This window comes from Oryctolagus cuniculus, chromosome 1 (assembly GCF_051225735.1).
Source record: "Oryctolagus cuniculus isolate XC-2025 breed Fujian yellow rabbit chromosome 1, ASM5122573v1, whole genome shotgun sequence".
NCBI lineage: Eukaryota > Metazoa > Chordata > Mammalia > Lagomorpha > Leporidae > Oryctolagus > Oryctolagus cuniculus.
This window is the reverse complement of record NC_142867.1, coordinates 40783031-41936463: the sequence shown is the minus strand read 5'-3', so window position 1 is coordinate 41936463 and position 1153433 is coordinate 40783031. Positions and strand designations below refer to the sequence as shown.

The following is a 1153433-nucleotide window of genomic DNA, read 5'->3' as shown; positions in this document are numbered from 1 at the left end:
TCTTCCCTTCTTTGTGACTAGATCATAATCAATAATTATCTAGTAGACATAGCCAAAAAATCAATCATCTGATACTATAACAGCTTTGTAACATTTCTTAATATTCATTATTTGTCTATTTCTCCAAAAGGAAGACCTAATAAGAATGCCTTACTACAAGGAATATAATCATGATCATTATGTTATTTAGGTGTATAACACTTCTGCAAATAATTATGATGCTATAGTTTAAATAAATAGAAAGTCAGTCAAAAGAACATAAAACAAAAAGAAACCAATATGTTATTTTCTCACTTTATATTTTAATATTTCAAAAGAATTGGTCTGATATTTTAAAAATCAAAATACTATTTTAAGATATTTTTAAAGCCTGAGATTAAATCACTGATATTCTGATTTTTCTCCTTTATGATTGCTCTTTTAAAGTAACTTAGTTATTCATTCCAAGTCTCTGTGTTTTGTAAAGCCTACAAACAAGAGTTAGAAATAGTTTTTGCCTTTGATTCTCCCCAAACAAGGCTCTCAAAGGTAAGTGGCTGTTACAGGTAAAGTTGCCTAGCAACCAACCACTGAGTACCACCATGAAATAGTTTCGGTGCATCAGTGCCAAGAGCAACTAGTATGCAATCAACTATGAAAACAGAAAATGAAGACAAAAATGAAAATGTTAATGAAGCATCCCATGGAATAATGCAAGGCAAAATTACTTCTTCCATGTTTTCTTGTAGAAACATTTAAACACAAAGAAGTTGAAAAATAAAACTTTAATATTTAAAGCAATTATTAAATAATATTGATATAAAAGGCAGGATCAGTGATCTCTTTTCTAGTGTGTCTTATCAGTTAAGATGGCAAATAAAATGTATTTTTGTTCACTTCCTTTAAATTGAAGCTTTCTTATATTACAAGCACTGTCAGTACATTATTTCTGCATATGATTTTGATTGATACAGTATTTACATTTCACAGGAGGAACTATTAATTAAACATGAATTAAGCAGCCACTCTAGCCCTTTGCTTCTTCAGTATTTTTTTTTTAATGTTCCATGGGAGCTACTATTCAGGACACTAGGCAGATTAAATGAAAGTAAGTACAGAGCAGTCATTCATAGCTGATGTTTGAGTAGACTTTCATCTATAAAATAAAAAGATTGGAAGAGATATTCTCTAGGTTCTTCTAGCCATCATCCACTGCCCTAGCCCTCTGTAACTCATGTTGAACTATCTATTACTTCTCTGAGAAAAGATTAAAATTCTAAGAATACATATAACTTTTCCATCCGTGTAAATTTAAAATTGTAAATTGAATCATTGTAAGTTACAAACTGGCTGCATTAGTCATAGTGGTCCAGAGATAGATTCAGCGAGAGAAATAGATGATAGATGATAAACAGATGCTAGATTAGATAGATGAGTGATAGCAGACAGATGGTAGAGATAGAGAGATAGAGATAGATAATAGATAGATAGATAGATAGATAGATAGATAGATGATACATAAAGAGAGAACTTCTTATAATAAATGGCCCAGCAATTATGGAAGCTGAGAGGTGCTGTTGTAAGGCATCACTAGGAAAGTCAGTATCAGCTCAGTCCAAGTCTAAAAATCCAAGAACCAGAGAAGCCAGGGGTAAGACTTCAATCTGAGATTGAAGGACTGAGAATTTGTGGGCTGCTGGTGTGAGTCTTGAAGAACAAAGGCAGGAGAACATGGAGTTATATTATACAAAGCAAAAAGATTAAATGTGTACATTTTCCAGAAGACACACACACACACACACACAGAGTTGGTGAGGGGATCAGTGTATCAGCAGACCACATCAGGGTCCATTGAAATGTTTTGGTGGCACCTAAAAGTCAATCCATGAGTCAATGTGGATCCAATGTTTAGAAAACTACAATCAGCAACATATTTTTATACATATTTGGTTGTTTAATACAAAAGAAAAAATCTTTGTTGTGTTTAATGCAATAATTAGTGGATAATTTCAAGTTAATGAATACAAAGAATCTTAAAATGTAGTACAAAGATGTATTCTTAGTGGCACTTACTTAGACAGAACATACACTTTTTTGTGCTAACATCATCTCATATTACATTTGAGGAAATGAAGCAGTGAGAATTTTTTAATTTTACCCAAGATCAAATAGCAAGTAAGATAAAACCCCAGATTATGAATTCAGATAATCTAATTCCAGAGTTGATAACTCGTACAATTATGTTGCTTTATTATGTAACCCCTAAAATTAACTGAGTTTATAGCCCCCAGGATAAGGATCATATTCCTAAACTCCCCTGCTATCTTTCTTGTACCCCGCAGACTGAGTCCTGGAAAATATCATTTATGTGAACATCTTCATTTTATCTCCCTCTGCTTTGCTGCCTAAAAATGTGGAAGCCACAATTTTGGGTTCTGAGAATGAAGAGTGATAGAGTAAAGCCACCATAAGCTCTGGGTAAAAAAACTTGCAGATTTTTATAAAGCAGACAAGTATATTTCTATAATAGGATGCTTCAGAAAGTTCACAAGAAAATTGAATTAAAAGAAAAGTTTAATTGTGTTACAAAAGTTTTTGAAATTAAGGCCTAATTTGTCCTTAATGTACATTTTCCATGAACTTCTTGAGGATATCTTATATACATGGATTTCAAACTGTTTAAACTTAATTTTGAACTCCATTTTCCATTAATATTTGAATTATCCTTCTACTAGATAAGCCTTGCTGATATGGGTCTTTTCCCTCAATCTAAACTAATATTGTCAAAGAGGACCATTATCAGAGTTGAAATTATCAGGGTTATATGGCTATGGGGGTGTATATCTGGAATTAAAGTGCAGCTGTTTCTAATTTTGAAGAGCAACAGGAACCATCTTCCTATTTTTCAAACTCCAAACAAATTGAGTAGATAACTGAAGAATAAAGGAAAATATGTTTCTACTGGATTGAGCAATTTTATACAGACTAACATTTACTTTTCCCAGCATTGTCTAATTCATGTGCCACTTGTTTGTTTTACTGTACATTACCTGATATTTTTTGAAAGAACATATACTTTGCATGTATTTCTTCTGTATTTGTATCTCATTCAGTCCTCCAATTTAAAGCCAACATGTATTTTTATTGGCGTAGATATTTAACATGGTTTTATGAAAGCAAGACATTTCAAACATTCAGACCTTACTAATAGTCAATTTGCTCTTAAATATGTTTTATTCATTATTCAGATTTTCAAATAATTTAATACTATAGAAATGGGATTTTTAATTAATAAAAATTAAAATTTTTTCACATAAAAATAGGAATTCAAGATCTTTTCAGCAAGCCATATAAAATTTCCTCCATTCATTTGTACTGTCAAAACAGTTATAAAACATTGCAAATTGTGCATTCATTCATATTCTTAAAGGTAACCTGAAATAATTCACCTAGAAAACAACTGGGGCCAGACTCCTTAATATATTTAAATCTAGGCCACAGCTTCCTTCTACTGGAACAAACTTTTGGCATAGATCACTAGGCTTCCATTATAATATGATTTTTAAAAATTAAACAAAAACCTTTGTAGATATTTTTTATTTTGATACCATTTAATAAACTGAATAAGAGATTTAAGTTGCAGTCAAATTGATTTGAATTTAATCCAAGCTTATCAGTTCTGTGGACTTACAAAGTGTTAAGGTACGAGAAGCCTTATTTTCTCCTCATCTGTAAAACAGTGATAATAACACAGTTCACTGCATGGAATTGCACAATGTGGATTAAATGAGAAAAATGCATGTTTTTTTGCCAACTGCCTGGAACTTGATGAACTGCTGGAATGTGCAGATCACCAAATAATTCAAATCAAAAATAGGAAACATAGAGATCTCAAAACACAGAAGATGAAAAAAAGAGTGAATTAAAGGGCAAATCCTATGATGATTATGCAGGAAGGAACTTCCAAGGTCATCAGCTCTGCATCCAACATCACCAGTGACTCACTCAGGTGCAGCCAGGCCAGGAGACTCTGGGAGAGAAGTTTTCATGCGATTGAAACTGGTACAATAACTGATGTTTGTGAATGTATGTTTGTTATTTACAGTTCTGAGAGAGAGAATTTTGGCTCCTGGTTGATTTACAGAAAGCTAAGGGAATGGGAGATAATAGTGATAGTCACATTGAGTTCTTGGGTAAAAATCAAAGAGAAAAGAGAGCAGGGTAAGTTTTTCAGAAGCTGAGCACCAAAAGAGAGATGTCCAGAGATCCTTACATTAAACTTGCCTGAGGGAAGCCAAAAAAAAATGAACTGAAATCATTGCCAATTACTAGAATAGGTAGTAAGTTAAAATTTATTATGATTTGTAAAAGAGAGACTGTGTGTGTGTGTGTGTGTGTGTTGAGAGTGGTTGTTTTAACCTCCAGAGGAACCAGGACCTCATAGGGAGGGATGATAAAGAAACCTGCCTTGTTACATAAATAATTCAAACACAGTATGATAGCTGTTGAAATTACATGTGTAAATCACAATCACAACAAAACACTAAGGAAATTTAAACCAATTGCTTGAGACAGGTAAACTTTTTTGGTATGGGCACTTTGAGGCTGGACCTTGGTGTAGGAAAATACGAAGAGCATGCCAAACAGATAAACATACATCTATGAGAGACAGCAAGTGAGAAAATACAAATATTTCGTGAAAGATAAGGAAGTAGGCAACTGAGGATGAGGAAAATGTGGTACATTGATTCTTGATTGTGTAAGACTTTATTCCAGAGTAATGAAATGTAATGAAAAAGTAATGAAAAAGTCATTCTCTATACAGTTGTTTTAGAAAAATACTAACTTCGCTGACAATGTTTAAATTCTATTGGGACACAAAGCATCATGGTATATACACCAAAAAAAAAAATTAGAAGAAAACAAGCTAACCAACAAGACTATCCATGTTAGTGCTTCAGAACAACCTACCAATTGTAGCTGGAATGCTGCTGTAGAACTCCCAAACTTGAGTGTGCTCCCCAGACAGGCAGAAAGCCAACCACTGACATCAGGGTAATGAAAGAAAGTAAAAGGTAGAGCAAGAAACCTTCTGGTTATTACTTAATTCCCAGGCTTCCCAAGGAGTTGAGGATGACAATTTTTTAACAACTGAAATTGGGACTAAAATTGCATGTTAAGCTCATGTCCAAGTTCCTGGTTGGTCAGTGTGCTTGTGATCATCTTAGATTGGCTGGTGATGCCCTGCTTTTTAGGGAATTTTTGTGATGGCCAGGTGGGATTCAACTGGTCTGGATATGAGGATGAATGGTGTCATGTACATGTGAGTGGTAGTTGCCTTCTACTCCAGATATGAAATTTCCTTGCTTGGAAATGGAATTCCCCTAAATAACCCCCTCAGGACAATGCTGATGAACAAAATCTTATCTATTGGAGAAGCAAATAGCTTCTTGAGTCCAGTGATTAGAAAATTATGTAGTGCCAGCTAAATCACTCCTTCAGTTTAGTGAATCCATTTTGATAAAGGATAGGCAAGAATAACTAGAGCTAAGAGAGACAGACAAGAGCCTGGATCTTACCTTTACATTACAGGGGTTTAGTTTCATAAGTTTCAAGGGCTGACAAAGCAAAACTGAGTAGCTTAGAAGAACAGAAATCTATTTTCTCAGAACAGTGAAGGCTAAGTGACTGAAATCAAGTGTTCACAGGGCACTGCCTATGAGACTTTGAAGAGGAATCCTTTCCTGCTTCTTCCTGGCTTCTGCTGGCCTTTGCATCCTTCACATCTTCTGGAATTATTCTGCTCTCTGTCTAGTTCATCACACTACATTCTTCCCTGTTTTTTGTATCTGTGTCTCTTCTCTGCTAATAATGGCTCTAGACACATTGTGTTGAGAATGCACATTAAGCCAGTGTGACTTTATCTTAACCTGACTGCATTTGTATACATACCCTATTTCCCAACAGGATCACAGTCTAAGGTTCAAGGGGTACACATCTTGAGAAGGAATACTATTCAATACCATCATAGGCCACCCTGTTTCCATCAAGTCCCAATTTCAGCATACCCAAGAAGTTTTGCCCAATTGCAGCATTAACTCCATTCTAAAAAAAAAAAAAAAAAAAAAAAAAAAAAAAAAAAAAAACCCATATCTAAATATCATCAACTCACAACATCCAAAATTTTATTGTTTGAATAAACTAAAAGATATGTTTATCAAATTTCATTTGTTGAGAGAACTGTAATACTTCTATTTTGGCTAGTGGTTATAGTCAAGAACAACTTCGGCTAAGAGATAGGTAAGAGGTGGAGTCTTACCTTTATGATATAGGGGTTCAGTTTCATTAGTTTCAAGGGCTAACAGAGGGACACAGAGAGAGAGAGATCTTCTATCTGCTGGTTCATTTCCCACATGGCCCCAGTGGCCAGGGCTGGGCCAATCCAAAGCACAAACCTGTAACTCCATCTGGGTCTCCCACATGAGTGACAGGGGCTGGATCTTAAGTGGAACAGCTGGGACTCAGGACTCCAACCAGCACTCATATGGGTAGGCAGGCATTGCAGGTGACAGCATGACCCACAACTCAGGCCCCCCAAAAGCACAGGTTATTTTGAAAGAAGTATTCAATAATCTTTTTATATAAAGATTCCATTTCATTTTTAAAGATACAAATGTAAAACTGCAAAATAAACAAAGGGTAAAAGGTATGGGTTCATCAAGATAATGGACTAAATTCTAATTTAGAAAATGCCTAGATACCAGAGTGGGCAATTTTCAGTTTCTTATGACTACCAAGTATGAAACAATTTCTAGCAAACAGTTTATCATGCCATCCTTGACCACAAAGGATTAAAGCAAAGCTTTAAGTAAGTGTAAAAATTCAATATCAAATTGTGTTTCAAAAATACTTATTTTCTTAGGAAGTAATATCTGCAGCAGTCTGTGAGAAAATGAGACAATATTTTAAAATTTTTTTACCCTTTTATAGAAGAATTATTTCAAAATAAGGAATATGATATTTTCCTTTTGAAAATTCTCAAGTCTCTAAAATTATCCGTCATTTCTTGTAAGATTTATAAAGTGGAAAGGATAAAAATCCAAGTCTCACAAGAAATCAATGATCATTTCAGGACTCGTCAAAAGAGGGATGTAAGGCCTTACCATTCCCAATGTTCCATAATTATAGTATCACCGTATTTACTGTGAGTATGATAAACTCAGGGGGAAAAGAAATAAAGATTTGGGATAATAAGTTTTCAGAAGATCATATACAAAAATGGTTTAGTATTGTCGAACTGAAAAACTAAAGCAAGATACTCTTGTTTTCTACCACTCCATAGAACTCATTCATTCAAGGAGTTATTTTCTACTTTGATTTATTTTTACCTTTTACAAGATTTCTATAGCAGCATTTATCTTGTTGCTGGATACCAATTTCCATTATTTTTCTCTTCAGTTTGATTGAAAGCTTAACAGATAGAATATTGTTTTTGCCAATTTCTTTATTTTATCAATTTTCCCTTGAATTCAGTCAACCTCTAAGAACCAGTACTTTCAGGTGCAAAACATCTGGAAAATTCCTTAATATATGAGTTGTGGTTCAAGTATTAATAAATGTAATGAAAATGGAATTAAAAAATACCCACAGCACCGATTCTCAAATTTTAATGTGCACCAAACACTTGAACATATTGGATGTCAGTTTACAGACTCCTAAACCCCCATCTATACCCCCTGCTTTCTTGGACACCTGGCACCACCAGGGTGAGTTAGGTTCTTCTCTTAAATTGATGAAAAGGTAGGATTAGAGGTGCAAGAACGAAATTAGAGGGAATTCTTGGTAAAGATGAACAGGAATGAGTCAGAGGAAACAAGGAAGGCATCCAAATCAGATGTAAGTGTGACTCCAGTGAGGGAGAAGGGAAAGATGGAATATTTAATATGAGATATCTTAAAGTGCAGCTCAGTTCTAATAATGCTTTGGTTATACTGATACAGCAGGCCCAAATTCCTTGTTAAAAGAGTCCTGCATCTTACAGAAATACACTTCTTTTAGGATCCCTACTCTACTCAATCACTAGCTAGGAGCAGCCTTTATGCAAATGTAAGGACAGTGCTAAAAGGGCAGCAGATGGACCATCCTTTAATCTTGCTCTCTGCAGCAGCAGATCTGAGCAGTACATTTCCACGACTAACACAACTTATCAAAACACAGATTTCTGAACTACACTCTGAAAATTTTGTGATTTAGCAGTTCTGAAGGTGAATGTTAGTATTTGCATTTCTTGCAAATTGCACATATTATTGATCCAGAGACCACATTATGAGAAATTATTCTCTATAAAATAATGCATTTCTTTGTTCACTTTTCTGATATATCACAGTAGAAACTAAAATATATGTGCTAAAATGAACTCTTTTTTTTTCATAAATACCAATGTACAGGTTTTGTGGTTTCTCCTATTCAACTTTTTTTTTTTTTTTCCAACAGATAGAGTTAGACAGTGAGAGAGAGAGAAAGGCCTTCCTTCTGTTGGCTCACCCCACAAATGGCTGCCATGGCCGGAGCTACACTGATCCGAAGCCAGGAGCCAAGTGCTTCCTCCTGGTCTCCCACGCGGGTGCAGGGACCCAAGCACTTGGGCCATCCTCCACTGCCCTCCCAGGCCACAGCAGAGAGCTGGACTGGAAGAGGAGCAACCAGGACTAGAACCCAGTGCCCATATTGGATGCCGGCACCACAGGCAGAGGATTAGCCAAGTGAGCTACGGTGCCGGCCCCAAAATGAACTCTTTTGATACAGAAAGTTTCTTTGGAGCTTTAAGATACTGATGAGATCCATGAGTATGAGTATTGGTTTAGAAAATGCCTAAATGCTTCCAAATGGTTAAACTGCTTTAAAATCATTTTGCTGGTAGGAGAAAAATCACTGGGACTTTTCATTCTTTTGTCTTACTACTTCAGCAAAGACAACTCACTTTTCTTTGATACATTTTAATAGTTAGTACCTATGTATTGAAACAATACATTGAAAATTCATGGGGCTGGTGCTTTGGCATAGCCAGTAAAGCCACTGCCTGCATGGCTGGCATCCCATATGCCTGCTGCTCCACTTCTGATCCAGCTTTCTGCTGTGGCCTGAAAGTGGTTGAAGATGGCGCAGGTCCTTGGGACCCTGCACCTGGGTGGGACACCCAGAAGAATCTCCTGGATCCTGGCTTTGAATCGGAGTAGCTCCAGCTGTTGTGATTAGTTGGGGAGTAAACCAGTAGATGGAAGACCTCTCTCTCTCTCTCTCTCTCTGCCTCTTCTCTCTCTGTGTTACTCTAACTTTCAAATAAATAAATAAATCTTTAGAAAAAGAAAATTCAAGTGAAAAGGAAACTATGGGAAACAGTGACTTGATCAGCCCTTGTCCTGGCTGTTGAAGTACAATGTAATACTTTATCCTTTTTAGTATTTTTTTTGTTCTAGTACTATTGGTTAACCTACTTATGATGCTACTTTGCTGCTCTTCATATTGTAACATAGCCTATCTTTTTTGTTTGTTTGTTTGTTTTGTGTGTGTGTTACATTTTTTTCTTTTTTTTATTTAGTAAATATAAATTTCCAGAGTACAGTTTATCAATTACACTGGCTTCCCACCCCATAATTTCCCTCCCACTTGCACCCCTCCCATCTCCTGCTCCCTCTCCCACTCCATTCACATCAAGATTCATTTTAAATTATCTTTATATACAGAAGATTGATTCAGTATATATTAAGCAAAGATTTCATCAGTTTGCACCCACACAAAAACACAAAGTGTAAAATACTGTTTCAGTACTACTTATAGCATTACTTCACATTGGACAACACATTAAGGACAGATCCCACATGAGAAGTAAGTGCACAGTGACTCCTGTTGTTGACTTAACAATTTGACACTCTTGTTTATGGCGTCAGTAATCTCCCTAGGCTCTAGTCATGAGTTGCCAAGGCTATGGAAGCCTCTTGAGGTCTCTGACATTGATCTTATTTAGACAAGGTCATAGTCAAAGTGGAAGTTCTCTCCTCCCTTCAGAGAAAGGTACCTCCTTCTTTGATGGCCCTGTTCTTTCTATTGGGATCTCAGACGCAGAGACCTTTTATTTAGGTTCTTTTTTTTTTTTTTTTTTGCCAGAGTGTCTTGGCTTTCCATGCATAAATACTCTCATGGGCTCTTCAGCCATATCTGCATGCCTTAAGGGCTGATTCTGAGGCCAGAGTGCTATTTAGGACATCTGCCATTCTATGAGTCTGCTGTGCATCCCGCTTCCCATATGTTTTCCCTGATCAGCGACAACTAACTGAGCACCAAAGGGGAAACCTGTTGAAGTGAAATGGACACTATGAGAAACAGTGACTTGATCAGCCCTTGTCCTGACTGTTGATGTACAATGTAATACTTTATCCTTTTTAGTATTTTTTTTTGTTCTAGTACTATTGGTTGAACTCTGTAATTAACACACAATTATTCTTAGGTGTTTAAATTTTAACTGAAAAGTGATCTCTGTTAAACATAACAGTGGGAATGAGGGAGGAGATATACAATTTGGGACATGCTCAATTGGATTTGCCCCAAATGGTGGAGTTAGAAACGTGCCAGGGGATTCCAATACAATCCCATCACAGTGGCATGTACCAAGCTATCTCACTAGTCCAAGTGATCAATTTCAGTTCACAGTTGATCACACTGATAGGTCTAAGAGTCAAAGGGATCACACAAACAAGACTAGTGTCTATTAATACTAACTGATAGAATAAAAAAGGGAGAGAATGATCCAACATGGGAAGCGGGATACACAGCAGACTCATAGAATGGCAGATGTCCTAAACAGCACTCTGGCCTCAGAATCAGCCGTTAAGTCATGCGGATATGGCTGAAGAGCCCATGAGAGTATTTATGCATGGAAAGTCAAGACACTCTGGCAAAAAATAAAAAGAAGACCTAAGTGAAAGATCTCTGCCAGTGAGATCCCAGTGGAAAGAATGGGGCCATCAAAGAAGGAGGTACCTTTCTCTGAAGGGAGGAGAGAACTTCCACTTTGACTATGACCTTGTCTAAATAAGATCAATGTCAGAGACCTCAAGAGGCTTCCATAGCCTTGGCAACTCATGACTAGAGCCTAGGGAGATTACTGACGCCATAAACAAGTGTCAAATTGTTAAGTCAACAATAGGAGTCACTGTGCACTTACTTCTCATGTAGGATCTGTCCTTAATGTGTTGTCCAATGTGAAGTAATGCTATAAGTAGTACTGAAACAGTATTTTATACTTTGTGTTTCTGTGTGGGTGCAAACTGATGAAATCTTTACTTAATATTACTGAATCAATCTTCTGTATATAAAGATAATTAAAAATGAATCTTGATGTGAATGGAATGGGAGCAGGATTTGGGAGGGGTGCAAGTGGGAGGGAAATTATGGGGGGGGAGCCATTGTAATCGATAAACTGTACTTTGGAAATTTATATTTACTAAATAAAAAAATAAAAAGAAAATTCATATTGCATATTGGAATAAAAATCATGGGGTGAGCGTACTGATTAGGAAAGCTCATTTATTCAATTAATAAAATCTACTAACAATGCAGACACAAAGCCCAATACATTGTGTCCAGAGCAGTTTAAAAAAATGAATCAAAGATTCCTCTGCACTAGGAATATTGAAATTCCTCCTGAGTATCTTTATTTATTTATTTATTTATTTTTTTTTTGACAGGCCGAGTTAGTGAGAGAGAGAGACAGAGAGAAAGGTCTTCCTTTTTCTGTTGGTTCACCCCCCAAATGGCCGCTACAGCCAGCGCATTGTGGCAGGCGCGTTGCGCTGATCCAAAGCCTGGAGCCAGGTGCTTCCTCCTGGTCTCCCATGCGGGTGCAGGGCCCAAGCACCTGAGCCATCCTCCACTGCACTCATGGGCCACAGCAAGAGCTGGACTGGAAGAGGAGCAACTGGGACAGAATCTGGCGCCCCAACTGGGACTAGAACCGGGGGTGCCAGTGCCACAGCCGGAGGATTAGCTTAGTGAGCCGCGGTGCTTACCCACCTGCATACTTTTTATGTAAAAGTTAAGTTTGGGTGAGAATTATGAAGATTAATTTGGATAATCAGATATTTTAAATAGGACTTGACAATTGGAAAAGTGATTTTTCTCAGAAGCACAGTGGCAGAAAAAATGAGACCTAGTACCTTGGACAAGAATGAGAAGCAAATGGGGCAGAAAAACAATTAAACCTATGACCTGTGAGTCAACGTAGGTACTCAGTGCTCCTTAGCAGGAAAATCAGTTGCCTCCTGTAAGAACAAAGAAAATAGTAGACCAAGATCATAGTTCATCCCCAAAAGAAGTAGTCGCCCAATTACCAGGTCCAGCAGAGACGAACACTAAAATCTCTGATCTGAGAAACAGAATTAGGAAGAAGAAAGCAATGTGGAAGTACATTCTTTCAACCTCATTAATAAGCAAATTAGGCAGCAAACAATTAATATGGCTAATAGCAGAGACAAAAAGTCACCTAAAGTCACCCAACAGTAACTAGGCTGTTAAAATACTTCACTGACAGGAGTGCTCTCATCCGGGATTCCCTGCCCTGAACACCCTACCTTTCTCGCCCTCCCTGAGTTCCTAACTCTGGGAGGCCCCTGGGCCCTGCGGCTGGAGGTGCCGCAGGCTGGGAGTAAAAAAAAAAAAAAAAATACTTCACTAACATTCACTAACAGCAGCTACATAAGCAAAAACTGAGAACATCATGCAATTAACGATAAGGCTCCTAAACACAGATTTTGTTAACAAGAACAAAACAAGGAAAGTACAAATTATAATTAAAGAAGAGATAAAGTAGCAACTAGATATTCCTTTCATCACACAATTTACGAAAGCTTACACTTTTTTTTTTTTTTACTTGCTTGTTTTTAATGAATGATTTCACAAATGTCTTCAAAACAAGTTGGGTATCTACTGTAATTAAGGACATATAAATATGGACAGGAAAGGGTACATGGTTTTCACCATGGAATGTTGACACACCATTCTCAGTTTTGTTTTTCTTTTGAATGTCATGGTGAAGGAGCATCTGCATCATGGTTTTTCTTTTTTATAAGTTTATATCCAAGCTTGTTCATTTTTAACAAATTATATTCTTAAACATAGTGACAAAATCAAGATAAATCCAACTAAAATCTTTCCATAAAGTTTCTAAAGCTTGGGATAAAAATGTGCATGCAAAATTGAATCTTAATGAAGTTAGCTCGATCTAGGTATGATGATGTACAATATATTTACACGTATGTCAACTTTGCTCAAATCTAATGAAATGTTCTAATGTTGTTTCCAATGTCTTTTTTTTAGTTGTTTTCCCCTAGAAATTGGTATGAAGATTAGTTATAACTTATGAAGAATGAGTTTCCCATCACTTTCTGATGACGCCCTGTGGAGTAAACACAATTCTGACTCTACAATTAATATGATGCTTTGCTAACCCTCATTGTTTCCTCCAACCATATCATTCTGATTGATCTGTGAGAATTTTTATAATGCTGTATGTACTTTCTCTCAAAGAATTTTGGTTAATAGAGGTTGTTCTAGGCTTGGTTATGCCTGCCACCCTTGCCTTCAAGTTCATTTCTGCTCAGAATTCAGGATTTGACTTTATTTGAATTTAGAGTCTGTGAAATTGTAATTAGTTCCAATGGGATTGTGCTAGATTAAAGGATGGGCCCTAAATACAATTGCCTGTGTCACTTTAAGAATGTCATTGGGAAGAAGACCATGCAACTAAGGAGGAAGAGATGGAAGGGATGCAACTATAAGCCACAGAACATCACGTATTGGCCGGCGCTGCGGCTCACTAGGCTAATCCTCTGCCTGCAGCACCCGCACCCCGGGTTCTAGTCCAGGTCGGGGCGCTGGATTCTGTCGCGGTTGCTCCTCTTTCAGTCCAGCTCTCTGCTGTGGCCCAGGAGTGCAGTGGAGGATGGCCCACACCCGCATGGGAGACCAGGAGGAAGCACCTAGCTCCTGGCTTCGGATCGGCACAGTGCACCAGCCTTGGCAGCCACTTGGGGGTGAACCAACGGAAGGAAGACCTTTCTCTCTGTCTGTCTCTCTCTCTCTCTCTCTCACTGTCTAACTCTGCCTGTAAAAAAAAAAAAAAAAAAAAAAAAAGTCACCTATTGCTGGAACATCTGAACATCCGAAGCTAATGAAAGGCAGGCATGAGTGCTTCCACGGGGCCTGCAGATGGATATTGGTCCAATTGACTGACACCTTGATTCAGACATATAATATCCATTAATTTGGCAATTTTTTTATTTTCTTTAAGCAGCTTTCTTTGTAGTATTTTGTTACTAGGAAACAAATACAGATTTGAATAACAATACAGGGATATTGCTGTAACTAATACCTTAAAATGTTTAACTGGCTTCAGAATCAGGTATCAGCCAAGGCTGAAACAATTTTAAAAACTACAATAAAACATTTATTTCTTTAAAGAGATTGCTAATAGAAATGTGGACATTGAAGACAATGAGGCCTCACCTCAGAACAAAGTGAAGAGACTAATATGAAAACATTCTATTGTCGTGGAAAATGCACACCATCATGAATAGAGTTTGGTAGATATATAATTTTTAAAGGTGATTTTAGTGAAGTTCTAGAAAATGTTGAGATGTGTGCCATTGGAAATTGTAAAACAATCGGTGCTTGTTAAAATGTTGCAGAAATTTTGGCTATTTTAGACTCAACTGTTACTGAGTATTGTATTAACTATTTTCCACTTAGTTTTGGGTATAAAATAAGCTTGTAAACAGTAGATTTGGGTATTTAGTTGGGTGGATTTTTCAAGGAAAGGGTCAAAAGTATTTCCTGGTTTCTCCTTACCACTCACAGTAAAATGTTAACAACATGAAACTTAAGAAATAAACTAGAATTTAAAAATTAAGAAAATAGCCTATTTATGTCTCCAATATGTTAAAATATACTCTAGAGGGTATACCTGGAATGTTTCTAGAGAGCATGATCCTGTGAACATCCTGATTTCAGACTTACTCATCAGATATGAGATGCTAATTTCCGTTCTTTTAAGCAACAGAGTTGGATGGTAACTTGTTACAAAATCTCTAGAAAAATTAATACACAGATTCTCAAGAAATACATAAATTGAATGGTGAAAAGTCAAACAAATTATAAAACAGAATTTTCTGTATAGAAAATTCAAGCATTCTGAGGGAAAAAAAAGACTAATTAAAGGAACATATTCATATTTACTATTGAAAACAAAAGCACTACCAATCTTGCTAAAGAACAGCACTAATTCTCAGGTGAAACAGCTACTTCCTACATCTCTGCCAAAGCACTCATGGTGAGGATTGATGATCCAGAATAAATTGCTTGTTGACGCTTAGGACTGAGTTTAGAAAGCATCTACTATACAGCCCCCCACCTCCTCCTAAATTGGAACCAAAAGTCTAAAGTTGATATCCTATCCAAAATGCAACTAGGAGTAAAGAACATGACAAAAATGAACTGAAATCCATGAATTCAATGAAAGACTTGCACTTGTATAGTCTATTACACTTGAAAGAACATTGGTTTTGGGGGAAATCAAACTGCGTGTAATTTCAGCACACGTTGCTTAAGAAATTATAATGAACATAAACCATTTAATGTAAATAAATCTAACTATCACTTTCTGGCATGTGACAATATTTAAGATTATATCCGTCTTCTTTAACGTTGAAAATCTAAAACTTCTTTAGAAAAATTTTTCCTTTGAAGCCTTTGCTGTTACCAAAGAATTCACTGAAGCAATATAATGTAGTCAAAGAAAGAATAACCAGAAATTGGGCACCAATTGCCATTATGTCAGTGCCATCTCTCATCCATAAAAGAAAATGAGCAAAATACAAGATTCTGTATAATGAAATGTCAGGCTGAATGGAGTTGAATATAACTTTCGAAGAAATTAATATCAATAATGTTTGGCTAACGTGATTTCTACTTCCTTTAAATGCTACTTCATTTCAAAGGTATATTACATAGAGTCAGCTATATTTTGCATAGTAAAATTCTGTTTGACAGAAACCTTTGTAGACATAATGGGAAGCAGTGTTTTAATGAGAACATCTTGTCAAACATTTATACAAACACATTATCAAGGAAAGGAGAAGGCTTTGGAATGCAAACATACTTTAATCATTTCATATATGTATATGGTTTGCAAAATTCATAATTGGACAAATTCATAACAAGTCCATTTAAAACTAGCTGCTTAATTATGTGAGATACACTCCTTCTCCGATTGTTCCCTTTATTTGCCCACACACATATAATTCACATCAATAGTATTATGAATCTTTCATGCAATTAATTACAATAAGTAAGCTATATTTGAATCATATGAAGGGAAATCATTTTTAGAATTAGGACACCATGAAATTTGAAATTTAGGGACCAGCATTGTGGCACAGAAAGTTAAACAACTGTATACAATGCAAACATCCCACAAGGGCACAGGTTTGAGTGCCAGATGCTCCATTTCCAATCTAGTTCCCTGCTCATGTGCCTGGGAAAGCAGTAGAAGTTGGCCCAAATACTTGGGCCACTGCATTCATGTGGGAGACCTGGATGAAGCTCCTGGCTCCTACTTGGGCCTGGTTCAGTCCCAGCCATTGCAGCCACATGGGAGAGGTGAACCAGCATTGGAAGCTCACTCTCTCTCTCTTTCTGTTAACTCTGCTTTTCAAATAAATAAAATAAATATTTCTAAAAAATAAATTAGAAGTTTTTAATGTATTTATTCATTTGAAAGGCAGAGTTACAGAGAGACATAGGGAGAGAGAGATAGGGATTTTCCATCCCCTGGTTCACTCCCCAAATAGCCGAAGCTGGACCTATCCAAAGCCAGGAGCCCGGATCTTCTTCCGGGTCTCCAATGTAGGTTCAGGGGCCCGAGGACATGGGCCATCTTCTACTGTTTCCCCAGGCCATAGCAGAAAGCTGGATAGGAAGTGGAGCAGCCAGAACTCAAACCAGCACCCATATGGGATGCTGGCACTACAGGTGGTGCTTCACCCACTGTTCCACAGCACTGGCCCCTAGAAGTTTACTTTGAATTAGAAAATTAATGAATTACTTTCCAGTTTTAATCATGGGTCAAAATTATCTGGGTCAATATATCCCCTTCATGGGTCCAAATGATTCCTTTCATTTTTGTCTCTTCTTGGACATACTGAGTTTCCTTCTCCACTCCCCCAAGTTTCTTCTAGTCACTTTAAAACTTACTTTATTCAAAGCTCAACAAGTTTTGAATAATCCTATACTTCTGCAAGCATAGAAAAACAAACATTTTTTCTTGGATCTGATTTCTGTTCAATCTCTCTCCAATTCATAGATGGAAAAGGTCAGTTATAGCGATTCACTACATTTCCTAACTTCATGATAATTTCATTCTTGTTCATGACTTTGATTATCATCTATACACTAATCACTCATAAATCTTCCTTCAGAATTTACCTCAGAGTTCCAAATCTACCAATCATCTAAATGATATTTGCAGTGTAGTGCCCAAAGACATCATACAGGAAATGTATTTCAACAGAACTTCTAACTTGAAAACTTAGGTCTCCCTTACTGTCTCTGGTATCATTAACTGTCATATAAAAAATTTAAAAACTTAATCAATTATGACTCATATTTAATGTTTCACTAGAACTTAGATTTGTAAGCTAAATATCTGATTGTTAAACCACTACATCACCCCTATAAAATGCTATTTCTCACCTAAGTTGTAATATTCTATTAATCAGTCTTTCTTTTAATTTTAACCTAAGAATGAATGTGTGTTGATTAGAGTTCAACCAATAGTATTAACTAGAACAAAAAAAAAATACTAAAAGGAATAAAGTATTAAATTGTACATCAACAGTCAGAACAAGGGCTGATCAAGTCACTGTTTCTCATAGTGTCCCTTTCACTTCAACAGTTTCCTTTTTTGTGGTTAGTTAATTGTATACATGTATATATATTTTAAAGATTTTATTTATTTATTTGAGAGGCAGAACCACATAAAGAGAGAAGGAGAGAGAGAAAAAGGTCTTATCTGCTGGTTCACTCCCCAAATGGTCCCAAGGGTCCCACGTGGGAGACCCGGAAGAAGCTCCTGGCTCCTGGCTTCAGATTGACACAGCTCTGGCCCTGGCAGCCATCTGGGGAGTGAAACATCTGATGGAAGACCTCTCTCTCTCTGTCTCTACCTCTCTCTGCAACCCTGTCTTTCAAATAAATAAAAATAAATCTTTAAAAAAAGATAAAACATTAATTTTAAAAAAGAAGTAAGTGATTGCAGTATTCTAAATTTTTTTTTTTTTTTTTTTTACAGGCAGAGTGGACAGGGAGAGAGAGAGAGACAGAGAGAAAGGTCTTCCTTTGCCGTTGGTTCACCCTCCAATGGCCGCCGCGGGCGGCACGCTGCGGCTGGCGTACCATGCTGATCCGATGGCAGGAGCCAGGTACTTATCCTGGTCTCCCATGGGGTGCAGGGCCCAAGGACTTGGGCCATCCTCCACTGCACTCCCGGGCCACAGCAGAGAGCTGGCCTGGAAGAGGGGCAACCAGGACAGAATCCGGCGCCCCCACCAGGACTAGAACCCGGTGTGCCGGCGCCGCAAGGCAGAGGATTAGCTTATTGAGCCGTGGCGCCGGCCTCTAAATTTTATATTAACTAAAAATAAATTAAATTTTGATATTTCTTAATAAGAAAACAAAATGAGAAGTATGCAAAATAGTGGTCGTTTACTACATTAACTGAAGCAAAATTTCTTTTGCAGTACTTAGATCAACAGAAGTGTTATTATTTGGGGCTATTCATAGAGTAATTGTTTTCTAGAATTTTTTTTCCTCAACCTCTGTTTGAAATTAATATCATTTAGGAATTATGTCAATAATTTTATTCTAACCATTTCATATATGTTATATTGTAATCTCTTTATACTTCTTGATTCACAAATGCATTACTATTTCCATTCTAATGAAGTTGATACTGAGTTTCCTAAAAATTTAGTAGCATAGTCAACTTTCTAGAGCGTGCCAGTGGAGATGACAGAATGTTTGAATAATTTAAAAAAAAAAATAAACAAACAGCATATCTTTAATTCGAAGCCAATGATTCACAAATAATTTAAATTTTATTTCTAATCCCTTCTGTAATTTTTTGTAAGCAGTTCAAGACACTGTTCTAATTGTTTAGTGCTAACACATAATAAAGAAAGCTCAATGACATGAAAAAATGTATTTCTCATGACTCTATGAAGTGACTGGATCGACTGGATGGTTGACTGTTCCGCATGGCATTGCATATGGCTAATAATTTAGATGCACTGAGCTGCTCACTAAGCTCCTCTGAAAGATCCAAGAAGGCTTCACTTGTACAGCTGTTCCACAAGGCCTGTCCACATGGGGAGCTTTTCAGCATCACAGCATGTTGGTCTCAGGTTAATGGAAGATCTTAAGAGGCAGATAATTTCACAATGGATAACGTGAAAGTTGTCAGTCCCACTTAGGTCACTTTTATACCCTTTGTTTATGGAACAGGTCACTGGCAGTCCATTTTCAGTAAAGGGGAAATAACTTTTCCACTTGATGAGATGAATGATTACATATGAAGAGGTAAAGAAGTATTTTTGGACCATCCACATTTTAGTATGGATATTCACCTGCATTTTGCTCTGCCTTGTCTTGCATATTTGTATTCCTACTTGTCTATGAGGTGCTAGAAATAATGGAATGTAAGAAGAAAGTAACTTTTAGTCTATGGAGACTATTTGATCCAAATATTACTATTTCAGTGTGAAATTTGAACTGGGTCTGATAATACTGATCTTCCCTTAGGTTTAAATGAGAAGGGGCTGGGGGGAGGAGTGGGCAACTTGAACCATGGACCAAGAGCAAAAAGAGGAATGTAGTTTTAGAGAATTGGCTTATTAAGTCAATATTGCTACAAATAAAAAAACAAAAAACAAAAGCAAAAAAAAAATGAGGTGCTTAATAAGTACATTCAGGGTACGAACAGAAATGAAAGAAAGGGACAAAGTATAGAGCACTCTGAATAATAGATTGAGAATCTGAACTTGATACTTTTCCCCAGATTCGGTCTTGGAATTACTCTTTAAATTCAGTAAAGACAACAAAACTGAGAGAATATTTGGAAATTATTTTGTCTCACTCAGAGAAGCCCAAATCTTGTCAAGTGTTTGAATTATTTTTGAACAGTTTCCTGGTTTGTAAATATGACAAATGTTTTGGACAAGCATATTCTGGATAGTTTCAAGCAAATTATTACACTGCAAAGCATTTTTAAGAGGTATCATACTCAGAGAAAAGATTTAAATGACTACAAAAACTACAGGGTGAAATGGAATTCTGAAAAAAAAATGCAACTATCAATTAAAATATATTTTTAAACCTCTATAAGTATTGCTCATACTATTCATGACTATAAATAATTGAGATTCTAATTTCTACCACATGAACTGAGAATATTTCAATGTTCCTATCCTCCATAAGCATACACAGCCAATCCATGCCTGCTATGACAGCAGTACACATATCCCCAGTCCGGGTGAGAAATAGATGAAATGACTCGACCCAATTTTTAATTTATTTCTGATTGAGATTTCTGGCCAGTGAGCAGGAAACAACAGAGAAGGGAGAAGGTAACTTGAAGATTTTCAAACATAATATGAGCTATCTATTCTTCAACAAATATTTATTTCACCCGTACTATGTACTAGGCACTCCTCTGATTATATATATTAGCTCATATAATTTTCATAGCACAGTTTTGCACTAGGTGTTATTATTACCCTTGCTTTTACAAATGAGGCCCAAGAGGTTAAATTCTTGCAGAAAACCACACATGTAGTTCACAGCAGAGCTAGAATGATAAGTTGTTTTCTATTGCTGCTTGCATTCTTCAAGGTTTCTTCTCTGATTATTTTCTTTTTTAAAGATTTATTTTAATTATTTTAAAGGTAGAGTTACAGAGAGAGAAGGAGAGAGGGAGAGAGGGAGTGAGGGAGAAAGAGAGAGAGAGAGAAAGAGATCTTGCATCTGCTGGTTCACTTCCCAAATGGCAGCAATGGCCAGGCTGGGCCAAATCAAATCCAGGCATGTCACCATTTAAAATTCAGCAAGTTTCTTAGTGGTCGGGATATAGAATCAAATTGAAAACCAAATTCCTTCTTTTTCTGAACTAACATTCTTGTAGGAATAGACAAGCACTAAATATGACTATACAGAAATAAAAACATTACACAACAAGATTAGCATCACAAATGCAATAATAAAGCAGATTTATTTGATCAAAGATGACTGATTTTTTTTCATTATTGTCTGGCAACTTGTCACCTAAATAATGAGCTAGCCATTTGAAAAACCAGGGCAAGAGGGTTGCAGGAAGTGTCAGCAACAGATCGGAAGACTCAAAGATGAATATGAGCTTGGTTTGTTCAGGGAATAGAAAGGGAAGGGCACAGGCACAGGTAGGGAGATAAGATACCACGGTTAAGGCCTGAAGGGCTACAGTAAGGGAGGACATATTTTACTATTAAAAAAACTTCAGAGAAGTTATAAAAATAGAAAAGAAAATTACCAGAGGAAAGAGTCTTCAAATACTATTTTACTGGCTTGGTTTTGAGACTGACAGACTGAGGTCATCAGAATTAAAGGGGCTGCAGTCAACTCTGTGCTAGTCTATTTCCAATGAAAGTTGGTTAGAATGTGAACTACTTCTCCATTTAACAGAAGCAAATCTATATTAATGCACTGGAAATTATGGCTGACTATGCATTTGTTCAGCATTTGTCCCTTTATTGTGGGGATGCTATGTATAAAGTTGCTTCTCCAAGAGAGAAGACATTATATCACTTATGATTAAGAAAATATAGTTTCTCCCTTTAACCCAGCAATCTATTTCTATAATAAATTTAGTACTAGATAATAGATGCTCATATTATAAATCATGATAAATATAAAGCAGCTACTTAGAATTTAGAATTTAAATGAATCAAATGACAACCAACAATATTTCATACCAAATGATCTATCGATTTATACTGAGTACTATTTTCTAACTTGGAAGAAAATTAAATCACTTAATATAAGTAAAGTAAATACAGAAACATTAATGTATGTATATTTTCACCATCAACAACTGTTGTATATATTTAAAAGTCACTAATTTGAGCCCATTTCTGCAAATACTACATTGTTAATTTTGATTGGACACTTTATCCCTTATCTAAGTTTTTGATAATATAACAAAATTAAAATGGATTATAGTAAAATGCAGTGGTAAAAGTCACAGGAAATTATACACCAGATTTGGGGAGAATAATACATTGGTTTATTAAATATTGGTCACTTTAAATAATTTTACAGTTAACATTTGAATATAATTAACATATAGATTCATACGTATTATAATAAATTGATTTGGTAATTTTGGAATTAAATTATATGCACTCATGTGTCTCTTACTAAAGAAAATTTGTTCTGACAAGTGTGTTTTAGGTGTTTTTTGTTGTTGTACAAACCTCATGGAGTGCACTCACACAAGCTTAAATGATATAGGATAGTCACTCAAAGTTGCCTCTTGATGCTACAATGTGTAATCAAGAGATTACACATGAAGAGATATTTTAAGCATGAGTTGCATGAGGTGTTTCGAGGATAACACAGCATACATTTCAATAATGTACTTAACATGCTTCACTTCTACAGGAATAGCAGCCTTTTAAATTTGTTTACACCAACATCACCATAAATACATAAGAAATGTGCTGTGCAATGAATTTAAATGCCTATGATGTTATCAGACAACAGGAGTTTTTCTGCTTCCTTATCATTTTATGGGATGGCCTTGATAAATTTGAGCTGTTTTGACTAAAATGTTATCATGTAAGCATGTTTGTATATGTCTGTAAATAGATATGTGGAAAATCTATTTATAGATATATATTGTTGGATATGTATATTTTAATATATCTCAATCTAAATATGGAACATATATATACATGGGTAGATAGATAAACATTCTTCAACTTAGCATGATAAGTTTACAATTGCTTGCCTTTAAAATGGTGATAAGACACACATTCACCAGAAACCATGCTTCTTTGTTTGCATTTGATCTTTTCCTGGACTAGTGATATGTAGAGCGATATTCTTTGACTGGACAGTAGCAGTAAGCTATAGCTCCCAGGCAGCCATGGATCAGACTAGTAATGAACTAACACAATACACTGTACTGTATTGTTAAACTATAATGTTTGGTAGATTAGTAGTATTAAAAACATTTTACAGGCCGGCGCTGCGGCTCACTAGGCTAATCCTCCGCCTTGCGGTGCTGGCACACCGGGTTCTAGTCCCGGTCGGGGCACCGGATTCTGTCCCGGTTGCCCCTCTTCCAGGCCAGCTCTCTGCTGTGGCCAGGGAGTGCAGTGGAGGATGGCCCAAGTGCTTGGGCCCTGCACCCCATGGGAGACCAGGAGAAGCACCTGGCCCCTGCCTCCGGATCAGCGCGGTACGCCGTCCACAGCGCACCAGCCGTGGCGGCCATTGGAGGGTGAACCAACGGCAAAGGAAGACCTTTCTCTCTGTCTCTCTCTCTCACTGTCCACTCTGCCTGTTTAAAAAAAAAAAAAACATTTTACACTCAAGACATCATCAATGTACAAGGGGTTTATCAGGATATAACCCTCTTGTAAGTAAGGAAGCATCGATATCTATTTATAGATAACCCTCTTGCAAGTAAGGAAGCATCTATATCTATTTATAGATACAGATATAGCCACACAGAATTCCTTAAACAGTTTTATGAATGACCTTCAGGAAAACATAAAAGGTAATTATATTATTAAAATAGTTCTCACATACACACAAATATCAATATTTCCAGTCACTAGCCAGGAGACAGAAACAAATGAGGAGATTGTGAATGAATATTAGTTTGGCCCCAATGGGTAAGAAGTATTTTCAATGTCAGTTTTGAACAGCCTGCTATCTATTTCTTAAATATGGTTCATTTCCTTTATAACTTGAGAAGTTTCAGGTTAGATCATATTGTAGCAGCATGAATTCTCATGCCCCCATTAATACTGGACAAGTTACATGTCTTTGCCAAGGCAACACTTCTGGTGTCTGCTATGGCAAGACAAAATGGCAAGGCCCCTGGAGGCCTGTGCCTTTTCCAAGAACCCAGAGCAGAGAGGAAACAAGAGAGGAATTTCTTACCTTTCTTGATACAACACACTGCAACCCTACTCAGATAGAATCATCCTCTGCATAGGAAATAATTATGAAAATAACATGTAACTAAGGCTTAATGTAGCTTATCCATGTAGCAGAAATTTAAAGCAATGAATTGCCCATGTGTAATAATAAATTAACTCATTAAAATAAAATTACTTAAGATCATGTATACTTCATGCTGCCAAGGAAAAACTCCTGTGACAGATGAGGAACCAACAGATAAAGTCACCTGTCCTTTCTATGTCAGAAGCTTAATCAACATACATTTTTTTTGCTTTATAAAATTGCACCATTTAATTCTTTAAGGTACTTAGCCTATGCACAAGTTGTGGAAGGTTTGATGTTGTAATATCAAAATAGCTAGGACATTTAGTCCTCTTCACAAAGAAAAGAGGCCCTTTCAATTTTGCTGCAGTTGCAAAGGAAAGGGAAAGACAGAATTCTGCATGTCCATTTGTATCCCCTAACTCTCAAACTCACCATCAAGAAAGTAATTTCTGACAGAAAGAGAAAGTATTTAAAAGATGGGAGAAAACATGAGTGTTAAGTTAATTCATGCCTATGGTCACACTAGGAAAAAAAAAAAAAAAGGAAGAAGGAAGAATTATTTTTCCTTACTAAATCAATAAAAAGAACAGTGTTCAAAAAAATAAAAATTATTTAAAAATTAGACTATAACTTCACAACATTGACATTTCATCAGTAGGATGTTAGGTTCATGAGAGCCAAGTTATCATCTGTCTTAGTGATAACTATATCCCCTAAACATAAGACATTGCCTAAATCATAGAGTATGCCCCTTATTTCTTTGACTTCTGTGTTCAAAATACATATGACTTTTCAATTTTCACTAATATTTCAGTTGAATGTAGAAATTATCAGGTGGGAAGTTAGAACAGATTTTGGGGTAATATATTTTGAGTTGATGTTCAGTTGAGAGTAAACTTTTGCCTCTATACATGGAAAAAAAATGAAAGGCAGAATAAAAATTTAAGAGTAAAACATTGGAATAATAGTGTAAAGTTTTCTAAAAGTTCCATCAGGGTCAGCACATGATGAAGGAATAAGTTTCTAGATCTATTCACAATCATAGACAAATGGATCTCAAAGTTTGGAAAACATTATGCTGAGTGAAATAAGCCAATCCCAAAGGGACAAATACCACTTATTCTCCTTGATAGGTGACAACTAACTGAGCACCAAAAAGGAAACCTGATAAGTGAAATGAACACTATGAGAAACAGTGACTTGATCAGCCCTCACCCTGACTGTTGATGAGCAACTTGATATGTTATCCTTCTTAGTATTTTTTTTTCTTTGTTCTACTTAATACTTTTGGTTGAATACTGTAATCATTACACAATTCTTCTTAAGTGCTGAAACATAACTGAAAAGTGATCACTGTTAAATATAAGAGTGGGAATAAGAGAGGGAAGAGATGTGCAATTCGGGACATGCTCAAGCTGACTTACCTCAAACGGTAGAGTTAGAAACATACCAGGGGATTCCAATTCAATCCCATCAAGGTGGCATATACTAATGCCACCTCACTAGTCCCAGTGATCAATTTCTGTTCACAATTGATCATAATGATAGGACTAAGAACCAAAGGGATCACATAAACAAGAATAGTGTCTGCAAATACTAGCTGTTAGAATAAAAAAGGGAGAGAATGATCCAACATGGTAAGTGAGATACACAGCAGACCCATAGAATGGAAGATGCCCTAAACAGCACTCTGGCCTCAGAATCAGCCCTTAAGGCATGCGGATCAGGCTGAAAATCCCATGAGAGTATTTTAGGCATGGAAAGCCAAGACACTCTGGAGAAAAAAAAAAAAAAAAAAAAAAAAAAAAAAAAAAAAAAAAAAACAACTAAATGAAAGATCTCCCGCAAGTGAGATCCCAGTGGAAAGAACGGGTCATCAAAGAGGGAGGTACCTTTCTCTGAAGGGAGGAAAGAACTTCCACTTTGACCATGGCCTTGTCTAAAAATGATCAGAGTCAGTGAACTCGGGGGGCTTCCATAGCCTTGGCAGCTCATGACAAGAGCCTAGGGTGATTGCTGATGCCATAAACAAGAGTGTCAAATTGTTAAGTCAACAATAGGAGTCACTGTGCACTTACTCCTCATGTAGGATCTTTGTCCTTAGTGTGCTGTACATTGAGATTTAATGCTATAACTAGTACTCAAACAGTATTTTTCACTTTATGTTTCTGTGTGGGAGCAAACTGTTGAAATCTTTACTTAATGTATGCTCAACTGATCTTCTGTATATAAAGAGAAACGAAAATGAATCTTGATATGAATGGAAGTGGAGAGGGAGTGGGAAAGGAGAGGGTTGCGGGTGGGAGGGACGTTATGGGGGGGAAGCCATTGTAATCCATATTCTGTACTTTGGAAATTTATATTCATTAAATAAAAGTTTAAAAAAAAATAGAAGAATCAAAGTGAACAGACTTCCCCATAACATTATCACTTATTAGATAGCAAATGCATTTTATGTTTTTAGAGATGATAACTTGAATTTAGAATTTGATAGCCATGTGCTATTTACAGCTGGTACTTATCTCACCATGTCTAGACATTATTCTAAGAACCCTGAATATACCCACTGACTTAATGCTGTGAGTTAGATAAATTAATAACCTCATGTGTTGAATGAGGACTTTGAAGCACTAGGGGATAAGTAATTGTGTCAAAGTCTCCTAATGGTAATACTAGAATCCAAACATTGAGACTCTGGCTTCTAGAGTCTGACTGCTAATCACATTTCTATTCTGCTCCAGGATATGCATTTCAAATGCAACTGCAAAATGCATGGGTTGATTATGCAAGTACTCAAAATATTTCCCAGTATTTATCTTTTTCAGGGGTAAAAACAAACTTGTAGCTAGGAAACTAATAATTTCAATCCAATAAGTAGGTAAGGATATTATTAGGTTTAAAAATTAAAATTCTTAACACAGAAAAGTGTTCAGGGAATAATCACATTCATGGCTGTGGAACTTGCCCAGAAATCAGTGGTCTAAATCAGAAAGTGGTTAGTTTTGTTGTTTACAGAGAAGTTAAGAGAATTAATTATTTTATAACACAGGGAGTTGATACTATAAAAGAAGAAACTTCAGGAAAAAACAAAATAAACTTTTTAAACAAAATAAGTTTTTTTGAATTAAAATGTTAAATCTTTATTGTTTACTTATAATTGACAAATAATAGTTTATAATATTTATGGAGTACAATGTAATGTTATGATTTGTGTATACAGAAAGACTAAATCTACTTAAACATATTTAATATGAGGTTAAAGAGATTCTGTTACATTTTAACCTAACTACCTAAAATTTCAATTAGGACTTAGTCATGGAAAACAGTATATTGAATTAATCATGTAACATACTAAAGGCACCTATTCAAGGTCAGGAATCAAGCTTCTCCTATAGGCCAATATTTTATAGGAGTTGTTTATGCAGTTAGCTTTCAGAAGATGTGGAATATAAACATGCATTAGTAAACTATGCTTTAATAGAATTCTACTTAAATTATTCCAACCCTGTGTATATATATGTGTACATATATATATATATATGTATATATATTCCTGCATGTATACACACATATATGTACGTATATATATATCAGTCTCCTATGCAGAGAGTAAAGGTATAATTTGCATTTGAGTTTGTGTTCTGGTTTGCACACACATACTCATCACTAACTTGTAGTATTTTCTTAAGCTTCTGCCTTATATGTTTTTCCCTGAAGATGCCTTAGATTTGTAGATCCTACTGTTTTTCTAGTTTACAACGTTGAGAATCTGATAAGCATGCTAAATACTCTCCCTTCTCCACCTCCAAGTGTTACACAGATGTAAAACTGCACATACTTTTTAAAGGGTTCATAGACCCCTCTAAAGAAACCAGATACACAATATTATGGCCACCTTTCAGTGACATTGAAACAATTTAATTCTTTCTATAGGAACACAGACTGTTATACAATTGTAAATTATTCACAAATTTCACTCCCCGCCCCAATCATGTTACCTGGTTTGACAGGTGCGGACTGAGAAGGTGGAATCTGCACTGTAACTCTTTGGCTTGTCATTGACACTGGAGTTGCAACTTTATTTGGGACAGACACTGTTTGTGGGGTTGCTGTGTTTATAATTAACAGACCATGTTAGTTAGATGACTTACTATACAGATTTATACTCTGAACTCTTTGGCTTGCCAGGTACTACCTTCAAAGCACAAGAAGCCAATGAAAAATGAAAAAAAAATCATTAGAATTAAGAGCAAAGTAATTTTTAAAAAGTGTACAAGTTGTTTAGGTGCTACAAAATTCAGTAATAGTGTGGTGGTAAAGAATGTAGGCTGTGAGGCCTACCTGCTTGAGTTTGAATTCAAGCTCTAATACCCCATTAGCTCAGTGTTCTTGGGAAAAAGATTTAATCTTTTTGTATCTCAGTTTTCTCATCTGTAAAATGGAGATAATAGTACCCATTTCATAAGTCTTGTGAGCATTAACACTCCATGTAAAGCTCTTCACACAGCATCTACAGTAGGAGTGGTAGGCCTGCTATTGACAGCACCAACATTTAATCGTGGAACTAGTCGGCCTTGGTTAGGTCCCTTTTTAATTAAGGACTTCAGCCTGTAGTTTGGAGCTGTTAAGCAGTATCTATAAGGTGGAAGTCTGGGTCCTGCATATGGTTTAATTAGTGGCAAAGGGGTTTGATTTTTCTGTCTTGCAATATCCAGCAAGAAATCTCTTGGAGGAGGAGAGGTAAAAGACTGGTCAGCACGACACTGGATTGCCAGTCTCACATCATCTGCATCAACATTAGGTTTCTTAGCATGGCTTGAATAAATTTTTGCATCATCCAGAATTGTAGTCACATATCGGAAAGCAAATTCCAACATTTGATTTATGACCCTTGGTTCATACTCCGTGATTCCCATATCCTTCAGGATCTGTGCCATCACCAAAGAATCTGTCGGAGCGTTCTTGGGAGGTGCCATCTTGCCCGACTCCATGTTATCCTGACCTAAACAAAATAAGTTTTAAAACCTAACCATATAAAAATATCTGAATTCAAATATTAAGCAAGGTAAAATGTACTGTGATTCTTAATCATTGATGGAGTTTAAGGAGCGATAATTCTTCACAGTAGAAATCTCCTCCTTGGAATTGTCCAGAATAATAGTACAATATTTCTTTCTAAAGGTCCAACAAAAGTACTTAGTTCTGCAATAAACTATAATTTCATAATTACAATAGTGTAAATGCTGTATAGTTCTTATTTTGATCTGTGGATTTAACTAATTCACAAATCAAAAAAGAATTAATTATGGTTGTCACAAAATATATCTATTAAAGCTTAAGAAAGCTGGGGCCAGTGCTGTGGCACAGCAGGTTAAAGTCCTGGCCTGAAGCGCCAGCATCCTATATGGGCACCGGTTCTAGTCCTGGCTGCTCCTCTTCCAATCCAGCTCTCTGCTATGGCCTGGAAAAGCAGTAGAAAATGGCCCAAGTCCTTGGGCCCCTGCACCCACGGGGCAGACCCGGAAGATGCTCCTGGTTCCTGGCTTCGGATCTGCACAGCTCCGGCCATTGCGGCTATCTGGGGAGTGAACCAGCAGATGGAAGACCTCTCTCTCTCTTTGTAACTCTGTCTTTCAAATAAATAAAATAGATCTTTGGGAAAAAAAAAGCTTAAGAAAGCAAGAGTAACATTATAACTGAAAGAACTTGTGACATAAAAGAATAAAAGAAGTAGAAATTTTAGGGACACTAACATCCTCACTTATACAGAATTAAGAGGTATAATAGCTATTGTTGTCGAAAAACAATTGTGCATGTTTCCCTTAAAGATGTAAATATTACCAATAATAAAAAAGTCTTTAAATTTTAACAGTAAGGTGCACTGACTTAATCCTTAATTTTTCCTATGCCTACGGTAATCATTTACTATAGCAAGTTCATCACCATCTTTTGTCAGAGTGCAACTCTAGACAGTAATGGATTTTGACATATTAGGGAACAAGAGAGAAATTTTAATATTAGCTGTAGAGTTAGTCAAAACCAAAAAATTAAAAATTAGAAATTTTTATTATTAGAAATTAAAAATTAGAAAAGATATTTTAGAATGTATTATTTTATGTTTTTCTCTCTTGTTCAAAGTTTGTTAATGCCTGTGTGTCTGTGTTTGTGTGTTTTTTACTAAATCATTGACTTACCAACGCTTTCAGTTAAAACTGTCAGCGAAACAATTCCTTTCATTTTGTTGATGGGGAAAGAATGCAGAATTGAGTAGGTTGAGTGAACCATAATATCATTCCCATATGCCTGTGAGAAAAGTTGGCTATAATACATTGACAATTGTTGCATCTGAGAAACATACCGAAACATTTACTATATTGTAAAATCAAACATTATCAAAGTTAAAGAAGTGAAAAATTGAACGGTGATTACTTGGGGCTATCAGGCATGGGACTTTTTTCTGTTGAGGGCCATTTGGATATTTATAACATCATTTGTGAGCTATACAATATTATCAAGTTAAAAATTTGTTAGTAGTGGCTGGCGTCGTGGCATAGTGGGTAAAGTCACCGCCTACAGTGCCACCATCCCATAGGGTACCTGTTGAAGTCCCAGCTCACCACTTCTGATCCAGCTCCCTGATAATGCACCTGAGAAAGCAGTGGAAGATGGTCCATGTCCTTGGGCCCCTGCACCTGCATGGGAGACTTGGAGGAAACTCCTGGCTTCTGGCTTCAGATGGGTCTATTTGGGGAGTGAAACAGCAGATGGAAGACCTCTCTCTCTCTCTCTCACTCTGCCTCTCTGTAATTCTTCCTTTCAAATAAATAAATAAGTGTTTTTGTTAAAAAAAAAAAAAATTAGCCTGCTATAAATTTGAATTTCAAATCCCACTTGTGGTTACCTTGGCACGGTCAGTTCAAATTATTTTCTGGGCTTTATGATGCCCGTCGGCCAGTTGATTCCCACTCCTGGCTAAGGGTTGGGGGAAATGGGGAAATGTTGATCAATGAAAGTAGGTTTAGTCTCATTAGAGGAGCTAATTCTGGGGATCTAATAAACATGCGTGGTGACATACTTTAATTTGCTTGTGGAAATCATTATTCAGTACGTATGTATATCAAATCTTCCCATGGTACACTTCAAATATATTCAATTTATTCATCAATAAAATATCTAAGAACAAGAGCCAGCCTTATGTCTGAGGGTTAAGTAGCCAGCATTCCATATGGAAGTGCCTAGTAGAGTCCCAGCTGCTCTGTTTCCAACTCTTCTTCCTGGTATGCACTTGGGAGAGTAGTGAAGATGGCGAAAGTGCTCGGGTCCTCGCATCCCATTTAGGAACCCTGGATTTAGTTCTTGCCTACTGGTTTTAGCCTGGCCCATCCTTGGCTATTGCAGGCAATTTGACAGGGAACCAGATGATGGATGATCTCTCTCTCTTGCTCTCACTGCCTCTGTCAATCTGTCGTTTGATTAAATATACTAAAAATATTTAAAAATAAAAAAGCTTTAATAAAGGAATTAGGAATAAAATCCTACACACAAACAGCCTTTCTTACCACAGGCATTTTGTGGCATATCATCCAATTCAACAATTCAACAACACACACACATGGAGTACTTTAATTTTTCACAGGATGTAGAAAGATGCCATTCATTTTAAAAATCCATGCCTTTTTACTCATAAATAGATCATATTAATTAGCTCTAATAATTTGATAATATTTATTATTTAGATTTTTGCTTCCTTCACATTTATGTAATTCATAAAAAACAATAATTTAATTTTGAAAGTTTTGCTACTTAAGATGATCTTTTTTCTTGCTTTTTAAATTTTTGAACTGGATTTTCAATAGAGTCAAAGGCTTAATACTCCACTAAATACAGAGTTCAGCAAACAAACCACAAAAATCTATAGTTCAACAGGAATGCAAGCAAGGGCCATCAACAACAATAAATGAGAATATGTCAACTTCACCCATATACAGAAAACTTACATTCTGCATATTTAGCCCAAGCGATTTTCACTAGATAGGATTGTACTTCAAACTATGTGTGGAAAAATGAAATTGAAAAATAGGCTTACATGTCTTCTTAGCTTAGCTTATTTCACTTGACATGAGATATATTAATACAACATATATTTCTCAATAAAGAAAAAAACAAAAAGACAGAAATTTGGATTTTTTCACCATAAAGAAATGTTTGAAAGTAGATATATTTTTCCTGACTAGACATTACACATTGTATATATAAAGCAAAACATTACTTAGTACCCCATTTAAATGTATAATTTTTACATTTTCATTAGATGCTTTTAAAAAATGAAAGAAAAATCTCAAAAAGCGATGTTTATTCTGGTGCAAAATATCATTTAAATCTTAGTGTAGTTTTTCATAATATTCATTTTCTATGAAATTTTGAAATGCCCTCATATATCAGCTTTATTTTTACCTGTAAGTAATCATTTTATTACCATTATTGCTTCTGTGTAGTTAAGCAATGGAAAGGCAGCATATGTTTTCTGCCTATCTACAGCCTGTGGTTGGCATCCATCCCACTTAGGATACTCAAGTTGAATAATTGATGATATGTGTCCTATTTGATTTTGAAGAAATTACATGTTACAAGTAGCCCATTTGCTTTTGCTTCAACTAAGCAAAAGGAGAAAAAAATGTGTTCGATTTTATTTGAGTTATTTGGAATACAAATTTTGCATTTCTATTTATCACTGCTTTTAAAATAAGAGTGTAGCCAGGCTATTTAAGCATTGCTATTAATGGAGAACAGGCTTTCAATTTTAAATATCCCAAAGGGGACTGTATTAAAGTTTTATTGTTATTTTGGAATTCAGAAATCACATATTCAACAAGCAGCATCTTTAGATTTCACAGGTGTTCAGTGCACATGCTGATAAATAAATGCAATTCTTGGATACCCAGCAATTGACATTCACTTTGCTGAGCTAAAATTAACGAAAAAGACAAATAAATCCTGTTGGTCATTGGCTAGCATTGTCACGAATTGGTCATGTCAATGATGCATGGCTTCATCTAAGTATAGAAACTACCATAAGTAATTTTGAATAGCTGAAATTACAGACAGCACTTAAAGGAGTCCAGCATAATCAAAACACAGTAACATCATACCTTAGTGAAAAACTGAAAATTAAATTATTCCTTTAAAGAAGCTGAAAACTGTTAAGTCATCAAGGCTATTTGTAGCTGTGATTTGCACTGAATAACCCCATGATTAATTCCATCACTGCCTCTTTCTCCTGCTCCCTTATCAAAAAATAATATCTTCTTCGAACAGATATATGAGAAATCCCTAACAAAGCAAGCAAGGACATGGGGGAAGAGGCAGAAACCAAGGCAGATATAGTGTGGTTGCTCTGCTGCGCATTTCCTTTTGTGTATAAAGCCTATGTATCTAATCACACTAAAAAGTTTTAAAAGTTCTGTCCTGACTTCTTATAGTAACTTATAAATAAATAACAGCTAATAGGATAAATGAAAATTGCATTATTTACAGAAGACAAGGGAACGATTTCCTTTTCTTCCTTTTCTTAGGAATTTCCTTGGAAGCAAACTTAATCTGAGCTCATAATTTAACATTTAGAATGGAGATAAATCTCTGAGGATTGACTCATTACCGATTTTTACAATGTGGAGACATCTCCAAGTTCCAAGCTGTCCTCTCTAAACATGCAAATACACACCTCCAGAATTAACTCAGATATCTCTCATGGCGTATACAGGAAACTATCAGATGGTGCAGCCATACATGACTCAAGAAAATAAGAGAAATTGTGCTTTCCTGTGCTTTGCTGTATACTATATGCTCAATTTTCTTTTAAAATCATAATCACTTTCAACTATACATAAAGTATTCAAAATTTAAGTAGTTGATGCCCACCTACATGTGTCCTCATCCCTATGTACAAGGACTTATGCATGTGAGATTCAGCATTATCTGATAAAACAAAAGACTCCAAGCAATGAAATATTCATGAATCGAAAATTAAAGATAAATTATAAAACAATAAAAATGCAATCACAGTGTCTTTTATATTTCGCAGTATCAAAAGTAGAGATGGAAAGTTAATTTGATTATGAAGCTCAAAAGCCACTTTGTATGTGTGTAGCTCAATTCATTAATTATTTTAAAAACAAGTCATGCATAATTTCATTGTTATTAAATTATTTTGTATTATTTATTCCAATATTTCAAATATAACATCTATTGCACCCATACTGGTGCTGTAATTTTTTATTCATTTTTTAAGTTTTATTTATTTGAAAGACAGTTACAGACAGAGAGGGATAAACAGAGAGAGAAAGAAAGAAAGATCCTCCATCCACTTGTTCACTCCCCAAATGGCCACAACAGCTGAGGCTGAGCCAGGCAAATTCAGGAACCTAGAACTCCATCTGGGTCTCCCGCTCAGGTTCAGACGCCCAAGTACTTTTGTCATCTTCAGCTTATTTCCCTGCATTGGCAAGGAGCTGGATGGGAAATGAAGCCTTGGAAGGAGTGCTCAGTGAGATGCTGGCATCCCCAGCAGCAGCTGTACCTGCTACACCACAGTGCCAGCCCATGAAGCTGTTATTTGAAGCAAACTGTTTCATTCGTTTATTTCTAAGTAGGGCTTAATTAATTTCAAAATAAAAATTTCATTAATGCCTAGGACTGATTCTTTAAATATTGTTTGGTTCTCTGCACAAAAGCAGACAAAAAAAAATTTCAAAAATCTTTAAGATTCGTTTTAAGAAAAGTAAAATCAGAAGACAATTAATGACGAAATGCCCCAGCATTTTATATTTATTTTTGTCGGAAGAGTAAAAAGTTGCATTTCTTGCATTTCTTCTATTTGTCCTTAATGTGTTGTACTATGCGAATTAACGGTAAAACTAGTATTCAAACAGGATTTTATACTTTGTGTATCTGTGTGGGTGCAAACTGTTGAAATCTTTAGTTAGTATATACTAAGTTGATCCTCTGTATATGAAGATAGTTAAAAATGAATCTTAATGAGGGGTGGGATGGGAGAGGGAGTGAGAGATGGAATGGTTGCAGGTGGGAGGGTGGTTATGGGGGGGGGGGAACTGCTAAAATCCAAAAGTTGTACTTTTGAAATTTATATCTATTAAATAAAAGTTTAAATAAAAGAGTAAAGAGAAATGATGCATTAAATAAGCAGTGTCTACAAATTTTGAAGGATTCTGTACATATGAAGTGAAAACAAACTGGCCAGATGAAATCTTTGAGAAAAGAGCTGAAGAAAACATAATTATGTATGTAAAAACATGCATTTAAAATGTACATTTTCAAGGTGGAAAAAGATGGAATTAAAAGAGTGAGGATAATATTTAGGAGAAGTCAGAATCTCTACCTTACCACAAAACACTAAGGTATCAACAAAAGATGGTGCATGACCCTAATGTTTGCCACATCTCTTTTTAAAAACATATTACAGTTTGTCACCTTGAATCATGCACCCAATTATTGAAAATCTCAGAAAAGCCATAAACATCAGCAAGAAAAAATGATCCAGAGAAATGTGGCCTGCTCATTACAAGGGCTGAGCTGGACTATACTAACAATGAACTATAAATATTGATTTAGTACACATTCATCATTGAGTAACATGCCTGTGGACTTCCAATTAGTGGTTTAGAGGTTAAGACAGTGATGAGTATAAATGTTTTCTAGTGAAATTCTAAGTATATGCATCAACGTTTTCCTTAGTGATGCAGTCCTGCAGATTATCAATATAAAAGTGTATATGAGGGGGCTGGCGCCATGGCACACTAGGTTAATCCTCCGTTTGTGGCACCAGCATCCCATATGGGTGCCAGTTCTAGTCCCAGTTGCTCCTCTTCCAGTCCAGCTCTCTGCCGTGGCCTGGGAAAGCAATGGAAGATGGCCCAAGTGCTTGGGCCCTGCACCCGCATGAGAGACTCAGAGGAAGCTCCTGACTCTTGGCTTCAGATTGGCACAGTTCTGACCATTGCAGCCATTTGGAGAGTGAACCAACGAAAGAGAGACTTTTCTCACTGTCTGTCTCTCTCACTGTCTGTAACTTTACCTGTCAAATGAATAAATAAAAAATTAAAAAAAAAAAGTGGTACTCAAAATTTGTCTGCAAGTGCACTCTCAGAAACAGGCTAGACTACATGCATAACAACACAGAAATTTAATATATAAAAAAGAAGACACACATCATGTGTTCCTACCAGAACAACACATAATAATTATTGTTAATTATTGTTCTAAAAAGTGGCATAGGTTAGGCATTTGCTAGAAAATAAAAGGATGTACTTGCCATAGCACTGGGATGAGAAATGGATTTTTCTAATACATTGAAGCATTTCAGAGTAATATGGGAGGTAAATAGAAGTATCAGTATTTTCTAGTTATATAATAATAACTATCACATATGCAATTCATTTATACCACAAAGTTCTCTTTTTAATTTACACAGTATGCATTCACACACAGATGCACAGACACAAAGATATCTCTTTCTTCCTATTGTACAGTAGAGATGGAAGGATTGGGATTTTTAGAGGAAAAGCACCTTTAAAACATAATTTGGCATTGATTGCAGTTTAAGAGGAATACTACAGCTGAGGAGACCATGATTTTAAATTATATCTGTCGCTGTGGCCCGGGCGTGGAGTGGAGGATGGTCCAAGTGCTTGGGCCCTTCACCCGCATGGGAGACCAGGAGAAGCACCTGGCTCCTGGCCTCGGATCAGCGTGGTGTGCCAGCCGCAGTGGCCACTGGGGGGGGGTGAACCAACGGAAAAGGAAGACCTTTCTCTCTGTCTCTCTCACTGTCCACTCTGCCTGTTAAATTTTTTTTTTTTACATTTTTAAAAATTTTAAAAATTAAATTATATCTGTCAAATAATGTGGATTATATACATTATCGGAATGTTACTATAAACAAAAACTGTGCTGACATGCACATATATACACATACTTATACACATATTTTTCAAAACTTTTTCACCAAAATAAGCTTCTAACTCCTTTCTTCATGTTCTATTTGTAGTGAACACACACACACACACATACACACTAATAATTAGTGTCCATTCTGGAAGGAAATGAACGCTGTAAGAAGATAATGTATCAAGACTTACTAATGGAAGTGTTCAGAACTTATAAAACCTTTCATACATCAAAAAATTTTTATTTTTATTATTTCTCTAGTTTTATAATTAACATATTCCCCACATTGCTATGCAATTATGTATGCCATATATTATACATGTACATATACTATCCAAGTTATAACCTGGATGTTCAGTAAGTGCCCATCTTTCAATCTACTTCCAAGTCTTTGCTAATCTTTTTTTAAGATTTATTTATTGATTTTAAAGTCAGAGTTACACAGAGAGAGGAGAGGCAGAGAGAAAGGTCTTCCATCCGATGGTTCACTCCCCAGATGACCGCAACAGACAGAGCCTTGCTGATCAGAAGCCAGGAGCCAGGAGTTTCTTCCAGGTCTCCCACGTGGGTGCAGTGGCCCAACTACTTGGGCCATCTTCTACTGCTTTCCCAGGCTATAGCAGAGAACTGGATGGGAAGTGGAGCAGCTGGGACCAGAACTAGCGCCCATATGGGATGCCGGCCTTTCAGGCCAGGGCATTAACTCGTTGCGCCACAGTGCCAGCCCCGTCTTTGCTAATCTTGAATCAAACATTATTTAAATCTGAAAACATAGTCATTTGAGATATAAATAAATTTAATAAGCAACTGTGTTTAGTATTTTCAAGTTGAAACTATGATGCAACTTATTAGCCAAACATTTGTGACTGAAAACTTCCAAGGCAAGTTGGTAAGTTTTCTTCTAGAATCTTGAAAAATTTGACATAATAGCTAGTGTAGAATTCTGAATTTCTGCTCATTTCACAGTAATATAAATATTTCCCATGATTTTGACTAATATCTGATAGTGGATATTGGTATTAAATTCAATGCTTACTCATGAAATTTCAATTATCTGTTGGGCAGAAAATATCAAGTAACCCAGGAGACTCATAATTAGGCCTTGTTAAAGCCCTTTTTGTTGGGAAAAATTCATGTGTGTTTCCTCCACTGACCTATCATTTGAGTGCTAGGAAAAGTGATTAGTAGTGACAGAATTCAGAGAGAGACTTTGATGCATTTTATGGAACATGGTTAAGGAAGCTCCAGACCTTTATATGATGTGGCAGCCTTCACAAGACACAGACAACAATATGAGGGTAGGTGTTTAGCTAGTGGGTAAGATGCTGGATAAGATGCTACATCCCATACTGCATTACACATACCTCAGTTTTGGCTCTTACTCTAGCAGTTATTAACTACTTGGTACCTATGGAATGAGACACTGTAGAAAATATGTACTATAATTTTGTATTCAGTCTTTATGCAATCTTTTAGATTTTTGGGTAAACCCTGAATTTTACATGTAGGGGAAAACCTTAGCTCAAAAATACTAAATGTGTTTTATGCAAATTACTAAGTAATGGAACTTACAATTCAAATTTATGTTTCCAAAATTCATGGATTCCAAAAGGGTTTGTGTCACATTTGTAAATCATCTCTTGTAACCATTTGCTATCCAACTTTTGCCCTATTAAAATATTCATCATACTGCAGCCAATAATTTGCATACTCAACAGAAATCAGAGGCTGTGAATTAAACATATTTAACTCCCCCATATATTGCACTGTATATTGTATGAATTAAGCCCACAGAAATGCTATGCTTTATCTTATCAAAAGGCCAAGGTGTGATATGCAAAAATGCTTTTTTATTATTTTTTGACTTTTAAAAAATTTTAGTTTCCTCATAAAAAGAACATGCTGTATTTGTCTTTCCGTGTCCAGCAAATTTCACTCACCATGCCCTCCTGTTGCGACCCTTTTGATGTAAATAATAGAATTTCTTTTTGTTAAGCTTCATGTAATTCATGAGTATGCATTTATTTATTTGAAAGGCAGAGAGAAAGAGAGAGAGGAACAGAGAGAAGAACATCTATCTTCCATCTGCTGGCTCACTCCCCAAAGGTACCAAAAGCCAGGATAGGCCAAGCCAAAGCCAGAAGACGAATTGAATCTGGGTCTTCGATATGGGTTGCAGGGATCCAACTACTTGGGCCATAACCTGCTGTGAATTAATCCTATTTTACTCCTCCCAGGGTGCCCATTAGCAGGAAGCTGGATTAGAAGTGACACTGTGATTGAAACCCAGACACTCTAGTGTAGAATGTAGGTAACCCACGCTGTGTTTATTTTGTGAAATACCTGCTCCTCAGATGATTCATAACTATGTCAGTCCAATGATCTCTCTCTCTCTCTTTAATTTTCTTCAGAGAGACATTCTGTGTAATGTGCTTATTTATTTTTAAATGTTTCTTGTTAATGTCATGATTGCTACATGGGCTATATTTTCTCCATTGCCCAGAGCATCACCATTAATCCAAACTCATTTATGTTCCTCTATTTATGTTTCCTTTTTCCTCTAAAACTTTCTGCTGAGCATAATTTGAGAAAGTGAACTTCGTTTTGAAAGTGCAAGCCACCCCCCCATAAAATCTCCAAGATAGGTAAAAATTTAATTGCTTTAATCTTCAAAAGTGCCTTTAAAAAATCATTCAATCAGTAATCGGTGAGCCAGTGTGTGGTGTAGTGTGTAAAGCCACTGCCTGTGACACTGGCATTCCATATGGACACTGATTCAAGTCCTGACTGATACACTTCTGATCCAGCTCCCTGTTAATACGCCTGGGAAGGCAGTGCAAGATGGCCCAAGTGCTTGGGCCCCTGCCTTCCATGTGGGAAACCTGGAATACACTCCTGACTTTGGGCTGGCTCAACTCCAGTTATTGTAGCCATTTGGGGAGAGAACCAGCAGATGAAAGTGCGCTCTCTCTCTCTCTCTCTCTCCCTCTTTTTCTCTCCCTATCTCTGCAAACTCTGCCTTTCAAATAAATAAATAAATCTTTTTAAAATATCACTAATTGGGTCTGGCACTGTGGTATAGCAGGTAAAGCCGCCGCCTGCAGCGCCAGCATCCAATATGGGCGCAGGTTCGAGTTCTGGCTGCTCTACTTCAAATCCAGCTCTCTGCCATGGACTAGGAAAGCAGTAGAAGATGACCCAAGTTTTTGGGCCCCTGCACCAACATGGGAGATCCTGAGGTATCTCCTGGCTCCTGGCTTTGGATTGGTGCTGCTCCAGCTGTTGTGGCCAATTGGGGAGTGAACCAGCGGATGGAAGACCTCTCTCTCTCCCTTTGTCTCTCCTCTCTGTGTGTAACTCTGACTTTCAAATAAATAAATAAATCCTGAACAAAAATAAATAAATAAATAAAATAAAATATCACTAATTGATTTCAGTGAGTGAGGAAACCACCCTCTACCCAAAGTTTGCCATCTGACTGTGCTTTCCTTTTCTCCCTTTTAGTTACATTTTTTGTTTATTAATAACAGGGAGCAGATTTCATGATTTTCATAGATATGATTACAAGAATACAACAATGTTTTCTTCCCTCCTTCCTCCTTCCTTTCTTTTCTTTTAATTTTTTTGCAATAACATACTTTGAATTTACTTTATAATCACAGGCTCCATGTTCCTCTAAACAATGAGCCCCACAAGTAAAAGGTATGTTCCACAGGGGTATAGACAATTGTTACAGTCTTCCATTCTCTTTTATAGCGGATAATATTCTCTGCACATCTGTGTGTACCAGTTTCTTGCAAATATAGTGTTTTGTTAAATTTTATTTTTAATCTTCATGAAACAAATTTTTAACAATGATATATTACTATAGTTTTAACAAGCTGTACCTCTTTTAAAATTTACTGTGTATGAGTGAAATAGACATTTTAAAATTTGATTATTGTTTATAGTCCTTGCCCATATTCTTGCTGGACTATGGTCTTTTTTACTTTAATTTATTGAAATCTTTATTTAGGATAGCAATAAATCTTTGACTATAGTGTAAATTTAAAATTTGTTATCTCAAAATTAAAAACGTACTTTAAAAATGTTAAACGCTTTCTTTTAAGGAATTCTAAAAAACAGACAACTGTTGCAAAAAATTCTTATTTTTAGTTCCAATAAAAGGAAAAGAACTATATTAACATTGCTGCACTCACAATCAATTCTAACCCCTTCAGTTTTCTCCACTGAATTGCAGAAGAGAACTACATTTTCGAGAAGCTACATTTTCCAGAGTCTCCAACAGAGTTCATTACAGTGCATCAGTGACAGTATCACAAGAATGCTTTACCTGCCAAGCCACAGCGCCGGCCCCAGGACATAAGATTTTGGATGAACTTCTGGGTATTGCTGATGAATCTGATCTGCTACAACGGTTTAGGTCACTGTGAACTGCCTCGGTTCTTGACCTAAAGTAGAAGTGACTTCATTTTTTTAATTATTTTTATTTTTTAAAAGATTTTATTTATTTATTTGAATGGTAGAGTTACAGACAGTGAGAGGAAGAGACAAAGAGAAAGGTTTTCCTTCCATTGGTTCACTCCCCAAATGGCCACAATGGCTGGAGCTGTGCCATTCCGAAGCCAGGAGCCAGGTGCTTTTTCCTGGTCTCCCATGTGGGTCCAGGGGCCCAAGCACTTAGACCATCCTCCACTGCTTTCCACAGTGAGAGCTGAACTGGAAGAGGAGCAGCTGGGACTAGAACCAGCGCCCATGTGGGATGCTGTGCCACAGGCAGAGGATTAACTTACTGCGCCCTAGTGATGAGAAACCTTGACAACTTCTCCAGTCATTTCAATTGTTCTGTAGCAAGTTCACGTCCTGTGTCAATTTGTTGATTGTCTAAACAATCTAGAGAGGCTTCTGTTTTCCTGACTGAACTCTCTTTGATATAGGAGACAAAAAGTCTCTAAAACACAATGATTTACTGTTATTTGCTCCTGTACAGGAAGAAACATCAAATCTACAGATAGAAAACACCTAACAGTGTTCTGTGGGCAATACCAGCTGAGATATATTTCTCATACATTCTGAAATGGCTGAAATCCTCTCCTTGCCAGGCAAAGCTATAAAAATTAACATCATTCTCCATGACTGCATGCTGGTACCACAAATGCCTAATGATGCATTCTAAAGTCTCCATCAATTCCGCCATATCTCAGTTCAAATCTATTTTGCTTTGAACTTATGTTTCCTCTTTTATACTGGAAAAAAATAGCCATTATCATTTTTCTTCAGAATGATTATTTTTAATAAATTTTCAACATTTGTATAACTAATATAAAAATGTATTTAAGCATAAGATATAATTATACAAGTCCTGATGAAACAGTTTCAAACTTCCGAATAAAGGGCATTTGTAATAAGATTCCTAAAGTGAAGAAATGACACCATTTTCCATGAATCTTTGAACAACTCATTTTCAAGTAAAACAATGTTATGTATTTACTCTGTTTAAGTAATTTTTTCTGGTTATTTATTAAATAAGATTAGACCTTTAATTGGCCTGATAATTTCCAGATGTCAAGATTTAGTGAAAGCACTCATTACCTTCTAGCATTATTATTTGTTACCATTGTAATTATTTTCAAGAAAATTGTGTTATTATTCTGTTACTAATAGGAGTTACTGTGACTCATTTTGAAGCTTAAAAAGTCTTTTATAAAATTATATGCTTTATAAATAAAAATGTACTGTATGCCATATTAAATTTGGATTTAATATTGTAAAATTTTGCACTCTTTACTCCTCACTTTCTAGGTGAAAAACATGTCTGAATCTAGAAAAAAATGTGGACATATAATTACTTCTATATACTTCAGAGGCATAAGTCCCCTAGCTTCTAAGATTGCTGATAAAAGTTGTTCTCTGGAACCAAATAAGCTCTAACAGTTAATGGAACTAATTTACAATTGAACAGAGGAAGGAAATGAATTGTTTCGTGGATATAGGAAGCTTGAAATATTGGTGTCATGAAGGTGAACATCTAAAATTACTCTATTTTATATTAGAATATAGCAATTTTAAAAATATTCCCTTAAAGAAAAAAATATTCTATTCCTAGCATAGGGTAAATGGGTGTGGAGAAAGTATTCTGTGGGAAATACCAAGTGAGGTATATTTCTCATGCATTCTGAAATGGGCATAATGTGCTAGAATAGCCTTTATATACCCAATAACTTCCATAGCTAGGATTCATTTGGTTGTATTCACCCAAAGTAAAAATATCAACCTGAACGTAAGAAAGCCAGTGAATATATCTGGTCAGAGACTTTATTTGTTGGGCACATCTGTCTAAGTTCTTGAAGTAGCATTGATAATGTTGTTATAAAAATCAAAAACAGTATTAAATTGCCAAAAGATGTGTACTTAGACAAGAGTCACATTTTTGAGATGGCCATACATGAAGAAGTTATAAGTTGAAGCAAAATATCTTCCTTTCCCTTCATTTTTCATTCACAAAGATTGACTTTTCCAGTTTTCAGAAAAGGAATGCTGATGATTTTAAAAAATATGCATTGTGAAATTATGTAGGAGAATTACAACAAAATACTATTTGAAATGCAATATTCTTTAATGAAATATAAGAACTCTAAATTTCTACTTTAAAGGTAAAACAAAAATAAAGGATTTTTGAGAACAGGCTAAGAATGTGGTAATTTGATCTGCTTAGTATTTGCTAATAGGAAACCTACCTCTCTAACTTTCTTTCTTTTTTCTTTTTCTTTCTTTTTTTTTTTTTTTTTTTTTTTTTTTTGACAGGCAGAGTGGACAGTGAGAGAGAGAGACAGAGAGAAAGGTCTTCCTTTTTAATTGGTTCACCCTGCAATGGCCACTACAGCCAGCGCATTGAGGCCGGCGCACCATGCTGATCCAAAGCCAAAAGCCAGGTGCTTCTCCTGGTCTCCCAGGCGGGTGCAGGGCCCAAGCACTTGGACCATCCTCCACTGCACTCCCAGGGCCACAGCAGAGAGCTGGACTGGAAGAGGAGCGACCAGGAAACCGGACAGAATCCGGAGCCCTGACCGGGACTAGAACCCCATGTGCTGGAGCCACAGGGCTGGAGCCACAGGTGGAGGATTAGCCTATTGAGCCGTGGTGCCGGCCCCCAGTAACTTTCTGAAGGGAAACTTGTGAGTCCACAATAAGACAGACTTAGATGAAGTTCATTCGATCTTTTCCCACGAAATTACAATTTAGGGGCCGCTGCTGTGGCTTAATGAGTAAAGCTGCCGCCTGCAGTGCTGGCATCACAAATGGGCTTCAAGTTGGTTCAAATCCCAGATGCTCCACTTCCAATCCAGCTCCTTTGTATGACCTGTGAAAGCAGTAGAAGACAGCCCAAGTGCTTGGGCCCTCGCACCTGTGTGGGAGACCAGGAAGAAGCTCTGGCTCCTGAGTTCGGATCAGCCCAGCTTTGGCTATTGCAACTAGTTAGGGATGAACCAGCAGATGGAAGATCTTCCTCTTTCTCTGCTTCTGCCTCTGCCTCTCTGTATTCTGCCTTTCAAATGAATAAATAAAAAAATTAAATTTAAAAAATTACAATTATATCAAGAAAGTAATATGCACAAACTAGAATCTTAAAAATCTTTTAAAAAATTAAATTTAAACAATTATAACTTATATCAAGAAAGTAATATGCACAAACTAGAATCTTAAAAATATTTTTGAAAAAAAATCAAAATTCTCCTTTGTAAATTCTGAGCATATTTTAAAATATTTATAATTTTTACTCTTAAGTTTTTCTGGTTTTTGTTTTTGTTTTTGTTTTATGCATTTGAGCATGTGCAGATTATATAAACCACTTGTGGCTCTTATAAAACTAAAAATACATATGTACTTAAGGGCCTCCCATGAAAACTTATTTCCATGAGTTTTTATGTTTTTTAGTGTGTCTGTTAGTGGTTCAACTACAGGTATTTTCCCTCTCTAAAAATTTATCTTCAAAGAGAGTTTCCAGAGCTAATTAAGTATCTTGTATAAATGTGTTTCATAAATAGTGAATCCCTAACTATAAGAATTCAATCAAGTGATAGTAAATACATTCTAAAGAACTGTAATGATGAATGGGTTGGCAGATTGAATTACTGAGATGAATCCCAGTCCAGGCAGCACATCACAGGTATCTGGTGAGCATTAAAAAAATAAAGTATTAGTGTTTCAACTCAGATCTAATGAACCAAGTATATAGGAAGCTCATTGTTGGCATTGTTATAATACACTTCTTAAAGGATTTTAATCTTTCTGTTTTAAGAAATATTTGAGGACCATAACACTCCAAGTTTTTAAGATTCTGATGCATGCAACAAACATATTTTCCTAAGTAAACAAACAATAGAGAATAAGCCTAATTTCAGGGATATAATTTTATTACAGTATTCTGAATTATTTAGATTAACACAATATCTAGTCTCGTCTTTGCAACCTGGTTCTTTATTACCAATGAAGTGATTTGTATTCTAGCCCTTTGGGAAAATAGTCTTCTATAGTTTCTCTTTTATAATGATACTTTCATTCCTACCTTCAGGAAGTCTATTGTGCATTTTCGAGGGTTGAAGCACCATTCTTTTGAAATTCAGTGAGACTTTAGAGTCACTGCTCTTTAAATTATTTTCTTTTTCCTAGATTCTCCCTTGTGCCTCTCTATTTTGACACTAAGCTTATCAAAGTTGTGGTTACTCAAGTGACCCATCTCATCCCAAAATTCTATTTTCAATGGTAAATTAGGGAAGGAGGTAAATAGGCATAGGCCTGATTTTTACCTCTTTGAGAATTTTGAGTATGACACACAGCTTAGAAGACCTAATTATTGAAGAGCAAACCACAACTCAAAGAAGGTAGCATATCTGAGGCTGTATTAAATACTATGTCTATCTTACTTTAATGAATATCTGATCATAATTTACAGATTTCTTACAGTGAAGGACATTTATGAAAAACAAATCAGAATCATGTCAAGCTCACACAGATAAATGATGATAAGAACATTTCCAATGACTTGCATCTACTTCTAAGAGAAGAAACCAACCTGAGATATGAATAATATAACATAGACGATTCCCCTTGTAGATACAGTAAATAACCTCTTATTCAAGCATGTTTGCTCCCAATATATTTAGCCTAAAATTGGTTTGGAAAGGTACTTGCTTCATTTACTATGGGGCTATATTTATATTCACATAACTGTTTCATGGTTCTCAATGTTATTCAATGAACTCACAACTTACAAAACAGAAAGATCAAACATCAAAATACTTATTTCAAAACAAATTAAGTCAATAATATTGGAGAAAGTTTCTCTGCTTCACTAATTTTTTTGCATGTTGACCAGAAAAATTCCTCATTAACAGCAAATAGACTTCAAATCACATACCAGTTTCCAATAAGTAGTAGTAGATACTTGAAGTAACTTATTAAGATTGTGAAGCCAATCCAGAGTCAGCAGGAACTGAGTCAAGTGAGTTTATTTCTGCCCTGTGCCAATGAATGGGTCAGTGATACTTGAAAGTTAGGTATATCTTATAAATTTATATATACATATATATATATATATATATATATATTCTTGTGTTATTCCTTTGTTTAAAAACAATCACTTTGCTTCTTGTTACCCTGCTAATATAAGCTTTTGTTGATCAAGAGTCATATTTTATTCATATCATAATCTTCTTACAGTGTCTGGCTAACAGTATTTACTAATATTTGCTGAATGGTTATTTTTCACTACCTGGTGGTCAGGAATATATGAAAGTGGGGATCCAAGTGATAGTCAAATCTCTGTTCTTTGGCAAATTAAGATGAAGTCTTATTCTGTGTACGTTCTAAAATATCCTTCCAAATCACTCTAATTTACAGCTAAATCTAACGTTCTGTGAAAAATAAATCAAAATGGGCTACCCCATGGAAATAGTTGGGAACATACTAAATGGCTCTATTTCTTGTAAGTTTGAAGACTTAACCCTTGGTATTATTCATGGAGATTCAAGTAGTTACCAATTATCCACACAGAGCACCTACTACTCATATATTTCAATCACCTCTCAGTCACATTCTTCTTTTTAAGCATTTATTCATCAGACATTTGCTGAATGCCTCTGTTGAGAAAATGAGGCTTACCAGGTTCCTGTAGACAACCAGCTTATCCAAAACTGGCATAGCTCTGTTATATAACTGTTGGGTTACTAGCCAATATTTTCTGTAGGCTCATATAAGGAGCTGGGGTTGGGGGGGGGTACAGTTATATGTAGACCTCTTTTGTAACCTACCTGTTGCTACTGATGTAGCAATTATTTCCTGTATACTCACTTGCCACTGCAAGAATTAAGAGATATAAATCAACTAAAGACTTTGAAGTTGTTTTTTGATCTGTTTAAAGCTGGCATCTGTTTACTCTTCTTGGGACCAAGCTCCTGACTTATACTTAGTGTTGTCTGCAGGATCTGACTCAGGCTACAGTGCAGCCAGAGGGAGAGATTCAGGGGTGACAAGTCATAAGTGTCTGGTACCACTAGTCAAGCCCAAGTCAAACTGGGTGCTTCCCAGGAGTGGGCTGAGGTTGATGGCTTGCCTATTAGTGTGGAGAAGACATTGCATGCCCTTGAAGAAACTAGATAAGAAGGATCCCTGAGCAGTGGCTGGGGCCACAGGTAGACCCTTTTGTCTGCAAAGAGCAGAAAATAATTCTGGACCACAGGCCGAGACCCAGGAATGGGGCCTGCAACATGTCTCAGAAGAGCCAAGAGAGGTTCAAAGAACAAAAGGAGATAGCATCTGTGCCCTGAAAGGAGGGGCTGCCACTCTTCAAACTGCAGGAATTGACCCATTGGTTATAGTAGATGCATCTTTCAGTGACAAGGACAACCTTGAGTGTCCCATTCTGTTCAAGGCCAGTCCAGTGGTCACTCAAAAGACAAACACCCACCAACCAAGGGCTCCTCCAGGGCAGCCATGGGCCTCCCCCCACCAAGTGGTAGAGCATTTGGTGTTCTCTACACATACTCAGGAAGAGAGTGGAGGTGGGGGCTAAGTTTAGACAACAACTCTCTGAATCTTTCACAGCTTGATAGCTTAGGCTTTGGGATATAGGGTTCAACGGAATTTTGCTCTTGGGGCCAGAAATGTACAAAATGACATCACTGCCTATGCACCCAGGCCTGCAGCAGTGGCTCCTGATTGTCCACCATATGGTAGTAAATCACTGTTGTGTTGGTTTGTGGCTGGTGCCTGCCTGGTATGGCCTAATGCTGGAGATTTACCTTGGGTAGTTATTATATGGCAGGTATATACTGAGTTACACATATTATAGGAGCTGGGAATGTGCAATGCTATATATATGGTTGGAAGTCATGGGACAGATGAGGAAGATTTTACCACAGGAATGCAGGATCTTGTGTTGCAGAGGGCTCCCTCTGCTTTGTCTGACTCCTTGGTAACAAAACTAGCCTATCAGTGTGATTACCCATACTATTGCTGATTTGGGTTAATGCAATAAGTGGGAACCAGAGACCTCATGTTTAACTTGCTATCCACGGTCCCTTCTACTGTTCAGAGAGAGCTGGCACTGGTTCATACAAGGGTTGAATGTACATCACAATACTCCAACTCTGAGAAGGTTTCTGGGTCCTGGGAAGCCATATAGGCTATGGAGGCCACTCAATCCAGGTAAAAGCAGTAACTTGCCTTTAAGAATAGGATATCTACCACTTGGGGATAATATAGTGTGTATGTGTTCCCCATTCCTGAGTACTGGGCATTGATGTCCTGTAGGGCCTACTGCTAAAAACTACAGTGGGGGAATTCCACCTGTGAGTGTGCATGGTTAAACCTGTATTGCTAGGAGTTGCTGCATACCTACCATTACAGCTACCCATGCCTAGCTGGTTGAAAAATAACAAGCTGTACAATTTCTTGGGGGAGGGAGGAGTCACAAAGAAATTAATGAAACCATCCAGGAACTGAAGAAGATGAACGTTGTTAGGCCTGCATGTAGCCATTCTAAGTCACCAGCATGTCCTGTAAACAAACAAAAACCAGATGGACACAGGGCAGATGACAGCAGATTAATGGGAGCTATAAAGTTGTTCCTCTGTTGCATGTAGCAGTTCCATTGGTGAGTGATATCAAGGATCATCTCACTTGTGAACTTTGAATTTATCATTATATTTTAGATCTAGCTAATGCTTTCTTTTCTAGTGCTATATCTTATTAGAGTCAAGACTATTTTGCCTTCTCTTGGTATGGGTCACAGTGGACCTTCACCATTCTTCCACAAGACTATTTCCATAGCTCTACCTTATTTCACAGTTGGTAACAACAGACTTGGCACAGTGGTCTATTCCTACAGGCATGCATGTATTTCATTATATAGATCTTATTGTTAACCTATGACTCTCTTGCAGATTTCAAGGCAGTTTTTCAGTTTTTTCACTTTGCTGAACAACTTAAAGTCATCTGAGTAATGAATGAGTCCAGAAAGCAGGGATCTGGACTCTCAAATTCTTGGGAGTTGTCTGGTTGGGTAAGACAACTGAAGCAATGATAGTTAAGATTCAGGCCTTTCCCATGCCAGGTACTGAAAGCCAGTTACAGGAGTTTGTAGGACTATTGGGATATTAGAGACAGTTTATACTGCATTTGGCACACATTCTTGTACCTTGTACCATTTGATAAAAAAGAGTGTCTGTGTGCTCACTTCGGCAGCACATATACTAAAATTGAAAAAAAGAGTGTCTGGTGGGAATGAAATGAATAAGAGCAAGTGGCCTTTACAGCAGTTAATCAACATGTGCAAGCCACCACGGTGCTCAATGGGCTTGATGCAAGCCCATTGAGTGTTAATGCACTACAGAATGGTTTGATTGAGGCCTTTGGCAACAGAATGAAAGACCAAGACAGCCTATTCGTTTTTTTTTTTTTTTTTTTCGACAGGCAGAGTGGACAGTGAGAGAGAGAGACAGAGAGAAAGGTCTTCCTTTTGCCGTTGGTTCACCCTCCAGTGGCCGCCGCGGCCGGCGCGCTGCAGCCAGCGCACTGCGCTGATCCGATGGCAGGAGCCAGGAGCCAGGTGCTTCTCCTGGTCTCCCATGGGGTGCAGGGCCCAAGCACTTGGGCCATCCTCCACTGCACTCCCTGGCCACAGCAGAGGGCTGGCCTGGAAGAGGGGCAACCGGGACAGAATCCGGCGCCCCGACCGGGACTAGAACCCGGTGTGCCGGCGCCGCTAGGCGGAGGATTAGCCTAGTGAGCCGCGGCGCCGGCCGCCTATTCGGTTTTGATCTCAATTATGGAAAGGAGCAGACTTGATACTCCTTAATTGAGAAACAGTTTGCTGTAGTTTACGCAGCCTTGGTGACTACTGAAAGGAGAACTTTGACTGTCTCTGTCAACTGTATGCACCTCATATCCTATTGTTGACTGGATATGATACTGGGCAGTGAAATCATGAAGTGGGACAGCACAAGTGCCCACAGAAACAAAGTGGGGAGCCGACCTGCCACAATGGGGAGTTTTATTTTTTTAAAAAAAGTTATTTATTTATTTGAAAGTCAGAGTTACACAGAGAGAGAAGGAGAGGTAGAGAGAGAGAGAGAGAGAGAGGTCTTCTATTCACTGGTTCACTCCCCAATTGGTTGCAATGGCCAGAGCTGTGCCGATCTGAAACCAGGAGCCAGGAGCTTCTTCTGGGTCTCCCACATGGCTGCAGGGGCCCGAGGACTTGGGCCATCTTCTATTGCTTTCCCAGGCCATAGCAAAGAGCTGGATTGGAATTGGAGCATCTGGGTTTCTAACCGGTGCCCATATGGGATGTAGGCACTGCAGGTGGTGGCTTTACCCCCTGTGCCACAGCATCGGCCCCCAACAATGAGGAGTTTTAAATGCAAGTCTATTGCAGGCTTATTTATAAGGGATTTGGGGCCTATGACTTACATAACTAAGTACTCCATGAAGCCCCATGTGCTATGGGACAAGTATCTAGTACATTCTAGAATGGAATTACACCAATTCCTATGGAGACCTGGTACATGGATGGTTCCAGCAGAGGAAATCCCATTCAATGGACTGATGGTCTTTCAGCTTTCCACCAGGAAGGTTTAGAATGAGTCAGTTAACCATCAAAGCAATCGATGGGTTGAGTTATGAGCAGTGTGAATTGTTGCTGTCACCTATTGCTATTTTGCATGGAGAGCTGGGCCTTGAGTGAGGTCTGTCTGCATATTAACATGGCGTAAAGAGAATCTGATGGTCATGCACTGGCCATTATGGGTCCAAACCATGTGGCAAAATTCACGGGAGATAAGACACCAGAAGAAAATCACAGAATGCTATGGACAATTCACAAGACCTGACAAACTGGGAAATAGTATAATAGACACCCTTGTTAAGGTATTTTGTTTGGAAAAGGCCCCAGAAAATGATGTTGCTCAGTAGTTACAATGGTAGCTGCTATAGTGTTACAAGTAGGATGTGGGCCACAGTGAAGGCTTGCAACCTACCTGCAGCCTATCAGGAAGTTATAGGCACCTGCAAAAACTGTACTGTCTGTTCCTAGGAGCACCACTGTTGAGTGCCAGTAGCTACCAGGACTGTGATGAGGATGAAAGTGCTCCTCAAAAGTTGGAAAATAAACATCATTGGACCTTTGCTTCACTCTGACAGGTGCAGCTATGCTATGACTTGCGTAGACATTGCACCAGGACTGCAGTTTGCGATTCCGTTTAGGTGGCCTGATTAGATAGCAGTCCTGCATGCCTTAGAAACACCATGTGCCATGTATGCATGACCACAAGTTATTGAGAATGATCATGGACATTTTTACAGGCTCCACAGTGAAGAATTGGGCCAAGCACCTGTTTATTGACTGGAAACCACATACACCATACCATCCCCAAGGAGTTGGGATGATTGAAAGGTGTATTGGCCTATTGAAGCAAGGCCACAGAACTCACTCTGAACTCAGGCTCCCTGTGTGGGTGGACCAAAAGACTGTGGACTGTGTTACAAATGCTGAATGAATAGTCCTGGGCAGGAGCACTAGCTCTTGTGGAGGCTTTGCTGCATTACTCAGCACTGTCCATTCAACTGCAAGTTCAAACTATTGATCTTACATTGAAACCAGGTTTTGGAAGACAAACCAATGTGTTATACCTAGTGTAAAACCCTTGAGTGAGGGGAGAATGCCACCTGGCAGTGGCCAAGGAAAATACAGAAAGCCAACAGCGCCTGGTACACTTTGATGTCACTATGGGGAGCAGCACTTTAATATGATCCTGAGGTGACATCATGGGTCATGGCCACTTGGTTTCCTGTGGTTAAGCTGAAGTACCTATGCAAGGAAGGGGTCAGTACCTTATAAAAAAGGTGCATTTGTTTGATGGCCAATGCTAGCTTCTCCAGTATCCCCACAGATAGGAGAGTACCCAATAAAGTTATGCCCCACCAAGGTAGTACAGGAATCCATGGTGACCTCTTTGGCAACTGTAGTGTTATCTCAAGGTAAATCTCTCACTTGCATCTTACCCAGTGGTAAGAGGGGGATTACCATTGCTTGTGCCACTAACTTCTTTGTCTTATCACACTTAGCCTGGGGGCTATGAATACACTGGTTGACTGGACACACACCTTTGAAACAGTAACCAATTGATCAGTTTCTTGGGTGTGCACCAACTTACCTATCAACTCTGCAACTGGGCTGCCTTGGAAGGTAACTTCAGTTACTGACTAAGACTTGACTTTGTTGGAAAACTGGAGATTTTATGAACAATTATGGAACACACTTGGACTAAAATGAAAATTTTAGCCCAGGAGAATACAATAAAATTCAGCCAATGTTGAATATTCTTTGTGGAATGGTTTAGGCAAAGTTTCTTCAGAAGCAATAGATCTACCCCCACATGTGTCAAAATATATAGAACAAGCAAGAAATGGTTACCAGATTGGATGGACTCCTGCATCTTTGTATATGACCATAGGACACATGGCATGACTGAATGTTGTGTATATATACCAGATAGCAATCAAATCACTTTCCACTGTAATTTGAGAAACATCATACATCAAGCAGCTGACCAGTGGTCTCCCCTGAGGTTGGTGGGTATTCCTAGTGAATGGATGGCACACAACCCTGCTTATTTTATTTGTCATTTCATGCTCACCTATAATTTGTTGCTGCAGCTTATATTGCTGTTGTGACCTTTGATTGCAATGTTCCACATTCTTCGTGTGCCCCTAGCATGGGGATCCTTCTGGAAGAAAAATGATGCATAAATTGTGAAGTGAGGAACCTGAAGGGTGGAGTGTTGGGAAAATGAGACTTAATCAGGTTCCCACACTTCTCTAAGGCAATAGGCAAACCTGCAAAAATCTCCAAAATTGTTTCTTGGCTTATGTGAATCCTAACCTAGCCTTCATGGAGCCAAGGCCTTGATTTACACTTATAACAGACAGAAAATTCTGGAAGATGTAAATAAGCCTATCATGTCTGTGCACTTAAGGAAATGACAGTTTATCTGGGAGAATACAACATCTACAGAGACAAACACATACTTCAGAAAGGTAGAACATTAGTCATAAAAAAGTGGTTTGGTGCATTAACCTTGGCGTCATCCCTGATATTACTTTCTACAAGTGATCACATTACGTGCAAGATATCTCTCAGTACTTCTATTTCTCTTTGAAGAAGAGAATTAAATTATTATTAACATTAATTTGAGAGGGAGTATGGGATGAAAGGGGGGGGCAGGGGGAGAGAGAGAGAGACAGAACTTCCATCATTTGATATACTTTCCCCACACACGAATACCTGAAGTATCTCCTAGTTGGGGCTGAAGCCAGGGGCAGGAAATTCAATCCAGGTCTCCCACATGGGTGACAGGAACACAATTACTTCAGCCATCACAGTTGCTTCCCAGTGTCTGCATTAGCTGGAAGCTGGAGTCAGGAGCCAGAGCCAGGTATTAAACTCAAAGCACTTGAATATGCCCCAAATCATATCAAATGCCTGCCGCTTTTCTTTCTTTGTAAAATAACATCAATCTTGTCCAATCTCACATTACATCCAGTAACTGTTAAGAACCTCCTTTTTAGTCTCTGGTCTTTCCAGGTTACAGTCCCAGTGAGAGTGATGTCGCTACAAAATCCAAAATGCTATCTTGTTAGGAACCTTTAGTAAAAGTTTCTCTCAGGAAAAGACTTCTGTCATCAAGTCCCAGGCTCCTGGACAGTCCTCATCTTTGCACTTCTTCACTTAATTTCCTGATCATCAAGCTGTGTAGTAAAGATACCATAAGTTCTTCAGGAACATGGATGCTGTTAATTGTTTCTTCATATTCATTAAAGAATTTGATACAATATATAACGTGATATTAGTTCAGGTAGGAGTTGCTAAAAGTTAAGAATTATGAAGCAAAATAGTCCAGGAAGAACTTTAAAATGAGGCCTTGAGAGTGTAGATGAGGAAAAGTTCAATTTAGCCTGACTGCATCCCAGGTATGACATCATTCATCTTTCTGACCACTTTACAAGAAGAGGAAATTTTGTGAAGAATGACAATGTCTTTCAAAGATGCTAAATAGTTTTTTCAGAATCACAATGTCATTAAAGGACAGAGTCAGATTTCAAATATAAACCTCTGTGATTGGCTCTCCCATGTCATAGAATCTAAAGGATTTTTACTGTAAAGGAAATGGGGTGTTTTGTGAGACTTTTTAGCCATGGAACATTATGGTGGACATATTATAAATATTGGCAACAGGGTATTTGAGTTAAAGAGAGAATGGATTGAAAGCAATAGACATAGTAAAAAGGCTGATAAAATGACCAAAAAGGCTGTAAGCTAAAATAAAATGAGAAAATAATTAAAAGAGAAAATTTCTACCATGTGTTATATTTCAGCATAGCTATAAATTTGAATGATGCCTTTCTCCAATAAAAATCAAATACAGATAAATAATTGAAATAATTATGGAAGGGAGAGAAAGTTCAGAGGAAAACTTCAAAGTATTTGAAAAATAAATTATGCTGCCCATAAGTAGGTTAGGGAGAGGGCTGCAAAAAGCAGTCAATTCCTGACCATGCTGTGATAACACAAGTAGGTAGCTGTGGTGAAAGGAAATGATTTGGTGTTCCTAACTTCAACCCCCAGCAAACTAATGGAAATGCAAGAACATAAAGAAAAAAGTAGGATTCCTTTGTCAAAAGGCTTGAAAAACAGCATTGAAGTATGTTTCTAGCATGCAGATTTTAGAGGCTCAAAAAAGGAGTCATGTAAATTGCTCCCAATCCCTAATCTGATTTTTGGATCCATCGGGATAATTGTTTATAAGCCATCCACCTGGAGATCTGTCTGGAAATCAAACACTTTTTAAATTATAAAATGTTCATTATTAATAGCCTCATGGTATAATACAGGTGGTTTTATAAGAACAAAGTGCACAAACTAATAGAGAGAGGATTCCATCTCTCCATTTTATTAATATTTCTCTAAAAATGATAGTTGAAAAGGGGGCACAGGGCTCAATGAAGAATTGAAAGGACAGAAAGATTCTTTATGTAAGTTCTCTTGGGAGACTGGACTATAAATTATAAATTTATAACAAATTATAAATTTGTTACTTTGTGAGATACAAGAATTTTAAGTTTGAAGTTGTGAATTAATTTTACACTACTGGTGCAGCAGAGGCATAGCAGTTAAGACACCTTCAGATGCCTAAATTCTAAATCAGACTGCCTAGGCTCAAGTCCTATCTCCACTCTGGTTCTAGCCTCCTGTTAATGCATACCCTGTGAGGCCGCAAGTGATGGCTTAAGTAATTGGTCCCAGCCAACTAAGTGGAGGACCTGGATTGAGTTCTGAACTACTAAATTATATCTGAGTTAGCTCTGGTTGCTGCAGGCATTTGCAGAATGAACCAGCTAAGGTAAGGCCTTTCTTTCTTTGTCTCTCTTTCCATTTAAAATTAATAAAATAATTAATAAAATTATATTTATTGAAAATAATTTTATCAGACAGTACTTTTCTAGAAGTAAATAAATAGGAAAGCAAAAATATCCTTTGTTTTTAAAGATTTATTTACTTATTTGAAATGCAGAGTTACAGAGTGGCTGAGACAGAGGAAAAGAGATTGAAGTCTTTCACTCACTGGTTAACTCCCTAAATGACCCCAATGGCTGGAACTGGGGTCAGTTAGAGGCCAATAGTCAGGAACTTCTTCTGAGTCTCCCACATAGGTACAGGGTCCAAGCCCTTGGGCCATCTTCCACTGTTTTCCCAGGTGCATTAGGAAGGAGCTGAATTGGAAATAGAGCGGCCAGGACTCAAAGTGGTACCCACATGCCATACTGGCGCTGTTGACAGTGGCTTAACCCACTACACTAGAGGCCTAACCCCATGTGATATATTTCAATGAATGCCCCGAAAAGAATAAATACTCTTTTCCTGAATTTGAAGCAGGATCTGCATTTTGTTTATTGTTATACATCTAATATTCAAAATTATTTATTTACTGACTAATCCATCTATGAAATGAAGATTAAATTTCTTTGGGTGTTTCATAAAATAGATTTATAAATGCACTAAGTAGTATTTATGATACCAAGTATAAGCCAGGCTTTATACTAAATGAGTCTGTTATGACCTATTTTTCTTTGAGAACTTAAGCGTTTAATGAGAAAAATGAGAATACACACAAACAGAATATACAGCAAGGAGTTCCCTGTTAGTGTAAGATGCACTGATATGATAGTTCTAAAAAGAACCAAGTCAGCCTAGGAGAGAAAAGCTTTGAAAAATTCTTCTGGAGAAGGAAATTCTGTGCTAAGGTTTATAGTCTGTGGGAAGCTGACATGCTCTTATTGAATATGCGGACTCTGAAACATCCAGGAGTCTCTAGAGGGCAGTTTAATGAGTTTCTGTTATAGGTGAATCTACATTGTGAGAAACTCTCTTAAAGGAAAAAAATATGTATCAATGATTGCAAAGTTTTTTAAAAAGTAAGTATATATTTAGAATTAGCAAAATATTCATTTTTAAGATCTGTAAAACAGCAAATTATTATAAGATCCTCTAAAGTCACTTAACTGAGGCATTTAATATGTTGAATGACTCAGTTCCATTAATACTGCTTTGTTTACATTTTTAGCTATATACTGTTAGACTCCTCATTGAAAACAGAGAGCAGTTTTTTTTTTTTTTTTTGAGGGTAGTTAATTGTAATAGACTGAAGTATTTTATAGCTGCATAACCCATGGGTCACTGCTGTAGCCTATAATGAGAGTTTGAAGACTCAGCCAGGACCCAGGAAAAGCAAAAGGGCTTATAATGAGCTCTGGAGCTAAGAATATGGGGCACTACTTCCCATGAAGAAGTTATTATTTTGTTTTTCAAGGATTGACAGCTTATATGGAGAATCAAGAAGATTGATGTGTACCTGTACAAATTTGTTAAGGCAAGGAGTCATACATTTAAAAAGAAAGTTTAGGATAATCAATGATATAGGGAGGACCAATAGATCATCACATATTGAGAGGTAGGGTGGAAACTTCATAGAGAAGATGAGGGTTTAATAGCATTCTAAATTACAAATAGAATTTATGTAAATGTAAAGAGTGGAAAAGCATTTCAAGTTTAAAAATATGTGAGCAAAAATGTGAAAGTTGAAAGCTAGATAAACAAGTATTATTATTACAAGCAACCACAAAATTATTGGCTACTGGGTATAGCCAGTAGTTATGAGGAAATTGTCTGCTGGACTACAGTAATACATGAAACAGAATTTGATCAAATCTGCTAAACTTTTATTGTCAAGACAAGTAGAAACACAGAGAGAATGATTTCTTCTCCCTGGTGATATATTCCACAGGCACTATAATTTACAGAATCAGAAAAAATAAGTACAAAGTTGAACTTCCATCTAATAAATCTATCTGGACTGTTTGCAGTGAAAATGATCACTTTTTTTTTTAGTAGTGGACGAGATTTGTAGCCTTTATCCCCTAGGATACTCTGTAAAATAGAGACAATTTAGCACATCCCTATAGGACTTGCAATGATAATGAAATAGAAAATAATAATTGGTTTTGCTTCTTGGATACTAGCTAGATTACAAAAGTAAAAACCTGGAATTGCATTAGCTCTGTTATCTGTGTTTTTAAGCTGTTCACAAATAGTGAGCTGAACAATATAAATTTGCACATTGAGGGCAACAGTGTTGAAACTGAAATACTAGTAACTATTCAAAGATGAAATGAGTCAATTTTATCAAATGTAATTTTCTGATAGAGAACAGCGAAAACTGAAAATAAGAACAGCCTTTTGGATAGAAATAGCTGAGTAAAGTGTCAACATAAACTTTGTTCTAACAACATTCAAATTCTATCATGTCATGAATAATTTCACCAGCAAGTCTTTTCTTTCCCCACTCATTTTAAGTTTATGAATGCTTAACTAGGGAATATGATCTATCTCAAAAGAAAATAACCCATGCATGCTATTCATGCTAGATGTCTAACGTCTTCTCCTATGGGATAAACATTTAAATATGGAATTTATCCTCAGCCCAAACTAATATAAATGAATCAACTAAAGTTTCTATCTTCTCTACTCCTATAATTCTAACTGCATACTTTCAGAGAAAGGAGTACTGGTAAATAAAGGATTGCATTTCTATAAATCAATCATTTGAAATGTTTACTTTTTAATGACAGACATAAATGTAATCCTCAGATATCACATTCCCTTTGTTTATTGTGGCTTTATGTTAAGTGCATATCTGGATAAATGCTTCTGGCATAATAAACCTTTCAACAATAATTACAACTAAATATTAGTTGTATTACTGTATTAGTATATTACTACATGATATACCTTCTAGCGTTTTCAATGAATGTAATCATATTTCTATTGTTTGGATATAATGTGTGTTCCTTGAAGATTTCATGTGTTGGAGGCTTCGTCCTCTGTGGGGTGATGTTGGAAGGTGGTAGAACCATCCAGAGGTGGATCCTAATGAGTTGTTCAGGGAACTGTCCTCAGAATTATTGATTTCAAGGAAGAACTTTCTTCTTGTGACAAGGGATTGTTGTAAAAGCATGCATAACATCTGACACACTCTGGCTTCCTGTCTCATCAAGTGCTCTTTTTTGAAGATGTTTCCATCATGATGATGCCATCTGCCAGGCAGCCCTAACAGAAGCAAAATCAAATGGACTACCCTATCTGGGACTTGCAGCCTACAAAACTGTGAACCAATAATATCGATTTATAAAGCAGCCAGCTTCAGCTATTTTCCCATAGCAACAGGAAATCGAATCACATACATATGTATCATAGAGTAATTTATGTTTCATGGTATTAAACAGAAGTAAAAAAAATCACTACCTCAAACGCAAATCTTTGTTACTAAAGTCTGTGTTCTTAAAGACCAAGTCATTCCTTACATACTATTCCAATAGTATCTATACACTTGTATCTATAGAGTAGTATGTATATATAAATATACACAATAACATATATAATTATACATCTATGATAGTCTATGTATATATGTAGATATATAAATACCAAGTTCAATTTGTTGTGCTTTCACCAGTACCTTTTCATATATATGGAAATTTTATACAAATATTCATACTACTGAATATACATACACTATATAATACACACTATGTATATACACACACTATTCTCTGTATATATGCAGTTATCATGTATGCATATATGTTTATATGAAAGAATATTTGTGGAAAATACAACAAATTGAATTTATTTATTTTTATTTTAAAGGTAGAATGACAGAGAAGCAGAGAGAGAGAGAGAGAAAGAGAGAGAGAAGTCTTCCATTTGTTGGTTCACTCCCCAGATGGTTGCAATGGCTGGAGCTGTGCTGATCCAAAGCCAGGAGTTAAGAACTTCCCCCCAGGTCTCCCAAGTGGGTGCAGGGGCCCAAAGACTTGGGCCATCTTCTACTGCTTTCCAGGCCACAGCAGAGAGCTGGATCAGAAGTGGAGCAGCCAGGACTGAAACCTGCACCCATATGGGATGCTGGTACTGCAGGCAGTAGCTTTACCTGCTACATCACAGCACCAGCCCCACAAATTTAATTTTTAAGTATATCTAATATTTATTCTATAGATCGTGATCTTCATAGGAAAATATTTTTTAAAGTTAATATAAACCACTGACTACCTCTTTAACACCAAAGAAACATGTATTTGCCCAATCACTGAACACTGTGAAAGAATATGATGTGTACTTAATAACTAGTTTAATTTATAGTTTATATAAATTTAGATATATGATATATAGGCATACATAAGAACTCTACATGGGTTACTTTTAACGGTGGGTTTACTTCCTACCTACAACCTTTCAAGATGAAATGAAAAAGGTAGATATAATCTAAAATGACCAAAAACAAGTAAGGAGATTGAATTGGTGTTTAAAATTCACATTGAAGTCCAGAACATAATCGTTTTACTACTGAATTCTACAAACCATTTGAAGAGTAACTATGTTTTCCAAACTATTCTTTTTTTAAGATTTATTTATTTATTTGAAAAGCAGAGTTACAGAGAGAGAGAGAACGAGAGAGAGAGAGATCTTCCATCTGCTGGCTCACTTTCCAGATGGCCATAATGGCTGGAGTTGCTCCAATCCAAGGCCAGGAGCCAGGAGCCTCCTCCAGGTCTCCCATGTGGGTGCAGGGATCCAAGGACTTGGGCCATCTTCTACTGCTTTCCCAAGCCATAGCAGAGAGCTGGATCAGAAGTGGAACAGCCAGGACTCAAACCTGAGCCCACATGGGATGCCCGCACTGCAGGCTGTGGCTTTACCTGCTATGCCACAACACCAGCCCCTCTAACTATTCTAAAACATTGCAATGATGGGACTCTAAAAAATTGGTTTTATGAGGCCAGCATGTCTTTGATACCAAAAACAAAGACATGACACCAAAAGAATACTGCTAATCAATATCCTTCACAAACACAGACACAGAAATCTCAACAAAGTATTAGCAAACCAACAAATTAATCCATCAACATACATCCAAGTGATTTTTCACAAACGTCCTAAGAACAAAGATCCTTCTCAATATATGGTACTGGCAAAACTACAGGCTATATATATATATATATATATATGTATGCATATATGTATTAGAGTATGCAATGTCAGCGAAGTTGATTAAAAAGGCATTACAGGGCCGGCGCCACGGCTCAATAGGCTAATCCTCCACCTTGCGGCGCCGGCACACCAGGTTCTAGTCCCGGTCGGGGCGCCAGATTCTGTCCCGGTTGCCCCTCTTCCAGGCCAGCTCTCTACTGTGACCCGGGAGTGTAGTGGAGGATGGCTCAGGTGCTTGGGCCCTGCACCCGCATGGGAGACCAGGAGAAGCACTTGGCTCCTGGCTTCGGATCAGCGCAATGCGCCGGCCGCAGTGCGCTGGCCGCGGCGGCCATTGAAGGGTGAACCAACGGCAAAGGAAGACCTTTCTCTCTCTCTCTCTCTCTCACTGTCCACTCTGCCTGTCAAAAATAAAATTAAAAAAAGCCATTACAGTATATACATATATAGGCATGTGTGTGTGTGTGTGTGTGTAGAAAGAGAGAGATGTCTCTCTCACTGTCTCTGGATCTCTCTTATGCTCTCCTTCTCCCCCTTTTCTCCCTCTTTTCCTTCTTCGCCCCTTTCCTCCAGTCTGTCGGTTTTTCCCAATATACCCATTCCCTAAAAAAAAAGAAAGAAAGTTCGAAAGGAAGGAAAGAAGGAAGGAAGGAAGGAAGGAGAGAGATGAAAGATCTAAATGTAACATCTAAAACTATGAATTTGCTAAATGAAAAATAGGGGAAACACTACAAGATGGTGATGTAGGCAATGATTTTTTTTATAAGATCTCGAAAGTACAGGCAGTAAATTAAAATCAGACAAATAGGATTATATCAAACTCACAGCATTCTACATAGCAAAGGAAGCAATTAATAGAGAAAAAGACATCTGACAGAATGGAAGAAAGTATTTGCAAGCTCCCTATCTGACATATGATTAATATCCAGGATGTAACAGGAACACAAAACTCAACAACTACAACAAAACAATCAATCTAGTTTAGAAATAGCAAACAACCTGAATAGACATTTCTTAAAAGAAGAAATACAAATGGTCAATAAACATACAGAAAAAAAATTTTTTGACAGGCAGAGTTAGAGAGAGAGAGACTGAGAGAAAGGTCTTCCTTCTGTTGGTTCACCCCCCAAACGGCCGCTATGGCCGGCGCGCTGCACTGATCTGAAGCGAGGAGCCAAGTGCTTCCTCCTGGTCTCCCATGCAGGTGCTGGGCCCAAGCACTTGGGCCATCCTCCACTGCCTTCCCGGGCCACGCAGAGAGCTGGACTGTAAGAGGAGCAACCAGGACAGAATCCGGCTCCCTGACGGGGACTAGAACCTGGGGTGGCAGCGCCGCAGGCAGAGGATTAGCCTAGTGAGCCGCGGCACCAGCCGAAAATTTTTAATATCACTAACCACCAGGGAATTACAAATAAAAACAACATTTAGATATCACCTCAGCTCTGCTGGAATGGCTATTATTAAAAATAAAACAGAAAGTAACAAATGCTGATGAGGATGTGGAGAAAAGTAAACTCTTAAACAATGTATAACTATTATGGAAAATAGTTTAGAGATTTTTACAAATATAATTGCCATATGATCCACAATCCCAGTACTGGTTTCATATCAAAAGACATGAAATCATTGTATCAGAGATTAGATACCTGCTCCACCATGTCTATTGCAGGACTTGTTCACAATAGCCAAGGTACGGAATCAATGAAGGTGTCCATCATCAGATAAAGAAAATGTGGTATACATATACAATAAAATATTTTTCAGTCATAAGAAACAGTGGCGTTCTATCATTTGCAGCAACATTGATGGAAATGTAGGATATAATGCTTACAGAAAAAAAGCCAAATACACAAAGAAAAATACTGAATTCTCTCTCTCATATGTGGAAGTGAAAAAAAAAATCTGTCTGAACAAAGAAAAGTGATTACTGGAGAATGGGAGGGGTAGGAAGCAATAGAAGGAGTGTGGGTACAGAGTCAGAGTTAGAACTAAGGAATGCATTCCTGGCATTATACAGCATAGTGGAGGGGCTAAAGTTCACAATAACCTAGTAGCATTTTATGAAAAAATAAAAGAAGTTCCAAGCCTCCAATCATAAGGTAAAGAAGGGAAGTGTTGATTAACCTGATTTGATCAGTACAATTTATATACATGTATTGAAATGTCACCATGTAACCCACACATATGTTCAATTATTGTTGATGAAATAATTGAAAAGAAAATAGTTAATATAAAAATTAATAATCTAAGTTCCAATATGAAGAAGTTAGAAAGAGAACAAAATAAAACCAAAGCAGACATTCAATAAAGATAAAGGAAGAGACAAATGAAATTGAAACTGAAAAGCAACAGAGAAAATTAACAAGAAAAAAAAAATTTGGTCTTTGAAAGAAATTAACAGTATTAACAAACCTCAAGCAAGTTTGAGAAACATAAAAGCACAGAAGACATAAAACACTGAAAGAAGTAATGAAACAAGGGTTATAAAAACAGGACACATTTGGGGAGTGAACCAACAGAAGGAAGACCTTTCTCTCTCTCTCTCTCTCTCTCTCTCTCTCACTGTCTATAACTCTACCTGTCAAATAAATAAATAAATAAATAAACAGATGATGCAGTCATTAGAAAGATGATAACGGAACACTACAAACACCTTTACCCTCATAAGTGGAAAGATTGAGAAATTGAGCCTTATGTATATAAAATCTTGCATGGAAGACTTTAAAAATGATGAAAAGGAAAATTAAATAACTGACTTTTTCATAAATCATATATCTGATAAAATTTGTGCTTTGAAATGTATAAAATATCACAAGCAAATCAGCTTTGAAATTGGACAAAATATATGCTTAGTTATTTTAACCACATGCATGTAGAGAAAATATATTCAATATTATTAGCAATATCAAAACCACAATGAGATATGACTACAAACCAGAATGTGGATAGGCTGGATCACTCACATAGTACCTGTGGGAGTGAAAAAAAAAATCTGAAGAGGATAGAGTTTCATGATTAGCAATATTAACTTATAAAAGGACATAGATGTGGACAAGGAGATTAATGATTGTTAGGGTCTGCTAGGAAGGCTAGACGATTGCTTTAGCTATCATGAATAACCAGTGAAGGTGCTATGCTGATGGATTAGTTAAATTGTAGATCACGTGCCAGTGCTAAAGCCCCAGTCTACAGCACTGCCATCCCATATTGGTGCCCGTTCGAGTCCCACTGCTCCACTTCTAATCCAGTTCTCTGCTGTGGCCTGGGAAAGCAGTACAAGATGGCCCAAGGCCTCAGGCCCCTGCACCTGCATGGGAGACCTGGAAGAAGTCCCTGGCTTCTAGCTTCAAATCAGAGCATCTCTGACTGTTGCAGTCATCTGGAGAGTGAAGAGATAGCTTTTATTCATAAAAGAATAATAACTTAATGATGAATATTGCAAGTGATTTTCTTTTATACTTGCTTTACCTATCTCCAGCCTCTTCTATCACTTTGGAAATGCTGCTGCTATGTCACAGAGGTTGTTTTTAGGGATAGGCTGAGGAAGAAAATATAAGTTGGTAATGCAGCCTGATGTTTGGGGTCACAAGAAGCAATTCCTTTTTTTTTTTTTTTTTTTTTTTTACATTTCCTGACTAGAACTCAACTCATCTTTCTGGAAACAGCCACAATGACAACCAAACACTGTTCTGATGTTTGTGCAAATAATTGTGGTGTAAGTAGAACAGCCATGACTAATTTCAACCACAAAATTACACCAGTGAACATGGGCTTGGGAAGAAACATACAGTAGCACATCATCATATGTTATTCTCACCGTACAGATATAATAGAGTTTCACAAAGCACAGATAACAGAAATATAGAGGAAAATAATTAAGAAAGGATGACTCTCGATTATTTATTATTTTGGCTTTTAAAATACTTTATTTAATTGTAGGTTTGTGTAACTGAATATTTAATAACGATGCTTTCAAAAATTGGCTCATAAAATGCCTGAATATTGAATGCTTTGCTCTTAAGAGCAAATGTAAGCCACTTCCAGCATGTACCACTATGTAATCTGATCCCATTTCTACAGAGTTCTAATTCCCAAACACTTTCACTAAAGCAACTCTAAAAGCATGAAAGAAGGGTAAATTGTGGTTATAAGATTTGTGAATGAAGGCTAAAGAAGTTTGCTGCCAAGGAGATGTTATATAATAAATTCATTTGAAATCAATTCTCCATTCCTCTTTCCCTTCCCACTCCCTTCTCCCTCTACCTCCCTCTTTCTAAAATTAGTACTAACTTTGCAAAGCCCCTTCACAGTATTCAAGTTGATGTTTCATTTAATAACAATTCGTTGACATTTTAAAAATAATATTTCATCTGGAAGACAATACAATATTTCACCTGGAAGTATATTTTCTGGATCTATTTTTAATCAAAGTTGGAAGCCCACATTTAGTTTACATAAAGAACCATCAAACCATCTGAGAACTGTATCCTATTCATTTATAAAATTGCATTGGCTGAACTATTCCCTCATAAGAAAATACGATAAGAATATCATTGATTATTATATTTTAAAGGTTAGATTCTAGAAAACTCATTTTGTTCAGCTTTATTAATAAAACTAAGATTTTCAGATTTTAATATTCAGGAATATTTACCACTCTTATATAACTGCATCAAGCAAAACAAACCAAACAAACCAAAAACTTCCACAGAATGCTCTTCCTCAAGCATTGCCAACAGAATGTGATCCATAGACAATATTCAAAAAGGTGTAACTGACTAGAGACAAGAATTTAAAGTTAGGTCTTTATAATCATCTGGCCATTCTATTCCTAACGTATCATGGACGTTTTAGAGACAATGTTATGAAGATAGTACAATAGTGTAAGATTAATTAATGACATAAACAGTTCTAAATATTTTTTGTCTATAGATCTAATCTGCTTTCATCTGCCTGTATTATGCCTGTATATATTTTTGTTCCTTCTCATCTAATAATAACAATTGCAAAATATTTGATCCTCATGCTACAAAATATTGCAGTATCAAAGAACATTGTGTATCAGTTAAGAAATTTGAAAATAGTCTAAAAATCCATAAGGCATTATTTTCTATTCTCAGGTCATTAAGCTTGTTTTCTTCCCTACCACTTCATAAAACAGACATGAGTGACTGTCAGCAATTTGTAAATCCTCTTCCTATGTCATACCTGATCACCCTGGTGAAACTCAAGTGCCTCTTCCCAGTGCCAAATTCCTCACTGCAGGTATTGAGTTTCCTTTATTCTCTAGGTAGTCATTCATTTGTTTACTCTCAAAATCCCTTCATTCTTTTTTTTTTTTTTTCAACTTGAGAAGTGTAAGTGATATCAGTGTGCACTAAACTAGGTTTTGGAATAGTTTTCTTACAACTATCTAATGAGAAATTCCTCACTCTGATTCCAGATTCTGCATGTAGAGGACCCAGGTCTGCCCAATAAAACTAGCAGTTGAAGAGAGAGATTTGGATATAAGGGAGACAGAATTTAACAATCTCATGATAGTACAATTTCTACATTCCTTTATATCTCTCACATTTGTCTTCATCTCTTCATTGATTTGTTCTTATTTATGAAGAAAAGTAATATTGAATAAGATGTACAGAATTCAAGTACATCATTCTATGAGTTTTGAAAAATGCAAACATACAAGAAATCACGATGCCAATTAAGATATAGAACATTTTCATTATTTGCACCATCTCCTTCATTATACTTTGCTGCATATGTCTCACTCAGTAAGTCAGAAAACCTTCATGTGATTTATATTATTATTGATCCTTGCTTTGAAACGTCATGTAAAAACACACTTTTGAGTCCATCATGTTTTACTCAGAAATTTTTTTGTATTCAAGAGAATATTTTGAGATAAAACCATTTTGTTAAATGCTGCAATAGCTCATTCTGTAGCTTGCTATGTAATGTCCCTTCATGTGAATGTGCCTCAATTCGTGTATACAATCATTTTCAATTAGCAATAATCGCGCCTCAGATAAACCTCATTGGCTACGATACTGCCACTGCGCAAAGCTTATACAATCATTTGATGGTAAAATTGTAGCTTGCTGTCAGTATTATATTGTTACAAGCAAAATTGTTATAAGTATTTTTATACTTTTTGTGAAATGTTTTGATTTCTTTTAGAAAATTATGAATTATTGGGCTATGTTAAACTCCAGAACAAAGGTTTCTAAAATGCTTGAACTATTTTTATGCTTCAATAAAAAATGTTGTTAGTCCTTTCATTTCTTATACATCCTTTCCAAATTTTGATATGATCATGATTTTTCATTGTGGTTTTAGTTTATACTTTCTTTAATACTAATGATCATATTATTCATTTACATATGTATATATTTATAAAATACCTATTCAAATCTGTTTGTCATCTTTATTTTTTGATTGGTCTGTTTATTTTTTCTAAGCACTTAGTTGTAAAATGTCCTTATATATTATTGATATAAATAATTTAAATATAAATAATGCAAGCATTTTTGGTCATTTAGTGATTTCACTTTCTTAGCAATTACATTTGAAGATAAAGGTTTTTTTTTTTTTAAGATTTGTATATTTATTTAAAAGTCAGAGTTACACAGAGAGAGGAGAGGCAAAGAGAGAGATCTTCCATTTGCTGGTTCACTCCCTAATTGGCCACAATGGCCAGAGCTGCTCCAAACGGAAGCCAGGAGCCAGGAGCTTCTTCCTGGTCTCCAATGAGGGTGCAGGGGCCCAAGGACTTGGGCCATCTTCCATTGCTTTCCCAGGCCATAGCAGAGAGCTCAATCGAAGTGGAGTAGCCGGGACATGAACCAGTGCCCTTATGGGATGCCAACACTTCAGGCAGCAGCCTTACCCGCTAAGCCACAGTGCCAGCCTTTTGAACATAAAGTTTTAATGAAGTTTTTGTTTAATTTTATTTGGTTATCATTTTTTATTTTCCTACCCCAAATTTATGAAATACCTTGTTTTCTTCTAGAAATTTTGAAATTTACATTTATTTTATGCTTATGAAATATTTATTCTGTATGAGCCATGTATGAGCCACGGTTCATTTTGTACACTTAGATATCTACTAATTCCTGCATCATTTATTATAAAGTATTTTCTTTCCACTTTCATTGACTTAGGAAATGTGCAGTAAGGTATTAAGCATAACTGAAGAAAGAATTGGCCTTTCCTAAAAACTGGAGGATGGTATTTAAGCCCTTGGTATGTCCTGTCTGATAGTAGCATCTTTGTTTACCCAGAAACCTTGGGCCATGCCAGATAGTCTATGCTAACAGTGTGATCTGTGGTGGACATCTTGGGCCATATGATATCATCAAGACCTTTGGAGATATTTAGAAAATAAAGTCAATCATACATGTGGTTAGTGAAGGATATATGACTGACCCCCAAGAAATACATAGAAACCAAGGCTTGGATGGGCCTCCTTGTATGGCAATACTTCATTCTGTGAGGAGTGAGCACTGTCTGCACAGCCCCACATTAAGAGGACAACTACCTGCAACTCTCAGACTCCATGAAATGTGCTTTGGCCCATTGCTGATCTGAATCAGTGTCGTTTAAATGAAATAAAACACTGCCCTGAGTAGAACAGCTTCATGGAGTTTTAAAGTCCAACTAACAAATTATTAAATCCAAAGTCTATCTTAGGGTTCTTGGGAACTGCAAGACACCTTTGCTAAAATTAAATTATTATATAGGTAGTCAGCTTGGTTCTATATTTTTTCATTGATATATCATCTATTTTTATGTCACTGCCTTAATTATCATAACTTTACATTTTACATTGATAGAATAATTATAAGCTTTCAATATTTGCTTAAAAATTCTTTGGTTCTTTTAGGCATTTTGCATTTCCATATAAAGTTTAAAATCAATCTTTAATTTTCTACCCAATCCTGCAGCTATTCTGAATGGGGCCATGATAAATGTAAGATTGACTAAGAAAGACTTTGAAAAAATTGACATGTTAAAATATAGAAACTTCTGGGGTCTGTCCTGTGGTGCAGTGGGTTAAAGCCCTGGCCTACAGTGCCAGCATCCCATATGGGTGCCAGTTCGAGTCCTAGCTGCTCCTCTTCTGATCCAGCTCTCTGCTATGGCCTGGGAAAGCAGTGGAAGATGCTCCTAGTCTTCGGGCCCCTGCACCCTCATGGGAGACCTGGAAGAAGCTCCTGGCTCCTGGCTTCTGAACAGCTCAGCTCCAGCCATTGCGGCCATCTGGGGAATGACCCAGCAGATGGAAGACCTCTCTCTCTCCTGGCTCTACCTCCCTCTGTAACTCTGCCTTTCAAATAAATAAGTCTTTAAAAAAATACAGAAACTTCTAATTCATGAACATGGCTACCTCCCCATTTATTTAATTTTTTTCAACTTTTCTCAACACGATTTTCAGTTCTTGAATCTTTCAACATATTTTATTTCTATAGCATCTGCTTCACAGGAAAGGCCACCACATGTTCTCTAAAGGTGTAGCAGCGCTATGCTTCTCCTTTCAGAACAATAGCAAACACCTGAGTCATTGACCAAACAACATGGGAGGAGGATCTTTAATTTTTTTAAATTTTTTTTGACAGGCAGAGTTAGACAGTGAGAGAGAGAGACACACACAGAGAGAAAGGTCTTCCTTCTATTGGTTCACTCGCCAAATGGCCGCTACAGCTGGAGCCTGTGGCCAACGCGCTATGCCGATCTGTAGCCAGGAGCCAGGTGCTTCCTCCTGGTCTCCTATGTGGGTGCAGGGCCCAAGCACTTGGGCCATCCTCCACTGCACTCCCAGGCCATAGCAGAGAGCTGGCCTGGAAGAGGAGCAACCAGGACAGAATCCAGCGCCCCAACCGGGACTAGAACCTGGGGTGCTGGTGCCACAGGCGGAGGATTAGCCAAGTGAGCCACGGCACTGGCCTGGGAAGAGGATCTTTTGTACAAGTAGAAGTGATTTCTCAGAATAAGTGGTTATGCCCGTCTTCCAATAGCCATTAAACACTTAATAATGGAAGTCGGAGGAATAGATGGAAAGAGAGAGAAGGAAGAAAGGAAAGACAAAGAAACAATGTGTTTTCTCTTCAAGATGAGTATAATCTTTTTTGATAACAGGAGTTATGTTTTTTATTATTCTCTGTCTTATGCAATGCTACAACACACACACATACACATACACACATACTAAAACCTCTGCACATCTTGAATATAATCAGAACTTAAATCACTAATACTTTTACGGATTCCTTTTATTTATAAATATCAACATTGTTTTAATGCATTTAAAATTTGTAAGCTATACATAGGGCTACATTCAGAACTTTGACTCATGGAACAATATAATGTGAATTGTAGCAATTACTATAGCTTTAAATAATCTATGTATAAAACATATAAAAATAGCTCCAAACATACTATAGAATTTTAAAAATAGTGACTTTTCTAATTGTGCTAAGATGAAAAAATGATTTGACTGCCAAAAACATAAAAATCCTTGCCAATATTATCAAGATTTAGAGAAAAGTTTGTCAAGGGTTCATATATGTTTTCAGTTGATTTTTATAAATGAAAATGATCTATACTCAAAATATCTTTTACTGATTTTTGAATTTTATAACACATTTTCCTTTATAGTGCAGCAAAAATTACTATTTACCTTTCTCACTTTCAGAATTTTTCTTTTTAGTGGATTAAGGCAAATCCTATTAGTTATAAATTCCTGACATTCTCAGATCCTGTTTATAGGTATGACACTTCATTAATTTTAGCCTGATAGAAAAATCTCAAACTCTACACAGTAAATGCCAAATCAATATATCATTTATGTTCATTGCTGAGCTTGAACATATGTGAAAAGAAATGAATAAGTCTGTTTATGAAAATTTTAGTAAACAGAATACAGCATTATGAAGAGGTATGTAATTTGGTTGTATATGTGTTTTCATTTTTGCACATTTCTGCTAATGATAAATATGTTAATATTATGTATGAATATCTATATTTCACAGAGTAATATCTACTTAGAGTATTCACTGTTGAAGAGGAACTAAACAACCAAGTAGAAAATGAGACTTGACCAATTCAAGTCAATCACTTTCTCTCATTAGGCACTCAATGTTAGTATAATTGATACATTGATGGGGTAACACCTGAAGCACATATGGGAGCTATGCATATACCAAATTGCATGTATCCCTACTTGAGAAGGTGGATCTAGCTATGTTGCTGAGGAAAACTCTGTTGCCTGCAATAGAACCAGATCTGAGGACTGATACAGTGCCATCCCTCAAGAGAGTCAATAGACCTATTGTTGGAAAACTGACTTGATTTTGACCCCTTCCACATAAGAAGCTACAATTCATTCCAACATAGTCACACAATCCAAGCATGTATGCTTTTTTTTTTTTCCATGAGATTTCAAACAGGACAACATACTGAAAGCTAAAGAGGGCATTTGACTCACCAGCATGAGATGCCATATAGTGTCAAATCAAATGAAAGGATCTACTTTTTGCAAAGGATATGCAAGAGGATGCATATGCTCATCAGGTCCACTGTCATATCATGATTCCCACAATCTAGAGTCAGTCAACATTACAGATTTGGGAAACTTCCTTTTAAAGTCAAGGCTGAAGTAGCAATTTGTAGTCAAAGCTTAACTATACTCAAGAATTCAGCTAAAAAAATCAAGTCAGTACTTTCTATGTAGTTCTGTGTATAGGAGCACAGGGTATAAGAAAGAGTGGTCTTACTTTAAACCTAATGTCTCAGGGAATTTGTTCTTTCTGTTCTTGACATTCAGGATTCATCAGGTTTTGAGGGCTAGCTCTCTAAAGGAAATGACTTCTTGGTTAAATTAAAGAGATTCATTTAATTACCAGCTACATTTGTAGCATCAACACTGCCAGATTTTTGTTCCAACATTAAAATAGGCAACAAAAGGAGTCAATCTTTTGTCTGTCATGAGTAACAGGGCCACTGATGCACATCACAAGCAAGGAAGAATATATCTTGACATCCCATTGGATGACTGTTGGTATCCCCTTGCTCAAGAAAAGAAAATGTGACTTCTAAAAGTTGAGGTGAGAAGGAGTTTGAGTTATTCATGTAAGAATATGAGACAGGTCAACACATAAACCACAAAACCAATGGAGATACCAGATGAGTGTAAATTTTGACTGTGCCCCAAATACCCGACACATAGTCAAAGGCTTGCTGATTGTCCCTGTAATCTTTATCTTTTATATTTCTCCTAAGAAATGAGGCCATTGGCCACTGCTGGGGCTCAATAGGCTAATCCTCCGCCTGCGGCGCTGGCATCCCGGGTTCTAGTCCCAGTCGGGGTGCCGGATTCTGTCCCGGTTGCTCCTCTTCCAGGCCAGCTCTCTGCTGTGGCCAGGGAGTGCAGTGGAGGATGGCCCAAGTGCTTGGGCCCTGCACCCCATGGGAGACCAGGAGGAGGCACCTTGCTCCTGGCTTCGGATCAGCGCAGTGCTCTGGCTGCAGCGCGCCGGCGGCAGTGGCCATTGGAGGGTGAACCAACGGAAAAGGAAGACCTTACAAAAAAAAAAATGAGGCCATTGTCAATCTCAAAGGAGCAGTTCGTATAATTCGAATGAAGAGGTAAATTTCAATGGTTCAAAATGTTGGCTGGGGAAGGTATTCACATATGCTGTCCACCTACCTGTTTAGGAACGGACTTGTGGTTCTGGCTGCTAAACATATAGCTGAGCAGCATTCATTTCTCAGTAGAGTTTAAGAATTGCCTCTTGAAAAGAGCTACTTTGACCAAGAAAATACCCCTTCCTTTATGAACACAGTGACTGATTAATATGAAAATATAATGCTCTGGCTGTATTGTCTCAATGCAGGATAACTCTAAAAGGCCATTGCACATCCAAAGTTCCATGCAGAATTAATTGAATCCTCTAAAAATAGTGTGTTGAAGTACAATATCTCTTCTGCCTACTTTTGCTCCACTTCTAATCTACAATTGCTGATCCCAAGGGTACTCCCTAATACTTGTACTGTACACTAATCTCCAGCTCAGAATTTGTTTCTCAGAAAACTCAACCTGAAGCAAGATCTCATAGCTCTTAAGACACTAATTTAAGTAATGGAAGTTGAATGCTTTTCATTCAATTAGTGTTATGGGCATTAAAATACAATATATCATAAATTAAAATAAAAATGTCCTTTTTAACCACATGTAGGCTATTTTATTATAATGCAAAAACTTAATAAAATCAATACTAAGACTGTAATTCAAATAATCTATGAAAGATACTTTGCTGTAACTATGTAGGGTATAAATCCATGATTCTATTTATTCACTTATTAAAACTATTTAGTTGTATGAACATTTTTGTGAAAAACTTTATTTTGTTTCTATAATAAAACATACCAAATAGTTCATAATATTTACAGTTAGGATAATCATTTATTGGAAAACCTTGTGAAGGTGAATAAGGAAAGGTAAAAAATTGAGAAACAACTTCAGAAATTATAACAAGACTGAATAGAGGTTGCTTTACAACTTCACAATAAAACCAATTAAAATTAAAAATAACTGCTCTGTTCTAGTAAAAGAAAAATCAGCACAAATATTTACACGTAGTGATCTTCCAGATTGATGCCTAAAATAAAAGTTACATTGAAAAGGAACAGTTTTTTTTTTTATTCAAACTGCTTTGAAATCAAGGAATATGAAGCAATATTTTATCTCTTCACAATACATACTAGCATATTAAATCATTCAAAGAAAAAAGCAATGAAATTTTCCTAATGTTGGATGAGGCTTTATTGATATTAATTTTATTTGTCTTAAAATATATTCATATTAAGACAATTATTTTTGTCATCCATTTATACTTTTATAAGCCATGAGCTATGCTTTAGAGAAATACCTTTCCAAAGATGCTGTCCACTATTCCTCCCACTTCCATTCCTGACTTCAATAGACTACCTGATATGTAAAGGTTGGCTACAGAAGGAAACGAGAAGAAACATGATCTCAGCCCAAGTTTCACTCATGTAGGGAAAAAAAAGATGAATAAGCAAGTGAAAAACTTATAGTATGGTTTAAGTACTATTAAGAAAATCAACAGTGTTAATTGAATTGCAATATAAATAATAACAACAAATACATTGTAATATAAATACCAAAGCAAGAAAAATAATGACAATTATACTATATCATGATCCCAAACTTTTACATTTATATAATGAACATGAAGGGACTTAAAATTCATTCTTAGAAATAAAATGTACTTTCAGAGTTGTGATTGATTTTATTTATTTTATTTAAACTATTATTATTTAGGCATAAAACTTTATTTGTGAATCCTTCACCACTTATGAACATGGAACAATAGTATACCATATTTTAAAATTGACTAGAAAGAAAAATCACAGAAAAATTTAAAACATCCATGAATAATATTTAGTTGTGAAAATTTGGAACTTATTCTTTGCTTCCAGAAGTTCATTCCATGATGCTTCTATTTGGCTTCAAATGTGACTTGGAGAAAAATGTGAATTTTTTTTTTTTTATTTTTATTTTTTTTATTTTTTTTTGACAGGCAGAGTGGACAGTGAGAGAGAGAGACAGAGAGAAAGGTCTTCCTTTTGCCGTTGGTTCACCCTCCAATGGCCGCCGCGGCCGGCGCGCTGCGGCCGGCGCACCGCGCTGGTCCGATGGCAGGAGCCAGGAGCCAGGTGCTTTTCCTGGTCTCCCATGGGGTGCAGGGCCCAAGCACCTGGGCCATCCTCCACTGCACTCCCTGGCCACAGCAGAGGGCTGGCCTGGAAGAGGGGCAACCGGGACAGAATCCGGCGCCCCGACCGGGACTAGAACCCGGTGTGCCGGCGCCGCTAGGCGGAGGATTAGCCTAGTGAGCCGCGGCGCCGGCCGAAAAATGTGAATTTTAATACTGCGAAAATTTTCCTTCTATCACATTAATTTTGGGCATACCTATGATTTAATGCTGAGAAGTACCACCTTCTTTTAGAGACAGGCATGCTTTTTCCTTCTCAGTCATGAGAACTCTGTAATGTGTCATAGGTTCTTTCACTACCTATGTTGCTAGAAAACTCAGTCAAGTTTAAAGTTCATGTATAGCTTCTTCATAACATGCATTGTCCACGAAGTTTTTGAAGATTCCCCTCTACCCCATCCTGGCTGTAAGTAAAATGCTAGCTTTCCCAAATTTTGCTTCTATTCAGTGGAAATTGACCTCTTTTGATTTAAGACAAAATTAATAAAATGATTTTTATTTTTCTGATTTCATTCCTATGCAGTCACACAACGAAGCAGTTTATATTCTGTTAGAATCTTCCTGTTTTCAAAATGTGCTTCTTTATCACCCATTGCTCCCACCTAGAATATCCAGCTCCTGACCTTTATGCTTTGTTTCTCTACAACCCTATTTTCTCTGTCTTACTCTGTTTTCATTGGGTACCATCATGAATCAAACTTCGCTAGATGTTGCTCTCAACATTTTATTCTCCTGATCAATTACTTTTACTAATTCCCTGACTCCTGATGATGTGATTCTTAATTTTATTACTTGTTAACAATTCTGAATTTATACTATTGACCAATGTTATTTCAGCTAACTCTCCTCTATCCTCTTGCCTTGTGAAGAAGAATCTTCTTGCCTTGGGGGATTTTTTTTTATTCATAACTTCAAGATTTGACTGGAGCTTCAGAGACGTTTTTATAACAAACTGATAACACTACAAAATAGGAGAGGAACCATAAAAAGAGTCTTCTTTAGCTGTAATTACCATTTCCTGTAAAGTAGCAAGCAAATGCTGGCTTTATTCTCATTCAGACTTTGTTCAGTTATGGAACGATAACTGTCATTTTCTTTGGCCTCCATTTACCTGAACTCGAGTAAAAATTCTATGCCTTTTCTGGATTCTGACAGAATTTGCAGTTTGTTCTATGCAAATTAACACATAGCAATAACACATCATTTCATTTCAACTAAGCACTTCCAGTTGTTTATTACTTTTGGTTGACCCAATGATAACCCATCTGGATGCAGTGAAACAGAGATCAAGGATTCTTTGTCAGGCTTCAGCCAGTAAACTGACTCAGTATAATTGTGAAGTCTGTTCCAACTCTTGCTTTGGAGGACAGTTCTCTTACTGAGCCTGTTATGATTTCCCTCTCTTTAGAAGTAGTTCTTCTCTGTTTGATTATTGGACCCCTGAATAGACACGTAAGTGCTCATTTTAGGTTTCTTATAATCACTCTCAAAAATAAGCAAATAAAGCCAAAACCAAACAAATATAGTACAGTTGCAAAATACCTCACTCCAGCATGCTTGGCCCATTCTTCTAGAAGACTGTACTTAGGAATTTAAAGAACACCTGCTGACACATATATCCATTCTCTTAATACAAAATTTTGATCACATACTCTGAGTCAAATCCTTGATTCTCACCAGTGAGAAAAAGCTCCTGACCTCAAGTAACTTGGACAATCCCTGAAGAGCAGTTAAGGTGAGAAAAGTAAGCAGCAAAATGGCTGAGCTCTCCAACTACTATGGCTAAAGTTTGAGATTTCATCTCTAGAACAGCCGCACTTCTCAAACACAGGACGGAATATGACTCCTCACAGTTATCCATGAGATTATGGGGTCTCTAGGGCCACACGTACTCTGGGGTGCTAGACAGTCCCACACTCTCTCTTTTACATCCGAAAATACTTTTTAAAAAAACTTATTTATTTATTCAAGAGTCAGAGTTACACAGAGAGATAAAAGGCAGAAAGAAATAGAGAGAGGTCTTCCATCTATTAGTTCATTCCCCAGATGGCTGCAACAGCCAGAGCTGGGCCCATCCAAAGCCAGGAGCCAGGAGCATCTTCTGGTTCTCTCACACAGGTGCAGGGGCCCAAGGACTTGGGCCATCTTCTACTGCTTTCCCAGGCCATAGCAGAGAGCTGGATCAGAAGTGGAGCAGCTGGATCTCGAACCAGCACCCATATGGGATGCTGGAGCTTCATGCCAGGGCATTAACCAACTATGCCAGAGCACTGTCCCCAGATCCAAGAATACTTGTAAAAGTTCTCAAAAAACGGAATAAAGATAACTTTTGATTTTTAAATTATAAACTTTTAAATTAATTTTATAATTTAAAATTTTAAATTATATATTTTAATAAATTTAATAGACAATTCCATTTTGGTATAAAAGTTTGAAATTCATACCTAGAATTTTTTCATAAAATGCATTTTCCACAAAATTTATAAGACTCTGTATGGAGATGAGGAAACTGACAGAGAAGCTATGGTTTGTATCCAAGTTTATATTGTTACAGCTAAAATTTTGTAGCTCCAACTTATGTTGTTGAACTCTAAATTTTCCATCTCTCCAATATAGGTCCTTGCCAAAATTTTTTTTTGTTAAACTGTTAATTTTGAGTTACAAATTTAGCTATTTCTTTCTTACGTTTCTTTCTTAAGACAAATATGTGTGTGTGTGTGTGTGTGTGTTTACAATGCCCATGTTTATACTAACCATGTGGATTTATATAATCACCATGGTTATTTCTAGTTAGATTTAATGTAAGGGTCATTTTTAGGACATAGAAAATATGCTTAGGTAGCCATGGAAAGTTTCAAAAAAGCCTACTCTGTATTAATTCCGAGAGCTAAATCTTCAATGACAGATGTTGCTATCTCTCTGCAATTTCCTTCTCCATTAACCAGCACATTTTCATGTGTAAGCAGATGCTCACTGGTAAGAATAGCTGCTTGTGTGTACAATTGCTAATTCTGAATGCGTCAATGAATGCACTGACTTTAACTTGTAAAAGTTGTTAAATGTGTGTGGTTTGCTCAACTGTATTTTTCAAAAGTCCTCATCTTCCTACTGGGAACTGAATAGATGGGATTGCTCTGAATAACCTCTTAATTGGCCTGCAGGTGTGGCCTATATGATTTAGTGGGGTTGGAATGTTTGGAGATTTTAGGGCACATTCATATCATCTGGCACAGATTCCAGTCTTCTGTGTACAGTAGGAAAGACAAAATCACAGTCAGAAACCTGTTTTTTCTATCTGACATGCTGTTAAACATTTCTTGGGAAAGAGAAAGTTATTGTAAATGGTTAGATGCAGAAAATAGAAAGCAAAACTCTGCGTTCACTAGATCTCTTACTCAATCTAACTAGTTTGTAGAAATAAACTAATCTTTTAACTGTTTACATGTATATGAAACTATATGAATGAAGCTTAAGTGGTTTTTTTTTTTTTTTTTTTTTTTTTTTTTGGACAGGTAAAGTTATAGACACAGAGAGAGAGACACAGAGCAAAGAGAAAGGTCTTCCTTCTGTTGGTTCACGCCACAAATGGCCACCACAGACGGCGCTGCGCCAATCCATAGCCAGGAGCCAGCTGCTTCTTCCTGGTCTCCCATACGGGTGAAGGGCCCAAGCACTTGGGCCATCCTCCTCTGCACTCCCTGGCCACAGCAGAGAGCTGCACTGGAAGAGGAGCAACCAGGACTAGAACGCGGTGCCCATATAGGATGCCGGAGCCGTAGGCAGAGGATTAACCAAGTGAGCCATGGGACAACCTGCTTAAGTTTTAATACTAACATCAATCTTAAATTCAATATATTTTGAAAATTTTCTGCTGGTGCAGCGGCTCAGAAGGCTAATCCTCTGCCTGCAGTGCTGGCACCCCGGGTTCTAGTCCTGGTCAGGGCGCCAGATTCTGTCCCAGCTGCTCCTCTTCCAGTCCAGCTCTCTGCTGTGGCCCAGGAGGGCAGTGGAGGATGGCCCAAGTGCTTGGGCCCTGCAACTTCATGGGGGACCAGGAGAAGCACCTGGCTCCTGGCTTCGGATCAGCGCGGTGTGCCGGCCACAGTGGCCATTGGGGGGTGAACCAACGGAAAAAAGGAAGACCTTTTTCTCTGTCTCTCTCTGTCACTGTCCACTCTGCATGTCAAAAAAAAAAAAAGAAAATTTTCCATTTAATATTGAAGAAAATATGAATATATTACAAAAAACAGAATGCTCTCAAGAATAATTTAGTCTAAATCTTTCAGTTTTAGAGAACACTTGTGTCTACTGCCCAGTTAACATGTACCTTGCAAGCATATAAAATATTTTATGTGAAAGCTCATTTTCTGAAAGTTATAAGGCAGTTGGAAGAAAATTATTCAAACAATAAAAATTATAAATTTGTGTATAATAGAATTCAGATAAGGTTTTACTCAGTTTCTGCATTAACTTGTAATTCTGGATCCATTTTGATTATGAGGCTGGATTTGTTGAAAATGTGCTTTTATGCCAGGATATTCTTCACCTTTCAAAGTGGAAATTTTAATTTTATGAGTGAGCTAATTAATGTGAGGTTTTTTTTTTAAGATTTATTTATTTACTTGAAAGTGTTACACAGAGAGAAAAGGAGAGGCAGAAAGAGAGAGAGAGAGAGAGAGAGAGAGAGAGAGAGAGAGAGAGAGAGGTCTACCATTTGCTGCTTCATTCCTGAGATGGCCACAAGGGCTGGAGCTGGGTCGATCCAAAGCCAGGAGCCAGGAGCTTCTTCCAGGCCTCTCAAGTGAGTGTAGGGGCCCAAGGACTTGGACCATATTCTACTGCTTCCCCAGGCTACAGTAGAGAGCTGGATCAGAAGTGGAGCAGACAGAACTTGAATAGGCGTCCATATGGAATGCTGGACCGCAGGCAGCAGCTTTACCTGTTACACCACTGCACCAGCACAATTAATTAATGTTGTAACAATAATAAGTGCAAACCCATTACCTGTCAATGGCTAGTTGCTATAGACACTCAGTCTATACTGAACTTTGGTTACTTTGTATCTTAACACAAAAAGTATCCTTTCCAGTTGGTCATTGTAAATTCCTGAAACAAGTGAAGGTAGAATAATTTGAGCAAGAAATTAACCTAGCTACTATAATTACAGCAAAGGGGAAAGAATTTGCTTTGCTTTTCAGAAATGTTAACTTTAACAGCACAAATTCAATTATTGGAATATTGGCTCTAAGAATATGTTCCATTTGTAAAATTTTAAATCCATCATAGTAAAATTTATTTTCATTTGTATCTTTATTTTTGTTTCTTCCAACCAATGGGACATAGAGACTGAAGAATAATCACTGCAACCTTGTCTTTTTGGTAATAAAAATCTTTTACAGATAAAATGAATGTAAAGAGAGTCAGCAGAAACAAGAATTTGAAAATATTTTCATTTTTATCTTCTTTGTGGCTATTCCTGCAGTTGAAATGTAAAAATGTAAAAAAAAAAAAGTTGAAAAGCTTTCCTCATACATAAAATGAAAGAAAAAATTGGGAAATATTTGTGATATTATTTCCATATTTAAGCTATGGGTACTAATATATTATATTAAAAAGGTAAAATCTTTTTTGAGATTTGCATTCATTATAATTAAATTTAAATTATCACTTGAATGTCACTTGAATTATCACTTGAATGTTCTTTTATGTCTATAATTTTAAAATACAATAGTTAATAATAATACATATTTCAAAATGCCAATAGCACAAATCTAATTTATCTCACTGTAAAAGTGGTAAGTATATAATGCAATGGGTATACTAATTAGTTTGGTCAAATCATTCTACTTTGTGTACATATGGCTTAAAATCCTTGGTAGCCCACAAATTTATACAGTTTCTTTTGAGAAATGCAGATTTTAGGGACTACTCTGTGCAGTAGAAAATACAAGAGTAAATTTGAATCTAAAGATTTCATTAAATTTTGACAAGGCAGCTTTATTGATAATATTGACAGTTGGCAACATGTGTTTTGTATGTTGCATATATTCTACACAGGAAAAGCTTGCAAAAGCATTGAATGATTACTTTTAATTGTATTAAAATCATATGAAGCAGGCACTGACTACACTTGTGCTCATCATAATAAGGAGATGGTTACAAAATTATTATAGTAGTACTGTGTTTACTACAGTTAATTTGTATGGTTATGATTAATACAACATCTTATATTTGTTTACATTTATCTTGACAGTAATTGGTGCCATGTAGTCTTTATGTGTTTGTGTAAGATTTGAGAATTTACCTTTTATAATATATGTGTCACACATGCAACCTACCTAAATTGAAGCAGGAAGACATCGAAAACCTAAACAGACCCATAACGGACACAGAAATTGAAAAAGTAATAAAGGCCCTCCCAACAAGGAAAAGTCCAGGACCAGATGGATTCACTGCTGAATTCTACCAGACATTTAAAGAAGAACTAACTCCAATTCTTCTCAAACTATTCAGAACAATCGTAAAAGAGGGAATCCTCCCAAATTCTTTCTATGAAGCCAGTATCACCTTAATTCCTAAGCTGGAAAAAGATGCAGCATTGAAAGAGAATTACAGACCAATATCCTTGATGAACATAGATGCAAAAATCCTCAATAAAATTCTGGCCAATAGAATGCGACAACACATCAGAAAGATCATCCACCCAGACCAAGTGGGATTTATCCCTGGTAGGCAGGGATGGTTCAATGTTCACCAAACAATCAACGTGATACACCACATTAACAGACTACAGAAGAAAAACCATATGATTATCTCAATAGATGCCGAGAAAGCATTTGATAAAAAGCAACACCCTTTCATGATGAAAACTCTAAGCAAACTGGGTATGGAAGGAACATTCCTCAATATAGTCAAAGCAATTTATGGAAAACCCACAAACGGCATCCTATTGAATGGGGAAAAGTTGGAAGCATTTCCACTAAGATCTGGTACCAGACAGGGATGCCCACTCTCACCACTGCTATTCAATATAGTTCTGGAAGTTTTAGCCAGAGCTATTAGGCAAGAAAAAGAAATTAAAGGGATACAAATTGGGAAGGAAGAACTCAAACTATCCCTCTTTGCAGATGATATGATTCTTTATTTAGGGGATCAAAAGAACTCTACTAAGAGACTATCAGAACTCATAGAAGAGTTTGGCAAAGTAGCAGGATATAAAATCAATGGACAAAAATCAACAGCCTTTGTATACACAGGCAATGCCACAGCTGAGGAAGAACTAAGATCAATCCCATTCACAATAGCTACAAAAGCAATCATATACCTTGGAATAAACTTAACCAAGGACGTTAAAGATCTCTATGATGTAAATTACAAAACCTTAAAGAAAGAAATAGAAGAGGATACCAAGAAATGGAAAAATCTTCCATGCTCATGGATTGGAAGAATCAATATCATCAAAATGTCCATTCTCCCAAAAGCAATTTACAGATTCAATGCAATACCAATCAAGATACCGAAGACCTTCTTCTCAGATCTGGAAAAAAATGATGCTGAAATTCATATGGAGGCACAGGAGACCTCAAATAGCTAAAGCAATCTTGTACAACAAAAACAAAGCCGGTGGCATCACAATAGCAGATTTCAGGACATACTACAGGGCAGTTGTTATCAAAACAGCATGGTACTGTTACAGAAACAGATGGATAGACCAATGGAACAGAATAGAAACACCAGAAATCAATGCAAACATCTACAGCAAACTTATAATTTGATCAAGTATCCAAAACCAATCTCTGGAGTAAGGACAGTCTATTCAATAAATGGTGCTGGGAAAATTGGATTTCCATGTGCAGAATCATGAAGCAAGACCCCTACCTTTCACCTTACACAAAAATTCACTCAACATGGATTAAAGACTTAAATCTACAACCTGACACTATCAAATTATTAGAGAGCATTGGAGAAACCCTGCAAGATATAGGTACTGTCAAAGACTTCTTGGAAAAGAACCTAGAGGTGCAGGCGGCAAAAGCCAAAATTAACATTTGGTATTGCATCCAATTGCGAAGTTTCTGTACTGCAAAATATACAGTCAGGAAAGTGAAGAGACAACCGACAGAATGGGAAAAAATATTTGCAAACTATACAACAGATAAAGGGTTGATAACCAGAATCTACAAAGAAATCAAGAAACTCCACAAAAACAAAACCAACAACCCACTTAAGAGATGGGCCAAGGACCTCAATAGACATTTTTCAAAAGAGGAAATCCAAATGGCCAACAGACACATGAAAAAATGTTCAAGGTCATTAGCAATCAGGGAAATGCAAATCAAAACCACAATGAGTTTTCACCTCACCCCAGTCAGAATGGCTCATATTCAGAAATCTACCAACTATAGATACTGGAGAGGATGTGAGGAAAAAGGGACACTAACCCACTGTTGGTGGGAATGCAAATTGGTTAAGCCACTATGGAAGTCAGTCTGGAGATTCCTCAGAAACCTGAATATAACCCTACCATACAACCCAGCCATCCCACTCCTTGGAATTTACCCAAAAGAAATTAAATTGGCAAGCAAAAAAGCTGTCTGCACCTTAATGTTTATTGCAGCTCAATTCACAATAGCTAAGACCTGGAACCAACTCAAATGCCCATCAACAGTAGACTGAATAAAGAAATGATGGACATGTACCCCGTAGAATACTATACAGCAGTCAAAAAGTGAAACCCGGTCAATTGCAACAAGATTGAGGAATCTGGAACACATCATGCTGAGTGAATTAAGCCAGTCCCAAAGGGACAAATATCCTATGTTCTCCCTGATCAGCAACAACTAACTGAGCACCAAAAGGGAAATTTGTTGAAGTGAAATGGACACTATGAGAAACAGTGACTTGATCAGCTCTTGTCCTAACTGTTGATGTACGATTTTTTACTTTATTCCTTTTAGTATTTTTTTTGTTCTAGTACTATTGGTTGAACTCTGTGATTAACAAACAATTATTTTTAGGTGTTTAAATTTTAACTGAAAAGTGATCCCTGTTAAATATAACAGTGGGAATAAGAGAGGGAGGAGATGTACAACTTAGTACACAATCGGACTTGCCCCAAATGGTAGAGTTAGAAAAAGACACTCTGGAAAAAAAAAAGAAGACCTAAAAGAAAGGTCTCTGCGAGTGAGATCCCAGTGGAAAGAATGGGGCCATCAAAGAAGGAGGTACCTTTCTCTGAAGGGAGGAGAGAACTTCCACTTTGGCTATGACCCTGTCAGAATAAGATCGATGTAGGTGAACCCAAAAGGCTTCCACAGCTTTGGCAACTCATGACTAGAGCCTAGGGAGATTACTTGACCCATAAACAAGAGTGTCAAATTGTTAAGTCAACAACAGGAGTCACTGTGTACTTACTTCTCATGTGGGATCTGTCCTTAATGTGTTGTCCAATGTGAAGTAATGCTATAACTAGTACTCAAACAGTAATTTTACACTTTGTGTTTCTGTGTGGGTGCAAACTGATGAAATCTTTACTTAATATATACTGAATTGATCTTCTGTGTATAAAGAGAATTGAAAATGAATCTTGATGTGAATGGAATGGGTGAGGGAGCGGGAGATGGGAGGGGTGCGTGTGGGAGGGAAGTTATGGCGGGGGGAGCCAATGTAATCCATAAACTATATTTTGGAAATTTATATTTCCTAAATAATAAAAAAGAGTACATGTAGTTGTAAATATTTTGTGAATATCTAACTCAAGTGTAAGCCAATTAAAACAGAGCACTTAATAAATTTTCCCTTGTAGACAACAATATGTATACACACATCCACACGTGTAGCACATAACATACATTACAGGAGAGAACAACAAAACAGTTTCAGTAATTGCTTTTTCAAATTTAATTTACCATCCATCTATTAGAATTATTTTTTGCTCTTAGCAACTCCCACCTAAGATATGAAAAGGCTTGTTGAGGTCTGGGCCCTTGGCCATGTGTTCTGTCTGTGTACTGTGGCACTTGGCAGACCTATGAAAGTTTATTTTCTGAATAAATTTGGTCTGGCTGTGAATTCATTTCTTGTCTCCTGTCTGTTCCATGCTCCCTTTTTCTTACATTTTGTACCCCGTGTGAGGAGGCATCAATCTGCACCCCCTTTCCTTGCACTTTATGGATATTTATACCTAATATTTGGTATGATTTCTAACATATAAAAATTTATAATGCAAAGAATAAGTTGGGTAGTATTTTGTTTAAAGATTGATTTATTTATTTGAAAAGTAGAGTTACAGAGAGGCAGAGGCAGAGAGAGGTCTGCCATCTGCTGGTTCACTCCCCCAGATGGCCACAACTGCTGGGTTTCCCACATGGGTGCAGGGGTCCAAGGACTTGGGCCATCTTCTACTGCTTTTCCATGCCATAGCAAAGAGCTGGATCTGCAGTGCAGCAGATGGGACTCAAACCAGCACCCATATGGAATGCTGGCTTTGCAGGTGGTGCTTTACCTGCTACGCCACAGCGCCAACCCCTCAGGTTAGTATTAACACAGTACCATTGACTGCCTTGAACTAAGAATTGTAAATCATAATATTTGCTTCTCATAATCTGAAGAGATGGATACCATATCATTTACATTTTATAGATATAAAAACTGCCATAGCAGGTAAAGTTGCCACCTGCAATGCCTGCATCCCATCTGGGCACTTGTTGGTGTCCCAGCTGCTCTATTTTTGATCCAGCTTATTGCTAATGTGCCTGGGAAAGAAACAGAAGATGGCTCAAGTCGTTGGTCCCCGCCATCCATGTGAGAGACCCAGAGGAAGCTCTTGGCTTCAGACAGGCCCTATCTGCTGTGGCTATTTGGAGAATGAATCAGCAAATGGAAGATCTCTCTCTCTCTTTCTCTCTCTCTAACTCTGCCCTTCAACTAAATACATAAATATTCATTCAAAGAAGGAAATGAAAATTAAAACATAAAACAGATTTGTTTGACTACCATCAGAGGATTGACAAGTAAATTAGTTTTGGATAAGGAACAAACACTTAATCAGTGTTCAATGATTGCTTTTTGATTAATTAATTAATTAATTTTAAAGACTGAGACAAAGGAGACAGATAGACAGAGAAAGAATGATTTCCTATCTACTAGTTCATTCCCCAAATGCCAGTTGCAGTCAATACTAGACCATGCAGAAGCAGGGAACCAGGAACTGAAGAACCACTAGGCAAAATACCTGCTTTCTCTTTTATTATTATCAATTTTACAAAGACTTGTTACTTTCAATACAATTTTCCTTATTAACAATTTGTATCACTTGCCTGTGTACATAATTTTCAAAATTTTGAGTTTATTTTAACACAGGACATAATTTTTTGGAGCTAAAAAGTAAGATTATTTGGATACAAATCATGTTGAAATCCATACATTTTACATTTTCTTTTTTTTCTTTTTTTCTTTTTTTTATTTTTTGACAGTCAGAGTGGACAGTGAGAGAGAGAGAAAGAGAGAAGCATCTTCCTTTTGCCGTTGGTTCACCCTCCAGTGGCCGCCGTGGCTGGCGTGCGACGCCCAGCACACTGTGCTGATCCGAAGGCAGGAGCCAGGTGCTTCTCCTGGTCTCCCATGGGGTGCAGGGCCCAAGCATTTGGGCCATCCTCCACTGCCTTTCTGGGCCACAGCAGAGAGCTGGCCTGGAAGAGGAGCAACCGGGACAGAATCCGGCGCCCCGACCGGGACTAGAACCCGGTGTGCCGGCGCCACAAGGCGGAAGATTAGCCTAGTGAGCCGCAGCGCTGGCCTCATACATTTTCATAATCTTCATTTCCATGAACTTTTTGAAGAATCTTACATAGATAAATACACATCTAAATATAGACAGACAGATGGATAAAGACTTCTCATTCAAACTTGATTTTAAACAGTTAAATGAACACTATGAGAAACGGTGACTTGATCAGCCCTCACCCTGACTGTTGATGAGCAACTTAATATGGTATCCCTTTTAGTATTTTTGTTTGTTTGTTCTACTTAATACTTTTGGTTGAATACTGTAATCAATACACAATTCTTCTTAAGTGCTGAAACTTAACTGAAAAGTGATCACTGTTAAATATAAGAATGGGAATAAGAGAGGGAAGAGATGTGCAATTTGGGACATGCTCAAGCTGACTTACCTCAAACGGTAGAGTTAGAAACATACCAGGGTATTCCAATTCAATCCCATCGAGGTGGCATGTACCAATGCCATCTCACTAGTTCCAGTGATCAATTTCTGTTCACAATTGATCATAATGATAGGACTAAGAACCAAAGGGATCACATAAACAAGAATAGTGTCTGCAAATACTAGCTGATAGAATAAAAAAGGGAGAGAATGATCCAACATGGGAAGTGAGATACACAGCAGACCCATAGAATGGTAGATGTCCTAAACAGCACTCTGGCCTCAGAATAAGCCTTTAAGGCATGCGGATCCAGCTGAAAAGCCCATGAGAATATTTCAGGCATGGAAAGCCAAGACACTCTGGGGAAAAAAAAAACTAAATGAAAGATCTCTGTGAGATCCCAGTGGAAAGAATGGGTCATCAAAGAAGGAGATACCTTTCTCTGAAGGGAGGAGAGAACTTCCACTTTGACCATGGCCTTGTCTAAATATGATCAGAGTTGGTGAACTCAGGGGGCTTCTATAGCCTTGGCAGCTCATGACAAGAGCCTAGGGTGATTGCTGATGCCATAAACAAGAGTGTCAATTTATTAATCAACAACAGGAGTCACTGTGCACTTACTCCTCATGTAGGATCTTTGTCCTTAGTGTGCTGTACATTGTGATTTAATGCTATAACTAGTACTCAAACAGTATTTTTCACTTTCTGTTTCTGTATGGGAGCAAACTGTTGAAATCTTTACTTAATGTATACTAAACTGATCTTCTGTATATAAAGAGAATCAAAAATGAATCTTGATGTGAATGGAAGGGGAGAGGGAGTGGGAGATGAGAGGGTTGCGGGTGGGAGGGACGTTATGGGGGGGAAGCCATTGTAATCCATAAACTGTACTTTGGAAATTTATATTCATTAAATAAAAGTTAAAAAAATATTTCTTATGATGTATTTCACCAAAATGTATAAAGAATTTTTTAAAGTTCCAAGTCTTCACATAAAGCACTTTCTGTACATTTTAGCACTGAATATTTTGTTTGTAATGCTTGAATGTGGTGATTTATTTTTATTTTAACATTTATTTAGTAAGTATAAATTTCCAAAGTCCAGTTTATGTATTACAATGGCTTCCCCTCCCATAACTTCCCTCCCATTTGCACCCCTCCCATTTCCCACTCCCTCTCCCCTTCCATTCACATCAAGATTCATTTTAAATTATCTTTATATACAGAAGATCAATTCAGTATATATTAAGTAAAGATTTCATCAGTTTGCACCCACACAGAAACACAAAGTGTAAAATACTGTTTGAGTACTAGTTATAGCATTACTTCACATTGGACAACACATTAAGGACAGATCCCACATGAGAAGCAAGTACACAGTGACTCCTGTTGTTGACTTAACAATTTGACACTCTTGTTTATGGCGTCAGTAATCTCCCTAGGCTCTAGTCATGAGTTGCTAAGGCTATGGAAGCCTTTTGGGTTCACCTACTTCGATCTTATTCTGACAGGGTCATAGCCAAAGTGGAAGTTCTCTCCTCCCTTCAGAGAAAGGTACCTCCTTCTTTGATGGCCCCATTCTTTCCACTGGGATCTCACTCGCAGAGACCTTTCTTTTAGGTCTTCTTTTTTTTTTTTTCCAGAGTGTCTTTGATTTCAATGCCTAAAATACTCTGATGGGCTCTTCAGCCAGCCGAATGCCTTAAGGGCTGATTCTGAGGCCAGAGTGCTATTTAGGACATCTGCCATTCTATGAGTCTGCTGTGTATCCCGCTTCCCATGATGGATCGTTCTCTCCCTTTTTGATTCTATCAGTTAGTATTAGCAGACACTAGTCTTGTTTGTGTGCTCCCTTTAACTCTTAGACCTATCAGTGTGATCAATTGTGAACTGAAATTGATCACTTGGAATAGTGAGATGGCATTGGTACATGCAACCTTGATGGGATTGTAAACAATCCTGAACTAAAGTAAAATTAAAATAATATTTCTTGTTATATAACAAACAAGAGTGCTAAACAGTCTTTCAATATTTTTTACAAGCAAAAATATTAGGCACAATGAGACATTTTTCCCAGTTCTGTGAGTCATCAGGGAAAAATAATTACATTAATTCAGATAACAAGTCTAAAGAAATTTGACTAATGTCTACTGTTCAAAACTTTCATCTTTTTATTTCACCAGGATTAATTCATATATTTCTCATTTATCAAATGACAAATAAACTTTTGGTTCCTCCAGTTAGATTTGAAACAAGTCATACTAAAGTAAATAACTGTTAATCTTGTGACCTTGCAAAAAAATATATCTGTGTGTAAGAATTTGTCTCAGGACAGAATTAGTAATATTAAATTATAGTGACAAAAGTTTCAAAAACAAATATTCTGTAATTAAACATACACTTTGTCCTTGAGAACTAACAGCAAAATTGTTGACTCTCAATCACAAAAATGTGTAATAGGGTGAGTTTTTAAAATTCATATACACTAGGAAATAAAAAGGGAGAATAAATATAATCTAATGTAACTCATTTACATGAGTAGAAATTCAAGCTTTGAGAATAAAAATATCCAAAACTCTTGTTATTTTTTGAATCTCTACCAGGACACCTCACCCACTTGGGAACATCATAGATCTTCTTTCATTTTCTCCCCTATCCTACTCAAAGTCTCCCCTAGTTCATATGGGTTTTTCAGAAAATTGGAAAGAATTGTATGCTTTGGGCAAATAATAAAATCCCCATTAGAACTAATCGTTGGGTGGTTCAGGGGAGAAGAGACAGTATTTTGTAATAAAAATAGTCTGTCCTTTCTGTAGAAGCCTGAGCATAGCATCAGTGAGCATAAATGGATCAGAATTTCAGACCTCATTTGTACCTCAACCTTATGTTCTTACAAGAAGCATAGCTATCTGAAACCACACTGTCCTTTGTGTTAACTATACTACGTGTACAGTTTCTTAAAATTTGCTTTTGGAAGAGTTTACTGTAATTGACCTTTTGATCTATTTGTGTAAAATACAAAAGGAGATATTACCCCTTGAGCAATTCTTGGACCTCACACTATCTTCTAATTAGTTTTTTTTAGTAACTGTGGTAGTTTACATTTGATATCCTTTTTTAATTTCCCAAAGTGACATTGATTTTCATGTTGTTACCCTCGAATCATGAACATAACTTTTGTGTTCATTCTTTTCTTTTATAAAAATACCCACTTGTACTCAGGAAAACTACTAAACCATATTTAAATAACTAACCTAGAAAATATCACTTTCATTTAAGATTTGTGTGTTACTTTAAATCATCCTGAGATTTTTGTTTGTTTTCACTATGACACTACCAAAAAAAATAAAACTTTTTGTCATTATTCCTGATACATAAATCTATTCCATTTCCCAAGGTTCTTGACAGTTGGATATGGCTATGTGTTGAGTTTCTTCCAATAGAATACCAAAAAATTGATTGGGTCACTTTTATTATTGGCTGGCCAAAACTCCTATTCCCTGATTTAACACAGACAAGGAATGAAGAAGCACAGGTTACTTAAAGATGGTGACACAACAAATTGGAGGAGAATGGCCAATAGAAGAATTATCTCCCTGTTGTTCAAACAAAAAATACACATCCACTATATGTGAACCATGATATATTTGTTTATATGTTTGTTTTGGACAGGCAGTTAGACAGTGAGAGAGAGAGAGACACAGAGAGAAAAGTCTTCCTTCTGTTGGTTCACCCCTCAAGTGGCCACTACAGCCGGCACGTTGCAGGCGGCGAGCTGCGCTGATCCGAAGCCAGGAACCAGGTGCTTCCTCCTGGTCTCCCATGCAGGTGCAGGGCCCAAGGACCTGGGCCATCATCCACTGCACTCCCCGGCCACAGCAGAGAGCTGAATTGGAAGAGGAGCAACCAGGACAGAATCCGGTGCCCCAACCAGTACTAGAACCCGGGGTGCTGGCGCTGCAGGCGGAGGATTAGCATAGTGAGCCGCTGCGCCGGCCGATATATATATATTTTTTAAGAAGCTGGCACTATGTTGACTAAAATAAATGAGTTACTTTATATTCAAAAATTAATACAACATTTTGCCTCAAAAGAAAGCATAAATTGCTCAAGCTAATTGCTTGTAAATATTTCATTTTGATTTTGTGTGTATACATGCATGTATAACCATATATGTGTGTGTATATATATACACCTATATATATTACCTTTATGGTATAAATGATATATACATGTATACTCTGTATCATCTATTTTTTATATCTTATATGTATATTCTGTATAGATATGAAACTAGCAAACCATTCCAGGTAAAAGATAACAGAGAGGAAGAAGAAAAGAGAGATGGAGAGAATTTAAGTATTCAAACATTGAGAATTGTTGATTTTATTAGAAATAGAAGAGAACTAGGCAGACTGAGCTGTGTAATTATCAAGGTGAGAAAGATTAAACCAATAGATACTTTAAATATTTTATAAACTCTCAAAAATAAGTTTTCCTAATGTACTGGATTGCAATTCAAGTTAACACTTCTTTGTCAGAAACAAATCTTTTGTGTCAAATGCATCTTTGTCACTTTAGATGTGCTTGTATTTCAAAGTGCTATACATGTGTCTTTTGTTTAATGACTTTCAAAGGAAATTGGAATTTACTAAAAATCCTATATGCATTTCCATATTAGTGACAGTGATATGTTATTAGGAAGAAAGTACTCAATAGCAACCCTATTACTCTGTGAATAATTAGAAAACACTTTAAGTACAAAAGACTATTCACAACTATATAGAAGTCCAACAAAGAAATTAAAATAATCTTAAATAATAATTTAATGTTGAATCATTTTGAAGCATTACCAATTATTGTGCATTTATATCATTTTCCCACTGATATGGAAAGTTAAATATGACTTTTAGGTGGGAATTTACCATGTCTATCAAATGAATTATGAATGATAGTCTAACTTAGGATGTTTGATAATAGGTATGGCATTTCCAAAGCTACAAGTATCTTTATAAATTATCTCATGAACATCCACTTTAATAGAAATGCTAGAAATTTTAAAGTGAGATATTAATGTCTTCTGTTGTGTTAAATCAGGTGTCTTAATTTTTCATTTTGAACGGTGAGTGAAGATTTAAGATAATAATTTATTCTCAAATTCAAAACTAAGGTAATTTTTAGAAGAGTACATGAACTGTAACATATTTAAAGATGACTTACTTTATTTTGTGAAATGATAGTCCTTTAAATGTCATTCTGGCAAAAATATTGCTTAAGAGAAAAAAAATCAGGCTTATGTACTTGACTAATGTTCTTTGACATTCCATCCCATTGTACCTTTGGACAATTTTGTACATAGAATAATACCCACACTCCAAGTAAATGAATTGGATTCCAAAGATGATATTAATGTGAATTTCCACTTGTTGAGGTTAATATACTTGAAGAAGAATAGAAACTAAATATAAAGGAGGGATTACATTTTGTAATTACAAGCAAATCCAGTATGAAATTCTGTATCATTAACTATCAAAGCAAAATTAGCCAATGAACCCTTAAGTCACACAACAGTAGAAATGTAGACAAGCTTATGATTTTTATCTTACAACGTATCAGAATTCTTCAAAAAGTTCACACAAAATGTATATGAAAAACTATGCATAAATTTCAATATTTTTGTATAACATCAAGTTAACTTTTAATTCCATTTCCCCACAAACTTATTTAAATCCATTTGTATAATTCAGCTACAATGTGTTCTGTATTCTCTAAATTACATTATTAGTTACAATTTGGTGTACTTTGAGCCAAGCACTTCATTATATGATTTTCTTTCATCTTTTCAATCACCCCTTGAGGGATGTATGATTATCTATCTTGTAAAACTCATTTGTTTTTAAAACAAACATCAATAATGCTTGCTATGTACCAGATACTATTGAAACATTTCATAAATATGCATTCACTTACTCCTTATTATGGTGTCCATGTAGATATCATTGTCACCCACAACTTGCAACTGTAATTTAAAGCAAAGAGAAATTAAGTGATTTTCCCAAGCTTTCACAGCAGTTAAATGGTAGAGCAGGAGCAGGAATTCAATTCATGAATTTTGGCTTTGCATCAGAGATTAGGATGGTTAAGATATAGACTAAGGGCAGTTAATGTTTGATAAGAAGGGGATATGAATCTGAGCCCTATATATAATTTCAGAAGAGAAGTCACCTGTCCTCCCTCCCAAATTTTTTAATGCCCTTTTCTGGCCATTTGTTGTATGCTTCTCTGTGTGGAAGGAAGTCCATGGAGCAAACTGTGTACATCAGCCAGTAGCTTTCTTACCTCTTACTGGATGGCTGCTTGAGACTACAGTGATCTGTACACAAAGCCCATGACTGTTTAAAGGTGCTTCTCTAGCCCCAAATTCCCGAAATTGTCAACACGTACAGAGTATGTAATTTTAGAATCAAGGAATTATCAATGATGGCTTTTCAGGGCATGAAAATTGAACTTGGGGTTATAGGCAGAGAGATCTACAGATGCTATCTTGGAACTGGATAGAGCATGAAACAATGAAGAAATAAATAAACTATAGATTAGGGATTTATAGCCAAGTCTCCATATGCCACTATGTCTGTGGGAAGAACTACATGGTTTCCAGGTGTCCTACATTAAAACTTGGACGTCCAGGTCATTATGAAAGTATCAAGTTAGAATGAAAGGAAGTGTTTTATTAATTTTATGCTCTTGCCCTATACCATGGAAATATTGAGAGTTGGTCATTCCAAGAAAACACATTTCTACTCTTTATGTTACGCTGTTTCTCTAAATCTGGTAGAAAGTGTGTGGATGAAAAGTGCAGAGTACACAGATTGATGCGTTAAAGGAAAAAGAGGTGCTTTCCCATCTCCCCTCAACTATATATAATTTATATTTTATTGAACAAATGTTATGCATATTAGTTATATGATGAGGGTTCCAAAGCTAACAATGGAGATGCAAGGTCATGATATAAAGAATAATGAAACAATCCTTAAATCATTTCCTTGGTAGCGCATCTGAAAACCTTACACATAAACATAACAAAAAACTTCAACATTCTCAGGCTTCAATTAGCAACCATGATTCTTTTAAACTCTTTGCTAAGTGTAAGGAAATGCATTTATTCCAAAATTCTTTGTGTTTTTTTACATGCGGTTTTTAAAATTTTTGCTTCTGAAACATTTCATATATATTTTGACTTCAATATATTTTATAAATGGAAACAAAAGTTTTTTTCTAATTATGCCATTAGATTAGCAATTCTTATAATTTGTCTGACAAATGAATAAATAGTGTTGCATTAGATCCCAAAATTCTTTCAACCCCAAAATAAACAAATGGTTAAAGAAATAAATATTAGCTTAGCTTAGATATTAGAAGGAACATAATTAGAAGATAAAATGAACATATCAAGATTAGCAGAAAGGAGAAAAAGTCAATGATAGTCTGGCGCTGTGGCTCACTTGGCTAATCATCTGCCTGCGGCATCAGTACTCTGAGTTCTAGTCCCAGTTAGGGCGCTGGGTACTAGTCCCAGTTGCTCCTCTTTCAGTCCAGCTCTCTGCTGTGGCCTGGAAGTGGAAGTTGGCCCAAGTGCTTGGGCCCCTGCACCCACATGGGAAACAAGGAAGAAGCACCTGGCTCCTGGCTTCGAATTGGCACAGTGCCAGCGGTAGCAGCCATTAGGGGAGTAAACCAACGGAAGGAAGAACTTTCTCTCTGTCTCTCTCTCACTGTCTATAACTTTACCTGTCAAATAAAAAAAAAAAGACAATTCATAATCATAATTCCTTATCCCTTAATAGATTTCCAGAAATAATTGTTTTTATTTAAAAGTTAAAATGCCTCCATTTTGAAAATTGAGCTCTGAAAATTCCAGTCAGGCATGAATATAAATAATGTGCTACAGCACAGAGCCAACCAGAAGAGAAACACTGTGTGTTAGGAAAGGAAAAAGCTAACAGGGAAAAAGCTAACAGAAAAAAATTCAGAAACATTTTTGCATACTAAAAAAAGATTTCTTATGTGTTTATTTCTAATAAACTCTCTCTTTTTTAAAGCTTTATTTATTTATTTGAAAGGCAGAGTTACAGAGCGGCAGAGGCAGAGAGAGTCAGAGAGGTCTTCCATCCACTGGTTCACTCCCCAGTTGGCCACAATGGCTAAAGCTGCACCCATTCGAAGCCAGGAACCAGGAGCTGGGAGCTTCTTCCAGGTCTCCCATGTGGGTGCAGCGGCCCAAGGTCTTGGGCCATCTTCTACTGCTTTCCCAGGCCATAACAGAGAACTGGATCAGAAGTAGAGCAGCAGAACTGGCGCCCATATGGAATGCTGGCAGTGGCTTTACTGGATATTCCACACCACTGGCCTCTCTGCTGATCACTTCATATCAGATCATTATTCAGTGAACAGAAAATAATAGTACTTGCATAATTCTCTCTCTGAAGAACATCACAATTATATAAGTAGAAATGAGACTGGAATGTTTAATTTGATTTCAATTATTTTTTTCAACTCAAAGTCTGCCTTTACACCAGGTTGCTGTTACAGGATTCAGTTCAACTGTCAAGTTAGACTCTATTGCACTAACATGGAAGGACACCCGCCTTCCTAAATCTCAGTCTTCACAACTCACCCTTCTGTGGCAGGTCAGAAGATATTTGATTTATGGCATAGCTTATTAAAAAATTCCATTTTTTAACAATAACAATGGATCTTATGGCCATTGGAGTTGAAAATAAGAGTCAGATAATCAACAAATATAGCTATACAACAACAAACATCTACAAGGGAAAGGCAAAAACAATCCATCATTTGCTGTCTTGTCCATGTGGTCCCTGGAATGAAGCTATTTGGATAAATGCAAGGTTTGAGGCATTTTTCAATGTGTATCATATAAATGCTGGTGAAAAACAAGAGAATCACATATGTGGTTCACTAAAGAGTTGCATTGTATTACTCAAAAAAGCATATAGACAAACAAGTGACTGTAGAATTTTATCAGATTCATGAAAACATTCTTATTTGTAATGTACTACGCTGTAAGCTGTGATTACACAATGCCAGAAATGTTTTACAAATGAAACTTTCCAGTAAATGCTGATTTTTTTGGCTATAACAATCAGACTGAGCTGTGCTCATCCCCACAATCCACTGCATCAATTTAGAACTTGGTAATTTCATCACAACCACCTCAAACTGATGTGGCAAAGTGTTACTTGAAGCCCTGCTTTGCAGGTTGTATTCACTGTTCAAAAAAAGCTTTTTTTCCACACATAAGAAATTGTACTTTTTTAGTAGTATAAACACACACTGACAGTGACACTGAGAAGGACTATTGATATCCTTGAGGATAAAAGAAGAGTTAATAGTGTCATGACTTTTTTTCACCTTTTTCTGTCAAAAAGTCACCTAAAGTTTTCTACTTTTATTTTTTTAGCTTCCAACAAAGCTTTTGGCCTTTGTTGGGGTTTACTAAATCTAAAACTGAAGAGTGAAATTAAATAGGAATGAAATTCAGACATGCTTGAAGAAGCAATTTATGAGGAACAGAAAAGGGAAAAAATTGGAAATAAATGTGCAAAGTAGTATTTTTCAAGAATTTTTAAATATTTTCTCTTCTCAGACTAACCTCTCTTTGGTATCTGGCTAATTGATGTTGGGTAGCAAATTTATGAGTATTAATTCATTACTCATATCTACATTATTCATGAATGATACAAGTGTAAATATTCTTAGTGTGTATATTCGAATGGAAATTCTATGTTAGTACAGATGAGTTTATGAATCTGTGGTACTGTTAAACCAGGGGTAAAACAATGAGAAGGACATAGCAGATTTTCTTCCAGGAGCTGAACATTTATACCTTTTAAATTTATTTTTTTTTATTTATTTGCAAGGCAGAGAGAAAGAGGAAGAGACAGAAATGTTTCATCTTCTGGTTCACTGCTCACATGCTCTCAATAGCCAGGGCTACACTAAGGCAAATTCAGGAGCCCAGAACTGAATTCAGGCTTCCCACATTTGTGAGAGTTCCCAGTACATGAAACATCACCGGCTACCTTCAGGGTGTGCATTAAAAGGAAGCAAACAGTACTTTATATTTTGTGTGTCTGTGTGGGTGCAAACTGTTGAAATCTTTGCTTAGTACAGAGTTTATCTTCTATGTATAAAGATAATTAAAAATGAATCTTAATGAAGAATAGGATGGGAGAGGGAGCAGAAGTATGATGGCCTGGGGGTGAGAGGGTGGGTATGGGGGGAAGAACCACTATTGTAGGGTCTTAATCCACCCAAACGAGGATGGACTGGGTCTGAGGAAAGGTAAGTGTGCTGCTCACCCATTCCCCAGCCTCCTCGATCCTGGAGACAATCAGACACAGTGGGGAGTCAAGTCAAGCAGGAACTCATTTATTGCATGCATAGTGAAGTCTTTTAAGGCACAAAACTGCAGGATTATTGGGGCAGGGCATGAGGACCAGCCAATTACATAAATCATTTTAAAGGGTATTTTTACAGGACCAGCTATATGCCTGTACACTTGTCATCAGTTGTCATCACCTCTCCTGATGCTGCATGGCCAATTAGCTTTGGTGGTAAACAACTTTGTTCCTCCCACCTTACTTCCTTTGTGTGCCATATATGGGTTGCCTCATGTGCCTAATATCCCTGCAAGCTCTCCCTTTTTTTGTTTTAGCCGACTGCCCACCTCATTCTGAGGTTCGAGCATATGGACACCTCCATCAGGAAGTATGTCCCGGCTACTGGGGGGGGGGGGGGCGTCTTTTGATCAATTTTGTCATAATGTAATCGGAGGGTCATGAGTTGGATCTGTTCAGTTTTGGCTCCGATAAGTTGGACCAGCTTATTTAGAATGCAAGGTCCAAAAGTACAAATTAGTGTGATAGTGTGATTATTATTAAAGGCCCTAAAAGTGTGGAGATAAGTGTCGTCAGCCACGGGGACCAGTTGAACCATTGTTCATACCATCCACTATATAACTGTTTTCTCTGCTCCTCTATTCCCCTATGCACTTCTTCAAGGTTTTGGTTGACAACTCCTGAATGATCGGCATAAAAGCAACACTCTTTTCCGAGGGCTTGACACAACCCCCGCTACTGGAGAAAAAGAAGATCCAGCCCCCTACGGTTTTGCAGAGCAACCTGGGCTAGAGAACTGATGGAAGCTTGTATGTGCCTAAGGTTTCATTAATGATTTGACATCCATTCCAGATTTTTTCCTGAGACCCTTCTGACTAATCCAATGACCTGTCCCCGTAGTCTCACACCCCCATTGAGAGCAGTAATACACGTCAGTCCCCCCGCCCCCCCCCATTGAGATACATCTTACGCTGTGCAATTGCTGCCTGGGCAGATATAAAAGGGGGTGGCCAACAGCGTAGCCTGCCAGTCAACATGAGAACAGCCCATAACAACTGTCGTGTGCCCCTGGTTACAATCATTAGAGCCCCTGCACTCAGGTAGTCCCTCCCGTCCAGGTACCCAGTCTCCCACATCCCACGATTCTCGGGCCAAGTTGCATAGATCGAAGTAGAGGTCAGGCCACCAGGTCAAAGGAGCGGTTTCATTTGTCGTGCTGTTGACTATTCCTCCATTGCCAGGGCTGATTACTGACCACGTCACTTTCTGGGGTTGATGCGGGTTCCTCGGAGGCTCGGCCAGGGCCAGATGAATCAGGAAGATCAGCAGCCAGAGTATTGCCATCTATAATAGTTAATGAACACAGAAGTTTCTCAAGGGCTGGCAGCCCTTGGGACGGATTAGCTGTTAGTGGTTTTGTACGTTTGCTCCTTTTTTTGAAAACAAGCTGAGACTACCACAGCCTCTTCCTCTCTCGATTGGTCACCTGGTTCTTAGACATTCTCCTGTACAAGGGAAGTGGGTAGGAACTTAAGGTTTCTGGCAGGAAGCCATATTGGGTTTGTATCCCCTATGTGGAAGCCACATCCAAACCCTCTACCCAGGGTAATCAGGGGGTCTGGTCCCCTCCACTGATGAGTTAGAGGGTCCCTCCATTTTACCTGGATGGGGGGGCCTAGGGCTTATTTGACCCCATTATTTTTGTAATCCTGAGTCAGTTGTTCCTTTAGAAAAATGTAAAATATTAGTAGTGAATAACTCCATTTGCAGCTGGATATGGGGGCTGGTCCCCCCTTTTTGTTTTAAAAATTGTTCCTTTAGGCACTGGTGATTTTGTTCTACAACTGCCTGACCCTGAGTGTTGTAGGGTATTCCAGTAATGTGTTTAATGTGCCAGGTGTTAAAAAAGTCCAACATTGATTTACTAATAAAACAAGGTCCATTATCAGTTTTGACCTGTGCAGGTAGGCCTAAAGTGGCAAAGCACTGGAGGAAATGTGATTGTGCGTGTTTTGCACTTTCTCCTGCATGTGATGTGGCCCAACAGGCTCCTGAATAAGTATCAATGGAGACAAAAACACATTTAAGCTTACCAAAGGTGGAGTAATGGGTGACATCAGTTTGCCAGAGAGTACTGGGCTTGAGGTCTCTAGGATTTACTCCTTGTGTTTATAATGGGGGTACCTTTAAAAAGGGTTGACATGATTTACATGTATGTATGATTTTTTTAAGATCTTGAATGGGGACCTGAGGAAATCGGTGTTGTAAACCGCACCAGTTAAGGTGGGTTAGGTCATGTGATTGGGCGGCCTCTTGTAATGTTAATACCTGCAATCAGCCCAACCGTTCCTGTAGGACAGGAGCCCGGGAAGTTTGGAATGTCCTCTCAAGTGCTGAATATAGATGGGGGCTTCCCTTCCCTCTAGTAAACCCTTGAAGCTAAGCATAAGAGGGGAGATAGGATTATTGTCCAATTTAACATGTGCTTGGGGGACCTGGGGGAGCAGGTTAACCAGTACAAGCTACCAGAGTATAAACTAAAGGGTTCTTGAATATCTTGAAGGGCCATGGTCACCGCAAGCACCTCCTTGTACTGTGCTGACCCTTGACAGGGTTGGAACCTCTGGTGACTTGGGGTTTCCTGTTGACCCTTGAAGGCTGCATATTCAGAGCCCATTCAACTCTCATCGGTGAATATGTGAGGGGTGTTGAGGATAAGTTTAGAAGGGAACAGGGAAGGCATTTTTAAAGGAAGTTGCCATACCATAACGGTCCATTTGGATGGCTCATAATGGCAATCTGTGTGTCCCAAGAACCCCGCCAGGGAAAGGGCAAGGCGGGCATCAGATGTCCGGAAGGGGAAGACAATGCAAAGGAGGTCTTAATTATAGCATCAGTGAGCTGGTCAGCCTGGGAATACACCCGGGGTATACCTTCCAAGGAGCTATGGACACATTCCATTGGTTCTTCCTCCTGAGTTAGCACTGCAGAAATTAGGGCAGTCCCTGCAAATAGCCACAGGGAGAAGAGCTTACTAGCAGAATATCTTTTTAGTGAACTTTTGTTTAGGGCCTCTTGAAACTGTACAAATATTGTTCGGTGGTCATCTGTAAGAGCAATGATATCTTGTGGCATCTTATCTTTTAGCAGTATAAACAAGGGTACAAGGTTGTCCTTGGGGATGGGCACCCAGGGTAGTAGCCAGTTAATTTCCCCTAAGAGGCTTAGGTCATAGAGGTTGGAATATCCAGCAGAGGTTTAAGGGGACTAACTTGGGTTAAAGTCAAATGAGACCCAAGCACTTTAAAAGAGGGCACACTCAAAATCTTGCTAGGAACCACATTGAATCCTCCCTCAGTGAGTGTTTTAAGGACCTGGGTTAAGAGGCCCTCCAAGAGGGCAGAGTCCTTGTGTCCAAGGATGAGGTCATCCATATAAGCATAAGCGAGGGAAACATCCGAACTTAACAAGGGCTCCAACAGCGTGGCCAGGTATTGTTGGCCATTCCTTGTGGTAATACCGTCCATGCATACCATTTTTTTTGTGTATTTGAAAGACACAGATTCTTCCAGTCCAGTTCTCTGCTGTGGCCCAGGAAGACAGTGGAGGATGGCCCAAGTGCTTGCGCCCTGCACCTGCATGGGAGACCAGGAAGAAGCACCTGGCTCCTGGCTTCAGATCAGTGCAGCACCGGCCTTAGTGGCCATTTCAGGGGTGAACCAATGGAAGGAAGATCTTTCTCTCTGTCTCTCTCTCTCACTGTCTATAACTCTACCTGTCAAATAGAAACAACAATGTCAATTTGTTAAGTCAACAACAGGAGCCACTGTGTACTTACTCCTCATGTAGGATCTCTGTCCTTAATGTGCTGTACATTGTGATTTAATGCTATAGTGGTACTAAAAAGTATTTTTCACTTTGTGGTTCTATGTGGGTGCAAACTGTTGAAATATTTACTTAATATATACTAAACTGATCTTCTGTATATAAAGAGAATTGAAAATGAATCTTGATGTGAATGGAAGGGGAGAGGGAGCGGGAAAGGGGAGGGTTGTGGGTGGGAGGGAAGTTATGGGGGGGAAAGCCATTGTAATCCATAAGCTGTACTTTGGAAATTTATAATCATTAAATATATGGGATTTACATATAATTTTCAAAGTAGAGAAATAAAAAGCTTTGAACTCAGGTTAAGATTTGCTAAATTTCACAGTAAAGAGAGAAATGAAATGAGTGAATATTTTTTTAATTTTTTATAGAGTAAATATAAATTTTCAAAGTACAGTTAATGGATTACAATGGCTCCCCCCCCCATAATTTCCCTCCCACTCACACCCCTTCCATCTCCTGCTCCCTCTCCAATTGCATTCACATCAAGATTAATTTTCAATTATCTTTATATATACAGAAGATAAATTCAGTATATATTAAATAAAGATTTCATCAGTTTGCACCCACACAGAAACACAAAGTGTAAAATACTGTTTCAGTACTAGTTATAGCATTACTTCACATTGGACAACACATTAAGGACAGATCCTACATGAGAAGTAAGTACACGGTGACTCCTGTTGTTCACTTAACAATTTGACACTCTTGTTTATGGCGTCAGTAATCTCCCTAGGCTCTAGTCATGAGTTGCCAAGGCTATGGAAGCCTTTTGAGTTCGCCGACTTCGATCTTATTCCAACAGGGTCATAGTCAAAGTGAAAGTTCTCTCCTCCCTCCAGAGAAAGGTACCTCCTTCTTTGATGGCCCATTCTTTCCACTGGGATCTCACTGGCAGAGATCTTCCATTTAGGTCTTCTTTTTTTTTTTTTTTTTCCCCAGGGTGTCTTGGCTTTCCATGGCTAAAATACTCTCATGGGCTCTTCAGCCAGATCTGAATGCCTTAAGGGCTGATTCTGAGGCCAGAGTGCTATTTAGGACATCTGTCATTCTATGATTCTACTGTGCATCCTGCTTCCCATGATGGATTGTTCTCTCCCTTTTTGATTCTATCAGCTAGTGTTAGCAGACACTGGACTTGTTTGTGTGATCCCTTTGACTCTTAGACCTATCAGTGTGATCAATTGTGAACTGAAATTGATCACTTTGACTAGTGAGATGGCATTAGTACATGCCACCTTGATGGGATTGTATTGGGATCCCCTGGTATGATTCTTTTTTTTTTAACTTTTATTTAATGAATATAAATTTCCAAAGTACAGCTTATGGATTACAATGGCTTCCCCCCCATATTGTCTCTCCCACCCGCATCCCTCCCCTTTCCCACTCCCTCTCCCCTTCCATTCACATGAGGATTCATTTTCGATTCTCTTTATATACAGAAGATCAGTTTAGCATACATTAAGTAAAGATTTCAACAGTTTGCTCCCACACAAACATAAAGTGAAAAATAATAGATGATTTTTTAAATGATGATGAAATCAGATCAGACCTATTGTCATGTTTAATCCCAGTGAGAGTCAAGTTGGGAATTGATAATTTCTTCTTTTTTTTTTTTTACAGAAGATTAGTTTAGTATACATTAAGTAAAGATTTCAACAGTTTGCACCCCCATAGAAACACAAAGCGAAATATACTGTTTGAGTACTCATTATAGCATTAAGTCTCAATGTACAGGATGTACAGCACATTAAGGACAGAGATCCTACATGAGGAGTAAGTGCACAGTGACTCCTGTTGTTGACTTTACAAATTGACACTCCTGTTTATGGCATCAGTAATCTCCCTATGCACCAGTCATGAGTTTCCAAGGCTATGGAAGCCTTTTGAGTTCACCGACTCTTATCTTGTTTAGACAAGGTCATAGTCAAAGTGGAGGTTCTCTCCTCCCTTCAGAGAAAGGTACCTCCTTCTTTGAAGACCTGTTCTTTCCACTGGGATCTCACTCACAGAGATCTTTCATTTAGATTTTTTTTTTTTTTTTGACAGAGTGTATTGGCTTTCCATGCCTGAAAATACTCTCATGGGCTTTTCAGCCAGATCGGAATGCCTTTAGGGCTGATTCTGAAGCCAGAGTGCTGTTTAGGACATCCACCATTCTATGAGTCTGCTGAGTATCTCGCTTCCCATGTTGGATCACTCTCCCCTTTATTTATTCTATCAGTTAGTATTAGCAGGTACTAGACTTGAAATTGATCACTTTGACTAGTGAGATGGCATTGGTACATGCCACCTTGATGGGATTGTATTGGGATCCCCTGGCATGATTCTAACTCCACCATTTGGGGCAAGTCTGATTGAGCATGTCCCAAATTTTACATCTCCTTCCTCTCTTATTCCCACTGTTATATTTAACAGGGATCATTTTTCAGTTAAAATTTAAACACCTAAGAATAATTGTGTGTTAATCACAGAATTCAACCAATAGTACTAGAAAAAAACAAAGAGAAAATATTAAAATTGATAAAGTATTACATTGTACATCAACAGTCAGGACAAGAGCTGATCAAGTCACTGTTTCTCATAGTGTCCATTTCACTTCAAAAGGTTTCTCCTTTGGTGCTCAGTTAGTTGTCACCGATCAGGGAGAACATATGATATTTGTGCCTTTGGGACTGGCTTAATTCACTCAGCATAATGTTTTCCAGATTCCTCCATCTTGTTGCAAATGACCGGATTTCATTGTTTTTGACTGCTGTATAGTATTCTATAGAGTACATGTCCCATCATTTCTTTATCCAGTCTACTGTTGATGGGCATTTGGGTTGGTTCCAGGTCTTAGCTATTGTGAATTGGAAATGAGTGAAATTCAAAGAGATATTTGTAACAGCTTATTCATATTACTGACATTGAGTTAGACTCTCAGAATACAAATCTAAACAAGATGGTTTTCTTTGCTCTTGATGTATACATTATTGTATATATTTTAAGATATTCTTTAAATTGATATACCCACTCAGAAAAAAAGTGACAAAATACTCAGCCTAAAGTATAAGCATACACATTGTTATTTGAGCTTGTAATACATTTGTTTGCATATACATTCAAAATTTACCCAATACAATGGGGCCAAAATTGTTGAATAGAGGATTAAGCCTCCACTTGTGACACAAGCATCTAGTACGGGCTCCAATTCGAGTCTCAGTGTCTCTCTTACAATCCAGCTTCCTGCTAATGTGCCTGGGAAGACAGTAGAAGATGATTCAAGTACTTAGGCCTCTGCTAACCACATGGGAGACCTGGATGAAATTCTGCCTTCTGGCTTTGGCCTACCCCAGTCTTGCTGCTGTGGGCATTTGGAAATGAACCAGAAAATAGACCTCTCCATCTCTCTCTGTAACTATGTTTGCAATTAAATAAAATAAATCTTTAAAAAATGAAAATAAAAATGTACCAAAAAAACTACAAAGAAAGAAAGATAATCATGCATTTAAGTAGGAAACAAGATCAATGCATACCATAAGGAAATGGTATACTGACTTGTGGAATGTTAATAGAGGAATATCTAACATATTCATTCATAATTTTAAAATCCCACATACATGCAGAAAGTAGTTTTTATTTAAGAAGTAGAACTTGGGGTAAGCATTTAGCCAAGCAATTAAAATACCAGTTAAGATGCCCACATTCCATATCAGAGTATCTGGATTCAATACACATCTCCTGTGAAGTGGTAGTGATGATCTGAGTAATTAGGTTTCTACCATCAATGCAGGAGACCCAGAATGACTTTGAGTTACTAGCTCCAGATTCCAGGCCCCTGGCCAATGTGACATTTGCAGAGTGGACCAGCAAATGTGGGTTAGTGTGCTCTCTTGCTCTCTCTCTTTCTCAGTCATTACTCCACAGTACAAAAACCCAGTGCCTGAGAACACATCAATTTATATTATCTGCATGAATAATAATGGTACCTTCTCCACAACACACATTTTCTCTTCGGTGTGTTTAGTTAATGTTTCATCCACTGGTCAGCTAAAACAAAATGTTATAAAAACTAGTGAAGTCACACATGAATTTTATTGAAAATGAGAAGCAAATGAGAGACAAATGAAAGGCAAAGTAACCACTTGGGACTGGCCACAGATTGGGACCAACGCTCCTTACCAGAATGCGGCCCCCAACAGTGGGTTACACAGCTTTATATAGTATTCCGTCCACTAGGACTCACAATTTTGAACCGGGCTCCTGGTATGCAGTGAACAATAAAAAGAAAACCAGAATATGGTTGTAAGATAACAGTTACCAATAATAAACCCAATAACAGATCCAAGATGTGGTTGCAAGGTAACAGTGAAGGACACATTTTGGTTAACCTAGTTCCTGAGCATTTGGGCCCACATAGTTTCACAAGATACACCCTTAGCTGTTAGCAAGCAAAACTAATATGTACAGAAGCAAGAGGTCTGCAATTAGCTTTTAGCCACACTAAGTCCATTTTGATTCTGATTCTACAGTTAAGACCCATGCACTTTGTTCCACTCTCATAGATTCTTACACATGCCACTCTCTTGAATCTCTTTGTCACTAATCCTGTAACTTTTCTCCATTCAGGTTTTCAGCCAATCACCCAACCATCAATCCCTTTCATCCTAATTCTGGTTCAAGCTCTCCACATGTAAGCATCTTTTCAAGTAAACTGCTAACAGATTCCAGGGACTAGCAAAACCCTGTTTACAACCAGTGATGATACTTTTTTGCCATGAGTTACTGAGTGATTAACATCCAGAATACTATTCTTAGTTCTGAATGTATAGGAATCACCTGAATTCTTGACAGAATGCAGATTCTAATCCCATCCCAAGAAGTTTCTATTTTATTGTGTATTGTGTGGATCACAGAAAATCTGCATTTCAAACATATACTACAATTCAGATGCTGGTGGGTACTCAATTAAACTCAATGCACATGAAGTACAAGGATTATGTGTTTTGAATTTGAAAAGATTTGAATTTCAAGACTGAGTTACTTAGTAAATTCAAAAACACTTTGGGGACTAGCATTTGATGCAGTGGTTAGAAGGCTGCTTGGAATGCCTGCATTCCGTATTAGGGTACCTGGATTGAGTTCTAACTTCTCTACTTAACAATTATACCTTCCTACCAATTCATATCCAAAGGGAACCGTGGTGATGGCTCAAGTACTTGGGCTATTGCCATCTACATGGGAGATCCTGACTGAGTCCCAGGCTCCTAGCTTTGGCTTGAGCCAGTCCTGGCTGTTGTGAACATTTGGCTATTTGGGGATTGAGTCAGCACATGTAAGAGTCTCTGTCTCTCTATCTTTAAAATAAGAAGAAAATTCATTAATTAACTAACCAATAAAAATTATTTGAGATAACTGGCGCCGCGGCTCACTAGGCTAATCCTCCGCCTTCCGGCACCGGCACACCGGGTTCTAGTCCCGGCTGGGGCGCCGGATTCTGTCCCGGTTGCCCCTCTTCCAGGCCAGCTCTCTGCTGTGGCCAGGGAGTGCAGTGGAGGATGGCCCAAGTGCTTGGGCCCTGCACCCCATGGGAGACCAGGATAAGTACCTGGCTCCTGCCATCGGATCAGCGTGGTGCACCAGCTGCAGTGCACTGGCTGCGGCAGCCGTTGGAGGGTGAACCAAGGGCAAAGGAAGACCTTTCTCTATGTCTCTCTCTGTCACTGTCCACTCTGCCTGTCAAAAAAATTAAATATATATATATATATATAAATTATTTGAGCATATTGAGTTCTTTCTATGTTTAGCTGTCTATATAAGCACTGAGGGATATAGCAGTGAACAAAACAGAAAAAAAATCATCTCTACCTTCATGTAAAGTGCATGTGAATTTATATAATCAGAACAAGAATAAATAAGTAAAATATGTGAAATGTCACATAGATGAGTCTTCTGGAGGAAAATAAAGCAGAAATAAGCAAGAGAGGGTACCAGGGTCAAGATCAAAGTTGTAGTCCTCACTAAGTTATCATTACAGGAAAAATCTGAAGAATGTGAGGAGAAACAAAGCCATGGAAATATCTCAGACAAATGAATTCCAGGGATAGAAAGCTGCTATTTTGAAGTTTGACACGTTCAAGAAATGAAATATTTAAGAGGCAGTCAAGTTATAAAGGGTCACTCTGACTGTTCTGTGAAGAGCAAAATGTAGGGGATCTCAGCAGGGAGAATAATACCCACTGTCCACCTATTCCCTCAATAGAAAAAAGGGCATTTTGAAGGTGTGATCAAGTGAAGCTTCTTGAAATTAAGATATTATCTTGAATTGTGCAAGTTAGCCCTCCATAATTACAATTTCTATTAGTGAAAAATCAAGGCAGAAATGTTAAAGTCAGAGTGATATCTGGACATAAAATGCAACTGAAGATGAAAGAAGGAGCCTGGCCAGAAATGCAAATGGACTTCAGGAATTGGAAAAACGTAAGGGAAATAATCTCTTTCCTAGGACTGCAACAAGGGACTATGTTCCATGGTTTCATCCCAGTGCCATCCATTTTGATTTCTGATCTCCATAAATGTAAGATAACTAATTTGGTTTGTTTAAGTAAACAAATGTGTGCTCATTTTTGTTATAGCAACCATGGGAAGCTAAAATAAGTACTGAGACTGTAAGTACAAATATGGAGATGAATTGGGAGGTCTTTAATTCAAGAAATGAAGGAAGGGGCTAGTATTGTGGTATTGTGGCATAGTGTGTAAAGCCTGTGTGTGCAATCCTGCCATGCTGTATGGGCACCAGTATGAGTCCCAGCTACTCCACTTCCAGTTCATCTCCCTGCTAATGCACCCAGGAAAAGTGATAGTGGATGGTCCAGGTTCTTGGGTCCCTGCTACCCATGTGGGAGACCTGAAAGAAGCTCCTGGCTCCTGGTTGTTGTGACTATATGGGAAGTGAACCAGTGGATAGAAGATCTCACTCTCTTTCCCTCTCTGTCTCTCCTCTGTCTGTAATACTGACTTTCAAATAAATAAATAAATCTTCAGAACACACTTAAAATAAAAGAATTAAAGATGGCCTGGACTAAGGTGATAATGGACAATCTATGAAAATTATTAATTATAAGAATTTTCCAGTACTTCAAAGGAAGAATCATGCACTTATTTACAAATGGATGGGTGTTAGAAATAAGAGACAGATAAAGATCATAAATGACACCAAGGATGAGATACTTGCTTATCAAGATGAAGAAAATGCAGAATAGGTAGAAGTGTCTAATGAAACCCAAGACAGTTTGTTAAATACTCAATTGGGTATTTATATCTAAAAATAAGAATGAAATGTGGGCTCAATAGATAAACTGGTAATTACTTTAAATGGAATTTAATGTCAGGACAGTAAGGAAAACATCCAAACGGTTTGAATGACCATTAAAAAAAAGGTCTAAAACCATTGGTTATTCCAAATTTTGGAGTTTTCAAAACTAACAACTAGCAAAGTAAACTAAGAAGTGACAAATGAGATAAAAAATGAAACTGGTGATTATAATGAGAAGCCTGGTGAAATGCAGAGCTCAGGAATAAGAATGAACAAATACAACAAATGTTGATGAAAAGTAAATGTAAGCACTAAGAATTATTTGTTTTATTATGTATTAATTAATTACCAAGTAATCATTAAAATAATTAAAACTAACTAAATTAAACTATTGATTAGATTATTATTATCAGTTTTAGTATTATAGTTTATTAAGATCTTCATAACAAGGAGAAAATATGAGTGTAGTGGGTTTGAGTGGCTTCCTTAAGTCTTTTCTGTCTTCTACTTCTTCTAATTTCTTTTAAAAATCTTTATATAAAGTAAACAAATTTCAACAATTTCATCTTGATTTAGGAGCTTGTGATACTTTCTACCCTCCTCCCCCTCCTGCTCGTGCTCCCACACATATCCTTCTCTTTCCTCTCTTATTCCCTCTCTGAATTTTTACAATGATTTACTTTTAGCTTACTTTATACTTGTAAGATTAATCCTACACTAATTAAAGAGTTCAACAAATACTAAGAAAAAAAATTTTCCCTGCACAATTTATTGAAAAAACTCTCCTCTCTCCATGGATGGATTTTAGTTTCTTTGTCAAAAACTTGTTAGTTATACATGTGTTGATTGATTTATGGAGTTTTTATGTGGTTCCATTGGTCAATTTTTTTTTACTGGTACCAGGATGTATTTATTTTTACTGCTCTGTAGTGTGTCTTGAAACTTGGTATTGTGATTACTCCAGCTTTGTTTTGTTGTTAAAGATTGCTTTAGCATCCTAGGGACCTACTTTTTTTTTTTTTTTTTTTTTTTTTTTTTTTTTTTTTTAACAGGCAGAGTGGATAGTGAGAGAGAGAGAGACAAAGGTCTTCCTTTTGCCGTTGTTTCACCCTCCAATGGCCGCCACGGCTGGCACACTGTGGCCAGCGCACCGTGCTGATCCGAAGGCAGGAGCCAGGTGCTTCTCCTAGTCTCCCATGGTGTACAGGGCCCAAGCACTTGGGCCATCTTCCACTACCTTCCCGGGCCACAGCAGAGAGCTAGACTGGAAGAGGGGCAACTGGGACAGAATCTGGCGCCCCAACCGGGACTAGAACCCGGTGTGCCGGTGCCACTAGGTGGAGGATTAGCCTATTGAGCCGCGGCACCATCCAGGACCTACTTCTAAGGGTACAGGTTAACAACTTGCAATTGGACCCCAAATTCCCTTAAGCTGGCTGGTAGAAACAGGAGCTTAAGTATTATAGAGATCAAAACCATAGGATTAAGTAGTAAAGTGACCATATAGACAGAATCAAGTGGTAAAATGATCATATACATAGGAATAAGTGTTTCCATAATAGAATTAAAAAGGAGTGAAGGCTCCAACATGGAAGCTGTTCATACAGCAGACTCATAGAATGACAATTGCTTTAAACAGCATTCCAACCTCACAATTAGCCCTTAAGGCATTCTGGTCTGCTGAAGCCTAGGGGAGCATTTCAGGCATGGAAAGCCTAGACACTCTGGCAAAAAAAGTTCTACATAAAGGACGTTTGTGGGTGAGACCCCAGTGGAAAGAAGTGGCCATCAATGAAGGATATACTTTTCTCTGAAGGGAGGAGGGAACTTCCACTATGCTTATGGTCATGTCAAGCTAATGGATCCAAAAGGCTTCCATAGCCAAGGCAGCTCTTGTCAAGAGACTTGGGTGATCACTGATGTCATACATAAGAGTGTTATTTGTTAAACAAACAATAAGAGTCACTGTACACTAATTTCCCATGCAGGACATCATTCCCAAAAGAGTTGCATCATGAGACTTAATAGTAAAACTTGTTCTGAAGAAACACTTCCTTTTAATGTATTAAATGGAGGATATTTTTATGTCTCATAAGTTATAGTTATGTTTAAGACCTCAAAAAAGATGTATCATTCTTGGGTTATTCTTTAAAGATAATTAAATTTAGAAGAGGAAAGAAGGGGGAGGAAGAAAGGGAAAAGAGGTAGGGAGGAAACAAAGAGAAATCATCTTCAAGAAGTAATAACTTAGAACAGCCCTTGTCTAAACTCTTGAGGAACAATTCTCTTAATTTTTTTTTTAATTTTATTTTTTCTTTCTTTCTTTTCCTTTCTTTGTTTTTCTTTTTATTTCTCATATTAAATAGGAGTAAGAGGAAGAAGAGGGATGGGAGAGCATGTGGGCAGGTAGGTATGATGGGAAGAATTACCATGATCCTAATGTTGTATTTATGAGATACAAACAAATAAAAAAAGATCTCTGTGAGTGAGATCCCAGTGGAAAGAACAGGTCTTCAAAGAAGGAGGTACCTTTCTCTGAAGGGAGGAGAGAACCTCCACTTTGACTATGACCTTGTCTAAACAAGATAAGAGTTGGAGAACTCAGAGGGCTTCCATAGCCTTGGAAACTCATGACTGGAGCATAGGGAGATTACTGATGCCATAGACAAGAGTGTCAATTGGTAAAGTCAACAACAGGAGTCACTGTGCACTTACTCCTCATGTAGGATTTCTGTCCTTAATGTGCTGTGCATTGAGATTTAATGCTATAACAAGTACTCAAACAGTATATTTCACTTTGTGTTTCTATGGGGGTGCAAACTGTTGAAATCTTTACTTAATGCATACTAAACTGATCCTCTGTAAAAAAAAAAAAAAAAAAAAAGAAATTATCAATTCCCAACTTGACTCTCACTGGGATTAAACATGACAATAGGTCTGATCTGATTTCATCATCATTTAAAAAAAATCATCTATTATTTTTCACTTTATGTTTCTGTGTGGGAGCAAACTGTTGAAATCCTTACTTAATGTATGCTAAGCTGATCTTCTGTATATTAAGATAATCGAAAATGAATCTTGATGTGAATGGAAGGGGAGAGGGAGTGGGAAAGGGGAGGGTTGTGGGTGGGAGGGACGGTATGTGGGGGAAGCCATTGTAATCCATAAGTCGTACTTTGGAAATTTATATTCATTAAATAAAAGTTAAAAAAAAAAAGATTGCTTTAGCAAAGAATGCATTGTGCTTTAGTGGGTTAAGCCTCAGCCTGCAGCAATGGCATCCCATATGAGCACTGGTTCAAGTCCTCACTGATTCACTTGCAATCCAGTTCTCTGCTAAAGTGCCTGGAAAAGCAGCAGAAGATGCCTCAAGTGCTTGGGTCCCTATACCCACATGGGAGAATTGAATAAATCTCCTTCCTCCTGGCTTCGGCTTGGCCCAGCCTGTCCATGGCAGCCATTTGTTTAGTGAACCAGCAGATGGAAAACCTCTCTCTCTGTGTGTCTCTCCCTCTTTTTCTGTAATTCTGCTTTTCTAAAAAATAAAATTAATCTGTAAAAAAGAAGATTGTTTTAGCTGTTTGGTGCCTCTGGCATTTCCATATTGAAGTAGGCAGGCATACAGGCTAAAATTGATTAGGTTTGTGAGCTGGAAGACCATGCCTTCACCACGCCCCTATGTGACCTCATCCCCCTACCTGGCCACACCTGGGTGCCCACCAGCCAATCAGGTTAATTAACCACTCCCCTTTGGAAGTGGGTTAAAAGCCAGGACAAGGTGTGGCCTGGCCCGTTCGCTTCTTCCCTGGCCTCTTGTCAGGAGGGGGCTTGCTGTAGCCCTGTGCCTCCAGGGCGCATGGCCTTCAGGCCATGTGCTCTAGGCTTCCTGGCCCAGATACAGGCCTAGATGCTCTTCCATGTGGCTGGTTCCTGGTGCTCAGTATGAACCCCTATTCACCTCTCTCTCTTAAATAAAGCTCTCACTCTCTTGTGCATCTTTCTCACTAAATAAAAGCTTAAAACATACCATGCTACCTCACTTATCTGTGCCAATATTTAGAATTCTTCTCTAAATATTAGGTAAGAACCCTCTTGGGCTTATTAATATTGGGGATTTAGTAATAAGCCCGTGGTGAAATCGTATGACACCCCAAATTCTGGTAGCACATGTGGCACCCCAGATAGCACTTCTGGGAAACTTTAAAGGGTCACATTTTAGTGTAAATTTTAGGGGGTCTTGTCCGATTTCATAATCAATTTTAACATTGTTTTTATTATATCTCAGAAAATGGCTTTGGTATTTTGATTGTGATCTTATTGAGTTTCCAAATGGCCTTCACTGGAAAAGGAGCAACCGGGACTAGAACCCAGGGTGCCGGCACCACAGACGGATTAGCCTAGTGAGCCGCGGCACTGGCATGTTTGTTAATTTTTATACTACTAATTTATTGAATTCTTTTATGAGTTCCAATAGTTTCTTAGTGGAGTCTTTTCGTCAATTTGCAGAGAGGCTATTGAGAACCAAATAAAAGCAAACTATGCTTCTGCTTTCCATGTAAAAGAAATATCAGGCCGGTGCTGCAGCTCACTAGGCTAATCCTCCTCCTGCAACACCAGCACCCTGGGTTCTAGTCCAGGTCGGGGCACCGGATTCTGTTCCAGTTGCTCCTCTTCCAGTCTAGCTCTCTGCTGTGGCCCGGGAGTGGAGTGGAGGATGGCCCAGGTCCTTGGGCCTGCACCTGCATGGAAGCCCAGAAGGAAGCACCTGGCTCCTGGCTTCAGATCGGTGCAGCACACCAGCCACAGCATGCCAGGCATGGTGGCCACTTAGGGAGTGAACCAATGGAAAAGGGAAGACCTTTCTCTCTGTCTCTCTCTCTCTCTCTCTCACTATCTAAGTCTGCCTGTCAAAAAAAAAAAAAAAAGAAAAAGAAAAAGAAAAAGAAAGAAATATCTTGTTCTCAAGACTTTTATCACAAGATTACAAAATGATTGCTAACTTCTATTACCACAGATTATTAGTTACTGATTTGGGAGTGGGGGGACCTTACCAGCTGAGTTTAGTCCTTTTAAAAGGACTAAATATATCTCAATCAAAAATTAAGCATAAAATAACTTTTGAAAAAATAATTTTCTTGTCAGCAATAAAACTTAGAAAGTTATAGTTTCGACTCCTTTTTCAGACTTCAGTAAACCACATTTCTCTTCTAGTTGTTAGAGCAGATTGTATAACAAGCAATTGTGCTCTATGGCTTCACTAAAGGAATGGAAAACAATGTTGTGGATGATAGTGAGTATAAAAGTCAGAATCTGTGTCCATGATACAGATCTGAGTCTTTTACATTGACACACACACCCCTCCCACATGGGGTTAATATGTGATTCTTTTCAATACAAATATACCTTACATAATGGCCAATTGGGGTAAATAAATCTCTCCCTTAAAACACTTAACATTTCTTTATGGTGAAAACATCCAAACTTTTATATTCCACTTTGTGTATTTTTATAAAGAAATATACACTACATTGTTACTAACAAAGTATCTTTTTATTTTCCACAACATAGAAAGAATTGGATCTCATTATGTTAACTGAAATAAACCAAGCACTGAAAGACAAATATCAGATGATCTCATTTATATGTGATGGCTTAAAAAAAGATACTTTCATGGACTTTAATAGTACAATGATGGTTACCGGAGACTGGGGAGGGAAGGGGAAAAAATGCTTAATGTATATTTGATTATAATTAAATAGGAAAACCTTCTGGAGTTATATTGTACAATGGGATGACTATAGATAACATTATGTCTATCTTTGTAAGTGCTATCTTTTATTCTCTGCTTTCCACAGCTCAAATGCTAATGATTACTATTGAAACGAAAAAGCAGTTTACTTTCTTTTTTTAACTTTTATTTAATAAATATAAATTTCCAAAGTACAGCTTTTTGATTACAGTGGATTTTTCCCCCAATAACTTCCCTCCAACCCGCAACCCTCCCATCTCCTGCTCCCTCTCCCATTCCATTCACATCAAGATTCATTTTCAATTACCTTTAAATACAGAAGATCAATTTAGTATATATTAAGTAAAGATTTCAACAGTTTGCACCCACACAGAAACAAAAAGTGTAAAGTACTGTTTGAGTACTAGTTATAGCATTACTTCACATTGTACAACATATTAAGGACAGAGATCCTTCTTGGGGAGTAAGTGCACAGTGACTCCTGTTGTTGATTTAACAATTGACACTCTTGTTTATGGCATCAATAATCTCCCTAAGCTCTTGTCATGAGTAAACAGTTTACTTTCACTCTAATTCCAGAGCACTTATTTTCATAATTTCAGTAGGAAATATTAGTTTTAACAGTAAATATTAATGGTTTCATACAAAAAGAAAAGAAAAGAAAAGACAAGACAGGACAAGACAAGACAAGACAAGACAAGAAAAAAGAAGAGATTCTGAAAAAAAAAAATTCTGGGTTTATCAGTCACCAGGTGGTGGAAGCATCAGTAGGATTTCTTTCCTCCTCTTCCTCCTACTCCTGGTCCTTCTGAATAATGTGTTTACTTAAAAGAGTTAGAGAGAGAGAGAGAGAGAGAGAGAAGCAGATTTTCCATCCAATGGTTCACCTCCAAAATGGCTGCAACAGCTGGGGCTAGGTCAGGGGCAGGCTAAAGCACGGAGCCAGGAGTTTCATCCACGTATCCCACATGGGTGCTTGGGCCATTTTTTACTGCTTTTCCCAGCCCTTTAGTAGGGAGCTGGGTAAGAAGTGTAGCAGACAGTATTCAAACTGGCACCCATAGGGAATACTGGCTTGCACATGGCAGTTTAACCTCTGTGCCACAATGCTGGTTCCTCTTTCCTTTCTTACAATAACAGCTTTTCTTAAAGTTGTTACCAGGCAGATAGTGTCTGAGGCTACAGATTGGACCAGTGTCTCCTAATGCATGTTTGATATATAAATGGGCTTGAAGTTGTATATAAATATCTGAAAAATAATACAGTATTGGCATTTTACAGCTTTACAGTTACAAACTTGCTCCTCCCTTATTCCCTCTCTTATTTTTTTACTGAGATCTATTTTGAATTGCCTTTATGTACATATGATTAACTCTATGTTAAGTAAAGTGTTCAACATATAGTATGAAGAAGAGAAAACAAAAAAAAATAAAAATAAAAAACTGTTCCTCAACAGTCAAAACAAGGGCTGTTCAAATCATTGTTTCTCAAAGTGTCAATTTCACTTCTACAGCTTTCGTTTTAGGTGCACTACTAGTTCTTACAGATCAGGGAGAACATATAGTATTTGTCCCTTTGGGACTGGCCTATTTCACTAAGTATGAAGTTTCCAGATTGATCCATTTTGTTGCAAATGAACGGATTTCATTTTTTTTTTTTTTTTACTGCTGTGTAGTATCCCATGCCCCATGATTTCTTTATCCAGTCTTCGATTGATGGGAATTTAAGTTGATTCCATGATTTACCTATTGTGAATTGAGCTCCAATAAACATGGAGATGTAGATAGCTCTTTTGTTTTCTGATTTCATTTCCCTTGGGTAAATTCTCAGGAGTGGTATGGCTGGGTCATATGGCAGGTTTATATTCAAATTTTTGAAGTAACTCCAAACTGTCTTCCATAGTGACTTTACCAGTTTACATTCCCACCAACAATGAATCAGGGTACCCTTTCCCCACATCCTCTCCAGCATTTGTTGTTTGTTAATTTCTGTATGAGAACCATTATAACTGGGGTGAAGTGAAACCTCATTGTGGTTTGGATTTACATTCCCTGACAGCTAGTAATCCTGAACAATTTTTCATGTGTCTGTTGGCCATTTGGATTTCCTCTTCTAAAAAATGTCTATTTAAGTCCTTGATCCATCTCTTAACTGGGTTGTTTGTTTTGTTGTTGTGGAGTTTCTTGATCTCTTTGTAGATTCTGGTTATTAATCCTTTATCAACTGTGTAGTTTGTTAATAATTTCTCCCATTCTGTTGGTTGCCTTTTCATTTTCCTGACTGTTTGTTTTGCTGTATAGAAAGTTCTCAATTTGAAGTAATCCCATTTGTTAATTTTGGCTTTGATTGCCTGTGCCTCAAGGTTCTTTTCCAGGAATTCTTTGCCTGTGCCAATGTCTTACAGGGTTTCACCAATGTTCTCAATGAATTTGATGCTTTTGTGTCGTAGATTTAGATCTTTAATCCATGCTGCATAGATTTTTGTTTAAGACATAAGGCAAAGGTCTTGCTTTATACTTCTGCATGTGGAAATCCAGTTTTCTCAGCAACATTTGTTGAAGAGACTGTCCTTGCTCCAGGGATTGGTTTTAGCTCCTTGGTCAAATATAAGTTGGTTATAGATGTTTGGATTGATTTCTGGTGATTCTATTCTGTTCCATTGGGCTAGCCATCTATTTTTGTTCCCGTACCATTTAAATTACCATGGCTGGAGGAGATACCACTGGAATCCAGTTGGCAGACTCTAGGGCATCTACTACTATCCTCTAATGTGCATAGCAGTCTCCAAAACCATGATTTTTTTGCCCACAGTGCCAACAGTGTGGAGGGCGGGAAACCATGGATATTATTTGTGGCCATTTGATTCAGCATCTTATTTCCTGTTACTGCTGACTCTAAGCATGCTGCTACAGAAAGTGATCCTGTTAGGGTTTTTGTTTAACCTTGTCATCTGATGCTGTCTTTTGCAAAGCTGTATATTCCATTACTAAGTTAGCTTCTTTTCCAATTTGTGTTTTGTTTAATTTTATATCAAGTGAGCTTAAAACTGTACTCAGTACTATGAAGCTGCAGTCTTAATAAAACAATACTTAATCCATGTTTCCTATTAACAGAAAGCTCCTCTGCTGCATTCAATTAAAGGATTCTGTATTTGCAAGCATGAGCATGTTTCAATGTGCTTATGTGAGTGTGTGTGTGCACATGTGTGTGCTAGGTGTCTTCTTCCTATGAATTTGAATCTGCCTCTGAATTTTTTGGTCTTGCTGTCTGCCATGGGGTGCTGATTCACATCAAGACCATTCAAATCCTCTAGGACTTTGGTCAGTGGCATTCTCCAAATGAAGTCTCGAAGTAGGGAAAGGAGGGAGGTTATGGTATATCTTCCCTAACTCCTCTTAACAAGAGGACATCAAAGAGCTAGTGGAAACATAGTGCTGAAAGATAAAAACCAAAAGAATGCCCCTGTATTTCTCAACATAAGCTCTTTCAAGTTCTTGACAATTTGTAAATGATGATATCAGCCACTTATTTCATTTCTAAAACCAGAAGGTCCTGGGCATTTAACCATATCAGGACAGCCTTTTATAAATTATTAACTGAAGAAAAATGAGTGTTAAAGATTAAAAGTCAAAAGAATTCAAAAGGAGCCAAATCAGGACTGAAAGACAGATGTCAACTTATTTTTTATTGAACTTCTTGCCAAATTGCTCTCTTTTTATAAGAGGAATGAGCAAGAGCATTGTTGTGGTAGAGAATGAATATCTTATGAAAACTTTCCCAAGTACTTTTCTGTAAATCTTTGAAAGTCTTTATCAAAACACTTGTATAATAAGAAAATGCCACCATTCTTTGATCATCCAGAAAACTGACATGCAAAATACCATGAGTGAGGCTGGTGCTGTAGTGCAGAGTGGTAAGCACAGCCTGCAGTGCCAGCATCTCATATGGGCACTGGTTCAAGTCCTAGCTGCTCGTCTTCTGATCCCATTCCCTTTTACTGTACCTAGGAAGCAGAGCAGGATGTCCAAAGTGTTTGAGCCCCTGCACCCACATGAAGATATGGCTTCCTCTTGGCCCAGCCCTGGTTGTTGTGGCCATTTGGGATGTGAATCAGTGGATGGAAGATCTCTTCTCCCTCTTTGTCTTTCCTCTCTTTCTCTCTGTAACTCTGCCTTTTAAATGAATAAATAAATATTTAAAAAAAGAAAACATTGAGTATTCCAAAAAAAATCCTTTTGACTGGTCTGTTTCAAAAGCAATTATTTTACTTATTTGAAAGGTAGAGAGATAGAAAATAGAAAGATAGGGGCTGGCGTTGTAGTACTGCATATTAAGCTGCAGCCTTCAACTCTGGCATCTCATATGACCTCCACTTCCAGTCTAGCTCCTGGCTAATGGGCCTGCTGTTAGCCAGGAGCAGAAGATGACTTGAGAGCTAGGGCCTCTGACACCTACATGGGACACCCAGATGAAGTTCCAGGCTCTTGATTTTGGTCTGGCCCAGCCCCAGCCATTGCAGCCATTTAGGGAGTGAACAAGTAGACACACATGATCTCTGTCTCTGTCTCTCTGTGTACCTCTTCTTGACAGTCTGCCTTTCAAGTAAATAAAATAAATTTTTTAAAAAGAGAAAAATAGAGAAGCAAAGTGAGAGTTCCCAACCATCAGGTTGCTTGTCCAGATGGCTATAAGGGCCAGGTCTAGGCCTGGTGAAAACCAAAAGCCTGAAATTCTTGTCTGCTAAACTCTGAAGAGGAATTTTGGCATCCGTTGAGTAGAAAGTTGGCTCCACTTCAATTTATCCCTTAAAATTGTGTAAGCAGAACCAATTGAGAAGTCTATCATATAGGCCACATATTTCCTGTTAATCATCTGTCCTCTTCAATTAGGTCATGAAAAATAATGATTTTTTCTTGCATATTAATATGCATGATCTAGCACCACACACTTCATCTTCAGCATCATCTTCTCCCTCCTTTAAGTGAGTTCTCCATTTATAAATCACTGATTGTCTCCATAAGCTTTTCAGAGAGCATCAATGATTTCACCATTCAATCACAAAAGTTCCACCATAAATTCTGCTTGTTCTTGCTTCGTTTTTAGCAGAACTCATGTTTAGGTACTGTTTTCAACTGTTTAGGTACTGTTTTCAAGTAGGTACCATTTTCAAACAGATGCCTAATTCTTTTTAGTGTCTCAAACTAGATTCTGTAAAGACATGTTACACCTAATTAGTATGAGTTATTTTGGTGCAAAAGAATTTTAAAAACACTGCATAGTTTTTGTCACAATATTCATTTTCCATGAATTGAAAATAACTCTTAATCTGTGTCCTTTGTCTATCAGCTTTTTTTTATAGATTCCAAATTTTATTTGCAAAAGTTATTAATACATTTGTACTAAAATACTATCATAGTATAACACATGCATAATTTTTTTAAACTTCTATTTAATGAATATAAATTTCCAAAGTACAGCTTATGGATTACAATGGCTTCCTCCCCATACCGTCCCTCCCACCCGCAACCCTCCCGTTTCCCACTCCCTCTCCCCTTCCATTCACATTAAGATTCATTTTTGATTCTCTTAATATACAGAAGATCAGTTTAGTATACATTAAGTAAAGATTTTAACAGTTTGCTCCCACACAGAAACATAAAGTGAAAAATAATAGATGATTTTTTAAATGATGATGAAATCAGATCAGACCTATTGTCATGTTTAATCCCAGTGAGAGTCTAGTTGGGAATTGATAATTTCTTTTTTTTTTTTTTTCAGAAGATCAGTTTAGTATACATTAAGTAAAGATTTCAACAGTTTGCACCCCCATAGAAACACAAAGTGAAATATACTGTTTGAGTACTCGTTATAGCATTAAATCTCAATGTACAGCACACTAAGCACAAAGATCCTACATGAGGAGTCAGTGCACAGTGACTCCTGTTGTTGACTTTACAAATTGACACTCTTGTTTATGGCATCAGTGATCACCCTAGGCTCTTGTCATGAGCTGCCAAGGCTATGGAAGCCCCCTGAGTTCACTGACTCTGATAATTTTTAGACAAGGCCATGGTCAAAGTGGAAGTTCTCTCCTCCCTTCAGAGAAAGGTACCTCCTTCTTTGAAGTCTATCAGCTTTTTTCCCCCCATCAGGTGTCCTGTAACCCTTTTCTTTCTTCTAATTTTAGATCTATCTGTGGTAATATCTCTACTGTTAAAGGGCCAGAGTCAGTGATCTATACTTTAGTGCTTTTACCACCTTCTAAACTTTTGGGACGAGCCCATTTGGTAAAATAAAACCTTCTTGAATTTTATTAATTTGAGTGTGTCATCTCCATCCTGATAGATACCTAATTCAGATTTGTGGTGATTTGATGCATAGATTTCCCTTTGCCATCCACACTTAACTATCCTAACACAATACATGAGATGTAGTCCCACAGAGGAAAAATAAAAGTATAAACAAGACTTGAAACCCTAAAGAACATGAAAAATGATGGTACATGGCATTAGTTATATCACCTGTGAAACACAATTTTCAATTATCTATTATCATACTAGGAGGTGACAATTTTTCTCAAGATAGGAAGCAAAATAAACTGCAAATTATGAATTTCCCCATGTGGTAACACCTAGTATTGTCATGTTAGACTGTGTCCTTGCCCTATCATTTATTTCCCATATGTCTCTTCCAAGCTCTTATCACACTGGACCTAGACACCAGCAATAGGCTTTTTTTATATATATATTTATTTGACAGATAGAGTTAGTGAGAGAGAGACAGAGACAGAGACAGAGACAGAGAGAAAGGTCTTCCTTCCGTTGGCTCACCCCACAAATGGCCACCACGGCTGGATCTATGCCAATCCGAAGCCAGAAGCTAGGTGCTTCCTCCCGGGCTCCCACGTGGGTGCAGGGGCCCAAGCACTTGGGCCAACCTCCACTGCCCTCCCGGGCCACAGCAGAGAGCTGGACTGGAAGAGGAGCAACCAGGACTAGAAACCAGTGCCCATAAGGGATGCCAGCGCCACAAGTGGAGGATTAGCCAAGTGAGCCACAGTGCCAGCCCCCCAGCAATAGACTTCTAATTCATGATCCAATCACACAGTATGGTATGCAAAAAATAATTGCTATTCTAAATCAACAAACTAATCAGTTATCTTTTTTTTTTTTTTTTTACAGTATCTACTGAATACTGCCTAATGTTCTTAATCTAATTCAAGGTCTTTTGCAATCTAATCTCAAATGTCTTTTGTATCTTTATTTGACACATTTTCCTTTAGGAATCAGCTCTATTCAAAGTTTAATTGACAGATTCACTTCATAGTCATTTGAAAAAACTTCTAATAAACATTCAGTCTTTAATAGCCATAGTAATCTGTTAATGATTCTTACAAGTAATGTTGCTTTGTCGGAAATAAAAACAGGATGGGTAATCCAAGCACATTTGTGCTTTATCATAGTATGATTTTTAGTGGAAGTATTTTACACATACCTCATGTTTTATTGCACATATTATATGAGGAAGAGTGTTCAAATATTTATGGGAAATGTGTACTATAAAAAGCTATACATGAATTTCAAATTTTTGCCAAAATTAACTCATCTTTAAAAAAAATCATTATTTCTTTTAATTTACTTGAAACTAGAGCAGCAGAGAGACAGAGAGTGAGAAGAGAAGGAGAGAGGGAGAGATGAAAAGAGGGAGAAAGAAAGAGAGAGAGAGAAGGAAGACAGAAAGAAATTTGATATTCCGCTGTACTTCTAAGTGCTTAGGACAGCCAGGATTGAAGCAGACTAAAGCCAGGAGCCTGGAACTCTATCCAGGTCTCTTACATTGGTGAGAGTCCTGAGCACTTAATCCATCATCTGTTGCTTCCAAGTGGACATCAGAAGGAAGGTGAATCAGAAGCAGGAACAAGGTTCAAACCCAGAACACTGATATGAGATGCAGGCAGTCCAAGAAGTGGCTTAACTCACTGTGACACAAAACCTGCTCCTAAATTTATCTTTTAACTCCATTTTATGTGACTTTCTTGGAGTTTCCACATATAAAAATGTGGAGATTTAATAAAAATCCATTTTATTCCTATTTATTATCAAAGTCCATGGTATTGACCGTTAGAATCTAGTGCCACTATATTGCTTCAGGCTGAAGCTCCAAGAATTTAAATATCATTGCTTTTGCATCATCAATGTAAATAGTAGCACAAAGAAAAAGAATACTAGGAATTTGGGGGGGGGGGGCAGCACTGTGGAGTAGCAGTGTCAGTATCCCATGTAGACACCGGTTCAAGTCCCAGCTGCTCCACTTCCAATCCAACTCTCTGCTATGGCCTGGGAAAGTAGTAGAAGATGGCCCAAGTCCTTTGGTCCCTGCACTCATGTGGGAGACCTGGAAGAAGCTCCTGGTTTCTGTCTTCGGATTGGCACAGCTCCAGCCATTGTTCAATTGGGGATTGAACCAGAGGATGCAAAATCTCTTTCTCTGCCTCTCCTCTCTCTGTGTAACTCTTGACTTTCAAACAAATAAATAAATCTTAAAAAAAAAAAAAAAAAAAAGAATTTTGAGGCCGGCGCCGCGGCTCACTAGGCTAATCCTCCACCTTGCGGCACTGGCACACTGGGTTCTAGTCCCGGTCGGGGCGCCGGATTCTGTCCCGGTTGCCCCTCTTCCAGGCCAGCTCTCTGCTGTGGCCAGGGAGTGCAGTGGAGGATGGCCCAAGTGCTTGGGCCCTGCACCCCATGGGAGACCAGCAGAAGCACCTGGCTCCTGCCATCGGATCAGCGTGGTGCACCAGCCGCCGCGCACTGGCCGCGGCGGCCATTGGAGGGTGAACCAAGGGCAAAGGAAGTCCTTTCTCTCTGTCTCTCTCTCTCACTGTCCACTCTGCCTGTCAAAAAATTAAAAAAAAAAAAAAAAGAATTTTGATATTATTAAGGAGTAAGTTTTTACCTACATGCCCCTTAAAAATACTCAGGAACTCTACTGTCAACGCTGAATAGTTGTTAGATTCTTCACTTTGCTTCCCACTCTCTCAGTAATCCTAAGTGCTTGATAAAGAGGTCACCGAAGAAAAGAAAGGTGGAATCACTTAGGTTCTGGTCTTCTTTCTTGCTTTCTCTGGACTCTACTTGAATCTCTCTGTTGCATGTGAGCATGGATAAGTAGGACATCATAACAGTGCTGTCCAGAGCTCTCCTTTAGGCCTTCCATCAGTGTCTCCATAGAGTTTTTACCTGGCATTTGTAAGTCCCCACCATATTGAATACAGCTATTAATTTTCATATTTTTCTGCTAAGGAAGTTTGTTTTGTTCATTCTTTCACAATAATACCCAGGATTGGCTCATAATAGGTGTTGAAAACACATTTTCAAAATGAGAGAGTTCAGAAGCAGTGTAGTTTGCAGCTGTAGTCATGTTCTCTTTGAAATTACTATATATTGAAATAATAATGAGAGAAATATTTTATTGAAGACTTACTGTGTTTAATGCAAAGCCCTAAGTGCTTTGTTGGTATCTTATTTAATCCTTACACAAATTCTTTGTATTCATAAGTTATTATCCCCAACTGCTCTTCATCTGCATTTTATAGAAACAGAAATTGCCAGCTAAAAGTTTCAGTGATTATTTTCCCTGAAGTCACCCAATTAGCAAATATTGGAGTTAGTATTCAGCAATATGATACTCAGTGGAATGTCAGAGACTTTGCATATAAGAAGAAAACCATACTGCTGGGGACTCTGCTGCTGACTTTATTTGTCTGTTGTTTGTCTGATGACAGCATCATCTGTGCATATTGATCTGAGAACATCTGTCAGGATCAGGTGACTTTGTTCCATTATGTGGGCAGCTGCTAAATATTAGGCAAATGCAAACTGATTTCAAGGATTTTTTAATAGGGCTGACTTACTTTCTTGTGATTTTTACTGAAATACATGTTTGTATAAAAACACTTTTCTCCTGCTCCTGTTAGCCTTTTTCTGAAAAGCTTGTCTAAACTTGGATCATGTAACCTAACTTGTGATGTTTAGCTCTGGGATTTACAGCCTAACAGTAAATGACTAAGTCTGAGAAAGAGGAAAAAAGGCAACATTAAGAGGAGAATCTCTGTTGATTAACGGGGGATAAGATCGACTGAGTTTCTCATGTTTAGAAACTATGATGTTCTTATACTGCAAATGCAATTGTCTTTTGTTATTAGACTTCCTCAGACCAAACTCAGATTAGACACACAGATAACACAAGAATGAATTTGTTGCTACTTGTAATGAGAAATAATGCTTCTTCATAATGGGAATATCTGAGGCCCTGATGCGAGATATACCTTTCCAGTGGGAAGATACCTAAGAAGGCAAATTTTCCACCAGAAACAGAAGTTACAACTTGTGATATAGTTGGAATAATATTTACTTTGAATACTATTTATCTTGAAGTCAAGCAGATTCGGTGATCTACTACACCTTCGCAGAATTTCTCTATAGACTGCTGAGGGTTTTTGCTGTCACGCCTTAGTTTACTTTCCTAAGCAATGTACTCTCATTACTACAATATTTGATTTTGTGACAAAAGTTTGTTATGTTCTGCTTTCAGGGTCACCTCACTCTTCTCAGCTCAGGCAATGCCATAGTGATACTGCATGTTGTTGAGAGAATTTCTCACAATAACTTTCAAAGAAACAATGCCTTTTTGACCATAACCCACAGCAAAGTATATATTGTACCAAATGATCTCTCCGAAAACAGACTTTCACAATGGAACTTTTCTCTTATAAGTGTAATGTACCCTGGCATGCTCTTATATTTTTCTGTGGACTCATCATGTTTATATCTTATTATGATTCACTAATGGGTCATAACCCTCAGTTTGAAATGTATACTCTATTCTAGGGTATGGCTCTCAAATTGTAGGGAAATTAAAAATAAATAAGTAATATTCTTGTACTAGTTCTCAAATTGTGCCATGGGTCAGAATCATATGGGATGCTTGTTAAAACAAAAATGACAGCTGGCGCCGCGGCTCAATAGGCTAATCCTCCACCTGCGGCGCCGGCACACCGGGTTCTAGTCCTGGTCGGGGTGCTGGATTCTGTCCCAGTTGCTCCTCCTCCTGTCCAGCTCTCTGTTGTGGCCTGAGAGGGCAGTGGAGGATGGCCCAAATCCTTGGGCCCTGCACCCACATGGGAGACCAGGAGAAGCGCCTGGCCCCTGGCTTCGGATCAGCGTGGTGCACCAGCCGCAGCACACTGGCTGCAGCGGCCATTGGGAGAGTGAACTAATGGAAAAGGAAGACCTTTCTCTCTGTTTCTCTCTCTCTCACTCTCCACTCCGCCTGTCAAAAAACAAAAACAAACAAACAAACAAAAAAAACTGGACTCTACCATCAGTTTTGATTCAGTAGATCTGGTGAACCATTTAAGAATTATTATTTTAAATAATCTCTTTAAATAATCTCTCAGATGATGCTAATGCTGCTGTTCTGGAGACACACTTTGGGAATCACTGGTCTAAAGGGAAAATTCCTAAGATTTCTTCCTCCTGTTTGTATTATTAGATCCTTCCTCAGAGTTCTAAGGATGCCCCCTTGTGGCAATCCAAAGTAAGAGTTTAGCAGGCATTGTTTCCAAAATTCCACTGAGTGATAGAGGCAGTAGATACATACTCAACTTTAGAGTTTTATTTGTTTTTTCTTAATTAAAAGGCAGAGCAACAGAGACAGAGAGATATTCCATGTACTGATTAATTCCCCAAAAACCCACAACAGCCAGTGCTGGACTAGGTCAAAGTCAGGAACCCAGAATTCAATCAAAGTTTCTGATGTTGGTGGAAGAACTTGAACCCAAGAACTTGAACCATCACCTGTTGCCTCACAGAGCTTTCATTAGCAGGAAACTGCATGACAATTGGAGTGAGGACTCAAACCTAGACACTCTGTTGCAGGTGCTGGACCAAACATCTTCCTCCACGCTCAAAGGTAAGATGTCCCATCTAACTTCCTTAGGAAGGAAAACAATGATGGTTATCTAGCAGTGAAGTATGGTACATAAAATACCAGAGCCCAGAGATTTATGAACCTGGGTTCAAAGCTTTTACTGTTATGAATAATGCTACAATTACTTGTCTTCTCCAATTCAAGGCTCTGTCATCTATAAATATAGCAATATAGTAACAGTGCTTTTTACGTCTCATAACACTGTGTATCGACATATGAAAAGTGTAACATCCAGACTTATAATTTTGAATATACAATAGCAGTCTTTTTTCTAACATTCTGAAGTACATCACTTGAATCCACTTGTATTCACATACCTATATTGATAGTCCTTCCATCTAATGTGTGTCTTTCCCTAGGCGTCCCAGAAATAAACTCATTCATGCCGAAGAACTAGTCTAGATTCAGAATTCAAATATGCTTGTTGACTCTGAAAGATTCTAAAACTTTCCTCACTACCTGAAATTAGTTATCCTAGAATAAGTCACAGTGCTACATAACCCTGGTTGGTGGCACAGGTAAAGGCTGATTGATACAGCTGATCATCCCAATGTTCTAAGTTATCCTAATTTTTCTACTGCAGATGTCTCAGAAGTATGTGGTCAGAATTAAGCCCTGTGTCTTGGGACCTACCCTTGCCACAAATGCAGACACCTGCCCCAACCTACAGTGTCATATTCTTTTTAGATGCACTCAGACAACAATTTTCAGGTTTTCCAATCTCATGAAACAAAACCAATCATTACACAAATTATACATCAGAAAGCAATCAAAAGATGCAAAAATAAAACACTTTTTACAGGAATCACAGGATATTTCTTCCATTAGTAATGCTTTGCCCACTTTTTCCATTATCCAATAGTAAAGAAAGGAAATTAAAATAATCCCTGTGTTCAAAGAGATCACAGTATAATTGGGGAGATAAACACATATTGGATTTCTTTTATCTAAAGATTTCTTTCCCTACATGTATATTTCTAAAATGTAAATGACATTTGTAATATGGTAATTTTCTTTCTATCAATGTAGAACCTGTTAATAGATCAATGCTTCATTTACAAACTGTAGCATTTCAGAACCAAAACAAAGAAAGTTTGAAACTTCACTTCTAGATACTTCACTGCTAGATAACCATCATTGTTTTCCTTCCTAAGGAAGTTAGATGGGACACAGTTATGTGGGCTTCTGAAAGTTTCTAGCTGTATTTTTTTTAGGTCATACATTTAATGGGGAGACTATTTTGAATAATACACATTTGAGAAATTAAAATCAGATACATTCACTCCACATAAATGTACACACAAACACACATCCGAACTCCTACACATTCATACACAAACACACAGCAAATGGACTCTGAACCATCAGCATTGCTATTGACACCACCAGTATGATGGGGCAGAAAATATTTCAATGTGATAATTATCTGTTCCTCATTCCTAGGAAGCAATCTACTTCAAGGCAACCTTAATAAACAAAGGATAGTCCTTGAAATATTTTGAGATGTTAATTTTTTTAAAAATCTAAGGAGGGGCCAGCACCATGGCATAGTGGTTAAAGCCATTGCCTGCAGTGCTGACATCCATATGGGCTCTGGTTTGAGTCCCCACTGCTCCACTTTTGATCCATACTATGACCTAAGAAAGCAGTAGAAGACAGCCCAAGTGCTTGGGGCCTTACACCCGCGTGGGAGATCCAGAAGAATCTCCTGGCTCCTGGCTTCATACCAGCACAGCTCTGTTCATACCAGCACAGCTCTGGCCTTTGTGATCATTTGAGGAGTGAACCAGCAGATGGAAGACCTCTCTCTCTGGCTCTACCTCTCTCTGTAACTCTATCTTTCAAATAAATAAAATAAATATATATAAAAAAATCTAAGCAAAATATTCTCAAATTCTTACCTACAAAATGAAACATATGCAAATCCATTTATTCTTTAATTACAATGTTTATTTTTTGTTGCAAATAAGTACTTGTCTCAGATATGTGGAGTTTCAAAACCAAACTTTGAAATTCCTCATTGAAGATTAAGAATGAAAGGAAAAAAAGTCTGTGTATTTAGTTTGACTGGAAAGGCAAAAAAAATTAAAAATAAAAAGCAAAAAAGCCTCAGCATTACAAAGAAGTCTGTATTTGATTAGGAGATGGTAGCATAAAAAGAATGATTCTGCCTAAAAACTGCTGTCATTCATAAAAGTCTGGCTTTTGAATCTGCTTTCAATTAGGCAGTTCTGAACTGTTCAGATTGTAGTCTTCTGTTGTGGTTTCATATATTCTATTCCAAATGCACAGTTTAGAAATGCACAATGATCCTATGAAATAAATGCTTTGAATTTATCTGCACATTTTACCAAGGCTGTAATTATCTACCATAAAAAAAACTAAAATTTGTCAGTAGGAGCATTTTCCTTCACAATGTACCTTTTATTTCTATCTCACAGTGACATCATTCATACATGTGTGATATTAAAATTACTTATGAATGATGCTCAATTTTCTATCAGGTTACCTCATTCCATATACATAAGCAGATAAAAAATACATTAGACCTATTTACTTAATTGTAACAGTAGTAGCGTCAGACATTAGGTGTGGCATTAAAGAGGGTTGGGTAGGATGGTGGTGCTATCACTTAGCTTGTGGATTTGGGGAAATAACTTATACCATCTAAATTATAGTTTCTTCATATGTATAAGGAATATCATTATATCTGTTTCATGGATTACTGCAAGTATTTAATACATAGTCTATGCAAAAGTTTGTGTCTGACACCTATTATATGCTTAACAAATTAGAAGCAGGCATTTAATGCACATGGGACACTATATCCCATAGCTGAGTATCTGGTTTAAGTCCTGGCTTTGTTTCCAATTTTGCTTCCAGCTAATGCACAACTTGAGAGACACAAAATGATGGCTCAAATATTCAGGTCCCTGCCATTCACATGGGAGATGAAATTCCTGGTTCTTGACTTTGGCTTGACCTAGCCCCGGTTGTTACAAGCATTTGGAGAGTGACACAGTAGATAGATAGGTTCTGTCTCTGTCTCTTGGTCTCTTTATTTGCCTTCCAAATAAAATGATAATAAATAAACATTTTAAAACAATTTTCAACATACTGTGTCTTAGTAGCTTTATTACATATATAAAAGACACTTATGAATTATATAATTTACTTTTTAAATTGTGTTCATGAACATTTATATACATTAAAATTTCAATTGCCCAAAGAAAATACACTAGAGAATGATTATTATCACTCTACAAAGGAATTCACCAGAGTTTACTTATAAACTACATTTCTCTATATCACTGAAAATTCACTTTATAAAATTTGATTTGTCTGGAACTTTGTCAGAGTACCTCTATATTACTTTACAAATGCCAAAATTAATGTGTGCTGTAGATCTACACATTAAATGTTATCTTTCAGTCTACATATTTCTATGTTTCTGGAGAACTATTCTTCTTCCTCAAAGGAAATTAAAAGTAAATATGTGAGATGAGTGAATTCCAGGCAGACAGCATTGAGTCATACAAACTGTGTACGTAAGTACACATAGTGTCGCGACTGTGGCTACAGGCCTTGGAGAGGGAAAGGAAGAGGAAAAACATGAGTGAAGAGAGCTCCTTATATTCTACAAATATGCAACATGTCAAAGCATTTATGGGTTTTGGCTGGTTGAACCTTCTAATGATTTCGCAAAATTTTTTAAGATTTATTTATTTATTTGAAAGTCAGAGTTACACAGAGAAAGAGAGAGACTTTTCCATCTGCTGGTTTGCCCCTTGATGGCCACAATGGCCAGGTTAGACAAGGGTGAGGGTGAGGCTCAGAAGATCCTTTCAGGTCTCCCACATGGGTGACAGGGGCCCAAACATTTGGGCCATCTTGTGCTGCTTTTGCCAGGCCATTAGCAGGGAGCTGGCTTTGAGGTGGAACAATCAGGACTCAAATTGTTGTCCATAGTGTTGCAGACATTGCAGATTGCAGGCAACGACTTAACAAACTATTCCATGTCACCGGCCCCAACAATTGCTTATTAAGAGATCTTTGTGATATTCAGAGAAAAAAAAATTTATTTTTAAAAATCCTACAAATTTTGTCCAAAATAGGAATTGATATGAATGAAAAATGGTGAAATGCAGGGCTCATCTTTGAACTTGTGTGTGAAGTTTGATGGAACAATAGCACATGCACATGGATAGATTTAATATGCATGTAGGAGTGACTTCTGCCCCTATTTCCTTACTGTTGTCCTTTCCATATATAATTGTTGATATTCTATAAATCTATAATTCTGGGAGAAACATGAGTTCAATGATACCTGAAGTCAATGTAAGGTAAATGAGTATGTCAAGCATGCATGTAAGGGGTAGGGAACTTCAAGCCCAGAAAGAAAGCAGTGACATTGTAAGAAATAAGGTTGGCCAAATAGCCCTTTCATATCCTTTTTACCTATTTTCCGTATTCCAACCAGTGGTGGAAATGGAAGCATAAGAAAGAAAAGCAAATGAACACAAAACATGTAGTTCTTCATTCTTTGAGTGCTTCTTTACTCATAATTAAGCTGAAATAAACTGGACATATATCAAGAGGTGAATTGAAAGCAGCCAAGGTGAGTTTGTTCTGGTATGAAAAAAATTTAAGCTCATGTGGGAGGAATCAGGTATGAGTTGTGTAATTTCAGTGATTCTGTATATGAGTTAAGTGATATTTAAAGCTAATGTTTAAAATTTTTAATATTAAAGCATTTTACCCTTTAAGCTGAGTGGTAAAAATAGCATTTTAAGTGTTAAAGTGATCATATAAATATTATTAAATGTTAAAGTGATCGTATAGATAGGATTAAGTGTTTGGCAATAATAATTGAAAGAATTAAAAAGGAGTTAATGCTCCAACATGAGAATCAGTCTATAGAGCAGACTCATATAATGATAATCACTTTAAGTAGTACTCTGAACTCAGAATCAGCCCTTAATCAGAATCAGACCAGAATCAGGTCTGACTGAAAAGCCCATGAGACCCTTTCAGGCATAGAAAACCAAGATACTGTGGCAAAAAATGTCCTACATGAAGGATCTCTGTTAGTGAAACCCTAGTAGAAATAAGTGATCATCAAAGAAGGAAGTACTTTTCTATGAATAGAGGAGAGAACTTCCACTTTGCTAATGGCCTTGTCTAAATACTGACAGAGTTCATGGATCCAAAAGGCTGTTGTAGCCTAGGCAGCTCATGTCAAGAGTCTCTGGTGATCACTGATGTCATCCATAAGAATGTTAATTGTTAAATTGACAACAGGAGTCACTGTACATTAACTACCCATGCGAGACCTCTGACTGCAAAGAGTTGTATTATGAGACTTAACAGTAAAACTTGTTTTCAAAGATTTACTTTGTTTTAGTGTATTAACTAGAGGATATTCTTATGTTTCATAAGTTTTAGTCATGCCTAAATGTCGAACTCCATTGATTTCTTAGGTGCTTCCTTAATTAATGATAAAACTTGTTTTCAAGGACATACTTTTTTTACTGTATTAAATAAAGGATATTTTTATGTCTCATAAATTATAGTTATGTCTAAGTGTTCGCAAAAGATGTGTTATTCTTTGGTGCTTCTTTAAAGTTAATTAACTTTCTCAAAAAAAGTGAAATTAGCTTTGAGATGCAATGACTTTGAACAGCCCTTGTTTTGACTCTTGAGGAACAATTTTTTGGTGTGCATCTGCAAATTGTTGAATTCTTTACTTGATACAGAGTTAGTCTTCTGTGTACAAAGCTAATTGAAAATAGATCTGAGTAGACAATAGGACTGGAAATGGGAGAGGGAGGAGAGGGAGGGGTTGGATGGTGGGTATGGTGGGAAGAATCACTATATTCCTAAAATTGTACTTATGAAATGTATGAAGTTTGTATTCCTGAAATCAAAGGTTTCTTTGGAAAAAACATTTAAAATTAAGTTTAAAGCATTTAAAACAAATGTTGCATAATATAAAAGTTAATGGTAAAAGTAAATCTAATAATTTAAAATTTTTGTTTTTTTTTTCTTGAAATGCTACTAAAAAGCAATTTAAAACCAAAAAATGGTGTCAGAAAAAATGGAGCCAGAGGGGATTGTCAAAAAGGAAAATGTTGATATTTTAGTATAATTAGCCACACATTTTCCTGCTTTATGAACTCAGAACCCTGCAGTTTCCATTTTACATTGGATGTAGACAATCCAGTGTGCAGTAAGTGTAAAATGTGAAGGGAAGAGAAGAGGAAAGGGTAGCATTTCTCAATTAGCAAAGATAGAAAAGAAATTCTTTTCCATAATTGGAAACATTTGTGAGAAGTCATCTTTTATTACTCACTGGATCAGGAAGTATCTGCTTTTTTATTTTTAAAGATTTATTTATTTGAAAGGCAGAGTTACAGAGAGTCCGAGACTGAGGCCGAGGCTGAGAGAGAGAGAGAGAGAGAGAGAGAGAGAGAGACTTCCATCCATTGGTTCACTCCCCAAATGGACACAACAGACTGAGCTGGGCAGATCCAAAGCCAGGAGCCAGGAACTTCTTCCAGGTTTCTCACATGGGTGCAGGGACCTAAGGACTTGTGCCATCTTGTATTGCTTTCCCAGGACATTGCAGAAAGCATGATTGGAAGTGAAGCAGCTGAGACTTGAACCAGTGTCAATATGGGATACTGGCACTGCAGATGGTGGCTTTACCCACTATGCCACTGAGCTGGCCCCAATCTCTGCTGTTCTTACACATGAACTCTCAAGTAGAGTTCTTCCATTTGTCACATAACCTCCTCTGCCTCTCATTGAAAACTACTGAGCTTCATAGATTTTCATATTTTGTTGCAGAGGTATTCCTCCATGAATGTCCCTGCTGTTTCAATCTGAAGTCTGGAGAGACACGGATTACCCTACAATTATAAACTATTCAGGACAGTCAACCCATTACTGCAAGGTACATCTGAAGCTCTGGCTGGCTTTTTGCTGTGAGGTACCTGAGAAATCATCTGGAGGAAACATGTAAATTCAGTTTCCATTTAGTTCATCCAGTATCAAACAGAGATGAACCAAATCAGGACATTGACTCATTTGTTTTATACTATATATGAAATTTATTCATAATCATATGCAATATTCTTAAATGTGTATCTTTCAGCATAGAAGACAGTTTTGGAAATAACATGATGGCCGGCACTATGGCTCAATAGGCTAATCCTCTGCCTGCGGCGCTGGCACACCGGGTTCTAGTCGTGGTCGGGGCACCGGATTCTGCCCTGGTTGCCCCTCTTCCAGGCCAGCTCTCTGCTGTGGCAAGGGAGTGCAGTGGAGGATGGCCCAAGTTCCTGGGCCCTGCATCCGCATGGGAGACCAGGAGAAGCACCTGGCTCCTGGCTTCAGATCAGCGCGGTGCGCTGGCCGCGGCAGCCATTGGAGGGTGAACCAACAGCAAAGGAAGACTGTTCTCTCTGTCTCTCTCTCTCTCACTCTCCACTCTGCCTGTCAAAATAAATAAATAAATAAAAAGGAAATAACATGAGCTTTGGAATATTCTGTGTTCTAACAAAGATTCTATCATTTGTTAGATTAATTAATTACCTTGTGAATATGTTTTCTTCTTATTACTGAGCCAGTTGTAGCATGTTCAAGTATTCATACTATGATTCTCACAAAACACAAAAGATAACTGAAGCAAATGATCAATGGTGAAAAATGAAGGAACAAATTAAAAAAAGATAATTTGCTGATGTGTGGATATTTCTTTTCTTTTGGAAATTTAGAATCAGAATCATTTGTAATCTCTAGAAAATCACCTTATGAAATAAAGTTCTTTATCAAACTATTATAATTAGATATTCACTGCCCTAACCCCTTTCAGTAACAGGCTAACTTACATATCTGTGGGTTCTCCAAGCATAAGCATCCACCCAAGTATAAATAAGATGCTAGAGATGTAAATCTCTAATAGGTTGCAAAAGCAGATACTATGACCATTCCTAGGGCAGCACAATTATCTAATGTCAATGGATGGAGTAAGTGCTGATTTCTATGCCCAATAGTGACGGCAGTGGTGTCTGTGCCACAGGAGCACTGTGCCATCATTTGAAGCACCATTCTTCTAAGGCATATCTCCATGCCTTGCTTCTATATCCTTTGTAGATTCTGTGAGCTGCCTGATAACCTTTGAATAAATGTTCTGCTTATATTAGCTGGAGTTGTTTTCTGTTGCTTGAAACAATAATGGTAATTGATGCAGAAGTTTATGCATGTGTTCAGAAATTTCAGGTCTTGAAAAACGATGGAGAGAGTAATAATAATGCATTTCCAAGAGAAGATTTCTATACTCTGCTTTGGAAAGGCCAACCAAACTTGGTTGATGACATCATCCTGGAGGGAAAATGATGGATGTTTATTTCATATTGTGTTAGAACAATGACAACTGAATCTGTGCAAGATCACTTTTAAAGGAATAGGCTAGATTAAAGAAAATAATGTTCTTTTTTGTGTCTTTGTGGACTACATAACTAAAATCCTTACACCTGGCATTGATATTCCTGAAAAATGATAAAAAATCCAGAGTCAAGTTCACAGAAAGCTGTGAGAAAAAGGCTTTTTAAGTCAACTCTATAAAGCTTGATGTCAGTTGGCTTGAGCTTCAATATCAAAATGGATTGGGATTTATAAACACAACAATTTCTTGTTCACAATTCTAGAGGCTGCTAAATTCAAGATCAAGACTCCAACCGATTCAGTGTTTAGTAAGGGTCTGTTCGTCATGGATGACACATGCTGTATGCTCTCACCTGTTAGGAGGGGCAAACATATTCTCACAACACCTACAATAAGACTAGTCATTCTTTCATGAACCAGTCTGTCCTTTTGGCCTAATCATGTCTGAAAAGATCTGCCTCTTCATACTCCAACAAAGGGGTTATGTTTCACTCTGAATTATGGGGAGACACAAACTTTCAGACCACAGCACGCAGCAGATAGAGTTGTCTTACTTATATTCTTGTCATACATTTGGTGAAAAGTCTGATTTGGCTGCAGATCTTTTAAGCACACACACGTACATACACAGTATATCACAGATTTGGAGTCTTCAGAGGTCTATAAGCCCTTTTCCCCAACACAAGAATTGAAAGGATATGAGAGTTTAGGAAGAAGAGAGCTTGCATCTCTTTAAAGCTGTACTTTTAAGGCAGACTAACTCCAAAATCTGCCGGCTGTGGAAAAAAGCCTAGCCTTTTCATGGAATTTATTTAACTTTTTCTCTTGACCCTTGCTCTGGCATCTGCTCCCTATCAGGACGTTCTGTGAAATTTTTTGATCTGCTTCTTATTCTTAGCCAAGAGTGTATCTTCTGGACTAACATAAGCCATTGTTTTCCTTTTGCTTAAAACTCTGATTTCTGTGACTTAAAATGACACTTACCCTGTAGATATTTTTTTCTCTTGGATTTCATATTTTCTGTTCTCAGCCCAACCTACTTCTTTGGATCAATCCACCTGCCAATGTTCTCTGTGTCCTCAAGGTACAAGGAGGAAATCACATCCCATGCTATCAGTGAAAAGCATTGAGCTGCAAGCTACATAGTCTCCAACTAAAACATGTCTGAAAAAGTGTATACTATATTTTAATGAGGAAAATTATATGCAAGAAGTTTCAGACATGTGTAGTCACTTAACAACATCATAAATGACATAGATACACAACATTTATCCATGGGCTCCCAATATCTCTCCTATGGTCTCAATGATCTCATATGACAGATTCACAAATAGGAAGGAAGAGGGTAGAGATTAAACAGGCTTCTCTAGTATTTATTTATTTGAAAATTAGAATGACAGGAGGTCTTCCGGGAGATACAGAGAGAGACAGAGATCTTCCTTCTACTGATTCACTTCCCAAATGACTACCATGCAGGGGCTGGCCGTGCTGAAGCCAAGAGCCATAAATTCCATCTGGGTCTCCCATGTGAATAACAGTACCAAGTACTCGGTCCATCTTCCACTGCTTTCCCCTGTACATTAGCTGAAAGCTGGATTGGAAGCATAGAAGCACTCTGATGTGGGTTCCAGCACCCTGATGAAATGACTTAGTTGCAAACAGCAGCTTAACCCATTGTGCCATAATGCTGGCCCGAAACGGGTTTCTCTTTATATGGCTCTTCATTTTCACCAGGAAAGAAAATCTTCCTCAGAATCTCCTAAGGACTCCCTTCATCTCACTATGTGTCCCACGCTCTACAGAAAAAGCAATAGTAAATGCCCAAAGGATGATCCTTAGAACCGAAAAAATACCTGCAATCTTTTTGCAAAAAAAAAAAAAAAAATTCATTATCTTTGAATTGGTAGCATGACATTTTGCAAGACAGAAAGGAGAAATTATTCTTCTACAAAAATGTTCCAGCTTTAAAATTAGAAGTTTAGGAACATGATTCAAATTTCAGTAAACAGGCTTTATTCATTGTGACTAACAGCATAAATGTGGCATTCAGTCCTGAAGGCAGAACCCTGTATTATCTATGGTGAATGTCTTTGTTCTTTTTTCCTCTCATCATATTCTGGGCATAGTATAAGTAGGAATGACCACAGCAGCAGTGGAGATGAGACGGCCACACAGGCCATGAATCACATCAGTGCAGTTTTCTGCAGGATCTTGGATCACGGCAGGTGAAAGGGTGAGCACTAGATATGGAGACAGCTAAGCCAAAGGCGGATGTCACCGGTGCTTTGTGTGGGCCATTATCCTCTGAAGAGCCTGCAGAGACATGGCCTGTGGTGATTAATGTCAAAGGAGAGGACAGAGGAATTCAGCTGAACACTATTTTGACTGTACCACAGAAAATGGTGCTGACTTGTGGGATATTTCCTGAAAGAGAAGCCTTGAGCATATGCATCTGAGACAGAATTTATCACATCACACAAAGTCCTCAGTCAATATCATGCCTACAACATAGCTGGTAAGTAATTACTTATGCAAATGAATTAGTTTAGACAGAGCAGTTCTCACACAGTAGATGCATCATGATTTTGAACACTTTTGTCAGATTATCTGCTCCAGAAAACAATCTTGAACTTGAGTCACCAACTTTACTTTAATAAGTTTTTTTTTGAAAAATATCAATGTAAAATGACTTTGAAATGTAAGTAGCCATCAATTTGGGGAGAGTATAACTGTAGCAATACTAATAAAACACAAGAAAATATCTCACTGAAATTTTATTCTCCTGATTGGGTAAAATAGCCAATAACAATATTGACCATTTCTTTTCAAGCTTGGGCTAGGGACCTTTCCACCTTCACCTTATCTTTAGTGGTTATAAATACCCTGTCTAAAAAATAACCAAACAGAGGTTTATTTTAGTTAGGACTGTAAAGCTAATGAGAGATGGAATTAGTCTTCCAATCCTGGCTGTTTATTTCTAATTGAACGTTTTATTTTTGTAATGTTTATTTATTTATTTAAAAGTTTCAAGTTACACAGATAGAGAAGGAGAGGCAGAGAGAGAAGAAGAGAGAGAGAGAGAGAGGTCTTCCATCTGCTGGTTCACCCCACAATTGGCCTCAATGGCCAGAACTGCACTAATGCAAAGTCAGGAGCAGGAGCTCCTCTGGGTCTCTCACATGGGTGCAGGGGTCCAAGGAATTGAGGCCATTTTATATCGCTTTCCCAGGCCTTAGCAGAGAGCTAGATCGGAAGTGGAGCAGCTGGGACTCGAGTCGGCACCCATATGGGGTGCCAGCACTGCAGACTGAAGCTTTACCTGCTACTCCACATCTAATTGAATGTTTTAAAGAAACATTGTGGGTCTGCCACTGTAATGTCACCAGTTAAGCAGCCACCTGCAGTGCCAGCATCCCATATGAGTGCCAGTTCAAGTCCTAGATGCTCCACTGCTAATGGCCCTGGGAAAGGAAGATGGCCCAAGTCCTTGGGCCCCTGCACCCACATGGGAGACAGGGTAACAGCTCCTGGCTTCGGACCAGGCCAACCACGCTCTGGCCGTTGAGGCCATTTGGGGAGTGAAACAGTGGATGGAAGATTTCTCTCTCTCTCTCTCTCTCTCTCTCCCCTCTCTCTAACTCTGCTTTTCACATAAAATAAATAAATCTTTTAAAAAATAGAAAGAAACAGCATATCCTGCAACATCCATTACATTTGGGACAACAGGAGATTTTTTTGGTCTCAAGACAAGGAAGAGGACTACAAAGACAGAATTCCTGCTCCTGTCCCAGATGAAGGGCAGAAAAAAGACTGGACATAAGGCTATCAAATATTGCTTTTGTAGTGGTGTATTAGCATACTGCAGAGAGAAAACAGAACCAAAGAGCTGATTCTCTCTCTCTCTCTGCCCATCTCTCTCCATCTCTATTCATCTCTATCTCTGTCTATCCATCTACTAAGAAAGAGAGTTATTTTTAGGATTTGACTCACATGATGTGGAGTATGGCAAATTTAACATCTAGGTGGTGATAAGACAGGGACCTCTAAAAAACTGATGGTGCAACTCAAGTGTAGGGGCATGCTGAAGGCAGAATTTTTTCTTCTTCAAGAATATTTTATTTCCTGAAGACCTAGAACTGAGCGAATGTAACCAATTGCAATAGTTTATGGAGTGTAATATACTTTTCTCAAAATCCATTAATATGAAAGTTAATCTTATCTAAAAAATACTTTCAGAGCAAAATCTAGATTGCACAAAAATTGGTTACTACTGCCAACCAAGTCGATCCACACAATTAACCATCACAACTTGGAAATGGCAGTTAAGAAATGTAGCATAGAACAATGAAAAAAAATGTAAACCAAGATAAATTAAATTATCACCGATTTTTGCCCAATAAGTCTTCAAATATTGAATACCCTTCATGTCAAAACTTAGAATTATGTGGAATAATATATTTCCTTCAATCAAGTTAGTGCATGCAAATATTTTATGGGGTATTTATTTAGTCATTTACTTTACATGCTTTGTGCAAAAGACATAGGGTCTGGACTTGAGGGTCTTACACTCTGATAAGACTAACAGGGAAACAGACTGCTTGTATAAAGTTATTAAGACTTTTTTGTTTTGCCTGTTGCCTTTTTTTTAACTTTTATTTAATGAATATAAATTTCCAAAGTACAGAATATGGAATGGCTTCCCCCCTATAATGTCCCTCCCACCGCAACCCTCCCCTTATCCACTCCCTCTCCCCTTCCATTCACATCAAGATTCATTTTCAATTCTCTTTATATACAGAAGATCAGTTTACCATACATTAAGTAAAGATTTCAACAGTTTGCTCCCACACAGAAACATAAAGTGAAAAATACTGTTTGAGTACTAGTTATAGCATTAAATCTCAATGTACAGCACACTAAGCACAAAGATCCTACATGAGGAGTAAGTGCACAGTGACTCCTGTTGTTGACTTAACAATTTGACACTCTTGTTTATGGCATCAGTAATCACCCTAGGCTCTTGTCATGAGCTGTCAAGGCTATGGAAGCCCCCTGAGTTCACCGACTCTGATCATATTTAGACAAGGCCATGGTCAAAGTGGAAGTTCTCTCCTCCCTTCAGAGAAAGGTACCTCCTTCTTTGATGACCGTTCTTTCCACTGGGATCTCACTAGCGGAAATCTTTCATTTAGGTTTTTTTTTTTTTTTTTTTTTTTTTTTTTTTTTTTTACCCCCAGAGTGTCTTGGCTTTCCATGCCTGAAATACTCTCATGGGCTTTTCAGCCGGATCCGCATGCCTTAAGGGCTGATTCTGAGGCCAGAGTGCTGTTTAGGACATCTGCCATTCTATGGGTCTGCTGTGTATCTCACTTCCCATGTTGGACCATTCTCTCCCTTTTTGATTCTATCAGCTAGTATTTGCAGATACTATTCTTGTTTCTGTGATCCCTTTGGTTCTTAGTCCTATCATTATGATCAATTGTGAACAGAAATTGATCACTGGGACTAGTGAGATGGCATTGGTACATGCCACCTTGATGGGATTGAATTGGAATCCCCTGGTATGTTTCTAACTCTACCGTTTGAGGTAAGTCAGCTTGAGCATATCCCGAATTGCACATCTCTTCCCTTTCTTATTCCCACTCTTATATTTAACTGTGATCACTTTTCAGTTAAGTTTCAGCACTTAAGAAGAATTTTGTATTGATTACAGTATTCAACCAAAAGTATTAAGTAGAACAAACAAACAAAAAATACTAAGAGGGATAACATATTAAGTTGCTCATCCACAGTCAGGGTGAGGGCTGATCAAATCACCTTTTCTCATAGTGTTCATTTCATTTTAACAGGTTTCCTTTTTGGTGCTCAGTTAGTTGTCACCTATCAAGGAGAACAAGTGGTATTTGTCCCTTTGGGATTGGCTTATTACACTCAGCATAATGTTTTCCAAATTCCTAACAGGGATCACTTTTCAGTTAAAATTTAAACACCTAAGAATAATTGTGTGTTAATAACAGAGTTCAACCAATGGTACTAGAACAAAAAAAATACTAAAATGGATAAAGTATTACATTGTACATCAACCGTCAGGACAAGAGCTGATCAAGTCACTGTTTCTCACAGTGTCCATTTCACTTCAACAAGTTTCCCCATTGGTGCTCAGTTAGTTGTCGCCGATCAGGGAGAACATATGATATTTGTCCCTTTGGGACTGGCTTAATTCACTCAGCATGATGTTTTCCAAATTCCTCCATCTTGTTGCAAATGACCTGATTTCGTTGTTTTTGACTGCTGTATAGCATTCTGTAGAGTACATGTCCCATAATTTCTTTATCCAGTTTACTGTTGATTTGCATTTGGGTTGGTTCCAGGTCTTAGCTATTGTGAATTGAAAATGAGTTAAATTCAAACAGATATTTGTAACAGCTTATTCATATTACTGACATTGAGTTAGACTCTCAGAATACAAATCTAAACAAGATGAGTTCTATTAGCCTAAGCTTCTCTTTTTAAAGATATGCAAACACTTTTTGAAATAAAGGCTTAGCTTTTAATCTCCCATTTCTAATGCTAGTGTTATTTTCAATAATCATTAATAAAATCATAGATTAGTGCTTAAAATGTGAAAGTAAGTTCTTTGGGGGTAAGTTCTTTGTTAGAAGAGAATAAAATGAAGCATATGATTTCTTATAGAAGGTACACTTTTGTGCTTTCTCATAATATTTTGGCCATTTCTTGAATAATAATTTCCAATATTTAGTAATTAAGTATCTTTTTAATCTTATGAGAATATCAGTAATATTGATAAAGAAAAAATTAACTTAAATGAATTATTTTGTTTCCTGTGATTGAAAATTACCATATCTACAGCATTTATCACTAAAAAAATCTTTTTAATTATTTAAATGTGTATAGATATCTAGATACTAGTTTCATAATGTTTTAACTTTAATTTTTATTTGAAAACAACAAGACAAAGAGATTTTGCACACATTTGATTCACTCCCCAAATCCCCACAACAGCCAGTGCTGGGTCTGCCTGAAGCCAGTAGCTTAGAACTCAATTCAGGTCTTGATCTAGGTGGTATGGACCCAAGTACTTGGGTCATCACGTGCTGCTTCCCACAGTGTGTATTAACAGAAATCTGTATTGGAAGCAGAAGAACTGGGACTCAAATTAAGTATTTCAATATATGATGTGAGTATCCCAAGTGGCATCTTAACCATTTCAACAGAAGTCCACCTCCACAATTTCTGTTTTTGCATGTGGCTTTTAACATTGAATTATAAAATATTTTAATATGAAAAATAATGTTTAACATACATAGAAAAAATTCATGCATGTAACTTACCTGTGTAACTTTAAATGTGAAGTTACACATAGTTGGTATGCTTTATAATAAAATAGGCACTTGTGATTCACCTTCTAACCTAAGAAAAACATTCTGCATACTCATTGATCATTTCTCATTTTCCTGATTCTCCCATTCAAGAAGTAACTATTATCCCTGATTTGCTTTTTCACATTCCTTTCCTTTTATAAAAGAGACTTAATATACAGATAATGTCAAGGAATTCAAAATATCATTGCTTTTTCTAGTTTTTAAGTATTGAAAGCAATGATTCTATATCACACACAGTTCTCTAAATCTTGCATATTTTACTGAACATCATCTAGCAATGTGTTTTTTCAGATTCCTCTTCTTGGATATGTTATATGATACTAAAATGTAACTTGGAAACAGCAATATTCACAGTATATTTGCAGCTTAAAAAAAGGACATTTTTGAATAGCATTTTTTCTGTGTAAGCCAAACAAAAGTATATTAAAATACAAGTATTCTCTTTTGATTATCATCTAATTCTGTATAGAATATATTATAGAGCTCGAAATTCCTACCTTTAAATGTTAATTTAGAGTACATGATGCCACTTATTCTGTTATTAGGTCCAACTGTATTGCCATGGTTTACCTTCCAGGTATTTGGAAGAATAATCCAATCATGATCTCTAAGGTAAACTAACAATACCAGGGTATTTGAAATTATTTTTAGGAAGAAGAAGAAGAAAAGAGAGAGAGAAAGATCCCATCTGTTGAGTCACCACCAAATGCCTCCAACAGTCAAAGCTGAGATCAAAGAACTCAATGTAAATCTCCAGTGTAAGTAGCTAGAAGTCAGTCACTGGAGCCCTCACCTCTGCCTCCCAAGGGTGGCATTAGCAAAAAGTTGGAGTCAGAAGCATAGCCAGGTGTTGAACCCAGCTTCTGATATAGGTCTCAGGCATTTCAAGTGGCTTCTCAACTGTTAGGCCAAAGTCTGACTTGGAAATTTGAAGTTAACCTAAAAGCATGAACATCTGTGGGAAGCAGTGGGTTGGGGAGGGAGGCTTCAGGCAGAGGATTTTAAGTGGGCTTTTTAAATTCAAAAATGCTTTACTTAGTTTCCTATAACTTGGGCCAATAACTTTATTGCTTTCTGGAGGATAATTTCATCATATGCCTACTATACATGCATATAAGGTGAAGACAAGAAAGGAAATAATTTCTAAATAAATTGATCCAATTGGCTGCTTCATGAAAAAAGATAATTCAATACCTGCTGTACATTAATAATCATTTAAAATCCTGTCTGTTTCCAGGATGCTATACAAGCTGTGTTTCCCATTCATGCTCCACCTACCCCACAATAACATACTGGATATTCTGATCGCCTTTTGGGTGTCAGGCACTGTTACTAGAGCAGAGCATCCATGTTAATGAAGTCAGAACCATCGACTACTTTTGCTGGAAAGTAACATATACTGCTTTGGGTTTCATTGTGACTATAAGGTCTTACCCTTGTTTTATCTCCACAGTTAGGTTGTAATATTGAAACAGAAAGAGTAAAAAGAAAAACCTGCTAATTTGCACACTTACAAGAGATTTTTGATATGGATATAGTTCATAAGCAAAATGTGCACATATTGGGGGCAGTGAAGGGTGACATTCTACGATGGAAATCCTTTGTTGGTAAAATTTAGCTACTCTCATGTTCTGAGTAGTTCAGCTTAGAACTCCAAAAATGAATATTAAAAATTTATTAAAAAAGGGAAGCATTACAGTTAACCAGACTGAGGGACTCTCTTTTGTTTTTCCTAATGATATTAAACCTATTCATACATTATGTTTAATTATAGTATCATTATTAGGTGCACTGTACAGGACAGCCCTAGGCTGTTTAAAGATACTGCACTTTGCTTTACTTTGGAGTTTCCTTACCTTTCTTATTTCCCTGTTATTGCGCAGTCAAGTAATTTCAAACATGTGCTAACTCTACTTACTCTTTTGTATATAAAAAATGTGGCAAGACAACAAATGGAATGGGTTACTGGTAAAAAGGAGATACCCTGTGTTGAACATTTGCTACTAAGAGGCTAGTAAATGGTCGCAGGCAATAATGACTGAGGCTTCAAGACCATGGTTAATTCTGTAACATAAATCATGTGTGACAGAGCCCATCCAATGCAAGGCTTAGCAGGATGAATTCATCACACCTATAGCCAATCTGGTCACCTAAGGTTGTGAGAATCTGATAAATAGGTTGATTCCATCATGAGAGCAGCAGCTTTTATAAGATTCCAGATATACAGAAAAATTATTTAAAAAATAAATCACAGTTCTGAGAAAGCATTCCAAATGAATTTCTACTCTGAATTACTTCTCCAAGCACTAAATATCCTTTTAAAGATATATCATTTAGAATACTATCTACTAATATTACTACCATCATCAACCACTATTATATACATCAAACCACTTGCTATTTTTAAGGTCCTAATAGGTGTCAGCTATCACAATATTCAGGTTCCATATGCTAAATTGCCTGATTTATGGAATCAGTTTGCAAAATAAGTGTTATTACTCCAAACATATAGGGAAAGAAACACAATGAGCATATTTACTTCCTTACAGTTGATTTCATATCATTCAGGTTTTATCTAAAAGAGTACCTGCCTTGGTTTAACCATACACATTCCTTCCGTATATACATTTGCACTGAATCATTGCACTACTTGCCCCATTTTCTAGATATCACTTGCCCCTACCACATGCATCAATATCTATCACATTTTCACTTATATTCATGATATTGCCATTTTATGGAACTATTTTTTAAATCATTTGTTGTCTAGTTTTCTCATAAGAATGTAAATACTTTGAAAGTAGAATGTATTTGTTTTGTTTGCTATTGAATGCCTAGAGAATAAATCTGTTTGACACTTTGTTGGCATTTAGGAAGTGTTTGGTGAGTGAATAAACAGATGGACATCTCAAACGACAATTTAGTAAATGGCAGAAACAAGACAAGAGCAAATCAAAATTTCAACATCCAAAATTAATATTTTATTTTTACTGTATTTCTTAGCCTCTTATGTCAGGATCATCATTTTGTGGTCATCATGGCATCAAACTCACCACTATTGAAGAGGTTGGTCAAATTGGAAGAAACTCAACCTTCCAGGGACAATAGAATTACTACTAGATTTCAGATCAAAGGTAGAGCTGCATCATGTTACCATGTAAGTGGATTAGATTCATGGCAGGGAATGCATGCCTTCTTTGAGAGCCACTAGTTTGTAACTCAAATTCCAGATACTGCTAAACTAAGAGAGAAGATACCAATCTTGTCATTGGCATCCTCAACTGCAATAATTTTGAATATTCCAGGGTTGGAGGTGGGATGTATAAACTTAAGTAAAATTTTTAAAAGCACTTTGGTGTGGTGATTCTTTAATTGAATACAAGCTTAATATTAATCAAATTGACAAATTAGTTATGACAATGGCTAACATAATTGAGGGTTGTATTGAAAGAAACAGTTTCTGAATGTTTAGAATATATAAAATATACTACAGTTTGCACAAAACATCTGGGCAACTGATTCATTGAGTCACTCGCTTCTTTCTTTTCTTTTTCTAAACAGTACCAACCACTCCTTAAGTTTATTTAACTGTATTAGAGGGAGAGAGAGACAGAGAGAGAGAGAGAGAGAGAGAGAGAGAGTCTTCCATCTGCTGGTTCACTCCCCAAATGAGAAAGATAGGTCTTCCATTGGCTGGTTCACTCCCCAGATGCTTGCAATAGCCTAGGCTTGGTTAAGGCAAAGCCCAGAGATGAGAACTCAATCCAGCTCTCCTACCTGGGTGGCAGAAACCAGGTATCTGAACCATCACCTGCTGCCTTCCAGAGTACACATGAGCAGGAAGCTGAAATCAGAAGCAGAGCCAGGACCCACACAGGTCCTCCAATATAAGGTGTAAGTATCCCAGACAGCATTTTAAAAATTGTGCCATACGCTCTTCTCTTATTTATTTTCACAAATATTTATTGAAATAGTATTAGGTATTCTTTTTAATACCAGGAACTTAAGACACAAGTCAAATAAATGCTATTTAATAATATGCATGTAAAAATCTATGATTTTTATTTTTATAAAAATTTTTAATTTTAATTTTCAATTAGTTTTTAGTAGATTCAATGCACTTTGTAGGTACAATTCTAAGAACATAATGGTATTCACACTTCCTCTCTTTCTCCCACCTTCCCCCCACCTCTCTTGTTCCCACTTCCTTCTTCCCCTATCTTTTTTTTATGTTGTGAGATAACATTTTAAATTTACATTACAGTAAAAATGCTAAATATTTCAAGCAATAATAAATTCGCCAAGAAAGAAAACAAAAAAGACCATAGTCTTTCATCTGTGGGAATATAAACAACAGTTATAAAAAATAATTGAATGGAGAAAAGAACATTTCACCCATATAGACTAAATTGTAAAGTCATCACAGATCATTAAAACAATAGTAGTATAACATTGTTAACTATTGATTTGAAAAATATGAAACAAAATTTTACAAAACTATGATTGCAGTAATACTGATACACACAGACATTTTTTTCTTTCTTTCTGTTTCTTTTTTATTATTTTTTAAATTTTAGCTCCCACATACGAGGAAGGGCATGTAGTATTTCTCTTTCTGGGTCCAGCTGACTTCACTCAACATGATATCCTCCATTGCATCTGTTTTGCTCCAAATGGTAAAATTTCATTCTTTTTATTCCATAGGCTACTAATATCGCATAGTGTATAAATAACACATTTTGTTTATCCATTCATTTGATGATGGATACCTTGGGTGACTACAAATTTTAGCTACTGCGAGCATTGCTGCCATATGCATGGTAATGTAGGTTTCTCTTGGATGTGTTGTATTCAAGTCTTTTGGGTACATACCCAGTAGTAGGAATGCTGATCATATGGCAAGTCTATTTCTAATTTTATAGAAATATCCACACTGTTTTCCACAGTGGCTGCACTAATTTACATTCCTACCAACAATGTATAAGCATTCCCCTTTGTCCACATTCTCACCAGCATTTGTTACTCTTTGTGTTTGGATTTTAGCCAGTCTGACAGGGGTGAGGTGATATCTCTTTGTGGTTTTGATTTGCATTTCCCTGATGGCTAGTGACACTGAGCATGTTTTCATGAATTTGTTGACCATTTGCATTTATTCTTATGAGAACTCTCTATTGAAGTAATTTGCCCATTTCTCAACTGGATTGGTTGTTTTTTTGTTGAGATTTTTTAAGTCACTGATATATTTGGGATATTAATCATTTATCAGGCAGTTTGCAAATATTTTTTCCCATTCTTTTGGCTGTGTCTTCATTCTATTGATTATTTCCTTCACCGTACAAAAGCTTTTGAGTTCAATATAGTTCTATCTGTTTACTTTTGTTGTTGTTGCCTCTGATTTGGGAGTCTTGTCCGAGAAGTCATTCCCTACACCAATACTTTTTTTTTTTTTTTGACAGACAGAGTGGACAGTGAAAGAGAGAGAGAGAGAGAGAAAGGTCTTCCTTTTCTGTTGGTTCACCCCCCAGTAGCTGCTGTGGCCAGTGCACTGTGCTGATCCGAAGCCAGGAGCCAGGTGCTTCTCCTGGTCTCTCATGCGGGTGCAGGGCCCAAGCACTTGGGCCATCCTCCATTGCACTCCCCGGCCACAGCAGAGAGCTGGACTGGAAGAGGAGCAACTGGGACAGAATCTGGTTTCCGACCTGGACTAGAACCTAGAGTGCCGGCACCGCAGGCAGAGGATTAGCCTATTCAGCCGCGGCACCAGCCGATAATCTCAAGTCTTAAAGTTAGGTATTAGAGCCATCTTGAGTTAATTTTTTTTTAAATCATGAGGGACATCTAATTTTGTTCTTCTACATATAGATGTAGAGTTTTGACAGCATCATTTGCTGAAGAGATCATTGTTACTCCATCGTATGAAATGAGCACTTTTGTCAAAAATCAGTAAGCTGTATTATGTGGATTAATTTCTGGGTTCTCTATTCTATTCCACTGATCTATATATTTGTTTTTACACCAGTACCGAGATGTTTTAATCACTATAGCTTTGTAGTATGCTTCAAAGTCAGGTATTGTGATGCCTCCAACTTGTTGTTTCTTATTCAGGATCACTTTGGCTATTCTGGGTCTTTTGTGATTCCCTATGAATTTTAGGATTGATATTTCTTATTCTTTAAAGAATATCATTGGGGTTTTGATATGGATTCCATTGAATTTGTACATTGCTTTAGGTAATATAGAAATTTTAATGATATTGATTCTTTCAATCCATGAGCAAGGAATATCTTTCCATTTGTTCATATCTTTGATGATTTCTTTCATCAATGTTTGATAATTCGCTTTGTAGAGATCTTTCACTTCTTTGATTAAAAGTATTCTTAAATATTTGATTTTTAATGGCTATTGTGAATGAAATTTCTTTCTTGATTTCTCTTTCTGTAAGTTCAACAATGTTATACAAAGGCTGTTGCTTTTTGTATGTTTATTTTGTAACCTGTGAATTTACTTCATGGTTTTACAATCAATTTTACAACTGTAAAATCAATTTTAAAACTTTGTAATGGGATATTGAGGTTTTTCCTGTACAAAATCTTGTCATCTGCAAACATGGGCAATTTGACTTTCTCTTTTCCAATTTTGAAGCTCTTAATTTCTTTCTCCTCCCTAGTTGTTCTCACTAAAACTTCCAGTACTATATTGAATAACAGTGGTAAAAGTGGACATATAGGTCATTAGGCGGTGGCTAGAGGACACGGTCAAGATGGCAGCGGTCTCTGGCCTGGTGCCGAGACCCCTTCAGCAGTATTCGTGTTGCTGAAGAGGCCCTTTCACCGGATTGTGTCGACGGCACTGCAGGTGACAGTTTATGATGCTATCAATCAAGGTATGGATGAGGAACTGGAAGAGATGAGAAGGTATTTCTGCTCAGGGAAGAAGTTGCCCAATATGATGGGGCATACAAGGTTGGTCAAGGCCTGTGGAAGAAATATGGAAACAAGAGGATCATAGACACTCCCGTCTCCCAGAAGGCTTTGCTGGAATTGCTGTGGGTGAAGCTAGGGCTAAGTGTGGTTCATTTGTGAATTTATGACCTTCAATTTCTCTATACAAGCCATTGAACAGGTTATAAACTCAGCAGCCAAGACCTACTACATGTCAGTGGGCCTGCAGTCTGTGCCCATAGTCTTCAGGGGACCCGATGGTGCCTCAGCAGGTGTAGCTGCCCAGCACTCACAGTGCTTTGCTGCATGGTATTGGCACTGCCAGGGCTTAAACATGGTCAGCCCCTGGAATTCAGAGGATGCAAAAGGACTTTCTGGATAACAATTTAGTGGTGGTGCTAGAAAATGAATTGATGCATGGAGTTCCTTTGCACTTCCTGCCAAAGCTCAGTCAAAAGATTTTCTGATTCCTATCAGAAAAGCCAAATAGAAATACAAGGGATACATATAACTGTGGTTGCTATTCAAGATCTGTGGGCCACTGTTTAGAAGCGCAACAGTGCTTTCTAAAGAGGGAGTTGAATATGCGGTCATCAATCTCAGTACTATCAGACCAGTGGATATTGAAACCACAGAAGCCTGTGTCATGAGGTCAAATCATCTGGTAACTGTGGAAGGAGGCTGGCCACAGTCTGGAGTAAGAGCTGAAATTTGTGCCAGGATCATGGAAGGTCCTGCATTCAACTTCCTGGATGCATCTGCTGTTCATGGCACTGGTGCTGACGTCCCTATGTCTTATGCAAATATTCTAGAAGACAACTCTATTCCTCAGGTCAAAGACATCACATTTGCAATCAAAAAAACATTAAATATCTAATTTTGACCTGAACATCTAGCCATTGAAATTCATTTAAAATCTTTAAAATCTTTCAATCTTTTTAAATTTGCTGAGACATAATTTGTGGCCTAATATATGGTCTATCCTAGAAAATGTTACATGTGTTTATGAGAAGAATGTGTATTCTGTAGCTTTTTGGTGAAATGTCCTTTAAATGTGAGGAACATTTGCCTGATAATATATAGTAAATCAGAAGTATCTTTATTGGTTTTTTGTCCAAATGATCTATTTATGAGAGTGGAATGTTGAGGTTATCACTATTATTGTATTGAAGTCTATCTCTCCCTTTAGACTTGATAGCATTTCTGTATGTATCTGAGTGGGTTTGTGTTGGGTACATATATATTTATGATCATTATGTAATATTGCTGAATTGAACCTTTTATCAAATTATAATGTCCTTTATCTCATTTTATAGTTTTTGATGTAAAATCTGTCATATCTGATACCAAAATAGCTAATCCTGCTTGTTTTTGGTTTCCATTTACTTTGTTATCCTTTTTCAACACTTTCAGTGTGTGTTTCTGTTTGTGAAGTGAGTTTCTTGTAGGCAATGTTTAATGGGGTCATGTCTTTTCTATCCATTCAGCCCATCTAAGTCTTTTCGCTAATGAGTTTAATCCATTTATACTCAAAGTTAATACTGATAGATAAGAAATAAATAAAACTTGTCATTTTGTTGATTGTATAATGATTCTACCTGCTCAGCTAATGAATTTGGAGTTTTCATGTGTTTTCATATTTACTTATAATGCAGGATGCCTTTCAGAATTTCTTGTAAGGCTTGTCTGGAGAAGGTGAATTCTCTCAATTCTGTTTATCTGGAAAATATAATGTTCTTGGTTGTAAGGTTTTTTTTTGTTGTTGTTGCTGTTGCTTTTTAAAATCTTGAATATATATATATATTCAATATATATATATATATATATTCACTCTGGTCTGTGAGGTTTCCACTGAGAAATCTGATATTAATCTAACTTGTTTTCTTTATATGTAACTTGATGTTTTTCTCTGCTATCTTTAAGATTCTTCCTTTGTCTTTTAACTTTTGACAATTTGAAGACAATTTGCCTTGCATAATACTTTTTTGAGTCAGCTTGGAATTCTTTGAGCTTTTTGTAAATGGATGTCCATGTTTCTCTCAAGACCTGGGGAATTTTAAACTACTATTTCATTTAGCAGTTTTTTCAATGCCTTTTTTCCTTTTCTTCTCCTTCAGGAATACCTATAATATGAATATTTGATCATTTTGTGGTATCCCATGTTTCACATAGATGTTCTTCATTCTATTTAATTCTTTTATCTTTATTTTTGTCTGACTGAGTTATTTCAAAATTCTTGTCCTCAAAATAAAAATTCTTTCCTCAGCTTGGTCTATTCCCATATTAAAACTCTATAGTAATTTTTATTTCACTGATTGAAGATTTTATCTCCAAAATTTCTATTTGGTTCTTCTTAATGAGTTCTATCTGCTTAGTGATATTTCCATTTATGTCACTCATTGATTTTTTCATTTCTTTAATCTGTCTATCTGTATTCTTTTGCATGTCAATGAGTTTCCTTGAAATCATTATTTTGAATTATGTGTCTGTCATTTCATTGATTTACTTCATTTCAGAGATCTAAATCTGGAGAATTACTGTGTTCTATTGGAACCATCATGCTACCTTGTTTCTTCTGGTTTCCTGTGTCCCTACATTGATGTCTGCCCATCTGGTATACTTGTCCCTTCTTTCGTGAGTACATTTTATTGGAAAATAGTTTATGGTTCAGCTGGAATGCAGGGTATTACTTGGCTTATTGCTTGGCTTTGGTTCTATGTGACCCTAGGAGTGTAGTCTCTGAGTGATTTCTTTTGTCTTAACTAATGTTAGTTATGTCTATAAGTGACACAGTGGTCTAATGTACTGCAGTTTGCTTTGGGATAAATAAGGGTTTCCTTGGTGTGTACTTTTGGTCCACAGAGTTCAGTGTCCGTCTTCCTGGCAAATATGATAGCCAGCACCTTGTTCTTGGTGTTGAGGAAAACAAGAGTGGTTGCCTCCTTGTCCTACTGGCAAGCCTGAATGATGCCAATGATGGTGGCATCAATCGCTGTGTCTCTAGCACTGTGTGAGATGGATGGATCCTTCCTTGGGTCCTGTTAGGAGAGTCCAACTGGTGCTTTGGCTTATGATACCAATGGCCTTAGTCCTAGGGTTAGGGTATATGAACTAAATCTGTTCCAGAGCTACAGGATGACTACAAAGTATACAAGAGATTTTACTCTGCAAGGTGTGTGTCCAGAGGGGTGGAACACAGGTAGAGTCATCCTTATGTCTGCCAGGTAGATTTCAGTGGCACCAATAAATTCAAAATGAACTGTTACAGTCCTGCTTTTGAAGACTATAGTGGGATCATTACCCAGATCTCCCAGGGTGGGAGCAAGTTTTTATGGGCTGCTTCTGGTGTTAGCCCCCAGAAGCTAAAGTGAATTTCCCTGGTCACATTAGAGCGTGATGTCAAAAAACTCCACAGTGGAGGATTCAGGGGATCAGTATTTTGCTGCACATGTTGCCCTGACTATCAGTGGAATTCCCTCTCAGCTAAAACTACAAGCACTGGGGCATTCAGCAATTTTTTCCTGCCTTGACATGGTAAGAGGGTGGCTCACTACCAGCAACTGGCTGTATCATGGCTGGCTGTAGCAATGTCTGTCTCCTTCCCTCTTGTTCCAAAGACTCTTCATTTTTTTTTTTCACTTCTTTGCTGAAAATTTCTATCAGTTATTCCCCTGAAAATGTAGTCCTTCCTTTGTTCTTTCCCTATTCCAGAGCAGCTAAAGTTAGTGTGGCTATTCTCTATTCAGCCATCTTGGATAATATTTGGTTTTTGGTAATTCTTTTTTTTTTTTTTTTTTTTTGGCAGGCAGAGTTAGACAGTGAGAGAGAGAGAGAGATACAGAGAGAAAGGTCTTCCTTCCGTTGGTTCACCCCCAAGTGGCCGCCAAGGCCGGCGCACTGTGCTGATCCGAAGCCAGGAGCCAGGTGCTTCCTGCTGGTCTCCCATGCGGGTGCAGGGCCCAAGCACGTGGGCCATCCTCCACTGCCTTCCCGGGCCACAGCAGAGAGCTGGACTGGAAGAGGAGCAACCGGGACAGAATCCGGTGCCCCAACCGGGACTAGAACCGGGGGTGCTTGTGCCGCAGATGGAGGATTAGCATAGTAAGCTGTGGCGCCGGCCGGTTTTGGGTAATTCTTAACAGAAGATATCTCTGTAACTGACACACTAATTGTGTGCAATCAGTAATCTCATGAGACTACACAAAATACTTAGCAAAATTTCTCCCATTTTGATTTATTAGTTTACCTCTTTATCATTCAGCCACAAATTGTGACTAAAATGTAACTTCCCTCATCTGTTTTCCAGACTTGAAATTTTCCACATAATTATTTGGTCATCTTGGATAAGAACTATTCAATACAATGTACTGAAGAGTCTGAAGAAAGATTAATCTGGCCTCAGTGATCTCCCAGGTCTTTCTTATTAACCTATCTCTTCAGCTTTGTAAATTTTCCCCAAAGGTCCTAATGAAAACGTCACCACCAATTTGAGCTTGATCTCAATGCCTTTTTTATTTCTACCACTTCCCATGATCCACATGATGAAGTATCTATCATCAAAATTTATCTCAAATCTTATTCTTTATTTTGCCTATGAGATCTAAGTATTTCTCTTTTTTTAAGATTTATTTATTTGTTTGAAAGAGTTACACACACAGAGAAGGAGAGGCAGAGAGAGAGAGAGAGAAGTCTTCCATCCACTGATTCACTCCCCAAATGGCCGCAATAGCCAGAGCTGAGCCAATCGGAAGCCAGGAGCCTGGATCTTCTTCCAGGTCTCCCATGGGTGCAGGAGCCCAAGGACCTGGGCTGTCTTATGCTGATTTCCCAGGCCATATCAGAGAGCTGGACCAGAAGTGGAGCAGCCTGGACTTGAAGCAGGACTTTGATTGGAGCCCGTATGGGATGCCAGCACTGCAGTCAATGGCATTACCCACTATGCAACAGTGCGCACCCCATCACATTTCTTTTTAAAGATTTATTCATTTATTTTAAACTCAGAGATATATGGGGAGAAAAAGGCATACAGAGAGAGATATTGCATCCACTACTTCACTCTCCAAATGGCCACAACAGCTAGGACTGGATCAGGCAGGAACCAGGAGCTTCATCTAATCTTCCATGTCGGTGATAGGTACCCAAACACTTGGACCATCTTCTGCTGTTTTTCCCGTGCAATTAGTAGGGAGCTGGATTGGAAGTGGTGTGGCTGGGTCATGAACCAGCACTCATATGGGATGCTGACTTCACAGGCAACAGCTTTGCACACTGCACCACAAGGCCATCCCTGAAAGTTACCACATTTAGTGTTATAATGTTTTCCTTTCTTATGCCTCCTTTGTGATATGTAAATGTGTTTTTGTTCATTGTGACTATGTAATATTTAACCGAGCTACTTATATGTATCAGAAAATAATTATCATATGGGTAGAGATGCCTTAATTCTTTCAACTAAGAACTCTTTTCAAAAAATTAAATGTGTAATTATTTTAATTGAAATTTTGTTGTAGTTATCACACACACATATAAAAAATGGACACTTTTCTACATATAGTATCCTTTTCTTAATTTTTATTATAGCTACAATAGAAATTTTTATTTGGGAAGTGTTTTTATGCTTACTATCGAATAAAATGCCAGTGCTTACTGAATGCTCGTTCTCAGGTACAAGGTGGGTTTTTTTTTTTTAAATATCTCTGTGATAAATATATAAATAAAATTCTACTTCTAGGAAGATAATATGAATTAGATCTCAGATAGAATCATGCTATTCATATATGTTATAGAATCTTATGGGCTGAATTTATGTTTAAAATCTGAAGAAGAATATAAAATTGTGAATTAAAGCATTCTAGGTAAAAAGAAAATCTGTCAGAATTTTGACTGCAGTACAATTATAAATTTATATATTTCTGTTTCTATTCATATGGATGATCAAAGAGATGAAACTCAGTGGGTCAACCATACTGTACAAATTTTTAAAACAGATGCTGTTCTGATATTGAAGCTATAGGCAATAGCTATCTCCCTGCACCTTTAAGTCAGTGAAATCTGCTTTTCCTCATATAAAAATATGATGCTGTCATTTTCCTGATTAAAATTGTTAAATGCCTCCTCCTCAGCATAAAAATATGAATGAAAACACCCTAGATGATAGAGGATGCCTTTCAAATACGGGTTCATATCAGACATCAAAAACCACATCTGGGCACTCCTTAGCTCACACATTATGCTTTGCCCATATTCTGCTGTTCTGTGCCAATGTTTTTTTGTTATTACAGATTCTTATTGAACTTACAGTGAATAGTTTTATTGCCATAAAATTAGGAACATTAAAAAATGAGGATTGAGGGTTGGTGCAGCAGTTTAGGCCATCACTTGCAATGCCAGGTTACCAAATCAGAATATGGCTACTTTGCTTCCAATCTAGTACCCTGCTAACATGCCTGAGAAAGTAGTGGACCATAGCTCAAGTACTTGGGACCCTGCCATACATGAAGGAGGCCAAAATGATGTTTCCTGGTACTTGGCTTTAGCCTGGTCCAGCCCTAGGTGTTCTGGCCATTTAGGGAATCAACCAACACATGGAAGAGTTCTCTCTTTCTCTCCTATTGCTTATTCTCTCTTTCTCCAAATAAATAAATAGGTAGATAAATAAATAAATAAATCCTTTAAAATGCAATATTAACAGGTAAGTTTCATATTTGAGGGATAAGTAAGGAGAAAGGTAGATTGTTTTAGTTCTGCTCACAAAACAGTAATTTACTAAGTTGTTGCAAGCTATCAGTAGCTTATAAGAAGCCAATATATAAAACAAAACATAAAAAGGGATCAGTAATATTTTATACTAATAAATTTTTAAAAAATATAATCCTCTTAAATTTAGTTTCATGTAACTCTTCTGATATTGGTTAACAATTTCATAAGACTCTTGGCTTCTTCATCATGTTATAGTTTTGGGAAATCTTTAGCAAATCCAAATGTATCATCCCAAAGTCATTAGAAGAAGTCTGCATTTCAGATATCTGTCAGAGTCATTCACCTTTTTGTGAATATAACACTGAAGAATTTTAGCTGTTTCATAAGAAGCATCAGAACAAAGCATTCTTCCTGTGGGTAAGATTTTTTAAAAAATCATGGTTCAAGATCTAATAGATTCAGTATAGCCAATGACTGAAAAAGAAATTTGATTATTTCTTTGACATTTAACAATTTAATATAGCCAAAATTCTGACTGTTACTATGTACCAAGATAATTCAAATTTCTCAGAATCCCAGACAATTTTGGAACACATACTAATTTTACTTTTACAAATCTAGATGGACAAATAGCCAGTTAGGTCAGTTCCAGTCAAAATGAGGGAAGGGAAATTCTTTTTAAGAAAGTACAAAATGCTTCCTTCTCTTCAAAAGCTACCTTTAGCAAGATAAAAGTGCCAAATTCCACTCCTGGGTTTTCCAATTTTATCACAAGAATAGCCAGGAAGTAGTGATTATACCCTTATGAGTGTTGTTTTATTATGAGAATAGATAAACTGAAAGTAGGGGTTATCAATCACATCTTTCTGGTGGCTTTTTGTTTCATCATGAACAAGTTAGATAGGATAGAGAGGATTACAAATATGGCTTTTTGATGAGTTTTGTCTCTATACTCTGATTGACTGTTAGCTGCTGTTCTATATTTTTCCTCCAAATTGTGCTTGAAAGACTCAGCCATCACAGTTTCTTAGGTCTGCCTCTCTTACATCCCCCTACTTGCTGCTGCTGCAGGTTTTTGACTTAATCAAACTTTGTTTTGCTCACAGCATTGTGCATGTGAAAGAAGAACCAAGGTCACCTTTTGTTTTTGCTGTCTTACCTGTAACAGTTCAAGTTCAACTCCAGCCAGCATCAGATTGCCTCATCAGACAGGTGAGCATGTAGACTGCTCTTTCTTCTGTTGTCCAGAGAGCCTCACTCACTCTAGGAACTCTCTTACTTTCCCAAGAACACCAGGTCTCTGTCATCCTGTTAACAGTGGTTAGCACAGCTGCCAGTCTTAAGACTCAAGGATTAGGCTTGCTGATTAGGTCAGAGAAATCTGGAGCTGAGACTATGTTGTAACCTCTGTCTCATGTGGATCAGCCTCTGGACCCTGATGTGCTCTGAAAATCTCTTTGCTGGATCCCAATCTGGAATAAGCACATGTCGGTGCTGGGGTGTGAAGTGCACTTTTTGCAGGGAACGGCAGTATTCAGCCCATTGCACCAATGTCTCCATACTCTACCTCAAATTCCAGTGCTCTTTATCTGCCTCTCTGGAGTTTTCTGAACATTCTACCCTTCATACACTTCTTGACTTAGCTCTGGGAATGTTGGTCCTACCTGACTCAGATTTCTTATTCTAGGATTGGCCCGTTGTGAGGGACTGGGAGAAGGTCTTGGAGTAGTTTTGAACTTCTGACCAGGGAAACAGTTTGCTGTTTTTCAAAGGCTCCTTGACAAGGAACCAGACTCCAACAGCCCACTAGGGTGTAGGGATGAAAAACACGTTCTATTCTTCTTTCCTCTAGGATCAATTTGTTGGTGATACTGGGAGCAGTTTGTAGTGTGGCCATGAGCTCCATGATCCATCTTCAAGGAATCCTTTCTTTACCCCAGACCCTGACAAGATCTCTGTCTTTTTCTGTTCATCACACTCCTCTAAATGTTCTCCTTACCTCCCATATCTCCTCAACTCCTATAAACTCAAATTCCTGGTCCCATTCATTAGCTGATATTTCCTAGATATCTTGGTCAGACATTTCTGATGGATCTTTGACACATGATCAAAGGGGCCCAGGACTCTCATATAGATCCTGGTGATGCATTCGATCAGTACCCAGGAGTACCAGATGGTTCTCATAGTGGAAGGAAAGGCTATAAATTTTCCTCTGGACACAGTACCAACTTTCTCTGTCCTTTGCTCTAGCTTTAACCCCCTATGTTCTCATAGAGCTACATATTTCACCCAACCTTTGAGTGTACCTGGAATGACTTAATATTTACTCACTCTTTTTTTGATCATACCAGAAAGCTTAGCATGTTTAGTAGGTAGAGATATCCAGGTGCAAATGAAGACCACAGTTCTTATAGCTCCAGGGTAGACTTTATGACTCCCTCTATCAGAGATAGATAGTAATCCTAAAGTTTGAAGTGTTCAGAGAAATGGATGTGAAGTAAACCACCTATAGTATGCACTCATTTGAGATGCATCATTAGACATCGAGTCTGGCTATTTCTGCTAAGCCTGTCCACGTTCATCATAAAGGCCCATCCTATTTTATCCATAAGAGATAATATTCACTAAAGCCTAAGACTCTGAAAGGATTAAGAGCTACAGTAGACAATCTAAAGGTGCAGGAACTTTTCAAGCCATGCAGTAGTCCCTGCAACACTACAGTTCTAAGGGTTCAAAAGCCAAATGGAGAATAGAGATTAGTACAGGATTTTTGCTCCATTAATGAGGCAGGGATGCCCATACGTTCTGTAGTTCCTAATCCCAATGCCTTGTTATCTTTTACGGCTACTCTTCAGTTTCACATCTACATTTTTTTTTGGTGGGGAGACAAAACCTCTCTTTCAGCCAAAGTCTCTTGGCCATATTCATGCAGAAGTATTTTAGAAGTTGCCTAGGTCAACTTATTCTCTCACGCTCTCTACCTAGGCTCTCCTGATTTGGCTTGCTTGCTCTGCCCAGGGGCTGTTCACTACCCCTTATTCTTTACCTCAATGTCAGGAAGTGTGTGTGTGTGTGTGTGTGTGTGTTGAGGGAATGGGGAAGAGAATGTTGCATCTATTCAGCTTCCGTGTTCCAGCATCTGGTCTCAGTTAGCTCTCCTTGCTAAAAGATATCATGTGTCTCATTTTCCTTACCTCCTTAGTCACCATTTTGAAAAGAAACTAGGAAGAACTTATTTTAACAAGGTTCATTTTAAAATGATTTTTTTTAAAACCACTGACCAGAATCCCTGCAGAGCTTAGTTTTCCAATCTCTCTTTTAAGTTTTTTCTTTCCTGTATTGGCTGTTCTGACCTAAAGAGTTCACATTTTATCATTTGCTAAACTGTAGAAGTTTCTCTGTCCAACTATTTAAGATTTTTTTTCTGTTCTCGGAGAAGTTTCTCTGTCCAACTATTTAAGATTTTTTTTCTGTTCTCGGTTCATTAATATATGCCTTGTTAAACTATAGGCTCTCCAATCACTACTGCTAAAAATGTAGAAAGATCTGTGAAACTCTGCTATACTTCCTAAGCTGCCATGAACTGTTGAGTTCTTATAATCATGACTAGTTTAAAATTTGTCATCCACAATGCAATTCTCAAAAATATGTCTGTTAACAAAGTGGTGCTGGTATTATTCTTAAATGTCTTATTTTCTAGGCTAAATATAAGACTCCCAAGGCTTACAATACCTTAGTAAAGTAACTTAATTTCTGTAATGTTCAAAAAAGCTGCTTTAACTTTTTCAAAATTCTTTTAACTTCTCTAAAGTAATTATAGGTTAAAATTTTGAATATTAATTTAAACTGTCCTAAGTAATGGATTCATGTTGATATCACATGCTAATCCTTTTCAATCAAGGTTTTTTCTGTGTTTTGTAATGGACCTAAGTAACAAAATTGTATGTATCTCTGGGAAGTTTCATGTGTTTTCTATTGCCTTTATTGAATTTACTTGCTTTAAAAATTTGATTCTTAAAGAAGTTAGCTTAATCTGATTAGATCTGGTCCACAGCTTTGGTTAAGATGCTATGGGTCAACTTACTTCTACCTAATGGTTTAAACCTCTGACAATTCTTTCTTTTACATCTAAGGCTCTGAAACTGAGTCTTTGACCTTGAAGTATCCAGCTGGCTCCATAGAACTCTTACAAGATGATGCTCTCAATTGGGAAAGATAGTAATTCTCTTATGCTTTTTCTTATATTTGTGTAATCTAGAATTAAACAACAAGAAACCATCAAGCTCCAGGTGGTCCCCATTGTTCTATTGGGGACCCTTAGATTGGTTTTCAGAAGAATACACTGCTGCTGTTCCTCAATGGCACCCCTTTTCAGCATGAAGTAGCCAGAACAGTCATTGCTCCCATGCCCATAGCCCTAGTAGCGATTAGAGGTCAGTCTTCTAGGAGAGGGAATGTGAGTAGGTACATAGACTAATAGGCAGTTAGGTCTGTCCCAGTCAGAATGAGGAAAGGGGAAGGCTCTTTAAGAGGGCACTATGATGTTGTAGCTAATAGAAGTCTGAGATGAGGGTTAGATTGACTAAGTAGGACACACAAGAAAAAAGAGAGAACGTAAAACAATGTATTTTGAGTAACAGCTTTCAATCAGGCTAATTTTTGATCACAGAGCTAAAACAGAAATGGGAGTCTTGTTTCTTCAATTGGGAGTAGCCTGTGGCTGTTAGTGAAACTGGTGCGGTCTTATCTGAAACACCGTCTTAAGCCCTGGGCAACATCTTGGGCTCTGGCCCATTCACCATCTTGTACAATAAGTTTCAGTTTCCAGACTGGCTCACTAACAGTCAGGTGATCAAAATGGTCCAACCACAAGCGTTAACTCCACCCATACCCTAATGGGATCCTCTATTCCCACTTCCTTACCCCTGCAAAACTATAATAAGACCTGTTTTTCTGCACAAGCTCTCTCTTCTCTCTCTCGACCCCTCTCTCCAGCCCATCAGTGCCTCCCTGATACCAAACTTCCTTTAACTCAGGTGTTTAGTGTGTTCTGTGGTGACCTTTTGTTGGTGCTGTGACTTGGATCCAAGCTCTCCCATCCACCTTGCTCTCCCCTTGGAGATCCAAGCTTATTCAGGATCCTGGATCCCTGCCAAACATGAAACTCACCCTCAGACCTCCTTCTTCACCACCAACTGCTCTATGATTTACATCCACACATTGGCCCTCTAAAACCTTGACTTAAGAAAGAGAATGGGGAATTCTCTCACAGTGACTTCTACCACAGGTTGTGATTCCACTCTGCTTTGTCTCAAAGGTCTGGTACCCGGCACTACAACCTCTATGGGCTTTACACCTCAGTAACAGTAGTAACAGTGGGCATGGGTGATGACCCCACCCTCTGCTTCCCTTCCAAGGGCTGTACACCTTGGGTTCTGGTGGATATATAGATGACCCCCACCCTCTGCTCGCTTAGTTTCCATATTGATCTTGGGGACACCTGCTATCTTCTAGTCAGACCCCATATGTAGCTATGGAAGCTTCCTCATCTTGCATTCCATCTGACTCTCCTCTCAGTTTTCTCCTAAATAATCTTGTTCCTCTCAACTTGGTTCCAGCTCTAAAATGCCGTTGCCTCAGCTTTCTTTGTAATCAGGCGTACCCATGTATGACATCAGCAAACAATCTAAATGGTCGATTAATAGCATATTTGACCATGATATTATCCAGGATCTCTACCACTTCTATGAGCCTTTGGGAAAATGGAGAGAAATTTCCTACGCTCAAGCCTTCTCCTATTTCTGGTCTAAGCCTTCTCTTCGTACCTCCTGTTCCCTAGCTCAATTTCTCTCAGCCACCCTGGCTCCTACTGAAGACCCAGAGACAGAGCCAAAGTTCCTTTGTTTTACGTTCGATCCTGCAGATGAGCCTCCACTCTGCCGCCCCACCCACAGGCACCAGTTCAGCTACTTCCTGATAAGGCCCTGGTGCCATCACCTCCCACTCAACAACGTCAAAGCCCACTGTCCACTCTGGCTCTTACTGTTTCATCAGCATTTCCTCCTCTCGCCCAGGAATTCCAGCAGGTGGCATCTGTTTCTATCTCCCCCTGCCTTATAAGCTCAAGTCTTGCTTGCCCTTATCTCAAAACCTGTCTTTGTTCATTTCTACTCCCTGCCCCCCCCCCCAGTCTAATCTCAAACCCATTCCTTATTCTAACTTTCACCCAACCTATTTGGCTGAGCCAGCATTCTTTCCTAGCCTTGCCATCACCACTGCAAGCCCTCAACTCCCCTCTCCTATGCCCAGTCCCTGAGTAACTTGCTCCCCAACTGTAGCCAGGGACCCCACCTGTGGGGAGCAACTCAGACTAAACTAAGTTACTGGAATTAAGACTTATTCTATGCATCTGCTTTCCCACAATATGGCACTGAGAAGGGAGTAACAGCTTCTACATAGCTGCCTCCAGTTCAACCAATAAACTGTAGGACCTGCTCCTGATTGGAGGAGAGCAGCATACTCGGCGTGTGGGTAGCAGAGTTGGGATTGGTGGAAGAGGACTATAAAGGAGAAGAGAGACAACATGCACCAGGAACATCTAACGGGAACATCTATCTGAAGGAACACCTGTGCAGCCCCCGAGAGAGCCGGCCGGCGGTGTGCCGCTCCCCCGCGGAAGTGGGGAAAGTGGCCAGGGGGAACCACCCTTCCACGGAGGTGGAAGGGTCGGTAGCCAACCCGGGAAGAACCAGCAGCAAACCCGGGGAGGGCTGAGCAGACAAAAGAACAGCGCAGGGTCCTGTGTTCCTCCACGAAGACGGGGAGCGACATAATGGTGCCGTGACTCGGATAGGAAGCCTAGGCAGGGTTTAGTGTCGTTCCTCCACGAAGAGGGGGAGCGACACCCACCCTTCTGTTACCTGCACAGGAAGTGACGTGGGGCAGGGCATAGTCAGGATCCACATTCCTTTCTCACTTGCTGATCTCTCACAAATCGAACAAAAACTGGTTTCCTTTATCTAGCCCAACATTGTATTGAGAGTTTCAATATTTAACTTAGTCTTATGATTTGACTTTTCACAATGTCTTATGATCCTCTCCAATACCCTCCTCCCAGAGCAGTGAAGATGAGTTTGGGAACAGGCCCATCTCCATGCCAATGAGACCCATCAGACTGACCCTGTCCACCCCATAGGAGCAGATGAAGTCCCCGAACAGGACCCCAATTGCAATTACAACTCTCCCAATGCCATAAAGTTTAAAAATTGTTTCATTATCTGTTTACTAGCAAGTATCACCTTGGAGGCTCATCTGCAGGATCAAACGTAAAACAAAGGCTGTAAATTATGATAAACTGGGAGAATTCCTTCAAGATAAAATGGAAAATCCTTGTGCCTTTTACAGCACCTCATGCAGGCTTTCCCCTAATATGCCAACTTAGTCCCAGAGTCTCCTGATGGTCATAGCCTCCTCATGAACCATTTCTTTACCCAGAGTTTCCTTAATATCAAGTCAAAGTTAAAGCAGTTTGAGAGGGGCCCATTAATTCCACAGGCAGAAATTTTAGAGGTGGCCTTTAAAATATATAATGGGAGGGATGAGAAAGCCCCCCCAAAAAAATTCCAAATGCTGGCCAAGGCTTTTCAGCAACCCACTGCCTCCAGGAACCCCACTAATCCCGGAGTCCCACTGACCATAGGAGTCCTCAGATTCTGTGCATTAAATGTGGCCAAACGAGCCATTGGGCCAAACTATGCCCCAATCCTCAAGACCTGTCAGGTCCTTGTCTTAGATGACACCAAAAAGGCCATGGGCAGTGGACTGTCCTTTTTTCTGTTGAGTCAGTAGGCCATCCACCCCACCTATACCCTGGGTTGACATTCTGGGGCTGGCTACTGAGGACTGAAGGAGCCCACACTCCTGCTACCCAACTATGGTCATCATTCCATGGGAGACCAGGGTAACTGGGATGGTAGCAAATAGGCCAATTTCTTTCTTATTCACACAAGGCAACCTTCTCAGTCCTTACCCAGTATTGGAGGCCTACCACTGCTGCCTCAACCTCTATAGTCAAGGTGGATGGAAAACCTTAAAGGCCCCTACAGACTCTCAACCTGCTATGCATAATTAAACAATGCTCTTTTACCACTCTTTTCTCATTATACCTCAGTGTCCTACCTCACTCTTGGGAAGAGATATACTCTATCAGTTTGGTGCTCAGATAGTTTTCACCCTCTGGCCATTGGCCCCATCCTCCAGCCTGCTTTTGCCTCCCTTTGACTACGTCTCCCTCAAGACAACCTGGTCCCAACCACCCTGCCTACCTCAAAGCCCCTGTCCACTTTCAACCCATGGGTATGGGATACCAGTTACCCTACAGTAGTGGCCCATCATCCTCCTGTCCAGGTGAAATTACAAGACTCATCCCCATTTCCTTTGAAGCCATAATACCCCCTACTTCTTTCTAGCCTTCAAGGTCTAAAGATTATAATTTCCAAACTTCTCCACTAGGGCCTGCTACACAAGACTAATCCCCCCTATAACACACTATTATTGGCAGTTAAAAAGCCTAAAGAGCCCTTCCATCTTGTACAAGACCTTCGCCTTATTAATGCAGCAGTAGTATTCATACACCCAGTAGTCTACAATCCATACAATCCTTTCCTCTGTCTCAACATTCATATCTCACTTCTCCATCCTGGAGCTAAAGGACACATTTTGCAAACAGTCTGCCAAAGTGTCCAGAGAGCCTCTCTTCTCTTCCTCCCTGTGGAGTCCTCTCACCACTTGGTTAATGCCACTCTTAGGACCATCGGTTTCTATTCTCATCCTGGCTTTTATACTACCTTGTCTGTTTATGTGTTTACAGGAGGTGATAATGGAACAAACCAAAACCTTCACCAATCAGGCAGTCAACCAAATGCTACTACTACTACAGGGACATACTCAGCTCCCCACCAGGAGATCATGTGATTTGAGATGTTGTCCCACCAACAGAGAGTGACTCATCACCCCTTGTAAGCAAGAAGTAGCTCTAAAAGATAGATCATCACCTCTCCACCCATCCTGGGCTTGCTTTTGGGGCCAATGTAATCCCATACAATGCTTGCTTTATAAAAAACAAAAGTGGGGAATGTTGCTGAAACCAGGGATATCTTATCTGAGGCACAATATTAAGTCCCAGGTGCTATCTAGGCTCTGGCCCAGTCACCATCTTGTGCAATAAGTTTCAGTTTCCAGCCTGACTCACTAGAAGTCAGGTAACCAAAATGGTCCAATCACAAGAACTCCATCCTCACCTTAATGGGATTTTCTGTTCCCACATCCCTACCCCTACTAAGCTATAATAAGACCTGTTTTTTCCACACAAAGCTCTCCCTTTCTTTTCTCTCTCAACCCCTCTCTCCAGCCTGTCAGTCCTCCCCCACCCCCAACAATAAACTTTTCCTTTAACTCTGGTGTTTGGTGTGTTTTGTGGTGTCCTTTAACAGCCCACTCTTCCCAGCAGTTGGAGACCTGTCTCATTTGCCTAGCCTATGTGGCTGTGTGGGACAACCCCTCTCTTATTCAGAAAAGAATTCCAAAGAGAAATATTCAATAAATGAGAAATATAGGTCAGAAGGAACTCCCAGACACATATTATTTTTGTCTTAATTTTTTTATTCTGAGTAAATTATTCCATGGAATAATTAGATGCAAAACTAATCAAAACAAATTCAAGGGTTGGCACTGTTACATAGTAGGTTAAGCGTCCATCTGTGGCACCAGCATCCCATGTGGGTGCCAGTTGTCCCAGCTGCTTCTCTTCTAATCCTGCTCTCTGCTTACAGCCTGGGGAAGCAGTGGAAAACGGCCAAAGTATTTGCGCCCTTGTGCCTGCAAGGAAAACATAGAAGAAGCCCCTGGCTCCTGGCTTTGAATATGCCCAAGTCCAGCTACTGTGGCCATTTGGGGAGTGAACCAACAGATAGAGACTTTTCTGTCTCTCTCTCTCCTTGTCTGTAACTCTCTCTCTAATAAAAATAAAATCTTTAACAAAAGTTATTTTTATGCTCTAAATATAATCCAAAGTTTTAAATCAAAACATTAATGAGTCAAATGTCAAAACAAATTGTTTAAATGAGTTTAAACTAGTTTTTCTCTCCTGAGTCAAAGGTAATGGAGTCCTGATGGTTAAGGATCACATTTGGTTTACACATGGCTATTTAAGCACCTTTGGGTGCCTCAGGGCACAGAGCCATGAATCTGCCACAAGATAGACCATACTGGGATGGGGCTTTTCCAGAACTAATCTGGCTATAAGAGTTGAGATGATGAATGACCCTTATGGATGAGACTTTGTCTTAAGACCACTCCTCTGACAGCTTGGCTGTGTCAAAGAAATATTATGTCTCAAGTGCCCTAGTTTTTAGACTGGTCACTCAGAATAAGCCTACACTTACACTGCTCAGGCAGTAGAGATCAAGAGAAAATGTTCTCACTTGGTAATAAAGCCAGTTTTGCAAGAACAAAAAACAACACTCAAGAGGACCCTTATCTGATTTCTGTTGCAGGGTCTCACAGCTGAGTTTTTTCTAAACAAATGCTGGCCTTGTAAAAACCAGATCAAAATTCGCCGTGGGTTAGGCCAAACAACAGACTATAAACACTTATAGCTGTCTTTATGAAGGAAGCTCATGTTTTACACATGGAACCCTGCTTTATGACAAATGACAAAGAAAGACAAAGGACAAAAGAAAGAGACAATTTCTGGGAGGAGAGAGAGAGAAGACAATAAATACTCAAACCAAAATATACAATATTTGCTGCAGCTAAGGACTAGTCCATATAAATTGAATGTTCTTCTCCCATTAATCTAAATTTGTAACTGAAAAGAGATAGGCAGAGATTCCACAGACAGACCAGGAGCCTCACTAGTAAGAAAATGTTTATATTTTATCAACCATGGTTGGGCAGATTCTGGGTTCACTTGACAGAAGTTTCTGGAAAAGGCTAAGTGCTTGAGTATATGTGAAGTACAGTATCAAATATGTAAGGGCAAAGGGAAATTTCCTTTGCTTTCCTAAAATTTACTAGAATAAATTGAAAAAGATTAGATAAGAGAGAGAGGCATATAAATGTATTAACACTGAAAAGGGAAAAACCCTCACACAGAGGAAAATCACAACAGAGTGACAATCCCCACCCAGTCAGTTGTATTCTGATTCTGTCCAGTGTAACCAGAGCCTAAAATATGAGGGGTCAGGAGGGATGCCTAATTTAGATAAGAGACTCTTGGTAAAAAGTAATGAAAGAAGGGGATTAACACACTGAGTTACCAGATACAATAAAATAGTAAATGGAATACAATAGTGTAGTTCCAAACATTAAAAGCAGCCATGCATGGAAAGCCAAGACACTTTGGCAAAAGATCTCTGCGAGTGAGATCCCAGTGGAAAGAACAGGTCTTCAAAGAAGGAGGTACCTTTCTCTGAAGGGAGGACAGAACCTCTACTTTGACTATGACCTTGTCTAAACAAGATAAGAGTCGGAGAACTCAGAGGGCTTCCATAGCCTTGGAAACTCATGACTGGAGCATAGGGAGATTACTGATGCCATAAACAGGAGTGTCAATTGGTAAAGTCAACAACAGGAGTCACTGTGCACTTACTCCTCATGTAGGATCTCTATCCTTAATGTGCTGTGCATTGAGATTTAATGCTATAACGAGTACTCAAACAATATATTTCACTTTGTGTTTCTATGGGGGTGCAAACTGTTGAAATCTTTACTTAATGCATACTAAACTGATCCTCTGTAAAAAAAAAAAAAAAAGAAAGAAAGAAAGAAATTATCAACTCCCAACTTGACTCTCACTGGGATTAAACATGACAATAGGTCTGATCTGATTTCATCATCATTTTAAAAAAATCATCTATTATTTTTCACTTTATGTTTCTGTGTGGGAGCAAACTGTTGAAATCCTTACTTAATGTATACTAAGCTGATCTTCTGTATATTAAGATAATCGAAAATGAATCCTCATGTGAATGGAAGGGGAGAGGGAGTGGGAAAGGGGAGGGTTGTGGGTGGGAGGGACGTTATGGGGGGGAAGCCATTGTAATCCATAAGCTGTACTTTGGAAATTTATATTCATTAAATAAAAGTTAAAAAAAAAAGCAGCCATGAAAAACAGAAAGAGGAGTAAAGTATACCTTACACAGCCTGTTTTCTTGGAATTCACTACGGATCTTCTAGGTTTCCTCAAACCTTGCCTCCTCAGATTATTTTTCATAACCTGTATTTATTCAGACTGCATTGTCTCATGGGCATCACTCTTTAAATTTGAAAACTGTTTACTTCATTCTTGAAAGTTTATTCCCTTTTAATTTTAAAACTCCAAATTTCTCTCCTCTCATCTAACATACTGATATTTTAGGATCCCAAGTTTATTGTGATCCCAAGTTTATTATGATCCCAAGTTTAAGCTCCATTTAAAACCCAAGTCACTTCCTCTTTTCATTCACCTTTCACCTGCTTGTGTTACAACTTCTGTTGTCTACCTCACTTACTCATTTGTCCTTCCTAGCAGAAATTATTCATGATTTTCTTCCAAATATGACCAAATGTGCATTTTCACCAGCCTCAATCAATCATTTTGTCATTAACTCAAACAACTGTCCTCAGCTGTGAATGTTAATGTTCAGGCTGACAATCAACTTGAGACAAAAGTGATTTCAGCTGTGACTGAAGGGAGTCTGGCAGGAAATGATGTCCTGTATCTCTCCATTCCTTAAGCACAGAAGAAGGGGCACTAGGGAATTTCACCACCATCTACAACAATCTCATTGGAGAAAAATTCCTGCTTAGCATATGTCATACTGTAAAATCAGAAGAAAACAGTCAATAAGAAGATACCATGCTAGCTAAAGTCAATAAGACAACATCAAACATGCAATCTTTATAAATTAAATACCGTATCATGACAAATTAGAAAATTTGGGGGGAGTAGATGTTTGGCACAGCAGTTAAGCTGCCACTTGGGACACCTGCATCCCATATTGGAGTGCATGTATCCGAGTTCCAGCTCTACTCTCCATTCTAGGTTCCTACTAATAAATACCCTAGGGGAAGCAGGTGATAACGCAAATAGTTTATTCCTGCCAGCCTTGTGGGAGACCCAAGTGGAGTTGCCTGCTCATGACTTTGATAGGAGATATGACTTCTCTCTCTCTCTCTCTCTCTCTCTCCCCCCCCCAACATTGTTTGTATTTAACACAAATAAGAAAACTAATAAATTTAAAAAAAAAATAAAAATTACTTTTGATTATAAGACAAGTCACTTTTTCAACTTTTGTGTTAGCAACACAAAAATTACTTTGTGGTCTTAATTTATATGTAAAATAATATGCAATAGAAAATGACTTAAGCAATGGAGAGAATCTGCTCACATGATTTGCATAGTCAGATAGATGGTGATGGTCAGCATCAGTATGCTTCAGAATCTACAACTAGTGATGTCCAATGATCTAGTTTCATTCTTTCTTTCTCACTGCTCTGCCTTCTTTATCATCAGCTTGCTCTCTTGTTTTCATTGACAGCTACATCAGCTCTAGAAACAATATAGGTTAAAAGAGATTGCAAGGATTTCTTTCTCAAAATCAAATGAAAAGTCATTGTTTCAACCCTAATTGAACAAACTAGATGACTGTTTCTGAGTCAGTCATCACAAATGTCGTTTAATATGGGTTCAGACTATAAACCTATCCCTAAAACATAAACAACAGAAAGGGAGATAGAATTTGTCGATTAGGAAGCCCTTTAAAAGTCAATCCCTGGAGCAAATAGATGTGAAATCAGTCCTACCAATTTTCTACAAAATGATGGAGGATAAATCAGTTGACAAGACGTTGCATACCACTTCCAAAACTGCATAAGTAAGTGATAGGCAAAACATTTTGGATGAATAAATTTATTCATTAAATTAAAGGACAGTTTAGGCTAATCAGTGAGTACTATCGTGAGCAGATTTTTTTCCTCTATTCAACCTATATTTTCTAATTTTTCCTTTTCAGTCTTCTTTAAGATGCACAGAGACAATTACATGCAGAGAGAAACAGAGAGAGTGATCCCATCTATGTCATGCCTAATTACCCACAAGAGCTGGTACTGGGCTGGGGCCAGAGCCAAAAGTCAAAAATTCAATCCAAGTTACCCATGAGTATGACAAAAACCCAATAACTTGAGAATACCTGCTGTTTTCCAGAGTCTGCATTGCTGAGAAGCTAAAATCAGGAACCAGATCCGGTAATTAAACTGAGTCACACCAGATGTGGGACATAGGCATTTTTTTCCAAGATTTTATTTATTTATTTGAGAAGTAGAGTTGCAGACAGTTTGAGGGAAAGACAGAGAGAAAGCTGATCCATCTGTTGGCTCACTCCCAAAAGGGCCACAATGGTCACAGCTGGGCTGATCTGAAGCCAGAAGCCAGGAACTTCTTCCAAGTCTCCCAAGTGCAGGGCCCAAGCACTTGTGCCATCCTCCACTGCTTTCCCAGGCCATAGCAGAGAGCTGGATTGGAAGAGGAGCAGCCAGGACTAGAATTGGCACCCATATGGGATGCTGGCACCACAGGTAGAGGATCAACCTTCTGCCCCAACATTGGCATTTTAATCAGGATTTTAATGGCTAAGCCAAATATCTTCCCACTCATTTAAAAATGTATTTATTTATTTACTTACTTATTTGAAAGGCATTGTGATAGAAAGAGGATGGATAAGGTGGGAGAGAGAAAGAGAGAGAGAGGAATTAGGTCTGCTAGTTCACTTCACAAATGGCTACAATAGCCAGTCTGGATCCTGATGAAGCCAGGAGGCAGGAACCAGAATTCCATCTAGATTTCCTACATTAGTGTCAAGTGCTTGGTCCATCTCCTGCTGCCTGCTCAGGTGCTTTAGCAGGAAACTTTATTGGAAACAATAACTGGGAGTTGAATCAGCACTCCAAAATAAGATGCCAGCATCATAAGTGGTGGCTTAACCCCCAGTGTCAAAATGCAAGCTCCTTGCATGCTCATTTGTGGACATAAGATTGGAATGGTGATTGCAGAGGCCTAGGTTAGTCATGACATCACCCTGTGAAGATGCCCTGCTGCTTGTTCCTACATAATATGACCTTTAGACAAACATCCACGATGACTGACATCTGCTATAGTTGAAGAGTAAGATGTATGTCTTAGGCCCATTATAAAAGGAGTAATTAATGACCTCACTGTTTTCCTCTTCCAGTATACAGATCATAGCCAGTGTGAGAACATATTGTTCCTCTCTTTTAATCAATAATCGAGTCTGTGACTAGCCACCAAACATTTCTTAATTTTCAATGATATTGATAACCACACAAAAAAACTTGTAGTGTTCGGACCTGATTCAATGCATGTACCTACCTTGTAAGAAAAGTATAAAACTTGTAACCAAACTTAGACCTGCAGAACAGCCAACTATGGTTACTCACTGGTTGCTTCTGGATTTAAATTATCAGTTTGACTTTTTGAATGAACTTTAACTTTGATTACCCAACCAGACTCATTTTTCAGTTGACAAGCAACCAGACTTAGCGGACACATCTGAGACTAACTCTCAAGGCATGCAGTGGTCCTCTAGGGACCTCCAACACTTAAATAATGAACTGGCTCATCTGGGGAAGTGAAGATGCTCCAAGCCCCCACACTTGTGTTGGACAAGTGGCAAGTGAAACTGAAATACAAAAGATGAACAGAAATTCACAGCAGCATGCTTGATCTACCACCCTCAGACCGTCTCACTGAAAGGGAATAAAAAGCAAGGCATCCAAAAGCAAGATTACTGGGACTGCTGACATTGTACACCCTGCCAGAACCCCAGCTAGATTCAAGTACAGTATCTACGGAGATCAAACTTAAAAACTTTCTTTGTGAGAAAATTTTACAGATAATTCTAGATTAAAGAGGCTAAATGGAGTACCACTAATATACTTGCTCTTTTGTGTATGCAACCTTAAAATATGACAACAGGATGACTGGTAGTTGGCCTAGTACTTAGGATGCTGGTTATGATGCTCATTTCCCAAATAGGAATCCCACCCCAGGTCTAACTTCTGACTCCACTTCCCAATATTGTAGACCTTGGGAGACAGGAGTGTAATTCAAGTAATTGGGTTCCTGCCACCAACATGAGAGCTCTTGGCTCCTGGCTTCATTCCCCCTACCAGCCATTGTAAATGGGAGTTCTGTCTGTCCCTGAGATAAGTAAATAAATAAATAAATCATTCTTCTGAAAATTAATATTTTTTATTTTTAAAAAAGCCAGCAAGAAAATTAAATAACTAGAAAAGGACAGATATTTTTGATTGGTATTTAGAAGCATCAAAAAGGGAAACAGTAGGACTGTTTCCTTACATGACACTAATAAGATTTTAAAGTTATCACAGAAATGAAGAAAGCTGTCAACACAGACTCAACCTCCATAGCAGCCATAGCAACTGATGCAGCACAGCAACCAGAATAGCTGACCCTCCACCTTCATCTGCCCTGCCCTTCATGTCTTCTAGTCTCTAAACTGCCAATGGCCAGTCTGTTTCCCTGCTTCCATCTTCTTCTTCCATTTCTCCTAAATCTTAAGACTTGGTAAACTTCCAGAGTCTAAAAATAATAACAACAATAATAATAACTCCTGTCAGAGAGAAGCATCTTGGAGGGAAAAGTGGGCCAATCACAAATAATTTCAAGCTGGACTAAAAGTTTCAGTAAGACTTTCCAGATCCTATACAAGACACTATGGGATTTACAAAAATTTTAGCTAACCCTTAGTCTTATGAGACAGGTTATTGAATCTTATACCAGTTGATTCAATGTTGATTTCCAGAAGCAAAATAAGTGAATGTGTGGAACAAGCTGATTAAAAGGGAAAAAAATTTCTCGGTATGATAGGAAATATTGCCAGCAGTCAGATAAATACCTGTAGGAATTGGCTACTTAAGTCAAATGGCAAAATTTAGTTTGGTCAGCTTTGCACACTAAAGCCCTTGGTACTCTTGCTAATCAGATAAGATGTGCAATTTTATCTCTTTTAACTATTTAATGTCTTAATTATTTAAGATCCAAAAAAACTTTGACTTAGGTAAAGTAAATAAAATAGAGAATGAGATTGAATTTATGCATATACTCTTTAAGCAATAATTACTTTTTATTATATGTTTTCCTCCAAAGAGTTTCTCAAATCTTTTGGGTAACTAAATATATGTAGTTTTACTAAGTTATATTCAATGAATGTTACTCATTAAAGATCCAGGTCATTTCTAAATAAGAAAGATAATAACATTTATTTATTACATATTGATTACAATATAGTTACATTTGGCTTTTTAAATTTGTAAAAAAGACAAAATATATTAGATTGTATTAATAAATATGTGTTGTTTTAAATTAATAATCATTCTATGAGGGATTGCACTGTAGCACAATGAATTAAGCAACTGCTTGAGATACCAAGTGCCTGAGATTGAGTCTTTTCTCCTGTTAATGTGCCTGGGAGGTAGCAGATAATGTCCCAAGTACTTGGATTCCCGCCACCACTTTGAGAGACCCAGAAGGAGTTCCTGGCTCTTTGCTTTGGCCTGGCTCAGCCCCTGCTATTGTAGGAACTTGGGGAACAAATCAGAGGATGGCATATCTCTCTCTCTCTCCCCCATTCTCTCAGTATCTTTCTTTTTATCTGTCATTATGTCTTTAAAATTTATAAATGAATATATAAAAAACACAAAATAAAAATTGCTTTGTGAGAAAATGTGTTTTTAAAATTATTAAATGTGTATTCATAAGATGTTAGCATATGTTAAAAATTTCAACTGTGCTTTACTTCTTAGGTTTCCTCTAGAAATTAAGATTACTAAGAGTTTTTATTTGTCTAAATTCGAGATTATTTAATTTTATTTCAAAATGTACATTTAAAAAGGAAGTAAGGCAAGATAAAAATAAATCAATATAAGAGAAAAATATAAAGTTATGAGTATACTAATATTGGGACTGGCATTGTGGAAGTGGTTAAGATATTGTCTGTAACACAAGCATCCTGTGTGAGTACCAGTTCAAGTCCCAGATGCTACATATCTGAAAAAGCTCCTTGATAATAGGCTTGGAAAAGCAATGAAGGTTGCCGAAATACTTGGGCCCCTGCCATCCATGTGAGAGATTTAGATGGAGTTCCAGGATCCTGGCTTTGGCTCTCCCAGCCCCATTGTAGCCCTTTGGGGAGTGAACCAGCAGATGGAAGATCTCTCTTTCCTTCTCTCCCCGTCTCTCTCTGTAACTCTGCCTTTCAAAAAAATAAATCTTTAAAAATGATATATTCTTTGGTGGTGAAATTAAATAAAATGCAATTTATATATATAAATTAGAGACCTAAAATTTTTCAAAGGTTTGATAAAAAATAAATCTCATGGAATAAATATATATAATTAAGCAGGTTAAAATTAAAGGTTTTTCTTTAATAAAATTAAGCTTTAATACTAGAAGTATATTGCTACAAAGCTAGAATTTTGTTCTGTTCTCTTAAAATAGCAGTGCTTTCTTAAAATGCTGCATTCCTAATTTTTCTTTTCCTTTACAAACATCAATTTTTACTATCAGATTAAACACATAAAAATATTTTCAGCTAACTATGGTCTTTTTACTTTTTACTTGCTGAACTCTCTAGTGTAATGTAATGTAAATGAAAAACGTGCTATCTCAAAAACTAGCAAGAAAGAGAGAGAAAGAGAGAGAAAGAGAGAGAAAGAGAGAGAAAGAGAGAGAAAGAGGGAAAGGAAAGGAAAGGAAAGGAAAGGAAAGGAAAGGAAAGGAAAGGAAAGGAAAGGAAAGGAAAGGAAAGGAAAGGAAGGAAGAAGGAAGGAAGGAAGGAAAAGAAAGAAAGAGAGAGAAAGAAAGAGAGAGAAAGAAAGAAAGAAAGAAAGAAAGAAAGAAAGAAAGAAAGAAAGAAAGAAAGAAAGAAAGAAAGAAAGAAAGAAAGAGAAGAGGGAGAAGGAGGAAAGAGGGAGAGAGTGAGGGAGAGAGTGAGGGAAGAAGGGAAATACTATATATTCTTTAGAACTGTGTCTATGAACTACATTAAATCTCTTCCCTTTATATTAAGTAAATACAGAAAGGAAAGAAAAAAATGTAGATGTAAAATAGCAGTGCTTCATCTACTTGTTTTTAAGATTAATTTAGATTACATATAATGTGCTTGGCATACTTTTAAGGCAATGAAATAATTATAATTATTACTATGAAAAAATAAAAAATAAAAGTGTTCTTTCAAATTACTATAAAGTTTCTAATGCTTACTCTAGAGTTCTATATTTAAAGTAGACTGCATGGGCCCATTAGTAATGTTGGTTCATACTGAGTAAAAATTCTAATAAGACCTCAAATTCTATTGTGTATACTTTATTCATTGAGTTCCTAAGTAATCCATATATATGTATTACATATAACACATATATACATATGACACATATATACATATAATACATATATATATATATTATTCACCTTGATGTAACCAGGATGGTTTTAGTTTTATGAAAATAATTGTAATTCATATTTTTCTGAAGCCCTTTGATTGCTAAGAAAAACCATTCTCTGTTTAAAAATTCCAAGGTTTTGTTTTTCTTTAGTTATGCAATTTTTTCAAGATGTTGAATAGCTCATTAAATGATTTGTTGATGGCATTTTTTAACATTTTATTTCAGAATAGACTTAAATTTACAAAACAAAATTTGTAAGGTAGCAATACAAAGAGTTCCCACACATACTCTCCAGCTTATTTGCATCTCACATTAGTATCTTTGTCACAATTAATGAACTATACTCAGCTTCCATAACTTTCTGCATTTACCTTTAAAGACTTTTTAAAAATGTCACTTTACTTAAATAGATAACTAAGTATTATTTCACAGTGGGTTGTGGTCTTGCTTTAATTAAATGCTTTAAAACTATTGACAAATTTCTACACACTAAAATCTAAATTCCATTTTGTTTAAATAGTAAAATTGACTTTGAGATTTTCCAGATGGGTACCAGGAAATTCTCAAAGGAACTATCTCTGGACTGGTAGTGATTTCAAAATAATCAGCCTATTCTGAAATGTTAAATTATATGGGAAACAATATCAAATCTTTTTGTGTTATATTTCTAAAAATAGGCCAAATAAGTATTGTAAAACTTAATGGGAATTCTAATAATCTGACATGTGTTGGTACAAGTTAATGGTTATTATTCTGTTTATGTTAAATGCTAGAAAAGAACCTAATTTCCTTGCCACTTGCTAAGTATAGCAAATGTATCAGAACTTTAATCACGGTTATTCTAAGTCATATTGCTGCAATTAAAATGTTTTTTTGCTTCTTTTAAAAGGTATTTAAAAATAACTATAATTCTAACCTGTCCATGTTAAATACAGGTTTTAAATACTGGTAAATTTGAGACCATGTTATTGGGCTAAATAAGAAATCCAGAACTTACATTCAAGTTATAAGATTGCTCACCCAATAGCAAACACAGCAAAAGTTAATCATATATGCTTTCCCTATTGCCTAAGTCTCCCTATCTTAATAAAGGGAATTCTTCCCTATTTTCAATAGACCATTTAAAATATTAACAAAATTACTCTTTAGTAAAATCATATTTTAGGATGACAAGGAAAAGATGTTCCTTTTCAAAACATTTATTCTGATAAATTTATGTACTCAAAAGGACATCTTAATTAAAAAAAAAAAGGCTTAATTAAAAAAGGCTACACCTGCCCTTTATTGCCTTCCATTAGCATGAGATATCTTTTCTATTCTTTCCCTTTCAGTCTGCTTGTATCTTTCTTGGTGAAATGTGTTTCTTGTAGGTAGAAAATAGATTGGTCTTTTTAATTTGTTCAGCCAGTCTGTATCTTTTAACTGGAGATTTGAGATCATTTAAATTCTAGGTGACTATTGATAAATAACAACTTATCCAGACCATTTTTCCATAAGTATTCCTATTATTTATTTTGGATTTCTTTTGTGTTTTTACTGGGAGATATTCTGCCTTCACATTCTTTCATAATGATCCCTCTGTTTCTCTGTGTAGCATTCTCAAGCAACTTTTGTAAAGCTGGATGCGTATTGACCAATTCTTTCAATTTATATTTGTTAAGCAAGTTCTTTTTTTTTTTTTCACCTTCATTCATAAATGATAGCTTGTAGTGTACATTATTACGGTTTGACAATTTTTTTCTCTAAAGACTTGTACTGTGTCTCCCCATTAGGCTCTTCAAGCCCATAGGGGTTTCTGATGAAAAGTCAGCTGTGAGTCTATTTGGAGATCCTCTGAAAGTAAAATGATATTTCTCTTAATTTTTTTTTGACAGGCAGAGTGGACAGTGAGAGAAAGAGAGAGAAAGGTCTTCCTTTGTCGTTGGATCACCCTCCAATGGCCAGCACGGCCGGCGCACCGCGCTGATCTGATGGCAGGAGCCAGGTGCTTCTCCTGGTCTCCCATAGGGTGCAGGGCCCAAGTACTTGGGCCATCCCCACTGCACTCCCTGGCCACAGCAAAGAGCTGGCCTGGAAGAGGGGCAACCGGGACATAATCCGGCGCCCCGACCGGGACTAGAACCTGGTGTGCCGGCGCCGCAAGGCGGAGGATTAGCCTAGTGAGCCCCGGCGCCGGCTCTCTTATGCAATTTCAGAACCTTTTTTTTTTTACTGTGGAAAGTGTGACTATAATGTGTAGTGGTGAAGACTTTTTCTAGACATACCTATTGGGAGTTCTATGTACTTCCTATGCATGGACGTTTGTTTCTTTCTCCAAATTAGGGAAGTTTTCTGTAATTATTTCACTAATTGGCCGGCGCTGCAGCTCACTAGGCTAATCCTCCGCCTTGCGGCGCCGGCACACCGGGTTCTAGTCCCAGTCGGGGCGCCGGATTCTGTCCTGGTTGATCCTCTTCCAGGCCAGCTCTCTGCTGTGGCCAGGGAGTGCAGTGGAGGATGGCCCAAGTGCTTGGCCCTGCACCCCATGGGAGACCAGGAGAAGCACCTGGCTCCTGCCATCGGATCAGCGCGGTGCGCCAGCCACAGCGCGCTGGCCGCGGCGGTCATTGGAGGGTGAACCAATGGCAAAAGGAAGACCTTTCTCTCTGTCTCTCTCTCACTGTCCACTCTGCCTGTCAAAAAATAAAAAAAAAATTAAAAATTAAAAAAAAAAGTATTTCACTAATTAAGCCTTCTAGTCCATTCACCCCACAGCTTCCGGAACTCCTAAGACCTGTATGTTGGGTCATTTGATAGTATCCCATAAATCTCTAGCACTGTTTTTAAGCTTTCTCTTTTCTTCTTCTTTTTTTTTTTTTTTTTTTTTTTTTTGGTCTGAATGTAAGATTTTCAAAGATTTGTCTTCTGGTTCATATATTCTTTCTTCTGCCTCATAAAGTCTGATTTTTCGTTTGCTCCATTGAATTCTTCTCATCTAATATTTCATTTTGGTTTTTCTTTAAAATATCTAGTTCAGTTGAAAAAAGTTCATTCATGTTATTTATAGTTTTCTTTAGTTCATGGATTTGCTTCTGATTGCTTTTGAGTAATCCTATGATTAATCTTTTGAATTCCATTTCCATTACAAATTTTGAAAGCACATCTTCTAACAGTGGACAGAACAGATAATCTATTGTAAAATCACAAACATATGAAGCACATCTCAAAATTTTCTTAAAACACAATCACTCCTATTCAAATAATATTACTTTTTAATAACAAAACTTTCAAATCACAATACTTGAATGTCAATGCAACAAAATGCAACAAAATACCTAAATTAATTTGGAAACAAAATTTTTTCCCTAAGCCATTTCTTATTTCAACAAAAATTCAATAACATAAATTATGACAAATTCGTACTTTTATTTTTGTTAGAAAGAAATTATTCTAGACTGATACACATAAACTTAAATGTTAATTGGTTTAAGAAAATATTATAGAAACATTTAAAATGGGAGGGATTATTTCTGTGTTCCATGAAGATTCTTTTTTCTTTTAAATAACTTTTGCTTAATTTCTTTATTCCAAATGTCAAGTAAACTTTAGAATATGACAAAATAATTCTTGTGAAAAAATTGTATTTCACAAGATATTCAAACCAATTTCATATTTTTATATAGAGATGCTACATAAATGTCTCTCAGACAGCAAATTGTTCTAAAATTACAGGCATGACAAGTTTCTGCTCACACCAAAACAGGCCTGGAAATAGGCACCCCCCCCCCCCAGGAATGTGGCAGCAGGAGCAGTAGGGGGCTAATGGACATTAATTTTACCTGGGATATTTTTGGGAAGTTTTTAATTTGCAGGAACATCAAATGGGCCTATCTCTGAAGATTTACAATGCAGCTCTGAAGCCTATCTTAGGCCAACAGACTGAATTCCTTTACCCAAATCCTTAGGTTAATGTGTAGCCTTGCCTATGTGCCTATTGCCTTATAGAATTGTTCGTACCCTGTAAATAAAATTGGGAGCACAAGGCTCTCTAGCAGTGTGTTCTTAGAATGGATGCTCCTGTGTCCTGTCTCCTCATTTGAAAAACCCCACAATGTTCATTATTTTAATCACTTTAATAACCCTAGATCAATCTAATCTTTAACAAGGAATATTTTACTTTTAACTTTTAAAAAGCATACAATTTTTATTGACCATTGGTTTATGGCTTGGGATACCTGAATTCTATACTAGAATACCTTGATTCAAATCTTGACTCCTCTCCATACTCCAGCTTCCTGCTAGTCCAGGCCCTGGGACACAGAAGGTGATAGCTTAAGAAAATAGGACACTACCACCTACATGGGTGAACAGGATTGATTTCCTGGATCCTGGCTTTGATCTGACCCAGCTCTGATAGTTATGCAGGGAAATTAGGCATACGAGGCAATTCAAAGATGGTGCCCAAAGGAAGTAAGTTGGGTGGTACCAAAAGTTGTTTACCACCAAAGCTGGTTGGCCACACAGCATCAAGGGAGGTGACGACAACTGATGATGAGTGTACAGACATATGGTTGGTCCTGTAAAACATCGCCCCGTAAAATGACCTTTTAAATAATTGGTTGGTCCTTATGCCCTACTCCAATAATCCTGTGATCTTGTACTTTAAAAGGCTTTGCTATGTGCACAATAAACGAGTTCTTGCTTGACTTGACTCCCCGCTGCTTCTGACTGTCTCCAGGATCAGGAGGCTGGGAAATGGGCAAACGGCACACTCACCTTTCTTCAGACCCAGTCTATCCTCATTTGGGTGGACTAAGACCCTGCATCTTATAATCACTTGGAGAATAAACTACACTTGATCTTAGCCAAAAGGCCGAGAAGCAATGGGGAATAAACTTATAATAGGAGATTCTCTCTCCCTCTCTATCTCTCTCTCTGTATATCTCTCTGTATCTCTCTCTGTCTCTCTGCTTTTCAAATAAAAATAAGTGAATAAAAATTTAAGAATTAATTATGCATTATGACTCATCTGCTATTTCAGAATTCTGGGAGATTAGACTATGGCTTGCCGAAATATGAAGGAATGTTTAATGGAAGACAATTAAGAAAGCTCCTTGCCTTCCCTCTATTTACCTAAAAGCAGAATACAGATGAACAAGGATTATAATTGTCCAGAATCCCTCTTTAACAATGACAACAAAGGTTACTTAATGAAGACAATCTTAGATCCTACTGGCCTGGACATGGTACTAGAGGAAATCACATTAACAAATATTACCAAATAGTTGTTCCTATAGACTTGCAAAAGTTCTTTATCTTGTCATTTCTTTTTAAATTTACTTTCCTGTTTTTGAAGATGTTATATAAAGTGGAATTTAAAGTCACCTCTTTGAGAATTACTCATTCACTGAATGTCAACCACAAATACACTTTCATCTTTGAAAAACTCAGTGGAAAGAGTGTCTAAGCCCTGAGGCTGAGTAGGAAAAAATGCTTTCTGTAAGAAATATTAAATATTGTCTTCTCTAATTAGTTGTCACATTATAATTTATATTTTGTGGAAATTCTGTAAAAATTACTGTGGTGGATTTAAAATATGTCCACAAATTATTGGATACTTCTTCAGCAACTACAGTTAATAAACTAGAATATGGACTAGAGTTGGTGACTCATTAGTAAAAACTAGAATATGTCAGAAATACAATGTGTGTCTTTTGAGACCAGGTAGTAAAATGAATGACAGATTTTTTTGGCACTCATTGTGGGGGAATTCCATGTCACGCTATGAAAAGTCCTCAAATGTTCCTATAGAAAGGCTGATATGGAGATAAAGAAAACATCCTTCCACTAACACGTAAGAATTTGAGAGCTTCTATACTGACAGTAATGTGAGTGAGCCAACTTGTCATTGGATCCTTCAGGTGACTAAATCTTTGGCCAATTGCTTGACCATAACCTTATGAGACACACTTAACTAAATCTGTCCAGCCAAAACTCTTCTAAATTCCTGATGCACATTAAAGACCTAATATTTATGATAATGAATTGTAATAAATATTTGCTGTTTATAGCTGCTAGGATTAAAGAATTTTGTTGCAAAGCAAAGATGGAAAATTCATGTATGCACAAAAATTTAATGGAAAGTTTGAGGCCTGGCTTATTGTAAACTTTGGATACTGGCAAAAACCAGTCCAAAGCTGTATGGGAAAATAAACACTCAGTTGAGAACTTTCATTTACAACATTTTATAGGGAAAGTCATGATGAGCATGAACTAATTAATCCAAATTTAAAAAGCAAAATCCTGAGAGAAGACAAAACGATCAAACTTCAGTAATAAGAGTAGCAGAGCAGAAGAAAACTGAAGTAACAGTAGTTTGCAAAAATGATGTGGAAATATATGGTATGGAAATTTGTATCCAAAATTTAGACCATGTATTTTTCTCAGGCTCATAAAAATATTTTAACAATGAATCAAGTACCAAATAAAATGAAAATTTCAAAGGCTTCAAAGATCTTTTTCTAGAAAGATATTTAAAGAAGTTTGTGGAAAATAGAATTAAAAGACAAGTTTATTTTGGTGCAAAAAGATTTCATAATCCGGGCCGGCGCCGCGGCTCACTAGGCTAATCCTCCACCTAGCGGCGCCAGCACACCGGGTTCTAGTCCCGGTTGCCCCTCTTCCAGGCCAGCTCTCTGCTGTGGCCAGGGAGTACAGTGGAGGATGGCCCAGGTGCTTGGGCCCTGCACCCCATGGGAGACCAGGAAAAGCACCTGGCTCCTGGCTCCTGCCATCGGATCAGTGCGGTGCACCGGCCACAGCGCGCCAGCCGCGGCGGCCATTGGAGGGTGAACCAATGGCAAAGGAAGACCTTTCTCTCTGTCTCTCTCTCTCACTGTCCACTCTGCCTGTCAAAAAAAAAAAAAAAAAGATTTCATAATCCATGCATAGTTGTTTTATTTTTTTTTTAATTTTTTTTTACAGTTTCCAGCACCTGGGACAGCTCTAAGCTGCATAGTTGTTTTATAATGCACGCTTTTATGAACTTTTTGAAGATTCCTACCATAGGTCACAGTTTTGACCAATATTCAACCATATGAGAATTCAATAGTAATATTATACCTAGAAAACCTCACAAATTTTTTTTTTGAATTTACAAACAGACTTCTAAAGACTGCAATTAATTAAAATACAAACTTTTAATACTTTGGAAAAGACCTAAATGGTGATTTTACTTAAACATAAATATTAACATATTTAAAACTAAGAATAGCTAAAATCTGACAAATAAAATTTTAAGGTTACAATGATAATTAAAGAATAACTACAAAAGAAATGAAATTATGTGTATCTTTAAAAGCTTAGTGAAATCCAAAAAAATCTAGTAATTTTTGGATATTGACAGTCATTTCAAAATATTTCACTAGTTCTTGAATTATTTAATTTCTAAATTGAAAAAAATGATGTTGTTAGAATATTATCAGAAATAAAAAAGTGTTAAAATGAGAATTGAGGCAATGCACTATCAACTAAAATATAGATGGAACAGAAATAAAAGTTCAGAAATAGATCTATATACCTGGTTTTTGACACAGCAGTATATAATGAATCTCTAATAATTGATCTTAAGTCAATTCAATCTCACACAAATAATCACACAAAATTTGAATTTCACTACCTACCTATGAAATGCACAAATTTACCCCTTGTCAATCCCCAAGTTCTGTGAGGAAATTTTGCTTAGCAGTTAAAATGGTGCTTGGGTTGCATAATATCCCACATCAGAGTAACACTGGATTTGAGTTCCTTTTTAGCTCCTCATTCCAATTGCCTGCTAATGCAAGCCATGGGCTACTGAAATCCACATGGAAGACCTAGATTGAGTTCCTATCTCTTGACTTCAGTCTGGCTCAGTTCCCACCATTGTAGGCTTCTGGGGGAGTGAACCTAGGAATGGGAGTTTCTCTCTCTCTCTGTGTGTGTGTGTGTGTGTGTGTGTGTGTGTGTGTGTCTGCCTTTGACATAAATAGCTAAATCTGTATTTCTTTTTTTTTTTTTTTTTTTTTAGGGTTTTTTTTTTTTTAACTTTTATTTAATGAATATACGTTAAATCTGTATTTCGAAAGATGTCCATGTCATAATCAATGGAATTGGTAACACTTTTGCCTTTCATAACAAATGTAAATTAAGCTTGCAGATAAAATTAATGTTGCTTGAGATGGAGAGAGATTATGTATATTACCTGAGAGGGCCCAACAAAGTCACAAAGATCCTTAAAAAGTTAAAGTAAGAGAGTTTCCCCACAAAAATCTCCATAGTAATGGAGCCCTTCCAACACCATGTTTTTAGTTCAGTAGTTCTATGTTAGATTTCTGATCTCCAGAACTAGAAAACGATATATTTGTGTGGCTTTAAGGCACCAACTTTGTGCTACTTTGTTATAGCACAAAAAACTAAAAGAGTATAAACAAAAAAAAAAAAAGCAATATTAGGGGATTTGTACATCAAAACCTAAATGTCAAATGTTGAGTTTAAAACAACTAAATAGAAAATAGAAGAATATCATCCAAAATTGGGTGTAGACCAAAGTTTCCTAAGCAGGTTTAGGAAAGCACTAACAGAGGGAGAAACACAGTAAATTAGACCATACAAACATTAAGTTTATCTTTAAAAATAATTTTATTTTTATTTATTTGAAAGTCAGAGTTACAAAGAAAGGGAGAAACACAGAGAGAGAGAGAGGGAGAGGGAGAGAGAAATTTTCCATCCATTGGCTCATTCCCCAAATGGCCAAAACAGCAGTTCTGGGTCAGACCAAAGCCAGGAGCTTCTTCCTGGACTCCCACATGAGCTCAGGGGCCCAAACAGTTGGACCATATTCCATTGTTTTCCCAGGCCATTAGCAGGAAGCTGCATTTGAAATGGAACAGCCAGGCCTTGAAACAGGGCTCCTATGAAATGCCAGTGTTGCAGCCAGTGGCTTTACCAACTATGCCACTATGGTTTACAAATAAAAGGCCAGCCATAGAGTGGATGAAGATATATTGCAGCATCACTAGACTTGACATAGGATGTGTAATGATCTTTTACATCAATCAAAAATGTGCAGGTAACTCATTGAAAAATGTTTAAAATCTTGAAGAACTACTTTACAAATTATAACATACAAATTTCCAGTAAAACTCAGTAATTAGAGAGGCACAAATTAAAACCACAATTCAAGATCAATATTTGCTTATCCGAGTGACTTGGATAAATATGTAATTTTTGTAAAAGTATAAAGTGACCTCTAGTCAAGACACAAATAATGGATGTTAAACTGGTGCGCTTGAGAAAATTATTTGTGAATATCAACTAAAGTTGCGCATATACAAACTTTATCTTTCAATGATTCCAATCTTAGGTATGCATTCAATATAAATCTGTTTTCCATAAACACTTGCACAAATATTAATGATTATATTTGATGACATAGTAAAACTAGAAATAAACAACATTCAGCGCTGGAATGAATAAATGTAGCATTAAAAATTCTGAACCATTTATCAATGATGCTTGGCATAACTACAATAATACCTGACAACATTGATTTGATAAATAAACTGAGCAAGATTCCTAAAACAAAAGAATGCCTCTAATAATTTCCTGCTGACATGAATGAAGTTTAAAAACAAACATTACTGACTGACATAGCTTTAGAATATGATAGTAGTAGTATTTTATGTGTCAAAAAAGAAGGGAGAAGAAAGCAACTGAAATAAAAATACAAAAAATTCTTCCACGGTTGTTTTTAATAATCCATTTCTGATCTAGATGATAATTACAGGAAGATGTTTACAATCATTTTGTAACTCAACAAAGAAATTGGTAAATTGAATACACAAAATACTTAAATCAATTCAGTTCTATAGTAAAAGTTTCCAGCAAATAATAGGGAACCACCTTAACTTTTTAAGACTATCTAGCTATTCTGTTAAAATTGTCAGAAATAATTATGCAAATTCCAATGTCAAAACTTCCAATTTGAGATAATTAACAAAAAGTGAGCCCCAAATAATGAATTTAGGGCAACATGCAAAATTAAATATGTAACTAGGGCAGTAATATGAGAAAAGAATAGAAGTATTTAAAGATTGGAAAGCAAATAAAACTATCAGTATTGGGAAATTTACGAAGACAACCTAAATAAAAAGAAAACAAAACTGTCAGTATTTGGAAAATTATAGTGACAGCTTACACGGAAAAAAGGAAATCAAGTCAATAAAAAAATCTAGAATCAGTTAATTCTGGAAGTTCTTAATGAAAATCAGCAGAAACATCAGTTGTATATTTTATATAAGCAAAAACAAAAAAACTTATTAAAAAGTAAAAAATGTGTTATTTATAATAGAAATACAAAATATTAGGAATTGTTGCAAGATAGTGGAATAGGAAAGGAACTTACTGCTCTAGTCTAGAGGAAGATAGTTTAAAAAAATGGAAATAATGCAGTCTCAGGGAAGAGTTAGGGAGAAAATGACAGAGGAAACTCTATACAAATTAGAAGGATGCAGTGGACCTACCTGAAGAGTGTGGAAGTGCATAAATAAGGACCCTAGCTGCAGAGAGCCTCAATACCGGCTCTGATGCTGAGGTAATACCAGACTGCAGCAGCCCAAGCCACTGGTGACTAAGCTGCGGGAAGAGCCTGACATGCATCTAGCTTGGAGCCCTGTGAAGGACAGTGTACCTGACAAAGTACTGGAGAAAAAAAGGGGGCATTTTCTCCTAGACCACCTTGCACGAGTGTCCTGTAAGAAGCCAAGAAAGAGCGGGCACCATTCTGGAAATATATAACAGCTGCGTCAGCTTGCATCTGCCCACCAAACAATCACACCTGAATCGGGCTGGGAGAATTGAAAGCGGACTGGGTGCTGGTGACAGTGGAAGACTTGTGTGCCAGGACTGTAAAAGCACTGGTTGTGTGAGAGGGCACAGGATGTGGCTGGGACTATGGGCAGTCGCAGTGGGCGACATTCGGCGACAATGTGGACTGCACAGATCCTTTTTGTGGTTCTTGCAGCAGCACAATTGAATATTGTACCAACTGGGGCTAATGCCCAGGCATTAGTCTCCCTTGAGTAGAGGAGGTGAGCATGAGACTACAACAACAGAAAAGTATATTTACCATGCCCAACCTAGGTGTCACCTTGGAAACTCCCTTCACCCTGGAGCATTAACAGAGCTCCCTGACCACACTGATCACATGCCTCTGGGTATTCACTGAAAAAGTGGACACTCTACTAAGCCACAAAGTCCAAAGAAAAAAGACATCACAGGAAAAAGCAAAACAAAATAGAAAAGAAACCAACAAGTATCTCCACAAATGCCAAATAATAAATGCAACAATTCAAGAAACAAAAATAAGGAAGACATTTTGTCCTCAAAGGAACACAACAACACTTCAATACTAGAATGTGCAGATAGAGAGATTGAAAAAATACCAGAAATGGAATTAAAACAATTGATTGTAAGGTTACTTAGAGATAATCAGAAGCAAATCCATGAAATGATGAACTCCATACATGATATGAAAGAAATTTTCTCTCATTAAATTGATTTCTTAAAAGAAATCAAAATAAAACCTTGGAAATGAAGAATTGAATAGAACAAATAAAAAATGCCTTGGAAAGCCTGAACAACAGACTCAGTGAAGCAGAAGGAAGAATATCTGAATTTTCCAATCAGACCGAAAAAAGAATAAAAAACTAAAATTTAAAACAGTGTTGGGGATCTATGGGATACTATCAAATGACCCAGCATATGGGTCTTAGAAGTTCATGCAGGCGTAGAAAGAGAGAATGGATTAGAAGGTCTTTTCAGTGAAAGAATTACAGAAAATTTCCTTAATTTGGAGAATGAAAAGGGATGTCCAAGTACAGAAAGCACATAGAACTCCTAATAGACATGACCAGAAAAGATCTTCACCATGACATATTGTACTGCAACTCTCCACAGTAAAACATAAAGAAAAGATTTTAAAATGTACAAGAGAGAAAAACTAGATCACTTGTAGAGGATCTCCAATTAGACTTATAGCTGTCTTCTCATCAGAAACCCTACAGGTTAGAAGAGAATGGAGACATAGTTCAAGTCTTAAGAGAAAAAGACTGCCAATACAGAATACTGGACCCCGCAAAGCTCTAATTTATGAATGAGGTGAAATAAAGACTTTCCATTACAAATAGAAATTGACTTAAGTGACTGTGACACAATGTTTGCTTCAAATTCAGTGATTTTAATATGTCCATAACACTCAAAGTCTTTACATTCAATTTAATTTCAGGTATAATTACATAGGTTTTCCTTTTTAAATTGATAGTTGGCAAAAAGAAACAGCCATTGCATGAAAGCATAATGACCTATAAATACTTAAGATAGTTTGGATAAAAATAAGGAGAGTGTCTTACGTTTCAAAACAGTAAGAATTACTCTGAAGATATATGAATTTAAAACATGGGAGTTCCTAAATTTACTCTGTCATATATATGGGTATAGTATATGATATAAGTGGTGTTATAGATTGTAGGAAAATATACACGTCAAAGGGAAATAAATATTTAATGTTACTTAATAAATATCTTGAGAAAATTGATCATACATATTATAAAAATTATGTTGCCTTACATTTGCCATCCAGAAAGAAATATTTCAAGTGGATAAATAACTAACATGAATAAAACTGTTAACATAGGTAACATGGATATAAACTTAATTAGATGAAAAAAAATTTGAGAAAATAAACCAAACTGAGGAACACATATAATAAAATTTCATTTGTAAAGCACTTAAAATATAAAATAATAATATGTAACACATCAAATACATATTAATCCTCTGCCTGTGGCACCAGCATCCCATATGGGCACTGTGTTCTAGTCCCAATTGCTCCTCTTCTGGTCCAGCTCTCTGCTGTTGCCCAGGAGGGCAGTGGAGGATGGCCCAAGTGCTTGGGCCACTCTGCCTGCATGGGAGACCAGGAAGAAGCACCTGGTTCCTAGCTTCAGATCAGCGCAGCGCCAGCCACAGCGGTCATTTGGGAGGTGAACCAACGGAAGGAAGACCTTTCTCTCTGTCTCTCTCTCTCACTGCCTTTAACTCTACCTGTCAAATAAATAAATAGAAAAAAAATTTAAAAAATTAAAAAATTAAGAAACTACCTAGGAAATTCTAATGTAAATAAAATGATAAAATGTCCTTAGTAATAAACTATTTTGACTTGATTCCTATTACTTTTAGCAGCAATATCACAAATAGTGCAGTATCACAACAAATATAATATTCTATATAGTGACCCAGGTGGCCTTAATGTTTTCATCAGTTTGCATAAGCTTTTAAAGACTTCTTTTTTTAATTAAAAATTTATTTATTTATTTATTTATTTGAAAGTCAGAATTACAGTGAGAAAGGAAGAGACAGAGAGAGGTCTTCTGTCCACTGGTTCACTCCACAAATGGCTGTAATGACCAGGTGTGAATGAGGCAAAAACCAGGAGCCTCAGGTCTCCCATACATGTAGCAGGGGCCAAAACACTTGGACCATCTTCCACTGCATTCCCAGGTGCGTTAGCAGGGAGCTGGATCAGAAGTGGTGCACTTGGTACTCAAAGAAGTGCTCATATGAGATGTCGGCATCGCAGATGGCTTTACCAACTATGCCATGATGCTTCTACCAGACCTCTTTTTTAAGACCAAATACTTTAGAAATATTTGAATTCTGAATTAATTCTCTTCTTCTTTGAGATGTAAATTTTCTCTCTGCCTCTATCTAACTTTACAACCAAGGAATGTTTTTCTCAAGGACCTGAGAGTCATCTCTTTAAATACAATCCACAAATATAGTGTCTCAGTCTTTGAACTCTGTGTGGGAGTACAAGAGTTTAACTTAGTTAAGATACAGCAAACATAGGCCACCATATCACTATCATAACCAATTTCCCACCACTTACATCCTACTTTTCCTCTGGATGCTTAAAAATTCCCTTGTTTTTATTTAAATAGAGTTGAGTTCAATCTCTCTTCCTATTTTGCAACAGTCATCAATTGAGTCTTCTTGAGTACTGTATTTGCCAAGCCCAGTTTTACTTTGTCAATGGAGAAACAAGATTTTTTTTAAATGATTTGATATGTAATATTTAGAAATGTCACCCTGCTTTGCCTTTCATTTATATTTATTATTTTGCTATGGAAAGAATCTAAGATCTGCTATTAAATATATGCACATATTTATATATATAATATATACATTTTTATATCGAGACCTGATTTAATTTTTTTTAAATATTAAAGCAATGTAATGGGGATAGGGACTGCTTTTTATTGAGAGACAGCTTTAAAATACAACTCTAAAAAGAAATTCCCTGAAATATATTTATTTGTTGCTTCAAATATCAGTATGCTTTATTAAATAAATAAAGAATATAACATTTTAGTGATATAATTCTCTGCCCTCAAGAAACTTGGAGCACAAAGAAGTCAGAAAAAAAGTGTTAAGACAAGAACATAAATAGCAATAATAAAAGTGGATCTATGCTGAAGGTTAGATAAAAATAGGTTATGGGTATATAAACAAGGAAGGATCCTATCTTGCTGGAATTAGAAGGAAGTAAGAAAAGTTTCCTTTAAAAAGACATTTGAAGTGCTATAAATTATAAAGTGCTAGTGGAAAGGACAGGACGAGCTCCAGGGATATGAAACTGCATAACATAGATACAGAGGGAATTAAATGGCCTGCAGGGTCAGTAAACAGGATGCAGCATAACTTGGCAGTATTGTAGTCAGCTGCTTGACATGGGGCAATTCTCTGTCTATCTCTAAGCCTCAGTTTCTGCTTTTCTAAAGTAAAGGGTTTGGATTCTGTCATTATGAAGATACTTTTCTGTTAAACAGAAATCACATAATTTTATGATTCATTTGTAATTTAATTAGGTGAGAAACTGTGGGTTAGTGTTAATACTTGCTTTTACCCATTTCAACAATTAAATCCTGCACAAGCATGTATTCATCAAATAAGAAAGGGAGAGCCAGTTCGAAGGAAACTTAGAAACAATTTCTTTTGATAGTCTAATAGCAAAGTGGCACCACAATTAGCTTCATGGCTCTGTTTGGTGGGCTTGAATACCCTAAGATACTTTCTCTTATTCAGGTCTAGCCAATTCTTCTGTGCTAAAAGCCGCTGAAGTGGTATCCCTTGGTACTGGAGTTGGAGCCAAATGATTCCTTTCAGTGTGTCCTTTGCAAAAGTAAAGCTTTGTGCTAATGGAAATGGAGCTGAAGAAAGGATTATTCTAATTCTCACTTATTAAAATAATAATAATGTCATTTTCAGTGTAGGAGGTCCTAGGAGAAAATGATGAGGACACCTTTTGTGTGGTCCCTTCTTGTTTGTATCCACTAGTATAATTTTATTTGTTGACTAATAATGGGTGCAATTAACCAATTTGAGTATTTAAGTACTTGTCCCCCAAATTGAGCCTGCAAATAACCCTTGAAATTTGGCATCTGAAAATGAAAACAAGCAAACAATTGCTATCACAAAAGTAACATTTAGGTGCATACTTTTTGAAGCTTATCCTTTAAAATCAACCTGAGTGAATTTTTTCTCATACTGGTACAGCATATTTTATTTTTCTTTTAAAAAAAATCCTTGCACTAAATATGCATTCATTAATGATTTCTGGCGTCCTTACATAATTAACATACTGTTTAACTACATGTTAGGTCCATTGAAATTCTATAAGAAGTCAGTATTTGCTTTTTGTATCTTACTGAATTTATGTTGCTTAGGAAATAAATTTCAGCATCAAAAACATAAACAAACTATGACATGTCACATGAAATATGAATTTGTATCTATTAACTTTCCACAAACATAGTGTCATGATTTAGAATGTCTTGAAAAGAGAATATTGTGAAATACAGACTAATCATATCTGATGTACTCTTATGATTCTTTTCCCTGGTCTTAGCGTACAAAAGTAATTTTCATGATGGAACTGTCAGAATGGGGGAGAATTTTCCCAGCTGATGTTTGATTATTAATGCAGTGAAGAGCCCTGCTTTCTTATGCCTGGGGAAAAGCTCAGTAATGACAATTCAGCTGTGGCGTACAGAGAAGAATGCCTGTGGGGGTGGCCAAAGGATGCAGTCTAACTAAATGGCACCTTCACAAATCCTTTGAAGTCTGACTTGTAACTAAAAATGGATCAAAATATTTAAAATCATATATAACTTATTTTTCTCTCACATCACACTCTTCCTTAAAGATACTAGATATCTAACCTTTTTAAGATTGTTGTTCAATTTTCTTATTTTTCTACTTGCTAAACTTTGGATAATCACAACTTTCTTGTGTTTATGTTGTGTAAAATGTTTTGTAAGTTCTGTAACATTTGTCAGGGGAATGTTCAGTTACTGTCACATATTATAGAGCAGGCCCACTTGGAAAAGGAGTAAGGTATTACAGAATAGTGTTAGTCATTACTACTGTAATATCAAGATATTTCATTTCCTCACTTAATGACAAAATTAACAACTCAAGTTTAATAATAGAAAGGAATGGATATATATAATACATATTGTAGGAGCTTGTATTCTCTTCTTGAAATGGGTAAGATCAGTAATCCAAGCTAGCTAAATAAAATGATTCATATTGTAGTATAAAGAATATACTTACTTATGATGTGTTGTGTTCTTTGATATGTTATAAATGTTTTAATAATACCTGGTTACTATAGTTATGTCATTTATCACTCAAAGTTCAATGCATTAATAGAAATGAGCACTATGTGAAACACAGCTCCAAAAAAAAAAAAAAAAATACACTAGGAGGTTCATAGTTCCACTGATAGATATTCAATGCCAGGGTCATCTCTTCCTCCTGTTCTTCTGTCTACTCCTCTTCTTCTTTCCTCTCTCCTCCTCTTTATTCTCTTCTCTTGTGAAATGTTCAGAGACTGTGAGTTTGTTTACTAAGACAATTATAATTTTTTCATATATTAGCAAGATATTTCTCTAATTTATGAATCATTCATATATTTGCAAATGAAATAAATTGAATCCAAGTAATTCCAAATCTTGACTTTTCGCATCATTAAAAATTCCTTGAATTTGAACCATATGCAGAATTCCGAAGTAGAAAATAGATAAAGATCATAAATGAGGATTATGAATCTTGACTTGAACATTAAAGAAAGAAACCATAACATTTTAAAAGTAAATTCTGCAAAATATTCAGGAAAAACATCATTGCTATTACATACACAAAGAAAAGGATAAAAAGAGAAGATTCTAAGAATATTTTAGAAAAAAGATACAATCATTAGATAAAAATTGGATGAAAAAAGGCTATGAAAAAGAGCCATTTAAATAAAATATTTTGAGGATAACTGCAAAGATGTTCACAGAGACGGCTGAACAAAAAATCCTATCTTGCTATCTAATATTCTCCCCTCAAGCAACCCATCATCTTGTGCTGGTAGAATAGAAGAGTATCTTCTGTAACTTCTTCAAACTGGCATTGAGGTGTAGAGCTGATCATGGCTATTCATGTCTTGCTGTCTGTCCTCTGATGATTGGGGGTAGCCTTGGAAATCATTATCCAGAACAGTTCAGGGGCTGATCACATCATCCAAGAAGACAGGTTGGAAGTGTTACAGGTAAAATAGCAGTGGAGAAAAGATTATTTTGGTTCTTTGTCTCATATGGAAGAATAATTTCCAAGTGGACAAGACATATAGAAAAGCATGATGTATTTAAAAGCAAAATTTATTTATCTCAGACCTCCTGGCTCAATGGCCAGGATTGGGGCTCCAAGAGAGGAAAAACCCAAAGGGGCTGGTGGTAATGGGGTATTTAAGCATAATTTGGGGGAAGAAAAAATATGACAATCAGCTTGACATTCAGTTACAAGGCAAGGACAAAACTCATTAAAAGACCTGATCTATAATCTTATTTGCCAAAGAATGGTTTAGTTAATCTGTTTTTACAGAAGGATGAAATTGCCACTCCTTTGCTATTCTCATGATCAAATTAGAAGCTCCCACAGTGTGAGGCAGGCACTTTTGATCTTGCTAAAGATAACTTTTGGGGGAAGCAAGTGTTTTGCATTCTCAATTTTACTTGAACCAACCTAACTGCCTATTATGCAATCTGACTCCTCACAGGAGCCCCACCTCAGAATCATTTGGAAATGGATGGCCTGTATTCTGTTCAAAACAAGATAATTGAGTACATTAAGTACAAATGGTTTAAAGGATTACAGGGGCAAAGTCAGACAGCAATCAGGATTTCCACAACCCAATTTTGGGCCACAAATTCCAACTCTGTTTTGTCTTGCTCTGGAGCTGTCTGTCCTCATGGTGAATATGCTTTTGCACACGTACAGTTTCACCACAAAACTATTCTTTCTGGAGCATGTCAGAGCCATTTCCATGGGCAGCACTTGGCATGTCTAACTGCCTGCCTATTTTGAAGGCCTGGGTTTATTAATTCTAGCATGAAGTCATGGTCATGGCAAATTTTTACTGGATGAATGTTATGCTTCTTTCTCTTTCCCAAAAGAGGAGACCCTCTTCTGGCTTGCTCTTGAGATCCTGATATATGTGGTTCACTATTTCCCTGTAGCTAGGTATCTATAACTTTTTAGTCCAAGAAATACCAGAGCTGTCTTAAGACTATAGGAGTAGGAATTTTCTGAATGCTTGAACCCTCTCTGGGGACAGTCTTTGTACTCCAGAAGTGAGGATGAGCCTTAAATAGTTTGCTTCTTTATAGAACAGTTTTGTTTTTTCCTTGCTCAGCTGGTAGCCACATTCTGTTATGAAGTTAAGGATTTTAGTAAAATACCCAAAACTAGAGACTGAAGAGGAAGAAAAGGCTAGCAAATCATCTACATTTTATATTATCTTTCTTCCTTCCTCAAGAAATGGGTCCTTTAGTTCCATCATGTACACAAGTGTAAATGGGTGAGGGCTGTCTATAAATCCTTGTGGAATAACTGTTTGGATTAGCTATTACATGTTTTGTTTGCTAACCCCTTTAATGGCAAATAGGAACTGAGAGTAGGGGTTCACAAGCTTAGAAATAATCATGCAGGCTTTTACAGAAGCCAGGTATGGGTGAGGGCCAGACTTTTGTATCTATCTCTTCACATGGGGTGTTGGAAGAGACATTAGAGAGGGGGTTGTGAGCCTCCTTACAGGAGTCACCCCATTGACCCCCATTACCTTTCTGGATTGGGAGAACAGCTGGCCTGAATAGAATGTTTAGAAAGACTAGGTGGCTCTTCTATCTATCTAAAAATTCACGGTCTATTTTGTTAATCTACAATGACACTAAACCCAATATCTTCCATATTGATCAACTTGGGAGCCAGGTGGAGTGAAGGGCTTCATCAGCTTAGATCCAACATCATCTGAGGTTCTGATATGAGAATTCTTTGGACCATCAAAGCAGTTCCATCTCCAGTGACTCAGCTTTGGGCAGAGTAGGCAGAACTTTTTCAGAAGTCAGCATCAGTTGTAACAGCAACTTAACTAATGCCTTGGCTTTCCATGTTGGTAACAGGTGCTACTTGCAGGTGGACAGGCTTAATTGGAAATGAATAGTTACAGCTAGAGGAAGATACAGAGAGAGAGAGAGACAGAGCTTTCATCTGCTGGTCCTTTGGTTCACTCCTCAAATAGATGCAACAGTTTGAAGCTTGGAGCTTGTAACATCACCCATGTCTCCCACGTGTGTGCCTCTATGGATGCCAAAGTTGCAGATGGCTGCATACCTTCTGTTGGGTACTTTTGATGGCAAATAACTGCATAAAGTAGATATACTGCCACCTATTTTTACATCACTCCTTCTGCCTAGTTCATTCCCCTTCCCCCTGGTATCTGTTAAAGTAGACTCTGAAGGCAGAATTTAGGACTTTGGCCAAAGGGGTCTCAGTCCCAACATTAACTTTGGAAGTTTTTTTTCATATCAGGGTAGTCTTAGCTAGAAATCTATAGTTAGAGGCATTTTTGGTCTCTCCTGTGACTTAAGATAGTACTTGTTTCCAAGTGGTGGAGTTGGAAGCATACCAGGGGATTCCAATTCAATCCCATCGAGGTGGCATGTACCAATGCCATCTCACTGTTCTAGGTGATCAATTTCAGTTCACAGTTGGTCATGGTGGAGGGACTGGGAGTCAAAGGGAGCACATAGACAAGTCTAGTACCTGCTAACACTAACCGATGGAGTAAATAAAGGGGAGAGTGATCCAACATGGGAAGTGAGATACTCAGCAGACTCATAGAATGGCAGATGTCCTAAATAGCACTCTGGCCTCAGAATCAGCCCTAAAGGCATTCGGAGCTGGCTGAAAAGCTCATGAGAGTATTTCAGGCATGGAAAGCCAAGACACTCTGGCAAAAGATCTCTGTGAGTGAGATCCCAGTGGAAAGAACAGGTCTTCAAAGAAGGAGGTACCTTTCTCTGAAGGGAGGAGAGAACCTCCACTTTGACTATGACCTTGTCTAAACAAGATAAGAGTTGGAGAACTCAGAGGGCTTCCATAGCCTTGGAAACTCATGACTGGAGCATAGGGAGATTACTGATGCCATAGACAGGAGTGTCAATTGGTAAAGTCAACAACAGGAGTCACTGTGCACTTACTCCTCATGTAGGATCTCTATCCTTAATGTGCTGTACATTGAGATTTAATGCTATAACGAGTACTCAAACAATATATTTCACTTTGTGTTTCTATGGGGGTGCAAACTGTTGAAATCCTTACTTAATGCATACTAAACTGATCCTCTGTAAAAAAAAAAAAAAAAAAAAGAAAAGAAATTATCAATTCCCAACTTGACTCCCACTGGGATTAAACATGACAATAGGTCTGCTCTGATTTCATCATCATTTAAAAAAAATCATCTATTATTTTTCACTTTATGTTTCTGTGTGGGAGCAAACTGTTGAAATCCATACTTAATGTATACTAAGCTGATCTTCTGTATATTAAGATAATCAAAAATGAATCTTGATGTGAATGGAAGGGGAGAGGGAGTGGGAAAGGGGAGGGTTGTGGGTGGGAAGGACGGTATGGGGGGGAAGCCATTGTAATCCATAAGTCGTACTTTGGAAATTTATATTCATTAAATAAAAGTTTAAAAAAAAGATAGTACTTGTTAGGAAAAATATGTTCTTTTAATTTACAAATCTTTGAACACATCAGTAAAATTTCCTATCACCCCTTAATCTGATTTGAAAAGGTGATTTCTATTTCCTGGACCCATAGCAAAATAGATCTTATTGTAAAATCATATTACAATATAAGATTTCATGTTCTGGCCATGATTCTTGGTTTTCTAATTTATAGCATGGCCAGACATTGTTACAGAAAAAGATTAGTCACTTCTTTAAAGTCTGAGAGTCAAATTCTGGCTATTTTTGAGAATACATCATATGGGTGAAACATTTGGCAAAGAAACAGTGGTTCCCCAACTAGAAGAAGATATGAGAAGTGTGGCATCCTGATTATTCAAAGGGAAGAATAATCATTTACTGTTCCAATGGGAAAGAACACACCCATTTACATTCTTTACTGGGTTTCTGAACTTTCACCATTGAGCTTTTGAATTATCAGTCATATGTTTCTACTCTTCCTAACAGTGTAAACCCATGAATTTTGACTTAAATCATAGCTTTATGCCTAACCACAATATCTGGACTCATATAGTATTGGTATTCATCAACGTGTCTCCAGCTGTCTCTAAGTCTCAGTCTGGAACCTGCATTTGTTTCTTGCTGGATCCCCATTTTAAAAGAATCCAGCCTGCTGACTGATACTGCTGGATTGAGCATGGCAATAGCATCGATTTACTTATTTTTTTCTTCCTTTCTGCTTAGCTGGCAGCTGAATGGCTGCAAAAACATGCTTAGAGCGACTTTCACATGATGGCTGAATAAATTCCTGTCCCTGATGTGGGTGATCTGCCTTGTATGGGTGCATTGTTTGAGCATTATGTGGACAGGTCTTATTTCCTCCTTACCCCCATGGTTTTAACCCTTAGTACCAGGATGTAGTAGGTACCTGGAAGGAGTGGAGGGAAAGTTGCAATCAGGCATGGGAATGAAGTAAGAGCACATCAACCTCTATTTCAGCTCTAAGTTTGCCCTGGTCAGATGCTGAGGATGAGGGAGAGAGCTTATATTCCCACTACCCTCACCATTAAAGACAAGTTATGTCTGGTGTAAAGTTGTGGGGGATGGGTTCACTCTGGAACAACATTCCATTAAAAGTGATTTACCCTGTTATATAAAATGCTAGACCTTTATATAAGCACAAAATATGTCCAGCATCATTTTATAACAACACAATCCACTTAATAAAATCTTAGTTAACTGAAATACTGTAATGTTTCCAGGTTGAGAGTTTCATTTCAGTTTTCCAGGGATTCAAATGGAAGTCTCAAATTCAAAAGAATCTATTCAGAATTTTAGATTTAAAGAATTATCCACATTTCAAACCATTTGGCTGAATTAAGACTTTCAATCATTGCTAAAGTAAGTATCCATTTAACCTGAATGTTTGAACCAAAGCTGTGGGCCAGATTCAATCAGTTAAGGTAATCACTCCAACAATTAAAAATAGGCAGATAATGTTAACTCCTTTAAGATTCAGTTCTCCCAATCCTCAAGTTTCAATAAAGACAACAAGAAGCATGAGAAAATTTCTCCTAAGATGCATAAAATTTTTATTACCTAGGTCAGTTTAAAAAAATAGAAAATCTTTGATTAAAGGGAGTTGCATACAACATCAACACAGGATATCATTATTTAAGACTCTTAAATACATCAAGAAACAAAGAGATACAAAATGAGATAATCCCATAATCTGGAATTCTAAGTTACAGGAGCAAACTTTAAAATAATTTACTTCTAATCTCATTCAACCTAATTTCACACAGCCTTCAGCTTTCACAAACCTTCTATAATATAACTATTTCTCCAATTCTTTTCTATCAAAAAATTGTCTTTCTTAAATTTTGTCACCAAGAATACATTTTTGTGTTTATAATTTCTTTCATAACTTTCTCTCCAGTCTACTATTTCCTTCATTTTACATTCTGAAGCAACCCAACACCTCTAAATTAAGAGAAAAACATATTTTAAAAGAACATACAGAATTTAATCCATAGTTAGTGCAAGGTGTCCAGCATGTAACAAATCTTCCCAGGCAGATGAATCAATTAATTCACAGGCTTTTATTGGGGTTCCGCTCCCGGGCGAGGTTCCCCAGTCCCAACAGAGCAACAGAGTGGGAGCCGAGGAAGTCACGTGTCAAAGATTGGGAGGGCTCCTTTTATAGATTCAGGGCATGGGGATTAAAGGTTGAGGCGGGTCTGATCCTCATTGGTTGACCTTTAGGCACCTGCAGGGACCTTGACAAGGACTTTTCTTCCTCAGAAGTGTGGGGAGGGACTCTCCATTCCCGGAAGCGTAGGCCTTCCCTCTTTGCAGATCCCAAATCTACCAGTTACTTCAGAGCAGTTTTGGAAATTTGGAGGAATTTTTAGACAATTACCCTTTACCAACATTTTGTTAACCATAGACATCTTAGGAAGATCACTATCCTAAAAGACAAAACACTTAGGTTTTGTTTCATTAAAACACATAGTTCCATGAACCCAATTGCAAATATTTGTGGAGAATCACAACTGTGGATGACAAAGTCAGGAGAATGCACGACTGTGGATGACAAAGTCAGGAGAATGAACAGAAATGGAGGATTTCTCAGGTCAAGATTGCTCAGTATTTAGCACTGCTCTTGTCCTCTCTTGGCTGGCTCATCAAATGTTTTATTAGAGAAAGTGATCACAAACTACCAAACAATAATATTAAATATATCAATATGTGTTTATATTTTTAAATATGCATAAATGTAAGTGCATCGCACATACACACAACTGAAGTATGTTTTATTGTAAGATAAATGATATTTTGAAAAAATACTTTGCTGGGCTCCCTGTGAAGAAAAAAGAATTCTCCCAATATTACTTTTGGGTACTATCTCCATGGAGGGTGATTTGTCAATACACATGCAAAGTTGAAATGCATGGCCTTTGAATCATAATTTTTAATAAATATTCATAAATATATTAATTGTATGCAATAGCACTTTTTAAAATCTTTTTGGCACAGTGGAATTAAAAGATTCTTTATGCAAAACATTTTTAAATCCATAGATAATTTTTCATAACATTTTCTAAGAATTTTTAAGACCTTTCATATGAATAAGCATGTTAATTGGATTATTATTTGTGATAAAGACTGAGAAAATTCAAAGCTCTTCAGAGAAAGAATAGTTAATTAAATTATAATATATCAATTTGTTGGAATTTTGCATAAATGAAGAAATGAATACAACAAAATCCTGATGTAAATTTCCAATATGTTACTATGCATCACTTAACAATGAGAACATGCTCTAAGAAATACATTAGTAGGTAATTTTTCTTGCTGTATGAGCATTGTAGGGTGAACTTATGCAGACTAAAACATCTAATACATTACTAGACAATATTGGATCACCATCGTAAATGCAAGATTCGTTACTGAGGAAATAGTGTCACATACTTCATAACTAGATATTGTTAATTGAAATATAAAATCAATTAGAGAGTACAATATGCAATTATTTGTGGAAAAACCTTACACAACTGCCAGTGTTATGGCACGGCATGTTAAGCTGTTATTTTAGTGCCAGCCTGAGTCCTGGCTGCTCTGCTTCCAATCCAGCTTCCCACTATTATATCTTGAAAGACAACAAGGTGTCTCAAGTACTTGAACCTCTACCACCCATATGTGAGACCCAGATGGAGTTCCTAGATCCTGGCTTCAGCCTAGTCCAGACATGCCTATTGAAGCCATTTGGACAGTGAACCAGCTGATGAAAGATCTCTCTCTTTGTCTCTCTCTGTCACTCTATCCTTCAAATCAATAAATACATAAATCTTTATAAAAAAAGAAACATTCACAATTTCCAATTTTTGAAAATATATAGACTATCTCTGAAAATGAAATTAACACAGCTTCTTGAAAAGAGATCTGTGTAATTAGAGAATGAGATGAAACAAAAAGAATGTCCTCATTTTCTGTATTTCAAACACTTTCATATGTGGGGCCTTGTAGGCTCTGGAAAATACACCTCTCCAACAGTTGATCAGATCCTAGAGTTAGTAGGCGGCTTGTCTGGAAACACTTCTCTAACTTGGGAACCAACTCTTCCAGAGGCCATATCCCAATCAAATTTTCTGGGCTTTTATACTCTGGGTCACTATACACTTAGATTAATTATCCCAAGGTCAGATATGAGATAACCTGAAAGAACCCCTGATTCACAAATCACTTGGGAATTATTCAAACAAGCCAAATCTAAGCTTACTCTCCCTGATTTCTTCTACAGGCACAGCAATAAGTGCTCTAGCATCTCCTGACCTGTCCTTATATTTCTTTGTGTGGCCTGTAGGCATGGTGTGTCTTCTTGACAATTGTGATTAACTGTCTCTTTAATGTCAGTTATCTCTTCATTTGTTAGTCTTACCATAATTAAATAATATGAGTTGTAAAACAATGTAATGAAAACATGTTTATTGCATACCTTTTACAATTTCATTGTTATTTTACCATGTGTAGCTATAACCTATTTAAAATAATACTTAAAGGGTCAGCATTGTGGGTTGATCCAGCATCCCCTATGTGCACAGTTTGACTCCCATCTGCTCCACTTCTGATCCAGATTCCTGCTAACACATTTGAGAAAGCAACGGAATATGGCCCAACTACCTGGGCCACTGGCATTCACATTGGACCGCCTGATGGAGTTCCAGGCTCCTAGCTCAGTCCTGGCCATTGTGGCCATTTTGGGGATGAAACTATAATTGGAAGATCTCGCTCTGTTTCCCCCTCTCTGTCAATCTGTTTTTAGTAAATAAATACATTTTTAGAAATAAATGAAATGAAATAAAATAAAATAAATACTTTATAAGAGAAGAAACTAAATGTTGTAACACAATCTTAGCAATTTCTGACACATATTCATAGATTCCAAAAATCATAAAATGCATATGTTATAATTTGGGTAAAATAAAAACTATAAAATGTTCTGCCAAAATCCAGAATAAGATGTTGAACTATGTACTATTAAATATTATTGAAGAAACAAGTGTATCTCTTTCAAAGCAACACAAACATAAAAGGACTTTACTTGGGAAACAACTAACTTTAAGTGCAGGAAATAAAAGATCTAAATAAGTAAAAAGATATATTGTGTTTACATGTATGATCAATTGATGTGGCAGATAATAGTTTTCCTCAAATCCATCAATAATCCAAAGCAATTACAATGAAAAGTATTACAAAGTTGCTTCTAGAATTAATAAGGAAGCACTTTTTAAAGAATTTATTTTAGAAAACATTTTATGTATTTTACTTACTTGAAAGGCAGATGGAAGGGGGGGGATGGAAAGAAGAGGAGAGGATCAGGGAGAGCAAGAGAGAGAGGGAGGGAGAGACATCTCCTAATACTGATTCACTCCCAGAATGCCTATGACAACAGAGGCTGAACCTGACAATAGCTAGGAGCCTGAAAATCAACCTAGGTCTCCCAAGTAAATTGCAGGAAATCAACAACTTGAAACATCACCTGCTATCTCCCAAGGAACACATTTGAATGAATTTGTAATCTGGAGTGGAAATGGAAACAGAACCCAAGCACTAGGATACACAGTCAGCCATTCCAAGTTTCATTTTAAACTGCTACTCCAAATGCCAATGGCCTAGTTAAGTTTGTGGGTCAAGAATAACTAAGCATCCAATATTTAAAAAGATTAAAAGAACTCAACATTCAACAATAAGAATTTTTATAAAGTAGTTAAATGATGAATTAAAAGATGACAATGGAGTGCAAACCAAGAAAAAAGACTTTTGTGTATAAGGAAACATGGGTGCGAAAATGTTTGCCTTACAAATCAATTGGAAAGATCGCGGTGCTGCGGCTCAATAGGCTAATCCTCTACCAGCGGCGCCGGCACATTGGGTTCTCATCCCAGTTGGGGCGCCGGATTCTGTCCCGGTTGCCCCTCTTCCAGGCCAGCTCTCTGCTGTGGCCCAAGAGGGCAGTGTAGGATGGCCCAAGTGCTTGGGCCCTGCACCCTCATGGGAGACCAGGAGCAGCACCTGGCTCCTGGCTTCAGATCAGTGTGGTGCGCTGGTCGCAGCGCGCCAGGCACAGCAGCCATTGGAGGGTGAACCAATGGTAAAGGAAGACCTTTCTCTCTGTTTCTCACTGTCCACTCTGCCTGTCAAAAAAAAAAAAAAAAAAAAAAAGAAAGAAAAAACAAAAAACAAAAAACAAAAAAACAAAAAACAAACAAAAAAACAACAAAACACAACTAATCAATTGGAAAGATTATGTGTTAGAAAAAAATTCTATGAAATTACATACAATTGGGAACATGAAGGAAAAGCATATCTCTGACTCACTTCTTTCGGTTTCTTTCTTTCTTTCTTTCTTTCTTTCTTTCTTTCTTTCTTTCTTTCTTTCTTTCTTTCTTTCTTTTTCTTGACAGGCAGAGTGGACAGTGAGAGAGAGAGAGAGACAGAGAGAAAGGTCTTCCTTTTCCGTTGGTTCACCCCCCAGTGGCTGCTGCAGCCGACGTGCTGCAGCCAGTGCACCGTGCTGATCTGACGCCAGGAGCCAGGTACCTCTCCTGGTCTCCCATGTGGGTGCAGGGCCCAAGCACTTGGCCATCCTCCACTGCCTTCCCGGGCCACAGCAGAGAGCTGGACTGCAAGAGGAGCAACCAGGACAGAATCTGGTGCCCTGACCAGGACTAGAACCCGGTGTGTCGGCGCTGCAGGCGGAGGATTAACCTATTGAGCTGTGTCGCAGGCCTGACTCACTTCTTTCAACAATAAATTCTAAGATTTACATGATCCAAATACATAAACTAACTTTTAAACCTTTGGAAGAAATTTGCATAAATTGCTCAATAATGTTGAGGAGGCTTGAACCGCAAAGAAAAAAAAAAAATAACAGATCCCTGTCGACCAAGCTCATAGGATTTTTGGAACTCAAAGTTTTCATCAGAGTTTTTAGGACTGAAAATAGCACAACCACTGCACTCAATAACCTTCATTTAATGCAAAGGAAGGAAGAAAACAGAGCAAAATTTCCTGTTTTTTACAGAAGAGTAACTGAGGCACAGAAAGTATATTAAACCTTTTTACTATTTATTTTTACCCCGTATTGTCTTGTCATAAACCTCAAATATACATGATCAAATTTATATATAAAAGGAATGAAATCAGTATATATCTGAGGACACACATAATGGAAGTGAGTTACTTAAATGATTCAATATTAAAAAATTTTAGAAATGTACCTCATATTAAAATGTACAAATAATATTAACCCTGAAATATTTTGTTATTGTATAGTACCACAATTATTAGTCATGCCACAGTTATTTCATGTCATTTTTAAATGTGCACTCATTTTCTTTCTTCCTTCCTTCCTTCCTTCCTTCCTTCCTTCCTTCCTTCCTTCCTTCCTTCCTTCCTTCCTTCCTTCCTTTCTTTCTTTCTTTCTTTCTTTCTTTCTTTCTTTCTTTCTTTCTTTCTTTTTTTTCCAAGCAGAGTGGACAGTGAGAGAGAGAGAGATAGACAGAGAGAAAGGTCTTCCTTTTTTCCGTTGGTTCACCCCACAATGGCTGCTGCAGCCAGTGCACTGTGGTGATCCGAAGCCAGGAGCCAGGTACTTACCCTGGTCTCCCATGGGGTGTAGGGCCCAAGCACTTGGGCATCCTCCACTGCACTCCCGGGCCACAACAGAGAGCTGGACTGGAAGAGGAGCAACCCAGACTAGTACCCAGTGCCCCGACCGGGACTAGAACCCAGGGTGCTGGCGCCGCAAGGGGGAGGATTAGCCTATTGAGCCACGGCGCCGGCCTGCTTTCTTTCTTTAAGATTTATTTGAATTATTTGAAAGGCAGAGTTACAGAGAGACAGGGAGAGACAGAGAGAGATCTTTCATCCGCTAGTTTACTCCCCAAATGTCTGCCATGCCCAAGGTTTGACAGACCTAAGCCAGAAGACAAGAACTTCATCTGCATCTCCCATGTGGGTATATGGGTTCAAACACTTGGACCATCCTCTTCTGCTTTCCCAGATCCTTTAGCAGGTGCTCAATTGGAAATGGAGAAGTCAGGGCTCAAACTGATGCTTATGTGGAATGTGGCCACTTAACAATTGAGGCCACATCACTGACCCCTGTGCACTTGTTTTAAATTTCATATTTTACTTCTGAAATCAGCATTTTGCATAAGTGGTCTTAAATATGAGCATAACGACTTCATTGAACTTCAAACAGGAATTTCAAATTTATGTTAGATGCTAAGATGCTTCATAAAACATTGCTAAGAGATACATCTTTACATGGATTATCTTCAGACCTCAATCAGCTCTAACAGTTTATTACAATATACATGCGACTTGGACTGGGCTAGATTCCCTGAAGTTATACCCTGTCATCTGTGTTTCAATGTTTCAGCTTTTGAATAAGAAATGCAGAGGTAACACAAATAACCCCCATTGAAGACAAGCTGATTGAAGCACTTAAATTTGTTTCTAAGATCACAACAGCCCACCATATTGATATTTTTCCTGTAAATAAAACAGTGTTCAATATGGGAGGGAGTGGTTCAATTGGAAATATCATTCAAATATCAATCAACCAGCTGCTTAAGTATTATTAAAAGTATTTTATACAAAATAGCCCAATCAGAATCATTTTTCTCTTACCCAATACCTTTGTTATAGTAAATTAGAGTATTTGTGTTTAAAGAATCTCACACAATTAGACTGAGTGCCTTACAGAAGTAGGTCTTTTCTTAGTTTTCCAGATCTCACACAACTGCCATTAGTCCTGATGCATAACAGAATAAAAGAATGTAATAAAATCCCTGGTTACTAAGAAAAGTATGAGTAAAATGGATATAGATTTTCTTTTGTTTCCTTTTTTCTTTAAAATATTCTGAATGTTTAGCCAATGATACTCTTGTTACATATATTTTTAAATCTAAAATATTAAAAATTTAGCAATATTTATGTAAACATCCTTGATATTCCAGTGCCTGAGTTAGGAGATTATTTATGTTATATAATTTTTATGAAAATCTTATTATGTAAATCATATTCTTTTTCATTTTCATGTAAAGAAAAGTAAATAGTAAATAGTCCTAATTCACATACCTAATAAAAACTACAGATTGGGTTTCATACTTTATTTTTTATTTCTTTTAAACTTTTTATTGCAAAAGTAATGAATGTGATCATTGCTTCTTTTTTTTTTTTTTTTTTTTTTTTTTTTTTTGACAGGCAGAGTGGACAGTGAGAGAGAGAGACAGAGAGAAAGGTCTTCCTTTTTTCCATTGGTTCACCCCACAATGACTGCCGCGCCCGGCATGCTGCGGCTGGTGCACCGCGCTGATCCGAAGCCAGGAGCCAGGTACTTATCCTGATCTCCCATGGGGTGCAGGGCCCAAGCACTTGGGCCATCCTCCACTGCACTCCCTGGCCACAACAGAGAGCTGGCCTGGAAGAGGGGCAACCGGGACAGAATCCGGCGCCCCAACCGGGACTGGAACCTGGTGTGCCGGCACCACAAGGCGGAGGATTAGCCTAGTGAGCCACGGCGCCGGCCAGATCATTGCTTCTTAACAATGAGAAAGACATTTAATTCATGAGTTTAAGATTTTTTAGAAAAAAAAATTATTCGGAAGAGTTACAAGAAAGGGAGAGACAAAGAGATACAGAGAGAGAGAGAGAGAGAGGGAGAGAGATATCTTTCACTCCTCAGTTGGCTGCAATGTCCAGGGCTGGGTCAAATTCTTCATCTGAGTCTCCCACATGTTGGCAGTCTCCCAAGTAATTGAGCCATTTTCCACTTCTTTTTCCCGGCCATAAGTAGGCAGCTGGGTCAGAAAGTGGAGCAATAGGGACAGAAACCAGTGCCCATTTGTGATGGGGGCACTGCAGGCAGTCACTTTACCTGTCTCCAATACCAGCACCAGGGATTCATGCTTTTTGAATAGTTTAATGATAACCATCTTACTGAGCAGAATGGTAGTCAGGCAGTTATGCCTCCTTTTTTCTACTGCTGATATTTTTAAACTCTTAATTTTAAAATGGCACAATGATTGGCTTACTAAGTCATGAGCTATTATATGCTTGGTCGTAAGTGTCATGCAACATTGTTTCTTGGACTCTGAAAGCATGTTTTTCTTATCTTGGCTTCAAGTATCTGACACATCATCATAGGACAAAGGAAAAAAAAAAAGTCCCACATTCTTTAGCAAATTAAGCTCCCTAATTATTACTGGAACTGCCTGTTCTCATCAAGTTTATTCTCAAAGTCATTGGTAATTAGTGTTGCTGTGAAATTTAAGTTAGAATTCTAATTATGAAAAAGGGATATGAGTGTATTTTTAAGTATTACATATTCAATGTGTCCTTTTTTGTTTGCTTGTTTTGGCTTTAGGAAAACATACTTGAAAAAGAAAGTAAATAAGTTGTTTGTTATATAATATCGCTATTTATATACATGCTTTGTAACTTTAATATCATTATCTGAGGTTGATTCTGTAGCAGAAAAACAATGTTTTCTTCAACACTCCTTGGTTATTGATTGGAATTTACCCCAGAAAATTTCAGATTAACAAGAGAAAACAAGCAGAGCTGAATTAGCAAGTATATTTTAACTTTTCAATGAATGAATAGGTTTAAGATTCATACTGTTTGAGGATGTGTCCCAAATCTTTGTTATGCAAGTCTGAGGCTATGAATCACTGTCTGTGCATAGTGATTAAAACTTGCTCCATGTAGTCCTTAAGATTGACAGATGGTTTTAGGCCACTGAGTGCATTCTCGCCCTGTCCTTCAGCTTCTTTTTCCATTTCATTGCCTGAAGATTTTTCCTTACTTTCTTTAAAACACAACTGTATATTTAGAGGTCCATGTTTTCTTCATATAATGCTGGTGTGTTGGCTTATGAAACTCAAGTGGTCAGTATCAGTTCCTTTCAAATTCTCATCACTCTTGAAGTCCTTCAACATCTCATTTACCTTCCAGAAAACTCTCAAAATCCAAATGTTTCCTGACAGTCTCCTCAACTACATTTCATCACAGTGTGTGATCTTGAACATTTGATCTTAAGAATCTCACAGACCTTGTAAATATTAATTCCTGTGAGTATTATTTGATCTTCTTTCTGACAAAAACTATAGTTCTCTCCTCTGTTCCAAGTACTATTTAATTTACCATCTCTAGAGCATCCCTTGTTGCAACAGGTAAGCAGAAAAGTAAGCTGTCTACTCCATATTTCAATGACCTAGTTTAATGATATATTCCTCTAGTCAGTCATTGCTGCTCACTGATCAATACCCACTCCAATGCCATGTGTATCCCTGTTCTACTTGTTGGCCATTTGCATTAATCTACGTAGAATGTATTTAACGTCTTTTCTATTATACGATGATTTATCTTTCAGGATTTTGTTCAGGCAGTCATAAATTCACATTCAGTTTTGATATATAGTGTCGAAGAAACCTGTGCATCATGTACATATTTTCTCACAAAGATAACTTCTAAAAACCTACAATATAATATACAGAGATCATACTGTTGGCATTAATATAATGAAGATGCCAAACATTTCCATCATGAGAAAGATCCCTCATGTTGCCTTTTGATAGTCACAATCATTTTATTTCTTTCCTATCTAACTTCTGCCAACCACTATGACTTTAGTCGTTTGATGAGTGCTATGTAAATGGAATCATGCAAACATTTGGTATTTTCTTTTTCTGTCAGCATAATTATTTGGAGGTTTGTCAAAATTGAGTGCACACTTTCTTTCTATAAGGAAGTAGTAAGTATGGTGTAAGTGTATCACAGTTTAACCAGTCACCTGTTGAAGAATATCTCAGTTGTTTTTATTGAAAATAAAGTTTCTATTAACCTTTATATTCTTGTTTTCACTTGTACACAAGTCTCATTTATCTGGAATAAATGCATATTATCCTTTTTGAATATATTTATTTATTTGAAAGGCAGAATTACAGAGAGAGAGAGGGAGAGAGAGAAATAGAGAAATCTTCCCTCCGCTGGTTCACTCCCCAAATGGCCATAACAGTAAGGGTTGAGTCAGACTAAAGCCAGGATCCAGGAGCTTCTTTTGGGTCTCCCACATGGGTGCAGAGGCCCAAGCACTTGGGTTATCCTCCATAGCTTTCTCAGGAGAATTAGCAGGAAGCTAGATCAGAAGCGGATCAACCGGGACCTGAATTGGTGCCCATTTGGGATGCCAATGCTATAGGCGGCAACTTTACCTGCTTTGTCACAGCACCAGCCCCTATTCACGAGACTCTGGAAACATGCAGAACTTAAGTGCTTAGTTTTTAAGTAGATTGCAATAAGACTAACAAGACTAACCAGAGTGGTTATTACCATTTTGTATTCCCACCCACAATGTATGTGTTAACCAGGTTTTCCACATCCTGCTATGGTTAGACTTTTTGATTTATTTTAAATTTCAAAACTTCTAGTAGATATGTAGTCATATCATATACTTCTTTATTTCTGTAATAGTTGATAATATAAACACTTTTTTTTTTTTTTTTTTTTTTTTTTTTTTTTTTTTTTTTTTTTTTTTTTAAACTTTTATTTAATGCATATAAATTTCCAAAGTACGACTTATGGATTACAATGGCTTTCCCCCCATACCGTCCCTCCCACCCACAACCCTCCCCTTTCCCACTCCCTCTCCCCTTCCATTCACATCAAGATTCATTTTTGATTATCTTAATATACAGAAGATCAGCTTAGTATACATTAAGTATGGATTTCAACAGTTTGCTCCCACACAGAAACATAACGTGAAAAATAATAGATGATTTTTTTTAAATGATGATGAAATCAGAGCAGACCTATTGTCATGTTTAATCCCAGTGAGAGTCAAGTTGGGAATTGATAATTTCTTTCTTTCTTTCTTTTTTTTTTTTTTTTACACAGAGGATCAGTTTAGTATGCATTAAGTAAGGATTTCAACAGTTTGCACCCCCATAGAAACACAAAGTGAAATATATTGTTTGAGTACTCGTTATAGCATTAAATCTCAATGTACAGCACATTAAGGACAGAGATCCTACATGAGGAGTAAGTGCACAGTGACTCCTGTTGTTGACTTTACCAATTGACACTCCTGTCTATGGCATCAGTAATCTCCCTATGCTCCAGTCATGAGTTTCCAAGGCTCTGGAAGCCCTCTGAGTTCTCCAACTCTTATCTTGTTTAGACAAGGTCATAGTCAAAGTGGAGGTTCTCTCCTCCCTTCAGAGAAAGGTACCTCCTTCTTTGATGGCCTGTTCTTTCCACTGGGATCTCACTCGCAGAGATCTTTTGCCAGAGTGTCTTGGCTTTCCATGCCTGAAATACTCTCATGAGCTTTTCAGCCAGCTCCGAATGCCTTTAGGGCTGATTCTGAGGCCAGAGTGCTATTTAGGACATCTGCCATTCTATGAGTCTGCTGAGTATCTCACTTCCCATGTTGGATCACTCTCCCCTTTATTTACTCCATCAGTTAGCGTTAGCAGGTACTAGACTTGTCTATGTGCTCCCTTTGACTCCCAGTCCCTTCACCATGACCAACTGTGAACTGAAACTGATCACCTGGAACAGTGAGATGGCATTGGTACATGCCACCTCGATGGGATTGAATTGGAATCCCCTGGTATGCTTCCAACTCCACCACTTGGGGCAAGTCAGCCTGAGCATGTCCCAAATTATACATCTCTTCCCTCTCCCATTCCCACCACCATGTTCAACAGGGATCACATTTCAGTTAATTTTCAACACTTAAGAATAACTGTGCATCAATTACAGATCTAAACCAGTCATATTAAGTAGAACAGATAAAAAAACTACTAAGAGGGATAATGTATTTAGTTGTTCATTAACGGTCAGGGCTAAGCTGATCAAGCCACCATTTCCCATAGTGTCCACCTCACTCCAACAGGTTTCCCTCTTGGTGTTCAGTCAGTCGTCACCGATCAGGGAGAACATATGGTATTTGTCCCTTTGGGACTGGCTTATTTCACTCAGCATGATGTGTTCCAGATTCCTCCATTTTGTTGCAAATGACTGGATTTCGTTGTTTCTTACTGCGGTATAGTATTCTAAAGAGTACATATCCCATAATTTCTTTATCCAGTCTATCGTTGATGGGCATTTAGGTTGGTTCCAGGTCTTAGCTATTGTGAATTGAGCTGCAATAAACATTAGGGTGCAGACCTCTTTTTTGTTTGCCAATTTAAATTCCTTTGGGTAAATTCCAAGGAGTGGGATGGCTGGGTCGAACGGTAGGGTTATCTTCAGGTTTCTGAGGAATCTCCAGACTGACTTCCATAGTGGCTTGACCAGTTTGCATTCCCACCAACAGTGGGTTAGTGTCCCTTTTTCCCCACATCCTCGCCAGCATCTGTTGTTGGTTGATTTCTGCATGTGAGCCATTCTAACCGGGGTGAGGTGAAACCTCATTGTGGTTTTGATTTGCATTTCCCTGATTGCCAATGACCTTGAACATTTTTTCATGTGCCTGTTGGCCATTTGGATTTCCTCTTTTGAAAAATGTCTATTGAGGTCCTTGGCCCATCTCTTAAGTGGGTTGTTGGTTTTGTTTTTGTGGAGTTTCTTGATCTCTTTGTAGATTCTGGTTATTAACCCTTTGTCTGTTGCACAGTTTGCAAATATTTTTTCCCATTCTGTCGGTTGTCTTTTCACTCTCCTGACTGTTTCTTTTGCAGTACAGAAACCAATATCCCTGATGAACATAGATGCAAAAATCCTCAATAAAATTCTCGCCAATAGAATGCAACAACACATCAGAAAGATCATCCACCCAGACCAAGTGGGATTTATCCCTGGTATGCAGGGATGGTTTAATGTGCGCAAGACAATCAATGTGATACACCACATTAACAGACTGCAGAAGAAAAACCATATGATTATCTCAATAGATGCCGAGAAAGCATTTGATAAAATACAACACCCGTTCATGATGAAAACTCTAAGCAAACTGGGTTTGGAAGGAACATTCCTCAATACAATCAAAGCAATCTATGAAAAACCCACAGCCAACATCCTATTGAATGGGGAAAAGTTGGAAGCATTTCCACTGAGATCTGGAACCAGACAGGGATGCCCACTCTCACCACTGCTATTCAATATAGTTCTGGAGGTTCTAGCCAGAGCTATTAGGCAAGAAAAAGAAATTAAAGGGATACAAATTGGGAAGGAAGAACTCAAACTATCCCTCTTTGCAGATGACATGATTCTGTATTTAGGGGACCCAAAGAACTCTACTAAGAGACTATTGGAACTCATAGAAGAGTTTGGCAAAGTAGCAGGGTATAAAATCAATGCACAAAAATCAACAGCCTTTGTATACACAGACAATGCCATGGCTGAGGAAGAACTTCTAAGATCAATCCCATTCACAATAGCTACAAAAACAATCAAATACCTTGGAATAAACTTAACCAAAGACGTTAAAGATCTCTACAATGAAAATTACAAAACCTTAAAGAAAGAAATAGAAGAGGATACCAAGAAATGGAAAAATCTTCCATGCTCATGGATTGGAAGAATCAATATCATCAAAATGTCCATTCTCCCGAAAGCAATTTACAGATTCAATGCAATACCAATCAAGATACCGAAGACCTTCTTCTCAGATCTGGAAAAAATGGTGCTGAAATTTATATGGAGGCACAAGAGACCTCGAATAGCTAAAGCAATTTTGTACAACAAAAACAAAGCCGGAGGCATCACAATACCAGATTTCAGGACATACTACAGGGCAGTTGTAATTAAAACAACATGGTACTGGTACAGAAACAGATGGATAGACCAATGGAACAGAATTGAAACACCAGAAATCAACCCAAACATCTACAGCCAACTTATATTTGATCAAGGATCTAAAACTAATTCCTGGAGCGAGGACAGTCTATTCAATAAATGGTGCTGGGAAAATTGGATTTCCACGTGCAGAATCATGAAGCAAGACCCCTACCTTACACCTTACACAAAAATCCACTCCACATGGATTAAAGACCTAAATCTACGACCTGACACCATCAAGTTACTAGAGAACATTGGAGAAACCCTTCAAGATATTGGCACAGGCAAAGAATTTCTGGAAAAGACCCGGGAGGCACAGGCAGTCAAAGCCAAAATCAACTATTGGGATTGCATCAAATTGATAATATAAACACTTTTGAGGTGCTTATTTTCTACCTGTATTTCCTTGTGTGCATTATGTATTTTTCTGTCCTCTATCCACTTTCCAATTGGATTTTTTTATTATTGCGTTTTGAGGATTCTTTAAATATTCTAAATATGAATCCATTCTGATATAATTGGTTTGCAAATTTATTTTCTTGTAGTCTGTATGTTATCTTTTCATCTTCTTAACAGAGAGTTTCACAGAGCTATGTTTTTGAAAATTATTTTTAAATTCATTTGAAATCAGAGAGATGGGAAGAGAGAGAGAGCAAGTGAGAGAAGAAGAGGGAGGAAGGGAGATAGATAGATCTCATCTGCTGGTTAATTCATGAAATGAATTACTTGGAAGCAGTGGAAGGAGATTAATGACAAATATCAATTGCCTTCTTACAAATGCAATAATACTGTAGATACTTTAGAGCTATTAAATATTTACATAGTAAGGTTTCTGATTCATAGCTTTAAATAGCTGCACCAAATATGCTTTGGAGGACCTTTTGACATTCGGAGTTTATCAATATTTTCTCTGTTCAGCGGACAGATGTTAATGGTATCTACTGGAAGTTTGAAGAAGACATGTTCATTCTTGCAAGTACAATGGCACAGTAACTGATGGAGAATGGCTTTTTTTGTCACAACTTTTGGGGAAGTTATACACACCAAGTTCCTGGAAGTCCTGGTTAGTAAGGTCAGAATCTTTGCTAAGGTGAACCTAACATGTTTCCTACCATAAGAAATCTAACTGATCACAGGCACTTTCAAGGTCGTTTTACAAAATTGTCTCAGCCTCTACAATTAAATCAAATGGGAAAAAGAATAAAATAAATCTTAAGCTCAGAGGATATCTGGAACTTAGTGTCATGGGATCCCTAATGTATTTGTTACTTTGGTTTAGTTTCCTCCTGAAAGTTACTTATGTTATAGGATATAATGGACCCAAAAGAATAATTAGAAAGGGGCAAGAAAATGTCCTTATTTACAAATAAAGGTAAAGGGCACTCATGATTTTAATTCTAATCACTTAACATCACACAGACCTTCTTTTGTGTAATCTAATTAAGTTCAAGAGGTAATGGAGCCGGCATCGCGGCTCACTGGGCTAATCCTCCGCCTGTGGCACCAGCACCCCAGGTTCTAGTCCCGGTTGGGGCGCCGGTTCTGTCCCAGTTGACCCTCTTCCATTCCAGCTCTCTGTTGTGGCCCGGGAGTGCAGTGGAAGATGGCCCAGGTCCTTGGGCCCTGCACCCGCATGAGAGACCAGGGGGAAGCACCTGACTCCTGGCTTTGGATCGGTGCAGTGTGCCAGCCACAGTGCGCAGAGCGTAGCAGACACTTTGGGGGGTGAACCAACGGAAAAAGGAAGACCTTTCTCTCTCTCTCTCTCTCTCTCTCTCTCTCTCACAGTCTAACTCTGCCTGAAAAAAAAAAAAAAAAGAGGTAATGGATGCATTGGCATAATTGATCAAATAAAAATAATTTATAGAGCAGCAACTATATGCCCACATAGTAAAATGAATTCTCTATATTAATTATTTGCCTTAAATCCCACTAAAAAAGTGGAAAATGATATATCAGTCAGTTTACATAGGAGCAATCTATTGGTTTATAGAAGTTAAGGCACTTGTTTACAATCACATAAGCAGGAAGCATCAAAACAAGGATCTGAACTCAGATATAGCCACAAAATCTGTTTTTTTTTTTTAAATAAAATGATACATTGCTTCTCCCTAAGTGTCACAAAATTCTCTCTTCCTTGTTCACCTCTTAAAAAACTTCACTCCCAACAATGATAGTTTAAAAAACTGTAAAGTGATATTTCTAATGTTCTTATGTATATTTCTAATTCTCAGTATTCTGAAATTCTCTGATTTCTTTTATGAACAAAAATGCAGTGGACACAATAGGAAATGTGTCTTGCTTATTTTACGCATTGATTGAGGATAAGGAACTGAATGCCCTTTTCAAATTTAAGGCATTATGCAACTTAAATAACTGAATTTAAATATCCTTTCTTCATTCAATCAATATTTTGCATTTTTACATGTTGGCCTTTAAAAGATGTATTCTCTACAATGTTTGTATTGTGCATGTAACACAAGATATATTAATAAAGTTAATTTATTTGATTGGAATCTTGACAGCATAATTTTGGCCAACTTATTCCAGGGAATGAATTTTAATAATGTCAGTAAGAATTCACTTAATTGAATTTAACATATATTAAATTTGTAAGTAACATATGTGTAGTCCAGAAAAGAGAAAGATCCTGACCCTGTCTTTCAGAGGAAAACAATAAATATACAGGACATTGGAATGCCAATCTATTATAGCAGTGTTACAAAAGAGAAACTACTGGGGCTGGCGTTATGGAATAGCAGATAAAGTCATCACCTGTAGTACTGGCATCCCATATGGGCACCAGTTCAAGTTCTGGCTGCTCCACTTCCCATCCAGTTCTCTGCTGTGGCCTGGGAAAGCTATAGAAAATGGCCCAAGTCCTTGGGGCCCTGCACCCATGTGGGAGATCCGGAAGAAGCTGCTGGCTTTGGATCATTGCAGCTCCGACCATTGCAAGTTGTTGTGGATTCGTTCTGAGAGGAAGAGTGCAGTGGGAGCAAGAGGTGCAGAGTCACCACACAGACACCAGGAGTCAGGTGAGAGTGGGCAGGAGGCGAGCAGCCTGTAGACTCGTTTATTTCAGTTGGTACAGCAGCTTATATAGCCAAGGCAGCCAATCCAGTCAACAGGCAGTTTATGCCCTAACCAATCACTGCCTGTTGCCAGGCAGGCTCCTTTGCCAGGTGGGTTCCAAAACCATTCCTAAGTAACCGATGGCCAGTGGCCATCTTGGCATGGCCTTCTCATTCCACCACAGTTGCAGCCAACTGGGGAGCTATCCAGCGGATGGAAGACATCTCTCTCTGCCTTTTCTTCTCTCTGTGTGTAATTCTGGTTTTCAAACAAATAAATAAATCTTAAAAAAATAAGAAATTATCAGATTTCAAATGAGAGTAAGTTCACATCTTATGGGACATTAAAGAAGGAAGAAGAAGGAAGGCTTAATAGAGGAGCTATTCTGAGATAGATTGTGAAAGATGGTTGCCATGATCTATGTGAGTTGCCAAAACAAAATATACACTAAATGGCTTAAACTATAGACATTTACTTTCTCACAGTTGTGTAGGCTAGAAGTCCAAGATCAGGGTGTCAGTAAGGCTCGGTCCTACTGAAAACACTCTTCAGGGTTTCAGATGCTGACTTCTTGTATTCCCACAAGACCTTTCCTCTGTGCTTGCATATGGAGAGAGAGAGAGAGAGAGAGAGAGAGAGAGAGAGAGAGAATCTCCTTTATTTCTTTTTCTAATGATGGCATCGATTCCATCACAATTGTCCCACTCTCAAGATCTCATCTGAATCTGATTACCTCCCAAAGCCATTTGCCATCTGCCTCCAATAAGCATGTAATATACAGTCTATAAAGTGGTTGGGAATTCAGCAATACTGAGAGGGTGCCTATCAACACAGAGAAAACATTAGGCAGCTACATAAATATGAGCCAAGATAAAGATATATGAGAGGCGATGGAATGAGGCATTGGGTATTGTAGGACTACAGAAGATGACTAAGGTGACTAGTGTAAAGCAAGACCATGCAGAATGTCAGATGATAGCTTTTGTGTATAATTTTATGGGAAGTCATGGGGATAGTTCCTACTTTATTTGTTTTGTTTGGGGATGTGGGGAATCAACATTAAAAGTGTAACAAAAAGGAGGTAATGAAACATTCCTTAGGCTCATGAATCATGCTCCTTGACATTGACTGGGACAGGGGGATGGTCAGGATATAAGGAAGGGTCAGTGGCAATTGTGTAGGCAGCAGGAAGTGAGTGTATAAATATTGTTGTAACAGAAATGGAAAAGGAAGGATCTGTTCTGTTACTAGTGTATACCTCCTTCATACTTGGCAAATGATATTATGGAAGGGACAGAGAAATTGCAGGTATCCCTAAGAATGCCAAGAAGGGCATGAAAAGAAAAGAAAATGAGACTAGTTGGTTGTTATTGCTGTTGTTCTTACATTTAGTTATTTAGTTGTGGATTTATTATACTAATGCACATGGTAGTAAGAAAACTTAGAATTTAACAAATCTAATGGAACTCCAGAATTGTTATACTGTTAGGCTTCATCTGATCAAAATCTGTGCACAAACTCAAGATATCATGGGGTCTTGAATGTATCGGGGAGTGTTGATATTCATTTTAGGAGTTAGCACGAAGACGATATACGCTATCTATTATGCAGCTTTTGTAGTGCAGCTTTTGTAGTGCAGCTTTTGTAGCAGTTCCTATGGCAAACTGTGCTCCTCATCCCAGACTTGCATCTTGAATTCCATATTTTTTTCTATTATATTTACATTCCCATCATTGGGGGAAGAAGAAAAATGGGACGCTTCATAACCAGAAGCAGTTTCATGCATCTTTTGTTTCTTTATTTCACTGGCCAGAACTTAGTTACAACGCTGAAGTGCACAAGAAAAGAAATATAACCGTTTAGCAGGAAAGAAAGGCAACCAGTTAAAAACTGTGATTTGTTTACCAAGAATAAAAGAAAACTGACAGGTAGTTGGGGGCAAATAGTAGTCTCTGGGCCCAATTTTATAATAGTTTGGTCACTGGATTAAGTGCTCATCATTGGTCCAAAACTCTGTGACTTTTATAGGAGGCAAAGCAGGTGAAGACCTGCCCACCCTGCCCCCTCAATGGAAGTTTTCCTTGCACGAGGATAGCAAATAATGCAGGCATCAGGACTGACCTGCCAAGAATGGAGAAGCAGAATAAAAATCAGGTTACGGGTATGGTGAAGTGTGTGATGACGGAATTAGTGAGATCAATATTGTCCACATTAAGTTTTTTACTGATGGTGGAGTACAACTGTCTGTAACTCCATTCCTGAAGGCCAAATGGAAGTATTGCAAACTAGGCTATAATAAATAGTGTAATAGTAACTTGGAGTCTTTGCAATCATAGTCTATTTCCCAAAGGGTACAGATGCCCTAATGTAGTGTGTATGAGAACAGACTGCTCTCACTTTTATTCTAGCCATAGGCTTTCCCTGCACTTTCACCTCTGAAATCATGCTTAATGAGAGTCTTACATTTACTTGCAAATGGAAAATGGTATTTAGTAAGGAGTTTGGACTTGTTGCTTTCCAATACATACTTCTGCTTCATGAATAATTTGACAGGGGTCAAGATCATGGTGCATTTGTGCCTTCAAATTAGCTAACAGGGTGAGAGTGGAAAATTGAGAAGCCATTTGTTTCCTTCTTATCAAGGAGCTCCTGTCAGGTAGGCCAATAGTCAAGGCAGCCGAGAGTGGGGAAGTACCAACTTCTGCATTAAGATTTTCTTGGGCTACATCAAAATTTGGAAACATATTTAACAAGTAAATTACACTGGAGGCCACACCCAGGAAAACACAGCAGCACCTGGAAGAAAATTCAGATTCTCCTGGCAGAATTACATTTGAGATTTGTAGCTTTTAACTTATCTTTTTATGTCGATTGAATACTGGTTTCATGTCACATACAGGTATGCATACAAACTCATCATTCCTTCAAAGTCCCACTGTTTCTGAACACAAACTGTCCAGTGAAGTTGGAATGCTAGAATGATCACGAAAATTTTTCACTCCTCTGTGTCCATGTGTAGGCTTATGTAAATCAAATAAAGACCTCACCTCAGCCTTGAAGGTCTATATTCAAATTGTCAACTAATCTAAATGTAACCTCTTATAGTCCCTCCTGTTTTTTTGTTTTTTATTTTTTGACAGGCAGAGTGGACAGTGAGAGACAGAGAGAAAGGTCTTCCTTTGCCATTGGTTCACCCTCCAACGGCTGGCGCACCACACTGATCCAAAGGCAGGAGCCAGGTGCTTATCCTGGTCTCCCATGGGGTGCAGGGCCCAAACACTTGGGCCATCCTCCATTGCACTTCCGGGCCACAGCAGAGAGCTGGCCTGGAAGAGGGGCAACCGGGACAGAATCCGGCGCCCCGACCAGGACTAGAACCCGGTGTGCCAGCGCCGCAAGGCGGAGGATTAGCCTAGTGAGCTGCGGCGCCGGGCATACCTCTTATGTTCAAAACTCTATTTCTCTATCTTGATATTTTTGCCATGTAATTGTACTTAGTTTTTTGGTACTCTCATCATTCTTACTAATAACTTTGGGTGACTTACATTCTTGTTAATCATTCCACAGAATGCATTTACCATCACATGTTGGAAATCGTGTCTAATATACATGTTTTTTGAATGTGAGAGTTTTCATGTCCTGAGGACAATTGCTCCACTTCTATCATTCATTTGAAAAATGCTCTTTACGTACCTACTGTCTGTCAGCAACAATGCTGGGTGGCATAAGATTTTCCAATATTAGGGGACTTATGCAGCAAATAGAACATACATTTTAAAAATGTTTTCTTATCTATTTTATTTATTTGTAAAGCAGAGACATAGACAGAAAAAGAGAAGGACCATGAGCAATCTTCCTTTTGCTGGTTCACTCCCCAGGTGTCCCCAGTTGCCAGGACAAATCCCAAGTGTGGGAACTCAATTTAGATCTCATCCATAGGTGGCAGAGACCCATGATTTTGAGCCATCACCTGCTGCTTCTCACAGTGTGCATTAATAGGAAACTGTAATGGAGAATGGTGCCAAGACTTGAATCCAGGCACTCCAACAGGGGGTGCAGGCATCCTGAGTGATGGCCTAACTGGCTTATAAAATGCAAACTGCAAGTAGAACAGGTTAAATGGAAAAAATTCATTAAAAATTCCAAGTCTAGAATTGTCATCAGTATTTATGTGTTGAAGTTTGTCAGTATGTTGGGGCTAGTCTTGTGGTACAGTGTTTTAAACTATATGCTATTCTGGTATCTGAGCAACAGCTGAAGTCCTGGCTGCTCTGTTTCCAATTTAGCTCCTTACTAATCCACCAAGGAAAGCAGTGGAAGATGACCCAAGTGCTTGGACCCTTGTCACCCACATGGAAGGTATAGATGGTGTTCCAGGCTTCTGACTTTAGCCAGTTGCAGCTATTCGTGGAGAGAATCAGCAGATGGAAGATATTTCTACCTGTGTCCCCTCTCTGTCACTGCACCTTTCAAGTAAATAAAATCTTTAAAAAGTCATCAATATGTTTTTTTTTTTTTTTTGACAGGCAGAGTGGAAAGTGAGAGAGAGAGACAGAGAGAAAGGTCTTCCTTTTCCGTTGGTTCACCCCACAATGGCCGCCACAGCTGGTGCGCTGCAGCTGGCGTGCCGCGCCAATCCAAAGCCAGGAGCCAGGTACTTATCCTGGTCTCCCATGTGGGTACAGGGCCCAAGCACTTGGGCCATCCTCCACTGCCCTCTCGGGCCACAGCAAAGAGCTGGACTGAAAGAGGTGCAACCGGGACAAACCTGACCGGGACTAGAACCCTGGGTGCAGGCGCCGCAGGCGGAAGATTAGCCTATTGAGCCATGGCGCTGGCCCATCAATATGTTTTTAACCATGGAAATTGCTGTGCAGAGTGCCTTATAGAATTTAACAGAATTGTAAATAATGGCTTCCTACTATAAGGATTAAAAGGATTATAAAAAATGAAAATGAGCTCCTGCAGAATAACCTGTATTTTAGAGTAAGAAGCAGCAAAAATTACAATGGAAAAAAGGAATTTGGATTAATCTTTGAAAGTATAAAATTTAGAGAGAGAAGTGGACAGAGGGTAGTTAGCAAAGGGAAGAATGTGAATAAATAAATGTTTGTAAGGTAAAACGAGGTCTGCTTACAAAAAAAAAAAATGATGAATCTATTTTAGTTAACAGAGCTCCTACAAGTATACTGAACAAGAATAAAAAAATCATCAGAAAAGTGTCAAATATTGGCTTCTAGACATTTAACAAAGCCACAGGTTTTGCTGAAGGTTATTAAGTATAGGAATATATGATTTGAACAGATTAACCAAGCATGTTTAAAATTTCTGTTAATCAGGTGGGAAGAAAGAAATCAATATGGGCAAAGCAGGACAATAGCTTAAGTCTAAATGTTTGACAATTCAAGCCTATACCAATTAACTTCTTTCCAATTCAGAATCTGTAAGTAAAAATCACTCTTTAATAATTAAATATTATTTATTGTTTTATTTAAAAGGAAGAAAGACACATGTATAAGCAGAGTGACAAATACCTCCTTTCTATCTGTATACTCTCAAAATGCCTTCAATAGCCCGGGTTAGACCAGGCTGAAGCCAAGAGAAGGAAATTTAACCCAGGTCTCCCACAGGGTGGCAGAGACTCAACCACTTGAGCCATCATATGCTGTCTCCCAGGATATGGATTAGGAGGAAACTGGAATAGGGGGAGGAGCAGAATGTTTTATTTAAAAGGAAAAAAGACACATGTATAAGCAGAGAGACAAATATCTCCTTTCTATCTGTATACTCTCAAAATGCCTTCAATAGCCCAGGCTAGACCAGGCTGAAGCCTTTTGAGAAATTTAAACACAAGCACTCTGACATCAGCTGTAGTTGTCCCAAGTCAAGTCTTAACTGCTGTAGCAAATGCCCATAGGTAGAATATCTTTCTAGGGTGCTTGATCATTTCTTTAACCTAAAATTTTTTAAAAGATTTTTATTTATTTATTTGAGAGGTAGAGTTACATACAGTGAGAGGGAGAGACAGAGAGGTCTTCCTTCTATTGGCTCACTCCCCAGGTGGTTGCAACAGCTGAAGCTGTGCCAATCCGAAGCAGGAGCTTCTTCCCAGTCTCCCATGCGAGTGCAGCGGCCCAAAGACTTGGGCCACTTCTACTGCTTTCCCAGGCCACAGCAGAGCTGGATCGAAAGAGGAGCAGCTGGGACTAGAACCGGCACCCATATGGGATTTTTACCACGAACAAAACAACAGCATCTTTTCTGCCTCATGCCTATGTCTGTCCCTTCAGTATATACCAGTTGCTGAGGCTTCAAACCAGCAATCAGCTTTATACAACTACAACCTGGAAGTTTAGGTAAGCAGACATTTTTAGGGTGAAATTTTGGTCAATTTAGATAATAATTTATAAGATAAATTATTTACCATTATTTCCGTGGATAGACTCTTTTGAAATGTACTAGACATATCATTTGCTTATAAACACGAATTTATTCCTGAAATCCAAACCTTCAAGTCAAGTCAAATGAATTGAAAATTTACTTCAGATATTTTGTGAAAATTATGATGCTATGTTCCATCCCAACAAACTAGCAAAAAATTGTTTTATAGAGTAGTATATAAATTAATAGTACAAATTTATATGAATAATATCAAAATCAACATATACATCTAACCATAAGATTCAGTGTAGTAGAGTATAAATATTTCTTGCTCAAGGAACAAAAGAAAAGTATTTTGTTTTTTTGTGAAAATAGTTAAGTGAGGGGGTTAGTGGATGGAATGTCTGTTATTATTTTTTATGAAAACTTTTCTCCATCTGCTTTCAAATGTCCAGGCTACATTTAAAGCATGGAAAAGTACAGTAAAAGCTATATTTAGTTGCACTTACAGTAGTAGAATATTTATTTAACAATCTAAAGTATCATTTAAGACATTTCTTCATCCTTGCACTTTTTATATGGGTGCAAAGCAACCAATTTTGAGTTAGCCTATGAATAGCAACTGTTGGTTCTGGTAGATGAATAAATACGTTATTATTGACACTATGCCAAATTATAACTTTTGTACATAACTGTTTAGTATGTTTTGGTGGGTGGGTCTTTCTGCTGTTCATCATTCAAAAAACAGCTATTCTCTAGCTCTCTAATGTGTTTTTAAATCCATCAATGCTTTCCTGTCAGTCCTATCTCATGGGAGTTGGACTTTTGTGATTTCACCAGAACAAGACACTCCTAATTAACTATTATCACTGCTTCATTCCTCCCTCCACTGATATATAAAAAATAAAATGTTGTTGACTGTAGTCATTATGCTATTTACTTAGATCCTTAGGATTATTCCTCTTGTAACAAAAGTTTTGTATCTTTTAACCAGCTTCTTCCTAGATACCCCATCATCCAGACCCTGGTTACGACCATTCTACTATGTACTTAAAGAATCTCAAGTTATTCGGATTTCACATATAAGTGAGATTATAGGGTGTTTCTCTTCTGTGTTTTGGTGTTTTGCTTATTTCTCTTAACATGATGTTCTCTATGTTCATTCATGTAAATTTCAGGATTTTCTTTTTTTTCTTTTTCTTTTATTTTATTTATTTACTTGACAGGTAGAGTTACAGAGAGAGGGGAGAAACAGAGAGAAAGGTCTTCCATTTGCTGATTCACTCCCCAACTGGCCACAATGGCAGGAGCTGGTCCATTCCGAAGCCAGAGCCAGGAGCTTCCTCCCGGTCTCCCACAGAGGTGCAAGCACACAATCACCTGGGCCATAATCCATTGCTTTCTCAAGCCATAGCAGAGAGCTAGATCCAAAGAGGAGTAGACGGGACTCAAACCAGCACTCATATGGGATACAGGCACTGGAGGCTTAGCCTATTATGCCACAGCACTGGCCCTAAGAATTTTCTTTTTTTATGTATAAGTGAATATATATTTCATTCCAATTGCTGATTAGTAACATTTCTTTAACATCTATTCATAAACACTTTGGCTGTTTCCATATCTTGGCTGTTGCTAATAATGCTACAATTAAAATGAAAGAATGCATAAATCTACAATAAACATTTCATTTGCTTTGGACATATTTCTAGAAGTTGGATTACTAAATTGTAGGATACTTTCATTTTTTTTTTTTGAAAATACTCCATGATGTTATGTTTATTAGCTACATCAATTTTCATTCCAAGTGACAGTGTGCAAGAGTTCCCTTTCTGGAGGGTCAGCATTGTGTTGTAATGGGTAAAGCTGTCTCCTGCAGTGCTGGCATCTCATATAGGTGCCAGTTCGAGACCTGGAAGCTCCACCTCCGATCCAACTGTCCGCTATGACCTGGGAAAGTGGTAGAAGATGGTTCAAGTGCACCCACTTATGAGACCCATAAAAAGCTCCTGGCTACTGGCTTCAGATCAGCCCTGCTTTGGTCATTATGACCATTTGGGGAGTGAACCAGTGATTGGTAGTTCTCTCTCTGCCTCTGCCTCTGCCTCTGCCTTTGCAACTCTGCCTTTGAAATAAATCAATAAATCTTTAAAATAATTAATTCCCTTTCTGCAAACCTTCACTAACACTCCTGTCTTACTTCTTGTCTTTTTAATAATAGACATTCAAATAGATGTGAAGTGATATATTATTGTGCTGCTGATACTGAAATTTGTTATCTTTTCCTGTACCTATGGACATTTTAATGTTTACTTTGAAATAATATTTTACATCATTTCTCAGTTTCAAATTAGGTTATTATTATTTATTATTGAGTTGCATGATTTTATTATTTTGAACATATTATTGGCAAATATTTTCTCTAATTCCATAGTTATCTTTTCAGTTTATTATTTCTGTTGTGCACAGAAGTTTTTTTTAGTTTGATGTATTTCCACCTGTTGCTTTTTACTTTTCTTCTTTGTGTTTTTGGTGTCATATCCAAAAAATCTTTGCCAACACCAATTTCAAGGATGATTTCCTTTAGCAGTTTTGTAGCAACAGGGTTTTATATTCAAATGTAATTCGTCTAAGAACAATTTTTACATCTTACATAAGATGAGGATTCAACTTCATTCTTTTGCATGTGGATATTCAATTTCCAAAATGTTGAAGAGATTGCTTTTTCTGAATTGTGCATCCTTGAGAATCTTCTCAAGTATTAGTTGATTATATTCAAGGATTGTTTCTGGTGTCTCTCTTTTGTTTCATTGGTCTGTCATTAATCCAATAACATAGATTTTGATTACTAGAGCCTTGCAATATGGTTTGAAATCAGAAAGTTTAGTGCCTCTATCATCATTCTTCTTTCTCAAGATTTTTTTACTATACATAATCATTTACTGTTCAATATATATATTCAAAGGTTGTTTTTCTATTTCTGTAAATAATGTCAATGGAATTTTCACAGGGATTACACTAATTAGATTGTTTTCAATAGCATGGACTTTTAAACAGTATTAATTATTCCAAACCATGAACATGGGATACCTTTCCACTTAATTTGTGTCCTCTTCTTTTGCCTTAAACAGTGTCTGACAGTTTGAAATGTCCAGATATTTTACCTCTTCAGTTACATTTTTTCCTACATAGTTCATTATGTTTGATGTTCTTGTACATTGATTATTTCTTAGTTTTTCTGGATAGTTTGTTGTTAATGTATAGAAATACAAATGGGGCCAGTGCTTTGGCGTGGTGGGTAAAGCCGCCGCCTGCAGTGCTGGCATCTCATATAGGTGGCAGGCTGCTCCACTTCTAATCCAGCTCTTTGTAATGGCCTGGGAAAGCAGTAGAAAATGGCCCAAGTCTTTGAGCCTGTGTACCCACATGAGAGACTTGGAGGAAACTCCTGGCTCCTGGCTTCCGATTGGCACAGCTCTGGCTGTTGCGGCCATCTGGGGAGTGAACCAGCAGATGAAAGATCTCTCTCTCCTTCTCTCTCTATGTAAACTCTGACTTTTAAATAAATAAAACTTTTTTTAATTTATTTATTTGACAGGTAGAGTTATAAACAGTGAGAGAGACAGAGAGGAAGGTCTTGCTTCCATTGGTTTACTCCCCAAAATGCCTCTGTGGCCAGCGCTTCACTGATCCAAAGCCAGGAGCCAGGTGCTTCCTTCTGGTCTCCCATGAAGGTGCAGGGGCCCAAGCACTTGGGCCATCCTCCACTGCCTTCCAGGCCACAGCAGAGAGCTGGATGGGAAGAGCAGCAACCGGGATTAGAACCCGGTACCAATATGGGATGCCGGTGTCGCAAGGTAGAGGGTTAACCAAGTGAGCCACAGCACCGGCCCATAAATAAATCTTAAAATAAAAAAAAATATAAAAATAAAAAAGATATTTATTAAAAAAGCAAAGAAATGCAATTGAATTTTTCATGTTGATATTTTATACTGCAACATTCCTGATTTTGTTTTTCTATTACAGCAGAGATTTTTAGTGAGGTTCTTAGGGTTTTGTATATAGAAGACTATGTCATCTTGAAGTAGTCAGATTAACTTTTCCTTCCCAATTTAAAAACTACTTTGTTTTTTTAAAATTTTATTGTATTTATTTATTTATTTATCTATTATTTATTTATTTTGCCTATTAGCTCTAGCTTGGATTTCTAACATTAGGTTGAGGAGAAGTAATGGAGTGAGACCCCAGTATTCTTCAACTAAAAGAAAAGTTTCCAGCTTTTCACCTTAGAGTTTAATATCAGCTGTGTGTTTGTCAAATATAATCTTTACTATATTGATGGCTATTCCTTTCATACCTAAGTTATTTAGAGCTTTTATCATGAAAGATTTTGAATGTTTCAAAGATTTATTTTATTTAATTGAAAGGCAGAGTTCCAGACAGAGAGGGGGAAAGACTAGGAGAGGCTTCCATCTGCTGGTTCACACCCCAAATTGTCATAATCGTTGGGCTGTGCCAGACTGAAGCCTAGAGCCAGGAGCTTCATCCAAGCCTCTCACATGTGTGCAGAGGCCCAAGCATTTGGACCATCCACCACTACTATCCCAAGGACATTAGCAGGAAGCTGGTTTGGAATTGCAGCAATGGAGGCTAGAACCAGAGCCCATTTGGGATGCTGGCACTTCAGGCAGAAGCTTAACCTTCTATACCACAATGCCGGCAAGATTTTAAATTTTATCAAATGCTTTTCTGCAAGTGTTGACATAATGAATGACATTTAGTCTTCATCCTAATATTGTGTCATATCACATTTATTGATTTGCATATATTGAAGCATCCTTATAACCTTAGGATAATTTCTATTTGTAATATTGTAGGATCCTTTTTAATACACTGTTCATTTTTGTTTATGAGTGTTTTTGAGGATTTTTGCAACTATATTCATCAAAGTTTTAGACTATAATATTTTTATCTTGTTATGTCCTTATCATGATTTTATGAGGATAACCTTGAGTTCATAAAATGAATTTGGAATCATTTTCTCCTGGTGAAACTTGGAAAAATTGGAGGAGCATTGATATTTTTTAGTTTTAAAATCCTTGGTTGAATTCACCAATGAAGACCTCTGATTCTGGTCTTTTTGTTGAAAGAGTTTTAGTTACTGATTTAATCTCTATATTTATTATGTATTTGTTTAGATTTTATATTTCTCCATAATTAAGCATTTGTAAATTACATGTTACTAGGAATTTAAAAATTTCATATAGCTTTTCCAATTTGTTGACCTTTAATTTTTTCATAAATATATCTTATAATCTGTTGTACTTCTGTGATATTAATTGTACTGATACTTCTTTCACCCATAATTTTATTTTCCTGCATCATTTATCAGTTCTTATGGTTAGTCTGACTAAAGGTTCATTTGTTTTATCTTTTCTAAAGACAAACTTATAGTTTCACAAATTTATTTTTAGTTTCTTAATTTATTTCTGCTCAATTTGCATGAGTTTCTTCCTTTTGCTAACTTTGGGATTATTTTTTTATTTTTCTCTTCCTTGAGGTATGAAGTTAGGTGTTTATATGTGATATTTCATTTTTCTTGTTTAGGCCTTTTATTTCTATAACATTAATCTTTTAGAACCACTTTTGCTGTATTCCAGAATTTCTCGTTTGCTTTGCTTCCACTTTATCTGTCTGTAGATAATTTTTTGTTTAGTTTCTTTTACCCATTGATTTTCAAACATATTCTGTTTAATTTACAAACATTTGTGAATTTGACAAATTCTTCTTTTTCTCGATTTATGTTATACCATTAAAGTCAGAATAGATATGATTTGAGATGATTTTAATCTAAATTAGCTGTTTTGTTTTGTGATTCAATAGCTATTCTCTCCTGAAGAATGTTCTGTGAACACTTGAGAAGAATGTGTATTCTATTGCTCTTTGTGTGGAAAGTTATGTATGTGTCTAGTAGGCCCTTCTGATCTACACTGTTCTAAAAGCACACTGTTTCCTTATTGATTTCTCTCTGGAATATCATTGTTAAATATATTAAAATTGTTCTTGTTCATTTTTAATCTTTCCTGTAATTCCACCTTTGTCCCACTTGATAAGACCCAAATGTAAGTGTTCCAGACTGTCCACTCATTCTCACTCAGTAATGACTAATCTATAGAAAAATCTTGTTTCTCTGCTTTGAAATTCAGAATAATCTGCATGAAGAATATATTTGGGTGGGGCCCACCACCTTACAGTCAACTATGAAGTAGAGGATTTAAAAGGTGGAAAGCACAGTATTCTGAAATATAAACTTGGCCTCTGTTGAAGCTGTGGCCACATATAAGAAAAAGGTATGGAGAAGGGCCGGCGCCGTGGCTCACTTGGTTAATCCTCCACCTAGGCCGCTGGCATCCCATATGGGCACCGGGTTCTAGTCCTGGTTGCTCCTCTTCCAGTCCAGCTCTCTGCTGTGGCCTGGGAGGGCAGTGGAGGATGGCCCAAGTACGTGGGCCCTACACCTGCATGGGAGACCAGTAGGAAGCACCTGGCTCCTGGCTTTGGATCAGCGTAGCTCCGGCCGTAGCGGCCATTTGGAGGGTGAACCAATGGAAGGAAGATCTTTCTTTCTGTCTCTCTCTCTGTCTATAACTCTACTTGTCAAAAAAAAAAAAAAAAAAAAGGTATGGAGAAAAGAAAAAATGATAAGTTTACATCTATTCATTCAACATCTTTTGTAGAGTATTTGTCAAACTTTTGAGAATCAATAATTTAATAGGTGGTCATTATCCATGGTACTAGTGATAGCTAAAAATGTTCTGGGCTAGCAATTGAAAGGCCATGCTTTTGAGTTAAATTCTTCCATTGAATATCACTATGGCCTTAATTAAATCAACTACCCACTCAGGGACCCACTTTTCTGATCCAAAAATAAGAATCTTGAGGCAGATAAAACTGGTCTTTTCTTCATCTGAAATTCGGTGATACTATCTCCTTTGTGTGCCATTCTATTACTCATTTGCAAAATAAGTTTTGCAGGGGTGGCTTGCTTACTTCAGTGATGGTAAAAATATGTTTTTCAAATATAGAGGTCTATATAAATGCAAAATAGGTGCAGACAGGTTTAGATAATATTTAATGCTTTGTTGTTAGCTTTTGTAAGACCACTACAACATTTGAGCATCTGTTCTATTTCCTGCTCTATATTTATATACTTAAAAAGTAAGAACCTGTATTATAAACATGTATTTTCTAAAACATGTCTAAGGCATTTGTATTTATTTTTCCGGAAAAAAATTGGAAAAGTGGAAACTAAAACCTGCTGTAAAGCTTTTTTTTAATTTCCTGGAAATTTTCTTTTCTTTTTCTGCTGTTTTACTGTAGTCTTCTTGTGACATGTCCTTTTTACTCTGTTGCAGAAGATTTCCTCACTATTCATCCTGAAAGGTTTGTGTCTGTTTCCTCTGTATCTGCACTCTCGGTGTCAATTGGTTAGTGCTATCAAAGACCCTGAGTTCTGCAGGAAATGGTAAAAAAAAGTTGAAAATTTATGTGAAAGTTGAAATGAATAAGTTGAAGTGTACTTTGCAGTGCTTTCGGATTTTGCTCTAAGAATATCTGTTTTTAACTGCAACCTCTACAGCTAAATCACAGTACCTTTAAACAGTTTCATATAATTTCTAAATCTCAAAGATTGTATAGAAAAATACACTTAAAATTCCTACTTCATTTGTTTTTCATGATGTTGATAAAATAATCAGCAACTAACAGATCCGTTTGCTATATTGTGTGAGATTAATGCACATAAATTTTCTCCCCAGTAACTTCATTCTAAAGCCCCTTCCCAAAATTATACTTTTTCTGTCAACTTATAAAGAAAAAAGATAAATATGTACTTTTTCTCTCTATCTACACACACACACACATACACACACATATATATATATATAAATTCTTCTACTAAGTGTCCAGGAATATGAAAATGTCATAATTAATAATACAGGTCCAAAATCTTGGATTCTGTGACAGTTTATAGAGCAAAATCCAGTCAAAACACATATTTATTAAAAGAAAGGATGGTCCATATTTATATTATGGTTATTGTCAGGATTATTATAGGAAATATCTAGAAATTAATGCTATGTTGACCTATTTATACACAACAAAAGTCATCACCAACAAGAAAGGACATTGACAGTTCCTGTACTATCAGTAGTTCATACTCATGGGCATTATAATTATACAAGAAAGGACACTTGCAGTTCCTAACTATCAGTGGTTCAAATCCAAGTTTTCACAAAGGTGAAGGGAAAAGTTATTTTCCTTTTCTTCCATTAGTTTTTGCTAAAACTCTATTGATAAATACACTTATTTTATTATTGAATTTTAGAATGTTCAAGAAACTTGAAATTCTCAAGCTATTATTACTTTCATCAACATTGTTGATCTATCAAATATTAATTGAACACTTTCATCTGATGAAACGACCTACTCAGAGAAAGGTTGTCTGTTTCTCTTTGTCCTTTTAAAATTTGCATAATTGTGATGAACCTGGTGAGGCATACATGCAATCTGCATTCCTTGCATGTCTACAAGTCTGCTTGGGACCAGACAAATTGTCATGTTTAATACATAGAAATAAGGCAAACTTTTCCCATAAATAGCTCACAGATAGAGAAGGGGGTAAAACAAATAAACCAGCTATTAATATACAACAGTATAAAACAATACAATATATACAAAATAATAGGCATAATAATGGATGTAGCCATCAATAATGAAATAGTTGGTCAGATGCATGGTCTTAATCTTAAGATACAAGTAAGATTTCATTCGATATAAAGTGGTCAGTGAATGAGTACTCATAAAAACTTGAATAAATAAAGACAGAAAGGTAGGAATAATCATAGTGTGTTTGATGATTCATAAATAGTTCTGTATACCTGAAAATTGTTTATCTTGGGAAGACATGGGTTCTGTGTTTGCCTAACAAAATTCCAAGTTCATATTTCATATTCTGAGGACATGTAGACAGTGATGTGACTGAGCTTGCATGGAGTGTAGAAGAGTAAGCAAATATATTGAGTGGCTTCCTAAAGAGCAGAGAGTTCAGTATGGTTGACAACAATTAATTATATCTTTCAAAATATCCGGAAGAAGGATTTTTAATGTTCCTAGCACAAAGATGTTATAAATATTTGAAGTAATGGGTACAAATTACCCTGATATGTTCATTATATATTATGTGCATATATTGAAATATCATTGTACTCCATAAATATGTATGCTTTATGCATCAATTAAAATGTTAAAAGATTAACAAATAGATACCATTTAGTTTCTCAGAAAACTAACTTTTCTAAGGGCAAGATTCAACTCTGTGATATATGATAGTATCTCTTTCAAAGGAAGTAAATAGATTTCACATAGGAAATATATTAGAGAATTGTGGTGATGCCAGAAGCAAATGAGAGCTACTTCTCAAATTCCTCAACAAATTAAGTTTCTAGAGAAAGCAATACCAGTGAGCTATTATCTTAAGCCTTAGTATTTCACTTTGAAATACACTAACAAAAGCAAAGAAATTAAGATGTTATGAGTCTATTTATATTCATTTTCTCTATGAGTGAGGTATATGACAGTGCTAGCTCATTTCTCCCAGTATAAGGGAGAAAACACTGCATTACTAAATATATATATGTATATATATTAGATGCTTTTGATGATTGAAAGATTTAAAAAAAGTGTTTCTCATGCAGTGATATATTCACATTTATTCAGATACTGTTCTACATCTTTGATGACATTATTTCAATAAATCATTTACATCTGGCCTTACTTAAGTGGTCTGTTGAACAGTGCTTTGTTATTACTTGGAATTAAAGTTTCCTAAACTCAGAGATTGTGAGTACATGCTGAATTACTATAATAAAACAGCCACTAAGTACAGACTTTAAGATAGGGGTTAGTGTGCAGGAGATTGTTTAAAATTGTATTCAGCGGTCCAGCATTGCAGTACTTTGGGTTAAGCCACCACTTTAGATGCTGCATCCTAAATGACAGCAGAGGTTTGATCCTGGCTACTATGATTCCAAATTCTTATTAATTCACCTGAGAAAGTAGCAAATCACTCAACTATTCGAGTCCTTGCCACCTATGTGAGAGAACTGAATGAAGTTCCTGGCTCCCAGCTTCAATCTTGCCTAGAACTGGATGTTGTTCATTCATTTCAGGAATGAATTATTGGATGGAAGATTTCTCTTTCCCTTTCTCTCTCATTTTTTCTGTCATTCTACCTTTCAAATAAACAATTATAAATTAATAAAGATTGTGCTCAGAATTAACATTTGTGGAGAGAAAAAGTAGTAATCAGGACTTAGCAGATGGAAAAATAGGATGGTGGGGCCGGTGCCGTGGCTCACTTGGTTAATCCTCCTCCTGCAGCGCTGGCATCCCATATGGGCGCCAGGTTCTTGTTTTGGTTGCTCCTCTTCCAGTCCAGCTCTCTGCTGTGGCCTGGGAGGGCAGTGGAGGATGGCCCAAGTGTTTGGGCCCTGCACCCGCATGGGAGACCAGGAGGAAGCACCTGTCTCCTACAATACTGACAGGAAAAATGCTTTATTCTTGTCTGGTAGTTAATAGCTGTTTGGCCACTTTTTTTTAAAATGAAGGAAACCATTTTATGTAACAGTACCTTTTTAAAAGCAAAATTATTTAATTTCATTTTATTTGAAAGGTAGAGAAAGATAGAGAGACAGATAGAGTTCTTCCATCGACTAGTATATTCTCCAAATGCCTTCAGTACCCAGAGTTGGGTCAGGCTGAAGACAAGATCTGGAACTCAATCCATAATTCCCACATGTCTTGGAAACACCTAACCCTTGAATCATTATCTGCTGCCTTCCTGGATTCATATTGCAGAAATTTGTACTGAATGTGGAGGTGCCTAGACCTGAACCAGGAACTTGGATCTGGGATGCGGGCATCACACGTGGTATGTAAACTGAACCAAAAGTTCTTTCTAGTTGAGTCACTTTTATCAATTGATTTCCCAGTAATCCTAGAATGTAGTATAATTTTTCTTACCTTTCAAGTAAAAGCACTGAGATTTACAACATGATTATTAATTTAATTGTGTGTTTGCTATTGAAGAATATTTTATAATTCTATGTTCCTTAACCCCTAAAAATAAAACAATAAAAGTCTGAAGGTAATTTAAAAAAAACTCATAGAAAATGTGTACTATGAAAAAATATAATGGGATTTCAAACATTTATTTGCACCAGAATAAACATTTTTTAATTCCAATGTATTTTAACTTTTTTTTAAACATTACTGACTTATGTGGTTTTTTTTATTCTTTTTTTTAATGAATATAAATTTCCAAAGTACAGCTTATGGATTACAATGGCTTCCCCCCCATAACGTCCCTCCAACCCACAACCCTCCCCTTTCCCACTCCTTCTTCCCTTCCATTCACATCAAGATTCATTTTCAATTCTCTTTATATACAGAAGATCAGTTTAGCATACATTAAGTAAAGATTTCAACAGTTTGCTCCCACACAGAAACATAAAGTGAAAAATACTGTTTGAGTACTAGTTATAGCATTAAATCACAATGTACAGCACACTAAGGACAAAGATCCTACATGAGGAGCAAGTGCACAGTGACTCCTGCTGTTGACTCAACAAATTGACACTCTTGTTTATGGCATCAGTAATCACCCTAGGCTCTTGTCATGAGTTGCCAAGGCTATGGAAGCCCCCTGAGTTCACCGACTCTGATCATATTTAGACAAGGCCATGGTCAAAGTGGAAGTTCTCTCCTCCCTTCAGAGAAAGGTACCTCCTTCTTTGATGACCTGTTCTTTCCCCTGGGATCTCACTCGCGGAGATCTTTCATTTAGTTTTGTTTTGTTTTGTTCCCCTCCCCCCCCAGAGTGTCTTGGCTTTCCATGCCTGAAATACTCTCATGGGCATTTTAGCTGGATCCGCATGCCTTCAGGGCTGATTCTGAGGCCAGAGTGCTGTTTAGGACATCTGCCATTCTATGGGTCTGCTGTGTATCTCACTTCCCATGTTGGATCATTCTCTCCCTTTTTGATTCTATCAGCTAGTATTTGCAGACACTAGTCTTGTTTATGTGATCCCTTTGACTCTTAGTCCTATCATTACGATCAATTGTGAACAGAAATTGATCACTGGGACTAGTGAGATGGCATTGGTACATGCCACCTTGATGGGATTGAATTGGAATCCCCTGGTATGTTTCTAACTCTACTGTTTGAGGTAAGTCAGCTTGAGCATGTCCCGAATTGCACATCTCTTCCCTCTCTTATTCCCACTCTTATATTTAACAGCGATCACTTTTCAGTTAAGTTTCAGCACTTAAGAAGAATTGTGTATTGATTAGTATTCAACCAAAAGTATTAAGTAGAACAAACAAACAAAAAAATACTAAGAGGGATAACATATTTTAACTTTTTAAACTCCCTTTGTATTAGGAATTAATTGAATCATGACAGATGAAGAAACTGACATTCAAATAACTTAAGTCGTTAAATACAATTAAATGCAGGTTGTACAATGCTATTTATCTAGCCCCCATCTTGTGTGATCTGAGGTCCCAAATAGTGGCAAAAAGAGGTAAGTTTGGCAGAGTCTTTCTCTCTCTCTCTTTCTCTCCCTCCCCAGCCTCCCTCTCCCTCTTCCTCCCTCTCTCTCTTTCTGTCCTTTATCATTGTCCATTATCACCACTTTCAGGAGCTTAAATTGAGCTCCATGGAAACACTTTGAGACAATGTGTTTTACGGAAGTATATTGTGAAAAATTTCAGGAAAGACAAATGAAAGGATGTCATATTGTACAGGGAAAGAAGGTGACCTGCAACCAACCTGCAAATGAAGCTTCAGTAAGTCCTCTGGGGATCTTCCTTATGGACAGATGACCTTCAGAGTTTTCCCAAATTGAGCCAGGGAATTGAGACTTTGTATCTACACAAGAACTTTATTGAGCAATAGATAATCCTTGGAATGGAGAATAACTTTGGTCAAGGTGATTCTTTGCAATAAAGAACCATTGTCTCAGAAGGAAATAATAGTGAGCCATCTGCTCACTATTCAGGTAGAGGGAGGGTATACAGACCATGAGATGGGTTCTGTGTAGAGCAACCCAGAATTCTTTGCAATGATTAACATTCATTAGAAATGCATATCATATCAGGTATTGCTCTGAGACTTTGTAAAAAATTTGCATCCTATCATTTTATTTTTACATGTGTCATCTCATTCATTTACATAAGTTTAACAGGTGAATAATATTATTACCTAATTTATAGTTGACAAAGAATATTTGCCACATTGTACACAGAGGTACTATTATGTCCTTCCTACCTATACTCAAATTCCTATTTCTGAGCTGAGTTTGATATGTGTCTTTCTTATTATTTATTGATTGTATTACTTATTAATATAGAGAATAGATTCCATGTGTTCCATAGGTACAGTTCAAGAAAACAACTGCACTTCCTTCTCCACCTCCCTAATCTTCCTCCCTCTTTTCTCTTTCTTTTGCCAGTTTTTGCATACATAATTTTAATACATCCTATATCCACAGTCTTAATTCACCACTAACCATAACATCCAATATGTAAAAACATTCAACAGTTCCACAGGAGAACAAAAAAGAGTTTCAATGAAATTCAGTAAAACAACAAATATATAGAATATTATATATTGCCTGCCACATGCATTTAATAGTGTAATCTACTTCAATATACTTTGTATTTCTCTTCTTCAGAGAGATTCGTTGACTTTAAATGTACTTCCTCAAGTCATTACATTTTCTGTCTGAAAAGTATAAAATGAAGACCTCCAAACAATTTAAATTTAAAAAAACATTACTCTCCTTTTTTTTAATTTTTTTTATTTTATTTATTTATTTATTTATTTATTTATTTTGACAGGCAGAGTGGACAGTGAGAGAGAGAGGCAGACAGAAAGGTCTTCCTTTGCCGTTGGTTCACCCTCCAATGGCCGCCGCGGCCGGCGCACCGCACTGATCCGATGGCAGGAGCCAGGAGCCAGGTGCTTTTCCTGGTCTCCCATGGGGTGCAGGGCCCAAGCACCTGGGCCATCCTCCACTGTACTCCCTGGCCACAGCAGAGAGCTGGCCTGGAAGAGGGGCAACCGGGACAGAATCCGGCGCCCTGACCAGGACTAGAACCCGGTGTGCCGGTGCCTCAAGGCGGAGGATTAGCCTAGTGAGCCGCGGCACCTGCCCACAAAGAGTATTTATAAACAGAAAACAGCCTTCTTTCCTTATCTATCATCCTCATACAGTACTGAAATTATCTGTTTGCCTAACCACTGAACCTAAACTTGACTTTTTAGTCACGCTCTATTCCTCATCAAAAAATTTCATTGTCACTTTGATAGAAGAAATTTTTCTGCCATAATCAAAATATTCTTAAATTCACTACTAAACGCGATGCAATATTTCCTAGATAGAAATAGAGAATGAGGAGAGATCTCTAGACTATTAGGCACTTTATTTTAAGTTTTTATACAGTGCCCATTCATCACTAAGATTAGCAAAGGAGGGAAGAGCAGCAGCCCGGAGAGCCGCTGCCCCGCTGGAGCTGCTGCTGCCGCCGCCGCGACCGCACGCAGCCAGGTCCGAGAAGCCCAAGGAGGGCGTGAAGACCGAGAAGGACCACATCAACCTGAAGGTGGCCGGGCAGGACGGCTCCATGGTGCAGTTCAAGAACAAGAGGCACACGCCCCCCTGAGCAAGCTGATGAAGGCCTACTGCGAGCGGCAGGGCTTGTCAATGAGGCAGATTAGATGCAGGTTCGATGGGCAACCAATTAACGAAGCGGACACACCTGCGCAGCTGGAGATGGACGACTAGGACACCATCAACGTGTTCCAGCAGCAGACGGGCGGCGTGACCAGCCGCTTGCCGGGGCGTGGCCTGTTTTCCATCCTTCCGTTTGCTGTTGAATAGTGAACCGGAGACTGTGCAGTCACAAAGGAGTCTGCAGAAACTCAAGGACATGCAGCGAAGTGACTCCCTCTCTGGCTCAAACTCTCTCTGCAGGGACGAATCCACAACTGAAATGGGGACAGTCAGAATTGTTAGCTTTGTTTAGGTAAAATGAGCTTTGGGGGTTTTTCATTTTTATTTGTCCCCTCCTCTGCTCCCCAAACCTGTGGCCTGAGCGTGGGTTCTCGGGGATGGGCCTTGGCTCCCCTGTGCCAGGCTCGCCTTGATCCTGTCCGTAACTCGCGGTTGTCGGGGTGGAAGACAGGACCTCACTCACCACTTGTAGGCACGGGTTGTTGAAATGCTCGATATTGGACATTTAAGCCTTGTCAAGTTTGGTAATGTGGAAGGGAAAATCTGGAATGCGTCTTAAAAAGTAAAAACGTAAAAACAAACAAGTCCTTTAGTAAAATGGCCCAAGTGCTCTCTGCCCTGTTGAGTGTGGCCCCTTGGGTCCAAGGCCCAGCAGCCCCAGCTGAGCTCAGCACCTAGTGATTTGTACATGGGCAGAGCCTGGCACACCAAAAATTGGCTTTTTCCCTTTTATTAACATAGAAGAATGTCATTACCACCTTTCTCCTTTGTTAATAGTATTGTGGTCTCAGATTTCTTCTAGTATTTGCTCTGATGAACAATTACAGTCTCTATATGAAAAAGTAAGTTTAAGTATTGCTGACTTTCGGTTTGTTATTGTGTAGAGAGCCACTTCCGAGGGTGGTGACCTCTGTAACCCATGGGAAGAGGACCTCTATGGATTTGTGCTATGCTGCTTTCCAAACGCGTACTGACTTTATGCATTAGTAGGAGGTTTCAGTTCTGTGAATGTATTCTGGGACGTGTATCAATTAAAATGTTCATAGTTCTGCCTGTTGTCCTCCTGGAAGGACCACTGCTGCCGGTGGCCTTCTCTGCCTTTTTTATAGTCAGCCGAAGGAGTCCGCATCTCTGGCTTGCTTGAAATCTTGCTGAAGATGTTCTCATGTCCTGTTTCACTGTTCAGGTTCAGTGGGGTGTTTGTTGCCTCTGTTGTGTTTACTCACCAATTTGTACATAACTGTTGTCCTTTCCTACTGTACACAGTAAATATAGTTTGGTATCCTGTCAAAAAAAAAAAAAAGATTAGCAAAGGAAGCAAAATAGCAAGAGGTTCTAATTTCTACTTAGTGAGATACTATGGCTGATTGATTTCTGTATGTTTCCTATTGCCAAACAAAATTCATAGCAAAATTGGTTTTCAGATAAAAGTGATTGGAGAATGAAAACACCTATTAGAACAGGAAACTGGTATCCTTTGCTCTGTGTCAAGCATCCTTGGTAGCTTATTAGCACACAGAATGACCTTGGATATCATTGGCCTCCCTGTACTTTCCTTTTTATCCACTATAGTGTGCTATTTATTTTTTTGTTTCTCACATACTCTGAACATTTCAGAGAGCTGTAAAGACCCAGTTTTATTATCCAATTACATTTCCATGCAATTGTAACCAAAAACTTGTGCGATCACTTTCTTTCAAATTGGTACCTTCTCTATTAGAATCCAATTGATTTTGCAGTGAATAACGAAGATCTCAGCATTAGTCCATGTAGCTGTTTGCTGGGCAGTCTTGTTAGGGGTGAAAAAGGGAGAAAGAGTACCTCGGCTCTTTGTCTCACATGAAGAAAAAATTCTCACATAGAAAAGAGAGAAAAGCAAGATTTATTTAAGCCAAAAGTCTCTTGTTGCAATCAGGGTGGGGTATGGCTAGGGCTGGGGTCTCCAAGTGGGGCAGACCCTCTGAACTGTCAAAGTCTGAGTCTTTTAAGCACACTTTTTTGGGGGCAAAATCAGTACAGTAGCTAACAATTAGTTAGAAGGTGGGGACAAAACCCATCAAAAGTCCAGGTTTGTCACCATACCTATCCTTTCTAGCTTGCTCATTACAAGACAATACAAATATCAGAAGGGTGGGATTGGTGACTTCTGTTTTCACAGTAAACTGGGAACTCAGAAGCATGGAATCACCACTCCCTTGCTATTCTCATGATATGGCAGAAGCTCTTTGGAGGAAGCATGCATTTTGCACCTTTAGAGGGACTCCCCTTTCCTCATTTTCAATCTGGACCAACCTATCTTTTAATCTGTCTGACTCCTCAGGGTCTGTTTCCCATAGCTACCATGAAAATAGAGTACCATGGATATGAACCTAAGATGAATTACCAAGTGGAAATGAGAGGATTGAACTAAATACAGATTAAATGTTATGTGGATTTTACAGTTACTATCACATTCAAGAACTGAGGTACTGAAATACAATGAAGGAAAATGTGTCAGATATTTCCAATGAGGCAATGCTTAGCAGCAATAGAAATCTCAGTTTTCTAACTACCAAGGAGAGAGAGAAAGAGAGAGAGACAAGGAAACATAAATGGAAATTTAGGGAATCAGTATGGGAAATACATTTCAGGGGCTGTTGAAAGTAAGCAAAAGATATGACACAACAGTCTCTCACAGCAAAGGGAAAACAAAATGGAATTGGCAATGATCATAACTTTTGAATGTTACAGCAGTCATAAAATCAAGTAAAATTTGAAGTTCAAAGATGGTCTGGAAAGGCTAACAGACTGAGGTGATACTTGAGATGGGCTGGTGTATTATCAATTCATATTCATGGTTTCTGTACAGGCACAATAGCCAGTCTGTAAGCCACTATTGTGAATATGCTGCTTAGCCAGTCTTGAGGCGTCACCTATTCCTGAAACTAGGACACAGTGTCAGCCCCATTCACACCACAAGTAACAGAAGACAAAAATGTTTCCTCAAAGGAAAATTTACTGTTTATTTGTAGGAGCAAGATAATAAAAGCAGAGCAATCAGGCAAAAGAGCAAATGTCCACTAAGAGTGAACATGGATCTAAGAGTTACATATGAATTATTTATTTACATACACATTTCAGTAATATACTGTATATAATATTTATATCCCATTATAATGAAGTTAATATATACATTCAGTTGTTTTCCACTCAGAACATGTAATGTATCAGGGGCGGGCTTTGGGTCTAGCACTTAAGTCACTGCTAAGATGCTCACATCACATATGGAATTCCTGGGTTCAATATTCACCATCAACTCCTGACTCCAACTTTTTGCTAACGTGCACTCTGGGAAATAGCAGTGATGGCTCAAGTAATTGGGTTTCTGTCATCCACATGGAAACTTGGATTAGGTTCCTGGTTGCAGCTTCAGTCTCAGCCCACCCCCAAACCTGTACAGGCATTTGGGGAATGAACTAGCAAATGAGAGCTCTCTCTGTCTCTTTGCCTCTCAAACAACTAAATAAATATTTTTTTAAAAAACATAAAACAATATAATGTAAAAGTAAAATGTATCAGATCAACAAATATTTGCTGATCATGATCTGCAAGCAAACTCATCTTCAGTTGAGATTTAACATGAAGTTTCAGCTTCGATTTCAGCAGCATGTAGGAGGCATGTTTGTCAGTCTGAATTCATTAGATGTCAAACTTTGTCAGTGTGACCCAAAACTCTTACATTTCTTATTCTGGATTTTTGCAATAAATGTTATAATCAATGTCAATGTGCTCAGCTTTGAGTTAAGAAACAGGAAATACTGGAAGAATGAGAAATGAAAAACGGGAATATTCCTAGCAACAGCAAAATAAAATAGCTTTTACCACTGACTTCTACATTCCAGTACCAAGGCTGTGTGTGTGTGTGTGTGTGTGTGTGTGTTTTAATTATGACCTTTTTGACCAAAGAGTGCATTTAATAAAACTTAGAAGTAAGGAGATGGATGAAAATATCATATATACATTTTTTGCTGCAAAACTTTAAACTTTGGGGCCAGCATCTTGGTATGGCGGGTTAAGCCATACTGCTCGTTACATACATTTTATAACATGATGGTTTGAGTCCTGGCTGCTCCGTTTCCAATTCAGCTTTGTTTAATGTGCCTAGGAATGCAGCATATGGCCGAAGTAATTGGGTCCCCACCACCCATATACTACACCCAGATAGAGTTCCTGGCTCCTGGCTTCAGCCTGGTCCAGATCTGGCTATTTGGCTGTTGCAGCCAAGCCAGTTGGGGAGAGAACCAGCAGATGGAAGATTCTCTCTCGCTTTCTTGCTCTCTCACTCTCTCTTTCTGTCTCTTCCTCTGTCACTCTTCCTTTCAAATAATAAATAAATGAATAAACATTTTTTTAATTTAAATGCTGACAATTTTAAGTAAGTTTTAAAATGTCCTCATTGCATATGTTGGTGGTTTATTACAGGTGTTACAGCTCTAACATTTGTCATTCCATATTGTTGAGTAACATTAATCCAATTAAAAAGTCAAAGATGAGTAGAGGTCTTAAAATATTTACTTAGTTTAATAATGCTGTTTTTACAATCAATGGTTCAGACTAAATAAAAGGAACAAAGTTGATTTTACAGAAAGAATGACACAGAAAATTATTTTAAGTAAAAATAGAAAATAACCATATTGAAAACCTACCAAATATGCAAAAACTTGAGCTCAAACCTTCTATTTGCGGGGCCAGTGCTGTGGCTCACCTGGTTAATCCTCCTCCTGCAGCGCCGGCATCCCATATGGGCGCCAGGTTCTAGTCCCAGTTGCTCCTCTTCCAGTCCAGCTCTCTGCTGTGGCCTGGGAAGGCAGTGGAGGATGGCCCAAGTGCTTGGGCCCCTGCACCCGCATGGAAGACCAGGAGGAAGTACCTGGTTTCTGTCTTCAGATTAGCGTAGTTCCGCCTGTGGTGAACATTTGGGGAGTGAACCAATGGAAGGAAGACCTTTCTCTCTGTTTCTCCTTCTCACTGTCTAACTCTATCTGTCAAATAAAAAAACAAACAAACAAAAAAACCTCTATTTGCTTTGGATAATTCTTCACTTAAGCCTGGTTATAGATGCTTCATTTTTTTTTATCTTAAATGGATGAATTTAACTCAAATAAAGGTCCTGATTTTTGTTAACTGTATGACTGTGGGCAATGACAGGAATTCTTGTTCCAAAGAATTATGAGGAATAATAAATCCCTGTGCTTAAAAAATACTATATAAGGGCTGGTGCTGTGGCATCATAGGTTAGGCTTCTGCTTGAAGCTGTGGCATCCCATATGGACTCTGGTTCGAGACCTGGCTGCTACACTTCTGATCCAACTCCCTGCTAATGCACCTGGGAAAGCAGTGGAAGATGGCCCAAGTACTTGGTCCCTTGCTTTCAGAAGAAGCTCCTGGCTCCTGGTTTCAGATGGGCCCAGATCCAGCCATTGTGAGCACTGGGGGAGTGAATCAACAGATAGAAGGCCTCTCTCTCTATCTTGTAACTCTGCCTCTCAAATCAATAAATAAATCTTAAAAATAAAGAGGCCTATGGCTTCTCAAAAACACTATGTAATTATTAAAATATTATGTGTACTTTATCACATGCTGCAAAAAAGTCACTTATCCTTGAGAAATAAGTAACAAATAGGTTTCAAAGTGTTTTACAATCCTAAAATGCTAAAAATCAAGAGTTTAAAATATAACGTATAAGAAAATTATCTATCAAAAGTGAATTACAAAGTAAAAGACACATCTGATTGTATCACATCTCTTAATTATCCATTACAGCATGAAAAATTACTGTAGGTCATAGCAGTATAAAACAGCATTTTTTATTATCTCAATCTCTTTAAGTCAGGAATCTAGGAGCAGCTTAGCTGGGTAATTCTGGCTGGTGGTGGCTCATGATGGCTTATGAATTTGTATTTCCAATTTCTAGCCAGGATGCAAACATCTCATGAATTGACTGAGATAAATAAAGGATTCACTTCCAAGCTCACTCAAGTGATGATTGGCAGGTTTCAGTTGCTCATAAAATGGTCTTATCCATGGGATAATATGGCAGTTGACTTTCCCCAAAGTAAATGATGAGAAAAAAACAGAGCATAATGGAAATCTCAGTTTCCCTTCTAACCTAATGACAGATGTGACATATCATTTATTTCCCCATATTCCATTGGTTGCACATGTACACATCAGTACTATGTGGGAAAGAGCTACACATGGTACAATACAGAAAACAAGGATCACCTTGGAAGCTACCAAACATTTATTTAAAATCTTCCTATGGCTATCGCTCATGTCCAGACTAAAATTCTACTAATTTACTATGATATTAAAAGCCTTTTATGATATTGACTCTTTCAACATCTACAGGCTTATTTTTAACACTCTATTATCCCCCCAAAAACTCTCCTTTTTAACTTTTATAGAGCCTTCCTTCTGTTGCAATTTCCATGGTAGGAATTGTGGTGTCCTGGGTTAAGCTACTGCTTGTGATGTTAACATCTTGTATTACAGTGCCTAAGATCAAGTCTCACCTCTGCTTCCAATCTATCACCCTGCTAAGGTACCCGGGAGGCATCAGATAATGGCCCAAGTATTCGGGTTCTGCTCCTGGCTGTGACTGGGCCCATTCCTGGCCCTTGTAGGTATTTGGGAAGAGAATCAGCAAATGAAAAGTATTTTTCTCTCTGATTGTCACTCATTCGATCACTCTACTTTTCAAATAAATAAATAAATAAAATACAAATAATTTGAATATTCTTAATTATAATGATGAAGTTATAATACTGTTTCGTTTTTATATTAGATTATTTATTAAGCAATTTCTCTTCCAACATCTACATGCTTATTTTTCACACTCTATCATCCCCAAAAATACTCTCCTTTTTAACTTTTATACAGCCTTCCTTCTGTTGCAATTTTCAGAAGCTTTTTATATTAATGATTGATGGCGTTGTATTAGTTGGGAGCAAAGGGATTGATATACTTGTTTTTGGGATTGCTTAGCAAATCGTATAATGTCTACCTAGCATCTGTGTTGGTCCTGAGTTTCAGTTATTCTAACTGGTTGCAAAATGGGAATATGCCTATGTGATGACTGCTCCATAATAGTTTCGACAGCTGTGACTCGGTGAGCATCTATAGGCACAGATACCTATCATGTCTTGTGATAGTTAATTTATGGAGTTACTTGACTGGGTTAAAGAACACTTGAGAAACTGGAGAAGCATTATTTTGTATGACTCCCTGTATGTTTTTCCAAATATCTCATGTGAGTCTGAGTGGACTAGTTGGGAAGACTTGTCTTTGATTAGAGCAGGCACATTCAATTGGCTAGGAGACTGGAGAGAGGAAATGCTGAAGGCTGTCTGATCTCTTGCTCTGAGAGCTGGGACACACTCGACTCCCATCTTGGGCATCAACTGCTGAGCTTTAGACACCAGGACTTCACTACTGACCCCTTTCTGTCCCTCAGGAAGGCTTTCAGCCATGAATTGAGAGTTACATTCTTACTTCTTGCTTGCTTCTGCCAGGATAGAAGCAATTCAGCATCACCAGTGGGCAAATGGCCTGTCAGGAACTTCTCAGCTGCCATAATATTGAGAGACAAATTCTCTTAAAAGTCCCCTTTTATGTATCTCTCTGCACATTCTAGCAATTCTGTATCCCTAGAAAATTCTGACTGATGTATGTCTTCTTGTCATTCTTTGCTAACGACAAAATGGGTCCTATGGGCCTCTGGTGAGGAAAGGAATCAGAATCCTTCAAGTGACTTCCCTTGATGTGCCCAAAAATATTTTCCCATTTCTACTACTTTGTATTATTTGCTGTAATAAATACTACTCATTAATATGTAATCCACTGCTAAATTCTATGAATCCTTGACAAGTCACTGAAGTTAAAGTTAGCCTCTCAGAGCCAGCTGCCTATGGGTGGTAGTCTAGGCAGTTTCCACCCCAGAGCCTATGAGGTGTTGGGAGGCTGGGGGCACCTCACAATCTTATGTGGGTGCCCAGTCCCCTGTCAGTCCTCCCAGCCAGACTCAGGCATCTCCTCTTTGTCCGTGGCTTGGCATGCAGACACAATGTGGTGCAGCTGTTATGGATGTACAAAATGGCACCCAGTCTCTCTCACCCAGTTGCCGGGCACTGCTGTTGTGGGGGCACAGGGAGAGAGAAATGCATCCCTTTTTCCCTCTACATTGGCAGGGACCCTGTCCCCTACAGGGCTGCAGACTGGACTCACTCTCAGCTCTCCCCTCAGCTGTATCATTTTTGTTGGGCTACGGCAGTCTGATCTCACCTCACTCTCCAAAGCTGGTGCTGAGGCTCTCGGCTGCTGGGATCCTGTGTTGTGTCCACGATTGTGCTACATGTCCACACCCTCCACTTAGAGCCACAGCATCCCTCTTCATTCTTTGGAGATTCCACTGCAGTTTTCTCCTTACTTCTTCACTTAGATTGTACTCGCTCCACTTTTTTCTATATTTTTTAAAGATTATTTTATTTTATTTCAAAAGCAGAGTTACAGAGAGAGAGAGAATATACAGAGAGAGACAAAGATCTTCCATCTGCTGGTTCACTCTCCAAAAGGCCACAATGACTGGGAATGAACCAGATGGAAGCTAGGTGCCAGGAGTTTCTTCCAGGTCTCCCAGCTGGGTGCAGAGCCCCGAGTACTTGGGCCATCTGCTGCTTTCCCAGGTGCATTCGCCAGGAGCTGGATGGGAAATGGAGCAGCTGGAACTAGTACTGGAGCCCATTTGGGATCCTGATGTCACAGGTGGCAGCTTTACCCACCACACCACAACAGCTTGTGCCCAGAACTCTATTTTGCCCTTAAATCAACCTTGACAATCCATTTGCTTTGCAAACTCCTTTTTGTGTGATACCATCTCTAAAAATTTCTGTTAATCAGGAACTGAATAGTAATTTTGCTTCCCCTACACTAGTATTTACAAAATTATTTTGTACTTTTACATTTTCATTTATTGAAGCCCCTCTTGATATCTTACTATCATCAATTATTGACTGATAGAATTAACTAAGATGTTTTTAGTAAGTGCTTTATGTAAGTAAGTGAGTATGAAAGATAGGGGTCGGCATTGTACCTAGTAGCTAATTCTCCACCTATGGCATTCCCATTCCATATGGGCCTTGGCTAGAGTCCTGGCTACTCCACTTCTGGTCTAGGTCTCTCCTAATGGCCTGGGAAAGCAGCAGAGGATGGGCTAAATGCTTAGATCCCTGCACCCAAGTGGGAGACCAGGAAGAAGCTCCTGGTTCCTGGCTTTGGATTGGCCTGTGGGGAGCAACTGGGAGCAACTCGGACTAGACTAAGTTACTGGAATTAAGACTTATTCTATGCATCTGCTCTCCCACAATATGGCGCTGGGAGAGGAGGAAACAGCTTCTACAAAGCTGCCTCCAGTTCAACCAATAAACTGTAGGACCTGCTCCTGATTGGAGGAGAGCAGCGTACTCGGTGTGTGGGTAGCAGAGTTGGGATTGGTGGAAGAGGACTATAAAGGAGGAGAGAGACGGCATGCACCAGGAACATCTAAGGGGAACATCTATCTGAAGGAACACCTGTGCAGCCCCCGAGAGAGCCGGCCAGCAGTGTGCCGCTCCCCCGCGGAAGTGGGGAAAGTGGCAGGGGGAACCGCCCTTCCACGGAGGTGGAAGGGACGGTAGCCAACCCGGGAAGAACCAGCAGCAAACCCGGGAAGGGCCGAGCAGACGAAAGAACAGCGCAGGGTCCTGTGTCGTTCCTCCAGGAAGACGGGGAGCGACATTGGCCGAGCTCCAGCAGTTGTAGCTATTTGGAGAGTGAACCAGTGAATGGAATATTTCTCAATCTGTCTCCCTTTCTCTCAGTACCTCTGCCTTTTGAATAAAATAAATATTTTTTTAAAAGTATGAAAGGGTAAATGTGTGGAAATACTGATAGGAGAATGAGGCTATTTTATAGCTAATACTTTATTAGAAATAAAGGTAACTACTATATATAATCCTTTTTTATAGACAAAATTTATTAAAAATAAAATACATAGATGTTAGGTGTAAAATTTCATGGCATGTGTAAATAAGGCAGCAAAAGTAAGCTAAATTTAAAAAAAAAGAATGAGTTTAGAAAATTTAATACCTTTGTATATAATCAGGGTCTTAATTAAGATATAAAACATTTATATTGACCAAGAAATTCCCACTATAGTCAATTCTGTAAACAAATATTCTCCAGCAACAAGTGCTGTTTAGGTTTTTATTACCATAGAATTGTTTTGCCTACTATAGAACCTCATGTAAAATGAATTAATTAGTATATTCCTTATTATGTCTGACTTCTCTAACACAAGATTTTGAAATTCAAATATTTTGTAAGAGTTATTCATCATATATATATATATATAAATGGACTTCAAATTTTGTATTCATTCTCTTGTTGCTAAGCATTTAGATTGTTTGCAGTTTTGGGAGATGTGATTATATCTGCCATAAATATCTTCATACAAGTCTTTCTGTGAGCTCATGGCATCGTATCTTTTTGGAAAATGGCTAAGATTGAAATTACTGAGGCATATTCTATATATCTTTTTAAGAAGCAGCCAGTCAGTGTTCCAAAGTGTTTGTGTCATTTTACAATAGAAATAGAATTTATAGAAGTTGTACTACGTTCTTTGTAACACTTCATATTACTAGACTTCAGTTCTTGCTATTCTATTGGGTTTCTCATTTTGAGTAGTAGTTTTTCATTGGTGATTTGTTTTGCATTTATTTGAGGACTGATAACATTAAGAACCTGTATATGTGCTTAAATTGATATTCCAGTGTTTTCTCTCGTTAAGTGCCTTTTCAAGTCTTTTGATAAGCTTTTTACTGTGTTGTTTGCCTTTGGACTGTTGATTTGAAGTCTCTGTTACATATTCTTGGACAGTTTATTATAAAATTATGTTGCAAATATGTTTTCCAATATCTGCTTTACATTTTTATGTTTAGTTTTTCTTTAAAATAAGTATTTTATGTTTTTGAAGCACAATTTATTAATATCTTGCTTTTTTTTTTCTTTTTTATTTGAAAGACAGAGTTACAAAGAGAAGTACAGAGAGAGAGAGTCTTCCATCTGCTGGTTCACTCCCCAGATGACCGCAACAGCTGGAGCTGCACCGATAGGAAGCCAGGAGCCAGGAGCTTCTTCCAGGTCTCCCACATGGGTGCAGGGACCCAAGGACGTGGGCCATCTTCCACTGCTATCCCAGGCCATTGCAGAGAGCTGGATTGGAAGAGGAGCAGCAGGGACCAGTACCGGCACCCATATGGGATGCTGGTGCCTCAGGCCAGAGCGTTAACCTGCTGTGCCACAGCACCAGCCCCAATATCTTGCTCTTATGCTTTGCATCAATCTATGTCCTCTGTGGGAATATTTTCCTAATTTAAGTTACAAAATGTTTTCCTTCTTTCAGTGTACTGATGTGAAGATACTCTTGCTTAATGCTCAGTTTTATGAAAAAAAATTCTCAGTCTTTCACTATTAAATTCATGAGCTTTTTATTTTTGAAGTGTTATCAGGTTGAAAATTTCTCCTATATTCCATTTCACATGATATATTTTTATGAAAAGGTGTTGAATTTATGAAGTGTTTTTCTGTATTGATTGTAATAATCAGGCAATTTCCCCTGATACTCTGCCAAAATCCTGAAAATATTAATTTTGGAATGAAAAACAAACCAAGTTAGCAGAGACAGAGAGATCAGCTGATTCACTACTGCAATGATCCCAACAGCCAGAAATCAGAAGCCACAATCTTGGTCCAGGTCTCCCATGTAGATGGTAGAGACCTAACTACTTAATTGATCAATTAATACCTCTCAGGTTGCACATTACTAGGAAGTTGGACTAGAAAGTGAAACTACGACTTGAACTCAATCACTTTTGAGGTGCCGGCATCCCAAGTGATGTGAGTCAACTGCATTGCCAAACACCCACTTCTTCTTGGGTGATTTTCAGAAAGTTAAATTTTTTTTTTCCTGAATTTATCTTTTTCATCCAAGTGTTTTGGGGCTTCCACATTCTAGATGGGGATTACAACATCTCAGTAGTACAAACATTCTGGTATCTACTCTTCTCAGCCTGACTGTATGGCAGATTAGCTAGAAATAGACTTTCCAGAGTCTTGTCAGCTTGTGCAGCACTGCTTTTGGCCAAAGACTCACAGTGTCACAGTGAACCACCATGCAGGCTTCTGGGGCTTTTTTTTTTTTTTTTTTTTTTTTTTTTTTTTTTTTTTTTTCTTTCTCTGGTACCCTTTCTCCCAAATTCTAAGCACTTCAGTAAATAAAAACTGTAACTTCTTTCTCTGTCTTCTCAATTCCATAGGAATACATTTTCCCTTGGACTCTGCTTTCTTGCACTCTAGTAGTTACCATGATTCTTTTTAGATAGCTGGTGCGAGCATGAACGTTCTTTCTATGACCCTGCTATGCCTATTACCTAATGCTTGAAAACATTCACTTGTAATTTTATTTTCAAATTTCCCATTTGACTATAGAGTGAGCACAAATACAGTCCTAATTATTTCTTCATGCCTAGAAGCAGAAAACTCATCATTAATTATCATTTGAGTTAAATATAATGGTAGATGAGAGGCATCTTTGAAAATTATACATACAATGTCAGTTAAATGAGCAAAGAGACGTGCATTAAAATTTTGGTTTAATAATAATTTCTAATAAGAGATAATCAAAGATGAAGAGGGAATAAAGTAGGAATTAAATTTTACGCTAAGAAATTAACTTAGGGGTCCAGAGCTGCAACATAGTGTGTAAAGCTACCACCTGCAGAGCCAGCATCTCATATGGGCACCAGTTTGAGTCCAGGCTGCTCCACTTCTGATCCAGCTCTCTGCTATAGACTGGAAAAACAGTGGAATATGGCCCAAGTGCTTGGGTTCCTGCACCCAAGTGGGAGAACTGGAAGAATCTCCTGGCTCCTGGCTCCTGGCTTCAGATGGGCTCAGCTCTGGCTGTTGCAGCCATCTGGGGAACGAACCAGTGGATGGGCGATTTCTCTCTCTGCCTCTTTCTCTGCCTCTCCTTAACTTTGTCTTTCAAATAAATAAATCTTAAAAATAAAATATATTATTAATTTTAAAAGTTAAGTGAAATTTAACTGACCCAGAGAATGTATCTATTGGATATCAGGTTCTTTTGTAAATATATTAAAAATATAAAAACCAATAACAAATAACTGCTTTAAAATTAGTATATTAAGGTATTTCTATTGTTATTACAAAAAATCTTCATAATTCAAAAAGATTCATTGAGAGTTCAGTACCCTAGTGGATTCCCAATATGATCATTTGCTAAAAGCGGATTTCCAATCTGTCTGCTGCATTTGGATAAAAGGAAGCAGAGCAATTCATATGAAATGTCAAGAATCAGGACAATCTAAAATGACATTACTTATGTTTGCCTGTTACTTTCTTCAAATAAATATACCCATTCTTAGGATAACTCAAACGTGACCATGTTTTCAGAGAGAACACACAGTAATGTTTCCAGGGCAATATGTCTCAAATGAAAGAGTTTCTTTTAGTCCATTTTCTTTCCTGAAGAATATCCATTCCACGTTTTCTGTGTTGACTTCTCATGATTCATATGAACCAGTGAGATGTTCAAACATATGAGTCAGTGGAATTATATATCACAAAATTCGGTGGATCAAAGCTATTCATTGAAGATGGTTCAGTTTAATAAAATTAGAGGGGTAGTCTTTTTGGCTTTTTTTTCCCCCGTTTCTTTCTTTTTGCTTGCTTTTTGTATGAAGCACAGAAAACTGAATGAGGCTTGTATCTATCTTCACTCTTTCAGGAAACTATTGGTCTTCTTCTTTTTTTAATGAATAAATGGCCTTATTAGATAAAATTTCCCTGAAAGTAGTTTTAATTACTAAGAAAAATACAGTTAGTATCTAAATAGGAAACAAACTTTCATTGGATTATGTAAATCATCTTTTTCTTCCTTTTATTATTTCATTCTTTTGTCCATACATGTCTGTATAAAATTAGAAATTATCTTAGAATATATTTTAATAAAATATAATTTTATACAATATGCTTATTCTCTGTAGTACTGACAAAAGTAAGAAATATTCCCATCTTTTTCTTAAAATAATTATAGTTTGTTAAAGAGCAGAAAAACATAATTATAATATTACAAATGCAGCATCAAGGAATCCACCACATGTCATGAGACTCAAAAAAAGGCGCATATAACGAAGCATGTGGTATGGTGTCAGATGGACTAAGGAAAGTACTCTGGAAGGAGATGATGGCTTTTACAAGCTGTAAATGATTAATGTAACATACAGGGAATGAGATAGCACTTTTAGAAAAAAAGAATATTGGGGTAGATCTTTAGTCTAGAGATTAAAATGGTTGTTAAATGGCATGCATCCTACATCGGAATATCTAGGTTCAATATTTCACTGTGGCTTCTGATTCTAATGCAGACCTTGAGAGGTAGCTATGATAGCTCAGACTGGGTTGTAGTCATTCACATGTGAGACTCAGATTGAGTTCCTGGCTCCCAACTTCAACACCAGTCCAGCCCCTGTCGTTGCAGGCAATCAAGGGATAGAACCTGTAAATTGGAGCTTCATCTCTCTCTTTCTCTCTTCTCTCTCAAATAAAAATAAATTAATTTTTTCATGAGGAAAGAATATTATGAAAAGCTGTGAAGACATATAAGAGAAAGTGTCCATTGTTTTGCTTAAACTTCAAAATAATAGTTAAAAAAGATATTTAATATTGATGTATCCTATACTTTATCTTAGAGTAATTTTCTAAGAATTTTGTGGCCATAGAGATATTTGTGATTTAGATGAATCTTAATTGAGGAATGGAGTTGAGGAACATCTACCTGGAATTAGGTAGCAAATCTCAGAGTTTAGAGATGACCAACCTTAAATAGAGCACTGGTGACAAGGATACTACAAAGGCAGAGTAATTGGTGAAAATTAATACTCAGAAAGTAAAATTTGTAGAACTAAATGATTGACAGACCTGAGAGAAGTGAAAATAAAATTATTGGACTATTCAGGTTAATTACTTGAGTGTCTGAGTTGATGGTGATGATATAAGGAATTACAGGGAAAGAAGACATGCAGAAGAATAGGTTGAAAAGTGTTCAATGTGATTCAGTTGGACTTTTAGGCATCCATGGGAATGTCTACAGAGATAGGGACTCAGTAAAAGTGTTAGCTGGAGATAAAATATAAGATTCACAACCACACTGGAGATAGCAAAAACTATAAAAATAGGAACAAAATACATGGAAAAGTGATAGAAAAAACTATAAAAATAGGAACAAAATACATGGAAATTTAAAAAAAGGAAGTTTTAAATTTTAAAAGAAAGCAACTTTAAAAAAATTGAACTAAGTATGAAACTAAGAGATATTCGAACTTAGAATATGAGGATAGACAAGGAAGTCCAGATTACTCCTAGAGCAAGGAAACAGCAGTAAAACTAAACTGGGAGAAGAATAATATTTTCTTTTTAAAACAATTTATTTATTTATTTGAAATGCAGAGTTACGGAGAGGCAGAGGCAGAGACAAAGAGAGAGGTCTTCCAACCGCTGGTTCACTCTCCAGATAGCCACAATGGCCAGAGCAGCACCAATCTGAAGCCAGGAGCCAGGAGCTTCTTCTAGATCTCTCATGAGGGTGCACAGGCCCAAGGACTAGGGTCGTCTCTCATGGCTTTCCCAGGCTAGAGCTTAGAGCTGGATTGGAAGTGGTACTGCCAGGACTCAAGCTGGTGCCCAAATGGGATGCCTATATTACACTGCAGGGGAAGTCTTTACCTGCTACGCCACAGTGCTGACCCCAAAAGAATAATATCTTCAATAAATTATGCTAGAATGATATGACTTATACATACAAAGTCATGTAGCTGGACTGTACCTCACAAATGTACACAAATTGTCTCTACATGGCTAAAGATCTATGTTTAAAAGCTAAAACAATAAATCTTACAATAAAATATAACCATAAATTTTCATTTTGGGTAAGACAAAGAGTTCCTGGGTACAACATCAAATATATATATATATATATATATGCCTTTTCATATATATATATATATTTGACTTCATCAAAAATAGAAAATTTTGTGCTGCAGATAACACCACTAGGAAAACGAAAAACAATCAATGGATTGAGAAAACTTTCAAATCTTTTATCTAACAAGGATCTGTCTCCAAAATATATAGAGAAACTCTTACAACTCAAATATTGAGTTCAAATAGATCAATTAAATAGACAAAGAACTTGAACAAATATACAGTATCTCCAAAAATGCATTTGAATGGTCAATAAGCTGATGAAAATGTGTTCAATATGATTATTTGCCAAGTAAATGCAAATCTAAACCACAATAAAATATCACTTCTCACCAGCCAGGATATCTGTATTAATAAGAAGTGAATTTGAAAACTGAAAATTATAAATGTTGTAAAGGATATATAGAGAGTGACACCTTTGTATACAAGTATACTGCAAAAAGTTCAAGTAAAAATGGAATTAAATGAAATGCTGATTTTGGCACAATTTTTTTTTAAATCCATGCATACAAAGGGTCATCAAAAAGTTGATGGAAAACTCATTAAAAAAAGTTCAGTTGAGAAGGAGGGAGGGGGGAGGGAGAGAGGGGGAGACAGAGAAAGAGAGCGAGAGAGAGAGAGAGAGAGAGAGTACCTTCCATACACTCATTTATTCTTCAAATGCATGAAATGGCTGGACACCAACTAGGGAGCTGGAAACTCAATCCCTTCAAGTAGGTCATAGGGATCTGACTTCCTGAGCCTGCTGCTTCTGGAAGTCTATGTGATTTTTTTTTAAAGTATTTGTTTTCTTTATTTGAAAGGTAGAGAGGAGAGAGAGAGAGAGAGAGAGAGAGAGAGAGATCTTCCATACACTGATTCATTCTTCAAATGAGTGCAATGGCCAGGGTTGGTCTACTCTGAATCCAAGAGGGGCCGACACCGTGGCTCACTTGGCTAATCCTCCACCTGAGGTGCCAGCATCCCATATGGGTGCTGCGTTCTTCCAGTCCTGGTTGCTCCTCTTCCAGTCCAGCTCTCTGCTGTGGCCCAGGAAGGCAGTGGAGGATGGCCCAAGTGCTTGGGTGCCTGCACCCGCAAGAGAGACCAGGAAGAAGAACCTGGCTCCTGGCTTCAGATCGGTGCAGCGCCGGCTGTAGTGGCCATTTGGGGAGTGAAACAATGGAAGGAAGACCTTTCTCTCTGTCTCTCTCTCTCACTGTCTATCTGTCAAATAAATAAAAAATAGGCTGAATCCAAGAGCCAGGCACTTAATTCAGGTCTTCCACATGGGTGCAGGAACCCAAGGACTTGGGCCATCCTTTGCTCCTTCCCCAGGTGCATTAGAAAGGAGCTGGATTGTAAGTGAAGCACCTGGGATTTGAATTGGTCCCCATATGGGATGCCAGCATTGCAGGCAATGACCTAACCCAATATGCCAAAATACCAGCCCTGACAAGGTCTCTATTAGAATATGGAATTGGGAGTGAAGTTGGGTATCATACTCAAATACTGGATGGGATGTGAACATACTAACTGCTAGGAAAAAATTTGCCCTGAAAATGAATATTATTAAAAAAAACTATGCCTGGGTTTCAAAAAATGCACCAAAATGAACTTATTTCATTCCATTTTAATCTATTTATTTGAGAGACAATGAGACAGAGATAGATATAAAGTGCACTTCTCATCTGCTGATTTGCTCCACAAATATCTGCAGCAGCTGGGCTGGGCCAAGGCTAACTTCATCCAGCTCTCCCACATGGGTGATAGAAGCCTAATTATCTGAGCCATCATATTCTTCCCTACAATCTACATTAGCAGAAAGCCAAAAACAGGCCTGGGGTTGGGAATTACACCTGGGTTCTTGAATGTAGTATGTGTTTATCTTAGCCACAATGCTAAATATTTCTCCTAAATTCCAGTTTTTGATAGTTTTTTGAGGTTAATTTGTATACTAATGTGAATATAAATGGTACAAATATTTATGAGAATACCTTGACAATTTCCCAAAATATGAAAGATAAAATTATACAACCCAGCAATCCCACTTCTAGGTATATATTTAAAAGAATTAGAAATAAATGTTCCCACAGAAACTTTTAACAATGTTCTTAATAGTATTAATCATAATAGTTGAAATGTGGAAACAATCCTCATTCAATCAGCTGATGAATGAATAAACAAAATGTAGAATATGCATACAATGAAACATTGTTCTGCAATAGTAAGGAATGAAGTACTGAGATATGCCAAAACATGGGATAACCCTGAAATATGATTTTGAAAAAAAAATCAGTCACGTAAGACTAGATCTTAATGTGTAATATGATTCAGTTTATATGAAATGTCAAGAAGTAGGTGAACCTAAAGACAGAAATTAGAGTGGTGTTTGCAAGGGTGGCAGGAAGGGCTAGAGTAAGTGGTAAATGACTGCTAGCAGGTACAGTGTTTCCTTGGGGAGTGATGAAAATGTTCTGTAGTTCTTCTATAACACTGATGATTTTGTAACCTTGAGAATGAATGCTACACTTTGAGATAGTGAAGCTTTTGTTACCTGAATTACATCTCAATTAAGGCTTTTTTCAACTGTCCTATGAAAGGATTTTAGCATTATTTTTCTATCTTCTTCCTTTTAAATAAGCGAAATGAATAAATACTTTACTAAATTACTTCTGTGTGTTCCAATCCCAGTAATTTATGGAAACTCAGTGTAACTGCATAGCTTTTCTGATGTTCGTCAAACCTGGGTATAGTTTCTGCAAGCAACTTTTGCTGAGTTCAGTATTGGAATCCAGCACAGCTAAGTGAATTTGTTGTCTCACTGCTGTGTCTTTAAAATTCACACATCAGCTTTCAGAAGCCATAAAGTCAATTCTGGATTTGTGTTTTCTTGTGACAGTATGGACAGAATGTCATGGGTGATGGAGGTTCATGGTCCTGTAATTCCCAAAGAAGAAGACTTCTGCTGAGACACACATCTGTATTTGAATTCAGAATAATAATTCCAGCCTCTAAGTCTGCGGGAGTTTCCAAAATCTCATTTAGGCTCACCTTCCAAGATATGCTTCCCTGATGATCTCAAAACCTTCAAAGTCAGATCTCTCTCTCCCTCCCTGCCCCCAATCTGGCTTTCAAAAAATGCACAAAAGCCAACAAACATTGTGATCTTTCATAGGTCTCCAAAACATTGACACGGCAGAACTCTGAGACAGTCTAAACCAAGCTCACGTTGATGCTTGATTTTCTTGATTGACAAGGTAGTTTGGTTCTTATTTTGTGTTGCATGTCTAGTAAAATGTAACAAAATGTAGGTTGGACAAGTCTTTATTTACATGGGTTTGAACATGCTTTTGTCTCAGGAAAGCATAGGATTTGAGGTGACGCAGACTGAATTAAAGGCCAGCTCCTCTATAAAGTTCCTGAGTGACCTTGACTAAGTCACTTGACACTCTGAGGCTATCACATCTTTTGCAATAGAGTATAATGGAAATGACTACCACACTTTGTTCCAAGGGAAAAAAAAATAAAATAATCACTGTAAACTTAAATAAAAATGTGTTTTAGAGATATGTGTTGTTTTGTAGTATAAGCATTTGTTTAATTCCTAAGTAGCCACATGCCCTTCTTGAGTTTGCAACTCAAATAATCAACCACCCCTCAAAAGTTAGCAGGCAGTCTATTATTAGAAAACTCTTGGCAAGAGCAAACTAGAGTACATACTTTTCCTTGGAGTCAGGGTTCTGTTTTAGCAAAGTGTGTTTCCATTTTTCTTAGTAAATAAAATGCAATTCACAAATGAGCTGATTTGTTTATTCCTAGCCATGTCTGTTACAGATATTACTATTGCTATACACAATTTGCAAAAGTTATGACCTTTATGCATCCTGGGGTTTTAAAGCAATTCTGTTCTGTGTTGATGTTTTAAACTTCAATGCCATTAAAAATAAAAACCAAAACAAATAAAAGGACTAGATGGTTAACTCCTTAAATTTGCATTCTATTTAAATGTCAGTCTTTATAACAAATGAAATTTCCCAACAAACGTCTTCTAAAATGAGATTAGAGGAGATACTTCATTTAAATTTTATTATAAATGAATTGCCACAAAAATGGAAAGTGAACTGAACCCTGAAGATAGGAATATTACTGGACACCAGCTGACTTTTGTATTTTGGGTCTTGCATGTGCATCAGCCTTGACTGTGTCAACATCAGGGCTAGGTGTGATCAAGAAAACAGCAGGATCGTTTCTAGGTTTTTGAAAACTTACTTGTTGTTAAAAAAAAAAAAAAAATCTTGCTCCAGATCTTGATAACAATGTTTCCTCATGTCTGTAATAGAAATAGTATTAATTTCTATTTTGCTAGGATGATTCCTATGAGGACCGAATTAAATAACATTTAAATTGCTTTAAGCTTGTTACTTTACCAGGACATTCGGTTAAAATATTAAAAAATGACCATGTTTAGACCCTAGAATTGAATGTCTTGGTAGTTCTGTTTTCCATGCGTGTGCAAAATGGCATTTTTATTAGAGTTGTGTCATTTCATTTTCTAGATAATGCTTATTATGGAACATGAGGAAAATGCACAAAGCACAATGGTACAGGCAACCCTGTGTCTTCTAGTACTGCCCTTCCCAGCTCATTACTACTAATATGTTGCGAGTGCTTCAGTTGTGCCTCCTTGATGAATTCTCACCTGAGGAAAAGGACCCCTTCAGGTGCGTGAACCTGGCCCACCAGCTCCAAATCCCCTGCCAGCTGTTGGGGACTGAAATGAGAGGAAGACCAGATATTGCCAAAGCCCAGAAGGCGCAGACGTCTTAGGGTCGCGAAGCCTCTTCGTAAAGCGGCATTTACTGGTTAAGAAGCTTGCGATGCTGGCATTGTGAGCTCAGGGTAGGTTTCTGGGCACTGCTTCCTCGCGCTCTCCTTCAGTCCGCATCGGGCAAACCGTTACGCATCCCTAATTAGGACAGCGTTTTCACACTCTCCACGGCGACGTCGTGCTGGATCAGGTGAAGGACACCTGCCTACGACTCTACGAGGCTGAGTCTTTCCCAGCGATTCGATCTCACCTCCCGCCGAGTATGCCGGTTCAATTATTGGCAGATTAGATTTCTCCTCGCCCCCGCCCTGCCCCCTCGCGGTCCTTCCGAGCAGCGGGAATAAATGATCAGCTCCCGGCCGGTGCTCACCCGAGTGACCAGAGCGCAGCCCAGGGCCCGGAGCGCGCGGGGCAAGCGCTGGCCACCCCTCCCTCTCCCCGCGCAGCCTCCAGCGCCAGGGACAGCTCGCCCTCCTCCGCTCCGAGAGCCGGCGCTCAGCAATCCCGGGCAAGGGCTCGCCTCGCCGGTGACATCACTCACGAAGATACTCCCCTCTCTCAGCGCCTGCCTTAGCGAGGCATCCGTTAGTCTTTCTGCCTCCGTCCACCGCTGGAGAGGGCTCCGCCGTCTTGGGAGAGAGCCGGGCAACGAGGAGCTACGGGACCCCGAGGAGGCGAAAGAGCGAAGGCAGCGAGGGAAGGAGGCCCCCGACAGGCGACAGCATGAAATTCAGCGCAGCGCACTTCTTGCTGCCTATCCTGCCGGCGCTGGTCCTCAGCACCAGGTGAGTCCGAGAGGGTGAGTGACCTGAGCAAGGGGGTGCGGCAGATGCAAGGTTGGTTCCACTGCGGGTCACTGGTGGGGATCAAAGGCTCTACAGCTGTGTGCATCTCCTGCCCAAGTAAGAAAATCACTCTGTGATTCGGACTCAGAAATTCTTCGGGAGAGCAGAACCCTTTTCTGGTTATCCCAGGCCCTTGGAGAAAGTCTCAGGATTGCTCCCAATGAGGGAACCCGGAGCTCTCCCTTCAGAAGGACAGACATTTTCCCCTTCTGCCTTGGTAGAAGTGAACAGAAATCACTGCAATAGTACAAAATCAAGAAAGGAAAGTAGACGAAGGAACTGTCACCAGATGGTGTCTTTCCTATGGACATGTCTAAATAGCCACAGTGCTCCCCCTTCTCTTCTAAGTATACTTGATTTTAAGGTATGGGGAACCAGAGAAAACAAAATAATCCCAGAAGATGCCAATAAGTGTGCAAAAGTTCCCTGACTCCTGAAAAGCCCTGATTAACATCTTGGGTAGGCTTCCTGATGGGTGTTTCCGTTTGTGATTTGAAGACTACGCCTAAATAAGGAGCAGAGAGGCGGTCTAAAGTTAGAAAAGTGATGCAGAGACCCGGGTGATAAACAACTGAGTACTGTACTCTACCACTGGCTGCAGATGGGACTTTAAGCCCCGGCACAGAGGAGCTATTTTTAGTGGAAATTTAAAAAGCAGTGATTGAGAACAGTTTTGTGAGTCCCCGCTTGTTGATCAAGTCCCAAAGTTGGTGATGGGTATGCTTTCTTCCTCCACCAGCGCAACACAAAGGTGGACTGTTTGACTGCCCAGCGCTGAGTCTTGCTTCTGCATGCCCTTAGCATCATATTGGCAGCAACCTCGTTCACTTGGCTACTCTAAAATAAAATAACCCACACAGGATGACGATTCTTTCAAAGCTACATGAGTGGAAACATTATCTGATGGTGCATCTGGTAGAAAATAAAGGGAATGGTATAGGGTTTTATCTCATTTTGAAATGAAGAGTGAAGAAAACTCACGCTTTCTTAAAAATCAAAACTGGAAAATTCTTGAAAGAATTCCTAATCCTCACAACTTCTTTTGTGCTTGAATAATCAAAGTTTCCTTTAGTGTGGAGACTATTTTATTTGGACCCACTAATCAATGAATTTCGTATTTCCTTGCGCAAAGCCCAGGTGACTTTCCTAGACTAAACAGAAATATAAGTTTTATCCTTTATTTCCTCTGAGATTTTCCTGTCACATCAGTTCATAAAATGCAGATTGTTTTAAAGAAGATCACTTTGTTTCCCAGTGTTATAACTTGCTTCAACTACAGAGCTCACTTTAATATTTGTAATTATCTCTAGACAGCTGGATCAAATTATGCATCACAGTTATTTTTGAATTCTTGCCACACACAGTTATGTTTGGTTTAGTAATTATTGGAGAGTTTCTATTTCTAAGGAAAGGAGATTTTCAAAGTTTGGACTCAGCTAGATGATGGACAGCATATGCACGAGATAACAAATACTTAAACGATGTAAAGAGTGCACAGTGATTTTAAAGACAGTGAAAATCTTTAGAATTTGAAATGCACATTTGCTTTTTAACGATGCTATATATTGACTGAAAAATCCAAAGTTTTTCTTTTGCTTATATAATATGAGGGCAAATAGCCAACATCTTTTCCCTTTTATGAAAGTGGTAATTTCTGTAAGGACACAAGCATCTAATCATAGTCAACACATTCATTACAATAAAAATCAGAACAGTCATGGTCGATGCATTGAGACATGAAACTTCTTCAGTGTTGGTTGTATGACCAGTTTTTAAGTTTTGTGGAAAACTCATGCTGTGCTTGAAGAAGGTGAAACCCTCACAATTAGGAGTACATTTCCTTCATATGATTACTCTGTGGTCATTTGTTTGACTAGATTATCACATTACCTTGTGATAGTCAACAAATTTGAAAATGTACATGCTACTATTAATATGCCATTTTAAAAGAAAAGAATATGTTTTAAAGGACTCTAAAGAAGGTCATTCTCTTCACAGTATTTAACAGTTCTTATAGGTGTGTGGTTAATGTGTAGGTTGGAACTTGAACTTTGTAACAACAGTTGCATTAGTAGGGGTGTTCTTACTGTCCTGCTGGGAAAAAAAATGTGTAGCTTAGCCATGGCCACCTGTGACAGTGGGTTTTCTAGCCAAAGACTTCTGTTAACTTAGTTTCTTATTCAGTGGTCTTGTATACAAAGCAAATGACATTTCACATGGTAAGACTACATTGAAAATATTGGCAGAGTGGCAATTGCTATTTTTCTATCATAGCTTCTGAGTGATATTACTTGCCTGTCATTGTCAGGTTCTTTCTAAAGTGTGCGGAATGAGATGTGTTACACAAAAACTATATTTGGTTCATTTTCTTTCTCTGAATTTAGCTTAATACATCTGTGTTTTCTTTCCAAAAGGTCTAAACTTCAATTCTGTTTTAAAGTAAAGGACTTTGTTTTCTGAAACAAATTCTATTGTTGGAGAAAGACAGTCTCTATATAATAGTTTTCTAGCCACAGGGATGACAACCTTGAAACAATTCTTCCATTTACATAAGAATCTTTAATAACTTTCTGTTTCCGTTTGCCTCTCTCTCCTCACTTTTTCTGTAACAACTTTATATGTTGAAGCACACACTGCCATAATTAACTCAGGATGAACATCAATAAACCTCATCCAGAGGCGCTTTGTCTTGAAAGAAAACTGTTTACCTTCAATAGTAGCCAAAGATTTTTCTTTGTTTTAGCTGTAAATCCCAATTTAAAAACTTTTTACAGTTAAAAATACTATTTTAATTTCCTTGCTTCTTGTCTCTCCTGTTTAGAACGTGCATATAAATTCAGGTAAACTAAGGTTAATGAAATGAATAATGGAGCTATAATACAGAAACTCATTTAACCTGTGCACAAATAAATGTGGTCAAGGAAAGAAAACATATGTGTTGTTTTAATAGCTTCAGAGTAGAGTGGCTGTACTTTTTAAACAGCCTCATTCTGTAGAAGCATTAAATTGCTACTCCAAGGCAGCCAGTAATTCACTTCAGAAAGAAGTACTATAGGTACTAAAAGGGATGATAAGGTAAAAACTCTTTAAAAGTTCTTAGTATAGAAATGGACCCGTGGATTGTTGGGAAGGCTTGTACTTTAATCTGCTGAACCTCTGTTCCTTTATGCTGTAGGCACACTCAGCCACGAACCACATGCTGTTGTTCCTTTATGGCTGGGGCAATGAGAATATGGTATATGGTAATCAGTTGGTATTTAGTAATCAGCCATGCAACACTTACTGGCTGTGTGATGTTCCTTAGACACATTGCTTATCTTTGTGCTGTGGCTACACTCTTGATGCCTTTGGATTGTTAAATTTTAAATGACTTGATGGTAAGGGAGACATGGCAGGGGAGTAGTGAAGGTCTACCAATTTCTGGTGGTTTTCCATCAAGCAAGAACTTTGAGCAGATGGTCTGTTATAGTCCTCCCAATAGGAGTCACCTTAGAGGTCTCTCCTGGGCTGTCTGATCAGCAGTCACACCACATGCTTACTCTGGAATCTATTTTTAAATTATACTATATATTTAGGATGCCCAAGGCTATTATTTGTTCTATGCTTTAATCTAATCTCAGGATCAACTTAATGTGCAGGATAAGGAAAAGGACAAGAGTCACAATAAACACAAACAAAACATTTTAGGCTAATAAATTTGATGTAGGAAGGATAAAATGTTTTAACTTTCTCGAAACAATCTGAGGGAATTTAGATTTGTTCCCCTAGTCATGCACGCAATGTGTTTGCCACACATGCCCCTCTATAAAACTCTACCTGCATTTCCTTATTAATGATAATAATTATATCATTCTTTATAACTAGGTTACAGAAATGGTTTTCCTAAAGAAATATTCATATTAGCAATCAAATATTTTGTGTTCTTGAGCTAAAAAAATTCTTGACCTGAATTGCTTATTTCTAGTTGCAGTGTCCAAAATGATTTATTTGGGATTTATTTTATGGTTTTTTTCTCCTGTAACTAATAATAGGGAAACTTCATACATTTATGTTGGAATTTACCAGTGTCCTAACCAAACCCATGTAATTTAAAAAAAAAGAAATTGATTTTCTAATAAGGAGCAAACATCACCAAAACCACTGAGAAGAGTGTGGTTCTAATGGAATGATGCTTGCTCATGTATGTTATGAGGAGTGGTGTATGCCTGTATTTGAGTGACTTCTAGGGGATTTGTTAAGATGCCTTTAACAAATGGAGCTAATCACCTGATTAAATGATGCTGCCTAAAATTATGTTTTCCTCCCACCTTGGTGGGAAAAAAAAAAACACTTTAAACTTGCCTTCCTTCCTGTAGAGATGTCTTTGATGTTTTCGTTCTCATATATTAAGATAGTGCCCACCATCAGTTATCAGGGCAATAAAATCATAGATTAGTTATAAATATCCCTATAATCTAGTCATATAGAAAAATGACCATATAAGTGACAAATTGGGTAAATAACAACAATAAATGCTTTACAAAGTTCAGAGTATGACTGGGGGAGTCAGTGAGTAACACCACCAATGAAGGAGTATCACAAGCAACTTCTTTCCTAGGGCAATGAGAATGATGGTGTTTGGCACAGTTTCAATATCATGTAACACTTATTGGCTATGTGACCTTAGATACGTTGCTTATCTATTCCATCCAGTTTCCTTTTGTACAAAACAAATCTACTTACACAACCTACCTTAGGAATTTGTTCTAAGAACAGAAGAAGACAATCCATGAGGAATCTAGCATATTTTCTGGAATACAGTAAGTGTTCTACCTGTAGAACTATTATGTATTATACATTATATATCATACTTGAATGTTATTTTATTTTCATGAACTCTTATGTCTGTGCTTGATTTGGACATAGCAGAAAAAAAGAAAACTTGAATACAAATCATTTGGAAAACATCAAATTAATAAGAAGCATAATAACAAAAGAGAGAGAAAATTGATAAAAAAAAAAAAAAGATCAGAAACAGGAGGTGTCCTGATGGTCATTTGGTAACTAGGCTGGTTCTTCTCAAATGTTTTTATAGTCAGGTGCCTGGATGATGCCATTCACTTGGGTCAACACAAAAATTTCTACTTTTAATTCAATTATGAGAGTGTGATTTAGCACCCCAGAGCTTATATTTAGCTACTTGTGTACCTATTTAAAATGTTATTGCACTTCTACTGTATAAATAATAATATCAAATGAAAGCCATGAGCATAGGTGCCAATTAATTGAAAGAATGGTTTCCCAATACATAGTCAAGTGGCTGAAAAGTTTCTATAATGGCAGGCTTTGGCCCTCAGGATAAAATGCCTGAGTCATATATCAGAGTGGCTTAGTTTAATTCTTAACTTTGAACAAGTGAACCAATGAATAAGAATATTTTCCAATCACCCCCCCCCCAAAAAAAAATAAAAGAAAGTTTCTGTTGTTTTATTTTCTACTTGTTCACTGATTTCATTATCTGCTGACAATATCCGTAAGGTCCAAATACTTAGAAAAATTAAAAGAAGAAAAGGTAACAATATGAATATTTTTGTTTTCCTGTGATAGATACCAATTTTAAAAATCACTGATACAGAAGAATCCCACCTTTTTTATATGATTAAGAGTCATCATATAAAAAGAAAATCATGCTAACACAGTTTGCAGACAAATTTAGAGATCATCTAGGCTTGACTACTTATCGTATATATTATCTTACTCTTCAGTTAAGATGCAGACCATGGCATGAAATTTTTCCCCCATGATCATTATGTGTATACATGTGTGTTAAACATTGTATCTGTCAATATGTATAGAACAGGGTGTGATATACTGCTAAGTGGAAATAAATTATATAGTCCTTGTTAAGTCTGCTTCAGAGAAAGAGCACCTGTTTGCTTTGACTTTTAATAACTGTTTCCTGAGTACAGAAGGCAAAGAAACATTTAATGTAAACCATTCCATTCAGACACAAGCTGAAGGTCAATCCAGAAATCAGTGTGCTCTGAGAATGCTCTCATAAACGCTAGGAGACACCATTATACCATGGGTGGTGATTGCATTGCAATTATGTCTGACTTGTTTGGTTTTGCTTTTAAGAGTTTTAATCTCTTCAAGTGTACTTTAAAGAGTCTACACTTGGGGACCATGCTGAGAATACAAGGTTGTGCTATAGTCCATAGCTGTACATTTTAGAAATGAGAAAACCAAGGTTTAGTGTGTTTGGGACTTGTCTAAGATACAGAAGGAAACTAAAACCAGAGTCCAAAACTTTCTGCAGTGATGTTTATGTTCTTATATGACTGATATCTATGATATATCCCTTCTGTAATCAAGCAATGTGTGAAAATGTGGTACCTATGTTCTATATGAAACTTCTCTACTAATTCTAGAATATAAGCTAATTTAAGAAAAAAATTCTCTGATCATATTTAATCATGAGAGAACTACAGGCTATAGACAAAGGGAATTATAGTATAAAGGAGCTGAACCCATTTGTCATTCTGTATTCAGTTGATTTTGAAGAGTGAGCTGACCTAAAAAAATATTCTAGGTCATTTTCCAAACCAAAACTGAGTCATTAGTGAAATCTCACCATTGCACACACTTTACTTCTCACCTATTATGGTTACTGTTAACTTTTCAATTGTATTTTAAAATGTGATTTTTTTCCTTTAAGATCTTTTCATTGAAATCATTACTATAAATATAGTTCCCAGACTTTTCTCTTATTGTCCATACCTGTGACATCCATGCTAAAATTGTGTGCCCATTGTTCAATGGATAGCATACTTACTATCTTGCAAAAATGAATTTCTAATATGTTCACATCTAGTTTTCAAATATTACGACATTGTTTTTTTTTAGTCTACAATTTCTGTACACTTTCATAATAGGTGATGTGCAGCTTATAGTCATATAACATCTTTACCATCAGTGTCTATATCACAGACTGTATAGTTGGCAGCTTGAGGCACATATTTCTCATTTATAAAATGGAAAGTAATAATAACCTAACATTCAGGTTTATAAAGATTGAATAAACTAGGTTTAATGTGTATCACATGGCATGGAGCATAGCTGTATTTTGTAGTATATCAAAAAATGCTAAGATGTGTAGCTATTACTACATATTATCTATTACATAGATATTACAGTTTAATGTATTGCTTTTATATAGGCCAACTCAAGCAATCAACATATGACTTAATAGTTTTATTAAAAATAAACATTAGCTCCTTAATTTCAAAGTTATAGGAAAATTATGACATTGTGATCTATTTCCTCTTCAGATGATACTGGGTGCAGGATGGACAGTGAACAAGGTAATTGACTGTCCCTCCTGAAGATTTGAAACATTTACCCATTTCTGTGACAAAAAGCACACAAATGAGTACCTGAGGAGATAATGTTTTATTCTACATTCAAATGTTTGCTGATGAGTAAGTGAGAGATATAGACATTTTCTTCTTGTCTTCAACTTCTCCTTTTGTTTTTTATCCTTTTGTACTCAATAGACAATGGCTTGAAAAGTGTGCAATGACTTACTGTTTTCCAAACTAGTCTTTGCATGTGAGCAGTGGTATCTGTAAGGGCTGATGGGTCAGCCCTCATCTCTGGTCTCCTATGTGGGGTATGGCTGCTCTGCTCATCATGCAAAGGATTATGGGCATTTCTAATTTCCTCCTCTTCAGGAGTTCAAAACACACTCTTAGCATCTACAAGCACTAGCTAATTCATGAGGTGGGAGTTTAGGGAAAGGGTGGAGGTTGTAAGAGAAGTTTGCATAGGTTTACATCCCAAAATGAGAAATCAAACAGCAATTTTGGATGGTATTACTTGCTATGTGAATGTAAAAATATAATTTAACATCTCATGCGCACATTCTTATGATCACTAAAACATGTTAACAGTGCCTCTGTCATGCAAATGTCAAGAAGACCAAAAATGACTGTATATAAAGAGTGATGTCAAGAACACAGAAACAAAGCTCAATATATTATCATTCTTGTATTATCTGATTGAATGGCTTAGAGAAATTTTACCATACCTGAATGTACTTTCATTCCCAAAACAGTAATTATTAATAAAAGTTTATCTTGGACTACTGTAGGCAAGTCAGAATCATTGGAGAATGATTTCTTACCCTCCCTTTCTGTAGGTTAAAGCAAGCAAACAAACAAACATAAGCCCAGAATAGAAACTACCTTTTTCAGGCAAGCTCACAAAGGTGATTTGGTATCAATGTGAAAAGCAATTTTGTTATCATAAGGACTCTTAGTTAAGAACACTAATATAATACCTGTGACATTCTCAAAAAAAAACAAAAACAAAAACAAAAACACTTGGCATCACCTGGCATGCCTTCTATTTGATGTCTAAAATCTCCAAATTGTGTTGCAAGTATGATCAAACATCAAATATAGTTATTAGAGTTGTATTCCTATAATATCACAGTAACACCTTTACAGAAGATTCATTAAACAAATTTACCTAAAAAAGTTTTAACTAGAGTAATATATATTAAACTAGAACAGCATAAACATTAACAAGACTTTCTACAGTTTGAGGGTCCTGGACTCTTATAAGTGATCGTAGAATAAGATAAAGTTGTTTATGACCTTCAGAGAATGGTCTGGAAGAGGGGCTGGGATGGCACAGAAAGATGAGAAACCTGGTGCAAGGGAGGTCTTTGAAAGTTATGTGCATGGGAAGCGATGGCAAGAGTGAGGAAAAACACCCCCTGGATCAATAACCTTCCGTTGTTTTGTTCCTATTTTGTATTTTTTTTAAAAAAATTTTTTCTTTGCTATTGCTTACATTCACTTGTTACCAGTATTTGAAGTAAACTAAGCCCTTACAATTGGACAGGAAATTGGGGAATGCCTCTGAATTAAAAAAAAGAAGCAAGAAAATGCATGAAGAATTAAAGTGACATGTTGGCAAGATACAGAAATGGTTGAAGAAACTCTGTATTGTTGACAGTATGTGGCTTTTCCTTTCAGATGCCACAGAGCGAGATGTGAGCTCATGCTACAAATAGGAAGTTCATGGATAAAATGGAAGAAAATTGTTCTGTTTTTGAGTTTATCATCTAGAAAGATATTGAAGTATATTGAATCCTTTGTGTGTGTGTGATCTATTTTTCTTTCAGTTGGTTGTTTTATACAATTGTAACTTACAGGTTCAGACAGCATTTTGAGCACTAATCATGTCCCTGGAAGTGTGCTAGCTACTTGCTTCCTGACACTTGACCCTTATCTCCTTATAACACATTACATTACTGCATGTTTTATCTCTAGGGGAACCTGAATTTTGGACACATTAAATAATTAGCCTATATTTGCCCCAGCTGGGAAGCAGTCAAATCCTAGACCATTGTTCTGAGAATGACTTTATAAATGAAACTACTGTCCTGGAATCTAGTTCCTTTTTACATCTACACTGAAGAAAAATAATAATCTATGCTACACACAAGAATGCTGGAACTAAGCCATGTTGTCAATAACTGCATGTTTTCATGAGATGAGACATGCTGCATGAAAAATATTCTTAAAATAAATCAGCCTAAGAAATGCATTAGTGTGAAGACCAGCCCAATTGAAGCCATTGTTATAGATACAAAAGTGTGCCAGCTAATTTTATCATTTCAATATATGTATAAGTAGTGTGTATGTTCTGAGAGTATGCCTTCTCCAAGTGTACTCCTCAGTGTACATAAATAAGACTATTCTTGGGGTACTTCTCAAAAAGACACATTCCAGCTCCTTTCCCACACTGGTTAGCCTCTCTGAGGGAAAAAAAACAGTGAATTTTCATCTTAATATGAAATTTGATGCTTCTTATGTACATGAAAGCTATGAACCACTGCTCCAGTATTTGAGAACTATGGAGTCCAGAATACTTTGATCTCTGGCACTTACTCAACATGAAATTTGCAGCTGAAATCAAGAGGATGGGAAGATGATGAGGTTTTGGTGAAAATCACACTGAATTTCACATGTATATAAATATATTTAATAAGTGAGTATCTTGTCATGCACCAAACTTCATTTATCCATGAAGTAGCATAAAAATAATTCTCTTCTTCATGATTCTCTCTGCCAAGAACTGAGAAAATGCTCAAACCCACTCAGTGTAAATCTATTTTACATGGGTTTATCATGTTAATACCTGTGAGTGAGGTGAAATCTCTTAGGTACACAGAATAGAATGCAAAACTCTTTTTGGCTAGCTTTCATCACTCCAAATTATATACTAAACAAACAATGAAAACTAAAACCTATCTATGAAGCCGGAAGATTGCTTATTGCTTTCTACTTGGCGGCAAGAAATCAGTGTTATCACACCTCAGATAAACATTATTTAGTCTCATAAAAAATGAACATATCTATCATCCCTCTCTGCTCATAGGAGGCAGTTGATTTTTCATAATTAGGGCATATTTTTTTTTTTCTTTTTGGTGAACTGTGCAACTGTGATAGCCACGGTGGCTTGAGGTTTTTCTCTTTGCTACACCAATCAGTTTTCTTGACGTAAAATGTTACACACAAATAAAAAAGATAATATATTAAATAATAGCTGTCAGTTATGTAGTATTTATCTTTAGCTAGGTTAATACTTAAAATGAATTTAAAAAGTGGTTACTGATGCTGTCTCACTTTATAAACATGAAAATTAGTGCACACAGGGGCTAGATTACTTGTCCAAACTCTTAAATTGTCAAGTAGCAGAATCTTAATTCAAACCCCAATCTTTTCTGAGCCCACCCTCTTTCTCACTGTACAATAGCACCTCCTAGTGTGTAAAGAAAAGCATACCCTCACTCAAATAAAAAATTTATACTCAGTGAAGAAAGCAAAAAGCAACTTCCTTGTAGGTATCCTTGGAGCTCAAAACTAAAGATGACAGATCTCTTAGTTAATAGTCTAACAAATGTTTATTTCTATCATGAAAGAAAAATGAATATGAAATGATCTTTTTGTGTAGATATGTTTTCTACAAACACTAGTGAACTATGATGTACTATTTTCTAGCTCCAGATAGCTTTCAAATATACACTGTGGTATTTAGGAGCAAGTGTGAAGGCTGACCTACATTCTAATTGCTCTTCCTTTTCTATCTGTGAAGTTCTAGATAGTGGTCTCAACAGTTCAAGCTCAAAAACTTAGTTTTTTAAAAGTAACTTGCAATAGTAGATAAACATTATTGTTTCTTTTCTGTGTATAAGAACTGTACTAAATATATCACTAGGGCAACTTTAATGTATTCAGTGTCTCATGGAGGTACTTTATAAATTCAGACATTAGGGATTAGAAATTAATATTTTTAAAGCTCACAAACAACTAAATGGTAGAGATGGAATTCGAACCCACAGTTTAATAAGCAGAAGACCCAAGGTTAGAATCCTAAGGTAATAAAAGCACTAAAATTTTTATTTGTCTAGGCATTTGAGAAATGACTCAAAAACAAAGGAGCAATTGATAACCATGTGCGTTCTGGGACTGGGGAAAGGGAATTGTGTCAGGTCCAGTAATGTGGTCCCTGAGTGAGGGTTGGTACATGGTAACTTTACTCCTTCTCTTTGCATATGGACCCTCAAGGCATTCTATGTCATCAAAACACCTTTTGTTTCACAGAATGACTCATCATTTGGACTCATTCTGTCTTCAGAGCTTGACCATTTAATTCTAATGAAATAATGTTGCTGATAATAGCTGCCAGGTTTTCTGAAGGAAGCATACCTATTGATGATTTAATAGAACTGCACTTCCAATGGTAATTAGATATGGTAAATCAGAAGGCTTGATGTCATGTCAACATTGGCATCATGGCATTTATGTGTGTTTATGCATGCGTATGTGTATAAATGCATACAATATACACCATGCAAGTGTACCTAATTTATGGAGTATATTGTATATGCAATTTTAATAAGCATATCAAACATACATTGATATTTTGCAGTTTACTGAGAACTTCCCCTTGAAAATAGATCTTGTTTGATAACATACTACCATTAACCAAGTTCTAAGAGCATTACAATGTTTCCTTTGTGTCTACCTTTCTTCCAAACTGAAGTTAGACATGAAAATGTAATAATGGGCCTATCTCCCCTACATACACTTTTACTCAAGTTACATCACATTAAAAATAATTCCGAAAGACAGCCTTGAAGGAAAGTGGGTATCATATGAGGGAGATGTAATATTTTTATTTCAATGTTTTTTTCTAAATTTTAATGTTCATATCTCTTCATAGCACCTTCTATAGAAGTAGTAACAATCTATAGATGAAGAGATAATTAGTAATGATAACTATGTAGCCCAAAGCCGTGCTCTGGGTTCCATTTTGCAAACTCAGTTTGCATGGGACCTAGATGTTGGAAGACTTGCCTACTGGCTGGCTTCTGAACCTTAAAGGAAGAAAAAGAGAAGAGTGAGATGGGTATGAGGAATCAGAATGTATATTATAATGTTCCTGGTTTTCTTTTAGAGATGATGTCTAAGCAGCATTTGATATGCTTGCTTTTTTTCATATGTGGCTTTAGCCCTGTGGTTGTTTGTCAGTGTCATAAGTCAATGTGAACCTTACTGTATTAATTGGCAATGATTTAGTTTTTTACATGTTAGACAATTCCAAATTATAGTGCTTTAAAATGCATAAAATGCATTTTATGCATAAAAATGCATAAAAACTTTTAAAGTACATAAAATTTTTTCGGTCTTACATATATTTAACAGATTAGGAAATCAAGAGCTAGTTGGGCCGGCGCCGCGGCTCACTAGGCTAATCCTCCGCCTAGCGGCGCCGGCACACCGGGTTCTAGTCCCGGTCGGGGCGCCGGGTTCTGTCCCGGTTGCCCCTCTTCCAGGCCAGCCCTCTGCTGTGGCCAGGGAGTGCAGTGGAGGATGGCCCAGGTGCTTGGGCCCTGCACCCCATGGGAGACCAGGAAAAGCACCTGGCTCCTGGCTCCTGCCATCGGATCAGCGCGGTGCGCCGGCCGCAGCGCGCCGGCCGCGGCGGCCATTGGAGGGTGAACCAACGGCAAAGGAAGACCTTTCTCTCTGTCTCTCTCTCTCACTATCCACTCTGCCTGTTAAAAAAAAAAAAAAAAAAAAAAAAAAAAAAAGAGCTAGTTGGTTCCTTATGGTCATCAAGTAGGCAAACATTAATATGTTAATTTTTATGGACCTAAAGTAGTTTACATTCATCAGACTTTACACTTACATATATACGTGCATGCACACACACACAGACTGTCACTGACCTATGGTGCTTTGATTTATGATTTTTTGAGCTTACAGTGGTATAACTACAATGTACATTCAGTAGAAACTGTACTTTAACATACATTAACTGTACTTTCAAGGTGAATGCTCATAGAATCATTCCATTTTTCACTTTTGGGATGGTATTCAACAAATTACATGATATATTCAACAGCTGTTAGAAAATGGACTTAGTGTTAGATGATATTGTCCACTGGAGGCTAACATAAATGTTCTGAGTGTTTTTAGGGTAAGCCATGCTAAGCTGTATTGACTAGATTATGTATATTAAATGCATTTTCATATCACAATATTCTCAACATATAAGTTTATGAGGATATAACCCCACTGCAAGTAAAAGAACATCTGTTTATATGTACACAAACATAAAATATGTGTGTATATACATAGATATGTATATATACACAAGTAGATAGTATGCTTTGCGACTGTGTTGATGGAAAGATGGATATATTATTATTGATTAAAGATAGAAATATATATATTTATATATATATATATCCTAAAAGTTCACTTAAAATCTGAATGTAAAAGAATTTTTAAGATGTTCATGGGCCTGTAAAAACATTGTGTGCTAGGGAGTTATCGTGCCTATTATGCCTAGTAGATAAGTTAGTTCTGTGAGTAGAGACACAGGCTCTGTCCAGCTCTGCAGTTAAAACCCTTACTTTCATTGTCTAACATGGTTGTTGGAGTTGAAATCATTCTCTTGAACTGCACCACATGCTGCCTTCCTTTTCAAATGTTTCTCATTTTCTGGACCTAGCAGAGTAACTATATCCATCTACATAGGAATTTAGGACTTCTATCCCTTTTACTTGGGCATTGCGATGTTCAGGTAATATTCAGTATTTTTATCAAACAAAACACAGATGGAACAGATATTAGAAACCTTATCATACTACCTTCTATCTATTTCTTCTATTCTTTGCTAAGTAAATGGCTCCCATTACTACAAAAGATGTTTTCGTTTTTAGACAAGTGGAGTAGAAACTGAGTGTCTCTCACTAGAAATTTAAAAAATAAATTAAATAAATAGATAATGGCAAAATTTAAAAGTTAAATCACTTTTAGTTTACAGGGTATTGTGTAATGGACCAGGGATGAAAATAGGGACTTAATTGCACTTAAAAAAATGAAAATGAGGACTTATTTGCACTTTATAAACTCATAATTAATTATTCTTTTATGTGACTCCTAGATTTTTATTATTGATAAAAAATCAGTATATGTTCAAACCTTGAACTTAGTGCATGTTGTTTTGAAGGTAACCACATTAGAGGGAAAGTTCACATGTAGTTTATGATTTATACTGTGATTCATGCATAATAAGGACTGAAATTTGGTCTTAAACCTTAACCAAAATATTAAATCATATTTTCGGATTTGGTTTTTATATTTCCTTCTATGCTACATGCTTTCACTTTCAAACTCTGGTTTTCTTTATTATTTTTGTTTTAAGAAATGGTGATGATGTTTTTGCCACTTGATATAATAATATGATATCTTTTCAATGGATGGAGGCAAACTAATTCACAAACTCCTCTTAAAGATAGAAGAATTAAAATTATATTTGCTGATATACCAAATAGTCAAAAATGAAGTCACTTTTGCCTGCTTTGGTATGCTCTAAAGACTTGGTCATATCTCAGTTGCAAACCTTTATTCATGGATGGACATCTACAGATTAATAAAATGGTTAGTCTACGTATCTTATTAATCATTGATGGTTTTATTTTGTACTGTTTTATTTTTATAATCAATGTAGCAAATAAGAGAAATAAAAGGAAGAGACTTGTCCTGGGCTAAGAACTATGTCTTAAAGAATTTTCAGATATTAGGAAATACAAGTTTATCTACAATCAATTTAAGGTTACATTGTCTTTATGACTATTTTCTAAAGTAATTGAAAAAAATAAAGATTATTATTTTGAATATGATTAGGATTTATAAAATACAAGACCTCCATGGTTGTGACTGTGGCTCCTTCCTATCTATAATCCCTGTGTCTACAGTTATGTGTTTGGCCCAGACTTTGCATACTGGACTGATGCTAAAGCCTAGAGTGTGGCATGGAAGATCAGTCAGTGAATGGCATTTGTACCGGACAAAGGCTAAATTGTAGTATAAATATGTGAACTGCTGTCTCAGGAAATCATCAGTTTTTGTCTCTCCATGACCTTTCAAAGGCTGAATATAGACAATGTTTATTTCCCGACACCCCCGTCAACTTGATGAAAAGGTGATAGGCTGGGAAAATAAGAGTTGTTCAACAGAATGCTAAATGGAGGGTCGAATGAGAAAGGAAGTCCTTCAGTGTTTGGAAGTGTACAAGTGTCGTGCTTTCTGCAAGTACAAGTATAGTCAGAGTTTGCTGGCTGTGTTTCCCAGTAAGATCATCTAGAGGGGGAAAAAGAAAATCTTTGGAAAACATATTACTATGAAGAGTGGTAAACGCAGTTTCCATAAACTGTCACCTGTGACTGGTTTCTCCCTTGCATTGAGCAAGGGCCTAAAAAAGTGGAGTTCAGGATTACACCTACCCACCTCCAACAAAGAAACACACAGATAGAGGAAGGGGGCGGGGGGAGAATATGAATGAATTTCTTCATTTCTCCTCTTTGATGAAACTGAGACCATAGAAGCATAAAGATTTTATTTTTTGTAAGTGTGTTGCCTTATAGCTGGTCAACACTAAACAAATAAACAGCATGCACATCTCAGGGAGCTGAGGAGAGTAACCCTAAGGAAATGCATCCCAGAATGAGGAAAGGATACTGTGGTACTAAAGGAAAATATGGGAGCCTGTACTGTGGTGTAGTAGGTTAAGCCTCCTCCTGCAGCACCGGGAATCCATGTGGGCACCCATTGGAGTTGCAGCTCCTCTGCTTCTGATCCAGCTCCCTGATAATGGCCTGGGAGAGTAGTGGGAGATGGTCCAAGTGCTTGGGCCCCTGCAACCACATGGGAGACCTGGAAGGATCTCCTGGCTTCAGATTGGCCCATCTTTGACCATTGCGGCAATTTGGGGAATGAGACAGTTGATGGAAGACATCTCTTTCTCTCCCTCTCTCTTTCTGTAACTCTGCCTCTCAAATCAATCTTTAAAGGAAAATATGTGTGTCCATGCATCCCTCCAACCCAGCAATCAATGATAAGATTACAAATACACTTGTGAGGAATGGCTGAGTGCCACTTTTGTATAGAGCCAACTGAATGTAAGCTGTTTATGTAAAGAAAAATCCTTAATATTATTTTTTGTTAGATTTTTAGTCGCTGTTTTGGTATATCTTTAATGTAAGGAGAGGAGGTTATGACAGCACAGTAATAACATGGAATCCTATTGAGCAGGGATTTTTTTTTTTTAGGATTTACCTATTTATTTAAAATAATTACAAATAGGAAGAGAGAATTCTTCCATCCATTCGTCCACTACTTAATTGGGCACAATGGCCAGGGCTGAACAAGGTCAAAACCAGGAGCCAGAAGCTTCATCCAGGCTTCATCCACAGGGGTGGCATGGGCCCAGGCTCTTGGGCCATCCCCTGCTGATCTCCCAGGCCATTAGCAGGGAGCTGGATAGGAAGTGGAGCAGCTAGGACTTGAACATGTGCCCATATGGGACGCTGGTGTTGTAGGCCGAAGCTTTACCCACTATGCCACAGCACCATCTCCTGCCAGGGAACTTTTAAATAAAACTCTTTCTATTGATATTGCAGAAAGCAATATGGTTGGAGTAAGTCACTTAGCTCTACTGGGGTAGGGGCTATTTCATGGAAAGCAGATGGGACGGTCTTCAAGCCTTTTAGGGTGTCTGAGATTTTCTGTTATTTTAGGTCAGGGGTCCCAAAAAGGATAGCGAATGAAATACTATTAGTAAGACTAAAATATGTGGTGAACAATCACTGTTATTAAAATTTCCCTTCTGGTTCAAGTTCTGAGTTGAGTGTTTGCAAATTAACAATGCTGGAGATCCATTACTAACTGTTTTCCATATTCTGGGCAGGAATTAGATAGAATATAAAACCTTATATTAATAAATTCTTAGAAATTAGCTCAAGACTTCACCTACAAGAGTTACACATTCACCCAGAATTCCTTCTCTCCCCTACCCTCCCCTACCCTCCTCTCCCCTCCCTCCCCTTCCCTTCCCTTCCCTTCCCTTCCTCTCCTTTTCTCCCCTCCCCTCCCCTTCTCTTCCCTTCCTCCGTTCCCTCCCATCTCTTTCTCTTCCTTCCTTCCTTCCTTCCTTCCTTCCTTCCTTCCTTCCTTCCTTCCTTCCTTCCTTCCTTCCTTCTTCTTTTTCTTTACCTCCCTTCCTCCCTCCCTCCCTCCCTCCCTCTCTCCCTTCCTTCCTTTTTCTTTTAAGCAGTTTATGGAATCCCACATATTTCTGGCCTTCTGAAGGAGGCCCTTGGAGGCTGTGCTTCTAATAAAGCTGACCTGAGACAGAAAATGAGTAGGTTTGAGTCCCTTTGTTCCATGATACTAGTTATGTGACCTTGGATGGGCTGTTGAAAATTTCTTATGGTATTTCGTTTTTTCTTATGTTTCTTATAGTAGACTGGAAAAATAATTCATTTCAAAGTACCAAGATAAAGATTAGCATAGACGGGGCCGGCGCTGTGGCGCAGTGGGTTAACACCCTAGCCTGAAGCACCCGAATCCCATATGGACGCTGGGTTCTAGTTCCTGTTGCTCCTCTTCCTGTCCAGCTCTCTGCTGTGTCTCTAGAGGGCAGTGGATGATGGCCCAAGTCCTTGGGCCCCTGCACCCATGTGGGAGACCTGGAAGAAGCTTCTAGTTCCTGGCTTCAGATCAGCACAGCTCCGGCCGTTGTGGCCATCTGGGGACTGAGCCAGTGGATGGAAGACCTTGCTCTCTCTCTCTGCCTCTCCTCTCTCTGTAAACTCTGACTTTCTGCTCCGCTTCCTATCCAGCTCCCTGCTAATGGCCTGGGAGATCAGCAGGGGATGGCCCAAGAGCCTGGGCCCATTGCCACCCCTGTGGATGAAGCCTGGATGAAGCTTCTGGCTCCTGGTTTTGACCTTGTTCAGCCCTGGCCATTGTGCCCAATTAAGTAGTGTACGAGTGGATGGAAGAATTCTCTCTTCCTATTTGTAATTATTTTAAATAAATAGGTAAATCCTAAAAAAAATTCCCTGCTCAATAGGATTCCATGTTATTACTGTGCTGCCATTACCTCTTCTGCTTATGTTAAAGGATATACCAAAAAATAAAAAGATTAGCATAGAGAGATTTTTTTTGTAAAGATTTATTTTATTTATTTGAAAGACAGAGTTACAGCGAGAGGTATAGCCAGAGAGAGAGATAGAGAGAGGTCTTCCATCTGCTGGTTCACTTCCCAATTGACTGCACTGGCTGGAGCTACATTGATCTGAAGCCAGGAGCCAGAAGCTTCTTCCCAGTCTCCCATGCTGGTGCAGAGGCCCAAGAACTTGGGTCATCTTCTATTGCTTTCCCAGGCCATAGCAGAGAGCTGGATTGGAAGTAGAGCAGTTGAGACTCGAACTGGTACCCATATGGGGCGCTGACACTGTAGGCTGGGGCTTTAACCTACTGTGCCACAGCGCCAGCCCCAGCATAGAGAGATTTTTAAAAACTGCTGCATTTTCATGGGGCCGGCACCATGGCTCACTTGGTTAATCCTCCGCCTGCGCTGCTGACATCACATTTGCACCAGGTTCTAGTCCCAGTTGTTCCTCTTCCAGTCCAGCTCTCTGCTGTGGCCCAGGAGGGCAGTAGAGGATGGCCCAAGTGCTTGGGCCCCTGCACCCGCATGGGAGACCAGGAAGAAGCACCTGGCTCTTGGCTTCGGACTGGCACAGCAACAGCCTTAGCGGCCATTTGGGGAGTGAAGCAACGGAAGGAAGACCTTTTTCTCTGTCTCTCTCTCTCTCTCACTGTCTATAACTCTACCTGTCAAATAAATAAATAAATAAATAAACTGCTGCATTTTCTTAGTAGTACTAATTTTCTTTATCAGTCAGTTATGGTAATGAATGCAAAACTCAAAACCATTTTTATGGAATATTATTATGTCCTATGTGAATATAAAATTCTGTAAGTAGTAGTCAAGGTAGAATAAGTTCTGTCATATAATCTATACCCCCAAAACAGTCTCTGTGGCTTTCTTTTTTTCCACATTTGATCATTCGTTTCATATATATATATATATATATACATTTTTTCTTTAATTATTCCCAAAACAAAATACATAATTTTTTCCCTTATCATATATTTTTGTGTTGTAGTTTGAAACATATACATAGAATCCTACTTGAGAAAAACAATTACCTATCCAAGGAATAGCTAACAATGCTACATAGGAATATTATCTTTTATGTCATAACTTCATCTTATTTAATTTTTTCCTTATTTCCATGTTCCCATATATACTAAACAATGAATCCCAAAGCATTAACTACTTCCTTGAAGGCATCAGTGACCTCACTTCATGGCTTTAACATATTTGAGTAAATACCCTTAATTTACTTTCTTAACCAGTCATTTAAGAAGGCTGAATTTAACAGGTGGTTTAAGGAAGACAAGTTAGAATTTAATATTGACTTATTGAAAATTAACTTATATTGCTACCCAAGGTTATATTCATGTTGGTCTGAAGAAAGAAAAATCCTTTATGTATCTAATGCTTATGTTTTATCAAAAGCTGATTTAGTTCATTTTCGGTTGCTAATAGCACAGTATCACAAACGGGGTAAATTACAAATAGAAGAGTTTTATGTTGCCTCTCAATTCTGGCCTAAGGTGGTGGGGCTGCATCTGGTCTTCTTTTTCTTTCTGGTAGAATCATGAGGCACTGAAGTGTATCACACAGTGAAAGACAGGGAGCACACATGTGCATGCGTGTGATCTGGTCCTGCTCTGCCTTCTTGCAAAGCCAAGAGTTTTCAATTATGGGGACTCCATCCTGATGATTTTATGTGATCCTAATTACCTCCTAAGGGCCTCATCTCTAAACAGCATGATGGCAATTCCCATTGTGAAGTATTAAGAGGGTGGAGATTTAATCCGAATGGTGCTATATGTGGAGTCTTTGGGAGTTGTCATTTGCCCTAGCAGTTAAAAATGCCACTGGAATGCTTGGGTTCAAGTTCTGGCTCTACTCCTGATTCCTTTTAATACTGTTTTAATACCTCACAATGTGGATTCAACTCCAACATGAGTTTCCAGAGATTCTTGTTAATGATACAGTTCCTAGCTTTTTTCCATTAACAAATAATTCCCTGGTATAAATAACAATTTCCTTCATCATTTGCTTTTTAAAATGAGATAGCTCCAGGGGCTGCAGTAGGGGCCAGTGGGTTAAGCTGCCACTTATAGCTTATCAGAGTGCTGGGTGGAGTCCTGGATGCTTCCAATCCAGCTGGGAAGTCAGCATATGATCGCCCAGGTACTTGGGTCTCTGCCACCCATGTGGAAAACTAGGCTGGAATTCTGGCTCCTGGCTTCAGCCTGGATAAGCCCAGGCCACTGTGGCCATTTGGGAAGTAAACAAATGGATAGGAGTTCTCTCTGTCTCTCTGTCTCTGTCTCTGTCTCTCTCCTCTGTCTCTGTCTCTGTCTCTGTCTCTCTCTCACTCTGCCTACCAAATAAATAAATAGTGGGGAATAGTTAAAATAAAATTAGGTATTCCAAGAAGTGATTTTGAAATGTAGGATGCTTAGTTACTATATTCTGCCTAAGAGGGTCCTATTTATTAGTCAGACAAAATGAAAATTTAGGTGAAATATTTCTTTAAAATAATAAAAATTACTTCATCTTAATCTATTTGAAAAACAGAGAGACAGAGAAAGACAGGCAACTGTTTCATTGCCACATGCCATTTTACAGCCAGGCCTTTGTTAGACTGAAGCCAGGAGACAGCAACTCAATTCAGGTTTTGCACATGATTAGCAGGATTCCAAGTAAGTGAGCCATTACCTTCTACCTTCTACAGTGTAAAGTAGCAAGAAGTTAGAATTGGAAGCTGAGACTTGAATTCAGGCATTCCAAAATGGAAAATACGGCTCCCCAGTGGTGTCCTAACAATGGCCCAAAATCTGTCCCAAATCTTTTAATTTATCACACTTTATTGATAAAACAATTATTTAAGAAGACTTAATTATTATTTGAAAGACAGAGTTACAGAGAGAGGGAGAAACACAGAGAAAGATCTTCCATCCTCTGATTCACTCCCCAAATGACTGTAACAGCCGTCTGTGGATGATCCAGGGGGAAGCCAGGAGCCTGAAACTCCATCTCCATGTGGATGGCAGGGATACAAGCATCTTCTGCTGTTTTCCCAGGTGCATTAGCAGAGAGCTAGATTAGAAGTGGAACAGCCAGGACTTGAACCAGCACTCATATGGGATGCGGATGTGCCACAACATCAGCCCTCAAATAATTTTTAATGAACACAAATCAATAATAGTTAGATAATACTTATGTATTAGATACTATTGAATACATTAATTAACTAACTTATGTAAGGCTTGTATAAGTTAAGATATTTGCTTCAGTTATTCCGTTAGTTGATGGGAGAACAGAATTTCTAAGGGTTGTCTATCATTTCAGCTTTAACTGTTAATGACCTTTGATTATGTTGAAGACAGATTCTATGCCTATTTTTCTTTTATGACGCTCCATTTCTACAATTTGGGCTAAGAAAACATAAGCAAGTATCTTAAGATGTATTACTCTTTCTAAAATTATTTTATGTGAGATCTTTTTCTCCTTCTTGAGCCAAATAAATAAATAAATAAATACAAATAAAAACCTACTAAGAATTTTTAGAGGGCATGTTTGTTGAGTGCCCTTAATAATTTTTAGGAATGTTAAGTTGAAGAACCAAACACCAGAAGATTATAGTAGGTTTTATTTTTTTTTTTAAGATTTATATATTTGCTTCCGTAGCCTTGAAAACTCATGACTAGAGCCTACGGAGCTTTCTGACGCCATAAACAAGAGTGTCAAATTGTTAAGTCCACAACAGGAGTCACTGTGTACTTACTCCTTATGTGGGATCTCTGTCCTTAATGTGTTGTCCAATGTGAATTAATGCTATAACTACTACTCAAACAGTACTTTACACTTTATGTTCTGTGTGGGTACAAACTGATGAAATCTTTACTTAATATATACTAAATCGATCTTCTGTATATAAAGATAATTGAAAATGAATCGTGATGTGAACAGAATGGGAGAGGGAGCGGGAGATGGGAGGGGTGTGGGTGGGAGGGAAGTTATGGAGGGGGAGCCATTGTAATCCATAAACCATACTTTGAAAATTATATTTACTAAATAAAAGTTTGAAACAAACAAACAAACAAAAAAAGATTTATATATTTGAAAGTCAGAATTACACAGAGAGAGGAGAGGCAGAGAGAGAGAGGTCTTCCATCCGCTGGTTCACTCCCCAATTGGCCTCAATGGCTGGAGCTATGCCAATCCAATGCCAGGAGCCAGGAGCTTCCTCTGGATCTCCCACATGGGTGCAGGGGGCCAATGACCTGGACCATCTTCTGCTTTCCCAGGCCATAGCAGAGAGCTGGATCAGAAATGGAGCAGCCTGGGATCTAACCGGCGCCCATGTGGGATGTCTGCACTATAGGCGGCAGGTTAACCTGCTGTGCCACAGCGCCAGCCCTGATAAGAAGTTTTTTTTTTTTTTTTGACAGGCAGAGTGGACAGTGAGAGAGAGAGAGAGAGACAGAGAGAAAGGTCTTCCTTTGCTGTTGGTTCACCCTCCAGTGGCCGCTGCGGCTGGCGCACTGCAGCCAGCACACTGCGCTGATCCGATGGCAGGAACCAGGTACTTATCCTGGTCTCCCATGGGGTGCAGGGCCTAAGCACCTGGGCCATCCTCCACTGCACTCCCTGGCCACAGCAGAGAGCTGGCCTGGAAGAGGGGCAACCAGGACAGAATCTGGCGCCCCAACCGGGACTAGAACCCGGTGTGCCGGCGCCGCAAGGCAGAGGATTAGCCTAGTGAGCCGCAGCGCCGGCCCCCTGATAATTAGTTTTAATGCACACATAATTGCGCTTTTTTTCTTGGTCTTTCCATTCTATTTTCTAGTTCAAATCTAGTCAATAAAAAAGATCAATGAACTAGTTTGTTCTCACAGTCACACCATTCTCTTTTCTGAGGTCTTGCTTTATATTTAACTGAAATTGTTTTTCTGTCCATTAGGATTGTACTAAAAGACCATTATCATGACTTCTCAAACACTCTAATACTTTATTCTTTTTTTTTTTTTTTTTTTTTTTTTTGGACAGGCGGAGTGGACAGTGAGAGAGAGAGACAGAGAGAAAGGTCTTCCTTTTGCCGTTGTTTCACCCTCCAATGGCTGCCATGGCTGGAGCGCTGTGGCTGGTGCAATGAGCTGATCGGAAGGCAGGAGCCAGGTGCTTCTCCTGGTCTCCCATGGGGTGCAGGGCCCAAGCACTTGGACCACCCTCCACTGCACTCCCGGGCCATAGCAGAGAGCTGGCCTGGAAGAGAGGCAACCAGGACAGAATCCGGCTCCCCAACCGGGACTAGTACCCTGTGTGCCAGCCCCGCTAGGTGGAGGATTAGCCTAGTGAGCTGCGGCACCGGCCATCTAATACTTTATTCTGAATGAGCTTTAGGATTTGAAGAGTGCTACACTTCATTAGGAAAATACAATCTGCCATTTGGTGGCATCCACAAAACTGACTGTAGTCTTTAGAAGAAAAGACAAAGTTTTTAATAAAGGTTTAATTTTAAACTTTAATTTCTTCATATATCCATAATACTTTTGCTTTAATCTGTGAAAAAATTTAAAAAAGAATTTGAGATTGGATTGAAAACACATTACATGAACAGACCTATTACTCCTCCTTACAAAACCATCTCTATGAAGAGTCCTTGGCAAAGAGGCTTTGATTTCATCCAAGGTGCAATTACACACGTTCACTGGAATTTGCTCTCAGCTCATGTCTTGGTTTACTTGGAGTTATATATTTTTTAAAATTTATTTTATTTATTTGAAAGACAGGTTACAGAGAGAGGTAGAGATAGAGAGAGAGCTCTTCATTCTGCTGGTTCACTCCCCAGATGGCCGCAATGGCTGGAGCTGCACTGATCCGAAGCCAGGAGCCAGGAGCTTCTTCCGGATCTCCCACGTGGGAGTGTGGGCCCAAGGACTTGGGCCACCTTCTACTGTGTTCCCAGGTCATAGCAGTGAGCTGGATTGGAAGAGGAGCACCTGGGACTAGAACTGGTGCCCATGTGGGATGCTGGTGCTTCAGACCAGGGCTTTAACCCGCTGAGCCACAGCGCTGGCCCCAGGAATGAATTACCTTTATCTTTCGTTTGTTATGTGAGAAACTGTATTTTAGGTTAGTAAAGTATTGTTATTTGAATGAAGTTAAGTTTTAGTAACAATACATGTTTTCTCGGGCCAGCGCCGCAGCTCACTAGGCTAATCCTCCGCCTAGCGGCGCCGGCACACTGGGTTCTAGTCCGGGTCGGGGCACCGGATTCTGTCCCGGTCGGGGCACTGTATTCTGTCCTGGTTGCCCCTCTTCCAGGCCACCTCTCTGCTGTAGCCAGGGAGTGCAGTGGAGGATGGCCCAAGTCCTTGGGCCCTGCACCCCATAGGAGACCAGGAGAAGCACCTGGCTCCTGCCATCGGATCAGCGCAGCACGGCGGCCATTGGAGGGTGAACCAAAGGCAAAGGAAGACCTTTCTCTCTGTCTCTCTCTCTCTCTCTCACTGTCCACTCTGCCTGTCAAAATATATATATATATATGTTTTCTAAAAAAGAAAAAAATAGTACTAATAAGACAACATTGCATTTAAAAAATATTTTGGAAGTGGATGTTTGACACAATGGTTAATTTGCCATTTGAGATATCTGAATTCTACATTGGAGTGCCTGGTTTGAGTCCTGGCTACCCTACGGGCTCCTTTTTTTCTGGTAACCTCTCCTGTTCTAGCTTCCTGCTTATATGCACGCTGAATTCTGTGGTCCTTGCTTCATCCTGGCTTAACTCAGGCTGGTGTAGTCATTTGGGGAGTGTGCTAGCAAATGAAGAATCTCTGTGTGGGTGTCTCTTTGCCTTCCAAATAAAATGAAGATAAATAAAATTGTTAGAAATTAACAAAAAATTTGGTTCATCTTTTAATTTGTAAGTACACAGAGTTTTTAGTTCATATAATCTTGAAAAATGAATATATTGGCAGCATAGTACTGCCAAATGTCCTCATTTCTTTCTGTTAACACAGTGGAACAGCAATAGTAATTATTAGTGCCAGACCCTGTTTGAAATGTTTTATTTTTGTTATCTGATTTCTTTAGTTTCATTAGTTCCTTAGCTTATTATCTGATTTCAGAAGCTACATAGTTATGTAACTTTAAAGTAGCATAACAGTGTATAAAATACCTAATATCTAAGATCTTTAATTTTCTAGAATTTGAATGGAAACATTTTTGAGATCCGCCAGTGTGCTCTTGGGAGAGAAAAACAGCTGCTGGGATGCAGAGGAATTATTACTGACAGAATTAAATGAATCACTCTTAAAAAAAAAAAAAAGTTGCTATCTACTCCAAAACTCACTAGTGTATGACCAAAAGGAAATATTTGGAAATGGAACTGTTATCAACAGGCAGACATGGCAGAATAGAAGAATGATTGAAATGAATATTTGTGTGTGCTTACATTTGAAAATCATTTTGAATTTCTTCCTTCCATAGAAATCAGGTGTGTTCCTTGTTTCTCTGTATAAGAGAAGCATATATATATATATATATATATAATAAAAATTTATGAAAATGTTATGCTTGCATAAAAGATTCTTTGGGTGTAAAGTCAAATTTCAATCTTCTCCAAATCATAGTTAATAGACATTTTATCAATGGGGGAATATGGTCCTGGCTGTCATCTACATTTTCCTATTAATGAATTAACATCCTTTTTTGCTAGGGGGAAGGAGGAGAAGGGTACAATAGAGCACAGGGCAGAATAAATTATTTTTTATAAGAAGTGATACCTGGTTTAGGAATCTGAAGCCAGATAAAGGAGATAACAGTTATGTATCAGAAAATTATTGTTTCTCAATATCAATGTAAACCAAGTTTAATAACAATCAGTTCCAAGAGAGAACTCCCACTGCGTGGAGAATAGCAATGATCATCATACGTCAACTATCAGAAGTGAGATTTCATATACTTAAGCCTGCAGCATTCTAGACTACTGCTTAGATTCACCATGCGCTAGTAATTTACTTGTCTGAGTCTAGTGAGATAGGACACACAGAGACACTCAGCAAGTTACGAAAAGTAGGTTATAATCCATACACAGAAGGCAACTGACAAATATTGTCTTGTAACCATTGTAAATTACAACCCCTCCAAGGCTCAAGAAAGCTTCTTGTGCAGATGGAGTCTTGACTGCACATGCCTCAATTTGAGGAACTCTGAAATTTTACCTGTCCTGGTTTATATATTACAGGGGACATGAGACACATTAGTGAAAAGCTTTGAAAGACATTGTGTCTCCAGGGAGAAGGAAGAGCAAACCCAGTATGATCATTGAGAAGGAGTAATAAAAATGCAGTTGTGCCAGATATTAATGTTTTACAGTGGGCTTGTCTTCTTGCAGGGAAGTAATCATGGGTTGCCAAGTTATCATCAGGTCATAATAATAGTAGAATTACCCTTTATTGTATAAAAAAATCCTTCATTGTTCTTAGTACTGTGGTAAACATTTCACATGTATTATTTCATGCTCTTAACATCATGGCACAGGTTCTTTTCACGTTTCCTCTGTTGTCAAGAAACTGAAACTCAGGATAGTTAAATCCTACCAGTGTCACAGATAGGATTTAGAGACATATTTATCCGGCAGCAGGCAGATTAAGAGTCTGGGTTCTTTATCACAATCGAATGAGCTTCAGTTGACTGAAAATGGGATATCCAAAGGAATGAATCATTTAAGATACAGTGTCACTTAATCATCAATCCATTTACATGGAGAATATTTAAGTAGAGGTGGTTATTCACATTGCATTTCTCCTTTTGCCCAGAGAAAGATATTCATTTTTCCCTAGCCTTTGTACTGAATAACTGATACACTTTCTTAATTATAGTCCTATGTATACCTACCTTTTTCATATTATTTCAGGTTAATTTGAAGTATGAATATATATATCCCATGATCTTACTTACACATTAAATTATAACAGCCCAAGGTAACTACTTTCCTTCATTACAAGTGCACTTCACCAGGCTACCTCTTAGGAGACTGAATTTACCTCATCTTCGGGGTAGAATATTATCGTCTCCTCTGTAATTGGTTCTGGGTGACTGTCATTATCAAAACCATAAAATCATAAGTTAGAATCAAACCTTGAATTAGAATGATTTCTCCAGGTAGCCTTAGAGGTCTTATTTAGAATGAATATCTAGAATGAATACACATAGGCTATTAATTGTACATAGAATTTTATCTGCTCTAATTTGAAATATATAAATTTTACTTTCAGAAGTATGCAATTATTCTTTCAGAATATAACACTTTCAACACACACAGCCAAGAGCCTCTCTCAAAGTATATTTTTTATTACTCTGTACTCCACCAAAATAATGCTACTGAACTTACCCAGTCTTGTCTAGAATAGTTAAGGCTGCAGCCCCAAATAATGGCCTCTTGCTTTGAAATCTGACATTTTGTGTTCCAACAAAATTTATTAATAAATCAACAACATACTCTATACTTGAGGATCAATTAGGAATAATAGTTTAATATTCTGTAGTTGTCAAAATTCTCCAGAAAAACAATAATGGCATACATGCATGCATGTGTATGTGTATAGATTTGTTATTGCAGTTGCTCACATGAGTAGACAGACAATGAAGTTCCGTGATTTTCTAGCTATAAACTTGAGAACCAGGATAGCCAGTGGTATAATTCAGCATAAGTCTCAAGTCCTGAAAATCTTGGGGGCAATTGTGTGTCAGACACTTTTCTGAAAGCATGGGAAATAGGAGCTGACATCAAAGGGCAAGGCAAACAGTAAGGCTCAGCTCAATTAGAAAAAAAGAATTTTCTCTTCCTGCACCTTCTTGTTATATTCAAATCTTCAGGAGTTTTGACGATGCCCACTCACAATGGAGAGAACCACATGTTTTACTCAGTTTATCACATCAAAGGCTAATGTTGAGGCCTGTGCTGTGGCATAGTGGGTTAAGCCTCTGGCTGCGATGCCACCATTCAGTATGGGTGCGATTCCAGTGCTGGCTGCTCTGGATCAGAGGCTGATCCAACTCTCTGATATGGCCTGGGAAAGCAGTAGAGGATAGCCCAAGTGCTTGGGTCCCTGCACCAGCATGGCAGACCTGGAAGGAGGCTCCTGGCTCCTAGCTTTGGTTGGCTAATCTCTGCTGTTGGTTTCATTCAGGGAGTGGACCAGTAGATGGAAGACCTTTCTCTCTATTTCTCCCTGTCTATGTCTTTAACGCTGCCTCTCAGATAAACAAATAAAATCTTTAAAAAAAGGTTAATGTTACAGCAGAGTGATGTGTACTATGTATTTTTTAAAGAGCTATAAGAAAGGATTTTGAATGTTTTCACAGTAAAGAAGTGACATATGTCCAAGGAGATGGGTATGTTTACACTGATGTGGATTATATACACTGTATATATGTTATCCAATAAATTCAGTTGTATATATTAGTTAAAAATAAAACCAAGTGCTAATCTCTTCAAAATACACCTTCACAGACACCCAGATATATCTTTGCATCTCAGCCCAGTCAAGTTGATACATGAAATTAAGCATAATGTATGCTAACACTTACTGGGTAACATTACATTTTACTAGCAGTTCTCTGAAGAGTAAAGCCTCTGTCAATGTGGAAGTAGAGTTAATGTAAGAAACAGCCACAACACGCACACACAATCCCCTTCCAGATCATGACTACCTTGCTCATACAACAGCAAGACTCTTTGGTGTTTTTATATATTAATTTATTTTACTTTTTAAAAAATATATAAAAGGAACAAATTCATATTATATATATAGTTTTAAGAGCATAATGATATTTTCTACCCTCTCTTTCTCAATCCCTTCCTCCTCCTCCTTCTTTTCTTATGTTTCTTTTAATTTTATAACATGCTTTCAATTTTCTTTATAATCACAAGGTTAACTCAACAAAAAGAATTTAACAAAATAAGTAGAAAAAACACTATTCCTCAAATATAGACAAGGGCAATAAACAATAATCAAATCTCAATATGTCAATTTTGCTCATAAATGTTACTTTTTTCTACTTTGCATATTAGTTACTACAAAGCAGGGAAAACATACCATATTTGTCTTTTGGGGACTGACCTATTTTACTAAGCGTAATGGTTTCCAACTGCATCCATTTTGTTGTGAAGGACACAATCTCATTCTTTGTTATGGCTGAAAAATATTCCATCATGTATATTTGCAAAATTTCTTTATCCAGTCATTGGTTGGTGGACATCTGGGTTGATTCCATATCTTAACAGTTGTGAATTGATTGTCTGTAAACATGGGGGTACAGATAATTCTTTCATATGCTCATTTCATTTCCTTTTCGCAAATTTCCAGGAATGTGATGTCATATGGTAGATCTATTTTCAGATTTCTGAGGTCCATCCACACTGCCTTCCATAATGTTTGTACTAGTTTACATTCCTTCCAACAGTGGATTAGGGTACCTTTTCCCCCAAATCCTCACTAACTTTTGTTATTTTTTGATTTTTGTCTGATAGCCATTATAACTGGGATAAAGGGAAACCTCATTGTGGCTTTTATTTACATTTCCCTGATGACTAGTGATCCTGAGCATCTTCTTATATAGCTATTGGCCACCTATATTCCATCCTTTGAAAAAAATGCAGTTCATGCTCTTAGCCCATTTTTTAACTGGATTCCTTATTTTGTTGTTATTGAGCTTCTTGAACTCCTTATGTATTCTGGATATTAATCCTTTATCAAATGTATAATTTGCAAATATTTTATTCCATTTTGTTGGTTGTCTCTTCACTTGGTTGAGTGCTTCCTTTGCTGTACAGGAGTTTCTTATGTAATCCCATTCATCGATTTTTATCTTTATTGCCTATGCTTCTGGGGTCTTACCTAAGAAATCTTTGCCTTTGTCAATGTCTTGTTGTGTTTCCCCTGTTTTCCTCTGGCGATTTGATAGTTTTGTGCTTTAGATTTAAATCTCCAATCTACATTGTGAGTTGATGTTTGTATAGGATGTGAGGTAGGATTTTTTTTTTAATACTTTTGTAGGCAGCAATTCAATTTTCTCAACACTAGTTGTTGAAGAGACACTTTATTATTTATTTGAAAGTCAGAGTTATGGAGAGGCAGACGCAGAGTGCAGAAGGAGAGAGAACTAGAGAGAGAGAGAGAAAAAGAGAGAGAGAGAAAGAGAGAGAGAGGTGAGAAAGGTGTCTTCCATCTGCTGGTTCACTTCCTAGATGATCACAACGGCCAGAACCAAGAGCTTCTTCCAGGTCTCCCACAATGGTGCAGGGACCCAAAGAATTAGGTCATCTTCTACTGCTTTCCCAGGCCAAGGCAGAGAATTGAATCAGAAGTGGAGCTACTGAGACTTGAACCAGCTCCTATATGGGATGCCGGCACTGCAGGTGGCAGATTTACCCATTATTGCTGCAGTGCAGGCCAAAGAAGAGACTGTTTTTACTCCATGGAGTGATTTTAGCTTGTTTGCCAAAGATGTAGATTAATTTCTGAGGTCTCTGGTCTGTCCCATTGGTCGACATGTCTATTCTTGTGCCAGTTCCAAGCTGTTTTGATTATAAGTGACCAGTAGTATGTCCTGAAATCTGGTATTGTGATGGCTCTAGGTTTTTTTTTTTCTGCCTTTTTAAAAAAAAAAAAAAAAAAGATTTATTTATTTATTTTAAAGGCAGAGTTACAGAGAGGCAGAGGCAGAGAGAGAGGGGTCTTCTATCTGCTGGTTCACTCCCCAAATGGCCACAATAGCTAGAGCTAGGCCAATCCAAAGCCAGGATCCAGGAGCTTCTTCTGAGTCTCCCAAGCAGGAGCAGGGGCCCAAGCATTTAGACCATCTTACACTGTTTTCCCAGGCCATAGCAGAGAGCTGACCAGAAGTAGAGCAGCCGGGACTTGAACTGGTACACATAGTGGATCCCTGCACTGCAGGCAGTGGCTTTACCTGCTATGCCATAGCACCAGCCCATTGCCTCTAGTTTTAAGATAAAGATTTCTTTTTTAAAAAGTTTTATTTAAGGTTTACAAATTTCATGCATTTTGCATATATAGATTCAGGAACATAGTGGTTCTTCCCATCTTATCCTCCCTACCACCAACACTTGCACCCTCCTTCTGCTTTTCTCTCTTATTCCCATTCTTATTTTTTTCAAAGATCTATAAGGATTTCTAAAACATTTACCTTGAAGTAATCCTTATGTACCTAGAAAGGACAAAAGCTAGATAAAAATAAACTTAGAAACCCTTGAATTTACAGTATGAAACAAGCTTCTTTCTTGCTGTTGTAGATGCTAAAATTTGCTAAAATTTGCTAATATTTGCAATAATTTCAGGGGCAACATTTTATAAATTGCTTGAAGCCCTATCCCTTGGCCCAATTTTCTCCAAAAACTTTGTGTGATATGCTAGTATTCCAGCACCAAAATATCTTTGGCACACAGACATTAATCAATAAGACCTTTTTTTGGGGGGGGAGAGAGGTTTAAGGCATGAGATATAATTCACTTGCTAATGGTTTAGGTTCAGAGATGGAGTTTTTTTATTATTATTCTAGGTGTAAAATTTGTGCCATATGACCATATGATACAGAAGGAGAGATTTCTCTTTTCTAGCCTTTGAAGTGAATAATGCATAGTAAAAAGTAGAATATCTCATATGTATGCACATTTAGAGTGTTCTATATATGTAACAAAAGGTGAGCTTATGTTCTACTGGGGTAAAGAGAACAGGCTAGGCCGGCACCGGCACCTTGGCTCACTAGGCTAATCCTCTGCCTGAAGCGCAGGCACCCAGGTTCTAGTCCCGGCTGGGGCACCGGATTCTGTCCCGGTTGCTCCTCTTCCAGTCCAGCTCTCTGCTGTGGCCTGGGAGTGCAGTGGAGGATGGCCCAAGTCCTTGGGCCCTGCACCGCATGGGAGACCAGGAGGAAGCACCAGGCTCCTGGCTTCGGATCGGCACAGCACGCTGGCCGCAACATGCCGGCCATCGCGGTCACTTGTGGGGGTGAACCAACGGAAAAAGAAGACCTTTGTCTCTGTCTCTCTCTCTCTCTCACTGTCTAACTCTGCCTGTCAAAAAAAAAAAAAAAAATAGAGAGAACAAGCTAATGAAGAAAGTTCTAGTCAAGATTAATCTTTTGAGGTGCAAATCTAAACTTTTGTTTCTAAAATTGTGTTGTATTAGACATTTGCATCACAAATGATGAAATTTCAATTCCTGAAACTGATTTCCAAATTGGGGATTATAGTAAACGCTATTTCAATGGTTTTCCCATGTTAAAGTCCTGTCAAGAGTTTTATCAATCTATACCACGTTTAGCCTTATAAGCTTAAATATCTCTGTAATGAACATTAACATTTTGTGTAACTATTTTAGAAAACAGACTTCTCTATAGCTATATAATTTTATATGATGATGCCAAAAGAATAAGAAATTAGTTAGATGAAGAATTTCTAAGGTGTTTCATGGAAATGAAAAAAAAAAAAAAGCATGTCATTTCAAGGTCAAGGAAGGAAAACTTGTTTGCTTGTGAATTTTGGAGACTCACGTGCACCTATTTTAGGCATCAGTTTCCCATTGCCCACCACAATTTCACAGAATAATGAGACAACTTTCATCGAAGTCACCGCATTTAGTTTAATTAAGAGAAACTATATTTGGAATTAGAAGTTTAATAACTCTGGTTCCAGTGAAGCAGATCACAATGAGTGAGCAGCTGCTTTGCAATTCAAACCAGATGGTGCCTTTCTTTTCCTATTCAGATTCTCTTTTTTGAAATGGCATGTCCATTGAATTCCAGAAGAAGTTTGACTTCAAGATTTCTATGTCAGGAAATATGTTGATGGAGAATTATGTTACAAGGTTTTTGTAGCTTTCATATGTACATTTCCTTCAATCACTAATTTGTAACTATCACCAAATGAAGTACCATTCTAATTTTTTATTTTTCACAAAAATGGAAGATATTAGACACTGCAAAGACACCTACTTTGTGTATGAGTTGATAACTGAACAGAGAGTTTTCTAATAAGTGAACATAGCTGATTTTCATAGAGTAACATATTATCTGTGAATAGAAGACTATATAGAGCAGGGACAGAAGCTGTGGTGTAGCAGATAAAGCTGCCACCTGTTGGTGGCTCAATGGCTCAATAGGCTAATCCTCCACCTATGTCTCCGGCACCAGGGTTTTAGTCCCAGTCAGGGCGTCGGATTCTGTCCCGGTTGCACCTCTTCCTGTCCTGCTCTCTGCTGTGGCCCAGGAATGCAGTGAAGGATGTCTTTGGACCCTGCACCCCCATGGGAGACCAGGAGAAGCACCTGGCACCTGGCTTCGGATCAGTGTGGTGCACCGGCCGCAGCGGCCATTAGAGGGTGAACTAATGGAACAGGAAGACTTTTATCTCTGTCTCTCTCTCACTGTCCACTCTGCCTGTCCAAAAAAAATAAAAAAATAAAAAAAAATAAAAGCTGCCACCTGCAGTGCCGGAATCCCCCATGGGCCCTGCTCTAATTCTGAACCAGCTCTCTGCTATGGCCTGGGAGAGCAATGGATGGACCAAGTGCTTGGGCCCCTGCACCTACCTGGGAGACCTAGAAGAAGTTCCAGGTTCCAAGCTTAAGATCAGCCCAGCTCCAGCCATTGCAGTCATTTGGGGAATGAACCAGCAGATGGAAGATCACTCTCTCTCTGCCTCTGCCTATGCCTCTATGTCACTGTGCCTTAAAAATTAAAAAAAAAAAAAAAAAAAAGTGTGTGGAGAGCTAACGTGTTGCTCCTGATACTGTCACAGAAGGATATATCTTTTTTAATGTCTACACTTTTAAACTCATAACATAACTACAATTTCTTGTGTCAGAAGACAGGAAATTTGACATAAACATTTACATTATTTTGTGAAATGAATTTGGTAAATCACTTGTTCATCAAGTCTGTGTCTTGCTGAGGTTTGTTTTTTTTTTTTTTTAGTTGTATTTTCCTGAAAGAAACAAATGTCTATAGTTCATAATATTGTACAATGAGTAGACATGAATATAATTGTGGAGCCTACATGAATCTGTAATCAAGTCCTGGATGTGTGAGCCAAGTGGAGATTCCTCAGTTGGTCTGAAAGTTTTTGAGGGATTAAGTGTCAGAGTTTTCAGCATCCCACATAGTTTGCTCTCCCAAGTGCTGGATACGTATCTAATTTGATACACGTCAGGGGATCTGCATTTGAGGAGACCCTTAAATCTTATCTAACCCTGAAATGTTCTATTTTGGATTTTACATAATCAATTGGAGAAGGATGTGAGATTAAATGCACAATCATCTTTTTTTACAATAAGAAGCTTGTGGGGCTTCTTTGTTGGATTGTTGCTCTTGATAATACATAATATTCCACTGACTATGAAAGTTTAAAACAAGATTTGTATGGTAAAGGTATTCTTGTATTCATGATTTGGAGAAGATGATAAAACCCTTTACAACATCTAATTACTGTGCTCTGAATTTCTACACTCAAAAAAGACTACACACAAATGCGCACACACACACACACACACCACCACCACCACCACCACACTTTTCTCTCCTTGCTCCCTGTAGTCACATAAAATTTTTATTATTAAGGTCTTCCCTCTAATTTTTCTCCACAAAGCAATATCTGATATTTCAACAGCCATTTAATCTTGTGGCCTGTAATACACTGTATTTCACAAATTATTCCACTGTAAATCTGCCTTTATCTACTTCCTATCACCATCTGAATGCACAGTAAGAATCCTTCTAGAACACAATTTTATTTTAAACTACCTTAGAATTGCTTTCCACTTTAAGAAATGTAAATGTTTTCCATATCTTTATACACTATCCTTATTATATCCCTATAGGTTATCCCTTATTGAATTATCTGTTCAAATTTGGGGCTCAATGAAGTCTTTTTTTATTTAAAATTAAGTTTAATTTTAAAAAGAAAACTTTCAATAGTGTTGCAGGCAATGGAAAATACAGAAAAGCGGGAAGGAAAATACTCTGTTTTAATTGTGTCTTGAACTTTTATACACACTATAATAGATTTTGTTCAAATAAAGTGTGTTTTAGTGCTGTTTGATGAGTAAATTAATACATATTAATTCATTTGCAATATCAACCTTTAAAAACAATTAATTTGAAATATCTTACTTTACATATAAATATCTATTATATTACAAACATTGAAAAAGACTCACATTTTGTCAAGTAGCATATTGAGATTGATTACTTAGCTTCAAATCAAGATTCTGTTAACCAGTACTCAAAGTAAATGAGCCATAGGAGATAAGAATATTACTTTAATTTGAGTCCTATCTAATCTGTCTGGGTAGGTAAAGATTCAATGGACTTACCTTTTACTACACACCTGCATCATTACTTTGTAATATACTAACTTTGACCTCAATATACCATCTTTAGTCTTAAGCCTCAGATGTACTGGGCCATAAAACATTAGATAAAAATGAAATGTTACTTATACTTTAGAAATTAAATCAAAATAAAGATTTCTTAATATATTCTTTCTGTGTTAAGTCTCCTCAAGAAACTTGAAGTCAGGTGAGTCACATGCATAAAAAAATGCTGAATTGATATCCGTATTCATTTATCTCATGAATGAATCAGAATTTAATTTGCCTTAACCAAAAATGTTGGGCAGATGCCTATATGGGATAAAGGCCTAGTTTTCAAATTAATTTCCTTAGATACTGGAAGTATTTCAGAAATTGACCCGGCCAGTTCCATCATTTTCTGTAAAATTATAAAGATGTTAAATGCTACATTTCATTGCAAAAATAAGGTATTATATATTTTTAATAAAATAGTTTTTAGCTTCCTGCACATTGCAATTCAAGTCTCAACTGCTTTTCTTTTCCATGGGTCAGCCAAGGTGATAAAATGTGACTAATGTAAAAATGTGTGGCTCAATGTGTCCTCATGAGAATTTAAGCTTTGATGAAACAGACTGGCTATAAAGACTTTCCTCTATAAACAAGAGCTCTTCAAAAAGATTCCATTTTATTGACTTCTGAGGCATCTAGTTTAAGAAGTTACTTTTTTCTTTCTAATTCAGAGTCCAAATCCTTTAGATAGAGTTAAGGCAATGAGAGCCAACCCTTTTCCTGAAATCCACTGAAAGCTGCAGAACTGCTCTTCTTACTAAGCAAGAACAACTCTGTTTATTACTTAGCCCATTAACTCTTCAGAGCCCTTGGTACAGCATTTGTGGTTGACAGATGCAATAAATAATACAGCTTAAATAAAGTGAAATTACTTACTTAACTGAGGTATTGAACAATTATTTAAAAAAAATCAAGGGAATGTATAGAGTGTGCTAAGCCTGAATGGTGTAAAAGGTGTACGAAAGTTCTGGTCAGGAATGCATGTTACTTACTCTCATGATATATTAATTTTATGCTCAAATGCCTACCCCTGCAATCAAAAAAGCTACATTTGATCATTTTTGATATTTATATATTATATCCCATAAATCATTAAATTGCAATGTTTTGACTGTGAATAATCTTCAGTTTATAAGGCTTATTGAATAAGCTGAGGGTCATAGAACAGTTACAATGAAAGTGTCCTTGAAGAGAGGTCAGCCTTTTCTCTCTTTGTCTTTGCTAGACTTTCCTCTGTTAGTATTCAAGATTTATATATGGGGCCTGCACTGAATAATAAATTATGCTGAAGAGTAAATGTCACAAGTCTTGCCAATTCAAACTCCACCTGATTTGACATGATCGTCTGATGATGTCATTTTAAGAGTTATGTAAATGTTGAATTTGAAGGAATTATTAAGTACATGAATCTCTGTGCTCTCCAGCCACACTCTTTTTCTCTTTTCAATAATTCAGCAGCCTCTTTTGCTTCTGTTTTATTTCTGTTAATGATTTAAGGTGTCTCCAATAGATTTATACACGTACACTCGTTTACATAGGGGATGGGTACATATGTTTTGAGAAATGATATGCAGATAGGCAATTAGTTAACAAAACAATGATCATTAAGTTAAAATTCTGAGTTAAATTGGTAAGCAAATGAGGTAACAGAAAATATGAGTACAAATATGGAAAAAATTTAAAATACAAGATTAATTAGTAGGCTTGCCAGAATTTGGGCAAAAATTGGCTCTAGAATATTTGTTAGCGGTATATACATAACACACACAAATATACACACTTAGAAGTACATTAAATTATACAATTCACAGTTACCACATAATTTAAAAATACCATTTGTGTGGGAAAGAGTAATTTTGCTTATAATTGAGATCACGAATACTTATTTTCATAACTTCCCACATATAGTGGTATAAAATATGGTAAAGGCAATGTTCCACAATATCCATAACATTGGATAGAATGAGGAATTGTAATAAACTTTTTTATGATATCTAAAATTAAAACATATGTTTGAGGCAGGATTCAAACACTAAGTTCTAGGCAAAGTATTTTTAGAACTGGCATCAAAAACAGTCTGTAAACCTGATAACTTTGGACTCACCAAAGTATAAAATGTGGGGCCAGTGCTGTGGTGTAATGGGTAAAGCCACCGCCTGCAGAGCTGGCATCCCAAATGGGTGCTGTTCTTGTCCAGGCTGCTCCATTTCTGATTCAGCGCTCTGCTATGGCCTGGGAAAGCAGTAGAAAATGGTTCAAGTCCTTAGGCCTCCACACCCGCCGTGGGAGACCCAGAGGGAGCTCCTGGCTCCTGGATTCAGATCAGCAAAGCTCTGGCCATTGCAGCCATCTGAGGAGTGAACCAACAGATGGAAGACCTCTCACTCTCTCTGCCTCTGCTTCTCCTTCTCTCTGTGTGTAACTCTGATTTTAAAATAAATAATTGTATCTTTAAAAAAGTATGAAATTATCGATTTGAAAAAGATCCTGTGAGGAATAACAACATAAGCCACAGAGTGCTAGAAAAATAGTTTCAAATCACACATCCAAGAAAGGACTAGTGTCTGTGTTGTATAAAGAACACTAAAAACTCAATAGTAATAATAAAGAAGAAACTTTGGAAATGATATGTTTATGACATTGATAGTGCTGATAATTTCATGTTTGTTTACTTATCATGTTGTATATATTACATATCTACAGATTATTTACACATCAGTCATGTCTTAAGAAAGTACTTCTTACTCACTAGGCTAATCCTCCACCTGTGGCACCAGCACCCCGGGTTCTAGTGTTGGTTGGGGCGCCGGATTCTGTCCAGGTTGCTCCTTTTCCAGTCCAGCTCTCTGCTGTGGCCCAGGAGTGCAGTGGAGGATGACCCAAGTGCTTGGGCCCTGCACCAGCATGGGAGACCAGGAGAAGGCACCTGGCTCCTGGCTTTGAATCGGAGCAGTGTGCCGGTCACAGCGCACTGGCCATTGCGGCCATTTAGGGGGTAAACCAATGGAAAGGAAGACCTTTTTCTCTCTCTCTCTCTCACTGTGAAAAAATAAAAATAAAAAAAAGAAAGTGCTTTTTAAATTAAAAAAAAAAAGAAATGCATAAAATCTGTGATAAACTTATAAGGGTGATATATAGATGGTAAATATTAGGAGAAATATCCTCAACATCATTATTTATCAATGTAATGCAAGCCAAAACCACAATAAGACATATCTATAAACTAGGATGCACTAAAAAAAAAAAGTGTGACAACATCAAATGCTGGCAAGGATGGGGGGGGGGGACACTGGATAATTTGTGTGCTACTAGTGTGAATATGAAATCACTTCTGCAGCCTTTCAGAACACACACACACACACACGAACTAGGATCTCTCATATAATCCAGCAACTATAAAATTGCATTCCTAGGCATGTTGCAGAGAAATGAAAATGTAGGTCTCTGCATAAGCATATGCAGATTTGCTCATTGCAACTTTATTGGTCATTGCCCCCAAAACTGAAACAATACTGGATACCTAATGTTAAACACTAGTAGTACAACTGTGATGAAGAATACCACAGAAATACAAACTATATTAGGAACACACACATACACACACACATACATTTGGATTAATCTCCAGTGAGTTGTACTGATTGAATAAAAGCCAGTTCCTAAAGTTTACTCTGTTATATCATTCATAAAACATTCTTGGAATGACAATACTATAAAAATACATGAGATTTTAATGCTTTACTGGTGTCAGAGACAAAGCAGGAGTGGCTAGTTCAGTGTGTGGTGAAGAATTTGCAACTACTGGAAGGATTTTTGGATTTTTGTGATAATGGAAATGTTCAATATTGTGACGACATGGATGTTAATTTCCTGGTTCTTATAGTTTACTAGAGTTTTGCAAGATGTCACCATTGTATGTGTTATAGAAAGCTGGATTGGAAAAATTCCCTTAGTTAAAACAGGCACTAGAGGCTGGGTGGAGGATCGTCAGAAGCAGTTTATTAACATCAAAGGGCCAAGTGGAATCACTTTCCAAGACTACGGGCCTGATGCAGATTTCTTACAATATTTATAGGCTCATCAGCATCATGCATGTAACAGTTACGGTGTCAGTGGGCTTATTGCAGCCTGTGGGACTCAGGACCACCCATGAGGAACTTGAGGCGACTCGTATGGGGAACATGAATGAGGGTTGCAGAAAACTGAGATTAGGAACCTACCCAGACATGTCAGTACCTCTGGGGAACAGAGATTTGGATGACTTTCCAAACATGCCAATACCTAAGGGGAATTGGTAAAGAGTTAACAGTAAACAGAGGTAAGACATCTGTCCTCCTCAGGGTTCTTATCTCTTTTAATATTTACAACGAAATCCATTTTCTTTGTAATCACAAGCTTAATCATCCACTAAATAAGGGATTCAATAAGCAGTAAGTAGAATACCCTTCTTCACTCAGAGTACAGACTGGTAGCCATGATTACAGTGATAGATATCTGGAGTGTTCATGCATTTATATAAATTTTTGTTCATCATTGTGTGGTAGATATGTACTGTGTCTCACATACTCTTCAGTCAGTCAAAAATTAGCATTGAAAGTGAAAGGAAAAAGAAAATGAAGGAATTGCCTTTTTAATATTCCATTCATTTTTATTTCATTGGCATTGATTGGATACCAAGGGTTAAGCTCGAGCCATTCTATCACATTTTGCAGTCATTTTTACCTTTAAATCAGGGGAAGCAATGGTTTAAGAATTGTAATGGTTTTCAAAACTTTAAGAAAAGATAATATTGGATAAAGGGAATTCTTCATACTATTGAATTCATATAATTTCTTATCCCAGATTTAATTTAGAAAGATAATATTTTTCGGGCCGGCGCCGCGGCTCACTAGGCTAATCCTCTGCCTAGCGGCGCCGGCACACCGGGTTCTAGTCCCGGTTGGGGCGCCGGATTCTGTCCCGGTTGCCCATCTTCCAGGCCAGCTCTCTGCTGTGGCCAGGGAGTGCTGTGGAGGATGGCCCAGGTGCTTGGGCCCTGCACCCCATGGGAGACCAGGAAAAGCACCTGGCTCCTGGCTCCTGCCATCGGATCAGCGCGGTGCGCCGGCCGCAGCGCGGCGGCCGTGGCGGCCGTGGCGGCCATTGGAGGGTGAACCAACGGCAAAGGAAGACCTGTTTCTCTGTCTGTCTCTCTCACTGTCCACTCTACCTGTCAAAAAAAAAAAAAAAAAAAAAAAAAAAGGTAATATTTTTCAAGCACCTTTATAAGCATTAAAATCCCATAACATCCTAAGCGTTCTGCTTTAATTTCCATAGATCACCTACCTTGTCACTGAGAACAGAACAAGGGATAAAGGAAGTAGAAAATATCTAGGGATGAGACTTGTCATCTTTGGCCAATGCCTTAAGAAGTACTGCCTAGGGGCCGGCGCCGCGGCTCAACAGGCTAATCCTCTGCCTAGTGGCACCGGCACACTGGGTTCTAGTCCCGGTTGGGGCGCCGGATTCTGTCCCAGTTGCCCTTCTTCCAGGCCTGAGAACCTGGCTCCTGCCTTCAGATCAGCGTGGTGCGCAGGCAGCGGCGGCCATTGGAGGGTGAACCAACGGCAAAGGAAGACCTTTCTCTCTGTTTCTCTCTCTCACTGTCCACTCTTCTGTAAAAAAAAAAAAAAAAAAAAAAAAAAAAAGTACTGCCTGGGCTCTTTCATATTCTTCATATTCCAAATAAGTCATCTCAGATTTTAAATGTTACAAATATTAATGTTGTATGTATTATAGTAAAAATATAATTTGCATCTTTCAACATATAGAATTTGAAAAAGCAAGACTTTTAACAGAGACAACCTGACTTAATTAAATATGAAAATAACACAACAAACCACATTTATCAATTAAAAAGCTATTCTGCAAATTCAGGCAAAGACTATTCAGAAGAGACAGGCCAGAATTTTCACTTACATTTCATTTTAACAGCAGAACCTTTTGTGGATCTTAATATCATTCATCACTATAAAATTACGCGCATTAGTAGTCTCTTCAAAAGTGAGTGTACTAGGTGTCCATTGAGGATGTGCCAAGTCATCTTCACATAGTTATAAGTTTCTCCAAATATGGTGAACGTTACACACTCATACTTAGCCAGGTATAACTTTTCAAAAAATGAGGATTCTGATTACAAATTATCCAAAATCTAGCTCAGAATAGTGAAGAGTAGGATTACCTCTATCTGTAATAGAACAGTAATAACATGTGTGAGTGATTTATTTATGAGATTTTGTGATAAGAATTTTACACATCTAACCCTTATAAAAATTAAAATATAAGTACAATTTAGCAAATAAAGAACCTGAAAATGAGAGAAGTCAGACAAGAATCAACTTCAGATTCTAATATTTTAGTTTCTGGGGTACTATTAGAAGTCATTTGAGGACTGAAATGTTAGTCTTCCAAGTCCCTACTACTTGGAGCCGGCGCCGTGGCTCAATAGGCTAATCCTCCACCTTGCGGCGCTGGCACACCGGGTTCTAGTCCCGGTTGGGGCGCCGGATTCTGTCCCGGTTGCCCCTCTTCCAGGCCAGCTCTCTGCTATGGCCAGGGAGTGCAGTGGAGGATGGCCCAGGTGCTTGGGCCCTGCACCCCATGGGAGACCAGGAAAAGCACCTGGATCCTGGCTCCTGCCATCGGATCAGCGCGGTGCGCCGGCTGCAGCGGCGGCCATTGGAGGGTGATCCAACGGCAAAGGAAGACCTTTCTCTCTCTGTCTCTCTCTCTCACTGTCCACTCTGCCTGTCAAAAAAAAAAAAAAAAAAAAAAAAAAAAACAACAACAACCAAGTCCCTACTACTTCCTTTTCCTGTCCCTAAGTTATGACTGATGGTTAAGGGGAATGTATGAAAACTGAAATGACAGAACAGTCGGATTTGATCAAGTGTTTCTCACATTTACCACATGACAGACTAGGAATGGAAATAGTAAGGAAAGTAGACAAGGATTTTTTTTCCTGTATTGGATTCAAGTTCCAATCAATAATCAGGATCCCAATATTCCAAATACAGCAGGTGTCTCAAGCAGTAACAAAATTTTTGTTTTTCTTTATGTTTCTTTGTTTCATGGTCTGTTCCAAATACTCACCTTCCATATATGCATTTTTCTTGTTATTTCTTTCATTCATGCTGATGGTTAAAATGCTCCATCAGGGAAGGTATTAGGCACTTCAGAAATGATGCTGCATTTCTTTTCCCAATGTTGCCTGGGCATTTTTGAAGATATATAGGATAGATGATAGATAGACAGATGGACAGACAGACAGATAGATATATAAGTAGATAGATGGCAGATAACAAATACAAGTAAATTATCTTTCTCAGATAATCCTAGAGGGCATGGAGTGGGCTCACTTGATGTTTCTAATTTCAAAATACATTTGGTACTATGCTTTTGAGGAGACATGACTTTACCCCTGAGCTGACTTCCAGACAAAGACATCAGCTTATGCAAAATACTGGATTTCATTTCTTGAAATTAACTTAAATTTAAGTGGCTGTTCCATAAGGAATAGGAATTTAAGTTCTTACTGTAACAAGGAAACAATAATAACAGTGTATATTAGTCTATTCTTTTCCACCTGATTTTCATGCAATTAGAAGCAAATTTTGTTTTGTAAATTCTCTAACTTTTTGCACACACACATTTTTCCTAGACAATTAATGTGCATGTAACAGGAGCCTCTAGCACTTCCTACTTCTGACATATATTAGTTTCAGTACCTGTAACATAAAACTTTGATTTAAAATGAAGGAGGTGGTTGGAATTCAGGCATTTAAGGGAGGTGCTTAGAAACTGCTCGAGTCAGCTTTATTGAATCTTCAGCACGATTTTTGTGATACATTTTTGGTAACTTTTTCTCCCTCTATATATCATTTTATAAGAACAATAAATCAAAACATCAAGTTTTTAAATACTAAAGATCAGTTCAACATTTTTCAATTAAAATTATTTTTTATTGCTACTTCCCTCTCTCCCTCTACCCTTCCTTTATCCCTTCTTCTTCCTCTCTCTCTCTTTCTCTCTCTGTCCCTCCCCTTAATCCCATCTCTTGCAGAGCTAAATGCTATTTTAAGGTAAATATCAGTCATCTTTCTTGAGTTGATTGGTTTCTCCTTCTGTTTCCTAAAGCAGCTTCTCTGCTGTAAAGTGCTCTGCCTTATGCAAGGCTCCAGAGTTAATGGATCAATTAGCACCAATTAATCGCTTGTGTGACTCATGACACTGAGGGAGAGGAAGCTTATAAATGCATGTTATAAAGTATTTATAACTAAAACCTAATTCACTTAGATTTTATCCAGATATGATTCATTGAATCAAAAGTTATGGTTTGGGTAGAGTTATTGATTAAATAAGGTGTTTAACTTTGGATTTAGGATGTTATTTTATTCCCTGTCCCATTTTTTGATGAAATATAATGCTATAATACGTGCTAAAAATTTCAATTGAAACTTTTCACTGTTTATTTTGGTCATGCTGATCTATGCTGACAAAATTCCATTTTTCCTTTCAACTAACTATGTTTCACATAACTTTGTTAAAGCATCTCAGGCTTAAAGAGCATTCAGTCAGATTATTTTAATATGTGCTGCTGCTTGACAGTAAGTACTATGTATTAAAAACTCTTCTTAATAAACCTGAGTTTTATTTCTGCTTATGGACATGTGAAAATTAAGTGCTACTTTCTCTCATTCTGTACTTTTATCTCTTTGGGTCATATTGAGCCATAAGTCTCAGGTCCACAAGGGAAATATGAAAGAATTCTGTTGTTTCTCAACACAATGCAGCAATATTCTGATAATATTTGAAGAGCTCCTATTATCTGTCTTGATGGTGGGATTTTATGCTGCTTCATTGGTATTGGGGCATGAGCCAAGTTCATTTGAACAAAGGAATTATAATCCCAAAGGTTTTTGCTCATAGTAAACTCTGATTTAGCTGCACTGTGATTATGATGCATTTTGCAAATCTTTGCTGAAATAAAGGCAATGAGTCCTTGGTAACCCACCAAATAAGTCTAATCACATTGAATATTCTCACAGCCACATGTCCTGTCTTTCAAAGGAACATTGAAAGGAACTGCCATAATTGCCATTCAAAAAGGCTCCAAACAATATGTTCTGAAAATATTGTTTATCCTTTCTCTAACTCTTGGAGAAGAAGCACACATATATTGATATACTTCAATTAAAAGGAGCAGACAATAGTGAGAATTTTTCTCAATGTCTCTGTAAGAATATATTGTAGTGACATTCTAAATGAAGGTCAAGAAAACACTGAATTTGATTAATTATACATTAGTTCAGAAATACTTTTACTTTTTTAAATATTGAAGTTTTTCCAAGATTCAAGGGTAAAGGAATATAATCACTATCTCTCTGACAAGTAGCTGAACATCTGAATAAATTTTTGAATGTTTCAGACTACATAAGGGAGTTTCACACAGTTCATGGAAGATTTTCATTTTTTAATTACATATTGTTCATAAAATTTTAAAGCCCACTCATAATAGGTTAATCCTGACTACAGGGTGAGGCTTCCTTTACTAGTGTTAAATAAGGAATGTGTCTGTGTTTCCATCCTTCTGTTGTGTCTGTCTCTCTCTTTGCTGTTTGCTGGCATCTTCTGGAACTCTCTTTTCTGTTCTGTCAGTGCTTTTGTTCTTCAGTTCTCCCCTCCCTCTTGGTCTCTCACACACACAGACCTCATTTAATGCAACCTTGAGAAAATCAGACCTTACACTGAGCATGTTCTTCTTTTCTTATAAATTAGGTCACTCAACAGTCTGCTTTTGGGTCATTGCCTCATTTTCTTTGCAAATGTTTCACTCTCCTTTAAAGCTTTAAAATTTTCCCAGAGAAGAGTCTTAAACATCTTTCAAATCCAAATTCAGAATACAAATGGAGCTGAATAGAGGGCAATTTGTAATTGGTAGTGCTAGAGGATTTGAGTTGGAGACCATAGAGAACAGCATCCTGAGAAGCAGGAAATTGCAAATTCCAGGGCTGGACTTCCGTCACAGTTAGATGTTTTTATAGAGGTCTTTCTAAGTGACTGCTATGGAAAATATGGCTCAATCTTCTTTTTAAGTTCAGGCATTTTGCTTTTGCTAATGAAATATAAAAGTTTCTTTTCATAAAATCAAATGGCTAATTGAAAGTGCAAGAGGAAGTAAATAATTCTTTATAGACAAAATCAGATTTCTCAGCATGTTTCAAGGGACAGACGTTAATAAGCATTAAATGAAAAAAATTCCCCTGTGGGTAGTACTGACTTTAAGAATGTTAACAAGTATCTTTACTGCAGGAATTTTTATAGTCTTTGATATACTAATACACAGAAACCTCTAAGGCATGGATAAATTTACAGAAATTATCAAATTAACTAGCATAGAATTCTTCAAGGAGGTTCTGTGAAACATACTTTAGAAAATGCTGTCATAAATGTGGATAGTACAAATACCTATAAAAAGTGATGCTGGAGGCAGCTAGTAAACGGTCTGAGGACATGCTTGCTGCTCTTTCATCCTCATCAAAAGCCTTTTCTAGAGAGTGACCATAACAAAGCAGTTTGGAGATTCTGAGAACTAAAAGGTATTGAAAATATCATTCCCCCATTGAAATGCCAAACCACCAACAAGCAAATTTATAAGGTTTTTCTGATCTTGCTTCCCTATCTGCTTAAAAACATTTGTTGATTCCTCTTTGTCTTCAATATGAAAGTCTTGAAATACAGCATTACTTTTTGATATGACATTGTATTCTCTCTAGTGTGTTTAGAATTATATGCATAGTGTGTGATCAACTAATGAAATAATGGATTCAATCCAAATTCGTGTTTGAAACATCCTAAATATAATTTTTAGATTTGAAACAAAATCTTTAGTTTTACCACTTATTTTGAAAGGTCTGTTCTTACCCTCCAGTTCAAGTCAGGTGCTACTGTCATTTTCATTAACCATAGCATACTCATCCTTCACCTTGTGGGGTTCATTCCACATTGTAGTTGTGTACTCATTTGTTGATATAATTTTATGTTTTTTCCCTTTTATTAAATGCCAAATGATATAAAACCAGTGTCTTCATACACAGAGCTGCTTTATTAACAGGTACATTTTAGGCAGCCAATAATTAGGATTAATGAATACATGCATGCATACATGCTTTGATTTCATTTAGGTACTCAGTTCATGGGATCAAATTGCTAAGATCAACCATGCAGCTAAAATCCATTATGTAGTTTTCCAAGGGGGAAGGGGCATGAGTACCTAATACATAATTGCTAATCATACTCCTCCTAAAAGTGATTTGTTATAGGCCTGAAAGGTGTGCTGCACAGGAAAAAAAAAATCTGTAACTAGAAAATGTGGTTTCCAAGAATGATCAGGGTATAGTATAAACACATATAATTCATTTTCATTATTTGGAAAGAGATTACTTCTGCCAATAAGTTGCACTTTTCAAATAAATATTATAAGACCCTTCACTAGAGTCAGGAATCAATACCAAAAAGCCCTTTAACTACCTACTGTAAACTACAGGTAAATAAAAATATTATTTTGCTTAAGATCATGTATGATTCTCTAGAAATTCTCCACAAGTTATGGCATTTTAACCTACATAATGTGGTAAATGTCTATAATACAAAATTAGGTGACAATCATTACATACAGATATACTATGGAAAGTTACATAAATAAAATCTCTAAAACATTAACAACTTTGGAAACTTTATTTTCTTTTTAAAAATTAAATTATTTACATATACCTAGTAGGTTATAGATTAATAAGTATCTTCATTTTACCTTCATAATATTAATGATACTTAAATCACTCTTGTAGAAATAAAAACAAATTTCAGAGTTTTTATTTCTTGAAAAGGAAACACTTAGCTTAGACTTTTTTCTTGTGAAAGTTTTGGTTGGAATGTCCTACAGAACTTTAGTGCTAGTTTTTACTCTTCCATTTTCTGGCTGCAAATTTTAATACTAGCACTTTTTTCATTCATCCAAATAAAAGTGCTCTGATTCTATTACTAAGGAATCGAAAAATTTTACAAGCAATACACGTGATTTTGAATTCACTCTTAATTTTTACATTATTCTCAGCAATTTGGGGATTCGGAGCAAGTTAAATGCATTGCTTCAATATTAGCATCCTTGACTTAATAATTTTTCTTCTTGACACTTGTAGCAGTTGCTGCCTATACAATTTGAATTTTTATTAAACTGTCACTAAAGTGACATCAGTCTTCTCATCATATTTTCCGTATTTACTTGTAAATATGCATTTTCCATATTTATACAAATGTAATTGCATAATTTTTCACATATATATGAAACATAAATCATATAGTATCTTCTATAATAATAATAATAAATACTCTTGAATCTCACTTTCCTGAATAACTACTGCCCCCATTATACAATACTTTACAAAACATTTTCAGAAAGAATAATACGTATCTTTGATAATTTAGCCTTTATCTCTCCTTTCCTTTTCTAGCAACTCCAATGTGGCTTCTGTTGCTGTCACTCTATAGAGTATGTTCTTTTCAAGGTTTTAAGTCATTTACATTTTGCTAATTATTTTCTATTTTGATCTTTATATTGCCATGTCTCTCAACACCAGTTAACCTATCTGAGCAATTCTTCATTTTGTGTATCTTCTCTTTTACTTTATTTTGTTTTAAAATAGGGAATGAGGGTAGGCACTAACAACTTCATACTCTCCTGCTTGGGGGGTAGACTTTCATAACCACAATTTCCTGATTTTACTTGCAAATTGTTGTCTTCACCTTCTTTTTTTTTTTTTTTAAACTTTTATTTAATGCATATAAATTTCCAAAGTACGACTTATGGATTACAATGGCTTCCCCCCCCATACCGTCCCTCCCACCCACAACCCTCCCCTTTCCCACTCCCTCTCCCCTTCCATTCACATCAAGATTCATTTTCGATTATCTTAATATACAGAAGATCAGCTTAGTATACATCAAGTATGGATTTCAACAGTTTGCTCCCACACAGAAACATAAAGTGAAAAATAATAGATGATTTTTTTTAAATGATGATGAAATCAGAGCAGACCTATTGTCATGTTTAATCCCAGTGAGAGTCAAGTTGGGAATTGATAGTTTCTTTTTTTTTTTTTTTTTTTTTTTTTTTACAGAGGATCAGTTTAGTATGCATTAAGTAAGGATTTCAACAGTTTGCACCCCCATAGAAACACAAAGTGAAATATATTGTTTGAGTACTCGTTATAGCATTAAATCTCAATGTACAGCACATTAAGGATAGAGATCCTACATGAAGAGTAAGTGCACAGTGACTCCTGTTGTTGACTTTACCAATTGACACTCCTGTCTATGGCATCAGTAATCTCCCTATGCTCCAGTCATGAGTTTCCAAGGCTATGGAAGCCCTCTGAGTTCTCCGACTCTTATCTTGTTTAGACAAGGTCATAGTCAAAGTGGAGGTTCTCTCTTCCCTTCAGAGAAAGGTACCTCCTTCTTTGATGACCTGTTCTTTCCACTGGGATCTCACTCGCAGAGATCTTTTGCCAGAGTGTCTTGGCTTTCCATGCCTGAAATACTCTCATGAGCTTTTCAGCCAGCTCCGAATGCCTTTAGGGCTGATTCTGAGGCCAGAGTGCTATTTAGGACATCTGCCATTCTATGAGTCTGCTGAGTATCTCACTTCCCATGTTGGATCACTCTCCCCTTTATTTACTCCATCGGTTAGCGTTAGCAGGTACTAGACTTGTCTATGTGCTCCCTTTGTCTTCACCTTCTTAAAAAAATTTTATTTATCTTTCCTCCTCGTTAGCTTTCTTTCCCAATTTCTTGACATTCTTCACAATTTATTATCCCATCCAAATGCATGGTTTTCTATAACATCTATATTCTGGTTATTCACACCTATAATATTCCTTGATCTTTCCTCTTACCCACAGATTGTTTCTTATTCTTGCCCATTAACATCTCAACTTAGATCCCCACTAGAAAACTCCAAATTAACATTGCTAAAGTTGACATTTCATTAATGTCACTGACAGTATACATATGCTTAAGCAAAAAAAAAAAAAAAAAAAAAAAAAAAAAAACAAACAAGACCTTAGGAGTCATCTTGTTTCCTCTCTTTACCATATCCTTGCCTTCATGTTTAATCTACATTAAATCTTTTTAACTCCATTTCCAAAAATAACTTAAACATGTACAGTTCTCTTAATTCTCACTGTCAATATCCTAATCAAAACCACGCTGCTTAAACCATAAACTCTATTTATAAAACTGATTGTGGATACTTCAAAAAATCAGAACAGAAGGAATACAAATAGGATAAACCTATTAACCAGAATTCTCTGGAAGTATAGGCAGACAGAAAAGGTAAGCAGGGAAATGCAGGATAGTAGATTTATTTAGGGGGTTGACTCATGGAATTATGGAGTGATGAGAAGTCCAAAGAATCTATACCCACAGCAGAAGACCTAGGGTGCTGGTAGTGTGATTCAGTCCAACTTTTAAGGCTTCATAACCACAGAGACCAATGGTGCAAAGCCACAGGTCTGAAAACCTGGAGGAGGACTTGAATTAGACCTGGTGTACCAAACCTGGGGATCTTGGAATTCTGTTATATAAAGAGAAGAGTATATCACAACCCCAGAAAAGAGATAAAGTTTCCTTCAGCTTTATGGACCTTTATCTATTTGGATGGTGCCCAGTTACAGTGAGGGCAGATCCTCTGCACTCAGTCCACTGTCTCCCTCACTAATCTCTGCAAATATGTACAAATGCACCCAGAAATAGTCCTGAACTAGTTCTGCTTGTCACCTTCAATCAAATCAAGTTGTTACATGGAAAGATTGATGGGTGGATATTCACTATTTCTTGGTCATATAAGTTGTAAGAAATCTTCAAAATCATCTTTGTTTTCTGTCTGAAAGTGATTTTCCATTTGCCTTGAATAGTTATCTTCCATTTTCAGGTCTACATTTCATGATTTTCTCAACAAGTATGAAGATTTTTAAAAGTTTATGGAAAATACAGATTACAAAACCAAACTATATATGAATTTTATTTTTTTGGTTGAATCCATAAATGTCTGCAACTCCATCTAGGTCTCCCACATGGGTAGCAAGAGGGCAGGCACTTGAGTCATCACCTACTACCTCTCAGATTGCGTTACCAGAATGCTGGATCAAAGCAGAGCAGCCAGATCTGTAACTGGAATGTCAATACAAGATGAAGATATGTAAACAGTGGATTAACTTGCTGTGTCACAATTCCTGCCTGTGACTTTCAAATTTTTTTCATCAAAATAAGCTATCTTTTAATTCCATTTTCATGAACTTTTGAAGATCCCTTGTATAGATTTCTGAAATACCAATAACCTTATATTACTCCTTTGTTTTAATTCTCTGGTTATGCTGAAATTGGACTCATTGAGGGCTTTGCGTATTTTTTTTTTCTGCCTGGAACACCTTGACCCAGTTCTTGAGAACACTGCCTTCTCATTGTCTAAGACTCTTCTGCACATCACATTGCAGTGCCCAGAGTAAATTTTCCTGAGTTTTTTCTTTCCTGAGTTTTTATCTAGGGTTGCCTCTTTCTTCTTCCTTATTTTCTTTTATTTTTTTAAAAAAGATTGTATTTTACTCATTTGAAAGAAAGAGAGAGAGAGAGAGAAAGATCTCCCATCCACTGGTTCATTCTCCAGATGGACACAATGGCTGGGCTGTACTAGGCCGAAGCCAGGAGCCAGAAACGTATAGGTCTCCCATGTAAGTGCAGGGGCCAGAGAGCACTTGAAGGATCTTCCTTCTTCTCCTCTTCCTCCTCCTCCTCTTCCCCCCTTCCTTTCTCCCTCCTCCTCCTCTCCCCCTCCTCATGCCCCTCCCCCGTCCTTCTTCTCCTCCTCCCTCTCTTTCCCTCTTCCTCCTTCTCTTTTTCTTCTTCTTTTTTGTGGTTTCCTTTTTCCCAGTTTTAATGCCTTTTAATTTCATTTAAGATACACAAGCTTCGTGTATTTCATATATACATATTTAAACATAAGGATACTTCCCACTCTGCCCTCCCTCCTGCAATGCTCCCATACTTCTACCTCCTTCCTCTCTTATTTCCACTGTTAATATTTTTTTGACAGGCAGAGTGGACAGTGAGAGAGAGAGACAGAGAGAAAGGTCTTCCTTTGCCATTGGTTCACCCTCCAATGGCCGCCGCTGCCGGCGCGCTGTGGCCGGCGCACCGCGCTGATCCGAAGGCAGGAGCCAGGTACTTCTCCTGGTCTCCCATGCGGGTGCAGGGCCCAAGCACTTGGGCCATCCTCCACTGCACTCCCTGGCCACAGCAGAGAGCTGGCCTGGAAGAGGGGCAACTGGAACAGAATCTGGTGCCCCGACCGGGACTAGAACCTGGTGTGCCGGTGCCGCAAATCAGAGGATTAGCCTAGTGAGCCGCGGCACCGGCCCTCCACTCTTAATTTTTACAAAGATCTATTTTCAATTGACTTTATACTCATAAAGTTAACCCTACCCTAAGAAAATAATTCAACAAATAGTATGAGAAATAAAAGCACTGTTCCTCAATAGCTGGGATGAAAGCTGGAAACAATCACCAAATCTCAAATTGTTCATTTCACTTCTATGCATTACATTTTTGGTACTCTATTAGCTGGGTCTGATCAGGTAAAATGTATGATATCTATCTTTTTGATACTGGCATATTTCACCAAGTATAATGGTTTCCAGTTGCGTCTATTTTGTTGCAAAAGAAAGGATTGTTTTTACAGCTGAGTAGTATTCGAAAGTATGTATGTGTGTGTATAATTTTGTTATCTAGTCATGAATTGATGGACTTTTGGGTTGATTTCATATCTTAGGTCTTGTGAATTGAGCTGCTATAAGCATGGGAGTACAGATAACTCTTTCATATACTGATTTTCTGCTTTCCAAGGTGCATTAGCAGGGAGTTGGATTGGAAGTGGAGTAGCCAGGACTGGAACCGGCGTCCATATGGGATGCCAGCTTTGCAGGCAGTGGCTTAACCCATTGTGCCAAAACATTATCCCAACTTCCTTTATTTTCTAATGTAATGTCTTTTGCTATTGCCTCTGTGGCATTTTTTGAATTATTTTTTTAAAGAATTAATTATTTATTTGAAAGAGTTACAGAGAGGCACACACACACACACACACACAGAGAGAGAGAGAGAGAGAGAGATCTTCCATCTGTTAATTCACTCCTCAAAGGGCCACAATGGCAGGAGCTGCACAGATCCGAAGCCAGGATCTGCACCCTGTTCCCTCACATGGGTGCAGGGTCCCAAGGGCCTGGACCATCCTCCACTGGTTTCCCAGGCTACAACAGAGAGCTTGATTGGAAGTGGAGCATCTGGGACTTGAACCGGCACCCACATGGGATGCAGGCACAGCAGGCTGTGGCATCATGCTCCATGCCACAGCACCGGCCCCTCTGTGGCATTTTTTTAACTGATATTAGATTGTTGATTTATTTGTTTACATAATTGTCTTTCTATTTTTTTCTTTTTTTTAACTTTTATTTCATGAATATAAATTTCCAAAGTACAGCTTATGGATTACAATGGCTTCCCCCCCCCCATAACGTCCCTCCCACCCGCAACCCTCCCCTTTCCCTCTCCCTCTCCCCTTCCATTCACATCAAGATTCATTTTAATTTCTCTTTATATACAGAAGATCAGTTGAGCATACATTAAGTAAAGATTTCAACAGTTTGCTCCCACACAGAAGCATAAAGTGAAAAATACTGTTTGAGTACTAGTTATAGCATTAGATCTCAATGTACAGCACACTAAGGACAGAGATCCTACATGAGGAGTAAGTGCACAGTGACTCCTGTTGTTGACTTAACAATTTGACACTCTTGTTTATGGCCTCAGTAATCACCCTAGGCTCTTGTCATGGGCTGCCAAGGCTATGGAAGCCCTCTGATTTCACCGACTCTGATCATATTTAGACAAGGCCATGGTCAAAGTGGAAGTTCTCTCCTCCCTTCAGAGAAAGGTACCTCCTTCTTTGATGACCCATTCTTTCCACTGGGATCTCACTCGTGGAGATCTTTCATTTAGGTGGTTTTTTTTTTTTTTTTTTTTTTTTTTTTTTTTTTTTTTTTTTTCCCCAGAGTGTCTTGGCTTTCCATGCCTGAAATACTCTCATGGGCATTTCAGCCAGATCTGCATGCCTTAAGGGCTGATTCTGAGGCCAGAGTGCTGTTTAGGACATCTGCCATTCTATGGGTCTGCTGTGTATCTCACTTCCCATGTTGGATCGTTCTCTCCCTTTTTTATTCTATCAGTTAGTATTAGCAGACACTAGTCTTGTTTGTGTGATCCCTTTGACTCTTAGTCCTATCATTATGATCAATTGTGAGCAGAAATTGATCACTGGGACTAGTGAGATGGCATTGGTACATGCCACCTTGATGGGATTGAATTGGAATCCCCTGGTATGTTTCTAACTCTACCATTTGGGGCAAGTCCGATTGAGCATGTCCTAAATTGTACATCTCTTCCCTCTCTTATTCCCACTCTTATATTTAACAAGGATCACTTTTCAGTTAAGTTTCAACACTTAAGAATAACTGTGTATTAATTACAGAATTCAACCAATAGTATTAAGTAGAACAAACAGAAAAAAATACTAAAAGGGATAACGTATTAAGTTGTTCATCAACAGTCAGGGCAAGGGCTGATCAAGTCACCGTTTCTCATAGTGTCCATTTCACTTTATCAGGTTTCCTTTTTGGTGCTCGGTTAGTTGTCACCGATCAGGGAGAACATAAGATATTTGTCCCTTTGGGCCTGGCTTATTTCACTCAGCATGATGTTTTCCAGATTCCTCCATTTTGTTGCAAATGACCGGATTTCTTTTTTTTTTTTTTTTACTGCTGTATAGTATTCTATAGAGTACAATATCTACTTGTATTGTTATCAGGTTAAGTTATGTAGTGAGAGCTCTGTCAAGAAATAACATCAGGGGCCAGGTTTGTGGTGCAGTGGTTAAAAGCACAGTTTGTCATTCAGCATCTCATGTGGGTGCCAGTTCATGACCCAGCTGCCCCACTTCTGACTCAGTTCCAAGCTATTGTGCCTGAGAAAGCAGCAGAGGCTGGCTCAAATGCTTGGGCCTCTGTTACCCTTGTGGGATACCTGGATGAAGCTCCTGACTTCTGGCTTTGGCATGGCCCCAAGAGGGGCTGTTATGGATATCTGGCGTGTGAATCAGATAACAGCAGCTCTCTCTCTCTCTGTCTCTCCTTCTCACTCTGTAACACTGACTTTCAAATAAATAAATAAATCTTAAATAATCATATGCAAATTTGATAAGCATAAATCATGATGTATTTGTTCAATAGGCTGAAATTCTTGCTTAATGAAATTAGATTATCTGAGTATTGAATATTCTATACTTTATAAACAACCTGAAAAATATTAACATCACTATCCTATCCTGAAAAGAAAAGGGAATATAATAAGTACTTTCAATCTTAAATTCAAGAGTCTATAGTCCATACTGTTTGTGTGTGTATATATTCAAAATATACATGAATTTTTTTTTGCCTATACAATTCCATATATTTTCAGGTGACCCTCCCAGGTTGTTATTTGTCTTTTAAAAATTTCCCTCAATTTGGTGTGTGGATATATATATATATATTCTCTCAACTTCTCATGTATTGATTAATCATTCCCAACCTGTGTGATGGGTTCCATCTTTATTTCAAAGCAATTGTCTTCAATTCATTCATCTCTCCGTGTATTGCTTTGGAATTGATATTTCATATTCATTTATTTATGTCGCAAAAAATAGTTGCTTGCTGACTTATCCTTAGTGTCACTAAAAATTTAGGCTCCATGGTCCTAAAACATTTCATTTGCCTTTTTTAGGATTGTTTTCTTCTGTGGTTTCTCTAATGTACTTAAAAAATATACTTGGAGCTTGGAACATTTGGGCTCTTTTGTGAACATAAAATTTGTACCTGCTAACTTCTGTTATGTATCCCATTTAGCTATTTCCTTCATTAGCATTCCAGGGTCCTTTTCAGGAGCCTATTATTACTTTTAAAAAGAGTAATCATTTGCTTTTGTATGTTTTCTGGAGCTGACACTTCCCAGTTATTTGTGGCAATTTATTTTCAATTATTGGTCTCATTCTTGTGCATTTATGAAATTCAGGAGAACGATATATATTTTTGCTGAATATTAGCACTGTATGAAATAGTAGATACACCACAGGCTGGGCATCCATCCTCTTCACCGCTTCAATTTCCACCTTGACTCCTCCACTGCACTATGTTGTGAAAACTACAAGGAAAGTAATCACCCCTTTTAAAAATATTCATTTGGTCAAATAAAATACAGTGAATAAGCCTTCTAGAAATCTAAACAAATTAGCTCTGTGGGAAGGAGTAATCTATGTTTTTCTCCTTATATTTTTTATTTGTTTGTTGGGTACAAGTCTCCACATCTTTCCGATGACTTTCTTAAAAGAAACAAAGTGAATGCAACTGGAGACCATTATATTTAGTGAAACAAGCCAGTCTCCAACAGACAAACATATTATATGTTTTCCCTGATTTGTGGTAATTTCTGTACAGAATACAGAAAAATCAGTGTGTATTAGTGAAATTGACATTTGGAAACTTGATTCTGGTTTATAGCCCTCCTCTATATGCTTAAGGGTCTGTGGTAATTCTACTTATTACTTGTAAATTCTTTATTCAGTGGAGAGTTAACCTTGTTATTATAATGTCAATTAAAAGCATATCATTGCAAAAATTAAAAGAAAAATTAGAAAAAAAGGGAGAGGTTGGGGGTGAGGGAGGGAGGAAGGCTAGGGTAAGAAGTATCACTTTTTATAAAAGCCTCCCTATGTTGGTCTTTTAAAGTGCTTCATCAAGCTGACTTTTAGAATGTTTCTCTGTATATTCCCCAATTTTCTTGAACATTTTTGAATTATTATACATGTTAAAGCATGTACACATAAAGTACATGTATAGAGTATATACATACATGGATAGACATACACAAGTATACACTGGAGGTGGCAAATATATGAGCATATAAATGCATATATATATTATATATATTTATATATGTATATATAGAGAGCTCTTCCTCCCTGCATGTAGCTAGATAATAGTTCACACTTAATATATGAATGAAAGGATTCCAAAAATCTTAAGGAATTTAAAGATAAGCAACTTTATGCGAACTTTTTTGCAGAACTTCTCATATATATGACAATATAAAATAAGGATTATTTTTAAAAGAATGGGAAAGTAGCCTTGACAAAAGAGATAATTGAATTCTAAATGTTTCTGAATTTTCTCACATCTCAAAAGGAAAGGGAAGCCAGCCATGAATCTCTTCATATAAGTATCACCAGGAGGGCCATATCAATATTCGAAGAGGGCGAAGAAAGTATAGCAATTAATAATAAAAACAATTCTTGTATCAGACCTGTCTCATTGGTTTTCAACAATGTGATGTACAATGTCAACAAGAAAATATCTATAATGGAGATTGGACTTGTATGATCCTTGGCAATGCAAATTATTTAAATTCCATACAACTGAATTTATAAAAATTCCTTAGAGATCTCATTCCACAAATATATTTGAGGATGAAATTTATCACTCTAATTTGCTTGCACTAATCTCCCTAAAACAAGCTAGTATGTTCATTTACACATGCACACTAAGTGCAATGACCCTCTTGAATTACATAAAGCATAGAGTAAAAACATACTGAGTAATTAAACACAGGTGTACTTGCTAAATTTCCCATTGGTGATTTCTAAAAGAACCTTTGTCTACCTATATTTAGTTCCTGCACTCTAAGTTCATTATTTGTAATGATTTCTTATGCAGTTTTTGAAATATTTAATGAGCTGGACCAAAGCCTTCTGTCCTAACATGCATATGTTGTATTTAAGTAAAATATGCTTTTATTGAAATCAAGGCTTCTTTTATTTTTCAGTAGTACAACATGTGAAGGCTATTAATAAAGAGGTCATTTTTTTAGTAGTGTTCCATCACTTCTGAAACAAAGATGTTAAATTTTATCAAGATGTATTTTAGTAATGAGTTTTACTCTAGCTTGTAAAATTAAGGAGTTACAGGGTATTTCAATTGTATAGAAATGATTTGAGCATACATTAGGTATCATGACACTTAATTCAAGGATTTAAATTTTAAAAAATAAAAAGAAGTGTGCACTTACTCCTCATGTAGGATCCCTGTCCTTAATGTGCTGTACATTGTGATTTATTGCTAAAACTAGTACTCAAGCAGTATTTTTCACTTTGTGTTTCTATGTGGGTGCAAACTGTTGAAATCTTTACTTAATGTATGGTAAACTGATCTTCTGTATATAAAGAGAATCGAAAATGAATCTTGATGTGAATGGAAGGGGAGAGGGAGTGGGAAAGGGGAGGGTTGTGGGTGGGAGGGACGTAATGGGGGGGAAGCCATTGTAATCCATAAGCTGTACTTTGGAAATTTATATTCATTAAATAAAAGTTAAAAAAAAGAAAAAAAAGAAAAAGAAAAAAGGAAATATCAATTAGTGTTGCTGTAAATATAATCTTGTAAAAATGTTTTATTCTTTTGTCAAACCAATGGTTAAGGATGTCATCACTGTAATTTTAATGATCTGTGACTACTTTAAAATTTACTGTATGTGGGTAAAATGGTATGTTTTCCATTCAGTTATTGATATCCATAGTCTACATTCCCACTAACCTAGGATCTTTTTTCTTTATAAATGTCCTATTTGGTGAAGGATGAAGCCTTTTCATTGTAATATAAATGTAAAATATGTTATTTCAAAAACACAAAAAAGAAGGAACAGGGTAGGAGGGCCAGAAGTGAATGGAAAGAAGGAAGGAGGAAGGAATATAATTGTTTCCTTAGAATTATATCTACAAATCACCTGTTAAAAGTTACTTACAAATTAAAAAAAATCAGTATTTTCTATAACAAAAATAATCCCCTAAAGGAACTTTATCCTTAAATAAATTAAGATCTACTATTGTATGTACATATACTCTAACTTAATACCTTGTCTTTAATTTTTTTTTTTTTAACAGGCAGATTGGACAGTGAGAGAGAGAGACAGAGAGAAAGGTCTTCCTTTGCCATTGGTTCACCCTCCAATGGCCGCCGCGGTCGGCGCGCTGTGGCCGGCGCACCGCGCTGATCCAAAGGCAGGAGCCAGGTGCTTCTCCTGGTCTCCCATGGGGTGCAGGGCCCAAGCACTTGGGCCATCCTCCAAAGCACTCCCGGGCCATAGCAGAGAGCTGGCCTGGAAGAGGAGCAACCGGGACAGAATCCGGCACCCGGGCCAGGACTAGTACCCAGGGTGCCGGCGCTGCTAGGCGGAGGATTAGCCTATTGAGCCGCAGCGCCGGCCTATTTAAAATTTTTTAAAATATCTAACTCATTTAGCTGGCAAATATATTGTTCTGAGCCATTTTTGAATGTATTCATAATCAAGTTATTTTATGCTTAATATATTAAAGAAAAGGAACTGGTACATTTCTTCCTATGATCTCAAATAATCATAGATGGTATACCCCAAAACATCAATAGGCAATTCGTGTATAAGTATATGAAAATTAAAGTTAGGACAGGCATTTGATCTACCAGTTATGATGTCCCCTATCATAGTTGTCCAGGTTTGAGCCCAACTCTGCTCCCAATTGCAGCCTTCTGCTAATGCAGACCTTGGAAGGAGGCAAGCAATGGCTCAAGTAGTTGGGTTCCTGTCACCCATTTGGGAAACCTGGATTGAGTTCTCTGCTCCTGATCATGGGGGACATTTGTGAAATAAATAAGTGGATGGGAGCTCTATCTGTATTTCTCTCCCTTCCATCATATAAAAGAATATTTTTAAACCTATAATCAAACATAAACATAACTCCACTTAAACTGCATTCCACAAATGAAAACAATAAGGACATAATAGTCAACAATTATCATAGTATAATTAAAAGAATAATAATAGACAACAGAATATTCACTTTGCATTTTAGACTATTTCACACCATATTAAAAATGAACACAAATGAATTATAGACCTAAATATGAGTGCTAAAACTATAAAATTCAGAAAAAAACATAAAAATAAGTCTTCATGCCCTTAGGGCAGGCAACGATTTCTTAGATAAAACACAAAAAGCATGAAATGATAATAACTAGAAATGAAATTCTCTTCGTGATAATGAAAATATCATCTATGTGAACATACTAAAAATTATTTTATTTTACATTTTGTAGAATGAATTTTATGAAATGGCATGTTATTATGTAAGCCTAAACATACTAGTATTCTGAGCATCCAATAAAAGTATTCTTTAGTAATGCTTACTTTGATTCTAAATATACGGCAGAAGAGTAGGGGCTTAGAGACAATTGATTTGAAGAGTAAAAGTTTTCAGCCTTCAGCAATGCCTTTCTAATGGAATGATGTCATGGATAATGGATGTAGTCATGCCAGGATTTAAAAGGAATCATGGGGCCAGCATAGTGGCACAGCTTGTTAATGTGCCACCTATGATACCACCATTCCATGTAAGAGCAGATTCATGTCCTGGCTGCTCCACTTCTGATGCAAGCCCTGTTAATGTGTCTGTCAAAGCATCAAAAAATGGTCCAAGTGCTGGGTCCTGTGCATCAATGTGGGAGATCTGAATGAAACTCCTGGCTTTGCTCAGCCCAGCCTCAGCCATTGAAGCCATTTGGGGAGTGAACCAGTGGGTGGAAGATTCTCTCTCTCTCTGTAACTTCGCTTTTCAAATAAATGAAATCTTAAAAAAAAAGAAAAAGAAGGAATCATATCCAAAACTAACACAAACCAAAGAGCACAGAAACAAAACAGACAAAATATAATTTAAATAATTGCTTAGCTATTCTTAAGATGCCAGCATGAAACTTTAAGTAGTGAGATGACTGCATCCACCTACAGCCTTCTAGCCCAAAGGATTAGAGATCAGATCTCTGCTGGGTGCTGAAAGAAGGAGTATTAGACAAGGTACATCTTAGTCATGGCTTGGCAGTATATCTCTGACAGTTAACCTGATGTTCGTTGTTGTTCTTTTAAATTATACCTAATTTGGATCCACTGGGAAAAATTCTTGGATCATGAAGGAATCACTTTCTCATATTTTTCCATTTTTATTTATTTTTGATATGATCTATATGCCTAAAAAGTGGGTTTTTTTCTTCTCAATTTGAGATTCCCATTTGCTAATTTGATCACAAACAGATTAGATAGAACAGGGATGAAGGAGAGATAAGATGATTAAGAGAAAAATCCTGCTATGTCATTTGATTTTGGATGAATGATCCTTGATGATCAAGCAACAAAAATGATAATGACCTGTATTTTAAGTCAGATCGAACATAAAACTAAACACAGTGTGAAATTCTAAAATTAACATTAAGCAGATTCACCCTGCTCACCTAACTTTTTACTTATATTTATTTGAGAAAATAAATATCTGTATGTTTAAATCACAATAACAGGAGATTTTGTTATTTGTAATTAAATACAAATTAAATACAAATGAGAAATACAGTTGATTTCTATTTCAGGAAATTAATGATGCACCAAAGAGATCAATTTTCATAGTTTACTCATACAAATATGCCAAATGAACATGCTTGATAATTTGTCCTTTTCACCAATGTCTATTGAAAAAACAGGGACTCCCTTAGAAAGCCAACGATAGCAGGAACTGAAAACAAAAGTGTAATGAAGGAAAAGAGGGATGAGAGAAAAAATTGAACATGGCATTCAACAAAGAAAGCAGTGTGACTATCATCACTTCCCAGTATACATCACATGTCCTTTCCTTGCTAGAAAAGAAAGACTCTTAGTTGAATCTCCTGATCATGAGGGAATCCAGAGACTCATTTGATTTTTGAAATCAAGTGGTTATTTCTGCAGCCAATACTTCAGACCAGACCAATTTTAAACACAAGAAAAGGAGGAAGCATGCTGGCATGTATTTAATTGTGGATTTTATATATCCACGAAAGCGATAGCTAAGCCACTACTGAATGTTAAATCATTTTGGAGATTTCTCTGTGTGAAAAATGCTAGTTCTAGCTATTATATAGAGTGTGTGGCTTATGATGCAGTGGGGGATAGACCTTTACTGTTTATAGTCAGTGAAAACAGAGTAATACAGGCAAACACTGAAAGAAAGCCATTATTTGAGTTCTACCCAAGATTTTTGAAAAGTTTTTGACATTGTGCTAGTTTACTAGTATAATAATAAATGATAATCACTTTCACTCATAAAAATTGTTGACCCTTTTTTCTTTTGTCACTTTTAACAATTTAACTGACAGCACTAGTTTTGTGATAAAGAGCAATGGAAAAGACTGCACTTATTTTTCATTGACACTTCAAGAGATAAATCTTTACCAAGGGCTTCCAAAGAATTTTGGAGTTTCTGTCAATCTTTTTTTTTTCCCTTTTAAATAAAGAGCAATAATAATAATAATAAATAAACACCCTCTCCAAACTCACAATCAAGAATCTAGAAGAATTTGGAATGGAATTCAAGTTGAAGTAATGGAATGTAAAGCACCAAGATTCATTACTAACCTGTGACAATGAATGAAAAAGGGAATATTAATTACTTATCTATCCCAGAAACCCTAGAAGATCAGACATTACATTAAATACTTTAAAAATTCGTGATTGGATGACTGTTGGAAAAATTGTGTCCAAATTGTTGGGGGAAGACATTTGGTTTATGTATTTATTTTCAGATGTTCATACCTTTAATTACAAGAAAGAATTCAAGTTAGTTTAAATATGTATTTAACAAAGCCAATACTTTAAGAACAAGAAAACATTTTTGAATTATTTGAAATATAAGCAAAACGTTTATTGAACATATAAGTTGCTTTACCCTTCATAACCCTTTTACCCTTCATAACCCTCACACCAAGTCATAGATTCCTTGCTAAAGTATTGTGGCATTCCTAAAAGCATAAATGCACCTTTGTTTTATTCTCAAATTATTTGATTGTGTTCTTGTGACCACGTTTGTGGTAAAAGATGTCTAAGAATATGTGTACTATTCCAAAGTTATATGGTGTTATTCAAAGAAAATAGAAACCTTTTCAACATTTCTGACCATGAAGCAATAGGGACAGATTGAGATAATGAACCGTAATAATATGGATATTGTGGCATATAGGTAAAGTTGCCACCTACAATGCTAGCATCCCAGCTCTCTGCTAATGGCCTGGAAAAGCAGCAGATGGCCCAAGTGTTTGGGCCCTTACCACTACCTTAGGAGACCCAGATAAAGCCTCTGGCTTCAACCTGTATAGCACTGGCTGTTGCAGCCATCTTGGGGAGTGAAGCAGTAGATGGAATCTCTCTCTCTGACTTTGTGTGTGTGTGTGTGTGTGTGTGATTGTGCGCGCATCTTACACCGCTGTAATTCTTACAAAATAAGTATATAAATTTTAAAAAATCCTGGGTAGCCATATTCAAGTATTATTGAAGTGTGTAACTTTGAATAAGACACATTATATAACTCTAAATACACACAAATTTAGTTAAACCCACCAAAATGTTCGTGTTGTTATTTATGGTAGTTTGGGATACCTTAGTTGGAAGATTTAATAACAAAATTACTACAGTTTAGAATGGAGGAATAAGACAGAACGATCTCATTCTGGAAAAAAAATCTGCTCACCAAAAACAAAGCAAAACAAAAATTACTTTCTTATAAAATGTCTAAATTCTTGGAAGTATGTCCTGAATGATTATTCTTAAAAATATTCATATAATTCTATAAAGTTTATACTTGGTTTAAGGTTTGAGAAGATGTATGAATCTATTCACTGTCATTAGAGTAACAAATCAATCTCATTACAGTGACTCCCATATGCTAGCTCTAACTGCTATGAATGACTGTGTGCTTCAAACATTTTAAAATAGAAATTGCCTACATTTATACATTAAAAACATAAAGCTATGACATGGTTTGAAGACTACTTTTGAAGTTCATTTTGTCTTTATTATTTTCCATTTTTTATATTTTTACTAATATAAAGTGTACAGAATTCATGTATTTCAGACAATTCTTTGAAGATAACTATACACTTCTCCCTTCCTCTTTCCCTCCCTCAGTCCCCCTCCTTCCTTCCTTTTTTTTTTTTTTTTGCAAAAGCATAATTTCTGTTCATTCTACATTCACAGGTTAAATACAGCACTAACCATAATATTTAACAAATGAAAGAAACAGAAATACCACAGTTCCACAAAAGTACAAACAAATACTAAAAAAAAAAAAAAAATCAAATCTCAAGATATCCCTTTTGTTCCTATATATTCTTCTGTTATCTCGTTTAACTATAAAATATCATAGAAAACATGATATTTTTCTCTTTGGAACTGACATTTCTTTAAGTATAATGACTTCAAGTTGCATTCTTGTTGTTGTAAAAGATAGGATTTCTTTCTTTTTAATAGCAGAGTAGTATTTATCCAGTCATCAAGTGATGGACATCTGAGTTGATCCCATATCTTACAAATTGTGAATTGAGCTACAAAAAACATGGGTGTATAAAAATTCTTCCCTATGCTGATTTCATTCTGTTTGTGTGAATTCCCAGGAGTAGGATGACTGGGACATATGGTAGATTTATTTTCAGTTTTCTGAAGAATCTCTGTACTATTTTCCTTATTGGCTATAACGAGTACATTATCACCAATAGTATATTAGGGTGCCTTGTTCCCCATATCTTTGTCAGCATTTATTATTATTATTATTATTGGTTTTTGGATGATAGCCATTGTAACCTGGATGAGGTAAAACCTTATTGTGGTTTTTATTTGCATTTCTCTTATCACTAATGATATTGAGCAGTTGGTATTTCTGTTTTTTAGATTTAAGGCATCTGAATGTGTAACAGGCAGTCAGGGCCACTTCAAGGTGCAGGGTATTTCAAAAATCTGTGAGAAAATGGAGCTAAAATGTAAGTTTATTTGATACAAGAAAAAATTGAAATTCATGATTAATTTCCTGACAGTATGCATATTGATAAACTTTTAAAAAACTCAATCCATTATCAAAAATTTCTATTATTAAACTGAACCTTTTTAATTGATTAAAACAGGTCTTCCCAACCTCTAACCCTGATAGATGCCCTCTCTAAGTATCTCTGGAGCATAAATGAAAATAATATATTCTCCATATAATAGTAAAGATATAGACATGCAATATGTGATTATAGATATACTCATAGAAAATTTATGGAGGGTATAATAATAACATATAATACATAATATACTACAACTAGTATATATACTATATAAAACATATAATACATAACAATTAGAATATATTTTATAATATTTTTTAAAGATTTTATTTATTTATTTGAGAGGAAAAGTTGCAGACAGTGAAAGGGAGAGACAGAGAGAAGGGTCTTCCTTCTGTTGCTTTAACCCCAAATGGCCGCTGCAGCTGGCGCTGCGCCAATTTGAAGCCAGGAGCCAGGTGCTTCTTCATGGCCTCCCATGCAGGTGCAGGGTCCAGGCCCTTGGTCCATCCTCCACTGCCCTCCCGGGTCTCAGCACAGAGCTGGACTGGAAGAGGAGCAACCAGGACTAGAACCTGGCGCACACATGGGATGTTGGTGCCTGAGGCTGAGGATTAACCAAGTGAGCCATGGCACCGGCCCCATAATATATGTTAAATATAACATGTGTATATTATATATTGTTAACATGTTATATTATAAAATATATTGTATATAATATAATTTATATTATATTTAAATATATGTAATTGTCCTTGTATCTTGAGGCACAAAAGTAATCTCACAAATTTTATTGCTTTAAAACTATATAGAGAGTATTTTTATACATTTAAATTAAAAATAAACAAATTAGAAAAGAGAATGACTTTAGCTATTGGAAATTTTACTACAATTTTAAAAATAAATTTATTTGAAGACTTTCAAATAAACATTGTTATTACTTTGAATTAGATGAAGGTACCATAGAAACTTAAGCATTTTTGGAGATCGTGGAACATAGTAATTTGTGATTGTTTGTTTAGCTAGTACAATTTTAAAAGCCAGCCAGCATCACATTTAGAATTTATTTGAATTTACCTTATCATTCTCTTTTACTTTCAAGTTAGATTCATTAACTTCTTTTTTTTCTTTTCTTTTTCTTTTTCTTTTTTTGACAAGCAGAGTGGACAGTGAGAGAGACAGAGAGAAAGGTCTTCCTTTGCCGTTGGTTCACCCTCCAATGGCCGCTGCAGCTGGCGCATTGCGCTGATCTGAAGCCAGGAGCAGGTGCTTCTCCTGGTCTCCCATGGGGTGCAGGGCCCAAGCACTTGGGCCATCCTCCACTGCACTCCTGGGCCATAGCAGAGAGCTGGCCTGGAAGAGGGGCAACTGGGACAGAATCCGGTGCCCTGACCAGGACTAGAACCTGGTGTGCTGGCACTGCAGGCGGAGGATTAGCCTATTGAGCCACGGCGCCGGCTCATTAACTTCTGATTTCAAACTATCCGAACTATAGTAATCAGTAACTGTATGGTAGTAACATACAAATACAGAGACCATTAAACTCATAGCACTCCTCTAATTGTTCTAATGGTATGCTATATATTTTGCATTGCAAAGAAGTAAATTCAAATATAAAACTGTTGAAAGCTGAACTCAGTGATCTAGTTACACAGTTTTCCTTGTTTCCTTGTCTTGCCTTATTTTAAGGTTTCTAATTGAGAGAGGCAGACTGAGATTTCAGATATTTTAATTATTCATCTGAAATGCATAGTAGTTTAATAGTTTCTACCAACATTGGGCTTTTTTTAAACTTTGATTAGAGAATTATGAATCTATAAGTATATCTAAGCTTTTGGTCAATGATGTTCATGTAATAGAACTTGAAAAAAATAATGGAAAATGCAGTTAGATCATAAAAGTAAAAACATATATTTTATTAATCAAACTAAGTGCCATCAAGTTGAATACACATTTGTATGTGATGATACCAATATACACTATCGATTCAGAGAAAAATATTTTTTAACTCTTTTTTAAGATTAGAAAAGTCTTGTGGAGCCAAACCAAGACTGTGGTGTGGACACCTAATTATTTCTCACTGAAACTCTTGCTAATTGCCCTTGTTTGATAAGAGGCATGAGCAGGAACATTGTTGTGATGGAGGAAGTCTTTGTGGTGAAGTTTTCCTGGATGTTATTCAGTTGAACCATTTGATTTTTTATTTATTAGAGGGTCAGAAAGATGGATAAAGTTAAAAAGAGAGAGAGAAGGAGAGAGAGAGAGAGAGAGAGAGAGAGATTATGGCTCCACCATAATTTTTCATTCAAAATTTTTATAAGTTGAATCATTAGAGATGTGTATATTGGTGGCTGTATTTTTCTGCTGTTAATTATTGGTCCTCTCCAGTTAGGGCATTAGCAAGGTTAAATGTTTTCTTATAAATCGATATGGATGATGTGGCACTGTGGATTTCAACATTTTCTCACTCATTCTGTAAACAGGATGCCCATTTCCGAACTGGTCATTTCTTTGGTGAATTGTTTCAATAAACTTTTTATAAGGCATCAGTGATTTCAGCATCCCTTCATCTAAGCTTCATCATATATTTGGGGTCTTTCTACCTTCAATTATGACAGAATTCATATTGCTGTGATAGGGACTCTTGAAAATGGTGTCTTACCCTTGCTAATAGCTCAAACTAGATTCTGTTCATCCATGTTATCACTGCTTAACAACTTTACTTTGGTGTAAAAAATTGAAATTCATTCGTTGTTTTATCATGATACACATTTTCCATGAACTTTAAAAGACTCTGTTGCTGGTGCCACGGCTCACTTGGCTAATCCTCTGCCTATGGCATCGGCACCCTGAGTTCTAGTCCCGGTTGGGGCGCCGATGATTCTGTCCCGGTTGCTCCTCTTCCAGTCCAGCTCGCTTCTGTGGCCCGGGAAGGCAGTGGAGGATGACCCAAGTGCTTGGGCCCTGCACCCGCATGGGAGACCAGGAAAAGCACCTGCTTCCTGGCTTTGGATCGGCGCAGCACGCTGGCTGTAGCGGCCATTTGGGAGGTGAACCAATGAAAAGGAAGACCTTTCTGTCTCTCTCTCTCTCACTGTCTAACTCTGCCTGTCAAAAAAAAAAGACTTCTTGTATATTTAAAAGAGAGAAAATATCTATACTTTTATTCCAATATTGTATAGGAGTACAGTAAGTTAGTTCACAAGAAGATATATATTTTAAAATACATATTTAGAACTATAAAATATAGCTAAATAACTTTTAGGTAAAATATAAATTTTATAAATACGAGGTTTTAAAACTAAGTAAAATATATAGTCCATCTATACTAGGGAATATTTGTCAATTTAAAGAATGGAGTACTAATACTGTTTGCATCATGCATGGACTTTGAAACTAATAAGTTAAATAAAAGAGATTAGTCATAGACAACCATATTTACATTGTATGATCTATGTGTGAAAATGTTTAGAAAATCCAGGTCTTTACAGATATAAAATAGATCATTGATTCTTAGGGTTCTGTGATTTCAGTACAAGAAAGTGAATGTTAAATGACTGCTGATGGATGTGGAGTTTCTTTTTTTGGTGTGTTGAAAATGGTTTACTGTCAGTGTGGTGATGGTTGTACAAATATGTTTGTATGCTAAAAAAAACTGTATATTTTAAATTAGTGAATATTATGGTATATGAAATGCATTTCATGCATATTTTTAAAAATATTTACAATAACAAGAACACTGTAGGCATAAAAACTATGAAGTTTGATATAATCATAGTATATATTTGAAAATATTTCTTTCATAACTGTAAATTTAGGTACAATCAATGCAAGAGATTGGATTATAACCAACATTATAAAATCAAAGAAGCAAGGCCAGAATAAGTAAGATGATCAATAAAAGTAGGAAATAAAGAAAGAAAGAAAACAACTAAAATTGAAGATATTTTTTAAAAATATTAAACTTTTGAAAACATGTAATACTAGAATTAGCTCAAAAAGAAATAGATGTCTTAAATAAATATATATCTAGAAATTAAAAATGGCAATAAGATATATCACCTGTCCACACTCATTTTTTAAATATACTCACACAGGGGCCAGCGGCGCGGCTCACTAGGCTAATCCTCCGCCTTGCAGCGCTGGCACACAGGGTTCTAGTCCCGGTAAGGGCACCGGATTCTGTCCCGGTTGCCCCTCTTCCAGGCCAGCTCTCTCCTATGGCCAGGGAGTGCAGTGGAGGATGGCCCAAATCCTTGGGCCCTGCACCCCATGGGAGACCAGGAGAAGCACCTGGGTCCTGCCATCAGATCACCGGCCACGGTGACCATTGGAGGGTGAACCAACGGCAAAGGAAGACCTTTCTCTCTGTCTCTCTCTCTCACTGTCCACTCTGCTTATCAAAATAAATAAATAAATAAAAATAAAAAAAAAATAAAATACACACAGGGACCAGCTTTGTGGAGCAGTGGGTAAAGCCACTGCCTGCAATAGCGGCATCTCATACAAGTTCCATTTAGAATCCCAGATGCTCCACTTCCAATCTAGTTCCCTACTAATGGACCTGGGAAAGTAGCTGAGGATGGCACCAAATGCTTGGGCCCCTAAATGCGCATGAAAGACCAAGAAGAAGCTTCTGGCTTCAGTTTTTCCATCCATGGCCATTAAGGCTATATGGGGAATGAACACTGGGTGAGAGATCCCTCTATGTATCACCCTGTGTCTCTGGTGAGAGTGCTTTAATACAGGGAGTGAGTGCATAATCTAGCAGTTAATTTTCATCCATTCCACATTTGGCTACCTGGGTTTGATTTCAAGCTCTAACTCCTAATTCAAGTTTTACACTAATTCAGACCATGAGGGGCAGCACTCATGGCTCAAGTAACTGGACTGCTACCAGCAATCTATCAGACTTAGATTGAATTTCAGATAAAAATAAAGCATATCTTGAAACAAAATACACACATGGAACAATACAATACAAACAAAACTCAAACCTCGGGTCCAGGTGCACTTACTCAGGAATTTTTCAACACTTTTCAAAGGTAGAGGAATTTTTTAATTTGAGTGTGAAATTTAAAATAAAAAAAAAAAATTGTGAGACAGAAATGGATGAGTATAATGATACCAGCATTAAAAATATTCCTTTTAGCTAATTGAAAGTGTAGCTATTTACAATGTTTAATATCAATAAGGAATTTTTCTCTAGAATAGACTGCCTTTATTGAGTACAAATTGAGCAAATTAGGAAAGTCACAGCCATAGGGTCTATCAATAAGGCTAAGTCATTGTGAAGTTTCTTATCTGATAAAAAGCTGATACTTGGGGCTGGAACTGTGGTGTAGGGAATAAAACCAATGCTTGAGAAACCGGCTTTCCATATTGGTGCTTATGTGAGTCCTAGCTGCTCCACTTCCTGTCCACGTCTCTACTAATGGCCTGAGAAAAGCAGCAGATGACGATCCAAATGCTTGGGTCCCTGCTACCCATCTGGGAGACTTGGATGAAAATCGTGGTTCATGGATCCTGGCTTTGGCTGATCTAGCCCTGGCTGCTGTGTGGCCATGCGGGGAGTGAACCACCAGATGGAAGACCTCTTGTTCTCTCTTTAACTCTGACTCTCAAATAAATACATACTTAAAAAAAAGCTGATATTTAATGAATCCCCACTATGTTTCTTATTGGAACTTGATTTTCACTTGGACTGCATTTGTCATAAACCAAAGACACAGGAAGAGAAAAATGTCAGTCTTAAACCCCGGTATAGTATATTCACACCCATATCATCTTTGGCAAGTTTTTCCTCCCTTAAGTTTTCGTAGTTAAAAATTTATTTCCCTGTATACCATACTTGGGCAAGCCATTCTCCTCAATGAGAACCTCTCTTTTTGTGAGAGAATTAAACAGACATGCACAAGAACTTCCTTTTAGTTCTTTTGAAGGCTTCAAGACCTTACAAGGTCTACAGTTCTGTGAAAGGATTTCTTTGTGTAGACTGCAAAAGGAAATTGTTTTTCTTCCAGGCATATTTGCTCTATAGTGTGCCAAAGTGAGAATTTGATGTTTGGTTCTTCGGAAGTGTGATGCTAAAGTTCTCATGGCTAGGTTTTAGCTCTTATATCTAAGCTAAGGTGCAAAGAGAGAAGATATGAAAAGCTTAATCTGAGAATTGCAGCAGAAGAGAGCTGAAATCATGTAGGTAGACATAGTGCCACTCCTAATGAGCTGGGATTTTTCCCTCTCATTCTTCTAAGAATAAACATATGGTTTGGTTTTAAACATATCTTGAGAAGCATCATGCCAAATTAAAGAGAACACTTTCTCTTAAGTTCAGAATAAAGCAAGTAATTTTAATCAAATATCCATTTCCTTAAAGTAATAAAATATTGGTTTCTAAATATATTTATACATGATAATAGTTAAAGTGCTTTTCAGAAATGTTACATTGTAAAACTTCAATTACATTTTCATAATGTAATTATGATAAGAAAATTATTTCCTCTTAAGTGTTTTTGCTCACTTTCAACGTATCCTTTTATAAAATCCTTTAAAAATGAAACTTAATCTCCTGATATTTTTCTAATTACTGAGAAGTTGTCAGAATTTCTGTTAAAAGCATCTCATTAATGCAGAATTGTTACATACACCAGATAGGAAGTCTGTAATTTTGTGCCATAAGGCATGAAACTTGCTCCCAACTATTTGAAGTTCTTTTAATTAAAGGCTATCAGCTTATGAATTAGAAAGTGTGCAACAGGCTATCATGAAGAGGCCAATTGTAAAGATATCCATGCATTACTTTTTTCAAGTCCTAATTTAGGGATGTAAATAATAGCAGCACAATTAGAAAACAGGAAAGTTGGAGCTTTGCAGGTAACAGGCTAGAATAAACATCTCTAGCGTCTTGACCATAAATTTACTAAGATATTGACATGATTTGATATCATAAAAATTGCTGTTATATTATGAGGTATGAAGTGCCTTCCTGCTGTGTTAAGAAAAAAATGAATAAAGCTGGAAAAACTATCCATGTGAATATGTGAATATGATTGCTTGTTTTAACATGATAAATTAAGAACCATCTTTTTTAAGGTGATTTTAAACATACTTATCCTAGAATACAGAAGATTCAAGAAACACTTATAAGAAAACCTGGAGCATTAGAACATTGTATTTACAAAAGAGTTGTTCTCATCTGCAAAGTGGGCCAGCAAGGCTATATAGATCATAGTTTTCGAATAAAAGTGATATAAAAATGTATTGGGTTATTATTGCTTGGAGTAATTACTATATTTATACAGATAATTCAGTTTTGCACAAAGAAATAATCCCCACATGACAAAATCCTTGATTTCAACCAATCATCTTACAACCATTGTATGAAGGGACCTCCAAAAGTTCAAAGAAAATGCAAATTATGAAAAATTATGAATTAATTTAAAAATTTTTGCATTAAAATAAGCTTATATATACAGTCATTTTTCCATATACTCTTGTTGAATTCTTTATCTAGTAGAGGGTTAAGCTTATGATTATAAAGTGAATTGAAAGTATACCATTGTAACAATTAAAAGAATAGCTGGAGGAGGGAGGGTGGGAGTGATGGAGGTATACAAGTAGGATGGGAAATATCATTATATGTTTAAAACTATACATAAGAATTACATGAAATGGATTCTCTTTGTATAAATGTAAAAGCAAATTAATAAATAAAATAAATAAACTTACCTTTAATTTCCTTTTCCACTAGCTTTCTGAATTACTCTCAATTCAAATATTGATGAAGTAATTACCAATTTACAGAACTGAACTTAAGCTCTCTCTGCTACCTGTACTAACCATCATGGACTAGTTGAGTTATTGATCTAACTGTACAGAGGATCAAAGTGAGAGACTCATTCAACGCTACATCAAACCAATACACTCAGATCAAACACATCCAGATAACAGGTTGAGCTCATTGTTAAGAGAAAGAAACGCCATCCAGTAGTGGTAATCATGACCCCTTTTGAGCATGCTTTTGTGGTTGATTCACGTATAGTTTAGTGTAGTGGTCTTCAATTTCTGTGTGAGTGGCTGAGGATGATTTTTCAATGGAAAATATTTAAATTGCAATTTCAGTGGCATCAGCTCAGCTATCACCAAGAATTGGAAATTGATGAGAAAAACCATGTACATATTTGCACGCTTCCCAACTCACACAGGCTTCAAAATCTTGAATATAATTCTTCATTTTGTGCCTTTTTGTTATTGCATTTTGAAAGTTTTCTGAAGAACTATATCACTCTTTTTCTTAATTTTCCGTTGTTACTGATAGCATTCACCTTTTTTACCCTTACCCTTTAGTATTGGATACTAAAATAATTACCCAGTATCTTCCCTCAAGATTTTAGTATTGTGGAAAAAGCCAGGTTTACAGATATTTATACATCATAGAAAAGTTTGACATGTCATATCTGAAAAATAATGCTAAGCAAGTTCAGTAAAAGAACTTAGTGAATGCAAAGAAAGACTTCATGAGAGATGCAGCATATGAAGGAAGCATCAAGAAATTTGTGGAATTAGGCAACATAGTGAACAACATTCCACAAAAAGTAGATTTATAAATTTGTAATATGTAATAATCTTGGCAAATGTTATTTCCTTGACCAGAATACCAGTCTTTAATTGTATGGAAAACTAATGGCATAATGGCAATTTTCAGATTCCAAAAGTAATAATTTTCAGATTCTAAAGCTAATTGAGGGCATGCTCATCTCTGTCCTAACCATAAGTTACAAAGTCTTTTAGGATTTGGGCCCAAAGGAAATTTTTGTCACTTTCTTCCTTTCTTGCTTGCTCAACAAAAACATACCCAGAAACACGTGCACACAAACACACACACACAGAAACTTCCGCCCAAATTGTACAAATTTCAGTTCCCTAAATCTTCCAATTTCTTTCTAATCTTTGTGCCTTTCCATGTGTTATCCTCAGTCCCTGGAATTTTCCATATTTTTATCTAGCCTCTTTAGGCTACTTCTTACTATTTACTTTCCTACCATTTCATGTCTTTTTATGCAGCCTAATTTATGCACTGGAAGACTGACATGCTATCCCCTGTCTTCTATCAGTTTACATATTGCTATTTCCCTTGACTACAAGTGATTGATGCAAGGGGAGTCATATCTCCTCCAGAACTCAGCACTACAGTTGCCAGTAATAAATAAACAATAACATGCATTATTGCATCACGGAATGGATGAATGAATATGTAGTAGAGATGTCAGCATCTTGCCAAATTATGAGTTAATAGAATGTAAATAAGCCCCAGGGCAACAAGCCTCTTATCGTGAGGACAGTCTGATCATTGTTCTGAGCAAAAGGACCTATGTATTTGAAGTGCTGTCTTGGATATGACTCTTTATAACTTGGCTGGATAAAAATCTTGCTTGGATTTTATAACACAAACGAGTAAGAGACATAAATGAGTGAAAAATATCAGTCAGCAAGTATTATAAATGGAAGTAAAACAATATTTTGTGTTAAGTACAGAATAGGTGTCCTAAAATTCTGAATCTTGACTAAAATATATCAAAAATAAAATCTGAGAAAGGTACCTCCTTCTTTGATGACCCATTCTTTCCACTGGGATCTCACTCGTGGAGATCTTTCATTTAGGTTTTTTTTTCCTTTCTCTGAAGGGAGGAGAGAACTTCCACTTTGACCATGGCCTTGTCTAAAAATGATCAGAGTCGGTGAACTCAGGGGGCTTCCATAGCCTTGGAAGTCATGACAAGAGCCTAGGGTGATTACTGATGCCATAAACAAGAGTGTCAATTTGTAAAGTCAACAACAGGAGTCACTGTGCACTTACTCCTCATGTAGGATCTTTGTCCTTAGTGTGCTGTACATTGAGATCTAATGCTATAACTAGTACTCAAACAGTATTTTTCACTTTATGTTTCTGTGTGGGAGCAAACTGTTGAAATCTTTACTTAATGTATGGTAAACTGATCTTCTGTATATAAAGAGAATCGAAAATGAATCTTGATATGAATGGAAGGGGAGAGGGAGTGGATAAGGGGAGGGTTGCAGGTTGGAGGGACGTTATGGGGGGGGGGAAGCCATTGTAATCAATATTCTGTACTTTGGAAATTTATATTCATTAAATAAAAGTTAAAAAAATAAAAAATAAAAAAAATAAAATCTGAGAGAAAATGATTGTAACTTTTTATTTCATTAGGGGATATAACAAATTGGGTAATAAATGATTTGTAATCTTGATAAATTAATTTCTAAATCAGTATGTTACTTTTATCAAGGTACCTTCTATTGAGTGTTCACATAGTATTTATATATTTGTGTAAAAAATGCACTTACTACATTTATTGATTGTACTAGGTTATACATGCTTATCAGTATCCTGAAACATAAGTAACAATTTTTTTTAAAAATTTATTTATTTATTTTGAAAGTCCAAGTTACACAGAAAGAGGAGAGGCAGAGTGAGAGAGAGAGAGAGGTCTTCCATCCAATGGTTCACTCCTCAGTTAACCATAACAGCTGGAGCTGTGTTGATCCGAAGCCTGGAGCCAGGAGCTTCTTCTGGGTCTCCCACACGGGTGCAGGGGCCCAAGGACTTGGGCCATCTACTACTGCTTTCTGGGCCACAAAAGAGAGCTGGATTGGAGGTAGAGCAGCTGGGCCTTGAACCGGCACCCATATGGGATGCCAGCGCTCTAGGCCATGGCATTAACCCACTGTGCCACAGCGCTGGCCCCCATGTAACAATTTTTGACATGTTAGCAAATGAGAGCATTAATTTCTCTCTGGGTAATAAATTTTGGAAGTAGGGTGGCTGTAGTATTAGAATTCAGAGTCCAGAATGCTAACCATTACACAATGGAACCTATAGTGTTAGAATTCAAACAATATAATCACAGCATTGTAAATAACTAGCCTAAACATGCATTATCAGGGAATGTCTGCAGACAGTAGCATATCATAATTTATTTCAGAATGCATATAGGTCTAAAATGCATTATGATACTTTAAAATTATCTTCTTTTAAAATTTTTTTCAACAGAAATAATAAAATCTTCTTAAGTATGTTTGTAAGCAATTTGTGAAAGATTATAAAATCCTGGAATCCTATTAAGGTAAAAAAGAGGAAAAATATAAAGAAACTCAAACCCAAATCCAAGTAGTAAAAGTGGCATTCATTTATAATGGTAGATGAATGTGATTATTGTAAATATAGTTACGGGATGGGAGTTTCTATGTCCTTCCATAGCTTATGGTCCATTATATAGTTAAGAGATTTTGATCAAGGGCTGTAATGATGTTCATTAAGAGTATCTCTTTTATGCTTATTCATACAGAGAAACAAAGTCACAGGCAGACACTATATTCATAAGTAAATAAAAGTTAAAGTCAGAAAGTATGAGGAGTCTTCAAGGAGTTCACATAAAATGTGTATTATTAAAAATCTATGCATCACATCCAAAAGTTTTTACTCCCCCCAAAAAAATGTATCCATCAATTCCATTTTCCATGAACTTTTCAATGTCCTGTCATATACTCATACTTTTCCATGCTGAATTATATAAAAATGAAAATGTTTTCAATCAACTGTCATTCTTTAAGAAGCAGAACTGAATTACATGAAATTGGTTCAATAAGTGAGTAGATGCACAGGCATTTAGCCTAGGGTTTAGATCTCAGTTAAGCCACTCGCTTCCCCTGTCGGTTTGCTGAGATCAAAACTCCAGTTGCAGATCACAATCTTGGCTTCCCACCAATGAAGAGAGGGAGCCCACCATAGCTCAGGTTGTTGAGTTCCTGCCACAAACACAGGAATTCTGGATTGACATTCCAGCCCTTTGACTCTGGCCCAGCCTTGGTTATCACAGGCACTTGGAAAGTGAGCCAATGGATGAGAATGCTTGCACTCTCCCTCATTTCCTCTCAAATTAATAAATAAGTAAAAATTAATTTGAAAATAGTTCTAGAGAAACTATATAATTGTCCTAAAACTCTTCCGAAAAATAAAGCTAAAAATTTCTCTTTACTGCAGAGCAAAGAAAAATCAGAGCTAAATTAAAATCAGTTAGAGAATAATTTAGTAAGAGCAGCATCATGCCTGAAAACTTTTAAGAAGAAATTAACATTAAGAGTCTATTGTGTCCGAGTCACTGTATAAAATGGTGGATTAACAATGAAGTGTGACACAGGACAGTGTCCTCAAGACAAACATCTCATTAGGAAGGCAGGCACATTAGACTCATTAGGGAGGTACAGATGCCCACATTACACTGTTGGAAATGATACAGCTGAGGCTATGCAGAAGGTTGCATAGGATCACGTAAGAGAAGCCCCTAACCTGGTGTTAGAAGATTTGCTTAGTAATGATTAGTAGTCCAGAAACAGCTTCTGCAGAGTGCATCCTGATGGATGAAAAGTTGTGTAGAGATCTGGAAAAATGAGGCAGTAAGATAGTAAAAAAAAAAAAAAAAAGAAAGAAAGAAAAGAAAGGTGATTGTATTTCTATTTAAATGTATTTCACATGCAGGAAACAAATGACATTTGATGTAGAGGATTAAGCCCAAAGTAAAATAATTATCTGCATGATATATCACTGTTCCTTCAGAAAGAAAATGAAACACTTAAGGAATATAGAAAATGTTAAGTTTAGATTTCCATTATTAACAGGTCACCAAGAATTAAATATAATATCAGAGACAAGCCAACACAACAGACTCAACTGTAGGTACACCTAAGAATTGCATAAGTATCTTTAAAAAAGTGAAGGTACTATCCCCTCCCCAAAAGATTCTTCTAAAAAATAGTTTGGTTAAGGTTCTGCAATTGTATTATTTAAATTTCCCCACGGGGTTCTGAAGAACAACAGAGCTGAAAATGACTAATTTAAAGGGACAATGTAATAGCCTGGTCAGAATAAGACAGTGCCTTGAACTAAGATAGTTAAGCTAGAGAAAAGAAAAGTTGAAGAGTAATTCGAATACTTTGCTTGATATTGCATAATAATTTATTAAAGAAAAACACGTGTATAGACAATGATTAACTGTCAATATAAAATTTTCAATTTCGGGAGTATTTGACAAAGTGAATGTTAAAAAGCACTTAAATAATACATGAAAGCAGTGATCTTAAATAAACCAAGAATAGTATTTATTCTCTAATGAATTGTAGAAAATTAACTTTAGAGTGCAGAAGCAAAGATATGTATCTAGATAGAACAGTTGAAAGAAGAGGAAGCTGTGGTAAATGCATATCATTAATTTTCATTGCTTTCATTATTTATATAAAGTATTTTAATTTATTAGATACGATTAGAGTAAAACTCTGCTTTTATTTTTCACAGTTACTTAATTTTCACTGATTTTACATAAATTTGCTTTGAAACTATTAGCAACTTTACTATGGTGAATATCTTAGTTCATGGGTTATGAAAAAATTCAACTACTGCGTAGAGTATCAGAAGTTATGACTTTTTATAAAGGTGATAGAATCAGGGAAGGTTTTTGAAAGCACCCATTTAAATAAGAGCATTGTATATACCTAGTAAATTATATATGCAATGATTATAGATGTATTTCTAATATGAAACTGGTGTTAACAATTCAAAATTAACCATATCTTCAAATGACCTCATAAAATACCTGAATGTCCACACGATTTTACTGGATGTAGAATCAAAATAGAATACGAAATTAAGGGCTGCACACAAGGTTAATCCTCCTTTTGCAGAGCTGGCATCCCATATGGGCACTGGTTCTAGCCCCAGTTGCTCATCTTCCAGTCCAGCTCTCTGCTGTGGCCTGGGAAAGCAGTGGAGGATGGCTCAAGTGCTTGGGCCCCTGCACCCGCGTGGGAGACCAGGAAGAAGCACCTAGCTCCTGGCTTCGGATCAGCTCAGCACCTGCCGTTGCAGCAACTTGGGGAGTGAACCAACGGAAAGAAGATATTTCTCTCTGTTTCTCTCTCTATCTCTCACTGTCTGTAACTCTGCCTTTCAAATAAATAAATAAAATCCTTTAAAAAATTAAGGCTCTACCTTTAAGTACTGCTTTTTTTTAAGATTTATTTATTTATTTGAAAGTCAGAATTGCAGAGAGAGAGGAGAAGGAGAGAGAGAGAAAGAGAGAGGTCTTCCATTTGATGGTTCACTCCCCAGTTGGCCGCAATGGCCAGAGCTGCGTCAATCTGAAGCCAGGAGCCAGGAGCTTCTTCCATGTTTCCCAAGTGGGTGCAGGGGCCAAGGACCTGGGCCATCCTCCACTGCTTTCAAAGGCCATAGCAGAGAGCTGGATCGGAAGTGAAGCAGCCAGGACTCAAACTGGTGCCCATGTGGGATGCCAGTGCTTCAGGCCAGGGCATTAACCCACTGCGCTACAGCACCAGCCCTCAGTAGCCCTTTTATACACAGACATTGCTTTAATGCAATGATAAACTAAATACATATCATGTGGCATGCATTTAAATAAGTAATTTATTTATTTTTTCTTATTTTTCTTTCCTTCTCCCAAATATTGATGAATGAAATATTGCTGTTTATCTTACCATAAATATGAGAAATTGAAATTAGGTATTTTGATTCATGTTCATACTGGTGGTAATAGTTTCTCTATTACTGCACTTGGGGGTGGAATTTAGCCTACTGATCAAGACACCACTTGGAATGTCAATATCCCATATCATACCTGAGGTTGAGTCCTGACTCTGATTCCCATTATAATTTCCTGCTATTGCAAACCCTGGGAGGCAGCAGTGATAGCTGAAGTGATTGGGTCCCTGCCAGCCATGTGGTAGGCCAGATTAAAATTCTGGTTCTGGCTCCTGGTATAACCCCTGTTGTTGCAGACACTGTAAGAGTGAACTGAGAATCCAAAATCTCTCTGAATCTCTCTTCCCTTTCCCTCTTTATGTTTCTTTGCATATCAAGTAATTAAAAATCAATAATACAAAAAAGCTGTCTGCACCTTAATGTTTATTGCTGCTCAATTCACAATAGCTAAGACCTGGAATCAACCTAAATGCCCATCAACAGTAGACTGGATAAAGAAATTATGGGATAGGTACTCTATAGAATACTATACAGCAGTCAAAAACAACGAAATCCAGTCATTTGCAACAAGATGGAGGAATCTGGAAAACATTATGCTGAGTGAAATAAGCCAGTCCTAAAGGGACAAATACCATATGTTCTCCCTGATCGGTGATAACTAACCGAGCACCAAAAAGGAAACCTGTTAAAGTGAAATGGACACTATGGGAAACAGTGACCTGATCAGCCCTTGCTCTGACTGTTGATGAACAACTTAATACGATATCCCTCTTAGTATTTTTTTTGTCTGTTCTAATTAATACTATTGGTTGAATTCTGAAATTAATACACAATTCTTCTTAAGTGCTGAAACTTAACTGAAAAGTGATCCCTGTTAAATATGAATGGGAATAAGAGAGGGAAGATATGTACAATTTGGGACATGCTCAAGCTGACTTGCCCCAAACGGTAGTTAGAAACCTACCAGGGGATTCCAATTCAATCCCAGCAAGGTGCCAGGTACCAATACATGGACCACTAGTCCAAGTGATCAATTTCTGTTCACAATTGATCATAATGATAGGACTAAGAGTCAAAGGGATCACGTAAACAAGACTAGTGTCTGAAAATACTAACCGATAGAACGAAAAAGCGAGAGAATGATCCAACATGGGAAGCGGGATACACAGCAGACTCATAGAATGGCAGATGTCCTAAACAGCACTCTGGCCTCAGAATCAGCCCTTAAGGCATTTGGATCTGGCTGAAAAGACCATGAGAGTATTTCAGGCATGGAAAGCCAAGACACACTGGCAAAAAAAAAAAAAAAAAAAAAAAAAAAAAAAACCAACAACAACAACAAAAAAAACAAAACCTAAATGAAAGATCTCTGTAAGTGAGATCTCAGTGGAAAGAACAGGTCATCAAAGAAGGAGGTACCTTTCTCTGAAGGGAGGAGAGAACTTCCACTCTGACTATGACCTTGTCTAAATATGATAAGAGTCGGTGAACTTGAAAGGGTTCCATAGCTATGACAACTCATGACAAGAGCCTAGGGTGATTACTGATGCCATAAACAAGAGTGTCAATTTATTAAGTCAACAAGAGAAGTCACTGTGCACTTACTCCTCATGTAGGATCTCTGTCCTTAATGTACTGTACATTGTGATTTAATGCTATAACTAGTATTTTACAAACAGTATTTTACACTTTGTTTCTGTGTGGGTGCAAACTGTTGAAATTTTTACTTAATATATACTTAATATATAATTTATATATACTTTACTTAATATATACTAAACTGATCTTCTGTATATAAAATGAATCTTGATGTGAATGGAATGGGAGAGGGAGCGGGAAAGGGGAGGGTTGTGGGTGGGAGGGAAGTTATGGTGGGGGGGAAGGCATTGTATTCATAAGCTGTACTTTGGAAATTTATATTCATAAAATAAAAATTTTTAAAAAGATCAATAATAAAAAATTTTAGAAAAATATATTACACTCGGTTGCAAGTAAAAAATTTTGAAAATGGCGGCTTTAGGGGCTGGCACCATGGCTCGCTTGGTTAATCTTCCGCCTGAGGTGCCAGCATCCCATATGGATGCCGGTTCTAGTCCTGGTTCTTCCTCTTCCAGTCCAGCTCTCTGCTGTGGTCCGGGAAGGCAGTGGAGGACGGCCCAAGTGCTTGGACCCTGCACCCGCCTGGGAGACTGGGAGGAAGCGCCTGGCTCCTGGGTTCAGATTGGCGAAGCTCCAGCCATAGTAGCCATTTGGAGGATGAGCCAATGGAAGGAAGATCTTTCTTTCTGTCTCTCTCTCTCTGTCTAGAACACTACTTGTCAAAAAAAAGAAAAAATGGTGGCTTTAACAAGAGAGATTTTGTTTTACTCACATGATGAGAAATCTGGAGGAAGTCATTCCAATCCTATTGGCTCCATGTTGCCATCAGGACTGTAGGCATTTTTTCTCAGAATTCAGCCATATTATTTGCACATATTTACATAGTACAATGTGATATTTAAATATATCTATCTTCAATATGATATTAATAATATATTGCACAATATAATGATCAGACATTCAAATTCACCAAAAACATGTAGTGTTTGTATGTGTGTGTGTGTGTTTGTGTTTGAAACATTTAAGATCTTTTATTTTCTTTTCAACTTTTATTTTACACATATAAATTTCCAAAGTACAACTTTTGGATTATAGCGCCTTTTCCCTCCATAAACTACCTGCCACCTGCAACAATCCCATCTCCCACTCCTTCTCCCACCCCTTTCTTCACCTAGATTCATTTTCAATTGTCTGTATATACAGAAGATCAACTTAGTATATAATAAGATTTCAACAGTTTGCACCTAGACAGATACACAAAGTATAAAATGCTGTTTTAGTAGTAGTTTTACCATTAATTTGCATAATGCAACACATTAAGGAAAGAGATCCTACATGGGGAGTAGGTGCACAGTGATTCCTGTTATTGATTTAACAACCAACACTCTTATTTATGACGTCAGTAATCACCTAAGGCTCTTGTCATGAGCTGCCAAGGCTATGGAAGCCTCTTGAGTTCACAAACTCCAATCTTATTTAGACAAGGCCATACATAGTCAAAGTGGAAGTTCTCTCCTCCCTTCAGAGAAAGGTACCTCCTTCTTTGATGGCCCATTCTTTCTGCTGGGATCTCACTCACAGAGATCTTTCATTTAGGTCATTTTTTTGCCACAGTCTCGGCTTTCCATGCCCGACAAACTCTTATGGGCTTTTTAGCTGGATCCGAATGCCTTAAGTGCTGATTCTGAGGCAAGAGTGCTGTTTAGGACATCTGCCATTCTTTGAGTCTGTTGTGTATCCCACTTCCCATGTTAGATCATTCTCTCCTTTTTAATTCTATTAGTTATTATTAGCAGACACTAGTCTTGTTTATGTGATCCCTTTGATACTTAATCCTATCATTCTGCCCAATTATGAACTGAAACTAATCATTTTGACTAGTAAGATGACATTGCTACATACCACCTTGTTGGGATTGAATTGGAATCCCCTGGCACGTCTCTAGCTCTACCATTAGCGATGAGTCCTATTGAGCATGTGCCGAACTGTACATCTCCTCTCTCTCTTATTCACACTCTATATATTTAACAGGGATCACTTTTCAGTTAAATTTCAATGCCTAAGAATAATTGTGTGTTAATTAAATAGTTCAGCCACGGTATTAAGTAGAACAAAAAATACTAAAAGGAATAAAAAAATAAGTTGTTCCTCAACAGTCACAACAAGGGCTGATCAAGTCATTGTTTCTCATAGTGTCGATTTCACTTCAACTGCTTTCATTTTAGGTGCTCAGTTAGTTGTCACAGATCAGGGAGAACATATGATATTTTTCCCTTTAGGACTGGCTTATTTCACTCAGCATGATGTTTTCCAGATTCCTCCATTTTGTTACAAATGACGGGATTTCGTTTTTTACTGCTGTATAGTATTCTATAAAGAACATATTTCATAATTTCTTTTTCCAGTCTTTTGTTGATGGGCATTTAAGTTGATTCCATGTCTTAGCTACTGTGAATTGAGCTGCAGTAAACATTGAGGTGCAGACAGCTCTTTTATTTGCCAATTGAATTTTCTTTGGGTAAATTCCAAGGAGTGGGATGGCTGGGTTGTATGGTAGGGTTATATTCAGGTTTCTGAGCAATCTCCAAACTGGCTTTCGTAGTGGCTTAACCAGTTTGCATTCCCACCAACAGTGGATAAGTGTCCATTTTTCCCCACATCCTCACCAGCATCTGTTATTAGTTGATTTCTGTATGTAAGCCATTCTAACCTGGGTGAGGTGAAACCTCATTGTGGTTTTGATTTGCATTTCCCTGATGGCTAGTGATCTTGAACATTTTTTCATGTATCTGTTGGCCATTTGGATTTCCTCTTTTGAAAAATGTCTATTGAGGTCCTTGGCCCATCTCTTAAGTGGGTTGTTTGTTTTGTTGTTGTAGAGTTTCTTGATATTTGTAGTTTCTGGTTATTAATCCTTTATTGGTTCCATAGTTTGCAAATATTTTTTCCCATTCTGTCGGTTGCCTCTTCACTTTCCTGACTGTTTCTTTTGCAGTACAGATACTTCTTTATTTGATATAATCCCAGTTGTTAATTTTGGCTTTGGCTGCCTGTGACTGTGGGGTCTTCTCCAAGAAATCTTTACCTGTGTCTATATCTTACCATATTTCTCCAATGTTGTCTAAGAATTTGATGGTGTCAGGTTAGGTTTAGATCTATATCCATGTTGAGTGGATTTTTGTGTAAGGTGTAAGGTAGGGGTCTTGCTTCATGCTTCTGCATGTGGAAATCCAGTTTTCCCAGCACTATTTGTTGAATAGACTGTCCTTGCTCCAGGATTTTGTTTTAGTTCCTTGATCAAATATAAGTTGGCTGTAGATGTTTGGATTGATTTCTGGTGTTTCTATTCTGTTCCATTCGTCTATCCATCTGTTTCTGTACCAGTACCATGCTGTTTTGATTATAATTGCCCTGTAATATGTCTTTAAAAATCTGGTATTGTGATGCATCCAGCTTTGTTTTTGTTGTACAAAATTGCTTTAGCTATTCAAGTTCTCCTGTGCCTCCATGTGAATTTTAGCATCATTTTTTTCCAGATCTGAAAAGAATGTCTTTGATATTTTGATTGGTATCGCATTGAATCTATAATTTTTTGGAGGAAATGGACATTTTGATTATTTGATTCTTCCAATCCATGAGCATGGAAGATTTTTCCATTTTTTGGTATCCTCTTCTATATCTTTCTTTAAGGTTTTGTAATTCTCATCATAGAGATCTTTGACATACTTGGTTAAGTTTATTCCAAGGTATTTGATTGTTTTGGTAGCTATTGTGAATGGGATTGATCTTAGAAGTTCTTTCTCAGCTGTAGCATTGCCTGTGTATATAAAGGATTTTGATTTTTGTGCATTGATTTTATATCCTGTTACTTTCTCAAACTTTTCTATATGTTCCAATAGTCTCTTAGTAGAGTTCTTTGAATCCCCTAAATAAAGAATCATATCCTCTGCAAAGAGGGATAGTTTGAGTTCTTCCTTCCCAATTTGTATCCCTTTGATTTCTTTTTCTTGCCTAACGGCGCTGGCTAAAACTTCCATATTATGTTGAAAAGCAATAGTGAGAGTGGGCTTCCCTGCCTGGTACCAGATCTCAGAGGAAATGCTTCCAACTTTTCCCCATTCCATAGGATGTTGGCCATGGGTTTTTCATAAATTGCTTTGATTGTATTGAGGAATGTTCCTTCTATACCCAATTTGCTTAGAGTTTTCATCATGAAAGTGTGTTATATTTTATCGAATGCTTTCTCTGCATCTATTGAGATAATCACGATTTTTCTTTTGCAGTCTGTGAATGTGGTGTATCACATTGATTGATTTGCGAATGTTGAACCATCTCCCTGCATACCAGGGATAAATCCCACTTGATCAGGATGGATGGTCTTTCTCATGTATTTCTGCTTTCTATTGGCCAGAATTTTATTGAGGATTTATGTGTCTAGGTTCATCAGGGAAATTGGTCTGTAATTCTTTTTCTCTGCTGCATCTTTTTCAGGTTTAGTAATCAAGGTGATGCTGGTTTCATAGAAGGAATTTGGGAGGATTCCCTCTCTTTTAATTGTTCTGAATAGTTTGAGAAGATTTGGATTTAGTTCTTCTTTAAATATCTGATAGAATTCAGCAATGAATCCATATGGTCCTGGTGTTTTCTTTGTTGGAAGGGCCTTTATTACTGATTCAATTTCTGAATTGGTTATGGGTCTGTTTATTTATTTATTTATTTTTTGACAGGCAGAGTGGACAGTGAGAGAGAGAGACAGAGAGACAGGTCTTCCTTTGCCGTTGGTTCACCCTCCAATGGCTGCTGCGGCCAGCGCACTGCAGCCGGCGCACTGTGCTGATCCGATGGCAGGAGCCAGGTACTTATCCTGGTCTCCCATGGGGTGCAGGGCCCAAGTACTTGGGCCATCCTCCACTGCACTCCCGGGCCACAGCAAAGAGCTGGCTTGGAAGAGGGGCAACCGGGACAGAATCCGGTGCCCCGACCGGGACTAGAACTCGGTGTGCCAGTGCTGCAAGGCAGAGGATTAGCCCAGTGAGCCACGGCACTGGCCGGGTCTGTTTATTTTTTCTGTGTCTTAATGGTTTCATATAGGTAGGTTGTATGTGTCCAGGAATCTATTCATTGCTTATAGATTTCCCTGTTTGCTGGCATACAAGTCTTTGTAGTAATTTCTGATGACTCAGTTTATTTCAGTGGTATCTGTTATTACATTTCCTTTTTCATCTCTGATTTTATTGATTTGGGTTTTTTCTCTCCTTTTTTTTAGTTAGTTGGGCCAATGGTATGTCAGGTTTTTTTAATTTTTTCAAAAAACCAGCTCTTCGTTTGGGTTTTCTTTTATAATGTTTTTTGGATTCAATTCTGTGGATTTCTTCTCTAATTTTAATAATTTCTCTTCTACTACTAGATTTGGATCGGTTTGCTGCAGTTTTTCTAGATCCTGGAGATGCATTAATAGCTTATTTGTTTGGTTCCACAATTTCTTGATGTAAGCACCTATTGCTATAAACTTTCCTCTTAACACTGCTTTTGCTGTATCCCGTAAGTTTTGGTATGTTGTTTTGTTATCCTCATTTACTTCCAGAAAGTTTTTGATTTCTCTTTTGATTTCTTCTAAGACTCACTATTCATTCAGGAGCACGTTGTTCAGTCTCTATGTGTTTGTATATGCTCTAGGGATTCGTGAGTTGCTAATTTCCAGCATCATTCCATTGTGGTCTGAGAAAATGAATGGTATGGTTTCGATAATTTTGAATTTGCTGAGACTTGCTTTATGTCCTAGTATGTGGCCAATCCTACAGTAAGTTGCATGCACTGCTGAGAAGAATGTGTATTCTTCAAGTGTAGGATAAAAAGTTCTGTTAGATCCATTTGGTCTATAGTGTCAATTAAATCTGCTATTTCCTGTCGATCTTCTCTCTGGTTGATCTATTCATTGCTGAAAGTAGAGTATCAAAGTCCCCAATACTATTGTATTGGAGTCTAAGTCTCCCATTAATTTCCTTAACATATCTTTTAAATAACCCAGTGCTCTGTAATTAGGTGCATATACATTTATATTAGTTACATCTGCATGTTGAATTGATCCCCTAATCATTATATAGTGCCCCTCTTTGTGTTTCTTAACAGTTCTTGTGTTAAAGCTAATTTTTGTCTGATATTAAGATGGCTACACCAGCTCTTTTTTTGGTTTCTGTTTGCATGGAATACGTTTTTTCAACCTTTCACTTTCAGTCTGCATGCATCTTTGTTGGAAAGATGTGCTCCTTGTAAGCAGCAAATAGATGGGTTTTGTTTTTTAATCCATTCAGCCAGTCTGTGTCTTTTAACTGGAGAGTTGAGGCCATTTACATTCAATGTGACTATTGGTAAGTAGTGAATTTGCCCTGCGATTTTTTCAAAAGATATTTCTAATATATGCTTTGAACTTCCTGTGATATTTCCTGGGAGATTTTCTTTATTTACCTTCTTTTGTATTGATGGCCATTTTCCTGTGTTTCTGTGTGTAACATATCTTTAAGCATTTTTTACAGGGATGGATGAGTAGTGACAAATTCTTCAATTTCTGTTTGCTATGAAACATCTTTATTTCCCCTTCATTCACAAATGAGAGCTTTGCAGGATATAATATTCTGGGTTAGCAGTTTTTTTTTTTTTTTTTTCTCAGTACCTGGGCTATATCTCGTCATTCCCTCCTAGCCTATAGGGTTTCTTTTTTTTATTTAGTAAATAAAAATTTCCAAAATACAGTTTATGGATTACAATGGCTTCCCCCCATAATTTCCCTCCCACTCACACCCCTCCCATCTCCCGCTCCCTCTCCCATTCCATTCACATCAAGATTCATTTTCAATTCTCTTTATATACAGAAGATCAATTTAGTATATATTAAGTAAAGATTTCATCAGTTTGCACCCACACAGAAAAAATACTGTTTCAGTACTAGTTATAGCATTACTTCACATTGGTCAACACACTAAGGACAATCCCACATGAGAAGTAAGTGCACAGTGACTCCTGTTGTTGACTTAACAATTTGACACTCTTGTTTACGGCGTCAGTAATCTCCCTAGGCTCTAGTCATGAGTTGCCAAGGCTATGGAAGCCTTTTGGGTTCACCTACATCGATCTTATTCTGACAGGGTCATAGTCAAAGTGGAAGTTCTCTCCTCCCTTCAGAGAAAGGTACCTCCTTCTTTGATGGTCCTATTTTTTCCACTCAATCTCACTCGCAGAAATCTTTCATTTAGGTCTTCTTTTTGTTTGTTTGTTTGTTTTTTGCCAGTGTGTCTTGGCTTTCCATGCCTGAAATACTCTCAGAGGCTCTTCAGCCAGATCCAAATGCTTTAAGGGGTGATTCTGAGGCCAGAGTGCTATTAAGGACATCTGCCATTCTATGAGTCTGCTGTGTATCCTGCTTCCCATGTTGGATCGTTCTCTCCCTTTTTGATTCTATCCCTTAGTATTAGCAGACACTAGTCTTGTTTGTGTGATCCCTTTGACTCTGAGACCCATCAGTGTGATCAATTGTGAACAGAAATTGATCACTTGGACTAGTGAGATGGCATTGGTACCTGGCACCTGGCTGGGATTGTATTAGAATCCCCTGGCACGATTCTAACTCCACCATTTGGGGCAAGTCCGATTGAGCATGTCCCAAATTGTACATCTCATCCCTTTCTAATTCCAACTGTTATATTTAACAGGGATCACTTTTCAGTTAAAATTGAAACACCTAAGAATAATTGTGTGTTAATTACAGAGTTCAACCAATAATACTATAACAAAATAAAGAAAAATACTAAAAGGGATAAAGTATTAAGTTGTTCATCAACAGTCAGGGCAAGGGCTGATCAAGTCACTGTTTCTCATAGTGTCCATTTCACTTCAACAAGTTTCCCCTTTGGTGCTCAGTTAGTTGTCGCAGATCAGGGAGAACGTATGATACTTGTCCCTTTGGGACTGGCTTAATTCACTCAGCATAATGTTTTCCAAATTCCTCCATCTTTTTGCAAATGACTGGATTTCATTTTTTTGACTGCTGTACAGTATTCTATAGAGTACGTGTCCCATAATTTCTTTATCCACTCTACTGTTGATGGGCATTTGGGTTGGTTCCAGGTCTTAGCTATTGTGAATTGAGCTGCAATAAACATTTATGTGCAGACAGCTTTTGGAGAAACCCTGCAAGTTATAGGTACCAGCAAAGACTTCCTAGAAAAGACCCTGGAGGTGCAGTTAGTGAAAGCCAAAATTAACTATTGGGATTGCATCAAATTGAGAAGTTTCTGTACTGCAAAAGAAACAGTCAGGAAAGTGAAGAGGCAACCGACAGAATGGGAAAAAATATTTGCAAACTATGCAACAGATAAAGGGTTAATAACCAGAATCTACAAAGAGATCAAGAAACTCCACAACATCAAAGCAAACAACCCATTTAAGAGATGGGCCAAGGACCTCAATAGACATTTTTCAAAAGAGGAAATCCAAAGGGCCAACAGACACATGAAAAAATGTTCAAGATCACTAGCCATCAGGGAAATGCAAATCAAAACCACAATGAGGTTTCACCTCACCCAGGTTAGAATGGCTCACATTCAGAAATCTACCAACAATACATGGTGGAGAGGATGTGAGGAAAAAGGGACACTAACCCACTGTTGGTGGTAATCAAACTGGTTAAGCCACTATGGAAGTCAGTCTGGAGATTCCTCAGAAACCTGAATGTAACCCTACCATAAAACCCAGCCATCCCACTCCTTAGAATTTACCCAAAGGAAATTAAATTGGCAAACAAAAAGCCTATAGTGTTTCTGATGAGATGTCTGCTGTGAGTCTAATTGGAGATCCTCTGAGAGTAATCTGATGTTTCTCTCTTGCACATTTTAGAATATTTTCTTTATGTTTCACGGTGGTGAGTTTGGTTTCAATGTGTCATGGCAAGAATCTCTTCTGGTCATGTTTACTTGGGGTTCTATGTGCTTCCTATACTTGGATGTCTCTTTTCTTCTCCAAACCCAGGACGTTTTCAGGTAGTATCTCACTAATAAGGCCTTCTAATCCTTTCTCTCTCTCCATGCCTTCAGGAATTCCTGGAACCCGAATATTGTTTTTTTTTTTTAATAGTATCGTGTAGATTCCCAACAATATTTTTAGATTTCTAATTTCCTCTTCTTTTCTTTCATTTGACTGTATACTTTCCTGTGCTCTCTCTTCTAAGTCCAATATTCTCTCTTCTGCCTCACTGATTCTGTTTTGAATTATCTCAACTGTGTTTGTTATTTGTTCTATTGAATTCTTCATTTCGTTTGGATTTCTCTTCAATATCTCAGTTTCATGTTCTATTAAATTCCTCATTTCATTTTGATTTATCCTAAAGATTTCATTTGCACATGAGAGATTTTCTGCCATGACCTGCATGGATTTCAGCAGTTCATGCATTTGTTTTTGATTACTTATAAGTATTATTATCATAAATTTTTTGAGTTCCATATCTTGCATTTCTTCTATCTCATTTTATTCATAATCTTGTATTAGAGTGTCATGTTCTTTTGGTTTTTCATAATGTCTTCTTTTTTCTTGTTTCCTTGATTTTTGGGTTTGTTGTTTGGCATTGTGGAGATATTCTTTGGTTTCTTCTTTTTTTTCACTGTGGTGGCTTTTCTCATTTTACTATGACTCTAGATTAAGTGGACTGTCTGCTTTTGGTGAATCTTTAGAGGCTTGAGGAGTATGTGGTCAGAGAGCTCTGTTCAGTTCTTCAGGGTTAAGGGTGTGCCTAAGGTGACACACGCAGGTTTGGCATGGTAAATCTATCAATCTCTCTCTGTCTCTCTCTCTTTTTAATCAGAAGAGAAGTAATTCCACTCAGCTGAGCTCTTCTCCTCGATGGAGATCAGTGCCTGCATGCAAGCCCCAGTGGGTATATATTCATCTGCTCTGTCCCAAGGCCCACACAAAGGATCTATGCAGTCCTCTGTGGAAGCTCAGATTCCCCTACAATGTCTCTCACTGGGTATCCAGGACTGCCAGAGCTTGTGGCGCCTCCTACCAAGACTACTCACCTCTCAGCCACATTGTGAATTCTCCCACACACCATTAGTTTTTTCTTTCTTTTTTTTTTTTTTTCATAGTCCCAGTTCATAAGCTCCACACATTCACTAGGTCTTAGTCTCCTGTTATTACTCCCCACCAGAGTCAGATTTTTCTGCTTGGCTGAGGGTGGGCATAGCCCTGAGCTAGTGCAGCTGTTACGTATGTCCAAAATGGTGCCTCCTTTATTGTCCCACATGCCTTTGTAAGGTGAGTGGAGAGAGAGAATCGTGTCTGTACCTGTCCCTCTTATTTTTTTTTTCTCTTCTCTAGTTAGGCTGGTGTACTTTTCCCCACGGGGCTTCAAGCCTCGTTCCCTCTATGCTCTTCCTGCTACTTTTCCACCAGTTTCTCGGGCCATTGTGGTTTCGCCTCACCTCTCTTTCCAGCACTGGTGCAGAGACTCTTGGCAGCTGGGGTCCTGAGCCGTGGTGCCCATGCCCTCCACATAGATCCACTGTGTCCCTTTAATTCCAGAAGAGTTTCCTCTGCTGTTTTTTCCTGAGACTATACTATCTCTACTTTTATTAAGTTACCTTTTCTGGACTATCAGTGAGCGCCCTTCCTATTCCACCATCTTAAAACCTCCCTAAGATCTTTTTTATAGTTATTTTGAGTCACACAGTTAATTGCTGGTCTGCTGTAGTTACCCAACTGTCCTATAAAATTTGAGAAGTCATTCTTCCTTTCCCCTTGTCTCCCTGAGCACTTTAATCATCCTCTGTCTCCCTGCTCTTCCCATACTTTAAAATCTCACTTCCTTATTAAATTGTGGTGAAAATGAAATTATTTTGTGATGATGATCATAAAGTTCATTATTTTCAGAGCTTTGCAAATCAAACAGTTCAGGTGACATAGTAGGTAGGTAGACTAGGGATTCAGAGGCAATATTGAAGTGAGTTGGTAGTTTACACAAAATATAAAGATACTAATATTATAATGAAAATCAATTAGCTGCAATTGACAGTATAGAAAATAAACATAATATTTTTACACTTTTATTAAATTGTAGCAAGTATTTGGACAAGATTAGCAAATCTAAAAAATCCTTTATGTTCAAAACTTGTCAAATCATGTATTTTGTGTATCTGTTTATATCACAAATACTGACTGAACATGTGGTTTATAAAAGCTATAATTTTTTAACCTGATGAAGACTATTTTTGGCTAATTGGGGGAAATTAATTGCAAGTATTTAATGTAAGAACTGTGTCTGTTCATCATACCTAATGTTCATAACATTCATCTTATTGGCCAGTATGAAAGAGGGATACATTATGTAGATAAATTAATAAACAAAATTTATCACTTTGAGTTTGTTAAAATACTTAAAGTTTTAGGAATTTTCTTGTTCTTAAATGAAGTACAGAATAGCTTTTTTGATATTTCTGTGTATTAAGATTTAAGATTTCCCACAGCGCTAATGTTCAAGATGTAATATAATCAACAGATGTTTATGCACACATCTGAAAATCCTTTTTCCTTTCCCACATTTGGAAGACAAGTTATCTTACTAAGAATTTTAGATTTTATTACATTCTGGTGCTACTTAAGGACAACAATGTTTAAATCCTTTCTAATTGTTTACAAGTTATAGATCAGGCAAATAGAATTAAAACAATTGTGTGTCTCTTGCCTATAATACTGAAAGGATTTGTTTTCCTTCACTATTGCTGTCATATCATATAAGTAGGCTGGGTTTATCTGTGACAAATGCACTCTGCTTAACACAATGGGACAGTCTCCTAATTTGAGCACCAAGGATAGTGTCAGCCTAAATCTCCTTCTGATTTAATTATCAAAAAATCCATGCTAGTCACTTTAAAATAAACTTTTCTAGTCTCACATTGAAAACAGAGAATCCTTTCACAAAGAAAAAAAATTGAAATGGTCTTAGTGAAATAAAAGTAATTTGCATTTTTGCAAATGTGTTAAACAGCTAATGAATTATTCAACACTTGGTATTGCTTCTTGCAGACTTAATGAGCTTCTCTATTTTGACTTCCATACAAAATTATAAATTTTATTCCATGTTTATGAATTGAAAAGTGTTCATTAGCAAAATGCATTCATCAGTGTACTATAGGCGGTTAATAAAAACTTCTAAAAATTAGTAGGAAATATTCTAGTATTATAAGTAAAACTTCTTCCACTGATGAAAATAGTTTTATAAATATTATTCATTTTACGCCCTATATGTTATAAGGAAAACATGAATGAAAATCTCTTTATTATTATAATGATTTTTCCTAGATGACATGTGTTGCACAATCACATAGAAATCAATTATGCCTTTTTCTTAGACTCTGGAGGGTGTTTTAGCTGCTCACCAAAGGAACACATAAACACTTCAATACTGGAATGTGGAGATGAAGCTCTTCAATCTCTCAGATACAGAAGTCAAATAATTGATCATAGGATTACTTAGATGTAATAAATACAAATCCATGAATTAAAAAATCCATCCATGACATGAATGAAATTGTTCCTTATGAAATAGAGATTATAAAGAGAAATCAAAATGAAATATTAGAAATGAAGAATTTAATAGAAACCCAGTGGAAAGCCTTAAGACCAGACGTAGTGAGGCAGAAGAAAGAATATTCACTTTAGAAGACATATCACTGGAAATTTTACAGACTGAAAAAAAAAAAGTAGAAGAAATTAGAAAACTAAAAAACAGTGTTCAAGATTTATAAAATACTATTACATGACCCAACATATGGTTCATAGGAGTTCCTGAAGGTATGGAAAGAGAAAATGGAATAGAAAGACTTTTTTTTATTAAAATAATTACAGAAAACTTCCCCAATTTGGAGAAAGAAGGAGATGTTCAAGTAGAGGAAGCTCATAAAACTCCTAACAGCAGAACCAGAAAAGATTGTCACCACAACATATTGTAGTCAAACTTTTTCCAGTAAATCAAAAAGAAAAGATTCTAAGATGTGCATCAGAGAAATTCCAGATTAATTTCAGAGGATCTCCAATTAGACTCACAGCTGACTTCTCATCAGAAACCCTATAGGAAATAAGGGAACTGTGAGATATAGTCCAAGTCTTAAAAGAAAAAAAAACTGTCAACACCAAATGCTTTACCCTACAAAACTCTTTTATGAATGAATATGAAATAAAGACCTTCTTCAATAAACAAAAATTGAAAGAATTTCTCAGCATTTGTCCAACATTACAGAAGATGCTTGAGGATGTTCTACACACACACACACACACACAAACCAGAAACATGGTCATCACTATGAAATAAAGTGAAGGCAGAAAAATCCCAGTAAAAATACAAAGGAAATCCAAAGTAAAAAAATAGGAATATTTATGGAAAAATAGCAGGGCAAGTTGAGATTTGGCAATAGTTACCCTGAATGTAAATAGCCTCAACTCTCCAGTTAAAAGATACAGACTAGCTGAATGGATTAAAAAGCAAGACCCATCTATTTGCTGCCTACAAGAAAATTGTCTCACCAACAAAGATACACAGAGATTAAAAGTGAAAGTATGGAAAATATATTCCATGTTAATGGAAATTAAAAAATAGCAGGTGTTGCCACTCTAATATCAGTCAAAATAGACTTTACATAAAAATTGTTAAAAGAGACAAAGAAGAGCATTATGTACTGATTAAGGGTTCATTTCATCAGGAAGATGTGACTATAATAAATATATATATACATATATATATATATACCCAATTACAGGGCACGTGGCTATTTATAAAAAATGTTAAGGGATCTAAAGGGAGACATAGATTCCCGTACAACAGTAATGGGGTATTTCAATACCACATATTCAGCAATGGACAGATCAACCTGACAGAAAATCAGCAAGTAAACAGCAGAGTTAATTTACGCTATAGACCAAATGGACCTAATGGCTATCTATAGAATTTTTCATCCTAGAGTTGCAGAACACACATTATTCTCACCAGTCATGGAGCTTTCTCTAGGATTGACCACATGCTAGTCCATAAAGTAAGTCTCAGCAAAATCAGAAAAAATCAAAATCATACCATGCATCTTCTCTGACCAAAATGGAATGAAGCTGGAATTTAACAACTGAATACCCTCTAGAACATATGCAAACACCTGGAGACTGAACAATATGCTCCTGAATGAAATGTGGGTCATGGGAGAAATCATATTAGAAAACAAAAAAATTCGGAAAACAAATGAAAATGGTAGTATCACATATAAAACATTATGGAATACAGCAAAAGCAATGTTAAGAGGCATGTTTAGAGCAATTGGTGCCTACATCAAAAGATTGGAAAGGCACCAAATAAATGAGCTATCAATGCATCTCAAGGACCTAGAAAAACAACAGCAAGCCAAATCCAAAATTAGAGGAGAAAAGAAATAATTAAATTTGAGAAGAAATTTTAAAAAAAGAACATAAAAAATTATGAAGTATCAGAGAAATGAAGAGCTGTTTTTTGGAAAAAATAAACAAAATTGACACACCATTCACCCAACAAACCACAAAAGAGGGAGAAGACCCAGATCAATAAAAGTAGAGGTGAAAATGGAAAGTTAACAGCAGATACCACAGAAATAAAAAGAATAATCAGGAATTACTACAAAGAGCTGTAGGCCAACAAATTAGGATACAGGAGAGATGGATACATTCCTGGACACATACTGCTTACCTGAATTGAACTGTGAAGACATAAAAAACCTAAACATACCAATAACCAAGACAGAAATTGAATCAGTAATAAAGGCCCTCCCAAAAAAGGAAAGCCCAGGACTGGAGGGCTTCACTGCTGAATTCTACCAGACATTTAAAGAAGAACTAACTTCAATTCTTCTCAAGCTATTCAAAACAATTGAAAGGGAGGGAATCTTCCCACACTCCTTCTATGAAGCCAATATCACCTTAATTTCTAAATTTGAAAATAATATAACAGAGAAAGAGAACTGCAGATCAATTTCCCTAATACACACTGACACAAACATTTTCAAAAAATACTATCCAATCTAACCCAACAACACATGAGAAATATCATTCACCTGGACCAGGTAGTATGTAGTGATGTTTCAACATTCCCAAATCAATCAATGTAATACATTACATTAACAAACTAAAGAACAAAACCATATGATTATCTCAATAATGCAGGGAAGGAATTTAATCAAATACAACATCTTTTCATGATGAAATCCTTAAGCAAATTAGTTTTAGAATAAACAATCATCAACACAAACAAGGCAATTTATGACAAACCCATGGCCAGAGTCCTATTGAATGGGGAAAAGTACAAAGCCTCCCCACTGAGATCCAGAAATAGAGAAGGATGCCCTCTCTCAACATTGCTATTTTATATGGAATGGAAGATTTAAACAGAGCCATTAGGCAAGAAAAAGAAGTAAAAGGGATACAAATTTGGAAAGAAGAAGTCAAACTATCCCTATTTTCAAATGATATGATTCTGTATATATTGGGGATCCAAAAGTCTCCACTAAGAGACTATTGGGACTCATTAAAGAATTTAGTAAAGCAGCAGGACATACAATTATAATACAAAAAATAGCCTTTTTAATATAATTTTTACAGATTTCTTTCTTTATTTGAAAGTCAGTGTTACACAGAGAGAGGAGAAGCAGAGAGAGAAAGAGGTCTTCCATCGTATGGTTCACTCCGCAATTGGCCGCAATGGCTGGAGCTGAGCTGATCCAAAGCCAGGAGCCAGGAGTTTCCTCCAGGTCTCCCATGCGGTAGCAGAGGCCCAAGGACTTGGGCCATCTTCTACTGCTTTCCCAAGCCACAGCAGAGAGCTGGATTGGAAGTGGAGCAGCTAGGACATGAACTGGTGCCCAGATAGGATGCTGATGCTTCAGGCCAGGTTATTAACCCACTGCACTACAGTGCCAGCCCCCAATAGCCTTTTTATACACATACATTACCACAGCTGAAAAAGAACTTCTAAAATCAATCCATTCACAATAGCTACAAAAATTTAAATACCTTGAAACAAAAATAACCTGGACATCAAAAATCTCTATGATGAGAGTTACAAAATATTAAAGAAGCAAATAGAAGAAGAAACAAAAAATGAGAAAAGAAAGCTCTCATACTCATGGAATGGAATAATCAATATCATCGAAATGTCCATACTGTCAAAAGCAATTTACAGATTCAGTGTAATTCCAATCAAAATATCAAGGACACTCTTCTCACATATAGAAAAAAGGATGCTGAAATTCGTATGAAAATACAGGAGACCCCAAATAAATAAAGCAATCTTATACAACAAATACAAAGGCAGAGGCATCGCAATACCAGATTTCGAGACATACTACAGGGAAGTTATAATCAATAAAGCCTAGCACTGGCACAAATACAGGTGGATAGACCAATGGAACAGAGTAGAAAATCCAGATATCAACCCATGCATCCACAATCAATTTATCTTTGTTAAAAGGGGAAACCTCAACCCCTGGAGCAAGGACATTCTCCTCAAACAAATGGTGCTGGGAAAACTGGATCTCTGCATGCAGAAGTCTGAAACAAGACTCCTACATTACACCTTAAACAAAAATCCACTCAAAATGAATCAGGGACCTATATCTATGATCCAATACCATCAAATTATTAGAAAATGTTGGGAAAACCCTGCAAGACATTCACATAAGCAAAGGATTCTAGAAAAGACCCCAGAGACACAGGAATTGAAACCAAAATTGACAAATTGGATTATATCAAATTGAGAAGCTTCTGCACTGAAAAAGAAACACTCATCAAAATGAAGAAGCAAACAGAATGGGAGAAATTATTTGCAAACTATGCAACCAACAAAGGTTAATATCCAGAATATATAAAAAGCTAAAGAAACTCAACAAAAAACAACCCAGTTAAAAAATTGACAAAGAACTTTAACAGGCATTTTTCAAGAGAAGAAATCCAAATGGCCAACAGACACATGAAGAAATGCTCAGGATCACCAGCTGTCAGGGAAATGCAAATCAAAACCACAATGAGGTTTCACATCACCCCAATTAGAATGGCTTTCATCAGAAATCAACAAACAACAAATGCTGGTGAGGATGTGGGCTAAAAAGTACCCTAATCTACAATTGGTCAGAATGTAACCTGGTACAGCCTCTGTGGAAGATAGTAATGAGATACCTCAGAAATCTGAATATAGACCTACAATATGACCCAGCCATCCCACTCCTGGGAATTTACCCAAGGGAAATGAAATCAGCATATGAAAGGGTTATCTGTATCCCTATGTTTATTGCAGCTCAATTCATAATAGGTAAGATATTCCATCACCTGAAGATTGGATAAATAAATAATGGGATATAACACCATGAAATGCTAAACAGTGGTAAAAAATGAAATCCTGTCATTTGCAACAAAATGGATGCACCTGGAAAACATTATACTTAGTGAAATAAGCCAGTTTCAAAAGTACAGATACTGTTGTAACTAATTGAACACCTAAAATGTAATTTATAGACGTGAAATTGACACTTTGAGATGTGATGATTTTAAACAGCCCTTGTCTTGAATATTGAGGAGCAGCCTTCTTTTTTCATACTATTTGTTGAACTTTTTACTGAGTATAGAGTTAACCTTATACATATATAATTAGTTAAAAATAGCTCTTAGCAATAAATAAGAATGGCATAGCAAAGGGAGGAGCAAGAAATGTGGGAGTGAGAGTGGGAGGGCGTGTAGGGTGGAAAGAATCACTATGTTTCTAAAGTTGTATTTATGAAATGCATGAAGCTTAAATATCTTAAATAAAATGTTTCTGGGAAAAAACAAAACACAGTGTTTCTAGTGTACACATTTAAACCACTATATTGCATTGAAATTGCAACAGATTCATTAATAATCTGACCTTTATTGAATATTTATAAGATATCTTAATTTATTTATATGTTTTAGACCTTTTTCTCATTTAATTCTTACATCAAAAAATCTCAGGGGCTGGGTACTATTTTCCTATATATTTAAAAAGAAACTGAGTCTCAGAGAGTCCAATTGCTTTCCCTGCTGGTCATCAGAGGAAGCAGGTATCTAACTCCTTTCACTGTGACTCTAGATCCTGTTCTGGTCAACATCTCACCTGCTCTAAACTGTGCTGGACATGCATCCTTCTGAGCGCAGTCAGCATTCTATTTTGAGTGATTTCATTTTGGGAGATATAATCTTTGTATTCTTGTACCACATGCTGTTAGTGAAATAATCCTAAAAGAACTAAGAAATTCTGTACTAGTTGTCTAGTCCCTTATAGCTTATTTTTATATAATAAAATTTGTTCTTTCAGGATATTTTCCAAATGTATCCTAGATAGGCAATTTATACATAACAAAATTTGTTTTCTCAGGATATTTTCCAAATGTATTATAGATAAGCAATTCTCAAATTTTTTTAAACTAAGATTATTTTGTTCACAGTTATCCTGAGTTGTTTTTCTGCCAAGTTAAAAATTTGAAAGATTGATGGACATGTAAACTTATTCAATCCACAGGACCTCGTAAAATGCACATTTCACAATCTACGTTAAAATTTAGATTTAGAATTTGTTAATGATTTATGCTAACAGAAATTTCTTCCCCTTCCATCAATATGATGGCTTATGTAAAATAAGAAATTTTAAATTAATACTTAGAGATATATCTCAAACCTTTGAATATAAAAGTTTCATGAATATTGATTTTCCTCTGCTCTCACCTGAAACTTTCTAAATAATGTCTGGTGACAGTTAAAGGCTGTGGTTTTCTATAAAATCTGTAACTATCACTGATCACATTGGTCTAATGTAGCATTTTTGTTTAATTAGAAATCGGTGAGGCTGGCGCTGTGGCGTAACTGATAAAGCTGTAGCTTGCAGTGCCGCATCACATATGGGCACCAGTTCAAGTCCTAGCTGCTCCACTTCCAATCCAGATTTCTGCTATGGCCTGGGAAAGGCAGTAGAGGATGGCCCATGTCCTTTTACCCCTGCACCCACATGGGAGACTGGGAGGAAGCTCCTGGCTTCTGGCTTTGGGTCAGAGCAGCTCCAGCTGTTGCGGCCAATTGGGGAGTGAACCAGCAGGTGGAAGATGTCTCTCTGTGCATCTCCCTCTCTCTCTGTGTAAATCTTTCTAGTAAATAAATAAATCCTCAAAAAAATTGGTGTTACTTTTTTTTTTATAGATTTATTTACATGACAGGCAGAATTATAGAAAGGTAGAGACAGAGGGAGAAAGAGAACATCTGTTTGTGCATCCCTACAAATGGCTAAAATGGCTGGGGCTGGTCCAGGTCGTAACCAGGAACCTGGGGCTTAACTTACTGGCCCCTAGTATTATTTTTAATAACACTTTTTTCTTTTGCCTTATTTGAAATGCAATCTTATAAAATAATAATTTAAGCTAATTATCTATTTAATTATGGAAATATATATAAATGTATAATATACATAAATATATAAATAATTAATAAATAAATATATAATATATTAAATATAATACAATAAATATATTTATCTATTTTATTTATATATTATATTTATCTATTTATTTATATTTATTTATATTATATATATTTATATTATATGTGTTTATATTTATATTATTTATATTTATATGTATATTATATTTATATATATTATATTTATACATATTTATACATAATAAATATATAATATATAAATATAATAAATCTATAATATAAACAAGTAAATAAATATAAATAAATAAAAAATATATAAATATATATACAAAATTAGGCCAGATATATCAAACAGATTTATATCTCAGACAAGGCTCTAAAAGAAGAAGTATCTGAGACCAACTGTATTTAATCATTTTTCAAATCAGATATTGATATTTATGGATATTTTGCAACCAACTCTTGTTTACCCTCCAGCCTTCTTTCTTGACCTTCCATGGAATTTTCCTAATGATTTATACAGAGTTTTAAAAATTTCTTTTAGAGTTTAAAACAAACCAGCAAACAATGTGATTTCCCAGACAGTTACTAGAACCTAGATTATAGTTGGTCCTCTTATTCTACACTGGCCCAACAGTCTCTGCTCTTTTCACACAGGAGCCAGGACTCTGAATAAGATGTTTGATTTAAGAGGGGCAGTGTAGCAAGTTGTTAATTGCAGGGACAATGGTAGGTGGTTGAGTCATGCCAGCGCCTGTTGCCATGTGATTTCTTATTTCAACTTGCTATATTCCAGATAAGCAAAAAGCAGGCCACTGGAAGCCTGTGGCCAAGAAATCTAAACCCTAACTCTAGACTTTATTTCCCTTTAAAATAAAGTAAGCTTTCTTCATCTTTCTCATCTTCAGGTTTGTTTTTTTTTTTTTTTTTAAGAAAAATAAAACAGAGTGTAACTTTATGTAAAGTGACCAAAGAAGGTCAATAAGTGTTCTATTTTGAAGTTATGTTTATCATAGTATTATTTTGTTATTTCAACAATTTAAATTCATATATGTCTAAGGTATTCAATAATATTATACTATTATAGTGTATTTAATTGTATTCAGATCCAATATCCTAAGAATTAGAGGGAAAAAGAAAAGACACTGTCTGATATTTGGCATTTGTACTCAGGAGAAGGGCCTCTGTGCTCCTTTTTTGAGCAACATCGATTTTCAGCCTGTCATGTGTTTAAGCTGAAGTCTAATGCAGGCCATAGAAGTGGGCTCAGGGTAGCAGGATTTGCAGTTAAGTGAGTTGCATCACCACTTAGGACAACCACATCTCATATTAGATTGCCTGGAATCACGTCCTGTCTCTGCTTCTGATCCAGCTCCCTGCTAGTGCACCTGAAAGGCCGTGCGTTATGGCCTGAGTACTTGGGTTCCTACCACAGGTGGAGATACAGATGAAGTTCCTGGCTCCTGGTTTTGGCTGGTCCTATCCACAGCTGTTGCTAGCATTTGGGGAGTGAACCAATGAAGAGAAGACCTGTCTCTGTCTCTCTTGCTCCCTCTCTTCTTCTTCCTACTCCTCTTTATGTTTCAAATTTTAAAAATTAATTAAAACTTTAAAAAAAAGATATAAACTCAGGGCCTTCTTGTAAAAGAAACCTGGGTTTGTGTGTCTGAAGCATGGCTTAGGCTTAGAAGGGAGGCAAAGTTAAGAATGGAAATATATTCTTGACCTGGTAGACTTTGGATTCTATGGTCTGCAGTAAGGTCCCATAAGGTAGGATCCAGAAAAGGGATCCTCCTCTATTTGGATCTAAGGATGATTTCCAGGTATCATCCAAAGTGCTACAGCATAAGAAACAAACAAAACCCATAGGCTACAAAGAGCTTAAATTTTAATAGAGCATTTAGGTGATAAATACTGTAAAGTAATTGTAAAACACAATATGTTAGACCATGTAAGTTCAAAGGTGAAGAATAAAGCAGGTTGCAATTATAGTTAAAGTGGCCATTATCAAAGAATCTGCTCCTTTTAAATTATTTTTAATTCTGCATTTTTAACTTTTACTTAATAAATATAAATTTCCAAAGTGCAACTTTTGGATTATAGCGGCTCCCCCCCCGTAATTTTTTTCTTTTATAAATTCAAATATATATACATGGAACACTAAAGATTTAAGATAAGTAGTAAGCAAAATAAATTCTTACTTTCATTGCAGAAGCTCTTGTTTGGATATTAACTAATGAGCTTATCTGGAATGACCAGCTGAATCATGCCATCTTCTTTGCACCCATTGCCCTCATCTGTAAACTTCATTTCTCTGCCTTCTTATCTTCATTCCCACCTTAAACCCACCTCAGCCAATTCCAGCTCCAATCTCACTCGCTAAGTAACCTAAATTATGTCATGACATTCCATCACCTTCTAGTAACTGAAAAATTTGAAAACTGTTCTTTATATTTAACCACAAATTCTTTTGATGAAATTGACAACCAATTACTTTTTCCACCAAAGAAGACAGCAGCTGAATATTTTCCATTCTGTAATTATACATCTGATCTTTTGCTTCCCTAAGTGGTAAAATAAAGGGAAAAATGACCTTAAGTCCAGAGAAGATACAGTAATGTTTAGTTAATGAGTTTTTAAAACTTTAAAAATTTTTATTAATATAAAGAGAACATTTCACATATTCTATAGATACAATTCTAAGAAGATAACCATACTTCATGCCACCTTGCTCAATGCCCCTTCCTGCCTTTCTTTCATTTTTTTCCTTCTCGTGATAACATAATCTCAATTTTGCTTTATACGCACAGGTTTATTGCAACAATAACTATAATATTCAACAAATAAAAAGTAGGAAGACCATTGTTCCACAGGAATCTAGAAAAGGGCTATAAATAATCATTAATGTTAAACAACATTGATTTCCTAAGAAAACTGACTATATTCAAACTATCTTAATACTAGTTGTTAAACTGTTCTCAAATGTGTGTGTGTGTGTGTGTGTGTGTGTGAACTCCTTGATGATCTGAGCTGAAGTGATAATAGTATGTTTTGCACTTGCCTTACTCCCTGCAATTTCACAAAGGTGAAACTGGTTGAAAAACAACACCTATGAAGAAAGCTTGGAGGGCATAAAACCATAGTTGAGAAGACCAAGAAAAGACATAATCCCTTGATCCTGTGATCAGTCATGTCACAATCACATTTAGAATTCTAAATAGAAAAATAATTGCTATTAACAGAAAAATAAGATAAGCACTTGTATGCAAGTCAGCTCTGTAATCTGATTTCATCATCCTTACTATGCTTATTCATATTTATCTTTAAGGACCTAATTTTAGAAGGTTGTATCCAGCACATCATAGGTCTTGGTTTTAAAGGTTAATGATTTTTGCCTTTTTAGATCAACATCTACATAAATGGAACTCATAGATGCCCCCTCTGTGTGGACTGCAGTTTGGATTACAAATATGTATAAGCATGGGAAAATTTAGTGAAAAGTAGATAAAGCATGTAGCCTATTTCCCTTTCTCACATTCTATTCAATGCCTATTGAATTGTCTTGTGTACCATTAAACAAAGAAAGTAGACCTCAGTATTCCTGTATGTAATGGAAAAATTCTGCTCCATACATCCAGTAAAACTATACTTGACTGTACTTGTCTAGCTGCCATCAGCCAGATTTCAGAATTGAGGCTTGCTTGTGAATCAATAGCCAGTGTCAGGTCCAAATTGAATTTTATTGCTGTTAGTTTCTTGAGTCATCATTTTATGTCTCACTGCATTGCCTAAATCAACAGAAAGGATTTTTCCAGCTTAGTTTTTTTTCTTTAATCACATCTCTGTACTTCAAAAGCTATCTTGTTTATCACATTTAAAAATAAGTAATATACATATATATGTATCTTTATATAGTGAAAATATTTTAAAAATTCTGTTCTTTTGCATTCCCTGGACTATGATGAAAAAGTATTGAAGAGGTATTAGGGATTCTTTTAGGCTGAAGAATATAGCAGTGAAATAAAGGTAACAAGGACAAAACTATGACTGAGCTTCTTTCAAATAGATGTATGGTTATGTTTCTGTACAAGGTTTTATATTAATCTCACAAGGCATTAAACCACTACATTATCTCAGAATAAGGTTTCAGAGACTGAGTATTAGATAGTTAATGAAGACAAAAATCAGAAAATTTGTAATTACCACTCAGGGAAGAGAAATGCAGAGAATTTTTAAATGCATGTGTGTTTTTTTTGACTCACACCATTTGCCATAAATGCTAGTCTTTTTAATTCTTTTTTGATTATGCCTGCTAATCAAACAATATGAACTCTTATCATTCCTGCTTTTCTTTCTCAAATAATCTTTGTGGCCATACAAAAGAGGGACTAAGCCCAGAGAATTAATGTCAGAATGAAATAATGCTTTCAATGGTAGTTTTCTGCACTTCTTTGTAGAAATAGGAAAGGCCAATTGTCGGAAGCTTACATGTTTTATCTTAGTCCATACCTGCAGTGAATCTAAACTTTTATATCATATCATAGTCTTTCATTTCTGCTAGCTGCCTTGAAGCCATTCTGCTTCTGTTTTGATTTTTCAGGATGTTTTCTTTACAATATTCACATAGATATTTGCATTTCCCTCAGATATCTGAGAAGCTTGAATTCCTAAATAAAGTCTAAGAAAATATATCTTTTCAGTCATCACAAGGAATTTTTAAAGTTGCATTCTGAGACCATTCCCTTCAATGAGCTTATTATCTAACTTTTAGTGACCTGAATTTCCAAGAAGCACTAATAATTTAAGTCATAAATTTTCACGGATGAAACTTATCTGTTTTTCTGCTGAATATATAAGTGACCTCCTTTATGTTACTTGTGATTCAGTATTCCATTTTGAATTAGACAAAAAACTTTAAAGATTAATTATTTATTTGAAAGGCAGAGTTGGGGTGGGGGAGACATAGAGAGGTTGAGAGAGAGGGGGAGAGAGAGAGAGAGAGAGACAGGATCTTCTATCTTTTGGTTTACTCCCCAAATGGCCACAGCAACCAGGTCTGGGTCAAGCAAAAGTCAGGAGCCAGGACCTCCATCTGTGTCCCCCATGTGAGTGGCAGGGACCCAAGCAATTGGCCTTTCTTCCACTGCCTTCCCAGGTGCATTAGCAAGGAGCTGCACTGGAAGAAGCTGGGACTCGAACCAACACTCTAATATGAGATGCTGGTGTTGGAAGTGGCAGATTAATGTACTGTGCCACAAAGCTGTCCCCTAGAACAAAACATTAAGTGGAACAAGGAAGATGCTGATAGTATAAATATAAGAATGCAGGATCAGGCATTGTGGCACAGCCTTTAAATTGGTTCTTGGTACACCTGTTTCCCATTTGAAGTGCTTGAGACAGAATCCTGGTTGCTTTCAACTCGTTTGCTGCTGATGCGCACCTTGAGAGATAGCAGAGTACTTGTGTCCCTGCCACCCATGTGGAAGACAAAGATGTATTTTCTTGCTCTGGCATAGCGTAACCTCAGCTATTGTGGGCATTTGAGATGTGAACCAGTGTATGGAAGATTCTTTTTTATCTCTCTCTTTATCTCTGTAGCTCTGCCTTTCAAGTAAAAAATACTTAAGATTTAGCATTAATAACTAATCCTCAGTAATAAACCCAATCTTGCACTGTCTGTCCATATAGGAGGACTAAAATATGAAATCTTTTGAGAGGTAATTCAAAACAGATGAATACCTAGATAAGTGCAAATTCTGATGTGTAGAGAAAAGTAGAATGTTTAGTGTGGTGGGATAAAGGGTATCTTTTGATTTTTAACTGTTTAGCCTTTTCTTTAATTTTTCATTATTTTAATAAACTTGTTTAAGATATGTTTGTTCCCTTTACTTTGAAGAATGAGCCTTTTGCCAGATGATTCAGCACTTGTCCCTTGATAGTCTGAGCTGTCCTTGACTCATGGATCATGCAGTTTACATTTATCAGCAGGTGAAGCACTCAGGAAGTGAGTGTCAGAGCCTCCTGATGGTGACTGATTTAGAATCTTTGCAATAGCAGAGATTTCCGGAAACTGAAACTAACCATAATGTTTGGTCAAGTGGTCACTTCCGGTCAAGTGGTCACTTCCGGTTTCATTTACATGGTCCCTTGGGCATGTCAAGAGTGCTGTATTTTTCTAATTGAAAAAAGGTAGTAGTGAGGAAATGTGTATAGTAAAAGGAAAAAATATAACTTCATACAGAAGAATGTGGTTTCCTCGTTCAACATTTTTGACAAGACTTAAACATCAAGGAAAATCCTAGTCTATTACCATCTCCAAAGCTTGTAGCTGGGTTCTTTCAAAAACAGATGGAAAAATGAAAGTTTTTGAGAAAATATTATATTCTAAAATAAGGATAATAAAAGTAACACAAATATTAAAATACCTTCTTTGTGTTGAGGATTTATAGGGCTCCAGTCCTATTAACATAGTTTTCACAATTCTTTAAGGGAGCTACTATTATATGTAAAAAGCAAGGCATTGAGAGGTCAAGTACTTTTCTGAAGTCAATGTTAAAAAAGGTGCAGATCTCATCCTCATATCTATGTTCTCTTTGCTTCCTTATGTGTATATGGACCGTGTTTCATAGCCACATTGGACCTCAGCTGAGGTTGAAGTTGAAAACATCTATGTTTCTCTTCCTGTTGGTGGAGAGTACAGTATTTCTGGGTTAATTTAGCCATCAATTTTTAATTTGGCCATTTGCCAAACTCATTCTGCTCTTCACAGAGACCATAGGGTCATAGCCATTGGACATGATAACTGATTTCCATCTCTCAGTGTTCTCCAGCACTAGTTATCATTCCCAGATGTCTTATTCATCATCACAGACACTTTAACTCTGTTCCTGAAGATCTGAGTCTCCAGGCCTTCTTTTTCCTAAAGCAACTCAACACAAAATATCGTCTCTATGTTGCCTCTCACCTTGTCCCTGCTAGGAGATGATGTGTGTGAACATACTTTTAAACATTTAACACCCTGAACTTTCTTCTCACTAAAATGAAGAGAATTAAACTGCATATTCTTTAAAGTTCCTGCAACTTGCTTATTTATTAACTTGCTATCAAGTTCAAGGTATTCCTGTTATCAAACTCCAAATATATTAGTTTATTGCCAAGGCAGGTTCTATGACTCATGGTAGCAGTTGAAGGGAGAACAGAGTGCACTTAGAAGAACTCAAATGACCCTTTGTATTAACTTATCCAAAAACTGTTGTTTAGATTACAATAAAAAGGCTCCCAATTTTATTCGAACAGTACATAATTGTGTGTTAGCTTTATGCATCAAGTTAGAACAAAAAATCAGAATTCAAATGAAGTTTAGACTAAAGTCCATTCTCATTGTAATTTCACATTACCAAAATTAATTGTGATTATCTGCAGTAAGGAATGTTGAGAAACAGAAATTATAAGTTAGAAGACTTGATTTCCCACATTAGATAAATAGAAGGTAACTTAGTCCACTGACATACAGAGCTATCAGTATGAAATCCCTGAGGTCAGAAAGCATCAGTGGTAGAATATGAGAGGTCTTGACTTTAGACTTGAATTCACCTGTGTCTGAGCATGATACTACCTTTCATTTTTTGTGTTTCAGTTCTTGTGTTTTCTTCACGTGAAAATATAATGTTGACTATTTTGAAGATATTTGCTAAAAAAGTTCAAATAATTATTGTCCAGGGTATATGAAGGTGTGTCAAGAAATTCATGGAGAAATCAATTTAATAGTTGAGTTTATTTTGCTTAACTTTTTTTTGCAATTCATGGAGTGTTTTTTTAAATATGTAATGATCATTTTCTCTCAAAATTTTGAAGACCCTATATTGCCCTTTAATTAAAAACAAATGTCTGTAGTTCTCATTATAATCTATTTTGGGCAATGGTGACTATCCTGTAATACATCTATTACATTTGTGCAGATTAGCCAAGAGCCACTGGGACCAGTGAAGTGTGCCGTTAGGGTGCTGACAGGACATAGAAAAACCCACTAGGATACATTCTGTGCATGGATACCTTTTAGGTGATGACACATTTTATTGTGAATTTTATTGCTTTTACTCTAAGTAAACCTTAATTACTCTAATTGGGATGCTGTGCCAGTATCTTAGGATTTCTCTCTGCCCGACAAGAGACTTTCCTACTGTGCTATAGTTCTTATGGTGTTTGTTCAATCAGATACACTCTTTTCCTGAATCTTGGTAATAAGCATTTGAGGCATGTCACATATTTGATTTTAGATTTTATTTTTTTCAACAATCTTCCAGCAACAAGACTGTCATTATTAAAATATTTGAAAGTGTAATCGCTTATTTAGGAGTCAAGATAAAAAAAGAATAAAAGTTTTTGTCATTCTGATTAGGGAAATCTGCATGTTTGGTTTTGTTTTTGTCTGTGGTTTTTTTTGTTTGTTTGTTTTGTTTTGTTTTTAATAGTTACCTATTTTACTCAACACACTGCTGTTGACATTATAAATGACCTGAAATGTATCTGGAAGGCTTCCTTACCTTACTTTCTGCTCCTGAAAACTCTTCTGAATGCTAAACCCTAATGCAGGAGACACATTTTCAGACAACCTATGTAATCATACCAAAGCAATGGGAGTGTGCTGGGAAAGAAAATTTATCTAGGTGGCACTCTCTTGATTGAAAGGGAGCACAATAGAAATAACCTTTCAAATATGTTGGCACTGAAGATGCTACCTAGTGTGCAGACAGGATAGTCAAACACTCCTTTTAAAAGTCAGATCGATGTAATGACAGGGATAGACAAAGAGAGCTAAAATTATAGAGAAAAGAAGCTTGTCTTTCATATGAACGCTTTGTACCTTTAAGAATAGAATCTATTATATCCGTCTATCACTAATGCACAGAAGTCAAATAATACACTCTGGGGTCTTGCTGCCTCAAATGGATTTTACTTTCTTCCCATGGGACATGAACAATTTTGAATATGAAACTTTCTTTAGAAGTCAGTTTTTGGGGGCCGACACTGACATTGTGGCTTAGCAGGTAAAGCAGCCACCTGGAGTGTTGGCATCCCATATGGGCGCCAGTTCTTATCCCAGCTGCTCCACTTCCAATCTAGCTCTCTGCTGTGGCTGGAGAAAGCAGTAGGAGACAGCCCAAGTGTTTGGACCCCTGCGCCTGTGTGGGAGTCTTAGAAGAAGCTTCTGGCTCCTGGCTTCGGATGGGCTCAGCTCTAGCCATTGAGGCGAATTGGGAAGTGAACCAGCAGATGAAAGACCTCTCTCTCTCTCTGCATCTCCTTCTCTCTTTGTGTAACTCTGACTTTCAAATAAATAAATAAATCTTTAAAAAAAAGAAGTTAGTTTTCTTAGTTTCAAAATTTAATGGAAATCGTGGGAGATAAATAGGAAATCCTTTTGGGAAGCTTAATTTGTTTATTGATTTAAAGGATGATTCAAAATTATAAGTCCCAGCGAGACAGTGGTGGTGCTCTACCAACAGGACTCTCAGCTTCCTGCCAGCTCCATCCATGCCCCATAGCTCTGTTTAATGAATGTTTCTAAAACTTGCCTGCCTCTCATTGATTTATAAATAAAGTCTTCCATTGTATTATGCTCAAATTAATTTACTATATCTTATTCTTAACATGTTCATGTTTACTTTATTATTTCTATGTTTTTATTTCACTGTACACTATATCTGACATTCTTTGCTTTCATTTCTTTCTTTTCCGTTTCTACAGATCCTGTTCTTTATGTGAGCGCCACTTCCCTCAAAAGCGTAGTTACTTTAGGCCCTTAAATGGAAAATCAACTTTTCTCCATTCAGAGCTCCTATAATATTGTATTTCAATCTTTCATTTGGCATTTTGTATGTGCCTTATGATATAAATGTAATTTTTAATTACAAATTTTGGGCATCAAATGCCATCATTCCTGTTCTTTCTTTCTTTGAAAGATTTACTTATTTGAAAGACAGAGTTACAAAGAGAGGTAGAGACAGAGAGAGGTCTTCCATGCGTTGCTTAACTCTGTAGATGGTCAAAACAGCTGGAGCTGCAGCGATCTGAAGCCAGGAGCCAGGAGCTTCTACCGGGTCTCCCATACAGGTGCAGGGGCCCAAGGACTTAGGCCATCTTCTACTGCTTTCCCAGACTACAGCAGAGAGCTGGATCAGAAGAGGAGTAGCCAGGACTAGAACTGGCACCCATATGGGATGCCGGCACTTCAGGCCAGAGCGTTAACCTGCTGTGCCACAGCAGCAGCCCCCATTCCTATTCTCTTTAGCTGAGTAACAAATAGCACCAATAAATTTTTTTTTTTCGATTCTTTAATGATTAAATTACGATTTCTGAAGATTGACTGGGTTCACCTAGGGAATTCTTAGTCTCTCATGAACTGCAGTTTGATGTAAGTTGAAGGCTGCTCAACATAGCTCTAACCCCTCACAACATCCAGTTGGCAGGGATTTAGTTAAGCCTGATGTCCTCAATGTTATAATGGGTTTATTTTTGGGGTGATCAATTTGTTCCGATTTATCCAGGATACTCACAAATTTAGTGCTGAAACTTCTTTATATTGAAACTCCAAAATTTGGGCAAAATGAGATGATTATCCACTGAAGTTTAGATTTCCCACAGCTTAAAGACTGGATTCTTTGGTACAATATGCAAAATGATGTCCCAAGAGTTTCTTGCAGAGGCTTCAAGACTTTTTATCACCAAGCTGCAGACATGACATATCTTCTGTTATTTTCATTCTATTAATCAAGCAATGGAAGCCTTAGTTCAAGAGGATGGGAATTAAGTCCCTCCTTGAGGAAGTAGTAAGGTCACATTGCAGGAAAGAAATTAGAATGGAAGGCTCTGTTGCAGTCATCTTTTGAAGACACACTCTACAAAATCACACATTTCAAAATCTTTTGGAAGATAGGATATAATTCCTATGTACACTGCTTCTCTATATATCTGCCAGAATACCTTATATTAGTAGACTTATGGTAATGCTGTTAAAAATTAAGGCAACAAAGACTATATTTATCCAAATTAATTATTGATTTTTACTTGCATAAAATGTTACATCTGATTTGATTCAACTGGAATTATACACTAATCTTTATTGTGGAAAGTGACAAATTGGAATCAGGATGAGGAGAAAGCAAAAGAAAATTTGTCCTGGAGAAAGTCTATGCTTCTTATGCCAAGATCAATAATCTATTAATGACTTCAGATTTTAGGCAGTGTTTTCCTGGAGTCATGGGTGAAGTTTGGAAAGATAGTGACTAATAGCACTGTTGAGAGAATGAGACATTATTTTATGAATGTAAAACTATGAATATAATTAACAACATAACTAGCAAGAAACTATCATTTATGCTACAGCACTTTAATTCACACTTTTGGTATCAATAGGAAAAACATACTCTCAAGTTATGCAGTTATCCATACTTCAATATTTAGTAAGACACCAATCCAGTGATGATCAACTTTACTCTCCCTTCCTTGTCTTTTATTACATTCTATCTATTTTCCATAGAATGGACTATAATAAATCCAAGGATAGTTTAACAAAATTATACTTAGTTGTTTATTGTTAACACCTATGTCATAGGTTAATTTCTCCTGTGCATCTCAACATGGACCTTGGTAAACTAAGTCAGAAATTTGACATTGACTGTAAAGATTTTGGACACTCTTAGAGATCCTTGGAGGATATGTTTTGGGGATGTGGAATGCAATGCCTCTCAAATTGTAGCACAGAGACAGTATTAATCTTCATCAATATATAGGATCAAGCCCATTAGGTTCTTTAAAAAGTGGAAGTCACAGTTTGTAGGCAACTCTGAAGTCTTTTATTACATGGGCTGATGCACAAAAGTTCAGCTCTGTTGAATATCGACAAAGAGTGCACTTTACAGATCTGAACGCCCTCTAATTGCTTCAAAATGTCAGGGGCTGCAAGCAGGAGCCAAAAAGCACAGGCAGTGGAGAACTAATTGGTGTTGGGACACAAAGCATTTCTAGGTCACTGGTTTATATTAGGTCTTGGTCAGTAGTAGTTCAGATTCATCCTCTTCAGTAGCAAAGTACTTTGTGAGAAATTAGGCCTAGATACAGTTCAATTTCTGCTCAATGTTGTGCAAACTTCAAAACCAAAGTAAAACTGTCAACTTTGTTGGCATTAGAGGTTATTCCTTCCAGATATTTGACTTTAATATTAGTATATTACATTTTAGAATTAAGTCCCTGCTTCATAAAAGTGGGCGAGGAAGGCAAGAGCGTGGCTATTTAAACAGATCAGACCAAGGTGAGAACATGCCAGGAGTACTGTAAAACAGATTATTGCTTTGTCTATTTCAGTGAATGAGCCTCACAATGAAAATCAGTTCATATTTATTGCCTTTGTTTTCAAGAAGCTCATAGTCAGCACAAGAAGAGGCCTCCTGCCAATGCCTCAAACCTGGGTGATTTGGGGCTCCTGAGACAAGGAATTAACTTAATAATTTTTATTGTTAAGATCTTTGAGAATTTTTATAGCAAAATATTTACCTCAGTTTATCTAAAACATTTTTCTCCATGTGCAAACTGGTGAATTATTCATATATCCTCATCTACACAACACAATGGCTCAGTTTTCTATGGTTTGTGGTGAATTTTAAAACTATACTAGTAGAGCCATATGGGCTGCCTGAACATATCTCCATTTTTGTCCATTGCAGCCCAATAGCACACAGGAAATGAGAATATAAACCCAAGGCATTGTCTTTCTATTTCTTGAAGCATCAACCCATATCAACCTCGTTTCTTTACTGCATTTTACTTTTTCTGTCAACAACTTATTACTTTTAGGACTATTTTTAGTGTTCCTACAAATAATTAGATGTAAGCTAGAATAAATGGAAAAATTCTAGTAAAACTATGTTGGTATTTTAAGGGAAGGAAAGGCTAATGTTGTAGAGACTAGTAAAATTCAGTTACATTTAAGTTTAACTGAGAGATTCATAGAATCTTTGTACTAGTATTAGGATTTTGGGGTATTTCCAGTTAGGGAACAATAGTATCTTAGTCAGAAATCACAAACAAATAATGGCTATATTTAAGCAGTTATAGTGTATATTATTGGGACCAAGGAGTTCATTCACAAGTTAATAGGAAATTGGCAAATATATCCCACTGTTCTACTACAGAGTCCTTAAAATGGCTCCAGAAATTTTCACTGGAAATCCATAGGGACAATGACTAAAAGCAGTAGTCTCCAGTTGTTTCTCTGTTAATTAAAAGTAGAATTTTTGGAAGGGTGTCTATTTCTCAGAGATTCTAAAAAAGACTAAGAATCTTGGCTCAGGAATCATCCAGAGGCAGGTATTCTCCAAGAAGTAAAATATAAGGAACACAGCCGGCGCCGCAGCTCACTAGGCTAATCCTCCGCCTGGCACACCGGGTTCTAGTCCCGGTCGGGGCGCTGGATTCTGTCCCGGTTGCTCCTCTTCCAGTCCAGCTCTCTGCTGTGTCCCGGGAAGGCAGTGGAGGATGGCCCAAGTGCTTGGGCCCTGCACCCGCATGAGAGACCAGGAGGACGCACCTGGCTCCTGGATTCAGATCGGCACAGCACGCCAGCCATAGCGGCCATTTGGTGGGTGAACCCACAGAAGGAAGACCTTTCTCTCTGTCTCTCTCTCTTACTGTCTAACTCTGCCTGTCAAAGGAAAAAAAGAATATATATATATATATATATATATGGAACAAAGTTAGAGAAATAATGTTATCAAAATATTGTTGGTAGAATATACCCTAATAGTTAGGTTTACAAAGAAATGGAACTCCAATAGTTTTTAGTCTGTGATTTTCAGCTAAAATTTCAAAATATAGGGTAGCTATGCTTAACCAATGCGACATGATACTGCCTCATAACCAAGGGAGAAGAGATCACTGTTGATAGTCTCTTCCAATGTTGACAGTCTCTTGATGATGAATAGTGATCATTGTCAAGAAAAATATATCTACATTACCTGTTTTAAGGATAGGAATAAACTGAAGTTCTAAATATTAAATATATACAGTGCTTTGATACATATAATATAAAGATATTTTGTATTTATATGTTTATATTATTATATTTACATTGTTTATATTATTTTAATTATCTTCATATTATTATTTTCTGCAGTAGTTCATATATAAATACTTCATAGGTTTATTTAACTTGAAGTGTTACTCACTTCTTCAGAGATTTTCTTGCATAGTAATGCACATGATTGCTACAGTAAATCTTCCTACAAAATACTTCCATATGGGATAAAATATAATGTAATTTTCTTTATTCCAAATCTGTTGTGAACAGGCAGCCTATATAATCAAAAATTCAGTGCTTCCTGGAGAATGTTGAGTGCTATGGTTTTAAACGTTTTCAAATGCAAGTAACTTTACATGTGGAAGTATGACCAGATTAAATGACAGAATGGGGCACAAAGTATTTCCAAAAGATAATGCATTTTTGATAACAAAATTTGCAAAGCATCACACTCTGGATACGTGTTAGGACTACCTTCTATTTCATCACTTGAAATCCAATGGTGAGTAATGTAAATAAAACCATATTGTTGGCCGGTGCCGCGGCTCTATAGGCTAATCCTCCACCTGCGGCACCGGCACACCGGGTTCTAGTCCCGGTCAGGGTGCCGGATTCTGTCCCGGTTGTCCCTCTTCCTGTCCAGCTCTTTGCTGTGGCCCAGGAGTGCAGTGGAGGATGGCCCAAGTGCTTGGGCCCTGTACCCCATGGGAGACTAGAAGCATCTGGCTCCTGGCTTCAGATCAGCGCGGTGCGCTGGCCGCAGTGTGCTGGCCACGGGGGCTATTGGGGGGTGAACCCAAGGAAAAAGTAAGACCTTTCTCTCTGTCTCTCTCTCTCACTGTCCACTCTGCCTGTCAAAAAAAATATTGTTTTACATATCCATTTGGTAAAGCTCCTGCTTTCTTCCCACATCTGTACAGCATCACATCAGAAATAAGTCTAGACCATAAGAAGTTATATTCACTAATTCTTTACTCACATAGCAAACATTTATGAAGCACTCAGTTTGCATTCTTATAGAATCGTTGCATCAGATCCTGAAGATTGGAAAGGAAAATGAGAGTTTCTCCCACAAGTGGTCTTATGACAGACAAGAGCATAAATAAGAGACATTAGTAAATAAAATCCATGGAAGCATTTTTGCACAATGTTCTGTATACTAAAGAAAAAAAAACCTAATTTTTTCTAGAACTTTCATCTGCTAAAATTACCTAAATCTGAGGATTTTCTGTAATTAAGGATAAAAAAGGTACAATAGATGCTATCTTATTGAAGCTGTTATATGATTTACATGTTCAAACACAATTAGATGGATGAGAAATGTAAATGCATTGACTGGTTGGATGGAACTGAACATGGGGAGGGACTAATATGCAAATATCTGTATCTCACTCTGTGCAGTGAAAACAGAAATGATGCTTTCTAATTGCCCTGGTAAATAAGCTATTCATATCCAGAGAAAAAAGATACTATTAAGAAAGATTACTTCAAGGCATATGATCATCCCACTTTCAAAAAGCCACTTTTCAATCGTCAGTCATCAATTTGGTTCTCTGTCTATCTGAAGAAAATCCTTATGGCCCATGGAAAGGCTGCAGCTGTTGACAGCACAATCAGGTATCTGCATCCGGAGAAGCAATTCCAAAGACAGGCCTGTTGCCAACGCTGCAAGCCTGCTGACACTAGAGAGTCAGGGACAAATGAGAGATTGTTGTGGTAATTACAATGAAATATCTGTCTGTCAAACAGCCATTTTGTTTTGTTTTGTTTTGTTTTAATTCTCTTAACCACTCAGTACACCTTTGGAGTTTGTTTCTAAGTTACTACTCTAGATAGATAACAAATGTCAAAATGTCTTTGATGTGGTACTGAGTTATACACTATGAACTTAGTGTCAACCACTGAACCTTTTTGGATCTAGAAAATATTTTTTCCATCAGCAAATTGATGAAGATATGAAGACAATCATTCCTGTGGTCTTGAGGTAATTGAGTATAGGGAAAGATACTGAAACAGAGAAACTAAAGGGAAATTGCTTTTCTATCAGTGATATAGGAAGATGACCTAAAAATGCTGTAGAATCTCAGGTATGGGGCATATCATCACCCCTGCTTTCAGTTTATGAATTCAGTTCCAACAAATCATAACTGCTGAGAGATCACCCAATTTCTCTTGATAACCTTGACATGGACTTATACAGCCTTTCATCTTTGTGTCATTTTAATTGTTAGAAAATTCTTCCTTATTTCACCTATATTTGGCACCTCTTGAGCTTACACTTCAGAGTTGTATCCATTGTCTAATCCTTGCTCTGCTTAAACATTTCCCATTATCCCTGTTAAAAAAAAAATGGTACCATCTTCCTCAGCCCATCCTGCTTACTAGAAGTGGTAACCAAATGGCCCAATCATAAGTGTCAGCTCCACCCCCACCCTAATGGAATTTGCTGCTCCCACTTCCTTACTCTGCAAAGCTGTGGAAGTCCTGTTCTCCTAGTGTAGCTTGCTAGTCTCTCATGCCTGGGCCGGTAGCCTGAAGAGTTTCCCCCATTCAACAGTCAACTTTTTCCCTCACTCTGGTGTGTTTTGTCTTGGCCTTGCCTTTCAATCCCAATGTAACTAGTAAGAACAACTACCCGTTACCTATTCAAGCTAACAGATCCCTGTCTGTAACTCTACGTCTCAAATAAATAATTTATTTTAAGTAAGTGATTGTCCTGATTTACGTAATAATACCCAGTGTATTCATATTCGCACTTAAAAAAGGAGTTTTCTCCCAGCTGACAATAGAAAGGAAGCCAGAGAAATTTGAAGCATGAGTCAAGCCAATGATTATTGGAAGATGGAGAGGTGCATGTACCATAGAAACAAACAACCCAGCCCTACAAACTCAAGAAACTTAATTCAGTCATTAACTGAAATGAAGAAGAGAAAGAGATTATTTGTCAGCTATTCCCATTATTAACACATCATCTTGTGAAACCCTAGAAACTCCAGGTTTGCGGTGACCAATTTCTGATCAATAACACTATAGATAATTAATGGCAGCTATTTTAAGCCTGAATTGGTACTATAGTGCTTAGTAATGATAGAAACTTAATGTACAGGATAATTCAGAATGTTCATAGAAATGCATATTATGAAAAACTGTGTGCTGACTTCAAAATATTTTGCACAATAAACTCATTTTAACTCCATGTTTTCCATAAGCTTTCTTCAAAAATATTTTATTTATTTATTTATTTGAAAATCAGAGTGACACAAGATTGGGAGAAAACAGAGAGATAAAGAGACCTTCAGTTTACTAGTTCACCCAAAATGACCACAAGAATAATGCCTGTCCAGGTTGAAGCCGGGAGCATAGAACCCCACCCAGGTGTTTCAAGTGAGTGACACTGGCTCATGTATGTGGGCATCTTCAGCTGTTATCCCAGGCACATTAGCTGAGAGATGGATGGGAATAAAGCCGCCAGGGCTACAACTATTGTTCCAATAGGGAATCCTGGTGTTGCAAGAGGCACCGCACCATAATGTTGACTCCTTTTCACAAATTTTTTTAAGTATTGTTGTGATTAACTATGTGAAGTTGAAATAAAAATAAAAATCATGGCTTCTTATATTGGTTTATTTTTACTTTATCACCTTTCTTGATATTTTAAAACCATTTTATGTGGATTTCAATATATTTCTAACAAAGTTGAATGAAAGTCACATTTTATTTTAACAGTCTATGTGAGCTGCTTTGAATTTTCATTGCTCATTAAATTTTAGTTAACCACGTCTGAATTTTTAACTGCATTTCAAAGTATATGATACACAAAAATTAAATGAATTCCCTTAGTAGAAATAAAGACCTAACACATTAGAATTTCTTTAAGTCTCTACAACTAAACCAGATATATTAATTTGCAATCATGGTTGAAATAAGACAGTCTCATATGTGTCTCACAAATAGTCATAGAACAAAAGAACAAAAATAAAGGAAATATTTCCATGTAATATTATTAAAAATTGGTATAAATGTGAATGTATTTAAATATTAAATAGAAATATCAAATAGAAAATTTCCTATTAGAAAATTCAAATTCAGAATTTAGAAAGAAATTTCACCTCTCAGCCAGCGCTCAATCCAGGTCTCCCATGTGGGTGACAGGAATCAAATTACTTGAGCCATCAATTCTGCCTCTTAGGTTCTATATAAATAGGAAGTTGGAAAAGTCAGGAGCTAGAGCCCAGAATCAAATCCAGATTCTTTGATGATGAACAAGCTAAATGCTCACCAAAAGTTAACTAAATTTTGAAGAAAGAATTGAAGTTAGCCAGGTGGGTAAAGATGTTTCCAGCTGAAAAAAATCTTCAAATATAAAATATGGAGTTCTATAAGACCATTTTGAGTTTAGACTACACCCACCCAAAAAACTGGATAATACTTATTTTCTCTTATTTTACTAGGTGTATTTTCCCAGTCCTTTCTGTATAAACCTTGTGATGTGCAGAGAATAAAAATTAGAGAGTAGTTTGTGATCACACAAATAGTTAAACTTAGTTGAGAAAAAAAATATTTATTTTAGATATTCTATTATTTCAGAAAATTGCATTCAATTCAATCTATAGTTAATTATAAATACAAGCAGAAATTTAAAATATAAGCTTTATTATTGAATATGATGAACCACAAAAGTGCCTCGGATACATGGACACACCCAGACTCTGATGTCCTCTGATGTCAAACTTACCAGGATGGCTTGCCTTAGAATAACTTGTTCTTCATTCATTCGTGAGAAAAACGAAGTGAGATCAGGAAAATATCGAAGTCACTCTCCATTATTTCACAAAGGAATAAAATAGTTATTTTAGGATAGAACAATCAGTGTAGGACAATCTAAAGATATTTATTTTAAAATCCAAATCATGGACAGAATATCTAGTTCCATAATGATTTTATATTACTGATTGTCCAATTTCTACGGTAATATTTGCTTATATCTACTTTTGTGTCCATTCTTGTTTTTAAGAGATTTATTTATTTATTTGTTTATATGAAAGGTAGGATTACAGAGAGGCAGAGGCAGAGGCAGAGAGAAAGAGTGGTCTCCCATTAGCTGGTTCACTCCCCAAATGGCCAGAGCTGGGCCTATCTAAATCCAGGAACCTAGAGCTTCTTCCAGGTTTCCCTCATGGGTGCAAGGGTCCAAGGACTTGGGCCAACTTCTGCAGCTTTACAAGGCCATAGCAGAGAGCTGGATTGGAAGTGAAGTGGTTGGGACTTGAACCAGCACCCATATGTTATGTCTGCCCAGTGCCAGCCCCCTTGTGTCCATTCTATATGGTTATGTCACCTTTGCTTTCTACATAGGTCTACAAAAGTGTATCAGTTTCTACTGGTGTGAAAGGTAGGTTTTTTTTGTTTTTTTTTTTTTTTTTTTTTTTTTTTTTTTTAAAGAAAATGCAAAGACATGAGGTTTCCAACATGAATTCCCAAGAGAAAATGGAGAGGCTGTCAACTCTCCAGAGATTGTTTCCCAACATGCCATTGCATCTGACATCCTCTATGTGACTTCAGAAGTTATTTCTGAGTGACCCCCAAAAATCCCAGCTTGACTTATTTTTTGAAGAGAAGACAATTTTCTAGGAGCAGGTATAATACATTAGCTTACATGTCAGAGAAATCTTTCTAAGCCTTTATGTTCTTTTGGAATGCTTGAATATCATCCAAGTTAGAGCCAGAAATGTGACACAAAAGCTACGATTTTATGAATTCAGGAGAAACCTATGTGCCTGGAAATATAGGACATGGTTTTCCTCATGATGACATTCTTCTATAGAAGTATTTTGTCATGTGTGTGGAGAGAGAATGAAAAAAAAATCAGATATCTAGTTGTAAACATTTAATCCTGTATTTGTATGGAAATATTCATAAGCTTCGCTTTCTATGTAATGTGAGTACAGTGGTCTAATAAATGAGCATGTGAAGATGTGGGTAAATATCGTTTTAGAGATCTAAGTGATCCAAGTGATGAATTATGTTGAAATCCAGATTACATGTTTTCTGAAAAACCTTTCAGTGAGGAAACAAGAGGAAAAACACAAGAGAATAAGCCTTATAATCAAATGGAGATTTCTTTTCATATTCTGTTTTTGTCATGTCATTTAAGTTTATGATATTAGCCATATTACTAAGTTACATATTCATTGTAGGGCTGAATTTCACCACTTTTAAGATTCAAAGACATTACCTGCACATTTAATTTGTGGGGAAAAATTCAAGTTTTTGTATGTAAAGCAATAAGTGAATGTTAGCTTCACTTTCCTAGCAGCTTGAAATGGGAGAAAAGTTAATCTTTGTTTCCTGACCTTCTTCAACACACGAAGTATATCATAGTACTTAGAGTTTCTACCATGTTCTAACTCTTTCTATTAAAACGTAAGATACTTGAAGGTAAATTTATTTGATCCATATTTATTCTTCACTGCCTACTACATATACTTCCTATGCACACATTGTGTCTAATGGATAAATTAATTTATTCAGTAGATAATTATTAAATATATCATATAGTAAAATATGATGTTAGGTGATATAAAATGGTTTGACTTATCCCAAGTATATGAATAAATAAAAAACAATGATAACATTACACACAGGAAGGCAATATGTAAATATTTTGCACACCAAAGGAAATATAAATTTTTGTTATAGTGTGATATGTGTTATAATTGATATGACAAAAATTATAAAAGTTTAGTAGTGATAGTCATCATCATCAGACCTAGCATTTATTGATCACTCAATATATGGTATTCATATTGCTAATTGCTCACTTGCTCTCTCTCTCTCTTTCTATATATATATATATATATACACACACACATATACATAAATATAAAACCTTTTAATCCTTTCAATAAGCTAAGATATACTCCTGAAACTATAACATTTTGCAACCAATAAGATGAATGCAGAGATTTAAATATTATTTATACATACAATTGCATGTATTTATATATGATCACTGTAAATAACATTTTGCCATGATAACTTTCCAATAATTGTGATAAAACTTGAGTTTTTATTATAATCTTGTTTACATTGTAAAAATTAACTTCAAAATTTCATGGAAAATCTATTACTTAAAAAAACTGTGTGTGTATTTAAAATTGCTTGGCATCTAAACAAACTTATCTTTTAATTCCATTTTTCCACAAACTTTTTCAAGTGCCCTTATTCTATTTTTTCCTTTCTGAAGTAAAACTTGAATGGGTATCTCAATTTCATTCACACACTCCACACATATTAGAGGGATGAACTTCAGTTTGTATTGATGTGGTGATTTAATATTTGACTAGGAAAAAACTTGAAAACATACACACATCATGCTTGTATGTTCATACTTGCATGAGGGCATGTGCTTGTTCACACATTACTTCTTTCTTTTTTCCTAATTTTATTTGAGAGGCAGGAGATAGAGAGAACTCTGGTCTGCTGGTTCACTCCCCAAATGCATGCCATGGCCAGAAGTGAGATAGATTGAAGCTGGGAGCCAAGAATTCAATTTAGGTCTCTAAGGAGAGTAGCAGGGACCCAATTACTAGTAGGAAATATCACCTGTTGCCTTTCAGAGTGCATATTAGCAGGAAGCTGGAGCCAAGTGTTACCAGAACTTGAAACCTGTTCCTCTGATGTGAATGTAGGCATCCCAACCACAACTATAGTTTATCTACTAGAAAAAAACACATACTACTTCTTTCTTTTTCATTTGATTATAAAGCACCATAAGATAATTTTAAAGCTATAAAATCAAATAATCACATAAGGCAGTAAAACAAGGAATATATGTAGTTTAAAAACCTGTATTTTTTCTCTGTTTTTTCACTCTTCGGAAAACCTTCCAAAATGCCTCCTCTACACATTTTATGCATTTTGTTACCCAACAAAATATCATTTCAGTAGTGACTTCAAGGTCATTCCTCACCTCCCAGGAAGTTAATTGCCTCCTTCTCGATGTGTGTTCTATTTAGTCCTATTGCGCATGTTGCTATCCCCTTTATTTATGAGGGTTGGTGTTGTGGCAGAGCAGGTTGGAGCTTTGCCTGTGATGCTGGCGTCTGTGTAGGCCACAATTCAAGTTCTAGTTGCTCTGCTTTCCATCCAGCTTTCTACTAATGGTCTGTGAAAGAAACTGAAGATGGCCCAAGTGCTCAGGCCCCTGCTACCCACATGGGAGACTCAGATGAAGCTCCTTGCTTCTGACTTCTGCCTGGCACTGCCTTTGCCATTGTGGCCATCTGGGGAGTGAACCAATGAATGGAAGACCTCTCTCTCTCTCTCTCTTTCTCTCTTTCTTTCTCTCTCCTTCCCTCTCTTTCTCTAACTTTGCCTTTCAAATAAATCTTTAGAAACCCTATATTTATGTGCTTGCTTCCCTTATACACACAACTTTTTTGTTGTCCAGAACCACAGCACTTGTCGTTTGATGGACTTAATGCATCATAATAAATGCTTATTGAATTAATAATGGAATAATTTATATCTTGAAACTTTGTTTTGCTAAAAATAACTAGATAAAAACAATTGTCTAAGCAAAAGTCAAGGAATTATAATTGATTCTTCTTTTTCCCTATCATTTAATCTATTACATTTTTAATACATTTTCTTTATTCTAGAAAACATATCTTTAATCAACTTCTTTCCATTTTTACTATATTTCCTACCAAACCCAAGCTGCCATTATCTCTTTCTTGGACTTTGGCAATATACTTTAACTAGTCTTCTTACTTGTATTCTTTATTGAAAAATTTTCTTTATACATTCCATATAATTAAAACATAAAATTTTATTTCACTCCACAGAAAGTTTTAAAAAAGCCTTTAATTATCAAAATTAATAAAATTTAAGTTTCTCAGTCTGGAAAATAGAGCCTTGATTAGTTAGTGCAGACCTATCTATCATGTCATGTTCTGATAATCTCTTCTTGATTTACTTCATCATATCTTCAATGATCTTTCTATTCCTCAAATGCATAAAAGCATTCATGACAATTTTTGTCCTTCATGTTTCTTTCCTAGAAAAATACTTCCTTCATAGCTTTATATGACTTAGCCCTTTGTGTTAAGAGAAACTACTTGTTGACTTAAGTCAGACCCTCTTGTCCATTCTACCCATTACTATCACAGCATTACCCTGTATTACTTTTCAGGCTTTGTGGTAATCATTATTTATGCATGGGGCACAGTATGGAGAAGACACAGCTTCTGTCACCAGACTCCCATATCTAAGTGCCAGTTTGAGTCTTGGCTACTCTACTTCCCATCCCGTATCCAGCTAATAGGTCTGAGAAAGCAGTGGAAGATGGCCCAACATAGTTGGGTCCTTACCATCTATATGGGAAACCCAGATGGTATCCCTGGTACCTGACTTTGACCTGGCCCAGATCCAAATGTTGCAGCTATCTGGGGAGTGAATCAGCAGACAGGAGATACCTCTCTCTTTCTGCCCCCCTCTTCCTCTCTCTCTCTCTATTGCTCTGCCTTGCAAATAAATCTTTAATGAATAAATAAAATAAATAATTTTACTGACCTGATTATGTCTTTCAAATTTCTGTACTACATTAAATAAGATTTCCTGGCATCACAAAATGTATCTGTCCTTGTGCATGGTTCTACCAGAAGCATACCAACCAGTGACTAGAACATATGAGGACATTTAGGAATAGTGTGTCAAATGAAAACTTCAAGCCCTCTCTCAGTTTCAAAAATTAAAATTTACAACCTGATATTTTAAAATATCTTGAAATTTCATGTTTTTAATAAATTAATTTCATTTCTGTTTTCTAAATATAATGTATCATTATTCAATGTTTAATTTTTATATAATTGTACCACTACATCTAGAAGAGATACAGAAGTCCACATGCCTTCAGCACTTTGTTCAGTGATAACAACTCACTTAACTATGGTACAATACCACAATCCAGGGTGTTGAGACCAACAAGATACACAGTGATATCTTGTTGCCCTTTATTGTCATGCTCACTTACCTGACCTACATACTACAATTCTCAATCCCTGGCAACTTCTAGTGTTTTCTCCATTTCTAAATTGTCATTTAAAGACGGTTGTATAAATGCATTGATAAACCATGCATACATGTGAGTTTGGCTTTACTTTTTTCTCTCAGCATAATTCACTGGAGATTCACTGAATTGTTTCTTGAATCATAGTTTATTCTTTTTTATTGCTGAGAATTTGGATGTACAACAGTTTGTTTAGCCATTCATGTGTTGAATGATATCTGTGTTTTTTTTCTTCCATTTTGGGAGTTACTACCAATACAGATGCCATGAACATTTGTTAACAGGCTTTTATGTGAACGTAAGTTTCATTTGTTTAGGATAGATGCCCAGAGTGCAATTGCTGGATGGCATGCTAGGAGCGTATTCTGTTTTCAACAAAACTGTCAGATTATTTTCTAGGGTAATGGTAGTATATTACCTCCCCACCAACTGTGTGTTAGTGATCCAACCTCTTCACATCTTTGCAAGTTTTGTGTGTGTATGTGTGTATACATACATATATATATGTATATTTATAGATAGTATCCATTATATTGGATTATCTCATCATACTGTAACTTGCATTTTCTTAATGGCTAATGATGATAAACACTTTGTTAAGTGCTTTTCTGTAATTTTCATATAATCATCGATGAAATATCTTTTCAGGTCTGTTTAATTTGTTTTATTCTTTTACTGTGGAGTTCTGTGAGCTTTTTAATATATTCAAGATACTAATCATTTGTGATATTCATGATTTGCAAATATTTTACCTCAGTCTATAATTTGTCTTTTCATATTGTTAACAGATTCTTAAATATAGAATTTTGTCATTTATAAAATTCTTCCTACTCATTTTTTGCTTTTTAAAATCATAGATCTGGCATTATATAATTTTTTCGTAAAGATTTTATTTATTAGATAGGTAGAGTTAAAGACAGTGAGAGAGAGAGAGAGAGGGAGAAAGGTTTTCTATCCACTGGTTCACTCCCCAAATGGCTGCAATGTTCAGAGCTCTGTGGAACTGAAGCCAGAAGCCAGGAGCTTCCTCTGGGTCTCCCATGTGGGTGCAGGGGCCCAAGGACTTAGGCCATCATCCACTGCTTTCCCAGGCTATAGCAATGAGCTGGATCGGTAGTGGAGCAGCTGGGACTAGAACCATTGCACATATGGGATGCCAGCACCGCAGGTGGTGGACTAACCTGTGCCACAGCGGCAGCCCTTGTCATATAAATTTTATCATTTATAAAATACTTCCTGTCTATTTTATGCTTTTGCAAATCATAGTTTTGGTGTTAATTTTTTTGCTTAGTACTATATTCAAATTTTTGTACTTTTTAAATTTACTTAATTTTCCTTAAGTTTTATTTGCTTTTGACTTAAATGTGTGACTCACTGTGAGTTATGTTTTGAATAAAGTTTGGGATAAAGTAGTTTTTTTTTTTTTTTTTTTTTTTTTTTTTTTTTTTTTACTTTTGTTGTTATTTTTGTTATTTTGGCCAGGGATGTTCAATTACCTTAGCCCTACTTGTTAAAAAGACAGCCCTTACACTCTTTAAAAAATATTTAGAGTGTACAAGTTTCATGTATTTCATACAGATTCAGGAACATAGTGATCCTTCCCACCCTACCCTCCCTCTTGCTCATTCTCCAGCACCTTTTCCTCCTCCATGCTAATGGCCTGGAAAAGCAGTGGGAGATGGCCCAAGTGCTTGGGCCCCAGCACCCACAAGGGAGACTCAGAAGAAGCTCCTAGCTTCAGATCAGTCCAGCTCCAGCCATTGCTTTTAGACCCTTGAAACCTGTTTGTTCCTTTGGAAAATGCCCTTGGACATACTTAGTTGAGTCCATTTTGGAGAAACTTATTAAACTAATTTATTAATTTATTTAATTTGAAAGTCAGAATTAGGGGGGAGAGAGAAAGAGAGAGAGAGAAAGAGAGAGAGAGAGAGAAAGTGGGTGTTTCCATCCTCTCGCTCACTCCCCAGATGGCTGCAACAACCAGGGGTGAATCAGGCTGAAGCCAGGAGTTTCTTTCAGCTCTCCCATGTAGATGCGAAGGGTCCAAGCACTGGGCCATCCTCCATTGCTTTTCTCAGGCCATGAACAGGGAGCTAGATCAGAAGTGAAGCACCTGGGACTCAAACCGATATGGGATGATGTTTTCTCAAGCGGCAGCTTTACCTGCTAGGCACAATGCTTGCCAGGAAGAATTGTTTAAGCTTGTATGACAATTAGAAAATTTCAGTATTTTATAATTTTGAACATAAAAAATTCATCCTTTGTTAGATTCACACCAAAATATTTGTGTTTTTCTAATTTTAAATGTTATGTTTTTACATTTCAGTATCAATGTACTTATTGTTACAACTTAGAAGGAGAAATTTTTTTATATACTTATCTTGCATCCTTCAACTTTGCTGAATTCACTTACTTTTTTGTGGACATAATTTGCTTCTTTTGATTTCTTTGCCTTTTATATGAAAAAAGATCATTGCATCATCATATACCAACAACTTTTCCTTTTCTGAACTATATGCCTTTTATTTATTTTCCTTATTTTAGTACACTGTTTAGTAGATTTAATATTTTGTAAAATTAGAAGGATGAGATTAGACATCCTCACATTGCTTCTAAACTTATGGAGAAATTATTCACTTTCACCATCAATTATGATGATAATTAAATGTTTTTTTTTGTAGATACTAATACTTGAGGAGCCTTTCTTTTTAAAAAAAATATGGTTTATTTTATATATTTGAAAGGCATAGTTACAGAGAGAGAGAAAGAGAGGGAGCGACACAGAGAGAGAGGTCTTCTATCTGCTAGTTCATTCCCTAAATGGCTACAATGGCCAGGGCTGGACCAGGTCAAAACCAGGAGCTAGGAGCTTCTCCAGGGTCTCCCATGTGGCTTCAGGGGCCCAAAGACTTGGGCCATCCTCCTCTGCATTCCCAGATGCATTAGCAGAAAGCTGGATCAAAAGTAAAGTAGTTGGGAGTTGAACTAGTACCCATATGTGATGCTAGCATTACATGGGGCAGCTTAACCCACCCACTAGACCACAATGCCAGCTCCGAGGAGACTTCTATTTTATTTTCAGAGAGTATTTTTAACCCTTAAAGGAAATTTAGTTTTATCAAATGATGTCTATATAAATTAAAATTATGTAATTTTTCTTACTTATGGCCAATAAATATTTTGTATTATATTGATCACTTTTTCAACTTTTAACAGCTTTGATGTCAGGAATAAACATATGTGGTTGTGGTGTCTAGTTATTTTTATATACTACAGAATTCTGCCTGCTAATATATTATTGGAAAACTTTGGTATATTTTTATAAGAAATATTGACTTATAGCTGATACCCCTGCACCCTTCTCCCACCTCCAGTCTTTTGTTTGATATTTTTCTTGTTTTGATATCAGAATAATCTAGTTGCATAATGTGAATTGGGAAGGCTCCTATTATGTATTCTGGAATATAGAATATAGAATGTAGAATATAATGATTCTTTTTTAAACATTTGGTAAATAGAATGTTCTACAGATTTGGGAGTTTGTGTTGTTAGTGTGCCTCCCTTGACACTACTTGGGAGGAGGTAGATAGATATGCAGGCTTTATATCTCTGCATTGCACTGAAGTCTTGAATCACCAATAGATCACACATGACAGTCAAAGGGCCAATTTGGGAGAAGTGTTTCACTGCTGCCGGTTGGGGTATACATCCAGGATTCCCAGAGGATCTTCACTGACGTGAGAGGTCGTTATAGTCTATGGGCATAAACCTCCCAAGTCTCTAGTGATCTTGACATGACCATGCTTTAACACTGGGGTACCGTCTGACAGACTGATAAGGATGGAGGTTAGACTACCTCTAGATATTTGCAGGCATGAGCCATGGTGAGGACACACATAAGTGTGTGTGTGTGTGTGTGTGTGTGTGTGTATGCATATGTGCGTATGTGTGTTTCTGTTCTGCTTGCCTGGAGTAGAAATGTTATCTGTTTTCAAGGTTGCTAAGCCTTCCTCTTTCACTACCTTTAGTTAGAGACAGCATTCTGTTGTTAAAACTTTTATTTTGTTTGTATTTTAGGAGGTTCTGAATTGTGTTGTTTTCAACTTTGAGTCTGAGACACATGAGAATAAAAGAAAATCCTGGGAATTAATGAGCATTTATTTCCCTGAGTGTTGGGTTCATTAGTTGCCCTGCTTTCTTCTCTCCAACTTTTAGAGTCTTATGTTTGTTCTATATTAGGGGTCTTGAAAAAATATTGAAAATGCATAATATGAAAATATATATGAATTTCAAAAATTTTGTGCCAAAATAGACTTATCTTTTAATTTATCTTCCATGAACTTTTTAAAGTCTCTTCATATATAATCACCAGGACTTTTTATTTTTCTTTGTGGTAGAAATGGTAAAAATAATATTTTATTGTAATACACATATAAAGTAAAAAATACTAAAAAGTGTTAGAAAAAGAAACACACCTAAATTTATACTGCTTGCTATTGAGTACTCTTAGGTGATCTGTAAAAGCTTTTATTCCATGAAATGGAAATTTTCCCATAAAACTTACCATCATGCTTTGGCCAAAAGTTATCATTACACTCTTGGAAATTTCTTATCTTTGCATTTCATAAGTTATGTTTGCATATATGTATGCATGTTGTATAATTGTAATTACTGAGCATTGTGGATTAGAGTTCTTTTGCATGCTCACGCAACATCTGCAGTTCTAGATTCACTGCTCCTTGGGGATGGAGATTAAATTTTCTTTAGAATATCTGGCCTACTGCCTTATGCATGCACTTGCACATTTTTCTGAATAAATTAGCTGTTTGTGCTTGTTGACATTTCATCCAATTGAGGAAAATTCTGGAGCATTTTAGGCCAAATCACATGAGAAATTTATAACAAAAATTGTAGTTTTAATTATATCCACAAGTCAATTCAACTGGATTGCATAGTGTGCTTTGTTGCTGGCTCTGTGCTCTGGTCTGAAATATTTTCCTAATTTCTCACTAACTGATATGTATTTGTATTTATCTAGCTTCACAGTGCTCTGCCTGGAAGCCTCACACCTCTTGTAGAGTTGACTGGCATTCCTGTGCGTACTCATAGCACCTGTTTTTTATACCTCTTCATTATGTATTCCCTACATTATGTTGACTGAATCACTTGCAGGTCTCTCCCTTTAAATGCTGTCTTCCACAGGTCAGGAACTGTGCTCTGCAGAGTTTTAACTTCCTGTCACAAATGAAGACTTAAGTAATCTTAGTATATTGAGTTTTGGTTTATAAGACCTTCTTGCTAGATTCTTAAAATGTTATATTGGTTAATTTCTGTTTTGGCAAGTACACTGAATTGAAATTCAGAAAAAAAAAACACTCACCTATTCAATATTTCTTGAAGTTCAACTAGTCTTACTTTAAAGCCCTATCCTTCCAGCAATATAATGTTGTGTTTGTAGAGATAGGTAAGTCTGTTCTTCCCATTAAGCCACTGTGTATTCATGGCTCACTGAGCCTGTCCTATTAATTTCTGACTTTATTATTTCCACTGCATAGCTTATCTTAGGTGAACTCTAGTCACAGACCTCCCTTAGTGAACCTGCAATCAAATTTAAATGTTACTGAAGTGTTCAATTCTCAGTTATTTGTTAAAAAGTCTGAGATTCTTACTTTCAAAACTCTTGTTATTCTCTTTTCACCTTTTTTGGATGTTTTCTATGTTTATGTCATATTTTCCCTTAAAGCTTTTGCCCTGTGAAGCATTTTAGATTTCTGTTATTCTCACAGAAGGGTTACAGAAAGCTGTGTTTATCTACTTTTTCTTTCTCTTAATAGAACATTGTCTTCACAACTCTTCTTAAATGGCCTTTATCTTCCTTAAATTTACAAGAGAAAAATAAATGTAAATTCATTCTTGTATTCTTTGCAATCTCTTTTTGGCAATTTCTCATATACTTTTATTATAAATAGCTTGTCAACACCATAAAAAAAAAACTCACAAACTTTAGGAAGTTAGATTTGCAGGTTGAGAAACAGCAAGGTCTTAATTAGTGAGCATTGAATTCTCAGTTTAAATTCTGTCAATTGCTTAGTAATAGTATAACCTTGAATAATTCATTTAGGCTTAATGAGCTTCGATTTACCTATTTGGTGATAAAGACTAAGAATAGGGAATGGACTTTAGCTGTTAAGATGCTGTCATTCAACGTTGAATATCTGGATCCAATTTCCAGCTCCAGACTTCAGGTTCCTGCCAGTCTAGTTCCTAGATGGAAGCAGATGATGATTCAAGTAACTGAGTCCCTGCCATCCACAAGGGAGATCTGGATGAAGTTACCAGCTCTCAGCTTTGATCTTGGCCCATTCACAGCTATTACAGGCTTTTGAGGAGGGAATCAGATGATGGGAGCTCTCTCTCCTTTTCTATAGCCTTCTCTTTGTACTTCAGATAAAGAAATAAACAGGAATAACAATACTATTCACTTCCTATGTTTGGCATCAAGAATAAATTACAAAATATGCATTAGTGTAGTCTCACCAACTTTGTCAACTTTGTGAGGTATCAATAATTATTATCACTTCCATTCTCACTTTCACTTTGCAGAAGTGACTGTCACTGTCCCCATGAGTGCTTATGAAAACTTTCCTTTTTATTTACTGAGTCTAGCTGAAACTATCTTAGAATCAGCTTCAATTTAGAAGAAAAGAGAAGAAAAATTGCTGTGCAAAGAGTTCTAGTGATGTAATTAAGTTGGATTTAATCAATTTCTGTTCTGTGTTCAGTGGTGTTGAGGTAAAAATTGACAATGCCAAATTTTCACACTACACATGCACTGAGGGGGGGAGAGGAGATTTAGTGAACCCCCTAAAAAGTTTTTAAAAATGCCTATATTATTAAAAAAAACTGCACTAATCTAGATAGTAAATAATAATATAAACTCAAGGGAACAGATGGTTCCAAAACTTTAAAATGTCTATAGAAATCTAATTAAGCATATAGTGGCTTAAAATAATGAAACTTTAAAATCAAAACTTGGAGGCTGGCGCTGTGGCTCAGAGGGTTAATGTCCTGGCCTGAAGTGCTGGCATCCCATATGGGCACCAGTTCTAGTCCTGGCTGCTCCTCTTCACATCCAGCTTGCTGCTATGGCCTGGGATAGCAGTAGAAGATGGCCCAAGTCCTTGGGCCCCTGTACCCGTGTGGGAGACCTGGAAGAAGCTCCTGGCTCCTGGCTTTGGATCGGCGTAGCTCTGGCCATTGCGGCCATCTGGGGAGTGAACCAGTGGATGGAAGACCTTTCTCTCTTTCTCTACCTCTCTCTGTATCTTTGTCTTTCAAATAAACAAAATAAAGCTTTTAAAAAAATAAATAAATAAAATCAAAACTTGAGGGAAAATCTGTCTATAATTTTAATCACTAACAGGAAAACTCCTTTCAAGGAGAATTTTCCTTTTGCTGTTTATTTTGGTATCACAGATTTATACAGAAATACGGAATGGAACGTGAGAGCCTTTAATGGAAAGGAGCACACAGTTATACTTTATATCCTGCATTAGACATTCCATCCCCATCATTTAGAACACTACCACTTATTAAGTGCTCAAAAACTAGCTGTTGAAAATTGTCCTCTTACATTCTTCAATGCCCCACTGCTTCTACATAAGGCTTATGAAGAGACAAATGTGTCTAATTACTGCTGACACCTTATTAGTCTTTGTTGCTTATATATTGTGCTCATATTAATAATTTAATTTAATCTAATGAATATCTTATAAATATTAAGTTTAACAATGTTAACAAGATGAAGTTAGTCCTAATTTACAGAAACTAAAACTGTAAGATCTAGAGATAATATAGATTTTATGTCCTTAGGTGAAATCAGAGCAATATTTATCCCAGTGCCAGAATCTCAGATTTTATAACATAATCATTCATTAATGGAGCATCTATTTTTGAAACAAGAGTCAGTAATACTCAATGGAGTAACGGTGTTGTTTGGTACTGTGGATAAAAATAATAATTTTCCTATCCTCAAAAGCTCATTTTGAGGCCTGGCGCTGTGGCATAGTTGCCTAAGCCTCTGTCCGTGGTGCTGGAATCCCACATGGGGCCATTTGTAGTCCTAGCTGCTCCTTTTCTGATCCAACTCTCTGCTATGGCTTGGGAAAACTATAGAAGATTGCCCAAGTGCTTGCGTCCCTGAACTTGTGTGGGGACCTAGAAGAATTTCTTAGCTCCTGGCTTTGGATTGGCCCATTTCCAGCTGTTGTGGCCATTTGGGGTGTGGACCAGTGGATGGGAGATCTTTTTTTTCTCTCTCTCTCTCTCTAAGAGAAGTATTGTCTCTAAAAATACCTTTCAAATAAATAAACAAAATTGTTTTTAAAAAAGCTCATTTTATTAATTAATTTATTTATTTATTTCCATGCTTTTTGAAAGGCAGGGAGGTACAGAAAGAGAGACACACAGTCACAGAGAGATTTTCCCTCTACTGGTTCACTTCCTATGCCTGCAATGGTTAGAACTAGCTCAGGTAAAAGCCTAGGAGCTTGGAATTCAATCTGGTCTTCAATGTGGATAATAAGGACTCAGGTATTTGAGCCATCATTGCTCTCCCTCCCCAGAGTGTGCATTCAGAGGAAGCTGGAATTGGAAGCATTCCTGGGATATTAACCAAGATACTTCAGTTGGATGTGGACATCCCAAGTGGCATATTAACTGTTGCACCAAACATTTACTCTTAAGAGCTTGTATTTTTAAAAGCAGAAACAAAGAATAAACCTAATTATTACAATATAATGGCATGAAATTAAGATTGTATTACACTGAATTTGAAGGAAATCTCACAAAACATATATAATGTTAAATATTAGGGATTGAGCTTTTCAGGAGTGGTTTAACTGAAGAATAAGGAGAGAAGTGAGTGTATGGTAATAGTAATAATAGTGAAAGTTTAATAAGTGTGTTGTTCATGTAGTTCAAAGTCATAATGATGACAGAATAGAGTATAAAAATGTTTTTTGAAATGTGGGCTTTGATATCAGCATTGTGGCACAGTGGGTTAACCTACTGCTTCTGTGACATTGTCATCCCATATGGGTATAAATTGGTATCCTGACTGTAACACTTATGATCCATCTCCCTGCTAATGTGCCTGGGAAGTCAACTCAAAATTGATTGAAGGCTTACCTATAAGACCTGATACTCTAAAAATTACTATAGAAAAATGGAGAAGGAGATGCATTTCCTGGCATTGGTCTTGGCAATAGATGACTGGGATTGTTTCAAACTTAAAAGTTTTTGCGCAATAAAGAGGCAAGCAGAGCAAAAAGGCAACCTACAGAAAGAAATGATATTTGTCAACCATATATCCTATAAGTAGCCAATATTCAAAATACATATAAGAATTTATACAACTTGAAAGCACAAAGTCCAATTAAAAATTGGGCAAAGAATCTGCAGGAGTGGGGAATACCCACCCTATGGGCTATATAAGGCCTACAAAACCATTTGATCTGGCGCTGCCAAGGAAATGACAAGTTGGACTCGAAATTCAATAAATTTGTAGCTGGCTAATTTTAATTTGATAATTTTGTATAGTCTGTGAATGTTGTAAATATCCAAATTACCCTTCCCAGGAAAAATGTTCCCCACCACTGATAGATATTTCTCAAAAGAGAGACACAAATAGCCAATAGGTATATGAAAAATGCTGAATGTTAAAAACAATTGGAGGCCGGCGCCGCGGCTCACTAGGCTAATCCTCCACCTAGCGGCGCCGGCACACTGGGTTCTAGTCCCGGTAGGGGCTCCGCATTCTGTCCCGGTTGCCCCTCTTCCAGGCCAGCCCTCTGCTGTGGCCAGGGAGTGCAGTGGAGGATGGCCCAGGTGCTTGGGCCCTGCACCCCATGGGAGACCAGGAAAAGCACCTGGCTCCTGGCTCCTGCCATCGGATCAGCGTGGTGCGCCGGCCGCAGCGCGCCAACCGTGGCGGCCATTGGAGGGTGAACCAACGGCAAAGGAAGACCTTTCTTTCTGTCTCTCTCTCTCACTGTCCACTCTGCCTGTCAAAAAAAAAAAAAAAAAAAAAAAAAAAAACAATTGGAGATCCAGCGCCACCGCTCACTAGGCTAATCCTTCACCTGCAGTGCTGGTACTCCGGGTTCTAGTCCCAGTTGGGGCACTGGGTACTAGTCCTGGTTGCTCCTCTTCCAGTCCAGCTCTCTGCTGTGGCCCGGGAAGGCAGTGGAGGGATGGCCCAAGTGCTTGGGCCCTAAACCCGCATGGGAGACCAGGAGGAAGCACCTGGCTCCTGGCTTTGGATTGGCACAGCGCACCACTGTAGCAGTCATTTTGGGGGTAAACCAACGGAAGGAAGACCTTTTTCTCTGTCTCTCTCCCTCATTGTCTAACTCTGCCTGTCAAAAAAAAAAATGGAGAAATCTAGTATAAAACCACAATTGAGATATCATTTTACACCCATTAGGATGGCTATTATCAAAAAGATAAAAGATAAGAAATGCTGATGATTAAACAGAGAAAAGGTAACATATATTGATGGAAATGTAAATGGACATAGCCATATAGGCCATAGTATGATGATTTTTTTTAAAGAGTTACATAAAAAGAGGAAGAAACACACACACACACACATAGAAAGAGAGAGAGAGGGAGAGACAGAGACAGAGAGACAGAGAGACAAAGACAGAGAGAGAGAGAGAAATTCTGTCTGCTGGTTCACTCCTCAAATGGCTGCAGCAGTGAGGGTGGGGCCAGGCCGAAGTCCAGAGCTGGAAACTTCATCCGGATCTCTGAAATGGGTGCAGTGGCTCAAGCACTTGTGCCACACTCTGCTGCTTTACCAGGTGCATTAACAGGAAGCTGGAATGCAAGTGGAATAGCTGGATCTTGAACTTGTACCCATAAGGGTATATTGCTGCCATGAACTATATTGTTTGTGATGCATTAAGCTTATGATTAGAAAGTAAATTGAAATTATGTTATTACAAAAATTAAACCAAAAAAAGGGATTGAGGAGGAAGGAGGAAAGGAGGGAATGAGGAAGGAAAGCATGGCTAACTTCTTAGAGTTGTATCTATGGACTACATGAAATCTGTTTTCTTTGTATTAGTAACAATTCTAAAATAAATAAAAATATTTAATAAGAAAGATGTTATGATAAGTGAAATAAATCAGAAATAGGCAAATATTGTATCATCTCACTTATACATTAAACATAAAATGGTCAAACTCAAAGAGTGTATAGAATGGTGGTTTCAAGAAATGGTGTGAAGAAGTGGAAATGTGAGGATGCTGGTCAAAGAGTACAAAATTTCAGCTATGCAAGATGGATAAGTTCTGGACAGCTGATGTAAAGAGTGAGGACTAATATTGAAATACCACATTGTAGACTTGAATTTGCTAAAACTGTAGATCTTGAGTGTTCTCATTGAAAAAATAAAAACAAACTATAGAAGAAGGGGAGGTAGACAGAGAGAAAAGGCAACAAGAGAAAAACAGGTAGGAAGGAAGAGAAGAAAGAAAGAGGAGAGAGAGAAAGAGAAATAAAGAAAGGAAGGCAGGAAGAGAGGAAGGGTGGATAGAAGGAAAGAAAACAATAAAAAATAGTAGCTGTGAGGTGAAGAACAAGATAATTTATCTTGATTGTGGAGGTGATTTCACAATGTACTCATGCACCAAAACATTAAGTTGAACTCTTTAAATAAAGGGAATTCCTATTTGCCAATTATATTTACAACAGAAGTAGAAAATGTAATGAAAAATAGTTCATGAGTGGAGCATTTGTAGGAAATTAAAGAGTTCAAATTCGTCCTCTGGATGCTGAAATGAAAGCAAAAATCTTTGAAGAAAATATTAAGAAATATGAGACTCAGAAATAACTTGTATTATCCATATAGACTCTTTTTTATGATATATTTATTTACTTATTTGAAAGGCAGAGTTGCACAGAGGCAGATAGAGAGAGAGAGAGAGAGAGAGAGAGAATCATCCACCTGCATTTTCACTCCTCAAATGGCCACAATAGCTGGAGCCACACAAATCCAAAGCCAGGGGCCAGAAGCTTCTTCCAGGTCTCTCACGTGGGTGCAGGGACCCAAGGACAGACCATTTTCCAATGCTTTCCCAGGCCATAGCAGAGAGCTGGATCAGAAGTGGAGCAGCTGGGACTCGAACCGTCGCCCACAGCACTGGCCCACATATAGACTCTTAGTTTTCTAATTCCGGTCTCAAAAACCTGTTCGTGAAGATATATAGAGAGAAGATTAGCTAGATAGCATGATTTTTGAAGAAAATATTTGACGTGTGGATGGAGATGTAGTAAACTGTGAGCAATGAACCTATCTTGGAGAATGTCAGTGTTTCCAGTCTACAGATCATAGGGCATATGGGGAGTAGAAGCATGAGTACTAAGGAGCTACTCATGGACTTTAATTACTATCACATTCTAGCTTTTTAAATTTGAATAATTAATTTACTTAAGTTTTTCTAGGTCTTAGCTTCTTCTGCTATAAAGTGCCAACCTCAGACTATAAAATGCTGAACAAAGTAGATGATGGTAATCCCTCAACAAATGCCAACCCTTTCCGTTATCCTCTTCTACTATGAGAAACAGGAATGAGAGTCGTGCTGAGGGAGACTCAGATTTCAGCTAAGACAAAGAGTATCAGGAAAGAGTATACATTCTTTCAACTCTGCCACTTTACACTTGAAAAGAAATTTGAATATGCCACTGCAACACCCACAGCAATCAGAAAGCTTTAAGGGCTGGCATCATGGTTTAGCAGGTAAAGCCACCACCTGCAACACCAGCATCCCATTTGGTGCCAGTTCCCAGGCTTTTCTACTTCCAATCCAGCTCCCAGCTAATGGATTGGGAAACTCTGTGTAAGATGGCTCAAGTGCTTGAGCCCCTGCCACCCACATGGGAGACCAGGATAAAGGCTCCTGCTTCAACAAGGTCCAGCCCAGGCCACTGCTGCTATCTGAAGAATGAACCACTGGATGGTAAATTCTCTTTCTTTCCATTTCTCCCTTTCTCTCTGTAACTCTTTCAAGTAAATAAATAAATCTTATTAAAAGATAAGACTTTAAAACATCAGCTTATAAACAAGAGAAAATGAACTACTTATCAACTGAGAGAATTTAAAATACATTCATAAAAGTAATTTCACACTGAATTTCAATTGCATTTTCCTCTTTAGATATTCTATTATTAGTTTCTCTTGCCTTGTCTCTTGATAGTTTCATCAATGACAAGGTAATTTTCAGCCAGTTATAAAAATTAGATAGGCGACCAGCAATCAGTGAAGCACATAAATTTTGTAAATAATACAGATAATTTGATAATCTCCAACTGTTATGAACTTCAGATACTTATTTGTAAAGAAAAAGCTATCATGAATAAATTCTACAAGCCAACATAATGATGGATAATAGTCAATCCAAAAGCAGGGTTAAAATTAATAGTATGAAGATGAAGATGGTGATTTTTTTCTGATTGTGATCATTATTTTTTCAAGATTTAATCTACTTTGAAAGAGTTACAGATTGATTTTCTGTCTGCTAGTTAACTCTCAAATGGATGCAATAATGGGCAGGATGAGGCAGGAGGCAGGAGCTTCATCCAGGTATCCCAAATGAATGCCACATGCCCACATAGTTGGGCCATCTTCCTCTGCTTTTCCTAGGTGCATTATCAGGGAGCTGGGTGAGAAGTAGAACAGCTGGGACACAAACTGTTGTCCATATGGGATATAGTCATTACAGTGGCAGCTTTTCCCACTAATCCCCAACTCTGGCCCCTGAACTCTGATCATTATTAAAAAAAAAAAAAAATAAATGTATTTATTTACTTGAAAGTCAGAGTTAGAGAGAAGAGAAATTTTCCATCAACTGGTTTATTCTCAAAATGGCCACAACAGAGTTGGGCCTTTTCCAGGTCAGAATTCAGGAGCTTCTTCCAGGTCTCACACGTGGGTGCAGCGGCAAAAATACTTGGGCCATCTTGTACTGCTTTCCCAGGCGCATTAGCAGGGAGCCGAATCAGAAGCGGAGCAACTGGGACTTGAACCGGTGCCCACATGGGATTGCTGGCAACTGCAGATGGTAGCTTAAGCTGCTGTGTCACAGCACTGGTCCCAACTCTGAGCATCATTAAACTAATCAATAGACATTGTGAAGTTAAAGATCTGCTTCAGTTTGTCATGGCTAAAAAAAAAAAAAAAAAAAAAAAAAATCAAACCTTGATTCTATGCTTAAGATAGTGTGTGAATAATACCAAGAAAATACCATGTTACTATGTGTGTCATACACTATAATATGTTCTGGGCTTCTTTGGACTTCTTGCCTATTTCAATAACAAATATTTTATTGGTATCCGATGACACTCATTTGTTGATATACTATATCTTTCTGTTTTTTTTTTTTTAACTTTTATTTAATGAATATAAATTTCCAAAGTACAGCTTATGGATTACAATGGCTTCCCCCCATAACGTCCCTCCCACCCGCAACCCTCCCCTTTCCTACTCCCTCTCTCCTTCCATTCACATCAAGATTCATTTTCGTTTCTCTTTATATACAGAAGATCAGTTTAGCATACATTAAGTAAAGATTTCAAAGTTTTCTCCCACACAGAAACATAAAGTGAAAAATACTGTTTGAGTACTAGTTATAGCATTAAATCACAATGTACAGCACACTAAGGACAGAGATCCTACATGAGGAGTAAGTGCACAGTGACTCCTGTTATATATCTTTCTGTTTTTAAACAGAGCTAAAGAGTTGTAACAGAGGTTCCATAGTTCTCAAAATCTAAAATATTTACATTTTTGAACCTTTATAGGAAAAGGTTTTTTATTAATTTAATTTTTAGGAATATAAATTTCATATGTACAACTTCAGTAATATAGTTATTTTTCCACCATACCTGCTGAAGAGTTTTATAAGTATTTCTCTATATAGTAAAAAAGATTTTTAAGTCACAGGTACTGTAGTTTTTATTACTCTATTTTTGTTATCAAAACTTGTACTTTATTTTTACTAATATTTATGTATTAATTTTTTTTAAACATAAAGAGAACAGATTTAATATATTTTATAGGTACAGTTATAAGATGATAACCGTATTTCCTCCCTCCTCCTCTCCTTATTTCCACATCCTTCATTTCTTTCTTTTCTTTTTCTTTAATTTTTGCAAATTTTTCCCTCTATCATCACAGGCTTAATTCACCACTAACCATAATATTCAACAAGTAAATAGTACAAAGACCACAGGCCCACAGAAGTATAAACAAGGGCTTAAAACACCAAATCATAGGATGTCCATTTCATTCCTGCACATTTTGTTGTATGCTATCTTAACTGCCATATACCAGAGAAAGCGTATGCTATTTGTCTTTTTGGGACTGGCCTATTTTACTAAGCATAATGGTTATGCTTATGTTTTTTGTTGCTATTTACACAAGGAATTTTTATATTTTAAAAAATATGAATCATTTTGTGGTTCTAATCCTAATAAAGCAATCAACCTTTTTATTCTTTGGATTCTTTTCCTTTGTCAATTTGCCAACAGTTTGACAATTTTCCAGTGAGGACCTTTGGAAATCAATATTTCCTGTGTATTCGAGAGACTATATGAGCAGAACACAATCCAGTAGGATTAGGCAGTTAAACCAGTTAAAGAGAAGACATACTATGGAGCCCTGTGGGCCAAACTACAGTTATGTGCAAATCTAATCGGTATTACTGACTCACCATTGTAGGCTGCCTGGGTAAGATGGGACCATCCACAAGAATGGATGAACTGTGGAAGAGGAGACAGTATAGAACATTCATGAATTAAACACTTGCCCTACTGCTTTCCTGAAAATGGTTTATGTTCTAAAAGACAAAGATCTATGTTTTTAATCTTTGTTTAGCTTGTGAATATACATGTCACTAATATTATTTGTTAGTCTTAGGTTTCAAAATGAAAGTAACTGCAGATAGTAATGTAGAAAACATAGTTGAACTGCAACAATATTAGAATTTTAAATTATAATCTGAATTACCATACCTTATAAAATATATATCAGTATACTATATACTCAAAAGATCCAGGTTATATGATATTTAAAAATATATTTCTATTAGATCAGCACCAAAAATATCTTTATTTTCTGTACAATCCATGTCAAATTCTTAATTACAATTAAATAGAAACTATTGCTGAGAAAAATCACAAAAATCTACAGAAATTATTAAAGACATATCCAAACAAGTCTCAAATATGTTTTAACATCAAGATCAGGCATTGGATGAACATTAAAGTGAATATCAATGATTTTTCCATCAGCAAGACTTTTGATGTCAACTTGGTGTTATGGGAATATTTTACATCTCACACAAAGGAGTACTTAGATACTTAATAAAATTACTAGAACCATTAAGACTGAGGTGAAGAATTTGTACAGTCTTCCAGAGTTTCAAACCAGTAGTGACATACTTGTCCTCCTGGAGATATCAAATTCAGTTTCTTCCAAGCTGTTTTTTTGGGACTGGTTCAACACGTTAGTTCCTCAGGAGGAGTCTTTGCATGCTCTGTTCCCAGTAGCAAGGTACAAGGGGTCAAGATGTCTTTTGTTTGTGCTTTGATATCTGCATCATGCTGAAGCAGGAAAGAAGCCACTCTGGTCTTACTCCACGTTCAAGCCCTGAAGAGGGGTATCCAGCCATCCACAGTCACTGCAGGCACATCTGTCCCTTGAGTAATTAGCTCACAGACAATATCCAAGTGTCCGCTGTAGGCTGCTTGATGAAGTGAGGTATGCTGCTCTTCACCCCTGGTGTTCACAAGAGTGATATTTATACCGTGGAGGTATTCTTTGCACGACAGTATGCCAATTGCTTTCAGCAGACCAGAGATGCTATTTGCTTGGATCTTTTTTCTACCTTTTTTTTTTTTTTTAAGTTGATAGCATTCTTCATTTTTTTCATCTTGCTCTTCATCATCATCAGAACTTCCCATCCAAAGTCTGTGAGTTCCAGTGGGTATAAAGTGCCCAGGTGTTTCTGATAATTCAAATGGGTTAAGATGTTCAGAAACTCTTCAGGTCCAGCTTTTCCATCATCATTTATTTTTATCTTTTTCCATCCCTACTACTACTCTAAATAAAAGGCATTGCAAAGCAAAGGTATAAATAATCTTCCTAGAGATGAATTATATCTGCCTTTTTTTATTCACCAAGATCTAAGGCAGCAGAAAATCGCCACAGCGAAAATTGCTTTGATTTGACCCTGGCACAGGGGCGAAGTCTCTCAGCTACTTTCCCTGCCCCCTTAGGGCTCTTATTACTCTATTAAAGTAAGAATTTTTTCACATGTCAGCTCAGCCAATTCGAAATTCACTGTTGGATGATTAATAAAATAAAATACCGTATATTCTTTTTCCTAAACTTATCAGCAAATTTTATTTTAATTCAACATCAAAATTTCATTTTGAAATGAAACAAAACCATCATTTTTGAGTTTAGATGTAGTTTTCCATCATCATGATTTTTTTTTGAAAATAAAATTTCTCAAAGCATGTTTGCTCTGAGAGCTGGCAATTCGGTTAGTGGGGGATCATAAAAGCAATTCTTAGAATTTTTTGAAGTTCTAACTTAGACAAGCCTGAATTCAGTAAACTTTGATAATCCTTTGGTCTTGATGATATTCTACTAAAATAAAAGGGAAAATTAGTAAGCAATTTTCATTGAGTCTAAAGACAAAAATAAATCACCCAGCTTAAAACATATGTGTGTGCAAAAATACAATAGAGAGTTGTCCCAATAATATAGGAAAGTTTGTGAGATGTTACCTACCAAGGGAAAAAATTTTAAAGCATTAGTACTTCAATTTTTTTTCTTTTATTTGACAGATAGAGTTAGTGAGAGAGAGAGACAGAGAGAAAGGTCTTCCTTCTGTTGGTTCACCCCTCAAATGGCTGCTACAGACAGAGCTACGCCAATGCGAATGCAGGAGCCAGGTGCTTCCTCTTGGTCTCCCATGTGGGTGCAGGGGCCCAAGCACCTGGGCCATCCTCCACTTCCTTCTCTGGCCACAGCAGAGAGCTGGACTGGAAAAGGAGCAACCGGGACTAGAACCGAGTACCTATATGGGATGCAGCCACCGCAGAAAGAGGATTAACTGAATGAGCCATGGTGCCGGACCCTAATAACTTCAAATTTGCCATAGGAAAAGGCATAATAAATTGATCTTAGGCCTATAGGATTTGATCATGATCAGGTGACTAAATATTGGAAAAATATGTCCACGAAAGGAGACAATTTCACAGCTGAAAGATGTTTTCTGGCAGCTGAAATTGACAGGGCTCATGGAGACATGTACGGGCTGAGGGAGGAGGGGGAAAAGTTCTTTCTTTAGTACAGTCTTTCTCTGGGGGGTACAGACAATGATAGAGCCAAAGTAGATATCTAAATCCTTTTTTAAAAAAATACAGAGTTGACTGCTATAAATGACTTCTTTGCTTTGATTTCACACTGGCCAAAACATGCCGATGACAATTTGCTTTCCCATATGGAAGCAGAGCATTAAATTTAGATATTTTCTCATAGTAGGTAGTTATCTAGTGTTATAATTGCAGACATCTATTTTGGAGAACTTTGAAAATTCAATTTTGTCTGCAAAATGCAACCTCCTTGCAATATTCACAATTCTAATATTTAAGCCTGCTGGTCTGTAAGCCAGAACCTGGACAGTGCCACCTGAAATCTTTTGGACACAGAAGGAGTTCCTTGTCAAAATTCTGAACATTCTCTACAGCTCAATACTCTCAGTGTATGCATATTTCACCACAACTTGCTAATTATTATTACATATTTTAAATACATTAATCATATTCAAAGCAACTCAAACAAATCAGACCATGAAATATTTACTCTCTGGGGCATTTTCAGTCTCTGGCATCATATTTAGGTGGTGACAGTTAATCTGTGTTGAAGGTTATAAAATAAATTATATGCTGAAAGAAAGAGCAGTTGAATGGTGCACTCTTTGTGTGTTTATGTTTTTAAACAAAGATAATTCTTGCACACGCACACACACACACACACACACGTCAACATGCCCTGTCTATGCCCATAACATATGTCCCATGGATTTCTAAGAAACTGGAAAATTGTTGTTGTTGGTTCCTTTATTCATAGAGCCCCACAGCAGATTAACAGGTATTGAGCACTGAAGTGTTTATTTCTTTCCCAAAGTTGGGTGTAACTGAATCTGAATTAATTGCAACAGTATTTCCTAAGTAATAACCCCATATTTGTTGGTCCCATATGTAGATGAATAAAGATAAGAGAATTGCATAAATGAGTACATATGTACATATATGTACAGATAGATATACATGTAGAAGAATTAAAATCATGATTATTAATATATAATATACATAACCAAGATGATATGACAAATTCTATAGGAAATGCAAAGCTTCCTATCACAAATTTACCATTCCAGCTGAGAATACAAATTAGTATAGGAAGGAAGGCATAATTACAGGGTATCAATCACTAAACCGGACCCAAATAACAGTTGCTTATTTCAAGTGTTGGAAAAGATCTATCAGAAAAGGTGATAGGGATATGCTTTCGTTTGTTACTATGGAGGTTGTATATTTGTAAATATTTAGCAATTTATGTTAATTTTGAGATTGCCTAATTTTTTTTGATATTTGAGATATATCAGTACCTATTAGCTCACTAAACTCCTTTAAGATAGACATTTCACTATTGCATTGTCTGAGAGTAGGTATCAGGAGTCTATAAACTGAAATCAAAATAGATAATTACCCATATATTCTGGCATTGAGTGGAATATAGGCAAGATTAGATATTAAGTAGCATTATAAAAGTGTTTACTATTTTCTGATCCAGTAACTAGTTTTCAACACAAGTTAAAATAAATCCGGGGTGGTGCACACATGGTTAATTCTCCGTCTGTGGCGCCTGCACCCATATGGGCGCCGGGCCTAGTCCCAGTTGCTCATCTTCCAGTCCAGCTCTCTGCTGTGTCCTGGGAAAGCAGTGGAGGATGGACCAAGTGATTGGGCCCCTGCAACTACGTGGGAGACCAGGAAGAAGCACCTGGCTCCTGGCTTCGGATGGGCACAGCTCGAGCCCTTGCAGCCACTTGGCTAGTGAACCAACAGACAGAAGACCTTTCTCTTTGTCTCTTTCATGTCTGTAACTCTACCTGTCAAATAAACAAATAAAATCTTTAAAACAAATCCGGGGACCAGTGTTGTGACTCAGAGGGTTAAGCTGCTGCTTGCAATGCTGGCATCCTATATAAGACTGTCCCTTTGAGTCCCAATTATTTGCTTCTGATCCAGCTTCCTGCTCATGCACCTAGAAAGACAGTGGAAGATGACCTAGACACTTGAGTCCCTGCTGGACCCTGGGAGACCTGGATGGAGGTCTTAGCTATCAGCTTCAGCTTGACCCTGCCCTGGCAGATCCATTTAGGGGTGAGCCAGTGAATGGAAGATATTTTCTCTCTCTCAGCTTTTTCCACCTCTCTGTGTTTGTGTGTGTGCATGCACATCATTTCTTCTCTCTGTCACACTGCCTTTAAAATTAAAAAAAAAAAAAAAAAACAACTAGCAAATCTGGACCAGTTGTCTTCTAGAAAAACTTTTTAGATATATCGTGGAACTTGCATATAGGTTAAAAGATAATATTTAATTTGTCTTCTCCATGTGATTGAAATTGGTGCACAGCAAGAAGTAGATTATATTACCAGTGTAGGCATTATCATCGAACTTTTTAATGTTGTCTTCAGGAATCTTACATAGGAAACACAGAATTTTCATTGTGTAAATTCCTGATGTCCACCAGTCAATATTTAAAAAGCTCTATTTTTAACTTAATATTTTTAATATTTTTATGTGACTAATTTCACTTTACTTATTAATTCATTTAAAAAGAACAGATTTCAGGTATTTCATATATACAATTTAAAGAAAAGAATGATATTCTGCAACCCCCTTCCTGCCTCCTTCCTTTATAATTTTATTTAATTTTTGCAATAACATACTTTCAATTTTATAATCACAAGCTTAATCCTCCACTGAATAAAAAATTCAACAATAAGTTGAAAGACCACTGTTCCTCAGGAATATAGACAAAGGCTATAAATAATAATTAAATCTCAGGATGTCAATTCCACACATATATACTACTATTTTTATATCCTATATTAATTATCAAAAATCAGAGAAAATATATGTTTGTCTTTTTGGATTGGTTTATTTCACTAAGTGTAATGGTTTCCAGTTACATCCAGTTTGTTGTAAAAGATAGAATTTCAGTTTGTTTTATGACTGAGTAGTGTTTCATAATGTATACATACCACATTTTCTTTACTAGTCATCAGTTGATGGACATCTGGGTTGATTCCATATCTTAGTTATTCTGAAGTATGCTTCTATAAATATGGGACTCCAGATAACTGTTTTGTATGACGATTTCATTTCCTGTGGGCAAATTCTGAGGAGTGGGATGACTGGGTCACATGGTAGATCTATTTGGAGATTTCAGAGGAATCTTCATACTGCCTTCCATAATGGTGTGCTCATTTACAATAGTGTATTAAGGTACCTTTTTATTCATGATCTGGCCAGCATTTGTTTTGATTTTTAGATGATAGCCATTCTAACTGAGATGAAGTGAAACCTCATTGTGGTTTTATTTGCATTTCATGTAGGTGGTGATACTGAGCATCTTTTCAGGTGTCTGTTGCCCATTTGTATTTCTTCCTTTGAAAAATGCCCATTCATGTTCTTTTCCCATTTTAACTGCATTGTTTATTTTGTTGTTGTTGAGTTTCTTGAACTCCTTACATATTATGGGTATTAATACTTTATCAGATGTATAGTTTGCAAATATTTTCTCCCATTCTGTTGGTTGCCTCTTCACTTTGTTGATTGTTTTCTTTGCTGTGCATAAATTTCTTAGTTTGATGTAATTCCCTATGTCTATTTTTGCTTTTATTGTCTGTGTATCTTGGGTCTTATCTAATATGTCTTTTTCTTGACCGATATATTCTGTGTTTTCCTCTGGTAATTTGATGAATTCAGTTCTTAGCTTTAGATCATGGATCCATTGTGAGTTGATTTCCATATAGTGTGCAAGGTAGGAGTCTTGTTTCATATTTCTACATGTGGAGATAAAATTTCCCCAACACCATTTGCTGAAGAGACTATCTCTTCTCCAGTGAGAGACTTTAACTCATTTGTCAAAGATTAGTTGGTAGTAGATATGCAGATTAATTTCTATACTTTCTAAAATGTTCCATTGGTCCACTTGTGTATTTTCTGACAGGACCATGATATTTTTATTATAACTGCCTTGTAATATGTCTTCAAATCTAGTATTATGATGCCTCCAGCTTTGTTTTTATTGTTTAAGATTGCTTTAGCTACTTGGGGTCTCTTGTATTTACATATAAATTTTAGGGTCATTTTTTCTAGATCTGAGAAGAATGTTCTTGGTATTTTCTTTAGAACTGCCTTGAATCTGTAAATTGCTTTGGGTAGTATGGACACTTTGATGATATTAACTCTTCCAATCTATGAACATGGAAGATTTTCCCATTTTTTGGTGTCTTTCTTTCCTTAATGATCTGTAATTTCCATTGAATTTTATAGTGTTGATTTTAAATTATACAACTTTGCCAAACTCTCTTATGAGTTCCAGTAATCTCTCTCTCTCTTTTTTAAATATCTATTTATTTATTTGAAAGTCAGAGTTACACAGAGAGAGAAAGAGAGGTAGAGGGAGAGAGAGATCTTCCATCTGCTGGTTCACTCCCCAATTGGCCTCAATGGCCAGAGCTGTGCTGATCCAAAGCCAGGAGCCAGGAGGAGCTTCCTCCAGGCCCTCCCATGCAGGTGCAGGGCTCAAGGACTTGGGCCATCCTCTAACACTTTCCCAGGCCACAACAGAGAGCTGGATCAGAAGTGAAGCAGCTGGGACTTGAACCAGTGCCCAAATGGGATGCTGGCACTGCAGGCAGAGGCTTTATCCACTTTGCCACAGCTCCGGCCCCCAGTAGTCTCTTAGTGGAGTATTTTGGTTTCCCAATTTTTAAGATAATATCATCTGCAAACTGGGATAATTTGATTTCCTCCTTTCCCATTGGTTTCATTTCTTTTTCTTGCCTAATGGCTGTGGCTAAAACTTCCAGATCTATATTCAATAGTAATGGTGAAGTGTACATTCTTGTTAGTTCTAGATGTTAATATATTATAATATACTTTATAATCAAAGGCTTAATGACCCTACTAAATACAGAGTTCAGGAAATAAAAAGTAAAAAGAAAATACATAGTCCAATAGGAAGAAAGGCAAGGGATGCAAACAATAATCAAAGGAAAAGATGTTCAGCTTCACTCATATTAAGCGAATTTTGGAATATTCACAAGATAACCAAAACTGTAGTACTATTTAATTCTTACCAATTTGTTTGATAAATATTTCAAACACAGTTTGAAAAACACAGTGTTTGTAGCAGAATTGATACATACAATCATCTTTCCTTCCTCTCCTCTCCTCTCCTCTCCTCTCCTCTCCTCTCCTCTCCTCTCCTCTCCTCTCCCCTCCCCTCCCCTCCCCTCCCCTCCTCTCCTCTCCTCTCCTCTCCTCTCCTCTCCTCTCCTCTTCTCTTCTCTTCTTCTCTCTCTCTCTCTCTCTCTCTCTCTCTCTCTCTCTCTCTCTCCCTTTCTCCCTCCCTTCCTCCCTCCCTCCCTCTCTCCCTCCCTCTCTCCCTCCCTTCTTCCCCCATCTTTCTCATCAGGGCACTCCTAAAGCATGACCAACAAGCAACATCCAAACATAAAAATTTGGCATACTCCAAGATCTCACAAAACATACCCAGTACATGTACAGAAGGCACACTATTACAGTGGGCTAAGCTGAAATTCTCCAACATATAAGGAAATGTAAAATGCCATACTTAATAAAAACTAAGCAGATGAGATAGCCTGAAATACTCAGATATGAGTAGAACTCAAAAAAACCTGTGAAAATAGAATTAAAATATGATTTTTTCTTGGTGTAAACATTCGTGGTATTCATGTACATTTTCCATGAACTCTGAAAATTTCTGATGTGTAGATTTCATGCTTCACAGGGATTTCAGGACTCACACAGTTGCTTCAGGGTACACTATTTTAAATTCCTTCAACGAAGGAGTATATTAAAAATGACATGGACTACATAAACGCATGTTAAAGGTATAAAATATTGGTGAGCTCTTGTTTGATAACGAAAGATGTGGTATTGAAAAACTAGGGGACCCAGTAAGGAGACCTGAACAACAGTAGTAAATGATTATGTCGTTTTGATGTGAATTACCTTTTTCAGTCCTGCTGATTGATCTCTTTCAGCTTAGCCTCATATAAAATTACCTTTACCTACCTATGGCATCTTTACAAACTTACTTATCTTTATCTTTTCTCATATTCAAGGGCATTCACGAGTAGAGGACACATAAAAACATCCCATCAAGAGCAGTAAAGCAGAGGTGTCACAATGCTTTCCAGTATATAAACCAAAACAAGGACACACAGGTCATCTTAAAGCAAACCCAATGTATTAATGTTTCATACAAGCTTGGCCACTCAGAAATTTGGATGTAACTCTCAATAAGCTCAAGTTGCTATGTCAATTGCATATTTAGCCAGTTAATAATCAGAATCTAAATGTTATGCCATGATTAAGAGATAAAAACAGTGAAAAAAACTTCAAGTTTTTCTCAGTTGCTTTTTTTTTTTTAATTTTTTTTTTTTTTTTTTTTTTTTTTTGATAAGCAGAATGGACAGTGAGAGAGAGAGAGAGACAGAGAGAAAGGTCTTCCTTTTGCCGTTGATTCACCCTCCAATGGCCGCCGCGGCTGGCGCGCTGCGGCCGGCGCACCGCGCTGATCCGATGGCAGGAGCCAGGAGCCAGGTGCTTTTCCTGGTCTCCCATGGGGTGCAGGGCCCAAGCACCTGGGCCATCCTCCACTGCACTCCCTGGCCACAGCAGAGGGCTGGCCTGGAAGAGGGGCAACCGGGACAGAATCCGGAGCCCCAACCGGGACTAGAACCCGGTGTGCCGGCGCCGCTAGGCGGAGGATTAGCCTAGTGAGCCGCGGCGCCGGCCTTCTCAGTTGCTTTTAAGGATATCCTATAACTATAAAAGTGTTCTTAAGTGCATAAACCAAAAATTCCAGGCAAGAAACACAATTCAGAACAAAAGATATTTCAAAAAACACCATTTTGTCCAGTTTTATATACAGGAATTTATATTGTCAAGTTTTATCTGTTTTATATATTTAAATATCATATTTTGCATCTCAAAATGAATTAACAAAGGTCTCAAATTACTGATATTCATAAAATTAGATTGTAGCAAATTAGAGTATTTTTTGCTCAAAAATTAATAATTAACTTTGGTTAAGAGCATATTGTGTTCACTAATTAAAAGCTTTCACTTTGGAACATTTCACTTTTGAAATTTTTCAAATTTTGAAGGAGACTGTACTTTTTATTTTACTGAGAAAATATTTGTGATTCTATTAAAAAAGTAAAGTGAAGAGCTTGGACTCTAGAGACTAAATGCCTAGGTTTCACGTATAAATACTTAAAACTTAGTAGGTACATGATCTTTTGAAAATTAATTAATACTCTGTGTTTCAGATATTTTATATATAAATAAGTTTTGTGAAAATTATCTAATTTTACGAAGGGCTTAAAATAAAATCAAAGCAAATAAAGACAAGAACTGGATAAAATAAAGCATGGTAATATCAACAAGATAATTTTCAAAATGAGGCACGGATTCCCTGGAAGCCCTATTTCAAAAACTTGAGAGTCATTGAACACTACCAACAGAAACAAAAACAAACATTATAGAGGGCTCAAACTGCTAGTCCTTGGTCTAGATTTGTTTTGCTTTCTGTCACAGAACTGGTCCACATTATTTATTTATATTTTGACTTCATTTATTTATTTTTATTTATTTGACAGGAAGAACAACTGGGAGAGAGATGAAAAAGAGATAGACATTTTCCTTTTGCTGGTTCATTCCCCAAAGGCCTGCGACTGTCAGGCTGTTCCATGCTGAAGCAAGGAGACTGATACTCCATGTGGATCTCCCATGTGGGTGGCAGGGACCCAAGTACTAGAATAATCTACTGCCTCCAGGTTGTGTGTTAGTAGGAAGCTGAATCAGAAGCAGAGGCACCGCTTGATCTCAGGCACTCTAAGGGATGTGGGTGTCCCAAGCAGCAACGTAACCTGCTGTGTGACAATATTCATGCCCACATTATGTTTTTTAATTAATGTAGTGGCTAACAGTTACATATCAGATAACAGGCCACATTAGCCAAGTATCAGAAAAATCTTAAGGTCAAGTATTTGCCATCTAGAGTCCCAAATTCATACTCCCTGTTAGTTCACCTGTAATGTAACCAAGTATCCTCTTCAGATTTTCCTTATGTTTTAATGACTCCTTAATGTTGTTTTTTCTGGGTTCACGACTTCATGAAAATATTGAATGAAGAATGAACTGATAGATTCATGCATTTTTTTCAGCTCATCCTTTTCATGCATTTACATACTGGCCTGGTCCCTGTAGACATCTGAGTCTATAGGTCAGAGTTGGAAGCAGTCAGAGTTTACAATGTAAAAGTTAGCATTGGCTTTTGTTCCCATTTTAAAGAAATATTTATTTTTTTTAAGCGTCAGTGTTGCAGAGAGGGAGACACAGAGAGATACAGTGATCTTCCATCTGCTGGTTCACTCCTCAGATGACTGCAACCACGGGGTCTGGGCAAGGCTGAAGTCAGGAGCAAGGAGCTCCTTCTGGGTCTCCCACATGGGTAGCAGGGACAAAAGTTTTTCCCAGGCCATTAGCAGGCAGCTGGATAGGAAGTGGAGCACCAGGATATGAATTGGCTCCCATGTGGAATGCAAGCTTTGCAGACAGAGGCTTTACCCACTATGTCACAATTTTATTCCCATTTTTAAAAGGTCAAATATAACAATTGGTTTATTTCTTTTTATTTTGAACAGTCAAATGCTTCATAGTGAGCCTCTAGTAATGAGGAATGGTATTCACTGTAGATTAGATGAGCACATTTTAAACTCATCTTTCAAGTCTCCCACTTGACCTCTGTTAGTCACCATAGTAACACTAAACCTAGCATAAAGATATCCTTGCTACCTCAAAAATCATCATTATGAAGGGAATGAAATAATTTTTCTAATTATACTGTTTATTTATGTGACTTTAAAATAATGATGAAATGGTTTATTTTTTGTATAGAAGTTCTGTCCCCACAAAAGCAAACAAATTCAACTTGACATAACATAAATTTTGTTCTTCTCTTTTAAAGCTTTATTTGTTTACTTGAAAAACAGAGTGATAGAGAAAGAGAGAAGGAGAGATGGAGAAAAGCAGAGATCTTCCATCTCTTGGCTCACTTCTCACATGCGTGAAACAGCCATTGTAGGCCATGATAAAAAGCCAGGAGTTAAGAAATTCATCCAGTCTCCCATGTGGCTTGCAGGAACCTACTTACCTGGGCCATCATTAACTGCCTCCAGGCACTTTAGTAGGAATCTGGATCAGAAGTACAAATTGGCTGGGACTCAAATCAGGCCCTCTGACATGGGATGCAGGTATTCTAAAGAGGAGCTTAACCTGCTGCAGCACAATGTCCACCCCACAGCTTTTGCTTTAAGAGTTGATTTTTTAAAACACAGTATCTAATGTTTCAGTCATTAGATTAGAAAAGATCACATGCCTGTGTGTATTTACAGACTGTAACAAATAAAGAAATTTAAATCAATATTAAATATATTTTGTTACCAAACTACAGTCAAGCATGTCATTTTAATATATTTTCATACAAAGTATTTTCCATTAAGCAATCACTTTAAATTAAACTAATGATAATTTCATTAAAGATGTCAGAAGATAGATATTTTCATTCGTTGTCTTCTATAAAGCAATTGAAAACAAACTACAATAATAAAGAAATTAGAAAACATTTTTAGTGAGAGTGGGAGAGAAAGAAGCTGTTAGACACTGAAATTAAGAACAAGTCAACACATGGTGTTGGGCAGGACATTTGAGCCACATAGAAAGGAAAGTCAATAACAAATTGAGGCAAATGATGCTGACCAACCATGAACATTCACATTGTAACACAAGCGGAAGAAGGTTAGATTTGGTGTGCTGCTCTTAATTGACATTTAACACACAACTTATTGCTAATTATTGAAGAAAGCATATTCAAATGGCATGTTTTACACAATATCTTTGTTGGAGTTTGTCCTTAATACTTTCAGTCTTAGGAAATGGTTCCCCATGACTGTACAATTAATTATGAAATAATTCCAATTAATAGAGTGCTCTTTACACAGTCATCCTATAATTGTCCTCCATTTATACAATTAGTGCCAGGTAAAGCTAAATTCCAGGGCCACATAGAGTAAAGCGTGCTTCCTTTCTTTCTTTGTCTTTTTTTTTTTTTTAAAGATATTTTACTTATTTAAATGACAGACAGAAAGAGACGGGGGAAAGCAGGAGAGAGAGAGAGAGAGAGAGAGAGAGAGAGAGATTGAGATTTTCCATCTACTATACAAATGGCCATAACGGCCAGAGCTGGCCAAGGACAAAACCAGGAGCCCTTAACTCCACCTGGATCCCCTACATAGGTGACAGAGACTCAAGCATTTGAACCTTCTTCCACTGCTTTCCCAAGCTCATTAGCAGGGAACAAGATCAGAATTGTAGCAGCTGGGACTCTAATGGCTGCAGATATGGAATGCTGGTGTTGTAGGCAGTGGCATAACATGCTGCACCATATTGCTGGCTGCATAAATTATATTTTCTCTTCCATATGAAACTACCTCTAAATATATAATTTGGACATTTATTCTCCATGTCTAGCAATCAATTCTGTAGTTTCAAAATTTCTCACCCCAGGACTCAACATTGTGATTCTATTCTCTGATGCTTTTCTTTGAAAGTGCAAGAATTAATTCACAGCACTCTTTGATGTCCAAACCTTCCAGTTAACTTTGAAATTGCCCTTTTTGGATGGAAAGGGTCCTTGACTCTCTGTGTTTCTGTAATGTCAACTGTTGGCAGCTGCTTGTGTCTGTATACCACCACTTTAGAACTTTCAGACAAAAGCTGTATGAATAGTGGGTGGGGAAGTCCTTCACATTCTGCTTTTCCTGGGAACATCAGGACACCTCAGTCAAGTGTTGGTCACACTTGTGCAGCGCAAGGCAAATCCTCATCTGTTCTCTTCTTCCCGTTCAGGCTGCATCAAAGGGAATGCTGCACATGTTCTCCCCTTGTTTAATCTTCCCTTTTAGCAAATATACTTAAACCATGTGGCAGTAGATAAAGTAGAAGGGTAGATGATATCAAGTTTGTTTGCAGTGTGTCATTTGTTTAGATTTTCACACTACATGTAGATCACAAAGCCAGTGAAATAGCACTCAAGTGGAATTAGCATGCAGCAAGAAGGCTGATCCCAGTAGTCAAGTCATCCCAATCACCAAGTACTAGAACACAGGAAACTCAATCTGAAAGGAAGGCAGGGGGACTTCTTGACTATTTCAGCTTATGAGTTCCTTGATGTTTTTTATTAGTTTGTTTGGATCTTCAGGTTTTTTTGGTTGTTTTTTTTTTTTTTTCAGTGACGTCTTACTAGAGTCAAGTACTAAGAAAATCACCAGCAAACTATTTCAAATAGAACAACAATAATAAAAGTAAGGGTAAAAATAAAACAAGCATTTATATAATCTGGCTGTAGTTTCAGAGATTCTGACTTTCATGTAAATCACTTCATAAATGCTCATTCATGCAATTTTTGTCCTCTCCATATCCATGTCTTTTTGTCTAACTCAGGTTTGAATTTTTTTCTAAATTCTAATCCCATTAATGGGTAGACGTAGTGCATACTTCTGGCATTGGGTCCACTAGTGATTTGTATTTCCAATTTGCCATCATACTGTTTGGGTACTGAAAATTTGAGAAAAGGGCCCTGCATTGTAGTATAGCAGGTACAACCACTGCCTGCAATGCCAGCACTGCATTTATGCACCGTTTCATGTCCCAGCTGCTCCACATCCAATACAACTCTCTGCTAATGGTTTAAGAAAAGCGGCAGAAGATAGCCCAAGTGTTTGGGCCACTTCCAGTCATGTAGGAGAATTGGATGTAGCTCCTGTCTTTGGGCTGGCATAGTGCTGGCTGTTGTGGCCATCTGGGTAGTGAATCAACAAATGGGAACTCTACCTGTCTCTCCTTCTCCGTCAGTAATTCTGATTTTTAAAGTATATAATTAAATCTTTTTAAAAAATTTTTGAGGATGAAATTAAATTTTTCAAAGAGTGAAACCATGAGAGCATAGGAGAGTCAAGTATTCAATAACCCTAACCTCCCTATTATCGGAAAGGGAGGAGATGGGAAGAAAGTTGGTGTAGAGAGGGAGGGAATACTGGGAGAAAGAAGACAGATTAGATGGGAGAGAGAGGGAGAAAGATACTTCTTTGGAATATATTGTAATCCAATTAACTCATTTTTCTAAAGTCTCCTTTCCTACTAAATTAGTTCTTTACATATTTATATGGTGTTGAATATGCAATCCTAGAGCCATTCATGCTCCTGTAAAATTTAGATGGTCCTGGATTTCTTAAGTACACAGGGCACTGGGTTTATGCCATGGCATAAGCTGCCATCCTTGTGTTGAAATGTGTCTGTGATTTCAGGTCTCAAAGCAAACAGAGGAATATTGTGGCCTGTTTATTTAAGTACAAGAGTATCTGATAGGATGCTCAGTTAACAGTCTTCCAGTATTTGTGACCCTTGAAATATCTTTCACAAAAATTTAAAAATATATGTATGATTTTACTGTATTTAATTCAAATTGGGTGGGTGCTAGTGCTGTGGTACAGTGGGTTAAACCAATGCCTACTGCACCATCATCCCATATTGGGTTCCAGTTCAGATCCTGGCTGCTCCACTTCTGTTCCAGCTCCCTGCCAATTCATCTGGGAAAGAAGCAGAGGATGGCCCAAATTCTTAGTACCTGCACCCATGTGGAGACCCAGATGAAACTCCTGGCTCCTGGCTTCAGCCTGGCCCTGTCCTGGTTGACATGGCCAATGGGGGAGTGAAATAGTGGATGGAAGATTTTCTCTCTCTCTCTCTATTTCTTGCCCTCCTTCTGTTCCTCCCTCTGCTCCTGTAACTTTGCCTTTCAAATAACAAACAATTCCTTAAAAATAAATTGGGAGAATATTTGGCATGTTCTTATGATGTCACATCCTTAGAGAGTATTAAGTAATGATTATGTTGACAACTATAAAAAGTAAACAAGACCACTTATATTAGACAGATATGTGTATACTAAGTGTGTCTGTATGTGTGTGTTTCCTTAAAGTTATTCTCCTTTTCCCTTTTTCCCATAAAAAATAAATTGCACAAAAATCTCATTAGCTTAGTCCATTAAACTTCGTATAACCAAAATAGCTCTTTCATTTTAGGAAGTGATTGGAAACAGGACTCCTGAGGAAACGAATCTCAATTCTGACCTATGAATTGTGTGGTTTAGGTTGGTTACATTTCTGCTTCTCAGGTTTTTCATCTGTAAAATGTAAATATTGATAGCACTTGCTTCATAGAATTGCTGCAATCATTATATAGACCAGCTTCAAGGGCTTTCTGTTAAAAGAGAAATACCAGGAGGATAAACATAAAGAGGTAGATACCACTTGAGAAGTTGTCTTTCATTTCATCTCGTATGCACTCAATGAATGTTATATTCTGTGTTAATAGTCATTGAGCTCAGGGTACCAAGACTGGCATGAGCACAGTGTATATCTAAAAATAGAGAAGTAAAACTGCATATTTGATTTTCAAAAACACAAAAGTTGTGACAATTAATTACATTTTTGTTTTAACATATATTTTTAATATAATTCTCTTACATTAGAAGTTTATTTATTTGAGAGATCAACAGAGAGAGAGAGAGAGCAGGAAAGAGAGAGAGACAGAGAGAGCTCCCATTTGTTGATTTACTCTCCAATTGCTCAAAATAGCCCATGCTGCACAAGACTGTAGCCAATAGCAGGCAACTCAATCCAGGTCTTCCATCTGAGTGGAAAGAAACCAATTACTTGAGCCATCACTGTTACCTCTCAGTGTGCATTAGCAAGAATCTGGAGACAGGAATTCAAATCCAGGTACTTGAATATGAGGTACAGTCACCTTAACCACTAATTAAATCTATCATATATAGAAATGTTTTAATCATAGGATTTGATATTCTTAACTAAACAAGAAATCATGAGGCATCTTATTACTAAACGTTCATTGAGCTGGTCAATGATAATGTCAGAACTTGGAGATTTGCTCCTTAATGTGTTACCAGGCCATGATTTGGGCAACTACTCTCCTACTCCTTGGTCTCATAGCTGCAAAATGACCAAGTCTGCTGGAACTAATGCCATGTTGAAGGTGCCCATGACTTCTGTTCTTTAATTGGGAATTGATATTATTTGCCATAACACTGCCACAGACTTTTGCTGATGCTCCTTTGGCCCAATCTGTATCCAATAGTTCTGCCAATTTGCAGTTGATGGTAAACCAAATATTTATCTAGAACCCATGCATCCATAATATTATCAATGGGGTGTTAGAAACTTAGTATTTATTCTTTTAATATTGTATTGGAAATGAGAATGAAGCACTGTTGATTTTCTTTGCCTCAGGCCTTAGAAGTTTAATTAAGCTTTAGTGGAAAGAGATTTTTTTCAGTCATTTTTTAATGAATTTTTGTTTGTGTATTTTTTGAGAAATGAATGCCACTTGAGAAATCTGCTTTATTTTATTTAACTCTTCCGCTATGCTCATTGTAATTTTCTGTTTGTAGAATATGATGGAACTTCAAAAAGTTCAAAGAAAATGGAATTAAAATATTAATTTATTTTATACAAAATGAAATTAATGGATAGCTTTTAATACTACATATTTTCTATGAATATTTGAAGACTCTTTAATGCCACACTTACCCTCATCCCATGGTATTACTGTTGTTACTTTGGCCTGAAGTTCCTCTTTGTCTTCCTACATTATTTTAAATAGCTGTACTTAACAAAAAACATCTTACTGTAATTATGTAACTTCCATAGTTGTAGTTATTTTGCATTGGTATAGCTGTGGCTCACTAGGATAATCCTCCGCCTGCGGCGCTGGCACCCCGGATTCTAGTCCCGGTCAGGGTGCCGGATTCTGGCCCAGTTACTCCTCTTCCAGTCCAGCTCTCTGCTGTGGCCCGGGAGTGCAGTGGAGGATGGCCCAGGTCCTTGGGCCCTGCACCTGCATGGGAGACCTGAAGGAAGCACCCGGCTCCTGGCTTCAGATCGGCGCAGCGCACTGGCCACAATGCACTGGCCATAGCAGCCACTTGGGTGGTGAACCAATGGAAAAAGGAAGATGTTTCTCTCTGTCTGTCTCTCTCTCTCTTTCTCTCACTGTCTAACTCTGTGAAAAAAATACATTTTAAGTAAAGAAAATAATAAGAACTCTGAGTGTGATTATTAATTAAATTTTAAAACAGACAGAAAAACAAAGTAAGTTCCTCCTGAATTAAAATGAATAGAAAGTAATAATACTGCAGAATGAATTCCTAACCAATACATGACAGTCCGCGGGGATTTCTGAAAATTATTTTCTCTCATGAATTAGAATACTTTCAACTTGATGATATAAGGTGAAATGTCATAATTACTAAACATTTTACTAACAAAATTACTCAACCAGGGAAACAAAATTCAACACCATTTTGGTTATATGACTTATGATATTACCCAACTTTCTCAAATTAAATTGTTGAATTTTATCTCCATATTGATACCTCTTATCTTGACTAGCTCTCATTATTTCTGAGAGTTGTTTTTGTTGCTGTATTTGTAATTTTATTAACTGATACAATTATTTTGTTTATTTATTGTTATTTATTTATATTTAGCTAAAATATAAAACAATTATATTTATTTTAATATCTTTTCCTTTATGCATCCTATGTTCAAGAACTATACAGTTCCTTCTATCTCCAACTCATTTTCATGAGGCAATATATCCAGAGGAATCTAATGATGTTAAGAGAGCATCCATCTTGATGTCCACCATCACGCACTGAAGTCGTTTTTTGAGTCGAATCTCTCTACCTGCTCTGCCAGCTCCTCTTTTCCTATGAGAATCCATTCTTCGCTATGCTAGCCTCCTTAGGCACAATTTTTGTAGCTTCACTTATTTGCTCTGGGATAGTTTTATTTCTTTAACTTATCTGTGATCTCTCTCTGAGTTTAAGACTCATGTTCACACCCTATAGAACATTGTGCTGTTTAAATGCACATCATCTTTACTTCAATATTCCAAAGGTGGTCTTACTTTATAAATCCAGTACATTCACAGTTTCAAATACAAATGATTTACAAACACATGAAAAAATGCTCAGGATCATTATCCAACAGGAAAATGCAAATACAAACCACAGTGAAATTTCATATCACCCCAGTAATAATGGCTGCCATCCAAAAATTTAAAACAAAACAAAATAAAACAAGTGTTTGTGAGGATCTCAGAAAAGAATACCATAATGCACTTTTCTCTCTCTCTCTCTCCCTCTCTCTCTCTCTCTCCCTCACACATGCACATACACACTTACCCTCTCATTGTTAGGGGATTATTTGAAAATTCTGGTGTGTCTAACTAGTGGTCTTCTTTCCTACTATCCATCCAATAATTTATGTGAAACTATTTTACTTCCTATAAAACTAATTTAGGGGCTATTTAAATCAAATTTTGATTCATAAGTCAATTTATGGTCAACTGGGGTGTGAGATTACTTCCAGAAGCAAAAATGCAAGTAGAAAGAACTTCAAAGCTCTGTGAGTGAATGTATCATGGTGAAGCAAACAGATACAAGAATGGAAGGTTACAGTGGAGAAAGAGTCAGAATGCAATAATGACCCTTGCGATGGTGCAGATACTAGAGATAGAAATGAGGATTATGTGAATAAATGTGAATGTCTGTTATTAATTCATTAGGTGAACAAAATATCCCCTAACTTGTTAATTTTTTTATGGGTCCCTCCAAGTATTTTTTGTCAAACCATGGAGGAAGCAATTTCTATTCATTTTGGCTCAACTCCACCTCGCTTTGATCATCTTTTTGGATATCCTTCTTAAATTGTCAGCAAATAAGAAAAGGTTTACTGTTTAGTGATATGCATATGTGTGTGTAAATTTCTAATTTTAAATGGTAGCAGTGAATATATGCTGTAGAATTCTGGATATTTATTTTAAGTGTAAAAGTTGTTTCATTTCAAAAATATCTAGTTTTCAAAAGTTGGAAGTGAAAAAGATGGGCCACGGTAAACTCTTTTCTGCTTTTTGTTTTGTTTTTGGTCTGAGTTATTCAAAAGGTTAGCATCACACTTAGTAGGCAACACTGACAGAAAAACAGCCAAGTGTGGAGGAGACAGAACATTTATGGGCTTAACTTGGCTCATATATTATGTGTCCATTGGATATTCAAATGGGAACACCAGTAATTTCTTCCCTATGTAAGTCTGAATTTAAAAAAGGAGTTGGGCCGGAGCTGCACCTCAATAGGCTAATCCTCTGCCTGCGGCACCGGCACACCGGATTATAGCCCCGGTCAGGGTGCCGGATTCTGTCCCGGTTGCTCCTCTTCCAGGCCAGCTCTCTGCTGTGGCCCAGGAGTGCAGTGGAGGATAGCCCAAGTCCTTCGGCCCTGCACTCACATGGGAGACCAGGAGAAGCACCTGGCTCCTGCCTTCGGATCAGCGTGCCAGCAGCATAGGCCAGTGGGGGTGAACCAACGGAAAAAAGAAGACCTTTCTCTCTGTCTCTCTCTCTCTCACTGTCCACTCTGCCTGTCAAAAAAAAAAATAAAAAAAATAAAAACAAAGAAGTTGGTTCTACATATACTAATTTTGGAGGATAACATAAGTATGGCATTTATAGCCAAGAGACTAATTGGTTACCTACAGAATAACAGGAATAACACAGGAAAGTCCTTTAACTTTTTAATACCTGGGAGAATCCTAGTTATAAAAGAAGGAAGCTCAGTAGAAGTTGAAGAGTATATATATTGAAAAAGGAGAAGTAACAAAAGTGATTGGTTTCCAGAAATCAAGGGAACAAAGCTTCTGGAAGAGAATGAAAAAACTGACCTAAATGAAAGATCCCTGTGAGTGAGATCCCCATGGAAATAACAGGCCATCAAAGAAGGAGGTACCTTTCTCTGAAGGGAGGAGAGAACTTTCACTTTGATTATGGTTTTGTCTAAATAAGGTTGAAGTTTGTGAACTCAAGAGGCTTCCATAGCCTTGGCAGCTCATGACAAGAGCCTCTGTGATTACTGACGTCATAAATAAGAGTGACAATTGTTAAACAACTACGGGAGTCACTGAGCACTTACTCCCCATGTAGGATTCTGTCCTTAATGTGTTGTACTATGCGAATTAACGGTAAAACTAGTACTCAAACAGTACTTTATACTTTGTGTATCTGTGTGGTGCAAACTGTTAAAATCCTTACTTAGTATATACTAAGTTGATTTTCTATATATAAAGATAATTGAAAATGAATCTTGATAAAGAAGGGGATGGGAGAGCCAGTGGGAGATGGGATGGTTGCAGGTGGAAGGGAGGTTATGGGGGGAAAAGCTGCTATAATCCAAAAGTTGTACTATCGAAATTTATATTTATTAAATAAAATTAAAAATTGTGTAGAATGCTACCCCTGAGTCATAGAAAGGTGTAAGTCATGTAAGCCAATTTCTTCTTTTATCTTTTTTTTTTAAAGATTTTATTTATTTATTTAAGAGGTGGAGTTACAGACAGTGAGAGGGAGAGACAGAGAGAAAGGTCCCCCTTCCCTTGGTTCACTCCCCAGGTGGCTGCAATGGCTGGAGCTATGCTGATCTGAAGCCAGGAGCCAGGTGCTTCTTCCTGGTCTCCATGCGGGTGTAGGGGCCCAAGCACTTGAGCCATCTTCTACTGCTTTCCCAGGCCACAGCAGAGAGCGGGATTGGAAGAGGGGCAGCCGAGACTAGAACCGGTGCCCATATGGGATGCCACCGCTGCAGGCAGAGGATTAACCTACTGCACCACAGCGCTGGCCCCAATCAACTTCTAATCATTTGTTTGCATGATCAGGAAGTGATAAATTGAACAAAGTTCTTTTCAAAAGATCAATTTTAATGAAAGCTCAAGTAATGTGAGTCTAGGAGACAGAAGATAAAAGGTGCTGGAATGCAGGCAACTCAAGATACTCTGTTACAAAATGCCTCAGGGGCATTGGGCAACATAACCAGACGATGTTGTGAGATGAAGAGAGCTTTTCAAATGGCATTTATTTTATTTAAGCAAGTTTATATTTCATGAAAAAATCATGATAAAGTGGAGAGAAGAAATAATTACTTGATATCTACAAGAATAGGATACAGTATCAGATACTAATGTATTAAACTACTTCATTTTTAAATCTAGCTATTTTATAAGAGTATGGTTAAAGTCTCTTAAATAAGTGTAGCAGTCCTCTAGGTGTAATCTTACCCCATCTACGGACTACTCAATATAATTGACTAAAACGTAGAGAAGAAGCTATATATCTATGGAGACTTTGGACCAAGGTAGCAAACCAAAGAGTCTACATAGAGTAACTGGAAGGAAGATAATCTACACAGACACGGATTGCTAAGTATGTATGAGAATTCAATTAATTAACTTTAATGTCTACTAACATTAAGTGATATATGCCTTATATTTAAACTAACTTCATATTTTACACTGTTTTAAAATGTTCTATGAACATCCTTATTAATAATATTAATAATATTGTCCTCATTTAATTCCTCCTAAAAGTGATAATTTAACTTTTTAAATAAATTTTTATCTTAATTCTTTGAATGTTATATGAATTGAAAATTTAGTAGAAAGTTCTTTGCAAGGAATGAAGATATACCTTAGTTTTTAACATTTTTTTCTTTATTTTGCATGGATATTTAGCCTGAGTTAACTCCACTGAATCTAGTCAGAAAAAAAAAATTTATCTACCTCCTATAATATTTCATTTTATGGAAAGATGAAGCTTACATGTTGCAGAGACGTATAAAAATGAGGTTTATTATTTTTTTGAATATCAATTGTTTTATTGTGAAGTGCCATTAAACATGAAAAGAAGTGATATTTTCAATTTACCCCCTTTGTTTCTAATTCACACTGATGTAATTAGGACCTTGAACTAATTTGTGCCAACAGGGAGTTTTTTCAGAGATTAAGGCAAATATTAGTCTTTTGTTAATTATATGCAGTTTTTAAAATTATAATTATTCATTTCATTATGTGAAGCACCTTAACAGTCTGAAAAGGACCTTTGGAAACAGCTATTCGGGTGTTTTCTGACATAGTGATATTGATGGTAGCTTTTAGTTTGTTTTACAGGGACCTTTTTAATAACTAGAAGTGGAGGAATATTTTGAATCACAATGTGGAAATGAACTACTAGTGAGGGATTATGTGGTGATGGTGAACATTTAGGGGCTAGAACCATAATATTTTTAGATTGTAGTTGTTTAAGAAAGTGCTATCAAAGGTGATAACATGAAAATTATTAAAACAAAAGGTTAAATATTGTACCATTGTGATCATAAAGAAACTTTTACAGAGGAAGTGGTACATTTCAGAGTAAAAGTGCCTCTTTAACAAGTCTTGAGAGTAACCGAATGTGTGTGCTGAAATGCTAGAGATAAGTGTCTGGAATTTAGTGACTGGCTGTCCTGTCCATGGGAGTTTGACCTAAGAGAGACGTTCCTTTAGAACATTTTAAATACCTAAATTGTGTTTCTCACCAATCACTGGGACTAGGTTAGAAAACGCTCTGTAACTGACTCCTAAAAGCTGAGTGTTGTGCTAAGAAAGGTTTTAGTGTATCTCAAATTCCCTCTTACCAGGCTTCCCCAACCCCTATGTAAAGATTATTTCTAGTTTACAAATAAAGACACTGACACTGGCATCTTAAGTGATTCACCCACCATTACCATCTCGATCATAATTTAAACACAGCCCTGTTGAGCTCTGAAGACCTTATTCATTGCTGCAAAGAATGAAGTCTCCTATTCAAGAATTTGTAATCATTGAAACGCTCTGCAGATTAAACTCAAAATGAAGAAGTTTAATCTATTCATGTTAGATTTACAGTATTATTTGGGAAGAGTCCTGATTTTCCAGTTTGTAAATAATGTAGAAACAAGTATTCACATTATGCTAATTTTCTATTTCCATGTAAGGAATTGTCAAAAATCTCTAAGTATAAGCAGGAAATAGGCCTGTGCTACTAAGCAGAGTAAATTGATGAATGAATTGGCTGGTAAATCAACTTAGAGAGGGAGAACAGAGCCTGGTTACGTAAGTCCATGTGGAATATTATGTTGGTTTTCTGTTGCTTTGTAGCAAACCATTTGGGGAGTGAACCAGCAGATAGAAGATCTCTTTCTCTGTTTCTTCTTCTCTCTCTCTAGCTCTGACTTACAAAAATTAATAAATAACTTTTTAAAAATGCATTCACTGTAGATCTCAGTTACTCAAAAACATTCAAATAAGGAGGATGCCCTTTCAGTTAATCTATGATTTATGACATTATTGGATACAATAAAAGATAAGATTTACATTTTTGAAATTTTATTTATGATATTAAAAACAGGACATCTGGTTATGAAACTTATGAAACTGTGCTTGTTAAATAAAAAACCAAATTGCAAAATAATTCAACTGCTTGAAATATGGAGGTATAGTTTTATGAGAATTTTAATACCTATGCATTAAAGAAATACAATTTCTGCATGGGTAACATTCACATATTGCTTAGTAATTTCACTTCATCAAAATACTTTAAGCATGCTATTGGGAGAGGATAAAATGAAATTTAAAGATAACATTGATTTTAGATACCTAGTTGTATTTCTAGGTGTGTTTTACAAATGAAACTACTTAGCGTTCTTTTCACCTTTTATGACATTTCATGCTCTTTCATTATAAAAATGCAATGCAATATGTATTTTACCTTACTTCTTCAGAAATGCTTTCCCCAATTTCCAGGCAACAAATGACTGTTAAATCACACAAGAAATGCAGCTTGAGTTATTCTGTTTCATTGCATGTGCCCAATAATTGAAATAAAAATCTTATATTAGTATATGAAGTTGAATGAATCTTAGTGAGTATCGTGCCAACTTAGAAACACACTTAACACCTGTTGCTTTTGTGGAACAATTATTATCCTTGTAAGACTCTGTTGGTCTGCTCAATGGGCTATAGACAGATGTGTGGATCATATGTCATCCTTGCACAGCTGGGGCTGCAGAGTCAACACGTACCTTTCTCCATTCATGTCTTTTTGTCAGCACAGCTGTATTTTTCAGTACATTGACTTTGAGTATTGCTAGCACCACTGAGCTGTTTTCCTTTGTGTTGAAAGTCTGTCTTATTCTAGAATTGGATATGTCTCTATTTCTTAGTTAATGAGATCTAGGTTCATAATTACTAAAATTCAGTATATAGTCATTTCTTTTTCAAATAAAGCTTTCACACAAAAGCGTGATTATAGTTAACTGTATTGTATCATGTAATTCAAAATAGCCAAGAGAGATGATTTTGAATGTTCTCATCACAAAAAAAGATAGATGTTTAAAATGATGGATAGCAAACTATTCTGGGATGATCAATACTGAATATATGTGTAGCAAAACCTCAAACTATACCCTAGAAAGATATATAATCATTATTTGACCCTAATAATAAATAAACCAAACAGAATACCCCTTTTTGACTCTCCACAGTAATTTTACCACTCTCCTCACAATCACCAGTGTCAATTTATAGAAAGCTGAGTGTCCATAAACAGTGAAACAGGGAATTTCAAATTCTAAAGTAAGCAGAAAGTCAACAATTACCAATCGTTTCTGAAAAAGGCAATCAAAAATTTAGCAATAGATAAGAAGCACCAAAATCAAATAACAAAACTATATAAAAGGCATTCAAAAAGTTCATGGAAAATGCATATTATCAAAAAATATGCAAGGATTTTAATTTTTTACCTCCAAATAAACTTATCTTTTAATACTACTTTCCATAACTTTTTTTAAAAAGATGTATTTATTTGATAGAGTTACACAGAAAGAGGAGAGGCAAGAGAGAGAGAGAGAGAAGACCTCCATCTGCTGGCTCACTCCCTAGCTGGCCACAGTGGCCGGAGCTGTGCTGATTCAAAGCCAGGAGCTTTTTCTGAGTCTCCCACATGGGTGCAGGGGCCCAAGGTCTTGGGCCATCTTTTATTGCTTTCCCGTAGCAGAGAGCTCAATCAGAAGTGGAGCAGGCTGGACTTGAACCAACATTCATAAGTGATGCCAGCACTGCAGGGCACGGCTTTAACAGGTACGCCACAACGCCAGCCCCTTTCTGTGACTTTTGAAGTCCCTTCAGAAATACCTAAATAGCTGGACCTGCGCCATGGCTCACTTGGTTAATCCTCCGGCTGCGGCACCAGCATCCCATATGGGCACTGGATTCTAGTCCTGCTGCTCCTCTTCCAGTTCAGCTCTCTGCTGTGGCCTGGGAGGGCAGTGGAGGCTGGCCCAAGTGCTTGGGCCCCTGCACCCGCATGGGAGACCAGGAGGAGGCACCTGGCCTCCTGGATTGGCCCAGTGGCGGCCATAGCAGCCATTTGAGGAGTGAACCAATGGATGGAAGACCTTTCTCTGTCTCTCTCTCTCTCTCTCACTGTCTACAACTCTACCTGTCAAATAAATAATAACAAAAAAATTTTTAAAAATACCTAAAGAGTTAATAAGAAAATGTGAGACTTTGAAATAAGCACACTTTTAGGGAAGTGAGGAGGCATTATATCTCCAAAATAAAATAATTTGTGATGAAAAATCACTAATTGTAGATCATAGAATTTCCTTCTATAATTATTTTATGATTACCTAAATATCTACATTTAAATATGTAGATTAAAAATTAGATACTATTTCAAACTTTCTTAGTAAAGAAGATACTCAACTAGAATAAAATTTATAAAATAGCACTATTTTTAAATCTGCGGAATTAACAGTAAGTTATATAATGTAATCCTTTCTCCTGACCTGGAAAAGAGATTTCTCTGAGAGAAATTCAGATCTTAATCCTGGGAAGGGCAGTACCTACAGAAAAGGTCATTATTAAGTGAAAGTTGTGTTCTCAAAGTTTGAATGTCAAAGAATTTTTCAGTGTTATTTCTGAAAATGTGATGGAGGATTGTCTTAGCCGAAGTGTCAAATGAGAAAGTAAATCAATAAACCTACATAAAACAAAAGCAAGACAATCACATTGAAAAATGGAAGGAAGGAGCAATGCATGGTGGAGAGACATATAAACTGACATAATTGTTATTTGTAGTCTTATTCCATTACTTTGTACATGTCCCTTAATCATTGCAGCCCCCTTCATTAGCTTACATATGAAATATTTTCTGAGAATAAAATGAGATAATATATAGAAACACTTTTTTTTGACAGGCAGAGTGGACAGTGAGAGAGAGAGACAGAGAGAAAGGTCTTCCTTTGCCGTTGGTTCACCCTCCAATGGCCGCTGTGGCCTGCACACTGCGGCCGGCGCACCACGCTGATCCGATGGCAGGAATCCTGGTCTCCCATGGGGTGCAGGGCCCAAGGACCTGGGCCATCCTCCACTGCACTCCCTGGCCACAGCAGAGAGCTGGTCTGGAAGAGGGGCAACCGGGACAGAATCCAGCGCCCCGACCGGGACTAGAACCCGGTGTGCCAGCGCCGCAAGGCGGAGGATTAGCCTAGTGAGCTGTGGCGCCGGCCCTAGAAACACTTTTAATAACAGTAAAGTATTATTTACATGTTAAATGGCATTATTAACTTTGTCCATGAAGATCCTTTAACTGTTCATCTGCATATTCAAATACACTGTATTTCAGATCTCCAAATACATGTATTATTTAATATATAAACTTAAGCATGCAGTTTGAAAGCACATTGTTTTAAACGTGTTAAACTATGCACTTTGTAGAATAGGTGGCTCTCTAAAAAAGACACAGAGTTTGGACATTGAACAAGCTGATATTGATTCCCACAATTTCTGACTTGCAGTTTAGATTTCTAGGAACTTTGAGCTCCCAGCAACTCAGTGATCTGTGCAACATGGCAAATGATGAATAGACTTAGTCAAAATTATAAAGTATACAATACAAGCAGACTGAATTTTATGGACTCTTGGATTAGCAACACCCTTTACATTTGCATTGACTGAGAAGAATTGACTTCCCATAATCCAAGTACCCTAAAAACCAAGGTTTCTGACTTTCAAAGCAGTAAATTTTCCAACACACCAAGAATGAAGACAGATAATATTCTCTAAGTTTATTAATTAACATTTATGGAAATAAGAACAGTTAAGCAGGAAAATTGCAATTACTAATGTCAGTGTCAGATTGGGCAAACACTGTTGAATATAGTAAGGTACAAAACAAAAAATTCATGCTGCCCTCAGGGTTTCTTTTGCAAATTGTATTACATTTTAAAAGGAAATCTTATGTGATTTTCTTGCCTTTTTAGTTGTTTCATTTGTTTTGTCTGGAATATTTTTTTGAAGTAACAGAAACTCAACTCCAACACTAAGGCATAAAAAGAGAATGAGAATCAACTGATTTTAAAGAAGAATCTGGGTAATCTCCTGGTCTCAGGCATAGCTAGATGTAGGCACTCCAAGAATGTCTCAGGATTTAGTGTGTATTTCTTCATGTCATATTATTTCCCCTTGTAGTTTTATTCTCATGTTCTCTCTTTCTCCATGTGGAGACAAATAGGATGCTAGATCATTTGAAATGTTATATGCAGAAATTACCAAACAATTTAGAAAGAGAAATTTGCATCCACTATGTCTTAAAAATCTTTGGGATATTCACTGAGCAGAAAGGGCCCATGTACCAATCACTGTCGTCGAAGCTATGGAGTCCTCCAAGTGATCAACTCTCCATGTGACACAGAATCCCTCAAAAGTTAACTCTCCTAAAAAAGGCACTATGTTTTTCCTAGAAGGAGAATAGTTGCTGTTGGGAAAGCAACACATACTTATTATATGCCTATTTGATGATAGGGTACAGAATAAAATAGGGTACCCATTAAATAGCACATTCCATACTCTTTATTATTACTACATAGCTTGACTGTGAAACTCAACTCTCTTCATGAGAAATGAAATGTACAAAAGGCTTATGAATAGAAGGAGAAAAACAAATTAAAGTACATCATGCAACTTGAATGGACACTAGATTTTCCTGGATTTTTATATGTATTATGTCTTGTTTTCTAATCAAAATTTTAAAATGCGGGGCCAGAACTGTGGCACAGCAGGTTAAACTGTTGTCTGCAGTGCCAACATCCTGTATGAGCGATGGGTTGAGTTTTGACTGTTCCACTTCTAAGCCAGAGCCCTGCTGGTGGCCTGGGAAGGCAGTGGAGGAAGGCCCATGTGCTTGTGCCTCTGTACTCACTTGGGAGAGCAGAGGGAGCTCCTGGTAACTGGCTTCAGTCTGGCTCAGCTCAGTTCAGCCCTGGCCATTGCGGCCATTTGAGGAGTGAACCAGCAGATGAACGAGATCCCTCTCTCCCACCCTCTGGCCTTTGTCTCTGACTCTCTGTGGCTCTGTCTTTCAAATAGATAAATATTTTCTTAAAATTTTTCAAAAAAATATAACCAAACTTGCAGGTGAATCTCTACAATTTTCATTAAACTGTTATTTTCTTTAGTCTGGGTTTAAGCACCTTGTAAAATAGAATCTCATTAACTTGCTACCAGCAGGCATAAAAATGCAACTAGAAAGGGAGATCAGAAGATCTAAGTTCAAGGTCCAGCTCTGACACTTTTGAGATCTTGGAAAAACGTTCGTTTTGACTTTAGCTTTCTTACTAGTAAAATGAAGAAGTTAGCAAAAGGAATGTGTGCACCTGGGTTTATCCAGAAGCAAAATTAGTTTATTCCCCACCATGAATCAATTATTTCCTTCTTTCAAATTAATTATTTATTGTTCTTGAACTTAGTTCCTTGGAAGTGCAGTCCTATTCCTTGGAATAAATAAACAAATAAATAAGTAAATAATTTCTGGACTTGCTAAATGTTTGTCTTATTGGTACTAATGATTTGTTTTTAAATGAGCTGTGCATTTTCATAGGACTAATCTTTGGGGATTATAATTAATGCTACAATTGTTTTAAACACAGAACCCTGTCAATGAAACATTTTTTCTATTCTGTCTCCATCTCTATGCATTGGGCTTTGAGAATGGCCACTTTCAGGTCTTTAAGTGTGTGTTGGTTTGTGTTTTATTTTAGGCAGATGCCTTGTTATAACTCCTAGTAATCGTATGTCCTTGATTTTGTTATAATATTAATGTTTGATATTTGCAAAAGTGTGTTTTGTTAGTTTTTTGCAAAAAAGATACCTGGTCTCTTTCTAGAAGTTAAAAATGTTGATTTTTTGGTTTAGGTAAAAATCTTGAAAATTTTTTCCTGAAGTAAGAAGAAAATTCAGAATCTCTATTGATTAGATCTTTAATGATCTTTGGTCACAAACATTTCACATTAAACAGGAGTACAAGCAAGGGCTAAAGACAACAATCAAATCTCAAGACGCCCATTTCATTATTATACATTTTTGTATTCTATATTAACTACTACATATCAGAGAAAATATATGATATTTGTTATGTGGGGACTGCCTCATTTCACTAAATGTAATGGTTTTCAGTTGGACTCTTATTGCAAAGAATAGGATTTCCTCTTTTTTTATGGCTGAGTAGCATTCTGTTATGTATATATACCACATTGATTTTATCCAGTAGCTGTTTAATTTTTATACTAATTTTCTGCATCTTTTCTTATATAAGGATTATTATGGTCTCAAAAATGTTGATAGACTCTGCAAGTTAGCTCCATGGTATTGCCATTCTCATTTTATAGCTGAATGTATAAAATCAATCATGTCAGAATACAAACTTAAGACCAGTAGATCCTAGGATGTGATATTTGAGTTTATTTATCATACCAAGTGCTCATACTTGTAGCTAAGTGTAGACCACTACCAATTTGATGCCATGGGGCTCTTTATACTTGGCTAATTTAGAAAACACATATATACACATTTCTTTTGGACCACGTTTCTCGTAATTACAACAATGAATTTGCTAACCTGTTTCATTTTCTAGAGTTTTTAAATAAAATTATAGAAAATCTTGTTAACATTTTTTCAAGAAATATTTCTGATAGTTTTGGATTTTCTTCTTTTATTTCATTAAAAGTGTTAAGTTTTCTTATAAAGTTAATAGTTAGCTTTATGCTTCTTTCAAAAGTAATAAGCAATTGCTACTAGAAAGCTTCATGGAATACCTAATTTTTACCTTTATGATAAGATTGAGGGGCTTGGCACTGTAGCATAGTGGGTAAAGCCGCCACCTGCAGTTCTGGCATCCCATATGGGTGCCGGTTCCAGTTTCAGCTGCTCCACTTCCAATCCAGCTCTCTGCTCTGGCCTGGGAGAGCAGTGGAAGATGGCCCAAGTCCTTGGGCCACTTTACCCACGTGGGAGACCCAAAGGAGGCTCCTCCTCTGATCAGCACAGCTCCAGCCATTTTGGCCATTTGGAGAGTGAACCAGTGGATGGAACACTTTCTCTCTCTCTCTCTCTCTCTCTCTCTCTCTCCTCTCTTTCTCTCTCTCTGTATTTTCCCACTCTCTCTCTCTCTTTCTCCCTTCTCTCTCTCTTTCTGCCTCTGCCTCTCTGTTATTCTGCCTTTCAAATAAATATATAAATCTTTAAAAATAGATTGAATAAGCTAGTTGGGTATAGCAATCTGTACCTAACCAATACCAATCTGAGTTAGCATAGTTTCATAATGCACTTCCATTTTCTATTAAAACTAGTTATTGCTCAATATTATTCTTTCTCAAAGAAATCCTGAGTATTTTGTCTATTTATATCCTAGCAGAAGAGTAAGTTTTTCATATTTCAAAATTCCTACCTACACGGCAAAAGTATTTATTCAATCAGTATTATGAATTTAGAGTTTGATATAAGGAATGTATTTAATAGTTAAGCTTCCCACTCCATAAAACAGGATACATCTTTGTATCTATAAAATCTTCTTTTATATCTCTGTAGCTTATGTTTCCCTCCGATAGATGTTTTCTCTTATTTTAAACTTTTTTTCTAATTGCTTTAATTTTATTCATAAATTATCTATAATATTTTTCTTCTTGGATTCAAAATATTCCCCTTCTGTGACTTTGTTAAATGTCATTTTTACCATTTTATTGATAGGTTAGATTTCTTTTAATTTACATTCTTTTAAATAACATTGCTGTGACATCTGTGCACATGAAAATTTGATTTTTTGAATAGTTAATTTTCAGATAGATATCCCAACATATCAGGTGTTGACATTCTAAGGGTTTTCCTGCAATCATCACAAATACACAAAAATGAATTTTCAAAACAAATTTCAGATATTCAGTTTGCCTGTACCAAGAGTCTGATGTCCTCCATGACTCCCTTTTTTGATATTAAAAGTGGAATACAAACACTCTACAGGGAGAGCAAGTGTATGTAATAGATCCAAAAAGAGTCATGTTCTTTGAGTATTGTACTAGCCCAATTGAAATAGGTTTTCTTGCTTTAACAAAAAGATAAGGCCTCACTAATGATTTAAAAGCATAAAGCTAGCCCAGTAGTCATTAGGCAAAATGAGTAAGGAGCAAACATTTTAATTTAGCTTTTGAAGCAATAGGCAAACATATTTATTTTTTCCTTTATTTTTAAAATGTTATCAGCAGGAAATAAAATCAGTCTCAAATTGGCATACGTAGAGCTTATTAATAGACTGACAACAAACATTGTGAGTGAATGGACTTTTCAGCAAAATACATTCTGAAATAGCTGAATTTGTAATTGAGAGATACCTCTCAATAGTCTGTGATTTATTAAATGCTGTGCTATGTAACTCGATACAAATATTGAACCAACTTATGCACTGTGGGGAAGGAATTGTATTATTATATATTCTGAATTGTTCAGCAAGCCCAACTTTTTCTTGCTTACTGAAGCAAATCTTCTGCTGAAGCCTTTAGTCCCTTTGGAAGTAGCTGTAAATTTTCCACTACGGTAAAATTTGTCTCCATGGGAACAATACAGTACTAATGTCTAAAGAGGGTTAAACTTGTAATATTTGCGTATCCAATTTATTAACTACTATTTTGGGACAATCACTATAAATTCTCTAATTTTTGTTTTATGACAAGATAATTTATATTTGTCATAAAACTTCTGCATATTTCTGCATTTGCTATTGTGCTTCATTAAATTATGTTTCATGTAATAATTTAATAGCACAAAGATGTTTGAGATAAGGCTCCTTGTGATGATGTGAGTTGCCTAAGATTACATTGCCTAAAATTAAAAAGAACTGATTAAGCCTCAATCTTTGTTCTCTCCAAAATTCCTGATTTACCACCTCATTTATTATGAGAGTATGCAAATACAGTGACAAAAAATGATTAACAAATTTTAAGTTAAATGTTCAATGTAAGTAATTAATCTAAATTTTGAAATTTGCCAAATATCCCCTTTCTTTAACCCCCTGAGGACTATAGTCTATTTTAAAAAATATTTTTGTATCTTTCCCCTTGAAACAAAGGTCATGATGTTAGTAATTGGCAGTTAAAAAATTATTTGCCTCCTGTGTTCACTAGATTATGCTATTTTTGACTCAACAATGCCCAGTATGGCTTCGGAAGCTGTCCCTTGTCTCACCTCTACACTAGCTTTGCACTCTACACCATGTTTGAGAGGGACCATAAGTGACTTGAGCAGGGGTTGGAGCTGGGGGTAGGCATAAGTTTTCTGCTTTGATTTACAAATCCTTTCTTTTTTCATTCCAAAATTAGCAAACTCTCTCTTGAGATTTTTCTCTCAGTGTTTCCAAACTTGGCAGTGTGGAGGTTTTCAGTTGGATAGGATAGTGCTTTGCTGTGGGGACTGTCCAATGTACTGTAGGATGTTTAACAGATGGGACATTCACACCCCAGTTGTATCAACTAAAATGTCTTTAGACAATGCCAAATATATCCCAGGAGGCAAAACTGCCCACAGTTGAGAAGCAATGTGTTGGCCCCTTTTTTTCAAAGCAAAAATTCTGGGAATCCAGGATTATTGTACTACTCTTTTTTCCTTACTATATATTCAATTCTTAACAACCCCAAGTTTGCCCTATAATTACTTTGCTACAAAACTTCTCATTAGCATTGCTATCAATCTTGGAATAGATAATCCCCTTGGTTGCTTCTCTCTCTTAGATTTCTGAAATATCTGAGAACTCTAATCACTCTCCACTTAATAAAACTACTTTATGTAAAGCCAGAATTTGAAAAAAAATGTTTTAAAGAATAAAATTTCCATTCATCATTACCCTACTCTGTATGGTTCTCTGGATTAAATATTCATTCTACATATTTTAAAGCCTCATAATAATGATAGAATAGAAATAATTAAACTCCTTTGGTACTTTCAGCAACAGTCTTCTTGAAGCTTAGTTGATTTTATCTCAATTTCAAATATTTGTATTTAGTTCAGAGTATTTGCATCATCTTTTATTTCCTTTTTCCATTTGCCTATAAAAGAGAGCAGGTAAGCTTCTTTTCTGGCTAGTCACAAACATCTCCTTCACCTCTTGGACATTTCTCTGATTACAGGATGACACAAACTTTCCTCATTGCTTGTTCTGTGATGTTTCCACTAATAAATTTCTCATCCCTCTTCACATTTTTATTTTCACTAGGAATCACCCAGAAGATAATAAGAACTTAAAATCAAAACAAAGAACAATGTGGTGAAGTAACAAAATGCAAAATAAATGCAAAGTTGTAGATTGCCATGAAACCTTTAATATGTTTACTAATTGAATATTTACAAAGTGACTTCTACTTATACCTTATTTTATCTAGTGCATACTTAACTATGGTGACGTGCTCATGTACAACCACTTTATGAAACATTACTCCATAATGTTTGCAAACAACGAAACACTACAGAAAAGAAAAATTAGAACAATGGAGTTGGATTCACTATCTCTATCTCTGTTTCTCATTCCTCCCATTCCTCACCTTGCTCTTCCCTTCACCATTTAACAATTCCATTTGTAGGAGTCAATGGGCTTTCCTTTGTTCAGTGACCTCACTATCAGAATTGTGTAAGAGGGATCCAGTGTTGTGCCACTGCAGATTAAGCCATCATCTGCTAACTCCAGCATCTCATTTATCAGAGTGCTGGTTCAAGTCTTAGATACTCCACTTCCTAACCAACCTTCTGCTAATGCTCTTGGGAAAGCAGCAGAAGGTGGCTCAAATACTTGGGCCCCTGCCACCAACATAGGAAACCAGGATGGAGTTACTGGCTCCTGGGTTTGGCCTAATCGAGGTATGGGTATTGTGGTCATTTGTAGAATGAACCAGCAAATAGAAGATCTCTCTTTATCTCTCACTCCCTTTCTTTCTCCCCCTCCCCCTTCCTGTCTCCCTCTCTATCACTCTTCCTTTCCAACACATAAGTAAAACTTGGGTGAAAAAAGGGATTGGCTGAAGGTATTTTCAGAAGTTCTAGATAGTCTTTCCTCTACCTCCTATAGCTAGGAAAATACATAATGATGCAATTTTGTCTTAAAAATCTAAACTCAATTTTTACCTAGAAGTGTTGTTTATGTATGACATACATCAAATCCTGACTAGACTTTTTAGTTTATTTCTAAGAATCTAGCCAACCTTTTGAAAACTGCCTCCTTCAAGTCAGAAATTGGAATACAGTTCCATCTTCACAGCTGACATGACCTTGGTGTTTGTCTTTTGTCCTGTGATCACTTTGAGAAAATTAGGTTGTAGTTCAAGGATGAGATAAATCAATAAGCCCTTTAAAGTGAGATTGGGTTATCTGAACACTAATGTTATGCCATGGACTGATTTGTAGGTGAAAAATAGACTCCATTTTCGCTAACACAATAACACAAGGAAAGATGTTTTGGCATTTCTGAACTTTGTATTGTGAAACTTTCAAAAATCTTATTTAAAAATATTATTAAGTACAAGAAAATCCCTTAATTTTCCTGAGAAATTTTATTGACCATAGATGATGTGGGATTATTATTATAAATCATAAAGCAATTTCCTCAAGGTAAAATATGTTGTACATTTGTTATATTTCAGACTTTTCATAATGTGGTCAGTATGTCAGGAATATATTACTGCATACCACAAAATTTATTTTCTGTAAAGATTTTAAAAATGAAACTATGTGCATTATAAAATAAATATTGTTTATTTATCCAACCTTCAGTACATGAGCTCAACATTTCAGTAAAAAGAAATGATGCTTAGTCTGGTTATTTTTTTGCTATACAATGACCATTAGTGGAAACAGTTAAGGAAAATAACCTTTTTAACTCAAATATTTTAACTTAAAACATTGAAGAGACATCTGATTTCAAGAAATATCTGATTGGATATTTTAAAGTTATTTTGTGAATATTTCTGTCCTACAATGCACTTTTTTTCTGCTTCTGAAAGAACACAGAATCAAAAAAATGCTAATGGTATGTTTTGCTCTTCTTTATCTAATAAGGCATAATTGAAAGATAAGATTAGAGATCAGTGAAATCATATTGGGCCAGAAAAGATCTTTTTGAGAAAGAGAGAGTTTTACTGGCTTGGATTTTTGGTATGAAGCCCTAATGACTACAATGGCATAGCTACTGCCAGTTGCATAAACAATGTACAGATGGTATAGTGAAGATATTCTCCTTCAATGTGTATTTTTATGACTTTCTTCTACAAATCCCAAAGCATCTGTAAATAGTATAATCCAAATGTCTTACAATAAAAGTCGCTTATACTCTCATTAAAGTATAGCAATCCAGAAATTGGAATGTAACAAATGATGACTATTTGCTCATAAACTCAGTTAATGAAATCAGAAAAAAATATATAACTGGCTAATATGATCAAGATAAGAAACACTTTATTTGATGCACAAGTAGCATTAAACTTTTCTCAGTGATGTCTTGTATTCTAATGTTCTTTATTAAAAGAACATTACAAATATTGGAATTGAAAAATTTAATGGTAAGCACTAACAACAGACTAGTTAGGTGTCATGTTTTAGTGTTTCTGCCTCCAAATGTATATCAAGTATATTAATTTTAAACTATTCCATATTTGACCATTTTATTATGGCTTCCATTCTTAACTACCTCACTCTACTAGAAGAGTGTCCCTATTTCTTTCACTGTGACCTTCCTCCAAACAATTCTCCTACAACACAACAGATCTTTGAAATTGTAATCATTCTCTGCATTCACAATTTTTGCACTTAGAATAATACAATAATGATGAAAAATAATAGATTGTCAGTTATTTTCCATGTCTCATAAAGCGCTGTAATTCCTTGGCCTTATCTGATCCTCCAACTCTTTTGTGCAACCTTGTCACCTTTCTAGGCTTAATAGACTGGTAAATGCCCATGGATACCCAAGATTGTGCTGACCTCAGAACTTCCACAAATGTTCTTCCCTCTCTCTGAAATACCAGAGACCCTAGTCTTCCCAAAGCAGCATTCTAACATTATTTAAGATTATTTCTGCAACATCTTTCCTGATAATGCTGGGTAGATTTGTTTAGATTCTCTTTCAATTGTTCCTTGTATTTTTAAAACTATTTACCACAATTTTAAAAATATGAGCATAGACGTATACATGATACATATACTTGAGAGAGAGGTTTATTCGGTGGGTATATACATTGTTGTTATTTTTAACCAGTTTATTTAACCATTGCTAACTCTACAAAGGAGGGAACAGAAATGTTACATTCACTAACATACAGCCAGAGCCTAGGATAATGCATGTCATTGAGTATTATTATTCATTAATGAGTGAATGACACGGCATGTGAAACAATTAGTATTTAACTTCAAAAATTGAGATTTTTTTGTATCAAGTTGGGAATTTCAGTCAAAAATCATTTCTATTCTCCAAGATGAGACTGAAAACCACAGTAATGTCTACCTCCTCTACATAAATTTGATCCAGTTTCGCGTTTTTAATGTACTCCCAGTTTTCTTATTGTAATTATGCTAAAGTGAAATATTTTATTCAAAACTCTAAGCCTTATGTATTATGCCCTCAACTCCATCTAAGCTGCTCTATAGGAAGCTGCAAATCTCAAACACATTTGCTTTCAAGTACTTAGGTAGATTCTTATTTTAATATATGCTTATTAAATTGGAAACATCAGAAGAGAACAAGGTTGGCTCAAAGGCATGACTTTTAGTCCCTCTAGAAAGCACAACACATCTCCCAATATTAATTTAACCATGACAAATGAGAGGTGAATTTATTTGTAAGAGAGTTCATATCATCATTGAAAAGCATTTATTCTTCCTTGAAAGGTTATTTTCTGCAAAATAAGATATAGTGCTGTATCTAGGCACCCAAACCTGCTCAGCAAGAGAACAATCCTTGGCATTTAGACTAAGTGTTATGTCCACTAGCTAGGAAATGAATTGTGAAAGCTATTATTTATTTTTTAACTTCTGATCACCGTAAAATTTTCAGTAACCTTATATAGAGACAGCCACTGATAAACAGGTTCTTTTCAATGGGTTGCAAAATATAATAAGAATAGAAAGAACTAAGTCATTACCTTTGTTGAAGGAATTTTATTTCAATGAAAGATGCTGCACTTCATCAGTGTTAGGCAGGGCAATATCTATCTCAACTCTTACCTCCATTGCTTTGTTCACCATACATGTGGTTGCTTTAAGTAATGTTAACAGTAACAGTAATAATAATAATAATGCAGATAATTTACATTTCATAAAATACCATAGCATGGAGAGATGAAGAAACACATTTCAGTATATTTCCTTTAATTACTTTATTTGATTCATTAATTTCAGAAATTTTAACAAGTTCCTACTCCATGACAAGCACTAATCTCAGTAAAATTTTTTTTTAAGATTAAAACCAGAGCACTATCTTCCTTTATGGAGTTATTCTTTAGTTTTTATTGTTTCCATTTTAAAGTCTTGAGAATAATAATCTAAAAATGTTTGATTTTTCTTTTTCTTTCTTTTTTTTTTTTTGACAGGCAGAGTGGACAGTGAGAGAGAGAGAGATACAGAGAGAAAGGTCTTCCTTTGCCGTTGGTTCACCCTCCAATGGGCGCCGCGGCTGGCGCGCTGCGGCCGGTGCACCGCGTTGATCCGATGGCAGGAGCCAGGTGCTTATCCTGGTCTCCCATGGGGTGCAGGGCCCAAGTACTTGTGCCATCCTCCACTGCACTCCCTGGCCACAGCAGAGAGCTGGCCTGGAAGAGGGGCAACCGGGACAGAATCCGGCGCCCCGACCGGGACTAGAACCTGGTGTGCCGGGGCCGCTAGGCGGAGGATTAGCCTAGTGAGCCGCGGCGCCGGCCTAGAATAGTAATCTAAAAATGTTTTATTTTTCAAAATATGGTTTGTAATTTAAAGATAAAATAACATTCAGTTTTTCAGGCTTTATCATTCTCATTCTCTTTCAAGAGAAACAGCTGTTGGATTTTGTGGTCTATCTTCAAGAGAATTACAGAATATGTGGGAAGAGCATGAGGCAGAGGTCGCTTTCCAGTATGTTCCTGTGGTGATCTGTGATTATACACCATCCCCCTTACCTTACAGAAATTAAAATACTTGGTTTAATTGTATCAGCCACTAGAATGTAAACTCTTATCTATAGGCATTGTGTCTACCTTATTTACTATTTCATAGCATACACTCACTGGATATCTACTGAGTTAATGGATTAATGGATAGATGAGCATTTCCCATGTTTATACACACTCTGGAAGGTATTGTCTAGATTTGCCCTCTAATTTTGAAAATTGATTTGAGTAAAAAACAGACATCATGCAAGTCAAGGATTTGCACTTGTGAAAATTACTTCTCCTGAAAATAAGTAGAAAAGAGCATTGAAATATAATTTCCCCTGCTTTCAGTAAAATGTCAGATTATTAATGGATTTTTAGGAAATGAAGATCCTTAAGTAAATAAGCCTTCCAAATCAGTAAAGTTGATCTCCTCTACCTACTTATGTGTGACAGGCATAACGTGATTAATTCAACTCCACAATGATCCTTTAAGTACTCAAAATTGTTAATTTAGCTTCTACCCAACAGGCTTAGAAATCTGACCAGAAAAATGTAGTGAAATGTAACAGCCTGGGCTTCAGCACTGTGTGGTCCGCCTTCCAAGCTTACTTCCAATAGATGCACTCAGTTCTGTAGGTATTGGTTATGAAACCAAAAGACGACACCTTAAAAGCCTAGAAAAAGCTTTCATCTATCATTTCCTGAACAGTTAAGAGCTGGAGTGATATGAAATGAGAGCACATACTTGGCTTTTCCATAATTGCTGTCATTCATAGTCATAATTTACTTTCCTTAATTTGTGTAAAAAATTATGCTCTTCCTTTTGACATAGAATGTATTATTCATACAGTGTTCACTGTATTTACAGTTAAAATTGGTGAATATGGAATATTTTAGAACTCTGTCCTATGTTTATTAACTGAAGACTGAGTTATTCTAAGTTGGAATTCTTAATATGTTCTGTAGATAAGGAAAATCAATGGAAATAATTTGTGGTGGCATAAGAACTCTTCTTTCTGGCTGATGAAAAATTATTAATGTATCAACATGCTTTTGAATATTTTGAATTTTAACTAAAGTGCCTATTAGCTTGGGGTGATCTTTTATTTTTATTTCAAAAATGCAATTTGCTCCTGGAAACATACCATAAAACCTTAGTAAAGTAGCTTTGTGATACTTTGTGAACTAATTTAAACAGTGTACAGTACAAAATTATCTGAAATAGACTATCAAATTTGGGAACAGCAAAATGATGGTTGAAACATTTCATATTAATATATACATAACAAAACTTACATTAATTCAGAGATATTTAAAAAAGCTAATTCTTTTTATGGTAAATTTCATCGCTCATCTCTATCTGATGATGAAAAGAGATCCATGAACCAAAACACATTTAAGATTACCATAACACCAGCCAGCCCACCTAACTTACCCAGAAGATATCTTATTTATTCATTTTATTTATGTGAGAGGCAGAGAGTGTCAGACAGACAAACAGACAGGTAAAGTTATTTGTTGATTCATCTCCAGGTGCCCACAATGGTCAGGACTAGACAGAGGCAGAAGCTGCAAGCTGAGAACTCAATTCAGGTCTCTCACATGGTGGCAGGAACCTAACTTCTTGAGTTACCACTTCTGTCTCCCAGAATCAGCATCCAAAACTGGGATTCCAATCTAGTCATTCTGATGTGGGACATGGATTTCAAAATGACAGTTTCATCACGAGGGTAATTGCCAAACTGTAAGGATAGTATAAATGGAAATACAAACAAACATTTAAAAAAGAAGCTTTGAAAAAATTGAAACCTGGGGCATGACGCTGTGGTACAGTAGCTTAATCCTCTGCCTGCATCCCATATGGACACTGGTTCGAGTCCGGCTGCTCCTGTTCTGACCTAGTTCTCCTGCTATGGCCTGGGAAAGCAGTGGAAGATGGCCCAAGTGCTTGGGTCCCTGCACCTGCATGGGAGACCCAGAAGAATATCCTGGGCCTGGCTTCAGATCGGCCTAGCTCCAGCTGTTGCAGCCATTTGGGAAGTGAACCAGCAGGTGGAAGACCTCTCTCTCTGTCTGTAACTCTACCTCTCAAAAAAATAATAAATTTAAAAAAATTTGAAACCTGAAGTTAAATACCTCTTCTCTCACTTTTTAACACTGATAAACTTCTCAGTCTTTTTTCTTGCTAAATTTGTCAAGTGCCTTGGAATATCTCTATGAATGAATGAGAATATCAAAAACATGATTGGTTAGAGTAATAAAAAAATCATGATCTCTACAGAATTTTCATAAAATTAAGCTCCCTTATTTTTGCATGGACATTGCTGTTCCACTTGTTCAACGTTTCAGAAGCTATTTCAGGCGACTCCAGGGCCAGGTAAATCTAGATTCAAATCTCTGCAATACTATTAGCCTTGTGACCTTGGACAAGCCAATTGTGTTTAGATTCAGAGCCTGAATTCTTTTGTCTGTAAAATGAAGATAATATTATTCTTCACATGGATTTTGTTACTATTATACAATAACAAGTTTGTAAAGTCTCTGGCCCAATATTATGATTGTGTTGAAAGACAAATCCATTTTCATGTTCCTTCACACATTCAATAATTTGAAACTACAATTAGGAAATCCACCACAGTAAGCTGTGGACAGAAAATAGAGAACTTGAATTTTTCAATGTACCTCCCCCACTCTGTTCTTATTTTATATGTCTAAGTACATCTGTCTGAAATATATCTGTATCTGCCTGACCACTGAATCTGTTCTATGCAGTTCATCTAAATAGCCCCGCTTTACAACAGAATGCCTACTACCTTTTCACAGTTTTCTTTTCTATATGCTTGCTTCCATCCCTGTTGGTATTAGGAATTATCCAGTGCTTATGACCACAATGACTTCCAAAATTCAGCCACTTTTAGATGAATGTTTCATAATTCTTGTCGACTTTCCTAAGGCTCAACCTCCTTACACTGTAACTTAGGCGCTTTGATATTGTATACCTGACACTACTCATGCTATTTCCTTTGCCTACCCAGAGATATATATTATCTTAACACGGACATTGAGGTTTGAAGCTTTCCAGCACAATTCTAGCAAATAAAAGTATTGTCAATAGGACCAGCATGGTTGTGCCAAATAAATTGCACTACTATGAATGCTTCATGTGTCTGAGATAAATTTAGGAAAGGAAAAAAATGCACTACAGAGATTTTCATGCAACTAAATTTGGTCTACTTAAAGGAAAAATCTTTATACAAAGACAATGGCAGTTCTTACCATATTTTGCTCTCATTTTGTAATTTTAAGGTCTCTTTACTGTGCTGGCATTGTAGCACAGTGAGTTAAACTTCTGCTTATGACTCTGACATCCTATATCAGAGTGTCACTTGAGGCACAGCTGCTTCTGCTTACAATCCAGCTTCCTGCTGATACACCTGGGAAAGCCCACAGAAGATAACCCAAGTACTTGGTACTCTTCAACCCACAGGGGAGACCAGGATGTAATTCCTGGCTCATGGTTTTAACTTGGCCTAGTCGGCCCTGGTGGTTTTGTCTGTTTAGAGGGTGAACCAGAGGATGGAAAATCTTTCACTCCCTGTCTCCCTATCACCCTTTTTCTTTCTCCCTCTGCCTCTGTGGCTCCACCTCCCAAATATACATACACACACACACATACACACACATGTATATATGTATATGTGTGTATATATATACACACACACACACACATGCACACATAAATCTGTAAAAAAGATTAGGCTGGCGCAGTGGCTCACTTAGCTAATCCTCCACTTGCGGTGCCAGCATCCTATATGCACACTGGGTTCTAGTCCCGGCTGCTCCGCTTCCAGTCCAGCTCTTTGCTCTGGCTGGGGAAGAATGGCCCAAGTGCTTGGTGCCTGCACCTGCATGGGTGACCTGGAGGAAGCACGTGGTTCCTGGCTTCGAATCTGCATAACTGCTGTAGCGGTCATTTGGGTGGTGAACCAATAGAAGGAAGACTTTTCTCTCTGTCTCTCTGTCTCTCTCACTGTCTAACTCTACCTGTCAAAAAAAAAAAAAAAAAACCACGATGTCCTCATTCCATTAAATGATGCTGTTAGAAAACAACTATAGTTGATTTTTAAATATCCATGTTCGACCAAAAAAAAAAAATGAAAACTAAAGCATATGAAAACTTTATTGAAAACTTTATTGGTTAACTAGTATGTTTGACAGAATTTTATCAGCCTTTGAATTTTAAAAATAGAGCAATTATTGTTAAAGATCCAAAACAACTCAAAGATGCTAAAATTACATAGAATATACTACGTGCTGAATCCTTCCCTAAATGCTTTGCCATTGTAATTCTTCACATTAAATCTGTGAAATAAATAATTTTATTTGGTCATTTCACAACGAGAGCTGTATAAGTTGCCTAAATCACAACACTGCTACTAGGCAGAGACGGACTTCAATCTAATACAGTTTACTGTGACTATGGTATTTCTAACTATTGGTTTAACTGCTGCAAAAAGCAGGACAGTTTCCCTCTTTTTGTGATCCATTTCTTTCCTTAATGTTTTTCAGTTTTCATTGTAGAGATCTTTCATTTCCTTGGATAAATTTATCCAAGGTATTTTAAAAATATTGTAGCTATTGTGTGTGGTACTGATTTTACAGGTTCCTTCTCAGTCATGGTTTGTCTGCATATACAAATGCTATTGATTTTTGGGCTATTGAAATGGGCTAAGGATATGAACAGGCATTTTTCAAATAATGAAATATGAATGACCAATAGACATTTAAAAAGAAGTTCCAGATCACTAACCATCAGGGAAATAAAAATAAGTTGTGATCATAAAATAAATTGAAAATATGTAATTTTAAAACTTAAAAGAAAAATAATGAAGGAAGAGGGAGTGTGGGACCAAGGGACACAGTGAGAGTAGGATGGGAAATATAATTGTGTTCTTAAAACAGTATATATGCAATACATTATTTGTTCCCTTTATATAAAAAAAACACAATGAGGTTTCATCTCACGCCAGTTAGAATGACTATCATCCAAAAATAAAAATAAATATAAGTATTGATGAGAATGTAGAGAAAATGGTAACCCAATACTCTGTTGGTAGAACTATAAACTAGTGCAACTGCTATGGAAAACAGTTTAGAGATTCCTCAGGGATATGAAAATAGATCTACAGTATGACTCAGCTATCCCACTCCTCAGAATATACCCAAAGGAATGAAATCTACATATGAGTTGTTATTACCCCTATTTATATAGCACCTCAATTAACAATAATTAAGATATGGAATCAATTCAAATGTCCATCAACTAATGTCTGGATAAAAATAAGTGGTATATATACACAGTGGAAAAATACAAAGCCATGAAAAATAATGAAATCCTGTCTTTGGCAATAAAATGGATGCAACTAGAGATCATTATGTATAGTGAAATAAACCAGTCCCAAAAATAAGAATATCATATGTTTTCTCTGATTTGTGGTAACTAATATACAGAGTGCAAAAATGTAATGTATATGGCTTAAAATGGCATTTTGATATTTAAATATTATTTATAGTCCTTGTCAACACTCATGAAGAATAATCTACTTACTACTTGTTTAATTTTTTTAGTGGAGGATTAAGTTTGTGATTATAAAGTAAGTTGAAAATATGTGATTGCAAAAATTTAGAGAAAAATAAAAAAGGAAGAATGAGGAATAGGGTCAAGAAGTATCACATATCACAGTTCTTAAAACTGAACATAAGATACAGATGAAATTTGTTACCTTTACATTAATAAATTTAATTTTTTAAAAGGCAGAGCTTATTTGTACATTTTTACCCCTCTGGGGATTATTATTATGACAGCTTACTGTTTCACTCCACTATAATTCCTAGCATCAAAGGTTCTCTCTCCCCATGTTCAGGCATAATTATTCATCCCTGCGTAAGTTGCAAATCTTTTCTGAAGCCCAGTAGTATCTAAATGGCTTTTTCCCCAGAGCTATTCTGAGGGTTAAATGTATTTGAATCAATTAGGTCAGTGTTTAAGACAAGAAATCACTAAATAACTGGTAGGCACTAACATCTGTGTTCAAACAGAAGGCTTGGTAAAGACGCTTTCCTATCCCAGCTCACATTCTCATCTTGCTCCGTAGAGGCAGACATGGCCTAGGCCCTGGTCCCACTAAAACTGAAATCTTTTTTCCTTTGCCAATCCATGTCATTTTCCTCTGTGACTACTCTCTTGCTAGGTGTATACCCAGCCTTTTACTAAAAATCAAGTTTATAATGATAATAACAAGAGGAACCACAGCAAAATCAAGTCTTCACTGATTGCAAAGTGTCACACAGTGTTTTACAGACATAACCTTGTTTAATCCTTCTACAACCCAAGTGCTACTCCAATCAGTAAGACAACTGCAAATCAAGTGAGCATTTGCCCATTGCTGTGCAGCCAGTGGGCTATATAGTCAGGATTCACTCCAAGGAAGTCTGTTTTGGAAGCACTGACAATATTGCGACAAGGTTGAGAGTGACTTCCCATTGTTCTCTTCCTATCCCGAAGATCTGAGGACTGGACTTAAACTGGACATTTCAGATTTTTCCCTTCACATTACATCTGACTTGATAGTCGAATCCCTATCATTTACTTGCCTCACTAAGGAGTAGTGACCAGCGTCAAAGCTGTAACTGAGGTCGTCTTTCATCCATTCCATTAACTTATTGATAAATCTCCTGAAATCCCGTTCTCAGTTCAGAAACTGGGGCTTAACACTTGTCCTTGTCCTGTTCCATTCTAACTCAATGCCAATGTAGACCACTGCATAACTGCTTTGTCTATTTATTAAGAAAACTGTGGTCACCTAAGAGAGCCCGGTGTCAGTTATGCTCCTGGGCTTTCACCTCTCTTATGTTGTTCTACCTCCTGGGTAGCACACTCTGTCTACAGGCAGTATATAACCTGATGTGGATTCCTCTATCTCACTCCCAGATTAATTCCATCTCCCAGTTGGAAGATCTAGTTTTAAGATCCCAGTCCTTTCTTCCCTGTCTTGTCTCAACAAGTATTTTTCTAACTTCACTTTTCACGGTGTTACAACTCTCTATATTTGTGTATTTCTTTCGGCTCTGAAATTGGGTTATGCTCATGATCCAAAATCATTCTTTCTTCTCTCATTCAATCCATTTTCATAAAGCTTTCCATTTTTACGTGATTTTTTTCCTTCTGTATGATTCTCCGTGTACCACTTAAAAAATTCTTCTTTCTCAACCACTTTAATAATTTTCTTCCTAGAACTTAGAAACTGAAAAATAAGTGCAGTATGGGTTCTTAGAGAATTTCTGCAAAAGGTCAAGAAAAAGGGAAAACCTTTCTTTCTTGAGTCTTAGCAGGATGCTAAGACACTGCCTCATGGGAGAAATAAGAACAAAATCAGTACATTTACTTCTGAGATCAGGGACTTTGCTCACTACAATAACTATGCTATTAACAAAAGTTAATGACCATATTAATTATTAATTCAAATTAATTAAATTGCCTGGTGACTCCGACTTTTTCTTTCAAACACAACACTTCTGAAAGACTCTATTCCAGGTCATCAAAGTACAGATTTTACATAACTGTATTCATTTTGTTGTTTAAACTATTTTGTTTCCAGATTTGGGGTTTTATTTCAATCCCACTTTAAATAAGGCTTTCAAAGGATAGTTCCCCATCAAGCTATGGAAATTTTAACGTTGGCTGATTTCACTGCTAATTCCTTGTAAGGTGCTGGGAAAGGAGCTTTCAATGCGTCACAGTTAAAATAATTTCACTTCAGCTGTGTACGATTATAATTTCTTTCCACTTTGATATCCTCCCATGTTACCTTCTTTTGTGTTTTATATTATTACTGGAGTAGATTTGTTGTGATCCATCTAAAAGAAGAAGTTGCGTTAAAGTTATGTTGTGGGATAGATGTAACTTGTTCCTATTCAATTATGTATAGAGCAACCATAAACTATATCAACTTTTTGATATGGAGGTACAAATCCAGTGGTCTGATCAGTAACCAGTGATCTGATTAGCAGCTGCAATGTCTGCTTAGGATAGATACCAGTTTTAAAATATTGAGAACTAGAAAATTGTATATGAAAACTTTTTCAATTAAAAGCACAAAACCTAAGCAGTGAATTTAGTACTCATCAATGGCTACAAAACAGAAATTCTCTTTGAATTACACTCATGGTTGTAAACATATCATACATTTTTTGCATTTTTGAATGAGAATCTCATGAATATAATTCACCAGAACTTCTGTATTTTTAAATTAAAATGTGTAATACTACAATAAGCAACATGCACAATCATGAATTTGCCCATGTTTTAAGCAATCCAATAATTCAGATCATGCTGTACAGTATATGATAAGCCTTCTCCTGAAGAAATACAATACTCTCAATCAAAGCGGTAGGGATGTCACCATCTACATGAGAAATGATTTAAGGAAATCAGTGTGCTTTTAAATCCGCTCCCCCAACACACTCCACGATAGGGCCTACATTGTGTCATAGCAGGTAAAGGCCTTGCTTGCTAAGCCAGCATCCCATATGAGCAATGATTCTTGTCCCAGCTGTCCCACTTCTGATCCTGCTAATGACCTGGGAAATGCAGTGGAAATACCCCCAAATGTTTTTGGCCATTGCCACCTACATGGGAGACCCAGATGAGGCTCCTGGCATTGGCCTGGCCCAGTGCTGGCCATTGTAGCCATCTAGGGAGTCATTCAGTGAATGGAAAATCTCTCTGTGTGTGCGTGTATGTCTCTCTGTAACTCAGTGAATGGAAGATCTCTATCTCTCTGTAGTTTTGATTTTAAATAAATAAAACATTTTTGCATGATTAAGCCAATGGTAATACAACAGAAAAAGTTATACCATAATTTTTTTTAAAAGATTTATTTGTTTATTTGAAAGGCAGAGTTACAGAGAGGCAGAGGCAGAGAAAGAGAGAGAGGGGGCTTCCATCCCTGTTTACTCCCCAATAGCCGGAGCAGAGACAATCTTAAGCCAGGAGCTAGGAGCTTCTTCCAGGTCTCCATGGGCGTGCAGCACCCAAGGACTTGGGCTATCTTCTACTGCTTTCCCAGGCCGTAGCAGGGAGTTGGCGCCATAAGGGATGCTGGGCACTGCTGGCATTGGCTTTACCCGCTATGCCGCAGGACTGGCTCTATACCAGAACCTTTTTTTTTTTTATTTTTGACAGGCAGAGTGGACAGTGAGAGAGAGAGACAGAGAGAAAGGTCTTCCTTTGCCGTTGGTTCACCCTCCAATGGCCGCCCTTTATTAATAAAATGTGTACTTTTCCAAATTTAGAAAAGTTTTGGCCCTTTATCATTTTTTTAAAAAGCTATGAATTAATTTTTTTCAAATAGTTTTTGTTTCTTTTCATTTCCTATGTTTCTTTCCTTCCTTCCTTTATTTCTCTCTCTCCCTTTTTTTTCTCTCTTTCTCCCTCTCTCCCTCCCTCCCTTCCTCTCTCTCTTTCATTTTCTCTCTCTCTCTAAGATCCACATAAGATTTGCTCTAAAACATGGATATGAGGTATGAGGATAAGGTAGATTTCTCTTTCTGATGTATGGGACCTAGAATTCTAGAATTTTGGATATTTCAGGATTGATATACAGATAAGAACTTTATTATGAGAAGAATATTATAAACTTAATAAGGATAAAAGACAAAGATTACTTTTATTTTAGATAGAACTGGAGTGGGAAAATATAAGAAGTTGTTATTTGGAAACTTATACACTTTTAGGAAATTATTGCTTGGTGTTTTTTCCAGCCTGGAAAAGTGCTTGACTTTAACTGCATGGGTGGGAACCAAATAGAGCCAAATGGAGCTCTTTTAATCAAACCTGCTTTGCTACCTGTGGTAATGATATATAGGCCCAGTGTTGACAAAAATAAAGAATCCACAGCTTCATTTAATACATTTTTGATAGAATGTAAGTACTGTTATGGCATTATTTATGAAACTATTTTATACAAATAAGGAAAATGAAATATAACGTGCTTACTATAGTTTATAGATAAATCATTTCATGTAGATTATTTCTGAGTAAATTATGATAATCCTTACATGGCTCAGGAGGCTTTGGGTTTTTTTGTTTTGTCTAGTTGTTAAAATTTTCTACCACATTTCTGTGCATTGACTTTTACTGGGTTTGGTGGAATTCCAATGGAATCTAGTGTTTTCTGATTATCAAGGTTTTTTTGTTATGAAACAGTAATTGTTCTATGGGCATTCACAAGTCCCCAAAGTGATCTGAGACCCTTATGGTTTTCCAGCAAAGGCACAAAGTGCTGAGGATGAACCCATGGATTCTGACATCCTAGCTCTGCCTGGAGAGAAATGCTGCCACAGGTAGCTTATACAAGTAAGAACAAGGAAAGTAGGAAAGACCAGCTCAAGAGCATGAGATTCTTTCTAGCACAAAATTAACTTTCAAAATCTTTCAGCACCGTGGCTCACTAGGCTAATCCTCCGCCTCTGGCACAGGCACTAGTACCTGTTGTGCCGTGTTCAGTTCTGGTTGCTCCTCTTCCAGTCCAGCTCTCTGCTGTGGCCCGGGGGTGGGGGAGAGCTGGAGGAAGGCCCAAGTGCTTGGGCCCTGCACCCGCATGGGAGACCAGGAGGAGGCCCTGGCTCCTGGCTTTGGATGGGCGCAGCGCACTGGCTGTAGTGGCCATTTGAGGGGTGAACCAATGGAAGGAAGACCTTTCTTTCTCTCTCTCTCTCTCTCTCTCTCTCACTGTCTAACTCCGCCTGTCAAAAAAAAATCTAAATTTCAAAGCAAGAAATGTAACATATTGTGGCTTTTATATTCGTGAAGCATTATGTACACTACAAAAGAAATTAGAAACAATAAGGTATCTGACCTCTTATCAGATTTAAAGTCATTATTTCACAAGTATCCCAATTTCTTCATTGGAAGAGTACCTAGCTGAAAACTCAGCAATTTTTATCAAGCACATATCCTGCCTTTGTCTAGATAGTTAAAACTAAACAAAGCAAAAAAAGTTCATACTTAAACACATTAACTCAAAGTGCACCCAGATTTGGGTATTATCATTAATTCTTCAGTTCGGGGACTGTTACTTTCTAATCCATAAAATAAAAATATATAAGGCTGAAAATATTTGATTTTTCTCCTAAAAAATAGCTACATACGGTAATCTGTTTTATTTTTCACAACTGCTATTCTATTGTATCTCTGACATCACCTTACTCTTACGTGACAGTTACTTTTTATGTTTCGCCATTTATTTTATAAGTAGAGCCAAAATTATATATTCTTCATTGAAAATGAGTAAAAATCCATTTTGGATGTTATGTCAGGGTCCATTAAAATAAATGATTAAGCATCAATAGTCTTTGCTTTCTCCTATTCATATTTGAATATTGTTTGATTTTTTAAAAGATTTATTTATCTATTTGAAAGACAGAGTTACAGAGAGGCAGAGGCAGAGAAAGAGACAGTGAGGTCTTCTATCTGCTGGTTCATGCCTCAGATGGCCACAATGGCTGGAGCTATGCCAATCCAAAGCCAGGAGCCCGGAGGTTTTTTTGGGTCTCCTACGTAAGTGCAGGGACCGAAACACTTAGGCCACCTTCTACTGTTTTCCTAGGCCATAGCAGAGGACTGAAGAGGAGCAGCCAGAATCAAACCAGTGCCCTTATGGGATGCGAGCACTACAGGCAGCAGCTTTACCTGCTACACCACATCGTCGGTCCCTGTTTGATTTCTGTATTTTGATTTTGCTCTGTAATTTCTTTCATTCTTTATATTCTTATGCCCTTTATTCTTGATCAATAACACATCTTTTTGTGTTTTTTTTTTTTTTTTTGAAAAGCAGTATAATCTTTTCTACAGCATTGGATGATTAATGGTGCTATTATGCTTCTAGAATGGCAGTGTTTTCTGTGAATTTTAACATAAGAGATCATAAAAACAGTTGATATTTTCCCCAAGACTATTGAGGAATAAATCATCAACAAAAAAAATACTAGAATAGAAACTATTAAAACGTTAAGTTAAAGAACACCAACACATGGAATAAAGGCTTGAGTTACTCTTCCACATATATTTTCATCTTAAATTGAATAGATGATTATTACTCTGTATGGAAGGAAATTAAATTATATGATGATTAAAAATATACAAACAGAACATCTGATTTTCATATAATGATTACTGAATAATGGGATGTTTTTGTGATAAAAATTCAGGTCTTTCTTCATGAAAGGCCATTTCTATTTCATTTATGAGTCTTTTGAATAAAAATTCTAGTTTTTGGGCTGTATATAAGCTACTTAGACTTTACAGGGTGCAGAATTTGTCAGAGAAAAGCATATATAAATCACAAAATCACTTTTCCTATGTATTGACAAATTTGTTCTGTGTTTAATATAAAAATATTTTTAAAAGTGAATATTGTCAATAAAAATAAATCATTTGTGTTGAGAAGATGTACCAATGGTTAATAAATGTAAAAAAAATCATGACTACAATTTCTAATTGGAAAAAATGCAGTATACACCTATCAAAGTAGGACAAGTAAAATATTAACAATAACAAACATACTTATGATGAAGTCACTTTTGTACACTCTGTTGATAGATATGTAAAATAAAATCCAAAATTTGGCAGAGCAATTTGTCAAAAATTAAAATGTACACTGCTTTGATCAGTACTCATGTATTACACACATGCTTTGAAATATCACACTGTAACCCATAAGTATGAAAAGTTATTGTTAACAAAAAATAAAAAATATACAGTGGCATATCATTTGACACAGATACTCATTTTTGTATTCCTTTCAAAACTGCAATTATTTGATTTCACTTACAGTACAAGGCAAAGTTTTTACCATTTCCTAAGAGCCTTAAACTCTTAGAACTCTGTCCTTTTCTCTTCCTACTTGCCCATTGCTTAACACTGTAGCCTTGGGTTCCTTTGATATTCGTCTAAACCATCATGTGAAGATTCAGTGTAAGACTTTGTTCTATTTTCTCTGTATAGAAAGTTCTTCCACCAGGTATCTGTTCAGCTAACTGCCTATACGCCTTCAAATCTTGCTTACATCTTACTATCACTGAGCGAAAGCTTACCTTGATCACCTTATTCTACGCAGTATGTTGTCTCTTATCCTCTCCCTATCTACAATATCAGTCTGCTTCACCTTAAAACATAACTGTTGAATACATAAAAGCATTATGTAAAAATGATTTTCTGTGTTTCAACATTGCTTGCAATAAGGAAAATTTAGGGACATTCCAAATGGATGTTGAAGATCTCAAATTTGGGAAATACAAATTAAGGACATGTTGTAGAAGACCTTGCACACCAGGCTAAAGACATGGTACTTTACTGTGGAATGGAGGATGTGGTAATATTTGAATATGAAAGTATATTGTCAAAAGTGAGTTTAAGACAAATCAGATTGCTCTGTTGGGCAGAACAAATGATAAAAAGTAATTATTTTACTTCTTCCAACTAGTTGCTTTTATAATCTATCAACAGGTCTTCTGACAGGTAAAAGGGACCCTGAGGTCATTGGGTCACAGAAATTATATACTTTAAAACTATCAAAAAAGGACTTCTGTTCATTTGTTTATTTTTCTCCCTTATCCCTTACCATAAACACTATCATGATAATATTGGGATTTACTGCAGTTACCTATATGAGCAAACTCTTTGTTTTCAAAAACTGTATCTTTTATTCCTGTTAAATTTAATTTCAGTTATTTTTATTCCATAATGAGATTAACTAAGACTATTATGCATCTGCTTTGTGTCATTTGACTCCAGATATGGCTTTGAATGATGTGCTAAAAAATAAACATGTAGTAGGGAAAATACAAAGTATGATATTAAATGAAAAAAATCAGTTTGATAGGTTTTTAAAGTAAATGAAGTCCAAAAGACATGAAAAGAATAAAAATGTAGGTTGTAAGAATTTCCAGAAACAATATTAACAGAATCTTGCTAAGGAAAATTTAAGTTACCAACTTATAAGTTATATCTTTGATGAGAAACAGTATCTGTTCTTGTTTAACAATGGGAAAGAACTACATTCATAAATGAATGGAATAATTTCCAGGTACATAATCAAAAGTGCAAAGACCTTGAGTCAAAGAAAGAGCTATTACTTTGATTTTTTGAATGTTTATATGTCTAGAGTTTTGTGATCAAGAAGAGGGAAACATAATATGTAAGATTAAGCAAAGGCCAAGTATTAAAGATGTTTTAAAGGTCATGAGAAGGACTTTGAATTTTCTTTTTCTAATGCAATTATGAAAACATTTGAGAATATTAATCAGAGGGCAAAATGACTTAATTTATATTTTGCAAAAATGAAGGTGGAATGATTATTGTCAGCAGAAGTGTTTAGGAGATCTTGGCCAAGCCTTAGTTGAATCAGAAAATAAACAATAACTTGAGATTGGAAGTCAATTTTATAATACATTTTTATAAAATTAGTTTATATTTACAAATTTTATAATTCATTTTTATAAAATCATTTTATAATTATAATTATAATTTTATAATTATAATTCAAATCTATAGCAATTAATGATAGATGAATATTAAATCAAGAGAAGGGAAATATCAAATATGACTCATTTTTTTGCTGAAAATCAAGAGATTTATTTACTGATTGGGAAAACAATGGAAAAACATAAAAGCTTTATTTGTATGCAATCAGTACTTGGGATAAGTTTAGTTTTAAAAGCAGTAGAGGCATTAGCTTTGACAAGAGTAATGAAATATCTTCATTAAAAATGGAGAGAATATATATATATATATATGTATGAATGGAGAGTGTAGATTTGACTTCAGAAATATGAGAAATTTTCTCCATGGCTTTAATTTCTTTAATGAATTCTTCAATCTGATGTTAGTATAGTAAGAGTTAGATTTTTGAGAAAAAGGAAGAAGTAAATTGAATTATTACTCATTCCAGGAGGTAGTATTTACAAAGAAAATGTGGCCAGGTGGCCAAGGAATGTGGATTTCCTATATGAATTTTGTCATTTCAGATTTAAATGTCAATTGAGAAGATCCAAACTGTTTAGGTCAATATCACCAATTATCTGTTGATGTTTTGGCAGAGAATGACTTGTGTTCAATCAGATGGTATTGCTTATTAAGTGGTTTAAACTTAATGAATTTTAAGTATGAATATTAAACTGTATGCATGCATATACATGCATAGTTTTTTTTCATTTTACAATAGGAATTTTTTGACTTTTTTTTAACTTTTATTTAATGAATATAAATTTCCAAAGTACAGAATATGGATTACAATGGCTTCCCCCCCATAGCGTCCCTCCAACCCGCAACCCTCCCCTTATCCACTCCCTCTCTCCTTCCATTCACATCAAGATTCATTTTCAATTCTCTTTATATACAGAAGATCAGTTTAGCATACATTAAGTAAAGATTTCAACAGTTTGCTCCCACACAGAAACATAAAGTGAAAAATACTGTTTGAGTACTAGAAATAGCATTAAATCTCAATGTACAGCACACTAAGGACAAAGATCCTACATGAGGAGTAAGTGCACAGTGACTCCTGTTGTTGACTTAACAAATTGACACTCTTGTTTATGGCATCAGTAATCACCCTAGGCTCTTGTCATGAGCTGCCAAGGCTATGGAAGCCCCCTGAGATCACTGACTCTGATCATATTTAGACAAGGTTGTAGTCAAAGTGGAAGTTCTTTCCTCCCTTCAGAGAAAGGTACCTCCTTCTTTGATGATCCATTCTTTCCACTGGGATCTCAATCGCGGATATCTTTCATTTAGGTTTTTTTTTTTTTTTTTTTTTTTTTTTTTTGCCAGAGTGTCTTGGCTTTCCATGCCTGAAATACTCTCATGGGCATTTCAGCTGGATCCGAATGCCTTAAGGGCTGATTCTGAGGCCAGAGTGCTGTTTAGGACATTTGCATTCTATGGGTCTGCTGTGTATCACACTTCCCATGTTGGATCATTCTCTCCCTTTTTGATTCTATCAGCTAGTATTTGCAGCCACTATTCTTGTTTATTTGATCCCTTTGGTTCTTAGTCCTATCATTACGATCAATTGTGAACAGAAATTGATCACTGGGACTAGTGAGATGGCATTGGTACCTGCCACCTCGATGGGATTGAATTCGAATCCCCTGGTATGTTTCTAACTCTACCGTTTGAGGTAAGTCAGCTTGAGCATGCCCCGAATTGCACATCTCTTCCCTCTCTTATTCCCACTCTTTTATTTAACAGCGATCACTTTTCAGTTAAGTTTCAGCACTTAAGAAGAATTGTGTATTGATTACAGTATTCAACTTAAAGTATTAAGTAGAACAAACAAAAAAAAATACTAAGAGGGATAACATATTAAGCTGCTCATCAACAGTCAGGATGAGGGCTGATCAAGTCACTGTTTCTCATAGTGTTCATTTCACTTTAACAGGTTTCCTTTTTGGTGCTCAGTTAGTTGTCACCTATCAAGGAGAACAATGGTATTTGTCCCTTTGGGATTGGCTTATTTCACTCAACATAATGTTTTCCAAATTCCTAACAGGGATCACTTTTCAGTTAAAATTTAAACACCTAAGAATAATTGTGTGTTAATTACAGAGTTCAACCAATGGTACTAGAACAAAAAAAAAAATACTAAAATGGATAAAGTATTACATTGTACATCAACCGTTAGGACAAGAGCTGATCAAGTCACTGTTTCTCATAGTGTCCATTTCACTTCAACAAGTTTACCCTTTGGTTCTCAGTTAGTTGTTGCCGATCAGGGAGAGCATATGATATTTAAAGCTATTGAATATATAGATCTCAAAATTGTGACCAAATAAACTTTTAATTCAATTTTCTCAAAACTTTTTGAAGCACCCTGTACACCTAGCCTATCAAACAGCAGAGTTTGGAGTCAGAGTGCACTGTAGAGCTTCAGTTGTTTACGCTCCTGATCCTGTACTCAAGGAGCTGAGGTTCATTGCTGCCCAGCATAGCAGGAAACTACTCCACTGCACTATCAGTAGTCCAGGAAAATAGCAAAATTCAAAACTCAAAGTATGATTTCTATTTAATGTGTATTACTTTTGTATTATTGTAATGTGGAAAATTTTTGTAAAGAACGTACCTATAAAACACACACACACATACACACACACACCCTTTGGCAAGCAATTACAATAATAAAACTAAAGCATGAAATCTATGCTAAGACAAAGAGGCAAGCAAAGACAAACCCAAAAGATACTGAAAACAATGATGATGGTCAAGAATGTTACATCACAAATTAAGGTCAAAGACTCGCAATGGTTATGCTAAAATATATGATTTTTAGGTATTCATGCTGATAATGCTTCCTTTATATTTTAAATCAATTCTTTGAGCCATTATCTGACTGCTTATCATCTTTATCAGATTCTTGGGAAGACACTTACCATTATTCTCTTTGTCAGTTCATAGACTTGCAGTGAAACCCATGGGCCAGGAACTATCCAGGCAAAGCCATTAGTCGTTATTAAGTATATCTAAAAATGCCATGTTTATATTATAGGTGGCCTGATGGGCTCTTTTTTCTGGAATGCTAATCTCAGACATCAGGCAGTATAATTTAGAAGTCAGAGAGAAAGTCACACGAATTTTTTTTTAGGAAAGTAAAAGCATAAATAGCCTGACTTTAATAGGTTTCATGTGGAACAGTGATCAAGAAGGCTACTAAAATAGACATCGTAAGGGGATTCTGGGGCTTTATCATGCTAGAGTGAAGAAAGTTTTAGCAAATATTCCAATTTTTCTAACTATACAGCTAATTCCATTGTGAATAGCCACATAGGTTTAAAGCATGCATTCATAATTTAAATTCTAGAAGAAAGAATTTGATTTTTCTGAATTAATTGATCTTTGAAAATCAGTATAGTATTTAATCAGAATAGAATGTAACATGATTTTGTTAAATGCCTGTCAAGTCAGCAACACACACACACTCACATACACATACACAAACTCACCTGAAAGCCAACTCAAGAGTATGTGGGCATTAAAATACAGGTAAATTTGGCCGGCGCCGCAGCTCACTAGGCTAATCCTCCGCCTAGTGGTGCCGGCACACCGGGTTCTAGTCCTGGTCGGGGCACCGGATTCTGTCCCGGTTGCCCCTCTTCCAGGCCAGCTCTCTGCTGTGGCCAGGGAGTGCAGTGGAGGATTGCACAAATGCTTGGGCCTTGCACCCCATGGGAGACCAGGATAAGTACCTGGCTCCTGCCATCGGATCAACGCAGCGCGCCGGCCGTGGCGGCCATTGGAGGGTGAACCAATGGCAAAAGGAAGACCTTTCTCTCTGTCTCTCTCACTGTCCACTCTGCCTGTCAAAAAAAAAAAAAAAAAAAAAAAAAAAAAAAACAGGGAAATCTCATTTTAGAAACTTTAGAAACAAGAAAAATATATGAACAAAGCATGATATGATAATTTTAGGGCAAATACAAAGTTGTGCTTTTATGTAGGATCTTCAAAAAATTCATGTAAAAAAGGGACTAAAATGAAAATGGAATTAAAATATACGTGTGGGAGTGGTATAGTAATTAAAATTACATTTGAGACTCACATATTGGAATGCCCAAATTTGAGTCCTGGCTCTGCTTCCAATTTCATCATCCTGCTTATATACATGCTGAGAGAGAGTAGGTGACACAGTTCAAGTGGTTAGGTCACTGCCACCCACTTTGGAGTTCTGGATTGAGTCCCAGGCTCCTGGTCTCAGTCTGTTCCAGCTGTGATTTACTTCTGAAGGCATTTGAGGAGTGAACCAGTGAATTTAGTTAGAAAATCTTTCGGAAAATCTTACAGTTCCAAACCAAGCAAAGCAAAGAGTTTGAAAACTTGTCTTTCTATAGGTACATTTGTTCTATTTTAGATTTAGATTGAGAGCACATTGTTTGTGCCCCTTTAAAGGAGAAGTGGAAGAAAGAAACAAAAGAAAATAGAAAGAATGTAGACTGAAAGACATCACAAAGTCACCTTTTGTTTTCTTTAATTTTCTTTTCCATGTTGATCATTGTTTGGTGAATGATAAATTGATCTAGCTGTGAAGACTAGCAAGTTTTAAAATTTTTGAAATCTCAGAGCTGAGTATCGTCTTCTAGGAAGATCTGAGACTAAGAATTTATGGATCTGGTGTCAGTATCTACTGACATATATTTATTGATGGGCATTAATGATAATAACACTACTAATAAAATACAGCATTGAAGAGCATCTGAAGTAGCAACTCAGTAACACAAGATAACCTGTGAATTGATCAGAATTCAGAACAGAAGGCTGAACAACTGCAATGACAATATTGCAACTGATCTCACCAGCTGGTATGTTGCCCAGTGCCACTATTGTTCATTTTGATTGATAAGCATTTACTATAGTGTCTGGGCCATTAAATTCTGACATTTTACACTTTTAAGTTTAAGTATTTGTTTAACTGTCTACACATTCATTCATAATCTGTGATAAATATGAACATATTTCAAATGAAAATTAACTATGCAAATGGAGGGAATATGACAAATTGGCTACTTAACATCCAGTAATATGAAATATATGCTCATGATGCAGAAGTTTTAAAATGTGTCCTGAAGCTGCTAATTGCCCTTGTAAAAAATGCTGGTTGACAATTTAAAGCAGAGTTTGGAATCTCCATGGTGAGACTACCAGCTAGGACAATGGGAGAGTTTTCATTGTTACCTACTACTTCATTCCTGGATCAAGGAATGAATGGCCGTATTTTAAGACACAGAAAATTAACCAAAAGTTGATATCTCTATACTGTAATCTACTTCTATGCAGAAAATAGCAAGAAAGATGGTAATTTTCAATCTTGTCCAATATTTTGGCCAGGCTGGATGGGGATAACAGTGCTAATGTAACATTTATTGAATGCTGAGAGCTTGTTTTTAATTATTGTAAAAGAAATGTCAGTTATGTGGAGTTTTCGAGACTTCTCTTGTCTTTCACATGTCTTTTTAAAAAATGTTTTAGAGTCTTTATCATCTTCCCCTGGAAGAGGAAAGTCCTGTGTTGCTTTCCCTTTAGAACATTTAGATCTTCAAAAATTGCCCATCCTTGTCAGGAGTGTTTGCTAAGACCCCTTCCGCCCACCCTCTCCCTGTTTTCTTGGTGCTTTCTTGTGAGTGCAGTGATCCTGGGATTGAGGGGAGCCTCGTTTTCTTCCTATGCTTCCCAGTGTACAACAAACACAAGATGGCTCCTGGAAACTTTATATGATGACAAGGATGGGTGGCCAGGCATAGTTGAGAAACCCACACAACTCTTAGAACTTCATGAGCTGAATGCATTTTGAAAGCCTCTGTTTCAATCTGGTGCTATGTATTTCCCATTATAACAAGCTTATTTTTCTTGATCTCTGTAATGTATATCCCTCCCTTCCACACCAAATTCCTTCAGTATACTTCTCTCTTCACATTTTGAATTTCTTTGAAAAAAACACATTTGTTTGTTTAACAGTGTACTCTGGGGTCCATCTTTACACATTCATATAGCTGATCAAATATTTTGGTAAAAAAATAAAATAAAGGAGAAAGGCCAGTAGAGGGAGGAAGGGATTGTGGAAGAGAAGGGGAGATAGAGAGAGAAGAGGAAAATGCAGCTCCTATACTTTCCTCTCCCTAATCTCTTATCTTTGACAGAAATATTTACAACAGTCCTTCAAGAAAGGCAATGATATAAGATCACAAATTTTTAGGCATGAAAATGAGGTTCACATATATTAATTTTTTTCAGCCTATGTCAAAGAATAAGCCAGTATTACAATTTGTATTCAAAGTAGGCATGTGTGTGTAGGTAGTCATGTGTTTAAATAAATATTTTTAGGCCACATTTTCTACCTGTTATACTTGCAGGATTCTATTTATTAATCATCCCAGATGAAAAACCAGAAGACTTTAATGGGCTGGCGCCACAGCTCAATAGGCTAATCCTCCTCCTGAGGCGCGGCACCCTGGGTTCTAGTCCCTGTCAGGGCGCCGGATTCTGTCCCGGTTGCTCCTCTTCCAGTCCAGCTCTCTGCTGTGGCCCGGGAGTTCAGTGGAGGATGGCCTAAGTGCCTGGGCCCTGCACCTGCATGGGAGACCAGGTGAAGCACCTGGTTCCTGGCTTCGGATCAGTGCAGTGCGCCGGCCACAGTGCGCTGGCCACAGCAGCCATTGTGGGGTGAACCAACGGAAAAGGAAGACCTTTCTCTCTGTCTCTCTCTCTCACTGTCCACTCTGCCTGTCAAAAAAAACAAAAAAGAAGAAGAAGAAGAAGAAGAAGAAGAAGAAGAAGAAGAAGAAGAGTTTAATTGTCATCAAATGTTGTCAGATAAGCAAGTAAAATGAGTTTTGAGGGTGTCTTGGGATTTTTTACAGAAAAGAACCACTAAGATGTACACAAATGTACCTCCTGCCCTCACTTCCACATATATAGCAGAACTGGGGTTACATGATCATGGACACTGAGAACTCCCACAATCTGTAATAGGGGGAATGGAAAATCAGGAAATCCAGCAGTGATTCAGCCATGCACAAATACAGAGGAACAAGGAGTTTGAAGTCCAAGGGTAGAAGAACATCTAAATCAAGTAGACAGAGCAATTTCACCCTCTTCCTGCATTTTTATTCTATTAGGGCCTCCCAAATATTGTAGGCTACCTACCAGTACCGGTGAGGTCCGATCTCTACTCAAGTTTACACATTCAAACACTAATCTATCTGGAAACAATCTCATAGACAAACTCAGTAACAACGTTTTACTGGCTACCTGGGCATTCCTTAGCCCAGTCAACTTGGTGGACAGAATTACCTACCACAAAAGGTCAACAGGACTTACATGTTTTTCTAAGTTGATTCATTTATTTAACTTACTGCATTTTCTACAGTCTGTACTGCCCACATTTCTAACAAATGCCTCTTACAACCATTGCCAAGGTAGCACTGAGAAGCAGGCAGTTTCGTTCTGGTTTAGTTTAACTCTAGTTGCTGAGGATTATCCAATGGTACTTTAAAACTTATGTATCATGAAAAATTATATGTGGATTTAAAAAAACTTGTCCCCAAATAAATTTATCTTTTACTTTCATTTTCCAAAAGCCTTTTGAAATCCCTAGCAGTAGATACTGTTTTTGGCGTGCAAACATAGACTCATTCTTATAGACTCGCTGCTTATAGGACTGTGAGGATTACAGATTTCAGAGTTCTTTTGACCATAAGATTCTCAGTCAGAATATATAAATATGGTTCAAGAATTGTGTTTCTAATTAGTTCCCTGTCAGTGGTAATATTGCTAGAACTTAAAACAAATGATTTATGACACTATTTTGGATGGAGTTCTTTGCAATAATTATGATTTCAGATGAAGTCACCTAAAAGCCTGAAAGATATGTGAAAATAGAATTACCTAAAAACATTATACAATAGGAAGTCTGCATGTTGGAGCTTTTAGAGATGGCCTAGTAAGCCCAAACAAGTACTTGTCATTAAGCACTAAAACTGATTTTGTTCTTCAAATTATCCATCTCCATCAAACTAGCTTCCTATCTATCTCAAGCATTGGTACATCATATTAGCAAAGTAATTGCTATATCTCTTGAAGTAGAAAAAGGCACAGGAAGCAGAGGATTTTCAGAAAGGCAAATATTCCCAATTTTATGCCTACTGGTGATAAAGAAGTGAAAAATTCCCAAAGTCACGAGAAATTTCAACTGGTATCTCATTGTCTTCATTTGTTACATGACATGGCTGTACCTTGTGTCTGTGGAAACTGAAAAATGTGTATGCTGCATTTGCAACTGGTAATATGAACAGGCTATGATGATAAGAGCACAGAAGATGGAAATAGCTAGAGTCTGGGAAATTAATGATATCCAGCACATTCCAGAATAAAACCAGGAAATTATGTGATTGCATTGTATCTAAACATCATTTTTTGAGAAGAGTGCATAAAAAGACATGGCATTATAAAATAATACAGCATATTAAGTAAATGCAATGTATTTTGATTGAAATATAGCCTGTTCTTGACTTTCAGTCATTTAACTTTTTTTTTAATCTTACAATGGTGCAAAAGAAACACACATTCAATAGAAATTGTACTTTGAAATTTTGGATTTGTTTTGTTTTCCTGGGCTAGTGATTCACAGTAGGATACTTGCTTTTCTTTTTCTTTAAAAAAAAAAAAAAACTTACTTATTTATTTGAAAGGCAGAGAGAGAGAGAGAGAGTAAGTGTTCCATCCACTGGTTCGCTTCCCAAATGGCTGCAATGGCCGGAGCTGTGCTGATCGGAAGCCTGGAGCCAGGAGTTTCTTCTGTTTCCCATGCAGGTGCAGAGTCCAAGGGCTTGGGCCATCTTCTACTGCTTTCCCAGGCCATAGCAGAGAGCTGGATCTGAAGTAGAGCAGCCGGGACTCAAAATGGTGCCCATATGGGATGCCAGGACTGCAGGCGATGGCTTTACCCACTATGCCACAGTGCTGGCCCCAGGATACTTTCTTGTGATTTTCAAAAGCAGCAATAAGCAGCCCTTCCAGTGAGCCATGTGAATAACTGGTATATTACAGCTTAATGTGTTGCTAATTCATGATGTTTGATAGGGTACGTGAACCAAACACATATTTTGACTTGCTATATTTTCAAAGTGGGATGGGTTTATCTAAATATAATCCCATAATAATTCAATGATCATCTGTATAGAATGCGTGGAAGGAAATTGTCAGGTTGAAGCTGAAGAGAAGACAAGCATTTTTTTGCTGTTTTATCTACATTCTAGTGATCAAATTTGTATTTAGTAAAGTTAATACATTATCTTAAGTTATGATCTAAGAATTTAATTTCAAAATTTTCAGGAATCATTATGACAATGCCTTGAAGTGTCAGTTTCCTTTGGTAATAAACAATACAACTCACAACTTCATGAGAAAGTGGTGTGTGCAGTCTTCCACTTCATCTCTATTCTTTATTTAAGTATTTTGTGGATCTCAAAACTTGCAATAGAGGAAAGGAGAAATCGTGGGGAGAATTAAGTTAAGTGATGCTTTGTCATCATCAGCAGTGATTTTATTGAGAGGAGTTCATGGCTTAAAAAGGTGCTGTGCTGTCCTCCACTGTCAGCTGCTGGTTTATCAAATCCTTTTAAGAGGAGAGGTTTAGGTAAAGATGAGCCAGGATTCAAATATCTTGTCATTTTTTTGTTTATTTTGTAAAGTTGTACAAATGCAGTCCTCTGATGAGATCATTTCTTTTGTCCCCAAGTTAACTACAATTATATTAGCTGAGAGGAGACACACTTAACATTTCAATAGGCCCCTGTCATTATCTTTAGGAGTCAAAGTAAAAAACATTGGGTTTAATTGCTGAACTACTGTGAAATTGTGAAAGGAAATAATTCAGATAAGTGAGGGTTGTTGCTACTGTTATTCATAAGTGAACTTGGTGTTGTCCTTCTGTGGAATCAGAGATATCAAGTGTGTCTCACAGAGTTTTTCTTATTTTTGAGTCTCTCTGACTAGATACAACTTGCAGAAAGGCAGGATCTGAAACCACTCAGCAGAAAATGTTTGCCAAATCATTAGAACTCCTATCAGTCAACAACCAGAAGATTGATTTCATGCATCAAACAGAACACAAACCCATGGATTCCTCTGGGCTTGGTCAAACGTATCTTTGTATAGACACATGAAATCAATAAAGCCACTAACACATTCATCACGTATTGGCAGGGCTATTTTTCTCTGTGATTAATGGTCTTACATCCCATGCCAATGCTGTTGTAAGTCCTTCTGATAATTTCTGCTAATTTTTCAAAGTAACCTATTCATCCTCTCTCTGACATAGATTTCTTTAATGACAAGAGAGTTTCCTTATTTAATTATTCCTTAAAAATATTAGATATCACAATCCTCCCTCCCACCTTATCTGATCTTGACATATATATTCAACATAAATTTATCATATTTTATCACAATTTTGTACATGTAATTATCATACTTTAACTAAAAACTCCATGATGTCAGGAACTATATTTTAATCATTTTTGATATTCAGCCTAGTTTAAACAAAGACAGAATGAAAAAGGAAGTTTCTATCAGCCAGAATGAAGAAGAAATACATTTGTTTGGAAAAAGGTATGTCAACAAGTTCATAGAAAATGAAACAAATGGTATAAACATGGGCAGTACTGGTAACTATTTTATATGATGATTTCACCTACTTTGGGTAAATTCCCAGGAGTGGAATGACTGGGCCAAATGATGGGTCTATTTTCAGATTTCTGAGGAATCTCCATACTTTCTTCCACAATGGTTGTGTTAGTTTACATACCTGCCAACAGGGTATTAGGATACCTTTTCCCACACGTCCTCTCCAGCATTTGTTATTTTTACTTCAGATGACAGCCACTCTAACCATGGTGAGAAGAAACTTTATTGTGTTTCTTATTTGAATTACTCTGATGTCTGGTGATCCTGAGCATCTTTTCACGTGTCTGTTGGCTATTTGTATTTCATCTTTCAAAAAATGCCTGTTCATATGAACTCAACCCAAATGTACATCAACCAAACACTGGATAAAAAATATGGTATATGTACACCATAGAATATTAATTAGCAGAAAAAAAGAGAAATCCTATTGTTTGCATCAAAATGGATGTGACTGGAAACAATTAGACTTCGTGAAATAAGCTAGTCTCAAAAAGACAAATACCATCTGTTCTCCCTGATCTATGGTAACTAATAGAGTACTTAAAATGTAATCTTATAGAAGTGATATTCACACTTTGAAATGTGGTGATTTTGAACAGCCCTGATCTTGACTGTGTGGTAGAGTTTTCCCCCCATACTATCTCGTGAAATACTTATTGTACAGTTAATCTTAATAGTATAAAGTTAATTGAAAATAGATCTTTGTAGAGGCCAGCTTTGTGGTTCAGCGGGTTAACACCCTAGCCTGAAGCACTGGCATCCCATATGGGCACTGGTTTGAGACCCAGCTGCTTCACTTTCAATCTAGCTCTCTGCTATGGCCTGGGAAAGCAGTAGAAGATAGCCCAAGTCCTTGGGTCCCTACACCCATGTGGGAGACCCGGAAGAGGCTCCTGGTTCCTGGCTTCAGATTGGCACAGTTCTCAGCTGTTGTGGCCAGTTGGGGAGTGAACCAGCAGATGGAAGATCTCTCTCACTCTCTCTGCCTCTCCTTCTCTCTCTGTGTAACTGACTTTCAAGTAAAATAAGTAAATCTTAAAAAAAAAATAGATCTTTGTAAAAAATAAGATTGGAACTAGGAGAAGGAGGAGGAAGAAGGTTGAGAAGTGGGTGGGGGGAATGTAGGTGGGAAGAATCACTATGTTCCTAAATTCGCATATATGAAATGCATGAAGTTTGTATACCTTAAATTAAAGGTGTCTAGATAAAAAAAATAAAAAAGAAAATGCCTGTTCATATCTTTTTTTTTAAAAAAAAAGATTTATTTATTTATTTGAAAGGCAGAGTTAGAAAGAGGCAGAGGCAGAGAGAGAGAGAGAGATCTTCCATCTACTGGTTCACTCCCCAGATGGCCGAAACAGCCACAGCTGAGCCAATCCGAAGCCAGGAGCCAGGAGCTTCCTCTGGTTCTCCGATGCAGATGCAAGGGCTCAAGAACTATCTTCTATTGCTTTCCCAGGCTATAGCAGAGAGCTGGATCTGAACTGGAGCAGCCGAGTCTCAAACCGGTTCCCATATGGGATGCCTGCACTTGAGGTGGCAGATTTACCTGCCATGCCACAGCATTGACCCTTCCTGTTCACATCTTTATCCCATTTCTTAACTGGATTTTTGTTTCACTGTTATTGAGTTTTTTTGGCTACTTATATATTCTGGATATAAATCCTTTATCAAATGTATAATTTCCAAGTATGAAATCAAGCCAGATTTCCAATGACTGATGACTGACTTAAAAAATTTTGATAAAATAAACCACTACTCAGTCATAAAAAATGATGATGAAATCTTGCCTTTCACAACAATATGGATGAAACTAGAGACCATTATGATTAGTAAAATAAGCCAGTTCCAAAAAGACAAATATCATGTCTTTTCCCTGTGGTGGTGGCAAATATACAGTGTAAAAATAATAAAAGTGAAATTGGCATTTTTAGATTTTTTTTATTATTTACAATCCTTGTCTTTATTCTTGAGAAACAATGTGTTGTTTTTTTGTTTTTGTTTTTGTTTTTTTTTTTTTTTTTTACTTGCTACTAGTTGAATTCTCTGTTTAATGTAAGATTTAGTTTGTGGTTAAAGAGCAAACTGAAAGCACGTCATTGTAAAAATTAAGAGAAAAATAGGAAGCAGGATGAATGGTGGGAGCAAGAAAGGGAGGGTAGAGTGGGAAGTATCATTATGCCCATAAAAGAATATATGAAATCAAATTTGTTTCCTTTAAATAAATAAAGACATTTGAAAATAAGATTTAAAAAAAAGGTAATGGGGCCAGCACTTACGAAGCTGGTAAAGCCAATGCCTGCAACCCAGCATCCCAAATGGGTACCAGTTCATTTCTTGGCTGCTCTACTTATAATCCAGCTTCTTGTTAATGACCTGGAAAAACCATCAGAAAATGACTCAAGTGTTTGGGGCCCTGTACACACATAGGAGACTTGGAAGAGGTCCCTGGCTCCTGGCTTTGACCTGGCGCAGTGCTGGTTGTTGTGTCTATCAGGGGAGGGAACCAGCAGATGGAAAATTCTGTCTCTCTGTCTCTCCCTCTCTCCATAATTCTGATTTTTAGATCAATAAATAAAATCTTTTAAAAAAAGACATAAAGCATATTTTTCATGAACTTTCTGAATGCCCCTCATGAAGTAGCACCACATCTTTGAAGTGAAAGTTAGAATTCCACCTATATTTAACTGTTTGGTGGCATTTAATTTTCTTCCTGAAGAGTTAGGAGTTTTTAACTTCTTTTACCTTGGACAGTAACTGGCTTACCTTAAATTCAAGTGAGCTGCATTAAGGGAAACATTTCCTTTCCATCACCACTTACATAGTCAGGGACAAAACAGCACAGGTGCCTGAAGCACAGAGAATCTACAAGTTTGTGATGAGCAGGGTGAGTGTGTCCAAGGATACACTGGTGTTCACCATGATATGTGCTTTTTTTAACTTATCATTGACAAAATATTTGTAACCACTTTTTGTTCCTCCTAGGCTTAAGTCATCTCAGACTCCAATAATTGTTTTATATATGAACATGATTTTGGAAAAAGCGCAAAGTAGCTAGGGATCCTAATGGTTCTCCCTCTAGAGCAGGAATTCTTTACAAAGAAAGAACAAATGTGTGTCATCCCACAGAGTGTCTGCTTCCTATGGCGCATTCGTGTACCTTGTGAAATAAAATATTATAAATGTTTAAGTATGTGGAGATTTTCCTGAGGAAAATGTTTATAACTCATCAAAGCTATCAAAGGAGCTGATAACCCATGTATGTTACCACCCAGTATTTGTGAGTCGTCAGAGTGAGAGAATCATTCAAATTCTAAAATCAAGGTATAAGGCAAAACTCAGAAGATACTACCTTTTACATTTGTTTTTCATTTTTTTATTTTGGTAAATCTTCCTTAGAATGTCTGTGCTAATTATTCCAATATTCAAATTATTCCAAGATAGTCTTCTCCCCCTGTTATTCATTTTTGGATTTAAGGATTGCTGTTTCTTTGATAGTGACAGAGAAGTAGGGAGAAAAAGAATACCATTATATTTTTAGAATTGCATCTGTAAACAATATTGAATTTGCCAAAAACTAAAAAAACTATGAATATAAAAATAAATATTACTTTTAACTTATACATACATATATACAAGTTTATATGAAGGGCAGCATGATCTTTTTACTTTTCTTAATTTGTCATCTCTTAAATTCCCTCTCTCTAAAACTATACTCTACACACTTTTTGTCTATTTGCTTTCAAATTTATCTACTTACTAACATCATCATATGTGGTTCCTTCATACAAAAAAATTTGTACCTTCATAAGACATGATTCCTTATGGCTAATCTTACATAAACACAGCATACTCTTGATGCTTTATCTCTTAGCTGGAAAGTACATGATGGAAGTATTTCCAAGTCATCTAGTATATTCTCATTCATATGTAAAATGATTATATCTTATGCTGACAATAAAAAGAGAATAGGATAGTAATTAAAGAGTAAAAATAGGTAGTATTCAGAAAATATTATAATAAGGGAAAGAGTCTTATCTATGGAACTGAAATTAATTTCCAGTGTAGCATGTACTAGCAGGGATTTTTAGCCAAGAAGTAGATTGGGGATAACTGGAGGCTAAATTACCTGGAGGAAACAAGGATAGGGGAGATTCTGGCTAAACTGGATCCTTGATGAAGCTAGGCCAGTTCAATCAGATATCTCTTGGGGCTGATGAAGGAAAAGAGATTTGATTAAATATCGATGGTGGGCCTTCTTGGAAAATTGACTTAACAAAATTCTTTATAACAGAGCAACACAGGCCCAATAGAAATGGATGCCTAAGTCAAAGCCTAGTTGAGAGGAAAGTGCGGAGGAGTCTGACTAAGGTTTGATCAAGGAGAGTCTTTTTCAGTGTTTTTAACATAATTGATTCAAGCCTTTTATTTTATTTTCAAGTATTCTTAAGTGCTAGGACATTCATGTCTATAGATTCCCAGGTATAGCATTGTTGCAAAAAAGTTTATATATGTTTTATATTAAGGCAATCTTGTTAAAAGACCTGCAGTAACACAATCTTTGACTGTAGGAACATGGGAAAATTTCCTTTCCCTGTAGACACTGTGTGTAGCCATCTTTACACAAAGACATAGAACTAATTCTGCCATGCATCTATAGTGTCGTTGGGAGATTTTCTTAGTCTGCATTGGCCGATCTAGAAAGAAAAATACTATGTTAATATATGGTGCTCATATGAATGTTGAGCCTGATAAAAAGCAATGTTGGATCTGGAAAAAAATGGTTTTGTAATAGGTCAGCCTCAGAACTGGATGGAGGGATTTCTAAGGACCCCCAAAAACTGACCACTCACTTAGTGAGCAGCAATCCACTTATTGGCACTACAGTGGTAGAAGAAAATAGATATCATTGCAAAGCACAGAGTGAGAACCTGGTCAGCCATTGCTTAATTCCCAGATTCTCAATGGGTTAGCAGTAGAAGTCCACAGAGATTGAAGTTGGGATGTTAGAGGTTCATGTATAGCTCATTTAAGTCCCTAGTTGGTCTATGGTGTTCATGTAGCAACTCATTTGATTACAGTGTTCTTCAGAGAATTTTGATCATGGCAAGGTGGTCATTCTGGGTGCTGTGTGCAGATGGTAGTTACTTTTTCTAGTTCCTGGAAAAGAAACTCAAAATGAGACCAAATATCAACATTTCATCTATGTTAAAGATAAATGAACTCATAAATCTTATAGAACCAACTACACTACTCTCTCAATTCAAGGGGATTTTAATCAAAGAGAGGGATGCTGGGAGAACATGGAAGGCTAAGACCTGATAATATCTAGCAACAGTATCAAAGGCAGCAGGACTCTGTTTTACTTTCAGTAATAATGATGCCATGTTACAAAATAATCCATAGCCTTTATGCCAAGAGTCACAGTAGTTTTATAGTTATCTTTATTTTCTTTATGGCAAGTATTGGAAATATTTCCCAGTTAACAACTCTCTGTAGTTACCAATTTAATATTTATCCAAGCTGAGTAAAATTCGTTCTTATTCAATAAATAAATATTTATATTTTGGAATACTTTTGGTAACCAGGAGTTGAATATGCTAAACTGGGTTGCTTGGAAATATGACTCTGCATATAGTCGAAAATATACCTTTGTGGGCAAAGTTCATAGAGAAGTCCATACACTATAGAAAGCACTCACAACTCCTAAAAATGGCATTAAAGAGTTTTGATAATTTGGATCTTACAATTGCTCCAAAGTTTGCCCAGTAGTCCAGAGGGTACCCTGGGCAGGTCAGACTATACTACTTGTTGATTTATAATTAATATCCACTCAGTGATTTTCCATATATGTTGTCATTATCTGTATTATTTCCTATGCTTTAAATCCTTTTCCATTACTCTATTAAACAATCTTGTGCAGCATTCAAAGTTCAACATAAATTCTGTCTTTCATGAAATTTTCCATGATTGTTTAATTCAGGAGATATCCTCCTAATGTTCTTCTCTTATCACATTTTGGTCTGTAATCCTCATCTCCACATTCATTCTATTTTCCTGCATATCTCAAATTATATGATTAATTAATTTTAAAAGTGCCCTAAATGTAGAAGGATCCAACAAAATATTTAATGTTTATTTATGATAAATAAACTGCACAATACAGTATTATTTTACTCAAAAATATCCAGGGTTGAAGACTATCTTCATAATTTAACATCCGTGTGGTCTTAGAGAGATTATTTAAGTTATTTACTAGCTGTGAAATGCCTGTAATACAACTTACATTTCAGGATGATTATGAGAATTAAATATTATATGTAAAATGTTTATAAAATTCCCAATGTATACCTTGCATAATGAATACTAAAGATTAGTGGTTACAATTAAACAAAATTCAACTATAGTTGTGGCAGTCATAATTAATGTGTTTAGATACAAGCAGAAATGCTGAACATAGATATTAGAAAATTGAATCCAGAAGAACCATGTTAATGTAATCATTAATTATACAAGTGAGATGGATTAATGCGATTCAACACATTAACAATAGAAAAATATGTGTGATTATCTGAACAAATTTGATATGATACTGCTATATTATAAATCAATCTAAAAGCCTAATGATTTTCAATAAAAATAGTTTATTTTTCAAATTCAGGTTGAGAGGTTACAGGGAGTGTTTCTGCTTTGAAGTGCAGGTCAAATTCATGTCTGTCTTGTTTGTTTTGTTTTCGGAGAAGCCTGAAGTTGATGCAGTGTTTATTTCATGGGATATTTTCACATTGCCATTAGTAGTAAAACTAAGGGTGAAAGAAAATAACAAAATAATGGCTAAAGTATCTGATATATCATGTACACTGGCATTCCAGTGGAGTGTCATATGGTCAGTGAAAAGTATGGGGATTTCTGTTCTGCTGTTTTTAGAAACTTTTGTTTTTGGCAAATACAGGGTAGAATGGAAGATTTATGAGTTAAAAGAACAATAGCATATAGAGCAACAATTTTTGATGACATTTGCATTTGATTCCTGACTGAAACAAAATGATTAAGACACTAGAGAGAGAATATTTTACTTCTGATAATTTATAAAAAATAAAGAGGAAAATGGCTAGGTACAAAATGTCTACAAAAATATCATATTTGTAGTGACATATTGGAAGCTCTTTTATCAACAATGTGAAGAAATAAATTAAAGAGAAACTATCATACTTATAGACAATACATTTGAATATGCAAGAAATGCATAATATTATAATCAATAGTTTGTTTAATACAAAAAATCTATTTTTAGAATTCAGTAATGTACTATTGGAAATGAAAGTTTAAAAGTTGATAATATTTTAAATAACATTAAGCATTTTGTTAATAATTAGAAAGAAATCAAAGGGACATGCAACCCCTACAGTGGAAAGTATAAATGATTTTTGAAAGAAAATATCAAAACCTCTATAAATAAATTACAAAAAAGTTTATAAAGTGGAAAATTCAATATTTGCAAAATGTCATAGTCATCCAATACACAAACACATCATTTTTTCTTGCTGAAACTGAAAAATAATTTTAAAACACATATGGAAATTCAAGGGGCCAGGAATAAGCCAGAGAATTTTGAAGAAATGACAAAATTCAAGGTTTTGTTTGGTATCTATATGTTACATTTTTATAAAGCTACAATATGTAACAGAATGACTTTAAGCAAATGATAGAGAAATAGACCAATTTGAGAGTCAAGATACTATGGTAAACATTTTTATTCAGAAAATTGATAAAAATAACATCATAAAATACTAGAATTGAATTATATATTCAGAAAGTGGTTTTCAGGTAATAATATATGACTATAAAAAGAAATGTGTCTTAATCCCTAACACTTGAAATACAAAAACAGTTTCATATGGTCTGGAAACCCAGCAGTGAAAATATAAATAAATTAATAACCTTCATACTAAATATGAAAGGTTCTATAACATGTCATGTTTTCTGATTCCTTTGTAACCATAGCCTCTACTCTACCACCAATGGCTATACTCCAACCTCTCCCCCACTTAATGTTATATGATTGTTCAAAATTTCTCTACAGACAAACCCTGCTACCTGCAAAAGTTAAGTGGCCTTTCTTCCAGTCTTGTCTGGGATCAGCTTTAAACCATGTCCATCAAACTGTCCTTGCAAGGGTCCAGAGACCCCCCCCCCCCCATTTCCTCTCCTCTATAAAATCCTCTCATTACCTGGTTAATGTTACTCTTAGGATCATTGGTTACTATTCTCACCCTGTCTTTTATACTACAGTGTCTAAGTGTTTACAACAGGTTATAATGGAACAAACTAAGAACTTCAGCAACCAGATGGTCAACCAAATGCTGCTACAGGGATATACTCAGCTCCCCACCCAAGAGACAGTGGCTTGAGACATAGCCCCATGCCAGCAAAGAGAACCTCATCGTCACCCCATATAAGTAGGAAGTAGCTCTAAAGACAGATTATCTTCCCTCTACCCCTCCTGGACTTTTGGGACTAATGTAATTCCATACCACTCCTGCTTTATAAAAAACAAAAGGGGGGAATGTTAGGAAACTGGCTCAGTTTATTTATGGCGCGATCTACACCCTGATTTACATCCCAAGCTCTAGCCCTCACCACCATTGCTGGAAGCCAGGTGGCCACATGGCCCAACTGCTGTTGTCAAGCTCCACTCCCATCCTAATGGGATTCGCTGCTCCTGCTTCCTTGCCTGCCCTCCAGCAAAGTTTTAAAAGGGCCTGTTCCTGAACACGTGGCTCTCTTGGCTCTTCCCTCCTGCTCTCTTGGCTCCTCTCATCTGCTCTCCTCTCCTCTCTTCTCTCTTCTCTATCTTCTCTCCTCTCTAGCTCCTCTCATCTATCTCTCTCTCTCTTATATTCTCTTTCTCTTTCTTATCCTTCTTGGTCCCTCCCCTCCAGTCTGCTGGGTTTTCCCCAATAAACCCTTTCCCTTAAAAAAAAATTAGCAAATTACTTGTCCATAATATATGGCATAAATTTATAAAATTAATAATATATAACACAAATTAAAAATAAAGGAAATCATATTTGATAATGACATAGGTGTAATTCACACTTATGTCAAATATGGGCAAATGATTATAAAGAAGTCAGAATCTTGGTCATATATTGAGAGGACAGTGAAAATAATAAATTGATGAGATCAATAAAATTTATAAGGTTTTAGTTTTGGTTTTCTTTAATTTCTAATAAATTTAGATTGCAATAATTCATCAAGTGTGTCCTTGAAATTGTGGTATTTTCCTGATTAAATTTTAAATATCAATAAAGTTTATGTTAAAGAAACACACAGCCTGAGAAAATGGATTAGCTGAAAATTATACTAAATATCAAATTTGTAACAAATGATAATTAATGTTTTATCTTAAATTCAGGACATCAATAGGCTTAGTGTTCCTTTCTCTTTCTTCATTGTTGAAGGTCATCATCAATTATTAAAGGAAAAAATGAAAGACCTACTAGAAAAAAATATAGCTGGCTATTTAAACAAATTATTGTTGCCCATGTAAGAAGCCAAAAATGTCAACTTAAATACCATGGTAATTAATAAGGATGATAAGAAGGTATCTAATATCAAGATAAACTTACAGCTTCAATAGTTTTTTTTTTTAAAGATTTATGTATTTGTGTGAAAGGAAGAGTTACAGAGAGAGACACAAGAGTGAGTGAGAGAGAGAAAGAGATTGAATCTTTCATCTGTTGGTTCACTCCCCAAAAGGCCACAATGACTGGAGTTGGTACAGGATAAAGCCAGAAGCCAGGAGCTTCTTCCACATCTCCCACATGGATAACATTTGGGCCATCTTCTGATGCTTTTCCAGGCATGTTAGTTGGGAGCTGGATTGAAAGTTGACAGCTGAGACTCCAACCAGCCCCAACGTGGGATGTTGGCATCACAGGTGGCAGCTTAATGTACTACCTCACAATATTGGCCCCAGAGTCAATAGTTTTAAAGGAAAATCACTATCTGTTTAGACAATGGAAGTAAAAATCCATCCACAATAGCAACAATAAGCCTAGAAAAAATGCAAAAGAACTCAGTAAAGTAACTGTAAAATATTTCTCAATCACATAAAAGTAATAGGGTAATATATGAGAAAACCCATTTCTGGATGGGAAGCAGCCTGATTGTTACATTTTTTCCCTAAGTAGGACTGTAATGGAAATGCAATTTCAGTGTAATTCCCAACAGGATTTTTTTTTGTGAAATTGATACAAGTATTCTAAGATTAATAGAGAAGGAACATAAGAGAGAATGTGTCAATAAAACTACTAGCAAAAAAAAAGAAGAGGGAAAATCCAGAAGTTATCATGATGTAATATATATATATACATGTATATATATATGTATATATATGTATATATAATATATGTATATATGTAATATATATATTACAATATATAAGAATATATGAACATGGACAGAGCTCCAGGACATAAGTTCAAGTTTCAGAACATGAAGGTTGGGAGATAGTACATTTTATGTTTTGGAAAAAATAGTTATTGGAAGATGAAATTGCACTCGGTTGTAAATTCTAGTATATGTGATTGCATGTCACTCAATACTTTTATTACGGTTACTTCAGCAGCATAATCAAATTTCTCCTTTTATAAGTACTGAAAATGATTGAACTTACTATATGGCTATCAAGTAACACTTCCAGCTATATTTTCTCTTTTTTGTTCTCATCGTGTTTGCCAAACAATAGAGTGCTATAAACTGGTTCTCATTTTCTCATGAAGTTATTTCAATATCAAACACATTAATGGAATTAAAAGGTAGCGGTAGTTGTGTGTTAACAAAAAAAAATAGAAAAATAAATATCTAATCTTAAATGAATAGAAACCAATGAATGGGAAATAAATTCAATATTGAAAGCTTGTATGTGTAATAGAGAAAAAGGAAGTAATGCATAGAGATGACTATGAAATACAAAGTGAAATCTGTTTTAATCATAGCCAAATCAGTATATTCTTACAGAGCAGTGGTTAAAGCAATGAGCTCTGGTGGTTGACTGATACACCAGTTCCTTAATAAGTTTGTCCTGGGACAGTATTTACTATCCTTCTGATTTAATTTGTTCAACTATTAGATACTTAGGGTTAACACTTATGATTTTTCCAATGGAGTATTGTAGACTAAACAAGTTGATATTTTCAACACCATCTTCACGTACTATGTTTTCCATACTTGTGATCCACCATTACAGTTTGTTAAGATCATTTAACATAATTTTGAAGATTCATTTACTGTTCTGGAGAAACAGCTGAGGCATGAAGTAAAGTTATGAAATTGGAAGAAAATGAAAATGTGCCATGCGATTCATTATTTGACATTGTCAGTGAGATTGAATTGAAACCTGGGGGTATTAATAATTATCTCATTACAGTCTGATTACTCTGTGCCAGTAAAAATCTCAAGGCCAGAATGAAATATTGTGATTCTTAGCAGTGGGCCATTCCAATTTTCTTTTAACAAGAAGAATATGAAGAATGCTTGAGGCCTACATCAGGCAATGAGAAAAAGCCAAGAATTTCAACAGAAGCCTCTTCTAGATGGGATACATTTACTAATCATTACCAAGGCTGCTGGTAGAACCTCAGTTTCTTTATAACTCCAGAATGTAAATTCATCAAAGTTCTCAGTGATAAAATTTTGTATTTTTTAATTAATTACCTCCTAAGGGTTTAACGATTTATTATTCCATTTAACACATAAAAACATGAGGTCAAGGCTACATTTTATAGATTAAAAAAACTCAAGCTTGGAGAGATTGAGTCTCCTACAACTGCAAAATGGGACTTGTCAAGCAATTTTTCATTAAAAACATTGTTGCTCCTTTCACTTTTTCCATGAAGGGCTGTTGACTGCAGCTACCTAAACCAGAAGCACGTCATTATTAGCTAGGTCACTCCCACTCTTTCCCCACATAGACATATCCAAAGTGATTTTTTTTTAGCGAAGATATTCTATTGATTCCATTTGGGATTTTTTCTAAAATTAAGCCAGGCTTCCTTATCTCCATTGCTTCTGACTTAATTAGGTCATCATGATCCTTTGCCTGGATTATTGCATTAGAAACTACCTGAACAACTTCCCTCTCTCCAGGTTTTCCCCTATGCAAATCACTCTAGGGCTTTCCTCCATGGAAATCTTTCCAAAACATACTGCTCTCTGTTTAAAATCTTCCACTCTTTTACCATATTGTTCTCAGAATAGTGCCCGAATTCCTAGACATCACTTCAGAGGCTTACATGGTTTTGAGCATACTGCCAATCCTCATTTTAGCAGCAAATCTCCCACCTTCCAATTAGGAACCCAAACTTTGTGATATTATTCATATTTTTAAGTTAACAAGCTAAGCTTCCCATTTTCATATGGTTAATTTATATTTATCTTTCAAAGTACATCTTGCATATTTTGGATTGCTTTGTCAAGAAGAAATTGCCTGGGTTTTCAGCTCTTCCATGTGCTCCAGTGAAGAATGTTTACTTACCCGTATACATTACAGACACAATTTGTGTGGAAATTATGTTTCTTCACCTTGTATTTCTCCTGTTCTCTTACCAAATGCATATCTACAAACATGGGCACACATACACATGGCTTGCTTATTCTTACCTTGAATAGAAACTTAGACTAGTAACCTAACATCCCTGCTATTCCTGTTTCAAGCTAGAGGAAATTACTGTATTTATTGACTGCTTTGCATATGGATTTTTCTTTTTCTAATATCTCTTTAATAAAAAATAGGGTTTCTGAGATAGACTTGAAAGACAGTGCCAATGCAATATGTCTTATCTATAAACCAAGGAAGAAGCAGCCCCCCTGTTTTCCATTTTGTGTCTGCCACGAGGATTGTTTGCTTAATTTCACAGCCTGGATATGTCGCTGAGATATAGTGCTCTAAATCATATCTATCACTAAAAATTGTCAAGGACCATGGAGGTAAAGACATAGACTTGTTATGTAAAATACCAACAGCAACAAAATATCTAGCACTTAAATTTTAAGCTAATCTGGATTTTACTAAAAATGTGAGTTATTGGTGATGTCTGATTTCTTTTCTTTTTAAACTTTTATTTAACGTATACAAATTTCATGTATTTTATATATACTGATTTAGGAACATAGTGATATTTCCTATCTTACCTTCCCTCCTGCAGACACTCCCATGCTTCTTCCTCCTTCCTCTTCTTTTCCCACTGTTAATTTCTACAAAGATATATTTTCAGTTTACTTTATACTCATAAGATTAACTCTATACTAAGTAAAGAATCCAACAAATTATATGCAAAAAACAAAAACAAAAACAAAAACTAAGCATTGTTCCTCAACAGTAGAGGCAAGGGCTGTAAACAATCATTGATTCTCAAAATGTCCATGGCACTCCTATACATTATATTTCAGGTACTCTATTAGTTACCACAGATCAGGGAGAAGATATGGTATTTGTTTATTAGGGACTAGCTTAATTCACTAAGTATAAGGGTTTCCATTTGCATCCATTTTATGTAAAAGTTAGGATTTCATTTTTTTAAAGCTGAGTAATAATCTATAGTGTATATATACCATAATTCATTTTCTTTTAAATATTTATTAATTTATTTTTTAAGGCAGAGTTAAGAGAGGCAGAGGCAGAGAGAGAGATCTTCCATCTACAGGTTCACTCCCCAGAAGGCCACAACAGCAAAAGCTGTGCCAATCCAAAGCTTCTTCCATGTCTCCCACACTGGTGCAGGGGCCCAAGGAATTGGGCCATCTTCTAATGTTTTCCCATGCCATAGCAGAGAGCTGGATCAGATGTGGAGCAGTTGGGGCTCAAATTGGTGCCCATATGGGATGCTGGCATTGCAGGCTGCAGATTGACCCACTACGCAATTGCACTGGTACCACCATAATTTTTTTAAAGATTTATTTATCTGAAAGTCAGAGTTACATAGAGAGAGAAGGAGAGACAGAGAGAAAGAGATATCTTCCATCCGTTGGTTAACTCCCCAACTGGCCGCAACTGCCAGAGCTGTGCCAGTCCAAAGCCAGAAGCAAGGAACTTCTTCCGGGTCTACCAGAGTGGTGCAGGGGCTCAAGTACTTGGGCCATCTCTACTGCTTTCTGAGGCCATACCAGAGAGCTGGATCGGAGGTGGAGCAGCTGGGACTAGAACCGGCACCCATATGGGATGCCAGCACAGCAGGCGATGGCTTTACCTGCTACACCACAACGTTGGCCTCTCCATCAAAATTTCTTTATCCTGTCATCAGATAATGGACATCTGGATTGATTCCATATGGCAACTATTGGGAATTGAGCTGCAATGGGCATGGGGGTACAGATAACTCTTTCATATGCTCATTTCATTTTATTTGGGTAAATTCCCAGGAATGGGATGTCTGGGTCATACGGTACATCTATTTTCAGCTTTATGAGTTATCTCTATATTGTCTTCAACAGTGGCTGTGCCAGTTACATTTCCCCCAACAGTGGACCGGGGTACTTTTTCTCCAAATCCTCACCAGTATTTATTGTTTATTGATTTGTGTATGAGAGTCATTCTAATGGGAGTGAAGTGAAATCTCATTGTGGTTTTTATTTGCATTTCCCTGATGGTTAGTGGTCTTGAGCATTTTTTCACGTGTCTGTTGGCCATTTGTATTTCCTCTTTTGAAAAATGCCTTTTCAAGTCCTTTGCCTATTTCTTAACTGGATTGTTTGTTTTGTTGTTGTTGAGTTTCTTGAGCATTTATAGATTTTGGCTATAAATTCTTTATCAGTTGCATAGTTTGCAAATATTTTCTCTCATTCTATTTGTTACCTCGTCACTTTACTGAGTGTTTTTTTGGCAGTGTGAAAGCTTCTCAATATGATGTAATCTCATTTGTCAAATTTGACTTTGATTGCCAGTGTTTCTGGAGTCTTTTCCAAGAACTCTGCCTATGTCAATGTCTTGCTGTATTTTCCAATGTCCTCTAGTATTTTGATAGTATAAGGTCATAGATTTAGGCCCTTGATCCATTTTGAGTGTATTGATATATATGGTCTAAGAAAGGGGTCTTATTTCATACTTCTGCATGCAGAGTTCCAATTTGCCCAGCACCATTTTTTGAAGAGACAGTCCTTGCTCCAGGGATTGGTTTAAGTGCCACTGTTAAAGATTAGTTGGTTATAGATGTGTGAGTTGATTTCTGACATTTCTATTCTGTTCCATTGGTTTATCCATCTGTTTTTGTATTGGTACCTGGCTGTTTTGATTATAACTCCCTGTACTAAGTTTTGAAATCTGATATTGTGATACCTCTGACTTTTTTTTGTTTTTGTACAGATTGCTTTAGCTATTCAGGGTCTATTGTGTTTCCATATGAATTTCAGCATTATTTTTTTCTATATCTGAGAAGAATGCCTTTGGTATATTGATTGGTGTTACATTGAAACTGTAAATTGCTTTCAGTAGTGTGGATATTTTGATGACATTGATTCTTTCAATCTGTGAAAGAATATTTTTGCATCTTCTAATTTTCTTTAGTTTTTTGTAATCATAATTGTAGAGATCTTTGACATCCTTGGTTAAATTTATTGCAAGGTATTTTTTGTAGCTATTGTGTGTGGGATTGATCTTACAAGTTCTTTCTCAGCCAACACATTGTCTGTATATAAAAAAGCTGTTGATTTTTCTGTGTTGATTTTATATCCCTGCCACTTTACCAAACTCTTCTATGAGTTCCAATAGTCTTTTAGTGGAATCTTTTGGATATCCTAAATATAGAATCATGTCATTTCTAAATAGTGACAGTTGGACTTCCTCCACCCCAATTTGTATCCCTTTGATACATTTTCTTGCCTATTGGCTCTGGCTGAAATTTCCAGGACTATATTAAACAGCAATGGTGAGAGTGGACATCCTTGTCTGGTTCTGGATCTTAGTGGGAATGCTTCCTTGATCCATTTTGATTGGATTGTTGTGCATGGTTTAAGGTAGAGGTCTTGTTTCATACTTCTTCATGCAGAGATCCAGTTTTCCCAACACCATTTGTCAAAGAAACTAACCTTGCTCTAGGGATTGATTTTAGCCCCTTAGTCAAACTTTGGTTAGTTATAGATGCACTGGTTGATTTCTGGAGTTTCTTTTGTATTCCATTGGTCTATATGTCTGTTTTCGTGCCAATATCATGCTGTTTTGATTATAACTGTCCTGTAGTATGTCTTGAAATCTGGTATTATGATGTTTCCAACTTTGTTTCTGTTATATAAGATTGCTTCCACCCTTCAGGGTTTATTATGTTTCCAAATGCATTTTTACATTTTTTTCTATAACTGAAAAAATGCCATTGGTATTTTGATTGGGGTTGCAATGAATCTGTAAATTGCTTTCAGTAATATGACATTTTGATGATATTATTTCTTCTAATCCATGAACATGGAAGATTTTTCTACTTTTTTGTATTTATTTATTTATTTATTTATTTAATGTTTTATAATTTTAATCATAGAGATCTTTGCTGTCCTTGCTAAAATTTATTGCAAGATATTTTTTGTAGTCATTGTGAAAGGGGTTGATCTTAAAATTCCTTCACAGCCATGGCATTGTATTTGTATACAAAGGCTATTGATTTTTCTATATTGATTTTTATATCCTGCAACTTTATGAAACTCTGTTCTGAGTTCAAATAATCTCTTACTCGAGTCTTTTGGCTCCACTGTATATAGAATCATGACATCTGCAAACAGAGATAATTTGACTTTCTCCTTTCCAGTTTGTGTCCCTTCAGCTTTTTTTTTTTTTTTCTTGCCCGGTCACTCTGGCTAACACTTCTAGAACTATATTGAATAGCAGTGGCGAGAGTGGGCATTCTTGTCTCATTCTGGAACTTAGTGGGAATGCTTTCAGCTTCTCCCAATTCCATAAGATCCTGGATATGGGTTTTCATAAATTGCCTTGTTTATCTTGAGGAATGTTCCTGCTATACCCAATTTGCCTAAGTTTTTTTTTTTTTTTTTTATCATGAAAGAATGTTGAATTTTATCAAATACTTTCTCTGCATCTATTGGAATAGTCATATTTTTTATTCTTCAGTTTGTTCCTGTGATGTATTACCTTTATTGATTTGCAAATGTTGAGCCCTCCCTGCATACCAGAGGTAAATCCCACTTGGTCTGGGTGAATGATACATTTGATGAGTTGTTGTAATGATTAGATAGTATTTTGTTGAGAATTTTTGCATTTGTGTTCATCAGGAATATCGGTTAATAGTTCTCTTTCTTTGTTCTATCTTTTTCTGGTTTAGAAATTCAGGTGTTTTGGCCTCATAACTGAGTTTAGGTGGATTCTGTCCTTTCAATTATTTTTAATAGCTTGAGAAGAATTGGAATTAGTATTTCTTTAAATGTCTGGTGGAATTCAGCATTGAAGCCATCTTTTCCTGGACTTTTCTTTGTTGGGAGGGTGTTTATCACTGAATCAAACTCTATCTTTTCTATGTCTTCATGACTCAATTTTCGTAGATTGTGTGTGTCCAGGAATCAATCTATCTCTTCTAGATTTTCCAATTTGATAGCATACAGCTTTTTATAGTTCTTTTTATTTCTTGGTATCTATTGTTAAATTTCCTTTTTCATCTCTGATTTTATTGTTTCGGAACTTCCTTTTTTTTGTTAATTGGGCCAATGGTGTATAAATTTTGTTTATTTTTTCAAAAAACAGTCCTTTATTTCACTGACCTTTTGTACTTTTATCATATCAATACTGTTTATTTCTTCTCTAATTTTAATTATTTCTTTCCTCCTTCTAATTAGGTGTTTGTATTTTGTTGTTTTTGTAGGTCCTTAAGCTGCCTTGATAGTTCATTTATTTGGTACCTCTCTAACTTCTTGGTGTAGGCACCATTTGCTATAAAGTTCTCTCTTACTGCTTTATCTATATTCCATATGCTTTGATATGTTGTTTTCTTCATTTTTAATATTGCATTTTGATTCAAAATCTCAATTTCCTGGAAAAGGTCTTCATTCATGTCATTTATGGATTTCTTTAATTTGTGAATTTGCTTCTAATTGCTTCTGAGTAATTCCATGATTAATCTTTTGAGTTCTATTTCAGGTATTTCATCAAGCCCTTCATCTTCACATTTTAATATTGAAGTGTTCTTTTATTCCTTTGGGGTGTCAGGTTGTCCTATTTATTCTTTTTTGCTGAATTTCTGCATTTATTTTTTAGGCATTTGTGGAAATAATTGTTGGTTTTCTCCTTTGATGGCTTTTTTTTTTTTTTTTTAACGATACCTCCGTGGCTTAGTGGAGGGTCTGCTCTTTCAGTGAATACCCACAGGTATGTGCTGGGTGTGACCAGGTATCTCTGGTCAATGCTCCAGGTTAGATAGGGTATCCAAGGTGAAACCAAGCTGGGCATGGTAGATCTCCTCTTGTTAGCAGAATGGAGGGTATGATAACTTCTGATGGTATAATCACAATCTCACCTTCTCTTCCAAGGTGATCAGTGCCTGGTATTAGCCCACAGTGTATCCCATGAACTGTACAAATGATCTGTGTAATCCTTAATGTGAGCTTGGACAATGCTGCAATGACTTATCTCAGGTAATCAGTGAACTCTGAGCATGTGGATCAACACACAGTAATTGCCCAGAGACCCAGCTACACCCTCTACCCTGGTACGTAGTCACAGAATTTCCACAGTCTCAGCACACAAGACCCCCACAGTCATGAGGTGCAGACAATCTGCTTCACCCTCCTAGCCTGTCTGATCCATGGAGAGGCAGAGATGTTCCCCGGGGCCAGTTGCCTGTATGTCTGAGCCCTGGAGCTTGTGCTAAGTTGAGTGGCTGGGGCTACCTCACAGTCCTATGTGGGTACCCAGCCCTCTGTTAATAATCCCAGCCCAGCTCAAAGTCAGTGAGAAATGTGAAGTTTTCCTCTGGTGAAATTGGATCACAGGCATGCATAAGAACCACCAACCACAATCTCTACTCATTTCACAATATTGCCTTCTGCCTGCCAGTTACCAGGCAAGCACAAGAGCCTCTCTGCAGCTGGTAGTGATGTCAGAATGGTTCCTTCCCCAGGCCAGTTACCGGGTGAGCATACCTGAGTCGCTGCCGCATTCACTGCCGTCAATATGGCATCTTGTCCTTGCTGCTTGCTTGTTGCTATTTTCATGCATAAGAGCAGCCACAGATGCTACTTATGTCCAAAATGGCATCTGCCTTCTTGAGCCAGTTGCCAAGCATCATTGTTTGGGGGGGAATGGGGAGAGAGATATGCACTCCCCCCCTTTTTTTGCTGGATTAGTAAGTATCCTGCCCCCTTAAGGCTCCAGGTAGGATTCAAAGACAATGTAGTCCATGAGGCTCTCCCTCCAGGTATATCAGCAGTGGCAAGGGCTGCTGCATTCTGATCTCACCTTACTCTCCAAAGCTTGCACTTTCTCCAGCTCTCAGCTATTGGAGATTGTGTTAGTCTGTGCTCTTTACTGTGCATCTGCACCTTTCTCACTGTTCTGCAGCATTCCTCCATATATATATATATATATATATATGGAGGAATATATATATTCCTTCCTTATAATATCCACCACAGTTTTCTCTCCAACTTTTCCCCTAGAATGTACTTCCTCCACCTTTCTTTCTCTCTGTTCCCTCCCTCCTTCCTTCCTTCCTTCCTTCCTTCCTTCCTTCCTTCCTTCCTTCCTTCCTTCCTTCCTTCCTACCTTCCTTCCTTTCTTCATTTTCTCCTAGCCTAAAGCAATGCATCCTTTCCACATCTTGGAATGAATTTTGCCATCTTGGAATAAATCTCTCCTTTAAAAAAAAAGATTTATTTTTTTATCTGAAAGAATTACAGAGAAAGAAAGAGAGAATATATCATCTACTGGTTCACTCCCCCAGATTAACACGACCAGCAACAAGCCAGCCCAAAGCAGAAGACAGGAATTTCTTCCAGGTCTACCATGTGGATAGGAAGGGCCCAAACACTTGGGACATCCTCTACTGCTTTTCCCAGACCATTAGCAGGGAGCTGGATCAGAAGTGGCACACCCAGGACATCAACTGGCGTCCATATGGGATTATAGCATTACAGTCAGTGCCTTTACCTACTGAGCCACAATACTGACCCTAATATTTTGTCTTTAATAGAAGCACTGGGGGACTCTCATGCCTTCTCTTTCTGTGTTAGACAGGACTATGAAGAGCTAGAAAAGCAACTGAAAGAAGTTTTTAGGGAACGAAGCACCATCCTCCGTCAGCTGACAAAGACATCAAGAGAACTGAATGGAATTAAAGTCAATCTTCAGGTGAGAGGAAAACTAATATTCTCAGCAGAAAAGAATGAGTCTTATTTGTCTCAGTGGGTTAATATGCATTATCAAAAGTTTTAAATACATTTCTCGGCTTGACCATGGTATTTATTATTTTATTATTATATAAGCTTTGAAAATATATGCCACATGAAATGCAATCTAGGAGTCTGTGGTTTTCAAATATAGGAAATTACAAATTATGAGATTGGTAAAGTGATCAACTCCAAATAGCTTCTAAGATTAATTTGATCTTTGTGTTTTTCATATAATAAGATCAGATGAAGTAATTATGTCTAAGAGTTAAATGAATATAAGAATGATGTCTAGAAGAGTATTTTAAGTTACTTCAGATGAATCTGAAGAAACTTTAATAAACCTTGTTACTGACATAGGTAAATGCTTTAGAAAGGGAGTATTTGTAAACTGTATTAGCATGGTGAAATCTCAATCAAAACAGAAAAATTCCTGTAATATCTGATGATATATTTTTCTTAAACATTTCATTTACTGAGTGACTACTATATGTAAGAAAGCCTTGCATATATGACATTATTATGTCATATATACCCTACATATCTGTAGGGTAGTTAATAATATTATGATTTTCCATGTTATATAACATGATAAATCATACTTAGAGATGATATGTTGTATACAAATATCAGAAAAGAAACCAGGGTTTTAATGCAAGTAATTTGGCTCTGGAGTCTGTATATTAATTATTGGACTATGAAGAACATGGTATCACCAGTATCCACATTCTGCTTAGTTTACTATTCCCATGAGGATGGTGCTGCTGATGGTGATGATGATGCTGATTATGCTGATGATAATGATGCTGATGCCAATATCTAATAAAGCTTAACAAGGACAATGACTTGGGTTAGGCACTTTTTCTTACTTTTCTTTTAATTTTTACCATGAATACATTACTATATATATGAATATTTAATTAGCTCATTTTATAGGTAAATAGATGGTTACAGAAAGCTTAAGAAATTTAAAGCACACATATAGTCAGGTAGCCAAGGTGACTTTTGAAGCCAATGCTGAAGTTTTCATTCAAGATGTTGCATCACATCTGGAAAATATGAATCTAAGAGGGAAGAAAATAATGTCTACAACTCAAGAGGACTCAGCCATAGGTAGCAAGATAATAATGGTGTTGGGTAATTATAGTGCTATTAGGGAAGTGTACACAGAGCATTAGGGAAATGCAGACTAGCATGGAAAAGGATGTTAATTGATTACTGTTGGAAGTCAATGTCTGTACAGAACCTTATTATTTAATTTTGCAGAATTTATTGATAAATGGAAATTTACCACATGAGTAAGACTGGAGAAAATAATCCAGTTGTACTTTCTCAAAGGCACAGAATACTTGGCACATATAATAAAATGCCCAAAAGTGGTTTGTACTTACAGTGTTACTGAAACACTGTAGCAGTAGCTTAATCCAAGATGTCTAAACACAGTCTAGAAAATTGCTTAATAAAATTTTGTAATTTCTGGGACCAGTGCTGTGGCTTAGTAGGCTAAGTTTCCGAATGTCTCTACTGCTCTTCTTCCGATTCAGCTCCCTCTGATAGCTTAGTAAAGCACTGGAGGATGGCCCACATGCTTGGGTCCCTACACCTGCATGGGAGACCTGGAAGAAGGTCCTGGCTCCTGGCTTCGCATCAATTCAGCTCTGGCCAATGCAGCCATTTTGTAAACCAGCAGATGGAAGACCTTTCTCTTGATCTCTCCCTCTCTCTTTAACTCTACCTCACAAATAAATAAATAAATCTTTTAAAAATTGTAATTTGATAAAATTCATATTTAAAAATTTTTTATTCATTTTATTTATTTGGAAGGTAAAGAGATATAGAGACAAAAAAATCCTCCATTCATTTTCACTCCTCAAATTCCACAACATTTGCCCTGGGCCAGGTGGAACCTAGGAACTAGACTATTCACCTGGATCTGCTGCATGAGTGGCAAGACCCAAGTACCTGAGCCATCCATTACCTACTGCCTCTCAGGATGCTTTAGCAGGAAGCTAGCATCAACAGCAGGGCTAAGACTCAAACCAAGCCATACCAAGTTGATATATGGTTATCCATGTAATATCTTAATCATTGTGTCAAATGTCAGCCTTCATAAAGTTGATTTTTGAAAAACAAAACAGTTAAACACATTAAAACCATTAAACACTGTTGCAATTTTTTAAATGCTTTTTATTTATTTTTGAGTCAGCCATTTGTAAAATATTTTGTTTTTTATCGTGTTAAATCTTTCCCCAAAAATTAAGATATTATATGCATTAAAAATGAGGAAACAAGATTCAAACAGGTCAAAAGAATTTCCTAAAGCCTCACATGTAATCGATGGTGATTTCACCACTCAAACTTAAAAATAAATTTTTAATATGTATATTTTTAAAATATATTTTAATGAGACCCAGCTACTCTGCTTTTAATCAAGCTTCCTGTCAATTCACTGGAGAAAGTAGAAGAAAATGGCCTTTATTACTTGAGTCCCTGTCACCCACTTGGGATACTTGAATGAAGCTCCTGGCTCCTGGCTTTGACCTGGCCCAACCATGTCTTTTGTGGGCATATTGGGAGTGAACCAGTGGATGGAGAATCAATCTTTCTCTCTTTGTCTCTCCTTTTCTATCTGTCTTTCAATCTCTTAATAATACATTTTATTTTATTTATGCATTTTGAGATAGGAGAGAGAGAGATTGGGCTAGGACAAAAGTGGGGAGCTGGATACTCAATTTAGGTCCTCAAGAATGAGTGCCTGGGACCAAATTACTTGTGCAACCACTGCAGCCTCCAAGGATCTGTGTTGGTGAGAAGCAGGTGTCAGGAGCTATAGCCAAAAATTGAACCTAGAAACTCCAGTGTGGGATGTAGATATTTCAACCACCAGGCCAAATGCCTCCTATGGTTTCAACTTTTAACATCAAACATGACAGGTTATTCTTTTAAATAAGTTATTGAGTACAAATATGCAAGATGTTAAGGATGGCTGAATGGCACAGATTTTCCTATGAGAAAAGTTCAGGGACTTTTATGTTTAATTTTCTAGTATAAGCAATAATGGCTGAGTTGGCATATGTTTGTTTCTTTATACACTATAGAGACAAATTGCAATTTTAAGTATCTCACAATTTTAAATAGCTCATTTTGTGTGTATTTGTGTGTGTCCTAAGGCATTACTCATGGTGAAAAATAACACCACACAGGTGCATGACTTTTGACCATTTTGTTCTTGGATTGTACTATTTTCTGTTGTATGCAAGAAGACTTTTCTACCCCCATGTATTTGTAGAAATGGACAGAGCTGCTTTAACATGCCTGCAGAGAATGTGGTAAAACTTCAAAGGACAAGGAAAAGATATACTTTGTATCACTTATACAGAGAAATAGATATTTGGAGAGTAATTTCTTCCCCTTTGAACATCTAAATTTTGAGATTCTTCTCAATCCCTTTCACCCACTTTGTAGCACATGCACAAATTGATGTCATAAATTCTTTTGCTTGTTCTTAGGGCCAGAGGACCATCCTGGCCTTTTTTTTGCATTCTTATCTGTGTGTAGTCAGAACTCTGTAATATAGGCCAAAAACAAAGTGAGCCTCAATTTTTCACATGAATAAAACTTCCTTTTCCTGCTTTTCTTACCAGTCTTTAAAAAATGATGAGCAATCTGCCAAAACTGATGTTCAGAAGCTTCTGGAATTAGGCCTGAAGCAAAGGTAAGATTCAATTTTTCTTTTTGTCTTCTCAGTTTTTGTTGTTAGAGTATCAAATTCTATTCAGAAACTCCACTAGAATCGGTTTATTCCAAGTGTACGGGCTTATTATGTTCTTACACTTGAATGTACATATGAATCACTTGTAAAATCTTGAGCAATTGCAAACTATTGCACAGTAACTGGGGTGAGGCTCTGCATTTATACCAAGTTCCTTGCTGTTGGTGATGTTGCTGTTCCCTGAAGAACACAATTTAAGGGTCAAGGATGTGTATCATTTCTTGTTAGTAAGGTGAATCCTGATACTTCTGTCCCTCAACAGACCAGACACTTCTGATGTCAGTGGACCATGTTTAATAAGATCAAAACTTGATTATTGTGATAAATGGTAAGGAATGGAGTAATCTTGTAAGTAACACAAATACAATATCATTAGCCCTGGTTGGTTTATTTACAGGAGTCTATAATATGAGATTAATTTCTGTGGATTGCAAAAAGCTATATGATTATGAAATTGCTTCTCAAAGCAAAACAAAGGACAAAAAGGTTATCTTAAAGTAGAAACTGATAGTGTTATACATTTACAATAGACTCATCTACACACTTCACATATATTTTGCTTCATTCATATAACTTCTTTGTAAAGTAGATGACATTATTCCAATTTGATAGGAAATTGTTGCTCAGAGTATTTAACTGGATTACTAGAAGACATGCTAATTGGGCTTAGATTTAAAATCTTTTATCCAGTAGTCATATTCTTCTACACTGGCTCACAACAAGAAACACCAAAAAAGATATTAAAATGTTTATATTCAAATTGGAGTGCTGGGTTTGAGTCCCAACTTCTCTTTTGATTCTATCTTCCTGCTGATGCATCCAGCAGATGGTGGCTCAAGTGCATGAATCTGTCATTCTTGTGGGATACCAGTGCTGAGATCACGGCTCCTGGGCTCAACATGGCCCAGCTTCTATTTGCTGGTTCACTTCTCAAAAGCCTTCAGTGATCAACGTTGGACAGGGGCTGAATTCAGGGGCCAGGAATGAAATCCAGGTCTCCCATGCAGGCGGGAAGAACCTAGTCACTTGAGCCATCTCTTTGCTTCCCAAGATCTGCATTTGCAGCAATGTGCAATCAGTAGCTGAAAAATGAACCCAGGTATTTCAATGGTAGACACAGTCTTAATCAGTAGGCTGAATGCTAACACTTGAAGTTGCCTCTTGGCCAGAAGCCTATCACTGGCATACATTTATTTTGTATTGTTTTATATTTACTTATTTATTTAAGAGGCAGAGAGAAAGCTGAGAATCAGAAAATGAACGTTCAATCCAAGTCTTCCATAGGGGTGAGAGTGACTCAACTACTTGAGCCATCATCTGCTGCTTTGTAGAGTTTGCAATAGTATGAATACAGAATTGGGAGTGGAGATAAGACACATCTTGACACTCTAACATGGGATATGAGTGCCCTATCCAGGGTCTTAACTGCTAGGCCAAACATCTACCCCCATACACATTTGGGTTGAAATGATGACAACAGTGAAACGATGAAATAAAGTATGTTGGCTTATATACAGTGACATGTTTATTATCATCAAAACATGAATTTATTTTCAAAAGCAAACTTTACAAAGAGCTTGAATAAAATATCTATTTGAACATTTCCAAAAGTATGTTATTTAAACTACTTTATTGGTTTGAAATAAACACCTCTTAAAATAAATATATACGGGGTCAGTGCCGTGGCGCACTAGGTTAATCCTTCACCTATGATGCTGGCATCCCATATGGGCGCCAGTTCTAGTATCTGCTGCTCCTCTTCTGATCCAGCTATTGGCTATGGCCTGATGCGGGCTTGACATACAAAGCCCACGCACTGTCGGAATGCCACGCACTGTGAGTGGCAGGATCCCCACTACTGGCAGCATCATATGCTTTGTCCTTGGGTGCAGGTAATCAAGAATATGAATGAGAAGCAAAAGCTGGACATGATTAGAGATGTGAACATTCCAAGCAGAGGCTTAATTGCGCAGCACTGCAGCACTTGGCCCATGGAAGAAGTCACTCAATAAAAAACGAAATAAAACTGATGTTTTCTTATTGTAGTTTAAAAGTTTTGTCCAAATCAAAAAAAAAAAAAAAACATATCCACAACATGTATTATATGTGCTAAGTCAGAATGCAAAACTCAATTTTTTATTTAATAAATATAAATTTCGAAAGTACAACTTTTGGATTATAGTGGTTTTTCCCTCCTTAACCACCCTCCCATGCACAATACGTTTTTACAACAATTTCTCAAAAGAATATATTTGGTGTATTCATTTTTGTTGTTTACTTAAAGGAGAAATATTAAAAAATCATACTTACATGAGTGTGAAGCAGACTGAGTATTTAATTTCCAAATATAGAGACATGAATAAACAGCAAAAGAAAATATATCATCTTTGATTATGAAAAATATGAATTGATCATAAATTTGGAAGTCTTATCTGAGTCTGAAAGAAAGTGATGTGTAGTAGATATCCTGTGGCTACTCCTGGGTCTCAATTCCTCTCTTGATTTTGAGAACCCTTGTTCTCAGATCCTTGCCATCTGATCTTGACCTAGATTAGAAGTCCCTGGGTGAACCAACGGCAAAAGGAAGAAGACCTTTCTCTCTCTCTCTCTCTCTCTCTCACTGTCCACTCTGCCTGTCAAAAAAAAAAAAAAAAAAAAAAAGTCCCTGGAAACCATTTGTCTTTCATCAGCACTACAGTCATGAATTCAGTTAATTAGCTTAGAGATGGCCACCAAAGCAATACTCAATCAGTTGGAGTTTTTCCCTTGAAATTGTAACGAAGATACAACTAATCAGTGTTAGTATAGCTGCCACTAGAAGGCAAGTAAACAGGATATAGAGTTGGCACATAAAGCCATATGTAAAGTTAAGCAGAGAGAGTTTATGCAAAGAGAAAAAAAGAGGGATGTGTGTGAGAAAGAAGAGAGAGAGGAAGAGAAGAGAAGAGATTTAAGAGAGATTGAAAGTTGGGTTGAATTGTGACTGTTAATTTTTATGAAGTAGTTAGACTGTTAGATAATATAGATAATATAGGAAATTTCAGTTGGTGGATAGATTTTAAATTATAACATGTAGAGGGTAAGTTGTTGCAGTCATGAATAGTTCACTTGGGAACCCTGATATGTCTGCAAGGTTATCTTTAGAAAAATAAGAATAAATAATTTTATTTTCTATGGTGCTGTTGAGTCAATATTCCTGGAAGGCAATTTTTGATTCAGTGTAGTCAATGATGTTATAATAATATTTTCTGAAAACTAAAATACTGCCAGGAGTAGCAGCAAGTTCTCCATCTGTGATGTTATTAAAATAAAACCAATAATCTCTTATAAGATATGTCTTCTTGTAGAGTGATTTTGATGACTGTGCTTCATGTTTTTAATTCGGAATGGACGATTGTCAAATCGTTGCCATTTAAGATTTCTTGTAACTGAAAATTCTGTGATAAAATATATCAACATCCAAGAAATCTAACAGGAGTGTCACTGGAGGAGTAAGTTCTTTAGAATTAAATCTTGAGTTTAGGACCAATTAGGATGGTAGAGCATTTTGTGCGAGCGAGCAAATAGTTTAGGCTCACCCCAGATCATGGTAGAAGTGGTGCAGAAACAAGTCGGGAAACATCTCCCACATTAGGATCACCTTGCAAGTCTGTGAAGCAAAATTTTTAGATGAACTATACATGACAACAATGAACGTGCAAAGGAAGAATCTAGGAAGACAAAAATGGAAATATTATTCAGAAAAGAAAAATTGTAGTTTGCCATTTTTCCGGATAGCTTTCCTTGGCATAAAAATGTGAAGAATTTTCTATCTTCTCCAGATTTTTTTTAACAGACTTTAGTTTCTTTTTTGTATTGAACCCTACATTTCCTCTAGATGTCAGCATGAGAATTTTCAAAAACACACAAATACACACACACACTCCTAAACACAAGAGCATAGTTCAAAACTTTTGTGGGAAATAGAATAAAAAAGATGTTTATTTTGGTGCAAGAATTATTAAAATTCATTCATAGTTTATCTGTCTACCTAATTATCTATGGACAAATAAGAATTGTATGTATTTATTGGGTACCATGCTATATTTTGATTGTAATGCCTAGTCACAGTAAGTATATAAATCTCTTCAATCATTTAAGATTTTTCATTGTGAAATATTTAAAATCTTTATTTCTAGAATTTTTAGAGACATATACAATACTATGTTTATCTTTAATAATCTCACTGTACGATAGAATAGCAGAATTTCTTACTTCCATCTAACCATAATTTAGTACTACTTTTCTTTTTTAAGATTGAATTATTTATTTGAGAGAGTTACAGGCAGAGAGCGGGAGAAACAGAGAGACAGAGAACTTCCATCTGCTGGTTCACTGCCCAAAGGTTGCAACAGCTGGAGCTGGGCCATTCTGAAGCCAGGATCCAGGAACTTCTTCCATGTCTCCCATGCAGGTGCAGCGGCCCAGGCACTTGGCCATCTTGCACTGCCTTTCTCAGGCCATAAGTAGAGAGTCGGACAGAAGTGGAGAAGTTGGGACATGAATTGGTGCCCATATGGGATGCTCCACAGGCGGAGGCTTAACTTACTACACCACAGCTCAGGCCCAATTAGTACCAGTTTAAACTTTCACCTTCTCACCCTCATCCCTAAATTCCTAGTCTTTGGTAACAACCATTATACTCTCAACTTTCATGAGATCAAGCTCCTTAGATTCCACATTTGAGTAAATTCACATAGTATTTGTATTTCTGTGCCTGCATTATTTCCCTTTACACAATGCTCCCTAGTTTTCATCAGTGTCGCAAATGCCAAGATTTTATCAATTTTTATGATTGAAAAGATTTCTGTTGCATTTATGTAATGTATTTTTGTTATCCATTCATCAAATGATAGAAACTTAGGTTCTTTCTCTCTCTTGACAGTTGTGAGTAGATATGCAATAAAACTGTTCTTAACGGTATAATTTCATTTCCCCTAAAAATACCTACTGGATCATATGGTAGCTATATTTCTAGATTTTGAGGAGTCTTCATATTAGTTTTCTCAGTGGCTGTACCAATTTACATTTCCACTCAAATTTTCCTTTTTGCCAACTTTGGCCAGCATTTTTTTTCTCCCTCCCTCCCTCCCTTCCTTCCTTCTTTTTTTTCTTTTCTTAAAAGACTTATTTATTTGAAAGGCAGAGCTACAGAGAGGCAGAGGGAGAGAGAGAGAGAGAGAGGTCTTTCATCCACTGGTTCACTCCCCAAATAGCCATAATGGTCACAGCTGAGCCAATCTGAAGCCAGGAGCCAAGAGCTTCTTCAATGTCTCCCATGTGGGTGTAGGGGTCCTTGGGCCATTTTCTACTGCTTTCCCAGGTCACAGCAAAGAGTTGGATTGGAAGCAGAGAAGCTGGGTCTTGAACCAGCAGCATATGGGATGCAGACATTGCAGACAGCAGCTTTACCCACTATACCACAGTGTTGTTTGGCCAGAATTTATTAACTATTATTTTTGTGATAATAGTCAATCAAATAGGACTGTAGTGATACCTCATGGATTTGATTTATATTTCTTTTACAATTAGTGATGTTGAGCATGTTTTCATGTACCTGCTAGTCATTTGTATGAGAAATGAAGAATGTCAGTTTGGACCTACTGCTCATTTATTTTTGTATTAAATTATTTTATTAACAATAATTACAAGTTTATGAGGTACAATGTAACATTTCTTTTTTCTTTGTGCTTATAAAATAATTTTTAAAATTTATTTTAAGGTTTAACAATGTTTAAGATTTTGCCATATTCACTTAATATGCAGTTATTATACAGATACATACATACTATTTTTTTCTTGAAAATGTACATATTAATATCACACAATTTGAGATTCATGACAATGTTCATAAAATGGGGAAAGAAGAGTATATTGTCAAGTAGATAGTATAATTCTGTGAAGACAGTGTTCGTAACTATAATAATATGACATCAACAAAATTTTTATTCTCTCTCTATATAAAGACACACCTTCACCCCCATGTTTATAGCAGCCCAATTCACATTAGCGAAGATAAATAATCAACCTAGATATCCATAAATGATGACTGGATAAAGAAAATATGGTATATCTACACAATGGAATCTTGCCCAGCCACAAAATAACAATGAAATATTAACATTCCAACAAAACGGATGGAGAGCAGGATGTTTTTAATTTAATTTTTCAATATTAAGTTGTTGTAGTTTGTTATATATTCTAATTATTAACTCCTGGTCAGATGTATAGATTGCAAATATTTTCTCCTATTCCGTAGACTTTTTCTTCACATTGTTGATAATTTCCTTTATTGTGTAAAAGGTCTGTAGTTTAATGAAATCCTATTTGTGTATTTTTGCTTTTGTTTGCTATACTTTTGAGAGCTTATCCAAAATATCCTTTCCCACTTCGATATCCAGAAGCATTTCCAATGTTTTTCTTCCCATTGTTTCAAAGTATCCTGATTTTATAATGAGGTTTTTAATCTATTTTCAGTAACTATGATACGTGGTGAGAGATAGAGGTCTACTTTCTTACTTCTTCATGTGGATATGCAATTTCCCCAGCACCATTTATTGAAAAGGCTATCCATTTTTCAATGCATGTTATTAGCATGTTTGTCAAAGATCAATTGGCTGTAGATGTATGGGTTTAGTTCCAGGGTCTCTGTTATGTTCCGTTGATCTGTGTGTTTACTCTTATGCTAATAAGATATTTTAATTGCTATTTCTTTTGGTTATATTTTAAACCCAGGTAGTATAATGCCCCTTGCCTTGTTCTTTATGTTCAAGATTGCTTTGGATGGTCTTAATATTCATTTTCCATGAACTCTCTGCAAACTTCTCCTGTGTGTGTGTGAGGCTGGGCTTGTGTGTACTTATTTTATAAAGTATATTTTTATAATTTCTTCTTGTTAACTTTTATGTCTATCATTTAAAAATAAAAATGAGCATTTTAAAATTGAAAACATGAAAATCACAATAATTATAGCTTTTTTCAGCTGGAAATATATTATATATATAATACATAAATTATCTTTTTTCTCTCTGTCCATTAGAATGGATAGTATAATGACTGTAGTGTCCGAGAGTGTCTAGAGCACAATTACACCACCTCTGTTGACAATGGCTTCCTATCTGTCCTAAGAAGGCATACTTTAATGTGTGACATTTAAGAGTCTTCCACATTACAGGACTAAAAATTATGTAAAGACTGATATCACACTATGTTATTCCATGGGTCTCTTTGAAGAAAACAAATTTGAAGCAAAAATCCACATTAAGAGTCAACAATGTGGCACAATAGCTAAACTGCCCTGTATAATGCTGGCATTTCATATCACAGTGCCTATTAGATTCTGGGGTGCTCTTGTTCTAATCCAGTTTCCTGATAAGAAGCCTGGGAACAAAGCAGAAATGGCCCAAATGCTTGGGACCTTGGCACCCACATCAGAGTCTAGGATAGTGTTCCTCACTTCTGGGTTTGGCCTGGCACAGCCTTTCCTTGTGTTGTGGCCATTTGGGGAATGGAATACCTCTCTCTCACTTTCTCTCTCTCTCTCTCTCTCTCTCTCTCTCTCTCTCTCATTCTTTCTGTTACTCTGGCTTTCAAATAAATAACAAAATTAAATAAATCTCTGAAATTCATGCAGTAATAATGATAACAGCACACACACACATACACACAGTTTCTGTTATCTTCAGCGAATCATGACAAAAAATTCTGCCGCAGGTTAAACCATGTTATTGCATCATCAGGCAAGCATAAATCATCACAGCACCAAAGTGACGTTAATTATTTTGTAATTTATTCTGATAATATTTTTACCTGTTGAACAAGGTTCAAAGTGATTCCAACAAATATGGATTGTCTCCCATTCTTGAAATGTGTACTTAGAATAATGTTTTCTAGTGTAGGATATCAGATGAGATTGGGTACATTCAGGGTGGTATGGATATCCAGGAAAATTATCCAGTCTCCTTGGATGGAATAGCAGCTGTGGTTTGTTGGATGTAATGGGCAAAGAATGCTCATGAGGGCCTAGAATGGTGCTGGTGTATGTAACAAAGATCTAGCATTTTGTTACAAACTTCTTTGCATCCATCACGCTCTGTACTTTCCATTCATGATATCACCTACAAGTGCCCATATACCCAAAAGGTAACTGTCACTACGCCCATTTTGTAGATGAATACACTGAGCTTTAGAGGGTTTATCATTTGTCCATGTTTCCAGGGCTAGTCTTTTGGTATCAAATTTGGAATTTTGTACTAGTTTGAGTGTCTTGTTGCTGCTGTTTGAGAGTGTTTTTCTATAAATAATTAATGCACGCACACACACAGACACACACATACCATGCACATGCCCCAGCCATTGTCTAATATTAGATTCACTTGAAATGATAGATTATTTGGTAAAATTTAGCCACAGAAAGACAATATGACTTGACATGAATGTTTACAAACCAAAATCTCATTTAAGACTGCAAATGTTTGGAAATATTTTAATTTTTAAAAAAAGAGACAGAGTTTATATGTATCAGCAAGCATGAGACAAAATGTGAATATATGCCTAGGCATACATTTCCCTGTTACACCCATTAAGCATGTCAACATCAAATTTGAAATAAGTCTTTTTCCCTTTTGTTTTTACAGAAACACTCAGGCTTTATGAAGGGATGTCTAAAGCACAATACTTTAGAATTAATCAATTAGGAACAGCAGAAGGGAACTGTAATTTTATCCTATCAGCAAGTGTAGGGTGACTTTTTCTAAACAGCATGCTCACACCCTGGCATGCTCTCAGTGAAATTAGCTTTTCAACTCAATTTATTATATTGATTTGATTTAGCACATTATGCAGGTCACAGATGATTCACACAGTGGGATTCTTATAAAACATAATAGCAGGTCAATCTCCTTTAAATACAGCTTCCTTTTAGCTATTTTTATGGGAGAGAAAGCCCTTTATTACCAGAATCCCTGGATACATTGTATGCTTAGTTGTGGCTTTATGCAATTCAAGTTGTCTGTTTGCTAAATGTAAGTAGATAGCAAAACCTCCTCTCATAATAGACATAGGAAATGACAAAATCATATTATATTCTGTTTTGCTCTCTGTTTTCTCCTAAACTAGAGAAGAAATGAAGTCTCTTCAGGAGGCCCTGCAAAATCAACTTAAAGAGACATCCGAGAAAGCAGAAAAACATCAGGCCACTGTAAGTATGTTTCTTATTTGTGCCCTTGCTTTAGTGGTTGAAAATTGTCACTTTCCTTTTCAAAAGTGACTATGGAACAAACCAACCTTTAAAAAGCAAAAGAGAAAAATACAATAAAAAGAAGCTTAAGTCAATGTGATTAGAATAATACCTTCGCATCGTTCATTCAAAGAAACAATTAATACTAGATTTGATTCTTAGGAGTCGTCTAATTCCCAACTTTCCTTTGTGATTGACAAGCCAAGGAGAGAGAAGGGCAAGGATCTTGAGTACAGCCCCAGATTCATGGTTCTTGGACTAGGGAATGAAACTGACCCTAGAGTAATCTGAGAAACTGTATAGAATCACAAGCCACATTGCATAGTCACCGAATAGGAATCTCTCAGAAGCAGGACCTGTTTCCTCAGCCCCTTAGGTGTTATTAATACACCCCAAAGTTTACAACATACTGCTCTGCAGACCTTTATCTCTCTAAATAATGTTCCCTTGGACCACACACTTCAGCTCTTATGCTTCCTTTTCAATAAGGAAAGGAGGGATGGTGCTCCTGAGGGCAGTGCTGAAAACTATTTCTACCTTATTTCTAAGACTCCCCTTGATCATCATTGGGCATAAGCCATATGTATTTATTTCTAGGGACTAATCTGTTTTGAATATATATTCACAGAAAACTCAAGGCTTAATAAGGCCAACAGATCAAGAAATGACTACCATTGCAAAGGTAGCTCATTTCTCATAGTTCCCAGAGAGGTGACGTGGCCATGCCCCTGGCCAGATCAGGAAACACTGGGGCTTGTCACTAGGCTGAGGGATAGGTGGACACTGTGGGCCTCAGTCTTTATTGTGTTTTCTGAGTCAAGGAGAGGGTGAAGCAGGGCAAAGAAACAGGATGGCCAGTTTGAATGATTTCAATGGGGACTGGGAAATATGGGCTCCCCTAATGATGAGTGCCCAGCCCTGATGTGATTCACACAAATTCAGAGTTGCATGGAACGTGAGAGCCAGGTCAAAGGGGTAGTTAAGCATGTTACTCCTGAATTGGTTGATCTGTATTTTAAAAGCATGGTCCCATGATTGGGACTGCTCCTTAGGGATTCGGGCAGAAATGAGGGAGGCAGGAGGGCAAGGCATATAACTCAATCATATTTTGGTTTATCCCCAAATAAATTAGTCCAGCACTTGCATGGAAGTCAAACCTTGATTTGTATACCCCTGTGGATAAAGTATCCAATTCACATATCTACAAACATGGGTAATGCTGGATCTGCACCAGGGTCAGTTACCTGGGTCTCTCAACTCTTTAAATAAAAACTGTCAATAAGAGGCTGGCGCTGTGGCATAGCAGGTAAAGCCACTGCCTGCAGTGCCAGCATCCTGTATGGGTGCTGGTTTGAGTCCTGATAGCTCCACTTCTGATCCAGCTCCCTGCCTGGGAAAGTACCAGAAGATGGCCCAAGTCCTTAGGGCCCTGCACCCAGTTGGGAATCCTAGAAGAAGTTCCAGACTCTTGGCTTCAGATTGTCCCAGCCCCAGCTGTTGTGGCCATTTGGGCAGTAAACCAGTGGATTGAAGACCTTTCTGTCTCTCCCTCTCCCTGTTTGTAACTCTAACTCTGAAATAAATAAATATTTTTTTTAAAAAAGTCATTTTGTTTATTTCTCTCTGTATCTACCTCCCTGTAACTCTGTCTTTGCCTTTCAAAGAAATAAATAAATGTTTTAAAAATATTGTCAATATACTTTTGATTGCAAGACTCCTTTTTTTAAAGATTTATTTTATTTATTTGAAAGATAGAGTTACAGAGAGGGGTAGAGATGGAGAGAGAGGTCTTCCATCCTCTGGTTCACTCCACAAATGGCTGCAATGGCCAGAGCTACGCCAGTTCCAAATCCAGGAGCCAAGAGCTTCTTCCAGGTCTCCCACATGGGTGCAGGGGCCCAAGGACTTGGGCAATTCTCTACTGCTTTCTCAGGATATAGCAGAGAGCTAGATCGGAAGTGGAGCAGCCAGGACTCAAACTGGTGCCCATACGGGATGCCCACGCTTCAGGCCAAGGCTTTAACCCACTGGGCAACAGCGCCGGCCCCTTGCCAGACTCCTTTTAACAACCTTAATTAGATTATGGAATTTTGTTTTGTTTCATTTTCTGAAATTCAGCTCAGTTTATCATCTGGGACATGATTCCTGGAGAAAATTTTTCTAATAATGATTGTTGACTTTCTTAGGTTCAGGGTTTTTCCTGCTAAGGATTCACCATTACCTGTTCTGCCCGTCTGTAAAGGCATGCATATTGGCTCTTCACTGCTATGTCACCACAACACACAGTGTTCCTTTGCAATGAGACCAGGGGTGTAGCTTTCTGGACTCCAAATTTTACTTATAATGATAGACAAATTTTGAATACTGGCAGGTTGATCATTTTGACATCTAAATTACAAATCAGCTTCGTTACAAATCCACTTCAGCTTTGACTGATCACATTTAATCTCATCACATTTTTATCTATCTATCTATCTATCTGATATATCTACAGCCTGATGACAAATGATGGCATTTAGAGAAAAATAGAAATAATCACAATATCATTTTCTCAGATCCTCACAATAAAGCTACATTTATTTATTGTTTCTTTGCTGTATTGAGTACTAGTTTCTCCATTTCTATTCCAGCCTCCAGTTAAAGCACCCAGAAAAGTAGCAGACAATAATCTAAGCAGCCCATGTCTGAGACCCAGTTGGAATTCCTGGACCCTGCCTTTGAACTGTTGCAGCCCTGACTATTGTGGCCATTTAGAGAGTGTACTAGCAGATGGAAGATCTTTCATTACTTTCTATCACCTGTCTTTTATGTTTTTGTGTGTTTACCTCTCTCTCTGTGTGATGACAGAAACTTTAACAAATGTAGAAATGATATAAATGCATACACACTTATATACATATGTGTATATATGTAGGTACATAAATACTCTAATGTATTGAAAATATAAATTATAACCATTTAAAATTTTCATGTTCATCCAGAAGAATTTAGGGGAAGACCATTTTCTTATCACAGAAGTCATCAAATACAAACTTTCATACTTTCATAAAAATTCAAACAGAAAGCTCTTCAGTTTTTCTTTGTATCTAAAGATTGTAAGTTAACTAAGTTCTAAATAAATTTACTTATTTATTTATTTGAAGGGCAGAGTTACAGAGAGAGAGAGAAAGAGAGAGAGAGAGACAGAGAGAGAGAGAGAGATCTTCCACTCACTTGTTCACTCCCCATATGGAAAAAAAGGCTGGGGCCAGCCATGCTGAAACCAGGAGTCTGGAGCATTATCCAGGTCTCCCACATGGATTCGGAGGTCCAAGCACTTGAGCCATCATTTGCTGCTTTCCAAGATGCATTAGCAGGGAGCTGGATTGTAAGTGGAGCAGACAGGACGTGATCTTGCGCCCATATGTGATACTCTCATTTCCAGTAATGGCTTAACACACTGTGTCACAAAGCTAGTCCCGTAATTGTGTGTGTGTGTGTGTGTGTGTGTATAAACAACATATACGATATATTATATATTATACATATTATATAATATAGTATATTAAATATATATTATGTATTATATCATATATAATTTATATAAACAATAAATAAATAAATGTATACACACAAATATATATATATTTGCTTTTAGATTTATTTATTTTACTTGAAAGTCAGAGTTGCACAATGAGAAAAGGAGAGGCAGAGAGAGAGAGAGAAAGAAAGGTCTTCCATCTGCTGCTTCACTCCCCAAATGACTGCAATGGCCAGAGCTGCGCTGATCTGAAGCCAGGAGCTTCTTCTGGGTCTCCCACATGGGTTCAGGGGCCCAAGGACTCAAACCATCTTCCACTGCTTTCCCAGGCCATAGCAGAGAGTTGGATTGGAAGTAGAGCATCCGGGACTAGAATCAGCACCCACATGGGATGCTGGTACTGCAGGTGGCGGCTTCACTTGCTATGCCACATCACCAGCCCCATTTGCTATATATTTTTAAGATTTTTTAAATTGTAAATCACTCACTAGTTACTTTTCCTACTGGCGCGACTATGGTTGTAATCATAGGTTGGATAAGAAAGGAAGATTATGATAATTGTAATTTCTGTCTCTAAACTAGGAAGACAATTTTGGATTTGATTCTAAAATATTGTACTATATTAGGTGTAGGTGCAGATAATCTCATGCTCTGCTCTTTATTATATATCTCAGTAGTAAGTCATTTCCCATAAAAATGAAAGATTGTATGCTTTATGCAAATGATGTGACAAATAAAGAACCTGGTAAATGCAAAGTAAAATGCTGTGAAGCATAAAGATGATTTTCTTATTAAATTACAAGATTGCAAAAGGAGATTCAATCCTGAAAATTAAATTTATTACCTTTTCAAGTCACATCTTTTTTCATCTAATTCTGTAAGCATACTCTTTATGAAAGCCTGAAAATTTCTTTTTATTATTGAGCAAATACTAGAATAACAAATTTTTCAAACCTTTGATTCTTATGGAAAACCAGACACAGCAAGGAAGAATAAACTCTCAAATGTACGTAGGACAATTAAAGTTATTAATGGTGCTTGGTTGCATTTCATTACTCTTGTTAACTTTTATGGCTTAACTTCTCCTAAGTGTGACATAATTAGGCGAAAGCAAGACATACCTTCAAGCTTTTACTCCCATTAAAAATAAAGAATTACTTTGGCCCCTCCATTCATTATTCAAAGTAAATACGTCTACAAGTATTTGCAAAGTCAATATCAATAGTAGTTTCTGTCCCTGAGAATTATTTCATAACTGTCTGCTAGAAATGGTTACTTCTCCAGCAATATTAAAACCTGCTGGGATTCTGAACCATTGTTTTCAAAATTCCAATATTTTTAAACAATTCTGGATACATTTTAGATCCTCAATATTTACAAAGTGCATTTTCAAGATTTTTCTATCCCTATTTAACATTGAAGTAATATAGTTTTTGCATTCCACTATATTTTCATTATACGCTTAATTAATGGTAATTTTAAATTATAATTAAAATATTGAACAGTATCAATATGTGAGGATTTAGAAAAATAATATTATCAGTACAAGAAGAGGTTATTAACATAAGTGAAATACGTTCAAGTAATTCAGGACTTAAAGAAAAATGTGTAGAGGCTTGTGCTGTGGCATAGCAGATTAAGCCACTGCTTGTAGTGCCAGCATTTTATATGTGAGCTGATTCGAGTTCCCACTGCTCCCCTTCTGATATCATGTGCTGCTAATGGGCCTGGGAAAGCAGCAGAAGATGGCCCAAGTGCTTGGGGCTCTGCACCCTTGTGGGAGAGCCGGATGAAGCTTTTGGCTCCTGACTTCAGCTTGGCCCAGTCTATGCTGTTGCAGCCATTTGTGGAGTGAACCAACGATGGAAGACCTCTCTTTCTGTCTTTCCATCTCTCTCTTTGGAACTTGAACTTTCAAATTAAAAAAAAAAATAAAAATCTTTAATATATCAAAATTGTCTTGTTAATAAAGTTCTTAGATAGAAAAGGGTATAAAGGGCTGGCACCATGGCTCACTAGGTTAATCCTCTGCCTGTGGTGCCAGCATCCCATATGGGCACCAGGTTCTAGTCTTGGTTGCTCCTCTTCCAGTGCAGCTCTTTGCTGTGGCCCGGGAGGGCAGTAGAGGATGGCCCAAGTGCTTGGGCCCTGCACCCGCATGGGAGACCAGGAAGACGCACCTGGCTCCTGGCTTCAGATCAGCGCAGCCCCGGCCGTGGTGGCCATTTGGGGAGTGAATCAACAGAAGGAAGACCTTTCTCTCTCTCTCTCTCTCTCTCTCTCTCTCTCTCTCTCTCATTGTCTAACTCTACCTGTCAAATAAATTTAAAAAAAAGAAAGAAAAGAAAAGGGTGTAAAGTCTTTATTTGGAAGTACACTATTGTTTTGCATATATATATATATATATATATATATACATATATATATATATTCTGCATGGCCTCAAGTCACTCAGTAATTCCTTTGCTTTATCAAACTGAACTATCTACCTAATTGGTCAATAATTATGACCAATTTTTTGGATGCCTGTCAGTATCTTTATAGTACAAACCCCATGAGAGTATTATAGGCTTCGAGTTTCTCCTATTTTTTATGTAAGCCAGAGAGGAGTGGATATTAAGAGTCATCATAAAACTTTTAATGGAACTTTATAGAAAGCCAAGTCCAAGACTTAACATGGATAAGACCATTTGGTGCTGCTAGAAATATTGCAGCTTATGAAGATAACAGATACAGGAGTACATGGATTTTTATTCATATATTCCTGCCCTTCAACTAGCTCTTCACATACCTACTTCATCTATCTCTACAAAAATCATTCCTCTGCTTATTCATTAGCCTCAGCTTTGACTCACAGAATCCTTTATCTGTCTCAGTTGCAAACTCACTAATAATTTCTACGTATCCTAGTTCAAATCTACTAGAAAAATCTAATAGATACAGACCATGTTTCAGAATGAGAATTTTGAGTTATATTTCTTCTTTGCTCTGGAATGGCCATATCCAATGGCTCGGAAGAGGTGGTAATGAGAGAAACGGTGAAAGGGTTGATTGTAGATGGCAAAGCTACATCGCAGCCATGGGAAAGAAAAATGAACATGGATCTTATTTAAACTACTGTATTAGGAGTATATAAGTTACACTAATTTAGTTTACCTTGATTAATTCAGTAATTTGTATCTTCAACTGTGATTACTACCATAACAATATACCAAATACAACAAACTAACTGTTGTAGCATATGAACATGGATTAACCTCAGAAACTTAAACTTGAGTTTCAAATAATCTCTATAAACTTTATGACAAAGAATAGTATGTATTTGCTTTTTAATGAAAATGGACAATAAGTAAAATGTACAAAATATATATAAGACTAATATACTTCAGGATTGTGTTTATCTCTGGGGAGAGGAAAGGTGGGGCTTTAATAGCATGGATAGGGGCTACTGCATGGTGCAGTGAATGAAGTCATAGTCTGCAGTGCTGGCATTCCATATGGGTTCTGATTCGAGTCCTGGCTGCTCCACTTTTGATCCAGCTCCCTGCTAATGCACCTGGGACACGAGAAGAGGATGAGCCAAGGCCCTAGGCCCCTGCACCAACTTCAGAAACCAGAAGAATCTCCAGCCTCTTGGATCTGGCTTGCCCTAGCCCAATCATTGCAATCACTTGGAGAGTTTACCAGCAGAATCTCTCTCTGTCTGTCTCTCTTTGTCTATCCTCTCTCTTTAAATCTGTATCTAAAATAAATAAAAATATTTTTAAAAAAATCACATTAACACAATAAAATACATAATGAAGAAAGAGTATGCATAATATTATCTTTATGAAAAGGTCTGAAAACAGTTGAAGAGTGTGTCTAATCTTAGAGATGTTCCTTTAGATATTTCACATATTACCTTTTTGTGTGCAAAATTTAAGAAGGGCACATTATCTTTTTTATTTGCTAGCTTTTTTTCTTTTCAACTTTTATTTAATAAATTTCCAAAGTACAACTTTTGAATTATAGAAGATTTTCCCCTCAAACCTCCCTCCCACCTGCAACCATCCCATCTCCTACTCCCTCTCCCATCCCATTCTTCATCATGATTCCTTTTCAATTATCTTTATATACAGAAGATCAACTTAGTATATACTAAGTAAAGATTTCAACAGACTGCACCCACACAGACAAGGTATAGAGTACTGTTTGAGTAGTAGTATTACCATTAATTCACATAGTACAACACATTAAGGACAGAGGTCCTACATGGGAAGCAGTTGCACAGTGACTCCTGTTGTTGATTTAGCAGTTGACAATCTTATTTATTATGTCAGTAATCACCATAGGCTCTTGTCATGAGCTACCAAAGCTATGGAAGCCTCTTGAGTTCACCAACTCCGATCTTATTTAGACAAGGTCATAGTCAAAGTGGAAGTTCTCTCCTCCCTTCAGAGGAAGGTACTGCTTTCTTTGAAGGCCTGTTGTTTCTGCTGGGATCTCACTCAAAGATCTTTCATTTAGGTCATTTTTTTGCGACAATATCTTGGCTTTCCATGCCTGCAAAACTCTCTTGGGCTTTTTAGCTGGATCCGAATGCCTTGAGGGTTGATTCTGAGGCCAGAGTGCTGTTTAGGGCTTTTGCCATTCTATGAGTCTGTTGTGTATCCTGCTGCCCATGTAGGATCATTCTCTCCTTTTTAATTCTATCAATTATTTGCAGACACTGAACTTATTATGTCATCCCTTTGACACTTAATCCTATCTTTTTGATCAATTATGAACTTAAACTGATCACTTTAACTAGTGAGATGGCATTGGTACATGCCATCTTGATGGGATTGAATTGAAATCCCCTGGCACATTTCTAGCTCTATCACTAGGGGTAAGTCCAGGTGAGCATGAAGGACACATTATCTTAAAACTATATCTATGGTGACGATTAATCTTCCTAACCTGATTTCCAATCCTATGACTCAGACTATCTCTAGAGAAAAATGCACATTCTATCTTTCTTTCCATCATTCCAGGACTCTTCTACTACTATATTGTCCAATATGTAAAGCTTCAAAGCCTTAGAAATACAAATAGTCAAACTGAAATTTGTTTTAAGTGTAAAATACACAGAAATTATCAAAACAGATTAAAAGCAGATTATAAAACAAGTCCTGTTTCCATAATCCATTCAATGCCCAAATTATAATTTTAATATATTTAGTACACTATTTTCAGAAAATTGCTTTATTAAAAATGTGATTACCAGAAAATTGAAAATTGGAGAAATTAAATATTTCATTCATTATTATATAGCTAATTATTATTGCAATGAATTCTCAGTGTTCGTAAAGATAAAAATTCTTTAATATCTTAACCACTATATTATACTACATCTTATTCAAAGTACTCATGGCAGATAAAGCTGTTATGCTTAAGCAAATAAATGAGGAGTAACTTCCTAAACTTAAAGGTAATAATATCGGCGTATTCTTGAGGGAACATTATGGTTTCTTTGGTATAATGCTCATTATGATCTTTGCAGGAAGTAGCTCTGTATGTAGGTACACTCTATACTGTACTGGTCAAAATTACCCAGGGGAATGATGTAGGAATAAAGATTCCTCGACACAATCCTAGAATCATTTTTTTCAAAGGGCTACATTTTTAGAATGAGGTTTATCCAGGTACAAGAATCGTAATAATAACCTGCATGGTTTCCCAATTTAAAATTGAATTTTTGTCACATTAGAAAGCGATATTTTTATATAATTGACAAATATTTGTGTGAGTTGCATACTGAATATTTGGTTAATAGAATTTTTAATCTTTTATTCTTTTTCATACTTCAAAAGAAAGAATAATTATTTTGTTATACCTTAAAATATTGTAAAAAGATTATGAAAGTCATGAATATGAATTTAGAATGTATATACATGATATTCTATCCATTTTCAGATTAACTTTTTAAAGACTGAAGTGGAAAGAAAGAGCAAAATGATCCGAGACCTCCAGAATGAGGTAAGATTTATATTTCAACCCATTTATATAAATCAATGCATATGTAAAATTCACATATCAATCTGCCACAAGTTTGGAGCTGTGGTTACCTGCAGACATGATCTTCATTTACAGAGTGATGTAGAGAAACAGTGAGGCTGAGAATTTAAGAATGCATTATTCTTATTTACAAATATTTTGTAATGTGGTTAGTCCAAATCTCTCCAGACCAATGTCGTCTCTAAATATATTTTGCTTGGGGTAATATTAAAATCATTTCTTCTGTAGATACATGTATCTGTCTACCAAGCAGCAGCACAGTTGGCAAAAATTAGATACAGTAGTTCATGAATTTGGTAGTTCTAAAATAAGTGACTCACAAGCTCCACCAAGGGAAGGAAAGGGGAAAGTTTCTGTCTGAGTAACAGAGAACTAAAGCAAAGAAAATATTGGATTGCTTATAGCTATACAGTTACTTCATTTGGTCTATGCAGTAGGAAAGTCCCTAGCTATAAAATTGTGTTTGTTGATTTCCTCTGATTGGTTAAACTTAAGCTCATTTTTCTTTAATATGGTCATCTGCAACAAATGGATCAAGTTAAGCTTCATTCACATTTGAAAATCAAGCAAGGATAAAGTCACTTGTGAGGCTCATCTGGGTTTTTATCCTCAGAAGTTCTTGGTGCCTGGTATTCACTTTAATTTACTTCAGCATTCTTTGTGCATTCAAGTGTTAATTTCTCATTTTGTGTTAGGATATATTCTGGCAGCAATGAACACAAAAAGTTTCAACAGAAAATAAAATCAAAGAAACAAAAATTCAACTTCATTTCTCTGACTTCTCATATTTGTAACTGTATCATTTTGTGAAACGATCAATCTCTTATATCACAAATTTCTGAATTTATTTTTAATTTCTACTTTAAAATCCTCCTGCTACATTACCATTTTCAGTTTCTTCAATTTTGTATGCTTTCCCCCTAAGGTAAAGTCATTTTGTCTGTATTCTTGTGAAAAACAAGACTGGTGGAATGAATAGATTAATGCAAGTCTTGGAAACCTTAGACAAATCAAGCATTGGCACAAACATCTTTGATAAGCTGAAATTTCTTAATGAGAGGCATGAATTTTATAATGTTTGAGACTTTTTAAAGGAATGCATTGACAATAAAATGTTGGCTATTTTTGATGGACATTAATATGAAAGCATAGCATATATTGAATTAATGAGTAGATATCCAAAGAAGAGGAAGATAAAGGGAGGGAGGAGAGAACAAGTAGGCAGGGAGAAAGGGAGGGAGAGATGAGGAAATGGAGGGTATATAGAAGGAAGGAAAGACAAGAAAGTGTTTCTCCCCATTCTCTTCTATAGTAACTTGTTATTTATATTATGATCGATTCATTTCCTGGGACTCATTCAAGATATCTAAGAATGAAATAGGGATTCGCACTAAAACAATTAAGGTCAGGAGCTTTGAAAGTGAACCTCCTTCTGCCAGTGATGGAAATCAGAAATTCATCAAAGCTACTCTTTCTCAGAGGCAGCCTTTACCTTTCACTATTTCATGATTTGATTCTGCTCTGGCCATTACTTCAGTTCTCTTACTCTATATTTTCAATAAGGACCACACAGTTTAATCTAACTTTAATTAATAATCTGCCTCTTTCAGACCCTATTACCAACTAGCTTAATATTCTTTATATTGTTTTATTGCTATTACTCTGAATGCCTGAGAGAAAAAAAAATCTTGCCACAAGTTAAGTCACTGTCCTATCTTTGCCTTTCGAGTCAATGACAAGAATCCAGAGACATGAGTAATAAAACTTTGATTTTTACTGCCAATGTAACACTGTTCTTGGTGCCGGTAAAATTTATTTTCTGATAATAAAGGGATTTATTAAGTCATACACAGACCTCACAAGATTTTTAAGAGATCAGACAATACATCTTGTCAGCTGCACTATAACATAACTTCTCAGACTTACCACTGGCTTGCTTTTCCTAAGGAAGAGCTATCTTTGATAGGATCAGGAAACTGCATACCTGCATCTTGCCCCCATACTGCAGACACCAGAATCACACAGCCGTGTGTTTTGTGTTTTTTGGATAGCATTTAGCTTGTTTTCAATATCTATATATTCAGAAGTCAGTCTGAGTAGCAGATCCTAAGTAATGTCTGACCAGAGCTGCAATTCACTTGATCTAGAAGGGATTTGATTAATTTGTATTGCATGGATTTAATTTTTAAAAGGATCTCATGTCATATAAAGGGTGCTCCAAAAATGATAACCTGTGTATTAAGTCAATTTTTAAAATAAAATATTACAGTCTATGGTAACCAGCTTTAGTATACTGTAAATTATCAATAGATGATATTGAAAGTTGAGAAGTATGCTCTGAGTATCAGTGATAGAGCATTCAATTTGGTACGTGTGTTACAATATATTATGTGTGTATGTGTATATGTATATATATGTATATAAATTTCTGTATCCTTATCTTGTGATTTTTATGTTGCTTAAATAAGATTTAGTTAGATAAGAACTTTCCTAGAATGTCACCCTTCACAGTTTTCACAAATACAACATATTGCCAGGTCTTTGTGTGTACTGAGAATTAATTACTAGCACATTTATGTCAATTCTTACATGAGTGAATTAAATGCAATAAAGAAACATATATGCTAACTGCAAACTTGAAGACTAAAGCTGATCTACTAATTTGCTATTCTTTCTAATAGGAATGCATACAAACCCTACAAAAGAGCTTGAAATGATCAGATAAAAGAAAGAAGATACATGTGCATGTATAAATTTTTGAAAGAAGAAGTTTTAGATTGTCAGAAGCAGTTCATGAGTGAGATAAAAATAATAAAGGTCAATAATCATTGATCTAGAGAAAACTCCAGTAAATTTTCAGAAGGAAACCCATTTTGGTTTGACTCTTATGGCTGTAAATCTCTCCAAAATAAATTATTTTATCTCCTTGCCTCAATAAACATACCAAAGTGAAGATGATGGAATATTTCATAATATGACGGAGTCCTGCAGGGTCGTCATTTTGAAAAGGGATTCTCATGCCTGCCTGCAGATGAACAGGTCTAACAGTCAGTCAAATACACACTGAGCACAGGGGATGCTAAAGGTGTTTTCAAATACAACTTTTTCACTTTATTTCTGATGATTTACCTTTCTTTCTTGACCATTTCAGTGAAATTTTAGTCAACTGGTTATTCTGATTAATTTTTTACCCAGTATTTAAAGTGTACTATAACCCAACTGCATTAGGTGCTAGAGCTACTAAAAACAGTAACAAAAACTGGGTGGTTTAAGCAGAAATTTGCTGACTCACATTCCTAGACACTACAAGTCTGAAATCAAAGTGCAAGCAAGGCCATGTGTTTCTGAATGTTCTACAAAATCCTTCTTCCCTGCCTCTCTCTAACTTCAGCAACCCATGGCATGCTTTGAATCGCAGTTGCTTCCCTCTTATCATTACCTTTACTTTCAGATGACCGTTTCTGTGTTAGTTTTCTTTTTCTTTTCTCTTTTTAATAAAAACTCTAGGTATTAGATGTAAGACCCATCCCTAACATACACTACTTTGTTGTAACACATGTGCAAAATCTCTATTTTCATATGAGTTCACATTCTGGGGGGCCAAGTGGGCATGGATTTGGCAGTGATGATCTTCAGACAACTCCACCATCTGAGGGATTTTGTATACAAAATGTAAGCAACTTGATTTTTTTAAACAAGCAAGGAAGGAACATTTTATCAAATGTTAGCTTATCAATGGAATATTATTTATTTATTCATATATCTACACATTCATTACTCAAATGAACTCTGCTTCATCCTAGAGGGATATATATATTATCAAATTTCAATTACACAAACCAATCCCCTACCAAGAGTAATGTAAAGAATAGGACTTAATATTATATAATAGATGGCACCCTTGCCACATATGATCAAATAAGAGTCAATACAATTACACAGAATAAATACAATGTAAAGAAGTTTGACCCATTCATTTTCAATATAATGTTGTAAAGGGGAAGTTGAGAACAACCTTGTTAAGCAAACATAAATAAGTTGATATCTCAAACATTCCCTCGTAGGTGAACAGATTTTTAGTTGTTTATTGATGTTAGAAGAGCAGTTAATGTTGTTGGTATGCTGTAGCTGAATTCAATGTCAGGCCACTATACTTGAAAGCATTATGATTATGTCTTCAAATAAATGCTGAAAATATTTGTTATGTCACTGGGTAACCAATCAGGTTGATATAGTCAAAGTATAATATATAGGAGAAGAAATCTAAAAAGTTACCCTAACAAGATAATTTGCATCAATGAACTTTCTACTTTGTAACACAATAGAAGTTTTACTCAGCATTCCAGAGGTAACCCAGGACTACTATTTAATGAGAATTTACAGTTAGCCTTAGATTCCGTGTTACTACTGTTTGTATCACTTAATTCTGCCATTTAATTTCCTGAAAATGTTGTCTATGTATCTACATGACATGGAATCTTAGAAATCACTCAATGGGAACTGTATTTTTGGCAACCCCAACTACATCTGCATCACTTTTCAATTGTGATGAATCACAATTCATCACTGTTCAATTTTCTGGTAGAGAGATTTCTACTGCTTTCTGCCATGCCTCAAGAAAAGGGAAATACATGACTTCTTAACCTCATGTCATTTGTGACCATTACTTTTTATGTTTTATTAAGTATTATTACATTAGTACACGAGAAAGCCAAGCCTGCAGCTTCCTCTGGGTATATCACGTCAGTTCAAGGGTCCTAAGACGTGGGCTATCTTCCATTGCTTTCCCAGGTGGAAGTGTAGCAGCCAGGTATCGAATTGATGCCCATATGGGATGCCTGCATTGCAGGTAGAGGCTGAACCTGCTACACCACAATGCCAGCCCTATAATTCACTTCATTCTAAACAGTTGAGATGCTTCCCTCTTCTTCCTGTTGTTTTGCTACATTCAGATTTGCCCTAAAAACAGAACTAGAGAAGCTCTAGTCATAAAACACAATGTAAATGTTCATCTGCATCTCCCATTACTTTAAAAATCATGGAAGATTAATAACAAGCTCCTCAAGGGTTCATTATTCTGTTGTGTTTGCTTTGGGCCCTCACATTCCCTCTGTTATTCCATGAGTGTGCATCATGGATGTAACATGATTAATGAAACCTGTGGGCCTATGCAGCCTTTGTGTCCCAATTTGACATAGGTTTAATCCTCTCAATGACAGTTTAAATACTATTTCCCCAAGAACATGGACTAGATATAGTAGAGCTAAGTAGCTACACATTGATGGATGTGTAAGATAAGAAAATTCATGGAGGAACTTATTTAAACCAGTTTGAGAGGTTGAAAAGAATGTTGCTTTATTTGATGAACAAAGAAGAAACAAATTCCCACACTGCATTAAAACTTATTATAAAAACTATGAAAACATTTAATATACACATATTATGCAAGTTAATATATAATGTAAATCTGATTTATATAAAATAGGTAGTGGTTTTAAAGGCAAAATGATACATTTAAATGTAATATACTGTGATACAAAAATATAAGACCATAACTTAAAAAATTTCTAATCATATTCTAAAATCAAACATAATAGATAAATCTGACCTCTCATCTTTTATTTATAGCAGTTACTCATTCTTAAAATTATAATATATAATTCATCAATTTACTTTTCATTGTTTTTATTTCTCTACTACTTTTTCTATGGTAAAGAGGGTAGAACCTGTGGTGGGCATTAAGATACTGATCAAGGCACCTGAGTCCCACCTTAGAATGCTTGTGGAAAGTGGAAACGTTGACAAAAGTAATTGATTTCCTGCCAGCCAAGTGGGAGACTTGCATCTAGGGTTCCCAGGTCTCAGATTATAACTTAGTTAGCCTTGGCCATTGTAGCTATCTGAAGGGGAAACCAACCAGTGGGAACTTTCTCTACATCTGTATTTTCAAAATAAATAAATATATAATACATTGGTATAGGAAAGAATTTTTGGATAAGACCCCAGAATCACAGGCAATTAAAACACAAGTAGATAGATGGGATTACATAAAGCTAAGAAGCTTCTGCAAAGCAAAATAAACACTCAGCAAAGTTAAGAGGCTGCCTTAGGTAAAGGAGAAAATATTTGCAAACTACACAACTGATTAGAGATTAATATCCAAGATATACAAGGACCTGAAGAAACTCAATGATAACAAAACTAACAATCCAGCTAAGAAATGTGCAAAGGACAGGAACAGGCATTTTTCAAAGGATTACATACAAATGACCAACAGACATATGTAAAGGTTATCAGAATCACAAATCGCCAAGGAAATGCAAATAAAAACCACAATGAAATTTATTTCATCCTAATTAGAATGGCTATCATCACAAAAATTTAAAAAATAATAAATACTATCAAAGATGTGAATTTACTTATCAACACAAAAGGTTAACTTAAAAAAATATTTTCTGGCTTATTTCTAGTGATTGTGCAAATTCACAAACTGACAGAAATATTTTAAATAATTATTTACTATAAATAATAAGTTGTTTCCTCCACACAGACATGTAGTAAAATACTAGTTCATAGAAAGAAAACAATAGATGTAATTTATAGCAAGAGAATTGACAAGGTTTTTTTTTAAAGTCTATCATCTTTCTCTCACTCTCTCACCCTCCTGCTCCCTCTCTCCCTCGCTCTTGCTCTCACTCTTTCTGTATCTGTATTTCTATCTCTGTCTCTATCTTTTGTCTATCTCAGTTTCAACTCACATATTTGACATAAAATGGTATTGCAAATGTTATCATTTAAGCAGAAATACCAATGCCTAATTTTACAGGTGATATGAATGTCAAATGAAATAAGGTGGTGAAAAAAAACAATCATTGGGCTCCTTCTTATTCCTTTCTAACAAAAGTAAAATGGCAATATATGGCTGTTCATAAACTATTACTTTATTCACTGTATATCCTTTAACTAGCTTTTACATGATTAATACAAGTATAGGAGACTTCAAACTGGCCCAAAGATATAAAATAAAATAATAATTTCAGGAATTTTCTGTTGTCTTATAGTAAAGATACTGGTTTATGTGATTAAAGTTAATAGTTTCAGCATATGGACTTTTCTTTTTGACAATCTTCTAAGATTACAGAGTACCTCAAAAAGCTTCTGGAAAATGGAATTAAAATGTAAGTTCATTTTGGTGCAAAAAGTTTGAAATCCATGCAAAGTTTTTATAATGGGAAATTTTTATGCAATTTTTGAAGAATGCTTATATGTATGGCTTTCATTTTTTTGTACAAGAATAAACTTTTAATTCCATTTTATACAAGCTTTTCAAAGTACTCATACTGGGAACGAATATTTTGTTTTGAGTGACTTTATTTGTTGTAATTTCTTATAGTTGAAACTATCAAATATAGGCATGATAAATATCCAGGTTTGTGTTAACAATAATTACAGAATGTGCTGTATGATGGCAGGTTCATGCTATTAATTCTGCAGCAATTCTGAAATCTGGAGGATATTTCATTTGTCTTTATAATGGAATTCATAGATGATGATAAAATACCCATCTGTTTGACTTCAACCAATGTTTGTCACACTGCTACTGGGTCCCAGGCATTATGCTAAGCAGAGAGGAAATAAGACTTTCTTTATAAAGCTTGTTTTAGATCTATCTTATGTGGAAAAGATTTCTCAAAGCACATACTAAACTGACATATTATTATGATGTTTTCCAGGGGCAAAGCATTTTGTTAATTTACTTTGTACATTAGATATTGAGTAAAAACTTTGCCAGCATTGGGAATGTAACAACAATGACAATAATCATTACAGAGTTGATGACATGGATGACAGATGAGAATGATGACAGAACCAAGAACTATTATTTTAATAGTATTTATTCTGTGATTGAAATGATCAGGGCCAGGCTGCGTGTTATTAAGAAAGGAGATCCACATGCATGATCTCATTCATTTTAAGCGACTTTTTTTTCTGTTTATTTCTTTGCTTATTTGTTTGTTTTTAATGGAATGACATCTGGTGCACATAATTGAATCAAGAATTAACTGCTTTTGTGGTTTCTGGAAATTCTTCATATGGACATTGGTGCTGTACATTTAAAATTTTATAATTATTTTTAATAAACACTAGTAAAGACTTCAACCCACATGTAAGTTAGACATTGGCAAAAATCCCTTTTATGGCTCTCATCCACGGATTTTCCATGAAGGAATGGAGGGATAAAGATTTAAAAGGCATATGATCAACATTGCAATTAGGATTTGAAACCATACTGTCCTATAGAAGAGTGAATATTTTGTCCTCTTCACTAAACCTCATAATAGGGATTCAAGTTCCTGAGTAAAATCTTTAGCATTTTTGCATAACCCTTAATTGAAATTTAAAAAAAAATCTACCTCTTAAATGTGATTTCATCCATTTACTGAAATACCACATTGTGTTTCCATTTTTCTTTTTCTTCTACACCTGTGGATAGTCCATTCACATTGTTATAGTTGATAGTGTGATACATAATGATATAAAAACAAGTTTCTTTTAACTACACAAAAACTTATAGATATTTTGAACTCTGTACTGTTTTACTATTGCTGAAATAGATTGAATCTATCCTACCTGATGACCCTTCAAAGTTGTGGATCGTTTTCTGGTTTACATTGCAGAAATCAACACTAGATGGAGCCATTTTCTCCATCAATCATGTGTGTTCCAAAAAAAAATTTTTTTTAATACCCACAACTAAGGGAAACTTATATTTTCATTACCATTGCCCATTTTTTCTCTCTTTTTTTTTTTAAAAAAAGCTTCTTTCTTAACACATCATGGTGCATATTAGCAGTCTGAAACTTATATTAATATATTTATAATGAGCTGGTATTCCATGCTTTTAAACAAAAAGAATGTTCTACCCTAAGTTCCTATCTTTTTTTTTATTTTATTTTATTTTTTTTTATTTTATTTTATTTTTTTTTTTTGACAGGCAGAGTGGACAGTGAGAGAGAGAGACAGAGAGAGAAAGGTTTTCCTTTGCCGTTGGTTCACCCTCCAATGGCCGCCGCTGCAGCCGGCGCACCGCGCTGATCCGATGGCAGGAGCCAGGAGCCAGGTGCTTTTCCTGGTCTCCCATGGGGTGCAGGGCCCAAGCACCTGGGCCATCCTCCACTGCACTCCCTGGCCACAGCAGAGAGCTGGCCTGGAAGAGGGGCAACCGGGACAGAATCCGGCGCCCCAACCGGGACTAGAACCCGGTGTGCCGGCGCCGCAAGGTGGAGGATTAGCCTATTGAGCCACGGCACCGGCCTCTAAGTTCCTATCTTACAAATGATTTACACTTATCATTTCAAGCATATTTATAATCTCTCTCTTACCCATTGTATTTCAAAAAATAGGTATCTTCGTCCTTGATTCTGAAGCTTTGACATGAATCATGTAGGGTTCTTGTAAAAAACGAATATTCTGATTTAGGGTGGAACCCGAGATTCTGACAAGTTCCCAAGTGATGTCAATACATTTTACATTAAAAAAAAGTCACTTTGTACTGCAAAGCTGTAAAGATTTGTCAAATGGTACTCAGTGGGCATGTTGTGGCTGACTCCTCACAGTCATCTGGAGAGCTTCTTTCATATGTAGATTCCTAAAGGAGTTTAGAGAATCAGAATCAGGTCATGTAATTTGAAGTGTAGTCATCCACATTTCTTAAATCGGTAAAAATGATTCTATTTGTTGTACAGCTTAAGAGTTCATAGAAATAACTGGCAATTGAACTCAGTAAATCCAAATGGCTGGGAAGGAAGTCTTCAACAGTAGCCTTTGTAGCAGCTAAGGAGAGGCGAAACCACAATCTACCTTGTGTCTCCTATACTCTTCATAGCCAAGAAATAGCAAAGCAGCTAATCAAATAGCCTTCCCAAACACAACTATGAGCAAGAGAGAATTCCTTAAATACAAAATTAGGCTGAGGGTAGAGTGCGTGCTATTGAGACTGAATGATGAATAGCCAAATCAACCAATGGACCTAGTATTACGACAGGGACATAAAGAACTTTAAAATCATAGAAAGTAGGGCATTTGAAATATTAAAATGCAAGATGCATATTTGATACTCAGTACTCTTAAGCGTCTATGCTCCTAGTCCCCTGCTGTACCATTGTCTTGTTCCAATAGTTCCTCACTTCATTCACCTCATCTCCTTCAACTTCTTTATTCTTCACCCCTTCCTCTACCTTCCCTGTCACAACCATCACTACAATTGAAAAATGCAGTGCTCATTACATAGTACTCAGTAAGTAAATGTTGACTATTTTATTGCTAGCTTTGTATACTTTTATCATAAAAATACTTCACTAACAAGGGAATAAAATGTCTGCCTGTACCACAGTCGTTTCTAGGGCTAGCAAATTACAGTTCCTAGTGGAAGGCATTCTATACATAATTTCACTTCATGTTTGCACAATCTGGTAAATCAAGCAGAACCCATTATGAAAGGGAAGAAAAATGAAAGCAAGAGATAAGAAAATGAAATTTGAGACTCTCCGCATTGCTTAATTTCAAACTGAACAGGAATTAGGCATTGAATTTTCTTTCTTTTTTTTTTTTTCAGCTGCTTTTCTAACTATATATGCTGTTCCAACACCCACTTGACTCTATGCATTGAAATAGTGTGTGACACTAGCCACCTAAGGAACTGCCTCTTTTAATCTTGCTAAATATCACACGCAGGTGTCCCTTGTTAAAGCTAAGTATTCTTGCCACAGCTGGCAGAAAATACATCTCTCTTTGTATTCTTCATAAAGCATTTTTCCTTGTGGTAAATGCTACACCTCTTATTTGCCCACATATTTCTTCTCTTCTATTTAAGATTATAATTCTTTTGACAAGAAGGGAGAACTGTTACTCTGGGCTTTTAATAAAAGTACACTTCCATTTTATTTTTAAGCATTGGCATAGCAGTCTTGCACTTTTCCCACAATTCAAGCTCTCTGATAGCTGTACTTGCCAGTTATCTTTAAAAATTAACTCTTTTTTTGCTCACAGATAAAAGGATTAAAAATTCAACTATCCATTGACAATAGTTTACCAGGAAAGGATCTAACATTTTCCAAATTTGAGAAACAAGGTTTTGAATCCAAAAGACTGTTCTTGTATGCGTTATGACTTAGTTTACCATCTTTTTTTTAATATTTATTTATTTATTTATTTGAAAATCAGAGCTACACACAGAGAGAAGGTGAGGCAGAAAGGGAGATGTTTTCCATATGCTGGTTCACTCCCCAGTTGGCTGCAATGGCTGGAGCTGCACCAATCTGAAGCCAGGATCCTTTAGCCTCCTCTGGGTCTCCCAGATGGGTGCAGGGGTCCAAGGACTTGAGCCATGTTCTACTGCTTTCCCAGGCCATAGCAGAGTGCTGGATCGGAAGTGGAACAGCCGGAACTCGAACTGGCATCCATATGAGATGCCGGCACTGCAGGCAGTGGCTTTACCCACTGCAGCACAGTGATAGCCCCATAATTTACCATCTTAAAACAGGGAGAAATTGATTTTTGCTATACAGTGATAATTAAATTTTCCCATGATATGATAATTATTTTTGTAAACTACATACCTCTAACTAGTGCTTATAGTTAATCTTGGAAATTCGTATATTTCATGCATCTTCCATGTATGCTAACCCCAAATATCATGTACTGTATTCTTCAAGTGTATGTTTCATCTACCTGTTTTTCATTCTGTGCCTCCTCTTGGTCTCCAGTCAACTTTAAATTATATTAGTGAGGCTGGCATTGTAGTGTAGTGGACAAAGCTGCCTCCTGCAACACCAGCATCCCATTTGACCATCAGTTAATTTTCCAGCTGTTCCACTTCAATCCAGCTCCCTGCTAATGGTCTGGGAAAAGCAGCAGATGGCCCAAGTTTTTAGGCTTCTGCCACCCATGTGGGAGATCCAGCAGAAGCTCCTGGCTTTGTTCTGTCCCATCCTTGTCCACTGCAGCCATCTGGGGAGTGAATAATGGAATGTGAGGTCCTACTCCTTCTCTTCCTCTGTCTCTCCCTTTCTCTTTGTAACTCTATCAAATAAAATTAAGAAGTCTAAATATACAAATAAGGTGATGTGTGGCACACAACCACGTATCCATGATGTTCTTCTCAATCTTACCTTTGGTAATATAATGTGGATTTTATATGGGAATTCATCTGTATTTGGCTAAGGACTATATATATATTTAGGATGGGCCACATGACTATGTTCTGGCCAATAAATGTAAGAAAAATCATAAGTACATGACTATAATCAGAAATGAATGCAGTTGCTATACATAGTTCTTCCTTTTCTCTAGTAACTGATGTTGATGTCTATTCACTAATAAATGTGAATACACCTATGCTTATAAGCTCTTTTTATATTCACAACTGTTCTTTTTCTTATAAGATCTGCTCCATGTTTAATTGAGAGGCTTCTTTAATGGAGTCCATGTCTGGTCTCCATATCTGAATGTGGAGGCTTCAAAGTTTGTGGTAGGCATTGATTCACCCTACAGGGCTACACACTGCTTGGTAGTGCAAGATTACTGCCCCATCTATGTTTTCTGGCAGTATGCTATGATTCTCATATCTCAAAGGTTATTACATCACAATGTATTTGTTTTTTGGAAGGAAAAAATGCATATATTTGTTCTCTGTTCTCAGTATCTAGTACAGTACATTATGATATGTAATAAAATCTTAATAAGTAGCCAAGTAAGTACTTAACCTGACTTCTCCATGTCTGTGTGTGGTCTTACATGTGTGGGTGCTTACATGTGTATATGTATGTCTGAGTACATATATGATATTTATACTTCTATATAATTTTATTTTTGAAAAAAGTTAAAATTTATTTATTTAGAAACACATACACACAATGAGCAAGAAAGAGAGGGAGAGAGACAGATCTTCCAATTAATGGTTTACTCCTCAAATTCTGACAACAGACCGGGCTGTACCAAGACAAATCCAGGAGCCTGTAATCCAACCCAGATCTCATACACGCAGGGATTTAGATACTTGAACTATCATCTATTGCTTCCCAGGGTCACAACAGCAATAAGGTAGATCAGACAGAGCTGGGTACAAGTATGCCTAAATGCGAGGCCAAACTCTCACTCCATTTTTCTTTTTCTCTGAAATATCAATATTCTAGAAGATGGGAGATAAAATCTATTTGGTAGAAAGGAAAGTATTGCTTGATATTTCATGTAAAACATTGCTAGTTATACAACTCCTGTTTCTTCTTTGTGTTGCATCATTAACTATATGGAGCTTGAGACTATTGCAAAACTACTTTCATGTTGATGATGTGAGTGAAAAGAAGAAAACACATATTTCACATCAACAGGTATAAAGCTGCTTAAAATAATATCAAAAGTAAAATTTTTAAGATAGTTAAGCCCATTAAAGAGTATCAAATATGTTTATTTGTTTTTCATTTTCTACTTGACTGATAAAATTAGAATTCATATCATTTTTATCATCACTAATGTTGAAAATATCTACCAAACTGTCTTACTAATAATATATTTAAGGGTACACTATCATCAGTGTATTTATTAATGATGTTGATTTAATTAGATTTCCTATGAATATCTTTTTCTTCCACCTTAAGAAGTTGCTTATTAATTCTGTCACAAAAAAAGTAAATCATTTATCTGCTTCTTTTGAAAGCAAACTGTATTCACTTTCTATCATTAAGGAAATCATCATCCCCAATTTGTTTTTTTCTTTAACGAAAAATCAGTCTTTTGCTCTAAATTGATGTGGTCAGTATTCTATTTCAATGAGTCTGACATGAAAACAAAACAATTGTGAATTGGTGATTACATGGAAAGAGTGTTTTTGTTCTCCATGTTGCTAACTGCAGAAAGGTCAGATCATTACAAAGGGTCAATTTTGTGTGACTTTTATCTTTTTTTAATTTTTTAAATTTATATACAGTGAGCATATTTAATGCATTCCATATATATATTCATTCTTATTTTTATTTTAATTTTTACAATGACATACATTGAATTTATTGTATAACCACAAGCTTACCCCTCCACCAAATAAAGAATTGAACGTGTAATAAGTAGAAAAAATCACTGTTCCTCAAGACTATAGACAAGAGCTGTAAACAATAGTCAAATCTCAAAATGTCAATTTTGCTCACCAAAGTTACATTTTTTTGTTAGTATCATTTTTGGGGCATGTAAGGTTAAGCAATAAATATATATTCATAATTAAATGCACTCATTCATAAATATACATATATAAGTATGAAGATAGTGGATAGAATTCACTCTGGATAAGCATTCTGTCTGGATAATCACTCTGGTCAAACTTGATCCAAATCAGAATTCTACAGCTTTGTGACAATGTAGAGGCTAGTCTACATTCCTGTGTCTCACATGTATCATCCAACACGCAATTCTATACCATTCAGGTCAATTCCTTCTTGAATTTCTTTCTGTGTTAACAGATTGACTTTATCATCTATTCTCATCCCAGTCAGTATACATCTCTCAGTGTTGCTTTCACTGTACTGTTACCTAGTGGCTGCTAATGAAGCTGTCTTACCTGTTAAACTCTGAGGAACTACCATTTCAGGGCAGGAATATAGAGGAAAGAAAGGAAAGAAGTAACTAACAATTAAGCCTTGAATAAATGGTTAGGTGGGTTTGATTAATGGTGTGATAAAAAGATATGCCTGCTTTGATTTTAAGTGTCAATGCGTGAATTATTAAATAATGTAAAGACCTTGCATGGAAGTGGTTATGCGAGTAATTTAAACAGACTGTGACTTGTAAAACCACTGTCATTTGCTTGGGAGTGTTAATGACATTCCAGTACATTTCATTAGGGAGCTCAATGGGCTTGAAAAGATAACCTTTGTGATCAATTCCAATGCTAACATACTAATTTTATATGATTACAATAAGATCCAAGGAAAAACTTAGTTAAAATAAATCATTAAACCAAAAAATAGATTTATCACCAGGGTTCTACTTAAAAGATACATAAACTTTAGAGTCCAAACAGATTTCAGACAGCATGGGGTCCCACCTCTGTTCTCACAGATGAAGCGTTCCAGGCTTAGAGGCCAGGGTGCATCTGTTTGACTTCTTTGTTTCTGTAAATATTTGATTTCAAATGGGCACTGATTGTAGCTCCAAGAAGCTGCCGGAATGACTTCCTGCGAGCAGCCTCCAAATGCAACTATTTGAGTTTGGGTTTATAACTTTCTGTTCTGACCCTTCAGGTGGTATCCAGCATGGTGGCACTGAGTGCAGCCATGTATTAACTCATCTGTGCTGATGGGAACATTTGACCCCTACTGGCATTTGATAAATTATTACATTTTTTATCTTGGCTTTCACAAATCCCTCAGGGTTGTGAAGAGATTACAAATTTTGTTCTTCAGGGAAACCAAAAACCAAAAAGCATAGTATACATTGTATAATTTATATTTCAAGAACACAAAGGTATACACACATTATTCACTTGTATAACCTCTTTAAGATTAGCTTTGTTTCCAATTCCAATTGCGTTTATATTGAATAGCAGGTCAAAAATCAGTTATGCATAAAAGGAAATTATGTTCCATTATTTTACTATAGGAAAAAATAGACCACACTGGCACATCTAATTAAGTAGCCTTTTTTATTGCTATTAATTTGAGATGTATAAAATAAACTTGTGAATTAGTAAAACAATGAGGTCCTGTATACCCCTCATTTTATTTTCCTTTATTTACATCTCATATCAGTGTAATAATCACAACTAATAAACCACACCAAAAAGACCTAGGAAATACAATATTAATGGTTGTTTATTTATAACACTTTCATTCTTTGTAGGAAAATGTATAAATATCTAACTTTGAGAAGAGAAAGAATATTTAAGTCTTCTGTTAAATATTTCCATCAGCAAAAAAAGACAAAATCCCATTGTTCATTTTGTTTCTTTCTCCAGCTCTGCTTTAAAAATTATAAAGACTGCCCCATTCTGCAATAAATTAGTCAATTTAATTTTCTCCCAGGTATCTTTGTGGTAAACCAAATTTTCAATAGTAAGTCCTGTATCAGTAAATTAACAATGCTAGCTTGGTATTTCTTAGCAAATATTGTACGCTTGAAAAATAATGATTGTCACTAAAACACAGCAGGATTAACAATTTTTCTCATTCAATTCAGACCGTTATCAATGCAATTTGTGAATGAGCATTTGGTTTAATTGAATATTCCTGTTAATTCATGCTCCTTGATCCTTTACAGTAATTTTAGAAGACTTCATCATTTCTGCAGCTATATGGAGGATCTTTCTGAAGCTTCAGCCAATTAATTTCTTCTGAAGTTAAGCCTTTGAATATTTCAAATCTTCTAGAGTCAGAAGTACAAAATTCAAGTGTCAGATATGTTTTTCAATGAGTCAATAAATTAACATTAAAAAAAAGATTGAGCTTAATGTATAGTTTAGCAGGAATATAGGAGAATGTAGGCAAGGGTTATAAGCAATAATCAAATGAAACTTTGTTCAACTTCACTAATACAAAGCAAATTATAAAACAATCATGGATCATTAAATTACAGTTGTATATCATTTTAACCATTTGTTTTACAAAGGTATAAAGAATTTCTACAAAATTATATTTTCAACAATACTGATACACACAGGCATTTCTGTTTTTATTTTTCTTTTGTTTGAAATTTTATCTTCCACATACAAAGGAGAACATATGGAATTTATCTTTCTCTGTCCAATTTGTTTCACAGAAAGTCTGTTTTCCACAGTGGTTGAACTTTCTTAGATACCTACCAGCAATATCTAAGAGTTCCCCTTTCTACACATCCTTACCAGCTTTTGTTACTTTCTGTCTTTTGGATAATAGCCATTCTGACAGGGATGAGGTGATACCTCACTGTGGTTTTGATTTGCATTTCCTGAATGTAGCGACATTGAGCATTTTTAAAATGTATTTGCTGGCCATTTGTATTTCGCCTTTTGAAAATTTTTGAGGTTCTTTGACCATTTATTAACTGGATCATTCATTTTTATTTGTTGTTGAGTTTTTTTGAGTTGATATATTCTAGATACGAATGCCTTGTTGAATAAGTATCTTGCTAATTTTTCCCCATTCTGTTGGATACCTTTTCAATCTATAGATTGTATCCTTCAATGTGCAGAAGCTACTGAGTTTGATATGATCCCATTTGCCTAATTTTACCTTTGTTGCTTGTGTCTTGGGGTCTTATCCAAGAAGTTCCATTCTTAAAGGCTGCAAACTGATGATGTATCACCTTCCAAAGACTGTATTTTCTAATGTTGTCACGTTATGAGTTAGGATTACCACATATGAACTACCATTTTACTCTGCTTTCCCACTTTAGGCTAGAGGAGTTATCCCTGCTCTTAACTAAAATCAGTCTCTTCTCTTGTGTCTTGTAGTTACACTCCACTAAGACTCAATGTTCTACTAATTATCCTATGTTTCATGGATAGGATCAATTTCCCTATTTCTATTTTAAAGATTTATTTATTTATTTGAAAGGCAGAGTTACAGAGAGGCAAAGACAGAGAGAGATCGAGAGAGAAGTCTTTCATCCACTGGTTCATTTCCCAAATGGCTGCAACTGCCAGAATTGGGCCGATCTGAAACCAGGATCCAGGAGCTTGTTCTGCAGGGTCCACGTGGCTACAGGGACCAAGGACTTGAGCCATCTTCTACTGCTTTCCCAGGCTGTAGCAGAAAGCTGGATCAGAAGTGGAGCAGCTGGGACTCAAACCAGCCTTATGGCCTGCTGGCATGTTAGGCAGCAACTTTACCCACTATGCTGCAGTGCTGGCCCCTCCCTGTCTATTTAGTAAATGCCCTGCTACTTTATCACCTGTCTTTGAAGAAGTATCAGCACTCAGCTCTACATCACCTTATGTTTACTCACTTTTTTTGTTCCCTTTTGTTGCAAAATACTTTGAAAGACTGCTTATGTTCTCCATAAATTATTTCCTTCAATGTTAATAATAGCTATTTATTGCTATATCCAAATGCTAGTTTGTTGTCCTCGGGTTAATGAAATTATCAATAAAAATTTATCACTTTTCATTTTTTAAAACTTATTTCACTTGGCTTTCTCAATTCCATGTTCATGAAGTCTTTTCCTATCTCACTGAAACTTCTTCCTCATTCTCCCTTCATAGCTGTTTCTTATGCTTCTGCCACTTCATTACTGGAGTATATAAGGTCTCAGTGTCCAAATCTTTTGTCCTTTCAACCCACATGAATTTTTAAGTGGCTTTTTCTATATTTACTTATGTATGACACTGGCCTACGTATACTTATCATATGCACCTTTCCTGCTGAGATCAACTCTCTGACTTTCAGATACTTATGTCCAAATGTCTATTTATTATATCCTTGTATGTTCAAATGACATCTCAAACTTCTGAGGCCCAACATCAGTAACTTGGACTATCCTACTCATATGTGAAATTCACTGAGATTTAAACCATTCTACTGATGTATGAAAGTTTCTGAGACAAAACAAGGTTTATTCATCTTTGTTGCCTCTCTTTTTCTCACATGTTACAAAAGGAAATATTTGTTAATGTTAGAAAAGAAGTCATGAAATAATAGATACAAACTATCTTATTAATTCTGTAGTGACAATATTGGTGGATAAACAAACCTTATTCAAAGTCAGTTAAATCTGGTCCATGTGTTCTCCTATGATATATTAAGAAACTTCCAAATTATGAATTTAAATTTCACTTAAAAATTATACCTTTAAATATGATATGATGACATTTTGGGAGTGTCTTCAGTATAACATACAGAAAACTTGCTAGGAAATCTAATAAAAATGTGATAATATTGAGTGGTTTTGGGGTTGTCTTAAGTTGCGTGGCTACTATTTAAAGTATACGATAATTTTAAAAGTGTTTTGTTCTGAATATCATTGCTGGAAATTAAAGCAACTCTGATGTTTTATTTTCATGATCCCTTTATGATAAAATCAATAATGCCTTTCATCCATTTGTTTCCACAAAGTGCTCACACCCTTGGCTTGATGTTATATGGCGACCAAGGAAATAAACTGATAAATAACCATATCTTTCTGGAGCCAAAATGTGTTAGAATTAATGTAACCACTGGCTATTTTTATGCCAGCCACCAAAAAGCATTAGATTATCCCCTTAGTTATTTTAAGTAAAGAATTTCCTAGTTATTTTCTTTTGTAGGAAAAAAGGAAATTATTTATGAATCAATGGTTAAGTCTTTCCAAACTGAAGAACTGTTATTTAGAGACACTTGCAATTATCAGAAATATTAGAACAGAAGCTTAGAGACTTCCTTTCTGTGATCCAAATTTCAAACAGTGAAAACAATAAAGAAAAGTGAGAAGAATCTTTGCTATTATAAATGTCAAGGATTTACTCTTAATGCTCAGGTTGCTTTCTTAGTAAGTGTCTCTGTTAAATCCAAATAGAAAGCAGCTTTCACCTTTAAGAACTATGAAATATAACCCTTCATTTTAAAACTGCCCAATCATTTTTGCAATGTATAGAAAAGTATCTTTAGTTTTTGTGACCTATCTTTCTTACACTTCTATTTTAAGTGCTAGGCAATAATGTAAGGCTAATAATACAAAAACAACCACTTTTACTAAGATTTTTTTGGGTACTTGTTCTATGTAGGGTTCTGTATTAGGTGTTTTGCATATATCATCTATCATCTTTGTAATAACCCATTAAGGCAATGTTATAATCTCTAACTTACAGAAAAAAATAAAATGAAGTGAATTCTGCCTGAACAATTTAATTCAAATAAGAAAAAAGCACAAGCTGGATTTGAAGCAAGGTTTATATGGTTTTCAATTCTGATAGATCATTAAAAATAGGCTTTTGTGGCCGGTGCCGTGGCTCACTAGGCTAATCCTCTGCATTGCAGCACCGGCACACCGGGTTCTAGTCCTGGTCGGGGCGCCGGATTCTGTCCCGGTTGCCCCTCTTCCAGGCCAGCTCTCTGCTGTGGCCAAGGAGTGTAGTGGAGGATGGCGCAAGTGCTTGGGCCCTGCACCCCATGGGAGACCAGGATAAGTACCTGGCTCCTGCCATCAGATCAGCGCGGTGTGCCAGCCGCAGCGCACCAGCCACGGCAGCCATTGGAGGGTGAAGCAAAGGCAAAGGAAGACCTTTCTCTCTGTCTCTCTCTCTCTCACTGTCCACTCTGCCTGTCAAAAAAAAAAAAAAAAATAGGCTTTTGTTGCCATTTTTCTTATGCTATTATGGCCCTCATCCCTTTCACAAAGGGGCACTGCTGCCTTGTTTACTTAATCCACACCCTGCTTTTACCTGCATATCCTCACTGGCAACCATTGGATGGGTATTTTGTCTAGCCAGAGATGTACCCCAATTGAGATAGAAAGCTTCCTTTGGAGCAGATTACATTACATTTTTGTTTTATTTTACCTCTTTTCTTGACAAAATAATTTGACTTCTAATATGATTTGTTTTCCTTTTTATTTTTAGAAGAGATATTTATTTATTTGAAAGCCAAAATGACAGAGAAAGAAGAGAGTTCACTCCCAAAATAACCACAATAGACAATTCTGTGCCAGTGCTGATTCCAGGAGCCAGGAACTCTATTTTGGCTTCCCACAGAAATCTCAGGGGACCAAGTCCTTAATCCATCATTCTCTGTTTCCTCAGACACGTTGACAGGGAGCTGGAACTGAAACAGAGAATCAAGATGCAAACCAGCACCCTGGTATGGGATATAGGCATTGCAGTCAGCAGTTGAACCTGCTGTACCACAACACTTGCCCCTGTTATCTTTATTGGATATAAATGATGGATACTTGCTAGACTCATATTTGAACTTTAGCTTAGTAATTTATTATGTATGTGTTAATTTTTTTCAGAGTACTTAACTTTGTAATTCAGTAAAGGATTCTGTGCCCCATTTCATCTAAATCCCATGTTGATTCAGGAGAGAGAATCTCCCTCCCACTTTCCCCAGACAACTGAGGATATGTTAATTGCAGATATTTTAGCCTTTCCTACCCCCAAATTTTGTCTTCGTTTTTTTTACATTTTATTAATAAAAACAGAACTGATTTCACGTATTTCATAGATGCAGTTCTAAAATGATAAGTACAATTCCCTCTCTGCCCTTTTTCCTCCCTCAGACTTCTTTCTTTTCTCTTTTTCTTTAGTTTTTACAAAAATATAATTTCAATCCCCTCTACAATTATAGGCTTAGTCCATCATAATCATAATATTCAACAAGTAAAAAGTAGGAATACCACAGTTCCACAGGACTACAAACATGAATAACAACAGTTATAATCGTATCACAGGATGTTTAATTCCAATCTTTCACAACAAAATGCATGCAAATGGAAATCATTATGCTTAGTGAAAGAATCCAATCCCCAGAAGACAAATATATGTTTTTTTTCAGATATGTGTCAGTTAATATGGAATAATATAGAATGCAATAATTCTTATCTTTGCTTTTTTATAAAACTTCTTAATATCTCACAAATGAATTAAGCAACATGATATTTGTCTTTGTGTGTATGGCTTATTTTACATAACATATTGTCTTGTAGGATCATATGTATTATCAAAAATGACAGAATTGTGTACTCTTTTCTTTTTTTAATTAATTAATTCTAATTTTAAGGTGAATAAATTTCATATATATGTATATTTAGGAACACGGTGACACTTCCCAACCTATCTCCCTCCTACCTAAGCTCTAACCCTTCCTCCTCCTTCTTCTCTTATTACTCTCATAATTTTGACAATGATCTCCTTTCAGTTTATTTTGTACTTATAAGATCGACCCTACACTAAATAAAGAGTGCAATAAATAGTAAGAACATTAGATAAAAAGGCTGTATACAATCATTGAATCTTAAAGTGTCAATTTCCCTCATTTATATTACATGTTTTAGTACTTTATTAGTTACCCCAGATCAGGAAAATATTTGTTTTCTTTTTGGTACTGGCTTATTTTACCAAGCACAATGGTCTCCAGTTTTATCTATTTTGTTGCAAAAGACAGTATTTCATTCATTTTTATACTGAGTACTAGTCCATATTCTATATTTCACAATTTCTTTATCTAGTTGTCAGCTGATGGACATCTTGGTTGACTCCATATCTTAGCTATTGTGGACTGAGCTGCAATAAACATGGGGGGAACAGATTACTCTTTCATATGCTGGTTTCATTTCATGGGCGTGAATTCCCAGGAGTGGGATTGCTGGGTTATATGGCAGATTTATTTTAAAATTTCTGAGGAATCTCCATACTATCTTCCACAATGACTGTGCTGGTTTACTTTCTAGTCACCAGCCTTTATTGGTTGTTGATTTTGCATGAGAGCCATTCTAACAAAGATGAGGTGAAACCTCATTTTGGTTATGACTTGCAGTTCTGAGCCTTTTTTCATGTGTCCGTTGGCCATTTGAATTTCCTTTTTTTGAAAAATGTCTCTTCAAGTCCTTTGCCTATTTCTTAACTGGATTCCTTGTTTTATCGTTAATGAGTTTCTTGAGCTGTTTACAGATTCTGGATATTAATACTTTATCAGTTGTATAGTTGTAAATATTTTCTCCCATTCTATCGGTTGCCTCTTCTCTTTCTTGAGTGTTTCCTTTGCAATGCAGAAGCTTCTTAGCTTGAAGTATAACCAATTGTCTATTTTGGTTTGATTGCTTGTACTTCAGAAATCTTGGCCTATGCCAATGTCTTGTAGAGGTTCCCCATTTTGTTCTCCATTAGTAACTTTGTTATCAATTTAGATTTTGGATCAATTTTGAATTTGTTTTTGTATAAGGTGTAAAGTAGGGGTCTTGTTTCATACTTCTGCACATGGAGTTCCCATTTTCTCAAGACTACTAGTTGAAGAGACTGTCTTTTCTCCAGGGATTGATTTTACATCAGATCCATGAATTGATTTCTGGAGTTTCTATGCTGATCCGTTGGTCTACATGTCTATTTTCATGCCAGGTGGTTTTGATTATAACTGTGCTATAGTATGTCTTGAGGTTTGGTATTGCAATGCCTCCAGCTTTGTTTTTGTTGCTTAAATTTGCTTTAGTTATTCAAAGTCTTTTGTGTTTCCATATGAATTTTAACAGTTTTTTATAGACCTGGGAAGAATGTCACTGGTATTTTGATTGGGATTGCATTGAATCTGTAAGTTGCTTTCCATAGTATGGACATTTTGATGGCATTAAATCTTCCAATCCACTTATGGAAGATTTTTCCTTTTTGTGTATGTCTTCTTCTATTTCTTTCTTTAATTTTTTTAAATTTTCATCATAGATATTTTCACCTCCTTGGATAAATTTGTTCTGAGGTATTTAAAATTTTTGAGCTATTATGAATGGGATTAAAGTTTGCCTTTAAAATATGGATACAGTGGCTAGAACCAGATGCTAGCATCCCACTTGGGAGTCAGTTCTAGTCCTGGCTCCTCTAGTTTTGATCCAGCTCCTTATTCATCTCTCTGTTAAATACCTGACACCCTTGTGGGATACCCACAAGAATATTCTGGCTCCTGACTTCAGCCTGGACCAGACTGGCCAATGTGGTCATTTCGGGATTGAACCAACAGATGGAACATCTCTTTTTCTATTTCTCCCTTTCTCTTTGTATCTCCAACTTTTCAATAAATAAATAAATCTCTTAAACAATAAAATATGGGTCCAATCACAGTTTTAGATTGCCATCACTTTGCTTTTATTTGATTTAGAGTTTTCCTTTGTGATTATTTCTGTATAATTCTTTGTAATCCTATGGCGCTGAATCTGTGATCTCTGGGTTATTTCTGTGTGTGCATACTCTGTGAATGTCACTACCTGCAAATATCCATGAATGTGCTTTGCTCACAGATGGGCTGCTATGAAAAAAAATTAAAGATCTTTCTGATTCTCATCTGTAAATGAATAAGGAAAATCATCACCAAGTCTTGCCAAAAATATTGCACCACAGAAAACTACATAGCAAGGAACACTTTACCTAAGGCTACTAAAAATAGAGACAGAGGACAGGACAAGTCTGAATTTAATTCTGCCGAGGGGAAATGAGAGTGGGTTGTTAATCACTGGGGTGAGCATGGAAGAGTACCAGAAGAACTTAAGGAGGAAATTAATCCAAGTGATGTGTCCAACATATTGAAGTACCCCTGAGTTTGCATTTTTTTTTCTGTGAATAGGTCAACTGTGATCATTCATTACTGTCATAGAAATTAGTTCCTCATCTAAGCACAGTGGTTGCTGGTTGGGAGTGCTATCTTTCATGATTACCTTTCAAAAGGATAACTCCTAAGTCCTTGAGGAAGATACCCTTGGGAGATAGAATTGGTGCTTGAGAAATTTTTAAAAAGATTTACATCTCAATAAATGTGGTGAAAGAAATGTACACTTACAAGGTCACTAAAATATATGTTCTAAGGAAAGAGGGCTCTGGGCTTGGGGTCACACTGTCTAAACTCTAGTTCTGAGGGGAATGGCTATTAGTCTCATTGTCTGTAAGATCCTAGTTTAATTGTTTACCCCATATGGGGCTCAGTTTCTCCTGTGAAACAACACTTGGACAACAGCAGCTGCTCTTAAATGCTTGTTTTATGCCTTGAAAGGTATTTGTTTAAAAAGCAATTATAAGGGAGTTATGTTTACTTTTGTTTGTTAACTATAATCTATTTTCCTCATGTTTCTCATCTCATAAGCTTATGAATACAAAATAAAATGAAAGTATGTCATAAAAATTAAAAATAATAAGAAAGAAGGGAAGAGGGGGGTGGAAGGATGAGCACAAGGGAGGGTAGGGTGGGAGCTATCACTGTGCTCCTAAATCTGTATACATGAAATATATGCAATTTTTCTCCTTATATAAATAAAAATATTTTGAAAACAATGTGAGCAATAAGAAATAAAATGTAAATGTAATTAATAGCTGCCAAACTGGTAAATCATTTATACAGAATTTCTTAAACTTGTTTTGGAGCTAAGAAATATATAAATATGCTAAAATTTATCACAATATATTAAAATGAATGAGCTAAACAGAAAACAAATTTTAATACAAAGAAGAGATAGACATCCAATTTAAAAATGTACATGTATTCCTATTGATTTGGACTTGAAGTCAGTTTTTTTTAAAGGTTTATTTTATTAATTTGAAAGGCAGAATTACTGTGAGAAAGAGAGAGAAAGAGTAAAAGAGAGAGAGAGAGAGAGAGTGATCTTCCATCCACTGGTTCACTCCCCAAATGGCTGCAAAGGCTGGGACTGGGCCAGTCCAAAGCCAGGAGCCTGGAGCTTTGGGGTCTCCCTTGTGGGTTCTGGGGCCCAAGCAATTGTGCAATTTTCTACCACCTTCCCAGGAACATCAGAAGGGAGATAGAATGGAAATGGATCAGCCATAACTCAAACTGGTGCCCGCATGGGATGCAGGCACTGTGGGCCATAGCTTAACCCATTACAGCATTATGCTCACCTTGAGGTTAGTATTTTTGAGGTCCTCTTATTAAAATATATATAAATTTTCTGACCTACATCAGTATCCCTGTTAATTACAGCAATCATTTAACATTAATAAGTGCTCAAAATTAATATAAAATAAGTAATCACTTTTTTAATGATTTTTTTTTAAAAAAAAGCTATTTGAAAGGTGGAGTTACAGAGAGAGGGGAGAGACACAAGTACACAGACAGAGGGAGAGAGCGTCCATCCACTGGTTCACTACCCAAATGTTAGCAACTACAGGTTCTGTGCCGGGCTGACGCCAGAAATCCAGAGCTTCTTCTTGGTCTCCCATGTAAATACAAGGTTCCAAGTACTTAGGCCATCTCCTATGCTTTTCATGGTGCCTTAGTAGGAGTTGGATTGGAAATGCATCAGCCAGGTCTCTAACTGGCACTCTAATGGGATAGCAGTGTCCGGGGTTGGCTTAAATTCCTGTGCCACAATGTGGCCTTAAGATAAACCATTTTAGTATATGAAATTTTCCAACTGATCTTAAGTAAAAGTTTAATTAACTAAAGATCCTGGCCCTGTTATCCTTGTCAGCTTCCTTTAGGTGACAGAGTTTCAGCAGGAAGTGCATTAAACCCTGACTCAACAGAAAACAAAAATCAAAGTGTTGATTGCATATTATAATACTCCACATGATCTACTGTGTTAACTACACACTCCATACACTTTACAAATCTTTTTAAATCTATCTATTAAAAAATATGAATTAACAGGGATACTGATGTAGGTCAGAAAATTTATATATATTTTAATAAGAGGACCTCAAAAATACTAATGAATATGAAAATGATTTATGGATAAAAAATAATTTTGTGTGATATTATTTGGACAAATAGAGATTTTTGTTTTGTTGTTTTGTGTAAATTTTGCCTTTCTCATTTTTATAATATAAATACTGTTTAATAGCATATCCTTGTCCTAAATATTATTAAAACTCACTCAACCAGTAGAATTCAAATTTAGTTTCTCAGCTTCCTGGTCATCCTCCAAAATGTTTTTGTTTTACTGAGACAGTTCATGGCTATTTCTCTTTGTTTCCAGACTACAATATAACAACCACATAATTGTTGACTACAATATAACAACCACATAATTTGGTGAGAGGGCCACCAAAATACACACCAAACACCAGAGTAAGGGAAAAGTTTATTGTTGGCCAACAAGGCTGCTTCTCCACACACAAGAGAAATAGCAGCCTGTACTAGGAGAATGGGTCTTATATAGCTTAGCAGAGATAAGGAAGTAAGAGAAGTAAATTCCAATAGGTGGAGTAAAGGCAACACAGATGGTTGGGTCATTTGATAACCTGATTTCTGGTAAATCAAGCTAGACTTAGGAATCTGAAACTTATCTCAGAGATACTGAAACTTATTGTACAAATGGTGCCTGGGCCAGAGCTTAACATGGTACCCAAGGCTTAAGATGGCGCCTCAGATAAGAATGCAGATTTTACTAACAGCTGAAACACATGATTAACAATAAAAATGTTATTATGAATAAACCTGTATTTATTTTGTATTATGTGTCAGCATTCTTGTTACAGACATGTGATTTTAGATCTTCAGAAGTATTGTTTTTCCCGCTTTTCATTTGTTTGTTTGATTTGGATTTCCATTGACTTCTCTTGGGAATGATAGGCAGGTCTGTAGTAAAATAATGTTTATATGTTCAGAAAATTCAAAAATATTCACTAACTGTATCTGTTAGCTGTAGCATTAAAAGAGCAACATGACTAATAACAAAAGAATAATAGCAGTAACAACTGTAGTGACAATATCCTACAGAACCTTTTTGTGAGTTGTATATGTATATTTATCCTACTATCCAAATGAAGTTGAATGTACTAGACTTATTTCACTGATTAAGAAACAAAGGCTCTGACAATTTACAAGAATTAGTACAAATTATATAACTAAACCAGATCTTCTGACTCTGATTTCTGAGCTCTTTGCAGGGTACTGGACTGTTGGTTTGTCAATCTTTCAGTGCCCAACTCCTCTTTCTGAATTTGGTTTTGTAACAATAATCATTTTGTGAGTCTGTGTGTGTGTGCGTGTGTAACGACAAAGCATAGAGAAAAAAGAGAAAAGGTGATACCCTAATGAGGGAGCAACTATTCAGATGGTTCTAATGGACACAGGGCTGGCTTGGATTCAGGCAACTGATAGGCTCTGATTGGGTTCAAATCAGACTCAACTTCAAATTTCAGACTCAATAACAGCTTCTTAAAGTGAAGTATTGCTTCACACTTGACATAATTTAAACAGTAGACGGCTTGTTTTGAAATACATATTTAGCAAAACGTAGTTGAATGGATTATGCAGATGCATAGATAAATAAAATAAATCATCCTCAGGAAGAGTGCAAACTATCTACATATTCATGTCTTATCCTTTCAGTAAATCATACTTGTGTGAAGAAAATAGGGGTAAAGCTGGAGGCAACAGAGCACAGCACACAGGGCTTCAAGCTTTAAAGCCAAAACATCAGACCGGAGTTATGGTGAAGTGGGTAAGACTGCCACCAGCTACACCAGCATCCCATATGAGCACTGATTCAAGTCTCCACATCGGATCCAGCTCCCTGCTAATGAAAGCAGCAGAAGACGGCCCAAGTACTTGTGCCCCAACATCCACATGAGAGACCTGGGAAGAAACTCTTGGTTCCTGGCTTTGGAAGCCCCAGCTCTGGCCGCTTTGGCCATTTTGGGAGTGAAATGCAGATGCAAGTTCCCTCTCTCTCTCTTTCTCTCTCTCTGAAAACTCTGCCTGTCAAAGAAACAAATCTTTAAAATAAATAAATACAGTGAGAATTTTTATGTTCAGATTTCACTAGTTTTGTGACCTTTGGCAAGTATTTCAAATTCTGCTAGCCCTATCCCCTAGGGAATAACATTGAAAAGGCAGAGGTAAGGAAACTGCATGGCAGTTATGAAAATTACATGAACTGTCAAGGCACAAAGGAAGAACTAAATTTCTATCAGTCCTTATGATCATTTTATAATATGAAATAATGAAGGACTTTGGATTTTAATCTTGTTTTTTTTTTTTTTTTTTTTTTTTTTTTTTTAATTTATTTACTTGACAGGCAGAGTGGACAGTGAGAGAGAGAGACAGAGAGAGAAAGGTCTTCCTTTGCCGTTGGTTCACCCTCCAATGGCTGCCACGGCCAGCGCGCTGCAACTGGCGCACTGCGCTGATCCGATGGCAGGAGCCAGGTACTTATCCTGGTCTCCCATGGGGTGCAGGGCCCAAGCACCTGGGCCATCCTCCACTGCACTCCCTGGCCACAGCAGAGAGCTGGCCTGGAAGAGGGGCAACTGGGACAGAATCCGGTGCCCCGACCGGAACTAGAATCCAGTGTGCTGGTGCTGCAAGGCGGAGGATTAGCCTAGTGAGCTGCGGCACCGGCCTTAATCTTGTTTTGAAATGACATTTCTTGTGGTTTATGTCCTAATTCTCATTTTTGTATGCTTTCTGGTTGCCCCAGAAATCCAGTGTCGCTGCTTTGTAAATACACAACGTCTACAACTTTACAAACAGATAATACATGTGTTGCTTATCTTGATTGTGTTTGTCCACTAACATTTATAAATCTCCTTGAGTAATATTTTGCTAGGACTTAGCAAGTTTGTTATTACTTGAAGGCATTAATTTTGCTTTTTTTTTTTTTTTAGTAGCAAGTCTTTTTTTGATTTATTTATTTGAGAAGCAGAGTTACAGACAGAGACACAGAGAGAGGTCTTCCTTCTGATGGATCACTCCCCAAATGGTCACAATGGCTGGAAGCCAGGAGCCAGGAGCTTCCTTCGGGCCTCCCTTGCAGGCACAAGTACTTAATCACTGTCCCCCGCACCCCTAGAGACACCAGCAGGGAGCTGGACCAGGAGTTGAGCAGTCAGGACCTGAATTGGTGCCTGCACCAGATGCCAGTGCCACAGGTGGAAACTTAACCCCCTATGCTACAGTGCTGGACCTATATTTTGTTTCTAGAAATTAGTTACTTACCACAATGCTGTGAGTGTTAAACTAAATATTGTGTGGCAAGTGTTTAATACCTGGTGAAGGTATAGCTAAATTTTCCAAATACATGGGAACTATAGTTCTGAGTCAACTTTTAGATTAAAACTATGCACATTTTAAACATAAATGGTTTATTCACTGATTCTTGCTCTTTTATTCTTTCTTCTGTTCACATATTCTTGTTTCTTCTTCTTTATTCTGTTCGCACATTCTTGTTCACTTAAATCTTTATTAAGAAAAATTTCCTTCTGCTTATCAAGGAATTGTGTTATACCACAATTAGAGTCTGATTTGACTCAGAATTTGTAGTGAAATTTAATTATTCAAGGGAGGTAGTAATTCTGAAAGCCACAGTCCAAGATGTTGATAAAAGTAATGACACCCTTCCCTTAAACACTTAATGTTTGGCAAACACTGCTTAAAGTTGCTCTTATGTAAATTAGCTCATTTGACCTGGAAACAAATTTTCAGAGGAAGTAATTTTTCCTCATATTTTACATGTGAATAAGCTGGATGTCAAGTACTTTGAAAAATTTTATACAGGGTCAGGAAGCAAATGAGCAGCAAAGCCAGAATTTAAAACCCAGAGAATCTTCCTCCTGCCAATAAATCTGCTAGTCTACAATAATGATACACCCCATCTATACCTAGACGATCATTTAGGGGAAAAATGCTAAGGAATTTCCTATTGCTAGGGTTCATGCTAAAAATATCTATGAAAAACTGACACTTTATTGATAAAGTATTTTGAAATCTACCAGCAATACATGAATGAGAGTTATGGGGGAAAATTAAAAAAAAAACTACACATTTTCTCCAACTTATTTTGTTCATATTTTAAAGCATTCATTATTTGTTTGAAAAAGCAATGAAAATCTGTCTGATGTAACACTAAAAAAATACTGAGTAGAAGTGTATTTGAGAATAGGACTAATTTTCCAAATATTCCATAAAATTCATAAAAACACAAGGAGTTTTGTTTCAAAATTTTTGTTATAAAGGAGAATTTTGTTTACTCAATTATTTAAGTAACTGTATTGCAGGCCAGCCGCACCAGTACAATGGAACCTAAGGGAGGGAGAGGGACCGAAAAGAGGGACAAGCGATCACAGAGAATGGAGCCAACATAACAGGGCTGATCAAGGCTCATTTATTCTAAAGTCTCAGTGGTATTTAAACATATCCAGCTGCAGACCAAAGAAGCACAAAAGATAACAACCTATGTAAGCAACTTATCGGGGCCTCCAGTAGTACAGATAATTTTAACAGAGCATTCTTGATTATCATCCTCCTTTAGGATGTCATCCTCCTTCAGGATGGGAGTATGTGACTCTTATCCCAGGAATTCCTCAAGGCTTAGATTAGCCTTGACTTGTCCAAAGGCTGCCTACAATTGTATATAAGTAGCTTCTGTCTCTGATGCCGGGGACCTCTTGTACTTTATGACATTTTAACTTGTTGGAATAATAATAATTTTTTTCCCCACAATTGACAGTCCTTTAAGTACCTGTTTGCCTTGTGAGTAATACCAAATCAGAACGCACAGGGGCCATTGAGTGTAGAGACCAAAGATGTTGTGTGCCCACCTGCCTGCAGGCTGAGCTGAGAGTGAGGGGACCCTGGGGCCATCTGCTTGATTTGATGACCATGTCCTTTCTTCCTGCATTCCATTAGGAGAGAGAGAAAGAGGCAGTCCCTAAGGCTTAGGGGAGAGCTGAATTGAGGGACAGAATTCATTGTATATATGGCTTCTGGAATGGCTTCAAGGTGCTTTATCCACAGAAACAAAGAGAAGCATGGTGGGCAGTAGTGGCCACAGTGGTGCCAACCTGTACAGGAAATTCACAGAAGAGCTTGTTTACCTTAGCTGGGGGAGTTTCCCCCATGCGTTTAACATTGTTCCTAAGAGAAAAGAAGATTGTTCAGTTAACAGCTCATTTTTTGCAGCCTTTATGACAGCAGTGCAAGCCTCACTCTGAATACAGAGAGCTGTTTCACCACTGAAAGTTTGTGCCGCACTGTCAGCTCCACTTCTACTCTCCCTCCATCACCACACTAAGGATGCTAACAGAGCCCGCTCCACGTTCCAGGAACCACTGTAAACACTTTTATATACATGAGCTTACTGGATTGCCACACTATTCCTGTAAGTTAGAAACCATTTACCTTTATACAGAGAGGAGTCAGGGGGCCACATAAGGGGAATAAACATTTAAAAAGTTCCACAGCAGTTAAATTCAAGCCAGCACATCTGAAATCACAGTGTTTGCCTGGAAACATTGTAGCTCTTCATTCTATAGTTTGGCAAGTGTGTCTTCTAGCATTAGACCTGCCAGACAACAGCTTTATAACCATGGCAAATTTACCTGGAATACTTTTTGTATTTATCATCCATAAAATATTCTAAATAATAATAGCTATCCCCTAGACATGCTGTGAATTTTAAATAAAATATGAAAAATGATTTTTACATTTGACAGTGAGAATTATTCTTAGATGTAAAAGTAATACATTGTTTTTTGTCAGAAAGCATTAGAGTTAATCCTTCCTTGCATTTAGGCCTTGAACATATCTTACTGATTTATTGCTAGAGTAAATGGAAAATGTAATAGAAGTATTTAGTTAATTTAGCTAATGAACTATACCATCATAGACATCACTGGAAAAAAAAAAAAGTAAGGCAGGGATCCAGATTTGACCACTATAATTCCATTCCATTGTAGTCTCACTGCCTTCCCTTTCGTTTGTCTTACTGCTCATAAATTACTCTCTAAACACACTTGCACTTTGCTGTTCAGGGTTGAATTCTAGAAAGGAAAGAACACATTAACTCTGACTCTTACCTACTGTCCAGGCACATACTTGAAGCCATGAAGGTAATATCATTGAAAACTTGTCCCCTGCTATAGAACTCTTGGTGAGACTTTGACAAGAAATTCTCACACGAGATCAGTGTAGCCCCTTCTCCTGCCTTATCATCCTTGACTGTGTCAGATTGTGCTGTACTGTGATGCTGTTTAGCACTAACTCCCAACTTGACAGGGTCAACAGAACCATTTGGGTATGTGTCATTGTTACCCTCCAGAATTGCTGAACAGATGAAATGCAGGAGCCACTGAATTCTCTAGCTGAGCAAATTTAGGGACGTGAACATAAGCGTGATCTCCCATGTAATAGTCTGATACCTGTCATTCACCTCAATGGAGATTCGGGAAAGGGAGACCAAGACGATAAAACTGGTTCTCTAGCAATTTATATAGAAAGGTTGCAGAAATCATGTAAAGTTACCAAACACTAAAAAGGACTTAAAATATACTAATCATTTCCTTTCATTTTCTTTGAATTCCTCTGCAAACCTTGTAAGTTGCTTTTTTTGTGTCATTGGAAGCTATGCTATGCATTTTTCATATTAAAGATTTACATGACACAGAGTCCTTCAAAGATGAAGACCTTAAGAAACATAGAAACCTTTTCATTTTTATGGACAGTTGTATAAATGTATGAATGATGGGCAAAAGGGTATGACTTAATAGCAATCAGCTGGGAGTTAACTTTACAATTCTGTGTTGTTTGGATTCTTTCTGGCATCTCCGCGTCTTCAAGGACAAAAATAGAGAGAGAATGTCCCTGGGGAAAGTCTTATGTTAGAGGAAGTCTATGTTTAGAGGAAGGTTAAAGAGAATTCTTGTATAGCTTTTTATTAAAAAAGAGGAATTATTTTATTTATTTGAAAGGTAGGGTTACAGAGAGAGAGAGTGAGAGATCTTCTACCTGCTGGTTCATTCCCCAAATGGCTGTAATGGCCAAGGCTGGGCCAGGTAAAGCCAAGAACCAGGAGCTTCTTCTACATCTCCCATATGTGTGTTGGGGTCCAACCACTTGGGCCATCTCCCACTGCTTTCCCAGGAACACTAGCAGAGAGCTGGATCAGAAGTGGAGCAGCCTGGACTCTAACTGGTGCCATGTGGGCTGCCAGCACTGCAGGTGGCTCCTTTACCCACTACGCCACAATGCTGGCCCCATAACCTTTTTCAGAGAAGAAAATTAGAGAGCTCTTCTAGCTTCTATTGTTTCCTCAAACATCAAGGTGATATATTTTGTGGTAGCAAGTCCTGAACCCCATTATCATCCTCACCCCCTTACTTCATTCTCTTCTCTGTTAACTTGAATTAAAAATTAGTTCAGCAAACTTTTATTAGATAACCTATATAAGCCATGCACAGTGATAAAAGGTACTAGAGACATTCAGCATGAAAATGTCAGAAACAATTTCTGGGTGTAGTTTGACCTTTTAAAACTAGAGCCAAAAGTTGAGATTTCCTAGCCTACCCTTTTCTTAATTGTTAGTCTTAATTTGGATTTCCCTGTGGAGTAGGCCCTGAGACCAAATTTCAAAACTCAGTAATTTATTTGGGGAAAGGAATAAAATTGGCAGAGTAATGGACAATTAAGATGAAGACAGGAAGGCAGGCAACTAATGCTTATAGGGTTTAATCTTTCTAGAGAAACTTTTGAATGGAGCTATGACATTCTCTGAACTTTTGGCTGCGGCTGACTCTAGGGATTTTAATCCTATGATATTTCTGTGATGTGTAATAAATAGGAAAAATATTATTTGGCAGAAAGTCTCAAGGTATGGTCAATGATAGTGGGATGTTTGATGGATTTGCATAGAAAGCCAATGGTGGGAAGACATGGAGAGGCAAAAAATATTATCTGCAAAACTGTGTTACCTGGATGGCAACTTATAAAAAGTATTTAACAGCCAAAATCTTTGGAAGAAAGTTAGTTTAAACTTCAGGAATTTTCATATTCTATCACCAGTGAATATGTAGATTCAGTGTGTGAATATATAATAATGTCATGGAGCTGACTCACGTCACTTGGTAGTATTAATTTTTAAATATTCAGGGATCATGTGTTTCATGTGTTGTGCTGTTGGTACCTTGAAATTGGACATCGTGGGAATATTTACATCACAGACTATGCAAAGACTACAGATAAGCATCCCCATCCCTAGAGCTTGTTTGTCTGCATGTCACCAAAATTGTAGATTTTTAAATATTATTTTGACAATCAGCCTTTGAGTTATTGAGCCACTGCATAGAATCAGTGTAGTATGATGAACTGTTCAGATCTAATTATTCTTTTTACAAGTAGTGACCTTTAAGTCCATGTTGGTAGCAATTTATTCATAAAAACAAACTTACCATGGTGGAGAAAAGGAGTTGGGCAGGTAAACTCAGAATTCATATATGGAAAGAGGTAAAGAAATGGTAATTTGTAATGTGTAATTTCCAGTTATAATCCTGTTGATGATGTCCTCATGTTATTCCTATAAATTTACTTGATAGGTCTTATTCCTGGGGATTTGTCCTTTGAACAAGACTTTGAAATATAGAAAAATGTACTTTAATAAATAAATAAATATAAATAATTTTTCAATATTAAAAAAGTCTTAGTCTTATCTTTAGAAGGACCATTGCTTCTATGAGCTGCTTCTATGGTCCACTTGGGAACCACATATGAGTTTGTTAAGAATGGTGACATCACCAATAACATCAAAAACAACAAAATAAAATAGCAAGAGTATACCCTTAATAATTTCTTAAACATATAAGAGTATAAACTACTTACTCATATCCCTAATAGAACAGATGAATAAGGGAGAGAGAAGAGGTCTGGAGACTTCACACACCTAGGCACTTTCTGGTTAGAGTGTACAGTGTGATGTCTCTGCCATTGACATTGATGTCATGAAGAAACTCAGTGTCAAAATTTTTCCCTGAAAATGAATTGAGTTTGTGAGAGAAATAAAAGTCTCATCATCAAATGAAATTTGTCACTACATAATTGTTTGTGGATAGGATATTATATGAGGCATAAGTTGTCAAATTAGTGGATGAATGTGAGAATTTATACTAACAGCAAGAGAAATTTAAAATTAACATTTTAGTCTTTCTTAAAGCACTTTAATGTAAATGGACATTTCTAATTTTTAATTAATATGTTGATTTTTAATTCAAATGATTGATTTTCCAGATAAAGTCAATATAGGTGCTCTTGTCATGCCCTTAAGTTCAACAACTCAGATAGTATTTTGATGGACACACAGTAGAAATTCTAATAACCTTTAGTGCATGTCTCTGTGAATGTCCCTAACATGTTATTTTCTATTTATTTAAGTGTTTGACTAGATTTTTAATGTACTCAGTTCTGAAAGTCGTCAAATTTCAATGTTCATATAGCCTTTCCTGCAGGTATTATCTGCTAAAGTGAGGCAAGGAAAATTTAATTCTTTCGCTGTCAAGTTGTAGAATGGAAGAAAAGTTATATTCTCCAATATACATAAGCTTTGGAGTACAAAGTTAAAATCTTAATACCTTGATTTATTTAAAGTTCTTAAATAGCATTACTCCACAGTGAAAATTGAAGGAATAAATTCATCTAGTCCATGCATAAATGTAAAGATTATTTGTATTTATTAGGTATGTTGGCCTTTTCATTTTGTGTCTCTGAAAATGAAAATGAAGATCTTTAACCACTAATTTACTGAAAAATCACAGGTAGCCAATGCCTGATATCAAAAATAAAATTAAGTAAAATTTTTTCAGAATAAAGTACATATGTATGTGTTTCAGTATCAGACAATCCATCACATAAAATGATTATCACAGAAATATAGCCCACTTATCAAATAACATTAATGCATAAAACATATTCTTGCTAAATTAAAACTGCATGTCATGTTTTGCACCTAAGGAGTCCTTCCATTTAAGTAATTACTAACTATAAGAAGAACATGCTAGAAAAATTCATATAAAATAAATATTTTGACTTGGGATATTATTTCCTACTTAAAAAAAAGATTCTCACCGCTCGCCCAACACACTATTCTTAATGTGTTCCCAAAAAGCATCTGTTGAAAGCATAATTTCAAAAGGTACAGTGATGGGAAGGATGGCCTAATGGGGAGCATTTAGGTCATGAGGACACCACCCTCATGAATAGCCGAATGGTGGCTTTTAAGGGCTTGAGACTGTCAGGTCAGTGTCTTACTCTTGTATTTTCCCTCTCCAGCCTTTCCTTCACCTGATGGAGCATGGAAATCCATTCCAGACACCAGCACCATGCTCTTGAAGTTACCAGACTCTAGAATCATGCACCAAATACATTTCTGTTCATTATAAAATAACCATTTTTTGTTATTCTGTTCAAGCATCACACGATGAGTTGTGACTATTTGGGGTAAAGCAGCAGATGGAAGACCTCTTTCTCTCTCTCTCTCTCTCTCTCTCTGCCTCTGCCTCTCTGTAACTCTGCCTTTCAAATAAATAAGTAAATCTTAAAATAAAAAAGAATATATGTCATAATTTATCTAGTAAAACAGAAGGATTGATATGAAAGTGATCATTCTTCATGAACTGAATCTGTTTTGAATTATTTATAACAAAATAAAAAAAATAAGTGAACAAGCAAGTAGACAAATAAATGATAAAATGTAAATTAGTTTTGATAATTTTATTAATCTCAAATTATTCAAGTCAGTTGTGGGAAGGGATAATCAGGTAGACATGCTAAGAAAATAAATCCATAAGTAGCTAGTATGTCACAAAGTGATCAATGAATTAGTTTCCTTTTTTAATAGCCCATATTTCCACATTCCATTGCAAATAATTCCATTTCAGTGTCTCACCTAAACCTGTCAACTCAAATCTCAAGGGCACATTTCTTTCTTCATAATATTAGGGGAAATCTCATTTTGCTTTCATTTGCTCATACTTAATTGGGAGAAATAGATTGCATAGGAATAGCAAAGGCAATTCTTAATAAAATGAGAAAGAGGTGAATAATGGAGAAGAAATGTATACGAGAATTAGCCTTCTTAAAATTAGGGATATTGTGGCTGGCACCGTGGCTCAATAGGCTAATCCTCCACCTTGCGGCGCCGGCACACCAGGTTCTGGTCCGGTTGGGGCACCGGATTTTGTCCCGGTTGTCTGCTTCCAGTCCAGCTCTCTGCTGTGGGCCAGGAGTGCAGTGGAGGATGGCCCAAGTCCTTGGGCCCTGCACCCGCATGGGAGACCAGGAGAAGCACCTGGCTCCTGCCATCGGATCAGCGCGGTGCGCAGGCCGCAGCGTGCCGGCCGTGGCGGCCATTGGAAGGTGAACCAACGGCAAAAGGAAGACCTTTCTCTCTGTCTCTCTCTCTCTCACTGTCCACTCTGCCAGTCCAAGAAAGGAAAACAAAAATTAGGGATTTTGTAATCCTAATTTTAAAAAGTTTTCAAAATATTTTCCTTAGGTTTCCTGTGAAAAGTGTTAAAATGCATTTTTGCTTGTGCAAATGTGCGTGCATGCACCTATATGTGTGAGCCTTCATGTCTCAATGTGAAGTATTTGAATCTGATTAAGGCATCACAATATGAGTAGATTATAATGATGTAATGATATTATTAGAACTTAATTTACTATTTTAAAATATTCAATACACTATATGGAGATTTTCTTTTTATAATTTTACAATAGGAAATTACAGGAGAGAATTAATACACACAGGTAAATTTTACTCATATATTTATCCAGATTGCTGTGTATTTTCCTAAAATGCACTTAGCACATGAATTGAGCCATAGAATATCATCAATTTTTTGTAACTGAAGGACAGTTTAAAAAGTTAGCAATTACATGCAGTTCAACCTGATGGTAGATAATGACACAAGTGTTTTCAAGGATCTATTTCTTATAATAGCTACTTCCTTGATACAGTTCCACAGGATTTAATGAATATTTGTACCTCATTTAATTCAATATATATTATTCAATTTTTATCATGTTTCACACTTTGGAAATAATGGAAACAATAATGAAGCAGCCAATATATTTGCTCTTTTAAATCTTACATATTTTTGGGTGAGATAATAATTAAGATACAGAGGTCACATATATGTATAGTATTTTACAAAATAAAAGGTGCTGTGGACAACAAAATAGCAGGGATAAAAGTTGTTTTGTGTGCATGTGAAAGAGCGTAGTGCAATTAAAGAAGATAGTCTAAGGAAGTGAAGGAAAAAGAAATTGTGAAGAATGTGTGTATCAAACTGCTGTGGTACATGCCCGCGGTTATGGATCTGTATTCAACTTGGGGATGTTGGTCAGTAGCTGGGGTGTCCGCTCTTCAAGGTCCCATTAAATCTTCTCTTTCAACTTCTCTGTGTCCTGAACAAGGAGTTCCACGACAAATAATACTAGATTTTTATGACAGTTTCACTGACTGTCAATGTTAGAGATAGAAAAAATATATATATAAATCAGGTCTCAGTTTGTCCACAGGTGGTTCAATCTAATTTTTGTTGGCTTCAGTTTGGTATTGAGACCCATCCTTTGTCTTCACTCACCTTGTTTCCTTTCCATATTTTCTTACTGACTGCCAGCTTTGCTGACCTATTTTGATTTTAAAATTCATGCCAGACTCAGAAGTCATACACTTTCAAAGATTACTCACTAGCTCTGAAAGTTGCCATCACTAAAATTCATTCCATATTCCATATTACTTGCTTTGGTTTTGCTATTTGAATAATTATTATACTGAACAATTCTTAACAACAATAATCTGCTGATCAGCTTTTAATATCTAATATGCTTCTCAAAAAGCAAGTCTACAACTGATATCTTTTCTAGTACAGACTTGTGACCCTCATGGTCTTAGCCAATACAGTTAATAGTAGCTTTATCTTTTCTGCTGTTCAGCCAAAATGCATAGAGTCATCTTTGGTGATTGTCATATGCACAACTATATTGTGTCTTTCTGGAAATTCTGATAACTCTATCTTTTAGATATACTAAATATGCAGCCCTTTTTCTTCTTCTTCAAGGACTTATCCACTGTCCCACATTATATCTTGTCTGTATTAAATGTGATCACCTATAGAGAGAAAGGGTAAATAAGAAGGAGGCCGTGATGAAGGGCTACCTGAATCCTCAGTGATCAGGCAACGGAGCAAAGCAAACAGAATTAAGAGCAAGGAGGATGTGAATAAATTCAGGTGATTATGGAGATCTGCAAGTGACACAAAACAAACAAAATATGACATAAGCAAGAGAAAGTGATGTCTTAATATCTCACACCAGAAGTAAAGAATTATCTCATTCACAACATTGCGTTTTGTATCATTGGAATTTCTTACCAAAACCTAATAAAGAATGCATTAATAGATCATATCTTTTCAGCAATTAATGTAATTAAATTACAAAATAAAATTTTCATGTTATATTAGTATAGCTTGCAGACAGATGTGATAAAACAGAAACTTTTACACAGTGAACACTTCTGCCCATATTTCCATGGATATTTCTAAGAAATATCACCTTGAGATTTTTATTTATTGAAAATACCAGTCAGTGGACAAGTTTTCAATATATAAAGAAAAAAAAAGCATATGTATTGACAAAAATCACCTTTTGGCTGGCATTGTGGCACAGTGTGTGTCAAGTATGAAGAACAAGCATCCAATGTGGGCACCTGTTTGAGTCTTAACTGCTCCACTTCCAATCCAGCTCCTAGCGAATACAGCTGGGAAAGAAGTGCAGGATGGACCAAGTCCTTGGGCTTCTTCACTTTCATGAGACCCCGGATGAAGTACCTGGCTCCTGGCTTTGTGATCTGGTCCAGCCTTGACATTTGTGGCCATCTAGGGAATGAACCAGTGGATGGAAGATCTCTCTCTTTCTGTCTCCCTTTCTCTCTATAATGCTACCTTTCACATAAATATATCTTTAAAAGGATAGGAAAATAAGAAAAAGTCACCTTCATCTTCTGATTCTGAGCTCCAACTATTTACATCACGTGAAATATCAGTAACCACCTGTCAGTTTCTCTCCTATATAAAGAACTTATACTAGACAGAACTATTTCTAGCTTCCAAGATGAATAATTTATACTATTTTCCCTTTAAAATTAAGGTTAGTGGGTTCCTTGGAATAAGTCATGGAGATAATATAAATATTAGTGATACAAGGTTTGCAAAATCAATTTGAAACTCTCACAAAAAGGGTAAAGCTAAATTCTTCCTATAGGTTTGCAGGGACCAATTGTTTTGCTTTGTTTTTTAGGACTGCAAAAGGGAACCAGATGATGTATTTTTCCCCAAATAAAAGATTATGGAAAGAAGCATCCACTTTGAGAGCAGTCACTAGTGAATAGATGATGCTTTCCTAACGATTCACATGAATATTTTAAAGATGCAAGTGAAATCTCTGACTACATCAGGCCTAAGAGTCTGGCACGTAGGAAAACAACTCTCATCCTTTTTGTCATAATTTTTGGTGAATTTAATACCCTGCAACCCAGGTTGTATATTTGGGAGTCACTCTTATTTTCTTTTGTACTTAACCAAATTTATTCTCTCTTCAAATTTCAACCACTCTCCCTCTTGTGCATCTTGGTAAGGAATTCTTATCACATGGATACTGTTTTTGTTTCAGACTGTCACCACTGTCTCATGTTCACTTGGAGGTCTTCTCCCACCGGATATTCAAGACTAGTTTTGTTTCTGCATTCTACCTTACAACTGCACAGCACGCACTCTCCTGTCTGATACCTTTTTCTTCTCTCTAGTTCAATGCTTGCTGCCCTCCAATAGAGGCTTTGCTCCAGACATGAAATACTTGTGCTATTTTGAATCCCCAGCTTTTGAATGTCATTTTCTGAGATGCCTTACTTTCTTCCGTTTGGAAGGCAAGTAGTATAGTTGTCAAGAGTAAAGGCTTTTGTCTATGTTCAAATCCCAACCACCCTCTCCAAAATGTTGGGAAAAGTTCTGAGTTTTTCCATTCCTCAGCTGGTCATCTAAAGCAAAGATGATAGTAGTACCTAGAACAGTGATTGTCTTGCTAATTAAGTGAAATAGTTAATGTCTGTAAAGTAATTAACACAGTGCCTCACACATTGTAAGCAGCTGGTAAGATGAGCTATTGTTACATGTTGGTCAATTCAAATTCATATATTGTGCTAATAATAATTTACTCTTTCTTTTCTGTGGAATTTTCCTATCATCTCTCTCTCCTTATCTTTGAAAGAATTAAATATTTTCTTTTTAACCCTAGTCTTCCACATTTTATATTATAATTCTGAAACATGAATAAAATTGCTATTCATCTGCCTTATTTAACAGACTGTGAAAATTTATTTATTTTTCCATCGTTGTTTTTTGGTACACATCCCAGTACTTAAGAGATAGTTCATAAGTATGTATAGAAGAAATGGATGAAATGTGAAATTGAGTAGTTTCTATCAAAGAGAAAAAGGAAAGATAAGAAAGGAAACTTCCTCTTCATGTCTAGTGAATATGTTGTCCTCAAGGGATTTGTGAAGGAATGGATTTCTTTCTGATACAAGTGAATGCTGCATTTCCTTGTGTTCAGACATGAATTGTCTACAGAGAACAATTCATTTCATTTTAGTTTTATTCCTAGAGAAGGTCTTCTCCCAGTTGTAATTCATGTTCATTGACCCATAAACCTAACATAGTTTCTTAAGTATGAAGTCCCAAATGGTTTGTGTTAGTCACAGTTTATCATGCCTGAAAGGAAAGGTTGAACTCTCAGTGGTTAGGAGTTTCTCAACATTATTAAATGATCAATGTGAGAGCAAAATTTATTATTGTTATTATTACTATTGTTAACAAGCTGCATTTCTTATTAACTTAGCTTGACTGTGGGAAATTAGATTTTTGTTATTAAAAATTTAGGCTGTAATTTGAAGTATAAATTTATTCAATTGTCCACACATAAAACACTTCACACAAATTTTGTTATAAAATGGCATGGGAATGAATCTCTATCACTATTTCTGCAATTTAATTAAGAATGTAAAATATTACAGAGTTGATTATAAATTTGTGAATCAATCACTCATCTATTTTAATTCTTAATCTCCATATTGTTTCTAAAACCATTTTCTATACTGATATTGATACACAGTAAAAGAAATTATATAATATGTCTCAGATGATAATCAAAATTTTAAGCAGGAGTTTAGCATAACGAATGTTAAAGAATCAACATCAAATTGTGTTTCATAATACCTTAATGCTTGGCTTTAGTCAGGAGTTTAAAAATTCATGAGTTAAATTTTCACTTGTCATAGTAATATAAATCTCCAATCCACTGAAGACACATAAGTAAGTGTTTAGGGCAGACCGCATTTAGATTCCTTTGTCCTCTTGGCCAGCCTTTAGAAACTTAAAGAAGAGTAGTATTTATCTAAAAACAGGTCCAGGCAAATTTGTTTTCACCCTCTACTCCTGTCAGCTTCCAGGTAGTTTCAGTGAATCAACATGGAGGCGCAACATATCTCTTCATTATAGGTTGTCAGGTGCAAATGTTCTGTGTATTGCTAAAATAGCTTCTCAATATGCTCTTTACAAAAAAGGGTGGGGGTAGGCTCTTGAGACTCTGGCTACCCAGAAAGGAGTGCCTGGCTTGGAATCCCACCTCAGCTCCTGATTTCAGCTTCCTGCTAATTCATGCGCTAGAAGATTGTGGGTGATGGCTAAAGTGTTTAAAGCTCTACCACCCACGTGGGAAAACTGGATTGAGTTCCTGACTCCTGTTTTTGGCCTAGTCCATTCTCTGTTTCTCCTTCTCTCTCTCTCTTTTTCTCTCTCCCTTTCTCTCTTACAAACAAAATAAAAGTAAATGAAAATATTTTAAAAGGTTAGTTATCTCCATTTCCAATTGAATAGCTTTCAGAGCCAATGGGTAAAGTCCAGGATCTATATAGATTTATAAATGTGTAAATGCACTATATATGGATTATATGCCTTGTGTGAATGCTGAGGTCATTATTCTGACAAGAGATTCATTTCCACTGGATATTTGTGTCATTTCCTCTCTTTTTTATAATAAATGAACAAGCCTGGCAATTTTATATATTTACAAGTATGTTGATACTATGAAAATTTGTTAAAAATGAAATTAATAAATTATTTGGGTTAAGAAAATCTTAAAATCAATCTATACATTGATTTTCATGAACTTTTTGAAGACTTCATATATGTGTTAATTGATGACTTACAGAAACTTTCAAAACTCTCCCTTCCTAACATAAGAGAGAGTCAAGCATAGCTTGTATGAGAATTAGATAGTCTAGTGACTGTACTAGTCGTAAGTCTGACCTACAATAAGAGTACCTGAAGTGGTAGGGATTATGGTGTGAACAAACCCTCTATTGAGCTCTTCTGTAATGTGTGTTCAAACAATGTTAGCTCTAATTTTTTTTAATTATTCAGCCCTAACAGTATTTTCCTCTGAAAATGACAGTTTTTAGGAAAAGTTTAGATTACAACAGTGAACAGTGGGATGAAGTGGAAAATAATGCTTTTTGGCCTCTGACAGTATGATTAGAAAGTGAAAAAATGCAGTGTTGTTAATTCATGACAAGAACCTAAGTAAAATTTAGCGATACTTACAGTATATCAATGCTGCAAAATATTTCGCTATCATTTAATTACTAATAAAATATACAGACATTTTTATAAAAATTGTTCCTAAGATATTCCCATGAAATATAGTGATATACCAAAATAATCTTCATGAAACCAAATATTTGTTTCAATTAATACCATGAAGTCAGACATCTAAATACAGAATTTACCTTGTCATTCAGTAATCTGACAAGGATTCTAGTAATTTAATTGCATACATTAATTTTCTAAATTAATTCACATAATCTCCACTGAGGTAGGTAATATTATTATTAATATTACAGTTATTATTTTTATTTCTCCTTTGTAAGTGCTGGCTGACACAGGGGCAGTGAACTGACACAGTTGTTTGCTTTTACCCCACCCCCCACCTCAATAGTATGTTTGAAACATTTTTTACTATTTTATATCAATTATACTCATATTTCTGCAAAAAATGAACAAGCAAAGAATGATTTTCAATACCTTAACTTCTATCATATGCTTTAAGATTTGATGCCTACTCTCAGGGATAAAATGATCAAAAGTTAATTCTTACAAAATCATTCGAGAACAGTGAGATCAGTGATTATGTACTAAAAAGTCAGATATCTGGTTTCAGGTTGCTCTATCATTGAGTAATTTACATTTGAAATATTGTTTTGATGAGCATTTTTACCACCTGTAAAATGGAAATAATAATATATCAATGTCAGGTGCTTTGCTGTAAGCAATGAATGAAGGTTCTCATTAATAGCAAACATACATCTAGAGATACACCAAAGTGCAATATCTAATATATGTTTGAGAAGGTAGTAGTAAATCTCATTCAAAAATTCTAATCTTCCCGATACTAATGAAAGGCATATCAACAGTGTAGAAAATCCCTACCTTCATAAATCTATTGCATAAAGGTGTAAGCTAACTCCAAGTGAGTCTCAGAGATTAACTAGCCCAGTGAAGAATTAAAAGTATTAATTGGGAAGTTGGAACTTGAAATGTATTTCACATGATCCATTTGAAGTAAAAGCCCGCATATTCTACAATGAAACTACCATGACTGGGAATACACACTATTTTTTCAAGATTTATTCATTTGAAAGGCAGAGTTACAGAAAGTGAGAGGAAGAGATAAACGATCCATCCATTGGTCCAGAACCCAATTGGCCACGACAGCAAAAACATGGGTGGCAGGGGCCTAAGGGCATGGGCCATCTTTCTGTTGCCTTCCCAGGTGCATAAGAGGGAAATGGATTGGAAATAGAGCAGCTGGGATCCAAATTGGAGCCCATAAATGCTGCTGGGATTACAGGAGGCCCCTGAAACTGCTATACAACAACACTGGCCCTGAATGCACACTTTCACAGAATACAGTTCTCCAAAATCTCTAAGGACATAGAGAATGCTTTGCTGACGTAGTCATGAATTGAAGGAATAATACTATTTCAAGTTTGCATCACAGACTGCAGATCACCTTTTTCAGCCAAGACAAGACATGATAGTTTTTTCCAATTGCAAAGAGAAATGCAACAAAATCATTGTTCAGGAAATGGAATTAGCTCCTGGTACTACATATGTTTCATCTCACTGTTTCTAGTACTACTAGTACTACTAGTACTACTGTGGCCAAATCTTCTCAATTTTGCAAATATGAAGACAATAAGATTTACTAGTTTGATTTTTATTCCCATTAGCAGATAACATGCACTTATTGAATTAGTGCTTTAGAAAAATGGCAGACATGGGGCACAATATGATTGAATCAAAATATTTTATACACTCATCAAGAAAAGTCCCCCATTCTTTCCATGAAGACAGCATCACCTTAATCCCTTAGCTGGGAAAAGATGCAGCATTGAAAGAGAATTACAAAACAGTATCCCTGATGAACATAGATGCAAAAATCCTCAATAAAATTCTGGCCAACAGAATGGAGCAACAAATCAGAAAGATCATCCACCCAGACCAAGTGGGATTTATCCCTGGTATGCAGGGATGGTTCAATGTTCACAAAACAATCAATGTGATACACCACATTAACAGACTGCAGAAGAAAAACCATGTGATTATCTCAATAGATGCAGAGAAAGCATTTGATAAAATACAACACCCTTTCATGATGAAAACTCTAAGCAAACTGGGTATGGAAGGAACATTCCTCAATACAATCAAAGCAATTTATGAAAAACCCATGGCCAACATCCTATGGAATGGGGAAAAGTTGGAAGCATTTCCACTGAGATCTGGTACCAGACAGGGATGCCCACTCTCACCACTGCTATTCAGTATAGTTCTGGAAGTTTTAGCCAGAGATATTAGGCAAGAAAAAGAAATTAGAGTGATACAAATTGGGAAGGAAGAACTCAAACTATCCCTCTTTGCAGATGATATGATTCTTTATTTATGGGACCCAAAGAACTCTACAAAGAGACTATCGGAACTCATAGAAGAGTTTGGCAAAGTAGCAGGATATAAAATCAATGCACAAAAATCAACAGCCTTTGTATTCAGGCAATGTCATGGCTGAGAAAGAACTACTAAGATCAAGTTGTTCATCAACAGTCAGGGAAAGGGCTGACCAAGTCACCGTTTCTCATAGTATTCATTTCACTTTAACAGGTTTCGTTTTTGGTGCTCAGTTAGTTGTCACCAATAAGGGAGAATATATGGTATTTGTCCCTTTGGGACGGCTTATTTCACTCAGCATAATGTTTTCCAAATTCCTAACAGGGATCAGTTTTCAGTTAAAATTTAAACACCTAAGAATAATTGTGTGTTAATTACAGAGTTCAACCAATAGTGCTAGAACAAAAAAAAATCCTAAAATGTATAAAGTATTACATTGTACATCAACCGTCAGGACAAGAGCTGATCAAGTCACTGTTTCTCATAGTGTCCATTTCACTTCAACAACTTAATACGTTATCCCACTTAGTATTTTTTTTCTTTGTTCTATTTAATACTTTTGGTTGAATACTATAATCAATACACATTCTCAAGTGTTGAAACTTAACTGAAAAGTGATCACTGTTAAATATAAGAGTGGGAATAAGAGAGGGAAGAGATGTGCAATTCGTGATATGCTCAAGCTGACTTACCCCAAACAGTAGAGTTAGAAACATACCAGGGGATTCCAATTCAATCCCATCAAGGTGGCATGTACCAATGCCATCTCACTAGTCCCGGTGATCCATTTCTGTTCACAATTCATCATAATGATAGGACTAAGAGCCAAAGAGAGCACATAAACAAGACTAGTGTCTGCAAATACTAGCTGATAGAATAAAAAAGGGAGAGAATGATCCAACATGGAAAGCGAAATATACAGCAGACCCACAGAATGGCAGATGTCCTAAACAGCACTCTGGCCTCAGAATCAGCCCTTAATGCATGCAGATCTGGCTGAAAAGCCCATGAGAATATATTATAGGCATGGAAAGCCAAAACACTCTGGAAAAAAAAAAAAAAAAAACCCTACATGAAATATCTCCAAGAGTGAGATCCCAGTGAAAAGAACAGGTCTTCAAAGAAGGAGGTACCTTTCTCTGAAGGGAGGACAGAACTTCCACTTTGACTATGACCTTGTCTAAATATGATCAGAGTCAGAAAACTCAAAAGGCTTCCATAGCCTTGGCAGCTCATGACAAGAGCCTAGGGTGATTACTGATGCCGTAAACAAGAGTGTCAATTTGTTAAGTCAACAATAGGAGTCACTGTGCACTTACTCCTCATGTAGGATCTCTGTCCTTAATGTGCTGTACATTGTGATTTAGTGCTATAACTAGTACTCAAACTGTATTTTTCACATTGGGTATCTATGTGGGTGCAAACTGTTCAAATCTTTACTTAATATATGCTAAACTGATCTTCTGTATATAAAGAGAATTGAAAATGAATCTTGATGTGAATGGAAGGGGGGAGGGAGAGAGAAAGGAGAGGGTTGCGGGTGGGAGGGAAGTTATGGGGAGGGAGTCATTTAAATTTTCAAAGTACAGCTTATGGATTATTATTCATTAAATAAAAGTAAAAAAATGAACTTCTAAGATCAATCACATTCACAATAGCTATAAAAACAATAAAATACCTTGGAATAAACTTAAACAAAAACATTAAAGGTCTCTATGATGAAAATTACAAAACCTTAAAGAAAGAAATAGAAGAGGATACCAAAAAATGGAAAAATCTTTCATGCTCATGGATTGGAAGAATCAACAGCATCAATATGTCCATTCTCCCAAAAGCAATTTATAGATTCAATGCGATAACAATCAAAATACTGAAGACATTCTTTTCAGATCCGGAAAAAATGATGCTGAAATTCATATGGAGACACAGGAGACCGCGAATAGCTAAAGCAATCTTGTACAACAAAAACAAAGCCAGAGGCATCACAATACCAGATTACAGGACATACTACAGGGCAGTTGTTATTAAAACAGCATGGTACTGGTACAGAAACAGATGGATAGACCAATGGAACAGAATAGAAACACCAGAAATCAATCCAAACATCTACAGCCAACTTATATTTGATCAAGGATCCAAAACCAATCCCTGGAGTAAGGACAATCTATTCAATAAATGGTGCTGGGAAAATTGGATTTCCACGTGCAGAATCATGAAGCAAGACCCCTACCTTTCACCTTACATAAAAATTCACTCAACATGGATTAAAGACTTAAATCTACAACCTGACACCATCAAATTATTAGAGAGCATTGGAGAAACCGTGCAAGATATAGATACTGGCAAAGACTTCTTGGAAAAGATCCCAGAAGCACAGGCAGTCAAAGCCAAAATTAACATTTGGGATTGCATCAAACTGAGAAGTTTCTGTACTTCAAAAGATACAGTCAGGAAAGTGAAGAGGCAACCGACAGAATGGGAAAAAATATTTGCAAACTATGCAACAGATAAAGGGTTAATAACCAGAATCTACAAATAAATCAAGAAACTCCACAACATCAATACAAACAACCCACTTAAGAGATGGGCCAAGGACCTCAATAGACATTTTTCAAAAGAGGAAATCCAAATGGCCAACAGACACATGAAAAATTGTTCAAGATCACTAGCAATCAGGGAAATGCAAATCAAAACCACAATGAGGTTTCACCTCACCCCAGTGAGAATGGCTCACATTCAGAAATCTACCAACAATAGATGCTGGAGAGGATGTGGGGAAAAAGGGACACTAACCCACTGTTCTTGGGAACGCAAACTAGTTAAGCCACTATGGAAATCAGTCTGGAGATTCCTCAGAAACCTGAAGATAACCCTACCATACAACCCAGCCATCCCACTCCTTGGAATTTACCCAAAGGAATTTAAATTGGCAAACAAAAAAGCGGTCTGCAGCCTAATGTTTATTGCAGCTCAATTCACAATAGCTAAGACCTGGAACCAACCCAAATGCCCATCAACAGTAGAGTGGATAAAGAATTTATGGGAAATGTACTCTACAGAATACTATACAGCAGTCAAAAACAATGAAATACGGTCATTTGCAACAAAATGGAGGAATCTGGAAAACATTATGCTGAGTGAATTAAGCCAGTCCCAAAGGGACAAATATCGTATGTTCTCCCTGATTGGCGACAACTAACTGAGCACCAAAGGGGAAAGTTGAAGTGAAATGGACACTATGAGAAACAGTGACTTGATCAGCCCTTGTCCTGACTGTTGATGTACACTGTAATACTTTATTACTTTTAGTATTTTTTTGTCTAGCACTATTGGTTGTACTCTGTAATTAACACACAGATATTCTTAGGTGTACAATTTGGGACATGCTCAATCGGACTTGCCCCAAATGGTGGAGTTAGAATCGTGCCAGGGGATTCCAATACAATCCCAGCAAGGTGCCAGGTACCAATGCCATCTCACTAGTCCAAGTGATCAATTTCAGTTCACAGTTGATCACGCTGATAGGTCTAAGAGTCAAAGGGATCACACAAGCAAGACTAGTGTCTGCTAATAGTAACTGATGGAATCAAAAAGGGAGAAAACAATCCAACATGGGAAGCGGGATACACAGCAGATTCATAGAATGGCAGATGTCCTAAACAGCACTCTGGCCTCAGAATCAGCCCTTAAGGAATTTGGATCTGGCTGAAGAGGCCATTAGAGTATTTCAGGCATGAAAAGCCAAGACACACTGGCAAAACAACAACAACAGCAACAAAACAAAACAAAACAAAACAATAAAACCTAAATGAAAGATCTCTGCGAATGAGATCCCAGTGGAAAGAACAGGGCCATCAAAGGAGGAGGTACCTTTCTCTGAAGGGAGGAGAGAACTTCCACTTTGACTATGACCCTGTCTGAGTAAGATGGAAGTTGGCGAACTCAAAAGGCTTCCATAGCCTTGGCAACTCATGACTAGAGCTTAGGGTGATTACTGATGCCATAAACAAGAGTGTCAAATTGTTAATTTAACAACAGGAGTCACTGTGTACTTTCTCCGCATGTGGGATCTGTCCTTAACGTGTTGTGCAATGTGAAGCAATGCTATAACTAGTTCTGAAACAGTATTTTACACTTTGTGTTTCTGTGTGGGTGCAAACTGATGAAATCTTCACTTAATATATACTAAATCGATATTCTGTATGTAAAGATAATTGAAAATGAGTCTTGATGTGAATGGAATGGGAGAGGGAGTGGGGGATGGGAGGGGTGCGAGTGGGAGGGAAGTTATGGGAGGGGGAAAGCCATTGTAATCCATAAACTGTAATTTGGACATTTACTAAATTTTACTAAAATTTACTAAATTTTGGAAATTTTACTAAATAAAAGTTTAAAAAAAGTCCCCAAACATTTGAGGGGGAGCAACTTAATTCTTTAAAAGAACTTTGGTTTCATTTCTCTAAATACAGTGGCAAATAGAATTAGCTATCAGTGGGAAAATTTACAAAAAAAAATTGCATAGGGATGACAGGATGGATAATCTGTCTTACAGGTGGATTTTTTTTTTGGATTTTTGCATCAAGAAAACAGCAAAAGTGGTTTCCTCATTAGGAGGATTTGGGTATGATAGTTTTCTTTGCCTTTTTAAGAATGGTTAACTAAATTTATTAGCTATGTTGAAAAATGATGGAATACACTATTCTACATGACAGCTAAAAGTGGATTTTTACAAATTGATACCATGGTGCTGGCACTGTAGCAAAGCACTCTCTCTCTCTCTCTCTCTCTCTCCCTCTGTGTGTGTGTGTGTGTGTGTATATATATATATATATATATATAATATATAACCTAAACATGTATCTTTTATGCCAAGAAAATTAAAAATCCCCATTGTTAATTATTAAAAATGTATGTTTTTTTCAAGTATAGCAGGTCTACATTGCAATAGGACAATAGAACTTATTCTTCCTAACTATAGATAAAACTATATCCATTGAAAATTTTGATTGTTGGTCAGCACCACGGCTCACTAGGCTAATTCTCTGCCTGTGGCGCCAGCACTCAGGGTTCTATTCCGGGTTGGGGCGCCGGTTCTGTCCCGTTTGCTCCTCTTCCAGTCCAGCTCTCTGGTGTGGCCCGAAACTGACATGAGAGACCAGGAGGAAGCACCTGGCTCCTGGCTTCAGATCAGCACAGCGTGCTGGCCGTAGCGGCCATTTGGTGGGTGAACCAACGGAAGGAAGACCTTTCTCTCTGTCTCTCTCTCTCACTGTCTAACTCTGCCTGTCAAAAAAATAAAAAAAGAAAATTTTGATTGCTGTACATTTTATTGAAGGAACATAGGTTCAAAAATTCATGCTGTCAGAGTGGGCATTTTCTCTAATAGTTAAGACACCCAGATATCATATCAGATGGTCTGGGTTCCATTTCTTACTCAGGTTCCTGATACTAAGCTTGCTACCAATGCAGAGATAGCAGGGATGTCTCAGGTAATTGGGTCTCTGGCATCCAAATGGGGACCTGGATTGAGTTCTTAACTCCAGTCTTTGACCTGGATCAATCCCATTCTTTTTTTTTTTTTTTTTTTTTGACAGGCAGAGTGGACAGTGAGAGAGAGAGAGACAGAGAGAAAGGTCTTCCTTTGCCGTTGCTTCACACTCCAATGGCTGCCGTGGCCGGTGCGCTACGGCCGGCGCACTGCACTGATCCGAAGGCAGGAGCCAGTTACTTATCCTGGTCTCCCATGGGGTGCAGGGCACAAGCACTTGGGCCATCCTCCACTGCCTTCCCGGGCCACAGCAGAGAGCTGGCCTGGAAGAGGGGCAACTGGGACAGAATCCGGTGCCCCAACTGGGACTAGAACCCGGTGTGCCGGCGCAGCAAGGCAGAGGATTAGCCTAGTGAGCCGCGGCGCCGGCAGTCCCATTCATTTTTAAAAATGAAAAATGGAGACACAGGACAAACAAAGCCTGGGTGCCTGGGAATGGCAAGAAGACTTATTGTGGAGGTGGCTATGAGATAGATAATTGCTGCTTATTTCAGTGAAAGAACACAATGAGGCAGATGTAATAGGAAGTTAAATTTTGGGAAACTAACAGCTGAGTAAAGATTGAGGTGCAGAATACCAGGAAGTGACTTCAGTCAAGTGGTGACAATTGGCTTTAGGTCAGCCTTCCACATATTCTAAACAATTTTCATTGATGTCATTTTCTTGATGAGAAGAGTTTCAGGGATAGTAAGAGAGAGAAGAATGGGAATCAATTTTCATGTGAATAAAACCATGCTTGTAGTGAATTTTGGGATAAGCAACTCCTTCTGTCCTCAAATATTCACATTATATGCCTGAGATATTTAGACAGTTTAGTCACCCAGACATTTATTTTGACACATATGCCCACAAAACTTTATAGCCACATATATTTATAATTATGCCTGAGCTTTTAAGTTTTAAACTTCGTACATAATTATAAATATGTTATCAGAGTGTTTGTCACCATTTTGAACTACTTTTCACATTTCATATTTTACAGACCATAAAACATTCATGGCATGCACTATGAATCTACCTGTTAATCAAATTGATATCACCTGCCTGGAAGTTAGATTTTTCTTTCATACATTGATCACAAGGATTTTTTTTTTGCCTTATAATGACTTAGAAAAAAATGATCATTTTTAAGTAGTTAATAGAATACATCAGAAAATTGTTTTACTATTCTTTGACATCTAGATTTTTCTATACTAATAATTTTCTCCACATTGAGTCTCTTAATTTCCTCCTAATCCAATAAAATATAAAGAAAAAATACTATGTATAGCAAAAGAAATTGACAATTCCTTATTCTGTGTGGTAGGTGTGGAATCATAATTATTGATTCATTTTATTCCCTGGAGAGGAAAGCTGTGTGAAGGAGTCACAGCTTTGGATAATGAAAAGGGATGTATCTCCATTTATTAATTGTCTTATAAATACAAGAAGAATAACTATCTTTGCTTTCAAAGAATTTTCAATGTAGTAATAGTGAAAACTGTTAAAATGGTTGAATGTACGCAGTGACAAGAGGGCATTTGACCTATGGATTTTAGAGTAAGATTCAGCAGGATGTTGGCATTAGAGCTAGGTCATGGGCTCACACATTTATCAGACAGAACTTGGAAGGAAACAGCAGAAAATAGCATGTTTGTTAGAAAATCCATGTCAGGTTCAGGAAATCATAGAACATGTATTTTTGTGGATGTGTGTGTGTGTGTGTGGAGGTGGGGATGGGAATGAAGATGAGGGAGAGGAATAGATTCAAGGAGTCTCAAAAAAGAAATAGGAAATAAGAATACCAAGTTAGTTTGGAGCCAGCTATAATGTAATCCCACCAAAGCAAGAAGTACCCTGTTAAGGTCTCTTTTACGTAGGATAGTTTTATACTCATGTGGGAATGGATTAGGGGAGAAGGCAACTGGTGATAAGACCTGAATTAGATAGCTGACAGTAGGATTAGGAAAAATATGAAAATTTGAAAGTAATTTCTAAGGTAACTCTGATGACAGATTGGATAAGAGATGTAAAGAAGGGGGAATACAAGTACCGGTGCCATGGCTCACTTGGTTAATCCTCTGCCTGCGGTGCCCGCATCCCATATGGGCACCGGGTTCTAGTTCCGGTTGCTTCTCTTCCAGTCCAGCTCTCTTCTGTGGCCCGGGAATGCAGTGGAGGATGGCCCAAGTGCTTAGGCCTCTGCACCCGTGTGGGAGACCAGGAGGAGACACCTGGCCAGATCGGCACAGCGCTGGCCATGACAGCCATTTGAGGAGTGAACCAACGGAAGGAAGACGTTTCTCTCTGTCTCTCTCTCTCTCTCACCATCTATAACTCTACCTGTCAAATAAATTTTAAAAAAAGGGAGATATAAGTATGGTCTAGAGACAGCAGATGTGATGGGAAGAGCAATAAATCATAACCCAAGATGAAATGACTTTTATTAAGATGACCCAGCCCAACATTGTGGAAAGAATCAGATGGGACAAGAAGACCTTAGAAGTCATCTTCATCAATCTTTTTCATAATCTGTGCAATGAAAGAAGGATTTCTGAATTTTAACCATTAGTAAAAATTTCAGTGGATGATATGAGCTTGGGAGACATATACTAATATTCAGAATCATTTTCCACTTTAATGTGAATCAATGAATCTATGAAACAACAAATTAAAGTATAGAAAATTTTGGAATGACTTTAAAAGTGTTATAGGAATAATGCTTGGTCAAAATCACTGTGTCATACAACAGGAAAATGCTCTCTTAAAATTAGCAAAATTCAAAAAGCAAATGCAGCACAGTTAGAATATAGCTTGTTTTATTAATTATTTTATTCTTGAGTGGCAGGAGAATATTTACCAATGTAAAGTAGCTAGTTTTTTCATATTCTGCTGGGGTATTTGGGTTCCATGTCTCCCACTGGGGGAATATTCCAGTGACTGCTGCACTTGGGGCTGAGGCCTGATTCTCTGAGCAAAGGGGACAGGTGGCTTAATGGGAAACTGAGGATATAGGGACCTTTAGGTGTCTATTAGGACAATATCCCATATTGGCAATTCTCTTGGCTTTTTCTCACAGTTGACTCCTAGTGGTAGATCAAATGAAGCTTGGCATAGCCAAGTCTAGCTTGTAAGTTTAACAGAGTTCATGGTTTTTTCTTACTGCTATAAAGGCTTGTGCCTAAGGAATTTCTGTCCTTTTATTGTGTTCATGCTAAATACATCTAGCTTTAAAATGGTATTATAATCTAAAGTCCTGTTTTCTGGCCAGACTTCATGATTACCTAGTTCATATTGTGGCCAGTTGGTACTACAAAGAGAAATTAGCTTTTTCTTCTTTAAAGTCTGGGAGTCTAACTGTATACCCTAGTGGAGAGTCCCACAGAATAAAAAGGCAGTTTCCCGTCTGCAGGAGAACAGAGGAGAAATGAGGCTGCAACTCATGTCTCTCTGACTGATTAGCCTGATTTCCTGAATTTTGGGATTTAACCTGTTCTCAGTGTAGCCATACTTCTGCATTTTGGACTTAACCAGTGCTCACAGTGTAGCGTAAGTTAGAGAAGTTATCAAAACCTGTGAGATAGAACAAAAGCAGTATTAAGAGTGAAGTTTATAGCAATAAGGGCTTACATTAAAAAAGGAGAAATGTCTGAAATAAGTTATCTAATGATGCATCTCAAGGACAGAAAAATAAGAAAAATCAAACTCCAAACCAACAGGAGATGAGAAATAATAGGATCACAGCATAAATAAATAAAATTGAAACAAACATATATATATATATATATATAGTAGCAACAAAACAAAAAGCTTACTTATTGAGAAGATAAAATAGACAATTGTTTAACCAGACTAATGAAGAAAAAAAAGAAAAAATAACTCAAATAAAATTAGCAGTTAAAAAGGAAATACTAAAACTTTTACCACTGAAATACGAAGTGTCATGAAAATGACTGAAAAACTATAAACTGTAAAACCTTGAAGAAATGGATAAATTCCTGGATATATATATATATATATATATCAGATATACATAGATATCTATATATATATTAGTATCTAATATATATATATTAATATATATTAGATACTAGATATATAGATAGATATATTAATATATTCATATTATCTATATCTAATATATAATATTAATTATAATTATATATTATATATAATATATTATAATATATTATAATTATATTATATATTATATATTATATTATATATTAGATATAGATATATATTAGATACATATTAGTAGATATATATATTATACATATATATATATTAGAGCAAGATTACACGAAGAGAGATGGCACCATAGCTCACCAGGTTAATCCTCCACCTGTGGCGCTGGCATCCCGGGTTCTAGTCCCAGTTGGGGTGCCGGGTATTAATCCTAGTTGCTCCTCTTCCAGTCCAGCTCTCTGCTGTGGCCTGGGAGGGCAGTGGAGAATGGCCCAAGTGCTTGGGTCCCTGCAACTGCATGGGAGACTGGGAGGAAGCACCTGGCTCCTGGCTTCATTGGGGAGTGAACCAATGGAAGGAAGACCTTTCTCTCTGTCTCTCTCTCACACTGTCTATAACTCTCTCTATCTCTCTCTCACTGTCTAACTCTGCTTGTCAAAAAAATTTTAAAAAAAAGATTACATGAAGAAGATATAGACAGTCTAAACAGACTCATAACAATGAGATTGAAGTAGTAACTAAAAGTCTTCCATCAGAGAAAAATCTATGGCCTGATGACTTTACTAATCAATTTTACAAGCTATTTAAAGAGGAACTAACTCAAATACTTTTCAAACTGCCAATTGCTTTTTTGTCACTCCAGGATTACTCTGATACAAAAATTGAACAGTGCTATGACATGAAAATAAAAAAAAAAAAAAAACAAAAAACTACAGACCTGTATCGTTACTGAGCATAGATTCAATGATTCTTAACAATATACTAGAAAATGAATGCAAAATCACATCAAAAAGATCATACATCACGATGAAGTGTGGTTTATCCCAGAAATGCAAGGATGGTTCAATATTTATGAATCAATAAATGTCATAAATCCCATTAACAGAATGAAGAACACAAATCACTTTGTCATCTCCATAGATATGGAGAAAGCATTTGATAAGATTCAACATCCCTTATTACAGACATCCACCACAATTTAGTTATGCAAGGAACATACCTCAAAATTGTAAGGTTATATATGACAAACAAACAGCCAATATCATACCGAATGCTGACACCATTTCCCCTCAGATCTAGAACAAGGCAAAAATGTCCATTTTCATCATTGCTATTCTATATATTACTGAAAGTATTAGCAAGGACAGGTAAGAGGAGAAAGAAATAAATGCCATTAAAATTGAAAAATAGGAAATTAAAATATCCATGATTGTAGATGCCATGATATTGCACATGGAAAAATTTAAACATTCCAACAAAAACTGTTAGAACCTGTAAATCAATTTAGTAAAGTTGCAGGTTACAAAATAAGAATGAAAAAAAAAAAAAACCAAATAGCTTTCTTGTTATGATAAACTCACTGAAACAGAAATAAGAAACAAATCTAATTTATAATAGTCACAAAAATTCAAATATTCAAGAATAAATTTAACCAAAGAAATTAAAGAGTTCTGCAAAGAAAATTCTAAAGCATTAATGAAAGAAATTGACAATAACATACATAAAAACATTATTTAGAAAAATCAATATCATTAAATATTATCTACAAATTGAATGAAATCCCTATCAAAATCACAACAGTCTTTAAAGAATTATTTACAAAATAAAATATAAAATATAAAAAAATGAAATTCATGTGGTATCCAAAAAGACCCATAATAGCCAAAGTGATCCTGAGGGAACAAAAAAGTCAAGCCTCAGACATCATAATACCAGACATCAAAGAATACTACAACACTCTAGTAACTAAAACAGAATGGTACTGGCACAAAAACAGACACTTAGATCAATGGAACAGATTAGAGAACCCAAATGTTAAATACATTCATACAGCCAACGTGTTTTTTAATAAAATTGCATTAGATTAAGAATAATCTCTTCAATAAATGGAGCTTGCAAAAGAGGTTGTATACATGGAAAAGAGTGAAATTAGACCCATGCCTCTCATCATATGCAAAATCAACTCAACTCAAGATGGATCAATGACCTGAGACTATCAACTTCTAGAAGAAAATGTAGGGAAACAAAGACATTGGTGTAAATATTGACTTCGTGGATAAATACCCAAAGCATGGCAACAAAAGAAAATTTAAACAAATTTTATTATATAAAACTCAGAAACTTCTGCACAGCAAGTTGAAAATAGTTTTGCAGTTGGATCCAGTAATTGCGGTGTTGGATATATATACGAAAGACACGAACATGTTGTATCAAAAAGATTCCTGCACCACAATATTTATAGCAGCACTGTTCACTACAGCCAAAGTATAGATTCAGTGATCTTAATGCTGGTTGTTGATATAACATTCTTAATTATTAATTAAGTATATGTAAGTTTTAAAATTTATGTAAGAATATTGCTTTTCTTTTTTTCTATTAAGTGAAAGGATCTTGAAATTAACTTGAAATTTGTAATTCTTCACTAGTTGTTCACATTTAGTTACAATCAGCAAATATTTTTATGTGTTTACAATACATGTCAGGAAAAATTCTATAAATTACATATAGTGAAAAAAACAGACTATATCTGTCCTTCTGAGGCTAACATTGTAACAGGAATTTTAGCTGATGATGAATGTTATAAAGTTAAAACAGTGATATCATGAAATAGAGGGTAATAATTGAGACCAGTTGTCATACTAGGTTACATTACCATGGTATAATATTCAACTAAATTCCAAATAGTAGGAAGGATAATCATAGTAAAATTGGAACCATGAATATTTCAGGAAGAAATAAAAAAAAAGCAATTTCCAAGGCACTAATCTTGCAGTAGTCTTGGTGTGTTCTGGTAATACTTTTGCACCTGGACAGTAGCAAAAACAAACAAACAAAAAAAGTGAATTGAAAGGAGATGAGATCAGAGAAGTGGACAAGTTTAGGACCATAGAAAGTCTTAGATTACAGAAAAAAATTTTTGACTTATACTGAATGTACCTTGAAATATAAGATAATTGTAAGCAGGCCTATGGATTAATCAAATTTACATTAGTAGGTTGATTCTGCCCATTTGAAGAATGATTACGGAGGGAAAGTAAGGCAAAGTAACAAGTCCTAACTAGTGACTGCTGCAAAATTCTAGATGTCCTAGGCTATATTAACATCAGTGAGGACAGTGAATTCTAAGACATTCTGCAGATGATCCACTTTTATTGTTAAGTGTTCCCATGCTTCTTACCTATATTCATTTATTTGCTGAAACTAGTAAACTATGAACAATTCTCAATTATTGTCTTTTAGAAATGCAAGTCTTGGGGGCTGGCTCCACGGCTCACTTGGTTAATCCTCTGCCTGCAGCATGGCATCCCATGTAGGCACCGGGTTCTAGTCTCGGTTGCCCCTTTTCTAGTCCAGCTCTCTTCTGTGGCCCGGGAGTGCAGTGGAGGATGGCCCAAGTACTTGGGCCCTGCACCCCATGGGAGACCAGGAGAAGCACCTGGCTCCTGGCTTCAGATTGGCACAGCACTAGCCATGGCGGCCATTTGGGAAGTGAACCAACAGAAGGAAGAGCTTTCTCTCTGTCTCTGTCTCTCACTGTCTATAACTCTACCTGTCAAATAAATTTTAAAAAAAAAAAAGAAATGCAAGTCTTTTGGATAACTTATTAATATGAGATACATCCAGAGAGGGATGAATGTGGGTGATCACACTTTAGACTAACAGGAAATTTTCAGAGATCCATATATTCAAGTATGTATTTCTAGACAGAACTGAACAACATGTAAAATTTACTTTAGACTTGGAATTTGTACATTGTATCCAGTCCAAAGTCTTGGAGATACACACACACACACACACACACACACACAAATACACAGAAACATACACACACATCATCAGAAAAAGAAAAGAAATAGGATCCAGCATCGCGTTACCTTGGGTGAAGCTGCTGCCTGCTGTGTTTGCATCTCAAATAGGTTCTGGTTCCAGTCCCAGCCACTCTGCTTCAGATCCAGATCCCTACTAATGGCCTGGAAAAAGCAGCAGAGGTTTGCTCACGTGTTTGGTCCCCTGCCACTCATGTGTAAGAACTTGATGAAGCTCCTGGCTTCTGGCTTCAGCCTGTCCCAGCTTTAGCCATTGTGGCCATCTGGGGAGTGAACCAGCAGAGAGAAGATGTCTCTCTCGCTGTCTCTCCCTCTATCTCTGTAACTATTACTTTCAAATTAATAAATATTAAAAAAATAAGGAGAAGATATTTAAAGAAGAAATAGGAAATAATGAAAAATGGGTGAGTAATATCATGAGGATTTTTACAAAGTCAAACAGATAAAACTTAATACACAGGCTAGAATCTTTAAAAATGACTTTTTTACTTCTGCTTTTCCATCAGGTCATATATTCTTGTAATCTGCTTCAGTGATAGGCCTTTTGGCTCATAATACATAAATATCACTTAAATGACTGATTTGTTCAAGGTTCGATGCCATAAGAATTTTAGAGTGTGCTTCAGGTAGCTTCAATGTATTTTTTAATTATCTTGATAAGAATCCTGTTTAACACCTCATCAAACATGTAGAAATTCCCCATGCAGAGATATTTTTAATAGGAACATGTGATAATACTCTTAGTTAATAATTAAGGTGAAAATTGCTGGTTTCTCAGTCATTGATCTTTTGCCCTGTGGTTACTTTTCACAGCTACTGTCTCTGTGACAGAATAATTTCTCCACTAATATTACCTGTCTTACTCAGTGCTTGATGTGTTTTTATCAGCTTCTGTATGACATGTCGTACCCTCTGTGAATGACACAGCAAAATTCAAACCTGTGAGGTCTCAATGTCAGCCCAGCATTTATTTTCTGTTAAGTCAGAGGTGGACGGGAGTTGTCTGCCCAGAGAACTTCAAACTGGGTTGGAAAAGCTGTGGGTGGGCGTCAGGGTCAAGAGGAGTATAAAGAGAAGTCGATTGCATTTTAGCTTCTTTTTAGTTTACTGCGTGCAGTGTCTTACTTATGATTTATAAAAAGCCACAAGTAGGAGGGAATGAAAATCTGAGAGCTCTGCAGGTAGGAGGACAGACATGAGTGGCCCAGTGTTGCAGCTTCAAATCAAACAGCGAGAACAGGATGTCACCATGTCATCTGTACCTTTTTAAAAAGGGGGCTGTGGCACGATGAAGCCCTGGAAGTTTCCTTTAAGAAAAACTTGCTGACTGCTGAGTGAGAAAAGCTCCATAGCTAACTATTTTATTCCTTACAAAAATAGGAGCAGAGGAAGGCAGATATGTCTGAATAACCTGCTTCAGAAAAAAAAATAAGAAAGAAACAGAGGAATGACAAAGGAGAAAGTGGATGGAGGAGAAAGAGAAAGCTTAATAAGATCTCAGCAGAAGTAAAGTGGTTTGGGGCTGGGCAGAGATCACATAAAATGAAGACTGTGACACACACACACACACACACATAAAGGTGTACACAGACAACTGGAAGAGAAAGAAATGGAAAACTCCAGAATATGACAAAAATAAATTATACAAATGGTAAGCAGGAGAAAGAGTGACTCTCTTTTTATAAACACAAGTACAGAACTTCAAACTTGAAACATAGTATTTTGAAATGACACAACATTGGTAAGGATATACCTGGTAAGTGTTCAAAGATTGTGGGGAGAAGATTGCTACATTTATGTATGCATAACACAATATTTTAAGCTTTTATTTAATGAATACATTTTTTCATAGATATGACTTTTGGAATATAGTGGTTCTTTCCTCCATATCCACCCTCCCTCCCTGATTCCCATCATAACTCCCTCTCACTCTCCAGCCCCTTCTTCATTATGGTTCATTTTTGAGAGAGACAAAGAGAGAGAGAGAGAATCTTCTGTCTGCTAGTTCAGTTCCCAAATGGTCACAATGGCCAAAGCTGGACCAATATAAAACCATGAGCCTAGAACTCCATCTGGGTCTCCCACAAGGGTCCCAGGGGTCTAAGCACATGGACCATGTCCTACAGTTTTTCCAGACCATTAGCAGAGAGTTGGATGGGAAGTGGAGCAGCAAAGACTATAACTGGCACCTAGAAGGGATGCTTGTTTATGAGCTGCTGCTTAACATGCTCTGCCACAACACAAGCACCACAATTACTTCAGTTATCACTGCTTCCTCCCAAGGTCTACATTGGTCAGAAGATGGAATTAGGAGACTGAGGTGAGTATTAAACCTAGTTATTTTGATGTGGGAAGCAGGCGTCTACATGTTAGGTCTCATGCCTGCCCCAACTCTCTTAGTTTTAAAGATCTGAATACATGCTTTATCTCTTGAGCTAAGTGGAGAGACGCTGCAGACTCACTGCCTGCACCTTCCGCACACATTTAATGCATTTAGAGGAACGGTTAAATTTAGACGTAACTTGACCCAGTTCACTATTCTCCCCAAACACAAGAGAATAGACAGATACCAGAGTTTATCTTAACATTTCCCTTGTGGCAAGTTACATAGGGTAGTCTCTGGATTACTACACCATAAAGAAGCAAAGCACATTATTTGCATTAATAACAGAAACTTATGGTTTTTCAAAATGCCACTGTACATATAATTGCTTTGTTATATTTTAATAAATGTTGAAATTTTAAACCTCTTTATAGTATAATTCAATATTTCAGTTTTGCGAGTAAGAAAATAATACCTGTTAATTCTATCAGTTAGTATTAGCAGACACTAGTCTTGTTTATGTGACCACTTTGACTCTTAATCCTATCATTATGATCAACTGGGAACTGAAACTGATCACTTTGACTAGTGAGATGGCATTGGTACCTGTCACCTTGATGGGATTGAATTGAAATACCCTGATGCATTTCTAACTCTACCATTTGGTGCAAGTCTGATTGAGCATGTCCCAAATTGTACATCTCCTCCCTCTCTTATTACACTCTTGTATTTAATAGGGATCACTTTTCTGTTAAATTTAAACACCTAAGAATAATTGTGTGTAAATTAAATTCTATCTAACAGAATTAAAAGGGAGAGAAAGATTGAACATGGCAAGTGAGATACACAGCAGACTCATAGAATGGCAGATGTCCTAAACAGCACTCTGGCCTCAAAATCAGCCCTTAAAGCATTCAGATCTGGCTGAAGAGCCCATCAGAGTATTTTAGGCATGGAAAACCAAGACACTCTGGCAAAAAATAAATAAAAACTAAATGAAAGATCTCTGCAAGTGAGATCCCAGTGGAAAGAACGGGCCATCAAAGAAGGAGGTACCTTTCTCTGAAGGGAGGAGAGGACTTCCACTTTGACTATCACCTTGTCTAGATAAGATCGGAGTTGGCGAACTAAAAAGGCTTCCATAGCCTTGGCAACTCATGACAAGAGCCTAGGGAGATTACTGACGCCATAATCAAGAGTGTCAATTGTTAAGTCAACAACAGGAGTCACTGTGCATTTACTCCCTTATAGGATCTCTGTCCTTAATGTGCTGCACAATGTGAATTAATGCTATAACTAGTACTGAAACAGTATTTTACACTTTGTGTTTCTGTGTAGGTGCAGACTGTTGAAATCTTTACTGAATATATACTAAATTGATCTTCTGTACATAAAGAGAATTGAAAATGAGTCTTGATGTGAATGGAATGGGAGAGGAATGGAATGGCAGGAGGGAAGTTATGGTGGGGGGGAGCCACTGTAATCCAAAAGCTGTACTTTGGAAATTGCATTTATTAAATAAAAGTTTAAAAACAAAAAAAGAAAATTAATATCTGGAATTGTAAATGGCTTATGTAATAAGTTATTAGAGTAAAAAATTGACAGAAGTTGTCCATAATCCCATTTTCTCAACATCATTTCATTGCATATTTATTGCCATCACAGAAAATGATAAAGAACTTACAGCAATTAATAATTTGGATTTAGCAATTTGAATGTCTTAAATTCCTTAAAGTATAGTATATTTTTGCATATTTCTGTGAATTAACAATTATATTATTGATATTCATTTCTTTCCATAAAGATTAAGTTGTAATAACTCTCACTTCTTTCTTGATGTTCACCAAATATTGCAATGGGATTTCAAGAATTTACAAATAAAACATTTACTTCAAAATTCTGAAGAAAGATAAAAAAGATCTGAATGCGATTTCATTGACCCCCAGGTGGAAATACAGATGCCAAGCACCATCCAGTGTTGTAGTTATTACTGCCAATGTGCTTTTGAGTCAAAAAAAAAAAAAAATGGGAGAAAATTCTGACTGTTCCACTTTCAAAGCTAGTGATAAAACAATCACCTTGAATTTTGTTCAGTGATGATGGCAACCCTAATAACAGCAACAAATGTATCTGATGTGACCACATGGGGATTAGGGAATGTACAGCAGGGGTTTGAATGCAGTGTTCAGCCTGGAGTACATACTCATTAAATGATCACTGTTTTTAATTTTGTCAATAATTCTCAAGCGTTTGAAGTCTCTTGTTCATGCCAAGTGATACTTAATGGGACAATAATAGATTGAAAATGTAGCCTTTAAAAAAAAAAAAAAAAGCTGTCTTTCCACTTAGTGAAGCTGATTTTCTGTCAAACATGATAAAGTGGAAGAAATTCAAAATGGGCTATTTCAAAGTAGGGAAAGGGCATTGAAGCCTGCATTGAATGAGGCCTGTGGGCAAGAGGACGAGCAAGATCATAGAGCTGACTCTGGAGATGAGTAAGGAAAGAGTTCCTGAAAAGGCATGGCAAGGATGGGAGAATTATGAAATACAGGACCATTGTTCTAATAATTACATGCAACTGTTTCATAGGGAGACAGGTTTCTTACTGTTTGACAGGAAACTAATAAAGATGAAAAAGGAGAAAACCTGTAGCATTATATTATTATTAAATATTGGTCATGTGTAAATGTGCATACATATATAGCATGTGTGTTTAAAAGAATAGGTTATATGTGTGTGTAACTATGAATATACATCATATATTCTGTAAGTCAACCACAAAAATAGACCAGGATTAGCAACACTTCAATAGCTATGTACCCCTGGCACCTAGAATTCATTTTTAATTTTTTGAAATTTTATTTATTTATTTGAAAGAAAAAGAGAGGAAGAAGAAGAGAGAGAGGGAGAGAGTGAGAAAGAGAGAGAGAGAGAAAAAGAGATTTTTCCATCTACTATTTCATTACTCAAATGCATAGAAGAACCAGGGCTGGGACAGGATGAAACCAGAAGCCAGGAACTTCATCTGAGTCTCCCAGCAGGGACCCAAGTACTTGAGCCATCTCCTCCTGCCTCTCAGGAATGCAAATTAGCAGAAAGCTGGACTGTAATCAGAGGTGAGACTCAAACCCAGGCACACCAACATGGGATGTAGATGTTGTAAAAGTCCTTAATTAAGCTGTACCACAATGTCCACCCAATATCTCAGTTTAGAAATGGCAGTCTAAAGATCTATTTGGAGAAATAATTTACAGTAAATTCCGTGCTGAATCATGGGAAGTATAAGATACACATAGAAAATCTTATTGCAATAGAAAACAAAATATTACTCAAATTGTGATTGGGTCACAGAAATAGACACAGAAGTCAATGAGGATATGCAACTGGTTTAATCTGGCATAAATCAAGCATGCAAATAGACAGTGAGGACAATTGAAAGTAATCCATTGAAAAGGACAGGAAACTGTGAAACCATATGTGAAAGAAACAGAAGGGAAGAAAGCGTGAAATAAAAAAGGAAAGCTTGAGAATTGGAATACTTTCATAGTCCTGAAAGAGATTGCCTCTAAATAATTATTAGTTACAACAGGATAAAGAGCAATTTTATAGTGGAGAATAATATTATGGTAGAGAACATCGTCAGTGCCTTAGTCAATTCAGGCTATTATACCACGATATAATGTACAGGGTGTCTTAAACAGGCAAAATTTATTTCTCACATTACTAGAAGCAGGAAAATCCAAGATTACAGTGCTGGCAGATCTAGTGTTTGTTGAGAGCTCCTCTCTTGTTTTGCTGATAGTTATATTCTCATTGCATACATACTTAAGACAACTAAGAGAAGTATCAAGTTCTTGTATCTTTTCTTATATGAATTGGTTTTAGAGAATGGGCTCTAATTCTGCTAGTGAAGACTCAACTCCCATGACTTAATTTTCTGAAGGTCCCACTTCCTAATTCTATCTCATCGAAATTTTCATCATTTAGTTTATAGCAGCCAGGTAAAAGGCAAATTACTTAGAATACAACAATGACAAGAGTTGCTTTTGTAATGTCCCTGCAAAGTTCACATAGCTTGAATCTTATCAAGAAGAAATATCAGAAAAGCCCAAGACATGAGACGTTCTACAAGTAACAAGTTTGCAATCTTCAAAAATATCAAGGTCATGAAGCCACCAAAAAGCTTAAGATGATTGAAGCAGACTGAAGAATCTCAACAATCAAATTCAAAATGCACTTCTGCTCTGGAAATTTTGATAAGAAAATGTGTTTATTGAGACACAAGGAAACGTTTGACAGTTTAAGTTTAGATGATAGAACTGTTAGAGCTGATGTTGGGATTTTGATGATGGTGTTAAGACTGAAAATGTCCTTGTTAACATATTGGCAACTCTTAAATTGTTCAAGATAAATAACTTATTTTTATAGATTCATTTATTTATTTGATAGGCAGATTCACAGACAGATAGAGGGAGTGAGGGAGAGAGAGAGATAAAGAGGGTGAAGGGAGAGAGAGAGAAAGGTGTTTTCTATCTGCTCGTTCACTCCCCAAATGGCTGCAACAGCCATGGCTGAGCCAGACCAAAGCCAGGAGAATGAGCTTTTTCCAGGTCTCCCACATGAGTGCAGGAGTCCAAGCACTTGGGCCATCTTCCACTGATTTCCTAGGTGTATTAGCAGGTAGCTGGATCAAAGCAGAGGAGCAGGACCTTGAACCAGTGCCCAGATGGGATGCTGGTGCTGAAGGTGGCAACTCTATCTGCTATGCCACAATGCCAGTCCTTAAATAATTTAACCATACTTGCTACAAGTTGTGTAAGTGTCTTGAAGTATCACACTCCACCCTACAAAACCGTACAATAAAAAAAAAGTTGTCTCTAAATATCTCATAGGTAATTGATTCCAGCTTCCTGCAGATACCAAAATCTGTGGTTTTTTAAGCCTCTCATATATAATAGCATAGTATTAGCACATACTTATCCATACCATCCTGATACTCTAAATCATTTCTAGATTACTTATTCCTAATACGGTGTAAATGCCATGTAATTACTTCTTATGCTATATTATTTAGGTAATAATGATGCAAAAAAACTGTTCATCATAGGTGGAATTTTCTTGAATATTTTAATAGACATTCATTTGAGTGAAAATATGCAGCCACACCGACATGGAATGCTGAACAAAATGACAAAAACAAGAAAAGCAAAAACCCACCAAATATGGAAAATGTTCAAACTGTTAATATGGTGGGTAGAATTTAAGTTCTTCAACATCCATCCGATGTAGGTTTCCTGTGTAATCTATCCTTTTCTTCCTGTTCTTAGCCATTTCTGACATATGCTAAAAGATCTGTGGTAGTTCTGAATGATATTTATCATGTTTTGTAGTTTGTGATAGGTATAAATATACAGCATTCCAATTAATTGTCTTATTAATCCATATTAAGAAAGATTGATGTATGAAATTATATGGCATAGGAATTTCTAAGTACATTTGGACAAGATGTTTTGGATGGTGTCTAAGGTCTCTTAACAAATAGAATCCATGTATGTATCTTCAAATTTTTATTCTTAGGTTGACTGATTCTTGAGAAAGCTGTTAAAAATTGCTATAATTAATCAAAAATATATGGGATGAGAAAAAAAGTTGAGTATTCTGAGGTAATGATTATTACAGATAAAATGTATTAGGATGACTGAGTGCTCCACATATTAAAATGTGCTTTGTGGGAAATTAATGTTTCATATAGGAAAGTCCATTTCCTGAAATCACAGTATTTTCTTTCACATTGAAGATATTCATGTCTTGAAGACAAAGATAGAATTTTGAATTCTATATTTGCCAAGTTCTTTTAATTCTCTTTCTTTTAATGCACTTATCCATAAGATGGAAGATACTCTCTCTCTCTCTCTCTCTCCTTCTCTCTCTCTCTCCCTCACTCCCTCTCTCTGTCTGTAAATCTGCCTTTCAAAATATTTTCGATTTTTAGATAATAACCATTCTAACTGAGGTGAGATGAAACATTGCTGTGGTTTTCATTTGAATTTCCCTGATGGCTGGTGATCCTGAAAATCCTTTCATGTGTCTGTTGGTAATTTATATTTCATCCTTTGAAAAATGCCTGTTCATATCCTTAGCCCATTTCTTAAGTGGACTGCTTTTTTTGTTGTTGCTTCTTTTAATTCCTTATATATGTTGGATATTAATCCTTTATCAGATACATAATTTACAAATATTTTCTCCCTTTCTGTCAGTTGCCTTTCCAATTTGTTGACTGTTTTCTTCATTGTGCATATGCTTCTTAGCTTAACATAATCTCTTTTGTCTATTTTTGCTTTTATAGCCTGTGTTTCTGGTTATCCTATTTTTCCTCACATAATATGACGGTATTGGGTCTTAGATTTAGAACTTTCATCCATTCACTGTGAGTTGGTTTTTATATAGGATGTAAAGTACAGTCTTGTTTCATACTTCTGCATGTGAAAATCCAATTTTTCCAACATTACTGGTTGAAGACACTGTCCTTTCTCTAGGGAGTCCTTTTAGATCTTTTGTCAAATATTAGTTGAATGCAGATACGTGGATTAATATCTGGGGTTTTTAATCTGTTTTGTTGTTTTACATATCTATTTTTGTGGTGGTACCATACTGTTTTATTTATAACTTCCTTATAATTTTTCTTGAATAATTTTTTTCTTGAAATATGGTTTTGTGAGGTCTCCAGCTTTGTTTTGAAATGTTTCAGGTTGCTTTAACTATTTGTGGACTTTGTGAGTACATATGAGTTTTAGGGTCTTTTTTTTCTAGATCTGAGATGAATGTCCTTCATATGTTGACTAGGATCATATTGACTCTGTAAATTGTTTTTGATAGGAGGGATATTTTGATGATATTAATTTTCCCCATGCATGAGCATGGAAGATTTTTCCTTTGTGTGTGTGTGTATGTGTGTGTGTTATATCTCTTTCCTTAATGTTTTGTAATTTTCATTGTGGAGATCTTTCTTGTCCTTGATTAAATGTTTCCTAAAGTCTAATTTTTTCGTAGCTTTTGTGAATGGAACTGGGCTCTTTCTTAACTATGACATTGCTTGTATACATAAATGCTATTGATTTTTTGCGTGTTAATTTTATAGTTTACCACTTTGCCAAACTCTCTTATGAGTTCCAGTAGTCTCTTAGTGGAGACTTTTGGCTCCCCTATAAGCAAAATCATGTCATCTGTAAACAGGGAAAAATGTAATTTTTTCTCCAAGTTATTAAATTAAGGAGTATAACTGTGTATTTATTTTCTATTTCAAACTCCTTTCATATAGCATTTTTTTTCACAGGCAGAGTTAGACAGTGAGAGAGAGAGACGGAGAGAAAGCTCTTCCTTTGGTTGATTCACCCCCCCCCCCAAATGGCTGCTACAGCCGGTGCGCTGCGTCAATCCGAAGCCAGGAGCCAGGTGCTTCCTCCTGGTCTCCCATGCAGGTGCAGGGCCCAAGCACTTGGGCCATCCTCCACCGCCTTCCCGGGCCACAGCAGAAAGCTGGACTGGAAAAGATGCAACCGGGGCAGAATCTGGCGTCCCAACCGGGACTAGAACCCAGGGTGCCAGTGCCACAGGTGGTGGATTAGCCTAGTGAGCCGTGGTGCCAGCCTTCATATAGCATTTTAAGAGAGTATGTTAGGGAATTTTTAAAAAGATTTTATTTATTTATTTGAGAGATAGAATTATGGACAGAGAGAGGGAGAGTTGGAGATAAAGGTCTTGCATCCACTGGTTCACTCTTCAAATGGCTGCAATAGCTGGAGCTAATTAGAAAAAAAGTCAGGAGCTTCTTTGAGATCTCTTACATGAGTGACGGGATCCAAGGACTTGGGCCACATTCCACTGCCATACCAAGCACATTAACAGGGAGCTGGATCAGAAGTGGAGAAGTGGAGCAGCCAGGACTCAAACCGGTACCCATCTGAGATGCCGGCTTTGTACGTGCGGGCTTAACCCATTACATCACAATGCCAGCCCAAACCATGCAATCTTACCATAAGATACAGAATATATTTGCTAGATTAAGAACACATTTATGATAGAGAAGAAAAAAAAAACAGGATTAGAAGGCAATTTATTTGATACTAAAGCATTTCTACTGATACATATATATGTTTATTTATTTATGGTGTGATATTAGAATCATCTATTCAAATCAGACACAATGCAAGAATCCGTATCATCATGACTTTTACTTAACAATGCACAAAAGGGCTTACTCAGTTTAAGAAAAAATATCAGTTAATGTTAAGGAGGGTGGATACTATAATGGTATATTACTCATATGATTATCATAAGAACTCGTTATTAAAATAAAAAAATTCAGATAAAATGTTCTTTAGAGGAAAATGAACAGCCTTTAATGCATACTGCTCATCTGAGATTCCATTTTCAGAAGATAGGTGTATAAGAGCTAATGAAATATCCAAAATAGAATAAAATAGTACGGGATGGAACTAAGAGTGGTTTTGAAACAAGGAAATCCACAATAGAGAAAATTATGGTTAAAACATAGAAAGAGAACAAATTTTCAAGAGCAGTGATGGAAAATGTGTGAATATTATGAATAAATGTATGTTTAGGTATTCAATTTTTAAAATGAAATTGGAAAATTCTTGCAAAAAAGAAAGACACCAAAGCCAGCAAAAGTGAAAAAATAGAAAAAAAAAACTTTTACGATTTATTTTATTTGAAAGACAGAATTACAGAGAGAGGTAGAGACATGCAGAGAGAGGTCGTCCATCCATTGGTTCACCCCCAAATGGCTGCAATGGACAGAGCTGAGCTGATACGGAATCAGGAGCCAGGAGATTCCTCCCATGTAGGAGCCTAAGGGTTTGCGCCATTCTCCATTGCTTTCCCAGGCTATCAGGGAGCTAGATCAGAAGTGGAACAGCCAGGACTTGAACCAGCACTGTAGCCTGAGACTTTAACCAACTACAGCACAGCACTGGCCCCAGTAGAAAATATTTTAAAAACAAATATCTATTCAGTATAATGAATCTGTAGTTGAAATATTCGCACAGATTCTTGTGGATTTGGTAAATGGTCATTCATGCATAAACTTTCCCAGAGAACAGAAAAATGATTAAACACTCCTCAGTCTTCAAAAGCAGACACTTTCTGTTCCTGTCTTAGATCTTAGATCATACATTTCTTTTTTAGTAGCTTATTGCAATTCTGTTTGTCTCCCTTGCTTTTCTATATAGTCATTACAATTATTCAAATTATGAAATCAACATTAATAAATAAATGCCTCTAATTTGAGACTCCTTTCATTGTTTGATATCTGTACTAACAGTATCTCTTTTCTTTCTGGTTCTGGATCCAGTCCAAACCATACTTCATTGCCATCTCTCTTAGTTTTCTTCAACATTGAATGATTCCTTAGTTTTCTCAGTCTTTTCTGTTTCCAACATTTTTGAAAGATGCAGACCTTTCATTCTGGATATTATGTACTAACCCTGTCTTTCTAAGTTTTCTCATGTTCATGCTCCGGCTATGCATGTTCGTCAAGAATATGACTGAACTGATGAAGTACTATTTACTAGAGGCACTGAGGATGCTTTTCCTATCGTTGGTGTTCTAGACAATGATTGCCTGGTCATGTTGTTTTTCCATCAGCAATCACTACTCTTCTACATAATCGAGAATTACTTGCAGGCCGGCACTGTGGCTCACTTGGTTAATCCTCTGCCTGAAGCACGGGCATCCCATATGGGCACCAGGTTCTAGTCCCGGTTGCGCCTCTTCCAGTCCAGCTCTTTGCTGTGGCCGGGAAGGCAGTGGAAGATGGCTCAAGTGCTTGGGCACCTGCACCCCCATGGGGGAATGGAGGAAGCACATGGCTCCTGGCTTCGGGTTGGCGTTGCGCGCCAGCTGTGGCTGCCATTTGTGGGGTGAACCAATGGGCAGAAGACCTTTCTCTCTGTCTCTCTCTCACTGTCTAACTCTGCCTGTCAAATAAAAAAAATTGATAATTACTTGCAGGAGAATTATTCTAATCTTGCAACCATAGCAACCATAGATGACTGCAGCCTGACTCTGTCACTACCATAACTATTGCAAAAGGTTAATTATTTAAATTTTCATTATATCTTGTTTATAAGAAAGACCTTTATTTGCCCAGCTCATTTATATTTGTATAACCTCTTGGGTTCACATTTCAATCAATGTATTATTAGTACAGTCACTGTTAATTTCAATACTTAAGTTCTTCCACAAATTGCAAGAGAAAGCTCATATAAACTAATTTTTCTGTTCCTGTTGTCATCATACTTAGAGTGAATACTCTTTATTGTCCAGCATATAAGATACTTTTTGATCACCTTGAGTATTTTCTGATTTAACCTGCAATCAGTCATTTTAGAAGATAGTATTTTGGGTCTCATTGTGCTCCTTGCTCCTGGACTCCCTTGCCTCCAGACTGTCTCAGTAAATAGAGATAGAGCTATTATGTACATGAGAAGGCTTTTTAAATAGCAAAAAAAAAAAAAAAAAAAAAAAAAAAAAAAAAAAAAAAAAAAAAGAAAGAAAGAAAAAAAAAGATTGGTACAATCTTTCAATTTCATTTTTCCACCAACTTTTTGAATTCCTCTTGCATGCTGTCAATATATGCAACCTCTGCTTCTTCCACCTCTGCCTTATTAGTATGCAGCTTTACTGCTTTCTCTTTGGCTTAAAACCATATAACTGTACATTTGATTCTGATATCATTATTCATACTGACTACACTGCTTTGTCCAAATAACAGGAAAAGAAATTATGGAAATACAAAACATTCTTACTTTTTTTATTTGAGCTAGCATAACTTTACTATAAAACTTGAGAAAGACATTTCAAAAGAAGACAATTATAGACAGATCTTTAATACAGAGAAAAATATTAGACAAAATATTAACAAATTTAATATGATGATACACAACAGATAAAATTAATACAATGGTGGCCGGCGCCACGGCTCACTAGGCTAATCCTCCGACTTGCAGCGCCGGCATCCCGGGTTCTAGTCCCGGTCGGGGCGCTGGATTCTGTCCCGGTTGCCCCTCTTCCAGGCCAGCTCTCTGCTGTGGCCCGGGAGTGCAGTGGAGGATGGCCCAAGTGCTTGTGCCCTGCACCCCATGGGAGACCAGGAGAAGCACCTGGCTCCTGCCATTGGAACAGCACGGTGCGCCGGCCACAGCGCACCAGCCTCGGCAGCCATTGGAGGGTGAAGCAACGGCAAAGGAAGACCTTTCTTTCTCTCTCTCTCTCTCACTGTCCACACTGCCTGTCAAAAAATTAAAAAAAATTAATACAATGGCTTTTTTTCAAAAAAATTATTTTAATATGATATATACCAAAATATTCAAAATATTTAACAAGAGGATAAAACGTAATGTTTTCTAAGTTCACATAAACATTTATTATGCATAACATCAGGGATGAATCTCACAAGTACATTTTTGGTTAACAATGACAATTGTATGACTCAATTTATATAATATCACAATTAGGCCCTATTACACTCTGCCATTGCAAGTCAATATAAAACTTATTTTGTGACATTATGAGAGCATAGATAGACTTTAGATTGCTGTTAATATTCTGTTTTCAAAATTTCTATTGGTTACAAGAGTATAAGGTTTATGAAAACCCATTAAATATTACACTTAAAATCAGTCATCTCAGTATGTGGTGCCTGCTTCAGTAAAAAATACAGCCTTAGACCAAAATAAATAAGAAAGGTCCTATAAGTTACTGGGCACAAAATATGCTAAATGCTACAAGAATCTATTATACTTCTGCATTCTAGAAAAAATCATATTGTAAGGAAATTCCCATTTATGGGAATTATAATTATATGAAATAGTTTAGGAAGAAGTTGTAAAACTTTATTTTCCGCAGGTCTTAATCTGAGTTTCTTTGCTGACTTGTATGGCCTTTATCAATCTCACCATTATCATTCTATTGTCATCTCCTACATCACCACCGCTTACAACCACTGTAATTCGAAATTCCAAAATGTGCCATAATAATTTAGGAAGAAGTGACTTGGATTAGGTAGTTAATCTGTTTGAGATATCATTTAATTCTTTTTTTTTTTTTCCTTTGGAAAATGTCATCTGTTCCTATGAATCTTATGTAGAATAACATCTGCTTGATCAAGTGGTGCCTACTGGTTTCCCTCCGGCTGTGTTGAATCTCTTCTGTGGCTATTGCTTTTTGAAACACCAATGTTGGAACAAATTTAACATATAGTAAATTAAATGCTTCCATAAATATTCTCTCTCCAGACTGAGGTTCTTTGGGGTGAGGATATATACATTTACATCTTTTCTCTGGAATTTACAGCATAGGTTCATGCTTATGGTATGTACTATATGTATTTGCTGAATTAATTTAATAAATAATGTAAATATAGTACCAATATTACAAACCAAAAAATGAAATAAAGTGTTTGTTGGCTTGTTCAAGTCTCATAAATAGTCATGAACTGGTGCTAGTCACATCCTTGTCATGTAAGACTCTCCAATCACTTGTTTCTCAAAACAACCATACTGCTTTAAAAATGTAAAAACTATTGAATGCATTTGGCAAACATTTCTAAACTAGAACTGAGCTAAATTTCACTGTGGTTAACAGTGTGAAAGAGCATTTCAATGCTTATATCTTCTAAACTATTCTTTACAGACTTTTCAGAATAACCTCTTCATAGTACAATCCCCTCCAGTGATTTACCATTGCACTCAAAACATAGCTCTGAACCACCTAATAATGGTCTGTAAATATCTTTGTGATCTAGTCCATTTCATAAGGTGCAACTGTCTTACTACAATTCTTTAACCAAAAAAAGTTATTTTCCATGACATGATGATTTCTCTGCCTAGGATGCTCTCTGCCACACAGATTCTCATGCTTTCTGTCCCCAGTATTGATTCCTTTGAAATGCTTTCTCTGACCATGCTAAGCAGGCAGCTCTCTCTGGAAATAATTTAGTACCTATACCTCTTGTTTGTTTACTTCAGTGGCATTAAAAATCTTGCAAGTCAATTTTTATATTTTTTCATTGTTCATAGTCCAAATACCCCATTCCTTTACCCGCCATAATGTAAGATTCAGAAAAATTTCCATATATAGTTTTCTCAAGTATTGAGTGTATTTTCTGACACACTGTAGGCATTCAATTAAAATTTTCTTAAATAGATAAATAACTTTAGTTTTCTATTTAATTTATTTATAGATTTACATTACCATGACATCTTGGTTTCTCTGTCACGTTCTCTTGGTTGAAATCCTGACAAGGTTTCTTCCAGCTTAATATTGAGGTTGAGTTACATTTGTTTTTATGCCTCAGTGTAAAATACTTGGAAGGTACCTAGAGAAGGGTGAGCCCATGAAAAAGGTTAACTACAGTTATTTACTGTCATGAGGGGCATCCACAGGATGAATGCTTCTAAATGCATTTAGTATACAAGTTTTAAAAAGTCATGGCTCAGGTGTGGCCTACCAGTTAAAATGCTGATTGGGATGCCCCCGTCCCGCATAGGAGTGGAGATTTGAGTCCTGGCTGTGCTCTTGACTGCAGCTTCCTGCTGAAGCATATCCTCAGAGGCAGGAGGCGATGTTTCCAGTAGTTGAGTTCATCCACGTGGGATACCTGAATTGTGTTCTCAGTTTCTTTGCATTTGGGAGGTGAATCAGACGATGAGAACTCTGTTTCTCTGGGAACTTTGTGCCTCCCTACACCCCCCCTCTCTCTCCCTCTCTCTCCACCTCCCCTTCCTCTCAAATAAATAGTTAATCAAAATAACTCATTTAGCATTCTCTCAAGCTCCTCTACCCCTAATTCTTTCTCTCTTCCTGTCTTACATCTTTTATGCTATAAATTTAACAGGTTTCATATAACCTTGTTTAGACTCAATAATCCTATGTCTGGTGTTATTAGAATGTACCCTAGTTCAAATATTGTGTGAGTCTAGTCTTCATGCATGGGATTCAGGTAGTCTTTACAGGTTGGTAAATTATATGCAGATTCTTATTTGCATGTAGGCATATTTCTTTTCCCCTAATATACGGTTTATTACGTTCATCACACTTGCCAGTGTTCCTTTGGCATTCACTGACTCAGTTCACAGAAAGAAGCACAATGTTCCACATATCCTGTATCTAAATTGGCTTCTGCATATTCTCTGAGGACTCCTTCTTTAGAGATAATTGTTGAGTATACTCTCAGGAGTCGATCTTTCAAAAAAGCTTCATTTTCTTGTCTTTCTGAAGCTGAATTTTGCCATCTAAGCCTTGTTCCTTCCCTAGAATGGAAAATGTAATTATTTTTCTTTTTTACTTCTTTTTCTCAATAAATTATAACTACTATATTGGAGATGCTATCACTCTTTAAAGATAAAACTATTCTTTGCAGACAGGGCAATGGTTTCCAAGGCAACCCAAGTAACTTACTTCAACCAAGTAATTCTTTTTCACTGGGAGAAAGTTTTTAAACAGTCACTATCATCACACCTAGAGAAAATGAAATGTAAAATAATATTACTTTCTCTGTATCTATCTGTGTTGATTGCCCTAGTAGAAGCATTTGGAAAAATAAAAGAGGTGTTGCCAAGTGCAAAGAATTTTAATGGTCCATTTAGAGACAGAAAATATTGCTTCACTCTTGCCTTCTGAATGGAATAAGTCTATGAACAATAAAATCCTGAGAATGGAAGGATGTGCCTATGAAAAGCCAGACAAGGTGTAGTTTGAGGGAGACTGAGCTAAAGTTACTAGAAGGAAGGCAATAAACAACCTACAGCAGTAGCAACAAATACAAGGAATAAACAAAACCTTCCAAGATAGCCTCAGGCCAATATCTTTATTTCTATATTTGGTCTTAGATCTCTGGCAAATCCCACTTCCATTTTGAAACACAGGGTTCTTGGGTGATATAAAACAATATAAACAATTTAAGAGCTGCACTTCATTACATTCCTGGATTTTGTTACAACATGCTGAGAAATTTTCCTCTACATTCACTTTAAGACAGCTAACTAGTGAGAGTGGGGAAAGATATACTTATCTTCTTTATGCATCTCTAAATCCATTTGGAGAACCCGTAAGGAAATACAGATCAGCAAGAGAAGAGCATACAAATTTATTTAATGTGAATTGCATATGTGACAATATCTATACATACTATTATAATTCAAAGCTCATTAAGATCAACAGCAAGAAGAATTTTAGTTAGACAGAATGAATTATTCTATGTCCTAAAACACTTGCTATGCATACAGATGTTTTTATAGAAATTATCACATTTGATTATATATATTCATTTTCCAGAGGCACAGATTCTACCTCCACAACTGCCATTCCACATCCTACTTCACTTCACACAGCTAACATAGTAGTTTGGCTCAAGGTAGGAATTTAAGATTTTTTATTTAAGTTAAACTATGATCCCACCATAACACTCAAGGGAGTACAGTGGGGGAGCCACATGTGTCAACAAATGTAATAGGTAACTTTATAAAATTAAGAAGGTTATTTGAGTCTTCAGAAGTCCCAGAAGGCTTCACCGGGCTGGTGACATGATTAGTAGCTATGTAAATTTAATGACATTTCAGTTAGAACTGTGGAATGTGCGGAGCTGGCATAAATATGAACACAGGGCCTGAGAAATGCTCAGAGGGATCAGAAAAGAAGACTGCCACCGTGGTGAGTCTGAAGATAAACTAAAGCCATGTTGTGGTTTGCAGGAAATGCGAAGGGTGTTATTTCCTACCTTAACGCCTGCTCTCCAGGAAGACAGTTCACTGGTAAAAGCTGAGTAATATGACTTAACATCAAAAGACCTTTAGAAGAGTTAGCAGGCAGCCTAATTCAGTGGCAGAATATAAATTATGGGCTATATGGCTTTCTTCTTTTTCCTTAATAAGAAATATTAATAATACATTTCCAGCCGGCGCCGCGGCTCACTAGGCTAATCTTCCGCCTGCGGTGCCGGCACTCCAGGTTCTAGTACCAGTTGGGGTGCCAGTTCTGTCCTGGTTGCTCCTCTTCCAGTCCAGCTCTCTGTTGTGGCCCCGGGAAGGCAGTGGAGGATGGCCTAAATGTTTGGGCACTGCACCCGCATGGGAGACCAAGAGGAAGTACCCAGTTCCTGGCTTCAGATAGGTGCAGCGTGCTGGCCGTAGCAGCCATTTGGAGGGTGAACCAACAAAAGGAAAACCTTTCTCTCTGTCTCTTTCTCTCACTGTCTAACTCTGCCTGTCAAAAAATAAATAAAAAAAATTAAAAAAAAATACATTTCCACAAAATGAAAGAAGGATTGATTTAAGAGCCCAGAGTAACCATTGCATCCTCATCTTGTGCTAAGACAAGACTTCAGAGTAAGAACTAAGAATTGGAGTCCCCAAGCCGGCGCCGTGACTCAATAGGCTAATCCTCCACCTTGCGGCGCCGGCACACCGGGTTCTAGTCCCGGTCAGGGCGCCGGATTCTGTCCCGGTTGCCCCTCTTCCAGGCCAGCTCTCTGCTATGGCCAGGGAGTGCAGTGGAGGATGGCCCAGGTGCTTGGGCCCTGCACCCCATGGGAGACCAGGAAAAGCACCTGGATCCTGGCTCCTGCCATCGGATCAGCGCGGTGCGCCGGCTGCAGCGGCGGCCATTGGAGGGTGAACCAACGGCAAAGGAAGACCTTTCTCTCTGTCTCTCTCTCTCACTGTCCACTCTGCCTGTCAAAAAAAAAAAAAAAAAAAAAAAAAAAAAAAAAAAGAGAATTGGAGTCCCCAGGGACACACCAAGTAGGATGTTCACTTGTATGATGCACTGGGTCAACAGTTATTCTTAAGTTTTGCCAGTTGTGCCCTGTGGCAGTATTTCAGCAAAACAAGTGTGCTTTAAACGGTTCATAGAAAAGGCAATTAAAAGATGTTTATTTTATTATAAGAAAATTTTGAAATCTATGCACATATGAATATTCAGATATTCATAGATAATAAATATTATGAAAAAATAGACATGGATTTGAAAATGCTTTGCACCAAAATAAACTTATCTTTTAATTCCATTTTCAGCTTTTAGTCATACCCTTAATTTCTTTGGAATTGCTTCCTTCTCTTTGTTTTTCTCCCTCCCTTCATTCGAGTTTTGATATCAGTCTCACCTCTGCTTCTATTGTTCTTGTACAACAGTTCACCTATCCTTGCTGCTGCAGCTTAAATTTAGTTTAGATGTGGTTACATACATACCTAAACCTCCTTGCATCTCTCTCTCTCTCTCTCTTTCTTACTCTCTCTCTCTCTGTCTAACACAAATTAGCATGGGAACTTAAAATCCTCCTGTTATTATTATTTTTTAAATGTTTATTTTATTTATTTGAAAGGTAGAGTCACAGAGAGACAGAGAGGGAGAGAAAAACACAGAGAAAGAGATCTTCCATCTGGTAGTTCACTGCCCAAATGGCCACAATGGTCAGGGTTTTCCAGGCAGAAGCCAAGAACTAGGAGCCTGTCTGGAACTCTCACATGGGTAGATGTTCTCTAGCAGTTGGGCCATCTTCCGCTGCTTTCCCAGACATGATAGCAGGGAGCTAGACAGGAAGTGGTGGAGCTGGGACTTAAGCTGGCCCCCATATGGGATGCCAGCACTGTAAGTGGTGGAGTAACATGCTAAAACACAATAGTGGCCCCTTCTGTTATTTTTCTATGACCTATGTGACATGCTCTCACTCTTCATAACTCTCATGGCAATTGCTTGTAAAAGCAGGCAGCTATCCAAGAATTTTCCCATGTACCAAGTATCATTGTTTTGGCTCTATATTTTTTGCTTCTTTGTCAGGCGTCTTTGGAATTTACTGGCTTCACAAATGGAAGAGATTTTCCAGTCTGTGACAACATCATCCTTTGGGAGTTTTGACTGCAGTTGGGTGATTTGAAGAAATGTAGGATTCAAAATACTCTACCTGACAGATACTGATGAAAATAATGAAACAACAGTTTAGTTGCAGAGGGTTAACTTATATATGCATTGGGCAGGAACAAAGAAATTAGAGTGATTTAAATTGCATAGTTTTTTATTGATATGCCATAGAAAGCTGAAGTTCTCCCCTCTTTTTATGCTTAAGTGAACAAACACACTGTTTTAACTTTGCCTAACCTAAGCATAGCACACATCCTTTCTTTTCCCCCAATCCTACCTGATTTATCTCTTTCTCCTCCCTGAACTCCCCAACCCACGGACACAGTGATGAAATTGAGAAAAGTTTGAAACTTAGCTAAGAAGGCTAACAGGGACTAAAAAAGTCTGAAAAATGAACTTCTATCTATCAACTTGTTAATTTCAACATATAGTAGTGCTAGCCTGTGTTAAAGCCCTAGTCTTCTGCTAGCTACCAGTTGTGTTATTATATTTGTCCTCTTGTACAATTGCAAAGCCAAGCCAACCAACTGTACCCTTTTCTAACAAAACTTTTAATGGTCAGTGGATATTTTGTAGAATTCATTAACATTATATGCCATGAAATCTTTCTTCTTTTTTTAAGATTTAATTATTTATTTGAAAAGAGTTACACAGAGAGAGGAGGAGAGACTGAGAGAGAGGTCTTCCATGCACTGGTTCACTCCCCAGTTGGCTGCAATAGCCAGAACTGCACTGATCTGAAGCCAGGAGCCAGGAGCTTCCTCCAGGTCTTTTTACATGAGTGCAGGGGCCCAAGGACTTGGGCCATCTTCCACTGTTTTCCCAGGCCATAGCGGAGAGCTAGATCAGAAGTGGAGCAGCCGGGACTCGAACATGGTGCCAATATGGGATGCTGGGCACTACAGGCAGAGGCTTTACACACTATGCCATAGCACTGGTCCCAAAATCTTTGTTCTTAAAGATGTATTTATTTATTTGAAAGACAGAGGGACAGAAATGAGAGAGATAGAGACAGAGGAGAAAGAAAGAGAGAGAGAAAGGGAGGGAGAGAGAGAGAGAGAGAGAGAGACAGAATCTCCTATCCACTGGTTCACTCCTCAAATGCCCAAAACAGCTATGCTTGACCAGGTGCCATAGAGAGGAATAAGGAACTCAATGCAGGTTCCATTTGTGATTTCAAGGGAACCAATCAAAGACAAGCCCTTATCTGTTGCTTTTCAGGGTGCACATTAGCAGGGAGCTCAAATCAGGAGCATAGTAGTCAGACTGGAAACAGACCACTCATTCTCCAATTTTTGTTGTTGCTATAAATTATCCATTCTGAGCATATTAATCTTGATTTAATTGCCATACAGGCTTTTCAAAGGACAAGGTGTCCCACTTTAAGGGCTGCAACTTCTAACATGCCTCTGAAATCAGGTTTAGGATGTCTTTTAACGAAGAACCAACACTCTCAAATTAATTTAATCACAGAATTGGTTGTATTGTTATTACTGCTACTGTTCCACAGAGCCAGTTAATCTTAGAATATACATTATGAAATGTTGAATAGTATTTGGAAAAAAACTTTTTTTTTATTTATTTGAAAGGCAGAGTTACAGAGAGAGAGGGAGAGAGAAAGAGAAAAAAAAAGAGAGAGAAAGAGAGAATTATCCATCCAGATTCACTCCACAAATGGCTGTGAAGGCCAGAGCTGACCCTCACTAAACTCAGGAGCCAGGAACATCCTCTGGGTCTCCCAAATGGGTGGCAGGGGCCCAAGGACTTAGACCATCTTCAATTGCTTTCCCAGACACATAGCAGAGAGTTGAGTCCCAAGTGGAACAACCAGGACTCAGATTGATGCCCATATGGGATGTAAGCATAGCAGGCAGCAACTTTATCCACTACACCAAACATTAGCCCTTTTGGAAAAAATAAATTCAAGATTTTACAAATTGAATGTAAAGAGTTCTTTGGGAATTACTGGCTCACATTTTTGGGGTGAATTTTATATGCAATGTTCGCACAATTACTTTAGAAAGTAATTTCCTCAATATATAATGTTACATGGTGATGTCCTCATAAGATTTTTTTTCATTTCTAATCCAAATGGTTAAGAAATCTGTGGAAGCTGTTAGTTCCATGTGAGTCTGATCTTGTATGATTCTCCTTCTTTTCTTATTTCCCTGCCACACTGTGCTTCTCCTCACTGCCTGACTTCCTATCTCAGTCTTTCCCCATCCTCCACTTCCTTCCATTCTGGTAAGTGTATTGTGCAGATTGTTCTGATTTCCTTTTATGTTTCAGACATATTCTTCCTCAAATCATTCTTTGTAGAGCCATAGAAACAGTTACATTTGTAGATTTTTCTCAGGCTTTACTAATTAGTAAAAATTCACCTTATATACTACTGCTAGTCTTATTCAATAGCATTTTGAAGGAGGTTTGTTCCATCTAATGTGCACTGCACAATGTTTTCTGCCAATTATGGGTACTTATATCCATCTGGAACAATTTCATGCTGTATTTGCTTGCTCCATTTGCTGTAGTCTCAGTTGTACTTCCTAATCTCAGCACTTTGTTTTCTGCCCTCCTTGTAGCAACTCAGTAGTGCAGCTATTAAACCATTCAAGGGGATTAAGACATTTGGGAGGATTAAAAAGCATATTTAAGATGTTAATTATCTATAAATTCTTCAATAGTCCTTTCATCCTGAATATTTTTATCCCCTATTTTAAACTTACCAAAATGCAAAGCAGTTAAAGCATATGGAAGCAATAACAGTACATTGGAATCTGTGTTTAAGCAACCAATACTCCTAATATTTTGAGGAAAATCCTGCACTCTGTGAGTTGTAGGTAACAGTTCACTATCAGTATCGTGTGAATATATGACTCATGCAAAATTGCACATCTTTGTATTTACAAGGCATTGCACATTCATTGTTTTCTTTTATTCTCACAGTGATAAAGAGGCATTCACTATAGATAGAGAAACCAAGGTTTAGAAATGTTACAGCCCAGATATATCCATGATGACAGCTTGTAAATGGAAGACCCAAGACTAGATCATGCATCTTGTGAATCTTGTTGCATATTTTTCCTTTATAATACTCTATCACATAAAAATGATAAGGCTGGATTTTGTAAGAAGAATGGCATTAAGAAAATTTCCTCTTGTTCTTATCTAATCAGCCAAATACAGGTGCACACTGCATGAGCAGATGGAAATGCAATTAAGACAGATGTGATGACAGTTCATTCAAAGACTCTTATGCATTCAAGTCCCAGTGCTAGTCAGCAGACACAAGTCATGGTAAACATACAGGAAGAAAAATCGAATGTGAGCAAAATGTTTCCTCAAGTTGAGAGTTTTCAGAATTTTGAAAGGGAAAAGATACTGATATCAAAATACTGTACCTATTCTGAATTCCATATAGGCTACACATTTTTCAAACTTTGAAAATATTTAGAAGAAAATGAAAGCAAACACAGGATCATAGATCATTTGTATGTCATAAGTCCAGCATAAGTTAAATCAAAATCGTCAATTTTAAAACTTTGTTTTCTGAAGTCTATGTGTATCACAGCATCAAATGAAAAGCCTACCTCAGGACTTCGAGCAGCCACTAAGTATCACTTACTTCCCCCTTCACTCAGGATAACCCTTTGATTCAGATATCATTTGCCTCACATAAAATTGCTAAGTAGACCACTGGTTGATATAAACTGCAGGTACCAAGAAGAGAGATACTATAGAGAACACCCTCACCGGTCAGAGGTGAGCAAGCTGAAGCTGTGAATGCTGAAGGAGATACTCTCACACTCAGTATGTGGGTGACAATTCCAAGTAGATTAAGAAGAGCACAGGGCCCAGGTCAGCTAAAGATCTACATCTCATATCTATCTTTTAGGAGCTGTGTGACAGAACGTTTCTTGACTGCTCTGAGTGTCAATTTAGTTTAATTATCTAATAAGTAGGAACAATGTGTTTTGCTTACTATTTCTAAGACTGTGCAGATTGGATAAGAAAATAACTGTGACAATCTATCTAGTTTTGATAATTCTGTACTTGAATAACTTTCTCCTGTAACAGTTGACCTCTAACATGTGACAAGGGTTAACTGCCATAGAAAAAGATATCAACCTGCAGATATTTTCATAGAATGTTATCAGTGGGAGGATATGTTAAGTCAGAATCTAAAACAATTCATAAATACTTATTGCTCCCTCTATCTCTACAATCAGTTTAAAGCTTTGCTGTGCATAAGATCCTCCTAATGAGCAATTTTAAAATGCAGGTTCATGGATCATATGGGCAAAAATTCTCATTCGCATTCTCTAGGCTATTCTCACAATTCTGAAATATTATTAAGTATTTTAGATGATTCTGAGGAAGGTGATTTGAAGACCTCGGTGTGAAATACTGAGTAAACCTTCCATTAGATGCAGCTTCTTTCTAACTAGATGGATAAATTTCTTAGGAAGAACAACTACATTGAATAATTAATTGGTTCCTGCAGAATCGTGGAGTGTGGGCACTTGGCTGGATTAATGTTTTCTGCTGAAATAGGAACTATTCCTGCACTATGTTAATTAACTTTAGTGCTGAAGATGTGTTATTTACCACTTCTCTATGTCTATTTTAAGAGTCAAGATTCAGGTTCTGAATCAACGTGCAAGGAGATTGAAAGACCACAGCACATGACTGATAGTTTTCCTTGAATAGTTTTCTCTGTTCTACAATGATATTCCTTTTTATCGGATCTAATTTTCATCCTGAATAAAAATTTCCAGATGCATTTGGAATGTTTTAAGGTAATGTACATAGGTCTGGCCATTGATAGTTAACTGGAAGAGATTTTGCCATCTTTAGGTTGTACCCATAAGAAAAGAAATTTAGTTCTCTCTTTCTCTTTTTTCTTTCCTTGATAGTAAAAGTTAGACCTAGAAATGAGGTTATTGTGGATCAAATAGTGAAAGGCAACAACAAAGACGTATCAACTCGTGAAATGAGAAGGAGCCTGGCTCTTAACATCTTCAAGGAATATAGTCATAACACTCAAACTTTATGTCAAAAACTCCAAGAGGGAATGAAATGTCCATCCAAATGAGGAACTTGCTATTTTTGGAATCTATCATACTGTGCCAAATTCACATCAAATAAGCACGTAGAAGAAGAACTATGCAATACTAGAATGTGAAACACAGAGCCTTAGTCATCTCATATGCAAAATTGACATTGTTGAACTTCTTTCAAAAAGTTATTGGGAGAAACATACAAGATAAACATGCATGAAAATTGCCTGATGAAATAGCTTCAGATTTGCAGGTAGCATCTTATACTCATTTTCATAACTAATGAGTACTTTACAAATCATTGTGAATGAGTATAGAAAAATGACATACTTTCAACTCTAAATTCAGTGTAAGACTCTAAGAGAACTCCGGGACAAAAGGCCCTCAATGGAAAATACTAGTCAGTCTTACAAGTGATTTAACAATACTGAATAACTGAAAGCTAAGCATGAGCTATCCTTAGTTCCAAGGCCCTTAACAAATATCTAGGAAATGACTATGAATCTGGATACTAAAAAGTGATTCAGGCAGCTGCCTTATTATTCATGAGCAGTGTACAATACAAGGCTTATGTTTCAGGCTTCTTGAATTGTATTCCCTACATCATGAAAAATAGCCCCATTACATTACTGCAGCCAGGAAGATTTATAGGTGTACACTTCCCATATTTGAGAAGACAGCTTAGCAATGATACCAGAGAAACATTTGAAAATATCCCTGTGTAAGTTAGGTAATCTGTATTATTAAAAAAATCACACAAGGTATGTGGCAGAGGTAAAAGGATTAGAATAGTTAACTTAAAATATTTTTTAATCTTTTTTTTTTTTTTTTTGACAGGCAGAGTGGACAGTGAGAGAGAGAGAGACAGAGATTAAGGTCTTCCTTTTTCTGTTGGATCACCCCCCGATGGCCACTGCGGCCAGCACGCTGCAGCCGGCACACCGCGCTGATCTGAAGCCAGGAGCCAGGTGCTTCCTCCTGGTCTCCCATGCAGGTGCAGGGCCAAGGACTTGGGCCATTCTCCACTGCACTCCAGGGCCACAGCAGAGAGCTGGACTGGAAGAGGGGCAACCGGGGCAGAATCCGGTGCCCCGACCGGGACTAGAACCCGGAGTGTCGGCACTGCAGGTGGAGGATTAGCCTATTGATCCGCGGTGCCAGCTTAGTTAACTTAAAATATTTAGAATGGTATGACTTAGGGAGATAGTAGTTAACTGTCTGCATAAAACCAGCCATGGAATGACCATTAGATTTTGTTTGTATAAATCTGGGCCATATCTTTCCATTTGCCTTTAGCCATGCTTCTTAGGTTTGAATGAGATGTAGAACACATATAGCTAGCCACCTTCCACTCCCTCCAAAACATTTTTTATTCAGTTGGTTTGAGTGAGTTTAGGTCTAAGAATTTGTATTTCCAGTGAATTACAAGGTCATGCTGGTGATGTTGGCAAGAGAACACATTCTGAGATCCATTGGCTTATTAGGAAGTCTTTGCAGTGCTTTGTAAGAAGGCCTGGTCTGTGCTGACATCTCTCACGGTTGTGGTTTGCATCTCATCCCATATGTACACAAGGATTTGGTTCTAAAAGTCCTAGAGGGCAAAAGCTGTGTCTTTGCTGTAACCCTGAGGCTTTGCCCAGATCTCGACACTTCTTAGCTGCTTCCAATTCTTTTTTTATGTTTTTGGTTTAAGAGAAAGTCTCCCTGTTTTCCTCTTCTCTGTGGCAATGCTCCAGGCAGAAAGATGTGCTTTCTGATGTGTCTATGTTGTGGAAAGTATTTCGCAGACTCAGAGCAGGGTAATACATGCTTCACAGAGCAGAATCCCTCCTAAGGTGACTTGTGTTGTGCACAGATGTGCTTTTGGGTAGGAGGCAAGGATATAGCTTTGCCAGCCTGAGACTAAGAGGCAGAACTTAAAATGATGCAGCTTAAAATGAGGGTTTGAATGTGCTCTTTGTTATTTACCTGCCGTGAAAACTTACGGGACTTACCTAACTGTGTAAGTGTCCTCACTTTGCTTTTATATGGTTTTAATCATTTGAAGTAATCATTACTTCAGAGGTTATTTCAAATATTCAATGAATCAATTCATTTAAACTTCAATTATATTAATTCTCATTCAACTGAGAGGTTTTGTTTTGGCTCTTGTTTACTGGGGATACGTTAGTTTTGATAAAACCATTTTAATAAAAAGAAGGATTGAGTATTGATATCCCTCCTTCAAAATGGAGGTAGGATAGATATCTTAACAAGAAAAGTTAGGCAATGAAATGGAGATAAAGTTAAGCATGAGCTTCTCTCTGCATTTGTAAACTGGGCAGGAAGAGTGAGTAATGTGTAAGAGGGAATCAGGGTCATGTTTCTTCATGAGTTCTTCATGGCCAAAGCTAGAATTTTGATTTTTTTGTTTTGGGGATATAAGTGAAAAAATACAGAAAGGATTGAAAGTATCCACATTATACAAAAATGCTTCAGATATTAGAGAAGTTTAACCCATCATCCAAACATTTACACATCACATATACTCTTGCTTGCTGGAAATATAATTGTGAAAACAGGAGTCAAAATTTTGAGTTGTTGGGCCAGTGAGTTAACCTGTAGCCCAAGATTCTGGCATCTCTTACCAGAATGCCAGTTGGAGTCGTGGCTGCTCTGCTTATGATCCAGCTTCTGGCTAACGTGCCTGGGAGATAGCAGAAGATGGCTCAAATACATGGGCCCCTGCCACCATGTGGAAAACCAGGATGGTGTTTCTGGCTTTTGACTTTTGCTTGGCCCAGATCTGGCTGTTGCAGCCATTTGCTGAGTCAATCAGTGAAAGGCAGATTCTTTCTCTCCCTCTATCCCTTTCTACCTCTCTCCCTCTCTCCCTCTCTCCCTCCCTCTTTGTGGCTCTGCCTTTCAAATAGTACACTCTTAAAAAATCAATGAGCCTACTTTCACACAGCATTGTCAACCAAAGTCTAGCTTACATTTAGGTTTACTTTTGGTGCTATACATTCTGCAGGTTTGGATAAATACAAAATGATACAGATCCATCACTCTAGTGTTACAGAGCAGTTTCACTAGCATAAAAAATATCTATGCTATACTATTCTTCCTCAGGAATAATTGCAAGTGTATTAACTGATCTTTTCTAATGATTTCATAGCAAATTTGTTTTGCCTTTATTGCTGTGTGGGTGGAGTTATTTAATAAATCATAAATTGTTGTATTGCCTGATGGGGCTGGGCAAGTAGAAGTTGCATACATCTTGAATTAAAAATTCAAAGATGAATTTCGTGTGAACACACATTTTGCCCATAACAGGTTAAATAAATTCATGAAGTCTCAGGTTTGCCATTTCTAAAATTAGAGATCATTAAGAATTTTGCCTCACAGGGCTGCTGTAAGGATTGAATGAAAGATTATATATAAAGCATTTTGTATTATACACGGCACAAAATAAACACTCAAATGTTAGTTTAAATACACACATACACCCAGTAATTTTTCTTCACTATAAAGTACTGCCTGAAACCTGAATAATTTACCCTATGTGAGGCTGTGTAGTTATTTAATGATAATAAAATCCCAATTCTCTCTGCATTAACCTCTTAGAGGGTAAATCTGACAATGTGGCCTTCATGCTAAACCTCTACTGCTCTGACTTCTATGGGCTGACACTCATACATGGACACATCTGGCCAACCCCAGGGCATTTCTCTGATATCTCTCAATTCTTTCAGTAAGTCCCTTGAGCATCTTACAATTCCAGTAGGATAACTCTTAACCTCTCTTGCTATTTCCTGTAATTTTCCCGACTCCATTATACAGCTAAAGACAGTGCTGCATCAATCGTTAAATAAAAGCCTCCCAGGAGACTCTCTGTATTCCTCTCAGGCTCCTTCATGGACTGTAAAATTCTTGAAGAAAGAGGTTGTTTTAGCCCCATTTCTGGAGCAGAAAATATTCATAAATGTTGATGGCTGAGGCCAGTGCTATGGCGTAGCAGATAAAGCTGCCACCTGTGGCACCTGCATCCCATATGGACACTGGTTCAAGACCCAGCTGCTCCACTTCTGATCCAGATCTCTGGTATGGCCTGGGAAAGCAGTAGAAGATGTCATGAGTGCTTGGGCCCCTGCACCCATGTGGAAAACCCAGAAGAAGTTCCTGGCTACTGGCTTTGGCTCAGTCCAGCTCCAGACATTGTGGCCATCTAGGGAGTGAACCAGCGGATGGAAGACCTATCTCTCTCTCTCTCTCTCCCTCTGCTTCTGCCTCTCTGTGACTCTGCTTTCAAATAAATTAATAAATAAATATGGAAAAAATAAAAATGTTGATGGCTTATGAATGTTCTTTTTATGATGTTATTTCTGGAGTGAGAAGTTTCACATATATGTAGCCACATCTGTTAACCTATTAGATTTATTTATTCATTTGAAAGGCAGAGAGAGAGAGATATCATCTATCTTTTCGTTCACTCTCCAAATTCTCACAACAGCTAGGGCTGGGCGAGGCCAAAGCCAAGAGCCAGGAACTCCATTTGTTTCTTCCACGTGGACAGATAGCAGGGACTCAGGTACTTGAGCTAATATTGGCTACTTCCCAGGCACATTAGCAGGAAGCTAGATCAGAAGAAGAGTAACTAGGACTTGAATTGGCACTCTGATGTAGGATGAGGATTTCCCAAGCTGTGGTATAACACATTATGCCACAATTCCAGACTCAGAATTTAAACTTTCTGGTAAGAAAAGGGAATTATAATTAACAAAGTAAGTGGGCACTATTTATAACAGAATTGCCCTTTTAGAAAAAAAAATCAGATGTAGAGAATTACCTCTGATGCAATGGCTTTCACAATAAAATTTTATTCATCTACGAGACAGATTGGGTTCTCACTTAAAACCTCCCTGCAACCCATGAAAATACTCTTCTTTAGAAATTGTGATGTTGACAATCTCCTTGAAATCCTGTCCTACTCAAAAATGATTATTCTATTTTTCCAAGATGAAGTGAATTTTAGTGTAATAAGAGTTAAAATTCATTAAGTGCTTACTTTGTTCAAGCCACTGTTATACATACTTCATTTGTGTATTTTAATAAGCCATCACATGTCATCTCATATTTTCCTAATGTTACAAATGAGGAAACAGATACAAGAAGTTACAATATGTATTTAAAGTCACAGAGCTTGTAAGAAGTGGAATTCAATTCCAGTAACCCTTAACTTAAGAACCCAGCCATTGTGCTACCAGGAAAGTGAGGCTGATTAAAACAAAAAGTGCTTTCTTTTTTCCCCAGTAATTTGAAAGGTGGTAATTTTATCTTGCCTGACGTGAGAACAAGGTACTGTCTCATATTCCTCATGGCTTCTCATTGGAAGAACAGTCATCTGAAAGAAGACATGGATTTCTCCATTATTTCACACTTATAGACACTGATGTCAAGGGATTAACAAACTCACAGAGTATTACACAAGTTCTATGCTAAGTTAAGAATATAAAACTTTGGTGCATCTCCGGCCATTGCAGCCAACTGGGGAGTGAACCAGCAGATGGAAGACTCCTCTCTCTGCCTCTGCTCTGTGTGTAATTCTGACTTTCAAATAAGTAAAATAAATCTTTAAAAGAAAAAGAATATAAAACTTTAAAAAATACTCTTAAAATTCTTAAAAAAAAAGCATGATCTAGGTTCTATGTCCCATCCCCTTCCTGAGGTACAATCAATAAGAAAATCTTTCAGCAGTTGTAAACTTTTTTTTTTACATCTACAGCTACTAGATACCAGTAGTGGTATCTAGTACTACTTCAGTGATGGTGTGGCTATTGAATGGTGACTTTATAAGACACTGTTTGACTAGATGTATTTTCATTGTCTAAAACTCTGCCTTTGCATCATATCACCTGGATGGCTAATTCTCTTGAGCTTTTTTTCAATATTAATATTCAAAAATTTTATAGGTAATTTTAATTGCCTCTATATTTGAAGTCTACTTTTTCTTCTATTTAAGAAAAAAATAATAATTCATATATGAGTTTCTCAATTTTCCATGATTTCTATATAGCAAGGACTTTCTTACTTGGAGAAAAAATTTTCCCCCTTCCCTCCTTATCTCTTCAACTTTAATTTTTAAGTAATTTTGTAATAGCATTATTTTGTTTTAAATATTTATTTTATTTATTTGAAAGAATTACACAGAGAGGAGAGGCAGAGAGAGAGAGAGAGAGAGAGAGAGAGAGAGAGGTCTTCCATCCGTTGGTTCACTCCCCAGATGGCCGCAATGGCAGGAGCTGCGCCTATCCGAAGCCAGGAGACAGGAGCCTCCCCCAGGTCTCCCATGCAGGTGCAGGGGCCCAAGGACTTGGCCCATCTTCCACTGCTATCCCAGGCCACAGCAAAGAGCTGGATCTGTAGAGGAGCAGCCGGGACTAGAACCAGCGTCCATATAGGTTGCCGGCACTTCAGACCAGGGCTTTAACCCACAGCGCCACAGCGCTGGCCCCAGTAGCATTCTTTAAATTAGAAGGAGTCATGGATTATAATAGCCATTAACTTCATTTAGCAAGTTTTTTGTGAGAGGGATCCAAAAATTCTAAATAAAAAACTATGCAATATTTTAAACTATATCCTGATTCCACACATGAAAAGTCAAATAATGTCCTTATAATTCTAAGCATTACTGAGATAAATGCATGATTTCAATCAGTTCAGTACCCATCCACTTCCTGAGATGTCCCCAAGAAGGCTCGTGTTGATCTTAATGTTTGTCTCCTCCAGATCTAAATGTTGAAAGCTAATCATTAATCTGATGGCGTTAGGAGGTTAGATCTTTGGAAGGTGAATAATTCATGAAAAATCCCTCATGAGTGGGACCAAGAGAGCTCCTCTAGCCATTTCACCATGTGAGGATGCAGCTGAAAGGTATTATCTATGAACCAGGAAACAGGCACTCACAGACACTCCAAATTCCAGAACAGCGAGAAATGTATTTCCCTTGTTGATAAGTGATCCAGAGTATGATACCTTTGTTGCAGCAGCTTGAACAATCTAAGGTGAAGCATTCTTAAGGACTTTGTAAAATATCATTAGGTCTGCCAGTATTTTAGAGGCCAAATATCTATATTTATATATCAACCTTAAAACCTATTGCTTTCCTTAAAATGAGATATAAGATTTCCAATTGTAAAATGACATATTTGAAAGGTAAAAAGTCAATTTTGTAGTCTTTCAAAAACCAATACTTGCACTGAAACCAATGTGGATATAAAGCCATCATAAAAAGCCATTTTGCACAATGAGATTTAGAAAACTGTAAAATAAGATATGCTTTCCATGGTGAGAAACAGGTACCTCTTGTTTTATTTGTGATATCACTGCAGGTGTTTTTGATTCTTGTTTCGGTTTAATTGCACTTTGGAGAAATTAATGCATGTTTTCAGCTTCCTGACTGCAACAGTGTATTTTATTTAAATCCAAAATGCATAATAAATATTTACATAATTTATTATATTTGACAGTCTTATGTGGTCCCAGATTCTGAATTTCATTTCACTGAAGGTTCATTATTACACCATGTAATTAAGTGCAATGACTTTTATTCAGTTGTCACAATAACTGTATTGCTGTCTTATGACTGTGATGCTCCCATTACAAGGTTCTTGCCTATGTTTTGAGCATTATTCAAACTCTTTCTCTTTATTCTATACAAAACACTTCTAATAATCTCTTTTTAATTACCCATTGTGATTAATTGAAACAAAAATACTGATAAATACCGGATTTCAGCTGAAAGCATTATGAAAAATACATGATCACCACAATTTTAATTATATATTTACATATAACAATACTGTAGAGGTTTCCTGGAATTACTATTTTCACTTATATTTTTAGTATAGAGATTTGGTGGATTTGGGTCACTGTGAAAGCAATAATGAAAATATAATTTTTAAGTTTTCCAAGTCAAAAATAAGAGGTAGGTTAGAGAGCATATTTACAAGGAAAGATTTTATGTCACTGTCAGATTTGAGTTTAGTTTTAATATATACTTATATGGGTAATATTAAATGACTTTATTTAGGCAATGTTGAAATAAACTCCCGTAAAAACTGAGTTCCCAAAAGCTAGTACGGATAATTGTTTGTAAACTATACAACATCCAAATATCATTCAACTGAGAAGTATTCCCAGGTAGTTAGTATTCAGATATCTGCCTTGCATTAATCATAGTCTAAAGTGGATGGATGTGTTCTCTGCCCATAATTTGGTAGATTATGACATTCCATGTAATATAAGCTCAGTTCCCTGGATGTTTTTCTTTCTTTTTTAAAAAAAATATTTATGCATTTATTTGAGAGGTAGAGTTACACAGAGAGAGAGGGAGAAAGAGAGGGAGAAGTCTTCCATCTGCTGGTTTACCACCCAAATGGCTATACAGCCCAAGCTGGACAATTACAAGACAGGAGCCAGGAGCTTCCTCTGGGTCTCCCGCTTGGCTGCAGAGGCCAAAGCATTTAGCCAGTTTTCTATTGCTTTCCAAGACCATAAACAGAGAGCTGGATCGGAAGAGGAGCAGCCAGGTCTTGAACCAGTGCTCATATTGGATGCTGGTGCCACAGGTGCAGGCTTAACCTATTACACCACAGTGCTGGCACTGATTGCTTTTCTTGCTGTTCTGGATTATAAGGAAGTAAAAACAAAATGTGAGGGGCAAAATTATTTAAGCACGGTGTCCAGTGGCCAGGATGGCTCCAACTAGAGGAAAGTACTTGAAAAACCCAGAATATTCAAGCGTCAAACAAGGTTTTATTAAGACAAAGAAGTGCAAGCAACATCAACAGGTTCATCATTTATCATTCCTGATTCAGGTCTCTGTCTTATTTTTTTTTTTTCTATGCTAAGCTTGATTTTAAGGTAAACTATTTTAGTGTTGCCCTCTTAACACTCTTCCCTCAGTAGGTAGGAACAGTAGAGTTATACTTGAGTCTCATTAGCAGTGACTGTGCTACTTTACCAAATCTGGATGAAGGCTCTGAGTAGCTTGGTTTGAGTCTAATCCTTTCCTTGATATTATTGATGGAATTGGTGCACAGACAGAAGTCACATAAATGAACATAGATAAATATTTCTTAGAAAAATATCAGTGTATGGTTGACAAATGAAGGATTTGTAGAACTTGGTACCAAAACAGGCAATGAAACATATGATGGCTTTTCAAACTTTATGTTTTGTCTATTCTGGAAGTTCAATCAGATAAGCAGAGATATAAGGTTAAGAGTATGCTATAACTCTCTTATGTGGTTCTGTTTCCCTATTAGAAAATTGTAGAAATGTAACAGTTTTGAAGGAGTCAAGTAAATATAAATGTATTAGTCTTCATCATGAAAATCAAAATTAAAAATTTTTCCTGAGTGTCGCTCCCCCTCTTCGTGGAGGAACGACACAGGACCCTGCGCTGTTCTTTCGTCTGCTCGGCCCTCCCCGGGTTTGCTGCTGGTTCTTCCCGGGTTGGCTACTATCCCTTCCACCTCCGTGGAAGGGCAGTTCCCCCTGGCCACATTCCCCACTTCCGCAGGGGAGCGGCACACCGCCGGCCGGCTCTTCTCGGGGGCTGCACAGGTGTTCCTTCAGCTAGATGTTCCCCATAGATGTTCCTGGTGCATGCCGTCTCTCTCCTCCTTTATAGTCTTCCTCCGCCAATCCCAACTCGGCTGCCCACACGCCGAGTACGCTGCTCTCCTCCAATCAGGAGCAAGTCCTACAGTTTATCAGTTGAACTGGAGTCAGCTGTGCGGAAGCTGTTTACTTCTCTCCCAGCGCCATATTGTGGGAGAGCAGATGCATAGAATAAGTCCTAATTCCAGTAACTCAGTCCAGTCCGGATTGCTCCCCACACCTGAGCATTGAAAAATCTTAATAAATTAGCTAATAGAAAAAGAAAAAGAAAACATTGGTTTAGATAGTGATACAAAATTTAAGTAGCACAGAAGACACACAGATATTTATATATGTTCTTTATTAATTTCATTTTTAAATTTATATTAGATTTAGTCAGATGGGGGTGGTTTGTGTTGGAAGATAAATCTTTGTAGCGTATATAATTCACTCATCTTGGATGTTTGAAAGAGTTTTTTTTTTCAAATCCTTTTCTGTATATGCTGAAGTGAATCATAATTGATAATGTCATTTTGGATATAATTATGAGCATGTATTGTTATTTTATATCTTGTTGTAAAAGTGTCTTCAGTTCTGATATGGCTGAGATCCACTGATTAGAGTGGCTGAATATTACAGATGCCTTGTAAAACAGTAAATATTGTTATCTTTTATCAATGCACAGGTACTACCAAACCCTAATTTGAGGTGGTAGCTGTTGAGTGGGGGCAGGCAATAAAGAAGAATGATCATTATGCATGAGTAGTAGAACCAGAGAAATGGTTGAGAATCACAGTCTCCTCTTTAGTATCACATGCCATTCATGTTTCTGAAGAATATGCCACATAGAATCATCTCACAATTTACCTTGATGAAATTTTTCCAATCCCTGTGAACAGTTGTGTCTGCTTACAATGAATTAATCTGAAATTCTGGATGAGTTTCAAAATACTAAAATTAATACTTAGTCTCTAGAAATGACATTCAGCTTGATGACAACATATTAATTGACATGTGTTCCAAGTGTGACCAGTTGCAAAAGACACCACTATTTGTGGGTAGTTAGAAAGATATCTGTATTATAGAATGATATGCTTCCCTGTGCATTCCCAGGAGCACTGTTTAAATATATCATATATATTTTAATTGAAGTAATGTTTACTTCACAACTTTATCACCTAAGAATTGAACCAAATAAAAGAAAATAAAAGCAAGATTCTCTTTCCTTTAAATGAGACACGCATTTTTTTTTCCCAGTAGAAATCACTATATTCAGTTGGACATTAGATAAGATGATAACATGTTCTCTTTGAAATCTGAGTTTGAAATCCGAGACTATGGATGGTCATAGTCCGCAACATTCAATTGTTAATTAATAAATGAGCACAGATAGCATAAAAATAATGCTAAGCATACACTTGAGTAATAAAAGATTTTCTTTTACAGATTCTGTTGAATCTCAGAAATATTGTAACAAACCAGTGGCAGGTACACATAACCACCCACATATGCATAATTGATCATTTCTAACTCCAGAAAGGTCCTTAAAATCTAAAGTACAGAGATTTTCAAATATTCTAGCTGTATTTCATTAAGATGATACCACAGAAAATTATTTATTTCTCTATAAATAATAAAATTTATAACACATTTATGGTATATATTCTATATATATATTTAGATGTTCTTTAATGCAATTCTTTTCATTTGACTGTTAAAGTGAACAAGTGGAATCACCATTTATAAATTAGTCATTTTCTTGTTGATAGAAAAGGAGGTCAATGAATCCAACTAATCTGTACATTTAATTTATCAGTGAGGGTTTTACGATTCAAGTGTGATTTAAGGAGGAAGGACACTTCAAAATATCATGGGAAATATTCATGTGATTTTTCAAAATACTGGGAACATTACATTCTGACATCAAAAACATTGATTGTTTGATACTCACTTGTCTGGATTTACTCAACTTTTTTCTAAAAGAAAATACAAGTAAGATTTTTTTTAAATGAGACACACATTTTTTCCAGTAGAAATTAATATATTCAATTGGACATTAGTGATAATGGTTGTGTATTTTTCTAGTAGGTAATGAACAGATTATATAGAATGATGGGTATATATATTTATAAGTATGTATACATATGCATGCACAATAACAAGTTTCTATAATAAAATATAGAAAAAACATCAAAATGTTTTGACAACATTTTGAAGAGGGATAAAAGTTTCTATATCTCTTATTGGTACACAATCATATCTCTTTTACCAATTAATATAAATAAAAACTGAAATTTTTAATGGGGATCTATACCACTGAGAAAACTTAAATATTCGGTACAATCAATTTTTGCTTACTGAAGCAGAGACATATTTAATTCTATCTGTTGATATTTCTATTCTTGAAAATGCTCTGTTCTTAGATAGCTACAACAGTGTTTCCACACAGCTTTCTTGAATGAGCTCTAATTTATTAGATAATTTATCAGCTGCATCCTGAGGACCAGGTAATACGAATCTTCATGGGTTTTATATATAAGAACAAATTGTGGGCACAGCATTTTCAAGGATTATTAAATTAACTCATTAGCCAAATTCAGTAGCCAACATTTTTGAGCCACTCGTTCCTAATGTTAATTGATGACATTTCTGAGCATCTAACAAATTAAAAATCACAGTTATTGAAACTAAAAGAGGTGCCAACATCAGGAGTAAATTAGAAATAATGGATGTCACGATCTTCCTTACACTAAATGATATTTCGCAACTAATAAACAGCAGAAAACTTGTGAATCCACTGAAAGTTTTTGGGATTCCAAGACATTAAAGGAATATACATTGTCATCTAATTGTATCACATTTTATAATGTTTTCTTCTTTTTATTTTTAAGAATCATCATATAGATCAAGATATTAAGGCAGTATATGTTTTAAATTTATGTATATAGACACTCAACTATTGTCAAATGATGTAATATCACAAAAGCCATAGATTTTTAGGTTAGCCCTTATTAATAACATTATCTTCATTTACAAACATTCATGCAAGTTACTCATCAGTATTCATTGAATCCCAATTAATTTTGGATGCACTGGAAACACAGAAAAAGCAGATATATATTCAGCATAAGTTTATAAGAAAAGAATGAATAAAAAGAGCAGGAAATCCCCAAATTCACTACTCAGCAATTCTGTGAAGTTTATGCACATACATGCATAAACACATACATGTGTATGCTATTTATTTATATAATCTCTTTGTTTTGCTATTTTGCATATTGCCATTCATTTTCATTTGGGTGATATTTAATGGTGAAAATTAATGAGCTGTTAAATTTCATTAAAATTATAACACAGATTCTAGAAAAATATAACAATCACATAACCAAATCACATAAAACTTTTAGTAGGCTTGTCTTGCTTCCTTGTTTTAAATACATACCTTTAATTTTCACGTATTTGAATTCAAAATATAAATAACATTTTATTTTCACTATTTTCACTTAACATTGCAAGAGAATATTAAAAACCTATCATAAGGTTTTCATTTTTACCAATTTCGTGCAGACACATGAACATAATTCACAAATACACACATATATATATTACAGTTTAGATTTTCAGTTATACCTGAATTTATAAACTTATTTATAAATTATTTTTCTCCAAAACAATTTTTTTTATCTTTTATTTAATGAATATAAATTTCCAAAGTACGACTCATGGATTACAATGGCTTCCCCCCCCATACCGTCCCTCCCACCCACAACCCTCACCTTTCCCACTCCCTCTCCCCTTCCATTCACATCAAGATTCATTTTCGATTATCTTAATATACAGAAGATCAGCTGAGTATACCTTAAGTAAGGATTTCAACAGTCTGCTCCCACACAGAAACATAAAGTGAAAAATAATAGATGATTTTTTTAAAATGATGATGAAATCAGATCAGACCTATTGTCATGTTTAATCCCAGTGAGAGTCAAGTTGGGAATTGATAATTTCTTCTTCTTCTTTTTTTTTTTTTTTTACAGAAGATCAGTTTAGTGTACATTAAGTAAATATTTCAATCGTTTGCACCCCCATAGAAACACAAAGTGAAATATACTGTTTGAGTACTCGTTATAGCATTAAGCCTCAATGCACAGCACATTAAGGACAGAGATCCTACATGAGGAGTAAATGCACAGTGACTCCTGTTGTTGACTTTACAAATTGACACTCCTGTCTATGGCATCAGTAATCTCCCTATGCACCAGTCATGAGTTTCCAAGGCTATGGAAGCCCCTTGAGTTCTCCGACTCTTATCTTGTTTAGACACGGTCATAGTCAAAGTGGAGGTTCTCTCCTCCCTTCAGAGAAAGGCACCTCCCTCTTTGAAGACCTGTTCTTTCAACTGGGATCTCACTCACAGAGATCTTTTTGCCAGAGTGTCTTGGCTTTCCATGCCTGAAATACTCTCATGGGCTTTTCAGCCAGATCCGAGTGCCTTTAGGGCTGATTCTGAGGCCAGAGTGCTATTTAGGACATCTGCCATTCTATGAGTCTGCTGAGTATCTCACTTCCCATGTTGGATCACTCTCCCCTTTATTTATTCTATTGGTTAGTGTTAGCAGGTACTAGACTTGTTTATGTGATCCCTTTGACTCTTAGTCCTTTCATTATGATCAATTGTGAACTGAAATTGATCACTTGGAATAGTGAGATGGCATTGGCACATGCCACTTGATGGGATTGAACTGGAATCCCCTGGTATGTTTCCAACTCTACCAATTGGGGCAAGTCAGCCCGAGCATGCCCCAAATTATACATCTCTTCCCTCTCTTATTCCCACTCTTATGTTTAACAGGGATCACATTTCAGTTAATTTTCAACACTTAAGAATAACTGTTATCTGTTATAATTACAGAATTAAACCAGTCATATTAAGTAGAACAGACAAAAAAAAAATACTAAGAGGGATAATGTATTAAGTTGTCCATTAGCAGTCAGGGCTATGCTGATCAAGTCACCATTTCTCATAGTGTCCATTTCACTTCAGGAGGTTTCCTTTTTGGTGTTCAGTCAGTTGTCACCGATCAGGGAGAACATATGGTATTTGTCCCTTTGGGACTGGCTTACTTCACTCAGCATGATGTGTTCCAGATTCCTCCATTTTGTTGCAAATGACTGGATTTCATTGTTTCTTACTGCGGTATAATATTCTAAAGAATACATATCCCATAATTTCTTTATCCAGTCTACCGTTGATGGGCATTTAGGTTGGTTCCAGGTCTCGGCTATTGTGAATTGTGCTGCAATAAACATTAGGGTGCAGACCGCTTTTTTGTTTGTCAATTTAAACTCCTTTGGGTAAATTCCAAGGAGTGGGATGGCTGGGTCGAACGGTAGGGTTATATTCAGGTTTCTGAGGAATCTCCAGACTGATTTCCATAGTGGCTTGACCAGTTTGCATTCCCACCAACAGTGGGTTAGTGTCCCTTTTTCCCCACATCCTCGACAGCATCTGTTGTTGGTAGATTTCTGTATGTGAGCCATTCTAACCGGGGTGAGGTGAAACATCATTGTGCTTTTGATTTGCATTTCCCTGATTGCTAGTGACCTTGAACATTTTTTCATGTGCCTGTTGGCCATTTGGATTTCCTCTTTTGAAAAATGTCTATTGAAGTCCTTGGCCCATCTCTTAAGTGGGTTGTTGGTTTTTTTTTTGTGGAGTTTCTTGATCTCTTTGTAGATTCTGGTTATTAACCCTTTATCTGTTGCATAGTTTGCAAATATTTTTTCCCATTCTGTCGGTTGTCTCTTCACTCTCCTGACTGTTTCTTTTGCAGTACAGAAACTTCTCAATTTGATGCAATCCCAAATGTTAACTTTGGCTTTGACTGTCTGTGCCTCCCGGGTCTTTTCCAGAAATTCTTTGCCTGTGCCAATATCTTGAAGGATTTCTCCAATGTTCTCTAATAACTTAATGGTGTCAGGACGTAGATTTAGGTCTTTAATCCATGTTGAGTGGATTTTTGTGTAAGGTGTAAGGTAGGGGTCTTGCTTCATGCTTCTGCACGTGGAAATCCAGTTTTCCCAGCACCATTTATTGAATAGACTGTCCTTGCTCCAGGAATTAGTTTTAGATCCTTGATCAAATATAAGTTGGCTGTAGATGTTTGGATTGATTTCTGGTGTTTCAATTCTGTTCCATTGGTCTATCCATCTGTTTCTGTACCAGTACTATGCTGTTTTGATTACAACTGCCCTGTAGTATGTCCTGAAATCTGGTATTGTGATGCCTCCGGCTTTGTTTTTGTTGTACAAGATTGCTTTAGCTATTCGAGGTCTCTTGTGCCTCCATATGAATTTCAGCATCCTTTTTTCTAGATCTGCGAAGAATGTCTTTGGTATCTTGATTGGGATTGCATTGAATCTATAAATTGCTTTTGGGAGAATGGACATTTTGATGATGTTGATTCTTCCAGTCCATAAGCATGGAAGATTTTTCCATTTCTTGGTATCCTCTTCTATTTCTTTCTTTAAGGTTTTGTAATTCTCATCGTAGAGATCTTTAACGTCCTTGGTTAAGTTTATTCCAAGGTATTTGCTATTGTGAATGGGATTGATCTTAGCAGTTCTTTCTCAGTCATGGCGTTGCTTGTGTATACAAAGGCTGTTGATTTTTGTGCATTGATTTTATATCCTGCCACTTTGCCAAACTCCTCTATGAGTTCCAATAGTCTCTTAGTAGAGTTCTTTGGATCCTCTAAGTACAGAATCATATCGTCTGCAAAGAGGGATAGTTTGACTTCTTCCTTCTTGATTTGTATTCCTTTGATTTCTTTTTCTTGTCTGATGGCTCTGGCTAAAACTTCCAGAACTATGTTAAATAGTAGTGGTGAGAGTATGCATCCCTGCCTGGTGCCAGATTTCAGTGGTAATGCTTCCAACTTTTCCCCATTCAATAGGATGCTGGCTGTGGGTTTTTTTATAAATTGCTTTGATTATATTGAGGAATGTTCCTTCTATACCCAATTTGCTTTTAGTTTTCATCATGAAAGGGTGTTGAATTTTATCAAATGCTTTCTCTGCATCAATTGAGATAATCATATGGTTTTTCTTTTGCAGTCTGTTAATGTGGTGAATCACATTGATTGATTTGCGAATGTTGAACCATCCCTGCATACCAGAGATGAATCCCACTTGGTCTGGGTGGATGATTTTCCTGATGTGTTGTTGTACTCTATTGGCCAGAATTTTATTGAGGATTTTTGCGTCTATGTTCATCAGGGATTTTGGTCTGTAATTTTCTTTCAGTGCTGCATCTTTCTCTGGCTTAGGGATTAAGGTGATGCTGGCTTCATAGAAAGAATTTGGGAGGATTCCCTCTTTTTCGATTGTTCTGAATAATTTGCGAAGAAATGGGATTAGTTCTTCTTTAAATGTCTGGTAGAATTCAGCAGTGAATCCATCTGGTCCTGGGCTTTTCTTTGTTGGGAAGGCCTTTATTACTGTTTCAATTTCTGTTTCAGTTATGGGTCTGTTTAGGTTTTCTATGTCTTCATGGTTCAATTTTGGTAGATTGCATGTGTCCAGGAATCTATCCATTTCTGATAGGTTTTCCTGTTTGCTGGCATACAGGTCCTTGTAGTAATTTCTGATGATTCATTTTACTTCTGTGGTGTCTGTTGTTACGTTTCCTTTTTCATCTCTGATTTTATTGATTTGGGTCTTTTCTCTTCTTTTTTTAGTTAGTTGGGCCAATGGGGTGTCAATTTTGTTTATTTTTTCAAAAAACCAGCTTCTCGCTTGGCTGATTTTGTGTAATGTTTTTTTGGATTCCATCCTGTTAATTTCTTCTCTGGTTTTAATTATTTCTCTTCTCCTACTAGATTTGGGTTTGGTTTGCTGCAGTTTTTCTAGGTCCTTGAGGTGCGCTGAAAGCTTATTTATTTGGTACCTTTCCAATTTCTTGATATAGGCACCTATTGCTATAAATTTGCCTCTCAATACTGCTTTTGCTGTATCCCATAAGTTTTGATATGTTGTGTTGTTGTCTTCATTTACTTCCAGAAAGTTTTTGATTTCTCTTTTGATTTCTTGAATGACCCAGTGTTCATTCAGGAGCATGTTGTTCAGTCTCCATGTGTTTGCATACTTTCTGGGGTTTCCTGAGTTTCTAATTTCCAGCTTCATTCCGCTGTGGTCTGAGAAGCTGCATGGTATGATACTAATTCTTTTAAATTTGCTGAGACTTGCTTTATGGCCTAGTATGTGATCAATCCTAGAGAAGGTTCCATGCACTGCTGAGAAGAATGTGAAGTCTGTAGATGTAGGGTTGAAAGTTCTATAGATATCTGTTAGATCCATTTGGGCAATAGTGTCAATTAAATCTGCTGTTTCCTTGTTGATCTTCTGTCCAGATGATCTGTCTATTTCTGAGAGTGGAGTATTGAAGTCCCCCAGTACTATTGTATTGGAATCTAAATCTCCCTTTAAGTCCCTTAACATATCTTTTAAATAGACCGGTGCCCTGTAATTAGGTGCATATACATTTATAATAGTTACATCTTCCTCTTGAATTGAACCCTTAATCATTATATAGTGTCCCTCTTTGTCTCTCTTAACAGTTTTTGTATTAAAGTTTATTTTGTCTGATATTAATATGGCTACACCTGCTTTTTTTTGGTTTCTGTTGGCATGGAATATCTTTTTCCAACCTTTCACTTTCAGTCTGCATGCCTCTTTGTTAGAGAGATGTGTTTCTTGTAGGCAACAAATAGTTGGGTTGTGTTCTGTGAATCAGTCAGCCAAACGGTGTCTTTTAACTGAAGAATTCAGACCATTAATGTTCAATGTGACTATTGATACGTAGTGACTTTGCCCTGCCATTTTCCCGGAAATATTTTCTAGTATATGCTTTGAGCTTCCCATGCTCTTTTACTGGTAGGTGTTCTTCCTTTCCCTTCTTTCATATTGATGGCCGTGTTTCTGTGTTTCTGAGTGTAGCACATCTTTAAGTATCTTTTGCAGGGCCGGACGAGTGGCCACAAAGTCTTTCAATTTCTGTTTGCTATGAAAGGTCTTTATTTCACCTTCATTCACAAATGAGAGCTTGGCAGGATATAATATTCTGGGCTGGCAATTTTTCTCTCTTAGCACCTGTGCTATGTCTCGCCATTCCCTCCTAGCCTGTAGTGTTTCTGATGAGAAGTCTGCTGTGAGTCTGATTGGAGATCCTCTGAGAGTAATCTGACATTTCTCTCTTGCACATTTTAGGATCTTTTCTTTATGTTTCACTGTGGTAAGTTTAATTACCACGTGTCGTGGTGAGGATCTCTTTTGGTCATGTTTATTGGGGGTTCTATGAGCTTCCTGTACTAGGATATCTCTGTCCTTCTCCAAACATGGAAAGTTCTCTGCTAGTATCTCACTAAAAAGGCCTTCCAATCCTTTCTCTCTCTCCATGCCTTCAGGAACTCCTAGAACTCGAATGTTGGTTTTTTTAATAGTATCCTGTAGATTCCCAACAATATTTTGTAGATTTCTAATTTCCTCTTCTTTTCTTTGGTTTGACTGTATGTTTTCCTGTTCTCTATCTTCTAAGTCCGATATTCTCTCTTCTGCTTCACCCATTCTGTTTTTAAGGCTTTCTAATGTGTTTGTCATTTGATCTATTGAGCTCTTCATTTCATTTTGATTTCTCTTCACTATAACACTTTCCTGTTCTACTAGTTTCTGAGTTTCATTTTGACTCTTCCTTAAAATTTCATTTTCACGAGAGAGATTTTCAATCTTGTCCATTAAGGATTTCTGTAGTTCAAGGTTTTGCTTTTGAAAACTTCTAAATGTTCTTATCATAAATTTTTTGAAATCTGTATCTTGCATTTCTTCTATCTCATCATCTTCATACTCTTGGCTTGGGGTGTTTTGCTTATTTGGAGGCATCATAGTGTCATCGTTGATCTTGCTCCCTCTATTTCTGTGTTTGTTACTCGGCATAGTTAATTCTTCTTGGGTCACTGTGCTTTGTTTTTTTTTTCTTTTTCTTTTTTTTTTTTTTTTTTATACTGTGTCCGTGTTAAGTGGACTGCCTGCTGTTGGAGGAGCCTTGGAGGCTTGAGATGGGTGCGGCCTGAGAGCGCTGCCTGGTTCTTCCTGGTTAAGGGTGTGCAAAGGTGACACCCTCAGGTTATGCGTGGTAAATCTATCTCTTTTTATTTATTTATTTATTTTATTTATTCAGGGGGTAAGTAACACCGCAGGGCAAGGCTGTGCAGAATTGATGGTATTTGGCTTCCAGTCTTTGGCTCCTCTGGACTCCCACTGGGTTGCCTAGGCTACTGAATTGTAGTGACTCAGTTCCTTAGCTCTCCCCCATTGATATGTAAATCCAGAGAGGAGGCCTGCTCTTTGTCTCTTGGGAATTCTTCAAGCCTTGCAGCCTTGTAACCTTTGCAAGGTTAGGGGGAAGAGAAACCCCGAAGCTTTTTTTTTTCCTCCTTTCCGGTAGTGAGTTTGCTGCACTTTCCGGCCCCCCTCTAGATTCTGACCCCCGTTTCCCCACCAATGTCTCGGGTTATTGAGCTCACCTCCCCTTCCAGCGCCGATGTGTGGACTTGGAGCCCTGAGCGTCCCAAGTCTCCCTGCTGTTGTCTGTGTGGCATGCACTCCCCTTTGAGCACTGGCGCACAGACCCTGGGGCTTCCGCGGCTCGGTCCTGCGACTTGGCTTCCGCGCTGTGGGCGACCTTGTTCTGCCAGTAGGTCCTCCGATTCACGGCTACTCCATCCAGAAGGGTTTCCCCTGCAATATTTTCCTGGTTCTTTTTTCTGCGGCTACCGTAACTCCCCTTTTATTAAACTAAATTTTCCCGGACTATCGGTGCGCGCCCTCACTATTCCGCCATCTTGGCTCCGCCCCCTCTCCAAAACAATTTGATATGTGCATCCATCCACTTAACTAAAAACTTTATTATTTTTGATAGCTATACAATTTATATTGTTCACTCTGTGTTTCATTGTTTGTTTATATGTCTGTAGACCTCTTAACTCAGAATGCTAGCTCCTTGAAAGCAGATAACTGACATTCATGGCTGCATTCTTAACATTTAATACTGAGCTTTGCACATAAGGTCAGTGAATATGTGAATGAATAGAATATACATGAATTAATGGATCATTTTATTTGAAAAGCCTCTAGATATTTGTGTCACAGATAACCTTGCAAACTATACAGTTGGAATCTATCAAAGTAAGGTAGATCACAGAAAACTGTCAGAAGCAACCAAAGGTCTTAAAATTAAAATAGTTAATAAAAATGCACAAGGAAAGAGGGAAGGAGAATATAAAAACAGGGGTAATTTTTAAGTAAAATCAGGTTATTGGGATTAATATTGAGGACTAATCTGACTTCAGAAGAGTATCACTACAGGTAAGAGTAAAGTCTGATGGAGAGAGTGCCAAATTTTCTATTCATTGAAAGTCTATTTTGTATTGTTAATTATTTTATTTTTATTTTATCTGAAAAGTAGATAAAGAGGAGAGAGAAGGGTATGGAGGAAGGGAGGGCCTTGCTATAGCTCTGCAAGAATGAGAGAGTGGGAAATTCTAAATTCTGTTAGAGTGGAGGTAGAGTTGTCTCTTATAGTTGGACTATTTGGTCACTGGATTCCTGGTAAGCCAGGCTGGGTCCTGGAGGGGCCAAAAGTAGTGTATAAGTTGGCAGCTGAGCCAGAGCCTGAGAGAGTCCTCAGGGCTTAATATGGCACCTCAGATAAGATGGCACCATTTCACTAACATTTCCCTTTTTATTTTTTATAAGGCAAGTGTTATATCAGATTGCATTGGCCCCAAAAGCCCAGGAAGGGTGCAAGAACAATGATCTATCTTCCAGAGCTACTTCTTCCTGACCTGGGAAGACAGGTCACTCTCCACTAGTGGGGTGACATCTCAAGTCTTGATCTCCTGAGTGGAGAGACAAGTATATCCCTGTAGTAGTATTTTGTGAACTGCCTGGTTGGTGAAGGCTTTGGTTTGTTGCATCATCACCTCCTGTAAACACTTAGACAGACAAGGTAGTATAAAAGCCAGGTGAGAATAGTAGCCAATGGTCCTAGGAGTGCTATTAACCAAGTGGTGAAGGGACTCCATAGGGAGGAAGGGAGAAGAGACTCTCTGGACCCTAAGGAAGACTGTTTAATAGATGTGGCAATTTATTGGAGCTTTTTAAAAATTTTGCTCTACCTGGCCAGATTGATTAACATAATATTGTCCTCCCAGAAAAATACAAATATCCCCCTTTTCAGCTGTTATAGGGCCAGAGCTTGTCTATTTTGTAACTGCAAGTAAGGTGAGCAGAATTTGGGGTCCCAGAGTAGTGTCTGCCTAAGTTTTAATGGACCTGTTGATCTCCTCTTGTAGTTGTTGGAGTTGTTATTGGAAACTGTTAATAGACATACCATTGTGGCCTAGAGAAGTTCCCGAGACCACCACCAAAGAGAGAGAAGCTGCAAAGCTGAATCCAATCAAGACTAGAAGAAAGAGCACTCAGCTATTGCGGGTAGAGGGATTAGTCTGTAAAAGGAACTCTGAGTAGTCATATAATGTTAGATGGAGGGAAAGGATCACCAATACACATAGACCAGGTGTAGAATTGTTGATACATGTGTATAGGGTATAATTACAAAGAAATGAAGTTCCAGGTGGGCTAGAGAAGGAAGCTGTGGAAGTGATAGTCATATTGATGACACAGGAAATGTTATGTGACAAAAGCTCATTAGGTTGTTCTGTTATGGTGGTAATCCAACACGTTGCATCTTTTCTCCAGAATGCAGAAGAAGATGACCGACAACTCTCTGAGTACTGGGAGTGCAGGAGTTTGTAGAAGCAGGAACATTAGTGAGCAGAGTAGCCACAATGGGAGGTTCCCATAGGGGAGTGTATATAAAGCATCGTTCTTGGTAAAGGGCAGAGGGTAAAGTAGAATTTGGTAATTGATAAAGTAGGGTGAGAGACAGATTTATGAGCTATAGTCCCATTAAGGGAGGTTTGGCTAGGTAAATTAGCTGAGATAATTGTTTAGAGAACTCTTTTACTGTGTTAACCACCAAATCCCTGAGAGCTGTTGGGAGTTGAGTGTATGTCTTGATAATTTTTATGATTCCATGGAGATCTCGCATATCAGATGCCATAAACAATGTGACAGATCCCTCAACCCCATCTTGCCAGGCCTGAAAGTAGGGGTCAGTTACAGTGATAGCTAAAAGGGGTTGGGCTTGGTGATCTACATCTACTCTTTGGCCTCAAAGTTATATTGAGATTTCCTTGGGATAGGAGCTTATAGAATTGTTTTCCAGGGAGGCTATATCCATGGTCAGTATAGTAGTACTTACAGGACCATGATGTGCACCCTTTCCGGTAAGCATTGTTACATAATACTGGTGAGAGAGGAAAGATCATTTAACAAATGACAATAAAGAAGAAACATCAGGATGAAACAAATGGTGGAGCTAAAATAAGATAGCCTGAGTTGAGGGCTGTTGAGATAGTTGGTCTTGAGGGTGGTTTGTTAGTATGGCAGACGGAGTGGAGGATCAGCTGGAAGAAGAGGAAGACAGTGCCTCCTGATGGCTGCTTGGTCTGCCCTCTTATTATCAGCTGTGATGACAGAGTTATCAGTCTGATGAGCTTTACAGTGGACAAGTCCAATTCATATTGGAAGACAGGCTGCCTCTAGGAGAGGGGTTATGAAAGTAGCATTGGAGATGGCTATCCCCTTAGTGGTAAGAAGGTCCCTTTCTTTCCAAATTGCCAAATGGGATAGGAGGATAGAGAAGGCATATTTTGACTGTGTATAGAAAGTGATAGTTTTATTTTTTGGCAGCATAAAGGCACAGGTTGGAGCATAGAATTCAGTCTGTTGATTAATAGTATTGAAAGGGAGTAGTCCGTCCTCAAATGTATTAGTGATCAATAACACAGTAGCTGTAAACAGGTTACCCAACCGTTGACTGTGGGATCTAATGTTTTTGAGAGAGAGGCTACAGGAGCAAAAAAAAAAAAAAAAAAAAAAAAAAAAAAAAAAAAAAAACAAACAACTAACTTGATGGCCAAGAACCACCCAAGGATTTCCTTGGTTTTCAGTGACATAAATAAGAAAGGGCTGTGTGAGATCAGGTAGGTGTAAGGCAGGGGCTTGTAGAATAGCATGTTGGAACTTAAGATATTTGGAGGTGACTGGGGATTATGAGGGGCTCCTGGAGGGATCTCTTTGCAGCTTCATAGAGTGGTTGGACTAGAAGGGAGAAGTTTGGAATTAATCCATGGATGTAGGAATCCTACCAGGCCTAGAAAGGAAAGGATTTCTTCATTGGTAGAAGGTTGGTGGGAGGTTAGCTATGAGGTGCTTTCTGTCTATTGCAATAGAGTAGGAGTGAGATATACACCAAAATATGTTACTGTGCCTTGGTGAAGGATACTTGATAATCTTTGGCTTCTAGAAAGTTGAGGAGAGTAGCAGTCTGTCCTTGGCTATCTATTTTTTAGGGGCTACAAAGGAGAGGTCACCGACATACTGGAGAAGAAAGGGGGGGGTACCTAGATCACTAGCCAAGGCATGACCAAACAAGGTAGGGCTATCCTGGAACTCCTGGAGGAGTATATCCAGGTCAGTTGAGTGGAGATTTGGTGTCAGCATCAGTCCAGGTGAAAGTGAACATGTCTTGAGAGTTAGAATGTAGAGGAATTGTAAAAAATGCATCCTTTAAATCCAGGATGGAGAAGTGAGAGGAAAAATCTGGGATAGAGAAAAGAAAGGTGTATGGATTGGGGGCCACTGGGCGTATGGGTGATACTGCCACATTAATAAGGTGGATGCCTTGTACCAAGATGGGATGGCCCATTAGGCTTTTTAACCACCAAAATTACAGTGTTATAGTGAGGAGTTAGTATTCTGTATCAGGCCCTGGTAGAGGATTTTGAAAATTATAGGCTACAGATCTCAAAGTCTGGAAAGGGGTAAGAGGTATTTTGGCTGGGAAGTACATGTAGAGCCATCTTGTAATTTTATCTGGATGGTGGGATGGTGGGCTGCTACTGTAGGGTGACTGGTGTCCCATACCCATGGGTTGACAGTGGACAGGGACCCTGAGGTTTTCTGGGTGGCTGGGGCTGGGTCATCTTGAAAAAGAAGTAATAAAAAGGGAATAGAAGGCATTCTGGAGGATGGGGCCAATGGCTGGAGAGTGAAAACCACCTGAGCACAAAATTACTAAAGGATATCTCCTACCAGGAGGTGAGTAGGATGTTGAGATATAATGAGAAAAGAGTGGGGTAAGGGCATTGTATTAATTATGCAGGGCAGGTCGGGGGTCTGTACGGGTCTGTAAGGTTTTCCCTCCACCCAGACTGTGGAGGTTGGGGCAGCAATACTGGGTAAGGACTGAGGAGGTTGCCCCTGGGTCAATAAGAAAATAAATTGGCTTACCTGCTACCATCAAAGTTACTCTGGGCTCCCACAGAGTGATGGCTGTAATCAGTGGCAGGAGTCTGGGCTCCTTCAGTGCTCAGTAGCCAGCACTAGACAGTCAACCTGTGGCATAGATAGGGTGGATGGCCTACTGACTCAACAGTCAAGAGGACGGTCCACTGCCCAGTGGCCTTTTTGGTGAAATCTAGGACAAGGAACAAGATGGGTCTCCAGGTTTGGGGCATAGTTTGGCCCAATGACCCATTTGGCCACATTTAAAGCATGGACCTGGAGAACTCCTGTGGTCAGTGAGACGTCCATAGTTAGTGGGGTTATTGGAGGCAGCAGGTTGCCGAAAAGCCTTGGCCAACATTTGGAATTTTTCCTTTAGGGCTCTTTCATCCCTCCCGTTATATGCTCTAGAATTTCTGCCTGGAGTCAAGCTGTTTTAATTTTGCCTTGTTGTCTCAAAAACTCTGGACAAAGAAATGACTCATGATAAGGCTTCAGCCATCAGGAGACTCTGGATCTAAGTTGCTATACTGGAAGAGAGTTTGCCTAAGGTGCTGTGAAAAGGCAGAAGGTTCTTCTTTTTTATCTTGAATAACTTCTCCCAGTTTATCATAATTTACAGCTTTTCTGGTGGATTTTTTTTTTGAGGCTAGGTAATAAGCAGGTAATAAGATGATTTCTCCCCTTTACGTCATTGGGAGAGTTGTGATTCCAGTTGGGTCCTGTTTGGGGGCTGCATTTACTCCTATGACATGGGCAGGGTCAGACTGATGGGTCTCACCAGCCTGGAGATGGGCCTATTCTCAAACTCACCTTTACTCCTCTGGAAGGAAGGTATTGGAGAGGGTCACAAAGACATCACGAAAAGTCAGATCATAGGATTGGGTCAAATATTGAAATTCTTTAATGTACAAAATTGGGTTAGAGAAGAAGGAACTTGGTTTCTGTTTGATTTGTGAGAGATCAGCAAGTGAGAAAGGAACGTGGACATTGACTATGTCCTCTGCCCCCACCACTTGCCATAGAAGTAACATGGAGGCAGGCTCCTTGGCTGCTGTTCAGGATGGAGTGACTTGGGAACTGGGCACAGGAGGTACAATGAGAGCTGGAATAGAAGCAGACACCACTTCCTGGAATTCCTGTGTGTGAGGGAGAAGGGCTGTCAAAATATGGAGAACTTGAGCAGCCAGTGGGCTTTGAGATTGTGGAGTGGGAGGTGACAGGTGACAGCGCCAGGGCCTGAGCAGGAAGTGGCTGAGTCAGTGCCTGTTGGTTGGAGCAGTAAGGGAGAGGCTTGTCTGCAGGATCAAAGGTAGAAGAAAGGGGTTTCAGCTCAGGCTCTGGACCTTTGGTGGGAGCCTTGGAGGCCACAAGGACCTGAACTGGAGAACACAAAGTGCAGAGAGAAGGTTTAGAACAAAAATAAGAGAAAGGTTGAACACAGGGGAATTCCTCCCACTTTCTTGAACACTCACACAAGTGGTAAAGATCCTTAATAATGTAGGGTCAAACGTGCCATTAAGAGGGAATTTGGACTGGTTGTTGAGATCATATCAGGCCACACCTGATTACAAAGAAAGATGAGGTGATGGTGTTTGAGATCCGGAGCTATTTTGAGAGGAACAAGATTATTTAGGAGACAACTGAGGGAAGAGTTGGAACATGGGATGAGGAAGCTCCCATAACGACACGTGGGGTCGTACTGGCAGATATCAGGCATCCCCGAGATTACAGTTGTCTAATGGGGAGTGTGCGGGAGTAGAGCGTGGGGGTTGTCACCAGTACCCACTGAACTCCAAGGCGTAGAGCCTGTGGAAGGGAAGCGGGGAGGGGTGGTTGTCACCCATGCCCACTGTTGCCCAAGTCATGCAGCCCAAGGAGAGGTGTAAAGCCAATGAAGGTTGTGGTGCCTGGGACCAGGATTTCCCAACAAAGGAGAGCAGAACCACAACCCAAGGCAGCATTCACAGTGGAAGGATTCCTCATTCCCTGCCTTACCTCAGGATTTTGGGTGGTGGGTGTGTGGATGGAAATCACAGAGCATTTGGTGGCAAAGAAGGAGGTCTGGTGGTGAGTTTTGTGGTTGGCAGGGATCCAGTATCCCAAAGCAGCTTAGACCCCCAAGGAGAGAGCAAGGTCGAGGGAACAACCTGGACCTGAGTCATGGAACAAATGAAAGCCCAACACAAAGCACACCAAACACCAAACAGAGTAAGGGAAAGGGCTTATTGACAGAGGAAACTCGACAGGCTGAAGAGAGTCAAAAAGAGGGCTATGTCAAAAGGCAGGCCTTGCTATAGCTTTGCAGGGATGAGGGTGTGGGAATAACTTGGTTAAAAGAATTTTGAAATCTGTGAATATGAGTGGGCTTCAAAACTTTCTGGGAAATGCATACCATAAAGTAACTATGTGTAGATTTCAAAAGCTTTTTGCATCAAAATGAACTTATATTTTAGTTCCATTGTGTTACATTTTGAAGCAACCTTGTGTATACCATGCACATTGCATGCTGGTATGTCTAAGGGGCAGGCATGTGGAGTGCAGGATGATTTGGTTACTCACAGCTCTTTTCAGAGAGCCTAGATTTCAGTTCTGACTCCATTCCTAATTCCATTTCTTGATAATGCATACCCTGGGAGGCAGCAGGTGATGGCTTAAGTTTTTGGGTCCATGCCTCCCATGTAGGAAACCTGGATTGTATCCCTGGCCCCTAGTTTTGGCTTGGCCCAGTCATGGATGGTGTGGGCATTTCAAGAGTGAAACAACTGATAGGTGATCTCTGTCTCTGCATTTTCAAAACATAAAACTTTTTTATAAAGCAAGTATGTCTAAAATCAGAAAAATTAGCCATGATGAAAATATAATGCCAGAGAAAGAGAGGGGAGCATTTTGTAATGAGAAAATAGTGACTACTCACACAGACAAAGTGGTTTTACAATTGGTAAGGATCAAAGGGGTGGCTTTGTGTCTTACTGATAAAAGGTACATCCTGGAACGCCAACATCTTATAAAGGCACCAGTTTGAGTTCCCAGTTGCCTACTTCAGATCCAGCATCCTGCTAATGCTCCTAGAAAAGAAACAGAAGATGGCCCAAGTGCTTTGGCCCCTGCACCCATGTGGGAGATCCAGGAAAAGCTCCTGGCTCCTGGCTTTGGCCTGGAACAACCCTGGTTATTGAGGACATTTGGGGAGTCAATCAACAGATAGACAATCTTTCTCTGTCTCTTCCTTTCTCTTTGTGCCTCTGACTACCAAATAAATTAACAAATACCTTTAAAAATTTTGTAAGCAGTCAGAAGGAGCTTCAAAATATATGAAATGACAAATGCCAGAACTGTAAGAATAGACTGACTAGTCTACCATCATTTTTTTTGTAATGTTTTAATGTTCTCCTCTAGCTAAGAGACTGAACAAAGAGAAAAATCAGTAAAGTTATAAGAGACAAATGTAGGATAATTTTAAAGCTCCTTATTTTTCAGTACTGAAGCTGGAAGTCTCTTTCATCCTAAGTAAGTATAATACTATTTTAAAATCAATTTCACTCTCGATGCCAATGACAGCTGTTTCTATTGACTGATTCCTCCTCCCCTTGTTTTATGGATTTTATTTCCTGCTTTTTCTCATATCTAATAATTGTGAATGAGTGCTGAATTTTCAATATCTCATTTGGTGCGCCTGTTTTTTTTTTTTTTCCTTCTAGGAATGTTAAGTTTTATTCCAATAGTTAATAGACATTCATTCTTGATTCTTTTAAATCTGGTGTTTTAAACTTTGTAAAGTTGTTCTATATGTCTTTATAGTAGGAATACTTTAGCCCTATATTTACATTAGTCTTTTCTGGGAACTACTGAATACCTTAGTTGTTTAAATGTTTCTAATATGAGTGACTAGAAATTGAATGTCTATGTGAGCTGTAGTGATTTTTCAGCTTGTATTTCCTTTGTGTGGTCCTTTATTTGGCCTTGTGACGTGCCATTTTATGCATATGCAGATTTCCCTTCAGCTAAAGAAACAAAGGCTCTCTCTGAAAATCTTCCGTGGCTCTTTTTCTACATTACTTCCAACCCTCTGGTATCTTGTCAAATTCCTCCTGACCAGTTTCCCCTAAGAATGGACTCCTTTTTAACTGATCAAAACTTCTGTGTCCTGTGTGTGTTTTACATACGTATTACAGTACAGAAATTGCTTACATAGAAAATCAGAGTGGCTGCTGGGATTATTTACCTTTTCTCTCTCTGGATCCCTGGTCTAACAGTAGTTATTATGTAAGACATGAAACACTTGTTGTATATATTTTGTCCTGATGTCTAGCTGTTAATGCAAAGAAGGTTAATATGGCTCCTAATGTTACAAAATAGCCGAAGGAGTTATTTACTCAATTAGTTTCTCTTAGATATTTTACTGTACAAAGCAGTCTCTTCAAATCAGTGGTGCTCCAGTAATTGATGTTGTATTAAAAACAAAATGCAAACTTTGACCTTTATCTCACTTTGTACCAAAATGCAAAAGAGGTAACTTGGAGATGTTCATGTGCAAAAGTAAAATATTTAAAAACAATACTCATAATATTTTGAGGTAGGCAAAAATTGCTTAACTGAGCAAAAAAAAAAAATATTGCTAACAGAGGTTCCTTGATTAAAATTTCTGGGTCACTTCCAGTGAAGGCTGTTCCTTGGGCCTAGTGTTTGAACAAAGCTCAATTGCAGCAAAAATTATACTAAATTATAATGTGTGGGAAAATGTCTTACTCACTGCTATCTGAATCTGATCCAATTCTTTATCTCCCACACTTCCTAGCTAGCCCTCAGGAGTAATCATTGTTTTGTTTGTTGGTCTTTTACTGTGAAAAATACTGGGTGTATTTTCTTTTTTCTTCTTTGTTTTAATTAAGGTATGCAAGTTTTATGTATACAGATTAGAAACACAGTGATAATACTGCCCTATCCTCCATATCGCCCATGGTCCCACTCTTCCTCCTCCTTCCTCTTAATCCCTCACTTAATTTTTACAAAAATCTACATTCAGTCTACTTTATACTCACAAGATTAACCCTACACTAAGTAAAGTGTTCAACAAATAGTAAGAAGAAATAAAATACTGTTCCTCAACAGTAGAGACAAGGGTTGCAACGGATTCTCAAATCTCAAAATGTCCATTTCACTCCTATATTACATGTTTGGTGCTCTACTAGATAGAATAGATCAGGGAAAACATATGGTGTTTGTCTTTTTGGACTGGCTTATTTCACTAAGTATAATGGTTTCCAGTTGTGTTCATTTTATAGCAAAAGACAGGATTTCATTCTATTTTTCAGCTGAGTAATTCCATACTGTATTTATACAATAATTCCTTTTTTTAGTCATCATATGATAAACATCTGGAATAATTTCATATCTTAGCTGTTGCGAATTTAGCAAAAATAAACATGGGTATAGATCCCTCTTTCATAGGCTGATTTCATCTCCCTTGGGTAAGTTCCTAGGAGTGGGGTGGCTGAGACATATGGCAGAACTATTTTCAACTTTCTGAGGTATCTCCATACCGTGTTCCACAATGGCTAGACCAGTTTACATTCCTATCAGTGGTGGATTAGGCTACATTTTTTTCCCCATGCTTGCCAACATTTATTGTTTGTTGATTTCTGGATGAGAGTCATTTGCCTGGGATGAGGTTTAACATCACTGTAGTTTTAATTTGCATTTCTATGATGACTAATGACCCTGAGCATTTTTTTTTTTTTCTTTTTGACAGGCAGAGTGGATAGTGAGAGAGACAGAGAGAAAGGTCTTCCTTTGCTGTTGGTTCACCCTCCAATGGCCGCCATGGCTGGCGCACTGCGGCCGGCACACTGTGCTGATCCGAAGGCAGGAGCCAGGTGCTTCTCCTGGTATCCCATGGGGTGCAGGGCACAAACACTTGGGCCATCCTCCACTGCCTTCCCGGGCCACAGCAGAGAGCTGGCCTGAAGAGGGGCAACCGGGACAGAATCCGGCGCCCCAACCGGGACTAGAACCCGGTGTGCCAGTGCCGCTAGGTGGAGAATTAGCCTAGTGAGCCGCGGCGCCAGCTATCCTGAGCATTTTTAATGTGTCTGTTGGCCATTTGAATTTCCTCTTTTGACAAATACCTGTTCAAGTCCTTTGCCAAATCTTCTAACTGGATTGTTTGTTTTGTTGTTGTTGAGTTTCTAGAACTCTTTATAGATTCTGGCTATTAATTGTTTATAAGTTGCATAGTTTGCAAATATTTTCTCTCATTCTGCTTGTTGTCTCTTCACTTTGCTGAGTGTTTCTTCTGCAGTGCAGAAGTTTCTCAGCTTGATGTAATGCGATTTGACTCATTCGGCTAGGATTGAATGTGTTCAAGGGTCTTTTACAAGAAGTCCTTGCCTATGCCAATGTCTTGCAAAGTTCCACAAGTGTTCTTCTCTGATAATTTGATGGTATCAGGTTATAGGTATAGGTACTTGATCCAGTTTGAGTTTCCCTCTTGGGATAGTCATTACTTATTGAATCTGCATTTTGCTTATTGGTCTGTTTTGGCTTTCCATGTATTCATGACTCAAATTTGTTAGATTGTATGTGTCCAGAAATCTATCCATTTCCCCTGGATTTTCCAATTTGTTGGCATATAACTTTTTGAAGTAATTCCTGATCATTATTTTTATTTCTGTGATATCCATTGTTACATTTCCTTTTTCATTTCTGATTTTATTAAGTTTGGGTTTATCTCTTTTTTTTTTTTTTTTTTTCTGCATGAACTTTACAAAGAATCTATGTAGTCCTCGTGTTAGCACAGATCCTGCTAAAATGACCCACTCCAGGCAATCGGATAGCTCTGAACATGTCACCACATAGTGATTGCCAAGAGACCATGCAGTCACAGAATTCCAGTCTCAGCACACAAAGTTCCCACAGTCAAGGGGTGCAGAGGATCCACTCCACCCTGCTAGTCTGTCCCATCCATGGGGAGGCAAAGGCATTCCCAGAGTTCGCTGCCTGTATGTACTATGCTTGGTTGTTTGAGGCCCAGGGCCTGTGATATGTTGAGAGGCTCGGGGCAACTCACAGTCCTACGTGGGTGCCCAGCCCTTGTCAACCCTCCCTCCAGACTGAAAGTCAGTGGGGAATGTGAATTTTTCCCTCTGGTAAAATCCTTGGATCACATCGTGCACAAGATTTGCCATAGCCGTTTCTCTGGACCAAATGGCACCTTCTTTCAGCCATTTGGTGAGCATGCGCACATGCCATGGTTTTGTATAACATTTTCATAAAAATTGTGACTTCAGTGATGACGTGGAATATTCTGTGTGGGCTCATCCTGTGACGCCTGCACCATCTTGGATAGTGGAGTGATGGTGTTCTTCTACAAGAAGCACCAGGGACAGGCTTTGGTGAACATGTCTTCTTTATTAACGACCATGTACACAAAAGGCAGGCAGGGGGCAGAACTAATTCAGGGCAATACTAATTCTATAGGATGAAGCCAATATTGGTGCTGCTATGCTTCTCCAATGAGCTTGAAGGTGGTGTAGGCTACCATAGCTTTCCAGATGGGCCTAGGCCACACTTGAGAGCACTTTACCTGATTGATAGAAGGAGGGAGTTGGGGTAAATGCACCTGGGGCTCCTGCTGCCTACCAACAGCCAGGCTGTGAGGGGGAGGTGGGAGTGTCTCCCAGGAGGCATAGCTTGCCAAGCCCGCTCAGCTTCCTGCATGGGCAAGGTAGGCAGTCTCACAGGATCACCCACAATTCCATACTGCTTTTCACTTCATGAAGGATATATCCCAATCACAGAAAGCTTACTACTCTGAGTAATAAAGGAATGATCTGTTCTGGAGTTCAATCTGAAAAACAGAGATATAAGTCTATTGGTATTATAAAAAATGTCCTGGGCTGCCCTATTTCCTTTTCAGCAAATAATAAAATATGTGGTTTTTGAGGGATTCAAGTTAATATATGTTAATCTTCATCATTCACTTCAGCATTAAAATTTTTTCTTGGGTACTGGAAATCTTAATAAATTAGCTAACAAAGAAAAAAGGAAAAAATTACTTTAGATAGCAATACAAATTTTAGGTAGCATTGACTTCATGCATCAATATTTAAATGTTAATATTATTAATTTATAGTTATTTATTTATTTTTTTTTTGTTTAATTTTTGACAGGCAGAGTGGACAGTGAGAGAGAGAGACAGAGAGAGAAAGGTCTTCCTTTGCCGTTGGTTCACCCTCCAATGGCCGCCGCTGCAGCCGGCGCACCGCGCTGATCCGATGGCAGGAGCCAGGATCCAGGTGCTTTTCCTGGTCTCCCATGGGGTGCAGGGCCCAAGCACCTGGGCCATCCTCCACTGCACTCCCTGGCCATAGCAGAGAGCTGGCCTGGAAGAGGGGCAACCGGGACAGAATCCGGCGCCCCAACCGGGACTAGAACCCGGTGTGCCGGCGCCGCAAGGTGGAGGATTAGCCTATTGAGCCACGGCGCCGGCTCTATAGTTATTTATTAATTCTAATGAATTTAATCTGATGGGGATAGTTTGTGTTAGAATATAAATCATCATATCATGTGTTCTTTACTCATCTTGTCTCAGATTGAGAACTTTTTTGATAACCCTGTTAACTTAGAACATATTAGCATATATTCCCTTATTATAATACATTTGCCCTTAAATATAGAGACAGCGTATAAAATACTTTTATTTAAACGCTTTTATTGTGCTATGTGTGATGATTACAAATATTTGCAAAAATTCATTAGCTCAATGAATCAAGACAAATTCCTTTTGGTTAAAATGGTTAATGAAACTGGAATTCTAATTGAGCTTTCATAAATGTCAAATGAGGAATAAATAGAAAAAGGATTATTTCAAATTGGAATAACTGTACCCCCTACCTGTAATACAGGAAAATCAAATGGGAAATAATGATGTAGAGAATTATGTGGGAATTGCCAGTGGAGAACTCTCAAATTTGATATATTTATTTGTTTATATTCTCATTCCTTATGCATCAAATACAGTTGGATTTATTCATGGTACTCATCAAACTGGCTTGCTTTAAAGCCATTCAGATGAGATGTATTTCACAGCTTCATTGTTTACTCCTGCAGAGCCAGTATAAACTCTCAGTTCAGTGGGTTTTACGGAGTTATTTGCTATCCTATAGCTTGCCTAACTACATGGAATTGTTATTTCTTGATTATTGGGTAAAATGTCATACAAAACTGGGTGTAATTAAGCAGTTATAATTATACAGCTGTGAGGAGTTAGACTTAGGTAGATAAGAAGTCAGAGTAGTGAACTTTTGTCCTTTAAATTCAGTCAATTATGACAGCTTCAAAGAGTTAACAGAGGTGACTGTACTTACACTCGCAGAAAGAGCACAGTTTTGAGGTTTGGAGGAAGCAATGGATTTTGAACATCAAGAGACCCATTGAGTGTAATATGCAGGCATCCTAAACATAAGACTACTCCATAGCATTCACAGGGAATGCTGAACCTCTAATGAGTACATGGGATATGACAACAGGGAGGATGGGGTACAGCATCTGAGTGAGAATGGCAATAAATGCTTGTAGTTTAAAGGGTTGCTTTCAGAAACTGACATCTATTTGTGATTGGAAATTGAAATTATTTTATTAAATCATTTATGTAAATATAATGAACAGTTAAATGAAAATCCAAGTACAGTTTCATTTTTCTTTAATGCATGGGCTAATGATATTCCTTCAAAATTTTAATTGAATAAAATTAAAATTATTTAACATTAGAGATTGAACTTAGCTTTATACAAATCAATTATATCTTACATCAAGAAGGACAAGTCTGTGAGCTAAACAGAAATATGATGCTGAAATAGTGAAAGACATTCCTTGAATATTTTTTCACTTCTTATCAGTAAAACTTTGTTTCTTTCCTCAGAATAAAAGCTTGAAAAATAAACTATTATCAGGAAACAAGCTGTGTGGCATTCATGCAGAAGAGGTGAGTAAATTTTTTCTTCTAGTTTCAAATGATTACAAACCATATTATCAGATTTTGAAAACCCAGATATCTAGTAATATTTTTCCTTAAAACAAATGCAAACTTAAATAAGGAAATGCAGTACATTTTAAATGCTAATAAGATGATTTTCTGGATTTCTTTAGCTGTATTATCAAGATTCCCCAATTAAAAAATATCTTGAAGCCCACATAATTTTTCTTTTTTTAAATTAAGTTTTTTTTTTAAATAAGTTTTGCAGTGACAGTGATTGCTAGAATAAGAATCCCAAGATGCACCATAAACTTTACAAAACAAATTTTATTTTTTTTTATTTTTTTTTTATTTTTTTATTTTTTGACAGGCAGAATGGACAGTGAGAGAGAGAGACAGAGAGAAAGGTCTTCCTTTGCCGTTGGTTCACCCTCCAATGGCCGCCGCGGCCGGCGCGCTGAGACCGGCGCACCGCGCTGATCCGATGGCAGGAGCCATTGATTCTACCCGTGAAGCAACAAAATTATCTCATGTATTGCTTAGGTAGAATAATAAGTCCTTCTGATTAACACAGATTTAAATAAGATAATAATTTTCTTATAGCAAATATATCTTTTTTATAAACCTGTGTTTAATGTAGAATCATAGTTCATGATATGTGATTTCTGATAATCATAATGCAAAAGTAGTGATAGTGCCATAAGGGGAATACATATGAAAGATAGGAGATGGGAACCAATTGGGTTAGTTGAGTTTTCCAAGCAGACACAAATATGGGTTAGATTTGTAAATTTATTTAAGGAAAAACTTGTGAGAGATATGTTAAAAGTGAGAGAGGCTTTATATCTGAGGCTCACCAAAAAAGGGAGAAGGAAGATTTGGGTACAAAAAGAGTGATTCTCACAAGGTGAACATTTATGTCTTTCCCCATAGTATTCTAGAAGTAAATCAAAAAGCTGCTAACACAGTTCTATTATTCTCTATGTGCACCCACCTTTATTGCTTCTGGTTCCACCATACCTTTTACTGTTATTATCACCTCCCTGTAGGAGGGTAAAGGAATATGACCTGGTGAAGAAAGTCATGGCTTTTTGGGAGTCCAATTAGGAAATAATGCTCCGTATCTTATTGAACCAGATCACAGTCCTAGCCAACTTGAGAAAAGGCTAACAGATGTTGTTAACTTGGTGCTCCTGGGTCCAATACAAGCTTGGGATTTCTTTTATTGAAGAAGATGACAATATTCTTTCATGAACAAGTAAAAGTCACTACATAACATTTAAATTAAACCCCAACATGTATAGCTAAATATATATATATATATAATGTGTACATATGAAATAAATGTAGCAAAATATTAAAATTTGTTAAATTTTGAAACTAAAATAATAAACTTAAAAATGAAAAATCTAATATGTAATATAACTGTATATATATGAAACAATAATATCATTCAAAAAGTACTGGGTATGAAATGAGTAGAACTTTTCAATATATAGAAACTAAAGGCTGATGCTCCATGAGATGAAAGATCAGACAGCATGGTTTGTAGATCTAATCCTGTGTAGTGTTTCATTTCATTTCTTTTTTTATTTGGGTAGAAATCGACTTGGACATGGTTCATATTTGCTAGGTTATAGAAATAGTACAAATATTCTTTGTACAGGTTCTGAATATTGTTTACAAGATGATCGTACTAGGAATGAAGTTTTGCTCCAGTGATATCTGAAGAAGTCATCATGTTCCTAGGGTTCTCACAATGCTCATACAGACAGATGAAAGAAATAAGGCTGCTAGGAGAAAATGTTATGGTTAGGGAAAAAAGTGACTTTAATTTTATACTACAGTCATTTAAAAATCATAAAAAGTGTTCACATATTTCTTTTCATTTCAGCACTTAGGGTAATATGATTATCTCTGAATTCTTATTTATGCATTGCTAAATATTTAATAAATGAGAATTTTATAATGATGAATTATATTGTAATAGGTTCATTATAACTTATCAATTTATCCTATATTATTATTAATTTGTAGGGTAAATTTATAGCTTAACATATGAGGTAATAGGGAAGTCATTTGTTTTTGTCTGTTGCAATAAAATTCAAAGCAATATGTTGGAAAATTTAATTATTTGATTCGGTATCACTACCAAAAAACAAAATAATATTTTTTTTATTATTTAGAAACTAAAAAGGAGCCTGTTTTCTCCAGATCAAGGACTCTAGACTTCAATTTTTTAATTTTTATTTTTTAAAGATTTATTTATTTATTTAAAAGTCTGAGTTACACAGACAGAGGAGGGCACAGAGAGAGAGAGAGGTTTTCCATCACTGGTTCACTCCCCAGATGGCTGTAATGGCCAGAGCTGTGCCGATCTGAAGCCAGGAGCCAGGAGCTTCTTCCCGGCCTCTGACGTGGTGCAGGGGCCCAAGGAGCTGACCCATCTTCTACTGCTTTCCCAGGCCACAACAGAGAGCTGGATCAGAAGTGGAGCTGCCGTGTCTCAAACTTCGCTTCAGCCCAGGGCTTTAACCCACTGGTCCACAGCACCGGCCCTGACCCTGGGCTTTTAGTATCACAGAAGGATAAAATATTAATATCCCATTGACACTTAATGGAATGCCAATGCATCAATTTGCCATGGAAAATACTAGCTAGGAATGCTATCTATCATCACCATCACTTTTATTTCATGAAAGTGATGCTGTTTGAACATGAAATTGTTGGAGAAAAAAAATCTCAGACTAAAAGATAGTCTCCTAAATGAGATAAATAAGGCTAATGAAAATACTCTGTCATGACCACCTTCTTCATCTTGTTCACTCTCATCCTCTTATCATCATCATTTGCAATTTAATTCTACTATAGATGTGAAAATATCATGACTTAAAGGAACCAATATTAAAATTGCATTTAAATATCAATGTAGGAAAAAGAAAATGCCAAAATTCCTAATAGAGTAATATCTCAATTGTTTCATTTGATCATTTTAACTTTTCAAAATGTTGCTAACAAGTTAAACAGGCAACTTGAAAATGATTACCAAATTCATGAATGTTGTGAACAGTCTCTGATGAATGAGTGAATAATGCAATGATTAGTGTTTTAATGATGATTCCAAGTCATGAAGTAAAGTTTAAATTATATTCTGTGAATTTCAGTGTAAATCTATATGGTTAAAATGATTTTTAGCCCTTGAAAAATATAGCATTAACTATGCACAATAGTAGTAGAATCCAGTAAATTATATACACCATATGCAGTAGCAATGTATTCCCTGCTGCTATTCATCAGAATTTGTTGATTGAAAAAAATGAAAAAAGAAAAATAAAAAAAGAAAAGAAAATTTGTTTACCTTAAAGACTATTTATCCTGGCTATAAGTGAGTCCAGGACAGCACATTAAAACAGAAGGAAGAAAAATGCCAAATTGTGCATTTGAAATTGTGAAAAAAATCAACAGAAATTATCCTTTACTGAAATCAGCAGCATAAAATGATATTCCCTTCAACCAGTTATCTTAGAAAATTAATATAATAATACAGAGATGTAGTGTTTAAAATAGCATTATTTTGAGTGACTTGGGAAACTGTGCTGATGGTTGGAGTATTAAAAATAATTCTGAAGTACAAGTATAAATTCAAACTGCTGAGTGCTCAAGTGTGAATTTTCATTCTTAAGAACCATTAACAAACCAATACACACCATGTTGAATTTTTTTACATTCTTAGGAATCATACATTTCACATTCATATTTACTGTTCATAGCAAGGAAAAGAGGATGTCTATGGAAATGAGACAATATTAACTACTGTGTAAGACATTACCCAATTCCTACTGCTCCTTATGCAATCAGTTCAATTTCATATTACGGAACATGTCAAACTCTTGCACTTATGTTTTCTCCTTCCTCTCTCTCCCCTCCTAAATCTCCCTCCTTATTCCTTCCTTCCTTCATCCTTTTCTCTCTCTCTCCATCCCTTCCTCTCCTCCCTTCTTTCTTCATTTTCTCTCCTTCCTCCTTTCCTTTATTTTTCTGTATGCTTCTCTCTATGCCTTTCCCTTCTCTCTCTCATTCTTTTCTTGTTGCTTTCCCATTTCATTTTGGTTGTCTTTTTATTTTCTGTTATTAAATTCCTTAATCAATAGATCATGAAATACAGCAGAATCACAACAGAGATGTCTATTAAAAAAAAGTTTGTCTACAATATGAGCAGCTTGCAATGGTGTACCATTTACTACACTGTCAACTTTCAACTCTAATCAATGATGCATATAGCATCAGGAGGTGATTCAAGAATTATGGCTTCATAATGAATATAACAGGCAACTGAATTCCAATATGCTTGCTTCAGCTAAAGTATACACAGAGAATTATAATAGGATAAGAATCTGGATGGACTTCCTCAAAGAAGACTTTCATATTAACACAGTTTAGTGGGAACAATAGCTACATAGGATTTTGGGTATATTATCTATTACACCCATTTACTTCAAATTGAATACTATTATGATATTACTTACATACAATATAATTCATCTTCTTTTATGTGTAAAATTATTTGATGGATTTGACCAACATATGTATGATACAGAACATTTACTTGACCCAAAATAGACTTTGGGGCTGTTTTGAACTCCAGTCTTCATCCCCAGCCTTGGAGCACATCAACTACTAAACTGATTTTTGTCCCTAATCATTTGCCTTTAATAGACAATCAGATAAACACAATTATGCATATCTTCTAGTAATTCTTTCACCTAATAAAATACTTTTGCAATCCATTCACATTATTACATTGTCAATACTTTATTACCTACCATCAAATTGCTCCAAAGTATTCTCATATTCCTTTTCATGGATGTATGGCAATTTCTTTATCTATTCAACAGCAAATAGACAAGTGAGTTGTTCCTAGAATTTAGTTATGAATAAATATACTGTAAACATTTTAATCTATGGTATAATTTCCCATGGGTATGATTAACCTCATAAGAAACTGCTAAACTATATCTCATATTGTACCATATTACACTTTCACTCAAATATTATTTTTACTATCATTTTTGCTTCATGTGACTATGATAATTTATCTTGTTTCATTTTTTTTTCGGAGTAAAGAATCAGGACCAACAATTTAAGGTGTGCAAATGCAATTAACGTAGGTAGAACCTTGAATATTGAATCCCAACTAAGTTAGAATATTGAAAATCTAACCCATCCCTGAAACTTTGGAATACATGATAATCAACTACTGCTTATCAGGATTCAAATCTTCCCCAAATATCTGAAAGACTTAAGTGGTTTTCTACCTGCCATATCCCTTGTAAATTCTCAAAAATGTAAATTGCATTCGCCTCAGCATCTACGCATTCTAGTAGTTTTCATCAATTTCCTGCCGTGTTGACTTATTGCCTCCCTCTTGGACAAATGGAGAATTTAAACTTTGTTATCATTTTAAATTTACTCACATTTAACCTCAAACACATAATCAAGAATTTAATGAAAATTTAGATGTACATGTCTCTCTATAAATATATATTACATATAACATATATTCTTAAATACATGTATATGTATCCAGCATCTAAAAATAGATTGTTGACAAAAATTCCATATGTTTGGGTGTTGGGTGTGGAGTGTGGGAAAATATAGCAGCTTTCTTTAGATACCAACATTTTAACTACTTGAATTTTTGGCATAGGCTTTTTATTTTATTTTCTTCCTAGGATATCTAGATGTCTGACTCCCAAAGTGAAGATTAAGTTCTGTTTCCTTTCCAAGTTAGTTGGAGTCCGGGCTGCTTGGCTGCAGAATTTTTTCTTGTCATATGAAAAAATGTTAATTTTCAGTTTGAAAATATAAATAAATTAACGTGCTAATCATGTTTCTGCTCTTACAGTCAAAAAAAATCCAAGCTCAACTAAAGGAGCTTCGCTATGGGAAGAAGGATTTATTATTCAAGGTAAGCCTCTTTCTCTCTTGCTATCTAATTTCCTATCCTGACACCTAAACTATGAGACATTATTTATTTCAGAATTTAATTTCTGGATTTTTCAAAAATTAGACTTGTATTTGACAGTTTAAATTACAAATGAAATTAAGGGTAATTTCATTTTTCCCCACTTAATTGATGGAGTTAAATGTAACTATTAGTTCAGGAGTACATCTGTAATTAAAAATAAAGAATAAAACAAACATTTCAAAGCCTTTAAAGGCCTTTTGTAACTCCAATTACTTTAATTCAACATCAAGGAATATTCTCTTTGGAACGTTTACAAACAGTAGAGAATATAGTGAGGAAGTATCCAGAGAAAAAATTTAACTGGTGACCTAGCGTCTTGACTTTCAGAGATCCATCTGTAAAACCCTTTATTGCTAAGAGCATCATATTTAATAATTATTCTATTTTAGCTATTGATGCTTCCCTTTACAAGACAATCTAGTGACTAAGAGAGCATCTACTACAATATAGGATGTGGAAGACTGAATTTTTCCACAACATTATTCAATTCCTTATTCCTTGAACTTGTGGGTATTATCTAATATGGCAAAGCAGACTTTGCAGGTGTGATTAAGTTAAATAACTTGAGCTTGAACTATTACTCTTATTACCCAGGTGCGCCTTAATGTTTTGCCTCAGTCCTTATAGCAAAGAGGCAGGGTCAATAGAAAAAAGGTGTTGCAATCACAGAAATAGGAAGGAACAGTTCATGAAAAGCCTCTGCCTCCAAAAGGAATATGCTATGCCTACATCTTCCTATTACTCCCATGAGGTTTACTCCAAACCTTTGACGCTCAGGATTGTAAGAGAAAAAATTTGTCTTGATTGAAGCCGTTAAGTTTATGGTAAATTGCTACAGCACCAAGAGGAGACCAACATAGTTAATTTCTTTATTCCTTTGTAATCAGGAGAGATAAAAGGCAGATTTTGTTAACTGTTGTACTTGTATATCTGCATTAGCAAATTATGTAAGAGTGACAGAGTATTTAGCATTAAGATACTAATTTGTTATTTAAGTGAAAATTACTTTATCAATAATATTTCATTTAAATTTTTTCACAATAATGACCAATTCAATCAATGAAATTTAAATTTACATTAAAGAGAAATTTACTCCCATTTTTCTTAAATGACTGGAAAATTCTGCAATTTTTCTAATGCAAAGATGAGAAATAACTTATCACTCCTGTATAGTTCCTTTACGTTTGGCTTACTCATTGGAAAGTGTTCCTATCATGTCAACCAATATTTATTAAACACTTATTCCAGGGAAGGCATGAATCTGGTCACGTCTTGTCATTTGATCTTTCACAAATGCGCTTCCTGCTATTACTTTGGCTTCATTTATAACTTGATGTTCCCTAGCACCCCAAGCATATTGTGAATTAATTCTCGTTGATGATTACTAACCTTCACCTCCCAGCACTCTACTAATTTTATATGATAAATAGATAAGATAAAAGCATGAAACCCAAGGCAATTGCTTTCTACCTTTAATCTTTCATGCTGAGACAGTTGAGTTCAGGATATCTTAACTCTTACATTCAACCTGGTCTTAGCTTTTTGTAGTCATCAATTATAAATTGGAATTAATACAAAAAGTATGTGTGCACTTTCATTTGGAAAGAAATTATTGTTCTCAGTGAATTAGTTTAACTTAATAAGGTCAGAAGTGTTATAAAGCAAACTCAGGCTCCCTACAGTTTATGATTTTTAGGTATAGGATGAGAGACTTATGCAAATATGGAAGGTCATATGAGACTTTTTGAATATTTCGGATTTTATTTTTCTAATCAAACAGTTTTCGAAAGAAAAGCTGGGGGAAAATTTAGACAATGCAGTAATGTTTAGTGATTTACTTCTTTGTAATATACTGGTCAAATGTAGATTAGAAACATCAACATTCAGAAAGTACCTACATTAAGATTTGTGGAAAATTTTTATTACTTCAAAATTACAGAATTAGATATATTATGTTAAAGCCTTATTATTTCACTCTCACTTTGAGAGGAACACATTTATACAAAATTAGAACTGTGTATTTGTAAATCATGAAGTTGCATGAATTAGGATGCTGTTAGCATATTCTGTCTCTTCAAATTGAATCATGGATCTATGCAAAAGTAAAACTTTAGCAATGTCTGTTTTCATAGTGAAAGATTGTTTTTTAGATATAAAGTGAAATGATGGTAATTGGTGATAGGGACACAGTCAGTGGTTTCTGCTATGATGTGATCATCATAGATCTTGAAAGCAGTGAGCTGATCTGCTCTTTTTAGAGCTGTATCAATGGTATGCATTAGTGTTAAATGAATATGTGTTAAGTTAAAAGTACATATGGTAGTAGACAATGGGATCTCATGTAAGAGTATGTTGCACAGAAGAGTATGTGGCCACAGAAATTCCTCAATATACCTTGGAAAATGAATCTACAATTGGTGCTACTTTGCTGAAACCTGAGATGAGTAGAAGATTCTATTTCAAATAGTTTCCCCTAAAAATATCATCAATGTTGAATAAATGTGATGGTTTTAGTAAATGTAGACTTTGATAGAGTAATGCTTGCAGCCAAAACATTTGAATTTTATTTTAAAACATAATGGTATATGTTGAGGAACTGTGAGATGGGATGACAAATTCTGTGCCATTATTAATATTTGTCAGTTGGCTTTTTCTTGGGAAAGGGTACCAAACACAATAAACATTTTTGACAAAAGAAAAAAAAAAACTTTTGCCAAGCATTTTGACGACTGTATCCTACTTGAATCCATTTAGAATTCATATTCTCTAGAATACTTATTTGCCATTTGTAATTATTAATTTTATAAGCAATTTTAAAAATATTTATTTACTTTGAAAGCCACTGTTCCAGGGAGGTGGAGAGATACATAGAGAAAGAGAGATTCTCTATCTGTTGGTTCACTCCCCCAGATGGCTACAATGGCCAGTGCTGAAGCCAGGAGCCAAGATCTGCCACTGCTTTCCCAGGCACATTAGCAGGGAGCCGGATCAGAATCAGAGCAGCCAGGACTCAAACTGACAACCATGTGGGATGCTGGTATTGTAAGTGGTGGCTTTACCTGCTAGTCCACAGCACAGGCCCCAGCACATCACATTGCCTTTTAATTGAGTTTCATTTATTGTCTAGAAAAATTTTGGAATTATCAAAAATCATAAAGCCAAAAAGAAATACTTAAAATGCCATAATTCAGAACAAATACAAATGATTCTTTACGTATTTCATTTTTTCTACTTCCTTATACACAAGACATGCTCTGCTTTGTAAGTAATATATATTTTCTTTTTAAATAATTTATTTTATTTTTATTTTTTTGACAGGCAGAGTAGACAGTGAGAGAGACAGAGAGAAAGGTCTTCCTTTGCCGTTGGTTCACCCTCCAATGGCCGCTGTGGCTGGCGCGCTGCAGCCAGCACACTGTGTTGATCCGATGGCAGGAGCCAGGTACTTCTCCTGGTCTCCCATGGGGTGCAGGGCCCAAGGACTTGGGCCATCCTCCACTGCCTTCCCAGGCCACAGCAGAGAGCTGGCCTGGAAGAGGGGCAACTGGGACAGAATCCGGTGCCCCGACCGGCGCCACAAGTTGGAGGATTAGCCTAGTGAGCCGCGGTGCCGGCTCTCTTTTTAAATAATTTAAAACATAAAAATGTCTTTGGAAAAAATTCTTTGAGATACAGAAAGACAAAGCAGAGCTATTATCTATTGGTTTATTCCTTAAATACCAATGATGGCCAGTGCTAGGCCAGGACAAAGTCAGAAGTGGGAACTCAATTCACATCTCCCATATGGGGCAGGAGCTCAATTTCTTGAATTATCACAATTGCCTCCCAGTGTGTTCAGTAGTAGGAAGCCAGAATCAGGAGCAGAAGGCAAATATATCACCCAAGTATTTTTTTTCAACTTTCATTTAATAAATATAAATTTCCAAAGTACAACTTTTGGATTATAGAGGCTTTTCCCCCCCAAAATCCCCCTCCCACCCCCAACCAACCCATTTCCCACTCCCTCTCCCATCCCATTCTTCAACAAGATTCATTTTTTTTCTTTTTTTTTCTTTTTTGCCAGGCAGAGTTAGACAGTGAGAGAAAGAGAGACACAGAGAGAGAGTTATAGACAGTGAGAGAGAGACAGAGAGAAAGGTCTTCCTTCTGTTGGTTCACTCCCCTAATGGCCACTACAGTTGGCGCTGCACCGATCCGAAGCCAGGATCCAGGAGCCAGGTGCTTCTTCCCAGTCTCCCATGCGGGTGCAGGGGCCCAAGCACTTGGGTCATCCTCCACTGCCCTCTCGGGCCACAGCAGAGAGCTGGACTGGAAGAGGAGCAACCCAGACTAGTACCCAGTGCCCCAACCGGGACTAGAACCCTGGGTGCCAGCGCCGCAGGCAGAGGATTAGCCAAGAAAGCCACGGCACTGGTCAAGATTCATTTTCAATAACTTTATATACAGAAGATCAATTTAGTATATACTAAAATTTCAACAGACTGCACCCACACAGACACACAAAGTATAAAGTACTGTTTGAGTAGTAGTTTTCCCATTAATTCGCATAGTACAACACATTAAGGACAGAGATCCTACATGGGGAGTAGGTACACAGTGACTCCTGTTGTTGATTTAACAATTGACATTCTTATTTATGATGTCAGTTATCACCCAAGGATCTTGTCATGAGCTGCCAAGGCTATCGAAGCCTCTTGAGTTTGCCAACTCTGATCTTATTTAGACAACGTCACAGTCAAAGTGGAAGTTCTCTCCTCCCTCCAGAGAAAGGTACCTCCTTCTTTGATGGCCCGTTCTTTCTGCTGTCACCCAAGTATTTTAATGTGAGATGTGGATGTCTCCACCAATACCTTAACCTCTTAGCTGAATATCCACCATCTGAAGATGTTCTTTCCATTTTACATATATTTGAATGCTGCATCTTCAATTATATGGGTGTGCCAAAAGTAACTTAACCTTTCCTTTATCTGTATACGTGTATACATTTGTATATGCATGTATTAGACCTTTGATTTATGCGGAAAAAATATTTTTTTCTTTGTAACTTGAGCTCTATAGTTTTGATTTGACATTTCTAGCTATCAGTTAACTAAAATTACTTCAAAACAGTTAATGTTATTGATCCCTATTATCGGTTGCTTTTAAGAGAGTTTAAGATTTCATTAAAATATGTACATGGTTCAGTTTAATTACAATTTCCTTTGTACTGAGTATTCTCATTAAACAAACAAAAATGGAGACCAATGTTGTGGCACAGTGGGTTAAACCTCTGCTTATGATGCTGGCATCCCATATCACAGAGCCAGTTGGAGTCCTAGCTGCTCCACTTCCAACCAACTTCTGGCAAATGCAGCTAGGAAGGCAGTGAATGATGGCTAAAATATTTGTGCATCTGTCACCCATTTGTGAGATCTAGAGGGAGTTCCTGGCTGCTGTTGTCAGTAGGCTCCCTCCCAGTCCTGGCTTGTTGAGGCCATTTGGGGAGTGAACTGGAGAATAGAAGATATCACTCCCTATCTCTCTTCCTATCTCTCTGACACACAGCTCAAATAAACAAATACTTTAAAAAATATAAGAACAAATATAAGTGGGTAAGTAATTACATAAATTAAAAAAGACAATAAACCAACACATTTATTTGTTTGGGGAGATTAAAATTACTGTTTTGTCATAAACTTGATCATTGGACAATTTGAACATTTAAAATACGTGATTTGATTTCCTTTTACTTATTTTTATTTTACTAGATTGAGTAAATTCAAAACAATTTTCACAATATTCTCCAGTCACCAAAAATTCAGTCTATCATCTTATCTATGCAACAGGGAATGAGAGACAATTTGAATTTTTCATTAGATTTTCAAAAGGTGATGTAATTGTCAAATTTAATTGGAAATTATCTCTGAATACACTTCATGTTCTCTAGATTAAAGATTAGCTACAGGTTTAGTAGTAAACTTTCAAAACATGTATTTTAATTATAATAGATTTCCCGAACTTCATGTTTATGAGGATTTACTAATTTTTATGCAAGTTATGAAGGATTTGTTCAACATGTCAGTTTGCTTTGGTCAGGCCTTCTTTTTTTATTTTTTTATTTATTTTTATTTTTTGACAGGCAGAGTGGACAGTGAGAGAGAGAGAGACAGAGAGAAAGGTCTTCCTTTTCTGTTGGTTCACTCCCCAATGGCCGCTGCTGCGGCTGGCGCACTGCGGCTGGCGCGCTGCGGCTGGCGCACCGCGCTGACATGAAGCCAGGAGCCAGGTGCTTCTCCCCTGGTCTCCCATGGGAGTTCAGGGCCCAAAAACTTGGGCCATCCTCCACTGCACTCCCGGGCCACAGCAGAGAGCTGGACAGGAAGAGGAGTGACCGGGACAGAATCCGGCACCCCGACTGGGACTAGAACCCAAGGTGCCGGCACCGCAAAGCGGAGGATTAGCCTATTGAGCCAGGGTGCCGGCCAGACAATTAACCTTACAGTTGTGATTCAATATCATATTGACTACCAACTATGCACTTATAAGATATATTGCTAAGTGTTGTATAAGGATTATCTCATTTTCTCTTCTAAACAATTTGGGTATGTATAAGATATTGGGCTTATCAGTGTATATATATGCATATATAATGTCTTCCAAAAAGTTATTGGAAAATGAAATTAAAGTATCAATTTATTTTGATGCAAAATTTTTGAAATCCATGTGTCTTTTATATAATGAATATTTCCTTGTACCTTTTGAAAACTCTTGCTTTCAGTGTGTGTATGTGGAAATTAAAGCAAGGAGGTTGCTTACCCAAAGTCAATGCTACAGTAGGTAACTAATAACGAATGCAAATCTAAAAGATTCATTCCTGCATTTAGGATCTCAGAACAGACAGCCTTGTATAAATGTCAGTGGACAAAAGGGTGTGATGTAATGCTCATAGACCAAGTAGAGTTAAGCTAATAGAGCCTGTTTATTCAGATTCTTTCTGACTTTCTGAGTTGTATTGGTTTTTCATGGGTGTGGAGTAGGATTTCTCTGGAACCAGGGTCTTCTGACAGATAGAGGAAGTAATTATTTTATGGCCAGCTTTAACATAGAAAAGCAGAGGAAGGGTGGGATGATATTCCTAGATTACGTGGTTTGTCTTTGGGGCAGAGCATTCTAGTTTCTATGACTCACCTTGAGAAGGAAAGATTTCAGTTTCTATGAATTGTTTTGGAGGTGCAGAAGAGGCAGGAGGGAAGAAGTTTCGAGAGAGACCTTATGTAGACTTTCCAATGCCCTTTAAGTTAAAGTCCTCAGTAAGCCAGGGTGTAATACTTTGGGGCATTGTCTCCTCAGGCCTGACATACTTTACACTGTATCTGGAGCTGTGATGTGCATTATTTAATCTGAAACTCACCCCATCACAATGAGAGAAAAAGGTGTGTGATCAGTTTCACAGTGATAGTAACCAGGGCTAGAGAAGTGTGATATTTTAAGCCTCTGAAAATAGTTACTTGGACAACAAACTTACCAGCAGAATAATACCAACAGCATGAATTTTATTTGATTATTTATTTATGTATTTATTTATTTATATTGATTTATTTTAAGTATAAGTGACTTGGGTCAATTATGTCTTCCAAGACTGCATAGTTTATTGATAACTACGCCTACAACATATGTTTATGCCATTGCATCAAAATGCTGGTATGATTATTCTGGGATATGTGGTATTAGATCAGATGCACTCAACCTTTCAAAAACTCAGACATCAGGGGAAGATATTGATATCCATTGCTTGCAACTCCTGAACCTCATATTGGAGACCTGGTTTATTGTCATTAAAGTCATATTGAAATCCTGCTACTCCTGATTCAGCTTCCTGCTAAGTGCACCTAGGAGGCAGTACATGATGACCCAAGTACCCGGTTTCCTACTACCTACCTTGTCAGAATCTCAGGTAAAGTTTTGGATTCCTAGCTTCAACTTGGCACAGTCCTGTGTGTTACAGGCATTCAAGAAGTGAATCAGTGGATTGAAGATCTCTTTGTTCCTCCCTCTCTGTCAAATAAAATAAGCAAAATTTTAAATAAATATATAAACTCAGACATCAAAATAGCAAGTCTAATCAGTGGCATTTTCTCAAGAGACTTGGCATATTCTACTTGATATTTCCTTATCATCTGTTTCTGAGCAGAAATGTTGCTCCATGAATTTCCATATTTGGGCACCAGAATGTCAGATTATTTTATGATTTTTTGAGTCATCTATGAGGGAAGATTTTGAAGTAGTTATGCCTTAATTTTAAAGCTGTTGTGTGACTTAATTTTTATGCATCTGTCCATTATGAAATTATATTTATCAAATCCATATGTTAAATCAATTCTTTAATGAGAAAAAGTATCTTCAGAGCTATATATTTGCTACAAATACCAATTTACCTCTGGGTAAAAGATGTTTGCTGCAAAATTATAGGTGCTCTACAAAAGTGGCTGAAGGGTTTACTGATTTAATTTTCTTATATGAGTCCATAAGCTTCAAGTGTTCCAGTTTTCATTGATTAGTGCCTCAAAATAATTATATGGGCCAGTAGATTATGTGATACTTTCCATTATCATGGATTAGCAAACTAAAACCCAAACAAGTTACAGGAGCTATTCAAAATCATTGGACTAGCTAGTGCTAGAATTATACACTAAGTTAAATCTTTCAACTCCACTCTGTCACATTTATTTCCATTGTGTTCCAGTTCTGCTGATGATTCATAGGAGATTTGTTTAGAAATATTTTCTAATACATTCCTATATTCAAATTCAATCACGTAAAGCCAGAAATAAGGCTTGATACAAGAATTAAAATCCATAGTACCTTTTGCTAACTAAAATGCAAAACATTTCCTTAAAATGTTAAGTGTTGTCAGTCAAAATTTATGATGCATCTAAGATAGACATTTGCTTGTCTTTTCTAAGAAAACACATTTTCTTGAGATTCACATTACCAATTTAAATTCATTTTATTTCATTTATTTGAGAAACATCAAGAGTAGGAGAGAAGGAGACAAAGTCTCTCATCTGATGGTTCACTCCCCAAAGCCTGGGCCAGAATGAAGCAAGAAACTCACTCTTGTACTCCCACATAGGTTCCAGGGACCTAGCATCTGTGTCATTATCTGCTGCCTCCCAGAGTGTACATTAGCAGGAGCATGGAATTAGGATGATAGCAAGGACTGAGTTAGGCACTCTAAAATGGAATGTGGGTTTTCTAAGCAGTAGCTCACCCAGTAGGCCAAACTCTCCCCACCAAACTACCCACCAGTTCTAAAGAGCACACAGCTTAGGGGTATGTTCTATGGGTAAGAAACAAGAGAACATTAATTGCTTTGCCAAATAAATTCAACATTTCAACCTATTGCATAAAACCAACTCATCTCATTGTTTTATTATTCACTAAATATTGGAGCAGATAGATTTTAAAATATTACATGTTTCTTTTCAGACTTTGACATATTACAATTAATAAACATTTTCTCCAGAAAACTACAGGGATTCATCAAATATTGAAAAGCACTGGAAATACATGGATTTTAAGGGGATTTGGGTGAAGAAAAGTCCAGCATTTTAAGTGAATTATTGATAATCATGTATCTAGGTCTCCTCACTTAATTTTCATTCATTTATTCAAAAATATTTTAATGCATGTATTATCTATCAGGCCCTGGCAAAATGTTCTTTCCATTTACAATGTACCTTCATGATTAAGTGATGGATTTAGGATTAATTGATGATTTTCAGAAAGATACTGACAGCCCAGAATTTGTCCATAAATTTTATTGAGTAGGATATGAAATTTTTCTTGAAGGTGAGTTGGTAAAATTTATCAGATTATGAGATAATCTGTATGCATACAAAGTTTAGTAGTTTAAGAATCACTGCTAGGCTGGTGCTGCAGCTCACTTGGCTAATCCTCCACCTGTGGCACCGGCGCTCCAGGTTCTAGTCCAGGTCGGGGTGCCAGTTTCTGTCCTGGTTGCTTCTCTTCCAGTCCAGCTCTCTACTGTGGCCCGGGAGTGCAGTGGAGGATGGCCTAGGTCCTTGGGCCCTGCACCTGCATGGGAGACCAAGAGGAAGTACCTGGCTCCTGGCTTTGGATCAGCGCAGCGTGCCAGCTGCAATGCGCTGGCTATAGCGGCTACTTGGGGGGTGAACCAACGGAAAAAGGAAGACCTTTCTCTTTGTCTCGCTCTCTCACTATCTAAATCTGCCAGTCCAAAAAAAAAAAAAAAAAAAAAGAAAGAAAGAAAGAAAAAGAATCACTGCTTTCTTTTTTTTTTCTCAATGAATAATTTATTTTTAACTTTTATTTAATAAATATAAATTTCCAAAGTACAACATTTGGATTATAGCAGCTTTTCCCCCATAACCTCCCTCCAAACCCAACCATCCTATTTCCCACCCCCTCTCCATCCCATTCTTTATTAAGATTCATTTTCAATTATCTTTATATACAGAAGATCAACTTAGTATATACTAACTAAAGATTTCAACAGTTTGCACTCACATAGAAACACAAAGTATAAAGTACTGTTTGAGTAGTAGTTTTACTGTTAATTCACATAGTACAGCACATTAAGGACAGAGATCCTACATGGGGAGTAAGTGCACAGTGACTCCTGTTGTTGACTTAACAATTGACACTCTTGTTTATGGCATCAGTAATCACCTTAGGCTCTTGTCATGAGCTGCCAAGGCTGTGCAAGCCTCTTAAGTTAAGTTCGCCAACTCCGATCTTATTTAGGAAAGGCCATTGTCAAGTGGAACTTCTCTCCTCCCTTCAGAGAAAGGTACCTCCTTCTTTGATGGCCTGTTCTTTCGCTGGGATCTCACTCACAGCCAGATCCGAATGCCTTAAGGGCTTATTTGAGGCCAGAGTGCTGTTTAGGACATCTGCCATTCTATGAGTCTGCTGTGTATCCCGCTTCCCATGTTGGATTGTTCTCTCCTTTTTAATTCTATCAGTTAGTATTAGCAGACACTAGTCTTGTTTATGTGATCCCTTTGACACTTAATCCTATCATTAAGATCAATTATGAACTGAAACTAATCACTTTGACTAGTGAGATGGAATTGGTACATGCCACCTTGATGGGATTGAATTGGAATCCCCTGGCACGTTGCTAGTTCTACAATTAGGGATAAGTCCGAGTGAGCATGTTCCTACTGTGTATCTCCTCCCTCTCTTATTTCCATTCTTATATTTAACAGAGATCATTTTTCAGTTAAATTTAAACACCTAAGAATACTTGTGTGTTAATTAGAGTTCAAGCAATGGTATTAAGTAGAACAAAGAAATACTAAACAGAATAAGTTGTTCCTTGACAGTCAGGACAAGGGCTGATCAAGTCACTGTTTCTCATAGTGTTCCATTTCACTTCAACATGTTTCCTTCTAGGTGCTCAGTTAGTTGTCACGGATCAGGGAAAACATATGATATTTGTCCCTTTGGGACTGGCTTATTTCACTCAGCATGATGTGTTCCAGATTTTCATTTTGTTGCAAATGACTGAATTTCATTGTTTTTTACTGCAGTATAGTATTCTATAGAGTACATATCCCATGATTTCTTTATCCAGTCTTCTGTTGATGAGCATTTAGGTTGATTCCAGGTCTTAGCTATTGTGAACTGAGCTGCAATAAACATTGAGGTGCAGACAACTCTTTTATTTGCCAATTTTATTTCCTTTGGGTAATTTAATTTTCTTTAGGTAATTTTATTTCCTTTGCGTAATTTAATTTCTTTGGGTAATTTTATTTCCTTTGGGTAAATGCCAAGGAGTGGGATGGCTGGGTTGTATGGTAGGGCTATATTCAGGTTTCTGAGGAATCTCCAGACTGACTTCCATGGTGGCTTTACCAGTTTGCATTCCTGCTTTCATGCTGACCCTTACCTTTCACTATTCTAAGCCTTTGAATCAATGGTAAAATAAGCTTTCTTTTCTTTTCACAAGATGTAAATCATGCTTGTTCCAATTTCTGTGTTTCTTCTTAATCTGTTCACTTATTGGAAAAATAAGTAGTATTCTATAATTGCTAAGTTTGTAATAAATTTAATACTAATGTTATAAAGGTGTTTATAACTTTAAATAATGTCTTTAAAGTACATCCTTTCTATTTCTTTTATACATATATATGAATTTATTTATTTATTTATTTAAAGAGCACAGATTTTCTGTATTTCATATAAACAGTTTTAAGAATATAATGATACTTTCCAGCCAACCCTTCAATCTTCCTCTTACTTCCTTTCTTATTTTTCGTTTTAAAGATTTTATTTATATACTTGAAAGTCAGAGTTACAGAGGACATGAGGTACAGAGAGAGAGAGAGAGAGAGAGATATCTTGCACCTGCTGATTCACTGCTCAAATGGCTGCAACAGTCAGGATCCAGGAGTTTCTTCCAGGTCTCCCATGTGGATAGCAGGACTCCAAACACCTGGGCCATCTTCTGCTGCTTTTCCCAGGTTATTAACAGGGAGCTGGATTGGAAGTGGAGCAGACAGGACTCAAACCTGTATCCATATGGGACATTGGCATCACAGGTGGCTGCTTTACCTGCTGTGCCACTATGCCAGCCCTGGTTCTGTGATTTAACTTTGGCCAAGATGTTAATCATCATTGAGCTTTTAGCTTTCTCATCTGTAGAATGAGGATAATAATATCCTGACTTGGGTAGTTACTGTGAGGAGTACATGAGATAATCCTATTCAATCCATTATCAATCTGTGAAATTGTTGCTGTTATCTTTCCATCCTACCATCAGCATCATCATGAAGAAAGTACACATTTGTAGTGTTAGAATGGATGCCTGGTGATCAGCAGACAAAAATCTGAGCCTTGTAGGAGCTTGCCTGGGAAGTCAGTAACCAAGGCTTTCTTTGTTCTGTCTTTCTCTTCCTGCATCTACTGCCTCTCATTACACTGCAATGGCGGCCCCTCTTATTTTTCTTTTAATAATATGCTATAACATAATTTCAATTTGCTTTATAATCACAAGCTTAATCCTCTACCAAAAATAGAATTCAACAAGTAGAAAGCAGAAAGACTATTTAGCTATAAAAATAATCAAATATCAAGATGTACATTTCATGCACATAAATTATCTTTTTTGCGATCTAGATATTAGCTGACACATACAAGGGAAAACATGATTTTTTGGATAGGTTTGCCTTATTTCACTAAGAACAATGATCTCTGATCTCATCCATTTAGTTGCAAAGACAGGGTAGCTTTCTTTTTTAATGGCTTGGTAGTATTCCTATATATATATATATATATATCATATATATATGATATATATATGATCTGTATAAGCATTTAGATTCTAAATACTTCATTTTAAAGCACATTTAAAAAATCCAGGTTGTTTTTTTTTTTTTTAGGTGAGACATCTGTTTCTTCTGAGCTCAAGGAAAGTTCAACACATGTTTCTAATCATAACTCATTCTAAGTTCTGAAACTGCAGATTAGAAATTCTGGCCTTTCGTAGGATCAGTTTGAGCAAACTGAAAGTATTGTTCAGGGATGGATTACAACCTCAAAAGCTCTCATTTCTAATTAAAATATAGAACAATTACAGAACCATCTCTATTATAAACAATTTTTTTTTTTACTATGGACATAGAATTTCAAGAAGCATAGACAAAACACACAGCAATTTCATTCATTGTGCAATTTTTAAGAGTGTCTTGTTTTCTATATACTTTACCCTAATGGTGATGCCAAGTAATTTGTAAGGACAAGTTATTGTTCTCCTTTTAATATTTCTTCTTGTGGCAATATATTGAGATGTTCTCTTTCTGTCATGGCAGAAGACTTTTCAAAAGCGCAATTGTGAATTTGCTTGATTTATTTCACTTCATTTCATTACTGTTGCTCAGTTACAAGGGTATTTGTTAACCTACGCACAATAAAAGAAAAGAAGCCAATTACCCTGGAAAGTAATTACATAGAAAGCTGCTGCAACAGATATAGTTTAAAGCAATTAAATAAAAAGAGTTTGCCATAAATTTCATAGTTTGTAAAAAGGAGTTTAGAGCTATGTAGCAAGAGCAGAATCACTCGGAAGTACAAACTGAACCTTTTTTTACCAGTGGTCCATCATTGTGACTAGATTTGACGTTCCAAAGAAAACTTTCATGTATTTGAGCCCCCACAATACTTCATTTTTTTGGATATAACGCACCCCATTTGAGAAACAACTCAATCAATTATTATCTAAACCTTTATGAGAATAACCCCTTATGTTGAAATGGTCCTGTAACAACACTGATGCTGATCTGTTACAAAATGTCGGCAAATCTCCCCAGCAGCGTTTCCTCTCATTTCAACATTCAGTGATTATGGATCACAACATTCCAATACTTTTTTTCGTTTTGCAAAATCCTAAGTATTGGAAAACTCCTTATCACTTCCTAATATAGCCACGATTTTTTCTTTAAATATTTTATTTATTTAATTGAGAGGTAGAGTTACAGACAGCAAGAGGGAGAAACAGAGAGAAAGGTCTTCATTCTGTTGGTTCACGCCCCAAATGGCTGCAACAGCTGGAGCTGTGCCGATCCGAAGCCAGGAGCCAGGTGCTTCCTCCAGGTCTCCTACATGGGTGCAGGGGCCCAAGGACTTGGGCCATCTTCTACTGCTTTCCCAGGCCACAGCAGAGAGCTGGATTGGAAGAGGAGCAGTCGGGACTAGGACCGGTGCCCACATGGGATGTCGGCCGCACAGGAGAATTAACCTACTGCACCACAGTGCCAGCCCCAAGCCACGATTTTTATAGTGGAATTATGATTTTTCTTTGGTGCAATTAGTTTGAAGTGTGTACATAGTTTTTTCATAATGCACAGTCATGAATTTTTTAATAGGATTTAGTTATTATTTATTTGAAAGTCAGAGTTAGAGAGAGAGGAGAGGCAGAGAGAGAGAGAGAGGTGTTCCATCCACTGGTTCACTCCCCTACTGGCTGCAATGGCCTGAGCTGTGCCAATCGGAAGCCAGGAGCCAGGAGCTTCCTCTGGGTTTCCCATGCAGGAGCAGGGTCCCAAGGAACTGGGCCATCCTCTACTGCTTTCCCAGGCCATAGCAGAAAGCTGAATTGGAAGTGGAGCAGCTGGGACTCGAACAGGCACCCATATAGGTACCCCCACTGCAGGCAGTGGTTTTACCCACTAAACCACAGCACCAGCCCTATAGTCATGATTTTTTTTTTTTTTTTTTGACAGGCAGAGTTAGACAGTGAGAAAAGAGACAGTGAGACAGAGAGAAAGGCCTTCCTTTTCCCATTGGTTCATCCCCCAAGTGGCCCTATGGCCAGCGCATTGTGGCCAGTGCACCGCGCTGATCTGAAGCCAGGAGCCAGGTGCTTCCTCCTGGTCTCCCATGCGGGTGCAGGGCCCTAGGACCTGGGCCATCCTCCACTGCCCTCCCGGGCCACAGCAGAGAGCTGGATTGGAAGAGGAGCAACCGGGACAGAATCCGGCACCCCAACTGGGACGAGAACCCGGGGTGCCGGTGCTGCAGGCGTAGGATTGGCCTAGTGAGCCGCAGCACGGGGCAGTCATGAATTTTTAAAGGACCCTTCATTTACTACTGGATTTTCACAGATATGCCAGTGTCTTGTCTATAACCTAGTGTGTGGTTTATCCACTTAATCCTCTTGATGTGGTTCTTTCTTCATTCTTTGTATCTTCTCATCCTTTTGTCTATACTCACTTGCCTATGCTCACTTTAGATGTAGAGTTTAGGTTTATCATTTAAGGAATTTTCTCTTCCAGGAACATTTGTGGTTTTAACCAAGAACAGAACTAAATTAATGCTGGTCATGAAATAAACTGGAAGGACAAAGTCAAGTGCAGGATATGAGAAGATAATAGAAAGTATTTCAGTGCTCTGATTTCATGCCATTTAGTTAGAAGTCAGAATTTATATTCACCCACACTTGTATGCTTTTTTCATTTGAATTATGTAATACTTTTGTCAAATTCCCAACTCTCATGTTTTACCACTCTTCCCCCAACCATTGTTACACAACTTCAAGAAGTAAGAGTATAAAAATTCCATAAGGATAGAAACGTGCATGAGATATATAATTTGCTAGAACTCTTTGTATCTTGAGTAGGTAATTTTGTTTAATCAGTGCTTCTGACAACAAATCAGGAAAACCACAGGGTGCAATTAAAAAATAATTGCTATTGGGCTCAGGACGGCATCTTGTGTTTCAAGGGAAAAAGTACTACTAGGAAATTTTTTCTGCAACTCTGACTAATCCATATATAAAAATTCTTACTTATGTCAAGCCCAAGCCCATCGACTGAATTTTTTGTCCTTTTCTTTTTTGTTTACTAAATGTAGGTTTATGTATTTAGAAGAATGTATAATTGATATGATGGCATCTGGATTTTTTATTAACTATTTCAGTTAAATGGAAAAAGAGCATAAGTAAGGTCATTTGTTGGATGTCAATTTTTCTGTCAGTAAAATATGGATAAGATTAATACCCACACTTCAAATTTATTTAATAAGATCAGATGATTTTACACACGAAAATGCATTTTACAAAATATTTTATACATATTCCATTTTAATGAATTATTTTTATTTTCCCTAGCTAAATTTATTTCTTCAGATAGTATCAGTTCACTTTCCCTAAATCTAATCATATATTATTCCTATGTTCTTTTGAAAAATATATTTCACGCAATAACTGAGGCCCTACTACTTTCCAACTCTGGGATATGTAAAAATACCCTCTAGTCTCCTCTTTCCTACTTAATGCTACTTAATAAGTCATCTTGAAGCTAGGGGTAAAGTGTTTTCTTTTTTGGTAAATATATTTGTTTTATTTATTTATAAATAAAGGCAAACAGATTTTGAGAATATTTTGGAGAGAGGCAATTCATGGATTTTTAATATTTATCAAGGTCTAAAGATTTAATAAATTTTGAGATATAAATTATTTTGTATATTTTTAAAGAAAAGAAATCAATGTAGAAACCAAGAACTAATGCTATTTCTTAATACAAATGCAGTTTACCTGTGAATGGAGACAAAGATCTGAAAGATAATATTTTTCTATTCAACTGTTCTAACATTGTTTGTGATCATAATAAAGGAAAAGTGTCTGTAACCTTAGAGGTATATGATGCCTTTGTTATAATAATTCAGTTTGGTTCTATCATGGATATGTTTGATATGCTCATAATTTATACATTAAAATTTGTGAAGTCTTCTAAAATAATATTATTGAAATAGTTCTCTGAACTTTTTTCAAATCAGGCAGAAACTGTTTTAACTAAATATTACACCAACCCCCTTTCCTCATATATTAAATTTGATTATAATTTATATGGGTTGGGGAGAGGTGGTAATCCCATATCAATATTTTAGCTGATTTGAATCCTTTTACTTATGTATTGGATGAATGTTGTTATTATGTCTGTCTGCTAGTGTTTAGTAAAAATGAAGCCCAGTCATGTAGATTACTTGTTCTAGTCTAGCTCTTCTAAAGAGATTATTCATCTTTAGTTAGACAGAATGAAGTTTCTCTGCGGGTGTTTCAGCAATTTTAACATAGGGAGGAGATATCTGTTTATCTTTTTTAAAATAAGAATTTATTTGTTTATTTGTTTATTTATTTATTTGGAAATTAGTGCAATACAGAGAGAAGGAGAGACAGCAAGAGATCTTCCATCTGCTTGCTTATTCCCCAATGAGTGGCAGGGGCTCAAGCATTTGAGCCATCATTTATTGCTTTTCCAAACTCATTAGCAGGGAGCTAAAACAGAAGTAGAGGATCAGGGACTCAATCTGCTATCCTGATATTGAATGCTGGTGTCAAAAGCTGCAGCTTAACCTGCTGTGCCACAACCTAGACCTCTGTGTGCCATGTTAAAAAAGATTCAGATTCAGTAGTTCTGGGTGGGGACATGAGATTCTCCATTTCACACAAAGTCCCTACATGCTACTGACTTTGATGGTCTATGGGCCACAATTTAGGTTGTACTTTTCTAGTTATTTAGTTAATCTAACTTGAAAGGGCTTTTTATCCTTTTATCTTGTGCTTAATTTAAGTTTTCTACACACACTTGAGTGCTAGTAAGAACCAGCATTTGAAATCATCTGATCTAAATTAACTTTTACCAATTTCCCTTAACTTGTTAATGTTTCTTTTGTATATGGAACTTAGAAAGAGAGTATTTGCATTTATTATTTAACATCCTCTCTTATTCAACAAAGCTACAGTGGGCATTTAAACAAAGTTGGAAGACATATTACCAGGTCCACAGTCTAGTAACCAGGATAGGATGGCTCCAAATTAATTTCAAGATGTTAACTGTATTGGAAGCCCTTTATATATTAGCTTTGGGGAAGGGGTCATTGAGGGGAGTGTCAAAGATCATTAAACTTACTGCCATTTTGGGAAAAACTTCATGGAACAGTAATGTTAGGTTAGACCTTCAAGCATCACACCAGTATTGGATAGGCACTATCTTATTTGCAGAAGGAAAGAAAAGAAAAATAAAGAAGAATCAGTGGGTCTGCTGCCATAATGCTGTCGCATGTCCTGGCATTCAGCCACTCACTCTCTTCCTGCCAGATGTGTAACTGCCCTCTATGGAGGTGCTACCTGCCCAGAATTTCCTAATTTCAGGAACCAGTTTGCTCTGACGGTAGGAAAGTTGTCATTAATAACAGTAATGTCTTCAGTGTTTGCTTCTTCAGAACAATAGCTGTGTTTAAGAAATCTTGATGTGAATGGAAGGGGAGAGGGTGCGGGAGATGGGAGGGGTGCGAGTGGGAGGGAAATTATGGAGGGGGGGAAGCCAATGTAATCCATAAACTGTACTTTGGAAATTTATATTTACTAAATAAAAAATTAAAAAAATTAAAAAATAGAAATGAAAGAAAAAAAAGAATGATATGATTAAGCCAAAACTCAGCATTTGCGAAGTCTGTCACAGAGGCAGAAAGATGTCAAGTGGGAGAAAGCTGTTAGGGACACAGTTGCAGAAGATCAGGAGAAAATAAACAAGATGTGACAGTGCATTGTTCAGCATCTAAAGGAAACTTAGAATACATGTGCAATACTGATGACTTTCAATGAGATTGATTTGAGTAACATTCAATATATGAAAGCTTAGCACAAGGATGCTTTTCTGAAGAAACATACCTCAAACTAGGGTTTATGTTGTCATTTGCGAAGCCCTTAGCATTTGCCTCGCAGGAGCAGCCTGTGGTAAATGCACTGATTGAGGAGTCAGCCAAGGAGATGGTATACAGGATTACATTGACATCAGTGTTGTATTGGCGATTCCACAGGTTCTGTTGGTTCTGTCATCAGGAATATGAAAGCTATTATTAATGCTGAAATTGAATGAGCCGTCGGTGAACTTGGAGAGATGTAAAAGAATGAACTTGCCTTTGAAGGCATGGATGGCTGTACTTTCTTCATTAGCACTGGAAGTATTTTTGGCTTGTTCTTTAGAACACCTTTATCAAGCTCCCCCAGTCTGCCATCAGGTTCTGCATGTCATTTTTAACAGGGCAGTGACAATGGGAGACAATGTGGAAGTGTGGACCATGATGTATGAGGCTTTGACTTTCAGTCACCGGATGATTGATAGCAAAGAGAACAATACTTTATTCTGACAAATCAAGTCATCAGTAGAGCATCCCAGAGTCCTTTCCTTAAGCATTTAGGAGGATGTCACAAGTCATACAAACTGATCATGCAGGAACTGAAAGCCAGTCTTATCCCTGTCCCCTCATGGGTCCTGGGTTAGACTTGGAACAGCACATGTTGTTGGCCTTGAGCAAGGAATTCAGTACACAATGCAATCCAGCAGTCACAGGTCTATTCTTGGTTTTCCTGCCAAGTCTTTCCCTTTCTGCTCGTTCCTCTGGCCCTGAAATATCTTACTTACTCGAGTTTTTAGAGAGGTATAGAGCCTTAGTGGACATGCATTTATAACCCAGCCTTTCTTCTCTGACCCCTCTGCAGAACTGGTGTTGCCTCTCCCCAGTGCCAGTGTGCTAATAGGAATTCCTCAGGGGTCATGTGATTAAGCATCTGACATTTGAGAGGGCTGCTCTCCAGAGACATCTAGGGGGATCCAGAGACTGGATAAGAGTCTCCACACTGTTTTGCTTCTTAAGTGGCACCTTCATTCTCACCTGTGATTGAGTTTAAGATGCCTCTTCTATCTTTTGAGTACAGGTGATCTGGTTGGAAATGGTGGGAAGTGTTGTGTACCTCTGAGGACTACATAGTAATCACAGGTGAAAGCAGAACCCAGAGATGTCCTCTTGCTCTCTTCCATGGGCTTAAGTCAGTAAAATCTGTTTTGGCACAGTTACAGCTGTGATCATGCCAACTCTGCCTAATGCCTAAACTCTTGCTAAGCTACTTGGAACCATTCTAGCATTGTTCTCATTTAGAGCATATTCTAGCATATCCTGACTGTGGGACAGGGCACAGGATAAAGTGCTGTCCAGTGGACCACAGTAGAAAAGGCTACCACTGGACCAGCTCAGATTGACTTGTGATGCTATACTAAGTATATATAAACATGTGGACTAAGGACATCCTTCTCTTCTTCCTGTGTTGTGGCCTGGAGGGTCTGCTGTCTTCTTCAGGATGCAAATCTAGGTGGAGAGAAGACAGACTGTGGTGGAAACCAGCCTCAAGATGTTAGTGCACCCTGGTGAAATGGCTGAAAGAGTCACTGAGGTTCAGTACCGTAATTGGAATTCCCTGGAGCATGGTGAAAGCTAATAGGCTTCATGAGTGTGTATCCAATTGTTTCCAGGCCTGAGACTGTTGATACTTGGCAAGGGGGACCATTGATTAGCACAGGTGGCATTTTGTATCTTGAGCCAAGAAGGAGGGGAGGGAAACAGAGATGGGAGCCAATACTAGTGTCTGTAGCATCTACCACTCTGTCTACCTGTTCAGAACTTTTATCTAAAATATTTAAAGAAAGAGATTTTGAATTGAAACTAAAGAAAAATGTTCTTAAGAAGAAAGAAATCAATGTAAGCTAAGAATGTTGTATTTATTAGGAAAAAATGTCGCACCAAGGGTGGGGACAGTTTGGACTGGCATCACAGCTCAATAACTTGCCATAGAAACTTGCTGAAATGTATGGTATAGTGAAGAGAGGCGAGAAAGGAACCTCAAAGTTAGATTTGTGTCAAATATGAGGGAAATAACAGTTACTTCTTAGAAAGTGTTTCATTTTGTTGATGACAAAAAGACTCCTGTTCCATGGGACTTCAAAATAAGAAAATCAGTTTCCCTTTCTTGACTTGCTCTGAAAATCACAAGGATCCTGGGCATGACTGATCTTTTCAGTCAGTGAAGTATATGCAAACAGCAACTTGACACTATGCAGATACTTTCAGCTGATCAGCAGGTGCAGTGATTCTAATTCTAGTTTGATTTTTCTTGTTTATTATTTAAACTTAGCTGTCTTTTAACATTGTAAGACAAAAAGAGAGAGGAAAGGAGGCTGAACATATAGTAGTGGACCCAAGAAACATACCAAAAATAAATAAAAATCCCACATTTTGTTTATTTTTATTTCTCCTTAATATGCAATTTAATGAGTGCAAACTGTGTTTTTACTTAATGGGGTATAAAATTTTTCTCATTTAAAGTTATGCATTTCACTGTAGCATAAGTAGACTCAAATATTCTGTGTAATAAGAGAGATGGGAGGCCTTGGATTGATCATATTAATTTTAGTCATTTATTAAGACTGTATTTTATTCACAACTGTGCTCCCTCTCTTTATCCTAAACCCATACAAAAGGCAAAAGTGTGCATTATTTAAAAGCAGAGAATTTGGATCACAGCCTGCTGTGTCCAAGATGATCTTTGTCAACTGCAGTATTATGGTTTTGGATATGATAGGCAAATTTTGTCATTTTCTTCCTCATCTGTAAAATGAAATTGATGACTTCTCATTGTAATGTTATTTGAGAATGTAATGAGTTAATACAAGTAATATATCAACTCACAACAGTGCCTGGTACATAAGTGCCCACTAAATGTTAGCTATTATTCTTAGAAAAATGGAATTTTACTTTTTTATCATAATATTGTTTGCAAAGTCTTTTGAATTCTTAAAGGTTCTGGATTTAATCCTGGCTCTTCCAGCTCTTGAGTGAGTTCCAAAAACTCTGTGTCATTTTTTCAACTGCAAAATGCAAATTATCACTACATTGCATTAATGATGTATGTAGAGACAGGAAGTCTGAAATAACTACATATGCTCTAAGAAAATATTGGCTGCATTAATTATCTACTCTAGTTCTTTTGTTGTTGTTATTCTGTTTTATTTTAATGTAGCAGACTAACAGAAAAATAAGTGTTTTTGCTGTTAGGCAAGTCTGAGATGGGACTGATAGTTAATCTTCTGTTTAGATAGTACGGACATAAAAATAATTTTCGTGGAATCCCAAGGGGCACAGCATCATGAATCTTCTTGTTATCTCAAAGGAAAAGTAGAAAGTCAGTTTTTTTCCAACATTTATATTGAAGGTATTGTGGCATTTTAAGTTATTGGCTATCAATGCCTTATACTTAATAGCTCTAACAAACCTTAATTAATATTATAGTAAGATTTTATTTTACTTTTCATGCTAATAATTTTCTGAAACAAAGTATTTTCATTATAATTTTTTTTTGAGAGACAGAGTGAACAGTGAGAGAGAGAGAGAGAGAGAGAGACAGAGAGAAAGGTCTTCCTTTACCGTTGGTTCACCCTCCAATGGCCGCTGTGGCCGGTGCACTGCGGCCAGCGCACCGCGCTGATCTGAAGTTGGGAGCCAGGTGCTTCTCCTGGTCTCCCATGGGGTGCAGGGCCCAAGCACTTGGGCCATCCTCCACTGCACTCCCGGGCCACAGCAGAGAGCTGGACTGGAAGAGGGGCAACCACAACAGAATCCGGTGCCCTGACCGGGACTAGAACCTGGTGTGCCAGCGCCGCAGACGTAGGATCAGCCTATTGAGCCGCGGAACCGGCCTCATTATAATTTTAAAATAAGTTATGTCATTTTTCCTTATTTAGATGTTTCATCTCTTAGTGTCTATGTTTGGGGAAAAATATCCCAAAATTAAATCCCAAATTAAGTCCTGCATACAGGAAAATGAAAATTCACTCTTTAAGTTCTAGCTTATCAACAAGGTAAAGCACAATTCATTCCATTCAAGAGATAATTCTCAAGGAACTTCAAAATTCGACACATTATGTTAGATGAAATTCACATATCAGAAAACAATTAAAGGGGCCAGCATTGTGGCATTGCTGGTAAAGTCACCACCTGCAGTGCCAGTGTTTCATATGGGCACCAGTTTGAGTCACAGCTATTCCACTTCTGATCCAGTTCCATGCTAATGTGCCAGGGAGAGTAGCAGAGATGGTCATGACACTCACTTGGGAGACCCAAGAAGAATCTCTTGGCTCCTAACTTCAGACAAACTCAGGTCTGGCCGTTATAGCCATTGGGGAATGGACCAGCAGTTCGAAGATTCTCTCTCCCTTTCTCTGTCTCTGTCTCTCTTTCTCTTTCTCTCTCTCAATTCTTCCTTTCAAATAAATTAATTAATTAAAAAAAACAATTAAAGTACTTTCTACAGGGAGTTACATGGCCTATTGCAAGTAAGTGGAAATCTTGGACCATGTCCCACCATCATTTTCAAAATCTAATCCCTTGCACAGTGTGAAGCCTCATCCAAAAGCAAATTCTTAACGTATTTATATCTAAAATATTGGCTTTCTTGGGTGTCAGTGTTGTGGCACAGTGGCTACTGCTACCACCTGTGACATTGGCATCCCATTTGGGTGCTCAAATGTGTACCAGCTGTTCCACTCTGATCCAGCATTCTACTAATAGATTGGGAAAACAGTAGAAGATGACCAAATTTTCTTGTGCCCCTGTCACTCAAGTGCATGACCTAGATGAAACTCTTGGCTCTTGGCTTATGCTTGGCCCAGCCTTGGCCACTGTGGCCATTTGGAGAGTAAACCATAGGATAGAAGATACCTTTCTCTCTGTGTGTCTCTCTGTCTCTTTGTCTCTCTCTGTGCAGCTCTAAATTTATTGCTTCTTTTTTTATTTTTTTGTAAGAAGAAAAAATCAGTATTGCTCAACAGTAGAGACAGGGTTCTAAACAATAGTAAATTCCCAAAATGTCAGTTTTGTTCATGATATATGAACATTACAATATTTTGGACTCTATTAGTTACCACATATCAGGGAAAACATGGTGTTTGTCTTTTGGATCTGGCCTATTTCACCAACTATGATGCTTTCCAGTTGCATCCATGTTGTTGCAAAAGACAGTATTTCATTAGCATTCAGTAGCATTCCATAGTGTAAGTAAACCGCTATTTCTTTATCCAGTTATAAATTGATGAACGTCTAGATTAATTCCATATCTTAACTATTGTGAATTCAGCTGCAATAATAAACATGGGTATGCAGATAATCCTTTCAAATGCTGATTTCATTTCTTTTGGGCAAAATCAAAGGAGAGGGATGGCTGGGTCATATGTTAGATGTATTTTCAGTTTTCTGAGGAATCACCATACTGTCTTCCACAATGACTGTAGTAGTTTGCAATCCCATCAACAATGGGTTAGGGAACCATTTCCCCACATCTTAGCCAGAATTTTCTTTTTTTTATTTCTGTATGAGGTGGCTTTCAAGTAAATATATAAATCTTTTAAAATAAAGGTTCTAGGCCGGAGCCGCGGCGCAATAGGCTAATCCTCCGCCTGCAGCGCCGACACACCGAGTTGTAGACCCGGTAGGGGCACCAGATTCTGTCACAGTTGCTCCTCTTCCTGTCCAGCTCTCTGCTGTGGCCTGGGAGTGCAGTGGAGGATGGCCCAAGTCCTTGGGTCCTACACCCGCATGGGAGACCGGGAGAGGCACCTGGCTCCTGTCTTTGGATAAGTATGGTGCGCCGGTCACAGTGCGCCAGCCACAGTGGCCATTGGAGGGTGAACCAACAGAAAAGGAGGACCTTTCTCTTTGTCTCTCTCTCTCTCACTGTCCACTCTGCCTGTCCAAAAAAAAAAAATAATAAAGGTTCTTTAGAAATATATTTGACATTCAATGAAACCCATCATTTAATTGGAAATTTCGTTTATTTATTCAAAAGACTTATTAATTTATTTATTGGGAAGCCAGCTTGACAGAGAGAAGGAAAAGAGACACTGGTTCACTCCCAAATGCATTCAACAGCTGGGGCTAGGCCAGTTAAAAGCTAAGAGTCCAAAAATCCATCAGGATCTCACATGTGGGTGGAAAGAATCCAAGCTCCTGTGTAATCATATGCTGCCTCCCAGGATGCATGAGCTTGAAGATGGATGAGTCGGGGCTGGGCCAGGTTGATGCCAGGAGCCAGAAGCTTCATCCAGGTCTCTCATGTGGTTGTAGGGACCCAAGTACTTGACCTATTTTCCACTGCTTTCCCAGGCATTCTAGTAGGGAGCTGGATCAAAAGTGGTGTGGCCAAGATTAAAACTGGCAACCAAAAGGGATGCCAAGGTCATAGGCAGTGGCTTTACCTACTTGTCACAAGCCCTGCCCCAACTCATTGATTTTTGACAAATATACAGCTTCTGTCATTGTCATTTAATGAGGATATATCATACTGCCATCATTGTTTTATATATTTTGTAATTGTTTTTATTTATTTGATAGGCAAGGCAACACAGAGAGAGAGAGAGAAATACAGGTATAGTTTTATCTAGGTGACAGATACATAGAAACATGGATACATAGATAGATGGACAAAACATCTGCTGGTTCATTTCCTCTGTTTTCTGTCACTTTTTATTCATTTATTTGCCTTTTCTGGAATGTCATAGAATTGGAAACACAGAACAATGCTATTCAGTCCATCCATATTGTTGTATGCATCAATCATTTTCACTTTTGTAATGCTAATTTCATTTCTGTGTATACATGGCCCACAATTTGTTTCTATTTAATCAGTTAATTGATATTTTGATGACTTTAAATTTGGGACTATATGACTAATACTGCTATAAACACTCACAAAGAAGTTTCTGTGTGAATATAAATGTTTCTTCTCAGGGATGAACTTTAGAATGAACTAATTATATCATATTGCATGTTTGAATTTTATAAGTAACTTCCATATTGTTTCCTGTTTGAATTTTGCAATCTATTCCCATCATCAATGTATAAGATTCATGAATTTAGTGACTTGAATTTTGGCTTAGTGTGTTGATGAGTAAAGTTGTAATCTATATTTCTCTAACATCAAAGAAGTTGAACACAAATCATATACCTAATTTTATTTGTATCTCTTTTTTAAGTGCCTGTTCAAAGATTTTTATTATTTTAAAAAGTTGTATTTTTATATTGAATGGTTTGTTTTATAATAATTGAGTTCTAATGGGTCTTCATATATTCTTTTTTAAAAAATGTTTATTTATTTTGATAATTGGAGTTACAGAGAGAGAACAGAATGGGGGGCAATATCTTTCATCTGCTGGTTCTCTACTGAAAATGGCCACATCAGCTCTGGGCTGGGTCAGGTTGAAACCAGGTCTCCCATACTGGTGGGTGAGGCCCAAACACTTAAACCATATTCTGTGGCTTTTTCCAGGCCATTAGCAAGGAGCCAGATTGGAAATGGAATAGATGGGACATGAACTGGCACCCATATGTGTGCTGGCATTGCACACCTGCTGTATCACAATGTCAGTCTTTCGTCCTATTTTCTTGATAGGAGTGTTTGTCAGCTATATTCTTGCAACTGTTTCCGCCCAGTATGGAGTTTGGTTTCGCTTTCTTAAATGTGACTTTAAATGAGAAAAGGAGCATTTTGTTTTTAATCAACTTAAATTTATTATTTTATTTTTATTTTATTTGAAGTACAGAGAGAGATGGAGAGAGAGGGAGATGGTGGTGGTGGGGTGCTCTCATACACTGGTGCATTCTCAAATGCATACAATAGCCTGGATTTGGCCAAAGTTGGGAGCCTACAACTCAATCTGAGTCTCCCACATGGGTGGTATAGACACAGATAACTTGGTCATCATCTGCTGCCTCTCAGGGTACATATTAGCAGGAAGCGGAAGAGCCTGGACTGAAACCAGGCACTCAGATAGGATGCAGGCATTCCAAATTGTGTTTGAATTGCTAAACCAAATGCCTATTCTGATGAAGTCAAATTTATAAATGCTTCTATGATGTTGGAGGATTTTTGTGTCTAACATATTTTTTCCTAACCCAAGTCATGGAAGTTACTCATAAGTTTTATTTATGTTTTAATTTTTGGGATCTTTGTTTAAATCTATTATCCACCTGAATATAAGGTTTATATAATTTATGACTTAACCATGTGAGACTTTTTTATTTGTTGATGTCCAATTGTTCCAATTTATTGTAATTTATTTTTAGCATAGTAATGGGCAATCAGAATTGACTACATGTTGGCTATAGAAACATATCTTGAGTAGTGTAGAGTTTGTTATGAAAGTCATTCATGGGGCCGGCGCCGCGGCTCACTAGGCTAATCCTCCGCCTAGCGGCGCCGGCACACCGGGTTCTAGTCCCGGTCGGGGCGCCGGATTCTGTCCCGGTTGCCCCTCTTCCAGGCCAGCTCTCTGCTGTGGCCAGGGAGTGCAGTGGAGGATGGCCCAGGTGCTTGGGCCCTGCACCCCATAGGAGACCAGGAAAAGCACCTGGCTCCTGGCTCCTGCCACCGGATCAGTGTGGTGCGCCGGCTGCAGCGCGCCTCCGCGGCGGCCATTGGAGGGTGAACCAACGGCAAAGGAAGACCTTTCTCTCTGTCTCTCTCTCTCACTGTCCACTCTGCCTGTCAAAAAAAAAAAAAAAAATCATTCATGGATTTTTGATAAGAAATCCATATAAAGCTCCTTTGTATAGAATTGAGTAGTGATTTTTTTTTTTTTTTTGCAATTTAGCAAAAGCTTTAAGTATGCTGAATTTGGAGTATGAAAACCTTGAATAAAAGTCTTATGTTTTCCACTGACTATTATGACTTGGGGCCAATTTTTCATCTTCTGGGTCTTAACTTTTTCTGTAAAATTGAGGTAGTTCATATTTTTATGCAATGCCTAGCACAGAGGCAAACTTTGCAAATATTAGGTTCTGCTTTTATCCTTTTCTTCTTCACCCTTCACCTTCTTTAGCTCCTTGTTTCAGGGAAAATGCATTTACCCAACTGATTCTCCCTTGTGATGACATGCCACTTTAGGCTCAGTATTCAAACTGTTCTGCTGTTATCTGAGTGTGGGCAACTATTCCTTACAGAAGTAGAAGCTACCATTTTGGAGAACTTCATTTAATAATAATTTATTCATATTATTTTATCCTTGTACTAAATATCTTGTATTAAATATCTTAGTTATATGCCATGAACAAAAAATAAGTAAATCATCATTTCTGTCTTTAAAAGTTCACAAATAATAAGGACACTATTGATTAAATGTCAGGTATGGGTCAGGGGATGTGCTACTAATTCATAGGTACATAATCATGCTTAACTGCCATAATACCATTGTTGTAGTAGTAGCCAAATTTGTGTACACGGTACGATCATTTCAGAATCTTGTAAGATTTTTCAAGCCTGGAAATGCACCTGACTGCTCAAATAAACATGGATGTGTAAGGGACAAAATCATAATTATTGTTTGAAGTTGTTAAGTTGATTTTGATATATAGACACTTTTGGGAACCATTGCTTTAAGAATTTTTACAGTATTACCAAATCCAGACTTCAGACAGGTTAACTGTGTCTATCAAAGTTTAAGGAACTCTGACTCCAGGATCTTAGACTCCCAAATACTTTCAATTCACCTAAAATTATATGTATAAACATTTATACATGTTTCATACAATTACATCTTCACAAAAACATGCAGTTTTAATATATATATATATAGATACACACATTTAATATATAAGCCAAATGAACACATATAAGAAATTTTGTAGCGTAGAGAGTAGCAATGTTGGAAAATGTAATGTCATTTTGGCGGTGCTAAGTGATGTGGAGTTATCATTGGAACACAAGTATTTTGAAGAGAAATTGAAATTTGAACTCAGTTTGGAAAGAGAAGCAGTTATCCAGGTGTAATATTTGGAGAAGGTTTTTGAAAACAGATGGAGCAGCATGGTCAAACTGCTCAAGGCACTGGAGATCATGGGGAGTTTTGATTTGGCAAATAGTGAAAGGAGCAAGTGGGGGCCTGGCAATAGACCTGGAGTCACAGCTGAAATATATGTCTTTTATTCCAGCACAGCTTTGTATATTAAATAATAGCTTTATCTTTTACTAATTATTAAAAATTGCTGAACTTAATTGAATGTTATTATAGGTAGATTCATCTTTAATATACTTTATTGGTTCATATCTACATTGATGCATAATTTGCTTTTCCATGCACTGTGATAGAAAGCAGTGAGTGGGTGCCAATTCTCTTAAATCTGTGCAGTAAAATCCCAAATTCTTTGCAAGCTGGAGACCACATTTCAGCATTAATTTCCAGATGCCACTGGCAAGAGTCACATATCCCCGAATAGACTCCTATTTGCCAATTCCAGAGATTAGCAACATAACTGGATGTCAAAATGCATCCTTTCCATATCTTTCTCCACTCCTCCCTGATGTTTTCATGATGGGAAAACCTGAAAGGAGGGAAGCAGATAATTTTATTTATTCTGGAACTCAGAAGTCTACAGTAGGATGTAGTGGGTACACAAATATACATAGAAAAGTTATTGTAAAAATGTTCTAGGACATATTTTTCTACATCCTCACATTCTTTGTTTTAGTTCAGATTTTCTTCTCTCCTGAATCACTGAGAGAACTCACTGACTTCAGAATTATTAATTTTTTAAGATTTATTTACTTATGTGAAAGGAAGAGTTACAGAGAGGTAGAGGAAGAGAGTGAGAGAGAAATCTTCCATCCGCAGGTTCACTCCCCAGATGGCTGCAATGGCCGTGGCTATGCCAATCTGAAGCCAGGAGACAGAAGCTTCTTCCATTTCTCCTTTGTGGGTTCAGGGGACCAAGGATCTGGGCCATCTTCTGCTGCTTTTCCAGGCCATACAAGAGAGCTGGATCTGAAGTGTAGCAATGGGGACTCTATAAGGGATGCAGGCACTGCAGGTGGCAGATTTAACCACTACACCACGGTACAGTCCTCCAGACTTATTCTTTTAGCTGTTTTCCATTTTTTTAAAAGATTCATTTATTTCTTTGAAAGGCAGAGTTGCAGAGAGGGGAAAAGAAAGGGAGAGAGAGCGAGAACAAGAGTGAGAGCGAGAGAGAGAAAATCCATCTCTTTGTTTCCTCCCCAAATGGTCACCATGTCTGCAGTTGGACCAGGCTAAATCCAGGGTCCGGAATTCCATGTGGTTCTCCCATGTGTGTGCAAGGCCCAAGTACTTGAGCCATCTTCTTATGCCTTCCCAGGATCCTTAGCGAAATGAATAGACAACTGGGAGAAAGAGGAGAAAATATTTTCAAACTATGCAACTGATAAAGGATTAATAGCCAGAATCTATAAAGAGCTCAAAAACTCAACAACAATAAAACAAATAATCCAATTAAGAAATGGGAAAGGTCTTAGTATAGACTTTTTTTTAAAAGAAGAAATTCAGGTGGCCAACAGACACATTAAAAATTGCTCAGGATCACTAGCCATCAGGGAAGTGCAAATCAAAGCCACAATGATGTTTCACCTCATCGCAGTTAGAATGACTTCCATATAGAAATCAACAATCAATAAATGTTAGTGAGGATATGGGTAAAAGGTATCATAATCTCTTGTTATTGGGAATGTAAACTGGTGCAGACATTGTGGAAGATGGTATGTGGATGCCTCAGAATGTTGAAAATTGATTTATCATGTGATCCAGCCATCCCACTCCTGGAAATTTACTCAAACAAAATGAAATCAGCAAATGAAAGGGTAACCTGTATTCCAATTTTTGGCTTCAATGATTGTTTACAGCCCTTGCCTCTACTATTGTAGAGCAGTGTTTTTTTCTTCATACTATTTCTTGAACTCTTTAGTTAGTGTAGGGTAAACCTTGTGTGTATAAAGTAAGCTGAAAGTAGATCACTGCAAATTTTAAGAGGGAAGGGAACAGGAAGGGTGGGAGTATGCATGGGAGGGAGGATAGAGTGGGAAATATTATGTTCCAAAAGCTGTATATATGAATCACATGAGGTTTGTTTACCATAAATTAAAAAAATTAAAAAAAGAAATGGAGCAGAAGGGAGACAAACCCAGCACCCATACGGGATGCTGGCTTTGCATAGGGTGGCTTAATGTGGTACACTACTCCACTGGCCTACTTCCATGCTCTTGAAAGAAGAGTTGTCTGTTTAAATTAAGGTTTGCCTATTTTTCTATTTCAATGTTGATCATTGCTGTCTAGGCCTTATGCAATAATTTTAATCTCAGTGTAGCTTCCATGGCTCTCTGTGAACTACTCCTACCTCTTTTTTCCTCCTCAATTGTAACAACATCAATCAATAAAAATGGTCTTTGAGCTTTTCACTTTTCACCTCTGTTTTGTCCCCTAATGTTTTTTTTTCTTTCTGGCATGTAAATTTTGGCTTTCTTCATTTGATTTATTTCTATATTTAAAAGTAGTTTTAGAGAGTTGTAATTAATATGATATAAAGTTTATCTATACAAAGTGTGCAACTCATGGCTTTATTACATATACAGAGTTGTTCAGCCATCACCAGTATCTCATTATGGAATATTTTCACAAAAGAATACCCATGCGCATTAGCAGTTTCTGCCTATTCCTCTTTCCCCTTAACCCTAGGCAATACTAATGTAATGATTCTTTCTATAAATTTTTCTATTTTGTACATTTCATATAAATAGAATCATGCAATATCTAGCTTGTTTCCCTTAACATAATGTTCTCAAGGTTCATTTATGTTGCAGCATATAATAGTATTTCATTTTTCTTAATTGCTATATAATATTCTTTTGCATGGATACACATATTTCAATTATCCATTTTGCAAATTATGTGCAATAAGGTGTGTGCACCTTTCAGATATCATAAGTAATGCTGAGATAAAAATATATTTGGTTCTAGGTATTTTAGGTATTTTTAAAGCTTTATTTATTAGTTATTTCATACTTGAAAGGCAGAGTTAGAGAGACAAAGAGAGACAGAAAGAGAAATTCCACTTGATGGTTCACTCCCCACATGGCTGCAATGACCAAGACTGGGCCATGCAGAAGCCAGGAGCCTAGAACTCTATCTGTTCTCCAACATGGGAGGCAGGGGCCCAAATATTGGACTTCCCGGTGCTGCTTTCTAGGAACATTACCACGGATCAAAACTGGAAGCGGAAAAGCTGGGAATCAATCTAGATCTCGTATGAGATTCTGCCCTCATATATATTCTAAACATATATTCTCTTTTATTGATAAGACACTGACATCATATCTTCATTTTACTACTTAGGCATTACTTGCTTAGTTATTTGTAAATATTTGTAATAACTCCTTAGAATACTGTTTTTCACGTGCATCATTTAAACTACTTCAAAAGCAATTTCTTTTACCTTTATAATTTTTAATCCTATGAATAACTGAGTCATTTGTTACTATTTATTTTCATGTATCAATAGTTTTTGATGAAAATTAGATACTTTACATAATATACTGTAGGAAATCTCAATAGTAATTTTGTTGTTACTGTTTGCTTGATCTCCTTCTTTCTTGTTTACCAACCTTGCTAAACCAATTTGTGAAATCTCTCCTCACCTTTTGTAGCCTTGGATGTTTCTGTTCAGATCTGTTTCCTGTTCCTTTCATTTGTATACCTGACAACTCAAGGGCCAATCCTGGATTAGCATAAGGACTCTTTGATTAACAGTTCTGCTTATGTCCCATTAGTCAATTAGACTTTCAGCCTTCATTGATGGACCTGTGTGTTGACTTGGACATTGCATTTATAATTCAATGAATTTTTATTTTCATCTCATGTTCATCCAGAAACTAGCAATAGAAATTACTTCTTCAGTTTCTCCTGAATGAGCACAGTCCTTGTAATATCTGTAATTTTCCAGATCATCAGAGATGAGAGTGATTCATTCATAAGTTTTGATTTCTTAGAGTTATATCTGAATCAGACTAGCTTATTGTTCAACCAGTTTGGTCAGTCATTGTGCTGAAGTCCTTTCTAAGTTCCTACTCTTTGAAAATGGGTCTGCTTACAGCATAGGATATAGCTTAAATCTGTCTTTTATTCCATTTTGATGATGTCTAAGTAGGTTGTATCCTAGGACATACATGCAGTATCTTGACACCAGACTGTGTATAGCCTCAGGAGAGCTCTTTAATATTTTTTTATGTTTTTTTTTTTTAGAACCTCAAGCTGCTTTGTTGTTTTACTTTTTTGTTAGAACTGTCACAAAGTTACAAGTTCATTTTTCAACATGGAACTCATGTATGACTTTGATTTTATGATAGGAAAGGAACATAAAATCAGCCAAGAAGGAAGATACATGGGGCAAAATCTAGAGGATATCATGCAGTAATGTCCAAGAGGCCTTTCATGGTGTCCAACAGACCTGCTAAATTCCTTTAGCAACCAGTTTTGATAACACACATGAAATATTTTTTCAACAAGAAAAATTTCCCTGAACCAAGGAGTTGGTTATAACTGGAAGATGGTTATATAGACACTTATATACCACAATACCAAACTCCCATAAAGAAAGTAGATATTCATAAAATTTATGTTGTTTGGGCAAGGAATTTAGTGTCACTAATCATTGTTTATCAGGCAATGGTGGGAAGTTTCACAAAATTCAAGTACCCAGATGCAAGCTTAAGGCCAATCTTACAAGCAGATCTTTTTTTAAACTACTCTGTTAATTCCTTTCTTCACATGAGGTTATTGAAGCAATTCAGATGTAAATGGTACTAATTTGGACCAGATTAATAAAGTTAAATGGAGAAAAGGTGAACAAAATTGAAACATACTGAAGGCAATATATTTTTAACATGTGGACTTGATATTGCAGGTGAAGGATAAGCATGTATCAAGGGTTGGAATCAGTTTTAATGGTAAATGTTGGTAAACTTATCTAAAGTCCTGTACTAATTTCACTTCAAGAAATAAACAGATAATGGAGGAAATGCCTCTACTGATCGATAGGGTAAGCTCATATATCAAGAGATTTTGCATTTTTATGTACATGTATGAATGGGTGTTTAATTTGCAATATATCTATATAAAATAATGGAGATTTATCTGAATATACTTTGAAAAGTATGCATCTTTAAATATTATCACCAGAAATTGTTGAAAAACAACAGCTAAAATATGATTAAAGATCTCATATCAAATTTATTTTAAGAGTAGTAAGTAGGACTTAGCTAGCATCAGTCACATTTAGGATGATTAATGTTGTCCTCGCTCAGTTCAGACCAACCCTCTCCTTTTTTGTGGAGATAGGCTTAACGTAACACTTCTTGTATTTCAAATATATGTTGTTAACTACTTATACTTGTAACTGGGTTGGCGAGGTGAATGAGTGGATGCATAATGGAAGGAAAGGTGAACTGAAAGATGGAAGAGTGAAAAATGGGTACATAGATGGATGTATGGAGAAGGGAAATGGAGGAATGGGTGGGTAATAGAATAGAGAACATATAAGAAGAAAGATAAGTGATGAGTGAATGGGCAAACTAGGAGCTGAATTAATGAATGCTAGGGTTAATTAATGAGTGGTTGAATGAAGAAAGGAATAAAAGATACACAAAATAATAATAACTGTAAACATAACATCTTTTTTGAAATGTTTATAAAACTACCCAGAAAAAATGATTTTTTTCATGTTCATCAAATGTATATAACTTAAACAGATTCATTTCTTTATTTATAACCCAATTGTGAATTTTTCAGAAATATATCATGGTCATGACACTGGAACACACTAACTCCTGTGGAAGCTAAATAGATAGAGCAAAGTGACAGTTACAAGACAGGTGGAATTAACATTTAACCCCCATTTTGACAGATGCAGTATTACATCATGAAACTTCTTTACCTGTTAGAATAAACAAGTGAAATATGAGACAGGCCAACAGAAATTAAGCAATTCTTTTCATCTTTATATAAGCAATATAGCTAATGAAATAAATCATGCACACTGATTTCTGTAGAAAACAAAGCTGTAGCTCTGACTTCCAGATAAATATCCCAAAGTCCAAGATAAAAAAAAAAAAGTTGTGTATCGGTTTCTTTTATTTTTTGTTTTGTTTTGGGGTTTTATTTCCCATTTTTTTTAACCAATTTCAGCCTAAGAACAAAGGTTTGACTTAGATAAATGCTATGGTACTGTTTTATTGAGAAGGAAAATCTAGTGAAGAATTAGGTTAATTATTTTCCTAATGTTTCTACAACTATGATACATTCTTCACATGAAGAATTCATTAATGAAAACATTCTTAAAAAACTTTATTTTATTCCTCTGTTAACTTGGTAGTTTCATGAAATACTTCAAATGAAATCTCAATTTGAATTTCATCATTTTTTTTTAAATTTGAGAGATTTAGAAAAGGGAGGGAAGAAGAGAAAGAGACATACAGAGAAACTGATTGACTCCCATTTTTGGTTTACTCTGGAAACACAATTCAGATATCTATTATGGATGATAATAATCATAAAGCTGGTAAATGGAAAGGCAAGGACAAAGAAATGAGAGTTTTAAGCTATATTTTAGTGTCATTTTGATACCTCCAATTATAAGCATTTAATTAGATGTAAGCACTTAAGATTTAATAAATGAGTCCATAAAGTTTATGTGGTTATTCTATGTAGATTTTTCGCTTAGGGACCATTTATATTTTATTCTTACATGTGGTTTTAGTCATTATCCTAATTAGCTTAAATAAAATATACTTAAACATATAAAATAAGATTTGCACCACTATCCACCAGAAAGTTTTCAATCAGATTTTCCTATCCAATAGTATACAATGAGTGTTAGCTTTTTTTATTATTTATTTATTTATTTGACAGGCAGAGTGGACAGTGAGAGAGAGAGAGAGAGAGAGAAAGGTCTTCCTTTACCATTGGTTCACCCTCCAGTGGCCGCTGCGGCCAGTACGCTGCGGCCGGTGCACCGTGCTGATCTGAAGGCAGGAACCAGGTGCTTCTCCCGATCTCCCATGCGGGTGCAGGACCCAAGGACTTGGGCCATCCTCCACTGCACTTCCGGGCCACAGCAGAGAGCTGGTCTGGAAGAGGGGCTACCGGGACAGAATCCAGCACCCCGACCGGGACTAGAACCAGGTGTGCCGGCGCCGCAGGCGGAGGATTAGCCTATTGAGTGGTGGTGCCAGTGAGAGTTAGCTTTTGCAACATAGAATTCAAGTCTACATTCTTCTTGACACTCTAAGTATAATAAAATTAAGCTAAAATTGAACCAGAACTTTATATCATTCATTATTAAAGTATATACCTTATGTAAAATGGGAAGTAACAAGTAATTAGTATATTATATCCTTTTACACAGTAAATGTTCTTGAAAAGGGAGGTCTATATTTTCTGTTTATTTATAATATAATTTCTATACTGACTAGTACATGATGCATAACTGAAAAATACTTGCAGAATTAATCTGAAATGACTTAAATAACAGTCATAATTCTGTTAATAATTTAGCAGATGTATTTATTGGAAAATGAGGTGAATCTTAGAAATGGTAATAAGATCTTAGAAATGGTAATAAGATGACTAAATATTAAATAGTATGGACATAGCCTGATTATTAAAATGACATCTTCCATTAATTATGATTTAAATTATCATTGTCATCATCCTCATCATCTTTTCTTTATCACTTATTGAGAATCATCTCTATATCCTTATCAATAGTGTTTCAAATCCTTCCAAAGACCTAAATCATGTGATAATATAAAGACAGAGAATGCATTCAATCAGTTATTTCTTTTGTAAGACTAGTTTTGCCAAGCATTTTTCCTGGTGCCCATATGATTCTGCATTGATCAAAATTTGCATCTTTAGAAGAGGTTACACTCAAGTGCATGTAGTAAAAACTACTTGGTAAAATAAATTACTTAGTATATTAGTAAATTAAGTGTTATAGGAAAAAGTAGAGAAATAGAGGATTAGGAATTCTATTTGAGTCATGAAGCAGTTTACTGTGTTAAAATTTAAAATAGACCTCTTTGAACAGATAATGCCAGTCAATAATTGATAGAAGTAAGGCATTTGAGAGGGTTTTAGAACCATGAATATTACTCTTATTTTATTTCTCTTGCTTGGTAATAGTTTTCTGGACATGCACAAACTTCTTTTGGCAAATCTATTCAATAAAAACAAAATACTTTTTTGCCCCATTGTTTGACAGTTAAATATATTTGTAAATTACTTAGAACTTGACTTTAAAATATTAACTGCTAGTTAATATATTCTAAAAAAAATAAAGATTATATAAAGAGAGTAGTTTGGTTCTATTCAGTAATAAGAGAGGTGAGATAATGATATTAGTTCAGAGACTTTTATCCTATTTCTAGAAAGTCCACATTTCTAAGGCTTCAGTGTTCCCTACAGTTTCTCTTCTGTTCCACTTTTAAATTCGAGTGAAAAGAATTAAAAAACAAAAGTCTACTGGGAAATAGGCTGCGAAAATGTAGGAAAAAATTCTCTACAAAAAAGCAATAAAATGAATTTAGAGTAGGAAACAAACACCTATTTGGAGAAGAAGGAAGTTTGACAAGCTGGTGTGTAATGTGTCAATATCTGGTACTTTCAACAAAATTCACTTCACGGAATATGGTTTTTGAAAAGATGTTTGGGGTAAGCATCCAGTACAGCTGCTCTACTTTGGCAGTGACAAAATCAAACAATTGGCTTAATGCAGCCTTGAAATTGCAGAATGACTTGCAAAATAGCAGGGACCATGACACTCAAGTGGATTCACATAGAAAAAACAAATTATATTTTGGAAATATATCTGTTGACTTGATTCTGACATCCACAAAATTTCAAGCTGGATTACATCCACTGTCCCCTTAGTATACGTAGTGATTAATAGTACTAAGCCATCATTCCTCTGCTTATTAGAAGGAAATGCAAACATTATTGGTCACACCAATTAGCTGCCAGAGAAGAGACACGCAGATGATACATGGAAAAGTCTCCTCCAGAAGCATTCCTTATACCATTACAATGAGGAATTGAAATCACCAAAAAATTCAACTAGACAAAGTTCTTGTGACTATTGAGGTTCTTCAGACACAACTCAAGAAACAATTTAAGTACTCTTAAGGAAGATAGGAAACCTGTGGTTTTCTTTCTTTCTTTCTTTCTTTTTTTTTTTTTTTTGTAGTATGTGGCATCAGCATTGAATTTACTCATTTATTTCTTTGTACACACAACAGTTATTAAGCCTCTAGTATCTACCAAGCACTATTTTGACAATTATTCATTCACTGATTAGGAAAAAGTAGATGTTAATCATTGTTGTGGATGAAACTTATTTAGTTAGGAATGAGATATTAAGTAGTCAAGCAGATAAATGCATATATGACCACTGAGAATTAATGTAGTGGTATAAGTGTTCGAATATTAAATATATCTGCATCAACTAGTAAATATTCAGTTCATTCTGGTCCTTATCCAGGATTCCTTCATTTCCACTTGGCACATCACTGTCAACAATAAATGGGAAACACTTGTTTTTTTGCAGAATGTTTTTTGCCATAAAACCCTCATAACCTTCATAATCTTGCATGTTTCCATATAAGTCAGAAACTTGGAGAGTCACTGAAGTCTTGACAGAATGCCCTTTGATTCTCCACACAACATAGGATAGATAGTAAATTGTTAGGAACTGTTACTAGACTATTTCTCATCTCTCTCTCTAACTTGCAGGAGGCTGCCATTAAGCAATTTCTTATCTGTCTCTCTGGTGCTAATGAGACATGGGAATTACCATATTGTGTTTCTCCCTTTTCATTGTGTGCAGCTGTAGACTCTAACATTTCTTGGTTGTTGTTTGGACTCAGATCAACAATGCCAGAGAGACCTGCCACGTGTGTTATCTGTCATCTGGCATTCCTGGCCTGGTGTTATCCATCGGGACTAGGAATGTGAGTTGCCAACACCATGCTGATCTACCTTATGTTTTCAGTGTGAGTAGTAAACTGTCCAAATTGATTTGGGCTCATTGTCTCTCTCCTGGCAGATTCTATGGGAGTGTGGCAAGCCAGCTTAGCAGTTTTCACTACGCTGCTGCTTCGGGACTGCTTACTGCTTAAAACCTGTCAATCAGGGAATTCAAAGAACCCTGATATAACATTCAAGAGAGTGTCTGATTTTATTGTTTCATACCCATATAATATCAGTCATTTTGTGTTTTGAATGTCACAGCTGCTGAAAGTAGTAGGAAGAAAAGACAGGGTCGCATAAGGGAATATACCAAGGTGCTACAATTATATTTTGTAGTTCAAAAGTGAATTTCTATGAGATTTAGCAATTCAAATGGGATGTAAAAATGACTATGAATTAACCAGAGGGAATATAACAAAAATTTTCCGTAAGTATAATTAAAAAATAAAAACAAATGCATGTGAAAAGTCTCATCTGTGTTAAGAATCTATCTTACTCAATGAACTATAAGTTATTGAAAAGAAACCTTATATAATTCTTTTGAGCCAGCTATTTTGACAGCTTGGCAAAACACAGGTAATTTTGCTAGTAAAGATGGAGTTCTGAAATTTCAAACAGAACTGTATTATAATTTTGATGGCTCCCTATGTGAAAGACATATTGAGAGTTTTAGTAGTGAATACAAAAAAAAAGAGACCCTTATCAACTGTGGGCTTCACAAAGATAAGAATGTGGCTGTATGCTGTATTGTGTTTGCAAATGAAATGTTGAAAATGATATTTGTATGTGAAGATGTGGGAAAGAGAGGGAAGGAAGCGAGGATCTGGGAGAGGAATGAGGGACAGAGGGAGTGAGGGAGGAAAAGCAGGAGAAAGTGAAGGAGTAAGGAATGGAAGGGGCAAGGGAAAAAAAGAGTTTTCCAGATTGGGGGAGTATAACATTTACAAAAATGTCTGGGATTTATTAGATCTGCAGAAAATATCTGTTGTACAATTGAATGAGCAAGGTGGAATATATAAGAAATGATGCATAAAGAAACACAAGGAAATAAAATGAGAAGCATACAGTCTGAGCTCATTGACCTGACATTCTGTAAGTTCTAAAGGCACAGCATATACACATGGTGCGATTTCACATGATCCTCTTGGAGGAGCACACTCCTTGTTGGTGTGTCTAGGGGGATTCTCATGTAGACAAATTTCATCACCAGAGGTCATGAGAAACAATACTATTCATGACCTTTGACTAGGTAACAAAGAGAAGCAAAAGCAATGACCTCTAAAAATAGCATAGTCATGTGCTCGCTTCAGCAGCACATGTACTAAAACTGGAAAGATAGTGTAGGCACAGGCTATGTAAAGCATCAAGCTACATATGGTGTATTTTGGTGTTATTGTAAAGGTATGCAGAATTTTAAGGTATTTTTGGTCAAATGGAACAAATGAAAAGTTCATGTGAAACAAACAATGGGGCACGCAGATGACTTCTTGGAAGAAAGGAGGGAAGGTATGGAGCAAAGGCAGAGAAAAGAACAAGGCCTTTGCAGCCATCTAGCTAAGAGTGGAAGCTTGGATGAACTTTACTAGTGATAATAAAAACAATAGAGAAGGAAAATATGGAATTTATGACTAGATAGACATGGATGGAAAACTACTTTTGAATCTGGAAAGGAGATATGTGTGGGAAACATAGTAGTGACCTGTTTAAATCTGTCCACATCCTAATCCTCATAGTTCATAAATATGTTATTTTATATGCCAAGAGAGAATTCACAGAGGCGTTTAAAAACATTAGGATGGGAAGATTACTGTGAGTTCTCTGAGTGATGCCATTGTAATCACAAACGTTCCACAAGAAGGAAACAGGAGATTCAGAGTCATAGAAGAATGATGGTCATGAAGGCACAGCTTAAAGTGATCTGCCCACAAATGAAGAAGCGCAGGCAGCCACGAAGAAGCTTGCAGAGTCAGAAATAGATTTTGCCCCAGTGGCTCTAGCAGGAACCGGCTTATTGAAACCTTGATTTCAGCCCTATGAAAAATGTTTTGGGTTCCTGTCCTCTGGGATTTTAAGATAGAAATGGTCTTTGTTTTAAACCATCCCTGGAACATTTGATATTTTGTTACAACAGCAATCTGAAACCAATCTAGCATGCCATTGATGATAATGCAGAGGGAGAAAATGATTTCAATTTTACACAGACTGATTTGGGGGAATTAAAAGCATGTGAGGACTGGGAATATCTTTCAAGAAATAGCAAAGTAAAGCAGCTTGAGCCATAAAAAACATGGAAATCAGGTTGATTGATGAATTATTAAGTGTGATATGAGCTAAGGATTTTCTGAATTCTTAAGTAGAGAAGGAGAAAGGAGGTTCCCCTTAGAGAGTGCTGAGAAGTGACAGAAAAATGAGCCTATATGGAATAAATGAAAGAGGGTGGGAGTTTTTACAGGGTCTTACTGAACAATTTTCCAGAAGAGTTGATGATTAACTTGCTGCACAGGGGTCCAGGGCATTGAGGCCTTTGGTAAACCCAAGGAGTTTTCATCTTTGATCTGCTTTTGGGGTCAAGTGCTTGCCTTTTTATAAGTTAAAATAAAATGAGAATGCAAATATCAGTTCTTTCCAGAGTAGTATTACACATGAAAAACATATTACATGAAAAAAAGTTGTTTCTTGGGATAATATTGCCTTACAAAGCCATCTACCATAAAGGAGTTGAAAGTGTGCCATGGACTGACGCTGTTTAATTTGTATGTATAGCTGGACATGTTTTACAATTTAGCTTTCAAACTATCAGAATGATAGTAACCCAGGGTTGTGAAGTATGGCAGATTCAGTACAAGAACAATCTTTTGTCTTTTGATAATTCTGCATGATTCCACTTCTTTTTTATATGTGTAATTTTAAGATTTTATTTTAAATTGGCAAATTACAGTTGAATAAACTTCCAGAGTGGTGTTATGCTCTATGAACACATGTGGAATTATTCAAGTAAATTAACATATCCATCATCTCAAATATAAGTTTGTGTTGATAACATTTAAAATATACTCTTAGCAATATTCAAACATATTTATCCAACACATTATTACTTACCATATTTACCACACTATGCAGTATATCTCAAAAAAGAAAGCAAAATTCTAATTGTGTTTTTTTTTTTCTCTTTGTACATCATATTTCCATTCTCCCAGTCTCCAGCTTCTAGTTACCATCATATTACCTGTACTTCATTGAATTCGAATGTTTCAGATTCCACATATAAATGAAAATGTGGGGTATTTGTCTCTGTTCACTTGGCATAATATTCTTGAATTCCATCCATGCTGTTTCAAATCACAAAGAGGTGAATAGTTTTTAGTGTGCTTGTGTATGTGTCTGTGCTGTGTGTATTTCTGTGCTGAAAGAAACTTAAGAAGTGAACTGTATAACTCGGTTGTTTTTATTTTATTTTAGTGAAGATTTATTTATTTATCTGAAAGTCAGAATCAGAGAGAGAGGAAGAGACAGAAAGAGAAAGAAGTCTTTGATATGCTGGTTCACTCCCCAAATGGCTGCAATGGCCAGGGCTGGGCCAGGTTGAAGCTGGGAGCCTCTGGGTCTCCCACTTGTTTGGAGGGTCACAAGCCCTCGGGCCATCCTCTGCTGCCTTCCCAGGAGCAACAGCATGGAGCTGGATCAGAAGTGGAACAGCTAGGACTCCAACTGGTGCCCATGTGGGATGCTGGCACCACAGGTGAAGCCTCAAATTTCTACACCACAGCACTGGCCCCAACATGATTGTTCTTAAAAGTGTTGCAAAAGTGGGATTACTGGTGAATCTATTTTTTAATTTTTTTGAGGAAACTCCATCCAGTTTTCTGTAATGGCTGTACCAATTTCTACTCTACCAATTATGTATAGGGAATTGCTTTTCTCCCTGTACTCACCTATATTTGTTGTATGCCAAATTTGGATATTACTTATAGTTTAGGAATAATGACAATATTTAAAGGTTAATGCATGAATTGGCACATTTACCTGCTACATGCTAGCAATTAAAGAATGGCATTTTTTATCATCTCAGATAAAGCAAAAGAACAAGAAAAAAAAAAGAAAGCAGAATCCAATGATAGATATAAAGACAGATGTGATTAGGAAAAAAATCCTCATTTGATGGTAATATATTAGCAACAAGTATTTTTTGTTTACTTTTTTTTAAACTCTGCCCCAAATTATTTAAGATAGTTATTACTTTTCATATTTAACCTAAAAATTGCCTATGTAATTTAAGGAGCCTCTCGTCATCCTTGATTTTAAAAGGTTAAAGTCTATGAACTGATGATAACCAACAGGAAGGATACAGGTTAGATACTCTTAATTTCTTCCCAATCTCTTTCAAATTAACAATTATATGGTATATTGTGGTTTGGGATCATTCTTGCCAGCAATCATTGCTTTCTAGAATGCTTCAAGTAGATAAAGACAAAAGACTGATAGTAACTTTTATCCTCATGAAGTTAATTAAAACCACAGTAAAGAAAATGAGATGTTCCTAGATTGTATATCAAAGCATATATTTAATGCAGGTTCATATGTGTCTCGGAAATTCCTTGTTTTGGAGGAGCAGAATAAAGGATATTTCTGATACCCACATTTCCTGAAGTAAAAAGTATTTTATCTTTAATGATATTCACAGTGAATAAAACTTCAAGACATTTTCACAATGTTTTAGAATGTTGAGATGTATGGTCTACAGTCTAGGATTCACTAAGTAGGATCCAAAAAGCTATACAGTGTATCAGAGTTAGATAGACTATCATAATCCCCAAGACTGACAGAACGAACTAGAGGCTGTATAAGAAGATGTGGAGGCACCTAAGGTGATTTGACAACCACAATCATCTCTATCTGATGATATATACTGAGTGAGTAGAACTCATCATCCTTCTTCCTTGCTTCCACTATTGCCTGTGTTTTCCTTTGGTATAAGTTTTATATACGTAAGATGAGTAGCATGGTCTTTGTTAAGAAGTTATGTTGTTAGCGAAATAATGGCATAATAAATGTTCTGTGAAATTTACCCGAGATAAACAGATTTTAAATGGATAGTTTTTGGCTAGAAGCTTTATTTCTTCAGCTTTCATTCAAGACCCACACTCAAATTTATGGGGAGATGACATATGTTATCTGTCAAGTTTGTTGACTCACACTCAAAACTTTCTAGAATATCTGTGCTCATGAATAAAGGATATCAACAAAACCTGATAGCCATTGAAAATGATGAGTTCATGCTCTCATATCTTATTAAAAAGGCTAGAATGAATTCCTTAAGGCTTCTAAAGAATAATTTCCTGGTGAAAGATAAAATATGACATTATAAAATCTGAAAGCAATTTTGAAAAAGAAAAGTCATGAGTTAATAAAATTTAGAAAGTTCTTTTCTGGCATTAAAATCATTAATAAAATGCTACTGGTCAGTTGTGTGCCCAGAGCAGCCAAGTCTCCTTTGTCTGCAGAGTGGGTGACTCTGCATGCCTAAATGGTGGGGACTATGGTGTCGCTGTCTCAGTAGCTGCCGTGTCACTTCTATAAAGGCTTTCTGGAACCAGGTGCTATGAAATAGTTGAAAGACAGGAGGTAGACCCTGGCAAAGAAGCCATGAAGAATATGGGCCTAGCACTTTCCAAGATAGACCTCAAGATAGTGACCTATCCATATTCCAAGAACAAGATGTGCAATTATTTTGGCTTCAACGTAAATATGGAAGGATACATTCTGTAGTGAGGAGAATATTCCAGAAAGACCTCTGATCTCTTCTACAAAATGGAAAAGATTCATTCCAAGAATTCTGTGTTTGTCCACACCAAGCAAATGTGGTAGACCTCTGTGACCATATTCTCCAAAATAGATTTGACCTCCCTTGAGGATGAGTCCACCCTCAAAATTGGAGGTGCTCAGGTAGGGTACCATGTAAACTATCACCAGGATGCTGGTCTTGGTCTTTGGTAGCCCTTGTTCTGGTGTTGCAAACAGGTGGACTACCTCAGGCAGTCCACTGTAATCATGTACATACTGTCCCAAAAGTAAAACCAGTGCAACATGGCACATTACAAGCTAGGGGACCACTAGTTACCCTGCAGGGGAAGTGTGATGGCCATTCTGTACCACCTCAAGCGGCAGTGGCTTGATATCACAGGAGTCCTGGGGAGGACAACAACAACCACCACTTAAAGCTGGAAGCCACCAACTGGACGACCACTAAAGGGGTGGGGGAACTCTTACATCCCTTCAAATAAGTGACTGAGATACTGTTTCTCTAAGTAGTACACTATTAGCCTGGTAAAGACATTGTTGCATATGTTCCTCAATACCATGCTTAATATCAAGAAGATCAACTCCAGGAAAATTAGTATGGCCAAAGAAGTAACTGTCAAGCTATTCTACCTACCAGGAGATGCCACAGCTTGCATTTTTTTTTATTTTTTTTATTTTTATTTTTATTTTACAGGCAGAGTTAGACAGTGTTAGAGAGAGAGACAGAGAGAAAGGTCTTACTTTTCTGTTGGTTTGTAGGACCCCAAAAGCGGTGTCCTCTTGTGACGACCCCAGAAACACAGACTCCAGACCAGACGATGCAATAGAGCAGGAGGTAATTTTATTTCATTTGCACAAATGGGCCCCCTACTGCTGCAAGCAGCAAGCAAGTGAGAGGAGCCCCGAGCAGCTATCTCACACAGCTTTTAAAGGGCAAAACCACAAAATTAACATATTATAGGCTGGCGTAAGTTCATTGGATAATTTTCAGTAGCGGGCCTTGTATGGCAGTCTAAAAGTGGTAATGTCGGTGGAAAAGTACTAGGTCAAAGGGATACATTAGGGGAGGGGGTTTCTAGGAGAGAGGAATAGGTTGCTATGTGCCTTGTAGCTTTTTTAGTTAACCTTGAGCAAGCGTAGGGAAGGGGCTTATCTACAAGGCAGGTGTTCTGTGTATCTCTGGTTAGTAGCTGACTGCTTTCTCTGTGAACCGGTTTACTCCCCATTTCCCAAGGCCGTCTCTGGAACGGTTTGTCTCAGGAGCCCCTTTTTTTTATGGTGGCTCTTGGCTCCTTTCAGGTTCACCCCCTAAATGGTGGCCACGGCTGGCGCACTGCAGCCAGCGTGCTGCACTGATCTGAAGCCAGGTGCCAGGTGCTTCCTCCTGGTCTCCCATGCAGGTGCAGAGCCCAAGCACTTGGGCCATCCTCCACTGCCTTCCTGGGCCACAGCAGAGAGCTGGACTGGAAGAGGAGCAACCAGGGCAGAATCCGGTGCCCCAACCGGGACTAGAACCCGGGGTGCCGGCGCCACAGGTGGAGGATTAGCCTAGTGAGAAGCGGCTCCGGCCCTGCAAGTTTTTTAATGTGTCTATTTTCCTGCACTCCCAGTACAAAAGGCTACTCTTTCTGTCTGCTTTTGAGAGGCAGCAAGTGAAGAAGTTTATGGTGGAAGAAACCAAAGCACTTACGAACTAGGTCAAAGACAGCAACTATAGGCTGAGGGGAAAAAATCTACCCTTTCTGGAAGAGCCCCCCCTCAGCTTATGCTGATGTTTGTGCCTCTGTCCATCAGCATGATCAATGCATGCTGGTAGAGATCTTCTGCCAGGTAGATGACATGGAAGAAGAATGGTCAACCTAGATGAAGAGGAGCTGACCAACTTCAAATTCCAGAATTTGTGCTGTGTGCCTGCAAGTGGTGCTTTGCCCTCCTGATACTGTTCTCTGTGTTGCTCAAGATACCACAGCAGTATTGGTTGATGGTAGCCTCCCATGTCTTCCTCCAGAACCACTTTGGGTCCTTGGCCAATAAGGTCAGTGGCAAAGGAACCTGTTAGACATGCAACTCTCTGTATGGTAACATTCAGAAACATTTGGTTGCAGAGCACAGTGATGAACATGGAGATTGAGGCTTTGACCAGAAACAATGCTGGAACAGTTTCAACAGCAGCCCAGTTGGAATGATATAATTACCTATAAGGAGTATGTGTCTTTTCTCAAGAGTGGCCAAATGATAGCCTATTAAATGCTTTGATATAAGCATTGATCCAACGGGGCTGATCCGTGGTCTTTGAAACCAAAAGTGAAGCGAGGTAAAAAGAAAAGAGATGTAGCTGTTAATCTGTAGCAAGAAAAAATGGATATTTTAATTTGAAAATTGACCTGTCTTCTCTTTCTTTAGGCCTGAGAAAAAGAGAAATAAACTCTCTAAATTAGTTATAGGTGTAAGGCCTGCCTGGGAATTGCAAATTCTTGCATTTCTAAGAAAGGCAGAGCCTGGAGGATGTTTTGCTTCACAGATGGTATCAGTATCGCCTACTATTCACATTCTCTCCAGGGAAAGTAAAATCAGCAAGTTGGGTCGAAGAAAATGAGCTTTCCCCAAAGAATAATCCTTGTGACATTCATGATCTGTAGGGGAATGAATTCATGCTTGCATTTTTAATTTGAAGGGGGAGCTTGGCTTAGAATAAATCCTTTAAACAAAGTGTTGTGCTTGAAAATAATTTTTATATTTGATGAAAAGTTGCAAAAGGGAGCATAAAATGCAGACACAAAAATGCAGAGAAAGAGGAACATTGAATGTGTTATATTTTCTACCTCTTTCTTGGCAATGAGCCTTCTTTATTCCCTTTGCCAAAATTCATTTTGCAAACCTAGAAGCTCTTGGGTTTGGTGGCATTTCTTTTATGTTTGAAGCCTTCAAGGTTCACTTTCCTGAGAATCATTTTTCCTGTGGTCAAGCTTTTCACTATGAGAGGGATGTTTTTATATTTGGTTAAAGGGAATGATTTTTAAATCTCTTTTTTTAAACTCAATACTATGATGTTGATTACTTTTTACATATTGCCACCAGATAGTTTTACCTTCAAGAGTAATTGTGGGTAGTTTCCAATTATTCAGGAAAACAGAAAGGCATGTTCCAACATTCAGAACCACCTTTTAAATGAGGAATACTGGGAATATACTGCTTCTACTGAGAAACGGACTTCTTGCAAGATGTACATTCCCATTTGGGAAAATAAATTTTTAAAGACACTACTATTAATATCTAAGAAAAAAAATTAACACAACATATACATGATAATTATGGAGAAAACTATAAGCTTTAACATAATGAATTAAACAAAAGATTTTATCACTTGGCTAATCCTTCACCTCTGGTGCCGGCACCCCAGGTTCTGGTCCCATTTGCCCCTCTTCCAGTCCAGCTCTCTGCTGTGGCCCAGGAAGGCAGTGGAGGATGGCCCAAGTGCTTGGGCCCTGCACCCGCATGGGAGACCAGGAGGAAGCACCTGGCTCCTGGCTTCGGTTCAGCGCAGCGCACTGGCCATAACAGCCATTTGGGGAGTGAACTAAGGAAAAAGGAAAACCTTTCTCTGTCTCTCTCTCTCTCTTTCTCACTCTCACTGTCTAAATCTGCCTGTAAAAAGCAAAAACAAAAACATAATTATGGATAGGAAATCTCAATAATGGTGAGATATCAATTCTTCCCAAATAATTTTGGTTTTGAGCTTATTTCCAGTTAAAACTCTGTGCTGATTTCAAATGTACTTAACAGAGGGACAAAAAAGTCAAACATCATCAAGAAAGTCCTGAGGAAGAAATATTTTAAAGTAATTATAATTTTAAAATTTATGTTATTTATATAAAGGGAACTAATTTCGTGTGTCTCATATATACAATTTTAAGAACATAATGATACTCCCCATGCTATCTTTCCTTCCTGCTAACTCCCCCTTCTTTCCTCCTTCCTTTCTTACTTTTCTTTTAATTTTTGCAATGAAGTACATTTAATTTACTTTACAATCACAAGCTAAATCCTCCTCTAAATAAAGAAATCAACAAGCAATAAGTGGAAAGATCATTACGCCTTGGCAGTATAGATAAGGGGTATAAAATCTCCAAATGTAAATTTCACTCATATACATTTTCATAGTCTGTATATTAGTACCATAAATTAGAGAAAACTTAACCCTATTTTTAATTGTGTATTTATTTATTTTAAAATCAGAGCTATAGAGCTAAAGGGAGAGATCTTCTATCCATTGTTTCATTCCCCAAATGGCCTCAAGGGCCATATCTGGATCAGGAGGAAGCATGGAGCCAGGAACATCATGTCTCCCAAATAGCTGGCAGGGGCTCAATTACGCCGGCCATAATTAGCTGCCTTCCCAGATGCATTAATAAGAAGCTGGGTTGGAAGAGAAACAGTAAGGGCTCAGACTGGCCCCTCACTATGGGATCCTGGTGCCACGATGCTGGCCTTTATGTGTGAAGGTTTTGTGCATACTTACGATAAGCTGGGTTAGGAAAGGTGATAGTGGGAATGGATGTGGTTAAGAAATAACTGATTTCAGACGTTCATGATATTCTGCCAGGGCACCATCATCTAATTAGCTCACAGGAGTTTAAGGAGGGGAATTAAATGGCTGATGATTTTTGTCTGGTTGAAAGTAGAGCAGAATCCTTTATCTTCTTGTCCATGTTAGTGTCTATTTTTCAAAAATTAAGTTTAGAAGAAAGACACTCAAGTCATTCTTTTTGAGGCAAATTATTCTTTGATATAGAAGCATGGGTTTTAAGATGTGCCCCTTTTTATAACAGAAGCCTCCACAGACTATTTTGTAGCATTGCAAATGCCCCATTCACATTTCTTAAAGTCACTGGCTTTTTTGTAGCTTATTACAATGTGTGTTACTCCAGTGAGTGCCTCTCTGTGTTATTTTAATCCATTGTCGCCAGGCTTCCACAATGGTTGTCTTTTCCTTATTTAATGCTTAAAATTTGCCGCTTATTCAATAAACCAAACAAATAAATCTGCTTCTAAAAATACCATAATTTTAAACATTTTAAGAATATAACATTTTGAAAAGATATTTAGGAACGTAATTTTAAAAAGATGCAATTCAAAATGCATGTAGAATAATAAATTGGTTCTTTTTAAATAAAATTTAGGAAATATAACTAGACATTATTTTGTGTATCTCAATACATTAAGTGGAAGTTTGTCTTGCTATACAAATCACCCAACAAGTTATAAATTACTTTAGCTAGAAAGGACATTAAAATTAATCGACTCCAAAATTTTTATTTTACACAACAGAAATCTGAGATCCAAGAGCAACTGACAAAGCTCATGCAGTAACTGTGAATTTTGTATTACTAATCTCTCTTGGTGTAACTTTTAGAGAGTTTTAGTCATGACCTAAGATGCTAAGGTTAAGTCTTCTAGTAGGGTTTTAATTGATTTATCTGAATTAATGACATTAAATGTTTCTTATGGATTTATTGACCATTTGTCTCTCGGTATGTTCAGTCCTTTGACTGGTTTTCTTTTAAATTTGGTAGTATATCATACTGAGTTGCAGGTTACATTTATATATTTAGAGCCTAAGCACTTTTTCTGCTAGATCTTGTAAATATTTTCTCTTAATCTATGGCTCAGCTCTTCATGATAAGGTTCCCTGTTGACAGGGGCTTAAAATCTATTTTTCCTTCTATTCTGAGGCTTTTATTTTTTACTATTTAAGAAAGTGCTACCTTATCTCAAGATCACAAAGATTTCCTTCTAAAATTTTTATATTTTTTGACTTTTTAATTTAGGTCCACTTTTCTTTTCAAATTATCATTTGTTAATAGTGTAATGAAGAGGTCAAGGTGGCTTTTACACAAACACACAGACACACATATTTATAAAACATCTCCAGTTGTCATATTATCATACTTTTTCACATTTAATTACATTTTTATCTTCCTCAGAAATTAAATGACTATATTTGATTTTCCCTGAATTTATATGTCTACCTTAATTTCTCTTTTTGTCAAATTTTATTTTTATATTTATTTTGTTTTTTTAGTTTTTAACAAACTCAATAAAGCTCATAAATAAAATTGTAAGAATAAAATGACATTCCCATAAACAAGAGTGTCAATTTGTTAAGTCAACAACAGGAGTCACTGTGCACTTACTCCTCATGTAGGATCTCTGTCCTTAGTGTGCTGTACATTGAGATTTAATGCTATAACTAGTACTCAAACAGTATTCTTCACTTTATGTTTCTGTGTGGGAGCAAACTGTTGAAATCTTTACTTAATATATGCTAAACTGATCTTCTGTATATAAAGAGAATTGAAAATGAATCTTGATGTGAATGGAAGGGGAGAGGGAGTAGGAAAGGGGAGGGTTGTGGGTGGGAGGGACATTATGGGGGGGAAGCCATTGTAATCCATAGCTGTACTTTGGAAATTTATATTCATTAAATAAAAGTTAAATAAAAAGAATAAAATGACATTCCCTTCCCTTCTCTTTTCCTCCTCCTTTTTTCTTGCCTCTGTCTCCTTTTCTTTTTCTTTTTTCTTTTCTTTTTTTAATTGTAAGACAGCATATTTTTAAATTACATTGCAGTCAAGGGCTTAAGGTTCCACCAATAAGTACTTTAATAAATGAAAAGCAAAGAGACCCTAGTTTACTAGGAATATAAGCAAGGGATACAAATAATAATAGAAAGAGGGACAGAGTTGGAGGGGAATGCCCTGAGGCATAGCAGGTACAGCAGCAGCCTCTGTGCTGGCATCCCGTGTGAGCGCCTATTCCAGATCCAGTTGTTCCACGACCAGTCCAGCTCCCTGCTAATGCTCCTGGAAAAGCAGGCGAAGATTCCCAAAGTACTTGGGCCCCACACCCACATGAGAGACCTAGAAGAAGCTCTTACCTCCTAGCTTCAGATTGGCCCAACTAGGGCTGCTGCAGACCTTCGGAGAGTGAACCAGCAGATAGAAGATCTCTCTGTGTCTCTGCCTCTCTCTCTAACTCTGGTTTTCAAATTAAATAACTAAATAAATTAGAAAATAAATTTAAAAAATAACTGAATGGAAGATGTGCATTTCACTCATAAACAATACATTTTAAAGTAATCACAGATCATTAAAACTATAGTAGTATAACATTCTTAATCACTGGTTTCTCAAAATTATTTATAATTCTGTTTGTATCCATAATTTCACTTATGTATAATCATGTCAAAACAACAAGATCTTTATTAATGTAGCTTTACAGTTAGGCTTGGAGTAACAGAGCCTAAGTCCTACAACCTAGAGTGTTTTCTAAAGTATTATTTTGGATATATTGTTTAGGAATGTTTCGCAGTTTAATGAAAAAAAAAAGCCTCATGGGAATTCATAACTGGTTGCTGATAGATTAATTCAACCATTATACATATAACAAATATATTGAATACATCATTCAATACTGTCATTTATTCTTTAGAGTATGATTTATCTCAGTTGTATCATAATTTTCAACACAGAAGTTTACTATACCCTTCATTTTGTTTTGCTAACAATTTTGAATGTACATCTTCTTGTCCACACTCTTCTAGATATAAGACATGATATATTAAATAATTTAATATTAATCTAAAGATCTTCAAAGCCCCGTTTTTTTCCTTCAAATATTTCTAAACTATTCTTCAACAAGCATAGTTTCTACTAGTATCACTTCATATTTAATGACCCTGTTTTTCTGTCATCTTTGTTTTTAAAATCCATTCAATGATATTTCATATGAAAACTTTCCATTTGGTTATATTTTTGTAATGGAAATTTGTGCTGAGAATACTTATCTCTTATTCTATGAGAATATTTTGCCTTTATGTCCGTAATCATATTTTCCGACAGCTATACTAACATGTTTATTCTGTCTTTATGAATTATATCAGCCTTAAAAATGTTATATTATTTATTCTTTTGTTTAACTTTGAGTCATATATTTAATTTCTTTGAATATCTAGTAAGTATTATTTTTTACTGAACATTGTGGTTAATGCATTTCAAAGACTTCAAATTTTGACTTTTTCTGAATATTGTTTATTTTATGGAAGAATATTATGGTAGACCTTTTTTTAAAAAAAAGGGGAATTTTTTTTAAAGATTTATTTTATTTATTTGGAAGACAGAGCTACACAGAGAGGTAGAGACAGAGAAAGAGGTCCTCCATCCGATGGTTCACTCCCCAGATGGCCACGATGGCCGGGCTGCACTGATCCAAAGTGAGGAGCCAGGAGCCTCCTCCAGGTCTCCCACGCGGGTGCAGGGGTTCAAGTGCTTGGGTCATCCTCTAATGCTTTCCCAGGCCACAGCAGAGAGCTGGACCAGAAGAGGAGCAGCTGGGACCAGAACAGGTGCCCACATGGGATACAGGCCTCAGGCCAGAGCCTTAACCCGCTGCGCCTCAACACTGGCCCCACTAAAGTAGACCTTATCCTATAGCAGGGTGCTGTGAACATTTCCTAGAGCCAGTCACATTCAATACTTTAGTCTTTGTAAGCTATGTGGTCTCTATCACAACTGCGCAATTCTACCATTGTGGTACAAACAGAAACTAGACAATATCTAAACAAATAAAAATTATTAAAATATTTGACATGACCAGTGCATCAAAGATCTTTAGGGCAATTAAACAATTTAATATTTGTACATTGCAAAACCTGAAGTGGCATCTGGAGGAAAGAGGAGAAATATGCACTTAAAACCTCTAATAGCAAAACACTTAGAGATCGGAACTTATTTAAAGCTTTATCTACAAAAACAGATAGTGGGCCCAATAAGTCTTGTTAACTACAGTTTTCCAACCATTCTTTGGTGCTTAACTATTAATCTACAAACTGTTCTGATGTCTAGGGAGTTAACAAGATTTTATCAGTGTCTCTGGAAGTCTATCATCTGATCCCAAGAATTTCAGTTCTGCTCTCAGTCATTTAATAATTGCTCTATCACTGGCCTTGTGTAATGTATTGTCCTATGTATGCACAGACCATCCATCAGCTAGAGGCCTACAAGGACAGCCAACCTCTTTACCCCACTCACCTACAAAATAATGTTGGGTGACTCACTGTAGTCCAGGTCATGACTCTCTGCCTCTGATTCTGATCTCTGACACTGCATTTCAATGCAACTATTACAATTTTCTTGGGCCACAACTCTTTGCTTTTTGGTTAAGAATTTGTTCTTGGGCAGAATGCGGGTACAGTCAAGAGTTTCATGTAGTGAGTTTTCCATATTTTAAGGTCCATAGCCTGGCACAGTTGGCTCATACTTGTTTGTGGGAAAAGGAATAGTACAGACTGGTTATTCTATGAAGTCTGGAAGCAAATTATTTGGAAACTTTTACTTGTTTTAAAAAATATATCTTTAATTATGTGAAAGACAGAGCTATGCAGAAAGAGGTAGAGACAGAGAAATCTATCTTCCATCAGCTGGTTAATCTCCAAATGGCCACAACTGCCAGGGCTGGGTCATTCTGAAGCCAGGAGCCAGGAGCTTCTTCTGAGTCTCTCAAGTCAGGGGCTAGAATACAAGCACTTGGGTCATCTTCATTTCCCACCCAGACATGTTAGCAGGGAGCTGGATCAGAAGTAGAGTAGTTGGGACTCAAACTTTCACCTGTAAAAGATGCCAGCTTTATAGGTGGCAGCTTAACCTGCTGTGCCACAATGTTGGCCCTTAAACTTTAAACTTTAATTTTGAAAACAGAAAATATATTGGGATTTGCCTTGTGGCACAATGGGTTAATCCACTGTGTCCAAATCCCACATTGGGTTATTTAGGTTTTATTTCTACTTCCACTTCAGGGCTACCTTCCTAACAATGATCTTGGGAAACAGCAGATTATGGTCTGATTGATTGGGTTCCTGTTAAATTTACGGGAGACATGATTAGAATTCCTGGTTCCTGCCTCCACCCTGGTTCAGACCAGGTTGTTAACAGGCATGTTAGGAGTAAAGCATATGATGAAAGATACATATCTCACTCTGTTTCTTCCTTCCTGTCACTCTGCATTTCAAATAAATGAAACTGAAAAAATGCACAAAAATAAACACAAAATTTGAATATCTAGATAGACATATTCAATAACAATGAATTTCACTTATTCACATTAACTGAAAATTTAAGGTTCATTTGATTTCACATATGGTTTGATTCAGAAATGTTCCAATTCAACACAGCCAGCTATATATGAATATGTATTTGTTATTTTCTGTGTTTTGTTTAGGGAAATTTTAGTTTCATGTTTTTTGTCTTTTATTCTACAAATAATGCATATTTGAATTTAGACCTAAATGTTTTCTTGCTACATTATTAATAGGAAAAAAGAAATTTCAAGCCAGTAAATATCTTCCTATTTCTGTTCTCAAATTAATTAGGTGTTTAAATCTAATCATGAACATTTGACTAGGAGATTGAGAGAGTTAATGCTCTAAGAAATTACATTCCAAAGTCTAGACCTGAATTTGGAAAACCATCTAAAATGTATGAGACTGGAGACAAAGGTGAAGTACTTTTTTTTTTTTTTATTTGACAGGTAGAGTTAGTGAGAGAGAGAGAGAGAGAGAGAGAGACAGAGAGAAAGGTCTTCCTTTTGTTGGTTCACCCCCCCAAATGACTGCTACTGCTGGTGCACTGCGTCGATCCGAAGCCAGGAGCCAGATGGTTCCTCCTGGTCTCCCATGAGGGTTTCTGGGGCCCAAGCACTTGGGCCATCCTCCACTGCCTTCCCAGGCCATAGCAGAGAGCTGGACTGGAAGAGGATCAACTGGGACTAGAACCCGGTGCCCATATGGGATGCTGACTCCGCAGGCGGAGGATTAACCAAGTGAGCCACAGCTAGGCCAAGGGTGAATTACTTTCTACCAAGGTCTATGTTTTCATGAGAGAAAAAATGCAATCAATACAAGGATATATTAACATTGATTGCAATAGGCCTTCTTTAAGTGATCGCAATGCCAAAGGCACATATAAATTCGGTACATATTATGAACATACAATATACTTTATAAAATTTAAAATGAGGAAATGTATATGCCTACACTTCACAAAGAAACATCTCATTGAATTTGTTAATTTTCATATATTAAAATATATAGTTAGTAACATAAAACTAGATGCAATCCTAAGTTATTACTGTGTAATTTAGAATACATATCTATATATATATATATATATCTTGCTATCTATATTTTAGTTCTTAAAAAATAAGCTTTGCTGCTCTGTAGTATTCCATAGTGTGTGTGTGTGTGTGTGTGTGTATATATATATATATATATATATATCAATCATAATTTCTTTATCCAGTCATCAGTTGATGGGCATCTGGTTGATTCCATATCTTAGCTATTGTGAATTGAGCTAATGGACATGGGAGTACAGATAACTCTTTCATTTGCTGATTTTATTTTGTTTGGGTAAATTCCCAGGAGTGGAATTGCTGGGTCATATGGTAGATCTATTTTCAGCTTTTTAGGGTATCTCAATACTGTCTTCTACAATGGCTACAGCAGCTTACATTACCATCATAGAGGATTAGGGTACTCTTTTCCTCACATCCTTGCCAACATTTATTGTTTGGTGATTTCTGTATGAGAGCCATTTTAAATGAGATAAGGTGAAACCTCATTGTGATTTTGATTGTATCTCCCTGATGGCTAGTGATCCTGAGCAATTTTTCATGGCCATTTGAATTTCCTCTTTTGAAAAATATCTGTTCAAGATCTTTTCCCATTTCTTAACTGGATTGTTTGTTTTGTTGTTGATTTATTCATTGAGTTCTTTATATATTCTGGCTATTAATCCTTTATCAGTTGCATAGGTTGTAAATATTTTCTCTCACTCTGTCCTTTGCCTCTTTGCTAAGTGTTTATTTTGCAGTACAGAAGTTTCTCTGTTGGATATAATCCAATTTGTTGATTTTTGGCTTTGATTGCATGTGCTTCTGGGGTGTTTTCCTAGGAGGCTTTGCCTATGCCAATGTCTAATGAGTTTCGCCAATGTTCTGTACTATATTTGATATTTGATATAGTACTATATTTATAGTATCAGGTTATAGATTTAGGTTCTTGATCTATTTTAGATGGAATTTTGTGTAATGTGTAAGGTAGGAGTCTTGCTTCATACTTTCCCATACAGAGATCTAGTTTTTCTAGCACTATGTGTTGAAAAGATTTTCCTTGCTCCAGGGATTGATTTTAACTCCTTTGCCAATTATGCATTGGTGGTAGATGAATGGATTGATTTCTGGAGCTCCTATTCTGTTCCCTTGGTCTACATGTCTATTTTTTTATGCCATTACCAGATGTTTTAATTATAACTGCTATGTGGTATGTCTTGAAATCTGGTATAGTGATGCTTCCAGCTTTGTTTTTGTTGTATAAGATTGCTTTAGCCACTCAGGGTCTCTTGTGTTTCCAAATAAATTTTAGGATTGTTTTCTCTAGATCTGAGAAGAATGTCCTTGGTATTTCAATTGGGATCACGTTGAATCTATTAATTACTTTTGGTAGTATGGACATTTTTATGATATTAATTCTTCCAATCCACAAACATGGAAGATTTTTCCATTTTTATGTCTTCTATTTCTTGTTTCAATGTTTTGTAATTTTCATCATAGAGATCCTTGAATTCCTTAGTTAAATTCATTCCAAAATATTTAATTTTTTGTAGCTATTCTGAGTGTGATCCAGCTCCCTGCTAATATGGCTGGAAAAGTGGTGAAGGATCGCCCATGTTCTTGGTCCCCTGTAACTAACCCATTTGGGAGACTAGGATGTTTCTAGCTCCTGACTTTGGCCTGGCCCAAGCCTGACTGATGCAGCCATTTGGGGAGTGAACCAGCTGATGGAAGATCTCTCTCTCTCTCTCTCTCTCTCTGTAATTCTGATTTTTGAATAAAATAATACATATTTAAAAAGAAAAATTGGCCGGCGCCGCGGCTCACTAGGCTAATCCTCCGCCTAGCGGCGCCGGCACACCGGGTTCTAGTCCCGGTTGGGGCGCCGGATTCTGTCCCGGTTGCCCTTCTTCCAGGCCAGCCCTCTGCTGTGGCCAGGGAGTGCAGTGGAGGATGGCCCAGGTGCTTGGGCCCTGCACCCCATGGGAGACCAGGAAAAGCACCTGGCTCCTGGCTCCTGCCATCGGATCAGCGCGGTGCGCCGGCCGCAGCGCGCCGGCCGCGGCGGCCATTGGAGGGTGAACCAACGGCAAAGGAAGACCTTTCTCTCTGTCTCTCTCTCTCACTGTCCACTCTGCCTGTCAAAAATAAAAATTAAAAAAAAATAATAATAATAAAAAGAAAAATAGGATAAAATAATGTCTGTTTTGGTGAAAAAATATTTTAAATCATGCATATTTAGTAATATGCATTTCTACGAACTGTTGATGTACCCTCATACAGTAGTGGAAGAATTGAATTTTATTTAAAAATTCAATGTTACTCTGATCCTTTCACTTATATCAAATAGTCTACAAAGTACTTAAGACCATTTCCTTTTATGAGTTTAGTATTTTTATTAGATGACAAACTTGGAATACTCCAGTTTCCTCCACTCGTCCAAGTGTTCTTCAAACATTTTGAAATACATAGCATCAATAAGTTTTAGTAATGTCATTCAACATATGTATATTTATTAGTTACTCATTTCTTTAGTTGTTAGGAGTACTGGCTATTTTTCCTGATTACCTCGTTTCAGATTCCAAATCTGCTATTTTCTGGTTATGTGACATTGGCAAGATATTTCATGATCTTATCCATGCCTCAGTTTTCCTCATTTGAAAAACTTGGAAGTGGTTCTCTATTTTAGATTGTGCCTAGCACTGCGACCTATTCAGATTCGGTGGAGACGGAGGATGTACTAATCTCTTATATTTAGCATCTGAGTGATTTACCATTCACTTATGTTTGCATGTGGAATTATTGTGCATGTCCCAATAAGCAAGCAAACTTAAGAGTTATTCACCCTGCTTTCTGTGCGTTTTTGGGACACACACACACACACACACACGCATGCATTCCAATTATTGTTCTGTTCCTCTCTTGAAAGAGATGGTTTTCTGAGTTGAATTATAGTTTCTTGGAATTTTATTTTAGAACCTATGACTTGGACAATCCTTGCATCTTCTGTGCCTTTGGAATATTTACTGACTTCAGTAATGAGAATCTCAGAGTAAAGACTATTTCTTTATACACCTGGCTACCAAAAGTCTTGGAACAAAATTTATAGCTCAGCCTAGACAAATGGGTGGAAGTTTGGGGCCTAGTATTAGTGCCTCCCTCTTCTTGCTACCCATACCCTACCTTCACAACCCATTCACGAGATATTATATAGGCTTTCCATAGACCTGGTGTGCCTTACTTATGTTTAAAATTTATTAATTTTATGTATAATAGTTTCAGTTCCTTTTTAGGGGAAGATAATGTAAAAATATTTTATATTCTGTTAACCTCATAGATTTTCACTAGAAAATTTTAAAAAGATTCAGGATGTGGGGAGGATAATGAAGGGATTAAAATAAATTGTGCCAATGTTTTTTTCCCAAAAAATATTGAATCACAAATCTAATGTACTACTAATGAATTAGAACTTTGCAGATCAAGTCACTTGCCATAATTTGGTAAAATTATTGAAATTTAGGAGACAATTTAGCCATCCATCATCAATATCTATCCTTTCTGTTTCATTCAACACAACTATTTTTTAGTTTTCTTAGAAGCAAAAAATCAGTTTGTACTTTAATCACACTACATGTGCTATCTATACTTCATAATTATAGCCCAGCTAAAGGTTATTTCTTGAGGGAAAAAAAAATGGGGAAGGGCATCTCCCAAACTACAGAAACTAGAATCAAACCAAATTCTGGAGTTTCTTCATCCATAAAACCTTGGAGTTCTGATGTTGTATAATGAATTACGATTTATGGCTTCCAAACATGTTACAAAGCTGAAATTAGAAAAGTACATGTAGGAAAACAAATGCTACAGCAACACTATATTTAGCAGCATAAGGTGAAGACAGTTTGATACTCAGGCCACACCAAGAATATCTTCCCTCTTCACTCCTTAATTCCACAAGAGATTGAATTTTTTCCACTTAACTTCATTAATTTAAAACAAATAATATTTTCTATTTAGAAAGTCTTTCATAGGTGAAAAGTGTTTTTGTTGTGCATAATACAGCTTCTATGTATGACCTAATCTAGCATTTGACCCCTTAAAAATGGAAGCAAACTATTCCAATAGGAAATGTTATCTGCAATTACTATGGTTATTTTTCTTTATTCTTTTTGTAAACTTCTGTCTTTGACTAGATTTTAATAAGCTGAATGAATTTCTAGAAAATGTAAATAATTGAAATCCTGGGAATAGATGACAACAAAATTTCTTTTTTTAACTTTTATTTAATGAATATAAATAAAATTTGTTTTTTTAAAAAAGATTTATTTATTTATTTGAAAGTCAGACTTACACGGAGAGAGAAGAAGAGTTAGAGAGAGAAAGGTTTTCCATCCGCTGGTTCACTCCTCAATCGGCTGCAATGGCTGGAGTTATGCCGATCTGAAGCCAGGAGCCAGGAGCTTCCTCCAGGTCTTCCCACGTGAATGCAGGGGCCCAATTACTTGGGCCATCTTCTACTGTTTTCCCAGGCCAGAGCAGAGAACTGGATTGGAAGTGGAGCAGCCGGGACTCCAGCATCCATATGGGATGCGGGCACTGCAGGCTCTGGCCTTATCCTCTATGCCACAGTGCTGACTCCGACAATAAAATTACAAAAGAATATTTGTTGTGTCTGCCGTAATTCATTTTTCCTGCCCTGATTGATACAAAATTCCCAGATAGTAGTATTGTTTCCTTTATAACATAAGATGCCAAGTAAAATAATCTTCATTACTCACCAAATAATTATGTATTAGTATGAACCTGATACTATTCTAAATGTTTTATAAATATTAACTCATTTAATACTTTTGATGGTCCTATAAGGTGAGTTTCCTTATGTTCTTGTTTACGGAAACGGAAACGTTTTAGGAAACGGAGGTGTGCAGAACTTAAACGCTTTACCCAAATGGTGCTGGTTAAGAGTCAGCATTCAAATTCTAGTACTTCAGTTCTTCAGTTCATCTCTTATTATCTCTCTCCTCTTGTATCCCAAATGTAGGGAACAAAAATTTGGAAGGCAACAGGTAACTTCAGAAATACTGCTTTCTTACACATGTAGAAAAAGGGGAAGCAATGTCTAGGTGGTCCTTCATTTTTATCACACATAATGTCGCCACTTATAAAATGGAATAAATGAGATTCAAACCTGATTTGAAACTTCTCATATTTCCTCATTTATTCACTGACTTAAAATGATATTCTTCTCATGGGAGGAACAGCACTGCATTATTTTCTCCCATCTGTATCTTCTTTTGCTAACACTTTTCCCTTGTTCAGTTCACTCTGGATACACTGCCTTTGTTTCCACTCAAAACGCTGCAATTATTTCTATGGAAGTGTCTTAAAGATTCCAAAAAGAACTTATTCTTTCATTATTTATGTTACTGATCACACTCATGTAATGAAAAGTTTTCTAGATAACGCATGTCTCTATCAGTCATTTATACTGTGAAGCAAACAACTCAAACTCCGAGGCTAAAAGCAATACTCACTGACTAATATATTAGAAACATTTGTAGTTTGACTAAGACTCAGTGATCTTGGATGTGCTAATTACAGGTTTGCTTATCCTGCAGAAGGCTTGTTTAAGCTCAGCTTTTCCATGGGAACTCAAGTGGGGTAGCTCTGCACCAGCAGGTTAGCTCAGTCATGGCTTCCTCACAGTGATGTCGGAAAAGTGAGAGAGCAAACCAATTTCTTATGAATATTTTGCATCCGATTGACCAAGTAACTTACAAGAATTCAGTCAGAATCTACAAGAAGTAAATACCCTTTACTTGTTAATGGTAGGATATGCAAAGTCACAGTGCCTAGCATATGGGAACAGCAAGAAGGGAAGTGGAGCTTTGGGATATGAGTCATTAATAAATTCCTTCCCATTCTCTACTACCTCTTTTTTAATTTTTTTAAATTTTTTTGACAGGCAGAGTGGGCAGTGAGAGAGAGAGAGAGACAGAGAGAAAGGTCTTCCCTTTGCTGTTGGTTCACCTTCCAATTGCCTCCGCAGCTGGCGCGCTGCGGCTGGCACATCAGGCAGATCCGAAGCCAGGAGCCAGGTGCTTCTCCTGATCTCCCATGGGGTGCAAGGCCCAAGGACTTGGGCCATCCTCCACTGCACTCCAGGGCCACAGCAGAGAGCTGGCCTGGAAGAGGGACAACCGGGACAGAATCCGGTGCCCTAAACCAGGACTAGAACCCGATGTGCCGGTGCCACAGGTGGAGGATTAGCCTATTACACTGCAGCACTGGTCCTCTACTACCTCTTGTAGCTTTGTCAGCTTGCTAGCAGTTTTGTGTGTGTGTGTGTGTGTGTGTGTAGACATATGTATTTTCTCTTCTTCAGGAAAGAAAATTTTTGCTTCATTATTACACCATTAGTGCCAATAATAGTTCCTGAAATGTTATACAAATCCGGTAGTAGTTGCTGCATTATGACATAATTGGATGAATGTTTATAGCTAATTATTATGGCAGTCTTCAAAAAGCATATGCATTTGATGATGCTGCTTTTCAAGAGATACCACAGTCAACTGGAGGAGATAAACACATTGAGCCTCTAGTGTCTTTTTTTTTTTTTTTTGCAGCAATCTCTATAATTGCTAGGACCTACCACAGTGCCTAGAATAATTGAATATGTGGGGATTAATTAGAGTGTGAATGAATGAATGGAGTAGTAGTGGAATGGATCAAGATTGTGCAAATACTCTAGGTGTAATGAATATGAAACCTTCAGATTTCATATTTCTCATTTGAGTTCTACTTGTTTGGTGTAGAGAAGTATTATCACCTCTAATTCAAAAATGTCAAGTGCATTATCCAAAGTGATACAGTTAGGGAATGATGGAGGCAGGATTTGAAAACATAATTTTCAAATTTGAGGAATTTATTTTTTTCAATTTTATTTTCAAAATTTTTATTAATAGGCAATACTGGTATGTTTTTGGGGCACACTATGCAATATTTCAGCTCATGTATATAGTGGAAACATATCATATCAAGTGCTCAACATTTCCATTTCCTTATCTTTTCTTTATGTTTGGATCTACCAACTCCTCTCTTCTTGTTCTCCTTAATGTATACCATGTTATATCAAAAAGTTTATGGAACAAATGGAAAGAAAATTAAGTTCACTTTGGTGTGAAAACATTTTTAAATTCATGCTTAATTCTTTCACAATACACATCTTCCCAATACACACTTTTCCTGAATCCTACCAAAACTCCATATAATACCCAACTGTGCACTGTATTCACCCCACTGTACTGTGGAAACACTGAAACTTCCTGCTTCTGTATAACCACAGAAACATAGGCAGCAAACACTAAAGTAGACAAACTAAGATGCTTCTACACAGCAAAGGAAACAATCAACAGATTAAGACACAACAAACAGAATGTGAAAAATATTTTCAAATTATTAATTGAACAAAGAATTAATATGCAGAACTAACAACAGAAAAGCAAGCAATCCAAAGAAATGGGCAAAGAATCAACTTTTTGAAGTTCCATATATGAGTATCATTATGCAGTTCTTCTTTTTATGCTTGACTGTTTGTGTTGTAAATGACAAGAGTTCAAACTTTTTCTTTCTTTCTTCTTCTCTTTCATCCTTATTTCTCTCCCCCTTCCCCTTTTTTTTTTCTTTCCCAAAGCAAAAGTTATTTAAATAAGATAGAGACCTCCAGCCACAGCAGCCAGGAGGAGGGCTCCAGGAGAGGTAGACCCAAGAAACTGTGTATGGAGTCTTTTAAGCACAATTTGGGGGAGAAAAAAAAAACAGAACAGCAGCTATGAGTCAGATGGTGGGAAAAAAAAAAAAAGTCCAAATTTAACCATTTTAACAGCTGATTAATATTATGTTGTATGTGTCACATGTTACTTATCTATTTGTCAGTGAATAGGCAATTAGGTTTTTTCCATTTCTTGCCTGCTGTGAATAGAACATCAATTAAGGTGGAAGCATTCATTTCTCTTTGACCAACTGATTTCATAGATATTAAACAGTGGGATTGCTGGATCATATAATAGTTCTATTTTTAGTTTTTTTGAGGAAATTCTATGCTTTCTTTCACATGGAGTTGTTACAAGAGCTTGGAGAAAAATGAGAGAAGGAGATGTAGGGGGGGTGGAAAAAGGCTATTTAATGAATACTAAGTTATAATTTGATGGGAATAATGAAGTTCTGGCATTCTATTACACAGTACATTGACTACTGATAATGATAATCTACTATATTTTTTTTCTTAAAAAACTAGAAGAAAGGATTTTAAAGATTTTAAATGTTCTCACCATAAGTAAATTATAAGTATTGGAGACTACAGACTTGTTTACCCTGATTGGACATTACATAATGTATGCATGTGCCAAAACATCATCCCAAAACTTTGCACAATTTTTTGTGTCAGTTAAGTTAAAAGTTTTTTGAAAGAAAGTTTTTCAATATACAAGGGATCTGACAGGATACTTCTCAGGAGAAGAAATACAAGTGTTCTTTTCCTTTAACCACTGCAGTAATGGTATTTGCAAAGTTGCAGATATGCATATGGTGGGTTAAAGTCATATATGGTATTAACGCTCAATCATAAATATTTAATAAATGTTAGTACAAAAAACTAATACTGATGTTAGTGCTTCCAAGCTTAAGCAGAATATTGTAGATCAGGTGGCTTAAACAACATAAATTGATTTTCATACAGTTCTGGGTGCTGGTAGTTCCAGGATGAACCCCTGCAGATTTGGTTTCTGGTGGGAACTCTTCATGACTTTCAAATAGTGTCTCACGTCGCATTTCCACCCTGTGAGCACAGAAAGAGATCTCTGGTGTGTGTTCCACTGCTTACAAAGACATGTGTACTATGAGTCTCACACACAGGACCTCAGTTAACCTTAACTGAGAAAAAGAAAAACTCTATCTCCAAAGACAATCACATTGAAGAGAATTTTCAGGGAATACAATTTACATTAGAAGCCACAAATCTTTTGAAGGACTTGAACTGGGTCTTAGCAACTGTACATTTTGGCCCAATGAAGCTTTTAGAGCACATTTACCTAGAATACACCATTTCTTGAACACTGATGAATTGATCATGTAATATAGCATTTTAATACTGAATTCTAAATAAATTCTATAGGATATAATTATTTTTTCTTTCTCTCTTTCTAAAAACTCCTTGACAATGAATGACAGATTCTTCAATTAGAGAGGGTCAAGATGATGGAACTGACTGAAAAATTTACTTTTCATTTTACAGGCCCAACAACTTACTGATCTGGAACAAAAATTAGCTGTAGCCAAAAATGAACTGGAGAAAGCAGCTCTTGACAGGGTAAGTTTATATTCACTGAATATCAGAATTTTGGTCTAAGCAAAAATAGCTGGAGTATGCTCATTGCTTCCCTTGATTTATTAATGCAATTCAAGATGCTGTGCATATGAGATGGTTATGGAATTCATGAATGTTTGATATTCCCTTTGGAATCCATTTTTTCCCTTGTTTTTGCTGCTACCGTAAATTGACTGACGGTTCAGTCTCTGTGAGTTCATGACTTTATTTTTTCACCTTACTGGTACATTTGTTCTATAACCCCGTGAATAAACATGCTTTAAAGCACCAAATAAGATAGCATGTATTAACTCTGGATGAATGCGTTATGAAGCAAACGGAAGTACTCATTGAGAGCAAATTGTTATAACCACTTTTTAAACGTGTGTATGATAGAATTAGCACTTACCTGTACATACTTGGAAACAAGCAAAGGGACATTAAATGTAGCAATGTCCATATCAATAAGGAGAAACAACTGGTTACTATTAGGAGATTTAATGTGTATATTTCATATGCTTTCTATAGTCATAGGTTGCAATGGAATCGAAAATTTATAAGAAAACATATTTATACCAGTATTGATACACCTATTATATTGATGTCAATTAAAAATCAGATTTTTATGTTAAATATTTAATAATGGTAACAATGCAAAAACATTCAAATCCCTGAAACATTTTTTAAAGTATTTATTTATTTAGTTTTATATACGTGTGTGTGTGTGTGTGTGTGAGAGTGAGTGAAACAGAGACAGAGAAAAAAAATACCCCTAGTGGCTGGAAGTGTCCTAGAGCCAAAGCCAGGAGCTGGTAACCCAATTAATATCTGCATTATGGGTGACAGTAACCCAATTGCTTGCATCATTATTGCTATCTTCTAAATTCTGCATTAGGAGAAAGCTGGAGTCAGGAACCAGAATTGCGTATTGAACCCAGGTACTCTGATGTAGGTTACAGTCATCTTAACACCTGACTAAATGCCTACCCCTCTCAAACTCTTTATGTGTCACTGGAAATAATATGCAACAGTACTTACTTTATGAGGGTGATGGGAAAGTTATAATCATGTAACATTGGAAAGAATGCCTGGTACATGCAAAAACCTCAGAAAGTTTCATTATTATTATTATTTTATCATTATTATTATTATTAGTGAATGAAATCACAGTAAATGCCTCTCTGTGATTAAAAAAAAAAAATCCCTTTTAGCCTCAGGATCTTGTCACTGCTTCAGGTAGGGTGAACTACCAGAGCTGGAGGATGATTTAAACAAATCGTGTGCAAAATATACATTGAAGCTCATAAACAGCAGTCATAAAATCAAGTAGAAATGCAAGCTCACTTCAAAATGGAGCAAAACTGTAGTTTAGTGAAATTGCTCTTCACCTCTCTCCATCATATTTATATGAGACTTTTTTATATTCTTCAAGCATCTCACTCCTTAAGATTGTTGTATCTTGGCTTCAAATAACATTAAATGCTTCATAAAAGTTATGAAAATAACAGCTCCTTATTGCAAACTGGATCTCATGGCATATTTAGTGAAAAAAGTTCCAGTATTATTATTCCAATGTAAACAATAATAATGTCAATATATATGAATCAGCCTCAACTTTTCAAACCATCAATTATTCATTTGGCAATTTCTTATGAATTCTACTTAACCTCAGGTACCGGAATACAAATACAGCTTTTGGGTATGTAAATCTCTCAAAATTTAACTTCTACAAAAAAGTTTGTATAGGATCTGACCATGTTAAGGTCATGCTCAGGACACCAGGCATATTGAATCTATTCTACAAACACAAGTTAAGCCAACTACACAGACACCCAGGATTAAGTAATAACTATGTTTTAACTCTTCTATATTTTCCTACAAGATAGTGTCTGGGTTAAAGCATGAGTATAATAAATATTTATTAATTGAATACATAAATGAAGATCTAACTTACTAAATGAATAGACATGCTAATAATCCTATAAACAAGAGACCTGGAAACACCTGGAGCAGAGATCCAAAAATGTTTATATAATTCCAGGATTCATATACCTGATTCTATGACAAATATAAAGACTGAGTGAGAACCCTCTTTCCAAGGCAAACAGCTGTTACCACACCTGATCATTCTGAGGTCTTAATGTCATCATATAAAGGAATTAAGATGAACTGAATATAATTTAGTGGATTTTCTTATGATTGGAGATCAGAAATGATGGGCAAAATTATTCTTACAAGATACATATTTTCAACAGACAAATATTGTTTTTATGAGGAAAGCACAAACATGCACACACCAAAAATTTGCCTTCTAAATCTTTCACCATGTTAAGGTCATATACAACAATGATTTCATAAGTTTTTATGTCATGTAGGGTATGTTCCAGTATATTTGAAAATGTAAAATGCTATTTTATAATGTTATTTATTATATGGGATAAAATGAAACCTTTTAATTATTTTCTCATATAACAGGACAACACTCTACACCCTCTGTAGAGTTTGCTTAATTTTTTCATTTAACAAATACTTGCTGGATTTGGAAACTCTGATGTCCCCTCAAAAATGCCCAATCTGTAAGATTACAGTTTTGTTTGAATAGATAAACATATAATTAAAGCAACAAGCTAATTTAAAATGATGCTAAGGGTTAAATTAAACATAGAATTAGGAAATGTAATAGACACAAGTTAGAGCATCTTTGCAAAGGATTATCAGGAATTTTTTCCAGGAAGATAATACATGAGCTGAGACAAATTTTAAGTGGAAACTTCCTAGACAGATAATTGGTGAGAGGGTTCTTCAGGCAGAGGAAACAGTGTATTTGCTTTGAGATGAGCTGAGCAGAGGCTGGTGGAGAGGTTCTAAATAAAGGGCAGAGTGACAAATGAGGCAATTGAGTTAAAGAGATTGTGTTTCACTAGCATGAGGTAAAATAAATGAGGAAATGACTTGGTGTAGGGAAAGGAAAAACAGGGTAAAAGGAAGACTGACCTAGGAAGAGAATATTTTGTAAGATCTTGGGAGAAATGTTCTGTATACAGTCTACATTGTATTTTATTAGGCAACATCTTGCTCTTTGTAACTTCAAAGTGAATCATAGTCTACAGTTGCAAGACAAACCCCACCTGGCAATATACATGAAATGTTAGGACATTGTGGGTAAACTCATTGTCTGGGTCCTGCCTGTGGAACATTGGTGAAATCAACTCTGACTAGCTTTAGTAACAGTGTCTTTTTAAGTTAGAAGGATTTAATGGGAGTTAGGCAGAAAGAGGACCACGTTAGGACAGGGTTGCTGACAGCATTTTATAGTCCGTCAGGAAAAGTCAAATGTGCAGGAAAGAAATAAAAACAGAATATAAAATAGGAGGGCCCATCACAAGTATGTGATGCCAGAAGATAAAATGTTCATCATAAATCGAAACTTATCAGCAGAGATAGCCCAGTACTATGGCCATGAAAGGTGATGAGTTGTATATTACATTACACGATGTTGATGCAGTATCAGGAGGCCTTGGAGGAAGATGATTGCACCAAGGTTCAGGTAATTAGAAACATGACACATATACATATCTCCTTTAATGTCCCATTGAAAAATTTTGTTGTTTCCAAGCACTATGTACCATTGAAACCATTAATTTGATGTTTTTATTTATGTTGGGCATCTTAGCTCAGCCATTATTCTGACCAGTGTCTCTCATATCAACATATACCTAAGACTATTATCTATCGAAGGTATGGATATGGAATGTGATATGAGGATTGAAACATGAATGCAATGAATGCTATGATCATCATTGCTCCCTTCATAATGGGAATACTGAAAGTTCAAATTCCAAAGCCAAATTTGCTTTGGCTCTTAGGCAAGATATTCCTACCTCTTACTTTCTTTTTTCCACTGTCTAACTTTAAATATGTGAATAAGCTTTTTAAATTACTCATATCATTTTGGTGATTTACTCCTGTTATAACATTTAGTGACATGAAAGGGAAAGAATCAGTCAAGACAGCAGCAAAGAACTAACAGAAAGAATAACTTGAAATATTGTTCCTTTCTCTCACTCTCTGTTGAGCAACTTGTAAATTTCTTTCCCTGACATGTAGAACACTATTTTCAGTTAATCTTTTTCAAGTCATGGATTCAAAGATTTTGTGCTGAGTCCCTTCTAATGTATAAGGGATTGAGCCAAATACTGCCTATAAAAATTTGAACAAAACAGTCACTGTGGGGCATGCATTTGAACGTAGTTAAGATACTGGTTATGACACCAACATCTCACATTGGAGTGCTTGGGTCTATGTCCTGGCTCTGTTTCGGATCCCAGCTCTCTGCTACTACCCACCCTGGAGACAGCAGGTGATTTCTCATGTACTTGGGTCCCTGGAACCCACAAAAGAGAACTGGATTGAATTCCTGAAACCCAGTTGCAACCTGGTCTTTGACTGTTGCAGTTATTCGGTGAGTGATCCAGCAGAAGGGCAATATCTGTTTCTGTGCCTTGTCCTCTACCATGATTTTCAAACAAATTAAATAATTTATTTTTACAATTTGGTGATACCTCTGTCACCCATCTGGGTGACCTGGGTTGAGTTTCTGGTTCCCAATTTGATTAGTCCAGTCCCAAAAACTGTGGGCTTTGGGGCAGTGAATCTAGAAATAGCAGCTCTGTTTCTTTGTCTCTGTTTCTCTATCCTCTCTCTATCTCTCTGCCTCTCAAACAAATAAATGACCAGGCAAATATATTTGTGTATGCACATAAATTAGAAATCTGTGATTAAAACATCTGAAGAAAACAAACAAGGTGAATAATAGAATACAAGTTGAAGGATAGGGAAGATTCCACACACTACGGGTAGCGTATCAGAAGGACTACTTTGAGGGCCCGTGTAGTGGCTCACTAGGTTAATCCTCCGCCTTGCGGCGCCAGCACCCCGGGATCTAGTCCCGGTCGGGGCACCGGATTCTGTCCCCGTTGCCCTCCTTCCAGGCCAGCTCTCTGCTGTGGCCAGGGAGTGCAGTGGAGGATGGCCCGAGTACTTGGGCCCTGCACCCCATGGGAGACCAGGATAAGTACCTGGCTCCTGCCATCGGATCAGCGCGGTGCACCGGCCGCGGCGGCCATTGGAGGGTGAACCAACGGCAAAGGAAGACCTTTCTCTCTGTCTCTCTCTCACTGTCCACTCTGCCTGTCGGGGGGGAAAAAAAAAAGGACTACTTTGAGTAAAAAAAAATAATAATAATAATTCTAAATGCCATCACTCACCTTAAGGTCTCTCCTCTCCTGTTCACTTCACAACCCTCCTCCATCCCTTGAGGGTCTTATTTTGTCCTAGACAACTTGACAGGGCAAGATGAATAAAAATGAAAAGCATGTCTGTCCCATTTCTAATGTATTCACTCGTAACTTCTGTTATTGCTGCTTTAAAAATAATCTGTTGACTAGCTGAAAGGAAGATATTTCTTGAATAGTGTTCTATCAACAGACACTTTCATCTGAAGATAAATATTACCTTTACCACCTAAGAGAAGAAAACATAGTCAAAAGTTTTGGGAAGGATCTAAATCACTTTAAGAAGCTGACTGTGAGGGCTTTATTGGAAGGAAATGGGCAAGAATCGGGCACAAAGATGTAAAAAGATCTTCAAAACTTTCATGGCAAATATGTACATAAAATAAACAATATGCATGGATTTAAATTTTTTTAACTAAGATAAACTTGTTTTTTAACTAAATGTTTCCATGAACCTTTCAAATATGCTCATTCTTCTGGCAAAATGTATAAAATACAGTACTTTTGTTGGAGTACATTCTTTTGTCAGGCAGAGACCAAAGACTTTTCTGTTTATTCATCCATGGAACACTTAAAGGGAAATTCTACATGTGGATCTTGGCCCTGATAGCTAACCCTTCTCTTCATCTCTTATGGTCCTAAGATCACATCTCATGTCCTTAAATGCATGTTACTGTGACAGCATCTCATCATTTAGGCCTCTGATTCTGTGCTAAATTATGCATTAGCTACCATGGAAACAGCCCTGGAGTTTTTCCAAAAAGTTTTATATTTCTTCATTTTAGTAACTGAGAATGTCTTTTTCATTCATGCTCAGCCTTTTAAATATATATTTATATAATAGTATTATTAATTTTAAAGTATTTCTATTAGTAGAAACTAGAGGTTTGATGGGAGTTAGAGACAGCTGTCTGCTTTGTAATCTAAATCAGAAAACTACCTGTGTGAAAATTTTAGATTTTGTTTTCTTAGAGAAATAGCAAAGATCATTTCTCATGCATGAAAACGCTTGTGATATTGTACAATATATGCTAACATAAGAAAGTGTTAATATTATAGTTTATTATCCTACTAGATTAATTCCTATTACCTAACAAAGTCCAGAAGAAATCAAAGATAAATTTATTTTTATCATGTGATGAAATTTAGTGGAGTTAATGGCAAATATGAGAAACACAGAGGCCTGAGTTGCTAGGGTATTAATCCTATTTTTTAAGGTTTATTTATTTATTGGAGACACAGAATAACAGAGTGAGAGGCAGAGGCGGGGGGGGAGAGAGAGAGAGAGAGAGAGAGAGAGAATCTTCCTTCTGCTGCTTCCTTCCCCAAATGCCTGCATAGCCAAGACTAGGACAGAGTAAGGACAGAAACCAGAACTCCATCTGGGTCTCCCTGATGGGTGATAGGAACTCAAATATTTGAGTCATCATCTGCTGCCTTCCAAGCATATTGGTAGGATGCTGAATAGGAAATGCAGGGTAGCCAGGACTCCAGTTGGGCACTCTGATTTGGGATACAGTCCTCCTGTACAGTAGCTTAACTCACATCATCACATCATCACAGTACCAACCCAGGCAATTGATTCTTTTTTTTTTTTTTTTTTTTTTTTTGACAGGCAGAGTGGACAGTGAGAGAGAGAGACAGAGAGAAAGGTCTTCCTTTTGCCGTTGGTTCACCCTCCAATGGCCGCCGCGGCCGGTGCCGGTGCTCTGATCCAATAGCAGAAGCCAGGTACTTCTCCTGGTCTCCCATGGGGTGCAGGGCCCAAGGACTTGGGCCATCCTCCACTGCACTCCCTGGCCACAGCAGAGAGCTGGCCTGGAAGAGGGGCAACCGGGACAGAATCCGGTGCCCCAACCGGGACTAGAACCCGGTGTGCCAGCGCTGCAAGGCGGAGGATCAGCCTAGTGAGCCGCGGCGCTGGCTGCAGGCAATTGATTCTTAATAAAGAAGGTTGGTGACAAAATAAAGATGGCAAGTTTCTAAGAAGAATAATTTCTACTTGAGTACAATCTAGAGTACATTTGCCTTCCAGTAAACTATCATGATTGGAATCATGTCAGTTAAAGGGATAAACTAAGACATATTTCTGAATGTTGATATTATGGAATACCCCAGCTCTTAGAAACATATGTATTATAGATCAGTAGTATATCATTTGCAATTTATAAATTCCACAATCATATTTGAAAACTGATAGCATTTTTATGGGGTGTGAGCGTAGCCTCCAAGGGAAGGTTGAAAAAGAGGATGAATGAGGTCCAGAGACACGTGTGAATAAAAGAATTTATTACTTTGTAGGAGTCACAAATGAAGGCGATGAAGGAGACTGTACAGCTCTGTCTGACATCTGTTTTTCGGGACCAACCTCCCCCTTTGAGTCTAATCACATCACTTCCACCCAGGACAATTGCTTCTAAGATTCCGGATACCAGAGCAAAAAGCAAGGTATGTTTTATTTGTGCTTCTAAAAATAACATAGAGTAATGTACTGTCTTTAATGAAAAGTTGTTTTAAAAGAAAAATAAGATATATTTCTGAATCTGTTATGAAATATGGCAAATCCTAGAATAGACAACTCCTAGAAACAGACAAACTGTGAATAAATAGTATGTAGTAACAGAATCTGTAAATTAGGAAATAAGCTTTAAAATATGATAGTATTGGTATGAGAGTTTATGATCAAATAGAAGGGACTTAAGTTAGATTTTGAATTCTTTGAAACATTAGAAAGTGAATTGAAAATTGTAGCCTGGTTTGTAAAATCATTTTAGAACATCATTTTAGAACAGAGCCTAGCTTTTTTTTTTTTTTTTTTTTTTTTTTAAGATTTTGTTTATTTGAATGAGTTGCAGAGAAAGAGAGAGAGGGAGAGGGAGAGGGAGAGGGAGAGGGAGAGGGAGAGGGAGAGAGAGAAAGGTCGAGTTTCCATCTGCTGGTTCACTCTCCAAGTAGCCTCAAAGGCCGGAGCTGGCCCAGTCGGAAGCCAGGAATCAGGAGCTTCTTCCAGGTCTCCCACATGTGTGCCATGGCCCAAGGATTTGGGCAATCCTCTGTTTCTTGTTCCTGCACACTAGCATGAAGGATTGGAAGTGGAACAGCCAGGACTTGAGAGGGCACCTGTGTAGGATGCTGGTGCCACAAGGCTACAAGCAATGGCTATAGCCACTATGCCACAACACCAGTCCCCTGTCTGTTTCTTGGGTAGGATAATCACATTGTTAAAAATAACAGCAGCATCAAAAACCCAGCAAAATAATTTCTAGGTTTTAAGGATATCTTGTAATGCATTTCAATACACACCACAGATTTGATATGAAAATATATTTTTCCAGGAATATAAACACTATCAAACTTCATCTTCACAAAAGTACTTAAAAAAAAAAAAGAGCTCTCACCAGTGACTGCACCTTTGAATCACATAGGATCATTAAAAAATAAATCCTGACATCTGGGACCCAGTCACAGATCTGCTAAATCAGCTTATCTTGGATTGGACTCCAGTGGTCAGTAATTTTTAAAGTCCCAGATTTAACATGCATCTACATATGAGAACCATTGGCTTAAGCAGTATCTTCCCCAACTTCCACCACTACCCTGCTTTAGATAGAGCAAAGGGTCATTTCATTGCTTTTTAAATGCTGAGGAACTCCAGTTTGGAGGTACTATGCCAGGAAAAAGTTTGCAGTGGGCATTGAGAAATAAGTTTCATTTCAAGTAATGTAGTGGATAGACCTGGGTCTCTGAACCCTGCCTTAGGACAATTATTGGGTGCTGTGTATGCCCGCCCCATTTCTAAAGGCAAATCTCTAGGAGTGTGCCCAGAAACACTGAGAACCTGTAATGTAAATAGCTAATAAAAATCTGTAATCTCAGGGGTTTTTCTTACCACTTATTGCCAAAATCCCTGATACTTTGATTAAATTGGATATGGGCAAATTGTAGATTAGGATGATACAGATGCCAAGAAAAAGTGAAGCAAAGAATAGTCTTCAAATGTCACCGACCCATCAGGAAATCACACCTTGCTGACTCTTAGTGTTAATTAAGAGAAGAGAGCAGCTTCTCTCATAAAGTGTGGTGACTTAGAGCACCACAGTTTTGCTATTTTATGGCATTGCTACATTTGTTTAAACCCATTATTCAAACTGGGCTTTATAATACCTTGAATATGTGAAAGAAATTACTAATTGTTCCTTTGATGAGTTTTTTCTATGAATAAAGTCCTTTCAGTGAAATAAACAATAAAAAATATTATTTTTCTTGGTTTATCACAGTAAAGGGAAGCATTTAGATGAGACTGTTTTGGAGATCTGTCATTTTTCAAAAAACAATAACAGAAAAATCCAATTGGTGAAGATATGGTTCAATAAATTTAAGTTAATGTGCTATATAGCGGTCTCTTTTGCAGATTAGCATTAATAGCTTGTCTGATATTTATGTTATTCCTATACTCTTTATCTTTTCAACCATGGCAGAAATTGTATTTTACATATATGTGTGGTTTAATCTCTGTGTAGGTACTGAACACAGAATATCTTAAAAGTCTGCAATAATATAATGTGATTTGGGAGTGTGTAAGAAAAACAAACATTTTAGTTGTGGAATTTTTTTATGTAAAAATAGTACCTTTTAAATGAGGAGGTTACTGGTTCACTTTCCATGCTGGCTATTTTTAGCCACATTGTTAAGCTGTGCCTGACTCACAGCCGTGTGAAGATGACATTACCTACCCTCTCTGTGCCTCAGTTACCTCAGAGCCAGCCTCAAAGCATTATTGTGGCATCAACACTGAACATATTTTCTTCTTATTTTTCAAGACATACGGTCAATCTCATCCACATTCACTTGCCCTTTATAATCTCCAGTCCCTCTTCTGCAAATCTGTAAAAAATTATTCAGCCCACTTGTGGAAAAAGCCAAAACATCCCCCCCAAGAGATGTAACTTTTATGTCTTGCAGCATATTGAGTAATATAATATATTTTTTCTTCATTCATGTGCATCCCCTGTAGATTTCAAAAGCTATAGATCCATTACAGAGGGAGTTCACAATCGCAACACTAAAGAAAGTTTAAAAATAATTTGTATATGAATACTTATGCCTCTTTAACTCCTTTATTTTTTTATTCTGGAGCATGACTGTTGTGTACCCTTTAGTCATGTAGCTCCATCAACCTTGTCAGCTTCCTTTTTGTCATTGAATTTCTTCGTAGCCATTATACCTGTTTCTCTGTGATTTAAGTGAATTTTCTTACCCTTCCAGTTAGAATTATTTTTATCTCCTTTCAGTTCTCTGACAACTGAGTATTTACTGCTTTTGGCCCTCAGTCGCACCTTGAATACAGTGATATCTGCATAAGCCTCTCCTTAAGAAAGATGACTGTGCTTAGCTCATGGATCTTCTTGACAGTATTTAGTTCCCAAAATAATGTTTCTGGAGAGTTCATTTGAAATGACATTTTCTGTGCATTCCTCTTCTTGTGAGATATCCTTATTTCCAATATAGCAAAATCATATTATAGAGGGCTTTGATTATGTTCAACAAAATTATTTTTCAACTCTATATCAGAATAGGGGGGCTGCTAATTTGAAATGACACAAGACTGAGTTTTAGAGATCACAGCGGAATACTTTGAGAAAACAAGAAAAATGCAAGAGATATTCTTGGTAGTATATCATGCTACCGTTTTTGCTTGCTTGTTTGTAGTGCCTGGGAATAATATTACAAATAGCTTATATAATATAATATTACAAATAGTTACATATAAGGACTAAGGAGATACCCAAATCTAAGTGCCTGTGGTATGATAATTTTCATATCTGTGTTATGAGATTATATATTTGTTGAAAAGATTATCCTTATTCCATTGTATTGTCTGAGGGCTTTTGTCAAAAATCAATTGACTCTATATATGTGGATTAATTTCTGGGCTCTTTAATCTGTTCCATTGATCTATGTATTGGTTTTTTACCAGTACCAGGCTGTTTTAAACTATAGCTTTGTAGTATGCTTTGAAAGAACATATTTTGAAGCCTCCAGCTTGGTTTTTCTTACTCAGAATTGCTTTGACTACTCAGAGTCTTTTGTGATTCCATATGAGTTTTAGGATTATTTTTTATAACTTTGTAAAGAATGTCATTGGTATTGTGATAGGGAATACATTGAATATCTAGATTATTTTAGGTAGCATAGACATTTTAATATTATTGATACTTCTGATCCATGAGCAAGGAACATCATTCCTTTTTTAGTGTGTATCCTTGATGATTTCTTTCATCAATATTTGATAATTTTCACTGTAGAGATCTTTCAGTTCTTTGGTTAAATTTATACCTAAATATTTAATTTTTTGTGGTTATTGTGAATGGGATGTCTTTTTTGATTTCTCTTTCTGTGAGCTCGTCATTAGCATACAAAAAGCTGCTTTTCTGTACACTTATTTTGTAACCTGCAACACCAGTTTATCAATTCTAATAGCTTTTTGGTGGAATGCACAACATCATGTCATCTGAAACACAGATAATTCGATTTCCTCTTTTCCAAAGTTGATGTCCTTTATTTCTTGCTTCTTTCTACTTGCTCTTGCTAAAACATACAATACTATATTAAATAAGAGTGGCGAAGTGGACAACTTTGTCTCGTTCAGATCTGAGAGGAAATGCTTTCAGTTTTTCCCCATTCAATATGATATTTGCCTGTTGGTTTGTGATATATAGCCTTTATAATATTTTAGGAATGTTTGTTCTATACCTAAGATGTGGATTTTTTTTCATGATGAAGTATTGAATCATACCAAAAACTTTCTATGAATATTGAGATGACCATCTGTTTTTTGTTCCCATTCTATTGATGTGATTTACGATGTTTTTTGATTTGTGAATGTTCAACCATACTTTTATTTCTGGGATGAATCCCACTTGATCATGATATATCATCTTTCTGATGTGGTTTTGGATGCAATTTGCTAGTATTTTGTTGAGAATCTATGTTTATTAAGGATATAAGTCTGTAGTTTTCTTTTCTTTTTTTTTTTTTTTTTTTAAACTTTTATTTAATGTATATAATTTTCCAAAGTACGACTTATGGATTACAATGGCTTCCCCCCCATACCGTCCCTCCCACCCACAACCCTCCCCTTTCCCACTCCCTCTCCCCTTCCATTCACATCAAGATTCATTTTCGATTATCTTAATATACAGAAGATCAGCTTAGTATACATTAAGTATGGATTTCAACAGTTTGCTCCCACACAGAAACATAAAGTGAAAAATAATAGATGATTTTTTTTAAATGATGATGAAATCAGAGCAGACCTATTGTCATGTTTAATCCCAGTGAGAGTCAAGTTGGGAATTGATAATTTCTTTTTTTCTTTTCTTTTTTTTTTTTTTTACAGAAGATCAGTTTAGCATGCATTAAGTAAAGATTTCAACAGTTTGCACCCCCATAGAAACACAAAGTGAAATATATTGTTTGAGTACTCGTTATAGCATTAAATCTCAATGCACAGCACATTAAGGATAGAGATCCTACATGAGGAGTAAGTGCACAGTGACTCCTGTGGTTGACTTTACCAATTGACACTCCTGTCTATGGCATCAGTAATCTCCCTATGCTCCAGTCATGAGTTTCCAAGGCTATGGAAGCCCTCTGAGTTCTCCGACTCTTATCTTGTTTAGACAAGACAAGGTCATAGTCAAAGTGGAGGTTCTCTCCTCCCTTCAGAGAAAGCTACCTCCTTCTTTGATGACCTGTTCTTTCCACTGGGATCTCACTCGCAGAGATCTTTTGCCAGAGTGTCTTGGCTTTCCATGCCTGAAATACTCTCATGAGCTCTTCAGCCAGCTCTGAATGCCTTTAGGGCTGATTCTGAGGCCAGAGTGCTATTTAGGACATCTGCCATTCTATGAGTCTGCTGAGTATCTCACTTCCCATGTTGGATCACTCTCCCCTTTATTTACTCCATCAGTTAGCATTAGGAGGTACTAGACTTGTCTATGTGCTCCCTTAGACTCCCAGTCCCTTCACCATGACCAACTGTGAACTGAAACTGATCACCTGGAACAGTGAGATGGCATTGGTACAAACTATGCAACAGATAAAGGGTTAATAACCAGAATCTACAAAGAGATCAAGAAACTCCACAAAAACAAAACCAACAACCCACTTAAGAGATGGGCCAAGGACCTCAATAGACATTTTTCAAAAGAGGAAATCCAAATGGCCAACAGGCACATGAAAAAATGTTCAAGGTCATTGGCAATCAGGGAAATGCAAATCAAAACCACAATGAGGTTTCACCTCACCCCGGTTAGAATGGCTCACATGCAGAAATCTACCAACAACAGATGCTGGCGAGGATGTGGGGAAAAAGGGACACTAACCCACTGTTGGTGGGAATGCAAACTGGTCAAGCCACTATGGAAGTCAGTCTGGAGATTCCTCAGAAACCTGAAGATAACCCTACCGCTCGACCCAGCCATCCCACTCCTTGGAATTTACCCAAAGGAAATTAAATTGGCAAACAAAAAAGAGGTCTGCACCCTAATGTTTATTGCAGCTCAATTCACAATAGCTAAGACCTGGAACCAACCTAAATGCCCATCAACGATAGACTGGATAAAGAAATTATGGGATATGTACTCTTTAGAATACTATACCGCAGTAAGAAACAACGAAATCCAGTCATTTGCAACAAAATGGAGGAATCTGGAACACATCATGCTGAGTGAAGTAAGCCAGTCCCAAAGGGACAAATACCATATGTTCTCCCTGATCGGTGACGACTGAATGAACACCAAGAGGGAAACCTGTTGGAGTGAGGTGGACACTATGGGAAATGGTGGCTTGATCAGCATGGCCCTGAATGTTAATGAACAACTTAATACATTATCCCTCTTAGTAGTTTTTTTATCTGTTCTACTTAATATGACTGGTTTAGATCTGTAATTGATGCACAGTTATTCTTAAGTGTTGAAAATTAACTGAAATGTGATCCCTGTTGAACATGGTGGTGGGAATGGGAGAGGGAAGAGATGTATAATTTGGGACATGCTCAGGCTGACTTGCCCCAAGTGGTGGAGTTGGAAGCATACCAGGGGATTCCAATTCAATCCCATCGAGGTGGCATGTACCAATGCCATCTCACTGTTCCAGGTGTAGTTTTCTTTTCAAGTTGTATTTTGTTTTGGTACCAAAGTAATGCTGGCCTGATTAAAAAAAAAAAAAACTGTTTGGCAGAATTCCATTCAGCTAATATTTATAAATATCTTGAAGAGTATTGGAGTTACTTCCTCTTTAAATGCTTTGTAGAATTTAGTAGTACAGCAGTCAGGTCTGGAAATGTTCTTGATTGAAGACATTTCAACTGCTTCAATCTCATTTCTTGTTATGGGTTTGTTTAGATTGTATCTTTTTATTTGCTCTGAGTAGGTTATCTGAATAAAAAATTTATCCCTTTTTTCCAGGGTTCCAGTTTATTAGCATGTAGTTTTTCATGGTAGTTTCTTATGATCCTTTGTATTTCAGTGGTGTTCATTGTAATGTCTCCTTTTTCACCTCTAATTTTATTTAGTTAAGTATTTTTCTCTTTTGTTTTACTTTGACAGTCTGAATAGAGAGTTGCCTATTTTGTTTATCTTCTCAAGAAGCCGATTTCTGATTGGTTCATCTTCTTTATTGCTTTTCTAGTTTCAATTTCATTTATTTCTGCTCTAATCCTTATTATTTCTTGTCCTCTGTTGATTTGGGCTTGGTTTGTTTTTATAATTCTTCAAGATGCATCACTAGAGCTTTAACTTGAGACATTTCTCTTTTTATAATATAAGCACTTAGCCATAAATTTCCCTCTTTATACTATTTTTGCTGTATCTCACAAGTTTTGGTATGTTCTGTTTTCATTTTCACTTATTCCAAGAAAGTTTTTTTTTTATTTTCTTTTTAATTTCTTCAATGACCCATTGATCATTCAGTGACATGCTGTTTAATTTCTAAGCACTTATGAGTGTTCTATTATTCTTTTTGCTGATTTCTTGTTTTATTCCTTTATGGTCTAAGAAGACACATGTTCTATTCTGCTGTTAAAACTGTCAATCATATGTTTTATTTCAGTCATTAAAGTTTTAAGCTCCAAAATTTCCATTTTTGTTTTCTTTTTTTATTTTTATTTATTTAACAGATAGAGTTAGACATAGAGAGAGAGACAGAGAGAAAGGTCTTCCGTCCTTTGGTTCACCCCCGAAATGGCCGCTACGGCCAGAGTGCTATGCCGATCCAAAGCCAGGAGCAAGGTGCTTCCTCCTGGTCTCCCATGTGGGTGCAGGCACCCAAGAACTTGGGCCATCCTCCACTGCCTTCCTGGCCACAACAGAGAGCTGGAGTGGAAGAGAAGCAACCAGGACTAGAACCCAGTGCCCAAATGGTTGCCGGTACTGCAGGCTGAAAACTAACCTAGTGAGCCACAGTGCCGGTCTTCCATTTTTCTTTTCTTAATGAGTTCTATCTCCTTTGTAATGTTTTCATTTATGGAACTCATTGATTTCCTCATTTATTTAATCTGTTGATTCTATTGCATCTCATTGAGTTTCTTCACAATCTTTATTTTGAATTCTAATCTGTCAATTCATAGATTTCGTGCAGTTCAGGATCTAATTCTGGAAGAGTATTCTGTTCTTTTGGAGCCATCATTCTACCTTGCTTCTTCCTGTCATTTGTGTCACTATATTGATGTCTGCCCATCTAATGTATTCATCCCTTCTTCTTTATGGAGTAAGTTTTATTGTAAAAGAGTTTACAATTTAGCTGGTATGCAGGGTATCAGTTGGCTTCTTGCTTTGACTTTTGTTCTAGGTGAACCTAGGAATGTAGTTTATGAGTGATTTCTTTTGCTTTAATCATTGTCAGTTGTCTCTATAAATGAAATAGTAGACTAGTATGTTGCAGTTTGTAGGGGTAGAATATGGCTTGAGATGAATAAGGGGTTTCCTTGGGTGTATATCTTTGGTCCACAGAAATTTCAGTGTCACTGTCCCTAGCAAATGTGATATCCAGGGCAATGTTTTTGGTGCTGAGAGAGACAGAGATGGCTGTTGCCATTTCTACTGGCAAGCTATATTGTTGCTAGGGCTTGTGGCACCAACTTCTGTGTCTCCAGGACTGTGTAATATGAATGGACACTTTCTCATGTCCTGTTAGGAGAGTCTAACTGGTTCTTTGCTTATAATATAATAGTCCTAGGACTAGGGGATTTGAACTGGACCCTGTTCCAGTCCTACCAGGTGAATACAAGGTGTAAAGGATATTTTAGCATTAATACTAAATATTAATTATATGCACTTGTAATTAAACAAAGTATAGTAAAATCCATGTGGTAAATGCCAAAGCTACTACATATTGCTAATTAATGCTCTCAAGGATATTATTTCCTTTCAATCTCCACGGTGAAAATACTATGTGATAATGCACTATTGCATGTTTCTTTCCAATTTATGTTTAGTGACATTAAGTTATTAGACTGAAATTGTAAGTATTTATATGATAGAAATTTGCAAACTCTATAACTCAAGTTCCTATTCTACAGAGCTAATGAAATGCAGGGGAATATGTGTGTGCGTGTGTGTGTGTGTGCGTGTGCGTGTGTGGAAATCAGCCTATTGAGTATCATTATCAAGATCAACATATTTTTTCTCTTCTACTTCTTGAATGGGAAAGCTAGTTATATAATAATATGCAAAAAGAGTAAAATAATTATTGACAAAAAACCTTATTTAACTAGTGACACTGTGGAAAGCTAAGTAATTTTAATATATGTACCATAATGTTTCATTTAGTGATGCCCATTTTTTAAAAAATAGTAAATGTACCTTTGTGTAATTAAAAATATTTAAATGTAGGAAAAAAGCAGAAAACTTCTTTTGAAGCTTAATGCATATGACATATTTTCATGTTTTTATATGAGCATGTATACTGCAAATACATAAATATTTGCATAATTATATTATATATATATATCATGAAATACATATTTAAAACACTAAAAATGTACACCCAAGGACCTCATGCATTTTTTATGCTTATATACAGGTTTATATTTAGGAATGGTCTGAAACTAAATCCTAACATGCTTTACTGTGTTCATTATTCAAAATATTATGTAATGAGAAATTTAGTTACAGAACTAGACTACTAGGGTATCACTACGAACATTATTAGCACAGACACATTTCAAAGACAATTTGTTATCATTCTGGTTATATAATGAATTTAAGCCTTCTAAAGTTAAAATAAATTGGAACAAAAAATTATTGATAGAAATATTATCTTCTACAAATTTAGAAATGCATACTTATACAATGAAAACTTCCGTACTGAATGTTCTCTGAGTAACAAAACCATGCTCAATAACGACAAGCATTGAAACACAGTGGTAAAATCACCACCTCTGTTTCCCATCTAGCTTCCTGCTGATGTGTACTTCGGGTGGCAGTAAATGATGACTCCAGGACTTGGGTTTCTGTTACACATGTGAGACTTGAATGGGTTTTAGCCTCCTGGTTTCAGCCTGGTGCAATCTTGGCTAGTGGGGACATTTGGGAGTGAATCAGGGGAAGATATTTCCGTCTCCCTCTCTGTCTGTCTGTCTCCTCTGTCTTGCTGCCTTTAAAATAGATGAAGATTAACAACGAATGCCCATGAAGTTCCATTTTATTTTACTATATTTTCATTAAAATTTATTGGAAATACTTCAAAGCATTCTGATTTTCATGGTATCTACATTGTACTAGAGATTGAGTTATTAAAATATTTTGCATTAGCTTCTAATTAATAATTATATTCAATTATGAGGCATACCTTTTATAATATTTGACAAAGGATTAATAAACAGAATATATAAACAACTTAAAAAAACCTAAACAACAGAAAAACAACCAATACAGAAAAAGAAATTGACAAATAACCACAGTAGTTCTCAAAAGAAGAAATACAAATGGCCAACAAATATATGAAAAAAATTCAATATCACTTATCACTAGCCATTTAGAAAGTGCAACCAAAACTAGAATGAGCTATTAATTCACCTGTCATAATGGCTGTTATTCAAAAGAGAGTCAGAAATGCTGGCAAAGATGTGAAGAAAGAAGCAACCTCATACACTGTTGGCAATAGCCAAAATACAGATTCAACCAAGGTGTCTGTCATTGGATGGATGGAGAAAGAATATGTGAGATATATATGTAATAGCTAATATTATTCAGTTATAAAAAAGAATGAAATTTTATCATTTCCATCAAAATGGATGCACCTGTAGGACATCATATTTAGTGAAATAAGCCAGATACAGAAAGACAAATACTGTGTGTTTTTCTTAGGTTTGTGAGCTGTAATTATAAAAGAAAAGAATAAATAAAATGCCTATCAGTATTGCTGCAAATATAATTTTGTCAATTTTAAAAATATTTTTGTCAAACAAAAGCTAAAAGATGATATACTACTATAGTTTTATTAATCTGTAATTATTTTAATATGTAGTAGATATGAGTCACATGATCATATTTTCATTTGATTCTTTTTTATATCTCTTGCCTATATTCCTACTAAGTAAGATCTTTTTACTGTTTACTTGTTGAACTCTTTATTCAGTGGAGCATGAAGCCTTTGATCATAATTTTATTTAGCTATATATATATATATATCTAAAAATAAAAGAAAGAAAAAAGAAGAAAAAGAAAGAGGGAGGCTTAGAATTGTATCTATGAACTACATTGAATCTATTCCTTTTGTATTAACATTACAAGAACTTGAAAATTGAAGATGATTTTGTTGTGATAATTATGCATTTATAAATGAGAATCTAATGTATTAGAATATATTAAATAAAAATATTTAAATGAAAAAATATGTATTGGAGAAGCAGGGAGATATACAGGCAGATAGAGACAGACAAAAACAAAACAAAACAAAACAGAGATTTAATCCATTATCTAATGGATCTGGTCCATTCCTTAAATACCAAAAGTGGACAAAGCCAGGCTGGGCCAGAAGCCAGAGTGAGGATCTCAATCCGGGTCTCCCACATAAGTGGCAGGAAACCAATCACTTGAGCCTTTACTGAGGGCATGTATGGTCTGCTTCAACAGGAAGCTGGAGCCAGGAATGGAGCTGGGAATCAAACACATATACAATAACATGACATGTAGGCATCTTAACCACTTTGCCAAATGTGCATCCCCCATTTTGCCTTCTCCTAGAGGAAATCTTGCTTCAACTTTTCTTTTGCTTTTGTATAAATGGTATATATTCTTAATCCTAAAAACTTCATTTCCAACAATTCTATTTTTATATAGATGTCAAAGGAAATCTATGAGGAAATTAATAAATATGTCAATGACTTTTTCATTATTTTCCCCCAAAATGTATTCACTATTTTCTTTTTACATTTAGAAGTCATTGAGAATGAACTAGTAGTTCCAAATGAGGGAAATTTTAACAGATTATTGTTTTAAGGGCATAACCTTCTAGTAATTAGATGGGAGGATTAGGGAAAAAAAACATGTTATGAACAAACAAAATTGTTTAGAAAATTTTATATTCAGGGTGAAAGATAGTAGTGGTAGAAGGAAAGGAGAAGAGAGAGATTTCAGAAATGATAATGATATAAATTGGAGGACTTTGTGAAGAAACAGAGAAAGAAAATAAGACAGTGTTTTTAAGGACTTTGGGTGTGAAGAGAAGGAGAGTGGAGAAATGCACAGAGGGTTTCTCTGTAGCATGGAAAAAGAATGATTGCATGTTTAGTAACAGAGGTAGGAAAGGATGTGAAATGGATTTGGAAGTCATGAAATATATGTACAAAATGGCATCTGACCTCTCTCAGCCAGTTGCAGGGCACTGTTGTTGAGGGGACAGGGAGAGAAAAATGTGCCCCTTTTTCCTCTGGGTTGGCAGTTACCCTGTCCCCGACAGGGTTCCAGGCCAGATACATGTCAGGCTCTCCCCACAGCTATATATCACCAGTGGTTTAAGCTGCTGCAGTCTGGCATCATCTCACTCTCCAAAGTTGGCAGCTGCTAGGATCCTGTGTTGTGTCCATGTTCACACTGCATGTCCACATCCTCTACATAGACCCACAGTGTCCTTCTTCCTTCTGTGGAGTTTCCACCGCAGTTTTCTCCCTTAACTCTTTCCTGAGATTGTGCTCTCTCCAGTATTTTTAAACTATTTTCTCCCAGCCTATAGCAGCAAGCGTCTTCCCTATTCCCCCCATCTTGGAATTCCTCTTCCAAGAACTTTTTGAAAAACCTTTTTATATTATTCTCCCAGCTGATGACTCATAACAAGTTTTCTAGGTTAAAATCAAGCACACAATTAAGTGTCAATAATATTCTGATGTTATAAGTAAGAAAGCCAAGTATTACAGAACAACTGCAGTGTGTCTCACATTTGAAAACTAGGTCATGGGCAATTGGGGTTTTGAAATCAGTTGTATGTTGCTGGCTCTGACATCTGAAACTCTGACCTTTATTTCAGATTTTCAGGTGTGGTTCTAAAACCAGTACACTCATATTTGTAAAAAGGTAAAACCATGCATACAAATTTTACTTTAGTATTTATTCCATTTAAATTACTTCTAAAATAATTTTAAAGGGTAGCATTTTAACTCCAATAAAACACTAAGCAAACAAGGGTACAAATAAATGAACAAATGTTTTGAGAGAGTTGAGGGCCAAAATTTATTGTAAGACACAGACCTATTTATTTGACATTCTCTGACTCATTGTATGTGAAATGGGACACCTGGAAGATAAGACCTCACAGTGCATGCTAAATCCAATACTTGCCTTGCAGCTTCCATTTAATATGAAAGACTTTAGGCATTCTGGAAGAATCCAAATAACATCAGAAAGTAAGATCGGTGTTTAGTGGGAAAGAAGAGACTTAGTGCCCAATCATCCCTAATCACACTCTTGTTAGTTTACTGAAAAGGTAGTTGTAATTTATAGATGAAATTATTTTTCCTTATTAACTTCCTCAAGACCTCATATTCATTTTGCTCTCCCAATATAAGCCATACTATTAAATGATGGCAAAATCTATGGAGGTGAATAATTAGTCCAGCAGTTAAGGCACCGATTGGGATGCCCACATCCCATAATGGATTATCTGGGTTCTATTTGGCTCTGATCCTTACTCCATCTTCCTGCTATTGTGTCCCTAGGAAGCAGGTGATATCTCTAGCACTTGGGACCCTGTGATCCACATAAGAGATCTGGATGGATTTCCTTGCTGCTAGTTTGGCCTTGATATTGCGTGCATTTGAGAGTAAAGCAGCAAATAGAAGTTCCTGTGTCTATTCTATCTCTCTCCTTCTCTCTCTGTATGTGTGTTTGTGTGTGTGTGTGAACACGTACCACTCTCTGTTAATGTGCTATCAAAATAAATATGTAACATTTTTTTAAAGAAAACTATATCCTGAACTTTATACAAAGGATCATCTAGAAAACTACAGAGAATATGACTACGTGGCATTGTCATATGTGTTACAGTTTTAAAGAGGGAAAAACTATCAGATTTTTTACATCATAAAATTCTACTAGCAACATCAGTAAGTAGCAGTATGTCTTAAGCCTTGAATACAATTTACCTAAGTCATACATTAAATAAATAACTTATAAGTAATTTGAATACATCAAGTATCAATTAAGGATATATATACTTTATTTCTTTTAGTTGCTGTAACTGTAAAGGAGATGTCTAACTTTACAAATAGGAATTTGAATATCAGAGTTTGAGAATATGTCATCCATGTTCTTTGTATTAGATTGTGTCTTTTTAAACAACACAGAAAGGGAATAGTTTGCCAAGAGACTGAGGGAAAATTGTTGTGACAGAAAATAAGAAAGCAGCTTAGGAACTGTGCTTAGGAATTGGTGTTGTCAGGCAATTATGTTCCACATAGTAGAAAATCAGATTTCACATTAGTAGCCTATAATTATACTTTGTTCTTTGTGCTAGAGCACATATAACATACCAAAAAACAGTTTCTTGCTAAACTATACTTTGACATTTCAAAGATATCCTCACAACGTTCATAAAATTTAAGACACACCGATGATTTACTGTCCAATAGCTAAAGAAGCTTATATAATGGAGAATTAAAGGAACATCAACAATCTGAAGCCCTTGATACTAGCTCGCCAGCAAGATACTTTTTGAAAATCATCCTTCTGATGATATTTTTCTTCCTGTATCTTTCAATCTGAAACAAAGGATGAATTCTAGGGACATCTGGATTTTTATGAAACTGAGCATGACAAATTTGCAGATGAGTAGCATTTGTAGTATATTCAACGAGATATGCTGGAGGTCAGTGCTGTGGTGTAGTAGGTAAAGCTGCTGCCTGTAGTGCCTCATATGTGTACCAGTTCAAGTCCTGGCTGCTCCACTTCTGATCCGGCTGTCTGCTATGGCCTGGGAAAGCAGTGGAAGATGGCCCAAGTCCTTGGGCCTCTGCCCCTGCATGGGAGATCAGGAAGAAGCTCCAGGCTCCTGGTTTCGGATTTGCTTAGCTCTAGCCATTGCAGCCATGTTGGGGAGTGGAGCAGTGGATGGAAGACCTCTCTCTCTTTCTTCTTCTGCCTCTCTGTAACTCTGTCTTTCAAATAAATAAATAAATAAATAAATAAATTTTTAAAGAAAAACAAAGAGATATGCTGGCCCACTTAATCAAGTTGCTAAATTTAACCATGTAAGATTATGGCCTTCAACTTAGATTGTCAAATAGAGAGGACAGTGTAAACTAGGTTTAAAGTTAGTTTTTTCTAGGTTAGTATTGCCTACCATATGTGATATAGAAATAATTCTGCCTCATAAAAGCCTAGTTACACAAATTTCTTTCAAATGTAGCAAGTTTGGTCATCTGGAAACTACAGGCTCTTTAATTACAACTTGAAAAGCAAAAAACAATTGCCAGACTTTAGAAATGTTTTCTCTAAATTCTCTCCCAATCTCCATCATTCTCCATTCTCCATTATCAGATCTGGAAGTACGTAGGTACATAGGAAAGCAAAGAGGAAAACACTTTAAATATCATCTGTAATCCATCTAACCAAAGGAATACACAATTCTAAATAATACCTTCCAACCATATTGTATGTATAAACATATGACATACAAATACTATATATTTATATTTTAATGTAATTTCTAATTTATTAAAGAGACTTGATGTATTAGTGCATAGAATTCTGCCGAATTTCTGTATTTAGGTAAAAGTAAACTATTTTATCATTTAATTAAAATATTTTAAATTTCAACTTATATTTCTGAAAACTTAAGGACCTAAAGTCATATAAATAAATTAAGTAAGATTTCTATTCAGTTACTAAGAAACACTTTTGCAGATATTTTGTAAAGTGAAATTGGAAACTGAGAATTGAGGAAATTCCCAAATGATCCAGGACACACAATTGTTCTTAGAACACTGTAACAATAGCATTTCAAGGCTCTATAAGTTCATATCATATTTTTTACAGAAGATACAAAGGTGTATTGTAATTCACATAGTTATTAAGCAAATAATCATTGGCCATATGCTATGTGAAAGCCAGTGTAGTGTGCTCTATATAGAATCTGATGCAGTTGAATCACTGTCCTGTATTAGTACACATTCCATTATTGTAACTAAAATATCTTAGAGGAGCTTCTTTGGGAAAGAAAGATTTGTTTTAGTTTTCAGTTTAAAGATTACAGTTCATTACTGGGCAGCCCAGTAGCTCATTGTCTGTGGAGGCTGGGCATGGCAGGTGAGGAGGCAGGGCCACATGATGAGCCCAGAAGGAAAAAAGGAAAGCGGGGTGGGGAGAGGTAGGGGGGAGATGATTGAATAGGATGTCCTTGACATTTACCAAAATGTTTTACAGCCTATACAATAATTATATTTTAAGTGTATATTTATGTACTACTATTTATGTTTAAAATTGTGATTCTAATATTACATTATTTTCATCAACAAAAGCTAATTTTATTAAAATACAGCATTCTAGATTTTGCAAGCCTTTTCTTATCAGTTGCGAAAAATATATGACCAAACACTGATGAAAATTGTTTAAAATTTTATTATTTGGGTATCCTACAAAGTGAATGATGAGTTAAAAAATGAATGTAAAAATGAGATTTAGAAAACCATTTAGGGAAATGTTGGATTAGAGATGACAAGTATTAAAATAGAAGTTGTGGAATGTAGAAAATAGAAGACAGTTTGTAAATTAGCACATACTCGATGAGCTTATTAAACAAGCTGAGGGTTCAGTATTTAAAAGTATTATTCAAGTTAGGAAGGGAAAGAAGCTGAATTGAACTAGTTGTGGCTTCTCTCAAATTCTTCAAGCTTTTTCATTCTATTTACAATATTTTTATTTTTTCTCAATTCTCACTTAGAATCCTGATGAATTTCAATGCCCCTTACATAGATTTACCTCACATATCAATTCTGTTTGACTTTGAAGCTTCTGTTCTGTTTAAACATTTCAACTGTGATTTTGTGGCATAATAAAATAGTCCACATTGGTACTTTGTCCTGATTTCCTGGACAAGGCTGATTTGTCCTGATTTCCTGGACAAGGCTGATTTCCTGACAAGGCTGGATAAGTCATAAATAATTTTCTTAACCAGTTTACTTTTCATCAATGTCATGCAGAAAGTAGGCTCTTAGTAAATTCACACTTAGTGATTGGTGACTTGAATTGAGGTCCACCAGTGAGCTAGCCTAGTACACAATAAACAAACATCCTTCGTCATCAATTCTGTATGTGTTTATATATGCACAAAGAAGTTGGAAGATCCACTTTAAAAGTCATAGTATTATAATGCTATCAAATGTGATGAAGTCCCATTGATTGCCAACAATTTTAACTGAATTGGATTCATTGAATTAGCTAAAGTGTAAGCTCTGTGAGAACAGGGATCTCTTGCTCACTAGTATTCTCACATCCCACACATTTAGAACAGGGTATGGCATACAGAAAATAACCTATCAATATTTGCTGAATAAATGAATATTTCAAAAAGACATAAAAAATTACTTCCAAATGCTATTTCTTGTAATGCTAGGTATTTTTCAAATAAAAAATATTTATTTTTTTCTATCCTCTATTTTTACATTTTCTTTTGAAGTATAACAATTCGTCCAAGAAGTTTTGAAATCTGAATAAGCCAATCTACTGGATGACATCCCTATTGAAATTCTTATATATCCGTGCTATCACTTATTATATTCCCTGACACAGAGGATTCTTTTCAGTGTTTTCTCTTTCTAGTGTCTGTGTGAGACTGGTTCACATTTTCAGAGCTCTTTTTTTTTGCAGCTACTCTAGAAATACCTTCAACACAATTTCAAAATTTATCCTAAGTGGCAAGCTTTTAAATTTATAATTACCTATTAAGATTTAGGAAAAATGTTCAGTGTTTTAAATAAATATTTCATTATTTTTTTTCAAATAAGTCAGTTCAACATTATATTACCAGAAAAAGAATCTCAGGTTCCTAAAATTTAAGTTCTTGCTAAAGATTAGACATATGGTATTGGTTTTTGAGGATTTGGCTTTAGCATTCTCTAAAAACTATAGTTTCTATTTCTGTATATTGCTTTATTGACTCATGTGGCTAAAGCATTTAGGTAGTTTAGCATGGGGGAAATCAATTCCAACTGATCTGTTTTACTTGGTCTTTCAAACACAAAAAATGAAACTATTGAATAGAAAACAGAAAAAATTAAAATTCTGAAATGTAAACAATAAATATTAAAATTATATATGCTTTAATAGCTTGAGTTATTGGTATCTTACCACTAGGGCCTTCACCTCTCAATAAATATATCAGGAAAACCATAGTTAATACCAATTTTCTTTTGTCTTATTCTATACTTTAACCAGAATTTGCTTATTGAATCTCTCAGCAATTAGTAGGTATGTAAAACTCTATAAGTAGGCACATATTCATTATTTACAATTACTCAGGATTTTTTTCTCTCTTTTAATGATTCGTGCACTGAAAGTTACTTTACTGGATAAACAATAGCCAGACAAGGTTTTCTATGATTAACATTTCTTTTTCTTTTTCTTTTTCTTTTTCTTTTTCTTTTTCTTTTCTTTTTCTTTTTTTTTTCTTTTTTTTTTTTTTTTTTGACAGGCAGAGTTAGACAGTGAGAGAGAGAGAGACAGAGAGAAAGGTCTTCCTTTTTTCCGTTGGGTTACCCCCACAAGTGGCCGCTACGGCTGGCGTGCTGCACTGATCCAAAGCCAGGAGCCAGGTGCTTCTCCTGGTCTCCCATGTGGGTGCAGGGCCCAAGGACTTGGCCATCCTCCACTGCCCTCCTGGGCCACAGCAGAGAGCTGGACTGGAAGAGGAGTAACCAGGACAGAATCTGGCGCCCTGACCATGACTAGAAGCCAGGCGGTTCTGGTGCCGCAGGTGGAGGATTAGCCTAGTGAGCTGTGGCGCCAGCCATATGATTAATATTTCTGAGATAACTCCACACTGTCTTCCACAGTGGCTGTACCACTTTACATTCCCACAAACAATGGATTAGTGTGCCTTTTCCCCACATCCTCACAAGCATTTGTTGTTTGTTGAATTCTGTGTGACAGTCATTCTAACTGCGGTGAGGTGAAACCTCATTGTGGTTTTTATTGGAATTTCTCTTATGGCTAGTGATTTGAGCATTTTTTCAAGTGTCTATTCGGCATTTGAATTTCATCTCTTGAAAAATGCCTGTTCAAGTCATTAGCCAATTTCTGAACTGGATTATTTGTTTTGCTTATGTTGAATTTATTGAGCTCTTTACAGATTCTGGATATTAACCCTTTACAGTTGCATAGTTTTCAAATATTTTCCCCTATTCTGTTGGTTGCCTTGTCACTTTGCTAAGTGATTTTATTTGCAGTGCAGAAATTTCTCTGTTTGCTGTAATCCCATTTTTTTACACTTTGGCTATGATTCCAGTGTTTCTGTGGTCTTTTCCAAGAAGCCTTTATTATTACAATGTTGTATAGGGTTTCTCCAATGTTCTCTATTAATTTGATTGTATGGGGTTGTAGATTTAGGTGCGTGATCTATTTTGAGTGGATTTATGTGTAAGATGTGAGGTAGGCATCTAGTTTCATTTTTTTTTTTGCATGCAGAGATCCAATTTTCAAAGCACTATTTGTTGAAGAGACTGTACTTGCTCCAGGGGTTGATTTTAGCTCCTTTATCAAAAGTAAGTTGATTATATACGCTTAGGTTGATTCCCGGAGTTTCTATTCTGTTCCATTGGTCTACAAGTCTGTTTTACCAGGCTGTATTCATTATAACTGTCCTGTAGTATATCTTGAAATCTGGTATTATCATACCTCCAGATTTGTTTCTGTTGTGTAAGATTGATTTAGCAATTCTCCTGTGTTTCTATATGAATTTTGGCATATTTTTTTTGATCTGAGAAGATTGATATTGGTACTTTTATTGAGATAATGTTGCATCTATAAATTTCATTTGGTAATGATCTCTCTGCATCTATTGAGATAACCATATGGGTTTTGTTCTTCAGTTTGTTAATGTGATATAACACAAATTTTTATTTGTGAATGTTGAACCATTCCTGCATACCAGAAAATTTTCCACTTTATCTGGAATATCCCACTTTCATATGTGTTGTTGGGTTCGATTAGCTAATATTTTTATTTGTCTTTTAACCGTTTTTTGTTAAAGTCTATTTTGTCTGATATTAGGATGGCTACTCCCAACCTTTTTGCTTCCCATTAGCATGAGATATGTTTTTCCATCCTTTCACTTTCAGTCTGCATGTATCTTTGATGATGAGATCTGTTTTTGGTAGGCAGCAAAGATATGAGTCTTGTTCTTTAATCCGTTCAGTCTGTGTCTTTTAACTGGTTAGCTAGCCTTTTTACATTCAACATTACTATTGATAAGTAACAACTTGGCCCTGCCATTTTTCCATAAATATTCCTATTGTTTACTTTGGGTTTCCTTTGTACTTTTACTGGGAGATTATCTGCCTTCGCATTCCTTCTTAATGATGATTATCTTTCTGTGTTTCTGTGTGCAGCATATCCTTCAATATGATTCCTAAGTCTGGAAGAGTAGTAACAAAGTCATTCAATTGCGGTTTGTTATGAAAAGTCCTTGTTTTGCCTTCATCCACAAATGAGAGCTTTGCAGGATACAGTATTCTGTGTTTACAGTTTTTTTTTTTCTCTTAAGATTTGGACTATGTTTCTCTATTCTCTCCTAGCCTATAGAGTTTCTGCAAAGAAGTCAATTGTGAGTCTAATTGGATATCCTCTGAAAGTAATCTTGTGTTTCTCTCATGCATATTTTAGAATCATTTCTTTATGTTTTACTGTTGAAAGTTTGACTACAATATGTCATGGTGAAGCTCTTTTCTGGCTGACTCTTAGGAGTTCTATGTGCTTCATGTATTTGGTTATTCCTTTCTTTCACCAAATTGGGGAAGCTTTTTGTAATTATTTCATAGATAGACCTTCTAGTCTATTCACTTTCCACACCCTGAGGAACTCCTAAGACTTATGTTGGGTTATTTGATAGCATTCCATAAATGTCCAACACTGTTTTAATTTTTTTCTAATTTCTTCTTTTTGGTCCAACTGAAAGACTTCTAAAGATTTGTCTTCTAGCTCAGATATTCTTTCTTCTGCCTCACCAAGTCTGTTGTTAAGGATTTCCACCACCATTTTTATTTGATCTATTGAATTCTTCATTTATAATATTTCATTTTGATTTCTCTTTAAATATCAATTTTATGGAAAAATTTCCATTCATGTCATGTATGGATTTCTTTAATTAGTGAATTTGCTTTTGATTGCTTTTTATTAATCCTGTAATTAATCTTTTGAATCTTGTTTCTGACATTTCATCAATCTCTTCATCTTCACATTCTAATATTGAAGTGTTATGTTCCTGTGGGGTGTTTCATGAGGTCTTTCTTATTGTCATCTCATTTTATGAATTTCTGCATTTACTTTTAGGCATTTGTGGAGATACATGCTTGTTTTTTCCTCTGATGCCTTTTATCTTTGAACTATGCCTCTGTGGTTTAGTGGAATGTTTGCCTTTTCAGAGAATATCAAGAGGTGTTCCCAGAGCTCAGTGTGGTCATGGAGCACTAGTCAGCACTACAGTGTGGAACAAGTGCCCAGGAACAAGTGCTGAGCGTGGTAGATCTCTTATTAACAGAAGAGTATAATTGTCATTTTATGTCCTCAACTTTTCTCCTTCCAATGATCAGTGCCCAGGTGTTAGCCCCCAGTGGGTGCAACACTCATCTATGCTGCCTTATGAACCACACTAATTACCTGTGCAGTCATCTCTCCAAGCATGGGTCCCTCTGCCATGACCCATTCCAGGCAACCAGAGAGCTCTGATTGTGTTTATCTGCACACAGTGATTGCCCAGAGACCCAGCTAAACCCTTCACCCTCTATGCAGCCACAAAGTCCTCACAGTGTTAGCATACAAGGCTCCCACAGATCATGGTTGTAAACCATCCGCTCCACCCCACCAGCCTGTCTGGTCTATAGAGAGACATATGTTCCCAGAGCCAGTGGTCAGTGGCTGCTTCACCTAGGCACTTTGATCTCCAGAGCCCGTGGTACGTTGAGAGGGTGGGGGCACCTCACAGTCTTATGTGGGTGCCCAGCCCCCTGTCAATCCTGCTGGCCAGGTTCAAAGTCAGTGGGGACTATGAATTTTCCCCTCTGCGAGAATCTCTGAATCATGCACAAACACAAGAGCCACTGGCTTATTGATGCCCTCTCCCTGCCACTGCTGTCACTGGGAATATGTGGTCTTGAATCAGCCAATCACTCTGTTGTGCACCTCACTCATGCCCAGAATGGTGCCCTCCCCTCAGCTGGGTTCCGGGCACCATTGTGTGGAGGATGGAGTGACAGAAATATGCCCCTTTTACATCCATTTGGTCTGTGGGCCCTCCAGTCCCAAGGGCTCCAGATCAGGCTCGTGCCATGCTCCACCTCTGGCTGTATCACCACAGATTGCTGCAGTCTGACCTCAGCTGTCTCTAAGCTGGTGCCCACTCCAGCTCTTGACTGCTAGAGTCATGTTTGTGCTGCATGTCCACATCTTCCACACAGGTGCATGGTGTTTCTCTTCTTTCTATGTTATTTCTACTGTGGTTTTCTTTCTAATTCACCTCCAACAGTACACTTCCTATACTTTTTTTCTTCACTATTTATCTATAGCCTGGCACACTATGTCACTCCCTGTTTCCATCATCTTGGAATCATCCTAGACCTATCAATATTAGCTTCTTAAAAGTGGGTAGATAAAAGATCCATTGAACACATCTTTCCATTATACTGTAAAATTGGTCACTGCATCTTCTGGGAATTTTCCAATCATGCCAGTAAATGAACACCTATAGTTAATGAGATAATTCTGAACATGGGGAAATCTTTGTTACTTTAAAATCTTAATGTTTACCACAATATATTGGGACCATCAGTGAATGATGAGTGAAAAAAAAATTAATAAGTCAGTGAATGAGGGATCTGAGAGAGAGAATAACTCCATAGTAGCTGAATTATGATGTGTACATAAAGTGTACATAAAGGCTCTTCACAATCCATTAAGTGATTCCTTTGTGGAAAGAAAACATATGCATTTTTTGTGAAATTAACAGCTGTGAATTGTCATATTAAACACAAAACTTTTTTTTTATCTTTTCCTGTTCCATTATTAGTTATGTGTAAATTTCAGTGCCCATAATGAGAACAGCTTCTCCTTAATCAACCCCCTGTTAATTGTTCCTCTTTCAGATCAGACTAAAAAGGAAAGCAAACATGAAATTCAGGCCATTTACTCTACAATCGGTTATGTGAAATTTAAAAAAAATACAGATATTTTGGATTATATGGATGTTCACAAATTAATGACAATTTATTAATAATAGACATGAAGGGAACAGGAGAGCTGTGACTGTGAAATCACAGAAAGATGTAATGTTACTGCTTGCGCTTAAGGATGAGAGTTGGTTCCAGCATCTGGAAAAGGCCATGGAGTACATTTTTCTCTAGTACTTTCAGAAAGGAACATGGCATCATGGGTACCTTGGATTGAGCCTGCTGAAACTAATGCAAGATGTCCAACAGAACTTTAAAATGATGAATTAGTGTTGTTTTATGACATTAATTGTGTTGTACTTTTTTTTGGATTAGGAAACTGATATGCTAGTATTGACCAAATTTAATAACTCTGTGACTTTGGACAAATGAGTTCATTACTATCTGGGTTTTAATTTTCTTTTATGAAAAAAATGGAGATCTACCACACTCATTATTCCTTGTATTTTAGTTGTCTTGATGCAAAGATACAGTATAAAGTTGATAAGTTGATGAATAATTTACTCATTTACTCCCTCTCCCAGAAATGTCAAGAAATGTTGTTAAATCCTTTTTACTCACTTGGTATTGGTATTGTAGATATACTCTCATACTTGCCTCCATCTCCAGAAAGTACTTTGGAAAAGAGGGATGAATTAGCCTGGACCAGTATTGTAATTCATTACCATAATCACAGAGCAAAAATGTACTGGGACGAATGGAGAAAACTGAACAAAAGCTGATTATGGTGTGTGGCTTGTTCAGGAAAACACAGAATTCCCAGAGTTTGCTTTATTGAAGTCCTTTCAAAAAATACTGATTTTTGACTGACTTATTCATACTATTTACCACAATTTCTGCTCACATTAAACCAAAGGGAGATTCGAGCAAAATCCAAGATTCATTTTTGTCAAGAATCGACTGAGTTACTTAACTTCTAGGAGATGATTTCTTGGCTCCTATTTGCAAATGATTCTTCTAATTGAGAACCCCAGAATATCTGTTTTTCTCTCCGGGCAATCATCTATCTTTGGCAAAGAGTGTGAGATTGGAGTGTCAGAAAAAAAGAGAAAAACAGAATGCCAGGAACTTTGAGCTTTTTATTCAGGAAATACCATAAGAGTTGGGAATATACAGGTAATCCATAACAAATGGTGAATGCATGTTTGGCTGAATTTTTAAAGGAGTACTATATTAGAATGATAAACAAGAAATAAGAAATAAGAGGGCATTAATGTAACTAAGTATCTTACCTAATGATAAGCAGGGTTGTACAACATAGAAATACTTTGTCTTTCAGATTTTTTAACCCTTTGGGCCATCCTTCTTGAGTAATTGTTTTTAAGTAACACTACAAATTCTCTTATAGTCTTATAAGCATGAATTAAAGAAGGGATATTATTGATAAACAGCAGCCACCTTGCTCCTTTTTTTACTTCAATTCATCACTCAAAAACCTATATATAAATATATATATATATTTATATATGAATCCATCCCAAATTTCTAGTATACCAACATTAGCAAACAGACAGAAAAATTAAAAATATTTTTGTCAGGGCTGGCATTGTGGAATCTGGGTAAAGATGCCACCTGCAATGCTGGCATTCCATTTGGACAGATTCATGTCTTGGGCTTTTATTTCCCATCCAACTCCCCACTAATATAACTGGAAAATGCGGCAAAATATTGCCCAAGTGCTTGGGCCCCTGCCACCCACATGGGATACCTATATGAATTCCTTGCTCCTACCACCTGGCTTGGCCTCCCTTACCCCAGATGCTGCAGCATTCTTGGGAGATAATCAGCAAATGGAACATTTAGTCTGTCTGTCTGTCTCTCTCTCTCTTTCTATCTCTGTGTGTGTGTGTGTGTGTGTGTGTGTAGGGGATGGGACTCCCTTTGTCTAACTCTGACTTTAAATAAATATATTTTAAAACATTTTTGTCAAGTTTTATTTAATCAACATATGTTTTGTTTGGTTTTGCTTTGCTTCCTCATTGCGAATATTTATTTGGCCATAAGACAGGCTTTATTGCAGTTGAAATGTATTTAGTAAACTGCACTTTATAGAGAGAGTATTCATATAGAGGCTATCATTTTCTTATTCTTTTCTTAATAATAGCACATTTCAGAGAGACAATAGAGCCTTGGCAGCTGTTATTACATGATTTATATTTGAAGAAGTGACCTATAGTGAACTGTATTGAATCCTGTCACCCACTCACATCTGCCAAGTAGGTTCTGATATAGAGTTGAAAGAAAGGAAGAAAGAAAGGAAGGAAGAAAGGAAGAAAGGAAGGAAGGAAGAGAGAGAGAGAGAAAGAAAGACAGACAGAAAGAAAGAAAGATTCTAACAGCATGGGTAAATCACTAGCTCTATCATCCAAGTGCAATTGGGTTTTGGCAAGTAAGCAGACTTCTCAGAGTCTGATTCTTTGCACAAAATGTGGAGTTAATAAAACCTGCATTAATGTGTTCAGTTGTTCCAGAATTCTGTATGCTACTACTCTTTTATTAACTTAAAAATTTTAATGGGTACATAAAAATTGTACCTCCATGTGATATTTTGACAGGTTTATAATTTGGGATATCCAGTTGATGTAGTTATACCTATATGCTCAAACATATGCCATTTTTATGATGAAAACATACAAATTATACTTTATAGGACTTTTAAGTAGAGAAGAATATATGTATGTTTACACATTATATCTATCTATATATGTACATATGTATATACATATAATAATATCAATAATCTTCATTTTGTGAACTTTTATAATATAGTTACTGATTAAAGAGAGGTTTCCCTTGTCTTTAAAGACTTTAAAATTTTATTATTATACCGGGCCTGAAATACTAAGTCAATTAAACAAACCAACAATTTTAATCATTTCACTCGTTTTTCTGATCCTCATAACAAGGGTGATATTGCCCGTGATTTGATTCCCACAGAGTCCACTGAAAATGTGGGCCTTGCCAGAACAGTATAACTACCAAAACCGGTCTCTGTGGTACCCATAATTTCCAACTGTTTAAGCCTTCTCTGCTTTTTCTTACACCTACTTGGCAATGACACAGATCTGTGTGCCAGCTTTGTCACTTTTCTCTCAGGAACTACTGTTCCTCATTGCCTATTATCAATTTCTATATAACATTATTTTATATTTTTCCTATGTTTCCAGTATATCAGGAGCACAGCAAATCTAATTAGTGTTTTTCCTTATTGATAAAATGAAACGTATTTCATTCTGTTTTAGACAATTAAATAAAATTTTCAAAGTGCCTACCAATTCATCAAAATATATTGTGATTATATATGTATATATTTATATATATACATATATATACATACATAGATGTGTAGAAAGTATATATGTGTAGAAAGTGATATATGCAAATCACTTATATGTTATCAAAGAATATATGTATGTATATATATATATATATATGTTCGTATCTGTATTTCCACATATTTCTTATCATTCCAAGAAAATTTATGATTCCAAAATCAAGATGAGTTTTTATATATTAGCACTTTTATCCTCTCTGGTTATTCTTTTGAGTATTTCTGCAGCTCAGAAAATAACTTGATGTATACTTCTGCCAGTTGTCTCATGATATGTATTTGAACTATGCACAAACTATAGGGGGAAGTTAAATCAGAGAAACATGAGATATGCAATATGCATGCTCTCCTTTCTCTAACAGTGCATTGGAAGGACTAAGATATGCCATTTATTTTGAAAGTCTTGATTTGACCAGTATGCTACTGGGGAATCCAGCTTCATCCATTTATGAAATAGTTTCTGTAATCAAGGATTGCATAAAGTTTAATGAGAATTCTGAGTAATACTTAAAAAGTTTGGGCTTTGGATTTTTACATCAGAAAAGACATAAGAAAGCCTTGAATATTCAACCAAGGGAATACTGAGTTATTTTTCCTTTAGTAGGAAATTTAAGAGTCAGAAAAATGAGTCTCTAGCACACTGTGAATTACTGGAAGGAGTAGTTGTTCTAATACCCACTGCTGCTATGACAAAGTATCAGAACCTCAGTCGCTTAAAGGAATAGACTTCTGTTCTCTCACATATCTGGGAATTGTGAGTTGAAATCTGCCAGGACTTCCTCTGCAGGCTTTAGAGGGAAATTCGTCCCAAGTCGCTCTCAGCTTCTGGTGGCCTCCATGATCCTATTGCATTCTCTTCGCGAAAACTTCCTCTGCCTTTACCTTCTAGGGACCCTCTTGATGTTCTTTAGGGCCTACAGAGGTGATCCAGTGTTCGTTGAACTGAATTCTGTCCTTTCAAAATTCCTACAGTGAATATCTAACTGCCGCGAGCGGCTCGGGGAGTCTGGCCAGCAGACTCAACCCAGGGCCTGCGATGAAGGTTTCTCGGGCGAGAAAAGAAAAGAACAAACGGCGCTTATCGGTGTTCAGTAGACTTTATTGGAGAAAGTAGACGTGACAGAGGTAGAAAGGAAGGAGGAAAGGAGAGGAGAGAGAGAGAGAGCTTCCTCCTCACACCCACGGCTTATATACAAAATGTGACCAATCAGGAGCAAGCTAGAGTCCATGCATCAGGCACACCAATCCGGTCTCTGTTCACGTGAAGGGCACGCGTCCTTCGGCCAATCAGGTGAGGTGTCACGCAGCAGGCAGGCAGGCAGACTCACTGCGGGGGAGTCCTGGCGCCATCTTGTTGTTTACCGCAACCTCGATCCCTCCGCCTCCAGAGAGCGAGCCCCGCCAGTTGGAAAGCCCCCGGTCAAAACTGAAAGTAAAAACCTCCGCCTAGCTATGCCGCCGCGGACTATTCCCCGACATCTAACCACCAATGTTACTATTTTTAGAGATAAAGCTTTTATGAAAGTACTTAAATTTAAGTCAGAGGAGTAGGAACTTGATCTGGTGGATTCATGTCGTGAGGAGACCTAGAAGCGAGTTCCTCTTGTTGTCAAGATAGGGAGGGAAGGTGGACATCTGCAAGGTTGGAAGAGAGCCCGGCTTTGTAGCCTCCAGAACTTTTAAAACCCCTACCTGTTATTTTTGTTATAGAAGCCTGCATTGATTAATACATGAGATAATTTTCTCATCTCGAAATCCTTTATCCTCACATCCTTCGTCATCAAAGGTAATCAGTCTTTTTCCATAGGAGATTGACATATCGTTTTGGGGACCACCACCACTCTTTAGTCCACTGCAGAAACTAATATTTGGTCCACACATCCTCTGAGTAAGAGGGAATTTTCTACATTTTCAATTAAACAATAAATCTTCAAGCAATAGTTGTCTCATGAATGTCAGATACTACTTTAGAGTCAGTTTCTTCCCTTTTAAAATAAAACAACATAAAAATGATAGCAAAAATACTCTGAGATTTAAGTGTGTTTTTTTTTTACCCCATTTGACAAAGTGGCAGGAAACAGAGGGCCTTCCAAGATATATAAACCGTCAGAGACTCTGTTCTATTTAATTGCTATTCTAGTATTGGAATTCATGTTTCTTTGACTCCAAAATGTATGATCATTCCCCAAAGTCAGTTCTCATTGTGGTATTAATTCATCAGATTCAATAAGGCTTCTTTCCAGAAGCAGCCATCTCAGAACAGCAAAAGCCCATATTAAGACTTACATTTATTACATTTAAAAGCAAATGATTGTTCAATTAAATACTTTGTTTCTATATTTAAAAATAATATTCCAAACATCAGAATTCACACTGGTGAAGTAATATGTAGTTTTCCTTTATCAAAAACAATTAATATATGTAGTTTTAATCATGAAGTGACATTAAGTGGCACAACTTCAGTACTGATATAAAAGTAGAAAAACTGCCATGTCAGTTACTTAATAGATGACCTCGGAGGTAACCTCTCTCAAATATTTGAAGTAGGAAAACAGCACTATCATTATTTACCTGTACTCCTTCTTAGCTTAATGATGAATGAAACCCCTTTAGGCCCATACGAATTATTACAGGCATCTAGCCTGGTAGATGGCAAATTGAATATTTTGTCCTGGGCATTTTTCCTGCTTTAAGCCAATTCTATAATCTGGGAACATTTTCGTAAGTGTACCATATTTGCATGAAGATATATAATTAAGTAACCGTGTATATTTATTAATTTGCTTCGTAGTTGTGTTTTCAAGACTATACCATAAAATATAGTTTCCAGCCTTGGTGAAACTCTTTTGAACATCTGTAGCTGGACTGAGCTTTCTCCCTATTGGTTCCCATAGTAAACCACTATTCAGCACTTGTGTCGTATTGCCTGTTCCAGTTTGTTTTGTTTTGTTTTGTTTTTCCATTTTCTCCCTGTGTCTTCCAGGCCTCCGTGATTACATGCTATAAAAACATATTTGACAAAATGAAATGAAAAGAGCTAATTGTTGAAAAATCAGGGATTTACCATACTAAGAAGACAGGAGAAACAAGCCTGGGGACAGGCAAAAACACAGACTGCTCCAAAATATTGGACTCATAAACCAATAGAAAGTTTTTATTATTGAAAAAAGAATTACACACCTTTTCGTTTGTAACTTTTGCTTAATCTGACCATTTAAATTCCAAAAATGAAGTTACTAATGATCTCACTTGAATCATGTACTTGCTTCTTGGACAGGTTACAAGTTTTGAAACACAAAATAGTATTTGGAATATACCATACCGTGAGAGAATGGCAATCCTTCAGAACCAAATTAGGGACTATTATGAAAGTAGAAGCAATGATCAGCATTTATGAAGGAACTGATAGGAGCTCTGTTTTTAGGTTTTAATGTCAGTTCTAAACATGGTGCTGTTAAAGGGTTAAAGTACAATAACTGTCTGTTGATTCACATTGCTGAATGTAATTCACAGGTGACATTTTAGATTTCTCTAAGCATAAATATACCTCTTCCCCTTTAATTGTTATCTTGGCTTTACCTTACAAAATATCTCATAAATAAATGATGAAAAGGGAAAAATATAAACAGAACTTTAGTGAGTGCAAATTACATTCCTGGGATGCAATGATGAATAAGGCATAGTATCTTATCTTTACAACCTGCCAGCCTAAAACAGTCCAATGTTTAAGCAAACAACTAGGCTTATTTATACCTTCTGCTTCCAAAAGGGTATATGGCCATCATATTATCTACATAACCCAAAATTAAAAACTGAAAAATTTTCACCCATAATAAATTTTCTCCCAAATCCACTCTGTATTTTTATACCTGTCAATTATAAATGTAAAACATATACAGTATCATTTTATATTATATATGTATAAACATCATAAAAATGTCATGGACACACATAGTTTTATATGGATGGCAAGAAAATAAGAATATGCATTATATGCCAAAGGGACGTAGATCAGAAAATTTGTTCTATAAATCAAGGTTGTGACTTTTTTGGTTGCTTTGTTCAAGGCTCTTGTCCCCATACAAAATAGGAATTCAAAGCCTGAACACAAGTAAAGCACAAAAGTGGGAGCAGGATTTATTGTGAATATGGTCAAACCCACAACGAAAGATGAGAAAGGGAGAGGGAGAGGGAGAGGGAGTGATGGGTGAGGAGAAAGAGAGAGAGAGAGAGAGAGAGAGAGAGAGAGAGAGAGAGATTTTCCCATTCTGTGGACCCCTTTATTGGACTGGAGATGGTGTCTGCATTGAACAGACAAATGGTGTGGAGATTGAGCAGGGTTCAGGGTGTGTGATGTCTTCTGGGAAGCTTTCCATGGCATTTCCACATGGAGCTCAATGCACATGTTCCTGCCACCCTCTTGGTGCTGGAGGAAACTCACGTGCATCATGGGAAAATCATTGCTGAATTGACACGCAAAGGAGTGGAGTTGAGATGCAGGGCTAGAGACAGAAACTAGAAATTCTTCCAGTTCTTTGATTACTTGACTCCTTGTCCAGCCTCATATCCCCAAGACTAACTGCAATTTTATGATGATTAAGCTAGTACATAGATATCAAACAGATCAATGGATGAGAAAACAAAACATGTGGATAGATAAACCAGCTCTTACTATATGATTTTGTTGGGAGGCACCTTAAAAATGGACTGTTCAAAAATTACTAAAGAGAAACTGCATGTGTATATCGACAAAGATTAGAAGCAACATTGATAAATAAAATAGTTATTACTAGAATGCAGTTTTCCATTCCCACTAATGCTTTTGTACATTAAAATAAATTTACAAAGCAATGTCAGGACTTTCCGTTATCTGAAGGTTCAAGTGGAACAAAATACTCTAAAATCATTCCTTCCTGTTAGTGTGATTTAATTCCTTCTTCATGTTTTGCAGTAGTAGTTCTTGCTGAGAGTGTCAGGGGGAGACTCTTTTCCAGTACTATTGCTTGTTTATTCTCCCTATTCTTTTAACCTGTTTTCTCAAAGCATCTGTAAGTGTGAGTCATGGGAACACAGGTGGTAGATGTTCAGTAGATTAGAGCTGGAATAAATATCTATTTTGGTTCTTGTTAAAAGTGATTTTCTTTTTTAACACTTCTATCCTAATATTGCTTACCTATTTATGTGTCCCAAGTGCTTTAAACTCCCTTATAATAATGTAATAGTTCCTTCTTGCTACAAACATGCCTCTCAATTTTTTCCCTCTGCAGAATTCTCTAAATGTCATAGATTCTAACATTTTTCTCAAATGACTATTTTATTTAGTGTCCAGTCTTTTCAGTGACCAATATCGATACTACATTTCGGTATATTTCAACCTTTTTAGTTTGAATCATCTATCTGGTAATTTTAATTGCTTCTTTTTTGACTTTCCGATGCTAATTCTCTTCTGTTCCATCTTTAGCTATGCAATGCTGCCACATCATGTTGACAGGGCTTCTTCATACATCTGCTTAAAACATGGGAGACTTCATTTGACTACTAAATTTAAGCATGATTGTAGTTCAGTTTTGTGGTTTCCTCTCCATTCTGTAGCGCGCTTTCCTTGGTTGCTCTGCTTCCCTATAAACTAACATGCTAGCCATTGATTCGTCTTCCTCTGTGTCTTTGCTTAAATTATTTTCCTCACTGGGACACTGTCCCTAATGCTTACCCTAGGCTTAATCATTCAGAGACCCATTTTACATTTAACACTTTGCATCAAGCCTATTCTCATTCTCCCACATGAGATTGACCACCATCATTTGAAAATATGTACAGCCTTGCTTGTGTCCCCTCTTCCTTAATGCACTTTATATTGTTATTTATGTGAATAGCAAATTGTGTAAATTCTGTAGACAAAAACAATCCTTTGCTATCTTTCTATCCACCAAAGTCATTCTGCTCTGAATGCTTGACTGTTCTTTGAATTATTTAAGTGCTAGCTCTAAAGATTATTGAAGACATTTAATAGGATTAGAAAGCAGAAATTTATTTTCTTGCTTAATTGCCTTTTTTATTCTTAGAGAAGATACACAAGGGAGATCAGAAATAGGAATCCTAGACAATGAAAAAATGGGAGAGAAGGAGAGTAAACAGATATAAACTCTAAAAGTTTTCTGGATTTTATTTAATGAGTTACATTTCTTTAAATATAAAGAGGAATTTGTTAACTTTATTTGCTTATTTTTATGCCCATGTCTAGGATTTGGGTTACTTAATATGGGAACTACTTTGTGAATTTAGTTACCTTATTTTATGTTTCTTTTATAGTCTATTAGGGGCCGGCGATGCGGCTCACTAGGCTAATCCTCCACCTAGCGGTGCCGGCACACGAGGTTCTAGTCCCGGTCGGGGCGCCAAATTCTGTCCTGGTTGCCCCTCTTCCAGGCCAACTTTCTGCTGTGGCCCAGGTGTGCAGTGGAGGATGGCCCAAGTCCTTGGGCCCTGCACCCCATAGGAGACCAGCATAAGTACCTGGCTGCTGCCATGGGATCAGCACGGTGCACCGGCCGCAGCGTGCCTGCCGCGGCGGTCATTAGAGGGTGAACCAACAGCAAAAGAAGACCTTTCTCTCTGTCTCTCTCTCTCACTGTCCACTCTGCCTGTCAAAAAATTAAAAAGAAAAATAGTCTATTAGATTCATTAAATTTTTGCACTTAATATTCTATCAGGTTTTGTTATATATTTCTGTTAGCCCTCACAAAGCGCACTGAACACTGGAGTAAGGGAAAGAGTTTATTGGGGAAAACCCAGCAAACTGGAGGGGAGGGATGAAGAAAGATAACAGAGAGAAAGAGAGGATAAGAGAGAGAGAGACAGAGGAGAGGAGCTAGTGAGGAGAGAAGATAGAGCAGAGAGACGAGAGGAGGAGAGGAGCAGAGGAGGAGAGGAGAGCAGATGAGAGGAGCCAAGAGAGCAGGAAAGAAGAGCCAAGAGGAAGGAACCAAGAGAGAAGAGAGAAGCCAAGAGAGCCATGTTCAGGAACAGGCCCTTTTAAAACTTTGCCTGAGGGCAGGCAGGGAAGCAGGAGCAGCAAATCCCTTTAGGATGGGGGTGGAGCTGGACAACAGAGGTTGGGCTCTGTGGCCACCTGGCTTCCAGCAATGGCAGTGGGAGCCAGGGCTTAGGATGTAAATCAGGGTGTAGATCGCGCCATAGATAAAACTGTGCCAGTTTCCTAACAGGTTTATTTAGTGTTTTGAGTTTATTTCTGTAAAGAGATTATTTTTGTAAGATTTTTCCCTGCCAAAGCTTTTAATTGCTTATGGAAAAATTAAGTGAGTATTGAAGGCAGTACTGGTGAAAAATCCTAGTGAGATTTAAGTACTCTGACGAGGCCATGATTTACTCTTAGATTTTTTGAACCCACATTATTTAGAAACCTCATTTCATCCACCTCCATGATCCATTTTGTTAAAAGTTTCAGATTCAGGCACCTTGGTATGCACCAAATTTTCTGTTTCTCCACCTAGTAGGGTAACCTCACGGACTGATGGACATGACATCAAATGCAAATTAGTTCTGCCAAAGTTTCACATATAAGTTTGACTGTACAATCTTAGATCTGCCTATAGCAATCTTTACATTACATTCTTTTATCTGCTGTAATAAAATTAGCATTCCCTTCTCTGACCAGAATCTGGAGTGAAAATTGTTTTGACTTTTGATTAAATGTTTCCAGAGAGATGACTTCTAGAATAATATGTAGGGTCTTGAGAGGTTTAAAGTAGTCTAATTAGTTTGTGAGGAATTGGGGTGAATATGCAAACTGTGATACTTAATAATTTTTTTTCCTTAGGAGTAAAATGGGTTATGTACTTATTCAAATATACTGTAGGTTAAAATAATGGAAAAGGACAGGATTTTATATTTTGAACAATCAGGATCCTCAAAATAAAATTTTACTGCACAAAACATTGATATTTTCACTGGGAAAACAATCCCACTGTATATCACTAATGCAAAACTGAATAGAATTTATGCTGTTTATTTCAAAGTTAAGAATTTTTAAGATCTCCAGTATACATACAATTTTAATTTTATTATTTTTTATTGAATACAAAATTGACATTTTATCATGTGTTGCAGTAACCACGTGAATTTATTAAACCTAATTCTCTTTTTTTTAATTATCTCTCCTTTTCTTTTTCTTTGTTTCTCTTGAAGCTTCAACAAAGTGCTCCTCGACACAATGAGAGTTCTCAAGTTGAGTCAAGAAAGAAAGAAAATCCAAGTACCACTGTGTGTGATTCTCAAGATGTAAGGTTAACTTTAAACAGATTTTACAGCATCAAACATGAATATCATTTCATAAGTATTTAAAAAATACTAGTTTATGCCACCAAAAAGCTCCATATATGTATGTAACATCTGATGTCTAAGTAAATGCTTTTAAATGCTTAGATTTTTTGAACCCATGTTGTTTAGAGACCTCATTTCATCCACCTCCATGATCCACTTTTTTTTTTTTATTTTATTTAATGAACATAAATTTCCAAAGTACAGCTTATGGATTACAAACTCCCCCCCCCCCATAACTTCCCTCCTACCCACAACACTCCCCTCTCCCACTCCCTCTCCCCTTCCATTCATATCAAGATTAATTTTCAATTATCTTTATATACAGAAGATCAATTTAGCATATATTAAGTAAAGATTTCAACAGTTTGCACCCACACAGAAACACAAAGTGTAAAATACTATTTGAGTACTAGTTATAACATTAATTAAACACCTAAGAGTAATTATGTATTAATTACAGAGTTCAACTAATAGTTTTAACTAGAACTAAAAGGGTAAAGTATTAAGTTCTTTTTTTTCTTTTTTTTTGCTTGTTATATAGTTTTTTTTTTTATTTAATAAATGTGAATTTACAAAGTGCAACTTTTGTATTGTTGTGGCTTCCCCCCCAACCTCCCTCCCTCCCGTGACCCTCCCCTCTCCCACTCCCTCTCCCATCCCGCCCTTCATCGAGTTTCATTTTCAATTACCTTCATATACTGAAGATCAACTTAGTATATACTAAGCAAGGATTTCAACAGGCTGTACTCACACAACCACACAAGGTATAGGGTTCGACTAGTAGTGTTGTTTTTAAGTTTCATAGTAGAACACATTAAGGACAGAGATCCTACGTGGGGAGCATGTACCCAGTGACTGCCGTTGTTGATTTAACAATTGGCACTCTTATTTTATGACATCAGCAATCACCCGAGACTCTTGCTATGAGCTGTCTAGGCTATGGAAGCCCCTTGAGTTCACCGACTCTGACTTGTTTAGTCAAGGCCGTATCACAGTGGAGGTTCCTTCCTCCCTTCAGAGAAAGGCACCTCTCTCCTTGATGGCCTGTTCCTTCTGCTGGGTTCTTGTTCACCAGGATCTTTCATTTAGATTTTTTTTTTTTTTTTTGCCACCGTGTCATGGCTTTCCATGCCTGTGAGACACTCATGGACCTTTTAGCCAGATCCGAATGTCCCAAGGGTTGATTCTGAGGCAGGAGTGCTGCCATCCTATGAGTCTGCTGTGTGTCCTGTTTCCCCTGCAGGATCATTCTCTCCCTTTTAATTCTATCCTTCATTATTTGCTTACACTGGTCTTATTTGTGAAATCTCATCAACACATACCCTATCTTTTTGATCGGTTGTGTATTTATACTTACATGATCCACTTTGATAAAAATTTCAGACTCAGGCACCTTAGCGTGTACAGAAATTTCTGTTTGTCCACCTACTAGAGTATCCTCACAGACTGATGGACATAAAAACAAATGCAAATTACTTTTAAATGCAAGAATGAAAATGCTCTTTGGATATAAATTAGGCTGGGGTCCCATTAGGAAATATAGCCATATTATTAGGACAATTGTGAATGTGAATTTTTGGAGGTAAGTGGGTTGCAATAGGTTTAGCAATATGGTCATTTTTTTACATTTAGCTGTTGAAGTCTTAAAACCAAAAGCAAAGAAAAAAATTTTTCCATGGGATGTGATTATGCAGTATTGTCCACATAAAGCAAATAGAATCAATTATAGAGACATCATATTAGAAAGATATTTCTGGGGCAAGCATTGTGGAGCAGTGGGTAAACCCACTGCCTGTGACATCAACATCCCTTATGGGCAGCGGTTCGAATCCTGGATGCTCTACTTCTGATACAGAACCTGCTGCTATGCCTGGGAAAGCAGCAGAAGATGGAGCAAATTCTTGAGCCCCTACACTCACTTGAGAGACCTGAATGTAATTCCAGGCTTCCAGATTCAATCTGACCCAACCCTGGCTGTTGTAGCCATTTGGGGAGTGAACCAAGGGATGGGATAGTTCTTACTATCTCTTTCTCTCTCTCTCTCTCTTGCTCTGTAACTCTGCCTTTCAAAAATATATAAATGATTCTTTTAAAAAAGATATATCTAATCTTGCAGTAATAATTTGAAATATGAAACTTGCTCCCTGTGAGTTTTTCACCCAAAATATGCACAGTGAAATTTAGTTCTCAGATTTTGGCAGAATTAAGTTTGTACATCTGTTATGTCTAGATTTGACAAACAATGAATGACAATAACTGTGTTGAGCAGATTAAGGGTTATTCTTCAATCCACAATAGAAAGTGTTTCCTGAAACTACTAATGCTGGAATAAAGTCCAGAGGTAGCTAATGAAAATAAGGTGAAATAGAAAAATATGTTAACCAAATCATTCTTTTTTTAACTCATTGGCTGCCAATTTGGATTAGTAAACTAATTTCAAAATGATTTTGCCTTCAATAGCTCTATATATTAAACATATACTCAAACCATTCAATTTAAATATACAGCTAATGAGAAGTAGAAATAAAATATTCTGCGGTTTACCTCTGTGCAAGGAGAGAGCAATTTTATTCTAGGTTGTAGAATGGCTAAATTCTTGTACAAATTTTCAATGACAGGAAGATACTAGAACCGTATGGTTAGAAAATATGTGCAGAAAGTGGTGTGATATGAGTTTAAAAACACTTGGAGCCAGAAAGTGAGAGGTCCTGAGTTTCCAAGCTAAAGAATTCAGTTTTATTTCGGGAGATAGTTAATGTTTTCAAGCATGAGAGTGCTTCAAAAAGTTCATGAAAAATAAAATAAAAAAGATAAGATTATTTTGGTGTAAAATTTTTGGAAATCATATACACGGGTATTGGTGTCTAACTGAATAGTAAGACAATGACATTAATTTTATGGAGTATATTTTTATGCTGCCATGCATTTTTCTGAAGCTACATAAAAATATCTTTTTTTCAGAGGCAAACTAAAACATTCCATGTGATTTGCTGAGATTCCACAGAGCAACATTCTGGTCTACTTTTCTTAATGGCAATTGTGCCTGCTCAGAATCAGTTCTATTGTATTGTTTGTTTCCCTTCCCTTCCACTTACATTGTTGTCTCTGTCATAACTCTCTTCCTTCAATGTGGTCCATCCACAGCTACTGCTTTTAACTTGAGTCTACAAAGCCAGAGACTCAAGCTCTAATTTTTGTGACTTTATTGAATGTACAAACATACTGAGAAAACAAAACACAATTCCACTTTAAAGGAAAATACACAATCCAATTCTTGTCCATTTTCTGCATTTATATTCTTTGTGTGTATATGTGTGTGTATGTGTGTGTGTGTTTATTTTAGAACATGGATATATAAGTTTTTATAGCATTTCTTTATTTTGAGATTAAACCAATTGTACTTTTATATAGGGAGAGACAATAGAAGAGAGAATTGTCTAATTTAATAAACTAGTTTTTATTTATTTGAAAGAGTTACAGAGGGAAAGAGGAGAGCAGAGAAAGAGATCCTCTATCCACTGTTTCACACCCCAAATGGCTGCAATGCCTGGAGGCAGAAGCTTCATCTGGGTCTCCAAGTTGGGCATGGGCTCAAGGACTTGAGTCATCTTCCTCTGTTTTCCCAGACCATTAGCAGGGAGCTGGATCAGAAGTGGAACAGATTGGGCTGAAATTGGCACCCATACAGGGTGCCAGCACTGCAGGTGGCAGCTTAACCCACTGGGGCCACAGTGCTGGCCTCTTAATTTTGTTGTCAGTGCTCTTATTTAGTAAACAGCATCTTATTTTAATTTTTAAAATTGTTTTTCTACCTTATAAAACAAAAGCATTCAGAAAATATTGAATTAAGAAATTTCAGTAATAAAAATAAAATAAAATATGTACCTACGTTAAGCTAAAAATAGTAACAAATGGGGCAGGCAACAGAATGTAAAAAAGAGAGATCTATCAGACTCTGATCAAGTGCAGACATTGGAACAAAGTCTACTATATGCTGCAAATTTATTTTTTGTGTAAGACAACAATATTATTATTAAAAAAGAAAATGCATAAATGGAGACATACTGAGTTAACTTCTGCCTATTTGTTTCTGTGTAGAAGTTAGTATTCTCTTAATTATTGTGAAAAAAAGTCATGTTTTCTAATATGCCTGTTTTTTTTTAAAGATTTATTTATTTATTTTAAAGGCAGAGTTACATGGAGGCAAAGGCAGAGAGACAGAGAGAGAGAGAGAGAATCTTCCATCTCTTGGCTCACTCCCCAAATGGCCTCAAAGGCTAGAGCTGAGCCAATCCAAAGCCAGGGGCCTGGAGCTTCTTCTGGGTCTCCCATGCAGGTCCAGGGTCCCAAGGACTTAGTCATCTTCTACTGCTTTCCCAGATCATGGCAGAGAGCTGGATCGGAACGGGGGCAGCTGGGACTCAAACAAGCACCCATATAAGATGCTGGCACTGCAGACGGTGGCTTTACCCTCTATGTCACTTTGCAGGCCCTCAATATACCTTTGTAAAGAACCAATCCCTATTTAATTCCTATCTTTGGTTCTAGAAAACAATGAACTTGGCTTCTGTGTGTATCAATTTGTTTTTTCCAAGAATTTTGTAATTTTAAATTGTTCATAGATATGATCTTTGGCAGGCAGCTTCTTTTATGCATCATGGTGATTTTCAGTTTACCGATGCTACAATATTTTGTCCTTTTTTTTGCTAAATAGAATTTCTTTTTATGATTACACCACATTTTAATTATCCATTCACCAGTAGCTAACTTCTGGGTTGTTTTCATTTTGTAGCTATCATGAATAACAATGCTATGAACATTTATTTGAATATCTTCTGAAAACCTCTGTTTTAATTTCTTTTCAGTAGATACCTAAAAGTGGAATTGCTGAGTTTTATGGTAAATGTATGCCTAACTTTCAAGAAAGAAATTGTTTTCTGAAGTGGCTACATTGCTTTAAAATCTCATTAGCAATGTATTAGAATTCTAGTTTCTCTGCATCTTTGTTACCACTTGCTTCTTTGTTAGAAAACAAATGCTAGTGATTGTAAAATCAGATTCATTTTTGTTTAATTTACTAATTTCCTTATGATTAATGATGTTGGGTATATTTTCATGTCATATTGGCAATTCATATATTTCTTCAGGAAAATTACTTTTCTAATTTTTCCTATGGTTTAATTAACTTGTTATTTTCTGGATATAAATCCTTTATCAGGGATGGGCTTGAAAATATTATCTTTTTATTTTTCTTAATGGTGTTTTTCAAAAACATAAGGGACCATTTTACATAGTTGCAGATTCACAGAATAATTGAGAAATGGTACATAGAGTTCTAAAGTCAACCAGAAAACTTTTGGTTACTGATTTCCAGGTTAATCCCATTGCAGTTTTAAGGAATGCTTTGCATTGTTTATATTCTTTCAAATTTGTTTTAATGTATATAATTGCTCGGAATACAGTAATTTTTATGAACATTTCAGGTCAATTTGAGAAAAATATGTATTTTATTTTTGTCTAATAAAATATTCTACAAATATTAGATTCATGATACTATTCAATTCAACCATATCCTTATAGATTTCCTAACTCAGATCTGCGAATTATTGATAGAGAATTCCATTCTATTGCTTTATTCATTTTTATTAAAGAAATACTTTCATTTCTAAATGTATGTCTTTTATTTTCCCTCAGACAGATTGTAGATCTTTATTAGTATGGCATCTCTAGTTTTTTCTTTAAATCTGCCAAGCTGCGATGCCAGCCTCAGGAAGTATTTTCATATAGTAATAAAATATGTGCATAGGAGAAGCATTTTATAATCCTTTGATTATTTTCCATCTTTAGGTGAATAGACTTCAGAGCTATGACTCTCACCAGTGCACCTCAGATCTTTTTTTCCTCTCTTTCTCTTATTTGAAATTGTGAGCTTATATGGGGATCAAATGGGTATTTTCTTTCATTTATACCAGATAATACTTGAGTAGTATTTTTCTTTGCTGGGGAGGGCTTCATTGAGAAGAGTGTGCTAGGATTATGTCAAAGTGACTATTTTCCTCGGTATGGTCAAATACATGTGTTTAACTATCCTTGGATCTTCACGATTAAAACTCAATAGGGCCTCTGTAGTTTAAGCCTACAAAGGTATGGGTTCTCTCCTACCAGGACTAGGCCTCTAGGAGTTTCTGTATTTCATGGTTGCCCACATTCAGCCTTCAGCAACTTACTGAAAGATATCTAATAGTAACTAGTAGTCACTGACTTCAGTGGATTCTGCTTCAGGTTGCTTGTTTTTGTTCTCTGCATTCACCAGTCTATACATTTGGTGAGTAGTGGTTTGTCACATGTCAAATTTCTGATAGATAAGGAGATGTTTAGATTTTCAATGTATTCAGCTTTATGTCCTGTTGTGAAGGTGGAAGTCATGAACTCCAAGTCCTTTGATCTGAGAGTGGGAACCAAACAGAAGTTCTGAAGACAGTCTTTTGAAAGTATTTTTTTTTAGTTTCAATATAGTCCAGTCTGAGTTCTTTATTCATCTTTATACACACACACACACACACACACACTTTTACCTACTCCAAGAACAGAAGTACTTTTTCCTATGTTTCCTGAAATAAAATTATAATTTTATTTCCTGCCTTTAGACTTACTATATTTTTCTCTGGATTGTGTGTTAATTCCATGCTGATATTTACTTGTACCCATCTTCAAAACAATTTGCTTTAAAGAATATTCTTTCTCTATTGAGCTATTTTATCACCTTTGTAAAAAACAATTGAACACAATTATAAGTTCACTTTTCAACATTCAATTCACTTTCATTGATTTATATCTGTCATTTTAGCCAAGAACATTCCATATCTGTTTCAAAAAGACTAAAGAAAGCCTCACAGTAGTTAAATATTTTTGGTTGAACAGTAAGAAATTGACTGAAGCATAAAAGAATCAAATCAACTTCCCATTCTGTTTTTCCTCCCCAGCCTTCCATCTCAAATTTTTAGTTGGTCCCTTATTATTATTATATCAGAAGTCAAATATGTAGAATGAAACATACTTTATCAGTCTGTATTAATAGGCACATAGGATGAGGGACCTATTATTCTTATTCTGGATATACCATCATCATTTATCAAAGTCAACATTACAATTCCATTCTTTTTTGTACAGATCTCATCACAGGTTGACTTGAGCTCATTGTCAATTAAAATCTTTCCATCTAAGATCCAAATACAGCAAATTATTTGCGTTTTTGTGTATTAACAACTAATAATCTGTAAAATAAGAAAATCCCACTAATAATAAAATGAAAAAAGAGGCAAGTACTTAAGAATAATGAAAACAAAGTAAGTGCAAGACTTACACACTGAAAAAAAACTGTAAACTGTTGCTGAAAGGAATTTTAAAAGATCTAAGTAATTGGAGATTCAGCCTGTGTTTATGATTAGAAGAATTGTTATCATTCCCTCTCTTTGTCTCTCCCTTTCTCTTAGAACTCTTTCAAAATAGATAAATAAATCTTTAAAAAACCTAGGGGTGGAAGATGGCATTGTGGAGGAGCAGGCATCACATATGGTCACCATTTTGGGTCCTAGTTGCCCCACTTCTGATCCATCACCTGCTAATGGCATGGAAAGCAATGGAAAATGGCCCAAATCTTTGGGCCCTTGCACCTACAAGGAAGACTCTGAAAACTCCTGGCTCTTGGATTTGGTCTGGCCCAGCCCTAGCCATGGCAACCATATGGACAATGAACTAGCAAATGGATGCTATCTCTCTCTGTAACACTGACTTTCAAAATAAATAAATAAATCTTTTTAAAAAGGAAGAATTCATAATGTTAAATGATATTTTCTTAAGTTAATCCATAGAGAAAACTCAACCCCCAGGCCTGATGCTGTGGTGTAGTGGGTAAAGCCACCATCTGCAACACTGGCATCGCATTTAGGTGCAGTTGTATGTCCCAGCTGCTCCACTGTCAATCCAGCTCACTGCTAACAATCTGGAAAAAGCAGTGGAAGATTGCACAAGTGTTTTAGTCCCTACACCCACATGGGATACCCAGTAGAATCTTCTGGCTCCTGGTCTCTGCCTGGCCCTGTGCAGTCCATTGCCAGTAATGTAAAAAGGGAAACAGCAAATGGAAGATGTTTCTTTTTCTGTGTCTTTCCTCTCTCTCTATAACTCTGGCTTTCAAAATAAATAAATAAATATTCACTAAAGAAAAAAAGACATAATTTTTATCAAAATTTTATTGGGATGTTTCATTAAAATTGTCAAACTGATCCTGTTTTTACAAGGGAATGCAAGCCACAATGAATAGCCAATAATATCTTGAAAAGGGACTACAAAATGATAGCTTTTAACTTCCTACTTTGTAAACTTAATAAGTAATGTTGACATCTTACAGGTGTGTTATGATTATACATAATAGCAAATATGTCATGTTCTACCACATCATAGATGTCATTATTAGTTTCTTCAAAAAAACCTTCCCTGAAATTTAAATCTTAAAATGTTCTATGATCAAAGATCCAAAGTGGAAATTAAAGACTATGTTTATACTCAGCTCTTATTGTGCGTTTATTCCATTTCTTGCTTGTGCCGTATGCAACCTAGGCAATAGTGGTTAGGAAAATGGCTTTTGGAGTCCATTTTTTTGTTTGTTTTGTTTTGGTCACATACAGAACATGAAATGAATTGCTAAAGGCTCAATGCAATATTGGACTATCAGATTGGGGGATAGCTGGATTACTTTATAAGTGACTTTGCTTAAAAAACAAAATAAAAATAAATTTGCTTAAATGACCATATAGATTAAATTGAGAAAGTAAATGCTGTTCCTACTCCACACCATTTTCCTGCATCTTTCAAATTTACTGGATAATGCTTAATAGCATATAGACATTTAAATTTTAAATTTAGCATATGAAATTTTAATTTTAATTTAGAGACTAAGAATTACTGCTCAATATAAATGAATTTTGCAATTTTTGCCTACTACAAATAGCAAGCATTTAATTTTTCTTAAAATTATGAGGAAATGAAAACAAGAATAGCTCATGTTTAGGGCTCAGTTTCTTGCCATTACTATGAGGCTCTGACCAAAGAAAGTGTTTCAACAACAAAACATTCTCTAGGGCACTGAGAGAATAAAATGTGCAGAAAATAAATCCTAGAGCTGCAGGTAGAAAATCATGCCAGCTTTTTTCATTTTAAAGCAATTTTGGCAGAGTTTTAAGGAATCCTAGTTTGCTATTATATCCAATATTCATTGTGCAGTAGTTGATAGCTTGATGAGTTGTTGGCAGATGTTTGGTTAACACAATTTTTAGGCAAGTCATGGCCTGCAGTAATTGTGTTCAAAAACCAAACACTGTTGTCATTCTGGGATATACTCCATCAGACCATTTGAAGAGGTTGGCTTTATTGGAATCAGTCTTCATGCTGCTGTGATATTTTTCAAAGAAAGTAGGCATGCCTCCAGATAATTTCTGAATTATACATGACTTCCAAAACCTTCAGAAGATTTTATTTATTTCCCTATTAGATATAATTTTCCGTGTTTACTTTCATATAACATTTTGAATTGTGATTTATTTTCAAAACATTTTGAATAATGGTTAATCTGTTTATCTGGTAAATAAAGATAACCCAATAAGCCTGCTAATATTTATTATAAGAAACTTAGTCAATCTTAATTTGATAAATCATTTGACTACAATTTCCTCAACAAGATACATAATGGTTTTCTCCTCTCTATTTCTGTAGCTCTTGATGATTTCATTCTTTTTTTGTATGTTGATAATTTTATTAAGCTTCTCATTTTCAATTTGATAGTAAACATTTTGAGGACAAGAATATGAACATATTTCCATGGTAAATTAAGGTTCAGAAAGTGGAAGTGATTTTCTTAGAGACACCTGTTTAGGGACACTGCCTAAGTGTCAGACATTCCCTTCTACTATTGACTCCATCAAGTACATTCAGAGCCATTATGTAGATTCAGTGATACATTTTCTTTTATCTTTTGATTTCTAGTTTCTGACATTTTGAGTATTAAAACAATACTAAAATATGACAAGTCCATTTCTTATGCAAAGGTTGGATCATAGAAAGGTTTAGCTAAAACACAGCTTTGCTTCTAACTTCATATTTAATTCTATTTTTTGTCCTATGTAACACACACAGAAAAAACTTGTGCTGCTTTCACCACTATTGTATCACATCTTATTAGTGAAATTTGGCCAGCGCCGCGGCTCACTAGGCTAATCCTCCACCTAGCGGCGCTGGCACACCGGGTTCTAGTGCCGGTCGGGGCACCGGATTCTGTCCTGGTTGTCCAGCTCTCTGCTGTGGCCCTTGGAGGATGGCCCAAGTGCTTGGGCCATGCACCCCATGGGAGACCAGGAGGAGCACCTGGCTCCTGCCTTGGGATCAGCGCAGTGCGCAGGCCGCAGCGCGCCAGCGGTGGCGGCCATTGGAGGGCGAATCAACAGCAAAAAGGAAGACCTTTCTCTCTGTCTCTCTCTCCCTATCCACTCTGCCTGTCAAAAAAAAAAAAAAAAAAATTAGTGAAATTTTAGGTTGCCAAATTGAACATTTGCATTAATTATTATATATTATTTTAATGTTTAATAAAAAGGTCATAAGAGAAGTAACTAATCTCTCTTGTGAAGTAGAACTGTGATTTTTTTTTTTTACTACTGAAGACAAAGTTATAGCAACTTTCTAGGTCAGAAACAAAAACTGAAGAACTTGAAAATGAATCTATAAATCTTTCTATGTTTCTTTTTCTGATTTTTATTGATTTCTGAGAACAATGATAGAGTGTAATTAAAAATAAAAATCAAAGAGGCCATTCTCTTTTTGTAGGCATTCTGATGATTATTAATTCCATCATTGTGCAATTTTCAAAGGTTATTTTAAATATGTAACTTTATATTCATAAATGATTTACAAATGGGGTATTTCATCAAAGGCAAAGAGATGCATGTGTCATAATGAAATCTTTTGAAATATTTTGCTATCTAAACTATCTTAGATGTGCTGATCTGATGCTTCTACCTTTAGGAAGAACAACAGAAAGAAATTATAAAAGGCATTCTCCAAGATTATGTTAACTGAAGGAAGATTGAGTTTGATTAATGAGACTTTTTTCTTATCCTGCTACTTCATAACTACCAAAAGAAAATAAAGAAAGAAAAAACATACTTGGGGGAATTTCCTAGCAGCAATTCCTTTGGGAATGGTATCAAAGTTGATACCAGAATTATAAAATCAATGTGAATGAGCATCAGTGTTCTTATTTTCATCTATCACAGGAATTCATAAAACATACAAACTTCAGGCCAGCGCCGCGGCTCACTAGGCTAATCCTCCGCCTGTGGTGCTGGCACCCCGGGTTCTAGTCCTGGTTGGGGTACCAGATTCTGTCCCGGTTGCTCCTCTTCCAGTATAGCTCTCTGCTTTGGCCCGGGACGGTAGTGGAGGATGGCCCAGGTCATTGGGCCCTGCACCCACATGGGAGACCAGGAAGAAGCACCTGGCTTCTGGCTTAGGATAGGCACAGTACGCCAGCCATGGCGGCCATTTTGCGAGGTGAACTAACCAAAGGAAGACCTTTCTCTCTGTCTCTCTCACTGTCTAACTCTGCCTGTCAAAAAACAAACAAACAAAAAAACAAAAAACAAAAAAAAACATACAAACTTTAATGAAAAAATGAGATACTTAAGAAGTGACAGGAAAGATATAAACTAAATTTAAAACTTGTATAAAATATTCCGTTGTACATTTTGTATTTTTTTTTTAAATAATCTAACTCTTCTAACAACTGATTGAGGTAGGTACTATTTTTCGTATCTTACAGATAGGGATTCAGAACCTCAGTGAGTTGCAATAAGTTTCCCAATTTCATACAGCATAAGGGGTAAAGAAATTTTTCATGGTCTATTTAATGTAGTGGTTTATAAACAATGGATTTTTTTCCTCATAGTTCTGGATTCTAGGAAGTCCAGCTTGTTGTGCCAGGAAATCCAGTTATCTTCTCCCTGTAACACATAGTGGAAAGAGTGAAAGAGCTGTGTGAGACCTCTTTTATGAGGAGAATAATCCCATGAAGGCTCCATCCTCACACTCTATCACCTCTCCTTTGCTCTTACTCCTAAGAGCATCATCTTGGGAATAATGATCTCAACATAGGAATTTTGGATAGACATCAATATTCAGATCATAACAAAATTGGTGGGATAGGCTCGGTCTTCACTTTATTCACCTTGCTGTATTACCTATGTTATTTCATTTTGTTGTAATGGCAACATTTTGAATGTCAACATCAGGGGATGGTGTTTGACACAGTGACTAAGATGACACCAGTGACGCCCACCCACCATCTATATCAGAGTGCCTGGGTTCTAATCCTAGCTCTGCTCCCAATTTCAGCTTCCTGCTGAAGCATACCTGGGAGGCAGTAGGTGAAGGTGAAGGCAGTGGGGTCCCTGACATCCTTGGGTGATCCAGATTGCATTGAGGATCCTGATTGTGACCAGGTCAGCCCTGGCTCTTGTGGGCATTTGGGGAGTGAACCAGCAGGTGAGCATTGTCTCTAGAGCTCACTCCCTATCACTCTCTCCCTTTCCTTTGATGTTAATTCCATGGCATATTTTTCATAAAAAATTGTTCTTTGTTCTCTGAAATATTGTTGAGATGTAATGTTTTATATGTTTATTTGTTTCAATGTCATAATTTAGTGATCACAATACCAATGTTTGTAAGTGATGTTTAACGTTATTCTCCTATAAAATATCCAAGTGTAGGTACCTGAGTTTTTACTCACATTATTGCACAGCAGGAGATGGAGCTGACACTCAAAACTATTTGTGCATGACTCCATAGTCTGTTCTGTCCACATTACATCTGGGGTTCTGATAATTACCAGGAACTCTCCAGTGTTAGGGTCTTCCTACCAATGATGTAATTGCATGCTGTTTTTGATGCACAGTAGCAAGTAATTTTCAGAGCTTATCCTGACTAAATAATTATGTTGTCTCCTTTGTTGCTTTATAGTCATAGCATATCATGTTGTCAGATGGGAGTTCATTGCCAAAAATTACAGAAACAAACTGATTATTCTGGTGGTAAAGATGTGTATATGAGACAGAATGTTCAATCATTTTAATAAAGACATGTTCCTAGTTCATCTCACTTTAAAATTTAGAGATGAAACTGTGTTCCACCCTGGGTCTTCTGTATAATTGAACGGATAAGCTGAAATTCAAAGGAGATGAATTTCTGCATGCTTCCCTGGAAATTTGCATATTTTATTACTTGACTTTCTGAATCTGAGCATTTTATTAATCAGGTGGAATTTTATCTAATTGAGTTGATGGAAGTTTTTTGAAGACCTGTGCTAGTTTTTGCTTGTACTGTCTAACTCTTAAAATGCCTAATTTTTGTTTCTTTTAAATCAGTAGATAATTCCTTTGTATAATTAAACTGACCTGACATTCTTCTACCTCATTGCATCTCTATCTATTCTTCTGCAAGTTATATTGTTTAATTATATGTGCGTGTTGGGAAATTTTATCTGAATTTTTACTTTAGTATGAAAAATAAATTTGAGGTTCCAATTGATAAGGAAGAAAGAACCTAAGTTTCCTGGCACTGTTGCCACATAAACACTATATTTTTATGAACACATATATTGCCCTTTTGACTAACTATACACAGATAAACAATTATTATACGGATGATGATATGTCATGGGAAAGTGATCAAACACTTATGTCTCTATAAAAGAAAAGAGGAGAGATAGAGCAAAAGGAGAGAAAAATGGAGAGAGATGACAGGGCAGGGGGCGGTTGAGGAGGAAAGAGGAGAAATGAACAGGAGGGAATTTGGGAGGGAGAAGAAGGCAGGGAAAAAGAAAGAGAAAATGAAGGAGACAGGGAGAAAGAATGGATAAGGAAATTCAAATAAAAATAGAAATAGATAGAAATAGATTGCCAGATACACAAATATGGTTCACTGATGATATTTGAAATCAAAAGACCATTTGAAAGCACAATTGTAAGGTTGTCTGTTTTGCCCATGCAAACTCTCTTTTCTACTTTATTGTTTGACAATGCTAAGTGTTTGATGCGTTTTATATCTGTCTTTTTTATATACACTTTCTGCTATTTATTATTATGCTAGTATATATATATATAACTTTGTATTTGTGCATTTAGATTGTTTTTCACGTTGATATATTTAAAATATGCTTTTCATTACTATAATATTTAACTTATGTTTTTATTATTTAAATAACTGTCATCTTAAGTAAAGTCATTAAAATTTTGTTTTAAAAACCACAACATGTTGTGGTTTTTAACACAACTATATTTGAAAAGATTGAAAGATTTTTTGCAATCTTTAATTTAGGTTTTGAAATTATGGATTATTTTCTTCATAGAGAAAGTAACCCATCATGAATATACTTAAGACTTTGGATATATCACTTAAATTATTTTATAAAATATATTTTATATTTGTTCAAGATTTATTTTTATTTGAAAGGGAGAGTTACAGATGGGGTGGGGAGAGGGAGAGGGAGAAAGAGAGGAAGAGAGAGAGAGAGAGAGAGAGAGAGATTGATTTTCTTTCACTGTTCACTCTCCAAATGACCTGAAGCCAGGAACAAGGAATTTCACCTGCGTCTCCCATTTTGCTTCATAGGCCCCAGCTCTTGGGCCATCTTTGGCTGCTTTCTCAGGCACATTAGAAAGGAGATGGAGGGCTGGCACTGCGGCTCAATAGGCTAAACCTCCCCCTTGCAGCCCCAGCACCCTGGGTTCTAGTCCTGATCGGGGCACTGGGTACTAGTCTGGGTTGCTCCTCTTCCAGTCCAGCTCTCTGCTGTGGCCCGGGAGTACAGTGGAGGATGGCCCAAGTGCTTGGGCCCTGCACCCACATGGGAGACCAGGAGAGGCACCTGGCTCCTGCCTTTGGATCAGCACCATGCACCGGCCACAGAGCGCCGGCCGCAGCGGCCATTGGAGGGTGAACCAATGGTAAAGGAAGACCTTTCTCTCTGTCTCTCTCTCTCTCGCTCTCTCTCTCTCTCACTGTCCACTCTGCCTGTCAAAAATTTAAAAAAAAAAAAGAAAGAAAGGAGATGGATCAGAAGTGGTGTTGCCAGGACAGGAACCAGTGCCCATATGGAATGCTGGCACTGCAGGAGGTGACTTAGACAGAAGCACCACAACACTGGAACCAAAGCATATGTAGGAATATATTTTTACACCAGCATTGTAAATCAGAGAAGCAAGTAAAGTGATAGTGCAAGAAAAGAAAGAAAATCTATTTTATCATGCTATGACTATCCAGAATTTAAATTTTTAATTGTTTTAAAGAAAAAAAATTATAATTTAAATCTTTATAATTTTAATTATGTCAAAGCATTTTTCTTCAATTCCATTAGTACTACACTGAATTTTATGAAAATGCATTTGAAAAAGTTAATGCAAAATATTCTTCTTCCCAAACAGAATGTATCACACAAATCATTAAACCACTGGTATTAGTTCAGAGAGTCTGTTATAATTAAATAAGTATGATTTACTGAGTGTCTAATAAGTATCATATACTTATCCAATTTTCCTTGTCTTCATTTACATCACAAATATCCTGTGCATCTTATACCATTTCTATTAAATAGATAATGGACATGGGGCACAGTACTTGAAGAAGTGGAGTTATTGTCAAAAATCAACAGGAAAAGAAGTTAGATTGATGATAAAGCTTTCTGAGTGCAGAGCCTCTGTTTCTTACTGCCTACAAGTTTGATGTATACTATCTAATTTTTTTTCCTAAATATTTTTCCAGTAAACACTATTATTTCCATTTTATACATTATAGCCATGGTGGAAATCAAGCTTGAACATTTCTACTGTGGTTTGTCCTTTGCAGAGCAACATAGTCTTTCTGGGCTGCACATTGCTTTCCATATCCCACAGTCTCTCTTTTATTATTTCTTCTCTTTATATCTGAGTTGACATCCTTGAGGAAAAATAAACTTATACAATTATTTCCTTCTTATGCCCAGATTATTACTCAATTTTAAATATCATTGGTGTTATACACCCTATAGAATTTAATTAGATAATGTGTACTAGATTGCTCACTGCATAGATACTGCTTTGTAATTGACATAGCTCCATCTCTTTAGTGATTATTGTTTTCTTTCCTTCTCCCTTGAGGTCTGTCTTAAGAAACACGCACAGGCTGGCGCCACGGCTCAATAGGCTAATCCTCCGTCTTTCGGCGCCGGCACCCCGGGTTCTAGTCCAGGTTGGGGCACTGGATTCTGTCCCGGTTGCCCCTCTTCCAGTCCAGCTCTCTGCTGTGGCCCAGGAGTACAGTAGAGGATGGCCCAATTGCTTGGGCCTTGCACCCACATGGGAGACCAGAGGCACCTGGCTCCTGGCTTCAGATCAGCGCAGTGTGCTGGCTGCAGTGCGCCAGCTGTGGTGGCCATTGGAGGGTGAACCAACAGCAAAGGAAGACCTTTCTCTCTGTCTCTCTCTCTCACTGTCCACTCTGCCTGTCAAAAAACATAAAAAAAGAAAAGAAATATGCGCAGAGTGTGAGTTTTCTTAACTATTCACAGAATCAATAAATTCCCTGGCAGCTTTTTAAAAATAAATCATTGCCATAAATAATTGGAACATATATTTAACTTTTCAAGCTTGAAAGCTAAATTTGTAGATCGAGTCTATTCCATATTATTTCATAGCATCTCAGATTTTCATCAACCATTTCAGGAAAATAATTTAGGAATGAGATCATTTGATTAATATAAAACATTTTCAATTGCTTTTATTTGGAGCTAGTCCTCAACTTAAGAACAGTGTTCTTTACTTTTTTCACTTTGTAATCTCTCTTACCCTTGGCACATCTTTCAAGTAATTTGACTATGTCTAGCCCTTATCCTTTTTGATAGTCTTTTAGATCTTCAACAGTAACTCAGTTTCTATCATGTGTTGATATGTTTGACTTGAATTTTTTTTTTTTAATTTTTGGAAAGTAGAAAGCAATTTCTAGATTTTTACATTTATTTCATTAACATCTGAAGCCTCCTTATAACCCAATATCCAAGTCATTTTTTGCACTAGTGCTGAATTAGATAAAGAAAAGAAACATCTTTTGACTTCTTACAAGACATATTTTACTCACTGGGTGATTTCTTCATTAAATAAAATCAAGATAAATGTCATAAAAATGACAAAATGAATTTAAGGAACAAAATATTTTATACTAAGCAATAATTTGGTTAATATGTTTTTCCATGTTCACCATTCTGTCCCTCAGCCCACATGGCACCTGGCACACAGTTATGACTTAGTACATTTTTATTAAAGGTGGAATGAATAATATTATTAGCATTACCTGCTCTTGTATACATTGCCTACACAATTTAGCTTTATGTTCATTGTTGTCATTGCTGTTAAAATAGCTAATACGTTGAGTCTTAAGTAGGTTGAGAGACACCTGGATATATGCTTTAAATAATTTTATTTAATCTTTACAAAATTATGGGACTATGTGTAATTGTTCCTACTTTTACAATATGGAAATTCACATATTGGAGAGAAATGACTAATTCATCACAGGCCATTAAACTAGTCAAGAGTAGACATTAAGTATTTTAACATTGGCTAAATGCAGACTCCTTAGAACATGTGTTAACCTGATTCTGTTTAGTCATAAAATATCTGATCAGAAATAGCACTTTTTCTCCCTTTCCAAAAGTTACAATTCCATTTTAGACTATATCAGGAGGAATTAAAAGACTGAAATGTCAATAATTATTCAAGGTAGTGGTGGGGAATGAAGTATCCATGGGATAAAAGTTTTGTTTTTGTGTATTTAACAGTCAAGATAAAAAGAAGATATTTGAATCTGGAGAAGTGACAGCAAAAAGATTCATTATTGTAGTTCTCATTCATTTATCTCATGAGCCTTTGTTGTGGTTTATCAAGGTGAGCTGACAGTCATATAACATCTCACTGGTTTAAGAAAACAGTCTCCCTCATTTCATTCATCTCCTCAATCTTCTCTCTCTGCCTCTTCATTTATCATGCCTGACACTAACAGAGAGGAGCAGCTGTGCAAATTTGGTAGGACCTGCATTTTTATAGGAACCATAAAAGCCTTTTGGGGTTCCAAATGAGCACTTGTTTAAAGGAGGATGGCTAAGGGGGTCTAGTTCACAAAGTTGTTTTTTTTTTTTTTTTTTCAGTATGGATGCAACTTTGAGTTGTTTGGGGGATCTATTTTTTTCCATTCTGTTTGGGCTGTAAAGTCTGCCTATTCTTTCTGTGCATCACCAAAAGGATATTTGAAAAATAAACGTATTTTATTTAGCTCGATTTTGTCATCTGATCTCTCTGTTGGGAGGAGAGCCATAGGAGTTAGGGGATAGAAAAGACACATATAGTTCTTGAACACCACAAGGTTTATAATCTTTGAAAATGTATAATGTAAACACCTAATTAAATTATATTTAAGACTTTACAACATGCATTTTGATCATTTGGGTAGTAAAGAAGCCTGAGCATGTGTTTGGAGATGTGAGCCTGCTTGTGAAGTTTGAAAAAGAACCTCTACAGTGATGTAGCAAGTACATTCACTTTGAGGTTGGAAGCACTGGGAGAAAGGGCTCTATGTGTTGCAATATTATGAATCATCTTACGTGCTAGTTATATAAGATTCTACTCTATTTTATAAGCAATAGGAAACCACAGATTTTTGAGCAGGATAGAGAATATGTTTCTGATTTGTTGTTATTTAGTTGTTGCACTGCTATGATGAAATTTACATTAGGAACATATTTTTGGAGGCTGAACTGCGATGAATTGGACAAAGACGAGGTGAGAGAGAGCTAGGGAGTCCAGTTCACCAAGCCAGAAAGGAAAAACAAAGTAGTAAACTTCCTCCATCCATGGCAGAGACAAGAGATCATAGCCAAAATCCAGAAATCCTTGCATGCAACGTGGATTAGAATATTACTGACAGAAAGGTGATCTGCTGCAATCACCTGTAAATTTCATTTTCACAGCCTAAGATAATCCAATTCTCAAAGTACTCTAGGTCATTGTCTGTGGGGAGCAACTCGGACTAGACTAAGTTACTGGAATTAAGACTTATTCTATGCATCTGCTCTCCCACAATATGGCGCTGGGAGAGGAGAAAACAGCTTCTACACAGCTGCCTCCAGTTCAACCAATAAACTGTAGGACCTGCTCCTGATTGGAGGAGAGCAGTGTACTCGGCGTGTGGGTAGCAGAGTTGGGATGCACCAGGAACATCTAAGGGGAACATCTATCTGAAGGAACACCTGTGCAGCCCCCGAGAGAGCTGGCCGGCGGTGTGCCGCTCCCCTGCGGAAGTGGGGAAAGTGGCCAGGGGGAACCGCCCTTCCACGGAGGTGGAAGGGACAGTAGCCAACCCGGGAAGAACCAGCAGCAAACCCGGGGAGGGCCGAGCAGACGAAAGAACAGCGCAGGGTCCTGTGTCGTTCCTCCACGAAGACGGGGAGCGACAATTGTCCTTATTGTTTTTCTTAAGACCTTGGGGATGCATGTGAAGAGACGACTATCAGGCTTATTACCCACTGGGTCTGAGATATTAATCATTAAGGTGATAAAATTATAAAATATCTTGCTTGTGATAGAAATTTAAGGTTGCTCTGATATATGTAGTAGATAAGACTCAAGTATAGAAAGAGTATAAGTCCTTTTCAAAAAGAAATGTTTAATTTATTATTGTTTTCAGTTCAATGATTTAACTTAAGAAAGGTTTATGGAATCAACTTTGAAACTTCAAATCTAAATATTTCAGTATTAAAATCTATTTTCTGTAGTTATTGTGAATGAGACCAATCTTACACATTCTATCTCAGCCAGATAATTATTGATTTACAAGAATGCTATTGATTTTTGTGTGTTTATTTGTATCCTACAAATTTACCAAATTTTCTTAAGGGTTCCAATTTTCTCTTAGTGGCATCTATTAGTTCCTCTGTTTAAAGGATCATGTCATCTGCAAAGAGGGATGATTTTATTTCCTCCTTTCAATTTTTATACATTGGCTTTCTTTTTTTTTTTTTTTTTTGGTCTAACCATCCTAGTTTAAATTTTCAGAACTATATTGAATAATAATTGTGATAGTGAGCATGTTTGTCAATTCCAGATCTTAGTAGAGAGGCTTACAGTTTTTCCCCAGTCAGTATGATGTTGGCTGTGTTTTTATCATATGCATTGCCGTGACTGTGTTGAGGTATGTTCCTTCAATATCCAATTTTTTAAAGATTTGTATCAAGAAAGGATGTTGCATTTTATCAATGACTTTCTCTACATCTATTGAGATAATCAAATAGTTTTCATCCTTAATTTGTTGATGTGATTAATGACATATGTTGATTTGCATGCGTTTGACCATCTGTGTATCCTTACAATAAGTAACAATTTGTCCGGATGGATGATCTTGATGCATTGTTGAATTATATTTGCTAGTATTTTGTTGAAGATGTTTTCACCTATGTTCATCAGAGATATTGGTCTATGATTCTATTTTTTCATTGTACCTTTCTCTCGTTTTCGAATTAAGGTGATACTGGCTTCATAGAAAGGGTTTGAAGAGTTCTTTCCTTTTCAATTGTTTTGAATAATTTAAGAATAATTGAAATAAGTTACTCTTTCAAAGTTTAGTAGATTGCTTCTCTGCCTTTTGACTAAGATCACGTGTAGTATCAAAGTTTGGTAGAATTCAGCAATGAAACCACATGATTAATATATGATATCATACTTTGTTGTGAGGCCCTTTTATTAACTCAATCTGAGCCTTAGTTATTGATCTACTTGGTATTTGGGTTAACTATGTCTTCTTGACTCAACTTTGGTAAATTATAGGTGTTCAGAAATCTATTCATTTCTTCTAGATTTTCCAGTCTGTTGGCATTTAGCTTTTTTGTAATAATTCCTAATTATTCTTTGTATTTCTGTGGTAGCAGGTGTAATATCATCTCCTTTTGCATTTCTGATTTTGTAAATTTGGGTGTGTGTATTTTTTTTGTTTAGTTGGGTCAACAATATATCAAATTGGTTTATTTTTTCAAAAACAATTCTACTTTACTGTTTTTTACAGTTTTTTTATTTCTGTTTTGTTTATTTCTTTTATAGTTTTTATTATTTCTTTCCTCCTACTAATTTTGAATTTGTTTTTTCCTTATATTTCTAGGTCCTTGAGATGCATTGTGAGAACATATATCTGATACCTTTCCTTTTCCTTTGGATGTAGATTCTTATTTTTATAAACATTCTTCTTAACATAACGTTTGCTATCATTCCTAGGTTTGGAGGTGTTGTATTTTCATTTTAATTCTTTATTTTTTATTTTGCTTTTTATTCCTTTTATGAACCACTGTTCATTCAGGGACATGCTTTTCAGTTTCTATGTGTTGCTGTATTTTCTAGAGTTTCTTTTGTTATTAATTTCCAGCTTCATTTCATTGTGTTCAGCAAAGTTTAACTTTAAAAAGTTTAACTGGGGTTTAACTCTATAGCCTGGAGTCCGCCTCAGTTTGAGGGAAGAGGCTGTATCCTTGGTTGAGGTGGTGGAGTACATCATAGTCTTAATCTGGTCTTCAGAGATGGCTTTGTTGGAATTCTGTAGAAATTGTGGAACAAATTAAATAGGCATGGTCTGAATAGCAGGGCCATGAGGATGACCTTGGCAGGCCCAAGAGGAGGAGCTAACCATGCCCACTCTCCCAGTGTAGCAGTGTATCCCATGTTTCATTGGTTTTGATCCTGTGCCCACTCCAGTAATCTATTTTTACTTTATCTACAAAGTCAGTTAACATTCCAGACTGCTTGGCATAATAACAGCACTCTTCTCCCTGGAAAAGACAAATTCCTCCCTGTTGTACTGTCAGGAGATTTAGTGCTCTACTGTTTTGCAGGATCACAGATTCTAGGGAGTTTATATTTGTTCTTGAAAGTTGGAAGCCTCCTGGTGGAGGCTTTCAATGTCAGTGTCTATTCTTTGGGCCAGTTGTTTTAGGGAGTGTTGAGACACGTCCAAAGCTGTGGCGCCTATGGCCGTACTTCCTGCTCCCAAGACTGTTGGGAAAGGGAGGGCAACTACAGGGTTGTGAAGCAGGAGGTGTGTTTACTTAGGATGTTGTTGCTGTTTCTCTGGTATAGATAAAAACTGGGGGTAAGTATTACCAAAGTGCAGAGAGGATGGGCAGGGGTAATGGTTTTTAGAAAATCATTGCGGCACACCAAATGGGTGCCAGGGGGAGCTTTTACAGCTTTTTTGTTTTGATTGATAGTGATGGTGTTGTAGTCCAGGGTAAGGCCACCTAGTGTCGAAGGTGATATAGGTGCTGGGTCCTATAACAAGAGATGAAGTATAGTTACAACGCACACAATGGGTGTCTGTGCTTTTGTTAAGTGATGTGGCAATGTAGCCCAGCACAGAGAATCCCCATTCTTTGACTGGCAGGCACGCCATCCACCCTTGCCCAAGGATGATCACAAGAACTGAAGGATGGCATGTGTAAGGTTTGCTAATTGTTCAACAGGGAGTTGGGGGTAAATGACAGGTGAAGACTAAGCCTGTTTGGCCAGGGATTGGATTTGGGCAGAGTCCTGACTTGCCTGGAGGGGTCATGGTTTTTCCATAGGGATTTATATTATATTATTTATGCTCCTGGGATCCTTTCCTTTTGCATTGATAAGAATACTGGCTTTTTGTTTTCAAAGCTGCCAAGGCTCATGGGGGTTGGTGATAGACTATGTTACTGGATTACATTTCCCAAGGCTGTAGGGGGACAAGGCAGGCAAGACTGTTTTTAGCTTTAAATTTTGACCTCAGCTTAGGGGAATATTAGGTAGGTAAGGTTCATCTGTTCACATTCACATAGGGCAATAGCACTGGGGAAGAAGGGGAGAGTCCTGGATTGAGCAGCCCCGTTTCTGTCCATAATTGGCTAGGTTTCCTTCTTGGAAACAAACATATTTGTAGTCTTGGGTATCAGGTCATTCCCATATTATACCCCATATTGTATTTGTCCTTTATTTGCATCCTTACAAGCATCAAACTGAATACTAGCTGGGGAATCTGCTTTTGTGACATTTTAGATCCCTAGGATTAAACAATCTTTGTCCCTTACCTGAAACTGCCAAAAATGAGTCTGGTTGGGGGTGAGAGGTAGAGACAAAAAGGGGAGGGGCCAGGTTAGAAGGAGAGATAGCAGAAAATCATCCTACAGAGAAGAAATTAAAAAGAGCACTAGGAAAAAAATTTTAACACAGGTCCAATCAGTTGGGGCAACTGCCACTAAACCTGTGGCAAGGATTTGGGCAAGGACTGCAGTTAAGGACAGCAGCAGCAGGTGACAACGCTTTACAATATGAAGTACAAACAGAAAGTAAAAAGGATATTTGCAAAGGTGTGAAGTAACAGACCACTCTTGCATGATGAAGAAGTGGATTTGCTCCAAACTGAAGTTGATGAAGCGTCCCTGGAGCCAGAGATAATCAATCAGCTGTCAGAGGCTGTCAAGTGAGATTTGAGGTGAAGTCATCCAGAGGTCTTACTGAAAGGCTGTGAGGAAGGTGTAGAGTTGGGGTAGGGTAAAGACCATTAGGCAAGATGGTGCCTGTGACACAGGTCCTGTTCAAGAAGGGGGGTGGTAATTTAGTTAGTTTGAGTGATGTGCGGCTGGTGGAGGTGGCCATATATTGGGAGTGGATTGGCATAGCAGTGGAGATTGTGGGCGGGGCCTTTTTTAGCCTGGAAAGGTGGGCCCAAATGGTGTCTTTATCTAGTTTAGCCATGGTGAAGGTAAGGATAATGAACTTGTGGGGCCCCTTCCATGCTGAAGTCAGAGGGGAAGAGGTTGGGTTTGAAAGGTAGGTGATATCTTCTGTAGCCAAGGCCCATAGGCAGGCCTCAGGAGTAGGGGCCAGTAAGGCCCAGTTAATATGTTGGTATAGCAACAATCTGCTAGGTGAAAGGAGAGGAAAGGGCAAGTTGGAGGGAAGGCGGGAGGAGCAAAACTCAAGCCCTGGGAGGGCGATAGGTTTGTTAAACATGATTTGAAGAGGTTTCTTTGGCAGAGTTCTAAGCTTTAGGAAAGCTAAGGATGGGAGTTTTGTCCAATGTTTGATGGAGAGTTTGGTGAGGATTTATTTTAAAGATCTATTAGTCCTCTTGACTTTTCATGATGATTGAGCCCTATCAGGAATATGAAATTTCCAAGGGATACGTAAGTACTGAGTGACTTGTTGAGATACATGGGAGGTGAATTCAAGTCCATTGTATGATTGGAAGAAGGAGGGGAAGCCAAAACTTGCTATAATTTCTATTAGGAGGAAGTAGGCAACTGTGGGGCTCTTTTACTGGTAGTGGGAAATGCTTCAGCCTACCCCAAAAAGGTGTCAATTACTGCAAGGAGATATCTAACTCCAGGCACAGGTGGCATGTGAGTAAATTCTATCTGCCAGTCCATGGCAGGGGAGGATCCCATAATTGGTGAGTGGGGAACTTTGGGTGTAAAAGATTGGTGCCAGGATTTGTCTGTTGGCAGGTGGGGCAGGTCTTAATGAGGTTTTCTAGACATTGTTGGTTTAGAGGTTGTAGACAGATAGAGATAGGTGAGTCTTTATAAACTGCAGTAAGACTTGAGTAGAGGGATGAAAAAGGTAGTGTAGAAATGGGGGGGGGGGTTAGAAGGGTTAGATGGGTGTTGGAATGGCTTTGAGGTGGTAGCCATCAGGGCAAATAGAGGATTTGGGGAGCTGACCAAAGGGTGAGTGGGGGTAATCTGTTTTTCCATTTGGCCTGTGATATTATTTAATGTGGTCAGGGAGGATTTATCTCTTTGGTGATCCTGAAAGTGGAGTATAGTGGTTTTGTTTGGGAAGGAAGGCTGTTTTGAGAACATAATGTGAGAGGAATTGAATACAGGGTTTCTCTAAGTGAGAAAGCTGCATTCTCTCCAGATTAGGATATTATAGTGAAGAATATTATAGGTGTATTTAGAGTCAGTTACTTGTTTATCTTTTTGCAGTGTGAGAGCCCAGGAGAGCACAATAAGCTCTGCTTGTTGGGAAGTAGTTTTGGATGGCTGGGGTTGTGCTTCTAATAGGGTATGTTTAGAGGGATTAGAGATGTTTCATTTTATGATTGCATATCTTGCCACATAGGGTGGTATCTTTTGGGGACTGCCATCAGTGAACCAATGGGGGATGTGGGTGTCTTGGAGAAGCTCATCAGTGATATGGGAAAAGGGTTTGAGAATGAGATCTAAGAACTTGCAGTAATTGTGAGATATAACTAGTGAATCTTGGGTATGGAGGGGGAGAAGTGTTACAGGGTTTAGAGTGAGACATGGTGAGAAGGATAATGTTGGGTATACTAGGAAAGTATGTAGGATCTGGACCCTGAAAGGGGGAAGAGAAAGAAAAGCCAAATGGCTCACTAGGTCTCGGAGGTTGTGAGGTGAGTGAATATGTAGGGTTGTTAAACGAGATAGCTGTGGGCTTCTGGCTCTAATATGTCCAGAGTTGCAAGGGCTTGGAGACAGGGAAGCTACCCTCTAGAGATGAGATCCAGCTTTTTGATTAGTTAGGCTACTAGAACCCAAACTCATGTAATGCCCCCTTTTGGCACAGAAGGCAAAGAGCCTGACCTTTATTGGTGTGGACAAAAAGAAAGAAGGGCTTGGGTTTGCCAGGGAGGTGGAGAGTAGAATCATGGATCAGGACTGTTGTAGTTTTGTGATCATACTTGTGAGGGAAGTGGGAGTGCAGAGGGGCTCGTCTGGAGGCACTTTAGTGGCCACATAGAACAGATGTGAGTAAAGGAGAAGTTAGGGATCCATATGCAAAAGAAATTGGGTAGCCCAGAATGGAGAGGAGCTCTCTCTTAGTTTGAGGAAATGGGTGTTGCAGGAGCTGGGGATATGATCGGGTTGTATAGACCACATTTGGTGTGGGATATGGAGACCTAGGTATGTGATGACAGTGAGCACTATTCAGGCTTTAATGGGAAAGACCTTATATCCCCATGTAGCTGGGGCATTTAGGATGGTAGAATAGCCTTGTAAGCAAGCTTCTCTGGAGGCACTGCAGAGAAGACGGTCCACATATTGCAGGAGGTAGCTAGGGGCGAGCTCTAAAGTTAGGTGGTCTGGTTGTAAAGCCTGACAAAAGTAGTGAAGATTGTCACAGAAGCTCTGAGGGAGGATGGTCCAAGTTAGCTGCTGGAACTGTTGGGAGTCAGGGTCTTACCATGAGAGTTAGGATCAAGGGGGATTGAAAAGAAGGCATCCTTGAGATCTAGGACTGTGAAATGGGTATTGCCAGAAGGGATAGAGCATGAGAGTATAGGGTTTAGGAATGACGGCATAGGTAGGGACAAAGGTTTCATTTATTTTGTGTAGGTTTTGAATGAGATGATAATCTCCATTGAGTTTTTTGATGCTCAAGATAGGGGTATTGTGTGGGAGTGTATGTGAATGAGGAGAGAGAGGCCTGAACAAGATGGTGAATTACAGCCTTAAGACCATAATTGGGTATTAGGGTTCAGAGAGTACTGCTCTTGTGAGATAAAGGCAGTTTTTTTAAGATTACCAGGATAAGGGAGTGATGTCGGGTGATGCTGGAGTTGCTAGCGCCCCAAAGTAAAGGGACAACAGTGGGCATGTCATCAGGTAGAGGGGGTGGAGGGAGATAGGAAACTGGGGACAGTAGGAGGAGTGAAGTTGTAGACAAAAGATCGAGGTGGTGTCTGGTGGTGGTATGAAGGCCAAGATTTTTTGCTTGGAGAGGAGGTCTCTGCCCCTTAGGGGCATAGAACATTGTAACAAGAAACACAAGAAAGACAAAACAAGAATCTCAAGGAAGCCATGGACCAGAGTAATGGAGCTGAAGGTGCAGGGAAGGATTGGGGTGATCTGTGTTTTGATGGGGATGCCTGAGACTCTTTTAACAGAGATGTCGGAGTCCAGAGTTTGGCCTGAAAATGTTGTTAACAGAGAGAAAGAGGCCTCTCTGTCCAGGACAAAAGAAACTAATCTGTTTGGCCACTGTCCCAACAACCCAGAATTCTTTGGACAAGTCAGAAACTCCCCCCAGGGTCGAAGAACCTGGGCCCTTTCACTGAAACAGTTGTGCTGGGGAGGAATCAGGGTGGAGTTGCTCATCAGGGGCATCAGAGTGTCCCTGTGGACAGTATCATTTCCCATGACACCATTGGCTGCATGTGGGGCAAGCTTTTGTTGGGAGCCTCAGGTTGGAGCATGCTCTTGCCTAGTGTCCAGCCTGGTTGCAGCAAATGCAGGGACCAGGAGAGGTACTGTTTTTGGATATTGGAATGTTGGGGCTGGATGAACTTTGGTTTCTGTTAGCTGAGTTCAGCATGTTATATTTATTTTTTCTCTCCCAGTCCTTGTCTCTTTTTGCATCATCTTCTTGGTTGTTATATACCTTAAAGATCACATCTAGGAGCTCCTTTTTTTGTGGGGGGTAGGTTTGGGGGTTTAGACCCTTTTTATAGCTATTGTAGTCTGCAACTGATATAATGTGCCAATTGGCTAATGAACTGGACATGAAGATATGGAGTCCTGGCTGTGGAGGTTAAATCTAAATTTGAGTATTTTTAGACTGCTTTAGTAAGTGAGATAAAAAGAGGGTCAGGTTTTCATTGGCCCCTCAGTAATTTCTCTAACTCTGTCATAGTTGACATAGGTATGAGTATTCTTCTGCATACATTCTAGGAGACAAGTTAGCATATGGTTAAGTTTCCATGTGCCCAGATCTCTCGACTGATACACCCACTCTGTCCTGATGCTCAGGAGAGTGGTGGTGCCTTCCACTGGATAGAGTGAAGGATTGTGTTCAGCCAGGTAGGATTGTGTTCAGCCAGCATGAATCCAAGCTGAGTACCAGATGCACTCCTTTTCATCAACTGCAAGTGTAGATGTTAGTACATAATAGACATCTCCCCAGGTGAAAAGGTATGCTTTGGAGAGGCAAAAGAACTCCTTTTTATATTCAGATGGGTTTTCAGAAAAGGAGCTTAATTGTTCCTCAGTTTTGCTCATATCAGACAACAAGAAAGGGACATGAACCATGGGGGACTCTCTGGCCCTGCCACCTCCCTTAGGGAGAAAGTTCATGTTTGCCTGTGAATCTGAAACCAATTGGGGGCGGGGGGTGGGTTCCAGTGAGAAAGGGACATGGGTGGCCAGGGGAGACAGTGCTTGTGGTTGGTAGAGGGAGGCAAGGGAAGGGAGGAAAGAGATGGATGAGTCTTAATTGAGGTGGTGGTAAAGGATCCTATATAATCATAGAGGTGTTAGAGGAGAGTGGAGAGAGTTTGGGAGGGAGCTTCTGATAGAATCTGGGGGATGGAGAGGGAGTTGTTTCGGGAGAGTTGAGTGGTTTGGGAAGCGCACATGGTGAGGGTCAGTAAGAATGGGGCTCATTAGCTGTATCAAAGACATCTAGATTGAGTGGTGAGAAATTGTACCTATGATATACATGAAATCTATTCTTTTTATATTAATAAAATTTAGAAAGTCACTAGTATTAAATGTTTTTGCAGTAACACTAGTCAGAAATTTTTTCTCTACTTCCTTTTCTTTTGTTCTCTTAACCTTTCCTCTTGTTCCTCTCTGTGTGAGCATTGCATGACATGTCTCTGCAAGAGAAAAATGTGTAGTATCAATGGCAACTAACTGTACTTTGGTAATAATAATCACAATAATAATAAGAAGGTGTAAAAATTATTCTCTCTTAGTATCTATGCTGATTTTGGTGTATTATTTTACACTCAAATTAACTTTATAAAGAACCAGATTAATTGTATAGCAGAATGAACTGAGGCCATTAGAAAAATAATTTCACATTAGATGCATGAATGTCAGAGTTAAAACCTCAACAAAGTCCATTTACTCCAAGGAACTTTTAACCAACCACCACACAAAACTACCTTTGTAATACAATGTTGGAAGTGAGTTCAACAATTCTTAACTTCCTTACAGGCAGTTTGTTGGAATCTGGGGGAATATGCATCATCTTTGCAACACAGTAAGGCAACTCAATGAAGAAACCTCCCCTTTATGTTCTCACCAAGTGAATGCCTGTTTCAGTGAGGACTATGTTTAACAAGATTCTTATTATGGCACCATACCTGCAAGGTATAATTATTTGACCATTATCTCTGCTGCCTTTCTGAGAAACACTAAAAATTTTATGAACAATGTAATCCTAAAATTCCTATGTAGCACAGTAAAAGTAAATTTAAAAGCAAGGTTTCTACAGGAACAAAATATCAAAAACAATGGGAGTTGTCTTCCAGTAACATAATATTTTCCTTAATCTTGAAATTTAATATGTTTTCATTATTCAGGTGAGCAATGGTTTACCACAGAGGGTAGGATATACTTGCATTAATGAAATAATATACTCCATAAGAAATCCTATTGTACCTTCCTCATGACAATGACTTCAAATAATACTTCACACATAATCCACTTTAATGCCAAGTACATTATATCTTTGTTGCAGATTTGTAATGCATTTGTACATTATGAAATGTTGGTTCTAAAATTTCCGTTGTACATTTGAGTTACTGGGTGCTGATTGAAAACATAAGCCCCTTATTCAAAGGATGAGATGAAAACTTGGTAAAAAATATACATATATAATGACTCCATGTGGTTATGTAGAGGGGCCATGCAGGATCAAAGATTTAAGAAATTGTTAAAATCTCTGAGAAGAACTGAAGTAAATACAAGCATTTAAAATTAAAGTCAGTTTTCCCCAAATGTTGGCAACTTATAGAATCTCATTTTTCCAAATATATTTTGGAAAACCCTACACTATGCAGGTTACCCTCTGCGTGGATCATATTTTATAGCTTGATGTCATGCAGTTATTCCAATTTATTTTTAAAATACTGAATGTCAATATAAGAAAAGAAAAATCCGGCTTGTTTGTAATATTAAAACAAGAGCAAATATAATATTTCTAGGAATATGTAAGATTCCTATTCTAACTCACGCTAACATAACATGAAAAAAAATTGTCTTGTGTGGTGCAAAAGATTCTTGTATGCATTTGCCTAAAGTTCTGTGGAAAAAAAGTGTTAAGTTTTTGATGATTGACTTGATTTATGTTATTACAGTTATAATCTCACTCTTCCTTTATATTGTATGACTACATAAAAAAGGAATCGTGTATTAAACTTTTGAAACCCCTATCAAATATATCTATTTACTTGGAGATTACACATTAACCATTTACTTTCAAAAACACATCCAACTGTGATCTAAGAGTGATATATATAGTCCCCATCTTATGCTATAACGAGTACTCAAACAATATATTTCACTTTGTGTTTCTATGGGGGTGCAAACTGTTGAAATCCTTACTTAATGCATACTAAACTGATCCTCTGTAAAAAAAAAAAAAAAAAAAAAAAAAAAAGAAATTATCAATTCCCAACTTGACTCTCACTGGGATTAAACATGACAATAGGTCTGAAAAAAAAAATTTTTTCTCCTAGTAATTAAAATATTGTACTTTCAGATATGTCTCTCCATACACCAATGTGACACTCTCATGATTACTGCAATTTTATTATAAGACTTTAAATCAAGTAATATAAAGCCTTCAATTTTACATTTCTCCATTTTAAGTCCTCCCGGATTCCATATAAGTTTCAGAATTTGGTTATCAATTTCTATAAAACACCCTCCAGGTATTTTGATTGGGATTTCATTGAATCTATATTAATTTGGGATGAAGTGCCCTCAATAACACTGGGTCTTTGAATATATGCACATAGATATCTTTTTTTTTTAATTTTTGTACTTTTTTTTTTTTACCATTGTTTTCTTGTTCTCAGTGTGCAGGTCTTATATATCCTTGGCTAACTTCATCTTTAAAAATTTCACAGTTTTTAACACTATGGTAAATTATATTGGTCTTGGTTATCAGTTATTTGTTGCTAATACGAGCACATATAATTGATTTTGTACAATAACTAGATATTCTGCAAACTTGCTAAACTCTTGTAATTCTAGTAGCTATTTTGGTATATTCTGCAAGATTTTCTGCACATAAGATTACCTCTTCTAAAAGTTTGGGTAATTTTATTTCTTCCTTTTTATATTATATTATCTGTTATCTTTACTTGCTGCATTGTCTAGAACTCCCAGTACAATGTTGAATAAAAGTGGAAAGAACAGATATCCTTGCTTTAGTAGTTCTACTCTTTAGAAAAGGGCATTAGATATTTCACCTTTAAATATGGTATGCTACTGACTACAGATTATCTTAGATGTTATGTATGTGCTTGAAATTTTATCGTAAAGAGATTCTAAATTTTTTCAAATAGTATTATGCATCTATTGAGATGATCATGTAGTTCTTTTTCTCTTTGTGTCTGTTATTATTGTGAATGACATTAATTTTTTAATATTAAATAATTTTTAATCATTGAAATTAGCCTATGTGATTGTGGTATATTAACCACTTTATATATTGCTGATGGGATTTGTTAAGGTTTTGTTAAGAATTGTTGAATCATGATCTTCTGTATATAAAGAGAATCGAAAAATAATCTTGATGTGAATGGAAGGGGAGAGGGAGTGGGAAAGGGGAAGGTAGCGGGTGGGAGGGGTGTTATGGGGGGGAAGCCATTGTAATCCATAAGCTGTACTTTGGAAATTTATATTCATAAAATAAAAGTTAAAAAAAAAACACAATATTAGAAAACATGGATATGCTTAGGTAACTTAAAATGGTGTTAAGTGCTACTCTGTTGCATGCATTATACCTTACAGTTGGAACAAATTAGTGAGTCTGTCTAAAGGAAGATGGAAGAGGGAAATGATTAGCTATTTTTTTTACTTTTATTTAATGAATATAAATTTCCAAAGTACAGTTTATGGATTACAATGGCTTCCCCCCCATAACGTCCCTCCCACCCGCTACCCTCCCCTTTCCCACTCCCTCTCCCCCACCATTCACATCAAGATTCATTTTCGATTCTCTTTATATACAGAAGATCAGTTTAGCATACATTAAGTAAAGATTTCAACAGTTTGCTCCCACACGGAAACATAAAGTGAAAAATACTGTTTGAGTACTAGTTATAGCATTAAATCTCAATGTACAGCACACTAAGGACAAAGATCCTACATGAGGAGTAAGTGCACAGTGACTCCTGTTGTTGACTTAACAAATTGACACTCTTGTTTCCCCCCCCATAGCATCCCGCCCACCCACAACCCTCTCCTTTCCCACTCCCTCTCCCCTTCCATTCACATCAAGATTCATTTTCATTTCTCTTTATATACAGAAGATCAGTTTAGCATACATTAAGTAAAGATTTCAACAGTTTGCTCCCACACAGAAACATAAAGTGAAAAATACTGTTTGAGTACTAGTTATAGAATTAAATCTCAATGTACAGCACACTAAGGACAAAGATCCTACATGAGGAGTAAGTGCACAGTGACTCCTGTTGTTGACTTAACAAATTGACACTCTTGTTTATGGTATCAGTAATCACCCTAGGCTCTTGTCATGAGCTGCCAAGGCTATGGAAGCCCCCTGAGTTCACTGACTCTGATCATATTTAGACAAGGCCATGGTCAAAGTGGAAGTTCTCTCCTCCCTTCAGAGAAAGGTACCTCCTTCTTTGATGACCCGTTCTTTCCACTGGGATCTCACTCGCGGATATCTTTCATTTTTTTTTTTTTTTCCAGAGTGTCTTGGCTTTCCATGCCTGAAACACTCTCATGGGCTTTTCAGCTGGAGCCGCAGACCTTAAGGGCTGATTCTGAGGCCAGAGTGCTGTTTAGGACATCTGCCATTCTATGGGTCTGCTGTGTATCTCACTTCCCATGTTGGATCGTTCTCTCCCTTTTTTATTCTATCAGCTAGTATTTGCAGACACTATTTTTGTTTATGTGATCCCTTTGGTTCTTAGTCCTATCATTATGATTCATTGTGAACAGAAATTGATCACTGGGACTAGTGAGATGGCATTGGTACATGCCACCTCGATGGGATTGAATTCTAATCCCCTGGTATGTTTCTAAATCTACCGTTTGAGATAAGTCAGCTTGAGCATGTCCCGAATTGCACATCTCTTCCCTCTCTTATTCCCACTCTTATATTTAACAGCAATCACTTTTCAGTTAAGTTTCAGCACTTAAGAAGAATTGTGTATTGATTACAGTTTTCAACCAAAAGTATTAAGTAGAACAAACAAAAAAGATACTAAGAGGGAAAACATATTAAACTGCTCATCAACAGTCAGGGTGAGGGCTGATCAAGTCATCGTTTCTCATAGTGTTCATTTCACTTTAACAGGTTTCCTTTTTGGTGCTCAGTTAGTTGTCACCTATCAAGGAAAACAAGTGGTATTTGTCCCTTTGCGATTGGCTTATTTCACTCAGCATAATGTTTTCCAAATTCCTAACAGGGATCACTTTTCAGTTAAAATTTAAACACCTAAGAATAATTGTGTGTTAATTACAGAGTTCAACCAATGGTACTAGAACAAAAAAAAATACTAAAATGGATAAAGTATTACATTGTACATCAACCGTCTGGACAAGAGTTGATCAAGTCACTGTTTCTCATAGTGTGCATTTCATTTCAACAAGTTTCCCCTTTGGTGCTCAGTTAGTTGTCGCTGATCAGGGAGAACATATGATATTTGTCCCTTTGGGACTGGCTTATTTCACTCAGCATGATGTTTTCCAAATTCCTCCATCTTGTTGCAAATGTCCAGGTTTTGTTTTATTTGACTGCTGTATAGTATTCTATAGAGTGCATGTCCCATAATTTCTTTATCTAGTCTTCTGTTGATGGGCATTTGGGTTGGTTCCAGGTCTTAGCTATTGTGAATTGAGCTGCAATAAACATTAATGTGCAGACAGCTTGTTTGTTTGCCAATTTCATTTCCTTTGGGTAAATTCCAAGGAGTGGGATGTCTGGTTTGAATGCTAGGGTTACATTCAGGTTTCTGAGGAATCTCCAGACTGACTTCCATAGTGGCTTAACCAATATGCATTCCCACCAAGAGTGGGTTAGTGTCCCTTTTTCCCCACATCCTCTCCAGCATCTATTGTTGGTAGATTTCTGAATGTGAGCCATTCTAACTGGGGTGAGGTGCAACCTCATTGTGGTTTTGATTTGCATTTCCCTTATTGCTAGTGATCTTGAACATTTTTTCATGTGTCTGTTGGCCATTTGGATTTCCTCTTTTGTAAAATGTCTATTGAGGTCCTTGGCCCATCTCTTAAGTGGGTTGTTTGTTTTGATGATGTGGAGTTTCTTGATTTCTTTGTAGATTCTGGTGTTCAACCCTTTATCAGTTGCATAGTTTGCAAATATATTTGCCCAATCTGTTGGTTGTCTCTTCACTTTCCTGACTGTTTCTTTTGCATTACAGAAACTTCTCAATTTGATGCAATCCCAAATGTTAATTTTGGCTTTGACTGCCTGTGCTTCTGGGGTGTTTTCCAAGAAGTCATTGCCGGTACCTATATCTTGCAGGGTTTTTCCAATGCTCTCTAATAATTTGACGGTGTCAGGTCGTAGATTTAAGTCTTTAATCAATGTTGAGTGAATTTTTGTGTAATGTGAAAGGTAGGGGTCTTGCTTCATGATTCTGCACGTGGAAATCCAGTTTTCCCAGCACCATTTATTGAATAGACTGTCCTTACTCCAGGGATTGGTTTTGGATCCTTGATCAAATATGAGTTGGCTGTAGATGTTTGGATTGATTTCTGGTGTTTCAATTCTGTTCCATTGGTCTATTCATCTGTTTCTGTACCAGTACCATGCTGTTTTGATAACAACTGCCCTGTAGTATGTCCTGAAATCTGGTATTGTTATGCCTCCAGCTTTATTTTTGTTGTACAAGATTGCTTTAGCTATTGGAGGTCTCCTGTGTCTCCATATAAATTTCAGCATCATTTTTTCCAGATCTGAGAAGAAGGTTTTTGGTATCTTGATTGGTATTGCATTGAATCTATAAATTGCTTTTGGGAGAATGGGCATTTTGATAATATTGATTCTTCCAATCCATGAGCATGGAAGATTTTTTCATTTTTTGGTATCCTCTTCTATTTCTTTCTTTAAGGTTTTGTAATTTTCATCATAGAGATCTTTAATGTCCTTGGTTAAGTTTATTCCAAGGTATTTGATTGTTTTGTAGCTATTGTGAATGAGATTGATCTTAGAAGTTCTTCCTCAGCCATGGCATTGCCTGTGTATACAAAGGCTGTTGATTTTTGTGCATTGATTTTATACCCTGCTACTTTGCCAAAATCTTCTATGAGTTCCAATAGTCTCTTAGTAGAGTTCTTTGGGTCCCCTAAATAAAGAATCATATCATCTGCAAAGAGGGATAGTTTGAGTTCTTCCTTCCCAATTTGTATCCCTTTAATTTCTTTTTCTTGCCTAATAGCTCTGGCTAGAACCTCCAGAACTATATTGAATAGCAGTGGTGATAGTGATGATTAGCTATTTTTTAAAGTCTCACAGTGAATAAAGAATTTTATTAAGGTTGATGGCACACATTTAGACAGAGTAAAGTTACATGTAGAGTGTTCAGTGAAAAGCAATGTAATGTGAGAATAGAGAACATGTAAAAACAATTTTGCTCTAAATTCTAATTGGAGTGTTTTTAATCTATTACATTATCTCTTTTGAGATTCATTCACTCATTTTAGAGTGCCTTAGTGTGAAACCAGAGTAGGTCTCCACTCTATATTTGAACCAAAGGAAAGAGATTCACTTGTGTAATTTCATTTATCCAGTGGCCATTCATTATTAGACTAAAACCTTGTTACACATGGAAAAGATTATAGCAATCTCCATGCTATCTTCCATGATGGCTGTACTAGCTTAGATTCCCCTCAACAATGTTTTAATAAAGTATGCTTTTCTTTGCATCTTCACCAGCATTTCTTTTTTAATTCCTGTATGTTAGCCTTGCTAACTGGGGTGGGGTGAAAACTCACTGTGTTTTTATTTGCATTTCCATAATGGCTAGTCATTCTGAGCATTTTTCTCCTGTTTCTGTTCACCATTTAATAGAGATTCTTCAGAAATCTGACAACAGATCTGTATGACCCAGCCAACCCATTCCTGGGCGTATACCTAAAGGAAATGAACTCAGCATATTAACTAGTTATCTGTAACTCCATGTTTATAGCAGCTCATTTCACAATAGTTAATATATGCAATCAACCTAGATGCCCATCATTTGATGACTAGATAAGATACTGTGGTGTATATACACAATGCAATAGTACTCAGACATAAAAAAAAAAAATGAATCCTGTCACACCAAAGTGGTTACAACTGGAGACCATTATGCTTAGTGAAATAATCCAGATACAAAAAGATAAATATGTGCCTTTTCTGATTACGGTAGCTAATTTATAGGGTACAAAAACAAAAACCTCAATGCATAAGAGTGAAATTGACATCTTGTGATTTCATTATTTTTTATAGCCCTTGTGAGTATTCCTGCAGATCAATGGTCTTTCTACTTTTTTATTGCTGAACAATATGTAGAGGAGAATTAAGCCTGTGATAATAAAGAGAAAAGTCAATGATTAAAATAAGTCTACTTGATGTAGTTTTGTGTTATTTCTATTTTCTTTATATTTTCATGTGTCCAAATTTTTTTGTTAATGGACGCTTTATAATTAGACGAATTGAAAGACATTGGAAAATATTTGAATTAATCAGGTTTGTTACTTTCCTTTTAGGAAAAAGTTAAAAATCAGCTTACACACCGTAAACATGCCTTTTATACTAATTTTGTCATTTGATTTTGTGGCACTCCTTGCTATAAAATTGCTTATCTGGATATTAAAATGTTCAGGCATTTGCTTGAGTGAGTGTTTGTGTTTTTTCTGCTGACTTCTATAAAAAAAAATGATACTGAGATATTTCTGTAATACTTCCTATTTGCCATTCACTGGTTTGGGAAGTTTGTCATGTGAAAGTAGAATTTCATGCAGTTGCCTACCAGGATTTCCTGTATTAGATGTGTTTAAGGAGATCAATGGTCTGTGTTCTTTTAGGAGCATCAATATTGTAAGCCTTAAAGCAATACAAATAATATGATCACAAATCCTCTTATTAACAGTTTAATTTAAAATTTTCTGTTTGCTTAATTTATCATTCTAATCTGAAATTGCCTGCAATTTGACAAGTCTATAGTAGATATCAAATTGTCTTTCAGTATTAAATACCCATCTGGGCACAATTAAATGATTTCTGTTATTTCTCACCCTATCAATTTCATAGCTATACTTTTAGTTTTTAGGAAAAAAAATCTTTAATTTGGCCATACATCTCAATAAGATGTTTTAATATCAAAAACAGCGACAATTTCCAAAGAAATACTCATCACCTTATAATTAGAACTTCACACATATAAGTTTATAAATGTAAGGATACTTCCAAAGGTTCAGGGGAAAAAAAATGGATTGAAAAGATGAGTACTTTGATGTAAAAAACTTTGAAATCAATGTATTTTTTATAATTTTATGTTACATCATATTTGTTACTTTCCAATATATATTCTGCTACTGGCAAAGGGGGTAGAATTGTGCAGTATAGCTATGTCTAAAAGATGCCAAAGAGTTTAGATACAAAATCACTTAAAATGAATGTCAGAAAAACTTTAATGTAAACAACTGGCGAATTGAATACCTCAATTTGTAAGGAGTTTATGGTATCACAATGCAACAATACTTAAACAATTAAATAAATAGACATGTTTCTGGTTTAAATCTATATTAAAATAATTCAAATAAGACAGTTATTGGTTAAGCTTATTTCTATCTTATTAAAAATGTAGAAAATAATTGGTGGAAGAATTTCACATCATGCTATTGGTAAAATTATATTTGTATTTTTAGGCTGAAAATTTGTTTTAAGTTTAAGGATATTATAATGAAATTTATACATAATTTCAAATTTTGTCATTATTCCCATTGGAAAATAATAAAGAGATAAGAACAAAAAAGAAGAAAATGCAAGTATGTTATTGCAAAAATTAAAAGAAAATAAGAAAGGAGAAGGGAAGAAGGAAAGGAGGGAGGGAAAGTATCATTATATTTGGAATGGTATACGTGAAATGCATAAAATGTGTTCTCTTTATATTAATAAAAAGTAAAAGATTACAGGAAATCACACACAAGAAAATTCAAATTCTTACATAAAATAATTTTTGTGGTTACTTTACTAGTATGTTTATAATAAACAGGGAGAAGGGAAGGAAAGGAGGCAGGGAGGAAGAAAGGGGGGGTAGAGGGAAAATTTAATACTGTAATCCTGGTGAAAATGTAAATGAAGACTAGTTAGAATACTTTTTCAAGGCCCACATTCCATCTTCCACAAAATTGGTAAGGCTAATAAAATGAGATTTCTTCACTACTAAAAAATGGGAACTTAGTTCCAAAATTATTATTTTAAATATATATTGAGAATTTTTTGCTGGAGAGATTTATGATCATATTCTTTGCTTTGCTTCATGGCTTGCAATATTAATGCTCCTACAAGTGCTCAGACTATTGTCATATTTAAATCTTAAAGTCTGGATGTATCATGAAAAGTTTTATAATTCTCTAATTATGTTAACTTTTTTCTGAGTAAGAACTTTCAGTAGGAATTTAGCTTGTAGCAACTGACTGCCATAAGGACTGATGAGATCCCAAAACCAACTTAGAATTCTTGATCTCGCCTTGTAATCTTGCTCATGTTATGAGCCAATCCTTTCGGCTTGCATCAAGAGATGGAACTGTCTCTCTGGGAGAGGTTCAAAGGCATTTTTCTATCTCCTTTATTTGACTGACCTATTTTTCTATTTCTCTTTTGTAGGCGGGCAGAAACTGTTCCTTGAAGCACAGAGAGAATCCCACAAGTAATGCCACTGCAGAATCAGAGCCTGCCCCACAGGTATTCGGCTTGTTTGTCTGTTTTAGTTTGAGTATGTCAAAAAGCACTTTTTAGATCCATTGGGTCCATTGCTTTTCTCTTGCTGAAGCTCAAGCAGAATGATTTACTGGCTAACATAAAATAATACCTTCACCTGTGCACTTTAGCATTTCTGTACTGGCCACTAAGCTTTTGGCCTAATTATATGAGGTCCTCAGAAGACCAACTGTGAGGGTGCCTGTCTCATTTCCCCACATCTCTCTATCAAGATATAACATAGAAATAGACAACAAAAAATCAATTATTCAGCTTTATTCAACTTAGTACAATGTTTTGCAATGTTTAGGCTAAGATTAATCAGAGTTGTATGATTTGGTTAGATTTTTTTTCAAAGTAGTTTTTTTCTAAGATTTATTTATTTATTTGAAAGGTGATGTCACGGAGAAAGAGAGGCAGAGGCAGAGAAAGAAAAAGTTTTCTGTCCGCTAGTTAACTCTCCAAATGGTTGCAATACCCATGGCTGGGCTTGTCCAAAGCCAGGAGCCAAGGGCTTCTTCTAGGTCTCCTATGTGGTGCAGGGGTCCAAGTACTTGGGCCATTTTCTGCTGCCTTCTCAGGCACATAGCAGGTGTCTGGATCAAAAGTGGAGCAGCAGGGACAAGAACTGGTGACCATATGGGATGCCAGTGCTGCAGACAGCTGCTTAAACCACTGCACCACAGTGCTGGTCCCTCAGAACAATTTTGGGGTATCTTTCCACTTTTGGACAAGATATTTTAATGTACGTGCATGAAATACAAGTAGCTTCTTTGTGTTTGCACATTTGTATCTGACATTATTTTCCCTAAGATATTTTTTTGAGTTATAAATTTGCATTACTATTGCCAAGAGTTTAGATTTTCACCTTAAAACTCATTTATCTTGACTCTTCTAATGATGTTTTCTGTATTGTTTGACAGAAACTACAAATGCCTCCTTGTTCTGAATGTGAAGTGAAAAAAGGTCCCAAAAAACAACTGAACAATTTTGAAGGCATGGCAACTAGAGAAGAAAAAATACTGTAAATATCAAGAAACTGTGTTAAAGATACCCACTTGCGACCGTATTCATACTCTTTTTAGACCACAGTCTTGATGGAAATACTGTTTCTAAAGCATGCAACTTTTCCACAGTTTTATGTAACTTTTTAATCTACAAATTTTCCAAAAGATTCCAGGCCAATTATGATCCTTAAGCAATAACCTAATTGAAATGGATATCCACAGTCATAAGAGCTTCATTGTCATCGATAGATTATCCAGTAACGTTGGTCTGTTTGGAAATCAAATGCAATGTCACACTTAATTCTTTTCGAATATTTGGATACCTAATACTCCTATGACCTAATTGTTGAAATCAGCTGGAGGGTAATAAAATGTTATGAGTGCTCAGCATTTTTAGAATTGAAGCTGCACTCAGGTATGAACATTGTTCATATTAGCCACTTGAATAACTTTCCTCAAGGTTGCAAGTTTTATTAGCATGGACCTTTTTTGTAGTGTTTATTTCTTCTATTATTTTGAACCAATAATTTTGTCAAGTAAAGTCTGTCAGACATTTAGTTAACACAACACATTAAATATGATGTGGACAAAATATTTGATTAAATTTGTGACACAAATAAATAATTTTTTGCATTCTCTAGACATATCCCTTATGTAGGTCCACTGGAATTACTCCAGGTAAAGAATTAAGTTGTTCAAAATGTTTGGCATGATATTTGGTACAAATTCAGATAGTAGAATGTGAGATGAGAGAATAATTCTAAAATGTGGATATACAATCAGGTAATATGCATTTCAAAATGAGTATTTGATGAGAGGAAAGTATCCATGTAGAGCCAAAGAACCCAGATGCATATTTTTGTGAAAGACAATGCTTTATTAAAACAAAGGATTAGCTATCCTAATCCTTGAAACTGGGGTTCTTTATAGGAATATCACTAATCAAATACATGCATTCATGAATAAACTGAACATATCTCACAAACAGGAGAATTAAAACTCAAATATCTCATTGATATTTTGATACAGCACAAAACTTGCAGACTCAAATCAATGGCATAAATCAACATGGAGGTTGTCTATATCAAATATATTTACCCATATTTTTTAGAGTGATTTTGAGAGTGCAGAAAACATATAAAATCATTGATTTTACAGATTGGATTTCATAAGTTTCAATGACTCCAATCTGAGCAATGGATCCTCAAAGATAGTTAGTAAAAAATACACTAAATTAAATATGTAACCAATAGACAAATTTACTGGGATATTCTGACACACTTTTAATCACAAGGACATACTCAAAGAAATTTACTGTTTTTGAGAATTGGGAAATATCATCAATAGTAAAAGTAGTGCTATGGTATAGAAATGGAACCATTCTATTTTCAGAGTAATTGAGTTTCATTTATAAGAATGTTTCCTTCAATATTCTATCTGAGAAAGAAAGAGAATTAGCTGTATAAATGGTCCAGAGTTTTCAGATGAAGTGACCAGGATAAATTAAAGCTATTAAGGTCTGAAGTTCCTGCTGATTAGTTCCCATTTCTTTAAAAAACAATCTAAATAATGGAATGTAACTAGTCTCCCACGTCCTGTTTTATGTAATTTTTCCTCTGAACAAGGGATTGCTAACCATCTGCAAAGATTTATGAAGATGAAATAGATAATTTAGTTTTATTTAGATTCACGTTCTCACTGCTACCCTGCACCTGAATTTCTCTCCTAGGGCCTATTGATCTTGTGGAAAGTTACTCACCATTTCATCTTAACACAGCAGGTTTTGAGGTATCATTAAACCTAAATAAACAAAGAATCAGGCTGATATTTTCTGAAATTACTTTCATATATAACACTGTAAAATGATAATTTGGATTAATATCAATCAAGTTTGAACAGCTTCATTTTCTAATACTTCATTTTCTCTGTCTTGTGAATTCTTATATGACACATTTATCAATTTATTTTTATTATTTCTGTGCATGATCAAATGGATGTTGGATCACCATATTGTATTTTAATTTCTTTAAAATATATAGCATTATTATTCACCTTCTAGCGTTTACTGTAGTATATTTACTGTCTCATTTTCCCTATCTCCTACAAAAAACAAAAATAATGCATTATCACAGGACATCTCGATAAACATATTTAAGAAACATTTTACAAATTCCTTTTGATGGTTAATACAGAATTCTTTTCAAATATGCTCTGTGACTATACTTTACTGAATGTATTTTGTGTCACTCAACTTTTAATTGGTGAGTTAGGAACCAAGAGCTCCACAATGTTTTACTTACATGTATGATTTTTACCTGTAAGAGAAGTGTCGTTTCTTATCATTTTAATTAAATTGTTTCAGTAACAATTGCTTGTGAAAAGCTAACATTTAAAACTTAATGTGGAAGAAAACATTAACAAAATTTTTGACTATAGATTGTGCAATTCTATTAGATAGCTCTAATGATAAATAGTGGAAAATTACTTAAATTTTGCAAAATATGAATTTCTTCCTATTGAGAAAAAGAAAACATATTTTCAGTAGGATAATGTGTTTTAAAATAGGTGTTATCAAAGTTAACAAAAATTAATATTGGTAGTTGTTCTGAAATGTGCATCTATGCTATGTGTCTGCTTGTAAGTTAGAAATTTGTTTTAGAATTTTTGTTTCTTTTTTTGTGCATTAACTATGTAAGTTGAAGCAGTGTCTAAATTGTATAAAACTGAATGAATGCTGACTGTGTCAATTCAATTCCAACATGTTCAAAGGAAAAGTGAATTATTCATTCACTCTACCTAATATGATTTCTGTGTAATCTGAAACATCTGAACTGGAAATATTAGATGGATGTTTTCAATTCTTTAATCAGCTATTTAGCATCACAGTGCTGTTTCTGACATGATTCTGTTTCATAAAACATGCTCAATTTCAACTCTAAAACAGATATGTGTGAAAGAGGCATTTCCTGTTTTAGATGGACAATGTGGATAGCTGGACTAAAACAATTATTTGTGAACTTTGCTATAATGGAATCCTTTATTTTTATAGCTCAGGTACTGTAATTAGCACTGATTGCAGCAGGGACTGAACTAATTATTGACACTATAGAGCAGAGTGAGCTGGTCAGATCTGGAGAACAAAGAGAAAATATACTTGTTTACTTAGGGGGACATTTTCTTAGTCATGTATATTGTCTTAAATTTTCTCCGAACTATGTATCCATCTGGATTGTGTTATATGATATAAATGGTCAAGTGATGCAGAATAAAAGGTGCTGAAAGATGACCTATTTTTGTTCACTGAAGGTTTGCAAGATGGGGGTTTGGCCTAGCAGTCAAGAGGCCCACAACCCATATTTGAGTGCTGGACTTAAGGCCTGGCTCTGGCTTGCAACTCCAGCTTCTTAAGAATGCAGACTCCAGGGAGTAGTAGTGATGGCCTAAGTAATTGGATTCCTGACACCCATGTATGAGAAATGGATTAAGTCCTAGGCTCCCAGTCCTGGATTTTGCAGGCATCAGGGAAGGAACCAATAGGGTTCTCTTTCTCTCTGTCTAGCTCTCTATCCTTATATTTCTTAGTTTCTCAATAAAATAATAAATAAATGTTTGTTTCCAAAATAAGAATGTATACTGTCTTATATAAGTTAGTTAAAAAAGCAGCTGTTAACATTATAAACAGTGCTTGCTTGTATGTACTAAGACTGAAGAAGTTTTTTGAAATGTAATCCTGGTTATTTATTTAATCTCTTTTTGCCAATGCCTTCAATATACTTCAGCTTATTTAAAGCATTTTTTCTTTTCTAATAGATTTTCATGGTGGCAGGGGTTTTGAATTTTTAAAAATTTAAATATTTACTTTTAATGAGCAAATGAGTATTATATATATTTAAGCAGTGTAATGTATTGTTTTGATATAGGTACAAATTTTGAAATGATTTTGTCAGGCTAATTAACATATCTATAATCCTACAAAATAGTCTCTGGTGCTTATAACTAGCTGCCTCATAAAGGTGTTCAAATATTTTTGAATGAATAATTCAAGACCTGAACACAGGAAGGAGCAAGAGAAGCAACAAGGGAGCACATTCTGGTGTGAAAACTGAGAATAGCAAGAAACTGTCTTTAACAAAGGAAATAAATATTGTTCTTTTTGTTTGTTTGTTTTGCTTTGTTCTTGAACTATCTTTATCTTTCCTTTGCCTTTTTTTTTTTTTTTTTTTCTCTCTGTGAGTGGTTTATCCTTTGATAGGCGTGTGTTGTAGTGGTTTAAGCTGCTGTCTGAAAGACCAGCATCCTATATGGGCTCCAGTTCAAGTTCCAGAGCTCCACTTCCAATTCAGCTCCCTACTTATCTGCCTGGGAAAGCATCTGAGGATGACCCAAGTGTGTGGGCCTTGGCAGCAAACATGAGACACCTGGAAAAAGCTCTTGTCTCTTGGTTTCGATCTGGCCCAGCCCTTGCCATTTTTCTCTCTCTCTCTCTCTCTCCCCCATTCTATTTCCCTCCCTCTCAGTCTTTCTATAACTCTTTCAAATAATAAATAAATGTTTAAAAGAACAAAAAAGGTTTATGCTTTATGGGCCTTGGCTAAGACTTAAGCTACATAAAGATAGTACCCCTGGATGAATTGTGAAACGCAGTTCATTGTAATTGAAAATTGCACATGGGTTTTGTTTGTCTTTGGCATCCAGCCTGACATACACCTTGGATTTGCACAGGTCGCTTACTTCTTTCAGCATTAACTGCTTAATCTATTGGGTCTTAAGCAGTTGGACTCCTTTATATGCTGTCAAGACTAATTTGCTTAGTAGAAATATTTTGGGGCTGAGGAGGGAAAATGGAAAGCCCAGAATGTAAGAACCCTGGATTCACAATCCCCTCTTCTTCATACAGAATATCGATTCCTTTATAGAATTTATGTGTTAGAATTACACAATCTGCATATAACTGCAGTGAAGGAAGAGAATCCAAGTTTAAAGTCATTTGGAAATCACAGAACATGATCTTGACAGTTATTTACTCCAATTTGTCCATTCAGTCATTTAGATTCTCAAGTAAACCATTCTTTCTATTGTTATTCCAACTGTCTACCAATGCAGAGATTATGAACCTTAATACATTTCTTATGTACTGATCTTAGGTGATTTAACAAAATTATTAAAAGTTTTCAAGATGCTTTGAGATAGATCATATAGCTATAAACTATTTCACAGATGAATAAATTGTCATAATAAAATATTAAATGACGCAAATGCACACAGCTGGTCAGAGGAAGAGGTGTAATATGGACCTGGAAGTAAGTTGCTAGATTCAATTTGCTTAACTGCTTCACACACTTTTCCCTGATGAGACTAAAAAAAGACAGCATTGAATGGAGGAGGCAATCAGACACATCATCATTGCTAGTCGGAAAATGTAGTGTTCTCTTTGCAGCATACTACAGTTTGAGAAGTTTGTCTGCAAGTACCTTAGTTATGAGAAGTTTTCATTAAGAAAATTGTACATAGGCCAGTGCCACGGTTCACTAGGCTAATCCCCTGACTGTGGTGCCGGCATCCCGGGTTCTAGTCCCGGTTGGGGTGCTGGATTCTGTGCTGGTTGCTCCTCTTCCAGTCCAGCTCTCTGCTGTGGCCCAGAAAGGCAATGGAGGATGGCGCAAGTGCTTGGGCCCTGCACCTGCATGGGAGACCAGGAGGAAGCACCTGGCTCCTGGCTTTAAACCAACAGAAGAAAGACCTTTCTCTCTGTCTCTCTCTCTCTGACTGTCTAACTCTGTCTGTCCAAAATAAATAAATAAATAAATAAATTGTACTAAGCTAAGATTAATAATGTTTTCTTTTTCATGATGCCCAAATCTTCAAAAATAAAATTTCACAGTATATTCATAAAATAGTGAACCATATTTTAAAGGTAATACTTAAAATAAACAGATATTTGCAAAAAACGAAAGCACCATATCAGGGAGTCATTGATTTCTCTTCCCTGGAAGCTAGGCTGTCTTGACCTAATAGGAACAGAAGACAATGAAATATAGATTTTTTCATAAAAATTTTATTTTCAGACTATAATTTGTGGTTCTCCCTCTCTCTTGGCTCTCCATGAATTTAATTAAGGCAATTTATCAAAATTGTCTGGGTGATAGTTACAGAATTTGCAGAAGAAGTCAAGCAAATATGGTGTCAATATGCTGCCTTTTATTCCCATTTTAGTATTCATCACTCCTAAGTGCCTTAATTCCTTTGAGAGCACCATTTTACAATGTCATGCAGTCACAGTAGTATCTTGGGAAGGGCAGATAACACAGTATATTTGTTCTTAGAGTGTCAGGCACGATTGGAAGTTCCTGAAATAAGCAATTGACCTGTGCACCTGATTAACTGCTCAATGAGCATGTTTTATAGGCAATATCTCTACAAAGGATGACAATAAAAGAAGGCAACTGGCAATGGATTATGTTCTTCTTATGCTTCTGAATAACCCATGGTTAAAAGCTCATTCAAAATAAATCTAGAGACAGATATTTAAGAGTTGGTCCAGGTCATGTTTAAAGGATGCAGCAAATGTGGAGTGGGAACCTGTTAAATCTGCAGCAAATCTTGATAACCAGATGGTGTGATCCCTTTATTTTTTAAAGATATTAGCTTGTTTGAAAGTCAGAGTAACAGAGAGACAGAGAGGGAGGGACAGAGAGAGAAAGAGCTATTCTATCAGCTGGTTCACTCCCCAGATGGCTGCAATGGCCAGGGCTGGGTCAGGCCAAGCCAGGAGTCAGGAACTTAATCCTGGTCTCCCACATGGGTCAGGGGCCCAAGTACAATACCAGACCTTCAACTTGACTCTTTTAGACTTCAATGCTGGTCTCAAACCTTAAGGTTTTTTAAGCTAAGAATTTTCAAAAGCTGTCCTTTAGGCCTTTCCTTGGGATAATGTCTTAAATATGTAATTCAGGGTGTCCAGTTGACTCAGGGTCCAAATCATCAAATGATCATTTTCTCCATTAAGGAAAGCATGTTACTAACATTTTGCTCATGGAAACCATTGCAAATGATTTAGTCCAGATCATTGTAACACTGTGTAAGAGGAACAGTAACAATTTAGCTAAGGGGTATGGTGAGAAATAGATAACAAGGAGTAAATCTTAATCTACTGTTTTAATTCACGAAAGAGATCCTGCTAAAGTAGATCAGCATACATCAAATATATTAATTACTAAATGTGGTTCCAGTCACATGTGACATGTTGAATAGGTATATTCATGATTATTAACCAAATTAACATTTACAAATTTGGAAAGGTGTCACATATATAATGGATGTTCTCTGAATCAGTCAGTATTAAGTTGAAAAAATTAACTATACAATCCAGAAAGGATACAAATCACATTTTATTCTCCTGGTAGTAAAATGAGCAGCCTGTTTATGTGTTTTCAACTTAATAAGTTTCAGGGAATTAGAATGTAGTGTGGGGAACCTGAAATTTTAGAGAGATTTGTTCATTCACTGTTCCCATGATGTAAACATTGACTGGATTTTTGAATGAGGATTTAGGACAGATCTTTCTCTACAATATTAACCTCTGCTGTTAGTCATTTCCTCTTTTATTATGACCTCATTTAAGAGATGATCACTTAAAATGCTTTGTGTAAAAAGCTTCCAAACGAATCTCAGACACATTTAGGAGCATTGATTTAATCCTCTGACCAGTTTTTATTAACAGAGACCTATCACCAAGCACTTTATTCATTCGTGCATATTTCTGTTTGCATTTGCCTATTGTAGACACTATTATGGTATATTCCATATATGTTTGTGTTCTCTGATATTTGTATATATTCTAATCCATGAATATTCTCATGAACTTACATCTCTATCTTTATTCATGTTCTTCATGGATATTAGTTTGGCAAAATATACTCTTTATTTTGCCAGTTGAATATCATTTTACAGTTTGGTTTCCTTTCTGTTCATATGTTTCATAATGTCTTAACACAGAATTCTAAGAGCACAATAGCTAAGTGGATATGTACATAATGGAAGTTCTATGAAGTGTCAGTCAACATGCTATTCAAATGCAGGTTGTTCAAATAGATACACCAAATTAGCATCCCAAATGAGCCATTTGGTATAAATAGCTATTATCATTTCTCATATAGAGTGTTGGCTCATTTAAGTCTTGAAATCAGCTCATTCCTCTGCAGTTAGTTATGTTTGAAGCTATTTTCCTGACACCCCAAAGAAGAGAACAGTTATCAACATAGTTCTGTATGCATGGAGCCTCAAAGGGATCATAAACAAAACATTTGTTCTTTTAGGAAATGTGCTAAGTAATTATACTAGCTGACATCCACTGTGACTGTACTTTAACAAATGTGCTATGATGGAGGGATTACAACAGAATCATAAGATCAATGAAAGGAAGATATTTCATTGCTCTCAAATGTTAATGGAAGATAATAATATGAAAGGAATTTGCTATAGAAGTTTGGAGCCAGAGATTATTTTGAAATCAATATAATTTTCAAAAACTCATGTCTATTTATTAGAAAGTAATTTGGTAAGATTGCATTTTTTTCATTTTCTTTTTAAATGATTCATTATTACTTTGTTTGTGTTTATTTGAAATTTGGGTTAAATGTAATCAAATACATATCTAGACCCTGCAGAATTAAAGGGTAGCTGGCTTTATTTTATTTTCCCAAATAATCAAAAGACAGATTTGTCAGAATTATTCACATTATCTGTCTAATTTCAATGAACTCCCATTTCACCAGATGACCTGGAATATGGTTGTTGTGCTTTAACACATCATAGAACTTAGTATCTTGTTCTCTTCCTCAAATGTGAGTAAACACTGCAAGTTGACTCAAGTTTGACCCTTGTGTGGTGTTTTGGCCAAGGAATAGGGGAAGCATCGTAATCATGGTAGACTTAAAAAAAAAAAAAAAAAAAAACCCTTAGAATCCTTCTTAAATTTTTGTGTCAAAAATATGGTACTTTCAGTCTTTTCCAAAAGTTATTTATTGCACATATATTTTTAAACCTTTTAAGACTTTTGGGGTACACATATAACTGAACTTGAGGTGTTAAAATATGCTTAGAAGCAAAGCTTTGAAAATAGATACTTTCATTAAATCATTTGCTCAGCTTCTCATTAACTGTGGGACCTTAAAAAATTGCTAACACCTGTGTGTTTCATTGCTTTCATCAGTAAATTGTGATTAATAAGATGACATACCCCCACATATTAGTAGCTACTTCATGATACTATATGAATAGGACACACAGAAAGCATTTATAAATGCTAGCTTTTTCTGTTTTACAAGTATCTTTACATTCATAAATACATAAATGAATGTCTAATAACAAAATTATAATGCATATGGAATTGCATGTTTCAATGGATACATTTTTAATCTCTCTGTGTATATGTTTGTGGGTCAGAGGGGATTTATATGTACTAAGTAGATTGCATGATTTTGATCTTTTTTATCTCCAAAGAAAATTGATTTTTATCTAATTTAACTAGATAGAATTTTCTAATTCTCATTTCTTAGAATGAGTGAATTACAATGATTATCCTTTTAAAATCCTTAAGTGGTGGCATCCTGTGCCTCCTGGCTTGTTCAGTCAAGGTTGTCAATTTTTTTTTTTCTTCTAAAAGCATCAAGTCTGTCTCCTGTGCTAAGCCATCAATATTAATTAAGACTCTGGGATTCTATTTATTTTTTCCAAATAATTTTATAAAAATGCTATTATTCCTTTTACCTGTCTAGTGTAAATAATTTTTCAGTTTTTAGAAAAATTTATCTGAATGAATAACAGTTGGGGAAAATTTAATTTTTAAACTAATTTAGGAAAATGCATTATATACTACAAGCTAGGGAAATTTGGATGAGGTCTTTCTAAAAATCGTGTGGATATAAAAATAGAAGTTGCATGCACCAATCATATTTCCATAGAAAAATCTGCATTTTGATTTCTGTTTTGCTTTTTGAGTTTTAAATCTGCATAGAGCTAGTTTCAAAGAGAAATCTAAATGCTAATAAAACACTAATCAGAATCCAGCCTCATTTCAGATTTTATGATAGAAATGATCATATACACAGTCATTAATTTTGAAATGAGATTTTGTTCTCATTTGGGCTATAGAACCATTAAACAATTTCAATCTTTCTTTATTCCTACTTCAAAGCTTCAAAGCCAAATGGAGGTACTCCTTTCACATTTTTCCTTTTCCTTATTCTTTATTTATTTACTTATTTGAAAGAGTTACAGAGAGGGAGAAACAGAGGAGAGAGAGAGAGAGAGAGAGAGAGAGAGAGAGAGAGATTTTCCATCCACTGGTTCACTCCCCAAAGTAACCTTAATGGCCAGAGCTAACCAGGCCTAATCCAGGAGACAAGAGCTTAACCAGGTCTCTCACATGGGTGACAGGGGCTCAAACATTTGCGCCATCTTCTGCTGCTTTCCCCATATTACTAGGAGGAAGCTAAATCAGAAATGGAGCAACTGGACACAAAATGTTGCCCATATGGGATGCTGAAGTCACAGGTGGCAGCTTTATCCACTGCACCACAATATCATTCCCCATTCTCCCTTTCCTTAAAATGAATATATGTGAACAGACTCTTTCCTGGGATATCCTGACATTTTTTCGAGGGAGAAATGAGATAGGGTCTCTGTGGCACTAAAATTCCTGGAGGATTTTAGAATTCATATAGCCAATATACTCTTAAAACACAAAGTTCTTAGACTTGTGAGCTGCACCAGTAATCTTCCAAATTGTCATTCTTTGTTGCCTTTGCCTTATAATCTATTTATAACAGTGCCCAGACTCATTATTTAAAAATGCATATAAATATATATTACATTATGATAATCTTCTTATTAAAATTACCCAATGGTTTCCAGTCTCATTGATAATTTTATTTTGAAGACCAAAATCCTCATCCTGGACTATTAGACCTTTCTGTGCTGGATCTGTATCTCTTTACTTCATTTACCACGAAGTTGCCGTTCATTGATTTCACTCATACTGACCTCATTGCTATGCCTAGTATCCATTCCAAAACTCATGTCTCAGAATCTTAATAATTTTTGTTTTCTCTGATTGCAATATTTATTATCTAAATATTTATACAGTTTAGTTTTTTTTATTTTCTGCTCAAATATCACTGAATCAGGATTATCATTATTTGCACATGATAGTACCACCCTGTCCACCATTTTGCTTCCATCACTCTCTGCCCCTTTATCTTGTTTGACTTAGCCTTCATAAAATACAAAAATGTCTGACATACTATGTATCTAAATGTTTATTTTCAAAAGTTGTCCACTTCTAATATATAATCTTATGGAAAACAGAAGCTTTATTGGTTTTATTATCGCTTTATCCCAAGAGTTTGGCACAAATAGATGTTTCATGAATATAGTTGAATAGGGTTAAACTCTTAGTTTTTCTGGGGTAGGCTTTTGGCTTAGTGGTTACCACACCATTTTTGGTCACCTACATTTCCTATTAGAGTGGCTGGTTTTGTTTCCTCACTCCTTTCTTGATTCCAGCTTCCTCCTAGTGCATACCCTGGGAGGCAGCTGGTGATGGCTCAAGGATCTGGACACCTGATACACAGCTGTTAGAGGTATTTGGGAGTATTTGGGAGTGAATCTTTAGAAGGAAGCAGTCTCTGTTTCTCTCTCTCTCTCTCTCTCTCTCTACCCCTCTGTTTCTCTGTCTCCCAAACTAAAACAAATAAAAGTCCACTTTCACAAATGGCTTCAGTGTTACCCTATCATGACAGTGAGTTGAAAATCACTCTGGAAGCTGACACAAAATATTTCAGGTCAGGCTATGGAGCTCTCACTTGGAAATGATTAGCTGAATGGCACTGAATAAGTCACTCAACAAAGCCAAGAGGTTATTTAGGTTTTCACATTTTATGATGATATGAACTGAGCACTAACTCTTCACCCTCTCCAAATAAATTGCCCTAAAGTCCACAAAGGAATTATTTACTGAAAGACATAAGCCAATAAAACGTTTCACTTAAATATAATATAGAAAAAATATTATAAATTTCTGAAACAGAATGATATATTATTGAGGTTTTAATAATCTGTGATCACTTAAAATTTACTGTATTTGAGTGAAGTAGACATATATTCATTCGATTATTGTATATAAACCTCGCCTATGTTCACACTGAACTATGATCTTTCTACATTTTTCTTGCTGAACTCTTTATTTATCAGAGCATTGAGCTTTGATCTAAGTTGAAAATATGTCATCTAAAAAATTAAAATTAAAGGAAGAAAAGAAAAGAAAGAAAAAGAGGGAGAAAATGGAGAAAGAAGGAGAAGAAGTAAAACATCAGTATATTCTTAGAATTTTATTTTTGAACAACATTGAATCCCTTCTCTTTGTATTAATATCATATTACATAAGAATTGATGAGAATTTTGCTATGGTAATTATCATGCATTTGTTGTGATCCTAAGAATCTATTGTATTAATAAATTCCTTTTGAAAAATTGCAATATAATAAGAAATAAACAGAATTATAGAATAATTTAAGATATGTATAGCTAAATTTTAGCAAAAAACTTAATTTTTATAGATCAGCCTAACACAATAGGAATGAAATAAACCTGATACTTCAGATGATATGAATCCTCAATCAGGATCCAAATTTGGAAACCAGCTTTGCTATATCTACCTAATGGTTAAGGTACCCTCTGCATATAAACTTGGCAGGGGTTACCATTACAAAAGCGGATTACTGAAGATAGCTATGTTGTGGGAAGATGAACCAACCACAGCTACAGAAGGATATGAGAAAAACAAAGAAAGCACCATGATTCCAAGTGACTGACAAAATTTCCAGTGGAAAAGTGAACAGAACAGAGACTTCATGGGACAATAGGAAAGAGGATAGAAACTGCTGCTACAGCCATGGGGTGTAGTCAGCTGCCAGATGGAGTCTCCATCTTCTGAAGCCAAGGTAGGAAGACGTTGCTGCATGCCCAGCCAGTGGGAGCTTGAGCTCAGGGAAAATTCCTCTGTCTCCCACTGAGTTTAACTCCAGCCTGGAGAGTTGACTGCTAACTGAGCAACTAAGTGGTTCCAAGAAAGGAAGCCACATTACCTCTCTCCTGTCCCCCATGCCCACAGATGCCAGGCTCTGTTTGCTCTGAAGAGTGGTGCAGCTGATCTCTGTTCCACTGCTGCAAAAAGTGACTATAGCCAGAGTCAGGGCAACGTGTGGGGCACGTGCAGAGCCCGTTCATCCTGAAACTATGGGAGTTTTGAACATAAGGCCCAGACCTGTACTCAATCTCTGGTTGATGGGGGGTTTCCTTCAGCTTCTTGAGATCAGCACCAGAAGCAACCAATCTAAAATACAGACCCAACCTGAGGAAGTTCTTTCCATATCTACATACCTTCACAGTGATGAAAGAAGTCCTGGACACATACCCAAGGGACATCCTTGCAAGCCTCGTGAGAACTAGGGCAGTTTCATTGGTGTCTTTTGGGACTGGGACTGTTGATGTTGGTATTAAAATCTTTGGAGCAGTTCACATTAAGTCTCAGAATGTGGAGTGCTCCATCTGCATTGTTCTACTTCAGACAGGTGGCTCCCACTATCCTGAGCAACTGACTCCTGCCCTGGGAGATCTGAGTAACAATCCAATGTACCTTACAACAATAGGACTGTAAAAATCAGTACTAATTTTTTCAAACTGACTGGAAACTACCCAGTGATTCCTAGGGAAGAAACTGTCTGCATCCCACATTTGTGGACCCATGCCTGATCAGGTAAAATTTCCTGTAAATCTTGTAATCACCCTGTTGGATCATCATAGTGTTCAATTCATATTCCCTAATCCTGGAATTGTTGGTATTGTAAGCACCAGCACCAGTGTTGTTCTCCAAACAGAAATTGAGGCAGGGTCTATCTACATCATTCCAGCATAGAACACAGATACTGGTGCCACCAGACCCAGCATAACTCAGGCTTACCAGTGAGATAAGGAGACTGCCTCTTTTGTAACCCTCAACACCAAGAACAAGATTTTGGCCACCAGAATCCCTGTTGTAACTGACACTGAACTTTCTGGGAACTGAAATTCATACCCTAGGAAGCTCACATTCACCTCAAAGTTGCAATTCTACCCCTAAAAATGCAGTGAACTTGACCACTGTATCATTATTAGAGAAGGCTGACATTGATTAAAGGAAAAGGAAATTATTCAAAAGTTACACTTCTGGGCTCACCAACACTCAAAACTAAGGCACTAAGGCAAGTGACAACCTGAATTCCATCTAAACCATAACTTCCTAGTAAAACCAAATCCAAAAGAAGGGGATATTTAATTAGATGTGCAGACATCAATATAGGGACACAAGATTCATGAAGAAATGAGGTATCATGACAATTCCAAAAGAACACAATAGTTCTCCACTATTAGATCCCAATCTGCAAGGAAATCAATTTAAAATAGAAATAGAATTGAAAATATAGCAACAAAACTCAATGTGATGCAAGACAATAGAGATAGCTTAAAAATGAAGAAGTCAGTGGAAAAATGAATGAAAAATTCATTGAAGAGACAGAAACGATTAAGAATCAAACAGAAAATTTGGAGATGAAAATTTAAATCAGTGAAAAATATGATTGAGAGCTACAAAGCAAAATAGACAAAGTGAAGGAGAGAATTTCTGATCTGGAGCACAAGACTTTTAAGATAATGCATCAGTCAAAAACAAAGAGAAAAAATGCAAATGAATGAAGAAAGGCCGTGTGAAATATGGGGTATGATTAAATGAACAGATGTTAGTATTATAGGGATTTCAGGAGAACGGAAGGAAAGAGATGTTGATAATGTGTTAACTGAAATAATAGATGAACACTTCCAGGTCTTCAAGAGATATTGACATCCAGATGCAGGAAGCCCAAAAGACCACAAAAAGACTAAACCCAAAAATATCTTCTCAAAGGATAATTATAGTAGACTGATTGAAGTTAAGGACAGGGAAAGAATCCTAAAGACAGTAACAGAAAAATTTCATTTGATATAAAGGAAAAACAGCTAGAATAATAGCAGACTTTTCAGTAGAACCCATACATACCAGAAAAGAAAGAGATGGAGTTAAAAGAAAAAATATATACTGTACAATCAAGAATAATATATCCAGCAAAGCTAACTTTAGAAGTGAAAGTGACACAAGATATTTGCCAGATAAGCAAAACTCAGAGAAGTCATGAGCACAAGAGCAGCGTCACAAGCAACTCTGAATGGAGTCCTACATTGGAAGCAACCTCTTGAAAACACACAACATTACAAAAATTTGGAACACAGAAGGCACAATCACCAACCCCTTAACAAAATAACAAGCGTTAGCTGTTCTCCATCAAAACTAATCTTGAATGAAGTGGTTTAAATTCCCCAGACAAAAGATTAGGAAGACGGTATAGAAAAACAAGACCTCACTATAGGCAGCCTGCAAGAAATTCATTTCCCAAATAAAGATACACAGAGACTGAAAGTGAAAGGCTGGGAAAAGATATATAAGGCAAATGGAAACCAAAAATGAGCAGGGGTATTTATCCTCAATCAGACAACAAATACTTTAAATCAAAACTGTAAAAGAAAGACAAAGAAGGACATTATATATTGATAAATGGATCAATTATATTTAAATATATATATACAAATATACAATGGATCATTATATATTGATAAATGGATCAATTCAGCAAGAAGACATGGTAATCATAACTATACATGCAAGCAACAAAAGACTACCCAGAAATGTACAGCACATACTTTTAGACTTAAAAGGAGAACTAGACTCTCATACAATAAGAGTGGGTGAGTTCAATACCCCACTCTCATCAATAGACAGATAATCCAGAGAGAAAATTAACAAAGATACTACCAAGTTTAAACATACTATTTAGCAAATGGACCTAAGAGATATTTATAGGATCATATGTAAAGGATATTTGCCCAACAGCTATAGAATAGACATTCTTCTCATCAGCACATGGAGCATTTTCTGGGATAGATCATGTATTAGGCCACAAATCAAGTCTCACCAAATTTGAAAAGACTGAAATCATACCTTAAATCTTCTCAGACCACAAAAGAATGAAACTAGCAATTAACAAAAATAGAACATTCTCGAATACATGATGGAAATATAAAAAAAAAAATGCTACCAAATGACCAGTCAATGCAGAAAACACCAGCGTGGGAGACCCAGAAGAAGCTCCTGGCTCTTGGCTTCAGATTGGCACAGCTCTGGCCATTGCAGCCAGTCGGAGAGTGAACCAGTGGATGAAAGACTTCTCTCTCTCTCTCTCTCTCTGCTTCTTATTCTCTCTCTGTGTAACTCTGACTTTCAAATAAATATTTAAAAATAATAATAACAATAACAAGTAAACTTAAAAACTAGTTATCAATAATTATTAAAACAATAATAATCAAATATCATTTTTCTTTTTTAGAATTAAAAAATTACATTTCATATTGAAGATGTTACTAAAGATAATCTACTTTTTGATTATGGCCTGTGTATTGAGGAATTGTAGAAGTTTTTCAAATTAGCTTTCAAATCTCAAACTCCTCTCTGTTCTAAGAAATAGCACCTTTGACATGATCGAACACATATTGCAAGTCTTCCATCAAGGTAAAGTCCAGGACCTGATGGGCATTATTATTGGATTCTATAATACATTTAATAGGAACTAGCACCAATAGTTTTCAAATTGTTCCAAACATATGCAAAGGATGGAACTCTGCCAAACAATTTTATGAGACAAGCCTCATTTTAATACCGGAAACAAACAAACAAACAAACAAACAAAAAACTACAGACCTATATCTTTTAGGAACTCAGAGGCAAAAATTTTCAACAAAATACTGGCAAACAATCCAAAGCCATATCAAAATGATCATACATTACCATCAAGATGCAAGGGTGGTTCAGCACCCTGCATCAATAAACATCATAAATCACATTAAGAGAAAAAAGAACAAAAACATGGTCATTTCATTAGATGTGGATAAAGAATTTGATAATATCCAATAACCTTTCATGATAAAAATGTTCCACAAATTACATATAAGGAGAACATATCTTGAAATTATAAAGGCTATATGTGACAAGTCATCATCCAACATCATACTGAATGTGGAAATCCTGAAACCATTTCCCTCAGATATGGGATAAGACAAGGAAGTCCACTTTGATCACCTTTATTCAATATTATACTGGAAGTATTAGCAAGAGAAATTAGGGAGAAGAAAGGAACAAAAAAAAGCATCCAAACTGGAAAAGGGGAAGTCAAAGTGTCCTTATTTACATAATGTAGTACATGGAAAACTCTATACACTCCAGCCAAGAGCTTTTAGAACTAATAAATCAATCCAGTAAATTTGCATGATACTAAATAAACAAATAAAAATCAGTAGCTTCTAGTGCATTGATGTTGCATCCACTGAAATCAAAAAAGAAAATCTATTCACAATAGCCACAAAATCAAATATTTATTAATAAATTTTAAAAAAGAAGTTAAAGATCCCTACATGGAAAATAACAAAATATTGATGAAAGAAATTATAAAGGACTCAAAACAAATTCAAAATATATGCCCTGTTCATATATTAGAAGAGTTAATATTGTTAAAATTGCTATCCTACAAAAAGCAATTTACATATTCTTTGCAATCCTAAATCTATGACACGACACAATCAAATTATTAAAAAAAAATTGGGGAACTCCTGCAAGACATTGGCTTTGGTAAAGAGTTCTTGGAAAAGACCCCAAAACCACAGGCAATCAAAGCTGAATTTGTCTGCAACTAAATGGATGAAACTGGAAAACATTATACTTAGTGAAATAAGCCAATCCCCAAAAAACAAAAATCGTATGTGCTCAATAATCTGTGGTAATTATTAGAGCACCTGAAAGATAACCTATCAGACACTAGTTTTGTTTATGTGATCCCTTTGGTTCTTAGTCCTATCATTATGATCAATTGTGAACTGAAATTGATCACTTGGACTAGTGAGATGGCATTGGTACATGCCACCTTCATGGGATTGAATTGGAATCCCCTGGTATGTTTCTAACTCTACCATTTGGGGCAAGTCAGCTTGAACATGTCCCAAATTGTACATCTTTTCCCTCTCTTATTCCCACTCTTATATTTAACAGGAATCACTTTTCAGTTAAGTTTCAACACTTAAGAATAACTGTGTATTAATTACAGAATTCAACCAATAGTATTAAGTAGAACAAACAAAAAAAAAATACTAGGAGGGATAAAGTATTAAGTTGTTCATCAACAGTCAGGGCAAGGGCTGATCAAGTCATTGTTTCTCATAGTGTCCATTTCACTTCAACAGGTTTCCTTTTTGGTGCTCAGTTAGTTGTCACCAATCAGGGAGAATATATGATTTTTGTCCGTTAGGGACTGGCTTATTTCACTCAGCATAATGTTTTCCAAATTTTTCCATCTTGTTGCAAATGACTGGATTTCATTGTTTTTACTGCTGTATAGTATTCTGTAGAGTACATATCCCATAATTTCTTTATCTAGTCTACTGTTGATGAGCATTTAGGTTGATTCCAGATCTTAGCTATTGTGAATTGAGCTGCAATAAACATTAAGGTGAAGACTGCTTTTTTGTTTGCCAATTTAATTTCCTTTGAGTAAATTCCAAGCAGTGGGATGGCTGGGTTGAATGGTAGGGTTACATTCAGGTTTCTGAGGAATCTCCAGACTGACTTCTATAGTGGCTTAACCAGTTTACATTCCCACCAACAGTGGATTAGTGTCCCTTTTTCCCCACATCCTCACCAGCATCTATTGTTGGTAGAGAACGATCCAACATGGGAAGCAGGATACACAACAGACTCATAGAATGGCAGATGTCCTAAACAGAACTCTGGCCTCAAAATCAGCCCTTAAGGCATTCAGATCCAGCTGAAAAGCCCATGAGAGTATTTCAGGCATGGAAAACCAAGACACTCTGGCAAAAAAAAAAAAAAAAAAAAAAAAAAACCTAAATGAAAGATCTCCACGAGTGAGATCCCAGTGGAAAGAACGGGTCATCAAAGAAGGAGGTACCTTTCTCTGAAGGGAGGAAAGAACTTCCACTTTGACCATGGCCTTGTCTAAATATGATCAGAGTCGGTGAACTCAGGGGGTTTCCATAGCCTTGGCAGCTCATGACAAGAGCCTAGGGTGATTACTGATGCCATAAACAAGAGTGTCAATTTGCTAGGTCAAACAATAGGAGTCACTGTGCACTTACTCCTCATGTAGGGTCTCTGTCCTTAATGTGCTGTACATTGAGATTTAATGCTATAACTAGTACTCAAACAGTATTTTTCACTTTGTATTTCTATGTGGGTGCAAACTTGAAATCTTTACTTAATATATACTAAACTGATCTTCTGTATATAAAGAGAATTGAAAACGAATCTCGATGTGAAGGGAAGGGGAGAGGGAGCAGGAAAGGGAAGCGTTGTGGGTGGGAGGGACGTTATGGGGGGGAAGCCATTGTAATCCATAAGCTGTACTTTGGAAATTAATATTCATTAAATAGTTTAAAAATTAATAATTATAGAGTATATAACACTGAATAAAATAGAATCTGCATGCTTTAAAAGAAATTATAACCTATCAAAATGAAACTGACGTTTTGAGATGTGATGACTTCAAACAGTACTTCACTCTGGTATTCAGGAATTTTTTTTATGCTATTTGTTCAACCCTTACTTAGTATAGAATAAATCTTATGTGTATAAAGTTTATTGAAAATGGTTCTTAGAGAAAAAAAGGATGGGAATAGGAGAGGGAAGAAGAAGAAGGGTGGTAGTGCAGTTTGGAGGGTGGGTAGGGTGGGAAGAATCACGATGTTTCTAAAGTTGTATTTATAAAATGAAATAAAGCTTGTATACCTTAAATCAAAGTTTTCTCAGTAAAAAAAATAAAGAAGAAAAAAGAAAGACAAATATCTCATGCATTAATGGGACTAAAATTTAAAAGGAGAAAAAAATTAAAACAACAAAAACAAAGAAAAGCTTCTATGCACATGTCTGGCTGCAAATACAGTTTTAACAAACTTTGTTTATATCTTTGAGAAACCAAAGGTTAAGAAGGGTAGGCTATTGGGCCAGCGCCGTGGCTCACTAGGCTAATCCTCTACCTGTGGTGCTGGCACCCCGCGTTCTAGCCCCAGTTGGGGCGCCGGATTCTGTCCCGGTTGCTCCTCTTCCAGTCAAGCTCTCTGCTGTGGCCCAGGAAGGCAGTGGAGGATGGCCCAAGTGCTTGAGCCCTGCACCCGCTTGGGAGACCAAGAGGAAGCACCTGGCTCCTGGCTTTGGATCTGTGCAGCACGCAGGCTGTATCGGCCATTTAGGGAGTGAACCAACAGAAGGAAGACCTTTCTCTCTGTCCCTCTCTCTGTCTAATTCTGCTTGTCCAAAAAAAAAAAAAAAAAAAGAAAAAAAAAAAAAAAGAAAAAGAAATAAAAGAAGGGTATGCTACCAACGTTTCTTTTTACAGATTTTTTTATTTTATTTGAAAGAGTTACACATAGAGAGGAGAGGCAGAGAGAGAGTCTTTCATCCATTGGTTCTGAAGCCAGGAGTCAGGAGCTTCTTCCTGGTATCCCACGTGGGTGCAGCGGTCCAAGAACTTGGGCCGTCCTCTACTGCTTTCCCAGGCCATAGCAGAGAGCTGGATTGGAAGTGGAACAACCAGGTCTCAAACCAGTGCCCATATGGGATGCTGGCACTTCAGGCCAGGGCATTAACCCACTGCGCTACAGCATTGGCCTCAATGCTACTATAGTTTTAATGATCTGCTATTACTTTAAAATTTATTACATATGAGTGAAATAGACATCTTTTCATTTGAAAAAAAAAAAGGATATTCCTGTGCTATGTCTTGTTTTTCTTTTATTTGACCTGAAGACACTGCATTTTTATTTGTACTATATAAACCTATGAAAACTAAAGTAGAAATTTATGTAGTATGTGCAAAGGATTTTTAAAAATTTCATTGAAATAGGATATTACAAAAAAAAACCTAAGCATTGATTTCCAAAAATTGCTGCACCAATAAACTTATGTTTTGATTGTGTTTTTGATGAGGTTTTGGAATATTGCTTGTATGACATGCTACCTATATAACTACTATTTGTGACATCTCATAGCTCCCAATTTTTCGATTATATGTTATGCCTAGTCACACAAATTCACACATTTCCTTGGATTTTCCTTGCAGGACACTAACAAGACTTTCATTAGAGAAGATTTTTCCACTGCCTTCTGACTACTGCAGCTTTTCAGCTTATAGTGAAGAAAAGTTGTTTCTTTTCTATTTTTTTTCTACTTCTTTCGCAGCAATCAGCATACCAGTTAATGTCTTCAAGTTGGCAAGATAATGGCTTTGTTTCATATTCCTACTTGGATGTATTAAAATATTGAATATAGTAGCTGATGGGTGACAATACTAACAATTATCCTAACAGCAATTATCTAATTGGTTGCCTTGTGGGATGACTGTAATGAGATCTCCATAGCAACAACCCCTTTTGGAAGCCACTGGCTTCATTATTTTTATGTCATTATAAATTGTTTTGAACTGTGATGTTATTTTCCTTTCTGGATTAGGAGCTTTTGAGTCTAGCAATTGATTTAAGATGTTATGGAAGTTTCACATTTCTTTCAGCAGAGGAACAAAAACAGTAGCCATGATAAATAAAAGGGGCATAAGAGAAACAAACTACAGAAGCTAGAAATTTGCCTCCACCAATAACAGAATAATAATTATAAAGGGACAAATTGAGTGTCATAATTATTGTGATAATTTTCAATGATTTTGCTGCTATGTAGGTAAATACGAAACTCGAATTTTAATTTTTCCTTAAATATATCATAGTATCAGTCTCAGCTCCTTCTAATTCTGAAAAAAAAAAGATTGGAGCATGATGTTGGTCTTGAGCTCAGTGAAATTACTACTTTGCATTCTTCAAAAAGCAGCAAAAATAACAAAATGTACTTGGATTTTTTCTGAGTTATAACTCAATCAAAAAACTGTTTCAATCCTTAATAAAATGTAGAATTTTAGAGAATAGAATACAAGTCAGATCTCACCCCTGTTAAAATGGATATGATACAAAAATTAAAAAAAAAAAAAAAACTGGATGAGGTTGGTGGTGAGAATGTAAACGAGAGCAACCATTATGGAAGACAGTATGGAGATACTGGAGAAATCTGAAAATAGATCTACCATTTGACCCAGACATCCCACTCCTGATAATATACCCAAATAAAATAAAATCAGCATATGAAAGAGCTGTTTATTCCTCCATGTTTATTGCAGCTCAATTCACAATAGCTAACATTTGGAATCAACCCAGATGTCTACCAACTGATGATTGGAAAAAAAAAAATCTGGCAGATACACACTATGGGATGCTAATCAGCCATAAGAAAAGAATGAAATACTGTCTTTTGCAACAAAATGGCTGCAACTAGAAACCACTATACTTAGTGAAATAAACCTGTCCCAAAACACAAATACCATATATTTTATCTGGTAGTTAATAGAAAATACAAAAATATGTGTAGGAATGAAACAGACATCTTGTGATTTGATTGTTGTTTTTAGCCCACATTTATACTTCTGTGGAAGTATAAATATAAAAGTGGTCTTTCCACTTTTGACTTGTTGAGTATTATGGTTTCTGGTGCATTAAGCCTGTGATTATAAAGTGGATTGAAGCTATGCTTTTGTGAAAACTGAGAGGAGAAAGGAACGAAGGAAGGAGGGTATTGAGAGAGGGAAGTTTGGAGGGATGGAGGGAGGTGTGGTTGTCTTCTTGGAATTGTACTTATGAATACATGAAACTTGTTCTTTTTATATTAATTTTAAAAGAAAAAAAAACATTTCACTTATTAAGAACCACAACACCCAACAAAATCTAGCCTCTGGCTATTTCATATATCTGACTTCATCCCCTGCCACTCTCTGCTTCCCTCACTACTATAACTGTTTCACAGCTAACTGACAGCCAATATACTTAGGAAACATACCACTAATGTACTACTAATGTATTAATTATAATATTACTCTAATAGTATTCTGCTATTACTGTATGTTAGTACCATGTAATACTGCTAACATTGTACTATACATAATAATATCCAATATTATGCAATGCTTATAATGTTCCAATAATTATTATAACCATAGCATATAAATCTATCTTTTTATATAAAACTCTATCTTCTATCGAGACAAACTTCTAGTCATGCCTCATCATATTTCATATTCATCATATTTGGCAGAGAAAATGTCTAGAGATATAACTGCATAGTAATTCATGCATTGCACCAACATTTCAGGTGGATAATCAAGGGATTATAAAAGACATTATTGATAAATTGATGATGAGGAGATTTGCAGATAGCATGGAGAGAACTAAGATGTGAGTAAGACATTAACAAAGTATATTTCAAAAATCAAAAATCCCTTGCAAGTTTTTATAAAAAATTAAAAAAATATTTTATCTTTTACAGAGACAGTTAAATCTCGAACTGAAATGTATCATACAGTACAATTAAATATTTCTACAATATATGCTTTATTTGCGTGTCTTCACACACTTTTGTTTCCTTCTTCAGTGACTTTGAAGTTGGTATTAGAACGTCATTTATTATACAGAAAACAATTGAATGAAAAACACGTATATATTTTGCACATAATAGCACTACAAGAAAAATTGAATTTGCATATGTCAAGAAACACTGTAGACCTGGCTTAAGTGTTATTTACTTCGTCAAACGTCACAGGTGGATTCTTTTCAAGACATGAATACATCATATTAGAAAGAAAAGTGAAGGGGCCAGCATTGTGGTAGTAGCATTAATGCTATTACATTAATAGCATCTCATTTGGATGTGGATTTCTGTGCCAGCTACTCCACTTCCAACTCAACTGCCTGCTAATGACTGAGAAAGCAGCGAAATATGGCCCAAGTACTTTGGACTCCTGCCACCCACATGTGAGGCCCAGAAAAAGATCCCAACTACTAGTTTGATCCTACCCAGCTGTTGCAGTCACTTGAGGAGTGGAGAGTTTCAATCTCTCTCTCTCTCTCTCTCTCTGCTTCTCCTTCTCTCTCTGTGTAACTCTGACTTTCAAGTAAATAAATAAATCTTTTTTAAAAAGAGAAGTGGAGGCCGGCGCCGCGGCTCACTAGGCTAATTCTCCGCCTTGTGGCGCCGGCACACCGGGTTCTAGCCCCGGTTGGGGCGCCGGATTCTGTCCCGGTTGCCCCTCTTCCAGGCCAGCTCTCTGCTGTGGCCAGGGAGTGCAGTGGAGGATGGCCCAGGTACTTGGGTCCTGCACCCCATGGAGACCAGGATAAGTACCTGGCTCCTGCCATCGGATCAGCGCAGTGTGCCGGCTGCAGCGCGCCAGCCGTGGCAGCCATTGAAGGGTGAACCAACGGCAAAAGGAAGACCTTTCTCTCTGTCTCTCTCTCTCTCACTGTCCACTCTGCCTGTCAAAAAAAAAAAAAAAAAAAAAAAAAAAGAGAAGTGGAGCTGAGACTTGAATTTAGTTACTATGATATGGGTTGTGTACATCAAAAGCATTGCTTAATTACTGCACCACACAAGTGCCAAGGAGAGCATTTTTAAATCCTATGGAATCTTCTGGATAGTTTCAGGAATTTTCCATGATTGGTAACATTTTGACATTAGTATGAGATATATGTGATATTGGATTTCCATTGATCAATCATTCATGCAATAGATTTCTTAAGTGAGTCCCCTCAGTCCTATTCCTCGTATAGGTTATGATCACATTCCACACCTAAAGGAGCAGGAAGAAACAAGTTACTGCAGAGAAAATGGGAACATCCCACAGAGACTGATGTCTTTTACATTCCTAGTGGTAATTTCCCCTTAAAATGAATTATATATTTTTCTGCAGTTCTTCAGAGTATCCCATTTTATTGTTAATGTTCTCCATTTTGAAATTACAGAAAGGATGTTTCTAAGAAATTGTGAAACTAGAAAAGCATTTCTCATTTACTCTAATTGCACAAAAGTTTTAATTTTCTAAGATTTATATGAAAAAGTCATAACCCTAGTCAACTATGTGGAGCTGTTTATTTATCTAAAAGACTGTTAACTCCAAAATTAATTTATGCTTGAAGAAGTACAAGGCCTTTTAAGCCTTACATTATTCTTTTTGAATGATTGTTTAATTGTCACTGAAATAGTAAGTTTGATGATCCTGAATGACTGTTTATTCATTTTATGACTCATAAAAGCAATAATGATTACTTATGGGTTATTTTAAAAAATATATCATCTTGAGTATATTTACAGCTTTGGCTTACCAATATAAATAATATGAATTTAGGAGGTTTTCTTTTCATGCAAAATTCAATATAAAATAAGGTAGGCTTAAGTTCAACTGTGGCTGTGAACTAGGATACAAGGCAACCTGCATGCTCTGGAGAAGGCATAGGACCAAGTCCTGTGTGGTTTAGGTGAGAGTAACCACACGTTAATTGTGAATTGGATAAAAGGAACATCAATAAAATGTAGCTCAGTTTATAACTAAAGAGTAGACAATTTTCAAGAGTGTCATTTCAAAAGTTTTGACACTATAAATGCTTCTTGACCTATTGGCTAAGATCAAGTATAAAATTTTGTTTATCTGAACCCATAAACAGCAGCTGTAGGATCAAAAGAGTTCCATAATTATAAAGCACTATAGATGTGTAATAAGAACCAAATTTTAATACTGCTATTTAAAATGATGTATCATTGCACAATACGAATACCAACATATTATCAAATGATCTTGCAATTTTCCCTAGTGCTAAATGTAGGCTGTAAGAAAAACCAGAGTTCAAGACTCGATTTATTTACATTAAATAGGCAGCTGACACCCATCTCTAAAGGATATTATAGATATCAAAGGCCTGGGGCCAATACTGTAGCATAGAGGATAAAGCTGCAGCCTGTAATGCTGGCATCCCATATGGGTGCCTGTTTGAGTCCTAGATGCTCCAATTTCTTCCTTTTTTAAAAAATATTTATTTATTTATTTGAAAGTCAGAGTTTCACAGAAATAGGAGAGGCAGAGAGAGAAAAAGGTCTTCTATCTACTGGTTCACTCCCCAGCTGGGTGCAATGGCTGGAGCTGCTACGGTTCTTCCAGGTCTCCCATGTGGATACAGGGGCCCAAGGACTTGGGCCATCCTCCACTATTTTTCCAGGCCACAGCAGAGAGCTGAATTGAAAGTGGAGCAGCTGAGTCTTGAACTGGCGCCCATATGGGATGCCAGCACTGCAGGTGGAGGATACACCACAGCTCCGGTCCCGAGGCTGCTCCACTTTCGATCCCACTGCACCCATCAGAAGCCAGGGGCCAGGTGCCTCCTCCTGGTCTCCCATGCTGGTGCAGGGTCAAAGAACCTGGGCCATCCTCCACTACCTTCCCGAGCCACAGCAGAGAGCTGGACTGGAAGAGGAGCAACCAGGACAGAATCCGGCGCCCCAACCTGGACTAGAACCCGGGGTGCCAGCACCGCAGGTGGAGGATTAGCCTAGTGAGCCATGGTGCCGGCTGAAAGTCAAGAGTTACACAGAGAGAGGAGATGCAGAGAGGTCTTCAGTCCAATGGTTCACTCCCCAGATGGCTGCAAAGGCCGGAGCTGCGCAGATCCGAAGCCAGGAACCAGGAGCTTCTTCCAGGTCTCCCACGTAGGTGCAGGGGCCCAAGGACTTGGGCCATCTTCTACTGCTTTCCCAGGCCACAGCAGAGAGCTGGATTGGAAGTGGAGCAGCTGGAAATTGAACCAGCGCTCATATGGGATTCCAGCGCTTCAGGCCAGGGCATTAACCCGCTGCACCACAGCACTGGCCCCAACTATAAGCATATATTAAGGTTTTACAGAATGCAATAATGAATGGCTATGTGTGCTATTTATTATTATAATTATGATTGAAAGCTGTCAGATATTTTTGAGCAAAGAATTATTTGATAGCCATACTTTAAAATAACTACTTTGTCTGATTCTTAATTGTTTTTCTTTACTATTTGGAAACTATTTTTTAATATAGTCTATTTTTGCTTTTGTTGTTTCTATTTTTGGTGTCATAAGGATGACTCTCTTTTTAAGATCAGTGCCATGAAAATTCACAATACATTTTCTTCTAAAGTGTTTATAGTTTTATGTCTATATTTATTAAATTTTTAGTTATGTATGGTATAAAGCACGAGTTCAGTTTCAATTTATTTTCCATGTGAATATCCAGTTTTTACAGAAATATTGGAAAAATTATCCTTTTTGCATTGTATATTGGTCACATCTTTGTCAAAGATCAGTTGACCATATACACATTGATTTCTATACGTGCTATCTGTTCTGCTTCATTTTTATACTTGCCAGACTTTATATCAGCAGGATACTAGTTTAATTACCATACTTTTGTAATATATTTTGAATTATGAGATTGTGTTGCCTCCAGCTATGTATTTTTCAAGGTCATTTTAGTTACTCTATGTGTTTCATTGTTCCACATGAATTTAGAATTATTTCCATTATAAAAAAATTCTACTTGCATTCTGATCAAAATAGCATTTAATCATTTTGGCACTATAGAAATTGTAAGAATAATAAGAATAAATTACATTAGATCTGATGTTGGTAATAGTCTTTAGAGGAGCAAAGGTAGAAGGTGAAGCAGATAATCTTTCAAGGATGATAATGCAATAATCCATGTTATGGATATGATCAAGGTCAGTAGTAAGACATTCCATATTTCGTTCTTTAAAAAAATCTTTTTATGAATGAATAAATAATTGAGCTGTAAATATCAGATTAGAAAATGCAGTCTTGTATTCTGTAATTTTTTAGTGTTCTAAAACATTAAGAAGTGTTTATTATTAAACTGAAACACATGAGAAGAGTTTTTTAGTAACAGAAATTTATTTCAGCTTACAGTTTGGAGGTTCGCCACCTCACATCAGAAATACCCTTGGTTCAGACAGCTGGTGATGCCTCAAGGATGATCACATCTTAAGCCAGAAAGCAGAGAAAGAGACAGCAATTTTCTGAAATTGGCTTACATAGCCAACCCTCTCATGAGAAATACCTTCCATGAGAAGCCCCAGTGGCTCTTCTCATTAGGTCCACCTCCCAATGCCACATGACTGGATCAAGACTCCACCCTGAGTTCATCAACCATTAATATCAATCCATTAAAGCAAAACTTGAAGTTTAAATATCCACATAGGTTAGAGAGCCATAATCATATGACTACTTACGTAAGTAAAATATAATTGCGTACATAATATATTGACACTATATTATGATGTACATAATTACCAATATACACATATTCAATAAAAGGTAAGCTTTTAAAGTAGTGTCATTTGTAATTTTCAAGCTACCTTTCTCAAAGCAGTATGAATCTCTTTGATATTTGTTTTTAGACTCTCAAAATAATACTGTGTTGAAAGAAAAAAACAGAATTTCAGGGGTTTTCTAGTTTAGCATTTATATTAGTATTAGAATACCAGAACTCAGGTTGCAAATACTCAGTAGCTTAAGAGGTAAAGGAATTAATACGTGGTACTGGAGGTTTCAAGAAAGATTGACAGATATATCTGGCTTGAGGAATTTTCTGAACACAGAAACTTCTGTTGGCTTTCTTTTGTGGCATATTTTTGCAGAGTTGTTTTGAAGTTGTTACTGCCTTCTCTTTCCCTTCATAACCTCATCAGATAATGTGTTATATTTCAACAATCCTAGCAAATACCACAAGATTCATTCTACTTAATTTAGATTGTATCTCAAATAAACAAACAAGCCACAAAATGAATGAATGAATGAATGAATGTATAGATAAATAAGTAAATAAATAAATAAATAAATGGCCTTGAAGACAAAATTCATATTGGCTCACTCAAGGTCCCCTATAGTACTGTTGGGGCTATGGGATTTTTCAGGGTATTTACAACCCTAAAATTCCATTATCTCTATAAAAAAAAACAATAATAAAAATGTGATGGGAACTATAGTAGCTCATTTTCAACAGTTTTGAACAATCAGAATTCATTCATATAAAACTAAATTTGATGCATAATCAATTTAAATAAAACATAGACTGAAAAAAGGTACTATAGGCCGGTGCCATGGCTCACTAGGCTAATCCTCCGCCTGCGGCGCCAGCACCCCGGGTTCTAGTCCCAGTTGGGGCACCGGATTCTGTCCCGGTTGCTCCTCTTCCAGTCAAGCTCTCCGCTGTGGCCTGGGAAGGCAGTGGAGGATGGCCCAAGTGCTTGGGTCCTGCACCTGCATGGGAGACCAGGAGGAAGCACCTGGCTCCTGGCTTCGGTGCGGCTCAGAGCGCAGGTTGTGGCGGCCATTTTGGGGGGTGAACCAACAGAAAAAAGGAAGACCTTTCTCTCCATCTCTCTCTCTCTCTCACTGTCTAACTCTGCCTGTCCAAAAACAAAACAAAACAAAACAAAACAAAACAAAACAAAAAACTATAAGTTAGTGAAGACAGCGTTCATGAATCTTAGAGACGAATTCAAAAAAAATTTCAAAATGTTGAATATAATGAATTCATTAATGCATTTTTCATAGTTATGTAATATAACTTTATGATAGTATGATCATACTTGTTGATTTTAAAGTTCACCCTAACCTTTGAAACATTTACATCTTGAATTAATACATCTCACTTGCCCATTGCTCTGCACTGAGTATTTTTAGCCCATTAAATTCCTATGTAGAAACCTAATCTCTAAGGTGATGTCTTGGTGTGGAACCTTTACAAATGAATAGAAGATGATGGCAATCTACACAAAAATATACAGACATATAGACATTCAAAGTATACCAACAAATAGAAATAAAGACTACCAATCAGCATTTTAATAGATTCAAGTAAATACTAAGACATCATTAGAGCTTTCATCACTGAAAAGGTATCCTAGTTACTTGAATTCTTGTCCAGATCAACTTCAAATTCTGATCCACCATCCTAGTGCATTTTCAAAAATGTCACTTCCAGGAGAGATACAAAGCAAGGAAAACAACTTTTTTTTTTTTTTTTTGAGAATTTTTCTCTAAAGATGTTGAAGAAGTCAAATCAGAAGGCTGTTTATGTAGGCTGTAATGTGATGTAGTAGGATAAGCCTCCACCTGCATCACTGGCATCCCACGGGGGACACAGTTTGTGTCCTGGCAGCTCCTCTTTCAATCCATCTTTCTGCTAACAGCCTGGGAAAGCAGTGAAAGAGGCCCAAGAGCTTGGGACCCTGAACATGAATGGGAAAACTGGAAGAAGCTCCTGGCTCCCAGCTTCGGATTGGCCTAGCTCCAGTGGTTGCAGCCATTTGGGTAGTGAACCAGTGGATGAAAGATCTCTCTCTGTCTTTCTTTGTCTGTAATTGTGCCTCTCAAATAAAAATAAATAAATTCTTTTAAAAAAAAGTTGTTTTGGGGCTATGATGTAAATAGGTACCCAAAAAATCACCATCAATGTGAGTTATTTCATAACTTGTGTAGATTTTGTTTTTTCTTCTTGAAATGAATTAACAAATATGAGTACTCACCTAGTATTAGCTCTCAAAGTAAACACTCATAATTTCATTACAGAATTATTTTTTCCTGAATTTTCCTTGACTCCATCCATTTTTATGTGGATAAACATGCACTTTTTCCTACTGTTTTTCATAATATAAACTTGTTATAATTGAATTGATAGGTTACAATTCAATTTGCATTACATTGTCAGTTATTAGTTGAAGTGTAGTTGGGACAAAAAATTAATGCTTTCAGTAAAAACACATTATACGTTAAGTACAAACCAATTCTCTTTGTGTATCTTAGTGATTTTTTTTGCCTTGACAATGAATGACAAAATATCAATAACGTAGAAATCTATGCTAAATGAATGTGTAACTGTAATAGGAAAATCAAGTTCATTATGCTTGCACAAAATGTGTACACACTCAAAACTTGGATGGTTAGTTTTATAATAATTTAAAATATATTTTTATCAGGCACTTGAATCACTATCAGTTCCATAATTTCTCTACAAAAGTGAGGTCCTCAAGGGTTGTGAATTATTTAAGGATTTTAGCTTGAGGCTATGCTTACTCTTAGTGAAAATGGTGTCTTATTGGAGTTGTTATCTTAAGTCTCAGATATCATCTGAGGCTTTGGCCCAGTTGCCATCCTTTGAAATGTTTTGGCTTTTCCAAGGTAAGTTTCAGTTTCCTAAATCCCGCCTGGTTTACCAGAAATCAGGTGATCAAATGGCCCAACCGTAAGTGTAAGTGTTGCTTTCACCCCACCCAATGGAATTTGCCATGCTTACTTCCTTATCTCTGCTAGTACAGGCTGCTGTTCTCCCTTGCACTGGGAGGCAGCCTGTCGGGTTCCCCACCACCAACAATAAAACCTTTTCCCTTATTCTGGTGTTTGGTGAGTTTTGTGGTGGCCTTTCTGATGCAGATTATATTGACTTGATTATAGTTTTGACTCTTCAAAATTTGGGACCAAAACCTGATAGAGATAAAGAAGATATTTAAAAAAAGATATAAAGGGCCGGCGCCGCGGCTCACTAGGCTAATCCTCCGCCTAGCGGCGCCGACACACAGGGTTCTAGTCCCGGTCGGGGCGCCGGATTCTGTCCCGGTTGCCCCTCTTCCAGGCCAGCTCTCTGCTGTGGCCAGGGAGTGCAGTGGAGGATGGCCCAAGTGCTTCGGCCCTGCACCCCATGGGAGACCAGGAAAAGCACCTGGCTCCTGGCTCCTGCCATCGGATCAGCGTGGTGCGCCGGCTGCAGCGTGCTGGCCGCGGTGGCCATTGGAGGGTGAACCAACGGCAAAAGGAAGACCTTTCTCTCTGTCTCTCTCTCTCACTGTCCACTCTGTCTGTCAAAAAAAAAAAAAAAAGATATAAAAAAAGATATAAAAAAAAGAAAAAATGCTCAAGTAAAGTCTGTTGGAACACATGCTACATAGAAAAAAATAATATAGCTATTTTAATAATTTTTACAAATTTCAAAGTATAAACTAAATGTGAAAGCCTGTGAGGGTTCAATTCAAAAGGGTGTAAAAAAAACTTCTATAATATATCTACTTTGTTCCGTGAATAAGGGCATACAAGATTAGTGGCTAAGAGAATGTTTGTTGGGGCCTGTGCTGTAGTATAGCCAGTAAAGCCACCACCTGTAGTGGGACATCCCATGTGGGTGCTGGTTCAGTTACCGGCTGCTCCACTTCTGAATCAGCTCTCTGCTATGGCCAGTAAAGGTAGTAGAAGGTGACCACTCTTTGGGCCCCTGCACCTATGGGGGAGACCGGGAAGAAGCTCCTGGATTTGGATAGGCCCAGCTCTGTCTGTTGTGGTCATTTGGGGAGTAAACTAGTGTATGGAAGATCTCTCTCTGCCTCTGCCTCTCTGTAACTCTGCCTTTCAAATAAATAAATAAAACTTTAAAAAAGAGAGAACTTTTGCCATCAAATGAATACCCAGAAAAAACTACCATACATATAGTTTTAAAGAAGTGCAATAACAACTCAAATGATTGTAATTTTTTATAATTCTGTTTCTAAATAACAAATCATTTTTATTCCAAAGTTTGCAAGTACTTCATGTTCTGAATAAAAATGATGTGTCTGCTTATAATTTATATGAACATATCAGCTTGTATTTAGCATTTATTTATTTCATTTCTCTTTTGGGAAAGTAATTTAATTTTTAGGAAATCACAACTCATAAATTTAAAAAATAAACCTCTAAGTACTAATAAAATAAATTGATTAACCTCAACCATCTAAAATTTAATCCTAGCACAGTCGTCCCAATTTCTCCTCACAAAATGAAGTGCTTTCAGCAACATAGAGTATATGTGGATGTGTGTGTATTCATGTGGCACACTTGTGTGTATGTGTTCCTAGATGTAGATAGTGTGAAACTCAATGGTGGTGTGAACAATTACTTATACATACATACAAATATGTTATAAAATATAATTGAGCTCTAGGTAGAATATTTATCTTAAAATTGTGAAATTTTGTAGATTAGTACTTACAGATTACTTATCCATTTAAGAATATTAAGAACTTCTTGTATATGCCAATGTCTTGTAGAGTTTTCCCCATGTTCTCTAGTGATTTCATGATATCGGTCACAGCTTTAGGTCTTTGATCCATTTTGAGTGGATTTTTGTGTAAGGTGTCAGGTAGGGGTCTAGTTTCATACTTTTGAATATGGAGAACCAGTTTCCCCAGCACCATTTGTTAAAAACAATGTCCAGGCCGGTGCCGTGGCTCACTAGGCTAATCCTCCGCCTTGCGGCGCCAGCACACCAGGTTCTAGTCCCGTTTCAGGGCGCCGGATTCTGTCCCGGTTACCCCTCTTCCAGACCAGCTCTCTGCTGTGGCCAGGGAGTGCAGTGGAGGATGGCCCAGGTGCTTGGGCCCTGCACCCCATGGGAGACCAGGAGAAGTACCTGACTCCTGCCATTGGATCAGCGCAGTGTGCTGGGCGCAGTGCGCTGGCCGCGGCGGCCATTGGAAGGTGAACTGATGGCAAAAGGAAGACCTTTCTCTGTCTGTCTCTCTCTCTCTCTCATTGTCCACTCTGCCTGTCAAAAAATAAATAAATAAATAAAGACAATGTCCTTGCTCCATGGTTTCATTTTAGCTCTTTTATAAAAATAAATTGGCTATAGATGCATGATTGTTTTCTGGAGTTTCCATTCTGTTCCATTGATCTCCAATCTGTTTTTGTTGCAGTACCAGGCTGTTTTGACTATAACTGCCCTGTAATATGTCTTGAAATCAGATATTGTGATGACTCCAGCTTTGTTTGTGTTGCATAAGATTGTTTTAGCTATTCGGGGTCTCATGTTTTCATATGAATTTCAGGACAGTTTTCTCTAGATCAGAGAAGAATGTTGTCAGTATTTTGATTGATATCACATTGAATCTGTAATTTCTTTTGATAATATGGACTTCTTGATGATGTTGATTCTTCCAATCTGTGAACATGGAATATTTTTCCATTTTTTAACTTCTTCCTCTATTTCTTTCACTAGTTTGTAACTTTCATAATAGACATCTTTGACATATTTGGTTAAATTTATTCCAAACTTTTGGTTCTTTTTGGAGCTGTTGTGAATGGGATTGATCTTAGAAGTTTTTTCTATGCTATGACATTGTCTGTGTATACAAAAGCTATTGATTTTTTGTGTTGATTTTATATCCTACCACATTTCAAAACTTTTGTATGAGTTTCCATAATCTCTCAATGGAGTCTTTTGGACTTCCTATATAAAGGATCATGTCATCTGCAAATAGGGAGTTTGATTTCCTCCTTTGCAATTTATATCCCCCCCTTTTTTTTTCTTACCTGGTGACTCTGGAATAGCCCTGCACCCACATGGGAGACCAGGAGAAGCACCTGGCTCCTGGCTTCGGATCAACGTGGTGTGCTGGCCACAGCATGCTGGCCGCAGCGGCCATTACGGGGTGAACCAATGGAAAAGGAAGACCTTTCTCTCTCTCTCATTGTCCACTCTGCCTGTCAAAAAAAAAACAAATAAAATAAAAACTTCAAGGAATATATTAATAATATAGTCACCAATTACTATAATCTTCCCTCTAACAATGCTTTTGCTGTATCCCCTAAGTTTGGATATGATGTATTGTCATCTTCATTTGTTTCTGAAAAATTTTGATTTCTCTTTTGATTTCTTCTATGACCCACTGTTCATTCAGGAGTGTGTTTTTCAGTTTCCATGTGTTTGCATATAGTCTAGAGATTCTTTTTTTTTTAACTTTTATTTAATGAATATAAATTTCCAAAGTACGACTTATGGATTACAATGGCTTCCCCCCCATACCGTCCCTCCCACCCACAACCCTCGCCTTTCCCACTCCCTCTCCCCTTCCATTCACATCAAGATTCATTTAGAGATTCTTGAGTTGTTGATTTCCATCTTTATTCCATTGTGGTCAGAGAAGATGTGTGGAGTGATTTCAAATTTTTTGAATTTGCTGAGACTTGCTTTATTATTGTCTATCTTACAGGATGTTCCATGCACTGATAAAAAGAGTATGTTTTCTGCCACTGTGGGTTGGAAGGCTCTGTAGATATCCGTTAGGTCCATTTGGTCTAGTTAATTAACTTTGTTGTTTACTTGCTGATTTTCTGTCTGGTTCATCTTGCCATTGCTGATGGTAGAGTAATGAAGTCCGCATTACTATTGTATTATAATCTATGTCTCCATTTAGGTCCATTAACATTTCCTTTAAATAGCCAGGCACCCTGTATTTGAGTACACATATGTTTATTATAGTCAAATCCTCCTGTTGAATTGATCCCTTAATCATTATATAGTCCCCTTCTTAATCTCTTAACAGTTTTTATGTTGAAGTCCAGTTTGTCTGATGTTAGGATGGCAATATCAGCTCTTTTTTGGTTTCTGTTAGCATGGAATACCTTTTTCCATCCTTTCACTTTCAGTCTGCATCTACCTTTGTTGGTGAGATGTATTTCTTGAGAGCAGCAAATAGATGTTTCTTTTTTTTAAAAGATTTTATTTATTTATCTGAAAGTCAGAGTTACACAGAGAGAGGAGAGGCAGAGAGAGAGAGAAAGGTCTTCCACCTGCTAGGTCACTCTCCAATTGGCTGCAATGGCTGGAGCTGCTCCATTCTGAAGCCAGGAGCTTCTTCAGGGTCTCCCACGCAGGTGCAGGTGAGCCATCTTCTACTGCTTTCCCAGGCCATAGCAGAGAGCTGGATAGAAGTGGAGTGGCCGGGTCTTGAACTTCAGGCCAGAGCTTTAACCCACTGCACCACAGTGCCAGCCCCAGATGTCTCTTGTTTTTTAATCCATTCAGCCAGTCTGTATCTTTTAACTGGATAATTGAGGCTGTTTACTTTCAAGGTGACTATTGATTAGTAATGACTTGGCTCTGCCACTTTTACATAAATATTCCAATTGTTTACTTTGGATTTCTTTTGTATTCCTACTGGGAGGTTTTCTGTCTTATCATTCTTTCATAATGATGGTTATTTGTCTGTGTTTCTGTGTGTAGCACATCCTAAAGCATCTTTTGTAAAGCTGGATGAATGTCAGCAAATTCTTTCAATTCCTGTTATGGAATCTTTACTTCACCTTCATTCACAAATGCAAGCTTTGTGGGCTACAGTATTCTGGGTTGATGGGTGTTTTTTTTTTTTTTTTTTTTTTTTTCTGTTAAGACTTGGACTCTATTTTGCCATTCTCTTCTGGTCTCTAGGGTTTCTGATGAGAACTCAGCTCTGAATCTGATTGGAGATCCTCTGAAAGTAATCTGACATCGCTTTATATTTTATTGTGGAAAGTTTGACTACAGTGTGTTGTGAAGATCTTTTCTGGATGAATGTTCGGAGTTCTATGTGCTTCCTCTACTTGGATGTCCCTTTCTTGAAACTGGGGAAGTTTTCTGTAATTATTTCACTAAATACCTTTTCTAGATCAATCTTTCTTTCCACCCCTTTAGGAACTCCTAAAACCTATATGTTGGGTCATTTTGTAGTATCCCATAGATCTCCTACATTGTTTTTAAGTTTCTTATTTTCTCCTTGGTGTTTTTTTCCCCTAACTGTAAGATTTCTAGTGATATGCCCTCTAGTTCAAATATCTTTCGTCTGCCTTGCCAAATCTTTATTAGGGCTTCCCATACATTTTTTTATTTGATCTATTGAATTCTTCATTTCTTCTATTTCAATTTGATTTCCCTTTTAAATCTTAATTTCATCAGAAAAAATTTCATTCATGTCATGTATGGTTTTCTTTAGATTTTAGATTTGCTTCTGATTGCTTTTTGATTAATTTTTTTTAATTCTATTTCTGGCATTTTCTCAATCTCTATCTTTTATTCTAATAATGAAATGTTGTTGTTTCTTTAGGGGCTCATTGTGTCTTCCTTATTCTTGTTTCTTGAATTTTTGCACCTATGTTTAGGCATTTGTGAAAATGATTTTTACTTTTTCCATTATGATGTCTTTTATCTTTGGGCTATGCTTCTTTGGCTTAGTGGAATGTCTGTACTTTCAGAGATTACCAAGAGGTGTGTGGTGGGTGTGTCTCATCAATACTCTAGGGTGGGGCAAGTTTCCAGGGTAGCACCAAAGTTGGGCATGTTAGAATTCAATACCCTGCTATACCCAGCTGCTTCTCACGGAAACTTGGAGTCCCCAATGTCTCAGTACTTAAGGTTCCTGCAGTCCCTGAATTCAGAGGTTGTCTTCTGCCCTGCCAACAGAGAGGTTGCTCCGCCTAGGCATTTTAACTCTGGGTGGCTGCAGGTGTGGGCATGTTTCTGTCCTATGTGGCTGTCCAGCCACCTCCCAGCCAGTCTACAGCCAGCGGGTACTGCAGAATGTTCCCTCTGCTTGAATCTCTGGATCTCAGGATCTCACATGCATACCAGAGCCAATGGTCTAACGCCTGCCGGCCACCGCCTCTGATACTCCTGTTCAGGTGTCCCATCTCAGTCAGTTGTTATGAGTGTGCCCATGGGGTTCTTTAGCTCCTGCCCATCTGAAATGATGCCCACGCTCTCTCAGCCAGACATCAGGCTCTGTTTTGGAGACTTTGGAGGGAAGCAAACGTCCCCCTCCTCTTTCACTGGGTCCATTTACAACCACCAGCTACCACCAGACCCCCAGGCTCCAGTCTGGACCCCAGCCATGCTCTCCATCTACTCTGTTACCACGGGTTCCTGAAGTCTGGCCTTACTTCCACCTCCAAACTGCCCCTGGCTCTGGCTCTCCACCCCTTCTATAGTTTTTTTTTTTTTTTTAAGATTTATTTTTGTTTATTTGAAAAGCATAGTTGCAGAGAGGTAGAGACAGAAAGAGAGGTCTTCTAGCTGCTGCTTCACCCCCCAAATTGCCACAATGACTAGGGCTGGGCCAGGCTGAAGCCAGGAACCAGCAGCTTTTTCTAAGTCTGCCACGTGTGGGCAGAGGCCTAAGAACTTGGGCCATCCTCTGCAGCTTTCCCAGGGACATTGGCAGAGAGCTGATCAGAAGTGGAGCAGCTGGGATGCAAACTGGTGCCCTTATAAACCAGTGCCATAGGTTGGGACCCTAACCTGCTGAACCACAGTGTCTGCCCCACTAGTTTTTAGTATACTCAAAGAAGTTAGGTGCAGACATCATCATAGCCAATTTTAGAACATTTTGTCACCTCAAAAAACTCTGTGCTTTTTAGCTGTTAGCCTCCTGCTTATTCCTTATCTGGTACACCAGACCTAGGCTAAAACTTGCTTCCTTCTTCTCTCTATAGATTTCCCTGTTCTGACTATTTCAAGTAACTGTAATCATTCAATACACTTTTTTTTTTTTTTTTTTTTTTGTGATTGGTGTTTGACTTTGCATAGCTTTCGAGATTTAATCATGTTGAAGAATATATAAATGCTTCATTTTTTCTTTAGGCCAGAGCAGTTTCCATTGTATAGATCTATTGTATCTATTTTTTTTTTTATCAGAGATGTATTGTGGGCTAACTTAAATCAAAATTTAATATTCTGAGTTCTTGCCATTTACTTAGAGAATTTTAAGCACTGGCTCAAACAAGACATGCAGCATGGTAAGGTTTAGGATTTATTTAGAAAGTGAAAAGAATACACAGGAACATGAAGACTTTCTAAAAAGAGTGGGCCAGCAAGTGTGAATGGGGACTACCATACCTGTCATTTCCAGGGAGCAGGCAAGATGCTGCAAGCAAGAGAGTGCGTGGGCAAGGGAGCAGAGGTGAGAGGGCAGGCAAGAGGAGTCCTGGAAAGCAGGATGGCCAAGAGCTCTCCAGGCCTCTGGTTCACTTCCAGAAGGGGAATGATTGCATAACCTGATTGACAGGTGGGTGGATACAGGTGAAATTACATGTGGGCAAGGAGGGTGTGGTCTCCAGCTCACAGACCTCATCCATCTCCCTGACCAGTCCTTTATCAGATGGGCATTAAATTGGTTCTCATTCATTTTTGCTCTTATATATAATGCTGCTTTAAGCATTTAAAACGTGTTCATGGCCGGCGCCACGGCTCACTAGGCTAATCCTCCGCCTTGCGGCGCCGGCACACGGGGTTCTAGTCCCGGTCGGGGCGCCGGATTCTGTCCCGGTTGCCCCTCTTCCAGGCCAGCTCTCTGCTGTGGCCAGGGAGTGCAGTGGAGGATGGCCCAAGTGCTTGGGCCCTGCACCCCATGGGAGACCAGGAGAAGTACCTGGCTCCTGCCATCGGATCAGCGCGGTGCGCGGGCTGCAGCGCACTGGCCACGGCGGCCATTGGAGGATGAACCAACGGCAAAAAGAAGACCTTTCTCTCTGTCTCTCTCTCTCTCACTGTCCACTCTGCCTGTCAAAAAAAAAAAAAAGTGTTCATGCAAATATCTGGCTCAACTTTTCTTGGAAATGCACATGAGAGTAGAATGCTGGGTCAAATGATGGCTCCATCACATTGCAGTAACTTCCCAGATGTCTCCAAAGAGTCTTCATCTTTTTAAATTCTGAACTACAGTAATCCAGGTTTCCAATTTTTCCAATACTTCTATTGTGCTTTTGAATTTTATTTATATGTTTACTAATAATGTGGATTATCTTTTTTTTCTATTTCTGTATCACCTTTTGAAAAATGTGTATTTTCATAATCTACCCAATTTCTAAAATGTTGGATTATTTGCATTTTTCCTTGGTAGTAGGGGTCATTTGTATAACCCAGATAAAAAATTTCCCATCAGATATGTGATTTGCAATATTTTTCCCATTTAATGATATCTTTTAACTCATTTGATATTGCCCATGGATGTTTTCATTTTCATTTTTATACAGACACCAAAGTTTTCTTACGAGAATTTTTTTCACCATTTTACTATCAAATTCTCTCTGAATTTATACATAAATGTTTGTCTTTTGGAAATGTGCAGTGCACAGTTCTAATTTGTGATTTTATGCAATTTGTGGTTGATGTTAGTAAGTTTTGGGTATGCTTCCTTCAAAATTCAGATCTTACCAATGCGCAATAATACAGGGCGGGAAAGGTTATTAGACTATGAGAGCTCTTCTCTCATAAATGTAATTAGATGCCCTTAACAAAAGGACTTGTTGGATGCATTCATGAGTTTTCCCTTCTGCCATTTGAGACACAGCATTCCTTTACTACGGAGGATGCCAAGTCACAGCATCATCTTGAAAGTAGAGAATATCCCTCATCAAAAACTAATCTGCTTGTGCATTGATTTTGTACTTCCCAGCCTCTAGAACTGTGAGAAACAAATTCTGTTCTTTTTAAGTTACTCAGTCGCAGTTATTCTACTCTAGAAGTATTGAGTTGAGGCCAGCACTGTGGTCTAGTAGGTAAAGCCACCACCTGCAATGCCGGCATCCCATATAGGTGCCAGTTCGAGTCCCGGCTGCTCCACTTCCAATCCAGCTCTCTGCTATGGCCTGGGAAAGCAGTGGAAGATGGCCCAAGTCCTTGGGCCACTGCGCCTTCTGTGGGGGTGGGAGTGGGAGACCAGAAGAAGCTCCTGGCTCCTGGCTTCTAGCTTTGGATAGGCAGAGCTCCAGCCTTTGTGGCCATCTTGGGAGTGGACCAGTGGATGGAAGACCTCTCTCTCTCTCTTCCTCTGCTTTTCTGTGACTCTGCCTTTCAAATAAAATAAGTAAATCTTTAAAAAAAAAACAAATAAGTACTGAGTTAACAAAGAGTTAACCTATTTTTTTAAATATAGTATTACTATTTAATCTCTTCTACTTTTTTTCTTTTTTTTTCTTAATTTTGAATTAATAGGGTGAATTCAGAGTTTTTAACTTTTTTTACCCCAACTGTCACCTTATTTGCTATAATGTTTTGTGGTCTTCTAGAACTAAACAATAATGTATATTTATCAGATAATATTATGCCATTTAGTGTATAACGGAATAAGTAAATATGCAATTAACTCAATTGCACTCTTCTATCATCTGAGCTATAATTTTCAAACTTTAATATCTGTAGCATAGGGGCCAGTGCCGTGGCGCAGTAAGCTAATCCTGTGGGGCCGGCATCCCATATAGGTGCCAGTTCTAGTCCAGGCTGCTTCTCTTCCAACCCAGCTCTCTGCTGTGGCCTGGGAAAGCAGGAGAAGATGGCTCAAGTGCTTGGGCCTCTGCACCCACATGGGAGACTAGGAAGAAGCACCTGGTTCCTGGCTTCAGATCGGCGCAGCTCTGGCTGTTGCAACCATTTGAGGAGTGAGCCAACAGGCGGAAGAACTTTCTGTCTCTCTCTCTCACTGTCTGTAACTCTACTTCTCAAGTAAGTAAATAAAATCTTTAAAAAAAAATCTGTAGTACGTAACCCACCAAAAGCACTTATATTACTGTTTTAAATGAATGAACTCTACTTTGTAAGATTTTAAAAAGTGCATTTGGAGTTTTAAGAGATTTATTTTCTAGATGCAGCCCCATCTAACTAAAACTTTTCACATTTTTTACTTGACAGCTGAAAAATGTTGTAAATTAGGAGTAAACTTACAAAATAAATGTACTGCTTTGGTGTGGGAGTTGTCGTGAGGCTGTGTTAAGTGACCTAACTATGTGGGATATTCAGTATCCATTGAAATAGACTAGTCATCTCTTTACATTAATCAGCATTTAAAAGCAACAGATATTATTTCAGGTGGCTCAACATGAATGAATAAAATTCAGTGCTATTGGATTATTTTTCTGTTTGGTAAGTGATATCTGTGTCACTAATGTCTCTAGTAACAAGGGCATTAACATCTTCACCCTTCTTGATTCTGCCATTTACCATTGCTGTGCTGTTTAAAACATTATATTCAATTTCTAGCACATATGACTTCTCAATTCCACATTTCTGCACAGCAGATTCTTACAAATAATCTAATTACTCATCTCAACACATATGTGTAAACCTAAAAAATGCTAAATCTTAATATTTATAAAATTTTAATATGTAATTGAACATAATTCATTTATTTAATAGTTGACTAACTGGGAGTGAAATTCATGCCTTCTGAAGATGTTCTGGCCTGGTTAATTCTGTAATACCCTTAAGCATTTCATTTGGAAATTCAAACCAACTCTAATTTTTACAATGAGTGATTTTTTTCAGTTTATCATTTGCTTAGAAGATAATGGCTCCTTTCAAATTAAATGTCCTATTTTTAAAATTTTGGATTTAAATTATGAATGGAATTAGTGCTGCTCTACTAGGTAAAAACAGCTCCTTGGCTCCATTTTCACAATAAGTACTTCTGATACTCCTGCATTCTCAAATAACAGCTTTAGCAGACATGTAATATTTCTAAAAAGTAAAATATGAATAAAAATACCTTTTTAATAAAAATACAGTGTATATTTTTATAAAATATAGTGACTCGACTCAGCACCCATATGGGATGCGGAGGCTGTAGGCTGGGGCCTTAACCCACTGCACCAAAGCACCAGCCATTCACATGACATTTCTAAGGGAATAAGCCATAGAAGCTTCTCCAAGTTTAAGAGAACAATTATTTAAAGGACCCTAAAGGACCTGGAAAACCAACTTTTTTTTGACTATATGGACACTGGACTTCAGGTCATATAAAATTAAACCTTTAAAAGATTCCAAGAAATTACATTCTTTAGTCAACTAGTAATTTAACATTAGTGCCATATGTAGAACTGAAGTGCCTTTTAACGGATTAAGAAATTATTTTTTGACTATTCCTAAGCATTTCCTCATCTCAATGCATAAACTTAAGTTTTTTTTTTACTCTATAAGAATTTGAGTCCCATTTGCCTGTTAATAGTAAATTTAGTATTCAAGTGACTGTTTTTCGTGGGCATGTTTGCAAGGTGATAATCAGATTTTACTGTAAACTGACTAGTTTACTCTCTTGTGTGTGTGTACTCACATTTTAAAATATGAACCACATTTAAATAGTGTTCTCAGGGGTAGTGAAAGACTCTCTCTCTCTCTCTCTCTCTCTCTCTCTTTTTAATGACTTAGTTGAAGTATATTTAAGATACTGATCATGCTGATCAAGACTCAGCCATGTTTTGTGTTGACATAACAAAGTGTGAAATGATTGCTGATTACACCTCAAAGTGAATTTATCTTTTATTTTATGAGGAATTGAGTGAAAGTAATAATGTCTAATAGTGACATCTGCCTAAGACTTGTAATAGTTAGTTAATTGAATTAATAGAATTAATAGAATTGATAGAATTATTATCATTAATGTCTGTTTAAAGACAAAAAGAAAACAATTACTACATATGTATATTTTTGATATACATGCTCATTTCCAGCCTTAGTATTTTGGAATTCCTTCATGTATACCACAGCTTCAAAATGGCTTATTTTCTTCAGTCTAAAATTCTTCCTTTGATATTTCTCAAATGTAAGCCTTTTGGCATTACATCCTGTCAGCAGTTTTTAAATTAGAATCAGTCTCCGTTTAAACTTCATTTTTGAGCACTGCTTTTAATTGGAGAAAGAATTCTACATTGTCAGGGTATTTTTCTCTTTAACAAGTTGAAGCTATGTCATATTCTTTGCCCTTCATTGTTTTTGACGCATGAACATTAATTGTTACATTCGTTCCAGTGGATGAATATAATTTGCTCTTTTCTGTGAGTGGTTGAGTTTAAGATTTTCTTTTAAATGACTGGATTTAATCAATTTCGATGTGAGTGGCATTGGCATGGTTCCCTGTGCTTATTTTTCTTCAGTTTATTGAACATATTTTTGGATTTGTGAATTTAGAGTTAAAAACAAATTTGGAGAAAATAAATGTTATTTCTTTAAGTTTTTTTCACTATCTCTATTTACAATCATTTCCTTATGTGACTCCAGTTTCACATAAGTCACACTACTTAATATTACCCTTCAAATGTGTTTCATTACTCTTCAAGTTCTTTTTGTTCTATGAGGTTGGGTTAGTGAATACAAACAAATGTAGTTTTCCAATAATTCCTTTTTATTTATTCTTCTCTTTCATATATTGCTTTTCTCTCCTTTGTTTGTTCCTGTCTTTTGCAAAATAATGTGCAACTGAAAACCATTATACTTAGTGAAATAAGTCAGTCCTAAAAAGACAGATTTCGGGGCCGACACCATGGCTCACTTGGTTGGTCCTCCACCTGTGGCGCCAGCATCCCATATGGGCACCAGATTCTAGTCCCTGTCGCTCCTCTTCCAGTCCAGCTCTCGGCTGTGGCCCAGGGCGAGGGTCAGTGGAGGATGGCCTGAGTGCTTGGGCCCCTGCACCCGCGTGGGAGACCAAGAAGGGGTGCCTGGCTCCTGGCTTTGGATTGGCGCAGCGCCAGCCATGGCTGCCACTTGGGGAGTGAACCAGCGGAGGGAGGACCTTTCTTTCTGTCTCTCTCTCTCACTGTCTGTAACTCTACCTGTCAAGTAAATGTCTTATAGTAGTTATCATTAATTTGCTGTGGCCCTGATAATCTAATGTATTAATAAGTTATTGAAATTAAAAAACTGCAAAAAGAAATGACAATAAACATCTTATGAGTGATTCTACAGTTAATGTACTATTCATAGGTGATATAAATAGCAATTTTATAAAAAGTAACTTATTTTCCACAAAATGTGAGAAAAGTGCCTTTTACATTTTTGATTGTAAAACTGTTTCTATTGTCTGGCCTAATATAAGTGGAACCTGACACTGGATTTCTGCAATCCATCTACTGCTATATGCTGTTTGGGTTACAATAAATGAAGGAAATCTTGCTTTACACTAATAGACAGTTGGAAAGGGAAGAGTCATCTTTTTAAATAACTCTAAATATTCCATGAAACTACCCCAAAAGTCAAGAAGCTTAAACCTCTTTTTTTTAACTTTTATTTAATGAATATAAATTTCCAAAGTACAGTTTATGGATTACAATGCCTTCCCCCCATGACTTCCCTCCCATCCGCAACCCTCCCATCTCCCGCTCCCTCTCCCCTTCCATTCACATCAAGATTCATTTTGAATTCTCTTTATATACTGAAGATCAGTTTAGTATATATTAAGTAAAGACTTCAACAGTTTGCACCCACACAGAAACACAAAGTGAAAAATACTGTTTGAGTAGTAGTTATAGCATTAAATATCAATGTACAGCACATTAAGGACAGAGATCCTACATGAGGAGTAAGTGCACAGTGACTCCTGTTGTTGACTTAACAAATTGACACTCTTGTTTATGGCATCAGTAGTCACCCTAGGCTCTTGTCATGAGTTGCCAAGGCTATGGAAGCCTTTTGAGTTCGTGGACTCTGTTCATCAAAGAAGGAAAGAAGAAGCTATAACTTCTTAAAGATTAGCTGCAATATGGGATGAAAAACTATATCATTGTACTTTTCATCCCCTCTTACATAATAATCTAATGGTCTATGTTATGCTTCTATTGAATCTTTCAGCCATGCATGTTTTTGTAACATTAGGCATTCCTTTAAGGAAAGTACTGAGTGACTGACTAATGCAGATCTAAAAGTAAATATAATTCACCATACAATATCACAAAACATTATCTGTTACTTTTCACATGGATTGCATAAGAAAAATCTTATGGTATTGAAAGGTGCTGGAAAGTGTGTTGGTTAAAAGCTTTCCAAAATTCTTTAATTTAAAAGACTAAATTTTATCACTGGTAGCAAATACTGTGTTATTTTCCTGTAAGTAAAGGCTGAGTTTGTTAATTTTTTGGAGAAAATTCCTAACAATCATTCAATAGTAATTTCTGCATTGACCTTGTTTCAAGTACAATGGTGTTTTGTGAACAAAGGAACTAGTTCAGTTCATAAATCAAGCAGTCGAAAAGTGCTTCTCTTCAAGACAACCTTTGTTCAGCATTCAGCACAGGTGCTTCTTGTATATTCCTGTTTTAAAACAGGAATACTAAAGGGTTGTACTCAAAGGTTAACATTTAATAAAACTAAGAGTTGTATTTACTTTACCAAAAAATAAAAAAAGCACATTTGACATTGTTATTTTATATTGTGGGGACTCTGTATTTTGTTTCTTTCCTATGAGGAAATTTAGTTATGACATGACATGTGGATCATTTATTAGTTGGTGACCTTGAACTTCTGTATTCTATGTGGTATAGTCTCTTGGAGAACAATTCTAGAAGCCTTGGTTGTTATCCAAGTCTCTTTATACTAGGGAGATTATTCCTGTCGCTCCCCTTCTTGATGGAGGAACGACACTAAACCCTGCCTAGGCTTCATATCCGAGTCACGGCACCATTATGTCGCTCCCCCTCTTCGTGGGGGAACGACACAGGACCCTGCGCTGTTCTTTCGTCTGCTCGGCCCTCCCCGGGTTTGCTGCTGGTTCTTCCCGGGTTGGCTACTATCCCTTCCACCTCCGTGGAAGGGCAGTTCCCCCTGGCCACATTCCCCACTTCCGCAGGGGAGCGGCACACCGCTGGCCGGGTCTCTCGGGGGCTGCACGGGTGTTCCTTCAGCTAGATGTTCCCCATAGATGTTCCTGGTGCATGCCGTCTCTCTCCTCCTTTATAGTCCTCCTCCGCCAATCCTAACTCGGCTGCCCACACGCCGAGTACGCTGCTCTCCAATCAGGAGCAAGTCCTACAGTTTATTAGCTGAACTGGAGGCAGCTGTGCGGAAGCTGTTTACTTCTCTCCCAGCGCCATATTGTGGGAGAGCAGATGCATAGAATAATTAATTAATAATTAGTTAATTTCAGTAACTTAGTCCAGTCCGGATTGCTCCCCACAATTCCTTTTCTTCTTGCTTGTTAGAAAACATTGGTTTTATTGTCTAATTCCTTCACATAATTAAATCATTCTTTCTGTACAGTTTTGTGATTACTTATGAGGGTGATATCCATTGTTCCAACACAGACAGAAAAGGAAACCAAGTCACAGAAGTCCATGGCAGCCTGTTACACAGCACTATTTTAGCAATAGCTGATTAATTGATAATTCCTGTAATTCTTGCCACAAAACATATTCTGCAAATCAAACCAAAATTTAAACTGTTTTGTGGTCACATTTTTGTTATAATTTCCTACATAGGAATCCTATTTAAATTACTTTCTTTTATAACTAGCAATTAGCATATTTCTTTGCAAACTGTAAATTTTTGAAAGTATTTCATATTGATTGGGAAATTAAAGCAATTTTATGCAGGTTATTCAAAGAATAGCAACTACAATTTTGCAAATACATCTCTCCTAACAACAGATACTACTTTAAATAAGACTGCACTAAGAGGAGGTCAGTGCTAACAGTTAACCTCACTGTTCTTATGAATAGCAAGATTTACCTCTCTTAGCCTTAGACTTTTCACATTCAAGTGATATCATTCACATAGTTACTATTTGCCACTTATAGTTTCAAACTTCACTTTTATATTAATTATTATTAGTTTTTATATTAGCTGTATTATTTATCATTAGTTTTATATTAGTTATATTATTTATTATTAGTTATTATATTAGGTATATTATTTTTATTAGAAGTTGTAATATTAGTTAAAATTACCTCTAATACAATATGTTCATATTAAAGACTCATTGAGGAAATGTGGACAAAGGAGTATTAAACATGTTCGAAAAACATTATTATCTCAAATAAATGAAATAAAATCTTTAAAACATTAAACATGAAATATGGAATTCAAAACAACAAGAGCATTATTATAACTAGAAATAGTATTAATTTTTGTGACATGATAAGCCAGTATTTCATCTCAGACACATAAATTGGTTAAATGCTCAGAGGCTTTTTCTTGTGTGCAAAACCAAACAATAAAATGTCAAATAAACTAGCACTCAGCTTTGAAATGCTGTGACTGTTAAGATAATCCAATTTATTGCTAGAAACAAGTGGTTGAAATTCTTACAAGATCCTTTTTTCTTTCTCATGAGAAAATATTTATGATAAGGCTTTTTATACCTGAACTTAACATTTATTTGTGTAAATATCATATCAATATCATAAATATAATATTCAATCTCCCATAATATGAGATTGCTGTAAAAACATCTTCGTCTTTGTCCATTCACCCTTTTGTTAAAAAAATGTATTTTATTTCTTTGAAAGACGGAGTTACAGAGAGAGGTAGAGCCAGAGAGAGAGATCTTCCATCTGCTGGTTCACTCCCCAATTGGCCACAACAGCCAGAGCTGCATGGATCTGAAACCAGGAACCAGGAGCTTCTTCTGGGTCTCCCATGCGGATGCAGGGACCCAATGACTTGGGCCATCTTGCACTGCTTTCCCAGGCCATAGCAGAGAGCTGAATCAAAATTGGAAATGTGGGGTCTAGCACCAGAGCCAATATGGGATGCCAGCACTGCAGTGGATGCTTACCCCTCTATGTCACAGCTCCGCCTCCCCCTCTCTTTTAATTTTATAATATGTAGTCAAAATATCCTTTTGGAGCCTTCTCTTGGAAAATAAAGATTAAGATAAGAGCTGTAAGAAATTAGTAGAAGACTCTACTCCAGGTAAAGGGAAAATCTGACATGGACAGATGTTTTTCTTAGGTTTAGAAACATAAAATTGTCCAGTATGGACTTCATGAAATCTCAATATGGATTCAGTAGAAGAAACAATTATGTACCTTGAAGAAATACAAAGATCTAGTTATACAAGATCTGTGATAATAACAATAAGATCACAGATATTGTTTTACTTTTGAAGCTACAAATCATTTTAACTAATTGATCCATTAGGCATCCCTAAAGTAGGAATAAGATATATGTTGAAATAATATTGTCGGTCTATAACTAGAAAGATGACAATGTACTATTCTTGAATCATAAAAAATCTACCATAAATATATTTATATATCTTATTTTACCACATATCCTACAAATTTGTCATCATCACCTAAATTCAGAAATTACACTATTCTAAATGCTCTTCCATTTCACTGCTATGCCATTTTGCTACTTCCAGATCTAGAGCATCAATGAAAAATACATGATTTTCTAGTTACTTTCACTGCCATAAATAAGCCTTTTAAGCAAACCATGTTTTAAATGTGGATGTTTATTTATTTACTCATGAGACATGTGAAATAAAAAAAAAAAAACACTTGATATGCATCTCTCTCCCCATCTTAATTAAATAAATTCAAAATTAGAAAAAGGATTGGGACAGCTACAGCCCACATCAAAGTGCAGGAGTTTCTGGACCAGCCATGGTTGCAGATTCCTCCTAATGCAGGGTCTGGCAGGTGGCAATGATGGCTCAAGTACTTGAGTTCCTGCCACGCATGTGGGAAACCTGGATTGAGTTCTTGGCTGCTAGCTTTGATGTGGGCTAGTTCCAACCATTATGAATATTTGAGGAGTAAATCAGCAATGGAAATTCTTTATTTTTCCATTTTTCTTTCTAAGTTTTCTCAAATAAATAACCAGTTAGATCGCTTGAATAGCAGTGAGTAAGAAATAACTACAAGAAGTCGCCTAACTCTAAGAAAGAGCATAAGAAAGAGCAGGAAGAGAAAGTGATCAAATTACAATTGATAATTAAGCATTCACTAAAATAAATAGATTAATAAATTTAATTATATTTTTCCAAATTAACAGTACACTACTAGTTTTCTTGTCAACTTTAAAAATTTTTTTTTGAGAGGCAGCAAGGCAGAGAATAGAAAGACAGAGACAGATAAACGGGAGAGCTCTAAACTGCTGGTTTAGTTACTCCCTGAATACACACAACAGACAGGCCACGTCAAAGAGGAGAGCTCGAAAGTCAATCCAGATCTCTTGGGCAGCAGGAACCCAATTACTTTTTTTTTTTTTTTTTTTTTTTTTGACAGGCGGAGTTAGACAGTGAGAGGGAGAGAGAAAGAGAGAGAAAGGTCTTTCTTCCATTGGTTCACCCCCCAAATGGCTACCACGGCCAGCGCGCTGTGCTGATCCGAAGCCAGGAGCCAGGCGCTTCTCCTGGTCTCCCATGCAGGTGCAGGGCCCAAGCACTTGGGCCATCCTCCACTGCACTCCTGGGCCACAGCAGAGAGCTGGACTGGAAGAGGAGCAACCAGGACAGAATCCAGCGCCCCAACCAGGACTAGAACCCAGGGTGCCAGCGCTGCAGCTGCAGGACTAGCCAAGTGAGCTGCAGCACTGACCAAGGCTCCTTCATTGGCAAAAAGCTGAACTCTGGAACTGCAGTCCTGACTTGAGTCCAGGCACTCCAACATAGGAGAGAAACATCGTAACTAATGCCTTAACCCTAAGCCAAATGCTCACCCCTTCATGTTTTTGATAAAAGAGGTTTGTGTTTTGTGTTTTGTTGTTTGTGACTAATTGTACCTCAGTTCAGTGCCTTAGTTAGTTTGACTATTACACCTTCACCTCAAGCCGTCATGTTTTGAGTCCAGAGTTCCCATAATTACTTTCTCCTTAAAGTTAAACCCCCAGTTCTCTCATTGTCAGATAGTCATCATGCTTTCATTCACTGTGGCTCATTTTAATGGTAAGATTATAAAAATTTTTGTAGTTCAAGAATTCAGAGTAAGTTGGATAAAACATGTGCATAAACTCTGGGCAAAGCATAGGCTGGGAATGAGGTTAGGAATAAATGATAACTAACAGCATTGTTACATAAAGAACCTTGCTCTTAGCACGGTGCAGAGAGTGCCTCTCAGTAGGAAATAAGTCAGATGCTGTTATCTAAGCATTGTGGTTATAGTAGTCTTGGAATAGTGTGTGCTGGCTTGTCTCTCCCTCATTTATTAGTTTCTTATTTAAGTACAGTAATTACTAGTACTAATTGTGACCACTTCAGTTTGTTGTCTTAATTATACTTCTGAGAGATAACACAATTAATTGCAAAAAGCAGCTAATGCATTCACATTTTTAATGCCAGAAATTTTTTTGCAAAGATAAATTTGAAGAGAATGTCTGACAACTGCATAAACTGGACTTGAAAATAAAAATGTATCTATGAGATTAATCTCACAGATGAATCCTTGTCTGTATGGTGAGGGTATAGGTTCTCTTCCTGTAAGCCCTGTTGTAAATTATGGAATGTGTGTATGAATTGTACAAGTATTTTTGGGGACAGTATTAGTGAGAATAATATGTATGCATATGGGGTGGAGGAGTGTCTTTATTTTCTTCTACAAAGAAGAAAGAAATCCATTCTGAAGAAACTTCTTCAGCTTGAAACCTATTAGGGTTGCCTTGATCAAGAATAATGGGGTCAAGTGAAGTCTTTAATACTTCCTAGAAGGCCATGCAACAACTAGTTTAAACATTATCTGGATCTTCGAGACTCCTGTTACAATTTAAACAGTACACAGCATGTTTCAAAGGAATGCTTGGATGCTCCAATTTCCATTTCTTCCATAAAATTGCTGCTGATTTTATTGATTTAAAAGACTTTCATAACTGTATGAAACTAAGGAGTGCTTTGAATTTGCTTTTTTATAGCTAGGACACAGAGATCGTTTATTCCTTTAAAAAACTAATCAATAGAAACTTCATATCACATATGGAAATAGTAATATTTTATGAGTAAATTTGCTATCATACAATTAGCAAAAATATTGTAATGAAGTATTTTTGAACCTCAGATTTCATTTTTATATTTCTCTTATCTTTTTTAATAATGCACATTATGTGTTCTAAATTAATCAGTATATTCATGCAAGTAGAGAAACATTGTAAATGAGTCCTTCAGTGCATAAATATGGAACAGGTTATTGATTCTTGGAATGGCAGTTGAAATCAAATAAAATAAGCATTTAAGTTTTATTTGTTTTCAAACCTATCTGACTCAACTTTGAAGAAGAAATATATTTTCCTATGTTTACATTTCTTTAGCAAAAGTTTAAATTTATAATTGACAAAGTGACACTGAAGCAGTGTGATATGGAGAAAAGGACAATGAGTTTGGTGTAACAGAGGATTTAAGGGCAATCTCTACCACTTACTGCCTTTGGATAAGTTACATAACCTTTATGGTGTCAGAGTCTTCTCTTATGAAATGATAATACTGCCTATTATAGAAGGTTATTGTATGATCAATGACAGTGCACCTCAAAGTGTATCATAAAACTTCTTATGCTGTAGTAAAGTTTTAAAATGGGCTTCATTTTTTTCAGCATATGCTTTTTCATAAAGCACCAACATTTCTAAACATTTTACTCACAACAGGTGAAAGGGAATAAGCAGATCTGAAATTTACTGCTTGTATTTATTCTCAAGAAAGAAATTACCTTGCTAACTCTTCTTATAATTGGCAATAGCATACAGATATAGTGTGTACTATCAGAAGGATTCATGTTTATGGACTACTTGAAGTAGGGTATATTTGCTGCATCAGGATGGATTATGGCTATAAAAAAATCCGTGAAATATGCAGCACGCAAACTACTTACATATTAGGGTAGAAATAGATAAAAGTAATAGATAAAATAAAAGATTAAAAGAGAGATACATTTCATTATCTCATGACCAGTGTATTTCCGTTTTGTGTCACACACACAGCCTGCACAAAACCTTAGAAATTTCTTTTGTGAAGGAAGATTCAGAATCTATCATAATTTGCCAAGAATTCAAGAAATGAGCAATTTTGTTGTCTTATGTGTTCTCTGCTCTATATGTGCTTGTCAGTTGCACACTTGCAATAAGAGTAAATATTGATACTAAGATCATTCAGACTTGTGTATTTTATTGGTAATTTTTATTCCTTGTGCTCTCTCTCACAGCTTTAAAAAATGTCATTTTGACTTCATCATCCATATCATCCACTCACTTTCTTAAGCTAGAAATCTGATAGTCAGCCTTGATTCATTTTTCTGTGTATTCTCATCCCATATATAATCAGTGCTCATATTCCAGTGATTGAACCTGCATGTATGCCTTGAATGTGCTTATGCACCTCTAGTCTTAAGGACAGCCTTCATCTCCCTCGTAGTTAGGGAATAGCCTTCTTATTGTAATATTGTCCTGCGTGTTCCTAACACTGTCCTCCCATCTACTTTCAACAACGCAGACTCTGTTTGGAGTATTTCTGTGGTTTCCAAATGCTTCCCTTCAAGGGGCCTAAATCCTTAGCATGTGCCTGCTTAGTCTGCGTGTTGGCCATTTCTCTGTGATCCTATTGCTCTGACCGTAACACTGCTCCTCTACACTCTCAATTTTTTTTCCACCCTAGAGACTAAACCTGTGCTATCTTCTCCATCTGGAACACTTTCCCCAAATAACTTACCTTGTAGTTTATCTTCATTTTCACTTTCTCGTGCATCCAGAAGCCTGATTATATAATCTTATGAATCTCTTTTTTTCATTACACCCCCTAGCAAATTTTTGTCAGCCTCCTTTGTACTTTACTTCTGAGAGAGCTATGATATTTTCACATTTGTTCCTTACTATAACTCCAGGGCATAATACAAAAATTAGCAGAAGTCATGCTCAAAACATTCATTGAATAAATGTAGCAGCTCAATTCGAGGCAATAAAAAAACAATCAATAGCTGCTATAGAATCTGAAATTTTTATGACAAAATTACCCCTTTTGTTCTTTTCACTCTGATCCTTGCTTGGATAAAAGGTGCTATAGTGACAATCCATCTTCCATGGCAAAGGCGTAAATATAGTGATTTTTCAAAGTAAATGCCCAGCTTTAAACAAAGAATTAAATCCCCCGTGTGGTTAGAAAGGTGTTTGCTAAGACTGAATATTATGAACTATATTCTTTTCTTGAGAAAGAAATATGACAAAGCATTCCGAAAACAATGAGTAAATTATTCTTAGAACTCTTTGAAAACACAAGGTTGTGGATGAATGCAGGACTGACACTTTTCATTTATATGTTTATGAGTTTAAACTTCACATCTATTAATCTGAAGAATATTCATATTATTTTTACTTTATTTACTTTAATTTTTTAGATTTATTTTTTATGTATGTGAAAGACAGAGTTACAGTGAGAGGAGGAGAGACAAAGAGAGAGAGAGAGAAATCTTCCATCTGTCTGTTCCCTCCCCAGGTGGCCACAAAGGCAGGGGCTGAGCCAGGCTAAAGCCAGGAACCTGGAGCTTCTTTCAGGTCTCCCACATGAGTGCAGGGGCCCAAGTTCTTGGGCCATCTTCTGTTGCTCTCCCAGGTGCATTAGCAGGGAACTGGATCAGAAATGGAAGAGCCATGTCTTGAACTGGTGCCGTACGTGATGCCAATGTTGCAGGCTGAGGCCCAACCTGCGCCACAACACTGGGTCCCGATTATTCATATTAGAGTTCAACTGATTTTCAGTGCAGAACTGCATTTTAAAATTCTTAATTGCTACTCTGTATAGTTTTACAGTATGAGAGTTTATAATAGCATTTTAGGCTTTCATTTATCCAGTGGGCAGAGGAAAGAAATCTTAACAAAATGACAAGAAGGGCAATCAGTTTCTCACAGAAGTGAACATCTGTTTGTTCTCAGGGATGCTTCTGGCTTTTAACAAGTATCAAAGCATGTTGTAAACAGCTGTAAGGAAGAAAATGAAGCAGTTTTTTCTGACTTTCTCTTCTATCATACTTTCAGGAAGGATGAGTGGAGTTTAAGTTTGACCTGTCACTCTGTTACTTGGAGAATGGCCTCAGTTGATTAGTAGCAGTCCCTAATTTGATATATTAATCAAGTCATCCATGTTATTTTTAACTTTTTGACCTGAAATGATTTTATTACATAAAAATTACTCTTTATTGTTAAGCAGTACGTTGTCAAACATCTATTATTTAAAAACCTTGATGTATTGTAGAAATACATTTTAGAGGATTTGTTTGTTTGAAAGAGTTACAGTGAGCAAGGAAAAGACAGAGAGATCTTTCATTTAATGGTTCACTCCCCAGATGGCTGCAATGGCAAGAGCTGGGACAGGTTAGTGCCAGGAGCCAGGAGTCATCCATGTCTCCTGCATTGAGTGGCAAGGGTCTAAGCACTTTGGGTATCTTCTGCTGCTTTCCCAGGCACAGTAGCAGACAGCTGGATTGGAAGTCCAGCTGGGACACAAACCAGCATCCATAATGGATAAAGTCACTGCAGGTGTCAGGTTAACCCTCTATACAACAATGCTAGCCCTTAATGGTAGAAAACTTACAATAGAACTGAAATTACTTTAAATATCTTTCATGCACATATTACAAACAAGCATGATATTAACACAATACACATATGTGCATTTGCTAATCACTAGGGCAGTGTCCAAATAAACAGTAACTTCATTTTAACTGCTTTAAAAATCAAAAATTTTATCATTTTGATTATTAAAAAAAGTCCTTTATAATTATAATCTCATCTGCCTAAGCAAAATATATTAACAGGAATGTATCCTTGAGAATGTATCCCTATCATTAGCTTTTATTTATTTATTGTTTTAAGGGAAAAGCTTTACTGGGAGAAACCCTACAGACCAGAGGCAAGGGGTGGAGAGGGAAAAAGAGGGAGAAGGAGAGTTTAAGAGAGAGCGAGAGAAAAGACCAAGTGACAGAGAGAGAGAGAGAGAGAGAGGGAGATCAGGAGACAGAGAGAAAGAGAGCCACATCTTCAGGAGCAGGTCCTCTTAAAACTTTGCTGGGGGGCGGGCAGGGAAGTAGGAGCAGCAAATCCCATTAGGATAGGTGTGGAGCTGACACCGGTGGTTGGACAATGTCAGGCAATGGCGGCGGGGGTTAGAGCATAGGATGGTGTCCAGGGTGTAGATTGCGACATAAATAAGACTGCACCATTTTACTCATTTTACTAACATTCCCGCCTTTTGTTTTTTTTTTTTTATAAAACAAGAGTTATACATCATATGCTTTAATATATTTTACAATGAATAATGTTATTCATCAGAACCACCAAACTATCCAACATATTGGCCACTATACATGACCAAAACTGTTCTGTTATTTTAATTTGTTGAATTAAAAATATTTAATCTAAGTTGGTCTCAGTACTTGAACATAAATTGGTCCAAAACAGCCTGTGTCACTTTATATAATTATAAATATAGACATATATGTACATACAAATTCATAAATAAATTTACTCAAATTTATTCACCAGTTTTTGTTTGCTCTTTTGAGTGTTAAATTCTAAGTATTGGTATTTATTTAGGGATAATTTTGTTTTGGAGTGGTTAGCAAATTTTGTAGAAGATATACAAAAGGTAAATTGACTACCAGCGTAAAGTCTAAAATTATTTATACTATAACAGCATGCAACTCATGTGATGTGAAGCATTTTTGCATAAGGAAATTATTTGACATTTAATAGATTATAAGCATTGTGCTAGGTAATGCTGTAGGAAGATAAGATTAATTGGTAAAGCTCCCAAGCTATGGGTGTTATTTGGGTATTGAGAGTGATGGAACCTATACAGAAATAACTTTGAAGAATCAGTGGGGGAGCTAAAGTTAAAAAAGAAAAAAAAATCAAAAAGCTAAAATATTAAAAGGAATGTCTGGGGCCGGCGCTGTGGCTCACTTGGTTGGATGCCTGCGATGCCGGCATACCATATGGGCACCAGGTTCTAGTCCCAGTTGCTCCTCTTCCAATCCAGCTCTGCTGTGGCCTGGGAAGGTGGTGGAGGATGGCCCAAGTGTTTGGGCCCCTGCACCTGTGTGGGAGACTGGGAGGAGGCAACTGGCTCCTGGCCTCGGATCAGTGTGGCTCTGGCCATAACAGCCATTTTGGGGGTGAACCAACGGAAGAAAAACCTTTCTGTCTCTCTCTCTCTCACTGTCTAACTCTATTTGACAAAGAAAAGAAGGAAGGAAGGAAGGAAGGAAGGAAGGAAGGAAGGAAGGAAGGAAGGAAAGAAATGTCTGTGTTTCATTATTGCTGCAAATATAATTTTGTCAAAATTGTTTTATATCTTTGTCAAATAAATGGTTAGGGATGGTATGCTGCAGTATATTCAATGATCTGTGATTACTTTAAAAGTCACTGTATGTGAATGAAGTGATCATGTTTTCATCAGATTATCGTTTAGAGCCCTTGCCTATCTTCCCACTGAACTATGATTTTTTAAAATTGTGCTTATTGAACTCTTTGTTTAGTGGAGGATTAAGCCTTTGATTATGATGTAAATTTAAAATATGTAGTCTCAAAAATTAAAAAAAAATTGTGTTCCTAAAATTGTATCCATTTACCACATGGATCTGGTCTCTTTGTATTAACAAGACTGAAATATGAGACTTAATGAAAAAAATAAATGTACCTTTAAAAAATGAAATACTCTACAAAAAATTTTAAAAAAAGACTCAGTGCATGACCAAATATTCATATTGTGCTGTTCATGTCTCATGCCTACCAGGGTAAGTAGTAATAGAATAGAACATAACAAAGATTCAGGTATGTATGTTTTGGAATTCTTATTAGTTCAGGAAAATTACAACTCTCTTTAGGTTTCTCTCAAATTTGCTAGCACAGATAATTTTATTTACAAATTTGGTTTATTTTCTTAGAATAATTACCTTGTCATCAAAATCACTATTGTAATTGTTACTTATCTTTATAATTTGTTACACAGAGGATACCCAAGAATAAAAAATACTTGAGGATGTAACATCATGGGTCAAATAAATGTCTATGAAAATTTGCTGTTAATTTCCTACTTAAAATATTTCCATATTGTGAAAAGTTTGGTTTTGTTTTATTCCAGTTTTGTGTATGTAAATACAGTTTGAGTCAATGGCTCTCTTAGGAATGCATCAGTTTAAATGATTATTGCATCTGTTTGCCATCTAATGGATGCTAAAGTAAAAATTGCCTCTTCTACAAAGCATTTCAACTTAGAAACCCAGTTGATTTAGATATATTTGTGACAACTTTTGTCTTTTCTCTTAACGGTCATATCTGTCATCTTATTTGAAAGTTGATAAAAATATGAGCTAATGTTGATACTATTAGATTTATATGTACATTTCAATTAAACATTGTTGCATAATAGAGGATGAATCATTACTTATTGAAATGACTCAATTTACCAGTCATTTTATCTATATTGTAATTAAGCAAGGTAGATAGCCTTTTCCTCATTTTGTAAATAAGAAAAATGGTTTGTAAGTGTTAAGGATATTTTACATGTACTTTACCACAACAAAATAATTACCAAAGACAATTGTTAATTATTCCAGATACAATTGTATGAGATTATATTAATGGAGGCCAAGTCTACTTCATATTGTAATATTTCTCTTATGAAGTGAGTGAATTATTTATCCTTCACACAGTGAGTCTATCTGGTAGTTGAATTTTTTGAGCCTTCTGATTTCATCTATCTCCTACTTTTGCCCCTAAATCCATTCCATAATTTATTATTTTTTCATCTTCAAGTGACCTTACATTACATATGTAATACCTAAGAGAAAAGGAAAAGTATGATTGGATTTACACTGTTTAAATGACCTAAATATATTGAAGCATGAAACACTGAAGTAGTTAAGTACATATGTTATGGAGCTAGCATTTTCATGTTTGAATCCAAATTGCAATGCATTTTAACCTTGCAATCTCTGCAAGTTGAGTGTATGCTTTATGCCCTAATATCCTTGCTTGTGTAGTAGGGATAATAAGAATAAGCCAGGCTAATTTTCTGAGGTGAAAGCACTAAGTACAGAAAGATATTAAATCCAGGGATTTCTTTTATACCAGAGGAAGTCTGTACTATCAGAGATGTTAATCTGCCTTGTGCTTCCCATACTTATCTTAATAACAATTCATACATTTGGAAGTTTTATTTCTAATTTCTGCATTTCAATTTTCCTGACTTCATTCTCTTTGGTGCCATAGCTGTGCTACAGACATTGATCTCATCATCTCTGACACAAATTATAATACAACCTATGCCTGCATTGCCTCACTTTATAGCACAGGTTGGGGGTACTGAATGCTTGGACTGCACAAAATATCTACTAATCTAGACATCAGTGCTATGAAGAAAGTAATTGAACCATCTACTTTGCATCAGATTGTTATCACATCAGATCCCTTTAGAAGGACTTGAAAACTGAGCATTGTGAGCTTACATTTGGATGAGGCTGAGATTGGACGTAAAGTCCAACACAGGCTACCTCCCAGTTGAGATGTTCTTACTCTCTGTTAATAATGTGTGGGATAGTGGCACAATAAGCTAAGTGAATGGGACATTCATCCACAAGGTGGTACACATTACTTTTCTTTGTTTATAGGCTCTCCATCTTGAACATTAATTTAGATACTATATTTTTCTCAATGAATAAAATAATAGCTTTCTTGATGGATAGATTTAATGTTGTGTGCTAAAATTGGATGTAATTTATAGGTCAAACTCTTTAATGTTTTGGAAATTCACTGTGTGTGTGTGTTTATTTTATTCTACAAAGTATGAGGTCTTGACATATATTATACTAAACTTTATTAGAGAGTATAGACATGGAAAAGGTAGAGCAATGATGTGTAAATGATTCTACAAGGGAGAAATTCTGTTTTTTCTTTTAGTGCTTTCCTGAAAGTAGAACAATAAGCATATATTGACCAACTTGAAACAATCATTCTGTATAAATGAATACATGTACATTTTTATATTCCCTATATGCTTAATTATGCAGTTTTTGTAAATACAAGATGAGCACCATGTGTTTCCTTTGAAATTCTCTCACAACCACTTTTTAAGGTTCTTCACAGTTATTCTGATGTGATTGACAGTTTCAGTTAGATTTAACAGTGGCTTCACCTCAAATAGGAAAGACACATAAGTATGTATATGTGCCAATTACAAAGTGAATATAATATCAGGTACAGCAGACATGGAAATGGAGCCAGTTGTAAATGCATATTGGACCTGTTCATGCCTTATTTCATATATATCACTTCCAGTTGATGGAGTTTTGGTGGACATGCCCAACATTATACACTGATGGAGCAAACATCCCTGGTTAGCTCAGGCCGTATAATAACTTGATAAACGATGGAGAGCTTTACATCTCTTTTTTAAGATCAAATAAATCAGAAGCTGCTTCTTCATAGAATAGAGCATTACTACAAAATCCTAACGCCCCCATGCTGTGACTAGCTCATAGGGGATTAGCCAGTGTTCCATAAAGTATCACTACTGACAGCACTTCAATCTATTAGACTGCCTGCTGAGTCCATTTGGCCCAGTTAGTAGAGTACCTTGCCCAACAAACAATACCAGTTATTAAAGACTGCTTTTTCTTTGAACACTGCTCAGAAGTGACAACTTTTTGGATTACTTGCTACATGGGCTAGAATAACAAGCCCAGAAACAGTATCCAGTCCTTAAAAATTCTGAGAGGGTCACTGAGTGTTGTGCTATTTTCATGTTAACATACATAAGTCTATAATGTATTTATAATATGTTCCTATATACATATATAAGAGTATTTCAAAAGGCTCTTGAGAGTTGGAGTTAAAAGATAAATTTATTTTGGTGCAAAAAAACCTTAAAATCCATGCATTATATTTCACAATAAGCATTTTTCTGTGAAACTTTTTGAAAATCCTTCATACATTACTTAAGAAATTTTATCATTTTGAAGACCATTGATTTCTCTGTATTTATTTTCCACCTTGAGTACACTGTTTTCTTACTAGGTAATTCAGGCTAGTTATTGCTTCTGGATCATCAACACCAGCTTTCATATCACTATCAACTTTATGAAAATATGTGATATAATGAATAGAAAGATAGGTTGGATTATGAAATAATAAATACATTTCTAGGGTAAAACAATAAAAGATATATTACTTGGTCTGCCAGTGGTATACAAGGTTTTTATGTCCTTATTAACAGGAAGAAAAGCTACATTAAACTAATCCATATCTGAATGTGTTGACCTGTTCCAGAAAAAAATAGCACCTGAAAAAGCAATTGAAATAGAAGCCACTGCCACATAAAGCTTATAATAACCCAATAATTATTTCTAAGATTCATTTTTTTTGGTGAAAAATACATAATCAAGTTGGAATTCTACTATCATGGTAGTTAGAGATAACTCTAAGGATCTCTACATATCTTTTCTACCATAATAACCTTTACTTCATATGTAAAGTAACAAATACAGGTTTTTTGCCAACTGCTTAGATATATTCCAACTAAGCAACTTAAAAAAAACTAACTACAACATCAGTTTGCAGACCTACTGGCCCCACTTATGAAATGGGCACAAGTCAATTACACTTATCACTTGTCTTGCCTAACACCCCATCCTGACTGTTAAATCACGGTGGCACTTTTCATTTTCAGGAGTTACTGTTATTCAAATTTGATGCCCAACAGAATCTGAAAACTCTAGGTTTTTTTTTTCCCTTTATTAATTCACAATCACCCTGACATCTGAAAGATGCACTGGAAAAACGGGAAAGAAAGTTTATGGAATACATTTTTGGCAGTCCTGCACTCCTTCCTCTGGAGGACTGGTCCTCCATTTCTTGTCAGTGGTCATCACTATATTATTTGGTTCAAGCCTGGATATCAGTAGAGATATGAGAAATCTCTACCCTAGTCATTGAAATTGTACTTACTGCTCACAAGATCTCAAGATTTCAAGTAAACATTCTCAGGCCAACAATTTGTTGCAGTTCCATGTATACCATGATGAATTTCCTGAAAAAGATCTCTGCATGTCTCTTTAGCCAACTGCAATAGCCCTGACACAACTTGTCTTTGGAGTTACGTACAAGCCACTTTCCCTTTTCCACTCTGGTATCTCTCATCGCCATGGAGTTCTGGGGTTTGTTGGAGGCCATGTGTTCCCCCTGCCACTTCAAGGCTATAAAGAATAACCATCACAGAGCTCTTTAGGGATGTTGGCATTCCTCTTACAAATGTATGCTTCAGAGCTTCAGTGAATGAACAGCCTTCCTCCAAGAGACAGAGTCAGTGTCAGGGTCAGCAGGTATCATATAACACAGCCACTTCAGGATTCTGATCTCAATTTACCTTTTGTGTTTTCCTCTAGAACATGACTGTCCAAACTAACGGACACCCTCTGATGGTGAGGTTATTTTATATCAATGCTATCTCTAGTATTGCACTTGTGTTTGAGTTTTGAAATAGTTGGTTAAGACACACCAGCAGATTTAATTTTATTTCATTTACTTAAGTCTACTTTATATAACCACATGCATCTTGCACTGGCACAGATCCATACTACAACAAGGAAATTATGGCATCACGACTTCCTTTGTCATACATTACATTTGGCTCTATGTTTTGGGCAACCAAACAAGCAGCTATAGGTTTTTGAGCTGTTTGAGGAAACACAGTAATCAGATACTCAGATGACTGCACTGCCATATGAATCGGCAGCAAATGTCTGATGTTGGAATTGAGATCACTGTTCATCTGAAAACGAGAATGGGAGATGGGCAGGGAAGACAAACGATAGGTAGGATGTGGTGCTTCTTTACATCTGTCTGTCAGTGTAACTGTTGGTGAAAACCAGCGATTAATACAGCCGTATGTTCACCTTACAAAACCTGAAGAAGGTTTTCTTTTTTTTACTTCTTTTTGTGCCAACTGCAATTGAGAACTGTAAAGTGGTTCTGGGAAGTTCGATTTCCACCTTAACCAAAATGACACTAGTAAATTCCACCTTATTACCAATTGACTGTATACTTGTTAAATTAGCAAAGATAAATCTGAAACAAGATTTATCTCAGAATTGTGATAAGTAAATGATGGAAACTGATAAGATTTGAAGCTAGTTAGCCTATCATGTTAAAAACTACAATTGACTTTTCTTTAATGGTATTGATATAACAAAACTCCCTGCTCTCTGCTATGAAGTAGTATATTCATGGAAGAAGCCATAAAGGTTTCTGACAGTCCAATAACAACTACTAATCTGAAAATGCCTTAAAAATTACTGATTTATAGGAGTTGCCTATGCAGTCATATTTTTACTTGATACAATCTCCTGATTATAACTGATTGGAACAAGTATGTACACTTAGTCAAAGCTGGGCCAGTGGCACAGTCTTCCAAATGATTGGAATTAGGACCAAGGGAAAGTTCAGTTATTTCCTCTGTGAATTGCTGTCAGGAGCTGTCAGACCTCATGATTTTCCCAGAGGACCAGAGAATCAAAGTGAATCAATGTGCCCTAGGAATGAGAAAAGTTGGTCTCAAACTGATTGTCTGTTAGATGTAGTATCTAGAGAACAAGATATAGTTCTTATCACTTGTTACTTTCTAATTTCACTTTCTTTTAGAGGTTCATTTGTGCCTTGGTTTTCAATGCAAATTCCTTTTTCTTTGTTTTTGTGATTCAAAGAGCTCTCCTGGTATGCATAAGCTATGTTGGATTTGTTTCTATTAAAAATATCCTATCTATTATGGATATTTGAATTCCTCCAGATAGTAATATAACACAGTAACTAGAAAATCATTTATCATCTTATTCTCATTATGATGAGCAGTATAATGATACCTCTTCTAAAGATTGCCAATGTATTACAGATGCATGAAGATGGGTCAGGAGTGTTACTATATGTCAAAAAAAGAGAGCAAATATTCCATATATGTGAGTCAGTATAATTTAAATATTAAAAGTGTCAAATCTAGACCCAGTTGTTGATCTCAATCTTGGTACCTTCTCTTATTAGCTATACAAATCTTAGAAAATTTACCATTCTCATTCCTTTTATATGAAAATTGTGGCAGGGGCCAGTGCTGTGGCACAATAGGTTAATCCTCTGCCTGCTGAACTGGAATCCCATAAGGCCGCCGGTTCTAGCCCTGGCTGCTCCTCTTCCAGCTCTCTGCTTTGGCCTGGGAAAGCAGTAGAAGATGGTCCAAATGCTTGAGCACCTGCACCCACATAGGAGACCCAGAAGAAGCTCCTGGCTCCTGGCTTCAAATCTGCCCAGCTAAGGCCATTGTGGCCATTTGGGGAGTGAATTAGCAAATGGAAGAACTTTCTCTCTGTATTTCCTCTTACTGTCTGTAATTCTAGTTCTCAAATCAATAATAAATAAAATCTTTTTAAAAATGTGGCAGTTAATAGGAAAAACCTAATAGGGTTATTGTCATAATTCCTTGGATTATCATGTAGAGTGGATAAAATACATATTAAAATATGTAATTTCATTAATATCAATAACATAAACCTTTTAATATTACTATCAATAACATATAATATATTTCAAATATAAGCACTGTCATTAGTAGAATAGTTTTAAAAATTATTATTATTATTAGAAACTAATGCATGAATGTTGTTTGTGGGTATAATTTTGAAAAGAAGATGGAATTTCTCTTGCTCCATTTTTAAATGCTTCACAGTTGTTTCCTGTGATTTCATGAGAAAGATAAGATAAATCCCCTCCTCAATCATAAGTCCCAATTACACTGGAACAATAGTCTTTGAAAATAAGAGGACTGCAATTGAGACTTTTCAGTTTATTCATTGAGCCAAACTTTTTCCTAATTTTTGTATTATATAGTAATATAATACTTGGGTCCTTTGATGTATCCTATAAACCATTGTGAGTAGAAATACAGAAGGTTCAGCAACACTGATTTTGGGAATCAATGATGATGCTAAATTCAGTGATGTGAAATACTAGTCCTACTCCTCTAATGTAATTTTCTCTTAACGTAGTATACAGTGTGTCTGTAAATGATTTTATGTCAGGTAGCATCATTAAGCTAGAGGATTTTTTATTTGTTGTTTTGTGTTTGTACTTTTTAGTGTGTTGGTATAAATCCTAAACTTGGATTGTGGCTTTGCTATAACCTCTCTAGATGTGAGAAAGTCTATGAGATGAGACAAAACAAGAGGATAAGTCAGCTGAGACATATGTTTTTAACAAATTTCCTTTCTAGGAACACTGTGAATGTGGATGTGATTGTCATGTTCTCAGTATATGTTTATAAAACACTTTTTTTTTTTTTTTTTTTTTTACAGGCAGAGTTAGACAGTGAGAGAGAGACAGAGAGAAAGGTCTTCCTTCCATTGGTTCACTCCCCTAATGGCCGCCAAGGCCAGCACAGCGCCAATCCGAAGCCAGGAGCCAGAGGCTTCCTCCTGGTCTCCCATGCGGGTGCAGGGACCCAAGCACTTGGGCCCTCCTCCACTGCTTTCCCGGGTCACAGTAGAAAGCTGGACTGGAAGAGGAGCAACCTGGACTAGTACCCAGCACCCCAACCGGGACTAGAAACCAGGGTGCCTGCACCGCAGGCAGAGGATTAGCCAATGAGCCACAGTGCCAGCCTATAAGACACTTCTTTTGTACAAATCCTATAACCAATTTCTATAACTACAAGGAATTTCTGAGATTACAATATACAGAAGAAAACTGAGGCTGGCATGTGGATCTTGACTGAAATAAATGAGAAAACTGGAACTAACTTCAAGTGCCTAGTTTCAATTCTGCACCAATTACCATTGCCTTCCTCTCACTGCCTTCTCTGTAACAAATCATATTTATTTGCTTGTTATGATGTATTCAGAAGTGGAAAATGAAGACAAAATATTATTTGATTCTACTCTGCTGCCAAGTTACTACATAAATTGATAAGTTCATAACTGCTTAATGGTTATTTCTAAATTGGGGCTAAATAAAAGTTCCTTCTTACATAATAGATTGTCCATTTGAACTTTGCTTTGGCTGAAATGTGTATTAATTTATCTGTCTTGATGTTATTCTTTCCCCATTGATCTTGTTTCTGAGGATACTCAGGGTGTCAGCCTGTGTCAGCTTCCCCAGCCCCTCACAGTATATTATACTTCTGTTCAGAAAAATGCTCTATCAGATCAGTGTTTGGAGTCTTTCTTTCTCATTATAAATTAGTCATGTGATGGGCTGTCAACATCTAACTTGCTTTGTGATGGCCTAAACTCAATACTCCTTTCCTATTGTCATCATTATCACTACATTTACACAATATTTCCTAGAAACATAATGTAGTATGCAAAATGGATAAAAGCTGTGTAGAATATTACAGTGTTTAATTTAGGAAAGTCAGGATATTATAATTTGTTAAGGAAGTACTCATAAATGGTGTTTGTGTTCCTATCATGAAGAAAGCATACCGTCACAATATTCTAGGCAAGATACAATGTATCCTTAAGGCATTTATTCTGCTATCACTATGTAATGCTCCTCTTTATCATTGACAACTATCCTTTCTTTGAAATCTACTAGGTATGGAATTAATATAGTGACTCTGACTATTCTTTGATTAGTATTGTCATGGTATACCTTTCTCCGTGCATTTACTTTGGAAAGAAAGCTATTAGTTTTATAATTGTGTTTAAATGCAGACCATATACAATTTACCATCTGAACCATTTTACCAGTATATTTCAGAGTTATTAAATACATTATCCATCTCCATAACTTTTCATCTTGTAAAAAAAATGAAATTCTGCATCCTTTAAACAGTAATATCACATTTCTTACTCCTGGACCACTAGCAATCACTATTCTATTTCCTATCTCTATCATTTTCACTAATGACATCAACTAAGTGAAATCAAACAGTATTTCTCTTTTTTTTTTGGCTTATTTAATTTACAGCAATGTTATCAAGGTCCATTCATTTCATAGTGTGTCATCATTTTCTTCCTTTTTTAAGAATAAATAATACTCTTTTGTATGTGTACCACACAATTTGTATTAATTTGTTGATGGAAATGTGGGTTATTTCCATATTTTAGTTGTGAATAATAAAGACAGGGACATGAGTAAACAAATGTCCCTTTAAGATCCAATTTTCCATTCTTTTGCATAAATAACCAAAAGTAAAATTGTGAAATCATATGAAAATTCTATTTTTAATTTACTGATGAAACATCTTAATGTTTTCTACATCAACTGTACCATTTTAGACTCCTACCGACTGCACATAAGCATTTAAATTTCTCCACATCTTCACCAACATTTCAGTTATCTTTCCCTTCCCTTCCTTTTCCTTCCTGTCCCTTCCCATTTTTCTTTCCTTTTTTTTCCCATTTTTCTTTTTAAACAATCATAATGAATGTGAGGTTGTAGCTCACTGTAGTTTTGATTTGCATTTTCCTAGTGGTTAGTGATGCTGACCATCTTTGCATATGTTTGCTGTCAATTTGTATATCTTTAAAGAAATTTCTATGCAAGTTTTTTAAATAGTTTTGAATCCAGTATTTGTTATGTTTGTTGTTGAGTTTGAATTCTCTTTTCTTTTTTGTGTGTGTATCAAATCCTTGTCAGATGCGATTTGCTGACATTTTCACCCAATATGTGGGTTGCTTTTTTCTCTATTGATAGTGTCTTGTGATGCACATTAAATTATTTTTTCATGATGTACAATTTGTGCATATTTCCTTGGCTATCTGGGCCCTTGAGTATTTTCTCCAAGAAATCATTGCCCAATGCAGTGTCATGTGCATTTTGCCCTGTGATTTTTTTAAGGATTTCATAGTTTTACGTTTTTTGTTTAGACCTTTGATCTACTTTAAGTTAAGAGAGAGAGGAAGAGACAGAGATTTTACATCCACTGGTTCACTCAGTTGTGGAAATTGTGGGCAGGCAAGACTTTCATCAGGAGTCAGTCCCCTTCAATCATCAGAGGACTCTGGGGAACAAGGCCTTACATCTGCAGGGAGAGTGGCTGCAGCTTAACTATAAATCAGCTCTCATCACACACAAGAGATCACAGAAGAAGCTGTGTCCCCGCCCAGAGTGTGGACATGCTTTTAGCCAGAAGCCATACCTAGTCACTCACAAGATAACACACACTGGTGAGAAGCCGTTCATCTGTGCAGAGTATGGGCAAAGCTGTAGGCAGAAGTTAACCTTCATCAGATACTAGGTCACACTCAGGAGAGAAGCCCTTTCTGTACGGGGAGTGTGGGCAAGGTTATAGGGTAAGTCAAGCCTCATCACACATAAGAGGATCCATTTATGCGAGAAGTATTATGTATGTGGGGACTGTGGTGCATTCTCTAGAGATAAATCAACTCTCAAGTGAGCACCAGAGAGTTCATTCAGAAGAGAATCCTCATTTGTGTAGTGAGCATGGCCAGAGCTTTAGTCAGAATTCACATCTCATTAAACACAAGAGGACATATTCAGGAGAGAAATATTTTATGTGTCAGAAATGTGGATGCGGCTTCAGTGAAAAGTCAAACCTTTCCACAAACCAAAGGATACACTCAGGGGAGAACTTGTATATGTGCTTGGAATATAGGCGAGGATTTAATGTAAAGTCAGTTCTCGTCACACACTGAAGAATACACTCAGAAGAGAAGCCATCTCTGTGCAGAGAATGTGGGTGGGGTTATTCAATATAAGTCAAATTTCATTGTACATCAAAGGACATTCTCAGGTAAGGAGACTTTTGTGTGCAGGGAATGGGGCTGAGGCTTTAGACAGAAGTCACACCTACTGGCAGCAATGGCCGCAGTTGAGCCAGGCTGAAGCAAGGAGCCAGGAGATTCTTCCAGCTCTTTTGTGTGGGTACATGAGCCCAAGAACTTGAGCCATCCTCCACTGTTTTCCCAGGCCATTAGCAGGAGCCTGGATTGGAACTGGAGCAGCCAGTATTAGAACCAGCACCCAAAAGGGTGCTGTTGCTGTACGCAGAGGCTTAACCTGCTAGAGTGCTGGCCCCTGAATAATCTTATCATTGTCAAAATTCATCTTTCATAGGCATGTGGTTTCATTTCTGTGCTCTGCTCTATTATTTAATAAGTATGTCTGTCTTTATGCCAGTACCAGGCAGCTTCGATTGCTGTAGCTTTGTGTAAGTTTTAAGTTTGAGAAATATGGTATAAATCCTCTAGATCGTTGTTTGGTTTTAGATTGTTTTTATATTCAGGACCCTTTAGATTCCATGTGAATTTTAAAGAACTTCTCTATGTCTGCAAAATAATGTATTGGGATTTTGGTAGTGATTGCACTGAATGTGGATATCCCTTTAAACCATCCAGTCCATAAACAACAGAATGTGTTTCCATTTAAGTATGCGTTCATTACTTTATTTCAGCAGCATTTTAGATATTGCTGTAAAAGGTTTTCACAATCGTTAATTTCAAAGAATTTTTATTCTTTCCAATACTATTACAAATAGAATTATTTTCATTTGTTTCTAATTGCTAATTTCATTAACAGTAATATATTTTTTTGTGTGTTTAATTGAATCCTGCGATGTTGATGAATTAATGTGTAGTTGGATTTTATGTGCATGTGTGCTAATTGTTACAATTTTAAAAATATAAGAGCATAATTAATTTTGTTTTTATTTCCCATTTGAAGGTCTTTTTTTGTTTCTTGCTAAGTTTTTATGGAAATTTTTCCTCGTTTATGATGTTAGATGAAAAGCATGTATTGTTTAACTATTGTGTATGATGTTTGCTAAGTAATGTTCATGTTCAGCTTTTATTTTCTTGAGGTAGTTTCCTCCTGTTCCTAGATTTCTTGAAAATTTTTAAATCACGAAGAATTGATAAATTATATCAAAAGCAATTTTTTTTATCAAATGAGGTGATCTTGTCTGTGTTTCTCTTCATTTGTTAATGTCAGGTATTACAACTATTGATTTTCATATTTGGGGTTTTAAATATTCTATTCTATTCGAATTCAAGCCATGTTCTCTGTCGCTCCCCCTCTTCATGGAGGAACGACACAGGACCCTGCGCTGTTCTTTCGTCTGCTCGGCCCTCCCCGGGTTTGCTGCTGGTTCTTCCCGGGTTGGCTACTATCCCTTCCACCTCCGTGGAAGGGCAGTTCCCCCTAGCCACATTCCCCACTTCTGCAGGGGAGCGGCACACCGCCGGCCGGTTCTCTCGGGGGCTGCACGGGTTCCCTTAGATGTTCCCCATAGATGTTCCCTGATGCATGCCGTCTCTCTCCTCCTTTATAGTCCTCCTCCGCCAATCCCAACTCGGCTGCCCACACGCCGAGTACGCTGCTCTCCTCCAATCAGGAGCAAGTCCTACAGTTTATTAGTTGAACTGGAGGCAGCTGTGCGGAAGCTGTTTACTTCTCTCCCAGCACCATATTGTGGGAAAGCAGATGCATAGAATAAGTCCTAATTCGAGTAACTTAGTCTAGTCCGGATTGCTCCCCACAGATCCCCCTTTCTTTTTATTTTTTAACGTTGATACGCGCCTGTCTTCGGTGTCCCGCGGCACACACTCTGCTCTACTTGCTAGAGTTGCCACAGGCTCTTACAAGTCCTATCAGGCAAACCGAATCCGGGTCCTCTCTTCGCCATGTTGTGAGGAGGTTTTTAGGCACTGATGCGTGCCTGTGTTTGGTGCCCTGCAGCGCATGCTCTGCTCTGCCCGCAGGGGCTTACAAGCTCTATCAGGCAAACCGAATCCAAGCCTTCTCATTGCCTTATTGTGGGGGAGACTTATTAGTGTTGGTTCGTGCCTATCTTCGGTGACCTGCAGCTCATACTCTGGTCGAGCTGCTTGCTGGCGCTTACCGCCTTAAATCAGGCAGACCGAATCCAAGCTTAATATTGTTGTATTGTGGGGAAGCCTTACTGATGTTAATTCGTGCCTGTCATCGGTGACCTGCGGCGCATAAGCTGCTAGCTGCCCGCAGGTGCTCATCGCCTCACTTGATTAGGCAGACCGAATCCAAGCTCTCACATTGCAGTGTTGTAGGGAGGCCTTTTTATTTTTCTATTTCTCTATCTCCGGGCATTCCTATTTCTCCCATTTTACTTCTATCTTCCAGCATTCCTATTTTTCTCACTTTACTTCTAAACTTCTGTTTCTCTTATCCCTGCGGCTTTCCGGCACCTCGCCCCGCCGGCGGGTTCCCGGCTCTGCGCCGCTTCAGCCCGCGCGCCTCTCTCATCTGCGCAGCTTCCCGGCTTTGCGCGGCTCGGCTTCGCGCGCTCTGTGGTCTCCACGCTTAACCCTTTTGCGTCTGAACCACGGCCTACGCCAGCGTTCCCTATCTATTCACGCCCCGTGCTCTCTCTGCACGCGGCGGCTTCCGCGAGTAACACAGCGTAGCTTGCGTCTCCACCACTAGCATTCAATCCAAGTTCCCCGGGCTAGCCTGGCGAATTCAACCCAGCGTACGTCTCCGCCCCACGATTTGGCTTCCCGTCCTTTGCTCCCCGGGCTAATCAGACGGATCCCAATCTGGCTTACGTCTCAGCTTCTGGTTTCAACTTTTCGCCCCCTATTCCCGGGCTAACTTGAGAATCCCAAAGTGGCTTTCGTGTCCGCCTTGGCCTGCCCCCCACGGCTTCAATTTCCCTAACATTTTTCTCTACCCGGTATGTTTCCCCAAACTTTCCTCCAACGATATTCCTCCCTCATTTCTCCTGGCCTCTCCCCACAGTCCGCGTCCGAGTCTGTTTGTTCTAGCTTTCACTTTCGCTTTCGACCTTAGAGATTTCTCCCAGCTTCCCCCCGTAGTCCGTATCCGAGTCTATGCCTAGGCTTTCAATAGCTTCTTCCGGCTCCTTTTTCGTCCGGCTTTTCCCTAGGCTGTTTGCTAGTCTCTCTCTCCGATATTTTCCCCTTCTTCCCGTTTCTTCCCTCCTAAGTTTCATATCCGTCCTAGGTTTCCTATCCGAGTCAGGTTTCCTATCCGAGCTAGGTTTCCTATCCGAGTCACGGCACCATTATGTCGCTCCCCCTCTTCATGGAGGAACGACACAGGACCCTGCGCTGTTCTTTCGTCTGCTCGGCCCTCCCCGGGTTTGCTGCTGGTTCTTCCCGGGTTGGCTACTATCCCTTCCACCTCCGTGGAAGGGCAGTTCCCCCTAGCCACATTCCCCACTTCCGCAGGGGAGCGGCACACCGCCGGCCGGTTCTCTCGGGGGCTGCATGGGTTCCCTTAGATGTTCCCCATAGATGTTCCCTGATGCATGCCGTCTCTCTCCTCCTTTATAGTCCTCCTCCGCCAATCCCAACTCGGCTGCCCACACGCCGAGTACGCTGCTCTCCTCCAATCAGGAGCAAGTCCTACAGTTTATTAGTTGAACTGGAGGCAGCTGTGCGGAAGCTGTTTACTTCTCTCCCAGCGCCATATTGTGGGAAAGCAGATGCATAGAATAAGTCCTAATTCGAGTAACTTAGTCTAGTCCGGATTGCTCCCCACATTCTCTTTTTTTTCCAGTGTTGAGTAATTCTATTTTCTTAAGCTTAGATCTGTGCCTTAGCAGTGTCTAGTGTTCTGATAGATTCATTAAATGAATTTCCCTTTTCTGTTAGTTTTATTTGTTATAAGAAGTATTTCTTTTTTGTCTCTTATTATATTTCCATCTTTCTGCTTACAATGCATTTTGTTTATTTCATCCATTAGAATAACAGGCACAATAACTGTAGTTGTTATAAATTCACTGCCTAATAATTCCAACATTCCTGGCATTGTGGATCTGGTATTGGTTTTTTGGTCTCCAAATTGTGATTTTGGCTTTTAGTATGCTTTGTAATTATTTTTCATGATGGCACTACATATTACACTAGGTAAGAAGAATTCCTACAAGTAGTCCTTTAGAAATATAAATTCAAAGAGTGTTGGACTGGGCCGGCGCCACGGTTCACTTGGCTAATCCTCTGCCTGCAGTGCCAGCACCCCAGTTTCTAGTCCCAGTTGGGGCGCTTGATTCTGTCCCGGTTGCTCCTCTTCCAGTCCAGCTCTCTGCTGTGACTCACGAGTGCAGTGGAGGATGGCCCAAGTACTTGGGCTCTGCACCAGCATGGGAGACCAGGAGGAAGCACCTGGCTCCTGGCTTCGGATTAGCGCAGTGTGCAGGCCGCACAGTGCGCCAGTCGTAGGGGCCATTTGGGGGGTGAACCAATGGAAGGAAGACCTTTCTCTCTGTCTCTCTCTCTCACTGTCTAACTCTGCCTGTTTAAAAAAAAAAAAAAAAAAAAAAAAAAAAAAGAAGAGTGTTGGACTGGAAAATTCTAGTACTATGTTAGATGTCCATGTTTTAGAGAACCTATAGCTCTGGTTTTGAAATTCTTAAGTAATTCTAAGTTTTGTTTTCTTCCCATTTATATGGGACAGCATGGCTAGACATGGCTGAAGATGATTATTTCCCTTCCCCTAGATTAGCTATGCATTGATAACTAGGATGTTAGGCTCTGGTTAGCAAGTTTTTCCTAATCACAGACTTATGAAGCATGTTTCAAATGGTTCTGTGTGCCCTATGTACTTGGACATCTCTTTCTTTTCTCCAGATTAAGGAAGTGTTCTGTAATTATTTCAATGACTACGCCTTCCAGTCAATTATCTTTTCATACATTCAGGAACTCCTAAGATCCAAATGTTGGGTCATATGATAATATCCCATAAATCTCAAACACTATTTTTAATTTTTCTAATTTCTTCTCTTTGTGGCCTGACTGAAAAATTTTCAAATATTTGTCTTCTAGCTCAGATATTATTTCTTCTGCATCACCAAGTCAGTTGTAAGGCTTTCCACTGTATTGTTATTTGACATATTGAATTCCTCATTAATATTTCATTTTGTTTTTTGTTCAAAATATCAATTTCATGGTAAAATTTTTCATTCATGTCATGTATGGATATTTTTAATACCTGGATTTGCTTCTCATTGTTTCTGAGAATCTTATGATTAACATTTTGAATTCTTTTTCAGGCATTTCATCAATCTCTTCATCTTCACATTCTAATATTGAAGTATTGTTAAGTTCCTTTGGGTAGGTCATGTTGTCTTTCTTACTGTTACTTGAATTTCTGCATTTTTTATGCATTTGAGGAAATATTTGTTTTTTTTTTTCCCTCTGATGGCTTTTATCTTTCAACTATGTCTCTGTGGCTTAGTGGATTGTCTGCTCTCAGTGAATATGGAGACATACGTGCTGGGTGTGGTCAGGAGGCTCTGTTCTGTGCTCCAGGGTGGGCGTTGAAGTTTCCAGCGTGACACCAAGTTGTGCTTGGTAGATCTCCTCTTTGTAGCAGAATGGAGGTTCTGATCACCTCTGCTGGCATAATCACACCTTCACTTCCTCTTCCTGCCCACAGTGGGCATAATACTCATCTGCACTTGCTGTATGAACTGCACAAAGGATCTATGCAGATTTTAGTGTCAGCACGGGTCCCATTGCAATGACCCACCCAGGCATTCAGGGGGCTGTGAGCACATGGAACCACTCGTATTGATTGCCCAGAAACCAAACTGCAACCTGCTTCCTCTCTTGCAGTCATAGAGTTCCCATAGTCTCAGCAAATGGAGCTCCCACAGTCATGGGGTGCAGAGGATCTGCTCTGTTCCACAAGCCTTTACCATCCACAGAAAAGGAGAGATGTTCCCAAAGCCAGCTGCCTGTGGGTGTCCCACCTAGGCGGTTTGAGCCTCCGAGCCAGTGATATGTTGAGAGACTGGTTGCGACTCATGGTCCTATGTGGATGCCTAGCCCTCTGTCAATCCTCCCATCCAGATAAAATCAGTGGGGAACGTAGATTTTTCTACCCTGGTTGAATCCCTGGATCAAAGGCATGCATAAGAGCCATTAGCTACAGTCCCTATTCATTTCACAATATTGCCTTCTCCCCGCTAGTTGCCGGGTACCTGCACCCAAGCTGCTGTCACTGCTGCTGCTGACAAGATGGCATCTTGTCCCTGCCATGCTGGATGCATACCCAAGAGCTTCCATGGCTGTTGATTTATATCCAAAATGATATGAACCCTCTTTCAGCCAGTTCTTGGGCACTGTAATGTGGGAGATGCGGGAAAAGAGATATGCCCCATTTTTTCTACTAGGTTAGTGATCGTTAGAGCTCCAATTTGGACTCAAGCCAAACTCTTTCTCTGGCTATATCAGCACGCATGGTGGCTACTGCAGTCTAATCTCACTTCATTCTCCAAAGCTGGTGCTTTCTCTGGCTCTTAGCTATTTGGGTCGTGTGCTGTGTGTGTTTGTGCCATGCATCCGCACCTTCCACACAGAACCACAACATCCCTCTTCCTTCCATATAATTTCCACTGTGCTTTTCTAACTCTCCCCTTGAGAATATACTTTCTGCACTTTTTTTTTTAATATTTACTCCTAGCCTAGAGGAATACACCCTTTCCTATTCCAAATCCCCTTCTGTAGTTTTTAACTCTCAGAATTGTCATTTAGAGCCTCCAGAAATTCGACCACTGCACTTCAGATTTTTCTATCCTGGCAGTGACTCTCTTGGAGGTTTCTAATCTCATATGTGTGAATTGCTGTATCCACCTGTCAGGGTCTATACTTTTGGGTCCTACAGTTTGCCCTATGAACTCACTTCTATAACCTATATTGGCTTACCACTTTGTTCAGCATTTTACTCAACATAAAGGTACAGTGGCGACTTCCAAATTCCTTACTTTTGAAACTGGAATTAGGATGTCATCCAAGTGTATTTTTAATGTAATAATAAACAACTCATTGAAAACAAGTCACATCAGATTAAGCACACTCATAGTGCAGCTGGAAGGCAGCAGGTGATGACCCAATGCTTCGGTCTTTGCACTCACATGGGACACCTAGAAGAATTTCCTGGCTCTTGGTTTCTACCTGCCTGAGGAACTGGATCAATCCAAAGCCAGGAGCCAAGAGCGTCTTCCGGTTCTCCCAAGTGGGTACAGGGACCCAAGTTCTTGAGCCATCTTCTACTGCTTTTTTAGTCCATAACAGAGAGCTAGATCAGAGAAGGAACAACTGGGACTTGAACCAGTGCCCAAATGGAATACTGGCACAGCAGGCAGAGGCTTAGCCCGCTATGCCACCATCCATACAGATCCATGGCATCTCTCTTCCTTCAGACAGAATCTCCACTGCAAGTTTCAATCCAATTCTCCCCTGAGAATGCACTTTTTTAAAAAGTATTTTCCTCTAGCCTAGAGCGGACCGCTGCATCCCTATTCTACCATCTTGGAATCTCCTAATTATATTTCTCCTTGAAAGAAAATAAATATTCAATACATACCCATAAATCACCATCACATCAATCCATATGCCATTTTTATGAAACAGCGTTGGATTCTCTGAACCCATCAGATCCAACTGTGGGTTCAAGTTTTAAAATCTCTGATATATGGACTTAGTTATATTTTTATTTTTTAATCAGATCTTACTCATTCAATTTATTTAAAAAGAACCAAATGGTTACAAGCTATATTCTCAGAAACTAACAATGAGATAATGTCTTAGTCCATTCTGTGATGCTACAAGAGAACATTTGAGACTTGGTATTCTAGAAAGACAACAAAGTTATATCTCACAGTTCTGGGAGCTGAGAAGTCCACAATCAAGTGGTCATATCTGATTAGATTACTCGTGCTGCTTCATAACATAGCACTAGAATGTGAAAGTTCTAGCATTTCTTCTTCTCCTTATAAAGCCTCTCATTCCATCAAGGAGTCATTATTCAAAGAAATGCTTAAACAAATATATTTAAATATTTTAAGAGGTCATCACTGTAATACACCAGGTTAAGGTGCAGCTTAACTTGCCTTTTGCTCATCTTTCGAGAAGTAAATCAATGCTTATGAGATATATCTCTCTTATGTATTGCTCCCCCTCTTGCAGTAACTCTGCATTTGAAATAAATAAATAAAAAATAAATACATCAATAAATTAATACATCTTTAAAAAATGTTTCAATGAAGCCAAAAATTAAACAAAATATTTAAAAATGAGAACCAAATGGAAGGAAATACTCTTCATTAATATAGGAAGGTGAGAGGCCACATAAAGCAATGATGAAAATAACACAGGCTACATATTAAGAAATGGCTAAAGGTGATGGAGACCCAAGATGGCTGAATAGTGAGAAACTGCACTGGCCTCCAACAAAGAAGGATGCCTGAAAAACAAAGGAAGTACCATATTTCCAGGGAAATGACTAACAGAAACTTTTTCAGTGGAGCTGTGACAGAACAGAACAGAGATGCGAAAGAGTACAGGTGCACTGTTTGGCCAGCCATATGGCCTGCCACACCCTACACCTACACAACAGGCTGCCAGCTGTGAAACGCCATCTGCCCAAGTTAAGGTAGGCAAATGTTGCCTCACACCCCATCACCAGCAACTTAACTTAGAGAATTCCACAGTTCGGAACTGACTTCGACACAGCTTGCAAAGCTAAATGGGTTTTTCGTGAATTCTTTGAAAAGGGAAATCACATTGCCTCCTGGCCCTCCTCCACATGCTAAAGTGCAGGACTCATTTGGTTGTTACAGTCACCCAGCTGCCAGGAAAAAAAAAAAAAAAAGCAAACAAAAACTCCTGTGTACCTGTAGACATGCTGTATGAGTGGAGAAGGATTCAGTCCACATCTCTCAGTCCTGGGACTAGGATGTTTGGTTCTATAAGTCCAGCATTAGTAGATAGTACTAGCAGGGCATGAGGAAGGTCTCATCATCATCACACAGTCCTAAAGGCACAGAACTTAGTACCACAAGCCACAGCATCACTCATGTTCGCCCAGTTGGACAATGGGACATTCTCCTTTGAGGCTTCTCAGCACCAAGAATGAAGCCTCACCTATCATAATACCTAGAGTAACTGAATGTAGCTCTCTGGGGTTAAATATACACATAATAATAGGAAGGTTACATTCACCTCAAACGCATACTGCTAAGCCTATGACCTGTTGCAGATGGGAACAATTTTTCACTTATAAAAACAATTGACATTGAATAAAGCCAAACAAATGACTCAGAGGATATACTTTTGGGCTTACTTAGAACCAAATTCAAAGCAAAAAGCCAAGTGACAAGCTGCATTCCATCTAAAATATAAACTCTACCAATAACACCTACTTCATCAAGAAGAAGTCATAATTATAAATTATACCAGATGCACAGATGTCAAAATAGTGACCCAAGAAACATTAAGAAGCAAGGTAGAGGGGCTGGCACTGTGGTGTAGTAGATAAAGCCACTGCCTGGCATGCTGGCATCCCAAATAGGCACTGGTTCAAGTCACGACTGCTCCATTTCCAATCCAGCTCCCTGCTAATGCGCCTGGAAAAGCAGTGGAAAATGGCCCAAGTCCTTGGGCTCTTGCACTCATGTGGGATACTGGAAAGGAGTCTTGGATCCTGGCTGTGGATCTGCCTAGCACCAGTTGTTGTGGCCATTAAGAGAGTGAACCACTAGGGGGAAGACCTCTCTCTGCTCTGTCTCTTCCTCTGCTTCTGACTGTAATTCTGCCTTACAAATAAATAAATAAATATTTAAAAAAGAAACAATGTAGACTAACACTTCCAAAATACCACTGCAGTTCTCCATAAATAGATCCTGAACTGAAGGAAATCTGTGAAGTGCTAGAAACAAAATTACAAATAATGTTTGCAAGAAGATAAAATGCAAGAGAACACAGATACCTAAAAGTATTAATGAAAACAATAGGTGCCATGCAACAAAATTTCACCAGTGAGATAGAAATCATTGAAGAGGATCAAATAGAAATTTTGGAGATGAAAGTTTTAATCAAAAAAATTTAAAAAATGTAATTGAGTTTTTCAACAGAAGAATAGATCATGTACAGAAAAGCATTTCTAATCTGGAGGACAAGATTAATAAAGCAACCCAATCTGACAAAAATATGCACAACAAGGAATCCATAATTTTCATCCAATTGTCAATGGTGTATTTGAGTAAGAAGAAGGTCGACTTACTGATAAATGTGCTGCAAGCATATTTTTATCTCAATTCTGTGTGTAGCACTACGTCAGAATTGATAGATGATAATTTAAACAGCAAAGCATTTGTTCTATATATGATCAAACTAATTAATATTATTGTCATAAATACTATGAGAAAATGTAAATTTGAGAATGGAGTAACCATGGGCCAAAGCAAGTATAAGAATGAAAGTTGAATAGCAATCCTTCAGGAATGTCCAGTTTAGATGTTTACAACATGAGTATTATTTTATTATTTTTCCATGATGGTGCTCAGTATTATTTTCAAGAACAAAGCAAATGTCTTATTTTTGCATAGCTGTGAAAGATTTTGGAAGCATTTTATGGCATATCATGACAAAATTGAATTTGCTTTTATGTACTGAAGATACCAGGGGCTAATTTCTTAGCAATTTAATTAACAAGTTACAGAAATGATATGTAAATTTTATTCATTATATTACTATGCTAGTCCAAAATGCCTGAGGGTATGACAGTCATGTTAATGACCTTTGACCTTCTGGGCTTAGTAATTAATCAAATTTGACTGCTCCAGCTGTGACTGACTTTGAAGCAGTGTTCCAACAAAAGATGACACACACACACATGAATAGATCAATTGTTTCTAATTTTTAAGATTTAAATAAGCTTATTAAAAGTCTTTGCTTTAAAATAATTGTAACATATTCAAATATATTTTTATATAGGGATTAGAATATTTTTACAGACTACTATTTTTAAAGGAATAATCCTTTTATACTTACATGAACTGACTTTTTGGTAAGCATGTAAAGAATGTTCAAATTAATTTCACTGATGCAAAACTGTGATAAAATACATTAAAAGAAAAAAAAGCAAACTATTAAAATTCTTATTCTTTAATGATTGTGACCATTTTCTATTTGCTGCTCTGGAATATTCAGTCTGTAAATAAGAAAAAGGTGTGCTTCACTGAAATTTGAATGGTTAACACTGCATTTAAGTTAAAGAAATTTCTAGATATCTGTCAAAAACATTGGCAAGAAGCAGTAAATATCATACAAACACAATTGACACTGGATTGAGAGAAATCCAGCAAGGTACTTCTGTCAAACAGTGAAATATTCCATTTATTGTAGGGAATGAATTAAAAAACTATTCAGAAAAGTCAACTCTACTAGTAATAAAACACTGTATCAGTAGGAAGTTATTATCAGTAAAGAAATGGTGAGTTTTCAGGGCTGACACAGGATTTTCACAATATAGTGGATGTCAGTTCTCATGTGGAGAAGCTTGTGGAATCAGCGCCTGACACAACAGGGACAGGGATGCCTGCCGTCTAAGTCTAAGACAAATCAAAGTAAATCACATCTGTGTGCTGAGATGTCATCATTTAATCATTAGATGAATCTTCATGTTCTTCTGCAATTGGAAGATGTGGGAGTACGTAGTGGTGGGTGGCAATGGTTAACAGAGTTTTACAGCCCTTTATGGATGGGGGACTTACTGCTCCTTGAGTAGAGGAGCTGACCTCCTGTGCTGTGCTCCAACCAGGCAAGTCAATGGCAAGGGCAAAGCAATAAAAATCTCCAGCATCTTAGTTTTCATCTATTCTCTTTTATAAGCCAGCACATTTACTGCTTATGTTTTTAAGTCTTATGGTCTATTTAAACTTGTGAAATGTTTATTTTTATCTTATAGCATGTGCAGTATTAAAGTTCTTAATTATGCTGAATTTAATTATCATGGGATCTTGATGAGATAAGGGATACTGTCCCCCTTTCACAGACAAGAAACAAATAAAGGTGAGATCCACAAAGCCTAGGACATCCAGATCTGACTTAGACTCCCATGTTCTTGAATATAAAAATCTTCCACTTTCCTTTCATTTAGATTCAGAAATTTAGTCATACTTATTTTTAGCTGTTCCATTTTCCTGGAAAATCCAACACTTTACACATTATATTCTTATTCTCATTAGTAATGATATCTGCATTAATGTTACTTTATCATCCCTATTATATAGAGTATGACTAAACATTTATCATTTTAATTTTCCTTTCAAACTTTCTCTATTATTTCTCTATTATTATATTTAATTATTATATTTAATTTTCCTTTCAAACTTGCTACCCTCCCAAGTGCATTAGCAGAGATGGATTGGAAGTGGAACAGAAAAGACTTAAACTGGTGCCCATTTAGAGTGCTGGTGTTGCAGGCTCTCTGCCACACGACAGCCCCAATGTGTTTTTCTTTTGAAGGACATGTGTGTGAAGTATGAAATGCTAGATTGGCAGGAATTTTTGAAGTATTTTTAAAGATACAACCACATTATCTATGGGGCTCCCTTGATTATGCTGTAAAATCTTCTACAAGTACAGATCTACATAATGCTCCTTTAAGAATTCTCCACTGAAGTTCTCATTACTGTTAACCCTTTTTTCCTTGGTCATTGTGTTTATTGAAGTATTTTGTTTGGATACATATTTATTTATTTATTTATTAACAGGCAGAGTGGACAGTGAGAGAAAGAGAGAGAGAGACAGAGAGAAAGGTCTTCCTTTTGCCGTTGGTTCACCCTCCAATGGCTGCCACAGCTGGTGCACTGTGGCCGGCGTACTGCGCTGATCCAATGGCAGGAGCCAGGTGCTTATCCTGGTCTCCCGTGGGGTGCAGGGCCCAAGTACTTGGGCCATCCTGCACTGCACTCCCAGGCCACAGCAGAGAGCTGGCCTGGAAGAGGGGCAACCGGGACAGAATCCGGCGCCTCGACTGGGACTAGAACCCGGTGTGCCAGCCCCGCTAGGTGGAGGATTAGCCTAGTGAGCTGCGGTGCAGACTGGATATGTATTTATTTTATGTATAATTTACATTGGTTTCTTTATTCTATAGATTCTTTAATTACATCAGATTGTGAAAATATAAATATATGTGGTGACATTTCCTATCTTGTGATTACTTTCTTCTTTCTTTTCTTACTAGGATTTAGATCTAATCATTGTGCCTAACTGTCTCCAACTATCACTTAATATTCAAAGACTCAACGTCTAAAACATGGAGAAAAACTAACGTTCACTTTCAACATTTTGGCACACCGGTTAAGTTGCTGCCTGCAACACTGACACCAGTATGGACACTGGTTCAACTCCCAGTTGTTCCACTTCTGATCCAGCTGCCTGTTAATGTGCCTGGGAGGGAAGTGGAAGATGGTCAATGTATTTGGATGCCTGGCCCCATGTAGGAGACCCAGATGAATATCCCTAGCTCCTGGCTTCAGCCTGTCCCAGTCCTGTCTGTTACAGCCACATGGGCAGTGAACTAGCAGATGAAAGATCTCTCTCTCTCTCTTAAACTCTGCCTTTCAACTAAACAGTTTTTGCACAATTTGAAAATTAGTAAAGGAACAGAACTTAAATGTGATTATCATAAGTGAAAGGTACTTGTGGAATGATGATTATTTTAAGTTTCTTTGTTTAATCACTTCACAGTGCATCAAAATATGTCAAAATATCATGTTGTAAACTGTAAACCTATACATTTTGTCAATTGTACTTTACTAGTGATAAGGAAAAAAATGTACTGAAAAAAAAATGGTCTTCTTTGAAAGCTGACAACACAGCCTCCTAGAAGTTAATACTTGCTTTCTTATTTTTTAGTTCCCTTTATTTTTAAAAGATCAGATATGAGACTAAAGCATGTAACGATCAAGTTGATCAAATTTTCTAGTCTAATGAGAAAGAAATTTCTAGTGAGGTGGAATAGCAGAATTGACACATTCACCAAATCAAGTCTTGGTTGTTTTTTAGATCTGGCTTCTAAATATTGAGATTCTGGATTCTAATAATTAAGTTCTTCACATGATGCATAGATTCAGTCACTTTAGGAATCTACTTTTAAAAAAATATTTTAGCCATTCAAAAAAAGTTTGAATGAAGTCTATGTGTACCTTTTCAGAGATTTGACACAAGTTTTAAAATTTCATGGAGTAGCTTGAGTATGTTGAATTACATTGAGATTCAAAGATTTGTAAACAGTGAGAAGAATATCTAATTCAGTGATGATCCAAAATTGAATGTGCAATTCTTAATACTTATTCTGAATTGATAAACATGAAATCAGTTTTTAAAAACAAGAGGATTTTGGGACTCTTTGAATTGAGTAGAATTCTGTCTTTTTATTATATACTGTCAGTTCACTAGTTAGCCTTTGTCAGTTGTATTTGTGTGTACCAGAATCTTATATGGATTTATAATAATTCTTGGTGATTATGTAAGTCTAGAGAAAAGCAAATATGGAGGCTACTCTCTAGATGTAGATATAATTTTATCACTAAGTATGTTTCGAAGAATTCTCAAAGACAGAAAAGTATCATGTAAAAATATTTAAAGTTTGATATATTTTCTGCACATATAAAATCATGTTATAGTTATGTCATATAATTATCTAGAAGTGATAATTTATTTCACAGATTTTTGTTACAGTTTTTACATATTCAATCTTTATTAATAGTTTTTAAAATGCATTCTAATTCACACTGCAAATGATGTTGAAATTTTGCCCTAGTTATTGCTGATTATCTTTTATAAGGATCTTTTTTAGTTTACCTATTTATGTACTATTCAGCATTTAAAAATAGATGTGCAAACCTATCATGAAGCAAAGTAGATAATTAAGTTCTAACCATAAATATGGACTCTGTGGCTTGCAAGTCATTGCTACCTTGAACCTATGGAGATCTGTGATTTTCTTTGAGTTTTGACGAGCTTTGCTGATACACAGGTATAACTCTCCTTTGTTGAAGTCAGTTTGTTAGAAGTTTGGGGAAGATTCCCTTACTCTTTATTCCTATAACCTTAACGTTAAGAGATTTAAAAAACAATTCTTCTTTCTTTCATTTCTAAATTTTTATATGGGAGTATAGATTTTTAAGAAATAGGAAAATTAATCTTAGTTTTACCTATTTGTATAGTGTATGATACTTGTGTGCATTTGTATACATTTGTTTCACATATTAAAATATTTAAGAATGTTTAAAATAATTATATTGGAAAGTGACATCAAAGCAAAGTATATTTTGGGGGTTATTAGGTGTGAAAAGAACAGAATTAAATGCAGCCATGCAAGATATCTATTCCCATGTAGTTTTAGAAATTGAACTGCAAGTGTGGTTTAATAGTTCACATTTATTGAATACCTATCATATACTACACATTGCATTGTGCCACCTAGCTTACTCAAACCATCCCCAAAACCTGCATGATCAGTCAAGTTACAAAGAGACAGTCCATCTCAGATTCAGCCAGAGCACAGAAACTCACCAGAACTTTTAATTGTGAATTTAATTCAGTATAACCATGATTAAAGTTATATGTGATCTTCCTGAGGTGCTAAATCTGATTAAAAGTTATTGGTAGGTGGCAGATATATATATATATATCTACATCAAACTGCCAGTCCCCAAATTATTTTCTTAATTCTTAAAATGTTTCCTACCAATGTTTTAAATTGTCCAGTGTACAGATAGGGTATGGTACAGTCACATATATTTCAAATAATTCATTTTTAAAAGTAATAAGAAATGAAATAATTAAAATAAAAATTTCTGGTTATTCATTGCTAATATGGAAAATGTGATTGATTTTAAAATTGATTATAGTTATAGTATTATTAGAAAAATAATACATTCCTCATTCCAAACCATAATGTACATAGTATTTTTTAAAAGGCTCATTCCATCTCTCACTCAGGGATCATTTTCATATATGTAGTGTTCAGTACACGTACACACATAACAAACACACACACAGGGTTTTCATAAAGTTCATGACAAGCATCTTCTAATTCTATTTTCAAAAAACTTTTTAAAGCAACCTTCTATTTGTGAATGTCTGCATTTATATGTATACTATTTTTCAATTAAAGGTTCACTCTATGTATACTACATTTTTTAAAAAGAATTATTATTTATTATTTGAAAGGCAGAGTTACAGAGAGGCAGACATACACACAGAGAGAGAGAGAAAGAGAGAGAGAGAGAGGGAGATTGAGAGAGGTCTTCCATCCTCTGGTTCACTCCTTGAATGGCCGCAATGGCTGAAAGTGGGCTGCTGAAACCAGGAGCCAGGAGCTTCTTCCAGGTCTCTCATGCAGGGACCTAAGGTCTTAGGCCATCTTCTGCTGCTAACCCAGGCCATAGATGAAAGTTGGATTGGAAGTGGAGCTGCTGGGACTCAAACCACACCCATATGGATGCTGGCACTGCAGAAGGTGGCTTTATCAACTACACTGCAATGCTGGCCCTATACTATATATTTAAACTGTTTTGTCTTTTAATTGTTAAATATATGACATAAAACTTAACTCTTATTAATTTTATATCTGAAAGGAATTGAAAAATTATGTAAAATTGTGTGGAATGAAAACTATGTATAATGAAAAAGTAGGATCTATTTCAAGCATTTTTGTATAAAAATAAACTTTTTTTGAATCCACTAGTCCATGAACTCTTTTAAGCACCCTTGTATTTGCATGGTATCCTTCAAGTTTGATAAACTTCATTGCTATTTTGGGTAGTATTTTGGTAGAATTATTACACTTTTTAAATGTAGATTATCAAAACCTCACTGAATAAACACAAGTTTATTTATTTCCAACTCATATGAATGTTAGCTTTTGGAATCATTTGATAATAATAACTAGAAGATCTGAAGTAATGCGAATATAAGTTGTGAGGCTAGCACAGGCATCCTTATCTTCCAATATTTTATATCCAATTCTCAGCAACACTAATTAGAGGGAAAACATTCAGTGTTTCACCATTTAAAATGAAGAGAATTGTATGGTTTTAAAAAGATTCATTTTCTTTCAGTCCTAGTTTTATGATATTTTTTGAGCAATGAGTGTTAAATTATTCAAATTCCTTTTTTCTACCTCCTGAGATGATCACGCAGTTTTTCATTCTTAGTTAATAGTCTGAAACTATGATCTAAAGCACTCAGACAATATCAGTCCCCTGCATCACACTTGACAACCTACATCACACTTTGCAAGGCATAGCAACCTACTAGCATGATCACTCAAGCTCAAAAACAGTCTATACCTGTGTTAATAAGATTATAATTTGTCTATGTCCTACATATGATTTAGGCCAATACCTTGATTAAGATTATAATTGAAATTGTTAAGATTGTACCTGGGATTGTTAAGATTATAATTGATATTAGTTTTGCATAGGTTTTAGGTTAGCTTGACCACAGTAAACATGTATCCCAACCTGATCCTAGCAACCAAGTATTCCCCTCCCAATTTCGTGTTTTCTGCCTTTATAAACCCTGTTACTTTGAGCTTCAGGGTGGAGAGTTCTATAGGGCATGAGACTGTTTTCAACCACCATCAATAAAGGACCATGAAATTCTACCAATATGTGGCGTTCCACTGCACTCGCTATTTAACATTAGTTGTAGTCAATATAATTCTTATTATTGAAATGTAATAAAATATATAATATATGTGTAATTTAATAAATTACATATATAGATTTTGATATAATTAGATGAGTTACTTAAATATATTTTTTAAAAAGATTTATCTGTTCACTATAAAGGCAGAATTACAGAGAGAGAAAGAAAAAGCGATCTTCCATTCATTGGTTCAAGACTCATTTGGTCTCAAGGGCCAGAGGTTGCCTGATCTGAAGCCAGAAGCCAGGAGTTTCATCTAGGTCTCCCTCGTGGTACAGGGACCCAAACACCTGGGTCATCCTTTGCTGCTCTCCCAAGCCATCAGCATGGAGCTGGATCAGACATGGAGTAGCCAGGACAGGAATCAGAGCCCATATAGGATGCCGGTACTGCAGGCAGCATCTTTACCTGCTATGCCACAGTGCTGATCCCTCAAACATATGTTTACAACATAGAGTGATGCCTGCTTCCTTCAGTATTAATGTTTGTAACTTATCTACTTTTTCCTTCCCTCACCACTTTATTTACCATGAGTCTGATTATAGGACTGTATTTTTGGTGAATTATTTCAACACACCAGAGTGTCATTAACCATCTTCTTTTATTGTTTTCCATTGTATTTTTCCTTAACTAATATAGTTTATTCTACTTGGTTTGGATATCAATTACTTTTCATCCTCTTTGTTTTGTAAGAGACTTTTTATTAAATTGAAACATTTATTCTTTTGTAATACAGATAGTTTATGCTTTGAATTCTACCCTTCTCATTACATGGTGGAATCCAACAAATTCTCAAGTGTATTTTTAAGAATTTCAGTCATCTCAAAATAATTCCAAATGTTCCCTTCTTAATTCATCCTTCAATTGTATACTGATTACATTAAAAAGAGGTTGGTGTATACCAGGTTATTTTATTTAACTTTATTTAACTGTTTTCTTATTTAACTTCATTGTTTTCTAAAAATACACTTTGCATTAGTCAAAAAGTTTTAAATTTATTGTGCCTTATTTTGCGATATTACTAATTTCTTGTGCCTCATTTTGGATATTACTAATATTAGTAAAAATGTTATATAAACTTCAAAAAAATAAATATTCTGCCCTTTTGGGAGTAACAGGAAGTTCAAAATCAAACGACAGACAGATTCAATGTATGGTAAAGACACATTCCCTGTTTTTTTTGACAGGCAGATTTAGACAGTGAGAGAGAGAGAGAGAGAGAGAGAGAGACAAAGGTCCTCATTTTTTTTCCGTTGGCTCACCCCCCAAATGGCCAATACGGCCTCTGGCTGGTGCGCTTTGCCCATCCGAAGCCAGGAGCCAGGTGCTTCCCCCCGGTCTCCCACGTGGGTGCAGGGCCCAAGGACTTGGGCCATCCTCCATTGCCTTGCCAGGCCACATGCAGAGAGCTGGACCGGGAGAGGAGCAACTGGGACAGAATCCGGCGCCCCAACTTTGACTAGAACCCTGCCGGCGCCACAGGCGGAGGATTAGCCAAGTGAGCCGTGGCGCCGGCCGACACATTCCCTGTTTTATAAATGATATCTTTTAGCTGGGTCCTCAAATTGTTAAAGGTACAAAATTCGGGTCATTCTTTTATGGTCATGAATGCCATTTGGAGGTCTTTGTCCCATAATATAATTGCCTCCTAAGGGTGTTGCATCATTCTAACAGCTTGGAGTGAAGATTTGAATAGAGGACTTTTAGAGTAACATAAGCACTTTTACTACATTACTTCCATTGCTCTCTTTATCAAACCTTCCACCTCCCTGAATATATTGATTGCAATTATAGTAATACTTTTAATATCATCTTGTTAAATATATCATCCATTGTATCTCATTTTATTGGTTTATTTTTCCAGATTATAATTTAAATCTTCCTGATACTTTGTATGTAATATTTTTATTGTATGTCAAACATTGTAATTTTTTATTTTAATTTAATTGAAAGGCAGAGCAACAGAGAAAGAAAAATATATTTGTGCTGCCTCTCAATATGCACATTAGCAGGAAGCTGGATCAGAACTAGAGGTGGGACTTGGTCCCATATGCTCAGATTTTGGATGTGGAAGTCCCGAGTAGGGCTTAACCCACTGCACCACAAAACCCACTGCCAGTCGCTAAGGTTTTACCTTTTGGAGTTCTTTATATCCTTTTTAAACCTTTAAATATGATCTTCTTCATGTGATAATGTCATTATCTCTATGTGTTAAAATTAATACCGCCAATATTTTAGGTATATATTATTAGAGGTAATACAAGAAGGGGAGAATCTTATTGATTACATGATTATTTAAAAAGCCATTGAATAAATGTAAAGATGTATAAGTTTACCTAGGGAGAGGTCTAGAAAATCAGCAAAAATCAGACAATGAAATATTGCCAGTGGCCAGCATGTCTGAAGTATATACTGTTATTTTATCTTCTGTGTTACAAAATCTACCCCAGACCAGCAGTATCTAAAATTTTTTAAAAATGTACAGCCCACACATTCTTTAATTAAATAGCATTTGGAATTTCTAAAGGAGAATATACTCCCAAGTTGATATCAAGCAGAGACAATAGGGAATCCACAGGTGTCCAGATGGATAGTTTCTAAAATGCAAAATCAAGAAGAAATTAATTGTAGATTTAATAATTTTTGAGTTCTAAATTTCCCATAGAGTATAGGAATAAAGCCCAATAATTTTATATTAAAAGAAATGATAAATCTCAAATTCAAGAGAACCCATGGTCATGAAAATGAAACCTTAATTTCAAATCTAAAAATTAGGAGAATTTCTGAGTCTTTGTCCAATCTTTGATGAATTATACATAAAATTTCATAATTATCTTTAAGAATATAAAAGATCTGATTAGGTTTCTATATCTGAAATCAGTTCACTCTTTAATTTAGGAAATGATTTTTTGTCTCTAGGTCTGTACAGTAATATGATAATTTTTCATACTGCAGTAAAATATTATAACAATTATAAACACTAGGAAAGGTATTTACTATGGAGTAAGAGAAATAAGAAAAAATGAGTTATTATTATTATTATTATTCTTTGTTCATTAAATACAGTGTTTGTTTCCATCCCTGTTTCAAGTTCACCTGGAGCCAATAGAAGAAAAGCAATAATTCTCTAACTGGACAATAAAATATTTTAAAGTGATTCCAATTGAATAATAAATGTGATCACTTATTGATTATCTGCTAAGTGACATTACATTGCTCTTGATGTTTTATATTTAATACATTTATATCATCTTTATTAACACATTTTACAGATGAGAACAAATTAGCCCCATGAAAGCATGTGATCACAGAGAACAGCTCGTAAGTGTATGTATCACTGAAAAGAATCAGTGGTATATCATTAGCTTTATAATTTAATACGTGAATCGAAGGGGAAAAAAAGCGGGAGAAGGAAAATCTGAAAGAATAATACTGCCTAAAAATCATTTGGTAGTCTCTTAATTCTGTTAAGTCAAGAGGAACTTCTTTTCCCAGGAGTTCTTTATCACATATCATAAGGCAGCATTTGTAATCCCAGGGAACAGCTTGAAATAAAGCAACAGGAATTCTTAAGAGAGTTGCCAGCATGTTTTGCTGAAATCTTAAATGTAATGCTGGTTAGGTTTTCAGATGCCCTGGGAATATTCCCAACTGTTCCTACACATTTCTACTCACTTCGATCAATACTCTATTAGGCGCAATGGTTTTGTAGAATTCAGCCATGAAATTTTATGTCCCAGCTTTCAATCCTGTTGCACATTTAAAAGAGAAAGGATCTCTTTGCACAATTTACTAGAAAACTTCAGGCAAAGAAGTTATTTTAATGAAAACAAGTTAACCAAGTACTGCTAATATTTCTAGATATCTTCTAATCCTACTTTAATGAAAAGCAGTGCCCATCATCAAGCAGTGCTTTTGTGTTCAGCTGAGCTTTCACAAAGAGACATGCAACATAAGCTGCATGGTTGACATTGAAGAAATCAGGTGAAGTGTGAGGAAAAGCAGCTAAGTGAGAGATTCATGAAAAATTGTTCCTTGCCCTATGAAGAGTGATTAATTGGCTTTTATAAAGTTTAGAGAGTTACAAACACAGCTAAAATTTTGATTTCAAGGTGATGTTTCAAATGCATTAAAGGTTACAAATTAGAAAATACTGTCATGTGACATGTCCTTTTTATTGAAAATATATACTTACTTTACACAACAGGGGGTTACAAGACATTTATTATAAAAATATGCATTAGAACTCATAAAATAGAAACAAAATGTATAGAGGGTAATGAGGGTTATTATCTCTGAAATGTAAGCTCATAAGATTACTACAGTGGGACATTCATTTTACCATTGTGCCATTGCCAAATCAACATTAAATAGCATGTGTAAACTAATTATACATATGTATGTATGAACATATATTCTATATTTTCTGTTACATATGCAGTTATTATTTGTGTTTTATGAAACATTCTTATTATCAACATAGTAATTGGAATTATTTATTTTTAATATTTGTCAAGTATATATTTTTCCTCACTTTAAATTTGTACAACAAACCTGTATTTTATATAAAAATACATTATAAAAGAGGTTAAATTTATTTATGAAAGTCTGTATGTAAGAAACAGGGAATAAATTCAGACACACTTGACTCAATTATTTGAGTTTTACCTCACCAGAGCATGAGAGCCGTAGGCCCCAGTGTTTGATTGTATATGATGGCACTCAATGAAGAAGTTGGGATACAGAAAAGCTGTGTTTATAATTTTATTGCTACTATTGTCTTTTGGGGAAAAACAATTTTAGAGAGCTAGTGATGTAAATACCAAACATTTATTTCTTGTTTTGGATAACACTGCAGTAACACATATATCATATGGAAAACACATAGAACACTGTGAGCACTACTTTATATACATCCAGAAAAGAAACAATGACCAATATTACATGGTTTTGAAATATTTATAGGAGACAAGATGTGTAAACTTCATAGTAAAATTACTAACATGTTGTTGTCTTCAATAAATATTTGCCTTTCCAATTTCCCTTACTGTTAAATGAGTAAAGGAATTGCATGTGGGAACAGCATTTCCAGAGTGAATAGATAACATAGATTGGAAACAGATAACCACCACTGACGTACTTTTCTAAACCTTTTGATAGACTTGATTTTGTTCATCAATCCCTACAAAACACGGGTTGTCCAAATATGATAAATGTTGTTATGCTAGCTTACATTTTCTAGGATCTCATTCCCTGATACTTCCAGAGTAGGGCTGACTGAAGAGGAACTAGTGCTACACTGAGAACGCAGAAGGGGAACAGCACTCACTGCTAATGGAACCTCTTCACAGTCTGACACTCAATGACATCTCATTGAGTCCTGCTGGCTCTCAGCTTGTTGTTCTCCAGTATGTGTGTTTTTACATGTTGGAGAAGGCAGGTGGGTATTCTTCCTAAATTCTGTAATATGATTCAAAAACATTTTTAATTTCATTTTTGTCTGAAAAAAGCTGATTATTTGTAGGGTATCAGATGGCAGATGGTAGTTGTACTGACATCCAGGCAACTGCTTTACTTACTGTTGTTTTGATTACAGGTAACGGGGCATACTAGAACTAGTAAATTATATTGAGATACGTATTTGAGAGATAGTGACATGTCTTTGAGACCCTATGAGAAATGAAATTTAGTTAGTTCTAGGATCTCAAATTGGAAGATAGTCATATGACTGTCACTACTCTCTTTCTTAACATTTCTCGGTGAGATACTCCTTTTATGCAGTCTTTCATTATAGATATATTTTCTGTACTTCTATTTATTTAAAACGTTTGAGTTATATATCCTCAATTTTTTTCATAGACTGTTTCTGAATTTCTGATTCAAAATCCTTAAAGACTCTCTTCTACAATCATCTAGAGAAGTGGGGAACAGATGGTTGCACCTGACTTCAACTGGGGGAAATCTTTACGGGAAAGAGTACAGCTGAATCCACTGGAGAGAGTCAAAAGATTTGTTTTGCTTTTTTTTTGTTTGTTTGTTTGTTTTCACAGTATTGTGCTGGATGGCTCACTTGTGTAGTTAAAATTGTTCAGGAAAATGCAGATTACGTCTGTTAGGAAGTTAAAAAATAGATTGTCTTTTAGTCGATGATATGATTCTGTGATTTGAGTGCAAATTGTTCTAAATTTTAAGCCTTGTTAAATATTAGAGATTTCATGAAACAGAGACATATAGATTATATGTGGTGGGAGAATTCTTTTCTAAAGTATGAGCTAAAAAGAACACTACATTTAAACATTGAATTTGGAGAAAGAGGGAGATAGTGAGAGAACAGTTTGCAAGTGTGAACTTTCTAGAAGATGAACCATTCATCAAATAGCTACACTTATTAAGAACAATTCATATCTTATTTCAAAGCAGCTAAAACTATGCTTTTAAATTATTTCTTGGTAATGATGGTGTACATTTTAAGTAAATCAATAAAAGCATTCATCATTGGTGAAAACTTCTAATTCTATTCCAAGGAAGAACTCATAAAAGAATGATGCTGTTCTCTTGAAGGTATTTGGGTCGCCTTTTCCTTATTTGTATATTACGATTGATGGGCTTGTGTATGGAAAATGGCATCACAGTGTTTCATGATAGAAGATGTCTGTAGGTATGGGAGTTATAAATGCAGGAGCCTTTAAAGTGCCACATTCCTATGTACTTGTGAATCACATTAATTATAATACATTCATGAAACATAACCTGAATTACTCAATAAAGAATGGGGATTTCTTATAATTGAAAGGCTGACTTTTAGAGAAAGAGACAATTCATTATGTCTGTGTGAATTCACTGAAAACTGAAAACATAAATCACTCTTGTCCATATCTTATCATTTATCCACCTACTCTAAATCAAACGAAATGTCAAGCTTTATATGTGACAGGAAAAAAGAAGGAGAAATCAAAAAAGAGCAAGAGAAGGGGAGAGAGAGAGGAGGTAGGTAGGAAAATACTTAATTGGCCTTGGAATTAGATGATGATGATCAAAGAGGAATTTATAATGATAGTATTTAAAATACATTCATATATTTTGAAACTTATATCTCACAAGTAGTTATGACTGTCAACAAAAACAAAGTAGTGAAGTTTTATGACTTAAACTTTGAAAAGAGCCATTCAGTTATCCTTGACCTTGGAACTTTGTCAAGCTTACCTTGTAGTCTCATGAGAAGCACTCTAACTCTCAAATTTAGGAGTGCAAAATCAAGATTAGAGGTATGTTCCCTCATAGATATCCTTACCCAATTCCAAAGCATAGGCACATTGTGAACAGTTTTGCTATATTGAGCCAAAGCTTTAATAAATAACTCTAAATTTTCTTAGGTTTCCAGTATGTATTTCCTTTGGGAAAACTTGCATGTATGCACCGGTGGTAATTATATGCATATAATTAGAGATTTTATTTTTATGTAACTTTGAAAAATCTCACATCTGCTCTGTTTAGTCTTTATAATACATACATATTTAATGGCTATGTAAACCTCAGTGATATTAACACACAACTTCCACATAATTTTGAATTTATTATTTCCATTCTTTATATTTTTCTTTTTAATAATATATGAAACATTAATAAGTATCTTTATACAAAACAACTTATTGAGCCTATTGCATTACAACCTCAGAATAAATTTGTGAGATTGGATCAGAACATCTATTTTCAAGTATTTATTTATAACTATTGTGATTTTTTACTTTACAAAACTTTTATGAAGTTTATAGTAATTTGTAATGCTAATGATATCAATTTATGATTCAATTTTATGGAACCTTTGTAAGTAATATGTGTTTTAATGGATTTGTTTTTTAATGTTGTTACTGTAAGAATACTGCTTGAGAATATTTTAATAAATATTTCATCATTTCTAAGGATGAAAATTTTTTCATATGTGTACTTACCCTGCATTTTTGTGTTGTCTCCTTGCATTCATTTAAATTTCAAAATTCCTCTGCAAAATGTGCAAGGTTACATCCAGGCATTGCCTTCTTTTGCTAGTTATGAATGTTTGCAAGGATAATAAGAAAAAATGTTCACTTGGCATTTCCACTTGCAATGCTGTTACATCCATCAAGATAAATGGCATACCATGTCATTATGAGTGATATTTGACAGATGACTGGGACAGTTGGAGAAAGAAACTCTTTAGATTATGTTTACAGCTTCAATGATGCCAGATGTTCTTTTCCTAAAGCTGTGTTATTGACTAAATTTGAAATGGCTAGTGGGAAAAATAAAATTAAAGCAAAAAAGTGTGATAAATGAGCATTCTGAGGCAAAGTCAAGGATACAAACTGTAACATTTCCCTTGAAAACCTGTTCTAAAAAAAGACAGACTATAATTCTTCTGAATCACATGATATAAATAACACAGAAGTTGACTTTAAAGTGTAATTGATTACACTGCTTACAAGGCAATATAAATCAAGAGATGAGCGAAACAAGGATTTGACACATAGAAAAAAATAGAATATGGAATTACGGCATGAGAAGGATTGACAGGGATCTTCAGTTGTTAGAAAATTATAAGCCATTCACATATATTGACAACATTTTTCTACATACTTATAGCTAAAGTGATTAGCACAAGTTTGAGGATTGACAAATAGCATGTTGAGACTATGGGCTCCCATTATTTGACTACTCAGAAGTAAAACTGTTATTTGATGATAATTATATACATTAAAAATACATTATCTCAAAAACAGTTTAAAAACAGTTTTAAAAACAGTTTTTCTCTTGGTTATAATGGAACACAATCGCTAAAGGCTGAAGAAATATTCTGAGGGAGTGGGACACTCATGTCTCCTGAGTTTCATCTCTCAGTTTGGCTGATCAAGCACCTCCCATAAAGTGTGACTGCTGTTTAGGGGTGTACTCGCACTATTTAGGACTTTAGGAACATCTACACCTGCAGAATAGATTTTTGCCATCTACCCAATGTGGATGAAGGTGTTTCTTCTGTCACCAGGCCTGTTACATAAGTACCTTATAATACATTTTTTACTAGTAGGGAAAATAATTCTGAGGATGACTGTCTTTCCCAGAAATGTTTACTTGTGATGATTATTGAGAGCAGATACATGTGGCTCTCAAGAACTCAACTGTCCATCCACATGATCTAAACTTGCCTACCACCACCATGCAAAACCAACTTCAAATTATAGCTGCAACACATTAAATGACTTAATATATTCTGAGTCTTAACATGTTTCTTTATAGAAAGTTGACATAAAATTGTATATGACATCATCAGGAGGATAATAGTAACTATTTTTAGTAAATTTTTAAAATGTTATCCACAGGATGAAAACATCCTCAAGTGAAATGTTTTCTTGATTTTAATTAATCTTTGTAAATGGTGCTGGTGAGGGGACTGGTGAATGCTTGAACAGCTATATTCTCCAGACATAGTCCATTCCATCAAAAAGTCCTTTTATTACTGTAAGACTCATGGTGACTTACACAGGAAGGGAATGACAGATATGCTCCATCACTACACAGAGGAAAAACCTGAAGCCAAGGAGAGGAAAAGTTTGCCAATTTTTTATATATAGATAATATTAGGATGAACCCAAGTGTGTGCACATATTTATAAAATCAATTCTTTTTTTAAATCATAAAATTGTTATATATAGAATGTGGCAATTTAACTTATCTATTTTTAAAACTTTTATTTATTTAAAAGGCAGAGTGATGGAGAAAGAGAGGGAGAGACAGAAACAGAGGTCTCCTATCTTCTGGTTCTTACGCCAAATGCTCCCAACATCCCTGGTCTGGGCCAAGAAGAAGCCAGGAGTTTGTAACTCCATCCAGGATTCCCAGGTGGGTATCAGGGCCCAGGTACTTGTTCCATCCCTGTGGCCTTCCCAGGACCATTAGCAGGTAACTGGGTCCAAAGTGGTACAGAGAGGACTCCAGGCAGTGAGCATAAGGATGAACAGAGGTGATTTTATCTACAGCAACTCAATGCGAGCCTCTGGTCAATGTTTTAATACTTAATATTTTACTTACTCTCATAATTTGTCTGTGTTTTATGGATAATTGCATAAATATTTAATTTACCCAGACTATGTAAATATACTTACATTTGAAGGCTGGTTAATGATTCTAAAGTTTTTTTTAAAACATTTAAACTTCTTATTAGTCTGAGAAGAAGGCAAACGTAGTGAAACATAATGCCAGGAAATTTGCAAGTTCGTATATAAGGAAAGAGAGAGGAACAGAGAAAGGTGTTTATATCTGCATACTCTCATATGAAGATACTCAGAAAATGAATTCTGTCACATATGAAAATAGTCCTGTGATCTGGCTTTCTCTTTGTAACATCAATTTATGAAAATGTTCACATTGCTTTAGGTAATTGTTAAAATTTAATAGGTTACATAACATACCATCTTTAATGTATCATATCTTTAATAATTCCTTTTTGAATGATATTTTGATTTCTCTTGGGCTTGATGAGTGAAAGTAACATCTGGAGGAAATTATCTTTACATAAATTGAAATAATGTTTAATAGGTTGTGTTTTGATTATTTCTTTAAGACAGATTTATAAGAGGGATATTATTGTTTATGTAGATAGAAATTTACAGGACAGACATGGCCAAAATAGTAAGTAATATTTTAAATTTAGAGGCCAGATATAAATGTATGAAAGATAATGATATTTCTAAATTTTCTGACTTAAAAGCCTTAATATTTTAAATTACTCACAGAATAAATTGAACAACCCTACACATAACCTCGTGACATGTATGATCTGACTTCTGCCCACGTCTCTAATCTTGTCAAATCTCATTCCCACTGACTCTACTCTAGTAATTCTGATATGAATATGGTTTCTGAACAAATCAATGAATTTCCTTTCTCAAAGTCATCATATCTGCTCTTGTCTGAACATTGCATTCTTCTTTTTTTAAAGATGCATTTATTTGAAAGGGAGAGTTACAGACAGAGAGAAACAGAGACAGAGACAGAGACAATAACAGAGACAGAGATAGAGATAGAGCTAGAGAACTAGAGCTAGAGCTAGAGCTAGAGCTAGAGCTAGAGCTAGAGCTAGTGCTAGAGATACATACATACAAATGGAGACACACACAAACACAGTGAGAGAGAGAGATCTTTCATTTGCTAGTTCATTCCCCAAATGGTCTCAACCGCCAGGACTGGGCCAGGAGGAAGCCAGAAGCCAATACCTTCATTTGGATCTACTATGTGTGCAACAGGAACCCAAATATTTAGGCCATCTTCCACTTCTATCTCAGGCTCATTAGCAAGGAACTGGATCAGTGGTGGTGCCAGTGAGACACAAATTGTTGCTCATATGGGATGTCAACGTTGCTTATGACATATTAACCCACATTTACACAGTGCCAGCCCCTGACATTGCATTCTTGTCTTGATCTCTTTCTTCGGGTATTATTTTATATATTTATTTATTTATTTATTTATTTATTTATTTATCTCTATTTATTTATTCATCCATTCATTCATTTATTTTATTTATTTTTAGATTTTATTTATTTGAGAGGTAGTGTTACACACAATGAGAGGGAGAGACAGATATCTGCTGGTTCACTGCCTAGATGGCTGCAACAAGTGGAGCTGCACTGACCCGAAGCCAGGAGCCAGGAACTTCTTCCAAGTCTCCCACATGAACGTAAGGTCCCAAGCACTTGGACTATCTTCCACTGCTTTCCCAGGCCATAGCAGAGAGCTGGATCCAAAGAGGAGCAGTCAGGACTAGAACCAGCATCCATTAGGGATGCCTGTGCTGCAGGTCTCATTTTAAAAATCATTTTCATAGGCCAGCGTCGCGGCTCAATAGGCTAATCCTCCGCCTGCGGCACCAGCACACCGGGTTATATTGCCGGTGGGGGCGCCGGATTCTGTCCCAGTTGCTCCTCTTCCAGTCCAGCTCTCTGCTGTGGCCCGGGAGTGCAGTGGAGGATGGCCCAAGTTCTTGGGCCCTGCACCCGCATGGGAGACCAGGAGAAGCACCTGGCTCCTGGTTTCGGATCAGCGCGGTGCACCGGTCAAAGCGTGCTGGCCACAGCGGCCATTGTGGGGTGAACCAACGGAAAAAAGGAAGACCTTTCTCTCTGTCTCTCTCTCTCTCACTGTCCACTTTGCCTGTCAAAAAATTTTACTTTTATAAAGATGCTTTTCTAGGTCATCACTTCTGAAGATGACTTTCCTCTTTGCTCTCTGTTACATCGGTTGGTTTATTTCTTTTATAGCTACTCTCCCAGTAGAAAACAGGCTCTGAAAGAACAGTATCAGGTATATAGATGTAGTGTGGGAAACATTATAGTATCTTAATTTTCCAAATAGTTTGTTGAGGGTAATTATAAGTTATATTTCATATATATTGCAAGCCTATCCTCTTTGTAACTTTCTTTGAAGTAAAATACACATATATAAAATAATTCATATGCATCTTATTTTATGCCGAAGGTATTTTATATATTTATGTATTTAAATATCACATTTACTCTAACGTTTTTATCTTTATACTTGGAATGTCTGTTCATGCCAGACTTGAGTAACTGATTATATTTCTTACAAATGTCTATAAATTCAATTTTACCATATAACTGCTCTCATTTTCTACAATTTATGTGGTTTATAGAACAAAATAATGATTATTTTCTGTAAGTAACAATATTTGGATCATTCTTATTACCATTATTAAATAACTCATGGATTCTCCACTTATTGAAAATGTATAATGGATGAAATAATTTCCCCACTCCTCATGGTCAAATCCTCAGTCTAAATCCTACAAATAGTTCCTTTTTACTGCACACACAGTTTTGCAAATGTGAATACGTTAAGCATCTTGACATGAATTGCTTATCCAGAGTCACTTTGGTGGGCCCAATATAACCAGAAGTATTCTTATAAGGTCAAAATAGGAGAGTCAGAGTCAGAGAAAAAGCGATCATGGAAGAAGTAATCAGGAAGAAAGAGAGATGTGCAGTGGTAAGCTACCAGTTTTGAGATGCAAGGTGGAGCCATCATCATGGTAATCCATTCTAAAGGTGGAAATGGCAGACATAGCAATAACCATCTAGACTCCAGAAACAAGGCATTCTGGCTGAAACTTTTAGTTTAGCTTCATAAGACTCATGTAAGCTTTTTGTACTCAAAAACTCTTTGTAGTAAACTCATCTTATTGTAAAACTTCATTTGTGGCCACCAGCACCATGGCCCACTTGGCTAATCCTCCGCCTGCGGCACTGGAACGCCGGATTCTAGTCCCGGCTGGGGCGCTGGATTCTGTCACAGCTGTTCCTCTTCCAGTCCAGCTCTCTGCTGTGGCCTGGGAAGGCAGTGGAGGATGGCCCAAGTTCTTGGGCCCTGCACCTGCATGGGAGACCAGGAGGAAGCACCTGGCTCCCGGCTTCGGATCGGCGCAGTGCGCCGGCCGCAGCGTGCCAGCCGTAGCGGCCATTTGGGGGGTGAACCAACAGAAAAGGAAGACCTTTCTCTCTGTCTCTCTCCCTCTTTCTGTCTAACTCTGCCTGTCCAAAAAACAAACAAAAAACCTTAATTTGTGATATTTAGTCCACAGAATAGGAAACTCAGACAAAATATCTTTATATTTTTATTTTTACTCTTATATATGGGATATACATACATATGTGTGTGTGTGTATCTTTTGAAGGAATGACTTCATAGACATATATATGTGTGTATATATATAAATACTTACATGCATGAATATAAAAATAAGTAAATAGAGATAAATATGTGGAAAAACATGGATAGGCATATACAACTTCATACAAACATAGGTATGTAAGTGTGTGCATATATATATATGTATATATATGAAATGTACATACTTAAGTTGTAGGAAGGAGTTGAAGCTCCTACAGCTGGTTTCAAGTTAACCACATAACTTAATGGTTTCTTACTAAATATATCACTTAAAATGTTATATAACCTCATAGAAGTTAATTTACAGGTTTAAATGGCCTACGTGGCAATAAACATGTTTCTAAGAAAATTCCAACTTTGGAATGGTATGGTGCTCATACATTAAGAAGTTACTACCTATTTATCCTTGCTGACACATGTATCCTTTGGATTATATGATGAACTACAGAATGGGAAAGCTTCCAGAATAGTTAAGGTTTTTCTGAAATGACTGGACCTCCTCAGCTGGCAGGACTCTTGTCCTTTATACCACCATCTTGAAAGGAGATGATATTCCCCAGTACAACAGCAGTCACTGTTCATGCTGGAAGCAGAATCATGTTATGATGGCAGGGCCTTGATTGCTTATAGTGTGATTTCTTTTACTTCTAGTATATTCATCTAAAATCAACCCTGACGGTTATAGTTTAGGATTGTTCCTCCCAACCCTCCACCATTCTCTTAACCTCCAGCACTTGTAAAAATATTTTTATGGATAAACTTTCAAAACACCTAACTTGTATTTCCAAAAACATTTCACTGATTTTTAGGAATGCAATAAAATAAATAAATTTGAATATAGTCAGCATGTTTGCAGTGTTTTAGTCTTACCCATGACATATTTATCCATTTAGTCATATACTTTGTTTTCAGTTAACAAAGCTAAGGAATCATAAGGTTCCTTAGGTTATTGGGTAGCTGGTTATATTAAAGCTTTGATTTTTACTAAACAAATACAAAAGAAAGCATAAATATTATCATAAAATATTATAGATAAAGTAAATTGAAATTGATATACTCATAATTATTTATTTTAGTAACGGTAACAGAAATCATTGTCATCAAGAATGAAAAACCAAAAATAAATATTCTTTCTATGTATAAATAATAATCAAGTAACAATGAATAAACAGCCATTGTATACCATGAGTAAAAAAGTCACAAACCTGCTAAAAGCTTAATATATTCCAATAAAAAATCTATAAAATATAACCAATTGCCTCCTTGGGACTACTTCACATGAGTGAATGTTTCATGAACCTAGTGGTGCATGGCAAGCTGCATGGAAACCCGAATGAAATATCAACCAGCAAATCCGCCTTCCTATCTCTTTTTAGTTCCCTATTGACTTAAAGAAGAAATATAAAATGCAACAATAAACACATAGATTATTATGGTGAACACATCTCATTAATTAACTAAAGCAAAAAGGGAGAAATATATCAAACTCTGATATTGGTAACAATTGAAATGTTGATGATATTTAATGCACAGGAGTGGTTGTAAAGAATTCTCCCACACTCTGATAAAATCTCCACGTAACTGGACTTTAATACCTCAAAACCATGGGGCTTAATTATAAACTTGAAAATTAATTATTAATTATAATATTGAAAATTCTGGTATATCTAGTGTGGTCTCAGTCTATTCCTTGAAATGGAATCAATGGAGATGTGATGCTCTGTCCCACAGCCCATGACAAACAGAGGGCAAATGACAATGACAGTCTGAAGAAAACTGTATGCCATGTAGATAACTCAAACAAATTAAGATTTAGTTTCCATAAGTTCAAAATGGAGTTTACAGTATGATTGTTATGATTAATATGCTCAAAGCATTATTCTATAAAATACATTTTTCTGACATTTTAAGATCTGGAGCTCAAGATGTTTTTTCTTATATTATAACTTCCAGAAGTCAAAATGTCTTATAGTTAATGGATTTATTTCATGAGCTATTGTACTTTAGTTTCACAAAGCAATTATTAAAACAGTGATACACATAAAAATCCATGCTTAAATCTAATCCTAAGAGATTTTTTCTTTTTTTTTTTTTGGCATTAGGATAACTAATATTCTATATTTTTTAATTTAGTAAATACAAACTTCCAAAGTACAGTTTATGGATTACAATGGCTCCCCCTCCATAATTTCCCTCCCACTCGCACCCCTCCCATCTCCTGCACCCTCTCCCATTCAATTCACATCAAGATTCATTTTCGATTTTCTTTATATACAGAAGATCGATTCAGTATATATTAAGTAAAGATTTCATCAGTTTGCACCCACACAGAAACACAAAGTGTAAAAACACTGTTTCAGTAGTAGTTACAGCATTACTTCACATTGGACAACACATTAAGGACAGATCCCACATAAGAAGTAAGTACACAGTGACTCCTGTTGTTGACTTAACAATTTGACACTCTTGTTTATGGCGTCAGTAATCTCCCTAGGCTCTCATCATGAGTTGCCAAGGCTATGGAAGCCTTTTGGGTTCACCAACTTTGATCTTATTCCAACAGGGTCATAGTCAAAGTGGAAGTTCTCTCCACCCTTCAGAGAAAGGTACATCCTTCTTTGATGGCCCCGTTCTTTCCACTGGGATCTCACTCGCAGAGATATTTCATTTAATTTAGGTCTTCTTCTTCTTCTTTTTTTTTTCTTTTTGCCAGAGTGTCTTGGCTTTCCATGCCTAAAATACTCTCATGGGCTCTTCAGCCAGATCCAAATGCCTTAAGGGCTGATTCTGAGGTCATAGTGCTACTCAGGACATCTGCAATTCTATGAGTCTACAGTGTATCCTGCTTCCCATGTTGGATCGTTCTCTCCCTTTTTGATTCTATCAGTTAGTATTAGCAGACTCTAGTCGTGTTTGTGTGATCCCTTTGACTCTTAGACCTATCAGTGTCATCAATTGTGAACTGAAGTTGATCACTTGGACTAGTGAGATGGCATTGGTACATGCCACCTTGATGGGACTGTATTGGAATCCCTAGGCACATTTCTAACTCCACCATTTGGGGCAAGTCAGCTTGAGCATGTCCAAAATTGTACATCTCCTCCCTCTCTTATTCCCAAATATTTAACAGGGATCAATTTTCAGTTAAAATTTCAACACCTAAGAATAATTGTGTGTTAATCACAGAGTGCAATCAATAGTACTAGAACAAAAAAAATAATAAAATGGATAAAGTATTACATTGTACATCAACAGTCAGGACAAGAACTGATCAAGTCACTGTTTCTCATAGTGTCCATTTCATTTCAACAGGTTTCCCCTTTGGTGCTCAGTTAGTTGTCGCCGAACAGGGAGAACATATGATATTTGTCCCTTTGGGACTGGCTTATTTCACTCAGCATGATGTGTTCCAGATTCCTCCATTTTGTTGCAAATGACCAGATTTCATTGTTTTTGACTGCTGTATAGTATTCTATAGAGTACATGTCCCATAATTTCTTTATCCAGTCTACTGTTGATGGGCATTTAGGTTGGTTCCAGGTGTTGCCTATTGTGAATTTTGCTGCAATAAACATTAGGGTGCAGACCGCATTTTTGTTTGCAATTTAATTTCCTTTGGGTAAATTCCAAGGAGTGGGATGGCTGGGTCAAACGGTAGGGTTATCTTCAGGTTTCTGAGGAATCTCCAGACTGACTTCCGTAGTGGTTTAACCAGTTTGCATTCCCACCAACAGTGGGTTAGTGTCCCTTTTTCCCCACATCCTCGCCAGTATCTGTTGTTGGTAGATTTCTGAATGTGAGCCATTCTAACCAGGGTGAGGTGAAACCTCATTGTGGTTTTGATTTGCATTTCCCTGATGGCTAGTGATCTTGAACATTTTCTCATGTGTCTGTTGGCCCTTTGGATTTCCTCTTTTGAAAAATGTCTATTGATGTCCTTGGCCCATCTCTTAAGTGGGTTGTTGGTTTTGTTTTTGTGGAGTTTCTTGATCTCTTTGTAGATTCTGGTTATCAACCCTTTATCTGTGGTGTAGTTTGCAAATATATTTTCCCATTCTGTCGGTTGTCTCTTCACTCTCCTGACTGTTTCTTTTGCAGTACAGAAACTTCTCAATTTGATGCAATCCCAAATGTTAATTTTGGCTTTGACTGCCTGTGCTTCTGGGGTCTTTTCCAGGAAGTCATTGCCGGTACCTATATCTTGCAGGGTTTCTCCAATGTTCTCTAATAATTTGATGGTGTCGGGTCGTAGATTTAAGTCCTTAATCCATGTTGAGTGAATTTTTGTGTAAGGTGAAAGGTAGGGGTCTTGCTTCATGATTCTGTACGTGGAAATCCAGTTTTCCCAGCACCATTTATTGAATAAACTGTCCTTACTCCGGGGATTGGTTTTGGGTCCTTGATTAAATATAAGTTGGCTGTAGATGTTTGGATTGATTTCTGGTGTTTCTATTCTGTTCCATTGGTCTATCCATCTGTTTCTGTACCAGTACTATGCTGTTTTGATAACAACTGCCCTGTAGTATTACATTACTTACTATATGTAATGATTGTTTTTAGCACATCTTTCCTCTCTTTCTAGTACAGAATTTGCCCAGGTAGATATGTATCAGTTTCTCAGTACATACAGTGTGAATTACATTCTTTACCCTCGGAAAAATGCAGACTTATTCAAAGGACTTGTGATACCTCCGACATTCTGAGATTTCTTTGCTTCTAGCATAGAATATAAAGAAGGAAGGGAAACAGTGACCTTCACCTATGTCAGCCAACACATCCTGTTTTGGAGTACTGTTCTTAAAATTTGATATGATCTGGGACAATTATGGCTTTGAGATATGGCTGTGTCCCTGGCTTTTATGTTCCCAAATCTCATTCTCTCAGTGCAGTTAAAACATCTGTGCCTTTGTTTTCAATCAACAATGAAAAATGCATTTGGGTTCACAACAATGCCCAGCAATGCATTTGTTTCCTCTCAAAGATAGCAAGATGGATACACTTTGTGTTGACAATAGTACTAGAGGCTTCTGACCTTAACTGCATGAATCTTCAGGGGTCAATAAGGGTTATTGTGATTCCAAGCCAGTTGCTCCTACTGCGACCCTAATCTACAAGTATCACAGGACATTTTCCTTGTATCACATACTTTCATTGTGGAACCCTTTGGAAATATTTTGTCTTTATAACACATTTTATATTACTTTAGGTTTCAATTGTCTTTCATATAATTTAGAGATTCTTAGAACAAGGATTTATAGCAAAAAAGAAAACATATATTAAGTAGAAGTGAAAGCCAGAATTTATAGTTAGATGGTATTTTAAGGTGCTTGGAAATAAACCACAGAAGCTGAACAAAACAAACTCAGGTTAAAGAAAAATCATATTCTGAAGAAGAGGATGTGGGAGCCTATTTAAGGGATAATTTTGAATCAGACACCTACTAAATACTTAATTATATAAATACTTAATTACGTAAATTTTTCTGTTATAAACGCCAAGTTCATGAAATTCAGTATAGTTGGAAAACATTGGTCATTATATACATAAATTCACACATAATAATGTAAACATATTGCACCTGAGTGATTCAGCCCCAAATATTTCCTGTATGTTATAATGCACTCTTCAAGTGTTCATGGATGGAGCAGACTTCACAGTGTATATTGGGGAAACTAATTAGGATATCCACTGGGTATCCCCATGCATTTCCATCCCTCCGAGTTCAATTGTTTCTACATTTTAGTTTATTATTAATTTCTATTTCTATTATTAATTTCTATTTCTAGACTATTTATAGTTCTCCATCTGTTTTCCAAAATTCCTAACAGAAAAACTTGAAAATCATCTCAAAAGAAAATGAAAAACTTTATCCTCAAGAACAACAGCTGAGGCCGGCATTGTGGCCTAACAGGTAAAGGCGCCGCCTGTGTGCTTGCATCCCATGTGGGCAGCGGTTCTAGTCCAGGCTGCTCCTCTTCCTATCCAGTTTTATGCAATGGCCTGGAATAGCAGTAGAAGGTGGCCCAAGTCCTTAGGCCCCTGCACTGTATGGGAGGCTCACAGGAAGCTCCTGGCTCCTGGCTTCAGATCTGGGGAGTGAACCAGTGGATGGAATACCCTTCTCTCTCTCTCTCTCTCTCTCTCTCTCTCTCTTTCCCTCTTTCTCTCTCTCACTCTCTCTCTCCCACCCTCCCTCCCTCTTTGCCTCTGCCTCTCTGTAACTCTACCTTTCAAATAAATGAATAAATCTATTTTTAAAAAAAAGAACAAAAGCTAAATTGTATACTTAATTCACAGTGTAAACTATAGATTGCATAGTGTACAGTGGGCAATAACATTCTAAAAATCACACATCAATGACATTTAACTGATGTATGCTGAGTAATAAACAGATGATGATGCTAATATTTAAATATGTTTAATTTCAATTATTCTGAGAGTCAAGAATTTGTCAGAAAATTGAACTATGTTATGGATATAAAACAAATAAGGGTTAGATATATTAGTGAAATTAGAGCAATTCTAATTTAAATGTGATATTCTGCCAGTAGCAGAATTAATTCAAAGGGGATTATTGTAAGTCATGGTGGAATCCTGTACAGATGACAGAATTCATTTTTAATAATTATTTACTGATTTAAAAGGTGGAAATGTGTGACAGAAAAGAGAGAGAGAGACAGATTCCAATCTGCTCATTCACTCCCCAAATATCTACAATAGGAGGGTTGAGCCAGGCCCAAAAACAGAATCAGTAATTCAATCTGTCTCCCAGATTCAATTGACAGGCCCCAAAGTACTGGAATCGTCATCTGCATCCTCTCAGAGTGTGCAGTAGCAGAAAGTTTGAATCCAGAGTGGATCTGGGACTCAAACCCAAACTCTCCAATATGGGATGTGAGCATCTCAAGAAGCATCTTTATTGCTACATAAAAACAGGGCTGGGCCAGGCCAAAGCCAGTAGTCAGAAGCTTCCTCTGGGTCTCTCACGTGAGTGCAGGAGCCCAAGCACTTAGATCACCCTCCACTGCTTTCCCAGGTACATTAACAGGGAGCTGGACTGGAAGTGGAGCAGCTGAGAATCAAACCCCCGGCTCATTTGGGATGCTTGTGTTGCAGGCAGGGACTTAGAGCTATGCCACAGCACTGGTCCCAGGCCATGATCCATTTTAAATGGAACAGTGTTACTCATAAAACAGTCCTTTCTAAGGAGATCATCATTTGGAAATCTCCAGATGCAAGGGGCAAGATTGTAGAACTATGGTGTCATTTTTAACAGCGTTCAAAATAGTCTAAAGGTGCCTGTAACTGCTGTAACAGAGCTAAAGCTGAACTGTTCTTTATCTCACAGCAAAGCAGCTGTAGAGAGACCACATTTAGTGCATTTCTAGATTACTATTCACAGCTACAATGCTATTTAGTTTGTAATTTCCTCTAAGAAAGTCATGTTACAGAGAAGTTTACTGTGTTATGCTTGAAGAAAATAACAGCCTTCAATTAGAAGAAAATCAGTGGTATATTTCATAAGGAGATAATGTTGCTTAAATGATAGCTCTTTTTTTAGTCTATGTTTCTTCATGTATAAAATAATAATAAAATCAGCCCTACTTGAATTGTGTCTTTCTGTAACCTATTTCCTTTCTTCAGACATGACAATGGGCTTCAGCCCTGAGCCAGCCACTTCTCTTTCCCATTAATTGATTCATTAAATAAGCATATAGTCTCAGGACATACACACATACAGTTACTGCTTGTTTCCATTTTATACAGACAAGGAGACTCCATTACAATTATCTAAATAGCATGCACAAGATTGCACAATTATGCAAATGCCAACACATGTATATGCACATGCAATTTCATGTCCCAGAGTCTGTACTTAAAATTAGCATCCTGCTTGTGTATCTTCTTATATTCATGCCTTCCCAAAGGATATATTCTTGTCTGGAGTGTTTGTCCCCAAAAATGCCTAGTCACAATTCAAGTTTTAATCCAGATATGATCTCCCTGAACTCTCTTTTGTTTGTATCACTTCTAACTGGCTAACAAGCCACTTCTCCATGCTGTCACAGAACTGTTTTAAATGCACTCAACACACTAGATTTTAATTACCATTTAAACCTTCCATCTCCCTCATTTATTTGCTATACTTATAGATTTATGCATAGAAAATGGTTTTGCATAATTAAAATAATTAAATGAAAATGAAAATAATAAAGAGAGTAATTCCCAAAAAGGAAGCATGAGATTATATTCACTGTATTGCCAAAATACAAATAAGTTAATAAAGAAAAGTCATTCATAAATAAAAAGCACAGAAAGAACCAGAAGTCAGTTTTACTTGATAAAACTAAGTGTAATACAGTACTCTTAGCTTCTACAGTTGACAGGATCCAGTTGTTTGTCATACTGACTTATTAAGAAATCATGAAGAAAAATCACTTTATTACCTTTGATTTGACTGAAAACAAGAATGCTACAGGTAACACTGACTTTTGATGTACTCAATATGAGAACATATGACAACATAGTGATGTATAGGAGACAGGCTTTAAATTAAGACATTTTCAAAGCAAAAGAAAATCATGCTGTGAATGGAAGTAGTTACTTATGGAGAAAAATGATAATATAGATCAGATCAATGATATTTGTATTTCAAAAGAAAGTGATAAATGGCAAATCTTTTGCTTGAATCTGTGCAGTCAAGAGAGAAATGAGTGTGTTTTTGGAAGTTCACAGGGGTATGCAAGAATTGACAAGGGTTTCATTTCAAAGACAAATGGATTAATCAGTAGTGTCTACATCTAAATTATCACTAAGACTCTAGAGACCCTGAAGAGAAGCATATCATAGGAAAAAGTATTTTTTTCTGTAATAACATCCTAAATATGGATTAGTAACAAGCATCTTAAGCTAATTATCATACAATTCCCTCTACCATACAGATAGACATAACCTCCTAATGAAGTTTTCATGGAGATTAAAAGAGTTACATAGCACGTAATCATGCTAGGTATCCTAAGTAAATTTATGACAGATTTTATTAATTGCTTACCAGTGAAATTGGCTTAGCATTCTCCAAAGTAACAGAATCATGATGTTTTATATGCAAAGGTATTTTAAAAGTTTATCAAAAATGGTATTAGATGATGGATATATTTTGGTGGCGAAAACTTGAAATGCATCTCGGTATTTTTTTTCTCTTAATGAACATTTTCCACAAATTTTTGGAAGAAACTCTTCTATACATGGATATCAACTATTTTGGCATCAAAATAAAGTTCTCTTTTAATTCTATTTTCTACATTCTAAGCTCCATCATACAAAAGCATATATAAATCATTTTTACAAGGACTAGACTTCCGTGATTACACAGGCTGGTAAATCACAAGACTTGATGTGTTGGTCAATAAACTGGACTTCCAGGAGAGCTGACGATTTAGTTTTAGTCTGAATCAGAAGGCCCGTGGATCTAGAAAGCCAATGATATAGTTCCTGAGAACTGTACTTCCAGACACAGGGAAGACAATGTTTCAGTTTGAGTCTACAGGGAGGAGAAAAGCCTTTGTTTCAGGTCAAACATCATCAGAAAGGAGGGGTTCTCTCATCCCAGGGAGGATGGCAGGATGGCATTTCTCTTCTGTTTGGCCCTTTAACTTGGATGAAGCCTACTCATATTGAGGAGGGTAATCCAATATGATTTACAGACTGTAGATTGAAATATTAATTTCATCCAAAACAACCTTATAAAAGTACTGAGAATAATGTCTGTTCAAATATCCTGTTTGGGGCCAGCGCTGCAGTAGAGCAGGTAAAGCTGCCGCCTGTAGTGCCGGCATCCCATATGAATGCTGGTTCAAGTCCCGGCTGTTCCACTTCCAATCGAGCTCTCTACTGTGGCCTGGGGAAGCAGTAGAAAATAGCCCAAGTACTTGGGCCCCTGCACTCACGTAGAAGACCTGGAGGAGGCTCCTGGCTTCGGATCCGCGCACCTCCAGCCATTGCGGCCATTGGGGAATGAACCAGCGAATGGAAAACCTCTCTCTCTCTCTCTGCCTCTCCTTCTCTCTCTGTGAAACTCTGACTTTCAATAAATAAACAAATCTTTTAAAAAAATATCTTGGTTGACACGTGAATAATCATCAGTCAATTTCATGATTTGCCCTAGGATTATATATAATACCTTAAATTTTAATTCACTGAAACAACATTAAATCAATTATTTGAGTGCAAGTAATTATGTGACTTTTGGTTTTTAAATTAACATGATTTAATGTATTCAGTTTCAATAATAAAATATTATGTATCCTATTTATTGTGTTGAAACAGGTGTTAGGCTCTTTTGTAATATTATCTCAGATAATCTTTACTATTGGCCTAACCATCATCATGTTTAGTAAATGATACTACCAGAATTCAAGTCCATATTTTCACACTTGAAAGCATTAATTGCTCTTTTTACTACATCTAATTTTTTTCTTAACTGCAACTATCACTGTATTTATCATTGATTAATAAGTGCATATATTCTAAAACTAAGTTAACTTTGCAACATTTCCCAATTATGTCTTTTTATTTAGATAAACTAATGCATTCATTATAATAGTTACCTAAGGCAAAATTATAATTAGTCTCAGCAGGCAATTACATCTGCAGTTGGTTTAGCCCATGATTTTCATTATTAATTTTTGTATCATCAAGAAATTCTATAACAATAAGATATTATGTTCACTGTAAGAAATAAAATCTTGCTTCTTAACACACTTCAACACAGATTAGGCAAAAATAAATCCACAGTTTGGAGATAGACAGAGGAACATAACTACTAACATCCTTTTCCCTCCAATTATGAGTGATTAATTTTTTATAACATAAGCACTTGTCATGAGTAACATTAATACCTAATTTTTTAATGCCCATGCTGAAAGTCATTCTGCTTATTAAAAGAAATTAATTAGATAAATTATCTAGAGATATGACTATAATGGCTTATTTAAAGGTCATTATATTCATGAGTTGCATTGAAAAAGCTCAGACATGAAAAATGAAACATTTATTATTCAACCACTGCCAATGTATCAGCACAGATATTGAAGGAAGATCATTTTTCCCATTTTCAGAGAGCATAAAACAAGTCCTAAGAATATTTAATGCTTTGATTATTGTAAAACAAAGTTATGAAAAGCATTTAAGTATTCAAGTGCCTATTAAGAGAAGAAGAGACACTACATTATCTATGACAGCAACACTGACTGTCTCTGCAGAAATGAACAAGACAAATTCAACACAGCTTAGATTTCTATTTTTTTTTCTTGTTTGAGGAAGATGGGAAATAAAAATAACACAAAAATAGCTAAAATAATTTGGAAAGTGACAGGTACTACAAATAAATAATGAAAGGACAAAATAGGCTAGAGTGTTATTAAGTTAATGCTTATAATTTAAATAGTATAGTCATGAGTTCCTTGGATGAAATTCAAAAAATACCTGTAGGATCTGAACGAGCAAAACAAATACCAAGGGCAAGTCTTAAATTAAATTCCTGTGTTGGAAATGAGGTGGAAATGTTCTAGCATTGGCAAGAAAACCAGTATGACTAGACCAGAATGAGCAAAGCATAGCATAAAACCAGAGAAAGGGGCAGGGGTCTTGCAGGAGTTTCAGATAGAGTGAGTATGAATTTGATATAATACAGCTTGACTCACTAAAGCATTGCTGTCAATAAAGTACAAAGAACAGATTTGATTGGCAGTTGATAATTAAGACTGGTGAAAGTAGACATGATGGGAAGTGATTTGATTTTCTGTAGTGGGACTCTTGGAGAGAGATGCTGGGCACCAAGCTTCCTAACAGGAAAACACATTTATTCTTGCCGGCAGGCCCTTAGGAGAGTTCGTCTCCACATTCTGAGTCCTGACAAAGCAGGACAATGCCTAATACACGCTAGTACAAACCACTTTCAGTTTTCTAATACATATTCAGTCATATAACTTTTGATTGGATATCTTAGAGCTGAACTCTACTTACACGACCATCACACAAAAGTCACACCTGACTGCACCCAAATCACTACACATGACCTACCTGCATCACTTCCGTTGACCTAGGTGCATTGCAATATTTCTCAGAAAGCACCCTTCACCCTCCTGTTCCCAGGAAGCCCCTGCTTGAAAGCCTCTATGATTTTTGCCTTTTTTCCCCCTTTTTTGAAAGGTGGAGGCCCTGCCAATTCAAAGGTTTGATGTTTAGACTCTTCCAGGGTCAGGAGCATCATGTTTATCATCCTAACTACAAGCATCATCTCAGCATGCAGACTTGTAATTTTTTGACCATAGCTTGATGAAGCTGGAGGCTGATTTTATTACCAGGGATGCCAGGAAGGGAAGAATCAAGCAACTCCCCAAAATTAAAACTACAGCACCTCTAAGGGCTTTGAACCATTTTTTTCCCCTGGGAGGGATGGAAGCCATTCTCTGAACCAATTATAAGGGTTCCAGCCTTTCCAGGTTTGGACAAAAACATGGGCAATTTTTAATCAAGTTCAAAAAGAAGGCGCAGATGGTTACTAGTACACATGATCCTGACCAATCCAGGGACAGCTTAACATAGGAAGCTTTTCCACATAGCTCATTGAGTCCCCCTGGGACTGGCTACATTATAATTTTGGTGAGATTGATCCAGGCCTTGATGTTGGCAAATGTAATAAGCAATTCTATCGTAAGTACAGATACTTGAAACAGTTCTCTTACAGGAATAATGGGTATAGTAAAACAGAGTGCTAGTGACACCCTCTCTAGACCTCCAAAAGCACAGATCACAAGTGTCTGGGTTCTTGAGGAGGGGCCAAATTAGAAACAAAGAACAATACCCAAACAGAGGTAAAAAAATGTCAGCAGTAGTTTTTTGCCCCAAGTTTAACCAGATGAAACCAGATCACGGCAAGGATTACAACCACGATTAAGAACCAAAGGTTACAATGCATCACAATCAGGAATCTAACATATAGAACAAGAGGACTGGCTCTTCAGTCTTCTGCCATGTGTACATCAGTCAGCTTCCTGAGTGACTGAGGCAGGGCCATTGTCCTCGAGAACTCTTCAGGAGCAGTTGTCCTTGGGGGTCCCTGAGGATATGGCTTCTTTGTTCCAGATAGTCAGCTTGTATGATGTTGTTGGGTCTGAGATGCACTCCCAGTCACAAGCTGCCAGCTTCGCCCTTCTGTGGTGGTTCCAGGGACCACTTCCAGTCCCCTTTTTAGTAGCTGCTATTCAGAATCATCAAGAACCATCAAATCATTGAAATTTAGAAATAAAGACCAAAGCCTAGGAATAGATATAACTTTTGTCTGTCTAGATCTTTATTTTTGTGAGTGCATTTTTAAATAAAATATTATGCTTTTTTGTTATTGTCTAAACCAAATACTTAATAACCAAAAATTGTATATCAAGGTCATTGACCACAGATTGTAGTGGCATCATAGAAATATAATGTACATGACCATAGAGTGTGAACCTCCTTAGGGAAGATGCTCCATTGACTTTTTTTTTTTTTTTTTTTTTTTGACAGGCAGAGTTAGACAGTGAGAGACAGAGAGACAGAGAGTAAAGTCTTCCTTCCGTTGGTTCACCCCCCAAATGGCTGCTACAGCCAGGTGCTTCCTCCTGGTCTCCCATGTGGGTGCAGGGCCCAAGCACTTGGGCCATCCTCCACTGCCTTCCCGGGCCACAGCAGAGAGCTGGAATGGAAGAGGAGCAACTGGGACAGAACCAGTGCCCCAACCAGGACTAGAACCTAGAGTACCGGTGCCACAGGTGGAGGATTAGCTTATTGAGCCTCCATTGACTCTTGACAACTGGCTGGACTGGAAAGAGAGTTGTCTTGAAAAGGTTAGCATATAAGAAACAGCATATTTAAAAGGAAATTTACAATTCCTGCCTGTAGCATTATTGACTCTAGGCCATCTAGCTGGGCAGAGTCAAGGGCCTTTTCAGCCTGGGGGTGGTCAACAAGGTCTACAATCCTGACCTGGGAGTCCGTCGACCCCTGGGGCAGTTTAATTTTCAGTGGCCCAGCTTTTGGCAGAGCTCACAGGACTCTTTAGAGTCTGGCTTTTGTTATGACTGTTGGTTGCTGAAAGCCCTCACTTCCCATACTGGAAACTAATGTCATTTTGCATGTACTGGCCTTGTTAGATCTTCTTGATGACAATGACTGTGTAGGGCTGTTATGACTTGACCTGGCACTCATCACTATATTGTTCCTGCTGCCTAACTCATTCCTCTTCCTCTTGGTTTTTGTTAAAGTAGACCACCGAGGCAACCTTTAGGATGTCAGCCAAGGGGGTTTTCAGTCTCACCTCTAACCTTTGATGGTGTGAGCTAGAAACCTGCAGTCATAGGCATGGTATGATAGTGTTTCTCCTGTGAGATAAGAAAATGTCCAGGAGGAGAGCTATGTTCTTTTAGGTAAAATCAAAATATGATGACCACTTTACTCAATGCATCTATAAATTTTGAAGTCATTAGTACAATTTTTTATCTCTTTTTTCTTTTAGTTTGGCTCAAAATGGTGGGAGGAGATTTATGTGTTTAAATATTCCTATAAAACCATATCATAATGAAGCTTTTATTTTTGTTTTTTTTTTTTTTAAGGATTTATTTATTTGCTTGAATTACACAGAGAGAGAAGGAGAGAGCAAGTGAGCGAGAGAGAGGTCTTCCATCCAATGGTTCACTCCCCAATTGGCCACAATGGACAGAGGTAAGCTGATCTGAAGCCAGGAGCCAGGAGCTTCTTCCAGGTCTCCCACATGCGTACAGGGGCCCAACGAGTTGGGCCTTCTTGTACTGCTTTCCCAGGCTATAGCTGAGAGCTGGATCAGCAATGGAGCAGCTGGGACTCGAACCAGCACCCATGTGGAATGCTGGCACTGCAGGCGGTGGCTTTACCCACTATGTCACCACACCATCCCCTAAGCTTTTACTTTTGATTAGGTTATTTAGTCTTTCATATATGGCCAAATATTATTACAGAGAACGGGACCTTTCATAAGGCCTGTGTTATTAAACTTTACATTGTACCATATCTTTATGATTGCAAATGTCTAACATAACAATTTAGAACAAAATGATAAAGTGGTTTTGTTAACAGCTTTTAAAAATATTTTTAAAAATCTTTAACTGTTTTTTAATTATCAAGTAACTACTTTTTGTTCTGAATAACCTGAGTTAACCATACTTTTTCAGCTGGAACCTGGAGTTCATTATTAGACTTTAGCTTTATTTGATTACAGTGCTGTTGCAAACAATTGAGTACAATAGAAGTCAAGGAAAAGTTCTTAGAAACCCAGAAGAGGGAACAAGAACCAACAATATCTCAATTTTTATGAACATTTTTTTCCAGGGCTTTGGAACTTCTTCTTTCATCAATGATATTAAGGTTGTAAGAAAATCTGAATTTTAGAACATTTGTTAGAGTCTCTTAAAAAATCTGATTGAAAATGGTTTTAGAGGAGAGTACAAAACTGGATGAGAAGATCATTTAACTAGCCATGGTTAAATTATAAATCTTATTAACTGACAGGGGGAGGTATAGGTTAATTCCACACAGTATTTTAGAAAGCATCTGTAGAATTTTATAAACATTTATCCCTTTAGACCTCTTTTTTTTTTGTTGTTGTTGTTGTTAATCTAGATAGCTGTCATGACTGATAACAACGCAAGATCATTAGATTTATGTAACATTTGGACATTGGTATGGTATCAGTAACATTTTGAATTATCACAACCTTAAAGTTTAGCACTACTTCACATCCTGACAGGACCTTTAATATAGTCCAAATAGGTTAATTATTTGGTGTATCTTCAACATGAGAAATATATCCTTTGACATTTCTAAAGGCCCAATTGGAAATAGCAAGGTCCAAAGAATTTAGAATCTTGATTTTTTTTTTAAAGATTTTCTTTATTTAGTGGAGAGGTAGAATTAAAGATAGTGAGAGGGAGAGACAAAGAGAAAGGTCTTCCTTCAACTGATTCACTCCCCAAATGGCCGCAATGGCCAGAGATGTGCCGATCTGAAGCCAGGAGCTTTTCTAGATCTCTCACATGGGTACAGAGACCCAACCACTTGGGCCATCTTACTGCTTTCCTAGGTTATAGCAGAGAGCTGGATTGGAAGAGGAGCAGCCAGGACTAGAACCAGCACCCATATGGGATGCTGGTGCAGCAGGTGGAAGAATAACCTATAGCACCACAACACTGGCCCCTAGAACTTTGATTTTTAGGAAGCCTGTCAAAGATGCCAGGAGGGTTTAACATTGTGAAATAGTATCTATCTGTTTAATCAGAGTGATTTAACCAGTTATAGATCAGATTTATTCAGTTATAAATAAAGTGATTACTCAAATACTTTAAAATAAGTAAATATCCAAAAGCAACATTAACAGTTTTAAAGTCAGCTCATTTCACAGTCAGAACCTGAAAAGGGCTTCTGGAACCTGACTAGAAAACTGACAGAGAAGAACCAGTAAAGAAGAAAATTATTAAGAGAAGATATTGTAGTTATTTACAAAAATGATTTTAAAATTGAATATCATATTTACTTTCAGGTATTTGTTTACATATTGATGTACAAATATTTTAAAACTTCATTGCTTTAACATAATAGACTTTAACTTTGATTTAATGCTTAATTTTTATAGAACCCTGGAAATAATATTTTAAGAACTATAGTTAATTTTATCATACATAGAAATATTTATGTCTCTCAAATCATTTGTACTCACTCACATGTTTTGTAACTTTTCTAAATCTTTTTGTATTTTTACATTTTGAAATAATCCTTAATAAAAAATTCTGAATTAAGATAACTGTTTTTAAGTAAAAGAACATATCTTAGGGTCAGTGCTGTGGTGTAGAAGATTAAGCATTTGTCTGAGGCACTGGCATCCCATAAGGGTGCCAGTTTGAGGCTCTGCTGCTCTACTTCCAATCCAGCTCCCTGCTGATGGCCTGAGAAAGTAGTAGAAGATGACCCAAGTCCTTGAGCCCCTGCAACTGCATGGGATCCTGGAAAACGCTCCTGGTTTCTGGCTTTGGATCAGGTCAGCTCCAGCCATTGAAGCCATTTGGGGATTGAAGCAGTGGATGGAAGACCTCGCTCACTGTCTCTGCCTCTGTCAGTAATTATGCCTCTGACGTAAACAAATCTTTTTTTTTTTTTTAAGAACATATCATATCTTAACCTTACAAGCTAGAAACTTTTGAGTGCCACCACTCCAGAGTGAGACAGTTGGCTTTCTTCCTCCTCTGTCCTAGCAAAGGGGCAAAGTTAACATATGACAAACCAAAGGAAAAAAAAAAATAAACTGCCTCTCCTTATTTTTTAAAAAGCTGCGGCCCCGTAAGTGGGATTTAACCCTTCAGGCTCCCCTTTAAGCCCTTTTAAGAGCATAAGAGAAGTCTAGCTTAATAATATATTTACTAATTTAATAACAGATTTTAGGTTATGACAAGGATTATGCAAATTTAATGCCATATGTTAATCTCATAATTTGAGAGCTCCGGGGTTCCAGCTGGAAGTCCCAAGATTGGAGACTCAGTTTAGAGTTTAGAGTTGAGACTGTCCTTTTCAAGGTAATTTCTTTTCTTTTCTTTCTTTTTCTTTTTTTTTTTTTTTTTTTTTTGACAGGCAGAGTGGACAGTGAGAGAGAGAGACAGAGAAAAAGTTCTTCCTTTACCATTGGTTCACCCCCCTAATGGCCTCTGGTGAGAAGGAGAAACATGTAAAACTACTCTGAAAAATATGGCTTGAACAATGTAGATTTCACATGAGGCAAAATATGGCAACATGTAAAGGTAATGTTGCAGACAACTTGTGTTGATATTCCTTCAAATTACTCATGGTTACACTTGATCTTAGCCAAAAGGCTGAGAAGCGAGGATGTGGGGAAAAAGGGACACTAACCCACTGTTGGTGGGAATGCAAACTGGCAAAGCCATTTTTTTTTCATCCTCAAGGAGAAGGGGTACCTGAAATAACGCAGTGAGAGAAGGAAGGAAAGGGATCACATTTTCTGGATTGATCAACACAGTAGATAGTATTCCAGGATTGGGATGGGGAAAAAAAGAACATTATTTGATTCCTTTTCTTTCCCCCACCCCCATAACTTCCCTCTCACCAGCACTTTACCATGTTTGTTCACAGTAGATGTTACAACAAATCTTAGAAGGAAATTCAACAGTTCATCACGCTGGGCCTTCTGATTACTTCAAGTGCTTGAATCAATTTATTAAATATCAGACAAGTACAGCTACGTTGATTAATTCAATCCTATCAAATATTTTGGTTTGTTTTTCTTCTGCTTGTTTGATTTTGGCCTGCTTGTTCCAATATTGTTGGAATCCACTCTCATATGTATTCCCCAATGTTCCTCATATTCAATTTTGCCAAGTCTTAAAAATCTTGTATTGCCACTGTGGGTGCTGTTGAATAAGGCCCTCCATTTATTATGTGAGCTAGCAGGAAGCAGTCCTTATTGAGAGCTTAGTTATGATTAGGAATATGTCTCCGCTGGCAAAAGCAGTTCAGGTATTTTGAACTACAGAGTTCTCAGCTATGTCTGTATTTGCCCAAAGGCCTCATTTCATTTCTCTCTGGCCAACTCCATCACTACCACTGCTGCATTTTCAGAAAGAGACCTGGCAGTTCTAAGCATTTAATTGGCTCTGTGTTCCCATAACCTTTACAGTCGGGCTCTGGGATTGCCAGGGTATGTCAGCTCAATACCTGTATGAAACAAGGAATTTTAAAAACTGCAATAAAGACTTACTGATTTTCCTCTTGGTCCTTGAATTAGATATTAACATTTTTATCTTACATTTTGTATATATGCTTTATTTTTTGTAGATGCGCCAGCCCATTGTCCCTTTCTCTTTAACAACCATTTGCCGTAATAGTAAAGATAACACTAATTCTTCATTTCCTAGTAAATTACCTTCTACTCAAACCACTTTCCATTCAAGTCCAGGATAATGTAATGCTACCAGAAACTATGGGTTACCCGTGACTCTATTCATCTAGCAGAAATGATACACATAATGTCATCCAATACATGATCGATCCAATTTCCAATTTCTATTTTTACCATTTGTTTCCAGGTTCCCTTCTGGAGCCAACTGACATATCAATCAGGATAAAATACATATGTGAATGGCTTCAAGGCAGAATTACAGAGAGAAGGAGAGATGGAGAGATGGAGAGATGGAGAGATGGAGAGATGGAGAGAGAGAGAGAATCTTCCATCTGCTGGCTGAATCCCAGAGAGCCACAACTGCCAGGGTTGGGCTGGGCCGAAGTCAGTAACTGGGAACTTCATCAAAGTCTCCTTCATGGGCAGATGGGCTCCAAGCATCTGACTCATCTCCTGTTGCTTTCCCAGACACATTGAAAGAGAGCTGGATCAGAAGTTAAGGAGCTAGTACTCACCAATGATTATATGGGATGTCAGAGTCATAGCCAATGACTTAATCCACTGTGCCACAAAGCTGGTACCTTTTATTTGTTTTAAACCACTCAGTAAAACAGTATGGGAAAGGGCATGTCTCTGAGATGCCATTATTCTGACTAATCTGAGAAATAAATCACCTCAAGTTAAACTGACACTTTTCCTGAAACTATATCCTTCCAAATTAAATAATGACCCTGCAGTTACCTGAGTAGTTGAAGTTGGAAATTTAAAAGAAACTGTATCGGAACCTATACCTATACCTATACCTATACCTATACCTATACCTATACCTATACCTATACCTATACCTATACCTATATCTATAGTCATATAAATGCAACAGTTTATTTGAAATATTCCTGGAAAGAAAATTTTCACTGCAGCTAACAACTTACCCACCCAGATGAGGAAAACAGGAAAATTTTGGTGTGCTTCAATAAGCTAAATAAAACTTGGTTAAATGGGCAAATATTCCTTTAGCAGATCATTGCTTTATATAAACTTTAAATACCTGTGTTGTGTCCAAAAAAGATCACAATTTATAAAATGTCTAATACTTGGGGGTGATGGAAATAACAGATAATTAGAGATACTGGCAGTTAAAGATCCTCAGGCATAAATGAGTGAACAAAATACTGTCATCTAAATTGTTGACCTGAGTGTTTTTTCTTTACCCCAACTCACTCCATACGCATAGGCACAGTTTCTTTAGTGCTTGGGATACTGGTTCAGCAGGAACCAGGAAAAACCAAGAATATCATGCAATCATGATGCTATCCAGTTATGTATTGTTTACTTCATTGTAAGTGCTAGTGAACAGTAGTCAATAGTTTTCTGTCAGAAAAATAAAAGTATGATATATTGTTTATTATTTCTTTTTTGAAAAGCAAATAGGCCAGTTGGACACTAAATTTTATGAATTTACTGAAACATCATGGCTTTATTGACTTTTTCGTAAGCAGCAAATGGGAAATTTAATGTCTGCAATAAAGCTACAAAAACTTCTAGATAGTTTTTGTTTGCTATTAGAGATATAAAGGAATTGTAGTGAAATAAAAAAAAAGGTTTAGAGCTATTTCGCCAATTCTCTTGCCAAAATTTTAAGATTTTTCTGGAAAATTATTTAATTGTGTTAAGAACACTTACAGGCCGGCGCCGTGGCTCACTAGGCTAATCCTCCGCCTTGCGGCGCCGGCACATCGGGTTCTAGTCCCGGTCGGGGCGCCAGATTCTGTCCCGGTTGCCCCTCTTCCAGGCCAGCTCTCTGCTGTGGCCAGGGAGTGCAGTGGAGGATGGCCCAAGTGCTTGGGCCCTGCACCCCATGGGAGACCAGGAGAAGCACCTGGCTCCTGCCTTCGGATCAGCGCGGTGCGCCGGCCACAGTGCGCCAGCCGCGGCGGCCATTGGAGGGTGAACCAACGGCAAAAAGGAAGACCTTTCTCTCTGTCTCTCTCTCTCACTGTCCACTTTGCCTGTCAAAAATAAATAAATAAATAAATAAATATAAAAAAAGAACACTTACAGTGGAGTTTGCCTTCTTTACAAAAATTAAAGTTCAGAGTAGAGTATTGATAACCATAATGTTGTGTAGTGGATATCTGGAACTTTTTCAGATCAAGTAATGTGAATTCTATCTCTACTGAATGACCATTTCCCTTTTCCCTTGCACGCACCCCCTAGAAACTTTCATTCAACACTTTGTTTCTATGGATTCAACTATTTTATATGCCACATATAAGTGGATTGATGTCCTTCTGTTACTGACTGATTCTCTTAGAATTTCATCCATGCTTTCACATATTTCAAAATCTTATTTTGAAAGCCTGAATATTATTTCATTGGAGGTATAATGTAGGGTCTCATTTCAAGATAACTTCCTTTGTGAAAAAACATTTTCACATCAGTTTGTTTCAAATTCTGTGCCTGTTGCTATAAACTTCTCAATCACACCACTGCTCCCTAAAAGATCTTTTGCAGCCTGCGCTCCAACAAAGGCAAGTGCCCCTCACTCCCTCTATGCTTATGTTCCATGTTCTCTCTGTGTGCATAGCCTCTGGGCTTGTCATGTACCTCCAGCACATGTAAGCGACAAAACTTTCATTTCTATCTTAGATCTGTTTTTTTAATAATTGAAGGGATGCTTTCCATCTTAAAAATTCTAAATTAAATCATAAACACAGAGAAAAAGATAAGAAAATCAAAATGCTAGTTCCCTGGTTTGATTGGTCTGCACTGTGTGTATGTGTTGAACTATTGCACTTAACTCCAGGAAAATGAACACATATTAATCAATAATTTTTAAAAAATGATTTATGAAAAAGAGCTTCCCAAAATCTGGAAGATTTTCCCCTTTATTTCTAAGACTGACAGAAACTAGTCTTGTGGGGAGTCTCTGAGGCAAGAATGGGGGTCTGAATATCTGGATCACTATTTTCACCTTGAAAAAATAGTAAGTTTGATGATCTCTTTCCAAACATATGGTGTTGTGCCTGTGGTAAGAATTTTGGAAATAAGTTGTCCCAAATATCTCTCCTGGCTTCAATAACCCTGGTTTCATGTTTCCTGGGAGTGCAGCTGCCTTCTGTTCCTTTCTGGACTTTTTCACTAAGGGAATTTGTCTATGAATTATTAAAACAGTGGGTTCAGCTCCCTACTAATATCCCTGAAAAGGCAGCGGATAATGGTGCAAGTACTTGGGCCCCTGTCTCCCCCATAAGAGGGCTCCTGACTCTAGTCTGCTCTATCCCTGGCCAATGTGGACATTTGGAGAGTGAACCAGTAGATGGAAGATCTCTTTCTCTTTCAGACTCTCCCTCTCTTTCTCTGTCACTCTGCTACTGAAATAAATTAAATCTTTTTAAAAAAAGAACAATGGGGCCGGCGCTGCGGCTCAATAGGCTAATCCTCCTCCTGTGGTGCCGGCACCCCAGGTTCTAGTCCTGGTCAGGGCACTGGATTCTGTCCCGGTTGCCCCTCTTCCAGGCCAGCTCTCTGCTGTGGCCCAGGAAGGCAGTGGAGGATGGCCCAAGTCCTTGGGCCCTGCACCCCATGGGAGACCAGGAGAAGCACCTGGCTTCTGCCATTGGATCAGCGCAGTGTGCTGGCTGCAGCGCGCTGGCCGCGGTGGCCATTAGAGGGTGAACCAATGGCAAAAGGATGACCTTTCTCTCTGTCTCTCTCTCACTGTCCACTCTGCCTGTCAAAAAATAAAAAATAAAATAAAAGAACAATGGATTCATTGGAGGTGGGCAGAAAAAGGGCTCTAACGTTTTCTACTTCACAATACGGCAGATGTCACTGTAGCTGAAAAAAAGATCTTTAGAGAATGCATAGCAATATTACCATCAATCTATCCATAATTACTTGTTCATCTCTACTGTATTCCTAACAGTGTTCAATACGTCATTTAATACATACAAACAATTACTGTGTACTTCATTTAAAGACAAAAAAATGATTGACTTTCAAAATATTGAGAAAGAAAACTACTGGTTTCTCAATCTGTCAGGTCTATTATTTCAAACACACAGACAGACAAAAACAAAAATCAAAACAGCTAATCCCACCTTAACTAGTCTAAGTCCTTTAAAGAGGATTTTTTTTATTAGAGTATGTAGCTTAACTTTAGTATTTCTTGAGACAGATATTTCATGCTGAGAAATGCAGCTATGGAAAATTCTCCAACTACAACATGTCAATGTCGCAGCAAAAAATACTCTTCAGCCAATGAGGGTAGAGATGAGACACTGGGAATGCAAATTTGTACCATGAAATAACCCAAAGCTTAGTATCTTCTCCCTCATCCTCACTAGAGAAATGGATTAATTGAAATCACTGTTTCTTTACACTGTTTTCCATGGAAACAGGCAGATAGGAAATGCAAAAATATGATTTTAAGAACTGATCATTTGTGTATGAAGAGTTCACATTTACTTCCTTTCCTCTGTGTACAGAAGAAATAATTTAGATTTGGAAGATAAACTCCTTCCTTGCATAAGTGAGTACTAAAGTTACCAATTCAGGATATTGCAGTTTTGGAAGCATTATGAGACCACAGACGCTACCTAACATTGTGACTGGGACTGAGCCATGAGAAGCAAGGTAATATAAACAGTGGTTTAAAATAATTGTGATTTAGGAAGTTATATAGTAAATCAGCCATGCTTTCCAACTGATTAACTTATTAAAATGCAGATTATGATACAGTAGGCCCACAGTGAGACCTGAGATGTGCATTTCTAACTATATCCCAGGTGAAGCCTTTGCCACATATTAAGTAGTTCATGAAGAGGTAGTATATGTATAATAGCAAAGAAGAGATTCAAGAGTTACAGCAATCAGGAACATTCTGACTTAAATTCTGTCAAGTAGATTTCATCCCCACAGGATTTTTAGAATCACTAATAAGTGAAGACAGATAGAGGCCACTCAAGGAAAGGGGGAATGAGGGTAAAGTAGGCAGTGTACACAATATTTCCTTTTGAAGCATGACTACAAAATCCTTATTATTTGACTGATTTAAGGAACTAATATTCCTTTACAGATATTTTTGGAAAGTGTAATTATTGATTTTATAAGCTTAATGGATTAGACTGAATTGTCTCTGTTGTATCATTATGCAATTGAGTTTATATTATTAGTAATTATTGAATTTTTTAAAAGTATGCAACTGATTATTAGAAAAAAATATATATAACTGGAATCCACCTAGAATACAAGATTCTAGAAAAGCTCCATTTTTAAATATTTTAAAAGTATATTGTATTTTGTGGAACATTATGATTAGTAGTGAATTAAGCTTGTGACTATAGAGTGGATTACAATTAGATACCTCCAAAAACTGATGGAGACAGTGGCAGGAGGAATGGGGTTTGGAGGGCTGCAGGGGACTACAACAAGTGTGGTTGTCTTCTTGGAATTGCACCTATGGAACACATAAAATCTGTTCTCTTTATATTTATAAAATTTTTAAAAAATAAAGAAATTAGGTTGCCAAGCTAAATAAAGTTTTTTCAAATTTAATTTTTCTCTTTCCCTATTCGTGAATGATAGTGAACATTTCTTATGCTATTGGTATTCTACTAAGTATTGGGAAATTGAATATTTAGGTGACTAACAATCAAAAAAACAAAAAAGAATCACTAAACCTGAAGAAAATTCAAAGATAAATGTCGAAATCAAAACAACAGTGAACAATGTGTACAGAAATTATCATGGAACACCCAAACACGATCAAAAATATAAAATGATTTAGTACATAAGTGAAATATCCGAATACAAGAGAAAATGCTATAGAAAATATTGAGAAAAATAATGCATCAGTAGATTTAAATATTAAGTTGGAGACAGTTTACTAAATTGTTATGAAATAAGGAGAAAGTTCAGGAAGCAGAGTAGATGGTCAAATTGGCATTCAGGTGTATTGGTAACCCGTGATTGCAAGAGAGCAGGAAACAGTTTGAGATTTCAAGAGGAGAGATTGTTCAATGTTATGCATGATTTTCTGTGGCTAGTCTCATCCTAGAATAAGTAAAGGTCAACAGGATGCTTTTTGGTTTGTTTGTTTTTAGACAACCTGTTATAATTATACGTTGGAAAGGGGAACTATCACATCAAACAGTTTCTTTGCAGAAATTAATGGAAGGTAATAGAATGGTGGCATGATAGACAAAAATAAATCTAAAAATCAAAATTATGGTTCTCTCTTAATTATTGTGCTATTCAGGGTAATTTAAAAAAGCAGAACCAAAATAAGAAACATATATATATATATATACACACATAAATGTATAGTATAGACATAATGATTTATAAATATGTCCTCTTTCATATATACATATATTTATTTGAATATATTAAATTGTTCCTCTTTAGACAGATAGCTGGAGGAAAATGTTATAAAATATATTTATAAGAATATAGACAGATAGATGGGTAGATGATATATATAGAGAAATGTATTGTATAAAATTGGCTCATGCAATTAAGGGAGCTGAAAAGTTCCAAGATCTGCAGGGTGGGTTGGCAAGGAGAGCTGATGTTATATTTTCGGTTTGAAAGCAAGCAAGCATGGAACTTAGGCAGCAGCAATATTTCAGCTTGACACTGAAGACAGGAGAAGGCTAATGTTTCAGCTTGAAGGCAGTCAGGCAAGAGGAGTTCTCACTTATCCAGAGGAGGGTCTTCTTTAGTTTCAATTTTTCAAACCTTCAACCGATTGGATGAGACTCATCTACCATGGAGGGGGACAGTTCGCTTTATTCAGTCCACCAAATTAAATGTTAACCTCATAAAAAACACCAGTCTGGAAACACCCATAATAATGTTTGAATAAATATCTGAGATTCCTGAGGCATACTGAGTAGTGGTGCAACTTTAGGCAAACATGGCATCCATGGGGCTAATTTTCTATTCTTTTTAATATAAGTGATGGAGTACATGATTGTAATGCTTTATAAGTTATATTTTTCTAAAAAGTCAGAATAGTGAAACCATGAGTATTTTTTTTCTTTTGTAACTTTTATTTAATAAATATAAATTTCCAAAGTACAGCTTTTGCATTACAGCGGCTTCCCCCACCATAATTTCCCTCCTACCCGCAACCCTCCCATCTCCCACTCCCTCTCCCATCCCATTTACATCAAGACTTATTTTCAATTATCTTTATATACAGAAGATCAATTTAGTATATACTAAGTAAAGATTTCAACAGTTTGCACCCACACAGAAACACAAAGTGTGAAGTACTGTTTGAGTACTAGTTATAGCATTAATTCACATTGTGCAACACATTAAGGACAGATCCACATGGGGACTAAGTGCACAGTGACTCCTGTTGTTGACTTAACAAATTGACACTCTTGTTTATGGCATCAGTAATCATCCTAGGCTCTTGTCATGGGTTGCCAAGGCTATGGAAGCCTGTTCTTTCCACTGGGATGTCACTCACAGAGATCTTTCATTTAGCTCTTTTGTTTTTGTTTTTGTTTTTGTTTTTGCCAGAGTGTCTTGGCTTTCCACGCCTAAAATACTCTCATGGGCTCTTCAGCCAGATCTGCATGCCTTAAGGACTGATTCTGAGGCCAGAGTGCTGTTTAGGACATCTGACATTCTATGACTCTGCTGTGTATCCCACTTCCCATGTTGGATCGTTCTCTCCTTTTCAATTCTGTTGGTTAGTATTAGCAGAACTTAGTCTTGTTTATGTGATCCCCTTGACTCTTAATCCTGTCATTGTGATCAATTATGAACTGAAATTGATCACTTTGACTAGTGAGATGGCATTGGTACATGCCACCTTGATGGGATTGAATTGGAATCCTCTGGCACGTTTCTAACTCTACCATTTGGGGCAAGTCCGATTGAGCATGTCTTATATTATAAATATCCTCCCTCTCTTATTCCCACTCTTATGTTTAACAGGGATCACTTTTCATTTAAATTTAAACACGTAAGAACAATTGTGTGTTAATTACAGAGTTCAACCAATAGTATTAAGTAGAACAAAGAAAAATACTAAAAGGGATAAAATATTAAGTTGGCCTAAGTCAGGACAAGGGCTGATCAAGTCACTGTTTCTCATAGTGTCCTTTTCACTTCAACAGGTTTCCTTTTTGGTGATCGGTTAGTTGTCACCAATCAGGGAGAACATATGATATTTGTCTTTGGGACTGGCTTATTTCACTCAGCATGATGTTTTCCAGATTCCTCCATTTTGTTGCAAATGTCCAGATTTCATTGTTTTTTACTGCTGTATGATATTCTGTAGAGTATATGTCCCATGATTTCTTTATCCAGTCTACCATTGATGGGCATTTAGGTTGGTTCCAGGTCTTAGCTATTGTGAAATGAGCTGCAATAAACATTGAGGTTCAGACAGCTTTTTTATTGCCAATTTAATTTCCTTTGGGTAAATTCCAAGGAGTGGGATGGTAGTGTTATATTCAGGTTTCTGAGGAATCTCCAGACTGACTTCCAGTGGCTTTACCAGTTTGCATTCCCACCAACAGTGGGTTAGTGTCCCTTTTTCCCCACATCCTCGCTTCTCAGCCTTTTGGCTAAGATCAAGTGTAACCATGAGCAATTTGAAGGAATATCAACACAAGTTGTCTGCAACATTACCTTTACATGTTGCTACATTTTGCCTCATGTGAAATCTACATTGTTCAAGCCATATTTTCAGAGTAGTTTTACATGTTTCTTCTTCTCACACCCATATGTTAAATGAGTGAGAGGTTCATAATAGAGGCCGGATTCTTCATTTTTGATAGGAGGAAGCTGAGGCCACATTAGTAAGAAATTTCTCTATACTATAAAATATGTCATGCAAATTGCACTTCGAATTTACTGCATCCTGAGCTAGTCTAAGTTTGTCATTTCTGTTGACTGTTTAAGAAACTGAGTTCTTGCAACAGTCCAAAGTGGTTTACTAGATAAATTTCTACTTTTTATTTTTTTTGAATTTTTGCTAAGTCTACAAGTTTTTGTTTATCTTCATTCTATTTTACACTTTTTCAAAGCAATTTTATGATTCTACAATGATTATGAACACCAAACAAAATGTAATTACAAATTTTCAAACAACGTATTGAGAACATTGGACTTTAACAATGCATCCTTCAGTCATTTCCCCAAAATTAATTAAATTTTCATAAATTTGAATAAGCTTATAATTTTGAAAGGTGGCATTTATTATTAGTGGTAGAAAATTTTTTTCTAAAATTTTAGCATGACAAAGTGATGGTGCCAATGAAGGCAACTTACTTTCATTCCAAATGGAAGACAATTTATTCCCAGTGTAAAGAGGAAGCTAGAAGTGCCTGTACTGTGCCATAGTGGGTAAAGTCCTTGACTACAATGCTAGTATCCCACAATGGGCACTGTTTAGAGTCCTGGCTGTTCTACTTCTGATCCAGCTCTCTGTTATAGCCTGGGAAAGAAGTAGAAGTTGACATAAGTCCTTGGGACCCTGCACCCACATGGGAGACCCAGAAGAAATTCCTGGCTCCTGGTCAGATCTGTCCAACGCCATCTGTTGCTGCCATTTGGAGAGTGAATCAGCAGATGGAAGATCTCCCTCTCTCCCTCTCTCTCTCTGTGACCCTGCCTTTCAAATACATAAATAAATCTTGAAAAAAAGAAGACGTAAAATAACTAGTCTTAAAAACCGTTCAGAAAAAAATAATGGAAAATCAGCGAAAGCCAAGATAAGCAGCTTTGCTGGATATAAAAAAATTTTAAAAGTATGAAATGCTCACTAATTGAAATAAAAATGGCAGATTTTCAGCTTGCAAAACAAGTCCATTGATATGTTTCTTCATTTCCATTTCTTCAGCTGCTCTAACTTTGGCTAAAGATGATCATTGCGTGTTTTTATGCTTAGTTATTTATGAGATAATTAGGTTCAACTTTGAACATGTTAAGCAATAAATATCTACCTAGGCTGAATTCAACATTTTCTTTCTGCAGGTTAGCTAATTTTGCACTTAGATATTTCAACATGAATTTCTTTCTTTTTCTTTTATCATATATTTTCATACATTTCTCAACTCCAGTGGTTGTAAGTTTATAGTTTTAAATCTTTACCAAGAACAATATGGAAATTACTATGAAAGGCTTTGAGGCTCATTTAGAAGTTGAAAATTTATAATTTTTTTTCAGTGCACCATATGGGAATATATCTTACATCAAAATCAACAAGTCTCAAGATCAATTAATGCTCCTTTTACATCTATCTCATGATGTATCATAATTTCTTACTTTCTATTCTTCCTGTTAAAGGTTTGCTGCACATTGTAAAACATGTAGTGCAGGCTGGCGCCACGGTTAAATAGGCTAATCCTCCACCTGCTGCGCTGGCATACTGGGTTCTAGTCCTGGGCGGCGTGCCGGATTCTGTTCCGGTTGCTCCTCTTCCAGTCCAGCTCTCTGCTGTGGCCCGGGAGCGCAGTGGAGGATGGCCCAAGTTTTTGGACCCTGCACCCGCATGGGAGACCAGGTGAAGCACCTGGTTCCTGGCTTCAGATTATTGTGGTGCGCCAGCCGCAGCACGCTGGCCAAGGCGGCCACTGGGGGGTGAACCAACGGAAAAAGGAAGACCTTTCCCTCTGTCTCTCTCTCTTACTGTCCACTCTGCCTGTCAAAAAAATTTAAAAAAATAAATAAATAAATAAATGTAGTGCAGACTACACTGCAATTTATAACATGCTCAATATCTATTGGACAAAGTAATAATTAGGTAAGTATGAGTGTGAAATTCAATTAATTACAAGTTGTTAGTACGGGTGGAATCCATTTATACACCTCTTTAAGGAATATTAATGAATATTTCATTGCTTAATGATACCTGTATGAACTTTCATGATGTGACCAGAGCAGTAGTTTTTAAACTTCAGTGTGAAGACAAATACAATAGAGATTTTGTTCAAATGAACATATTGATTCTACAGATCTCCATGGGTTCTGTGATTCTATTTTTCTATTGGATCTCAGAAGATGATAATGTAAAATTCTTGAGTGTAATACAAAATTATTAAATAAACACAAATAAAATATACAGTAATGACAATGATAGGGCCAGCTCTGCGGCTCACTTGGCTAATCCTCTACCTGTAGTGCCAGCACCCTGGGTTCTAGTCCCAGTAGGGACACCTATTCTCTTCAGGTTGCCCCTTTTCCAGTCCAGCTTTCTGCTGTGGCCCGGGAAGGCAGTGGAGGATGGCCCAAGTGCTTGGGCCCTGCACCCGCATGGGAGACCAGGAGGAAGCACCTGGCTCCTGGCTTTGGATTGGCGCAGCGCACCGGCCGCAGTGGGCCAGCCATAGCAGCCATTTGGAGGGTGAACCAAAGGAAAAAGAAGAACTTTCTGTCTGTCTCTCTCTCTCTCTCTCACTGTCTAACTCTGACTGTCCAAATAAATAAATAAAAGAGACATTGATAGAATCATGATTATGTTTTACAGAGAATAATAAATTGGAAATTTTGATAATAGATTTTGGAAACAGGAGGAGATTTTAGACAGAGTGCTGAGTTTCCAGAAATGATAAGGTGACATTTTAGCAAAGTCTGAAAGGAATATGAAAACAGAAAGATAATTTGAGAAAGAAAACGTTACGTGGTAGAAATTATAACATACATTGGTTGCAGTACGTCTGTTAAGCTTGAAAAACCACAAAGAATCTTTTGTTATGTGAATTGAACAAGCTTGAAGAGGAATAACAGAAAAAGGTTTGGGGTTAATTGGAGCCTTGTTTGTAGACACTTAAAAAATTGGCTCTTTTTTACTGAATGTGGTCAAAAATATGAATGGACATGGCTGAAGGACTGACAAGCTCTCTCAAGCTGCTATGTGAAAAATGACCCTCCAGAGGAGATGTACATTTTGGCACATGTTCAATCGGACTTGCCCAAAATGGTAGAGTTAGAAACGTGCCAGAGGATTCCAATTCAATCCCATCAAGGTGGCATGTACCAATACCATCTCACTAGTCCAAGTCATCAGTTTCAGTTCACAATTGATTACACTGATAGGTCTAAGAGTCAAAGGGATCATATACACAAGACTAGTGTATGCTAATACTATCTGACAGAATTAAGAAGGAGAGAAAGATCCAACTTGGGAAGTGGGATACACAGCAGACTCATAGAATGGCAGATTTCCTAAACACCACTCTGGCCTCAGAATCAGCCCTTAAAGCATTTGGATCCAGCTAAAAAGCCCATGAGAGTATTTTAGGCATGGGAAGCCAAGACACTCTGGCAAAAACAAAAAAATGACCTAAATGAAAGTGAGATCCCACTGGAAAGAACAGGCCATCAAAGAAGGAGGTACCTTTCCCTGAAGGGAGAAGAGAACTTCCACTTTGACTACAACCTTCTCTAAATAACATCAGAACTGGTGAACTCAAAAGGCTTCCATAGCCTTGGCAACCCATGACAAGAGCCTAGGGTGATTACTGACGCCATAAACAAGAGTGTCAAATTGTTAAGTCATCAACAAGTGTCACTGTGCACTTAGTCCCCATGTAGGATCTGTCCTTAATGTGGTGCACAATGTTAATTAATGCTATAACTAATACTCAAACAGTACTTCACACTTTGTGTTTCTGTGTGGGTGCAAACTGTTGAAATCTTTACTTAGTATATACTAAATTGATCTTCTGAATATAAAGATAATTGAAAATGAATCTTGATGTGAATGGGATGGGAGAGAGAGTGGGAGATGGGAGGGTTGCAGGTGGGAGTTAAGTTATGGAGGGAGAAGCCACTGTAATCCAAAGGCTGTACTTTGGAAATTTATATTTATTAAATAAAAGTTAAAAAAAAAAAAAGAAAAACAACCCTCCATAAAAACCAATGTAGGTGCAGTGGGAATAATTAGCAGGTCATTGTGATCATAAGAAAAGGTGACAGTAGCTTGAGCAGAGTGGTAATGGTGGAGATGAAGAACAGTGACAAATAGTTACAATCTTGATATATTTCACTGTATAAAATATAGAATTGTAGGGCTGGCACTGTGGTGCAGAGGATTAATGCCCTGGCCAGAAGCACCGGCATCCAATATGGGTGCCGGTTTGAGACCTGGCTGCTACACTTCCAATCCAACTCTCTGCTATGGCCTGGGACAGCAGTAGAAGATGGCCCAAGTTCGTGGGCCTCTGCACCCACATGGGAGACACAGAGGAAGTTCCTGGCTCCTGGCTTCAGAATGGCAGCGCTCCAACCATTGTGACCAATTAGGGAGTGAACCAGCAGATGGAAGACCTCTTTCTCTCTCTGCCTCTCCTCTCTCTGTATAACTCCGCCTTTCAAATAAATAAATAAATATTTTAAAAAAATAAAATATATAATTATATGATGGAGTGGAAAGTAGCACTGAGGAAAGAGATAAATAAAAATTGTATGTCTTACCTAGAAAGTAGGAATTGCTCCAGATATTAGAACATTTTAGGTAAAGCAGCCATAAAGGGGAGATGAGGAGTTCGGTGTCAAATTAGTCCAGTTTGAGATAAATATTAGACAATGGAGTTGTGATAATTAATAACTATTTGGACATATGGGTCTATGTTTAGCCAGTAGACAACTGATAGGTAAATGGTCATTAAATATAGCTACTTTTTAAAACTATTAGGCTGTATAAGGTACTAATTGACTTAATATGGTTTTAAATGAGAATGTTCTCAATATTCTCCATCTTATGATCCAGAAAACTCCATTTCTGCCAAACACCAAAAGATGAGGACAAATCATCAAGAGATTAAGGAGTGTTAGAACGATGAGAAAAATAAAATCAAGCAAAACAGAAGACTATTGCCCTGAGAATCAAGAAGGGCTTTACAAGTGGAAACTGCTGCCTAAATGTATCTTTGTAATGATGGTTTAAATATGGTGTCAGCTGATAATTCAACTGTAGTTAACAAAATAACAAAGACTGAAATCTAGGACAACTGCTGATATAGTAGCACAGTAGCTGAATTGAGATGAGCACAGCATAAGATTCAAGGAGAGAAATTAGAATATCTATCTATGTATGCATCATTTATCTAAATTTCTATCTATAATTGAGGCAATTCTTTTGGAGGGAAACGTTTAAAGATAAAGAAAAATGAACAGATATGGCTTGAAGAGTTTCTTTTCATAATGGGAGAAATAACTGCTTTTCATATGCTATTGAGATGCATCAAAGATAAAGGAGAGAAAGAAGCAAAACTGAGGAAGAGACCTTTATCAGGCACAAGGGATGAGGAACAAATAAAGTGGATGAAAAGACTTTTCAATAATACTAATCATTTACCACCTGTAATAGAAAGGTAGGCAACATATGTTGGGGCCAAGGCATGTCAATGGAAGACTGATAGAAAACTCTAATCTGTGGTACCCACAATGGCCAGGTCTCTGTAGGGATGAAAGTCAGGAGTTGGAACTCAATCCACGTCTCCCATCTGAGAGGCAAAAACTGACTTACTTGAGCTGTCACTGATGCGTTCCAGGACCTGCAATACTAAAAAGCTGGAATCAGGAGCCAAAGCCGAGAATTGAATCCAGATACTCTGATATGGGATCGGGGCTTCTTAAGTGTTATGCTAAATATGCTTACTGATAAACATGACTCAGTACATTTGTTAAAATCTACAAACTGGCGCCGCGGCTCACTAGGCTAAATCCTCCCGCCTGCGGCGCCGGCATCCCGGGTTCTAGTCCTGGTCAGGGCACCGGATTCTGTCCTGGCCGCTCCTCTTTCAGTCCAACTCTCTGCTGTGGCCCTGGAGTGCAGTGGAGGATGGCCCAAGTCCTGGGGCCCTGCACCCACATGGGAGACCAGGAGAAGCACCTGGCTCCTGCCTTCGGATCAGCGCGGTGCACAGTGGCCATTGCGGGGTGAACCAATGGAAAAGGAAGACCTTTCTCTCTGTCTCTCTCTCTCTCACTGTCCACTCTGCCTGTCAAAAAAAATCTACAAGCTGAATTATCATCTGCTCCATGTAAAGAACAATAATTGTTCTTCTATCTGAACCGAAGTCAGTACTTCACATCACTCAAACCATGCAAAAAGGAGATTCAATTCTTACTGCTTAATACCTCAAACTCCTTTAGGAGGAGAAGTTGGTGGCACATGAACTTTTTTCATCAAACTTCTTTCCAGATTTGACTTCTCTGCTTCTCATTCAGGGAAATTTCATTTTCTCTCTTGTTTTTGTTTTCTTTTGATTTGTTGTATTTGCATCCCTTCCTCTCTCTAAGGTCCCAGAATGAAACTGCATAGTCAATCTCTAACACTAAGGGTAAAAACTCAGTGTTAGTTAGCTATACTGACTTTCCTTCAGTGGATCCCTATCATCCTACAAAAAGGGTCTGTACATTGCATAATGACATCCATGAGCCTAGAGTATTAACACTGCTACTTGTGTCATTTCCTACATATTTTGCACATAAAATCCTTAAGGTAATTTCAAAGTCATATTTTCATCATTTCAACAACATTTAATGCTGAAAGGCCTTCCTTCAGAACATATGATTTCAAGCTGCCATAAAGCATTATTTTTTGGAAGTCATATTGTACTTTGGCAAAAACTAATTATTCTGATAAAATACTATTATCATCTTTTCAGGATGTCATAGTTCACAGAAATCCAACTAAAATCAACTTTTCAACACTTATTCACTTGCAGTGACCATATAAACACGGAGCAAACAGAAGATACTAGTCCTGCAGTTTTTCCTTTTCCCTATAGGTCAACATCTGGCAACAGCCAGGTAACAAGCAGAACATTAAGGGGAAACTGTACCACTGCTGAGGAATTCTAAACCAAATGAATCCATCTTTGAATGAGCTTGGGGAGTTGGAATCAGGGAAAATGGAAGAGGAAAGGATCCAGGAAATACTGAGGTAGAAAGGAGAAATTGACTCAGCTATAGTCACTGATGAAGAGGTCTCTGAATGGAGGACCTGTACTCGACACATAGCCATGTGTATGAACTTGCCTGGTCTATGAAGGTGTTAATTCATGCTTGCAGAATTGCTTCCAGAAACCAAAATTCAACTACTGTGCACAAACTCCAACATGGGTACAGTAGTTTGCTCTTACATTGTATGACATGTAAAAGACCTGTGATTGCCTATGGTTGAATTTGAAGTATCACTCATGGAATTTACACATGGATCTGCATCAGTTGATGCCTCAGAGCTCAAGTGAGAGGCCTTGGCTACCCCATCACAGACTTAAGTATGTCGTTTATGGAGGAATTTAGAGCCTAATCAGTAGCAGAGAAAACACTACATCAGAACCACAATTAAAATCATTCACAAAGAGGATAAAAAGTATTCCTAGGAATGCGATTGAGCCTCAATCATTAACAAGTCAGTGAAAGATTAACCCATTAGGTTCTATTCTGGGAGACAAGAGGCCTTCTGTCTACACTGAAATTGGATTGTTATATTTTGTCAGTTTTGTTGATTCATGTACAATATGAGAGCAATTATTCAGTAGAGAAGAGAGTATACAAGTGAGAAGGCTCCCACCACTGCAAAATCACTTGCATTCTCCAGTCACTTCATCACTGATAGGAGTGCATTCCAATTTATAGGAGTTTTTTTAATTCTAGAAGTATAAAAATCCAGTGTGGCAAAACACATTGATACCAGACTAATAATATAGATGAGATACCATAAATATCTGTGATAATTAAGAGAAATATTCAGTTTTTGTGTTCAAAGATATAATGCTCAGACTATTTTTTTTTTCTTCTTCTTCCCATGAGATTGGACAGTGGATGGCATATCCTATGGCTTATTAAATTTAGGGCAATGGTAACTGCACTGAACAGGTATACTAATGAATTCATGAAAGCAAGAGTCACAAGGCTAACCAGTAAGACACAAAAATGAGTTTAACACTCTTGCTAATCCCACCTCTATATTCACTGTCATGAGTTTGAATGTGCTCATGGGTTATCAGTTGTTGGAGATTTCTTGCCAATGACTTTGTCACAGGAGGTCTGTTCTATACCACAGACAAGGATAAAACACTTGATCCACCCCCAAAGGTAGTAAATCCAAGTTTTCTAGGTTGGATACTACTGTTTTTCAATGAAATTTTATACTTTACATACTCTATGGGGCCAGTCAGGAAAATAAAACAAACAAACAAAGAAATAAACAGCAAGGGATGTTTAAAAGGACTTTGAAAAAGAGATTTCAATTGGATTATTATTTTCACAGTTCTCTTTTGCCTACCCAATCCCTCAACCTGAGAGGTAAATGGAAAAGAAAGCCAGTGTCTCCCAGCTCCTGTTATTCAATAGTAATTCTAATTTTCCAACAAATTGAGTTCTTAGGATGGGGTTATAGGAGGGAGAAGTCCTTCACTGTGTCCTCCATTCAGACAAAAATCTGAGGTGTACATTGAAGGAAGAGAGCAGAAATTTATATCAAACACTATTGCAAGTGAGACCACTTTGCACATTCAGAGCATTATTGCATTGAGACACGAAATTGCTCACATTTGATATGTAGCCCAAGCTAGGGTTACCTTACTTCCTCCTTTCAGTCGCTTTAGCCCATCCATTCTTTGGCTACTGAAATGCTTAATGACATCTGCAGCATGAGGGTGATATTGAGAATGAAGTTTCCATTGAATGTCTCTTGAATTAATCTGGTGATAAATAATCAGAGTTGCAAAGTTGAGATCATTATCATGTACAATGTCATCAGAGAGCTTTCATGGGAAACAGGTATGGTCTTCTCAGGTCTGGAGAGTGTGGAATTTATGTAGATGACTATGCCAATCAAATGGAGTTCTCTAGACAAAGCGAGAAACTCAATGTTATGTATAAGCCAATAATGTTCTGAACTGTGCTGGTGGGATCAGACCAACCCTAGGCAGTATCTTTAGTGTTGACTACTATTGTGCAAGTAGAACAACATTTCCATTCCATTTTGCCATTTCCAATGACACTAACAATCCATGTGTGTATTCCTTATCTAGGATGCTATCTGAATCCACAGGACTTCCTTTTGTGGATCCAGGAACTAAAATTAATTAGTTTAATATATGCTTGATTTGGAGTAGAAAACAATTCAGTCAGTGTTCAGCTAACAAGAGAGTTCTTTTCATTGATTATGTTGACCTTAATCAGTGTAGATTTTTCTTATAGATATCCACATGGGTAATCAAAAGATTATTATGAACAGGGCCAGCTGTTATCCAAATACTCAACTCCACAGGGTGGCTTTGTTTATAAATCAGTGTGAAGATTGCCAATTGATCAAATAAGAACCACACCATTAACCATGATCAGTGAGTTAGCATTAATAGAGTAGAGCCCATTCTGGGAGACCCAGATAGTCATTCTTAGCCTATGGATCTCTGCCTAATGAGTTAAATAGCCTTTTCTGTGCTCTGTAAGGCACAGCAATTGGACCATTTTGAGAAGCCTAAAGTACTAGCCACTGGTAGTAAGGTAGGTTAACGATCTTTCACACAGTCCAACTAACTGGCCTGAATTACAATAATTATTCAGGGATTGAGTTTAAGTGCAACAGAACTATACTCACCCAATGCACACATGGAGTGGTGAAGAGAAATCAAGCATGTAAGCCATCAAAGCCAATATGTATGCATGTGTATATGTATGCAGGAGTGTGTGTGCGTGTGTGTGTGTAAAGAGCATGAAGGGGTTAGAAGAAACAGAAGGCAAGTGTGGAAACCACAGAGAAGTATTTTATATAACAATTGGTAGCCTGGATGAAATCCAGCTTTCTTACAAAGTCATAGGCATGCATGAAGAACAGACACAATAAGTACAGCAAAGATATATGTCCTTCCGACATTGGCTGTAATAAGAACATGTTTAAATTATGATGCCACTATAATTATTATGAGCTTTGTATAACAGTATCTTCAAAGATTAATTAAATTTGCAAAAGGAGGGATGGATTGAAGAAACTTTTGTAGACATCATGGAAGTTACAGAACTTAGAAATATGTAAAGAGATCTACAATGGTGCTGTATCTGTATCTGATTAGTATAGTGTTTTTAAAAGATTTATTTATTTACTTGAAGTCAGAGTTTTAGATTGAGAGGGAGAGATAGAGAAAAAGTAATCTTCCACATTCTGGTTCACACCTCAAATGGCTGTAAAAGCTAAGATTAGTCCATGTGAAAATGAACTCTTGAACTCCATTCAGGTCTCTACATGGGGTGCAGGGGCCCAAAACCTCATTGTCTGCTGATTTAGTAGGCATAACAAAGAGCTAAATCAGAAGTAGAGCAACCGGGACTCAAATTGCAATTCATATTGGATTCTGTCATAGGCAGTGACTTAACCCACTGCACCACAAAATCAGCCCTTATAATATTTTTATATACTGAAACATTTATAAATTATCCTTAATTATAATGTTGGACATTTTCCTTTTTATTATTTTATTTAAAATGCTATTAAGATGTAATACTTGCACATGTTTTTTGGGGTATGGTACAATAATTTAATACACATAAATCAATCAAATCAGGCCTTCAGTTTTTCCATTTCCTTATCATTGTTTTTGGAGCCTACCAGTACTTCACCCAACTCTCTTTGCAGTGTATACCACATTATTGTGAATTATAGTCTTCCAACTGTGGAACACTACAATGATTTCACTCTGCTTGCGTTTTGGTTATACAATTATACAGCTTCCCTCTACTTCCCTTCCCTCACCTTTCCCAGCATCTAGCAGTCACTACTTTAAGTTTAGATCAACTATTTTTTAAATTTCTACATATACAGAATATACGGTATGTGTCTTTCTGTTTCTGGATTGTTTCACTTAACATAATGATCACAAATTTTGCTACTAATGTCAACATTTCATTTTTAAAGACTGAATAATATTCAATATATTAAGTATATTCTAATGACTGAATAATATCCCCATATATATGTATATATATTACAGTATTCAATCATCAATCAATCAGCATCTAGTATGATTCTATATTATGACTACGGTAAATACTGCTTCAAGAGCAAAGGAGTGCAGGTTTCTTTGTCATCTGCTGCCTCCTTTTCTTTGAATGCATATCCAGAAGTTGGATGTGGTGGGTCTATTTTTAAATTTTTCGAGAAATTTCATACTGCTCTCCAAAATAACCATATTAGTTAGCATTTCAACCAACAATGTAAAAGTGTTCTCTTTTTTTGGCATCTTTACCATCATGTATTAATTTTGATAAAAGCCATTCCAACTGGAGTAAGTGCGGATATTATTTGCATTTCCTTGATGATTGTGATGTTAAAAGCATCACTTCCCATATCTATTATCCATTTGTATGTCTTCTCTTTAAAAATGCCTATTTTATTTATTTTTTATTTATTTATTTATTTGACAGGCAGAGTGGACAGTGAGAGAGAGAGACAGAGAGAAAGGTCTTCCTTTTTGCCGTTGGTTCACCTTCCAATGGCCACCGTGGCTGGCGCGCTGCAGCCGGCACATCACACTGATCCGAAGCCTGGCGCTTCTCTTGGTCTCCCATGTAGGTGAAGGGCCCCAGGACTTGGGCCATCCTCCACTGCACTCTGGGGCCATAGCAGAGAGCTGGCCTGGAAGAGGGGCAACCGGTACAGAATCCGGCGCCCCAACCGGGACTATAACCCAGTGTGCCGGTGCCGCAAGGTGGAGGATTAGCCTATTGAGACACAGCGCTGGCCAAAAATGCCTATTTAAATAATTTACCCAATTTTAAACTGGGTTGTGTGACATCTTGCAGTTTAGGCTTTTTAAATTCCTTCTATTATGGATACCAATCTTTGTCAAGTGAATAGTTTGCAAATATTTCCTTCTACAACATGCGTTTTGCCTCATGATGTTGGTTGTTTCCTTTACTCTTCAGAAAATTTCATGATATGAATTTCAGAAAAATTCATTATATAATCCCATCTGTCTAGTTTTGTGTTTGGAGCCTATTCTTTGTGGGTCTTATTTATAATGTTATTGCCTAATCTAATGTTTTGAACCACTTCCAAGTATTTCATATTTTTCCTTTGGTAGTTTAACAGTTCTTTACATTTAGATCTTGATATATATGATTTTGGCATATAGAGTGAAAGTTCCTGTGGTCTTCTGCACATGGATATCCAGTATTTCCAATGCAATTCACTAAAGAGATTATCCTTTTCCTTGCATCTGTTGTTGATACCTTTGATTCCTGCATTCATTTCTGAGATCTTCAATCTGTTTCATTGGTACATATGTCTACTTTTATGCCAGTACCTACTCTTTTAGATTACAATAGCTCTGTAATATATCTTGAAATCTGGTATTGTATTCCTTTTGTTCAAGGTTGCTTTGGCTCTCTGGAGGATTTTTTCCTCCATATAAATATTATGATTGTTTTTTCCTTAGATATGTAAATAACGTTAGTGATATTTTGATTGGTTTTGCCTTGAATCTATAAATTGCTTTGTGTCTGCAGTTCTCAATAATATTGATTCTTCCATTCTGTGAATATGGTCAATCTATCTTTTCAATTCTTATTTAATTTATTCTGTATTGTTTCATGGCATTTGTAAATTTATTCTAAGGTATTTTTTTTGTTGTTGTTCTTGGAAATGGAGTTGCTCTTATAATTTCTTTCTGAATGAGCTTGCTATTGGTATAGAAAAGTACTACTGATGATCTTGGCATTTTCGTTTTCTTTTGCAACTATCCTATGGGACATTTTGAGAAAAATTAACATCACTAGTGGAAGCAAGAGTTCTAAGTCTTCTCCTCCAATGGTTTCTCTCTTTCTGATATTTTTAATTTATATAAGGTGAATAATTTCCATGTATTTCATATATACAGAGTTAGGAGTATAGTTACACTTCCCATCCTAAACTTCCCACTCATGGTCCCATCCTTCTTTCTCCCTCCCTTCTTATTCTTTCTTTTAATTTTTATAATGACATAATTTCAGTTTATTTTATCCTCATAAGATTAGCCCTCCCCTTAGTAAAGAAGTCAACAAAAGTTAAGGAAAAGAAACCTCTACAACAGCAGAAACAAAAGCTGTAAACAATACTTCATTTTTAAATGTTAAAAAGATTAGTTTCACTAATTACGTTTTTGTACTATATTAGCTACATATCAGGGAAACATATGACATTTGTATTTTTGGGTTATTTCACTAAATATTTTGGTTTTAAGTTGCATTCATTTTGTTGCAAAAGACAGCATTTCATTCTTTTTTATAGCTGAGTAAGATCCCATAGTGTGTTTCTCTTTTAAAACTGCCTCTGCTGATTCTGGTTGTTTCTAAAGATGCAAGCATAGAGCATAGTCCAATTTCCTATGTTGTTTACTGTTTCAATATCCATGACTCATTGAATGTAAAAATGAAAGGGATTTAGATTTTATATGACTACAAAACTTTTGCTTTATATTAATTTTTAGTTTAGATGTAGGCAAGCCTTAGTCAAATCATTCTTTCAATTATAGGTCATTTAGAGAATATATTTTCAGTATGTCTAAGCATTTAAGGGAAATCTACTTATAGATAACTGTCCTTTTATTAATTACAACTTTCACAAAAAAGTACACGCTCTAATCTCTTAATGTTTCTTGTTCCTCAAATTGATCTTCATGCCAAGGTATAAAGAATGGTATCTCAGGGATGTATGATTTTATAGACATGTTTTATGTTAACTCAAATGGAGGATGAATACATTTCCTCTATCTAGAAAGGCTTCAGCAGTTCTGTGGGTCTCTGTAGTTGAAGGCCAGAAGACATTGGAAGGAGAGAACTGAAAACGATATGTATGCTGGTAAATTGAGACAGCGAATTTTTAGTAAATTTCGTCATTTGCAATGAGTTAAAATTGCCTCTAGTGGCCTAGCAGGTAAAGCCGCTGCCTGCAGTGTCGGCATCCCACATGGGCACTGGTTTGAGTCTTGGCTACTCCATTTCTGATCCAGCTCTCTGCTATGGCCTGGGACAGCAGTAGAAGATGGCCCAAGTCCTTGGGCTCCTGCACCTGCGTGGGAGACCCAGAATAATCTCCTGGCTCCTGGCTTTGGATAAGCAGAACTCTGGAAATTGCAGTCAATTGGGGAATGAACCAGCAGATAGAAACAGTCATCTAGATAATCAAGAGAGAACATACATTGGGGACATGCTACCCAAGGTAACTGGACAGCATGCAGGTCATGTTAGTAATAATGAATTTAAAGTGAAACCGGTTGGCATTCTTCGGTCAGACATATTCAGTTTTCTTAATTCTCAGAATTAAGAGTTAGACTTAGTCAGTTGCTGTCTTCTTTCTGGGGGCAAAGGATGGAACAACAGCAAACAAAAACTTTGAAAATTAAAGAAATCTACAAGGGGATGATGAGAATTTGAGCTGTGGGGATTTAAGCTGGGAATAGGAGATAGAGAAACACTGAAGACAGGCTTCTGATTTGTCCAAATTTGCAACTGCAGTTGCCACTAAACTACTTCTTATTACTCATTTTTACTGGAAAAAAAATCTGGAGTGTCATATGTGCTTAAATTCTCTGTAACACACTGTAAACATCTAAATCAACAAAGTCACAGTATTGCTGATTATTTGTGTTCCTACCCACAAAGCATACTGAGATCATAAGAGATAGGAACATTTTCTTGTTCCTCAGGCCCAGAGAGTCTGGTACCTAAAGAGAATACAATCATAAAGGCCTTCATGTTTTATTGGGAACAGTATCACCATCTCATAATGTTATCTCTGTATAACCTTAGATTGTGTATTATGCATTATAATGTAAATATTTCCTGACTTTTCTTAAAAACTAAACGATCATAGGAGGAAAAAATCAGAATCTTACTGTAAATGTTAATATTTTATAAGTCTTCTTTAAAATCTATCTACACTGGGGCAAGAATTGTGGCACAGCAGGATAAGCTTCTGTTTTGTTTTTTTTTTTAAAGATTTTTTTTTTTTTATTTTTTTGACAGGCAGAGTGGACAGTGAGAGAGACAGAGAGAAAGGTCTTCCTTTGCCATTGGTTCACCCTCCAATGGCCGCCACGGCCGGTGCGCTGCGGCCGGCGCACCGCGCTGATCCGATGGCAGGAGCCAGGAGCCAGGTGCTTTTCCTGGTCTCCCATGGGGTGCAGGGCCCAAGCACCTGGGCCATCCTCCACTGCACTCCCTGGCCACAGCAGAGGGCTGGCTTGGAAGAGGGGCAACCGGGACAGAATCTGGCACCCCAACCGGGACTAGAACCCGGTGTGCCGGCGCCGCTAGGCGGAGGATTAGCCTAGTGAGCCGCGGCGCCGGCCAGCTTCTGTTTTCTATGCTATCATCCCATAATGAAGTAAAAATTGGAGTCCTGCCTGCTTCATTTCCAACCCAACATGGGAAAGTGGTGGGAGATGGGCCAAGCAATTGGACTTCTTCCACCCACATTGGAGATCCAGATGGAGTTCCAGGGTCCTGGTTTCAGCTTGGCCCAGCCCTGGCTGTTGCAACCATTTGGGGAGTAAACCAGCTGATGCAAGATCTCTTTTTCTCTCCTTCTCTCTCTCTCTTTGTAACTCTACCTTTCAAATAAATAAATAAATAAATACATCTTTTTATTAAAAAAAAAAAAAAGGCTTACTGAACTGGGTGGGGAACCTGTGTTTTATTGGTGGAACAGTGTGCCTTGTGGCAGGCTCAGTTATCTGTTCTACTCCCCACCCCATTTCTCTCTCCTAAAAAACTTGTTGTCTGGAGAGAGGAGGGGCTGTGTAGGAATGACAGAGCCAGGATTTAAAAAATAAACAAGCAAACAAACAGAAAAGGATATATGGTTGGACTATGGAAAGGTGTGGAGTGACTTGGAAAAACCTGGGGTTGCTAGACCACGCAAATAAGAAATACCTTAGGGTAGAGGGGGCTGTTTTCCGGGAAGGCTTTTCTGCTCTTGACAGGCGTGAAAGGGTCAGGAGGAAAAATGTTGCTTAGAGCTTGCTATGGTGGCTTTCATGCCATCATCACCTCCCAGGTGTCCTCTGCTTCCTTAACACTCTGCTCCAGGTGGGATTTTGTTGTTGTTATTGTTCTACTTCTTCCAATTTTTTCTGCTCTATTTCTGTGTCTCTAACAGCTGATTATTAATTATCTCCTTGGATTGGAGAATAAACTTTCTTCCTATATCTTGTACATGTTATTCTCATCAAGCAAAGTTATATCTTCTGTATCTGTAAAATGTGTGTGTGTGTGTGTATGTGTGTTTTAGTTACTTGTTGAGTCTGTATGTTTGCAAACTTCATCTTCTGTTCAGTGTCAGTAACTTTGTCCTGAAACTCCTTGAAGGCATTCTTCAACTCTAGATGGAGGCCACTATCTTGGTGTCTTTCTTTCTTTCTTTCTTTCTTTCTTTCTTTCTTTCTTTCTTTCTTTCTTTCTTTCTTTCTTTCTTTCTTTCTTTCTTTCTTTCTTTCTTTCTTTCTTTCCTTCCTTCCTTCCTTCCTTCCTTCCTTCCTTCCTTCCTTCCTTCCTTCTTTCTTTCTTTCTTTCTTTCTTTCTTTCTTTCAGATTTTTGTTTATTTATTTGAGAGGCAGAGTTATAGACAGAGAGAGGGCGAGACAGAGAGAAAGGTTTTCCATCCACTGGTTCATTCTCCAAATGGGCTCATTGGTAGCTGGAGCTGAGTTGATCTGACGCCAGGAGCCAAGAGCTTCTTCTGGGTCTCCCATATGGGTGCCCAAGCACTCGGGCCTTCTTCCACTGCTTTTCCAGGCCATAAACAGTTGGATAGGAAGAGGAGTAGCCAGGACATGCACTGGTGCCCCTATGGGATGCCCGAGGAGGCTTAGTCTACTATGCCACGGTATTGCCCACTGCCCCCCGCCCCCGCCTTTTTCACAGTGGTCCAAACAGATAATCCTGGCAACATTCTGAGTGCAGAGGAATTTCTATTTCTAAAAATCCCAACCCTATCACAAATTTACATTTTATCAAAGTTTCCATGTTTGGTTTGATTCTTCATTTCATGATTTTTCCATGACTGAATTATTAAGCTACAAAGTAATTCAGGATCTATATGGAACATATCTTATCAAAAGGAATTATGGGGCCTGCACTGTAGTGTAGTGCATTAAGCCTCCATCTGCAATGCTGGCATCCCATAGGGGCTCTGGTTCAAGTTTTGGCTGCTCCTCTTCCCATCCAGCTATCTGCTGTGGCCTGGGAAAGCTGTAGAAAATGGCATGGATGCTTGGACCCCTGCACCCACGTGAGAGACCTGGAAGAATTTCCTGGTTCCTGGCTGCAGATCAGCTCAGCTCTAGCCATTGAGGCCATTTGGGGAGTGAATTAGCAAATGGAAGAACTCTCTCTCTGTCTCTCGTTCTCTCTATCTGTAACTTTACCTCTCAAATAAATAAATAAAATATTTTTTTAAAAAAATATTTGTAATGATTTGGCATGTACCAATACCATCTCACTAGTACCAGTGATCAATTTCTGTTCACAATTGATCGTAATGATACGACTAAGAACCAAAGAGATCACATAAACAAGAATAGTGTCTGCAAATACTAGCTGATAGAATCAAAAAGGGAGAGAATGATCCAACATGGGAAGTGAGATACACAGCAGACCCATAGAATGGCAGATGTCCTAAACAGCACTCTGGCCTCATAATCAGCCCTTAAGGCATGTGGATCCGGCTGAAATGCCCATGAGAGTATTTCAGGCATGGAAAGCCAAGACACTCTGGGGGGGAAAAAAAAAAAAAAAAAAAAAACCTAAATGAAAGATCTCCACGAGTGAGATCCCAGTGGAAAGAACGGGCCATCAAAGAAGGAGGTACCTTTCTCTGAAGGGAGGAGAGAACTTCCACTTTGACCATGGCCTTGTCTAAATATGATCAAAGTCGGTGAACTCCGGGGGCTTCCATAGCCTTGGCAGCTCATGACAAGAGCCTAGGGTGATTACTGATGCCATAAACAAGAGTGTCAATTTGTTAAATCAACAACAGGACTCACTGTGCACTTACTCCTCATGTAGGATCTCTGTCCTTAATGTGCTGTACATTGTGATTTAATGCTACAACTAGTACTCAAATGTCGGGGAATAGTCCGCGGCGGTATCGCTAGGCGGAGGTTTTTTACTTTCGGTTTTGACCGGGGGGCTTTCCTATGCGCGGGGCTCTCCAGAGGCGGAGGGATCGAGGTCGCGGTAAACAACAAGATGGCGGCAGGACCCCCGCAGTGAGTCTGCCTGCCTGCCTGCTGCGTGACACCTCACCTGATTGGACGAAGGACGTGTGCCCTTCACGTGAACAGAGACCGGATTGGTGTGCCAGATGCATGGACTATAGCTTGCTTCTGATTGGTCACATTTTGTATATAAGCCACGGGTGTGAGGAGGAAGCTCTCTCTCTCTCCTCTCCTTTCCTCCTCCCTCTGTCACGTTTACTTTCTCTAATAAAAAGTCTACTGAAGACAGATAAACATCGTTCGTTCTTTTCTCGCCCGAGAAAGCGTCGTCGCGGGCCCTGGGTTGAGTCTGCTGGCCAGACTCCCCGAGCCGCTCGCAGCACTCAAACAGTATTTTTCACTTTATGTTTCTGTGTGGGAGCAAACTGTTGAAATCTTTACTTAATGGATGCTAAACTGATCTTCTGTATATAAAGAGAATCGAAAATGAATCTTGATGTGAATGGAAGGGGAGAGGGAGTAGGAAAGGGGAAGGTTGCGGGTGGGAGGGACGTTATGGGGGGGAAGCCATTGTAATCCATAAGCTGTACTTTGGAAATTTATATTCATTAAATAAAAGTTAAAAAAATTAAAAAAAAAGATAACAAAAAATATTAGTAATGATTTGGACAGGCAATGACTACTCTTTCAAATGACACTGTATTTTTGGTTAACAAATATCTTCCCACTACATCAACACCATTTGTACCTTGGAATTACTGATATATTACTAAAGTTCTGAAAAATGAACAAATAATTTTGGACTATCAAAAACATTTATAGTTATAGTAAACACATGATTTGCAGAGCTAAATCCACCTTGTATCAACAATCCTGCTAGGTGACTTCTTTGTATTTTTTTTTTTTTGATTTATGCTAAAAGTTGTTCTTTTCAAGTCCTTTAGAGGATTTAATGGGCCAAATAGAGTATAATTGTACTGAGCAACGGAGGTATAATGGATGCAATTACTACTGTCAAAAAATGTACTTTTGACAATTCAATAGACCATTGCAATATAGATATCTAAATTTGATAGATTATAGAGAAATACAAATCAAAAGGTGGATGAGGCTGAAAAGAGGTTCTTGATGGAGAAATAGAGGAGTGAAAACAATTGAGGTGAGAATTAGTATATTATGCAGTAATGATGAGGAAATCCTTCTGAACCAAAATATTTTGATATTGTTTACTCAGTTTTGGTAAAATAAATCAGTTGAAAGTTGTAAAGATCAAAAGTGCAGATAAACAAAGAATATGACAGCAATTTGTTTAATCATATACATTTTGTTTTTACCTAAAGTCAAAGACCATCTAATACAATTGTTTTCTGAATCTTAAACCTGAATAAATATCTTGTAAATTAGTGAGAATATTTTTGTGAACATTAATGATGAAGGCTAAAATCTGGATGGATTTAATTTGCTGATTCCAGCATTAAAGATTCATCAGCAATCCACTGCTTTAAAGTTGCTATTGATAGTTTGTTCATGGTGATATAATATTGAACAAACTTTGTGGGTTTAATCTAATATTCCTCCCAATGTGCAAATGTAATAAAGTTGAGGGGAAACTTTCAGTATGCCAACTGTCCCAATTTTGACATACTTCAAGAATATATATTTTATGCTCTACAGTATTTCAAACTATTCCATTTGACATTCAGAAGTAATGCTGAAAATCACATATTCTTTGCTCTTATTTCAGTCTTTCATCTGAAATCTTTTTCATAAGCCTGAGAAGTATTATTTATTTGAATTTTTAAATATAAAATACATGTAATTAATCTGATTGTCTAGAGATTGATCATTTGGTTGTCAGAAATAAGCACTGGAAAAATATATATCTTCTATTAATTGATGAGGCAGCTGTTCTTTGAAGGCCAAGAATTTTTAACATATTTTTCTTAACATTAATAAATTTTTTCTCAAACTCCATCTTTTTGTAAAATTAAGATGCTGATAGACATGAGCTCATGGGAAAACAGAGTATCAGAGTATCAATTTAGATTTTTTTTTCTACCAAATTTCCTGGTTTGTTTAAAAAAAATATAGAATTTAACAGAAAACACTCCACTAAAATGCATTTCCACTTATATAGTTGTTGTGTTTTGGGAAACCCAAAGTCTAGAGGTGCCATCTTACGTGTCAAAATAATCCATAAGTACGTTCAGGTTAAATGGATTGGATCAGTAAAGAATTATGAGAATCTAAGTGTTTTTTTTTTATTTTTTTATTTTTTTATTTATTTATTTTTATTTTTTGACAGGCAGAGTGAACAGTGAGAGAGAGAGACAGAGAGAAAGGTCTTCGTTTGCCGTTGGTTCACCCTCCAACGGCCGCCGCGGACGGCGCAGTGCGGCCGGCGCACCACGCTAATCCGATGGCAGGAGCCAGGTACTTACCCTGGTCTCCCATGGGGTGCAGGGCCCAAGGACTTGGGCCATCCTCCACTGCACTCCCTGGCCACAGCAGAGAGCTGGCCTGGAAGGAGAGCAACCGGGACAGAATCCGGAGCCCCGACCGGGACTAGAACCCCGTGTGCCGGCGCCGCAGGCGGAGGATTAGCCTATTGAGCCGCGGCGCCAGCCGAGAATCTAAGTGTTTTACCTTTTAGTGTAAAGAAATAGCAAATAAACATCATCTTACATTTGGGTATTACTGTTGTATGTGACAAAAGTATATTCACTTTCAATCATAAAGCATAATGAGAAATATATTTTGGAAAGACAGGCTCAGTTTCAGAGACTACATAATCATATTTTAAATGAGCTAATACGTTGTAGGTGATTACTTATTCTTATTTCAAAGCATTTATGCCCAGGACAAAAACTATAGGAAATAATTTTTTTGTTTTTCTTTTCAAGTTTGTCTCTTTATCACTATCAGCTTATGTGATTTAGTTATAAAATTGAAAAGTAAAGATTTTAAAGGTCTTTTCTAAAAAAACCACTCTGTGCACAAACTAGATGAAAAGGAGCTCAATCAATGAGAAACTGGGAAGGCAACTCTGCATGGTAGGAATCAGCTGAGCTGGGTTTCTGAGGGTGATGCCTGCTTCTACCTGCTGGTCCCTGATCTTGAGACCAGGTAACAATATACACCTCGCTTTCTACTTCATTCATGTTTCTGAGTCCAACCTTTTGTGGGTAGGTGGTCTCAGGTGAGCTTATTTCCCACATAGCATAAGATAATGAAGGTAAAAAAGAAACAAGAAGATAGATCTGGGGAAGAAAGGAATTGTGATTTCAACTTTAGTTTGGAGATTGATTGCAGCATAGATAAGGGAGAAATGTTTTAGTTGATCTTGTTCTTGGAGGAAAAGTAGGAAATGTTAATGGAAAACAGAAGGACAAGAATATTTTGAAGGAAGAACAATATTTGCAAGGGCACTATCTATAAGCCACTGAGTTAGGCATTGAGTTTTTTTTTTTTTTTTAAGATTTATTTATTTATTTGAAAGTCAGAGTTATCCATAGAGAAGAGAGGCAGAGAGAGAGAGAGAGAGAGAGAGAGAGAGGTCTTCCATCTGCTGTTTCACTCTCCAATTGGCCGCAACAGCCGGAGCTGCGCAGATCAGAAGCCAGAAGTCAGGAGCTTCTTTCAGGTCTCCCACGCCGGTGCAGGGGCCCAATGGCTTTAGGCCATCTTGTGCTGCCTTCCCAGGCCATAGTAGAGACCTTAATTGAAAGTGGAGCAGCCAGTTCTCAAACTGGCACCCATATGGGATGTCGGCACTTCAGGCCAGGGCGTTAACCTGCTGTACCACAGTGCCAGCCCCAGGCATTGAATGTTAAGAGATAAGAAAGAGGAAGGGAGGAATCAAGTTAGGATGATATAGAGACAGAACAGGGCATAGAAAAGGGTGAAAAGGTGAATACTACTTGAGTTTACACAAACTACAAAACAAAAGAAATAGGATGTTTCAATTGCAGTCATGGAAGAAGAAAGCGCACCAAAATTAAGCAAATTTCATAGAGTTGATAAAAAATTAAGTGTTTTGTATAATATGTGGAAGAGAAAGTTAAAACAACAGGGATAGTATCAACTGTATCATTCCTAGTATCAACTGTATCCTCACCTAGGGGTGAGGGAGGAAAGTGACCTGTATGTAAATTCAGGTGTGTGTGTAGAGGAGATGGACTGTGGGGTTCAGTTGTGGAAATGTAGTTTACTTGGGAGGCTCTAGAGGGAAAGGAGCTGTGAGAATGAGTATACTGACTTCAGTGTTTTTCTTGTTTTTTTTTCTGGTGTTGTTCCTCTCCACTGGTCAAATCAAACAGCAGCCAGAAGCTTGTGTTTAATTAATGTCATCCATCCACCCTGGACATCTGCAGAGCAGAAAAGGATAGGGGGTTTCTTTGAAAAGGCAAGCAGAAAATAGCTAGTCCACAATTTAACTTCTACCTTTAGGATATATTGCCTACATTAAAGGCAGATAAAAACTGTGTAAATAACTGCTTTTTATCTGAAAACTATTAATAAGTTTGTAAAATACTGAACATAGTTTACGCAGTTACTTCATTAGCCTTAAAATATCATCATACATGTGAATGTATTTTACTCAATGTCACAGAAGCAAAATGGACTAATTAAAATTCTTGTAGTGTTTCACAGCCCAGCTTAGGGATCTTCTATTCCCATGAACAATTGTTGAGTTCCTTCCATCTGTTCCAAATTGCTGGGTACCTCATTGTCTGTAAATACACTATTTCCTGCAATGTAAGTAAATGATAATCGTTTCTGACATAGTTCTAAGTTTAAAAAGAACACACACACACAAAGCCAAAAGAATATTATGAAATATTATTTCTGTTCATGACTTTAGGTAATCACAAATATTGTAGTTTGTCCACCATCAATACTAACTGTATGAAAACTGTGTTCAATTCTTGTCAGTTACCCCATGCGATAAGAACCTCTATGATTCATAACTCTGTGAAAAAGCAAAATGATTGTCAGAATGTATGGTCTAGAGAGTCTTTGCTATGAAAATGCAATTTCACAAGAAGAATCTGAGCACAAATATGAAATTGGGGGAGGCTGGTAAAGAATTGTGTCATTTTTCTGGAATTTAAGTTATAGTAATTAAAATGAATTATTCTGGGTTATCTATAGGAGCTGATTTGAGCACAAACTATAAAAATAAGAAAATATATGGGACCCAGAAGGGATTAATTTTATTTAGCTCATCATTGTTTGAAATTTTTGCTAAAAATGATCTTCATTATGAAAAATAAAGAGGGACATAATTATAAAAATTTCCACTCCTATTTAATATATAATAGATTGTTTTTGAGCTGTAAAGTATATGTGCATTGGACCAGGGACCATATTATAGAGAGGAGATCAATAAAGGGAGTTTAACTTCTAGATGTAAAAATGATAAAATGGTTGGAATTATCATGGGATGGCTATTTTTCCAAACTTCTGATTCTCAAGCAATGTATTATGTATTATAGAATTAATTAGGTTTTTCTCATCATAGTCAAGAAATAGTTAAAATTATGATGCAAGATATTAGAAGAAATAATATGGTGTAAAGAGGCAGGTGTAGACTGAATTAAGTGTCAGGGGTATATTATCCCATTTCTGTATACAATGGGTTGGTTGAACTTGAAAATTTCACAAAATTTTTTCAAGTCAATCATTTGCGAATTCAGGAGTGAAGAGTGGGTATTATTGTAATGATCTGTAATATCTGGTGTCTTTACTATATGTGTGCATATTTTAAAGATTTCCAAATATATATGTATCTACTGTGTTATGTTCTTATTTATAATTAAATGCATAAATACTTTAATACTTTTTCCTTTTTTATTTTGTAAGTTTATTTCAGTTTTAATACTCAACAATTTTTCACTTTTTGCAACATTCACTCCATATTCAGACATTAAATATATACATATATATACTGTTTTTCTTAAAAACAGAAATATTAAAATCATAAAATGAGGAATTCATGATAATGATCATGATGTAGGGAAAGAAGGATATATTGTCATGTACATGGCATGATTCAGTGAAATAATATTTATAACTATGTTCAAAATTCTTCATTATCCCTTCATTTATTAATTGTATTTATTGTTGTATTTGATCATACTTTGGTACTTCAAGAAAATATCTTTTTTCTTTATTTTTAAAAATATTTATTTATTTATTTATTTATTTCAAAGGCAGAGTTACAGGGAGAGGCAGAGACAAACACACACACACAGGGAGACAAAGAGACAGAGAGACAGAGAGACAGAGAGAGAGAGAGAGATCTTCCATGCACTACTTCACTCCCCAAATGGATACAATGGCCAGGGTATAGCCAGTCAGAAGCCAGGAGCCTGAAACTCCATCTGGATCTCTCACATAGGTGACATGGGCCCAAACACTTTGGCAATCTTCCATTATTTTCCCAGGTGCATTAGTGGTGAGCTGTATGAGACATGGAGTAGTTAGGATTTGAACCGTTGCTCTTATGCAGTGCTAACATTGCAGGAGAAAGCTTAACCCACTGCAGTATAGACTTGGCCCTAAGAAAATATCTTTTCTCCTGTATTTTTTAAATAGATGACAATGTCTCTTTCATAAATGAATTTCCGTACTGTTTTTGAAGGTATAAACCAAGCATAAATGTCTCTGCTTCTTTCCACTATATCCTCCCATAATTCAATATACCCAGACCACACATACGGTTTCAGATTACCTTAATTCCACCTTCTGCTTAGATATGGTGCTTTTCAGCCGACAATTACTACCACCTCACTTTGATTCACCTTTCTTGATTGATAAATTTCAAATATTATAAATACTTACTCAATTAGCAACTATATCATTTAAATGGAAACACATAATTGACAAAGTGCATTGATGTTTACTGTGTAATTCCTGATATTAACTTCAAAGCAAATTAATGAAGTGGAAAAGTCCTTCCTCTTCATTTCTCTGATATAGAACAGCTTGTCAGTTGTCTGGTGAAAGGAAATGCTACTTCTCAGATTCATTTTTGTGTTGATTTTTTTATTATACCAGTATTCATTTCATTAGAACATAATGTATTGTGTGGAAAGAATTTTTTAAATGGAGATAGCTTTCTGACAAGCTATTTTACAGAAACATAAAAGAATTAATGTAATTGAAATACCTTTATACATTGTACTTTTCTGAAAGTTTTATATTTATTATCATATCTAATAGTTAAAACTGTATGATGTACATTTTATCATTATATACATTTATAGATTTTGAAAAATTTCTAAAGTTTAGGTAAATTGGAATGATTCAGCAGATTCTAAACAGTGAATGAAAAATAATCAAGAACAAGATCAAAGGTTATCTAGATCCCCTCTAGATTTTTAAGATAAATATATGTATATATTTTAAATGATAGTTAAATGCACTATTAAAATTATTTTAATTATTTGTGAATCATAAGATTATGCACTACATTAAATCTTAAAATGGATGGACAATACAAAGACATTTTAATTAATTTTTAATTAAAATGTTTTCCTTGCTAGGAAATATTTACAAAATTTATAAGTATGAAATGTGCTTTTATCTTTATTGTTGTGTCATATTAATATGAACTTATTATATATTCCTGAAAAGACTGGAAAATATGTATTATAATGTATTTCTTAAGGGACAGTTATAAGAGAATCATATTTTTTCTTCATTAGATAAAAGCATACCAACTTAGAAAGTGGAATTAGAATTTTTATATTATATTATTAATTTATGTGCTTAGCAGTAATGTCACATGCTTTTTTTTTTTTTGCAGAGAAATTTGTGAGTTATTGGTATAGTACATGCACCTCAATACCACCCCATCATAACCAAACCATCACAACCACTACACTAATATCCTGGAATAATTTTAAAATATGGAGAGTCTTTAAATACATAAGAAAATCTTTATAATTTCACCTGTTGTGAGGCAGCAGGTGAAATTATTTTATCCTGCCACCCACATGGAAGACTGAATTGAGTTCCAGGTTTATGGCTCCTGAATGGCCCCAACCCAGCTGTTGTGGGCATTTGGTTGGTATCTCTGCCCTTCAAATAAGTGAAATAAAAAGGAAAATATCTACTGCCTTAAAGACTTTGTCATATCTGCTTCCAACTTTATATTTAATTAAATCATCATTTGAAAAATATCACAATACTGATGTATGAATGCAATAGCATTCTTTAAGAATTTATAGATCATAGTAAACAATTTTACACAGATTGTTCCAATGTTATTCTTTACTCAGTTATTTCCAGAATCAAATTAGGTCATTCAAAGCCTTTAACCAAAGAAAGTTCTTGTGAAATTGCATTCATCATCGGGGCCAGTGCCGTGGCTCACTTGGCTAATCCTCTGCCTGCAGCGCCAGCATCCCATACGGGAGCCGCATTCTAGTCCCGGCTGCTCCTCTTCTAGTCCAGCTTTCTGCTGTGGCCCAGGAAGGCAGTGGAGGATGGCCTAGGTGATTGGATGCCTGCACCCGCTTGGGAGACCAGAAGGAAGTACCTGGCTCCTGGCTTCGGATCGGCATATCGCCGGCCGTAGGGGCCATTTGGGGGGTGAACCAACGGAAGGAAGACCTTTCTCTCTGTCTCTCTCATCTCTCTCTCTCTCACATTAACTCTACCTGTCAAATAAGCCAAAAAAAAAAAAAAATTGCATTCATCGTATCCAGATACATTTTTGGTTTTAGGCAGTGCACCATGGTTCCCTACAACTAAATCCCTCTGAGATTCTATAAACTTTTCTGCATTTTCTATCACTGAACACACTTTGGTCTGGACAATTGGATTTTCTTTTTTACTCATAAATTTCTGTTCAATTTAAGTCCCTGAGCCTCTGAGTGAGAAGCTATCTTAGAAAGCTCACTTTATGATCCTTTCTTTTACAGAAGTTATCATTGCGTGCTGGGGTTTTAGCTTTTGTGTAATATGTTCTGAAGCACTGTGGAAACCATACCAGCAGAGGCTTCTTCACGTTCCTGTTTGTAGTTTCCCAGCCTAAATGCTATTGGACATTTGTTGGGTTTTGATGCATTTAGCTGGATTAAAAAACAAATCTAATAGAGTATTGAGTACTAAAGGATAAGAGATGAATCAGCAAAAGCTTTCCAGTATGCTGTCTCTTAACTTATATTTTATGAAACATTTTTAGAAATAATAATGAGCAGGTATTTAAAAGGTAAGAAGATTTTCTCATCCCTACTCCCCTAGTTAAGTGACTTATGGAACTAAAACATTTGTTAGGGCAATGAGTTTTGGGTTTTAGGAACAGGGAAATGTTCTAATGGACAAAATCACATTTTAGTTTAGAAGTGTGTAATCAAATTGTAAGCTAGTAGTTTTCTCACTGTTAAATGAAATAGGTGATTTTATTTCTACTATCAATTTGGCAGTTGAAAACTGTTAAATAACTCCTTAAAATTATAACAAAATTGTCCAAAAAATTTTTTCCAGTTTTATGTAACTGCAATTGGATCTTTTAGTTTCCTTAAAGTGCAAATAAATATAATTTATTGATAAGCAGCGTTGTGTGCTTAGTGCTATCTAAAAATTATTGTGGAATTTTGCAAGCACTCATGTCTCTAGAATTACATTGATTTGGTATATTGATTTGGTTACATTAGTAACTCTATAGTAATTTAGTTGCAAGAAGAAGATTGATACCAATCCCTTGAAAGTGGTGCTAGTAGTTATTTTGCACACATAATCTTTAGAATTATGGGTATGGGGATTTGTCTTGGCATTTACACACATAACTGTATGGATATAGTGATTGAAATATTTTTGGATTAAGTAAAATCATTTCACCATTCCTTTAAGTTAACAACTGACAGGAAATATAAGACTTATCTCCAATCAAATCAGAAGTTTCCATGAAGAGTTATATGGCTATTTTACTTCTGAGATCTTCAGAGCACTAAGTGACAAAAGTAAACTGAATGGCTTGATTTTAATATATGTTACAATTTTGTCAGTTATAATGTTCCTGAATATGGGGTATTACTATAGGTAGATTACTTAATCATCAATTCCTTTTATTTCTCCTTGGAAAGAAATATAAAAATCTGTTTACTTGAATTGTTACAAGAATAAAATGTGATGCAATGATTGACATAAGATAATTAGAATTGCCAACCATTTAATTTAATATCTGACACTGATGCCTGTGAAATAAATAGTACATTTGACTAATATGTTTTTACTTAGATATATAACTGTATTCATAAATCCCAAATATTTGAAAAAATTGAAACAATAGCAGATTACAAGTAACTCATTTGGTTTTATTTGGATTTCTATAAGGAAAACAAAGGAATACATTGTTAAAGGGTGAAATTCTTTGGTAAATGTACCCATTATTGATATTTTCCATCTAAGGGTGTTGCTAAAATGTGTCCAATATCAAATCTGAGGTTATGCACTAACAATTTTAAGCCTAACATCATTATTTTGAAGCAAAATTAATAAATTGCACTTATATCTGCATTTTGAAATTATTAAACTATTTAAAAGGAGGTCTGATTTTAATTTAGGTCTGACAAAAGTATGAGGACTTTGTTGTTGTTGTTTTATCTTAAGACATAGAAGAAGACAGACACACAGATCTCCCATCTGCTAGTTCACCTCCTAAAAGGCAATAATGACTGGGAGATTTAAGCCAGGAGCTGGGGCTTCAACCCAGGCACTTTTAAATGGAATATGATGTTTTAACTTCTATACCAAATGCCTGCATCAAAACAAAGTGAAATTTAATATTGGCTCAAATATTTAAAGAAAAATATACATAATTAAATTCTTAGTCAATAATTCATTTTAACCCAGGTAAACACTGTGTTAATTATTTTGGAAAGGGGCCAGCACTGTGGCGCAGGGGGATAAAGCCCTGGCCTGCAGGGCCAGCATCCCATGTGGGTGCCAGTTGGGCCTGGCTGCTCTACTTCTGATCTAGCTCCATGCTAGTGTGCCTGGGAAAGCAGCGGAGGATGTCCCAATCCTTGAGCCCCTGCACTCTCATGGGAGACCCAGAAGAAGCTCCTGGCTCCTGACTTCAGATTGGCCTAGCTCTGGAGCCATTGCAGTCATCTGGTGAGTGGACCAACAGAGGGAAGTCTCTCCCCCACTCTCTCTCTGTGTCCCTCTCTCTCTGTAACTTTCAAATAAATAACATAAACCTTTAAAAAATATAGGAAAGAAGAGATTAAGCATTTAAGGATATTCATAATGCCTTTATAGAACTTAAGTTTTAGAAAATTGTCATATGCCAGTGTTAGATGATATCAAACTATATTATCACTGTTTTTATCATGTGCTTATCAGTACTGCTTACTGGCTGGTTATATTAGTTGGCTCCCAGGCAGATTATCATAGTAGAAGATCAGCACTAAAACCTTACCTGTATAATAGAAATATTCATAAATAATACCAATCACCTTTTTTTTTTTTTTTTTTTTTTGCCAGGCAGAGTTAGACAGTGAAAGAGAGAGACAGAGAGAGTTACGTACAGTGAGAGACAGAGAGAATGGTCTTCCTTCTGTTGGTTCACTCCCCTAATGGCCGCTACTGCTGGTGTTGCGCCAATCTGAAGCCAAGAGCCAGGTATTTCCTCCCATTCTCCCATGCTGGTGCAGGGACCCAAACACTTGGGCCATCCTCCACTGCACTTCCGGGCCACAGAAGAGAGCTCAACTGCAAGGGCAGCAACCGGGACTAGAACCTGGGGTGCTGGCGCTGCAGGCGGAGGATTAGCCAGGTGAGCCATGGCACTGGCCCCAATCACCTCTTAAGGTTAATATGAACATCTTCAAAAGGTACATGAACATGCATATTAAGGGAAAACTGCACATAGATTTCAAAATGTTTTGCAACAAAAGAAACATTTTATAATTCAATTTCCACGAATTTTTAAACAATGTATTTTATTTGTTTGAAAGGCAGACTTACAGAGAGAGAAGGAAAGAGGGAGACAGAGAGAAAGAGAGAGAGAGAGAGAGAGTTCCTCCATCTACTGGTTCACTCCTCAATTGGTTATTTCTGGGTCTCCCACATGAGTGCAAGGGCCAAGGACTTGGTCCATCCTCTGCTGCTTTCCCAGGCAGGGAGCTGGTTCAGAAGAGGAGTAACTGGGATTTGAACTGGTACCCATATGGGATGCTGGTGTCACACACGGTAGTTTTACATTCTATGCCACAATGCTGTCCCATCTATGAATTTTTGAAGTACCCTATTATTCTTGCATATAGCAAACACTCAAGATGATAGGCATTGTAAATCATGAAATCATCCTGGACTCCTCAATATTTCACATCCTATCATGATTCCATTAGTACATTTGTTAACTAAAGCTTCAAAATTATATATTGGAATCCATGTCACCACACCTATTTCCTACATTATACCAAATCCGTAGTTGTCTCTCATTTTGACTACTCAATTAAGCTACTGTTAGTCTTTCTGCTGATGCTTTTACCTCTAAAGCTCATTACCAAACTGTAATTATACTGATAGTTCAACACACAAATCAGATTATATAATTCACCCACTCATTCTAATTTTCTTCTCAAAAACAGTATTAAAAAAAAAAAAAACCCAAATCTTCATGCTCAATGGTCCTATTCAATCTTCCCCTTATTCTGCTTTTTCAATGTCCGCACCCCATGTAGCTTGTCTCCACAGATTTTTTCCTGGAGTCTTTGTTCAGGCAACACCTCTTGAGAGGTCTTTTTTGACTTCTTTTTCCATCATACCTCAGTATCTGTTTTGTTTTCGTTTAAAATGCTTATGGCAACTGGTGTTTCAAATATTTGTTTCCATTGTTTATCTTCACCACCAGGATATAAAATTCATTGAGGTAGTCAGTTTTCTTTGATCATAAACTTCCTACCAATGCCTACAGATGTGCCTGGCAAAGAGCAGATTTTGTACATGTGTTCTCTGAATTGCTAGTCATGAGCCAGACATTCACTCTGCTATGTGATTTTAAAACATTACCTCATTTACTTTTTAAAATAGTCTTCAATCAGATCATTCTTCCCAATTTCACACCTTCAAAACCTGAGTCAAAAAAGCAAATTATATCCTTGGAGGCACATATCACCTGATTGAAGGTCGGGATACGAATGCAAGGTTAATGATTCTGGAGTACCCACTATTCCTGTCTTGCTGTGCTCACTTTCTGATCTTGCTGAACTGAAAGTTAGGAAGATGATGCTTTTATCTCAGTGGCAAGTCATTATTTTACATCATGACAACATGAGTCAGTATAATATCTCCATGAAGCATAGTTGGTAGTTTTGTAAGGAGTTCATCTTTAGACTATTAAAGTTAAATAAAGGAAAATTGGTTTTCTGGTAACATGCTTTCATTTCTTTTATTAACTCTACTGAAATATGCAATGTGAATACTTAGCTTAGAAAGCTGTGTACAAACTTTGAGTGTAAGAACTTCAATCTAACTGTTTCTGCATAAGCAAAAAAACTGGAGGTTGATTCAGTATGATAGGGGTCTTTGAAACATGGAACAAAATTTGCTTAAAGATGTGCTTTTGGAAACTAGCCATGAATTTCCACCCCACTTCGTATTAAAGCAAATATTTTCTCCTATTTTAGTCCATATAATTATGTTTTATATGGCTTTTTGATGAACGATAAAGTACTACAGAGTTCTATAACTTTATTACCAACAATTGTTGCTGGTACTAAAATCCACTTTTCGGAATTTCCTATGAATTTTGATTTTAGATGTGAACTTGGCTGAAACAAAGATACCCAAATAGTTGATGTTGCATTAATTGTGCCCAGCCATTATATTACTTATTCTCAATGTTTCAATTGGCATTTGGTCTACCATCTTCTGATGAAAAGGGAATTCAGATTTTTCTTTGACATTTGCTTAGAATGATGGGGCTGCTCCAGTTTTGTCTATGAGGGAGTTTCTGGAGATCAACACTTGCGTCAGGGGATTGTGTCAGTAAGATCCACCCTACACATAGCCTACTGCCTTCTAATGGGCTTGGAACCCAGATGGAACAAAAAAGGCTGAGGAAGGACAAATCTTCACTCTTATAGGGCCAGACTCTTTCTCCAGGTATGGGACATCAAAACTGCTGGTTTTCTAGCTTCCAGAATCCATGACTGACCAAAGAGGTCCCTAAGTTCTCAGACTCCTGCTTCAGATTGTGAGTTATACCCCTCAGTTCTCAGTTCTGAGGTTATGAGTTTTTAAAATTTATTTTTAAATTTTAGAACAACATATACATTACTTCATAAACCTCTACAATTATTGGTTTATTAGTGTCATTCAGTACTCAGATGTTTAGTACTCCTCCTGAAATTATACAAACAAATGCAACTGGAACAATTCTAATTCATAATTGTTATAATAAAAGAGCAGTCCATCACCAAGGCATGCGATATTACAAGAACACTATTTTTTAAATATTTATTTATTCACCTGAAAGGCAGCATTACTGAGACAGAGAGAGAGAGAGAGAGAGAGAGAGAGAGAGATAGGAAGATTGTCCATCTGCTGGTTCACTCCGAGTCTCCTACTTGGGTGCAAGGGCCCAAGAACCTGGTCCATCTCCTGCTTCTTTCCAGGAGCATCAGCAGGGAGCTAGATTGGAAGTGAATCAGTTGGGACTCGAATGGGCACTGTGATGCTGGCACTGTAGATAATAGCTTAACCTGCAATGCCACAGTGCCAGCCACAAGAACACTTTTTTTTTTTTTTTTTGATGGGCAGAGGTAGACAGTGAGAGAGAGAGACAGAGAGAAAAGTCTTCCTTTTTTCCATTGGTTCACCCTGCAATGGCCGCTGCGGCCAGCGCACTGCGCGGATCCGAAGCCAGGAGCCAGGTGCTTCCTCCTGGTCTCCCATGCAGGTGCAGGGCCCAAGCACTTGGGCCATCCTCCACTGCCTTCCCGGGCCACAGCAGAGAGCTGGACTGGAAGAGGAGCAACTGGGACAGAACTGGCACCCCAACCAGGACTAGAACCCGGAGTGCCAGCGCCGCAGGCAGAGGATTAGCCTAGTGAGCCGTGGCACCAGCCCTGCAAAAACACTTTTAAAGCACTTATATTTTATATTTCTGAGGTATCTCCATACTGTCTTCCATACTGGCTGTACCAGTTTACATTCCCACTATCAGGGGATTAGGGTGCATTTTTCCCACATCCTTTCCAGCATTTCTTGTTTGTTGAGTTTTTGTATGAAAGTCATTCTAACTGGGATGAGGTGAAACCTCCTTTTGGTTTTGATTTGCATTTCCATGAGAGCTAGTGATCCTGAGCATTTTTCCATGTCTGTTGGCTATTTGGATTTCCTCTTTTGTAAAATCTGTTTAAGTCCTTTTCCCATTTCTCCACTGGGTTGTTTGTTTTATTGTTGTTGAGCTTCTTGATTTTTTTATATATTCTGGTTATTGATCCTTTATCAGTTGAATGCTTTGCAAATAATTTCTCCCATTCTGTCATTTGCCTTTCACTTCCCTGAGTGTTTCTTTTGCAGTACAGAAGCATCTCAATTTGATATGATCCCATTTGTGAATTTTGGCTTGGATTGCTTGTGCCTCTGGCGTCTTTTCCAATAAGTCTTTGTCTATGCCAATGTTTTGCAGAGTTTTCCAATATTCTCTAATAATTTGATAGTATAAGGTTGTAGTTTAGGTCTTTAATCCATTTTGAGTGGATTTTAGTGTAAGGTGTAAGGCAGGGGTCTTGCTTCGTATTTCTGCATGTGGAAATCCAGTTTTTCCAGCACCATTTGTTGAAGAGATTTTCCTTGCTCCAGGGATTGAATTTAGCTCCTTTGTCAAATATAAGTTGGTTGTAGATGCTTAGATTGATTTTCAGCATTTCTATTCTGTTCCATTGGTCTATCCATCTGTTTTTGCACCAGGCTATTTTGATTATAACTGAGTGGTAGATGTTTTGAAATCTGGTATCATGTTGTCTCTGCCTTTGTTTTTGTTGTATAAAATTGCTTTAGCTATTTGGGTTTCTTATGTTTCCATATGAATTTCAGCATCATTTTTTCTGTATCTGAGAAAAATGTCCTTGGTATTTTAATTGGTAGTGCATTCAATCTGTAAATTGCTTTTGGAATAATGTACATTTTGATGATATTGAATCTTCCAATACATGAACATAAAAGATTTTTCCATTTTCTGTATCTCCTTCTGTTTATTTCTTTAATGTTTTGTACTTCTCATTGTAAAGATCTTTGACATACTTGGTTATATTTATTCCAAGGTATTTGATTTTTTTTGGTAGCTATTGTGAATGGGATTGATCTCAGAAGTTCTTTCTCAGTCATGGCATTGTCTGTGTGTACAAAGGCTGTTGATTTTTGTGTATTGATTTTATATCCAGCAACTTTACCAAACTTTTCTATGAGTTCCTGTAGTCTCTTAGTGGAGTCTTTTGGCTCACCTAATACAGAGTTAAACGTATGTGCATAAAGTCAATTGAAAATAGATTTCAATAAAATATAAGTGTGGGAATAAGAGAGGGAGGGGAAAGAGGGATTGGAAATATAGGTGGGAGGGTGGGCATGGTGGGAAGAATCACTATGTTACTAAAGTTGTGATTATGAAGTTTATGATGTTGGTAACTATAAAGCTGTATAGTTCTATATACATTCCTGCAGACTTATTTCTACATGTAAATAAAAATTTGCAGTTTAAAAATTTGCCAAAGGACCACAAATCTCCTTAATCTGGGTGGCAAACATACCATTTTAAGTGTTAAAGTGATAATATGGATAGGATTATAGGTCTGGGGCTGGCACCAAGGCTCACATGGTTAATCCTCTGCCTGCGGTGCTGGCATCCCATATGGGCATTGGTTCAAGTCCAGGTTGCTCCTCTTCAAGTCCAGCTCTCTGCTGTGGCCCAGAAGGGCAGTGGAGGATGGCCCAAGTGCTTGGGCCCCTGCACCCACATGGGAGACCAGGAAGAAGCACCTGGCTGCTGGCTTCAGATCGGCGCAGCGCCAGCTGTGACTGTCATTTGGGGGGTGAACCAACAGAAGGAAGACCTTTCTGTCTCTCTCTCTCACTGTCTATAACTCTACCTGGCAAATAAAAAAAAAGATTATAGGTCTGGTGACAATAATAGATAGAATTAAAAAGTAGGGAATGCTTCAATATTGACATTGGAAGCTGTCCACACAGCTGGCTCATAGAATGACAATTGCTTTAAATAGCACTCTGATCTCAGTGTCAGCCATTAAAGCATTCTGGTCTGACTGAATAGCACCTGAGAGCATTTCAGGGATGGAAAGCCAAGACACTGTAACTAAAAATGTCCCACATGGAGGAACTCAGTGGGTGAGACCCCAGTGGAAAGAAGTAGTTATCAAAGAAGGAGGTACTTTTCTCTGAATGGAGGAGAGAACTTTCACTCTGCTTATGGCCTTGTCTAAATATTGAAGGAGTTTGTGGATTCAAAAGGCTTCCATAGCTTAGGCAGCTCATGTCAAGAGCCTCAAGTGATGTCTTACATAAGAGTGTTAATTGTTAAATTAATGACAGGAGTCACTGTGCACTAATTTCCCATGCAAGACCTTGTCCTCAGTGAGTTGTATTAAAATTAATTCTAAGTGCTGGCAAAAGATGTATCATTATTAGGTGCTTTTTTAAAGTTAAGGGTTTTTTTTTAAAGAAATTAAATTAACTTCAAAATGCAATGACTTTGAACAGCCCTTTTTTTGGACTGCTGAGGAATAGTTTTTGTTTTGTTATGCTTTGTTTTTGTTTTTTGGCTTTTTTTCATGCAATTGTTGAACTCTTAGTATAGAGTTGATCTTCTGAGTATAAAGTTAATCAAAAATGCATCTTAGTGGACTGGGAATGGGAGAGAGAGGAGGTTAAGGGGTGGGAAAAAGGGTGGCAGGGCGGGTATGGTTGAATCACTATAATCCTGAAGTTGTACTTATGAAATACATGAAGTTTGGATTCCTTAAATAAAGTTTTTTTTTTTGGAAGGAAAATAATAATAATAAAAAAGTCGAATCATAAAAAAGTATTGATACTTTAACGTAACAATCTCAAAGACCACAAAATTGCCACAGTTTCTTAAACTGCTAGGTAGGTTTTTATGCCTCCAATGAATTAATCTGGACTATGAAGAAAAGTCAGATTCAAATAAACTGGATAATTCACACTTAGATACTATAAGTTAACTATGGTTTCACAATTTTAAAAGCTGGCACAGTTAACTAAAACTACTTTTCAGAGAGCTTCTCAAGTTTGCTGAGCAGTGCCTATTTAGATAAATGTGAAAAGACATCAATAACCACCAATTGCATAGACTTCACTGGGACTAATGGTTAACAAATTTTTTTTCTTACTTAGACAGTCTTATATTTTAAGTTCACACTTTTGGGGATACATTCTCAGATTTTCTTTAACATGAGAACTGCAAAATATAACTGTTTTTAGGTGGTAATGGGAATTAAATATAGAATCCTCATGAAAAGATTAGAACATACTTTACTCAAGGGCAGACTTTCAATATGTTTGTTTCTGATAACCTCATGCAATGAGTAGATTTATTACTCTTCACTTTGTGGATGTCAGTGGTATATGTGAAATCTAGTATCAGCAGCTCAAGATTTTGGAATTTCATTCATGGATGAAAACAGTTTCCACTTTTTATTGCTACAGTCATGACCTATAGGGTTTGTTAACAACTGACTAAATGAAAAAATAATTCATGCAATACATAATGTGTGAAAGCAAGACCAGCTTCCCCTCATGAAGAAAAACTTCAGACCTATGAAAAGGACAATACTAATAAAACAAATTACATTTTTCAGAAGTATTCATAATGTCAACAAAACAGCTGCATTTTTTGCAATTACAGAGTGTTATTCAGTTAACAAAATAGCAATTATTTCATATAAGTTGCATTAGAATCAACTGAGGACAAAAATAATTTTAAGGGGTACAATGTAAATTTTAAACACATACACATAGCTTATACTGACCATACCAAGCAACCAGCCACTCTATTTCTTTCTTTTGTGTTTGGAACCTGCAAGCTCCCATTGTTCTCCAGTTTGCTTATGCTTATTATGAGAGTGAGGCAATTTTAATATCTCACTCTGTAAATACGCTATTAGGTCTGTCTCTCCTGAGAAAGCTGAATAAACACGCATATTTGTGTATTTAAACAATTTGATTGATTATGAAAAACTGAGTAATTATGTGTTCTTTACATGTGTGATAAATTGTACAAAGAAAAATACTGAAAATAGAAGTGATAAAAATCACTAATTTTATAGATTTTGAATCAAAATTCATTTTATTAAAAGAAAAGACAGTGTAATTAAAGTGGAATGTCAGTTAAATTGTCTCCAATTAACCTGTTTGCAAGTATATCAAATCTCACATTTGACCTTCTAACAACCAGAATATGAGAGTTTGGCCAAATAAGTTAATTTGTACAAACATTTATTTGTCAGGATAAAGTAAGAAATTTAGTTAAAACATATCTATTTTTCTTTCAAGTTTAAACTGATTTATAGTAAGCTAACCAGGAAAAAGGATTCAGAACTTTGTAACAGGGCATCTTAAATAACTGATGCCTATTGAGTTAAATATGTAATTAGGAGTTTCTAAGAACAGTATTATGCAGACAGCTGTTAAATCAAACAACCCCTCTGTCGCTCCCGTCTTCGTGGAGGAACGACACAGGACCCTGCGTTGTTCTTTCGTCTGCTCGGCCCTCCCCAGGTTTGCTGCTGGTTCTTCCCGGGTTGGCTACCGACCCTTCCACCTCCATGGAAGGGCGGTTCCCCCTAGCCACTTTCCCCACTTCCGCAGGGGAGCGGCACACCGCTGGCCGGCTCTCTCGGGGGCTGCACAGGTGTTCCTTCAGATAGATGTTCCTGGCGCATGTTGTCTCTCTCCTCCTTTATAGTCCTCTTCCACCAATCCCAACTCTGCTACCCACACACCGAGTATGCTGCTCTCCTCCAATCAGAGTCAGCTCCTGCTGCTTATTGGTTGAACTGGAGGCAGCTGAGTAGAAGCTGTTTCCTCCTCTCCCAGCGCCATATTGTGGGAGAGCAGATGCATAGAATAAGTCTTAATTCCAGTAACTTAGTCTAGTCCGAGTTGCTCCCCACACCCTCCAGTCTCAATTTCTGTTCTAAAACATTTTAGATGGTAAAATAAAAACTACAGTTTTTAGCATCCTCTGGACAAGTCCACTGACCAACTAAAATTGAAAACAATGATTCTAATCTAACCTCTGCATTATATATGTGAGAAAACAGAGATTCAAATAGAGATTTTTCTACTCTATTAATCTTTCAATATAGTTTGGTTAGTATTTAGGAGATAGCAGTTGTAGGCACATAAAAGGAAAGGGTATTTGCTTGTTTGAAGGTTTATTTTCAATCATGAATATTGTAGAATGTTCAAATTTGATGATATTGCATAGCAATGATGGGGTGTGAAGCAACACATGTTATCCTGTGTACACAAATGACCAGAGTTTGACAGAAGATTTCAATGACAGTCAGAAAAAATTCTAGGTGATAAAACACAAGTGGAGAATGTGAAGTATTTGAAAACATGTAAACCTGCACTCTGGTGACTATGTTTGAGAAATAATCATAACAATTTCATGTTTTATGAGCATTTAATTAGAATCCTTTACTATTGTATTTTTGTATTTTTAAGGAGAACCATGATTTAATGATCATCAAATTCTCAATCACCTGATTCAAATGATTGATAAGGCTTAAGTGAGGCAATTCCATTTAGCGGATTATTTAGATAGAATGGCAAAATTGGGAAAATAAACAGCTTGAAAACATGCTTCCAATATTAGAATACAGATTGTTTTAAAAATTCGCTTCAGAAACACCAATAGAATTTTTTTGCTTGTTTTTATATCATTGGACACTTTATCTTATCTATCTCCCCAGAGGTTCCTCTTTTTATATGTAAATTCATCAGTAAAATAGGATGAAGGGAGGGAATTAGTGTGCTCCCTTATCTATAAGCAACATCATACTAAAACTACAAATTTAGAAAATGGATGAACAGGGATGCTTCATTCCTTTTCATTGAGTTGATTTTAAATAAAATATATGCATTCAAAAGAAATGTTTCTGTAGTTTATTTTTTAAAGATGACACACTAGCATTATTTGGAATTTTATTGCATATGTAATTTAAATTTATCGTTTTTATAATTTACAGTGATGGTGTTAATTATAGTGTAGAAAATAATCATGTTAAAAAAATGCTTTGATTAATTAACAGGAGAGGAACATGCTGGAATTTAGCTATCGAGGGCAGGAAATCCAAAATTACATTCAAACCAATTGATGTGATCTGATTTATGCATAAAAAGACAACTTATATTCAGACATGTAAAATATGAGTGTAAACTATTCATTTTTAGTTACTGTGTTACAAGTTTTGGAGAGAAATTTGGTGTTAAAAGTATTATCTTGGTGATTTCCATCTTTTTTTTCTTTCATTATCTATCATCAGTGTGATTTTAGACATTGTTAATCTTTAAAAGATATTTGTTCTATCAAGCTATGGCTGACATTATTTTCGTTGATGTTATTTTATAAATGATTTATTTAAATTTAGTGTCATTCTTTTTGATATCACCTAGAAATATTTTAATGATCATAGAGTATGTGAAACACCAAAAACCTTGTCTTTGAATTCTGCTGTCATTGAAAAAAAGATTGTAAACAAGAAATGATTAAAGCATAAACTCTTTAAAATCAAATAAGTAATTGAACAAATTAAATGGTGAGTGCTCTAACAGTGTATGAGATTTAGTTTTGAAAATCTCTGAGGGCACATTGGGATGGTCTGACTTGGGAAAACAGTATTTTCCTGAGACTCATTTTTAATTAGTTAAATTTGTTCTTCAAGCTGAAATATAAATGAATACCTTAATTTTGAGGCACTGAAGTTCATAAGACATTTAAAAATTTGTAAATGTGGCTAAGACAAGTATTTGCAAGATGATGATTGAGGGATATATTTTATGAGTGAAGGTGGGGAGGCAATATAGAATTTATAAAAATGGACTAAGTGCATACTTTAGCATAAAAATGTATAACTGAGTATATATTTTAAGAGTCTGTAGATGTATGTATTTATTTGAAAGAGAGATCTATTTGTTCATTTCCTAGAGGGCAGCAACAGTTAATGTGGGTCCAGGCAGGAGCCAGGAGCTTCCTCTTGGTGGAGCCAGGAGCTTCCTCTTGGTCTTCCATGAGGGTAACAGTGGCCCAAGCACTTGGGCCTCCTCCTCTGCTTTTCCCAGGCCATTTACAGGGAGCTGGATTGGAAGTGGAGCATCCAGTAATCAAACTGGCACCCATATGGGATGCTGACATTTCAAATGGCAGCTTTACCCACTACATTACAATGCCATCACCAATAAAATTACTTTCTAAGATAAAATTAAGGTTATGTGACCCTACTTTTTATGTTAGAAAGCACAAATCCAAGGAAGATAATAGACATTCCTTCAAATAGATCCTCACAATCAATAAGAAATTATTAGTAGGCTTGCAAAGACACAGAAAATAGATAATAGAAACAGAGGCAAGGGGCAGGAGCTGTGGAGGAGTGAGTTAAACTTTCCCTTTGAATTCCTGCTTCTCATTTCTGAGTGTGGGATTCAGTTCTGCCTTCCCTTCTGAAGTTAATGTACACTCTGGGAAACAGCAGTGATGCTCCAACTACTTGGGTCCTTGCACCCATGTGATAGATGCAGATGGAGCTTTGTAATAGTAATTGTCCTTACTTCACAGTTAATCTATGCTTGTTCTTGGTGAATTTAAGCAGATAGAATTGAGTGGAACTCTGACTGGAAGTTTAATACATTTGTCACATATATCTCTGATCCAATTTCACATTCCTGATAGATTTTTGCTTAAGGGAATTGTTCTTTTAATCATAAGACAGTAGTAATAAGAGAAGGAAACAAACTGGACTTAACTGGGTTAAATATGCTATCCTATTTGCAGGTATTTTTCTATTGAATCATCATTACAGTTTTATGAATTCTGGCTCTCTCCAATGAGGAACAATGAGGTCCAAATAATATATAATATACAATCAGATAATTAGAAAGTTAAGATAAATATTTAAGTTTTAATAGATAACAGATAATTAACTTCGTGTACCCTATATTTCTCAAGTTGAAATGTTTTTTATTCCCCTATTTTTCTCTTTTATGATTTTTCCCCTTTTCTCAGATTTAACAATATTTGATAAACTTCTAGGATCACATAGTCTTTTTTTTAAAGATTTATTTATTTATTTGCAAGTCAGAGTTACACAGAGAGGAGGGAGAGAGAGAGAGAGAGAGAGAGAGAGACAGAGGTCTTCCACCCAATGGTTCACTCCCCAGTTAGCTTCAACTGCTGGAGCTTTACCGATCTGAAGCCAGGAGCCAGGAGCTTCTTCCCTGTCTCCCCCGCGGGTGCAGGGGCCCAAGGATTTGGGCCATCTTCCACTGCTTTCCCAGGCCATAGCACAGAACTGGAATGGAAGTGGAGCAGCCGGGACTCTAACCGATGCATATATGGGATGCCTGCACTTCAGGCCAGGATGTTAATCGTCTGCGCTACAGCACCGTCCGCCAGCCGCAGGCCACGTAGTTTTGAGAAAGCTAATAAAGTACTGAGTAATGGTCAAAATTCTGAAATAGAAAACTTGATAATCTTCAGTAGATAATTATATTTCTTGTTCAAATTATTTTTAAAAGCACATCATCCATGTTTGTAGATGACATGACATTGTACTTGGATAAACCTAACACTCCATGAAAAGAGCTGTTAGAATTGATAAACCAATTCAGTAGAGTTGCAGGTTACAAAATAAACATACAAAAAAACAATAGCTTCTTTGTAAGATAATGATGAACTGACAGAAAGATAAATTAAGAAAGCAATTACATGCACAATAACCACAAAAAGTCCAGTATTTAGCAATAGATTTAAACAAATAAGTAAAACATCTCTACAATAATTTGCAGAGTGATGAAAAAATCATCAAGACACAAAAACTGGAAATATATTCTGTTTTTTAACTTTTATTTAATGAATATAAATTTCTAAAGTACAGCTTATAGATTACAATGGCTTCCCCCCCCCATAACTTCCCTCCCACCAACAACCCTCCCCTTTCCTTCTCCCTCCCCCTTCCATTCACATCAAGATTCATTTTCGATTCTCTTTATATACAGAAGATCAGTTTAGCATATATTAAGTAAAGATTTCAACAGTTTGCAACCCCATAGAAACATAAAGTGAAAAATACTGTTTCAGTACTAGTTATAGTATTAAATCTCAATGTACAGCACATTAAGGACAGAGATCCTACATGAGGAGTAAGTGCACAGTGACTCTTGTTGATTTAACAAATTGACTGGAAATATATTCTTTACTCATGGTTCAGAAGAATCAATATCATTAAAATGTCCTTGCTTCCTGAAGCAATCTACAGGTTCAGTGCAATCCCTATCAAAATGCCAATGATATTCTTAACAGAATTAGAAAATGTAATCTTAAAATTCATATGAAATCACAAATGACTCAGAATAGACAAAGTGATCCTAAACAAGAAAAACAAGCTTCATTCATCACAATACCTGACTTCAAAACATAGTGCAAAGCTATAGTAATTAAAGCTAGGTAGTAGTGGTTTAAAAACTGAAACATAGATCAAATGAACCAGAACAGAAACAAAGGAATTAGCACAAATACATACAGCAACATTATTAACTAAAATGCTCAGACCAGACAGTAGAGTAGGAGTAATCTCTTCAACAAATGGTGCTGGCAATACTGGATGTTTATATGTGGAAGAATGAAATCAGATCCATACTTCTCACCATATAAAAAATAAGCTCCAAATGGAACAAAGACCTAAATTTAAGACTTGAGACTAGGGCTGGTGCTGTGACATAGCGGGTAAATCTGCCATCTTCAGTGCCAGCATCGTATATGGGATCTGGTTTGAGTCCCAGCTGCTCCACTTCTGATCCAGCACTCTGCTATGGCCTGGGAAAGCAGTAGAAGATGGCCCAAGTCCTTGGGCCTCTGCACCCACATGGGAGACCCTGAAGAAGCTCCCAGATCCTGGCTTTGGATCAGCGCAGCTCTAGGCATTGCAGCCATCTGGAGAGTGAACCAGTGGATGGAAGACTCTCTCTCTCTCTCTCTCTCTCTCTTTCTCTTTTTCTCTCTCACTTTCTGCCTAACTTTAACTCTGCCTTTCAAATAAATAAAATAAATCTTAAAATAAAGACTTGAGGATATAAAGTCGCTGGAAGAAAGCATATGAGTAATTCAAGACGTTGATCTAGGGAATGACTTCTTGGACAAGACCAAGCACAAGCAACAAAAGATAAACTAAGCAAATGGATTACATCAAACTCAGAAGTTTCAGCACAGCAAAAGAAGTGATCAATAGACAAAATGGAAACATAATATTTTCAAACCATCTATCTGACAAGGTATTAATATCTAAAATATATCAGCAACTTAAAAAACTCAAGAAAAAAACAAAACAAATAATCCAGTTGTGAGATGGTCAGAGGACTTCAACAGACAGTTCTCAAAAGAATAAATGCAAATGTTCCACAACTTCACTAGCCATCAGGGAAATACAAGTCAAAAGCACCATGAGATCAACTTACCCCTGTCAGAATGGCTAAAATCCAAAACAAAGAGGGTAACAGATGCTGGCAAGTATGTGGTTGGTGTAATTGTAAATTAGGGCAGCCACTGTGGTAAATATTGTGGAGATTTCTTAAAAAAAGAATAAAAAAAGAGAAAAACTAGATACATTCTTTTCATATGATCCACCAGTCCCACTACTGGCTTACACCCAAAAGACTGGAATGCAATGTATCAAAGACATACCTGCACCACCGTGTTTACAGAAACTCTGTCCCCAATAGCCAGAATGTGGAAATCACGATGATGTCCATCATATGAATGTATAAAGAAAATATGGTACATATACGTAATAGAATATTATTCACTTGTATTAAAGACTGAAATTCTACCATTTTCCACCCACAGGGGAGATCGAGATTCAGTTTCCTGTTTCTGTCTTCCGGCTGGTCCAGCCCCAATTGTTGCAGGCATGTGAAGAGTGAGTTAACTGATGTGAGATTCCTTTCTCTCTCTCTCTGTCTCTTTCTCTCCTCCAAAATAAATAACAAATAAATATCAAAGTTAATAAAAATCACAAAATGAATGGAGCTAGAGCAATGGGGGTAATCTGTTTCCATAATTTGTATCATTAAACAATTTCATTATACCTGGTCTATGTTCTCAAGTAAAAAACTTTTCTGAATTTTTTATCTTTAATTCTGAGACTTTATAAAAACATTATTCAAATTAAGCCATCTGGTATGTACCTATGGAAAATTTAGTTTTTGTTTTAACATGAAATAGCCTGAAGTAAGGACAGCGATGAATAAGGAACGTCAGCTTTAGTATCTTTTGATAAAAGAAAATAGTTTTTATCTCTCTTTCTCCTCATCTCCTTATCTCTCTCTCTCTCTCTCTTTCTATCTCTTGATCTCTCTTCCACTCTCCTTCTTCCTCTTTTCCTCCTTTTCCCTTCCCTCTGGACTGTTGGATTTCCCCCAAAAAACTCTTTCCCTTAAAAAAAAGGAAAAAATAGTTTTCTAGTACCGTAATAAAGCTCTTTCACAGACTGTGAAAGGACATGTGACAAAAACAAATTAATCATAACATCTTTAATCAGAACCATATAACTCAATATTAGTAAATGGTTTGAACTTTTCTAAGAAATAGTTGTACTGTAATTTCTGCCTTTTTATGTACATTGTATTAATTAAATTTATAGCTGGGTTTTAAATGGTATATAGAAAAGAGGAATTTTAAATACCTAAGAAGAACTGTGTGTTAATTACGGAGTTCAACCAATAGTATTAAGTAGAACAAAGAAATACTAAAAAGGAAAAAGTATTAAGTTGTTCCTCGACAGTCAAGACAATGGCTGATTAAATCATTGTTTCTCATAGCATCCATTTCACTTGAATAGGTTTTCTTTTTGGTGCTCAGTTAGTTGTCACCTATCAGGGAGAACATATGATATTTGTCCCTTTGGGACTGGCTTAATTCACTCAGCATGCTGTTTTCCAGATTCCTCCATTTTGTTGCAAAGACCAGATTACATTTTTTTTTACTGTTGTAAAGTACATATCCCATAATTTCTTTATACAGGCCACTGTAGTTGGGCATTTAAGTTGATTCCAGGTCTTAGCTATTGTGAATTGACTTGCAATAAACATTGAGGTGCATAGCTCTTTTATTTGCCATTTAATTTCCTTTGGGTAAATTCCAAGGAGTAGGATGCCGAGATGCATGGTAGTGTTATATTCAGGTTTCTGAGGAATCTCCAAAATGCCTTCCATAGTGGCTTCACCAGTTTGCATTCCCACCAACAGTGGGTTAGTGTCCCTTTTTTCCTTAGGTGTTTAAATTCAACTGAAAAGTGATCCCTGTTTAATTTAAGAGTGGGAATAAGAGAAGGAAGATATGTACAGTTTGGCACATGCTCAATCAGACTTGCCCCAAAAGGTAGAGTTAGAAAGATACCAGGGGATTCCAATTCAATCCCATCAAGGTGGCATGCACCAATGCCATATCACTAGTCAAAGTGATCAGTTTCAGTGCATAATTGATCATAATGACAGGATTAAGAGTCAAAGGGATCATTTAAACAAGACTAGTGTCTGCTAATACTAACTGTTAGAATTAAAAAAGGGAGAGAATGATCCAACATGGGAAGTAGGATACACAGCAGACTCATAGAATGGCAGATGTACTAAACAGCATTCTGGCCTTGGAATCAGCCTTTAAGGCATTTGGTTCTGGCTAAACAGCCCATGAGAGCATTTCAAGCATGGAAAGGCAAGACACTCTGGCAACAACAACAACAACAACAACAACAACAAAAAGACCTAAATGAAAGATCTCTGTGACAAGAGTGTCAATTGTTAAATCAGCAATAGGATTCACTGTGCACTTACTCCTCATGTAGGATCTCTGTCCTTACTGTGTTGTACTATGTGAATTAATGGCATAACTAGCACTCAAACAGTACTTTACACTTTGTGTTTCTGTGTGGGTGTAAACTGTTGAAATCTTTACTTAGTATATTCTAAATTGATCTTCTAAATATAAAGAGAATTGAAAATGAATCTTGATGTGAATGGGATGGGAGAAGAAGCAGGAGATCGGAGGGTTGCAGGTGTCAGGGAGTTTATGGGGGGGGGAGTCACGGTAATCCAAAAGCTGTACTTTGGAAATTTATATTTATTAAATAAAAGTTAAAAAAAGAAAAGAGGAATTTTATGTGACTATACTATTATGTTACTTCTAGTTTTAAATGTTGATACAGCAATGAAATAATTCATGTACATGTGACTTCTATTTTAAATGTTTAAACAGCAATGAAATAATTCATGTATTATATCCAACTTAATGAGCTGAGATTTTATTTATTTATGTATTTATTTATTTGAGAGGTAGAGTTACAGACAGTGTCAGAGACAGAGAAAAAGAAGTCTCCCATCCTGTGGTCCACTTCCCAAAAGGGTGCAGTGGCCAGAACTAGGCCAATCTGAAGGTAGGAACCAGGAGGTTCCTCTGGGTCTCCTGCATGGGTGCAGGGGTCCAAGCACTTGGGCCATCCCCCACTGCTTTCCAAAGCCATAACAGAGAGCTGGATTGGAAGAGAAGCAGCCAGGACAGTGCCGGGCCCTGAGGTACGTTTTTATTTCCATAGATCTCAATGGCTTACTTACTATAAATAAAAATTTGAATTACCTCTTTTGATAATTAAAATAATTTCCCAGAAAAAAGGGGCATTTTTGTAGACATGGCTTAGTTTATGTTGTTTAGAAATATATGTCTTAGTTTTCAATTCTCAGCTAAAATTTTTTTTGGACAGGAAGATTTAGACTGAGAGAGAGAAACAGAGAGAAAGGTTTTCCTCCCTTGGTTCACTCCCCTTATGGCCCATACACACAGCGCGCTGCACCGATCCGAAGCTAGGAGCCAGGTGCTTCCTCCTGGTCTCCCATGTGGGTGCAGGACCCAAACAATTGGGCCATCCTCCACTGCCTTCCGGGGCCACAGCAGAGAGCTGGACTGGAAGAGGAGCCTCCGGGACAGAATCCGGCACCCCAACTGGGTCTAGAACCTGGGTTGCCGGCGCTGCAGGTGGAGGATTAGCCAAGTGAGTCGTGGCACCAGCCAATTCTCAGCTAAATTTTTTTTTGACAGGCAGAGTGGACAGTGAGAGAGAGAGAGAGAGAGAGAAAGGTTCTCCTTTTTGCCGTTGCTTCGCCCAATGGCCGCCGCGGCCGGTGTGCTACAGCCGGCGCACCGTGCTGATCCAAAGGCAGGCGCCAGGTGCTTCTCCTGGTCTCCCATGTGGGTGCAGTGCCCAAGCACTTGAACTGTCATCCACTGCACTCCCAGGCCACAGCAGAGAGCTGGCCTGGAAGAGGGGCAACCGGGACAGAATTCGGCGCCCCGACTGGGACTAGAACCTGGTGTGCTAGCGCTGCTAGGCAGAGGATTAGCCTAGTGAACCGTGTCGCCAGCTCAGCTAAATTTTAAAATGTTGTTTGGAACCCATATATTTTTATTAAGTTTAAACTAAAAACAACAACAATAAATATTCCAATTATATGCACCTGTTTTGCATTTTTAAAAATAATATTGATAGACATAATAATTGAAGATTACTGTTTCCCATAATTCTAACACATTTAACTCTCACAGTGACCTACATAATTACTCCAATCATTGATATAACAACCAAAGTTAAATTGCTAACAACAGAACAGTTAACAAAATTAGTAAACCCCAAATAGTTAATAAGTTTAGCTCTAAGTGTACAATGGAAAAGGTTTATTTTAGAAAAGTAGTGTGACCCCTAATTTTGTTAATTGATTAAATTTTGCTTCAGGCAATGTAACATATTAACTACATATAAGTGATTCTTAGTAGTAGTAATTGTATGTACTAGTATTAATAAAGCTGCTATCACTTGATTCTGAGCAGCTAACAGAAAAGTTTCTAATTTTGTACACAGATCTTTGCAACCATTTTATTTTAGCCAGAAAACAGCTACAATTTTACTGCCATAGAAATTTTTTTATTATTATTTTATAGTGTAGTGATATTCTTGACAAAGTCACAAAGCTGACTTTGTAGTTTAGGTGTGAAATTTCTGTGACAAGAAAATAGCATTGCAACATTCCTCATGATGGATGAATTTGAGCCAGAAGTCCTCTTTCAGGTTCAGAATAAAAGGGCTTCATCTATTGAACTGACCAGATTGAGTTTCTTATCCCCAAATAACTCCTGTTTATAAAGATGTCTATAACCTCCTTGACCTTATGCCATTAATGGCATTCAGACTCCTACACACTTGAAAAGGACCAGGTCATTAGGGAATAAATGTTCTTTAACTGCAGACATTGTGCTCAGATAGCTCAGCCACTGAACTCTCAGGTGTACGCACCTATTATTCTAATAGATCTCTGTCCAAGGTGCTACTTTATCATAAATGGCTTTTTATGTCAGCAGACAATACCGGCACATCACTCTGCTCACATCACTGCAGATATAATCAGATATTATCAGAGTTTGTGATTTGAGGTTAGCAGGTGAAACAGTGGCCAAATTTAAGTGAGAATAAAGGACAAATTTATTCCTTTGTAAGGCTGGACAAGTGGTAACAAATTCTTTCAATTTCTGGTTGTTATGGATGTTCTTTATTTCACCTTCATTTATAAATGAGAACTTTGCAGGGTACAATAGTCTGTGTTGACCAGTTTCTTTATTTTAGGACTTGGACTTTGCCTCTCTGTCTGCTCCTAGCCTATAGGGTTTCTGATGGGAAATCAGCCATTAGTTTAATTAGGAATTCTCTGAAGGTAATACAGAGTTTCTCTCGGGCACATTTTAGAATATTTCATTTGTTTTACTGTTGAAAGTGTGATTATAATATGTTGTGGTGAAGACCTTTTCTCATGGGGTATGCTAGGAGTTCTATGTATTTCATATATTTGGATATCTCTTTCTCCAAATTAGGGAATTTGCATGATTGGATTAGGCCTACCATTTTATTTTGATATTTTTAAAATGTTGATACTTTAAAAGATCTTGACCCTTTAAAATCATTTCTTTCATGTCTTAGGTTAGAATATTTAAATTAGCTCTAAAATTTTATTATAATTATTTTATTGAGTATTTTGTTGTAAGCTTAGGAAAATTGCTTGTGTTGTTTTTTGGGTTGAGTGCTTTTTTTAAACACTTTAAAATTGTCCTTGCTTTCATATTTCCTAATGAAAAACACATATTCAGTTCAATTGCTCCACCTTTTAATATATATTTCTTATACATATTTTTCAAGATATTCTTATTGTCTTTTTTTTTTTTTGGAAGTTTGACAATGATATATCTATGCTGGTTCTCTTCACACTTGTCCTTTGTTTAGCTTGTTGGTATTTTTACAATCTGTAAATGCATATCTCTTTCCATGTTGTGGAACCATTAAACTGTAACATCAAATATATGTTATTTTTCCCATTTCCTGTCTTTTCTCTTTCTGGCACTGCAATTACAGACAAGTCAGAACTTTTCATGATGTATGCCAGATCCCTGAGGTTTTATTCATTATTTTCAATCTTTTCGTCTGCTGTAGAGAAAATGGCAAGTCTTTCTCTGTAGCAGAAATAACATATAATAAATAAAGCGCAGAAACACAAATGAAGATTGTGTGTTTAGGGCAAAGAATATAAGTAATCCTCAATGCCTGGTTCATAGGCTGTTTCCAAAAAGGCAGCAAGAGAATGAGCTGAAGAATTGGGAAAGGATTCATTCAACAAAGATCTTAATGCCAGAATAAATTTTTAATGAGAACTTCTGAATAGTTACAAGCAGAGGATTTCAGAATTCAACTCAGTGAACCCAAACCAACTGATGGCACCTTTGCTTCAGCTCTTTTTGCTTGGGTCATTTCTAGTGTTTAAAGTCTTCCTGACTTTCGCTAATCCTTTGTATACATGTTCGTTAATTTATATAACTACACAAAAAACTAAGACCCTGTGATATTTCTAGATTAGAGTTCCATAATTATTTTTACTATTCTGAAAATGCTGTTTTTCTTAAGTGAACTTGTTATTAATTTTGTTATGCCTAGTTTAAAATACAGTATCCTTAAACTTCAAGTTCAAAAAATATTCATTTAAGTCAGGTTTTCTAGAATCAAAGCTTGAGTCAGTGAGTTGAGTATGGGAAACTTTTTTAAAACAGTGGTTCTAAGAGAAAGGGATGAGGCAAACAGAAGAGTAAAGACAATATGTGATCTCAACTGGCATCTTCCCTCTATCTGATATTTCTGGAAGCTTCTAATTTGATTTTCTCAAGATTTGCTCACATATTTAGGTGATGTAGTGGTTTTTGTTTCTCTCAGAGTGAGTGGTTGGCTGTGGGCTGCTTTTAGGGCAACAGTGTTCCATTCTAGTTATGGGCAATTTGTGGAAAGGGTACTGGCATGCAGGCTCATTACCTACACTCACAACATCTGTCATATGGATGTACTGCTGTGCTAGTTGAAATCTACGATAGACTACACTGTCACTATTCAAAATATTTTAGTATTCTCACTGGCAAACCACTGGAAAGTACATTAACTCCCCATATTTTATGCTGCAGTCTCTGATTTTTATCACATACATTTCTGGATTTAGATGACCCTCTTCCAAAATAACTTCCCTTACCATACAAACCAGAAATGGCCTTCCCTGATATTTACTCTGATAAGCTGATATTATTTACACCAAAACCAACTGAAGAATGTTTACATCAGATTTATCCATAATTGCTTAACAAAGATGTTCTTCAATGAATGAGTGGATAAATAAACTGCATTGCATTCATACAATGAGATGTTATTAAGCATTAAAAAGAAAAAGAACTTTTGGGTACAGCATTGTGGACATCAACAGGTTAAGCTGCCACCTGTGAATTCTGCATCCATATCAGCTTGGTTTGAGTTCTGGCAGCTCTACTTCTGATCCATCTCCCTGCTAATGTACTTGGTAAAGTAGCAGAAGATGGCCCAAGTACTGGGAACCCTGCCATCCATGTGGGAAACCAGGATGGAGTTCCAAGCTCCTGGCTTTGATGGATGGAAGTCTCTCTCTCTCTCTTTCTCTCTTTCTCTCTCTCTCTTTCTCGATTTCTCTCTTTCTTTCTCTCTCCTCCCTCTTTCTCTGTAACTCTGTCTTTGAAATAAATAAAATAAATCTTAAAAGAGAAAATAAAAGGGCCTTTCAAGACACAAATGAATTTTTAGTGCGTATAACTAAAGTCTATATATTACATGATTCCAATTATTTGATAATCTGGGAAAGAAAAAATATATAGAGGTAATAAAAGAATCAGGGATTGATATGGATGAATTAGGAAGGAAAAAATAAATAGGGTGAGACAGAGAAGTCTCAGTACAATGAAACTACAATGAATTATCCCAATATATGGATATAACACCAGGAGTCAACCCTATTGTAAACTATGATCATTGAATGACAATAACGTATTGTCATAGCTTCATATAGCATAACACTGACACCAATCTGGTAACACTATATTGATATGTTGATACATAAGGAGGCTGTGCATACTTGGAGACAGAGGATAATATTTGAAATATCTGTACTTTCTCAGTTTTGTTGTGAACATAAAGCTATTCTGAAAATACAATTTATTAAAGGCAAAATATAAAAAAACAGGAAATATGTCAACAACGCTTTCTAAGAAAAAAGTCATTGTCAGAATTTCTTTATGGCAGTAAAATTAAAAAAAAAAACACATGTGTGTATCCAGATCCTTTTGCTTTTCCATTAGAAATAAGTATTTTGTTGACAAGTATTATGAAAAAAATCCATTATGGAAAAATCCCTTTGTGGGTAAAATCAAGAAGTTATTTATTCTGTAATGTTATGAGATGCTCTAAACTTCCATTTATTCATTCTGTGTTATAGAAATCAGATATGACAGATCATTGATTACATGGTTCCAATGGTGATTCCCACATTACTGTGACAAACATCTCTATTCAATCATGTACTGGGTTTTTCTAAGACTTTGGGTTTCTTTTCAATATGGCCATCAGAGAGGAAATCCCAATTGCTTTTGCCTAATCAGCTGAAACTTGTTTGATATGTATGTATCTTTTTTACATGATTTTATTTTCTAAAAGTTACTGCTAAAACTAATCTCCAGTCTTGCTTGGATATCAGTTCCAAAGGGAGACTTACCTAATAGTTTTAAAACAAACAAGTCAACAATTCCTATAAAAGTATAATTATCTAGAATTGGTACATATGGCATCTTGGTTGATGGATATATAAGCCATCACTTTAGTAAGTCAGGAACAATGGATTCTAACATACTGATTCCTTAACTAGTATTTAATCTTGATAATGTCTGAGACTTTGTAGTTTGCATATTACTTAACAGAGATGATATTCCTTTGCATACCTTGTGAGAGTCAATCAAATATGATTATTGAAAAAATAGCAGATTGTTGAAATTTTTTTTATTTGAAATATCTGTGAATTGTTAATGAATTCCAGCCATGAATAATAGTGTTTTATAATGAAAAAATAAGACATGATAATAACAGAATTTGGAATAAGACAAAAGAAAACATGTCAACATCATCACATATCTATCATCATCATCTTCCAGCATTCATAAATATTGTAATAATGATAATAATATTTATTATATCCTAAGCATTTTGTAAGTGCTCAGAATATATATTTTATCTAACTGCCACAAAGAGCCAATGTGCTATTATCTCTTTTAAAGATAAAACCAAAGTTTACACAAAGGAATAGAATGCAAATTATGTTACTGGAGCTTGAAGTCAGGCATCTAGTATTTAAGTCCCAGGGACATCTTAATTAAAATTACAAAATCTATACAAAAATAAAATGCACAAGTTGGTTAACATTACAAGTTTACAAACCCACTTTTAGGAAATAGACAATCTATTTCTCCAGATATTTAAAGAGTTTACAGCATAAAAATATCCTTCCAGATTTTATTTTCAATTACTAATAATAAGTTATGATTACAATACTAAGTATGCAAGAAAAAAACTGAGATTTAGGAGAATTAAATGATTTATACATTATTACAAACTAGTTAGTAGTAACTCTGTATTGGAAAACAGAATATATAACTGCAAATCCAGAATCTAACACTTGCTTTAAGTTAAAATATCAACTGTATGAACATTTAGGACTGATAATCATCACTTAGCATAGTAGCATAGTAGTAATGTATGATTGAATGTACCACAACACAAAGCCTCTTAGGAAAAACTCAAGTCACTAAATGATATTTACAAGCAGAACTATTTCTGTACATTGTACTCACAAGGGTTGAACAGGCACATTGAGTTAGGATTAAAATGGAAGACAAATGGAGGCATTATGGGTAGAAAAACGATGTTGACAAATCATCAACCACACTATTCAGTTAGCAATTAGCAGAGGAATTTTTAAGTAGAATCTTGCATGTTATGGCCTGATACCACCAGAGCTATTTCCATACTGAACTGTGATGTATCAGCTCTATCACTAGCAACTTTTGCTTTGAATAAAAATCTTCTCTATTTGTAAACACAGATATATCAGAGATTACCAGTACCATAATGTCTACATTTCTTCATGGGTATCTGGGAAGGGAAGTGACCATACTATCACCAGCAAGCTAAGCCACTAGAGTGATATTGAGAGAGAAGTTTCCATAATAAGCATTAAAGGAAAAGAATGCTATTTCCCTAAAGCAAGTTTTTGGCAAAATTAAATGTGCCATATTGTACTTCAACAGAGGATCAGATTACCAATATTTGTACCCTAGGCAACCAATACTTATACCACCATGTAATATTTTTTTGCCAAAATGAATAGAGTTATGCCTTACTCAAAGGTACAATGAAGAAAGCGGATGAAGTAGATTCTGATGATAATCTTGGAGGCAAAATGCAGCCACAAATAACCATCTTTGATATTCTTTTTTTTTTGACAGGCAGAGTGGACAGTGAGAGAGACAAAGAGAAGATATTCTTTTATATTACTGGACATAGATAACATAATTTCTCTTACAGATAGGTTCTCAAATGTAAGTATCAATACAGCAGTGATTACTCAAGTTATCTCATTGAGTTTTTTTTTTTAACTTTTATTTAATGAATATAAATTTCCAAAGTACAGCTTATGGATTACAATGGATTCCCCCCATAACGTCCCTCCCACCTGCAACCCTCCCCTTTCCCACTCCCTCTCCCCTTCCATTCACATCGATTCATTTTTGATTCTCTTTATATACAGAAGATCAGTTTAGCATACATTAAGTAAAGATTTCAACAGTTTGCTCTCACACAGAAACATAAAGTGAAAAATACTGCTTGAGTACTAGTTATAGCATTAAATCTCAATGTACAGCACATTAAGGACAAAGATCCTACATGAGGAGTAAGTGCACAGTGACTCCTGCTGTTGACTCAACAAATTGACACTCTTGTTTATGGCCTCAGTAATCAACCTAGGCTCTTGTCATGAGCTGCCAAGGCTATGGAAGCCCCCTTGAGTTCACTAACTCTGATCATATTTAGACAAGGCCATGGTCAAAGTGGAAGTTCTCTCCTGCCTTCAGAGAAAGGTACCTCCTTCTTTGATGACCTGTTCTTTCCACTGGGATCTCACTCGCAGAGATCTTTCATTTAGTTTTTTTTTTGTTTTTTTTTTTTTTTGTTTTTGTTTTTTTTTTTTTCCCAGAGTGTCTTGGATTTCCATGCCTGAAATACTCTCATGGGCTTTTCAGCTGGATCCGCATGCCTTAAGGGCTGATTCTGAGGCCAGAGTGCTATTTAGGACATCTGCCGTTCTATGGGTCTGCTGTGTATCCCACTTTCCATGTTGGATCATTCTCTCCCTTTTTTATTCTATCAGCTAGTACTTGCAGACACTATTTTTGTTTATGTGATCCCTTTGGTTCTTAGTCCTATCATTATGATCAATTGTGAACAGAAATTGATCACTGGGACTAGTGAGATGGCATTGGTACATGCCACCTTGATGGGATTGAACTGGAAATTAAATTAATGAACATAATCCTTGATGGACAGTAAGTAATTAATATTAGTTGCCAAACCAAAAGTCAATATCTTTATCTCAAATCATGAAATGAGTCAATCCAGTCCTCTATAATAATTGAGATCCAACTCCTTGTTTCTACATTGTATTAGCTGTCAACTCTCTAATAAGCACATGTTTTTTCAGCAGACGTATAGAGAGTGACTATGTGACAATGACAATGTTTTCTGATTAAGTAATATTTATCTATCCTTCCATACCAAAATATTTATGGAGAAAGAATCAATAATATATCATCAGGATATCCGACAGATTCAAAAATCAAATAAACCCCAAAAAATCATGCTTTTGACCTCATCCATGATCATAACTGAAATTTGAATCCTCTTAGTTACTCATCAAATACTTATTAAAATTTCACTAAGCCCAGAATTCTTACAGATTTTAGCAATAAAAATTTGAACTATAATTCCATGACCTGAATTATATTTTAATGAGATCAATATCACTGCACCAGAATAATAGAAAAGAGTTAGAAATATATATTTGAAATGGTATGTACATTTGATGCAGGGAGAATATAAAAAAAAAGAAATAGTCTGATTAGATGATTAGTCCATTTTAAATTCCATTTCTGAATATTCAGTAGTATTTTATTAGTATATCAGAAACACAGCTATAACTAATATGTTCTACATTAATAATTATACTCAGTTCTGATTTTATATCATTTTATATTCTTATTGATGTTGATCAATTTATATGAATTTATTGTGTTCTATGTCTTTAAAACAGTTATACCATTTACATGGACATAAAATTTAATTGAATTTACCTTATGATAGTTTTTAATAATGCTCAATAAACATGTACTAAATAAATGTCTGAGGGAGTGTGATGTAAAGATAACCACAATATGAATAAATTTGTGAAGTATATGGAAAATGGAGATGATTTAGAGGTATTTAAGTGGACAACCAGGAACACATGTTGAGTATGCTGTTGGAAGTAAGAGCTGGACCTCGATAGTAGATGTGGATTCCTGACTTCCCTACACAGAAGTGGTAAAATGGAGAGAATCACGTTTGGACAGATATTGGAAAAAATCAAGAAACTTAGTGAAAAAAAAAAAAAACTTGATTAAGTTAAATAACCTCATTATAAACTATGGACAGTATTTATGTGCTGTGTTTGCTTGAAGTATCTTCTATAATTAATTTTAAATATTAAAAATACTCGATGCAGCTTTGTAATAATGTGCACATAGTGGTGGTAGTAGGTGCTGGCTCAAGTATTTGAGACCTTGACACACATGTGGGAGATCCAGCTTGAGTTCTAGTTTCCTGGCATCCAGTCCCAGCCATTGCAGACATAAAGGGAATGAAATAGAAGACAGAATCTCTCTCTCTCTCTCTCTCTCTCTCTCTCTCTCTTTCTCTATTCTCCTCCTCTGTGTGTGTGTGTGTGTCCCTTTCTTTCTTCTCCCCCTTTCAGGTAAAATGAAAATGAATAAAATATTGATTACCTAAATAAGAGATAAAACGATGGCAAAGGGCTGCAAGGTGTATTTTCATGCATATTATTTTTAGATGATGAAATGAAGGCTCAGAGTGTTAATAATTTATCCAGTGAGGCAAAATCAGAACTTCGACCAACATCTGGAAGATTCTGAGTCATGTGACTTTTTACTACACTGGATTTTTCAGTGTACTCTTAGCTATGAGTTGATTCTTATTCCCATAAAATGAAGGGCACACCATTCATTCAAATTGTCTTATGTATAAAAGTTTCTCATAAGCTTTTCAGTAATTAAACCTGTTTAATTTTATCTAATGCAAGCTTCCTCAAATTTGTCTGGTCATGGACTACTATTCCATTCTGTACAACATCTTTTGTACAACGACAAGCTACTTAAACAGTAGCAGAATGTAACCTGTATTGACATCTTTAGAGACCTGAAGTTTTTATTCTAGCACAGATATTTCACCAGGGGGTCATTGTATTCAGCCTTTCAGAGTAATAAGCATCCAGTTTTAGAGAGAGAGCAAGAGAGACAGAGATAAATGAGGTCTCAAATATTGCTGAGTTATTTTTATCTGAAAAATGGCTTTCCTGAATAGGCCCAAACAAGCTTAGCTGTGACTTATATTGTGGCAGATACAAAGTAAAGTAGTTTGAAGAGCTTATCTCACCACCTCCAACTTTTCTGAAAACATCAACTTTTCTTCTTATTAGAGAAATTAATTTGTTAATTATGTTAATTTTCAGTCTCAGTGGATTTTATTCAGATATTCTTGTCTCTGATACTAAGACACATAATTCTCTTTGTATGTATGCATTCTAAAATTACTCAAATCACAAGAAAGTGAATTTGTGGTGACTATATCCTTTTAAAAACACATACATTTATGAGTATATATGCATGTGTGTGTATAACTGAAGGATCTTTTAAAAATCTACAGGATATGTGTTTCATATACATACAAAAGTTATGCATGGATTTCAATTATTTTGCAACAGAGCACATTCATGTTTTATTTCACTTTCTATGAACAAGTTGAAGTCTTGCCTGAACATATCCATTTTGTATTAGGCCAGAGCTATACACTAGTACTAGAGCCCAGAATACTTCTTTGAGAGAGAATCAGCATTCTGAACTAAAAAGGGTTTGAGACAAACTTCTTTCTTTTTTTTTTTTTTTTTTTTTTTTTCAGATGGAGAACCTAAGAGGCCAGCAGTGGTGGGGAACCTTTTTTTCTGCCAAAAGCCATTTGGATATTTCAACATCATTTAGGAGCCCTACAAAATTATCAACTTAAACATTAGCCTGCTATAGATTTATTGAATTCCGAACAGTGTCTGTGACCATGACCTGCAGGCTGGATGTTCCCCATCCCTGGCTTAGTGACTTGTCTAGAATTATGGAAATGAGTCACCAAACTTTTTCGGGGTCTGCATACTGATTATAATGGTCTACGTGAAGTCTTCTTAGAGGTGGGTATGGTTATTAACCCTGTTTTAATATGGGAAAAATGAAAAGAATGTTAAGTTGCCTGATGTCTAAATAGGTGATCTAGAAATAAAGTTGAGACAATTTGGCTCCAGACCTATGCATTATAAATATCATGAGTCACTGAATATATCTATTTGATCTTTGTAAATAGAAATATATAAAAATATATAAATAGAAATATATAAAAAATGAAAATAATGTGCCAAAAGATGTCAGATTTGGGCTGCAATCTTTATTTTTTTTAAAGAATTATTTATTTATTTGAATGAGTTACAGAGAGAGAGAAGGAAAACAGTCACAGAGAGAGATCTTCCACTGGGTTCACTCCTCAATTGACTTCAATGACCAGAGCTGCACCAATCTGAAGTCAGGAGCCAGGGGCTTCTTCCGGGTTTCTCATGTGGGTGCAGAGGCCCAAGGACTTAGATCATCTTCTACTGCTTTCCCAGGCCATTGCAGAAGGCTGGATCAGAAATGGAGCAGCCGGGATTTGAACCAGCAACCATATGGGATTCTGGCACTGCAGGCAGTGGCTTTACCCGCTACAACACAGTGCCGGCCTCAATCTTTATTTTTAAATTGCAAAAAAATGAATGATTTAATATATTGTATGCCACTGATTGATCTTTATTTAGAAAATCTAATATGTTTAAATGAAAGTGTTTACTGATGCCAAATATCAGAAAGGACAGTTGTAAAGCTAAAATACACAATATTTACCTTGCACATATTTATGAAAGGAAGAACTGTGTAATTTCATGTGAATAGTTATGTAACCTGTATCTTAATATTAGAAATTTAAGTTTCCAAGTTCAATTATACTAAAATGTGGCTTTCCTTTTCACAGTACCAAATTTTTTAAAAATTGTGGTTATGATATTTCAGTATATACTTGCAGTAAACAAAACTAATAGATTTATATGGTTTATAATACATTCACAGCTTGATAGAAAGATTATATAACCATATGTGAAAATGCAAATTGGTTTATCAGCAGAAAAGTATCCAAAACATCTTACATAAAACAGATGCATCAACCTCTTGATTACTTAGAAATTTTCTGACTTGCTCTTTTTTTCACTTTTTTAAGAAAAAGTTATACAAAGGGAACACATTTCATATATACACTTTTAAAAACATAATGCTACTTCCCACCATTCCTCCTTTTCTCACTAACTCCCAACTTTCTCCACCTTCTTATTTTTTCTTTAAATTCTTACAAGGACATACTTTCAGTTTCTTTTATAATCAAAAGTTTTTTTTAAAGATTTTATTTATTTATTTGACAGGTAGAGTTACATTTAGTGAGAGGAAGAGACAGAGAGAAAGGTCTTCCTTCTGTTGGTTCACCCTCCCCAAATGGCCACAACTGTTGGGGCTGGGCCAATCTGAAGCCAGGAGCCAGGAGCTTCCTCCTGGTCTTCCCACGTGGGTGCAGGGGCCCAAGCACTTGGGCCATCTTCTACTGCTTTCTCAGGCCATGGCAGAGAGCTGGATTGGAAGTGGAGCAGCCGGGACTAGAACCAGCGCCCATACAGGATGCCGGCATGGCACTGGAGGATTAACCGGAGGATTATAGGGACACGGTGCTGGCCCCTATAATCAATAGTTTAGCCCTCTACTAAATAAATAATTCAACGAGTCGTAAGTAGACAACCCACTGTTCCCGAGGAGTACAGACAAGGGCTATGAACAATAATCTAATCTTAAAATTTCAATTTCACTTATATACATTACATTGTTACCTGGGAAGAGTTTGTCCTCTGTGCTCCTAGGGCCTGCAAACCCAATAATGTAATTGATACAGGGCCACAAGCTGGTGACCTTCCAATTATCCTTGTTAAGTGCTTTTTCATGGGATTAGAAAAAAGAGAACTAACCTTGTCTTCAATCATATAAAAACTCTCAAAAATGATCCAGAGACTTAGGTACATTACAAAATTCTTCGGCATTTGTTGCAAACATCAATATATCACAATGTTTGGCCTCTCACTGAGCACAAATCCTAGATTTCTTTCACAATCAATATTTGTGACAGGAAAGTCTTACTTCTAATTTCAGCTTCTCAGATAACTTTTTGCCTCTTTATTTAACGCAGCTCTTCTGTTTAGGCAGTATGTATAATGCTCTCTCTCTCTGTTTTGTTTTCTTTTTAGCACTGAAGTTAACATATTTTGTTGTTTTTCTTTTGGTTGTTTATTACTTCCCTATCTTCTTGAGCGTAAAGTTAGCTACCTGAGAGGTCATCTTCTGTTTTGGTCATTCACAGGTGTTATTCTACCATATGCTCTGGCTCAGAATAGATGTTCAGTAAATATTTGTTGAATAAATAATGAGGAACTCTATTAACCCAGGGTTAAAATAATCTGGATGAGTTTAATTTTTTAATTATCACTTACCTTTTAGTTTGATTATTAGTTCAAGATTAAATGAAACTGATGAAGTTGGTTCTTGGTATAGGAAAACTGGTCTAACTTAGTGGAGAGGGGAAGAGGTTCATGAGTCCAAATTCTGACTTTGTCACTAAATGTGTGCTAGTGATATAAGACCCTCTATCTTTGTCTTCTTATCTGTAAAATTAGTATTATTATAATACAAATCCTATTTTGATGAAATGACTATAGAATTCTTTCAACACAAATTTCAGGTCTCAGTTCAGAGAGTCTGAGTGTGTAGATCCTGTCTTAGTAATCCATATTTTTTAAAACATCTCCAGCTGAGTCTATCATAAACAAGGTTTGGAAAACAAGCACCATCTAATGTGAGTTTCTTTAATCAATACTTAAAAATGCAGCTGAAGATGTTGCATGCTAAACTGCATGAGAAAACAGATTGCTAAGCATTTCCCTAACATGGCTGCATTAAAACCTCAATATGCAGGAGTCCAGAGATTTGTAATTGGAGCAAATACTTCGAGTGATGCAGACTTATATCAGACTTGAGAATTACAAAATACTGACATGTTTTTCTATCTTCATGAAGAAAAAAACTAAGGAATATCATAAACTGACCAGGAACTAAAATAGCTGAAACCCCTTCCTAGAGCTTCATGTTAAAAATGCACCAACGAAAAGGATTAAAAAAAAGCATCATGTGTTGAGGAAGTATTTTTAAACAAAATAACTTAAAACGTTTTATATTTTCCTCATTTCTTTAGACAAAGTGAAAATATAAAGAAAAGTTAAATATTGCCACAATTATAATATACTCATGTACTCTTACCGTATAGTCATCAATATTAATAATTTCTCTCTCCTCATTTTTTCGTTCCTGATTTATTTGGATGTATGTCACAGATATGAAAAACTCCACTCCTAACTCTAGACTCAATCTCCTAAAAATGCCTTTTTTCTACATAATCCCAATATAGTAATCATGATCAAGACACAGTATTTCTGACAGGTCTTGAAAAATGCCTATTTATTAGCCTGAAAAAAAAAAAAAAAACCTCTTCTTTTTATATTTGCATGCTTTTGAAGCACTTTTATCCGTCTGTTCTTTGGGCTGCTTTCTGCTTGTCTTTTTGAGTTTCCAATTATACACTGACACTAGAGAATGGGTAGATGCCCTCCTGCTTGGAATTTGAGTAAGCTGATTGTCCTTGAGATGAAAACGAGGCATTAAAGATGAAATAAAGAAGAAGCTATTGCCTTAACATCTAACATGTTTAAACCACTTCTCTACTGTCAAAGCCACACAGTCTGTTTTTTCTGTTTGTTTTTTTTTTTTTCCCAGTACATATGATACATCTTCTAAGGAATACTTTTTATTCTAATTTCCACCATATCTGGCTCATAAAAACTGCCAAAGAATACTAAACCTCTGTCTTATGTTTCACTCTCATTCTTCAAAAATTTTACCACATAAATCACATGACTGAAGAAAATACCTAAGGAAAAACCTGTGGGACACTTTGTGTGAGTGTATGTGTGAGGGTGGCAAAATAGACTGTATTTGTAGAAAAAAATTAAAAAACTTTTGGAGGTATAGGTACTGGTATAAAATGTAGGTGATCAATAACTGCTATTTTTTTCCATTTGAGAGCACATTGTAAGTTGATGAAATAGATTTAAGTATTTCTTAGCTCTTACTACTAACAATAGAAATTGTATTATTTAACACCAAATTCAGCAATTTGAGTATTCACATTGTATCAGTTTAAATTCCATTCAAGGATTAGAGGAAATGATATAATCCAACAAAACCAGGTAGCAAGGAAAAGTGCAATTTTTTTGCTGTATGGGAATTATTAGAGGCTGAGCACTGAATTAAAGAGTTAGGAAACGGTGTCCCATATTTAGTTCTGGTACTGCTAGCTTTTGTTTTTTCCTTTCACATAATTCCTCTAACCCCCCATTTCCTAATCTGTCAAAGGAATAAGTTATAATATGAATCACTTTCCCAACATGCATTTTTCTAACAGCAGTGCATCATTTTCATCCAGAATCTATATTTTGTCCAAATACATAAAATAGATAAAAAGGAAGTTTCTATAATTTAAATGGGGTCAGTGTTCCCTAGGTCAAACTCTGAGTCCTTTTTATACAAGGTACGACTTCAAGGAGCAGAGTTTGACAATAAATGAACCAATCTTGAATATTTTTCTGTTTTAATTTATATAGTTGTCTAATTCTATAGAAAGAATGGAACTAATTTTATCTTCTGTTTGTGGGTGAGAATTAGCAATTCTCCAGAAACATGGATCAAATGTATCAATTTGAGTTTCCCTCAAGAGAGAAAATTGTCCTACAAGTTAATTTTAAACTAAAGAAAAGAATAAAGAGCTTTTTAAAAAAATATTTAAGTAGGTGTTATCCAAAGATAATTCCTGAAATAGTTTTAAGTGTTACATAGTATAGCTTTTTGCATAGGAAACATCATATGCCCTTGAATATTTTTCACATCTTTGTTTAAAAATTGCAAACAAGAAGCATGATTATCTTGTGCATATTGATTTCTATTTCCACAAAAATCATATTCACTCAAAACCTGTGCATTGAAAGAAAAACTGATAGCCTCTTTCATTGTCAGAAAAAAAAAAAACCAATATACATTCCTTTCATGTTGAGATTCTTCAGTTCTGGAGGATACAATATCCACACCATAATAAAGTATTATTTGAAAAGGATTTCCTATCAATCATACTCTTGGCAACTGAGTGTATTGAAAGATCTACATCTTTATCCTTGCAGGTGTAGCTCCATTGCCCTCCCAGTATTTATTTATATTTTTATCAAAAACGAATATTTTATTTTAAAGTATTTCTTTTATTTTTTATTATTTCTATTTTTTGACAGGCAGAGTAGACAGTGAGAGAGAGAGACAGAGAGAAAGGTCTTCCTTTTGTCATTGGTTTACCCTCCAATTGCCGCCGCGGCCAGCGCTCTGCGGCCGACACACCGCGCTGATCCGATGGCAGGAGCCAGGTACTTATCCTGGTCTCCAATGGGGTGCAGGACCCAAGTACCTGGGCCATCCTCCACTGCACTCCCGGGCCACAGCAGAGAGCTGGCCTGGAAGAGGGGCAACCGGGACAGAATCTGGCTCCCCGAGCGGGACTAGAACCCGGTGTGTCGGCGCCGAAGGCGGAGGATTAGCCTAGTGAGCTGCGGCGCTGGCCAAAGTATTTCAAACAGTACAGAAAAGTATGAAGAAACATTCAATGAGCACAAATAGATTTAACAATTTTCAATGTTTTGCCATTTTTGTCAATGTGTTAATATCACATGAGAATCATGAAAAAGATCATAGAATGAGGAAAGATACATATATTATTATGTAAAACAACATTTATAAGTATATAATATTCTTATAAAAACTTTCAAAGATATGAAATATTTGAAAGAACTGTGTATGGGTGTCGCTCCCCCTCTTTGTGGAGGAACGACACAGGACCCTGCGTTGTTCTTTTGTCTGCTCGGCCCTCCCCGGGTTTGCTGCTGGTTCTTTCCGGGTTGGCTACCGTCCCTTCCACCTCCATGGAAGGGCAGTTCCCCCTGCCACTTTCCCCACTTCCGCGGGGGAGCAGCACACCGCCTGCCAGCTCTCTCGGGGGCTGCTCAGGTGTTCCTTCAGATAGATGTTCCTCGTGCATGTTGTCTCTCTCCTCCTTTATAGTCCTCTTCCACCAATCCCAACTCTGCTACCCACACACCGAGTATGCTGCTCTCCTCCAATCAGGAGCAGGTCCTGCTGTTTATTGGTTGAACTGGAGGCAGCTGTGTAGAAGCTGTTACTCCCTTCTCAGCGCCATATTGTGGGAGAGCAGATGCATAGAATAAGTCTTAATTCCAGTAACAGTCTAGTCCGAGTTGCTCCCCACATATGGGAATATATATTTTAGCCCCAGTGTTGTTCACTATATATCTTGCTGTCATTAATCTGTATGTCCCAAATTTATGTGTTTTATTTCTGGTGCTTTTTTATTGCATATAGTAGAACTTAATAGCCCAATGCTACAATGAGGATTGAGTATGACCATCCTTGCTTTTTTAAAGATTTATTTATTTATTTCAAAGTCAGAGTTACAGAGAAAGGGAGAGACAGGGAGAGAGAGATTTTTCATCTGCTGGTTAACTCCCCAAATGGCAATATCTGCCAAGGTTGGGCCAGGCCAAATCCAGGAGCCAGGAGCTTCATCAGGGTCTTCCACATAGGTTGCAAGGACCAAACACTTGAGCCGTCTTCTGCTTTTTCCAGGCTTTTAAAAGGGATCTGGATCAGAAGTGGGGCATCCAGGACTTGCACTGGCACTCATACAGGATGTTCACATTGCAGACTGTGGTTTTGTCCACTATGCCACAATGCCAGCGACCCTGATCGGATTTCTGAGAACCCTGTGGCCCAGTCATATTGACACATAAAAATGACCATCACAAGTCCAACTATTGCTAAATTGGCATCCATACGCATCTCCTTAGTCCATTCTTATACCCAAATAAAGTCAATAGTAAGGTAGTAGTTCCAGTTAACAAGATAAATGCATTTCTCCCCTAGAAAAAAAGCTAAATACCTTGAGTGATGTCTCATCTTCTTGATATCCTGTAACCTAAATATTATGATGTAAAATTAAGAATACTTAAAATCATTATAATATAAAATCAATACCCCTTTTACTAGACAGCAAAGGAATAAGAGAAGGGGGAAAAAGATATTTTCTATAATAACACACGTGCACACACATACTCAAGACAAAACTGGGAAGAAATACTCATGACAAATACTCTGGATCTAAGAACTCAGTGATGGCAGATAATAAAGTCGCAGGAAAAAGCAGAGAAGCTTCTGCTAATGGATCACTAAATAATATTGGATGATGGAATTCTCTTTTTCCACTTTTTGTTTCATGGATATGAGAACCTAGCTATGGGAGGAGACAAAATTATATGTCATATGCTGATTACCAGCATTTACAGTCTTCTGAAGATCCTTGCTCTGCCCTGAAATGTATTGCTAACTAGAGGGCATCATTTTCAGAAGGCCATCTCACCATTCTATCAAGCTAGCTGTCTTAGGGTGGTGGGGAACATTGTAGACCAGTGATGAGCATGGGAGCATTGTCACTCTTGCAAAGTTCCCCTCCCTAATCTGGAATTGGCTATTCAGTGTGTATGTGAGTATGTTTGTGTTTCTTCAATTTAGTGTTGAATTACAGATTATTAAATAGTTTTCATAATCTTTAGATTTTTTGCAATGTAGATAAGAAGATACATGTATATTTAAAAGCAAATACTCTTTGAGTTCATATTGGTTATTTCTATGAAATGTAGGTTTTAGTTTTATTTAAACACTTCAGTTTCGTATTTGTATTTATTCTTCCTTACATCAGAAGAATTGCTTTCCAATTGTTTACTTCAAAATAGCACAACATATAGATATAGACCAAAAATAGACATATTTTAAGATAGTTTCAAATAGTTTTACCTTAATATATCCCCATATATGTGTGTATACATACATATATTTAAAAGTCAAAATTTTGTATTTCCAACTTAGTTGAAACACATATCCTTTCTATGAAGAGGGTTGAAATTGAACATTCTCTCAGTTTTAATATTTGAATTTTGTGTTTTTAAACATTTGATTTTAATATTGATTCATAATTACATAAAATATTAACATTTCAAAAAGAAAGTCACATTTTTCTTTAAGTAATATCCTTAAGATATTATATATTATATATATTAATATCCTTAAGATATCATATATTAATTAACATTACAGTCAAAGGCATAAAGCTCCAAAAATAAAAGTTTCAATAAGTAAAAGGCAAAAAAGTTCTAGTTCTTCAGAAATATAAGCAAGGGCTATAAGCAATAATCAAATGGTTATTGTCTCGCTTTTATCTTGGTAGGTTATATATTTCCAGGAATTTATCCATTTCTTCAAGGTTTTGCAATTTGTTAGCACATAATTGTTCATTGTAGTTTTTTATAATCCTTTGTGTTTCAGTGGTGTCAGTTGTAACAACTTTTTTATCTCTAATTTTTATATTTTTATTTTCATTTTAGTCATCTTCTTCATTAAATTGGCTAGCAGCTTGCCTATGTGTTTATCTGCTCCAAAAATGAACTTTTGTTTCTTTGATTTTTTTCCATTTTTTGTTAGTTTCCATTTCATTCATTTCTCTTCAGACACTATTTCTTGCATCTTGCTAATTTTGAGGTTGGTTTGCTCATTTTTCTAAGTCCTCTAATGTATCATTAGATCATTTATTTGAGACCTTTCTCTTCTTTTAGATATACTAACTTACTTCTATAAATTTCCCTCTTGTCACTACTTTTACTGCATCTCACAGATTTTTATATATGCTACTTTTCATTTATTTCAATAAAGCTTTTGATATTATTTTAAAAAAATTTTCAATGACACATTGATTGTCCAAAATGTTGTTTAATTTTCATGTTTGCACATGCTCTATTCTTCTTCTTGTTGATTTCTAGTTTTATTCCTTTGTGGTCTGAGAAGATACAGCAAGGAACTTTCTCAGGTAAGGTTTGGATAATTTTTATAGACTGCTGCTGGATGTAGCCCCAGGAAACTTAGGGGAATCCCCTGGATCATGTAGAGTGAGTGAACGCAGCTCTGGGACTTAAACACAGTATTCCCACCATTGCAGGATGCAGGGGGTCCATTCTCCAAATTGTAAATTGCCCTGACTCTGGCTCTGGTTGCTTTTGGTAGCAGTGTGATTGTGTACTGTCTGCTGAGTCAGGACAGTGTTCAGCCTTGATTTTACCACACTCAACTGAGACTAGCACTTAGGGAGAAGAGAGAGTCCACGTTCCTTCCATTTGTGGAGCCAAGTAGCTGCTCAGATCACAGTCAACTCCCTAGGCTGGATTTGAAGTCAGGGAGGCACTGTGGAATTCTTCCTCAGTTAAAGCTTTTGGTGTTGGGATGCCATGACGACTTCTTCCTACCTTGTCTTTAGAAGATGGCATTGCCCAGTTAGCACCTGTTTGCACAGATGCAGAGTTGGCAAGCAGTATGGCTCGCCAGGTGGGCTTGTTTGTCCTATTTCCTCTATGTCCCTCAGAGTCTCTCTTCTGTTCCATTACGTCCCTGGAAAATTCTGTCAGTCATTTCACTGGAAACATGGACCTTTCTTTGTTTTTCTATTGTCTTTCTGCAGCTGAGATCAGTACTGCTTCTCACTATCAGCCATTTTGGATCCCCACTCCATGATTACTTAAGATATCTTACAAGAAATTGGATGATAAACAATAAAAGTTTTGGAAAATAATGACAAAAATGACATATAACAACAATCTTTCCACTTGTAGATATATTTATTAGGTCACTTTTTAAAGATTTTATTTATTTATTTTGGAGGAAGAGTAAAAGACAGAGAGAGGGAGAAACAGACAGAAATAGTTTCCATCCACTGCTTCATTCCCCAAATGGCTGTAATGGCTGGAGCTTGGTCAATCCCAAGCCAGGAGCCAGGAGCTTCTTCTGGGTCTCCCACATAGGCGCAGGGGCATAAGCACATGGGCCATCTTCTACTGCTTTCCTGAAGCATAGCAGACAGCTGGATCAGAAGAGGAGCAGCAGAGACAATATTCTAATCCATCACTCTGACATAAGATGTGGGCATCCCAGGTGGTGTCTCAAATGCTGCGCCAAAAGACTTATCCCTAAACGTTTAATGAGTACTATTTGGATTCTAATTTATTTTCCTTTTGGAGTTTCTCATACACAGGTATGTATAGAATGCTCTGTCTACCTCTATTTACCATCTCTTGCCCAGCAAGTAGACATAGATTTCTAGGGATGTTTTCCTGATTAATGTAGCTACAGATTGAGAAAAGTTTTAAAAGAAAAAAAAGAGGTGGTTTATATGCTGGATCAGTGCAATTACTGGAAAATCTTTGTGTTCTTTTTAACTGTCTTATTTCCTTGAAATCCACTTCCAAATGTGCCGTCCATATTCTGTTTGAGACAATTATCTACCATCACTTCTAGAATAAAATATAAACTCTTCACTTTGGATTTTATCCATCTATGAATGCACACTCGCACACTCACACAGCTTTATTCCTCACCTCTCAGCTCTCAGCATGTTCCCATGCCAGTTACTTAGAACTGTCATAAGTTCTATACATGAGTTTTTAAAAAAATCTTGCATTTCCATGCCATTTCATATGTCCTCCACTTTCTTGAATATCCCTCCTTTCTTGCAGCACATTTTTTATAATATAGCTTCAACCTATTATTTCTGAGCTCCATGTTTTTGGTTTCAATGAGCCCTTATATTCCTTCATAGCACGTGGTTCCCTTATCAAGGTAGATTATTATTATCTGCCTTGAAACTGCCTTCCTCAATTATTCCACAAATCTTTGAGACCAGAGCTTATATTTCTGTATTTTCTTATTTGTGCTTCTAGAACAAAATTTGGCAGGACATCCATGAGGAATTTGATGAATGAAGTAACAACAGATGTTGAAAGTGCCTCAATTTATAATCAGTGATCTTATTTGGTCCATTTGTTTTATTTTTAATTAAAAATTAATAAAATTATTTGAAGGAGAATAAGAAGTGTTTTCTTAAAGTTAGTATTGAAAATGGATTGTTAGGATGATAAGCAAGAGTATACACTAAGCCTAGAAATAAAATAGATACTAAGACAAGACAAATAGATCCTGCAACAAGCCATTTCATGAATAATGAGTTAGACTGTAACTACCACTACACTGATAGAGTTACATACATTATTTCTTACAATATCAAGGCAATCTCATAATATATACTGCTCCTCCATTGTATACACGTGGAAGCCAATGTTCATAGAGTGTAAGTGAGTTGCTCAAATTTGTTCAGCTAGTGACTTGTTAAAACATTGTTTAAACAGAGATTTCTGATTCTGAAGTTCAGTGTCTTTAAGCCTGAAACTGATTTCTCCAATAAACATGATTTTTATACATATTCTTTACGTGTCATGTAAAAATGGCAAAGCTCTGAATTTTGAAAGTTAAAATGCCTGTGTGGAACTGTCCTAGCTTCAGGTGTCTGTGCACAGTATTTAGTATCCAGCTTACCTCTTCTGTGTAACACAGGAACTTGAAAGCCAACTCTAAAAGGTAGCACAGTAGGGGCCGGTGTTGTGGCATAGTAGGTTAAGCATCCACATGCTGTGCCAGTATCCCATATGGGTGCCAGTTCAAATCCTGGCTACTCCACTTCTGACCCAGATCCTGCTAATGGCCTGGGAAAGCTCTGGGTCCCTGCACCCACATGGGAGACCTGGAAGAAGCTCCTGTTTCTTTCTTTGGATTAGCCCACCTCCAGCCATTGTAGCCATTTGGGGAGTGAACCAGCGGATGGAAGATATCTTTGTCTCTCTCTCTCTCTAACTCTTTATAATAAAATAAATAAATCTTTTTTTAAAGGCATCACAGTGCCTTGTAGAAAACCTGACTCTTCTACTCTGTGTTACCTTGTTGAAAGATTTCATTTCTTTCAGTCTTGGTTCTTGAATGTACAAAATGGAGATATCTGTCTTACAGTGCTGTACTAGGCTTAAATATGTGTTCCTGGAAAACAGCAGTTATTCAATAAACATTAATTATCATTTTAAAAATAAATATAACAAATTAAAAATTCTGCATCAAATAGTAGGCTTTAGGCACAAAGTTTTCACATATAGGGTAAATTAAAACACAATGAAGGGGAGAACATTTGATACAGCTAAGCCAACACTTGAGATTCCTTCACCTATAATTGAATAATTGAACTATGTATGGCTCCTCTTATAATTCCAGATTTTTTCTAATACACACACAAGGAAGCAGCACATGATGGCTCAAGCGATCGAATCCTTGTCACCTAAGTAGAAGAGCAGGTTGAGTTCTGGGCTTCTGGTTTGGCCTAGCCCATTTCCAGTTGTTGCAAAAATTTGGGAATGAATCCATGTATGGAAGGTCTTTCAATGTTTGTGTCTCTCCTCTGTCTCTTTCAAGCAAATAACAATAGAAAACTTAAAACTAAATCATGGCCAGTGCCACGGCTCACTAGGCTAACCCTCCACCTTGCGGCACCTGCACACCAGGTTCTAGTCCCGTTTGGGGCACCGGATTCTGTCCCGGTCGCTCCTCTTCCAGGCCATCTCTCTGCTGTGGCCAGGGAGTGCAGTGGAGGATGGCCCAGGTACTTGGGTCCTGCACCCCATTGGAGACCAGGATAAGTACTTGGCTCCTGCCATCGGATCAGCGCGGTGCGCCCGCCGCAGCGCGCTGGCAGCAGCGGCCATTGGAGGGTGAACCAACAGCAAAGGAAAACCTTTCTCTCTGTCTCTCTCTCTCTCTCACTGTCCACTCTGCCTGTCAAAAAAAAAAAAAAAAAAAAAAAAAACCTAAATCATTACAATATAATAAAATATGCCTATATGCCTATATCTAACTTTGCAGAAGGATTCTACTTTTTAACTTTCAGGAATTGGACATTGATAGAATATGTTTCACTAAGGTAAAAGAAGCAATGACATCTTTCCTCTTTAGAGCCAGAAAGATTGTTTCAAATTTCAGTTCAGTGTTTGACACATTGTTACGTGATTTTGGCTGAAGTGTTGTTTGCCTTGATCTCAATTTCTGTACTTTTTAAAGTGAAAATTGAATGCCTTTTGCAGAGTTTTGTTGTTGCTTTGGGAGTCTGAGTTCATCAAATATTTACATTGCATAAGACAGTAGTGCTGGACCACGAACTCCTTCTCTGAAATTCAAGGTGGTTTTCCTGTGCTCCACATCCTGCATCTTCTCTCCATTCTTCAGTACTACAACTTTATCACAATCTCTTTAGTGTCCTGCACACTTAGTCATTTCGTTTTTTTTTTTTTTCTAACCCATTGTGTCTCATGCTTTTTTATTTAAAAACAAACTGATGTGGGGATTAGAATCAAAAGCATAGATCTTAAATCCTGGGAAAGGCAGGCAACTCAGTTGAACTTTTTGGGGGAGTCAGAGCAGGGACAACACAGAGGGCAAGGGTTTCCCAAATCAGGGAAATGGATGGAGAAGTACAACAAAGTGAGGGCTGTCACAGGCTGGAGTACCTTAATGGGGCCCTGATGCCAGAGGAAAAGATACAGGTTTCCCTGAGAAAGGAGATCTAGCAGCCTCAAAATCCTCTTGTCGGGAATAGTCACTGCTTGAATGTTTGCCCTTCAGGCACTCGTTACAGAACTACAACCAGGCCACATCCTTCTTGAGCCACATCTGCTGGGCTATGTGGCTGATCTGCTGCAGCCACATAGACACTGGAGAAACATGTTCTTGAAGCTGCCACTGTTTTCTAGACAAATGTTCACTTTCTCTTCTGGCCCTGCACGAGGGTCTTTGCAACTCTTCCAAAGGTTTTTCTTGTTGTCAACAGCGGCTACAGCTGTACATCTATTTTTCTTTTTTTTTTTTTTAAGATTTATCTACTTGAAAGGCAGAGCTACAGAGAGGCAGAGGGAGAGAGAGAGAGAGAGAGAGAGAGAGACCCTCCATCCTTGAAACTGAGCTGCAGGACCTCAAACCGTCATAGTGTGGTTTGGCTGAACACCCTTTCAAAGAGAACCTCCAGGGTTAGCCCCATGATGGACTGGGTATATCCCAGTGATCCTCTTTTTCTCGGGCTCTCTACAGAGCGTTGGAAGTCCTTGGACTCTTCAGGGTTTTGCTCCAGCGTTGCTTCCAGCTTATGGCACCGGAAGGGGCAATGCATGGTTCAGGCAAGGATGCCTTGGAGATGCTCCACAAGCAGGCTGCTGCCATGCCCTTGGGCTGAGAGGTTGAAGTACTCACCCACCGTGAGCTGCTGAGCACAGAGCACCATCCCTCCACAGAAGTCCTACAGCTGGAAGCACGCGAGCATCCCAACATCTCCATGCCCATGCCCCAGGACTATTGGTGCCTCCAACCATGAGAGCATTGGAATTAAGGATCAAGCCAGCCTGGCTCTGCCCTCACCTTGTTGAGTCAAGAAGCTGCAGTCTGAAGCCTGTTGTCCTGCACTGGGGAAAGAGTGCCCCAAGGCGGGGGCCTGGTGAAAATCTACTTAGTCATTGAAAAACTGCTCTTACAACATCCCAAAGTAGTTTGTGTTGTTATTTTAAGTTTTAGCTTGTTATTAAAAGCATGTGTTAAATAATAAAAGGTAAATGAAAAGGTGAAATTAAACACACACACAGAATCTAATTGACACAATTGGGGTAAGCAGAAAATTCTGCTCTCAAGATATTTTCCTAATATAAATGCCAGAAAGAAATGTGTTAAATGGCACAAAAGAATTATTTCAGGTAGCAGAATGAAAGGTGAGAAATTGCCAAATTTATCTGATATCTTCTAGAACAATAGAGCTGACCTAACTACTGTGGAATGCTGAAAATAGATTTCTGCTCTTTATTCTTAAAGAAACAAGATAACACTAGGGAGAGTTATGATGATTGTCCACAACACATGTTCCATACCCTGTTAGCTGATAGCAATATTTTTAGAGTAGTTGGCAAAAATATAAAGAAAGAATTGTTTGCAAAATTGCCTGATGTGCTAAATGTAGAACAAAAGACATTAAGAAAGCAGAAGAAAAATCTTTTAGATTTGTAACTTTCATCGCATTCAAACAGAAATACTAAGATTTCTTAATATCAACTTTCCATAAGTACAATATGTATTTCTAAATGTAATGACATAATTTAAATGATGTTATAATATTTTTGACTTAAGGTTTTAGGTGATATTTCTACTTCAGCACCTAATCATAGTTATATAAAATAGAAAAAATTTAAAAGTTCTTTATCATATCAGAATATCAAAAGCTAATTATATTTATCCTACTGTTGTAAACTGTTTATTGTTTGCTTGTACTATCCTAAATAGTTTTTTTTTAACTTTTATTTAATGAATATAAATTTCCAAAGTACAGCTTATGGATTACAATGGCTTCCCCCCCCCATAACTTCCCTCCCCCTCCCACCCACAACCCTCCTCTTTTCCTCTCCCTCACTCCTTCCATTCACATCAAGATTCGTTTTCAATTCTCTTTATATACAGAAGATCAGTTTAGCATATATTAAGTAAAGATTTCAACAGTTTGCACCCACCTAGAAACACAAAGTGAAAAATACTGTTTGAGTACTAGTTATAGCATTAAATCACAATGTACAGCACATTAAGGACAGAGATCCTACATGAGGAGTAAGTGCACAGTGACTCCTGTTGTTGACTTAACAAATTGACACTCTTGTTTATGGCATCAGTAATCACCCTAGGCTCTTGTCATGAGCTGCCAAGACTATGGAAGCCCCCTGAGTTCACCGACTCTGATCATATTTAGACAAGGTCATAGTCAGAATGGAAGTTCTCTCCTCCCTTCAGAGAAAGGTACCTCCTTCTTTAATGACCTGTTCCTTTCACTGGGATCTCACTCACAGAGTGCTCAAGCTGACTTACCTCAATCGGTAGAGTTAGAAACATACCAGGGGATTCCAATTCAATCCCATCAAGGTGGCATGTACCAATGCCATCTCACTAGTCCCGGTGATCAATTTCTGTTCACAATTGATCATAATGATAGGACTAAGAGCCAAAGGGACCACATAAACAAGACTAGTGTCTGCAAATACTAGCTGATAGAATAAAAAAGGGAGAGAACGATCCAACATGGGAAGCAAGATACACAGCAGTCCCATAGAATGGCGGATGTTCTAAACAGCACTCTGGCCTCAGAATCAGCCCTTAAGGCATGCAGATCTGGATGAAAAACCCATGAGAGTATTACAGGCATGGAAAGCCAAAACACTCTGGCAAAAAAACAAACAAACAAACAAAAAAACACAACTAAATGAAAGATATCTGTGAGTGTACTATGCTAAATTGTTTATTGTTTGTTTCAATGTTCGTGTTTGTATCTTCTTTTACATATATGAAAATCAAGTTTTTAAAATTACCATGACTAAGAAGTAGTCACTTACTCATTAGAAAAATTTCACATATGTTGGACTAAATTATCTTTGTAAAAATGTAAGATCTCTTTGAGGAGGATGCAATTTGTATTGCACAGAATTCTATCCTCAGTTCTTAAATTGTGCCTGACACTTAGTAAATGCTCAATAAATAACTTGTAAAGGCACTTATAAATGTTCTAGAAGTAGGCAATCTGGGGGAAGTTGGTGGATTCCAAGATGTCAGACTAGGAAGCAACATACTGAGGTAAGCTAAAGATAAGCAAAAAAAGTGTAAGAAGTGCACTCTTAGGGGAGATTTGGAGAGAAAACCACACTAGACATCCTACAAGAGGAAGAGGAAAGCCATGGACCTCTGTTGAGGCTGTGGACATGCTGCACAAACATGAATGACTACAGCAGCCAAGAGCTGGAGCAAGCAGCAGGTTGGAGATGGAGGTGAGAGCATACTACAACAAACCATGGTGATATAGCTGGAGAGAGAGTGAGATGTGAGACTGAACTGGAGCACTGGGGGCTAGCAGTTGCTAGTGGTTGCCAGCAGACCCAGTGGAAGTAGAAGAGGCAAATTTATCTTGCCCTGAATTCCCCATAACACTGATTGTTGCCTGGCTGAGAAGGCGTGGCCCCATTCTGAGTTTTGTCAGCAGCTACAAAAACCTTTGTGTGCACACACAGCAACTAGCTAAGATAGGATGCTTTCTTGGCAGTGTTGATGGCAGTGGTGGGAAGGGATCAACATTCAGCCAGTGGCTCCTGTGTACCTGTGTGATCCAGAGATTCTACTGGAGGGAACAATCCACATTCCCTACTGACTTTGAACATTGCTGGGAGGTGGCAACCACATAGGACAGTGAGGAGACTGTAGCCTGACCATAGCCTACCAAGATCAAGATGCTTAGGTGGAGCTGTATCAGAGAACATCGGCCTCTCTATTGACTGGACAGGCAGGAAGGGCAGAGAAAAACCTCTGGACCCAGCAACTTTGGGAGCCTTCTGTGCTGAGACTGTGAAGACTCAGTGTCTACATTAGAAGGTACAGGGTGTAGCTATGTATTGAGATCTTCCATGCCCAACATAGGTATTTCCCTAGATATGTGCCCCACCCTGGAGCACTTACCAGAACTCTCTGGCCATACCCAACACAAACCACTTAGTATTCACTGAAAGTGCAGATATTCCACCAAGCCACAGAGAAATAGTTCAAATATAAAAGCCATCAGAGGAAAAGAAAATCAACTCCACAAATGCTTAAAAACAGAGGCAAAATTCAAGAAACAAAAATAAGGAAGACACCATAACTCCCCCACCCCCAAAGGAAGAAAATAACATTTCAATATTAAAATATGAAGGTGAATAGATTAAGGAAATGCCAGGAATGGAATTTAAAAAAATTAATCTTAGGATTATTCAAAAGCAATCAAAAGCAATTCCACAAACTAAAGAAAACCATACATGATATGAATGAAAATTTTTGCCATGAAATTAAGATTTTAAAGAGAAATCAAACTTAAAAGTTGGAAATGAATAATCAATGGATCAAATAAAAAATGTGATGGAAAGCCTTAGGAGCAGACTTGATGGGGCAGAAGGAAGAATATCCAAACTAGAAGACAAATCTTTGGAAATCTTATAGTCAGATAAAAAAAGAAGAAGAAGAAAAATTAAAAATGATGTTGAAGATGTATGGGATGACCCAACATATTGGTCTTAGTAGTTCCTGAAGGTGTGGAAAGAAACAATGGACTAGAAGACCTTTTAAGTGAATAATTACAGAAAACTTCCCCAATTTGGAGAAAGAAAGGATGTCCAAGTAGCAGAAGCACACAGAACTCCTAATAGACATGACCAGAAAAGATCCTCACCACAACATATTATAGTCAATTGTAGTCAAACTTTCCACAGTAAAACCTTAAGAAAAGATTCTAAAATGTGCATGAGAGAAACAACACAGGCTTTCCAATTAGTCTCACAGAAACCCTACATGATAGAAGGGAATGGGAACATATGGCCGAAGTCTTAAAATACAAAAAAACAAAAAACAAAAAACAAAAAAACTGTCACCCAGAATACAGTAGCCTGCAAAGCTTTCATTTATGAATGAAGGTGAAATAAACACATTCCATAACAGAAATTGAAAGAATTTGTTACCATTCATCCAGTCTTACCAAAGATTCTTAATGATGTGCTATGTATAGAAACACAGAGAGAAATCATTATGAAAGAATATGAAAGCAGAAAATCTTCCAGTAAAAATACAAAAGAAATCCAAAATAAACAATGGGAATATTTATGGAAATATGGCAGGGCCAAGTCCTTACTTATCAATAGTCACTTTGAGTGTTAATGGCCTCAACTCTCCCATTAATAGATACACACTGACTGAATGGATAAAAAAACATGACCCATCTATTTGTTGCCTACAATAAAGAGATCACTGCTTCTTGCCCCAAATGGTGGAGTTACAATCATGCCAGGGGATCCCAATACAATCGCATCAAGGTGGCATGTACCAATGCCATCTCACTAGTCCAAGTGATCAATTTATGTTCACAATTGATTACACGGATAGGTCTAAGAGTCAAAGGGATCACACAAGCAAGACTAGTGTCTGCTAATACTAGCTGATAGAATCAAAAAAGGAGAGAACGATCCATCATGGGAAGCGGGATACACAGTAGACTCATAGAATGGCAGATGTCCTAAACAGAACTCTGGCCTCAGAATCAACCCTTAAGGAATTCGGATCTGGCTGAAAAACCCATGAGAGTATTTTAGCCATTGAAAGCCAAGATACTCTGGAAAAAAAAAAGACCTAAATGAAAGATCTCCACGAGTGAGATCCCAGTTGTAAGAACAGGCCATTAAACAAGGAGGTAACCTTTCTCTGAAGGCAGGAGAGAACTTCCACTTTGACTATGATCTTGTCTAAATATGATCAGAGTCGGTGAACTCAAAAGTCTTCCATAGCCTTGGCAACTCATGACTAGAACCTAGGGAGATTACTGACACCATAAACAAGAGTGTCAAATTGTTAAGTCAACAATAGGAGTCACTGTGTACATACTTCTCATGTGGGATCTGTCCTTAGTGTGTTGTCCAATGTGAAGTAATGCTATAACTAGTACTGAAACAGTGTTTTACACTTTGTGTTTCTGTGTGGGTGCAAACTGATGAAATCTTTACTTAATATATACTTAATTGATCTTCTGTATATAAAGATAATTTAAAATGAATCTTGATGTGAATAGAATGGGAGAGGGAGTGGGAGATGGGAGGGGTGCGAGTGGGAGGGAAATTATGGGGGGGAAGCCATTGTAATCCATTGACTGTAGTTTGAAAATTTATATTTACTATATAAAAAATTAAAAAATAAATTAAAAAATAAAAAATAAAAAAAAAAGATATCTCACCATCAAAAATACATGCAGACTGAATGCCCAAGCATGGGAAAAGACATCCCATGCTTACAGAAATCAAAAAAGAGGTGGTATTGCCATCCTAGTACCAAACAAAATAGACTTTAACATAAAAACGTTAAAAGAGCTGAAGAATGGTACTATGTAATGATTAAGGGATCAATTCAATAATAAGATATAACTATAATAAATTTGTATACACCCAATTACAAGATGCCTTACTATTTAAAAAAATGTTAAAGGATCTAAAGAGAGACATAGACTCCAACAAAACAGTAACAGGGGACTTCAATGCACAACTTTTGGCAATGGACAGATCCACCAGACTAAAATCAGCGAAGAAACAACAGAGTTAATTGAAATCACAGACCAAATGGACCTAATGGATATCTACAGATATTTTCACCACACAGTGGCAGAACACACATTCTTTTCATCAGTGCATGGAACTTTCTCTAGGATAGACCATATACAAGGCCATAAAGTGAGTCTCAGAAAATTTAAAAAAAGCTTCAAAATCATACCATGGATCTTCCCTGACTACAACAAAATGAAACTGTAAATCAACAACTCAAGAATCTCCAGATCATAATAAAACACATGAAGACTGAACAATGCGGTCTTCAATGAAAAGTGGGTCACAGAAGAAATCAAAAGAGAAATAAAAAAAAAAATTCTGGAACCAAATGAAGATGACAATATATCATATAAAAATTATGGGATAAATTAAAAGTAATGTTATGAGAGAAGTTTATAGCAATTGGTGCCTACATGAAGAAATTGAAAGGTACCAAAAAAAGAACTATCAATGCATCTCAAGGACCTAGAAATCAACAACACACCAAACCCAAAATTAGTAGGTGGAAAGAAATAATCAAAATTAGTGAAGAAATGAATAAAATTGAAACAAAAATACAAAATATTAGTGAAATGAAGAGCCCTTTTTTGAAAAAATAAACAAAACTGATCCACTGCTGGTCCAACTATGAAAAAAAAGAGAAGAGGAAGAAGATCCAAATCAATAAAATCACAGATGAAAAAGGAAATGTAAAAACAGAATCTGCAGAAATAAAAAAGAATCATCAATAATTACTAAAAAGAGCTGTATGCCAGCAAAATGGGAAACCTAGAGAAAAATGGATAGATTCCTAGACATGTGCAATCTATCAAAACTGAGTCATAAAAACACAGAAAGCCTAAACAAACCAATAACTAAGCCAGGAATTGAATCTAAGACCCTCCCAACCAAGAACAGCCCAGGATGAGAATACTATCAGATATTTAAAAAAATAATTTCAATTTTTCTCAAGCTATTCAAAATAATTGAAAGTGATAGAATTCTCCCAAACTCCTTCTATGAAGCATACATAACCTTAATTCTAAGCCAGGAAAATATACAACAGAGAAAGAGAACTATAGACCAATATTCCTGATGAACATATATGCAAAAACCGTCAATAAAATATTAAAAAATTGTATACAACACACATCAGAAAGATCATTCACTTGGACCTGTTATGCAGGGATTATTCAACATTCACAAATCAATGTGATATATCTCATTAACAAACTGAAGAACAAAGACCATATGGTTATCACAATAGATGCAGAGAAAGCATTTGCTAAAACACAATACCCTTTCATGATGAAAACATTAAGCAAATTGGCTAAAGAAGGAACATTCCTCAAGACAATCAAGGCAACTTATGAGGAAACCCATGGCCAGCATCCTATTGAATGTGGAGAAGCTGGAAGCATTCTCCCTAAGATCTGGAACAAGACAAACATGCCCACTCTCATTGTTATTTAATATAGTCCTGGGCGTTTAGCCAGAGCCATATGACAAGAAAAAGAAATCAAACTAATACAAATTGGAAAGGAGGAAATCTAACTATCCCTATATGCGGATGACATGATTCTATATATTGGGGTACCAAAAGACTCAAGAGAGACTATTGGAACTCATAAAATAGTTTGGTAAAGTGGCAGGATATAAAATCAATGAAGAAAATAAATAGCCTTTGTACACACAGACAAGATCATGACTGAGAAAGAACTTTTAAGATCAGTACTATTCACAATAGCTCCCAAAAGAGTCAAAATACCTTGGAATAAATTTAACCAAGTGTGTCAAAGATCTCTACAATGAAAACTACAAAACACTAAAGAAAGAAACAGAAAACATTAAAAAATGGAAAAATCTCCCATGTTCATGGACTGACAGAATCAACATCATCAAAATGTCTATACTATCTAAAGCAACTTACAGAGTCAATGTAATCCCAATCAAAATAGCAATGATACTTTTTCCAGATCTAGAAAAAATTGATGCTAAATTTCATATGGAAACACAAGAGACCCCAAATAGCTAAAGCAATGTTATACAGCAAAAACAAAGCAGGAGGTATCACAATACCTGACTTCAAGACATACTAAAGGGCAGTTGTAATCAAAACAGCCTGGAACTGGCAAAAAAAAAAAAAAAAGCATACCTGTAGACTAATGGAACAGAATAGAAACTTCAGAAATCCATCCATGTATGCAAAAACTACTTATTTTTGATAGAGGGGCGAAAATACAAAAATCAATCTCTGCAGTAAGGGCAGTCTCTTTTACAAATGATGCTCAGGATACTGGATCTCCATGTGCAGAAGTATGAAACTAGACTCCCACATTACACCTTATACAAAAATCCACTCAAAATAGATCAAAGACCTAAATCTCTGACCCAATGCTATAAAATCATTAGAGAACATCGGGAAAACTGCGAGACATTGGCATTGGCAAAGACTTCTTGGAAAATATCACAGAAACACAGGCAATCAAGGCCAAATTTGACAAGTGGGATTACATGAAACTTAGAAGCTTTTGCATTGCAAAAGAAGCACTCAGCAAAGTGAAGAGGCAACAGAGAGAATGGGAGAAAATATTCGCAAACTACACAATTTATAAAGGCTTAACATCCAGAATCTATGAAGAACTCTAGAAATTCAACAAAAGTAAAACAAACAATCCTGTTAAGAAATGGGCAAAGGGCTTGAACAGGCATTTTTCAAGAGAGGAAATTCAAATATCCAACATACACTTGAGAAAATGCTCAGGATCACTAGCGATCAGGGAAATGCAAATCAAAACCACGATGAAATTTTACCTCACTCCTTATAGAATGGATCTCATAGAGAAATCAACAAATGACAAATGCTGGTGAGGATGTGGGGAAAAATATACCCTGGTCCACTGCTGGTGGGAAGTAAATTGATGCAACAATTGTGGAAGACAGTATGGAGATACCTCAGATATCTGAATATAGACCTACCATATGATCCAGACATCCCACTCCTGGCAATTTACCTAAAACAAAAGAAATCAGTATATGAATGAGTTATCTGTATGCCCGTGTCCATTGCAGCACAATTCACAATATCTAAGATATGAAATGAACCCAGATGTCCATCAACTCTTGACTGGATAAAGAAATTATGGTATATATACACTAGGGAGTACTACTCAGCTGTAAAAATAAAAATCAAATCCTGTCTTTTGCAACATGATGAATGCAACTGGAAACCATTATACATAGTGAAATAAACCAATCTCAAAACAACAGATATCATATGTTTTCCTGACCTAAGATAACTAATATAGTACCTTAAATGTATTGCATTGAAGTGAAATATACATTTTGAGATTTGATGATTGTTTATAGCCCTTTTCTGTTCTGTTAAGGAACAATGTTTTCTTTTTTTCCCTCTTCATACTGTTTTTTGAACTCTTTTACTAAGAGTAGGATTAACTCTATGATCATTAAGTATACTGAATATAGACTTTTGTAAAAATTAAGAATGGGAAAGCGAGAGGCATGAGGAAGAAGTGTTCAAGTGTGAGCAGGAGGGAGAGGGGAGAAGGGAGTATCACTATGTTTCAAATATGTATATATGAAATATATGAAAATTGTATAACTTAAATAAAATAAAAAAAATCATGGGCTGTCATTGCAGCACAGTGCTTTAAGCTGTTGCCTGTGAAACCTGCATCTTCTATGAGTTCAATTCCCCCACGTGGCTTATAAACATTCTGATGGACAATCAGTTAGACAGACTGAACTATATTTTCTATTGAGTGATTTTCTTGAAACCCTGGCTGAGTCTAATTTCTAAGTAAACATCTGTTGTTTGCAGAGAAATTACTCATCTGTCAGCCCTCAGGTCATACTGACTCTCATTATACAGATTCCTAATTTAAAACTGAGGTTTGTCTTGGTAGTTTAAGATAAAGGATAACTTCTCTAGGGCATATGCCTTAAAGGAAAATTTGGAGAAAGAGAATTGTTTCAATTACAGTGAATGACAATTCCAATTTTTATCTTTGTTCAGAAAGAAAGCCTTAGAGCCACTCTTAATATCTCTTCTTTTTACATATGCCTCACTTTGTTTGTCACAATTAATTTTCAATCTGATGTGTAAATACCTTCAGAATCTGAGGCAATCAAAAGGTTTTTGACTCATATGCAAGTAATTATCCCCTTCAACTTAGATTATCATAATAGCTTTCTCTAAAAGAAATGTTTGTTTATTTTGAAAGTCAGAGTTACAGTAAAAGAGGGAGAGAGAAACGGGGGTGTGGGGAGAGAATCTTTCCTTTGCTGGTTCACTCTCCAGATGGCCACAACAGCTGAGGCTGGGCCACATTGAAGCCAGGCACGTCATCTGGTTTTTCCACCTAGGTAACAAGGGCCCAAACACTAAACAGGGCCATCTTCCTCTGCTTTTCCCAGGCCATTAACAGGGAGATAGATTGAAAGAAGAGTAACTGTATACAAAGCAGTGCTCATATGGGATAATGGCATCGCAGGTGGCAGCTTTATCCTCTATGCCACAATGCCAGCCCTTACCCTAATAGCTTGCTTTCTTTTTTTAAAAAAAGATTTATTTTATTTATTTGAAAGATGGAGTTACACAGAGAGAGATAGAGACAGAGAGAGAGGTCTTCCATCTACTGGTTCACCCCCCAGATGGCTGCAATGGCCAGAACTTAGCCAATCTGAAGCCAGGAGCCAGGAGCTTCTTCTGGGTCTCTCAAGTGGGTGCAGGGGCCCAAGGACTTGGGCCATCTTCTACTGCTATCCCAGGCCATAGCAAAGAGCTGGATCAGAAGAGGAGCAGCCGGGACGAGAACCGGAGCCCATATGGGATGCCAACGCTTCCGGCCGGGGCATTAACCTGCTGCACTACAGCGCCGGCCCCACCCTAATAGCTTTCTAACTCATTAACTCAGTCCGCTACTTTTCCCCATCCACTCACTTTGTGCTAAGCCAAAGATCCCTTAGGATTCTGTTAAAATACAGTTGAGATCAAGTAATGCCTTGCCTCAAAACACCCACATCAGGTATGGAATTCTGGCTCCTGTTCAGTGGCTCTGCTTTTAGGTCTAGCTTTCCTGATAATACCCCTGGAAAAGCAACTGGTGATGACTGAAATGTTTATGTCTCTGTAACCCATATGGAATGTCCAAATGTAATTCAAGTTTCCTGCATCTGGCTTGGCTCAGCCCTGGATGTTGTGAGCATTTAGGTAGTAACTCAGTGGATGGAAGATCTTTCTCTTTCTCTCCCCTTCTCTCAGTCACTCTACCTTTCAAATAAATAAATAAAATATTTTTTAATAAAACCTCTAGAGACTCTTCTCAGAATGAAGGATGAAGTTCTTGGAGTGACTTAAAAGACTACCTGTGTGATTGACATCTTAATTATCTTCCAGCTCTCTTCTCAAATATTTTCCCTTACAGTTATGCCACACCACATTGAACAACCATAATTTTTGTAACTTTTCACATTCCCAATTTTAACAAGAACTTTGTACACAACATCAAAGATGCTTTGGATTGTTTGATACTCTACCATCTTTAAAAGAGTCATTTATTTATTTGTTTGAGAGGCAGAGTCACAGTGAGTGAGAGGGAGAGGCAGAAGGAAAGATCTTCCATCCTCTAGTTCACTCCCCAAATGGCTACAACAGCTGGAGCTAAGCTGATCTGAAGCCAGGAGGCAGAAGCTTCTTCCTCTCCCATGTGGGCTCAGGGGCCCAAGCATTTGGACCATCTACCATTTCTTTCCCAGGCCGTAGCAGAGAGCTGGATCAGAAAAGGAGCAACCAGGACTAGAACCATCTCCCATTTGGGATGCCACCATCACAGGCAGAGGCTTAGCCTACTGCTACATAGCACCAGCACTTCTACTCCCATCATTTGTACTGGGAAAACTCTATAAAAGTCTTTGACAACCAAAATGCTCAGGAAAACAGCTGTGTGAACTTTGGAATTACTCTTTAGGGAATCAGTGATTTCAATTTTGTATCTCTATGAGCCCCATCTTAGAAGATTGACCTAATCTGTAAGAAGTCCACTCAGCCTGAGAACAGCTTGGAGTAGGCAGGCCAACTGAAAGATGAATCGAGGACAGCCTTCTATCTATCCCTGTGATGATACCATAATATAATGTAAATGAAGTTACCTGGATCCTCCTGATCATCTCATTTACAGGTAGCTACCACCATGTTGTTTTATTCAACATTCTAGAAAGGAGAAGACCACCTAGCACAGCTCTGCCTAAATTTTTGACTCTCAAAAATACACTAGGCATAATTAAAGCATATAATTTGTTGATTTATTTTAAAAGCAGAGTGTTATAAAGAGAGAGTGAGAGAAAGAGATAGATCTTCCTTCTGCTGGCTCATTACGAAAATGCCCAAAACTTTTGGGGTTAGGCTGAATCCTTAAAGCCAGCAGCCATTTACTCCATCTGGGTCTCCCATGTGGGCGGCAGGGGTCAAAACAACTGAGCATCATCTGCTCTGCCAGACACAATAACAGAGAGCAGCCAGGACCCAAACCACTGCTATTGTGGGATCCTGGTGTTGCATCCAGAAGCTTAACCCACTGTGCCACATACAACCACAAAAAAAAAAAAAATATTATTTTAAGGCACTAAGTGTGGTAGTCATTTGCTACACAGCAGGGTTTATTCAGAAGAGGTGTCAAATTTAAAAAAAAAAAACCTTAAGATAAAAGTAGATACAAAATTATTTATATTGAACACTCTTAATTTTTCAAGTCATTAGTGCTACAAAAGAAAATCATTTTCTCTCCTAAAAAGTGCCAAGCCTTATTTAATTTTTCTACCACAAGCAAATCTCAGAGTTAACCTGAGGTCAGTCATTTTATCTGGATTGGTTCTTGGCAGTTGCAGATTGTGGGATATGGTGAGGAATAACTGAGGCCACTAGTTTGGGAAACCATTGATCAGATATTAAGATGTAAATCTTGGTAGGTGAGAAAGATTGGAACTGCAGATAACTCAGAGAAAAGTCTACCATAATGCCAGGAATAGAAAATGTAAGTAAGGTGGATTTGGACCGAAAATTGTGCTGAAATTACACTGTCATTTATATCTACAAACTGAATTTTTACCTCCTTTCACTGAGACCAAAGAATTAACCAAAGAATCAAAAAGGTATGCAATAACTTTTATAGAGAGAGGTATACTTCAAATTCAGCAGAGAAAATTTAAAGGAATATATGAATTTGAGCAAAGCATCATTACTGTTTATATTATCACTTTGATACATGAGGAATTTTTGAAAGAGAATATTGAGTCCAACAAGGAATTACTGATTTAGAGATAAAATATAATTGATTCATTTCTTCTTACAAATAGCTTTTTAATAAAGCAATTATTGGTTGCATATGGCTTCAATTGACAATGCAACAATGTGATAACTTAAATAAATAGTGATGTATCGTGTCTTATGTGTTGATGCTGTTCAGATGATTGTTCTTTTTCATGTCACCTCCACTTGGGCCATCCTGTGAAAATGTTCTGTTGATAGCTGGAATGAGGCTTTTAAGGTAAAAGAAGGTCTTATCACATCTGCCATTACATGCTTATTTTTAGCTTGAACACCTTGGTTCTTCCCTACATGGACTCAGTCTCTTTTTCTATCATCTGAGTTCAAAGACAATGAAAGCAGAATGTTCTAGGTAGTTAAGACACAGAAATAATACAACTGACTATATTTTATTTTCCAAAGCAAGTCATAAAATCTCACCTATTTAAGAGGAGAAAAAAGAAATATAATTTTAATGAGCATGATGATATATATATATATATAAAACTATATATCTACCCATATACATATGTGTGTTATATATATACATCATATGTATACACATTACATATATATATATATATCAATGATTACTAATAAGCTCCCATGGAGTAGTCTGCAATCCATCCTCTAGTAAAATAAAAGAGAGTCTTCTACACAGAAAAAGGATATCATTGCTCTTAATTTGGAGATATGTGAACTAAAAAATGTAAACTTTTTACCCCAACCAACATAAATCAGCACTGAGACAAGAGCAATACAGACACTTGAGCGCTTCTTTTAAAAATGTTGTGCCCTAGAACGCAAGATACACAGCAATAGTATATGCTGAAATCCAGCATGGCGTATATTGCAGCTCTACATATATTAGAGGCAGAAAAGCTGCCTTGTGTGGAGCCCATTGGGAGATTTACCTTTAATGTATTGCTTTTGTTTTTGTCTTTTCTGCGGGGCATCGTTAATTCTGAGTCACCCTTCTTTGATTGTGAAAACTGACCTGTATTTTCAAACCTATGGAAATTTAGTGTGCTAACAGTTAAACAGTTTTTGTCCATTGCCATCCAACCTGGGTCAATTCCCTTAAAAGTTATGTGGAGTTCATATGTAACAAAAACATAATTTGTCAGTAAATACAAAATTAATAAGTTGTTATTTATCTATCTAAACTTTCCAATTTACTTCTTATATATTCTTCATATTGCTTGTCTCTTCCTTGACAAATTCAAAAGTCCTCCCCACATACATCAAACTCTTATGTTTGAACTCTAATTTATTTTCAGAAATCAGATAATACTGTAAAGGCAATAAGTAGATGACTACACTTCAAATTGATAATTGTTTCCTTTTTACAATAACAATTAAACAATATCTCACAAGGTGCCATGGGGATTCCACCTTTTTAAAATTAAATTAAACAGTCCATGGAAGAATACACCACATTGTTATTCTTGCATATTTATGCTCTTTAGCCTCAGATTAAAAACTATTTTAAATGATAGTAAGAATTGTTTGATAAAGTCAAAATGATGAAAGTTCCATATAAAAATAGTTAATATCTGAATCACTGTATCAGTTAAAAAAATAAAATACATGAAGCTCTTTTTCTACCAAAAGTATTTGTAAATGAATTTTCCTTCTCTTTGTTTTAGTTTAGCAAATTAAAAATTTCATACATATATAAAACTATTTACTGAAGAAAGAGCATTTATTTTTGCAAAATGCTCAAAACAAAGATTAATATAAACTTTAAAAAATAAGTAAGATTTTCCTTCTATCAAACTAATACTTTAGAATGAAAAACAGTGCAAAGAAGTGATCAGTGTTTGAGGAGACAGGTAAACCAACTGCCCTGATACATTCATTACGCATCACACACATGTATTGCAATGACATACTGTACCCTATAAAATGTACAATTATTGTGTGTGAATTAAAGATTTTTAAATATTTTTAAAAATATGAATACCTAGTAATCAACAGTGAATAAGCAGATATTTTTACCAATGTATGTGAACAGTAGTCCTCCAAAAGATAACTAGAGTAAACCTCATTGTAAATTAGGCATCAAGCTCCTGAACTTGACTAATTTTTTCTTGCATTTGTGGCCAGCATTGTGGTGCAGCAGGTTAAGCTGATTCCTGCCTTGCACACATCTCAAATCAGAGTGCCTGATAAGTCCTAGCTACTCTGCTTCCCATTCAGCTCTCTGTTGATATGCTTTGGAAGGCAGTGGAGGATTACCCAAGTACTTGGGCTGTTGTCACTCATGTGGGAGAGCTAGATGAATTTTCTGGCTCATGGCCTGGCCCAACACTGGTCTTGCAAACCATTTCATAAGCAAACCAGTGGATGGAAGATATATATCTCTCTTTTCTTCTGTCCTTTCCTGTCTCCCTTTTATACAATAGACAACATAGGGAGACAAACTGTATGTTCATTAATAGATGAATGGATGAAGAATAAGTATCACATACTATATAATGAAATTTTACTCAGCCTTAAAAGAAGGAAATCGTAACAAATGCCATATCATCAATAAACTTGATGAATATTATTTTAAGTGAGGTTAGCTAGACACAGAAGGATAAAAACTGCATGCACATACTTGTATGAGGTGCTTAAAATACTTAAAAAAATTCACTGAGGGAGCAAGCAAAATGGTGCTTGTAATAGGCTGAGGTAAAGTATAAATGGGAAATTTCTGTTAACAGATGTAGAGTTTTAATTATGCAATACAAATACATGTTCAATGTAGCCTGTACAACATTGTGTACATTATGATATTGTGTTGTGCACTCAGCTTGTCAAAGGGTAGATCTCACATCAAGTGTTCTTATCACAGCATCTGTCAATTGATGTCAATTAGTCTGTCTATGCTGTAGTTTAAATGTACTTTCTGAATGTGCCAAGAGTGAAAAGTAGAGAATAATTTTCAGAGAGTTTTCTACATAATCCGCTAATGTTAGATCATAAAGTGGTCCATAACACCCTTTCAGTCTCTTTTATCATATCAGATTTCTCATTCTACTCTCAGTCCAAACACTGGCAGATAAGAGTTACAGAAAAAAATCACTACTTTGTAGCAATCTTGAAAAATCTTAAATATATTACTGCAATGTCAGACCTAAAACAATAAAATAATAATATTTAGTAAATACCAACAAAGTTACATTGTAAATATCTATTCAATCCTGCATAATATAATCAACACAGAGTTAGGTAAGATTGCTATGTCCACGTTTAATTTGAGGAATCTGAGTGGTAGAGTATATGTGACATCAGGCTGACATTAACGTTGCACGTAAGTGACGGTACTAGAATTCCAATCTATCTAAATCAAAGCCAATATACGTTTCCACCAAAGCTTTCTTTTTCTATAATGTCAGAGAGAGGAAATCAGATTGATTTAAGAAGCATAAATAACATTCACTGCATAAGGATAAGATCAAAAGGGGCTTGTCTGGATATTTCCACAATTCCTCAGTAGCCTCTTAATACCTCTGAGGCAGGTAAGAAGAAAAGTTAACCTCCAGCACTAGTATCATCTCCTTTTCTTATGTGATAATTAATAACATGATTAAGAATATAATTACGGTGAAACAATATAAATGGCAGAATGCAGGCATTGAAGTAGAACAAGGTTGAATCTTAAATATGGCCATGTTAAGCTTGCTGATATTGTGTCTTTATCAATAACGTGAATAATAAGATTAATGTCATGTGACTGCTTTGAGGATTAAATAGGATAAAGCAGCTAAGTGGTTCTGTGAAATGAGTATTTAGTAATATATATTACTTTATTTAATAACTATTCACCTTTTCTATAATTTCTGTTCTCGAAAATTTCAAATTGATCCTCTTTTTTTAAAAAAAGATTTATTTATTTAATTGAGATGCAGAGTCAGAAAGAGAGAGTGAGATGGGGTGCGTGGGGGGGAGAGAAACAGAGAGAGAGGTATTCCATCCACTGGTTCACTTCCCAAATGTCTCCAGTGGCTGAAGCTGGTCTATGAGAAACCAGACGCCAGGAGCTTGGAGCATCCTCTGATCTCCCACGTGGATGTAGGGGCCCGAGCACTTGATCATCCTCTGCTGCTCTTCCAGGTCATTAGCAGAAAGCTGGATCAGCAGTGGAATGGCAGGGAATTGAACTGGCACCCAAGTGGAATGCCGGTGCCACAGGCAGAGACTCAGCCTACAACACCACAGCAATAGCCCAGATGTGTTGTGTTCACATATTGAAATACATTGCTCTAGTACTATAATTCATCAGTGCAGTGGTATGATTTTCCTGTGTATTGCAGATAACTTCTGTGGGCATAGTAATTGTCTTGCTACATGCTGTTGACACTAACACTGTCTTGCATATGTTGTCTTTTTGAAACAGTATTCCTTCAATTTTGTTACTAAATCTTGCTTCTGGCCTTGACTGCTACCATCATCCCTTTGTAATCCAGAACTAAACATTCTTAATTTCTCACAAATAAATTCATTGTGCCTAATTCTGCAGACGTAATACCTTTTCATTGACATCACCAAACCAAGCTTATCTAACCATATCAAATTTACTCATTGTTTCTTCTTGAACCTCCCCTGTAATCTGGTGTCTCACTGTCTATACTTATATACAAGCAGGGGTCAATCATGATTAATACAACAAGAGTGATGGTAGACATTAAGAGGTTTGTGTTTACTACTTAAATGATTTTAAGAGTTTGGTAGTCTACTCCAAAATGGGATTTCTATAACTGGAAGGAAAAAAACCTCTGTAGGCTGAATGTTGCTTTTGAATTAAATGTAATTTATATGTATATAAGTATTCTGGCAAAGTCCTGGGTATGTGTTAAATTATGCGTGAAATTTATTAAATTATATCTGTCTCTTTGAGAACAATAATGCTGCTGTAGATGATAATTAGTATAATTATTATCAGCCTTTATTCCTTGCAAGTCATTTGAATATTTAAATTAGTACTTGTTACTAAATTCTTTGCTTTCTGGCATTTTCCCAGTGCTTCCCTACATATTATTACATTCAATTTATTGTTTAGGATTTTCTATTTAATTAGCAATTAACATAGGCATATAATAAAAAGCATGTAAAATACATGAAAGCACAAGTAAAAGGAAATTTTTTTATAAAAAATAGACCCCAACATAAGAATATTAATATTCACAATATTTGATGTTATAATTTAAATTGTTCTTTGCACATATAAACCTCTCATTAACTTGTATTCTACACCCTAAATCTCTGCTTGCATCAGAAACTTCCAAGCCCCACATATTGCTATTGTATAAATACCAAATGTGAAGCTTAAAATATGGCTGGACAATACAACAATGTAAAGAAAAAAATCTAGGGGCCGGCACTGTGGCGCAGCAGGTTAATGCCCTGGCCTGAAGCACCGGCATCCCATATGGCACCAGTTCTAGTCCTGGATGCTCCTCTTCCAATCCAGCTCTCTGATACGGCCTACTAGTTTTTGTAAGCATCAGTGCAGTTAATTGACCCACTTGCCTTCTAACTTGCCTAACTCCCCATTAATGTGTCTCCTTCCTTCCTCATCTTGTTCACTATCACATGCTGAGCATGTGTCTTTCTTATTAGACTCCAAGTTCCAAGAGAACAGATATGCATTCATCCTTGATCACTGCTCTACTTGTAGTACCAGCAACAGAGTTTTTTTATGAAATAGCCTTTCAAATACATTGCTTAATGTACGTATGGATGGTGTAATGAACTAATGGGTAACTCCTGAGTTTTCCTTGGTAATTTTCTTTGATTTTTCAGGATTTGTCAAATCAAACATCTTTATTAATATAGGTTTGAAACATGCAAATAAGTGGAGTGATAAAAGTAATATTTTTCTTGGAAAATACTTATTGAAGATTTACCACATAAAACCTCCATACATCATGTAGTATAGCAGATAGAACCAGAGGCTTTTGTATCATATAAAAATGAATTCCATACCTAGAACCATCACATATTAGCTAAGTGGATTTGAAAAAATTAAATAACATTTATCATTTCTTTTTTTTTTCTTTTTCAGAAGAGCTGAGATCACAATATAACCTACACACTCACTGCTTAGCAGATTTCACAATATTAAGTATCTGATGTGCTTAACAAGATGTCTGGTCCATAGTAAGCACAAACTCTATGTTGGATCTTTTTACTTGTGATGGATAATTTCTTTGATTTGTTGCTAAGGCAGGTATTATCATCCCCAATTGCAGAAGAGCATGCAGGATACTAAAATGCACTGGGCTTGAGTCAGTTGTCAAAGGAGATGGTGTTAACAACAGGGTCAAAAATCTCACAGACCCTCCTTGTTCCAAATACCATGTGGTTTTACTCACCATGGACTTTGTTCTGCCAACAGGGAGATCCAACAATATCCTCCTTCAGAATGGAAGACACATGCTAATATAGTCATTTATCTCAAAGAGCCTGAATCACTGTATCATGCTGTCAGTAAGAGCGTTATTTTCAAAATAATTTTACATTCCGAATAATTCCTAAAGAAACATCCTGTAAGAATAATGCTTAAAATACAGCAATTTTTGAAAAGCAAGCAAATACTACACACAAGGTGAGAAAAGGACCAGAAATCTCTTCATAAAAATAAATCAGAAGACATTAAAGTTAAACTTATAAATAGAGCACATAAAGAAGCTGAAACGGTTATGTGGACTGGAAGATCATTTTGACCTTAAAACTCTACTATTAGATTAAGTGATCATTGAGTAAAGAGCTGAATTGAGACACTTCTAGTAATTGATTTTTCTATTATCTGTAATGCTCTTTCATAATACTCAAAGGGCCAAACTGTACAGCAATTGAACTGCTGTTGGCATATGCTTGTCTGTGCTGGAGGGATGTGTAAGTATGTATGCTTGAGTATTTGTGCACAGTATGACCAGCTGTGTTCAAAATTGTTTTGGACAAAAATATAGGAGAAATTCAGCTATCTACTATTATATGTCTGAAAGTCATAATATCTGATTCTCCAGTGGCTTTCCTATTTCTGAGCATTTTCCATTGATTAACTCCACTATTTTTGTGTTACTGAAGGACTCATATGGATGAAGGTCCCCATATGAGCATCTGATCCTGAACCACATCAAAACAAATTTACTCAACATATTTCTAATATTATACTTCATTAAATTTTAAAGGGAAAATAAAGATATTAAAAAACTGTAAAATGGGGGCTGGCGTTGTGGCATAGCAGGTACAGCTGCTGCCTGTGAGGCTGGCATTCCATATGGGCACTGGTTTGTGTCTGGCTGTTCCACTTCTGATCAGCAACCTGCCAATATGCCTGGAAAATCAGCAGAGGATGGCCCAAGTGCTCGAGGAAACAAATAACTGGCTCATGGCTTCACCTTTGCCCAGCCCTGGAGGTTGCAACCATTTGGGGAGTGAACCAGTGGATGGGAGATCTCTCTCCCTGCCTCTCACTCACTGACTCTGCCTTTCAAATATTAAATAAATACATCTTAAAAGTAAAATACAAAATAGCCCATACACAAATAGGTACTTTAAAAGTTTCATGGAAATATGAAACAGGTACTTTAAACTTTCAAGGAAATATGAAATTAAAAATAAGTTCATTTTGCTGCAAAAAACCTTGAAATTCATGCACAGTTTTTCATAGTATGCCTTTTCTTTACACTTCAGAATATCTCTAATATATGTCTGTACATGTCATTAATACAGCAAAAGCAGATAGAAATGAATTATTTGCCTCTGTTCTGAAACTACGTATGGAAAAAAGGCTACAGGTAATGGCAGATATCTGTAAAGTTGCTCTTATCTTTTTATTTTCTCTAATTTGAAAAAAAAAAATGAGAAATTGACCATGAAGAAAATAGAACATTCTCATGATATTTTATAGTGATTTCTTGTATCATTACTTTCAATCTCTCTCTGTCTCTCTCTCTATCTCTGTCTCTCTCTCTCTCTCTCTCTCTCTCTCTTTTCTTTTATGACATTGAAGCTATGAGGTTGACACATGAGAAGCTAAAAGAAATGTGTAGCTACATGTCTTAGGATCCCTTCCTCCTGAACCTCATCACTGTAGCAACTACTACCTGTGCTCCCGTTGGGCTCCTTTTCCTTAATTATGTCTGTGGATGAATAAGGGCCACTATTCTCAGGGTTCCTCACTCTAACTATAGTGGCTCTGAGCACCCCCACTTCCATTCTGAGAGTAGTTTCCTACTTGGGCTTTGAAACTTTTTCTAAATGCCATTGTATATTCTACCCCCAAATCCCCACACCTACATGCTGGTTTCTGGGGGTGATTAGGAAGAGGATGCAGTTATTTACCAACACATTGTCTGTGTATGTCTTCTTATCTTTTGTTCCTCATAACTATACCTTGATTTACTTCCTTCTTAGTGTAAGGTAAATTCACTGGTTCATCATTCCTTCTTTTGATTAACATTTTTCTAACCATTAACTGATCTGTTGGAACTAAATTCAAGGTAATCCTAAGAAAGCATTTTTCTAAAATCTTGTCTCAGGAAGGTGGGGGTAGTGGGGGGTAGTTTGACAAATTATAATTTATGATGAACAACATCAAAGTATTTCAACACTAACTGGAAAACCTCTATCAGTCTGCATGGCTATTTGATCCCTAATTTTCCATGGTTGCTATTTATAGGGAATGGAATGGGGGTTTAAATGTATTGTAGGGTCGGTCTCTTCTAGATGCAGGCAGTTAATTGTTGCCATGTCTAAAGATAATTAGAGGGGCCCAGCGCTGTGGTGCAGTGGGTTAATGCTCTAGCCTCATGTGCCAGCATCCCATATGGGCACTGGTTCGAGACCCGGCTGCTCCACTTCCCATCCAGCTCTCTGCTATGGCCTGGGAAAGCAGTAGAATATGGTTCAAGTCCTTGGGCCCCTGCACCCATGTGGGAGACCCAGAAGAAGCTCCTGTATTCTAGCTTCAGATTGGCACAGCGCTGGCAGTTGTGGCCAACTAGGGAATGAACCATTGAATGGAAGACCTCTCTCTCTCTCTCTGCCTCTCCTCTCTCTGTGTAACTCTGACTTTCAAATAAATAAATCATTAAAAACATCAAAGATAATCAGAACTAATAATTAAATTATTGATTTATTAAGAATATATGATACCATATAAATATGAATGAATATAAATTTAAATATATCTATTTAATATATAACAGATATATTTAAATTTATATATAAATTTAGAAATCATATAAATTCATATAAATATGAATGAATATAATTTATTGGTTATTAATTAATAAATCTATTATGTGATGTGATGTGAGATGTCGATATTTTAAAAATAAGAATTCTGATTTCCAGTTAACTCAAAGGACTTAAATGCCCAGATCACTTCCTGACATCAATCATTTTCAGTGACAAGTATTTGTTCAACATAAAGTACAAATAGTATGCATTATCTGGACCTGAAAACCTAGGGAAGAATAGAATGGAGCTTTCAAATTACAAGAGATAGGAGGTACTTCACGTATTTAGAAAGAGCACTTTTGGGGCCTGTGCTGCGGCGTAGTGGGTAAGGCCACTGCCTGCAGTGTTGGCATCCCATGTGGGTACCACTTCAAGTCCCGGCTGCTCCACTTCCTTTCCAGCTCTCTGCCACGGCCTGGGAAAGAAGTGGAAGATAGCGCAAGTCTTTGGCCCCTTGCACTCACGTGGGAAGACCTGGCTCCTGGCTTCAGATAGGTGCAGCTCTAGCCATTGCTATCAATTGGGGAATGAACCCGTGGATGGAGGATCTCTCTCTCTCTCTGCCTCTTCTCTTCCTGTGTAATTCTGACTTTCAGATAAATAAATAAATCTTTAAAAAAGAGAGAAATTTTCTTTCATTTCATATATGTTATTTATAGTGAATTTATTATCATTTTACATTGGCATAGTGCATTGTCTTTATAATATTTAAATTAATATTGAAAATTAAATATATAAATTATAACTATATTGATTTATTAAGATATTTCAAAATAAAAGCCTAAACATGTGTAGTAAATTACCTATAATTATCTAAACTACTCAAGTGGAGATTTTCATTTGCATATTTGTCAGTCTAGTTCTTAAATATATGCTTATTCAGTCTTCATACATATAAGTTGAATTACAATTACACAATTTACTTTCTAGAAATCCATGCCACATTACACTTTTATACACAAGTGGGTATGTGTTTTTCTTCATTTTATGAGGAAAATGTAGTCAAACGCAAACAGAAATTGTGAACAGTCATTTATTTCAAAAATGAACATAATCTATATGTTTCTCTATAGCTTGATTTTCTTATGTATTTTCTTATGCATGTGTCATTCTGAGCAGTATAATAAACTTACTCATTTTAATAAGTATGAATTTTCATTATATAAGAGGATACTTTAAAATGTTGATGGGAAATTCATTATGAAAAATCTATACGAGTATCAATTTATTTTTAAATTCCAGTTTTCCATATTATTTTTATGCACACACTTACTCATATTTATGAAAGTAAAATCACATGACAGATTGTTTATCCCAGGTTATGACACACTCTACCCCAAGATGTAAGATCTTTGTGTTTAAATAGCCAGTCATAATTCTACATGTAGGTACAAACACAATGTGGGGAACATGTGGGCTCTGAAAACACCTGATTTGTTAATGAATTCATGAGTTTATTACCAATCCATTACTGGCATTTATATAAATTTATCCAATTAAATCTAGAAAATAGGAAATTACTCCTGATGAGATATCACCAAATTCTTTTTGCTAAAAGAATTTTGTAAAACTAGTGGACAGAGGAAAATAGTTGACTAACAAAAATTGGCAAATATTTAAAATCTTTAAAAAAACACTAAGGCTTTCTGTGATAAGAGACAAGAGCTTCAAGATAAGTGTTATAATATACATGGATAAAATAAAGTTAAATTTATAATTTAAAATTATATTCCACTTAGTGATTCATTATTGCATTGATGAAAATGACATTATCTATAGTAACCTTATTTTAGCAATAAAAACCTCAGGTCTTATTACCCCCCTCTAGCTATAATTTAATACCTTTCCTTTCACGATTCCTTCCTATATCCCTTCCCAGTCTCTGGTAGTGAGGATTCTGCTTTCAGATTCTATGAGGTATTTTTTTTAATATATATGTGAGTGAGAACATATTATACTTGTTTTTCTCTGCTCAGCTTATTTCATCTGTGCTGCTGAGTAGTATCTCATTATGTTTTGGTGTCATATTTTTTTTACCCATTTATAGACTCATGGACACTTAGGTTGCTTTTATTTCCTGACTATTGTCTACATGCTTCAAATATTATGACTTCATAATGACATGCACTGCAAACTCTTCATTATAAATGAATAATTAGCTCAATGTATGTATTTATATAGTGAGTATGTTTAGTTAAAAATTTCTGGAGAAAGGGGATACTCATTCACCTTTTAGGAATTTGGCAGTAAATTTAATCGATCATTCAATTAATTACTTTTAATAACTGTTCCTAAATATCCACAATGATGCAGGAGGTAAAATTACAAAGACAAAAGTTAAAAGCATTGAAACTATTTTATAATTTGTAAGTAATGCAATTGGTAAGTCTTACTGAATTTTTTAAGAAATTGCCATTTTTAATTTCCTGTTGAAGAATGGTAAAGGAATAGCAGCTAGAATCATAACTACACTCACTATTATTCATAAAGGAAATATTCTTCCAATATCTAAAAGTAAGAAAGAAAATCATTTCAGACAGTGCCCCACATGGAATAAATTAGTCTACGGAGAAATTCTGTTATATATTTTATCACTATTATATGTGTTTTCATTTTTAAAATCTTGATGACTACCAAAAGGCAATTCATAGAACTGTATTTACATACACTAACCAGCAATATTTCAAGTCTTTAAAATGATCTACTTAATGTATTTTTTATTTGAAGCTTATAGCTAAGGAATTTCAACTCTACAAAATACTATAAAAAAAAAAAGCCACAAAGCAGCACAAAAAATATCAGTTGGGTTTCAGTTCACACATTACAAAGTGATAGGCATTTATTTTGAATTTATATATTCTCATTATATTTCTTCTCTTAGCAAATGCTGAGGGGAGATCTGATTACCAGTGCACAGCAGATTAGAATGAGCAGAATGGGGAGAAGTAGTGTGTTCTGAAGCCACACTGACAATTTAGAGAGTAGCTGAATAATAATAAGGAAAAACCAAGAAAAGAAAAAGATTTCAGATAGGAGGCAAAGACTCAGGAAAACAAGCTGTCTATCATCACTTGAGGTTAAAACAGAAATTCAGGTATTGCATTTGATTCTGAATGAATAGGTACAGTACAATAATTTATATTCCTGAAGGTTATTTAGAAATCTATTGTATAAAATATTTTATTACTAAAGGAAGTTTGCAATAGTAAGATACATGATTCCCAGTACCTCCTCCAAAGAATCAGATATTTACTGTTGCATACTGTTTTTCAGTTTTCATTTTTACTTTCTTTATTTTTAAAATACAATATATTTAGTATATATTCAGAAGATAGCTCTGAAATTTTATATTCTCCCAACACGCAATTATTATAATGATTATTAGCATCATACATTCGTGTAGTCCTTTTGTCACAATCATTAAACTAACATAAATATATCAAGGTCATATATTTTTAATGACTACTTAATATTTATTTTCTGTTCCAACATTTCATTCAGGATAAATTTTGTGGTTTCTCCTAGGGATCCTCTTCATTGTGATATTATCTCAATGTTTCTTGATTTATGCTGACAATCTTGAGTAGTATTGTCCATGTATTTTGTTGAATTTTCCTAAATTAGAATTTAGCAATTAAACTTTACCATTTAACATGTTTGATGTAACATTAAATTAGACTCACTATGTTTCATGTAAGAAATAATTTGCAAATATTATCATTCAAAATGCTGAAATAAAACTCTTTTATACTTAAAACATGTTCCATTCAATGTTATGAGTATATGAATTAGGTTGGAATAAATTAATCTATGGAGAAATTCTATTATTATATATGTTCATTTTTAAAATCTTCATGACTACCAAAAGGCAATTCATAGAACTGTATTTACATACACTAACCAGCAATATTTCAAGTCCTTAAAACGATCTACTTAACGATCTACTTAAGATCATGCACAAGCTTGCAGGTCTTTGGTAATGCCTCATTCTCAAAACAGTGGGCCTTTGTAATAATGTCTGAAAATTTGATGGATATGATACTTCAACATTGCTTTTAGAATATCTATTTTCAAGCTAATCTATAGTGATGGGATACAATAATAATTGCATTTAACAACAAAACAGTTTAAACAATGTAAATAGCTAATGAAGAAAACGTTAACTTCAAAAAAGTCAGAGACAGCCTTAAAATACTGCCGTTAATATTTTCCCATCACAGCCGGCGCCGTGGCTCAATAGGCTAATCCTCCACCTTGCGGCGCCGGCACACCGGGTTCTAGTCCCGGTTGGGGCGCCGGATTCTGTCCCGGTCGCCCCTCTTCCAGGCCAGCTCTCTGCTATGGCCAGGGAGTGCAGTGGAGGATGGCCCAGGTGCTTGGGCCCTGCACCCCATGGGAGACCAGGAAAAGCACCTGGCTCCTGGCTCCTGCCAGGATCAGCGCGGTGCGCCGGCTGCAGCGGCGGCCATTGGAGGGTGAACCAACGGCAAAAGGAAGACCTTTCTCTCTGTCTCTCTCTCTCACTGTCCACTCTGCCTGTCAAAAAAAAAAAAAAAAAAAAAACAAAAAAAAACAAAACAAAAAAAAAAAAATATTTTCCCATCAGGCCAGGATGGTTGTCAATGAGTGCTGGACAGCAGATTTATACATCAGGTAGGTGATACAAATAAAATTTGCACAGTTAGAGCAGATGACAGTAATGGTTGTTGCATTGGCACTGGTACTTCAGATTTAATAAAGTCCTAGAAGCCAGGACTTATCCTACAGATATAATAAATGTAAAAAGACAGAGATACTGAGTCCAGAATCTCATTTTATTGAATCACTTTAGAATCACATCACTTGGCTCACTTTTTTGACAGAATTGGCAGAACTGATCCTATAGTAGAGGTGAAAACTCTCCAGCTTTAGGTTTTCCTTTTGAATGGTAAAATTCCATATACAAACGTAATGCTGTATTTTTGTTTTCCTAAGCTTTTACCCTGGCTTCACTTACACATGACTTATTTTTTTTTTACATTTTTTTTAAACTTTTATTTAATGCATATAAATTTCCAAAGTACGACTTATGGATTACAATGGCTTCCCCCCCGCATACCGTCCCTCCCATCCACAACCCTCCCCTTTCCCACTCCCTCTCCCCTTCTATTCACATCAAGATTCATTTTCGATTATCTTAATATACAGAAGATCAGCTTAATATACATTAAGTATGGATTTCAACAGTTTGCTCCCACACAGAAACATAAAGTGAAAAATAATAGATGATTTTTTTTTAAATGATGATGAAATCAGAGCAGACCTATTGTCATGTTTAATCCCAGTGAGAGTCAAGTTGGGAATTGATAATTTCTTTTTTTTTTTTTTTTTTTTTTTTTTTACAGAGGATCAGTTTAGTATGCATTAAGTAAGGATTTCAACAGTTTGCACCCCCATAGAAACACAAAGTGAAATATATTGTTTGAGTACTCACTTACACATGACATATTAAGTAATGAGGCCGGCGCGGCGGCTCACTAGGCTAATCCTCTGCCTTGCGGCGCTGACACACCGGATTCTAGTTCCGATCGGGGCGCCAGATTCTGTGCCGGTTGCCCCTCTTCCAGGCCAGCTCTCTGCTGTGGCCAGGGAGTGCAGTGGAGGATGGCCCAAGTGCTTGGGCCCTGCACCCCATGGGAGACCAGGATAAGTACCTGGCTCCTGCCATCGGATCAGCGCGGTGCGCTGGCCACAGTGCGCCAGCCGTGGAGGCCATTGGAGGGTGAACCAACGGCAAAGGAACACCTTTCTCTCTGTATCTCTCTCTCACTGTCCACTCTGCCTGTCAAAAAATAAATAAATAAAATTTTAAAAAAAGAAAAAAAAAAGAAATGAGGAGGCCTGTTATTGGAAAGGGGTCGTGTTTACTGGTTTGTAAGAAATAGCAATCCCTCTAACTTCAGGATAGAGTTGAACGATCTCACAAAGAATGGGTACAGCTATGGATCTTCTTAGGATTCTCAGAGTCCCTTAACAATATTCTGCTTCAATATATACGGAGATGAAGCTGGATTCCAACAGAGATTTCTCTGGGGAGCCTTTGTAATCAATATTAGAAACATGCAATCTTCATTCACATAAAATGTTTTCAAATTTATAAATAGGGTTGTAATCAGGAATCTAAGAATTACAGTGTCTTTATAACACACCTCATATTCTGCAAACTGCTCTGCATGATAGGGCGGGTGTTGTGGTGCAGCAGTTAGGCTACTACTTGGAAAACCTGGTTGGAATCTGGCTACTCCGCACCTCTGACTTAGCTTTCTTCTAATGCTTATGGGAAGCAGCAGATGGTGGCCAAGTGATTGGGCTTCTGTCACCTATGTTGGAGATGCAGATGGAATTTCTGCTTCCTGAACTCAGCCTGGCCCAGCACTGGTTGTTGTAGCCATTTAGCAGGTAAACCAGAGGATAAATGTCTTTCTCTCTCTCTCTCTCTCTCTCCCCTTCCTTTCCCTTCCCTTCCCCCATCCCTATATCTCTCCTTCTCTGTCAGTCTGTCTTTCAAATAAATACATTTCAAATATTACATTATTGTATACATATTGTGGAATCAGAGAGTCAAGACACCTCAAATAATTTCTGAACAATCATATTTTTAAAATTCAAATCAACTTCTTATGAGAAATTGGGCTCTGTGCATGATTAACTGAGACTTGGCAGTAAACATATATAATCACAATAACATACACCATCACATAAATCTTATGTTAATTTCCTCAATATGGCCAAGTATTTCATTAACTTGGCATCTTTCTATGATTATATGCAACTATTTTATCATTGTTTTTATACTTAAAGTAAAGAATCAGAATCTGAGACTATCAGTTTTAATTGCAAATGATACTTACGTGTATGTATCAATATGTTGGAAACTGGAGTGGCTTGATAAATTGTAGACTGTTGATTATCTCATATAACTGAAATGTTCCTGTATCAGTGAATATGCAGGCATCGTGCTGGATACAAATTCACATAAATCCGTGTATATTTACTTTGTCCTTCTGATATGGGATAAGGCAGGTAGTTAGCTAGGTTTGCTGAGCTGGAGATATCTGCAAGCCACAAAACACACCACATATGTAATACTACCCACCTACTTGTTTATCTTCCCCCTTCCCAAGATGCATCTCCTTCATTTCGGACCTGGTTTGTGAGGCACCATGTAAGCATTCACTTTCTTTCTTTCTTTTTTTTTTTTAAACTTTTATTCAACATCAGAGAAGAGACGGGCAACCAAAAGGAAAGCTTTCTGTCTCTCCATTGACCAGGATTGGAGGAGGTTCTGAGGTGCTCTCTATTTCACCTCCCACAGATTTTTTATTTTTCTAAAGATTTGATTTATTTAAGAAGTAGAGTTACAGACAGAGGCAGAGACAAAGAGAAAGGTCTTCCTTCCGTTGGTTTGCTCCCCAAACGGCTTCAATGGCAGGAGCTATGCCGATCCGAAGCCAGGAGCCAGGTACTTCCTCCCAGTCTCCAATGCGGGTGCAGGGGCCCAAGCACTTGGGCCATCTTTCACTGCTCTCCCAGGCCATACATAGCAGAGAGCTATGGATTGGAAGAAAAGCATCTGGGACTACAACCCACGCCACATTGATGCTGGTGCTGCAGGGGGAGGATTAACGTCTTTTGCCATGGCGCCAGCCCCGACCTCCCACAGATCTTTTCTGCTTCTGATTCATTCCTCAAGTATGCTCACTTGTGTGTGTGTGCATACGTGTGTGGGGTGTGTGTGTGTGTGTCATCTTTTGAATAAAATTTATTTTATATATGTCAGTATTAATTCCTCTATTTATGAATGACAAGAATCTAGAATAAAAATTAAGTCCCAGCTCCCCGACTTCATACTGGTGTTCAGCAGCCAGCAGTCAGAAAGCTGAGCAGGGAAGCCCCAAATCAGAGGTAGTAAGTGGAAGTGAATCTATCTCTGTCTCAGCTGTACATGGATTTACCTCCTTGTAAAAATTTGTATATCTGTCTCCTCCAGCCTCACTACTCTGGAAATTCAGCCAGGTCTGTTAAGATGAAACTTTGAGTACTCTTGTTATTTTTTTAAATATTTATGGTCTTTTTCTGCCATAGACCATATTTAGAGGTATTGTCCTCATTTGTTCTCTTCCCACTGCAGAACACACTCAGACATATCCCTCTCTCTTTCTCCATGGAGCAGCCAGGACTCCAACCAGTGTCCATATAGGATGCTGGCGCCACAGGCACATTTTTAATGTTACTACACCACAGCACCAGCCCTGACATGCTGATTTTGACTACGGGAAGATAACAGAAGAAAAGTCAACTAGAAATATTCCCATATGAGAGTTTGAGAGCAGTTTACAATGGAAATTCTACAAAAATAAGAGAGAGTAGAACCATACAGCAGTGAGCAGGGACACAACTTGCAACTCCCACAGCAGGGACTGGAGTAGACTGTGTACTTTAAGTCCTGTCTGGGGAAGGGAGAGAGGGAAGAAATTAGAGAGGAAGGGAGAGAGAGAAAGAGGGAGGGGAGAGAGAGAGAGAGAGAGAGTTCTTCCATCCTCTGGTACACTCCCCAAATGGACACAATGGCCAGGGCTGGGCCAGACTGACGCCAGGAGTCAGGAACTTCTGAGCCTCTCATGTGGGTGCAGAGGCCCAAGGACTTGAGCCATCCTTCACTGCTTTCAAAGGAGCATTACCAGGGAGTTGGATTGGAAGTGGAGCAGCTGGGACTCAAACAGCTACTCCTGCGGGATGCCAGCTTCCCAAGCAGTGACTCTATCTGCTAAGTCACAATGCTGACCCCCAGCACATCTTTCTGGCACACATATTGTTAGAGCCAGACACACGCGTTAAGTGCACAGAACTCAGACAATAAGGGCACACATATGCCCAATGGTAAAGCTATTATAATTCTCTTTCCAAATATTACACATTTCAGACCTTTTTTCTGTCCCATTGCCATCTACTATGGAAATAGGAGACATCACCACATTTTCCAACAAGAAAATAAAAAGGTGATATATTACTTTCCAAATGCATTGAGACTTTCAAAAGGGAAGGATGTCAACCAATTGCCATTTTATTTTTACATCCTTATGTAATTTAATGTATTTTTGAACATCTGATTCTGATGGTTTTACACATTCAAAATGAATGCATTCCAGCACTTTTTAATGAACATTTGTGATTCTGATATAGGCAGGGGGATAGGATTCAATTAGATTTATGAGCTGGAAGACTATGCTCTCCCCCACACCCTCTGGAGGATCTCATGCCCCTACTTGATATTTCCTGTACATAACCACTCCCGTTTTGAAGCAGATAAAAGGTGTGGAGTGTGCTGGGCCCCTCCTCTAGTTGTACGATGCCTTTGAACATGGGGCCTTCTGGCTGCCCCTCTTTCTGCTTTCCTGCCTGCACTAGCCTACCTGTGGCTGCTCCTAACCACACGCTTTTCTCCACCTGGCTCCTAGCTTCCTCTCTGCCTGCTATGGACCCAGCTTATGCTTCTAGACTTCTCTTCCTTTAAATAAAGCCCTCACTTCCTGTGTATTTCTCTCACTAAATAAATGCTATAACTTAGATGTCACCTGTTTTACTCAAGTCAATATTCAGAATTCTTATCTGAATAGGTAGCAAGAAATCTCAAAATAGTAATATTAAAATTGTTAATAAAGTTAGTATATAATAGTTCTACTCATTGGTTAGACCTATTATTTTGTTTCCAGATAAATGAGCTTCAGCTGTAAATGATAGGTACCTTGTAGAAAATATTTGAAATATATGGGGAAGTATCCTCCAATATAATTGCTAATATTTTGAACATGACTTGGAGTTGTAATAGCTCTCCCTTTTGTTATTATTGTGGTTCAGAATAATCCCATGAGACACACAGTGTCTGCAGCTTTGTCCTCATCCCAAGAAAGAGAAAAATGAATCTATACAAGGCAAAGAGAGTTCTGTAAGTTACATAATTGCTCAGTTGCAGTTTTATTCTAAAGAGTCTTCACTTGATCTTAGCCAAAAGGCCAAAAAGTGATCTAAAGTGTCTTTTAACTCCATTTTATGGTGCATATTTCTTAATAGGTGCATTATGAAGTATCAAGCATGGATATATACTTTGGAAAATGCATTCAAAAAATAAGTACCTGCGAAAGATGCAGTATTGGAAATATATATTTAGTAGTATGGAAAAATATCCACAGAGTCCACTTACAACTGGATTCTATTTCACAGGTAAAAATGTGATGCACATGTGGTACATTCCATATAGAGTTGCAGATATATAACCAGATGCTGACCTCTCTGTCTTTCTTTTTCTGTTTCCTTTTCTGTCTCTCTTGTGCATATACACATGTGCAAACACAAACACACAAACAAAACACATACTTAGGGTTAACAATCTCTTTTTAAAAATCTATTGTCAGCATTTGAAGTTTATTTTGTGGATAGGAAAAAATGGAAAGACAAGTGACCTTGGCAAAAACACTCTTTTGGTCTCTTGCTATCATGTTCAAAACCCAAAAGTGGTTGTTATTTTTCATCACTAACAAGATAAAGGGTTATGGCAAATTTACCTATTCCTTGCCAGCCCCAGCTTCTGTGGGCATTTGGGAATAAAGCAGCAATGACAGCTCTATTTCTCACACTTTCAAAAAAAAAAAAAAAAAAAAAAAAAAAACAAAGAAAGAAAACCTCACATTACGTGTGTGTGTGTGTGTGTGTGTGTGTATGTTTGTACATTATGGCAGCTAGGTAGATATTAGCTTATGTGTTTAAGAGGGGCTGAAGAAAATGACAATTGATCATAATGATAGGACTAAGAACCAAAGGGATCACATAAACAAAACTAGTGTCTGAAAATACTAACCAATAGAATAAAAAAGGGAGAGAATGATCCGACATGAGAAGTGAGATACACAGCAGACCCATAGAATGGCAGATGTCCTAAACAGTACTCTGGCCTCAGAATCAGCCCTTAAGGCATGTGGCTCTGGCTGAAAAGCCCACGAGAGTATTTCAGGCATGGAAAGCCAAGACACTCTGGGGAAAAAAATGACCTAAATGAAAGATCTCCGCGAGTGAGATCCCAGTGGAAAGAACAGGTCATCAAAGAAGGAGGTACCTTTCTCTGAAGGGAGGAGAGAACTTCCACTTTGACCATGGCCTTGTCTAAATATGATCAGACTCGGTGAACTCAGGGGGCTTCCATAGCCTTGGCAGCTCATGACAAGAGCCTAGGGTGATTACTGAGGCCATAAACAAGAGTGTCAATTTGTTAAGTCAACAACAGCAGTCACTGTGCACTTACTCCTCATGTAGGATCTCTGTCCTTAGTGTGCTATACATTGAGATTTAATGCTATAACTAGTACTCAAACAGTATTTTTTCACTTTATGTTTCTAGGTGGGTGCAAACTGTTGAAATCTTTACTTAATATATGCTAAACTGATCTGTATATAAAGAGAATCAAAAATGAATCTTGATGTGAATGGAAGGGGGGAGGGAGAGGGAAAGGGGAGGGTTGTGGGTGGGAGGGAAGTTGGGGGGGGAAGCCATTGCAATCTATAAGCTGTACTTTGGAAATTTATATTCATTAAATAAAAGTTAAAAAAAAATAAAATGAGAAATTTTAAATAAAATAAATTCATATGCAATGAAATGAGAAAATAAATACTGAAAACAGGACCCAGCCTCTCATCTGTCTCCTGGCTCAAGGTGCCCTTGCCTGTCCTTTATCAAAAGGAATTCATTTAATTGAGGGTGTGATATACCAGCCTAATGGACTAAAGGTGTCATTTGCTCCTTGAATAGAAGTCTGATGGCCAGTACTGCTCAAATTAAATTCCAAAAAGGTTCTCCATCAAGCTTTGTTTTCCTTTGCTTTTCTGAGGTATCTAATAGCTTTAGATACCTTTGAGAGGTGTTGAAAAAAATGTGATCCTAAGCACAAGGAATATTAGCGTATAGAACGCAGTGTGAATACTATTCTGTAAACCAGGCCAAAGTTAAGTTCAGGACCACTATATACTATATGTCATTGTGCTTGCAAAGGTGAAATAGATTCTGCAGTGCCTGCTTCTTCTAGCAATATTGTCTTTTTCACACTGGACCAGTAATGGCTGGTTTTCCACTGAGAGGGACACATGGCCTAACATTCAGTACATAAGGCTGAAAAGATTCCTTGCTTGTAATAAGTAGAGTGGCAACAGAAGTGTCATGAGACCTTGAGAGGAAAATACAAACACGGAGAAGTTACTTGACCCTCATTTATCTCATTATGAACACAAAAGTTAATTGTAGAAATGCTCTTTTGGGAAAGAAATTCTACCTGTTAGAACACTGGACCTGAACCCCCAGGCCTGATGAAACTGGGTGCATAGTTAGTCTGAAGGCTAATGGAATCCTGGGGACATTCCACAGTTTTAAAATTTCACCCAAGAGCCTTTCTGCTAGACCCCTACCCACCTTATCAAGGTCCATGTGTCACTCTGCACTTCCCCCAACAAGTCCTGTAAGAAGTGACTCTGCCTGCTGCTCAAATGGAAGGAGGTCTGGTTTCAAGCCCCCTGCCCTCTGTCCGGGCAGCATTAACTTCCACACTCCCTCCCTCTCTCCTCCCTAAAGTAAGTCTTTTCTACTTTTAACTAGCTGCCTTCTCTCCTTCCAACACTAAAATCCTAAAACCTAACACTACCTTTGATATTTTGTTTCAGTATGCTGTTGAGCAAAACTGAATGGCCAACACTAACATCTTCCTTACGTTTTTAATTTTGAATATCAAATGTAGAATTTTAAAAAAAAATTTGACTTCAAGCATTTTTAAAGTATAGCCCAGGGAATTATTGTACACTCACAAAGCCTTTTATCATTGATAAAAACATAAATTGTATCGTACATCTCTATATTAAATGCTAAATGTTATTGAGAAGAAAATAAAAGGAAGTGACAGTGAGAAATGCATATAGTAGTTTCACTTAATTTTTTGAAAAAGCACATTATTTTCTAGATGCTGTCTCCTGCTAGTGGTGCCAACTGCAATTTCCAAAAATCATAGCATGTTGTTTTTTTCCTTTGAACAGTACTTTCCATCTAAAAAAAATTACGGTGTTTTATTGGGATTTATTTTGAAACATATTTACAGAATCTTTAGTCACAGGAGTGTCCTCTTTATTTATTTATATAATCATTTATCTATTTTTGAAGCAGAGAGACTGAGAGAGATAACACCCACATGCTTCTTAACTACCCAAATGTCCATAACACAACAAATCCAGAGCTGAGAATCAAACCAAATCAAATCAAATCATGCTCATATGGGTAGCAGGAACCTACTTATTAAGGCATCACCATGGGCTCCCTATATCTGCATTAGCAGGAAGTTGGAGTCAGGGACAGAGCTGGGTATTGAATCAATGTACTTCAATCTGGGACATAGTCACTTGTAACAAAGCCAACTGCTAGCCCCACTTGTTTCTTAATCTATTAGTAAAAACAGAAAAGGGGCTAGGTGATTTTAAGCTACAATAGCAAACACTATTTTGCAAAGCAATTTTTTTAAACGAGGGTATATCTCTCTAAAAAAATTCCACAGCTTACTGAAAAGTGACCCCTGTTAAATATAAGAGTGGGGATATGAGAGGGAAGAGATGTATAATTTGGGACATGCTCAAGCTGACTTGCCCCAAACAGCAGAGTTAGAAACATACCAGGGGATTCCAATACAATCCCATCAAGGTGGCATGTACCAATGCCATCTCACTAGTCCAAGTGATCAATTTCTGTTCACAATTGATCATAATGATAGGACTAAGAGTCAAAGGGATCACACAAACAAGACTAGTGTCTGCTAATACTAGCTGATAGAATCAAAAAGGGGGAGAACAATCCAACATGGGAAGTGGGATACACAGAAGCCTCATAGAATGGCAGATGTGCTAAATAGCACTCTGGCCTCAGAATCAGCCCTTAAGGAATTCAGATATGACTGAAGAGCCCATGATAGCAGTTTAGGCATGGAAAGCCAAGAGACACTCTGGGGAAAAAAAAAAAAAAAAAAGGAAGACCTAAATGAAAGATCTCTGCGAGTGAGATCCCAGTGGAAAGAATGGGGCCATCAAAGAAGGAGGTACCTTTCTCTGAAGGGAGGAGAGAACGTCCACTTTGACTATGACCCTGTCAGAATAAGATCGAAGTTGGTGAACTCAAAAGGCTTCCATAGCCTTGGCAATTCATGAGAAGAATCTCGGGTGATTACTGATGCCATAAATAAGAGTGTCAATTTGTTATATCAACAACAGGAGTCACTGTGCACTTACTCCTCATGTAGGATCTCTGTCCTTAATGTGCTATACATTGAGATTTAATGCTATAACTAGTACTCAAACAGTATTTTTTACTTTGTGTTTCTATGTGGGTGCAAACTGTTGAAATCTTTACTTAATATATACTAAACTGATCATCTGTATATAAAGAGAATTGAAAATGAATCTTGATGTGAATGGAAGGGGAGAGGGAGCAGGAAAGGGGAGGGTTGCAGGTGGGAGGGAAGTTATGGGGGAGGGGAAGCCATTGTAATCCATAAGCTGTACTTTGGAAATTTATATTCATTAAATAAAAGTTAAAAAAAAAGGGAATTCAAAACCAGATCACCATCCAGCTAGATCATTCGGCAGAGCAGAAAACTCTCAAAAATACAAAAATTGAAAAGTGGAGCAAACTCTGTAGTTTACCTTTCAGGAATTCTTATGCTCAAAGTTGGACAAAAACTATTTCTTTACCTGTAGTATCAATGGAAATGTATCATTGAGCAAGTGAGTCAAAGAAGATCTGATATCTTGATATACACTCTTTTTTTTCTGGAAGCTCCCCAAAACTCAGAATATCTTAGTTTAGAAAGACCTGGAAGGTCCTCTCATCCACCCTTTGCAAGATATAGGAATGTCCCCAGCAATATCCAAATGTGCCCTACTAGCCTCTGCTTATAAATTCAGTCAATTACGAGAGAACACTGAGTGGCAATTAAGTCCTTATGTAACTCGAACTTTTGGATACTCCTTATCTGTTATATATATCTTGTTATATAAACAGTCATGGAGAATCAGGCTTACATCCATGAACAAAATAACAACCTCTTATGTCTGTGGTCTGCCTCTTCCTCTCTTTTTCTCACCTTGCTCTCCCTCCATCTTCTTCCATCTGATTTTTGATATTTGTGTTTTCTCCTGTCAATATTCTGTCTCAGTCTACCTCTTCCGCCTTCTATACCCAATTTCTCAAATCCTCATATGAAGAAAAAGTAAATTGCTCAAGGTTTCCCATTCCCAGAAGTGTTTGTGTTTCCAATACAGGAAAGAAATCAGATCACAGACAATGACATCATTAAAAGTAGCTGAGAAAAGTTGTAAGAAAAGTATGTCAGAAGGTTATGAACATCATGTCAGCCTCCTGGAGTTATGACAACCAAGCAGCAGCTGAAACACAAAGCACATCTGAAACTGCAACCAACAAGGCTTCTCCTTTCTGTAATGTAAGTTGCTTGATTTCCCCTCTACCCCACTTCGCAATGTGCATATCTCCCTTGACCTTTTCTGCTTCACATCAGCCATCAGAAGTACTACAATTCACTGACTCTTCCCACTGTCAGATGTTATCTGCATATCTCATTGATGTTTAAGGCCTCTAATGTTCTACATTGTTAAGCCCTTTTGTGATATCAATAATCCCCATAATCAACCATGCAATCCACAGACCACAGTAAAGAAATACCATTGTGGAACCAGGACTGTTCTGAGAAGCATAGGAAATTAAAAAAAAAAAAAAAAAACAAAAACAACTCCTTTAAGAAGATTATTTTAAAACTTAAAACATGCACTGTTCCCAATTAACCTATTTGGAACTTACTGCAGGAATGTAGCATTTTTCTGAATGCTCTGTCAATTCTTGGCATTGGAGGAACTGTAACTTGATGTGTTTCTTGAAATCAGATGATACTGATTCTACTTCAACTCTTGATTATTTGAAAAATGAGATAATCAAGTCTGAAAAACAGAAAGGTATCAATTTCCATATGCATACAGCATTTTGTTTACATGTGCTCTCCAATGTCATTTGACAGGCTCAGTGGGAATCTACAGATATACACCTTTCAAATATTTTATTGTTCATACACAAGACATCCTATTAAGCCATATATAAGCCTATTAAGCCATATATATGAGATTCATTGTTTTCTCTGCTATTGGTGAATTATCACATATTTTTCAAAGATGTTGTTTCTCAAGAAATTTTCAGGTCTGTTCATCTAAAACTGTTGTCTTTTCTCTTTCCAGATCTTGTTATTTACCAATCTCTTAGCTATGTTAAACTAAATTCAGACAAATGTTTTATTTAGCTACAAACCTTTGTAAGCTAGAAGAGAGCAATACAGTCATTTTCTCTGAGGTAAAACTTTCATTTGATTTAAATGTTATGAAGACAAAGTTTCTTAAACCCATTTCGATAGCACATATCCCACATAATTTTGTACGCAAAATGTTTGACAGAAAAGTTAAGATGCATATGCAGTCACTGGGATTGTTGGGGGAGTGAACCAGCAGATGCAAGTGCTCTCAGTTATGTATGTATGTATGTATGTATCTACCTTTCTATTAATCTACCTGTCTCAAAAAATAAATAATGAGTAAATAAGTAACCAAAAGCTCCTTAAGAAGCTGTTACTAATATGGAACCTATAAAAGTACATAAAATGATGGCATTTGGTATAGCACTTTAGGTGCTGCTTGGGACACTGCACTGCATATCCGATATGCCTTGGTTTGAGTTCCAGCCCTGCTCCCACCTTCTGCTAACACACATCCTGAAAGGCAGCAGTAATTGGATTTCTGACACCTCTCTGGGAGACCCAGATTGAGGTCTCAGCTCCTGGTTTTGCCCTGGCCTAGCCCTTTTTTTTCCCAAGCATTTGGAAAGTGAATCAGCAGAGGGGAGAAATCTTTCTGTCTGTTAATCTATCTCTTTATCTCTGGCTTAAAAACAAATCTCGAAAAGTGTTTTTTTTTAATAAAACAAAAGTGTTTGTAGCTTTTCTGAAATGAGATTATCACTAACATTTTACCAGTTAAAACTTTTATATACATCCATTTGTTAAGGAAGAACAATTGGCATTAGGAGTAAAAACTAGACAAAATTCATGAAATTAATTGCAGCTGAGTGTTCCATGCATAAAGATATCTGAAAAATTGCATGTGTCCCATAGCCTGCATATAATACACTTTTCTGAGAATAACAGAAAAAGCTCTCTAATTTAACTATATTTGGTTTCCTTTTGGGAGATATCTTTTTTTTTTAAGATTTATTTTATTTATCTGAAAGACAGAGCCACAAAGAGAGGTAGAGACAGAGTGAGGTCTTCCATCTGCTGGTTCACTCCACAGATGGCTGCAACGGCCAGGCCAGAGCTGAGCCTATCCAAAGCCAGGAGCCAGGAGCCAGGTACTTCTTCCAGGTCTCCCACGTGGGTACAGGGGCCCAAGGACTTGGGCCATCTTCCACTACTTTCCCAGGCCATAGCAGAGAGCTGGATCGGTAGAGGAGCAGCCAGGACTAGAACCCACGCCCATATGGGATGCTGGCACTTCAGGCCAGGGCTTTAACCTGCTGTGCCACAATGCCGGCCACTTGGAGATACGTTAACAAAACTTGATATGCTAATTCATTAATTCTGTATATATAAAAATTTGAAAAAATCATAATAAATGAAAAAGTACCCATTTGTAAAACTTAATAAAGCTTATGGAGATAGTGTGAAGGAGTTGAAATGGTTGGGGAGAATGAGGAATATTTTGTGGAAACATTAAACTTTTCAATGAGTTTAAATAGAATGGAAGCATCAAGTCATGAATAGTAGCTGGAGATGAATAGCCAGGCAGAAGCAGAGATAAGAAATTGAGTGAAATATGAGAAAAAATGGAGAGCTTGGATTTGACAAATAGTTCAGATATAAATGGTGACCTGGCAGGAGCTTAAAGATATTGGAGAATCTTGAATGCCAGCCTAGGGACTTTAAAATTACTAGCCATAATTAGTACCAGCTTTCTATATTTCATTGAAATTAAATATGGAGGGAACATATTTTGTGATCTTTATATGCCTGCAACTACATCGGTGCCAAATTGTAACGGGGAAAATGATGCTGAAAGCAGTAAGGACAGATTCTTCCCTTTAAAGCTGTGCCGTGTAACCCTAAATACTTGGCAACCTTGGGAACATATTTCAGCACTCATTGCCGGATGCCAGTGGTAAGAAGTGTATTACTCAGCTTAGAATCCCATTCACCAGTTTCATGGATTTAGGAACATACTCAGGTGTCAAAATGCATGCCTTCCACATCTTTCTGCACTTCTCTCTTCTGTTTTGATAATAGGGGAATCCAAAAGCACTGAAACAGATATTTGCCTAACTCTGGAAATCAGAAGAAAAAAGATAGAAGCAATGTTTCAATAAGAATCGCTTGTTAATTTATGACAATGCAAATTTAGCATAAGCATTTCATCCTAAATATTCTTTTGCGTGTTCACAATCACTGATTTTTTACTAGACTTTGTTACCTTCTCTGAGTCATTGAAGAGTCAGTCAGAGTTTTCCCTGACTCAGTCATTGCCGTATTGTCTCCCATTTGTTGCCTGAGGAATTATTTGTCAAAAATACAAATGTGCCCCTTTCCTCCCTTCCCAAATCTTTCATATCTCATTAGTCTTACAAGGAGGTGAAGCTGTACATGAATCATCCCCTTGGTTACCATTTCAGATTTATTAACAATTCATTTTTACTCCATAAAACTTCCCTGTTGTGTGATTTTTCTGTTTCTCTCATTTGCACCCCAAACCCATATACACTACACAAATATAGGATTGGCTACTAAGCGAAGTATAGCCTAACACTGACAAAATCTTGAAAGTGGGACAGAGAAATGGGTTCTAAAACTGCCTTTAGAAGAAGGCTTTCAGTCAGGTCTCAGTCATGCTTATCACATGCTTATTGTGTAGAAAGTAGCAGATGAGAGGCAACAAACAGCTGTGGTACCTCACCATGTTGAAGAGAAAGAAGGAGCAGCTAATTTTTTAAAGATTGATTTATTTATTTGAAAGAATTAAAAAGAGAGGAGAGTCACAGAGAGAGAAAGAGAGAGAGAGAGAGAGAGATTATCCATCTACTGGTTTACTCCCACAAATGGCCACAAAGGCCAGGGTTGGGCCAAGCCCAGCCAGGAGACAGTAACTTCCTCTGGGTCTCCCATGTGGTTGCAGAGACCCAAATACTTGGTCCATTTTCTGCTGCTTTTCCAGGTGTATTAGCAGGGAACCGGACTTGAGGTGGAGCAGCCAGGATTTGAACTGGTGCCCAAATGGAATGCTGGTACTGCAGACAGTGGCTTATCCCACTGTGCCATAGTGCCAGCCCCGGGAGCAGTGGCATTTAGAATATCTATCCATCAATTCACAATTCCCTCCTCTTTCCCCTAGTGACGGGAATGAAAGGGATCCAGACATTCATCTTTAAGTATTATTCCTTCTTGGGAAATGGAGGAGGATTTCCTTATAACAGCATAATAAAATAATATATAAAGATCTCTTACTTTTTATTTTTTGTTGGTAACTATCAATTATTAAATGCAATTTCTCACTATACAGATACTTGACTTTTTTTTAAATAGCACACTCTTCAAATGCATTACGAACCAAATTTTTTTTTCACATAGAATGGAATTTGTATTGCATGTTACCTAATTAAAATTTTTATGTTTTCTCCAGATGTATAGCATGGAAATATTCTATTGAATGAAAATTATGTTGTAGGATTTCTCTGAACATGCTGATTATTCAGGGCTGGTTATACATCAAAGTCCATGGAGAAATTTAAAAATATCCTAATATTCAGCATATGTTTCTGAATACTCTGCATAAGAAAGTAATCTTAGGAGTCTGACATACATATATCTTTTCCTCTTATTCCACAGGTGATGTTTTATCTTTATCACATCTTTTTTTTTTTCCTGATCAAGGCTCATTTATTGAACAAATCCAGTAGTATTTAAACATGACCAGTTGTTTACAAGAAGGAGCACAAAAGATTTACACATCAAAAAGGCTTTTAAGGTTGTAATCAATAATTAAGAACCTTATCAGGAACTCTTTATCACATCTTTATGAGTATTCATTTTAGCAAATAGCCATGAACAATGAACATTGAGAAAATTACTTGGAAACTACTTCAGGTTTTAGAAAATATACAATTAAAGATGATCAAATTTCTATTTCCTCTTGTCTGATATAAGCTTAATGTCATTCTTTCTTTTCCTTCACGTATCTACTATAACTTGATGCTTTTTTCATAATTTTTTTATGTATTCTATAGGAAAAATGGTGAGCAGGAAGCATTGAGAGAGAGAGAAAAAAACGGGGAGGGGGGAGTGCCAATCTGCTGGATCACTTCTCAATTGCCCACAATGGCTGGGCTTGGGCAGGGATGAAGTTTGTATTGGGAACTCAATTCGCGTCTCATGGATGGTGGGGACCAATCACCTGGATCATCAATGCTTTTCCCAGGGGCTGCATTACCAGGAATCGGCTCAGAGTAGAGCTGGTAGTTAAACCCAGGCACTCTGATCTGGGTTACGGTTATCTAAACTGGTAAACTAACTTCCAGGCCAAGTGTCCATCCTGATGTATAACTTTTTATCAACTTTGATAGTTAGGCCTAGTTGGCTGACTAGCTGGGTTAGATAAAGTTGTATGGGTGAATATTCAGTGATGGATGGATTGGGAAGTAAATGGATATGGTACTGTATCCATGGATAATGAATTAGAGGTGTGTAAATGGAAGATGGAGGGTTAATGGTGCTTGAAAAGTAACTGGGTTTATAAGCGGTAAAACAAGTGAAGCAATATTAAATAAATGACTAATAAGAAGAGGAACAGTAAGCATTCTAAGCTCCAGACTTAGCAAACTGAATAAAAAATGACTTTTTATTTCATGTGCAATGAAAGACTTTCAATTCAAATATGTTCATGAATGTTCTGATTCTGAATTACAAATAATGACATAGGAATGACATAAGTGCTTGATGGCTAAAATAGATAAAATTGATGAGCAGACATGTGAGAGTGGATGGATAAATATTTGATCATCATTTGACAGCTAAAATTTCAAAGCATGTAACTACTCTAAGAAAAGAGCAGTGACAGAGGAAGCACTCCAGTAGAAATCATGTAGTTTTTTCAGATGTCTATTGGAAAGCAATAAGCCAAAAAATGGAGCTATAATTATAAAGACATTTTTCTGAAATTACAACTCTAAGATGAAGAAGATTATTCCAAAGGCAAAAACAACAACTTGTTATGTTCAGTCTGTTACTCATGAAAGAGCACACAGATTGTCATAAAGCATCACAGAGAGTATTAGAGGGCAGTGAGTTATTTGTGTTTTACTCTTAAATTCTACATAAACAAATCATGCTACTCAGCTGAGACGTCTCAGATGAAGATGTGCAGATGAATATTGTGTTCAGAGCCTATCAGCCAAAAATATTTAAGTTTCCTTCGTCCCTCCCTTCCTCCATTCCTTCGTCCCTCCCTTCCTCCCTTCCTTTGTCCCTCCCTTCCTTCCTCCCTCCCTTCCTTCCTTCCTTCCTTCCTTCCTTCCTTCCTTCCTTCCTTCCTTCCTTCCTTCCTTCCTTCCTTCCCTTTGTTGTCTTTCTTTTCTTACTTTATAAAACAGTGGTGAAAGAGACAGGGATAGAGATGTCACCTGCTTCTTTACTCCCCAAATGTCTGAAACATCTGGAGCTGTGCCAAGCCCAAGCCAGGAGCCATGAACCAGAGTTTCATGTGGGTCTCCCAGGTATTTTTTAGGAAGCTGCATTGGAAGCATGGGCAGAAATTGACACAGACATTCCAACATGGGACATAGGTGTTCCAAGCAGCAACCTAATGTGCTGCACCACAACACCTAGCCCAGAATGCTTTCTGATTAGCCCAAACCTTACAAATAGGAATATCTTATGACCAATATATCATGCTTGCATATTATTAGTGTTATTGCTATGATATTAAGATAAAAGTTGTAGGGTCCTAAATTTTTGCTTTGGTGTCTTGGTGAGATGAGATAAATTTCTTAGTCCCACTGATGACTCTCATTGCTATTAACCAAGATCAGGAAAATGTTCAAGGTAAAAGAAATGTAAGATAATTTGCTTGACAAAAAAAAAAAATTAGAATAGAATAACAGAGCATAGTTTAGTTGCTTTAAGTGTTAAGGATTAGGAAACCTGGAGACAGCACATTGTGCATGTGTGCATTTCAAAAAACAGGAAAAGCACTACTAAAATGTGAAAATATGATATGGTCTTTTCTCTGGACTCACCTCAGTCTCCAGGACTTCTTCCCATTGGGAACTGAGAGGCTGTTTTAGAGACAATGAAAGAAGATTTGGACTTCAGCCTCTGAGGCTCTTTTTTGTGGGGCAGAAGGATCATTGTTGTGGCCTATAGCAGTGAGTACAGATTAGGAACATCTTTTTTTCTTTTCTCTCTTTTTTTTTTTTTTTTTTTTGACAGGCAAAGTTAGACAGTGAGAGAGAGACAGACAGATAGAAAGGTCTTCCTTCCATTGGTTCCCCCATCAAATGGCCTCCACGGCCAGCACACTACACCGATCCAAAGCCAGGAGCCAGGTGCTTCTCCTGGTCTCCGATGGGGTGCAGGGCCCAAGCACTTGGGCCATCCTCCACTGCCTTCCCGGGCCACAACAGAGAGCTGGACTGGAAAAGGAGCAACCGGGACAGAACCGACAGAGGATTAGCCAAGTGAGCCGCAGTACCAGTCTAGGAACATATTTTATGAAGGTGAGAACTGTTGGTGATCCCGTGCTTGGCTGGGAGACAGCCTGCCTAGCCCATGTAGGAGGTTAAGATGGCATGGCACACCATGCCTCCCGGGAGAGACCCTGACTGGGGGCTCAGGCATACTGAAAGCCACACACAACCTGACTGTTGGCGGGTGGCAGGAGCCCCAGGCACATTTCCCCCAACCCCAGTTACTGTTGAAGGGCCTTGCGATTGTCACCCAGGTAAACAGCTTCCAGGTATGGCCCTGACTCATAAGACCACTTGGAATGCTCATAGGCTATGTGACCTTCAAGCAAGAGGCACCTTCAAGAGGCACCAGTATGGGCTTTATCCTATAGAATTAGTGTTTCCCTGAATTAGCTATGCCCCCTCTACCTGCCTCATAAAAACTTTTGCCTGATTGTTAATAAATGGACATGTTCAATGAAACTTGTCTCCGGTGCTTCTTGTGGAAGAACGCCATCGCCCCCCCCCCCCCCATCCTGACAGTGTGGGCCTCACAGGATGAGTCCGAAGAGAACCATGGTTTTACCCATCTTTCATTCGTTTATTTTTTAGAATTAAGCTATTTTTTTAAAAAAATTCACTGTAAAACAGTAGCTATCTGTTTAACCAAAGTGTTAAAATATTTTAAAGATAGAAAATTTATGTAATTGATGAAAAAAAAAAAACTACGAATCTATAAACAGGTGACCTAGTGTTTAGTATTTCCTAGAGAATGTTCTATGCACTGATGGAAAAGGATGTGTATTCAACAGCAGTGGGATCAAATGTTCTGTGTATATCTATTAGGTACATTTTGGTCTATAGTGCAGATTAACTCTTGTTTCTTTGCTGATTTTTTTTGGTCTAGTGATCTGTACATTGTTGAAAGTGATGTGTTTAAGTTTTGTATTATCATTTCTTATGTCTCCCTTTAAGTTCATTAACATTTGTTTTATAAAACTGGGTGCCCTAGTTATATCTTCTTGTGGAGTTGATTTCTGAATGATTATATAATGACCTTTTTTGTGTCTCTTGGTTTTTGTCTAAAAGTCTGTTTTTTCTAATGTGAGTATTGCCACTTTTGCTCATTTTTTATTTCCATTCCATGGAAAACTATTTTTTTTTCACCCTGTTGTTTCTATCTCTTCTTTCATCCTGAGTAATACCAAGTTGGGCCTGAGGCAGCAGCTCTGACTACAGTCTGTGTGAGGAGGGAACATGGGAGCAAGCCGCCTTGTTCATAGTTCTAGCTTTTGTCCATGACAGGGTGAAACCACTGATCCCGACTTGGACTGAGTTCATGTTACCTGCACACTTTATCCACTCAGGCATGTGCACTCACCAGCACCAACACACTCTGCAGTTTGCTCCCTGATCATGAAGTACGTCTCTAATGTGCTGGAAGGTCTTTGTGTTCTCATTCAGACTAGGAAAATACATGGAACTTCAGCTGCCAAACATAATTTTCTTATCCACCATGCTTACACCCAGAACTTTCACAGTCACAGGCACAGGGTTCTGCTCTGCACCCTGCAAAATGGTCTTTGTCCGGCTCTGATGGCCTCCAGCAGCAGTGGACTGCTCACTGACCCCTGAAGCAGAGTACATTTCACCAGTGACTCTACCACTGCAAGTTGAGTCTGGAGCTATCAGGCTCAGATTTCCATCAGCTCCTTGGGCTGGGCTTGAAGTCAGCGGTGTCTGTAGAATTCTCCCTCAGTTAATGCTGCCAGTGGTGGGGTATCACAGCACCTTCTTCCTGTTTTAGTATATGTGCTGCCGAAGTGAGCACAGCACCTTCTTCCTAACTTGTCTTTGCTAGATGACGTTTCCCAGCCAGTAGTCAGTCATGTGGGCACATGGGTGACTGGTTGCTTGACCAGTGGCAGTGTGTCTGTCCTCTCCACTCGATGTTTCCCTCGCATCCTTCCCTGGAAATTCCCCTGCTGTTTTTTCAGCTCGCTGAAAATTTTTCTTATTCCCCTGGGAACATGGTACTTCCTTTGTTTCCCTTGTACCTTTCTATGGATGTTATCAGGGCAGCTTCTCAATATTGAGTCACCTTGGGTAGTTTACTAATTTCATTTTTGAGCACTTAAAAAGTAAAATTCAAAATGCTGAGTTGGTTAATATATATCATTCTGTTGTATCCCATATTTTATATATATATATATATATATATATATATATATTTGGACAGGCAGAGTGGATAGTGAGAGAGAGAGAGACAGAGAGAAAGGTCTTCCTTTTGCCGGCCGTTGGTTCACCCTCCAATGGCCGCCGCAGCCACGACGCTGCGGCCGGCGCACCACGCTGATCCGAAGGCAGAAGCCAGGTGCTTCTCCTGGTCTCCCATGGGGTGCAGGGCCCAAGCACTTGGGCCATCCTCCACTGCCTTCCCGGGCCACAGCAGAGAGCTGGCCTGGAAGAGGGGCAACTGGGAAAGAATCCGGCACCCCGACCGGGACTAGAACCTGGTGTGCCAGCGCCGCTAGGTGGAGGATTAGCCTATTGAGCTATGGCACTGGCCTCCCATATTATATTTTAAAATCCATCCTTATGATTGCTTTTTCAGTGGTCATTATTTTTTTTTACTTTTGAAGACACTATTGGAGCATGATTTATATGTTAAAAAAGCAGATTGTAAGAGCATAGCTGTGAAAGAATTGACAAAGTCAAAATAAAAATAAATATAACCACATTTTAATGCAACCAGATTATAGGATATTTTCATTATCCTAGAAATGAGCATTTGGCCGGCGCCGCGGCTCACTAGGCTAATCCTCTGCCTTGCGGCGCCGGCACACTGGGTTCTAGTCCAGTCGGGGCGCCGGATTCTGTCCTGGTTGCCCCTCTTCCAGGCCAGCTCTCTGCTGTGGCCAGGGAGTGCAGTGGAGGATGGCCCAAGTGCTTGGGCCCTGCACCCCATGGGAGACCAAGATAAGTACCTGGCTCCTGCCATCAGATCAGCGCGGTGCGCCGGCTGCAGCGCTCTGGCCGCGGCGGCCATTGGAGGGTGAAGCAATGGCAAAGGAAGACCTTTCTCTCTGTCTCTCTCTCTCACTGTCCACTCTGCCTGTCAAAAAAAAAAAAAAAAAAAAAAAAAGAAATGAGCCTTTTACTGGCTAACTTCATTTTACCTAGTCTAGAAATTTTTTAAAGACTTATTTATTTATTTATTTTAAAGGCAGGGTTATAGAAGATGGAGAGATAGAGAGAGAGAGAGAGAGAATCTTCCATATGCTGGTTTGCTCCCCAAATGGCTACAACCACTGGGACTGGGCTAAGGAGAAGCCAGGAGTTTGAGGTTCACCCGAGTCTCCCACATGTGTTCAGATGCTCAAGTACTTGAGCCATCTTCCACTGCTTTCTCAGGCACTGCTTTCTCAGGCACATTAACAAGGATCAAAAGTGGAGCAGCTAGGACATGAGCTGGTACCCATAAGGGATGCTAGCATCATAGGTGGCAGCACGACCTGCTACACCACAACTCTGGGCCCTAAAATTTCTTATGAAAGGACTCTTTAAATATAATCTCCTTCAAGTCTAATGTGTTTCATTTGGCATAATTCTTTTTTATGCATTGGAAAATATATTTCAATTTAAATTTAAGGTAAACAAAGATGCCTGTACATTAAAATATTTAATTTAACTGAAACAATTATTATCAGATAAACAAGCTGAAAAATATAGCTTGATACAAGATGAAGCAATAGAGTAATTCACAAAGAATATAAGGAATCCCACAGAGGGCTGTTGTTCAGTGGTTATTGTGGGTGAAACAATTCATGAAGATTAGAGAAAGTCCATACACAACTTCATTTAGGGGTTTATTTGAAAAGAAGTAGCTTGGGAAAATGCAACAGATTTATCATGAAGGAATTAAAATATAGAAATTGATCTACAATTTACTTTAAAGGATATGTAATTAATTTTTAATTTCTGACATAATATTTCCTACACCAGTTCATTTAGTTATATGTTTCAACAGGAAATTGTACTGCATATGTCATTGCTCCATTGGATGAGCATACTAAAATTTAGGTTTCCCTTCTCTTTTCACATGTTTCTGCTAGATTAATTAATTTTAAAAGTTCTTACTTTGGTAAACACTGATTTGAATTTATTAATTAGGTTATATGCTCAGGATCTAACTTCTTTTGAAAATACCAGCATTATCTGTCAAATAAAAGGAATAGCACTGTTACTTTCATTTTAGGAAGGATAGGGTAATATAAACACCTATAATTAATATCACTTTCAGACATCTATACTCAGAGAGAGAAGCAGAAGCAGAACTCATTTTCTTCACTTCTCCTTAAGTCTTGCTTTTATACTATTAGCATGCTTCTATATCTTGGTTATTTCCTTGTCCAATCAATAAATATGGTATATTAACTAGAGATTTAGCTCCATTTACTTATAAAACATTTACATTATTTTTAGACCTTTTAAGTATATTCCTAAGTATTTAGTGTTTGTAAGCCAGATTATAACCACTCCTCTGCAATTTATATAGTAAAGGAAATTATATTTGATAATATATGTGTACAGCCACCTCCAAGTTAAAGTCTCATAGACATTTATTTCTTGAAATTTATTTTAAACTTAATGTTTAAGTCTGGCTATAATTGAACACATCAGTACAATATATGTATCTCTGATGTTCTTGAATTACAGTAAATAGATTTAAAATGAAAAATATTTTGGATGTTATTGCCTGTTCAACATTTAAGAGAAAATCCATTTTTTTTACTTGAAAAATCAGTGTCTACAGATTTGAGTATAGATACAAAGTGGTGGGGGTGGTTTAGTGTCCAAAAACGTTTTATTAGATACTAGATGTATAACAGAAGATGTTTCTTCTATGAGCCTTGACATCTTCTGTAAAAGGTAGATAGGATGACATACTTTACCATGATCACAAATGAAATGCTATGTTGAATTTACAGTGTCTGACAGATTGTAGGCATTAGTCTATCAAATAATATTTGTCTTTATGCCTTCCTTTTGCTAAAATAGAAATCAAATAAACAATAATGCACTGACACTACGTTTTAGGAGCTGTTTGCTTTTCCCTATGACTTTGCAGATATTTGATTAAATTCTTTTACCTGAGATTCTCTCTTAAAAAACAAATATATATGACTTCTGTGATAGTGTTTTAATGTGAGTTTATTAATACACATTATGGGAAATATAAAATGAATATCCTCTTCAACTGAATATCTTAAATGTCTTACATAGGGTGTGTTGAGGTAGAGAGAGAGAGAGAGAGAGATAGAAAGATAGAGAAATTAATATGCAGTACTGAAAATAAATTTTCAGTGAACTTTTTTCCATTAGAAAGCATAAGTGATGGATTATATTATTGAAAAATTGAATGATACTCCCTTATTGGTTAAAATGTTATTAAACATAATTAAAATCTAAATCCCTATCAGAAGTTTACACACTAGCTCTAATTCAGCATTAGTCTTATTTACAATTAGAAGGGACAGGAGGATTATGTATCACGTACTTCATTGGATGACAAAGTCACAATTTATACATTGACTGGAATATACTCTCCAATAATTAAATTCTTATTTAATTAAACTGAAGAGAGTAATTACTTTGTCACTAATCAAATACATTTTAATGATCTATTAAAAGCCAAAGTTACTGACCACTTTAGACTTAGGAAATAAGCTCATATATAAAATACAATGATAGCATTTTGATTAAAGAAAATATGAAATGATGTTTTTAATGATAAAGGTACTTTGTATTTGATGTTTATTGAATACTAACAGTACTATGTGTTTTATTCATTGTTTGTGGGACAGTGTTTCTGAAACCTTCATCTTCTGTATGCTGTAAAGCAGCATTCATCCATTCATTCACTGGATTGTTTATGAAGGGCATTTTCTATGTCAGACATAATGTTCCAAAAGTTCATGATATGCAATGTATAAGATAAAAGCTTTCTACTCTATCTTATATGTAAATGAATAGATTGTCAAGGATTAGTGACCAAAACTAAGATAAATAAAAATGTTTAAAAATACAGTCATATGGTAAATTAGAAATTATCAAAAAAGGAATGGAATATAGTAAGAGTATCCAACTGTCAAAGGAGAGAGAAAAAGAGAATGGAAAGTTAGAGCTTTAAATAGGGCAAGCAGAGGAATCGAAATACCAAAGACAAAATTAAAAGAGGTGAAGGACTACAAGCAAATTGAGATTTAATGCTATAACTAGTACTCAAACAGTATTTTTCACTTTATGTTTCTGTGTGGGAGCAAACTGTTGAAATCTTTACTTAATGTATGCTAAACTGATCTTCTGTATATAAAGAGAATCGAAATGAATCTTGATGTGAATGGAATGGGAGAGGGAGTGGGAAAGGGGAGGGTTGCGGGTGGGAGGGACGTTATGGGGGGAAGCCATTGTAATCCATAAGCTGTACTTTGGAAATTTATATTCATTAAATAAAAGTTTAAAAACGAACAAACACACAGACGTAAACAGACATACACACATATCCTACTCTTTGAAGATAGAATGGAATTTAGGGAAAGAGGAATGAAACAGGTAAGTCTTTTTACTGAAATATGTAAAATATGTAAAAATTGAATAATCCTATTAATAGGTAGAATTACATGCTATTATGTCACAATCTGTAAACAGTTATTGATTTTTAAATTATTAACTTACTGAGAACAATAACTGCAGAAAATTATACATTCAAATCTAAGGATATTTTTATCTGTTTCTGCAAATAAAATGATCATGTTTCTTTGACATTATTCTAAACAAACATAGATTGAAGGCTCCTTAGGAGTAATCTATTTCACAGCAATTGTATCCATGAATTAATGGAGGGGACCCAGTGAGTTTTCTAGATCTCAACTCAGAAAATTCATGATTACTAGAATGACCTTCTGAGAAATTCAACATATACATAAAATATCACATTTAGCATTTGTATTTTTCTTTCTAATGCTCAATTATATCAGAAATCTCAAGGAATTTATTAGCCTATCCAGAGAATAATATAGACATCTTTTATACAGAGATGATATAATATTCATCTTGTCCATGCATAGATTTTCTCTACTGAGTTAAAAAAAGTAGAGGGATAAAGTACCCTTAATGTCTAAAATTAATCATTTACAAGTTATTACCAATTAATCAATCAAAAGTAAATATCAAGAAAATTGGAGAACTCTCATGAGGAGATGTGATCACTTAGTATAATAAATCCCATTCTGAACCTCTTCTATATATGAGGCTAGAGTTAATCTTATCCAAAATTTATCTTCAAAAAGCAAAATGGAGGTGCCATTGTTATGTATATGGATATGAGTTTGAGCCCTAATTGCTCTGCTTCTTGGCCAGCTCCTGGCTAAAATACCTGGAAAGGCAGGAGAAGATGGTCCAAGTGCTTGGGCCCCTGCCACCCCTGTGGGATACCTGGATGGAGTTCTAGGCTCCTGAGTTTGGCCTGGTGCAGCCCTGACTATTGCAGTTATTTGGGGGATTGGATTAGTGAATGGGAGATCTCTCTCTCTCTCTCTCTCTCTCTCTCTCTCTCTCCTCCTCTTCCTCTCCCTCTCTGTATCTCTGAATTTCAAATAAATAAAAGATATCTTTTAAAAAAGAAGATGGAGATCTCTGATCCCTCTAAGATATACAAAAGAAATAATTTCTCTTAAAAGAAATAAATTGTTATAAAATATAGTAAAATATTCATTATTTTAGATATTCTTTATGTGTTCATAAATGTCAAATTTATATAAACTACACTTTATTAACATTCTCATTTATTAAAATCTTTTTACTTATAATTATTGTATTTGAGAGAAATTTAATATCTTCTTTCTCCCAAAGGGGACCTATAAAACTTTAATCTATTAAAACTAAATTCATTTTAAATAGCACATTAACCAGATGTTATGCTAAGTTATTTCTGCCTAATTTAGAAACCAAATTGGCTCCTTACACATATGTTAGTTATTCAAGACCAATTCAGTCGATGTTATTCACAAGTTATTCTCATTGACAAGACCAAATATATCACATAAATTGGAAAGTCAAAGGGAATTCTGATTTTAATATTTCATTTTTATGTGTGTATGTATGTATGTATGAGTGTGTGTATGTATGTGTGTGTGATGGTAGGGGAGAGATTATTGACTTTTTACCTACTTAAAAAGATAGAAGAGTGACAAGTAGAGATGACATATGCATGTGTATTTGGTCAAGTTTTGACTATAGCATGTAAAACACGACTACTGATCAAAAGGCTGTGCTTAATGAATATTTTTATGGAACCTGGATCATGCATAGTAGTAATTGTATCCTTTTGGTCTTTCAACAACTAAGTTATACCATTTCATTAATTTATTAGCCTCTTTAAATGAATAATATTAAGCACATTGAATCACTTTAATAACTATAATGTGCTTCAATATATTTAATCACTCATTCTCATGAATCTTTTCAACATGCACTCCTAAAAAGATACATATTTATTAATTGTTAATTATGTATCTATACCATGTAGTGGTAAGAAACAACAAACCTGGAGTCAGAGTTCTGATTTGAATCATAAATCAGTTGCTTCATAGCATTGTTCTCTTAGGTAAGTTATTTCATCAATAGTATTGTACTAAAAATTGACTTATAGTAACATGTAGCTCACATGATTGTGGAATTATTTAAAATAAGTCAAGTTTTATAACAATGTTGGCCATATATTAAACTGACAGATGTTTTAGTATATTATTGCTATTATTGATATACTATTATATTATAAGCATGTTCCCAAAAGAAAAAAAATGCATTGAACTACACACACACACACACAAACACACACAGCAGAAGGAAGAAGAGAAGGAAGAAAAGTTATCTAACATTTTCTCCCATGAATCCAACTTGTGGACTTCTTGTGTGATTGCAAGCCAACTTGGATACCAGAAAGTGCAGTCCTGACAGTTCTAATCATTGTGTTGAAACGTGTGTGTGCATTATTACTGGTCCCAAACGACTGACAAATGATAACAATATATGAGTATTATCAAGAGTCCGAAAAGTCAAACTTTTCTGCATGAAATTTCCCTGTATTTAGATGTTTCTCCTATAATTTTCTGACTTTATTTGACTCTTTCCAATTGCAAATCAGTTACAAATAATGCCCTTACTGTTATATTCCTCAAAGTTTGATAATCATAATAGAACTTACCAAAATTTTTGAGAAATGTGTAGTGCAAAGCCCTTTAACCTTGGAAAATCACTTGTTTCCCAATGACAACTTAAGATGCTAATACCGTCATAGTGAACCAGGAAAGATTTGCTGGATCTGTTATCAGTGACTTATCTTCTGGTTCTCACCTGCAGTAGAAATTTCCCAATTGTCTCTTTAAACAAGATATCTGGAATCTGTGTGAACATGTGTACCTTGGCATCTGATTCTACAGTTTTCTTTTTTTGTCAAAAAACTGACTTAGAATTTAGACAATATTTATTGTATGTGTTTGCCTCCATATTCCCTCAGTTTATCTCAGTTTTAATCCAGATTAAATTTTAACCAAATTGTGCTGGTGTGTTTATACATGTATATTTATTAAATATATTGTATTGGTTGAGCACTGCTCACAAGGAATAAAATACTGAGGAAAGTCTTCTAGTCTCTCATATCAAAGAGTGTAGAAATACTTTCCCTTTAATTGGATTTCTTTCTTTTTTTTTTTTTTTTTTTTTTTTTTTTTGGACTGGCAGAGTTAGACAGTGAGAGAGAGATAGAGAGAGAGAGAGAAGAAGGTCTTCTTTTTCTGTTGGTTCACCCCCCCACAAATGGCTGCTACGTCCGGCGCTCTGCGCCGATCCGAAGCCAGGAGCCAGGTGCTTCCTCCTGGTCTCCCATGTGGGTGCAGGGCCCAAGTACTGGGACCATCCTCCACTGCCTTCCCGGGCCACAGCAGAGAGCTGGACTGGAAGAGGAGCAACGGAGACAGAATCCGGTGCACCAACCGGGACTAGAACTTGGGGTGCCGGTGCCACTGGCGGAGGATTAGCCAAGTGAGCCCTTATTTGGATTTCAACCCATTTCTTTCTTTTATATGGAAAAGATTGATATAAGAACAGATAATGACTGTTCATCTTTTTGTGTCTTGCAGTGAAAATCATTAACATATTGTACTTTTATCTTTGACATAAAAATCATGAATTTAGATTATACTAGCTTGAATTATGGAGCAATTTATTTTCTGGACTTCAGTTAATGACCCTAGTTTGAAAGTATTTTATCTTAAAATTTTTTCTTGGCATACCATTGTTTCTCTTATGCCTTTGGTATCTTTTCATTCCCTGATAATGAAGATTGTAGATAAGGATGTATTTCACCTTAAATCTGTTTGCAAGGAATGTATAAATTAAATTTATTGCCCAGCCATGGAAAATGACATTATTATTGTTTCCTTATTATCACTGTAATTTTCTGCTATCTTCTTTCATCCTGATTCCTTCTATCCTTGAGGTCACTGCTCAATTATAGTTTATGTTTTCTATGGAATTAGTGTATTTTTATTTGTATTTACAGTGTTATTTGGGTTCAAGGTTTTATGTATACCTGGAAAGGAAGGCATTTTCTACCTGAAAAGGATGGTTCAAAATGCTATAATCTATAAACCCCATGTAAGTTCATATCACAATTTTGCTTTGTTATTACATTTATTTGTTCTAAAACAAATAAAAAATATCTCTAACTAATAAAAGCCACTTGGATCTCCTGAGCTTTCTATTGGCTTGATACCTTCAAATCTGGCCCACTGAATATGTATTTCCATCACTTTAATGTAAGAATTAATGCAAGTAGATGATTCTTTTAGGAATAAGATCAAATCTCTGACAACGTGGGCATTATTCAAATTCCAGTAATCACTTTCGCTTAATCTGTCTGTAATATTCCAACTCCCAATGTCTCTTTACTAGTTTATACCAGGTTCGCTGAGGCCCCAAACAATTTGAATCACAGAAAATTTCAGATCTGGTGGACTGATAATTTTAAAGACATACTTGCAATTCCCTTCAGAATCTATTATCTCAGGTCATAAATATTCTAGATTTCTCTACTCTTTTTATGATATATCAACAACAAATAAAGAAAACTAGTAACCATGCTCATGTTGCCAAATATTTGTATAATATATATCAGCAAATATTCCAAGTGCTTACCGATTTAATTCTCAAACAATCATATGAGGAAATTTCTATCATTGTTCTCATTTTACAGAAGTGTGTGATTTGAGGCATAGAAAGTTAGCAAGTTGTGAAAATTACATAGCCATTAAATGCTAAAAGTCAGTGTTTAAACAATGGCTTTCTGCTTCTAAGGTTCATCTCAAACTAACTCAACTCTTCTCTATCTCCATGCTATGGGGCCAGAATAGACAGAATGAGCAATGGTTTAGGACACTGCATTTCCATAGAGTATAGAAAGGGAGAACTTTGATTCTATGCAAATTGTTCCATACAATTTCTGTAGATACTGTTAGGAAGATCAAATCTCAGTTGTTCAATCGAACATGTAAAACACACACTTAATAACAACCTATATTGTTACATTGCATTTGTTGCAATCAAACAATATTGATAGATTCTGACTAACCAAATTTCGCATATTACTTATTTTTTCTTCTTTTATTACCTTACAGTCTTTCTCATCTCCAAGATTTCAGGGTATCTCATTATATCTAGCAATACTGTCTTAGGATTCTTTTGTCTGTGACAGCTTCCCATACTTCCTAGTTTTGGTGACCTGGACAGTTTTGTTTTTCAGCATTCATCTGATATGTTTTTCAGGATAAAATTTGAATTACATATTTTTGTGAAGAAGATCACAGGGATGAACTGTGATTTTTTACCACAAAATACCAGAGGTAGACACTATCAACAGGACTTATCATTCTTTATGTATTTGTTAACACAGAGTAAATTTCACTACCATAGAGTGATCTTGCCACCCTCCTCCCGCCCATAACATGCCATTTCTATCTGTACTTTTATGGGAAAGAAGTAATTTTGTGATGCAGACCCTTTAGAAGTGCAGAATTACACTTTTCCTCCTTGAAGGAAGAGTATCTATATAAATTATTTGGAATTGTTCTGCACTGGAAATTTGCCCATCCTTCCACATTATTTGTACATTTGGGAGCAGACCTTTTTTTTTTTAAGATTTATTTATGTGGGCGGAGCCAAGATTGCAGAATAGTGAGGGCATGCATTGATAGTCCGGGATAAGATAGTTTAATAAAAGTGGAGTTACTGTAGTTTCAGGGAAAAGTTCAGGAAAAAAAAAAAACTGCAGAGGAAACACTTCTGGATCTAGTGGATGTGACACTGACGACCTACGGGGAGAGCAAGGGTGCCCATGGCTCGGAAGCTCAGCCGTGGAGTCTATGCAGCAGCACTGGAAGGGGAGGTGAAATGAAACCTCAGTATCCCGAGACATTGGTGGGGAAACAGCAGAAAGAGCCTAGAGAGAACAAAGCTTAAAGCCCCGTTGGGTAAAGTTCACCAGGCTAACTAGAGGAGAAAAAAAATAAATAAATAAAAGGGACTGGCACAAACATGAGCCTTTCGCTCCACTCACCTTACAAAGACAAGCAAGACACAGCCGGCGCCACAGCTCAACAGGCTAATCATCCGACTGCGGCGCCGGCACCCGGGTTCTAGTCCCAGTGGGGGTGCTGGATTCTGTCCTAGTTGCCCCTCTTCTCAGCCAGCTCTCTGCTGTGGCCAGGGAGTGCAGTGGAGGATGGCCCAAGTCCTTGGGCCCTGCACCCCATGGGAGACCAGGAGAAGCACCTGGCTCCTGCCTTCGGATCAGCACGGTGCGCCGGCCGCAGCATGCCAGCTGCAGCGGCCATTGGAAGGTGAACCAACGGCAAAGGAAGACCTTTCTCTCTGTCTCTCTCTCTCTCACTGTCCACTCTGCCTGTCAAAAAAAAAAAAAAAAAAAAGGCAAGCAAGAAGCAAGACAAAGAGCAGGTGCCATTTTGGACATACGTAAAGTGGTGCCCACCATCAGCCAAGCAGAAAAACCTGACTCTGGTTGAGAGAAATAATGGGAGGTTAGGACCTAGTGAAGGTGTGGAGCTAATGAACTGAGACTATGAAAGTCTGAGTGTGTGGGAGATAACTCACGGAGTACACAAACTCGGTAACCTGGGCAACTAGGTGGGAGACTGCAGAGAAAATTGATATCACACTGAGGTATGCATAGACCCTTTGTGTGGTCCTTGGTGCAGAGCAGAAGAATATTATACCCACAGGGGCCAGATTTCATAAATTGACTACCCTGAATTCTGCTCAGCTGTGTGGAATTGCTTCCCTTCTGAGTTTAAAAACAAAAAAGGAGAGAAAGAGAGAGAGAGAGAAGATTTATCACTCCCAAACTGGGAGAGTCACCTTTGGCACACCTGTAACCCTGAAGAACCAAACAGAGCTCTCTGGTCACAACTATCATAAACCTCTATGGACCCATCAAGAGCAGACAGTCCACTTAATCTAGAGTCATAGTCTGACGAGAAAAACCACTACAGCAAAGAAACCAAAGAATATCTCCAGAATGCCAAGCAACAAATGCAGAAACCAAGGAAACAAGAACAAGGAAGACACTATGATGCCCCCAAATGAACAACACACCCCAATTCAAGACTATGAAGATGATGAGATAGAAGAAATGCAAAAAACATCTCAAAAACAAATTATTGAACAACAGAAATCCTTACAGGACAGGATAGAAAATCTGTCTCATGAAAATGAAATATTAAAGAGGAATCAAAATGAAATGAAGAAATTATTAGAACAGGAAAGTGTGATAGTGAAGAGAAATCAAAATGAAATGAAGAACTCAATAGATCAAATGACAAACACATTAGAGAGCCTTAAAAACAGAGTCAGTGAAGCAAAAGTGAGAATATCAGACTTAGAAGACAGAGAACAGGAAAGTATACAGTCAAACCAAAGAAAGAAGAGGCAATTAGAAACCTAAAAAATATTGTCAGGAATCTACAGGATACTATTAAAAAACCCAACATTCAGATTCTAGGAGTTCCTGAAGGCATGGAGAGGGAGAGAAAGGATTAGAATGCCTTTTTAGTGAGATACTATCAGAGAACTTCAAGGTTTGGAGAAGGAAAGAGACATCCTAGTACAGGAAGCTCACAGAACCCCTAATAAACATGACCAAAAGAGATCCTCACCATGACATATCATTATCAAACTCACCACAATGAAACATAAAGAAAAGATCCTAAAATGTGCAAGAGAGAAACATCAGATTACTCTCAGAGGATCTCCAATTAGACTCACAGCTGACTTCTCATCAGAAACCCTATATGCTAGGAGGGAATGGCAAGATATAGCCCAGGTACTGAGAGAGAAACATTTCTAGCCCATGATATTATATCCTACAAAGCTTTCATTTGTGAGTGAAGGTGAAATAAAACCTTTCATTGCAAGCAGAAATTGACAGAATTTGTTGCCACTCATCCAGCCCTGCAAAAAGTGCTTAAAGGTGTGCTACACACAGAAACACAGACACATGGCCATCAATATTAGATAAGGTAAAGGAAGAAAATCTCCCAGTAAAAAATCTCAGGAGCTCAAAGCATATACTAGAAAATATCTTTGGGAAAATGGCAGGGCAAAGTCACTACTTATCAATAGTCACATTGAATGTTAATGGCCTCAAATCTCCAGTTAAAAGAAACAGACTGGCTGAATGGGTTAAGGAACAAAACCCATCTATTTGCCACTTACAAGAAAAACACCTTTCCAACAAAGATACACGCAGACTGAAAGTGAAAGGTTGGAAAAAGATATCCCATGCCAACAGAAACCAAAAAAAATCAGGTATAGCCATATTAATATTAGAAAAAATAAACTTTAACACAAAACTGTTAAGAGAGACAAGGAGGGGCACTTTATAATGATTAAGGGTTCAATTCAACAGGTATATGTAACTATTATAAATGTATATGCACCTAATTGCAGGGCACTGGTTTATTTAAAAGATATGATAAGGGACTTAAAGGGAGACTTAGATTCCAATACAATAGTACTGGGGGACTTCAATACTCCACTCTCAGAAACAGACAGATCAACTAGACAGAAGATCAACATGGAAACAACAGATTTAAATGACACTATAGTCCAAATGGATCTAACAGATATCTACAGAACTTCCAATCCTACATTTGAAGAATTTACATTCTTCTCAGCAGTGCATGGAGCCTTCTCTAGGATTGACCACATACTAGGCCATAAAGCAACTCTCAGCAAATTTAAAAGAATTAGAATCATACCATACAGTTTCTCAGACCACAGCAGAATGAAGCTGGAAATTAGAAACTCAGGAATCCCTAGAGAGTATGCAAACACACAGAGACTGAACAACATGCTCCTGAATGAACACTGGGTCATAGAAGAAATCAAAAGAGAAATCAGAAACTTTCTGGAAGTAAATGAGGATAACAACACAACATATCAAAATTCATGGGAAACAGCAAAATCAGTGTTGAAAGGAAAGTTTATAGCAATATGTGCCTACATCAAGAAATTGGAAAGGCACCAAATAAATGAGATTTCAAGGTATCTCTAGGATTAGAAAAAGTGCAGCAAACCAGACCCAAATCTAGTAGGAGAAGAGAAATAATTAAAATCAGAGAAGAAATCAACAAAAAAATTGACAAAAAATCAGCCAAATGAAAAGCTGGTTTTTTGAAAAAAATGAATAACATTGACACACCATTGGCCTAACTAACTAAAAAAGAAGAGAAAAGACCCAAATCAATAAAATCAGAGATGAAAAAGGAAATGTAACAACAGACACCACAGAAGTAAAATGAATCATTAGAAATTACTACATAGAGTTGCATGCCAACAAACAGGGAAATCTATCAGAAACGGCTGGATTCCTGGACACATGCAACCTACTTAAATTAACCATGAGAACATATATAACCTAAACAGACCCATGACTGAGACAGAAATTGAAACAGTAATAAAGGCGCTCCCAACAAAGAAAAGCTCAGGACCAGATGGATTCACTGCTGAATTCTACCAGATATTTAAAGAAGAACTAACTCCAGTTCTTCTCAAACTATTCAGAACAATCAAAAAAGAGGGAATTCTCCCAAATTCTTTCTATGAAGCCAGCATCATTTTAATCCCTAAGCTGGAGAAAGATGCAGCATTGAAAGAAAATTACAGACCAATATCCCTGATGAACATAGATGAAAAATCCTCAATAAAATTCTTGCCAAAAGAATACAACAACACATCAGAAAAATCATACACCCAGACCAAGTGGGAATTATCCCTGGTATGCCGGGATGGTTCAATGTTCACAACTCAATCAATGTGATACACCACATTAACAAACTGCAGAAGAACCATATGATTATCTCAATAGATGCAGAGAAAGCATTCGATAAAATTTAACACCCTTTCATGATAAAAACTCTAAGCAAACTGGGTATGGAAGGAACATTCCTCAGTATAATCAAAGCAATTTATGAAAAACCCACGGCCAACATCCCACTGAATAGGGAAAAGTTGGAAGCATTTCCACTGAGATCTGGTACCAGACAGGGATGCCCGCTCTCACCACTGCTATTCAATATAGTTCTGGAAGTTTTAGCCAGAGCCATTAGGGAAGAAAAAGAATATATATAGGGATACAAATTGGGAAGGAAGAAGTCAAACTATCTGTGTTTGCAGATGATATGATTCTTTATTTAGGGGATCCGAAGAACTCTACTAAGAGACTGTTGGAACTTATTGAATAGTTTGGAAAAGTAGCAGGATATAAAATCAATGCACAAAAATCAACAGCCTTTGTATACACAGGCAATGCCTTGGCTGAGAAAGAACTGCTAAAATCAGTCCCATTTACAATAGCCACAAAAACAATCAAATAACTAGGAAAAAACATAAACAAGGATGTTAAAGATCTCTACTATGATAATTACAAAATCTTTTTTTTTAACTTCTATTTAATGCATATAAATTTCCAAAGTACAGCTTATGGATTACAACGGCTTTCCCCCACCCCCATAACTTCCCTGTCACCCGCAATCCTCCCTTCTCCCACTCCCTTTCCCCTTCCATTCACATCAAGATTCATTTTCAATTCTCTTTATATACAGAAGATCAGTTTAGTATATATTAAGTAAAGATTTCAACAGTTTGCACCTACCTAGAAACATAAAGTGAAAAAATACTGTTTGAGTACTAGTTATATCATTAAATCTCAATGTACAGCACACTAAGGACAGAGATCCTACATGAGGAGTAAGTGCACAGTGATTCCTGTTGTTGACTTAACAAATTGACACTCTTGTTTATGGCATCAGTAATCACCCTAGGCTCTTGTCATGAGCTGCCAAGGCTATGGAAGCCCCCTGAGTTCACCAACTCTGATCATATTTAGACAGGGTCATAGTCAAAGTGGAAGTTCTTTCCTCCCTTCAGAGAAAGGTACCTCATTCTTTGATGACCCATTCTTTCCACTGGGATCTCACTCGCGGATATCTTTCATTTAGGTCATTTTTTTCCCCAGTGTGTCTTGGCTTTCCATGCCTGAAATACTCTCATGGGCTTTTCCACTGGATCTGCATGCCTTCAGGGCTGATTCTGAGGCCAGAGTGCTGTTTAGGACATCTGCCATTCTATGAGTCTTCTATGTATCTCACTTCCCATGTTGGATCATTTTCTCCCTTTTTTAATTATAAAATCTTAAAGAAAGAAGTAGAAGAGGATACCAAAAAATGTAAAAATACATGCTTATGGATTGGAAGAATTAATATCATCCAAATGTCCATTTTCTCAAAAGTAATTTATAGATTCATTGTTATACCAATCAAAATACCAAAGACATTCTTCTCAGATCTGGAAAAAATGATGCTGAAATTCATTTGGAGACACAGGAGACCTTGAATAGCTAAAGCAATCTTCTACAACAAAAACAAAGCCAGAGGCATCACAATACCAGATTTCAGGACATACTACAGGACAGTTGTAATCAAAACAACATGGTACTGGTACAGAAAAAGATGGATAGACCAATGGAACAGAATAGGAACACCAGAAATCAATCCAAACATCTATAGCCAACTTATATTTTATCAAGGATCCAAAACCAATCCCTGGAGCAAGGACAGTCTATTCAGTAAATGGTGCTGGGAAAACTAGATGTCCACGTGCAGAATCATGAAGCAAGACCCCTACCTTTCACCTTGCACAAAATTCCACTCAACATGGATTAAAGACATAAACCTACGACCTGACACAATCAAATTATTAGAGAACATTGGAGAAACCCTGCAAGCTATTGGCACCAGCAAAGACTTCTTGGAAAAGACCTCAGAGGCATAGACAGTCAAATCCAAAATTAACAATTGAGACTGCATCAAATTGAGAAGTTTCTGTACTGCAAAAGAAACACTCAGGAAAGTGAAGAGGCAACCGACAGAATGGGAAACATATTTGCAAACTATGCAACAGATAAAGGGTTAATAACCAGAATCTACAAAGACATCAAGAAACTCCACAAAAACAAAACAAACAACCCACTTAAGAGATGGGCCAAGGACCTCAATAGACATTTTTCAAAAGAGGAAATCCAAATGGTCTGCACCTTAATGTTTATTGCAGCTCAATTCACAATAGCTAAGACCTGGAATCAACCCAAATGCCCTTCAACAGAAAACTGGATAAAGAAATTATGGGACATGTACTCTATTGAATACTATACAGTATTGATCAGCATAGCCCTGACTGTTAATGAACAACTAAATACATTATCCCTCTTAGTAGTTTTTCGTCTGTTCTAGTTAATATGACTGGTTTATTTCTGTAATTAATACAGAGTTATTCTTAAGTGTTGAAATTTAACTGAAAAGTGATCCCTGGTAAACATAAGAGTGGAATAAGAGAGGGAAGAGATGTACAATTTGGGACATGCTCAAGCTGACTTACCTCAAATGGTAGAGTTAGAAACATACCAGGGGATTCCAATTCAATCCCATCAAGGTGGCATGTACCAATGCCATCTCACTAGTCCCAGTGATCAATTTCAGTTCACAATTGATTATAATGAAAGGACTGAGTCAAAGGGATCACATAAACAAGTCTAGTACCTGCTAATACTAACCGATAGAATAAAAAAAGGGGAGAGTGATCCAACATGGGAAGCGAGATACACAGCAGACTCATAGAATGGCAGACGTCCTAAACAGCACTCTGGCCTCAGAATCAGCCCTAAAGGCATTCGGATCTGGCTGAAAATCCCATGAGAGTATTCCAGGCATGGAAAGCCAAGATACTCTGGAAAAAAAAAATACCTAAATGAAAGATCTCTATGAGTGAGATCCCAGTGGAAAGAACAGGCCATTGAAGAAGGAGGTAACCTTTCTCTGAAGGCAGGAGAGAACTTCCACTTTGACTATGACCTTGTCTAAATATGATCAGAGTAGGTGAACTCTAAAGTCTTCCATAATCTTCAAAGAAGGAGGTACCTTTCTCTGAAGGGAGGAGAGAACCTCCACTTTTACTATGACCTTGTCTAAACAAGATAAGAGTCGGAGAACTCAAAAGGCTTCCATAGCCTTGGAAACTCATGACTGGAGCATAGGGAGATTACTGATGCCATAAACAGGAGTGTCAATTTGTAAAGTCAACAACAGGAGTCACTGTGCACTTACTCCTCATGTAGGATCTCTGTCCTTAATGTGCTGTACATTGAGATTTAATGCTATAATGAGTATTCAAACAGTATATTTCACTTTGTGTTTCTATGGGGGTGCACACTGTTGAAATCTTTACTTAATGTATACTAAACTGATCTTCGAAAAAAAAAAGAAATTATCAATTCCCAACTTGACTCTCACTGGGATTAAACATGACAATAGGTCTGATATGATATCATCATCATTTAAAAAATCATCTATTATTTTTCACTTTATGTTTCTGTGTGGGAGAAAACTGTTGAAATCTTTACTTAATGTATGCTAAACTGATCTTCTGTATATAAAGAGAAATGAAAATGAATCTTGATGTGAATGGAAGGGGAGAGGGAGTGGGAAAGGGGAGAGTTGTGGGTGGGAGGGACGTTATGGGGGGGAAGCCATTGTAATCCATAAGCTGTACTTTGGAATTTTATATTCATTAAATAAAAGTTAAAAAAAGAAATTATGGGACATGTACTCTATAGAATACTGTATAGCAGTCAAAAATAACGAAATCCTTTCATTTGCAACAAAATGGAGTAATCTGGAAGACATCATGCTGAGTGAATTAAGCCAGTCCCAAAGGTACAAATATCATATGTTCTCCTTGATTGGTGACAACTAACCGAGCACCAAAAAGGAAACCTGCTGAAGTGAAATGGATACTATGAGAAACAATGACTTGATCAGCCTGGCCCTGACTGTTGATGTACAATTTAATACTTTATCGCTTTTAGTATTTTTTGTTCTACTTAATACTATTGTTTGAACTCTGTAATTAATACACAGTTGATCTTAAATGTTGAAACTTTTTTTTAACTTTTATTTAATAAATATAAATTTCCAAAGTACAGCTTATAGATTACAATGGCTTCCCCCCATAACGTCCCTCCCACCTGCAACCCTCCCCTATCCCACTCCCTCTCCCCTTCCATTCACATCTAGATTCATTTTCGATTCTCTTTATATACAGAAGATCAATTTAGTATATATTAAGTAAAGATTTCAACAGTTTGCACCTACCTAGAAACATAAAGTGAAAAAATACTGTTTGAGTACTAGTTATATCATTAAATCTCAATGTACAGCACACTAAGGACAGAGATCCTACATGAGGAGTAAGTGCACAGTGACTCCTGTTGTTGACTTAACAAATTGACACTCTTGTTTATGGCCTCAGTAATCACCCTAGGCTCTTGTCATGAGCTGCCAAGGCTATGGAAGCCCCCTGAGTTCACCAACTCTGATCATATTTAGACAAGGCCATGGTCAAAGTGGAAGTTCTCTCCTCCCTTCAGAAAAAGGTACCTCCTTCTTTGATGACCTGTTCTTTCCACTGGGATCTCACATGTGGAGATCTTTCATTTAGTTTTTTTTTTTTTTTTTTTCCCAGAGTGTCTTGGCTTTCCATGCCTGAAATACTCTCATGGGCTTTTCCACTGGATCTGCATGCCTTCAGGGCTGATTCTGAGGCCAGAGTGCTGTTTAGGACATCTGCCATTCTATGAGTCTTCTATGTATCTCACTTCCCATGTTGGATCGTTCTCTCCCTTTTTTATTCTATCAGCTACTATTTGCTGACACTAGTCTTGTTTATGTGATCCCTTTGGTTCTTAGTCCTATCATTATGATCAATTGTGAACTGAAATTGATCACTGGGACTAGTGAGATGGCATTGGTACATGCCACCTTGATGGGATTGAATTGGAATCCCCTGGTATGTTTCTAACTCAACTGTTGGAGGTAAGTCAGCTTGAGCATGTTGAAACTTAACTGAAAAGTGATCCCTGTTATATATAAGAGTGGGAATAAGAGAGGTAAGAGATATACAATTTGGGACATGCTCAATTGGACTGTCTCCAAATGGTAGAGTTAGAAACGTGCCTGGGGATTCCAATTCAATCTCATCAAGGTGGCATGTATCAATGCCATCTAACTAGTCCAAGTGATCAATTTCTGTTCACAATTGATCACAATGATAGGACTAAGAGTCAAAGCGATCACATAAACAAGACTAGTGTCTGCTAATACTAACTGATAGAATAAAAAAGGGAGAGAACAATCCAACATGGGAAGCGGGATACACAGCAGACTCATAGAATGGCAGACGTCCTAAACAGCACTCTGGCCTCAGAATCAACCCTTAAGGAATTCGGATCTGGCTGAAAAATCCATGAGAGTATTTCAGGCATGGAAAGCCAAGATACTCTGGAAAAAAAAAATACCTAAATGAAAGATCTCCACGAGTGAGATCCCAGTGGAAAGAACAGGCCATTAAAGAAGGAGGTAACCTTTCTCTGAAGGCAGGAGAGAACTTCCACTTTGACTATGACCTTGTCTAAATATGATCAGAGTCGGTGAACTCAAAAGTCTTCCATAGCCTTGGCAGCTCATGACAAGTGCCTAGGGTGATTACTGATGACATAAACAAGAGTGTCAAATTGTTAAGTCAACAACATGAGTCACTGTGTACGTACTCCTAATGTAGGATTTCTGTCCTAAATGTGCTGCACATTTTGATTTAATGCTATAACTAGTACTCAAACAGTATTTTTCACTTTGTGCTCCTAGGTGGATGCAAACTGTTGAAAGCTTTTAATATATGCTAAATTGATATTCTGTATATAACGACAATTGAAAATGAATGTTGATTTGAATGGAAGGGGAGAGGGAGCATGAGAGGGGAGGGTTGTGGTTGGGAGGGAAGTTATGGGGGTGGAGGAAAGCCATTGTAATCCATAAGCTCTACTTTGGAAATTTATATTCATTAAATATATACTAAAAATAAGTTAAAAAAGATTTATTTATATATTTGAAAGGAAGGGTTACAGAGAGGGAGAGAGAGAGAGAGGGAGACAGAGAGGTTTTCCATCTGAGAACAATGGGCAGAGCTAGGCTGATCCAAAGCCAGGATCCAGGAGCTCTTCCAGATCCTCCACATGGGTGCAGGGGCCCAAGACTTGGGAACCTCTTACTGCTCTCCCAAGCCATAGCTTAAACTTGGAATGGAAGTGGAGCAGCCAGGTCCCAAACCGGTGCCCTTATAGGATGCAGGCACTGGCAGGTGGCAGCTTTACCCACTACTCCACAGAGCTGGCCCCAAGGGAACAGAAATTTAAGTCAGCAGGTAAGTCCATAGGTACCACATTGGAGGACCTGGATTCAGTTCCTGACTTTGTCTTCTGACTTCAGATTCCTGATAATGTGGATCCCAGGAGTGAGTAGTGTTGTGTCAAGTAATTGGGTTTCAGAATTTCATGAGACACTTGTATTACATTCTTGGATTCCACTGCAGTAATTTGGGGACTGAACCAGCTGAAGGGACCCCTCCATCTGTCTCCCTCTCTGCATATCTCTGTTTCTCTGCTACTCACATAAATAATATATTTTAGATGATGCATTCAATCACTTAATTTTAAAATTATGAAGTTATGAAAATTCATTCTATGCTTTTGTTATACATAAAATTATTTTATTATTTGTGTTCAAATAGTCACAGCTCTGTTAAATTGGAACTCTTCCAGTTTTGATGGACTCCTGTATACTTTTGGCATATCAGGGTTATTGTGTAGCTTTATTTTTGCACTTTCTTACTTTTTGCACAGCTTTTCTAGTATATTTCCTACTCCAGTACCACAGCCATTTCTTTAAGGGGTCCTGATTACTCAAATGAGGAAAAGCATTAGAAACCAATATTTAATCAGTAGATGTGCTAATTGCTACTGGGACATCAATTGTTTCTAGTCTAAGCTAACAAAGCAACGTTTTTGCACTTAATCATATATTACACACATGTATAGATAATTTCATTTAAATTGCCTATAAATGTATTAGTGTAGACATGAACTTATATTGATGTCTACAAATCTAATCTCTTCAGCATCAGGGTCATTTTATAAACCATCCCTAGCATGTCTACAGATTTTCACTCCAACAGTAAAAAACCTGGCTCCCGCTGTTCTTCCATTCATTTACTTAGTTGTTCAACTTCAGTGTCATAATTCTTAAATCATGCCCTTGAGAGAAACAACTGCAAAGGAGCAGTCAGAGCTTCTCTGCAATGCTTTTTGCCTTAGCCTTTCAGAAACCATTCATTTCCAAAATACTTAAGTAAGCACCCTTTTCTCCAAATCCCGTCATTGATGTTATCATATGTTTGTAAGGAAGTGATATTGTTCTCTGATATTCTGTATTTAGTGCTGAAATTTTCCCATTCTTAAATATTTTATTGAGCTTGAGTCGTACAGATTTCTACTAAGTGATCACGTTAAGTATTACTCTTAAAATATAATTTCTTCTTCCTAAAACAAATTCCCGGCTATTTATTTAAACAGTCTCACTCTCTCTAGTCAGAATTCATATGATGCAATTATCTGTGCATAACCTTTAGAATTTTTCCTTTAGTGGAATGTAATATTATTAGAATCATGTGACATGGCAACCTTTTAGTAAGGTTTGTTCAAATAGCAATGTGTACTTCAGATTCATTCATGTATTATCATGGTTTAGCAACTATGACATTAATGTGTAACTCAATTTTTTTTTTATTTTATGGATCTTACTTTTAGTGTTGTGTCTCAAAACTCTTCATAAAATCAACGTCATGTAGAGATCTTCTGGTTTCCTGCAGATGCTATGTTTTGCATTTTTCATTTTGGCATATGATCTTTTTAGATTTAACATTTGTGAAAGGTGTGAAGACTGTCTCTAAATTCAGTTTTTACCTAGGAATATCTTTTTTTTAAAGATTTATTTATTTGAAGGCAGAGTTACAGGGACAGAGAGAGAGAGAGAAAGAGAGAGAGAGAGAAGTCTTCCATTCACTAGCACACTCCCCAAATGGCCGGGGCTGTGCCGATCTGAAGCCAGGAGCTTCTCCTGGGTTTCCCTCGTGGGTGCAGGGGCCCAAGGACCTGAGTCACCCTCTCCTGCTTTCCCAGGTCACAGCAGAGAGCTGGATCGGAAGTGGAGCAGCCGGGACTCAAACCAGCGCCCATATGGGATGTCAGCACTGCAGGCGGTACCTTTATCCTCTACGCCACAGTGGTGGCCCCATGGAATATCTTCATATGATTGTGTTTGCCCCGTTTTCAAAGATCAGCTTACCATGTTGATGTGCTTCTATTTACATGCTCTCTATTCTGCCCAATGATCTATTCACCTAAACTTTCATCTGCTTCGTGCACTTATTGAACAAATAAATTAATGAATTTATTCTGATAATACACAACTGTTTATATATATATATATATATATATATATATAATGTGTTTAATGTTGATATCAGATTACAAGTGATGTTTTGTTCTGTGATAGTAAATGTGATATTGATTGTCTTAGATATGGACATAACAAGAAAAAAAAAAGAAAATAGGAATTTGCAAGCCAAATTAACTTGATTCTCTTTTCCCTTGTTTTTCCTGAACATTATAGCCTCTTCTACTGTGTACATATGACTGACTCGTGGATATTATTTTGTCCTTTGTCATATAGGGTAATCCACACTCTTAATTTTCGTCTGATTCACTTGTTCTTTCTACTTTCTTTTACACTCATGAATTTCACTGTAGGTTCTTCTCTTTCTTTGCATTTTTGTTTTAGTGACAACATGCATATACATGATTTCTAGTAATTCTCTCTTAATCCATTCATTAATTCTTCATCTAGCAACACATCTTCATCTCTGGATTCTAGATATTCATATCTGACAGAAATTTGCTTGCCTGCACCTACATATGACAAACATCTGCATTCCAATTACAAGCCCTGCTAATTGTCTCACTTCCACATCTCCTTATAAGGAGCATTATTCTCCTAGCCCTCTTCCTTCCATCACAGGCCTCATCATTTGTATCAATGTTATTTCAATCTATATACTCCATTAATCCCAGCACCAGTGTGGCTTTAAAATACATCTTGCTTCTTAGCCTTTGCTTTGCTCCTCTGTTCTGGCTGTTAGACATTTATACGATACAATTTCCTTGTCATCAGCCTGTTTCTACCACTTTTAGAACCAGCATTTCTTAAGCATAAGTTCGGTTTTAGCAATATTTTAGTTAGAAAAGTCAAAATCTTCAAATGTTTATTGAATAAGTAATGAAATTCTTAAACTATCGGTTAAACCCTGTGACATCTTCTTTACTCTCCTTCCTAGTCTTCTCTAATACTATTTCTATTATTTTTATCTGGAAGGGACTATGAAGAGGATACCCCATTTGTGGTTAGTGTTCTTTTCTTAATCTGGGTGCTAGTTATACATGGATTCATTGTTCTCCATCTGCATACCTTTGAGCTGTGCACTCCTTTATATGTATATCATTTTTTATATTTTAAACAGCTAAAATAAACAGTCACTATAGAGAATATTGATGGACATACATAAAACATTTCCAGTTTCTTAAGGTATATCAGAAAGAGGCTAAAATTGTGGATTAAGAATTCATTAACAATTTAAACCTTCTAAATACTCATGTTGATTCCTAAGAAAAGGAAAGCGAATTGATTAGTTTCTAGTTACTACAATGCAAAAGCAAGCAAACAACAAATAAAACATTGTGACAAAAAACATGTAGCAAACTATGCCATTAATTCACTAAGCATTTGAAATAGTGTTATTTTATAAGTTGTACACATTTTTAAAGAGAAATATCGGGGTTACTGTTAGGCATAGCAGATAAGGAACTGCTTGGGGTATCTACCTTCCATATTAGACTGCCTGATTTTGAATTGCGACTATGCTTCTGATTCCAACTGCCTGCTAATGTGCACACTGGAAGGCAATAGGTAATGATTCGGGCACCCATGTAGAAGGTCTTGGTTGAATTTCAGGCTCCTGGCTCCATCATTGCGGGTATTTGGATGGGAAGAAAATGTAGCACTTGATGGTCATGACAAGTCTGTAAGTAAAGTTGTATATTACTGCATATTCACATAATGGACAAAGAACATAAAATAAAAAAGGAGTGAGGTAACTTATAACACTAACAAAATAGAAAGTCTAAGTTTCTCTGACACAGAGAGGATGCAGCATGTTAGCCACAAATCAAAAATTCATAATTGAATAGTTAAATAAATAATTCATTCATACAGGGATAACAATAAAATTATGTCTTGTCTTCATTAAATCTGGATGACCCAGAGATCTAAACACAAAGAACTGTGGATGTTAAGATAATGGATGCTAGTTTTTCTCCTTATGAAAACTATAATAAACTATATTAGGCGATATATGTGTTGGTTTTAGATAGATAAGATCATTCTACAATGCATATATGCTTTTTTAAAGATTTACTTATTTACTTGAAAGGCAGAGTTAAAGAGTGGCAGAGGCAGAGAGAGAGAGGGAGAGTGAGGTCTTCCATTCCCTGGTTCACTTCCCAGATGACCACAACGGCCATAGTTGTGCTGATCCAAAGCCAGGAGCCAGGAGCTTCTTCCAGGTCTCACAAGGGGGTGTGGGGCCCAAGCACTTAGGCCATCTTCTATTGTTTTTCCAGGCCACAGTAGAGAGCTGGATCTGAAATGGAGCGGTAGAAACTCAAAATGATGCCCATATGGGATGCCAGCACTACAGGCGGCTGCTTTACCAGCTATGCCACAGTGTCAGCCCCAATGTTTATATTCCTTAAAACATCATGCTGTACACAATAAATAGAATTATGTCTGTCAATTTAAAAATAATAGAAATAAAAGTTATAATAATAAATGACATGTCCAGGTTTATATAGCCGTATTAGCAGTACTGATAAGGAAAAGTGAGTCTTCGATTTCCATTTCCCTTGCTTGTTTCAATGTCAGAGACTAACATAGCAACAAGATTTTTGTGAAAACTGTGCATTCTTGTACAGAGTTAAAGATACAAATAAATTCAGTCATGTGTTGATTTCTGTTTGATGGAAAGTTAGGGCTTAAGAATATGGGAGATTTTACCCTCATACAAATTACATTGTCCTGCCTTAATAACTTATAAAAGAAATAGGCAGCCAACTCTCAGACTTAAAACACCTACCACTCTAAGATTTCTCTTCTCTTTCAGCCACTATTTTAGAAGAGCAGCATGTTTACTGCATTTTCATTCTACTGTGTTCTTATTATGTGAAATAATATCTACATAAAGCATATGTATTTGCAGTACTGGAAATTTAATGTTTAAATTTCAAAATAATTTAGCTGGTTATTAGCTATTATATTCTCAGGAGACATACAAGATCTGAAGCACAGTTTGATATAAAATATTTTTATTACAATATTTTTCATACAGGAAAACAAAATATGCCTTACAAGTATCTTATTTAAATAGAATTAATGTATTTCCTGTGATGTGATTTGCTTTTTTAAAAAAGCATTTAATAAGTATTATCTATCTGCTGTTGAAAGAAGTGGGGAAATGTCACATAAATTGTAATCTAAATGAAGAGATGTATACAAAAATATAAGTAATAAAAATAAAAATGCAGAATGACTGTCATTTTTGCATAGGACATGGGTTTTGGATATGTCAGAAATGGAATCTGATAAACTCCAAAGTAGCAAGTAAGGAGGATGAAGTACATGTCAGCAGGAATGCTCTTTGAGCTAGGATGTAGACAGTAGGTGAAAGCTAGCTACATGAATCACTGCAAGGGGTATATTATAGAAAAGGGGAGCAGAACTGCTGTTGCTGTGGATTTGTTCTGAGAGGAGGAACGCAGTGGGGGCCAGAGGCGCAGAGTCACCACAGAGACCCCAGAAGTCAGGTGAAAGCAGGCCAGAGGCGAGCAGCCTGCAGACTCATTTATTTCAGTTGGTACAGCAGCTTATATAGCCGAGACAGCCAATCTAGTCAAGGGGTGGTTTTTTCCCTAACCAATCACGGCCTGTTGCCAGGCAGGCTCCATTACCACGTGGGTTCCAAAGCCATTCCTGAATAACTGATGCTCGCTTGCCAGTGACCATCTTGGCATTGCCTTCTCATTCCCCAACAAACTTCTATGTGATTTAAATTAAATGCTGTATTTGTGGACACAGAGAGAAAAAGAAAACAAAAAGCATAGTGTGGTCATAACAAGGATGGTAGAGGAAAGCAAGAAGAGTTCATATTAAAAAAAATTATTCTGAGCCTGGTTATATAGGATCTTTTAGGCAAGAAGTTTACATTTTACTTTAATATTAACAGCAAAGCAGGCTGTAAGTATTTGTTGACTGGGTGACTAGAGGTAGGCAAATCAAAAGGAAAGAAAAGACTGTAATTCAGGTTAAATTATAATGTAAAGGGTTTACAGCACACATTATCACCAAATGGTGTCTTTGCTAGTGAACCTCAAGGTGCAGTTATTATTTTTTTCTTTTTTGACAGGCAAAGTGGACAGTGAGAGAGAGAGACAGAAAGAAAGGTCTTCCTTTTTCCATTGGTTCACCCCTCAATGGCCGCTGCAGCCGGCACACTGTGGTAGGCACGCTGTGGCCGGCGCACTGCCCTGATCTGAAGCCAGGATCCAGGTGCTTCTCTTGGTCTCCCATGCCGGTGCAGGGCCCAAGCACTTGGGCCATCCTCCACTGAACTCCCGGGCCACAGCAGAGAGCTGGCCTGGAAGAGGAGCAACCGGGACAGAATCCAGTGCCCCAACCGGGACTAGAACCCTGGGTGCCGGCGCCACAGGCGGAGGATTAGCCTATTGAGTTTTGGTGCCGGCCAAGGTGCAGTTATTTAAAGGTTCAAACAGTGTACCAAGCAGGTAAAATAAACATTTAACAATATTATATTGGATAATGAGCATTCTGATCCTGCATTTGCAGTTGGGTAAACCTAGTCTGAGAAGTCCGTGAACTTTGCAGTGATATCTTGCTAACTAAACATGTGTTTAGTTAGGATAGATTGATTGATGCAAAATACACCTTAAGACTGTTATATATTATGGGGGGGGGGGAGCCATTGTAATCCATAAGCTGTACTTTGGAAATTTATATTCATTAAATAAAAGTTAAAAAAAGACTATTATATATTCAACTTTTTTTTCTGAAGTAGGCTAAGAAAAAAATCAAGATTTAAATAAAAGGAACTTGTGGTTCTTGAACAAAAAGCTCATAACTATGGTTACAACATGTTGGGCATTTAATCTACATCTCAGAACAATATTGGCTTTGAATCCTGTCCAAGGCACTCTTGACCCTGTCACATTGACTCTCTCACCATTATCCAAGAGCAATATGTAAAGGACAGAACATGTTGAAACTGCTCTTTGCCAGTTGGCTGCTTTCACTCCTTTCACAGCAATCTGTGACTTGTTGGCCTGCTGTGAGAGAGAAGGGAAGGGTCAGCCAAGTAGAACCCGCAGAAACAGTAATTTGATCTATCCCTTTTTATATTTCTCTGCCAATGGAATAACTAATGATTTCCTTTCATTGCCTGAAGGGGAAAGAAATAATTGATATCCTCTATGTTAAATCAATTACTGAGATAACAATTTGTTGAATACTTCTGTGAGTCAGAAACTGAGCTACTTGCTGGTTATACAAGATTTAACAAGACTACAAAGTGTACGCATGTGTATTTACATGTTTATTAAGTGAAATACATTAATCAACAGTGAGACATTTTATGAAGGTAACAAACAAATACAAAACAAGGAGCCTGAAAACAAAGAGCTTGAATATGGCATTCATTTTTTTAAACTTTTATTTAATGAATATAAATTTCCAAAGTACAGCTTATGGATTACAGTGGCTTCCCCCCACATAACTTCCCTCCTACCAACAACCCTTCCCTTTCCCGCTCCCTCTCCCCTTCCATTCACATCAAGATTCATTTTCAATTCTCTTTATACACAGATCAGTTTAGCATATATTAAGTAAAGATTTCAACAGTTTGCACCCACCTAGAAACACAAAGTGAAAAATACTGTTTGAGTACTAGTTATAGCATTAAATCACAATGCATAGCACATTAAGGACAGAGATCCTATATGAGGAGTAAGTGCACAGTGACTCCTGTTGTTGACTTAACTATTCATTTCAATTCAGCTCTCTCTTTGCTTTGTTCCTGTACACTTTCACCTCAATATTTGTAGATGCTGGTACTGTCTTAGGAAACACAACAATGCCGAAATCAGCAAGCACTAGATGCAAACTTGTCCAGTTCCTAATATGTTCCTAGTGACAATAGAAGTTGTTCCTATTACAGCTGTTTTTAATTTTCTGAAGAATCATAAAATGTGAAATTCCTTAGCCACTTTATCAAAAGGAAATCTCATTTAAAGGTAAATTTTTATCATATGCTAAATAAAATTAGACAAGCTGATATTAGGGACTGTAAAAGGCCTGTGTCATAATTTCAACCCTCAAGAGGTTGGCTATTCAACCCTCAAAAAGTTGGCTATTTAAATGATAGAGTCACAAAAAGAGATAATAGAAGATGTTTTATGAGGTTTTAATCCTGAAACATTTTAAATAAGATGCAGTTTCTTTGACACATTACTTTATCAAGCAATAGAAATAATCCTTATGGCTTCATTTGTCATTTGAATGAAGGCAGGGGTGATCTCTTCGTGACCTGGGTTATGCAGAAGACTTAGTCCTAGTAACTAAGAACATCTGCCAGAAGGGATTTTAACAATCCATGCAAATTTTTTTTCCCCAAACATATACATTTTCTTTTGTGACTTTGTTTCTCTTAATTTTGGCATCTAAGATTTTAACTTTCAAATAAAGTCAGAGTTATATTTGGGTTTATATTTTAAATAAACTTAAAATATTTATTCATGTATTTGAAAGTGTGACAAAAACACACCCACAGACAAGAGAGAGAGAAAGGAGACAAAGAATTCTCTGTTGTTTCACTCCCCAAATTTCCACAACAGTCAGGATAATCAAATAAACTGGGGCTCTGTGCAGGTCTCCAACATGTGTGTCAAGAACCAAGTACTAGGACCAACATGTGTTGCCTGCTAGTTGCATTATCAAGAACTTGGATCAGAGTTTCTGGGACTTGAACTAGGCATACCAATAAGAGTTGTGGACTTCCCAAGTGGTGACTTAACCTACTGCACCCTAACACTCACCATTCTAAATATTTTTTAAATATTTTATTTATTTATTTATTTGAAAGGCAGAATTACAGAGAGGCAGAGAGAGAGAGAGAGAGAGAGAGAGAGAGAGAGAGATCTTCCATCCATTGGTTTACTCCCCAAATGGCCCCAAGTGGCTCCAACGGCCAGAGCTGGGCCTATCTAGAGGTGGGCCAATCTGAAGCCAGGAGCCAGGAGCTTCTTTCTGGTCTCCCACAGGGGTTCAGGGGCCTGTGGAATTAGGATATCTTTTACTGCTTTCCCAGGCCATAGCAGAGAGCTGGATCAGAAGTGGAGCAGCTGGAACTTCAACTGGCACCCATATGGATTGCTGGCACTGCAGGTAGTGGCTTTACCTGCTACACCATAGTATTGGCCCCTCTGAATATTTTTAATAGAAGAGCTGGGTAGAAGAGAAGAGGCCAATGAATTATTTGGATTATTACATTCTGTCTTGTTCCCCAAACCAAAATTTACCCTTGTAAATGCTTTAAGCTATGGTTTTTCATAAATAAAATTCTAAACATTATGCCAGATTTACATTGTTTGAAAAGAGCAAATAATTTTTTTGCTGTGAAAATTATTGGAATGTTATTTTTTTTATCTAAATGAGTTCGTTATAGCCTTATAAGTCACTGTTGTATCATAGAAGATAAAAGATAATAAATACCAAAATGTGATTAGAGATAAATAAGAGTCCCAATGCATGAGGATATTGACTGGATTTTTTGATAATCTAAGTAAGAGAACATATATTGCTGAGGGAGGAATTCTTAATGAGGTAAGTTACTTATTTAACAGAATCTGATAATTTTCCTTTTGTTCTTTATTGGCAAATAGGAGTATGAGTTTACCATGAACAACTTTCTAAGAAGCACACATTCTACTTCAGAATGAGCCTAGACTATGTCACAAGATCAAACTTTTGAATTTGAAATTTTTAAGTTTTTTAAAAAGTAAAATATTTCTGAGTTTATGCTCCAATATGTTTACACTACCTTATTTGTACTACAGTGCTTTTATGTAAAAACTTGAATGTCTCTTTGTTTTGCATTGGAATCACAGTTAATATCCAATGTACATTCAAAATAATGCACAACTCTGCCTAACATCCTTTTTTTATTTCAACCTTTCTCTATGTGTCAGGTCATGTTAATCCAACTGAGTTGTTATTTACAGCCTATAAAATAAACTCTGAAAAACAATGGCAAATGGCAAGGTATATTATATTATTGGTTAAAAAACTGAAATCATGTAATACATTGCATTGATAGTTCACTCTTAAAAGATTTCAGGTTTACAGAACTATTAGGAGAAATATATAAGATAATAGTAGCCCAGTTCTTTAAGCTTCCACAGTTACTTGGAGAAAACTGGAAAGTAGCTTACATTTATACTAGGAGGCTGACTTATGTGGTTGATATACATCACATGCATGAAGGTACTTCTAAAAATGCAGAGAAAATTGAATTATCTTAAGAGATAAATTTGTTATCTCCCAAAAAATTAAAAACATATGAATACAAGGGATCTTCAAAAAGTTAATTAAAATGCATATGGTAGAAAAACTAAACATGTAGATTTCAAGAAATTTTTGCAACAAAATATTCATCTTATAATTTCATTGTTAGAAAAAAATTTTTTGAAGTACCCTGTGTGTTCATCAAACTATAAGAGAGCTTTAAGAAATTTACTATTGTGTTCAAATATAGCATGTATGGATGTGAGTCAAAGATCTACCTGTCCAAGTTATAATATTGTCTTTAGGTATATATATACGTGTATATTCTTGTCTTTAAAATAAAACGCTCCTCAGAATCATGTGGGAATCCTGTATATAAAGTATGTGCTTGGAGTTAGCCTCACTTGTCAGTATTTATAAAAAAAATCTCAAAAATATTTTAATATACATCTAAGAGTAATGAAAACTTCACTGAAATTCAGCATCATGCTGAATTTCAGTGCTGTGGTTATTCAAGTTATCAAAACTTCGATTATGGCATACAAATCCAATAAGTCCTGAAATGAAATGAAATATGAATGATTCAGATAGTGCTTATCAAAGAGTGGCATTCTGATCACCTGCCTAAGAAACATCCAAAAATCGCTTTTGCAAATCAAGTATTAGAGGTTCGGCTTTAATTCTGAAATTCAAATTTTTATGACTTAGCTCAAGAAAAACTGAGAAACACTTGGACATGTCTTTAATCATGTGTTCCTTCTGACACTTGTCCCCACCCCGCCTCACCAAAGGTGGCCAGTATTTGGATGAATGGAGAGGCGGAAGCATTGCAGATTAGAGAGAGATTTTAATACAGAAAAACATTTTAAAATGAGTTGAACAAACTTATAGCTTTTAGTGCTATTTTACATGTAATCTTTTAAATTGACTACATATAGATTTTGTAAATTCACAAATTTTTTAAATCTCAAATAGTTCTGTCTCAAAATATATTTTAATCATGAGTTTTTTTATCTTATTACATTAGTAGACTGCGTAATACTGACTGTCGCTCCCCCTCTTCATGGAGGAACGACACAGGACCCTGTGCTGTTTTTTCGTCTGCTCGGCCCTCCCCGGGTTTGCTGCTGGTTCTTCCCGGGTTGGCTACTGTCCCTTCCACCTCCGTGGAAGGGCGGTTCCCCCTGCCACATTCCCCACTTCCGCAGGGGAGCGGCACACTGCCGGCCGGCTCTCTCGGGGGCTGCACAGGTGTTCCCCTTAGATGTTCCTGGTGCATGCCGTCTCTCTCCTCCTTTATAGTCCTCTTCCACCAATCCCAACTCTGCTACCCACACACCGAGTACGCTGCTCTCCTCCAATCAGGAGCAGGTCCCACAGTTTATTGGTTGAACTGGAGGCAGCTGTGTAGAAGCTGTTTCCCTTCTCAGCGCCATATTGTGGGAAAGCAGATGCATAGAATAAGTCTTAATTCCAGTAACTTAGTCTAGTCCGAGTTGCTCCCCACACTGACCATCCTCTAGAAAACATTTTTATGGACAGATTTGTTTTCTTCTTTCTGTTGCAAAATCTATATTATTTTATGGATACATAAAAATGAAGCTTTTACATAAAATATATTTATGTCAAATTATGTAATTATCATTGGATTAGCATGTTTCTCATTAGAATATGATTCAGTTCCCCATTTTTTATTCAACAAAGGCTTTCTAATGCATAACTGTAGACCAGAAACAAGGTTCTCCATGGATTAATAATGAGATCACTATAACACAAAAATAGACAAGATAAATATCCAGTTCCATAGAAATTGAAAAATAAAATAAATAGGGATATAGCATAAATTGAAGTTTAATTTGAAGGCAAGATTCAGGAAATTTGAAGATCTGAGACTCAGAGGAAAGGACTGGTCAGGAGACAGACATTTGTAAGAAATCTGTATAAGAGGGTAGTGGAGATTCCATGTGTGGCTGAAACCACTATGACGCAGGAGTATAGACTGAGAAGATGCTTTGTCCACAGTGGAAACTATCAGAATCTACTTCATTGAAATATCTAACTAGGAGGAAGATTCTGAGTTTCAGAAAGGTGACAGATCTTCGGGGAGAGTGGTGGACCATGGTGAAGCTTCCTGTCAATAGGATTAAGATGTCTGCTAAAGGTTGATCTGAAAGCATGGAAGGCAGTAATAACCTTCTGGAGAATGGTTTTAATGAAGACTTTAGCCTACACTCACCCATTTTGAAAACCAAATCTTTTTTTTCTTCATCACCAACACTAAACCAGTTATTTCAGACAATATTACCATTCTGTACATCTATGCACAAGTTGTATCCACTGAAGACAACAGAGCATTGTAGTGCTTGGCATTTAACAATTCCTTGCATGGGTGACATAGATGAAAATTTTTGAGTCATGTTTGACTATTTAAGATACAGTTACCTAATACACAGAAATGTTTTAACATTTATCTCATTGTAATAAGCATGTAGAAGATGAAATTTACCATTTTATAATTTGAAGTATATTGTTCTGTGGTGTTAAGTACATTTGCATTGCTGTGCATCCATTACCAGCATCCATTTCCAGAACTTTCTCATCTTTTCAAACTTGGTATTGGTATGTATTAAACAACACAATAAATCTGATTGCTCATTCAATCTGAGATAAAATACTGGGCTCTTACCTTAATCTTAATGTTTACACATTTTATTTTTGTGCTATTAAAAAAATGAAGCTCAAAGAATTTAAATTATATCCCAGAGCTTGAGAAATAAGAAGTGGAAGAACTGAGGTTTGAATTCAAAATTGTGTAAAACACCCATGTCCATTCTTCTATTCACCACGTAAGTGGAAAAGAATGAGAGAAAAATCAATGAGAGCGAATCCATCGGGGTTACCTATACTTGCAATGACAAGTGAAGTGACAGTTATTGACTTGAAATAAGGAAAACAAGAGCTACAATAATAGGATTAAAAAGGTCGATATCTAAACACTGGGGATGACATAATAATTTGAGTTGTCTATACCTTACTTCTAATTTTAACTCTTAGGGGAACATATCATACACTCACTTGTACTAAAAATTGGGTACCTTTTTGTGCTTATAATAGTACATATTTTCATTTGTCACTCAATCCCTCCACCTGAGACTTCCAGTTATGCATAAAAAGAGAGGTGCTTTCTCTGTTCATGTGCTGTATTTTTGTCTGCTCTCCGTTCCGTAACAAAGCCCTACAAACTGTCTTAATCAACAGACATCGTTTTCTGAAGGCCAGAAGCCCAGGATGAAGGTGTTGGTAGGGTTGGTTTCTTCTGACATCCTCTCCCCTTTGCTTGTCTGTCATCCCTCTCATCCTGTGTCTTTCCATGTTCTATTTTCTGTGCATTTCTGTCCTACTCTTCCTGCAGGCACTCCAGCCATTGCAGATTAGGATCCACCCTAATGACATCATTCATCTTAATTACCTCTTTAGAGATTCTATCTCCAAAACTACATATTAAATATTAGAGTTAGGGCCTACACTGCTGCTCAATAGGCTAACCCTCCTCCTGCGGCGCCAGCACACCGGGTTCTAGTCCTGGTCAGGGAGCTGGATTCTGTCCCGGTTGCCCCTCTTCCAGGCCAGCTCTCTGCTGTGGCCCGGGAGTGCAGTGGAGGATGGCCCAAGTGCTTGGGCCCTGCACCCCATGGGAGACCAGGAGAAGCACCTGGCTCCTGCCTTCGAATCAGCGTGGTGTGCTGGCCTCAGCGTGTTGGCCAGGGCGGCCATTGGAGGGTGAACCAACGGCAAAGGAAGACCTTTCTCTCTGTCTCTCTCTCACTGTCCACTCTGCCTGTCAAAAAAAATTTAAAAAAATATTAGGGTTAGGACTTTAACATGTGAAATCAGGAGAGGAACAATTCAGCCCATAGCATAGTACAAGTTTTATATATGGAAACTTCTCTTTGTGAGTTTTGAAGTTTGGCTGTATAATGCTTGCGACTAAAAAACAAGTACATTTGTAGGAGAATACTTAAACTTGCTGTTTCAAAGAATAATGTATCCTCTACTAGGATATTTTTAAAAGATTGCAGTTAAGTTGAGGAAAGGTCATATATCAAATATGATTACAGTCAAAATGTGAGATGCATCCTGCCTAACAGTTTCCATTTTAGGTACCACTCCACAGTGTATTATCACTGAGATTTCAACCACGCTTCTAAAAACCAGGAAAACTAGCTATGCTGTAAACCATATGAGATTTTAGCATTGGAAAAATAACAGGTGAGAGAAAGTCTCCCTTTTATTTTTCACAACATAGAAGCATCACATCTAGAAATCTTAAAAATATGTCAACATGATTTCACCCTTGAGCTTCAGATACGAGAATATTTTAGAAAAGTCATGAAAAATAGAAAATAAAATTAAAGGATGATACATTGCCCATAACTATTTTGAACACTGCTATTGTGTGCATAATATGAAGACAGATCATCATGTGCTACTTATTCATTATTATCACACATAATGGATATAACTTTCAACATCTACAAAAAACATTTCTCTATTTTTTTGCTAGATGGCTTCCACATCTTAAAATCTGCTAACCTCTAGGGTTTCCCCTTCAAATCCAAGGTCTACTTCTACAGTAACACCCTGTGAAGGTTTTTAGTGGCTTTTACAAGGCTGCTAGGATGAGATTTAGCAAGAGCAAAGGAGAGAGAAAAGAGCTGTGTGAATCCACATTAATATAACGAAGTTCAAACTTTTACTTCAGAAACATGTCAGGACTTTCAGTTTCTGCTCTGCCATGGAAAGGGCTTACAAATCAATTATATCTCTCAAACACATGATAACAACAAAAGAAAGTGCAAACTAATGATTTTTCTTGATGTGTTGGTCACAGGACAAACTGCCACTTGAAAACTGGAGAGATGAGCAAAACTAGAGACTCTGTAGATCAGTCTAAAGGGAGCTTCCCTTATCATGGGTTTAACTAATGGGACCATCTGCCCCTCTCCATCCCTTGAAGAGTCTTGTGCAGATTCCCTGGAATTTGATCCAGAGTGAGGGGTAAAATAGCCATTTTTCAAATGATATATCATTGGCTTACATGAAAAACAAATCATAAAGACTCTAGTATATAAGTAAAGTTATAGGACTTACTGATATCTTGGAAGATTTAAGAAAAATTAGGACTTCTTTGAAAGGGAATATTTACTTATCTATGCTATTGTAAATTTCTCTTGAATTTCTACTTTTTCTTTCCATTCTAATTTCCAGCTTGGTGAGTTCTTAATGATTAGTTATTTGATCGTCTCTCCCTTCTCTGAGCTATTGCCTTACTCCAGGTATCTCCTTCACTTTGCTGGCCATCTATAGTTTAAACCACCAATCTGTGCCAAATAATCCTTCCCTCTGGGAGCCACCATTAGCTCTTTAGCAGGTACCAGATCAAGTGTAAGGAATGTTTTCATGTGGCTAGCATTTTGCTGTAGAGGGTTAAGCTGCCGCCTGCAACTCCAGCATCCCATATGGGCACTGGTTTAAGGCTTGGCTGCTCCACTTTCAATCCAGCTCTTTGCTAATGTGCCTGGGAAAGCAGCATAAGATGGCACAAATACGTGGGTCCCTGCACCCACAAGGAAGACCCAGATGAAGCTCCTAGTTCCTGGCTTTGGTCTGGCCTGGCTCTGGCCATTGGGGCCATTTGGAGATGTGTTCTTGATTTGGAATGCCCAAAGCAGAGTGAATTAATTTCCAGCACATATATAATTAGGAAGCAAGTTCATTATAAAACCATTTTCAAAAGGTTACTCCCCCTCAGTCACCAAATTTAATTACCCAGGAACTATTACTGTGCCATCTTGACAGCCTGAGGAAAATTCCCCATGCAGTCTGCAGTTCTCTTTAATGTTTATGAACTAAACCTTATGGGCTTTAAATAGAATTTCTATTGCTTGAGTACCCCTTAATATTATTTACAGTTGTTTGTTTGTCAAACATCTTAAAATGTTGTAAATTGAATGTCTAAGAATTTGTCAGAGTATGATGATGAATATGTCATATTATTTTTAAAACTCAATGATAATAAGATATTACTAATTAAAATAACTTTCTGAAATTTAAAATGCAAAAACTATTATTGTATTAACTTTTCATGAATATAATCATTTAATATGAATAGTAATTAATGATGTTATATTATTATCCTCATGTTACAATGAGATCACTAAAGCACAGAGAAAAGGAATTTGTTTGAATATTAACAAAGCCATCCGAGTTGAAGCTTGGATTGAAAATTCAGGCTATCTGTCTCTAAATTCAGTTATGATGAACTAGTAATCTTAAAATATGTCATCTTCAACCATATTAGCAAGGAGGGCTATGATTTTTGTTTAAAAATTCTTTTGTAAATTTTCAGGAAAGAGAAAAATTGTACATATGTACAGTGTACTATGTGATATTTCTATACATGTACAAATTGCATCAAGGTAATACTAAATTAGGGTAAATATATATCTTCAAATAGTTCTTATTTGCCTATGATAAAAAAATCTTTCAGTTTTTGATTTTAGAAAAATATGCAGTATATTCTCTATAGTCATCCTACTATGCAATGTCACACCAGAACTTTGTACACTTACCTAAATTAATAACCATTTAATAAGCTTTTGCTATCCCTCTACCTCCCTAGTCTCCCCAGCTTCTGATAAGGACCATTACACGCTGAACTTCTATGACATTCATTTTTTTCTTAGATTCCACATATGAATGAGATGAAGTAGTCTTCCTGTGTTTGATCTATTTCAATTAACACAATGATGTCTAGTTTCATCCTGCTATTGCAATGTAAATACTTTATCCTATTTGAGGCAGAACAGTATTCTATTGTACATATATTACATTTTCTTTATCCATTATCATCATATGAGCATTTACGTTGCTTCCATTTCCTGACTATTGTGAATAGTGTTGCAATAAATTTGGAAGTGCTGATGTCTCTTCAACAAATTTTACTTTCCTTGGAGATTAAATTTGGCAGTGTGACTGATGAATCATATGATAGCTCTACTTGTAATTTTTTGGAGAATGGCCACATTGCTTTTCACAATGGCTGCAATAATTTACATTCTTGCCAATACTATACAAGAGCACCATTTTTTTCTACACCTTAACCAACACTGGTTTATCGTTTTGAGAGCAATGATATACTGAAGAGAGGTGAGTCCTCATTGTGGTTTTGATGAGTTTTCTAGTTTTCTAGATGACTAGTGAGTGCTGTGGAGCTTTTTTTTTTTTTTTTTAATGTATGCCTGTTTTCCATTTATGTTTTTGGGGAAAAAAAGCTTAGACTTATTGTCCATGTTTGGATCCCACAATAGCCAAATTGATTCTGAGCAAAAAGAACAAAGCTGAAGGCATTATACTATCTGACTTTAAAATATATTACAGATACAGTAATTAAAACACATGATATTAACCTTAAGGCAGATATAAAAACGTATGGTTCCATAGAGAGTCTGGAAATAAACACATGTATAAATAGTCAATTAACCTTTTATAAAAGTTTATGGGAAAAGGATAATATTTTCAATCAACAATTCTGAGAAATTGGGTATCCACATGCGGAAGAATGAAATTAGAAGTTTTATCTCTCAACATGCACAAAAATCAACTCAAGATGGATTAAAGACCTCAGTGTAAGACCTGAAACTATGAAGCTAGAAGAAAAAAGAATAGACTATAAATTTCAGTACATTAGAATGGGAAAGGCTTTTCTTGTGAAGAACCCAAAACCAGACCCGGTACTGTGGCATAGTAGGCTAAGCCTCAGCCTTCAGTGCCGTCATCCCTTATGGGTGCCAAGTCTTGTGCTGGCTGTTCCTCTTCTAAATGAGCTGTTTGCTAATGGCCTGGGAAAGCAATGGAAGATGGCCCAAGTGGGTGGGTCTCTGCACCCACATGGGAGACCCAGAAGAAGCTCATCGGCCTAGCTCTGGCTGTTGCAACCATTTAGAGATTGAACCAGCAGATGGAGACCTCTCACTCTGTCTATCTCTCTTTCTTCACTCTACCATTGAAATAAATAAATAAATCATTAGAAAAAAAATAACCCAAAAGCACAGGATACAAAAACAAAACCACACAGATGGGATTTCACCACACTAAAGAAATCAACCTACAGAATGGGAAAATATTTTCAAGCTATGTATCTTTTTTTTTTTTTTTTTTTTTTTTTTTTTTTTTTTTTTTTTGACAGGCAGAGTGGACAGTGTGAGAGAGAGACAGAAAGAAAGGTCTTCCTTTGCCGTTGGTTCACCCTCCAATGGCCGCCGCAGCCAGTGCGCGGCGATCCAAAGCCAGGAACCAGGTGCTTCTCCTGGTCTCCCATGGGGTGCAGGACCCAAGGACTTGGGCCATCCTCCACTGCACTCCCAGGGCACAGCAGAGAGCTGGCCTGGAAGAGGGGCAACAGGGACAGAATCCGGCGCCCCGACTGGGACTAGAACCCAGTGTGCCGGCGCGGCAGGCGGAGGATTAGCCTATTGAGCAGCTGGCCCTGCCCATGCTATGTATCTTATAAGGAGTTAATTACTGTAATATATAAGCAACTCAAATAATTATAGAGCAAAAAACAAATAATCCAGTTTTGTTAAGAGAGAGAAATGATAGTTTTTATGTTCTCTTTTAAGTGACTAAGTTTTGTGTTCAATTATTGATTATTTCTAATTAAAAATTACGGCATAAAATGTATAAGATGATGCTGTTAGTATTAGTTGGAAATTTACATATATTCTTTACATAATAAGTTCTTTTCCTTAAAGACAAACACTGTAGTTTAATTTAAATATGTGCATCACATTCAGCGTCTCACACAGTGCCCACTTAGAGCTTATAGCAATGTTTATTGAAACATAAATAGTAAGTTAAAAATACATGAAGCTGGGTGATCAGTTTCAGTTCACAGTTGGTCATGGTGAAGGGACTGGGAGTCAAAGGGAACACATAGACAAGTCTAGTACCTGCTAACGCTAACCGATGGAGTAAATAAAGGGGAGAGTGATCCAACATGGGAAGTGAGATACTCAGCAGACTCATAGAATGGCAGATGTCCTAAATAGCACTCTGGCCTCAGAATCAGCCCTAAAGGCATTCGGAGCTGGCTGAAAAGCTCATGAGAGTATTTCAGGCATGGAAAGCCAAGTCACTGTGGCAAAAGATCTCTGCGAGTGAGATCCCAGTGGAAAGAACAGGTCATCAAAGAAGGAGGTACCTTTCTCTGAAGGGAGGAGAGAACCTCCACTTTGACTATGACCTTGTCTAAACAAGATAAGAGTCGGAGAACTCAGAGGGCTTCCATAGCCTTGGAAACTCATGACTGGAGCATAGGGAGATTACTGATGCCATAGACAGGAGTGTCAATTGGTAAAGTCAACAACAGGAGTCACTGTGCACTTACTCCTCATGTAGGATCTCTATCCTTAATGTGCTGTACATTGAGATTTAATGCTATAACGAGTACTCAAACAATATATTTCACTTTGTGTTTCTATGGGGGTGCAAACTGTTGAAATCCTTACTTAATGCATACTAAACTGATCCTCTGTAAAAAAAAAAAAAAAAAGAAAAAAAAAAAAAAAGAAATTATCAATTCCCAACTTGACTCTCACTGGGATTAAACATGACAATAGGTCTGCTCTGATTTCATCATCATTTAAAAAAATCATCTATTATTTTTCACTTTATGTTTCTGTGTGGGAGCAAACTGTTGAAATCCATACTTAATGTATACTAAGCTGATCTTCTGTATATTAAGATAATCGAAAATGAATCATGATGTGAATGGAAGAGGAGAGGGAGTGGGAAAGGGGAGGGTTGTGGGTGGGAGGGACGGTATGGGGGGGAAGCCATTGTAATCCATAAGTCGTACTTTGGAAAATTATATGCATTAAATAAAAGTTTAAAAAAAAAAAAGTAACAAATCATAGCAAATAGCAGACAATTTATTCCCACTGGGGAAGACAGCACGATTCAATTTACTAAATTATTTTATTTATCTCTGTGCAGCAATATGAATGATCTATCTCTTTTGATGAACACTCAAACTTTGCTGAATGGAAAATTGCACTGCGAACATGTCAGATTTGGATAGAGTAAAAGAAGATATGAATTAAATTGGCTTCGAGTGTACCACATTAAGTGATGAATTGCTAGCTTAGATGTATCTTTTCCAGTAGCTTTATTTGAACCAAAATAGCTTCCTTAAGAGGAATTACATAAGCATACAAATTAAAAAATAGTTGATTATTTCTTGTTTTTTAAATCTGTAATATTCTTGAAATTCTAATCGCAGTAAAGGGCTAAGCAGATATACAAAAAGAAAGATCTAGTTTGATCAAAGATGTTGGCTGTGAATTATAAAGAGTTTCTTCATTTTAGAATAAACAATTTAGCAAAAAAAAAAAAAAAAAAATACATGAAGCTTAAAGCTTAAAGCTTCGCCATCCAGAACTATTGGAAGTATTTTAACACTTAATAATATGTACATACTAACCATTATTTTAGTTTAATTTTCCTTATTTATAGGAAGTATACTATGAATGAAAATAGCAACTATACTACATCCCTTTCTCATTCACTTTTTTATTTCAATATAAATCAAATAGATTCAGGCTGGCTCCACAGCTCAATAGGCTAATCCTCTGCCTTGCGGCGCCGGCACACTAGGTTCAAGTCCCGGTCGGGGAGCCGTATTCTGTCCCTGTTGCCCCTCTTCCAGGCCAGCTCTCTGCTGTGGCCAGGGAGTGCAGTGGAGGATGGCCCAAGTGCTTGGGCCCTGCACCCCATGGGAGACCAGGAGAAGCACCTGGCTCCTGGTTTCGGATCAGCGTGGTATGCTGGCCACAGCGCACTGGCCGCGGCGGCTATTGGAGGGTGAACCAACGGCAAAGGAAGACCTTTCTCTCTGTCTCTCTCTCTCACTGTCCACTCTGCCTGTCAAAAAATAAAAAATAAAATAAAATAAAATAAAATAAAATAAAATAGATCCCAGAAACAGACACATTAATTGGCATTTTGTTTGGCCTCAACATAAAAATACATTTTGTTATTTTTGCATTTTTTCATAAATGCAATTCATAATTAAATTTATATTCAACATAACCAATTTTATTTGAGCTATCTCTTTGTTCCTAATAATAATGAATTCATTGTGTGGTATCATGCCCTTTCAAATTTTGCAAACATAACTATGGAAAAGTAAATTAAAGTCTACTTTTTTAATATATTAATTATAGCACTTCATACTCTGTTAGAACCTTTCATCCAAGGACTTAGTAAACATGTAGAAGTGCTAATTAAATTTGTGGAATTTCAATTCCTTTTATGCTGGTTTGGAAACAGATCAGAATATCTTTGTATATTACTAGACATTAGAATCCCCTAAATGATTTTTGCTATTTTCTCTTGTTCTTAGCTTTTGGTATGTAACACTAAAGACCCATGATTAACCAAATTTACTACCTGTTAAAAATTCTCAACATATTAAATTCCAACATTTTAAAATTTATGAAATTGAAAAACTGTATATTCCTGTAATAGAAAAGTACATTTCAATAATGAATTTATTGCTTATAGTTAGTTGGTTATTTCCCTATAACCCCCCCATATAACCTTCCTTTTTTCCAAGGCTATTTCTCCTCTCAGTAAAGAGAGTTTAAGAATATTTCAATCTACCTGAGCTTTTAATATTTTTTAGAAATATTTAAAACCATATTTATGGCATGAAGTATTATGTTTTCTGCACTGGATCACTAATAAATCAGTGTTCAAGTGTGGACAATGCTTGCACATTTCCATTGCAAACCTTGCCTAATGTCAGCTGGCTTTCAAATTGCAGGAAGCATGCTATAAATGAGATTAAAAGTCCTTGGTTTCAGTGTCTGCTGTTTCTGCTAGTACGATAGCCTGCCCGAGGATCTGCAAGTCTCAGGTTCATAGTAGTGAATCAGGGAATATTTGGCAAATGATTTGATTTGATTAAGTGAAAAAAAAGTGAATAATTTGAAAGACAAAATGGTTTCTAGCAGTCATATTGATATGTGCGCATCAATTATATCACACATACATGAGTGGCTGGATTTTTCTTAGTGATTCTTCCCACGAAGTGTTCCCTTGTGGAGAGATTCAAATTCTTTTATTCATACATAAATACTAATGTGTATCTTTCCCATCTCTTGTGATCATTGCAGTCAAATGACTTCTATAACAATAAAGCAAATTCCAGCATGTTTTACCTAAAGTTTATCAACCTCATAGGAAGCATTCATTATCCTGTTTCTTCCTCTGATATTCACAAAGTTTATAATACCAGAAATAGCCTTTATTTCTTATTTAGAATTTCAGTTTTGATTAGGTCCAGTTAATAAAAGCGAGTGTATTGTCTGCTGGTCCTTAAGCATTTTTTCATTCCTTTTGATTCAAGATACAAACATTTTTGTATCAATAAATATTTTATGTCATTTGCCTGATGCATAGTGTTGGTAAAGAAAAGTTACTAAGAGATGGGCCACCGGCACTGCGGCTCAATAGGCTAATCCTCCGCCTTGTGGCACCTGCACACCAGGTTCTAGTCCTGGTTGGGGTGACAGATTCTGTCCTAGTTGCCCCTCTTACAGGCCAGCTCTCTGCTATGGCCAGGGAGTACAGTGAAGGATGGCCGAAGTGCTTGGGCCCTGCACCCTACGGGAGACCAGGAGAAGCACCTGGCTCCTGCCTTCAGATCAGCGCAGTGTGCCGGCGGCCATTGGAGGGTGAACCAACAGCAAAAGGAACAAAAGGAAGACCTTTCTCTCTGTGTCTCTCATTCTCTCACTGTCCAGTCTGCCTGTCAAAAAAAAAAAAAAAAAGAGATGGGCCAAGGACCTCAATAGACATTTTTCAAAAGAGGAAATCCAAAGGGCCAACAGACACATGAAAAAATGTTCAAGATCAATAGCCATCAGGGAAATGCAAATCAAAACCACAATGAGGTTTCACCTCACCCTGGTTAGAATGGCTTACATACAGAAATCTACCAACAACAGATGCGGGCAAGGATGTAGGGAAAAAAGGACACTAATCCACTGTTGGTGGGAATGCAAAATGGTAAAACCACTTTGGAAGTCAGTTTGAAAATTGCTCAGAAACCTGAATAGAGCCTTATCATACAACCCAGTCACCCCAGTCCTTGAAATTTACCCATAGGAAATTAAATAGGCAAATAGGAGAGCTGTCTGCACCTCAGTGTTTATTGCAGCTCAATTCACAATAGTTAAGACATGGAATCAACCTAAATGCCCATCAACCGAAGACTGGATAAAGAAATTATGAGATATGTACTCTATGGAATACTATACAGCAGTCAAGAACAATGAAATCTGGTCATTTGCAACAAAATGGAGAAATCTGGAAAACATCATTCTGAGTAAAATAAGCCAGTCCCAAAGGGACAAATATCATATGTTCTCCCTGATCGATGACAACTAACTGAGCACCTAAAAGTGTACAGTTCGACACATGCTCACTTGGACTTACCACTAATTGGAGCTACAAACGTGCCAGGGGATTCCAATTCAATTTCATCAAGGTAGCATGTACCAATGCCATCTTACTTGTTAAAATGATCAGTTTAAGTTCATAATTGATGAAAAAGATAGGATTAAGTGTCAAAGGGATTACATAAATAAGACTAGTGTCTGCAAATAATAATTGATAAAATTAAAAAGGAGAGAATGATCCTACATGGGCAGCAGCATACAAAGCAGACTCATAAAATGGCAAATGCCCGAAACAGCACTCTGGTGCCAGAATCAGCCCTTAAGGCATTAGGATCTGGCTAAAAAGCCCATGAGAGTATTTTAGGCATTGAAAGCCAAGATACTGTGGTAAAAAAAAAAAAAAAAAAAAAAAAAAAAAAAAAACAAACAAACACACCTAACTGAAAGATCTCTGTGAGTGAGATCCCAGTGGAAAGTGGAAAGAACGGGCCATCAAAGAAGGAGGTACCTTTCTCTGAAGGGAGGAGAGAACTTCCTCTTTGAATATGGCCTTGTCTAAACAAGATCAGAGTTAGTGAACTCAGAAGGCTTCCATAGCATTGGCAGCTCATGACAAGTGCCTCGGGTGATTACTGACGCCATAAACAAGAGTGTCAATTGTTAAATCAACAACAGGAGTCACTGTGCACCTACTCCCCATACAGGACTCTGTCCTTAATGTGTTGTACTGTTTGAATTACTGGTAAAACTGCAACCCAAACAGTATTCTATACTTTGTGTCTTTATGGGTACAGTCTGTTGAAATCTTTACTTAGTATATACTAAGTTGATATTCTGTATATAAAGATAATTGAAAATGAATTGTTGAAGATGGCAGAATAGTGAGGGTGCGCACCGATAGTCCGGGAAAATTTAGTTTAATAAAAGGGGAGTTACGGTAGCCTCAGAAAAAAGAACCAGGAAAATATTGCAGAGGAAACTCTTCTGGATTGAGGGGCTGTGAATCAGAGGACCTACTGGGAGAACAAGGTCGCCCACCGCATGGAAGCCCAGCCGCGGGAGCCATGGGTGCTGCAGAAGCCACAGGGTCTGTGCGCCAGTGCAGGAAGGGGAGTGCATGTCACACAGACAACAGCGGGGAGAGTTGGGACGTCCTGGGCTCCGAGTCCACACATCGGCGCTAGAAAGGGAGGTGAGCTCAATAACCCGAGACATTGGCGGGGAAAAGGGGGTCAGAATCTAGAGAGGGGCCAGAAAGTGCAGCAAACTCACTACCGGAAAGAAGGAAAAAAAAAAAAAAAAAAAGCTTGGGGGTTTCTCTTTCCCCTAACCTTGCAAAGGTTGCAAGTCTGCAAGGCTTGAAGAATTCACAAGAGACAAAGAGCAGGCCCTCTCTCTGGATTTACATATCAACAGGGGAGAGCTAAGGAACTGAGTCACTACAATTCAGTAGCCTAGGCAACCCAGTGGGAGTCCAGAGGAGCCTACACAGACTCTTTGGGTAGAAGCCAGAGATCTGAAGCTAAATACCATCAATTCTGCACAGCTGTGCCATGCTGTATTACTTACCCCCTGAATAAATAAAATAAATAAATAAATAAATAAAAAGAGAATTACCACACATAACCTGAGGGTGTCACCTTTGCACACCCTTAACCAAGAAGAACCAAGCAGAGCTCTCAGGCTGCACCCATCTCAAGCCTCCAACAGCAGGCAGTCCACTTAACACGGACATAGTATAAAATAAAAAAAAAAAAAAGAAAAAAAAATTTAAAAAAAACGCACAGTGATGAAAGAAGAATTAACTATGCCAAGCAACAAACACAGAAATCGAGGGAACAAGATCAACAATGACACTATGATGCCTCCAAATAAACAAAACACCCCAAACCAAGATTTTGAAGATGATGAGATAGAAGAAATGCAAGATACGGATTTCAAAAAACTTATGATAAGAACATTTAGAAGTTTTCAAAAGCAAATCCTTGAACTACAGAAATCCTTATTGGACAGGATTGAAAATCTCTCTCGTGAAAATAAAATTTTAAGGAAGAATCCAAATGAAACTCAGAAACTAGTAGAACAGGAAAGTGTGATAGTGAAGAGAAATCAAAATGAACTGAAGAGCTCAATAGATCAAATGACAAACACATTAGAAAGCCTTAAAAACAGAATGGGTGAAGCAGAAGAGAGAATATTGGACTTAGAAGATAGAGCACAGGAAAACATACAGTCAAACCAAAGAAAAGAAGAGGAAATTAGAAATCTAAAAAATATTGTTGGGAACCTACAGGATACTATTAAAAAAAACCAACATTCGAGTTCTAGGAGTTCCTGAAGGCATGGAGAGAGAGAAAGGATTAGAAGGCCTTTTTAGTGAGATACTAGCAGAGAACTTTCCAGGATTGGAGAAGGACAGAGACATCCTAGTACAGGAAGCTCATAGAACCCCCAATAAACATGACCAAAAGAGATCCTCACCACGACACGTGGTAATTAAACTTAACACAGTGAAACATAAAGAAAAGATCCTAAAATGTGCAAGAGAGAAACGTCAGATTACTCTCAGAGGATCTCCAATCAGACTCACAGCTGACTTCTCATCAGAAACACTACAGGCTAGGAGGGAATGGCGAGACATAGCACAGGTGCTAAGAGAGAAAAATTGCCAGCCCAGAATATTATATCCTGCAAAGCTCTCATTTGTGAATGAAGGTGAAATAAAGACCTTTCATAGCAAACAGAAATTGAAAGACTTTGTGGCCACTCGTACGGCCCTGCAAAAGATACTTAAAGATGTGCTACACTCAGAAACACAGAAACACGGCCATCAATATGAAACAAGGGAAAGGAAGAACACCTACCAGTAAAAGAGCATGGGAAGCTCAAAGCATATACTAGAAAATATCTCTGGGAAAATGGCAGGGCAAAGTCACTACGTATCAATAGTCACATTAAACATTAATGATCTGAATTCTTCAGTTAAAAGACACCGTTTGGCTGATTGACTCAAAGGACACAACCCAACTATTTGTTGCCTACAAGAAACACATCTCTCTAACAAAGAGGCATGCAGACTGAAAGTGAAAGGTTGGAAAAAGATATTCCATGCCAACAGAAACCAAAAAAAAGCAGGTGTAGCCATCTTAATATCAGACAATATAAACTTTAATACAAAAACTGTTAAGAGAGACAGAGAGGGACACTATATAATGATTAAGGGTTCAATTCAACAGGAAGATGTAACTATTATAAATGTATATGCACCTAATTACAGGGCACTGGTCTATATAAAAGATATGCTAAGGGACTTAAAGGGAGATTTAGATTCCAATAGAATAGTACTGGGGAACTTCAATACTCCACTCTCAGAAATAGACAGATCATCCGGACAGAAGATCAACAAGGAAACAGCAGATTTAATTGACACTATAGCCCAGATGGCTCTAACAGATATCTACAGAACTTTAAACCCTACATCTAAAGACTTCACATTCTTCTCAGCAGTGCATGGAACCGTCTCTAGGATTGATCACATACTAGGCCATAAAGCAAGTCTCAGCAAATTTAAAAGAATTAGAATCATACCATGCAGCTTCTCAGACCACAGCGGAATGAAGCTGGAAATTAGCAACTCAGGAAACCCCAGAAAGTATGCAAACACATAGAGACTGAACAAAATGCTCCTGAATGAACACTGGGTCATTCAAGAAATCAAAAGAGAAATCAAAAACTTTCTGGAAGTAAAAGAAGACAACAATACAACATATCAAAACTTATGGGATACAGCAAAAGCAGTATTGAGAGGCAAATTTATAGCAATAGGTGCCTATATCAAGAAATTGGAAAGGTACCAAATAAATGAGCTTTCAGCGCATCTCAAGGACCTAGAAAAACTGCAGCAAACCAAACCCAAATCTAGTAGGAGAAGAGAAATAATTAAAACCAGAGAAGAAATTAACAGGATTGAATCCAAAAAAACACTACAAAAAATCAGCCAAGCAAGAAGCTGGTTTTTTGAAAAAATAAACAAAATTGACACCCCATTGGCCCAACTAACTAAAAAAAGAAGAGAAAAGACCCAAATCAATAACATCAGAGATGAAAAAGGAAACATAACAACAGACACCACAGAAATAAAAAGAATCATCAGAAATTACTACAAGGACCTGTATGCCAGCAAACAGGAAAATCTATCAGAAATGGATAGATCCCTGGACACATGGAATCTACCAAAATTGAACCATGAAGACATCAAAAACCTAAATAGACCCATAACTGAAACAGAAATTGAAACAGTAATAAAGGCCCTCCCAACAAAGAAAAGCCCAGGACCAGATGGATTCACTGCTGAATTCTACCAGACATTTAAAGAAGAACTAATCCCATTTCTTCTCAAACTATTCAGAACAATCGAAAAAGAGGGAATCCTCCCAAATTCTTTCTATGAAGCCAGCATCACCTTAATCCCTAAGCCAGAGAAAGATGCAGCACTGAAAGAAAATTACAGACCAATACCCCTGATGAACATAGATGCAAAAATCATCAATAAAATTCTGGCCAATAGAGTACAAGAACACATCAAGAAAATCATCCACCCAGACCAAGTGGGATTCATCCCTGGTATGCAGGGATGGTTCAACATTCGCAAATCAATCAATGTGATTCACCACATTAACAGACTGCAAAAGAAAAACCATATGATTATCTCAATTGATGCAGAGAAAGCATTCGATAAGATTCAACACCCTTTCATGATGAAAACTCTAATCAAATTGGGTATAGAAGGAACATTCCTCAATATAATCAAAGCAATTTATAAAAATCCCACAGCCAGCATCCTATTGAATGGGGAAAAGTTGGAAGCATTTCCACTGAAATCTGGCACCAGGCAGGGATGCCCACTCACACCACTGCTATTTAACATAGTTCTGGAAGTTTTAGCCAGAGCCATCAGACAAGAAAAAGAAATCAAAGGAATACAAATCAAGAAGGAAGAAGTCAAACTATCCCTCTTTGCAGACGATATGATTCTTTATTTAGGGGATCCAAAGAACTCTACTAAGAGACTATTGGAACTCATAGAGGAGTTTGGCAAAGTGGCAGGATATAAAATCAATGCACAAAAATCAACAGCCTTTGTATACACAAGCAATGCCATGACTGAGAAAGAACTGCTAAGATCAATCCCATTCACAATAGCTACAAAAACAATCAAATACCTTGGAATAAACTTAACCAAGGACGTTAAAGATCTCTACGATGAGAATTACAAAATCTTAAAGAAAGAAATAGAAGAGGATACCAAAAAATGGAAAAATGTTCCAAGCTCATGGATTGGAAGAATCAGTAACATAAAAATGTCCATTCTCCCAAAAGCAATTTATAGATTCAATGCAATACCAATCAAGATACCAAAGACATTCTTCGCAGATCTAGAAAAAATGATGCTGAAATTCATATGGAGGCACAAGAGACCTCGAATAGCTAAAGCAATCTTGTACAACAAAAACAAAGCTGGAGGCATCACAATACCAGATTTCAGGACATACTACAGGGCAGTTGTAATCAAAACAGCATGGTACTGGTATAGAAACAGATGGATAGACCAATGGAACAGATTGAAACACCAGAAATCAACCCAAACATCTACAGCCAACTTATATTTTACCAAGGATCTAAAACCAATTCCTGGAGCAAGGACAGTCTATTCAATAAATGGTGCTGGGCAGTTATTCTTAAGTGTTGAAAATTAACTGAAATGTGATCCCTGTTGAACATGGGAGTGGGAATGGGAGAGGGAAGAGATGTATAATTTGGGACATGCTCAGGCTGACTTGCCCCAAGTGGTGGAGTTGGAAGCATACCAGGGGATTCCAATTCAATCCCATCGAGGTGGCATGTACCAATGCCATCTCACTGTTCCAGGTGATCAATTTCAGTTCACAGTTGGTCATGGTGGAGGGACTGGGAGTCAAAGGGAGCACATAGACAAGTCTAGTACCTGCTAACGCTAACCGATGGAGTAAATAAAGAGGAGAGTGATCCAACATGGGAAGTGAGACACTCAGCAGACTCATAGAATGGCAGATGTCCTAAATAGCACTCTGGCCTCAGAGTCAGCCCTAAAGGCATTCAGATCTGGCTGAAAAGCCCATGAGAGTATTTCAGGCATGGAAAGCCAAGACACTCTGGCAAAAAGATCTCTGCGAGTGAGATCCCAGTGGAAAGAACAGGTCTCCAAAGAAGGAGGTACCTTTCTCTGAAGGGAGGAGAGAACCTCCACTTTGACTATGACCTTGTCTAAACAAGATAAGAGTCAGAGAACTCAGAGGGCTTCCATAGCCTTGGAAACTCATGACTGGAGCATAGGGAGATTACTGATGCCATAGACAGGAGTGTCAATTGGTAAAGTCAACAAAAGGAGTCACTGTGCACTTACTCCTCATGTAGGACCTCTGTCCTTAATGTGCTGTACATTGAGATTTAATGCTATAACGAGTACTCAAACAATATATTTCACTTTGTGTTTCTATGGGGGTGCAAACTGTTGAAATCCTTACTTAATGCATACTAAACAGATTCTCTGTAAAAAAAAAAAAAAAAGAAATTATCAATTCCCAACTTGACTCTCACTGGGATTAAACATGACAATAAGTCTGCTCTGATTTCATCATCATTTAAAAAAAAATCATCTGTTATTTTTCACTTTATGTTTCTGTGTGGGAGCAAACTGTTGAAATCCATACTTAATGTATACTAAGCTGATCTTCTGTATATTAAGATAATCGAAAATGAATCTTGATGTGAATGGAAGGGGAGAGGGAGTGGGAAAGGGGAGGGTTGTGGGTGGGAGGGACGGTATGGGGGGGAAGCCATTGTAATCCATAAGTCGTACTTTGGAAATTTATATTCATTAAATAAAAGTTTAAAAAAAATAAATAAATGGTGCTGGGAAAACTGGATTTCCACGTGCAGAAGCATGAAGCAAGACCCCTACCTTACACCTTACACAAAAATCCACTCAACATGGATTAAAGACCTAAATCTACATCCTGACACCATCAAGTTATTAGAGAACATTGGAGAAACCCTTCAAGATATTGGCACAGGCAAAGAATTTCTTGAAAAGACCCGGGAGGTACAGGCAGTCAAAGCCAAAATCAACTCTTGGGATTGCATCAAGTTGAGAAGTTTCTGTACTGCAAAAGAAACAGTCAGGAGAGTGAAGAGACAACCGACAGAATGGGGAAAAATATTTGCAAACTATGCAACAGATAAAGGGTTAATAACCAGAATCTACAAAGAGATCAAGAAACTCCACAAAAACAAAACCAACAACACACTTAAGAGATGGGCCAAGGACCTCAATAGACATTTTTCAAAAGAAGGAAATCCAAATGGCCAACAGGCACATAAAAAAACGTTCAAGGTCATTAGCAATCAGGGAAATGCAAATCAAAACCACAATGAGGTTTCACCTCACCCTGGTTAGAATGGCTCACATACAGAAATCTACCAACAACAGATGCTGGCGAGGATGTGGGTAAAAAGGGACACTAACCCACTGTTGATGGGAATGCAAACTGGTCAAGCCACTATTGAAGTCAGTCTGGAGATTCCTCAGAAACCTGAATATAACCCTACCGTTCAACCCAGCCATCCCACTCCTTGGAATTTACCCAAAGGAGTTTAAATTGGCAAATAAAAAAGCGGTCTGTACCCTAATGTTTATCGCAGCACAATTCACAATAGCCAAGACCTGGAACCAACCTAAATGCCCATCAACGGTAGACTGGATAAAGAAATTATGGGATATGTATTCTTTAGAATACTATACCGCAGTAAGAAACAACAATATCCAGTCATTTGCAACAAAATGGAGGAATCTGGAACACATCATGCTGAGTGAAGTAAGCCAGTCCCAAAGGGACAAATACCATATGTTCTCCCTGATCGGTGACAACTGACTGAACACCAAAAAAAAAACCTCCTGAAGTGAAATGGACACTATGAAAAACGGTGACTTGTTCAGCATAGCCCTGACTGTTAATGAACAACTTAATACATTATCCCTCTTAGTATTTTTTTTTGTCTGTTCTACTTAATATGACTGGTTTAATTCTGTAATTATCACACAGTTATTCTTAAGTGTTGAAAATTAACTGAAATGTGATCCCTGTTAAACATAAGAGTGGGAATAAGAGAGGGAAGAGATGTACAATTTGGGACATGCTCAAGCTGACTTGCCCCAAATGGTAGAGTTAGAAACATACCAGGGGATTCCAATTCAATCCCATCAAGGTGGCATGTACCAATGCCATCTCACTATTCCAAGTGATCAATTTCAGTTCACAATTGATCATAATGAAAGGACTAAGAGTCAAAGGGAGCACATAAACAAGTCTAGTACCTGCTAACACTAAGCGATAGAATAAATAATGGGGAGAGTGATCCAACATGGGAAGCAAGATACACAGCAGACTCATAGAATGGCAGATGTCCTAAATAGCACTCTGGCCTCAGAATCAGCCCTAAAGGCATTCTGATCTGGCTGAAAAGCCCATGAGTGTATTTCAGGCATGGAAAGCCAAGACACTCTGGCAAAAAGATCTCTGTGAGTGAGATCCCAGTGGAAAGAACAGGTCTTCAAAGAAGGAGGTACCTTTCTCTGAAGGGAGGAGAGAACCTCCACTTTGACTATGACCTTGTCTAAACAAGATAAGAGTCAGAGAACTCAGAGGGCTTCCATAGCCTTGGAAACTCATGACTGGAGCATAGGGAGATTACTGATGCCATAGACAGGAGTGTCAATTGGTAAAGTCAACAAAAGGAGTCACTGTGCACTTACTCCTCATGTAGGACCTCTGTCCTTAATGTGCTGTACATTGAGATTTAATGCTATAACGAGTACTCAAACAATATATTTCACTTTGTGTTTCTATGGGGGTGCAAACTGTTGAAATCCTGACTTAATGCATACTAAACTGATCTTCTGTAAAAAAAAAAAAAAGAAATTATCAATTCCCAACTTGACTCTCACTGGGATTAAACATGACAATAGGTCTAATATGATTCCATCATCATTTAAAAAATCATCTGTTATTTTTCACTTTATGTTTCTGTGTGGGAGCAAACTGTTGAAATCCTTACTTAATGTATACTAAGCTGATCTTCTGTATATTAAGATAATCGAAAATTAATCTTGATGTGAATGGAATGGGAGAGGGAGTGGGAAAGGGGAGGGTTGTGGGTGGGAGGGACGGTTTGGGGGGAAGCCATTGTAATCCATAAGTTGTACTTTGGAAATTTATATTCATTAAATAAAAGTTTCAAAAAAAAGAAAATGAATTGTGATGAAGAATGGGATGGCAGAGGGAGTGGGAGATGGGATGGTTGCGGGTGGGAGGGAGGTTATGGGTGAAAAAGCCACTGTAATTCAGAAGCTGTACTTTAGAAATTTATATTTATTAATTAGTAGTTGAAAAAAAAAAACAAAAGTTACAGTATCATTCCTTCACACCTACCTGGTCTTTATGCACCAGCATCATTAGCTAGGCCTTGTTAGTCCTTTTTGTGGTTAGCAAGATTTCTCATATCCTCTTCACAGCATCTGAAAATAAATGAATACATATATTTTCTAAAAGCTTTTAAATGGCATCATATATTACCATTCCCTTCTGACTCCCCGGGAAAAACGAGGTTAATTTCCTTAAATGGTTCTATTTGCAGAATAAAATACAACCAATAAGTGTAAATATGCTAATTAAAATATTATGTAAGCACAAATACATGTATTAAGTACATATTAAACTTGTAAATATGGATTGCCCTTTTGAATAGGTTCTATGACTTTATAAGTTGGGTTGAGTTTCTGAGTGTGATCTCCACCATAGAACTTTCAAAGTATTTACATTTTGGGTTTATTGGTTTGACTAGTTGTCTGATTGACAACAAGCCTCTTTCTTCACAAGAAAAAAACACTAATTCTAGACAAGTAAAGCGAAAGGAGTCTACTGAGAGAACATCAGAATTTTACAGTATCAATAAAGAATATGAGAAATAAGCTTGGAAATGGATTGAAACAAAGCTTGTTTCAAAACAGTGGAAGGTAAGAATGTAAGAAAGGTCTTGCATCTGGAACATCTGGTCAATGTCCCTTTCTGGAACAAATGTACCTAACCTTTTGTGGATGTTCCCTGAACTTGCTTCAGTACTCAAATATTGTGGAGGGAGTGTTAAATGAACGCATCTTGATTCATAAGCTAGCATCTTGGGGAGTATAAATCATGCATTATCTCAAATATTAAGGGAGTATGCTCTGCTTATCTCAGGATCAGCTTCCAGGAAGCAGCTTCCAGTATTAGGAACTTGTAGGAAAGAACAAGGAAGCAAGAACAAGCTCATCTGGTTTGTATGCTCTTTGAGGTCAGATCTTTGACTTTGTTTTTCTTGCTTTGATTCCAAGCCCTTTAGTACACTATTATTTCATAATTCCTGGTAAATAAATGTTTCTCAAGTCGTAGTGTGTGCAGTAATTTAAAATGACTGTCCTCTACATAGATGGACATTAATTTCCATTGACTTGTAGTCATTCTCATTTCTATACTTCTTTCTTTCTTAAGAAATTTATCCTAATAAATAGTGAAAAAGAAAAAAGAAAAGAAAAATATATTAAAGGTATTATACCTGTAAACTTCAGCAGATGCAAAGAGGAGCAAGACAAAAGGTTTTCCCTGCAGTAGGTGACAGTCTATCGATCAATCTGTAAGGAAATGTGTAAGATGGAGGCTTGTACAACAAAGACTGATGCTTATTACAATATGAACTGTGATAGGTAAGCACCTGAAATGAGTCCAGCCCTCTAACTACTAGGAAATGATTCTATATTTTTGGCAAATTGAACTGATAAAATAGCATTTAGAAGTTTAAATAGTAACATATAACCTATGGAGTTATGTCAAAATACTTTTAAATTCTAGATATATGTACATAATAGAATATATTATAGGCACTGTAGTCTTGATTGCTTATATACACTTAAGGATATAAACAAGGTTTTGAGAACTCAAAGAAATAAAAACAACAAATGCTACAAAAATGGACAAGTTTTGTTCTTAATTTTGCTTTTTTAAATATAGTTATAGTACCACTATTGAAAAAATAAAATCAGAGAAAGGTACACTAAAACTAATCTTTTGGGGCTGGCGCTGTGGCGCAGTAGGTTAATCCTCTCCCTGTGGAGCCAGCATCCCATATGAGTGCTGGTTCTAGTCCCAGCTGCTCCTCTTCCAATCCAGGTCTTTTCTGTGGCCTGGGAAAGCAGTGGAAGATGGCCCAAGTCCCTGGGCCCCGGTACCCACGTGGGGGACCCAGAGGAAGCCCCTGGCTCCTGGCATTGATCGGCACAGCTCCTGCCATTGCAGCCAGTTGGGGAGTGAGCCATCAGACGGAAGACCTCTCTCTCTCTCTCTCTCACTCTGTGCCTCTCTTCTCTCTGTGTAATCCTGACTTTCAAATAAACAAATAAATATTAAAAAAAAAAAGCCTGCTCTCTTGTCTTTTAATATGATTTAATCCCATTCTTTAGCTTAGCTTATTTGTAGTTGGGGTTCTGTTGTAAATATCAGAAGAGAATATTGTTTTAGAATTTCTATTTATGTTAGCCGGCGCCGTGGCTCAATAGGCTAATCCTCCACCTTGCGGCGCCGGCACACCGGGTTCTAGACCCGGTGGGGGCGCCGGATTCTGTCCCGGTCGCCCCTCTTCCAGGCCAGCTCTCTGCTATGGCCAGGGAGTGCAGTGGAGGATGGCCCAGGTGCTTGGGCCCTGCACCCCATGGGAGACCAGGAAAAGCACCTGGCTCCTGGCTCCTGCCAGGATCAGCGCGGTGCGCCGGCTGCAGCGGCGGCCATTGGAGGGTGAACCAACGGCAAAGGAAGACCTTTCTCTCTCTGTCTCTCTCTCACTGTCCACTCTGCCTGTCAAAAAAAAAAAAAAAAAAAAAAAAAAAAAAAAAAAAAAAGAATTTCTATTTATGTATTTGTATTCAATCTTCATAAATTTAAACTCTAGATACACCTACAGTTTTAGTCACAGAACAAAAGGTATTGAATGTTAAGCAAATTTTAGAATAAATTATTGCTTTTGGCCCTTTCCTGTGTTCTATTGTTTACTGCTTTTAATCATTTCTAGGAGTTTTAAGAGCTTCAAATTTATCATTTAAACTGAAAACACTCTGCATTCTTCACAATTTCTGTGGAATTGTTCAAATTATCCCTGTTCCAACATAAATTCTCCAAATAAGATAATCATACTACTGTCAGCTCCACTATTAGCAACTTAGATCAGCCCTAGATACTTATGCTTGATTTTTTTAAAGGAAGGTAGAAAAGTAGAGAAATAGAGATATTGTCCACCTGCTGGTTCTTTCTCTAAATGCCTGCAACAACCAAGGCTTGGAGATAGAGGCAAGGAGAGTGGTGCTTAATTCAGGTCTCTGCCTCGGGTGGCAGAGACCAAGCTACTTGAGCCATCAGTGCTTCATCCCAAGTGCATATCACCAGGAATGTAGAATTGAGGTGGAGTTGGGGCACAAGCCCGGATGCTCCGATGCGGGTGTCCCAAGGTAACTGCTGTGCCAGACACCTACCTCTGCACCAGATCTTATGCAGTCCTTTAACTGGGTTCACTCAGAAAACTCATTTGTATTACAAATTTTTACAATGAATGACAGCTGCCACATCATACTGGCATAGACCCAGTAATGTGATACTCTTACAATAAAAAATCTTCAAATGACTCCCCATGATTTACTCAATTAAATACACACTTACCACTGACTATTGAAACTTCCAGCCTTCTGCCATGGAATTACTCCCTCTGCCCATCTGGTTGGTATATTGTTTCTAGATAGCAATTCTTACTCCAGTTCTTTTCCCATTCACCTGGAATGCCCCTACTCAGTGCTCCCATGATCTTTCAAAGTTCTTCCTATCCATCAAACTTGGTGCAAAAAATATTTTTACATACCTTTTTTATTTTTCCAAAGAGATTTTCTCTCAACTCTTTCAATCAAAAGAAAACTCTGCTAGTTTTTCCTTCTAAAACAAGTAATATGCTTTATATTGGGGTCAGGATCTGTTTCGATGTGCTAAACTGTTTGTTAGATTAAAGGTCAACTCCAAAGCTTGATTGCCAGCTTATGAAGTTTAAATACTTTCCAAATTTAGAAGGGAGTTCAGAGGAAATCACAAAGGAGAAAGAAAAATAGAAATGATGGAATATTTAGCAACAAATGTATATATGAAGAAAGTTCATGGAAAATTCATATTATAATAAGACTGTGGAAGGACTTAGAAACTTTTACACCAAAATAAGTTTATATTTAAATTTAATTTTCACAACATTTTAGAAGGGCACTCACTGTGTTTTTGTGTGCTTGTGTGTGTGTGTGTGTGTGTGTCTGCATATATTTGTATTCCACGTTTAAGATAAAAGAGATATGGACAAGAAGTACTTTAAGGAATTTGGTGCTTTATTCTGTTAAGCTTATATGACAATTTCCATCATGCACTTTCGCCAATTTTGGATTCTATGCACACCTGTCATACTTCTCCTCTGGTAACATTTTATGCTGTATTCAAAGATTATAGTCAGATTTCATAAACACGTGCATACGTCGTGTCAAGTTAGAGGCCCTCTAAGTAGGATTTTTACCTCCTTCCAAACATTTTCCTTTTTATAGCTTGTATTGTAAGAAATTTGAGAACTTAGGCTACATAAGTCATTGCAACTACTTTAGCACCTATTATAACACTTACTGTAAACAATAATATTTGACAAATAAATTTATATAACCTCATAGCTCAAGCTAGAAAAATATATATCTCAAAAATTAGTAATTTGATGACAGATTTCAGAAGTACAGCCCACCTACAGCTAGCAGAAAATCATTATCAAGACTGCTCCACCCCAACCCATCATGTAATTTAAATGTAATCTAAAGTTTTTCATAGGCTTTATCAGCTTATCTCAGATTTACTGCTTTGATTCTGCATCTTCATTTCCTTTTGCAATTTCATCACTTCTCCTATTTTCTTCCAGTGTCTGAAGATTTCTGAACAGCTAAACAATGCTAAGGCACTATTTTGAGAGAATCTGTTTCATAAATGAAAGATGCAATGATCTTATCACAGATAAAGCGTTCCAAAGTGAAGTTATTTTTGTGAAGCCTAAAACGTAATTTCAACATTTTCCTCTTTTGGAACATTCTGGGCAAAATGCATAATCTCAGCTTTTAGCCCCCTCTCTCTATTAATTGTATAGAAAAGAGTTTCTGAAATTTGTTCCACCATAGATCTTTCTCACTGATAGAGTTTCTGATTTCCAGTTAAATATTTGCTTTTGATTTTGATGCATTTGTTAAAGATTTTTGAGAAAGAGACAGGAAAGTCTCATTTTAATGAGCCTTTTTTTTTTTGTAATATAGCATCAAAGTAATACAGAAAGCAAGCGAGGATATAAATTCAACTAACACATGGCAATGAAGCACTGCAAAGTCTAAACTTGTCTATGACTTTGATTTTCCTCTTCTATCATTTTAAATTCGACACTAGTCATGGTAAGAAAAGGAAAAAACAAACAAGCAAGTTTGCCTTCCATTTAAAGTCCTTTTCAATTATAGGGCTCCTTGACAAACATCCTTCATAATATAAGTTTAATTCAAGACAAAATGTTCAAATGGTATGTTTACAACAAAAACTAAGATTCATATGATAAATTATGTAAAATTTCCATATGTTAGATTAGATGGTCTATTCGGTGATTTAATAGAAGTGTTATAGATGGTCTGCTCTGGTGATTTAATAGTTGTGGTATAGTCAGTGTGATAACATGCAGAATCAAAAGTTAATAGAAACAATTATTGATGGTTCCACTCTCATAGCACTCAGACATTTCTTGTGAAGATATCGATATTTAGATAGAAAAGGACATTAGGACAAGAAGCTGAATGGAAAAAAATGGCATAACATCAGTGAGGTAAAGTTGCTTTCCAAGTTGACACAGCTAAAACATGGCAAAGGCATTGGAACCTGTGTTGATTCCTCACTCTTTTGATCATATCATGTGACATCCATTGTTGGTCAGATATTCACTCACCATTGTTTGATACCAACTATACATTTCTCAGACATGTGTTGAAAATCATCATCATTCTCATTTTTACAAAGAATTGAGACATCAACATAAATTATATGTTTCCTAAGCACCATCACAAAAAGGAAATACATGATGATGTTTTAAGCAGTCTAAAGGTATAGAAAAATAACCTGAAAGAAGGAGAAAAACAATAACAAAGTATGGACTTTTTCATGAGTCAAGTTTTTATTTTTTTCTTAATTGAAAGCAAATTGATTGATTTTGATCTTACATCTCTTTTATGTTTGGAAAGTTAAGATGCACAATGTAATAGTTTGATTTGTTTTTTGTGTTAATGACAAACATTGCTTTTGGAAATCCCAGGTTTTGTAAGTGATAATGGATGTTGCTATCTTACACAATACAAAAATTTGGGAGTCTATGTATTTACTAATTTTCACAACTAATACTGGTGGAGTTGAAACTCAAATACATATGGAAGCTTGTTCTCTCTATATTACAATGAAATTCTGTTGATAATGTGGAAATACATAAGAATAACAATCTTTCCCATCACTGATTATTTCTTGTTTTGCAAACAGCTAAGTAATTAGTAGATTCACTTATCTATATAATTTTGCTGTTATCTTTCTTGCTTTAATTGCTGGATTATCACATTTTTGACAAATGGCAGATTGTTGTAAAAAGGATAGAAATAAATTGAATAGGCTGTTGCTGCTGGTGGATATTTGCATCTAATAGAAAAGATATGTAATCACTTTAATAAATATGCATTCGTAGTTCATCCCATTTCATAATTTGCAGATCCAGCTGTGCTCCTCCTCAGGTCTCTTAGATAATTAAATGGGCAAACTGCATACAGAAAAAAACTGAATTTGTTCGTGTTTCCTGGATGAAACTGCATATTTTATTACTTGAGTCTCGGAAGGTATTTTTTTTTAAATCAGGCTGAATTTTCAACTAATCAAGACAATACAAATGTTTTGAAGATCTATGACTAGCTTGAATAATCTTCATTGTACTCTTTTGTTCAATTTTGAAGTTTAAATTTTTACATACTTTCCTTAATAGATAGTTCTTTATAAAATTAACCAGTAACTCAATATATGTAGATATATCTATACCCATTTCAAAATTATAATATGTTGCTTAATATATCATAATAGGATGAATGAAATGAGAAACGCATGAAATATAATAATTTGTTCATAGTGTTGCAAAAGACAGTGCCTTGTTATCAAGAACTATTCCGGTGTAGATTATCAGAGTAAATAAATGAAACTTCTTTACACATAATCTGTTCTAAAATATGGCAGTCTCTTTTTTTTGTTTTGTTTTGTTTTGTTTTGTTTTTGACAGGCAGAGTTAGACAGTGAGAGAGAGAGAGACAGAGCAAAAGGTCTTCCTTTTTCGGTTGGTTCACCCCCCAAGTGGCTGCTATGGCTGGTGCATTGCGGCCTGCTTGCTGCACCGATCTGAAGTCAGGAGCCAGGTGCTTCCTCCTGGTCTTCCATGAAGGTACAGGACCCAAGCACTTGGGCCATCCTCCACTGCACTCCTGGGCCACAGCAGAGAGCTGAACTGGAAGAGGAGCGAGCAACTGGGCAGAATCCCACGCCCTACTGGGACTAGAACCCAGGGTGCTGGCACCACAGGCAGAGGATTAGCCTAGTGAGCCATGGTGCCAGCCTGGCAGTCTCTTTTTAATATGAGAGGGCAATCATGTCCCCATGAAAAAGAAAATAAAGAATATAGTGATTGAGGTTTGGCAGTTTGGCCTGCCAAGTTAAGACACCAACTGGAATACCTGCATCCCATAGCATATGAGTGTCTGGTTTGAGTCACAGCTCCTCTGCCTGTGAGCCAGGTTTCTGTCATTCATTGTTAAGTCATCAATGGCAGTCATTTAGGTCCATACCACCCACATGAGCGACCTGGATGGGGTTCAGGGATACTGGCTTCATCTTGACTCAGCTCTCTTAAGGGCATTTGGAAAGTGAACCAACAAATGGTATCAATCTCTCTCCCTCCCTCCCTCCCTCCCTCCATCATAAATGAAAGTAAACACAGGGGCCAGTGCCATGGCTCACCTGGTTAATCCTCTGCCTGTGGCACCAGCATCCCATATGAGCACCAGGTTCTAGTCCCGGTTGCTCCTCTTCCAGTCCAGCTCTCTGCTGTGGCCCGGGAGGGCAGTGGAGGATGGCCCAAGTACTTGGGCCCCTGCACCTGCATGGGTGACTGGGCAGAAGCACCTGGCTCCTGGCTTCAGATAGGCTCAGGGAAGGAAGACCTTTCTCTCTGAGTCTCTCTCTGTCTATAACTCTACCTATCAAATAAATAACGGAAAAGAAGGGAAGGGAAGGGAAGGGAAGGGAAGGGGAGGGGAGGGGAGGGAAGGGAGAGATTAAGGGGCAAGGAGGACAGAAGGAGAAACAGAAAAATTGAGTCAGGTCTGGTGCTATGAGATACCCTAAACTGATGGCTTAAGCAACAGTGATTTTTTTCATTACTATTATCCTGAGGCCTGAGAAATTGTGTTAAAGACACATGCAGATTTGGTGTCTGGTGTGCACACTCTGGTTTCCAGAAAATGGTCTTCATGTAAGGCCACATCTTGCACATCTTGGAGAAAGAGCAGTATGCTGTCTTATGTGCCCCTTTTTATAAGGACACAGCTCCCACCCTGAGGACCTGCGCACATGACCTAAAAGCTCCCAAAGGCCCCTTCTCCAATTCTCTGCCATTAGTATTAGAGTTTAAACATACACATTTTGGAGGGACATCAAAATGCAGTCCGTATCAGAGGAAAAAACTAGGTGGAGGAGGCAGAGATGATGGGATTTAGGGAAAAAGATCAGTTTCACCTATTTCATATCTTCTCTCCCTCTCTCTCCTCCTCCTCCTCCTCCTTTTCATCCATCCACTTCCTCCTCCTCTACCTCCACTTCCTCCTCCTCTACCTCCACTTCCTCCTCCTCTTCCTCCTTCTCTCCTCTTCCTCCTTTGCTTGTCTCACGCCTTAGTTCCCATCTTTTATGACTATTCCATATGATGTCCATTGGAGAACAATTACTGTCCTTAACTTACAGGTCCATGATGAGTAATTGAAGAAGTCAGTGTTTATCACACATATTCCAAATCGAGAACGTGCATGTTCTGTGAACATTGCACATTTAGCCCAGTTCCTCAGAAATCCATGTAGCCATCTACAGAGACTTGTGTTTGCCTGGTGGTGTTCAGAAAGTTGGTCTTCAGAATATCAAAGTTCATCAGTTGTGAATGGTGTCATTTCCTGTTCTTAGACATTTGTAGAAATGATAAGAAGTAGAGGTTTATACCTATGAAATTTCATCACTTAAATATGAATATATTAGTAATTTTACCTTTTTATGTAACTGATTTTCCATAGCCACAATAATCATCTAAATAATTTGTATGTTATGTTTCTGCTAACAGAATTTTTCACATTAGTAAAAATTGATAATAAATATTTTCTCCACAGCTAAAAGCAATATAATTTAATTAACAATCCCACTTATACTCCAAAATTTATTATCTGATTTTTTCCTGTATAAAACAATTAATATGCTTTATATTGAGGTCAGGATCTGTTTAATGTTTGTTAGATTAAAGGTCAACTCCAAATTTTATTATACTCGAAAATTATTTATTTCAAAGAAGAAGATTTCAAAATAAAAAATAACAATGAACATAATTAGGATATTTTATCTAAAATTATGTCCAAAACATCTTTATCAATTTGGTATTATAAAAGCATTTAGAGAGCGATGTCGTTTCATTATATTATGGGCTACCATGAGCATATTCATGTGTTTGTCTATTTGGCAAGCAGAAGTAATTAGGATAGTATCAGAAAGATAGAAATATGCCCGAAAAGTTAAATGTAGAATTAACTTTCTTATAAGCCATAAACTTCACATGACCAAAAGAAATAACTAACATCTATGTGTGTACACATTTTTAAGGGAAAAAGATATAAAATAACAGTAGATAAGATAAATAGAACGTGCACCATGATCTGGATTATATTAAGAGTACTGCATATTGCAAATCTATTTAATTCTTACTACAATCCTATGTTTAGTTCTACTTTTACACCTTTTTTATGTGGGAAATACAGAAAATAAAGGACAGGTCCCAAGGCAATTAAGTAACCTGTTCAACGTTGTATGGAGATGGGGAGATTGGGATGAGCGGTTGATCTGTTTTTTCTATACAAGTAAACCAATAAAATTGATGCTCAAATCTTTCCATCCTAAACATCTCTAATTTTAAATTTTTACAACTCTTAGATCTTACAGTTACAGGTTTCCATACTCGTTTTACTTTATGACTTTCTAAATGTTACCTTTTATCTTTCCCACTTACACTAACAATATATAGAGACTTCAAAATTCCATGGAAAGTGCACATTATGAGGACATTATGTATCAATTTCAAACTTTTCTGTGAGAAAATAAACTTATTTTTAATACCATTTCTCCATGAACTTTATGACGAACACTCATACCTCATATTCATTTCATTTGAGGAAAAGTCATTATCACATTTTCATGATGTTTAGCTCAACTACCAACTCTCAAAGAGTAATAATATATCTCTTACAGAATTTTGGTTAGGAATAGATTTATAGTGTATACTAAATTGCCTAGTACCTAGCAGCTGCTTTACAAATGAAGGCTGTATCCACATCTCACATAGAATTAATTCTGCTTTCTTTTCCCTAACTCCATGGAAATCTCTTAACAAAAGTGAGAAGAATGTAGATTTCTCTGTGCAAACAAAACAAATTTCAACAACTTAATGCCATAATTATTTACTTGACAAAATACGATTTTCAGATTCTGGGAGATGAATGCTAAATCTGCATCTCATTTCTTTTTCTTCATTTTTTGAAATTTATGTAAGGTGAACAAATGTCGTGTATGTCATATATACAGAAATAAGAGCATAGTGACACATCCCACTGTACCCTCCCTCCCATGCATGCTCCTACCCCCCTCATTTCATATTATTTCTTTTAATTTTACTGTGATCTACTCAGTTTATTTTATATGCATAAGCTGAACCCTACACTAAATAAAGGATTCAACGAATAGTAAGAAGAATAAATAAAACACTGTTCCTAAACAGTAGAGACAAGGGCTATAAACAATAACCAAATCTCAGAATATTCATTTCTTTCATATACATTACATTTTTGTACTCTATTAGTTACCACAGACCAGGGAGGACTTGTGGTATTTGTCTTTCTTGGACTGGCTTATTTCACTAAGTATAATCACTTCCAGTTGTATCCATTTTCAGGATTTCATTATTATTTATGGATGAGTAGTATTCCATGGTGAATATACACCACATTTTCTTTACATCACTTATTTAAAAAATATTTTCCTGAGTTTATTAACTATAAACCACATGGGTTTTCAAATGTAGATATTTGTTCAAATGCTGACAGCTAGATAAGTTGGATGGAGATATATCTTCATTAGGAAAACCTTTTTACTTTTTAAAAATCCATTTATTTGGGAGAGATGGAAAGAAAGAGCACTGCCATCTACTGACTCACTTTCCAAATGTCTGCAACAGAATGAACTGGACCAGGCTTAAACCAAGACCTCAATCAGTGTCTGCTATGGAAGTGGCATGTCCAACTGCTTGAGCCATTACTAGCTGCCTCCCTGAGTCACATCGGCAAGAAGCTGGAGTTGAAATCAAAGCCAAAGTGTGTTATATTGGTTTTAATTTGATTTACACACACACACACACACACATATATATATATATGCAATATAATTAACTCTGATTTAGGGAAATTTATTATTGATAAATAAGAAAAAGTTGTATTTTAAAAGAGTAAGAGAATTTAGTGTAATAATCCAGCAAAGAGATGTTGGTAGCTAAGCTGTTTGAAGGCAAGTGAAGAATCAGGACCTGAAATAAATACTCCCTGAGAGCACATTAATTTCTAATTTTTCTCAATGCAAACTTCATCCCCATTTTCATCAGAACTATCTAAAGAATTTAAGCCATGCTTATAGATCTGTCTCCAAATGAATAGAAAAACTAAAGATTTAAAAAAGAAAGAGAGGGGGAGAGAGAGAGAGAGAGAGAGAGAGAAGAAGGAAGGGAGGGATGGAGGGAGGGAGGAAGGAAGGAAGAGAAAAAGACAGGAAAACTGCAGAAATCAAAATACAATGCTGAAAGATCATTTGCCAACATAGGCACACTGGTACCTGATAGATGTGTGGTATTCAATTAAAATGATTTTATTCCAACTGATGATCTCAGACATATCCCCTGAAAGGCAGATATTAGATGCCATAGCTCCGAATTTTTGAATTACTTTCATGAAAAAAGAATCTCTCACCAAAGTACAGCCCCGTGAAATCATCACTAAAATTCATTTTCTGCCTGTAAGACTAAGCTTTTATTTTAGGGTAATGTGACATTAAATATTCATGTAGCAGTTAAACTGGATAAAGTTTATAGTTGGTCTATTTGTTTTCCTTTTCCCTTCTTAGGTCTGGTCAGTGATGCTGGCATGCAGACAGAGCTTAACCTACTACATCACAGCAGTGGCCCTGCAACTTTCTTAAGGTGGTCCTTTATAGAAGCATATACATGATTTAAATGGGACATGATTTATAAACTTTTGACGATTGTGATCTGGTTTTAATTGTAGGAAATTTTCACTGAGCTCTAGTTTCTCAAATTTGCTTCTAATTTATTTTATTGATTTTCTGTAGTAGTTTTATACTTTACTGTTTTGCAGGTCTGCCTGTGATTTATTTTTCAGTTAATATTTTATGAAGTATGAGGTTTATGGAACTTATGGTGAAGTTATTTTGTGTTGTCTCTGCCTACATTCCAATACCACATATTAGTAAAGTTAATTCCTGGTGTATTCAACTGCTGTTGCTTGTTAGGTAAAAATAAGTTAGATATATTTTTATAGCTTTATATATGAGTTCTCTATCTTATTCTATAGTGTGTATATCTCAATGCCAGTTACCAGCTACAATACAGCAATTGCATTAGCTATAAAGTAAGTCTTAACATTAGGATGAGCAATTTTTCATCCGTTGGTTCACTCCCCAGATGGCCGTAACTGCCAGAATTGAGCTGATCCGAAGCCAGGACCCAGGAGCTTCTTCCATGTGTCCCACATCGGTGCAGGGACCCAAGGACTTGGTCCATCTTCTACTGCTTTTGCAGTCCATAGTAGAGAGCTGGATTGGAAGAGGAGCAGCAGGGACTAGAACCAGAGCCCATATGGGATGCTGGTGCTTCAGGCCAGGGCTTTAACCCACTGTACCACAGTGCCGGCACCACAAGTTAAATTTTGAAATTTTTTTCAATTTTATAGCATCTTTCTTTATTAAGAAATATTTTAAAAAGAAAGATGGAGAGAGATAGAGAAACAGTTCCTCAATCCACTGTTTCACTCTTCAATGGCTCCAATACCCAAAATATCTAGGGCTGGACTAGGGTGAAGCCACAAACTGGGAACATAATGTTAGTCTCCCAGATTGGTGGCAAGCACTTAAGTACTTGAGCCATGACCTACTGCCCCCAGAGTGAGCATTTGCAGGAAGCAGCCATCAGAAGCAGAGTTGAGATTGGAACTCAGATGCATCCTGAGCAGTGTCTTAAGTGCTGGTCCAAATCTCCACAATTCCCCCTTTATGTTTTTTTTTTTTTTTTTAACAACCGATTACTGAAATGTCGACAGAAATTTTGTTGAATCTTTATATCAATTTAAATAGAATTTACATCTTTACCATGTTGAGTCTCCTTTTTCAGAAAACTTCATATTTTTTTCCATTTATTTTGATCCTTTCATCAGTATTTTGTAGTTTTCTACCTATAAGTGCTATAGCTACTGATAGATTTAGATTGACAACAGGTTATTTCATTTTTAGATGATACAGATGGTAGGCATTGCATATTCACTGCTTTGTATAGGTTTATTTTGGGTCCCCCAACCTCATTGAACTCATTTATCAATTCTAGAAATTTGCTTTATTTTTTGTGGATTCATGGCAGTGTCCCACATAGATAATCAAGAAATCTGCAAATAGGGACATTTTTATGTGTTCCTATTCAAGCAATAATCATTTTATTTAATTTAATGATTTAGCATTCATTTCACAGTAGTTTAAATTTCCAAAACCAAAAATATGAGATAGTAGTAAAAATAGTTCCTGTATACTGTTCACCCTAAATCCCTTATTAACATCTCATGATAGCGCCATTGCGGTGAAAATGATATGTTAAAACTTTTAGTAATGGAGCAAGCAATTAAGACTACAGTTCAGACACCCATAACCTCCAAGAGAGTGTCTCAGCTCAGTGCTTGGCTCTGGCTCAGGCTCTGGCTCTTGACTCCAGTTTCTCACCAGTGCAGACCTTGTGAAATAGCTGTCATGCTTCCCATGGGTTTCTGCTATCCATATGGTGGAACTGGGTTTTCTTCCCACCCCCTGGCCTTGATTCTGGCCCAGTCCTATCATTGCAGGAATTTGTGGAGTGAACCAGCAGATCACTGGGTCCTTCTACCACTCAAATAAAAAATAACTTATGATAAAATTGCTTTGTGCTTAAGCAATTAATTAACCTTCTAGATCAAAAAACTGAATGCAGTTATTGTAAGTATGGGATAATATTGTACATTCTCCAATTCCAGTTTGAACATTTAATACAAACTTAATATAGGTTTGTATAAATTAACATTAATAAATAGTGCCACCTTGTGGTAATCTTAATGATAAGGGCACCCCTGCCTACTCTGAAAGTACTACATAGACCCTGAACACAGGATTCCCTTGTATTTCAAGACAAGGAAAATCTGTCATTCTGTGCCTTGACATACCTGTTATTTTTCTGGGTTAATTTATGGAAAGTAAAGGACACAGGTTTTGGCTTTATGCTTCATAAAATACCTATAAATGTTGTAATCTAAATGAATAACTTTAGGCCAAATGTTGTGATTGAAAAGAGAAAGATGATTGGATGGCAGCTTGGCACTACCTTATCCCTGATTCACCACAACATATTAACTAAGCTGTAGGGTTTTGTGGAAATTCTATATCGAAGTGAGGAAATTTCCTTCTATTCTTAATTTTATAAAAGTTTTATTGAATCATGAGTCAATGATACATATTGTCAAATGAGATGATGATGGCTAAGCTTTATTTTTTGCTGATAACATTGTTATCTTTTTACCATAATCTAGGAAGAATAGTAACTTCCTTTTGATTTCAGCATTTGTAACTCAGTGAAGATTTCTTGGAGGATTTCATCTTTTTAAGCAAAGCAGCCTGGGTGTTTATGAAAAAGAATGAGGCAGAGAGAGAACTGAGTAGTAAAATCCATATACCCTTTTTATCTTACAAAGTGAAAGATGCATTAAGAAACGAATGCACCAAGAATAGACACAATACTAATAAGACAGTTGAGAAATAATGCTTTCAAATAATAATCATATTGAGCTTCTCCCTTCTTTCCTACATGTTTAACACTGAAAATCTATGAATAATAACATAAATTTTCATAATCTCAGTAAACAAACACAACGTAAAGATATGTTTATCAAAAAGATCAAGATATTAGATAAGATAGACATTGGTGTCACCTCAGTAGTTTTCTTCAGCTTTTAATTTCATAAGGGAGGTTTGATTATTTGATCAAAAGATTTTATCTTCATAGTCAAATATACTTCCATCAGTGAAGGCACCCACAATATATTATATCCAAAATGTCTTTCTCATGACTGTGGTTTCAATGATGTGCTTCAGCAAAACAGGTTCAAGATAAAAAAATAGATTCAGAAAAATTTCCCCATCATATGTGTATCTTACAGATTTGTAGTACATGCGACTGTTTTCTGAGTAGTGTAGCTAAAACTTCAATAATAATCTGAATTACCTTTGATAGTTGTAAAAAGTGGAGTTCAAAGAATGAACACTTGGTTTAGGACTAAAAGCATACAATGTTATTGAAAAATACTGAAGTGAATATATTATATGAGATATCTGATGAAAACAATACTATATCTTTGTCTTCAGGGATGCTATTATATATTTTTTAAAGATTTGTTTATTTTACTTGAAAGTCAAGTTACACAGAGAGAGGAGAGGCAGAGAGAGAGAGAGAGAGAGAAAGGGAGCGAGGTCTTCTATCCTCTGATTCACCCCCCAGATGGCAGCAACGTCAAGAGCTGCACCCATCCAAAGTCAGGAGCCAGGAGATTCTTCCAAGTTTCCCACATGAGTGCAGGGGCCCAAGGACTTGGGCCATCTTCTACTGTTTTCCCAGGCCATAGCAGAGAGCTGGATCAGAAGTGGAGCAGCCAGGTCTCGAACTGGCACCCATATGGGATGCCGGCACCTCAGGCAGAAGCTTTACCTCCTGTGTCACAGTGCCGGCTCCCTGCTATTATATTTTGTAAGAAATTGAGATTACTTACTAGGCAGGTGGATGATTATTTTTGAATTACATTGTAGTTTTCATTATTGATGTATCTGTAAGCATATAATTATCATTTTCATCATTTTATTGTCTAGACATGTTTAAGATTCTGTGGTTTCTTAATTCTTTTCCATTACAAACTTTACTTATTACTGAGAAAGACATGTCCAGTGGAACTGAATTTGTCTGTCTAAATGTCAACTGGAGGCCGCTCAGAATAGTTGAGCTCTTAAGGATCTCATTCGTATTTGTGATTCTGTCTATATTTTATCCTTACCTTTTGTTCCCGTTCCTTTTCTTAATCTATCTTTGCTGTTCTACTCTAAGTTGAAAAAGTTGTAGGTCCTCTTCAATGACAAAGAAAATCTCAACAGCAACACCAAGGCTATGATCTGCTTCTGGTTTTGATTATTTTAGATTAGCACTCCCTTGATCCATTGGAATAGATCGGCTCCTATCCACTTTTGGCAGGAAGTGAAAATCCAAAGTTTCAATGTCTTCATGGAAATCTCCCAGACACTGAGTGTGGCACTGAGCTTATGGCTTGATTTCATTCCTTTGTGTGTGAGACACCCAAAAGTTTGAAAGTGGGGGAAGTTCCTCCTTTTCCAAAAAAAATAAAAAATGCAAAAAACTACAATTGAAAAAAAAATTATATATATTTGTCATGAGACAAAACAAGTAAATAGAAGACTTAGAAAATTGGACAAAGTTTCTGCTGTCCACCAAATAAATAGCCAAGAAATTAAAAATCATATTATTTCTGAATATTATATTTTTTATGAAAATCTGTTGTATTGTGGAAAGGCTTACCTTTTGCTTCTTTCTGTAAAATAGTCCTTATCCTTTTGTTTGTATTAATAAAAATTGAATGATTTGATTGGAGTCTTTTCAGAAAAAAATTAAAATGTCTTACTATTTTTAAACAAAATTTTATTTGACATTTTCATATACGGAATTTAGCTATTAAAAACTTTGTGCTATACCTCTTTGTTTTGTAACTTTCTGGGAGAAATAAACTGTTAAATTCTGTTAGGAAAGAGAATTTAACTTATTAAATATTATTTATTTTGACTTCTATTTTTTCTTAAGCTTTAAAAGATATGTAAGATATATAGGTGATCTGAAAGTTAGATGCACACATGCACGCACACACACACAACAAAATAGTTGAACAGCTTTTAAAACATATTTCTAAAATATTTGAGAGGCAGAGACAGAAAGAGTGTCCATCTGCTGATACATTACCCAAATGCTCACAAAACACCTTTGCTGGAGGGTGAAGCCAGGAGACTATAAGTCCACATGAGTGGAAAGAGTCTAATCACTTTACTTGTCACCATGTGTCCCAAGATCTGCAATACTAGGAAACTGGAATCAGTGATATGGAGTAGTTAGTTTTCTGCCATAAATAAATTTACTTTCCTATGTAGACCAATTTATTGATGCAAAATCTTAAAGAAATTCTTATTTTTACAAAACGGATCTAATGCACATAGAAGACATCCAAAATATTGTAACAAAATAAATTTTTACAAAATAAGACATCTTTCATTATAAATGCATATTTAAAATTCATGATTTGGAAAGCTGTAAGCACTAAGTTAATCTTTTAAAACTACAAATGTACGTGAAGAATAATTTCGTGTCATTGGTGATCTCTTTTCATTCCAGAATTAGAGAGAAAGAGGGAGAAAGAGAACACATTATGTAGATGCTTCAGGACTTATATGGGAATAAGTGACCTTTCTAATGTTTGTTTCTTGATTGATATTTATTGGAAATGCACAAAGAGAAAGGAAGAAAGAGGGAAAAAGATAATCTACAATCTGCTGATTCACTCTCCAAATGCCCGCAGCAGCTAGGGCTGAGGCAGGCTGAGGTCAGAACTCTGAGCTGCATGTGGTCTCCATGTGAGTCAACATCTGCACTTGCATCCTCATCTGCTGCCTCTGAGGGTGTATCGGCAGGGAGCTGGATCAGGGAAAGAGGAGCCCAGATTTGGCATGCTGATATGGATGTGGGCATCCTGTGAGGTGGCTTAACCTGCTGTGACACAACACCTGCCCAAGATAATCTTTTTAAGCAGTTGAATGTTAGTCTATTTTCTTTGAAATAAGGTAAAATATTAAGCTAAATGTTAAATACTGAACATGAAATTTTGTGGTATCTTGGTAACATGCAGTAAAATATTTCTTATGTCGCATCTGGTATAAGTTGATTTCTATTAAGAAACAAACATGCTGTACTAATGAAATAGCATGAATACAAAAGTTTAACAAAACTTACAAATTAAGTTCTTTCTAGTTCTTTTAAAAATGTTCTTATTGGTGTGTATTTAAGCAAATGTCTTTCTTCACTGAAAACTGTTGTGTTTTGAAGTTATATAATTTGAAACATATATGAAGGGGTTTAAAAAAGTTTGTGAAAAAATTGAGTGGAAACATGCTTATTTTAATAAAAAATATTTGAATTGCATCCATGCTGTATGTCTTACAAAAGTTCAGGCAGGTGTTAAGGTGTAGCCGGTAAAGCCGCTGCGTGTGACACTGAAATCTCAGTGTCCTGCATGCCCTATTCCTGGCTGCTCCACTTCTCAGCTATCTCCCTGCTACTATGCCTGGAAAAGCAGCAGAGGATGGCCCAAGCGCTTGGGCTTCTGCACCCTGGTGGTAGAATGGGAAGCTCCTGGCTCTTGGCTTTGGCCTATTCTAGCCTGGGCCATTGCATTATTTGGGAGTGAACTGGCAAATGGAAAATTTCTCCCTTCCCCTTCCCCTTGCCCTTCCTCCTCCCCCTCCTCCTTTCTCCTTCTCCTTCTGCTTCTCCTTCTCACACATGTGCTCTGCAACTCTGCCTTTCAAATAGATAAGTAAATCCTTAAAAAAAGAAATGATTTAAAAACTTCATTGAGGAAATAACACTTAGGACTATTTTTACTTTTTAAAAGTTTATTTAAGTTATACAAGTTTCATGTATTTCACATATACAGATTTAGGAACATAGTGACACTTCATCTTCTGCCCTCTCCCCCCACCCATTCTCCAACCCTTCCTTCTCCTACCTCTCACTTTCCCACTCAATTTTTACAAAGATCTCTTTTCAGTTTACTTAATGATCATGTAGTTAACCTTAGACTAAATAAAAGAGTTCAACAAATATTATGAAGGAAAAACCAAACAAAACCAACCAAACAAAAAAAATAAAACACAGTTCCTAATCAGAAGAGACAAGGGCTAAAAACAGTCATTGAATCTCAGAATATCTATTTCACTGAAATACATTACAATTCAAGCACTCTACTAATTACCTCAGATCAAGGAAAATATGATTATCTGTCTTTTTGGAACTGGCTTATTTCACTACTAAGTAAAATCGTTTCTAGTTGCATTCATCTTGTCGTAAAAGACAAGATTTTTTTTTTTTTTTTTTGCAGCGAGTAGTACTCCATAGTGTATATATACCATAATATCTTTATCCAGTCAACAGTTGGATAGACATCCGGATTGAAGCATATCTTAGCTACTATGAACTGTGCTGCAATGAACATGGGGGTACAGACAACTCTTTCATATGTTGATTTGTTTTGTTTGAGTAAATTACCAGGAGTGGATGGCTGGGCCGTATAGCAGGTCTATATTCAGATTTCTGAGGTGTCTCCTTACTGTCTTCCACAGTGACTGCACCAGTATACATACCCACCAACAGTGGACAGGAATAGCTTTTCCCCCACATCGTCACCAGTATTTGTTGTTGGTTGATTTCTGTATGAGAGCCATTCTATTTGGAGTGAGGTGTAACCTCACCCTAGTTTTATATGCATTTCCCTGATGGCTATTAATCTTGAGCATTTTCTTAAATGTTTGTTGTCCATTTGAATTCCCTCTTTTGAAAAGTACCTGTTCAAGTCCTTTGCCGATTTCTTAACCAGATTGTTTGTTTTGCTTTTGTTGAATTTCTTGAGCTCCTCATAGATTCTGGATGTTAACCATATATCAGTTGCATAGTTTGCAAATAATTTCTGACATTCTGTCAGTTACCTCCTCACTTTGCTCAGTGTTTCTTTTGCAGTGCAGAAGCTCCTCAGCTTGATGTAATCCCATTTGCCAATTTTGACTTTGTCTGTGCTTCTGGGATCTTTTTCAGGAAGTTTTTGTCTATGCCAATGTCTTTCAAAGTTTCCCCAATATTCTGTGATAATTTGATGGTATTAGGTCATATATTTAAGTTTTTTTTTTATCAATTTTGAGTCGATTTTTGTGTAAGGTGTAAGGTATGGGTCTAGTTTCATGCTTCTGCATATGGAAATCCAGTTTCTTGAGCACCATTTGTTAAGGAAACTGTCCTTGCTCCCAGCATTGATTTTAGCTACTTTGTCAAAGATAAGTTGGTTATCAATTCATAGATTGATTTCTGGAGTTTCTATTCTGTTCCAGTGATCTACAAATCTGCTTTTGTGCCAGTGCCAGGCTGTTTTGATTATAACTGCCCTGTAGTGCGTCTTGAAATCAAATATTATGATGCTTTATTCTCTTCTTCTCTTCTCTATTCTCCCCCCTTTTTTCTTTCATTTCTCCCTTCTCTTATCTGTCAATTCCCTTCTTCTAACATATCTCTAGAGAGCCTGCATAACAGCATCAAAAGAAAATCAATTATTGTGCATGAACTTTATCTTTTGTCTCTTTTAGCTCAAACATAATTGCTTAATTCCTTTAGGTGCATCTTTCTATTCCATAGCACTAAAACACAGTGGTGTTTTGAGAAAAATAGGTAACAACATATATATTTCCTGTATCCCTTACCTTCTGCCCACAAGTCTATTAAACTGAACTCTGGTTATACACTGTGCAGATTTCTAGCTTATAAGCATAACATCTCTACCAAAAAGAACAGAGAGCAGAGTGAAGCAGCCTGAGTTCTTTCTGAGTATTTTAACACTAACATCATGTAAAAGGTGACTCTTTGGAAAATGTTACAAATAAAAGTGAGATATATTTGGCACAATGGTCCTTCTCAAATTTAGAGGATAAAATGGAAATGGGTATAGGAGTCATACTTCTGATAAGGCTCTATTTGTAGCACTTGTAAAGTAGGTAGCACATCCACGATGACAAGCATGTGTCTCATAAACTTAATATCATCTCCTTTGAAGCTTTTTCAATCTTTGTCCCAAGAGTTATAGGAGATTTAAGCAGACATTCTCCAAATATGCTGCTCATGTCCTTTATTGGAACAGTCATTCATGTCTTTAAACTAATACAGCTGGGTTGTTCAAAGTCTATGTTAGAAGTTTACTAGATTTCCAGTACAAGTGAAATGCACTGTAGACTCCTGATTTTGAGACACACTAGACATGTTTATTTTGCAAAATCAAGAGAGAACAGTAGAAAAAATGTTGGTAAAATTTAGGGTAGTTAACATTTCACCAAACCCATAATACTTTTGTAATTCCTGAAATAAATTTTTCTAGTCTTTCTTGTTAATGAGTTAAGATGTTTAGGGGCTGGCTCTGTGGCACAGTAGGTTAATCCTCCACCTGTGGTGCCGGCATCCCATATGGGCACTGGTTCTAGTCCTGGCTGCGCCTCTTCCAATCCAGCTCTCTGCTATGGCCTGGGAAAGCAGTACAAGGTGGCCCAAGTGCTTGGGAGACCTGAACGAAGCACCTGGCTCCTGGCTTCGGATTGACACAGCTCCAGCCGTTGCAGCCATCTGGGAAGTGAACCAATGGAAGGAAGACTTTTCTCTCTGTCTCTCCCTATCCGTATCTGTAACTTTACCTCTCAAATAAATAAATAAAATCTTAAAAAAAAAAAAAAGATGTCTGGATAAAATATTTAATTCATTTTGGGATGAGTCACATGACACAACATTAGTAAACATTGCTAAAACTGCTGATAGTGCTTATAAAGTTGAGAGGGGGGCCAGCATAGTGGCCCCTGCAGCACCAGAATCCCCTATGGGTCTGCTTTGAGTCCTGGCTGCTTCAGTTCTAATCCAGCTTCCTGCTAATGCCTCTGGGAAAAGTACAGAAGATGGCTTAGGCCAAAATGTTTGGGGCCCCTTCATCCACGTAGGAGACTCAGGATCTCAGGAAGCTCCTGGCTCCTTGCCTGGCCCACACCAGGCCATTTTGGCCATCTGGGTGAGTGAATAAGTGAATAAAAGATCCTCTCCCTCTCTCTCTCTCTCACTCTCGCTCTATGTGTATGTCTATATTTCAGATAAACAAGTATATCTTTAAAAAAGGGGCTAAGGGGCTGGTACTGTGGCATAGCAGGTTAAGCCGCCACCTGCAGTGTCGGCATCCCATATGGCACTGGTTGGAATCCCAGCTGTTCCACTTCCAATCCAGTTCTCTGTTACGGCCTAGGAAAGCAGTAGAAGATGGCCAAAGCCTTGGGCCCCTGCACCCATGTAGGAGACCCAAAATGAAGCTCTTGGCCTCGGATCAGCAGAGCTCTGGCCCTTGTGGCCAAATGGAGAGTGAACCAGAGGATGGAAGACCTCTCTCTCTCTCTCTCTGCCTCTCCTTCTCTCTGTGTGTAACTTTGACTTTCAAATAAATAAATAAATCTTAGAAAAGGAAAAAGTAGAGTCTATCTGACATGTTAATGCCATTGGTAAAACCATTGTTTTCTCTTATTTGTATTAGTAAAACTTGAGAGCAGCTAGGTGTGTCAAGGGAAGTGAACTGCCTCAGTATGAAAATGGTAAACTGTAGAATACTTGCAAAATGTATCCTTTAATCTTTTGGTAGTAAATTAAGAAGTTCACATGTGAGTTTTCAGATTGACATCAAAGGTCCAACTAAGGGGATAAAGAATGTATTGCCATTTTGGGAAATCTGAACAATGGAAGATATTTGCTGACCTTGATATGGAGTCACCTTTTAATTTGAAATTAATAATAAATTTTTATATAACAATGTGATTAAAACCAACTGCTTCTCCTTGTTTAAATATTTTATTGAAGATGGAAAAATGAAGATTTTTCAGTGTATGAATATCCTATTTTGTGTCACATTCTTTTTTTCTTTTAAGATTTATTTTTTAATTTGAAAGTCAGTGCTACAGAGAGAGAGGGTAAGAGAGACAGAGATCTTCCATCTGCTGTTTCACTCCACAAGTGGCCACAATGAACAGAGCTGAGTCAGGCTGAAGCCAGAAGCTTCATCTGGATCTCCCACATGAGTGGCAGGAGCCCAGTAACTTGGGCCAATTTCTGCGCTTTTCCCAGGTCATTAGAAGGGAACTGGGATGCTGGCATCAAAGGTGTCAGTTTTACCTAGTACACCACAATGCTGGCCCATATTTCACATTCTAAATTGCCTCTGCTTCATTCTTTGACATCACATCTATTTGTATTAGTAGAAATTAATTCATCCTGATTTTATAAGATATTTTGTTATCGCCACAGATAATCTGTTAATTGCAATTAGATAACTGACTGTGTTATTAATGCTTCCCATGATATAATGTAACATTTGCTGTTGTCCATGCGAGATAAATAAATATGGAAAGCTTACCAACACTTCCTCTGAAAATTGACCTAAGTATTTGTTTTGGACCACAGATGATATGTGTGATGGCAGCTTTAATCAATGAACTCAAAATTCTTTGCAACCATGAGTGTCTATTTGATTTTTTTTTTTTTTTTAATTTTTTGACAGGCAGAGTTAGACAGTGAGAGAGAGAGAGAGAGACAGAGAGAAAGGTCTTCCTTCTGTTGGTTCACCCCACAAATGGTCGCTTCGGCCGGTGCGCTGCATTGATCCTAAGCCAGGAGCCAGGTGCTTCTTCCTGGTCTCTCATGCAAGTGGAGAGTCCAAGTTCTTGGGCCATCCTCCACTGCCTTCCCAGGCCACAGCAGAGAGCTGGACTGGAAGAGGAGCAGCTGGGACAGAATCCGGCGCCCGAATTGGGACTAGAACCCGGGGTGCCAGTTCTGTAGGCGGAGGATTAGCCTAATGAGCTGCGGCACTGGCCGTCTATTTGATGTTAAAATAAACTACTTAGTATGTCTGCATTCAGCTTATTTAGGTGATATATGTACTTACTAGAGGTGGCACATCACAGTGGTTAAGGATATAGGCTTTGGCCAGAGAATGGTGCCACAGTGAAGACTCTACTTGGGACACCAGCATCCCATATCAGAGTTCCTTGGTTTGAGTCCCGGCTTCAGGGCTGATTCCAGCTTCCTGCTGATGCGGACTCTGGAAGGAAACAGGTGGTGGTTCAAATAGTAGGCTCCACCACCCATGTGGGAGATCCAGATTCAGTCCCTGCCTCTTGGCTTCAGCCTGGGTCAACCTTAGCAGTGGTAGGCATTTGGGGAGTAAACCAACACATGCATGGTCTGTTTCTCTCTCTCTCAATCTCTCTTTATCTGTATTTCAAATAAATAAAATAAGTATTTTGCTTTAATAAAAAGAACAAAGATTTGGAGCCATATCACTTGAGGATTCTCAGTTCAACTGTTCATGAGCTGGGTGATCTTAAGTAACTCATTTGTTAATTGTGCACTTCAGTTTAAAATTTTTAGAATTGAAAATAATTAAGTTTGCACCTAATGTATATAGACATAAATAATATATAACACAATATGGTTACAATATAAATCTGTATATTAAATAAGACCGGATAACTAAAAGACCTGGATCACTGTCAACCACTAGTAAATAGCAGTTGTAATTTATGCATGTATCTAATATGTGTGTATACATATATGCAACATGTATAGGAACACAATCATCAATGCAAGATTTTACCTGAGCAGAGAATTCAACATGTATATCCCCTGACTATAATTTGATGTACAGGAACAAAGCCACATATTGGATACCTTGGATCCAAGTTGATTTTATGTGCATATATATAAAGGGCATATATGAATGAATATGTATAAATATATGTATATATAGACATATAATTTTATACAGAATTTTATACATTATGTATATTTGGTAAATATCAGTATGTGCAAAGGTAATTTTCTCATTTCCAAAAGAGTATTCTTACATGTAATTATCTAAGAAAAAATTCTAAAATTCTAAATTCTAAAATTTTGTACTTATAGCCTGTAATATCAATGAGTCATCACTCTGAAAAGCACTAGTCATGTGGTATCAGAGGAATTTCTACTTATTTATTTTCTTGATCCAAATAATATTTATTTACATAAAACTCATTTCTATAACTGTTGGAAATCATAAAGCCTAATAAAGACAATGACTTCACTTACTCAACTTGCAGGAATTATAAAATAATTTAATTGTGCTCCACTCTGCAAGGATTTATTTTTAGAACTATTTATTAATTTATTTTAATAATTACCACCATATAATGAAATATAATTTATATATTAATATTTCATAACTAGGGTATGTAATATTTGAATAAGACGTATCCACCTATCAATCTATTATTGCAAGGAGAATGGATTTATTTTATTTTATTTTTTAATTTATTTTTAATGATTTATTTATTTATTTGATAGTCAGAGTTACAGAGAGAGAGAAAGAGAGGCAGAGAGAGAGAAATATTCCATCTGCTGTTTCACTCTCCAATTGGCTGCAATGGCCAGAGCTTAACCGATCTGAAGCTAGGAGTCAGGAGCTTTTTCCATGTCTCCCATGTGGGTGCAGAGGCCCCAGGACTTGGACCATCTTCTGTTGCCTTCCCACGCCATAGCAGAGAGCTGAATTGGAGTGGAACAGCCAGGACTTGAACTGACACCCATATGGGATGCTGGCAATACAGGCAGCAGCTTTACCAGCTACGTCACTGTGCCAGGCCCAACGGTTTTGTGTGTGTGTGTGTGTGTGTGTGTGTGTGCATCTGAGTGCTGTTTTTCAATTTCAGGTTCTATTTGATGTTTTATACAAAAGATATAAAAATCATCTCTTTAGTTTTCAAATTCTCTTAATGACCACAGTGCAACAATTTCAGGAATATTTAAAAGACCTACAAAACATTTATCAAAATAGCTACAGTTCATATTTTATGGTAGAAAGTATTTAATTCACATTCAGGCACTTTGAATTGAGATTTTCTTTTCTCATTTGAGAAATTGAAACATTAACTTTCCTATTTAATCTTTATCACTACAATGAAGAGATAAAGCTTCCTGAATTCTTTACTTTCTATGTTCCCAACTTTTTAAAGGCATGCATATAGATAGGTTCATTTCTTATATGAATACAATTTTTTGTCTTTTTTATTTATTTGCTTTCACTGAGTTCTTTTTGAAATGCCTAGAATTTTTAAAGATACCACAAACAAAATAAAAACCTTTAGACACTTCTCATCAAGCCTTCTAATAGATTATTATTTCACTGATAATTGGATTAAAAAGGTGTTTGACATAAGCTAATTTTATCTTATAAATTTTTTTTATTTACTTAAAGGTGAACATAATTATGGTGATTGATTCTACATACAAAAAAATTAAAAAAAAGAAAAGAGCCATAACTTACCCTAAGGAGAATGACGTCAAGATTGAAATACAGATAGGTTAGTTTTTCCTTAAAAATGCTTTTTAAAAATAACTTTATAGATTAACAATATTGTAAATATGGTTACATAAAAAATTTGAAAGATTTGCCCAAGGTCCCATGAAAGCAGAGCCAGGACTAGAAACAAAGACAACTGTCTTCTATTGCTGAATCCTGACATGGGATTAGCATCTCAATACAGATTCCTGGGACACATTCTAAATTTACTAAAGCACATTTTCTGGAGCTAAACCCCAGAACTTTGCACTTATATCCTTTATCTAAACCTAAGCATACTAAAGTTAAAGTATTAGTGTCTTATGCTACTTCGTGTGTAGTTATCCAAATTTGCTTTGGAACAAGCAAAAATCACAGCACTCATAGCTATTGATGAAGTTTAATAACCTGGCAGATATGCTGTTTGCATCCAGTTATAGTTCAATTGCTTCTCTCTTTGCTGTTGAACTTCCTTTTATATTGTATATATGTAGTCAGATTGTCATCAGATTTTCATATTGGCAAAAGTAGATAAAAGTTAGCATGGGAGTTCTGAGATAGGTATCTTTAACTAGGCCTGCATGAAAGATTGGCCATTGTGACATATGGAAATTTGGATTGTGGTGGGTTTCCAGACAATGTACTAATGAGTGATCCTCACCTAAAAAGTTTTTGCAAACAAAGCAGTTTATCCTGTCTCTTTTCTTTGTAGCACTCTAGAATTTTACCACAGAATAAGCAGTTCCTATGTGAGAATTTCCCAACATATACCTTGAGAAGTGAGTCTCTAATGAGCCTCATTGATGTATAGAATTTCACAAATGTCTACGGCCATACCACCCTGAACACGCCCGATCTCGTCTGATCTCGGAAGCTAAGCGGGGTCAGGCCTGGTTAGTACTTGGATGGGAGAATTTCACAAATGCTTACCGACTCACAACTGGAGGAATTAAGTGCATCCTCTGTGATTACATTGAGAAGACCCTAAATATTCCTTTAAACATGTGTCTTGTTGCCTCAAACTTTGACAATGTGCATGTTTCTTATTATTTTGTTTTTTCTAATAGTTCACTGTAATAAATAAACTATCATTATGGCTGTCGGTTGAGTGCTGTAGGTTACCCTAGTGAATCACTGCATCAGAAGGTGACCTTGGAGTTCCTCAGCACAACAACATAATAATTTATTTACCATTTACTTAGAATAGGAAAACTATCAAAAGCAGCAAGGGAAAGGGATGATATTAATATTTAACTGTTGAGATGTGCTGTACATTGTGATTTAATGCTATAACTAGTACTCAAACAGTATTTTTCACTTTGTGTTTCTATGTGGGTGCAAACTGTTGAAATCTTTACTTAATATATACTAAACTGATCTTCTGTATATAAAGAGAATTGAAAATGAATCTTGATGTGAATGGAAGGGGGAGGGAGAGGGAAAGGGGAGGGTTGCGGGTGGGAGGGAAGTTATGGGGGGTGGGTAAGCCATTGTAATCCATAAGCTGTACTTTGGAAACTTATATTCATTAAATAAAAGTTAAAAAAAATATAAAAAAAAATATTTAACTGTTGATAATATGATCTTCTTCCATGCAGATGGCTGTGACGGGATCTTCTATGTAATAACTCTTCTGGAGTTGGATTCTATTATTTCCTTGCATTGTCAGATATTGGGAATTTATTTTATTTTTCTCTACTGTATAGGTTTAAATGTGACTTAGTGGTTCAGGTGTCACAAAAGTTCCTGGATGCTTTCTTGAAAAGAGTAGTGAATACTGCATACAGACTTCATCATGTAAAAGGGATCAGAGAAGAGAGGAAACCTCTTGCTTGCTTCTACTAAGTTTAGAGATGAGACAATGAAGCCACAATTGTATCTGTAATAGGAATAATACAATGGTGATTGGTAGTGCATGAGCGGATGGGTGATACAGTCAAAAACATGAATTTGGACGCTTTCTTGAATATATGATTATTGGCTATGGGACCTGCAGTGTCTGCAAGGAAGATAACAAAGTGCAGCTATACTGGAATTCAGTAGAAAAGTTGCTGTTTTGTGAATCTTAATAAGAAAGTATTCTGATTTTCCGGCAAGATGGCGGAATAGGAAGGGAGCACACTGATAGTCTGGGGAGAGATAGTTTAATAAAAGTGGAGATACTGCAGGTTCAAGGAAGAGTAGGGGAGGAAACAGCAGAAGAAACTCTTCTGGAACGCGTGACTCACAGCGGACCTGCGTGGAGAGCGTGGGAGCCCACAGTTCGGGACATCAGCGGCAGACTCAACACACCAGCGCTGGAAAGCGAGGTGAGCCGAACCTCAATAGCCCGAGACACCGGCAGGCAAGCGGAGAGAGGAGACTAGAGGGAACGACCCCCGGGGGGGGAAGTTCACAAGGCTAACTGGAAGAGAGAGAGAGAGAGAAAAAAGGGTGACTAGTACGGACACGGGTTTCTCTCTCTCCGCTCACCTCTCAAGGGCGAGCAAGACAAAGAGCAGGCGCCATCTTGGACATACGTCATAAGCAGAGCGACCTCAGGTCTGCACCGGCCCTGAGCCTAGCAGAAAAACCTGACTCTGGGCGGGGCGAATTAACAGGAGATTAGGAGCTAGTAAATTTGTGGTGCTACTGAACTGAGACTGTGAAAAAAGAGACGGTGGGGGAGAGAACTCACGGAATTCATGTGAGCACTCTCCAGAGATGCTACAATTCCGTAACTTTGGCAACCCAGTGGGAGGCTGAAGGAGAATTTGAGCCCACTCTGAGGGCCGAACAGATTCCCTGTGGGGATCTTGGGAAAGAGCTTCCAATCTCTGGCTCCTGTGGGTATATCATTTGCCTGCTAACTACCTCCAACTTCGTTCAGCTGTGCGGAATTACTTCCCTTTTGAATCAAAAAAAAAAAAAAAAAAAAAGAGAGAGAGAGAGGGAGAGATTTACCATGCCTAACCTGGGAGTGTCACCTTTGGCACACCAAACAGAGCTCTCAGGCCACACCCATCTCAAACCCTAAGGCTCCATCAAAAACAGATAGTCCACTTAATCTAGAGTCATAGTATAACAAGAAAAAGCACCACAGTGAAGAAACCAAATATCTCCACTATGCCAAATAACAAACGCAAAAACCGAGGTAATAAAAACAACGAAGTCACCATGACGCCCTCAAATGAAAAAGACACCCCAATTCAAGATTATGAAGATGATGACATAGAAGAAATGCAAGAAGCAGATCTCAAAAAATTGATAAGAACATTAAGAAGTTCTCAAAAACAAATTCTGGAACTACACAAATCCTTGATGGACAAGATAGAAAATCTCTCTCGTGAAAATTAAATATTAAGGAGGAATCAAAATGAAACGAAACAACTAGTACAACAGGAAACTGTGATAGTGACTGAAGTGAAGAATTCAATAGATCAAATGAAAAACACAATAGAGAGCCTTACAAACAGAATGGGTGAAGCAGAAGAGAGAATATCGGACTTAGAAGACAGAGAACAGGAAAGGATACAGTCAGACCAAAGAAAAGAAGAGGAAATTAGAAATCTGAAACATATTGTCGGGAATCTTCAGGATACTATTAAAAAAACCAACATTCGGGTTCTAGGAGTTCCTGAAGGCATGGAGAGGGAGAAAGGAGTAGAAGGCCTTTTTAGTGAGATATTAGCAGAAAATTTCCCAGGTTTGGAGAAGGACAGAGAAATCCTAGTACAGGAAGCCCACAGAACCCCTAATAAACACAACCAAAAGAGATCCTCACCACGACACGTTGTAATTAAACTCTCCACAGTGAAACATAAAGAAAAGATCCTAAAATGTGCAAGAGAGAAACGTCAAATTATTCTCAGAGGATCTCCAATCAGACTCACAGCTGACTTCTCATCAGAAACTCTACAAGCTAGGAGGGAATGGCGAGATATAGCTCAGGTACTAAGAAAGAACAACTGCCAGCCCAGAATATTATATCCTGCAAAGCTATCATTTGTGAATGAAGGTGAAATAAAGACTTTTCATTGCAAACAGAAATTGAAAGAATTTGTTGCCACTCGTCCAGCCCTGCAAAAGATGCTTAAAGATGTGTTACACACAGAAACACAGAAACACGGTCATCAATATGAAAGAAGGTAAAGGAAGGAAACCAAAGAAGGAAACCTCACAGCAAAAGATCACAGGGAATTCAAAGCATACATTAGAACTTATCTTTGGCAAATGGCAGGGCAAAGTTACCACTTATCATTAGTCACTTTGAACGTGAATGGCCTGAACTGTCCAGTTAAAAGACACCGATTGGCTGATTGGGTTAAGGAACAAAACCCATCTATTTGCTGCTTACAAGAAACACATCTTTCCAACAAAGATCCATACAGACTGAAAGTGAAAGGCTGGAAAAAGATATACCATGCCAACAGAAATGAAAAAAGAGCGGGCGTAGCCATCTTAATATCGGACAACATAAACTTTACCACAAAAACTGTTAAGAGAGACAAAGAGGGACACTATATCATGATTAAGGGATCAATTCAACAGGAAGATATAACAATTATCAATGTATATGCACCTAACTACAGGGCACCAGTTTATCTAAAAGATTTATTAACGGACTTAAAGGGAGACTTAGACCCCAATACAATAGTACTGGGGGACTTCAATACTCCACTCTCAGAAATAGACAGATCATCCGGTCAGAAGATCAACAAGGATACAGTAGATTTAAACGACACTATAGCCCAAATGGATCTAACAGATATCTACAGAACTTTCAATCCTACAGCTAAAGATTTTACATTCTTCTCAGCAGTACATGGAAGATTCTCTAGGATTGACCACATACTAGGCCATAAAGCAAGTCTCAGCAAATTCAAAAGAATTAGAATCATACCATGCAGCTTCTCAGACCATAAAGGAATGAAGTTGGAAATTAGCAACTCAGGAATCCCTAGAGCATACGCAAACACATGGAGATTGAACAACATGCTCCTGAATGAACAATGGGTCATAGAAGAAATCAAAAGAGAAATCAAAAACTTTCTGGAAGTAAATGAGGATAACAGCACAACATACCAAAACTTATGGGACACAGCAAAAGCAGTGTTAAGAGGAAAGTTTATATCAATAGGTGCCTACATCAAGAAATTGGAAAGACACCAAATAGATGAGCTTTCAATTCACCTCAAGGATCTAGAAAACCTACAGCAAATCAGACCCAAATCTAGTAGGAGAAGAGAAATAATTAAAATCAGAGAAGAAATCAACAGGATTGAATCAAGAAAAACATTACAAAAAATCAGCCAAACGAAGAGCTGGTTTTTTGAAAAAATAAACAAAATTGAAACCCCATTGGCCCAACTAACTAAAAAAAGAAGAGAAAAGACCCAAATCAATAAAATCAGAGATGAAAAAGGAAATGTAACAACAGACACCACAGAAATAAAAAGAATCATCAGAAATTACTACAAGGACTTGTATGACAGCAAACAGGGAAACCTATCAGAAATGGATAGATTCCTGGACACATGCAACCTACCTAAATTGAACCAGGAAGACATCGAAAACCTAAACAGACCCATAACTGAGACAGAAATTGAAACAGTAATAAACGCCCTCCCAACAAAGAAAAGCCCAGGACCAGATGGATTCACTGCTGAATTCTACCAGACGTTTAAAGAAGAACTAACTCCAATTCTTCTCAAACTATTCAGAACAATCGAAGAAGAGGGAGTCCTCCCAAATTCTTTCTATGAAGCCAGCATCACCTTAATTCCTAAGCCGGAAAAAGATGCAGCACTGAAAGAGAATTACAGACCAATATCCCTGATGAACATAGATGCAAAAATCCTCAATAAAATTCTCGCCAATAGAATGCAACAACACATCAGAAAGATCATCCACCCAGACCAAGTGGGATTTATCCCTGGTATGCAGGGATGGTTTAATGTGCGCAAGACAATCAATGTGATACACCACATTAACAGACTGCAGAAGAAAAACCATATGATTATCTCAATAGACGCCGAGAAAGCATTTGATAAAATACAACACCCATTCATGATGAAAACTCTAAGCAAACTGGGTTTGGAAGGAACATTCCTCAATACAATCAAAGCAATGTATGAAAAACCCACAGCCAACATCCTATTGAATGGGGAAAAGTTGGAAGCATTTCCACTGAGATCTGGAACCAGACAGGGATGCCCACTCTCACCACTGCTATTCAATATAGTTCTGGAGGTTCTAGCCAGAGCTATTAGGCAAGAAAAAGAAATTAAAGGGATACAAATTGGGAAGGAAGAACTCAAACTATCCCTCTTTGCAGATGACATGATTCTGTATTTAGGGGACCCAAAGAACTCTACTAAGAGACTATTGGAACTCATAGAAGAGTTTGGCAAAGTAGCAGGGTATAAAATCAATGCACAAAAATCAACAGCCTTTGTATACACAGACAATGCCATGGCTGAGGAAGAACTTCTAAGATCAATCCCATTCACAATAGCTACAAAAACAATCAAATACCTTGGAATAAACTTAACCAAAGACGTTAAAGATCTCTACGATGAAAATTACAAAACCTTAAAGAAAGAAATAGAAGAGGATACCAAGAAATGGAAAAATCTTCCATGCTCATGGATTGGAAGAATCAATATCATCAAAATGTCCATTCTCCCAAAAATAATTTACAGATTCAATGCAATACCAATCAAGATACCAAAGACCTACTTCTCAGATCTGGAAAAAATGATGCTGAAATTTATATGGAGGCACAAGAGACCTCGAATAGCTAAAGCAATCTTGTACAACAAAAACAAAGCCGGAGGCATCACAATACCAGATTTCAGGACATACTACAGGGCAGTTGTAATTAAAACAGCATGGTACTGGTACAGAAACAGATGGATAGACCAATGGAACAGAATTGAAACACCAGAAATCAACCCAAACATCTACAGCCAACTTATATTTGATCAAGGATCTAAAACTAATTCCTGGAGCAAGGACAGTCTATTCAACAAATGGTGCTGGGAAAATTGGATTTCCACGTGCAGAATCATGAAGCAAGACCCCTACCTTACACCTTACACAAAAATCCACTCAACATGGATTAAAGACCTAAATCTACGACCTGACACCATCAAGTTACTAGAAAACATTGGAGAAACCCTTCAAGATATTGGCACAGGCAAAGAGTTTCTGGAAAAGACCCAGGAGGCACAGGCAGTCAAAGCCAAAATCAACTATTGGGATTGCATCAAATTGAGAAGTTTCTGTACTGCAAAAGAAACAGTCAGGAGAGTGAAAAGACAACCGACAGAATGGGAAAAAATATTTGCAAACTATGCAACAGACAAAGGGTTAATAACCAGAATCTACAAAGAGATCAAGAAACTCCACAAAAACAAAACCAACAACCCACTTAAGAGATGGGCCAAGGACCTCAATAGACATTTTCCAAAAGAGGAAATCCAAATGGCCAACAGGCACATGAAAAAATGTTCAAGGTCATTAGCAATCAGGGAAATGCAAATCAAAAGCACAATGAGGTTTCACCTCACCCCGGTTAGAATGGCTCACATGCAGAAATCTACCAACAACAGATGCTGGCGAGGATGTGGGGAAAAAGGGACACTAACCCACTGTTGGTGGGAATGCAAACTGGTCAAGCCACTATGGAAGTCAGTCTGGAGATTCCTCAGAAACCTGAAGATAACCCTACCGTTCGACCCAGCCATCCCACTCCTTGGAATTTACCCACAGGAATTTAAATTGGCAAACAAAAAAGAGGTCTGCACCCTAATGTTTATTGCAGCTCAATTCACAATAGCTAAGACCTGGAACCAACCTAAATGCCCATCATCGATAGACTGGATAAAGAAATTATGGGATATGTACTCTTTAGAATACTATACCGCAGTAAGAAACAACGAAATCCAGTCATTTGCAACAAAATGGAGGAATCTGGAACACATCATGCTGAGTGAAATAAGCCAGTCCCAAAGGGACAAATACCATATGTTCTCCCTGATCGGTGATGACTGACTGAACACCAAAAAGGAAACCTGTTGGAGTGAGGTGGACACTATGGGAAATGGTGGCTTGATCAGCATAGCCCTGACTGTTAATGAACAACTAAATACATTATCCCACTTAGTAGTTTTTTTATCTGTTCTACTTAATATGACTGGTTTAGATCTGTAATTGATGCACAGTTATTCTTAAGTGTTGAAAATTAACTGAAATGTGATCCCTGTTGAACTTGGTGGTGGGAATGGGAGAGGGAAGAGATGTATAATTTGGGACATGCTCAGTCTGACTTGCCCCAAGTGGTGGAGTTGGAAGCATACCAGGGGATTCCAATTCAATCCCATCGAGGTGGCATGTACCAATGCCATCTCACTGTTCCAGGTGATCAGTTTCAGTTCACAGTTGGTCATGGTGAAGGGACTGGGAGTCAAAGGGAGCACATAGACAAGTCTAGTACCTGCTAACGCTAACTGATGGAGTAAATAAAGGGGAGAGTGATCCAACATGGGAAGTGAGATACTCAGCAGACTCATAGAATGGCAGATGTCCTAAATAGCACTCTGGCCTCAGAATCAGCCCTAAAGGCATTCGGAGCTGGCTGAAAAGCTCATGAGAGTATTTCAGGCATGGAAAGCCAAGACACTCTGGCAAAAGATCTCTGCGAGTGAGATCCCAGTGGAAAGAACAGGTCATCAAAGAAGGAGGTACCTTTCTCTGAAGGGAGGAGAGAACCTCCACTTTGACTATGACCTTGCCTAAACAAGATAAGAGTCAGAGAACTCAGAGGGCTTCCATAGCCTTGGAAACTCATGACTGGTGCATAGGGAGATTACTGATGCCATAGACAGGAGTGTCAATTGGTAAAGTCAACAACAGGAGTCACTGTGCACTTACTCCTCATGTAGGATCTCTATCCTTAATGTGCTGTACATTGAGATTTAATGCTATAACGAGTACTCAAACAATATATTTCACTTTGTGTTTCTATGGGGGTGCAAACTGTTGAAATCCTTACTTAATGCATAATAAACTGATCCTCTGTAAAAAAAAAAAAAATTAAAATTATCAATTCCCAACTTGACTCTCACTGGGATTAAACATGACAATAGGTCTGCTCTGATTTCATCATCATTTAAAAAAATCATCTATTATTTTTCACTTTATGTTTCTGTGTGGGAGCAAACTGTTGAAATCCATACTTAATGTATACTAAGCTGATCTTCTGTATATTAAGATAATTGAAAATGAATCTTGATGTGAATGGAAGGGGAGAGGGAGTGGGAAAGGGGAGGGTTGTGGGTGGGAGGGACGGTATGGGGGGGAAGCCATTGTAATCCATAAGTCGTACTTTGGAAATTTATATTCATTAAATAAAAGTTTAAAAAAAATAAAAAATAAAAAATAAAAAAAAATAAAAAAAGAAAGTATTCTAAAACTTATTTTCATGTCAATATTGAAAGAAATATCTCAAAAAGAAATTCACATGTATAGGCACGTGTATGTGTGCAACCTCTGAATTGAGATATTAATCTACATCATTACTAAAAAAATTAAAACTGGGGCCTGCACTGTGGCATAGTGGGTGATAATGCCACCTGCAATGCCGACATCCCATACGGGTGTTGGTTCCAGTTTCAGCTCCTCTAGTTCCAATCCAGCTGTCTGCTATGGCCTGGGAAAGCAGTATAAGTTGGCTCAACTCCTTGGGCTCCTGCCCCCACTTAGGAGACCTGGAAGAAGCTCCTGGCTCCTGGCTTCGGATCAGCACAGCTCTGGCCGTTGCAGCCATCTGGGGAGTGAACCAGCGGATGGAAGACCTCTCTCTCTCTCTCTCTCTCTCTCTCTCTGCCTCTCCTTTTCTCTCTGTGTACCTCTGACTTTCAAATAAATAAATATTAAAAAAAGAAATACAAACTAAAGAAAGATGCAAATGAGAGATTTTCATTCCTTTTTTTATTAAATGTCATACTAAATTCCTGATTCACCTGGTTACCATCACTCTCTTCTCTCCAGTAACACTAGTGTCTCTTGATTGTGCAAGTTGTTACTCCCTGGAGCACTTTTAGGCACTCCAGCCAGGTCTCTCCTTCATTTAGCTGTATCTCCATTCCATTGTCACCCCAATCAGTGAAATTTTCACTGACCACTGGTTACTCAGTATCACTTCATTCACAGTCTCCATTCATTTTACTGATATATGCATTGTTGCAATATTGGGTAGAGAAAATAATGGATTTTACAGTAGTCAGAATTACATTTTGGGTTTATAATTTTTATGTAGTTATGTTGTGAATCACTCTTATACTGGGCCTTTCTTTACCTTAGTGATATATCAAATGCTGTTTATATAAAATGTGTATTTTGTAAAACCATATTGTCTCTTTGAGTGGTGACTTCAGGAGGAAGTCAAAAGATTATAAATAATGTGTACAAGAGTAGGAAGTTATATTAAGAAAATAAACAAACAAAAAAATAAACAGAGCAGCAATCTCTACTCCAACCACTACTGACTTACAATTTGTTGAATCTTCATTTCATGCCTGAAACACTGCGGTAAGTCTTTAAGACATAAGTTTTGTATATTATTTTATTTCTAACTTGTATTTAGTGAATCTAAGGTTTACATTAGCATAAAATCTGGCCCATCCCACAGTCACACAGCTAGTAAATGTCAGAATTGACATGCAGTCCTAACATCTGCTGGGTCCCATGACTGAAATCTTACCCATTCTTGCTATTCTGCCTTTCTACTTATTAGCAGACACCTCTCTGCACACTCATTATGTGATTTACAGTAGACACAGCTGTTGGTAGGCTATGTCTGGTTATTTGCTCACTAATTAAGAGTTACTTGATACTATTTATAGAAGTTATGCCAATGCATAAAAGATGATATTCATCTGCATTAAATTCCTGCAAGTCACAGTATGTGGCTAAAGTTAATGGGACAAGTTATATTTCCTTCTTAGGATATAATAAGCTTATTGTCATTAAGCTTCCTTTGATGAGGCAAATTCTACTCAACCAATGATTACTATTCCCCATTGATCTAAAATCCAACAATGTCTTTATTACCTGCTTGTTTCTCTACAAAAAGATTAAGCGATGCAAATAATTAGGCTGACATTGCATTGTTTCATAGAAGAGGAGAGTCAAACATTTAATGTGCACATGTTTGAATCCAATTTCACCTTCAAACTGTAATCAGGAAAGGGAGAGCTTTTCTATCCTTTTCTACTTTATTTCCCCTTTGAAATTCATTTCATTAATATAATTTCTATCGTGTCCAATTATAGCAGAATACTTCTTGGAAGTGGATTCAAATGTTGAGGGAAGAAGACTTGATGCATTAACTAATTAATGCCTTGTCATTTAAGATGTTAGGGAGATGAGAGACAGCTAGATATAATTACATGGTAGTTGATGTTATCTATTTTGTTTGTTCAATAACATATTTTAGATTTTGTCTATGTGTATCTATTCATGGGTATTGTTGCTATCTTTGGTGGTTACTCCTACATCAATAGGAGTATTATAACCAACAACATGTGACATCTCTTCATGAGATTATATTTGGCGCCTACCTAAACTTTCCCTAAATGTGCACCCCCACCAGAGTATGAAAAATAATTTAAAATTAAATGTTGAAGTAATATTTAAATTGGCATGGAAGAAACAGACTGAATAAAGATTTTCCATGTCTGCAATGTCATGATAGCATTCGATACTGGCTTACCTTTATCTTCAACTATATAAGAAATTTTAGACTCATTCTTAACCACTTATTTTACCATATTTTTCTACCTGTCAGCATCATCCAACTAATCTTTGCAAAGTGTCACAATTCCTTCCTCATATGAGTATCTCTGCTATTGCGAGAGTCTCAATTCAGTTTTCTGCACTTTAGTTTTCTGCACTTGTGCACTAACTTTAAATGAATCATTCAGCTCTCAGACTTTCAAAGTCTCCTTGGACCACTTAGCTCATATGCAACTATGCTCTGCATTTTTCTGAAATCAATTTGATTACACTGCTCACTTTGGTTAAAACATCACAAAATCTTCAAATCTGAAAGTGATGATCTTCAAGTATTTGTACCAAAATCTGCTAATTATAGATAAGATTGACAGTTGACTGGAGGTATGGATAAAAACATTTCACTTTGTGGAGTAAACACCTTTGTGTCCCTTAATAAATTTTAAGAACCCATGAGAATCCACATGATATTCTTATTCTTTTCTCCTCCTAGATAGAAGAATCATTTACTTTAATGTTAAAATTATCTTTAAAATTACTTAAGGGGCTGACATTGTGGCATAGCTGGTAAAGCCACCACCAGAGAGGCCAGCATCCCATATGGTTGCCAGTTCATGTCGAGCTGTTCCACTTCCAATTCATTTCACTGCTAATGGCCTGGAAAAAATAGCAGAAGATGTCTAAAGTGTTTGGGCTCTTGCACCCACATGGGAGACCCATATGAAGCTCCTGGCTCCTGGTTTTGGCCTTCAGGCTTTGGTCAGCCCTGACCATTGCAGCCATCTGAGAAGTGAAGCACCAAATGGAAGATCTCTGTCTTTCTCTGTCTTCTCCCTGCAAATGGCCTGGGAAAGCAATGGAAGATAGCCTACACTCATGGCTCCTGGCTTTGAACTGGCCCGCTCTGGTCATTGCAGCCATCTGGGGAGTGAACAAGCAGATGGAAAACTTTCTCTCTGTATCTCCCTCTCTCTATCTGTAACTCTGCCTCTCAAATAAATAAATCCTTTTTCAAAAATAGTTGAAAGGACTGAGATTTCTTCCAGAAAAAAGAAAATATGTGTATTGTGCAAGGTAATAGCCATTACTATGTATCACTATAGAAAAAAATCTATAGATAAAGTACAGGTTATTGTATAAGTGGATAGTTGTGTTATTACAAAATCTGCTTTGGAAAGTCAGAGCTTTGGAGAATATTTTCTCCATCTCTTTTCCTTTTGAATAGATTTTCAAAATACTGTGAAGTAAGAGTTGTCATTGTTAAAATTTAATTAAAAGCACACAAGAAGCTAATGCTATTATACTTGGTAATAAACTAGATGAAAATTTCAGTTTTTCACATGCTTTAACAGATTTTCAAGAAAGCTGTTTTCTCTAACTTCAATACCCAAAGAATGCATGCTTACCTATTTTAATTGTGTCTTGTACATCAAATGCCGCAGGTCAATTCACAAAGAGGTAAGGGATGCATCACATCAGAAAGTAGAGTGTAATGGATTTATGTTACTACAACTGAATATGCTTTGTCAATTTAAGTTAGCAAACTCCATTTTGTAAGAAGCTAAGTAAGAAATGAATGTAAAACTGATCTATTATTATATTCATTTGGGGGAGAAAGAAAGAGAGAGCAAATGCATTCATATGTTGGTCCATTTCCCACATGCTTGCAAAGTTAAGAACTGGGCTAGGGTCAAAGCTGTAATCCAGAAACATAATCTGCATCTCCATGTTGGTGCCAGGAGTCCAGCTATTTAATACATTTTTACTGCTTCCCAGAGTGTGCTGTAGCAGGAAACTGGAGTGAGGAATTGAACCAAGGAGGCTGATGTGCAATGCTGATATCTTAGTCACCAGGACTGATCCTTACTGTTATTTTATTGTGAAAACATTCAGGGAGTATTGAACAGAGAGCACTAGGGAAGTAATAACAAATTAGTGTTTTTGTCCCTCAATGTTATACATTGGAATGATAATGTTATCAATATGGCACTTCCAAAATTCTGAGGATCTTCTGGATCATTCTTGTGTGACTGATAAGGCTTTGATGTTATTGTTATCTGTTCTGTAACTATTCCTTGACAATGCTTCTTTTAAAAAAAGATTTGTTTATTTATTTCAAAGAGAGAGGCAGAGAGAGAGAGAGAGTCCTTCCATCCACCTGCTTACTTCCCAAATGGCTACAACTGCCAGAGCTCCACAGATCTGAAGCCAGGAATTTCTTCCATGTCTCCCATATGGATGCAGGGGCCCAAGGAGCTGGGCCATTTTCTATGCTTTCCCGGGCCATAGCAGAGACCTGGATCAGAAGTGGAGAAGCCAGGTCTCAAACCAATGCCCATATGGGATGCCCACATTGCAGGCGGCAGCTTTACCCACTATGAAACAGCACGGGCCTTGACAATGCTTCTTGAACACTGCCCTCTATCTTGCTCCTATGTGATGGCTTCAATTATTCTTGTGGCTAAGGTAAAAGTAAGAGTTACAAATCTGCTGCCATACACAGGTGAAGGAATTTTAATATTAATGTTAAACTTTGCATCACTCTTAATTGTAGTGAAATTGATGGTCTGAATCTTAAGTTATTTTTTAAATAACAATTGCCTCACAAATAGAGCAAGGTTTTAAATGGTAACGTACACATTACATATTTTAAACTTGGTTGCTTATAAAAATTAATCTGTACCTCACATGTCCATTTTGCCAGGTTCCTTTCGCCAGAACCTCTACCATTGTTTCAGGCTGTCTACATGTATTGTACCCCTAAGCTAATTGCTGCTATGACAGATGCCTGCTATGTACATAGTATATAGTACAGTTTGGTAGAGCTAATAATATCTGAAAATACCTACCAAGTTAGATGAGGCACAGATTCCGAGAGGACTCCGAAATAGAAATTTAGTCCTAACCAGAGACATCATCAATTGCAGGTACTATCAGGACATTCACAATTGGCTCATTCTTTCATTCTAAATAATTAAAAGGTTGTCAGGATAAGAGAACTCATAGGCCGTGATAGAAGTGGGATTCAACGTAGTTTTCTAACCTGTAAAAACATGAAAATTTGGGGCCGGCGCAGTGGCTCACTTGGTTGATTCTCCACCTGCAGCACCGGCATTCCATGTTGGCGCCAGGTTCTAGTCCCAGTTGCTCCTCTTCCAGTCTGGCTCTCTGTTGTGACCCAGGAAGTCAGTGGAGGATGACCCAAGTGCTGGGGCCCCTACACCTGCGTGGGTAACCAGGAAGAAGTACCTGGCTCCAGGCTTCAGAACAGCACAGAGCCAGCCATGGCAGCTAATTGGGGAGTGAACCAACGGAAGGAAGACCTTTCTCTCTGTCTCTCCCTCTCACTGTCTAACTCTGTCAAATAAATTTTAAAAAATGAAAATTTATACATTGATGAGAACAGTTATTAATTCTCGGGAGTCACATATTTTAATCAAAAGCCTTCTTCTGTGACAAGCAGACTGAAGTAACAGCTTGACAGTAGGGAATCTATTTAGGAGCAACTGATACTCCATCTTGAGAAAGCACACCGCCACCACCCCCACCCCCCCCCACCACCATGAAACTCTGATCTGAAAATATGATCTAAAACATTCAGAAAATAGCAGTTCACCACATCACACCTGGCAACCTACCTCACCCCCTAGCATGATTGCTCAAGCTTGGAAGCGGATAGGCTGCACCTGGATTAATGATAAAAATATAATTTGTCTATGTCCTACATATGATTTAAGCCAATACCTGGATTAATGTCAAGATTGCAACTGAAATTGTTAAGATTGCAACTGATATTGTCAATATTATAATTAATATTAGTTTTGCATAGGTTTCAGGTCAGCTTGACCCCAGTAACCATGTATTCTTACCCTAATCCTAGGGTTTACCATGTATTCCCCTTCTGATTTTGTGGTTTTTGCCTTTATAAACCCTGTAACTTTGGGCTTTGGGGTTGAGAGTTTTTTAGGGCATGAGCCCACTCTCCACCACTGGCAATAAAGTACCATTAAATTTTATCAGTGTGTGATACTCCTATGTTTGCACATGCTCAGGTACAGCAAAACCATTTAATCCTAGGTCTATAGGTATCTGCATATAACTGTAACTTTCTGCCTTGCCCCTTACAAATGCATTTACATTTGTTTTTAAATTTAAGAAGAGAAACACTATTTTAAACAATTTTATTTAAGTTATACAAATTTCATGTGTTTCATATATATAGATTTAGGAACACAATGACACTCCCCCCCAAAAACTTCCCACCTGCCCATGCTCCAACTCTTCCTACCCCTTCTCTCATATTCTCTTTTTTTTATTTTTGACAGGCAGAGTGGACATTGAGAGAGAGAGAGACAGAGAAAAAGGTCTTCCTTTTGCCGTTGGTTCACCTTCCAACGGCCGCCGTGGCTGGCATGCTGTGGCCGGCGCGGCGTGCTGATCCTAAGCCAGGAGCCAGGTGTTTCTCCTGGTCTCCCATGCGGGTGCAGGGCCCAAGCACTTGGACCATCCTCCACTGCACTCCTGGGCCATAGCAGAGAGCTGGCCTGGAAGAAGGGCAACCGGGACAGAACCCGGTGTGCCGGCGCCGCAAGGTGGAGGATTAGCCTATTGAGCCACGGTGCTGGCCATATTCTCCTAATTTTTACAAATGTCTGTTTGCAATTTACTTAATAATCGTAGAGTTAACCCTACACTAAGTAAAAGAGTTCAAGAAATAGTATGAAGAAAAAATAAAAACACACTATTCCTCAATGGAAGAGACAAGGACTATAAACAATAAATGTTTATTTCACTCCAAAACATGACATTTCAGGTACTCATTAGATTCCTCGGATCAGGGAAAATACGAGTTTCCCCAGTGTTCTCTAGTGATTTCATGGTGTCAGATCATAAACATAGGTCATTGATCCATTTGGAATGGATTTTTGTTGAAGGTGTAAAAAAGAGGTCTAATTTCATACTACTGTGTGTGGAGACCTAGTTTCTCCAGCACCACTTGTTAAAGAGACTGTCCTTGCTCCAGGCATTGATTTTAGTTCCTTTGTCAGATTTGTTGGTTGTAAATGTATGGATTGATTTCTGGAGTTTCTATTCTGTTCCGTTGGTCTATACCTCTTTTTATGCCCATACCAGTTTTTTTTTTTTTTTTTTTTAATTACAATTGCCCCTGTAGTTTTTTTAGAAATCAAGTATTGTGATGCCTTTGGCTGTTTTGTTTTGTTTTGTTTTGTTTTGTTTTGTAGAAGATAGCTTTAGATATTCAGGATCTCTTGTGGTTCATATGAATTTCAGCATCATGTGTTTCTAGATCTGAGAAAAATGTCATTGGTATTTTGATTGGGACTACATTGAATCTTGTTTTTTTTTAAATTTATGTGACAGATAGAGTTAGATAGTGAGAGAGAGAGACAGAGAGAAAAGTTTTCCTTCCGTTGGTTCACCCCAAGATGGCCATTATGGCCAGCACTGTGCTGATCTGAAGCCAAGAACCAGGTGCTGCTTCCTGGTCTCCCATGCCGGTGCAGGAGCCCAAGCACTTGGGCCATCCCCCACTGACTTCCTGGGCCACAGTAGAGAGCTGGACTGGAAGAGGAGCAACTGGGACTAGAAGCCGGTACCCATATGGGATGCCGGAATTGCAGGCGGGGATTAACCAAGTGAGCCACGGTTCTGGCCCATGCATTGAATCTTTAAATGTTTTTGGTAGTATGGATTTTGATGATGTTTATTCTTTCAATCCATGAACATGAAAGAGTTTTCCATTTTTTGATGTCTTCTTCTATTTCTTTCCTTAGTGTTTTGTAATTTTCACCATAGAGATCTTTGACATCCTTGGTTAAATTTATTTCGTGGTATTTGATTCTTCTTGGAGCAATTTTGAATGTGATTGATCTTAAAAGTTCCCTCTCAGCCATGACATTCTTTGTGTATACAAAGGCTATTGCTTATTCCATGTTGGTTTTATATCCTGTCACTTTACCAAACTCCTTTATAGGTTCCAGTAATCTCTCAGTGGAGTCTTTCTGACCCCTTAATACAGAATCATTACATCTGCAAATAGGGATTTTTTAAAATTTCTTCCTTTCCAATTTGTACCCCTTTGATTTCTTTTTCTTACCTAATGGCTTTTGTGAAAATTCAGAACTATATTAAATGGCAATGATGAGAATGGGCAACTTTGTCTGTTCTCAGATCTTAGGAGGAATGCTTCCAGTTTTTTTCCCATTCAATATGATGCTGGCCATGGATTTGTGATAGATTGACTTGATTGTACTGAGGAATGTTTCTTCTATACCCAATTTGCTTAAAGTTTTTATTATTATGAAAGGATTTTTGGTTTAACAAACAAATCCAAATTAAACAATAGGAATATTTATGGAAAAATGAAAGCTAAGTGTTACTTATCAATAGTCTCCTTGAATGTAGATGGCCACAGCTCTACAGTTAAAAGATACAGAGTGGCTGAATGGGTTAAAAAATAAGAGCCATCTATTTGATGCCTATAAGAAAGACATCTCACCAACAAAAATAAATGCAGACTGAAAGAGAAAGGATGGGAAAAGATACACCATGCTAATACAAGCAAAATAAGGGAAGTTATTGCCATCTTTTTTTTTTTTTTTTTTTTTTTGACAGGCAGAGTGGACAGTGAGAGAGAGAGACAGAGAGAAAGGTCTTCCTTTTGCCGTTGGTTCACCCTCCAATGGCCGCCGCGGCTGGCGCGCTGTGGCCGGCGCACCGCGCTGATCCGATGGCAGGAGCCAGGAGCCAGGTGCGTCTCCTGGTCTCCCATGGGGTGCAGGGCCCAAGCACCTGGGCCATCCTCCACTGCACGCCCTGGCCACAGCAGAGGGCTGGCCTGGAAGAGGGGCAACCGGGACAGAATCTGGCGCCCCGACCGGGACTAGAACCCGGTGTGCCGGCACCGCTAGGCGGAGGATTAGCCTAGTGAGCCGCGGCGCCAGCCCAGTTATTGCCATCTTAATATCAGACAAAATAGACTGAAACATAAAAACTGTTTAAAGAGATGAAGAAGGGCACTATGTGATGATTAAAGGATCAATTCAACAGGAAGATGTCACCATTATATATGTATATACACCCAATTGCAGGGCATCTGGCTTTATAAAATAAATGTTAATGGATATAAAAGGAGGTGTGGACTCCAAAAGAATAGTAACAGGGTGCTTCAACCACCCTGGTCTCATCAATGGACAGATCAACTACACAGAAAATCAACAAAGAAACAACAGAGCTAATTAAACTATGAACCAAATGGACCTAACTGATAGCTACAGAACTTTTCTCTGCACAGTTGCAGAATACATATTCTTCTTATCAGTGCATGGAACTTTCTCTAGGATAGAACATATGTTGGGTGTAAAGCAAGTATTAGCAAATTCAAAAAAAATCAAAATCCTACTATATATTTCTCTAATCATTGTGGAATGAAACTGGAAATCAGCAACTCAAGAATCTGTAGATTTTGGGGAAACACATGGAGACTTAACAACATGTTCCTGAATGAATTGTGGGTCATAAAAGAAATCAGAATAGAAGTAAAAAAAATTCTGAAAATAAATGAATATGACAATATACCATGTCAAAATTTATGGGATACAGCAACAGCAGTGTTAAGAGGAAAGTTTATAGCAATCGGTGCCTACATAAAGCAATTGGAATGGTACCAAATAAATGAACTATCAGTGCATCTCAAGGACCTAGAAAAACAACAAAAAACCAAACCCAAAATTGGCTGGTGCCACAGCTCCATAGGCTAATCCTCTGCCTGCGGTGCTGGCACTCCAGGTTCTAGTCCCAGTAGGGGCGCCGGTTTCTGTCCCGGTTGCCCCTCTTCCAGTCCAGCTCTCTGCTGTGGCCCAGGAAGGCAGTGGAGGATGGCCCAAGTGCTTGGGCCCTGCACCTGCATAGGAGACCAGGAGAAGCACCTGGCTCCTGGCTTCGGATCAGTGCAGTGCACCAGACCCAGTGGCCATTGCAGGGTGAACCAACAGAAAAAGGAAGACCTTTCTCTCTGTCTCTCTCTCTCACTGTCCACTCTGCCCATCAAAAAAAAAAAAAAAAAAAAAAAAAAAAAAAAAAAAAAAAACAAAGTTAGTAGGAGGAAATAAATAATTAAAATTGGAGAAGAAATAAATAAAATCAAAATTAAAAAATCAATGCAAAAGGTCAGTGAAATGAAGAACCAAGATTTTTTGAGAAAAATCAACAAAACTGATACACCATTGGCCCAACTAACCAATAAAAGAGAGAGAAGACCCAAACCAATAATACTAGAGATGCAAAACGAAATGTAATGACATATAACACAGAACACAGAAATAAAAAGAATCATCAGGAATTACTTCAAAGAACTATATGCGAACAAACTGGGAAACCTAGAAGAAATGTATATATAAACCTGGAAGAAGAAAGAAAGATATATATACATATATATATAAAACCTAAGCAAAGCAATAACTAAGATGAAAATTGAATCAGTAATAAAGATCCCCTCAACAAAGAAAAGCCCAGGACTGGAGGACTTCACTGCTGAATTCTACCAGACATTTAAAGGATTTTCCAATTGTTTTAAAGCTAGTTACACAATTGAAAAAGAAGGAATCCTCCCAAACTCCTTCTATGAAGCCCACATCACATGAATTCCTAAGACAGAAAAAGATACAACAGAGAAAAAGAACTATAGAGCAATATCCCTGGTGATTGTAGATGCAAAAATCTTCAACAAAATATTATAAAATAGAATCCAACAAAACACCAGAAAGCTCATTCACACAGACTAAGTGGGATTTATCCCTGGTGTGCAGGGGTGGTTCAACATTTGCAAATTAATTAATATGATGCATCACATTAACAAACTGAAGAATAAAAACTATATGGTCATCTCAATAGATGCATAGAAACACTTTATTAATATAATGCCATCCAAGAATTAATGTGTCTTTTTAAGAAGTAATGTGCCATGGATATGTTGGGAGTCCAAAGCCCAGTCTAGCTTTGGCAGCACGAGCTACATGAACTTGAAAATCACTCTCAACCTTGGGCTTGTTCACTTAATTGGATGGTCAAATTTTGAAACTAGATATGGTTATTCTTTAAAAATTCTTCTAGCTTGAATACTCACTGAACCAGAGAAACTGAGGTAGCTCAATAACCTGTTTGGCAGCTGTTTGTTACTTTGAGATAAACATTATATACTTTATAGGTAAAATATTATTGAAATTATCCCGTTCAATTACATTATTTTTAGTTAAAAAAAAAGCAGCAAGGTAATAATTTTTTAAATAAAGTAAATTTTGGATTCTTGGCACTGTAGATAATATCACTATTTCAGTCTGGTGGATTTTTACCTTTCTTTTCTTTCCATAACTTGTGCCCTCTTGGTGCTGCAGTTAAAATATCACTTGGGATGTCCACATAACTTATTAAAGTGCCTGTACTCAAGTCCTGGCTCTGCTTCTTACTGCAGCTTTGAAAATGCGCACCCAGAGAGACAATAGATAGTGGCCCAAGTACTAGCTTCTCTCTTCTATGCCACCAATGTGGGAGATAAAACTGACTTTCTGACTCCTGACTTTGGCCTAATTTTGTGCTGGCTACTGTGAGCATTTGGGGAGTGAAGCAGCTGGTAGAAGATTCTCTCTCCCTTTCAAATAAATAAAAATTAACTGAATTATTTTAGTAATTTGTTAGAATATCCTGAGAGAGAGTAATAGGAAGAAGAAAGAGTTACAAAAAGCTACTAGACCTCAGAGAGAAGAGATGTTTTTTGATATAGTTTGATTATAAATTACTACATTCCCTTTTTAATATAATAATTTAGAGGCTGCCATCGTGGTGCAGTGGGTACAGCCACTACCTGTGATTCAAGCATCTCATATGGTGCTAGTTTGAGTCCTGGCTGCTCTACTTCTAATCCAAGTCCATGCTCATGGCCTGGGAAAGGAAGTGGAGGATGGTCTAAGTATTTGGACCCTGCCACCCACTTGGGAATCCTAGATGAAGCTCCTGGCTCCTGGCTGCAGCTTTCCCAGCTCTGGCCATTGCTGCATTCTGGGGAGTGATGCAGCTTATGGAAGATCTCTCTCTTTCTCTCTCTCTCTCTCTCTCTCTCTCTCTCTCTCTCTCTCTCTCTTTCTCTGCCTCTCCCCCTCTCTGTAACTCTGACTTTCAAATAAATAAATACATCTTTGAAATAACAAATGAAAATATGTTCATTTAAAGAAAGATAGTTTACTTACATAGCCATGAAATTCAGGTTTCTGTTACAGCAGCATTTCCACTTTTTACTAATTTCTATAGTTATTATATAGCAAACTATACAGACTCAGTCACTTAAACCAACAATAAGTTATTCTAAGTCACAGAATCATATGTCTGCTGGTTGGGTATCTTTGCTTCTTGCTGCGTATTTAGCTAAGCTTTTTTTAAGGTCTGCTCAAGGTATGTTTATTCTACTACCAAAGTCAAAGAAGTTGTAATTACCTGTGGAGTAGTTATTTTCTCATGAATATAGCAGAACCTATCAGCGCATTTTAAGCCTCTGTTCATTTCACTTCTGCTAACATCCTATTCCTATAGCAAGATGCCTGGCTATCCCAACTGGTGAAGTAATAATTTCCACAGAGTAGTGGAGGGGGAGTGAATACTTTGAAAAATTATCTACCTATGTAAATGTCCAAGTCTAGGTATGTAGGATTTCTGTCTATGAAAATAGTTAGACATTTCATTATATCTTACAACACACTAAATATCTATATCATAAGCTCTCTCCAAAGTAATTTCATCCTAGAACTCATTGTTGTATATCACAATTTTTGTTCTTATGAATATTAGCTTTATCACACACAATTGTCCCATGTTAGACCAGGATTCACTTGAGGATTCTTTATCACAACTTTAGGCTTTCAGATCAAAGTACCTCCTCCTACTGTCTTATGTCCTTCATATGTGCTTCCTTTTAACAGCATTACTTTTAAAAAAAACAGATATTTAAGCTGTTTCTAAGAAAGTATGCAATCTTGTGCAAGACATTTTTAAAAATTTTATTTACCTTACATGTGTTTTACATGTTATCTTTATTATTATACTTTGTACATTTTGTAATACTGGCATATCTATCAATAGAGAAAACTGAAAATGTATACATGTATAGACTAAATCAAGGGCATAGCCCTCAAAATTGACAGAACTGGAACAGAAATTGCTATTACAAATTTTATGACCCTTATCATATAGTCTAACCTTTCTTATCTGCTTGGGTTGACTGTTGGTCTATGACATTTTGTATGTAGTAAAATTTCAGTTTGGGGAGGGAAATGTGCTTTAATTTCACTGGCAAAGTGAACTGAAGATTCTGAAAGTGTCCTTGAAACTAATGAACGGTATTATTTGATGAATCAGGATGATGTCAGAAGGACAGTTTTTAATCAGTATTATCTCACTCCAATGATCCGAAGATCACTGAGTTTGAAATCTTAAAAATTGGAAGATGTTCTTTTATGGAAACTAAGACCATAAATCTCAATTCAAATATGATTAAATGAAAGGCCATACAATGATTTAGTATTATATTGTAATATATATATATGTATATATTCACACTTATATGCTAAATTCATTAAAGATTTGAATTCACTGTTTTTAGCAATGTTTGTTGCTATTTGTATTTAAAATTACTTTTTCAAAAATGTATGTGTAAAGTTAATTTATCCGGTTTTACCTGAAATTCGGGGAAGAAAATACATTCAATAAAGGTCCTCCTTATAAATAGTCTCAGCCTACAATTGGCATTCTATTGAAAAGCAGGCTTCCTGTTTGAATAGTTCTCCATGCTAAATAGATCAAACTAACTCTAATCTTACCAAACACAATGCACCCAAGCAGAGCTGTACTGCTGATTTGCATTTAAAAGCAAGTGGTTTATTTATATGTTTATTTTCTGGGCCCTTAGTGGTCAATCTGTCTAATGTCATAGAAACTCTTTTAATTCACAGAGGGTCTCCCAGGGAAATTATTGTCTGTAAACAAGAAAGCAACAGATAATACAGGGAAGGAAATACTCTGGAGATATTAAGGATTGCCCAAATGTTTGAAATTTCAGGAGAGCTTAAGCTCAAAGAAATTCTTTGGAGTTTCAAGACTGCAAAGTAAGGTACAACCAGGCCACAGCATCCCAGAGACAATGAACTATCAAAAGGCCCCTATTTTGCCCAAATAAATTGAGTAGTCAAACTTTTATTCCACATACTGTTAATGAGACATGCACTGAGTCACTCCCTGAAGAACTAATGTATGATCTACAATGATATGAGGTGGACATTGTCACAGCTTTTTAAGTCATCCTATATCAGAGTACCTGGGATCAATTGTGCATTATAAAGTCCAGAAACTTTGACTCAGAAAACACAGCATCCCTGCTGTGCCAATACTTAAATTATTGGAATATCTGTGAAAAATTTTATTAAGGAGGTAAAAATTAACATTATTGAAATTAATTTTTTCTGTGAAAGGCACTATTGGTACAAAAAATCATATGCACTGAGATAATACTGCTAGTTTTTATATGGAAACACCAGCCCAACATGTTCAAATCTTTAACATAAACTATTCCAGATGAAATTACAAACTTTGTCTTTCTCCACTGACAGTACTACTTTTCAGGTCATCATGTTCTTCCAGGTGATCTTATTGCATGTCCCAAAAATGTTTATTCATTAGAGTAATATTCAAATTTGGAGTTGTGCTTTTAGCAATTTAACTTTTTTCTCTTTTCAATAATTCATTTTCTTTTTAAAAAAATGTTTATTTTATTTACTTGAAAGAGTTACAGAGAGAGGCAGAGACAGAGAGAGAGGTCTTCCATCCCCTGGCTCACTCCCCAGATGGCCACAACCACCAGAATTGAGCTGATCCAAAGCCAGGAGCCAGGAGCTTCTTCCGGGTCTCCCACATGGGTGCAGGGGTCCAAGGACTTGGACCATCTTCTACTGTTTACCCAGGCCATGGCAGAGAGCTGGATCGGAAGAGGAGCAGCCAGGACTAGAACTGGTGCCCATTTGGGATGCCAGCGCTTCAGGTCAGGTCTTTAATCTATTGTGCCACAGTGCTGGCCCCTTCAATAACTCATTTTCAAATCTACTTGTTTCAACTCGCAAAATAATTGAAGTTTCTTCTTCATTTATGCTAACATTTAATTTTGCTCATTTAGACTAAAGTCTTTATACATTGTTTCTTTTTTCTTCTTCTTTTATTTTAAGACTGATATTTCCTGAAAGGGCTCTCGGTAGCAATATAACCTAAAGTTGTAAGGAATTATATGTATACCCAAGGGAAATGAAACTTAAAGGGACTTAGAAAAGTGATGATTGGGGCTTTATCCAATGTTTTCTCATGATCAGCGGCATTCTTTCCAAGCACTGGTGGAGTGGAAGAACTACATTCCCAGGGGCAGTTGGAGAGAAGTTGGCAGTGGAAAGTCTACATAAAGAACAAAGACTCCCTAGAGCGACAGACAACCATGCAGCAGCTAGCAGGACACCAACAGCAACTCTCACAGCTGGTGGTGAGAGGGAAAGCTGTCTTCTGGAAGTGAGGTGAGAGAAACCTTCAACAGCCCCCAAGCCACGGTTGGTTGATGTTGTCTGAGGGAGAACCTGGAGAATCTTTGGTTCTGGCCTAAAGTGCTGGCTGGGGGCAGGGTGTCCATGAACCCTGTGAAGGGAGAGCTCATTGTCTTCCTCCTCTCCCCACAACAGGGTGCTCAGTGACTAGCAGGGAGGAAGCCATCCTAATAAGGAGAGTGGATGTTTCTGTTGCCAGATACTTGTGGATTTTGTCAGAGGGATAAATCAGTGGCCCTCACTGACTTTGAGTCTGACCTGGAGAGCTGGCAGTGGTGGGACAACTCTTAGGTCCATGAAGCAAGGGCACAATGCTCCCGTCCCCATACTTGACCAAAGCTGCAGATTCAGTTTGCCAAAGCAGAGCACCAACACAGCTCTGGTGGGCAGACAGCTGGCTCTGGGGAACATGGGGGCTCTTTATGGGAATATGTAGACTTGTGGGGTTGGGAAAGGATCCTTTGCTCCTTGTGATTATGCGAGTCCTGTGCTCTGTGACTGTGGGAGTCCTGTGACTTTTGGGTAGGGGTGTAGCTGAGTTTGTGGGCAATCATTGGATTTGGCTCCAGAGATTCAATGTTCCATGATTTCTTGGGAAAGACATCACAGAGGCCTCCTGCTCACATTGAGAAGTGCTTAGATCCTTTGTGTGGTTCACGTCCCAGAGTGAGTGGGGTGTGCAGGCACTGTGGGTTCACCTGGGGTAGTTAATTCATCTTGGCAGAGACGGTCTGAAACACTGAACACGCAAGCAGGCACGATCATATTCTCCCTGCTGAAGAGGAGATTTACTATGCCCAACCCGGGTGTCACTCTGGACACCTGCACCACTCTCAAGCACTGGCAGGAGCTCCCTGGCCCTACTCAGGACACACCTCTGGATATCTGCTGAAGGAGCAGCAACTCTACCAAATCACAGGGGCACATTTCAAAGAACAAAGCACTCAGCAGGGAAAATCAAAAAGCATTTCCACAGATTACTAACTATAAATGCAGAAATACAAAAAGGGGTGGCGTTGTGACACACCAGATTAATCCACCACCTGTCATGCTAGCTTCCCATTAGGCCCTGGTTTGAGGCCCAGCAGCTACACTTCTGATCCAGCTCCCTATAATGGCCTGGGAAAGGCAGAAGAAGAAGGCCCAAGGGCTTGGACCACGCCTACCCACGTGGAAGACCCAGATAAAGGATAAAGCTACTGGCTCTTGGCTTCAACTAGGCCAAGCATGGCTGTTTTAACCATCTGGAGAGTGAACCAGCAGATGGAAGGTCAATTTTTCTCTCTGTCTGTCTGTCTCCCTCCCCACCCCACCTTAAAATACAGTGGAGGAGTTGGCCTTGTGGTAGAGTTGGTAAAACCACAGCTTCTGATGCAAATATCACATATGGGTGCTGTTTGTATGCAGGCTGCTCCACCGCTTACCGCCCTGCTAATGGCCTAGGAAAAGCAGCAGAGGATGACTGAAGTGCTTGGGCTCCTGTCTCCCAATTGGGAGATCCAGATGAAGTTCCTGGCTCCTGCCTTTGGCCCGTTCAGCCATGGCCATTGTGTCCATTTGGAAAGTGAACCAGTGGATGGATGGATAGTCTCTCTCTCTCTCTCCCTCCCTCTCTCTCTTTCTCCCTCTTTCAAATAAATAAAGAAAAAATATAAAAAATTGAACATGATGTTTGAGATTTATGTACTACCATCAAAGATCAAATTTATTTTCAGGAGTTCCTGAAGATATGGAACAACAGGATGGGTTAGAAGATCTATTCAGTGAAATAATAGAAGAAATTGTCCCTAATTTGGAGAAAGATATGGACATCCGAATACAGAAAGTGCAAGGAACTCATAATACACATGATCAAAAAATCTCTTATCCATGATATATTATAGTCAAACTTTCAAAAGTAAAACATAAAAAAATTTAAAATGTGCATGAGAAAATTCCATATAACCTTCAGAGTATCAACATTTGGACTGACAGCTAATTTCTCATAAGAAACCCTATAGGCTACAAGAGAATGGAGGGACATAATCCAACAATCCTCAAGTCCAAAAACAAACAAACAAACAAACAAAAAAAGTCCACCCAGAACTCTGTACTCTGTAAAGCTGTCATTTATACATGAAGGTGACATAAAAACCATCCATAACATGCAGAAATTTAAAGAATGTCACTACCCATTCAACTTTACAAATGATATTTAAGGATGTGCTACACACAAAACAGAGGAAATTCCCTGGCACATTATTAAGTGAAAGAACGAAGCCAATCAGAAAAGACTACATTCCATGCCCCTTGAATGGTTTGACCTTCTGGAGAAGGCAAAAATATAGAGACATTTTTAAAATATCAGTGGTCGACAAGGATTAGGAAGGGGGATGGGACCAAAGACAGAGGTCAGAGGATTTTTTTTTTTTTTTTTTGACCAGCAGAGTGGACAGTGAGAGAGAGAGACAGAGAGAAAGGTCTTCCTTTACCGTTGGTTCACCCTGCAGTGGCTGCTGTGGCTGGTGCACCATGCTGATCCGAAGCCAGGAGCCAGGTGCTTCTCCTGGTCTCCCATGCAGGTACAGGGCCCAAGCACTTGGGCCATCCTCCACTGCACTCCCTGGCCACAGCAGAGAGCTGGCCTGGAAGAGGGGCAACCGGGACAGAATCCGGCGCCCTGACCGGGACTAGAACCCAGTGTGCCAGTGCATCAGGCAGAGGATTAGCCTAGTGAGCCACGGCGCCGGTCAGAAGATTTTTAAGGCAGGGGAATGTCACTGATTCCAACTGGTATCTTGCCATTTAACATCTTTTCAAATCCATAAAATGAACAACATCATAAGTGAACTTTAGGCCGGCACCGCAGCTCAATAGGCTAATCCTCTGCCTGCGGCGCCAGCACACCAGGTTCTAGTCCCGGTCAGGGCACCAGATTCTGTTCCCGTCTCTCCTCTTCCAATCCAGCTCTCTGCTGTGGCCCAAGAGTGCAGTGGAGGATGGCCCAAGTCCTTGGGCCCTGCACTGGTGTGGGAGACCAGGAGAAGCACCTGGCTCCTGGCTTCAGATCAGCACGGTGCGCAGGCTGAATGGGGGGGTGAACCAACGGCAAAGGAAGACCTTTCTCTCTCTCTCTCTCTCACTGTCCACTCTGTCAAAAATAAATAAATAAATAAATAAATAAATAAATAAAATATGTGAACTTTAACAATAACTCCATTTTTTCTATGATAGTGATCTGTCAATATGGGTTCATAAGTCTCAACTAATATACCATTCAAGTACAAGACAGTATATTGGAGAAGACTTTGCATATATTAGGACATAGGTTATATGAGGAATCTCTCCTCATTTCTCTTAGTTTTGATGGAAACCGAAAATGCTCTGAAAAAATAAAATGCTGACAAAACCATAGTCACTGGCAGAATGACCATGCCATTAAAATCATTCAGCTGTGAGTAAGCTAAAAGACAAAGTAATAGAAAAAGACACTTGAACAAATGGATCACTGAAATCATTCATGAAATTGTTGTTTTCACCACTGGTCTTGCATCACTTAAGTTGAATAACAGATTATCCACAAATTTAAATCCACAAATTTAAAAAAATTTAAATTTAAACTTAAATTTTCCAAACAAGAAGAAATGGACTACTCGTTCAAAAATTATCATCTACAAATATTCAGGCAAGATGAAACCCATCATTTAAATGGATGTTTATACATTGACAAAGTTTAAATCACATTTCAAATGATCCTTAAGAGGAAATTTCTAATCCTAAATAAATGGGCAAGCGGAAAAGAAGATGCATCAATATTCCATCATCTTTCTATAAATCTATCATCTATCAATCATCCATCTTTCTATCTCTATATCTCTCCCCTTATTGTTAGCTCTCATTTTTAACTTTCCCCACTCCCAACCCCTGCCCACATACAAGGGAGAGATCATGTGAAAGCTCAGTAAGAAGACTACAATATGCAAGTCAGAAAGACAGACTTCATCAGAACAAAATCGATTGTCATCTAGATCTTGAATTCTTAGTGAGAACATAAGTGTTGTTTAAGTCATACAGTTTTTGGTGTTTCCTATGGCAATCCCAGGAGACTAACATACATATCATGCTGACAGTCATAAAGGACTTGATGTGTACTTTTTTGATTGCTGTTTGTTTAATAAGGAGATATGTAAGGGAGTGTGAAAGTATAATTTTGATTGTAAAATACAAAATTTATTTTCTTTCTTCTACCAATAAAATGGAGTATATCATCAGACTTGTTTTGCTTAAGCCTTGAGGGAGTCACCATGACTAAGAATAATGGGAGTGCTGGTTAATCCACGAATCATATGTGAGTGAATTGGGAGAACATGGGAAATGGCCAGCTGAGTGTCCACTGCATCCTTGGATCAAATACTACCCAAAATACTTTTTTTTTAGCTAATGTTCTGAATTTCCATGATTCCCTTTTCTTTCCATAAAAATACAGATAGCTGTATCTGAATAATAAAGTTGGTTGCATAGAAGACCTGAGATTATTACTAGGTTGGATTATACCTTCTGCTTTAGAGACTATTGTTACTAATTTTAAAAACAAACTTTAAAAAATAATCTGAAATAATATAGAGAAGGCATAGAGAAGTTTAGAGTGGGTATTGGATTTAAACTACAAAAAAAAAAAAAAAAACACTTCAGATAACAGCATAATCTTAATTAAAGTACTATCACCTAACTGAAAATTATTGTGATTGAGCCCTTCAGTAGGCATGAAGATGACATGTTCTTGATTCCTTAGAGTTACACTTGAATTTAAGGGGGGCTGGCATTGTGACAAAGAATTGAAGCTGCCGCCTGTGATGCCTGCATATCATATGGGTACTAGTTCGAGTCTCAGCTGCCCCACTTCCAAACCGGCTCCTGCTAATGGCCCAGGAGAAGCAGCAGAAGATGATCCAAGTACTTTGGATCATCCATGTGGGAGACCTGAAAGAAACTCCTGAGTCCTGGTTTTAGCCTGGTTCAACCTCGGATGATGAGACCATCTGGAGACTGAATCCACAAATTGAAGATCTCTTCCTCTCTTTCTCTTTAACTTTGACTTTCAAATAAGTGAATAAATCATAAAAAAGAACTTAAGCATTTTGTTATTATTTTAACATATAAAAATTCAAGTTGTGAAATAGAAACCTGTATTGAAAATAATTTAACCTTGATCCAATTTACAAATCATGAAGCAGTAATGAGTTAGTGTGGCATAGAGAAAGGATGATAAATGTTGATCAGAACTGAATCTGAATTCCCACCACTTATTCATACACAGTATTTAACTTATCTGAGTATCATAATTCTTTAGTACTGTAAAATGTTACCTATTTTCAAGGTTGTAGATACTAATAACAAACCACCATAAAATGCTTGTGAACATTTTATAGGAAGTATTTATTTATTCCCAGCCTGGATGTCTTAGGAAAATAAAGAGATAGGGATTTTTATTTTGACAAAACAGCCACATTTTTAAGAGGAAAAATCCTGGCTATGAAAGTATGTTGATGACCTTCTGTATACTTATTGTATACTTTGAAACATTCAAGTCCCTTTAGCACTTAGGAAATGGCTTTTTAAAGAACAAAGTAAGTGATGTGAAAGGAATAGAACACTTCTTTGAGAATTATGTGCCACTGGAGTCTTAAGGACATACTTTGTAGTTTCTTCGAATTCTTTTTTTTTTAGATTCATTAATTTATTTGAAGGCAGAATTACAGAGAGGCAAGGAGAGAGAGAGAGAGAGAAAGAAAGAGAGAGAGAGAGGTCTTTCATCTGCTGGATTACTCCCCCAATTGACCCCAACAGCTGGAGCTGTGCTGATCTGAAGCCAGGAGACAGAAACTTTTTCCCGGGCTCCTACAGGGTTCAGGGGCCCACGGACCTGGGCCATCCTCTACTGCTTTCCCAGCCCATAGCAGACAGCTGGATGGGAAGTGGAGCAGCTGGGACTTGAACTGGTGCCCACATGGGATGCTGGCAATGCAGGCAGTGGCTTTAACCACGACACCACAGTGCCGACCCCTTCTTTGTATTCTGGACACTAGCTCCTACATATCTTTTGGTTAATTTCTTTCCCTCATGCTGACGTCCAGTGACTTTGAGGTCATTTTTCTGTTGTCATTGTTTTAGATTGGGGTTCACAAATAGACTCATGCACTCATTTATTTTAGCAAACACAGTTATACCTGTATCATTTGATTTACAATCTTGGGACAGAGTTCTTCATAGCTAGATAGCATACCCAAATCCTGCTAATTTATCAAAATATCCCCAAAGGCAGTGATTGAATCATCTGTTTGCTTGGGTGGTTAATCATTTTGGCTTTGCATATAAGTAGAGAGAGAATTCAGAAAACTGAGATTTCAAATCATGAGTTCTGAAAACAGGGAGATGACAAATCAATCAAGAATGTGGGTTTATTCTAAGCAGAACATTTCTTTTCAGAGTATATATAATCAAGGCATAATTTGAAACATTAATGAGAATTTTATGCATCCTAATGTTTAAATTTTTTATTTTGCTCTGTAGGCACTTCATCTTGAGGATAATTTGAGTTATTTATACACTCGCAGACAAATAAAATAAATTTTTGTTTTATACACTTTATGGTTGACATTGTTAATACTATTTTTGTTTTTTATGTTATTTTGATTTACTATATTATTATGTCAGATAATTTTGTGCTAACACGTTTTGTATTAAAATATTAGATTATTATCCATGTCTTATTGGTATTTTTAGGTGATTTCAGGGAAAAATCAGCATGAATAGATGCTATAAGAGAGAAGGGGATTACCAAAAGAAGAGCACAAAGTACATATGAAGCACGTTTAAAAATTAATGGGTAAATAGAGTTAAAAGGTAAGTTTATTTTCTAGTAGAAAATGAAATCCTTGTATTGTTTTCTTATGATATGGGTTACAAAGTTTGCATGAAGATCCCTTATTTGCATGGATTTCTAGTGCTTCAGAATTTTTTCATACGATGTTTTTAAGTAAAATGTTAAAATCATGGATTTCAAAGTTTTAAGACAACTTAAAGATTTATTTATAAATTAGAACCCAAGAACAAACCCCAATCCTAGCATACATATATATATATATATACATGCACATGAGGAGCCTTCAAAAATGAATGGAAATGTATATTATGACACAAATAACTGTGGATTCCAAGGAATTTTGTACTATGTGAAACTGCCTTTTAAATTCACTTCTCATGAACTTTTTTGAAGTGCCCTTGTGTATGTGTGTGTGTGTGTGTGTGCACATGCAGTGGTGCCAAAAACACAAAAGTTTATTGTCCCAATTGAATTTTGAAGAAATTTACTTTTCCTTTTTGCTATATGCTGCAGGACTGGATTGTGACAGATCATCTTGTGCTTCTGAGACACAGACCAGTACCAAGATTGCTCTTCCAAAATATTTTTGTGACAGTCTCATCATGAAGCAGACAAGAAGATAGATGAAATGACAAGAAACCATTTATTTGTAAGAATTGTTTTTTCATTGATTGACATTCGAACTTAAAGGACATATGATTTCAATTTCCCCCAATAGGGTGAATCACATCCATCAACCTAAATTCTTTTAAGCCAAATATTCTGTATTTTATCTAATAAACTGAAGAACAGTTTTTTCTGTTCAGAGAACAAAGGATGGAACACAGTTCTTTTGCCTATTTTAAGATGATTATGATTTATCATGTCATCTGTAACAAGCCAATTAATTTTTTGTCCTACTTCTTTATTAATTTGTAGATATCATGGAGAATTTGTTAAAGAATTAAATCCTTCATAATCTTTCAGAGTGTCTACTCTTACCTCTTCATATCTGGGAGTTATTGATATGAATTTTCTGTCAAATTGACTAGAGTTATTAGCTTTCCTGTTAACATAGATAAAATTAAATGAAAATATAATGATATTTTTGCTATAATTAAAAACTTTAGAGTGAGACAAAGGAAGTTATTGCTATGTTTATTCTATTGTGAGATTAAATAAACATTTTAAAGACTTTACTTCAGATTCCTTGTCATTCTTCATATAAGTTGTAACTGAAATTAATCATCTATCCCAAAGCAGATACTAAACTCTATGAGTAAAATTTTCTAAAATCATAGGGAGTAAATTGCATCATCAGAAATAAACTTCTTTTGTAGTGAAATTGAATAAGGATTCCAATCCTCTATATGTTTAAAAAAGTGTTCAAATATTCTCATCCAAAAGATTTAGGGAACTAGGCCACAATCCTACAGCTGTATATAGTCAAATGTGTGAAGCTTTAATCCTCCATTATGCAGGATTGGAATGTCCAGGAAATAAAAGCACAGCAAAAGACTTGGAAGACTTGAGAATTTTGGAGGTCTTTCAGACTCTTACCTGCTGCTTGCCTGCTTTTTGAAATACAATTCAGTCTGACTCTGGTACAAACATGTTTGTAAAGAGTTTCGCTTCAAACATTATTGATGAAGGTCAAGAAGCAATGAAACAAAATGCAAGAATTGTACCAAAAATGCCAGGAAATTGTAAATGAGCAGTGCATGTTTTCATAAACTTGAATATAGAGAACAGAAAAATGATGCAGTATGTGCAGTAACTCATAGTGGGATGAAGAGTTTTATCCTGATTGTTAAAGGAATTTCATTTGTTCTTCTTTGTTTTAAAGAATTATGTATTTCTTTATTTGAAAGGCAGAATGAGAGAGAAAGAGAGAGATAAACGGGGAGAGAGACAGGGAGATTTTCCACCCATTGATTCACTCCCCATTTAAATGGCTGTGACAGCCAGGACTGGACCATATCAAAGGTAGGAGCCAGGGAATCTATCCAGGTCTCCAAATTGTGTGGCAGGGGCATAACTACATGGGCCATCCTCTGTTACCTTCCCAGATGCACTAGCATGAAGTAAAATTGGAAGTAAATACTGGATTCTGGTGTTCCAAGTAGTAACTTGTTGCAAACACTGGGTTACTGCACCAGCACCCTGTTCTTCCATTTCTGATATTAATAATTTATAACTGCTGGGGGTCCGGCAAGATGGCAGAACAGGAAGGGAGCACACTGATAGTCCAGGAAGAGACAGTTTAATAAAAGCGGAGACACTGCAGGTTCAAGAAAGAGTTGGGGAAGAAACAGCAGAGGAAACTCTTCCAGAACTAGTGATTCACGGTGGACCTGCGTGGAGGCTGAGGGAGCCCATGGCTCGGGACACCAGCTGTGGAATCTACACAGCAGCACTGGAGCACGAGGTGAGCCAAAACCTCAGTAGCCTGAGACACTGGCAGGAAAGTGAAGGAGGAGCCTAGAGGGAATGAAGCTTGAAACCCCATGGGGGAAAGTTCACCAGGCTAACTAGAGGAGAGAGGAAAAAAAAACAGGGACCGGTACGGTACGGATGTGAGTCTCTCTCTCTGCTCACCTCTCAAAGGCGAGCAAGACAAAGAGCAGGCACCATTTTGGACATACATAAAAGCTGCGTGACCTCAGGGCTGCCCCTGCCCTCAGCCAAGCAGAAAAACCTGACTCTGGGGGCGTGAAATAACAGGAGGTCAGGACCTAGTGAATGTGTGGAGCTAATGAACTGAGACTGTGAAAAAAGAGCCGGTGGGTGAGAGAACACACAGAGTTCACATGAGTACTCTCCAGAGATGCTACAATTCAGTAACCTTGGCAACCCAGTGGGAGACTGCAGGAGAATTTGAGCCCACACTAAGGGCAGCACAGATTCTTTGTGTGGTCCTTGGGAAAGAGCAGGTGAATGCTATACTCACAGGAGCCAGAGATTGGAAGCTGATTACCTTCAATTCTGCTCAGCTGTGTGAAATTACTTCCCTTCTGAATCAAAAAAAAAAAAAAAAAAGAGAGAGAGAGAGAGAGAGAGATTTTCCATGCCTAACATGGGTGTGTCACCTTTGGCACACCCTTAACTCTGAAGAACCAAACAGAGCTCTCTGACTACACCCATCTCAAGCATCTAAGGCTCCATCAAAAGCAGAAAGTACACTTAATACAGTCATAGTATAACAAGAAAAAAACACCACAGCGAGGGAAGAAGAATCCAAAGAATATTTCCACAGTGTCAAGCAACAAATACAGAAACTGAGGAAACAAGAACAAGGAAGACATTATGATGCCCCCACATGAACAAGACACCCCAAGCCAAGATTATGAAGATGATAAGATAGAAGAAATGCACGGTACAGATTTAAAAAAATATGGTTCTTAGTCCTTGTAGTAATTTCTGATGGTTCTTTTTATTTCTGTGGTGTCTGTTGTTACGTTTCCTTTTTCATCTCTGATTTTATTGATTTGGGTCTTTTCTTTTTTTAGTTAGTTGGGCCAATGGGGTGTCAATTTTATTTATTTTTTCAAAAACCAGCTCCTCGTTTGGCTGATTTTTTGTAATTTTTTTTGGATTCAATCGTGTTGATTTCTTCTCTGATTTTAATTATTTCTCTTCCCCTACTAGAATTGGGTCTGGTTTGCTGTAGGTTTTCTAAATCCTTGAGGTGAATTGAAAGCTCATCTATTCGGTGCCTTTCCAATTTCTTGATGTAGGCACCTATTGATATAAACTTTCCTCTTAACACTGCTTTTGCTGTGTCCCATAAGTTTTGGTATGTTGTGCTGTTATCCTCATTTACTTCCAGAAAGTTTTTGATTTCTCTTTTGATTTCTTCTATGACCCATTGTTCATTCAGGAGCATGTTGTTCAATCTCCATGTCTTTGCATATGCTCTAGGGATTCCTGAGTTGCTAATTTCCAACTTCATTCCTTTATGGTCTGAGAAGCTGCATGGTATGATTCTAATTCTTTTGAATTTGCTGAGACTTGCTTTATGGCCTAGTATGTGGTCAATCCTAGAAAAAGGTTCCATGTGCTGCTGAGAAGAATGTAAAATCTTTAGCTGTAGGATTGAAAGTTCTGTATATATCTGTTAGATCCATTTGGGCTATAGTGTTGTTTAAATCTACTGTATCCTTGTTGATCTTCTGTCCTGTTGATCTGTCTAATTCTGAGAGTGGAGTATTGAAGTCCCCCAGTACTATTGTATTGGGGTCTAGGTCTCACTTTAAGTCCCTTAACAAGTCTTTTAGATAAACCAGTGCCCTGTAGTTAGGTGCATATACATTGATAATTGTTATAATTTCCTGTTGAATTGATCCCTTAATCATTATATAGCATCCCTCTTTGTCTCTCTTAACAGTTTTTGTGGTAAAGTTTATTTTGTCTGATATTAAGATGGCTACGCCCGCTCTTTTTTCATTTCTGTTGGCATGGCATATCTTATTCCAGCCTTTCACTTTCAGTTTGTATGGATCTTTGTTGGAAAGACGTGTTTCTTGTAAGCAGCAAATAGTTGGGTTTTGTTCCTTAACCCAATCAGCCAATAGTGTCTGCAAATACTAGCTGATAGAATAAAAAAGGGAGAGAATGATCCAACATGGGAAGTGAGATACACAGCAGACCCATAGAATGGCAGATGTCTTAAACAGCACTCTGGCCTCAGAATCAGCCCTTAAGGCATGTGGATCTGGCTGAAAAGCCCATGAGAGGATTTCAGGCATGGAAAGCCAAGACACATTTTGGGGAAAAAAAAAAAAAACTAAATGAAAGATCTCCACGAGTGAGATTACAATGGAAAGAACAGGTCATCAAAGAAGGAGGTACCTTTCTCTGAAGGGAGGAGAGAATTTCGGCTTTGACCATGGCCTTGTCTAAAAATGATCAGAGTCAGTGAACTCAGGGGGCTTCCATAGCCTTGGCAGCTCATGACAAGAGCCTAGGATGATTACTGATGCCATAAACCAGAGTGTCAATTTGTTAAGTCAACAACAGGAGTCACTGTGCAGTTACTCCTCATGTAGGATCTTTGTCCTTAGTGTGCTGTACATTGAGATTTAATGCTATAACTAGTACTCAAGCAGTATTTTTCACTTTATGTTTCTGTGTGGGAGCAAACTGTTGAAATCTTTACTTAATGAATGCTTAATGTATGCACCTTAATGTTTATTGCATTTCAATTCACAATAGCTAAAACCTGAATCAACCCAAATGCCCATCAACAGTAGACTGGTTAAAGAAATTATGGGACATGTACTCTATTGAATACTATACAGCAGTCAAAAACAATGAAACCCAGTCATTTGCAACAAAATGGAAGAATCTGGAAACCATCATGCTGAGTGAAATAAGCCAGTCCCAAAGGGACAAATATCATATATTCTCCCTTATCAATGACTACTAACTGAGCACCAAAAAGGAAACCTTTTGAAGTGAAATGGACACTATAAGAAAGAGTGTCTTTATCAGCCCTTGTCCTGACTGTTGATGTACAATGTAATACTTCACCCATTTTAGTATCTTTTGTTCTACTTAATACTATTGGTTGAACTCTGCAATTAATATACAATTATTCTTAGGTGTTTAAATTTAATTGAAAAGTAATCCTGGTTAAATATAAGAGTGAGAATAAGAGAGGGAGGAGATCTACAGTTCAGCACATGCTTAACTGGACTTGCCCCAAATGGTGAAGTTAGATATGTGCCAGGGGATTCCAATTCAATCCCATCAAGGTGGCATGTACCAATGCCATCTCACTAGTCCCAGTGATCAATTTCTGTTCACAGTTGATCATAATGATAGGACTAAGAGTCAAAGGGATCACATAAACAAGACTAGTGTATGCGAATACTAACTGATAGAATAAAAAAGGGAGAAAACGACCCAACATGGAAAGTGGAATACACAGCAAACTCATAGAATGGCGGATGTCCTAAACAGCACTCTGGCCTCAGAATCAGCCCTTAAGGCTCGCGGATCTGGCTGAAAAGCCCATGAGAGTATTTCAGGCATGGAAAGCCAAGACACTTTGGCAAAACAAACAAACAAACAAACAAACAAAAAAACACCTAAATGAAAGATCTCTGTGAGTGAGATCCCAGTGGTGGAAAGAACGGGGCCATCAAAGGAGGAGGTACCTTTCTCTGAAGGGAGGAGAGAACTTCCACTTTGACTATGACCTTGTCTAATTATGTTCAGAGTCGGTGAACTCAAAAGGCTTCCATAATCTTGGCAACTCATGACTAGAACCTAGGGTGATTACTAACGCCATAAACAAGAGTGTCAAATTGTTAAGTCAACAACAGGAGTCACTGTGAACTTACTCTTCATGTAGGATCTCTGCCCTTACTGTGTTGTCCAATGTGAATTAATGCTTTAACTAGTACTGAAACAGTATTTTACACTTTATTTTCTGTGTGGGTGCAAACGGATGAAATCTTTACTTAATCTATACTAAATTGATCTTCTGTATATAAAGATAATTGAAAATGAGTCTTGATGTGAATGGAATGGGAGAGAGAGTGGGAGATGGGAGGGTTACGGGTGGGAGGGACGATATGGTGGGGGGTAAGACATTGTAATCCATAAACTGTATTTGGAAATTTATATTTACTAAATAAAAGTTTAAAAAAATAACTTATAACTTCTTGTTTTTTCTCATTTGTATTTTGACTAGAGTCATTGATTTTGTTGATATTTTTAAAAAATTGGCTTTTGATATTCTCATAGATTTTCTTTTATAAGTTCATTGAATTATATTCCATTTCCTTTATTCATTTCCTTCTAATTTTGGATTTAATTTTATTTCTTCTTCTACTTTGTAATTTACTAATTTCTTTTCTAGTGATTGACTTCAATGATATAAATTTCACTCTTTTAAAATACTTTTTAAAATGCCTATTCATATGATTTTAAGTAAAACACTAAAAAGTTTTGAAAGCATTTGATATTTACATTTCGTGTGTTTTTATGTGAATTGTTAAACATTTTATTCTAAATTATTTTTAATCTGAGATACAAATCAGTTTGATAACAGTGGAATAACATTTGAAATAAAAAAAAATTCATTCTAGACCAGGTACATCGTTAATTACATTACCTTCAATTCGTTGTCTGATTTCTCTTTCAACACGAACATATATAAATGAAGATATATGTCTACACTCACATATATAAAAATAGATATAAATCATAATGCCTAAATCTGTCACTAAAGGTGTTCCAAACATGTCATTCTCATTATTCACCTTCTCCCCTACTGCTCTTCACAGAGCATTTAAGTTTTATTAGCATATCCTTTAATCTCTACGGACATAAATGTAATTTGAGTGCATGTACTTTCATGATGATTGATTATGAATGAATGTCATTTTATATCTGCATGCTTTAGCTTTCTTGTAAGGAACAGCCTGTTACAGAGCAAGAGTATTATGCTTGTTTTAAAATTATGACAATTTGAAAATGGTTGCTGAAGCTAACAAATGAGGCTGGTAGCATTGTAAACAAAATGAAATATTATGAGAGAGTTTTTTGGTTTGATTTGTTGCTGTGCAAAATTCCTAACCAAATGCTGTGAGAATACTTTCATCATTACTGACATTCCTTGTTTCAGAATATAATATTTTAGTCTATATCTAAATTGTTCATTTAGGCATCTCATCTCAGTATTTCAATAATACTTTCTCAAATTTAAAAATAATTCAAGACATATTATTAAATGTGTGTTTGTATCATATGAACTTATACATAAATGAACTCCTTAAATGTTCCATAAAACATTTCCATCAAAATCTTTTGATACAGTATATATATAAAGTATTCTATACAGTTCTCCAAATTTTTTACTAAAATTTATATTCGAATACCCTGTAGGCATACTGTCTGAAATGAGGGAGAAAAAAAAATGAAAGTCACATCCATGACTCAAATCCAGGAAATGACTTGAATTTAATAAGCTTATAGAACACTTCCCCTCCCCAAGACCTTGCTAGCACACTAACAATAACCCAACATAGTCACAGCATTATAGCTTAATGGCTAAAAGACACAGGTCTTATTTATGAAGGAGATCCAAAGTAAAGCAAAGATAAAAGGTGAGGTATACAAAAACACCAGTGTCATTTGGAGCCCCTAGAAACAGCTACAACATTTACAACAATCAACTCTGAGATGGAATATCCTAAAGCATGACATTAAAGTCTATTAATTTAAGTTCTTGTTGTCCAGTACATGAAATATGACATTCAAAAAATTACAATGCACATTAAAGGGGAAGAAAACCAGAGTTTGAAGAGCCAAAGAATGCAATGAAATCATACTCAGATAACACTGATTCAGAAATTATCTGCCACAAAATCACAAATAAAGGTGATTAATATGCTTAACCTTTTGTTGGAAAATAGAGAATATGAAAACATAGAAACATATTAAAGAACATTTGAGGAGACTCTAGGTAAGGATCAAATAGAAAAAAATAGAAATCAAAGACAAGTTTGTTGGATTCAACAGTACAGTGGACATGGGTAAGGGAAAAATTTTCGAGCTTAAATACATGTAAGTACAACATTTAAAATTTAGTTTCAAGAAAAAATATAGTAGAACTTCCAAAAACTGTGGAATAACTACAGAAGGTTTAAAATAGTAATGACTATAATACAAAAAGGAGAAGAAAGAGAGAAAGGAAAATATTTTTTGAAGAAATCGTGACCAAAAATTTCCCAAATTGATGACAGATAACAATCAGCTAATGTAGAAACCTCTGAGAATACACTAATAATAATTACCAAAAAAAATGCATTTAGGCAGAAAGTATTCTAACCAAACACGAAGAAAAAGATTTGAAAATGATTATCTTCATAGAATTCTGTTTATGAAAACTTGAGATCTGTTCTTTTTATATTAATTTTAAAAAATATTACATCAGAAGTAGCCCAAGGCAGTATACACTTAAAGAGAGAAAAGAAATAAACATTTAAGGTTTATTGATAAAATAAAGAACATCAAGCAAAAATACTATATATGAGTGAAAATAGTGGTCAATGAATAAAAATAAAAAGACTCTCATTGACAGGCACTCTCAATGTCTGGTAGAATGAACAAGAGACAACATGAAGCACTTATGTATTCAGCAATTGTTTTCCATTCACATGAAAGCTTGCTTATGTAAACAGGTGATCTTTCTGTTTTGAGAGACCTAAACTTATTCTGTCTTCCCACTTACTGGGACTGGAATTTGCACTTTCTGCCTCCCAACTTTAACATGGCTCCCAATTACCAATCTCTATGGATTCCTCTAACCATACATATCCACCTTAAAAAAGCTATCACCCTAATACTTTCCCTAGCCATGTTAGGAATTGCCACTGTGTGGGAATGGGGTAGGAAATTGCCACATCCCTTTCCTACTACTAGACCTTATGCGAGACAGCTTACATGTCGTATCTCATGCCTTTTTAGGATTCATGAACAAGTTGACTCCTTGCCAGCACAAATACTCTTCTGAAATATGATATTTTTACTTTTTGTATTCTGCAAACCCTGTGACAACTTTTACAAGAGCCTTTCCCAGGACAGTTATACATATTGTAAATAGTAATCTTTGATCAACAATTGCCAATGGGGTTTTCTGGATATTTGAGCGCACCTTATCATGAGTAATGGGGTGTTCTGCATGCTCCTATGATCTCCTCCCTACCAAGGAACTTAAACGAGATCTCTACCTGCTTTCTCGTGGCTCTTCAGGTCTCTCATTGCACACAGCTGCCTGTTTTCTGCTATGGCTAAAACTTACTTTTCCTACCATGTTGCCCTTTCTGCAATAAAAATCTTATCTGCCTTAACTAGTAATCTCTGTGCATTCTCCACACCCAAAAACCCTAAATCTAACAGTGTTCTTATCCAATATGCTATGCCATCTGATAATCATCACTATGTTTTTGGTCTACATATAGTGTTTTGCTTCAGAAGTGTTCAAAGCTATTATTTTATATATAAATCCAGTCAAATTTGATAAAAGACAAGTAGAATGCCTCCAACAGTGAGAGTAAAAATGCTTCCTTCTTCAAATTCATCTATTTGTCAAGTGCCTTCATGATCTGCCTGTTGTTTTAGGCACATATGATATATACT

The 1153433-nt window shown here is 36.9% G+C and overlaps 1 protein-coding gene and 6 pseudogenes across 3 annotated transcripts; 3 read left to right on the top strand and 4 right to left on the bottom strand.

Annotated features, from left to right (window-relative positions):
* Positions 1-28636: 28636 nt before the first annotated feature.
* Positions 28637-29354, bottom strand: LOC100342427 (transcription initiation factor TFIID subunit 9B pseudogene; annotated as a pseudogene).
* Positions 29355-67395: 38041 nt separating this feature from the next.
* On the bottom strand, positions 67396-67551 carry LOC127484936 (U4 spliceosomal RNA; annotated as a pseudogene).
* An 81845-nt stretch (positions 67552-149396) lies between these two features.
* Positions 149397-150454, top strand: LOC100353653 (pyruvate dehydrogenase E1 component subunit beta, mitochondrial pseudogene; annotated as a pseudogene).
* Positions 150455-257924: 107470 nt separating this feature from the next.
* Positions 257925-785725, top strand: LUZP2 (leucine zipper protein 2). 3 transcript variants are annotated; one of them, XM_051852030.3, is made up of 12 exons: positions 257925-258859; positions 484353-484470; positions 488153-488223; positions 497437-497518; positions 507012-507074; positions 627473-627535; positions 633432-633494; positions 699045-699119; positions 706712-706858; positions 741880-741972; positions 781002-781079; positions 782018-785725. In XM_051852030.3, exons 1-12 carry the CDS (start codon positions 258798-258800, stop codon positions 782120-782122), a joined length of 1020 nt encoding a protein of 339 aa, XP_051707990.1. In that variant the 5' UTR covers positions 257925-258797; the 3' UTR covers positions 782123-785725. The 3 variants fall into 3 exon arrangements, with proteins under 3 accessions (XP_051707990.1, XP_089166580.1, XP_008267201.1); XM_008268979.5 differs by having other exon boundaries at positions 258288-258859; positions 484357-484470; XM_089310454.1 differs by lacking the exons at positions 627473-627535; positions 633432-633494; positions 699045-699119; ... (2 more) ...; positions 781002-781079; positions 782018-785725 and adding an exon at positions 523416-523490 and having other exon boundaries at positions 258276-258859; positions 484357-484470.
* On the bottom strand, positions 400339-483335 carry LOC103351692 (ankyrin repeat domain-containing protein 49-like; annotated as a pseudogene).
* LOC149128366 (dihydrolipoyllysine-residue succinyltransferase component of 2-oxoglutarate dehydrogenase complex, mitochondrial pseudogene) lies at positions 652139-653279 on the top strand (annotated as a pseudogene).
* A 140185-nt stretch (positions 785726-925910) lies between the features above and the next one.
* LOC100343193 (prefoldin subunit 1 pseudogene) lies at positions 925911-977936 on the bottom strand (annotated as a pseudogene).
* Between the last annotated feature and the right edge of the window lie 175497 nt (positions 977937-1153433).

What these genes read in the sequence shown, in the direction of transcription:
- LUZP2 (XM_008268979.5), top strand. Translation starts at nt 258,419, where the DNA reads ATGATCAGCTCCCGGCCGGTGCTCACCCGAGTGACCAGAGCGCAGCCC. An exon ending in GAATTAAAGTCAATCTTCAG is followed by an intron (nt 484,471 to 488,152) that starts GTGAGAGGAAAA and finishes TTTTCTTACCAG; the next exon opens with TCTTTAAAAAATGATGAGCA. An exon ending in GTGGCATTCATGCAGAAGAG is followed by an intron (nt 627,536 to 633,431) that starts GTGAGTAAATTT and finishes CTGCTCTTACAG; the next exon opens with TCAAAAAAAATCCAAGCTCA.